The sequence below is a fragment of the Nycticebus coucang genome, chromosome 13, assembly GCF_027406575.1.
Source record: "Nycticebus coucang isolate mNycCou1 chromosome 13, mNycCou1.pri, whole genome shotgun sequence".
In the NCBI taxonomy this organism is placed as follows: domain Eukaryota; kingdom Metazoa; phylum Chordata; class Mammalia; order Primates; family Lorisidae; genus Nycticebus; species Nycticebus coucang.
The window spans coordinates 37,826,292-38,979,724 of NC_069792.1; the positions used below are offsets into that span (position 1 = coordinate 37,826,292).

A 1,153,433-nucleotide genomic window follows, 5' to 3' on the forward strand; every position below is an offset into this window, starting at 1 on the left:
GAGCCACAGGCGCCGCTTATCTTCGCAGAATTCTAAGTCACAGAACACACAGCCAGTGCTTTTTTTCAGAACAAAACATTTGTACCCACCTACCAGTCTTTCATCACACCGTTGTATGGAAACGGCCTGGCTCTACACCTGATTGATGCATACAAATCAGACTCAGAATTTTCAGGAGGACTATCATTTCTACTGCTCGAATGCTTAGTATCTTAAGCATATGAATGTCTACTCAGCAACAATCTCTATCAGCACTCAGGCACTTGTCAAAGAATTCAACTATGATTTGACTGTATCCAATATATGGAAAAATCTTGCTTGAAAATCTGATATTTATAAATGTATGGAGGACATGTAACTGTCCATTATTCCAGATTCTCAAAAACCAAACCCTCGGTACTTAGAGAATGGATCACAGAATCCTGCAGAAATGCTTTTCCTAAGTTGAGATTTAGTGTCAGCTCCTCAGTTTTTATAGAAGGATGATATAAAAATATTTCTTTGAAAGTCATTCTTTATCACAACATAGTCATTGCAAGGATCTAAGAAATAAAACCCTTTGAGACTTCAGCATTAAAATAAAGTGAATCTTTCCTAAGGAACGTGTATATTTCCTTGATCTGTCATTGAGAACAAACATTCAGAGGTAAATTTAATATTTTGTTGAGGAGACTAACATATGCCAGGTCTGGTACATTGATTTCTCTGCAACCTCTAAAGAACTTTTGTTTTATTAAAAATGAAAAACTTCTTAATATCATTTTTAAGGAAGAATAATGAAATTGGATCCATAAGAAATTAGTTTATATTTTAGTCTGAATTTAAAATAGTGAGAATCTTTGCAAATGATACAAATTGATTATATTGTGGGTAAATTTGGGATTTAAATAAAAAGAATCCAAGTCTGAATTTTTGAGGGTCTTGTATGAGCACGGAAACACAAAGTTCTTTAGAGTACATTTTCAGAATCACATCAACAACATTTCAGCAAAGAGATTATTTCATCTATTTGTACTTATTATATATATTGCCACCTTGCTTGAATCAATTAAAAAGTAACTCTACATACTAATAGATAATTTTCAAATAATCAAATATTTTAGCAAACATTATTTATAAATAATGAAAAAATTCTTTAACACAGAATATATTTTTCTTAAAATAACAAAATAATACTTTATAATAATAATTATTTAAATAAGATACCACTTATAGGAAATGAATAAGAAAATTATGTGTTTTAATAGCCTACCTAATAGACTTTTTTATTTGTCTAATCTGATCTACTTATCAGATTTGGTATTACGCTTGTCAATTCATTTCAAATAGATTTTTGCTGTTCATAAAAAAATACACTTAGAAGTACAGGGGTTCCCCCTTTGTCTGTGGTTTCACTTTTTCAATAATTTCAGTTACCTGTTGTCAACCATGGCCCCAAAATATTAAATGAATAATTCCAGAAATAAATAACTCATAAACTTTAAGCTGCTCACAGTTCTAAGTAGTGTGATGAAATGTATGCCATTTTGTTCATTCCCTCCTGGAAGGGGAATCATCCTTGAGTCCAGTGGATCTATGAAATCTCCACTCTATAAACATTAATCAGTTAGTAACCAGTTCAGCCACTATATCCACTATGGAGTATCTCAGTGCTTGTGTTCAGGTACTCTTATTTTGCTCAATAATGTTCCCGAAGCACAAGAGCAATGATGCCTGCATATTATAATTGTTTTATTATGAATTGTTGCTATTAATCTCTTACTTTGCCTAATTTATAAATTAAATGTTGTCATAGGACTGTATCCATGAGAACAAAACATTGTATATAGGGGTGAGTACTATCCATGGTCTCAAGGACTCACAGAGGGGTCATGGAACTTATCATCTGTGGATAAAGGGTAAATACTGCAGCATTTAAATCAGTAATAAATTATAATGCATTATGTTTCAAGATTCTAATAAAGGTCTTTATCCTAAGTAGAAGAGATTCTAGTTTCATTAGTAATTATAGTCAATTCCAGGAACATTTTCATCAAGCAACAGTGTGTTTGTCTCAGAATGCTGTGACAGAAAATTGGTTTTTGACAAAAATTCATATATAACATCCCTCCTTTCTTAAAAAACGTATCAGCCATTTCAATTTTAGGTTCTTGTTTTCTTTTTGTATATGTTCATTGAGTGTAATATAATATGTTAAAAACAGCTTTTTAAATCCATTCTGCCTGCAGTAAGTTTGAGAAATATTTGTTGATTTATTTTTATAGACTTTAAATATATATCTTAAAGTCATATCTTCTGCCATATTCCAAATAACAAAAATTACAGAAGATATTTATTTGTAAGATAAAACAAGTTCCTAGTTTAAAGGTTTTAACTGTAATTTATACATTTTTGTTATCTCCTGGGCCTTAAACACAGTTGACTCAGGGACTACTGATGAAACATACTATTTAAAAATTAAATCCAAAAATAAAACTGCCATATCAAATTTTAGTAAAATCTCTTTATAGTTACATGAAGACAGAAGATTTTATAGACTTTCTAAAGGCAAATGTTTCTGAAACTAGCACTCATACAAGGACATGTATGACTGTTTATAATGAATGGTGTGTTGCTTTTCGATGATGTGAAACTTAATAGGAATGTTTGTGTATTTTTAAGTTTGTAGTTTGAAATATTCATATTTTGCCCAGTGGCCTACTAGTAGTTCATTATATACTTTTATTTGGAAAATCTGGGTTTGATCTTTTCTCCTGTTTTCTCTGGAGTTCTAAATGAATAAAACAACAAATAATTTACTACCCTGAAGCCAAACAGCTACGGGCTGTGATCTTTCTAGATCTCAACAAGTTTGACCCCCTCTCTACCCTGAGGAGTAAGGCATCATGGGGAAATAAAAGGTCCTTATTCTATCTGAGGAATACAGACATATACATATCACATACAGAACCACGATTTTCTATAATTATCTTTTACCAAATGTCTATTCATACATTTGCTAGTATGAAAGATTTTTACTTTTATTTAAATAAAGAAAAAAGTCAAGGAATTAATATATTAATATGTCCTAACTCACTCCACACATATACTCTGAATATACATAGGAAATATTAAGATTTTAGAGATTTGAGTTCTGAAAGAATAAAAAGAGAGTAGAAAATACTAAAGGACACAAAGAATATGAAACAGAAAAGTTTTAGAAAAACAACTTAGTTATGGTTTCAATGAGACCCCAAAGAACTGGAGAATACAAATCTGCACATACTACAACTTAGACTTGATCAACAGTTTCCTAGAATCATTTTTTTTTTTTTTTACCAAATGTCTATTCACACATTTGTTAATATTAAAGTACAAATGAGCAGGTATTGATTATTTAAGTGTTCAGTCCTGTCATATGAGACTTCCTGAGTGTATTGCCACATAATTTGTCATAATAAAATTACTACCTTTATCTCGCCTTTAAAACACTTAACTTCATTCATAGGGAAAGAAATTTTGTTTTCAAACTCTAACCTTTATATTAATAAAAATAATGTACTAAATTTCATAAAAATGAGAAGTTCCTCATCTAATTTTTGACAGGAGTTCAAGACTTGATAATAACCAAATGATCACATGTCCTCATCTCTTGAAGGCTATAATCCTTAAAACTGTCATATACCAATAGTTTTCACCCAGTCATAGGGCAAAAACAAACAGGTCCCTGACTCCCTCACATTGATATGTGACTGTTATTGAATAAACAATAAATGACTAATTCTTAACTCCAAAATTTTCCGAAGGTTAATTTAATGCATATTCATACTTAAAATCCAAATCATCTCTAAACACATCATTTTTTCTTAATATATATTGTTTCTTTTTATTAAATCATAGCTGTGTACATTAATTAATGCAGTCATGGGGCACAATGTGCTGGTTTTACATACAATTTGAAATATTTTCATCACACTGGTTAACATAGCCTTCCTGGCATTTTCTTAGTTATTATGTTAAGACATTTATATTCTACATTTAGTAAGTTTCACATTTACCCTTGTAAGATGCACCATAGGTGTGGTCTCAACTATTACCCTCCCTCTATTCATCCTCCCTCCTCCCCTCCCCTCCCTTTCCCCATATTCTTGGGCTATAATTGGATTTCATAGTAGGGCTGAGTACATTGGATACTTTTTCTTCCATTCTTGAGATACTTTGCTAAGAAGAAAATGTTCCAGCTCCATCCATGTAAACATGAAAGAGGTAAAGTCTCCCTCTTTCTTTACAGCTGTATAATATTCCATGATGTACAAATACTACAATTTTTTGATCCATTCGTGGGTCAATGGGCACTTGGGCTTCTTCCATGAATTAGCAATTATAAATTGGGCTGCAACAAACATTCGGGAACAAATATCTTTGTTATAGTGTGATTTTTGGTCTTCTGGATATATACCTAGTAGAGGAATTGTAGGATCCAATGGCAGGTTATTTTCAGATCTCTAAGTGTTCTCCAAACATCTTTCCAAAAGGAACGTTTTAGTTTGCATTCCCACCAGAAGTGTAGAAGTGTTCCCTTTTCTCCACATCCATGCCAACATCTCTGGTTTTGTGATATGGGCTAATCTTACTGGAGTTAGATGATATCTCAAAGTAGTTTTGATTTGCATTGCTCTGATGATTAAGAACGATGAGCATTTTTTCATATGTCTGTAGGCCGTGTGTCTGTCTTCTTCAGAGAAGTTTCTCTTCAAGTCCCTTGCGCACCCTGAGATGGGATCCCTTGTTCTTTTCTTGCTAATACGTTTGTGTTGTCTGTGGATTCTGTTTATTAAACCTTTGTCTGAGACATAACCTGCAAATATCTTCTCCCATTCTGAGGGCTGTCTGCTTACTTTACTTACTGCGTTCTTGGCTGTGCAGAAGCTTTTTAGTTTGATCAGGTCCCAGTAGTGTATTTTTGATGATGCTTCAATTGCCTTGGGGGTCCTCCTCATAAAATATTCGCCCAGGCCAATTTCTTCAAGAGTTTTCCCTGTACTTTTTTCTAGTATTTTTACAGTTTCACGTCTTAAGTTTAAATCTTTAATCCAGTGAGAGTTTATCTTAGTTAATGCTGAAAGGTGTGGGTCCAGTAAGATCTCTATAAAGAGAAGTATGAAACTCTAAGAAAAGAAATAGTTGAAGATGTTAACAAATGGAAAAACACCATGCTCATGGCTGGGAAGAATCAACATTGTTAAAATGTCCATACTACCCAAAGCAATATACAATTTGAATGAAATCCCTATTAATGCTCCACTGTCATACTTTAAAGATCTCAAAAAATAATACTTTGTTTTATATGGAATCAGAAAAAAACTCGAATAGCCAAGACATTACTCAGAAATAAAAACAAAGCAGGAGGAATCACGCTATTAGACCTCAGACTATACTATAAGTCGATAGTGATGAAAACAGCATGGTACTGGCACAAAAACAGAGAGGTAGATGTATGGAACAGAATAGAGAACCAAGAGATGAACCTAGGTAACTACTTACTGTTATTTGATCTTTGACAAGCCAATTAAAAACATTCAATGGGGAGAAGATTCCCTATTTAACAAAGGGTGCTGGGCAAACTGGCTGGCGGCCTATAAACACACAGTTTTAAAAATTAAAACAAGTAGACAAACTAAGAAAAAGCAAAATGGGAGAATATGTGTAACTATAGTTGGCCATATATAACAGCAGGTTCCAACGCCTATAGGATTCAACTAACTGCAGATAAAAAAAATTTGTGGAAAAAACCGTACAAAAAATACAGTAGTTTAAAAAACACAAATAAAAAGGTAACAGTACAACAAAATTAGGTATGACAAGTAATCTAGGGATAATTTAAGGTATGTGGAAGTATGTGTTTAGGTTATATGCATTCTCATAAGAGACTTGAACATCCATGTATTTTGATATGGGGGAGCAGTTCCTACAACCAATTCCCCTGGATATCAAGGGATAACTGTATAATATGGTTTATAAAGGAGCAACTTCATACCTCTGAGTTTAAAATCTTGTGGATGGACAGTAAAAATTTGGTTTTCTCTTCAATATCTTCAAGATTCTTCTCTTTAAGCAAATTTAATTTTACAATAAAATATCGGTTGTTTCAAAAAAATAAATCTCTTGATTTTTAGACATAAATGAACATAGTTTTTATGGTTTTTCATACTCCCTTTAAAATATTATTTCCTCTGGTTTAGAGTTTTGTTAACGTCAGTCAGCAAGATTGTTTTCTGGAGTTTTCAGGCAACATTTAGTCTCACTAAAAAACATATTGTAAAGTCTGAAATATTTTTCTAATGTGCCTTTGTCATATGTCTTTTAGGACTCATCTGTATGACCCAAATCTGTCCAGTGTTCGCACTTGTCTTATGCGTCTCTAGCATTATTTTGGAGATTTTTCAGGCCCCTGATGGTCTTGGTCTTACACTTTCATTTTCTCCTTCCTTCTCTTTTCTGTCCTTTCTGCAGTTCATCTCCTCTTCCCTGACCCTCCTCTACATATCCTATTTCACTTTCTGGTTATGAGGATATTATGCTATTACATAATATGTAATAGCATTACATATGTCAACCATCTAAATCACAGTAAATAGTTGCTAACTGGCAGAAAGTTTTCCTTTATGTTATTTCTCCATTGCATTTTGTTTTGTTTTGCATAAATCTACTTTCTTTTATTCCCTTCAGGCTTCTTCTATGCTTAAATTTAAAAGTCATCTATTTTAAACACGAACTTTATGAACACGTGTGTATACATCCTAGGGTATTTTTTAGTTAGTGTTTTTAACCTTTAAAACCTTTTCATATGCCTGTTTCCGGCTCCAGGATTTCCACATTTTCATTTTTAACTCTTAAACTCTAAGTGATCTTAAATCAATTCACATCTTCTAAATTTATAAACTGGCATATAATATATTTAGAATGGATAATTTTCAGATCTGTAATCAGTGAATAATTACAAATGGTGCAGATCCCTGAATGTGTCATGTTCTTGTTTCTCTCTGTGCTTCAAGTATATTTACCAGGAAACTAATCAGATCTTTCTTATGTACACAAGTCACTTTCACAGATTACTTTATTACAGAACTACAGTCTATTTAATTCAAAATAAACACATTTAAGTGGTCATATTAGTAGATACATTAATTTGTTTTAAATTCACTTTCTTAGCAATAGATATATTTTATTAATGATATAGCAATAAATGAGTATACACAAATCCAAGTCATAATGAATTTTGATGTACTATAGATTTTGTTGTATGTATCTTGAAATTTTTGATTCCATAAGACCATACATATTATATGAAGAGTGAGGTAGGAAATATTAAAATTTTGATAGTGAATTGCTTCATGTTACTTGTGTTATATTATACTGTTAATATTTATTTTCTTACTGTTTGATCTTGTTTGATAATTTCTACACATTATTTGATGTGTTTTAAGTTCCTCCACATAAAGATATTAAGAAAATTACAAGAAACCATCATCATCATTTATTTGTATTATCTTAAATTTATTATACTTTTCATGGCTTACTTCAGAATGGCTATCAAAAGAAGGAGAGAAATATTGTTTTCCAAAGTTTTTTTTTTTTTATCGTTGCAGTTTGGCCAGGGCTGGGCTTGAACCCACCACCCTCAGCATATGGGACCAGCACCCTACTCACTGAGCCACAGGCACTGCCCTGTTTTCCAAAGTTTTTATAGTTAACTCTAGAGAATGGGACCATGATCATATGATCACTTCTTTTATACAGAATTCTTGTTGAGAAAAATTTAACCCTCTTCACCTGTATATTTTTTCTCTTTCCTTTTCTTTTTCTTTTCTTCATTTTTTTTTTCTCACAAGAAACAAAAGATAGAAAGCAAGGTACTTCTGCATTTTGAACATATTTTTTCCTCCATATGTTTTATGGAACCAAAAAGAAGTGGACATAAATGTCTGCATTACAATTGTTATCTGTGGAAATAATATAGCTAAATTAATTTCCACAAATTTATTTTAGATCAAATTTGTGAAAATCATGCCTTTGTTAATTGGCATCACAATACTTGAGAATACTCAGCATCTTTCATATATCTTTTAATATGTTCATTCTGTCTGTAAAACTAGATATAATTTTGATCCAAATCCTATTCTTCTGTTTGTTAAAAACAGAACCTTGTGCAAATTACTCAAAATTTCTGATTACTTTCTTTCCCTTCAAAATTAGTACAATATCAATGTTACAGAGCTGTTAACAAGAATTAAATGAGTGGCTATGCTTTCTAAATACCAGTACCCTCAAAGTGACTTTGTTTACTCTTGTTCATCATGTGTTGATGCATCCTAAAAGGATTGAGAATGGCACATTGGAAACAAATGGTAGTGGAATATTTTGAGTACTGTACAGTAATTATGTAAGTAAATGGGAAAAGTGCAGGGAGAATATTGATTTCTTGCTTTTCTTCAGCAGAACTGCATTTAACATAAAGGGGAGTCATTTTATTGAATAATAAAAGCCTGACAATCACTATGATTGGCTGACAGCCATTACTGCAGTGTAATTCTAAACAGCTTGTTTTTCAAAGTTCTTCTTGAATAACTCTTTAAAACCTAGACATTACCCAGCCTTGTTGAAAGATTCAAAACTAATTTTAAAGTCAATTTTTTCACATTTGAGTCCCACCGTAATATAAGATATGCATCAAAATAGTATTTTTTCCTTAAATATTTAGAATGAAATGTATTTTGACATAGAAGGGAAAATTGGAGAATTCAGTTAGCTAAGGTTTAAATGCTAAATAAAATTAATTCATGAGTCATGGAAGAAAAAGATTACTTTTGAAGGGATCTTACTGATTAAAAATGAAGTCCAATATGTTTTACAATGAAAGCACAATATTTGATCTGTATTAGGTTAAAATCCTGTGATTTCTGAATAAAATTCAAGACTCCCAAAATTACCACATCCATTTTGATGTATTCATCTCTGTTAGTCAGTATCTCTAATCAAGAGTCCTCACTGGAAAGTATGTATAATTAGTGAGTGTACAGTTGGCAAGGTACCAAGATAAATATTTAATAATATTTTAATGGCTATTTGAAACCTTGTATTTAAATTGTGGATTAAAACTTTATTTAGCCAATGGATCGTAACCAGAAGGTTTGAAAAACATATTTGCTATTGCAGCTCTGTGTAACGGATGTGTACTTAATTATCAGAATCGTCCAGGTTTGATCATTTCTGATGGACACATTTTATTTTAAACGTCAACATTGGAAACATTTAGATAAAGATGGGGCAGGAATCTGTGAACTGCAGAACTGTGTTAATTGTTCCTTCTGAAACATAGAGATGCCAATTAATTCCACACAACCCAGATTCAAAGCAGCACAGGGAAATGGTCCTGATGTGAGTATTGTACAAAGATGAAGAAAAATAGACGCGTTCCAGCGCCCAGAAAGCTGATTCTTCAACAGGCAGCAATAGGAGAATCCCTACGCACCCAGCGATTGGCGGATGGAATCTTTGTTCAGGCGATTGGCATCCTAAACCAGATGCTGGGTGGAGAATCCCTCTCTCACCCTCACCCTCAGAATCCGCGGCTGAGCCACCTGGGCTCCCGCGGGCTGCACTACCGCCTCTTTGTCGGTGCAGGTCTCCCCCTCTCGACCGCCAAGGGCTCGCTCCCTCCCGCTGAGCACTCACACAATGGACTCACTTGTTTCCCTTGCACCTCTCGTTTGACTTCCAGCCTCAGTCAACAACTTGAGCAAGAGTCAGGCTGGAGTCTCTCCCATGTAGAATGGAGCCTTCCAGACGATCTTGGAAGCGCCCGCGCACACACAGACAAAACAAACAATGCCTGGTCCACGAAAGAATAAATTAAAAGATACCCGCGCCCCCACCTACCCCTCTGCAACCGGCAAAAAGACACCCGTGACAGGGTTCTCTAAATAAAAGATTTAGTTTTGTCTTTCCAACTGCAAACCTCCCTCTCCCTGAAGACTGCAAAAGAGATGCTGTGCGTTCCAATGGCAGTAAAGACTGACTGTGGCTTTGCCGGTGACAACGCCCCCAGCATCCAGCCCAGGCAGGTTCCCAGAGAACCGCGAGGGAGAAACGCAGATGTAGGGGGAGGGAACAGCAGAGGAAAGGTCAACTTCTGAAGCATGAGAAGTGGGAAATAGAAAATTAAAACCAAAATGAGTTAAACGGGCTTGAATAGTGAAACTTCGAGAGAGAAGAGGACGGGATCTTCCCCAGGTAACTACCTTGAGATGAAAAATAGACGAATGCATAGGAAGTGCGGTGCAACAACTTTGAGGGGACTAGCAAGTTGTGCACTTCCTTTCAGGCATTGGGTCATCACCCCCTGAGCTGCCCCCAGAAAACACACTCCCAATCGGAGGCAGCGACGGCGGTTGCAGCAGCAGGAACAGCAGCAGTCACGGCGGCAGCAGTGGCAGAGGCAGCGGCAGCTGCGCGCCTCGTGCCCAACCCGGCACGGCTCCCCCTCTCCGGCGCCCTGCCTGTCTTGCGTGTGCGTGTGCGTGTGCTCAGCCTCAGCGTGAGGGGCACCTGCTTGTCTGGGCTCACAGCGGAGGCAGCCGCGCTGGGAGCTGCCGCTGCCGCTGCCGCTACTTCCACCCCTGGTGCTGCCGCTCGCAGGCGCTGGGCTCCCCGCTGTCCTCGCCGCCACCGCCGCCGCCGCCTCGCCAGCCAGAGTTGGGCTCCTCGGGCTTCCCCTCTCGCAGCCTCGGTTCTTCCCGGTTGTCTGCAAGTCAGCCTGGCGCCGAGTCACGTGTCAGTGCCTGAGGCAGAGACTGAGAGAAAAAAACGCGCTTCATTCCTTCTTCCACCGCCATACTGTATTTTATACTAAATCTCATTTTTATTCCAACATTTTACTCCCGCTCGGTGAGTACCTTCTCAGTGGCATTCTTGTCCTATTCTTTTTTTTTTTTTGGCCCTTTTTGTTTTTGTTTTTTTTTTTTCTTCTCTTTTTTTCCACTTCTTTGATTATTGTTTATATCTGGGAAAGCTGGAGGAGCATGGTTTTGAGCCTTATCCTGAATCCAAGTTTTTCTAGCATACGATGGTTCTGTAGACAAGGCGCTGTGTCTGGGAGTCCGCGGCGACCGTGCCCGCTGGGAGCGTCTCCCAAGTCCAGCAAAATATGCAACTGGTTTTATGGAAAAAGATATGAAGTATGGTGCTTATTTTTTTCCTTTGTAAAAATAAGAAATAAAAGCATGTCTCTAACTCTTTTTTTTGGCATACTCTTGTTTTTTCTGATAACATTTTTGTATAGGTGGGTTTTTACGGCAGTGTTTACAAGTTTGTGGTCTTGCAATACTGGTGCAAACCACTGAGCGAAGACATTTATTTTATATTTTTTATTCCCTTTTTGAAAGCCGGTGAGAGCAAATTCGTTTTTTTCCCTCCTGTTTTTGATACCTATTGATAACATGAAACTTTTCTTGCAGCTGGTTACTGGGATCATTTTTAAGCAAAATACTTTTTTCCTCCTTTAAATAAACTATGACTTTTGCACATTTGACTTTTTTAAAAAACCGAGATAATTTTAAGATAGATATCCTGATATCTATGTCTATATTATTCCTTCTTCCTCTCCCTCCCCTCCCGGTAAATCAATTTTCAAATGATGGCAGTGGAAGGTTTTTCTGGAAAAAAAAAATGAAGTGCCGTTTGGTTTCCTTGTCAACGGAGGATGAAGTGAACAGCTGAGCAGCTCAAAGAGAGCAGGTACTTGGTCCCCTTGGAGGCGTTTCCCGGGTGTGCAAGGGCAACGTTGGTCCTGGCGAAGAAATGTGTGTGTGTGTGTGTGTGTTTCTTTGCGCGCGCGCGTCTCTGGGCAGTGTCCGAGCCCGCGGTGGGGATAGGCGCGTGGGGAGCCAGGGAACACCAAAGTCCGTTCCCTGCCTCAGGATCGGTTTAGGATGTGCGCAAACTGCCCCACTCCTTCACCTCCCGGGTCAGCTGCGCCCAGGTTGTCTACCCGGCCGGCGGCGTCTGCTCCTCCGGCTTTGCCAGCCGAGGACGCGGTGGCCAGCGGGCCCTGTAAGTTTTCTGAGGGCCACTTGCAAGGCCGGAGGGGCTAGGGCCGTGTTTGTGGCCATCGGGCAGGCTGGAGCGGACCCTCATAGCAACCGGGAAATGGTGGAGAAAAGAGGCAGGGACATCTTACAGAGGGGTCGGCTTCAGGCCACACGGGCCAGAATTCGAGACATTTCCAGAGCCTTGAGGATGCCATCAGCCCCAGCACGCTCAACTCCCGCTCCCCCGTCTCCTGAGTAAACGACGCAGTGGGTCTTTCCCAGCCTCTTTGCCTTTCTAAAGGGCTTTGCTTTCTTGGTGGTGGTATGTTAGGATCTTTCTCGGCTGTGTTGCATTGGTTTTAAGTGCTTGCTAGTGTCGTCTTCCAGGGGATGAGGAAATAGTTACTTATAGGGTGGTCACTTGGGTTTAATGGCGAGGAGGAAATTGTAAGTTTGCTTTAACAACATCCTTAAACTTCAAAATACCCTTTTATTTAAGTTTCAAAGGAGTAGTGTTCTCTTCTGTTTAATTACTTATTCAAAGGTTTTCCCCCGGTAACCGATACAAGGCAGGAGTGAGGTGTTGATGACAGTGGTGATGATTTCGTGGGTTGGTGGCAGTGAATAACTCAGTGTTGAATGTTATCTATGATATCTTATAATTGACCTGTTACATGTTTTCAGTATAATCTAGCACTACTTTCTGAGATGTACCAGTTGGCAGTAAAAAGCCTTTCCTTTAAAATAGGGACAGAATCTGCTGGAAAATTTTCTGTCCAAATAAATTTTATAAAGTCATATTTTAAATCTTTAAATCTGGAAGGTGACTGTTGTTTAAATTATTTGATGATTAAGCTTTATTTTCTTACCTTTTCCCCTTAAATAAAAAGTTTAGCCTTAAATTTATCATGCACGTATGTTTTTAATTCTGTTACATAAGCATAAAACAAGTGAAATAACTTTTTACTTCTCAGATTAAGTTTTCTTCAGGATTACCACAGAAATAAACCCAACTCCAACATACCTATGGGCCCATAACAAAGGGATTAATAATATATGCTGGCTTTTTTCAAGCAAACATTTCACTGAAGTTTGTGGAATGAAAAGTTTTATGCTACTTTTTATATTTTGTAGTGAAAGAGTATGGAGGGCAAACAGTTGTTTAATCTGTAGAAGATTAAAATTTATAGTAATATCTAGAAAGCTGTAGATATTTTATTCACATTGTGCACATTTATCTTAAAGGTCTTGGGACACTGCATTGAATGTGAGTTATTTTTGTCTTAGGGCAGCTTTTCTCTGTGAATGAAGTCATGTTGCATTTATATAAGGAAGATAGTTTGTGTCACTGTTTGGAGACACCAAATTTGATATATGGAAGCACATAGTTCTAAGATTTGAAGCCAATGTTATGTCACTAAATCCTAAATTTGGATTTTTCATATTTTTCTGTATTGAGCACATTGCTAACATGTAGTTTTTCATATAGTTTGAATAGCTAACATAAAACGTTTTTCAAAAGCCATTTATAATATTCTGTGATCTTTAAAATAATTTTAATCATAACAATATATATGGAGAAATGCTTTAAGAAACGAGTCAGTGCATTTGTGTATTTTTATAGGTTTTATTGTAAGTCATTTAGTTCTTTTAAAAGACAGAGAGCAAACAAGAAAAATAATGTGAGTGACTAAACCTGAATTTTCATTAAAAGAGGCAGTTGCTGCCCTAAGGTTGGGTATTTTGTGTTTTAAGATCGAGCAAAGCACTAGCTGTACTCTATGATATTTACAAACAAAAACTGAAGCCATAATGGGACCAAAAAGAAACTTACATGATTTTATTGTGGAGACAGAAATTCTGTAAATAAAGATCTTTCTGAGAACCTTTAATCTAAATCTTATGTTTTAATCGATTTAATATTATTTTCATTATGCTATATAAATATATAAATGTCTACCTGTTACTTTCAAATTTCCTTCTCCATGAATCATACTGGGAATTCTTCAACTCTAAACTGGCCACCTGTTCTGAGTTTCTTGGTTTCAAATTGTTGAAGATTGCATCCTAGAGTTAGCACCGCCTACTGGTTTCTCATGGAAAAACATTTTCTGCCTTTGACCAAGCAACTCTTTGAGATTCCATTCAACTTAATGGTGTGTATTTTTTCAACTGCTTACTCAGAAGAAGAGAATAAAAAAAGTTTTTAATTTATAGGGAGAAAGAGTTTCCAAGCGAAGGAGAGGCGGTCAGGGAAAGAAGACACATACATTAAATTGGTGATTGGGCCATTAACTGACCTCAAATATTTTACTGTCTGAAAAAATTATGACTAAAATTATCACAAACTTAAAACAACCTGTTAAATTTCATAGAACTTTTCTAAGATATAGTAAAATGTGGGTTTGGATTACTGAATTAATTTTGCATTTTCTTTCTCAATCCTGATATAAATAAAGAAAATCCTAATTGAAATTCTGTCTTGAGTTTATAGTCTGTTCAATAATATTTTAATGAATATATTTTTATCATTAGAGATAAACAAAATAATTTTTAAAAGTTATTCTTTTTTGAAGTTTTTGGCAGGGGCTGGGTTTGAACCCACCAACACTATGGGGCTGGCGCTTTATTCCTTTGAGCCACAGGTGCCACCCTTTTAAAACTTATTTTTCACATCCATAAGCAATCACTCATCATGTGATCACCTAGCTACACTGTTGTGGTATTATGTATAAGGAGGGGAAAGTTCCAAACACACACTTATAAAAATACTCTTTCATATTCTTTAATACAACAGATGTATTACTTTTAATATTGGGATGACTATTTGTTAAATAAAATTTATTTTAAGAAGCCAGTAATAATTATATGAAAATGCCAGTAAAAAGTATCTGTTGCATTTTTGAAAGCTTTCCACCCTGGAAAGTGGTTGTGCTTGGTTTCCTATTTACTGATACTGTCAGCGATGAATTATGCAGTGCCTCCAATCAAATAAAACTCTACATTTCAAGTCCTCAAAAAAGCTGCCTTATAGCATTCTTTAATAAGAAGGGATTTCAGGAAAATATTTTAACTATTTTCATCTAACTTTTGAAAAGGTTTAAGTGGTGAATGGTTGGGACTTTAAAAAACTATCTTTTTACTACTTTTATCACACTGCCCCTAAGAAAATTCTGTATTATATGATGAAAAACTGAGGTAATGGTGAATTTTATTCTTCAAACTGTGTCTTGATCTTCACAAAGTAAATAAAAAAACTTAACTTTTAAAACAATTCTCACTGATCTGCAGTTGTTATTATTCTTACTTGTATTATTATCTGCTACTTCTAAAGTCTTGCACAAATGCTTTTTAAGATTCCATTTTCAAAACTCAGTATGATTCTTTGATTAAATAAATTTTTCTTTGATAATTGACTGTGACAATATAAACTTTCACATTATTGACAGTTTAATTACACTTCAGTTTATTTTGAGAACAATATTAAATAAAATTTAAGTAATTGGTGATTTATGAATGTATCAATAACCAGTTAACACATTCAGAAAGTTCATATAAATATAATCTTATCACTGTGCCCTTTATTATTAATTATTATTATTATCATTTTTTTTTGCAGTTTTTGGCTGGGGCTGGGTTTGAACCCGCCACCTCCAGCATGTGGGGCTGGCGCCCTACTCCTTTGAGCCACAGGCACCGCCCTTTTATCAATTTTTTATCTACAGGAAACATAGACCTAACACAGCAATCGCCAGCTTTTAGTAGTTTTGCTTATTCTCACAGATTTAGATTTTCAAAAACATATTGGCGTTTGTTAGTTCTTCCTTAAATTTGTTAGACTTGTGTTAAATATAAGACTTATATTGTGGAAAAAAGACTTTGTGTTTTTCTCGTTCTTCCCTACATTTAAGTAAAGGTTTTTGTTTGTTTTGTATTATCTTGCTGTTTTTCTGAGGTTGAATCCTGGAAAACAAAAGCATTGATTTATATTTTTCTATCCATTCCTAGCCACAGGAGTAGCAATGGGAGAACTTCACTTAATGTTTAGGATAAATGTCTTCTGGACTGTCTTTGCAGACTCCTCAGCTGGGTTAAGACTTGGAGAGTTATTTCTTTGGCAATGTATAAATCTAAATGGAGAGGAAAAATATAGATGAGAACATGGAAAACTTTTCCCAGTTTTCTGAAAGAAGCAGTAGAATGCATCCCTAAGTATCCTCATACCAAAGAAAAGCTAGAGATTTTTAGTGTACAAATATAAATAAGACAAGATTCCATTTAACTTATCAGTTGATATTTTTGCTTAGAATAGTATAGTTGAATATTTTTCTAAATTTACAGTGAAAGTTAATTGCATTTGTACATAATCCATATCTTTAGAAAAAATGTTTAGACACATTTTGATAGCCATATGCTAAATAATAACAGGAAGAACATATTTCTAAGTTGTTTTGGAAATTGTTAATAGGTGGGAGTATTTTTTCATTAAATCAAGATGTGGGAGAAAGAAAGGGAATAACATTTATTGACATGGCAAATGCTTCCATTTGTTCTTCCCCTCGTAAATAGACAGTAACATCATCCTTTTATATGTTGGCGGACACAGAGATTTGGAGAAATACTTACTGAAAGCTCCACAGGTGATAGAAGGACAGATGACAAGCAGGAAGTGTTAATTGACACCTCATGTCTGTCCTTTTGCACAGGTATGCTTTAGTTGTGGTGAAGAATTTTTTTTGTTAGTTTTGTTTTTTTCTACTTTAAAACAATGGGGGCTGTCTGGAAAGTATATAGTCATTTTTCATATTTTTCTTATTATATGGATGGATATGTGTGGACATCCCTGGTATTTATTCTTGATACATTATTTAATACAAGTGTAGTTTGGCAAGTATTCTTTTTTTATTATTATTTGTGATTCACTGAGGGTACAAAGAATTAGGTTACACTGATTGCATTTGTTAGATAAAGTCCCTTTTATAATTGTGTCCCACCCGCAAGAGGTGTGTCATACATCATGACACTCCAACCCTCTCCCTCCTCCTCTCTCCCCACTCCTTCATTCCCCTACCCCCACATTGTATTAGAATATCTACTGCTTTCATATTAAAATTGACTACATTAGCTTCTTGCCTTTCCATTCTTGTGATGCTTTACTAAGAATAATGTGTTCCTGCTCAATCCAGGTTAATATAAAAGATATAAACGCTCCATTGTTTTTATTTCATTTTTTAAAAATATTAGATTTAGTTTATTACTTTCCTTTAGAAAGGTCATTTATATGTGTGTGCTTAGGTTTATTAATTATGTGTAAACCATATGTATTATATACATAGTCATTGTAAACCTATGTTAATTAGTATAACCTTCAGTTCTTTCTAATGACACAGACGACCCATTAAATCTAACTAGAAATTAGAAACTGGAATAAAATATTGTAAATTTGCACATGTAAATATAATAATCTGTTATCCCTACAAATCTTTTTTTTTTAATTTATTTATTATTAAATCATAGCTGTGTACATTAATGCAATCATAGGGTACCATACACTGGTTTTATTTTACATATTTTGATCACACTGGTTAACATAGCCTTCCTGGCATTTTCTTAATTATTGTGTTAAGACATTTATATTCTACATTTAGTAAGTTTCACATTTACCCTTGTAAGATACACTGTAGGTGTGGTCCCGCCAATTACCCTCCCTCTGCCCATCCTCCCCCCCTTTTCCCTTTCCCCATATTCTTAGGTTATAATTGGGTTATAGCTTTCATATGAAAGCTATACATTAGTTTCTATAGTAGTAGGGCTGAGAACATTGGATATCTTTTCTTCCATTCTTGAGATACTTTACTAAGAAGACTATGTTCCAGCTCCATCCATGTAAACATAAAAGAGGTGAAGTCTCCATCTTTCTGTAAGGCTGCATAATATTCTATGGTGTACATATACCACAATTTATTAATCCATTTGTGGATCAATGGGCACTTGGGCTTCTTCCATGAATTAGCAATTATAAATTGGGCTGCAATAAACATTCTGGTCTTCTGGGTATATACCTAGTAGAGGAATTGTAGGATCGAATGGCAGTTCTCTTTTTAGATCTCAAGTGTTCTCCAAACATCTTTCCAAAAGGAATGTATTAGTTTGTATTACCACCAGTAGTATAGAAGTGTTCCCTTTTCTCCACATCCACTCCATCATCTCTGGTTTTGTGATATGGGCTAATCTTACTGGAGTTAGATGATATCTTAAAGTAGTTTTGATTTGCATTTCTCTGATGATTAAGGATGATGAGCATTTTTTTTCATATGTCTGTAGGCCGTGCTCCTGTCTTCTTCAGAGAAGTTTCTGTTCAAGTCCCTTGCCCACCCTGAGATGGGATCCCTTGTTCTTTTCTTGCTTATATGTTTTGAGTTCTCTGTGGATTCTGGTTATTAAACCTTTGTCGGAGACATAACCTGCAAATATCTTCCCCCCTTCTGAGGGCGTCCGCTTGCTTTACTTACTGTGTTCTTGGCTGTGCAGAAGCTTTTTAGTTTGATCAGGTCCCAGTAGTGTATTTTTGATGATGCTTCAATTGCCTCGGGGGTCCTCCTCATAAAATACTTGCCCAGACCAATTTCTCGAAGGGTTTTCCTTGCACTCTCCTCTAGTATTTTTATAGTTTCGTGTCTTAAGTTTAAATCTTTGATCCAGTGAGAGTCTATCTTAGTTAATGGTGAAAGGTGTGGGTCCAGTTTCAGTCTCCTGCAGGTTGCCAGCCAGTTGAGCCAGCACCATTTGTTAAATAGGGAATCTTTTCCCCACTGAAGGTTTTTAATTGGCTTGTCAAAGATTAAATAATGGTAAATAGCTGGATTCATCTCTTGGTTCTCTATTCTGTTCCAGACATCTACTTCTCTGTTTTTGTGCCAGTACCATGCTGTTTTGATCACTATTGATTTATAGTATAGTCTGATGTCTGGTAGCGTGATTCTTTCTGCTTTATTTTTATTTCTAAGTAATGTCTTGGGTATTCGAGTTTTTTTTCTGATTCCATATAAAATGAAATATTTTTTAAAAATCTTTAAAATATGACAGTGGAGCTTTAATAGGGATTGTATTAAAATTGTATATTGCTTTCGGTAGTGTGGACATTTTAACAATGTTGATTCTTCCCAGCCATGAGCATGGTATGTTTTTCCATTTGTTAACATTTTCAGCTATTACTTTTTATTTTTATTTTTTAATTTTTGAGACAGAGCCTTAAGCTGACACCCTGGGTAGAGTGCCATGGACTCACAGCTCAAAGCAACCTCCAACTCCTGGACTCAAGCAATTCTCCTGTATAGCCTCCCAAGAAGCTGGGACTATGGGTGCCTGCCACAACACCCAGCTATTTTTTGGTTGCAGCCATCATTGTTGTTTGGTGGACCTGGGCTGGATTCGAACCCGCCAGCTCAGGTTTATGTGGCTGGCGCCATAGCCACTTGAGCCACAGGTGCCAAGCCTTCAGCTATTTCTTTTCTTAGAGTTTCATAGTTCTCTTTATAGAGATCTTTTACATCCTTTTCTAGATAAACTCCCAAATATTTCATCTTCTTTGGCACTACTGTGAATGGAATAGAGTCCTTGACTGTTTTTTCAGTGTGACTATTGTTGGTATTTATAAAATCTACTGATTTATGAATGTTGATTTTGTAACCTGAGAAACTGCTGTATTCCTTGATCACTTCTAAGAGTTTTGTAGTAGAATCTCTGGTGTTTTCCAGCTATATAATGATATCATTTGCAAAGAGTGAAGGTTTGATCTCCTCTAATCCTATATGGATACCCTTGATCACCTTTTCTTCCCTAATTTTGATGGCTAAAACTTCCATTACAATGTTAAAGAGCAGTGGAGACAATGAGTAGCTTTGGTTCCTGATCTGAGTGGAAATGATTTCAATTTAACTCCATTCAATATGATATTGGCTGTGGGTTTGCTGTAGATGGCGTCTATCAGTTTAAGAAATGTCCCTTCTAGACCAATTTTCTTAAGTGTTCTGATCATGAAGGAATGCTGGATATTATCAAAAGCTTCTTCTGCATCAATTGAGAGAATCATATGGTCTTTATTTTTTAATTTGTTTATGTGCTGAATTATATTTATAGATTTATGTTTATTGAACCAGCCTTGAGACTCTGGGATAAAACCGATTTGGTCATGGTGTATAATTTGTTTGATGTGTTGCTGGATTCTGTTTGTTAGGATCTTGTTGAATATTTTTGCATCAATACTCATTAGTGATATTGGTCTATAATTTTCTTTTCTTGTTGGGTCTTTTCCTGGTTTGGGGATCAGGGTGATGTTTGCTTCATAGAACATGTTGGGTAGTCTTCCTTCTTTTTCTACCTTTTGGAACAGGTTGAGTAATACAGGTACTAGTTCCTCTTTAAAGGTTTGGTACAATTCTGATGTGAAGCTGTTCTTTTGGTACAATTCTGGTCCCAGGCTGTTCTTTTTAGAGAGATTTTGTATGGTTGATGCTATTTCAGAATTAATATAGGCCTGTTCAAAATTTCCACTTGATTCTGGCTAAGTGTTGGAAGGTGGCATGCTTCCAAGTATTAGTTAATTTCCTTCTGATTTTCACATTTCTGAGAATAAAGTTTCTTGTAATATTCATTGAGGATTTGTTAAATCTCTGAGGAGTCTGTTGTTTTTTTCGTTTTTGCCATTTCTGATTGATGAAATTAGAGATTTTACTCATTTTTTCCTGGTTAGTTTAGCCAAAGGTTTATCTATTTTATTGATCTTTTCAAAAAATCAACTTTTTGATTTATTGATCTGTTGTATAATCCTTTTGTTTTCAATTTTATTTAATTCTGCTCTGATTTTGGTTATTTCTTTTCTTCTAATGGGTTTGGGGTTGGAATAGTCTTCCTTTTTCAGTTGCTTCAGATGTCCCATTAAGTTAACTTCCTTTCTTTCTGTTCTCTTGAGGAAGCCTTGCAGAGCTATAAATTTCCCTCTTCGGACTGCCTTTGCGGTATCCCAGAGGTTCCGATAATTCGTGTCTTCATTGTCTTTGTTCCAAAAATTTGGCAGTTTCCTTCTTAATCTCATCTATGACCCAGCTATCATTTAGCGTAATGTTATTTGACTTCCATGTTTTGTATAAGTATGCAGATTCCTGTTGTTACTGAGTTCAACTTTTATTCCATGGTGGTCTGAGAAGAGGCAAAGAATAATTTCTATTCCTTTAAATTTACTGAGGTTAGACTTGTTACCTAAGATGTGGTTGATTTTGGAGTAACTTCCATGGGCTGATGAAAAGAATTTGTATTCAGTTTTGTTGGCATGAAATGTGCTGTAGACATCTATTAAATCCAAATGATGAATGGTTAAGTTTAAATCTAAAATTTCTTTGCTCAGCTTCTTATTGGAGGATCTCTCCAACGCTGCCAAAGGAGTGTTAAAATCTCCGACGATTATTGAGGAAATCAAGTTGCTCATGTCTGTTAGAGTTTCTCTTATATATTGAGGTGCAGTTTGGTTGGGTGTATAAATATTAATACTTGAAATCTCATCATATTGTGTATTACCCTTAACATATATGAAGTGACCATTCTTGTCCTTCCTTACTTTTGTTGGTTTAAAGCCTATTGTATCTGCAAATACAATTGCAACACCTGCTTTTTTCTGATTTCCATTTGCCTGAAATATGAATGACCATCCCTTCACCCTGAGTCTATATTTATCTTTTAAGGTTAGATGAGCTTCTTGTATTCAGCAGATATCTGGCCTGAGTTTTTGTATCCAGTCAGCCAACCTATACCCTTTAGAGGACAATTTCAGCCATTCATATTAATGGAGAATATTGATAAGCCTGGTAGAATTTTGGGTGTCGAGTTTTTCGAAAGTCCAGTGGACATTTTTAATCCTTTCACTACTGTGGAAGTTGGAGTTTGGTCAAAAGTTTCTGAGTGAGTTTTCTTTTTTCATAGAGGATTGTGCTGGTCATTATGGAGGATAGGTCTGAGAATATCCTGGAGAGCTGATTTAGTTATGGCAAATTTCTTCAACATGTGAATGTCATCAAAGTATTTAATTTCTCCATCATAAATGAAACTCAGTTTAGGTGGATACAGGATCCTGGGTTGAAAGTTATTTTGTTTTAGGAGATTAAAAGTCCGTGACCACCCTCTTGTAGCTTGAAAGGTTTCAGCAGAGAGATCTGCAATCATTTTAGTAGTCTTCCCTTTGTAGGTTATGGTTTTCTTATGTCTGGCTGCTTTTAGAATTTTTTCCTTCAAATTAACTTTAGTGAACTTAGTTATGATGTGCCTACTTTATGTCTTATTCCTGCTGAGGTTCTCAAACTGTCTGCTATTGGAATTTCAGAATCTCTTGGCATGTCTGGAAAATTCTTTCATAATTTTATGTAGAAGAGCCTTTGTGCCTTTTGAAGCCACTTCATCGCTTTCAGGAATTCTTATGAGATGAATATTAGTTTTCTTTGAATTATCCCAGAGATCTCTGAGAGAATGATCCATTTTTGCTCTCCATTTCTCTTCTTCTTTGAGAGTTTGGGAGCATTCAAAAGCTTTGTCTTCAATGTCAGAAATCCTTTCTTCTGCTTGACTGTATCTGTTACTGAGGGATTCTACTGTATTTTTCAGATCTTGAGGGCTGAAAATTCTTGTCTCAATTTCTCAAAATCTTTGGTGATTTTATCTTTAAATTCGTTGAATTCTTGAGACAACTTTTGAATTGCTCCTGGAATTTCTAATTCCAACTTTTCCTCCATTCTATTAATCTTGTTTGCAATCCAAATTCTGAATTCAATTTGTGAAATCTCGGCCATCTGTTAATGAATGGTATCTTCAGTTGCATCTGCCATATCTTTCCTTAAGGGGGTGGATGTTGATCTACACTGGTTATTCATGTTACCGGAGTTTTTCTGCTTATTCTGCTCTATGATTATTTTACACTGTTTGACTAGATGAGCAGATAAAGAGAAGTTGGGTTGGGGGCTCCAGGAGTAGTGATGAAACAGGTCTTTGCCAGAGAGCTTGGACTGGTGTCTGTACCTTTTCCCCTGGAGCTTTGCAAGGATCCATACAATGCTACGGCCTGAGAGACTGGGGACCTGCTTGGTGTGGTGGGGTAAGTGCCTCTGTCTTGTTTTCAGCTGGTCTCTTTCCTACCCTAGTGAATCATTTACTCTGGGTTGAAGTCTCAGCTGTGGAGAAATACCAGCAATTAAGTCACCCCGCCGCACCACAGGCAACAATTGGTAAAGGAAAATCAAACCTTCCCACAACCACACACCCAGGGTACCACTTGGATAGTCCTTGGGCGATTGTCCCAGTTCAAATCGTCCAAATCAGTTGTCTCAGTCAGCACCTGTCTCAGGTGAGAGAGTTCCAAAGGTCTCTGGCAACTAGATAACAGGGGTCTGCTGACAACTCAAATATGATTCGCTCTGGTGCTCCGTGAGGTCAGGAGGACCCACCCAGCCAACAGATTAGTCTGGGAAGGTTGATGCCTCCTTCCCCACCTTGCACCTCTGTCACATCCAGTCACTGATAACCCCACAGGGCTGTCACCCAGTTGCCTCTAATGAGCAGATACTCCTGGGGTTTGCACCTGCCTGAATCACAGGGAGATCTAAGTCTCCTCAGCCAGGCCACTGTTCTCTGCCACTATCCAGCAGGGGGAGGTGAGGCCTGACAACCTCAGGTGCTTAATGGAGGCTGGGGCTGTTCACTCAGTTACAGCCCCACCCCTGATTGATGTTACTGATAGAACAGAACAACTTTGCAGAATTCTTTTCTGTCCGGGCTATATTCCCCTGCAGAAAAGACACTGAGTTCACAGAACCTGAGACTCAGGCCGTGTCTGTGCTGCTGCCCAGTCTCGGCTGCAGTTTGTATTCTAGCAGCATGGTTAGCTGTCAGTTCCAGCCTCTGCCTGTCCTCCTTTGTCTCAGCTAATGATCCCCTGTGGGCTGGGTGTGTCTTATGCTCAGTAAAGCGGTCCTCTGGGTCAGCACCACCCTGGGAATCTGCCGGCTCTGGGAGTGCATATTCTAGCATGCTCCACCCATGTCGGTACTGCCTCAGGCAAACCCTTTACTCATGGGGCCTGCGTTTCCATCCCCAGGCCAGTGGGGATCTGTTATGCCAGTGGATGCCACCAGAGAAGATGCCTGGCCTCCTCTGGTTGCCCAGAGAGACAGGGGGTGTGACTCTGGAATATCCAGGGGTGAGCCCTATTGTTGCCACTGCGGCTGCTGCTCTGTGCCTTGGGGCACCGCTGCTCCTGTATGGTTCCCTTTCAGCTGACCATCCTCTCCTTACTCCTGTGCTGCAGAATCAGCACTTACCCTCAGCAGTCCATGCCCTGTCCACATCTCTTGAGAAAATACTCAAGAATCTGGACTCCTGGGGGACAGGCTTCCAGAACTCAGAGTGAGTGTGGAGTTGAGTGCTGGGAGTTCAGAATTGCAGGTAGAGAATATATTCAGTTTTATGCCTGGTAGGAGAGTGTCATAGCAGGAATTAGAGGAAGTAGGTCCAGTTTTTAGAGGGTCTCTCCCGTGGGATATAATGGGAGGACTTTTGAACTCTGCTAACTTGTTTGTATGGAGTACTGCAAGCCATTCTCGTGGGGGGGAGGGTATTCCTGTCCACTTGGCAATGGATTTTGTACCTTTTGTTTGTATCTTTGGGGTCGCAGCTTGCCTCCGCAGGGTTGATGTTTGTTCTTCAACCTTCTCTCTTGGCTCAGCTCTAATCCATCAGGTTACTTGCTAAACCTTTGTCCTTTAACTCTCCTTCTGGACTGGAACATCTGTGGAAAGCTGGCTTCAGTCAGCCATCTTCCCTCTGCCCTCCTCCATCGTTTTTAGTGGCTGGATAGTATTCCATGGTATACATGTACTATAGCTTGTTAATCATTTCCTGGGTTGGTGGGATTTCGGTTGTTTCCACATTTTGGCAATTGTAAATTAAGATGGGATAAACAGTCTAGTACAAATGTCCTTATGATAAAAGGATTTTTTTTCTTCTGTGACGATGCCCAGTAATGGGATTGCAGGATCAAATAGGAGGTCTAATTTGAGTTCTTAAAGGATTCTCCATACTTCCTTCCAAAAAGGTTGTATTAATTTGCAGTCCCACCAATAGTTTTAAAGTATTTCCTTCTCTCCACATCCATGCAGGCAAGTTTTCATTAGTCAGTGCTTTTCACTAGTGAGTGCTGTGTCCAGGAATAAAATAAAATTATACCACTTACCTAGAGACTCAGACTGATTCTGAAATGACCTTCAGGTGGCCATATTATCATATATCTGTCCAAACCAGTGGATTTTCTGAAAAGAGCCCAGTGCATGGAATTTATGACTTAACCCCTTGTGCTCTATGAGTGGGACAAGGTAGATAGTTATCTGTCCACAGTGGTTTTGCAGAGGCCCTAGAAAAAGCATTCAACATTTACTTACTAAGTATAAAATATAATCTTCACTTTTGAAGTTTTTGCAGTGTGATGCGGAAAATTAGTCTTTTGTACAAAGAAACCCAAACAGCTAATTCTTTTATAACACAGCAAGTCTATAAATACAGGTGTTTATTCTGTCTACTAATATCTCACCAACTTCATCATCTTCACTTCAGAATTTTACTTTTACACATATTTGGAGGTGACACTTCTCACGCTCATTTAGCCTGTTTGTTAATAACCTAAAACACATATGAATAACAGCAGGATTCTATTTTAGGATTCTGTGTTTAATTGCTTCTTCAGGTATTAAAAAAGTCTTCAATTATTAAATAGTTTATTTGGAACTTGAGAAAAATGAGTATTTTCAATTAAGATTGGGAAATATAAACCACAGTGGAGACAGTGTGAATGAACATGATGAAATGGATTTTAAAGACGTTGCACGATAAATTGTAAGTCTATAAAATCAGTAGATTTGGAGGCCAAGGTGTAGGGAATATTAAAATGCACCTTCAAATTTTGGAATCTGGATATGAGAACTAGTCATTTGCAACAAAATAAACCAAGAGAAAATAATATCTAGAGGAGGCTTTGATTTGGTTGTTGGTGGGGGAATAATTCAGTTTTGAACATACCATTAATTTTAAGTTCTGACTTCTGGGAGAAAAGACCAATGTACAATTAAAATTCAGGTCTAGAGCTGGAGAACACACTTAAATATCCTTAAAGTTAGGAAGAGATACTACAAAATCACCTACACTAAAATTCTAGGTGAGACTAAGTCATCCCATGATAGAAATCTGGAAAAAAACAATATTTTTCCCAGTGGGTGTAAAAAGGTACTGGCCAAATGCAGAAAAGTAGAGAGTTAGGATGACAGCCACTGAAACTCAGAAAAGTGTCTGGCTGTGTTAAATAAAGAAGTGTTATTTAGTGGAGTTAATGCTTCAGAGGCTCATGAAAAGGCTTAAAAGAAGGTTCGAGGAAAAAGTCTGAATCTATGATTAAAAATATATTAATTTTAAGAAGAAACTAAATCAATGAGACAGATTTGAGCCAATGAAAAAGTGACCTGTGATTCAGGTTATCATGTGGTAGCATCATAAAGAGGGCTGTTGTTGTCAAGATTATATACTTTGTGTGTGTGTGCGTGTGTGCATGTGCACGCACATGCACGTAGGCATAGACATGATCTCAGTAGGAAGACCAGTAAGAAATTTTTCCAGAACTAGATGATTTTAATTATATATAGAAATATAAAAAAGCAAGAATTATCAAGGAATACCTTGAGAAAGCAAAGAGAGGGCTAATCTCTATGTTACTAAAATATACTATAAAGCTTTAAAAAGTAAATATATTTACTATCTTACTCCTCTGAAAAGGCTTCAAAGCAATGTCTCTAGAGAAGCAATGAGCACACTCAGTGTACAAATCCAGCCTTCTAAATATCATTCTCTGCTAAAAAGGACCAGAGCACAGGCAGTTGGTTGATTTAATTCTGAGAGAAAAAATACAAGATGAGCTCAGAATATCTCATTGTGTTGGAAAGTTAAAAATACTGAGAGAATATGTACATCATGGAATATTATGCAGCCTTAAAGAAAGATGGAGACTTTATCTCTTTCATGTTTACATGGATGAAGCTGGAACATACTCTTCTTAGTAAAGTATCTCAAGAATGGAAGAAAAAGTATTCAATGGACTCAGCTTTACTATGAAACTAATTTATGGCTTTCATATGAAAGCCATAACCCAGCTATAACCTAAGAATATGGGGAAGGGGAAGAGAGAGAGGAGGGAGGGGGGAGGATTATGGAAGGAGGGTAATTGGTGGGATTACACCTATGGTGCATCTTACAAGGGTACATGTGAAATTTAGTAAATGTAGAATATAAATGTCTTAACACAATAACTAAGAAAATGCCAGGAAGGCTATGTTAACCAGTGTGATAAAAATATGTCAAATGGTATATAAAACCAGTGTATGGTGCCCCATGATTACATTAATGTATGATTTAATAAAAAAAAATAGAAAAAGAAATACTGAAAGACAAACTTGAATCAATGTAAGCAGAGACCAGCTTGAAGGGTCTTCTGATTGCCTAGTTCAAAGCTATTTTAACATTGAGAGTGACTGTAACAGATTGGAAAACATGGAATAAAGGTAAAATCCATGAGTTCATGGTGATACTCTAAATTTAAAAATATGGTAATTGAAAGAATTATGTAGTTACTCTGCCTTTGTTAATTGAAGGACAGCTCTTCATAAAATAATGAGTTAAATGTAAGAAATCCTAGAATTAGAAAATTAGTGTTTCTAACTCCAATTGAAATAAATGATTCAAGCAAGGATGATCAAACAGTGATAAAACCACCAATTAAAAGTATTTTGGAAAATATTTGGTGCTCAAATATTACTTCCTCATTGTACATGCCAGTCATCTTGTTAAATAACTGAATGATCAAACCTAGCATCACTGATAGACAACCTGACACTTGTGATGCTTAGTAGGTCTATACACTAATACTGTCTATAAAAAATACTGTTGTTAACAACGTTTAACATGAATCTAATAATACCTTGTTATTTAACTTCCAGCTTATGGGAAAATGCAGGGAAAGAACAAGTTAAGCTAAACCATGAGAAAATAATCAGGCAAATTCATAAGGTGAGGTATTCTGCACTGAAAATATCAGACCTGTGACCTAATCTCTTCAAAAAGCAGTGCCCCTCTAGAGGGGACTTTTATAAAATAAAAGAGAAGAAAGATAACCAAATACAGTGACTGAATCTTGATTTTATTCTACATTTATTTATTTAGTTAGTTAGTTATTGAGACAGTCTCACTCTGTTGCCCAGGCTAGAGTACAGTGGTGTCATCATAGCTGTCTGCAACCTCCAACTAACTACTGGGCTCTAGCAGTCCCCCTATCTTACCTTCCAAGTGGCTGGGACTACAGACTTATGCCATCTTGCCCAGCTTACTTTTTATATTTTGGAGAGATAGGTCTCATTATGTTTCCAGGTCTTAAACTCCCGCCTTGGCCTCCCAAAATGCTGGCATTAAAATGTGGCCCACTGTGTTTGACCTCATTCTACCTTTTCAAAATTTGGGTTATAAAGATCAAATTTCAGTAGAATTAGGAACATTTGCACATGGGACTAGAAAAGAAATGATATCAGGAGATGCATACTGAATTATTTAGGGATAAATGCTATGATGTCTGTGACTTAATTTCTTATGAATCATCAAGAGTGAGTGTGTGTGTAAAGCAAATCATTTATCAGCCTTTTTTTTTTTCAAGCTATCACCCTGGGTAGAGTACTGTGACATCACAGTTCACAGCAACCTCCAACTCCTTGGCTCAAGAGATTCTCTTGCCTCAGCCTCCCAAGTAGCTGGGGCTACAGGCGCCCACCATAACGCCCGGCTATTTTTTTTTTTTTTTTTGGTTGTAGTTATTGTTTGGCAGGCCTGGGCCAGATTTGAACGTGCCAGCTCTGGTGTATGTGGCTGGCGCCTTAGCCGCTTGAGCAACACTTAGCCTGTTATCTATATGGGTCAAGAAAACAACGAGTTACTTGTGTCAGGACATTAGCAAGCCATACGTGTTTGTAAAACAAAGTGTTGGGCTTTCTAGTACTAGTGAATAGGTTGAAGAAAAGACATAAATAAGTCTGGCTGGGATGGGGGCAAGGGCAAATCCATGAGATGAATAGATTAGAACTGATAAGGTTTGAGAACCTGAAGGTCAGGATGAAAACTAACAGCCAGCTCACAATTTTAAATAGAATGAGAAAGGTACACATTGGTAAGTTTTGCTCAGAAAAGAATATTATATTTACAGATTTTGAAAGTGGAGCATATTTAAATGGTGAATACATTTTAGAGTGTGGTGAGGCATGCGGCTAATAAGGGAGAAGCTGTTCATGTTGAAAAGCTAAAGGATCGTGAAGTGAGTATTAGTGTTAAAGGTGTGATGTATTAATAGAAAAGGGTATTTTAAAAATCTGTAGTTGGATAACAGGAGAAAACAGAAGGAAAACAATAAATAAACAGGCTAAAAGTATGGATGACATTTCTGGAGGTTCATAATTAACTAATACCAAAAAGAATTTATTTTTTTAAGTTTGTGACTATAGGAATTTGTTCCTTTGTTTGAACCATTATGAAGTGAGCTACAGGTATATAAGGTGTGTTTATTTTGCTTGCATTTGAGGAGAATTTTCAGGTAGTGCAGAAATAAATTCTGTAGTGAATGTGATAATGCACCCTTTGTAAGAAATACACTGATCAGAACTAAGGAGGCCAATATAGGATGCTTCAATTAGATACTTTCCAAGTACAACAATAAATGATTCAGATTGAGAAGAATGCTACAGAGTATTAGTTAACATATTTTGTGCTCCAGTTACTTTATTTTATTTTTTTTAATTGAAAGTCTAGAAAGCAGGTAGATTGACAGCTCGGGCTACGGTGAGTTCTATTGCTGCTGCTGCTTCGATCTTACCCACCTGTGCATCAGCCCTTCTGGACCACACTGAATGACAATTGCTTGGTCAGATTGTGCCTCATCCTTGTAAAGCACTGTAAGAATATGTGATTATGCTAGTTAGTAATATGTAGGAGAGAATTAAGGATCAGACAGGCAACTTGTTAAATGTGGCAGTGCTATTAGATGGCAGAGTAAAGACGTGAACCCAGGACTTTGTGCCTTTACAACTTACTGTGCCTTGTTTAAAAGGCAGAGAAAGGCTGGGCACAGTGGCTCACACCTGCAATCCTAGTACTCTGGGAGGCCAAGGCCAGTGGATCGCATGAGATCACCAGTTCAAGACCAGACTGAGCCAGAGCAAGACCTGGTGTCCAAAAATAGCCAAGAGTTGTGGCGGTTGCCTATCATCTCAGCTACTCTGGAGCTGAGGCAAGAGAATTGCTTGAGCACAGGAGTTTGAGGTTGTTGTGAGATGTGACGCCACACATGGCACTCTACCGAGGATGACAAAGTGAGAGTTTGTCTCAAAAATAAGTAGGTAAATAAAAGGAAAAGAAAGACTTTGATTCTTACTTCAGTAGGTCAGCGACATTTGTTCAATATAACAAACACACTCATGTAATTAAAGCCTTCACAGTCGCGCTCTATGTATAGAAGATTGCTCATTCAGAGCTCTGCTAGAGTAGGTTCTGTTCCAGTCCCTCCTCTTTTCAGCATTTTCCAAAGTTTTTCTTCTGTGAGGATAATAGGTGATATTTTGAATGCTAGCTTGTTTAGTTGGCCAATATTTTCTGGAACTATATCTAGGTCAGTGTTTTAGGAGAATGAAGCAAAGTTTAAAAATAAAACAAAAGACACTGAGCCAACTCTCATGAACCTGCAGTCTACTTAGGGGAGGAAACGGTGCATGTGAAAGTGACAATGAATAAAGTTATAAGGATGAGGGAACATAGAGACGATCATCTACAGTTTTCTAAATTATTAAGACGTTTGAACAGTTTGGAACTCAGTGCCTTTCTCTCCTGTCCAGTGACTTGATAAGTTCCTCAAATTGGGAGATTTATAGCACTTTCTTTACATTATATTCCAAAGTAAAGAAAGAATGAGGATAGGCAGAAGAAAGGAAAGGAAAAGGAGACCAGGCAAGAGGAAACATAGCAGCAATGGCAACAGCAAAAATTAGTGCAAGAAATCTGGAAAGAAAATTGAGAGATGAAAATGAATAGTAAAATTTTGATGAAAATAAGAGAAGGTCAGAATAAAAATAAATAATTAACATGAGTTTTCAACTTTGTATTTATATCCATTTAATGCTTTGGTAAATAGTCTATAGTTTGGGAAAATGAATTTGTTTTGGCATACATTGAGATTACTCAATTTCAAATAAAAATATCTTATTAGAAACTCAAGTTCTGTAAAATATATAGAGTTCAGAAATGTCTGTGCTTTTAGATTTTTTAAAATGGTTACCTATATTGTTTTATTATTAAATTAGGTTACTGAACCAATAATATGAAAATAGTTTCGCCTTTATTTCTGAAACCATTCCATCATGTTTGCAATCTTTTTATTTACAAATTGCTAAATCTTCTTCTCTGTTCTAGTCCTCTTCTCTGAAATTGGTACAACTCATGAAAAAAAAAAAAGGAAAATGGAGAACAAGGGAAGCTGTGAAAAGGAGAGGGAGAAATAGAGCAGTAGAAGGAAGGAGGTCAGCAACAGCCATGGAAAATATTCTCTAGATCAGCACTGTCAAGCAGAAAAATTATGCAAGTCATGAAAGTAGGGCAAATATGTAATTTTAAATTTTCTAGAAGGCACATTAAAAAAGGAAACAATTAATTTTCTTAATATATTTTATGTAACCTGGCATATCAAAAATTATTTTGATTTCTAATCAATATAATTACCTTTGAAATAATCTGTGCTTATTTCGTGCTACTTCTCTGAACACTAGTTACTGTTTTATATGTAGAGCACGAACTAGTCTTATTTTAAGCGCTCATGTTCTCATGGCTGTCACACAGGACAGTGCAGATGTAGAGGGTTCAGAGAAACCTCAGGGTTATGTCATGTTTCTAAACTGTTTGGCATCTTATTCCTTATCAGAGATTAACCAAGGTAGACTTTAAAAATACTCCCCGATTGTTTAATTTTAGCTTTCACTTTTTATTATGAACCTAAATTGAAATCCATTGAAGTTCATTTTTTTTTTCTGTAAAACAGTGATCCCCATATATGGTTAGTTGACTAAGAAAAATTAAATTTATTTTGATACTTAATTGTTCCCTAGCAACATAGCCACTTCCACTGAATTTGCTTTTTTAGTCTACTCATTCATTATTTGGTCCTATAGGTAAAGAAATAATGCAATGGTCAAGAATGGATAACACTTTCATAGACTAGGCTCTTACATTACATATATTTGGCACCTAATTTTTGGTGAGAACTATCCATGGTCCTGCAGTGTTCGTCCACTATTTTAATAACAGATATACTTAATATGTAAATTTGCATATAGACTTATCCATTGACTACCAACTTAGTTTCAGATGCTATTTTAAAAAGAAATAGCAAACTGTATCTAATAATCTGTTTTCTGCATGTTTGAATTCCATAAATGTAAAAGATAAAGGGCAATGCATAATATGAAACTCTTCAGCTACTTAGCCTCATTTTTCTCCCCACAGCCTTCTAGTCCAATCAGACCAGTTACTTCTGGTCTCACTAATATATGGTGAACTTCATTAGGTCCTAGCTTAGTCTCACAGCTCTCTTAACTTCCACTCTGCATATCTTATTACGTTGTAGTTTCCTTACAATACAAGTTATCCCAGTGATGTCTTCTAATATCTAAACTGTGCCTGACACATAGGAAGCTTTTGGAATTAATTTTTCAGTGAATGTATTCCTTATTGGTGGTTGACTGCACTTGGAGTATTTTCTAGATATTTTCTTTAAACTCTCTTCCATGGCATGTAGCCACTGAATGCAAAAAGATTTTTGAAGATCTCTCACTATCATTTGTGACAGTTATCTCTAAAGATGTAAAAAAGAAAGCATAATTTCTCTAGGAGGAAGGAAGACATGGTACTAAGAGGGTATATGTACTTTCCTCAGGTGATAATTTGTCTTAACAGAGTTACTTTTGTAGAAGGCCTTATAATTCAAAAAATACACTCATATACATTTTAATTTTATTCTCACAGCTTCATTTTTGAATGTAGAAATTTAATCACAGAAATGAGGTGACTCACTCGGCCTGCTTACCTAGTAAGTGTCATAAAAGGAACTTGACTTATTTCTGCCAGTTTCATAGGACGGTAAGAACCTTATCTATGAGTTCTTTAGATTTTAATTTTAGGCATTTATTTGGAATACTTTGAAAACCTACGACTTGTGATGTTTTAGATGCTGCTCATTATATTCATGATAAATAATTTAAGATATTAAATATTCTTAGGATTCAACCTGAATCAAAGCAAATTATTATACTTTTACTCAAGCTTCTCTAATACTATTATTCTAGATTATCATGAGATTTAATGGCTGCCACAAACAGTTAAACTGTTAGCATTTACAAGTGCTTAATTATATTCACAAGAATTTCACAATATAGTGCACTAAACAAAATAATTACATTAGATTCTGAGAGTAATGACCTATTGACTCCAGATTCAAAGCTTTGAATTCACTAGAGAAACTATATTTTAGGTATAGGTTGGCTTTATAAGAAAGTTTTATAAGTGCAAAAAAAATAATTTTACATAGAAGTTTCTGATTTAGGAATTTTCATATGAACGTCTATTGATAAAAAGTGTTCTAAAACTAAATAAATTTGAAAGTCACTTTCATCATGTGGTTTTTGCTAAGAGCTTTAACTATTTGCAAATATAAGTATCTTAAAATGCTTTTAATGGTCAAATCAACCACATCCATTTTTATATTTATTTGAAAATTATAGAATTACTTTTCTATTCAAGTGAGGTAAGGATTGAACAAAATAGAATTAATATTTTATTTAAAAGATGATCTTGGTGATATGTTTTGACAGTTTCTTGGGCTATTTTATGAATAGTTTAAATGTAAAATCAAAAGGCTTGAAAATTCATTCTAAGTTTTAGTGAGGGAAAGGTGATGATTCAGTTTTTAAGGTTGAACAATCAGTGGTTTTTGGCATTTACTCATTTGCCCATTCCCAAACTATAAGTATGTTTTTTACTTTATGAAATATAATAAATTCATGTTGTTTCATGAATCAGTTTATTTGTCCAATAACTATTCCTTGAAAATTCACTTTTAACCATTCTGTGTGTAAGAAGCCTTTCATTTCATATGAACATGGAGCATACAGTGCAGAAAGAACTGGTGATGGTAAGTTTTCTAAGAAGTAAAAATGAATTTCAGGGTTAAAATGGTATGTTATTTTCTATATCAGAGAATTAGGGGCAGTCCCTGTGGTTTAAAAGAGTAGGGCGCCAGCCCCATATGCCAGAGATGGTGGGTTTAAACCCAGCCCCGGCCATAAACTGAGAAAAAAAAATGTACTATAAATCAGAGAATTAGTTTTCCTATGTAATTCCAGCAACAAAATATGACCCACTATGAAGTGAAGAAAATAAAATCAGCTTGCTAAGACTATGTGTAGGATAACAATAATTGAAAGAAATGTCTCAAGTTTATAGGATATTAAATACTTTGTGTAGTCTTTGAGATTAAAGTGATTTAGTATCTTTTTTTGGGGGGGGTTATTTTATTTTATTTTATTTTATTTTTTTATTAACTCATAGCTGTGTACATTGATATGATCATGGGGCATCATACACTAGCTTCACAGACCGTTTGACACACTTTCATCACAATGGTTAACATAGCCTTCCTGGCATTCTCTCAGTTACTGTGCCAAGACACTTACATTCCACATTTACCAAGTTGCACATATACCCTTGTAAGATGCACCGCAGGTGTAATCCCACCAATCACCCTCCCTCTACCCACCGCCCCCCTCCCTCCCCTCCCTTTCCCCCTTCCCACTATTTTTAGGTTGTAACTGGGTTATAGCTTTCATGTGAAAGCCCTAAATTAGTTTCATAGTAGGGCTGAGTACATTGGGTACTTTTTCTTTCATTATTGAGATACTTTACTAAGAAGACTATGTTCCAGCTCCATCCATGTAAACATGAAATAGGTAAAGTCTCCATCTTTCTTTAAGGCTGCATAATATTCCATGGTGTACATATACCACAATTTATTAATCCATTCGTGGATCAATGGGCACTTGGACTTTTTCCATGATTTAGCAATTATGAATAAACATTCTGGTACAAATATCTTTGTTATGATGTGATTTTTGGTCTTCTGGGTATATGCCCAGTAGAGGAATTACAGGATTGAATGGCAGATCTATTTTTAGATCTCTAAGTGTTCTCCATATCTCTTTCCAAAAGGAATGTATTAATTTGCATTCCCACCAGCAGTACAAAAGTGTTCCCTTTTCTCCGCATACACACCAACATCTCTGGTCTTCAGATTTTGTGATATAGGCTAGTCTCACTGGAGTTAGATGATATCTCAAAGTAGTTTTGATTTGCATTTCTCTGATGATTAAAGATGATGAGCATTTTTTCAAATGACTGAAGTCTGTGCGGCTGTCATCTTCAGAGAAGTTTCTCTTCAAATCCCTTGCCCAGTCTGCGATGGGATCCCTTTTTCTATTCTTGCTAATGTGTTTGAGTTCTCTGTGGATTCTGGTTATTAAACCTTTGTCGGAGACATAACCTGCAAATATCTTCTCCCATTCTGAGGGCTGTTTGCTTGCTTTACTTACTGTGTTCTTGGCTGTGCAGAAGCTTTTTAGTTTGATCAAGTCCCAGTAGTGTATTTTTGAAGCTGCTTCAATCGCCCGGGGGGTCCTCCTCATAAAATACTTGCCCAGACCAATTTCTTCAAAGGTTTTCCCTGCACTCTCCGCTAGTATTTTTATAGTTTCATGTCTTAAGTTTAAATCTTTAATCCAGTGAGAGTCTATCTTAGTTAATGGTGAAAGGTGTGGGTCCAGTATCAGTCTTCTGCAGGTTGCCAGCCAGTTGACCCAGCACCATTTGTTAAATAGGGAATCTTTTCCCCACTGAATGTTTTTAATTGGCTTGTCAAAGATTAAATAACGGTAAATAGCTGGATTCATCTCTTGGTTTTCTATTCTGTTCCAGACATCTACTTCTCTGTTTTTGTGCCAATACCATGCTGTTTTGATCACTATTGATTTGTAGTATAGTCTGAGTTCTGGTAGCGTAATTCCTCCTGTTTTATTTTTATTTCTGAGTAGTGTCTTGGGTATTCGAGGTTTTTTCTGATTCCATATAAAACAAAGCATTGTTTTTTCGAGATCTTTAAAGTATGACAATGGAGCTTAATAGGGATTGCATTAAAATTATATATTGCTTTGGGTAGTAGGGACATTTTGACAATGTTGATTCTTCCCAGCCATGAGCATGGTATGTTTTTCCATTTGTTAATATTTTCAGCTATTTCTTTTCTTAGAGTTTCATAGTTCTCTTTATAGAGATCTATGACGTCCTTTGTTAGATACATTCACAAATATTTCATCTTCTTTGGCACTACTGTGAATGGGATAGAGTCCTTAACTGTTTTTTCAACTTGACTATTGTTGGTATATATAATGGCTACCGATTTATGAATGCTGATTTTGTAACCTGAGACACTGCTGTATTCCTTGATCACTTCTAAGAGTTTTGTAGTAGAGTCCCTAGTGTTTTCCAGATATACAATCATATCATCTGCAAAGATCAAAAGTTTGATCTCTTCTGACCCTATATGGATACCCTTGATCACCTTTTCTTCCCTAATTAGGGTGGCTAAAACTTCCATTACAATGTTAAAAAGCAATGGAGACAATGGGCAGCCAGGTCTGGCTCCTGATCTGAGTGGAAATGATTCCAATTTAACTCCATTCAATATGATATTGGCTGTGGGTTTGCTGTAGATGGTCTCTATCAGTTTAAGAAATGTCCCTTCTAGACCAATTTTCTTAAGTGTTCTGATCATAAAGGGATTCTGGATATTATCAAAAGCTTTTCTGCATCGATTGAGAGAATCATATGGTCTTTGTTTTTTAATTTGTTTATGTGCTGAATTACATTTATAGTTTTATGTATATTGAACCAGCCTTGAGACCCTGGGATAAAACCAACTTGTTCATGATGTATAATTTGTTTGATGTGTTGCTGGATTCTGTTTGTTAGGATCTTGTTGAATATTTTTGCATCTATATTCATTAGTGATATTGGTCTATAATTTTCTTTTCTTCTTGGGTCTTCTCCTGATTTGGGGATCAGGGTGATGTTTTCTTTATAGAAAGTGTTGGGTAGTCTCCTTCTTTTTCTACCTTTTGGAACAGGTAATTCCTTTTTAAAGGTTTGGTAGAATTCTGACATGAAACCATCTGGTCCCGGGCTTTTCCTTTTAGGGAGGTTTTGTATGGTTGATGCTATTTCTGAACTTGATATGGGCCTGTTCAACATTTCCACTTGATTCTGGCTATGTCTTGGAAGGTGACATGCTTCCAAGTATCAGTCGATTTCCTTCAGATTTTCATATTTCTGAGGATAAAGTTTCTTTTAATATCATTAAGGATGTTTTGAATTACTGAGGAGTCCGTTGTTATTTCGTCTTTGTTGTTGCTGATTGATGAGATTAGAGATTTTACTCTTTTTATCCTGATTAGGCTGGCCAAAAGTTTATCTATTTTATTGACCTTTTCAAAAAACCAGCTTTTTAATTTATTGATCTGTTGTATTATTCTTTTGTTTTCAATTTCATTTAATTCTGCTCTAATTTTGGTTATTTCTTTTCTTCTACTGGTTTTGGAGTTGGAATGTTCTTCCTTTTCCAGTTGCTTGAGACATCCCATTAAGTTGTTAACTTCCTCTCTTTCCGTTCTCTTGAGGAAGGCTTGCAGTGCTATAAATTTCCCTCTTAGAACTGCCTATGCAGTGTCCCAGAGGTTCTGATAGTTCATGTCTTCATTGTCGTTTTGTTCCAAAAAATTGGCAATTTCTTTCTTAATCTCATCTCTGACCCAGCTTTCATTCAGTATAAGGTTATTTGACTTCCATGTTTTTGTATGAGTATGCAGATTCCTGTTGTTACTCAGCTCAAGTTTTATTCCATGGTGTTCCGATAAGATGCATGGAATAATTTCTATTCCTTTAAATTTAGGAGGTTACACTTGTGACCTAAGATGTGATCAATTTTGGAGTAACTTCTGTGGGCTGATGGGAAGTATGTGTATTCAGTTTTTTTGTGATGAAATGTTCTGTAGATGTCTGCTAAATCCAAATGTTGGATGTTTAGGTTTAAATCTAAAATTTCTTTGCTCAGCTTCTTATTGGAGTATCTACCCAACCCTGCCAAAGGAGTGTTGAAATCTCCAAATATTATGGAGCTGGAGGAAATCAAGTTGCTCATGTCTGTTAGAGTTTCTCTTATAAATTGAGGTGCATTCTGGTTGGGTTCATATATATTAATAATTGAAATCTCATCATATTGAGTATTACCCTTAACAAATATGAAGAGACTATTCTTATCCTTCCTTATTTTTGTTGGTTTAAAGCCTATTGTATCCGCAAATAAAATTGCAACACCCGCTTTTTTCTGGTTACCATTTGCCTGAAATATGGACGACCATCCTTTCACCCTGAGTCTGTATTTGTCTTTTAAGTTAAGATGTGACTCTTGTATGCAACAAATATCTGGCCTAAATTTTTGTATCCAGTCAGCTAACCTATGCCTCTTTAGAGGACAGTTTAAGCCGTTCACATTAATGGAGAATATTGATTAGTCTGGTGAAATTTTGGGTATCAAGTTTTTCAAAAGTCCAGTGGACATTTTTAATCCTTTCGCCAGTGTGGAAGTTGAAGTTTGAGCTGAAGTTTCTGAGTGAGTTTACTTTTGTGGCATAGGATTGGGTTTGTCATTATGGAGGATAGGTCTGAGAATATCCTGAAGAGCTGGTTTGCTTATGGCAAATTTCTTCAACTTATGAATGTCATTAAAGTATTTAATTTCTCCATCATCAATGAAACTCAGTTTAGCTGGATACAAGATCCGGGGTTGAAAGTTATTTTGCTTTAGGAGATTAAAAGTCAATGACCACCCTCTTCTGGCTTGAAAAGTTTCAGCAGAGAGATCTGCAGTGATTATAATATTCTTCCCTTTGTAGGTAATGTTTTTCTTTGTCCTGTCAGCTTTGAGAATTTTCTCCTTCTTATTAACTTTAGTGAAGTTAATTATGATATGCCTGGGGTATGTCTTACTGGAGTTGAATCGTGCTGGGGTTCTGAAGCTGTCTGCTATCTAAATTTCAGAATCTCTATACATGTCTAGAAAATTCTCTTTCTTAATTTCATGCAGAAAAGCCTCTGTGCCCAGCGAAGCCACTTCATTGGATTCAGGAATTCCAATGATTTGGATATTGACCTTCTTCGTATTATCCCAGTGCTCTCTGAGAGAACAATCCGTTTTTGCTCTCCATATCTCTTCCTCTGAGAGTTTGGGAGTGTTCAAAGCCTTTATCTTCAATGTCAGAAATCCTTTCTTCTGCTTGCTCCATTCTGTTGCTGAGGGATTCTACTGTATTTTTCATATCTTTGAGGGCTGCAAATTCTTGCTTCAGTGTGTCTAAGTCTTTGATGGTTTTGTCTTTAAATTCGTTAAATTCTTGAGACAACTAAATTCTGCCCAACTTTATTTCTCCTTGAATTCCTAATTCCACTTTATTAATCTTGTCTGCAATCCAAATTCTGAATTCGATTTCTGACATCTCAGCCATTTGTTTATGAATGGGATCTCAATTACATCTGCCATATTTTTCCTTGGGGGGTTGATCTATTCTGGTTATTCCTGTTACCAGAGTTTTTCCACTGATTCTGCCCCATGGTTGTTTTACTTCCTTTGATTTTTCCCCTGGGGCTTTGTTGAGGGCCTGTACAGTGTTGTGGCCTGAGAAACTGGGGCCCTGTCTGTTGTGGTCTGGCTAAGTGGTTACATCTTGTTTTCAGCTGGTTTCTGTTTGACCCTAGTGAAACATTTACTCTGGGTTGAAGTCTCAGCTGTGGAGAAATACCAGCAATTAAGTCACTCTGCCCACCAGTGGCAACAATTGGAATAGGACAATCAAACCTTCCTACAACCACACACCCAAGGCACCAACCGAAAAGTCCTCAGTCTTTTGGTTCACTTTAAAAGGTCCAAATCAATTGTCTTAGTCGGCATCTGTCTCGGGTGGGATAGTTCAAGAGGTCTCTGGGAACTGGATCAGAGGGGTCTGGTGACTACTCTGATATGGCTTGCTCCAGTTCTGCATGGAGTCAGGAGGAACCACCCAGCAAATAGATCAGTCTGGGAAGGTTGATGCCTCCTTCCCCACCTTGCCCCTCTGTTGGACCCAGTCACTGATATCCCTGAATATGGCTGACCCAGTTGCCTGTAGTGAACAGATACTCCAGGGGATTGCACCTGCCTGAATTGTAAGGAAATCTGCCAGGCCTCTGTAATCTGCCGCTATCTAGCAGGAGGAGGTGAGCTCTGACATCCTTGGGCGCTTGATGAAGGTCGGGGGGTATTCACTCAGGCCCAGCTCCACCCCTGATTGATGTAACTGACAGAACAGAACAGAACAACTTTGCAGGATTCTGTCTCCGTTCCTGCTAAATTCGCCTGCAGAAGAGAAGCTGTTCTGAGTTCCAACGTCCTGTCTTTGCTACTGGAGGTTTGTATTCCGTTACCTCTCTGAGTCGGCCCTGCCCTGGAAACTTCCTGGGTTTGTGAGTTGCCTCAGGCAAATCCTTTACTCACGGGTGGACTCCTCTGGTTGCCCAGGGATATCGGGTGTGTGGCTTCAGAATATCCAGGAGTGAGCCATTTTGCTTTTGTTTGCATCCTTGTGGTCACAGCTCACCTCAGCGGGGTTGATGTGCGTTCTTCAACCTTCTCTTTTGGTTCAGCTCAGATCCACCAGGTTACTTGCTAAATTTTCATCCCTTAACTCTCCTTCTGGATGGGAGCCTCTATGGAAAGCTGGCTTCAGTCCAACATCTTGTCTCCACCTTCAGCAGCTCCTGCTGCCACTCTGTCCTTCTGCAGCCACATGGCCCGTGGGAGGTGCCTTCCTTGGTGGTTCTCAATTTAGTATCTTTGATTAAAACTTGTGAATTACCAAGAATTGGATAGGGAAATATAGGCATTGGATTTTGATCTATTATTTATCATCATTTGGTGTTTCAGAGCTAAGTATATGTCAGTATTCCCTGTAAAGATCTTTCAGGGATGTCTGTTTGTATGAGGGAAATAAGCCCTTGTGAATGTGAGCATGAGTATGAATGTGAGAGAGTGTGTTGGAGCAGTAAATGGCTTATAAACAGCTGTAGGAAATGGTTTTAGGTATTTATTTGCTATATAGTATCAAATTAGAGGAGTTCATTCTTTTTTGCATGTTTATCTGATACCATGTCTCTTTGTCCCCAACACATGCATGAGATGTACTAAATTTAAATAAATTTTATTATGAGACAGATTTTCTGTTTTTGACACCCAAAGAAGGGGTTGGGATTTTAATAATTGTATAGTATTCCATTGTAATAATGTACGTTTTATGTGCCAAAATGGAGCATAATTTTATGGAGCCAAAACGGAGCAAAATTTTATGCTCCATTTTGAATATTTTCATTGGCTTTTTTCTTTCTTTTTATTGATATTTTCAATAATGTGAGTTCTCTTTCTTACTTACATTTTTTGGTGCTTGTCCTGTTCTAGTGTTGTAGATTCATATATGCTTTCAAGTTGTATGAATTCATACACTGTATTTTTGGTCAAACCACAAGCCTAGCACTTCAACCAAATTTAACTAAATAATTTGTCTTCTTATCCAAGATTGTTAGCAAAACTGGCTGTGTTGGACTCAGAGATGATAGAAGACATATAAGATTATGTATATGTATTTTATGACCTATTGAAGGTGTTTTCAGAAGCATTGTTTACACAGTTTATGTGATGACTTTAGAACATAATCACAATTAATTAGGCTATGTGATTGTATTCTGTGGACTTTTTTGCTACAGGTGTGACATTTTAAACATTTAATCAAAAACTTGCCAAACATCTTTTTTGTTTAAAATGTTATTATTATTTTTTAATATTTTCACCACATACATGTGTGTTAGTTTTTGAGTGCTAATAATATCATTTTTTAGTAATGTAATTCATAGATGAAAAGTGCTTGAAACATAAAACATAAAAACAGTATTACATGGGAACAGAGTGGCGATACTAGTACCTGTGTAGCTGTAAATTAATTATGTTCAGCTGTACAGAAAAAGAATAGTAGTTAATTATAAAAAGAAACAAATGGAAATAACACAGTATTTACTATTTATCACTCAGGTGAGTTGGGTTTCTTGCCTACCATTAGAAGAGTGTCTGGTGCTATGAAGCTTTTCTATAAAAAGGAAGCTGTACATTCAGATACTCTTTTATTTTATTTTATTTTATTTTATTTTATTTTATTTTATTTTATTTTTTGTCATTTGGATGAATCACTAGGGGATTCTGGAAAGCACAGGAAGAAAATGATAAATTTTCCTCACAAACTAGTCTAACCTAACATTAATGGAACTTTTCAAGTGCTTTTATTTCAAGTGTTAAGTGGAGTTGTCTCCCATCACATTGTTCGTGGTGATTGTAGTGATAGTAACAAATGGTAGTACTCAAAATATGGTCTGTGGCTTGTGGGTTTCTCCTTTGAAACAAGAAATTGAGACTTCCACAGCAGTTTTACAGACTAATTTTGTATGTCATTGTATGTCTTTGTATTTTTTTCTTCACTTATCTACTAATTTATTTTTATTATACTCTATAAAATATTTGTTTATGATTGGCTGAAGATGGAAAAAAAATGGTCACTCAACACAGACTGCCAAGGAAACACAGGCATGAAATAAGCACATTGCGCTGAGATAGTTTTAGGCTTTTCTAGATTATATGCTTCTTAAAAATAGGGATTTTCTAATGCAGTCATTCACTTATTTATTCACTCACAAATGCTAGTGCCACAATGTCAGTCACAGGTTTAGTAAAACATTGTCCCGTTCTCAGTTGGCTCACAATTTCTGGGGAAAATCCCAATGAACGTAGTTGCTTCATTGTTTATAGATTGAATACACATTCTTAGAATTAAATTGTATATATTTCAGTAAATATATGTGTGTATAATACATATATATATATATACACACAGTGTATATATGTGTGTGTGATGCACTTAATGTTTTCAATTTTCTGTACCTTTGGTATTCTATTTGAATTGCCTAAGTTTCACAAGTAATTGTCACATGAAAATGATATTGAATTACTGAGTTATTACTGAATATCAAATTATTGAATTTGATAACCCCGAATGAGAACACAAAAATACCATGTAGAGACTGAATTTTTTAAGTAGTTTACCTGAAAGATCTGAGCAAGTATCAGAATCATCTTTTAACAGGTAATACTACAGCTCAAAAGAAAAAAAAATGAGAAGAAGAGCACAAAAATTTATATTGTTTTTTGTTTGAATTAAACTACCTAGAAGAATATTGATTAAGATCTATAATAATAACCTTTAATTCTCTTAAAATTTCAAAATTGGGGAGTAAGATATTTTCTCTTCCTTACAATGATTATACATACTTTGACTCAATCTATGTGCATGTCATTATTACCCACAGGTTCTGCCAGTATTTTGCATATGCTTGATTAGCATCAGCTTAACCTAAATCAAGTCACTCTTCTTTATATTTATCAGTTTCTTTTGCTTGTTTGTTTTTATAAAAATGGCATCCCATAGTGTGTTCCTCAAAGCACCATTGTGATACTTTGCTCCATCCTAATATTTGGCGAATTCCTAAATGTATCTTTTTGTGTGCCTGCCATATGTTCAACTGCTGTCTCCAATTTCTTTATAAAGCTATGTGGATATTTATGTAATCATTTACAAGAGTAATTTATACTGAAGAGATTATTTTAGTAGGCAAAGAGTGTGTTCAGCATTAATTAATATACAACTGTTATTTTAATTCTTAAAATAGTCTAGACATAAAAAAAGTGGTTAAATTTTTTTTTCTCACAATAGTACTTAAAGATCCATTATTTTTATTCTTACTTTATAGATGATAGCCAGGAAGCCCACAGGGCTAAGGGCCTTGCCTTAGAAGCCAGGGATGGTAAGTAGCAAAGCTAAAATTCAAGGCCAGGTTAGTTTGATTCTGACCCACTGAGTTGCTCCCATCTTATTTCATATGCTAGGATAATTAGCAATTGATTATTTACAAACATAGCCATTTTATTTTTATCTCTGTTGTTATTTTTTCTACCTAATAACACATGTTGACACTTCCAAATGTCTTTAAAGCCTTTGACCACAGAGAACATTCCCATTTTGCAGTTACTGAATACTTGTGACCTTGGCTCAAGTCATGTAAGGTGGAAACATAATTATTTCTAGGACCTGCTCCTCTTAAATTGTTTGTCTTTAGCTTTTCAGGGTAAAATAAATAAATTAGGATGAATAAGAATATGTAGCTGGAAATTGCATGAAACCCCTTTTTGTTCAGGAGTTAAACAGTGATTGGCTAAAGTTCGACTAAGAGAGGATTCCAAAAATATTATAACCTGAAAATATTACGGTCTCCTTCCCACATATACACAAAGTCTTAAAATGGAAAAGCCATCATTTCTATTTCACCTGGAAGTTACGTCTTTTCAATATTTTCTTGACTTCCAACTGAAGCATGTTACTTGAAGAAGTCAGTTACTTGAAGAAATAAATGTAACACAACTTTAGGGCTGGACGTTAGAAATAGCAGTGATTTTTATAAAGCCCTGAATTAGAAATAAAATAGTCATTTCATTTTAAGTCATCTCTCTTTGTGAATCTGTCTTAAAAAAAAATATGGTCCAAGAAGGAAAAAGACTAGGGCTGCCATAACAAAATGCCACAGACTGGATGGCTTAAACAACAAAAACTTACCTTCCTCACTGTTCTGGGGGCTAGATGTCCAAGATCAGGGTGTTGACAGGTTTGGTTCTTCTGAGGCGTCTCACCTTGGCTTGCAGGCAGCCGAATTTTCACTGTGACTTGACTTGGGCTTTTATGTGTGTCCATGCATCCCTGGTGTCTCAATCTCTTCTTCTTAACATATGAGGACACCAGTCTATATGGATTAGGGCTCAATTATCAGACTTATTTTTACCTTTATTACTTATTTAAAGGGCCTATCTCTAAATAGAGTCATACTTTAAGCTACTTGGGGTTAAAAATTCAACATATGACTTTTGGAAGTGAAACAATTCAGTCCAAGACAAGAATCAACTATTATAAGCATTGGTGGAAATACTAAGAGAATATTTCATAGATCTAGCTTTCAAGGAATCTGGAATTCTGCATAGGGCCAGGTAAAATACCATGTCATGATGTGTGGGTGGGTGATTTGGAGGTAAATCCTATCTTGCATATGGCACCTAATGTCAGGCAACCTCATCTGAGTTGCTGGAAAAGTGTTCTTTATTTAGTTACTCAAAAAACTACTCATTTTAAGAGGATACTTTTCTTATTAGAAAATGTAATTATTTCATCAAGCCTACATACAGGAAACACTGGAAAATGGTTTAATGAGAGCATACAATTAAGGACTGAATTAGTGGTGAAAATAAATTCAATTAGAGGACAATCTGAATCCAGTTTGTCAAGTAAAAAGTTGTAGGTGTCAGTAGCTAAAGTAATTGCCATGCACTTTGTGTAGCAGTCAGGAATGAAGAGAAATATTTTAGAATTATCTTAGTAGAGGTAAAATTTGATAGTGGAAATGAACGTAGATGCATTGGGAAATAAGAATTGTAGGTAGCAAAGAGATCCTAACATGGCATTTAATCATGAGCAGTGTTGAGTATCTGTGAGTCAAAGGAAGCCAAACTGATGAAAAAGTTGAAAGATTGCATGATGTAGTGGTAACTAAGGGAAAGATTATCATGAATATAAACTTTATCCTTGGATAGACATTTCTATTTTTTTTTTTTTTTTTTATTAAATCATAAGTGTATACAATGATATGATTATGGGGCATCATACACTCACTTCATAAACCATTTGACACATTTTTATCCCAGTGGTTAACATAGCCTTTCCGGCGTTATCTCAGTTACTGTGCCAAAACATTTATATTCTACATTTACCAAGTTTCGCAAATACCCCTGTAATATGCACCACAGGTGTGATCCCACCGATTCCCCTCCCTCTACCCACCCCCCCCTTTCCCACTTCCCCCTATTGTTAAGTTGTAGTTGGGTTATAGCTTTCATGTGAGAGTCCCAAATTAGTTTCATAGTAGGGCTGTGTACATTGGATATTTTTTCTTCCATTCTTGGGATACTTTACTAAGAAGAATATGTTCCAGCTCCATCCATGTAAACATGAAAGAGGTAAAGTCTCCATCTTTCTTTAAGGCTGCATAGTATTCCATGGTATACATATACCACAATTTATTAATCCATTCGTGGATCGATGGGCACTTCGGCTTTTTCCATGACTTAGCAATTATGAATTGGGCTGCAATAAACATTCTGGTACAAATATCTTTGTTATGTTGTGATTTTTGGTCTTCTGGGTATATGCCCAGCAGAGGAATTACAGGATTGAATGGCAGATCTATTTTTAGATCTCTGAGTGTTCTCCATATATCCCTCCAAAAGGAATGTATTAATTTGCATTCCCACCAGCAGTGCAGAAGTGTTCCCTTTTCTCCGCATCCACGCCAACATCTCTGGTCTTGAGATTTTGTGATATAGGCTAGTCTCATTGGAGTTAGATGATATCTCAAAGTAGTTTTGATTTGCATTTCTCTGATGATTAAAGATGATGAGCATTTTTTCATATGTCTGAAGGCCGTGCGCCTGTCTTCTTCAGAGAAGTTTCTCTTCAAATCCCTTGCCCAGCCTGCGATGGGATCCCTTGTTTTTTTCTTGCTGATGCGTTTGAGTTCTCTGTGGATTCTGGTTATTAAACCTTTGTCAGAGTTATACCCTGCAAATATTTTCTCCCATTCTGAGGGCTGTCTGCTTGCTCTGCTTACTGTGTTCTTAGCTGTGCAGAAGCTTTTTAGTTTGATCAAGTCCCAGTAGTGTATTTTTGAAGCTGCTTCAATTGCCCGGGGGGTTCTCCTCATGAAATACTCACCCAGACCAATTTCTTCAAGGGTTTTCCCTGCATTCTCCTCTAGTATTTTTATAGTTTCATGTCTTAAGTTTAAATCTTTAATCCAATGAGAGTCTATCTTAGTTAATGGTGAAAGGTGTGGGTCTAATTTCAGTCTTCTGCAGGTTGCCAGCCAGTTCACCCAGCACCATTTGTTAAATAGGGAATCTTTTCCCCACTGAATGTTTTTAATTGGCTTGTCAAAAATCAAATAGCGGTAAGTAGCTGGATTCATCTCTTGGTTCTCTATTCTATTCCAGATATCTACTTCTCTGTTTTTGTGCCAATACCATGCTGTTTTGATCACTATCGATTTGTAGTAAAGTCTGAGGTCTGGTAGTGTGATTCCTCCTGTTTTGTTTTTATTTCTGAGTAATGTCTTGGCTATTCGAGGTTTTTTCTGATTCCATATAAAACGAAGTAATGTTTTTTCAAGATCTTTAAAATATGACAGTGGAGCTTTAATAGGGAGTGCGTTGAAAGTATATATTGCTTTGGGTAGTATGGACATTTTGATAATGTTGATTCTTCCTAGCCATGAGCATGGTATGTTTTTCCATTTGTTAACATTTTCAGCTATTTCTTTTCTTAGAGTTTCATAGTTCTCTTTATAGAGATCTTTCACGTCTTTTGTTAGGTAAATTCCCAAATATTTCATCTTCTTTGGCACTACTGTGAATGGGATAGAGTCCTTAACTGCTTTTTCAATTTGACTGTTGTTGGTGTATATAAAGGCTACCGATTTATGAATGTTGATTTTGTAACCTGAGACGCTGCTGTATTCCTTGATCACTTCTAGGAGTTTTGTAGTAGAGTCCCTAGTGTTTTCCAGATACACAATCATATCATCTGCGAAGAGCGAGAGTTTGATCTCTTCTGACCCTATATGGATACCCTTGATCGCCTTTTCTTCCCTAATTGCGGTGGCTAAAACTTCCATTACAATGTTGAAAAGCAATGGAGACAATGGGCAGCCTTGTCTGGTTCCTGATCTGAGTGGAAATGATTCCAATTTAACTCCATTCAATATGATATTGGCTGTGGGTTTGCTGTAGATAGCCTCTATCAGTTTAAGAAAAGTCCCTTCTAGACCAATTTTCTTGAGTGTTCTGATCATGAAGGGATGCTGGATATTATCAAAAGCTTTTTCTGCATCAATTGAGAGAATCATATGGTCTTTGTTTTTTAATTTGTTTATGTGCTGAATTACATTTATAGATTTACGTATATTGAACCAGCCTTGAGACCCTGGGATAAAACCAACTTGGTCATGATGTATAATTTGTTTGATGTGTTGCTGGATTCTGTTTGTTAGGATCTTGTTGAATATTTTTGCATCTATATTCATTAGTGATATTGGTCTATAATTTTCTTTTCTTGTTGGGTCTTTTCCTGGTTTGGGGATCAGGGTGATATTTGCTTCATAGAACGTGTTGGGTAGTCTTCCTTCTTTTTCTACATTTTGGAACAGGTTGAGTAATATAGGTACTAATTCCTCTTTAAAGGTTTGGTAGAATTCTGACGTGAAACCATCTGGTCCCGGGCTTTTCTTTTTAGGGAGGTTTTGTATAGTTGATGCTATTTCTGAACTTGTTATGGGTCTGTTCAACATTTCCACTTGATTCTGGTTAAGTCTTGGAAGGTGGCGTGCTTCCAAGTACCGGTCTATTTCCTTCAGATTTTCATATTTCTGAGAATAAAGTTTCTTGTAATATTCATTAAGGATTTTTTGGATTTCTGATGAGTCTGTGGTTATTTTGTCTTTGTTGTTTCTGATTGATGATATTAGAGATTTTACTCTTTTTTTCCTGATTAGGTTGGCCAGAGGTTTATCTATTTTATTGACCTTTTCAAAAAACCAGCTTTTTGATTTATTGATCTGTTGTATTATTCTTTTGTTTTCAATTTCATTTAATTCTGCTCTAATTTTGGTTATTTCTTTTCTTCTACTGGGTTTGGGGTTGGAATGTTCTTCCTTTTCCAGTTGCGTGAGATGTCCCATTAAGTTGTTAACTTCCTCTCTTTCCGTTCTCTTGAGGAAGGCTTGCAGTGCTATAAATTTCCCTCTTAGAACTGCCTTTGCAGTGTCCCAGAGGTTCTGATAGCTTGTGTCTTCATTGTCATTTTGTTCCAAAAAATTGGTGATTTCTTTCTTAATCTCATCTCTGACCCAGCTATCATTCAGCATAAGGTTATTTAACTTCCATGTTTTTGTATGGGTATGCAGATTCCTGTTGTTACTCAATTCAAGTTTTATTCCATGATGGTCCGAGAAGATGCATGGAATAATTTCTATTCCTTTAAATTTACTGAGGTTAGACTTGTGACCTAAAATGTGATCAATTTTGGAGTAAGTTCCGTGGGCTGATGAGAAGTATGTGTATTCAGTTTTGTTGGGATGAAATGTTCTGTAGATGTCTGCTAAATCTAAATACTGGATGGTTAGGTTTAAATCTAAGATTTCTTTGCTCAGCTTCTTTCTGGAGGATCGATCCAACACTGCCAAGGGAGTGTTGAAATCTCCAACGATTATGGAGCTGGAGGAAATCAAGTTACTCATGTCTGTTAGAGTTTCTCTTATAAATTGAGGTGCATTCTGGTTGGGTGCATAGATATTAATAATTGAGATCTCGTCATATTGAGTATTACCCTTAACAAATATGAAGTGACCATTCTTGTCCTTCCTTACTTTTGATGGTTTAAAGCCTACTGTATCTGCAAATAAAATTGCAACACCTGCTTTTTTCTGATTACCATTTGCCTGAAATATGGATGACCATCCTTTCACCCTGAGTCTGTATTTGTCTTTTAAGTTGAGATGTGACTCTTGTATGCAACAAATATCTGGCTTAAGTTTTTGTATCCAGTCAGCTAACCTATGCCTCTTTAGAGGACAGTTTAAGCCATTCACATTGATGGAGAGTAAGGATAAGTCTGGTGGAATTTTGGGTATCGAGTTTTTCAAAGGTCCAGTGGACATTTTTAATCCTTTCGCCAGTGTGGAAGTTGGAGTTTGATCCGAAGTTTCTGAGTGAGTTTACTTTTGTGGTATAGGATTGGGTTGGTCATTGTGGAGGATAGGTCTGAGAACATCCTGAAGAGCTGGTTTACTTATGGCAAATTTTTTCAACATATGAATGTCATTGAAGTATTTAATTTCTCCATCATAGATGAAACTCAGTTTAGCTGGATACAAGATCCTGGGTTGAAAGTTTTTTTGCTTTAGGAGATTAAAAGTTGATGACCAGCCTCTTCTTGCTTGAAAAGTTTCAGCAGAGAGATCTGCAGTTATTCTAATATTCTTACCTTTGTACGTTATAGTTTTCTTTCGCCGGGCTGCTTTGAGAATCTTCTCTTTCATGTTAACTTTAGTGAAGCTAATTATGATATGTCTGGGAGATGGCTTTTTGGGGTTGAATCGTGCTGGGGTTCTGAAGCTGTCTGCTATCTGAATTTCAGATTCTCTAGGCATGTCTGGAAAATTTTCTTTCATAATTTCATGTAGAAGGGCCTCTGTGCCCTTGGCTGCCACATCATCAGCCTCCGAAATTCCTATAACCCTTATGTTATGTTTTTTCGAATTATCTGAGAGCTCTCTGAGTGAGTGATCCGTTTTTGCTCTCCATTTCTCTTCCTCTTTGAGAGATTGGGAGCGTTCGAAGACTTTATCTTCAATGTCAGAGATCCTTTCTTCTGCTTGCTCCATTCTGTTACTGAGGGATTCTACTGTATTTTTCATATCTTTGAGGGCTGTAAGTTCTTGTTTCAGTGTGTCTAAGTCTTTGGTGGTTTTGTCTTTAAATTCGTTAAATTCTTGAGACAACTTTTGAATTTCTCCTCGAATTCCTAATTCCATTTTATTAATCTTGTCTACAAACCAAATTCTGAATTCGACTTCTGACATCTCAGCCAGTTGTTTATGAATGGGATCTTCAATCACATCTGCCGTATCTTTTCTTGGGGGGGTTGATCTATTCTGGTTATTCATGTTACCAGAGTTTTTCCGCTGATTCCGCCCCATGGTTTACTCCCTTTGGTTTTTCCCCTGGGGTTTTATCGAGGGCCCGTACAGTGTTGTGGCCTGAGAAACTGGGGCCCTGTCTGGTGTGGTGGAGCAAAGTGGTTCTGTCTTGTTTTCAGCTGGTTTCTGTTCGATCCTATTGCAACTTCTACTCTGGCTTGAAGTCTCAGCTGTGTGAAAAAATCAGCAATTAAGTCACCCCGCCTGCCCACCTCTGGCCCCAGTTGGAAAAGGAGAATCAAACCTTCCTACAATCGCACACCCAGGGCACCACCTGAAAAGTCCTCAGTCTATTAGCCCAGTTCAAAAGGTCCGAATCAACTGTCTCAATCGGCACTTGTCTCAGGTGGAAGGGTTCAAGAGGTCTCTGGGAACTGGATCACAGGGGCCTGGTGACTCCTCTGAGACAGCTCACCCCAGTGCAGCGTGGAATCAGGAGTAGCCACCCCGCAAACAGAGCAGTCTGGGAAGGTTGACGTCTCCTTCCCCACTTTGCCCCTCCGTCGGACCCAGTCACTGGTATCTCTGCAGATGGCTAACCCTGTTGCCTGCAGTGAACAGACACTCCAGGGGTTTGCACCTGCCTGAATCGCGAGGAAGTCTGCCAGGCCCCCGCAGACTGCCGCTATCTAGCAGGAGGAGATGGGGCCTGACATCTTTGAGTGTTTGATGCAGGTGATGGGAAGGAGGTGTTCACTCAGGCTTAGCCCCGTCCCTGATGGATGCTGCTAACAGAACAGAACAGAACAGACAACTTTGTGAGGTTCTGTCTCTGTTCCTGTCATCGCCTACAGGAGACGGGCTGTTTTGAGTTCAAACGTCTTTGCTGCTGGAGAATTGCGTCTGAACACCTCTCTGGGTCGGCCCCGCCCTGGAGGCTTCTGGGTTTGTGAGCCGTGACACCGGTGGCCTCCTCTGGTTGCCCAGGGAGACAGGGGGTGTGGCCTCAGAATATCCAGAAGTGAGCGTTCTGCCGTTAAAGAAAAAACGGCTGTTGATCTACCTCCAGGGAACTGCTGCTCTGGTGTGGGCACTCAGGCGACCCTTTTCTCCTCTGTCCCGCGCCCCAGAGTCAGCACTGAGCGGCTGCAGTTTGTGCTGGGTCCACACCCCTTAAGAGATCCCCCAAGAATCAGAACTCTTGGGGGATGGGCCCCCAGACCCGGATTGGGAGTGGGGCGGGGGGAAGCTAGAGTTTCATTCAGTTTCACGCAATACTACGGTCCGGGGAGGGCTCCTGCACTGCACCGCAGGGAAGTGCCGCCAAGGCTTGATTTCCCCTCAGCGGAGTGCCCTCTCCTTGCTCACGTGTCCCAGAGTCAGCGCTGACCTGACGCAGCTCAGGCACTGTGCACTCCCCTCGAGAAATCACCCAAGGAGCCGAACTCCGGAGGGATAGGCCCTCCGACCCCGAGTGAGAGTAGGGGCTCTCAGCTCTCAGCGGGGAGGCCAGAGTCTTATTCAGTCTTGTGCCCGGGGAGGGCTCCTGCACTGCACCGCAGGGAAGTGCCGCCAAGGCTTGATTTCCCCTCAGCGGAGTGCCCTCTCCTCGCTCACGTATCCCAGAGTCAGCGCTGACCTGACGCAGCTCAGGCACTGTGCACTCCCCTCGAGAAATCACCCAAGGAGCCGAACTCCTGGGGGATAGGCCCTCAGACCCCGAGTGAGAGTAGGGGTTCTCAGCTCTCAGCGGGGAGGCCAGAGTCTTATTCAGTCTTGGGCCCCGTATGCCCGGGGAGAGTTGGTGCACTGCACCGCAGGGAAGTGCCGCAAGGCGTGACTCCCCCTCAGCCCGGTGCCCTCTCCTCACTCGCGGGCCTCAGAGTCAATGCTACCAGTCGCAACTCGGGGACTGTCCACTCCCCTTGAGAAATCACCCAAGGATCCGAAGTCCTGGGGGACAGGCCTCCAGACCTCAGTGGGCGGGAGGGGAGCGCCGGGGATTCAGGGTTGCCGGCAAAGGATTCCCAAAGTTTTATTCAGCCCTATGTCCGGCAGGAGAACGCCACGGCACCCCAGTAGGGGAGGTAGGTCCAGTTTTTAGAAGGTCTTTCCCGTGGAGTGTAGTGGGAGGGCCTTTAATTTCTGCCCGCTTGTTAAATTGTGGGGCTCCAGAGCCGGTCTCATGGGGGAGGGGGACTCCCGTCCGCTTGGTGGTGGATTTTGTACCTTTTGTTTGCGTCCTTGTGATCACAACTTGCCTCAGCGGTGTTGATGTGCGTTCTTCAGCCTTCTCTCTTGGTGAGGCTCAAGTCCACCAGGATACTTACTAAATTCCTGTCCCTTAACTCTCCTTCTGGACGGGAGCCTTTGTTGAAAGCTGGCTTCAGTCCGCCATCTTGTCTCCCTCCCGATAGACATTTCTAAAAAGAAGACATAGAGATGGCCAACAGGTATATGAAAAATGCATAACATCACTAATTATCAGGGAAATGCAAATCAAAACCACATGACATATCACCTCACATCTCTTGGATGGTTATTGACAAAAATGTAAAAGAAAGTTCTGGTGAGGATGTATAAACTGTTGATGGGAATGTAAATTAGTATAGCCATTATGGAAAACATAATGGAGGTTCCTCAAAAAAATTAATAAAATAACTTCCATATGATCCAATAATCTCATTTCTAGGTACATATGCAAAAGAAATGAAACAGTATTTCAAAGAATAATTTGCACCCTCATGTTCATTGTAGCATTATTTACAATAGCTCAAATATGAAAATAAACTAAGTGTTCCTCAATAGATGAATGGATAAAGAGAATGTTGTGTCTCAGCAGCCCATGGGACATTTTTCAAAATTGATCATATCTTAGACCACAAAACAAGTCTCAGTAAATTCAAAAAAATTGAAATCATACCATGTAACTTCTCAGACTACTGCAGAATAAAACTAGAAATCACAATCACAAAATCAATCACAAAAGAAGCAATCAAACATACACAATGTCATAGAAATTAAACAGCCTACTGCTGAAAAATTACTGTGTCAAGAATAAAATTAAGACCAGCGGAAACCTCTGTCGGTCGTTTTTCAAACCACTCTACCTCTGGAGCCAGTGGCTGGGGGAAAGAAACAGGGAGAAAAGCATGTCCCCCATGCGGCTACAGAAGGAGGGAGTAGCTGGTAAGAGCTGCGCTGTGACCTGTGACTGGCGCCCACCCAGACCTTCGTAAGAGCTGCCCGGCGACCTGTGACCCACGTCAGCCCAGACTTCCATATTAGCAACACCGAGATCAGTGCCGCACACCTTGCAACCACTGGGCCTCCGCATGCCCTGACCAGGAACTCCGGCAGCCAGGTAACCCGGCGTCCTCCCTCATGTACCCTCCCTGCCTCCACACCAGCCCGCTTGTCTGGCCAGGGACTCTGGTAGCCGTGTGCCCTCCAGAGCCCTCCCTGCCTCTGTGCAGAGCCCTTCTCCTGGCCAAAGACTGCTGGAGCCTTGGGCCCTCTGTGCCAAAGTCACTGGGTGCCAGGCACCCCCAGAACCATGTGCACCACCAAATCCCCCCACATTGCTGGATATGGGTGTGTCACACTCTGTAGCTGATCCCACAGTCAGAAATCCCTGGCTGGGCAGCCCCAGAGGAGCTACACAGGGTCACTCCCTATAAAGATCCAGCAACAATAGAGTGACCTCGCTGGGGTCTAATCTTAGAGAGACACCTCCCCAACTCTGTGGACGGCCAGAGGCAACAGTGAAAAACTATCATGAGGTGAAATCAATGGAAAAACTATGGCAATAAGAATAATCAGAGTAGATCAAATTCCCCAAGGATCAATGGGGCAGAAACAGCACAAGATCCCATGCACAAACAAATAGCTGAGATGTCAGAAATCGAATCTAGAATCTGGATAGCAAATAAGATCAAATTAGAATTCTAAGCAGTAACCCAAAAGATGCCTCAAAAATTCAACGAATTCAAAGACCAAATGACCAAAGATTTTGAACCATTGAGAAAAAAAGTCGCAGCCCTCAAAGATCTGAGAAACACAGTAGAATTCCTCAGTAACAGAATGGAGCAAGCAGAAGAAAGGGTTTCTGACATTGAAGACAAAGCTATCAAACACTCCCAAACTCTCAGAGAGGAAGAGACATGGAGGGCAAAAACAGATCACTCTCGAAGAGAGCTCTGGGATAATTTGAAGAAAACCAATATTTGCCTTATAGGGATCCCCGAAAGCAATGAGCTGGATTCACAAGGCACAGAGTGAAAGAGAACTTTCCAGACATGCCAAGAGATTCTGAAATTCAGATAGACAGTTTCAGAACTCTAGCATGACTCAACCGGATTAAGACATCCCCCAGACACATCATAATCAATTTCACTAAAGTTAATATGAAGGAGAAAAATTCTGAAAGCAACCAGACGAAAGAAAACCATTACCTACAAGGGGAAGAATATTAGAATAACTGAAGATCTGTCTGCTGAAACCTTTCAAGCTAGAAGAGCATGATCATCAACTTTTAATCTCCTAAAACAAAATAACTTTCAACCCAGGATCCTGTACCTAGCTAAACTGAGTTTCATTTATGATGGAGAAATGAAATACTTTAATGACATTCACATGTTGAAGAAATTTGGCATAACTAAACCAGCTCTCCAGGATATTCTCAGACCTATCCTCCATAAACACCAGCGTAATCCTCCACCACAAAAGTAAACCCACCTAGAAAATTTTGATCAAATTCCAACTTCCACAGTCGCAAAAGGATTAAAAATGTCCACCAAACTCTCAAAAGCTTCTGCACAGTCAAGAACATAGTAAGTAAAGCAAGCAGACAGCCCTCAGAATGGGAGAAAATATTTGCAGGTTATACCTCTGATAAAGGTTTAATAACCAGAATCCACAGAGAACTCAAATGTATTAGCTAAAAAAGAACAAGTAATCCCATCTCAGGGTGGGCAAAGGACTTGAAGAGAACCTTCTCTAAAGAAGACAGATACATGATCTACAAACGCATGAAAAAAAGGTCATCATCCTTAATCATCAGAGAAATGAAAATCAAAACTACTTTGAGATATCACCTAACCACAGTAAGAGTAGCCCACATAGCAAAATCCCAAAACCAGAGATGTTGGTGTGGATGTGGAGAAAAGGGCACACTTCTACACTGCTAGTGGGAATGCACACTAATACGTTCCTTCTGGAAGGATGTTTGGACAATACTTTAGTGATCTAAAAATAGACCTGCCATTCAATCCTATAGTTTCTTTACTAGGTATATACCCAGAAGACCAAAAGTCACAATATAACAAAGACATCTGTACCAGAATGGTTATTGTAGCCCAATTCATAATTGCTAAGTCATGGAAGAAGTCCAAGTGCCCATCAACCTATGAATGGACTAGCATATTGTGGTACATGTATAACATAGAATATTATGCAGCCTTAAAGAAAAATGGAGACTTTACCTCTTTCATGTTTACATGGATGGAGCTGGAACATATTCTTCTTAGCAAAGTATCTCAAGAATGGAAGAAAAAGTATCCAATGTACTCAGCCCTACTATGAAGCTAATTTACAGCTTTCATATGAAGGCTACAACCCAACTATAGCACAAGAATATGGGGAAAGGGCCAAGGGATGGGAAGGGAGGGGAGAGGTAGGGTGGAGAAGTGTAATGGGTGGGGCCACACCTATGGTGCATCTTAGAATGGGTACAGGCGAAACCTACTAAATGCAGAATACAAATGTCTACATACAATAATTAAGAAAATGCCATGAAGGCTACATTGAACAGTTTGATAAGAATATTTCAGATTGCATATGAAACCAGCACATTGTACCCCTTGATTGCACTAATGTACATAGCTATGATTTAACAATAAAATAGATAAATAAATAAATAAATGAATGAAATTAAAATGGAAACAAAAAATACTTTGAGCTGAATGACAAAGGGGATACAAGCTATCTATGAGACATACCAAAAGCATCCCTTAAGGAAGAAATCATAGCCTTAAATACAACCTCAGAAAGAAAAGGCACAAATTAGCACCCAAATGTTAACACTTCAAGAAACTAGAAAAGGAGGAAAAGACCAAACCCAAAGCCAGCTGAAGACAAGAAATAATGGTCAGAGAAGGACTAAATGTTGGAAAATGACAACAGCAAAAACAAAACCAAGTAAAATACAATCATTAAAAAGCAAAAAGTTAGTTCTTTGAAAAGGTAAACAAAGTCAACAGACTTCTTGCAACATTAACCAAGACTAGAAGAGAATGTACCCAAATAAGCTTAATCACAAACTAAAAGATGGCATTACAGCTGTTACAGCAGAAATACAAAACTTCATCCATGAATATTAAATAAATCTCTATGTGTGTAAACTAGAGAACATAGAGGAAATGGGAAAATTCCTGGAAACACAAAACCTCCTAAGACTCAGTCAAGAAGAAATAGAACTCCTGAACAGACCAATGATGAACAGAGGTTGAAACAGTAATAAAAAATCTTCCAACGAAAGAATGCCTCAGACCAGATGGAGTTAAACTAAATTCTGTCAGACCTAAAAAGAAGACCTGGTACTTACACTACAGAAATTATTCTATAGTATTGAGAAGGTGGGAATCTTCCCTATCTCATTCTATGAAGCCAGTGTCATCCTGTTACCAAAACCAGGAAAGGGAACAACAGAACAAAAAAAAAAAAAAAAGAAAAAGAAAGAAAGAAAATTACAGACAAATATCCTTTATGAATATAGATGCAAAAATTGTCAATAAAATACTAGCAAACCAAATCCACAGCACAAAAGAAAATCCACCATGACCAAGTGGGCTTGATCCCAAGGATGCAAGGATGGGCTCAACAAGCATAAATCAAAAAATGTGATTTACTACAAAAACAAAAGCATAAATAAAAAACATATGAGCATCACAATACATGCAGAAAATACATTAGACAAAATCCACCTCACTTTCATGATAAAACCTTCAAGAAACTTGAGATAGAAGGCATGTATCTCATAAAAGCTATATGTGAAAATCCACGACCAACATGATACTGAACAAGTTGAAAACATTGCCACTAAGAATTGGAACAGGACAAAAATGCTCAATTGTTACCACTTCTATTCAAAATAGTGCTGAAAGTCCTAGCCAGAGCAACCAGGTAAAAGAAAAAAAGGATATCCAAATCAGAAAAGTGGAAGTCAAACTATCACTTTTTTTAAACAATATAATCATATATAGAAAACCCCAAAGATTTCACCAGGAGTCTCTTGGAATTGATAAATTCATCAGCGTCTCAGTATATAAAATCAGTGCTACATAAATCAGTAGCATTTCTATATACTAATAACAGTCAAGATGAAAGTTAAAAAAAGACTCATTATTCACAATAGTTACAAATAAAACAAAATACCTGAAAAATACTTAGCCAAGGCAATAAAATATCTTTACCAGGAGAAGTACAAACTTCCAAGGAAAGAAATCGCAGAGGATACAAACAAAAGAAAACCATATCACCCTCATGGATAGGCAGAAACAACATTGTTAAAATGTTCATACACTCTCAAGTGATTTAGAGATTCAAATTACCAAAGTCTTACTTCATATCTAGAAAAAATAATCTATGCTTCATTTGAAAAAATAAAAAAGAGCCAGAATAGCCAAAGCAATCTTAAGCAAAAATAACAAATTGTATCGCTTGAGCTCACAAGTTTGAGACCAGCCTAAACAAAAAGAGGAGACCACTGTCTCTACTAAAAATGAAAAATTGAGGTGGGAGGATCACTTGAGCCCAAGAATTTGAGGTTGCTGTGAGCTGTGACACCACAGCACTCTACCAAGTGCAACAAAGTGAGACTCTGTTTCAAAATAAAAAAAAACCAAGATTGCATTAATGTACACAGCTGTGATTTTATAATAAACAAACAAACAAAAAACCCCCCAAACCGCACAACTATACTAATAGCCTATAGTATAAACTATAAACTATAAACCCCCCAAAACCGCACAACTATACTAATAGCCAAAACAGCATGCTGTTGGTACAAGAATAGAGACATACATCAATGGAATAGAACTGAAAACTCAGATATAAAAACATCGACCTACAACCACTGATATTTGGTAAAACAGACAACACTGTACAGTGGGAAAAATAAGTCCTATTCAACAAACAGTGCTGGGAAAATTGTATAGTCACATGCAGAAGAATGAAACAGCATTCCTATCTCTTACCACTCACAAAAATTCATTCAATATGGATAGAAGACTAAGACCTAAGGCATAAAACCATAAGAATTCTAAAGGAAAATATAGGAAGAACTCTTCTAGATATTCTTCAAAGAATTTATGACTATGATTCCAATGGCAATCATGGCAGCAACAAAAATAAATAAACTGGATTCGATTAAATTAAAAGCAGAACAATCAACAGAGAAAATAGACAACCTATAGAATGAGACAAACTATTTTCAAGCTATCTAATAAAGGGCTGATAGGCAGAATTTACAAAGAAACCAAGCAAATCAGCAAGAAACAAACAACCCCATTAAAGTGTGGGCAAAAGATGTGAACAGAAACTTTTCAAAAGAAGATAGACAAATGGCCTGTAAACATGAAAAAAAAAAGATGAATGTCACTAATCATTAGGGAAATACAAATCAAAACCACAGCGGGATATCACCTATCCAAATTATAACGGCTTTTATTAAAAAGCCCAAAAACAATAGATGCTGGCATGTATGCATAGAGAAGGGCACACTCATACACTGTTGGTGGGACTGCAAATTAGTACAACCTCTATGGAAGACAGTATGGAGAGTCCTTAAAGAACTAAAAGTAGATCTACCATTTGATTCAGCAATTCAACTATTGGGCATTTAAAGAAAGAAGAATTTTCATCAAAAAGACACCTGTGCTCAAGACACTTGTGTCATAGCCCAAGTCACAATTGCCAGGATGTGGAATCGACCTATGTGCCCATCCTTTCATGTGTAGATTAATAAAATTTAGTACCTATACACAATGGAGCATTGCTCAGCCATAAAATAAAAAGAATTAATACCTTTTTGCAACCATCTGGATGTAATTGAAGTCTATTCTCCTAAGTGAAGTATCTAAAAGAATGGAAAAACAACCAATACTTACTATTAAATTGAAACTAATTGATGAGCATGCTTGTTCACAGAAGAAAGCAAAATTCAGTGGTAATCAAGCGGGGAAGAGGAGGTGGAGGGGAGGGTAAAAAAACCTACTTAATGTGTACTATTTGGGTGTCAAGAATACACCTATAGCCAGAACATAAATATTATGAAAATGATCCATGTAGCCTAAAATGTGTGTACCTACTTAATGCAAGTATTTTGAAACAAAAAAATAGAAAAACTGAAATGTGGTATGTATACACAATGAAATTTTATTCAGCCTTAGAAATGAAGGAAATCTTTTCATCTGAAACAACATAGATGAAACTAGAGGACATTATGCTAAGTGAAGTAAGACAGGTACAGAAACACAAACACTTTGAGATAGCATGTATATGTATAATCTAAAAAAATTGAACACGTAAACGGAGTAGAATGAAACTGGGGTCAGAGGAAATGGGGAGATGTTAGTAAAGGGGTACAGTTATGCAGGATGAATGGTTCTGGAGCTCTAATATACAGCAAGGTGAATTATAGCTAATAATATTATATTGTGTACTTAAAATTATCTAAGAGTAGATCTCAGATATTCCTACTTACTCTCATAAAAGGAAACTGAGAAGTGATGTTATGTTAATTAGCTTGATTATAATAATCAGTTCACAGTGTTTATGTATATCAAAACATTACATTGTCATAACTTTATACAATTTTTATGTATTGATTACTTCAATACAACTGGGAGAAAAAAAGAACACAAAAAGTCCTTCAAAGTAGAATTTATAGTTTACTCTTTGAAGAGATTTAATTTGCTAGAGTTTTATTAGGAGGGAAGCCATTTTACCTGCAAAATACTATTAATGACTGTCAAATACAGCTCAAAGCTATCCTTTTTTGGTCAACAATTTGAGTTTTTTAAAGATGACATTGTGGGCCAAATACCCCGTGGCTCATGCCTATAATCCTAACACTCTGGGAGACCGAGCTAGATGGATTGTTTGAGCTCAGGAGTTAAGAGACCAGCATGAACAAGAGTGAGACCCTGTCTCTACTAAAAATAGAAAAAAAAAAAAACTAGCTGGGTGTGGTGTCACATCCCTGTAATCCCAGCTACTCAGGAGGCTGAGGCAACAGGATTACTTGAGCCCAGGAGTTTGAGGTTGCTGTGAGCTATGACTCCTGAGGGCACACTGGCCTGGGGCAACGTAGTGTGACTCTGTTTCAAAACAAACAAAAGAATAAATGTGGCATTGTACATATATCTTGCGATACTCTCTAAGCAACACAGGATTGGCTACATGAATTTTTTCTCTGTAGAGTATTAAATTGTGAGATTGGTAATAAATGCTTTATATTAAAAATCATCACAGAAAAAATCTTTTAGAGTTTGAATTTTTTTTTTTTTTTTTTTTGCAGTTTTTGGCCGGGGCTGGGTTTGAACCCGCCACCTCAGGCATATGGGGTCAGCGCCCTACTCCTTTGATGCACTGACAAATTAGAAACATCACAAGTTATCATTTACTCCCAAAATATGAATTCACCAACTGTATCTGGTGACTTTTTTTAAACTAATAAATGAACAGCCCTATTGTAGTTGTATATACTCCCCTGAGGGAGCATAAACTTTCTAGGAATAGAATTTTTAACTTCTTTTGAATAGACAACCTTGGAAAGGGCTTCGGACTGTCAGGCAGAAGACTTGCTTGTAATTCCTGCCCTGACTTTTGAGCTCACAGTATAGTTTTCTAGCCTGAGCCTCAGTTTCCTCATTTGTAAAAATGGTGCTAAATTAATTAACGGAACACTTTGACTAGTTTATTCAAATGTATTATTATTATTATTTTCTTTTTTTGTTTGGGATTAATTGAGCATACACTGATTGAATTTGTTAGATAAAGTCTCTCTTATAATTGTGTTCCACCCCTAAGAGGTGTGCCATAGACTGTGATCCCCCAACCCCTGCCTTCCTCCCCTCTCTTCAGTTGCTCATTCACCTACCTCCCCCTTGAATTAGCTCATCTTCTGCCTTCATATTAGAATTGAATATATTGGATTCTTGCTTCTCCATTCTTGTGATGTTTTTACTAAGAAGAAATGTGTTCCACCTCCATCCAGGTTAATACAAAAGATGTAAAGTCTCCATCTTTTTTAGTGACTGAATAGTATTCCATGGTGTACTTATACCACAGCTTGTTAAAGCATTCCTAGGTTGGTGGTCATTTCAGCTGTTTCCACATTTTGGCGATTATAAATTGAGCTGCAATAAATAGTCTGGTGCAAATGTCCTTGTGATAGAAGGACTTTTTTGTTCTGGGTAGATGCCTAGTAATAGGATTGCAGGATCAATTCCTATTTAAAATGTTAAAGCTAAAAATTAAGGAAATTGTAAAGCAAGGATCAGAGACAAGATTGAAACAGTGTCTTGATGATAGAAGAGGATTTTCTAACTTGGCTATCTGAGAGCAGCAGCCAAGTCGACCAACCCAGGGTGAAAGAGAGAAACGATAATTAGGCCATGTAGCTAGAAGATTGAATTGTTAGCATGAAGCTTCCATCCTTTGTGAGTTGGGCCGAATGCTGTGCTTTAATTCTGAATTGTAGAACCTTGTGTATGTACATGCGTACATAAATAATAATAATAAATAAAAACATTTAAAAAGATTTAACTGATAGATGTTGCACTCCCCAGCCAAAAAAAAACAAAAAACAAAAAAGTATGCATGAAGGTCATTACAAGGAGTCTTTTTTCAGGAGGTATTGTTTTTCTAATGTTTCCTGATATGGAAGAGATGCATGTGCAGTTTTCAAAACAACACGGCTGCTGGCTGGACAATATATAAATGCTGGTTCTTTGTAGTCCTAATTATGAACTCTAGGAAAATTACAAGTTCTCAATTAGACAGATCTAGAGTCAACTATTAGCTTTGCATTTCAACCTACAAAAGCTTCCTTTTGTTCTTCTAGAAAATGGGGATGATAACATTTAACTCTTTTAACAGTTGTGAGGATGACCATTAGTGTTTTCAGTAAATGATGGCCTCTTTATTGAAATTCAGTAACCCTTGCATCAAATCACCTGGGAATTTAAAAAAAAAACGCTTGATTCACCTGAGTCTAGGATGGAGCTTGGAAATATGCATATTAGAAGATCCTCAGTTTGTTTTAAAGTGCTGTGAGGGGTGGGAACCAGGGGTGTAGTACCAGCAGATGAGTGGAAAACAAAGCAAATAGATTTGGATTCTGGTATTGTGTCCAGCACCTTTCCATGTCAGACTTCTGTGTATGTACATACATGTGTGTGTGCTCCAATGTAATGACTATTTCTGAATAGGTTGCTATCATTATTTGCACAGTCTGCTGCTGCTTTTGCATTTCTCATTTTATATTCACTCCTCTTTGGCTGATGTGTGTAGTGTGATTACTAATTAATACAGCTACTTTTCTCATACAGAAAACTCACACAGAGGCAAAGGTGGTTATGAAGGAAGACTAATGAAAATATCATTGAAATACATCTACATATCTGAAGCTACTTTGGATTGATATTTTACAGATTAGCGTAGATATTCTAATATGTTTTTAAAATGAATCAATTCTTTACATGCTGTCTAGTTTTATAGCTTTAGAATTGTACAAGCTTAATGATAAATGTATACGTGTATATGTATATATAAATTTTCTTAATTACTTTCCGAACTATTTAAATTACTTTACCAAGTGTCTGTCATGACAGCTTACCAATCTTTAAATCCTGCATTAGACTTTTTAATGTCCACTACACTATTGATTTCTCAAAATGGATCTTTTTTTAAGCAAACTCTTTACATCATCATAAGACCTGGTAGTGCTGGTACCAGCATGAGCTGCTTTTCAATTAGTGGTACATTCATAAACACAATATTGCATTGGCCTTCAGAAAGAAAAAGAGGGGGGAGAAAGAAAGCTATAATCATGTAAAAATATATATACGAGCACATATTCAAGAGTCAAAGTAGACTTAAAGCATAGATGATTGCTGCTCTGGATCATTCCCTCTACTAGTGCAGAACATTCAGGAATGTACACAATATGCAGTGTTTTTGTTTTATTCATTGGCAGACACCACTTTGCAAGGTGATAGGCCACGGAAGTTTATTTTATAGTTTGCTGAACATGTTTTATTATATTTTATTTCACAAACTTAATTTTTTCAACAAGGCTATATGCTTGTAAAGGTTCATGCTTGTAAGAGAGACAGCTGTACATGGATTATTCATTTTGCTTGGTTTCCATAAGTTGCATCATCAGCATCAGCATCAGCATCGTAACATCTAGTTCTTTGTACCTCACGTGTACCAGACTTTTGAGTTTTGAACAACTTGCTTAATCTCCATATGGTTTATATAAGTCTAGTGAATAATAATGCAGTTGTGTGTAACATTTAAATGTCGGCTTCTTCCATAATATTTTGAAAATTATGATTACTGATAAAAAAACAGCGTTAATTCTTGACTACCAAATGTGTGCAGGTATTCTGTGGTCACTGTCTCCACCATTTATGCAAACCCTGAAAGACAGATGTCTTACCATCTCCATTTTACAGATTATGGCTCTGAAAAATTAGGTCACTTGCTCATGTCAGTCAGCAAATGGCAGAGCAGAGATTTGAAAATACATCTCCTTGACTTTGTACCTGATTTCTAGCAGGCCGTGCTACGTCATCGTAATCTTCACTGCAGGATTGCTGTTACCTAAGAGTCATGAAAATCAGAGTTCCGAGAGCCCCTTAGTGGATTCTTTCACAACTTGCCTTGATTTGAAATGCACAGCTACTAGATTTCCAGTCACAGCTTGGACTGGGGCCTAGAATGATCTTTAGAGTGTTTCGTGTATAAATGATTTCAGCAACTTACCCATCTTCTCCGTCAAGCTACTGAATAGTGATGTAATTAGATCCAGCACTTAGATTTTGCTTCCTTCCATGATTTTTATATCATTTGGTGAATTAGATTACAATGCCAATGATTAGCATGCTTAGTTTCCCCACTTTACGCAATAGGAAACTCTGTTTAATGTTTGAAAATGGCTGCTGGGTTAATTCACTAAATGCCTGTACTTTGATCCAAAATTATATACTGATGAATGGTGATGAATTCCATGAAATTCGGGAAACTGCCTTGTTGGCTGACACCAACATGTGTTATGATTTGATATGTTGTGTATAAATATTTGCACTCAATCAGAACCACAGGAAAATATATTTAGAACTATAAAGAGAAAATGCATGAAGTTGGAAACAAATCCTAGGGAAAAACCTATGGAGATGTATCAAATCAACTTATATTTTCTATGAATTACATCATCATAGTGTTTCTGGCAGGTAAATGTAAATTTAATTTGTTTTACATGGTAAGTATTTTTAACATGAAAAATTATATGTTAGCATTCTTCCCTCCCGTAAATTATATTATCACCTTTTCTTTTTCTATGTTTTGTATTTTCTAAACCATGTCCAACAGTTGTTCCAATCCTCATAACTCCTTCATATTTTCCGGAAAGATGTGTTTTTCTGAACATTCAATAAATAAATGATAGAGACATGTAATGAGTAGCACAAAATCACTAGCAAGTGAATTTAGGGCTTAAAATGAGAATGCACATGGATTTCTGAAGATACAGACTATTGTAGCTTCTAAATTTTGATGAAATGGTTTCAGGCTTTAAGAAACAATATAGAAGGGGAATATGTTGATAATATTTGTTAGTGAAATCTGTTCTAATGTTATTATTATTATAATGTATGTGTGTGTGTGTAGTTCAAATTAAAGCACAGCCTTAACAGTATCTGGGCCTGTAGATGGAGAAAGTACAGGTTTTAGCATAAAAGGGGGGAAGCTAATGTGAGCACCATCCCAACAGAAATCTTCTCATTGAAAAACAAGACTGGTAATTTCAATATTTCACTATGCACTATGAATTTATGAATATGTGTGTTGTTATAAAGGTTTTGAGATACACAAAAATTAAGAAACATAAAATCCATGTGGATGGAATCAAATGAAGCCCTCCCAGCAACACCGATAATTCCAGCAAGTTTAAACTTGCATGAATGAATCAGAAAGGACACTTTCTGCCGTGTTGCTTGGAAGTGAAATAACAGACTGTAACAGTCTATCTCAAAACTTTTGTAGTGACTCACATATATATTTGAAAGAGATTAATAATCTCTTCAACATGCTTTTCTTCAGTTACCTTTACATATTTTGAAACAATTATTTCATTGATGGCAATTTTTATCTTTAAGAAGTTCAATAGAAGGTGATATATGATGAAATTTTCTGTTTATAGACATGCACCAAATTAAAATTTTTTTTTTATCATCATAGACTTCTTTATGAATGATCAGTGTTCTCTTTATTTTACTTTCTGGATTATTCTCAGGGCATAGAGGTACAACTGGTAACTTACTGTGTGAAAATAAAAAAATTTGTGCATGAAATAAAAGGTTGTTTTATGTTTAAGTTAATTATTATCTTGAAAAAATGCATCAGATTTGATATAAGCATTCTCATTTTTTAAAATTTATTTCATTTGGAGTAACTATTTTACCTTCTTTTCCCAAAAGGAAATTGTGTATATGCATGTGTGTGTCTATTTTTGAAATATATGTTACATAGATCCTACATTTGTCATTTTCAAAATGAATTCTTGACATGAATTCCATATATTTCCCATTAATTGCACTTTGAGAAGTATAATATATATGTATGTTTAGATTCTAACCTTAGAGAGTATTTGAATGTTCAAAACTGACATGCATGTGGGTAGTTGTTTATACAATAAATATCCTTTTGTGAGTTGTAAATGCCCTCAATATGTTTTGTTTGTATAAGCATGATTTCCTTATATACAAAAGTATGGATTTTTAATTGAAATTATTGGAAGTTAAGTAAATAAAATGTTCAATTAAAAGTTCATTATTATTAAAGTTCCCCTATTTTCATTTCTAAATTAATAATACTTTGATTTGTTTTGTCTTTAGCTAATTTTCTTTACTATGGCTGTGGGTCATCATTGTTAGGGACTTTTGTAATCTGTGCTTAATACTTCAGGTCAATTACTTGCTGAATATGCTAAATTAGGTCATTTTACCTTAGGTTGTTAGCTTGGGTGAATAAGGTAAGGCAAGGTAATTAGGCAGGATGTAAATGAACTCTGAGTAATGAAAACTAATAATTTCAGTATAAGGAATTGGTATCATAAAATAGGCAGTAGAAATGTGGGTATGTTTGTATGGTCAGATTCTATTTCTGATAATTAGATTCATTTATATAGATAAATTCATTTATATTGACTGAGATGGAATGTGTCTCTGGGCTTTATCAAATTTATGTGAACTTAGTAGAGAAAATATTATATCTGCATACATATTTATACTTGGCATAATAAAATCACATATTTGCTAAAAAATCCTATTTATCTAAGTATTTATAAAATATACAGTAATTATTATACTTTCTATTTGTTAAGTTTTTCAAATATTATGAGTTTAAATTTAGTAGTAATTAATTTTTTTCATCAGTCCATCACAGATTGTGTGGTGAGAGGAGAAGCCTGGTCCTTTATTAGAATTTAAAAAGCAGTGATTTATCTGATTCATGATTCAAAAAGTCCAATATGATATTTGGACTAAAATATGTATATAGGTTGTATATTATACAGGAAAAACTAACATTTGAGGTAAACGTCATATTCATAATGATTTTTGAACATATGAAATACAAAACTATCATTAGCATTTAAATAATAAATATTTTATCAAAATGGTTATTGGCACTAAAATGGTTCATTTCTTCTTAAAAATAAAAGTTTTTACACCTTACCATTCTCCTACTGAGGAGCTTAATGTAATCTATTTACATTTAAATAACTATGTAAGACCCCCATCTCTACTAAAAATAGAAAAATTAGCCATGTTATGGGCATCTGTAGTCCCAGCTACTCAGTAGGCTGAGGCAGGAGTAGTACCTCGGTAACAGAGTCAGACTCTGTCTCAAAAAAAAAAAAAAAAAAAAAAAAATTAAACTTTCGAATAAGTGATACATACATATGACAAAAAACAATAAAACTATCAAAGGCATAAATTAAAATTTGTATCTCCCTTCTCATCACAGTACTCATTCTCTGGAAGAAACCATGACCAGCTATTTATGTGAGAAAATGTAAATATTCTCTGAATTTATAGTTCCAGAGTAACATTTGATGATAAAGATACTTCAGTAAACAGTGCCACATATTTGCACATATCACCTGTAGAGCACATGACCTCTCCTTCTTCCCCTGACCCTGTGGGGTCATGTGGGGGCTATGATTATCCCTGTTGTAAAGATGAGGAAACTGAGATTTGCATGTTGAGAATTTTGCAGAGATGCAGGATCCTGAAGTTGAGGCGTGGCTAGTTTGTTCCCAGAGCCTGTACAGACATTTCTGCTATGACTTAATAATATATGCATTTCTAAAAAAATCCAACATTTGGCTAAATTATGTACTAAAACTTACAAGGCTTATGGGAAAAATGGCCTTATTCTTATAACTATATAATCATGTATCAAGAAATATATTATTTTAATAAAAATCTTAGCAAAGTTAAAAAAGAAATGAAAAACTTTTAATGAAAGGAGTGAGAGGGCAAATCTAAGAGTTAACCTTTAAAAATGGTAAAGGTGGCAGGTGGAGGGGGAGTGTGTAAGGAAGGAATAACACTATGGAATTACTGAATGAGCAGAATACACAAGTTTGGGGACACTGTGTGCAAAAAAAGCACTTCAAAGGCTTACTAGCTGGCCAAAATAAGCCAAGGAAGGAGGATTCACACATTACTGAATTTTGAGGCTTGCTGCTTTCAGCTGTGTTCATGGACATTGTGTTCACTTTGGGCTAAGACTTGGCAACACAAACTCCTTAGCAAATGTTTTAGAATACAGTTTATTGTGTGTATTCAAGGTATACAATAAGGTAATTTGGGCTACAGATAATAGTAAAATGGTTACCATGGTGGAGCAAATTAACACATCTGTCAGCTCATGTGGTTTCTTTCTCTCTTTTTTATTTAGCTGAATTTCCTAATACAAACATTTTACTTCTTGGGAAGTATTAAGTACATACCATTGCTATCTAATAGAACCTTCTTCAATGAGGGAAGTGTTCTCCATACAAGTATCTCCTGTTACCTCAGAATCTATCATATATCATCAGAACGTTAGCCACTTGTGGCTAAGGAGCACTTGAAATGTGACTACTATGACTGAGAAGCTGAATTTTTAATTTTATTTGATCTTAATCTATTTACATTTAAATAGTTATGTATGGCTGGTGGCTACCAAAGTGGACTTGGCAGATACAAAACAATTGATTTCCACATTGTTCTGACATCATTTCTCTATTCACAAATCATATGAGATCATTTGCATTCCAGGTAGTTGTTGGAGCAGGCTAGACTGGCCCTGTAACTAGTATGCTTAGTTCCTGTCCTAAAATAAAGCCAGGACTGGCTTATATCTATTTGCTGCTAGCATGTATCAAGTTTTGTAATAATAACACAAAAGTTTACAACGGGTTATAACCCTTTTAAATAGAAGCCTGCTCATCCCTGAACACAGCTTAGCCTCTGAGCTTGTGCAAACTTTCTGTATCATTAATATGTAAATCTTACCCTCAGTCGGTAAGCTTTTTCAGAACTGTGATCCACTTAGTGTGTCCTTGTTTCCCTGTGCATAATCTTACCACACAAGCACATTTTGCATTTTTATTTGCTGTGTGAGTTTAGCTTTTTGAAACTAGTGAGTCATTTAATACTTTTTATTAGGGAAAAGAACTATTATAATTTCCAAAACAAAAGTTGCCTGGATGCATATTAAAATCAATTTTGTAAGCATATATTAAATTATTTAAAATATAGAAAATATTAAATATATTAGAAATAAATTATTCTTCAACTCATGTGCTGATACACTCACTATCTTAAATAAAATAGTTTACAGAAGAGGATGACAAATTGTGCAATATTAAAGAACTGGAGTGTTTATAACACTTCAAGCCTCAGCCACATTGAAAGGACAAAGTTAAAGTAGCGAACGTAAGATTTTTAAAATCACTCAAATATGTAAAATATATGTTTTTCAGGATTGTGGAACTTGGTCCCTATGTAGTGAGAATTTTTGAATCCACTTGAAAAGCAGAATGTTTGGAAAGATTTTTGTAGAAGATCATCCTTGGAAATAGATGGTCTCACTACCTGATTTTAATGTGATCTGGATTTAATGTGACTGTATAATCAGCATGTAAAATGATCTATGAGGATGAAACTAGAGAAAATTAATAGAATATTCTATAAGCTAATTCTGATCACGATCCAATAGTTTAAGAAGTGCTTTCACACATATATATTTATGTGTGTATAAATACACACAGGTGTATAAATACACACACATACACAGACATGTTCTAGAATGGCTAAGCCCAGCAAATTAACGTTATTATCTACCTCACTAATTTTTTTGTTGGAGAACATTTAAAATCTTTTTCTTTTCTTAGCAGTATTCAAATATACAATATCTTTTAGCATGTTTTCTGAAAAAATTATACTATTTAAAAGAGATTCTAGAGGATTTTATTTTGCCATTTGTGAAAAGTATGGGTGAGCTGCAGCCATTTTAGCAAGTGGGTAGACTAGTAATAGACATTTATTTTAGCTGCTTTCCAAGTTGATAGCTGAAATTATGATAGAGTTTAACTCTGTGTAAGAAAGTCATAGGATATATAATTCTTTATACTTGGAGAAAACGTAATCAGGACATTCTTCAAGAACAAATATTGCCCAAGTCTTGCAGAAAATTAGCTCCCTGTGTATCATGAGACCTAAAATGCCATTGAATATAAGATTCAGTTCAACTATGACATGCCTTTAATTGTAAAATACGGCCTGCTTTCAGATAAGTTAATATGTGAAAATATGTCCTTAAAATTTTATGAAATAGGATAAAATTTTTTTCACAAAGATTCTCCTGATTCAGTATTTTTGGTAAATAACACAGACTGATGTCAGAAAAGACCTTCATGCCCTACAAGTTAGAACTCCAGTGACATTTCAGTCTCTCTGGAGACTGTTTCTAACTCCAGGTCTGATTCAAATGCCCTTCCTCTGAGCTCGCACAGCCCCTTTGCACAGCTCTACTGAAGCTTATCTAAATAGTCAACTTATGGATTCTCAGTACTTAACACATGATGTCCAGCACCCTGGGGACATTAGGTAGCTTTTTAAAAATTGATAGCATAGAGTCCAATATATGGTTGGTCCTGAATAACTCCTCAAAAGGGGTGTTGATGTAGTAGCCAGAATACCAAATGAAGTTTTTCCTTTTAAATTCTTCTAAAGTTAGAATGATTTTCCCGTATTTTCAAGTTGTCTGAAATCTGGAAAATTTAGTGCATTCTTTTGGATAATATGATGCTAAACTAAAGGCTGGAGTTAATACTGTGAATTTAAATAAAAATATATAAGAAAAATTGACATTGTATACTTTATACATTTTCTGTTTTCTTTGTATGACGATCCACTTGTTAATTTTTACTCATACTTTTAGTTTAACTTAAAAATGAATGAGACAGTTTGTGTGTGTATGTTTGTGTGACAGAAAAAGTCTGTGATTAACAAAAAGTGAGAAAGAAAGCATATTCCTTTAAAAAGAAATGGATGAGAATGCATAGGGCAGCATAGCATGACTGAATACAAAAATAGTAACAATATTGAATATTGTTACACAATAGTAACTCTAACTGGGTCTAACATGAATTGTAGGATCTACAAAGTGAAAAGAATAAGGACATTGAAAGGAGAAGGTTACTGCTTTTTTCCTTCTGAAAAAGTAATGCTAACAGAAGATATGCAGATAGATAGAAATGAATCAATCATAGAAGATTGGTCAAACATTCTTCTTAGGCTTGGAGGATGCAAAACTAAAGAAAATGTAGTTCTTTATGACAATAACAGTATGAATTTTTAGACGGCCTGGTATTCTTTTTTTTTTTTTTTGTGGTTTTTGGCCAGGGCTGGGTTTGAACCCACCACCTCTGGCATATGGTACCGGCACCCTACTCCTTTAGCCACAGGCGCCACCCTAGGCCTGGTATTCTTAACCCAGTCATCTTTTACGGGGGAAAGTCTGAACATCCTTTGTTGCATAATTTGAATATGTCATCCAATGCTAAATTGTGTTTAATAATATATTAATTAATCCTCTCTGTGTAATTTTGTATTACTAAGTTATGAAATTAATCCTGCTACTGTTCTAAACAATTATGAAATTTTATAGAAACATTTTTGTACCATATCTGTACATATACATTCAACTTGGTTTGTAATGTATTTTTGAATGATTTGGCTTGATATACATGCCTGTTTTGCTGTTAATCAAAGGCTATATAAATGGTATATAAATGGTGAAATATGGTGTATCTCTATCTCCAGGGAACCCACAACTCAAGATAATATGTTCATTTTATGACACAAAATATCATTCATCCTGGAAATGATTGACATAGAGGTCATTGTTTTGTACACTTTCATCGAAGATTATGGTAAATGATTATAACAAGAAGAAAAAATATCTATTTCCAAATATCTTCCTCATTTTTATATCAGATCATAATTTTCATGTACACATAATAGCCATTTTGACATAACTTCCATATTAGCCAATATTTTATTTCCCCAAAGTGATGAAACTAGCCGCTCATTTGAGTTTCTTTTGCAGTGAGTTTCATGAAATTAAATCAAACAAGAACCATTTCTGTAAACTACAGTCCAGAAAAATTAAATAGAATTTGTACATAAGTGATTCAGAGTGCTTTATTAATGTAACTGAAAATTTTCATTTCCTTTATTTCATTACATTTTTTAAATACATTCACTCTATTAATCTAAACTGTACTATCCTTTGTAAACCTCACCAAACCATACATCATTTAAAAAATTGGGCCAATGTTATTTATATCATATGATATTAGAATGTGTCTTAATGCACTTTACAAAAACACTATTTTCAACATTTTCAAGTGAGACAAATGTTTTTTTTCTTATATTTCCTTCTAATGATCTGGTTGACTCTAAAAGAACAATAATCACTATTGCTTCAAAGTAAATAGGCTTTGAGACTCATTAATTACCTTCGTTTTGCTTCAGCTATTAATCTGATAAGACATTTATTATTTTGCCTATTACAATGCAAAAGAAAATATCAGTTAATTAAATCCATTGGGAAATTTTGGTATCATCATCAATATTTTAAAAAATAAGTTAATCTTATAGAAACATGGAAAGCAGTATATACATATACACTGCATAAAAAGAAACATAGTTGCAAGTAATATTACTTTCACATTCATAGAAGGGACAATAGACATAGCTCAGGGATTATTCACAGAAATAGACGGGATAGATTTTGATACAGGGAAAGTTAGCATAGTTTGATAGTTAATTCTGTTAACTCTGGGGGAAGTCTAGGTTTAGATACTTGCTTTTTTGATTACTAATTGTGAGATCTTATTCAGGTTACTTCTCTAATCTAAACCCAGGTTTCATCAAAAAAAGTGTAAAATAGCACCCAAAAGAGGGTATTTAAAAAGTTAGATGCTATATGTAAAACGTTAATATTAATGCTAAATAAATCTTGGCTGTTCTGATTACATATCAGAAGTCCAAGTGCTATAAATGTGTTTTCCCCACTTGTATCATGACACCAAGGGAAATACAACATTAAAGTGAGAAAAACATAATACTTCTTACGTTTCAGTTTCCATACACTTGGGTGTAGGTTCACTGGTGTGTAATTGGAACAGAAATGTCTACAACACACTCTTGGGATCCTGGTGCAGCCCCTCTTCTAGGGTCTGCTAGTTTTGTTTTATAACACAAAACAGACAATGGCTATATTTATACATGACTCAAGTATTTATTTTTGTATAATTATATTTTTAAAACATCCATTTTTTTGTGTTTAGGCTCAAATATCTTGAACTAAATGGGTACTGCGGGCAAGTAAAATGAGTTGCTTAAATATCTACGTAATGGATACATTAATATCAGCCTCTCCCTTGCGATTTTTGAGAGATGTTTGAGATTATTTTCCAAAATAGTGCATTGTGGAATGTAAGTGGTATGCAGAGGTAAATTATTGTTGTGCTTACAATACTTAAATGAAATAAATTAAAAATTTATTACAACTGTAAGTAAGTTGAAATTTACTTATATAAATCAATAAAAATCTCAATTATTTATTGAATACCTGTCAAGTTCAACCGTTTATGTTACATCTATGTGATATTAACACACTAACTTTATTCAGTAATGCATATTTAGCAACTCTTGTGTGTTAACTGGAGATACAGACACAAACCAGATAAAACTTTGGCTCTGAATTTAAGTGCATAATGGTGAATACTATAATAAAAGTACAATAGTGAGTCACAGAAGCCTAGAAAGGAATCTACTTTACTGATCAGAGGATTCTAGAAGGGTTTCCTTGGGACCATGATGCTTACTTTAGAGTGGAGGATTTGCAGAACAGTTTACTTTGTTTGACCCTGACAGGTAAGAAAAAGACTGCATGTGCCGTGGAAATTTATGAACAATCTTATTTTACGTAGTCAGAAAAATCTCACAGAAAAATGGTATTGAGTTACTTTGCCAAGTAGAAATCTGGTTCTTGCTGCATGAGAGGACTTTAAGAATTCATGTGCCATTGAGAATAACCCCAGTTACTTATGTAACAAGCACAGGTAAAAGGATAGGGGAAAGAATGCTACAGAAGGACCAAGTCTTGAAATAACTTCCATATTAGCCAATGGAAGTGAAGTGAAGGTAGTGTGAGTGGCCTCAACACATATACCATGTTGGAGTAAATCCTGAAAAGGGAGCCACATGCCAGAGGTTGCCATTACTATGCCTCTGCCTGCCACGTCCACCTTGGAGAATATCTCTATTAAAAGAATATCATGTATCTAAATTTTAAGTCAGGGCTTCTGGGGACAGGTGAAGTAAGAGTCTTCTTACCCTCCCACCCTCCATCTCTTCCTCCATCCTCGCTTTCCTATCTCTTTTTAAATGTCTAGAATATAAGATTAAATGTTTTCCTGGTGAATTGAGTATGTTGGTAGGGTGCTAACAGGCTCTTTTCTCTCCAGGTCTTCAGACTAGCAGAGAGTGGTTGCACAGAATAAGATAAAGGTCAGGTAAAGCAGTTGGCTTTCTGGTATGTGTGGGCAAGGACAATGGTAAGAGTTTGGAACATTCCCTTTAGGAAAAGGGAGATGAAGCTGAGCAATGCTATGCAGAAACAATGCCAGATAACAGGGTGTTGCACCATGAACGACGATTGCACCATGAATTGGTTATTTTCTTAATTTCCGTAACGCAGCAATTTTTTCAGTAGTTCTCTGAACACAGTAGATGTAAGGTTGGAAGGCAATTTAAAGTTGCAAGATGTAATTACAGGACTCAATGGTACTGAATTGGAATGATTTTAAACTGCACAGGGACTGGGAACATCTTACCCTGTACAACTTTCTAAGTTTTGTAAGTGGACATAGTAAGTGATTAATGAATGTTTCCAAGTGAATAAATGAATGCATAAAATCATTAAAGTCAATACCATGAAGAAAATATGACACCAGAATGTTATGCATTGAATTCTTCCAATGTGGCTGGCAGAGATGAGAGGATTAAGACGTCAGGGACCCAGCTTCTTACATTTAGTAGCCTACTGACATCATAACTTGAATATGTCTGGGCATCTTATGTTCACCCTGACATAGTTAGAACTTACGATTTTTTTATCCTTCCAAAAACTCTTCCTTTCCCTAGAACCACCCATGAAAAGAGTCCCTATATTAGGCATTGTGCTTGCTCTGACTTCTCCCAGCTTCATGTCTCTCTCTATGGAGGGAAAATGGCCATGCTCACTACAAAGCAATAATTTCCTCCACTTCCAGACCAACCTTCAGATATCCAGAACCCAAGCCTTGCTCCCCCCACATGGCCCATCGCCTGCTTTCATTTCTGTACATCCCTCTTCCCCAGGTTCATCCTCACAGAGATGGATTGTGTCACTGTTATGCAGACCTCAAGGCTCAGCAAATAGCTTTTTGTAGGAGTAGGGGTTGGACAGAATTGGATATTCAGATTGTGGGGTCCAAATGACTGTGAAGGATATGGAAAGGTATGGAAAATAGAGGATTAGTCTGGGATCCAGGGGTAGGCTCTCTCTAGACTGCCAGATTGCTGGGCAAAATTCCAAGGAATTTAAAATCATGTATTTAGGGTGGCGCCTGTGGCTCAAGGAGTAGGGCACTGGTCCCATATGCCGGAGGTGGCGGGTTCAAACCTAGCCCTGGCCAAAAACCACAAAAAATAAAAAAATAAAAAAATAAAATAAAATAAAATAAAATCATGTATTTAAGCTAAGCAGGATAGTATATCATGAATGTGTATCTGTCAAGGTAGAAGGATATATTATTTGATGTTTTATTATCTTGGTTAATATTCTAAAAATATTTAAGCACGTGGTTGTTGTAACTTCATTTGGTTGTCACAGTTTTGGTTGTCACAGATGTTATGGATAAGTCCACCTTTCTCTAAACTTTCCTATCCCAGTTGTTGATAGCATCGTCCATCCAGTTGCTCAAGCTGGATAGTTAGAAGTTATCCTTACTTCTTCTGTTTGCCTTGCCCCTATTTTCTGATCCTGAAGATGTCATAAATGTTCCTTTTGAATTTTTCCACCTTTTCCTCATTTCCTTTGCCACTGCACAAGGCCAAGTCATGTCATTTCTAGCCTAGATTAGCTAAAATTGTCCCTTTGGACTTTCACGTTTACATTCTCTAGTCCATTCTCTACATAGCAGTTAGAGGTGATCTTTCCTAATTGCTAATCAGATCATATCACAAGTGTCTTAGTCCTTCAGCAGGTTTTCTTAATCCTTAGAACAATATCCAAGCTCTTTGCAGTGGCTCACAAGGCCCTGCCTGATTTGGCTCCTGCTTATCTCTGCGCTCTTGTCTTTTTCCCTCTTGCTGATTATATTTCAGCCACTGAGTCCTTCTCAGTTTCTCAAAGCAGCTTTATTTCTGTCCAGATTCTCGGCCGTTTATCTCTGTGCATGAAAATTCTCCTGTTAGCTCTTTGGGCTCCTGATTTCTTCTCATTTTTGATGTCTCAGATTTTATTGCACCTGCTGACAGAAGCCTTCTTGAATCTCAAACTTGTATGACTTTCCCCACTCCCAATTTTCTTGTTTTCTGTGCCTGTTTATTTCCTTTGTCATACTTAGTGCAACCTAGAATGTGTTCTTGTTTCCTTGACTGCTCTCAATCTGCTTCTCTAGGATGAAAAATAATGAAAGTACAAACACAAACATTGGTAAATTAGAATATAGAAGGATTTTCAGTAAATGATACCAGAGACAGAAATCCAAAAAGAAAAGATATATTTGACTATGTAAACCTTTAAAACTTTTCTAGTATGAAAATAACATGTACATACCAAAAGAAAAATAACTGTGAAAATTGATTTTAACATAAGTTATGGATGAATAGTTAATATGGCCAATAAAATATTCAAATGTATTCAGAGTTCCTAATAATGTAAAAATGCAAATATAATGATAATGGAATATAATTTTATCCTATTCAATTGAAAACTAGTTTTTAAAAGTAAAGGATTCAAAATTTCAGTTAGATAAAAAATAGAAGTTCAAGAATCTATGTACAATGTAATGATTGTATTGATAACAATGTATTATATTCTTGATTAATGCTAAGATATTAATGCTAAGTTATAAATAATAACTGTGTGGGTTAATTCATTTGTTAATTATCTAGTAGTCACTCCACATGTTTATATATTTCAAAATGTCCTGTTGTTTTATGGAGAACATGTTTTGTGGAGCCAGCATGTATGTATTTATTGTATGTATGACAAATACATATAAATACATACAATTTTATCTTTCAATTAAAAATTCTACATAATAAATATAATAGGTGTTTATATTATGTTATGTAGTCATATTATATCCATGCATAATTATAATTGCATAATATTTTAATAATATGATAAAATAGCCATTAAAATGGTAAAATGATATTTCTGAACACAGAAGAAAGCCCTGACATATTGTAGATATTTTTTGGTAATTAGGATTGGGGTTATTTCTTTCATTTCTATATTTTAATTTTATGTGTGATAACATTTTTATATTCAGAGAAAATAGTAACTTTCATTTGTAAAGAGAAACTGATGGATTTGGTAGAGACAGCTTATTACTATGGCAGATCTGGGGTCTGGGTATACACACAACACTGTATCACAGGTGTACGAGAATGAGACTGTCTCCAAATGAAAAACATGTAATTCCTTTCATCCTTAGTATGCTTTAGTTTAGGCACTGAGTAGAATTGAAGCTAATATGTATATTTTGAAATTTAAGACAGCAGATTAAAAGGACTGGTACTAATTTCTTGCTACCAATGCGCCACTCCATTTTTGCAGTCACTCAACTCAAAATCCTGGAGTTTTCTGTGAATTTTCCTTTCCTTTTTTCTTAGCCACCCGTACTGCTCACCAAGTCACACTAATTCTGCCATTATTCTTTTCCTCCACTCGGACCACCATCATCATATTCTGTGGTCTCTTCTGTATTAATGATAGAACAACGTTCTATTTGTTCTTACTTCCTCTGTCTCTCTCTTTAGTTTATTCTAACACCCCTCCTAAAATGCTAGAAAAATGTCATGTTTCAACTCGAACTCCTTTACTCACTTCCCAGTGCCTATTAGATGGTGGCTTCCTTTCTTTCTATGCCGCAGATGCTTGACCACGGACCTGGTTCCACTGATGCAAACTCGGCTCTCCAGCCTCATTTGTCTGTGATTTCCTGATACATCTTTTAATTGCCATGCTTTTCTTTGTTTCTGGCAGCACTTTCACCTCTTCATCTTTTTCTGTCTCTCTGTGGAATAAGCTATAAATGTAAATATCATAAAGAAAAGCTAAATAACTTCCTTCATTTTCAGTGCATTAGGGATTGTTGGAAAAAATCCACAGTGAAATTGCTCATACACTCTCAAGGGTCTAATCATTGCTAGTTATACCTCTTAGCCCAGCTATTCCTTACCTTTGGGAGGTAGTCCCATTTGTCCATTTACCTTTTGATTCATCTCAAAAAGTAGTATCTTTTTCTAAAGAGCTCTGTAATGTAGACATATATATATATATATGTATAATACTACATGATAAAACGACACACTTCTTTCTCATATCTTCAACAGAAATAACATCAGCCAGCCAGCCTTCTTCAGTCTGATCCTTAGGCTTGACCGTGTGCTAGCCAGGATACAGTATGATATAGAGATTAAGTATTCTATTGTAATGATAGTATAGGGATTTGGTTCAAATACATGTTTCATAACTGATCTAGCCAGGGGTGACTTTGGGTGAGATTTAACCTATTAAGCCTTCAGTTTTCTTATCTAGAAAGCACTGCTGCCACTTTGGAGTGATTTCCTTTGATTGGAATGTCCTTTTATTTCGGTTCATATGTTTACCTTTTTAAAATTTGAATCATCTTAAACTCAATTTCCTTCCTTTCTTCCTTCCTTCCTTCCTTCCTCCCTCCCTCCCTTCATCCCTCTTTCCCTCCTTCCCTTCCTCCATTTTTTGTTTTGTTAGACACAGCTCTCACTCTGTCCCCCAGGCTGAGTGCAGTGTTATCATCATAGCTCACTGCAGCCTCAAACTCCTCAGCTCAAGTGATCCTCTTGCCTAGCTTCCTGAGTAGCTGGGACTATGGCAAGTGCCACTATGCCTGTCTAATTTTTTTAAATATAGAAGTAGTGTTTTGTAGAAATGTAGAGATGATGGGCTCCCACTGTGTTGCTCGGGCTGGCCTCAAATTCCTGGCCTCAAGTGAGCCTCCATCAGTCTCTCAAAGTGCTGGGAGTATAGGCATGAGCCACTGTACTGCCCAGCCTAAACTTAATTTTCTAAGAGGACATGCAACATCATTTTGTTAAAGTATTTATTAAAAGCCCAAATTTTAGAACTAATGGAAATGTTTTGTTTTGTTTTAGGTGGCCTTTTCCATTGATCTATTTCAAATATTATGTAAAAATTTTAATTCACTGTTTACATTCTTCAGCATTTATTTTTATTTAATTGTAATGATAAATTCACTTTTAGTTGACTCTAAAGCAATTTCATTTTCATTTTAAGAATTTGTACAACAAATATTCAGATAAAGTTGAAATACAGGCTAAAGTCAGATAGACAAACTGGTTTAGGGCAACTGAAATGCTTTAGACATATATATCCGTTAGTCTCCTCTCTTTCTTCTTACAGTAAAAGACTTGAAATCTGCCCCTTTTTATTCATGTACCTGTTATAATTCAGACTGCCAGTTATGACTTCTTGAAAGGTAGTCAGACAGGAAAGTTCAGTTCTGAATTTTAGTCTATTCTCCTAATTTTGTATGAAATCATTTTTTTATTGCCATAATTTGAAGAAATTTGCAGTTGGTATGGCCAGAAGATAACCTTGGAACATCTTGCTAGATATTGATATAAAAGTTAAGTAACTTGCAGAAGGAGAAATTCAGGAATGAAATCTCTAATATTAAAAGCTTGCTTCGCTAATCATGCTGACACCCCAACATAGCATCTAATAGTAATGCTACATTATCAACTCAAATAAAATAAGCTAGATTGATATGAAGTACTAAATATTATCTGATGAATTTCTTAGATATAACAAGATGATTCTCATTAATTAAAGCTGCTTTTGTGTCTACGTTTCATCGTTAACCCTTAAGATTAGCTTAATTGTAACACATCCAGTTACTCAAGTAACCCAGTTACAATGTATAAATATGACACATCCAGTTACCTGAGTAACCCAGTTCACAATGTATAAATTAAAAGTTTTAATCTAATACTCACATAAGAGAAAAACTCAAATCAATTCAAGTTGGAGAGTACAATTCAAGTACAAGAGAGTGGGGGAAAGGGGAGGCTGGAAGAGAATGGGTGTGCTCCCACTTAATGGGCACAATGTTCGGGTGTATAGCACATCTCTTGGGGGTGGGACATAATTACAAGATGGACTTTACCTAACAAGTGCAAACATTGTAATCTAATTCTTTGTATCCTTAATTAATCTGAAACAATTTAATAAAAATTTTTTTTTTTTTTTTTTTTTTTTTTTGCAGTTTTTGGCCAGGGCTGGGCTTGAACCCACCACCTCCGGCATATGGGACCAGCGCCTTACTCCTCTGGGCTACAGGCGCCGCCCTAATAAAAATTTTTAAAGAAAGGAAAGATAAGAACAGCAGTGCTTTTTTTAGTCACATATTTGTGGACAAATTTTTGTCCTTACATCTGCACTATAATATAAAGTTACTCGGGATCACAGGAAAATGCACATGAATCATTTAAAACGAGTTTATGCTAAGCATAAGCAGGGAATTGTATGAGAGTAAAAATTTATGCAGTAGCTGAACAGTTAATAAGTGATTATGTTCATAGCCTTGGCTAGGTGACCCTTCCCCAAGGGAGGGTTGATTGGGTTTATTTTTTGCCACTCAGTGGCATTTGCTGGAGTAGACTTCAAACCCGCCCATCAGAGGTACCTTTTTTATTGTGGAGTGATCCTGGCCCAATTCGTGTGATTGAGATGCCACTTTTATCTATCCAGTAAAGTAACACATTAGAGTTTGTGTTGAAAGCAAAAAAAACATGTAGGGAGGGCCCACTGGGGATGTTTCTACAAAAGACTATTCTGTGTATGTCAGACACAGAGTTGAGAAGACTTTGCTGTTTCATCACTCAGTATGCTTTTACAATCAGTATCTTCATGTGTTAACTACAGTGATAACACTTCACTATGTCAAAATACTAAAAGGAGACATAATAAAAAATACAAAAAAGAAAGCTAGAAACAAAAAGAAATTAAATAGAAGCTTCGAACACAGGTAGAATATAAAAGATGGGAGATGTTATGTACTTTAACAAAACTTTATTAAACTAAAAAAAATAATATGGTGTAGTGTAATTTACTTAATTAGTGCCTAACTAGTTAAGTAAACTTCTTTGGTTCTTAGATGGTGAATTGTCTAGATTCCTGTAAGATAATGATGACTATCTAAATTTGATCTCTAAATATCCTGTAGAAAAGTCAACAAGGAGAGCAAATAAAACTGCTTATAACCAAGCTGACAAAGAATAGTACAAATTTAAAGATACTTCTACATGGGAACAAAGTTGCTTAAAACCTGGAGAGCTAATTCCAAAGTCAGGTGAAGACAAAGCAGGATGAGAAATAAAATTACTCCCAGAGATAGGATTACTCCCAAGAAAGAGGGAGAAGGACTGAGAACAGGTCTGGTCAGGTCAGGTCATGAGACTGACTATTGGAGAATCACAAGGAAGGATCTCAAAAGTACCTGGAAGCAGAGGCAGCAGTCTTGGAAAGGTACTGCCTGGGGCGAGAATCTCTCAGAGGACGAGAGATGTAGAGGGGAGAAAAGAAGCAGTCTGTAGAAATTTGGGATGTTAAGAAAGAGTATCTCTAAATCATATGACATCCCACCCACTTTCTGTCAATAGCTGATTCCAAAAATTACACTTTATTATAACAAATAATAAGGTATTTTTGCAACACCACCACAGCACAATTTCAATCTTTCCCTTATTAAACCTTTTTTTGTTGGTTCAGAAAGTACCAAGGTAATTGAAAGTGAAAAATTAGGCAGTATCCCAACCACATTACTATAAGAAGAAAACAAAACATAGGAATCTTTTTTTTTTTTTTTTTGTAGAGACAGAGTTTCACTTTATTGCCCTTGGTAGAGTGCCGTGGCGTCACACAGCTCACAGCAACCTCCAACTCCTGGGCTTAGGCGATTCTCCTGCCTCAGCCTCCCGAGTAGCTGGGACTACAGGCACCCGCCACAACGCCTGGCTATTTTTTTGTGGTAGTTTGGCCAGGGCTGGGTTTGAACCCACCACCCTCGGTATATGGGGCCGGCACCCCTGCTCACTGAGCCACAGGCGCCGCCCTTTTTTTTAAATCTGATGATGATTATACTTCCCAAATACCACCCAAATAGGAGAAGAAATATTATAAAGTGAGCATTGGCATATGTAAAAGCATTTCAAACTGAAAATTCAAAAAATTCAAAATATGAATGGATCAAAAACTGAAGGATGAGAAACAAATTAATAAAATCAGGAAACTGAAGAAAAAGAAACATAGTCTCCGTAAAAGAGACCAAATTTTCTTCCAAACATAGAAGTAATTGGAAAATAGATATTAAAATATGAACCTATAAGATAATATTAATTACAATCATAATGTTACTTTGAAATTGCTTGTGAATCATTTAGTGAGCTTAAAATATTTTGAAGCATGATCTACCCTTTCTCCTTCATAAAACTATAATGTACTATCATTCAAGGTGAGGCACATCATTTTTTTTTGGCCAAGCATGATGTTCATTAGTGAATTACAAATCGGGGAATATTTACAAAACAACTCTGTGACGATGAATAGAAGTTAATTTTGTGCATATTACCAGAGAAACTATGTTGTTGCAAATATTTCAGTTCCCTGATATTTATCAGTGCATATATATGTATCCATCTTGTGTGAAATATTAAATGTTATATATACAGTATTTTTTTCTCCAAGGACTAGAATTTTCTTGAGGGCAGGCTTTGTCCTTTTTATTTCTATTTTCAGAACTTTTCACTACGCCACATTCATCCTAGGTGTACAGTCAATATTTGCTTCGGGAACTATGGCAGGTATCCACCAGTTGCTACTTACCCTGTTATAGAGAGACTCTGTAGTCATTTGTAGTAGAGAGAAACTTCTTTTTATCATGTCTTGAAATTCGTGGTGAACCCAGTGAATAAGAGAGAGGTGTTGACTGAGTTTGTCAGGGAAAAGCAATGGAGAAGATTGTAAAATGTGAAAAGCCCTTTGAAGGCCTCAGTATGAGAGAGGAGGAAAGAACTTGAGAGCCACTTCCATGGGGCTTAGTGGGACTTGACACATCTAAGGGGCATAGAGTGACAGAACAGGAAGCAGAGGGCATGGTGGCAGATTTGCTGACTCTTAGTCTGTTATTTCCAGATTTGTAATCAATAAAATGAATTGCACGTAGTCTAGATTTATGCCAATTTTGAGAGTGTATCTTATTTCCTAATACATGTTGTGGCTCAGAATTAGAGGCTCTACTGTGAGCCATGGAACCTTTCTAGCTGACAAAGCTGTAACTGCACTTTACACTATGCCAGAACTGACTGCCCTGTAATGTAACGTGCCTTCTCAGTTATAGGTTCGGAGGAATTTGGTATCAAAATGACATGAGGCTACACAGCCAGGTTGCTGGTTTTTCTCCTGTGATGTATGGCACGGCAATTCTATAGTTAGTAGGTGTATAGAAAATGTCTTTTAAAGCTAAGATGTTTGGATAGAGAACAGGAGAAATTCTTACCAATTAAACATTTATATAGCTTATAATTCATTTGTGAAAGTCTAAATAAAACATGTCTGATATTTTGATAAATATAATTGAGCCCCTTCATGCACTGAATACATGCAGGTCATTTTCTGAATCTGTCAGAAGCAATAAATGTTACATAATCAAATTATAATATGTTTATCTAGAAATAATATGCCTCCAGTAATAATTTTAAAATAGCTACATTGTGTTTACAATGTGCCTGGCCTTTGCATGTGTCAGGTCATTAGATCCTGTGCCATTATGGCGAAGGATTTATCATTTCCATTTTGCAGATAAGGAAAGTGAGTACTAGTGAGGTTCAAGGTCTCTCTGTAGCTGCCGGGATTTGCACTGATGCAGCCTGGCTCTGTACCAAAGTATTGCATCATACTTGGTACTTTCCCTTGGTACTTTCCCTGTACCAAAGTATTGCATCATACTTGGTACTTTCCCTTCAAAATTGATTTTACATTGTTTAAGTGACAAACAATAGCAAGCTAATATTTTATTTCATTGTGAAGAATCAGAAGCAGTGATAACTAAGTTTTGTAACATAATTTGTCAGTGTTTATCAATATTATTATAGACAGACTAAATGTACGAATTTCCTAAACCAGAAGTGAGACCAATGAAATGGCAAAGATATTCCCTGGTCTGTGAATTTAGCTAATTTGAGAAGTATACATTTAAATAACAGTTGTATTTTTGATATTTATCATTATTTAATAATTAAATAATGTGAAATTATTATAATTATCCAGAAAATTGTTCTACCTAGAAGTCTCTTTAGTTTCAATCTGGTATGTTAAACTGCCTTCCAAAATTTGAATTGGTGTCAATTGAGGTGTTGCTTATTTTGGACTCCTGCCATCCTGAGACTAGAATATTGAAAGTGCTGTCCTCTTTCCTACCATCAGTTCTCAACAACAGATATTTATTGAATATCTACTAAGGGCAACAATGTTAGAAAAACATGAATATCTTCAAAGAACAGGGATTGTTGTAGGGAACTTTCTTTCCTCAAGATGAAAGAAGTAATATAACAGGTTGATGATGTGAATTCATTGCCACATGAATAAAACAGACAGCAAATGCTGTTGCACTTATGAGAAAGGAGAGATCTGTTTACACTTCAACATCCTGGATAAAGATGCTGTCATGGCAAAACTAGCTTGAATTGGGCATTTATAGTAACTTTTCAATCAGTAACTTTAAAACTTTTCAGTTAAGTAGCAAACTCTTGGTCTTAACAGGGAACAGTGGAAAGAATGCAATTAACAAAGGCTCAAATTTGAGAATCAGCTATATCCCCAGAATAGCATTGAGTGTTTAAAACAAATGTATTTGTTCTTTAATCAAAATAACAGATGCACATAGCCTAAAAGTAAAATAGAGTCAATAAGTTTTTTAAAGAAAAGTAGCAGTATCACCCTTACTAAAGGGGAAAAATTCTACTATGTATTTCAGTATTTACCTATATCAAGGTGGGATGATTAAGTTCATGAACTCATCCTAGAAAAAGTGCTACATATCTCATTAATAAGTATCACTCTGATCACCTTCGAGGTACTCCGTTGGAGAAGCTATGCAATGGTGCCAGCACCTAGTCCACCCTTCAAAGCGATTGTGGAGCTCTTTTTATAGAATGGCCATCAGAGCTATTGCCTATGAGGTCTAGCAAATAAATTGATGAAGCAATCCTAGAAAAAGTGCTACTTATTTCATTGTTGATTATCACTATGGTCACCAGATGGCCAACGTGAGCACTTTGAAGGTATCTGTAGAGATGGGTCAGCAAAAAGTTATGAGACACTTTTTCTAGGATGAGTTTTTGAACTTAATTATTGGACCTCATATATGAAAATAATTTAGATGTACTTTCATTACTGAAAATATACAAATATATTTATTTCTACCATGAAGTGTTGATTTTTCTATTATATGAATCAAGTACTTTATTCTCTTCAACACACACATACCCACATGTATATGTAAGAGCATATGCAGACACACAGTGTTAGTGTTGGGGAACTAGGAACTCCAATGGGGGTGAAGAAATGTCTCTCACAAGAATTAGGACAGGAAGAAGTACAAAATTTACTTTACTTAATTTTACTTTTTCTGATGGAGAGAGAGAGGGAGAGAAAAGGAGAGAGGGAAAAAAAGGAGAAAGGGGAGAGGAAGGAGGTGAATGGTATGGCACCAAAGAAAGGAGGGGAAATAGCCACAGCTGAAAAAAAAAAACAATGTGGATTTTTAAAGGGAAGAAGTGTCCCTTTTTTCTCTGCTGCAGACTGATAACAGGAGGCAGCTGTGCAGTTGCGCTTGTTTTTCTCTTTTTTCTCTTCCTGTGAGGCTGGCTTAGCAGGTCATTAAAATGCAGTTCCGGCAGGAACTGATGCAGAGAGCTGGTCTGCTTAGGACTCTCCAAGGCTGTGAAAACAAATTCTTGGAGATAACAAGTTAAGCTTGAAGACAGCAGAGTTGAGTCCCAGATGTTTAATCAAATAAAACAAAGGGGCAGTTGTGCTGGCTTTCTTTTTCTTTTTTCTTTTTTTTGAGACAGAGTCTCTATTACCCTGGGTAGAGTGCTGTGATGTCATAGCTAACAGCAACCTCAAACTCTTGGGCTCAAGCGATTCTCCTGCCTCAGCCTCACAAGTAGCTGGGACTTCAGGTGCCTGCCACAATTTCCAGCTAGTTTTTCCATTTTTAGTAGAAATGGAGTCTTCCTTTTACTCAGGCTGGTTTCAAACTCCTGAGCTCAAGCAATCTGCCTGCTTTAGGCTCCCAAAGTGTTAGGATTACAGGTATGGGCCACCATGCCCAGCCTCGTGCTTTCTTGAAAGGGGCAAGTATATGATGATGTGAGTTTATTTCTCTTACATTCTGATTGAGAGATTATCATTTGTTGTTAACAAGGCTGTACTTTCAACAAGTACATATATATATATATATATATATGCATGCATGTTCAATGTGCCACAATGAAATAGAAGCAACTATGTGTTTTAATTTCTTTTTTTTTTTTTTTTTGTAGAGACAGAGTCTCACTGTAGCGCCCTCGGGTAGAGTGCCGTGGCGTCATACGGCTCACAGCAACCTCTAACTCTTGGGCTTACCCGATTCTCTTGCCTCAGCCTCCCGAGCAGCTGGGACTATAGGCGCCCGCCACAACGCCCAGCTATTTTTTTGTTGTTGCAGTTTGGCCGGGGCTGGGTTTGAACCCGCCACCCTCGGCATATGGGGCCGGCGCCCTACTCACTGAGCCACAGGCGCCGCCAGTGTTTTAATTTCTTATAAACTCTTCAGTAATTCTGTGAAGGTATCCCATTTGACAAATGATTTTATTAAAATTCAACTGAGGTTAAATAACTTACGAACTATGTTTGACTGAAATGTTTCTACTTTTTCCACTTTTTTCCCAGGAAGAATAATGGAGCATGAGAATATAGAATTCCCCTTAGATACTATGTTTCAAATAATTTTAACTACCAAGCAAACTATATATATGAATTATATACCATCACATTATGTTATCCTTTTATGTTCATCTGAATATATTATCAAAGTTTCTGAACAGCATGAGTATCCAGAGGTGTACCACAGTATCATTTTTGTCACTTTTCTTAAGCCATTCTTAAGGCCAACCAGCTTCCCCTAAGAGTTTTTTAAAAGCCTTTCCACCACTGTCCACTATCTCAAATTTATTGATTTTTTCTTTTGCAGTTTTTGGCTGGGGCTGGGTTTGAACGCACCACCTCTGGTTTATGGGGCCGGCGCCCTACTCCTTTGGGCCACAGACGCAGCCCAAATTTATTGATTTTTTTTTTTAATTGTTGGGGATTCATTGAGGGTACAATAAGCCAGGTTACACTGATTGCATTTGTTAGATAAAGTCCCTCTTGCAATCATGTCTTGCCCCCAAAAGGTGTGGCATGCACCAAGGCCCCATCCATCCCTCCTTCCCTCTCTCTGCTTTTCCTCCCCCCCTCCATGACCTTATTTATCATTAATTGTCCTCATATCAAAATTGGGTACATAGGATTCATGCTTCTCCATTCTTGTGATGCTTTACTAAGAATAATGTCTTCTACTTCCATCCAGGTTAATACGAAGGATATAAAGTCTCCATTTTTTTTAATAGCTGAATAGTATTCCATGGTATACATATACCACAGCTTGTTAATCCATCCTGGGTTTGTGGGCATTTAGGCTGTTTCCACATTTTGGTGATTGTACATTGAGCTGCAATAAACAGTCTAGTAAAAGTGTCCTTATGATAAAAGGATTTTTTTCCTTCTGGGTAGATGCCCAGTAATGGGATTGCAGGATCAAATGGGAGGTCTACCTTGAGTGCTTTGAGGTTTCTCCATACTTCCTTCCAGAAAGGTTGTACTAGTTTGCAGTCCCACCAGCAGTGTAAAAGTGTTCCCTTCTCTCCACATCCATGCCAGCATCTGCAGTTTTGAGATTTTGTGATGTGGGCCATTCTCACTGGGGTTAGATGGTATCTCAGGGAGGTTTTGATTTGTATTTCACTAATATATAGGGATAATGAACATTTTTTCATATGTTTGTTAGCCATTCATCTATCTTCTTTAGAGAAGGTTCTATTCATGTCTGTTGCCCATTGATATATGGGAGTGTTGGCTTTTTTCATGTGGATTAATTTGAGTTCTCTATAGATCCTAGTTATCAAGCTTTTGTCTGATTGAAAGTATGCAAATATCCTTTCCCATTGTGTAGGTTGTCTCTTTGCTTTGGTTGTTGTCTCCTTGTCTGTACAGAAGCTTTTCAGTTTAATGAAGTCCCATTTGTTTATTTTTGTTGTTGTTGCAATTGCCATGGCAGTCTTCTTCATGAAGTCTTTCCAGAGCAACCCTCACTCTCAGGTTTCTGTTGTCTTTGTTATTAGCTCAATTACGCCAAAACCTGTTTGATTTAAACAAAATGGTCATTTATTATCACTCACCTTTTGTGGATCACTTATTTAGATGCACAGCAGTAGCTATGACTTGTCTTCATATTATAGTATCTGGGGATCAGCTGAGACCTTATTAATTAAGGCACTGCAGGTAACATGATTTTCTAGTTTACATTATTCCTATCTTTAAGTCCCATCAGGACAACATGGAATGACTCAAGTGGACACTACACATGGAGTGACTTTGTGAATGAACACACTTGGCCTTTGCTCCAAAGGGTGATGTGATCTTCATTATTATGCTAGTCAGCAAACTACCCTCTTTCAGAGGAAGATGCTGTTTCTGTCTTCTGAGGTTCTTTGTTACACAAACATCTTTGGAAAGATACTCTGGAACAGTTTCCTCTATTAGTAAGATGTGCAGAAACTCAAAGGACCTAATGAGAAGTTTCTCCCAATTAAAGAAAGGAGAGGACAATGGATTTTGAAAAATAATTAGCATCTTCTGGCCTATTATCTTTTAGGACAGATGGATAATTTTACCACAGTGTAATATGTACAGAGGAATCAGGACTTCTTATATTAGTAGCCTAAAGGCAAGGCTGACAAATTCTGCTTGGGTACCTTGATTCAGAGAGGGCTTCAAACAGAAAATGTTTGAAGGGAACAAATTAAGTACTAAGGAAATTTCTATATACGTGATTGTTCTAATTGTTATTGTCATTAGCTGTTTGAGCATATGCGTATGACTTATCACATCTAAGATGCTTGAATGGTTTTGGATGGTGTATTTTCATAAGGACATTTATTAACATTAAAGTAATGTTTAGCCTGGAGAAAGGTAGACATGGGTGTATGCATGATACCATGCTATAGTAATTTGAAGGGATGCTGTGAGGAGTGGGGTGGGAGCAGGTTTAGACTGATTCAGAATACAGAATCAAGATCAATGAATAAAAGTTATGAGAAGGCCAATTTACTTTCACTAAAGAAGAACTTTTTAATAATTAAAGCACAGCCTAGGAGGAATCTTAATTGACAAAGAGAAATTACAGCTTTGAGAGAAAATGCAGAGAGCTTCACAGAAAAGAGAGCATGGAGAAATTAATCCCTGCATACTGTAGTGTCATGTGCTGGTAATCAGAAGCCAATGAAAGTCTCCTGGGGTTTGTGAGATTGTCAAATGGTAGCAGTGACAGTGGCCCTGAGAGAGAGCTGTTCTTTTTTAAGAATGGCAAGTATTTGTTCAGTTTAAAATTGATGGTGAAAGAACGAAAATGTTGAGTGCCTGGAAGTAAGCTGGCAGGGACATTTGAGTACCCCTGAGAGGTAGACAGCACCAGGGCAGACAAGTGGAGGACACTCAGAGATGAAAAAGACGGGTGGGAGGATACTCAGAGATGAGCTTTTTCCCTTCCCCCGTCTCCCTTCTCCTCTCATATTTCCTCTTCTTCCCTTCCCTCCTCCTCCCCATTTTTTACTCTTCTTCCCCTTTTCATCATAAACATCTACTTTGTTAAAAGTTAATAAAAGAAACAAATATACGAGCACAAATTATAAAGATTTTCAAAGGGAGATTTACAAGGAAGAAACTTACAAGAGGCAGTTAAATTGAATTGGAAGAATATAACACTTCTCAGAGGGAGTGATATTTAAGCCAAGATCTAAATTGAAATAAGAGTATTCCAGGTAAAGACAGAAGGGTGTGCCATGGAAGACACAATCGGAAAGATCTCCACACAATCAGAAACTGGTAGAAGGCCAGTGTGGCTGGAGCAGAGTCTCTGTAGGTAAGTAACCTGAAATGAAGTTGGAGATTTAAGCAAGATATCAAAGCTGACCTGGGTTTCAGCTTGGAGAGCTGGTTGGTGGAGTGTAAATTTGTACAGGGCTGAATCTCCAAGAGATGGTTGCCACAGGCCAGACTGGGTGTGTACCAAAGAAATGTACTTAGAGCAGGAGAGACATGGAGGGTTGCTTTTCACACCACTAAGTGGAACACCTGACCAGTTCTCCAGGCAAAGAGACTGATCATCAGTATCATTTTCCAATTGCCATCATTTTTCTATAACCCTCAGAAAGCATGATGATTAACAACACAGAATTTGGAGTGAGACATGTTTTGTCCAAATCTTAAGTCTCCTTACTAACTGCATGAACTTGGGCTGTCTGGCTTTCATATCCCATGTCTGTAAAATAAGCTGCATAGAAGTATCTGTTTTATGGGGTTTGTGAGATTGTCAAATGGTGACAGTAATTTGTAGAAAGACACCACAGGCTACATATCCAAGTTTCTTTAATTTAAAGAAGGTGACATGTACTTAACTGGATGGAAATGATTGTACAATGCAGGAGACTTTCCACATTATTCCACTTAGAGGAAGAAGCAAGTGTCCAATGCCTTCAGGTATATTACATCAAACGTCCCTGAGCATGCTGTTTGTTCCAATATTTATGCATTGCTTACACGGTGCATGCAACTGGTAGTAGCAGTATCTGTACATTACTGAACATTTCTCTAGATTAGCATACCAGGTGTAGTGTCCTTGGCAGGTCAATGATTAAATCTGCCTGAAGTTTATCCCTGCAAGTTTTGCAATGATTTGATGAGCTGTTTTACATTAAAAAACGTGGTATAAACCCCAAAACTGTAAATACAATATAGAATGGAGGTTTCAATTACTAAATAATTGTTAAATAAATCTGTGGTTTACTTTTGGTTATTCTAAATTCTATTCTAAGAAAGATTTACTTTATTATTTTCCAAGGACCTTTAATAAAGTACCCCTTCAAGTTTAATAATCTAGACATGTCTAATTGAAATGAACCAGCTCACCATCTGCTCACAGTTCTGTTGTTTAGGCAGGGATAACATACCTCTGCACTGCTGGTGGGAGTGCAAGCTAATATATTCCTTTTGGAAAGAAGTATGGAGAATACTCAGGTACCTAAAAGTAGACCTGCCATTTGATCCTGCAATTCCTCTACTAGGTGTATATCCAAAAGACCAAAAATCACTCTATAACAAAGATATTTGCACCAGATTGTTCATTGTAGCTCAATTAATAATAGCCAAGTCATGGAAGAAGCCCAAGTGCCTGTCGACCCATGAATGGATTAATGAATTGTGGTATGTGTATACCATGGAATATTATGCAGCCTTAAAAAAGATGGAGACTTTACCTCTTTTATGTTTACATGGATGGAGATGGAACATATCTTACTTAGTAAAGTATGTCAAGAATGGCAGAAAAAATATCCAATGTACTCAGTACTGTTATGAAGCCAGTTTACAATCGCTCACACTTTCACATGAAGAATAGATCATAACTATGGCCCAGGATGTAGGAGGCAGGAGCGGGGGATGGAAGGGGAGAGGGGAGGTCAGATTGAGGGAAGGTGAATGGTGGGACCACACCGATGGTGCATAATGGAAGGGTACATGTAGGATCTATTAGTATAGAATATAAATGTCTTAACACAATAAGTAAGTAAACAAGATGAGGTATATATTAACCAGTGTGATGTAAGCATTCCTAATTCTATATGAAATCAGCATTAATGCATTAATGTATACATGATGTATGTGTTTATGATTTAATAAAAAAAAGTAACCTGCCAGAGTTTCAGTTATGGAAATGAAATAAACAGCAGGACCCAGACTACCCTTGTTTTGTATTAATTTGTACCTCTTGAAAATGACACCCAGGTAGAACCAGTTCCTCTATCATGCCAAATGTATATATTTTATAAAAGCTCCTTGTTAAGAGGAAACTTTTTTCCAAAATGTAAACAATTTTTTTTTTTTTTTGTAGTTTTTGGCCAGGGCTGGGTTTGAACCTGCCACCTCTAGTATATGGGGCCAGTGTTCTACTCCACAAGTGCCACCCATCCAAAATGTAAACAATTTTTTATGCATAATGTTGCTACTAATCTAATGAATTACAAATATTAATTTGTTAAGGGGAATCTTTTTTCCAAAATGTAAACAATTTTTTATGCATAATGTTGCTACTATAATTATAAATATTATAATAATAATAATCATAGATAAGGTACATGTAACTTTATTTCTCCTTTAATTTGCTTAAGGGATACTTTTATTGTATTTAACAAGGAAAAAGAAGAGGATTACTAATTTATATGCTAGGCATTAAAATATGTGGCTAAATTTGGTTGGTTACATCTGGCTGTCATGAGACATCGCTTCAGGATGCTCATAAAGAAATTGGCCAGGTCTAGGCTTACAGCTTGAGGAATGTTTCAGGGGTCACATGGGAGTAATTAGAAGTAAAGATTAGCTTATAATGGTCCTACTCAGCAGCTATGTTAAGCCTGGACTAAATAATCTGCTGATAGATAAACAATGTCATGCCTTTCCAAGGGAATAACACCTGATATGTCCCTCTTAATATATCTTGGAGCTCTTTGTTGTCAGAATTCATACATCATTAATGATTGTTCTAATATTGTTTCTGCAAAAGGATAACAGTGGTAATTTGATGCTCTCTTCTCTTGTTGCTAATATACTCTACTTTTGTATAATTTTAGCCATCTTTTTTTATCCCCCAAACTCTTTTTCCTGGTTGTAGATTTGCACTGTGAGATGGGGAAAATATTCTTTATTTTCTTGCAGATGGGGAAAATATTCTTTATTTTCTTCCTCTTTCTTATTATCTGTTCTGATGATATCAGGCATTTTGGGCTAAGGATCAATCGTCTTGAAAGTTGGGTTGAAATCTATGCATAACTCAAGCTCATGTTTATATGCTTCCAAATGGGAGCATATAGGTAGCAATAGTTTAATTTTATGGAAAGATTTACATATTCCTTTTGAGTTCAGAATATAAGGAACACATAATCAAGAAAGACTGCTTCAGGGACTTAGTCTTTTAAATATAATATACCTTATTCACAGTTTAGTATACCTGAAATATAAATTATCCAGCTTGATTATATCAAGAAAGAAATATCACTTTATATTTCATGGTTCTCTTTTTATGTTTTTGTATGTTTCATAGTCATGAAGGGACCATTTCTTGAAAAAAGGAATTATTTCTTGTGACAAAAGCAACAATATAAATAAAATGAACTGTGCAGACAATATCAAAACATCTAAATATAAAAATATATGAAAGGAGATAGTTAAGAAAAAAAACTAGAGTAAGGACTGATAAGTAGATTTCTTGGAATTTGAAAAATTAAATTAAAAATATATTTATGTTCTTCTTTTACCCTATTAGAATTCACAATAGTCAAGTACAGACATCTGACATTTATTTGAATTTTCTTAATATTTGCAATTTGAAAGCACTCGGGTAAGAGTTCAGATAAATGTTTATGCCTAATCTATTGAGATGCACATCATTGAGAAGAAAACAGAGTACAACCCTCCATGTTAAGATACTTTAGTGGCTTACATTTTATCAATAAGCTATTACATTTATAACTTTATTAAAACATTTCTAAGTGAAAATTTTAAATTTATTCTTACAATTCTATTTATCATGATCAAAAGATAATGACTTGAGGCAGTGATAAGGGTGAATGTGGAATACTGTAGCCTTTAAACCAAAAAAAAATTGAGTACATATTTGTTTTGTATTTTATAGAAAACTAAACAGGGTAATGTAGAAAATCAAAAGATGCCACTAAATTGTTTCAAAACAGGTTTCATAATGTCTTACAGAGTATTTTCTACTATACTACACTACATCTAGAAGAAGATTCTAAGTCTGTTGAAAACATTTTCCAGGGAGAGAGAATATAAAAAATAATAATGCCTAGAGATAATTTATTATTGTTTTTAAATTCAAAGGCTTTTTCTGCATACACATACTCAAGCTATTAATAATACAATAAGATGAAAATATAGAAAGTAAAATATTTTTAATAAGGAAAATGTTTTGTAAAATACTGCAAAACAATAAAAATATTCATATGAGATTTCTAATTTTATTCTGGCTTTAGTTTATTGCAAGATCCTGCTACATGAAACATCTGAGACTATGTAAAAAGAGAAGTGGAAATCAATTTATTTTCTATATTTCTTTAATTTTAGGAAAACAGAAGGTTTCTGTTGCTCAAATATTTTAATATCATGACAATCAAATAGTGGTTTCTATAATCTTCTAAATTTTTTTTAAAAATTCATTTTGAACTCCACATCCTTATAAGCAATTGAGTAGATCTTCAGGTGTGTCTTGTCTTCATGTTTCATACGTATTCTGTATAATTTATATTCACATTCAGGGTAGTGGTATTATGTTCAGTTATTTATTTGTTTTTTTTTTTAATTTAAGGTTAATGTGAGAGTACAAACAACTAGGTCAAAATATTTGATTTTGTTAGGTAAAGTCTCTCTCATGGTTATGTCCCACACTCAGAAGGTGTGCCAAACAACCCCAAACCAAGCCCATTCAGTGGAAGCACCTCGCCCCCCTCCCCTTCTTGTTACCCCTCTTCTCAGCTGGAATTGAAATGAGTTTTTCTCCTGTGTGGGCATGTGTTAGATCTTCTCTGGCTTCATATTAGTATTGATTACATTGGATAATTGCTTTTCTATTCTTGTGATACTTTACTAAGAAGAATGTGTTTTACAAGAAAAATTGCTCGTCTTCAGTAGTCAGAGCAATGCAAATCAAAACCACTTTGAGATATTGCCTAACTCCAGTAAGATTAGCTCATATCACAAAGTCCCCAAACTTCAGATTTTACGTTGTAGTCCCAAAATTGTAGACTTCACATCTTTTATTTTTACCTGGATGGAGTTGGAACATATTTTTCTTAGTAAAGTATCTCAAGAATGAGAAAAAAAGTATCCGATGTACTCAATATTATTATGAAACCAACATATAAACACTTACACTCTATATGAATGTTAAAAAACAAATATAATCTAACAAGGGGGAGTGGAGAGGAGAGAAAGGGGAGGGTAAGGGAGAACATGATTGGTAGGAGGAGGGAGGGCATTTGGTGGGATCTCACCTAATGTACAAAATGCAAGGCTATATTTCAAAATAACTAAGAGTAAATTATAAATGTCTTATCACAAAAAATAAGTGAGGTGATGACTATGTTAATCAGTTTGATTTAAGCATTCCACATTGCATATCACATCACCATAATGTACCCCATAAATGTATACAGTTATGATTTAATTAAAAATTAAATTAAAAAAACAAGAATGTATTTCAACTCCATTCAGGATAATACAAAACATGTGACACCACCATCTTTTTTAAAAATGGCTGAATAGTATTCAATGGCATGCATATACCACAATTTGTTAATCCCTTCCAGAGTTGATGAGCATTTAGGTTGTTTCCACATCTTGCCAATTGTAAATTGAGCTGCAATAAAAATCTGGTGAAAATTTCTTTATGATAAAAGCATTTTTTTTTCTTCTTGGTAGTAATAGGGTTGTGGGGTCAAATGAAAGATCTAATTTGAGTTCTTTCAGGATTCTACATATTTCTTTCCAAAGCGGCTACATTAGTTTGTAGTCCCACCAACAATGTAAAAGTGTTCCCCTCTCTCCACATCCATGTCAGCATCTGCAGCTTTGGGACTTTGTGATATGTGCTAATCTTACTGGGGTTAGGTGGCATGTTAGGGTTTTGATTTGCATTTCTTTGATGATTACAGATGATGAGCACTTTTTCATATGTTTGTTTGTTAGCCATTTGTTTCTCTTCTTTAGAGAAGGTTCCATTCATGTCTCTTGTCCAGTGATAGATGGGATAGTTAGCTCTTTTTTGTTGTTGTTGTTGCTGATTAATTTGAGTTCTCTGTAGATCCTAGTTAACAAGTCTTTCTCAGATTCGTAATATACAAATATTATTTTCCATTCTGAAGGTTGTCTATTTTCTTTGGTTGTTGTCTCTCTAGCTGTGCAGAAACTTTTCAGTTTAATAAAGTCCCATTTAAAAATTTTTGTTATTATTGTGGTTACCATAGAAGCCTTCTTCATAAAATCTTTCCCTGGGCCAACATGCTCAAGAGTTTTTCCAACCCTTTCCTCTAGAATTTTTATCATTTTATGTCTTAGAATTAAATCCTTTATCCATTTTGAGTCAATTTTTTGTAAGTGGTGAAAAATGTGGGTCCATTTTCAGTCTTTTACATGTGTTTATCAGTTCTTCTAGCACCATTTATTGAATGAGAATTCTTTTCCTCAGTGTGTGTTAATGTTTTGTTTATCCATGATACAGTGGCTAGAAGATGTTAGTTTCATCTCATGGTTTTCTATTAAGCATAGATGTCTCTATTTTTTGTACCAATACCATGCTATTTTTATCACTATGGACTTGTAATATAGCCTAAAGTATGGTAGGGTGATGCCCCCAGCTTTGTTTTTATTACTAATAATTGCCTTGGCTATGCATGCTTTTTTTTTCTGGTTTCCTACATAATGAAGAAATATTTTTTTCCAGATCTTTAAAGCATGATGTTGGTATTTTAATGGAGATTGCATAGAATCTGTAGATTTCTTTGGGAAGTATAGACATTTTGACAATGTTGACTCTTCCCAGCCATGAGCATGGTGTGTTCTTTCATTTGTTAATATGTTCTGCTATTTCTTTTCTTAGGGTTTTGCAATTCTTTTTTTTTATTTTATTAAATCATAGCTGTGTACATTAATGCGATCATAGAGTACCATACACTGGTTTTATAGACCATTTGACACATTTTCATCACACTGGTTAACATGGCCTTCCTGGCATTTTCGTAGTTATTGTGTTAAGACATTTACATTCTACATTTACTAAGTTTCATATATACCCTTGTAAGATGCACCACAGGTGTCATCCCACCAATTACCCTCCCTCTGCCCATCATCCCCCCTCCCTACCCCTCCCTCTCCCCATTCACCATATTCTTAGGTTATAACTGGGTTATAGCTTTCATATGAAAGCCATAAATTAGCTTCATGGTCGGCTGAGTACATTGTATACTTTTTCTTCCATTCTTGAGATACTTTACTAAGAAGAATATGTTCCAGCTTCATCCATGTAAACATGAAAGAGGCAAAGTCTCCATCTTTCTTTAAGGCTGCATAATATTCCATAGTGTACATATACCACAGTTTATTAATCCATTCGTGGATCGATGGGCACTTGGGCTTTTTCCATGACTTAGCAATTATGAATTGGGCTGCAGTAAACATTCTGGTACAAATATCTTTGTTATGATGTGATTTTTGGTCTTCTGGGTATATGCCTAGTAGAGGAATTATAGGATTGAATGGCAGGTCTATTTTTAGATCTCTAAGTGTTCTCCAAACATCTTTCCAAAAGGAATGTATTAATTTGCATTCCCACCAGCAGTGTAGAAGTGTTCCCTTTTCTCCACATCCATTTCAACATCTCTGGTCTTGGGATTTTGCAATTCTTTTTGTAGAGGTCCTTCACCTCTACAAAAGGTAGAGGTATGTTAGGTATATTCTTAGGTATTTCATGTTCTTTGAAGCTACTGTTAAGGGAATTGTGTTTTTGATTAGTTTCTCAACTTGGCTATTGTTGGCATATACAAAGGCTACTGATATGTGGACATTGATTTTATATCCTGAGACATTGCTGTATTTCTTGTTCAATTCCTGGAGTCTTATAGTTAAGTCTTTGGGGTTCTCTAGTATAAGATCATATCATCAGCAAAGAGTGAGAGTTTGAACTCTTCTGCTCCTTTTGGATGCCCTTTATTTTCTTCTCTTGCCTGATTACATTGGCTAGAACTTCCAGCACTGTTTTTAATAGTAGTGGTGATAAAGGATATTCTTGTTTGTTTCCAGTTCTAAGTGGAAAAGCTTTCAGTTTTCCTGCATTTGGTATAGTATTAACTATGGATTTGTCATAGATGGGCTTCAATCAGATTCAGAAATGTGCCACCTATGCCTATATTAAGGGTGCTGAATTTTACGAAATGCTTTTTCTGCATCTATTGAAAGGATCATATGGTCTTTGTCTTTTATATGGTGAATTACATTTATGGATTTTCATATGTTAAACCAGCCTTTCATTCCTGGAATGAAGCGTACTTGATCATGTTGTATAATTTTTTTAATGTGTAGCTGTAATCTGTTGGCAAAGATTTGTTAAGAATTTTTGTATCTGTATTCATTAGTGATGTTGATCAGAAATTCTCCTTTTTGGTTAGGTCTTTTGCTGGCTTTGATATTGGGGTGAGGTGTTGGAGAAGTTTCCTTACTTCTCAATTTTTTGGAATAATTTCTACAGTATGGGTATAAGCTCTTCTTTCACGGTTTGATAGAATTCTGGTGTGAAGCCATCTGGACCAGGGCATTTTTTTGTTGAAAGATTTTTTATTCCCCCCCCCCCCCGAAAGACTTTTTAGTGTTTCTTTGATCTCAGTGCTGATATTCGTCTGTTCAAGAGATCTATTTCTTCTTGGTTAAGTCCAGGGAGAAATGTGATTCCATGTATCAATCTGTTTCTTCCACATCATAAACTTTCTGGGCGTAGAGTTTCTTGTAGTACTCAGAGAAATACTCTTGTATCTCTGTGATATCTATTTTTAATTCCTGTTTATCATTTCTGATTTACATTATTAGAGATTTTACTCCTGTTTCTAGTTAATATAGCCAAAGGTTTTTTAATTTTGTTTATTTTTTTTTTTTGAAGAACCAACTTTTTGTTTTGTTAATTTTGTGAATGTTTTATTTCCAATTTCATTGATCTCTGATTTAATTTTTGGTTATTTCTTTTCTTCTGGTATGTTTGGGGTTAGATCGTCCTTCTTTTCCATGTCCTTATGATGACTCATTAGTTGTTGATGTGCTCTCTTTCTGTTTTCTGGATGTAGGTATCTAGTGCAATAAATTTCCCTTTTAAGACTGCTTTTGCAGTATACCATCGATTTTTGTAACTTGCAGCTTCATTGTCATTACTGTTGAGAAATTTAACAATCTCCTCCTTTATATCTTCCTTGACACAATGTCATTCATAATAAGATTGTTTAATTTCCATGCCTTTGTGGGGGCATGGAATGTATGTTTTAGTTGGAGTTGAGTTCCTTCTTTATTGCCTTGTGGTCTGTGAAGATACAAGGTATAAATTTAATTTTTTAAATTTTGTTGAGGTTTAATTTGTATCAGAGGATATGATCTATTTTGGAATATGTTCCATGAGCTGATGAGAAGAATGTATGTTCCTTAGCTTTGGAATGGTATTCTCTCTATATGTCTATTAATCCCAGGTGTTCTAGGGGCCCATTTATGTCCTTTGTATCTTTGTTTGGTTTCTGTTGGACGATCTATCCAGTTCTGTAAGAGGGGTGTTAAAGTCTCCAGGTATTATGGTATTATGGGATATCATATTGCTCAGACCAATCAAAGTGTATTTCATAAATTTGGGGAACATTTAAATTAGGTGCATAAATAGTTAGGATTGAAATGTCCTCATGCTGTATTGTTCCCTTGACCAGAATAAGTGGACCATCTGTTTTTTTTCTTACCTTTAGCTGCTTTAAGTCCACTTGTATCTGAAAATAAGATTGCAACCCCTCCTTTCTTCTGATTTCCATTTTTCTGAAATACTATTTTCTATCCCTTAACCCTGAGTCTTGATTGTCCTTCAAGGCTAGGTGCACTTCCTGGAGATAACATGTGTATGGCTTCTGTATTTTTTATCCAATCAGCCTATCTTTGCCTCTTCAGTGGAGAATTCAAGCCATTAATACTTATTGAGAGAATTGACAAGTGTGATGGAGTTCTATTCATTTTATTTTGTGAATCTCCATTCCATATTTTTATCCTTTGCCTAATTGTGAAAGCTGAGTTTAGGCCTTTAGTTTCTGGGTGTTTGCTTTGATGGTGGTCCATTGTGATGGTCAGTGTTGAGAACAAGTGTTCTTGTGATGAATTTCCTTGATGTTTGCATATCAGCAAAATATTTGATTTCTCCATAATTTTGATACTTATTTTAGCGGGGTACAGAATTCTGGATTGAAAATAATTTTGTTTAAGAATGTTAAAGGTGGATAACAATTCTTTTCTGGCTTGGAAATTTCGAGCTGAAATGTCTGCTATCACCCTAATGGATCTGCCCCTGCAGGTTAATGGCACTTATTCCTGGGTGCTTGCAGAATTTCCTCCTTTTTCTTAACTTTGGACAGGTTCATTGTGTCTTGGAGAAGCCATTTGAGTTGGAATGATCCAGGGCTTGATATACCTCTAAAAGGAGTGTGTCAGAATCTTTAGTGAAACTTGGGGAGTTTTCATTTATGATATTCTCCAGCAGGCTTCCATTCTTTTGGAACCTTCTTCTCTCCCTTCAGGGATCCCTATAATTCATATGTTTGAATGCTTAATGAGGTCCTGTAATTCTCTGAGTAATTGTTCTTTTTTCTCTTTCTTCTTTTCTGTCTCTTTAACTACCTGTGTTAGCTCATGAATTTTATCCTCTAGCTCTGAGATTCTTTATTCCCCATGGTCTAATCTGTTATTGATACTTTCTACTGCATCTTTAAATTCCCCGATTGACTCCTTTATTTCCTTAAGATTTGCCATATCCTTTTTATATTCTTCATGTTTTTCATCCATCTTTTTTGTTCTCTTTTTCCACTTTCTTGTCAGTTTTCTTTATTGCCTTTATCATTCATATTTTAAGTTACCTTTTGGTCAATTGCATTAATTTTTCATAGGTGCAGTCTTGGGACTGCAGTCTTGCCTAATGTTCCCTTGAAGGAGTTATACAGTTTTAGTTTTTCGTGTTTTCTTTTTCTTTCTTTCTTTACTTTATTTATTTATTTATTTTTGTTCATATCCTGGCTCTACTTTTTTCTTTTTACTGCCTCCTTCACTTTAAATTACCTTGCCTCAGAGCTTAGATGTTGAAGTGGACTCTTGGAGTAAGGCCAAAAGGAAGAGAAGAATAAAGAGTGAGCAGGGAGAAGAAGAGGAGAAAAAAGAAAGAAGGTAAAAGGAAAAATAAAAAGTGGGATTAAAGAAAGGTATTGAAGAACAAGAGAGAAGCAGGACAGAGAGAAAAATAATGACAGGAAAAATTATATTATTCAGCATGGTGCTATCACCATGCCTGCAACATAAAAATTTGGGGGGCTTGGCTAGGCAGGCCCTCGAAATCAGGAGCTCTTTAGCAGCCTGAACAAATACAGGAAGTGAAAGAAAAGAGAAAAAACAAAAACAATACAGAATGAAAAAGAAAATAAATACATAACAAATATAAAGAAAAATTCAGCAGTGTTTCATCCATCTTTTTTGTTCTTCATAAAAGCAATGTGGACTTGCCAATGTTGTTTTTCCAAGGGCTAATAGTAGAAGGACTCCCTAAACCATGATCTCTTGAGCTCCTTGAGCCAGACCACTGCCATAACCTGACAGCCAGACCAATGCTGTGATACTCCAGAGTTCAGAAAAAAAATGAAAACAAACAAACAAAAAAACCCAACAAGAGTAGATACAGAAAATTCAAAATACAGTTATATCAGATAAAGGAGAAGGAGGAAAGAGGAAAAGAGAAAAGAAGTAAGAATAAGGGAGGATATCTTCAGTGTTGAATCAGCCATTTATGTGGGAAAGATGAGAAAAGTAGAAAAGTCTGTACTGAAAGAGAGAAAAAAAAGAGATAAATAAAATAAAAAGAAAGAATAAGAGAAAGAATAAGTGGGGTTGAGATACTATAAAAAAGTACAGGAGCCCTTGCTCTTAAAGAAAGTAAAAATGGAAATTAAGAATAGAACCAACTAAACAAATTAGCAGAAACAAAACAAAACAAACCTCAAATCTCAACCAAAACAACAACCTTAGCAGTGAAGAAGAGAAAAGAAAAAAGAAGAAAATAAATTAAAAAATATATGTATATATATTGCAGAAGGGAGCAAATATAATAGGAATACACACACTGTGGAGACACCAGGTGGTGATGTGCTTTTAGGAGATAGAGAACACACTGTAGAAACCACTCTCTAATTCTCTATTTTCTGAGGAGAACAGATCCTGTCATCCTGTCTTAGTTGCCCTTGGTAAGTGCCTGATTGTTTCCTCAGCATTCATTCCTGGCTGGGTTGGTGCCTTCAAGCACTCCAGAATACTTAGGAGGCAAGTCTCACAGTGTCCCCTGACAAAAGTTGGGTTGGGGGGAACCACTGAGCTCACCACAAGAGCAGAAGTTAGATCTTAGCAGGCACATCAGAGCCAGCCGTGTTCTAGGCCCCTATGGACAGTACTACCTACTGACCTTCCCTTAATGGCAATCCAGATAGCAGCCATGACCTTCCCACAATAGTGGCCTAGCCTGCAGACAAGCTGATGGGAAATCCACTCCCCTTGGTACTCAAACACAGTTGCTGTACACTGTTGGAATCCATCACTCTTCCAAGCTTTCCACTGAATGCACAGCTTCCCCGTAAATCCAATAACTGCAGAAAGGGTTACTCCCATTGGCAGATTTCTATGAGATGTGCTAGATGTGCTAGTTGTTCCCTACCCTCTCCCAGGCACTTACCTTCTGAGTCAGTCCTCCATAGCTCTTGACCTCCCATTGTCTCCTCCGGTCCACCACTGCCTCATAGTTACCCCAAGGGACGACTCCAGGTAGGTTCCCCACACCAGATATGGTTGGGTTCTCTCTCTTCCCCTTGCCTTGCTGGGAGAGGCCAGCAGAGACATCTTTATATGTTCAATTTTAAGTAACTCTATTCTATTAGCCCAAAGACATAATTACTATTTTTGATATTTTTATGGAAACAAAACTTGGATTAGTTTCCTATAACCAAAATTATATGAAATTGCAAGATAGAAATACAGAAGTGTTTGCATTTTTATTTTGAAAAAATGGAAACAAATAATACACATATGGTGTTGCATTGCTTCAAAAATTTATGTACAAAATTTAAGGCTGTAGTTAATACTGATTTTCCATAGTGTAAAAAGGTAAATTTTCAAATAGTCTCCCATGTACTCTCTTAGAGATATTATAGATTTATCAGCAAAATACGATGTAATAAAAACAAAATAGAATTCCAAGGAGCCTAATTTTTACTCCCACAATTTTTGTATACTAGGAAGTACTAAAAACTATTATAAAATTTATTACTTTGGAACCATGTTGCCATCAGTTGATCTTCTAGTAAGGCTTTAGCATGTCAGTTTATTCTTATTCTTTCTTTGCAAAGCTATTTGTTCCAAATTATTCAGTATTAAATAAGTTCTTAAAGTTCTAAAAGCAGTAATGTTGACAGAGTGTTTTCTGTATACAACATGACAGGTAAGGAACTCTAGGAACCATTTACATGTTTTAGATTTTTTTTGTTGTTGTTGTTCTTTTTTGTTTTTAAATGGAGGATGTCTTTTCCACTTCACCATACTCTTTTAAAAATGGTGATGGGGAACATATTATTATTTCACTTATAGAATTAAAAATACAGAGGTAGATCACATTTAAATGATAGCTTTTGCATCATAGAAGTTGTAGAATGTAGACTACAGGCTAAGACACAGAAACTCTGCTACCCCAATCAATTTATCACACTGTTTATTTGAAGATAGTGTACCAGGTCATGAAAACAAACCTAAGATATTCCTGTACATATTTACTTTGAATTTGAAGCAATTTGTTTCTTTTAAAATTTCAAGTATCATGAGGTACAAATATTTTTGGTTTCCTGGGTTGATTTTTGTATAATGCTTGAGTCATGGTTATAAGTTTGCTTATCACCTAGGTAAGTGCTCTTTGTACCAGTTAGGAAGGTTTTCACCCATACCCTCCTCTCCACTCCCTCTTGGTTGATTTCCTTTGAGTTTTATTTCCCTCTATGCCTGTGTATGCTCATTGGTTAATTCCAATTTAATAGTGAGTGCTTGTGTTGTCTGTTTTTCCATTTCTTCAGATACTTCACTTGTATCTGAAGGTCCATCATCAGGTCCATCCAAATTGTTGCAAAAGCCATTAAGTCATCCTTCTTTGTGGCTCAGTAGTATTTCATGGTAGACACATACCATATGCTGTTAACTCACTGATGAATGGTTGCACACTTTGATTGATGCTATATCTTTGAAATAATGACTTGTGTTGCAATAAACATTCAAGTACAGGTGTCTTTTTGATAAAAAATGACTTATTTTCCTTTCAGTAAATATCCTGTAGTGGGATCAAACTGTAGGTTTGTTTTTAGTTCTGTGAGGAATCTCCATAATGTTTTCCATAGGGGTTGTACTAATTTTCCATCTCACCAACAGTGTATAAGCATTCTTTGCATTACCCTAATGATTAGTGACAGTTAGCATTTTTTTATGTTAATTGACTATTTGTAATTTGACCATAGCTCTTTTCTTGAGAAACTTTCTGTTCATGAATTTTGCCTAAACTTTTATGATTTTCTATAAATTTTTCTTGAGATTTGTTTGAGTTCTTTGTAGATTCTGGCTATGAGTCATTTATTAGATGTACAGCTTGCAAATATTTTCTACCATTCTGTAGATTGTCTATTTGCTCTGTTTATTGTTTCCTTTGCTCTACAAAGCTTTTAAATTTGGTCACATCCCCATTTATTTATTTTTATTGTTCTCATGATTGCGATTGGGGTCTTATTCATAATTCTTTGCCTGGGAAGATATCTAGAAGAGATTTTACAGTGTTCTCTTACAGAATTCTTATGGATACATTGCTTATGCTAAGTCTTTTATCTATCTTGAATTATTTTTATTGAGTGGAGATAGATGTGGATCCTGTTTTATTCTTTTGCATGAGGCTATCCAATTTTCCCTGCACTATTTATTGAATGGGGATTCTTTTCCCCAGTGTATTTTGTTGTCTGCTTTGTCAAAGATCGGTTGGCTGTATGTGGATGGTCTTATATCTGAGTTCTCTGTTCTGTTCCACTAGTCTGCATTTGTGCCAATAACATGCTGTTTTGGTTACTATAGCCTTGTAGTAGAGTTTGAAGTCGGATTATGTCATGCCTCTAGATTTGTTCCTTTGCTTATCATTGCTTTAGCTATTTAGGCTCTTTTCTGGTTCCAAATGAAGCATAGAATTATTTTTTCTAGATCTGTGAAATATGTCATTGATACTTTAGTGAGGATTATATTAAATCTCTAAAGCACTTTGGGTAGTATGGACATTTTTAACGGTGTTGTTTCTGCCTATCTATGAGCATGATATGATTTTTCATTTGTTTGTATCCTTTGCAATTTCTTTCTTCAATTTTTCATAGTTCTCTTTGTAGAGATTATTCACTTCCTTCATGTCTTATGTTCTTTGTAGCTATTGGAAATGGTATTGAGTCTTTGATTTTAGCTAGGCTGTTACTGGTGTAGAGGTACACTACAAAGTTGTGTACATCAATTCTGTAATCTGAGATTTTACTGAATTTATTTATCAACTCCAGAAGTCTCTTGTGGAATCGTTGGGGTTTTTACAATATAAAGTCATATGGTCAGCAAAAAGCAATAGTTTGACTCTATTTCCTGAGGTGGATACCCTTAAATTTCTCTGTAGCCTGAACATTCCAGCACTATGTTGAATACAAGTGGTGACAATGAGCATGCTTGTTTTATTCCGGTTCTTAGTGGGAATGCTTTCAGTTTCCCCCCATTGAGTTTGATGTTCATAGTAATTTACTTTTGTTGTCAAATAATAAAAACTTTCTTGTTCAAAATATGCTGAGTCTCATAATAGTAAAAATGTCTTCTTGAAACCTCTTTTGAATTAGTTATTTTGTGAGCCTTTCGGTGTGCTTATTAAGAGCTTAGGCTCATCTAGAGGAAGACTTCTAGATCTCTGCTTATTGATTGTATAAGCTTGAACAAGTTATTTTACCCCTCTGTGTCTTAATGGCCTCTTCGGTTAAAATAAGAATAATTAATAGTACCTTCAGTTTTGGATCTTGAACTGATCATATGAGTTAATACACATTACATATTCAGCCCATTGAGTCTGGTCTCCATATATAGAGACAAAAAATAATGAAGTCCGTCCAATAAACATTCCTTAAGTGTTTGAAGTGGCATCAAGTATTGGGATGTGGCCTGGAAATACTGGTATAAAATATATGATAACTGCTTTCATGGAACTTACAGACACGTTGAAAAGAGAGAAAACTCAAATTTCTGGGGAGATATACAAAAGGTATTATGGGAAGAGAGTGTGAGATGTAGAATAAATAAAGGAAAGAGTCTTTAAGGGTAGAGCCTGGCAGGGGTACTACATAGATCCTCCTTTGCCATATTTCATTCATTTGCTTATTCAGTCCTTTATTCATCCATTCTCCCATCTATTTAATATTTAATGAGTTCCCACTGTGTTGCAGGTAAGAATATTAAATTGTGACTTTTAAAAGAAAGCAAGTTCTCTCTGTTTGCAGTCTAATGTCTAGTTAGACCACTACTAAACAAACACGCCCATTTACAAATTTTCACTGTCTGAAATTATATTTGTCTTTCTGTGTGTGTGTGTATGACCTTACACTTACATAACATTTTATTTTAAATCCCTATTTTAATATTGAAAACAATTGATCTTTATTCACAATTTGCAACTATTTGTGTTTTGATAGAGGCATTAATCCATTTACTTTTGCTATGACAGCTAATAGGCTCATATTTACTGTCCCCCTGCCCGCCGCTTTGTTTTTATTTGTTTATGCATTTGTTTTCTTGTTTTGATGTGCAGAATTTCTTTTCTTTTCTTTTTTTTTTTTAATTAAATCATAGCGGTGTACATTAATGTAATCATGGGGCACCATACACTGGTTTCATATACCATTTGACATATTTTTATCACACTGGTTAACATAGCCTTCCTGGAATTTTCTTAGTTATTGTGTTAAAACATTTATATTCTACATTTAGTAAGTTCAACATGTACCCTTGTAAGACACACTGTGGGTGTGATCCCACCAATCACCCTCCCTCTGCCCATTATCCCCCTCCCCACCCCTCCCTCTCCCCATTCCTTATATTCTTAGGTTATAACTGGGTTATAGCTTTCATATGAAAGCCATAAATTAGCTTCATGTTACGGCTGAGTACATTGGATACTTTTTCTTCCATTCTTGAGATACTTTACTAAGAAGAATATGTTCCAGCTTCATCCATGTAAACATGAAAGAGGCAAAGTCTACATCTTTCTTTAAAGATGCATAATATTCCATGGTGTACATATACCACAATTTATTAATCCATTTGTGGATCGATGGGCACTTGTGCTTTTTCCATGACTTAGCAATTATGAATTGGGCTGCAATAAACATTCTGGTACAAATATCTTTGTTATGATGTGATTTTGAGTCTTCTGGGTATATGCCTAGTAGAGGAATTATAGGATTGAATGGCAGGTCTATTTATAGATCTCTAAGTGTTCTCCAAACATCTTTCCAAAAGGAATGTATTAATTTGCATTCCCACCAGCAGTGTAGAAGTGTTCCCTTTTCTCCAAATTCACGCCAATATCTCTGGTCTCGAGATTTTGTGATATGCGCTAATCTTACTGGAGTTAGATGATATCTCAAAGTAGTTTTGATTTGCATTTCTCTGATGATTAAGGATGATGAGCATTTTTTCATATGTCTGTAGGCCGGGTTCCTGTCTTCTTCAGAGAAGTTTCTCTTCAAGTCCTTGCCCACCCTGAGATGGGATCCCTTGTTCTTTTCTTGCTAATACGTTTGAGTTCTCTGTGGATTGTAGTTATTAAACCTTTGCCTGAGACCTAACCTGCAAATATCTTCTCCCATTCTGTGGGCTGTCTGTTTGCTTTATTTACTGTATTCTTGGCTATGCAGGAGCTTTTTAGCTTGATCAGGTTCCAGTAGTGTATTTTTGAAGCTTCTTCAAATCCCCGAGAGGTCCTCCTCATAAAATATTAGCCGGACCAATTTCTTCAAGAGTTTTTCTTGCACTCTCTTCTAGTATTTTTATAGTTTCATGTCTTAAGTTTAAATCTTTAATCCAGTGAGAGTCTATCTTACTTAATGGTGAAAGGTGAGGGTCCAGTTCAGTCTTTTATAGGTCGCCAGCCAGTTCACCCAGCACCATTTATTAAATAGGGTATCTTTTCCCCACTGAATGTTTGTAATTGACTTGTCAAAGATCAAATAATGGTAAGTAACTGGGTTCATCTCTTGGTTCTCTATTCTGTTCCATACATCTACCTCTCTGTTTTTGTGCCAGTACCATGCTGTTTTTATCACTATCGATTTATAGTATAGTCTGAGGTCTGGTAGCGTAATTCCTCCTGCTTTGTTTTTATTTCTGAGTAATGTCTTGGCTATTCGAGGTTTTCTCTTATTCCATGTAAAATGAAGTATTATTTTTTCAAGATCTTTAAAGTATGACAGTGGAGCTTTAATAGGGATTGCATTAAAATTGTATATTGCTTTGGGTAGTATGGACATTTTAACAATGTTGGTTCTTTCCAGCCATGAGCATGATATGTTCTTACCATTTTCAGCTACTTCTTTTCTTTATAGAGATCCTTCACGTCCTTTGTTAGTTAAACTCCCAAATATTTCGTCTTCTTTGGCACTACTGTGAATGGAAGAGTCCTTGACAGTTTTTTCAGCTTGACTATTGTTGATATATATAAAGGCTACCAATTTATGAATGTTGATTTTGTAACCTGAGACACTGCTGTATTCCTTGATCACTTCTAAAAGTTTTGTAGTAGAATCCCTGGTGTTTTCCAGATATACAGCCATATCATCTGTGAAGAGTGAAAGTTTGAACTCTTCTGACCCTGTATGGATACCCTTGATCTTTTCTTCCCTAATTGCTATGACTAAAACTTCTATTACAATGTTAAAAAGCAGTGGAGACAATGGGCAACCTTGCTTGGTTCCTGATCTGAGTGGAAATGATTTCAACTTAAGTCCATTCAATATGATATTGGCTGTGGGTTTGCTGTAGATGGCCTCTATTAGTTTAAGAAATGTCCTTTCTATACCAATTTTCTTAAGTGTACTGATCATGAAGGGATGCTGGATATTATCAAAAGGTTTTTCTGCATCAATTGAGAGAATCAAATGGTGTTTGTTTTTTAATTTGTTTATGTGCTGAATTATATTTATAGATTTACATATAAATCTTGAGACCCTGGGATAAAACCAACTTGGTCATCATGTATAAATTGTTTGATATGTTGCTAGATTCTTTTTGTTATGATCTTGTTGAATATTTTTGCATTCATATTTATTAGTGATATCAGTCTATAATTTTCTTTTCTTACTGGGTCTTTTCCTGGTTTGGGGATCACAGTGATGTTTGCTTCATAGAATGTGTTGGGTAGTATTTTTTCTTTTTCTATATTTTGGAACATGTTGAGTAATATAGGTACTAGTTCCTCTTTAAAAGTTTGGTAGAATTCTGACGTGAAGCCATCTGGTCCCAGGCTTTTCTTTTTAGGGAGATTTTGTTTGGTTGATGCTATTTCAGAACTTGATATAGGCCTGTTCAACATTTCCACTTGATTCTGGTTAAGTCTTGGAAGGTGACGTACTTCCAAGTATTGGTCAATTTCCTTCATATTTTCATATTTCTGAGAATAAAGTTTCTTATAATATTCATTAAGGCTTTTCTCAATTTCTGAGGAGTCTGTTTTATTTCATCTTTGTCATTTCTGATTGATGAAATTAAAGATTTTACTCTTTTTTTCCTGGTTAGTTTAGCCAAAGTTTATCTTTTTTATTGACCTTTTCAAAAAACTAACTTTTTGATTTATTGATCTGTTATATAATCCTTTTGTTTTTAATTTCATTTAATTCTGCTCTAATTTTGGTCATTTCTTTTCTTCTACTGTTTTTGGGGTTGGAAAGGTCTTCCTTTTCCAGTTGCTTGAGATGTCCATTAGGTTGTTAACTTCCTCTCTTTCTGTTCTCTTGAGGAAAGCTTGCAGTGCTATAAATTTCCCTCTTAGGATTGCGTTTGCGGTATCACAGATGTTCTGATATTTCATGTCTTCATTGTCATTTTCTTCCAAAAATTTGGTAATTTCTTTCTTAATCTCATCTATGACCCAACTATCATTCAGCATAAGGTTATTTAACTTCCATGTTTTTCTATGAGTACGCAGATTTCTGTTGTTACTGATTTCCACTTTTATTCCATAATGGTCCACGAAGAAGCAAGGAATAATTTTTATTCCTTTAAATTTACTGAGGTTAGACTTGTGACCTAAGATGTTATCGATTTTGGAGTATGTTCTGAGGGCTGATGAGAAGTATGTGTATTCAGTTTTGTTGGGATGAAATGTTCTGTAGATGTCTGTTAAATACAAGTATTGGATGGTTAAGTTTAAATCAAAAATTTCTTTGCTCCGCTTCTTATTGGAGGATCTACCCAACACTGCCAAAGGAGCGTTAAAATCTCTGACTATTTTGGAGCTGGAGGAGATCAAGTTGCTCATGTCTGTTAGAGTTTATCTCATAAATTGAGGTGCATTCTGGTTAGGTGATAAATATTAATAATTGAAATCTCATCATAGTGAATATTACCCTTAACAAATATGAAGCGACCATTCTTATCCTTACTTACTTAGTTGGTTTAAAGCTTATTGTATCTGCAAACAGAATTGTAACACCTGCTTTTTTCTGATTTCCATTTGCCTGAAATATGGATGAACATACTTTCACTCTGAGTCTATATTTATCTTTTAAGGTAGATGAAATTCTTGTACTTAGCAGATATCTGGCCTGAGTTTTCGTACCCATTCAGGCAATCTGTCCCTCTTTAGAGGACAGTTTAAGCCCTTCACATTAGTGGAGAATATTGATAAGCCTGGTAACATTTTGGGTATCGAGTTTTTTGAAAGTCCAGTGGACATTTTTAATCCTTTCGCCACTGTGGAAGTAGGAGTTTGATAAAAAGTTTCTGAGTGAGTTTACTTTTGTGGTAGAGGATTGTGCTGGTCATTATGGAGGACAGGTCTGAGAATATCCTGAAGAGCTAGTTTGGTTATGGCAAATTTCTTCAATATGTGAATGTCATTAAATTATTTAATTTCTCCATCATAAATGAAACTCAGTTTAGCTGGATAAAGGATCATGGTTGAAAGTTATTTTATTTTAGGAGATTAAAAGTTGATGACCACTCTCTTCTGCTTGAAAGGTTTCAGCAGAGAGATCTGCAGTCATTCTAATATTCTTCCCCTTGCAGGTTATGGTTTTCTTACGTCTGGCTGCATTCAGAATTTTTTCCTTCATATTAACTTCAGTAAAGTTAATTATGATGTGCCTGGAAAATGTCTTATTTGGGTTGAGTCATGCTGGGGTTCTGAAACTGCTATCTGAATTCAGAATCTCTTGGCATGTCTGGAAAATTGTTTTTCATAATTTCATGGAGAAGAACCTCTGTGCCTTGCAAAGCCACTTCATCACTTTCAGCAATTAAGTCACCCTGCCCACCACAGGCAACAATTGGAAAAGGAAAATCAAACCTTCCTACAACCACACACCCAGGGTACCACTTGGATAGTCCTCAGGCAATTGGCCCAGTTCAAGGGGTCCAAATCAATTTTTTCAGTTAGCACCTGTCTCAGGTGGGAGAGTTTAAAAAGTTTCTGGCAACTAGATCGCAGGGGTCTGCTGACAACTCAACTCAAATATGACTTTCTCTGGTGCTCCATGAGGTCAGAAGGACCCACCCAGCTAATAGATTAGTCTGGGAAGGTTGATGCCTCCTTTCCCACCTTGCACCTCTGTCACACCTAGTCACTGATAACCCCGCAGGGCTTCAACCCAGTTGCCTCCAATGAACAGATACTCCAGGGATTTGCACCTGTCTGAATCACAGGGAAATCTATGTCTACTCAGCCAGGCTGCTGCTCTCTGACACCATCTGGCAGGGGGAGGTGAGGCCTGACAACCTCGTGTGCTTGTTGGAGGCTGGGGCTGTTCACTCAGTTCCAGCCCCGCCCCGATTGATGTTACTGACAGAGCAGGACAACTTTGAGGAATTTGTTTCTGTCCCAGCTAAATTCCCCTGCAGAAGAGATGCTGTTTTGAGTTCACAGAACCTGTGCCTCAGGCCCTGTCTTTGTTCTGCCCACTAGTTTGTATTCACAGCACAGTTAGCTGTCAGTTCTAGCCTCCTGCCCTCCTTTGTCTAGGCTGATGACCTCCTGAGGGCGGGGTACGTCTTATGCTCGGTAAAGTGCTCCTCTGGGTCAGCCCTGCCCTGGGAATCTGCCGGCTTTGTGTGCATTTTCTAGTTCCCAGACTCCACCCAGGCTGGTACCGGCTTGGGCAAACCCTTTAGTCACAGGGCCTACGTTTCCATCACAGATCTTTTCTGTCAGTGGCTGCCATCGGAAAAGATTCTTGGCCTCCTCTGCTTGCCCAGAGAGACAGGGGATGTGACTCCAGAATACCCTGGGGTGAGCCCTATTGTTACCGAAAACGACTGCTGCTCTGCACCTTGGGGCTCCGCTGCTCTGGTGTGGTTCCCTCTTAGCCGACCATCCTCTCCTCCTTCTCATGCTGCTGAATCAGCACTGGCCAGCGGTAGTCCATGCCCTGTCCACACCTCTCGAGATAATACCCAAGAATCTGGACTCCTGGGTGACAGGCTTCCAGACCTCAGAGTGAGAGTAGAGGGGAGTGCTGGAAGCTCAGAATTGCAGGTAGTGAATATATACAGTTTTATGCCTGGCAGGAGAGCACCATGGCACCCTAGTAGGGGAAGTAGGTCCAGTTTTTAGATGGTCTCTCCTGTGGAATATAATGGGAGGGTACTCCGAGATGTTCTCATGGGGGAGGGGACTCCCATTTGCTTGTTGATGAATTTTGTATCTTTGTATCCTTGTGGTCGCAGCTTGCCTCAGCAGGGTTGATGTGCTTTTTCAATCTTCTCTCTTGGCGCAGCTCTAATTTTCCAGATTACTTGCTAAATTTCTGTCCTTTAACTTTCCTTCTGGATGAGAGCCTCTTTGGATAGCTGGCTTCAGTCAGCCATCTTGTCTCCGCCCCTCCAGAATTTATTTTCATTTCTGTTTTTCTCTAAGGATTTGGAGAGATTTAGAGTGCTTTCTTTTCTTTTTATCCCAATAGTTCCATTTTAGTTGTTTATTTTTGTTATGTAAAACTGTATTTCTCCACTAATATTAATGAGGAAATTACATCAACTCAGTATAGGAAAATGGAGGAATTTGTTCTCTTTACTTCTATGCCCTCACTCAATTGTTTCACAGATTTTGTTGATATATAATTTTATAAAATTAACAGTCATATTTTATCTTTGAGCTATGAATTTTCATAATTACATTCTGTGATACACCATATTTATGACAAACATGGAGAGAAACCTCTACATTTCATTCTTTCCAAAATACTTTACTCACACTGTTAATAAACTATGTTTTCCCCATTAATATATTTGTAAGAGTGACATGAAGGTGTTGTAAAAGAAAATAAATTCTTTTGATTTAGCATAAATTAAATGTTAACTAATCATAAGATTTTCTATAGACTAGAGGTTAAAAAGAATTCACAAATCTAACCTGAAAATGTAAATGGTGAAGAGTGGCACATATAAGGTGATGGATAAACTCTATGGCAAAATGCACAAGTGCTGGCCCATTCTGAAGGCATTTATATTCAACTATGTAATTTTAATATGGGAAGGAATAAAGAAATAACCATGGTCCAGTTTCAGTCTTCTACAGGTTGCCAGCCAGTTCACCCAGCACCATTTGTTAAATAGGGAATGTTTTCCCCACTGAATATTTTTAATTGGCTTGTCAAAAATCAAATAATGGTAAGTAGCTGGGTTCATCTCTTGGTTCTCTATTCTGTTCCATACATCTATTTACCTCTCTGTTTTTGTGTCAGTACCATGCTCTTTTGATCACTATCGATTTATAGTACAGCCTCAGGTCTGGTAGCATGATTCCTCCTGCTTTGTTTTTATTTCTGAGTAGTGTCTTTGCTATTCGAGGTTTTTTTCTGATTCCATATAAAATGAAGTATTATTTTTTTCAAGATCTTTAAAGTATGACAGTGGAGCTTTAATGGGTTTGCATTAAAATTGTATATTGCTTTGGGCAGTATGGACATTTTAACAATGTTGGTTCTTCCCAGCCATGAGCATGGTAAGTTTTTCCATTTGTTAACATCTTCAGCTCTTTCTTTTCTTAGAGTTGCATAGGTCTCTTTATAGTGATCTTTCACATCCTTTGTTAGTGAAACTCCCTAATACTTCATCTTCTTTGACACTACTGTGGATGGACTAGAGTGCTTGACTGTTTTTTCAGCTATATATAAAGGGTACTGATTTATGAGTGTTTATTTTGTAACCTAAGACACTGCTGTATTCCTTGATCACTTCTGAAGAGTTTTGTAGTAGAATCCCTTGTGTTTTCCAGATATACAACCATATCATCTGTGAAGAGTGAAAGTTTGATCTCTTCTGACCCTATATGAATACCCTTGATCACCTTTTCTTCCTTAATTGCGGTGGCTAAAACTTCCTTTACAATTTAACAAAGAGCAGTGGAGACAATGGGCAACCTTGCCTGGTTCCCGATCTGAGTGGAAATGATTTCAACTTAAGTCCATTCAATATGATATTGGCTGTGGGTTTGCTGTAGATGGCCTTTATCAGTTTAGGAAATGTCCCTTTTATACAAATTTTCTTAAGTGTTCTGATCATGAAGGGACACTGGATATTATCAAATGCTTTTTCTGCATCAATTGAGAGAATCATATCATCTTTGTTTTTTAATTTGTTTATGTGCTGAATTACATTTATAGATTTATGTATATTGAACCAGCCTTGAGACCCTGGTATAAAACCCATTTTGTCATGGTGTATAATTTGTTGGATGTGTTGTTGGATTCTGTTGGTTAAGATCGATGTTGTTGAATATTTTTGCATCAATACTCATTAGTGGTATCGGCCTATAATTTTCTTTTGTTGTTGTGTCCTTTCCTGGTTTGGAGATCAAGGTGATGTTTGCTTCATAGAATGTATTGGATAGTATTTCTTCTTTTTCTATATTTTGGAAAAGGTTGAGTAATATAGGTACTAGTTCCTCTTTGAGGGTTTGGTAGAATTCTGATGTGAAGCCATCTGTTCCCTGGCTTTACTTTTTAAGAGATTTTGTATAGTTTATTCTATTTCAAACTTTAATATGGGCCTGTTCAACATTTCCACTTGATTCTGGCTAAGCCTAGGAAGGTGGCATGCTTCCAAGTATTGGTCAATTTCCTTCAGATTTTCATATTTCTGAGAATAAAGTTTCTTGTAATACTTGTTAAGGATTTTTTGAATTTCTGAGGAGTCTATTGTTATTTCATCATCACCATTTCTGATTGAAGGAATTAGAGATTTTACTCTTTTTTTTTTTCCTGGTTAAGTTATCCAAATGTTTATTTTATTGACTTTTTTAAAAAACCAACTTTTTGATTTATTTATCTGTTGTGTAATTCTTTTGCTTTCAATTTCATTTAGTTTTGCCCTAATTTTGGTTATTTCTTTTCTTCTGCTGGTTTTGGGGTGGAAATGTTCTTCCTTTTCCAGTTGTTTGAGATGTCCCATTAGGTTGTTAACTTCCTCTCTTTCTGTTCTCTTGAGGAAGGCTTGCAGTGCTATAAATTTCCCTCTTAGGACTGCCTTTGTAGTATCCCAGAGATTCTGATATGTTGTGTCTTCATTATTGTTTTGTTCCAAAAATTTGGTAATTTCCTTCTTAATCTCATCTTTGACCCAGTTATCATTCAGCATAAGGTTATTTAGCTTCCATGTTTTTGTGTGAGTATGCAGATTCCTGTTACTTAGTTCCACTTTTATTCATGATGGTCCAAGAAGATGCAAGGAATAATTTCTATTCCTTTAAATTTACTGAGGTTAGACTTGTGACCTAAGATGTGATCAATTTTGGAGTTTATTCCATGATGATGAGAAGAATGGGTATTCATTTTTGTTATGATGAAATATTAAGTAGATGTATGTTAAATTCAACTGTTGAATGGTTAAGTTTAAATCTAAAATTTCTTTGCTCAGCTTCTTATTGGAGGATATCAAATACTGCCAAAGGAGTGTTAAAATCTCCGACTATTATGGAGGTGGAGAAAATCAAGTTGTCACGTCTGTTACAGTCTCTCTTATAAATTGAGGTGCATTCTGTTTGGGTGTACAAATATTAATAATTGAAATCTGATCATGTTGAATATTACCCTTAACAAATATGAAGTGCCCATTCTTATTTTTCCTTACTTTTGTTGGTTTAAGGCCTAGTGTATCTGCAAATACAATTGCAACACGTGCTTTTTTCTGATTTTAATTTGCCTGAAATATAGATGACCATCCCTTCACCCTAAGTCTATATTTATTGTTTAAGGTAAGATGAGATTCTCGTATGCAGCAGATATCTGGCCTGAGTTTTTGTATCCAGTCAGCCAACCTGTGCCTCTTTAGAGGACAATTTAAGCCATTCACATTAATTGAGAATGTTGATAAGTCTTGTAGAATTTTGGGTATCTAGTTTTTTGAAAGTTCAGTGGACATTTTAATCTTTTTGACACTATGAAAGTTGGAGTTTGATCAAAAGTTTCTGAATGAGTTTACTTTTATGTGCAGGATTGCGCTGGTTATTATGGAAGATAGGTCTGAGAATATCCTGAAGAGCTGGTTTAGTTATGGCATATTTCTTCAACATGTGAATGTCATTAAAATATTTAATTTTCCATCATAAATGAACCTCAGTTTAGTTGGATACAGGAACTAAAAGTTTTCAACCTGGGTTGAAAGTTATTTTGTTTTAGGAGATTAAAAGTTGATGACCACCCTCTTCTAGTTTGTTATTTTTTAGCAGAGAGATCTGCAGTCATTCTAATATTCTTTCCCTTGTAGGTTATTGTTTTCTTATGTCTGGCAGCTTTCAGAATTTTCTCCTTCATATTAACTTTAGTGAAGTTAAATATGATGTGCCTGGGGAATGTCTTATTTGGGTTGAGTCATGCTGGGTTTCTGAAACTGCTATCTGCATTTCAGAATCTCTCGGCATATCTGGAAAGCTCTCCTTCATAATCTCGTGAAAAAGGGCCTCTGTGCTTTGTAAAGCAACTTCATTGCCTTCAGGAATTGCTATAAGGCAAATATTAGTTTTCTTCGAATTATCCCAACACTCTCTGAGAGAATGATCAATTTTTGGTCTCTATTTCTCTTCCTCTTTGAGTGCTTGGGAGCATTCAAAAGCTTTGTCTTCAATAACAGAAATCCTATCTTCTGCTTGCTCCATTCTGTTACTGAGTGATTCTATTGTATTTCTCAGATCTTTGAGGGCTGCAAATTCTTATCTCAATCTGTCAAAATCTTTGGTGATTTTGTCTTTGAATTCATTGAATTCTAGAAACAACTTTTGAATTGCTCTTTGAATTTCTAATTCCAACTTTACCTCCATTCTATTTGCAATCCAAACTCTGAATTTGATTTCTGACATCTCAGCCATTTGTCTATGAATAGGATCTTCAGTTGTATCCTTCCTTGGGGGAGTTGATCTACACTGATTATTCATGTTACTGAGTTTTTCTGCTGATTCTGCCCCATGATTTTTTTACACCATTTGGCTAGCTGAGCAGATAAGGTGAAGTTGGGTTGGGGGGCTCCTGGAGTAGTAATTACCTAGCCCTGTACCCAAGAGCTATGACTGGCTTCTGTACCTTTTCCCCTAGAGCTTTGCAAAGGGCCCTTACAGTGCTACAGCCTGATATACTGGGGACGTACTTGGTGTGGTGTGTGGTGTGGTGCAGCTAAGTGGCTCTGTCTTGTTTTCAGCTGGTCTCTGTCTGACCCTAGTGAAACAGTTACTCTGGGTCGAAGTCTCAGCTGTGAAGAAATACCAGCAATTAAGTCACCCCACTCCCCACAGGCAACAACTGGAAAAGGAAAATCAAACCTTCCCACAACCACACACCCAGGGTACCACTTTGAATAGTCCATGGGTGATTGGTCCTGTCTGAGAGATCCAAATGAATTGCCCCAGTCTGCACCCAGTCTCAAGGGAGAGAGTTCAAAGGGTCTCTAGCAACTAGATAGCCATGGTCTGCTGGCAGCTCGAGTATGACTTGTTCTGGTCTTCTGTGGAGGCAGAAGGACCCCCCCCCCAACCCCAGCAAATGAATTAGTCTGGGAAGGTTGATTCCTCCTTCCCCACCTTGCATCTCTGTTACACCCAGTCATGGGTAACCCTGCAGGGCTATGACCCAGTTCCCTCCAATGAACAGATGCTCCAGGGGGTGGAGCATACCTGAGTCACAGAGAGATCTTATGTCTTCTTGGCCAGGCCTCCACACTCTGCCACCAATCGGCAGGGGAAGCTGAACCCTGAACAGCTTGGGTTGTTAATGGAAGCTGGGGCAGTTCACTCAGTTCCAGCCCTGCCCCTGATTGATGTTGCTGACACTTTTAGTTGTGCAGAATTTGTGATTCTGTCCTGGCTATATTCCCCTGTGGACCAGGTGCCATTTGAGTTCACAGAAACTGCAACTCAGCCCTGGTCTGTGCTGCTACCCAGAGCTGGTGTTTCTGTTTCCCCTGCAGCTTACACTCAGCTTTTGGTTTACCACCTGCCTTTGTCTCAGCTATGATCCTCTGAAGGCTAGGTTTTTCTTAGGCTCAATAAAGTGGTCCTCCGGCTCAGACCCACCCTGGGAGTATGCTGTCTCTGTGCAAGTGTCTTCAATTCTCTGACCGGCCACGCTCTGCCCAGGCCGGTACCGCCTCAGGCATACCCTTTGCTCATGGGGTCTGTGTTACCATCCCAGATCTATTCCACCAGCGTCCGCAACCAGAGAAGATGCCTGGCTTTCTCTGGTTGCCCAGAGAGACAGGGAGTGTCCTTCTAAAATATCCCCAGGGGTGTGAACCCTATTGTTCCTTCTGCTCCTGCTGCTGCCTTCTCTGCCAGGGGGTACCACCTCTCCCTTTCCTTGTTCCCTCACTCCACCATTTTCTCCTTACCCCTGTGCCTCGGAATTAGCATAGACCTGCAACAGCCCATGCCCTGTCCACACCTCTTGAGAGAATGCCCAACTATCTGGACTCCATGGGGGACAGGCTTCCAGACCTTGGGGTGAGAGTGAAGGGGAGTGCTGGGAGTTCAGAATTGCAGGTAGAGAATATATACAGTTTTATGCCTGGAATGAGATTGCCATGGCACCCTAGTAGGGGATGGGGGTTTGGTTTTTAGAGGGTCTCTCCCATGTGATAAAATGGGAGGATGTTTGAACTCTGCTTGCTTGTTTGTAGAAAGTATACTGCAAGCTCTTCTCATGGGGGAGGTGACTCCTGTCTGCTTGGTGATGGATTTTGTACCTTTTGTTTGTATCCTTGGGGTTGCAGCTCACCTCAGCAGGGTTGATGTATGTTCTTCAAACTTCTCTCTTGGCTCAGCTCCAAACTATCAGCTTACTTGCTAAACTTCTGTCCTTTAACTGTCCTTCTGGATGGGAGCCTCTGTGGAAAGCTGACTCCAGTCACCTTCTTGCCACTGCCCCCTCATTCATTTACTTTTGAGACAGAGTCTCACTCTGTTATCTTGGGTAGAGTGCAGTGGTGTGATTATAGCTCACTGCAATTTCAAACTCTTGGGCTCAAGAGATCCTCTTGAGTTAGCTTCTCAGTAGCTGGGATTACAGGCTCCAGCCATGATGGTTGGCTAATTTTTGTAGAGACAGGGTCTTGCTCTTGCTCAGCCTGGTCTAAAACTTCTAAGCTCAAGTGATCCTTCTACCTCAACCTCCCAGAGTCCTAGGATTACTGGCATGAGCCACTGTGCTGGGCCTTAAACGATTTTTATAATTTAGTGGTGAAGTGAAATAAAGGCAATTGTGATTCCTGACACACATAATCTGCTTTTCTCCATATATTTTTTCTTCATCCTCAAATAATTAGAAAATAATTCTTAAAATATGTATAAATATTAATGTCTTGTAATTAAGTTGAAGTATAATCGATAGTCCCTTTCAATTTTCAATCTTAGTTTCCAAACTAAATTCTTTTTTGTGCATGTTATTTCTTTGTGTTGTGTTTTGGTCTTTTCTTTAAAAATAACACGAATATCTCATTTAACTTTTCTCCACATATTTTTATTTCTCTCCATTGTTTGAGAGTTTCTCAAGTATGTCAATAACATTATAGATTTCATTTTCTACATAAAGACCCTTGTGTTACTGCTTCCAATGTGATTTAGTTTTGCTGTTGTATTTACATTGATTAAAACTTCTTTTCTAATAGCCTATGGTTTTTAATTGATATATATTTACCTCTAAATCAATATTGTTGCTCTTCTTAAAAAATGTGTATGTGTGTGGGTATGTGTAGTCTCATTTTACCTTATTGCTGCTGAATGAAAAGAACTCTTTGTATGCCTTCTGGTTGAAAAGGAATTTATTGAGAAGGACAGATTATTCTGTTCTCGACCCTCTTGGGTGCTGTTGCAGCTCTTGGTTAGCAGCGTAAAGTAGAAAAGCAGTTGATGTATGAACAGTCACACCATCTTTTTTGGATATTGCCTTTTCATGCATATTAGGGGATCTCTTGAGTTAGGAAACAGCTCACTCATTCACTTTCTGGCTGGATGAAGTAGAATTTATTTTTGGATAACTTAAAGCAATATTTCTTCCTTTGACATCAGTGATACAGAAAAATGTTCTCATTGTTTTCATGGGTCCACCCTTTCCTGTCACCAATTCCTTATTCCAACGTGTATCATACCATTGCTATTCCACTTCAGCACAATCCATACTGTCTTTTTGGGTATTGATATCCTGGAATGGAAAATATTGTTTCTCATCTTTTTGTAACTACAGTGACCACCTCATCATGGTTTGCCCAGCACTTGACACACTTACTGGTGTCACCATTGGAAATCTCAAGTCCTAGGGATCTGCACAGTTCAGGCAAACTGAATAGTCATTCACTGTATTTGGAATTATAAAATTTAAACTTCTCAGAGATCCTGTTACTTCCAAGGGGACTTGCTCCTTTTGTCTTTATTGAATATTATTCATTTTTTAAGTATCAGTCTTAGCCAAGTTAATTTTATCTTCTATTGTATATATTTAAAAAGCAGTAAACCTGGCTTTAAAGACATAAGATTAAATGATAACACTTAATATACTTATTCAAATTATGGGTATCACTCCAACCCAAGCAACTCTGATATTTGCCTAGCCTGCCCTCAAATGATGTAAACAGAAAAGTACAAATGGAAGGAATGTAAAGAGGAAATTTTTCGTTGCAGCTAACTGTTCTCTTGAAGTCTGTGAGGTCTGAGGGTCTGTTGGCCCTCCCATCAGTGAAATCCCAGTACCTTTGACAGGGATAATGGGTCCCAAGTACCTTGGGATAATGGGTCTCAAGGAGAAGTGTGTAAATTCTCTTTTATCTGTGTCTAGTCTGAATATCTTTCCTGAGGACTCCAACTGCCAGTGAAATTTGAAAATTTATCCTGAGTTTTAGCGAATTAGTACTGTGCAAATTCTGAAGTGTGTGTATGTGGAGGGTATGGGGGTATTAAATGGAATGAAAGTATATTTGCTGAATATCTTTATTGTGTAAGGTATTATAGTGGAATGTGTAGGACATAAAAATTTAAATACAGATGCTTCCTTCACATAAATTTCTTATAGACCTTCACTACAAAGTCTAGGATATCATGTAAAACAGATTAGAAAGAGTTGGAAAAGAAGAGTGTGGTGGAGATCATGAAAGAATTATTTGAGGTAATATAAGATGTATTTTAACTGACAGATTGGCAGAAAAGGCTGTAAACACTTATAACAAACATATAAGGTTGGGCAAGTTCTGGGTACATTTGGAAAGTCAAAATAACATGGGTTTAATTGGTGCTTCAGATCTTTGATAAAGGTTTGTGCAAGTTATGCTGGAAATTTCTTTCATGACCCATGGGTAAAGGGCTTTGAAATCCATACTTAACAGTCTCACTTTTTGAAAAATACCTGACCTTTTTAACAGAGAAACTTTGCCCTATTTATCTTTCTATTCATAGAACATTGCTTAAGAGTAAACACTTAATAAAATACTTGTACAAAAATAGCTGAATAGTATTCCGTGGTCCATCCTTCATATTAACCTGGATGGAAGTGGAAGTGGAAGACATTATTCTTAGTAAAGCATCACAAGAATGGAGAAGCATGAATCCTATGTACTCAATTTTGATATGAGGACAATTAACGACAATTAAGGTCATGAGGGTGGGGGAAGGAAAAGCAGGGAGAGGGAAGGAGGGAGGGGGGTGGGGCCTTGGTGTGTGCCACACCTTCTGGGGGCAAGATATGATTGCAAGAGGGACTTTATCTAACAAATGCAATCAGTGTAACCTGGCTTATTGTACCCTCAATGAATCCCCAACAATAAAAAAAAAATAGAAAGAGAGAAAATGGGAAAAACAAAAGTAAAAAATTACAAAAAACAAAGAAAAACCAAAATCTTCAAAATATGACTACTTGGAGAATGTGTCTTAGGTACATTTAAATAATTAAAGTTTTAACTAAAATATTATTGAATTTAATTTATGAGTGTTAAATATTAATAAACTATATTAAACATTAAAAAAATACTTGCACAAAAATAAATTAACAATTGTATAAGTAAGACTGCACATCTGAAATGACTGTGACTGTGCTTATATGCACTCACATAGAGTTTTTCCTAGATATTTCATTTAAATTTTTTTAAAAGCAATTTTATGGAAATGGATGAATGAATGAGATTTTGTATGTAATTTCCCTGGAGACTGAGTTTTTTTCTTTTGTATAATCAGGAGCATAAATAAGGATGCCACTTAGCAAAATTATTATGATTATGAGTAAGGTTTTATTTAAAGTTCATAGCAGGCAAACTTTTTGGTGGTATAAATTTTCATCAACATCATTATGGTAGTATTAACATATGCCTTCTATTATTTTGAAAGGCATAGATGGGATATCATGAAATATCTAGGATCATGATTAAACAAGCAATTTGTCACAATTATAGGTCCACAAAGGGCCACTGAGGCAAAGGGGATGCCCGATTATTGGTGAAGGGTATAATTACCTCTGAGTTGGGGAAGAGTTATATGTGTTGACTTGTTTGCCAACATCTGTCAGCTGTTTCTATCACATTTTCTGTTCGAGTTTTTAGCTTAATACAAAGTCCTGAAATACTCATGATAATAGTGGAGTTATGTGCAAAAATATATTCAGGTTTCTGTCTTACATATGTTCTTAAACAAAGAATAATGGGATTTTTGTTTGCTAGCAGGCATCTGTATTTTGCTACTAAACAGTTTTCATTAAGTCAAGGTGTATTCTCATATCAAATAGCTGGTAAAGGGATTCCTGGGGAATGATTTACATTAAAAGGCTTTCTCTGACATAAAACCATTTCTGAATATCTTACTTTCTGTCTTGAGGACTTTTAGAGTAATCTTGGCTCTCCTTGGTATCTTGGCTACATTTTAAAAATAATAGGATCTTCATGCAGCTGCTATAAGGAAAGTAAACTGGAGTTGAGTAACAGAAATTTGTCTGAAATAGAAAAATAGAAATACTATTTATTGACTTATTTTCAATAAGAAACTTAACCTTTTTGTGTCTCAATTCACTTTTCTTATTCTAAGGGCCTTAAATGAATTATTTCTTTAATTTTTAGACAACTCTAAGGAGTGGTACCCCAATAATCATCATCACTTTCTGTATTAGGAAACTGCAATACAAAGAGGTTAAGGAGTTTATCCAGACAGCTAGCATGCAAACTTAGGAAAGGAATCAGGCTTCTATCCCGTGAGCCAAAGCCTCACCCATGTTCTTCCATCCCTTGCTAATACTACCTATTTTAGAGTATTCTTTTGAGGATGAAATGAGATACTGTCTACCCCCAGCATGTATTTATTAAATATTTTTGGACTCTGAATGTAAATTTTGGGAATTAGAGAATTTTTTTTAAAGACTTAATTTTTAAAACAAAAATTATTCTTGATAAAATAATGAAAACTTGCTGGAGAAAAGGTTGTGTGAATAATCTGACCAGTAAAGCTGATTGGAAAATGTTCAGGTAGAGCTCTACTTTCAGCCTGGATTATTTTATGGAGCACTGGGTCACAGATTATTGAATCTCAGAAGTATAGAAGAAAATTTATGTGGGATTTCATTGTTTTTGCCTACTAAATTCCAATTATCACAGGCTATGCCTGCAGTTAAAGGGTCATACTTAGAGCAATGACACTTTGAAGAAATGAAGACCCATTTAATTATTTAATGGGACTGCAAAATGCCGAGTACAGCCATAAAATGCTCAAAGTTCATAGCAGGCAAACTTTTTGGTGGTATAAATTTTCATCAACATTGTTATGGTAGTATTAACACATGCCTTCTAATACCAGGTCAGAAATTACATCATGCTTGGTTTATGGTCAGTTCTTGGCAGGTTAGGAGTGACTCCAGGGAATTAAGACAATAGACACTTGTTATAATCAAAGCATCTTTTCTCTGCACGATTCCACAAGCTACCCTAACTGGATAGGTGCATCTGAATTTGTGTTGGCTTGATTTTCTCAGTAAAGACTTAAAATAGGCAAAATTATTTGTTAAGGACATGGATTTGTGGGTATTTTTAACTTATTTGTTATTTGAGAACCAAATTATTTTGTGAAAACAAAAATTAATGAATCTTCATTTCTAGAGAGACTATTAGGATAAAGCTGATTTTAAACAAGTTGGATAGTAACAGGAAAAGCAAATGTAGAGGATGATTGCAAATAAAGAGGAGTTCGGGAACACTGAATTTAGTATCCTTATTGGATATCTATCCCAAAATTCTGGAGAATAATTGGGCATACAGTTCTGGAACTTAGAGGAGAAATAGTGATGTTCACATGAATATCATTAAATCATTTTGTATCTGAAGTGTGGGAGCTGAGGTAGCCACACTCTTATGGCCCTCCTTCCCTGTCTATTTAGATGAGCACAGAGAAAGTGAGTCTCTTATAAAAACAAGCAGTATGAGTGATATACTAGATGGAAAAATTGGAATTAGGTTCATTTCATTTGACTGGAATCAATATCTAAAACAACAAAGTGAATATGTAAGGGAATAATATTAAATTCTACATTTAGGTTGAAACATTAAATGCACCCTTACAGAAAGGCTACCAAAGCCACTTTTAAAGTGGTTAGTTTGAAGGTATGCTAGGGTTTTTTGTTGTGGTGGTTGTGTTTATTTATTTTTGCTCACAAGGTGCTAGTTCCTTCTGTAGCATTCTCTTCCCTTCCCAAGTAAGTAAGTTTCAGTATTGGATTATATCAACAAATAAGAAAAGATAAGGCCTATATAATTTGTTGGTTTATTGTTTATTGGTTTATTGTTTCTGCTTCTCTCTGTTTTCCTTAAGATCTGTAACACATTCAGAGAAATGGTAGTAGATTGAACAATTAGAGAATGGTTCTGTAACTTCTTTACTATAAAGACTGTTTAGGAAATTTTTACAATGGTGATATTGGGTACATATAATTAAAGGGCTGTTACTGTTTACCTTTCCCCTCATATTTACCTTTGCTACATTTTTCTATAAACTCATTCCTATAATCATCTTTCAAGGCTCCGTTCCTTGATGTTCCCAGAAATGACCATTCCTTCTTTTGTGTTCTCTTTGTATTTCTGCCCTAGCCTTACTGTTTCAGCACTTACCATATTAAAGGACATTAATTTATTGACACATGTGCTTGTGTTATGTCTGTAGCCCAAGTCTATGTTCAATTTCTGACAATATGCTTTTGTACTGAATTGAACTGGGGGTATAATAGAAATGTTCTATCATGCTCGGGAGGAAAGAAATAGGGCCAGAGGGCAGAAGAGACAAGGACACAGATTATTTAAGCTCATTACTAATAATTAGAGCTGTCTGAAAATGAAATGACCTGCCTTTACAATGTAGGTCAAGCACAAGGTGAATGATAATGCGGATGAAATGTTGCATAGCCTGACCTCTAAATTCTCCGCCAACTTCCGTATTCTATGCCTTACATTTTTCTCTTGTGTCATTAACTACCCTCTTAGGTAGTCTTCAAAAGCACTTTCCTATATATTATCTCATTTATTTGAACAAATTTTCTGTGATGAATGTAGGGACAGGTATTATCATTCTAATTGTTCAGTAAAATGAGGCATAAAGAAGTTAAGCGACTTGAAGGGATACTCAGCATTAAATTTGAGACCAGAATGTAATTTTCCTTCTGGTAGTTTAGCATTATTTTTTGATAGAATTTCTCATATTATCAGTTTTGGACATTTGCAGTGACAATTTTTTAGATATTTATTAAGACATATGTTTTCCTGATTATATTTGTATAGATGCTAAGGGTTTTGGTTTTTTTTTTTTGAAATGACTAAAGTTTGTCTTTTTATACCCCCTTTATTTTTTGCACTTATCAATGGTTCTTACAACCAGGAAAACAAAATAAAAGTATATATGATAAAACTTAATGCCTAAAAGGGAGCAGTGATAACATGCCATGTGTGTCCACAGTCTGGCTGTGTGATAGAAGTATACACATTGAGTTCCATGCCAGGATCCACTTGAGTATACACACTGAATTCCTTGCCAGGATCCCTAAGAATGAAGTCTATGCTGTTACAGGTCAATCATCAGATTTGGCAGGGCTATATATCTTGGGTCAGTGCATTCTGTTAGAGATATAAAGGAGTTGTTTTGGATTGCATTAGATACTTAACTGTGCATTATATATATGTATGTGTGTATATATATATATATATATATTTTTTTTTTTGAGACAGAGTCTTACTCTTTCACCCTGGGTAGAGTGCCCTTATGTCAGCCTAGCTTACAACAACCTCAAACTCCTGGGTTCAAGTGATCCTCCTGCCTCAGCTTCCCGAGTAGCTGGAACTACAGGCACCCACCACAATACCTGGCTAATTTTTCTATTTTTAGTAGAGATGAGATCTTGCCCTTGCTCCCTTCCAGAAAGCGGAAGCTGCCCGTCCTAGGAGGCCTGGTTCCTACACTGTAGGAATGTCACTTCAGCCACATTCTGTTGATCACAGCAAGATATGTGATAAGCCCTGCTCAGATTGAAAAGGGGGAAAATTTGCCTTTCTTGATGGCAGGATCAATACCCATTGCTCAAGCTCATATGCATTATATTTTGTTAGGGTCTGCTCTGGAAGCTACGTAAGAAGGATTTCATTTACAAGTTAGATATTTCCTGTAAGAAAAATTAAGATCATATGAGAGAGAATAGATAACTGATCATTTCTGATACCTTTTGCTGTAAAAAACAAACACATACACACACACCCTAGAACTTGGTGCTTAACATAATGGCAGTCATTTTTTCTCATAATTGTGTGTTGACTGGTCCCATACTAGTCACAGGTATGATAACTCATGCAGCTACATTCAGCTGGTGGTTGGACTTGGGTGTCAGCTAGAACCCTTAGGTCTCCTGTATGTGGCCTGCTCAGATGGCTGCCTTGGTTATTTCACAGCATGGTGGCCTTGAGTTGTAAGGGACAGAAAGCGGAAGCTGCCAGTCCTATTAGGCCTGGTCCCTGCACTGTAGGAATGTCACTTCAGCCACATTCTGTTGATCACAGCAAGATATGTGATAAGCCCTGCTCAGATTGAAAAGGGGGAAAATTTGCCTTTCTTGATGGCAGGAGCAATACCCATGAAAAGGGTAAGGGGAATTGTTGGTGACCATATTTGTATGTCTATTATAGTGGCCAACCAGGAAAATAGTGACATGTAGGTAGGAGAATGCGGGTTCTGGAATTGTATTTCTGATTTTCCAACATCATGGAAATAATTACCTAAAAATTGTATGAATGGTGCTTCTCTATATGTTCATTAAGCCCTAACAATCCCAGTTGTCTTATGGTAAATTAATTTGTAAATATTTCTGTTGTAATTAACTTTTACCATTATTTTTGTAGTTTTGGAGTATGATAAACATTTTCTGAAATGAGGAAGATGACAATTTTGGGATCTTGAACTTCTGCCGTCTTATACTGTATATTGATTGTTACTATATATTGATAGTTATTTAACTGTTTGTACTGCCTTAAGATAATTATGTTTAAATATGATTAGTTCTACTAACTTGTATAACTATAAGTTATTGCCAAAGATTCATTTATTATTATTATCATACATTATTTAGTTTTGGATTGGTTAAGTTTTATTCAGATAGAATTAGGTTAATTTTTTAATGAATTTTGTAATAAAATTATTTCATGAAAATCTGATTTAGTTGTTAAACATCAGCAAAATTATTAATCACATTTTCTTTTTTATTTTAATCACTTATCGATGGGTATGTGATTAGAGTTCAGCTTTTTCCCACATAATAATATTTTGAAATCTGGATACAAGGCTATAAAATATTAGTTTAAAATATCTGGGCTTTTTTATGCATTCTTCCTGGATTTTTTAATTTTCTAGTTAATTGACATTTGCAAGTTTCATTTATGGCATCTATTTTATTGTTTTATTTGTGATATGACATTAAAACAACCATCTTGAGATTTTAAAGATATATTTATTGCTTTTTTGAAGTTCATAGCATTAGTCCAGGATTTTGTAATTTAAAAAAATAAAATGCCCTACATATTTATAAACAAATTACCTGGCAATAAAATTCACTTACCAAAGATACTTGACAGAGGAAATTTTGTCCCATAATTTATTAAACTTAAAGTATATACACGTGTATTTAAAAGCCTCGACCACCTCACTGCAATTCTTGAGATACTTCTTTTCTCTGTTGATAGAAATTTGCATGACACCAGTGAATGTAGGAGTTATAGTTCCAAAACAGAAGTTTTTGATAATGTTCTGTTTGTAGATGTTATTAATTTCAGTGTTTAAAGCCTCGTCCTCTGATTTAACATTTCATTTTGACAGCTGTGTTCTTTCACTGCTGGAAAAATATAATACACTTTTATTGTGGCTTTTATATCCATGACAATGTTTGTTCTGATTCACACTGGAGACTCAAAATAACATTTCAAGTTTACTTATGAGCAAAGACTATTTACAAATCTAAACTGAAAACACAGTCTTTCAATGTGTTTATCAACATGTTTATAGTTCCTTTTTCTGGAAGCATGAAATATAAATATTGAATAAAATTCTAATCTATTTCTTTAGCATGTGTGTAAATAAAAGAAATAAAACTATATAATTTATTTTTTAGAATTATTTTTATAATGAATTATAAAGTTAAGTATAATTTAATAATAAATTATTCTCTCTTGCTTTGTAAAGTAACTACCGTGAGTATTTTCTTGGATTTTTTTTTTTTTTTTTATTTAGAAAGAGAAAGAAATATGTTTTCTAGTTCTTAGGTGAATTATATGGGAATTTTTGCAATGAGATTTGCCCAACTTTTTTGTGATTTATTATTGATTCATGAAATCAATTTTGTAGATTAAAATTGGCATTAAAAAACATGGAATAGAATTGAGTAAAATAGATTAGAATAGATAATAACAGAATACATAGGCGTGTTGCAAAGGGTAGATGTTGTTTTATGAAAGTTTAATTTGGGTTTTATACTTTGATGTGTAGTCGGTCACTATGAAATGTGCCTCTCTAGCTAAGGATTATGGGGAAATCGGTTCAAAAGGTATTTATCCAGAGGCAACTCTAGGTTTTAATAATAAGATTGAAGCTCACGTGGAACTAAGTCCAGGGTCTCTAGCTGTATTTGATGAACCAAAAACTAAAGATGAGCAATTAATAATCAGGAAAAGTGTGAAATTTGGGTTATAAAACTTTGAAGTAAATATTGATCTCATGTGTCTTCAGTATGAAATGTCTGGATCTCATCTATTGATTTATCTCTAATTTCTTAGTGTATTGTTCATAACTGTAGAACAATTATCAGTCACACTGGAAGTTCTGATGAGAAACTTTCCATTGGTAAGAATGAGTAAATGTAGTGCTTTCTAGAACAGGAAGTGCTATAATATTTAGAAATAATAAAGTTCTATTTATGTTATGATTTGATAAGGTACTTTCAAAATGAGATGAAGTAAAAGAAATCTACATAACAAAAAACACCTGTTCTTCCATTCTGAATGCAATGCAAATCATTAGTTTTTAGTTAGATATCCATATTTGTTAATCAAAGATTAATATATTAAGTTGGTATTGAAGACTTATTTTTTAATTCTTAGGAATTGGTTACTTATGAATTTAATAATTATACTGGCTTTACTTTTATTTTTTTATTGTTGGGGATTCATTGAGCGTACAATAAGCCAGGTTACACTGATTGCAATTGTTAGGTAAAGTCCCTCTTGCAATCATGTCTTGCCCCCATAAAGTGTGACACACACCAAGGCTCCACCCCCCTCCCTCCATCACTCTTTGTGCTTTCCCCCCCATAGCCTTAAGTGTCCTCATATCAAAATTGAGTACATAGGATTCATGCTTCTCCATTCTTGTGATGCTTTACTAAGAATAATGTCTTCCACGTCCATCCAGGTTAATACAAAGGATGTAAAGTCTCCATTTTTTTTAATGGCTGAATAGTATTCCATGGTATACATATACCACAGCTTGTTAATCCATTCCTGGGTTGGTGGGCATTTAGGCTGTTTCCACATTTTGGCGATTGTACATTGAGCTGCAATAAACAGTCTAGTAAAAGTGTCCTTATGATAAAAGGATTTTTTCCTTTTGGGTAGATGCCCAGTAATGGGATTGCAAGATCAAATGGGAGGTCTAGCTTGAGTGCTTTGAGGTTTCTCCATACCTCCTTCCAGAAAGGTTGTACTAGTTTGCAGTCCCACCAACAGTGTAAAAGTGTTCCCTGCTCTCCACATCCACACTAGCATCTGCAGTTTTGAGATTTTGTGATGTGGGCCATTCTCACTGGGCTTAGATGATATCTCAGGGTTGTTTTGATTTGCATTTCTCTAATATATAGAGATGATGAACATTTTTTCATGTGTTTGTTATCCATTCGTCTATCATCTTTAGAGAAGGTTCTATTCATGTCTCTTGCCCATTGATATATGGGATTGTTGGCTTTTTTCATGTGGATTAATTTGAGTTCTCTATAGATCCTAGTTATCAAGCTTTTGTCTGATTGAAAATATGCAAATATCCTTTCCCATTGTGTAGGTTGTCTCTTGGCTTTGGTTATTGTTTCCTTAGCTGTACAGAAGCTTTTCAGTTTAATGAAGTCCCATTTGTTTATTTTTGTTGTTGTTGCAATTGCCATGGCAGTCTTCTTCATGAAGTTTTTCCCCAGGCCAATATCTTCCAGTGTTGTTCCTATGATTTCTTTGAGGATTTTTATTGTTTCATGCCTTAAATTTAAGTCCTTTATCCATCTTGAATCAATTTTTGTGAGTGGGGAAAGGTGTGGGTCCAGTTTCAGTCTTTTACATGTAGACATCCAGTTCTCCCAACACCATTTATTGAATAGGGAGTCTTTCCCCCAAGGTACATTGTTGTTTGGTTTATCGAAGATTAGGTGGTTGTAAGATGTTAGTTTCATTTCTTGGTTTTCAATTCGATTCCAAGTGTCTATGTTTCTGTTTTTGTGCCAGTACCATGCTGTCTTGACCACTATGGCTTTGTAGTACAGACTCAAATCTGGTATGCTGATGCCCCCAGCTTTATTTTTATTACTAAGAACTGCCTTAGCTATACGGGTTTTTTTCCGGTTCCATACAAAACGCAGAATCATTTTTTCCAAATCTTGAAAGTACGATGTTGGTATTTTGATAGGAATGGCATTGAATAGGTAGATTGCTTTGGGAAGTATAGACATTTTAATAATGTTGATTCTTCCCATCCATGAGCATGGTATGTTCTTCCATTTGTTAATATCCTCTGCTATTTCCTTTCTGAGGATTTCATAGTTTTCTTTATACAGGTCCTTCACCTCCTTCGTTAGGTATATTCCTAGGTATTTCATTTTCCTTGCAACTATGGTGAAGGGAGTTGTGTCCTTAATTAGTTTCTCATCTTGACTGTTGTTGGTGTATACAAAGGCTTCTGACTTGTAGACATTGATTTTATATCCTGAAACATTACTGTATTTTTTGATGACTTTTAGGAGTCTTGTAGTTGAGTCTTTGGGGTTCTCTAAGTATAAGATCATGTCATCAGCAAAGAGGGAGAGTTTGACCTCCTCTGCTCCCATTTGGATTCCCTTTATTTCCTTGTCTTGCCTAATTGTATTGGCTAGAACTTCCAGCACTATGTTGAATAGTAAAGGTGACAGAGGACATGGTTCCAGTTCTAAGATGGAAAGATTTCAGTTTTACTCCATTCAGTAAAATATTACCTGTGGCTTTGTCATAGAGAGCTTCAATCAGTTTTAGAAATGTGCCACCTATACCTATACTCTTCAGTGTTCTAATTAGAAAAGGATGCTGGATTTTATCAAATGCTTTTTCTGCATCTATTGAGAAGATCATGTGATCTTTATTTTTGCCTCTATTAATATGGTGGATAACGTTTATGGACTTGCGTATGTTAAACCAGCCTTGCATCCCTGGGATGAAGCCTACTTGATCATGATGAATGACTTTTTTGATGTTAAGCTGTAATCTATTGGCTAGGATTTTGTTGAGGATTTTTGCATCTATATTCATGAGTGAGATTGGTCTGAAATTCTCCTTTTTGTTTGGGTCTTTTCCTGGTTTTGGTATCAGGGTGATGTTTGCTTCATAGAATGTGTTAGGGACGATTCCTTCGTCCTCAATTTTTTGGAATAATTTCTGCAGTACAGGAATAAGCTCTTCCTTGAAGGTTAGATAGAATTCTGGAGTGAAGCCATCTGGACTAGGGCATTTTTTGGTTGGAAGATTTTTATTGTTTCTTTGATCTCAGTGCTTGAAATTGGTCTGTTCAGGAGCTCTATTTCTTCCTGGCTGAGTCTAGGGAGAGGGTGTGATTCCAAATATTGATCCATTTCCTTCACATTGTCAAATTTCTGGGCATAGAGTTTCTGGTAGTCGTCAGAGATGATCTCTTGTATCTCTGTGGGATCAGTCGTTATTTCCCCTTTATCATTTCTGATTGAGGTTACTAGAGATTTTACTTTTCTATTCCCCGTTAGTCTGGCCAATGGTTTATCTATTTTATTTATTTTTTCAAAAAACCAACTCCTTATTTCATTAATTTTCTGAATGATTCTTTTGTTTTCAATTTCATTGATCTCTGATTTGATTTTGGATATTTCTTTTCTTCTACTGAGTTTAGGCTTAGATTGTTCTTCTTTTTCCAATTCCATAAGATCTCTTGTGTGATTGTTGATGCGCTCTCTTTCTGTTTTTCGAATGTAGGCATCTAAAGCGCTGAATTTTCCTCTCAAAACTGCTTTTGCAGTATCCCACAGGTTTTGGTAGCTTGTGTCTTCATTGTTGTTATGCTCAAGGAAATTAATGATTTCCTGTTTTATTTCTTCCTGGACCCATCTGTTATTCAAAAGAAGATTGTTTAATTTCCATGCCTTTGGGTGGGGTCGAGTGTTTTTGTTAGAGTTGAGTTCCACCTTTAGTGCCTTATGATCTGAGAAGATACAAGGTAAAATTTCAATTCTTTTGATTCTGTTGATATTTGTTTTGTGTCCCAGGATATGATCAATTTTGGAGAATGTTCCATGGGGTGATGAGAAGAATGTATATTCTTTATCTTTTGGGTGGAGTGTTCTATATGCGTCTATCAAGCACAGTTGTTCTAGGGTCTCATCTAAATCTCTTATATCTTTGTTTAATTTCTGTTTAGAGGATCTGTCCAGCTCTGTAAGAGGAGTGTTAAAGTCCCTGTTATTATGGTATTATCAGATATCATATTGCTCAGACTGAGTAAGGTCTGTTTCAAGAATCTGGGAGCATTTAAATTGGGTGCATAAATACTTAGAATTGAAATGTCTTCTTGTTGTATTTTTCCCTTGACCAACATAAAGTGTCCATCTTTGTCTTTTTTGACTTTAGTGATTTTAAATCCACATGTATCTGAAAATAAGATTGCAAATCCTCATTTCTTCTGAATTCCATTTGCTTGAAAAATTGTATTCCAACCCTTGACTCAGAGCTTTAATTTGTCTTTTGAAGCCCCTGTGTTTCTTGTAAACAGAAAATGGATGGCTTGTGTTTTTTAATCCAGTCAGCCAATCTATGTCTCTTCAGTGGGGAATTCAAGCCATTAACATTTATTGAGATAATTGATAAGTGTGGTAGTATTCTATTCGTCTTATTTTGTGAGAGTCCATTGCTTAGTTTTATCTTTTGCATCAGTGTGGAGGTTAGGTTCTGTCCTTTAATTTCTGAGATCTTACTTTGCTGCTGATCCATTGTGGTGGTCAGTGTGCAGAACAGGTTGAAGTATTTCCTGTAAAGGTGGTCTTGTTGTGGCAAATTTCCTCAATGTTTGTATATCTCTAAATGATTTGATTTCTCCATCAATTTTGAAGCTTAGCTTAGCAGGGTACAGAATTCTGGGCTGGAAATTGTTCTGTTTAAGTAGATTAAAGGTAGATGACTATTGTCTCCTTGCTTGGAAAGTTTCATTAGAGAAGTCTGCGGGCACTCTGATGGATTTGCCCCCGTAGGTCAACTGGCGCTTACTCCTGGCAGCTTGTAGAATCTTTTCTTTTGTCTTGACTTTGGACAGGTTCATCACAATGTGTCTTGGAGAAGCTCCATTAGAGTTGAGGCGACCTGGGGTCCGATATCCCTCTGAAAGCAGTGTGTCAGAATCTTTGGTGATATTTGGGAAATTTTCTTTTATAATATTCTCTAGTATGGCTTCCATTCCTCTGGGGCATTCTTCTTCCCCGTCTGGAATTCCTATAACTCGTATGTTGGAACGCTTCATAAAGTCCCATAATTCTGACAGTGAACGTTCTGCTTTCTCTCTCTTCTTTTCTGCCTCTTTTGTCTCAAGAACTTTGTCTTCTACCTCTGAAATTCTTTCTTCTGCGTGGTCTAACCTGTTGCTGATACTTTCCATTGCATCTTTAAGGTCCCTAATTGACCGTTTCAGTTCCTTCAGCTCTGCTATATCCTTTTTATATTCTTCATGTTTTTCATCTATTATTTGATTCTGTTTTTGGATTTCCTTTTGGTTATTTTCCACTTTTTTAGCAGTTTCCTTCATTTTTTCCATCATTTCTTTCATTGTTTTCAACATGTGTATTCTAAATTCTCTTTCTGTCATTCCTAAAATTTCTTTATAGGTGGAATCATCTGCAGTAGCTACGTCATGGTCCCTCAGCGGGGTTGTTCTGGACTGGTTCTTCATGTTGCCTGTAGTTTTCTGCTGATTCTTCCTCATGAGTGATTTCTTTTATCTGTTTCCTTGCCCTAATTTTCCTTTCACTTCCTCTTGCTCTTTAAGTTCTCGTGCCTGTGGACTAAGGGTTACAGGACCAGAAGGGTGAGAAGGTTGCAGAGCAAAAAAGGGATGAAAGAAAGGAGGATCGAGTGATAAGAAAAAAACAGAAAAATAGAGAAAGGAGAGGGGGTGGGTAAAAGGAATATTGACAAAAAGAAGAGAGGCACAGAAAGAGGGAGACAGAGCAATATAGGTATACAGTAAGGTACTTTGACACAACCTTAAAAAATCCCCACCTTCTGGGGGTAACCAGTTGGGTGGTTCCCTTCAGTTTCAGCAGCTCTTTGCTAACCTGATCAGACATAGTACCCCACCTCCACCAAGTAGAGAGGAAAGACAAAAGTGTTATAAATCAAACCACAACAAGCAAACAGAAAACTTTACGGGATAAAACTGGGTGAAAAACCAAATAATAGCTGTAGAAACACTAGCAAAAATGAAGTTCTAGTTATTGAAAAAGGCAGTAATGGGAAATTATAATTAAACTAGAAAAATTGAGAAAGAAAAAGGATCTGTTTGGAAAAGGTTGAAATTAAAAAACAAAACAACATCAACAACATCAAAATAAACAAAAAAATCAACCAAAACAAACAAACAAAAAAAAACACAACCAAAAACAAAGCAGTATGTATATGTTATTGAATATTGTCTGGGCAACACGTGGTCTTCTGGGGTATGAGGTGTTAATCACAGTTCTGATACGACTGGAGTCTGCTGATTTCTCAAACTTCAGCAGGTAGACACCCTAAATCTCTCTTCAGCCCACTTAAAAGACACTTTGAACTTGTAAACTTGCTGAGCAGAAGCTTTCCCAGGAAAGTGCTTGTTGCTGGAATCACTGCTGAAGTGGCTATCCACTTACCTAGTGTGCCAGAACTGGTCTCACTCTGCCCCTGAGGGTTAGGGCTGCAAGGTGGCTCATACCCCTCCCTTAGGTTACTTGGTCGCTGGGTTACCAACTCCCTACTGATTCTAGCTCTGCAACCCTGAGGGCGGAGCTTGCCTGGGCAGATCGCTCACAATTGCTCCCTGTGTCCCACAGCCAATCACTATTAGCTCCGTCTGGCTCAGCGGCTCAGACTGGGGCCCTAGACAACGGCCAAAGTTCTCCTCACTCCCTCTCAGGCTCTCTCCAAGGCAGTTCAACTGAGTGCCAAGTCCAAAGACACCAAAACAGTTCACAGGTAAGGCCTTTCTGGTTTGCAGTCTCGCTGCTACTGAACTTACAGTTGCGGGCGGGTTTAGACGGATTGAACACACGCGACCACTTGCCATTTTTCCACTGTTTTAGTCCTCTTCTTGGGGTCCAGAAGTCTCTCGCTGACTGCCTGTGTCCTCACAGGGGTGATGATAGGCAGATCCCACCAGCCAGAGATGCCTGGATTCCTATCTCCCCAGACTCACGGTGCCCAAATGCAAGGAAGCTGTTACTCGGCCGCTATCTTGCTCTGCCTCTATACTGGCTTTACTATTCTGCTAAAACACTAAAGGCTTAATTTTCCCTTCAAGAAACTAACATTTTAGTAGGAGGAAAGAAAATAAATGCTCATAAAATACGTGATCTTTTAAAGGGAACAATGATATATGTTTATGTTTATCTCTTACACTTTCAGTAGTTTATTACACAAAACTTCAATAAGTATTGTTGAATGAATGGATTATTGAGTGAAATAATGTAAATAACGTGGGGAAAGTGTGGTTATGCATATGAATTTAACATAGAGTTAAAGAAAAAGGTTTCCAAAAGGATTTTGGCTAAACTTGACTGTAAATGACTAGTCTGATGTGTTCTAGATTGGGGGACATTGCATAAGCAAAAGTACTGTCATGGACTAGATGTTCTTTCAAAGCTTACCCTACTATCTTTTGTTTTTCCAGAGAAAAATACCATTTTTCCATAGACTTTATAGGTGCAGATAGAATAATATAAAGTTGTCTAAACCCTAATCTTCAGAACCTCTGAATGTCACCTTACACACAAAAGAGCATTTGCAGACATGATTAAGGTCATGGACCTTGAGATGGGTAAATTATCCTGGACTATATCTGGGTGGGTCCAGATTGATCACATGAGTCCTTAAATGCAAAAAACTTTTTTAGCTGTGGTCAGAGGGAGATACTCTGACCTAAGGATGAAAGATTCAAAATGTGAGAGATACTTGATCTGCCATTACTGGCTTTGGAGATGGAGAAAAGGACCCTGAGATAAGCAATATGGACAGCCTCTAAAAGCTGGGATCAGCTCTCGATTGACTTCCAGGAAGGAGACAGGGACCTCAGTCCTACACCCCGATGGAACTCAGTTCTGCCAAGAACTCAATTCTGGATTAGTGAGGAGATAGATCCTCCTGTCAGAGGCACCTGAAAGGAACACAGCCATTTCAGACTTTGACTTTTAGCCTGGTGATACCTGCATCAGATGTGTGACTTACAGGCTGTAAAATAGTAAATCTAGTTCGTTTAAGCCATGAAATTTGAGGTTAATTTGTAATAATAGCACAGACCTGAATACAGTGGTGGTGTTTTCATTTTGTTTTGTGGGATTTTTTCATTCGTTGGTTTGTTTTGACACTACCCCTTCTCTTTTCACATTTCAATAGAACAGAAGGGTGTTAGTGATCCAAAGGCATGATAAATGTGGATTAGAGAGGGTAACACATAAACTCTGTCCTGCCTTGAAAATAAACTTGTTAATGAAATTCATTAAATTCTCTCTTTCTCTCTCTCTCCCTACCCCTGGACTTTATACTAGAAAATAAAATATAGAAAAAGATTGCAATTTTTGACTTGAGTTGTAGCTGAATGGTAAGCCAGGGATGGAGGTTTATGATGGACTATGTGCAAAAGAGAGTAATTGAGAAGAAGAAATGAGGATCTACCAGGGGAGAGTTGTCAGGAGGAGACAACATTCAATCAAGCAAGTCTGCAGAGAAAAGAAGAGACCTCACAGCCCTTGACCTAGAGATGCCTTGCAAGTTCCAGTTCCCACTGAAAAAGGTTCCAATGTACTTCTTTTCTTTTTCCTTTAGATAATTACAGGGAGTCTTCTTCACTCAAAATAATTGACCTAACTAAAACATGAATATTATCCGTGAGGAGTCTTTAACAGAGCCAATTTAAATGATTTAATCTAGGAAATTAGGAGAAAGAAAACTGGGCTACAAAAGGAGAAAAAGAAGGGATAGAAAGATAACAAAGGCTCAGAACTTCATTCATGAAAGCATATGTGGGGCAGGCCACGGTGGCTCACTGCTGTGATCCTAGCACTCTGGAAGACTGAGAGGAGTTCCAGACTAGCCTGAGTAAAAAAAAAAAGACCCTGTATCTACTAAAAATAGAAAAAAATAGCCAGGCATGGTCATGTGGACCCATAGTCCAAGCTACTTGGGAATCTGAGAGAGGAGAATCTCTTGAGCCCAGAAGTTTGAGGTTGCTGTGAGCTAGGGTGACACCATTGCATGCTACCTAGGACAACAAAGAAAAAAAAAAGAAAAGGCACAGGTGAGAAATTATGTTTAGGACTGAGTAACTTCTGCTAGGTCAGCATTACTTTTTAGGAATAAAACAAGGGAAAGGGAATGTACAATGGTGAGTGGATCTCTCTTTTTTCTCTTCCAGAGCAGCTTGGGTTTGAGGTCTACAGTGTCTTCATCACTTAATTTACGTGCAGGCAGCTGATAATAACTCTGGTTGATTTTGATAGGTACCATTCTTTCCTTACTTAACCAGTTTTGAAATCTGCTACTCACAGATTTCTGTACACTAACATATAATTTTTTAACAAACCCAGCTATTGCAAGCTTTGAGTAGTTTTCTTCTGATATTCATCCTTTTCTCCCCTTTCTGTTCCCATAATTGTAATCCTAGATTGGGCATATCTTGACTGACTTAACAACTACATGAGCGTCCTTGATCCTGTCTTTTCCATCAAACATCACATAGATATGTCCCTAAAAGAATTTTTTAAAACTCGTTTTGATCTTGTCACTTCCTGAATCAAAAACTTTAAATGATTCCTTGACATTAATAGTTTCTTATATAGTAGAGCTTTCAAGGTACTCTGTGGCCTAGTTTCAATTTACATTTTTTATGCCTCACATCCTATATTTCTACAGAAATCATCTTATCAAGCCAACTTGGCTCATTCAGAATCCCTTAAATATACCTCTTGATCTTTTGCCAGCATGATTTTTGTCTGTCTCATTCTTCTCACCTTCAATGTACTTGCTCCCTGGCACATGTTGCCTATTCAAACCCTGCTTCTCTTTTATTTAGTGTCTTTCAAAATAACAAATTCTTCGCCCCTGGCATAGATTGTGCTCCTTTTCTTTTAATAACAATGAAAAGAAAACTTCAGAGCTCCAAGAAAATAACACCATTGGTAGAATTTTTCCTTTCTTCCCTATCAAATACAATGTCAGGTGATATTTGGATTTTTCCTACATCGCTTTCGCTTTAGTCATGAAGGTGGGAATCTGCAAACATCAAACTATCCTAGACTTCAGAGCTGGGTCAGACAGCCCTAAGGCAAGGGATGTTTTGACCCTTTGTTTTTCATTACTTTCCCTAGACAGAGATTGAGAGTTCCTGGTGAAATCAAATTACAATGTCAGTAGGTAAATGCCAATGCCTTAAATTAATGTGGAAAACAAAGGGATACCTATCTCCCTGATCAGTATTCTGGGACTGATACTGAGGAAGAGTAAAAACATGGGGCCTTAAGCAGCAGATGTGCTCATTATTCACTCTCGGAGCAGATTTGTAAGAATTTTAACAGGAAAGGGCCGAGTGATCTTGCTTGGCAGGCTTACTGAAGGAAAATGAGATTCTGAGAATCTTTCAAAATACACAATTTAAATAGTAAACATTTTGATCCCTACTGCCTATAATTTTCTAATTTCTGAACTCCTAAAGCCCATAATACCTTTCTAAACCAGGCAGTGAGGATTGATCATGAATTGGCTGATGAGACTTATTTGTCATCTTTCCTTCTTATTTAAATTATAGATTGTGTTTTAAATTATTACCTATTTTTGTCATTTAATCAAATTATAAGTTCTTGTTTTTTGTGTATCCACAAAAGTGCCCACCAAAACTTTCAGTCAAATAATATTAAATGGGCATTTATTATGAGCTAAGTACTACTCTTCTGCTTATATTATGCTGTATCTTACCCATATGTAGTTCTTTCCCCCTGCTTGGGTTGCCATTTTTAAATGCTTAATGTCTGATAGGAGACAGAATTATAACAGAATAAAAAAATTACCTGCTTGCTGCTTTAATGTTAACAGACATCATACAGAATATCTTATACAATCCTGATTGGACAAAAAGTTCAAAGTTTAGGCTCAACAATTGAGAGATGTTTTTCACCAGTTTATGTAAACTCCATCACTGCAATTGAAACCAAACTAGAAAGAATTCTAAGAACTTTGACTACACTAGATCCAATATCAAACGGTCTAGTCTGTTGTTGATTTTATACTCCCAGATGCTTCCTAACATGATCATCAGTGTTTATGAGTGTTAAACTTATTTCATTTTCTCCAGTCATTAAAAATATTGATAATAAGCATAATAGTTCCAAGTGAAGAGCAGAGGAAAACTGCCTGGAGGATCCTTGAGAATAACTTAAACAATTTGTGGCAGCTGTGGTCTATGGAACTACTCCTGAATGTCACGAAGCTATCAAAAATAGGTTACATTGATGGTGCCTGTAGCTCAATGGGTAGGGAGCTGACCACATACACCAAGGCTGGTGGGTTTGAACCTGCCCCAGGCCAGCTAAAACAACAATGATAACTGCAAAAAAAAAAAATAGCCAGGCGTGTGGTGGGTGCCTGTAGTCCCAGGTACTTGTTAGGCTGAGGCAAGAGAATTGCTAAAGTCCAAGAGTTTGAGGTTGCTGTGAGCTGTGATGCCATGGCACTCTACCCACAGTGACAGCTTGAGACTCTGCCTTAAAAAAATAGGTTACATCTTTTTTAGCAAACATGTCACAAGGGCAGGAACACTAAGAGATAGTCAGACAGTGAGAGGTTCTTCAAACAGTTTTAGTCATAAACCAGTGACAGTATTGGGTAGTGCCTGTGGTTTACTGGGTAGGGCGCCAGTCCCATATACCAAGTGTGGCAGTTTTGAGCCCAGCCCCAGCCAAACTGCAATAAAAAAATAGGCGGTGTTGTGGCAGGCACCTGTAGTTCCACCTACTAGGGAGGCTGAGGCCAGAGAATTGCCTAAGCCCAAGAGTTGGAGGTTGCTGTGAGCTGTGATGCCAACGCACTCTACAGAGGATGATAAAGTGAGATTCTGTTTCTAAAAAAAAAAAAACAGTGGCAGCATTTCATGTATTTGTTGGGGCAGCTTACAGGGTCATTTGGTCATTTCCTGTCTTTGGCCCTTCTTAGTCACACGTGCATAGTTATAATTCGTAAGCACTTCCATAAAAAATTTAACTCTTCAAAGCTATCTGCAATCCATTTTTTGTATAGGCTCCATACTTGTGGTTTTCAGGGATTTATTGGGGGTAAACTTGGTCCAAAGTCAAATCAAATCAAACCAAAGCAAATAATAAATAGTAACACTAATAAGAGAAGAGTAGTAAGATATGTATTATTCTGTAGTTTATTGTATTACTTTGTGGATTTTTTTCCTTAGATGTTTGTTTCCCTCAACCACAGGAACACCCCCTTTATGAATAAAGAAAAATTGAACTATGTAACAGTATAGCCACCATTTTCAGTGTCAATTGGAAGTACAAATATAGAACAGAGAGAAATCTTTTTAGGATTTATCCTTTTCACGGGGGGGTGGCTATTTGTCCACTCCATTTAAGCAATTTCTGTAACGAAATATTGATTGATAGCTGCCATGTGCCATAAACTTCTTCCTCTTTTTTTTTTTTTTTTTGTAGAGACAGAGTCTCACTCTACCGCCCTGGGGTAGAGTGCCATGGCGTCACACGGCTCACAGCAACCTCTAATTCTTGGGCTTACGTGATTCTCTTGCCTCAGCCTCCCGAGCAGCTGGGACTACAGGCGCCCGCCACAACCCCAGCTATTTTTTTGTTGTTGTTGTTGTTGTTGTTGTTGTTGCAGTTTGGCCGGGGCTGGGTTTGAACCCACCACCCTCGGCATATGGGGCCGGTGCCCTACTCACTGAGCCACAGGCGCCGGCCTGCCATAAACTTCTTAAGTAAGAAGGAAAACTGGGTGTCTTTGGCCGTCTCATATATAACAAATGTCCATTCTTTGGCATGTATGTTTCTGTCAGGGAAAGGAAACACCGCTTAGCAGGAAGGGAAAAAGAAGGCTTGAATGTTATGCAAAATTTGTTATCACATATAGTCCAATTAAGTGTATTTTTTATGTCATTATAACATTCCAATCACCAAATATAATAAGTCTAGAAGATGAAAGAATACTAACAATTAGTATCGTGCATAAATGGTGAAATCACACTGCATTTACAGATGTCATAGAATGCTAGTGGTGCTGCTTTTCAGGTGATCACTATGAGTTTATCATTCATGCTTTCTCTGAATGTTTTAGCTATTTCAAAAGCATGATCTTTTATTGTACACCATAGAAATTATACAATTAATATGCGAAAGAATGACTTTATGACATAGTGAGACTAGAATTATATTGGTGAATGCAGATAAATTAAAAACTAATTAATTTAAAATGTATTGACTGGTGGCCACTTATGGCATGACACCTTGAATGCTTTAGTTAGCAGTTGCATTATTCAACAGAAGTCTAAGTGGGAGTGATTGACAAATGTAAGGATGCGGGTCTCCTATCATGAATACAGATGAAGCCAGAGGTAGCTTTTTACTTCATTTGTTATTTATGATTGCATCTTATAAAATATATTTTTGTTGTCTGATTTAAATTCAGGTTTTTGTTTGATTTCTGTTCTTTAAATTTTGTTATCTAAAGTTCTTTAGGAATTACAAACCACATGCTGTGTCAATGACAGAAAAACATTGCCCATTAAATTTAATTAATAGCTTAGACTGATTAGCAATGGCTGAATAATATCAAAGGGGTTTCAGCAATATATTTAATGTGTAGCAATTCTGTTATTTTTAAGAAATATCATCAGTTCATCAGTCTGTCTTTAATTATTACATTTATGGTCAACAATTTTTCTTATTTTTATAAATATTTGCTAGGAGAAATAGGTGTTAATAGTTTGGGATCATATAATGATCCCAAATGATCTAAATATGTTACTATGCAAATTCTTCTAAAGAAAATAAATAATAACAGGCATTTAATTGTAGCACATTTTCTTGATTATTGATATTTTAAAATTATAGCAGAAATATTTATCTTTATTATTTCCAAAAATTTTACAGGTAAATAATAGCAAATAAGCTAGGTTTTGAGTGTGCAATTTTATTATTAGAATGCCTCAATTATAGCAAACACCTCTTCATTATTTATAATAATACTGTTGTGAACAAAAGACCACAGATGTAGAATGTTGGCATTTGCGTGAGCAGCACTGCATGAAGGCAGAGTTGACTGCATACCAGCGAGGGATTGAAGTATGAGAGCCCAGTTCTTAACAAGTCCAAAGAGCAGACTTTAACACCTGCACATACTAAGGCCTCCTGTGAAATCTGTGTTGTGATCATTGACAGTAAAGTAACAAACTGGTCACTGTCTGGGAAGGAAGAAGTAGCACAAAGAATGTTCAATAGGGTTGGTATAAACCTCAAAGGCGCTCTTTGTAAGATTTTGATGTTTCATAGACAACATAGGCAAATACATATTTGAATAGAAAGCAAGATGCATTTGAAAACAGAGGTCTTCAAAGTAATTGTCCAGAGGAGAAAAGGGAGGATACTGAGATGGAGGAGCTTTAATGAGCTTCTGAAGCTTATTCAAAGGAATGCAACATTAGGGACCTTTGGGCTTTTTGAGTTTTCCACTGATTGCTTGACAGGAAGCACATGTGTGTGTTTGTATGCACAACTCTCACATATCTTCCTATAAAATATTATTACTAGTATACTGGCCTAGGGATGACACTGGATGCTTCAGTTCACACTTTTTATTCTTAATTTTTACTATAGAAAAAATTCCTTCTACATTTCTTAAAATTTTGAAGGTAGGAAAGTAAACATATTAAAAATTTAAAATAAAATTTTCCTGCCTGTGTCTAATGAATTACAGTGAATGAATTAATTTAGAGTGAATCAAGGGATATCATGGGACATGCCAGTATGAGCATGAGTCATTCGAATCTTAAGCTAATCTCTCAAGCAATGCCATGAATTTACATTATATTAGGACTTTCATCTCTTCCGTTTTCATTGCAGATTTTCTTAATTATTCAAAGATACATAGTATTTTTTTCTTGTAATGTCATAAGAAAACAATTTTTGTTGTAGATCTCCCCAATTACAGTTAAATGCCTCTAATTTTATCATGATGGTATCTTGTATCATGTTAAAAACAGTTGTAATTGTCTACTCAACTTGTTTTTTATTTCATATAGGATCACAGAATACATACACATAATGTGTACATATGTGTACAATCAAAAAATAAAATTAAAAATCAAAAAATTCTCATTTGCAATAGCATCAAAAATATATGAATGTGAAACGTAAAATTATGAAATTCTTAAAGAAAATATAGGAGAAAATTTTTGGAATCTAGGAATTAGGCAAAAATCTTTTTTTTATTTTATAGATCTTTTCATTTATTTTTTTATTTTATAAATCTTTTTATTTATTTTTTTATAAAAAGTAAAAAAATAGTAAATATAACTTTACTAGAATTAAAAATATTTTTTCTTCAGAAAACACCACCAAGAAAATAAAAAGTCAGTTAAAGAGTAGAAAAGGACATTTTCAAAATATGTGTCTGGTAATGGACTTGTATTCCAAAATGCATAAAAAGCTATTACCACTAAAATATAAAATGGTAGCACTATTAAAAATGGGAAAAATATTGGAATAGATCCAACAAATATGTATAAATGGCAGATAACAAGCAGATAAAACATACTCAACATCATTAGTCATCTTTAAATTTGCAAATTAAATCCACAATGAGATACAACTACAAACCCATAAGAAGTGCTAAAATCAAATACCAAGTATTGATTATCATGTGGGGCAACTAGGTTCTTCATACAGTGTTGGAAATAGTATAAATCTTACTGCCACTTTAGAAAATTGCTTTGTAGTTTCTTGCCATGTAGCCCAGCAGTTACCTTTCTAACTATCTAAGCAAGAGAAATGAAAACATATGTCTACAAATTTTATATGTTGGAGAAATAAATATAAATGGCCATCACATTGAGAATGGATAAATAGATGTGGCATATCCATGTGATGGAATACCTTCCAGCAATAAATAGAATGAACTACTGATACATGCAATAATGTAAATGAGATGGCTTATGCCTGCAATCCTAACACTTTGGAAGGCTGAGGTGGGAGGAGTCCTAGACACAGGAATTCAAGATCAGCGTAGGCAACGGAGTGACATCCCATCTCTACAAAAAATTAAAAAAAATATTAGCCTGACATGGTGCACAGGCCTATAGTTCCGGCTATTCAGGAGGCTGTAGCAGGAGGATTTTTTGAAGCCAGGAGTTTGAAGTTGCAGTGAGTTATGATGGCACCATTGCATTCTACCTTGGGCAAGATTGGGAGACCCTGTCTCAAAAAAAAAAAAAAAAATATATATATATATATGTATATTTACTTAGCATATACATATGCTAAGTAAAAATGCTAGACACAATGGACTACATATTATATTATTCCACTTATACTGAAGTTCTTGCAAAGGCAAAGATACAAGAAGAGAAAGCAGTGATTTGGTTGCCTGAAACTTCACATAGGAGAGGGAAAGATTGGTTGTAAATGAGCACAAAGCAATCTGGGGGATTATGAAGGAACTTTAAATTGTATTGTGGTTTCACAACTATGTAACAGTACTAAAATCAAACTGTGTACTTAAAATAAGTGTGTTTTTTTGGTAGTAAATTACCTCAGTAGAGCTGTTAAAAATTATTAGGCTACCCCAAAGGGAGATTTTAATATATTTTCTATTTTTAGTAGGGAAAGTATGTGCTTATTTAATTAAAAGAGAAAGAAAAGCACCCATCTGGAGGGATTAGTGGGCTGCTACTACATGTGAGATTCCAGAAAGTGTCATTCATTAACTTGGTACATTTAGTCTGAAAGAATATCTGGCTGAGAAACATGATTTTTTCAGCAGTGTGAGAAACACTATTGTCACATAGGTTAGGATTGAGTTATTTGTACTAGTGTACCTATAACTAGTTTACTTCCATAAATAGAACTACAGAAAGTAAACTGGCAGTTTCATTTATAAATCAGAATGAAAATGCATTTGTATATTAGGCTGTAGCAATTTGCAAAGTCAAGAATATCAGCCTGTATGATTGACTCATAATATACAACACAATCAGAAAATTGATTGATAATCTAGACTCAAAATCTGTGCAATTAATTAGATAAAGTTGTAATAATGTGGTTCCTCTATTCGATAGCAGAGCCAGCCTTTTCCATGGCCAATCATCCCCCTCAGAGAGATGACACAGATACAGACACAAATACGGACGTAGATATATAGAGGAAGTTACATATATTTGCTAGATTGATACTTTTCATTCTAACAATTATTCAGCCTACTTAGGTAGATTTGCATTTTTCAGCATTGGAAATTAATATGTTGATCATAATATTTTATAAAGAGTGGGAAAATGTATTACTTTTTATATTAGTTATCCATTACTACACAATCAAAGCTCAGCACCTTAAAACACCAAGCATTTATTATCTCACGGTTTTTGTAGATTGATCATGAATCTAGAGTCTGAGAGCCTCTGACTCAAGACCTCTTACAAGGCTGTGCTTAAATCATCTGAGGGCCCCCCTGGGAGGCATCGGCTTCCAAGCTCACCCATGTGTGGCTGCTGGCAGGCCTCAGGTCTTCTCTGGCAGTTGGCCAGACACTGACCACCTGGGGCTCTCCTAAGAGTTTCGTTGGGCAGCTGGTTTCCCTCAGACCAAGTAAACAAAAGAGGAAGGGAGGACACCCAAGTCTTTTTGTAACTTAGTCTCTGAAGAAAATTCTCTCACCGTGCTGCCCTTGTGTCAACAGAGAAGTGTCACTGGAATCCCCGCTCCTGCGGATAGGATTACACAAAACCCTGAATACTAGGAGGTAGGCACATGGTATCATCTCAGCCGTCTTAGAGGATGCCAACCACGTTTCGGGAGAAACTTCACTGAACTGTCAGTATTACTTACACATGATTGTTGGTGAAAACATATAGCTGCAAAGAAATTCTCAATTAAATGAAGGTATAAGACTCCTCTGTTAATAGGTGAGGGGCAAGAGCCTTTTTATTAAAAATCAGACAAATAATAAGAAAAGAGAGTGGAAGTATGTTTAGTTTCAGGGGAAGTAATGAGAGGCACAGAGTTAACTCAAATAACATAAGAATCATGCTCCCATCTAAATTTTTTTTTGTATAAATCTAGATGGAAAAGTAAGAAAAGTAGGAAACGTAGAAAAAAACATCTTTTGTGTCTCCTTTGTCTATTGCCTCCTATTCCTTTCTTCTTTCTCTTTTTAAAAATCACATCCACTTTTCAAATTGGCAAAAAATACTTTTTTTATCAAACTGTTATGAAGCCCTGATACTCTAGGGTCATGACTATATCCCCAGAATGACCTTTTACTCTTTCCTCAAATATAAAAAAGATATGTGAACAAAAAAATCATAATACTTAAATGTGGTTGTGGTTGTGGTATGTACGTGTGCACCTTAGTTTAGGAAGTTATTGATAAATGGTACGAGTCTAGTCAAATGCCTAGTAATATGTTTTGATGTATTGTGCTTCTTATTATCATTGTTTTGCTTTGCTAGTTAATGAGTTTTATTAAATGTAATAATCTAGAGAGGAAATACACTTAGGTTCTTTCTTGGTTAGCATTGGGAAGCTTGGTTGTGCATTCTGTGAGTATAGAGTATACACTCTATATGACCATAATCAGTACATAGTGCCTTGAAACTGAGTTGCTTATTCTTACATAATGTAGCTAAGGAGAAAAAATAGCATTTCCATCCTTCAAAGTAAAACTGAAAGTACTCATTTTTGTATCTAAGATTACTTTTTCCAGCAATAAAGCAAATTAAAACATTTTTAAAATAGCACAGGAGAAATTAATAAAATATTGCTGACACCATAAGAGACTGTTTCTTCTGTCCTGGCAGTCTGTTTAATTTAGGAATTTTATGTCTGTAAGTCATGGAAATCTGATTCAAATAAGTATAGGCAAAATTGCTGTTTTATTGAAAGCCTCCTATATTACTGACGAGAGCTTTAAAAACTAAAACTGCATACGCATCTAGAACTCTGCCAAGACTGTCATCTCTTCTCACTGTGGGTTTGGCATATGGCATATGAGAGAGACAGTCCTCGAAGATGCACAACTTAGAGCTCTGCCATCAGAGTGAAAAAATTCCAGAGACATATTCTGATTGATCAGGAATAGGTTGAGTCAGGTACCCAGACTGGGTTCAGTCACTTGTGGCTGGAGGATCAAGACCCAGGGACTGGTGGTACCCAGGTCTGGTGTTCCTCTTATTCCAATCAGCTGTGATCCAGCAGGTAGTGTAACATGCAAACATTTTGCAAGTTAAAAATAAGCTTATTTTGGTCTCCAAGCTCAATATATTTTGTTTATTTTTAGAAATTCTATGAGGAATTTAAAAATTCTATTAAAAGTGTAACCCTCTATTCTTTGTGTTTGCACTGGAATACAAGGCAGTATAGAAGGAAAAACAGTTCCCCAAGAATGGGAAGGATGCTAGGAAAATAAAGTAGAAATGCCATCGCTGTCCCTAAACTTCTTCAGTTTTTGAGAACTTAGTCTGTCATTTGTTGAGTATTTTGTGCAAGAATATTAAGTCTAATCCAACTTGTTAATACATCTCATAATTGCATTGGAAAGTAGGAAATGTACATGAGCTGGATACCAATGTTAAATTTAGGATTCTTAATATAAGCAATTTAACATTTCTCAAATCAGAACTTTGGTTTTTTTTTTTTTTTTTGCATTGTTTTATTACTTTATTTTAAGATGACAGATAAAATTATATGCATTTACCATGTACAACATGATGTTTTCAAGTATATATGCACTGTGGAATGACTGAACCCAGCTAATTAACATTGAGCTGCAATAAACAGTCTAGTACAAGTGTCCTTATGATAAAAGGATTTTTTTCCTTCTGGGTAGATGCCCAGTAATGGGATTGCAGGATCAAATGGGAGGTCTAGCTTGAGTGCTTTGAGGTTTCTCCATACTTCCTTCCAGAAAGGTTGTACTAGTTTGCAGTCCCACCAACAGTGTAAAAGTGTTCCCTTCTCTCCACATCCACGCCAGCATCTGCAGTTTTGAGATTTTGTGATGTGGGCCATTCTCACTGGGCTTAGATGATATCTCAGGGTTGTTTTGATTTGCATTTCTCTAATATATAGAGATGATGAACATTTTTTCATGTGTTTGTTATCCATTCGTCTATCATCTTTAGAGAAGGTTCTATTCATGTCTCTTGCCCATTGATATATGGGATTGTTGGCTTTTTTCATGTGGATTAATTTGAGTTCTCTATAGATCCTAGTTATCAAGCTTTTGTCTGATTGAAAATATGCAAATATCCTTTCCCATTGTGTAGGTTGTCTCTTTGCTTTGGTTATTGTCTCCTTAGCTGTACAGAAGCTTTTCAGTTTAATGAAGTCCCATTTGTTTATTTTTGTTGTTGTTGCAGTTGCCATGGCAGTCTTCTTCATGAAGTCTTTCCCCAGGCCAATATCTTCCAATGTTTTTCCTATGCTTTCTTTGAGAATTTTTATTGTTTCATGCCTTAAATTTAAGTCCTTTGTCCATCTTGAATCAATTTTTGTGAGTGGGGAAAGGTGTGGGTCCAATGGCTATGGGCCTCAGGGAGCCATTGTGAGAGAACTGCCCCAACAAGGTCTGCCCTAGGGGTTGCAGAGCAAGGATCGGGCAGGACCTAGTAACCTAGTGACTGTGTATCATAATTTTTGAAGTAACAAAAATCCCTTGGGAATAAGCTGGGGTTTTGTTGTTGCTGATATTGTTGCTGTTTCTTTGTTAATAATGTATGATGTCTTGAAAATAAGACGAGCTTCAGGGACTGACTTTGAATCCAAGCTGTGCCGTGTATTAGACATTGTGAATGTGGACATGATTCTCATGTCTTTGAGCCTCAAATTAATCATACACTGAGTTGCACTGTTGATAAGGTGAGGTGCTACTGCATGTGTAAGGTACCTTGCAGCAGATGTGATTTTCTTCCCCTATCTTCATCAAACCCCATTTCCACTCTTCTTCACTGGTTTGCATTTTACAAAAAATGTTCTTTCACTTTGCGCTTTTTGAACCTCACAGTGTCTTTCTGTGATAAGAAAGCAAGCTGTTGTCTCCATTTTGCAGTTATGCAAACTGAGAAGCAAAGTTGAAAACAGTGGATATTCACTATACTTTTGGAAAGCTTTTAAAAAGGCTTCAGAATTAGGCCTGCCACAGTCATCCTGTTTGACTCAGTCCTTGTGTCCTTATAAGCAGACAATAGTGGGATGAAAAGGAAATTGAGAAGAATCACTGAGGACAAGGATAAAATGAGAAATGATATTTAAAGTTTAAATTGGACTAAATTTCAACTTTCTCTAGATATCCCTCAGGGACAGGAAAGAGCAACACAGTGATTGGAGATTTATACAAAATTATTTAATATATGTCCCTTAGTGAAGTTTAGATTTTTTAATAAAGCAGTTACAATTATTAGATTCCAATTTTATGTGAAAGTGTATATTCATCATCATTGTCCCGTCTTCATTTTAGAAGTAATCAAAAACTAAAAGACTAATCTGTTTTTTCCCCTAGGAAATAAAGACAATGCTGACATAATAGTGAAGAAAGCACATGGGGGCCAGAAACGAAAGCTTTGATGTTCACTTCCGTGTGTTTTTATGTCTCTATTATTTCTTCTTCCCATTCCTTCAATATTTGTGCAGCACTATATCTAGGACATTCTTTCAGGTGCTGTGGATTCTGCAGCCAACAAGATAGTTAAGTTTTATGTCCATGTTAGGGAATTTATGTTCAAAGTTGGAGAGAAATATGTTTATAAAACGAAGAAGGTAATTTTAGTAGAGTTGAGTGCTATAATGAAAATGAAGTGTTTAATTTCCTATTGGTATTGTGGCTTAACACAAAACAAATTAATTCTCTTTCATTTCAGGAAGTCAGAAGTTTAAAAGCAAGGTTTTGGCAGGATTGTGTTGTCAGGGCTGTGAGGCTTCGGGGTAGTTTCTGCCTTCTTTAGGTTCTAGACGTTCCCTGCATTCCTTAGCTCATGCCCCTGTCCTTGTATCACTTCAGTCTCTAGCTTCTCACATCACATCTTTTACTACTGATTTTTTTCTTTTTGTTTTAGACAGAGTCTCACTCTGTCTCCCTGGGCAGAATGCTGTGGGATCATAGCTTACAGAAACCTCAAACACTTGGGCTTCAGCGATCCTCTTGCCATTTTTAGTAGAGCTGTGATATTGTTCTTGCTCAGGCTGGTCTCTAATTCCTGAGGCTGGTCTCTAATCTGCCTGGCTTGGCCTCCCAGAATGCTAGGCTTATAGGCATGAGCCACTTCTTTTACTACTGTTTAATAATCTGCTTTTCTCTCCCTTACAAGGAGCTTCATACTTGGGGGCCCACCCAGGCATTCCAGGATAATTTCCCACCTCACTATCCTTAATCACATTTGTGAAATCGCTTTTCTTATTCAAGGTAAACATATTCACAGATTCTTGGGATTAAGGTGTGGACATTTGGTTGGGGTACTTTTTCTGCCTACTTAGTGAAGCTAATGGAGAGAATGATCTAGAGCGGCTGGGGCACCATGATATTGTGTGTTCACGTGGTTTATCTGAAGTGGTAACAGTTGAGCTAAGGCATAAATGCTGAATGAACTCATGCTATAGTAGCTTTCTCTGAAAAGAATTGCCAGTATATATGAGATGATAGAGTCTATTAATTTCTTGTGACTGTAACATTAAAATCATTTCCAGTTAAGAATATACAGGATTACTTTTTCATTTACCTTTGACAGCTTTTGTTAGCAAAATATATACATTAAATTTCAGCAACTGGTCATGGTTGTGAGTTTCCAGATGAGAACTATTATAGGTCAGAAAACAATATTGCAAACTCTCCACATGGAAAAATACTGATTTTGAGATATGTTATCAAATTTCATTAATAGGCAAGATACAGTATATCCAGTTACTTTCCTAAAGCACCAAAATATACAATTCCTTACCAATTTTATTTTATTCACAAAGTTTACCTTACCAAAATTAGATGTGCATTGCTAGTTTATGTTCCTGATTTATGGATCTGGAAATTTTCAAACAGAGGCATTATTATTATTGTTACTATTTTCTTTATAAGTCAGAGTCTCACTTTGTCACCCTTAGTAGAGTGCTGTGGCATCACAGCTCACAGCAACCTCCAGCTCTTGGACTTAGGTGATTCTCTTGCCTCAGCCTCCAAAGTAGCTGGGACTACAGGCACCTGCCCCAGTGCTCAGCTTTTTTTGTTGTTGTTGTTGCAGTTTGGCCAGGACTGGGTTCAAACCCACCACCCTCAGTGTATGGGGCGGGTGCCCTCCTCATTGAGCCACAGGCACCGCCTGTAACAATGATTTTTTTTTATTTTGTAAAGACAGAGTCTCACTTTATCACCCTCAGTAAAGTGCCATAGCAGCAACTTCCAACTCCTGGGCTTAGGTGATTCTCTTGCCTCAGCCTTCCGAGTAGCTGGGACTACAGGTGCCCGCTACAACACCTGGTTATTTTTTTGTTGCAATTTGGCAGGGGCCGGGTTTGAACCCACCACACTCGGTATATGGGGCTGGCACCTTACCCAGTGAGCCACAGGTGCCACTCCAAACATAGGTATTATAATAACTTTGTGATTTTATTTTATTTCTGGATTTAACAACCATAAACATAATAAACACAATAAATAGAAGTGGGAGTACCTAAGAGAAGAGTCATATCTTGATGTTCATTGCTAGTAAAAATGATTTAATAAGCTTAAAACCAATATTCAAGTATAAGTTTAGGAACTGAATTAAGGAAATGATTGCAGAGGGTAGGCAAAGGAAAACAGAAACAGGAGAGAAGTGGATGCCAGAAACCCTAAGCCCAGTGCAACATGCACTGCCAGAGGCCTAGAGCCTTTAAAACTCAAGAAGTGTCTTGCTGAAATTTCACCCCTCACCCAGCATAACTCTATGGGGAATGGGGGGAGGTGACTAAGCAGAGGAGTATGGCCAGGGCAGGAGGGGCTACTTGCTCTGGGAGAGTGAGTGCTTTTATGAAATTAGGGTATGCAGAATGTTTAAACTTTGTTAAAGATGGCAAGATTTGCTCTGGGCCAGATAAGGAGATAAAATATCTCTTTTCTTCTATCACTTTGTTGTTCATCAGAAGCCTCTGTCTGTCTGAGCAAAAAGCTTTTAGAGTATTAATTGTTACTCCTGTGATTTGTGTGTGGGGCCTAATTGGGGTCTTCTCTGACATCATGCTCTTGGACTGTTTTCACAGTTCCATGTTCTTTTTCTCTTAAAGATCATAAATACCTCAGAGCAACAAAAGTATAAAGTAAATCCATTCAATTAACGTAGTTAGTTAAAGAAATAGTTTAGTTAGAAAAATGCAAGTGCACCAAGAGGCAAAGCATAATTGTTTGCCTTTCCCTCTTGAGATTTTTTTCTTTTTTTCTTTTTCTTTTTATTTATTTATTTATTTTTATTAAATCATAGCTGTGTACATTGATATGATCATGGGGCATCATTCACTAGCTTCACAGACCGTTTGACACACTTTCATCACACTGGTTAACATAGCCTTCCTGGCATTCTCTCAGTTACTGTGCCAAGACACTTACATTCCACATTTACCAAGTTTCACATATACCCTTGTAAGATGCACCAATGGTGTAATCCCATCAATCCCCTTCCCTCTACCCACCTCCCCTCTCCCTCCCCTGCCTTTCCCCCTTCCCCCTATTCTTAGGTTGTAACTGGGTTATAGCTTTCATGTGAAAACCCTAAATCAGTTTCATAGTAGGGCTGAGTACATTGGGTACTTTTTCTTCCATTCTTGAGATACTTTACTAAGAAGAATATGTTCCAGCTCCATCCACGTAAATGTGAAAGAGGTAAAGTCTCCATATTTCTTTAAGGCTGCATAATATTCCATGGTGTACATATACCACAATTTATTAATCCATTCGTGGATCGATGGGCACTTGGGCTTCTTCCATGACTTAGCAATTATGAATTGGGCTGCAATAAACATTCTGGTACAAATATCTTTGTTATGATGTGATTTTTGGTCTTCTGGGAATATGCCCAGTAGAGGGATTACATGATTGAATGGCAGATCTATTTTTAGATCTCTAAGTGTTCTCCATATCTCTTTCCAAAAGGAATGTATTAATTTGCATTCCTACCAGCAGTGCAAAAGTGTTCCCTTTTCTCCACATCCACGCCAACATCTCTGGTCTTGGGATTTTGTGATATAGGCTAATCTCACTGGACTTAGATGGTATCTAAAAGTAGTTTTGATTTGCATTTCTCTGATGATTAAAGATGATGCGCATTTTTTCATATGTCTGAAGGCCGTGCGCCTGTCTTCTTCAGAGAAGTTTCTCTTCAAATCCCTTGCCCAGCCTGCAATGGGATCCCTTGTTCTATTCTTTGAGTTCTCTGTGGATTCTGGTTATTAAACCTTTCTCGGAGACAAAACATGCAAATATCTTCTCCCATTCTGAGGGCTGTTTGCTTGCTTCACTTACTGTGTTCTTGGCTGTACAAAAGCTTTTCAGTTTGATCAAGTCCCAGTATTTTTGAAGCTGCTTCAATTGCCCGGGGAGTCCTCCTCATAAGATACTTGCCCAGACCGATTTCTTCAACGGTTTTCCCTGCACTCTCCTCTAGTATTTTTACAGTTTCATATCTTAAGTTTAAATCTTTAATCCAGTGAGAGTCTATCTTAGTTAATGGTGAAAGGTGTGGGTCCAGTTTCAGTCTTGTACAGATCACCAGCCAGTTCACCCAGCACCATTTGTTAAATAGGGAATCTTTTCCCCACTGAATGTTTTTCATTGGCTTGTCAAAGATTAAATAATGGTAAGTAGCTGGATTCATCTCTTGGTTGTCTATTCTGTTCCAGACATCTACTTCTCTGTTTTTGTGCCAATACCATGCTGTTTTGATCACTATCGATTTGTAGTATAGTCTCAGGTCTGGTAGCGTAATTCCTCCTGCTTTGTTTTTATTTCTGAGTAATGTCTTGGATCTTTGAGGTTCTTTTGGATTCCATATAAAACTAAGTATTGTTTTTTCAAGATCTTTAAAGTATGACAGTGGAGCTTTGATAGGGATTGCATTGAAATTATATATTGCTTTGGGTAGTATGGACATTTTAACAATGTTGATTCTTCCCAGCCATGAGCATGGTATGTTTTTCCATTTGTTAATATTTTCAGCTATTTGGTTTCTTAGAGTTTCATAATTCTCTTTATAAAGATCTTTCACGTCCTTTGTTAGATAAATTCCCAAATATTTCATCTTCTTTTGCACTACTGTGAATGGGATAGAGTCCTTAAGTGTTTTTTCTACTTGACTATTGTTGGTATATATGAAGGCTATTGGTTTATGAATGTTGTTTTTATAACCTGAGACGTTGCTGTATTCCTTGATCACTTCTAAGAGTTTTGTAGTAGAGTCCCTAGTGTTTTCCAGATATACTATCATATCATCTGCGAAGAGTGAAAGTTTGATCTCTTCTGACCCTATATGGATACCCTTGATTGCCTTTTCTTCCCTAATAGTCGTGGCTAAAACTTCCATTACAATGTTAAAAAGTAATGGAGACAATGGGCAGCCTTGTCTGGTTCCTTATCTGAGTGCAAATGATTCTAATTTAACTCCATTCAATATGATATTGGCTGTGGGTTTGCTGTAGATGGCCTCTATCAGTTTAAGAAATGTCCCTACTATACCGATTTTCTTAAGTGTTCTGATCATGAAGGGATGCTGGATATTATCAGAAGCTTTTTCTGCATCGATTGAGAGAATCATATGGTCTTTGTTTTTTAATTTGTTTATGTGCTGGATTACATTTATAGATTTATGTATATTGAACCAGCATGAGATCCTGGGATAAAACCGACTTGGTTATGATGTATAATTTGTTTGATGTGTTGCTGGATTCTGTTTGTTAGGATCTTGTTGAATATTTTTGCATCTATATTCATTAGTGATATCGGTCTATAATTTTCTTTTCTTCTTGGGTCTTTTCCTGGTTTGGGGATCAGGGTGATGTTTGCTTCATAGAATGTGTTGGGTAGTCTTCCTTCTTTTTCTACCTTTTGGAACAGGTTGAGTAATATAGGTACTAATTCCTCCTAAAGGTTTGGTAGAATTCTGACGTGAAACCATCTGGTCCCGGGCTTTTCTTTTTAGGCAGGTTTTGTATGGTTGATGCTATTTCCAAACTTGATATGAGCGTGTTCAACATTTCCACTTGATTCTGGCTAAGTCTTGGAAGGTGACATGCATCCAAGTATCGGTCAATTTCCTTCAGATTTTCATATTTCTGAGAATAAAGTTTCTTGTAATATTCATTAAGGATTTTGGGATTTCTGAGGAGTCTGTTGTTATTTCGTCTTTGTTGTTTCTGACTGATGAGATTAGAGGTTTTACTCTTTTTATGCTGATTAGGTTGGCCAAAGGTTTATCTATTTTACTGACCTTTAAGAAAAACCAGCTTTTTGATTTATTGATCTGTTGTATTATTCTTTTGTTTTCAATTTATTTTAATTCTGCTCTAATTTTGCTTATTACTTTTCTTCTATTGGGTTTGGGGTTGGAATGTTCTTCCTTTTCTAGTTGCTTGAGATGTCCCATTAATTTGTTAACTTATTCTCTTGAGCAAGGATTGCAGTGCTATAAATTTCCCTCTTAGCACTGCCTTTGTGGTGTCTCAGAGGTTCTGATAATTCATGTCTTCATTGTTGTTTTGTTCCAAAAAATTGGCGATTTCTTTCTTAATCTCATCTCTGACCCAGCTATCATTCAGCATAAGGTTATTTAACTTCCATGTTTTTGTATGAGTATGCAGATTCCTGTTGTTACTCAGCTCAAGTTTTATTCCATGGTGGTCCAAGAAGATGTATGGAATAATTTCTATTCCTTTAAGTTTGTGACCTAAGATGTGATCAATTTTGGAGTAAGTTCCATGGGCTGATGAGAAGTATGTGTATTCAGTTTTGTTGGGATGAAATGTTCTGTAGATGTCTGCTAAATCCAAATGTTGGATGGTTAGGTTTAAATCTAAGATTTCTTTGCTCAGGTTCTTGTTGGAGGATCGATCCAACACTGACAGAGGAGTGTTGAAATCTCCAACTATTATAGAGCCGGAGGAAATCAAGTTGCTCATGTCAGTTAGAGTTTCTCTTATAAATTGAGGTGCATTCTGGTTGGGTGCATAGATATTAATAATTGAGATATCATCATATTGAGTATTACCCTTAACAAATATGAAGTGACCATTCTTGTTCTTCCTTACTTTTGTTGGTTTAAAGCCTATTGTGTCTGCAAATAAAATTGCAACACCTGCTTTTTTTCTGATTACCATTTGCCTGAAATACGGATGACCATCCTTTCACCCTGAGTCTGTATTTGTCTTTTAAGTTAAGATGTGACTCTTATATGCAACAAATATCTGGCCTGAGTTTTTGTATCCAGTCAGCTAACCTATGCCTCTTTAGAGGACAGTTTAAGCCCTTCACATTAATGGGGAATATTGATAAGTCTGGTGAAGTTTTGGGTATCGAGTATATCAAAAGTCCAGTGGGCATTTTTACTTCTTTCGCCAGTGTGGAAATTGGAGTTTGATCCAAAGTTTCTGAGTGAGTTTTCTTTTTTGGTATAGGATTGGGTTTGTCATTATGGAGTATAGATCTGATAATATCCTGAAGAGCTGGTTTGGTTATTGCAAATTTCTTCAACATATGAACGTGATTAAGATATTTAATTTCTCCATCATAAATGAAACTCAGTTGAGCTGGATACAAGATCGGGGTTGACAGTTATTTTGCTTTAGGAGATTAAAAGTCAGTGACCACCCTCTTCTGGCTTGAAAAGTTTCAGCAGAGACATCTGCAGTCATTCTAATATTCTTATCTTTGAAGGTAATGGTTTTCTTTCTCATGGAGTCTTTGAGAATTTTCTCCTTCAAGTTAAGTTTAGTGAAGTTAATTATGATATGCCTGGGGGATGTCTTATTGGGGTTGAATGGTGTTCGGGTTCTGAAGCTGTCCGCTATCTGAATTTCAGAATCTCTATGCATGTCTGGAAATTCATAATTTCATGCAGAAGGGCCTCTGTGCCCAGCGAGGCCACTTAATCTGTTTCTGGAACTCCAATGATTTGAATATTGCTCTTCTTCAAATTATCCCAGAGCTCTTGGAGAGAATGATCCGTTTTTGATCTCCATTTCTCTTCCTCTTTGAGGGTTTGGGAGCGTTCAAATTCTTTATCTTCAATGTCAGAAATCCTTTCTTCTGCTTGCTCCATTCTGTTACTGAGGGAGTGTACTGTATTTTTCATATCTTTGAGGGCTGCAAATTCTTGCTTCAGTGTGTCTAAGTCTTTGGTGGTTTTGTCTTTAAATTCGTTAAATTCTTGAGACAACTTTTGAATTTCTCCTCGAATTCCTAATTCCACTTTATTAATCTTGTCTGCCATCCAAATTCTGAATTTGATTTCTGACATCTCAGCCAGTTGTTTATGAATGGGATCTTCAATTACATCTGCCATATCTTTCCTTGGGGGGATGGATCTATTCTGGTTATTCATGTTACCAGAGTTTTCCCCCTGATTCTGCCCTATGATTGTTTTATTCCCTTTGATTTTTTTCCCCTGGGGCTTTGTCGAGGATCCTGTACAGTGTTATGGCCTGAGAAACTGGGGCCCTGTCTGGTGTGGTGGGGTTAAGTGGTTCTGTCTTGTTTTCAGCTGTTTTCTGTTCCACCCTAGTGAAACCGATACTCTGGATTGAAGTCTGAGCTGTGGAGAAATATCAGCAATTAAGTCACCCCGCCCCCCAACGGCAAACAATTGGAAAAGAAAAATCAAATCTTCCTACCACCGTGCTCCAGAGCACCTCCTGATTTGTCCTCAGGTGATTGGTTCAGTTCAAAAAATCCAAATCAATTGTCTCAATCTGCACCTGTCTTGGGTGAGAGAGTTTAAGAGGTCTCTGGGAACTGGATCACAGGGATCTGGTGACTACTCTGGTGTGGCTTGCTCCAGGGCTGCGTGGAGTCAGGAGGAGCCACTCAGCCAATAGATCAGTCTGGGAAGGTTGATGCCTCCTTCCCTACCTTGTACCACTGTCACACCCAGTCACTGATAGCCCTGCAGTTGGCTAACCTAGTTGCCTGTAGTGAATCGGTACTCCAGGAGTTTGCACCTGCCTGAATCAAAAGGAAGTCTGCCTGGCTGCTGCTCTCTGCCTCTCCCTAGCAGGAGGAGGTGAGGCCTGATAACCTTGGGCACTTGATGAAGTTTGGGTGGTTTTCATTCAGGTCTAGACTCGCCCCTGATTAATGTTACTGACAGAATAGAACAGAACTACTTTGTGGTTCCCCTGCAGAAGAGAAGCTGAATTGAGTTCCAAATCAGCTTGTCTTTGCTCTTGTATTGTCTATAGGCTGACAATCCCCTGAGGGCCAGGTGCATCTTAGGTTCAGTAAAGTGGACCTCTGGGTCAGTCCCGCCCTGGGAGTTTCCCCGGTTTGCAAGTTGGTGTTGCCTCAGGCAAATCCTATACTCAGAGTCTCTGGTGCTCAGGGAGACAGGGGGTGTGGCTTCAGAATATTTGGTAGTGAGCCGTGTTGGTAGCAAAAGAGGGCTATTGTTTTATGCCTCAGGCAACCGCTGCTCCCGTGCAGCTCCCTTCTGGCTAATCGTCCTCTCTCCTCTCCCGTGCCACAGAGTCTGTACTGACCAGCTGCAGCCCAGCACTGTCTACACCCCTCGAGCAATTGCCCAAGAGTCTGGACTCCTGGGGGACAGGCCTCCAGACCTTGGAGTGAGAGCAGAGTGGAGCGTGGGGAGTGCTGGGAGCCTCGGGTTGCGGGCAGAGAAGACACACAGTTTTACACAGTTTTATGCTTGGCCATATTGTCACCAAAACACAGCTGTCGCACTGTGCCTCAGGGAACTGCCGCTCTAGTGCGGTCCCCTGTCCGCCAACTGTCCTGTCCTCACTCCCGTGCTCCAGAGCTGGCGCTGACCAGCTGCATTCGAGGCCCCATCCACACCCCTCAAGAAATCACCCAAGACTCTGCACTCCTTGGGGAATGGCGCCCAGGCCTCAGTGTGAGTGGACCGGAGCGCTGGGAGCTCATAATTCCAGGTAGAGACTATATACAGTTTATACAGTTTTATGCCTGGTAGGAGGACACTGTAGCACCCTAGTAGGGTAGGTAGGTCCAGTTTTTAGAGGGTCTCTCCCATGGAGTGTAGTGGGAGGAACTTTGAACTCTGCCTGATTGTTTGTGGGGCACTCTGAGCCGTTCGAATGGGGGGGAGGACTCCCGTCCGCTTCGTGATGTATTTTTTACCTTTTGTTTGTATCCTTGTAGTCACAGCTCACCTCAGCGGGGTTGACGTGCATTCCTCAACCTTCTCTCTTAGTGCAGCTAAAATGCACCAGGTTACTTGCTGAATTTTTGTCCTTTAACTCTCCTACTGTATGGGAGCCTCTGTGGAAAGATGGCTTCAGTTAGCCATCTTGTCTCCTCCCCACTTCTCTTGAGATTTATGATTAAAACAATGGTATATAAAATAAAAACAGAGCTAGCCTGGAGTAAGGCTCTGCTGCTGTGTTGATCTCAGGAAGAAGGCATAAAGTCTCCTGTCCCAGCTACTTCTTAAAATTTCTTTTGTCTCTTGTCTCTTCATTTTTTCTTCATCCTCTCATTTTTGCCAAGTCACTTGGAGACAACCCATAGCATATGGGGATGGTACCTGACACGTATTAAAGAGCCATGAAATTTCAAAGACCCTGACTTTGCATCAGTTATTTTGCCTTGAGAACATAATATCTCATCTTTGAATTCATAGTGCCCAGGAGTGTGTCTGTACTTTCCAGGTGATCCATACAATTTATTGGGAAAAATCTAAATTGAGCTATGTGTATGATTTTACACACACACTCACACACATTAAACTAGGTGATAGCTAGACTCTTGCCTCTCATAAGTGTTTAGCCTATATGAAATACATCTTTTGAAAGGAGAGACAATTTTTTGTTGTTATCTTCTGAGGGTAGTAGACTCAGAGAGTACAGAGAGTAGTCAAACTGACTCTTTTGCTCAGGTTTATTTTCCAGCTTTAAAACTCTGTGATGCTGTGAGCCTGTGTTTTCAGACTTCAGTTTGCCTGGGGAGGAGGTGCATTATCACTAGGATAAATGCTTGTGTGAGTGAGAAGTCCAAGCTGATAGCTATGTAGCACTTTCATTAGCACTGAATAGGGTGTCGGCATGCTTACATGGAGATTTTTTTTTTTTTGGCCTGACTCCTAGTTTGCTTTCTGTTGGTTGGGATTGAAGACTCAATTTGTGGTGGGAAATCTTAGTGGAGCAATTTCCTAAAGTCATTTGGGATGCTCAGATTTACTAATTATTCCTAGAATAGTTTAAATATGTGAACAAATGTAAGGTTATTTTTCTAATATTGATTTTATTATGTCTATTCTGCATTCTCTCTTTGATAATCATCTTCTCTTGCAGGGAAAAGTGAGATGAGGTATTTTATATCTCCTCAGTTATCAAACATTAAGACGTATTTGTTGGAATTCTTTTTTCTCAAAAATGGATTAAAAATGTAGGATTTTGCAACATATCAATGACAGAATTTAACAATGAAAGCTAAATATAACTCTACTTAAGAGTATCCTCTTTGGGGCATATATCAATGTTTGGCTTCACCCCACTGACATTTGTTCTACCCTCCTTTCCAGAATTTTCTTCTTCAAACTTCAAAGTAAATAAATTATTGAACAGTTTTTGGAAAACTCACCGGAAGCTGGTCTCCCAGAAAGATGCATCCCCAAACTTTCCTCTTTCTTTCTTAAATGACCCACAGGAAAATAATTCAGAGTAATTATGTATGTATAGCAGAAAGATATATAGATATATAACATGTTTTTTTACACACACACATATATATATAGTTTATTATATATAAACTCTTTCCCCCACCACCTTTGAATGCCTCTGATGACTTCCCACTTCTCTTTGAACATCTGTGAATTCAGCTGTCATCTAGGCCCTGCCTTCCTTTCCCATTTCATGTTAATACTGCTCTTCTCTCTGTGCTTCATGCTTCAGTCCTGGGGGTATGCTTTTGGTTCCAGAGTGTGCCAAGTTTTGTTATGCCTAATGAATTTACACATATTTCTATTCCATGGAAATTTCTTCCACTTGCTGTGTGTTTATCAATTTTCCTGTCCTTCACCCCTTGTCTTAGGAAATACAGGATCACAGAGACTGTCCTATCTTAGAATTTTATCTAAGTGGCTTTGCCATGTTACCTTCTATCACTTTATATATGAAAGTGTTTTCACCTTTATCACTGAAAAAGGTGAAAAACTCTCCATGTTTTCACCTTTATCACTGAAATATATGAATCTATAGCACTAAAAAAGTTATCATTGTGTGTGTATTTGTTTACTTTGCTGCTGTACATCTTTTTCCCAGAATTATCAGTTCCACACGGTTGTGGGCCCTGTCACTTTTGGACCTTACTATACACCCAGGGCTTTGTACTATGACTGGTACAAGGTAATTGCTAATGTGTATTTGGATGAATTAATGAGTTAATGAAACAGTAGTTTTATTATCCTTTTTCCTTGCTCTATATTGTCATTCAGTTCAAACTGTGAACCTTCTGACCTACTGAGAATAAAAAGGCAAGAGGAGGTAGGGCTGGAAGGCAGGTCATTACTTAAAGGCTCTTTCTTCAGCTCTACAAAGACACAACCAAAGTTTTGCAAGATCCTGTTTATTTATTTGTTTTGACTTTTTTTTTTAAGTTTTGCTATTAATCAAAGGAGAATTATGTTTGAATGGTTTAGGCGCAGACATCCAAACAAAAGGTAAAATAATCAAAAAGCAAACCCATATCTGAAGTGACTATAACTAGATGAATGGGTATAGGTCACTTAGTCTTTATGGGGTAGACCAAATGCATATTGTTAGAACTTGGTAAATGGAACTGGGCATTCAGCTAAGTGTGGATTGCATGCTTCATGCTTGGTTAAGATCGAAGTAGTAGACAATCTGATATATTTCCACACAGGTGAAAATCATTTCAATTGAAGTTGGGGCGAGGGGTAATGAACAAGGGGGAGGGGTTGGTGTGCTCTCACTGAATGGGCATGGGGTGGGGGTGTTTGGCACACCTTTTGTGGGAGGGACATAACCACAAGATGGACTCTACCTAACAAAATCAAATTTTGACCTGGTTGTTTGTACCCTCACATTAACCTGAAATAAATTTACTTTAATAAATAAACATATTTAGTAAAATCTAAAAAAAAATAATGATAAACTTGGCTGTGTAATTGTGAAATATGCTATAAACTTAAAACATCTTTTTTCTTTTTTGAGACAGAGCCTCAAGCTGTAGCCCTAGGTAGAGTGCCATAGCGTCACAGCTGACAGCAACCTCCAACTCCTGGGCTTAAGTTATTCTCTTGCCTCAGCCTCCCAGCTACTACAGGCACCTGCCACAGTGCCTAGCTACTTTTTGGTTGTGGCTGTCATTGTTGTTTGGCAGGCCTAGGCTGGATTCGAACCTGCCAGCTCTAGTGTGTGTTGCTGGCGCCTTAGCCACTTGAGCAACAGGCGCCGAGCCAAAAACATCTATTTAAAAAAAAAAAAAAGATAGAAGTAGGACACTGCTCCTCCCCATTTTTAATGGCATTATTATAAGATAAATAAGATGTATAAAAGAGTTAGCCCGAGATTGCTCTTGGATACTCTCTCTGGGTGTTGGCGAACTGCTGCTTTTTTCCTTGACATTACTTGAGTCATTGCAAGCAAAAATCATGTATTTGAACATCTGTGTTGTTTTATCAGCTTCACTCCCAAGAAGGTGTCTTAAAGGGGAAAAGGCAAAACCTCCTTTTCATATTTAAAGATAGTCTCACCACTCTTTCAAGGCTATGATCCTGGAGAGGTGCATCCATTTTGTGAACATCATGTAATTAACATGAAATTCTAATATGCTGCAATTTATAAAAGAGGCTACGTCCTTATTTGAACCCTCAAAGGGCCCTAGAAGCAGGCATGATTTTAGTGACCAGAAATATTCCTATGATTTAGGCCATAGTTAGTTGGATTTTCTATTGTGTGGGCCAAAAGAATCTTTTACAGATTTTTTTGCCTTTACCTGATAAACTGGGTTTACCTGAGAGAAAGAGGGTGGGGAGGAGAGGAAACCTATCTAAGAAATTCAGAGTTTCATTAGAGGAGGAACGTGAAGCATATATAACATCATATAATTTTCACAGTTAGTGAAATGGAAGAGACTCAGAAAAGAATATGTATTTTATGTATTTTAATGGAATAGTCAAAGTTGTTGGTTATATTTCTTTTATGGAGCATTATACTAGACTAGTTAAATTTTTTTTTTTTAAATGCAGGGCAATAAATTCAAGAAATCAATTAATTAGGATGTCCACTATAACATAAATGGCAATTTTGTTGTAAAGGCTAAAAATAAACAACAGATGGAATAGGTAGAAATAATTCTCAAATGGCTCTAGAGAATTATCCCTGTATTATGAAAAATGTGACTAAGGAAAATATTGCAACGAGAAGCGAGCTCACTTAAGGATAGACAAGTTTTTCTTCACCTCAGATTATCAGGTGTAAAGATGTCTTATTTAGTGATAGTATTTTCTTTCAGTTTTCCATTATGTAAAAGGTTAGTTATTCTCAAAAAGTCAAGCAGTAATGCAGAAAATTGCTCTGTGTGAATGATTTTTCTTTAGCTTCCAAAGTCATCTGCAGTTCAACATTAGAGAAATGTATGTTGTTAGGCTATACAAAATTCATGTTTATTCTCTTATAATAGTGACATTGGTATTTTGTTAAGCAAAGTAGCACATTTCCATCTAAATAATGAAGTGATTCTGAAATAAGTCACTTAGAAGTATGTAAGGACCAGTTATGTAGCTTTCAATTTTTTCTTGTTTACAAATGTTTTTGCCACTCCATAACAGGGTTGTTCAAGGAGAGCTCTGCAGGAATACAGAGCAGTTTTCAAAGCAAAGGATTCATAGACCACCGACAGTACTTTAAACTTATCACAGTCAGACTGGGCATCCCCTAGAGATTTTTGGATTAAAGGAACCCATGAAGTCATTAGTTAGAAAGAGGCACAGGTTAAAACTCATTTGGGAAAGACCCTTCATAAACTCAGTAGTGGCAAAGGATAGTTAGGGCCATGCTTTTTCTTTCTAACTGGTATTTTTTTCATTATCTTAAAACATCTACTTTGAATTATATTAATTACAGTGCAGGGTATAATAATTTGGAAACCTAAAATTAGTGTCATTTTTAATGCTAGGAGCACATTAAGTACAAAGTCTGCTTAGGTATCTGTATTGAAGCTATAATATTCAAGTGAATTTCATCTGCCTGCAGAAAAAATATGAAATAAAAAGGAGGAAATAGTTGAAGAGAGGACAAGAGAGTAAAATCGAGAGGAGAGAAATATGTTATATATGATGGAAAGCTAATGATGCCAGAGTTTCAGTTCTTGATCTCCACAATTTGAAGAATGAATTGAAGAACCACAGATCAGTGCTAAGACAGGATTTATTCATAGAAACAAAGAATAGAAAAACTACAAAAATCAAAGCTTCTGGAAGAGAGAACCCAGGTGGGAAACAAGTTCTCTTGCTCCCTCTCTGAAGTTTGCCCTCAGGCTCTCTGCTTAGGGGTATTGTTTTGCCAGAACTCAATATTTACTTTTAGGGTGGGTCTTCATTACTTATAGCCCAGGGGGTTGTTTTGCCAGAACTCAATATTTACTTTTAGGGTGGGTCTTTGTTACTTACAGCCAGCTGCCCAATGAACTCTCAGGCCTTGGAAACTTACATGAAATTCACCAGTCAGAAGTGCAGGGGAGGAGACAGCAAGGCGCCAGTGTCTCCCTACAGGTGTCCAGCCCTTCTGGCTACTGGAGTCTCCCAGGTGGCAGATCATGGTGCCACCTGTGCTGCATCAATTCTCCCTCTTGGAGTGGATACTCTAACTGCTGTTAGTAAAAAGGGCAAAGACTCAATCTAACTGCTTCCTCCTGACTTGGGCGATGATAGAAGGGGCAGTTAAGGTTTTTCCAGAGGGAGAGCGATACATGGGTCCATGTTAGAATCAGGTCTTGGATCTGAACCATTTTTATTGTGTGTGGCTTGATGACATTTCTGGAAAATATAAATCTGATTAGTATATTAAAAGGCAAAGGTAGGACAGTGTTAGGTTAGGAGCACTAATTCAGTGACACTAAAAGAAAACTATATTAACATCTTTCTTGCTGTTTTCTAAATAATAACTTCAAACTTTCCTTAGGCTCACAAGTGTAGGTGGACTGTGGCTGGCTCTCTTCATAGTCTGCTTCTGTAGAAGGTGGAAGGTTCCAGGATTTTACTCGTGAATGATGTATCCAGGAATCCACTCTCATAACTTTAACAGCTATAAAAGAAGATAACAGAAAAGGGACCTTCTGGAGGGAAGAGTTTTTGATCATGACTATATCTCCAGGAGAAAAAAGCTGTTTGGTGTTGAATGTGAAAATGTAGTGGGGTACTAATAGACACAAGTGGTTGTTCCCGTTTTAGTTAGTATGTTCCTCCCTAAAAGGTGAGCAGGACTTGCAGGCATGATTAGGAAGGTAGGAGTGAACAGTCAGTTAACCCAATTGTAGCTTAAAGGCTGAGTGAAAATTTTGGTAACTGGTATAGTTACAGATTTGGGGGATAAAAGATCAAGGTAGAGAGGTGTACAGAAAAGGTTTCTCTAGTATCCAGAAGAAATTCTGTTACCTGGTCATCCACTGCGAGGCAAACCCGGGGCTCTCAAGGAGTGATGACACAAGCTGGAGCCCCTGTGGACAGGCCACGCTCCAGTGGTCACCCTTGCCTTCTGGACGGAGGCCAGGTGGCTTGCCCAGTCAGGGGCAGTCCTTCCTAAAGTGGTCAGTCTGAGCACATTGGAAGCACCTGTTCTTAGCTTCTCTGGCTTCCCTCTATCCTGAAAGGTGCTCATTCGTCAGAGTGCCATTGCTAGAGCTATTATTCTTTTTTGATCCTTTCTCTCTTTTTCCTCCTCTTTCTCCTGATCTTGGTTATAAAAGACTATAGTGGCTGTTTTAAGAAGATTCTCTATGTTATGATCTGGGCCTAGAGCCAATTGCTGGGGTTTTCTTTGAATGTTTGGGGTTGCCTGAGTGATAAATTTGTCTTTTAAAATAATTTGACCTTCTATGGAGTTGGGTGTCAACGGGGTGTGTTTTCTCATTGCCTCCCTAAGCCTCTCAAGAAAGGCTGAGGGATTTTCATTTTGTTCCTGATAAATAGCAGATAATTTGGAATAATTCACAGGCTTTTTCTTGGATTGAGGTAAACCTTTTAGGATACATGTTAGAAAATGTTTATGCCACCAGTCACCTTCCTTCTCAGGGTCCCATTTGGGATCCTGAAGGGGAACTGCCTGTCTTTCCATGGGGTATCTGTCCCTTTCCTCAGGAGACATACTGCCATTAGTATTGGAGATGAACCACAAATCAATCCACTTCTAGCTTCATCCAGGACTTAACTTTTTTGATTAAACGTTAAAGTTTGATCTGGTAGTAACATTATATCTCAATTGAGAGAGGTCAAAGCTTTGTCCTAACCCTTGGAGAACATCTATGTACTTATCAGGGTCATCAGAAAATTTTCCTAAATCAACTTTAATTTGTTTTAAATCTGCTAGAGAAAATGAAGTGTATACTCGCACACTTCCCCTTTCACCTCTCGCAATCTCAACCAAGGGATACAAAGAAGGATATGGTTGCCTTCTGGGGGTTGCAGTAGGACCAGAAAAAATTCTTGGGACAGCCTGCCTCTTGGGGTTTTCTGAACACATGGAGGAAGATGTGGGAAAAGTAGATGGAGGGTTTGAACTAGGTGGTGACAGTTTCTTCCTTGAGAATCCCTGACCATTTGGGAAATTTAATACAGCTAAGAGAGCAGAATCTATCTGACAGGTCTTACACAGTTGGGGGTTGTGCCTGAGGGAAAAGAAAGTTCACACAGAGGGCACCTCAGACCACTTTTCTTCCTGTTTGCAAAAAAGTGTCTAATTGAAAAATGGTGTCATAATTAAGAGTACCCTCTGGGGGTTGTTGTTTCACCAGAGGAGAGTTGATACTGAGGCCAGGCCTGGGTGCAGAAGAAAACCATACTTTCTTTTTTCAGCATCTGGAGATCAAACATGTCTCAGTATTCCAGAATACAGCCCAGCGGAGTGTTCTCTTGACGTGAGAATATGTTACCCATCTGTGAGAAAGAACAAATGTCTAGCGTCTTAATCAATCTCACCCCATATTCCTGAGTTGTCAGAGCATCCTCTGACCTACCCAAGAAGACTTCTGACCAAACAAAAGGAAGTGACCTTCCAAGAATCCCTGAGGAGAGTGGCCTCCTCAGCCCCTGCACTTGTCTGGAATTAGCTACTCTTACCAGTACAGTGCTTAGTGCCTGCTGGTTCTCCTATGCTTATGACATGCCAGCAGCACAGCGCTGAGAAATCAGGTATCAGGTAGCCTGGTCCCAACCTGATGCATATAGTCTGCCCCTTCCTTCTCCTTCCCCCCACTAGCCTCAGAGTATCAATCAAAGTGGGGATGAGCCCCATCCTGGAGAAAATGGCTATGCAGTGTTTGCACATTTAACTCTACGTCGTCTTTATAAACTTTTTCTAAATTCCCTATAACAAAAAAGAAAGTAGGCTTTCCGGCATGAGCAGGTCTTGGTGTTAAATGCTATGTTTTTCCAACCTCCTCTTTCTTTCCCAAAGTTTACCAAGGCAACAATAACTAAATTTCATTATAAATCAGGGTTGAGAGACACTTTCAAACTTTTGTATCATTAGTTGCAATTAGCCAAAGTCCTAAAGAAACTTAGAATTATTTTAAACTTCCCCATATACATCAATATACAGAAGAAATCACATACCCAAGGTCATTTTCATTGCTTTTCTTCATTGTCAAGAGACTGGACTGGACTGTAGCTGAGGTTTAGGGTCATTTTTGCCTTGGGAAGTCGTTCTGGGCTTCCCTTCACAGGCCTCTGGTTGCCCGGACAAACTGTTTTTTGCCTTTTGTTTGGGGCTGACCTCTACTTAACATGGTTAGCTTTCTTTTAGAGACATAAAAACATCAAGGAAAAGCAAATTTTCAATCCATCTACAACATTTGAAGCCCCCTTAAAACATCTAAAACTTCAAAAAAAAATGCCAGAATACCCTTACAAAATTAACTAAATATATAAACAATTCTTACCTATGTTCACAGAAAGCATATATACCATCGAGGAGAAGGAGAGAACTAGAAGAGGTCTACAGAGATAAATAGAAAAAAATTGGGGACCAGGGAAGAGAAGAAAAGGTAGTAAAATCTGGGAGAGGGAGAGTTTCTGAAGGCCCTCCCAAGTCCTGGGGTCAGAACCATTGCTGGGGACACCAGGGCCTCTGGGTGCTACCTCCTTATTCGGCTCTCAACCAGGGAAAATGAGTAAATAGAGAATAGTTTCAATAGTTAAATAGAAAGTCATTTAACATTCCTTTTGGCATCTTTCTGGAGCCAAGGGGAATTAGAAAGTTTATACCCCAATAGCTTCTTGCCCATGACCTGGAGGTCAGCACCTGGACTATGCACATTTGTGGCTGATGGGCATCGAAATTATTAGTCCCCATTATCATAAATATAGAGAAAACCAGGATAGAGTTAAGTGGTCCCATTACTTACCATAGATGTGTTCTTTCCGTGGTCTTTCCCCACTGGGCCACCAAATATCATACCAGAACTTCGTCTTCTCTCCTGGCTGGCTTGCCAAATATTATACCGGAGTTTCAGGTTCTTGGTCTCCCCAATTCGAAGAATGAATTGAAGGACCACAGATCAATGGTAAGATAGGATTTATTCACAGAAACAAAGAATAGAAAAACCACAAAAATCAAAGTTCCTGGCAGAGAGAACCCAGGTGGGGAACAAGCACTCTTGCTCCCTCCCAAAGCCTGTCCACTGCTTTCTGCTCAGGTGTATATATAGTTGCAGGAGGTTGTTTTGCTAGAATTCAATGTTTACTTTTAGGGTGTGGGTCTTCATCAATTACAGCCAGCTATCCAATGTACTCTCAGGCCTTGGAAACTTACATGAAATTCACCAGTCAGAAGTGCCCTGGGGAGGAGAAACCAAGGCACCAGTATCTCCCCAGCAGGTCTCCGGCCCTTCTGGCTACTGGAGCCCCCTAGGCAGCAGGTCATGGAGCGACCTGTCCTGCACACTAAATGAACTAATATGTTCATTTTTTCTCTTCCAAACACTTTAATTTAATGAAGATAAAATTCTGGATACTGTAAGAATGGTGTGATGGTGGCTTGAGGTAGTTGCTGAAATAATTGAAAAGAATAAGTAAACTTGAACAAGTAGAAGGTTTATTACTTATTGTTGGTGTGTGCAGAAAGCCAGCCCCCTCCTAGTGATTGCGGGCCCTGTGGAAAGCACGGTTTTTGGATTTTATATATAGCTTTGAGGGGTACCAGCTGCTTTGTGGAAATCTAAAACGTTGGCTTTCAAGGCAGCTGCCTGTCTCCTAAAATGTAGAGGTTTCAAGCAGCTGCCTGGATCCTTGGTTCTTAGGGTATTCATGGTTGAAAAATGATCAGACACCCCAAAGTAAGGCAAACATGAAACAAAGTTTATTGAGAAAAAGAAATACATTTACAGGGTAAGAGCAAGGTACAGGCTTACAGAGTAAGATATGTTAATCATAGACAGAAAATGGGACCCCATTGTTGTGACAAAGAAAAGCAAAGAGGCAAAGGTTATGGCCTGTGGTTCTCTTTTATATGCCTGGGTCAGGGCTACTCCTTATTTAAGAGGTCATCTTGGAAACAGAGTCTTACTACACATGCAGACTTCCCATAAACCTCTCTGAGATCCCATTAAGGATGTGGACTGCAGTGTAGATTTAAGTTAATGACATGATAATTAGCCATAAGGCTGTTGTAGCTCACTTTTAAGACTCTGTTGCACCTGTTGTTAGGCTAGAGCGTCTTCTACATCCTTCTGCAGTTGGCACACTAAGTTCTGATTGGCACATTGGTAGGGTATTCTCTCCTATCCAGGTCTGAGCAATCACTTGGAACAAAATTAAGGTGGGAGGCCTGGGGGCCCCGCCCTTGCCCTCCTTCCTAGGAGATCCCTGGTTCCTAACTACCTAACAATACTGTGTGAATTCCAAATGTAGTTCCATCTTGTCACTCGTACAACCTAGGAGCCAAACTTGTAAGACCTGTAATATCTGTTGTAGTGCAGGAATAGGGTGGTTACAGTTTTCAGGGGCTGCTGGTATTCTGAAGCAAAAGAAATGAGGAGATTATTCTGGCTCCAGAGGGTAAATAAAACCCATAGGCTGAGTCTCTGGCTGGAAGTCAGGACCCTGTGCTCATAGTTGAGCATCGAGAGACATTTGCAGAGGATACTATTTACTGCAGTGATTCTCTAGTTATTCTCCACATCAGAAATATCTGGTTCCTAAAAAAAAAAATCCTGACACCCAGGACACATTCCCAGGCATCAGTATTTTTAAAAATTCCCGAAATTGATCCCAGTAGGCATGCATTTTAAGGGCCATTGTGTCATAGTATCTCCTTATACTATGATACTCAAATCATTGAAAGCATCTATCACGTCATTATTGCCAATTTTCTTTTCTTCAGTTGTTATCTGTTCAAACTGTGACAGCATCTCATTTTTCAGTGGCTTAGCTTGTTATATAAATAGTTGCAGGACGTCACATTCATCAATTACATGGAATTCTGAGTCTGTAGAAGATTTGAAATGTCACATTGTGCTCCCCTTTTGCATTTTTAGTTGTGTATTATTGTTCTGTGTCATTTTATTGGCCTATTTGAAATCATAATTAGATGACAAAGACATTGACCTTAAGAATGGGAGTAGATGCAAGATATTTTTATTTTAAAATTTCTTTGCTTCTCTACCTAGAAACTTGTGTGTGGAGATTGAAAGAAATACTTTTCTTTGTTATATATTATTTGCTTTACGATATTTATACATTATTTAAGCAACTAGTATATTGGACATATAAAGTTTTATTTTTGTTATTATGAATAATGCATTAATAATATAATAATACATAACTTTCTATGCTGTTAAAGCCAAGCTTGCACTGGACAAAGTTAAAAAAGGTATGGAGACTTTAGTTAAGGCTATCACAATAGGAGGCAGAAACCAGAATGCAGATTGAGATCCACTCTGCTGAAACAAAGGTTGGGAAGAGTGTTAAGTGCTGGAGTGAGAGGGAGCAAACAGAGTCCATCTTTGTTTGCTAACTGGCTTCACTCAAAGGCAAAAAATAAACTTTCTTTTATCTCTGTGAAAGGAGGTAGTTTTCTAATTGCAGCAAGTCTCAGGCAGGAATCAGGCTCTTACCCTCCTGCAGAACTAGCAGTCCTCTCAGTTCTGATAGAAAGAAAGAGATGGCTCCAGGGTCCTAGAAAAGACATTCCTTGGGTGTAAAACTGAAAGGCTTAAAAAAAAAAAAAAAATGGAGGTGGAGCAAGATGGCGGCCGAGTAACAGCTTCCTTGCATCTGGGCACCGTGAGTCTGGGGAGATAGGACTCCAGGCATCTCTGGCTGGTGGGATCTGCCTATCATCACCCCTGTGAGGATACAGGGAGTCAGCGAGAGACTTCTGGACCCCAAGAGGAGGACTAAAACAGTGGAAAAACGGCAAGTGGTCGCGTGTGTTCAATCCATCTAAACCCGCCCGTAACTGTAAGTTCAGTAGCAGCGAGACTGCAAACCAGAAAGGCTTTACCTGTGAACTGTTTTGGTGTCTTTGGACTTGGCACTCAGTTGAACTGCCTTGGGGAGAGCCTGAGTGGGAGTGCGGAGAACTTTGGCCATTGTCTAGGGCCCCAGTCTGAGCCGCTGAGCCAGACAGAGTAATAGTGTATGGCTGTGGGTCACAGGGAGCCATTGTGAGTGATCTGCCCCAGCAAGCTCCCGCCCTCAGGGTCGCAGAGCTAGAATCGGGTGGGAGCTGGTAACCCAGCAACCGAGTAGCCTAAGGGCGGGGTCTGAGCCACGTTGCAGCCCTAACCCTCAGGGGCAGAGTGAGACCGGTTTTGGCACACTGGGTAAGTGGATAGTCACTTCAGCAGTGATTCCAGCGACAAGCACTTTCCTGGGAAAGCTTCTGCTCAGCAAGTTTACAAGTTCAAAGTGCCTTTTAAGAGGGCTGAAGAGAGATTTAGGGTGTCTACCTGCTGGGGTTTGAGAAATCAGCAGCCTCCAGTCGTATCAGAACTGTGATTATCATCTCATACCCCAGAAGACCATGTGTTGCCCAGACAATATTCAATAACATATACATACTGCTTTGTTTTTGGTTGTGTTTTATTTTTTTTTTGTTTTGGTTGTGTTTTTTTTTTGTTTATTTTGATGTTGTTGATATTGTTTTCTTTTTAATTTCAACCTTTACCATACAGATCCTTTTTCTTTCTCAATTTTTCTAGTTTAATTATAATTTCCCATTGCTGCCTTTTTCCATAACTAGAACTTCATTTTTGCTAGTGTTTCTACCGCTATTATTTGATTTTTCACCCAATTTTATCCTGTAAAGTTTTCTGTTTGCTTGTTTTGGTTTGATTTATAGCATTTTTGTCTTTCCTCTCTACTTGGTGGAGGTGGGGTACTGTGTCTGATCAGGTTAGCAAAGAACTGCTGACCTCAAGGGAACCACCCAACTGGGCACCCCCGGAAGGTGGGTTTTTTTTAAGGTTGTGTCAAAGTACCCTACTGTACACCTATATTGCTCTGTCTCCCTCTTTCTGTGCCTCTCTTCTTTTTGTCAATATTCCTTTTACCCACCCCCTCTCCTTTCTCTATTTTTCTGTTTTTTTCTTATCACTCGGTCCTCCTTTCTTTCATCCCTTTTTTGCTCTTCAACCTTCTCACCCTTCTGGTCCTGTAACCCTTAGTCCACAGGCAAGAGAACTTAAAGAGCAAGAGGAAGTGAAAGGAAAATTAGGGCAAGGAAACAGGTAAAAGAAATCACTCATGAGGAAGAATCAGCAGAAAACTACAGGCAACATGAAGAACCAGTACAGAACAACCCCGCCAAGGGACCATGAGGTAGCTACTGCAGATGATTCCACCTATACAGAAATGTTAGGAATGACAGAAAGAGAATTTAGAATACACATGTTGAAAACAATGAAAGAAATGATGGAAACAATGAAGGAAACTGCTAATGAAGTGGAAAATAACCAAAAGGAAATCCAAAATAGAACCAAATAAGAGATGAATGATATGAAGCATATAAAAAGGATATAGCAGAGCTGAAGGAACTGAAACAGTCAATTAGGGAACTTAAGATGCAATGGAAAGTATCAGCAACGGGGTTAGACCATGCAGAAGAAAGAATTTCAGAGGTAGAAGACAAAGTTCTTGAGATAACTCAGATAGTAAAAGAGGCAGAAAAGAAGAGAGAGAAAGCAGAACATTCACTGTCAGAATTATGGGACTTTATGAAGCATTCCAACATACCAGTTATAGGAATTCCAGAAGGGGAAGAAGAATGCCCCAGAGGAATGGAAGCCATACTAGAGAATATTATAAAAGAAAATTTCCCAAATATCACCAAAGATTCTGACACACTGCTTTCAGAGGGCTATCGGACCCCAGTTCGCCTCAACTCTAACCGAGCTTCTCTAAGACACATTGTGATGAACCTGTCCAAAGTCAAGACAAAAGAAAAGATTCTACAAGCTGCCAGGAGTAAGCGCCAGTTGACCTACAGGGGCAAATCCATCAGAGTGACCTCAGACTTCTCTAATGAAACTTTCCAAGCAAGAAGACAATGGTCATCTACCTTTAATCTACTTAAACAGAACAATTTCCAGCCCAGAATTCTGTACCCTGCTAAGCTAAGCTTCAAAATTGATGGAGAAATCAAATCATTTACGGATAGACAAACATTGAGGAAATTTGCCACAACAAGACCAGTTCTACAGGAAATACTTCAATCTGTTCTGCACACTGACCACCACAATGGATCAGCAGCAAAGTAAGAACTCAGAAATTAAAGGACAGAACCTAACCTCCACACTGATGCAAAAGATAAAACTAAGCAATGGACTCTCACAAATTAAGATGAATACGATACTATCACACTTATCAATTATCTCAATAAATGTTAATGGCTTGAATTCCCCACTGAAGAGACATAGATTGGCTGACTGGATTAAAAAACACAAGCCATCCATTTGCTGACTGCATCAAACACACTTGGCTTCAAAAGACAAATTAAAGCTCCGAGTCAAGGGTTGGAAGACAATTTTTCAGGCAAATGGAATTCAGAAGAAAAGAGGAGCTGCAATCTTATTTTCAGATACATGTGGATTTAAAGCAACTAAAGTCAAAGAAGACAAAGGTGGTCACTTTATATTGGTCAAGGGAAAAATACAACAAGAAGACGTTTCAATTCTAAATATTTATGCACCCAATTTAAATGCTCCCAGATTCTTGAAACAGACCTTACTCAGTCTGAGCAATATGATATCTGATAATACCATAATAACAGGGGACTTTAATGCTCCTCTTTCTATTCTATAATTATTACTTTTCTCTTTTGCACCTTTAAAATTATTAGTGAGTTGATTGCCTTTTCTGAAATATACTTTCTATATAGAATTGAAAAATACTGAAATGAAGCCCCACTCACTCATTGTGGGTGAAACAGTCATATTAATTTCAGTATGTTGAAAGGAATTCATTCGTACTACCAATATTCAAAAGATAGAATCATGATATAGAAAGAGAGAAATGTGTAAAGTGTAGCTAAGGAGGGGCTTCATACATTAGGGCAGGTATAAGGAATGGTGAATCTTGGCCTCAGGAGGTTTTCCTAGAGGCCTTCAGAATTTTGGCTTCTTCATCTTGCAGAAAATTCATCATTTCTGGGAAACAACTTGAAAGGTCAAGTAGTTGGTTAAGGGAGAGCATTATAAAAAAAATATTGGGGTCATTGAAATCTTCTCACGGGGCTGTTTATAACATGCTGCCAATTCAATCTTCTAAAAGCTTCTCCTGTGTTTTTCAAATTCTGTAGTCAAAAGCTGGCTCCAATAGAAAGCAAGGAAGACCATCAAAATGAGAACAAATACAGGCCACTTAATCAGAGCTTATTATAAGAAGCTGTAACAAGGATTTTAACAAACCAGTGCAGGGAAGGAGCAATAACCTGAGTGGGGATGATGGAGAATGAGAAAGAAAGACATGAGAGGCAAAAGATGTGGTCAGGAAGTGTGGAGCAGCCAGCACTCAACTGTGGAAAGAGCTTTATTTATATAGTATGTTTAACAAGGTAAATCTGAACACTTGGGGTAAAGATTAACTTTAAGGAGGAAAAGCTATGTACTTGCCAATAATAAGGAAAGTTTGCATGGGCAATGTGACTTCTGGCAGAGTAGAAAAGAGTGTTTGTTGTTAAAGGAGGAGAAGCATCCGGGAGTGGCTCCCTGACGTCTCCCTAGGCTGTGGGGCTGTGCCACCTCACAGCCCGTATTTCATAAGGGATCATCCACCATCACCATGTTTGGCAGACAATCAGAGGTAGACAGGGAAGTGGGAAAACTTTATAGTAAAAAGGAAATCTGGGATGACTTCAGTTTTTGCAATAGTTACATACCTTACCTTGGTTAAAATAGCAAGGTAAAGAATTTGAGGTGAGTGATTCAATTTCCTGCTGGTATTTGCCATTGAGTAGACCCTCTGAGGTTTCTTTAATGAGCACTAAAACCATTTGTTTGGGCAGGAACCTCTTAGATAAAGAGGTTGAAGACAAAAAAAGAGCAAATTGAAGACAAAAAAAGAGCAAATCCTTGTTAGAAAGAGGAGGTATGGTTTGGCTCTCAGAGTACAAAACTGAGTGTGGTAGTGAAAGATTTTGCTCTCTGTTTAGTTGGACAGTATCCTCTCTCTCCCCTGTGGATGCAATTGTCTGGTATTAAAGTTTGCATAATATATAAAGTTGCTAAATTAAATTCATAATCACATTTACATACAAAAATATTGTCAGAATTAGACACTACATTCTATTCCCTACTAGTGTTCTTTGCATGAACTGTCTGTTCTACCTAAATATCTCCTGAATGGGTCTGAGAATCCATGTTTCATTTGTCATTTGATCTTGTTTGATGGTCTTGCTGATTGTGGAAGGTACACTCTCTATTTCTGTGGGCGAAAATCAGTCTATGAAGTTTGTGTCTGAAGTGTGGTAGCACCAACTATGCTTTCTTCTCCAATTGTTACTAAGAGATGAGCTGTTGGGGAAAGGCTACTGAATTGGGAAAGCAGTGTTAGCTCTCATAAATAGTTGCAATGTACGTATTTTCCTCCACAAGGTTAAGAGTGGATGGCTCTAGACTATGCGTCCTCAAACTTTTTAAACAGGGGGACATTCACTCTCCCTCAGACCGTTGGAGGGCTGGGCTACAGTTTAAAAAAAAACTATGAACAAATTTCCATGCACACTGCACATATCTTACTTTGAAGTAAAAAAACAAAACGGGAACAAATACAATCACATCGCCTCATGTGGCCGCCGGCCACAGTTTGAGGACCCCTGCTCTAGACTGTCAGTGATGTGGGAGATTTTTATGAAGAGGTGTGTGCGTTGTACTGTGTGCATCTTTCAATTGCTTCAGCGTATGTTGCCAGCAAAGCCATAACTTGGTCTCTACTACTGGCTCAGTGGACGTTTCTTGCAGAGGTAGGAATTATTCAAAGTGCAGAAATTTTCCCAATGATAAGCTCAGATCAGGTAATTCAAAGCTAAAACTTTCCTAAGCAACCAGAAAATATCTTCATGAGCAATGCTTTCAGATCACACACATACATCCCAGGATGCATCTGTGCTAGGGCTGTGACATTTTATCCTGTTTACCATGTTCCTCGTTTCTTTCCCATGAAAATGCCCCAGGCACCTTACTTTGACTATCCCAGTTTTCAGAGTTTTACATATAAAGATGTGTCATTCCGAGTCACAAAGTCCTGTTTTATCTATTTCCTAGGGCAGGAGACATCTTTCTCTTGCATTTATTTGACTGAGAGAGAAACTTCTCAAGGAACGTGTAGGAAAAATTGTATCGACTCCCAGTTTACTTGGTTATGCAGAAATCTTGAGCAATTGATCGTTTCTCTTCTTTAAAAAAAGTCAAGTGGGGGCGGCGCCTGTGGCTCAGTCGGTAGGGCGCCGGCCCCATATACCGAGGGTGGTGGGTTCGAACCTGGCCCAGGCCGAACTGCAACAAAAAAAATAGCCGGGCGTTGTGGCGGGCGCCTGTAGTCCCGGCTGCTCGGGAGGCTGAGGCGAGAGAATCGCTTAGGCCCAGGAGTTGGAGGTTGCTGTGAGCTGTGTGATGCCATGGCACTCTACCGAGGGCCATAAGGTGAAACTCTGTCTCTACAAAAAAAAAAGTCAAGTGATCAAGTAATGAGGATCTGATAGGGATACTGATAAATAACTACACAACTAAACTAATATGTAATATTGATCAATATTATACTTTGATTTTTTGCCTTTAGAAATGTTGGCATTTTTTTCTTTTGTGAAGTAGCTGTACATATAAGGGAGGACTGAATAATCTCCTTAAATTCTACAGGTAACTAGTGAGTTGGATATGAAAGAAATTGAGATACTTTGAAGAATAATGTAAATTAGAATTGATATATATTTCTTACTTTGTACAGTAGTGCAAAAGTGTAACAAAGACTGCAAGCTAAAACTATACAAACTCATCTTAATAATTGTTGGGGAAAATTATGTTCTGTGACCTTTACATTTTTCTTAAAGTTTAGAATGACCAATAATTGATAGCACAACCAAGTGTCTATAATCAATAATAAGTTACAGTATATTTGAAAATAACTCAAAGAGTGGAATTGAAATGTTCCTGACACAAAGAAATGATAAATGCCTGAGGTGATGTGTAAGAAACCATATAATGCAAGTGAAGAAGAAGCGAGAATTAAGCTTGGAACACTCTGAAACTATAAGAAACACCTGTGATATAACATCTCAGTAATACCTTGGTGTTAAGGGCATGAGGAAGGGATTGGGCTGTCTTTAACATGAGAGCTCCAGAGCACAAGCATCAGTGCTTGGCAGTCTCCACACCTGTGGTGCAAATAGCCATGGAATCTATAAGTAGCTGCAGGAGAGGTTAGTCTGGATCGATTCCTTTTTTCAGGGACTCGCTCACTCTAACACTTTCTTTACTCCTGCGTGGAGGGTGCCTGACCAGCACCCTACTACAAAGGCTGCTAAGATCACTCTCCTACTAAGACTGTTTCTCTCCCTCTCTCCTGCTAAAAAGAATAGCCCTCAGGCACTTAAGGGGAGTTGATCCCAAGCAAGGTAACAAAGCGGTCTGCGTTCAGTTTTGTAGGCCAGGGCCAGAGACCTGGCGACCGTCCCTGACAGTGATGGATACCCAGTTATCTTGATTTGATTAATATACATTGGATGCCTGTATTGAAACACCTGCACTCTATAAATATTACAGCTATTATGTACCCATATTAATTAAAAATAAAAAATTTAAAAAGTAAAACTATATGTATTTAGTACATTGTAATTTAAAATATCAGAAACATTGAGAAAGTTTTATGTTTTTGTAAATAACTTATCAATTATAATTTAACTGTACTTGCCTTGTCTTCTCCTTGTATACTTACACCTAGAGAGCAACCTTTCTAAGTTTTGGTGAATTATCATATTCTTTTATAAACCTGGGTCAGGCTCCAATATTTTATCCATTCCATTTTCCATATCATCAGAGATATCTGAGAGTTTCCTTAATGCAAAAATGTTTTTTGGTTTGTTTTGCTAATGCCACTGGGTCTGGAACATGTTTATCTTTTATTTGTCACTGTGACTTTCCCCTTTTCCATCAATTAGTTCACCTTCAGTGTGTTTCTTTGGCTGCATATGAGTCTCTCAAGTAGTGGCAATGTCAACAATCCCATTTTCCATTGTATCTCTTATAAAGTCACTTACATTACATGGAAATTTCTTCTTCAGCACTGTCAATTTTCTTTATTTTTGTGTTTGTGTAGCCAGTTCCCTTCACTTTTGTGAAACGTTAAATGGTTTTGTTACTGAGAGACAGAAAAGCAACACCACTATGTCCTTTGCTAAGTAAACTGGATGGCAGAAACACAGTGACCAGTTACCAGCAGACTTTGAAGGAAGTGATATGATTGGCCACTGGTCTTCATGCAAATTTGTTATTTATGTAGCAAAACTAGCAGCAGAGTTTGTACTTTATGTAATTACTCACAATTAATATAGTGTGGTAATTGAAAATTTAGTGTTGTTGGGGAGTGATAGTATTTAACCATGGTAAATGAAATTTGTGCATGTAAGAATTGTGCAAAGCCAAGATGATAATCATTTGTCTGTTGTAAGTTAACATAGTATTTTTTATATTTTTATATCAAAGGAAATAAATGCTGCAGCTCAGCATTTTGCTCTCATGAAAGAAATACTAGTTACCCAATGCAGACTTCAGTATCAGTTTATTTTAGATTGACAAAGACTGAGTTGAGAGGGAATATGAGGGATCACTACTGTGGTGGATTATAGGAGAACCAGGGAAACCTGTTATAATAAGGTGAAAAAAAAAAACCGCCTGGTATATTCCTTCAAGAAAATTGGATTTTAAATAAATATATGTATGTACATATAATTTAAATGTGAAAATAAAGTTTAAATACATGTTATGTAAAAATATATATATGTGTATATATGTATGTGTGCATATATGTATTCAGGAGGGAAGACATCAATACTGGCAACCCTTGATAAGAGCTTTATGACGACTTTAGGTACATCTGCAGCTAAGGCAATGAAGGTAATGAAGATTTTGAATACATTACTCAGATGATGAGAACAAAGTAATAGTTTTGATGTTGTGAAGTTAAGTGAGAGTGAAAGAAAAAAAAACCCTGCAATTTACTGTGTTATGATCTTGCATAACAATTTGTGTACTTTTATTTTACACCTGGTGATACTTTTAGCAGACAATGTATTTTTCATAAACATAATTAAATAATTACTTTATAAAATAACTATGGCCCCTAAGTGAAAGTATAGTTAAACAATTTGGAAAGCATGTTCTTTTCCAATATAATTTTTAAAATCTTTTTAATTAAAAAATTAGTTTGGATAATAGGAATTTAAAAAAAACTACATCTTAATTATAATCCAGAAAATATGCAAGTAAATCCATGCTATACACAAGCCTTTTAAAAATCATCATTTAATCTTTTGTAGTATTATCTAGGGTAATATTTGAAATTTGGAGCATTTGCAGGACTATATCAAAGGTTATCCTACAACAGAGAGACCAGAGAGTTGTAGAAGCAGTTGCTCCATCTTGCCCTCCAGGGGTAACATTTTTTTTTCCTTGTAAGAGCTTTACATTGTGTCTAAAATAGGCGATCACTGAAAATTTTTTTCTCTTGTTGAGCCAAAGGCTTCCTATCATCTGTCCTCAGTCTTTGTTCTTTTTTTTTTTTTTGGCCAGGGCTGGGTTTGAACCTGCCACCTCTAGCATATGAGGCCAGCACCTTACTCCTTTGAGCCACAGGTGCTGCCCATCTTTGTTCTTTTTTTAAGAGTGTAAGAACTAAGCAGACTTGAACAAGACTGCTCACCAAACATCCAGAGCGTTCCCCTGCTCACTGCCTTCTTTTCTTTAGGCTGTAGATCATTTGCCTTCTGATTTCTGAAAGCCCTATAGGCTTATTAGTTCCACCTTCTTTACTCTTTAAAAACTGTGCATATACCCAAAAGAGTTTATGCATTTTGAATTTGGTAATCTTGATTACTTTTGTGCCAGAGAACAAGAGGTACATCTTAGAAGATGGAATTTAGACTTTATTTCTCAGGCCAATTGAAAGACATTTACAGTTTATATGTAGGCAGAGGAGCATTTTTATGAATATATCTATGCAGAATTTTAGCAAAAGGAATGGTGTTGGAAGAGGGGCAATGGACTCTGGAAGGTGATGTAATTATGAATTGAGTGAAGGAGTTCAAGTAGTGAGTATCCTTATAAATGTGATGAGCATTTATGAGAATGCTAGAGCAAAATAATATGTCATGAATGAGGAACTTATATTAGACACCCAAAGGACTCCAGAAGTAAATAGACCTTGCAATGGAGAATCTTAAGTCCTATAGTTATGTAGGTATGCTTCTATGAACCAGAGAATTTTAATGCTGATAATAGGTTAATACTAATACAGGTTAATGCATTAATTTTTACCAACATGCTATTGAGGTTTTGGCATACTCAGGGTACTTTGACTTGTCATAATAAATTATTCTTTGTATTTGGTCATCTCTTCCACTAGACTGTGATCTGACGGATGGTTGAGAAACTGATATGTTAATGTTTATGCCTTTCTAAATATCTGGAACATATTAGAAAATAAATGTTAGCTGAATGAACAAATGGTACACTCAATGTGTAGCTGTTATTCAAATCACATATTTGAAGCTAAGTATGGTGGCTCACGCCTGTAGTCCTAGCACTCTGGGAGGCTGAAGCAGGTGGATTGCTTGAGCTCAGGAGTTTGAGACTAGCCTGAACAAGAGCATGACGCTGTCTCTCCTAAAAATGGAAAAACTAGCTGGGAGTAGTGGTGTAGGCCTGTAGTCTCATGTAATTGGGGGGCTAAAGTAAGTAAAACACTAAGTTTTACTTACATTCCATGGGGATTACTCAAACCCAAGAACCGGAAGTTGCTGTGAGTTATGATGACATGGCACCCTGCCCAGGGCACGACTGTTTCAAAAAAAAAAAAAAAAAGAAAGAGAAAGTAAAAAAGAAAAAAGAAAAAAAATCACTTTTTTGAGTTTGTTGGATAAACTTTTTATTATTATTTATCTTATTGTTGTTTTGAGACATGGTCTCACCCTGTCACCTGGGCTAGAGTGCAGTGGCTTCATCATAGTTCACTATAACCTCAAACTACAGGGTCAGTAATCCTACTGCTTCAGTCTCCTGAGTAACTGGGACTAGAGGTGTGGGCTACCACACCCAGCTAATTTTTCTATTTTTGGTAGAGGTGAGGTCTTATTCTTGCCCAGGCTGGTCTTGAACACCTGGCCTGAGCAATCTTCCTGCCTCAGCCTCCCAAATTGCTAGGATTACAGGCTTAAGAAACAGCTCCTGGTCTGTTGTTTATTATTTACTTTGCTTAAAAATAAATTTTATGAGTTAAAATTTCATAATGAAGACCTACATTACAAGTAGTACAAAAACATTCTCAGGTAACATTTAATAGCTTTACAAGTGTGTCTTTAATGACTTTAAGGTGTAGCTTCCCTGGTAATTGCTGACAACTTGTGTTGTTGTAGGTTGACCATCATGTGTGCTTATCAGAGGTACTACTGACTTATACTTGTTCTGTTTATTGATTACTTAATTAGTTTTCTGAGATAGCTAATCAGAGAGAGATTTAGGTATTTAGGAGACTTTCATTAAACCATGGAATGAAATTTAAAACAGAAATGTGTGACCTGAAACTAAAGCTCAGTAAAAGCAAAGCTCTTGAGGACTACAGATGCAATATGTTACTCTATTGTGGGTAAAATTGTTACAATTTAATTTCTGTTTTTCACTTCAGAATAACAATATTTTCTTTTTGGTTTATTGGTTAGGGAAAGCTATCACAGGCACACAGCTATGATTATGTATTTCCATTTCCATCTGAATCATAGATTAGCAGAAAAGTAAATGCACCTCTTATGGCCTGTATATTACTGTATACTAAACACATATCAGTTTTGACACTTTCCTTTTTATTAGAAATCTATTAATAAAATATAAAACTTTCCATGTTTTCATATTTTAATGGTATTTTAAAGTCAAATTAAGTATTTCTACTCAAATATTTACTAATATAAAATATAATACTAATAAAGTCCTTTTTTCATTAATATCTGTTTATTGATCAATAGTTTGATATAAAGTTATTTCAGATCTTCAGATTTTTGCCCATATGGAATCATAAGCATTACAAATTTTCTTAAAAATAAAAAAAGGGTAGAGGGCAAGTTGAGAGGGGACCAAGGTAGCAGTAGTGTCATTTGAGAATAAATTAACAAAAAAATTTAGTATTACCATTTATTGGTGACAAACACTAAGTTTTACTTACATTCCATGGGGAGAAAATTCCAGCGTAAACAATGAATGGAAGCAGTACTTAACTTGCAAGGCTACCAGGCTTTTCTTCTGGACCATACACAGAACCTCAGTGCACACATTTCTGTGTACTACAACACAACATCAAAAGCAACACAGCTGTATATGGAAACATAGGTCATTCTTTTCAGTGCTACATGGAGATGTAATTAACAGTATCAAGCACTCAAGGAAAACCAATCTGTAGGTATATGTGGACTACATGGAGATCATATCCTGTAGTGTAGTGACAGGTCCTCAAGAGCTATATAGGTAGACACAATTTTTATAATCTTTAAAACAAAGATCAAAGTTCATTTCTTTAAGTCCTGTTGTATTAACAAAAATAAAATAGAAAAAGAACCAAATGATCATCTAAAGTTTAAAATTCCTAAAATTGTCCGATTTATACAACTGTGGGAGACTTCATCAAGGTTTCTGAGAAGTCCAGGACTGTTTCAGCTAAACCAGAGGGCACACAATTTGCATCACTGAAATGGTCCTGGGTTAGTCCGATAAAATAAAAATGTATAAGCACATACACATGGATATGATCTTTGCTGGTTAGGTAACAGGTAAAGTCAGTCTCAGACAAGTTTCCAAACTGTAAATAACTAGATACAATTGAGACTCAACTCTCAAATGAAAATTTTATATAGTGTCATATCAATCAAAAGAAAATAAACTAAGAGAAAGCAGTGGTTATGATGTGGGTACTACGGGAGGTGGTGGGGCCATAGCATGCTGGAAAAGTTAGGTTACACGGAGTAAGAAGCATTTGATTTTCTCTGGTGCTTTTAGGGGCCGGTCTAAGGCCTCTCTCTGGTGTGGCTGTCCAGGGTTTGTCCCAAAGTGCAAGTGAGCCAGTTTGAGAAAGGGTAATGCTTTCTGTTTTCTGTTTCTTCTTTCACACGGCAAAAAAAAATAAAGACCAAGTACTGGGGGGCCCAGGGCATGATATAGCTGCTTCTGTGTGGGAACCACTTGTTCACAAAGCGGCCATCACAATAAACCCAGCACGGTCCAGCCCAGCCGTGGCCCCCTCCTTAATGTCTCCATCTTCACCACACCGCTGCCCTCATTCTTTACCCACTGTCTCTTGGCCCACTGGAGGTATCAGAAATTCCAAATTTTCAAAGCAGTTTCAGTATTTTCAGTATGTATGTTGGGATCTTATAAGGGTTCCTGGCAAGAAAAGGTTCAGCACCTCCCACACACAGACACTGGTCCGTTTCCTGTTATTGGCATCTCTGTACTATGTTGGTCCAGCTCAGACAGCAACTTTAACATGTTGAGAGCAGCCATATGATGGCAGGACTCCACATCCTTGCCAATACCGTAGCTGATCAGAAGCGGCTGAGAGGAGCAATTGGTAAGAGATACAAATTCGTTCTTGTTGTTTTGGGGGAAGTCTTTGTATTCAACCTGGAATCCCTGGACTCTGGAGAGATAATCCAGTTGCTCAGAGGGTCTTGTTAGAGGTCCATGGGGTATGTGGCCTGAAGAGATGTTATTCTTTAAAATGGTCTCGACTGTGGGCGAAGTGCCCCCATACAACAACTCTCGAGCTATCATGGCAGTTACCGTAGCCTTTGCAGGATTTGGCGCTACCCTGGTGAAATCTTTGGTGTGATGTCCTTGACTGACTCCTACAGCCTGGGCGACCTCAGGCTCCATGGGAAGAATTCCAGCAGGCAGCTGATGGCTGAGATAAGGCATCCTAAACTCATCCTCTTTATTACTAGTTCCATTTTCATCCCCAGAGCTAGGTTCAAAAAATGTTACTTTTCTTCCATCCCCTGGTTTCTTTACTGGTGTCTTCTCCTCTGACTTAAGTGCTGGTTTGGTGGGCTGCGCCTGCGAGACTTTGAAACCAAGAATCTCCATCATGTTCTCAGCTGCATTGCGTTTGGCCACCTTATTAGTGCCTGATCCTTCTGCAGTGTGGTTTCCAACCTTCACCTGCATCACGAACTCCCTGAGGCGTGGGAGGCCTCACTCCGTGAGGAGCATGTACTCCGGCTCCTTCTCCTTCTTTGCCTGCTGGATCTGGGCCAGTCTGTTAATAGGATTTATCCCCTGGCCATATTCTGGGCCTGTCTGTGGTTTTGCTATGGGTTTTGTTTTCTTTTTGATTCTAGGCTTCACTCGCTCAACTGCTGGCAGGGGCGGTAACTTCTTCAGCTCCTCAAGAACAGCTATCGCCGCGTTTTTCTTTGAAATCTTCTTGCTTTTCCCTTCACCTTCCCCCACAAACTCCCCAACTGAAACCTTGGTCACAAAGTTCTTCATGTGGGGTGGGCCACTCTCCCGGGCCACCCCAAAATTCACAGTCAAGTTCCGTTTAAGTGCAATCTCAAACACTTGACCTATTTCAGATTTACTGAGATTTTCTTCTTCTGATTCTCTTCCATTCACCTCCAGCCTCTCGGGCGGGGGTTCATTCTGCAGGATCCTCAGCGCTTTAGCAGCAGCATCCTGCTTCGCAGCCTGTCTCATCTTTCCTTTCCCATTGAATTGCTGTCCTCCCACAGAAAGTTCAACCTGGTAAAGTAAAGGTGGTACTGGAAATGGGTATAAGTACCTTGGGGGTTAAGCACCTCCTCGCATGTTGTAGTTATAGGTGGACTGCATCCGGGAGTAAGGGTCAACAGGCTTATACATTGGTTTTTTTCCAAGTTTCATGCACAGTGCATTTAGCTCTACAGTAGGGGTTATGCTTTCTGGTTGCTGCCCCGAGCTCGTCCCCCGGCCGGCGGTCCTGTGCCGCGGCGGCGAAGAAAGGAAGGAGGAAGGAAGAAGGAGGCGGAGGAAGGGACAGAGGGAGAGAAGAGGCCGAGTGGCCACAGAAGAGGCGGGCGCCGCCGGGCCTGGGGTTCAAAGGAAGGGGGAGCTGAGAGATACGCGGCAGCCGCCGGCGCAAACGCTGAGGAGTCGCTCCGGCGCCTGCAGCCTGGCAGGAAGTCACTAATAAAGTCCTTTATCTAAAAATTCTTTAGCTTTAATTACCTTCTTTTGAATTGCTATTTTCTTTTTTAAAATTAATTCAAAGCGACTAGTACTTTTATATCATATCCTGTGCTATGTGATATAAATTCTAATAAGTATTTCACACTATTATTTTTTAAAACAGTGATATCTAATTTTATACCACCCTCATAATCACACAAGTTGTTAAAAAGTCATAGTATTTTCTTGTTCCTACTGTATATCTGTGCATTTTATTAGGTGTTTTGCTGTTTTATTAATATTAAAGTTGATCAAAAATTAGACTCTAGATATGTGCAATCATAAAAGCTGATTATTAATTATGTGTGATTAAATTGAGAGATTTGAACAATGTACATTGAGATAAGACATTTATACCAGAGTACTAATGTTGCACTTGACTTACAGTAAACTCATTAAACAGTTTTGGTCTTGGAATTTTTACTTACTAGTAAGGAAGGTTTTTACTGTCAAGTTAATCACTTTTTTCAAATTATTAATAAAACTTTTTTATATGACTTATGGTAAACAAAAGTTACAGAGCTGATTTTTCAAAAGTCTTTGCACGAATGAAGTGAAAAATCAAGATAGTAAAATCAGAAGACAGCTTTTAATTTTTTGTTTTATTTTAAGCTTAAAATCTAGGAAATGTGTGAACTGTTGTATAAAAAAGAGTTACTCATTTATTCATTCTTTCATTCAAGCATATAATCAATATTTATTAAACATGTAATGTTTTTGATGTGCAAATTGAATCAGAGAGCTTTTTGTTTCAGAGCAAATAGTTTTCATTTAAACATTCCTCACAGAGAGTAGTAAAAGACTCATGTATACCTCTAGCACTCACTGATTCTTTCCTTAATCTTTCATCTAGTGATTCAGCTGATATTTATTCAGCAGCAGATGCTCATTTACACAAAATGAGAAACAATATGTTGAGGAATTGGGGGGAGATGGAAAACAGTTGTTTAGAAGATATGAATAGACTTAAATTTAATAGAAAATAATACATAGATGAGCACTTGGAAAAAATTTGTATAGATTTAATCGTGTGAAGTGTGAGAAAAGGGAACACAGAAGCAAGTAAAATAAAAGTACATGTCTTCCAACTTCCCTGAATTGCATATGTTTATTTTTTATTGTTTATAGATAATTTAGGGACATAAATTGGATTAATCGACAACATTTGTCACATAGTTTATTTAAAACTAGTATCGCACAGCTCACTTCATCTTCCATGTTCCCTCACTAATGGTAACAAACCAAACTGGAGTTACATAACTGGAAGAGTATGATGTAGCTTCCATGCCCTAAGGCAAAGAGAGTTTCAGAAACTCATAACCTTTTTTGATGGCAAAAATTATTCTAACAGTGTGCTATGTGCTATAGTTTACTATGATCAAATAGGGTTTCTTTTTTTTATTTTTTATTTTTTTGGATTTTGGCCAGGGCTAGGTTTGAACCCGCCACCTCCGGCATGTAGGATGGGCGCCCTACTTCAGCCACAGGCACCACCCTCAAATAGGGTTTCTTAAGCCAATAATGTGGCTACCATGAATGTTAAGGGGCACTTATAAATAAAATAGAAAACGATCATTTCTGAAGCAATATTTTGGGTGGGTCTGCTAACTAAATAGACTCTGGACCCAAGTCTACCTGGCTAATCCACCTGTTTAAACCATCTTTCACCAAGTATAGCTTAGGCTTTTGTGTTATAGTGTATTCAATGGTCTTCTTTCTAGACCTAGACCTTTCTTTAGGGCCAGTGCATCTATACAAAGTTGCCTGGCGCATCAGCTGAACTTCAGTTTAACTTGTAGAAACTGTCTGGGTCAAGGTTATATCTCTCAGGAGGCTTCATGTAGCTACTGGCAAGCTAATGCAGGGACGAAAAGGCCAGCTTTTTTTTTTTTTCTCTCAGTTCACGACAACTCTGAAGGAATTAGCACTGTTTGACAATGAAGAAGATTTGAGAAGTGGACGTGCAGCACATAGATGCGAGGATGAAGGAAGGCCTTGGACAAAGCCTTACCATACCCCTAGACAGAGGGATCAAAACGAACTGCTAGAGTGCTGCATCTTGGTATTTATATCAGGATTAAGAAAACTGAGGGCAGACATTCTAAACTACCCCCCAGGGATTCTTTTCTAGTCTTAGCATGTGTGTTACAGAGTTTACAGCATTGAAAAGCCTTCTGGTTCTTTTTACCTTGAGTGGATGTGGGGGCATGACAAGTTCTATTACAGGAAGTATGTGAGTAAGGCAGGCTTATACAACTTTTCAGAAGGAGCAACTGAAGCTTAAGGGTATCAATGATTGAGGAATTCACATTGGCAGCTACTGCGATTTTTTTTTTTTATCATTAAATACACAAGGAGGAATAGTGATATTTTTGTGAGTTAGGAAGAGCCTGGAAACCCCATTCCAGAATTCCTCTGTGTATTTGAATGGACAGTAGACTCGCTTTCTTCTATTCCCTTTTATTCAGCACAACTTGTATGTACACTTCACCCTGGTCCGTAACATAATAAATGATTCTCTAAACCTACCATGGCGGGCATACTTGCTTAAACACCTAAGAAATACAAACAATAGATCTTTCCCGAATATCATGAATCAAGGCTCAAACTGAAGGTTAACCTTAATGAAACAGAAAATTGAAGAGAAGTTAAATAGTGTCTCTTCGTGTCTCTTCCTTGCCCTGCTCAAATGTAGTTTATATTTTCACTCTTCATACCAAATTTTCTTTAGAAAAAGACCAACTATGTACATTTTAACTCACATTTTTGCATTGGTGAAAGTGGTATCAACTCAAAATGATACTTGGAACAAATATTTTCTCTTATACTTTAAATTATGTGAGGCCAGAAGGAGAATAGAAAGTAGATCTCTAATTATATTTTGGTGACATATGTTGGAGGGGCTGGTAAAAAAAAGAGGGAGTAGGAAGAACCTGGACATCCTTATACATGCCAGTCAGTGCACTGTCCTTAGCCAAAAAGCAATCATGGATTTTAATAATACTGTACATCTCAATGTTAGGGATGTTAAAGTAAGAATGAATGTATATTTAAAAAATGAAGAATATATGAAAAGTACTGTCAGAATTAAAACAAAATTCACTACACAAATAAATGGGCTATTAAATGAAAAAATGTTATATTCGATAACATATCAAAGTCCAATTTTGTCTTTTCAGCAACAGATACTTCTATAATAAAAGGATCCTTTAACATGGTAATATAAGCATTAAAATGAAAATGTGGGCAAATATGTAAAATGAGACTGACAATTAACAAATACCAAGGTTTGCTATCATTATATCACAAAATGTTGAAATTGGGTCAATAGTTGATAACTGATATTAAATTATAATGCTAAAGTATATTCTGCACAATGAATGTGTAGGACTTACCATTTTGTGTACAAATGAGGTAGCATTAACATTTATAAAAGCAAAAACCATTGGAAATAGAATTAAATGCAGCAAACCCTTATTCTTATTGTAAGTAGAGAACTTTAATTTGCCTATCAGAGTTATGATAATCGAACAAAGACAAAAAATACTTGAAATACTTAAAAATATAATTAGGTGAATCAATATTCTATACTACTATGACCTGAAAAGATCAAATATACCTTTTTTGTTAGTATCAATAGAAGAACTCAAAGGAATTAATATCCTTAATTGCAAATAGTCTTAATCAACTAACCAAACTAGAAGTAGTACAGAAAACATTCTCTATTAATGATATACTGAAATAATAAATCAATAACAAAATTAAAAAGATCCCTATCACTTGATATTAAAAAATAAACAATAGTCTCTATGAAACACATTAAAAGTAAACTGAAATAACATATTATGGAAATTCCAGATAATTAATACAATGGAAATGCTGAATACCTAAATTACTGAGTAGAGGTAGCAGTACTCTTAGATATGTTCACAGTCCTAAATATTTCTATTAATGATAAAAAGAAATTAAATTAAGCAAATAATTTATTTTTAAAAATGTACCTAAGAAAAGTTGAAGATATTAATACAATAAAATTGGAAAGAGTGAATAGAAAAAACAAAAATCAGAACACTAAAACTTCCTAAGAAGAGAAAGATCAGCTAGTGCAGTGGCTCAAGCCTATAATCCTAGCACTCTGGGAGGCCAAGGTGGTGGATCATATGAGCTCAGGAGTTCAAGACTTGCCTGAGCAAGAATGAGACCCTATTTCTACTAAAAATAGAAAAAAAAACATCCAAGCATTGTTGCAGGTAATTTAAAAAAAACCCAGTCCTGGCTATTGGGAGGCTGAGGCAAGAGGATCACTTGAGCCCAAAAGTCTGAGGTTGCTGTGAGCTATGATGACGCCATGATACTCTATCCAGGATGACAGAATAAGACTCAATCTAAGTAAATAAATAAAAAATAAATAAATTATGAAAAAAGAGAAATCTCAAATCTAGTTTTTTGTTTTTTTTCAAGAAAAAATATATTGGTTACCCTAACTCAGATAAATAGGTGATGAGCTCATTATTTTGGTTTTGGTTATCACACCAAAACAACGTAAATAAATGGACTTTAATTCAGTCTGTCTCAAAACTTAAGGAGTAATCTATGTATCAAGTAAAAAAAATGAAAAGGAAAAATGGAAGAATGTACTAAGACTTAAAAGAAAAAAAAGAAAAAGGAGGAAAGAAGTAAAAAAAGAATAAGTAAAATGAAAAAAAACAGATGGATGAGTGAAATAATATAGACACAGGATGAAAATGACAAGAACTTCAAGAAATTTGTGTTTCTTTTCTTTTTTTTTTTTTTTTTTTTTTGCAGTTTTTTTGGCCAGGGCTGGGTTTGAACCCTCCACCTCTGGAGCCCTTCTCCGTTGAGCTACAGGTGCCACCCAGAAATTCATATTTCTTTGATAGTCAATTGAAATAGGAATTTCTTTAAGGGGGAAAAAATCATACCCTTATCTGTGAGTTGTCATAAAGGTATTTGATAGAATTTTTGGTAAGGTAGAAGGAAACGGTTAATTCTAATGTATGTTTATAAAAGTTGTACATTAACATAGAATATAAATATAAAAAAGATATATGATATAATTATTTATGAATAGCCTGTTTTTAAAAGAATATATTTACATATTAGCTCCTTATATGTTTGATGGAAAAAGTTTTTAAAAAGTCCCATTAAATTTAGGATTAAAACAATATTATTCATTATCTACATTACTATTTAATAGCAAATCAGTTAGTGAAGACATTAAAATTATAGATGTAAAATTAAAAATATTTTCCAAGCATACAATCATTATCTTTGTAAATAATGATCAGTTATCTGAGAAAATAAGTAAATAAAACAGAAAAGGTACTATAAACAATGAAATAATATAGCAAGTTAAATAAGTAACTTTTGCTATTCATAAACAACAATCTTTAAACATACAATGGAGAAAAAGACTCATTTTTTATTTAGTAATAAAATCAAAATAGTACACATAAATAAACTTAAAAAAATGTTCATATATATATGACATTTAGTATATGTGCTTAGAAGGCTAAAGTTTCTTTCAAAAGGGGATTGGTTATCTGTAAATTCATCTCTGAAATTAGCAGGAACCCAGTAAAATACCACAGGGATTATTATGATACCTGATGTCATTATTTCAAGATTAAAAAAGAATAAATAAAGTAAAAATCTGAAAATGAAGAGGAATAAAGGGAACTGGCTATATTAGATATTGAAATTTATTATAAAGTCTCAATCACTTTAAGAAGAGTAGTACTATGTACACACTTAGAGAGAGGAATGGAACGACCATTCTCAATACAACAATGGCAGAAATAGAACAAATACATAAAAGAATTTAGTATAAAGTAGAAACAACATTCAAGTCAGATGGTTTATATAGTAAATGGTGTTGGAATGGATAAACAAAAAAGTAATTAAAAAAAGATAAGAACAAGAAAAATATTAGAAGAAAATAATGACTGTATATACACAGATTTATATATGGTGTACATGTATATATACATAAAAATGTTTGTATATATGTCTTTATATATCACACTTTAAAAAGCAATTTCTATATTAATGCATACAAAATATAAGACCCAGTTTTTAAAAAAATGGTAATATGCAAATGCTTTAAAAATATTGCAGACATAATTACCATAAGAAAAATGCAACAAAAGACCTTTATCATGTATAAGTTTTTAAGAAAAAGATTTTAAAAACTAATAGAAAAAATAGATTAAAGATGTGACCAAACTGTTTACAGAAAATACATAGCTCTTACATATAACATATGGCCTCTGGTGTGTAGCTTTGGAAAGACAGGAACTCTTTGCATAGCTGGAAAGTAGTTTGATAACTATTATTAAAATTACCATGCATGTCTCAGAATTTTTCTAATGGTACATTCTTAGAAGTATAGAAGTATTTTATACAGAAGTATTTTATCTAGGACATAGATAACATTTTTGTAATGTTATTTGTGATAATAAAACCTTGGAAATAAACTAAATGTCCTTCAATCAGCCAGTGGTTTAAAAAATGACAATTCTAGGTGGCGCCTATGGCTCAAAGGGGTAGGACGCCGGCCCCATATGCCGGAGGTGGTAAATTCAAACGCAGCCCTGGCCAAAACCTGAAAAAAAAAAAAAAAAAAAAAAAATGACAATTCTATCCACATGGTACAGCTAAGAATTTCTTTATGTCTATATTCCCATATGTATAAAAGAACAGTGGTTCAATAATTTATATTCATCTGTGCTATAGAATAACAAGTGGCTTTATTGTGGAAGTCTTTATGTGTTGATGGGGGATAATTTATTATATTAAATGATGTGCCAAGGGTATGTTAATTTTAATGTTTAAAATCATTTGTATAAAAGAGAGGGAAAGAATGTATGTATTCATGTTTGTTGAATATACAAAAATACACACCCGACTACAAGAGACTAATAAACTTTGTAACCTTTGGGAAGAGGAATTACAGGTCTGGAGGAGAGTTGCATGTTGAGACTTTCAATTAATACTTTTTTTTAGTACTTTCTGAATTTGAACCAGGCGAAGATTTTTAATTCCATAGGAATGTATCCATCGATCATTATTGGTTGAATAAACTGCCAAATTTCTTCTGAATATAAGCCCAGTTAAACAGAATTTATATATTAAGGTACAATGGGTTTTGTGTAGCAGCATTACAAAGGAATGTAACCCAAGAGCAGAGGAAGATCAATTAGCTACTTACTACACAGCGAATTTAAAATATCTAATTTGAGTAAGAAATTGACATTCTACTATTCTACCACCTGCCAAAATTTTACTAACTCAAGAACACAAATATTAAAATTGTAGTGAACATCTTGAATTTTTAACTTTAATACAAATTACGGGTTTCCTTAATAAAAATGATTAATTGAAAGTTGGATTAGGATGGAGCTTTAAGCTAAAACTGATGCTATTTAGTTCTATTACTGGACTGAAACAAAGATTCTAATACTTTGTAAAATTACTATTTTTACTTCAGGGAATTGTGCCTTCCACTTACTAATTATGAGTCAGATAATCATACATTTGCAAAGTCCTTAAAGCTGATAAATCTATTTGAAATTTACAAAGCCATTTTTACTCTAATTTCCCAGAAATAAGAATAATAACTTCTTTGGCTAAGCTAACCTATTTACTCTTTGGCACCTTTTCCAAAGTTTGCCTAAATCCCTTCTTTGCAATTTACTTTCATTTTTAGACATTCTAGCTGAGGACAGGAAGAAGTATTGATGGTGTTTACTTCTATAACAATTTTTTATGTGCTCTGAATCATTTTTTAGGCTTCTCTTAGAAAGTATTTGTATGCTTAAAAACAATAACAAAAAACATTATAGTTCCATAAGCTAAGTCATTACTCATACTCACATTAAAATGTTTTATTAGTTGACATAAAATATTATATAAAAATTTTATAAGGTTTTTTTTTTCTTGTTACACGTGCATTAAATCCACTGATTTCTTATTTTGGATTATGTCTTTACTAATGTTTGCTTAAAAATTGTTAAAATAATCTGTAGTTGTTTTCCTGGCAGGTCTATCTTTTTAATTTCATCATATTCAGATGTTTATTTTAATTCTGTACCCACAAGTTCAGTGTTTAAATTCAGCAGCTGTCAAGAATTTGAAATTTAGAAGACTAACATTTTTTACGTGTAGAATCTTTATCAGTCTCTATTCTGACCAAATAAAAAATGGGCACAGACAAAAGTTTCCCTATTTTAGTAGAAAAAATAATATACTAAACATTTAAAAATAGAACATAATTTGAAGTCACTAGAGAGCTGCTGCTTTTTGTGATCAGTTGCTAAGCATGCTTTTAGTTATGAATCTGATTAATTTTGAATAGCACACATTAATTAAAATTTAATAAGACTTCATTTAATTAGGTTAGGTATTCTCAAAAGTACTCCAAAGCTAGACTTCATGATTCATAGAAGCAAAAATATTCACTTCTCACTAAACATATTGATTCCATGTTATAAGAAATACAGTGATAACAGCAGGGATGAAGCACATTCAAACCTGTCCCAACTACCATTTTTTGATACTTTAGTTGCACCTAATTCTTAGCTTCAAATGTAATTCATTCTTCATAACATCAGAAAAGCTAAGCAAATGAAGAAAACTGTGTTCAATGCTATGGGCAAAACAAAAATGAATAAAGAAGCCTTTGACTTTAAGCATATTAAATATAATAGGATTTAACAAAGGGGATTTAATAATCACATATTCAGGCTTCCAAAGCAGATGGTTAGTGACTGGATAATTCGGGATCTGAACACAGAATATTCCATCTTGTTACCCTGTTATTGTTTTCCCAAGCTTGTTTCTTTCCTCCTAATGTCAAGATGGCTGCTTAGTTCTGGGATCATGTGACAAAGTCAAGTGGAAAAGGGGAGTAGACACCACATGTGCCTCTTTAGCAATGAGGGAATTTTTTCAGAAGCCCTCAGACTTCCCATCACACCACATTGGTCAGAAATGCATAGATGTAGGGCCTTTTGTTCAAAAAATTAAGAACTCCAATACAGCAACAGCAGAAACCTATGAAACTGGATAAGCTGCATGCCAGTGAAGCTAGGCCCTTCTTTACAATTTGTCCACCATCAGTGCCCTAAAATATCTTTTCTGTTGTGGTTAGGATGAGGAAAACTGATATGAATTAGTTTCCCATCTGCATCTATAGTATATCAGCCTCTGTCCTTAACCATCTGAACTCTAGCCATGGTAGTTTTCTTTGTCTTTTATCACCATGTCTCTGGACATTTGCACATTCTATTTTCTCTGCTTGCTCCTCCTTCCCTATTTCTCTTTCAATTCATAACATTCATCACATCCTCTTACAACTTTCACTGACTTCACAATTATGGCAAATTATATGTGTTTCTTTCTGGTAGCATTTGTAACATGTGTAAGTAAAATGATAGTATTTTTGCAAGATTTTTAAATTTTCTTTTCCCTTCTCGTTACTGAGCATTTACTCAGGAAGATCAAGCTAATTTATTAGTCGATTAAAACCTTACTGTCTAGTAAAGTGATAAACAGATAGGAAAGTCTCAAAAATATTCATCAATTAAATGGCAATATTGGGGTGATGAGAATAGAGTGGAAAATAGGAAGAATACAGTCTTTGCCTGCATAATATGTCCAATATAGGAAAACTAATAGGGATATTTTATGAAGCTATCTCATAAATCATTATCTTAATGATTGCATTATCAAATCATAAATATTATAAATTTAAAATATTTAAAATTAATTTAAGGAAAGATAATTAATATTTTCCTCCTCATAAAATTCTTATAGGCTCTATTTGTAGGAAATGGAATGTTAATACATGCATACACTGCTTTGTCTAGGAAGGGACATTAATAGCATTAGGTGGATTTGAGTGATTAACATAATTTTTGCATTGATACTCAACCAGTTATTGTCCTAAATAAATTTGAAATATACATATGGCCTACCAACGTGATTGAGTCTCAGGAGGATATACAATGGCATCAAGAACTGAAGCATAATGAGTATCTTGAAGGGAATTTATCTTCATCCTATGTTCATAGACTAAATATCTTGGTTCCATTTATATTAAAAATGGCAGAATTATTGCATTTATTCATAATGCTGAGACTATTTTAAGTCAGTCGGGAAACATTTCTTAATATTTTTTATGGTACTCTATCTTCATAGTGAAAATAGATGGTAGTTTTTCTAAGAAATGTTTGATTTTTCTAAAGTGTCAGATTTTTTCTTGGTTTGAAAGTAGATCCAATATATCTATTAAAAAGAATCTAAATTACATTTATGTTATGAATAGCTGACCAGTTTCATGAACTGTTGAAAACAAGGAATGGAGCTTCTTTTGTGACAGCAAGACAAAGGAGGGCTTTCTTAAGGTTGTTGCAGATACCAACTCAGAAGTGCCTTGCTGGTCATCTTTTTAACTTTCCATTTATTTAATCATAGTCAGAAGATGGGTCTTTTAGGAAGTCCAAATATTTGGCAAATGAAAGTAAAGCTTTTATTAACAGTTTTGAGTTATTGGTGCACAGAAGAGACTCAGGAAAGATGAAGCTATTTGAGGTTAAGAAACACAATTTTTGCATCATTTTATCACTTAAATATATGAGAATATGCTCCTATTATACTTTCAAGGAAAATGTATTTTTTGAACTGTGTTAGTCATAAAAGAACTTTTTTCAAAAGATACAAATTATCTAAGGTAATTTGTACAAAATAGGATTCATGTATATAACTAGTTCTGTTCTCTTACTTTTTATATGATTTATTTTTATATAGATGTATATATAAGACTCACGTTATACTTAAAATACATAAATGGTGTCAGTGTACATAAATCCTTAAATAAAATATCTTTCATTTTAAAACATAAGCTGAGTAAATTATTTTTTCACGTTTGAATTACAGTGTAGATAGTTGGAATTCTAAATTTCTGTAGTAGCAGTAATTTTATAGTAAAACACATAAGTCTGTCAAAGTCAGAATAGCTGATATCAGATTCAGATTTACCATATTTTGTTTAGGTTTCTCATGAAACAGGTAATAGTAACTTTTTCTGTACTGTCTGCTGTAAAGTAATATGAAATATAGGCAGATATCAAAAGGGGGTCCTGAGCCTCACATTTGTCTATGCATTTCATTTTTCATTCACTTCCCAGCCTGCTGTCTTTCTATAGGTATATGTAGGTTTATGTGTATGAATATATATTCAGTTATTCACAATATAAATGCAATTTAGATTCTTTTTTTTTTGAGACAGAGTTTTACTTTGTTGCTCTCAGTAGAGTGCCATAGACTCATAGCTCACAGCAACCTCCATCTCCTGGGCTCAAGCAATTCTCTTGCCTAAGTCTCCCAAGTAGCTGGGACTATAGGCACCCTCCACAAGGCTCGGCTATTTTTAGAGTCGAGTCTCACTCTAGCTTAGGATGGTCCAGAACTCAGGCGATCTGCCCACCTTATTCTCTCTCTCTCTCTTTCTTTTTTTGTCAGAGTTTCAAGGTGTCACCCTGGGTAGAGTGCCATGGTAACATCATAGCTCACAACCTCTGACTCTTGGGTTCAAGTGGTCCTCTTGCCTCAGTTTTTTTCTTTTTAGTAGAGACAGGGTCTGGCTCTAACTCAGGCTGGTCTCCAACCTGGGAGCTCAAGCAATCCATCCACCTCAGCCTCCCAGAGTGCTAGGATTACAGATGTGAGCCACCATACCCGGCCCCATCTAGATTCTTTTCAATAGATGTAGTGGGACTACTTTCAAATCAAGAAAAAATCTGACCCTTTAGAAAAAGGTCAAACATTTCTTAGAAAAACTACTGTCTATATTCATTATGAATACAGAGTACCATAAAAAAATATTAAGAAATATTTCCCAGCTGACTTAAAACAATATCAGCATTATGAATAAATGTAATAATTATTCAATTTTCAATATAAATGGAACCAAGAACATAGAAGAAAGATAAATCCTCTTCCAGATATACCTGGGTGTGACAAATGAATTTGCAAACTTGCCACTATGGTGTACATGGGCAGTACTGTACAAATAACTTGATAAGGTTTCATTTTCTTGGTAAATCAGGGTCTTAAAGCTGTGTTAGTGTATACCAATGTCTCCATCATTGCTGCATGTTTTGTGTGCTGTCGTGAGAACGTTGGAGGTTGAATTAGAGCAATGAGCAAACATTTGTAAATTTCTTGTTAAACTTGGCAAGAGAGGAAGTGAAATCAGAGACATGATAGCTCACATTTATGGGGATAATGCCTTCAACAAAAATGGTAGTGCATCTGTGGAGTGGATGTTTTTCTGAGAAAGTGTCACTGGTGAAGAGAGGTCAGGGTGGCCAGTAGTTAGCAGAACTGATGAAAACTTTGCAAAAATTAATCAAATTGTGTGTTAAAATTGTCGATTGTGAGAAACATAGCAGACCAAGTAAACTTCAATAGAGAAACAAGAAAATCTTGACTGAAAATCTTGGCCAACAACTCATGGCTCTTGAATCACAACAATGCACCAGCTCACATGGCACTTTATGTGAGGAAGATTTTAGCCAGTAAACAAATAAGTGTCTCAGAACACCTATCCTAGTTACCTGATAATGACCCCCAGTGACTTCTCATTATTGGCCATGAAAGGGTTACACTCCATATATAGTTATAGATTTACACAGATATATGTATTATGTGTTGTATTATATGACAATTAAATGCAAATAAAAAAGATACAAAACTTAATTGGTAGCTATAGTTTTTTTTGAAGTTAGAATGAAATGGAGTAATTTATTCATTAAGCATATATTCATTAAGCAAATATATGCTATGGATCACAGTACAGTAACTCTGTTCATATTTGTAGGTATAGAGGCTTCTGTTCTCCGTTGACATTCTGGGTACTCCATTAATTTTTCTGGTTGTTAAAAACAAACTAAAGCTATAAATATAAAACATACTTTTAGATTCCTCACAGTTTCAGCCAAGAAAATTAGAAAGTTTTCACAATGCCTGTGATTATTGGCTAACTTAGAAACTTCTAGGAGTAAAAAAAAAAAAAAAACTATGTCCTGTCATGAAAGTAATTCTTTATTGAAATTAATAACTTACAATTGCAGCATTCTTCAACCTTTAATTTTTATGTTTCAAAATATCTAACTTAGAAAAAATCATCGGTTAGGAAAGACTATCATCTGTATGATGATGAAAAGCTTTTTCTTTGTATAGCAATAGACAGAAGAGAGAAAAAGAATAGATGGTAATAAAATGAAGAAAAGGAAAGAGTTTAAAAGCAGGAATGGGATTTGTAATTTGAGCTTCAACATATAAAGAACTTGAAGTTCATAAGTCCTGCCCCTACAATAATGCATCAATGACTTTTCGTAGACACATTAGACAAATGAATCTTGGGGCAGACTATTATGGTGAAATCCGGAGAGACAAGCTAAGCTGGGGAGGCACATTGAAGATCTGCTTACCTGAACCACCAGCCCCTGGAGCCATAAACTGGTAGAGACAATTGAAAACGAATTTTGACGTATTGCTGGAGCCTGTGAACTAGGATGAAAGTGAGCAATTCCATGGGGCTATAGACTTGGTGGGGATGTCATCATAGTTGTATAAGTTTTGCCTCCTGGGGAACTGAGAAAGATGCTCCCATGATTCTAGAAGGGAGAGGGAAAGAGTAATCATTGTGAAATATATCCAGAGCATTTTCCATGAGAGAGATCTGCTTTGCAGGGGAAAAGAACTTACCAGAGCAGTATCCTAGCTGGAAAGGGGATTTCTTTCACTAAAGCCCTCCTCTAGCATTTTTGTGTCAGCTAAGGTGGGTGAGAGGAATGTTCTACTTTTGGAGTACTTGGGAAGGTATAGTATTCTACTATAAGGAATACTTTTATAGAGGATGTATCAGATATTAAACTGATAAGAACAGATAATACGCTTGATCTTAGCCAAAAGGCCAAGAAGTGATATATAGGGAATACTTTGGAAGATCACAACAAGGGGCATAGGTCACTGAAAGACTGAGATGTAATCCAAAGATAATGGAAGCCTTCCCCTTTCCCACATCTTACCACCTATAGCAACACAGCTCTAGTATCATAACAATGAATTATAACTGAAAGGGCTTCAAGACGCAGACTTAAAAGTAAAGGAATAGAGAAAAATATACCATGCTCAAAAGAAAGCTGAAGCAGCTATTATAAATTTAGACAAAGCAGACATCAGACAAGGAAAATTATCAAAAATATAGTCACTGCTCAATGATAAAAGGATTAATTTTCCAAGAATACATAACAATCCTAAACATACATGGACCTAACAACAGAGCATTGAAATAAATGACATCAAAAAACAGAGCTGAAAGGAAACGTAGACATATTCACATTTATAGTTGGAGTCTTTAACACTTCTCATTTAATAACTGATAGATCAAGCAGACAAAATAAGCATTTGGGGTATATTTGACCTGAATAGCAGTATTAGTCAACTTCATCTAATTGATCTTTATGGAATACTCTATAAAGCAACAGCAGAGTACATATTCTTCTAAAGATGACATGAAACCTCACCAAGATAGATGATGTTCTGATCCCAAAAAAAGGCAAAAGAAAAATATAGAAAGGAAAAAAATTCATACAGAAAATTTATCTAGCAATAGTACAGGCAGGAATAAAAATTAGAGGAAATGGAAGGCTAGAAATAGAGAAAACAAAAATGAAATAGTTATCCTTTATTACATTTTTTACTGTACATATGCAGATTATGTCCTAAACTCATTACATACATTATCTCACTTAATCATTACACACTCTGATCTAGGTTTTTACTTGCAGATGAGGAAACTGAGACTTAAAGAGATTTAGTAATTTATAAGTGATTGAGCCCTCATTTAATGCCAGATTTGACTTTTGCGAAGACTTGACTTTGTTGACTCTGTAAATACGGTGTGAAGGCTATCTTTTGTGATGCTAGGTTAAATGGCTTGAATCTAGAAATACATTCATTCATCAATAAGAGTTTTGGAGGGTGAGAAGTGCCTAATAATGTATTTCAAGTTTCTTTAGGTCCTTTTCCTCATCAGTCTGCAGGTTCCATCCCTCTAGTCAATCCCCTTGGCTCTCATCTTCCATCCATTTGCTATAAATCTTGTTTTCCTCTGCAGATTAAATTAGTGCTGCAAGCATGCTTCTGTCAAGAGTACACCACTTCCATCACTTCATACTATCTAAAGTATGTGAAAAGGCTGTTATAATAAGAGCATCGATTTTGTCTGCAAATATAAGTATATATTATTCTTGATAGTGGAACCAGGATTGGGAAAGAACCAAGGTAGAGGAGAAAATTGTTAAAATCAGATAGCCTCTTCCCCCAAACTGAATTGTGGCGTACTGCTTCTCAGAGCAAAGCTACAGAAATGCATTGCATGCTTCTTAAGGGCAAGAACTGTAACTTATTCATGTTTTTTTTCCTCAAACTTAGGGCTTCATAAATAGAAGTTGTTTTAATAAATGTTAGATGAATTGTAACCCTAAATAATTATTTTAAATAGTAGAACATGCCTCAAGATTTAGGAAAAGCTCATAAATATATTATAAATGTATTGCATACAAAATTAAATATATTTTATACAAAGGAATGCAGTATGCTATTCATATAACACATAAATAATGTAACTCCAGTGTGTCATAAATTTGGCCTGAAGTAAACAAGCTAGCTATAAAAACATTTCCAGTTTCTCATTTCTTTAAATTTAAAAATAGTTTGTTAGAAATTTGGGGTCCTCAAACTACGGCCTCCGGGCCACATGTGGCGGTGTGATTTTATTTGTTACCGTTTTGTTTTTTTTACTTCAAAATAAGATATGTGCAGTGTGCATAGGAATTTGTTCATAGTTGTTTTTTTTTTTTAAACTATAGTCCTGCCCTCCAACAGTCTGAGGGACAGTGAACTGGCCCCCTGTTTAAAATGTTTGAGGACCCCTGATGATCTAAGTTGCTATAAAAAAAATACTGACTTTGGTGTTTTGAACAATACTTTCCTTTGACCTCAGTCTATGTGCCTTAACAGACGAAAGTTCTTCTGTTTCTTGACATAGAGGTGGCCACTTAGGGTGAAAAAAGTCTGTTTTTCTCTGTGCAATTTAATGTACAAAGATAAACTGGTAAGCAAACACATTAATAGATAAATATGTCTGAAATGTAGTCCTAAATTAATTTTCCAATCAACCAAATGAGGAAAATTATGCATTGCCTGTATGACCAATGTACTAAACTCTAGAATCCTACTATGAAAGGAGTTGTCTCTTGGATGCTGATATCTATCATTCATTATCAAACAAATGTTTTGTCAGTTAAAATTTTAAACATGCCATCTTACAACAGATGTGTGCTACAGTATGACTCAGTGCTGGAATTATTCTCATAATCACAGGGTTGGAATGCTAGAATATGTTAAAGTATATTGGGATGTCACTACAACAGTTATGTAATTATCTTTTTAAATATTTTCTTTTTGAATTTCTTGTGGTATATTGTTGGATCATGTAATATAGTTAATGGCATATGTGAAACAGTAGAACTGTGCTGTGGTGAATTTGGAGGTATGAATGCACGTATGTTTATGATAATGGGTGGGTAGTGAATAATGATGCTTCCTCGAATATACAAGTATTCTAATGAATTAAAAGATCTCTTTATTTCACTCATCAACTTAAGATTATTAGATTGGTAGTTTGAGATGTTTCACTAAGTAAACTGGTTATTTAACTATTAAGTATCCTGACTATTTTACTGTTCAATGAACAGAGTACTTTAATACCACTCCCTTCCTTCCTTCCTTTTTTCCTTCCTTTTTGTGATTGACAAATTATACTTCAAACAAAATGAATTTGGAGTTATAATGTAGTTTAGAGCCATTTAGTACTGACCTATCTAAACCATTTCATACTTCAATTCCCTTATTTAGAAGCAACCTTATCAAACTCTTTAGGAGAATGCCTTCACATATTAAAATTCTCGTATTTGATAACCTATTCAACGGAGTTTCATGATAAGGATTATATTTCTCTTGAAATATTTCAAGCCTCTATTTCTTCAGTTAATAGTTGTATTTTGATAAACATTTTTAGGTTTTATTTTCTGGTTACTGATGTGATGCTTTTATTTTTACATTATTTAATATTACTATTATAGAAATATTTATTTTTGCTCCCACAGATCTGTAAAAGTAAAAACTTCTGTAAGATTTCTCACTTGCAAATCAGGTTTTCAGCCACTGTACCTCCTAGTGGGATTATGAACATGCTAAATTCATAATTCTGCTACTAACACCGCCTCCTACATAATCCATGATTAAATATCCTGAAATCCATCGTGCAAAAGGTCTTGTCATTGTTACATCCTATACTGTCATTTATTTGGGTGTTCTTAATCTATGAAGTTTGAATCAGACTGTATACATACTTTATCTGTGTCCAGCCTTTAAATAATCTTTCTCATTGTGCTAAAAGATTGTGGCACTGGTAGGAGAGGAGTATTTCCCTTAATGACTCCCACAGCCACAATTACGTGGAACTTTTCAGCACAGGTCACCATGTCTCCTTTTATGCATTCACTGTTACGGGGAGTGGGCTCCTCACAACTTGTTCTTGGACACCACAGCAAAATTTCATTATAATCAGGCAGTATATCTTCTTTCAATAACCAGACCATTCCTAGTATCAAGACTAGCACATCAAGATACTATAGTCTTGATGTCCTAGTCAATTTCATCCACTGAATTTTAGATGTACCTTTTTCTTGATAAATTTAGTAACTATGCTCTTCTGACAACCTTTGCAGTGACTACAAAAATCACTTTTTATGACTGATGAAATATTCTAATGTTCTCTGATATTCTCAACTGGCTTTTGACCTTCTTCCATTTCAGCCACCCAGTGGCAATGCCCAGTCTTGGAATGTGTCATCACTCAGAAGATCTTTACCCCTGAGTTGACGATCTCATAGATATACAGAGACCATCTCTCTACTTTCTTGACATCTGAAAAACACTGAGCTGACAGTTGATGGGTTTGAACCTGAATTTGAGCCCTCTGTATGTTCTTCTTTATTTGTCCACCTCTATTGCTTGGTTAGAGATGAAGATAACCTAGCAGTAGAGGTTGATAGGTTATCTTCAGCCTCTAGGTTGATAACTAGGATATAACTTTCCAGTTATTATCTAGGATAACCTGCCTCTTGGTCTTCAAAATTCCACATTCTTAAAACAATTATATATGGATAGCAGGTAACTTTTTTCTGTGTCTTTTTGGGAAAAATCCACAAAATAAAAATAGCTGTGTTATTTATTTATTAAAAAAAATAAGCAGAAACACTTATTCCAAGCTATTGGATTTATTTGACATTAACAATTTAATATACATATATGATTGCATACATTATAGTGCCATGTATTATAGGTATGAATTAACTTGCCAGGAATTTAATGAGAATTTTGCTTATTTATAACTCTAATATGTAGTATGCCGTTTTAGATGCTATGTCTCTTATGGTTCATTTTAAGCTGTTTCAGAGTCCAGCCTTTCTTGATTGGCTTTTCTACTAATGGCCACTTACTATCCTAATTGGACTGTTCATTCCTTTCCTAGGAGGTAAAATTAGAGTGTCTTCTCTTTGGTCTTACTTAACAGCTTAACTCTTCTTAATTGATGTATTCTCTACCATAGGTAGATGGTTTAAATATTATTTATTTAGTTATTCCTCAAATATGTCAGCTATTTTTATTTTAAAATAATCTTATAGTGGCAGGAAATATTTTATATGACATTATACTAGCCCAATAAATAAACATTTTCATATTTCTGTAGCAACATATTTTAAGATGTAACATTGGCATTAAATACATTGATTACAACTCTATTAAGTATATTTTTACATAATTAAGGCAAAAATGATCGTGTATGACAGATACAAAAATTAAAATGGTTTAAAAAGACAACTTTTCCTCACATAAAAATTCATGTCCTTTTAAGGACACTACTCAGAATTTTTATATATTGCTTCTATCCTAATCCCCTTAGACAGAATTTAATATTCTGTTTAATAAATAACAGGAATTTAATATTCCTGTAATATAAGCTCTAAATAGAGTCTTTCTTTTAGGCACCCATGTGCTTGACTTAAGATAGCTATAGCTAAGGACCAAGGTGAGATTTCTACAATCATATTTTAAAAAGACTTTGTTGACATCCCACCATATGCTGGATGCAGAGGAAATGAAAATGAGTGGAATATGGTCTTTACCTGGAATATTATAAGCAATTAGTTGTGATAGTGAGTGGTAAAGTGTAGGAGCCTAGTGCAGTGAAAGCTCAGGAATGGGATGGGATGGGAAGGGGACTGAGAAACATTTCGGAGGAGATTGGGCATTTGTAAATGATTTTGAATTTAATTAGGGATTTTCCAGTTGGAGAATAAGGTAAGATATTCTAGGTAGTCAGATATACCATGAGAACAAGCTATACCATGAAACGGCACAATCCAGAGAACAGGGACAAGTCCACTGTAGCAGTAAGGGGAGTTTGCAGAGGGAATGGGGTAGGAGATGGGCCTACAAAAGCAGCTTCTAAGGTGATGTGAAGGACTATGTATGTTTGAATTTCATCATAGAGACCGGGAGTCTGCAGACTAGAGCCCAAGGGCCAAATCCAAGCTGTTACCTGTTTTATAAATAAACATTTGTTAGGAGCCCATTCACATCCATTTGTTTACCCTATGTATCAATGGCTGCTTTCCTGCTTCAAAGCAGAGTTGAGTGATTATGACAGAGACTGTGTGGGCCATAGGGCCCAACATATTTTCTTTCTGGTCCTTCACAGAAAAACTGCCATGGGGTGGTGCCTGTGGCTCAGTGAGTAGGGCACCGGCCCCATATACTGAGGGTGGCGGGTTCAAACCCTGTCCCAGCCAAATGCAACAACAAAAAAATAGCCTGGCGTTGTGGTGGGTGCCTGTGGTACCAGTTACTCGGGAAGTTGAGGCAAGAGAATCCCTAAAGCCCAAGAATTAGAGGTTGCTGTGAGCTGTGACACCACGGCAGTCTACCAAGGGCGACAAAATGAGTTTCTGTCTCTAAAAAAAAAAAGACTGCCTTGCTCCTGTCACCTCAGTTATTGCTCTTTGGGCAGTAGGAATTCGCTGGTGGAAGCTAAGAAAGTGTGGAGTAACAACTTCATTTATTTTTTGAAAATCTTGGTAAAATGCTTTTTTTGTTTTGCTTTGTTTTTGCTTTATATTTAACATAGACCATGTTTATAGATTAGAATACAAAAGAATAAAAACATGAACTATAAATAGTTTATTTACCATCAGTGGAGAAAGCAAACCAAGAAAGGATTAAGAGTTTGCCACATAAGCATTAAAGAATTTGTTTGAGAAAAGAAAGGAAGAACAAACTTTTACACTGAATGCCTGGATAAGCTTTGGTTGCTGTTTTAATTAATCCCTGAGGTTGTCTTTTATTTAGAACTTATCACAATCACATAAATTATTGGGAATTATTTGGCTGTGTTCCCTGTCGCACCAACACAATAGGAACTGTTACAGTAAAGCAGTCTGGGTCATGACGACCACAGAACAATCACAGAAAACATCTGCATTAGGTCACCCTGTTTAGATCTAGAAATTGGTCAGTTTTCACAATGACTTCTTTTCAAAACCTAGTCACCGTGGGTTTCCTTAAACTTGAAGCTTTTTAGTGCTCTTTATGAATACCATAGTCATAGGTATTAATACACAATGAGCATCATTCATTAATTATACATTAATCTGACAGACATTATAGTTCAAATAATTACTGCCTACTGGCTGGCCTTTGTCCTTTTTAGTTTTAATTTCACATGTCAACAGCAATCACTTTGGATTGTGATATTTGCAGGAACAGAAAAAGTCTTGTCATGGTAAATATGTACTTGAAAGGTAATGCCTTAAGCCATAAACTCTTGCACTTACGTTTATTTCTCATATCACCATTATTTATTATAGGGTCTTTTAAGCTCAAGTTTTACTTGTATAATTTTTCCAATTTCATTTGTTGTAAATAAGGTTATTTGCTCTTTTATTAATGAAGCATAAAGCACCGTGACCTGTTATTAAATAAGCAGATCTTGTAGAAACTCTGACATTCCTCACTGTAATTCAATTTCCCATCAATTCCTTTGGTGTTAAATGACAACCACACTATACAACTACGTTTTTATTTTGCATATTGAAGATGTAGGCTAGTCTGATGCCTTTAGATAGAGGCCTAAAGTCTGTTTTCAATGGAACCCTGCTTTATTTACAAATACATTGAGTAAACCCCTTCAAGACTTATATTTAAAGCACTACTTTATAGTTAAAAATGAAAGACAAGTGGGTAAATCAGAAAAAGGGATATTATCACGACTATGTAAAGAACTCATAAAATCATAAAAAAAGTACATCTCGAGTTAAAATAAACAGGAAGGTTCACAATGTGGGTATAAATAGCTAATGAATATGAGAATATATGTATATCCTCTCTGGAATAAAAGACATGCATATTAAAAGCATAATGGGTATTGTTTACTTATTTGATTGTAAAGGTGAATAAAACATACTATCTCTAGTAGCAGCCAGGGCATGTTAAGACATAAACACTCTTATCTACTGTTCACAAGAGCACAGTTTTTAGTTTTTGTGGACGAGGGTGTGACTTTGTGTGCTATAAACATTTTAAGGGTTATATTTGCATACTTATTTTAGTAGTTATGTAGGAACGTACGCTAATAGAACAAACGCATAAAGATATATGCACAAATTTGTTCATCATAGCATTGATTTTGATACTGAGAATAATCTAGAAACAAACAAATTTACCATCTGTTGGAAGTTTGCAAGAAAATACACACAAAATATAAGGTGGACACGTAAGATGGACGATATTATTCGGCTACTATAAATGATAAGTAAAAATGAAATGTGAATAGCCGGGCGTTGTGGCGGGCGCCTGTAGTCCCAGCTGCTCGGGAGGCTGAGGCAAGAGAATCGTATAAGCCCAAGAGTTAGAGGTTGCTGTGAGCCGTGTGACGCCACGGCACTCTACCAGAGGGCGTGCAGTGAGACTCTGTCTCTACAAAAAAAAAAAAAAAAAAAAAAAATGAAATGTGGTTTCTTTTTTGAGTACTCTTCCTTTTATTTCCATCATAGTATACTATGTATTTCCATCTGTTGTCTTTAGATTTTACCTGCCATTGAAGGCTCATTCTCCCCAGGCAATTAATTTTCTGATTTCAGAGAGTTCTACCCAAGACTAATTTTCTTTCTCATGCTTCTTCCCTGAATCAGAATTTTTCAAACTGTGGGTGGTGATCTAGTCATTAGTATTGAAATCAATTCAATGGGTAGAAACTAACATTTACAAAATTTATCTCAGGTAAAATAGCACAAGCAAAGGTATAGAAATAGTGATTTCTAGAGGAATGTCACAAAGTTCTAGAAAACTATACTGGTATGTTCATTTGGACAAGTTCTAGGACTTGAGCCTGATGAGAAGAATCATGGAGACATTATAAGCTATAAACAATGAAAAGAATTTTGTCTTGAAAAATTATGCAGAGAAACCAATATTTTAAATGGGATTTTATTGAGGAATTTAATTTGCTTACTCTAAGCATAAAGAATAGTGAATATTTATTTGATTTATTGGAAATATTCATTAGACATTGTAACATATCTTTCTGTTAAAAATGATATTCAGACTCACCAAACATCTCCACAATCAGTAGTCCGTTAGGATTGATGGGAGCAACTAATGATCATAGTATCGATTATTATACTTTTAGGGTTTCTGTGTTTTTGACATCTCTTTGTGTTTTTACTAGTAAGGCAATAGTCAAGAGCGTGCATGTCTGAGTGGCAGAAAAAAATAATATTCATCTTACTCCGAACAATTCTAATATGTGCAACAAAGGAGCCATGGCATGAAATTACTGTAATAATACTAGTATCATTTGGATCCAATGAAACCAGTGTTACCTTTTAAATTACTTACTATGTTAGAGCAAATGTAGACTCTGAACTTGAAACTACCTTCAGAAATCTCATAAAAGTTTGTTCTTTATTATGCATCCATAAAGTTTGATCAATACTGTGCTTATAAGTATAGCCAGAGTCCATTGTTGAGATGAAGAAAGGATTTCTGAATAAGAAAGTCTTACCTGAAAGCCAGTAAAAATTAACTTTTCCAAAAAATAATTAGTAAATAGTAAATTTATCTGTGACTACACAGTGCATAAATAATGTTGATTGACAATTATGTATATAATTGTCTCATTTTCTCATAAAATATAGTGTTTAAATAAATTCTAATGTGCATTAAACACATCCTGACTTCTTAAACAGAATATTTTGTAATCAAACACATACCCCATCTTTTCTTGATGGTTCAGAGTCAATATTATGTTATGCAAATCATAATAGTTCTTTCAATCTATATCATGTATTATAGTAGATAGACATACGTTATATTATTTGTATCCTGTTTATATTATGGAAACATTAAAATAGTTGAAGCTACTTGACCCAGTACTTAACAGGCCTGTCATGCCAAAATTTGGGGGTTCTTAAATGTACTTTTTATAGTTTATATGCCTTCTACATCTTATAAGAATTCAACTTTCTCTTAGTGGTATGGGCAATGTGGCTTTCAAAAATTATGTTTTTTTTCCCTGAAAGAAAATGACCCTGACTTTTATGTCTAAAACAGAAGAATGTTTTGCTAAAATATCAATCTAAATTGTTATCTGACTCTTCGTTAAGCCTTATTGGTCTGGTTGCCTATCTCATACTTTTTAATTTTGTTTACTTGTTTTGTGTCTTCAGGGTTTTATTCTGAAGAAAAAAAAGGTAGGGAAAAGCCACAGTTTGGGAAAAGGAAATAAAAGAATTATACATAGTTTGATCTCCAGTTGTTCATAGTCTTATTATACACACACGTATACACATATAAATACACATATGTGTGTATACACATCTCTATACATACACATCTATATAGATGTGTATATAGAATCTGACTCAAAAGACAGAAGACAAAGCAGAAGGGGAGTGGAGATGTCTTAGCAGCATGAGAAATGGAAGTAGAAGACTTATGAAAGGTTGGATCTGATTAAAAGGCAATCAAAAAGAAAACAAATAACCAGTCAGTGAAGGAATAAGCTAAATATCTAAATATCTCCATTTATATTTGTGAAGATTATTAATAATACTATTTTAGGTTTTCAATACTCTCCCATTTTTAATGTCTCCCATTTTTATTATTTTTAAAATCCCACTTCCCTTTTATTGCTTGCTGCAGGTCTCTGTCTTTGTAGTGACCTTTAGAAGAGAATCCAGGAGCAAAGAAAGACTAATGGAAGTATGCCCAGATAATGGCAGCAAAGATGAATCCCTGGAGACCATTCTTTGGATTAAGAGAAAAAGAGCTGGAGGAGAGGTGACCTAGAAACTAAACTAAGATCCATAAATGAACTTAGACAATTAAATCTTAGAGAAGTCCCTGGATGATTTCCCTAAAAATATATAAAAGCAGTCCTATTATTTTAGGCCATTTAGATAGGAAAGCAGACTTTAGTACATTCCTAAGCTAAGAAACAGAATTTCCAGAAGCACACAAGAAAACAGAAATAGTCTTAAATATTTTATTGGAAGAGTATCATAGCTACTTTAGATCACATTTACACTGGTTGATTATTTCCTGCTAATTATTTTGTTTTTGTTTTTGTTTCCTGGCAGGAGGATGTTCTCAAGCCTCACTTTAAATTAACACTTGCAATAACCAGTGCATGTTCTTGCCTTTCTGTGCTACATCGGTGTAACTGTTTGTTCATTCTGTCATGAATGTTAGTGAGCTAATGATGAAAATGCCCTGTAAAAAACCTGACACGCAGTAGGTGTCCTTTAATACTAGTGGTCTTCTTACAAATAAAACACACTGTGTTAGGCACTATAAACACAATTAAGACAAATTAAAAATGGAGTCTAACCTTGGACGGTTCTCAGTCTATTAAGGAAACTAATACATATATTCATAATAGTTAAAATGAAAAAAATATTAGACCCAAATACATGTTTTGTGACTTTAGACTTTGACTTGGAAATGATCACTCATCACCCACTCCCAGTTCCTTAACAAATTCCAAATGAAATTTTCTTATTCTCTTTATCTGACAGTGCTAATCATGATCACCCCTGTAATCCAGGTGATTTGATTTAAAAAGTCTGTTGACTCCTCCATTTTCAGAAGTTGTGACATGGTCCAACTTGGATCTGATGAGCTAGATTTCTATAATTGTGTCAAACAGTGGCAGTTGGAGACTGATTCCTGTTTTTCGAAAAGTCGATGGTTGCATATTTCCAGATGTAGATATTCTCTAGAGCAGGGGTTCTCACCTTCCTAATGCTGCAACCGTTTAATACAGTTCCTCATGTTGTGGTGACCCCAACCATAAAATTAATTTTGCTGCTACTTCATAACTGTAATTTTACTACTGTCATGAATTGTAATATCTGATATACAGGATGGTCTTAGGCAATCCCTGTGAAAGTGTCATTCGGTCCCAAAAAGGGTCGCAACCCACAGGTTGAGAACCACTGCTCTAGAGTATGTGCTTCAATAGTAAATTTTTTTTTAGAATTTGACCAGGGGGGCTAGCTCTAAGGAGTTCGTATTTCAGCTTTTAAAAAAATAGATTTTAGTATTTTTAGTATATCATATTTAATATTTTGAATCATTTACATATTTGATCATCAAGAAAAGAAAATATTGGCAAGTATAAAGCTGGTCTAATAATTTTTTTAATTAAGAAGAAGTTATAAGCATGTTATTTTACACATAAATTCTTTGCTATGTATTTCCTAAGAAGAAGAACATTTCCTAAGAATAACTATTGAATTATAAATATAATCATATAATTTATATTTGATTAAATGATTATATATTAAATAAAAATTTTAATTTTTACTTAAATTTGTAATTTAATATTAAATTATGCATAATTAAAACATATAATTATAAAAATAAATTTAGTAACAGTCTATATATAAATTTTATCAATTTCCCTTCAATGTTATTTACAGATTTTTCTTTTTAATCCAGACCCAGAATCCAATCCAGGATCAGGCATTGAATTTAGTTATCATGTCTATTCATATACCTTAATCTTTGAAATGTCTTCAGCTTTTATTTATCTTCCTGGACTTTTACATTGTAGGTATTATAAAGAATAAATTCCAAAATATTTGATATTTTGTTCCATTAGCAAAATCACTAGTCTAGTCCTGTGTAAAGCCAAAATTCTGAACCTCTCCTGAGCTAAACCTTGTCCTCTGATCCAGCTCAGGGCTGCTTTGTACTGATGCCTATCAGGGGAAAGGGAGAGCAGGGTGAGGTCAGGTTGTTTTCTGTTCCCTAGCTTCCTTGTGCTTATTTTATTTTATTTATATTTATATTTATTTATTTATGTATATATTTTATTATGTTTTCTTTTTCTATTATTAAATCATAGCTGTGTACATTAATGCGATCATGGGGCACCATACACTAGTTTCACAGACCGTTTGGCACATTTTCATCACTCTGGCCAACATAGCCTTCCTGGCATTTTCCCAGTCATTGTGCCAAGACATCTACATTCCACATTTACCAAGTTTCACATATACCCTTGTAAGATGCACCGCAGGTGTAATCCCACCAATCCTCCTCCCTCTGCCCACCTCCCCTACTCCCTTCCCTATCCCCCTTCCCCCTATTCTTAGGTTGTAACTGGGTTATAGCTTTCATGTGAAAACCCTAAATTAGTTTCACAGTAGGGCTGAGTACAGTGGATACTTTTTCTTCCATTCTTGAGATACTTTACTAACAAGAATATGTTCCATCTCCATCCACGTAAATGTGAAAGAGGTAAAGTCTCCATCTTTCTTTAAGACTGCATAATATTCCATGGTGTACATATACCACAATTTATTAATCCATTCGTGGATCGATGGGCACTTGGGTTTTTTCCATGATTTAGCAATTATGAATAGGGCTGCAATAAACATTCTGGTACAAATATCTTTGTTATGATGTGATTTTTGGTCTTCTGGGTATATGCCTAGTAGAAGAATTATAGGATTGAATGGCAGATCTATTTTTAGATCTCTAAGTGTTCTCCATACATCTTTCCAAAAGGAATGTATTAATTTGCATTTCCACCAGCAGTGAAGAAGTGTTCCCTTTTCTCCACATCCACGCCAACATCTCTGGTCTTGGGATTTTGTGATATAGGCTAATCTTACTGGAGTTAGATGATATATCAATGTAGTTTTGATTTGCATTTCTCTGATGATTAAAGATGATGAGCATTTTTTCATAAGTCTGTAGGCCGCGTGCCTGTCTTCTTCAGAGAAGTTTCTCCTCAAATCCCTTGCCCAGCCTGGATGGGATCACTTGTTCTTTTTTTGCTTATGCATTTGAGTTCTCTGTGAATTCTGGTTATTAAACCTTTGTTGGAGACATAACCTGCAAATATCTTCTCCCATTCTGAGGGCTGTTTGCTTGCTTTACTTACTGTGTTTTGGCAGTGCAGAAGCTTTTTAGTTTGATCAGGTCCCAGTAGTGTATTTTTGATGATGCTTCAATTGCCCGGGGGGGTCCTCCTCATAAAATACTCACCCAGACCAATTTCTTCAAGGGTTTTCCCTGGATTGTCTTCTAGTATTTTTATAGTTTCATGTCTTAAGTTTAAATCTTTAATCCAGTGAGAGTCTATCTTAGTTAATGATGAAAGGTGTGGGTCCAGTTTCAGTCTTCTACAGTTTGCCAGCCAGTTCACCCAGCACCATTTGTTAAATATGGAATCTTTTCCCCACTCAATGTTTTTAATTGGCTTGTCAAAGATCAAATAACGGTAAGTAGCTGTATTCATCTCTTGTTTCTCTGTTCTGTTCCAGACATCTACTTCTCTGTTTTTGTGCCAGTACCATGATCACTATTGATTTGTAGTATAGTCTGAGATCTGGTAACGTGATTCCTGCGGCTTTGTTTTTATTTCCGAGTAATGTCTTGGCTATTCGAGGTTTTTTTCTGATTCCATATAAAACGAAGTATTGTTTTTTCAAGCTCTTTAGAGTATGACAGTGGAGCTTTAATAGGGATTGCATTAAAATTATATATTGCTTTGGGTAGTATGGACATTTTAACAATGTTGATTCTTCCCAGCCATGAGCATGGTATGTTTTTCCATTTGTTAACATTTTTAGCTATTTCTTTTCTTAGACTTTCATAGTTCTCTTTATATAGATCTTTCATGTCCTTTGTTAGATAAACTCCCCAATATTTCATCTTCTTTGACATTACTGTGAATGGGATAGAGCCCTTAATTGTTTTTTCAGCTTGACTATTATTGGTATATATAAAGGCTACCGATTTATGAATGTTGATTTTGTAACCTGAGACACTGCTGTATTCCTTTATGACTTCTAAGAGTTTTGTAGTACAGTCCCTAGTGTTTTCCAGATATACAATCATATCATCTGCAAAGAGCGAAAGTTTGATCTCTTCTGACCCTATGTGGATACCCTTGATCGCCTTTTCTTCCCTAATTGCGGTGGCTAAAACTTCCATTACAATGTTAAAAAGCAATGGAGACAACGGGCAGCCTTGTCTGGTTCCTGATCTAAGTGGAAATAATTCCAATTTAACTCTGTTCAATATGATATTGGCTGTCGGTTTCCTGTAGATGACCTCTATCAGTTTAAGAAATGTCCCTTAAATACCAATTTTCTTAAGTGTTCTGATCATGAAGGGATGTTGGATGTTATCAAAAGCTTTTTCTGCATCGATTGAGAGAATCATATGGTCTTTGTTTTTTAATTTGTTTATGTGCTGGATTACATTTATAGATTTATGTATATTGAATCAGCCTTGATACCCTGGGATAAAGCCGACTTGATCATGATGTATAATTTGTTTGATGTGTTGCTGGGTTCTGTTTGTTAGGATCTTGTTGAATATCTTTGCATCTATATTCATTAGTGATATTGTTTATAATTTTCTTTTCTTGTTGGGTCTTTTCCTGGTTTGGGGATCAGGGTGATGTTTGTTTCTTAGAACGTGTTCAGTAGTCTTCCCTCTTTTTCTAACTTTTGGAACAGATTGAGTAATAAAGGTACTAATTCATCTTTAAAGGTTTGGTAGAATTCTGATGTGAAACCATCTGTTCCTGGGCTTTTCTTTTTGGGGAGGTTTTGTATGGTTGAAGTTATTTCCGAACTTGATATGGGCCTGTTCAACATTTCCAGTTGATTCTGGTTAAGTCTTGTAAGGTGACCAGCTTCCAAGTATCGGTCCATTTCTTTCAGATTTTCGTATTTCTGAGAGTAAAGTTTCTTGTAACATTCACTAAGGATTTTTTTTGATTTCTGAGGAGTCTGTTGTTATTTTGTCTTTGTAATTTCTGATTGATGAGATTAGAGATTTTACTCTTTTTTTCCTGATTAGGTTGGCCAACGGTTTATCTATTTCATTGACCTTTTCAAAAAAACAGCTTTTAGATTTATTGATCTGTTGTATTATTCTTTTGTTTTTAATTTCATTTAGTTCTGCTCTGATTTTGGTTATTTCTTTTCTTCTACTGGGTTTGGGGTTGGAATGTTCTTCCTTTTCCAGTTGCTTGAGATGTCCCATTAAGTTGCTAACTTCCTCTCTTTCCGTTTTCCTGAGGAAGGCTTGCAGTGGTATAAATTTCCCTTTTAGAACTGCCTTTGCAGTGTCCCAGAGGTTCTGATAGTTCATGTCTTCATTGTCGTTTTGCTCCAAAAATTTGGCAATTTCTTTCTTGATCTCATATCCAGCTATCATTCAGCATGAGGTTATGTAACTTCCAAGTTTTTGTGTGAGTATGCAGATTCCTGTTGTTACTCAGCTCAAGTTTTATTCCATGATGGTCCGAGAAGATGCATGGAATAATGTCTATTCCTTTAAATTTACTGAGTTTAGACTTGTGACCTAAGATGTGATCGATTTTGGAGTAAGTTCCGTGGGCTGATGAGAAGTATGTGTATTCAGTTTTGTTAGGATGAAATGTTCTGTAGATGTCTGCTAAATCTAAATTCTGGATAGTTAGGTTTAAATCTAGAATTTCTTTGCTCAGCTTTTTGTTGGAGGATCGATCCATCACTGCCAAAGGAGTGTTAAAATCTCAGACTATTATGGAGCTGGAGGAAATCAACTTGCTCATGTCTGTTAGAGTTTATCTCATAAATTGAGGTGCATTCTAGTTGGGTGCATAGATATTAATAATTGAAATCTCATCATATTGAGTATTACCCTTAACAAACATGAAGTGACCATTCTTATCCTTTTTTACTTTTGTTGGTTTAAAGCCTATTGTGTCTGCAAATAAAATTGCAACACCTGCTTTTCTCTGGTTACCATTTGCCTGAAATATGGATGACCATCCTTTCACCCTGAGTCTGTATTTGTCTTTTAAGTTAATATGTGAGTCTTGTGAGCAACAGATACCTGGTCTGAGTTTTTGTATCCAGTCAGCTAACCTATGTCTCTTTAGAACTTTTCTCCATTCACATTAATGGAGAATATTAAGTCTGGTGAAATTTTGGGTATCGAGTTTTTTAAAAGTCCAGTGGACATTTTTAATCTTTTCGCCATTGTAGAAGTTGGAGTTTGATCACAAGTTTCTGAGTGAGTTTACATTTGTAGTAGAGGATTAGGTTGGTCATTATGGAGGATACGTCTGAGAATATCCTGAAGAGCTGGTTTGGTTGTGGCAAATTTCTTCAACATATGAATGTCGTTAAAGTATTTAATTTCTCCATCATACATAAAACTCATTTTAGTTGAGTACAAGATCCGGGGTTGAAAGTTATTTTGCTTTACGAGATTAAAAGTCAGTGACCACCCTCTTCTGGCTTGAAAAGTTTTAGCAGAGAGATCTGCAGTCATTCTAATATTCTTACCTTTGAAGGTAATGGTTTTCTTTTTCCTGCAGCTTTGAGAATTTTCTCCTTCATATTAACTTTAGTGAAGCTAATTATGATATTTCTGGGGGATGACTTATTGGGGTTGAATCGTGCTGGAGTTCTGAAACTGTCGGCTATCTGAATTTCAGAATCTCTAGGCATGTATGGAGAATTCTCTTTTTAGGGAGGTTTTGTATGGTTGATGCTATTTCAGAACTTGATATGGGCCTGTTCAACATTTCCACTTGATTCTGGCTAAGTTTTGGAAGGTGATGTGCTTCCAAGTATCGGTCAATTTCCTTCAGATTTTCATATTTCTGAGAATGAAGTTTCTTGTAGGATTCATTGAGGATTTGTTGAATTTCTGAGGGGTCTGTTGTTGTTTCGTCTTTGTCGTTTCTGATTGATGAGATTAGAGATTTTACTCTTTTTTTTCCTGATTAGGTTGGCCAAAGGTTTATCTATTGTCTCAGTCTGCACCTGTGTCGGGTTGCAGAGTTTAAGAGGTTTCTGGGAACTGGATCACAAGGTTCTGGTGACTACTCTGATGTGGCTTACTTGCTCTAGTGCTGTGTGGAGTCAGGAGGAGCCACCCAGCCAATAGATCAGTCTGGGAAAGTTGATGCCTCCTTCCCCACCATAAACCACTGTCACACCCAGTCACGGATAGCCCTGCAGTTGGATGACCCTGATTCCTGTAGTGAACTGATACTCCAGAAGTTTGTACCTGCCTGAATCACAAGGAAGTCTGCCAGGCCACTGCACTCTGCCTCTCTCTAGCATGAGGAGGTGAGGCCTGACAGCCTCGGGCACTTGATGAAGGTTGGGGGGTGTTCACTCAGGTCCAGTCCCACCCCTGGTTGATGCTACTGACAGAACAGAACAGAGCAACTTTGCGGTTCCCCTGCAGAAGAGAAGCTGATTTGATTTCCAAATTAGCTTGTCTTTGCTCCTGCAGGTTTGTATTCCATTAGCTGTCAGTTCTGTCCTGCTGCCTTCCTTTGTCTATAGGCTGACGATCCCCTGAGGGCCAGGTGCATCTTAGGCTCAGTAGAGAGGTCCTCTGGGTCAGCCCTGCCCTGGGAGTTTCCCCAGTTTGCAAGCCGATGCTGCCTCAGGCAAATCCTTTACTCATGGTCTCTGGTTGCCCAGAGAGACAGGGGGTGTGGCTTCAGAATATCTGGGGCTGAGCCGCATTACTGCTAAAAGAGGGCTGCTGTGCCTCAGGAAGCTGCTGCTCTGGTGTGATTCCCTCTCAACTGACTGTCCTCTCCTCGCTCCCGCACCCCATAGTCTGCACCGACTGACTGCAGCTCAGGCACTGTCCACACTCCTCAAGCAATCTCCCAAGAGTCTGGACTCCTGGGGGACGGGCCTCCAGATCCCAGAGTGAGAGTGGAGGGGAGCTCTGGGAGCTCAGGGTCACAGGTAGATAACAGATACAGTTTTACACAGTTTTATGCCTGTCCGTATTGTCGCCAAAAGACAGCTGCCACACTATGCCTCAGGGAACCACCACTCAGGTGCGGTTCCCTCTCAGCCGACCATCCTCTCCTAGCTCCCGCTCCCCAGAGTCAGCATTATTGGCTGCAGCCCAGGCACTGTCCACACCCCCCGAGAAATCACCCAAGAGTCTGTATTCCTGGGGGACAGGCCTCCAGATCTCGGGGTGAGAGTGGAGGGGAGCGCTGGGAGCTCAGGGTCGCAGGTAGAGAACACATACAGTTTTACACAGTTCTATGCCTGGCCATATTGTCGCTAAAAGACGGCTGCCGCACTGTGCCTCAGGGAGCCACGCTCAGCTGACCATCTTCTCCTCGCTCCTGCGACTCAGATTCAGTGCTGACCACTGATTCAGCACTGTCCACATCCCTCGAGAAATCACCCAAGAATCCGAACTCCTGGGAGACAGGCCTCCAGACCCCAGAGTGAGAGTGGAGGGGAGTGCTGGGAGCTCAGAGTTTCAGGCAGAGAACATGCACAGTTCTACCCAGTTTTATGCCTGGCAGGAGAACGCCGTGGCACCCTAGTAGGGCAGGTAGGTCCAGTTTTTAAAGGGTCTTTCCCGTGGAGTGTAGTGGGAGGACCTTTGAACTCTGCCCGATTGCTTGTGGGGCACTCCAAGCCGTTCTCATGGGGGAGGGTACTCCTGTCCGCTTGGTGATGGATTTTGTACCTTTTGTTCATATCCTTGTGTTCGCAGCTTGTCTCAGTGGGGTTGACATGCGTTCTTCAACCCTCTCTCTTAGTGCAGCTCAAATCCACCAGGTTACTTGCTAAATTTTCATCCTTTAACTCTCTTTCTGGACGGGAGCCTCTGTGGAAAGCTGGCTTCAATCAGCCATCTTGTCTCCTCCCCTATTTATATATTTTTGAGACAGAGTCTTACTCTGTCACACTGAGTAGAGTGCTATGGCATCACATCTCAATAGCTCACCACAACTTCTGGGATCAAGAGATCCTTTTGCCCAGCCTCCTGAGTAGCTGGGACTACAAAAATCTGCCACAACACCTGGCTAGTTTTTCTTTTTTTTTTTTTTTCCTTTTCCTTTTCTTTTTTTCTTACTTTCAAATTAATATGAGGGTACAAAGTTTTAGGTTATATTGTTCTCACTTCCAGGGTAAAGTTCCTCACCCGAGGGCATGTTATACACCCTCACAATGTGCACATTGGGTGAGACCCCACTTCATGCCCTCCCTCCTTTAGCCAATTGTCCTCCCCCTTCCCTCTGTCCCCTCTCTCCTCCTTCTAGGCCTATACTAGACTATATTTGTGTTTTATTGTTCATAAAAGTATGCAGTTGTTTATGTATTGGTTTCATATTAGTATTGAGTACAATGGATATTTATTTTTTCCATTCTTGCAATATTTTACTAAGAAGAGTGTGTTTCATCTCCATCCAGGTAGATGTAAAAGATGTAATATCTCCATCTTTTTTAATTGTTGAATAGTATTCCATGGTATATAAACACCACAGCTGTTTGATCCATTCGTGGGTTGATGGGCACTTAGTTTTTCTATTTTTTTTGTAGAGACAGGAGTCTTGCTGGTCTTGAACTCCTGAGCTCAAGCAATCTACCCACCTCAGGCCCCCAGAAGGCATGGATTACAGGCATCAGCCATCACACCTGGCCTCCTTGTACTGCTTTACCCTTTCCCGCTTTGCTCCCTCTTTAATAATTCTTGTTCCTGACCAATTTGGGGTTGACAGTGGAGAGAGGAAAGGCACAGGATGAAGGAAAAGTCAAACTTCACTATTGCTGCAGTGCTTGGCCTGGCCCACCTTGCTGCTCTCCCTAGTTTAAAGCCTACTCCGGTAGCCATATCCATGGCCTTCAAGGCTCCTCTGCGGAGCTTCTGATGGCCATGTTCTCTCTCTCATTGCTGGCCACTTACCGCATGTACTCACCCTCTCTGCTGATGTCTCCTTGCTCCTAGATGCAGCTGTCTCAGTCCATCGTCATGCTGAATGGCCTACATTCATTTGGTTTGTGGGAAGCAAGCATCTGCTGTGTCATCTCTGAAGGCACAGCTGGTTTCCAACATGGCTGTTTCTTTTTCCCCTCAGCTGAGCAGCAGTTCCATTAAATTTGTTGTAAAATCTTGTGGGGCTGTGAATCACAAACCTATTGTGAGAATTCTAGGGGACACAAACCAAGTTTTCTAAGTTTCCCACTGGATCCTTTCTCGCATCTGACTGGAGCTGAGAGGAAGCAGTCTTCTCCCTGTGTGCCCCAAAGGGGATGAGAAAAAATACCACGGCACTTTGGTTACTCAAAGAATAGAATGGTTTAATATTTCTAACATCTGTCTTTTCTATTTTTTTTTTTTTAACCTTTATGCCCTTAACCCTAAGAGTGTCACCAGATCTAATTTTGCCAGATCCTTTGCTTTTTCCTGCTTGGTGGTCAAACATTTCTCTTTGGAACGTGGGAGTATGTGCCCTATGGTTTTGGTCTGTGTTTAAGGAGTTTCAGTAAAAACTGAAACAAAAAGAGCCAAGTTAACACACCCAGAAGAGTGACTTAGTGTTTAAGGGGCAATAAGTAAACCTATGTAGCTCCTGTCCTTCCAGAAAGAAAAACAAAGTTTAATTTCTAGCAGGATATTTTTGTGCACAAATGAGAAGATTCAGAAGCCCTAATGGGCTGGCATATAAGATATGTGGGCAAGGAAGATGCAAAAACTTCTTATTTTCACATTTATTAGGGATCATTTTATTATACATTCTATGTTACAGTGACTTCTTGATATGGATTAAAAATTTTTTTTTCAGTTCACAATTCTAGGAATGTTAATACTTTTTCTGAATCGCTGACTTGTTTTTTCACCTTATGGACACTGCAGTTGATAGTTTTTCACTTGTGATAACTGCTAGATCTCTTGGAGCTGAGGTGGATTTTCACTTCTGGAAAATGTTGAAAACTGCAAAATACATGTTTTGTTTACAGCTTCAACCCTGTTTTATTTTTATTCTTCTTTTCTTTCTTCCTTCTTCTGATTTCCTTGCTTTTTTCTTCATATGTGACCTACCGTTTTTTTAAAAAACCTTTATTGGAAAAAAAAAGTATGAATAAATAACTCATTGGTAAAATAGCTATGGATATTTTATTTCTCATTAGAGAAGGACCTCATTCCTCATTCCCACTTTCTGCTTGCTTTAGGGATAGGATGGGATTTTTTTTTTTCCTTTAGAGACAGGGTCTCACTATGTTGCCCAGGCTTGTCTCAGACTCCTGGCCTTAAGTGATTCATTACAGGCATGAGCCACTAAGACCAATCAGCACATTTTTAAAGTCTGTAAAATGCTAAGTGTTCTTATATATACCTTTAGAGTTGGAGGTGTGCTCATTTAAAAATAACATAAATCTTTAAATTGTTAGGGCATTATCATGTGTTTTTTAAGATGAAAAGCTCCAAAGAAACATGCCTTATTTCTTTTCCATGCTTTTAAACAGCTTCTTTTGACAGTTTAAATACAGCCACAATCATAACTACAGCTGACACTGAAAAGAGAAAGTGAGGCCATCCATTAGGAGGGCCGTTACTGGACTGAGCCTACACTGTGTAATGTGGTGGAGCAGAAATGATGCTTGCCATACACTTAGCTGAAGGTAGGAGACAAAAGCTCCCCACAGACATAAAAGTGAAGATTGCTCACTTTACAGCATATTAAATACAATACTAAAATCGGCACATTGTTATTGTTTGCTTATTTGTTTTTATTTGGAAATAATCTGCCTGTCTATCTGTGTATCTATTTTTTTTTTTTTAACAGCTAAGGATGCACTAGAGAGTATGTTACAGCAATTGGTTATGTCTGATAATCTTTGAAAAGGGTTGATCCAATTATTACATTTTTACTCGAAGCCTACATTATAGAATTACAATGGAAAGCTACACTCTTACCATTTTATTTTCAAAAGTGTTTGGGTGCATATTTGATTCATTTCAGTGTTATTAGAAAATTAAAATGGCATTATTTTTCTAATGATGTAGTCACTTTAGAAATGGGGCTAATAATGCCACCTCATTCGAGGAATTTAACACAATAATTGAATGTTTTTTTTTCTTTATATCAAAGTGGTAGTTTTTTAAAATAGAAATACCGATTGTTGTATTTCAGATATCTTTAAAGGAATACTTAATTCAGAATTGAGTGCAAAGAAGCTACAGAAGATTATTCATCCATGTAGATACAATTATATTGTGGTAGATAATGGATTTGTGTTATTCTTAATGTCTATACATGGCTACAAGCAAGACTGAAGTTTGCTTTTATAACTTTTCAGTACATTGAACGAAAGAAAAGTATGACAGCAGAAACAATCTGATAAATTAAATATGACATGTTTTTTATCCATATAAAATGGTCTCTGAGCAGCTGGTAATTGTGAATATTTCAGCAGTCATTTTTGATGTGGAATACTTCTTCTGTGTTCAACACTAATGAGTTGTGAGTTATACTTCATCAAATTGAGTTTCCTTTTGTAAATAGGCATTTGATACACCTTGTAAAAGCTAGTAAAAGACTGGGTGGTGCCTGTGGCTCAAGGAGTAGGGTGCTGGTCCCATATGCCAGAGGTGGCGGGTTCAAACCTAGCCCCGGCCAAAATTAAAAAAAAAAAAAAAAAAGCTAGTAAAAGATACTCAGCTCACCTTTTAAATGCATGGAATTGTTCCATTACTCTCTTTCTCTCCCTTTACTCTCTTTCCCTCTCTGTTTCACCATCAGACTTTTCTCTATGGGAAGATAATATATTTAATGAAAGGCTAGCATTCACCGGGTGCTTACTAAATTCCCAGCATTGTGTCAAGTACCATAATATTTACCAGCCATTGAATAATTATTACTGCTAAAATAAGCTCAAAGGAAAAAGTGAAATTATGCATTAGCTAGAATAGTAAATGAGTGCACAAAAGTACTGACCTCTGCAGGCTTTATAAAGTGCCTTAATATGAAATTGTATTTGTTGTTATTTTGAAATATGCAGCATGAGTTACTTTTAAAGAGAAAAAGAGAATACATTATATTCTTCCATATTTTATAAAACTTAAAGGATATTTTTAAAACATAGATCTTCTTTATCATAATTCTGTGAACAGGAAGCTTATGCACTATTCCCAATTTGTAGATGAGGCAAGTTGCATAGAAATGAGACCATAGCTTTAATATTTATTATTTCTTTTACTAAGTGATAGAAATTAATTATAATAAAGACATAGAAGAACATAGAATAAAAATCATCCAAAGAGAACTAAAGATGTTAAGATAAATTACTCGGGAAGTATATTTTAACAAATCAAAAAGGATGACATCAACTGTGGTACAGGAATGGAAAAAAAACAAAAACCTTAAAACAGATTGAGTATTATTAGCAATAGTAACTCAACTCATTCTTTGGGTGAATATTATATATTAAAAATTCTATCCCTCTTGAATGGAAATGTAACTTAGTGTTCAGTTGGTACAAGTAAACTAGTACAGTCGCTGCCAGCCTTTCATGTCAAACAGGCCTCTCTGATTTGCCTTACACTTTGAGATTCAGAAAGAGTTTTGATGCTAATGCATTTTCCGAATGCTAGTCATCTATATCTTCCTGCAAAATCCAGTGAAAACAATTTAGAATCTCTCTAAAAAACGTAATAATGATAGCATCTTATGTTTTTACTGAACATTGCTATTTTCCAAAGAATGTTATTTTGATGGTTTGGACTCTATGTTAGAATGGGTAACCTGAAATACCTTCCAAAGCAAGTGCATAGAAATTCTAAAAATACAACAAACCTTTGATAAAGGCATAGATAAGCTCACAAAAAACAACTAAAGGCTGTCTTCAGGAACTGTACATTAACATGGCACCAAAAATCAGGATGGGTCAGACACCAAAAATATCAATTATGTGTATATACCACATTCTCTTTATTCATTTACCTGTGATCAGAAGGTTTGGTTAACCAGAGCTAAGGGGGATTGTAGTCAATATTTTTAGTCCAGAGGCTTGTGATTTCCCATTTGTCAACGCTAACAAAATTGCCACTTAGTCTACTCCAGAAATGGGAGCCATCAAATGATTAAATCATAGATGGAATAGAAAATGTTTCCTCCATCAGCATGTAGATATCATGAGGAAACTTTCAGTAAGCTGAAATCTACCTTTGGTGCTTCCTGGTTCTGCTCACAGGTCAACTTAGTAAAAATCTGGTGGTTCCTCTATCAAGTCCTTCCATTTTATGTGGACAGTTATGTCTCTGGTAGGTCTTGCCTTTTCTATACTAAACTTGTTTTTAATTGTAATAGGAACAATTAACATAAGGTCTATCTACTTGACAGTTTTTAAGTGTAAAATATAGTATTATTAACTGTAGGCACAATATTGTGCAGAAGATCTCTAGTACTTGCTCATCTTGCGTGACTAGAACACTATACCCACTGAACTACGAGTCGCAATTTCTCCTTGCCCTGGCAATGGCTATTGTACTTTCTAGGAGTTTGACCATTTTAGGTGCTTCATATATGTGAAATCATGCCATATGTGTCCTTTGTGACTGCCTTATTTTACATAGCATAATATCCTTCAGGTTTGTCTATATTATTGCATATGACAGTATTTCCTTCTTTTATTAGGCTACATAATATCACATCACTATTAAAGAATAATAAATATCAATTATGTGTATATACTACATTTTATTTATTCATTTACCTGTGGGCAGTAAATTTGTTTCTATATCTTGGGTATTATGACTATTGCTACAATAAACATTAGAATGCAAATATGTTTTCTGGATCCTGATTTAAGCATTTTAGCATCTATTACCAAAAGTAGGATGGCTAGATTATAAGGTAATTCTATTCAAAAATTCTTGAGGAATCTCCATACTGTATTCCATAGAAGCCGTACCATTACACATTCGCACCAACTGTGTATGAGGGGTCCAAATTCTCCATGCTATTGCCAATATTAGTTATTGTTATATATATTTATATGTATAAAACAGCCATTTGAACATGCAGGAGATAATGCCTCCTTGTGATTTTGATTTACACTTCCCTCATGGTTAGTAAAGTTGAGCAATTTTTCATGTTTTTTTGACATTTGTATATCTTCTTTGGAGAAATGTCCGTTAAAGTTTTTTGCCCCCCCTTTTTTTAATTGAGTTTTTTGCTGTTGTATTATAGCAATTCTTTATACATTTTTGATACTAACCCCTTATCAGGTAAAGGATTTGCCAGTGATAGACTAAACATTCCCATTTTCTTCAGATACTCTTATATACATAGTTTTTAATATTAACAACATATGTTCACTATCCTTTCAACTTGGTTAAGCATGCAAGAGAACACATGAAATACCGTACTCAAATTCTAGCTTTATGAGCCTAACTTCCTTGACTTTAAAAGAAAGACAATTCTTGCTTGAGACCTGGGGTTAATAGGCATGAAAACCCTTGTTACCTGGCACATAGGAAGTACTTATCAATTTCCATTTATTATTATTATTTTTCTACAATATAATAACAGTATTGCATTTATCGATAATCCTGTATTAACATTTTAGTTACATAATGACTACATTTCCCTCAAATCTATTAACTGTATATAAAAATATATTAATTCAAAATGATGACTGCCTAAAATTAAAAAAGAAATTTCTCAACAAGATACACAAATCATTCTTGAAAATATACCCTTAAAATCCAGGGAACTTTTTTTTTGCAGTTTTTAGCCAGGGCCAGGTTTGAACCCACCACCTCTGGCATACGGAACCTGCGCCCTACTCCTTGAGCCACAGGCGCCGCCCAAAGGGGAACTTTTTTAATTAAGAATTTTTCTGGAAAATATCAATGTGAAACAGCTATAAAGAAAACCATTGTATAGATACATTTCACTTATGTTGAAGTCACTAATCTATCATTTGAAAGTCACTGAAAATAGTCTTGAAGTCTGACAGCCTTTGGTTGTTAAATTTCAGCTCTTAACATTACCTCCACAGGACCCTGGAAAAATCATTTTACTTAATATCTTCTCCCTAGTTTTTCCATGTGTAGAATGTGGTGGATGGGTGTAGCTCACACATCACTGAATTGTGAGGAGAAAATTATACATGTAAAGTGATTAACAAACACAAAGCATTGCCCATAGAAAAGATTAGATGCAATATTTTCATTTTCATTATGGCCATACAGATAAGAAAAAAATACTGCTAATAAGACTGAACTGAATTTAGTTTAGATGAATTTAAATGAAATATGAACCTGCTTACATAGGCATACACACACACACACACACTCACACACACACACTAAAGTTGATGAACTTTACTTACAGGAGAATTGAACCTTTACTTAGGAACCATAACTAAGAAAATAAAAAAGGCAAAATGAGGAGAATCTATTAAAGTCAAGGAAATTTACAGTAGCAAAATTTTTTAACAATACCTTGACAGTGAGTGAAAGTACAGAACATAATTAAAAATGAATATATATAGCTCCAAAAGGTAGCCTTCCCCACTCATTGTCTATGAAGGCATAGCACAGTCCAGTATAGGACCAAATCGATGTCCACGGTTGTTATTTTCTGAGATAAACAAGATAATGTTTAATACATTAAAGAGAAAATGAAAATTGAATAAACCCAAAGCTTTGGTGTTTAAAGGAGTGAGTTTCTATTATCTAGAGAATTCACGAAAGTAGGTGTTTATTTCCAAATGATGATGAACAATCCATGAGTTTTTCTAATTGGTTACTGAACAGATAAATGTTTGACCTAGGCTTGACATCCCAATTACTCCTAGATGTGGTGTAGTGGGATCCAGCTAGCCAAGGTCATGCAGATTTGCATCTTGTCACTTCTGCATGCCTGGCTAATATTTTCTTTAGTCGCGCTGTGCTTTGCCTTGGCTTCCTTTGGTGTACCAATATATTACAGACGAGAGAAATGGTGTAGATGGAAACATCTGATGAAGGAGGTGTTGTGACCTATCTGTAATCCCTAAATATAGTGAGGACAAGCAGACTTACCCCTCCAAATTAGGCCCTGGTTTTTTTCCTACTGTTTGGAATTTGAAGCAAAAGTCACAAAGAAATTGTGCAAATCTCTCTTATTTGCGAATGCTCAGAATCTCTGAGCATTGTAATTATAATGCTTAGCCATTGATCATTTAATCATCACAAAAGAAAGAATTAAATCACTCAGTATTCAAAGTGAATCACAATATTGGTAGCTGTGATTCCTAATATTAAAGAATAATTTCTATCAAAAAAGTGTATATCTTTAAAGACTTGGTTGTATAGTTTACTTTTTTAATGAAAATTCAAAGAAAATCCTCTTGCAGAGAGGTATAGAGAATATTTACTCTCAATAGGTTTATACTATTAAGGAGTTATGTTCATAGTGGTATGAAATATTAGTTCTGTCAGTATCTTAAAATATATGGGACTTTTGCAGACCTTCAGCAATGCAGATAAGCATTTCTCTGCTCACTTGGAATATCGGATTCATCCTCCTTGCACTTTGAAAAGCAAATAGAGTACATACATTTATCAATTCTGACATTGATACTTTTCTACCTTGCTCAGCAAAGAATCATCCAAATAATAAAAAATTGAAAAACTAGAAGGCCAAATAAAATAAGCAATCTTATATTTTATAATTGAAATATTTAACAGTATAAATGAATTAAGTAATTCTCTTATTTAAAGGGGTCTTTCTCCTTTTTAAAATTCTCCATCTCTAGAAGTGCCATTTATAAATAGAAAGCTAACCACAATTTTAATTTTTTTTTTTAGTAACTGAAATCAAAAAAGAAACAACTTATACATGCATTTAAAGGTCATAGCATATGACATATACTAAGATGTGGCAATTAGTTTACTGATCATGCTTAGAAAAATCCCTAACCTGTCTAATTTCACATTAAAATGGCTAGTGCTTCTGAAGGTTCATAATTAAGTATGCAATATTGTATAACAGAAATTTCAGTTTTGAGAAGTATTTGCCATAGTGAATAGGGGCTTTGAAATGGAAATTTGTTTTCTTTTTAGTTTATATTTTATAGCAATTGCAATCATGAGCTCACAAAGGAGAATATGATTAAGTATAATACAGGTTAACCTAGTAAGAAATGATTATAATTTTTACAATTGGTGAAGACATTTAATTTTTTATTTTTGTTTAGCTAGAGTTTCACTTTGTTGCCCTGGGTAGAGTGCCATGGCGTCATAGCTCAAGTGTCTTGGCCTCAAGTGTTCTCTTGCCTCAGCCTCCCCAGTAGCGGGGACTAGACTACAGGCACTCATCACAACACCCGGCTATTTTTAGACATGGGGTCTCGCTCTTGCTCAGGCTGGTTTTGACTCATGAGCTCAGGTAATCTGCCCATCTCAGTCTCCCAGAGTGCTGTGATCCCAGGTGTAAGCCACTGCACCCAGCCCAAAGAAATTTTTTGTTATGCAAAAAGTATAGAACTGTATTGTTCTTAAAAACACCTATTATACTTCTAAATTCTATAATGTATTCTTTTTTAAAAAATATTTTTAAAGGCTTGGTGCTTGTCACTCAGTGGTTTGGGCACCAGCCACATGCACTGGGGCTAGTGGGTTCGAACCTGGCCTGGTTCGAACCCACTGCTAAACAACAGTGACAACAACAACAAAAAAATAGCCAGGCATTGTGGCGGGCACCTGTAGTCCCAGCTGCATGGGAGGCTGAAGCAAGAGAATCTCTTCATCTCAAGAGTTTGAGGTTGATATAAGGTATAACACCACGGCACTTCTACCAAGGGTAACATAGTAAGACTGTGCCTCAAAAAACAATCTATATATATATATATGTATATATATTTAAAAATTATTTATTTAAAAGTAGGGTAACATACCTAAGTACTTTCAGGGGCCAGGTAGGGATGTGGGTGAAAGTATAACATTATGGCACCAGCTGCTTCTAGTTTGACTAGACAAAACTTGCCTCATTACACTCTTTTTTATAAGGGCATTGTGCTGTTTTTCTAAAATTTAATTTTTTGACAAATGATAATTGAATGCAATTATTGGGTATATGGTGATGTTATGATTTAGGTATTTAGTATGAACTAATTAAATCAATTACTCTATTCATTACCTTAAATAACTCATTACTTATTCTCCTAACTATAACTATCATTCTTTGACCAACATTTCCCCCTCCCCATCCCCAACCGCTGGTAACCATCAGCCTACCTTCTTCTTCCATGAGTTCAACTTTGTTAGATTCCATATTTGAGTGAGATAATGTGGTACTTGTTTTTCTGTGCCTGGCTTGTTTTATGTAACGTAATGTCCTCCAGGTTCATCCATGTTTTGTAAATGATAGGATTTCCTTCTTTTTTTAGGCTGAATAATATTATATTGTGTAATATAATATTATTATATTATGGATTTTGTTTATCCATTCGTGCCCTGATAAACACTTAGGTTGATTCCACATCTTGGTATTGTGAATAATGCTGCAGTGAATATGAAGTACAAATATCTCTTTGACATACTGGTTTTAAGTCTTAGGATATATACCCAAAAGTCGGATTTCTGGATCATAAGATCATTCTAGCTTTAGTTTTTTGAAGAACCTCCATATAGTTTTCTATGATAGCTATAGTAATTTACATTCCCCTTTCTCCACATCTTCATTTATTAGTGGATTCTTCACATCCTCTTATACGTAGAAAATCTTTATGGGGTGTACGGAGCCTCAGCAGGCCACCAAATAGAGCATCCTATCTAACACTACAGAGGAAGAAGCTTGTCGAGATATTTTAGCTCACAGTATCTGCTTGCACTTCAAAAAATATTATCTTTTTCTCACAAAGGCAATTTGAAAATGCTTCATCATAGAAGTGAAATAAAATGCCATTGTAACTTCTATACTGCGAAGTGTCTACCCACTCTCTTCCTGTTCAATCCATACACACTCTACACTTACCCCAAGTTATTTTATATACATGTGTCTCCTTTATCTTCTGTAAGTAGTTAATGAATTAAAAGTTGAAATGAAATCAGCTTCAAAGCAAAATCTAAACTGTTTTAGAATATAACATATGCTACCTTTAAAAAGGTCCAATAGCATCTCCCTCTCACCTCACTTCCCTCTGCCTACCATTCTTCATGTTCTAATACATGAAAGCGCATTTATTCATTTATCCACTAATGCAAATTGAGAACCTAGGAAGAGCAGATGCTGTGTTAGATTTTTGTATTAAATATTCGGGAATCAGAAAGGCTTTATCCCACTCTTGGGTACCTTTTACGGAGTCTTTTGAAGATGATTGACAGTAACCCAATAATTATAACCAGGATGGATGCTATGAAAAGTTTAGATACCATGGATTATATAGACGTTTCCAAGTTGCCTGTTACTACTTTACTCATGTCTTTGCTTCCTCTCCGGGAAGGATTCGCTCAATCCTCCAGTCCTCATTAATAAACCTATTTGGGGCCATTACTATAACTTCTGTGCATTTCTGTTATTTCCCTTATCCATAATTACTCCGAATGTAGTGGTTTGCTTGTCTGTATGTTTTCACACTGGACTATAATTTTATTAAGATAAGTTGCTTATATTTTATCTTCCTTTGTAGACACAGACCTTGGTGAGGGCGTTGGCTCCATAGTTAAGTGTTCACTGATTATCTGAGGAGTAAAATATTCCATTGATGATTTTTTAAAAATATGTGAACTAATAGATGACCAATATTTTACCAACTTTGTCACATTCAGATGACTGTGCAGCCTTCGATATTTCTATTATGTTAGATGGTAATGGTATCAGAGATTGGCTGACAGGCTTGCCTTTCTTAAAAGCATGACTTCATTACCCATATTGGTTTTTGTGATATAAATAGTTCCTGTCTATTATGAGAGTATATTTGTATTTCTAGTAGGATTAAATACACGTGTATTGCAAGAAAGAATGAATTGTTATTCTTGTAGAGGAAATTGATAAATGAAAGTGCCTAACATTTCTTTCAGACCTTTGAATTTTTTAAGCCGAATGCTGATTTTATTAGAGAACTGAAAAGTAATAAAGTCCTTACCTTGAAAGTAAACATGTAAGAATAAATAGAACTATACAGAAATAAATTATTTATTTATTTATTTTTAGAGACAGAATCTCACTTTATCGCCCTCAGTACAGTGCTGTGGCATCACAGTTCACAGCAACCTCCAACTCCTGGGCTTAGGCAATTCCCTTGCCTCAGCCTCCCCAGTAGCTGGGACTAAAGGCGCTTGCCACAATGCCCGGCTATTTTTTGTTGTTGTTGCAATTTGGCTGGGGCCATGTTCGAACCCACTACCCTACTCAGTGAGCCATAGGCACTGCCCAGAAATAAAACTTTTAATAATAAGTTGACTTTTATAAAATTTTGTAAGATATAGGCACTTTTACCACCGTAGCATTTTTAGCCTCCACCCCATTTTTCTATTATTAAGAACTTTTAAGCTCTTAACTGTTTTGCTTTGCAGCCCTGTGCTTTCCATTTCGTTTGCAATTCCTCATTTTCCTCATTCAGATTATATACTCTGCTGTCCCCAGCCACCCCATCCATATCATCTCTAGGATATCTTAGACTTCAGCTATGTTAAGGTTTCTCCTTCCTCCCCTCACTGCTGGTGCATTCCTTTTCTATATGCTCCTACTTCCTCTGTGATTCTGGACTTCAGAGGATCCTTCCTAATCTATCCTCTACAAGGTTACTATCCTGTTCTTCCTCATTATCTTCCTATTTAGTTTTGAACTAATGCACTTTTTCTCTTTTCTTCAAAACTATTTTTTGTCTTATCAGTTCACCTTGTTTCTAATCTAGGCAGGGAAATAGATCCTTAATGTCTGTTTTTTGAACAGACAAAAAAAAATATGCCTCAATTGCATCTGAATATTTTAGTCCTGTAATTATTTGAGCAGTTTGGCTATCATTTAGAATGAGCAACTCTAGCTTCTATTTAAAAAGGGTTCATGGCTACACTTTTGCCTCTTAGGCTTGTGAAAAGGAAAGTTGTGGCCAAATTAAATTTATCAAAGCTTGACATTCGAGCAAAGAACAATTCATGAATCAGGCAGCCCACTGAGTCAGTAGAGGCTGAGAAAGCTCCTCCCAGTAGGCTGTATTTATAGACAGAAAAAGGAAGTGACATACTGAAACAGCTTGATTAGTGAAAACTGGAAATTTTGCCTTTTTGAACATGATGTGATTTGCCTTAAATGGACATAGTCTGATTAGTTGGCAGCCTGTGATTGGCCAAATGTTGGCTGCTAAAATTGGCTGGGACTCAACTATTTGTTACAAGAAAATACTTTCCACTCGGGTTACAGTTTATTTACCTACTAAGAGCAAGCTTTCAGTTGGCTAGGTATTGTGGCAGCTTTAGGCCAAATTTAATTAAATTTCACAGCTCTGTTGCCAAAATCATTTCTGAGGACAGAACTCACCATTTGGTATCTTCATGCCAGATTTACTATCAAAAGGCATGGCTTTTCAGAGATAAAGTTTGCTGTTTGAGTAATGATTGAGTTTGCATTTTTTCACATGCATTTTTTTCCTGTATCCTTTGCTTAACTGTTCTTCCCTTTAAGTTCACCTTGCAACGCTCATTGAGTATCCCACTGATATTCATTCCTCTCAGGCTATGTTGTAGCTCTATTGCCATAAGCGTTCCTCTACAAAGAGAATTATTTTACTCAGTTGGTTGCGCACTTAATGTATAGAAGTATCTGTGTAGAACTGATCAAATCACTGGACAATAGTGAGGCAATTAAACCACCAGGAACTATTAACTGTTTATTGACCTTCAATACCTTTTTATTGTTCAGAATATCAAGAAAACCATGTTCCAGAAGCCTCTTAAAAGGTGTTCAACTGAAATATTTAATCCAATTCTGCAAACATTTATTTAATAAATAAGAACCAACTTGTTTATTTGGAACTAATAGGTTCTAAGGTTTCTTAGAACCTTAAACAGGTTTCTTTCTATGAAAGAAAATTGTGAGAAAAAGGATTGTGGGGGGTCGGGGGTGTACTTGTATGTATGTAAGTTAACATAAGATGCATTGAAAGTTTTGACACTCCTTGGCCTCACCTATGCTTGGAATTGCCCTCACCTGTAGGTTAAGTTCTTTAGGCAACCCTGACACACACTGGGTATGGAAGAGCAGTGTGCACCACCTGCAAATTAGCACCACCAATTTAGATTTGCTGTCTAAGGATTAGTATCCTTTCTGGGTACTCACAGGTCCAGGGAGCAAACATTCAGTGGGCATTTTTCTTGGCTTTCCCTGGGTTTGCCCTCTGACCTTAGTTTTATCACATTTCCGGCCATACCTCAAAGTAGAACTAGGGACTAGAGTCTAAAACTCATTTGTCTAGGATTCCAGGTGCTCTAGTTAGTACTTAACACTTGTTTTTCTCCTGAGCTAAGTCTACAAATTATAAAATATATTCTTGTTCCTTTTTCTTCTATACAACAACTTATAGGGAGAACTTTGTTAAACACTTTTCATAGATTATATTCAGTACTCACAATAATATTTTGTATTACAGTTAAGAAATTAAACAAGTACAAAAGCTGACATCTAAACCCACATAAGTCTTTCACTTAATTTGAGGTACAAAGTCTCTTTTGTTGTTGCTGCACCGTCTCCCATACTGGACATATTCAGTTAACAAGTCAACCTTGTATAGTTACCTGAGTTTCAAATTCTGAAGTCTGCCTTGATATTTTCTCTGCCCTCACTCATCCTTGTATCCAGTCAGTATCTGTCATTGTTCTTAATTTCAGTCAACAGATGTGGACTCTGATAACCAGAGGTGTTATTATAAGACATTTGGTAGATATATAACAGGTAGGAGTTCTAGAAAACCACCTGGTGACTAAGTCTTCAGGAAATATGCTTACATGCATGTCATGTGGCTGGACTTAGATAAACCACTGGCTGTCCTGCAATGAGATGCAGGAATCACCCACCATCTCAGTAAGGTTAGGTGTGAACCAAAAATCTGACCTTGCATCATTTGGGTCATTATTGTCTGTGCTGTTGTTATCAAGAATATCCAGACACAATCTCTATATCTTCAATAGAAGTAGAAGCTTCTTCATCACATTACACTTGAATACAAGTATCTCTTGAATTTTACACTTGATTTCTGGTGCCTGGGGTACATGTCAACATTGCAACTGCAAGGGAATCTGGTAATTTTGATTTGGGCTTCTGAACTGAAAAGGTAGAAAGGTAGAACTTATACTTTGAAAGTTTATTCAAGTACCAGGTGTCTTACCAAAGGGCAGCCTTGTGTATAATCTACATCTACCACTACTGGATAACCTTGTAATTTTATTCCCGCCATCCTGACCTTTCCAGTATCTTCACCAGTAAACCAATTCACAGATTTTAAATGCAGAGCTAGCTCCAATGTGAAATCTAATAACGATTTTTTCTACTGCAAAACTATGCATAGTTGCTTTTGAATGGCATTTTTTGAGTATTTTTTTTATAAAATAAGGAAATTATTTAATAATATTTGCTTATGAATTTAAGTCTTGTGTTATTTTTCTTATTTTTATAAAGTTCTTTTGAAATCTATATTGTATCTGTTTAACTCAGTATTACAGTAATCTTGTGGCCCAGAAATGAAATAAATAAGTCATATACAAATAAGAAAGCAAGTAAATAAGAAAACCAAACCCTGGGTATATTGCATCTGAACCAGGGTACTAGTAGACTTCAAAAAGATACATTAATCAGAATGCTACACCATTTGTAATGACAAGTAGCCCTTTGTCACTATTATTGGGACAATATTGTCAAATAAGCAAAACACAAATAAAACTCTCCAGTGGAAAATGACTGCAAATAATTAGGGGCAAGTAGTTTTGTATAGACTAAAATGCCAAAATTAGGAAGGAAGATTTGTAGCACCATTTGAAGGAGAGGGATCCACAGAAGAGTTTTCTATACTCAAAAGAGCTTTTTCAGATATCTTTGTTCAGTGGTAGAAGGAAGTTATTTTAGAATAGGAAATGAACCTGAGCTCTAAGGACTGCTGTTAGGGACATAGTTGGGATCACCTCTGTAAGGATGAGGCGTGTGACTTGAGGCATGGCAATGATTTTTGAAAACATATTGTTAATAGCGAAACAAACTACCAAAATAATCACAGTAAATGATTTCTTCCCTTTTGTTTGACCTGTTACTATTCCTTTGAACTTTAAATATAATACAGTGTTCTATTAAAATAAAATATTTATGGCAGACAATTAAAACAAGCTTACTAATGGATAATAACTTAATGTCAATCAATAACTAAGAGGAAACTGAAATCATTGCCTCATATATTTCTTTTCTGAAGCTGATCGTGACACTGTGTATTTATAGTCATGGTTCCTCAGGATATTTCTTTTTTCATTTTATTTCAGATTAATATGAAGGTGCCAATGTTTAGGTTACATGGTTTTCAATTCTAAGGCAAAGTTCAAGTTGTTGAGCCCTTCACCCAGCGGGATGTGCTGAACACCCTCAAATTGTCCACATTAGGTGAGATCCCTCCATTCTCCTCCCCCTTGCTAGACTATACTTGTGTTTTTTCTTTCCTGTTAGTGTGAAGTTGTTTATATATTGATTTCATATTAGTGTTGAGTGCATTGGATATTTTTTCCATTCTTGAGATACTTTACTAAGAAATTGTGTTTCCAGCGGCACCTGTGGCTCAGTGAGTAGGGCACCGGCCCCATATACCGAGGGTGGCGGATTCAAACCTGGCTCTGGCCAAACCGCAACAAAAAAGTAGCCGGGTGTTGTGGTGGGTGCCTGTGGTCCCAGCTTCTTGGGAGGCTGAAGCAAGAGAATCACCTAAGCACAGGAGTTGGAGGTTGCTGTGAGCCGTGTGATGCCATGGCACTCTACCGAGGGTGATAAAGCGAGACTCTGTCTCTACAAAAAAAAAAAAAAGAAAGAAAGAAAGAAAATGTGTTTCGACATCAGGTAAACGCAAAAGATGTAAAGTCTCCATCTTTTTTAACGGCTGCATAGTATTCTGTGGTATACATATACCACAGTTTTTTAATCCATTCCTGGGTTGATGGGCATTTGAGTTGCTTCCAGGTCTTGGCAATTGTGGATTCAGCTACAATAATCATTCTGGTGCAAATGTCCTCAGGATATTTCTTAGTGTTTTTATTTCATCTGTGAATTTTGTATTTGATTATACATTTTAAAAGGTGGTCAATTATTTTTTAATTTTACTTAGAATTTACAGAATCTGATGGTACCAAAGGTACCAGCTCTCAGGGTGCATGAATTTCCTTCGGCTACATTGCTGGCCAGTTGGTAATTGCTTTCTTTCTACAATATTCCTACATTATGGCCTACTGCATACTCCTGAATACAGAACACTGTGCCTTTGTGTGGTTATCTCCAATAGTCTCCCATACTGTTAATCTGAAATTTTTTCTCCTTGCAGCTTCCTTTCATTCAAAGATTAACCACTTTGGGGGGTGCTTGATATGGGTCTTCACAACTTTATTAAACCATATGTGTATATAGACCACAGCATTTCTAGAAATACACATTATGCTTATATACTACTACTAATAAAAAACTTTTGGCATTTTTAATACATTGTTTACATTTCAATGTATTTAAGAAAGTAAGGGCGGTGCCTGTGGCTCAAAGGAGTAGGGCACTGGCCCCATATGCCGAAGGTAGTGGGTTCAAACCCAACCCTGGCCAAAACAACTGCAAAAAAAAAGAAAAAAGAAAGAAAGTAAAAGCATTTAAGTTCATGGAAACTGAATGGGATGGGAGAGTGAAAGTTTGCAAGGTGACCTGGAGAAGTTAATTTCACAGCATGTAATAACTTAATTTTAGATAGAGAGATATATGCATGTAAGCCTGATTCTTATGCCCCATGGAGGAAGAGTGGCAGAGAAGGTTGCTCTTTCTACCTTATTAAAGCAAGTTGAATTTGGAGAACTACTTAATTAAGAAAGTTTTATCTAACAACATCTTTTTAAATTTAATTCTTGCTTTTTTTAGTGGAAATGTTATTGGAAAAGCTCTTTTTTTTTTCAATTTCCTATTCCAGTGTTAGTAGTATAAATCCAGTGCTGAGTCCAGAGGGTAAGAGTCCCAATGTTATGGCTTTTGCCTGGTTAGTTTCTATACTCAGGTATTGAGAACCTCTCAAAAACTGAGGCCTTTTCAACAAGTCACTATTTTTTTTTGTTTCATTCACCTTATTTACATTACACCAGGGTAAGTGAAGATTAAGATACTAAAAATGAAAACTAAGGATAGAGAAGATACAGAAATTAAAAATGCCAACAGGAAACACATTTAAAAAAATACCAATAGACAAACTTCTAATAAAATTAAGATAGTTAAAGGACCATATGATATGCTTTCGTGGTTTTCTGTGGGTACCCACCACTTTTATTCTCATTTTATAAATGAGGAAACTGAGGGTTAGATAACTTAAATAATTCCTTCATAGGCACACAAGTAGCAGGTGGGTCAAAACTGGATATTTTTTCTAAATCTGGAATTAGGCTGCTTTTAAAAAACTGGTAGTATAAGCCAGGCACAGTGGCTCATGCCTGTAATCCCAGCACTCTGGGAGGCTGAGGCAGGTGGATTGCCTGAGCTCACAAGTTTGAGACCAGCCTGAGCTAGAGTGAGACCCCATCTCTAAAAACATCCAGGCATTGTGGTGGGTGCTTGTAGTCCCAGCTACTCCAAAGGATGAGGCAAGAGAATTGCCTGAGCTGAGAGTCTGAGGTTGCTGTAAGCTATGACGCCACGGCACTCTACCAGAGGTGACAAAGTGAGACTCTGTCTCAAAAAATAAATGAATAAATGAATGAATGAATAAATAAATAAATAAATGGTAGTGAAATGGAAAGAGAACTGATACCCATCAAATGCAAGCTAGGTAATAAGTAATTTCCTATCATTCAACGCTTATTTATTTCTCATTACAATAGATATTTTCACTTCCATTTTATAGATAATAAAACACAGGTTTGGAAAGGTGAAACAATTTCCCCATTTTGGCCACCTTATAGGCAGCAGAGCTAGTATTTAAGCACTGATCTCTGACTATAAAAATCTATGACTTATACTCTGCAAAAAAAAAATATATATAAAAACCTTTTAGCAGGAAAATATTTGAATAAATTTTTCCATGGAAACTCAAGCTAAGTAAGGTGATGATCACCTACCTATTCCCCCTGTTGTATTATCCCCAGATTTTGCCAGGGGACCGAGAGGGTTGGAAGTGCCCATGCTGCCAAATTGCTTAAAGTCATTCGAGCCTTTTAGAATCTACATTTACCGTGAATTTCACAATCAGACTCATACTAATGCATACATTGGGTAGTTCTCCCAATATAATGGTCTTTGATTCAACAAGTGTTTAGTGAGCACCTCCTGTGTCTCAGAATGTCTTCTAGGTGCTGTGGAGTGCAAAGACCAAATTCCAGGCCTTCACAGAGCCTTCTATTGCTGTTACGCTCATCACTTAGCCTCCGCTGAGTAATTTACTGTGCCGTCTTGATTATATGTGTAATCATTCCATCTTTCACTAGCTTTGATGCCCCCATCAGTTACCAATTGTGTTTTATTCACTTTTATGTTTCCCACAGGCCACCTACACAGCAATACTACCAACGCCTCTCTTCTTTTATACCTTTTTCTAATCACAGGCATATAACATGCAGTTTCATAAAATTCATCCCTTCACTTGAATACATTCCAGCTGAGACATTATTTATAATTTCTCTGTAGCTTTAAATTTTCATCAAATTTCTACTTTTAGAAATGCAATGAGTCATGCAAAAAGTATGAATTGTTTCTTGGTTGTAGGGCATGCTGAGATGGTGTTATAGGTATAAGGCTAAACGGTAACTGCCTTTCTAACTTATGAAAACCCTGACAACTACCTAAAAAACTGTGGGTTTGTGACATTTATTAGAGGACTAGAAGTTGTTTCACTAAGGAAGGGTAAAAGTACTTAGTAATTTTTTAAATATAAAGTACTCTCAAAGTAAACACAAATATTCGTCCATATTTGAGAAAGTGTTATAATGTCTGTATTCCTCTTTGATAGCTAATATGTAAAAGAATAATTATTTAAGAGATTACTGATTTTAAAACACAGATGTATTTGTCATTAAATATCTTAAGATATTTTTTAAAAGTCTAGTGGTGTTGCCAATAACTCACTATGACAAAGTGTTTTTGTGTAGGTCTTTGTATACTTGAGGAAATTGCCATTTCTTTTTAAATAAAATTTTTCATGTGTCCCTTTAAAACAGAGTTTACTGTAGCAACCTAAAAAATTCCCAGAGCAGTGTGCAGGGTTATCATTTACATAATAATAATTTCACCTTTGACTCAACTCAGTAAAAGCCACTCTGATTAAAAAAAGTTTGCTAGAAGTTTCTAGTTGCTCGAAAGCACTTAAACTAAATTTATTCAGCAAATTTATAACTCAACTCTGGGATGCAATACTTCTTCCCTAAGGCCCATCTCAGCATGATTCCCTCTTCAAATAAAATATAAAACCAACTCTGGACTGCATTTATGAGTTTTTGCTGAATGCTTTTGAAATGTGGTGGAATTGAGATTGCATACCGTACACCAAGAAACCTTCTAAGAATACCCTCTTCCAGCTTTTCTTTCTCTCCAGAGTCAGATACACCAACGAGCTCTCCAAACCCAAGCTGGCCTGCCAGGTCTCTCCTCAGTCTCTTTTCAAAATTCAAGCTCTAGTTAATATAGCCTTCACCTAAGCATTCCAAATTGTATTTAAAGTCAGCACATTGTACCCCATAAATGTGTTAATGTATACATGATCTATATGTTTATGACTTAATAAAAAAAAGAAAACAAATTAAAATTAATTTCATGTGAAAAAAAATTCAAGCTCTAGTTTCAAGACTTTCTTATTCCAGTTTGACCCTGTTTTCCCACATTGTGAACCTTTCTTTTTCTGTGGCATTCTATTATTCATTTTTATGCAACTCAATTTAGCCTCTCAAAGGTGCTTCTAATTTTTTACCCGCAGTAAATTTCTAAATGAGTTACAGTCAAGCTGAGCAAACGAATAGTCTCCCTTCAAAGGTGGGGTAGCCAAAATCTTGGGTCTATTTATATTTTGGTATTTGTGACACTGACAATTTAAGGTTTCAATTTACTTTTGGCTAAAGCTTCTTTTGAAATGCCACACCATTAGTACCACACAAGATAGCTCAACTGAAGCAAAGTTACCACCTTTCAGAGGTTTACCACCTTCCAGGGAAAAGCCCTTAGCTTTGTAATGAGTGCTGACTCTTAACAGCCTCCAAGAGTGCTTCCATCTCATACTCATCAAAAACATATACTAGTGTGTAAAATCACAGTAGTAATTTACATTGGAAAATACAGTTTTTGAGAGGGCAAGACCCTTTGTCTGATGTGTCTAGTTTATTTTCTCCATGAGGAAGACCTACAGAGAGAGTCAGATTTTATCCTAGGAAAGTTGTTTGTTATATGTACAATCAGAACAAGGGGGATTTAAATGTCCATTCCTTCCAGGGGTCCTCAAACTTTTTAAACATGGGGCCAGTTCACTGTCCCTCAGGTCGTTGGAGGGCTGGACTATAGTTTAAAAAAAAAACTATGAACAAATTCCTATGCACACTGCACATATCTTATTTTGAAGTAAAAAAAAAAAAAGAAACGGGAACAAATACAATCACACCGCCTCATGTGGCCCGCGGGCCTCAGTTTGAGGACCCCTGCATTCTTTCTAGCAGTATCGAGTACTTAGTCTGAGCCAAGGGCTCTCTGTGCAGGAAACCAGGACTGCAATGATAAATTTGGATCAGCTGCTGGCCTCAAGTTGCTTAGTGTATGGAGGAGACAGCACTGAACTAAGATTTATTTTCAAAAAAATCTAATTGTGAAGGAAAAACAGTGGTTAGTGAGAATGAGTAACTGTTGGGCTAGGAAAGGCTTTTCCAAGGAAGTGAAATGTGAGTTTGTGTGTGTGTGTGTGTGTGTGGTGGGACATGACAGTGGTAAGAAAACAGAGACAACTTTTTCAGGCAGGGGAAGCAGCATGGCCCATGCACAGACTATGGAACTGATGTCATGTATCAGGTTAAGGGGTTAGAATTTTGTTTTGAAGCAAGAGGCATTGATCTTTTCCTGAGATAACCAATATGATGAAAATTGTATTTTAAAATGATGACTATGCTATGGGCTGAGAATATGGTACAGAGTGTGAAGGCGATTCAGTAAGTCTGATTAGGAAGCAATGCAGGAAGTGAAGATAGAACATGATGGTCACTTGACTTGTGATTGTGGAAGTGAAAAGTGTGGAGGATTTCCTCATGTTAATGAGGTCAAATCAATCGTACTTAGAGACCAATTGAAATTGGGAGAGAAGAGTAGTGACAAAAGTGGTTCTAAGGCTATGGACATTAATAACCTGGTAGTAAAATGGGAGTATTGGACGTAGGCTGATAACCAGATTTGAAGGTAAAATATTAAGTTCAGTTTTGTGTCAGTTGCAATTGATTTAGGCTGCATAAAATCTAAATAGTAAAAGTAGTTTAAACCATACAAACTCCCCTACCTCCCACATATAAAGACCAAATAGGTAGTTTCAATGCGGTCTACCCGTTCACTGATATTTTGCTCTTTTATTCACTAATACTCGCTTCTTGCCTCATTACTCCAAAATGGTCAGAATAGACATCACCATCTCATCGAAGGCAAAAGGAAGGGAAGGGAAAGTCTTAACAAGCTATTTTTTCTCTTTTTATACCAAGCAAATATTTACCCCCAAGACTACAGAAAACCTCCTTGTTTGTATGTTTACCTAGTCATAGCGTCTCCTAACTGAAAAGGATGTAAAGTGTTTGAAAAAGAAAAAAGGAATCATCAAGTTGGTTTATTTTTTTTTTTTTTAATTTTTTTATTAAATCATAAGTGTATACAATGATATGATTATGGGGCATCATACACTCACTTCATAAACCATTTGACACATTTTTATCCCAGTGGTTAACATAGCCTTTCCGGCGTTATCTCAGTTACTGTGCCAAAACATTTATATTCTACATTTACCAAGTTTCGCAAATACCCCTGTAATATGCACCACAGGTGTGATCCCACCGATTCCCCTCCCTCTACCCACCCCCCCCTTTCCCACTTCCCCCTATTGTTAAGTTGTAGCTGGGTTATAGCTTTCATGTGAGAGTCCCAAATTAGTTTCATAGTAGGGCTGTGTACATTGGATATTTTTTCTTCCATTCTAGGGATACTTTACTAAGAAGAATATGTTCCAGCTCCATCCATGTAAACATGAAAGAGGTAAAGTCTCCATCTTTCTTTAAGGCTGCATAGTATTCCATGGTATACATATACCACAATTTATTAATCCATTCGTGGATCGATGGGCACTTCGGCTTTTTCCATGACTTAGCAATTATGAATTGGGCTGCAATAAACATTCTGTTACAAATATCTTTGTTATGTTGTGATTTTTGGTCTTCTGGGTATATGCCCAGCAGAGGAATTACAGGATTGAATGGCAGATCTATTTTTAGATCTCTGAGTGTTCTCCATATATCCCTCCAAAAGGAATGTATTAATTTGCATTCCCACCAGCAGTGCAGAAGTGTTCCCTTTTCTCCGCATCCACGCCAACATCTCTGGTCTTGAGATTTTGTGATATAGGCTAGTCTCATTGGAGTTAGATGATATCTCAAAGTAGTTTTGATTTGCATTTCTCTGATGATTAAAGATGATGAGCATTTTTTCATATGTCTGAAGGCCGTGCGCCTGTCTTCTTCAGAGAAGTTTCTCTTCAAATCCCTTGCCCAGCCTGCGATGGGATCCCTTGTTTTTTTCTTGCTGATGCGTTTGAGTTCTCTGTGGATTCTGGTTATTAAACCTTTGTCAGAGTTATACCCTGCAAATATCTTCTCCCATTCTGAGGGCTGTCTGCTTGCTCTGCTTACTGTGTTCTTAGCTGTGCAGAAGCTTTTTAGTTTGATCAAGTCCCAGTAGTGTATTTTTGAAGCTGCTTCAATTGCCCGGGGGGTTCTCCTCATGAAATACTCACCCAGACCAATTTCTTCAAGGGTTTTCCCTGCATTCTCCTCTAGTATTTTTATAGTTTCATGTCTTAAGTTTAAATCTTTAATCCAATGAGAGTCTATCTTGGTTAATGGTGAAAGGTGTGGGTCTAATTTCAGTCTTCTGCAGGTTGCCAGCCAGTTCACCCAGCACCATTTGTTAAATAGGGAATCTTTTCCCCACTGAATGTTTTTAATTGGCTTGTCAAAAATCAAATAGCGGTAAGTAGCTGGATTCATCTCTTGGTTCTCTATTCTATTCCAGATATCTACTTCTCTGTTTTTGTGCCAATACCATGCTGTTTTGATCACTATCGATTTGTAGTAAAGTCTGAGGTCTGGTAGTGTGATTCCTCCTGTTTTGTTTTTATTTCTGAGTAATGTCTTGGCTATTCGAGGTTTTTTCTGATTCCATATAAAACGAAGTAATGTTTTTTCAAGATCTTTAAAATATGACAGTGGAGCTTTAATAGGGAGTGCGTTGAAAGTATATATTGCTTTGGGTAGTATGGACATTTTGATAATGTTGATTCTTCCTAGCCATGAGCATGGTATGTTTTTCCATTTGTTAACATTTTCAGCTATTTCTTTTCTTAGAGTTTCATAGTTCTCTTTATAGAGATCTTTCACGTCTTTTGTTAGGTAAATTCCCAAATATTTCATCTTCTTTGGCACTACTGTGAATGGGATAGAGTCCTTAACTGCTTTTTCAATTTGACTGTTGTTGGTGTATATAAAGGCTACTGATTTATGAATGTTGATTTTGTAACCTGAGACGCTGCTGTATTCCTTGATCACTTCTAGGAGTTTTGTAGTAGAGTCCCTAGTGTTTTCCAGATACACAATCATATCATCTGCGAAGAGCGAGAGTTTGATCTCTTCTGACCCTATATGGATACCCTTGATCGCCTTTTCTTCCCTAATTGCGGTGGCTAAAACTTCCATTACAATGTTGAAAAGCAATGGAGACAATGGGCAGCCTTGTCTGGTTCCTGATCTGAGTGGAAATGATTCCAATTTAACTCCATTCAATATGATATTGGCTGTGGGTTTGCTGTAGATAGCCTCTATCAGTTTAAGAAAAGTCCCTTCTAGACCAATTTTCTTGAGTGTTCTGATCATGAAGGGATGCTGGATATTATCAAAAGCTTTTTCTGCATCAATTGAGAGAATCATATGGTCTTTGTTTTTTAATTTGTTTATGTGCTGAATTACATTTATAGATTTACGTATATTGAACCAGCCTTGAGACCCTGGGATAAAACCAACTTGGTCATGATGTATAATTTGTTTGATGTGTTGCTGGATTCTGTTTGTTAGGATCTTGTTGAATATTTTTGCATCAATATTCATTAGTGATATTGGTCTATAATTTTCTTTTCTTGTTGGGTCTTTTCCTGGTTTGGGGATCAGGGTGATATTTGCTTCATAGAACGTGTTGGGTAGTCTTCCTTCTTTTTCTACATTTTGGAACAGGTTGAGTAATATAGGTACTAATTCCTCTTTAAAGGTTTGGTAGAATTCTGACGTGAAACCATCTGGTCCTGGGCTTTTCTTTTTAGGGAGGTTTTGTATAGTTGATGCTATTTCTGAACTTGATATGGGTCTGTTCAACATTTCCACTTGATTCTGGTTAAGTCTTGGAAGGTGGCGTGCTTCCAAGTATCGGTCTATTTCCTTCAGATTTTCATATTTCTGAGAATAAAGTTTCTTGTAATATTCATTAAGGATTTTTTGGATTTCTGATGAGTCTGTGGTTATTTTGTCTTTGTTGTTTCTGATTGATGATATTAGAGATTTTACACTTTTTTTCCTGATTAGGTTGGCCAGAGGTTTATCTATTTTATTGACCTTTTCAAAAAACCAGCTTTTTGATTTATTGATCTGTTGTATTATTCTTTTGTTTTCAATTTCATTTAATTCTGCTCTAATTTTGGTTATTTCTTTTCTTCTACTGGGTTTGGGGTTGGAATGTTCTTCCTTTTCCAGTTGCGTGAGATGTCCCATTAAGTTGTTAACTTCCTCTCTTTCCGTTCTCTTGAGGAAGGCTTGCAGTGCTATAAATTTCCCTCTTAGAACTGCCTTTGCAGTGTCCCAGAGGTTCTGATAGCTTGTGTCTTCATTGTCATTTTGTTCCAAAAAATTGGTGATTTCTTTCTTAATCTCATCTCTGACCCAGCTATCATTCAGCATAAGGTTATTTAACTTCCATGTTTTTGTATGGGTATGCAGATTCCTGTTGTTACTCAATTCAAGTTTTATTCCATGATGGTCCGAGAAGATGCACGGAATAATTTCTATTCCTTTAAATTTACTGAGGTTAGACTTGTGACCTAAAATGTGATCAATTTTGGAGTAAGTTCCGTGGGCTGATGAGAAGTATGTGTATTCAGTTTTGTTGGGATGAAATGTTCTGTAGATGTCTGCTAAATCTAAATATTGGATGGTTAGGTTTAAATCTAAGATTTCTTTGCTCAGCTTCTTTCTGGAGGATCGATCCAACACTGCCAAGGGAGTGTTGAAATCTCCAACAATTATGGAGCTGGAGGAAATCAAGTTACTCATGTCTGTTAGAGTTTCTCTTATAAATTGAGGTGCATTCTGGTTGGGTGCATAGATATTAATAATTGAGATCTCGTCATATTGAGTATTACCCTTAACAAATATGAAGTGACCATTCTTGTCCTTCCTTACTTTTGATGGTTTAAAGCCTACTGTATCTGCAAATAAAATTGCAACACCTGCTTTTTTCTGATTACCATTTGCCTGAAATATGGATGACCATCCTTTCACCCTGAGTCTGTATTTGTCTTTTAAGTTGAGATGTGACTCTTGTATGCAACAAATATCTGGCTTAAGTTTTTGTATCCAGTCAGCTAACCTATGCCTCTTTAGAGGACAGTTTAAGCCATTCACATTGATGGAGAGTAAGGATAAGTCTGGTGGAATTTTGGGTATCGAGTTTTTCAAAGGTCCAGTGGACATTTTTAATCCTTTCGCCAGTGTGGAAGTTGGAGTTTGATCCGAAGTTTCTGAGTGAGTTTACTTTTGTGGTATAGGATTGGGTTGGTCATTGTGGAGGATAGGTCTGAGAACATCCTGAAGAGCTGGTTTACTTATGGCAAATTTTTTCAACATATGAATGTCATTGAAGTATTTAATTTCTCCATCATAGATGAAACTCAGTTTAGCTGGATACAAGATCCTGGGTTGAAAGTTTTTTTGCTTTAGGAGATTAAAAGTTGATGACCAGCCTCTTCTTGCTTGAAAAGTTTCAGCAGAGAGATCTGCAGTTATTCTAATATTCTTACCTTTGTACGTTATAGTTTTCTTTCGCCGGGCTGCTTTGAGAATCTTCTCTTTCATGTTAACTTTAGTGAAGCTAATTATGATATGTCTGGGAGATGGCTTTTTGGGGTTGAATCGTGCTGGGGTTCTGAAGCTGTCTGCTATCTGAATTTCAGATTCTCTAGGCATGTCTGGAAAATTTTCTTTCATAATTTCATGTAGAAGGGCCTCTGTGCCCTTGGCTGCCACGTCATCAGCCTCCGAAATTCCTATAACCCTTATGTTATGTTTTTTCGAATTATCTGAGAGCTCTCTGAGTGAGTGATCCGTTTTTGCTCTCCATTTCTCTTCCTCTTTGAGAGATTGGGAGCGTTCGAAGACTTTATCTTCAATGTCAGAAATCCTTTCTTCTGCTTGCTCCATTCTGTTACTGAGGGATTCTACTGTATTTTTCATATCTTTGAGGGCTGTAAGTTCTTGTTTCAGTGTGTCTAAGTCTTTGGTGGTTTTGTCTTTAAATTCGTTAAATTCTTGAGACAGTTTTTGAATTTCTCCACGAATTCCTAATTCCATTTTATTAATCTTGTCTGCAAACCAAATTCTGAATTCGACTTCTGACATCTCAGCCAGTTGTTTATGAATGGGATCTTCAATCACATCTGCCGTATCTTTTCTTGGGGGGGTTGATCTATTCTGGTTATTCATGTTACCAGAGTTTTTCCGCTGATTCCGCCCCATGGTTTACTCCCTTTGGTTTTTCCCCTGGGGTTTTATCGAGGGCCTGTACAGTGTTGTGGCCTGAGAAACTGGGGCCCTGTCTGGTGTGGTGGAGCAAAGTGGTTCTGTCTTGTTTTCAGCTGGTTTCTATTCTATCCTATTGCAACTTCTACTCTGGCTTGAAGTCTCAGCTGTGTGGAAAAATCAGCAATTAAGTCACCCCGCCTGCCCACCTCTGGCCCCAGTTGGAAAAGGAGAATCAAACCTTCCTACAATCGCACACCCAGGGCACCACCTGAAAAGTCCTCAGTCTATTAGCCCAGTTCAAAAGGTCCGAATCAACTGTCTCAATCGGCACTTGTCTCAGGTGGAAGGGTTCAAGAGGTCTCTGGGAACTGGATCACAGGGGCCTGGTGACTCCTCTGAGACAGCTCACCCCAGTGCAGCGTGGAATCAGGAGTAGCCACCCCGCAAACAGAGCAGTCTGGGAAGGTTGACGTCTCCTTCCCCACTTTGCCCCTCCGTCGGACCCAGTCACTGGTATCTCTGCAGATGGCTAACCCAGTTGCCTGCAGTGAACAGACACTCCAGGGGTTTGCACCTGCCTGAATCGCGAGGAAGTCTGCCAGGCCCCCGCAGACTGCCGCTATCTAGCAGGAGGAGATGGGGCCTGACATCTTTGAGTGTTTGATGCAGGTGATGGGAAGGAGGTGTTCACTCAGGCTTAGCCCCGTCCCTGATGGATGCTGCTAACAGAACAGAACAGAACAGACAACTTTGTGAGGTTCTGTCTCTGTTCCTGTCATCGCCTACAGGAGACGGGCTGTTTTGAGTTCAAATGTCTTTGCTGCTGGAGAATTGCGTCTGAACACCTCTCTGGGTCGGCCCCGCCCTGGAGGCTTCTGGGTTTGTGAGTCGTGACACAGGTGGCCTCCTCTGGTTGCCCAGGGAGACAGGGGGTGTGGCCTCAGAATATCCAGAAGCGAGCGTTCTGCCGTTAAAGAAAAAACGGCTGTTGATCTACCTCCAGGGAACTGCTGCTCTGGTGTGGGCACTCAGGCGACCCTTTTCTCCTCTGTCCCGCGCCCCAGAGTCAGCACTGAGCGGCCGCAGTTTGTGCTGGGTCCACACCCCTTAAGAGATCCCCCAAGAATCAGAACTCTTGGGGGATGGGCGCCCAGACCCGGATTGGGAGTGGGGCGGGGGGAAGCTAGAGTTTCATTCAGTTTCACGCAATACTACGGACCGGGGAGGGCTCCTGCACTGCACCGCAGGGAAGTGCCGCCAAGGCTTGATTTCCCCTCAGCGGAGTGCCCTCTCCTCGCTCACGTATCCCAGAGTCAGCGCTGACCTGACGCAGCTCCGGCACTGTGCACTCCCCTCGAGAAATCACCCAAGGAGCCGAACTCCGGAGGGATAGGCCCTCAGACCCCGAGTGAGAGTAGGGGCTCTCAGCTCTCAGCGGGGAGGCCAGAGTCTTATTCAGTCTTGTGCCCGGGGAGGGCTCCTGCACTGCACCGCAGGGAAGTGCCGCCAAGGCTTGATTTCCCCTCAGCGGAGTGCCCTCTCCTCGCTCACGTATCCCAGAGTCAGCGCTGACCTGACGCAGCTCAGGCACTGTGCACTCCCCTCGAGAAATCACCCAAGGAGCTGAACTCCTGGGGGATAGGCCCTCAGACCCCGAGTGAGAGTAGGGGTTCTCAGCTCTCAGCGGGGAGGCCAGAGTCTGATTCAGTCTTGGGCCCCGTATGCCCGGGGAGGGTTGGTGCACTGCACCGCAGGGAAGTGCCGCGAGGCGTGACTCCCCCTCAGCCCGGTGCCCTCTCCTCACTCGGCGCGCCTCAGAGTCAATGCTGACCAGACGCAACTCGGGGACTGTCCACTCCCCTTGAGAAATCACCCAAGGATCCGAAGTCCTGGGGGACAGGCCTCCAGACCTCAGTGGGCGGGAGGGGAGCGCCGGGGATTCAGGGTTGCCGGCAAAGGATTCCCAAAGTTTTATTCAGCCCTATGTCCGGCAGGAGAACGCCACGGCACCCCAGTAGGGGAGGTAGGTCCAGTTTTTAGAAGGTCTCTCCCGTGGAGTGTAGTGGGAGGGGCTTTAATTTCTGCCCACTTGTTCAATTGTGGGGCTACAGAGCCGGTCTCATGGGGGAGGGGGACTCCCGTCCGCTTGGTGGTGGATTTTGTACCTTTTGTTTGCGTCCTTGTGATCACAACTTGCCTCAGCGGTGTTGATGTGCGTTCTTCAGCCTTCTCTCTTGGTGAGGCTCAAGTCCACCAGGATACTTACTAAATTCCTGTCCCTTAACTCTCCTTCTGGACGGGAGCCTTTGTTGAAAGCTGGCTTCAGTCCGCCATCTTGTCTCTCAGTCCATCAAGTTGGTTTAGAACAGTGTTTCTCAACTCTATTAGGCACCAGCACTTGGTTACTAATCTTAAGTGAACTTTACAGACGATATAATTTACCTATACTCATAACCTAACAAGAAAAGAATACTTATTTTATCCTAAAATAGGAAAGTAAAATTATGTGTATATGTTTGAGCCAATTCAAACTGATGTAATTAGATACTTGCAACCATATATATGACAGAATTATGGAGTAAACAGTGTTTACAGCAATATATGGAATCACAGTTCAAACACAGCAGCACTGACGCAGACAGATAACATGTTTTCTGTGTTGATGCCACAAACAGAATGAGTGCAGTTGCTATCACTTTTTCTGAAATATTAAACAACTCTTGGTTCACATTGTATATAAAGCAAACTATAATTTTTCGTGATTAATATGTTAATTGCAATCTAGTGCACATCGAAAAGCAATGTGAAAAGCAGGATAATTCTTTGATATTCACTTATCCATTTTTGTACCTGACATTGTACAAAGATACGATGTGGACTACACTAACCAATTTCAGTAATGCCCCCCATCATTATGACAAGCAATTTTCCAGGAAGAAAAGTATAATGACACATTATAGATCAGAATAGAAATATCAGACCAACTGAAGGCAAAGAGAGATTGATTCTCCTGATTTCGAATGGCATCTACAGCATCTACAGCTGTTACAGACATTCACTACAAAGTTAATTAAAGGTTACCTTGAACTAATTTCTCATTATGTATTAAGCCATAAAGGTAAAGAGTACAATGAATTCTATCCAGAATAACACTAATTTTAAGGGTAAAATTTCCTTGGGAAATCTTGCCCAGTATTTTAGGCACTGGGGAAATACAGTAATTCCAACGTGATTTAAAAAATAGCTGTGTAATATATCTTTTCAAGACCTCTAACAACATACGTAGTTTTATGTTCGATACTGTAAAAAGTGCCTCATCAATTTAGTATGTTTTCTTTTAAATAATTGGTTTCTATATTTTACCATCTGATACTAACCAACCAGACTTTAAGTTTTGCTTATTATTCCTTCTACTTTAAATTCCTGTATTTTTTTTTGCTCATGGCTATTTGCCCCTTAAAAATCAAGTAAAAAGTAGTTAATCTTGCAAATAGTTTACTGATTTATCTAAGAAAAATTTAATTGGTAAATATTGATTTCAATAAAGTTTATGTTTTACCTTTTTTCTCTGCTACATGAAGGAACTACACATTTTTCTTTATGATCTCCATCTACATGAACAACAAAGGCAAAATTACTTTGAAGAAAACATTAGTATTCTTAGCAGCCATTCAAATTGCTTTCTTCATTAAAGGTAAATTAGAATTATTGTACTAAGTTGAACAATGTCAAGTAGGAAATAGAAATAGTTGTTGATGAGTGAATTAAATGTGATGAGTTATATTTTGCTGATTGTACATAATTTTGAATTTTTTAGTGAAGACATTGGCATGCCAAGTCTTAAAATTTCTTAATTTCACTTAAAAATTCAATTTAGGTAAGAAATGGTAATTTCATTAATTTATATAGCAAAAATGAAACATTTTAGGCTCTGTATTTAATAATGGAATTTGGAGGATTCCCCCAAACCTTAGCTTTTAGGCAAGAAGATAAAATTGTGTTTGTGTGTGTGTGCACATGTGCATGTGCCCTAAAATAATACAAAAGCCTACTCTGAATACATGAAACTGTGCTTTTTATTGATGTGAGGTTTCAGATAAGGAGATTATAAAGGTATGATTGATTAGTAAAAGATGAAAAAAGAGATTAGTGAATGATGGATTAGGAGGTGATGAGCACTGTTTTGAGCTGGCAAGGGCTTGAAAGAAATGACGGATATATGAAGCCTAGAATACTGACGTGATATTGCACACTGAGAAAAATAGGGAGAAAATAAAGGCACTACTGAAGTGGACATGCAAGAAGAATGGCTTTGCTGCATTGCTGAAACGACTTTAATGAGAAAGTGACAATTGCTTAGATACAAATAAGAATGTTGACCAGAATGAAGATGTTGTTGAATTAATGTCCTAGAATTGGATGATAAAAATGCAAGAACTCTGTAGTCATTCTTTAGGTAAGAGGGCAGTATTTATAAAAACTGTATGTAAGGTCATTTATAGCCTTTTTAGAGAAGGCACAGTTAAAGATCTAGGACACATGCAAGGTCTGACAATTAAGTTTACAAACTCATCCTACAAAAACCGCTACTACTTTATTGCTGAATGTCACTATGGTCACCTTTGAAATATTTCCCTTGGATTTGCTTTCCATGATGCCAGGACCTAGTCCATCCTTGAAAGCAATTTTGGAACTCTTTCTAGAATGGCCATCAGTGCTGTCATATTATCCTTAAAGTCCTGAATGTCATTAAAATGTCTTCCTTTCAATATTTTCTTTATCTTTGGGTAACAAAAAAAAGTCACTGAGGGCCAGATGAGATGAGTAGGGAGGGTGTTTCAGTACAATTATTTGTTTACTGGTTAAAAACTCCCACAGACAGTGCCAGTGAGCTGGTGCATGGTTATGATGCAAGAGCCATAAGTTATTGGCCAAGATTTTTGGTTAAGATTTTCCTAACTATTTCTCTACTGATGTTCTCCTATGCTTCTCACAGTCAGCTGATGATTTTGACACACAATTAGAATTTTTCAATGTTTTTGTCAGTTCTTTCGTTACTGGCTGCCTTGACCTTTTTTAATTAGTGATGCTTTCTCTCCTTCAGAAAAACATTTAATCCATTTGTACATTGCTATTTTCTTCCTGCTGTTATCCCCAAATACTTGGAATAACCTGGTCAATGTATTACTTACCCTCTTGCCAAGTTTAAGAAGAAATTCAATGTTTTCTTGTTGCTCTGATTCAAGCTGTGATACTCTCACAAAAACACGCAACAATGTATGTCACTCAGCAAGGCAACGCCACACATTGCCATGAACACAGCAGTGGGATGTTGATGTAAGAAGGTTACAAAACCTCACTGAGTTTTTTGTACACTGCTGCCAATGTAAGTGCACAGGGGCAAGTTCACACACTTAATTGTCAAACTGCATATATGAAATTGTTGAATTAGTTTAAGCATCTTATGACAAAGGAATAGGTGATTAGATGATTAGGTTCTGTCAAATGTGTGTATATATACACACATACATCTATATCTATATCTATACCTATCTGTCTATATACAGGAATAAATAGAACATAGTAACCCAAAGTGAAAAGTTATATAGACATGCACACACACACTATTTAACCATATTAATCAATTTTATTAAATTTGAATTAGAGAAAATATTATTTCTTCCCGTTATTTCACAGCATGTAACCCTTATTTTCTTTCCTTTGGGAATGGGTAGGGCCTAGGGTTCTCTGAACTATAAGATACTCGAAGTATTTTGAGGCGTGGTTTTAAAATGGCAGACAAAACTTTCCACAATTTACTGATATTTTCTTGTGGGTTTCTATTTGAAGCAGCATAAATCACATTTGTTCAATTAAATATACTCTTTACAATATACTCTTGTGAAGTGAATAGAGTGAAGGATTGATGATTTACTTGTGATTCAAATATAAATTCATGAAAGGAAAGTAAGAAAACATTTCTTCTGTTTATAATCTACTTATTTTACATATATGTGTAATATTTAAATTTTTCATATCTATATCCTCAGGAATGCTTGCTATTATTTTACTTTAAAATAAAAGTATGTTAGTCAACTTATAATTATTTTTGTACATTTTCTTTCTTTTTTTTTTTGAGACAGAGCCTCAAGCTGTCACCCTGGGTAGAGTGCCGTGGCATCACAGCTCACAGCAACCTCCAACTCCTGGGCTCAAGTGATTCTCCTGCCTCTGCCTCCCAAGTAGCTGGGACCACAGGCACCCACCACAACGTTCAGTTATTTTTTTGGTTGCAGCTGTCATTGTTGTTTGGTAGGACAAGGCTGGATTCCAACCTGCCAGCTCAGGTGTATATGGCTGGAGCCTTAGCTGTTCGAGCCACAGGCACTGAGCCATTTTTTTACATTTTCATATTTTGTCTAATCAATTTGATAATACTTATTTTTCTAAAAATATCATGCTTCTCTAGTTTGTATATAATAAACTGACACTTTTAGAACCTGAGTTAACTTCTGCAATAACAAGGTATGCTCTAAAAGAAAAATAAACAGTCCCAAACTTTCTAAAATTTAGTGTTTCCAAATAAATTCTCTACTAAATATTGTAGTTTTACATGTGTCCCTACCAGACCCACACTGTACATACTGTATCCACTCATCACATATGGCTATTAAGGTTTAAATTAATGAAATTAAATGCAATTAAAGATAGTGTGTGTTCATCTCTTGCTATGGAGCACAAGAGTGTTACTTGAATTTTGTTTAAACTTTTTAGAGATTACCTGACTTAGCTAATGCTAGAATTTTGAAATCCCAGATCTTTGTCAACCATGAAGAAATACTGAGAACCTCTCAGGTAAGCACATATGCTTGGCACTAAATGTGAACATTTTGTATTAACCCAGTAAATGTTGTTTTGAATCTTATAAGAGTTGTATCCACTTAAAAACTTCCTACTTGTACAAGACATTGAGGTATTCAAAATTTTTCTAGTGGGAGACACTGAAAAGTTCAAGAAGTTCTAATGAGCTATTCATTGCAATGAAAATTGAAGGATAATAAATAAGGCAGTACAGTAAGCATTCCTTCCTTTTTTAATTTATTTATTTTTATTGTTAAATCATAGCTGTGTACATTAGTGCAATCAAGGGGTACAATGTGCTGGTTTCATATACTGTTCAACGTAGCCTTCATGGCATTTTCTTAGTTGCTATATGTAGGCATTTGTATTCTGCATTTAGTAAGTTTCACCTGTACCCATTCTAAGATGCACCATAGGTGTGGACCCATCCATTACCCTCCCTCCACCTTTACCTCCCCCATCCCTTCCCCTTCCTTGGCCCTTTCCCCATATTCTTGTGCTATAGTTGGGTTATAGCCTTCATGTGAAAGCTATAATTTAGCTTCATAGAAGAGCTGAGTACGTTGGATACTTTTTCCTCCATTCCTGAGATACTTTGCTAAGAAGAATATATTCCAGCTCCATCCATGTAAACATGAAAGAGGTAAAGTCTCCATCTTTCTTTAAGGCTGTATAATATTCCTTGTTATACATGCACCACAATTTGCTAGTCCATTTGTGGGTTGATGGGCACTTAGGCTTCTTCCATGAATTTAGCAATTACAAATTGGGCTGCAATAAACATTCTGGTACAGATGTCTTTGTTATATTGTGATTTTTGATCTTCTGGGTATAAACCTAGTAAAGGAATAATAGGATCGAATGGCAGGTCTATTTTTAGGTTTCTAAGTGTTCTCCAAACATCCTTCCAGAAGGAACATATTAGTGTGCATTCCCACTAGCAGTGTAGAAATGTGCCTTTTTCTCCACATCCATTCCAATATCTCTGGTTTGGGGATTTTGTTATGTGGGCTACTCTTACTGGGGTTAGGTGATATCTCAAAGTAGTTTTGATTTGCATTTCTCTGATGAATAAGGATGATGAGCTTTTTTTTGTGTGTTTGTAGATCGTGCGTCTATCTTCTTTAGAGAAGTTTCTCTTCAAGTCCCTTGCTCACCCTGAGATGGGGTCACGTGTTCTTTTCTTGCTAATCCATTTGAGTTCTCTGTAGATTCTGGTTATTAAACCTTCATCGGTGGCATAACCTACAAATATTTTCTACCATTCTGAGGGCTGTCTGCTTGCTTTACTTACTATGTTTTTGGCTGTGCAGAAGCTTTTCAGTTTGATCAGGTCCCAGTAGTGTATTTTTGATACTGTTTCAATTGCCTGGGGAGTCCTCCTCATAAAATATTCACCCAGGCCAATTCCTTCAAGAATTTTCCCTGAATTTTCTTCAAGTATTTTTATAGTTTCATGTCTTAAGTTTAAAGCATCCCTTCATGATCAGAACACTTAAGAAAATTGGTATAGAAGGGACATTTCTTAAACTAATAGAGGCCATCTACAACAAACCCACAGACAATATCATATTGAATGGAGTTAAATTGAAATCATTTCCACTTAGATCAGGAACCAGGCAAGGTTGCCCATTGTCTCCATTGCTCTTTAACATTGTAATGAAAGTTTTAGCCATTGCAATTAGGGAAGAAAAGGCAATCAAGGGTATCCACATAGGGTCAGAAGAGATCAAACTTTCACTCTTCACAGATGATATGATCATATATCTGGAAAACACTAGGGATTCTACTACAGAACTTTTAGAAGTGATCAAGGAATACAGCAATGTCTCAGGCTACAAAAACAACACCCATAAATCTGTAGCCTTTATATATACCAACAATAACCAAGCTGAAAAAACAATCAAGTACTCTATTCCTTTCACAGTAGTGCCAAAGAAGATGAAATATTTGGGAGTATACCTAACAAAGGACGTGAAAGATCTCTACAAAGAGAACTATGAAACTTTAAGAAAAGAAATAGCTGAAGATGTTAACAAATGGAAAAACATAACATGCTTATGGCTGAGAAGAATCAATATTGTTAAAATGTCTATACTGCCCAAAGCAATATATAATTTTAATGCAATTCCTATTAAAGCTCCATTGTCATATTTTAAAGATCTCAAAAGATCTTCGTTTTATATGGAATTAGAAAAAAACTTGAATAGCCAAAACATTACTGAGCAATAAAAACAAAGCTGGAGGAATCATGCTACTCGACCTGAGACTGTACTATAAATTGATAGTGATCAAAAGTGCATGGTACTGGCACAAAAACAGAGAATTAGATGTCTGGAACAGAATAGAGAACCATGAGATGAATCCAGCTATTTACCGTTATTTGATCTTTGACAAGCCAATTAAAAACATTCAGTGGGGAAAAGATTCCCAATTTAACAAATGTGCTGGGTAAACTGGCTGCAACCTGTAGAGGACTGAAACTGGACCCACACCTTTCACCATTAACTAAGATAGACTCTCACTGAATAAAAGATTTAAACTTAGGAAAAGTAAGCATTCCTTCTTAATGTTGACTACAAATAACAAAGAGGAAGCAGAGGGCACAAAGATGAGACAAATAACAAATTTTAGTTGGATATAAAGACATGTTTCCTGGTGTGGAAAGTAATTGCACTTTGGAAGGATTTATTGAGTAAGGTTGTGGGGGTTTTGGAAATTTTTTTAAAAATAGAATACTTTTTGATCTCTCTGGGGAGGTATGTGATACGCCTGCAGCCTTGAGCGTGGGGATGAATTAGATTCATTGCTGTGGTTTTCTCAAATTAACAATTCTATGAATCTGGAGAGGACAATAAAATTGGATAATTTTCATTGTGTTTTCCAGGGAGTCAGGTTTCCAGACTACTTCTTCTAGCAGTGAATCAAGACTAAAATATTACTTTACATTCAACAACTTTTCAAATGCAGAAAAGAAAAAAAAAAGATGGAGTGCTTGGTACTTTGCCATTTTAAGAATTAGTGTGTCTTGAGATAGATTAGTATTTTCTCTTCTATAGTAAGAAAGAGATGATCAGGTAGTACAATTAGAAAATCTTGAATTCCTTTTATGCCACTGAGTCTGTGCAATATTGTATTTATGATGATTTGAAAATATATATGAAATAATGATTTGTGCCTTTAGTCTTAATAAAATTAATTTGATGGGTGATAAACTCCATTTGCCACATTGTATGAGAATGTGCTCCCAGGAATACCCAAGTTTTGTATTTCAGCTATCTGAATTTGTGCCACCCTTCCAGTATTGAAGTCTGTGGCTGTGCTTGAAATGAGGCAGCAGGCACCCAGGTCAGAGCAATAGACAACGAGGAATTTGGGAAGTGGCCTAAATACACTCACTAGGGAAGCATTAGAAGAAATCGGACAGACAGGAAACTGGAACAACAGAGCTAAGCTGTTGTGGAGGGCGAGGTGGCTGTGTTGGAGCTACAGAGTCTAGTCACATATCATTCACGTCAAAGAAGAAATCCAAAGCTGTAACTCATCTGTTAAGCCTATGGCTGGATTTAAAAAACATTCAATGATGCAATTCTTATCCAGATTTAAAATGGGAAGCTGAGTCATGCACAAAAGGCAGAATCTGGGTGAAGCAAGAATCAAAAGCTGGAGGCAGAGGGCATGCTAGACATTCAGAACACTGTGAGAAGAGTCAACCAAACAACAAAGAAAATTCTGAAAACTTACTAGGAGGAGAACACTCCAGAGGCAGACTGGTCAGTGTCTTTGTGAGCCTTCACTAGCAATAACATCCTTTTTATAGGCAGCTTCATGTTGCAGAGCAAGCCCCTGTTTTAGTGGTCAAACACAGGTTTATTCTCAAGTTTACTCTCATATATACTGGTTGTGTGACATTGAGCAAGATGCTAAATCTCTGTTTCCTCATTGTTGAAATTCTAATAATTCTTATTTTCCTAGTTATAGTTTTCTTTCTTTCTTTCTTTCTTTCTTTCTTTCTTTCTTTCTTTCTTTCTTTCTTTCTTTCTTTCTTTCTTTCTTTCTTTCATTTTGAGATAAGAGTCTCCCTTTGTCACTCTGGGTAGAGTGCTATGGCATCAAAGCTCACAGCAGCCTCAAACTCTTGGGCTCAGGTTACCCCCCTACCTCAGCCTCCCAAGTAGCTGGGACTACAGGTGCCTGCCACAATGCCCGTCTAGTTTTTTAAATATTTAGTAGAGATGGGATCTCACTCTTGCTCAGGCTGGTCTCCATTTCCTGAGCTCAGGCAATCTACCTACCTTGGCCTCCCAGAGTGCTGGGATTATAGACATAAGCCACCACGCCTCGCCCAGGTTGTGGTATTTCAAAACTGAACAATTCTTATGCCTGATATATAGTAGAAAATCAACAAATAGTAGCCACTATTATTTGGTTAACTTTTCAGTGAGTGGAAGAGTGTCTTTAGTATTTATTTAGTCTTCATTCCTTCAGTAAACATCTATTAAATATGTGCAGAATGCCAGAGAGTGCTAGATACAGAGGGTATGATTAGGAGTAGCTGATCAGTTGTTAAATTGCCTTACCATGGTTAAATTATCTTTAGAACATGAATCACTAGCAATACAAAGCATGATACTACCTACAGATGCGACCTATAGAGAAGGAAGTCCCGAGACTGGATAGGGGTACAGAGAGGAATAGCATGTGAGTTGGGCAATTGTCCCTATTGGGATCATAATGTTTTCAGATGTTTCAGCATCTAACTTGTCCCTAACTTTTCCCTCTAAAGGGATATCTTTGTCTTTGAGAATAGCACTGTGGCTAGTTCCACAGGATTTGAGGAGATGCTCAAGGCTTTCTTGTAAATAAATAATAATTATATCAGAGTTTGAGTAGAAAAACAGAAGAACCATAGTGAATGATTTAGTCTAAGGGAATTATTATTAAGATTCAACCTTATGCGATTGTAGGAAACACTGGGGGAATAAAACATGGGAAAGTCTGAAAGTGGGAGGGGGTGATTGAAGGATCAGAAAAAGAACACCCATTAAGTAAGGACCAGGAAGAGGAGTTGCTGAAGAAGTTCTGCGGAAAGCTGGTAGTTCTGCTTCTGGTGGAGGATGTGAAGGCACTGTAGGTGCGCTGAGCAGGTGAAAGCAGAGCAAAGACACAGCAAGGACAAGCTTGGACCCAGGAGGACAAAGTGGGACTGAAGAGAATAAGCAGGGACCCCTGAGGAAGGAAATGGAAGCCATATCTGTGTGTCTGTGTCTCGCTTCCTCCAACCTCAGGGATCTTGGTCATCAGCAGAAAGAGTGAGTGCCCTTCCCCAGGGATCTGCAGGCACAGCAGGCCCAGGACTCAGACTCTGAAGTGGGTGGGGAGAAGGGTAAGTTTGGATGAACTACCAGTTTGGCTATTTTCTCATGCAGCAAGGCAAACCTTCAGGTCAAGGATAATGGGAATGAAATGCAGTGGGCTCTGGGACTTTTCACAACCCCGTGAAGGTAAGGAGTTATGTTCTCTCTCGCTGCTTTCCAAAAAAGTACATCTTTTTTATTTATTTATTTTTTTTATGATGAACCCAACACAATGCCGCACAGAAAAGGGAATTTTAGGGAATTTAGTTTTCATCTTAGCTAGGTTGACATAGTGCAGAACCACCCTGAGGAGAGAGAAGAGATCTGGTATTATTATTCTTGCAGGCCAGCTCTGTGCATGGTGATTCCATTTAGCCCTTTCTGCACTGGCAATTCTCAGGAGGAGGTCTGTGGAGGGGTTGGAAAGGGTAGAATCAAGTGAATGAAAAAGGCAACCCAGAATCAGCTGGAGAGCATTTTCTAGCTGATCAACTGTGCTTCTGTTCCTTCATCTCCCCGAACCCTTTGATTTTGATTATGGTTTATTTAGAGCAGCAGTTCTCAACTTGTGGGTTGTGACCCCTTTGGGGGCTGAACGACCCTTTCACAGGGTCGCCTCAGACCATCATGTATATCAGATATTTACATTACAATTCGTAATAGTAGTAAAGTTACAGTTATGAAGTAGCAACGAAAATAATTTTATGGTTGGGGGTCACCACAACATGATGAACTGTAGTAAATGGTCACAGCATTAGGAAGGTTGAGAACCACTGATTTAGAGGATAAGAACTCACCTTGCTGCTGATAAAGGCCTATAGCATAGAAAGATACCAATACTGGTGTGTACATGCTCTTTCCAAAGTGTATCTATACGGAATAAAGCTGAGAACCACTGTTTTTTATTTTATGCTAGTTTTTGTATGTTTGTTTTTTACTAATGGACTCTTGACTTCTTAAAGCAGGGGTCCTCAAACTTTTTAAATAGGGGGCCAGTTCACTGTCCCTCAGACCGTTGGAGGGCCAGACTATAGTTTAAAAAGAAAACCAAAACTATGAACAAATTCCTATGCACACTGCACATATCTTATTTTGAAGTAAAAAAACAAGATGGCAACAAATACAATCATACCGCCTCATGTGGCCTGCGGGCCGCAGTTTGAGGACCTCTGTCTTAAAGACAGGAATAGAGTCTTATTAACTCTCAGCTCTCAAACTCAGATGCCTTTAAAGGCCAGAGAGAAAATAGAAGTCCAGAAGATTGAGGGGCTGAGGGCTACAGCCAGAGCAGGTATTCCCTAACCTAAAGGAGTGGAGGGTGTGGTTGGGGACCTAAATACACCATCAACCCCCACTTCTGATAATATTGTGGAGGTTGCCCTTTTCCTATATAAAGTTTGCTTTTAATATTAGAAATATTAGAGTCACTCAGTGTGACTTATTTTTTTTTTTTCTTTTGTTGCAGTTTGGTCAGGGCCGAGTTCAAACCCGCCACCCTCAGTGGCGGCACTCACTGAGGCACAAGTGCTGCCCACTCAGTGTGACTTATATTAGGGAATCAATTACTGTGGATTGCTACTTTGTTATAGGTAACAAACCAGAAGTGATAACCACCAATGGCATATAGTTGGTGCTTTGGAACTCTTCATTGATGAATAAATAAATAAGTAAATAGATAAATAATTCTTGCCTTTTATTATTTACCTGTTCTCTCTTAGTGGTAAATTGCCTACTATTCAGTGATGTAAAATGATTGTCTATTTGGGAGTTAGAGACATGTGTGACACATCTTATATGTTACATAAGTTTCCACTAGTTTTTTTTTTACATTTTGAAAACACAGATATTTCACTGATATAGTCATCTAATATCTCCCTCATTTCTGTTTAAAAACTGTTTTTCCTTTTCAAATTGTATTAATGATCTATACCTCAGTCCTCATCTCTAGATTAAACAGATTTACAGTGTTTCAAAATTAATATAGGTCATGAAAGTCACTATACTGCTTATAATCTATAAACTATTTTTAAAAGAAATTTATGTTGGTGATTACAAGTCAATTTATGTAAAAAATAAAAGGATAAAAAATTGAACAATTAAAAAGAAGTTACAAGCAGCAAACCCCACCACTGACAATGTCTAGAAAATTAAATATATTTTATCAAATCAGTGAGGTACATATCATGGAAGAAGAATACAGTTTTTAGAATCAGAGAACCTAACTTGGTTTTGACCTTATATTATAAAGTTCTTGGCTGTAAACAGGATAAAGCAATTAGTGGGTTTTAAGCAGAAAAGGAATTTTTGGAAGGAAATGTTTAGCTCATAGAATTAAAGGAAAGGCTGGAAATTAGTAGAAACCAAGATTAAGAAGTGATTGGGAGCCTAAGTCATCTATGTGGCCAAATCATATTTTTGGAACAGCAGGTAGGATGTTACCAATCTCACTTCTGAACTGTTCTCAGTATCACTTGCTCTAGAGGCACAGTCCCAGGTGAGGTCATCCAGTTGTTGAACTGAAATCACATGTTTCCACTTTGCTACATGAAGCCAGAAAGTGATTAACTTAAATTTTCATCTTGTGCTGTGGAAGGGAGGGCCCTACCTCTAACAAAAACAGATAGGAGGGCAATCTTCCCACAGTTGAAGGGGATGTGGTTGGTTCACAGTGACTAACGAACACTAAAGCCATTAAAAAGCGATACAATCTAAGGAGGCAAATCATTCAACTTCTTTTTTTGGGGGGGGTATTTATTTATTTATTTATTTTATTAAATCATAGCTGCGTACATTGATATGATCATGGGGCATCATTCACTAGCTTCACAGACCGTTTGACACACTTTCACCACGCTAGTTAACATAGCCTTCCTGGCATTCTCTCAGTTACTGTGCCAAGACACTTACATTCCACATTTACCAAGTTTCACATATACCCTTGTAAGATGCATGCTGGTGGAATCTCACCAATCCACTTCCCTCTACCCACCTCCCCCCGCTTTCCCCTTTCTCCCTATTCTTAGGTTGTAACTGGGTTATAGCTTTCATGTGAAAACCCTAAATTAGTTTCATAGTAGGGCTGAGTACATTGGGTACTTTGTCTTCCATTCTTGAGATACTTTACTAAGAAGAATATGTTCCAGCTCCATCCATGTAAACATGAAAGAGGTAAAGTCTCCATCTTTCTTTAAGGCTGCATAATATTCCATGGTGTACATATATCACAATTTATTAATCCATTCATGGATCGATGGGCACTTGGGCTTTTTCCATGACTTAGCAACTATGAATTGGGCTGCAATAAACATTCTGGTACAAATATCTTTGTTATGATGTGATTTTTGGTCTTCTGGGTATATGCCCACTAGAGGGATTACAGGATTAAATGGCAGATCTATTTTTAGATCTCTAAGTGTTCTCCATATATCTTTCCAAAAGGAATTTATTAATTTGCATTCCTACCAGCAGTGCAAAAGTGTTCCCTTTTCTCCACATCCGCGCCAACATCTCTGGTCTTGGGATTTTGTGACATAGGCTAGTCTCACTGGAGTTAGATGATATCTCAAAGTAGTTTTGACTTGCATTTCTCTGATGATTAAAGATGATGAGCATCCGGGTGGCGCCTGTGGCTCAAGGAGTAGGGCGCCGGACCCATATGCCAGAGGTGGCAGGTTCAAACCCAGCCCCGGCCAAAAACCAAAAAAAAAAAAAAAAAGATGATGAGCATTTTTTCATATGTCTGAAGGCTGCACGCCTGTCTTCTTCAGAGAAGTTTCTCTTCAAATCCCTTGCCCAGCCTGCGATGGGATCCCTTGTTCTATTCTTGCTAATGCATTTGAGTTCCCTGTGGATTCTGGTTATTAAACCTTTGTTGGAGACATAACCTGCAAATATCTTCTCCCATTCTGAGGGCTGTTTGCTTGCTTTGCTTACTGTTTTCTTGGCTGTGCAGAAGCTTATACATCATGAACAAGTCGGTTTTATCCCAGGGTCTCAAGGCTGGTTCAATATACGTAAATCTATAAATGTAATCCAGCACATAAACAAATTAAACAACAAAGACCATATGATTCTCTCAATTGATGTAGAAAAAGCTTTTGATAATATCCAGCATCCCTTCATGATCAGAACACTTAAGAAAATCGGTATAGAAGGGATATTTCTTAAACTGATAGAGACCATCTACAGCAAAATATCATATTGAATGGAGTTAAATTGGAATCATTTCTACTCAGATCAGGAACCAGACAAGGCTGCCCATTGTCTCCATTGCTTTTTAACATTGTAATGGAAGTTTTAGTCACCACAATTAGAGAAGAAAAGGCAATCAAGGGTATCCATATAGGGTCAGAAGAGATCAAACTTTCACTCTTCGCAGATGATATGATAGTATATCTGGAAAACACTAGGGACTCTACTACAAAACTCTTAGAAGTGATCAAGGAATATAGTAGCGTCCCAGGTTACAAAATCAACATTCATAAATCGGTAGCCTTTATATATACCAACAATAATCAAGTTGAAAAAACAGTTAAGGACTCTATCCCATTCACAGTAGCACCAAGGAAGATGAAATATTTGGGAATTTATCTAACAAAGGACGTGAAAGATCTCTATAAAGAGAACTATGAAACTCTAAGAAAAGCAATAGCTGAAAATATTAATAAATGGAAAAACATACAATGCTCATGGCTGGGAAGAATCAACATTTTTAAAATGCCCATAGTACCCAAAGCAATATATAATTTCAATGCAATCCCTATTAAAGCTCCACTGTCATACTTTAAAGATCTTGAAAAATAATACTTCGTTTTATATGGAATCAGAAAAAACCTTGAATAGCCAAGACATTACTCAGAAATAAAAACAAAGCAGGAGGAATTACGCTACCAGACCTCAGACCTTACTACAAATCGATAGCGATCAAAACAGCATGGTATTGGTACAAAAACAGAGAAGTAGATGTCTGGAACAGAATAGAGAACCATGAGATGAATCCACCTACTTACCATTATTTAATCTTTGACAAGCCAATTAAAAACATTCAGTGGGGAAAAGATTCCCTATTTAACAAATGGTGCTGGACGAACTGGCTGGCAACCTGCAGGAGACTGAAACTGGACCCACACCTTTCACCATTAACTAAGATAGACTCTCACTGGATTAAAGATTTAAACTTAAGACATGAAACTATAAAAATACTAGAGGAGAGTGCAGGGAAAACCCTTGAAGAAATCGCTCTGGGCGAGTATTTTATGAGGAGGACTCCCCGGGCAGTTGAAGCAGCTTCAAAAATACACTACTGGGACTTGATCAACTTCTTTGGATATTACTCTTCAAATAAGCAAAATAAAGACTGAGAAATGAATAATGTCTATCTAACAAGTTTCCAGTTCAGTTGGAAGGATCAGGCACACACTGCAAATGACAGCAACATCTAATGAGGATCTGAACTAGTGGGAGTGAAAATAATAAAACATAAGGAACATTTTCATGCTATTTAATAACTAGGGATAGCAGAGATGGAAAAGGATGATTAAAAGGTGTCTGGCTGGGTTAACTTGGGCTTAATCAGGTCTTCACCTGTATGACGTGCTCACTGCATCTGTGAACACAGTAACAGTTGGATATTATTCTTATTAAAGCAATTTTCACAAGGGTGGCAAAGGATGAGAAAATTGGAGAATATAGGAAATAGACTCTTTATGACATAACATAATATTTAAGTTTATTTTCAACAGAAGATAGGGGATACTACACAGTGGAGTTTGGGGAAAAACAGTCTATAGAATTTTTTTGACAAAAATCATTTATGTAGCAATTTGAGATAAATGTATCTCATTTTCTTATGATACCCTTATATGTTTTTATAATTTTTCTTTCAATATGATTTACATCTGTCAGAAAAAATACCATTTTTCAGATTTCTCATGGAATTCAATGGTTAGGATAAGCAGAGAAATATTCTGGAATTTTTGAGAATCTTTTCACTTTCGCAAATTGTCTTGTAAGACATAGCAGTCTTTATCATACTTTATTTCTCTTAAGAAATAGCATTTTTATGAAATCTTTCAGGTCAGACCATTTGAGTATTATTATAATTCCCCCTATCTTTTTGCTTCATAAAATCAGGAAAGCAAGGTATCTAAGCAAATAAATAACATAGAAATGCCTCAAACCACAGTGGACTGGAATTGCAAAAAGCCACATCCCATTGTTTTAAAGTTTATAAAAATAATTCAAGATCTGTGCTGTAATCAACTCTTTGGGCTTAGAAGAATCATCTTTTCCTCTTGTTTCTTAGTCACCCTGGGGTTGAATGCTGTGGTGTCATAGCTCACAGCAATCTCAAATTTTGGGGCTTGAGCATCTCAGCCTCCCGAGTAGCTGGGACTATAGGTGCCTGCCACAATGCCTAGCTAGTTTTTTCTATTTTTAGCAAAGGTGGGGTCTTGCTTTGCTTAGAAACTCCTAAATTCAGGCAATCTACCTACCTCAGCCTCCCAGTTTGCTAGGGTTACAAATGTGAGCCACAGCACCCTTCCAAGAACTGTGTGATTCTATCATATACTTTGTACTTCAACAAGTCTCCAGTTTGCATTATAAGCAAAAGTTTCATTGAGTTGATATTTCTTGTATTTTACTCTTCTCTTGAGAATTTGTATTGGAAAAAGGAAGTCAGTCAAATGTATAAGAAAAATAAATATGCACGTATGTATGTAGACATGTACTGGCTCTCATGTGCTGTCTCTCCCCATCTCATCTTATTCTCTCTTTCCTCTCCCTCTCTCTCAAAGATAAAAATAAAGATACAGATGGATAGATTTGTACATATTACACATGCATTTTTAAATTATGGATGCTTACTATTATAATGTAATTATAATTTTTATATGCGAACCTTTATCAAAAACCCTTATTGACTTTCATTGGCATTTGCAATTGGAAAAATGGTCTGATTTTATAAACTGTGTTTTATATAACACTCCCAGTCGCATTGGGCAACAACTGATAATCAGAAAAAATAATATTTCTATATTGAAACATATGTAATATTCAAAAATAAGCAAAGCTACAATAGCCTCATATCAAAGTCATGCTCAATTTGTCTGCCAGATAGGTTCAGACTGGGTCAAGTTTGCTGTAAAGTGTGAATTAGAATAAAGCTTTTAGGAATAAGAGCGTTATGTATTATAGCTGTATGGAGAAGAGATTTTTAACTTGTATATGCAAGTTTTTTCATACTAGAAACAACTCTTCTTGGGAACAGTGTTTGAGTTTGTTTCTGTTGCAACCCCGTATTTTTCTCTGAAGCTCAGTGGTGCCTACAGACCACACCCCATCCTGGGCATAGTGGAGACAGCCTCTCTGCACTGGTTGTTTAACAAGCAGCATCTACATTGTCCTTTTGGAATATAATAAAAACCTTGACAAGAAAACTAGCATCAAATTTAACAATTATAGTGCACAAAACTTAGGATTTTGGGTGAAAATTAATTTATAAAGGTCAAAAGAAAAAATTGAGAGGAACCTCTGTAGAAGACAATGTCAACTTTCTATCAATTGATACTTCAGATTAGAGGTCTTGGTTCTGCACATTGTTTTTCCTCTGACTGTGAATTCTCTGTTCAGTCCAGTTCAATTGTTTCTTATGGATATTCTGATCTGGATTTAAGGCATATATGAAGGCAATTTGAGCAGGATCGGGGGAGTAGTTTATAAAGAATTACTATGAGGATTTCTTCCCCCTTTATTCACTGCCTTTACTTTTCATTCAAACATGTTACTTTGAAAAAATTTTTTTAAATCAGAAGCATAGTTATTTGACCCTTTAAAGATGGCAAGTGAATGACCTGAATTACATATTCTAGGTGAATAAGGAAAACAAATGATATTAATGAATAGAAAAATCTGATCTCTTACATAGTGTGTTGTACTTATAGAGATGTGCTCTCTAATTACAATATATGAGTCCATAGAAAACCATTATAAAATTCTAATGAATCCTTTTCTTGCCAAAGAAAACTATTTAAGCATCCAATAAGTTAGTATAATGGATTAAAATAGAACATCACTTTGGTAGCACAATTTCAAACAGAGTAGAGACATTTGGATATGGAACATTCAAAACAAGCTATGATTTCAGCTTAGAGTCTTATTTGGCCTTTCTTCATTTTAATTCCATCAGCTTCAAATTGTATTAATGGCAATGAGACACGGTTCCAACAGTGATGCTTTATACAACTGTGGAAGTTTAAATAATTGTAGTCTTTGCACCATTATTTTATTAAATCATAAAGAGGTAGATCATGTATACTTTAATGCATTCATGGGGTACAATGTGCTAATTTCATATATAATTTGGAATGCTTACATCATTTTTTCTAAGATTACATGTATAAATTTTATTTTATTACATAACTCAATATATCTTCCAGTGGAACTTAAATATATAAAAGGCAATAAATATTTAGTTTCACTGTTTATAAGAGAAATACTACTTACCTGATTTAACTTTATTATGAGTAAAACTTTGGGTGAGAAGACTGAGATGAGTTAACTAATTTGAACCCATTGCTGAGGTAATAGTATTGTCAAGGATAAGCAGTTATTTTTTATCTGAATTAAAGATAGTTTCAGAGTAGTTAGAACTAATATGGGAAATTATACATATGACCACACACACTCACATACTATATACACATCATGTTTTGTGTTTGAGTAACCAATCATGAGTCCTATAAATGGGAGCCATATGATTTGCTCAGTAAAATTCGTGTTTTATTATACACAGTAGTTAGGGTCAGAAACAGGAGCAAAGGAAACCGAAGAAAGTTCCAGAGCAGCAGAAAATAAGGATGTAGCAAGTATCAACGTAAAGTCTTCAGTATAGCTAGGTGTGGGTGTTCTGAACCTGAATAATTCTACAACGATATATGGCTAGTTGGTCAGAAATATTTTCAAATACTGTAAATGTTTGAGTTTATAAAATCCTAGGAATTGAGGGTTACTATATGGTCAGTAAGTATAGAAGCCTCAGATCATCATAGTTTGCAAAATTGCCTTGATTTGGAAAAATGAGGGAGAGTCTCACTAATGAGATTATCTTTATCATCTCCACATAAAACTCTAAAAAGAGTGGTAGTGCTGAAAAATTAAACAATTAGGCAAACAAAGCCTGGTCCATGGTGTTGATGGCAGGAATTAATTGTGCTACTCCTTTGTTCTTATAACTTCTTCCTGTTGCTCTTTCTCACAGTTTATTAATAACTCCCTGCAAAATGAATTGCTTCCATCCAAATTTATTCTGTGTCTACTGTGTGTCAAGAGTTGTGTAAATACATTAATTTAGTTTATATTATCTGACAAAACTTATTTGTGGTAACAGAAATTGATATTTTACTTTCACAATGAAATACATATGTGTGTACATATATGTATCTATTCTATAGTATAGTTAAATATCTGAGGAGGAAGATGCTTAAATATTTTTATTGTAAGACATTTAATGATATTTAGTGACATTTTGCACCTTTCACTCTTCCTCCCACCACAAAATAAAAGCCACATTATTGTATTTCTGCACTGAATCCTTTATATTGTGAAAGTAACAGCATAGATTAAGGTAAAGCCATGTAAAACCCATGAAGCGCAAAGCTAGTAAAAATGGGTAACACATTTCTAATAATCATACATTTCTATAGAGAGTTGACATCTTTTTACATTTTACTTAACTGAATAGACAAACACAAAAATTCAAAGTCAATGAGGGACTGCTTTGTGAGATGCTGTGCTAAGACAGACACCTTGTTAGAGATGAGAAAAACTTTAGATTCCTCAGCAATTTGGAGAACTGTTCCTAAAGATAAATCTTTGAAGGTGTCTGCCCTTATAAACAGGTTCTTAGGAAAAAAAAAATAAAGTTGACAAATGCCAGTATAACTTTTATTTTATAAAAGGTGGAGAGACAGCCCTGATGAAGTAGGAAACCACAGTCAGAATTCGGGGCTGTGGAAGATGACAATGTTACTGTATGCAGGCAGCTAACAAGACACTTAGCTGTGATTAGCAGAAAAGCCTGAGCAGGGTATACTAGTTAAGAAAAAACCTAAAAACAAAAGTTCTTTAGAGCGCTTAGTAACAACAGAAGTAATTGATATAAAAATCATAGTAGAGATTTCAAAATTTAAAGACGTAGAGCTATGATATCTCTTGGTTTCTAATGGGAACAGTTCAGTATTCCATTATGGGTCAACAATATAAAATAAAAATTACTGGGTCTGTTTTAGGGAGCATTCATGACTGAAGTTCACTATTTTGACAGAAGAAAGGCTGGGTACTTATTTGCCTTCTGAAAATCTGGGCAGATGAGGGATATACATTCACCCATTTCAGCCAGTCAAAATCATTATCCTAGTATTGATTCTGTCAGGATGTGTCATGAAGAAAAAAGAATATTTTAAAATTTATTCTGCACATGGCAGTAGCAACAGCCTCTATACAGTAGGAGAGGTGGGAGCAGTGGGGTCAGTGGCAATTTAAAAACACAATCTGTGATGTGATCTTGCCTACAGTTCTAACCACCTAGCTCCCTTTGAATTTTGAACACTTTCAGGCCTGAATCACCTGCATTCCCATCAATTCTATACACTACACACTACCTATCCATTAAGGTTATTTTCTGCTCAAGATATCCATAGTCAGCTGGGCATGGTGGTTCATGACTAGCACTCTGGGAGGTCAAGGCAGGTGGATTGCTTGAACCTAGGAGTTCAAGACCAGCCGGAGCAAGAGTGAGACCCCTGTCTCTATTAAAGGTCGAAAAAATTGGCCAGTATCATGGCGAGTGGCTGTAGTCCCAGCTACTCAGGGAGTTGGAGAGACAAAAGAATTACTTGAGCCCAAGACATTGAGGTTGCTGTGAGGTATGAGGCCAGGGTACTCTACCTAGAGCAACAGAGTGAGACTCTGTCTAAAAAAAAAAAAAAAAAGAAAAAATATATATACATATATGTACATATATAATGTACATATATGTATATATATTTTTTCAGTCTGGATGTATAATGAAGAAACAAGAATAATTTAATATTTAATATATATGCATGTACACACGTATATATATTTTGACAGAGTCTCACTCTGTTGCCCTGGATATCCAGAGTCATTTCCTTGGCCATACAGAATCTTGACTGCAATCCACAAACAATACCCAATGTGCAAATTATCCATATTTCCACTGTGAGCCAAGTCCCTCATGAAACATACAAATCTTTGCTATTATGAGCTTCTTAACATTTAGAGATACAACTCACCATATATTTTGCTGCTTGCAGTCTGGAAGAAAGCACATCGTGATGTTTAATAAATACTTCTTCAATGAAAGAACAAAGTAGGCATTTTAAATATAATTCAGTGGAACTTTGTTTCTCACAGAGTTAAAGACCAAAAGCTATTTTTATAGCACACACTAAAGCCAGTTCTAACAACCTACAGAAAGAATTATTTGATAACATTTTTTGTGAAAATTAAGCACAGGTTTGCTATTAGTGGTATGTAAATGGATGCCACATGCCTTAATAAGGACCTTTTCTATTGATTTTGAATCATTTTGCCAATAAATATTGTTTAAAAAGCAATAATGAACATTTAATATTATTTCAAAGTAAATACAAAGACTTATAAAGATAACATCATCCAACAAGGAGTTTGAAAATACTTAAGAGTAAAATGAAAAGTCCTTAAGTAAAATATATCCACTATTCTCTCTATATTTCCAATGTACCAATGCCATGGCTGATTAAGTAATGGGACTCCCCATTATTGATCTGAGCACCATAAAAGGTCAGTGATGTCCATTTTCTTACCTTGCCAGCTGATAGACCAAAACAAGCAGAATACATTGAGGAAAGTTAACAATTTCAGCAAGGGAAAAGCTTCTAAAGTTCTTTGAAGAAATAAGTAAATGTGTTTACAAGGAAAATGTACCATCTATAATGTGTTTGCAGCTTTAAGGAGCCCTTTATAAAGGGATCACACCAAAGTTCATTTAAAATTTAAGTCATCATAGGGTGGCTTATGTTGTTACAGGTAGAAAATTGACTTACAAGCAAGAAACAAAGAAACAAGGGATAAAACATGAACTTCTTGGCATGGTACAATTTGAACTAAGGTTCAGTATTGGGAAGTATTTTATTTTATATATATCAAAAGATCTGATAGTGTGTGCCCAGTAAAATTTGTATTTTATCAGATGATACTTAGGATTTTCAGGTATGCCAGAAATATTTCAAGGGTATCTAAGTGAAGAAAATAAAACTGTGTGAGAGTCTTATTGTTAACAAACATAAAATAATGCTTTGGAAGCAGGCAAAATGTGTGAGTCTTGAAAAGTTGCCACTTAACTTCCCACATCAGAGGCAATTTCTGACACATAGAGGGATGCATTACAAGGAGTAAGAGAAAGATAAAAATCTATAACATGAGAGGCTGGCACGTATAAGGAATGACATCTCCAATTGAAGAAGCAGGGTAATTGGCAAGCTGTCAAGACTTAATCTCAAATTACTGAAATAAAAGAAATTTAATTACTGGAACCTGGTTATAGCAGAGTAGTCAACAACAAGGAGAAATAGGCCAAAGTTGGAGCAAACCTCACTGTACATTCGCTTAACTCTGATGCTCATGAATTTCGTTAATTCTTCTGTGTTGAGAGTATCTTCCTATCTTTCTGATTAAAGTTTATAGGGGGGCCAACTTGATTCTTCAATTCAACATCATTGACCTTGGCAAAGAATAGAATTAGACAAGGGAGAAATGTCCAGTAAAGTTAATGTACCCTACCTGGAATACTGTGTACAACCTTGGGTCTTAAATGTAAAAAAATATAGTGATGGTGAAAAAAGAGCCACTGCAATGAACAGTTTTGTTCACAAGTTATGAAAGGATAAAAAGTAATCTAAAATATGGGAATAAGAGGCAGGTAAAGTTAATGAAACTATGACTGGCACTGATAGACTGAAAACAGATATAGTTACCAAATCCTGAAATCATTTATGAAAAAATTATACTTAGATCAGTGGATTCCAGGTTGTTTATTTTATGTACCATGAATGGTGTGAAGGAAAAGTTCAGTCTGAATCAAGTTTTCTAAGGAAGTCCTGTGAGCAGGCAAGTTTGAGACACACTGTCTTAGAAAGTTTTTATTTAATATATGGATTTTGTGACACTAAAAATGTCATGAAGGCTAAACAATAAATATAATACTGAAGAGTGGTAAATAAATTATTGGATGGCATAGTCATGTTCATAATGAGTTATTAAGGGAAACTGCATATATTCCTTTGACAAACAGTATTAACATTTTGAGATGATATTAAGGGTTACTGCTTTTCTATAATACATTTTTCTGTATGGACAATACAACCTTTCATAGTCTGAGAGAATGAGATATGTGTGCCTATCGGTTTTCAAGTACATAGAAAATTATTCCTTTAGAGATGGGTTTTTTGGCTTGGCGCCCGTAGCACAGTGGTTACGGTGCCAGCCACATACACCAAGGGTGGTGGGTTTGAACCCGGCCCGGGCCAGCTAAACAACAATGACAACTGCAACAACAACAACAATAAAGAAAGAAATAGGTTTTGTTTTAGTTTCCTGGAACATGGGAAACAGTCCTTTTCTATACTTCTCAAAGAAGTAGCAGTGTTTTATACACCCACATTCCTCATATACATCCCATTCACCCAACTAACAAGGAAAATAAGATTATTTTCATGTAAAGATTGAAAATTCAGAGCAAACAAATATAAAAACACCAGCTTCATAAAACCAGTGGTCACTGACCTTAAGCTTAGCCTAGAGCTTTGCAAAGTTTTCAGGACACAAATAAGTTACAGTATCACTAGAGTTGTCAGTGTTTACTATCTGAAAGAAGTAAACAGTAGATGTGAGAAAAAGATGTGAAAATTTTCCTATGATTTATCGAATTTAAGAAATAAAAATATTGACTGAATAATCTTGCTGATTTGGTGCCTTTGAAGCAATGTTTCATACAATTTCTTCTTTCTAGAACACATGATCTTAAAATGGTTGCTTGGATAGATGAACTGTGTTTTATTCTTTAGTTAATCTTAAACAATGGGAATCCATGAAATATTTTCATTTAATGAATAGTTTTACCTTCAAGGTGATGTCTATGCTTATTTCCCTTTATACTTTCTCAATTCTCTGAAGCTACAATAAATTTTCATATGTTTAAATAACATTATCTTATAGGATCAGTCACTATTTCTGGTGCTTCAAACTTTGAGTATTGAAAGAAGCTTACAGTATTTAACTTTTTAAATTAGGCAAACTTGTAACACTTCCAAAAATAAATGTAGATTTGAGAGTTTAATTTTGTTATTTCTTCACTTTTATTTATATTTTAAGGCACTTATGAATAAATAATGTATGTACATTTAAAACTCAGTTTCAGAGACCCTGACATCCCTTTGAGAACAATAGGTGAGTTTGGAAGACTGAAGAATTGACCTTTATAAAATTCTACTACAGTTGGGGTAGAGTTATTTATTGATGAAGTGGAGAAATGCACTACTTGTAAACTATAACTGTTTGTAATATTGAGCATAGTCTAGAATTATGATAATATGATTCACATACGATTTAGCTAATGTACCTTTTTTGAGAGGGAAACTTCTATCCTTAAGATATTCATTTTTTGGTTTGTTTTGTTTTCACTTACCGTCAAAGCTAAATAAAGCATTGTACTTTGCTTTAAGTTTGACTTTGGCATTGTACTTTATGGTTTCATGTGAATTCATGCAACTTTCCTATTTATGGAATTTTCACCATGTGCCAGACCAGGTGTTGTAGTTCTGTATTTCTAGTTTTTCTCCTTCACATTGAACTGCTTTCAAGTTCATTTTTGCTCTTGAAAGCCACTTGTTCTCTCAATCCCTGGTTTGCTTTCCATTGCTATCTGTTGCTCAGATGGAGATCAGTGCTCTGCAGCCTGTGGATATGTCCCAAGCCACTTTCTCATTTAGACAAAGCTTCAATCCAGAAGAAGAAAATTTACATTTGAGCAGAACATTAAAAAATTCCAGTTGTCCCTAAGGATTTTAATTACTAAAAAATCTCACTGTGAGAGGCATTGGGAAGACAAGATTTTAGTATTCTCCCAGTGGATTAGTCAGTCAAGATTATTTATTTAATAATTGTAATATTATCAATAATAACAGTGTCAAGGTAAGTGTTTTCCACAGATTTAAACATAGTAGTTAATGTTACCTTAACTGATTATACAACTTTCACACTTATCCAGTGAGGTCAATAGTTATTAAAATAATGCATAAAAGTGCTTATAAATAAAATACTACTTTCTACCATTCATATTACAATGATAGTATCTTCAGAGTTATTCCTGATAGTAGCTTTAATAATATATTTTAATAGAAGCCATCCTAGTAATAATTTTGTTGGAAAACATTTCTACAGGTGCTAGCTTATGAAACAACGTTTCATTTAAATTATACTCTCATTTCCAGGAATAGAGTAGACTAGATTTTAAGGCTGCCTTTTCCACTAAAAACAAATGAAAAGAAGAGATAAAATGTAAAAAGCATCCAAAAGTATAGCAGTACAAACAAGAGAATAATCCTTTAAGTCAAAATGTAAATATGGACAAGAATTCAGAGAAAAAAGTTGATTTTATCCTAAGGGCATTTGCCAAAACTGGGAAATCTTAGCTTTGGTTTTCTCACGGTCACAGAGGAAAAAAAAAATGTGCTCTCCTTTAAGGTTTAAGAAAATATGCCTTGTATTGGCTTTAATAATACGAAAGGTAGAAAAATTACCGTGGCGATTTTCATGAAGAAACTGATATTGTTTTGTATTCATTAACCCATCAGGTAATAAGAAATTTTAATGGGGATAATCTGTGTGCTTCTCAAAATATTAGATAATGCTTTACTACTCTAAAAATAATATGAATTTTAGTGTCAGGCCTTGTTGGAATTCTGTTTTTGCTACATTTACTGTTGTATAGGTTGCTAGATTCCTTTAAAGTTATGGTTTATCATCTGCAAAATGGAAAGAATGGAGCCTCTCTCTCATTTGCTCACTCCTCACATCCAGTCCATTATTGAGGCCTGTCATTTATTTCTTTAAAATATATAAGATAGGTACAATATGCCTGAGATATAAGCCCGATGTACTTCCCTCCTTGGTAATTCCTAGTTACTAGTTGCCCGATAGTCTGATATATAGAGACAACCCTGGGGGACTTACATTGGAGAGTTACTTTTATTATGGAGATGATAACTTTTAACACGAGGTTATTAGGCCATCAGGCTTCTTGCCTGTGGGAATGATGACCAGATGAAATAAAAAACATTCAGATCAGATTGGAGGAGAAATGGCAATGCTTGGTTAGGATGAGACCAAGTCAGCAAAAATAGGACCCCCTTCTTCTTTTCTTCTTAGAATTTAGAAGAAAAGAAGAAGTTAGCTAGGCACATGTCTCTACCTGTTTCGAATCTTAGAAGTGAAGAACCAAAGGAAAAATGTACTATGTCACCTGTACTGAGAAGACTGCAACTGTTTAGGATAAGCCTGTATCAATGGTAGGGTCCATTAAGAACAGAAAGGTGTTTCATGAAATGCTTAAGCACAGAGAACCTCTAAATTAGCAATCTCTTGTGGAGAAAGGGAAACCCTTGTACACTGCTGGTGGGAATGAAATTAGTGCAACCACTATGGAGGACAGTATAGAGGTTCCTCAGAAAACTAAAAATAGAACTACAGAATGATCCAACAATCCTGCTACTAGGTATATATCCAAAAGATGAAAAATCAATATACAGAAAAGATACCTTCACTCCCATGTTTATTGTGGCACCACTCACAACAGTCAAGTCTGGAATCAACCCAAGATTTCCTCCATGGATGGATAAAGAAATTTTGGGGGGGAGTGGACAAGATGGCTGACTGAAGCCAGCTTTCCACAGAGGCTCCTGTCCAGTAGGAGAGTTAAAGGACAAAAATTCAGCAAGTAACCTGGTGGATTTGAGCTGCACTAAGAGAAAAGGTTGAAGAGTGCACGTCAACCCCGCTGAGGCGAGCTGCGACCACAAGGATACAAACAAAAGGTACAAAATCCATCACCAAGTGGATGGGAGTCCCCTCCCCCATGAGAATGGCTCAGAGAGCCCCACAAACAACCAGGCAGAGTTCAAAGATCCTGCCACTACACTCCATGGGAGAGACCCTTTAAAAACTGGACCTACCTGCCCTACTAGGGTGCCACGGCGTCCTCCTGCCAGGCATAAAACTGTATAAACTGTATGTAGTCTCCACCTGGAATTCTGAGCTCCCAGTGCTCCCCTCCACTCACACTGAGGTCTGGAGGCCAGTCTCAGTCAGTGGAGAGGGGACGGCACTGGAGTGACGGTTCCCTGAGGCACAGTGCGACGGCCGTCTTTTGGTGACAATGCGGCCAGGCATAAAACTGTGTGAGGCTGTGTATTCTTTGCCCGCAACCCTGGGCTCCCTGCGCTCCCCTCTGCTCTCGCTCCAAGGTTTGGAGGCCTGTCACCCAGGGGTCCAGATTCTTGGGCGGTTGCTTGAGTGGTGTAGGCAGTGTTGGGCTGCAGCTGGTCGGTGTAGACTCTGGGGTGCGGGAGTGGAGAGAGGATGGTTGGCCAGGGAGGAGCTGCACCGGACCAGCAGTTGCCTGAGCCATGGAACAGCAGCCCACTTTTGCTAGCAATATGGCTCACTAACGAATATTCTGAAGCCACACCCCCTGTCTCCCTGGGCAACCAGAGACTCTGAATATAGGATTTGCCTGAGGCAACTCCAACTTGCAAACCGGGGAAACTCCCAGGGCGGGGCTGACGCAGAGGTCCACTTTACTAAACCTAAGATGCACCTGGCCCTCAGGGGATCATCAGCCTATAGACAATAAAAGAGCAAAGACAAGCTGATTGGAACTCGATTCAGCTTCTCTTCTGCAGGGGAACCGCAGAATTGTTCTGTTCTGTTCTGTTCTGTCAATAACATTAATCAGGGGCAAGACTGGACCTGAGTGAAAAACCCCCAACCTTCATCAAGCACCCGAAGTTGTAAGGCCTCACCTCCTCCTGCTAGAGAGAGGCAGAGCACAGTGGCCTGGCAGACTTCCTTGTGATTCAGACAGGTGCAAACTCCAGTAGTACTGATTCACTACAGTCAACTGAGTTAGCCAACTGCAGGGCTATCGTGACTGGGTGTGACAGTGGTGCAAGGTGGGGAAGGAGGCAGCAACCTTCCCAGACTGATCTATTGCCTGGGTGGCTCCTCCTGACTCCACGCAGCACTGGAGCAAGCCACACCAGAGTAGTCATCAGACCCCTGTGATCCAGTTCCCAGAGACCTCTTAAACTCTCTCACCCGAGACAGGTGCAGACTGAGACAATTGATTTGGACTTTTTGAACTTAACCAATCACCTGAGGACAAATCAGGTGGTGCTCTGGGTGCACGGTGGTAGGAAGGTTTGATTTTTCTTTTCCAATTGTTTGCCGTTGGGGGGAGGGGTGACTTAATTGCTGATATTTCTCCATAGCTGAGACTTCAATCCAGAGTATCTGTTTCACTAGGGTAAAACAGAAACCAGCTGAAAACAAGACAGAACCACTTAGCCCCACCACATCAGAAAGGGCCCCAGTTTCTCAGGCCACAACACTGTATAGGACCTCGACAAAGCCCCAGGGGAAAAAATCAAAGGGAATAAAACAACCATGGGTCAGAATCAGCAGAAAAACTCTGGTAACATGAATAACCAGAATAGATCCATTCCCCAAGGAAAGATATGGCAGATGTAATTGAAGATCCCATTCATAAACAACTGGCTGAGATGTCAGAAATCAAATTCAGAATTTGGATTGCAGACACGATTAACAAAGTGGAATTAGGAATTCGAGAAGAAATACAAAAGTTGTCTAAATAATTTAACGAATTTAAAGAAAAAACCATCAAAGACTTAGACACACTGAAGTAAGAATTTGCAGCCCTCAAAGATATGAAAAGTACAGTAGAATCCCTCAGCAACAGAATGGAGCAAGCAGAAGAAAGGATTTCTGACATTGAAGACAAAGCATTTGAATGCTCCCAAAGTCTCGAAGAGGAAGAGAAATGGAGAGCAAAAACGGATCATTCTCTCTGAGAGCTCTGGGATAATTCGAAGAAGGTCGATATTCGAATCACTGGAGTCCCAGAAACAGATGAAGTGGCCTCGCTGGGCACAGAGGCCCTTCTGCATGAAATTATGAAAGAAAATTTTCCAGACATGCATAGAGATTCTCAAATTCAGATAGCAGACAGCTTCAGAACCCGAACACGACTCAACCCCAATAAGACATTCCCCAGGCATATCATAATTAACTTCACTAAAGTTAATATGAAGGAGAAAATTCTCAAAGCTGTCAGGAGAAAGAAAACCATTACCTTCAAAGGGAAGAATATTAGAATGAATGCAGATCTCTCTGCTGAAACTTTTCAAGCCAGAAGAGGGTGGTCACCGACTTTTAATCTCCTAAAGCAAAGTAACTTTCAGCCCCAGATCTTGTATCCAGCTAAACTGAGTTTCATTTATGATGGAGAAATTAAATACTTTAATGACATTCATATGTTGAAGAAATTTGCCATAACCAAACCAGCTCTTCAGGATATTCTCAGACCTATCCTCCATAATGACCAAACCAATCCTATAAGACAAAAGTAAAATCACTCAGAAACTTCAGATCAAACTCCAATTTCCACACTGGCGAAAGGATTAAAAATGTCCACTGGATTTTTGAAAAACTCGATACCCAAAACTTCACCAGACTATTCAATATTCTCCATTAATGTGAATGGCTTAAACTGTCGTCTAAAGAGGCATAGGTTAGCTGACTGGATACAAAAACTCAGGCCAGATATTTGTTGCATACAAGAGTCATATCTTAACTTAAAAGACAAATACAGACTCAGGGTGAAAGGATGGTCATCCGTATTTCAGGCAAATGGTAATCACAAAAAAGCAGGTGTTGCAATTTTATTTGCAGATACAATAGACTTTAAACCAACAAAAGTAAGGAAGGATAAGAATGGTCACTTCATATTTGTTAAGGGTATTACTCAATATGATGAGATCTCAATTATTAATATCTATGCACCCAACCAGAATGCACCTCAATTTATAAGTGAAACTCTAACTGACATGAGTAACTTGATTTCCTCCAGCTCCATAATTGTCGGAGATTTCAACACTCCTTTGGCAGTGTTGGATTGATCCTCCCACAAGAAGTTGAGCAAAGAAATTTTAGATTTAAACCTAACCATCCAACATTTGGATTTAGCAGACATCTACAGAACATTTCATCCCAACAAAACTGAATACACATACTTCTCATCAGCCCATGGAACTTACTCCAAAATCGATCACATCTTAGGTCACAAGTCTAACCTCAGTAAATTTAAAGGAATACAAATTATTACATGCATCTTCTCTGACCATCATGGAATAAAACTTGAGCTGAGTAAAAATAAGAATCTGCATACTCATACAAAAATATGGAAGATAAATAACCTTATGCTGAATGATAGCTGGGTCAGAGATGAGATTAAGAAAGAAATCGCCAATTTTTTGGAACAAAACAACAATGAAGACATGAACTATTAGAACCTCTGGGACACCGCAAAGGCAGTTCTAAGAGAGAAATTTATAGCACTGCAAGCCTTCCTCAAGAGAACAGAAAGAGAGGAAGTTAACAACTTAATGGGACGTCTCAAGCCACTGGAAAAGGAAGAACATTCCAACCCCAAACGCACTAGAAGAAAAGAAATAACCAAAATTAGAGCATAATTAAATGAAATTGAAAACAAAAGAATAATACAACAGATCAATAAATCAAAAAGCTGGTTTTTCAAAAAGGTCAATAAAATAGATAAACCCTTGGCCAACCTAATCAGGATAAAAAGATTAAAATCTCTAATCTCATCAATCAGAAACAACAAAGACGAAATAACAACAGACTCCTTAGAAATCCAAAAAATCCTTAATGAATATTACAAAAAACCGTATTGTCAGAAATATGAAAATCTATGAAAATCTGAAGGAAATTGACAGATACTTGGAAGCATGTCACCTTCCAAGACTTAGCCAGAATCAAGTGTAAATGTTGAACAGACCCATATCAAGTTTGGAAATAGCATCAGCCATACAAAACCTCCCTAAAAGGAAAAGCCCGGGAGCAGATGGTTTCACGTCAGAATTCTACCAAACTTTTAAAGAGGAATTAGTACCTATATTACTCAACCTGTTCCAAAAGGTAGAAAAAGAAGGAAGACTACTTAACACGTTCTAAGAAACAAACATCACCCTGATCCCCAAACCAGGAAAAGACCCAACAAGAAAAGAAAATTATAGACCAATATCACTAATGAATATAGATGCAAAAGTATTCAACAAGATCCTAAGAAACAGAATCCAGCAACACATCAAACAAATTATACATCATGACCAAGTCGGTTTTATCCCAGGGTCTCAAGGCTGGTTCAATATATGTAAATCTATAAATGTAATCCAGCACATAAACAAATTAAAAAACAAAGACCATATGATTCTCTCAATTGATGCAGAAAAAGCTTTTGATAATATCCAGCATCCCTTCATGATCAGAACACTTAAGAAAATCAGTATAGAAGGGACATTTCTTAAACTGATAGAGACCATCTACAGCAAACCGACAGCCAATATCATAATGAATGGAGTTAAATTGGAATCATTTCTACTCAGATCAGGAACCAAACAAGGCTGCCCATTGTCTCCATTGCTTTTTAACATTGTAATGGAAGTTTTAGCCATCGCAATTAGGGAAGAAAAGGTGATCAAGGGTATCCATATAGGGTCAGAAGAGATCAAATTTTCACTCTTCGCAGCTGATATGATAGTATATCTGGAAAACACTAGGGACTCTACTACAAAACTCTTAGAAGTGATCAAGGAATACAGCAGTGTCTCATGTTACAAAATCAACATTCACAAATCAGTAGCCTTTATATATACCAACAATAGTCAAGTTGAAAAAACAGTTAAGGACTCTATCCCATTCACAGTAGTTCCAAAGAAGATGAAATATTTGGGAGTTTATCTAACAAAGGACGTGAAAGATCTCTATAAAAAGAACTATGAAACTCTAAGAAAAGAAATAGCTGAAAATATTAACAAATGGAAAAACATACCATGCTCATGGCTGGGAAGAATCAACATTATCAAAATGTCCATACTACCCAAAGCAATATATAATTTCAATGCAATCCCTATTAAAGCTCCACTGTCATACTTTAAATATCTTGAAAACAATACTTCGTTTTATATGGAATCAGAAAAAACCTCGAATAGCCAAGACATTACTCAGAAATAAAAACAAAGCTGGAGGTTTTACATTACCAGACCTCAGACTATACTACAAATCGATATTGATCAAAACAGCATGATATTGGCACAAAAACAGAGAAGTAGATGTCTGGAACAGAATAGAGAACCAAGAGATGAATTCAGCTACTTACTGTTATTTAATCTTTGACAAGCCAATTAAAAACATCCAGTGGGGAAAAAATTCCCTGTTTAACAAATTGTGCTGGGTGAACTGGCTGGCAACCTGCAGAAGACTGAGATTGGACCCACACCTTTCACCATTAACTAAGATAGACTCTCACTGGATGATAGATTTAAACTGAAGACATGAAACTATAAAAATTCTAGAGGAGAGTGCAGGGAAAACCCTTGAAGAAATCGGTCTGGGCGAGTATTTTATGAGGAGGACCCCCCCCTGGCAATTGAAGCAGCTTCAAAAATACACTACTGGGACCCGATCAAACGAAAAAGCTTCTGCACAGCCAAGAACACAGTAAGTAAAGCAAGCAGACAGCCCTCAGTCTGGGAGAAGATATTCGCAGCTTATGTCTCCGACAAAGGTTTAATAACCAGAATCCACAGAGAACGCAAACGCATTAACAAGAATAGAACAAGGGATCCCATCGCAGGCTGGGCAAGGAATTTGAAGATAAACTTCTCTGAAGAAGACAGGCGCGTGGCCTTCAGACATATGAAAAAATGCTCATCATCTTTAATCATCAGAGAAATGCAAATCAAAACTTCTTTGAGATACCATCTAACTCCAGTGAGACTAGCCTATATCACAAAATCCCAAGACCAGAGATGTTGGTGCAGATGTGGAGAAAAGGGAACACTTTTGCACTACTGGTGGGAATGCAAATTAATACATTCCTTTTGGAAAGAGGTATGGAGAATACTTAGAGATCTAAAAATAGATCTGCCATTTAATCCTGTAATCCCTCTAGTGGGTTTATACCCAGAAGACCAAAAATCACATTATAACAAAGATATTTGTACCAGAATGTTTATTGCAGCCCAATTCATAATTGCTAAGTCATGGAAGAAGCCCAAGTGCCCATGGATCCATGAATGGATTAATAAATTGTGGTATATGTATACCATGGAATATTATGCAGCCTTAAAGAAAGATGGAGACTTTACCTCTTTCATGTTTACATGGATGGTGTTGGAACATATTCTTCTTAGTAAAGTATCTCAAGAATGGAAGAAAAAGTACCCAATGTACTCACCTCTACTATGAAACTAATTTAGGGTTTTCACATGAAAGCTATAACCCAGTTACAACCTAAGAATAGGGGGAAGGGGGAAAGGGAGGGGAGGGAGGTGGGAGCTGGGTAGAGGGAAGGGGATTGGTGGGATTACACCAGCAGTGCATCTTACAGGGGTATATGTGAAACTTGGTAAACAGTCTGTGAAGCTAGTGAATGATGCCCCATGATTATATCAATGTACACAGCTATGATTTAATAAAATAAAATAAAATAAAATAAATTTTGGTACCATATACGCAATGAATTATTATGTAGACATAAAAAAGAATGAAATCTTTTGTTAACATTTTCAGCTATTTCTTTTCTTATAGTTTCATAGTTCTCTTTATAGAGATCTTTCACGTCCTTTGTTAGATAAACTCCCAAATATTTCATCTTCTTTGGCACTACTGTGAAAGGAATAGAGTCCTTGACTGTTTTTTTGGCTTGGCTATTGTTGGTATATATAAAGGCTACAGATTTATGGGTGTTGATTGTGTAAGCCTGAGACATTGCTGTATTCGTTGATCACTTCTAAAAGTTTTGTAGTAGAATCCCTAGTGTTTTCCAGATATACAATCATGTTATTTGTGAAAAGTGAAAGTTTGATCTCTTCTGACCCTATGTGGATACCCTTGATTGCCTTTTCTTCCCTAATTGCAATGGCTAAAACTTTCATTACAATGTTAAAGAGCAATGGAGACAATGGGCAACCTTGCCTGGTTCCTGATATAAGTGAAAATGATTCCAATTTAACTCCATTCAATATGATATTGGCTGTGGGTTTGCTGTAGATGGCCTCTATCAGTTTAAGAAATGTCCCTTGTATACCAATTTTCTTAAGTGTTCTGATCATGAAGGGATGCTGGATATTATCAAAAGCTTCTTCTGCATCAATTGAGAGAATCATATGGTCTTTCTTTTTTAATTTGTTTATGTTATACTATGCAGCCTTAAAGAAAGATGGAGACTTTACCTCTTTCATGTTTTCATGGATGAAGCTGGAACATATTCTTCTTAGTAAAGTATCTCAAGAATGGAAGAAAAAGTATGCAATGTACTCAGCCCTACTATGAAACGAATTTATGGCTTTCACATGAAAGCTATAATCCAGTTATAACCTAAGAATAGGGGGAAAGGGGCAAAGGAGGGGAGGAAGGGGGGAGTTGAGCGGAGGGAGGGTGATTGTTGGGATTACACCTGCGGTGCATCTTACAAGGGTATATGTGAAACTTAGTAAATGTCTTAACACAATACCTAAGAAAATGCCAGGAAGGCTATGTTAACCAGTGTGATGAAAATGTGTCAAACGGTCTATAAAACCAGTGTATGGTGCCCCATGATCGCATTAATGTACACAGCTATGATTTAATTTAAAAAAATAGAATCCTAAAAAAAAAAAGAAAAAAGGAATGAAATCTTGCCATTTGCAACAACATGGATAGAACAGGAGAACATTACATTGAATGAAATAAGTTAGACATAGACAAATCTCACATGTTCTTATTCATATATGGTGGCTAAATATTAAAACCAATCTATCTTGTGGAGACATATAATAGAATGATGATTACTGGAGGCACAGAGGGTAATAGGGAGAAGGATAGGTATAAAGTGTGGATTGTTAATTGGTGGAAAAATGTAATTAGTTATATAGAATGAACAATATTTGAAAGCGCAATGAAACAATCGATAAAAAGTTAGGGCATAATTTTAAACAACTAAAAGAGTGGGATTGGAATGTTCCTAATGCAAAGGGAATGATAAATGCCTAAAGTGATGGGTACCCCAATTATTCTGGTTTGATTAACTCACCTTGTATTTCTGTATCAAAACATCATATGTATTATATAAATATACAACTATATGTACCCATAAAAATAACATTATTTCTATTTTTATAAAATTAAAAATAATAAATTTTAAAATAAACAAATACAAATTAGCTAGCCCAATGTGTCCTCAGGGAATACAGAAGTTTCTGCCTGCATCATGGTGGGTGGCATGATATCTGTATTCAGAAGTAGTAGACCTGTGTCACCTGGATGACTGAGCATGAGGTGTTCTTCCACAGAATCTGAGGGTTGGGCTCCTTACTCAGGAGGTGGATGGAGGCTGTAACTAAGTTCAGAAGATCCATCATTGTACCAATGGTCAGGATGAGACCAAGTCAGGAAAAAGAGGACCCCCTTCCTAACATTTATGATACAAACAAACCAGATTTCATCAAGTACAGGGAAGTCAGAAAATCGCCCAGAGACCAGGTAGTAAAATGACATCCCCTAAAAAAGAGATGACCCAGAAACAGCTCTGTCTCCAATCTTGATGAGGGCAGTTAAACATCCTTCTGCATAAAATTCACATGCTTCCAATTTATCTTCTATGATTTTAAAGTTTTGCTATGTACATTTAGGTCTTTAATCCACTCTGAATTGTGCATATGTCTCTATCTGTGTGAAATACAGCCAAGATCTAATTTTACTATTTTCTATGTGGATAGCTTCTTGTCCCAACATTCTTTCTTGTCCTTCTTAATACTATTTTCTACTGGTTCCCTCAGATTCATCATTCTACCTCTTTCAAAATGCTTAATCTATTTCATTTTTTGAGATTCTATGTCTTTTTTTCCTGCTATTTTCATATTCTCTGATTACAAACAAGCTTATTTTCTCTGTATTTCCTTTAACTGACATTTGTCCTCAAGCTGGTCCACTTTTTAAAAATTCTTTATTGCATCATAATTGTGTACATTAATGCACTTATGGGGTATGATGTACTGATTTGATACACAATGTGGAATGCTTACATGATTAACATAACTATCTCCTTGCTTATTTGTTTTGGTAAAAACATCCGTGCTTGATTCTTAATAGTTTATATATGTAGCATTTCATTATGCACATTAGTTTGGATGTCCCCAGATAGCCCCCCTTCTCCTGGCCTAAGCTGATCCACTTTTGAAGCCATAGGAAACATTTGAGGAACATGCTCTCAGCTCTACCCAGAGTACTCAAACTGAAGTAAGCTTACATATGAGCTAGTTCTAAATCAATTAACTTGTTTTCATCTCTCATTTGATTTATTCTTCCTGATGTGTCTAACATTTTATTAGTTCTGTGACATTATTTTCCTTTGATTGTCTTTCCATCTACTAATCAATATATCTATAGTTTATTCCTTGTTATTTCTCCCTCTAAATTCAGTAGAACCTCCTTTTGTTGACCTAATTTTCATAGACTGTACATATCAGTGCAGTAGGCTTAGTTCCTTATGTTGACTACTTCCAGTTTGTTACAGTCCCTGGGTGATCAACCTAGAGAGGTTCTGCCATGTAATTAATCTGTACCTAGGGAAAAATAGAAATCATCTTTGAAACATTAGGGTAAAGGGTTGATGATAATATACATTTTATTGAATATTGGAAATATAATCTCTGTCTAATGTTGAATCCCTATAAATTATAAATTAATTATATAATAAAATTAATATCATCAACAATGTATTTATTGTTTACATTAGGGATGTTATGATTCTTCTTTTTGGCATTACAATGATTGAAGATATCATTCATAACAATATCAAAAGATGAGCATGTGCTGGTTAAAATATATTTGGAATGGTAATTAAATATATGTTCTTTATAAACATTAAGCCAGCACTGTGATAAAAAATACTGCAGGGAGTGTTTTTTTTTTTAATTGAAATACGACTGAAATAATTATTTCAAAATAGTTATTCTTAAGGTTATCATCAGTAATTTTTTATGGTTTAAGATTCCTAAGTAAGTGTTCATCTTGCAAAAATATTTACATAATACATACTGATGCATAAAGAAAATGCACCAACTAAGCAGATTGTTCTATGATGGTTTGGATTATCAAACATTTGCAAGTTAAATTCAATATTACTCTATATATTTGAAGAATTAATTAAAATTAACATAATTTATTTATTCCTTTAGTGAATAACCAAAATTATAAACTTCCTCAAGCTACTTTATATGCTTATTAGAATAATCGTAATTATTCATTTCTACTTAAAATTAAATGTTATTATGTATATGGTGTTTGATGAATAGAAAAATATATATCACTGAATTATAAATCATCTTGCCTCCAGCTGCCAACTTGAAATGCCAAGCATTTCACTTATTTTCCATATTTCATAATAATGTTGAACTATTTTTGGTCCCTGTGCTACCCTATATGTGAAACAAAAATACTCCTTAACCCTTTCTGCTTCATGAAAGGGAGAAGCAGAAAGGGTTCATGAAGCTGAAAGAGTTATTTCACTTATGAGTTTTTTCCAATATGAAGACTGATCATATCTTTTGTTTATCTTTGTGACTTTAAAGGGTGGTGTACATTCAGAATTCCCCACTGAGGATATTTATTAGCTTGTTTCCTCCAGAGTCTCCATAGTCATAGACCATAAGCTCAGTGAGGGTATGGGGCAGGTTCATCTTTTAACTATTATAGTATCAACTTTTAACATAATGCCTGGTTGACGTGAATAAATGCATTTATTTTCAAGCATTTCATTTTAAGTAACCTACTCATATCACTGCTTGATGCCCCAGGGTATTTATCCTATAAAGATTACATTGATCATGTACCTGTGATAATTAGTAATAGATAATAAATAAAACATATTGACTTCTGTTAGAGGCCTTCAGTATAACTGAAGATACATATTAATACACATGGATCTGTATCAGTATGGCAATTTGTATAATTAATTCTACTTGAATATTCAGAATATAAATCATGTAGGAAGTTAGAAAAATGTGTCTTCCATGAAGAATCAGAATCATGGAAGTTATAGTTGGGTAAAGTTGAGAGAAAAATTATTTACCAAAAGTAGGAGGGAACTTTAACCTCCATAGGAATGGACCAAGACAGGAAGTAAAGATCATAAAGTTATTGAAGGTGCTAGTGGGGTCCAGGGCTCATTAAAACAGAAAAAAATGTATTTGAAAATGTGGGAAATTGGCTGGCATTTCATTTAGATATAATGATTCTGAAAGGCAGTCAAAGTGATTTTTATTTTAGGAATTAAAGAAAATAGGAATCTAATGAATGATTCTGAGGCTTCACTGGTGGTGTACTGCAGTACCTAAGGTAGATTGAAATGTGGGCAAACTGAAGGTCAGTGTGGAACCGAGTCAGTGAGGACCTGGGTTAAGGAGGAGACAGCAGGAATGAATAGAAGAATAAAGAAGATGCAGTAAATAATTTCAGATGGTTAAATTAACAAAGAGGTGATCAGAATGAGACCACCATGTCAAATCTGGGGAAAGAAATGAACAGAGGTGCTACACAGAAAGACTGAAAATTAAAAGATGAGGGAAAGTGTCCCATACTTGAAATTTGAGATGATAGCCTGCTAATTACATGGGAATGTCCCAAAGAAGAGGAAAGCTACTTAAACTATGTTATGCAAAATAATGTCCCTGTCCTACTTACAATCTCAAATGTATGTACGTGTTCATACAATTTTAGTCTGTAACTGTGCCTATATTTATAGGAAATCTTCATCTTGTAAATTTTATTTAATATTCACTAACTCCCATTTTTATAAAATAGTTTATAATGCCACTTATATCAAGAAGGGAAAGATAGTATACAATCACTTTAAAAATAAAATCACCTATTTGAAAGAGATGTAAAGTTTCCTTTTCTTTAAAATGAGGATGATAATTCTTGCCCTGCCTACTCACAGGGTTGTTGTAAGGATCAGAAGAGATGATGGGTATAGAAGCACTTTGAAACTAAAATACTTTACAAATGTAAGTTATCATCATTATGATTATACAGTGCCCTCTATATGAACCTGGAGCAATTTTCCATTTCCATTTATCATGTTACTCTTCTAATTCCTATAGAGCTTGTCCCACAAGATTTTTATCATATGACTCTTATTTTAATCAATGACAAATACATTTTTTTGAAAGTGTAATGTTGTTTCTATTATGGATATTCTTTGAACTCTGGATGAAGACTAATACACATTTCAAGGACCATTATACTTGTGAGGGTTTTTTCCTATCTTTTTGATTTCATAGCTGCTTTTCTCCCATATTACATAGGTGCAATGAAATTATTCCATCAAGTAAAGTACCGTATAAAAACTTAATAGTAAGTCACATTCTTCTTCTTACTTTATCTTTTCTCACTGTGCGTTCAAATTCTCTAATAAACCCTGTTCATGGGCTCTATGCACTATCACCAATCTGTCCTAGGAATCAAACTAAATATTGAAAGTATTGTAAGAAGATAGTAACATTAGCCTCATTATTTAATGGAGCTTAAAATTAGGGCTTGATACTAACCACACCTAAAACCGTTGTGTCAAAGTTCTCATAATTCTTGAAATTTCCTATGCCTGTACTCTATTCTTCCACCAAATTAGTACTACCCTAATGCTTGAATTTTTTTCTTTGAACTTTGGAATAATAATTAAAATGAGAGAGATACAATCTCATGGTATTATAGGTTTCATGATCACCTTCTCCCACCCTGTAACACGCAAGGAAGTCTAAAGCAAAAGCAAATAGTGTGGTCAGCCTTTCTCTTTAGGTATATGGAATATATTACAACATTTTACATATATATGAGTAATCACATGTTCCACTTAAATATCTTAAAATTGCTATTTCCCCCCCCAAATTTAATTGATACAATACTATACTACTCATACCTTCCAGTCATCTTAAAGAATAACAATATTGCTGATTATTCAATGTAAGAAGTTAAAAGTAATCAACTTCAAAGAGCTATAAAAATGGATTTTTGGACAACCAAAATTTCAGTTATGTAGCATTATTTCTTTTAAAGTCCTTAAAAACCATCTAGTCATATGAGAATAAAGATTAGAGTAGAAATGAACCTTAGATACTATACTTACTTCATCTAATCTGTGAAGGACAGTTTTAAAACAAAGGACAAGAACTCTGATTCACTGACCATCTGCTCTCAGTGAACTTGGAGGGGCTTCTTAGCTTCCTAAGCTCTGTGCGGAATAGCTGCATCTTTCTGAACCACCACACAACTCCTTTTTTCTTTTCTTTTTATTAAGTCAAAATTGTGTGTAGTAATGCATTTATGGGGTATAATGTGCTTATTTGATATACAATATGGAATGCTTACCTCAAAATGGTTCACATAACCATCACCTCACTTATTTGTTGTAGTAAGACATTTATACTCTTAATAGTTTTGAAATGTACCATTGCATTGTGCACCTTAGGTAAGGTCCCACCAAATACCTTCCCTCCTCCTGGCTTCCCCCCTCCTCTCCTGTCTTTCTCCTCTTCCCTCTGTCTTTCTGGACTATGAATGTGTAGGTGATTATATGTTGGTTTCATAATAGTATTGAGTATATTGGATACTTTTTCTTCCATTCTTTAGGTACTTTACTGAGAAGAATATGTTCCAGCTTCATCCAGGTAAACATAAAAAATGTAAAGTCTCTATCTTTTTATGGCTGCATAGTATTCCATGGTATACATATACCATAATTTGTTAGTCCATTCATGGGTCAATGGAAACTTGGCTGTTTCCATGACTTAGCAATTATGAATTGGGCTACAATAAACATTCAGGTGCAAATATCTTTGTTGTAAAATGATTTTCGATCATCTGGGTATATATACCTAGTAGATGAATTGCAGAATTGAACAGCAGGTCTGCTTTTAGTTCCTTAAGTATTCTCCAAACTTCTTTCCAAAAAGGCCATATTAGCTTGCATTCCCACCAGCAGTGCAGAAGTGTTCCCTTCTCTCCACATCCACTCCAACATCTGTAGCTTTGGAATTTTGTGATGTGGGCTAGTCTTACTGGCATTAAATCATATCTCAAAGCTTTTCATAATATCCAGCATCCTTTCATGATCAGAACACTTAAGAAAATAGGCTTAGATGTAACATTTTTTAAACTAATAGAGGCCGTCAACGGCAAACCCACAGCCATTATCATATTAAATGGAGGAAAATTGAAAACATTTCCACACAGCTCCTTTCTTCATTCTTTGTTACTCCTTTCCTGGAATCTTCCACATGCCCTTTCTTTGAGATTGATTCCATTTTTCTTTGAACTTGACTAAACAGCTCCTAAGTGTATGAGTCCTCTTTATCCCTGAATTCTGGCTTTCCTGTCTGCACCTGTCAGAGCTGGCCTTTGAAGTTAAGTGAATGGTGGGCATCCCACAAACTGTACCCAATAAACCGATCTATGGCTGGCCCCGAGTTTCATCACTTACCTTCCTCCCCTTGGATGATATGATGAATCAATTCCCGGACCAAGATGCTATACTCTTCTTTCTTTATCATTTTGTTGCCTCTTCAGATGACTTTATTATATTTCACCCTGACAACTTACTCTCTTTCTGTTTTTTTCTTGGCATTTATACAAAGAAGTATAGAGATCTGCTCAGGAAAGAGGGTCATTCTGCCAAAGCTGGGTCTTTTCTGATACTTGAATTAGGTCACCAGGTCACTGCATATTTCTAGAGGAAAGAGATAGACTGCCATCAAGAATTTGCTGTAATTGCCAGAAGTTCCAAACCTGTGATTACTGTTAACACTGTGGGAACTTAAAGTGAAGCCTTCATAGTTAGCCTTTGCCCTTATCCATCCTGACTTTCCTGCCATATTTTTCTACTTTCCCCTTTTTTAGAACCTATATCAGGAACATAAATTTTAAAATCCAGCTCAAAAGATTTTAGACTAGTACAAAGAATACTTTTTAAAAAATATTTATTTGGGCTCAGCACCTGTGGCTCAAGTGGCTAAGGTGCCAGCCACATAACCTGAGCTGGCGGGTTTGAATCCAGCCTGGGCCCACCAAACAACAATGAGGGCTGCAACCAAAAAAAAAAAAAAAATGCTGGGCATTGTGGGGGGGGGGGATTTTAATTGGTGCTAATAAAATTGTTAATTTTAACAAAAACTGGGGAGATTTGTCCTTGGCTTTTTCAGTTTTTGAGGTCCTCATAGAAGACTTGCTGACTACTTTGTGATTTAGCATTTCAATACAGTTCTGGGAGTAGGCTTTATTTCCTTCATTCCATTTTAAAGATAAGGACACTGAAGGTCATTGCAGATGAAGATACTGGAGATCAGAGAGTTCACGGATTTGCCTAATTCAGCAATTGGGAGCTGTCAGATTTCAGTGAGCAGTGGTAGGAGTAGTGAGCCCTACATTGGCCACCTCTTCACTTAAATTTATCTCTTGGCCCCACATGGTCTTCAGGGTACACCAAGGAAGGTTACAAGGTCTTCCATAATTTCACCCTATCCTGCCTCCCCTTCCTTCTGTTCTTGCTAGTTCTCTTCCTTGCTCCAGCATTCTAAACCTCTTGTACATTATCTTTCCTTCCTACCTGAATAACTGACTCCTCTTGTTGGGCAAGATCCTTTGGAAAAGCTTAAATGTCATCTGAGTTGTCTTCAAATGGCATTTTGTGCCATCTCTATTTTAGGTATTACTGCTATTGATTTCCTCGTTCCCTTAGATTATGCTTGTGAGGGTAGAGACTAGACTGCCTTTACATTTTTGTTTCCTCTTTTTCAACTAAAAAATGAATATAATGATAGCTACCATGTGGATTTATTGTAAGAATTAGATATAATGTATGTAAGCAGAGTAACTAACAGTGCCAGAGATAGGGTAATAAAACTAACAATAACTCATGTTTATTAAAATCATTTTCTGTGTGCCAAGTGCTATGGTAGGTGCTTAGTGTGTATTATCTGTAATGATTCTACTGACTGGCCTAAACTCAAAGCCAAAAATCACTTTTACTTTTCCTCTTCAACCATGTTGTCAAGTTTTTTGATCATGTGGTTTGATACATCTTAAGCAAAGACCATGTTTTTTTTTTTTTTATCTTCGGTTATACACACAACTTAATTTCAATAATTAAAACTTATTTTCAGTTATTAAATTTTCCAGGCTGTACTTAATTTAAATAAAATGCAAACTTGCTTGCCAGGCCTCTCAGTTCAGGCCTGAGTCGCATCTCTAGTGCTGTACTGCAGTATAGTTTTTGATTTGATGTTATTTCCATATTCTCTCTCAGAATCAGCATCTCTGTCGCTGGCAGTCTGGCTGCCTTGTGGGCTAGAGTTGTGAGCTATTCAGAGCACCTCCTCTCCCCCCTCACCACTGCTATTTGGAACCCCTCTTCCTTCTCACCAGGGACCTACTCAGTTTTGCTACTACCCAGCCCCAGACCTCAGCAGCACCCCAGCACCTCCTTCTCCTTCTGCTGGAGTTCCTTTGCTTTGAGAAGATCTTTTCATGAGATCTCATAAAGGTAGCAGATTACTTACTGTGGGATGCCCTTAATCAGTGGAAAGGCAAAGAGTCTTTTCATACTTACCAATATGGGTCTGCCCAGTCTGCTGTCTTTGCTCCTTGCTCCCTGTGGTATAGACTAACCAGCAGGATGCCTTCTAAATTCTCTAGGAGAGACTGGAGCCCTCATCTCAATGTTCATATGATCCCCCCCAACTCTATGGGCCACATGTCAGCTTGTTTCAGAATCTACTTGTCACAGTGGTTTTGGAGAGATGTGCCTCCACGTTTCTGTAGCTCAGCAAGTCTAAGGTCAGAAATGAGACACTACTGTCTCTGCTTTTAAGTGTCCTCCGTCATATAGACCCACTGGAACACTTGTGAGGGGAGGAGGTAAGTCAACAGCTCTTCTGTTTCCTTGGATAACACCTCATTGCTTTAATGACTGACTCTCTTTCTCCCAAAGTACTCCTTAATTCTACTTTGGAGGGGCCAGAGGTGCTGGGTTGATAGCCAATTTCGCTGATCATTAGGAATGCCTAGGAAAGGTGCCTAGTGGCGGTTCTTTCATTTTTTTTTTTTTTCTCTTATTATTCTCCCTCTTAGGGCTGTAACCAAAATGTGTAAAGCAACAGGGAAAATATTGCTTCACGTCTTGTTACACTGAAAGCACTCATTTATGTCTGAAGAAACTGTGACTCTAGAAGCAGGTTATATTTCCTGGAGCCACAAAACTTAGTAAAACTAAAACCTGATTAGACTTTACCTTAGTCTGATTTCAGCTTACTATTCCATTCACTATGCTATTTACCTCCAATATCATTGCTCAATTTTATGTGGTTATCATCAGGCATCTATAAGTTGAAACAGACAGCAATAGAGCTCTGTAGTTAATTATTTAAATATTTGGAACATAAAATCAAGTTTTGATGTTGTAGGTATATTAAGGCATATATAGCTTAATGACTCCTGCTAGTAATTATTAAATATTAGTTTTTATATCCTCAGTGAGTGAAGAAAACACTTGATGTGGTTAAGCAGTGCCTAGCCCATTGTGAGAACTCAATAAATATTTGTTAATGAAAAACTGCAGGAATTCAAAGATAGCTGATCCCACTGCTCCTAACAACTAGTCAGACTGCAGAGGTTTGTATATGTCACAGTGGTTCCCACATCCATCATCAGTGCTTATATTAAAAGAAATGTCTCTACCATTTTTATCGGATGATGGCTTTTTCCTTACATGCAAGAAGGAGAAATACCAGACATTGAAAGCAGGCTGATTGTGTGACAGTTGAACATTTAATCAGCAAGAACCAATTTAAAAATGCCAAGTTATAGCAAAATCTAGAGTATTCTAACTTTATGTATGAAATCCTTTTCTACTCCACCATAGCCTCAGCTTTCTTTCAGTTTTTAAATTTAAAACATTCTGATAAATGGCCAGTGCAGAATAGTTTAATATAGTACAATAATAATTTTTATTTTTTTCTTAATGCGTACAAGAAAAAAAATCTGGATAAATCCCAAGGATCTTTGAGGAATTTGAGAAGCACTCTTTAGAAGCACTAAAGATCAGATAATAAAAATGCCAGTGGAAGTGTTTAGTTCTTTTCTTATAGATAAACTGTTTGTAGATTGAATCAATTTAAGAGATCTCTCTATAGAATTATGAGAGAAAAACAAAGAAATATTCAATCACAGCTCCTTTTTGTGCACAGATATCTTGAAACCTTACTGCATTTGCAGCACAAATGAGACCTCTATCACTACAACATACATTTCTGTATGTGGAATTTCAGAATCTGTAAAGCTATAGTGAGAGAGAACTGATGAGACTGAAGAGTTGGGAAATGGGCATGATGGCATGAGGCAAGAGGATACTTTTTCAGGAGATGCAAGTGCTCTGTTTTGACCGTGTTTGTGGGTATGTGGATATTTCCCAGTTGCTAAAATTTAACAAGTACTACATTTGTGTACAGTGGATGAATCTTTTGCAGATATGTTACACCTCAGTAAAGCTGAGAAGGGAGGGGGTGAGGAGAAAAAAAAACTTTGTTAATAAATTCAGAATATCTTTTATTCTGGTAAAGTGGATAGGACTGTGATGAATAAACTATGTTCTATATGTAATAATAATAAAAGCTCAGATTTCAAGTGACCTTAAAGGTGACTCATCCTTCATTCACTCACTCTTTTACGTACTCAACTGATGTTAAAGCATTGCTTTCTGTTTCAGGAACTGTGCTATTTGCAAGTTACATGGGGCCAAACAAAACAGTCTTTTTATGGGAGAGTGTAATTTGTTATCTATTACTGTGTAGATTTAAATTACTCCAAAGTTTAGTCGCTCAAAACAACAGGCATTTATCATCTCACTACTGCTGAGCTCAGGAATCCAGACACTGCTCAGCTGGGCTCTCTACTTCGGAGCATCTCAAGGCTGCAATCAAGATGCCAGCCATGTCTGACGTCTCATTTGAAAGCTCAACTGGCAAAGGATCTACTTCCTGCTCACTTATGTAGTTAAGGACCTCAGATTTTTGCTGCCTGATGACCCTCAGTTCCTGGGCAGACGATCCTGTCCAATGTGACCTCTTCATTCAAAGAATGCAGGCCAAAAAGGCAATAGAGAAAGTCAGCTAGGAAAGTGAAGTCATCATCTTTTATAACCCAATCACAGAAATGACATTCCTTCAACATTGCCATATTCATGTACCATTAATTAGAATCAAGGAAACTAATGTAAAACCACATAGTAATAACACTGTAAAACAACCTCTAGTATGATAATTTAGTAGAAATTCTTGGTTTATTCTCCAGAAAATCCTGCAGAGATGATCATCTATTGGAGAAGAAAGTGAATTCTTTAATATAGGCAGGCTAGCCAGTAATTGCCCATTATGCCAACTAAGTCTTCAAAAGTAGCCAAGCCATACAAGTAAGCAGGTGCTGGTGTAACGTAGGCCAGAGACACGGCATTTATTGATTGTTGTAGCTTCTTTTAAACAAAATCTCCAGATACTGTTAGGTATTATGAAACAACATGACATTTGAATGTGAAGAGTTCAGATATTTCTTCAGACACATGAGAAAAAAAGTCTCTCCTAGAATCTGTGCAGTGCTGCTCCTGTATTAATCGCAGACAAGTAGAAAGCTGAACCCTGTACTCCTCCCATTTTCTGACAGTATTTAATGTTAAGAGAGACCAAACTTTCTTTTTATAGGGTGGGGGAGAGGTGAAATAGCTTTTACGCTATTAGCTTTGAAACTCTAGAGTTCATTAAAACTCTCTTTGGTTTTCTTCACTGCCATCTTACTTCCTTCTTATGAATTATTCAAGGCAAATTTCAGTTGAGGTAAATAGTTTGATTTGAAGTTTTTGTATCTGGATTTAGATGCAACAAGAAGTGTTAAATGCTCAGAATTTTAAGTGTACAGAATGACACAGCCTCAGCTATTAAGATGGAAGACATTTGCTGTTAACGCTCTGGGGCTGCTGTTGCAACTTCAGCTAAGCACTGTTTGTCATTCTGAAGTAGGTATCAGTGTGATGTCTGCAGTGTAAATCAGATTTTATAGAGAGCTTGCTTCACTAGCACTTTGAACATTCTATCCATTTCTCAATTAACAGACACATTTTTTTTTGTTTTTTTGTTTTTACAAGGTAAAATAATCTTGCCAATGTATTATTAATCTCTGTTAGTTTTTAGGTATTTTATTCCAAACAATAGAACAGTTTTTGCCTATATATGTCTCTTGAATAAAGTGAAATTATAAGTTTTGGAAGTTTCTTCTTTCAATGAATAATGTTAGATGTAAGAGGACCTAGGAACTATTTCATTTTTATGAAAGTTGAAGTAAGACTTGTTTCTTCTTTTGTAACAGTCATCTCTTCTTTAATTTTAATTTTTTAAACACTTAGCATACGGAGTCACATACCTGAAAAATGATATATAAAACACATGGCTGAAAACTACCTTACTTTGGAATTAATGGGCAAAATGGTTCTTCTAAACCAATCCAAGGAAATTTTATTATAGTTCTGTCTTCTGCTAAAATTCACTTCCCTAATGTTAGTTTCTGTTAAAAGAGTCTACATAAAATTATGTTCATAAAATTATGCTCAGGTGGTACTACTTTTAGGCAAAGCATTTTATTCACACCCTGCTCTAACATATTATGTTTAGCAGCAGGAATTTTTATTTACTAAGATTAAAAGCTAACATTAGTTAATTACTATGTAATAGAGCACGTGCTAATTCCATGCATCACCTAAGTTAATGCTCACACAGTTCTATGACATAGTTTCTGTAAGTACTCTTACTTTACAGCTAGAAAGTTGCTTGGAGAGCACAATTTTGAAAACAGTCTGTATGACAACAGGATCCATGGTCTTAAATACTCTGCCAGCAAGTACAACTGGAAACATATATAGGAACATGGATTTATGCTGTTACCCAGAATAACACAACGTGAAGTGGTAGGTATTTGACAAATTGTCCATAGTTTAAGTGCATTGAAACTAACATTCAGCAACCAGTTCATATTTGTAAGCTGTATTCAGCTTCCAGCCCTCTGGTTTTTAACTCAAATGTAAAGCTACTGTGCTTTGAAAACCACTCATTTAAATACATAATTATTCCTTTATCAATTTCAAACTTTTCAAGTTTTATCAGAGAAAGTAAACATGCAGAGGATGGAATTACATTGTAATTACATTTATTTTTTTTTTATTAAATCGTAGCAGTGTACATTGATATGATCATGGGGCATCATACACTAGTTTTATAGACCGTTTGACACATTTTTATCAGAATGGTTAACATAGCCTTCCTGGCATTTTCTTAATTATTGTGCTAAGACATTTACATTCCACATTTACTAAGTTTCGCATATAACCTTGTAAGATGCACCACAGGTGTAATCTCACCAATCCCCCTCCCTTTACCCACCTGCCCCTTCCCTCCCCTCCCTTTTCCCCTTCCCCCTATTCTTGGGTTGTAACTGGGTTATAGTTTTCATGTGAAAGCCCTAAATTAGTTTCATAGAAGGGCTGAGTACATTGGGTACTTTTTCTTCCATTCTTGAGATACTTTACTAAGAAGAATATGTTCCAGCTCCATCCATGTAAACATGAAAGAGGTAAAGTCTCCATCTTTCTTTAGGGCTGCATAATATTCCATGGTGTACATATACCACAATTTGTTAATCCATTCATGGATCAATGGGCACTTGGGCTTTTTCCAAGACTTAGCAATTATGAATTGGGCTTCAATAAACATTCTGGTACAAATATCTTTGTTATGATGCGATTTTTGGTTTTCTGGTACATGCCCAGCAGAAGAATTACAGGATTGAATGGCAAATCTATTTTTAGATCTCTAAGTGTTCTCCATATATCTTTCCAAAAGGAATGTATTAATTTGCATTCCCACCAGCAGTGCACAAGTGTTCCCTTTTCTCCACATCCACGCCAACATCTCTGGTCTTGGGATTTTGTGATATAGGCTAGTCTCACTGGCGTTAGATGTTATCTCAAAGTAGTTTTGATTTGCATTTCTCTGATGATTAAAGATGATGAGCATTTTTACATATGTCTGAAGGCTGCGCGCCTGTCTTCTTCAGAGAAGTTTCTCTTCAAATCCCTTGCTCAGCCTGTGATGGGATCCCTTGTTCTTTTCTTGCTACTGTGTTTGAGTTCTCTGTGGATTCTGGTAATTAAACCTTTGTCAGAGACATAACCTGCAAATATCTTTTCCCATTCTGAGGGCTGTTTACTTGCTTTACTTACTGTGTTCTTGGCTGTGCAGAAGCTTTTTAGTTTGATCAAGTCCCAGTAGTGTATTTTTGAAGCTGCTTCAATTGCGCGGGGAGTCCTCCTCAAAAAATACTCGCCCAGACCGATTTCTTCAAGGGTTTTCCCTGCACTCTCCTCTAGTATTTTTATAGTTTCATGTCTTAAATTTAAATATTTAATCCAGTGAGATTCTATTTTAGTTAATGGTGAAAGGTGTGGGTCCAGTTTCAGTCTCCTGCAGGTTGCCAGCCAGTTTGTCCAGCATCATTTGTTAAATAGGGAATCTTTTCCCACTGGATGTTTTTAATTGGCTTGTCAAAGATTAAATAACGGTTAAGTAGCTGGATTCATCTCTTGGTTCTCTATTCTGTTCCAGACATCTACTTCTCTGTTTTTGTGCCAATACCATGCTGTTTTGATCACTATCGATTTGTAGTAAAGACTGATGTCTGGTAGCGTGATTCCTCCTGCTTTGTTTTTATTTCTGAGTAATGCCTTGGCTATTCAAGGTTTTTTCTGATTCCATATAAAATGAAGTATTGTTTTTTCAAGATCTTTAAAGTATGACAGTGGAGCTTTAATAGGGATTGCATTGAAATTATATATTGCTTTGGGTAGTATGGACATTTTAAAAATGTTGATTCTTCCCAGCCATGAGCATGGTATGTTTTTCCATTTGTTAACATTTTCAGCTATTTCTTTTCTTAGAGTTTCATAGTTCTCTTTATAGAGATCTTTCACGTCCTTTGTTAGATAAACTCCCAAATATTTCATCTTCTTTGGTGCTACTGTGAATGGGATGGAGTCCTTAACTGTTTTTTCAACTTGACTATTGTTGGTATATATAAAGGCTACCGATTTATGAATGTTGATTTTGTAACCTGAGACGTTGCTGTATTCCTGGATCACTTCTAAGAGTTTTGTAGTAGAGTCTCCAGTGTTTTCCTGCTGTACAATCATATCATCTGCGAAGAGCAAAAGTTTGATCTCTTCTGATCCTATATGGATCGCCTTTTCTTCCCTAATTGCGGTGGCCAATACTTCCATTACAATGTTAGAAAGCAATGGAGACAATGGGCAGCCTTGTTTTGTTCCTGATCTGATTGGAAATGATTCCAATTTAACTCCGTTCAATATGATATTGGCTGTGGGTTTGCTGTAGATGGCCTCTGTCAGTTTAAGAAATGTCCCTTCTATACCGATTTTTTAAGTGTTCTGATCATGAAGGGATGCTGGATATTATCAAATGTTTTTTCTGCATTGATTGAGAGAATCATATCGTGTTCGTTTTTTAATTTGTTTATGTGCTGAATTACATTTATAGATTTACATATATTGAACCAGCCTTGAGACCCTGGGATAAAACTGACTTGGTCATGATGTATAATTTGTTTGATGTGTTGCTGGATTCTGTTTGTTAGGATCTTGTTGAATATTTTTGCATCTATATTCATTAGTGATATGGGTCTGTAATTTTATTTTCTTGTTGGTTCTTTTCCTGGTTTGGGGATCAGGTTGATGTTTGCTTCATAGAACGTGTTGGGTAGTCTTCCTTCTTTTTCTACCTTTTGGAACAGGTTGAGTAATATAGGTACTAATTCCTCTTTAAAGATATGGTAGAATTCTGACGTGAAACCATCTGGTTCAGGGCTTTTCTTTTTAGGGAGGTTTTGTATGGTAGATACTATTTCCGAGCTTGATATGGGCCTGTTCAGCATTTCCACTTGGTTCTGGCTAAGTCTTGGAAGGTGACGTGCTTCCAAGTATTGGTCAATTTCCTTCAGATTTTCATATTTCTGAGAATAAAGTTTCTTGTAACATTCATTAAGAATTTTTTGTATTTCTGAAGAGTCTGTTGTTATTTCGTCTTTGTCGTTTCTGATTGATGAGATTAGAGATTTTACTCTTTTTGTCCTGATTATGTTGGCCAAAGGTTTATCTATTTTATTGACCTTTTCGAAAAACCAGCTTTTTGATTTATTGATCTGTTGTATTATTCTTTTGTTTTCAATTTCATTTCATTCTGCTCTAATTTTGTTTATTTCTTTTCTTCTACTGGGTTTAGGGTTGGAATGTTCTTCCTTTTCTAGTTGCGTGAGATGTCCCATTAAGTTGTTAACTTCCTCTCTTTCCATTTTCTTGAGGAAGACTTGCAGTAATTATAATATCTTATTACCCTTTTCATGCAAAGGCTTACCTGTTAGGCCAGTCCTATGGTTTACCTGTTCTCAAGAGGGAAGGAGGATTTTCTTTTTCTGAGCTTGGAGGAGATGTAGGTTGTGTATTCCTTATCCAAAATTGTTGGGAGCAGAAATGTTCCAGATTTCAGATTGGTTCAAATTTTTGAATATTTTTATATATATATAGTGAAATATTTTGGGGATGGGACCCAAATCTAAATGTGAAATTCATATATGCCTTATATAGATATCCTGAGGTTAATTATATACAATATTTTAAATATTGTGCAACCTGTCACATGAGGTTAGGTGTGGAATTGTCCACCTGGGGTGTCATGTCTGTATTCAAACTGTTTTGCTTTTGGGAGCAATTTGGATTTCAGATTTTTTGAATTAGGGATGCTCATTCTGTCTTAGAATCAGAAGAATATTCAGGAAAAAAATGCCAAGGGAAAAGTTGAGTTTGGAAGAGGGCACATAATTTGAAGGGGCCAAAATAATGTATTAAAATCTGGCCTGCAGCAGTGGGTGCCTTATGGACATGAATATGAGAATGATAGTGGCTAAAGAAGGACGCTGAAGCTGTATTTCTGTTATCAGGCCTTGTATGTTTCAGATGATCGTGTTTATAAGGCGGACATGGGCCATTTTTAAGGGACTTGGGATGAAGTGCGTGTAAATTTTGCACATAAAAATGTAAAAGTGAAATATGTTTAAATCCTCTAAAGAAAAGCTGTAAGAATGCTGCATAAGCAACATCAGTTTGTTTTTTTTGTTGTTATTAGGTTGCAAAGTCCATGTAAGGGATTTCCCTTGTCCAGGTGTCAACTCACAAAGAAGGCAGAAAGCCAGTCTTTGTCTGATTAATTAAGAAGGGTATATATATTTTCTTATGAATTATTGATATATTTCTGGAATAGTATCCCTCCCTTCTTTGAAATGTCTAATGACTCTCTATCTTAGTTATGACAGACATTCTTATTTAAGTTTCTTAAGTTCTTTGGTCTTTAATTTCCATGAAGTTGTGTTTGTGATTAATAAGATTTACCCTAACTTCTATGCTGATAAAATATAAAGTTTGAAAATCAAAGAAACTGTACTTGATCAGATCCCCATCAGCATTAAAACTCAGCAGATTAACAGTCAGTTATGACAAGGCCCTTCATTACCTGGTACCCCTTTCTACTGCAAGAACACTGCATAAGCAACATCACTTTCTTTCTTCTCTCTTTTTTCTTATTCCTTATTTCCTTCTATTCTGTTACTTCTCATTAAAAAATGAATGTCATTGAATTCTCGGCTCAGTGGTTAGGTGTGGGGAATGCTTACTCACCATTGTGGAAATTGGAAGGATACAAGGAAATTTTGGATTTTCTCCCTAACCTAAGGAATTAAGGGTCCTTGTTATTAGCATTTGCAGCCAGAGATCAGGGATGTTGTTAAACATACTGTAGTACATCTGAAAATGTTCTCATGTAAAAGATCAATAGTGCTATTTTTAAAAAATTTTGTAGTGGGTCATGACCCTGCAGTCTAAAAATCTTTGCAGTAAAACTAATTCTTTTTCTGATTAGGACTTTCATTTCTTGGTTTGCTCTTACTCTCTCTGCCCGCAGCATTTCTCCAGTTACCCTGTCAAAATTCTGTTTGTTCTTTAAGGTTCAGCTCAGATCTCATCCCCTTTATGAAATCACTTATAAACCTCTCACTTTAAACTCAGAGATCTTTCTACTTTTTAATGGCCCTTATGTAATTTCTCTCTCTCTCTCTTTCTCCAGAGAATAATCTCCAAAGGCAATAGCAACTTGAGAAATGTAGACTTTTCTGTTTCTGCTTGCCATATCAGATTTTTCAAAGGGCCTTATAAATGGTCAAAATATTTCATTTTATTTTAGTTAAATCCGTGTTCCTATAGAGAAATAGACAGTACATAGTGGAATTATGATGACATATTTATACACAAGAATATCACTATGGTAAACATGCTAGCTTAGATAAATGTGTCTTAGAGCTCAACCTAATTTATTCAGTTGTGGTTAATTCACTATAGCACAGTGGTTCTCAACCTTCCTAATGCCATGGCCCTTTTATATAGTTCCTGTGGGTCACAACCCACATGTTGAGAACCACTGCTGTAGCAGATCATTAGAGGTAGGATATGAAACTTTTCCTTTAAAATCCTTTCCTTTTGGTTGTGTCTTGAATCCATGATGTCAATATACCATGTAGACTACTTAATGGATTAAATATTTTCTAGAAATAAAGGTAGCTTTCAGAATGTCTTTTTTTAAAAAAGTTCAATGCAGTGTATTTGATCAACTACCTACCATTTGATTGAAACAAGATTGACTATCACTGGCCACTGCCCTACTTCAAACTCAAACGAATAAATACTATGTGGCAGTGGGATGATACCAAACAAAAAGTCCTTGGCTACTGCCAGTAGATGAGAGCTCCTGCCCACACCTTTGACAAAGCTTACCTCTGGAAACCATAGGCTCTTTCAGATTTTCAACTCATCTCAAAAAGAACCATATTTTCCTTGACTTAGAGTTTTTAAGATGACTTTGATTTTAAAATCTTAACAAGAGAATAAATTATTTCTTTGATTACACTAATATTTTTTTTGTAAGCTATTACTTAAAACCACAGATAATCATGTTACTATTTAAATAAATTTAGTCTAAATTTTAAATCAGTTTAATGATCCACCTCTTTTCATTCTTGATGGATAATGGCCAATAAGCTAGAAAAACAATGCAAGAGAATTGTAGACTTTTGCTAAATATGAAAAAACAAGGTAATTTAATGCAATTTAGGACCTAAAAGAAAACAGTTAAATTAAGTATGCCACCTATTTTATTCTCAATTTGGAGACAGTATTTTGTTAAAGTAATGAACCGTTGTATATATGCTTGCATTTTTTAAAGCTTCTTTAAGGCATTATTTTTTCCATTTTCTTAAATAGTTGTCAAATAGTGTATCTGTTCAATAGATAAACTAACATGTCTGGGATTCTGTATATAATGTGTTATGTATATATATCAAGGTATTTATTATTCCATTTTTCCAGAGAGATTATGAATTTCCATGACTTAGGAAATCTGGTTATATTTTATCTAGCAACCTTGGGTTGTACGCCCCTTTACAAATTAATTTGACAATAAGAAGCCATGGGGGAGAGGTGATGAGGTGGGAATGGTGATGAAAATGAGTTAGAAAAAAATTTTCTATATTCTGCTTGGTTTACTACATAATATTTGGTAATGTAATACATGTATTAGGCAAATATATTCTGGATCAGAAAGTGCTGGGTAAGTGGAACATAAAAGGTGGCACTTCTGGGCATTTTCTGGCGATAGAATATCACCATTTACACAAACATATGCATACAACCTCTTATCCAGGAACATCAAAACTGAATACTTAAATTAAGTTTATGTAATCAGGAAAAATTTCAACTACCATAGACAAAGTCAAAGGTGTGTAGAAGTGAATAAAGTACCAACACTTTCTAGATGCACTAAAGAAACTCATACGTTGGGCGGCGTCTGTGGCTCAAGGAGTAGGGCGCCGGTCCCATATGCCGGAGGTGGCGGGTTCAAACCTAGCCCCGGCCAAAAAAAAAAAAAACAAACAAACAAAAAAAAAAAAGAAACTCATACGTTGAATATTTCCTGGAATTTGTCCTTTTTGGCATTGAAAGGAGATGATGGGTGATTATATTGTCAAAGCTTATAGTTCTCAAGTATAATCTTCAAAGGAGTGCTGTACAGACATAGGCAGAATAATTTTAATAGGACTTGAAACATCTGGAAACAAAAAATATAGTTGTGTAGTAATGTAGGAATATTGCAGGTATTTTTTTATTTGTTCTCTTTCTCTTCATATACATATATATATCACATATATACATATGTACATACACACATGCTTTAATTTGTAAATTTGTAAATATTTATATTTAGAAAGATAGATTCTGTGTAGATTAAATGGAGAAGTGTCCTTTTATGAGAATAAGGGACACTTAGAACCTTATTTTACTTCTTTTTGAGTCTTGGAAGCATCCTTCAATACATCCTTATTTTGTAACAGCTTTATTGAGATATAATTCACATATACAATTGGATTAATTTAAAATGTACAATTTAATGGTTTTTATTATTTCATAAATTTTTACATTTGTCACTGCAATTAAATTTAAGATGTGTTCATTATATAAAAAGGAATCCTTATCCTGTTAGCTATCATCTCCCAAGACCCCATGTTTCTCTGTCTTAGGCAATTAAGACCGATTTATCATCTGTCTTCAGAGAGTTACCTATTCTGGATATTTCAGATAAATGGAATCGAAACATGGTCATTTTGTGACTGGCTTCATTCGCTTAGCAGAATGTTTTCAAGGTTAATCCATGTCATAGCATATATCAATGTTTTATTTCTCTTTAATGCCAAATAATATCTCATTGTATGGCTGTTCCACGTTTTACTTGTCTACCAATCAATTGATAGCTATCTGGATTGTTTCAACCTTGGCTATTATTTATAATGCTACTGTAAGCAATATTTATATACAAGTTCTTGTGTTGTCAGTATGTTGTCATTACTCTGCTATATACCTAGGCGTGGAATTGCTGGCCCCCGGTACCTGTATGTTCAACTTTTTGAAAATCTGCTGGACTGTTTCCAAAGTTTTTACACCATTTTGCATTTCCACCACCAGTGTATGAGGGTTACAATTTCTCCATCTCTTCAAGAACTCTTAGTACAATCTGCCTTTTTGTTTGTAGTCAATCTACTTGGAATGGAGTAGCATTTCATTCTGGCTTTTATTAGAATCTTCCTGTTGGCTAAAGATGTAGAGCATGTGCTTATTGCCTATTTATGTATCTTCTTATGAGAAATGTCTATTTAAAGACTTTGAAAGCTTAAACAAAATCTTTTATTGTACTGAAAAACATGTAACATAAAACTTACCATCCTACCAATTTTTAAGTGTTTAGTTCATTAGTGTTAAATATGTTCATACTATTGTGTAACAGTTATCTAGAACTTTTTCATCTTACAACTAAAACTCTATACTCATTAAACAACTCCCCACTTGTCTTTCTTCCTAGTTCTTGGTAACCACCATTTTTTTCTGTTCCTATAAATACAACTCCTTTAATGCCTCATGTAAGTGGAATCATACAACCATTCATTTTTTGTGAGAGCGACTTACCGTAATGTCCTCCAGGTTTGTCCATTGCCGGGTCCTCCGGCAGTTGCAGTTGAGGGAAGATCGGGGCCAGCCCAATCTCATCCCAGGGACTGAGCGGGATGGCTAGTGTCAGCAGCTCGAAGAAAACCACACAGAGCCAGGAGGCTGTCGAAGCAGGATCTCACCTTTAGTGTAACACGCTGCAATATTTATACACTTCGGCTAGGGGGCAAAAGGCGGAAGCAGGAAGGAGGGGGTACGTAAAATGAGGTGATAGGCTTCAAGCCAATAAAATCTAACCCTGTCACCTGTATCCAGGCAGAGGCTGTTTCAGGTCGGGTCTTGCTGAATCACTCCTATGTGGAAGTGCGTGGACAGCACCAACTAGACTCAGGGTTAGGAAGTTCCTCTAGGCCTCAAGTAGGCCTTGCCCATGCAAGAAGGCCCAACAACTCCCCCTTTTGTTTTTATACAATACTACAGTTACTGGCTATACATAATCCCTGTCTTAGGTTGTCCACTCTCGCATTCTCAGTCTTACCCATCATCGGGATGCAAACATCTGAGGTTTGGTCCCTGTCTTAGGTTGACTGATTGCAGAGGGAACCCATCATTGGGCACTATGACATCAGTTTATTGGGGAACCTCTCCATGTCCTGTCTTAGGTTGTCCCAGTTCGTCTGGGATCTTACCCGTCATGGGAAACACGGAGAGAAGGGGTCATTGGTAAAAGTCAGCCTCTCGGTTAATGAGTCGGTGGTAGTGGACCTCAACCTGATTTAAATGTATTGCCTCTATTCTACTTTGGATGAACCAGGTGATTTTATTAATAATGCAAGTTCCAAAAACAAGAAGTAACATGAGTGATACAAGGGGGCCGAGTAAGGGGAGGAAATAGGGTAACAAGCCATGTAGACCAGTCCATAGAGGATTTTCGAGGAGTTCCTTCTTCCTTCTTTCTAAGTTTTCTTGAAGGGCTCTAATTTTGTTTTGGATGATTCCAGATTTATTAGCGTAAAAACAGCATTTCTCCTGTAAAAATAAACAAATGCCTCCCTTTTTGGCAGTTAATAAATCTCACCCTCATCTATTTTGTAACACTACTTCAGCTAGTGAATCAAGCTGTTGTTGTAAATCAAGAATGGTATCTGATAGGAGCTGAACGTCATTGATTAATTGAAGAGAGAGTTTTTGATGGAATTGGACAGTAAGGCCCAGTCCTGTGGCTCCCGTAGCCACTCCTGCAGTTATTCCTAACCCAACAAGGAGAGGGATCATGTGAATTGCTCTCTTGGCCCTCCCCCCAATGTGGTCAAACGCTGGGATGGGGAGGGGCTCGGTTCCAGGAATGATATCTACATCAGGTGTTAACAGGGCATAAGCACACAAACCTGTCCAATTGACTGGCAAAAAACTATAAGCTAATCCTCCCCCACAAACAAAAACCATGCCGAACAGGGGGCAAAATGGGCCATCACCTTCTGGAGTAGAATTTGAAAAACAGTACGAAAAGGGGACTTGTCCAAGATCGACTCTGGACACATTTGGGTAAGGGCTGGCCCAAACACATGTTCCTGGAAACGAGAGGTAAGCTTGTATTTGAATAGGGGGTACCAATGTACAATTGAAAGCTGCACTAGAATAGTTGCCAATGGATGAATTAGTGATTACAGCTATGGGTCTAGGGGGGCCAGCGTGTAAACACAACCAACAATCTTCAGCGAGGGTGGGAGCTATACTATTTAAAAGGGAAAAGGTGAGACTAAGGACATCCTCAGTAAGGGGGTCAAGGGCCAAATTGCCTCGCCTCTCGGGTAAAACTAATGGGTGATAACTGAGCTTAGGGTATCTGGACTTAAGATCCTGTTCTATCATCTTTTGGACCCTAGCTTTCTGGATGTCGTCCTGTACCCGCCCCCGTCTGTGTACCCAATGGGTGCCTCTAAATTCCAGCATACAGTTTGTCCAGCATTCCCAGGACAGGAAGCAGTAGCTAAGTTGCCTGTCCCTGTGGATGAACTAGGGGCCCCTGCTTGTTTTCTGACAGTTGTCCAATAGGTTTGGTTGTTAGAGGTGCACTGCTGGGCCTGATCATAACAGGCAGCATGCATAATCAAGTGGAATACAGTGCATTTGGGCAGGCAAAGACCTGGCTTCCCTCCCACTAAGGGTATAATCTTCAGTTTAGGCACACAGTACTAGCCAGCGGTAGCGCCTGTAGGTTGTGCTACGAGGTGGTGATATGCTAACTTGTCTCCACAGTCAACTGTGGAGAGTGTCTGGCCTAATGCTACCAATCCAGCTGGGAGGGAAGAAACTGTTCCTGTGGAACAGCCACAAGGATTACCGTATGTCCGCTGCAGGAGTGCTTTGGCGGCAGCGGTATCATCAAGCCCCTCCTCGCTGGGGTGGGTGAACATTATCAATAGGGAGAGGAACAAAGGTGTCAGCATCCGCATCCCCATTGTGAGCAGTATCTGGGGAAAAAATAGGAGGGGGGGGTCTCAGGGGTGTCAGACTCCCTGGACGAAGGGTGATCAGTGTGTTCTGGCTGGGGCAAATATTTGATATCGCGTGCCAGAATCCAAATAGGTCTGTTTTCAGTTTGCGGGGAAAACACACCCAAATCCTCTCCCTGCTGTAAGCAGGGGGTCCAGGCCTCTCCATGCTCCCATGAGCAGGTCCCACCATCTGACCCAAATGGAGCTGTAGGTGACTGCAGAAGACCAGTGCTTTTGAAACGGAGAGAGATGTGAGTCATCTCTGGAAAAATTCAAAATATTTAATGTGAATAATGCCTTCTTGAGTTGATCATGTGGGGGTATTGACTCCCCCTTTTGTTTTTGTAATTGGCTCTTAAGGGTTTGGTTGAATCTTTCTACGATTGCTTGTCCTTGGGGGTTATAGGGTATATCAGTGGAGTGAGAAATTTTCCAAGTTTGGGGAAAAGTAGTAAAAGGTTTACTTGTGAAGCAGGGACCATTATCGGTTTTGATTTGGTTGGGTAGGCCTAATGTGGCAAAACACTGGAGCATATGGCTTATAGCATGTTTAGTTTTTTCTCCTGCATGTGCCAATGCCCAGCAGGCATGGGAAAAAGTGTCAATAGACACGAAAATATATTTTAATTTTCCAAAAGGGGCATAATGAGTGACATCTATTTGCCAGAGGTGGTTAGGCCGGAGGCCCCGTGGGTTGGTCCCTGTGGGTTGAAGTGGGGGAACTTGAAGAAAAGGTTGGCAAGATTGACAGGTGCGAATGATCTTTTTTAAGTCTTTGGTGGGAACCTGGGGGTATTTATGTTTTAGTCCTCTCCAGTTGGTATGAGTGAGTTGATGGAAATGAGAGGCTTCTATAACTGTATTACATTGGGGTTGAGAAGCTAATTGATCGGCTAATTTATTGCCAGTTGTTAAGAATGCTGGTAGACTCTGATGTCCTCGGAGATGTTGTATATAGATAGGATTAGATCTTTGTTTGAGTAAAGTTCTAGCTTGGATCATTAAGGGAGAAATGGAGTTGGAGTCTAATCTAATATGAGCTTCTACTAATTGGGGTAGAAGGTTCACAACATAGAGGCTATCTGAAAATAAGTCGAAAGGTTTGGCGACGGCATTCAATGCCATAACTACTGCAAAGAGTTCTTTGAACTGAGCTGATCCTTCAAGATCTTGTAAAAGGGACTTCGAAGGTGTGGGCTCTTGTGCTTGGAGCAGGGGTGGATAAATAATTACAGAAGCTCCCAGGCGCCCCCCCGTCCATGAAAATAGTGAGGAAATTAGGGTTAGGGTGAGCGAAGAATAATTGGGGAGGCTTCCAAGTTAATTGGGAGAAAGAGTTCATCCACTTATAGGGTCTGTAGTGACAGTCAATTTGGCCAAGGAATCCTTCAAGTGCCAATGCAATTCTGTTGTTATTCCTGTGGAGCCAGGAAAAGTCAGTGGCCCTATATGGGGTAATGATGAAATGGGGTTTAATACTGAATAATCTGACTGCTATGTCTCTTCTCTTAATGATGCAGTCAGCAATTTGATTGATCATGGAATACACTCTGGGGACCCCTCCCACTGAAATATGGATCCAGTGGATAGGCTCCCCTTCTTGGGCCAGAAGGGCAGTGCATAACGTTTCCCCTGGGAAAAGATAAAGAGTAAGAGGGACATGGGGATCAAATCTCTTGAGGGAGTCTTTATCTATGGATTGTTGGATTTTTGTGAGGATAGATAAACAGCAGGGCAGGACTGTAATTTGAGAGGCAAAATCACAGCCTCTAAGGAGATCTAATAGGGGAATTAACTCTTCCATAGAAATGGGAATCCAAGGTCAGAGCCAATTAATCTCCCCCAATAACCTCTGGAGTTGGGGTAAGGTATAAATGTTTTGAAAGACTAGCTGGGGCTTAATAGAATCTAAAGAAAGGATAGATCCTAAGATTTTGAAAGGGGGAACAGTTTGTATTTTTTCGGGAATGACTTGGAAGTTATTTTGTTGGAGAATGTTGAGACATTTAGCCATAAATTCCTGGAGGCCATGTGGAGTAGGATTTCCTATGATGATATCATCCATATAAATATAGAATAATACATCTGGGTGTTCTATTAATGGGGTAAAAATATGTGTTAAATAGTATTGGCAAATAGGGGGGCTGTTAGCCATTCCTTGGGGTAACACTGTCCACTCAAACCTTAAATCTGGCTTCTGAAAATTAGTTGAGGGTATGGAAAAAGCAAATTTTTCAGTGCTGTTAGGGTGACGGGGGTTGGAAAAGAAGCAGTCTTTAATATCGATGATGGTTAGGTGGTAAGTTGAGGGAATTGCCGGGATCCAGGGAAGGCCCCTCTGGGGGGTTCCAAAAGGGATCATTCTATCATTTATTTTTCTACCGTCTTATAAAAACCTCCAGGAACCATTGGGCTTCTTAATAACAAAAACAGGGGAATTCCAAGGACTAGTAGAAGGTTTTAGGCGTCTTTGATCTATTTGTTGTTTGATTAACACAAGCAGTTGTTGAAGTTTATTCGCAGGAAGAGGCCACCACTGTACCCACACAGGGTCTCTGAGTATCCACTGTATTTGGAATACTGGGGGATGAGCAGTGGCCCTTAGGGTTGGGGGTGAACCCCCAGAAAAAATTGTGTAATTGGTTCAGGGAGAGAATTATGTGTTAGATTGGGCTGGCTTTTATGTTGTTGTTGAGGTGGCTGCTTGACTCTGTCATGGTTTGAAAGGTTGTCATAAAGAACCTTGTGGTCAGTGGTAATACATGCTTCAGCTTCGCCTAAAATATCTTGACCCAGAAGGTTGGCAGTTAAGCCAGGGACTATGAGCAGGCAGATTGCTCCACTGTTTCCACTAGGGTCTACCCAGGGGAGCCAGTCGGCAGTTTCCCATGATGTAGATTGGCCACCCACCCCTACCAGGGGCAGTCCAGGAATTAGCTGCCAGGACGTGGGCACTTCTTCCTTTCTAATGACTGTGCGATTCACTCCAGTATCTATGAGGAATTTAAAGGATTTGTCCCCTATCGAAATAGTCATTTTCGGTCTCAGGCCGGCAATGAGAGGGATGGTCCAGTGAGCTTGGACAGGTCAGCTCCCCTTATTTAATGGGGCTGGGGCCAGCCCCATTGGGAGTTTAAAGGCTCACCTTTGATATTAAATTTAGACTTACAGTCACCGGCCCAATGAAAACCCTTTTTACAATGGGGGCACGGGGTCTGGGGTCCGTCTCCACCCATGGAGGCGGAAGGGGCTTTAGGCTGGCTAGGGCATTCTCGCCAGAAGTGTCCTTCTCTGCCACACCCAAAGCACGTTCGCTTGCCGGATGTGGGGGCTAACTGCAAGGCATTAATGAGCGTTTGAAGCTCCTCCTGGTGGTTAGCCTGTAATGCAGAGACCGTCGCCCTCGTGTTGTGAGACGCAGTACCAATGTCTTGGGTAGCAATAATCCATCTCTCTATGGACTGGTTTCTAAGCCCAGCACAAGCAAGCTTGCACTCGTTGGTCATGCCGTCCCAAACTAGGGAGTGAATGAAACCATCACGCATTTCGCTGGCAGGGAACTTGTTTTTTAAACTTTTCTGGACCCTGTCAATGAACGTGGAGAGGTCCTCACTGCCCTTCTTAATGATTCCTGATATGGGGGACTCTGTTGGGCCCTCATCGAGATTTTTCCAAGGGCTAGCCCACAGGTCCTGACCTGGTCTTAATGGGGGGGATGGTAGCTTGTTGGAGGCCTGTGGAAAATTGATCCACAGTGCCACAAAGCATGCCATAGGTGATAGGTATACGGGGTCGGGCGGCTTGGTTACGTTCCCCATATATGCGATATTCTTCCTGAAGGAAAGCCATCCATTTAAGGAAGGAAGGACCAGGGAGCACACCTTTGGCAAGCTCCTTCCAGTCGTGGGCAACACAAGCCCTATGGGCTAGCCCTTCTAAGATAGTTTCTGCCCAAGGTGAATTAGGACCATCCTCAGCAACTGCCTTTTTCAGGTCTTTAAGATCTTGAGGCTCCCAGGGATACCAGGCCCCAGGGTGATTGCCTCCAGGATTGACATTGACCGGAAAGAGGCCGGTCCTTGTGTCCCCAACCTCACTTTCCCAGATATATACGAGGAGGCACAGATGGGGCCCGTCGGGTGATCGGAGGGTGCGGCTCCTTATGGGGCTAAGGGGCACTCCCAAATGGATCAAGAGAAGGATAAAGAGAGGGAGGTTGATTTAGTGGGGGAGTGGGGCTTACAGGTTTGGGACTCTGATCTGAGTCCCGACTGGTGTCGGGGGTTTTGTTCTCTGCTCCTTGAGGGAGAGGAGCTTTGTCCGCCTCCTTGGGCGGATGGGGAGGGAAACAACCTTTCAGGGCGGACACTGTGGGGAGAGCTCCCATAGGGGGGATTTCTCCTTTTTCTATATGAGCTCTCCCAATCAACCTTTCAACCCTATCCCAAGTGTCCCAATCAAAGAGGTTGTTCTCCAGAAGCCAGGGCGCAATCTGGAGTAAGCATACCCAGGCCTGGGAGGCCTGACTATCCGAGAGGTCAAGCCCTCCACTCTTGAGCAAAACTCGAAGGGACTCTAAAGCGGGGTCAAGTTTAGAGTAAGACTTCCCCATAATTTCTGGGAGTACACTCACCCACAGACCGATTGGCTCGTCAGCGATCTTCGTGTGGGGAGCCGAGTTCCTCACATGGGGCACCAGTCTGCCGGGTCCTCTGGCAGTCGCAGTTGAGGGAAGATCGGGCCAGCCCAATCTTGTCCCAGGAGCTGAGCAGGATGGCTAGTGTCGGCGGCTTGAAGAAAACCACAGGGAGGCGGGAGGCTGTCGAAGTAGGAGCTCACCTTTATTGTAACAGGCTGCAATATTTATACACTTCGGCTAGGGGGCAAAAGGCGGAAGCAGGAAGGAATGGGTAGGTAAAATGAGGTGACAGGCTTCAAGCCAATAAAATCTAACCCCATCACCTGTATCCAGGCAGAGGCTGTTTCAGGTCGGGTCTTGCTGAGTCACTCCTATGTGGAAGTACATGACAGCACCAACTGGACTCAGGCTTAGGAAGTTCCTCTAGGCCTCAAGTAGGCCTTGCCCACACAAGAAGGCCCAACAGTCCATGTTGTAGCAAGTGGCAGGATTTCCTTCTCTTTTAAGACCAAATAATGTTCCATTGCATGTACAAGTTTCATTTTACCTGTTCATCATTCACTGAGCAGCTGGGTTGCTTCTATTTCTTGGCTACTTGGAAAAATGCCACTGTGAACATAAGTGTTTAAATTTCTATTTGAGACATTTTTTCCAATTCCTTTAGATATATGGTAAGAGGTTGGATTGATGGATCTTATGGTACTTTATTTTTTTTTTAAACTTTTTGAGAACTACCATTCTGTTTTCCACAGTGGTTGCACCATTTTATAATCCCACCAGCAATGTTTAAGGGTTCTCTTTGATCATTTTTAAGTTAAGTTGTGTTTGGTTTTTATTAAGTTATAATAGTTTGTTAAAATATATTTCCAACACATTCCTAAATGAAATCACTGCGAAGACTGATACGATATTTCACTCTTATCCTGGTTAAAAGTGTAAGCTCTTATAGAGATATGCAATGTGTATATATACATATATATATATATATATTTTTTTTTTTTTGTAGTTTTGGCTGGGGCTGGGTTTGAACCCACCACCTCCAGCATATAGGGTCAGCGCCCTACTCCTTTGAGCCACAGGCACCGCCCAAAGGGAACCTCAAGGTATCTGAAGGCTTTTTTTTTTTTTTTTTTGCAGTCTTTGGCCAGGGCCAGGTTTGAACCTGCCACCTCTGGAATATGGGGCCAGCACCCTACTCACTGAGCCACAGGAGCCACCTGAGATATGCAATTTTTTGAGTATAGTTAATAATAATGTACTGTACACTTAAATATTGTCAAGGAAAAAGAGCATAAGCTCTAATTCCAGAGTAAGAATACAAACTTTGTGGCCTCAGATGAGCTATTAATGTCTCTTACCTGCAATTTTCTTATTTATGGAATAAGAATGATAGTGATGATACAGGTTTAGTTTGAGCATGAAATAAGAAACTGCATGATTTAAAAGCAAATGAGTACCTGGCATGTGATAAGTACTCAATACCACACTACTGCACAACTTCCTACCTTTTCTTATGGGTAACAGTTCCAAAGTTTCAAAAGAATACAAAAACAGTGAAGAGTGTCTTAATTTTTAAAAACCTTTTTATTACATTAAATTTAAAATATGCAAAAGCAGAGATAATGATTGAAGGAAGCCCCCTGTACCTATTAGCTCAGTTTGGCAATTATCAATATCAATGAAGTGTTAAGATGAAGAATTTGCAATGTTAATGAAAATATCGTGGCTCAAGAGTAGCAGGTTCTGTATGCCACATATTTTAGGCATCTCTGGATGTAATAACCTTCCCTATGTTGCTGAAACAAAGAGGTATGTTTGTTAATGTTGTTAGAAAGAAGGGGTTAGGGGAAAACAAATTCTCTTAATATTGAGTCAACTTTTACTTCAAAATGAAATCACAAATAATAAGATTTTAAAATTGGTTCAATTTGCAAAACTGTTGTTTAAGTAAACATGTTGACACATCTTTCATTGAAATAATAACATTAGTAATATTAACTATTATTATTGATTGCTTACTATGAATCAGGCTCAAAATCATCTCATCTTAATTCTCACAGCAAATCTATTAATTAAGAAATATTGTGATTATAATTATATAGATGAATAAATTGAGAAATTGGTAAATAAATTGTCCGTATCTAGTGGCAAGACTAGAATATAATCTAGAGATGTTTCTAGAGGCCATTTCTAATCATTATGACTTATATCGAATCATTTTATAGTCATTAGGCTAATACTCCAGGAATAAGAAAGCTATGAAACATTACCTTATTTAAAATGAAAGTTTATCATATATTTATCTGTTTGATTTTGCCTGTAATAATGTCATTTTAAGAACTGTTAATTTAGGCTAGAACAGCTGTTATACTAATAGACCATAAATATATGTAATGTCACAAAACAATAGAAATTTATTTCTTTTTCATATAACAGCATGGGTGGGTGAACTAGTGTCCATGGTAGTTCTGTTCCATGTAGTCATTCAAGAACCCAGGTGTCTTGAGGCGCTTCCATCTTCACACCTGGCTTCTTAGTAGAAGATATGTAATATAGTCTTTGCCTTACTGGTGAAAGTTCCCCAGAGAAAGAAACAAGTCAAATCTAACTGGTTAATGAAAGACCATTTGGATGATATGACACTTATGGTATTTAATATTAGGAGAGTGTTTATCTATGAAATGTACTCTTTCTGACTGCACAGAAATCTATGAATTTACATAGTATCTCACTGGAAAATCTTAATATAAACAACATAACATTTGAAATATAAAATGAAAATGTTTCATGACCAAAGTTTTGTTTAATTGGGACTATATCAGATTTTTAGAAACCTTATATTAAATCTGGACAAGAATGAGTCTGAATGTGATCTTAAACTCTCTTTGCCTAGTGACTATTGATACCTGTAAATTTTTAGTAGAGCTTGATGTTTGATAAGATCTGTGAGTTTTGTGATCAAATTTGATGGTCTAAGGCTTCCAAGGTTGACTTAGTGGGGGCAGGAGGGATTCTCTATTCTAGTAAGTGTAATGGAAAAGAGCTTACAGAAAGACTCTTTTTATTTGTTTATTTTTTGAGACAGAGTCTCATTCTGTCACCCTGGCGACATAGCTTACAGCAACCTCAAACTCTTGGACTCAAGTGATCCTCTTGCCTCACCCACCCATGTAGCTGGGACCACAGGCACCCACTACAAGGCCTGGTTAGTTTTTTTCTATTTTTAGTAGAGATGGAAGGTCTCACTCTTGCTCAGGCTGGTCTAGATCTCCTGAACCTGAGCGGCTGTGGTCTCACAGAGTGCTAGGATTACAGAAGCGAGCCACCGTGCATGGACCAAAGGACTCTTGAAGGAATTGTATGTAACTGGCCTGGAAATGGCTCACTGTACTTTCCCTTGACATTTCATGTCTGGAATTCAGTCTTGTTGCCACATCTAATAGCAAGAGAAACTGGGAAAAACATTTCAGTATGAGCCCAGAAAGAATAGAAAGACGTGGATTTGGTGAGTTGCTATCAGTTTGTTAAAACTCTACCAATAAAACAACTATAATGTGTTGTAGCACCTTTCCTCAGAATAGTGATTTAATTATACTTCACATTCATCAAATGCTTATTTTGCACATCATTATTATTTCATCTTACAACATCTTTGTAAGCTGCAGACCAATATCATCACTTTATAAATGTAGATTCTGTGGCTTAAGGAAGTTATATACATTTATTAAAGGCACAAAGTAGTATGTGGCAGGACCAAGATAAGGGCACAATTCTAACTACTATGATGCTTTTCAAAGTAGTCATCAGTCAGTAAGAAAAGGAATAAGAACACCATGAAGGTAGGGGTGCCAGATAAAATATAAAGTGTCAGTGCTATATTTGGGACATACTTTAACTAAAAAATTATTCTGTATTTACATGAAATTCAAAATTTACTGGATTTCCTATTGTATTATTTGCTAAATCTGGCAACCACACATATAGGAAAGCTATGGAATGAGAAAAAATAATGGTATGCATTAACATTTTAAATTAATATGCAGAATATTTTCACCCTAAAATACTTAGCAAATGCTATAATTAATGGTAGTTGTCCTAAAATGGAAAAAATTGTGGGATAATCATCACTTAATTATATGATTGGGAAAAACAGGTAGGTGAGACATCCTTAAGGGTTAATTGAGTAAGATTAGAAGCCTTGTCCACTCATCACTAGAACATGCATAATCTTGCATAAGATGATTTAAATATCAAATATGTTAGCACTTAAAATAATATTAACTTTTTTTTTTTTTTTTGCAGTTTTTGGCAGGGACTGGGTTTGAACCCACCACCTCCGGTATATGGGGCCAGCACCCTACTCCTTTGAGCCACAGGCACTGCCCAAAATTATATTAACTTTTTATCAGATCATATTATTTTCTTTCACAATGTTATCATTTATTCATGCATAGTATACATTATTTTATCCATTGTATATATATTGAAAATTATTTGAATATTGGGTGCCATAGGATAAATAAGTGAAAATGAACTTTTATGTATCTCTGATTCTTTACAATGTGCATAATTTATTACCCAAACTAGATAGTATTGATAGGAAAGTGATGATCTTAATAATTACTTCAGGACAACAGGTGAAAATTGAGACAGCCTTGGGTAAACTGGGACACATAGTTACTCCAGTGAGCTACCCTTATGATTACAGAATTTTGGAGGAGGAGAGGTATCCTGGAACAAATTTAGTATAATTATATTGTATAGGCTCAGAAGCATGTGGCCTGGTGAAAATAAATGACATTTTCTGTTTGCGTCTCATTCAAGATGATGACATTTTTAAATGAAGAATGATTGATATGACACTTTTTCCATCATTCACTACCTTGTACTGGACCTGAGGTTGTTATCTTTTAAAATAACATGAACTTCAGCTAAGACTCCAAAGGCCAGAATCAAATCTTTACACACTGACGAGTGTCTGTATTCATTCTTCTTCTTCTTTCTTTCTTTTTAGTTTTTCTTTTTTTTGAGACAGAGTCTCATTATGTTGCCCTCGGTAGAGTGCCATGGTGTCATAACTCACAGCAACCTTCAGACTCTTGGGCTTAAGTGATTCTTTTGCCTCGGCCTCCTGATATCCTCCCTGTGGCAGGGACTACAGGCACCTGCCACAATGCCTGGCTGTTTTTTGGTTGCAGTTGTCATTGTTGTTTAGCTGGCCCAGGCTGGGCTCAAATCTGCCAGCTTCTGTGTATGTGGCTGGTGCAATAACCACTGTGCTACAGATGCCCAGCCAGTATTCAGTTTTCTAGAACACAAATTCACTTCTCCTAAATCTATTAAAAATTAAATGTGTGTTTCATGAAGGATTCTTAAAAAATATTTCATCTTATACTCTAGAATGTCACTCTTAGATTTGGATGACCATGATATTATGGAACAAATGGCCTGACATTATTTGACTGAGGATGGAATTGAACCAAACAATGGCCAAGCCATTAATAGAATCTTAAAATGTTCCATTAATATGGCCTGTGGTAAATATAATGAGTGGGTGGACATCATCTTTGGTATTTTTAGAAGTAAACATTATTTTTGCTTGAGATTACCCTAGTGCCTGCCTACAAAATGCCTAGAACAGGTTTTTAATTGTGAAACATCAAAAATACTCTGATAATTTAAGTTCTTCCAAATTTACTTGTATTTAAGCATTCTCTTTTGTTCACAATAATGTAAAAGAAGATGGAATGTTAAGTGGTATTAAGAACTTTGAGCCAGATTACGCATGCTCAAATCCTGGTGCTAACACTCTCTAGTTTGTGAAACAAGGACAATTTCCCTAACTATTCTATTCTTCAATACTCTTAACTGCAAAATGGGAATTATTATAGCAAGGACTACATAATGAGCATGAAGAAGTAAATGTTTTAATACTGATAAATTGTGATACAATGGTATTTGTTTCATATATTAGGCATACAATGAATGTAAGCTCTCATTAGTGTACAATTTATTTGAAAAAAATACAAATGTATTCCTCTCCTTTACTCTTTTTAAATTTTTTTCTTTCAAATACAAACCTGCAAATAATGCACATGCTAAATATACAAGACATTATTTTTTATAATATATAGTTTTAAAAACATTAACTGAGGTCAAATTTTAGAGTACAATGACCTCTTTTAACCTACTACAGTGATATTCCATTTTTCGAGGATTTTATGAAGTTTAAAAAGTAGACTTATTAAAAGCCATTTTCTACATTTGATATAGGTGAATTTATTTTACATAGTTATTTTCCTAACTCTCAAAGAAAATATTGCCCAAATATTTAGTTGGAATTTTATGTGTATTAAGAATGAAATAGAAATTTATTTTCTGCTTGACTGCCCAGGTTATGATATACATGCAAAATGAGAAAGGAAAAGCTCTGGGAAGAATCTTGTTTTAGTGAGGTAAGACTTTTTTTTGAAAGTGGAAGCTATTTCTTTTATCATAAGCAACCAAGATCAATAAATTATCTTACTTTAGATACAGAAAATAAGGCATTTTCTCCCCCCAGAATCTGCTTAAAAATGAAATAAGCACAATATGGATGAGAACTTGTAATCAGAACATACTTTTTGTCAAAAATATATCTTCTTTTCAGAATGAGCAAATTAGATATTTTAAACTTTATTTTTCCCCCTGATATTATCATTTAGAATATCTACTCCAATGTCTGCATTCTCCACCCCATGCCTGAACTACAGGACATTATTGAAGAAAACAAGCACATCTTGCTGGAGGGATTCAATACAGACAACACTTCCGATTAGCTCTCAGCTGATATTTCACAATTTTTGTTTTCTTGTTTTTAGTAATTCTATTTTGTAGTCGTATTGGTGGCTTTTCCAAACTTCTGCCCCAAAGGGGCAGAAGCCAGACTCCCTAGATGTAAATCCTAGCTTTGCCAGTTGCAAGCTGTATGACAATTATCTGGACACTTAACTTGCCTCTGTTTCCTCATTGGGGATTTATAATATAATCTATGTCCAGTCTTGTAAAGGAGAGAAAGTGTGTTAATGTATGTAAAGTACTTAGAAGTGCGTGGCACATACTAAGCACCAAAATATGTTAGCTATTACTAGTTTTCACAGTATCCAACGTTCATTATTTCAGCAAATATTTATTGAAAGCCATTAAGAGCTAATCACTATGTTTGGTTTCAGAGTACAATGACCATTCAAATGCATTCCTTAATATTTAGAGGGGAAAATATTAAATATTTTTTAATTAATTAATTTATTTTTATTGTTAAATCATAGCTTTGTACATTAGTGCAATCAAGGGGTACAATGTGCTGGTTTCATATACAATCTGAAATATTCTCATCAAACTGTTCAACGTAGCCTTCATGGCATTTTCTTAGTTACTGTATGTAGGCATTTGTATTCTGCATTTAGTAAGTTTCACCTGTACCCAAAGAGACAAATAAAAGTGGAAATTGTATTAAGAGCTGTGAAAAAGTGCCATGTGGCCTGAGAGGATCTGATGAAATCTGGAAAATCAGGAAATTCAGATTGCAAGGTTGCATAGATGCTCACTAAAATTTTCTTTTACTTTTTCCTGATGGTGGTAATGATTTATTTTCTAAACATATTAAAAGCCAAAGTGTTGTTTATGCTCTTTATCTGAAAGTTCACTTACATTCTCCTTCTTCCATGAATCCCATATTGTCCCTTATTAAGGAAAAAGGGACATTGTTGGTCTAGGGAGATGCTATTGTGGGTTTCATTAATATCACAAGTGAATTTTTAATCTCAGAGGGGTTCACATTGTAAAGTGGTATTAGTAGTTGTAGAACTGAGGTCTCATTTTTACCTCTTTAATAGCTTCCTAATTATAGATTCCTTTTCCTTTTATTTCAGCCTTTATATTAATGATAAAACTAATCCGCAGTCTTTCTCAAATAACTTTTATGCTAAAAGCGATTAGGTAGATATCTTCTTGGCTCCTTAGAGAGAAAATGTATTTAGATATGCAGGAAAATCTTTGTCCTTAAGGGATCAGGTAGCTACAGTGCTCTAATGGTAGGTAGTACAAGGAGTTAAGCTCAAGTAGGGGCATAAAGTTTAAAGTAAAAACATTTCAACTTAAGGGGCAGTGCCTGTGGCTCAAAGGAGTAGGGCGCCAGGCCCATATACTGGATGTGGTGGATTCAAACCAGGCCCCAGCCAAAAACTGCAAAAAAAAAATTTCAACTTGAAATTCCTTGCACTCTGTAATGGGTCAATTTCCCAAGTAGTCATGAAAACAAAGCCCTACAGTTGGTGAAGAATATGAAGCAAATTCACTCATAGGAAAGAAAGGAAGAGGAAGCAGAAAGAATTAATAAAGGTTTCACTGAAGAAATTTTCACTGTCATTCTTTTCTCCTATTGAATAATCAAATTATCTTACCATAAAAATATTAAATATATAATTATATACATAATTAGGATTCATTTTTTTCATATTCTTCAAAGTGCATGGTCAGCATTATTTAGAGATCTCAAAACTGGTCATTTTTAAAATCACTATGATCAAGTTCTGGGAATTTAAAAAGATTTTGGTACTTTTTAAAGTTTTAATTTTTTCTTGTACAATTTTATACCTTTTAAAGGTAAACGGTATAAATTTGACACATAAATTTATATGTGTCAATTCGGAAACATTTGGTTGTTTGGGAAAATTTAGATGTTATTCTGACTGAACATTATATGTTTACCAATGGAGAAAAAAGAAAAAAATCCTTTCTCATATCAGATACTATATTGGCTATACTGATAACCAAATTCTATATATTTAGATATGTTTTAGGATAAGCAGCTTAATTTATTTGAATATCCCATCATCTTTCACTATATGTTTTGCATATGAAATGAGAAAATTATCTCTTTTCTTTATTTTTCTAGTAATGCTTTGAAATATATTCTTTTTTGCAGAAAGTCTCATATTTAAGTTGTCAAGCAGCTTATCTTCAATTGAATATGTATAAAAGTGTAAGTTGTTATAACTTCTAACTTATTTTTCACTCGAAGTGAAGGATAAGTGAGTAAGGTTTTATACAAATTGAATAATCTTCGTTTTACAAATGATTTACAGATAGAATGAGTGTTACGATAGGGAATTCTAAGTGTAATAAAGATCAGTTTCTTGTCTCCTATTTTAAGTCATGAACCAAATTCTTTTTTTCATTATTAAGTCTATAGCATAGATTTTGCTGGCTGGCATATTTTATCAGTTAGAGTCTTATTCTTGTAAGCATATGTAAGCGAGAGGTTTTCTATTTATTGAAAATCTCATGGCAGTAGGATAGTTTACATTTTTTTAGAGGTAATCTTGAACTCTTTTCGTTGAAATAGAGGAATCAAAATATAGAATAATAAAAGTCCATGCTTAAGCTAAGCTTCTAGTGTGTTAAAAAAAAATGGTTACAAAATCTTCCCCTTTGGCCTAAAGGAAAGATTTTATTTTAATCTCATAGTAATAACACTTAAAAATTTTGGAAATTTTCTTAAAAACCATTTTTATATCTGTTCATGTAAATTACCATACCAATGGTCATTTTCGTAGCAAAGAAAAGTAACATTTTTTTTCTATTTTTAATCACTTTAGGTCTCTTCCTGATAATCATTCTTCTATTTTACACATATTTTGAATTGTATTATGTGAATGAATTAATGTGAATTTCCTAGGAGAATGTATGCTAAAAATAGCCTCTTTTACCATATGTGACTGTGGCTCAGAAAGTTTACTTGCATCTGTGTTTCAAATGACTAAGCATCTTTGTATCTATAATGGCAAGTGGAGGGAATTAAAGAAAAGGTAGACCAAATGTTTTAAATGATTGGTGCATAAGCTAGTTAGACAGCCTATTATTCCTAAGTTTTATGCCTTCCACTATGATTTGTTTGCTTCTGTGATAAATGATTTTCAATATAACATAAAAATATTTGATTCGGCTATCAGCACTTAGTTTATAATTGAAGATTTAATAATAGTTTGCAAAAACGTTAATTTCCATTTTGTAGTGACAGGTGAAATTTCCTAATATCTGCAGAGAAACCATTTATACTTTTTCATGATTCTCTAGTGTCCACGTTTTGTTTTCCCATTAAATCAATAAAAAATGTTGTTCCCAAGATTATAGGTCTCTTATTACAGCCCATGAAACAAGGACCACGAGAGGCGAATATTCTTCCTCAGAGGTTGTCAACTTCGGGTGTGTGTGGGAGTCATTGGTAGCCCTTAAGATACATAGTCAGAATTCTACCCTTGGCAACACTGAAATCCAAGGTTCAGGGTGGGACCTGAGCTTCTGTAATTTTTAGAAGCAGCCTTTGGTGATTGTGATTGTCTCTCAAGACTGAAAGCATCTGACTTATGCGCTAAGACTTTCAAAAGAGTATGAAAAGTCAGCTGATTTCTTTCTAGCTGAATTAGAGGTAGGCATCTTGATACCCTTTGGACTATAATGTACTGTCTCTGCTTTCACAAAAATTCAAATAATCTATTTGTAGAATTTTTAGTCAACCCAGAAATCTGGTTGTCAGTTTCCTTGCCTGGATCCACTAGAACGTTCTGCAGTTCTGCTTGAATTATTAAACACTTCTATGTTGTGGAAGTGTTATGGCGATATGTGCAGACAATATCCATACATGAGAAACTTTTGTTTTGTATAGCTAGCAATAATAAAGGACTGACTTGTCATGTCAATATTACTTAATTACTTTATGTGTGTAAATGTATATGTGTGTGGATATATGTATGTATTATTTGTGTGAACATTATTTTTATAGTAAGTGCACTGATTCTGTTTTTAATACATTTGCTTCTCAATTATTATTTCAACTTCTAAGACACCTGTCAATTCTCTCAGATACCAACATATTTAATGGTCATTTACAAATTCATAGCTGGATTTCAAACTTTTGTAATTCCAGCGAAAGTGAGTGATTAAGGAGTATTTAACGATGAGTTTCAAATAATTTTAGATATGATTGTATCTTATAAATTTACTGATTCTTTGGCACTTGGAGATTTCATATGTAATTATCCATAATTTCATTTGAGATTGAAAGGGATTCCTTTAGTTATCCACTGATTTTATTCTCCACTAATTTTTTATTCACTCAATATTTATTAAGCATTTATTCTGTACTAAATGCAGTGTAAGAAGCAGGGAATGAAAAGATAAGCAAAATCATACCTTATACTGGTCCTCATTATACCTAAGACTTATTGGTCAAGACAGAACTTAAATTTTTGCAAATAAATGTGGAATTCACCCAGCAGTGTGTACAATAACCCAGGGAATTAATTTAGTCTGTGGTAGGAGTGGGGTGGTTAAAGACGCAGGAGCAAGGAAAGCTTTCCTCAAACAGTGGCATTAGGAGGGCTTAAATAAGCACAGACAGAACAATGACTTTTGACTTTTAGATGAAGAAAGATGAGTAAATGCAAAGGTTTAGTACTTTCAAATATCTGAGAAAAAACAAAGGAAAGTAGAAAATGAAATTTTTTACAACTAGTTGAAAAATTTTTCATATATGAACATGGGATTGTTTTTACCTCTGTGTAGGTAATACATTGAATTTGTAAGAGTTTAGTTGTCTTTAGATTATTATGGGGTACATACAGTTTGGTTACATAAGTGCTTTTGTAAAGTTAAAGTCTGAGTTCCTGAAGGTTATCAAAAAGTAGGATGACTGTTTTCCTAGTTTGCCTTACTGTATCCCATTATTATGACAGTCCCCAGCATTCTTCCAGAATAAATTATTAATAGTGATCTTTTTTACTTTTACCTTTTTTACTTTCAAATGTGTTATGGTTTGAATGATAAATTTTATGATAAGACTATCTATAATGAAAAAAAATACAGATTCACTCAATTCTCAGACCAAGTTACAAAGAACAGAGTTTTTGGTGAGTACAGACAGTAAGAAAGTGCAACCTTCTTACATATTATTTTGCACAATATCTTCTTATAGCACAACAATTTATCAAATAATCAACTCAAATTTTGACTTTTTCCCTTCCTCTCTACTTCCCTCCCCCTCTCCCCTCCCTCCTTCCCTCCCTTCCTTCCTTCCTTCTTTCTTTCTTTTCAAGGTGCAGTCATCAATATTTATGGGATGATTACACTATGCATTGTCCAATGCTGGGCAGTGGATATATAATTGTGAAATAGGTGGGAAATAAAATAAAGAAGAGAAAACAAGATATATTTGAGAAATTAAGAAGGCTTGACAGCAGCTGTAAAATGTGCCCTGGTTAGAAGAAAAATATACTTTTAGAAGTACTGTTAGAGACTAGAGTCATTTTCTTAGTGTTCTACAAAATATTAAGAAAATCATTTGTCTCTGATTCTTCATGCCCTAATACCAAAGCATCTCTTGGGAAAGGCAGGACCTTGTAGAGTAAAAGATTAGGAAATCCAAAACTGAATCCTCAGTATTTGGTAGATGGAGGGAAAATGCTGGGGAAACTTTGTAAAGCATGGATTATTTTCCTTTGATGGTGATGCTCCTTTTCTTTTTTTTTTTGCTATCATGGGGCACCATACACTGGTTTTATAGACCGTTTGACACATTTTCATCACACTGGTTAACATAGCCTTCCTGGCATTTTCTTAGTTATTGTGTTAAGACATTTATATTCTACATTTACTAAGTTTCACATGTACCATTGTAAGATGCACTGCAGGTGATGCTACTTTTCCCTTGGGTCTCAACTTAGGTCATAAAAGAAATCATGTATTAAGGAGAGAATTAGGTTGCACTTGGCTCAAGAAAGTAGTGTCATAAAAGCAAATGGAGAAACCCAATCCCATTGTCTTTTTTTTCTTTTATGGTGTTCTTTCCTAGGTGAAATGAGTTTGGCATATTCCTTATTGTTGGGACCACATCATCGCGCCTTTTTTCTCACTACAATGTAAGATTGCTGTCCTCAGAGATAAAAGATATGAATTCTTTCTATTTTGGGTTGCTTTCATTTTAGAGTTTTTATTTAATTATATGTAGGGGATATAAGCGCAGTTTGTTACCTGGGTATATTGTATAGCAGTGAAGTCTGGGCTTTGGTGTACCCAGCATCTAAATAATGTACATTGTACCTAACAGATAATTTCTCATCCCTCACCTGCCTCTCGCCCTTCCACCTATGGAGTCTCCAGTACTTAATGAATTCTTTTTATATTCGTTTCTCTACTCCTAAATATTCTAAGAGAAGGGGAGAAAAGGAGGAGAAAAATTCTATATCCCAGACATGCTTCACGTTGAAATTTATATTACTCTGCTCTACAGTTATTTCTTTTCTTCCAAATCCAGAGAATTGGGATTATCAACTGGGAAAATATTAAGTATTTCTGAAATTTAATTGGTAATCTCTGGAACTCAGATTTTGGAAACAAAAGGCTTTTGCCTTGCTATTCTGTTTTTTTTTTTTTTTGTAAAATCGCCTCTTGAAAGACATAAAAGTCCCCCTTTCTGCTAAGTCACCCAAAAAGGAATGATAAAATGGTTTAAAGTAAATGTGGGAATATAAATTCACCCTGTAATGCATCACCTGGTTTTCCTGACACACAAGTAATTGCTGACCTCTTCGGATTCTGATTAAAGTCTCCAATCATTGATGCTTGACAAGATTTAGAGTATCTCATGTAGACACCTTGATAAAGTACAGAGGTTAAAAATATGGACTCTGAAGTCAGGTTTGAATTCTGACTTTGATATTTACTGATTACAGGACCTTGGACACATTATTTAACCTTTCTACAACTGCTTCCCTATTATAAAATGAAAGTCATTATAAAGTCTTCCTCATAGGTTTTTAAGGAAATAAAATTACATAATCTATCTAAAACATACAGCACAGTGCCTGGCGCAGACTAGGTACTCAATAAGTGTTACTAGCATTTCAAATGTCTAGTGACAATTTAATTTGTATGATGTCTGGAACTGCTACTATTTGACTAGAATTCATTTAGCAAAAGCGTGGAAAACCTGAAGAAAGACACTAAATGAATAGCTATGTTCTTTCCACTTCTTCTCTCTTTAATTAAAACCTCAGGGATCCTCTAAGTACAAAGTTTAGTTTTTTTACATAACTATATTATCTCTTCTTCACCCTTATCCCAATCACTGCACCTTCCAAAAAAAGAAATGAATCAGTTCATTGTTAGATTGCAATGTAAGTCCTATGAACTCCAAACTTAGTATTTAACTAAAATGTGTATTCACTGTGGTATTAAACTTAGTTTTCGAATTTTGAATGTAATGCCACTAATATCTTTAAATTCAGTTGTCTTTTTATCAACCTCCAGAAACTACCCTCTTCATTGGTATGCTCTCCTGACCTTGCTCATAGCACTGACATTTTTCTTGTTGTTGTTGTTTTGTTCCCCCCTCCATTTTATCACTAGAACCTCATTTCAATCTTACTTAGGTAGGCCTCCCTTGTCTTATCTTAATGTCTTCTTAACAATTTTCAGTGCTTTCTCAGGCCAAGTGCAACCTGATTCTCTCCTTAATACATTCTTTCTTTTGCAACCCTCTCTTGTGAACAGTTGTGCTTTCTCTCCAGCTTCATATATAGAAACATAGTGGTGCAAAAATACTGTAAGCTCAGCAGGGTAGTTTCCATTGCTGTTTCCCAGTGTGTTGGCCGAGCCCTCCTTTTCTGTGGCTATGTCCTCCAGCCATGTTATGCTTTTTTGATTCTTGGGCCCCTCTTGTATATTCACAGAGGACTTGCTTTGTGAACTCATACTCTTCCTGTGCCCTGTAACATATGCCATAACTAGGGCACCTTAATTTTCCTTGACTCTTTGATAGCAATGTCCATAGACTTCATTCTACTTTGCAGACAGTCTGCATATGTCTTTCTGGTATACTAATTTTCTTTCTTTAGGTTATAGACCCATCAATGGGATTTCTGGATTATATAGCAGTTCTGTTTTTAGTTTCTCAAGGAACTTCTTTACCGTTCTCCATAGTGGTTGTACTAATTAACATTCCAGCCAGTGCTGCGTATGACTGTTCCCTTTCCTTTGCATCTTCATCAGCATTTGCTTTTTATTTTTCTGACTTTTTGATAATAGCCATTTTAACTGGAGTAAGATGATACCTCCTGGTATCTTTGATTCTCAATTACTTGACGACTGGTAATGTTACGATCACTAATAATTAAGGTGGCTATTATCAAAATGTCAAAAGATAAACATTGGAAAGGACATACAGAAAAGGAAGCCTTTACACATGGCCATTATAGAAAACAATGCAGAGGTTTCCAAAAATATTAAAAATAAAATAAAATATGATTCAGCAATCCTATTTTTCTGGGTGTATACACAAAGGAAATGAAATCACCACCTCCTAATATAGTGGCACTCCCACATTTTGATCTTGGTAGCATTATTCACAGCAGTGAAGATAAGGAAACAACTTCAGTGTTCATCTTCAGACTAATAGATAAACTATGATACATATATATGATTCTACTAACTTTAAAGGCCCATTTTCTAAAATGAAAAACAAAGTAACAGTTTCACCTCATATATTCAAAGTGGAAACTAGTGAATGTGTGCATGAGGATGATTGACCATTAAAAGACACTACACCATGGTGGCATGTAGAGTCGTTTTCATCAGCTGCTGCACTGGTCTCCCATCTAGAATTCAACTTTCCATTTCATCCCTTTTAGTTTATTTTCCACGCTGTCTCCAGATCTTTGTTTTTATAAAACAAAACTGAAAATGGTGTGTCTCTCTTACTCTTTATCTAGGAGTGATTCTCAAATTTAAACTTACATAGAACCATCTGGAGAATTTGGTAAAATCAACATATTTCCAAACAAAAGAATTGTCAGACTTGTCAAAGTCCTTCTTTTTTCTTTCTCTCTCTCTCTCTTTTTTTTTTTTTTTTTTGAGATGGGTCTTTCTGTGTCATCCAGGTAGAGTGTACAATCTTAGCTCACTGCAATCTCACACTCTTGGGCGCCAGCCATCTTCCTGCCACAACCTCCCATGTAGCTAGGACTGCAGGTTTGCGTTACCATACCTGGCTAACTTTTATAAAGGTCCGTTCTTCAGTATAATTTTTTACTGTTGGCCCTTCGGCAGCCTGTGCTTCAGCCATATGTATTATTTATTTTCTCATGTTCTCTCTACTCTGTACCTTTGAGTACACTGGATTGCTCTTTTTGTTAGAACATCTCCTACTCTCTTACTGTCTGAGACGCTTTAGCCAGGTCACCAAGCCAAGTTAGGCACTCATCAATACTAACTTCCTCTTCTAGTTTTCATGTCGTTTTATAATAATCAACATTCCCTCAACACTCCTCTTCTTGATGCTTTTATTGTGGTCTCCTTAAAGTAAGCAAATATGCGTTGAGCACTGCTCTAATCCCCTGACACTACAATTCTGTCTGGAGAGAGGTGGCATTAGATTTACTATTACTAAATCAATTGATCTATCTTCAAATATGTATGTCTCAGATTTCTGATCTGTAAAATAAAGATTGTCAGAGTGATTTCTTTCTCCAAACAAGGTTTTATTTATCTGGATAAAACACACACACATACACAGGAGCACATACATGCAAAGTAGTTCAGTATATTTTCAGTTTCTATTGAAACTATTTAAAATGAAGAACTCGACAGAATATATAAACTTTTTATTAACTACGGTTCCATTTTATTTTTTAACATGTTTTCTTTCTCAAAGCTAATGTTAGACTAAAAAGATAATCAAAGTGGCCAGATGGTCATTGATTATGAGAGGTTTTGCTTCTATTAATATAATCAAGAAATTCCCATCACCTACAAGGAGTTCAACATATATCTTCTCTTCATCCTAACACTGACAAGGAAAAATTGGTTTTAATTCAGATGTAGGGTTTTAGATCATTTGACTTCTTTTGTCTTTTAGAGTAGGCTGATTAGAAATAGCTTATTCTTAAAGAAAATCTTAAGTGTGGAGTTCTTGTTGTAAGTGAATGTAGTTAGCCTCAATCCAATTAAAGATTTCTTTCTTTCCATAACACTTTGTCAATGTCTTTGCTTATTGTTTCCAGAAATTAAGTTAGAATTTTATTATGATATTTCAGTCACTTTTCTAGCATTTATTTTTATTTACTAACATGCATGTATATAGATGCACACAGATACAGAGTATATTCCACAGATGATGAAATTCATACAGAAAACATATAAATGGGGAACTTGTGATTTATAATACAATTACCATGGCACTCTACTTTAAATTTTCTAATTTATCTGACATTTGGTATAAAATAAATTGAGTAATACTGATTCATACACTATGATTTGTAATTTATAAACCACCTTTAACATAGGATGAATGCCATTTTAAGGGAAAACTGCATATTACTCATTTTTTCTTCTTTTATACATACTCTTGTATTTGTTTTCACATGAAAGATTTATAGTCTCTTGCCCCATTTGTTTAAAGTTAATTTATGACCACATTTCTCTATCCAAGGAAACCAGTGAAAGGGAGACAAAACCCAAGCTCTCTGATAGGAAGATGCACAGTGCTTGAGTGAGAGGTGTGTAGAGGGGGAAGGAAGCAGCATACTCTACGGTTTAATGCTCCGGGCTTACAAAAGCATGCGTTGGAATGGTAATTGGATTTCAGTGCATTGCTTTGGAGAATAGACTCCTTAAATCATTGAAAAGGAAATCGTTGCAGAAAAGAAGCTGGGAAGAATTGCACAGGCTGTTTGAGTACTTACAAACTAAGAATAACATAGGAACAATGAAGAACTGGTTTCATGCTGTTGAGATTTGATATCTTTAAAAACCTGATATTGCAGCTGCAGTTTTGATCTTTGTTCCTTTGTTGAATAAAGTCCCAATGCTTAAATACTTTAGCAATACTTTAAATGAGGGCTGAAATAAATGAGATTTCAAAAATATTTTACAGGTGAAAAAAATATGTTTTTTTCCCACAAAGTCTACATTATACTGTACTTTTAAAGTGAAAAATAGATACAGATATAAACAAGTATACATCTTATTTTTAGTTTGTTTTACGTGTTTACTGCTGAGGCAGTTGACTTGCCATTCTTAAAGTGTTAAAAGATTCCTATATCTCCAAATTTTCATGTAAATACAGTGGCTGACACACTGTAAGCATTCCAAAATTATTTTGATGTGCAAGGGGAAGTTTGGAAGTATTCTCCAAGAGCTGGATGTTGGAGTCCTGCCCTGGGGGGAGGGTCTTTGAAAACCTGTGGAACTAAGTAAAAGTGGCAAGAAATAAATAGGACACACAGAATAGTTTTTAAAGGTAGGCACAGAGGAGCATTGTTTTTTGTGGGGCTTCAGCGAGTGGTCCTGAGTGTTCGTTCCACCCAGGTTTTAGTTAAGGCTATTTTCTCTTTAAGTCAAGAGGGTAAGTTGAGGAAGGAAGGAAAAACATCAGCAGTTTCTCTGAGTAAGCATCTTAGCTCTTATTCTATCTCTAATATTTAACTTTAAGGGTCTTGACAGCCTTGAGGAATACGGAACCTGAGCTTGTGTGGGGGCAGCCTCCTGTCTGCAGTCATGTACTCAGATCCCTTGGGGGAGGTTAAACCTCTCTAGTTTCTCTGTGGAGCAGACATGGTGGTGTCAGTTCTCTGAAGAATCTGTGGAAAAGAGGAATTTTTCCCTCATCTCCATCTGGGGGCATTTCCCTTTGTGGTTAGAATATAAGATCTCCTGTCTATATCTCAGGGCTCAGGGTATTTTCTTGATTTCTGCCCTGGCCATTATACAAATCCCGATAATGGGTATGGGCTTCTGGAAGGTTGTTGACTGTTGAATGGGTAGGGGTTAGCCTGGTTAATCTTCCTTCCCAGGCTTTACATGCAGCTTCTGCTGTGGCCATTGTTCTTCAGAGTACTTACAGACCCAGCAGGGGTGTTTGTAAGCTGTATCCCTCACAGGCCAGGCTTCCAGTAAAAGTTAAAAATGTCCAGACAAGTAATTCAGTTGTGTTAGTTTCAAAGAAAACTAGCTAAATTGGTTTTATTCCTCCTGGTTCAACTTTTTTCTCTGTTTTCCCCCTTTTATGGGGTGTTTTCCCTTGCCAAGAACGGGGTCTTTGGTCCCTTTCTCCCTACAGCCGGAGGTATTCTTTGGTTGTTAGCCCCTTGATGTTTACACTTAATTTTCCATCAGCCATTATTAAAAAAATTTTTTTTTCATCTACTAGGCAAAGATAGTTCAAGGTGTGTCTCCTAGCCACTTATTCAGCAATACCTATCCATCATCCTTATGTGTCATGAATGGGCAAAACATTTACCTTCAGATAACTTACATGTATTTTCCTGCTTCCCCCAAGTTTTAGCATTATGCTATAAAAGATACAGAAGGAAACACAAATAGATAGAAAACAGATTTCCAGGAGAGTTTGTTAAACAAATTTTTCCATTTTTCATGGAGATATACAGCACTGATCTTTATCTGTTAAATTTGTCACATAAGGAACATTTGTTGAGTGCATATTTTATACACACACACATATATATACACATTATACATATACATATATATATATTCCATACAATAAGCCTTCCTTTAATTTAAAGTGAGAAAATGGAAAATCCAGATAGAAAATTTCTCAGGGTCATTGTAGCTAGAACTGCAATCCAATTATTTAGGACTCAAAAGCATGTCTTTCCCTGTATCTTGTAGTCATTCATTTTAAACATTAGTTATATTTGAAAACAATTCAAAAATGATGTAATTGTCTTTGGGGAATATCCATTGCTTTCTGATGCTTTTATTTATTTTGTACTGTACTCTTTTTAAGTTCAAATACAAGTGTACTCTTCTCTTTGTTCAAAGAGAGGAAGGAAAGTCATTCACAAAGTGGCAATGTGCAAGGACCAGAAAAGCATTCTATTCTCCACCTGAGACTAGCTTCACAGAGACAATAAGAACTGCTGGGAGGAAACCAGTGCGTGTCAGTGGTTTACTCTAGTGTAAAATTTGAAGTCATTTCTTGGGAGGATTTTTAGGAAGGAAATTTCAGAAATTAGAAGCTTCCTGTTTTATCTCAGGGCTGTCATTCTAGGTCAGGGTCTAAGTGCATCAGTAATCAGCAGTGAAGAGGCACCCATTTGAAGCAAGAATTCAAATACAATTTTCTCTTTCACTGAAAAAATGTTGGTGCTGCCTTCTTTATCAATAAATATTCTGAGATAGAAAATAAAAATTATTTGGCTGTGGAAAAAGCTATGTTATTTATCAAATGGCACAGCACAGAGACAAATTTATTTTTTAACAAAATTATGAATAATAGCTTTAATTTTTTTTTTTTTTTTTTGTAGAGACAGAGTTTCACTTTATTGCCCTCCGGTAGAGTGCCGTGGCGTCACACGGCTCACAGCATCCTCCAACTCCTGGGCTTAGGCGATTCTCCTGCCTCAGCCTCCCGAGTAGCTGGGACCACAGGCGCCCGCCACAACGCCCGGCTATTTTTTGGTTGCAGTTTGGCCGGGGCTGGGTTTGAACCCGCCACCCTCGGCATATGGGTCGGGCGCCCTACTCACTGAGCCACAGGCGCCGCCCCAGCTTTAATTTTTTTAATATCATGAGCTTTATTTGTTTTGAAACTATTCCTTATGCTCTTACAGTGATGCTGTCTAGAGGTACTCAGATGGTACAGCCTTTGACATACCACCATAGGCTTTGCATACAATATAGTCTCTAACAAAACCAGACTGTTTTAAAACCCTGGTAATAGAATTGTTTACCTTTATACTAAAAAGGTTGGGAAAGCACCAAAATCTGCATGTGGTGTGTACCTGGGCAGACTTCAAGGGGTTCATGCTGTAAGACCTAAAGTTCTTATCACCTTGTCCAAAACAAACAAAAGAAAATGTCAGCAGGGCCTATGGTCATTCCCTGTGTGCTGTGTTCAAGATAGGATCAAATGTGCTTTCCTTATCCAGGAGCAGAAAATCATTGTGAAAATGTTAATGATACAAGCACAGAGTCGGACAGCTAAATAACAAAATGAAGCTTTTTGGGGCTTCATAAAATGTAAAGACTTATTCTGAAAACATGAAAATATACAAAATAAATAAAAATATTTCTTATTAAATAGCTTCAGAATATTTGAATATATGTTAAGTCATGTAAGTTAGAAGAAAATATCTCTGTAACATAACTTTTAATAATAGCAGCTAATTTCACTATGTGTCACTGTGCCCTGAGGTGGAATTGTGCCTGCTACACCATGGAGATCGGAGTGTGCGTTCCACGGTCTCTCAGCTGGGCTTCATGACATCCCATTCTCTTCCTGTGTCATGTGAGATATGTCGTGTATCCTTCCTGAGTATGATTCCTCTTCTGTAAGGTGGGGTGCTAATGCCCACCCAATAAAATCTCTGGGAGAATTAGCCGACTGACATGGTGATGTAGTAATGGTAGCCGGCTCATTCAGAACAATAGCAGTCTGTTTAGGATCGCCTCAGCTTGAGAGCCACTAGTATCTTTAGCCTCATAATAATTGTATAGGGTCGTTTGTTATGCCTCCTTCCAGCACAGAGAAAACCAAAGGGTGGAGGAGGTTAAACAGTAAAGAAGTGTCAGAAACCAGTCGTGTTGACTTCACAAACTGCGGACTTGGCCGATACATTAATGCTATATACTGTCCTGACTCCTTCCACTCACCTCAAGTTAGGCTTTTGTTTTCCTAATGGCTAACAGGTATATGAAAAGATGCTCAAAAATCACTAATTCTGAAGAAAAGGCACATTGAAAAAATAGTGAGCGATCACCCTATATCTGTTGAGATGGCTATTATTCAAAAAATAAAAAATAAAAAAACGAAAGATCTTCCCCCTACCCAGTGAAACCTTATGTCCTTTAACCAACATCCCCCCAATCTTCCCTTCCCTACAACCACCAGCATTCTGCACTCTAGTTCTATGAGATTAAACTTTTTTAGATTTCATATACGACTGAGACCATGCAGAATGCCTTGCTGATTTCACCTACAGAATATCCTCCAGATTCATTCATCCTGTTGCAGACGGCAGGATTTCCTTCTTTGTTGTGGGTGAAAAGTATTCCATTGAGTACTATGAATGGATACTACTTATCCTTTCATCCACCGTTGAGTAGACTCAGATTCTACCCTGAGTCCATTCTTGCAGACTTAGATTAACTCCATATTTTGTCTATTATGGACAGTGCTACAGTAAACAAGGAATGCACATATCTCTTTGACATACTGCTTTTAATTCCTTTGGCTATATACCCAGTAGTGGGATTGCTGAGATCATAAGAAGACAAGTATTGGCAAGGATGTGGAGAAACTGCAAGCCTTGTAAATTGTTGGTGAGAATGCTAAATGGTGCAGATGCTATGGAAAACAGTATGGAGGTTTCTCAAAAAATTAAAAGTGAGACTAACATAGATTTCAGAAATTCCACTTATGGGTATTTATTCAAAAGATTTGAAATTGGGATTTCAAATATGTATTTGAATTCCTTTGCTGTAGCATTACTTATCACAACTAAAACATGGAAACAACCTAAATATCCATGTACGGATGAATGGAAAAAGAAATTATGGCATATACATACACTGGATGTTATTCTGCCTTAAATAAAAAGAAAATCCTAACATATGTGACACCTTGATGAAATTAGGAGCCATTATACCAATTGAAAGAAATGAAGCATAGAAGGAAAACTCTTGCATAATTTTGCTTGTATAAGAGATCTGAAATAATTAAATTCATAGAGGTAGAGACAGAATGGTGGTTGCTACAGCAGAGGGGAAGGAAGAATACGGACTTGCTGGTCAATGCATATACAAATTATACTAGCTGAATTAGTTCTATAATTTGCTGTACAAAATAAAGCCTATAGTTAATAATATTATATTTTACATGTTCAATGTTCTCATAATAATAATGTACATATGTTTAATTGTGTCTCCCAAAAATGATATCTTAAAGTAGTAACTCCACTACTTTTAATGTGGCCTGTTTTAGAAATAGTGTCATTGAAGAAGTAGTTAGTTAAAGAGAAGTCATAACGGAGGAGGCTGAGCCCTTAATGCAGCGGTTCTCAACTTGTGGGTCGCGACCCACAGGAACTGTATTAAAGGGTTGCCGCACTAGGAAGGCTGAGAACTACTGCAATAATGCAACATGACTACTGTCCATGTCAGAAATGGACGTGAACATACAAAGGAAGATGTCATATGAAGGTGGAGGCAGTTGCAAGCCAAGAAATGCTCAAGATTGACAGTCACCACTAGGAACTGCCAAGAGGTAAAGAAAGATCCTACCCTGAGTTTCACAGAGCCTATGGCCATGCTGCCATCGTGATTTCAGACTTCTGTCCTCTAGGGACGTGAGACAATTCTGTTCTTTTAAGCCACTTAGTTAATACTCTTTTGTTATGGAAGTGTATACATACACACATATTTACGTTCAATTTATAGTTAACATATATTATATGTAATCATGAACAAAGTGTAAGGTATAGTAATTTCTCAGAAACATTTATTCCTATCTTTATGGAGGTTAATAGTGCAGGAATCTGTGCTTGTGGAAATCTTTTCTTAAAAATCAAACTTTTCCTATATATAATTTTCTAAAGTTAAAACTCTATAAAACTATGGTGTTCCTGTATACTCCCTCAGGAGACAAATATATGCTTCTGTTAATACAGGTATTTCTTTTTACTTCAGCCAAGTAGCAAATTTACCCAGAACTTGCCATCCATAATTCCTACATTATTTATTATTTATGGCACTCAAATGCATTCTTAGTACTATCCTGCCTTTTAGTATTTTTTTATTTTTATTCATAAATGTATATATATATTTCTGTGTTTAGATTATAAATTCTTAGATGGCAAGTTTTATATTTTATATTTTGTAAAATAGCATCTAAAACAGGATGACATTTATACATGGTAAATATGCATCACTCTGGCAAGAGCTATTTTTTCAATCTCTGGTATTCACACCAGAAATTTGTATGTGGGCACCTCCATTGGTCATTTTGATGGTGTCTTCTCTTTTCAAGAAGAACCCTGCAGGAAGGTACATCAGTTTACTAGAGCTGTATATAATTTAAATACACCAGGAACATATTACTTGAGGTTACAATTCCAAGGTCAGGGTTAGTTTCTTCTGAGCTCTCTCTCCTTAGCGTGTAGTTATTTATCTTCTCACTGTTCTTCTGTACTTCATCTTAACTAAGTACTTCTGCAATGACGTCATTTCCAAAACAGGCCACATTTACTCCTTACAAGAACACTAGTCAGATTAGATTAGGGTCTACCCTAATGACTTCAGGGGTTAACTTAACCCCTTCAAAGACCCCATTTTCAAATATACTCACATTGTGAGTTTCTAGGGGTTCAGAATTTGACAGATGAATTTGGGAGAAATGCAATTCAGCAAAAGCAGTTTCTGTATAGATTCTTAGCTTAGGAACTTCCTGTTACAAAGGCCTGGGAACTATTTGAAAGCCTTTGAGGTGATGGATATGTTAATTAGCTTGATTTAATCATTTTACAAGGTACATAGACACCAGAACATTATGTTACACATTGTAAATATATGCAATTATTATTTTCCAATTATGCCTTAATAAAAAGAGTATGAATAGATGTTTTTCTTTAAAAGCAAATTTAAAAATATCCATCAAAGAATTTCAGTACCAAAGAAGATTACTAATAGTATAATTTTTCAACCTGGTCATTTTCTTGAGTAAGGAAAAGATATGTGTATTTACTACTTTGAGATTTGGGTGTTTTGAGGATGTTTATTCTGTTGAAACACACACCTGATCAATTTGGCAATATGGGCTTTTGTTTAAATATAGTAATCTCTATTCAAGTAATAATATCTAAAAAGTAATTAATGTGAAGGAGATGAACTGATCATTGAGCACACAAACATGATCGTTAAAAAAATCACGTGGCCTCTTCAATTGCTTCTATTTGCTTTTGAATGGAAAGAGAATATTTTAGTCTCTTAACGAATGTACTTTTTTTTTTTCTTTAATCTGAGGAACTTTGAAGAGTAAGATAAGCAGCTAGTATGGAAAAAAGAAAGCTTTTACATTCTTTGATGTGTAGGATTCTATGATTTTGAAAGTATGATTATTTCTCTCTGTACTGGAGCTTACTAGCCTACGTAGATATTAGAATTCATAGCAACACATAATTCAAATTTATTTATGTATGTGAGAAGGGATGTGATTTCCTTCTTCTCTAAAACTCATCCAGTGTATAGACATAACATAATCACTCTATTATTGGTAGGGATGTTAGAAATCTGGGATGAAAATTTGTCTCAAAGTGCAAATTTATGCTGCCAAGTGTATTGATCCAGATCAGACATTCTCTATGAAGAAAACACTAAATAATAATTTATAGTTTTCAGAATTTTTGGAGAAAATAGGGAAAAACTATTCAGATGAGGCCTTTTTTAATGGACTCTAAAAACACACATTAATCTAAGTAACTCTACATTAGTGATGGGCCACAATTACTTTTTACTATCCGCAGTGTAACAAGATTGCATCATGTGAGGTGTGTTGCTAAAAATTATCATTTTCACTTCAACATATTATAGATTCCTTGTTTCCCAGGAATTGGATATTGAGGCTAATCACTAACACTCTCACCAAAGCATCTAAGGCCAGCCTCTCTTTCCTGAATCCTATTAGCCCTTAGTTCTGGAGCTGGACTTTTCTTTCACTCCTGAAAATAAGGCATCCGATGACTGTGTTTGCAAACTGGGATCCAACCTTTCTTGTTGACGTTTGGCACAATATCCCCTAGATTTACTCCTTTATAGCAGCCCTGTGATGGAGATGCAGGATTGAATAGAAAGAAGGAAGCTTTCTTCTTGTTATCGTGGATTAAAAATGTCTTTCAACTAGTCAGAGTGGTTGTTTTTATTCCACCTAGCTCCCCCCCATTTTTTCTTAGGTGTCTTCTCTATTATTTTGGTGGGAATGTCCCATTTTAATACATCATATGGGGTGTATTTAGAAGTGGCCACCTTGATTAAATAATTTCAAGCCTAGGAATATATATTATGAACAGCAGCACTTCGATATAAGAATTTCTCAATCGAGCAGTGCCTGTGGCTCAAAGGCACTGGCCTCATATACTGAGGGTGGTGGGCTCAAACCCGGCCCCAGCCAAACTGCAACAACAACAACAACAGCAACAAGAACAAAAAATAGCCAGGCATTGTGGCGGGCGCCTGTATTCCCAGCTACTCTGGAGGCTGAGGCAAAAGAATCTCCTAAGCCCAAGAGCTGGACGTTGCTGTGATGCCATGGCACTCTACCAAAGGCGACAAAATAAGACTTTCTCTCTAAAAAAAGAGAATTTCTCAATATACACTTTGTCAATATAAGCATCCTTTCAGTTGTCTTTTGTTTTTTTTTTTTTTTTTTTTTTTTGAGGAGTTCTCGTTCCTTATATAAGCTATGTGTGTCCTTGTAGTTCTGTTTTTAGGAATTTTTTCTGCATCATAGAAGTTAGCTTAATTATGTATATGTATTTTTTCATTTAAGTGATTTTCTATTGCTACTGATTTCCATTAATCTGTGATCCTGATTTTAATAATTAACACGGGCAGATTACTTTACTAGCATTTTCTTGAGTCAAATTTAATAACCTGTCAGATCTTGTGGTCACACTTAAGATAAATGTGTGTACAAATGTATTAATATGTGGATTTCTTTGTAATTAAAAAAATTATTTGATTGGCTATGCTGGATTTATACTTTAATAATCCTTTACTCATGCATACCAATAATCATCACTGTTTAGCCTAAATTTCAAATGTTTTAAGCTAGTGCAATGCATAATAATGTGTACAGTCATAATTACTTTCAGAAACAAAATTTAAAATAGAATATTAGTATAATAAAATTGCTGTTAACTCATAATATAGCCATATTATATTACATTTATAAATCATCATAATTAAGGCTAAATGGAAGGCACACTATGGACTTTTATGAGAGAGAAAAAGTCATTACTAATTTCAAACAAATGAGTTTAGATATTACAGTTTGAGGTGGGTAATAATTCAGTCTTTATCTGGTTGACACTATTGTATTTATCTTCATAACTTTGTGTATATGCTTTCTTTCTTTCTTTTTTTTTTTTTTAGAGACAGAGTCTCACTTTGTCACCCTTGGTAGAGTGTTGTGGCATCATAGCTCACAGCAACCTCCAGCTCTTGAGCTTAGGCAATTCTCTTGCGTCAGCCTCCCAAGTAGCTGAGACTACAGGCACCTGACACAATGCCCGGCTATTATTTGTTGTTGTTGCAGTTTGGCCGGGGCCAGGTTCGAACCCACCACCTTCGATATATGGGGCCAGCACCCTACTCACTGAGCCACAGGCACCTGTGTATATCCTTTCTTAAGGACTAAAACCATGTATTTGTTAACGGGCACACTGTGGTTTTTCTAATGACTTTTAAAATTTAGGCATGCCTCTGATAGTGAAGTGAGTAATGACAACTTCAAATTCTAACTTCTTTAATTTTTAGTCTCTTCTGCAAAATAGAGGTAAAAAATAGTTGATACTTTACATAGGATTGTTTTGGAGGGATTGAATAAGATGGAGATGCCCAGCAAGTACAACTCTTATAATTAATCTACTGTGCTCTCCAAGTCCTGATAATTACTATTAAGTTTACTCTCCCTGTAATTCTACCTTTACAAGAACGCCATAATGTAAATATACTCTTATAAGTCTTGCTGCTTCTTTTACTTCACATAATGCATTTAAGATTCATCCAAGCTTTTCCATTTATTAATGCTATTTTCCATTTTATGTTGAGCGGCTGTCCATTGTATAGATGTGTAATAGTTGTGTATTTATTCCTAGTTGAGAGATATTTGACTTAGTTAGATATTCAACTAAGTTTATTCTTAGACTAGGAATAAATAGTTGTGTATTTATTCCTAGTTGAGAGATATCACCCAAATCCAAGTTTGGGCGATTATGAAAAAAGCTACCATATATAACTAAATACAGATTTTTGTGTGAACATAGTTTTCATTTATCTTGATTGACTGTCTAGGAGTGAAATGTCTATGTTGTATGGTAGTTGTATGTTTAATAGAATAAGAGAAAAAAAATTCTGCTATATAAAGCTGTTTAACAACTTTGCATTCCCTTCATATATAAGGTAGGTTTTAGACCTTCTGCCTTATATTCCACCATTAATGCTGTGACAACATTGTTTATATGTCTTGCCAATCTAATAGGTATAGAGTAGTGATGTATTCTTTTTAAAATAAAAAAAGATATATTTTTAAAGCATTTTAAAGTGTGAAACAGTCTTATCTTGGATTTACAAATGTGTACATTTTCTTTTAAGAGGATTTCACATTTTCTCCATTACTTCTTACTTTCCAAGACAAGTTTTGCATGTTTGATTTCTTTTTCTATGGGTTTTATAAGGCACTGTGAGATCTTTTCAGAGAGGATTAAATAAGAAATGTTCCCTGGCTTCAAGTTGTTCATAATTTATCAGAGGCACTGAGGTGGATCCCTGAGTACAGGTCTAGGCATATATACGAGGGAGGCCAGAGTCCATTGTAGCAACTGAAGGGGTGAATTTAATTGATTGGTCAACAAAGATGAGAAAAGTAGTTTTGATATTTATGACAATAAGGTTTTAAAAGGTTAGATTTGGAGAGTCAAAATAATTTTCAGTTTTGAACCAGCTACAACAATATTTATTCTTTTTCAGTTTGTTTTAGAACCGTGAGGCATGAACAGTAACGTAGTCAGTTCTATGGAACTGGTGGTGTTGTGAAGTGCCAGAGATCAAAGGACTGAGGAGAGGGAAAAGAGCAGCACACTAATAAATCCTTCCATCTATACCACCTTGAGATGGCAAATTCATTTACATTATAGTTGATTTAAAAATCAATAATACTAATAAAATTTTTAGTAATTCATTTGAGTTTAAAAAATAAGGTTTTTTTGATTGTTTGTTTACATTAAACATCTAATTCAGCTCCACACCTCACTGTCCATAGCAATTCATATCCCATGATAAGCACTGGGGCCTTTTGTAGGACTAGCTTTGGAAATTCCTCTCTGGGTCATAGTTTATTCAACCTTTCACTAATAGACACACATATAGGTATTTATTCTCCTGTTTACCTCTTAAAAATGAGCTGAAAATAAACGTTAAATAGAAAAGATGAGAACAATGACTTTTTTATTTAAACAAAAGAAAGTATCCCTGATACTAAAGAGCAGCAAAAAAAAAAAGCAAAAAGAAAGAAATGGAGGAAAGCTATGGAAAAGCATTTGGGATATTGGTTACTCTCCTCTGTGATATGTTCTTTCCAAACTCTTCTAAAATTCAAATTTTTTGCTGTACTCATTTTTGTATAAATATGAAAAAAGGTTATAAATATACATCATTGTGATGGCATAGCTAAATTTAAATGGTAACAAGATATTTTATGGATGTTCTGTTTTTAAAATAGGATCATTTCATTTTAGCACTTGCAATTGTGATTCTAATTAAACGCTTCAAATTAAATGCTACATATGGAATCTATTTTCTCTAGTATTAAAACATTCATAGGACATTTATTGTTTGTTCATATCCTTATTTCTCATCCAGTAACTATTTTTTTGTTGCTTCTGCCTATCAGGAACTGCGAAAAGCTATGAAGACATAAAACTAAGTAAGACCAAGCTTTTAACCCCAAGGTGCTTGACAGATTTGAAAAACGTTTCCATGGGAGCTCCTATGGAAGGAGAGAAACATATGTTGAGTCAATAATTTCTGCAACATATTGAAGGATGAGTAGGAAAGGTTTCTCCTCGCAAGAAACAGCATGAGAAAGTGTTGAACTGCATTTCTGGTTATAGTCTTGAAGGAGGAGAATATTTTATGTGTTGTTTCCTTTGCAAAGAGCAAACAGAAAATAACAGAAAGATTGATTATGAAAGAACTTATATATTTTGCTATGGACATATCTACCTGCCTATCACTTACTGAACGAGAGTAGTGTATTGATCATTTGTAAACTATATTTGGTTTGTGGTGCCAAGAGTTATGGCCTTCAGAGCTGGTATCACACTTCAGTGTGCCTACCCACTCTGCCCTCAGTTTCTTTATCTGTAAGGGAAAGGTGGCGTAAGAGAACTTGCCTTATAAGGTTGGTGTGAAGGCTAACTCTGTTAATGCCTGTAAGGTTGAGAAAATGCTGGCTACATTGTAAGTACCAAGTATAAGTCAACTACCTTTATTACATTGGTATGTTGATTGGTTAATGGTTCTGCAATTTTATAAGGTGGGTATTAATGCCCTACTTTATAGAAGAGGAACTCATACTCAGAATTTAAGTGACAAACCTTACATCACAGAGAAAGTAAATGGTATCATGTAACAAAGCCCCAGGACAGGCTTTTTCTGCAATAAGGAAATAACTTCAGGGAGTATTTTCTCCATGACTGTCTGGATTAGGGAGTCATTGACCCTAGTTAGGTAAAAATCCCCATATAAAGACAAAAAGAATAACTAGTAAGTTATAGGGATTTTTATTTTCAGTTCATGTTTGGGAACTGAACCCTGTTATAGCTTAGAACATCTTCCAGGCCTGTGATCACAGTCTCAATGCCTACAGGAGCCAGGCAAGTAGGCGCTGAGTGAAGCAACTGCCTTAATTTCATAAAGGCTTCTCAAATTGATTTACTAGACCTAGAACCTCTCTCTTTGATTTCTTCTTGAAATACACAGGACCTGTGTTTAGATTTAACACATTGACTGCCACATGAGAAAAGAAAATTTTTCCTTGGGGCCACAGAGTTTTATTGGGTCAAGATATGTCAAGAGTACTGTGAGTTCACAAAACTCAAGGCTCAAAACTAGTGTAAATTAAATCTAATGTACATGTCATTAATGTGTTTAATTTTCCACTTTTGATATAGGCATGGATATAATTCTATCCTTATACATAAATAACACAAACTTAATGCTGAATAGTGACCTTCAGTGCTAGCCATCACTGGTAGAGGATGGTAGGGATGATGATGAATCACATACTATGTATCCAATATTGTCAGATTCTCTAATTTTTCAGTGAAATCTAGAGGAATAAAGTCTCATGTTTTATTTCATTTTTATTTATGTTAATAATGTGCAAAACAAAGGGAGAAAAACAAAAAAACATTACACAGGCTTCAGGGTATCTACACTAGCCAAAACCAACACATTATTGATCTCCCATATAATGACATTGATTGTCTAGGTAGGGAGAACCAGGCGAGTTTTCAGTGAGAAAGAGAAATGGTTATATTTGCATGCTGTATAGATCATTCTAGCAGATCCATTTTTCTGCATGTGTTATCACTCAAGAGATAGTAGTGAAACCATGAAAGAAAACGAGATTTACAGAGACCACAAAGAGGCTGTGGTTTTACCCTGGGTAAAATGAGTAATGAGAAAGAAGAGCCCATGAAGAAACAGGAAGGGAAGAGCAGAGAGAAGAAATACTTCTAAGCAGGAAAAAGGATCATTGTATGCTTCAGAAAGACCAGGAAGATGAACTCTGAAAAAATGCCCTTTAGTTTTAATTTAGCAGCTTGAATTTACTCAGGAGGAGTTTGATAGAGTAGAAGAATTATAGTACCTAATGTGTGCTATACTCTTTTGAGAAACTTAGATTAGAAAAAGATCATAAGTGCTGAAAATTAGTGAGTAGAAGATGAATTTGGTATCAGGAAAGAAGTTTTCTTTTTTATAAACAAGTCTTAAAAATGTTTATTATAAGGGATTGTTCTGTAATACTTAATCCAAAGATGGAAAGAAATTATCATTTATTAACAACTACCAAATGCCAGGCACTGGTATTGAAAATGTTTTTAGGTTACCTCATGAATTCTCCCAACTATGCTGAAAGTTAGCTACACATCCTTATGTTGTAGATATAGGAAATTTAATTTCATAAAAGTTAAATATCTTTCAGGAAGATACATGAATTTTTTAATTTTATTTTTAAGTGGCCTAAAATGTACATGTTTATCTTACACCATATGGAATATATCTTTATATATACATGCACATTGTAGGAAGTTGCATGAGTATAAAGTTAGCTACACATCCTTGTGTTGTAGATTTAGGAAATTTAATTTCATAAAAGTTAAATATCTTTCAGGAAGATACATGAATTTTTTAATTTTATTTTTAAGTGGCATAAAATGTACATGTCTATCTTATACCACATGGTATATATCTTTATATATACATGCACATTGTAGGAAGTTGCATGAGTATAATCCATATTTTTCCTTTTGTTTGATGTCTGCCTGACAGTTATTCTAGAAAAAAATTAAAAAATTAAACTATATTAAAGTATAAGGCTATTAAATTAAATTAAATCTAGTTTCTACTCTTTTTTATAGCACACTACCAGAACATTTGAGATTTTAATTTTTGCAATCAAACTATCTTACATGTGTTATTTACTCTCTGCATATTATAGTTCTATTTTTGTTTGGGAAATAAACATTAAATAGTTTTTCTCATCTTCCAGCCAGATTAATTTTAAGAAAAAGAGAGATGACTACGAACATTTAATACAATTCCTATTCTGTTATCAATATGAATTATAACAGGTCCATATTGTATTCCATAACATTGTAGGTGTTAACATTGTAGGTCCATATTTAGTTATATCCAAATTATCTTCATTTCATTTATTTACAATGTATTTGTATTTATTGAAAAACATGGGCTCCCTCTTGTGACAAAATCAATGATTCCTTTTTTTTTTTTTTTTTTTTGAGATAGAGTCTCACTTTGTCACCCTTGGTAGAGTGCAATGGTTTCATAGCTCACAGCAACCTCAAGCTCTTGGGCTCAAATGATGCTCTTCTCTCAGCCTCCCAAGTAGCTGGGATTACAGGTGCCCACCACAACACTGGCTATTTTTACAGTCTCGCTCTGGCTTAGGCTGGTTTCGAATCTATGAGGTCAGGCAATCCACCTGCCTCAGCCTACCAGAGTGCTAGAATTACAGGCATGAGTCCGCTGCGCCTGGCCTAAAATCAATGTTTCTAAATTTTTGATGCCATACTAAATTACCTATCTATGGTCTTTAATCTTCACAAATAACATTGTATATAAAATTATTTAATCATTTAATGCTATTATTTAACATTATAATTAATTCTTTTAGTATTTTGAAAGAGAAACAATGTTTGATTCTGATTTGTGTTTAAAGATTTACATAATATTTTAAAATATTGACTTTTATATTTATATTCAAAAAATCAAAGAAAAAAAGAAAGAACAAAATGGTTTCCCTCCTTTTTACTTTATATGTGCTATCTTCTGTTTTTGAAAATTCTTTGGAGACATTTAATTAGTTCCTTTATGTTTTGATTGACACTCCAAGCTGTGCACGGAATTTACTTTATATTCTGCATGTTCCCTATGTTTGATATGTGTTCATATTTCTAGAAATGTACAGTGTTTCTCTTGGTTTTGCTCTGCAAACTATGCATGTGTATTGTTTTTGTTTTCTTTAAGGAAGCAGCATGAACGTTGAACTGTTGGAATACTCATAATGAGTATTCTATTCTAAGAAAGAATAAAAATTACAGTTTTTTTTTTTAAATGAAAGCTTATATTATGTGCTGTGCATCTGTGGGACTGTGCGTTTTTGTGCTAGAAAGAGTAAACTTGTGGCGGAGTGGGGTGAAATAAAAATTACAGAATAGTTATATTCATGGACCCAGCATTTGGAAGGGTGTTTAAGGTCAGTCATCTCATACCAGCCTGTGCATTAAAAGTACTAGATTTAATTTTGGCTCCCTCGTGAACTACGTATATGGCCCTTGGCAAGTCATTTTCCTTTGTAGTATGTCTGTTTTCTCAACTGTATAATAAGATAATTGCATTGTATCAAGTTATTCTCTGCATGAACACATCTGTGGGAAATAGCACATTTTCCTGGCTCACTTGAGTATTGATTATTAAGGCTATGTTTGTGAAGTAATAGAACAGGGACTTTGAATATAAAGATATCTAGAGTGAGGTCTGTCAACTCACAGCCTACAGTGAATATGCAGTTCTGGAGCTGAGGAGGTTCCATGCCGGGGGGAATTCCACACTGATACATTTTAAGTAAGTAGTCTCTCACCTCTATCATCCAAGATGCTATATGAGCTAAAACTTTATATTACTTATCAGACTCCAGGAGGCATCTGAGTTTGTAGCCCTAAGTAATATATGAGTGACTATCTTTCATTACCTGTTGCTGTGTCATCTTAAGTGTTATGTGATGGTCCTGGGGTTGCATTTGCTTTTGTGGACTTCTGTTCCACCTGCCCTACTCAGACAGAGCCATGGGCTCCTCTAGGGAGCACTGCCACTTTCTTCACTTACTCAGGACCACGCTCCAGTTCAGAATCTTCATGTCTGGATCCTTACTTTCCTTTTCCTTTCATAGTCCTGGGTCTCTTTATCTTTTGAGTCATACCTCTATGTATGGCCTGCCTAGTGTTTGAGTTCATTTTTGTTTCTACAGGTCATGCACAGGTCCACAACCCATGGCCCACAGCCTGGTCCTTTACCATATGTCATATCTAAGGCCTAATTCATCTCAGAGCACAGATCAGCCTTGGGCCAAGAATGGGCAATAGCAGTGGGTGGCTGGAATCTCATGTTTAACACTTCCATCCATTCATTCATGTAGGTTAAAAATATTTGTTTTTCTTTTTTTGCAATTTTTGGCCGGGGCTGGGTTTGAACCCGTCACCTCCAGTACAGGGGGCTGGTGCCCTACTCCTTGAGCCACAGGAACCACCCAGGTTAAAAATATTTTTTGAAAGACTATCATAAGTTAATTAAATCCTTGTTGCATCAACAAAAATTGGGATTGGATCAGGACACTTTGTGGGAATCTCAGGACAGAGAACTGGTTCTGATTTCTTAAAGACATGTGAAAAAATAAGATAGTGTTTTATTTGGATATATTTATGTGAATGGCTAGCTAGGACTAAACTTGTGTTTACATATTTGTCCATTCAGAAAATCTATTTCCAGCCTTCTATATGGTGAAGACAGTTTTAAGATTCTAGTAAGAAAACTGACATGGGGAAAGTGAACAGATTGTAATGTAATTATATACTGCAGGGGCTGGGAAGATTTTATGTATATGCAACCCACACACGCACAGGGCGAGAGCAGGAGAAAGTGAAATGAGAGAGAACCCTTATTCGTTCTTGTAGATAATCATTGAGAGAAGAATTTTTTTTTTGTATTAGATCATGTGACTTAACATATAGTTGAAATTACATGTAAATAGCTATGGCAATGCCAATTTGGGGGGTATTATTTGAGATGAATAAATTATTGGGAAAAGATTCCATAAGTAGAAGGAGTGGCCTATTAATAACCATCATCCAGCTCAGCCTCTATACATACCTAGTTTCTTTCCTAAGTGTTATACAGCTTGGGTTCATGTGCGGGTATGTAATCAAGAGTGCACATCATAGTAATATGGGTAGGGGTGAGAGGGTAGGGAGTTTAGAGGTTTTCTTTCCAGTTTGGTTGTTGACATGTTTGAAATGATGAACAGTTCATGGACAATTTCCATGTGATAACTTGTTAAAAATAATGTAAATTTTTAAAAGTATCTTTTTCCCCCTTCAATTCAGTTTCCTGCTTCCTACAATAGCACACAATTTATGAAGAGAGATAATGAAAAATCCTCATTTTCACTCTGTAGAATTATTGTCATGTAACAAAGCGTTGCTAGAAGGGGTATTTTTTTTAAAAGGGAATTAATTTCAGGGATTATTATCCCTATTAACTCTCTGAATTGGGGGACCCTTGGCCTTAGGTAAAATGCCCAAAATGAAAACAATTGAAAAATAACTAACACAGCAGTTCTCAACCTGTGGGTCACGACCCCTTTGTAACAATGAAAACACATCCTGCACATCAGATATTTACATTTTGATTCATAAAAGTAGCAAAATTACAGTTATGAAGTAGCAACGAAAATAATTTTATGGTTGGGGTCACCACAAAATGAGGAACTGTATTAAAGGGTCACAGCATTAGGAAGGTTGAGAACCACTGAACTAATGTATCTTTCCTAACTCACAGAGATTCATGCTTTTTTTTTTTCTTTTTTAAAATATTTTGTCATTTTAGGTACATAATATTTGTGGAGAAAGGAGAGCAACCACCATGGAGAACAGTATGGAAGTTTCTCAAAAAACTAAAAATAGAACTGCCATATGACCCAGCAATCCCACTGTTGGGTATATGTATCCAAAGATTCTTGCTTTTAGTGTTTAGGAACTCACCTCTAACAGCCTGGAAATATGCTATATATGAGCTGAATATATGTCCATTCTCTCTCTACATTTAAAGCCCTGGGTATAAGTTCACCCCTTGCTAGATTTATCTCTTCTTTGCTTTGCATTCTTTCAAAAGAAGCAGCATCTGCAGCCACATTATAGGTCACTTTTATCCTCAAAGGAAATAAGAATATGTGCGTATCCAGCAAACATGCATTCCAGTACCATCCAGATAACAAAATGAGAGTGTTGTGCTCCTGGCACAGGGCTTGTGAACGATAGATTTTTTTGCTTGCATGCTAATTGCAAAAAGATCTCTTCTTAGGAGATTACAAATTAAGCCCTTAACACATTTTTCCTCTTTTTTTTTTTTGTAGAGACAGAGTCTCACTTTATCACCCTCGGTAGAGTGCCATGGCATCACACAGCTCACAGCAACCTCTAACTCTTGGGCTTAGGCGATTCTCTTGCCTCAGCCTCCCGAGCAGCTGGGACTACAGGCGCCGGCCACAACGCCCGGCTATTTTTTTGTTGCAGTTTGGCCGGGGCTGGGCTTGAACCCACCACCCTCGGGCCGGCACCTTACTCACTGAGCCACAGGCGCCGCCCTTTTCCTCTTTTAAAATGTTCGTATTTATACTTACATTTTCTTTCTTTCTTTTAATTAATTGCTATATTCATACAGGGCAGAACAGGACTGTAGGGAGTGAGGTTCTCTCCATAAATGGCAGAAGTGGGGAGCTTTGAAACCCTTGCACCCTCTCCAGAAAGGAGAGAAGAGATATTATGTTCCCTGATGATTTCTGGAAAGACAAAAGTGTATGATCCTCTTTGAGTGCTAATTGCAAAGCTTTTTCCCACAGCTCAAAAAGGTCTGTCCTATGTGGTTGATTTCTGTCTTCCACAGTCAATGTCTCTGTATGTTCATTGACATCTACAGGCTGAATAAGAAATTTGCTGTTTAAAACTATTCAGTGCCTTCACACAGTGGTTTTTAACCCTGTCTCTGATTAGCTTTTTTGAAGATCTACTGCCCTTGGGAGTTTCTAAATAAGAATTTCTAAACTTCAGTTTCTCGAAGTTAAATTTTAGAAACAATGTATTTTTGTATAATTAATGTTTAATAAATTAACTTAATAGAATTGGACTGAATTAAATTTTAATTTTTTAACCGAAATACACCTTTTCTATTAATTTATTTATATCATTATTATTATTTCAGATTAGTATTAGGGTACAAATTTTTAGGTTACATTGTTTTCATTTCTAAGGTAAAGTTTAAGTTTGTTCTTCCTGTCTAATCTTTTTAATTTTTCCTAACATGGGAAGATACTAAGGGGAAGTGGCATATGATAGTATGTCATATACATATAGTTTCTCTAATTTGCCTCATTAATGCATTTATTCCAGTGTATTGAAAATATTTAAGTCTCATCTTCCTTTATTAAACCATGAGATCCAAATTCAGGAACCATACTTATTTTCACATTCTATGATACAGGCTTGTGATATAGGGATATCGTATGTGATTGCATCAGAATTCCATAATACTAATAAAAGGAAACATATGATTTGATTCTGAGGCTGTTTACTTACATGTAAAGAAAGGATTACTACAAAGATACTTTAAAGGGCCTAGGAGAACTGGGAAACTTTTGATAGGGGAAATCAGAAATGTGCAGTCCAGTGAAGAATTAAACTACTGGGAGTAATAATATGGGCTGATGCACTCAATATAGCAGTAATGCCCTCTGAGAAGGATAGGAAATAATTCAGTTCCTCCAGGCTGCGTGAAAGCTAAATACAGTATGACAAGAAATAGTAGCAGTACTCATTATGTCTGATTGCTAATTACCCCTTTGAATGATTCAGTTATGCCTGCTACTAGATAATTAGTTTAGTAATTTATGGCTGCGGCACAAACTAGTATTTTAATTTTTGAAGCACAATATTCACAATACCTACAGTTCAGATAATATCTTTCTTTTTTATTCAATTTTAAATTGCTTTTTGAAGGCCTATAAAAGAGCAAATATTCTTGAATTTTTTTCCACACATATTTCCTGCAAGAGTTAGGCAGTTTGTGGAATTTTATTTAACTTTTGACTGTAGAAAAATAACATCTTATTAAGTCCTGTTCCATTGTGCTTAATTTTATCAATTATGTGGGCAAAGGAGATGATTTTTTTCAAAAGATTTCATCAAATGACACAATGTAACAGCTGCCAAATTTCACGTCCCTAAAAGACATCAAACATTTGATAATGGACATCTCCTTTCTATACATTTCTGCTTCATGCATAGGTTCTGTTTATGTTTGGATGAATTTTCTCAGTGCCTAATACTAACGAAGTAAGTACTGCTACCTTGCACTCCCACCCATGTCTGAAATGGTCCACAAGCAAGTTACAAACTATCATATTTTGTAGAAAAAAATCCAAGTGATCATTTCCAATTCCTCTGAGCAGATGAGTCTAGCCAAAGAGAATAGAATTGAGTTACTCTAGGTTAAATTTTAGTCTTGGATCAAAACCTTCTTGAATCTACTTTCAGTTCTGCAATATTTTAGCTATTTTGCTGTTTTATAAATGTGATTAAGAAATATTGTAATAAAAAAAGAAATATGGTAATTGTCTAAAAGTATTTGTCATCTTAGTGACATAAAAGACATAAAAGTAATAGAAGGAGAGAAAGAGAGAGAGATATGAATTATAGTATGCTGGAAAATCCTGATGACACTTACATAATTTCAGATCTGTAGTCGAACTACATTGATCAGATACATTCACAGGGAAATTTCAACTTAATCGTATATTAATTTTCATTTATATAGATAATTTGTATATACGGTATTTGCCAAATTGTTGAGCAGTATTATGAATTAGGAGTTAACTTAAAAATATGCCTTGTCTACGTTTTAAATTATCATGCTTGAATTCTTAGTAGCTGATAGAAAAGTTTTCACTTTAAGATCACTATCATTAAGGTAATTTTCAGAATAAGGGGAACAAAGAAAAGCGTGGAATAACAAAAATAAAATCTAACATCACATATCAGGTTTTGTCGTTCCTAATATGTTAAAATGAGTGCTTTTAAATTAATTGACACTGCTGAACATATTTGTTTTGTGGCTGAGGGTTATAGCTGGCATCTTAAAATTAAGAGTATTTGGCATTACTTGTTACTACCCTTGGCTTTGTATGTGATGCTTTGTTTTTCGCTGTAATCCAATTACAAAATGCCTATGGTTTGTAGTTGCTGTATTGTTCTCCGATATTTACCAAGGCTGGACCAGTGTTCTAAAGGGCATCCCTGACAGTGTTACTCCAGTGAGCATCAGGCTGATGTTTATTACAGACTACATCTATGCCCTTTATTGCCAATAGTCTTACTTGAAATATGTGTTCCTTGACCCATTTAATAAACAGTTACCCACAGATAGGGCAGTGCAACTCTTCTTTTTTCCTACGGATGCTTTAAAAAAAACCTTTTTTACCCATAAGTCAGTCTGTCTAACCATCAAAGCTTCATATTGACCTTTCCAACTCTGTTCAGAGTACTCATAAGTTTGTTGATGTTTCTTTTTTCCCTAAATTGCTAACTAGAACTGAAACAAAATTTTGTGCTGCCAGACTGTGAGGGGAGTCAACTGTGTTTGGATTTGCAACTGATGTGCTTTTACTGTTCCAATACAGTTTATATCTTAAAATAAAATGCAACTGTTTTAAAGTTTTTATAATATCAGTAATCATTTAAAGCCAAAATTTCCATGTGCTTATATTTTTACCAATATGATGAATCTCAATAATACCCTTTTGGGTCTGTATATGAAATGATTTTGGTTCTCTTTTCACTGATAAAATCTAAGCACTAGTTGACAAGACAAGTATGGTTATGTCAGTAGAAACAAATTAGTTGTCAATAGAACTCTTCAGAAGAAGATGCTGTAAATCTTATATTTTTCTTATAATTTGTAGCCAGCTGGAAATCTTTTCAATAGTTAAGGAAGCTCTGTCACAGCTCTCAGGATTGCATTATTGCATTATTCACAGAACATGACTATGTTGAACCTTTCATGTATTTTTCTACACTTTATGTTTTTTTCTAAATATAAATGAGATAGATAGATAAAAATATCTAAAAGAAATGGAAAAATCTTTCCTTTGTCAATTTGTGTATATGTGTATATTTATGATTAAGATTTTAATGGACATTTTGTCCTTAATGGCAACTTTAGTCAATTTCCTGATTTTTGTAATCTTCATCTACATGGGCTGCCTTTATCTTGTTTGAGTGCAATTCTTAAAATAGATTCGGTATGATTTCCTACTGTGCCTCATCACAGCTTTTAAAGAATTAATTAGACCATCATAAAATTTGGTACTTCTGAGTGTGAAGAATTTTATTAATAACTCTTCTATATGTGATATTATGATATATCCTATTGCTTCATATGAGTAAGTAGTATTTTTATAGAGAACATGCCATGTATATGTGCATTTGTACAGATACATGTATAATTAGAATTCTTGGCTATTTAGAATCTTAATGGTATATATATATACCATTGGTATATATATATATATGGTATATATATATACCATAGTTTATGCCAAGAGGTGCTTAACAATATCCTAAACTAGAGAGTCTTTAGTGTGTTTACTTTAGATATGGTATTTATGAAGAAAATATGATGTAGGAAGAGTAAATATGGATTTAATGATAGAAGAAGCAACATTGAATCATACTATTGATTTATTTGTCTAGTTAAGTTTATAGATACATATCAAGAATACATTTTAGTACAAGGAAGATCAAGCCAGAATCCATTCCCACAGAGTTTAAAATCTAACAAGAAAGAAAAATGAACACGTATAATTTACAGACAAGTCAAAACAAGAGATTACAATCAGAGAAATACATGCAAAGTGCCAAGCTAAGGCTGTACAGAAAGGAAAGGACAATTAATTTAGTTTTGAACAATGGTCTTAGACTGATGCTGATACTGTCTGCATTCAGGGGCACAGAGTCAATGACATGAACATGTCTTATTTAGAAATGAATCAAATCATCATTACAGTTTCATTAACATTATCTCAAACAACATGTTTCGTTGGCTAAAAAAAATAAAAACATGCATTCTTTGGGAACATATAGGTGGGCAGACAAAAAGAACATTGTAAAGCCTTAAATGGAAGTGGAACTTTGCCTACCTATTAGCAAAATCTTGTACTACTATATTTATTTATGTATTAACATATTTAATTACTTTTGCCAAACTCAGGTGTAGGCTCACACAGTCTCAAGCATAAAAGGCTTGCACATGTTGTAATACAGGTCATGCTTAAGAAGATGTAAATAGATTTCATGTACTTCCAAATTCCAAAATTCCACCATTGTCTGAAGTAGCAAATCTTTGGTATCAAACTAGTTTGGACACTTCTGCTAAAAACAAAATGAATATACTCTGATGTGAGGTGTCTGCCAAGTATGTGCCAGTAAAGTGAAGATAGATTATTTTTCAGGTAGGGCAGAAAGCATGGAAAGAATGCTAACTAGACCAAAGTCATGTTCTGGACGTGCAAGGTGGAAGCAGTGGTGGCCAGCATCAGGTAGATACATAATTAGAGCTCTAGAAGTCCTGTGTTTGTTTTAGGAGGTAGAGGAAACTTTTGTACAAAATCTAATATCAACTTGGGAACTTCCCCCCCCAAAATTGTACATATATTCATACAGACTGCTGTATACAACTTCACTGGTTTCATAAACTACTTAGACCCTGTAAGGATCAATGGTTTAAGTGGAGGCAGGATTGGTGGAAGCAAGGTGTTTTACTTCAGTTTATAAAGAGCCTCATCTCTCAAATCAGCTTGACTTGTGTTCAACGTGAGGTCCTTGTTCCACATGGAAACTAGATCACAACCATAGTCAGGAATTGGGACGTGAGGTCCCTCAGCTGACATAGCCCCCGTGGACAAGCCTTTGGTGGCACCTCTTTGGTGCTACCCCTCACTTGGCATATTTTTTCTCATCTAGTTTATGAAACAATTCACACAGCTAACCTTTCAGAAAGCTCTCTTTTAAAATTCAGTATTAGGTAACCTTTCTTATCCCAGAATTTTCTTCCATAATATAGTCACCACTTCTGTGGAGAACTATGTCTTATTCATTTCTAAATCCCTGTCCCCAGCACAGTGCCAGGCACATAGGATGTTCCTGGGAAATCTTTATTTTATGAATGAATAAAAGCTAACAATCGCATATTGCGATTTGTTATGTACTAGGTTTTGTTATGTACTAGAAACTAGAAGCAGAGAATATTCTGCATAGTTCCAGAAAAACTAAATGCATAAAGGATTCATATAATCTGAAACGCGTTATTTTATATGAAATAAATTGGGATAACTCTACATAGTGTGGTGTAAAATGCACTGCCATGCAACGGGGAACAAAAATGAGCACTGCACAGAATTTGGGAACATTGATTGGGGAGTAGTGCTGAAGCAGAGGCCTATTATGTGAGTAAAACTCTGGCTGAGTTCATCAGTCTGCTTTGATTGTTCAGCTAATGTCACTTCAAAACAGACTGTGCTCTCTTCATGTTAACCCTTTTTTCTTATTGAAATTGTTCAGGGCTTCAGGACTAGATACTGTGTACCTTGAGTCTGGTATAAAAGATAAGGCATTCACTGTGGAATACAAAGCCAGAAAAGTGCCATTATTTTCTTTCAACAGAAAAAAAAATGAGTTTTTTATGTAGAGAGAAAGAAACCTTTAATCAGAGTGAGGAAAACCAAGTTCAAATAGAATAAATGTCTGATTTAGCCATCTTCCCAAAGTACTGAGTCTTTGCTGAAAGAAGTACCCCAAATTGCTCATATTTGTTATTTGTGGAGAAAATGTTGTTTTTGGTAGGATTCCATTTTCTTCTTATCAAAAAATTATGTCATTCAACTTTTAAATATTGAAAAATGGATTTAAACTAAACCTGATAGAAGACAAAGTCTACCACAGAAACCCAGATAATCACACAGTAAAAGATTCTTTATATTTACTTGTATTTTTAAACATTGACAAATTAGTTCAGTGTTCAAACTCTGGTTTTTAGGAACTCCAGATTAACTGGGCCAAAATGATCGTTAAGTCAGTTTCCATATAAAGTTTTGTGTATGTTTTATTGGAATACTTGCAGCCTTGTAGATTCATTTTTCCTCAAAACAACTTAGATCAAAGCTTACACACGCTCAGTTCATCTAGTCTGATCGTCTAGAATCTTCCTAGCGTCTCAGTTCTGATCTGTCTGTTTGATGCTATTTCCTCTGCCTACAACTCCAACTTCATCCTTAAACTTAGGTAACTAGCCTATACTTCTTTCAGAACTCAGCTCAAGAGTAATGTCTTTCCTCTTTCAGTGTATTTTAGTTGCCTCCTCTCTCTGTTACCAAAGCAAAATGTACATCATTCTAACATACAGTGAGGTAAAAGGCCAGTGGGGCAGAGAGACAAGTATTTGACTTTCTGAAGCAGAAACTGGGTGAGGTGTTGCCTAGCACAGATGTTGGGAGTTGCAGGTTCTCAAAAGTTTTTGAATACATTTATGAATGACCTTCCAGCTCCAATCATATGCATCTTTTAAGCATTGTACATCAATTAGTTCACTTAATACAACATCTACCTACCAAAGAGGAAGCCAAGGTGGTATCAGGGTTTGTTAAAGTTGTATAACTTTCCTGAGATCCTAAGTAAGTAAACAAATGCTTTTCTTGATGTTCTCTATTCCCTGAGCTGGTTATATCTTTGAAGATACTGGATGGCTGACCTTAATTCCAAACTGAGAAATTCACGATTTATTGTTTGTCATCCATTCCTTAAGTATTTGTTATCCTTTTCCGAGTCATTAATTCAACAAATAATCATTGCATTTCTTCTCTGAAATGGCACTGGGAAAATATCCTAATTACAAGTAATTTAGACTCAAAAGCAAAACATATTATTAATATTCCTGGTTTTATTAACATTGCATCATAGGAAGTTTAGTCTACATTACATCATTTTAGAAAAGTACAATTGCATCAGTCAGAAAATTTTTAAATTGATATTCTTTATCATTTAGGCCTTTGACTCTAACAAAAATAGTACAGTACATTTTGTAATGAATTAATGTAATTGTCCTCTATGTTTTTTCCATCTTAGGAGCAGCTTTGAGCATCTATACACTTCTCTGTAATACACAGAGTTTATAAAACTACCAGAAAATAAAAGGACTAATCTAAAATTAAGAATCTCTATTTTATTTTTGTACTGACAATGCAAATACTTATCTTAAAAAAAATCTCATTTCATTCCCTTTCACAGCCAAGCACAACTGTAATACTTCTAGAATCTTAGTTTCTTTGCCAATTGTCATTCTGACGAATAAATGGAATGCAGGGTTTGGAAGTTGTATTTGCTCTGCATTAGTAATAGCGTAAAGGTTATTTTTCTTCCATCCCTAAATGATGTAGCAATAACTCATGGAATAGATAAGTAGCATTACAAGATATAATTTTCACAGCCACTCTTCTAACCCTAGCTATGGATAATATAAACAGTAGAGCTCACTTTTAAATTTTTAAATGTTTTTGGATGGCAGGAGTGGCTTTCATGTTTGTTTTTATTGATAGCATTCTTCTTCCTTACATTAACTGTAGTCATGTAGGCTATTTTGCTCTCTACCAAATGTCTTGAGCAGTTCTAACTACATATAATAGAATGCGTTGTTTTGCTCTAGTCCAAAGAAGGTATATATTCATGCATTCACATTAAAAACATTTTCTTCATGAGAACAGAATCACTTTTAATTGTGCTGTATGATGTTATTGTAGATGTACTGTAACACTTCGTGGCTTATTTCAGTGTGTTTTAAGCATTTTTACATCGTATGCCTTGTCTTACTTTCATCTGCCATGTTCAGCTATTGCTTATTCTTCTGACTCTTTCCCTTAATATTAACCCATCTCTCTTTATTTTTTTACTGACACTATATATGCTTTTAAGCTAAAAGCAATTATAATTCATTAACAGCTTACTAATTATTCACTCCTTTAAGAAAACTATTTTAAAAGTAAAACTTATTTAAGAAGAACCTTGACTATATCAGTTTACTCTGTTAGGTCATTGATGGAAGCCTATTAATGAAGATCGGATTGTTATGTGTTATATTATAGGTGGCAACCAGCAAGGCAAGAGGCAATATTTGATAGTTTTTTTGAAATTTTACTATTAAAAATATGATCAATTATGCTGCTGCTTCAAGGTTAATTAACTCCTTTAAGCTTACCTACTTTCCTGATAGAATGGTTAAATTAAATTAGGTAAGGTATATCATAGTATTTGGCACTTTGGAAACAATAAATGGTAATGAAAAGTAATTTTAGTTTCATTTGTTCTTTTAAAATAATAAGTCATGCATCAGTTTGCATTAGAATGTTGGTAGTCACCTAAATTTGTATTCTTTTATGCCGCTCTCATTATTTGCACGTCTGGCTTTCTTCTCATCTTGAGCTAATGAAGTAATGAATTACTCAGCCTTTTGAACTTACCTTAAGTCAGATTAAATTTAAAAACCTTCCCTTAGTGTATCCATAATGATTTTTGCTTCCTTATATTATTAGCACTTACCACAATGTAATGAAATCTTTCAGGTAATTATTTGTCTTCTGAATTATACTCTGACATCCACAAGATATCAAACTCTTATCTCATTTATAGAGGGTAACTTATGCTTTTAGTCCTAATGCCAAGAAACAGTTTCTGACATGGAGTGCATCTGTAATGAGTTTTATTTTTTTAACTGGTAATAGTAAATAGTCTTAAATACCAATGGAATATGCTCAAAATTAATTTTTACAGCCAAATAAATTAACATCCTGCTGAGTTCAGCTTAATTCTTTCATTTGTCAGGAAATAAAATTTGAATTATGTAACATAATCGCCTTTATCTGTACTGTTCTCAAATACTTCCTTATACATGAAAATTAGTGGTCTGCTATTTAAAAAATTTTACAAATGTCAAAGATGATAAACAGGTACTATAACATGTACTATAATAGGTACTATAAACAGGTACACCTTTATACTCTGCTTGAGTATAGATCTTGTGGAAATTTTCAGTAAAACCATGAGGTCACAAAAGTACAATTCGATATTTCCAACCACGTCTCAAACTTAAATTTTTTCTACACAGATATGGATGAAAACTGATAGGGTTCTGTACTGTTTCTAAAATTATTCTTATGTTAATTATTGATTATATCAATTTCTGAATCTTAGAACAGAAATTCTCCTCTTTACAAATATGGGTCTACATGATGCAGTTACATGTTTTTCCCTAAGTATAGATCTGCTCCATTATTTTTTCTTTCTTTCCTCTTGAAGAAAATATGGATTAAAGTAATTGTTTTAAGAAAAAAAGATGTCAAACTTTAAAATTAAATGAAAGGAAAAGATAGGTCTAAGATGGTACTCATTAGTCTTTACAATGTCACTTTAACTTAAGCTGATAGGAATAATGTATAGCACATGAAGTGTAGTTTAGTTAACCTAACAAAATAAAAATAGGTTTTATTTTGTTTGTTTGGCATTAAGGTATAAAATCTTAAATATTACTATCAATAAAGGGTATTTTAAGCCACTTTATATTTAAAATATTAGTGGATGATTTTTTAGCAGGTCATCCTCTACTTTAATAATGTATATATTTAATTTTTATTTAAATAAAATGAGATGGCATGAAAATGAAAAATGAGCAAATGAATAAAAATAATTATCTATTAATTTGATTATATGTTCTATTGTTAGAAACTCTTAACACATAGTGACAGTATAAGGTAACAAACAGATAATAAATCAAACAGTAAATGCAAACCAAATTATTTACATATATTTTATAATACTTACTGAAACTCTAGTGGAAATAACTTATACAAAAAAGATTAAGAAATCATCTAGAAGGGACACCTAACCAAGGCCGAGGGTCTATAAAATCTTACTGGAAAATATTGCATCTGAGTTTAATCTTGAAAAACGAGGAGACATAACTAGGTGAATAGGAAGGAAAGGAAAAGGCATTTCAAGCAGATGGTTCAGAGATTAGGAGAAACGTGACAAAGCAGGGAATTGCATGGGAGTGTAAACTGCAAATGAAAGTGAACAGACATAAAAATTGGGGAGCAACAGGCTTCAGATTATTAAAGGTGTGCTAGGTCATGTTGAAAAGTTTACCCTGAAATCCGTGGGGAGTCATTGAAAGACGTGAAGCTGCCGCACCACCATCAGTCCCGGTCCTTACCACAGAGGAATGCAGGAAACAGGCGCTAAGAGGGAGCGCGGTGGATTGAGATAATTCCCATTTTGGTGGCTTCTCATTTCTCTATAACTATATTGTTGAAATCATCTCCTGTAACAGAAGACAGCGGAGTAAAGTGTCCATGGAGTGTGGTGGAGATGTAAAATATCATCCCTGGGGAAATGGGACAGAGAACTGATGACAAAGCCCCGAGGAATGACACAGGGTGTGTTGAAACTCCTCTTCAGCAGTTTTGAGATTTTGTGATGTGGGCCATTCTTGCTGGGGTGTTAGATGGTATCTCAGGGTGGTTTTGATTTGCATTTCTCTAATAATTAGGGATGATGAGCATTTTTTCATATGTTTACTCTGTTTTCTTTAGAGAAGGTTCTATTCATCTCTCTTGCCCATTGATATATATGGGCTTGTTGGCTTTTTTCATGTGGATTAATTTGAGTTCTCTATAGGGAGGTGGGGAAAGGGAATAGCAGAGAGAGGGAAGGAGGGAGGGCGTGGGGTCTCGGTGTGTGACACACCTTTTGGGGGCAAGACACAATTGTAAGAGGGACTTTACCTAACAAATACAATCAGTGTAACCTGGTTTCTTGTACCCTCAATGAATCCCCAACAATAAATAAAAAAGAAAAAAGAAAGAAATTCCTCTTCAGTTCGTCGTGGCGCCGCTTCACATCTCCTTGCTTGGGAACCTACAAGAAAGTTAGGAAAACACTAGGTCCCTACACCATAGAAATCTAGGTTTGTAGGCTGATCTGAAATGTAGGTTTTACCAGAAATAGAAAACAGAAACACGATTAAAGATATGGGAGAGTGGACCAAGTGATGACCTACGGGGTTGGTTAGTTACCAAAGGGAGCGAAGAGAGGATTCTGTGGCTAGGGGAGAGTCTAAATCCTCCTGGTGCGGAACACGTGCAGAGGGTACAAAGGGCTGGACACCTGCAAAGGATTAAACAGAATGTACAAAGAGCAGAATATCGGATTTTTTTTTTTTTTTTTTTGTAGAGACAGAGTCTCACTGTACCGCCCTCGGGTAGAGTGCCGTGGCGTCACACGGCTCACAGCAACCTCCAACTCCTGGGCTTAAGCGATTCTCTTGCCTCAGCCTCCGGAGTAGCTGGGACTACAGGCGCCTGCCACAACGCCCGGCTATTTTTTTGGTTGCAGTTTGGCCGGGGCTGAGGTTTGAACCCGCCACCCTCGGCATATGGGGCCGGCGCCCTACTCAGTGAGCCACAGGCGCCGCCCAGAATATTGGATTTTAAATGTCAAAGGTAGAGGAGTTTTGAGTTTTAGAAAAGCCCAATCAATTCACCCGAAAAACTAATAGAAACAATAATATTACAACATGATTTGCTAAGAGCACTCAATGAAAATGAATTTAAACAATCAACAGTCTTCAGGAATGTCATCTTTTTTTTTTTTTTTTTTGAGACAGAGCCTCAAGCTGTCATCCTGGGTAGAGTGCTATGATATCACATCTCACGGCAACCTCCAACTCCTGGGCTCAAATTATTCTCCTGCCTCCGCCTCCCCAGTAGCTGGGACTACAGACACTCACCACAACGCCTGGTTTATTTATATATACATACATATTTTTTTTTTTTCTTTTTGGTTGCAGCCCTCGTTGTTTGGCGGGCCCAGGCTGGCTTCAAAGCCTCCAGCTCAGGTGTATGTGGCTGGCACCTTAGCCAGTTGAGCCACAGGCACCAAGCCTGGAATGTCATCATTTTTATTTCTAAGATTTAATCACCAGGAAATAATTTAGGTTAGCAAATATTAGTGGGTTGTTTACCAGAGCCTAGTAAATAACAGCAGAGGATTACAAACAGCTAAGTAGTGCAATAACAGAGAAGGGTTTAAATAATGTAGGGTAACTCTGTATTTTTAGAAGTATAGATGAATAGAACCTTTGTGAAAGCAATTTGGCTTGTCCGTCAATTTTAAATGCAAATGTCATTGAACAAAAAATTAGATTTGTACACATTTATCCTACAGATATATTTGTACTCATGCAAAAGGAAGAAATTCACAAGAGTCTTTTGTTGGTGCATTGTTTGTAAAGATTTGTGTAGGTCCATGATGGTGCCTCCATAGATGGGATATTATAAAGCTGTAAAAAGGAATGCAAAATCTCTTTACTGATGGGAAATGTTCTTCAAGATGCATTTTTAATTAAAAGAAAAGTATTCAAATTTAGAAAGAATGGGTGTGCAATGCCATCTAAATAAAGGGGGAAAGTCTGTGTATTTACATATACATGTATTTTCAGATAAATGTATAAGAAAATATCATTAGTTGCTTGTGAGAAAAAACTTTGATGCTTGGGGCTACTGAAGTGGAGAAATAATTTTCACTGTAATTTCATTGTATGTTATTCCATACTATATGAATTTTGAAATCACATTCTCAAAATTAATAATATTATTATAAATATTTTGCTATTAGGACATTTTAAAAAATCAAACAACAGATATACTAAGCTAAGCACAAAATTTATTGTAAAATATTACAAATATTATTTTAGTAAAACTCCATTCTTTTAAATGTGAAAACTACATTTTTTATAGTTTACAATTCATTGTAATAAAAATAAATGTGGGATCTTCTATAATGCCTTTCATTTTAATCACAGATCAGTTTTGTGACTGATGTACCTACTAAGAACTTTCATCTACTGTCATAAATAACCTGTATTCACTGATCTAAACTATGAGACTATTGCAAGAATGAGGCTACAATATTAATATCATAAATAATAATATAGATTGTTAGAGACTCACATAATTCAGAACTAAAATGAATAACCATTCAATTTTACAGCTTCAACATAATTGACAATAAAGAAATAACTTACATTATAAATTCAGATAAAGGCACATAATTTGCAAGTAAAGTGTCTACAAAATCTTGGTTTTCAGGCACATGCTAGAAATTTTAGTAAAATTGTAAAATTAGATTTTCTCAAATACCACTTTGTTTTTTCACTTACTAATTCACAGGTCTAGTAAATGTATCATCATAAGAGAGCTCAAGACTAATGTTAGACTTTCATGGCACAAAATAATTACTTTAAGATTTATATTTAATATGTTTGCTATAACCAGGATTAGAGTTTCAAAACTTTTGTAAACTCCTGTGCAGTGAGATTATCTAGGCATTCATCACTCTTCCCCACGTCCCCTATCATTATCATGATGCAGTAGAGTGGTACATTAGTTATAATTGATGATACAATATTGGTATGTTGATTATTAACAGAAATCCACAGTTTACATTAGGGTTCACTCTATTATACCTTGTATGGGTTTTGACTAACACATAATGGTCATGTGTTCATCATTGTGATATCATGCACAATAGTTGCCCAAATCGCAGTTCCATTTTGCATCACTGCCAATATTGAAAGAGAGCTCCTGTTGTTACACTTCCCTGTCAGCATTTGGTGTTGTCAGCGTTTGGGATTTTAATTATTCTAACAGGTATATAGTGGTCTGTCACTGTCTCTAATGATAACAATATTAAGCATATTTTCATATGCTTATGTGTCATCTTTATCTTTCCTCTGGTGAAGTGTTATTTCCAATATTTTGTCCAAGTTTTAATAGGGTTGTTTGTTTCCCTCCTGTTGAGTTTTAAGAGTTCTCCATGTATTTTGAATACCAACTTATTCTTAGATATGAGTTTTGCAAGTATTTTCTCCTAGTCTGTGGCTTATCGCATTCATTCTGTAATCTCTTGTGGAGAAGTTTTATTTTTTTAATTTGTATTCATTTAGTTTAACTTCTAATTTTCATTATTATGGTTGCATAATGTTTGCATATCTTTATAGTGTACATGTGATGTTTTGATGCATGAAGTTTTTGTTTTAATGAAGTTGGGTTTCTTTCTTTTTCTTTCATGTATTATGCTGTTGATTTTGTATATGAAGAGTTGAGTCGTTGCTAAACCTAAGGTCCACCTGGTCGCCTAGATTTTCTACTCTGCAGTATTCTGAGAGTTTTATTGTTTTGCAATTTATATACAGATCTGTAATCACTCTGAGTCAATTTTTGTGAAAGTGTTAAGGTGTGTAGATGATTTTTTCTTCATTCACATTTCTAGTTTTTGTAGCACCTTTTGTTGAAAAGGTCTCTTTTGTCAAGATTAGTTTTCATATTTTATTTACTGACTTTCTAGACCCACTCCTTAAATGCACTGCTTCAGGCTTATTTCTCTCTACTCCAACTATATACACCACATTTGTTTTTAGTGTTATACTTTGTCTTTTGCTTCATTTTATTGTTTTTATTTCTTTTTTGCAAATTTTAGAATGTTAGGGGTACACATTTTGTTTGTATACATTGTTTTTGTGCATACTGAGTGCCCTTCTCCCAGACAGTGTGCACTGTACCCAATAGGTGTTAATTTACCCTTTTCCTCCTTCCCCCAGCTTGATTTTCACTGAGATTTACTTCTATTTGTGCACTTCAGTGTTGATCAATTAGTTCCACTTTGGTATTGAGTAGATGTGATTCTCCATTCTTGTGATGTTTCACTTATAAGAATGGTCTCCAGTTCCCTCTAGATTGTCTGAAAGAAACTAGATTGTCAGGCGGTGCCTGTGGCTTAGTTGGTAGGGTGCTGGCTTTATATACCCAGGGTGGCGGGTTCAAACCTGGTCCCGGCCAAATTGCAACAAAAAAATAGCAGGGCATTGTGGTGGCCGCCTGTAGTCCCAGCTACTCGGGAGGCTGAGGCAAGAGAATCGCTTAAGCCCAGGAGATGGAGGTTGCTGTGAGTAGTGTGACGCCATAGCACTCTACCAAAGGTGACAAAGTGAGACTCTGTCTCTACAAAAAAGAAAAAAAAAGAAACTAGATTGTCATTTTTGTGGCTGAGTAGTACTCCAAAGTAGTCATATACCACAGTTCTTTAATCCATTCATGTATTTCTTGGTGGACACTTGTTTCCACATCTTTGCAATTGTACCACACAATCTGCTATGTACTACACTTTTAAAAGGGATTTTTCATGTTTTTCTAACCACCTGTATGATGGGCAATCTCTTCCAGCACATCTGCTGCTCATCATTAAGGGATAGATGATGGTTTCATAATGCAACCCTCCTTTGTGTTGTGTAACCAAAGTTTTCATTCATTCATTCATTCTGTCTATAATGTGACATCAATGTACACAATGTGAAATCGTGTGCAATTTCACATGTCTATGCTTCTCTCAATACACTGTTTGGTTATAAACATATTACTCTAGAAGTAATCTATCAGGTGTGATGTAAATGGGTCTTTTATGTTTGGTGACAGGCACAGCATCCTCTAGGTAATTAAGCTTTAAATCATTGGTAATTTTGTTGCCCAAATGCAGAATGCACTGTTACGGTCATTCATTCTGAAATTAATATTTGATATTCATATTCATTATTGTTTAAAGCATGAAATATTTCAGTATGAGATACATTTAGGGAATGGGAGTAGGGGACTAATTTTAACTGACTAATTTTAATCTAGTTGAATGGTATAAGTATCCAAAGAGGCAGTGTACTATAATAGGAAAATTCTGCATTTGGCATTGGGAGATTCAGATTTAGCTTACATCTGATACACATTAGCTGGTTGTCCTCAGTTAAGTTAAATCCCTTATTTGAGCATTAGGTTATTCCTCTCTAAAATAATGGAATTAATAATACTGCCCTGTGTATCTTTTAGTGGATTTTGAGAAATTAATGTGGAAATACATAAAATAAGTTTTAGCAAGCTGTTGAGGAACAATTTACATACAGAAAAATCATCCTTATTTTAGTGTATAGTTTTATTGGTTTAGAGAAATACATTTAGTGATGTACCCCCAACAACAATCGTGTTCTAGAAAACTCCACCATCCCAAATATTCCCACTTGTCTCTTTGCAGTCTACCCTAGGCAACCCAGTAGTTTGTATCCCTACAGTTCTGCCTTTTACAGATGTTACATAAATGGAATCCTATTGAGTATAGCTTCCTACACTTTTTAATAATTCTTTGAGATTCTCCCTGCTGTCATATTTATCAAGAGCTTATTCATTTTTACTGACATATAAAAATATTTTTTAATTTTATTGAAATCCATTTAATTGTTTTGAGAAAAAATCACTCTTATAAAATAAGTTATTTTTATATTACTTGAATAGTTAAGGGTGTAAAATATAACATATAGACAATAGGATTTTAGTAGTTCTTTTAAGCACTACACCATCATTTTTTGAAAACATCTGTCTATTTCTTTCTTATGAGAACAAATTCCCAAGGGCATATTTGTCTACAAATATAACTGTAATGTTTGTAGTTTGAGATGAAATTAAAAACAGGAGGTGGTTTTCTTGAAACATGTGGATGGAAAGGCCAAGGTGTGACTGATTGTGTAGGTTTATTTTTTCTGTTGCCAAAAAAAGCCTTTTTGAGCTGAACAAGAAAGGTATAAAATTAAAGTAATTGCACACTTCAGATTTTAGGAGCAACATGAAATCTTGCTGGCAATTTGATGTTTTACTGACATTGTGGCCTGCCAGCCTATTGTGAGGTACATCCAATGTGAAGGCAGCTTATTTTTCCCAGTGACTTCTAAATGATTTTGTGGGGTAGCTCGTATGATGTACCAGTGTGTGCCAGCAGAATACCAGTTTGTGTTCCAGAGTCTGCCACTTTAAATTTGAAAGTTATTCCATGCCTTTTTCTTGTTTGTTCCTAATTCACCAGTCATTGTGTATAATAATATGTTAGAGGGATGATTATACACCAGTGAATTATAATCAAACTTGGCTTGTTAGTACATAAAGCTTTGGTTGTTAATCACAATCATTCAAGTAGGAGGTCACTGTCTGTGAAATGCAGATGCCCTGTTGCAGTGGATTAGAGGTCTTCAAATCAGAAACTCTTATGTATCAGAAAGAATAAGTCAGTGTGAGTTTATCCTTGACACTTTTCTCCAACCCTGAGACTTGCCTCATGGCTCTGAGATCCATTTGTGAAATCAGGATCAATATAAGAACATTTATCAGAAGTATAGTTTCTCCTATAAAGTAAGTGTTGATGTTCTAATTTTTTTTTTCCACAAGCAAATCAAATCACACCAGTGGTAGAAAATATATTGAATTACTAACTTGCAAAGTGTATGGCTATAAATAGAAATGCAGATTCTTAAACTTAGTTTTTGATTTAGGCTTTTTCAAGTAAGAAGAAAAACAATAAGATTTTGAGGTTTCTCAGTCTTCAAATCACATTACCACAAATTAGGACATACAGGATAGAAAAACAGTCAACATTTTAAATAAAGAATTAAGAATTATCTAAAGCAAACTTCATTACGGAGATAATAGCATAGATCTTTTCTATCCTAACTGTGACCTAGGGCTAATTTCTTGAACTTTGTGTCCTTCCATTTCTGCCTCTGCAAAATCAGGATACTGAATGTTTCTTGATGTATTTCATGAGGATAGAACAAGTTAATAATGGTAAAGTTCTTTGGACTTGGCACATGATAATATTGTGGAGTGTCTTTGTAAATAAAAGAAATAAGCCAGTAATCCTTATAGTGTATTGAATTAAAATACTTTGGACAATGAGTCACATAGAGAATTTAGAGGTTTAGTGTTTGTCTTTGAATGGAACTGCAAATTTTTCAAAAGAATCACTTTTATGACATTATTATGATTGGTTCTTTAATTTTTATCCTTTTATGCAAATGATATAGTAGTTTATCCCAGATTGGATAATATCTCATCCACTGCTAATTCACAAACCAGACATTCATGTATCACTTAAAAAAAAAAGTTTTCATATTTTATTTAACCACTTACTGATCTTGACTGTGCATGTTTGTGTGTATAAGGTATATTCCCTCTTATTTCCTCTTTTAAGAGAAATAAGTGTATGGATTTTTATAATACAGGAGAAAAAGATGTCTGGTGGCAGAAGAAGGATGGAGATCAAAGCCACAAGGGAGTTCAGGAGAGTGGAGCTATTAATTCTCTAATGGAGATTAGGGAAGACTTAAAATTGAGCCTGAGGAATGATAGGATTTGGACATGCAGACAGAGAATCCTAGGCAAACAGAACTATGAGGACTAAGAGTTCAAGAAAAATATCTTATCGTTTAAGGAACCTAGTCCATTTGATTGAATGTATAAAGTACATAGTGAAGGACTGGGGAAATTAAGATTGGAAATATGATTTGGACACGATCATAGCTATGAATGCAAGTAAAGAGGGGCCTTCCTAGAGTGTGCATTTAAACCTCAAAAAAAATAAAATTAAATAAATAGGGCGGTGCCTGTGGCTCAGAGAATTAGGGCACCGTCCCCGAATGTGAGAGGCGGCAGGTTCAAATCCAGCCCTGGACAAAAACTGCAAAAACAACAACAACAAATAATAATAATAAATAAATAAATAAAAGTAGTTAAGTTCAGATGTTTGAGGGAAATAAATCTGGCCACTATTTAGAGTTAAAAAGAGTAAGAAAAATATTTTTGACTTATCCATTTTTTACTTTCCCAACATCTTCCCTTCATTCTCATAGCTCGGGAAGTATGATTTTCATAGGAAGTCTGTTCTCTGTGGAGAACAGTAGGCATGCTGGCCTACTCCCTCACAGGATTTATTTTATGGAATTGCCTTTTGCCTGTGCTGCAAAACTCTTTGTGGAAGCCATGAGATCAAAATCCTTGACCTTGTTGAGCTTTGGCTTTAGTACTCTAAATGGGCAAAAAATTAGGAATCTATAAATAAGTTTCAAATAGTTCACATTCTTGTGCATATCTGGAAAGGAAGAAGCTACTTAAGTTTCTATAAAATAATACACATACTAACAGTTTGATTTATTCTGCTACTCTTGCTTTTTGAAACTTACTTAGATATATTTTAAAAATTAAACTCTCAATTTTATATGGTGTGGTCTAAAAATTCTTAAGAATACTCTAATTGGATTATATGCTGAAAAATAAAAGATCATCTCAGAAGAAGTTTTACATTCAGCAAGTAATCCAGTCAGTTAATGATACTAATTCCCATTTGAACCTGGTATAAGGTATATTCTGGGTTTAAGAACTAATCATTCTCCTCTTCCTCCTCTTTAAGATGCCTTCACCAAAAGCTAAATAAAAAAACGAGAGTGAATCTCTTCAATTAGCAATATTCAATAATCAAATACAAATTAATTTTTTATTACTTTCATTTGTGGCATCTTTGGAGATATATTTTTTAAATTACTTTTACATAAGTTATAGTCTTAAAATAGTTGTTCACGGTAAATGTTATTAGGAACAAAATATTTCACTTTATTTAAACTCTTTTAGTATTCCTTATATAAAAAGGCATTTCCCATAAAATATGCACCATTACATATTTAACATTTTGTATGTGTTCATTCTGTGTACATTTTTTCTTTTAACAATGTTTTTTGGATTTTCATTAAGCAACTACTAGAAATAATTTTAAGTTGAGAAAATAGTACAACTTACTTCAAATAATATAGGAAATGCTATTTCAAGAAATGAAATATTAATAGGTTTTAAACTATAATTTATCTTAAATTTATTATCCTCATTTAGCATGTGGTGCCAACATTATGAAAATGAACTTCTTTAATATAAAATGTTGCATTTTAGGTTATTAATCTTAAAATTGTTATAAATAATATTGCAACTTTTAAGTAGAATAAAGTTAATAAAAAAAAACTCTGCCTCAAAGAATAAAACGGAATTTGGTTTATTGATATGAAATTCATGTTTTTATTCCTCAGAGTGACTTTTAATTCAGGAAGTTATTGATTTGGATGGATTAAGTAAAAAACTCATGACATTTTCTTTATTATGCGGTCTGGTATAAAATAAAAAATCAGTTTACTTACTGCTTTAAAATTAGTTTATTACAAGTTTCACCACTTGCACCATCATTACTACAAAATTATAAATGGAAAAGGTATAGAGGTTTAGTAGTAAAGTGAAATGTTGACAAATGATAATTTCAAAGCAGAAAGGTTAAATCAGCTGGGAGTAAAATTTTAACAGTATTATGCTTTCCACTTCAGTAGTTAGATGCTTGTTCAGATAAAAGGTCATATTGTCATTTGCCCAAAATGTGAAAATCCTTGGTTGTTTAACTGAAAAAATGAAAGAAAAGAAAAAGGTATTTTAAAATAAAGGTAATAACATGTTTAGGATAAGTAAATTTCTAATGATGTTTTACTACTAAAAATTATTTTAATTACTTACAATGTATTTCTATAAGCAAGAAATGGACAAAGTAGAAGTTTATAAACAAATTTCATAGTGATACAGTAAATTTTCTAACTCTTTAAAGTATTGTGTATGTGGAATAAATTCCTCCAATGGAATTTTAAACTCTATGGATTTTTATCTAAGAAATAACTTTTTCAACTGTAGTATGTAATAATTTCTCAGTCTTTATTTTAATGGTGTCCTAATGGTGAAATTTCAGTCTCATTGCATTATAAAGAGATACCCCTAAAAGTGTATCTCCTTGAAGTGTTTTTCCTAAGAAACTTGGATTTTTCAAATATCTGTATTCATTAAGGTTAAGTTTTGTGTTATAAGTGTGACGTACACTTTATTCTGACGTCCACTTTTTAAGTAAAAAATTAGAAAAATCACAGATGTTACAGGAACCTCTTTTTAAAAACATTTAAAAATACATAAAACAATTTTTCTGGACATATGTTAGTTAAGAGCTAGAAAGATAGAAAAATAGCAATATGTGTTTAAACCTATACAAAGGGGGGGATAATAATTTATTTTCTTTCATGAGGGTTATAAATTATGAGAAATTATTAGCTAATAAACTAGACAATTAGTGTTAAAAAATTCTGGCATAAAGAAATGCTTGTGACTAAAGAAGGTATTGGAAGTATGGTGCCCAGAATCTTTTTTAAAACTACTGTAGTTTCCTATTTTCTCATTGGTTAGAGTGGATCAAATTCGTTCCCCAATGCATGAACACTTTTGAGATAACATATTAGGTGTGCATGTAAGTTGAATGCATGACCTACAGAAGTATTAACTGTTTAGTAAAAGAATTACAATCCAGAAGATTTTCAATTTGACCTTAAGGCTACTTAATGATACAAGGGGAAATACAAATCAATTTAAGAGGTCAGAAGGATTAAACTAATCACAGGCATTCATTCAATAAATATTTGAGTTATTACCCTGTGTCAGAGAAAAAAATCATGAAGGAGAACAGATATAGCTCTTGAATTTCTGCATATTATTGTTTGAGACAGAGGGGGCTGCAGAAGGGAAATGTGAACGTATGGAACATTGCATAGGAAAGGCACTTGGGGTAGAAAAGAAATCTATAGTGAAGGTTTCTAACATTAGCTGGAAGCCAAGGACTATTCTAATTAAAATGGTGATTGATAAATTACATTTATCCAATTAATTATGTATAACAAAGAACAGTTAGCATTGAATTGATCATAGATAGTACTCTTATGTGCCACAAATAATATATCTGAATAGACAAAACTCTTTTCAAGCTTCCTTTCCCATACATAGTGTTTTGACTCTTTTGTGAGAAACCTCTTTTTCTCTCTATTTTATTCTTCATCTTTTTTTTTATCTTATCAAGTTGTTATTTTTTCACTTCTTTTACCCATCTTCCCTGGAGGTTAACAGAAATGTTTACTTGCAAATAATCTCTTAATATTTGGGGCCAATGTTGTATTCTTCCTGATACCTGAAGGTTTTTTGTCTCACATTTACTAGCTCTTCCAACTGTACATATCAATATTAGTATCTTTATTCTATTATTGCGAACTTTCTCAAATATATTAGCTATATTTATAAATATGTTCATGAAACCAGAGTGAACACTTTTGTTATGCTCTCCCAGGCTTCTGATGTATAAATGACTTAGGGGAAATGTTGGTGCTGTGCAGTGACACAGCAAATGCAGAAAGGGATACAGCTGTGAGCAGGTGTTTTAATTCACTTGTGCACATTCTCAATCTGAAGAAGTCCAGGAGCTGACTTCAAAAGCCACTCTAGAGCTCAGGTGGAAATACACTCAGTAGCAAAACAGATTATGTATCATCATATTTTTATGGGTGATTAAAACGAGGTTCTGGAGGAAGTGGTGGTGATTCAGAGAAACAGTGGAATAAAAGGAATACAGTCTGGGTGCGATGGCTCACACTATGGGAGGCTGAGGAGAGTGGATTGCCTGAGCAGGAGTTCCAGATGGGCCTGGGCAAGGATTAAGACCCCTGTCTCTGAAAAATATCTGGGCAATGCAGCAGGTGCCTCTGATCTTAGCTACTTGGGAGGCTGAGGCAAGAGAATCACCTGAGCCCAAGAGTTTGAGGTTGCTGTGAGCTATGACACCAGGCACTGAATCCAGGGTGACAGAGTGAGGTTCTGTCTCAAAAAAAAAAAAAAATACAAAACAGAACATCCTTCCTGCTCACAGGGTACAAAAGCATTGTGGTAAAAAGCTGGGGATCATACTATGCCACTTTCTTTGCTTCTGTGAATTCACTTATTCTTACGTAAAGTACCGATCTGAGTCATGCTGTATTATTTTTTTTTAATTTTTTATTTTACTAAATCATACTGTGTACATACATTAATGTGATCATGGGGCACCATACACTAGTTTCACAGACCATTTGACACATTTTCATCACACTGGTTAACGTAGCCATCCTGACATTTTCTTAGTTATTGTGCTAAGACATTTACATTCCACATTTACTAAGTTTCAATATACCCTTGTAAGATGCACCCCAGGTGTAATCCTACCAATCCCCCTCCCTCTGCCCACCTCCTCCCTCCCTCCCCTCCCTTTCCCCCTTCCCCCTATTCTTAGGTTGTAACTGGGTTATAGCTTTCATGTGAAAGCCATAAATTAGTTTCATAGTAGGGCTGAGTACACTGGATACTTTTTCTTCCATTCTTGAGATACTTTGCTAAGAAGAATATGTTCCAGCTCCATCCACGTAAACATGAAAGAGGTAAAGTCTCCATCTTTCTTTAAGGCTGCATAATATTCCATAATATCATTCCATAATATTCCATAATATTCCATAAATATTCCACAATTTATTAATCCATTTGTGGATCGATGGGCACTTGGGCTTTTTCCATGATTTAGCAAATATGAATAGGGCTGCAATAAACATTCTGGTACAAATATCTTTGTTATGATGTGATTTTTGGTCTTCTGGGTGTATGCCTAGTAGACAAATTATAGGATTGAATGGCAGATCTATTTTTAGATCTCTAAGGGTTCTCCATACATCTTTCCAAAAGGAATGTATTAATTTGCATTCCCACCAGCAGTGTGAAGTGTTCCCTTTTCTCCACATCCACCGCAAAATCTCTGGTCTTGGGATTTTGTGATATAAGCTAATCTCACTAGAATTAGACCATATCTCAAAGTAGTTTTGATTTGCATTTCTCTGATGATTAAAGATGATGAGCATTTTTTCATATGTCTGAAGGCTGTGCGCCTGTCTTCTTCAGAGAAGTTTCTCTTCAAATCCATTGCCCAGCCTGTGATGGGATCACTTGTTCTTTTCTTGCTTATACGTTTGAGTTCTCTGTGCATTCTGGTTATTAAACCTTTGTCAGAGACATAACCTGCAAATATCTTCTCCCATTCTGAGGGCTGTTTCCTTGCTTTACTTACTGTGTTCTTGGCTGTGCAGAAGCTTCTTAGTTTGATCAGGTCTCAGTAGTGTATTTTTCAAGCTACTTCAATTGCCCATTGGGAGTCCTCCTCATAAAATACTCCCCAGACTGATTTCCTCAAGGGTTTTCCCTGCACTCTCTTCTAGTATTTTTATAGTTTCATGTCTTAAGTTTAAATCTTTAATCCAGTGAGAGTCTATCTTAGATAATGGTGAAAGGTGTGAGTCCAGTTTCAGTCTTTTGCAGGTTGCCAGCCAGTTCACCCAGCACCATTTGTTAAATAGGGAATCATTTCCCCACTGAATGTTTTTAATTGGCTTGTCAAAGATTAAATAACGGTAAGTAGCTGGATTCATCTCATGGTTCTCTATTCTGTTCCAGACATCTACTTCTCTATTTTCGTGCCAGTACCATGCTGTTTTGATCACTATCGATTTGTAGTATAGTGTGAACTCTGGTAGAGTGATTCCTCCTGCTTTGTTTTTATTTCTGAGTAACGTCTTGGCTATTCAAGGTTTTTTCTGATTCCATATAAAATGAAGTATTGTTTTTTTCAAGATCTTTAAAGTATGACAGTGGAGCTTTAATAGGGATTTCATTAAAATTGTATATTGCTTTGGGTAGTATGGACATTTTAACAATGTTGATTCTTCCCAGCCATGAGCATGGTATGTTTTTCCATTTGTTAACATTTTCAGCTATTTCTTTTCTTAGAGTTTCATAGTTCTCTTTATAGAGATCTTTCACGTCTTTTGTTGGATAAATCCCCAAATATTTCATCTTCTTTGGCACTACTGTGAATGGGATAGAGTCCTTAACTGATTTTTCAACGTGGCTATTGTTGGTATATATAAAGGCTACTGATTTATGAATGTTGATTTTGTAACCTGCGACACTACTGTATTCTTTGATCACTTCTAAGAGTTTTGTAGTAGAATCCCTGGTGTTTTCCAGATATACAATCATATCATCTGCGAAGAGTGAAAGTTTGATCTCTTCTGACCGTATATAGACACACTTGATCGCCTTTTCTTCCCTAATTGTGGTGGCTAAAACTTCCATTACAATGTTAAGAGCAGTGGAGACAATGGGCAGCCTTGTCAGGTTCCTGATCTGATTGGAAATGATTTCAATTAAACTCCATTCAATATGGTATTGGCGGTGGGTTTACTGTAGATGGCCTCTATTAGTTAAAGAAATGTCCCTTCTAGACTGATTTTCTTAAGTGTTCTGGTCACGAAGCGATGCTGGATATTATCAAAAGCTTTTTCTGCATCAATTGAAAGAATCATATGGTCTTTGTTTTTTATTTTGTTTATGTGCTGAATTATACTTATCAATTTATGGATATTGAACCAGCCTTGAGACCCTGGGATAAAACTGACTTGGTCATGATATATAATTTGTTTGATGTGTTGCTGGATTCTGTTTGTTAGGATCTTGTTGAATATTTTTGCATCTATATTCATTAGTGATAGCGGTCTGTAATTTTCTTTTCTTGTTGGATCTTTCCCTGGTTTGGGGATCAGGGTGATGTTTGCTTCATAGAATGTGTTGTGTAGTTTTCCTTCTTTTTCTACCTTTTGGAACTGGTTGAGTAATATGGGTACTTTTTCCTCTTTAAAGGTTTGGTAGAATTCTGAAGTGAAACCATCTGGTCCCGGGCTTTTCTTTTTAGGGAGGTTTTGTATGGTTGATGCTATTTCAGAACTTGATATAGGCCTATTTAACATTTCCACTTGATTCTGACTAACTCTTGGAAGGTGACGTGCTTCCAAGTATTGGTCAATTTTCTTCAGATTTTCATATTTCTGAGAATAAAGTTTCTTGTAATATTCATTAAGGATTTTTTGAATTTCTGAGGAGTCTGTTGTTATTTCGTCTTTCTCATTTCTGATTGAAGAGATTAGAGATTTTACTCTGCTTTTCTGATTAGGTTGGCCAAAGGTTTATCTATTTTATTGACCTTTTCAAAAAACCAGCTTTTTGATTCATTGATCTGTTGTATAATTCTTTTCTTTTCAGTTTGATTTAATTCTGCTCTAATTTGGGTTCTTTTCTTCTACTGGGTTTGGGGTTGGAATGTTCTTCCTTTTCTAGTTGCTTGAGATGTCCCATTAAGTTGTTAACTTCCTCTCTTTCCATTCTCTTGAGGAAGGCTTGCAGTGCTATAAATTTCCCTCTTAGAACTGCCTTTGCGGTTTCCCAAAGGTTCTGGTAATTCATGTCTTCATTGTCGTTTTGTTCCAAAAATTTGCCAATTTCCTTCTTGATCTCATCTCTGACCCAGGTATCATTCAGCATAAGGTTATTTAACTTCCATGTTTTTGTATGAGTATGCAGATTCCTGTTGTTACTCAGCTCAACTTTTATTCCATGGTGGTCTGAGAAGATGCAAGGTATAATTTCTATTTCTTTAAATTTACTGAGGTTAGACTTGTGACCTAAGATGTGATCGATTTTGGAGTAAGTTCCGTGGGCTGATGAGAAGTATGTGTATTCAATTTTGTTGGGATGAAATGTTCTGTAGATGTCTGCTAAATCCAAATGTTGGATGGTTAGGTTTAAATCTAAAATTTCTTTCCTCAGCTTCTTATTGGAGGATCGATCCAACACTACTAAAGGGGTGTTGAAATCTCCGACTATTATGGAGCTGGAGGAAATCAAGTGGCTCATGTCTGTTACAGTTTCTCTTATAAACTGAGGCGCATTCTGGTTGGTTGCATAGATATTAATAATTGAAATCTCATCATATTATTACCCTTAACAAATATGAAGTGACCTTCTTATCCTTCCTTACTTTTGTGGTTTAAAGCCTATTGTATCTGCAAATAAAATTGCAATACCTGCTTTTTTCTGATTACCATTTGCCTGAAATATGGATGACTATCCTTTCACCCTGAGTCTATATTTGTCTTTTATGTTAAGCTCTGATTTTTGTATGCAACAAATATCTGGCCTGAATTTTTGTATCCAGTCAGCTAACCTATGCCTCTTTAGAGGACAGTGTAACCCGTTCACATTAATGGAGAATATTGATAAGTCTGGTCAAATTTTGTGTGTCGAGTTTTTAAAAATTGCAGTGAACATTTTTAATCCTTTCACCAGTGTGGAAGTTGGAGTTTGATCAAAAGTTTCTGAGTGAGTTTACTTTTGTGGTAGAGGATTGGGTTGGTCATTATGAAGGATAAGTCTGATGATATCCTGAAGAACTGGTTTGGTTATGGCAAATTTCTTCAACATATGAATGTCGTTAAAGCATTTAACTTCTCCATCATAAATGAAACTCAGTTTAGCTGGATACAGGATCTGGGGTTGAAAGTTATTTTGCTTTAGGAGATTAAAAGTCGATGACCATCCTCTTCTGGCTTGAAAATTTTCAGCAGAGAGATCTGCAGTCATTCTAATATTCTTCCCTTTGTAGGTAATGGCTTTCTTATGTCTGTCAGCTTTGATAGTCTTCCCCTTCATATTAACTTTGGTGAAGTTCATTATGATATGCCTGGGGGATATCTTATTGGGGTTTAGTCATGCTGGGGTTCTGAAGCTGTCTGCTATCTGAATTTCAGAATCTCTAGGCATGTCTGGAAAATTCTCTTTCATAATTTCATGGAGAAGGGCCTCTGTACCCAGCGAGGCCACTTCATCGGTTTCAGGGATTCCAATGAGTCGGATATTACCCTTCTTCATATTATCCCAGACCTCTCTGAGAGAATGATCCATTTTAGCTCTCCATTTCTCTTCCTCTTTGAGAGTTTGGGAGCATTCAAAGGCTTTGTCTTCAAAGCCAGAAGTCCTTTCTTCTGCTCGTTCCACTCTGTTACTGAGGGATTCTGCTGTATTTTTCAAATCTTTGAGGGCTATAAATTCCTGCTTCAGTGTGTCTATTTCTTTGGTGGTTTTGTCTTTAATTTCGTTAAATTCTGAGACAACTTTTGAATTTCTCCTCGAATTCCTAATTCCATTTTATTAATTTTGTTTGCAATCCAAATTCTGAATTTGATTTCTGACATTAGCCAGTTGTTTGTGAATGGGATCTTCAATTACATCTGCCATATCTTTCCTTGGGGTGGTTGATCTATTCTGGTTATTCATGTCACCAGAGTTTTTCCACTGATTCCTCCCCATGATTTTTTTACTCCCTCTGAATTTTCCCCTGGAGCTTTGTTGAGGACCCGTACAGTTCTGTGGCCTGAGAAACTGGGGCCCTGTTTTGTGTGGTGGGGCTAATTGGTTCTGTCTTGAAAGCTGGTTTCTGTTTGACCCTAGTGAAACAGTTACTCTGGATTGAAGTCTCAGCTGTGGAGAAATACCAGCAATTAAGTCACCCCACCCACCACAGGCAACAATTGGAAAAGGAAAATCAAACCTTCCTACAACCACACACCCAGGGCACCACTTGAATAGTCCTCAGACGATTGGCTCAGTTCAAAAGGTCCAAATCAATTGTCTCAGTCAGCACCTGTCTCAGGTGGGAGAGTTTAAGAGGTCTCTTGGAACTGGATCACAGGGGTCTGGTTACTACTTTGATATGGCTTGCTCCAGTGCTGCGTGGAGTCAGGAGGAGCCACCCAGCAAATAGATCATTTGGGAAGGTTGATACCTCCTTCCCCACCTTGCAGCTCTGTCATGCCCAGTCACTGCTAGCCCCGCAGGGCTGTGACCCAGTCAGTTGTCGGCATTGTGCAGATCCTCCAGAGGTTTTCACCTGTCTCAATCACAGGGAAGTCTGTATCTGCTTGTCCAGGCTGCTGCTCTCTGCCTGTATCCAGCAGGGGGTGGTGAGGCATGTCAAGCATGGGCACTTGATGGAGTTTGGGAGTATTCACTGAGTTCCAGCCTCACCCTTAGTTTATGTTACTGGCTGAACAGAACAACCCTGTGGGAGTTTGTTTCTGACCCTGATAAATTCCTCTGCAGAGGAGAGGCTGATTTGAGTTCCCAGAACCTGTGCCTCAGGCTCTGTCTTTACTCCTGCAGGTTTGTATTCGCAGCACGATTTATTGTCAGCTGTAGCCTCTTGGCCTCCTTTGCCTATAGGCTGATGATCCCCTGAGGCCGGCCATCTTAGTCTCAGTAAAGTGGGCCTCTGGATTAGCCCCACCCTGGGAGTTTCCCGGCTCTGTGCATATGTTTTCTAGTCCCCGCCTTCCATCCAGGCCAGTATTGCCTCAGACAAACTCTTTTCTCATGGGGCCTGTTTTTCAGTCCCAGGTCTATTCCATGGTGGTTGCCATCTGAAAAGATGCCCGACACAATGCAAACAACTGACTGGGTCACAGCCCTGCGGGGCTAGCAGTGACTGGGCATGACAGAGCTACAAGGGGGGAAGGAGGCATCAACCTTCCCAAATGATCTATTTGCTGGGTGGCTCCTCCTGACTCCATGCAGCACTAGAGCAAGCCATATCAGAGTAGTCACCAGACCCCTGTGATCCAGTTCCAAGAGACCTCTTAAACTCTCCCACCTGAGACAGGTGCTGACTGAGACAATTGATTTGGACCTTTTGAACTGAGCCAATCGTCTGAGGACTATTCAAGTGGTGCCCTGGGTGTGTGGTTGTAGGAAGGTTTGATTTTCCTTTTCCAATTGTTGCCTGTGGTGGGCGGGGTGACTTAATTGCTGGTATTTCTCCACAGCTGAGACTTCAATCCACCTTCCATGGCCGATCGCCATTTGGAGTTTGTCACCTAAGTATTGTGTAACCTCGGCTGTTCTTCTCCAGACAGCACTCGTGACCGACTTTCCCACTCAGTGCAGGAGTCCACACTTCTCAAATCTTTCCACTCTGCTTCCAGATTCTCCTGCAAACTGGCGACTGCAATCGGCTGTGGGGGAGGGTGCTGCTGGGTTCACACAGTTGCTGGTGGGTCCGTGGCTGAAGAGTCCCATGGCTATAGCCGGTTCCCGTGGCTGGAGCACTCGGGGGACCTTATTCTGAGTTTCATGGTTCAGAGTTTCCCTTTTTGGATCGGGACCCACCAGTTCACCGCACAGGCTGAACCACCAACCCCCTCCAACATTCTCCACCAGGAATGCTCCAGTCTATTCAGGTGTGGGGGAAGGCGCCAGCCCTTTTGGGTAGTTCAAAATGTCTGTTTCTTGAGCAGGATTTCTTCCCTTCAATTTTCCATCAGGCTACCCAGCTCCCCATGGTTTTGAGTGGCTCTCCTTTTGGATGCCTCCCTCAGTTCAGGAATAAATATTCATCAATTGGTTTTTGTCAGCATTTTCAAGTTGCTGTCCTCCGTAAGGGAGGGGCCTGCTGGCCAGCATGGCCAAGCAGGGAAGAATCTCTATAACAGAGTCTGTGGTTTTAAATTACCCCTCATATATAGGACTCCGCCAATTCACTGAGCATCTCCAGCTGTCCATCCACACCAATAATCCACACATGGGGAAGGTCCAGACCCCCTTTCCTCTCACCTGATGGCTTGGGAGTGGTGGGCTACACGTCCATCCTGTCCACCATCATGCTCCACCCCCATGCTGTATTATTTATATGTAATTTCAAATCTTTCTGTTCTTATTACCACATGATGGTTATATTTGTTATTTGTTCTAACTTACAGATGGCCTTATTTCTTTACATCCTGCATGTGTACACGTCTTGTTTTTGCTAACCAGACTGTACATGTTAGGAGATACGAATTCTCCTTTAGCATCGAATCCTGATCTTTCTCATTATAAGCACTCTGTAAGTTCAGTAACAGTGACCTCCTCCCTTCATAATCACTTTCTGCAATGGCAAAAATAGTGACCATTTTTTGAAAGTTGAATTTCAGGGAAAAGAATTGGATTAAAGTTTCACAGAAAGTGATTTTAGTATTTTATCCTGATTCCCAGAGCAAAGATAGTAATATTTCTAGCATCATTTCTCATAAAGTGACTACCAGTGATATCCTTAACTTCCATCAGAATTCAGGGGAAGATATGATACCAGCCAAATAGACTTAAATGATAATTGTATCAGACCAAATAAGTATAAGGATATCAGAAAAATAAACTCCTTTGTTTCATAGGTAAGAAATAGTTTTAATTAATTTTTACTGTCCCCTAGCAAAATATTTGCAGAATAAATAAACAACTTATTAATTTTAGGAAAAAACAGCATTTTTGTTTATATTGCAAATGTTTCAAAACTCCCTTCTCATTTCTTTCCAGCATCAAATCTCAGTAAAAATTGTTAGTAAAAGCCTTTGAAAAACAGAATATGTATTAATATTGTGAATTACTAAAATAAGTAAAGTAACATTAATTTGCTTTATGTTGATATATGTGTCCTTTAGTTATAATGTTTTATGTCTTCATAAAATCCACCTATACATCTATTCATAATATACTGAGTAAGCACCATGAAGACCAAAAGTACAACCTGGTTAAAGAGGTGAAAAGATTGTCCCTGATAGTGAAGAATTTGTTGCCAAATACAGGAAAGACAAAGTGAATAAATTAAAAACTGCAAAGCAGTATAATACGTGCTCTGACACAAAAATTCAAGTGAGTGGCACAAAAGATTAGAAACAGAAATATTATCAAATGTCTAAATGAAAACACAGAAACATCAGTTTTTTATACTAACCACTTCTACACAAGCTAAAACTCTGAGCAGTCCATGAAGATTGTCCACATCTCAGAATCATATACTTTAGCTTTTAAAAGTTACAGTTGCCTTATCCTATGAATCAGAATTCCTGGGGATGGAAACTGTTCCTTTGTAATTTTTAAAAATCTCTAGATATTTTAATGAGCTTTGTAAATAGGTTGACCATGAATCCCAGTTGTCTTTAGATGGTCTTGGTGCTCGTTTTATTTCTCTCTCTCTCTGCCTCTCTGTTTCTGCCCAGAAGCTCTCCTTGGGCACTCTCTTCAGGTGGAGGAATCTTCAAAATCTACACACAAGGTGCTGTAAACTTTTATGGATTACCTTTAACCTCATATAATTTTTATAAATAATCCTTTTATTAAACTCTCCTAAATTATCCTAAATTGTACGTACTTAGTTTCTCCTGAAGATCTTGACACAAATAAGAATTGGATGTTTAAAATCAGTTTTCTGTTTTTAACAGAAAAATAAACCTTTCCTTCTTTCTCTCATAGACATTGTAACCAAAAATGGGCAGTATGGAAGAAACATTTACAAATTAAAAGTAAAGTCTGAGCCAGTTATTTTATTAGCCATAAAGTGGCATCAGTTTGTTTTCCTAAAATGACCACAATCTGTGTTTAGAATTCAACTATAGGCAGTCCCGAAGTTACAAACATCCAGCTTACATGCAACTGGCACTTACTGAGGATATTACAGTAAGCCCCCAAGTTACAAACATCTGACTGACATTCAGCTTGCACTTAAGTATGGAGGCTATTATAGGTGATAGGCAAATGTACCTGTTCCAACTTACACACACATTTAACTTAAGAAGAAACCTACACAACCTATCTTGTTCAGAACCTGAGGACTGTTTGTAGTGCCTGATATTCCAAAACTAAGGTGCCAACTATGTCCCCTTGAGAAATGATGAATTTAGTTATTTTTAAATTATTTTATTTCATATCTTTAAAATGGCCAATTTGTTGAGAGTTATTGGTGTCTTTGTTCTGAAAGCTATTGTATTTGGTGATGACTAACAATTATTCTTATAAAAAAGGAAAAATAGAGTGCATTAAAAAGAACACAAACTCTTTTTGAGATTACCAGGCTGCTACCCACCATGCTGCATCCTTTCCTTAAATCTGGTTTTTAAATGTTAAAAACATATATCTCAATATTCTTTAAGTGTGGGCAGCGCCTGTGGCTCAAGGAGTAGGGTGCTGGTCCCATATGCTGGAGGTGGCGGGTTCAAACCCAGCCCTGGCCAAAAAAAACACAAAAAAGAAAAAAAAAAAAACTATTCTTTAAGTGTTATCTTTATAAAAATTTAGCTATTTTCCTTGTAAGCTAGCATTCCCGGGAGTAAATAGACTGAGAATTTAGAAACGTGAACCACTTCAGGTCACAAGGATGTTCAGCAGTAGACACTGAATATGACTAAAATTGAATATTGCACCCTGAGATTTGGGTTTCAAGACTGTCTTGAACAAATGTATATCAATACATAGACTTAGTCATACTGGAAAAATGTTCATGTCTATGATGTGTCAGAGACATACTAACTGCTAGGCCAGGGAGCCCAACTCTTGACCGCTTGTTCTTATTATTGCCAAATAAACAGGATTTGGTTATTAATGAAATGTGTTTGAAGATGAATATAAGCAATAATGTTCTGAACTATTCAAGATCTATTTATCTAATGCATATTCTATGTTAGGAGCAGTATCACTAATAACTGGAAAAGATGAAATGGGAAAGGTGCACTTACCTTGTTTTTTAATAATTCATGAATGGGACTTATCATCATTATCAAAAGGAAACTAAAGTGGGTTAATGAATGATCTTGGCTTTGTACTACATTTATGAGTCGAATGATCTTGCCTGAAGGAGGAAAAAAAAATGCTTCCTTTAGGATCTGTCTTCAGGATTCCCTTAGGAAACCACTGTCTTTGCTTAGGAATACACCTTAATGAGTGCTTTGGTTTTATAATTAAGAACTTCTGGCATGTCCTTAATTGAATGGAGTATGAAAACCAGATAATTGAAATGCTTGGTGGGATAAAATATTCTGCAGAAAAATAAACAGGGATCTCTGGAGTGTGTAGGAAAATGATCCAAGAGGAGAAGGAAAAAAGAAAGCCAAGAAATGTGGCGATATGGCAACAGTTCCAAATAGGAGAGTTTTGAGATCCTATTGGGCTGAAAAAGAAGCTATTTTCTGGAGATCCTAGTAGAAGGTTGAAAAGCTAGCAGAAATGAATTTAGATCCTTACAGTTTGCTATTTCTGAGTAATAAAGTACAGCTATGAAAATATGCACAAAGTAGGTTAATAATCCTTGTTGTAATTAAATTCTTTTGCAACTGACGGGTGACCTTATAAAGTAAGAAGTGAGAATATACTGGGGTGATAGAAATGTCCTGTATCTTGCTCATGGTGTGGTATAGACTAATACAATCTATTAACTCTATTAAAACTGAATATTTATGTGCTATTTATTTTAATGTCTGTAAATGATACACAATTTTTTAAAGAAAAAAATGAACATTATTAACGGAACATTTCAAGACCAATTTTTTCTAATATTGTTTGGCACATTTAGATCTAAAATTAGGTAAGGGAAACAGGTAAGTTTATTCATTCATGGATTTTCTTCTTTTAATTTGCTTATACTTTAATACTTAACAACACCAGAAATTTTTAAAAGAATAATTAGTAGAACCACATTTTTGAGAATGAGGATTCACGGCATTTTTAATTTCACATTTCAAATGAAGATAAAGGTAATATCCCATAGTAGATACCATTATAGAAAAAGGATCCCATATAACAATGTTATTTCTATATTTGATCCTGCTGTCATTAGAAAAAGTGCTTCACTGGCCCAGTTATAATGAATAGTTGGCACATAATTTTATTTTGTTTGTGATATATTTGTGTGCTCAATTATGTTCAAAGATTAGCATTGTGAGTGTTTTTAAACTATTAAATAATTGTCCTGTTTATGTGCAGTCTTCTGCAAACAAGTAGCCACTCAAATTCCATCAATATTTAGCAACCTCAAAAATTTCCATTAATCTGTAATCGGTTATACTCAAGTTGCTCAAAATAGTCATGGAAGAGACAAGAGACCATAGATATGTATGACAAGGAACTGTGTATGTCGGAGTAAATGTTTTTGATGTAAATGTAAATGATCCACTGAGGTAGATCCTGTTTTTATAGACTTTTGTAGGATCAGTTATGTAGCTTTGAATCTTGCTCCTTTCTCCCTAATAGGTTCTTGGCCTCATTAAAATTGTGTATTTCCTTTTCTACAATCAATTTTATATACAAAGGGACAACTAGGTTGGACAATTTTATTTCTTTTCATTTTTTAAATTATTGTTAAAACATAGCTATGTACATTAGTGCAATCAAGGGGTACAATGTGCTGGTTTCATATACAATGATTATTCTCACCAAACTGTTCAACATAGCCTTCATTGCATTTTCTTGGTTATTGTATGTAGACATTTGTATTCTGCATTTAATAAGTTTCACCTGTACCCATTCTAAGATGCACCGTAGGTATGGCCTCACCCATTACCCTCCCTCCACTCCAACCTCCCCCATCCCTTCCCCTCCCTTGCCCCTTTGCCATATTCTTGTGCTATAGTTGGGTTATAGCCTTCATGTGAAAGCTATAAATTAGCTTCATAGTAGGGCTGAGTACCTTGGATACTTTTTGTTCCATTCTTGAGATACGTTGCTAAGAAGAATATGTTCCAGCTCCATCTAAGTAAACATGAAAGAGGTAAAGTCTCCATCTTTCTTTAAGGCTGCATAATATTCCATGGTAAACATGTACCACAATTTGCTAGTCCATTCATGGGCTGATGGGCACTTGGGCTTCTTCCATGACATACCAATTAGGAATTGGGCTGCAATAAACATTCTGGTACAGATGTCTTTGTTATATTGTGATTTTTGGTCTTCTGGGTATATACCTAGTAAAGGAATTTTAGGATCGAATGGCAGGTCTATTTTTAGATTTCTAAGTATTCTCCAAACATCCTTCCAAAAGGAACATATTAGTGTGCATTCCCACCAGCAGTGTAGAAGTGTGCCCTTTTCTCTGCATCCATGCCAACATTTCTGGTTTTGGGATTTTGTTATGTGGGCTACTCTTAATGGGATTAGGTGGTATCGCAAAGTAGTTTTGACTTGCATTTCTCTGATGATTAAGGATGATGAGCTTTGTTTCATGTGTCTGTAGATTGTGTGTCTATCTTCTTTAGAGAAGTTTCTCTTCAAGTCCTTTGCCCAGCCTGAGATGGGATCACTTGTTCTTTTCTTGCTAATACGTTTGAGTTCTCTGTGGATTCTGGTTATTAAACCTTTATCAGAGGTATAACCTGCAAGTATATTCTCCCATTCTGAGGGCTGTCTGCTTGCTATACTTACTATGTTCTTGGCTGTGCAGAAAGTTTTGAGTTTGATCAGGTCCCAGTAATGTATTTTTGATACTGTTTCAATTGCCTGGGGAGTCCTTCTCATAAAATACTCACCCAGGCTGATTCCTTCAAGAGTTTTCCCTGCACTTTCTTCTAGTATTTTTATAGTTTCATGTCTTAAGTTTAAATCTTTTATCCAATGAGAGTCTATCTTAGTTAATGGTGAAAGGTGTGGGTCCAGTTTCAGTCTTTTACAGGTCGCCAGCCAGTTCACCCAGCACCATTTGTTAAATAGGGAATCATTTCCCCACTGAATGTTTTTAATTGCCTTGTCAAAGATCAAATAATGGTAGGTAGCTGGATTCATCTCTTAGTTTCCTATTCTGTTCCAGACATCTACTTCTCTGTTTTTGTGCCAATACCATGCTGTTTTGATCACTATTGATTTACAGTACAGTCTCAGGTCTGGTAGCATGATTCCTCCTGCTTTGTTTTTACTTCTGAGTAATGTTTTTGCTATTCAAGGTTTTTTCTGATTCCATATAAAATGAAATATTAATTTTTCAAGATCTTTAAAATATTACAATGGAGCTTTAATAGGAATTACATTAAAATTATATATTGCTTTGGGTAGGATAGACGTTTTAACAATGTTGATTCTTCCCAGCCATGCACATGGTATGTTTTTCCATTTGTTATCATCTTCAGCTATTTCTTTTCTTGAAGTTTCATAGTTCTCTTTACAGAGACCTTTCACATCCCTTGTTAGGTATACTCCCAAATATTTCATCTTTTTTGTCATTACTATGAAAGGAAAAGAGTCCTTGACTGTTTTTTTGACTTGGCTATTGTTGGCATATATAAAGGCTACAGATTTTTGGGTGTTGATTTTGTAGCCTGAGACATTGCCGTATTCCTTGATCACTTCTGAAAGTTTTGTAGTAGAATCCCTGGTGTTTTCCAGATATATGATCATATCATCTGTGAAGAGTGAAAGTTTGATCTCTTCTGACCTTATATGGATACCCTTGATCTCCTTTTCTTCCCTAATTGCAATGGCTAAAACTTCCATTACAATGTTAAAGAGCAATGGTGACAATGGGCCACCTTGCCGGGTTCCTGATCTACGTGGAAATGATTTCGATTTAACTCCATTCAATACGATATTGGCTGTGGGTTTGCTGTACATGGCCTCTATTAGTTTAAGAAATGTCCCTCTATACCCATTTTTTTAAGTGTTCTGATCGTGAAGGGATGTTGGATATTATGAAAAGCTTTTTCTGCATCAGTTGAGAGAATCATATGGTCTTTATTTTTTAGTTTGTTTATGTGCTGAATTACATTTATAGATTTACATATATTGTACCAGCCTTTAGACCCTGGGATAAATCCCACTTGGTCATGGTGTATAATTTGTTTGATGTGTTGTTGGATTCTGTTTATTAGGAACTTATTATTTTTGAATCAATATTGATTAGTGATATTGGTCTATAATTTTCTATTCTTGTTGGGTCTTTTCCTGGTTTAAGGATCAAGGTGATGTAGAATAGAACATTTGCTTCATAGAATGTGTTGAGTAGTATTCCTTCTTTTTCTATATTTTGAAAGAGGTTTAGTAATATAGGTACTAGTTCTTCTTTAAAGGTTTGGTAGAATTTGACGTAAAGCCATCTGGTCCTGGGCTTTTCTTTTTAGGGAGATTTTGTATAGTTGATGCTATTTCAGAACTTGGTATAGGCCTTTTCAACATTTCCACTTTGTTCTGGCTAAGTCATCAACACAATCACTTCTGCAGTAAACATCCTCTTCTAGACACTGACTAATCTCTTGGGGAACTATCTAAATAAAGATCACAAAGAAGAAAGCAGCCACAGGGGAACAGAGTTAATGGAAGAGTACCTTCAACCGTTCACTCAGTTTACTCAGCATGAAGTAATGACTGTTTCTCCTCAGGGCAGAGCACCTATAGATCTCTCACAATATGTTTTTAACATATGTCAAGCCTGTGGCCCGTATCTCTGAGGAAGGGTGGCATGCCCTTTGGCCTTAGGCTTAACGGGGTGCACAACTTCAGAGAATTGGCTTGTGGAATTTAAACTCCAGGTGAGTCAGCTCTGTGCGTGCCTCAGGGGGGCCCAGGGCCCTTAAGCCTCTGTAAGAATAGCAAGCCATTTTTAACTCACACTGAGTTCACTTTGTGTGCTTGATGTAGGATATGTTTATTTCTAAATATTGTCCTACAGTTTATCTATTTTATTGACCTTTTCTTTTTTTTTATTAAATCGTAGGTGTGTACATTGATATGATCATGGGGTATCATTCACTAGCTTTACAGACCGTTTACCAAATTTCACATATACCCTTGTAAGATGCACCGCTGGTGTAATCCCACCAATCCCCCTCCCTCTACCCACGTCCCCCCTCCCTCCCCTCCCTTTCCCCCTTCCCCCCTATTCTTAGGTTGTAATGGGTTATACCTTTCATGTGAAAACCCTAAATTAGTTTCATAATAGGACTGAGTACATTGGGTACTTTTTCTTCCATTCTTGAGATACTTTACTAAGAAGAATATGTTCCAGCTCCATCCATGTAAACATGAAAGAGGTACAGTCTCCATCTTTCTTTAAGGCTATATGATATTCCATGGTGTACATGTACCACAATTTATTAATCCATTCGTGGATCTATGGGCACTTGGGCTTCTTCCATGACTTAGCAATTATGAATTGAGCTGCAATAAACATTCTGGTACAAATATCTTTGTTATGATTTTTTTTTGGTCTTTGGATTTATTGATCTGTTATATAATCCTTTTGTTTTCAATTGCATTTAATTCTGCTCTGATTTTGATTATTTCATTTCTTCTGCTGGGTTTGGGGTTGGAATGTTCTTCCTTCTCCAGTTGCTTGAGATGTCCCATTAAGTTATTAACTTCCTCTCTTTCCATATTCTTGAGAAAGGCTTGCAGTGCTATAAATTTCCCTTTTAGGACTGCCTTTGAAGTATCCCAGAGGATCTGATAATTGTTGTCTTCATTGTTGTTTTTTTCCAAAAATTTGGTGATTTCCTTCTTAATCTCGTATATAACCCATCTATCCTTCAGCATAAGGTTGTTTAGCTTCCATGTTTTTGTATGGGTATGCAGATTCCTGTTGTTATTTAGTTCAAATTTTATTCCATGATGGTCTGAGAAGATGCAAGGAATAATTTCTATTTTTTTAAATTTGCTGAGGTTAGATTTGTGGCCTAGGATGTGGTCGATTTTGGAGTATGTTCTGTGGGCTGATGAGAAGAATGTGTATTCAGTTTTGTTGGGATGAAATGTTCTGTAGATGTCTGTTAAATCCAGGTGCTGAATGTTTCAGTCTAAATTTTCTTTGCTTAGCTTCTTTTTGGGGATCTATTCAGCACTGCTAAAGGGGTGTTAAAATCTCCAACTGCTACGGAACTGGAAGAAATCAAGTTGCTCTGTCTGTTAGAGTTTCTCTTATAAATTGAGGTGTGTTCTGGTTGGGTGCATAAATATTAATAATTGAAATCTCATCATATTGAGTATTACCTTTTACAAATATAAAGTGTCCATCCTTATCCTTCCTTATTTTTGTTCTTTTAAAGCCTATTGTATCTGCGAATAGGATTGCAACACCTGCTTTTTTCTGCTTTCCATTTGCCTGGAGTATAGATGACCATCCCTTCACCTTGAGTCAATATTTATCTTTTAAGGTAAGATGAGATTCTTACATGCAGCAGATATCTGGCTTGAGTTTTTGTATCCAGTGAGCCAACCTGTGCCTCTTTAAAGGACAATTTAAACCATTCACATTAATTGAGAATATTGATAAGCCTTTCAAGAGTTCGGTGGACATTTTTAATCCTTCTGTGACTGTGAAAGTTGGAATTTGATCAAAATTTTCTGGGTGAGTTTACTTTTGTGGTAGAGGATTATGCTTGTCTTTATGGAGGATTGGTCTGAGAATATCCTGGAGAGCTGGTTTAGTGTGGTAGAGGATTATGCTTGTCTTTATGGAGGATTGGTCTGAGAATATCCTGGAGAGCTGGTTTAGTTAAGGCAAATTTCTTCAATATGTGAATGTCATTAAAGTATTTCATTTCTCCATCATAAATGAAACTCAGTTTTGGTGGATACAGGATCCTGGGTTGGAAGTTATTTTGTTTTAGGAAATTAAAAGTCAATGTCCATTCTCTTCTAGCTTGAAATATTTCAGCAGAGAGATCGGCAGTTACTCTAATATTCTTCCCCTTACAGGTAATGGTTTTCTTTCATCTGGCTGCTTTCAGAATTTTCTCTTTCATATTAACTTTAGTGAAATTGATTATGATGTGTCTGTGGGATGTCTTATTCGGGTTGAGTCTTGCTGAAGTTCCTAAACTGTCTGCTATCTGAATTTCAGAATCTCTTGGCATGTCTGGAAAGTTCTCTTTCATAATCTCATGAAGAAGAGACTCTGTGCTTTGTGAAGCCACTTTGTCACTTTCGGGGATCCCTGTAAGACAAATATTGGTTTTCTTCAAATTATTCCAGAGCTCTCTGAGAGAATGATCTGTTTTGCCTCCATTTCTCTTCCTCTTTGAGATTTTGCAAGTATTCGAAAGCTTTGTCTTCAATGTCAGAAATCCTTTCTTGTGCTTGCTCCATTCTGTTACTGATGGATTCTACTGTGTTTCTCAGATCTTTGAGGGCTGCAACTTCTTGTCTCAATGTGTTCAAATCTTTGGTCATTTGGTCTTTTAATTTGTTGAATTCTTGAGACTTCTTTTGGGTTACTGCTTGGAATTCTAATTCGATCTTATTTGCTATCCAGATTCTGAATTCAATTTCTGACATCTCAGCTATTTGTTTGTGCATGGGATCTTGTGCTGTGTCTGCCTTATTGTTCCCTGGGGGAGTTGATCTACTCTGATTATTCATATTGCCAGAGTTTTTCCATTGATTTTGCCTCATGATTTTTTTTCACTGTTGCCTCTGGCCATCCTCAGAGTTGGGGAGGTGTCTCTCCCAGATTAGACCCCAGCGGGATCACTTTACTGTTGCTGGATCTTTGTAGGAAGTGACCCTGTGTAGCTCCTCTGGGGCTGCCCCAGCCAGGGATTTCTGGTTGTGGGAGCAGCTCTTGAGTGTGACACCCCCAGATCCAGCAACAGGGTAGTGCCCACGGTTCTGTGAGTGCCTTGTGCCCAGTGATTTTGGCACAGAGAGCCCAATTCTCCAGCAATCTCTGGCCAGGATAAGGTCTCCACACATAGGCAGGGAGGGCTCTGGAGGGCACACAGGTACCAGAGTCCCTGGCCAGACAAACGGGCCAGTGTGCAGGCATGGAGGGTGTGGGAGGGAAGACATGGGGTTGTGCAGTCCCGGAGTTCCTGGTCAGGGCATGCGGAGGTCCAGGCTGGTTGCGGGTCACAGGTCGTGGGGTGCGAGGCCGCGTGGCTGCCAGTGGTGATCCTGGGGGAGGAGGCTCAGCATGTCCCCCAGAGTCTCTTGCTGGGGGTGCGCTTTGTCCAGCAGACAGGGAAGGAAGGCACTGCTTAAGAACTTCCTCCCTCAGTTTCAGCAGGGGTTAGGCTTCTGGTTCATCAGGTAAAGGTGTAAGTGTGTACTGGAAATTCAGAACAGCAGGGAAGATCTTAGTTTGATATTTCTGCCTAGCAAGAGAGTGTTCAGAGTCATGGAAAGATCCCTCTGAGGAGGTAGTCCCACTTCACACAGCATTCACCCGTGGGGTGAGGCAAGAGGTCCACAGTTCACCGCTTGTCCATAGAAAACCCACTGGACTAAACGAACAGAGAAAACAAAGGAGACAGAAAAACAAATAAAAACCACAGCTTTTTGGGGGGATGGGAAGGACAATTTTGTGCCTGAATCTTGGTTTCTTGGAGTCACAGCTTGCCTTATCAGAGGTGATCTGCAGTTATCATCTCTCTCTCTACTGGCTCCCAGTCTTCAGGTTAATTGGGCTATTTCTGGATGTTATCTTTCCTTTTGGACAGGATCCTCCCTCAGAAGCTGCTCTCAGTTGGCCATCTTGCCCTTCCTCCCTAGGTTGGACAATTTTAATCAAACCACTGATATTCAGGTTTGATATCCCTTCCTTCCCATTCTTGGAACAGTGATTTCTTGCCATACATTTGAAGAACCAAGAGGGACACTTAGTTGACTTTTGAAAATAAAATCATTTCCAAGGGAATACTGGGCCTGCTTTGAAAAAGAAATGATCAACAGATTCTTGTTTCTAAATTAACATTTAATGTCTACCTCATACTAATATGTCTTTAAAATGTTATTAGTAAGAATTATAATTTTATAATTGCAAATAGCATGTGCTTTTTAGTGATCAAGAGCCACCAAAATATTTTTTAAAATGACTTCATTAATGGAGATGTATTGAAATATAAAGCCAAATTATCAGAAAAAAGTATGCCACGTAAAAGATCAAATATGGGTGGTGCCTGTGGCTCAAAAGAGAAGGGCGCCAGCCCCATATGCTGAAGGTGGCAGGTTCAAACCCAGCCCCAGCCAAAAACAGCAAAAAAAATCGAATATGATTTATTGTTTAATAATTTAGTCACAGATATCTATTTGTATTCACTATTTTTACAAACTGTGTCTTGTTATCATTTGTGTACTCAAGCTCCCTATCCTCAAATGATATAAACTCTGGAATTTTTCAATCAACATTGAAAAAAGTTTTATCTCCATTTTTATAGTGTAAGACTGCTTAAAGACTTAAAGACTGCTGGCTACTATTGGCTTTCCTTCTTTTTGCTTTTCTTCTCCTTGGCTTTTGTGTTCCTGTTGAAATGATGTATCTATTCCTGTTGGCATAGCTTATTTCAGAAGCTCTGGAAATTTAGTTCTGAAACCTGTGAGTTAATTATTGACTTTACAAAGGATGATATCCAATTAGAGAGGAAGTTTCTAAAAAGAATACCTACGTCTAGCACCAGTGTTTAAAGTTCAGTCTGAAATTTCATACATGAAATTCTCAATGTCTTAGGGCCTGAAATTTATGTCCTTTATCAGCAAAAATGTATTGAATAGTTACTGTGGCAAAATTCTTGGGATTCAAACAAAACAGACATAAGACGCTCAGGTAATTTATAGTCCAATTGCAGAAACTAACCAGCAGAAATGGTTTTACTGCATATTATATTATTGGCCAGAAGTAAACTCAGAGTGATATGGAATCACCTAGAAAGAGCAACTGGGGAAATTGTAGGTGGCAGTGAGAAGATTCAGTTATCAGAACATCTAGTCAATAGTTTGACTGTTGAAAGGTAAATAGGAATAAGCTAAGCAATGAAAATGACACATGGGAATTAAAAGTAGTTGGAAATTCCATGTTAAAGAAATAAAAGACCTGAACTGTGTGAAAATAAGCAAGCAGGAGTCTGGAGAGTTGCAGGTAGTTTGAAATGACTGGAATTTGTGTGTGTGTATGTATACGTGTTTTAAGCGGCAAGAAGGAGGCTAAATTAGTGAGAAGGAACCATGTGAAAGATCACACCCAGACATAGACTTTTCCCTAAAGATAAAGACTGATGTTAAATGATATTAATGTCAGTAACAAAACTGGATTTTTTAAAGTGAAATATCACATTGGTTGAGTCATAAACGTCAGTCTGTGTGTGTGTGCTGAGAGAGGAGCACATAATTATCATACTATTATAATAAATATTGAAGAACTAAACTCAGAAAAGACAAATATGAATACAAAGGAAGAACCATAGTCAAAATCTATTCATTTGTGGGGATACTGAGCTTTTCATCTCTCTCCAGCTATTAAAAAGAAATCAAAATTTGCCTTTGTTTAATATAATCCATCTGCTTGTGGGGGTAACTTTACAGCTGCCACCTTTGTGTAGAAGCTGACTCAAAAAGCAAGCAAACTTGGGCAGCACCTGTGGCTCAAAGGAGTAGGATGCCAGCCCCATATGCCAGAGGTGGTGGCAAGTTCAAACCCAGCCCTGGCCAGAAACTGCCAAAAAAAAAAGTAAGAATGAAAGAAAAAAAAGCAAGCAAACTCTCCAAAGTACCAGAGCAAAGAATGATAATTTGCTCACCAGTCAGTGGGAGCTGAAATGAAAACACCATGCAAAAGTGAAGATAAAAGAGGTTGCCTGGAATAATTCCTGGAGCCAGGCAGCTTTCAGTTGTGTTACTATTTCCTTTGGACACTGAAGGCTGAAACTGTCAAGTAAGGACACAGAATCAATGAGAATAGACAAATTTGTTAGTACATTTGACTGTGGAAGGAACAAGAGAAGGAAGGATGGGGCTGGAAGAGGACCTGAAAAGGGTAAATCAGTATTTATGATGTAAAGAAAATGGGTATTACCCATTTTACCTGGGTGGTGCCTGTAGTCCAAAGGAGTAGGGCGCTGGCCCCACATACTGGGGGTGGTGGGTTCAAACCCGGCCCTGGCCAAAAACTGCAAAAAAAAAAAAAAAAAAAGTATTCCTTAGGAGTAATTTTTTAAATGAAAAATATTTGAGTATAATTTAGGTTGAGGGTGAATCTGAATGGGGAAATTTCAAGTTCCAGTATGGCGACTGCTAGTGGAAGATTTCTTTGAAGGAAGCAAGGATTTCTAGACCACAGGTAGAGAAGAATCCTGAAGGATCATTCAATGTGACTTAACTTTACATTTAAATAAAATTTTAATATCCATTTGTATTTTTAGAGATCCTTCAGGTGGAAGAATGATTTCATTTATTTTTTTGCGTTTTGTAGGCAGAACTGAGGACCTCTAGAGATCCTGATGAGGAAGTATAGTTATTATCAAAACCGTGAAGAACATTTTTGCCCAAATTGACAATAGCTTTATTGTTTTCCTTGATTATAAATATAAGTAATACATGCCAATTATGAACAATTAAGAGAAGCATGGGAAAGAAATAAAAATATTTGAAATCTCAATACAAAAAGTATTCTTACTGACTATGGTTTATATCACTTTCTCTATATATAAATTCCCCATACATACAGTTTAGATAAACAGGATCATATCATATGTGTTGTTTTCACTAGGGATAAATTTTTAAAAACAGCCTTAAAAATATTACTTACTTTTCTTTATTCTCTCTAACCTTACTGTCCGCAACGCAGATAACCAGAATTAATGACATTGTATATCCTTCTGTAATTTATAGTCACTTTCTCTTATTATTTTCTATTAGTTCCCAGGAAATAGATGGAGAACTCTGACACCATCTGATAAATTTCTTTAAGTTACTTGTTTATTTTTGTCTAGAAGTTCATAAAGTTTTCTTTGGAAATTTACTAGAATATTCCAATATGTTTTTGGTTTGTTTGTTTTAAATAATCCTACCTGGAACTTTCTTTTAAATCTTTCCTTAAACTAGGGATATTTTCTAATACTATATATTGAGTTTCTGTCTCTTCTCAATGAATTAATAATGTATTTCCTTCTACTGTGATTATTTTTTTTGTCTCCTTGCTCTGCCATCTGTTTTTCACTGTTGTCATTCCCATGATTATCTTTATATTTTTCTGTCTTTGCTGTGTTAACACACACACAAACGTTTTTTATGTAGGTTCTTGGGATTGACCAACTTTTTCTTTTAGTTCTTGAAGTTCACTCACACTATCTCTCTTTTTTTAGTTCTTGAAGTTTGTAAATCTTTATAATGGATTTCTCATTAGGATTTTCATAATTTGTTTCCTTCCTTGCTTCTTTCTTTCTTTCTAAAAAATTGTTAAAATTACTATTATTTTATTTCCTTTAACAGCATTATTTTGACAGAAGTGCCTATTCTAGTACTCCTTTCCCCCTGTTTTTCCTAGTTCTGGAGTCTCGGGTGCCTTATTATTTTCTTGTATCTTCTCATGTCTCCAGTGATGCATGTACTTGAACCACATCAAAACAGGTTAACAGAAAGTCTCAAGAGGAAATAAACCAGCAAACGCAGGAAGGAGGAGCAGCAGTATCTTCTATTAGTGAGTAAGGTATCAAATGCTGTCTATCCTCCAGTCTTCAGCTGCTAGCCTCAACATCTCCTTGATCATGAAAATTAGACATATCTTCAGCTCAAGGGTAGGACAGAACTCAGCATAGCTGGGTGACCTTCAGAGCAGTTCCCACCAAGCCGGGGAGATTCAGGTGCTTTTTAACAGAAGGTGGGCTGCTGAATATGTCCATGTGGGGTGCATATGGCTCCACTCTAGGGGGCTCGATGCCTGTAGATTGTGATGTCAGTGGTTTGTCCGAAAGGCAGTGGCCCTGTCCCTTGGGCAGGAAAGGTTGGATCTTGACCTTAGGCCACTCTTCCACAGTTCACAGCACTCCTATGTGGTCCACAGGCCAACAGAGTTCCTCTTTACAAGTTGCAAGTCCTCAGACCCATAAACAGATACCCACTTGTCATTTTTCTGTTAAAAGTTATTTAAATTCAGAGTATAAGCTAAAATTTTCCAAAATATGTGCTTTCTTTAATAAGAACCAAGAAGAAAATGCACGAAAGGAAATTCTAATTTCAAAGCATTTTCTAAATGAATTTAAATGTCTTATAAAGTAAATAGAACTAATATCATCAGAATTAGTTCTAAATATTTTTTTAGTCCTAAATATTTTTGATAATGATCCTTTATAGATATGACATTGAATTAATTTTTAAATTGAGAAGAAAATATTTTTAGATGGGCGGCGCCTGTGGCTCAAGGAGTAGGGCGCCGGTCCCATATGCCGGAGGTGGTGGGTTCAAACCCAGCCCCGGCCAAAAAAAACCAAAAAAAAAAAAAAAAAGAAAATATTTTTAGAGCACTTGTAGATTTCTTTTCAGTTTCGTTTCTATTACAATACTAAATTCAATCCTATACTGTTACCCCCAGATCCTCATTATTTGCAAAATTATGAAATGTAGTCAGTGAATGTCAATTTGTGTTATTTTAGTTTATTTTTTTATTTTATTTTATTTTTTTTTATTAAATCATAGCTGTGTACATTGATATGATCATGGGGCATTATTCACTAGCTTCACAGACTGTTTACCAAGTTTCACATATACACTTGTAAGATGCAACGCTGGTGTAATCCCATCAATCCCCTTCCCTCTACCCACCTCCCACCTCCCTTCCCTCCCTTTCCCCCTCCCCCCCAGGTTGTAACTGGGTTATAGCTTTCATGTCAAAATCCTAAATTAGTTTCATAGTAGGGCTGAGTACATTGGGTCCTTTTTCTTCCATTGTTCTTTACTAAGAAGAATATGTTCCAGCTCCATCCATGTAAACATGAAAGAGGTAAAGTCTCCATCTTTTTAAGGCTGCATAATATTCCATGGTGTACATATACCACAATTGATAAATCCATCCGTGGATCAATGGGCACTTGGGCTTCTTCCATGACTTAGCAATTATGAATTGGGCTGCAATAAACATTCTGGTACAAATATCTTTATTATGATGTGATTTTTGGTCTTCTGGATATATGCCCAGCAAAGGGATTACAGGATAGAATGGCAGATCTATTTTTAGATGTCTAAGTGTTCTCCATATATCTTTCCAAAAGGAATGTATTAATTTGCATTCCCACCAGCAGTGCAAAAGTGTTCCCTTTTCTCCCATCCGCACCAACATCTCTGGTCTTGGGATTTTGTGATATAGGCTAGTCTCACTGGAGTTAGATGGTATCTCAAAGTAGTTTTGATTTGCATTTCTCTGATGATTAAAGATGATGGGCATTTTTTCATATGTCTGAAGGCCACGCACCTGTCTTCTGCAGAGAAGTTTATCTTCAAATCCCTTGCCCAGCCTGCGATGGGATCCCTTGTTCTATTCTTGCTAATGCGTTTGAGTTCTCTGTGGATTCTGGTTATTAAACCTTTGTCGGAGACATAACCTGCAAATATCCTCTCCCATTCTGATGGCTGTTTGCTTGCTTTACTTACTGTGTTCTTGGCTGTGCAGAAGCTTTTTAGTTTGATCAGGTCCCAGTAATGTATTTTTGAAGCTACTTCAATTGCCCAGGGGGTCCTTCTCATAAAATACTCGCCCAGACCGATTTCTTCAAGGGTTTTCCCTGTACTCTCCTCTAGTATATTTATAGTTTCATGTCTTAAGTGTAAATCTTTAATCCAGTGAGAGTCTATCTTAGTTAATGGTGAAAGGTGTGGGTCCAGTTTCAGTCTTCTGCAGGTTGCCAGCCAGACACCCACCACCATTTGTTAAATAGGGAATCTTTTCCCCACTGAATGTTTTTAATTGGCTTGTCAAAGATTAAATAATGGTAAGTAGCTGGATTCATCTCTTGGTTCTCTGTTCTGTTCCATACATCTATTTACCTCTCTGTTTTTATGCCAATACCATGCTGTTTTGATCACTATGGATTTGTAGTATAGTCTGAGGTCTGGTAGCATAATTCCTCCTGCTTTGTTTTTATTTCTGAGTAATGTCTTGGCTATTCGAGTTTTTTTCTGATTCCATTTAAAACGAAGTATTGTTTTTTCAAGATCTTTACAGTATGACAGTGGAGCTTTAATAGGGATTGCATTGAAATTATATATTGCTTTGGGTAGTATGGACATTTTAAAAATGTTGATTCTTCCCAGCCATGAGCATGGTATGTTTTTCCATTTGTTAATGGAAAACTATTTCTTTTTCTTAGAGTTTCATAGTTCTCTTTATAGAGATCTTTCATGTCCTTTGTTAGATAAATTCCCAAATATTTCATCTTCTTTGGCACTACTGTGAATGGGATGGAGTCCTTAACTGTTTTTTCTACTTGACTATTGTTGGTATATATAAAGGCTACTGATTAATGAATGTTGATTTTGTAACCTGAGATGCTGCTGTATTCCTTGATCAATTCTAAGAGTTTTGTAGTAGAGTCCCTAGTGTTTTCCAGATATACTATCATATCATCTGCGAAGAGCGAAAGTTTGATCTTTTCTGACCCTATATGGATACCCTTGATCACGTTTTCTTCCCTAATTGCAGTGGCTAAAACTTCCATTAAAATGTTAAAAAGCAATGGAGACAATGGGCAGCCTTGTCTGGTTCCTGATCTGAGTGGAAATGATTCCAATTTAACCTCATTCAATATGATATTTGCTGTGGGTTTGCTGTAGATGGTCTCTATCTGTTTAAGAAATGTCCCTTCTATACCGATTTTCTTAAGAGTTCTGATCATGAAGGGATGCTGGATATTATCAAAAGCTTTTTCTGCATCAATTGAGAGAATCATAAGGCTTTGTTTTTTAATTTGTTTATGTGTTGTATTACATATATAGATTTACGTACATTGAACCAGCCTTAAGGTCCTGGGATAAAACCGACTTGTTCATGATGTATAATTTGTTTGATGTGTTGCTGGATTCTGTTAGTTAGGATCTTGTTGAATATTTTTGCATCTATATTCATTACTGATATGGCTCTATAATTTTCTTTTCTTGTTGGGTCTTTTCCTGGTTTGGGGATCAGGGTGATGTTTGCTTCATAGAACGTGTTGGGTAGTCTTTGTTCTTTTTCTACCTTTTGGAACAGGTTGAGTAATATAGGTACTAATTCCTCTTTAAAGGTTTGGTAGAATTCTGACGTGAAACCATCTGATCCCGGGCTTGTCTTTTTAGGGAGGTTTTGTATGGTTGATGTTATTTCCGAACTTGATATGGGCCTGTTCAACATTTCCACTTGATTCTGGCTAAGTCTTGGAAGGTGACATGCTTCCAAGTATCAGTTGATTTCCTTCACATTTTCATATTTCTCAGAATAAAGTTTCTTGTAATATTCATTAAGGATTTTTTGGATTTCTGAGGAGTCTGTTGTGATTTCATCTTTGTTGTTTCTGATTGATGAGATTAGAGATTTTACTCTTTTTATCCTGCTTAGGTTGGCCAAAGGTTTATCTATTTTATTGACCTTTTTGAAAAACCAGCTTTTTGATTTATTGATCTGTTTTATTATTCTTTTGTTTTCAATTTCATTTAATTCTGCTCTAATTTTGGTTATTTCTTTTCTTCTACTGGGTTTGGGGTTAGAATGTTCTTCCTTTTCCAGTGGCTTGAGATGTCCCATTAAGTTGTTAACTTCTTCTTTTTCCGTTCTCTTGAGGAAGGCTTGCAGTGCTATAAATTTCCCTCTTAGAACTGCCTTTGCAGTGTCCCAGAGGTTCTGATCGTTCGTGTCTTCAATTTTGTTTTGTTCCAAAAAATTGGCAATTTCCTTCTTAATCTCATCTCTGACCCAGCTATTATGCAGCATAAGGTTATTTAACTTCCATGTTTTTGTATGGGTATGCAGATTCCTGTTGTTACTGATCTCAACTTTTATTCCATGGTGGTCCGAGAAGATGCAAGGAATAATTTCTATTCCTTTAAATTTACTGACGTTAGACTTGTGACCTAAGATGTGATCGATTTTGGAGTAAGTTCTGTGGGCTGATGAGAAGTATGTGTATTCAGTTTTGTTGGGATGAAATGTTCTGTAGATGTCTGCTAAATCCAAATGTTGCATGCTTAGTTTTCAATCTAAAATTTCTTTGCCCAGCTTCTTATTGGAGGATCGATCCAATACTGCCAAAGGAGTGTTGAAATCTCCGACTATTATGGAGCTGGAGGAGATCAAGTTGCTCATGTCTGTCTGAGCTTCTCTTATAAATTGAGGTGCATTCTGGTTGGGTGCATAGATATTAATAATTGAAATCTCATCATATTGAGTATTACCCTTAACAAATATGAAGTGACCATTCTTGTCCTTCCTTACTTTTGTTGGTTTAAAGCCTATTGTATTTGCAAATAAAATTGCAACACCTGCTTTTTTCTGATTACCATTTGTCTGAAATATGGATGACCATCCTTTCACCCTGAGTCTGTATTTGTCTTTTAAGTTAAGATGTGACTCTTGTATGCAACAAATATCTGCCCTGTGTTTTTGTATCCAGTCAGCTAACCTATGCCTCTTTAGAGGACAGTTTAATCCATTCACATTAATGGAGAAAATTGATAAGTCTGGTGAAGTTTTGGTTTCGAGTTTTTCAAATGTCCGGTGGGCATTTTTACTCTTTTCACCAGTGTGTAAATTGGGGTTTGATCCAAAGTTTCTGAGTGAGTTTACTTTTGTGGTATAGGATTTGGTTGGTCATTATGGAGGATAGATCTGAGAATATCCTGAAGAGCTGGTTTGGTTATGGCAAATTTCTTCAACATATGAATGTCATTGAAGTATTTAATTTCTCCATCATAAATAAAACTCAGTTTAGCTGGATACAAGATCTGGGGTTGAAAGTTATTTTGCTTTAGGTGATTAAAAGTCGGTGACCACCCTCTTCTGGCTTGAAAAATTTCAGCAGAGAGATTTGCAGTTATTCTAATATTCTTCCCTTTGAATGTAATGGTTTTCTTTCTCCTGGCAGCTTTGAGAATATTCTCCTTCATATTAACTTTAGTGAAGTTAATTATGATATGCCTGGGGGATGTCTTATTGGGGTTGAGTCATACTGGGGTTCTGAAGCTGTCCACTATCTGAATTTCAGAATCTCTAGGCATGTCTGGAAAATTCTCTTTCATAATTTCATGCAGAAGGGCCTCTGTGCCCAGCAAGGCCACTTCACCTGTTTCTGGAACTCCAGTGATTCGGATATTGACGTTCTTCGAATTATCCCAGAGCTCTCGGAGAGAATGATCCATTTTTGCTCTCCATTTCTCTTCCTTTTTGAGAGTTTGGGAGCATTCAAAGGCTTTATCTTCAATGTCAGAAATCCTTTCTTCTGCTTGCTCCATTCTGTTGCTGAGGGAGTGTACTGTATTTTTCATATCTTTGAGGGTTGCAAATTCTTGCTTCAGTGTGTCTAAGTCTTTTGTGGTTTTGTCTTTAAATTTGTTAAATTCTTGAGACAACTTTTGAATTTCTCCTCGAATTCCTAATTGCACTTTATTAATCTTGTCTGCAATCGAAATTCTGAATTTGATTTCTGTCATCTCAGCCAGTTGTTTATGAATGGGATCTTCAATTATATCTGCCATATCTTTCCTTCGGGGGGGTGGGTTGATCTATTCTGTTATTCATGTTACCAGAGTTTTTCCCCTGATTCTGCCCCATGGTTGTTTTACTCCCTTTGATTTTTTTCCCCTGGGGCTTTGTTGAGTGCCTGTACAGTGTTGTGGCCTGAGAAACTGGGGCCCTGTCTGATGTGGTGGGGTTAAGTGGTTCTGTCTTGTTTTCAGCTGGTTTTTGTCTTACCCTAGTGAAACAGATACTCTGGATTGAAGTCTCAGCTGTGAAGAAATATCAGCAATTTAGTCACCCTGCCCCCACTGGCAAACAATTGAAAATGACAAATCAAACCTTCCTACCAGAATTTAAAAATAAAGTTACTCTTCAAGGAAGATGCTGAAGTGAAGATCTTAGTCTTTACTGTGTCCATCAAAGATTAATGTAAATTTTGTCTACTCTAAGAAGGTATGCCAGGTGAAAAATGTAAAATAACGGGAACTTTCTGAGTAAAGACATACATCCATAATAAAAAATATAACTATAATGTAAGAAACTATATCATGTAATGCCTTGTTAAGGATTTATTCATTCATTTATGTAAATAATGTATGTGCATTTGTATTATGAGTGTTAACAGAGGAAAAAGTATAATCTCTTTTTGGTATCTGGTACATTTTATGGAGTTGGTGGCATTTGAATGGCCATGAAAGAGAAGGGATTTCAACAGATTAAAAAAGCATGAGCAGCTTCATAAAATATTCAGTTTGATGAGTGCACTACTTACATATAAAGAGGCAGCAGGAGATTGACTGAAAAGATAAAGTAAGGTCAGACTGTGGAAGCTCTGAATGCTAAGCGAAGGAACTAGAATGTAATTCAGAGAGTGAGGAGGATTTACAGAGGTTTATGTTTGTTGCTGGAGAATGGATAGAGTAATTTTTCAAATATATCTTATAATCAAATTTCTTTTTTGCAACTTTGCTATACAATTACACAGAATTCTAACTACTTTATTGAGCAATATCAAGTACTTCTTTTTATATGCAATGTCATTTTCCGTGATTGAACAGCATTATAACCATTATTCATAATTCCATTAATTACTTACTTTGACCGAAAATCTCCTTGCAGCTACTAATGGATCTCCTTTTAAGGCTTGTTAACATGGTGCCTCAAATAAAACACAGAGTGCCTGATGGCAAGATGCATGTCTAACCTTCCTAGTGTTGAATATGCTCGTCAATAGTGTTTTAGTCTAAAGTGAGGAAAGTAGGAAGTGGTTGAACTGCTGCATATTCGGCTTAATCGAAGTATTCAGAGTTCTATAAACTTTGTTTTTATTCACATCTGAATGAAACTGCCCTTGCCTACTATATTCTTTTAAGATAAATAGGCAATGATGACACATTTACATAGGCTCTCACATATCATCCAAGATGTAAAAGCAAGTTATGGAAAATGCTATGAAAGTTGAATTGTTTAAATTTCCTGAGAAATTTATCTGAGGGAAAATTTTAATGCCGAAAGAACAATCCAAACACTGTCCAGCACAACAATAATATTTATAATTTTTGTTTGTTTGAGATATTTACAATGCAGAATATGTATTAAGCTATTTTAAGTAGTGTACTACAATTTTATGCAGTTATTTTTATTTTTTTTAATTAAAACATAACTGTATACACTAATGCTTTTATGGGGTACAATGTACTGATTTGAGATATATACAGTGTGGAATGCATACATTGAACTGATTAACATAACCATCACCTTGCTTACTTATTTGTTGTGGTCAGACTTTTATTTATAAATTTATTTTTTATTCTTAATAGCTATGAAATGTACCATTGCATTATGCACATTAGGGGAGATCCCACTAATTACCCTCCCCCTTCATTGCCTCCCCCCTTCTTCCATCTCCTTCTTCTTCCCTCTTCCTTTCTAGGCTATAGTTATGTTTTAACATTTGAATGTATAGGTGATTATATATTGGTTTCATAGTAGTACTGAGTACATTGGATAGTTTTCTTTCCATTCTTGAGATACTTTACTGAGAAGAATATGTTCTAGCTCCATCTAGGTAAACATAAAAGATGTAAAGTCTTCATCTTTTTATGGCTGCATAGTATTCCATGGTATACATATACCATAATTTGTTAATTCATTCATGAGTTGGTAAGCATTTATCACTTATTCAAACTAAGATGTTTATTCTTATAGAATAATAGAGTATTCATATAATATAATATATATTATTATATTATATATATCTATATATGATTATATAGATATATAATTATATCTATAATAATGGAGTATATAGAATAATATAGTATTCAATAGAATACTGATTTGGGAAAAATGAAAGTGAATAAGTTAGTGCATTGCAAAATTCATTAACATATCTTGAAACAAATTGGCACATGTTGTAAATCATTAATAAGAACTAGTAATTATTTTTAATGTTAAATTATATTTTCCAGTATTACTGCCTTCTAACCAGTTAGGCAGATGTGTGTTTTAAGCACTGAATAGAGACAACAGAGACCTGTTATACAACATGCTCTGCAATGTGAAGTGTGAGCAAAGCAAAGTCAGTGGAGAAGAAGTGATGGTGTGTTCTCACAGCTCCAAGGAAAATGTTTATCCTTGGACTCCTTGGAATTGAAAGCTCAGAGAACACACTGGCATTTCAAAAAAACAAAAACCAGAAACATCCTCTTGATTTGAGAATTGATAATGTGATTCATTATTCTAAGTAATTTATTTTCTACCACATTACATTGCTACTATATGTAGCAATGTAAATTTATCACTATGTACATAGTACTTAAAGCAACTTTCTATAAAACAGAAATAAGATAATTAGGAATCAAGTTTTTTGGTTTTTTTTGTTTTGTTTTTTTGCAGTTTTTGGCCAGGGCTGGGTTTGAACCTGCCACCTCGAGCATATGGGGCCAGCGCCCTACCCCTTTGAGCCACAGGCACCGCCCTCCCTTTTTTTTTATTGTTTGGGATTCATTGAGGGTACAAGAAACCAGGTTACACTATGAGTCAAGTTTTTAAAATGCTGAAAATGTCTGCCTGTCAGGATCTTTTAGAGTCACAGTGTTTATTTTGCAACCTTTTTTCTGGCCTTTTTTCTTCGTGACATCTGGTAAACTTTACTGATAATCAAGGATGAATAACTTACCACATCTACAATCAGAATGTAATCAAATCTGATGAAAAAACATTTACACATGCTTATTACAGTCCTGTATATATATTTTTAAATGAACTGTTTTTAAGTGCTGCTATTTAAGACCCTATCCTGCAGCTCTTGAACTAGAAATGTTCTTTTTGTTATCAATGTCCTAGTGCAAATCGGAATATTCAAAATTTATCTGGTACTAGGAGTGGCATTTAAAATCCAGGTCCTCGTATTTATTGTTTGTCCTGGTTTCCAGTCTCATACTGATTAGGGGGTTAATATACATATTTGTAGGAAAAACTGCCTTCTGAGGAGTCATTTCTAAATACTTGACATCCAAAATGTTACTAAATGAAAATTAATTGCTTTTCATAAAAAAGGATATTTTATAAGACTCTGTATTCATATTAGAATAATGACTGGCCTTACTAATGGAAATTAAATGTGATGCTGGGTGTTCTGGCAGTGTGGCCTGGGAGCTAGGTTTGTATGTAAAAGTTCAATTTCTATCCCTGATGAGTAGATTTTTAATCTCAAAATAATTAGTTCTGTCAAACAATTAATTTTGTTGGCAGGATTAAGTAGAGAAAATACAACCTCACACACATATATTAAATTATTTGAAATGACAAGATGATATGAAACAATAATCTTCGATTCTGCCTATCAAACTTGGTTAAATCATTTCTATTAATACTTTTGAGATTCATGTTAATAACCTTGAATGTAACATATGACTTATCATCTATAGTTCCATTTACATATGGAATATTTATCACAATCATTGAACATGCTTTGTGTACGTGTGTGTTTGTGCACGCGTGTTTGTAGGAAATAATGTTTCTTACAAACTCTGCAGTTACCAGTAGGTAATTCTAAACCAATATTCAGATTTTAATACTATTTATAAGAGCATTTAAGGAAGTGCAACAATGTAAATTATGTGTTTCTTTTGCTCTCGAAAGTTGAATAACATTTTAAAAGTACATATATATTTTCTTTTTAAGAAAAAACTCAATTTAATTCAAGTTGGGGGGTAAGTGGGGAGGGAATAAGAGAGGGGGACTGTCCAGAGGTGTGCTCCCAGCTAATAGACATCATGTAAGGGTATAGGCACACTTTCTGAGTGCAGGACACAACTACAACTGGTACCTTACCTAGCAAATGCAAACATTGTAACCTAAACATTAACCTTTGTATTAATCTGAAATAAAACATAAAATTAAAAACTTCTAAAAAGATAGGCCAGGAATTTACATTAGACATCACCTTTATGACCTATAGGTTTGGGCAAATTCCTCTCTTCTTCTTCTTTTTCTTTTTTTTAATTAAATCATAGCTGTGTAGATTAATGCAATCATGGGGTACAATGTGCTGGTTTTATATACAATTTTAAATATTTTCATCAAACTAGTTAACATAGCCTTCACAGCATTTTATTAGTTATTGTGTTAACATGTTTATATTCTACACTTAGTAAATTTCACACGTACCTTTGTAAGATGCACGGTAGGTGTGCATACATTTTTTAGAAAATGCATATTGTTTGCAGTTCAAATGCCATTACACATCAAATTTAACTTTTTATAGAGATTTTCTAGAACAGTGGATGAAATGAAATAATTCCTTAATAGAGCCTCACATATACACACAACTTATCTTAATAAACAGCTAATGTAATTCTTTATAAAAATGAAAACTTTGGCAATATAGCTGGGCGTGGTGATTCACGCCTACAATCCCAGCATGGAAGTTGAGGTGGGTGGATTGCCAGAGCAAGAGTGACACCCCATCTCTAAAAAAAAAAAAAAAAAACTAGCTGGGTGTTGTGGCAGATGCCTATAGTCCCAGCTACTCAGGAGGCTGAGGCAAGAGAATCGCTTGAGCCTAAGAGTTTGAGGTTGCTGTGAGCTATGATGCCATAGTACTCCACTGAGGGCAACAAAGTGAGACTCTGTCTCAAAAAAAAAAAAAAAAAAAGAAAAAGAAAATCATCAAAATAATTCCTATTTGATTTATTCTGGAAGCATATGGTCACTGTGTCAGACATAAACATGATAATATATATCAGAATGATTGTTGCAGACAGTATGAATAACAATGTGCACAAATTGGAGAAGCAAGGATAAACATGGATGTTCAAGGAAGTCAGATAGTTTTGATCAGTTTTGATCAATATTTAACTTTATGTATCTGTATGTCTTTCTCACTCTTTCTCATAAAATAAAAATCTCTGGAGATTACTCCCAGTGATAATTTTTAAAAATTGTTCAGGTGTTTCTTTCGTATATCAGAGTTGGGACATGTTGATTTACATTAATAAATTGGGCAGTGCCTGTTGCTCAGTGAGTAGGGCGCCAGTCCCATATACCAAGGGTGGCGGGTTTGAACCTGGCCCCGGCAGGTTGCAACAAATAGCCAGGCATTGTGGTGGGTGCCTGTAGTTCCAGCTACTTGGAAGACTGAGGCAAGAGAATCGCCTAAGCCCAGAAGATGAAGGTTGCTGTGAGCTGTTACGCCATGACACTCTACCGAGGGTGATAAAGTGAAACTCTGTCTCTAAAAGCAAAAATTAATAAATTACAAAATTTTACTGAAGAATTAAAAATGAATTTTTTGCCTGTAGTCCCAGCTACTAGGGAGGCTGAGGCTAGAGAATTGCTTGAGTCCAGGAGTTTGAGGTTGCTGTGAGCTATGATGCCACTGCACTCTACTGAGGGTGACAAAGTGAGACTCTGTCTCAATTTAAAAAAATCAATTTTTAAGCCAATCAAAATAACCTATCCATGTTTCCAAAAGCCTATAAAATTAATTAAAACAAAAGAAAAATACACGGAAGATTTCAAGTATCCAAACTTAATGTGTAAATTTTAGATGTTAGAAAATTGTTGTGATTATTTATTAATAAGGACATGAAACCTAGAGTATTTAAACAAAAAGATTAATATATCTGACCTAATAAAAATAAAAGTTATTTGCTGATTAATGCCACAGCACAGACAAGACACAAAGAGAATCTTGAGAGATTCTCTCCAGATTTAACATAAAATGAATTACTGTTTACTGTGCAAAGAATGCCAAAAATTAATAAGAAAAATACAATTAAACCAATTCAAAAACTAGTTAATACTATTAAACAAAAATATTCAAAAGGAGGAAAGGGAAATGGATAGTAAATATGAGATAATGTTAAAAAATAATAGAGGAATGTAAAAGTAACTAATAACATATCCATTTCACCAATCAGATTGGCATAAATTAAATTTTTCGTATTAATAATATTTAATACTTCTGTGGGAATGAGGAAATGAATACCCTCACACAATTTTAGTGAAACTATGATTTGCTGTGTATAAGAATTTTGGCATTTAACAAAGTAGTATCTATGAAATATGCATATCATTTACCCTATAATCACCTTTGAGAATTCTTCTACATAAATAAATGCACCAATATATTAAGTATACATGTATCAAGTATTTTTAAAATCTTGATTAGGATATAAGAAATCAAGAACAGTTTACATGGTGCCTATATAAGGGGATGATTAAACCTATTATATTTAATCTGTTATAGGACATATAGAAGATTTTATAGAATGAGTGAGTAGCTTTCTATAAAATGGCCTGAAAGGGTGTCCATATTACACTGTTAAGTAATGTAAACATGTGGCATATAATGTCTGCAATATGATGCTCAGGAGTTTAGACAAGTTGTGAAATAGAGAGATACACAGATATACACAAATACTATTTTTAAAATAAAGCTATTTTCAGTTCCAGATTTAATTAGACAAGGGTAACACATCAGTGTGGAGGAATAAAAGGCAATATAGTTCACAAATTATTTCTTTGGCCTTAAGAGTCATGCTTTGTATGGAACTGATGCAGATATTGGGCTATTCTATCTCATGTGCCAAATACAGTTATCAGCAGCAACTCGTTCCTATCTTAGGGCAGAAAGGAGAGTCAGATGCTGCTGTGTGTCCTGGAACAGTGACTGCATTTGCCTCCATCTTTTCAGCATCCTCAGATTCTCCTTTACCATCAATCTACACCTGATCTTGATTTAAACTTCATTTTCTTTGTTCTGAAACGGAACAAATTGATCTGGTCTTCACAATTCCAGAAATATTTCCCTCCTCTGTGACATTTTTTTGCTTATAAATTTGATACATTATCATATATGTTCATTAATGTTTATATGTGAGTCAAAAAATACAGAAATACACATTAAACATTTCACATTTTAAACAGGGGAGTGGAAAGTCGTGTTATAATCGGAAGGAAAGGGACATTTTTATTTGTGCATTATTCTGTGTACCAGCAATAAATTATTATTTTTGTCAGTTAAAATGAGTTTCATGAAAGTAAATAACTAAAATAAAAAGAGACTCATTCAAAATAATATGGAAATTTTAAAATGATTTAATAATAGACACAAAAAACTGAAATTACGTATGATTGGAAATATTTTTAAAATCGTAATCTCAAAATAAAATAAGATATTAGAAATGCATTAAAATTTTAACAACAGTTGTTATTAAGTGGTGGGATTAAAGAGGTAAATTTCATTAAAATGTTGGCATAGTACCTAGTGTAGATTATTTTGATTTATAGCGTCATTTTATTTATGTATAACTATCATTATGTGTGCTAAGTTTGTTTTCCTGTTTCTTTCTTCCTTATATTTGCTAGTATTACCCTAAACTCTATAATCATTCTATGGTAGCAGTGATAAACCCAGCACTAATCAAATTGACCACAATATTAGAATAATGCCATTCTCTGGAATTCCTGGTTGGTTTCTAAGCATCATGACTACTTTTCCAATATCAACTGTGTTCCAGCTAGATCACTGTGCTACCATTAATATTTTAAATGTTACAAGTACCTAGGTTTTGTAAAAATTGCCTTCATCTCCACTCTAGCTATGAGGCAGTGGAGTGATGCCATTATTGTGAACATATTTTACAAATAGAGTAAATGAAGGTCAGGGGAGTTAAATAACTTTCAAAAAGATACACAATTTATAGAAAACATTGTCATTTGAACCAAGGCTTCCTGATTCCAGAGTCTATGCTTTGAGTATTCTGTTTATTGCTTCCATATTTTATAACTTAACTCAGAAAATTGGACATTTTCCAACTTTGATTTATTTCATTACAAATTTCATGACTCAAATTATTGTTTTCTAAAACACTAATAACCAAAATAGTTTGTGAAGTACTAGATTATTAGATTTTCAGGTTTAGAAATATATTTGGTTATCCAAAATGAAGTAATGATTTTTCTTATGAAAGGAACTTGCATTTAGTTCTTCTGAATATCATAAGAATTTGAGAAATGGCTTTTAAATTTAAGTAAAATAGCATTGGGTTAAAATAGACTAATTTCTATTTAGTGTGTATTTTATCAGGAATTTGGTTTAAATTATTTAGCAGATTCAAAATATCAGCCTTCATAAGATTTTTATACTATGCTACTTTTAAATAGTGTAGTTGGATAGAATACAAATAAAATTTTACCTGATTGAAATATCATTTTTTGATTGAATCCTTTCAGGCCAAACAAATCTGCTCTTTAAATTTTTATAACATATTTTGCTCTCTTCTGAAGATAATATAACTTCCTACGTCTGAAACCTGTCACGTAGCAGAGCTCAATTTAACTAAAAAATTGCAGATATTTTCCTGCACCTATTTTCTCCTAGTCTGTTCTCTATCTTCTCACGCTCTTGACAATGTCTTTGCAGAAATTTATAAATTTAATGAAGTCCAGTTTATCAGTTATTTCTTTCATGGGTCATCTCTTTGAGGTTGTATCAAAGAGTCATCACCAAACCCAAGGTAACCTATGTTTTATTGTACCTTTTAGGAATTTTATAGTTTGGCATTTACATTTAAGTCTAAGATATCTTCTGAGTTAATTTTTGTGAAAGGTCTAAGAAATTTATCTAGATTCATTTTTCTTTTCGCATGGATGTCCAGTTATTCAGTACCCATTGTTTAAAAGATTATCTTTTCTCTATAGTATCGCCTTTGCTGCTTTGTCAAAGACTAGTTAATTGTATTTAGTGCATATATATCTGAACTATCTATTCTGTTCCATTTATCTATTTATCCACTATTTTGCCAGTTCCATGGTCTTATTACCATAGCTTTATATTATGTCTTGAAGTCAGTTTGTGTGAGTCCTTCAGCTATGTTCCTCAATATTATGCTGGCTATTCTGGGACTTTAGCCAGCTATTCTGGGTCTTTAAAAACTTTAGAATCAGTTTTGTGATATCTACAAAATAACTTGCTGAAATTTGTATTGGGATTGCATAGAGTCTATCTATCAAGTTGGAAAAAACTGATATCTTGGCAAGATTCTTCCTATCCATGAGCATGGAATATTTCTCCATTTATTAGTTGTTATTTGACTTCTTTAATCAGAATTTTGTAGTTTTTCTCGTATGTGTATAAATAAGTCTTGTATATATTTTATTAGTTTAATACCTATATAGTAAATGTAAAGGGTATTGTATTTCTAATTTCAAATTCCATTTGTTTATTGCTACTATATAGGAAAACAATTAAGTTTTGAATATTAACCTTGTTTGCTGCATCTTTGCTAATTGCTTCTTAGTTCCAGGAATATTTGTTTTTGTTTTTGTCAATTCTTTCAGATTTTCCACATAGACAATCATGTCATCTATGAACAAATAATTTTATTTCTTTCTTCACAATCCATATACCTCTTAGTTCTTTTTCTTGTCCTATTGCATTTACTAGGGCTTCCAGGATGATGCTGAAAAGAAATGGTAAGAGTACACCTCTTTGTCCTATTTTTGATGTTGGTGAAGCTTCTGATTCTTACCATTAAGTATAATATTAACTGCAGATTTTTGTAGACTTTTCTTTTGTTCAGTTGAAGAACTTCCCAATATTTCTAGTTTTGTTAGAAGTTTTCAGATAACTGGATATTGGATTTTGTTAATTTCTTTTCTGCATCTATTGATATGATTACTTGAATTTTCTTCTTTAGCCTATTGATGTGATGGAAAATATTAATTGATTTTCATGTTGAACAATCCTTTCATACCTGAGATGAATCCCACATGCTTATGGTATATAATTATTTCTATATATCATTGCATTCCATTTGCTAACTTGTTGAGGATTTTTTGAATATATGTTAATTATGAAACTTGGTTTGGAGATTAGTTTTCATGTAATGTCTGTGTCTGGTTTTGGTGTTAGTATAATGCTGTCTGCATAGAGTGAGTTAAGAAAAATTTCCCCTGCTTCTGTCTTCTGAAAGAGATTCTTGAGAATTTGTATAATTTTTCTATTAGAAATTTAGTATCCCATGAACCCTTTGGGCCTGTTTTTTTCTGTTTAGGAAAGGTTATTAATTATAGATTCAAGTTTTTTAATAGATATAAACCTATTAAGATAGTCTATTTCTTCCTGTGTGAGTTTTGATAGATTGTATCTTTCCAGTGCCATTCATTGAATAGTGTGTTCTTTCCCCAGTGTATGTTTTTGGTGTCTTTGACAAAAATGATTTGATTCTGGCTCCTCTGTTCTGTCCTGATGGTCTATGTATCTGTTTTTATACAAATGCCATGGTACCTTGGTTATTATTTGCTTGTAATGTGTTTGTATTTTGAATTCAGGTAGTGTGACACCTTTAGCTTAGTACCTTTTGCTCAAGATGGTTTGGCTATTCAAGTAATTTTTCATTTCAAATGAATTTTAGGATTTTTCTTCTGTGAAAAATGCCATTGATATTTTGATAGGGATGACATTGAATCTGTAAAGTGCTTGAAATTGTATAGTAATTTTAACAATATTAATTCTTTGGGTCCATGAACATGGAATATCTTTATATTTTTGTCATCTTCAGTCTGTCAGTAGAAGCCTTTCCTTGTAGAGAAATTTCACCATCTTGGTTAAACTTATTCTTAGGTATTTAATTTAATTTTTTTTTTTTTACATATACAAGTGTTTATTAGGTTTCCATTTTTTTGCCTTCACAAAATTAAAAAGGTTTAAATTTTAATAACAATAACAATGTTTAAAATAAGGACTAGAAACAAAACCTCATAAAGAATGAACTAACATAAATACATTCAGAAGAGGAAACAGACAATTGCTACATCAAAATATTAAGCAATAATAATAATGATGCAAAGAAAGTAACATTCACATAGTCAAATAAGAGTATGTCTATTATAGAATGCTTTGACTCTGAGGTTCAGTATGGAGTCATCAGATAACTTTTTATTTTTTCTAAGTCTAAAAAATAGATGACTAATATTTATAAATAAAAGTAACAAATAATTTTGAAAAACAGATCATGCCAAATCTTATAGATAATAGAAAAAGAAGAAATACTTCAAAGTCATTCTACTTGATCTGGGTACACCTGATATTAAAATTGAAGAAAATATATTATTATAAAGGGGAAATTACAAACGTATGTCACTTATAAATGAGGATGCAATATCCTTAACAACATATTAACAAGTTGAGTTAAAAATTAATGTTTAAATAATGTACTTTGGTCAAAATTAAATCTAATTTATGTGAGAATTAGTCACTATTCGATTTACAGGGATCAATCCCTCAGTTATTTCTGATTGAGGTACTAGAGATTTTACTTTTTTATTTCTAGTTAGTCTAGCCAAAGGTTTATCTATTTTATTTATTTTTTCAAAAACCCAACTCCTTCTTTTATTAATTTTCTGAATGATTCTTTTGTTTTCAATTTCATTAATCTCTGATTTAATTTTGGATATTTCTTTTCTTCTGCTGGGTTTAGGCTTAGATTGTTATTCTTTTTCCAATTCCATCAGATGGCTTGTGAGTTTGTTGATGTGCTCTCTTTCTGTTTTTCGAATGTAGGCTTCTAAAGAGGTAAATTTTCCTCTCAGGACTGCTTTTGCTGTATCCCATAGGTTTTGGTAACTTGTGTCTTCATTGTTGTTATATTCAAGGAAGTTAATGATTTCCTTTTTATTTCTTCCTGCATCCAATTGTCATTCAGCATAAGGTTGTTTAATTGCCATGCTTTTGTGTGAGATTGAGTATTTTTGTTGGAGTTGAGTTCCACTTTTAGTGCCTTGTGGTCTGAGAAGATGCAAGGTAGAATTTCAATTCTTTTGATTTCTTTTGAGGTTTGTTTTGTGTCCTGGAATATGATCAATTTTGGAGACAGTTCCATGGGATGATGAGAAGAATGTATATTCTTTATCTTTGGGATGGAGTGTTCTATATATGTCTATCAAGCACAGTTGTTCTAGGGTCTCATTTAAATCTCTAACATCTTCATTTAATTTCTGTTTAGAGAATCGTCCAGCTCTGGGAGAGGGGTGTTCAAGTCCCTAGTTATTATGGTGTTATAGGATATCATATTGCTCAAACTAAGCAAGGTCTGTTTCAAGAATCTGTGTGCATTTAAATTGGGTGCATAAATATTTAGAATTGAAATGTCTTCTTGATGTATTTTTCACTTGACCAATATGAAGTCACCATCATTTTCTTTTTTGACTTTAGTTGCTTAAAATCCACATGTATCTGAAAACAAGATTGCAACCCCTCTTTTCTTCTGAATTCCATTTGCCTGAAAAATTGACTTCCAACCTTTAACTCTGAGTTTTAATTTGTCTTTTGACATGAGGTGTGTTTCCTGCAGACAACAAATAGATGGCTTGTGTGTTTTAATCCAATCAGCCAATCTATGCCTCTTCAGTGGGGAATTCAAGCCATTGACATTTATTGAGATAATTGATAAGTATGGTAGTGTTCTATTCGACTTATTTTGTGAAAGTCCATTGCTTAGTTTTGTCTTTTACATCATCATGGAAACTAGGTTCTGTCCTTTAATTTCTGGGTGTTTACTTTGCTGAAGGTGCATTGTGATGGTCAGTTTGTAGAACAGGTTGAAATATTTCCTGTAAAGCTGATCTTGTTGTGGCAAATTCCTCAATGTTTGCATATCAATAAAAGATTTGATTTCTTCGTCAATTTTGAAGCTTGGCTTAGTGGGATATAGAATTCTGGGCTGAAAGTTATTCTGTTTAAGTAAATTAAAGACAGATGACCATTGTCTTCTGGCTCAGAAAGTTTCATGAGAGAAGTCCGTGGTCACCCTGATGGATTTGCCCTGGTAGGTCAGTTGGTACTTATACCTGGCAGCTTGCAAAATCTTTACTTTTGTCTTGATTTTAGATAGATTCATCACAATGTGCCTTAGAGAAGCTCTATTTGAATTGAGGTGACCAGGGGACCGATATCCCTCTCAAAGGAGTATGTCAGAATCTTTGGTGATATTTGGGAAATTTTCATTTATAATATTCTCTAGAATGGCTTCCATTCCTCTGGGGCATTCTTCTTCCCCTTCTGGGATACCTATAACTCCTATGTTGGAATGCTTCATAGAGTCCCATAATTCTGTCAGTGAACATTCTGCTTTCTCTCTTTTCTTTTCTGCCTCTTTAACTATCTGAATTATCTAAAAAACTTTATCCTCTACCTCTGAGATTTTTTTCTTCTGCATGATCTAATCTGTTATTGATACTTTCTAATGCATCCTTAAGTTCCCTAATTGACTGCTTCAGTTCCTTCAGCTCTGCTATATCCTTTCTATATTCTTCGTATTGTTCATATCTCTCTCTCTTTTTTAAATTATTATTGGGGATTCATTGAGGGTACAAGATGTGTCACACATGGAGCCCTAACCCCTTCCTCCTTTTCTCTCTCTCTGCTCTCCCCTTTCCTCTCCCCCTACCATGTCATTAATTGTCATTAATTGTCCTCAAATTAATGACAAGATTGAATACATAGGATTCATGCTTCTTCATTCTTATGATGCTTTACTAAGAATAATGTGTTCCACTTCCATCCAGGTTAATACAAAGGCGGTAAAGTCTCCATTTTTAATGGCTGATTAGTATTCCATGATATAAAGGTACCACAACTTGTTAATCCGTTCCTGAGTTGGGGGGCATTTAGGCTATTTCCACATTTTGATGATTGTAAATTAAGCTGCAATGGAGTCTAGTGCAAGTGTCCTTACGATATAAGTTATTTTTTCTTTCTGGATAGATGCCCAATAGTGGGTTTGCAGGATCAAATTGGAGGCCTAGCTTGAGTTTTTTGAGGTTTCTCCATATTTCCTTCCAAAAAGTTTGTATTACTTTATAGTCCCACCAGCAGTCTAAAAGTATTCCTTTCTCTCCACATCCACACCACCATGTGCTGTTTTAGGATTTTGTGATATGGGCCATTCTCACTGGGGTTAGATGCTATCTCAGGGTGGTTTTGACTTGCATTTCTCTAATAATTAGAGATGATGAACATTTTTTCATATGTTTGGTAGCCATTCATCTGTCTTCTTGAGAGAAGGTTCTGTTCATCTCTCTTTCCCATTGATATATGGAATTTTTGGCTTTTTTCATGTAGATTAATTTGAGTTCTCTATAGATTCTGGTTATCAAGCTTTTGTCTGGTTCAAAATATGCAAATATCCTTTCCCATTGTGTAGGTTGTCTATTTGCTTTGGTTGTGGTCTCCTTGGCTTTACAGAAACTTTTTAGTTTAATTAAGTCCCATTTGTTTATTTTGGTTGTTATTACAATTGCCATGGCAGTCTTCTTTATAAAGTCTTTCCCCAGGCCCATATCTTCCAGTGTTTTTCCTATTCTTCCTTTGAGGATTTTTATCATTTCATGCCTAAAATTTAAGTCCTTTATCCATTTTGAATCAATTTTTGTGAATGGAGATAGGTGCAGGTCCAGTTTAGTTTTTTTGCATGTGGATATCCAGTTCTCCCAGCACCATTTATTGAATAGGGAGTCTTTCCCCCAGTGTATGTTCTTGTTTGGTTTATCAAAGATTAGGTAGTTGTAAGTTGTTTGTTTCATTTCCTGGTTTTCTATTCGATTCCAAGTGTCTATATCTCTATTTTTGTGCCAGTACCATGCTGTCTTGACCACTATGTTCTTGTAGTACAGACTAAAATCTGGTATGCTGATGCCCCCAGCTTTGTTTTTATTACTAAGAACTGGCCTTAACTATATGGGTTTTTTTTTTTTCTGGTTCCATACAAAATGTAGAATCCTTTTTTCCAAGTCTTGAAAGTACGACATTGGTATTTTAATAGGGATGGGTTGAATCAGTAGATTGCTTTGAGACGTATAGACATTTTAACAATGTTGATTCTTCCCAGCCAGGAGAATGGTATGTTCTTCTATTTGTTAATGTCCTCAACTATTTCCTTTCTTAGGTTTTTATAATTTTCTTTGTAAAGGTCCTTCACCTCTTTTATTAGGTATATGCCTAGGTATTTCATTTTCTTTGAAACTATGGTGAAGGGAGTTGTGTCCTTAATTAGCTTCTCATCTTGGCTGTTGTTGGTGTATACAAAGGCTACTGACTTGTGGACGTTGATTTTATATCCTGAGACATTACTGTATTTTTTAATGACTTCCAAGAATCTTGTAGGATTACTTTTTTTTTTAATTTTCTCTATACAGTAACAATGTTTAAGATAAGGACTAGAAACAAAAACCTCATAAAGAACAAATGAAGATAATTACATTCAGAAAAGAAATCAGATGATTGCTGATACAAAATATTGAGCAAAAACAGTAATAATGCAAAAAAAGTAACATTCACATGGTCAGTTAAGAGTATGTCTATCATAAAATGCTTTGACTCTGAGGTTCAGTTTGGAGTCATCAGTTAACTTCTTATTATCTTTTTTTCCAAAGTCTCAAAAAATAGACAACTAATATTTACAAATATCAATAAAACATAATTTCAAAAAACAGATCATGCCAAATCTCATAGACAATAGAAAAAGAAGAAATACTTCAAAATCACTCTACTTCATCTGGATACACCTGTAGATAAAGAAAACATTGAAGACATTTTGATGGCTTTCAGGACATCACAGCTTTGATGGCTATTCCAGGAAAAGAGTTCCAAAATTATTTTGAGGAGTAGACTAGGCACTAGCATTGGCACATAGCTTCCCAAAGGTGACTACAGTTATATTCAGCAATGAGGTGTGTAGCACTTTTTCTAGGATGAGTTCATAAACTTAATTATTAGACCTCATATAGATCTTATGGGCTGACCAATGATTCCTTTTTAAAATAATGTCCCACTGTCTTTCTTCGGTTGTTCTCTATGTACTTTTTATGAAAAGAGGTGCACCAACATTTTAAATAGAACTTGAAAGTTCCAGGCAAGTCAGTGAAGCTTTTGATTCTCTACTGGGACCTTTCTCAGTCTGTTCATGGTGCTATAAGAAAACACCTGAAACTTGATCATTCCTTACTTGGGATGAACACTAGCTTTGTCTTCTGTTTCCCTGGTACTCTCGTTCATCTGTTATTTGATTCTGTTTTTGGATTTCCTTTTGGTTATTTTCTACTTTCTCAGCAGTTTCCTTCATTGTTTTTTTGATTATTTTTCACTTTCTCAGTAATTTCCTTCATTATTTTCATCATATGTATTTTAAATTATCCTTCTGTCATTTCTAACATTTCTTTATAGAAGGAGTCCTCTGCTGTAGCTACCTTGCGATCCCTAGAAGGGGTTACTTTGGACTGGTATTTCATGTTACTAGGATTTTTCTGCTGATTCTTCTTCATGAGTGCTTTCTTGTATCTGTTTTCTTACCCTAATTCTCCTCGCACTTCTTCTTGCTCTTTAAAGTTTTAATGAGTTCTTTTGGTATGGGACCAGAAGGATGAGAAAATTGAAGAGCAAAAAGGGAAAAAATGATTTAAAAAAGAAAGAACAAAGAGAAAGAAAAGGGGGTGAGTAAAATATTGACAAAAAGAAGAAAGGCACCAAAAGAAAGAAACATGAGTAATATAGGTGTATAGTAGGGTACTATGACCAAACCTTGAAGACCTCCAACCTCTGGGAGTGCTGGGTTGGCTGATTCCCTTGAGATCAACAGCTCTCTGCCAGCCAGATCAGACACAGTACCCCACTCCATGAGGTAGAGAGGAAAGCCAAAAATATTATAAATCAAACGAAAATAAACAAGAATCCTTATGGGATAACATGGGGGGGCAAATAATAGGGGCAGAAACACTGGCAAAAATGAAATTCTAATTGTTAAAGAAGGCAAAAATGGAAGATTGTATTTAAGCTAGAATAGTTGGGAAAAAAAATAAAAATGCCAAGGAAAAATGTTGAAATTAAGAAACAAACAAACAAACAACCCCCCCAACCCAGAAACCCCCAAATCAAAGAACCAAACAAACAATATATATCTTGCTGAATGTTATCCAGGCAACAGGTGATCTTCTGAGGCATAAGATGTTAATGACAATGTTAATATAGCTGTACTAGATGGAGACTGGAGGCCTCTGCTGATCTCTCAGACCCCACAGGCTTGGGAGCCCAAAAGTCTCCTCAGCCCACTTAAAATACAGTCCAAATTATGAACCTTGGTCAATCAGAAGCTTTCCAAGGAAAGCACTTAACCCTGACATCTCTCCTGGTGTGGCTGCCTGCTTATCCAGTGTGCCAAGTCCAGACTCCCACTATGTCCCTGAGGGCCAAGGCTGTTAATTTGGCACACTTGGACCTCTGTACTTCCCCAGCCTCAGTACTCACCTTTGGGCAGCTCAGTCAGTAGATTGCTCACCCAAGGTCTCCTGGCTGATCTCCATGCTGCAACACACAGGGGTAGCTTTCCCACAGCAGCTGTGCCTTCTGCTCAGCATCTCAGACCCCCAAAGTCTTCTGCACACACCAGCCCAAGATCTCCCAAGGCAGTTCAATTGAGTGCCCAAGTCCAAGAAAACCAAAAGAGCCCACAGGTAAGGCTTTTCCTGCTTGCAGTCTCGCTGTTGCTATGGGTACAGCTGCAGGCAACCTCAAACCAAACAAACATACCTACCACTTGCCAGTTTTCTACCGCTTCTGTCCTCCTTGTGAGGTCTAGAAGTCTCTCACAGGCTTCCTGTGTCACCAAAGGGAAGCCTCTGGGCAAAACCCACTGCTGATGTCTCTTTCTCCAGATGCCTGGAGTCTTTTCTTGCCACTCTCACTGCGCCTGGCTGCACAGAAGCTGTTACTCAGCTGCCATCTTTTCAATTTTTTTTTTTTTTTATTAAATCATAGCTGCGTAAACTAATGGAATTCTGGGGCACCATACACTAGTTTTATATACAATTTGACATATTTTCATCACACTGGTTAACATAGCCTTCCTGGCATTTTCTTAGTTATTGTGTTAAGACATTTATATTCTACATTTAGTAGGTTTCACATGTACCCTTGTAAGATGCACCGTAGGTGTGGTCCCACCAATTACACTCCCTTCACCCATCTCTCCCACCTCCACACTCCTCCCTTTCCCTTTTCTCCACATCCACGCCAACATTTCTGGTCTTGAGATTTTGTGATATGGGCTAATCTTACTGGAATTAGATTATATCTCAAAGTAGTTTGATTTACATTGCTCTGATGATTAAAGATGATGAGCCTTTTTTCATATGTCTGTAGGCCATCAGCCTGTTTTCTTCAGAGAAGTTCCTCTTCAAGTCCTTTTCCCAGCTTGAGATGGAATTACTTGTTCTTTTCTTGCTAATACATTTGCATTCTCTGTGGATTCTTGTTATTAAACCTTTGTCTGAGACATAATCTGCAAATATTTTCTCCCTTTCTGAGAGCTGTCTACTTGCTTTACTTACTGTGTTCTTGGCTGTGCAGAAGGTTTTTAGTTTGATCAGGTCCCAGTAGTGTATTTTTGATGCTGCTTCAATTGCCTGGGTAGGGGTGGGGGCAGTCGTCCTTATAAACTATTCGCCCAGGCCTATTTCTTCAAGAGTTTCTCCTCTACTTTCTTCTAGCATTTTTATAGTATCATGTCTTAAGTTTAAATCTTTAATCCAGTGAGAGTCTATCTTGGTAAATGATGAAAGGTGTGGGTCCAGTTTCAGTCTCCTACAGGTCGCCAGCCAGTTCACCCAGCACCATTTGTTACAGAGGGAATCTTTTCTCCACTGAATGTTTTTAATTGGTTTGCCAAAGATCAAATGACCGTAAGTAGCTGGGTTAATCTCTTGGTTCTCTATTCTGTTCCATACATCTACCTCTCTGTTTTTGTGCCAGTACAATGCTGTTTGGATCACTGTCAATGTAGAGTATAGTCTGAGGTCTGGTAGCATAATTCCTCCTGCTTTGTTTTTATTTCTGAGTAATGTATTGGCTATTTGAGTTTGTTTTTCTGATTCCATATAAAATGAAGTATTATTTTTTTGAGATCTTTAAAGTATGACCGTAGAGCTTTAATAGGGATTGCATTAACATTGTATATTGCTTTGGGTAGTAAGGATGTTTTAACAGTGTTGATTCTTCCCAGCCATCAGCATGGTATGTTTTTGCATTTGTTAACATCTTCAGCTATTTCTATTCTCAGAGTTTCATAGTTCTCTTTATAGAGATCTTTCATGTCCTTTGTTAGATAAACTCCCAAATAGTTCATCTTCTTTGGCACTACTGTGAATGGAATAGAGTCCTTGACTGTTTTTTCAGCTTGACTATTGTTGGTATATATAAAGGCTACTGATTTATGAATGTTGATTTTGTAACCTGAGATGCTGCTGTATTCCTTCATCACTTCTAAAGGTTTGTCGTAGAATCCCTGTTTTTTTCCAGATATTCAATCATATCATCTGCGAAGAGTGAAAGTTTGATCTCTTCTCACCCTATGTAAATACCCTTGATTGCCTTTTCTTCCCTAATTGAGATGTCTAAAACTTCCATTACAATGTTAAAAAGCAGTGGAGACAATGGGCTACTTTGCCTGGTTCCTGATCTGAGGGGAAATCATTTCAATTTAACTCCATTCAAGACGATATTGGCTGTGGGTTTGCTCTAGATGTCCTCTATCAATTTAAGAAATGTCCCTTCTATACCATATTTCAGTGTTCTGATCATGAAGAGATGCTAGATATTATCAAAAGCTTTTTCTGCATCAATTGAGAGAATCATATGATCTTTCTTTTCGAATTTGTTTATGTGATGAATTATATTTATAGATTTACGTATATTGAACCAGCCTTGAGACCCTGGGATAAAACCCACTTGGTCATGATGTATAATTTTTTTGATGCGTTGTTGAATTCTGTTTGTTAGGATCTTGTTGAATAATTTTTGCATCAATATTCATTAGTGATATTGGTCTATTAATTTCTTTTTTTGTTGTGTCTTTCCCTGGTTTACTGATCAAGGTGATGTTTGCTTCATAGAATGTGTTGGATAGTATTCCTTCTTTTTCTATATTATGGAAAAGGGTGAGTCATATAAGTACTAGTTCCTCTTTAAAGGTTTGGTAGAATTCTGATGTGAAGCCATCTGGTCCCGGACTTTTCTTTTTAGGGAGATTTTGTTAAGTTGATGCTATTTCAGAACTTGATATAGCCCTGTTCAAAATTTCCACTTGATGCTGGCTGAGTCTTGGAAGGTGATGTGCTTCCAAGTACTGGTCAATTTCCTTCAGATTTTCATATTTCTGAGAATAAATTTTCTTGTAATATTCATTAAGGATTTTTTGAATTTCTGAGGAGTCTGTTGTTATTTCATCTTTGTTGTCTCTGACTGATGAAATTAAAGACTTTACTCTTTTTTTTCCTGGTTAGGTTAGCCAAAGGTTTATCTATTTTATTGACGTTTTCAAAAAACCAACTTTATGATTTATTGTTCTGTTATATAATCCTTTTGTTTTCAATTTCATTTAATTCTGCTCTAATTTTGGTCATTTCTTTTTTTCTACTGGGTTTGAGGTTGGAATGTTCTTCCTTCTCCAATTGCTTGAGATGTCCCATTAAGTTATTAACTTCCTCTCTTTTCATTCTCTTGTGGAAGGCTTGCAGTGCTATATATTTCCCTCTTAGGACTGCCTTTGAGGTATCCCAGAGGTACTGATAATTCGTGTATTCATTGTCGTTTTGTTCCAAAAATTTGGTAATTTCTTTCTTAATCTCATCTCTGACCCAGCTATCATTCAGCATAAGGTTATTTAACTTCCATGTTTTTGTATGTGTATGCAGATTTCTGTTGTTAGCAGATTTCTGTTGTTACTGAGTTCAACTTTTATTCAATGGTGATCCGAGAAGATGCAAGGAATTATTTCTATTCCTTTAAATTTACTGAGGTTAGACTTGTGACCTAAGATGTGATCAATTTCAGAGTATGTTTCTTGGGCTGAAGAGAAGTATGGGTATTCAGTTTTGTTGGAATGATATGTTCTGTAGATGTCTGTTAAATCCAAGTATTGGATGGTTAGGTTTAAAACTAAAATTTCTTTGCTCAGCTTCTTATTGGAGGATCTATCCAACACTGCCACAGGAATGTTAAAATCTCTGACTATTTTGGAGCTGGAGGAAATCAAGTTGCTCATGTCTGTTAGAGTTTCTCTTATAAATTGAGGCGCATTTTGGGTGCATAAATACTAATAATTGAAATCTCATCATATTGAGTATTACCCTTAACAAATATGAAGTGACCATTCTTATCCTTCCTTACTTTTGTTGGTTTAAAGACTATTTTATCTGCAAATAGAATTGCAACACCTTCTTTTTTCTGACTTCCATTTGCCTGAAATATGGACAACCACCCTTTCACCCTGAGCCTATATTTATCTTTTAAGGTAAGATGAGATTTTTGCATGCAGCGGATATCTGGCCTGATTTTTTGCATCCATTCAGGGAACCTGAGCCTCTTTAGAGGACAGTTTAAGCTATTCACATTAATGGAGAATATTGATAAGCCTGGTAACATTTTGGATATCGAGTTTTTTGAAAGTCTGGTGGACATTTTTAATCCTTTCACCACTGTGGAAGTTGGAGTTTCATCAAAAGTTTCTGAGTGAGTTTACTTTTGTGGTAGAGGATTGGGCTGGTCATTATGGAGGATAGGTCTGAGAATATCCTGAAGAGCTGGTTAGGTTATGGCAAATTTCTTCAACATATGAATGTCATTAAAGTATTTAATTCTCCATCATAAATGAAACTCAGTTTAGGTGGATACAGGATCCTGGGTTGAAAGTTATTTTGTTTTAGGAGATTAAAAGTTGATGACCACCTTCTTCTGGCTTGAAAGGTTTCAGCAAAGATATCTGCAGTCATTCAAATATTCTTCTCTTTGAAGGTTATGTTTTTTTTTTTTTTATATGTCTGGCTGCATTCAGCTGGAGGAAATCAAGTTGCTCATGTCTGTTAGAGTTTCTGTTATAAATTGAGGTGCATTCTGGTTGGGTGCATAAATATTAATAATTGAAATCTCATCATATTGAGTATTACCCTTAACAGATATGAAGTGACCATTCTTATTTGTCCTTACTTTTGTTGGTTTAAAGGCTATAATATCTGTGAATAGAATTGTGACACCTGCTTTTTTGTGATTTTTATTTGCCTGAAATATAGATGACCATCCCTTCACCGTGAGTCTATCTTTATCTGTTTCAGTAGAGATATCTGTAGTTATTCTAATATTCTTCCCATTGTAGGTTATGGTTTTCTACCATCTGTCTGCTTATAGAATTTCTCCTTCATATTAACTTTAGTGAAGTTAATTATGATGTGCCTGGGAGATGTCTTATTTGGGTTGAATCAAGCTAGGGTTTTTAAACTATCTGCTATCTGAATTTCAGAATCTCTTGGCATGTCTGGAAAATTCTCTTTCATAATTTCATGAAGAAGAGCCTCTGTGCCTTTCAAAGCCACTTTGTCACATTCAGGGATTCCTATGAGGTGAAAATTAGTTTCCTTCAAATTATCCCAGAGCTCTCTGAGAGAATGACCCTTTTTTGCTCCCCATTACTCTTCCTCTTTGAGAGTTTGGGAGCATTCAAAAGCTTTTTCTTCAATGTGAGAAATCCTTTCCTCTGCTTATTTCATTCTGTCACTGAGGGATTCTACTGTATTTTTGAGATCTTTGAGGGCTGTAAATTCTTTCTCAATGTGTCAAAATCTTTGGTGATTTTGTCTTTGAATTCATTGAATTCTTGAGACAACCTTTGAAATACTCCTGGAATGTCTAATTCCAAGTTTTCCTCTGTTCTATTAATCTTGTTTGCAATCCAAATTCTGAATTTGATTTCTGACATCTCGGCTATCTGTTTATGAATGGGATCTTCAGTTGTGTCCACCATATCCTTCCTTGGGAGGGTTGATTTACTCTGGTTATTCATCTTACCAGAGTTTTTTCACTTATTTCACACCATGATTATTTTACACCATTTGACTAGATGAGCAGATAAAGAGAAGTTGGGTTGGGGGCTCCAGAAGTAGTGATTAACCAGCACTTTGCCCAAAAGCTTGGACTGGTATCTGTACCTTTTCCCTTGAGCTTTGCCAAGGACTGTACAATGCTACAGCCTGAGAAACTGGGGACCTGCTTGGTGTGGTGGGGCTAAGTTTCTCTGTCTTTTTTTTTGGCTGGTCTCTGTCCTACCATAGTGAATCAGTTACTCTGGGTTGAAGTCTCAGCTGTGGAGAAATACCAGCAATTAGGTCACCCAGCCCCCCACAGGCAACAATTGGAAAGGGAAAATCAAACCTTCCCACAACCACACACCCAAGGTACCACTTGGATAGTCCTCAGGTAATTGGCCCAGTTCAAGAGGTCCAAATAAATTGTCTCAGTTAGCACCTCTCTCAGGTGGGAGACGTCAAAAGCTCTCTGGCAACTAGATTGCCAATGTCTGCTAGCAACTCAGGTTTGAATCGCTCTGGTGCTCCATGAGGTCAGGAGGACCCACCCAGCAAATGGATTAGTCTGGGAAGGTTGATGCCTCCTTCCCCACCTTGCACCTCTGTCACACCCAGTCACCAATAACCCCACAAGGCTGTGACCCAGTTTTCTCCAATGAGCAGATACTCCAGGGGGTTGTGCCTGCCTGAATCACAGGGAGATCTATGTCTCCTCAGCCAAGCTGCTGCTCTCTGTTACTATCCAGCAGGGGGAGTTGAGGTTGACAACCTTGGGTGCTTAAGGGCGGCTGGGGTGGTTCACTCAGTTCCAGCCTGGCCCCTGATTGATGTTGCTGACAGAACAGAACAACTTCGTAGAATTTGTTTTTTTCCTGGCTATATTCCCCTGCAGATCAGATGCTGTTTGAGTTCACAGAAACTGTGACTCAGGCCCAGTCTGTGCTGCTGTCCAGTCTCGGAATCTGTGTCTGTTGCGACGGGCTGGTTAAGCTGAGACTCAGCTGTCAGTTCCAGCCTCTGCCTGCCCACCCTTGTCTTAGCTGTGATCCCCTGAGGGCCAGGTGCGCCTTAGGCTCAGTAAAGCCGTCTTCTGGGTCAGCCCCACCCTGAGAGTCTGCTATCTCTGTGCGTGCATGTATTCTAGTTCCCACACTTGGCCCAGGCTGGTATCGCCTCAGGAAAACCCTTTACTCACAGGGGCTACATTTCTGTCACAGATCTGTTTCATCAGTGGCTGCTACCAGGGAAGATGCCCAGCGTTCTCTGGTTGCCTAGAGATACAGGGGGTGTGACTCTGGAATATTCAGGTGTGTGAGCCCTATTTTTGACGCTGCAGCTGCTGCTCTGTGCCTCGGGGCACTGCCGTTCCTTTATGGTTCCCTCTCAGCAGACCATCCTCTCCCTACTTCCATGCCACAGAATCAGTACTACCAGCAGCAGTCCCTGCCCTGTCCACACCTCTTGATAAAATAGCCAAGAATCTGGACTCCTGGGGGACAGGCTTCCAGACCACAGAGTGAGAGTGGAGGGGAGTGCTGGGAGTTCAGAATTGCAGGTAGAGAATATATACAGTTTTATACAGTTTTATGCCTGGCAGGAGAGTGCCATGGTACTCTAGTAGGGGAAGTATGTCTAGTTTTTGGAGGGTCTCTCCCATGTAATAAAATGGGAGGATGTTTGAATTCTGCTTGCTTATTTGTATGGAGTCCTGCGAGCCATTCTTATGGGGGAAGTGACTCCCATCTGCTTGGCGATGGATTTTGTATCTTATGTTTGTATCCTTGGGGTTGCAGCTCACCTCAGCAGAGTTGATGTGCATTCTTCAACCTTTTCTATCAGCTCAGCTCTAATCCACTGGGTTACTTACTAAACTTCTGTCCTTTAACTCTCCTTCTGGATGGGACCCTCTGTGGAAAGCTGCCACCAGTCAGCCATCTTGCCTCTGACCCCCCAGTATTTAATTTTTTTTGTTAGCTATTATAAATGGAATTGACTTCTTGGTTTCCTTTTCAGCTAGTTTGTTAATGATAAATAGAAACATTATTGATTTTTGTATGTTGACCTGATATCCTACTAAATGTTAGCAAGTAGGTAGCTATTAGCCTAATTTCATTAATTTCTATTTTTTTTATTTCTAAAGAGAACACAGATGGAAATAATATAAGAAAAAGCTATAAACAAAGGTGGAATATTAAAGTTTCTGTAAATACATTCTATTAAGAGGGATAAATGTGTAATCTCCCATAAAAATTTATACCTTGATTGAGGATCCCATGGTTTAAATCTTTTAGACTAGCCTTTGTTGCTGACATTTAATTATAATTTACAACTTTTTATAATCTCATTACATTTAAATAAACTATTATTTCATTTTATAAATTATGCATATATTCTATAATGAACTTTCCTGTTGGGAATCACTATAATTGATTTAAATTTTTTGACTCATAAAATACAAACTATGGAAGAAAATATTAATGTAAAGTTTCTATAAATAAACTCCTTCTTTGAATAGAAGAAACATGAATGATGTGATTGCCCATGTCTTCTGATTCACTTTAGCTTCACAAGGTAAGTATAATTCTGCTCTAAAAATAACAACACAGGAATACTTTTTCATTGAAGAGTCATTAAAACTATTAATATGTTAGTATCTTTTGATTGTCACATTTTACGTGGTCTGCAGTGTGTTTAAAATTTAACAATGGGTATTTAACTTAGTCCATTTGTGCTGCTATAATATAATACTTACAGATAGGATAATTTATAAGTAGTAGAAATTTATTTTTTATAGTTCTGTAGTTTGCAAAGTCCAAGATTAAGGTGCTGTCATGGTCAATATATGGTGAAGGCCCAGGCTTTGCTTCCAGGATACCACCTGAGCACTGGGTCTTCTTATGGCAGAAGGGATAGATTGAGGGGCACAAAGGTCAGGCTGGTTCATGTCAGCTATGATATAAGATCACTAATCCGATTGATGAGGGCTCTGCCTCACTAATGACTTCCAAAGTATCTGCCTCTCAATACCGTCACATGCAAATGTTAAGTTCCAATATATGAACTTTGGAGGGGCACATACATTCAACCATAGCAGCATTAGTTTTGTCTCTGTCTGTGTCCTGCTCCAGGGACAGGATCCTTTAAGACCTGTGAAACCAGTGGCAATCAACTGAGGAAAAATAAAGTTAAAAGTGGTGAGAGATAAAGAGGCAGGACGCACAGAATAGAGTTTTCAAAGGTGGGACCCAAGGGACCACTGCTAGCTTGTGGGGTTCTAGGGAGTGTTTGTTCCATCCAGCTTTCGTTGAAGGCGATTTTCTCATTTAGCTAAAAGGGTGCGCTGAAGAAGGGAATAAAAACGTCAGCAGTTTCTATGAGTAAGCATGTTAGCTCTTATTCCATCTATAATATTTAACTTTAAGGGTTTTGAGAAATCTGGAACCTGAGCCTTGTGTGGGGACAGCCTCCTGTTTGTGATCACGCACACAAATTCCTTGGGGGAGGGTAAATCCCTCTAGTTCTCTGTGGAGGAGATACAACAGGTGTCAGGCCTCTCTAAAGAATTGGTTGAAGAGAAGAATTTTCTTCTGATCTCCACCTGAGGCACTTCCCTCTGTGATTAGGGTGTGAACTCTCCAGCACATATTTCAGGGCTCCAGCTATTGTTCTTTTCATCTCTGCCCTGGCCATAATACAAACGCCCACAATGGGTATTTGTTTTCACTGTTGTCTGGGCAGGGGATGACCTGGTTAATGTTCCTTCCCAGGCCTGGCATGTACTTTTGTACATGGCCATTGTCCTTCAGAGTGTTTACAGACCCAGCAGGGGGGTGTTGCAAGCTGTATCCCTTAAAGCCCAGGTTTCAGTAAAAGGAAAAAACTACCCAGACAAGTAATTCAAATGTTAGTTTAAAGGTAAACCTGGTACCTATGGGCCAGTGGTTAGGGCACTGGCCACATACATCAGGGCTGGTGGGTTTGAAACTGGCCTGAGCCTACTAGAACTACAATGACAACTAAAAAAAAAAAAAAAAAATCCCAGTGTTGTGGGTGGGCGCCTGTAGTCCCAGCTACTTGGGAGGCTGAGGCAAGAGAATCACTTAAGCCCAAGAATTTGAGGTTGCTGTGAGCCGTGACACCACTGCATTCTACCAAGGGTGACATAGTGAGACTCTGTCTCAAAAAAAAAAAAGTAAGCTAGCTAAACTGTTTTTATTCTGCCTTGCTCAGCTTATTTCTCTGTTCTTCCCCCTTTCTGGGGGTGTTTTCCCTTGCCAAGAATGGGGTCTTCAGTCCCCATTCTCCCTGCAGTCTCAATCTAAGAATAGCCATATGTGCTCCCTTCATCCTAATTGTGAGCAGCCTTTGTGGAGTACATGGATTGTTGCCTGCAGGTGTGGGCTACCTCAGTAAGAGGCAGGCTTTTGCAGGTGCTAGTATTATTATAAATGAGAAAGTCCTCTTGAGAGCTCTTATAGTTCCAGCAGATGGTTCTCTAAAAGTGGCTTTTGCATGGAAAATGTTTTATAGAACCTTAGGGATAATCAGATAGCACTACAAATAATGCCTGCTGAATATGTGGTAGGTAAAAGAGTATCAGCACTCTTAAAAATCATTTTGGCTTCTTGACTTTTAAGCCTATAAACCTACTTATGTAGCTGCAATACTTATATTTTTCTGTATCAATCTTTTGCAAAGTTGAGGTCATTGCTGATTGTGTTTATGCTTCTAAATGATAATTTAATTTAATTTTACTGAATAAAATTTACAATTATCAACTAAACAATAGGTACATAGTGGTAGTGATTACTCTAAATATGCTTTAGTAAAAAACAAGCTTTTTCATTGTGTGTGTGGATGGACCCATACAATTTTTTTAATAGCTTTACTTTCCTGTTTATATCTATAATGGATACTAGCATGTCTTTGTATGGAAAAAAAAATTATATGCTATTTTTAAATAATGAGATACATTCCAAGTGGGGATTACATATTTCTTAATGAGCATACGTTTCTTTAAAGAATGTTCCCTTATGTTGTAAAAAGGTTTAAAATCTTACAGTAAAAATAGTAACCAAAAGTAATTGTTACACATTTCTTGATTCATAAAATTGTGCTTCTATAATTTCCAGAAATATGTTAATACCTGCCAGATTATACATTTCAATTTATTTAATTTGCATGGATTCTTCTATTTGATTTAGATTGTTGGTCATGCCAGAAAAGAATGTCTTTATCTGGATAGGAAAAAAAAAAAAACTTGTCTATATGAATTGTATAAGAATTAAATAAATTTTTAGTTCATACAACAGGGAAAACATATTTCCTGTTCAAAAGATACAACATTTTATAAATGTTAACCTACCAGAAAGATTTTCTCATCTGGCAGGATCTCTGGCTGCTTCTGTCAGGAATTTTGACACTCAACAAAGTTCATCACATGAACTGAGATAATTTATGTATGAAGTTCATTTTGAAACATGTCAGTGGCAACTCTATTGAACCAAAATTGATGCCAACAATCCAAGCAAAGGTGATAAGTCTTCTTAGTTTGACGAAAGGACAGAGAACAATTGCAAGCAGGAGACCCAACACCACTCTCCACGTTGTTAACATAAACTTCCCTGGTTATGAAGTTCTCATTAGGATATCCCACTGCCAGTGGTATCTCTGTTCAGGGTGAGGTCTTTTTGGCCCAAGATCTAGGTTTCATACTGGTCAGATGGACATAGAGCTGGTCTGCACATCCTCATGTCTCATTCGTTTTGTACAGATATTTGTCAACTATAAACTGTATCAGTGTGTGAGTGTAATTTACCATGTGAATATTAATTTGTTTCATCAGATTGGAAGGCAAAATTTATAGAAGCCTGTATACCATATTTCTGAACAAATACGCCAGTCTTTATAGAAATTGGCAGATCTATAAATCTGACGTTCCCTGAATATTACCTCTACAGACTATCTCATTATTTGTAATGTAGCAGTATCTCAAATTTGTAGAAGAAAATTTTAACATAAATTGTCAAGAAGATTGCTGGCTAACACTGTTACCTGAGTATATGAAACATACATACACTCCAGACAGTCAGTCATCCTGGCCCTCATGCAGGCTGTCACGGGGCCATTTGCTTGCAAAATCAAAGAATCAAAGAGAAGATATAATAGTCAGTTATTTGCAAGAATGCATTGCTAGGTGCTGTCATTTATGACACTGCCTCTGCATTCATCAGAATACATAAGCAGAAACTCTATCTGATCTAGACATACAATAGGCATTTTCACTATATCATTTTTATTTGCCACTTACTAAAACTTCAAACAGTCAAGAGTGGGAGAAAATTCGCCATTTTGTAGGACATATATTTATACTTCAGAATAGTGTAAAAATCTCAAGGAATTGGTTGTGGTGTTTAGACTTTGCACTCCAGAGTCAGTTTTCCAAAGCTGCCTCAGTGATGACTGAAAGTCGTTCATTTCTCCAGGCAGTTTACTAGCCTATTGAAATCACTCAGTGGTCTGAATTTAATTCCTGAGGGAACTATCATGATGGACAATTTGAACAAAGAGGGCAAGAATGGAGTGGGCCTGTTAACCAGAAGTGAGTGAATTTCTCCTGTGGGCATGACAATGTTTACCTCCTACAATGCAGCATGAAGTGACCTGAAAAGTTTAAAATGCAGAAATATGTTCAGGGAAGGAACAAAGGGGATAGAGCAGAGTTTCATTTCAGTGAATCCATACGAATAATCCTTCTCTTTCTGCATTGCTGACATCATCCTGTGTAAGAAATGAATATAATGATGCCTTTGCTTTGATTCTCTATATGTGCCTTATTGAACTTCTTTAATGTGAACTATGCTGTACCATTTATTATCAGGCGACTCACAGAAGAAGGTGAATGAAAAGTTATGTTTCCTACTCCATTTTATATTATTACAGGGAAAGTCTAGGAAGGGTCTGTGGATTGGTGGATCTTACAATTTAAAAGAAATAAAAGAGGGCGGCGCCTGTGGCTCAAGGAGTAGGGCACCGGTCCCATATGCCGGAGGTGGTGGGTTCAAACCCAGCCCCAGCCAAAAACCACAAAAAAAAAAAAAAAAAAAAGAAATAAAAGAACAGTTTCTGGGCATTCTCAAGATACTTTGTTATCTGCCACTCTCTAACTCTCTCTTAATATACATCACAGAGTGAGTGTCATCAGTTTGTGGCTATTCCCCTCAATGTGACACAAAGTTATAGTGACTAAGAAGCCTATCAAAGTAGAATCCTTGGACACTGTACTGATGGTGTCTTCCGTACATAACTTGGAACATGATTTGGAAATACTGCAGATCCTAGAGAAAACAAAGGAAAAAAAAAACTGGAACCTTCTCCTGACTACTACTTAATATTTAATAATTACTTTGGTCAATGGTAGATATTTAAGGGCTCTGGGCTTGTTAAATATAAACTAACTATTGCAAGACTCTTTTAAAGATATTTTTTAAAAATTCATAGGTAGCCTTTTATATTTCAAAATATCCTAAACCAAACCCTGTTTAGCAATATTTACAGCAAAGATTATAAAAAGGAGGGTGATGTGAATAAAAACATGAAGGTGGCACAGGTTACTTCTTCCCCACTTTATTCTGACTGCCTAGTCCCAGCCCAGAAAGGGATATTTTCAAACAGATTTTGATTCCTACATGATATTGTTGACTAATCACGGACTAACGTTTTGGAATTTCATAGTCCATGGCCATCTGCCAAGTAAGGTCCAAATAGCCATCAGTGACATAGGGTTATACCTGTCCTCGGTGCCCAATCCTTGATAATATATACACAGCCCCCACATCTCCAGTAACTCCAAAGAAGCTTATTTCTTAGTTGCTCCATTTTCCAAGACATATCACAAGCAGGTGCTGACCCTAACGGACATATTTCCTCTAGTCAAGTAAAAAGAGTCTCATTGTTGGGTTGAGTTCTCTGTATAACTTAAAACAATCTTCTTGCTATGTAATGTTGACAAGTGGAAAGGTATTGTAGAAGCATCATTGCCATCGGTATACTGAGACAACATGGATGGCTAAAGTTTCATTTTGCAGAGGAAAAAGCTTTTCCAGGATCTCACATGCACTAAATTTCCTGAAATTATATCAATTTTGTTTCATTTCACAGAATAAAAGTATACTTTATTTATTTTTTTTATTTTTATTAAACCATAGCTGTGTACATTAGTATGATCGTGGGGCACCATACACTTGGTTCATAGATTGTTTGACACATTTTCATCACATTAGTTAACATAGCTTTTGTAGCATTTTCTTAGTTATTTTGCTAAGACCTTTACATTCCACATTTACTAGGATTCACATATACCCTTGTAGGATGCACCGCAGGTGTAATCCCATTAATCCCCTTCCTTCCCCCTCCCTCCCCTCCCTTTCCCCTTTCTCCCTATTCTTAGGTTGTAACTGGGTTATAGCTTTCATGTGAAGGTCCTACATTAGTTTCATAATAAGGGTGAGTACATTGGGTACTTTTTCTTCCATTCTTGAGACACTTTACTAAGAATAATATGTTCCAGCTCCATCCATGTAAACATGAAAGAGGTAAAGTCTCCATCTTTCTTTAAGGCTGCATAATATTCCATGGTGTACATATACCACAATTTATTAATCCATTCGTAGATCGATGGGCACTTGGGCTTTTTCCATGACTTAGCAATTATGAATAGGGCTGCAATAAATATTCTGATACAAATATCTTTGTTATGGTGTGATTTTTGGTCTTCTGGTCTTATACCCTCTTAAAGTAAATACTTCTGCAATGTTTTTACCTCTTCAAGTCTTTGTGTTTTGAATTTAAAGTTGATGTTTAATTTTTCTTCTTTGCAAAAAATACATTGGAATATTTTAATTGAACTAGTGATTGGATAAGTAGACATTGTTTACATGAGCCCTGACAAAATAAAGCTCCAATCACAATGTCTCTAATGACTTAGAGGAGTCTTGTTCTATTTCCCCAAAACTGGAAACCACAAGTGGGTCTTTAATGTTACATAAAGTGAACTTTTGTTCACTGAATTGTGTCTCCTCAAAATATATGTGTTGAAACATTATCCCCCAATGTGATGGTATTTGGGCCTTTGGGGGTTAATTTCATTTAGACGAGGTCATGAGTGTGAGGACCCCATAATGGGAGTTGTACTTTTATAAGACAAGGACGAGATGCCAGAGCTCACTCACTCTCTTTGACATCAGGACACAGGGCGAACACAGTTGTCTGCAAACTTAGAAGGGCAGCTCACAGCGGGAGCCCATCCTGTCTGTACTCTATTGGGAATTTCAGTACTCTATTGGGAATTTATACTTACCAAATTTATCAGTGTTTGTGTCAGATATTTTTGTTACTTGTGAAAATAACAAGCCAAATACCCATCAAAAGAGAAAAGAAAATGATGCTTTAATGTTCTTAATATGCAACTATGTTATAGTCAATATAACTATTTAACAACCTAGTTAAATAGGTGTTCAAATAACATATGGTGATGCTTGGTATGTAGATACTGATATTATAACTTTTTCCTAATTTTCACCTTTTTCATAAACACTAGAAAAGCAATAAAGAAAAATACAACAAAATTTTAACTATAAATGTCTTCACATTGGGGTTATGTTTTTTTTTTTACCTTTGTATGAATGTATTACCCTTCATATTTATATGTTTCACCCAGATTTTTATTTTTAAATAGGTACAAGTTAGTTTACTTCAGGAAGCAGTCTGAGGCTTAAGAATTGAATGTTATTTATCAACTGTGATATTTATCTTTACAAATCACGGAGAAAATCACTAAATATACTAAGGTGATTTCTCCATGACAAAATGAACATCAGAAGATACTTTAGAGAATAGTTTTATAAATATTATTTTAGTTTTTAAGAAATAGTTTTTCATAAATCTGTTGAAGAATTGCCATTGCTATGATAGATATAATTTATATCTTCTAAATTGTGGGTGGATTTCTGATGAATAAATTCAGAATTTTCTTGGCATTCTTTTGGTTTATTTTGTCCAAGAAGAGATGCTCATATACATTACTTTGTTCTGGTTCAGCTTTTCCCTTTTTCTAACTATGAATATATGTAATTTTATGCTATGCTGTTCAGTTAACAAAGTATATGTAGATGAGTTTTAAAAATTGGAAATCAACTGTCTTCTTGTATGTGCTGAAAAATTAACTCTGTACCGATCTGATTTCCTTTAATGATTAATTCAAATACACATATTACCTGCTTCAAGCAGCTTTCTCTGGCCTTACTAGCTTGGTATAATCTCTCTCTCTTTTTTTTTTTTTTTTCTTTTTCAGATATGATAACTTTAGTTTATATATCTTGCACCATTTTTCATGTTTTATTTTATAAGATAGTACTAATTAGATTAATAGCCATAAACTTCAGAAAATGAACATGTTTAGGGTACAATTTATTCTTTATTCATTTATATCTCTTTCATCTTTTTAAATATAACATGTATTAGTATTGTTGGCTGACTCTCTTGAATACCTGGGCATTTGGGTTTTTTTCTGTTGTTCATACTTTATTCAGTATAGTATCTGAATGACTGCAACTCTTAGATTGGAAATCCAAGACCACTAGATCTGAAGAAGGATAGAATTTACTCTCTGTTAAATTTGCTCACAAAATATTTTCTCTAAAGCACATTTTAAAGCTGCCTTTAATTCAAAACCCCTATATCCTGTTTAGATTCAAATCTGGAAATCTTCCTTAAATATAAATTAAGAACCATTGTGATTTTATAGAGCATTCACTGTGTCAGTGTGATATTTTCCGAATGAAAAATTATAATTTTAAAAATTAGTTCTCATATGAAGCTACTTAAACTTTCTAGTTCTTCTTCTGAAATATAGGTAGAACCATGATCATATCTTTCCTGAGAATTAAGGGCCAAAAACAAACACATTCCCTAGGTAGGAATGAAACATAAATAGCTAGGTTATTTCTGATTTACTTTCTCCTTTATCTGGTTACAAAGCTAGAGCCCTGTTGCCTTTTTGGTCTTAATTTCAATTAAGTATATTAAAAAATCAGTACCTTAGTCACACTAAACACATTTCAAGGGCTCAAAAGTCACAAGTGGCTATTGACTACGTCTTTGGATAGTGGAAATGTAGACTATTTCCATCATCACAGAAAATTTTATGGGACAACAGTAGTTTACAGTTTATCTTTTATTTTACAACAACTTTCATAGATAAACACCTTACAATATCTCCATCCAAACAACTAAATTAAAAACAAAGGAACAGTTTGCATGAAAAATTTGTTTTTCCTTGTCATGCACCTTTTAGTTGTAACATTTCTTTGACTGTTCTAACCCTCTTGTGCCAAAATGTAAGCATCGTTCCAAAGCTTGCCAATCCTCTGTTTGTTGTATTTATGACTGGTTTTCAGTAATTTGAGCGCAATATGTCCTATACGATTTTCTATGCATTTATTTTGCTTGGGGTTCATTGAGATTCTTGGATCTATGGAATTATAATTTTTATTAAATTTGGAAGATTTGAAGCATTTTTTTTCCGTTTGCTCCTCTGAGATATTCTCTCTCTCTCTCTCCCCTTGCTCATATGTATATCCATATATATATATATATATATATATATATATAGGTAGGGAAATCATTAGATAGATTTTTTATATGCGTAAATCAACTTAATACTGTCAAGTAGTCCACTGAGGCTCTATACACTTTCTCAGTATTTTATCTCTATACTACATTTCAAATATTCTGTATTTCTGCAACTTCAAATTCACAAATCTGTTCTTTTCTGCAGAATCTCATCACTTATAGTATCCATCCAGTCTATAGTTTTCATCTTTAAAAGTTCCATTTGATTCATCTTTTTTTTTTTTTTTTGTAGAGACAGAGTTTCACTTTATGGCCCAAGGTAGAGTGCCATGGCATCACACAGCTCACAGCAACCTCCAACTCCTGGGCTTAAGTGATTCTCTTGCCTCAGCCTCCCGAGTAGCTGGGACTACAGGCGCCCGCCACAATGCCCGGCTATTTTTTGTTGTTGTTGTTGTTGCAGTCCGGCCGGGGCCGAGTTTGAACCCGCCACCCTCGGCATATGGGGCCAGCGCCTTACCGACTGAGCCACAGGTGCCGCCCCATTTGATTCATCTTTATATCTTTATTTCTCTACTTGTCATGGATCATTTTTTTAATTTTTAATATGTCTATGACTTTTTGATTGGATGTGAAGATAGTGTATTATATGTCAGTCAGTATCTGAGTTCTATAACTTTTTTAAAAAATTCAGATTAGTATAAAGGTACAAATGATTAGGTTACATTGTTTGCATTGGTAAAGTAAAGTGCAATTTGCAATTGACTACCTGGGTGAAGGACTCAACTATTACTTTTTTCTTTATAAAGTGTTGTGTTTTTCTATGATAGGTGTTTTATTCTATATTGGTTTTGTCTGATCATCTTCAGACTTGTTTTCAAGTTTTGCTAGACTGGTCCTGGGGTACCTATAACTCTAGGGTTCATTAATCCCCATTACTAAAACTGAGCCATTCAGACATCTAACCTCAATTCTCCGCAGTGTCATTTTGGACTCAATAATTCTCAGTCCTTTGTAAATTTTGGAATTATCTAGTCCACTACTTTCCAATAATTTTTTACCCAGTGTCATGAAATTTTACCGTTTGCATGTAGTCTTAAAAATTAGCATAGTTTCAAAGAACCCCTAAGCAGATTTCTAGAGTTCTTTTTCTGCATAGCTTTGTCTCAAGAAAGCTGTGTCACAAATTCTAGCCTCTTCAGATACTCTGAAGTCTGATCTCTCCACAACTCAGTTAGGTCAATGTCTCTGCTTGCAAAACCTACCTCCCAACTTCTCTCTATGCTCTGGGACCTGGGGCTGTCATAAGTTCTACTTACTTTGTCTCTTATCTTTCAGATATAATGCCTGTGCATTGCCTGTGGTTTAATGTTTGGAAAACAGTTGCTTCTCCTATATTTGTTTGGTTTTTTAGTTATTTGAATAAAGAGGGTTAATTTAATCACTATTACTTTATCATGGCTGAAAGGTGAACTTCTTCAACTGACTAAAAGTTCATGTAATAGAGAAACATGAGCTAAATATTACACTATGAGTTGAGGCTTGATTTTTAGAGAATGTCAAAATGATAATGTACTCACAACAAATTATTATTAACACTGGTAGAAACTGAAGAGTCAGTTTTTGTGAAAATATTAAATATATTTAAAAACTAAGAGTCCATAATTAGAATTACACAATTGGCAGTTTGAAGTTACAGTTAGGAGAGTCATCCACATAGAGTCAAAGGTAGCATATTAACACTTACAGTGAGGATTTAGAGTTCAGGTGTATTCTTATATTAAGTTTGATTGAGGGCCACTGTCAAAGAAAGACCATCAAGCTCCATAAACCATGAGTCTGACCTAATCTAACAATTCTTGTGTTTGTATTTTAACCAATCTATCCTATCCCAGGAAATAAAATGTGAACCATAGGAATCATTCACTCTTGAAAATAACCTTATGATATTTCTAAAAATATGTATCACATGAGAGCAAAAAGAAAATAATATGCTTTCTGTTACTGATGTTGGCCAGGCCTGGTAAGACAGGAAACTGACTCTAAATTATCTATTTGATTTTTCTTGTTTCAGTTAATTCTCAGAGCATCTGTCTTGAGATATGCAATAGCTCAAGTTGGAAGATTTAAAACAAAATGATCATCTTTCTTTTCTTTAAGACTAGATCGTATAATTCATAAAGGAGCCAATTAAATGTAGCTAAAATGAAATAATATAAGATAGCATTATAATTCTTGTTTCTAATGATGTCTTACTCTTAATTTTCATGTAAATAACTGAATGTTTTTGATATGAAATTGACCTTCATCGTAAGGAGACGTTTATAATGTTGGATATTCAATATGAAACAAGCTTTCACAATCCCAAATGTAATAATGAACAGTTTAATTTGAAACATTTTTATGTTACTTGGTGCTCTTGATTTCAGGAGTACCTGGTTTAAATGCATAGTAAGTACCATTTCAAGCATATCCAATCTACATGCCTTAAAGACTTCTACCACCGTAATGCTTAATTTAGAAATGTCATTTAAAATGATTCGTAAAATTCAGATGCACTTATTATTTTTATGGCTGTAATATTTTAAAATGGAGTCTTCATATAAAAATGTAGTCATCACTGACAAAATGTATCAATTAGCTAATGTTCAACAATGATCATCAATGTCAGAGAGTATAGCCTTATTGAAATTTTAGTTTTGACATAATGGTTTTTGTAAATTAATAGGTACTGTGAAAGATGATGCCTGCTAAAAGGTAGGTGCTTTAAAAATATTGCTAAATAAATTAATGAATGAATTAGTGAATGAATTTTTAAGGCCTTAAAAATAAATCTGTAAGTGCTGGAATACTTAGAAATAAAAGCTTCATTGAGGTTAATTAAGCACAATTAAGCATTCTGCCAAGCTAAGAAAATGGTTTATAAAAATACTAGCAATCCTTAGGCATTATAGCTGCCTTTAGTTAAATGGATTTAACAAAGAGGTTGAGAACAAATTGTCAGCAGTTACCCAGTCTACTAATTTGTTAATCATTGATGAACACTGGCTACACATGCTTTTTTTGAAATGAACATAAGGCTATTGGTTCACATAAATAGCATGCATAGTGTTAATTTTGGTTAAATCTCTTATTTTCAAAGTTATGTTTTCCTTATGTTACATTCTCTGCTCAATTTATTTTAATACCTTTCTCTCTTTCACAGTCTTTAATGGAATGAATTGTTAGTTTCTGGTAGTAGCGTTCTTATAGACAATGCATCTACATATTATAGAACATATAGAAATAAAAATGCAAGTACTTAAACAGTAAATGGAAGTTGTATTACTGTATTACACCTATTATCAGAACTTAACCATATTGGATTTTGTTTCTTCTTAATAGAATAAGAAGTATTATTCCTCAAACTTTTCATAGAGAGACATACATGAAAACAAATACAAAATGTTTAGTCATTATTCATAATTGAATTTTAAATAAATAAATCCTAATTTTATTTATAACAGTATATTATGTTATTATGAGTATTTCCTCCTGCATTTAGCAATGCAATGTTTACCTTTTATATTTTATATTACTAAATTCTTTTCTGAAGAAAATCAGCAATACTTAGGGACTTGAGGTTTCCTGAGAATAGTATTGAAAACCTGTTAAGAACCACTGACATTCATTCAACCTAATTATTTACCTTTTGACTATTTGTTTTTTGTTTGTTTAAGGATTAAAACAAAGTGAGTCAACCATGACTGGCAAAACACAGACCAGCAACGTCACCAATAAGAATGACCCCAAGTCCATCAACTCCCGTGTTTTCATTGGAAATCTAAATACAGCCATTGTGAAGAAAGTTGACATTGAGGCCATTTTTTCAAAGTATGGAAAAATAGTTGGATGCTCTGTTCACAAAGGTTATGCATTCGTACAGTACATGAGTGAGCGGCACGCCAGAGCTGCAGTGGCTGGAGAGAATGCCAGGGTCATCGCAGGCCAGCCACTTGGTAAGTCACGCTCAGTTACTGATTTCACGTGTGGTTCTGGTCACTGCACACAGCTGGATATGGTTTGCACCATCATAATTTCTATGTCATCTTTAACCAGTTATTGTACTAGTATATGCCACATACATAGTTTATAATGTTTTCTGGTTCTCATTGTTTTATATATGGATATCTTATTTTCTCTATAGATTTATAAAATTTAGGTCAAGGCTGATTTTTCATACTTATCACCTCACCAATCCTAACAGAGTCATGAAAATAATAAATAGGCATCACATTTAACTTTCTTTGACTTGAAATTGCACCTATCTTTCAAAAGACATTATGCTAAGCAAAAGTAAATGTTATGTTAGGCCATTTGATATGAGGACTTAATGCATTTTTCCTGTTTCCCATTTTTTGGGGGGAAGAAGTAGAAAATAGCACAAGGAAGTAAATTCTTTAGAACTCAGAAAGGAGTATAACCTGTGTTTTAAAATCTAGTTAAGAATCTTGTATGTTATGCCTGTTCAATCATGCACAATAATCAGATTTCTGTCTAATATTTAAGAAATAATGTACCTATTATTCAAAGAAAGGGAAAGAATGCAATCTGAAGTAAAATTAAAAGACAGAAGAAAATATTTTTAATTAAAGTAAAAACTAGATTATTATTTCGATGTATCTGTACAAGGGGAAAATACAAATAATACATCGGTAATGCCCTAATTTATATTTCTTGTCCTGTCCAGATTCATATATCAAACTAATTATATTACTTCTTCTCCTAGATATCCAAAAGGCTCCTCAGCCTCATTTTCCCAGAACAAAACTCTTGAGATTCCATAGCCCAACCTGCTCTAACCTCTAGACTTTTCTATCATGATAAATGGAATGTCCATTTATCCATTTTTTGGACAAAAACTTAGGTGTCAAATTTGACTATTCTTTCCCCTCTACACTCAATATATAACCCATCCTCAAATTTTCCTGCCAGTATGTTGCAAATATTTCCTAAACCCAGTTAACTTTTTGAGTCTGTACTGAAGGCTATCTTATGCAGGTTCCCACTCTGTATCAGACGCACTGGAATATCTAATAAGCTAATAATATCTAATAAGCTGGTCTGCTTCTTTGTATTATTGCCGGAGTGTCTTTTAAATATATATATCAGATTGGATCATTAATCTGCTTTTATTTATTTTTTATTTTTTTTTAACCACTAATGCCTTTCTCACATGAAATAGGATTGACATTCTGTACCACATCTGCACAGCCCTACACTGCCACGACTTCAACATCTTCAATTCTGTCTCCTGTTCTCTCTGCACAACTCTAGTACAGCTAGTTGCTTTGATCTGCTCAAACATTCCAGGACTGTTTCTACATTGAGGCTTTGGACTTGTTATTTCCCTCTGCTCAAAAGACAGATCTTTGCTAATTATCCAGGAGTTATTGTGTGCTGTTGTCAAAATTACCTCCACAGAGAGGTTTACCCTCACTGGCCTATTTAAGCAGAATAATCTTCTGCCCCTTCCCTTTGTCATCTATTTTATTACTCTGCTTTAATTTTTTTTCATAGCCCTTGCCGGTATCTGGATTATGTATTTTAATTTATGATATGACTTCTGTCATGTTCACAATCATAAAGCTAAAGAAGCATATAAAAGAAACGAGATAAAAGTTGTCCAAGCAAGGTGGCTCATGCCAGTAGTCCTAGCACTCTGGGAGGCCCAAGGTGGGAGCATCTCTTGAGGCCAGGAGTTCAAGACCAGCCTGAGCAACAGTGAGACCCACTCTCTACTAAAATAGAATAAAATAGCCAGGCATGGTGGGCCACATCTGCAACCCCAGCTACTAAGGAGGGTGAGGCAAGAGGATCACCTGAGCCCAGCAGATTGAAGCTGCAGTGAGCTACTACCATACCACTGTACTCGAGCTACTACCATACCACTGTACTCGAGCAAAAGAACAAGATTCTCTGTCTCAAGGAAGGAACAAAAAATGGAAGGAGTCAAAAGTATAGAGAAATCAAGCTGTAAGAGGACTAATAATATTATGAATATATTTCAAGTTATATAATTATGGAAATATTTGGGAAGATAAGGAATTCATTAAAATTAGTTAAAACTGAGGTATTAGTCTTGAAGAAAAATCAAAATTGTTTTGTATAAGTTCATGCTGTAGAACCATAGTCATTACCATATAGAAAGACAGTGTTTATTTCTTCCATTGATTTTTCTATGTTCAAAAAAAAGAAAATGCTTTTCAGTAGACATTGGTAAGTTTCCATTTGCCTCTCTCTGTTTTCCTTAATGTCTGCATTCCACTTACTTACACTGATGTAAGGAATTTTCTGAAATTTTAGTTCCTCTCTGAGCTGAAGTTCTTAGCCATATCCCAGCCAACTTCATGGAAAACTCCATTTGTTGTCTTGATTCTGCCTGTGTTATGAAACTAGCACATACTGTCAAAATGCATTTAATTAATTTATTTTTTTAAAAAATATTATCAATATAAGATTAGTTAAAAGTTTGGGTTATTTTTTAATGAGCTAATTTTCTAGAGCCCCATTTCCTCTCACCATTCATTTGATCTCTATCTTTGTAGGAAGAATACAATGAATAAAGAGAAATATTCATACTAAAAATTTAGTGCCTTACTTGCACAAACCTAAGGAAAAACGTAGTAACACCTAATTGCTTTGCTGTAAGAGGCACAATGTTAAATGGTGTCTCTAACAAGATGCCATTGCTCATTCTCAGTTATCCCCCTCAGATGCTCTCTTAGTTTTGTCCTCAGGTTAATCTCTACAGCATGAATCTTAATCAGACATCATCACATTTTGTGCCTATGACCAAAGACTTTATCCCTTTAGTTCAAATCTACTCTTTTACTATTTCTGTCAAAGCTGAGTGACTTCTATTTTTTTCCAGTTTTTGGCCGGGCTGGTTTTGAATCCACCACCTCAGGCATGTGAGGCCGGCGCCCTACTCCTTTGAGCCACAGACGCCACCCTGAGTGACTTTTTATACAAAGAAAGTTATCTACACTTTATCTAATAACTTGCTTTTCAAGTCAATTATCTGAATAGACCCACCATCTTCTAAATTACTTTCCTAGAAATTCAGGCAAAAGCATATCTTCCAATTGTTCCCTATAGAAAGTTAGTTCCTCACTTGAATCCTGAACAATGTTAGTTTCCAGAAAGTATCTTTGTTATTGGTAATTTGGGCACATATCACGTTCAAGTAAATAAGTCACCTGTGACTTTGACTCCCACATGGAACCTTTATAATTTATAGCCACCACAAATCTCTGCAAGCCTTTAATATGAAGTGAATTGATTATGGATGAAATAATAGGCCATTATTATATAGAACTGTTATTAGCTTCATTTATGACAACTATATCAAAATTTTCCTTTTTCTTTAGAGTGGAAAGGAAATTAATATTGATTAAGACATGCTGTTGGCTAGTACTTTACCTTTATTATCTTACTTGATCTCAAATAATATAGATTTAGGTTTCATTTTCTGAATGAAAATAACATTTTCATTATTATTACATGTTTAAAATATTTATATATTTATAGACAATAAAGTACCAAAAAAAACCATTCTAGTTTTATGACAATATACATATGTCCTTAAAATGAGAATAGCTATGTATGTGATGAAACATTACATGTATTAAATGGCAAATGTTGTTAATAATTATTTATATTCTGAAGATAATGGGGTCACTGAAGGACTTTAAGCTAGGAAATAATATGTTGAAATTTCTTTTGTTGAAAAAAATAATCCATTAGCAGTTTGATGGATGGATTAATGTGATACACAAATAGAAACAAGGACATGTGCTAGGAAACTCCTAAAAGAGTTCAGGTTTCAAATTATGGAAATGAAGAAGGGAAAATAGATAGGATTGATAAGCATCAATAACTAATTAGCACTGTGAATGAGACAAAGAGAGAGAGAAGATGTAAGAATGAGTCTCACATGTCTGGGTTGGGTTCTCTGTTGGATAACCTTGGAAGTCATGTGGATGAGGGAGAATGATTTCCTGGGGGAAAACAGTATAGGTGTATGACAATGTTTTCAGGACTGTAGTATACAATTAATATTAATATTCACACCTAAGGATATCCAGGTGTATGTGTTAGTGAAATTTTGGGTACACAGGCCTAAAACCAACTGGAGAGATTTGGACTAAGATACAGATGTGTGAATCATCAGAGCAGATAGCATTAAAACTATCGTGATGGACAATCTTACCCAGGTTCAGTGCATAAAATGAGAGGAGAATGTTGTCTGGGGGATAAAGCTTTGGAAAAATCTTTGGGCCCCTAAAAAGAATAACATTTCTGACAAGCTATTCTACAAAGACCTGCGTCAAAACTTTTTTTTTTTTTTAACAGTTATTTAATCCCCCAACCCTAAACTGCACTTACCATGGCCTTTCTCTATTTTCCACTTTTCTAAGGATGACTGCTTCCTTACATGTAGAGTCCTTAAGTCACTTGCTCTGAATTACTAATGATTTCCAAACTTCCAAGGCCTAGGTTTCTTTAGATCAATTTCTTCTTTACCCAGTCTTCTGTCCACTGAGTAGCAGAAAAACATTATTTTGTCAAGTTTTGTCTATTTTTAATAAAGCCACTGGCATAAATGTAAATGTTCTGCAGGCCAATTTCAAACCAATGTTTGCACACCAAGTCAAGATGATTTTATTCACTTGGCTATAGTATACTAAAAAATGTAAGATCAATATTTCCATATGTGTGTTTATATTGTAAAATATTCTATAAGCTTCAAGAGTTTTTTCCATAAAATTGAATTTTACCATAAAATTGTCATCATATTCTACATTTGAGATTTTATTCACTTTTTTGTTGTTGTTGCAGTTTTTGGCCGGGCAGGGCTCGAATCCGCCACTCTCAGCATATGGGGCTGACGCCCTACCCCTGGAGCCACAGGCGCTACCCAACATTTGAGATTTTATATAAAGAAACCACTGCATTTTGTTCAAATTAATATAAAATGAGAAATTATTTAATAAGTGGCTAAATTCTATCTAGAAACTATAGTACTTAGAATAACTATGGGAGCTTTGAAATTAGAGCTTAACATACTACAGTTTTTATAAGGATTTTGAAAATAGATTACATTCTAAGGTCTTGATTAACTTCCCTCTCTTGGATTTTTATCCTTACTATGTTGACAGATATACCTTAATTATACACCAGAACACTTAAAAAGTCACCTTGAATTAGTTCAATGGTCCATTCATTTTATGAACATGAGGAATATTTTACTGAAAGCAATGTTTTGCTTTAGGATATTCTTTCCTTTAAAAGCATATATATAAACTAATAATATAATTAAGGTAGCTTATTTTCCTTTGGGTTAGTAAACAAAAACAAACACAAATTCAGAAAAATTGCAAAGAATATCTTCTCTTCCCCCCCCCCTTTTCTTAAAATTTACCTATAATCAAGACATCTGCTAGATTTCATTGTGAGGTAAACGCATTTATTTTGGGTGGCTACCTGTCCTCATTTGTATGCTATTTTCTTTAAAGTTTCCCTCTTTATTTATCAGTATACAGTCCATTCATGCAAACTTTGATGTAACCTCAAGTGTACCAGTGTTCCAAGGTGTGACACATGTTTCATAATCATTCTCTTGACTAAGATGGACGGCTCACACCTATAATCCTAGCACTCTGGGAGGCCAAGGTATGTTGATTGCCTGAGCTTAGAAGTTGAAGACCAACCTGAGAAAGAGCAAGACCTTGTCTCTACTAAAAATAGAAAAGATAAACCAGGCATTGTGGCAGATGCCTATGATCCCAGCTACTTGACAGGCTAAGACAAGAATATCTCTTGAGCCTGAGATTTTGTGCTTACTGTGAACTATGATGCCACAGTACTCCATCCAGGGCAATGGAGTGAAATTTTGTCTCAAAAAAAAAAAGAAAAGAAAAGAAAAAAAATCGTCCTTTCCCCAACATAGCTCTTCTACTCATTTCCAGATTACAGTTGGCTGTCCAGGAAATTTTCCTTGATTAATACCCTTTATCATGTATTTGGAGATATGATCATTTAACATGTAAAAGGATTTCAAATAAATAAACTGGGTGGAGAGGTAGATTTTTGGTTTTGTTGCCTTCCAAGCCTCCATTACAAGCATATCCTGTGGTTATCATACAGAAAAGAAAACTTGGCCATAACTTAATTCTGCTGCTTATACATTTTCAATTCTCCTGTAAATCTTTTGCACCACAATAGAAAAAGAATATTTATTTTTACCCCTGGCTTTCTGCCTTTGATATGTAATGGAGGAGTGCTAAACCCTCTATGGCAGTGGTTCTCAACCTTCCTAATGCTGTGGCCCCTTTAATACAGTTGCTGCGGGTCACGACCCACAGGTTGAGAACTGTTGCTCTATGGAAAAGAAAGGTTGATTGATTTGACCCATATTAGTTAGGGTTCCTAAAAAATGAAAATCCAGCTATGAACTTATTAATTCTGAATTTTTTAAGAAACACAATTTATAACGTAAAAATTCTTACAAAAATGTATTAATACATTCGGTTATTTAATTGACTTTAATAAAAATTAAATTTAAGAAGGTGAAATCTAACATAAATGCTTCTCAATATTTCTTTGAATTTAGATTCTAAGTTTTGTTAACATTGGAAAGATTTATTAAATTATTTAATCCTACTACAATTGTTAGAAATGTTTTTCTCAAAAACATTATACAAAAGATAAATCAAACTTATTAAATGCTTAATAGTGTCAATTTATATAAAATATCTTTTTGTACCAAAGTATCAAAGTTGGTGCAAATTTTATGTATCTAGTGATTACATTGGCTTGATTACACACATGCTATAAGTAAATGATTGTCTTTCTGTTACAATGCTTGTAAAAGATACACTTACTGAAGTTGAGAAGTCAGCTATTAATAATATGAGGAACCGAATATTTAAAAAATTATTTACAGGAATCTTTTTTGTTCCAGAACTTGCATTTTAGTTGCTTTTGTCTTTAAAAAGCAAAGTTAACTTTGGATAAAGTATTCCTAAAGTAGAGAATTAATTTCATCACATTGTAAGTGTCTTGAAATGCAACAGAAATTCGAAGTAGGAGCATGATGCATAGGTATCACTGGTTTAAAAGTAAATGTGGTAAATATACTTAATCCTGATCCTGGGGGAGAAAATGGAAATACACTGGTAGAGGGGAATATGTCAAAGAGAAATAGAAGTTGGAACAAGAAACAGAGAAGAATCGAATGCTTGTAACAGTGTCTTTGTCAAGCATGCCTAAAGAGATTTCATATGTGTTTTCATTTCCATGTTTTCATTTCATTTCATTTCTATATGTGTTTCATTTCATGTTTTGCTCCCGGAGTGATCTTTTCAAAATACAAATTCAAGCATGTCATTCTCTGATTAGAACTTTCAGGGACTTCTTATTCTTTTCAGAAAAAAAAAAAAGGACTGGGACCTGTGCTATGGCCTCCAAGTTTCTACATCACTTTATTATTTGCAGACTCACATCACAATGCTCTCAGCCTTACTCGGTGCTCCATATAAATTGTCTTCTTTCAGTTCTTTGAACAGGTGATGTACTTTCCCTCAATAGGGCCTTTGCACAGGCTGTTTGGTGCCCAGGAATGTTTTCTCCCTACCAAATTCTACACCACGTCACCCTACCTCACCACTCCTTCATTCCTTTTACCTGGCTATTCAGTCTTCAGATCTCAAGTCAAATTTCATCACTTTAGGGATACCTACGTTGGTCCCTCAAAGCTAGCTAGAGTGCTTGATTTTACTTTCTAGCAGATATTTTCTTTTCAATTGTATTTTTATATTTACCATTTTGTAATTTGTATCTGTCACTTCTACCTCTGGGCTATAGGTTCCAAGAGGGCATTGACTATGATTTTACCCATCTACTAAGCACCTAGCAAAGTGGTAATACTTCCTTGGCAATGCTCAGTAAGTGAGCACTGGATGAATGGTTCCATAGACAGTTAATTGGAGGCATGGATGGACTTGGCTAAAGGAATTCACCCACTTTTGAAAAGAGCACCACAAGAAAAAGAAAAAGACAAGAGGAAAGGGAGATTGAGGAGAGGCAGGAAGAAGAGGCAGGAAGAAGAGGCAGTTGCAAGTAACCTGGGAAATGAAGATTGTAGATTGCGGTTGCTGTTCAGAGAAGGCACTATGGTTGCTGTCTTGTAAGTGTATCTAGGGATTCATATCTAAAAAGTCAGACACCCAGGGGAAGCTATTCTATAGGTCTAATTTTATTTTTTTTCTAAATATAATCCAGTCTTTAATAAGCATCAAATATTAACACATACATAAAGGTTAGAGAGAAATATATATTCATTTTAAAGAAGACTTTTATTCATGAAAACCTTCTACACATTTCTTAAAATGTCATCCTTTCACAGTTTTCTCTTATTAATAGCTAGATATTTGCACAGTACTTCATCATTGTCAAAGCTCTATCATGCACATATTATCATTTTTGATTTTCACAATTTGGAAGTTAAGTAATAATAGTATTTATGCCCATCAGTCAAGCAGGAGCTGAAGCACAGAGAAATGAACTTTCCCTATATCACAAAGTGGTTGTGCAAGATTTCAAACTCACATTTTGTGGCCCTAATTATTTTTACTATTTCTTTTTACTAGCAATTCATTCCATGTCAATCAGGTGACTATACACTTTATCATCCAAACAAGGATACTTTTATGTGAAAAGGTTACTTTCACTGATTGTGCTGTGACATCAGGCTTAGGCCAGGATTATCCTGGACAAATTAGAATGTATGGTCAACTTTATTATATATTGCCTTGTATTTAAAAGAGACCTGTCAATTTATTTGATCTTTCTCATAGGACAAATATTGAACAATATATCAAAGTATGACAGCCTCAGTATCAGCTAAACCCTGACATTTCTGTAGTTAACACATAGACAGGCATTTCTTTTTCACATAAAATGCATTAAGTGCCTAGAAAAGGAAACAGAGTAGAGGTTGAGGCTCTGTTCTCCTCCCTCTTCATAAACCAGGCTCTAGAAATCTCTGACACAGTGTAGTAGATGGCTCCTTAATCTCCCTGGGCAAGACATCAGGCCACCAGATGGATACAGAGAAAGGGAGGGTGACACTCTGGTGGTTTTGAAGTTTGAGCTGGGAAGCAGTGCCCACCCCATCTGCTCACATTCCAATGACCACACCTTGACACAGGTGGGGCTGGCCAGCTACTCCTGGTCAGTGACAGTGAGCAGGAAGATAGTGTTCCCTAAGAATCTGTTTCCTTACCTATAGAGAAATGCAAATCAAAACTACTTTGAGATATCACCTAACCCCAGTAAGAGTAGCCCACAACACAAAATCCCGAAACCAGAGATGTTGGCATGGATGTGGAGAAAAGGGCACATTTCTACACTGCTGGTGGGAATGCACACTAATACGTTCCTTCTGGAAGGATGTTTGGAGAATACTTACAGACCTAAAGATAGACCTGCCATTCGATCCTATAATTCCTTTACAAGTTTTATACCCAGAAGACCAAAAGTCACAATATAACAAAGAAATCTGTACCAGAATGTTTATAGCAGCCCAATTCATAATTGCTAAGTCATGGAAGAAGACCAAGTGTCCATCGACCCACGAATAGACTAGCAAATTGTGGTACATGTATACCATGGAATATTGTGAAGCCTTAAAGAACGATGGAGACTTTACCTCTTTCATGTTTACATGGATGGATCTGGAACATATTCTTCTTAGCAAAGTATCTCAGGAGTGGAAGAAAAAGTATCCAATGTACTCAGCTCTACTATGAAGCTAAATTATAGCTTTCACATGAAGGCTATAACCCAACTATAGCACAAGACTATGGGGAAAGGGCCAAGGAAGGGGGAGCGAAGGGGGAAGTTAGGGTGGAGGGAGAGTAATGGGTGGGGCCACATCTACAGTGCATCTTAGAATGGATACAGGCAAAATTTACTAAATGCAGAATACAAATGTCTACATACAATAACTAAGAAAATGCCATGAAGGCTACGTTGAACAGTTTGATGAGAATATTTCAGATTGTATATGAAACCCGCACATTGTACCCCTTGATTGCACTAATGTACACAGCTATGACTTAACAATAAGAATAAATAAATTAAAAAAAAGAAGTATTTAGTTTATAGAGTATAAGTCATAACAGTTTACAAACTGTTAATGTTTGTAAAGTGCAAGAATCTTGCCTGCGTATGGTACATACCATGTAATGAAACAAATTGCACATGAGTAGTTCAGCCTCTGAAATCACTCTAGTTATATGGGAAATTTTCTATATCTTTTTGGCTGCACCACTGTATATAGACTTCAAATAGATGGCATAGGCAGGCCATTATGGATAGTTAGAACCTGCTGAAATTAAGAGATTACAACAGGTGGTTATAGATGTGATGGCAGATGACCCTTTATGAAAGGAAAGATTTTAAATTAGTATTAAAAAATGGGTAGATGAAGAAATAATAATTATGGGTAGATGACACATTTTACCTAGAGTTCTAATTCAGGCAGAAGTGGGAAAATCCCTGCTGGTGAAAAAGGAGAATTATTGGAAAAGAGTGGAAGGAAATAAAATTGATGCCAAGCTATGGAAGGTCCTGAATGTCAAACTGATAAATATGAAAAATACTTATTAGATTGTGTTCAGGATAATGACGAGGATAATGTTCACAAGAACATTTTATATTTTTTACCTATTATTTGACTAACTATTATGTTCTTAATTAATAAGGGGTTATTTAAAGTACACATTGATTTTCCTCTCACTGTTGATATGTTCATTCACTTACTCATTCATTTATCAAATACATGTTAATTTTCTATTCACCCAGGACATCAGCTTAGGTAAAGTCTTCCAGATATAAAGATTACACTCAGATTTAGCACAATCGTTTGATGAAATTTTTTTGATTCTTTTATATTTATTTTTTGTTGTAATATAATTCTCAGTCATTAGCGTGGAGGTTGTACTCTGAAATTTCTGGTAAGCTATATACAGCAGTACAAGTTTCAGAGCTGCATTTCTCAGACTCAGCCATGTTGATATTTAAAGTCTTTGTTTTGGAGGCCCGTCATAGCATTTTAAGGTGTTTAGCAACATCTCTGACTTCCACCTGCAAGATACCAATTCCACCCACTCTACGTAATGACAACTGAAAATTCTCTAGATATTATCAAATGTGTCTGGGGAGAAAAACACCACTGGTGGCTGGGTATGGTGGCTCATACTTATAATCCTAGCACTCTGGGAGGCTAAGGCAGGTGATTTATCTGAGCTCAGGAGTTTGAGACCAACCTGAGCAAGATTGAGACCCTGTCTCCATTAAAAATAGAATAGCCGGGGCGGCGCCTGTGGCTCAGTGAGTAGGGCGCCGGCCCCATATGCCGAGGGTGGCGGGTTCAAACCCAGCCCCGGCCAAACTGCAACAAAAAATAGCCGGGGGTTGTGGCGGGCGCCTGTAGTCCCAGCTGCTTGGGAGGCTGAGGCAAGAGAATCACGTAAGCCCAAGAGTTAGAGGTTGCTGTGAGCCGTGTGACGCCACGGCACTCTACCAGAGGGTGGTACAGTGAGACTCTGTCTCTACAAAAAAAAAAAAAAATAGAATAGCCAGGCATTTGGGCAGATGCCTCTAGTCTCAGCTACTTGAGAGGCTGAGGCAAGAGGATCCCTTGAGCCTAAAAGTTTGAGGTTACTGTGACATGGTGAGGGTTCCCTACCCAGGGTGACAGAGTGAGACTCTGTTTCAAAATAAATAAATAAATAAAACAAGAAAGAGAGAGAGAAATTATCACTGGTTAAGAATTACTATTCTACTCTTTTCTTATTGATTAATTTTAGTTCTCTGTAGATTATAGTTATCAGACTCATATGAGTGATAAAACACAAATATAGTCTAGCAAGAGGGAGAGGTAAAAAAGAAGAGAGCAGTGGAAGGAGAGGGGGCGATTGGTGGGAGGAGGAAAGCATTCGGTGGGATCTCACCTAATAGGCACAATGCAAGGGTATATTTTAAAATAACTCAGAGTAAATTTTAAATGTATTACCTCAAAAATATAAGTAAGATGGCTATGGTAATTAGTTTGATTTAAGCATTTCATGTTGTATATCAAATCACCACACTGGGCCCCATAAATGTATGCAGTTATGATTTTAATTAAATCTTAATAAAAAAAGAACTACTATTTTAGGGTAATCATACAAAGTAAACTCCAGGAATTTTCAGAAACGTCGTAATAGTTTTAGTTAAAATAAATTATATGAAAGTAATGCTTTGAGTTCCTTTGACAATAGCTCATAATCTATAATGATAGATCTTTTCCAGGTGTTCAAAAAATACAACTCAGAATATTATACTTAATATACTGCCTTTTAGAGGTGTGATTTTTTTTCCCATTAAATGCCTCCATTCAAGCATGTCTGATTGCCACTAGAAATGATGAAGAAAAAGAAAGCCTCTTTCAAGTGTTAAGGGAGGAGTACTGAGTTCTGAGATTACTCAGAGGACTAGATGGTCTTAAAATATATATTATTCAACAATGCCACTAAAAACTTGTTAAAAAAAATAGTAAGAATTGTGGCATCCCTAGTTGATGTTCTGTCTAACAAATACACTAGCTCTACTATTACATGTATTCTACTCCATTTGGATATGTATTCCTCTCCTGGATGAGTCTTCAGGTACAAATTAGATGCAATGCTTGAGCATCTAGTAAGAAAAGGGTGATGTTGGAGCCTAGGGTGAGATGATGAGTACAGATTATCATTTTAGAAACTGTATGTAGGGGTGGCGCCTGTGGCTCAGGGAGTAGGGCGCCGGCCCCATATGCCGAAAGTGGTGGGTTCAAACCCAGCCCTGGTCAAACTGCAACAACAAAAAAAATAGCCGGGCATTGTGGCGGGCGCCTGTAGTCCCAGCTGCTTGGGAGGCTGAGGCAAGAGAATCGCGTAAGCCCAAGAGTTAGAAGGTTGCTGTGAGCCGTGTGACACCATGGCACTCTACCCCAGGGAGGTACAGTGAGACTCTGTCTCTACAAAAAAAAAAAAAAAAAAAAAAGAAACTGTATGTAGTCTATCGCAGAACCCCTTAAGAATTATACAAACATGATGGAGATTTTAAAGTCATGAAAATCTTGCAGAAAACATCTAAAGAGTGCCGAGGGTAATAAAGAACACTTTTAGCAAGGCACTATTATGTAACTTTATTACCACGTGGACTGACAAAAAATAAGAAACAAAGTTTTACCTTTGCTTCAGTGTCTAAAGAACATATTGTCACTATATTTTCTCAACTTGAGTGTTTGACAGAGCTCCAACTTCTGAAGATATAAATCAAAAGTTAATCCTTCAGCTAATTTAAACATTAACTGAAATAAGAACTTAAAAATATTTGAATTATTGAATTATTGTTGGAAGTATTTATCATTTCTGCTTTTTTTCTTCACTAAACAAATATTCAATGCATTCCTATATTGTAAAATCAAGTTTTCCAACAGATTTTTGGATTATATAGATACTCAAAAGGGTTGTCAACTGCAGAATGTTATGTAGAGATGACCATTATATTTGTTTTCAAAAATCTATCCTCAAGGCTGTGGAGGGTCTTGAATGTTATACAAACAAGTGGAAGTGTCAAAAATTATATATGAGATGGTTTCAGTACAAGCCACTTTTATTTTTTCTTTTCTAGGGTTAGCAGAACTGTATGGCTATTCTGTGTTAATCTCTCATAGCAATTACATCTTTTCTTTGTGTGTCATTTTACCTCATCATCTTTCTCAAAGAAGTTTAAAGTACATCATCACTGCATTTAAAAAATATCTTTGCGTCTGGGCCCCACTCCTTGTGCGCCACATCTGAGTTTGGTGTTCACGCGGCGACCGGAACTTCTTCATCTATCAAAAATCAAAGAATAGACTGAGCAGAAATAAGAGCCAAAGGAAGGAGGCCTCTGATTCATGAGGTAAACACTACACCACTGAAGATTGGATAAACAGATCTGTTAAAGTGGGAGGAGAGAAGATGGCTGACTGAAGCTAGTTTTCCACAGAGGATCCCATCCAGAAGGAAAGTTAAAAGACAGAAATTTAGCAAGTAACCTGGCGAATTAGAGCTGTGCCAAGAGGGAAGGTTGAAGAACGCACATCAATCCTGCTGAGGTTAGCTGCGACCCCAAGGATACAAACTAAAGGGCTTGGACTGCAGCTGGTCAATGCTGATTCTGCAGCACGGGAGTGAGGAGAGGACAGTCAGCTGAGAGGGAACCATGCTGGAGTACAGTGGCGGTGCCCTGAGGTGCAGAGCAGCAACCATTTTTGGCAACAATAGGGCTCACCACTGGATATTCTGGAGTCACACCCCCTGTCTCTCTGGGCAACCAGAGGAGCCCAGGCATCTTCTCAGGTGGGAATCACTGGCAGAACAGATCTGGGACTGAAACGCAGGCCCTGTGAGTAAAGGGTTTGCCTTAGGTGGTACTGGCCTGGGTGGAGCGCGAGGGCTAGAAAACGCATGGGCACTGCTGGCTGACTTCCAGGGTGGGGCTGACACAGAGGACCTCTTTACTGAGCCTAAGATGCACCCAGCCCCCAGGGGATCATCAGCCTAGACAAAGGAGGGCAGGAGGCTAAAACTGACAGCTAACTGTGCTGCGAATACAAACCTGCAGCAGCAAAGACAGGACCAGAGGCACAGGTTCTATGAGCTAAAAACAGCTTGCCTTCTGCAGGGAAATTTATCCGGGACAGAATCAAATTCCCCAAAGTTGTTCTGTTCGGTCACTAACATTAATCAGGGGTGGGGCTGGAACTGAGTGAACATGCCCCAGCCTCCATCAAGTGCCTGAAGTTGTCAGGCTTCACCTCCCCCTGCCTGATAGAGGCAGGGAGCAGCAGCCTGGCTGAGGAGACATACATTTCCTTGTGATTCAGGCAGGTGCAAACTCCTGGAGTATCTGCTCACTGGAGGCAACTGGGGCAAAGCCCTGCGAGGTTACCAGTGACTGGGTGTGACAGAGATTCAAAGTGTGGAAGGAGGCATCAACTTTCACAGACTAATCTATTTGCTGGGTGGGTCATCCTGACCTCACGGAGCACTGGAGCAAGTCATATTTGAGTTGTCAGCAGACCCCTGTGATCTAGTTGCCAGAGACCTTTTAAACTCTCACACCAGAGACAGGTGCTAATTAAGACAATTGATTTGGACCTTTTGAACTTGGCCAATCACCCGAGGACTATCCAAGTGGTGCCCTGGGTGTATGGTTGTAGGAAGGTTTGATTTTCCTTTTCTAATTTTTACCTTTTTGAGGAAGGGTGACTTAATTGCTGGTATTTCTCCACAGCTGAGACTTCAACCCAGAGTAACTCTTTAACTAGGGTTGGCCAGAGACCAGCTGAAAACAACAAATAGCCACTTTGCCCCACCACACCAAACAGGTCCCCAGTTTCTCAGGCCATAGCACTGTACGGGTCCTCGATGAAGCTCCAGTGTAAAAATCCAATGGTGTAATATAATCATGGAGCAGAATCAGCGGGAAGACTCTGGTAACACGAATAACCAGAGTAGATCAACACCACCAAGGAAAGATATGGTAGATGTAACTGAAGATCCCATTCATAAACAGATAGCCAATATGTCAGAAATCAAATTCAGAATTTGGATTGCAAACAAGATAAATAGAATGGAGGAAAATTTGGAATTAGAAATTAAAGAAGTAATTCAAAATTTGGAAGTAGAAATTCGAGGAGAAATTTGACAATTGTCTCAAGAATTCAATGAATTTAAAGACAAAACTAGCAAAGATTATGACACAATGAAGCAAGAATTTGCAGCCCTTAAAGATCTGAAAAATATAGTAGAATACCTAAGTAACAGAGTGGAACAAGCAGAAGAAAGGATTTCTGACATTGAAGACAAATCTTTTGAATGCTCTCAAACTCTCAAAGAAAAAGAGAAATAGACAACAAAAATGGATCATTCTCTCAGAGAGGTCTGGGAAAATTCAAAGAAGGCTAATATCTACCTCATTGGAATGCCTGAAAGCAATGAAGTGGCTTCACAAGGCACAGAGGCTCTTCTCCATGAAATTATGAAAGAGAATTTTCCAGACATGCCAAGAGATTCTGAAATTCACATAGCAGACAGTCTCAGAACCCCAGCATGACTCAATCTGAATAAGACATTTCCCCAGGCACATCATAATTAACTTCACTAAAGTTAATATGAAGGAGAAAATTCTGAAAAAACCCAGACATAAGAAAATTGTTACCTACAAAGGGAAGAATATTAGAATGACTTCATATCTCTCAGCTGAAACTTTTCAAGCCAGAAGAGGATGGTCATCGAATTTTAATCTCCTAAAACAAAATAACATTCGACCCTGGATCCTGTATCCAGTTAAAACTGAGTTTCACTTATAATGGAGAAATTAAATACTTTAATGACATTCACATGTTGAAGAAATTTGCCATAACCAAACCAGCTCTTCAGGATATTCTCAGCTCCATAATGATCAGCACAATCCTCTACCACAAAAGAAAACTCACTCAGAAACTTTTGATCAAATTCCAACTTCCACAGTGGAAAAAGGATTAAAAATGTCCACTAGATTTTCAAAAAACTTGATACCCAAAATTTTACCATACTTATCAATATTCTCCATTAACGTGAACGGCTTAAACTGTCCTCTAAAGAGGCAAAGGTTAGGTGACTGCATAGAAAAACTCAGGCCAGATATTTGCTGCATACATGAATCACATCTTACCTTAAAAGATATAGAGTCAGGGTGAAAGGATGGTCATCCATATTTCAGGCAAATAGTAATCAGAAAAAAGCAGGTGTTGCAATTTTATTTGCAGATACAATAGCCTTTAAACCAACAAAAGTAAGGAAGGATAAGAATGGTAACTTTATATTTGTTAAGGGTAATACTAAATATGATGACATTTCAATTATTCATATTTATGCACCCAACCAGAATGCGCCTCAATTTATAAGAGAAACTCTAACATACATGAGCAACTTCATTTCCTCCAGCTCCATAATAGTTGGAGATTTTAACACTCCTTTGGCAGTGTTGGATAGATCCTCCAATAAGAAGCTGAGCAAAGAAATTTTAGATTTAAAACAAAGCAAGCTTTTTTTTATTTCTGAGTAATGTCTCAGCTATTCGAGGTTTTTTCTGATTCCATATAAAATGAAGTAAAGTTTTTTCAAGATCTTTAAAATATGACAGTGGAGCTTTAATAGGGAGTGCGTTGAAATTCTATATTGCTTTGGGTAGTATGGACATTTTGATAATGTTGATTCTTCCCAGCCATGAGCATGGTATGTTTTTCCATTTGTTAACATTTTCAGCTATTTCTTTTCTTAGAGTTTCATAGTTCTCTTTATAGAGATCTTTCACGTCCTTTGTTAGGTAAATTCCCAAATATTTCATCTTCTTTGGCACTACTGTGAATGGGATAGAGTCCTTAACTGCTTTTTCAATTTGACTGTTGTTGGTGTATATAAAGGCTACCGATTTATGAATGTTGATTTTGTAACCTGAGATGCTGCTGTATTCCTTGATCACTTCTAGGAGTTTTGTAGTAGAGTCCCTAGTGTTTTCCAGATACACAATCATATCATCTGCGAAGAGCGAGAGTTTGATTTCTTCTGACCCTATATGGATACCCTTGATCACCTTTTCTTCCCTAATTGCGGTGGCTAAAACTTCCATTACAATGTTGAAAAGCAATGGAGACAATGGGCAGCCTTGTCTGGTTCCTGATCTGAGTGGAAATGATTCCAATTTAACTCCATTCAATATGATATTGGCTGTGGGTTTGCTGTAGATAGCCTCTATCAGTTTAAGAAAAGTCCCTTCTAGACCAATTTTCTTGAGTGTTCTGATCATGAAGGGATGCTGGATATTATCAAAAGCTTTTTCTGCATCAATTGAGAGAATCATATGGTCTTTGTTTTTTAATTTGTTTATGTGCTGAACAAAATCTCAAGACCAGAGATGTTGGCGTGGATGCGGAGAAAAGGGAACACTTCTGCACTGCTGGTGGGAATGCAAATTAATACATTCCTTTTGGAAAGATATATGGAGAACACTCAGAGATCTTAAAATAGATCTGCCATTCAATCCTGTAATTCCTCTGCTGGGCATATACCCAGAAGACCAAAAATAACAACATAACAAAGATATTTGTACCAGAATGTTTATTGCAGCCCAATTCATAATAGCTAAGTCATGGAAAAAGCCCAAGTGCCTATCGATCCAGGAATGGATTAATAAATTGTGGTATATGTATACCATGGAATACTATGCAGCCTTAAAGAAAGATGGAGACTTTACCTCTTTCATGTTTACATGGATGGAGCTGGAACATATTCTTCTTAGTAAAGTATCCCAAGAATGGAAGAAAAAGTACCCAATGTACACAGCCCTACTATGAAACTAATTTGGGACTCTCACATGAAAGCTATAACCCAGCTACAACTTAACAATAGGGGGAAGTGGGAAAGGGAGGGGTGGGTAGAGGGAGGGGGATCGATGGGATCACACCTGTGGTGCATATTACAGGGGTATTTGCGAAACTTGTTAAATGTAGAATGTAAATGTTTTGGCACAGTAACTGAGATAACGCCGGAAAGGCTATGTTAACCACTGTGATAAAAATGTGTCAAATGGTTTATGAAGTGAGTGTATGATGCCCCATGATCATATCAATGTATACAGTTATGATTTAATAATAAAAAAAAAACATTCTTCACCCACAGGCAGCACAAAAAAAAAATAAATAAATAAATAAATAAATAAAACTAAGCATGCAACATTTGGATTTAGCAGATCTCTACAGAACATTTCATCCCAACAAAACTGAATACACATACTTCTCATCAGCCCACAGAACTTACTCCAAAATCGATCACATCTTAGGTCACAAGTCTAACTGCAGTAAATTTAAAGAAATAGAAATTATTCTTTGCGTCTCCTCAGACGACCATGGAATGAAAGTTGAACTCAGTAACAACAGGAATCTGCATACTTATACAAAACATGGAAGTTAAATAACATTATACTGAATTATAGCTGGGTCAGAGATGAGATTAAGAAGGAAATTAATTTTTGAAACAAAATGACAAAGCAGACACGAATTATCAGAACCTCTGAGATACCACAAAGGCAGTCCTAAGATTTATAGCACTGCAAGCCTCCCTCAAGAGAACAGAAAGAGAGGAAGTTAACAACTTAATGGGACATCACAAGCAACTGGAAAAGGCAGAATATTCCAACCCCAAACCCAGTAGAAGAAAAGAAATGACCAAAATTAGAGCAGAATTAATTGAATTGAAAAGAAAAGAATTATACAACAGATGAATAAATCAAAAAGTTGATTTTTTGAAAAAGTCAATAAAATAGATAAACCTTTGGCTAACCTAACCAGGAAAAAGAGTAAAATCTCTAATTTTGTCAATCAGAAATGACAAAGATGAAATAACAACAGACTCCTCAGAAATTAAAAAAATCCTTAATGAATATTATAAGAAACCTTATTCTCAGAAATATGAAAATCTGAAGGAAATTGACCAATACTTGGAAGCACATCACCTTCCAAGACTTAGCCAGAATCAAGTGGAAATGTTGAACTGGCCCATATCAAGTTTGGTAATAGCATCAACCATACAAAATATCCCTAAATAGAAAAGACCAGGATCAGATGGCTTCACATCAGAATTTTACCAAACCTTTAAAGAGGAAGTAGTATCTATATTACTCAACCTATTCCAAAATATAGAAAAAGAAGGAAGAATACCCAACACATTCTATGAAGCAAACATCACCCTGATCCCCAAACCAGGAAAAGACCCAACAAGAAAAGAAAATTATAGACCAATATCACTAATGACTATAATGCAGAAATATTCAAAAAGATCCTAACGAACAGAATCCAGCAACATATCAAGCAAATTATACATTATGACCAAGTCGGTTTTATCCCAGGGTCTCAAGGCTGGTTCAATATGCATAAATCTATAAATATAATTCGGCACATAAACAAATTAAAAAACAAAGACCATATGATTGTCTCAGTTGATGCAGAAAAAGCTTTTGATAATATCCAGCATCCTTCGTGACCAGAACACTTAAGAAAATTGGTATAGAAGGGACATTTCTTAAACTGATTGAGGCCATCTACAGCAAACCCACAGCCAATATCGTATTGAATGGAGTTAAATTGAAATCATTTTCACTCAGATCAGGAACTAGACAAGGCTGCCCATTATCTCCACTGCTCTTTAACATTGTCATGGAAGTTTTAGCCATTGCAATTACGGAAGAAAAGGCGATCAAGAGTATCCATATAGGGTCAGAAGCAATCAAATGTTCGCTCTTCACAGATGATATGAATGGATATCTTGAAAACACCAGGGATTCTACTCCAAAACTCTTAGAAGGGATCAAGGAATATAGCAGTGTCTCAGGTTACAAAATCAACATTCATAAATCGGTAGCCTTTATATATACCAACAATAGTCATGCTGAAAAAACAGTTAAGGACTCTATCCCATTCACAGTAGTGCCAAAGAAGATGAAATCTTTGGGAGTTTATCTAGCAAAGGACATGAAAGATCTCTATAAAGAGAACTATGAAGCTCTAAGAAAAGAAATAGCTGAAAATGTTAAAAAATGGAAAAACATAACATCCTTATGGCTAGGAAGAAGCAATGTTGTTAAAATGTCCATATTAATAAAAGCAATATACAATTTTAATGCAATCCCTATTTAAGCTCCACTGTCATACTTTAAACATCTTGAAAAACAATACTTCATTTTATATGGAATCAGAAAAAAACTCGAATTGCCAAGACATTACCCAGAAATAAAAGCAAAGCAGGAGGAATCTAGCTACCGGACCTCAGACTATACTACAAATTGATAGTGATCAAAACAGCATGGTGCTGGCACAAAAACAGAGAGGTAGATGTATGGAACAGAATAGAGAACCAATAGATTAACCCACCTTCTTACCATTATTTGATCTTTGACAAGCCAATTAAAAACATTCAGTGGGGAAATGATTCCCTATTCAACTAATGGTGCTGGGTGAACTGGCTGGCAAACTGTAGAAGACTGAAACTGGACCCACACCTTTCACCATTAACTAAAATAAACTCTCACTGGATTAAAGATTTAAACTTAAGACATGAAAATATAAAAATGCTAGAAGAAAGTGCAGGGAAAACTCTTGAAGAAATCGGTCTAGGCGAGTATTTTATGAGGAGAACTCCCAGGGAAATTGAAGCAACTTCAAAAATACACTACTGGGACCTGATCAAACTGAAAAGCTTCTGCACAGCCAAGAACACAGTAAGTAAAGCAAGCAGACAGCCCTCAGAATGGGAGAAAATATTTGCAGTTTATGTCTCCAACAATGGTTTAATAACAAGAATCACAGAGAACTCAAACATATTAGCAAGAAAAGAACTAGTGATCCCATCTGAGGCTGGGCAAGGGACTCAAAGAGAAACATCTCTGAAGAAGACAGGCACATGGCCTACAGACATCTGAAAAAATGCTCATCATCCTTAATCATCAGAGAAATGCAAATCAAAACTTCTTTGAGGTATCATCTAACTCCAGTAATATTAGCCCATATCACAAAATCCCAAGACCAGAGATGTTGGCCTGGATGTGGAGAAAAGGGAACAATTCTACACTGCTGGTGGGAATGCAAACTAGTATGTTCCTTGTGGAGAAGATGTATGGAGAACCCTTAGAGATCTAAAAATAGATCTGCCATTCAATCCTATAATTCCTCTACTAGGTATATACCCAGAAGACCAAAAATCACATTATAAAAAAGATATTTATACCAGAATGTTTATTGCAGCCCAATGCATAATTGTTAAGTCATGGAAAATGCCCAAGTGCCCATCGATCCATGAATGGATTAATACATTGTGGTATATGTACACCATGGAATATTATGCAGCCTTAAAGAAAGATGGAGTCTTTACCTCTTTCATGTTGGATGGAGCTGGAACATATTCTTCTTTGTAAAGTATCTCAATAATGGAAGAAAAAGTATCTAATGTACTCAGCCCTACTATGAAACTAATTTATGGCTTTCATAACTATAACCCAGTTATAAAGGGGAGGGAAGGGAGAGGATGGGCGGAGGGAGGGTGATTGGTGGGATTACACCTGCTGTGCATCTTACAAGGGTACATGTGAAACTTAGTAAATGTAGAATATAAATATCTTAACACAATAACTAAGAAAATGCCAGGTAGGCTATGTTAACCAGTGTGATGAAAATATATTAAATGGTCTATAAAACCAGTGTATGGTTCCCCACGATCGCATTAATGTAGACAGCTATGATTTAATAATAAGAAAAGAATAAAAACATAATATTACATAACCTAAATAACTTAAAGGTGAAGATAACCAAGTGAAAATGTTATGAGAAAGAATAAATAACCAAAACATGCCACTTATTATTATGTCTAGAAATGTTGTTGTTACTGTAAGATCAATAAATGTTTGAAAGAGAAAAAAAATCTTTGCAACATTCTTCATGATAGTAGTAGTTTTAATTAATTCTATTTCATAAATAAAAGAATCCTATAATGTACTGAATATTAAAGAGCACATATTTTTTTAAAACAAAAGTCTTAGAGCTGTCTAACATTTTTCAAAATTGCAGTAAGATGTTGTTAATTCTACAATGCAGTACATATATTTATATATATATAAATACATATATAAAATATCAGGTAATTGAGAAGAATGTGTTCTTCACTTTCATCAGTTAATAAGTATTAAAAACAATATTGTGTGGACTTTAAAGCACAACACACATTGCAAGTTTTTCATAAGCTTTCATATAAGCTACTTATAATACTATGAACAAATGCTACTTGGCAACCTTCCAAGATAGAATTAATTATGGAACTAAATCTCTTGTCAGCCAAGGAAGTAAATGTCCACATGTATGATAGAAATCCTGGGGGCTTTATTTTGTATTGCTAAAATTGGTTATTTGACCCAATCAATGAATCCAAAATAATGAAAGCATTTGTACAAACTGCAGGTAATTTTTTCAGTAAGTCCTCCCTGGAAACTTCTGAGCAACATTTAGAAGGATCTTATTAGTTCTAACTTATGTATTACTTAGTCCCTATGACAAGTAATAGATAAAATATAATACCACAAGTTTTCCTTTAAACGTGGGGAAAAAGGCCTGAAAGTATTGTGAACTGATTTCACAGTTCTGTACAACACACAATGAAAATTCATTCTTCCGATACTACATGGGGATCTATATTAGAAGCTTGCCAACTCCTATGTAATTCTGAAGGGGAATGGAAACACAGTGCCACCACCAAAATGAAGTTACTAGAATAAAATATATTTTATTTCTTCATGAATATATTTATATTATTTAAATATAAATAATATTTAATAATATATATAATTTATTATAATATATTAAATAATATAATATACAATATATACTAATATGTAATGTATATAATTATAATATGTTATTATATTTTATTATATATGTAATATTTTATGTAATTTATTCTATTTCTTAAAATATATTCTATTTCTAAAAAATATATAAAGTTAATAGAGTAATAAAATAAAACCAAATAGATGACTTTTCTTGGAGAATATTCTAAGTTGGAGTAAAATTGGTATGCATAAAATAACATGTAAATGAAAATGGCAAAGACAACATAAAGCATGATCTAATTGAGATCAAATATCATGAGAGGATAAAGAATTATGAATTTATTTAAGTAGGCTTTATTGGGCCAATAGTACAATAAAATATGGATGTATCAAATAGCATGCAATAGGAAGTGGTAAAATCAAGATAAAGCATTACGTAATGTAGAACATGAAGTGCTACCAGAATTTTAAATAAGTATTGATAAGATTGTTTGGAAAAGGTCTTTTAGGAATGAAGATTGGAATTTAACTGTTTTTTAATGTAAAATAGATGGCAAACAAATTGAATATTAATCTTTAAAAAAATCCTTAGATGCTGCAATTCTCAAATTACCTGAACTGAAACTAAAACATAGAAATTAAAATTGTAGCTTCCAATTAATCTGTGAAAGGTGACGGTTTAGAGTCTAGCTTTCTGTGCTAGAATCCCAGCTCCCCACCTACTACTCCCAAGTTTTGTTTGTTTTTTATTAAGTCATATACACACAGATCATGAATACATTTATGCATATGTGGGGTACAATGTGTTGATTTTTTTATACAATTTAACGTGCTTACATCAAACTAATTAATATAGCTTTCCCCTCATTTACTTGATTATTGTCTTAAGACATTTATGTTCTACACTTGATAGATTTGACTTGTATCCTTGCAATATGCTCCATAGGTGGGGTCCCACCATTTACCCCTCCTCTATCAAAGCTCCCCCCTCCCCTCCCTTCCCATCACTTTGCAAAAAAGATATTTACACCAGATTATTCATTGCAGCTCAATTCGTAATAGCCAAGTCATGGAAGAAGCCCAAGTGCCCATCGACCCATGAATGGATTAATAATACTATGCAGCCTTAAAAAAAGATGGAGACTTTAATGCCAAGTTACTGAAGATCTCAGTTGTGTCCCCTTGCCTGCAAAATATGTTGATCATAGTAGGGCCCACCTCATAGAGTTGTTGTGAGGATTAAATGCATCTGTGTGTAAAGTTGTTAAAACATTGCCTGGGAAATATAAAATTCTGTAAAAATGAAAAAGGAGGTAAGAGGGATAAGTATTCTATCAATTCCTGTTGTTTAACACTTCAAAACCTTCTGAAAATGAATTCAGAAAACTTGAGTACTAGTTCTACAATATTAGCTTCCTGGAGGTGTTGATTCTGTACAAGAATTTCTCTTCTCTGTGCTTCGATTTGTGGGAAGGGCATGGCCACGTGATGTAGAAATTCCTAAAGAGACTTAATACGCATGTTGTTTGTGTCTTGTCTTCCTGTTGAAGAAATCTTTGCCTACTCTCTGACCATCCTTTCTTTCTAAGAGCCTTTTGAATTTTTTGTATAGTACATGACAGTGAACACGATTCCTTTATTTCCATATGAATATTAGTTAACTCCACTCTATTTACTGAAGAAACTGTTCTTTTCTCACCATCCAGAAATGCCAGTTTGGACATAGATCAAGCAATCGAGTATATACACACACATATACACACAATCACACACATTTATATTCATATATGTAGTTAAATATGTGCTGCAAATATTGTCTTATAATTAGTACTGTTGCTACTGTAAATGGTACCATTTTGGACATAGTGTTTCCTAATTGTTTATTACTGAACTATTTATTGATATATACGCTGATCTCCACAATTCTTTTATTACTTTTAAAAGTTTCTGTTGGTTATTATCTGTGTACCAACAATGTCTCCTGCAAATAATAAGTTTTGTTTCTTATGTTTTAACATGATTTCATTCAATATGATTTCATTTCAACATTTCTTGAGTTGCTTTATTCATAGGCTGGTGCTTCTAGAATAATAACTGAAGAGCAGTAGTAGTAAGAGGTATCTTTTCCTTGTTACATGGAAGATGCAAATATTTCACTATTATTATTTTCCATAGTGTGTGTGCATATGTGTGTGTGTGTGTGTGTGTAAGTGCATGTGTAAACTCCATATTACATCAAGGAAGTTCTCTTCTATTTCTGGCTAAGAATTTTTGCCTTTACAGCTTGTTGAATTTTATCAAATATATTCCCTGCATATATTGAAATGAATTTCTTTTTCTTTTTTTTTTGGTGGGTGCAGTCTTCAATGAAATAGCTAAAACAATTAATCTTTAACTGTAACTGTTAAAACAGTGTCACACTCATAGAATCAATTCAACATGATAATACAGTATTAGCTTATGTTTTTTAACCTCTGTGTTTTTGATAAGAGATTGGTCTTTAATTTTTTTTCTTATTATGTCCATGATAATTTTATTATTGAGAATATGTTAGCCTCAAAGAACAAACTGTAAAGTGTTACTTCTCTTTTCCTGTTCTCTGGAAGAATTTGTATAGAATTGATGCTATTTCTTTCATAATATTGGGAGAATTCATCAATTATGTCATTTGAGTTTGGAATAGTTTGTGAAAATATCTCTAATCAAGCTTCAATTGCCTTAATAGAGAAGTGCTATCAGTATTTTTTTAATTTTTTTTGCTTCTGCTTTGGAGGAATAAGTTTTGCTGCACATGTGTTCATCTCATACACATTTTCATATACCTTGGTATAAAGACGCTTTAAGCATTATCGTATTGTCCTTGAGATGTTTAACTGATGTCTTTCCATTTTTTAAATTTAATGGTGGTAATTTTTGGCCTAACTCCTTGCTAGTCAATTTAATCATATATTCAAATAACCAAATTATGGCTTTCTGTATTTTATGCATTGCATTTTTTGTTTTTTCACTACAGAAACTTATCTTTATATGTTTTTTCTTCTACTCTTTTTACTTTTAATATGTTACTCTTTTTCTAATGCCATGAATGACAACATAATTAATTTTCAACTTCTCATGTATTTAAGACTGTAACTCCCTCTGAGCACAAGTTCCCACAAGTTCTAGTACATTATATTTACAGAATTGTTTAGGTGAACAATAATTTCTAATTTCTGTGGATATTTGTTCTTTAACCTATTAGTTATTTAAAGGTTTGTTACTGTATTTATTATTTTTAGAATGGGTTTTAGCTTAATTTCACTGTAACCAGAGAATAAATGAGTTAATTAAAACACAATGAGACTTTAAATACCCCTAGATATGGTCAGTTTTCCTAAGGGCTCCATAGACAGTTAACAAACAGCTTATAGCATTCTGTCATTTTATTTTTTTTATCTTTCTTTTTTATTAAATCATAGCTCTGTACATTAATGTGATCACGGGGCACCATAGACTAGTTTCATAGACCGTTTGACACATTTTCACCATACTGGTTTACATAGCCTTCCTGGCATTTTCTTAGTTATTATGCTAAGACATTTACATTCCACATTTACTAAGTTTCACATATACCCTTGTAAAATGCACCACAGATGTAATCCCACCAAACCCCCTCCCTCTACCCACTGCCCCCCTCCCTCCCCTCACTCCCCTCACTTTCCCCCTTCCCCCTATTCTTAGGTTGTAACTGGGTTATGGCTTTCACATGAATTAGTTTCATAGTAGGGCTGAGTACATTGGATACTTTTTCTTCCATTCTTGGGATACTTTACTAAAAAGAACATGCTCCAGCTCCATCCAACATGAAAGAGGTAAAGTCTCCATCTTTCTTTAAGGCTGCATAATATTCCATGGTGTACATATACCACAATTTATTAATCCATTCGTGGATCGATGGGCATTTGGGCTTTTTCCATGACTTAGCAATTATGAATAGGGCTGTAATAAACATTCTGGTACAAATATCTTTGTTGTGATATGATTTTTGGTCTTCTGGGTATATGCCAAGTAGAGGAATTATAGGATTGAATGGCAGATCTATTTTTAGATGTCTAAGTGTTCTCCATGCATCTTTCCAAAAGGAATGTATTCATTTGCATTCCCACCAACAGTGTAGAAGTGTTCCCTTTTCTCCACGTCCATGCCAACATCTCTAGTCTTGGGATTTTTTGATATAGGCTAATCTTACTGGAGTTAGACGATATCTCAAAGTAGTTTTGATTTGCATTTCTCTGATGATTAAAGATGATGAGCATTTTTTCATATGTCTGTAGGCCACGTGCATGTCTTCTTCAGAGAAGTTTCTCTTCAAATCACTTGCCCAGCCTTCGATGGGATCACTTGTTCTTTTCTTGCTTATACATTTGAGTTCTCTGTGGATTCTGGTTATTAAACCTTTGTTGGAGATATAACCTGCAAATATCTTCTCCCATTCTGAGGGCTGTTTGCTTGTTTAACTTACTGTGTTCTTGGCTTTGCAGAAGCTTTTTACTTTGATCAGGTTCAATAGTGTATTTTTGAAGCTGCTTCAATTGCCCGGGGTGGGGGGTCCCCCTCATAAAATACTTGCCCAGGCCGATTTCTTCAAGGGTTTTCCCTGTACGCTCTTCTAGTATTTTTATAGTTTCATGTCTTAAGATTAAATCTTTAATACAGTGAGAATCTATCTTAGTTAATGGTGAAAGGTGTGGGTCCGGTTTTAGTCTTCTGCAGGTTGCCAGCCAGTTCACCCAGCACCATTTGTTAAATAGGGAATCTTTTCCCCACTGAATGTTTTTAATTGGCTTTTCAAAGATTAAATAATGGTAAGTAGCTGGATTCATCTCTTGGTTCTCTATTCTGTTCCAGACATCTACTTCTCTGTTTTTGTGCCAATACCATGCTGTTTTGATCACTACACTATCGATTTGTAGTATAGTTGAGGTCTGGTAGCATGATTCCTCCTGCTTTGTTTTTATTTCTGAGTAATGTCTTGGCTATTTGAATTTTTTCTGAGTCCATATAGAACGAAGTATTGTTTTTTCAAGATCTTTAAAGTATGACAGTGGAGCTTTAATAGTGATTGTGTTAAAATTATATATTGCTTTGGGTAGAATGGACATTTTAATGATGTTGATTCTTCCCAGCTATAAGGATGGTATGTTTTTCCATTTGTTAACATTTTCAGCTATTTCTTTTCTTAGAGGTTCATAGTTCTCTTTATAGAGATCTTTCACGTCCTTTGTTAGATAAACTCCCAAATATTTCATCTTCTTTGGCATTACTGTAAATGGGATAGAGTCCTTAACTGTTTTTTCAACTTGACTACTGTTGGTATATATAAAGGCTACCAATTTATGAATGTTGATTTTATAACCTGAGACGCTGCTGTATTCCTTTATCACTTCTAAGAATTTTGTAGTAGAATCCCTGGTGTTTTCCAGATATACAATGATATCATCTGCGAAGAGAACAAGTTTGATCTCTTCTGACCCTATATGGATACCCTTGATTGCCTTTTCTTCCCTAATTGCGGTGGCTAAAACTTCCATTACAATGTTAAAGAGCAGTGGAGGTAATGGGCAGCCTTGTCTGGTTCCTGATCTAAGTGGAAATGATTTCAATTTAACTCCATTCAATCTGATATTGGCTGTGGGTTTGCTGTAGATGGCCTGTAATAGTTTAAGAAATGTCTCTTCTATACCGATTTTCTTAAGTGTACTGATCATGAAGGGATGCTGGATATTATCAAAAGCTTTTTCTGCATTGATTGAGAGAATCATATGGTCTTTGTTTTTTAATTTGTTTATGTGCTGAATTATACTTATAGATTTACATATATTGAACCAGCCTTGAGACCCTGGGATAAAACTGACCTGGTCATGATTTATAATTTATTTGATGTATTGCTGGATTCTGTTTCTTAGGATCTTGTTGAATATTTTTGCATCTATATTCATTAGTGATATTGGTCTATAATTTTCTTATTGGGTCTTTCCCTGATTTGGGGATCTGGGTGATATTTGCTTCATAGAACATGTTGGGTAGTCTTATTTCTTTTTCTATCTTTTGGAACAGGTTGAGTAATACAGGTTCTAATTCCTCTTTAAAGGTTTTGTAGAATTCTGACATGAAATCATCTGGTCCCGGGCTTTTCTTTTTAGGGAGGTTTTTTTATGGTTGATGCTATTTCAGAACTTGATATGGGCCTATTCAAAATTTCCGCTTGATTCTGGCTAAGACTTGGAAGGTGACGTGCTTGCAAGTATTGGTCAATTTCCTTCAGATTTTCATATTTCTGGGAATAAAGTTTCTTGTAATATTCATTAAGGATGTTTTGAATTTCGGAGGAGTCTGTTGTTATTTCGTCTTTGTCATTTCTGATTGAAGAGCTTAGAGATTACTCTTTTTTTCCTGATTAGGTTGGCCAAAGGTTTATCTATTTTATTTACCTTTTCAAAAAACCAACTTTTTTGATTTATTTATTTGTAGTATAATTCTTTTGTTTTCAATTTCATTTAATTCTGCTCTAATTTTGGTTATTTCTTTTCTTCTACTGGGTTTGGGGTTGGAATTTTCTTCCTTTTCCAGTTGCTTGAGATATCCCATTGAGTTGTTAACTTTCTCTCTTTCCATCTCTTGAGGAAGGCTTGCAGTGATATAAATTTCCCTCTTAGGACTGCCTTTGTGGTATCCCAGAGGTTCTGATAATTCGTGTCTTCATTGTCATTTTTTTTCCAAAAATTTGGCAATTTCCTTCTTAATCTCATCTCTGACCCAGCTATTATGCAGCATAAGGTTATTTAACTTCCATGTTTTTGTAAGGGTATGCAGATTCCTGTTGTTACTGATCTCAACTTTTATTCCATGGTGGTCCAAGAAGATGCTAGGAATAATTTCTATTCCTTTAAATTTACTGAGGTTAGACTTGTGACCTAAGATGTGATCGATTTTGGAGTAAGTTCCGTGGGCTGATGAGAAGTATGTGTATTCAGTTTTGTTAGGATGAAATGTTCTGTAAATGTCTGCTAAATCCAAAAGTTGGATGGTTAGGTTTAAATCTAAAATTTCTTTGCCCAGCTTCTTACTGAACGATCAATCCAACATTGCCAAAGGTGTGTTGAAATCTCCGACTATTATGGAGCCAGAGGAAAACACGTTGCTCATGTCTGCTAGAGTTTCACTTATAAATTGAGGTGAATTCTGGTTGGGTGCATAGATATTAATAAGTGAAATCTCATCATATTGAGTATTACCCTTGACAAATATGAAGTGACCATTCGTGTCCTTCCTTACTTTTGTTGGTTTAAAGCCTATTGTTTCTGCAAAAAAAATTGCAACACCTGCTTTTTTCTGATTACTATTTGCCTGAAATATGGATGACCATACTTTTATCCTGAGTCTATATTTGTCTTTTAAGGTAAGATGTGACTTTTGTATGCACAAAATGTCTGGCCTGAGTTTTTGTATCCAGTCTGCTAACCTATGCCTCTTTAGAGGACAGTTTAAGCCATTCACGTTAATGGAGAATATTGATAAGTCTGGTAAAATTTTGTGTATCGAGTTTTTAAAAAGTCCAGTGGACATTTTTAATACTTTGTCATTGTGGAAGTTGGAGTTTCATCAAAAGTTTCTGAGTGAGTTTACTTTTGTGGTAAAAGATTGGGTTGGTCATTATGGAGGATAAGTCTGAGAATATCCTGAAGAGCTGGTTTGGTTATGGCAAATTTCTTCAACATATGAATGTCATTAAAGTATTTAATTTCTCCAACATAAATGAAACTCACTTTAGCTGGATACAGGATCCGGGGTTGAAAGTTATTTTCCTTTAGTAGATTAAAAGTCGATGACCACCCTCTTCTGGCTTGAAAATTTTCAGCACAGAGATATAAAGTCATTCTAATATTCTTCCCTTTTTAGGTAATGGCTTTCTTTTGTCTGGCTGCTTTGAGAATTTTCTCCTTTACATTAACTTTAGTGAAGTTAATGATGATATGCCTGGGGGATGTCTTATTGGGGTTGAACCGTGCTGGGGTTTTGAAGCTGTCTGCTATCTGAATTTTAAAATCTCTTGGCATGTCTGGAAAATTCTCTTTCATAATTTCATGGATAAGGGCCTTTGTGCCTAGCGAGGCCACTTCATTGGTTTCAGGGATTCCAATGAGTTGGATATTAGCCTTCTTCAAATTATCCCAAAGCTCTCTGAGAGAATGATCCATTTTTGCTCTCCATTTCTCTTCCTCTTTGAGAGTTTGGGAGTGTTCAAAAGCTTTGTCTTCAATGTCAGAAATCCTTTCTTCTGCTTGTTCCACTCTGTTACTGAGGGATTCTACTGTATTTTTCATATCTTTGAGGGCTGCAAATTCTTGCTTCAGTGTGTCTAAGTCTTTGGTGCTTTTGTCTTTAAATTCATTAAATTCTTGAGCCAACTTTTGAATTTCTCCTTAAATTCCTAATTCCGACTTTTGAATTGCTACTTGAAGTTCTAATTCCAAATTTTCCTCCACTTTATTAATCTTGGTTGCAATCCAAATTCTGAATTCAATTTCTGACATCTCAGGCAGTTGTTTTTGAATAGGATATTCAATTACATCTGCCATATCTTTCCTTGGGGGAATTGATCTATTCTGGTTATTCATGTTACCATAGCTTTTCTGCTGATTCCGCCCCATGATTGTTTTTCTCCCTTTGATTTTTCCCCTGGAGCTTTGTTGAGGACCCATACAGTGCTGTGGCCTGCGAAAATTGGGCCCTGTTTGGTATGGTGAGGCTAAGTTTTTCTGTCTTGTTTTCATCTGGTTTCTGTTCAACCCTAGTGAAACAGTTACTCTGGATTGAAGTCTCAGCTATGGAGAAATACCAGCAATTACGTCAACCTGCCCACCACAGGCAAAAATTGGAAAAGGAAAACCAAACCTTCCTACAACCATGCACCCAGGGCACCACCTGAATAGTCCTCAGGTGATTGACTCAGTTCAAAGGGTCCAAATTCATTGTCTTAGTCAGCACCTGTCTCGGGTGGGAGAGTTTAAGAGGTCTCTGGTAACTGGATCACAGGGGTCTGGTGACTACTCTTGTATGGCTTACTCCAGTGCTGCGTGGAGTCAGGTGGAGCCACCCAGAAAATAGATCAGTCTGGGAAGGCTGATACCTTGCACCTCTGTCACACCCAGTCTCTGATAGCCCTGCAGTTGGCTGACCCAGTTGCCTGTAGTGAACAGATATTCCAGGGGGTTTCATCTGCCTGAATCAGAAGAAAATCTTCCAGGCCTCTGTGCTCTGCCTCATCTAGCAGGAAGACGTGAGGCCTGACAGCCCTGGGTGCTTGGTGAAGGTTTGGGGGTATTCACTCAGGTCCAGCCCTGCCCCTGATTGATGTTGCTGACAGAACCGAATAGAACTGCTAAATTCCCCTGCAGAAGAGAAGCTGTTTTGAGTTCCAATGCTGCCTTTGCTCCTGCAGGTTTGTATTAGGTTACCTGTCAGTTCTATCCTGCTGCCTTCCTTTGTCTATAAGCTGACGATCCCCTGAGGGCCAGGTGCGTCTTAGGCTCTGTAAAGCAGTCCTCTGGGTCAGCCCTGCCCTGGGAGCTTCCCGGGTCTGTGTGTTGGTACCGCCTCAGGCAAATCCTTTGCTCATGGGTTGTTGCCAGCCTCCTCTGGTTTCCCAGAGAGACAGGGATTGTGGCTTCAGAATATCCATGAGTGAGCTGTATTGCTGCTAAAAGATGGGGAACTGCTGCTCTGGTGTGGTTTCCTCTCAGCCGACCATCCTCTCCTCGCTCCCATGCCCCAGAGTCAGCACTGACCAGCTGCAGTTTAGGCACTGTCCACACCCCTCAAAAAATCACCCAAGAATCTGGACTCCTTGGGGACAGGCTTCCAGACCTCAGAGTGAGAGTGAGGGGAGTGCTGGGAGCTCAGAGTTGCAGGTAGAGAATATATACAGTTTTACACAGTTTTATGCCTGGCCATATTGCTGCTAAAAGACGGTTGCGCTCCTAACCTGAAGGAACCGCTGCTCTGGTGTGGTTCCCTCTCAGCCAACCATCCTCTCCTCGCTCCTGTTCCCTGGAGTCAGCACCAACCAGCTGCAGTTCAGGCACTGTCCACACCCCTTGAGAAGTCACCCAAAAATCTGAACACCTGGGGGACAGGCCTCCAGGCCTCACAGTGAGAGTGGAGGGGAGTGCTGGGAGCACAGAGTTGCAGTTAGAGAATATATACAGTTTTATACAGTTTTATGCCTGGCAGGAGAATGCCATGGCACCCTAGTAGGGAAGGCAGGTCCAGTTTTTAGAGGGTCTCTTCCATGGAGTGTAGTTGGAGGACCTTTGAACTCTGCCCATTTGTTTGTGGGGCACTCTGAGCCGTTCTCATGGGGAGGGGACTCCCATCCACTTGGTGATGGATTTTGTACCTTTTGTTTGTATCCTTGTGGTCGCAGCTCACCTCAGTGGGCTTGATGAGCATTCTTCAACCTTGTCTCTTGATGCAGCTCAAATCCACCAGGTTACTTACTAAATTTTTGTCCTTTAACTCTCCTTCTGGACGGGAGCCACTGTGGAAAGCTGGCTTCAGTCAGCCATCTTTTCTCCACTCCCCACCCCCATTCTGTCGTTTTGCATGTCAAACAGGCAGAAATTTAATTGCTCTGATATTCCACATCATTATCGATTGTTGTTGCATTTTCCATAATCATGGCTTCCTCTGTTTATTTTTTTAATTCTTTACATTTTCATAGCATGTATTTAAAGCAATCCTAAGCATAGCCTTGAAATTCTGGTGTCTTTCTAGTGTATTGATTTTTTTATTAGTATGATATGTCACTATCTTTGGTAATAGTTTTGTCTTGAAGAAAAATCTGTCTAATCTTTATTTTGCTTAACTTCTTTATGATTTGTGTTTTCATGGTATATTGTTTGTCATCCATTTTTTTTTTTGAAGATTCTGTGTCTTGTAAGCAATATATAATCTTCAAAATATGTTCTGATGACCTTTGTACCTTAATTATAATAATCTATTCATCCTTATATACAGTTATATTTAAATTTTTTATACAAGTTTACTACTTTTTAAATTTGATCCATGTGTTGTATGTTAATTTTCTCCTCACTTTTAGGTTAATGTTTCTTTTATTGTTTTGCAGTTTCTTTTCTATTAGCTTATAAGTTATACATACTTGTTTTTGTATTGTTCATTCTTGTATTATTACCTTAGAGATGACAAAAGATACCTTGATTTCTTAGTTTAATACATATTACACTTTTACTGCTTCTTAGATAATCCTGTGTCCAGAGAACACTTGAAGTTCATTTATCCACCTGCTTGCTTTGTGTTATAGTTGTCGGGAATTTTAATTTACATATATTTTGCTTTATTTCTTATGGTTATTTTGGACTACTTCAGATATAAATACTATTTAAGGCAACCATTTAATAAGCCAGATGTACACATGACTCTGTCTTAGCAATTACTATATGCACTCTATGACTTTTTGAATACCTCATGCATTTCCTCCTTAAATTCCTGTATTGTTTTGAAGCAAACCCCAGACACTATATCATTTAATCTGCAAATATTTCAGCATATATATATGAAATGCTTTTAAAGAAAATATAACTATAATAATCATTATCTCACTGTATAATTGCTACAATTCTTTACTATCAATCTAGTAAAAATCTTCTGTTTCCATAATTCCCTTTCTTATAGATTTTTAACTGATTTCTTTGAAATGAAATCTATAAAAGACATGAAGATTGGTATTCATTGAATATGTGCCTTAAGTTTTTTAACTTATGAGTTCTCCTAATATATTCCATGCTTCCCTTTGCATTTTATCTTGAACATGTATTTTATCTTGACCCAGCTGAAAGAATGGGGTCACTCATCCTACATAGATGCACACAGCCTGCAGTTTAATGATTGTATTCTTGTGGTATTATTTAACATACATATCGGGTTTTTGTACTTCCTGGAAATTATTAGTTATATTTAGAGGCTTGATCAGATTCAGATAAGAATTCTTGCCCTCGTAGTGACTATGTGAGCTTTTATCAGAAGTAAGTATCCGATTTTCTCTTTTTGTGTTGTTAATGGTCACTGACTATGATGAACTACTCCTATCAGTTTTTCTTTATTTACTTGACTTAATTATTCTAAAAAGAGAAACTTTCCACCACATATTTGGTTACTTTGAGTTATGATTACACAGGAAAAACAAAGCAACTTATTGATTCCTTTCCTTTATACTAGTGTTTAGAAAAGTAAAGTGGTTTCTTTTATTATCTGAAGACTAAAAGTTAGCTTTTAAAAATTGTTATTAATTTGAGCTTAAAGATTAAACTTTGTGAACACATTTCAATTCCTTGCTCAATTAATGATCAAACATTACTTTGGCTTTGGCAGAATATTCATGTTGGTTTCTGTGTCATTTTGACACAACTTCACTAGTCTGATAGTTTTCTTTATTTCTGATATGACAAAATGTTCCTGAATCATAATATCCTGCCCCAATTTTGGAATCATCCAGTTCTTCAAAGATTTCTGGTCATTTAGTAGAAAATGCTCCTTAGGTCCAATATTCTGGGTGCTAAGGATATTCATAAAACTCATTGATCATACATGTACATCTTTTTTCAGCTTTTCCAAAAACCTCACTTCTCAAAGACATCACTATAATTACTCATTTGATTATCTCACAGTACATGTAGAAAAGTCTCAGAAAAATAGTAGCGTTAACACTGACATCATTATAATATCAAAAACAGTTTAATAGAATATTCTAGTATGGAAGAACAACAAAATTAATTCACTTTAAATGAAGTGGTTCTCTGTGAGGTTGTGTCACAAAGTAGATATACATTTATAATGTTTGATCATTATGATTGTTTTTCTTTACTTTTTTACAACTATATATAATACTTATATTAAATATATATTTCCTTTATATCAAATTTACTTTATATTTTCATCAAATTATAGATGTATTCAAATTAAGATATATTCAAAGAAGTTTGGCTTTTATATCTATTTCTTCTGTTATCTGACAATTTGTAAACTTTAAAAATAGTTTTCTACATATCATCTATTTTAGACAAACTATCATATATTAAATATGCTTTTACCCATATTGCACTTAGATTGTACTTCACTACCTATTCCTACAAAAATCACATTTTTAGGTGCCAGAGTAGATGGTGATCCATGAGTAAACAGAGCACAGAATTAAACAGGGGGATCCCAGCATATGCGCAATTAAAACTATCTGATGTCAATTTTTTTTGTAATTCAGATTAACATGAGAGTATAGACAGAGGATAGATGTTGCTTTATCTACATTATCGACATTTTCAAGCATTGGATTCATTTATTAGATCTATGTTTATAAATGTTTTATAATTTTTTTACTTTTTTCATATTTTTGAGTTTCTGTTCCTTTTTATTCTAAATTTTTATGTTTAAATTAATTTAAGTATTTGGTGTTATTTGTAGCATTTGAAATACTGTTTCATTTGTTTCAATTTTATTGCATTCCAACATTCTGTAATTTGATTTTTATCTATGCTTCTACCCAAGAGTTGTTCACAATATTTTATTTCTTTTTAACTCCAAGAATATCTTTTTATTGCTATTAATTTCTTATCTTTTTGAGGTTTTCTTTGTGGTCTAACATGTGGCCATGTTTTGGTGAATATTCGTGTATTCTAGAGATGAATTCTCTACTATCATACCACACTAAGATCTACCTTATTGATTGTATTTTCAGTGTTCTATCCTCTTGTTAATTTTTAAATACTCACCCTGGGTACTTACATGTTTCCAGTTATTTTTGATGTTTGAAGCTTGATTTTTAGTATATTCCTTAGAAAGGTTCATGACAATAATATTCTCTGAGTTACTGCTTTTGACTGCAGGAGCCCACCACAGCGCCCAACTATCTTTTGGTTGCAGCTGTCATTGTTGTTTGGCGGGCCCAGGCTGAATTCAAATCCACCAGCTCACATGTATGTGGCTGGCGCCTTAGCCGCTTGAGCCACAGGTGACAAGCTTGAGTTACTGCTTTTATCTTTGAGTCTGTGACCTTTATCTTTGAAGGTCAACTTGACTTATTACCTCTTTTGGGTAGACTTTCATAGGTTAAAACATGAGTTAAGTATATATTTTCAAATTCTGTTTTCTTTCAGGTATATATTGTTGACTTAAGTAGTATTTCATTTACATTATTTAAGGTATGTTTGCTATCTTCTATGTTTAATATTTTTAAAAATTCTTTCCATCTTCATTTATTTTTGATTTTTAATATTGGACACATTTCTATCTCCTATTTTTTCTAGGCATTTTCTTTTATGCTTATTTGCTCATATGTTCTTTCCAGCTTGCACTTCCTTTAAGAAATCATTTTTTCTATTATTTCCAAGTATTTCTTTGGTTCTGTCACATTTCTCAAATTACCTTATTTCTGAGGTTTTCTTATTCCAATTAGTATAGTAATTTAATAGCCACTATCACTTTCTTAAAAGTTGGAACACATTTTGAAATTATATCTTGTAATATTCTCATGTTTTGTGACCATGAGTTTCTGGAGTGCTTTTATTTTCTGGATGGATATTTTTCTACTCCTTATTTTGTTTTATTTCATTTTAAAACCTATTTGGTGACTCAAACGTGGTCTGTTACCATTTCTCATTTTAAAATGAAATTCCCTAGAGGAAGGAATAAGGCAGAGCAGGTTTTCTAGCTTCACAGCAATAGAATTTCCACTACCATTATTTTTTAAGTGGTTTTAGAACATGACCTTTTACAATGTAAGATCACTTTTCTGTTCTTTCTTTCTCAATTTTATTTGAGCCATTTTTAAATTTTATTTACATTCTTCTTTGATTTAATTTATTTTTCTGTTCAATTTGGAATTTATTCCATGCAATTTCTTTTCATGGTGGGGTTTGTTTTGCTTAGAAGAGAATTACTGATTGTTTGTTGACAGTCTGAATAGCAAAAACTTCTCAATCATGAAAAAGTTTCCAAAAAAATGCAGACCATTTTTATGTACCCACAAATCAGATATGGAGTGTTCTCTAAAGTTCTAGCTTCTGTTTCCATTGGGACTCCACCTTTCTCAGAGGCATCAGAAGCCCAGTTATTTTTATTCTTCTTTCTCCTACACAGATATGTAGCTCTTGAAGCAGATAATGATTTTTCTCCATGTCCTTGCTTTTCTTTGGGGATTCATACATATTTTTCTCAGGAGTTCAGCTAAGCTGGAGAAAATAGCTGAGAAAAATAACACATCAAAATGAACATAACCGTTTAATCCTGCCCCCTGAGTATGGACCAGTATCTGTCTGTGGGAAGGAAGTGAGGGGCAGGCAAGTGAGTAAGCTTCATTTGTGTTTAAAGCTGCTCCCCTTGCTCCCATAACCACCTGAGCTCTGCCTCCTGTAGGAATAGCAACTGCATTCAGTTCTCATAGTGATACCGGAATTTCTCTTTCAGTAGGTCCTTGGTCTCAGGGATTCAAAGAATGAATCCACGGACCACACATCAGTGGTAAGAGAGGATTTATTTTACAGAAAATAATACTGAAAAAGGCACCAAATCTTCTGGCAAAGGGAAAGACTTAAGTCAGAAAATCTCTCTCTGCCTGGGTCCTTGTCTAGGGGTATTTACAGTAGCATGAGTCCTTGGTTGTTACCTTTGACAGGACTTGGTAAAAAGAATGCATGTTCTCCCTTCCCCAGGGGCGAGATGAATGAGTGCATTAATGAATGGATAGTCTCTTCCCATGACATTAATGAATACATACAGTCCCTTCCTAGGGGCAAGATGAATGAACACATTAATGAATGGATACAGTCCATTCATAAAGTTGTCCAGGCCTAGGAAATAAGAGGTCCCTCTACATCCTTGAATCGGGGAACCCTGTATAGCCCTTAGGCCTGTGAAATGCTCACGGGGGAGTTGTGCAGCCAGAGGAGGGCTCTCTAGGTCCAGGGGTGGTTCTGGAGTTGGCATCCACAGCAGCGCCAGCTGTGCCGTGGTCTCGCTCAACTAACTAGGGACCCACAGGCTTCCGCCCACTTGCCCTCTCTGCTACACTTGGTTCTCCAGCTCTCGCCTTCCCTGGTCTGCTGCACCAACACCGCCATGAAATCAGCCTTTTAAAAGACACAGAAGACACAGCACGTTCTCCAGCTGGCTGGCGCTGACCACACAGGGTTGCACCAGCCCTGTATCCATAGGAGTGTGAACTGTACAATGAAGTGTCCCTGCAAGGGATCCAGGTTGCGTGCTATTTAGGAGAATATAGTGCCTGCTGATCTGCAGCAGAGAGGCAGTGCACTTCAATCATCCAAAACCTTTCATCATCTATGAAAAAAATTGTCACCAAAATGTTGGGGAATACTGCTTGAATTAATTACTTTGATAAAATGAACAAGAGACTAAACTGAGTAAAATGCCGTCTCTCCTTCTCATATCATTTTCCCCAGTAGATTGATGCTTTGGTTCAGGGTAGGTGGATCAGAGCAGATTTGGAAGTCATCTCACTGCCCAGGGAACCCTGAGCAAAATGATCCTGCCATTTAATGGACCCAGGAACTAGGGGAAGGCCAAGTGGGTGGGGCTAGAAGTAGAAAAATATTGAGTACTGAGTCAAAGTAGTGAGAAAATCCCTCACTTTCCACCACTTTCCTCACCCTATCTCCATAAGAAAATTTTGGCAGAGGTTTTGAGGAAGGCCTCTGGGAGAGCTCCAAATACATAGGTCACTGAATGGAGGTGCCGAGGCCATAAATGCAGATGTCTGTAAGAGTGGGCTGGCCAAGGGGCTTGAGTCCTTAACTGAAATGTCCTTCAAAAATCGCAGTGTCCTGGCTGTACACTAAATCTCCTGTGGGGAGAGAAGCTTTCCCCTGTGAGGCCTGCCAGGTAAAGCCCTTTTAATTGTTGGTGGGTGAGTCATATAAAAACACACAGATTAGCCAAAGGTTTATCTATTTTATTGACCTTTTCAAAAACCCAACTTTTTGATTTATTGATCTGTTGTATAATCCTTTTGTTTTCAATTTCCTTTAGTTCTGCTCTAATTTTTGTTATTTCTTTTCTTCTACTGGGTTTGGGGTTGGAATGTTCTTCCTTTTCCAGTTGCTTGAGATATCCCATTAAGTTGTTAACTTCTTCTCTTTCCGTTCTCCCAAAGAAGGCTTGCAGTGCCATAAATTTCCCTCTTAGGACTGCCTTGGTGGTATCCCAGAGGTTCGGATAATTCGTGTCTTCATTTTCGTTTTGTTCCAAAAATTTGGTAATTTCCTTCTTAATCTTGTCTATGACCCAGCTATCATTCAGCATAAGGTTATTTAGCTTCCATGTTTTTGTATGAGTAAGCAGATTCATATTGTTACTGAGTTCAACTTTTATTCCATGGTGGTCCAAGAAGATGGAAGGAATAATTTCTATTCCTTTAAATTTATTGAGGTTAGACTTGTGACCTAAGATGTGATCGATTTTGGAGTAAGTTCCATGGGCTAATGAGAAGAATATGTATCCAGTTTTGTTGGGATGAAATGTCCTGTAGATGTCTGTTAAATCCAAATGTTGGATGATTAGGTTTAAATCTAAAATTTCTTTGTTCAGTTTCTTATTGGAGGATATCCAACACTGCCAAAGGAGTGTTAAAATCTCCAACTATTGTGAAGCTGGAGGAAATCAAGTTGCTCATGTCTGTTAGAGTTACTCTTATAAATAGAGGCGCATTCTGGTTGGGTGCATAAATATTAATAATTAAAATCTCATCATATTGAGTATTATCCTTAACAAATATGAAGTGTCCATTCTTATCCTTCCTTACTTTTACCTAGAAGATCAAAAATCACATTATAACAAAAATATTTGTACCAGAATGTTTATTGCAGTCCAATTCACAATTGCTAAGTCATGGAAAAAGCCCAAGTGCCCATCGATCCATGAATGGATTAATAAATTGTGGTATTAAAGAAAGATGGAGACTTTACCTCTTTCATATTACATGGATGGAGCTGGAACATATTCTTCTTAGTAAAGTATCTCAAGAATGGAAGAAAAAGTATCCAATGTACTCAGCCCTACTATGAAAATAATTTATAGCTTTCTTATGAAAGCTATAACCCAATTATAAACTAAGAATATGGGGAAGGGGGAAAGGAAGGGGATGGGAGGGAGGAGGATGGGAGGAGGGAGAGTGTATTGGTGGGACCACACCTACAGTGCATCTTACAAGGGTACATGTTAAACTTACTAAATGTAGAATGTAAATGTCTCAACATAATAACTAAGAAAGTGCTGGGAAGGCTATGTTAACCAGTGTGATGAAAATATGTCAAATGGTATATAAAACCAGTGTATGGTGCCCCATGATTGCATTAATGTACACAGCTATGATTTAATAACAAATAAAATAAGTAAATAAATAAATACAAATAAAATGAAAAAAATAAATAAAAGCACAGAATTTTTTTGACCTAGAACTGAACTCCTCTACCTCTTTACCCATATTTCTTACATATATTATATTTGGATTATTTTCAATTTCAGATTAATATGAATGTTTATTTCATCATCATAATTATTCCGTCTGATTTATAAAAATATTTGTGGAAATTAAAAATCCATGCTGCCGCCACCACCATCAACCCAGAAGATTCTACATATATTTAAAGCAAGCTGAGAGACCATGTTTTTTATTGTTTTGTACTCATTGAAATTTACCCAAATATCTTCCTCTTCTTCATTATTCTTTTTTTCATTTCCATGTTTCTCTCTGAAGAATTCTTTTTAGTATTTCTTTAGCATTGGTCTGATGGTCACAATTTATCTCAGTGTTGTGTTTTCGGGGTATCTCTCTTCTATCTCTCTCTTCCTCTCTCTCCATCTCTGCCTCCTTTGCCTTTGGCTTCTCTTTCAAAAGATATAAAAACTAGGTAAACAATTATTATTTTTTAGGACTTTAAAGATACCAAAGAAATTGCTACAGGAAATGATAAAGATATTTTCTAAAAATTAAACCAACCTGCTAACGTAGTAATTGAAATTTCATGAACATATGTGAACAAAATTATTTTATGGTCTTCCTCTGATATTGAAAATATTTATAGGTTCTAGACTTTGAGTAATACTATTGTGTTGTTTCTTCGATGCTAATAACTAAAAATGAAATATAAAGTATCACTAATGCAGATTTAGTTGAAAGAATGGTTATTATTTTTAAACTATATTATTTGATTTATTATTTACCTTTTTATCTTACTTAGAAAGCAAAAGTTGTTTATATTACAAGAGGAACATGTTTTTGTTTATAACAGGAACATGTTTTCCCTTTAGAAACTTATAAGACAGTCTTATTATTTCAGGATATAAATTACAAACACAGAGTTTCTACAAATACTATTTCAAAAATTTTCTCCAGTGTTGAAAATAAAATAAATTAAAGGTTACTATAAAAAATAAGTTTTCCAAATTTCTTAATGGAATTTTTATATTTTCTTTGCTTATTAGTAATAAAACATCATAAAACACCATGGAAACAATAATTATTGTTTCAAGATTAAGAAAATAATTCTTCTGCAGTGGAATTCTAGGTCTATGACCCTTACCTATAGTATAAATAGAAAATAATATTAAAAAGAAAACCACATAAAATTAAGAACAGGCAAGAGTTTCAAAGGTACTGATATTTACATACAAACCAAGGAGACACTCCCAAAAGAATATGGCCATTGTCCCAATTTTTCCATGGAATGACTATTTTTAAATAAAATTTATATTAGTATTAAACATATGTAATTTTCATTAATGTTAAAAATGTTATAAATTCCTGATACTTTTTGTTATTTGAATTTGTATTTATACCAGATAAAGACTAGAGAAGAGTATAAATGGTACATGAAATCAGCCTTTTAAAACATTTATAATAGATACATCAGTCTTTTGCTGCATCCAGCTTTTTTAAAGAAATATATGTATATTTTCAAAACCTTTCTGTTTCAGTTAACAAGCATTTTATTAAATGATTTATTCATCAGCATAGTTGTTTCTTATTTGAAGATAGAAATAGTGTGATGTAATTTCTAACTCAGATCTAACTCATTTAAATCCAGATCTAACAATAGTCCTGGGATAAAAAAATTATTCCATATATGTATGTGCTAGATGAATATGTTATACATAAGACAGGAAGGTGAGATGGAATTAAATGGGTAAGGCTTTTCAACTCTGAGGTGATTTTTGAGTTGAAATATTAAGCAATTAAAAACTTGGTAGAGATAGTAGGCAAGCACCCACTGGTTAAGAGGAATATTCACCAAGAGAGAACTGTGAGCAAAGTCACAAGTGGATAATAATATAAAGAGTAACTCAAAGTATTGTTAAGTACTTACTCAATGCAGTGAAGGGCAAGGAAATGTAATTCTAGAAAGATAGTGGAGATGTACTGGGTACAGAGAGCCACAACTAGTTTGCTCATAGTGTATTCCTATCTCTTGCACTAGTGCATGATGCTGAATATTCACTGAGATGAAGCATGTCGTTTGTAACTGCAAATGGAAAGAAATCATTCAGTCATTTATCTATCCTCAATTCCGCTTTGAATGGCTACCACAAAAAGAATAAAACATTGTGCTTGTTCTATATATATAATTCCAGCACATTTTTATAAGTTCAATAGAATAGTGATGAATAAAGTGGAGGGAGTCACTGTGCCAGAAGCTTTTAGAAGATAAAGTTTTATGACTTTCTTAATGGATATGGAAAAATTTTAAAAAGCAAGAGAAAAGTTTGAAAATCTCTCCAAAGTTAAGCAATACCAGAAGAAATGTGGTTTCCAAAAAGTGTTAAGAAAATATAGTTTGTATTTCCAATTAAATTTAGAATTCCATTTATTGTTTTATCTATTATGTAAATTGCAGCGAGAGGCATATATGTTTAGAAAAAGGGGTATGCAAAAGTAGCTCTGTTAAAGTGGTCTAAGTGGAGTCATCGTTGGTGATTATGAGACGAAGATGTTTTGTGATATGACCTCTCCCGCATGCTCATACTTAAAGCGAGTAAAACAATCCATTTTACAGAGTAGAATGGTTGCACTTATAAGCTGAAGCAAACAATCCTGGTACCCACTGGTACATGGTGCTCTGGTTTTCATTCCTCCTTTTGTGATTTGATGCCACTTGGCTTTATAATCTTTGCTAATAATCTAGTATGGTACTCTGATTTTGGATCTTTGTTTTAACTTTGTTTTTGTAATTAGACCCCCTGTTACTTCATATTCCAACTCTTAACTTCTTGTTGCCACTTCACGTAATGGAGTGCATGTTCCCATCAGTTCAATCCACCAGCCACATGTTTAAAATATTCCCCAAGAATCCTCATGATGAGCGGCATTTGAAGTAAGCAAGTAATTATATTTAAAGTATTTTATATGTAAAGCAAAATGTTAAACAGAGAAGTGGCTAATGAAAAAAAAAAAAAACAGTTAAAGAAGTTGAAGACCCTGACAGAAGGGTGGGTGTGAAAAGGCATGGGAAAGAAAAAAATCATATATATATATATAAATCATATATATATGATTTTTATATATTTTATATATATATATATGAATGGCATGAAAGGAGAGCAAGTCTTATGTAATTATTTTGAAAAATATTTAAATGTTAAAATATACAAATCTGAATTTCGATTTTTAAATTCACTAAAAGTAGAAGCAGTAAAATCTTAAATAATTTGTTAAGGAAGAGACTCCATTCATGTGCCAAGAGTGGAGAAAAGGCCAAGGGCATATACTGGTTCTGAGGAAATTATTTCCAGCATTCTCATTTATCAGCCTCACAATACCCCTCCAATGAGTCATGTTTTGGGGACTGATTCATAAACTTCTAATTGTTTCAAGGTAAAAATAGCTCAATTGAAAATTAGCAGACCAGCAGAAATACTGAGTAAGTTGACCACTGAGGAACTATAACAACTGGTCAACATATGAAGATGGTAACATAAGGAACCAGGCCTACTGCACTGATAGGTACACATGGTGCACGGCAGTCCATGCAAACTAGGTCACTTTAAGGAAGTGGGCAATTATGGAAGTTCTACATATTTCTAAAAGAATATCTAATAAGTTATTTTATGCCTCTAAAAGGAGGTAAAGCAACCTTTTCTTGTTGTGCCTGGGGAAAAATGAATGAGAATTTATTAAATATCCAAAGAAAAATCAATAGGTGACAGTGGAAGTTTAAGTAACTTGATACACTTGGCCTGTGCTATTTCCTTTTTTATATGCATTTTCGTTGGTAGATACTTATGTGCTGTTAATCCAACAATATGAAATGGTGGAGGCATAAAATGTAACTATGATACAAATGTTTGTTCTAAGATGAATCGTCTTTACATATACATATCTATTTTAAAATACCTTAAAATACAAAATTTTAAAAATGACTTTAAAACAAAAATTAATGTGACATAATCCCATCCTTAGTAGGGTGTTATTGTCTCATACTCCCTAATTCTCTTCCTGAATTGAAAATTACTAGGTTTCTTTTAGAAACTTGATTATCCTTATACTATAGTAGTTTTATAATAACAAAATTCCTTACAAAATTAAGTAATTATGGCCCAAAGACACTTATTCATGTTTTTAGGCAATAATGTTTTATCATTAGCTCAAATCATCTCAGTAGTTTTCATTTTGAGTTACACTATCACGCATTTAAGAAACCAGAAATATAACAATTTAGAGCAATCCACTCTGTTTTGTTTTTCAGCCATAATGTGTTCTCTCAAATGTGAGAGTGTATCTTTTGAAGACAAAAATATGTCAAAGTAATTATGTTAATTGTTGTCTAGTGTTTCTATTATATAAAAAGACAAATTCTACAAGTCCAGGGAACCAAGAGTGTTTATGTAGGGAACATTTTCAAATAAACCAAAGAATCAAAAATAACAAAACATTCCAAGTTATATTCCAGTCACTACTGGTGTCAGTTAATAAATGTCAAACGGATTCCAGACACATAGTCCTAATAATACCTAACAATCCCTCAAGACCTATCTATTTCTTCACCTGCTTGTTTTTGGGATACTTGCTCTCCTGCCTCAGAAGAATCATTTTAGCCACAGCACATTCCATTTACTTGTCATAAACCAAATTTCAGTCATTCCCATTTCAAGAAGTCCACACATACACTACTGCCTCATGCCCAAAGCTGAACAATCCTTGGTAAGTCCAAGTAAATAAAATATAAATGTCTAAAATATTCTTTGGGCCAGTATAGAATTTTTGACAAATTATTTCTTCCACAAAAAAGGGAGGACTACAACAATGTCAGCTTTTGTAATGTGAATCCTGTATTTTTGGCCTATCAAAGACTCTCAAAACTAATTTTGAGTCTTTCCATTTTTTTTTAACCTTTATAATGCTGTCTTTAGATCCTAAGTGTAAAGCATATTGACTTCTCTGTAATCATTTAACACTGCCTTTCTCATCTAGATGTAATGCCTATGACAATATGAGTGATCTCCATGTTATACACCAGAGTAGTTATGATGTCCTGCAAATAGCCCACCCTACATCCATGTCTGTTCTTGGGTCCTTTACAGGTCCTATAGAACCTTAATCAGCTGTTCTATGCTAAAGACTCACCAGAAGAAGTTTCTCTGTTCTCTTTCACTAATATAACTTCATTTGGGAACCATTTTCTTAACCAATAAACATTTGAGTAAATAAAGGTAGTATGAAGGTTCTGTGTAGACATTCTCATTCAATAATATGTTCTAAGGCTTTTTAAAGTTTAGTTGGAAATCTATTTAGCTTCCAAAATTCTGCCACTTAACATCTTCTGGTAACAGCCTCAGGCTCAACAACATGTAGATCATTTCGCAAGTATAGATAATCATTGTAGTCTACATAACATTTACTTACATTAGCTATCTTAGCAGTATGTAACAATCGAGCTACTGGCTAACAGTTTAGAGTGAAATAAAATAATTGCATGGAGATTTGCACTATAAAGAATAGGTTAAGAGTGGTGTACATAATTTTCATTGTTTTGGGTAATTTGTTTTAGTAATAAAGTTATAAGCATCAGAAAGAACATCAAGATTTAGAACTGCTCACTGGGTCTGCCTTTATAGCATGTCTTCATGGGATTCTGCCCTCCCTTACCAGATTAATTGCTCTCATATCATGTATATTTGCAGGAACAATGTGACAAATGATAAAAACACAATAAGAACATTAAATTTGATTAAGAACAAGAATGATTTATGCAAAATATTATTAAAAATGACTATTTAAATTGCACATCGTCTGTACTTTTCAAAATTAAAAAAAATGGTGTGATGTGTGTGGAGATGATGGATGAGGGTGTGATGGAAAGCATATTAATGTATGAAGTAGCTTAAAACTTCTAAAAGAATAGTCAGAAATTTTACATTAAATAGCTCAATAGCTTAATACATAGAATAAAGCAGTGAGAAAAGTATTATTAATTTTTTTCTTAAGAGAAAATTAAGGTGTAGAAAATCTGCTCAAAATCAAACTAGTATGTGTCAGACTTGGGGTCTTTTTAAAACTATTTAACTCCAAAGACTGAGCTTCCAGATATCATGAGGGAATTGTACAAGATAAGAAAATTATTTTTATTGTTGAATCACATTTCTAACATATTACTTATCTTGGTAATTATTTATTTATAACATTGGTCTCAATTTTTGATACATCCCATGACTCTTTGTAGGCAGTTTGCATCCCTTCCCTCCTGTTGCCAGGATTGGCCATGCTACTTATTTTGGCTAAAAGAACACCAGTGGGATTGCTGTGCACCGCGATGCTTAGATGTGCTCACTGTGGTTTTATTTGGCCACTCGATTCCTGACCATTGTTATGACAACAGCCTGTTTTAGATAGGAATATTCCTTCACACTAAGACTCTGAGAACTTATCTGCGCACCAAAAATACCAGCCAAAGCCTGAAACAGAGGCACAGCAGCAGAACTGCCACCAATGTGATAAGTATTAAAAACACTGATATTTTGGATTTACTTGCTACATAAGCATAATTTAGAGAAAGTTAAAGAATACACTTTCCAGGCATATCAGAGATAGCTTCAGATCTCAAATGATAATTGATAGTGTTTTTATAATAGAAAACCTTAACTTGTCACGGTTCTCTTCTATTGTGTATGGAAAGCAGAACTTTGTTCTAGAAATATATTTTCATCCTACATAGCCAGAATGGTTTTGTTGTCCTGCTGCCAGGAAAGGGCTTCTATGAAAAGATATATCCCCAGTATGGTACTAGATCATAGTACTGAATTCATTTTGTTTAAGCATTGTTTTCTCTATGGAGGTGGTTTTTATAAATAATCCTGGGGGCATTTCCTCACTATGTAAGCAATGCTTTACTGTGTATGAGTTCATTGAATAATTTTGTCCATGATTGGACAGGCCTAGGATGAACCCAGAGCAATCGGTAGTTGTTGGAGAAAAGGAAAAAAATGAGAGTCTAAACGGCAAGAGAAAAGTTGATACATGCTGAGGAATGAAACAACTATTTGACCCTCTTTACATCACTGAGATCACTTTGTATCACAGCCTGAAATCAGAGAAAATATTCTTAGAGCTTATGTATTCTCCATGAACATTTAAATGTGTTTATTATGATATATGAATAAAAATGATACATGTATAATCCAAATCATATGAATTACTACCTTTTAATTGCCTATATCATGCAAAGTTTGTATTTTCAATAGAGTTGACACTATTTGCTATATTTACTATTTACTGCTATTTAGAGTAATTACTATGGAGTATTAGAGCAATAATATCCTAGGCTAATGAGAAAAGAGTAAATGCTGATGGAATAGGCTAGTGAAATGTTATGAAATTTCAAGTCATACCTCCCAAGGAAGATTTTCCAATAATTTAACTAGAAAAGCCATATTATGAAGTCATTAAGAGCATAAATCTTGAGTTTAAGACAATGAGAAGTCTAAAGAACCTAGACCATGCACAGCAGTATGTTTATCTTGTAAGCTGTGGTTCAGTTTCATGATACGTCAATACCCAGCTCATTAAATTAATGTTGATATTTTAAATGTATTGATACTATGATTTTATTTCTATTTAATTTATAAATGAGTTTATTTTATAGTTGTTTAAATGATAAATAGAGTTTCACATTTACTAGAGAAAACACTATTTTCAAAGGACAACCTTGCCTACAATTAGCTGTACTAATTAGAAATAAAGCAGGTTTTGGGCGGCGCCTGTGGCTCAGTGAGTAGGGCGTCGGCCCCATATGCCGAGGGTGGCGGGTTCAAACCCAGCCCCGGCCAAACTGCAACAAAAAAATAGCCGGGCGTTGTGGCGGGCGCCTGTAGTCCCAGCTACTGAGGGAGGCTGAGGCAAGAGAATCGCGTAAGCCCAAGAGTTAGAGGTTGCTGTGAGCCGTGTGACGCCACGGCGCTCTACCAAGGGCGGTACAGTGAGACTCTGTCTCTACAAAAAAAAAAAAAAAAAAAAAAAAAAAGAAATAAAGCAGGTTTCACAATAGTATCCAATTTAGATATTCTTTAATATACTATGCACGTTTCTATTTTTTTAGTATGTGTGTGTGTATATATATATATATATATATATATATCTCCACTCTATAAAACTGACATTTAAAAGATGAGAAGTCACTATTTGCAAGTCAGCCAAGCTGTTTTCATTTATGGACTTTATTTTAGTTATAGGAGAGCATTTCTTTGTACTTGCATTTAAGAATGATTTTTTTAAGAAATTTGTTGTGGAATGATAGTTACTATTTCTGTTAGCTGAACTGTCTTCTGTTCTATTTCTGTTAGCTTAAATCACTCCTGTAGGTTTAATTTACTTCCAAGTTTTGCAATTATCTGGCTTTTTTTTCTGGATTTATGTTGACCTATATATGCTAAAATTCGTATTTAAAATTCCTAGTCGCTGGAGATGAAAGTTCTCCTACAGAGATAATTAGGCAATATGGGTGTAGTTTTTCAACGTGTGCTGTAAATTTCAGTGAGGATTGTCCTCTGTAATTGCTTTTAGCACTTTTTGATTTTGTCCTTGGTACCATGCTTTGAGTTCAGGGCACCTGAAACACATCATTTTCTTTCTTTTAAAAAAGGTCACTAGACTTTGCTCTCTGCTCTGCACTGAGTCTGTTAAGGAACGCAATAGCAATCAACAGTACTATAAATAATATAATAAAATCTCAGTAAGCATTAATCACATTTTCATGTAGTTATTATTTTTTTTAAATAATTAAATGTTCTCAACAAAGACTCAAAATAGTACCTTTTATTCTTCTGTGTGGTTCTTTATTTAATATTTTGTTGAAATTTCTGAGTGATATTTTTTATTTATTTGGGAATAAAAGATACTATAAAATAATGTTTTTCTTTTAATATTAAAAGTTTAATTACTGATGTGCTTTGTAGTGATGTAAGAACTATTTCAAAATTATAACAATGAACATTAAGCATGAAGACATAAAAATAATTGTACTTAGGGAAGAAAATGTAGAATTTTCTTAGAAGCAAATAGGAATTTCATTTAACATTCTTTGCAACCATAAAATATCAATATATTAAGGATAATCCCCAAAAGCACAAATGAGACCTTTTGTCATTTATTTACTTAGTGTTAACTTTGAAGTCATTACCATAGCCTTTGATGTAATCCTTTTAGCAGTTTGGAAAATATTTATTTCCAGTGGAATTAAATTTGCTTTTCATGTTGATTCATTTTCCATGTAAATGATTATGACCTTAGCTTGGTAGATAAGACTATTTTGATTAATAATGATATGTTGAACATCAGAAATGGTATAATAGAATGGAAAAAAAGTAGTATTTGAGTATTAACGGGCAGCAAGGCAAATATCTGGCTGGTAAAAATGAAAGTACCATTATTGATAGTAATAATCTATATAATGTATTTCAGAATTTAGGGGGCTCAGTGGGGAGAAATAGGCAACTGAGGATGTGATTAAGCTGTGGTGCTTTATTTAAAATAGATAAATTTGTATCAGAATAGGAAGCTACAACAGTCAACATGAAAGGGCAAGAAACATAGGTAGCAGTAGGAAAAGAGGCTGCTAGGAGACCTTGAGGGTTAGGTGGTTCTCTCCAGGAGTGCTATGAGGGAGCCCTGAGTGCCTGCAGTCAGGGATATGCAATATGTTAGGGTGACTCCAAGTTCTTAAAAGTCTGACTGTTCCTAAACTGAAAGGCTCACATTTCAGATTTAATTTTTATGCCGTAATTCAGATTATGGGAGAGAGTACAAATATTTACTTTGGGTTTCCAGTCTACCTCTTGCCTAGGGAAAGATAATAAACCTTAAATAAAACTTTTTCTTAGAAACAAACTGAAGAAGCAATTTCTCAAAACAAAAAAAAATTACCAAAAGAAGGTGAGACTGAAGCTAAACAGCCTACCTAATACACTGATAATGATATCAGCAACAAAAGGAAGAAAATGCCTTATGCCATGCATAATTCTATAGATATCTAACACCTTCTGACGGGACAATAGAATAGCATTAGAGAAACCATAGCTTGGGAGATATTGATAATTTTATTAAGAATACACCATGACCATTTAATGTTATTTCAGTCTTGTAAATGTGATTGATTACTATTTCTAACAATGCTTCTCCACTCCACTGCCCCAAAAACTAATGGTTCCCTTTAGTAGAAAGAATTATTTTCTCCTAAGAGATTCACCTCTTATCTACATTCAAACAATTTTGGTTCAGGGTGATACAGAGTAAGGTAAATTATTTTATCCATGGCAACTGAAACTGCAGGCCAAATTTCAAGTCAAAAGGAGAGGATCAAGTAGGCACAGGCACATATGCTTGGGTTGACCCCACTACAGAGAGGCAGCCCATTGCCCTGCTTATCCTATTGAGAGAAGTCATTCTAACAAAGGGCATCACATCAGTTTGAGAACTTTTACATTCAATACTCTTGCTTGGTTATTTCTGTTCTTCTAGTTTTCTGTAATTATTAAGTGGAAGTTTTCTTCTTTTGCTATATTTTGTGCCTGTGAAGCGATAGAACCATCTTTTGAACTGAGTGCAATAGGGTAACTCTGAAACTGCATTTTGCAGAAGCACTTTTCTTTCAATAAGTCTTTTTTTTTTATTAAATAATTTGTACATAGATCATAAATACATTTATGCCATTATGGGATTCAATAATGTTGATTATTTGTACAAATTGGAGTGCTTACATCCTACTGAACAACATAGCCTTCACCTCTTTTACCAAATTACAGGATTAAGACATTTGTGTTAATGTCTTATAGGTGTGATTCCCCTACAAACCCTCCCTCTCGCAACCGACCCCCTTCCCTTCCATTCTCCCTCCCCTTCCCCTCCTTCATCGTAGGCTATCGTTGTGTTTCATTTGTCATATGCTTGTGTGAGAGATTGTAAACTAGTTTCGCAGTAGTATTGAGTACATTGGATATATATTTTTTCCATTTCTGAGATATTTTACTTTCCAGCTCCATATATGTAAACATAAAAGAGGTAAAGTCTTCATTTTTTAATGCTGCATAGTATTCCATGGTATACATATACTACAATGTATTAATCTATTCATGGGTCGATGGGCACTTGGGCTTCTTCCATGACTTGGCAATTGGTTCAGGGAGATACAGAGTAAGGTAAATTATTTTATCCATGGCAACTGAGACTGGAGGCCAAATTGAGCTGCAATGAACAATCTGGTGCAAATATCTTTATTGCCACAGGATTTTTAGTCCTTTGGATATACACCTAGAAGAGGAATTGCAGGATCAAATGGCAGGTCTACATTTAGATCCCTGAGTGTTCTTCAAACTTCCTTCCAAAAGGAACGTACTAGCTTGCATTCCCACCAGCAGTACAGAAGTGTTCCCTTTTCTCCACATTCACGCCAACATCTGTAGTTTTGGGATTTTGTGATGTGGGCTACTCGTACTGGAGTTAGATGGTATCTCAGAGTAGTTTTGGTTTGCATTTCTCTGATGATTAAAGATGATGAGCACTTTTTCCTGAGTCTGTAGACCATGCACCTATCTTCTTCAGAGAAGCTTCTGTTCATATCTCTTGCCCACAATGAAATGGGATCACTTGTTTTTTTCTTAGTAATAAGTTTGAGTTCTCTGTAGATTCTGGTTATTAGACCTTTGTCATAAATATAACTTTCAAAACTCCTCTCCAATTCTGAGGGCTGTCTATTTGCTTAACTTAGTGTGTGCTTGGCAGTACAGAAGCTTTTTAATTTGATCAGATCCCAGTAATTTGTTTTTAATGTTGCTTCAATTACCCGGGGTGTCCTCCTCATAAAGTATTCTCCCAGGCCAATTTTTTCAAGTGTTTCCCGTGCACTCTCTCTAAGAATTTTTATTGTATCATGTCTTAAGTTTAAGTCTTTTAACCAGTGAGAGTCAATTTTTGTTAGAGGAGAAAGGTGTGGGTCCAGTTTCAGTTTTCTACAGGTCGCGAGCCAATTCACCAAGCACCATTTGTTCAATAGGGAATCTTTTCCCCAATTTATATTTTTAATAGGCTTATCAAAAATCAAATGATGGTAAGTGTCTGGGGTCACCTCTTGGTCTTCAATTATGTTCCATACATCTACCTCTCTATTTTTGTGTCAGTACCATGCTGTTTTGATCACTCTTGATTTATAGTATAGTCTGAAGTCTGGAAGTGTGATTCCTCCCTATTTTTTTTTTTTTTTCTGAGTAATGTCTTGGCTATTCGAGGTTTTTTTTCTATTTCCATATAAAACAAAGTACTAATTTTTCCAGTTCTTTAAAGTATGACAGAAGTGCTTTAATAGGGATCGCATTAAATCTGTAGATTGCTTTAGGCAGTATAGACATTTTAACAAAGTGGATACTTCCCAGCCATGAGCATGGTATATTTTTCCATTTGTTGACATCTTCAGCTATTTCTTTTCTCAGGGTTTCATAGTTATCTTTATAGAGATCTTTCATGTCCTTAGAGACACTCCCAAATATTTCATCTTCTTTGGTACTACTGTAAAGGGAATAGAGTCCTTGATTGCTTTTTCCCCTTGACTATTGTTGGTATATATAAAGGCTACAGATTTGTGAGTGTTAATTTTGTAACCTGAGATATTGCTGTGTTCCTTGATCACTTCTAGGAGTTTTTTAGTTGATTCCCTGTGGTTTTCCAGATATATAATCATATCGTATGCGAAGAGTGACAGTTTGATCTCTTCTGGTCCTATTTGGATCCCTTTGATTGCCTTCTCTTGCCTGAATGCAGTGGTTAAGACTTCCATTACAATATTAAAAAGCAGTGGAGACAGTGAGTATCCTTGCCTGGTTCCTGATCTGAGTGGAAATGATTTCAATTTTACTCCATTCAATATGATATTGGCTGTGGGTTTGCTGTAGATGGCCTCTATCAGTTTAAGAAATATTCCTTCTATACCTATTTTCTTAAGCATTATGATTAAGAAAGGATGCTGGATATTATCAAAAGCTTTTTCTGCATCAATTGAGAGAATCATATGGTCTTTGTTTTTTAATTTGTTTATGTGATGTATTATATTTATCAATTTACATATATTGAACCATCCTTGGGACCCTGGGATGAAGCCCACTTGGTTGTGATGTATAATTTGTTTGATGTGTTATTGGATTCTGCTTGCTAGGATCTTACTGAATATTTTTGCATTAATATTCCTTAGAGATATTGGTCTATAATTTTCTTTTCTTGTTGGGTCTTTTCCCGGTTTGGGTATCAGGGTAATATTTGCTTCATAGAATGTGTTGGGTTGTATTCCTTCTTTTTCTATGTTTTGGAAAAGTTTAAGTAATATAGGTACGAGTTCCTCTTTAAAGGTTTGGTAGAATTCTGATGTGAAGCCATCTGGTCCAGGCTTTTCTTTTTGGAGAGATTTCTTTTTTTGTAGAGACAGAGTCTCACTTTATGGACCTTGGTAGAGTGCCATGGCCTCACACAGCTCACAGCAACCTCCAACTCTTGGGCTTACGTGATTCTCTTGCCTCAGCCTCCCAAGCAGCTGGGACTACAGGCGCCTGCCACAACGCCCGGCTATTTTTTGGTTGTAGTTCGGCCGGGGCCGGGCTTGAACCCGCCACCCTCGGTATATGGGGCCGGCGCCCTACCGACTGAGCCACAGGCGCTGCCCTTGGAGAGATTTCTTATAGTTAATGCTATTTTAGGACTTGTAATAGGCTTGTTCAACATTTCCACTTCTTTCTGGCTAAGTCTAGGAGGGTGGCATGTTTCCAAGTACTGATCTATTTCCTTCAGATTATTATACTTCTGAGAATAGAGTTTTATGCAGTATTCATTAAGGATTTTTTGAATTTCTGAGGAGTCTGTTGTTATTTGGCCTTTATGATTTCTGACTGATGAAATTAGGGATTTTACTCTTCTACTTCTCATTAGGTTAGCCAATGGTTTATCTATTTTATTGACCTTTTCAAAAAACCAACTCTTTGATTGGTTGATCTTTTGTATGATTCTTTTGTTTTCAATTTAATTTAGTTCTGCTCTAATTTTAGTTATTTCTTTTCTTCTGCTGGATTTAGGGTTGGAATGTTTTTCCTTTTCTAGTTGCTTGAGATCTCCCATTAAGTGGTTGACTTCCTCTTTTTCCATTCTCTTGAGGAAGGCTTGCAACACTATAAATTTCCCTCTTAGGACTGCCTTTGCAGTACCCCAGAGGTTCTGCTAGTTCATGTCATAATTGTTTTGTTCCAAAAATTTGGTAATTTCCTTCTTATTCTCATTTATGACCCAGCTGTCATTCAGCAAGAGGTTATTTAGTTTTCATGTTTTTGTATGCGTATGCAGATTCCTGTTGTTACTAAGTTCAGCTTTTATTCCATGATTATCAGAGAAAATGCAAGGAATGATTTCTATTCTTTTAAATTTGCTGAGGTTAGACTTGTGATGTAAGATGTGATCAATTTTGGAGAAAGATCCATGGGCTGATGAGAAGAATGTGTATCCAGTTTTGTTAGGATGAAATGTTCTGTAGATGTCTGTTAGTTGCAAATGTTGGATGATTAGGTTTAAGCCTAAAATTTATTTGCTTAGCTTCTTTTTGGTGGATCTATCCAACATTGCCAAAGGAGTGTTAAAAATCTCCTACAATTATGGTGCTAGAGGTAATCAAGTTTCTCATGTATGTTAGAGTCTCTCTTATAAATTGAGACACATTCTGGTTGGGTGCATACATGTTTACAATTGAAATCTCATCATGTTGAGTGTTGCCCTTAACAAATACGAAATGACCATCCTTAGACTTCCTTACATTGGTGGTTTAAAGCCAATTATATCTGTGAATAAAATTGCAACACCTGCTTTTTTCTGATTTCCATTTGCCTGAATTATAGGTGACCATCACTTCACCCTGAGATAATGTTTATCTTTTAAGGTAAGATGAGATTCTTGAATGCACCAGATGTTTGGCCTGAGTTTTTGTATCCAGTCTGCCAACCTACTTCACAGGACAGTTTAAGCCATTCACATTAATTGAGAATATTGATAAGCCAGATAGTATTTTGGGTATCGAGTTTTTTGAAAGTCTAGCAGACTTTTTTTTTTTTTTTTTTTTTTTGTAGAGACAGAGTCTCACTTTATGGCCCTCGGTAGAGTGACGTGGCCTCACTCAGCTCACAGCAACCTCCAACTCCTGGGCTTAAGTGATTCCCTTGCCTCAGCCTCCCAAGTAGCTGGGACTACAGGCGCCTGCTACAACGCCCGGCTATTATAGCAGACGTTTTTAATCGTTCTGCCATTGTGGAAGTTGGAATTTGATTAAAAGTCTCTGAGTGAGTTTACTTTTGTGCTGATCATTATGGAGGATAGGTCTGAGAATATCCTGGAGAGCTGGTTTAGTTAGAGCAAATTTCTTCAACATGTGGAATTTCATTAAAGTATTTAATTTCTCCATCATAAATAAAACTCAGTTTAGCTGGATACAGTATCCTGGGTTGAAAGTTATTTTGTTTGAGAGATTAAAGTTGGATGACCACCCTTTTCTAGCTTGAAAGTTTTCAGCAGAGAGATCTGCAGTCATTCTAATGTTCTTCCCCTTGTAGTTTATGGTTTTTTTATGTCTTGCAGCTTGCAGAATTTTCTCCTTCATATTAACTTTGGTGAAGCTAATTATAATGTGTGTATGAGAATTTTTATTTGGGTTGAGTCATGCAGGTGTTCTGAAACTATCTGCTACCTGGATTTCAGAATCTCTTGGCATGTCTGGAAAATTCTCTTTGATTATTTCATGAAGTAAAGCCTCTGTATCCTTCACAGCAACCTCATCACCTTCAGGTATTCCTATAAGGTGAATATTAGGTTTCTTTGAATTATCCCAGAGCTCTCTGATAGAATGATCCATTTTTATTCTCCACTTTTTTTCCTCATTGAGCGTTTGGGAGCATTCAAAAGCTTTGTCTTCAATGTCAGAGATCCTTTCTTCTGCCTGTTCCATTCTGTTACTGAGGGATTCTTCTGTATTTCTCGGATCTTTGAGGGCTACAAGTTCTTGCCTCAATGTGTCAAAATCTTTGGTAATTTTGTCTTTGAATTCATTGTATTCTTGAAACATATTTTGAATAACTCCTGGAAATTCTAATTCCATCCTTACCTCTGTTCTTTTGATCTTATTTGCTATTCAGATTTTGAACTCAATTTCTGACATCTCAGCCATTTGTTTATAAATGGGGTCTTGTGCCGTATCTGCCATATCATTCCTTGGGGGAGTTGATCTACTCTGATTATTCATGTTGCCAGAGTTTTTGCAGTGATTCTGCCTCATGATTGTTTTTCACCATTGGCTAGAAGGGCAGGTAAGGTGAAATTGAATTGGGAGTTCCTGGATTGTGGTTAACCAGCCCTTTGTCAAGGATCTGGGACTGATGGCTGAAGCTTTTTCCCTATATCTTTGCAGAGGACCCATACAGTATTACAGTCTGAGGCTGAGGAAATCTGCTTGGTGTGGTGGGGTTAGGTATCTCTGTCTTGTTCAGCTGGTTCTTGTCCAATCCTAGTGGATCAGTGACTCCGGTGAAGTATCAGCTGTGTACAAATACAAGCAATTAAGACAGCCCCTCCCCTTCCCTCCCACCCCCGTGGACATCTACTGGAAGAGGAAAATCAACCCTTCCTGTTACCACACCACCAAGGTATCACCTGAGAGGGCCCTTGGGAGATTGTCCCAGGTTAGGAGTTCCAAATCAATTGACCCAGTCAGTATGAACTCTCAAGTGTTAGAGTTCGAAAGGTCTCCAGCAACTAGATGGCAGAGGTCTACTAGCTATTCAAATTTGGCTCACTCCAATGTTCTGTGGAGTCAAAATGGCACACCTGGTAGCAGAGTTGGACCAGCAGTCTGAGTCTGTTTCTCTACTTTGCTCCTCTTTCACACCCAGTGACTGGTGACCCAACAGGGTTGAGGTCCTGCTCCCTCCAATAAGCAGATGTACTGGGATTTTGCACCTGTTAGAGTCAAACGAAGGTCAATGCCCCTGAAACCCAGCCACTACCCTCTGCTACCAGCCGGCTGGTGGAGCTGAGGCCTTCCTGCCTCAGGTACTCAGTAGCCACTGGTGAGTGTTCCATTTGGATTCAGTCTAATCATATGGGTATAAAGTCATTCTATGTTTTTCTCCCTCAGCCACCATGCCTTTGCCCTTGTTGCTCTGCAGCACTGGTATTTCTATAGAATGAGTTCTGGTTTCCTCTGGCAGTCCTCAGAGTTGGGGAGGCGGAGGCATGGAGGGTGCAGGTAGGGCAGGGTGTGGGACACATGACTCCAGCAGTCTCGGGCTGGGCATGGGGCAGGGTGTGGGAAGTGTGTCTCTAACAGTCTCAGGTCAGGCAGGGGAGGGAGCTTGGACCGGCAGGGGTGGGGGATGCTGCTCTTGAGCCTCCTCCCACAGTCAGCAAGAGTTAGGCTTCTCATCATCAGGCAAAAGGGGAAGGGTGGACTGGAAGTTCAGAATGGCAGGGAAAAAGTTAGTTCAATTCTTCTGCCTGACAAGGGAGTGTTTGGAGTCTCAACAGGGTCCCTCTGGGGAAGTAGACCCAAATTCCTATAGTCCTCACCCATGGGGTGAGACAAGAGGTCTTCAGTTTACCCCTCATCTGTAGAAAACCTACAGGAGCAAACGAAGAGAAAAGAAAACAAACAAACAAACAAAAAAAGCAACTTTCTTGGGGGAGGGGATGGACACTTTTCCTTTGGGATGAATTTTGTACCTAAAGTTTGTTTTCTTGTAGTCACAGCTTGCCTCAGCAGAGGTGACCTGCAGATATCACTCTTCTCTTCTCTGCTTGGCTCCTAGTCTTCAGCTTAATTGGATATTTTCTGGACATTATCCTTCCCTCTGGATTGGAGCTTCTGTCAGAGGCTGGCTATAGTTGGACATCTTGCCCCTCCCCCTCAATAAGTCTGTATTCAATACAATATGACAGGCATTATCATTATTCCAAGTAATGCTAACTCTGGAAATCTAATTCTTCTTAACCCAGAGACTGACAAAAGTATTACTTAGGAGTGTATATAGTGCCTATTGCATTTTTCTACTATGAATGACAATTATGAGTGAAGTAAGCCCAGCATAGAAAAAAAAAATACTACATGATCTCACTTCTATGTGGATTCTGGAAAAAATGTCAAATACATAGAAACAGAGCAGAAATGGTGGTCACCACAGATGGGACAGGTGGAGGGGTGAGGAACAATGAGACTTAGGTAAAATGGTACAAAGTTGCAGTTATTCAGGATGAATAAGCTTAAAGACCTAATGTGCATTATGAAGACTATAAATATTAGTATGCAGTTTTCCTTCCTTCTTAATCAGGATGTGTCCCAAAACCCCAGTGCATACCTGAAACCATGGATAGTACTGAGCCCTATGTTTAGTATGTTTTTCCTATAAATACATGCCTATATAAAGTTTAATTTAGAAATCAGTCATATTAAGAGATTAACAACAATAATAAAATAGAACAACTATCACAATATGCTAGCATTATTACTCTTGTACTTTGGGGCTGTTATGAAGTAAAATAAGGGTGACCTGTACATAATTTCTGCAAAACCATGTCAGTCATTATAATAACAAAGAGGACTGCTAAGTGTCTAATGGGCTGGTAGTATAGACAGTGTGGACAAGCTGGACAAAGGGCTGACTCATGTTCTGCACAGGATGGAGCAGGATGATGTGAGATCTCATCACACTACTCAGAATGGTGCACAATTCACAATTTATAAATTATTTATTTCTGAAATTTTTCATACAATATTTTTTGACCATGATTGATTGTAGATCTACAATCTATAAAACTATAAAACTTCTAATGGGGGAGACTACTTTAATCATTCACATATATAATAAGGTTTTTTTGTTTTTTTGACACAGAGTCTCACTAGGTCGCCCTCAGTTGAGTGCCATGGCACCACAGCTCACAGCAACCTCAAACTCTTGGGCTTAAGCAATTCTCTTGCCTCAGCCTCCCAGGTAACTGGGACTACAGGCACCCTCCACAACTCCTGGTATATATATATATTTTTTGGGGGGTTCCAGTTGTCATTGTTTAGCAGGCCTGGGCCAGGCTTGAACCCAGCAGCCTTGGTGTAGTGGCTGGCACCCTACTCACTGAGATATGGACACCAAGCCTATATATAATAAATGCTTTAATGGAAGTGCTATGAAAAATACTATGGAACCATCTCATTGAAAATATCAAACAATGTAACCTAATCATTTGCACCTTCATATTAATATGAATTTTTTTAAAAAGAAAATAACAATGATAATGAATGATCAGTTAATCTGATTTTAATTACACTTGCATAAGTAGAATTATTTACCATGTGTATATCATAACTAAAGAATAATATCTAAGTAATGGTTGAGAAAAATCATTAGTGAACATACAAATTATGTTCTGTTTTGTGTTTCTCTTTGCAAAGCTAATGGCTGAAGAAGATACTTCAACTTTAGGTGATTAGAAAATCATCCAGTACTTTGAAGTATTATCAAAGACTATTTACAAACTCTTTTCAACTATCCCAATTTTGGGATGTAAAATTTTAGTGTGTAAGATTATTTTTCTACTATCATTTTACAGCTGAACAAGCTGTTAACCTTCAGAAGCTATAGTACAATTTAACGGCCAAATGTTTGCCCATCTACTCTGTTTTTATCAGTGATTAAAAATACAAATTCAGTAGTCAGATGTTCTTGGATTCAAATCCTGATCTCTTGACTTGCTGGTCATGTACCAGTTATCATGATGTAGCCATATTCCTACTGATATTTATGTAATTTGCATATTTACTTATTCTCATTTGCATAAGGAGAATGAGCTACAGCTGGCCGGCAAGGTCAAAGCCTGCACAGTCTTTTCTGCCTTCCTACAGTGAAGTTTAACTACACCAGTGATGTACTCCACTTTTGATGGCATCAAAAACTTAGAACCAAATCTTAACTCATAAGTCTTCATATATGGCTGACATATATTATCTTAAATTCACCAACCTAATACTACTGCTAAAACATTTTTATTAATATATTAATATAAGCTGCTTATCATTTCAAAGTAGCATAATTATGATATTATTTCTTTACCCACTCTGTAACTAAATTCAATTTATATGCATATTATGTAATCAAGTAAATTTTCTTACTCTGGTAAAAAAATTTCTGAATTTCCCTTATCAGTACTGACTATTATGATTTGCTAGCAATGCCTGTCTTGCTCACTGTTAAATCACAATCACTTTGTAGAGTGCTTGGTACATGATAGAAGTTCAGTGTTGGTTGATTGATTGAGTCAAACATCTGTCTGTTCTAGAATGTACAGATGCCTTTGGGCTTTGGTAAGCAGCAATATTTACAGGGTATCACTGGTAACTTTATTACCTAACTATCGATAAAGCTTAAAGCCTAGAATGAGAGGGAAGAATAGAGTCAGAAAAGCCAAGAATAATACCAAAAACTTGTGTAAACAAGTAAATTCCAGCCATTTGTAATTAGGGATTCCAGCAAGTGGAAGAATGATTGTGACAGAAACTGTATGGGGAAAGTTTCGTAAAAATGGAACAAATGAATATACAGCTTTAGTAGTGATCACAATTCATCAAAAATGATATCTTGTGAACCAGGAGACTCTCTACCCTCCATGGAATATTAACATAAGCAGGCAACTTAAAAGATGGAGAAGAAAATTTCGGAATTTGGAGACAAGAATAAACCTCTTTTCCATGTTTCCTTTTCTAAACAACTACTTAATCCATTAAATGTCTCCTTGCTACACAAAGTGTGATACACAGACTAGAAACATCTCTCTCACCTAGAAGGCAGTGGGGCCCAACGGGATACCCACTACATTAGAATCTTCATTTTAACAAGCTCTTGGGTCAATTTTTATGCACATTAAAGTTAGGGAAGCATTATACTAATCTGCCAAGGTGATACTACAGCTCCCATGTAGAGAGTCTTGGGCACAGAACTTACTCACCATATGTGCAATATAAGAGTCTGTAGCTTTATAGCATAGAGTCCTTGGGACAAGGGTCAAAATACCTGGACAGAACTTGGCTTTCAAGGTAGTGTAGTTTCTGGAAAGGGATGGCAGTCATTGTTACTGGACAGTCCTAGGAACATCTGATGTCTCCTCTATAGCAGATGAACTGCATAGGGGACCTGGGTCTCTTCTGGCTCTGAGAAGTAATAGTATCAGCCTTGGCAGCAAGAAAACCTGGAAGAGCAACTCCCTGATGCATTTGGTGGAGGACTGGTGGCTCATCAACTGGTCTGTCACAGGCACACGAGAACAGATACTGCATGTTACTCCTGCATTACATTGCATAGTTTTCTGCACTCATTCTTCTTAAACAAAACAAAACAAAAAATAGGCTCATAAGGGAAAAAAATAAATAAAAACAATCAAACAAGAAAGCAGTGCCTTTAAGAGCACTGAGAAATTACAAAAAAAAAGAAAAAAGCAAACAGGAAAACTAATAGCACAAACAGCTGCTATGGAAAAAGAACTGGGGGAAGCAGACTACTCTGCTGTCAACAACACACTTTTCCTGAGAACCTTTTACATGAGTTTGTAGTGACCCCCTAAGGCCCTGGTCTCAGTTGCCTCAGTAAGGAACCAGGCGTGACACAGATTAGAATTAAAAGTTTGCGGCAGGTGGGCTAACCTCAAGTGCAGGGTTGCCCAGAGCCCCCTCCACAATGGCTATTAAGGTTACACACAACAAGTGTGGAGAATTAAGGTAATTACATATGAGGGCTGCATGTGTAAGGATTGCCACATGCTCTTTCCCCACGTGTTTTTTTCCCCACAACCCTCATGAAGAACTACTAAGCATCAATGTTTAACACATGCTTACTAGTGAGTGACCGATCTTATCTCATTCTGGAATACCAAGTTACTTGGGCTCCTCTTCTTGCTAGGCAAAAGAACAAGAGGGTACACATAGTAATTAACAGAATTATAACAGTGGTGCCAGTGAGGACCTTCACAGAAGAAAAAAGAGAGAAATTAGTAACACTATTGTAAACGCTTTTTAATTTCAGTTCCTGTGACAGATTGCAATTATTTAATGAAGGTTTCTGGTATATGTTGTTGTAAATCTATCCAAAAATGATATTATATTGCTCCAGCCAGGCTAGGCACAGGGGGCAACATGCCTTCTTCATGCCAAACAATATGGGAATGGTTGGCTATGGTAGTTGTTCTTACAAAAACCAATGCATTTCTCCACCTGTTTGTCCCAGGCTGACCCATGGGGTCTCCAATCAATAATGCTTCCATGAGAAGTATTAACTAATGCCCAAGGTCTCTTGCCTCTGCCCATTGTCCATTACACCCATTGTAAATGAGTAGCAACAGGAATAGTACAGATTGGAATGTTAGGTGCGGGGAGGGTAGTGTCATACCCTTTCCAAGTTGAAGTCTGGAGGAGCAGCATCATTTTTATTTTTATTTTTTTTAATACTATTATGTATAAGAGAAAATCATGCAGTAGGAATGGTTTGAAGGTAACGACTGCGAGGACTTAAATAGAAATGGTAGGGTTAATCTAAGATATTGTTGTGTTAGGATTAGGGATATAGGCTCAATAAGTGAAATTCTTTGTAGCAGCATTTACCTTTGTCTACACTAGTGCAATCATTGCTAGGAACAAGAAGTCTGCAATTAGAGGTTTACCATGATGTTTCACTAAATCTTTAGCCAATGATGACAGCTCTTTGATTTGACTCCAAGAAGGAAAAGTGGAGTTAGTGGTTCTTGGGAGAGGATGATGTCTGTTCATACACTTGATGGTCATGTTATTGAAGAGATCAGTGAGGGCAGATTCATCAAAGTGCTGGTGAGGTCTTTTGTTCATATTGAGGCTTAATCCAGTGGGCAGGTAACCACTGCTTTTCTTGCTGTTCTGTAATGATATGAGAAAGCCTTGACCCCAATATAACACATAACCAGGTTCCCATTCAGACATATCAGGTTTCTTATAGAAAATAGGTTGCTGTATTTGAGAAGGTGGTGAATGGGTAAGAGATGTAGAGTGACATTCAGCAGCTTTGTTTCCATCATTGTTGAGATTCATAAAATTAAGAGTGAACAGAGCTCTAGTAAGGATATATCTAGGACTATTATTCAAGGAGAGTGTACCATCTCCTTCTTTCTGTTCAAATATCTTTTAATGTTTTGTGGTGGTGTTCAATAATGGCCTGGCCTTGAGAATTATAGGGAAAACCATGAAAAAGTTGAATATTCCAAAAAGACAGAAAGGTATTTAATTTTTGAGTAGAATAAGAAGGTGCATTGTCAGTTTTAATAGACTTAGGAAGTCCCATGACATTAAAACATTCTAATAAACGTTGAATGACATGCTGAGTCCTTTCTCCAGTTAAGGCTGTTCCCCAAGAAAAATAAGAAAAAGTATCTATTGAATGATGAACATATTTTAATTTACCAAATGATGGAACAATAGTCACATCTATTTGCCATATTTGGTTTGCCATTTCTCCTTTAGGGTGGGTACCTTCATGAAAGGAGGGAATATGTATTTTGGAGCAAGAAGGACAACTGGAAAGAATTTGCTGTGACTGATATTTTGTAAGATGAAATTTCTTACAGAGCATCTTTGCATTGGCATGTGTGTAGGAATGAAAAGTAGATGCTTCTTGAACAGTACCAAAAAGGGCTAATCTATCTGTGAATTTAGTGAAGTCATAGGACCAGATAGAATGTTGTGTGCTGTAATATAATATGAGTAATGTATCTGTATAGATTGAAAGAGAAGAAATGTTATCAGTAGAAGTAATAGTTGTTTCTAGGTGGTTAACAGCAAAGCATGTATATTGAGAGTCCATCACCACATTCATAGGACAATGAAAGTCTTGGAGTAGAACAAGAATAGCATACATTTCATTCCTTTGGACAGAATTATAAGGACATTGAGCAACTTTGGAGTTATTACCATCAATATATCCAGCCTTGCCATGCTTGTTGGTGTCTGTGTAAAAATTGATAGCATCTGGAATTGGTGAGTCTTTCACAATAAGGAAGGATCCAGGAAGTAGGTTTAGAAATTGAAATCTTTTATTGTGAGGATATTCATTGGTAATTAAGCCTACATAAGATGCAAGAGTGATTTGCCAAGGCAAAGATACTTAAAAATTGAGTTGAATTTGCTTTTCTGTAAAAGGAACAAAGATAGAACAAGGGTCATAGCCTGTAAGTTGCCAAATTCTGTTTCTGCCTTTAGTAATTAACTCACAAATTTTGTCTAAATATTGTTGTAATTTTTGTACAGTTTTATTAGGAAGGAATAGCCACTCTAAAAGGGTGTTCTCTTGATAAATAACTCCAGTTGGAGAGTGAGAAGTGGCTATAATTATCAGTCAAAATGGTAATCTAATGTCAACTCAATCTAATTATTTTGAGGCAAACTCTTTTTCAATTAGTTGCAGTTCCTTCTTTGCCTCAGGAGTAAGTGAATGAGGACTATTTGAGTCCAAAGGTCTTTCTAGAATTTTAAAAAGAATAGTTAAGGCATAGGTTGGTATTCCTAAAGTTGGACATAACCAATTAATATGACCTAACAGTTTTTGGAAGTCATTTAAGGTAGATAAGGAATCTAATCTAAGATTAACGTGTTGCGGGAGAATTTGCATTTGAGTCAATTTGTATCGCAAATAATTATAGGGGGATATAGTTTAAATTTATTTTTGGAGCAATTTGTAGACAATAAGATTTTAGGGTAAGTATAGCTTGTTTAAATATGTCTTGCAAACAGCTAAACTTTGGTGTACAAAAAAAATATCATCTATATAATGAATGCTGTAATGGCTGATCAACAAAATGCTGACACAAAGTACGACTTTTTAACATACCTTGTGGCAGAACTCTCCACTGAAAATGCTGATAGGGTCTTTCTTGATTACATGAAGATAATAAAAGGCAAAACGTGCTCTGTCTTCAGGATGCAAGTATACACTGAAAAAACAATCTTTTAAGTCAATGACATATAAATACCAATTGGAAGGGATCATGGAGGGTAAAGGAAGTCCTGGTTGCAGGGGATCCATAGGAACAATTGTTTCATTAATTTTGCAAAGATCATTAAGCATTCTCCATTTGCCTGATTTCTTTTTTACAACAAAGACAGGAGAATTCCAAGGGCCTTGCTCTGTTTCTGAATTAAAAATTATAAGGCATCCAGTTTTTCTTTATTAATGGACACTGCTCCACCCACACTGGATTATTGCTCTTCCAAGATAGCTTGAGAGCATATTTTGGGGCAGTGGTCTCTAAGCTAAATCGACATTTGAAAGGAATTAGTATGAGAGGAAGGTATAAGTTATTACAATTTTCCATTACTGAATTAAATTTCAACCCCACAAGTTAATAGCAATATCAGCTATGTATGGCTGAATTTGAGCATTTTGATTATCTGGTCCTAAATGAGGTAAAGGTAACGTACTTTGAAAGACGGAATTTAAAGTTCCTATGCCTTAAAAGTAACATCAACTATCTGTTTCGGTCACTCCTTGAGCCACAGATTTAAAGCCATGACTGAGACATCTGTGCCAGTATCTAACAGGCCAGTAAAGGATTTATCCTTCAAAGTGAGTGTTAATTGAGGCCTATTCTTATCAATAGAAGTCTGCTCAAAAATGCTGTTTGTACTGCTGAGATCACTAGTACCAATACTTTGTAATTTAAGTGAGGCAGGAGTAGCAATTGAGCAATCTTTTGTCCAGCTAAAATTTGAGTTGGTTGGTTTACCAAAATCATGATCTGTATTTCCCCTAAGAAGTCACTATCAATAATACTCATGTGGACAAACATTCCATATGATGTTAAGCTACTTTTTCCTAACAATAACCCAACAGTATCTGGGGGAATAGGACCACATATTCCTGTTTTTAATTTGTTTACTCCCATGTTGGAAAGCAAAAGAACATTATCATATGCTGGCACATCTAAAGCAGCACTACCTGGGGTGGTGTGTAAAGGGGATTGGAAAAGCTTAGGTTGCTGGTGAGTGGGTAGGTCTCCAGACCCGTATTCTTTGCCTGCAGGCTCCGTTGAGGGTACTCTGGACTAGGAGGGATATTAGTAACTGTGACTGGGAAAAGCCCTATACTATCTTCAAAAGTAAAGTCACTAGTCTTTAGCCCCTCTAATAAAGCTTTCATAATAGAAATCATAGGTGGATCATCTACATAGGGAAGCACTGAGGGCAATGTTGAGTGATCTACTATGTTAACTTTTTTTTTTTTTTGCAGTTTGACCAGGGCTGGGTTTGAACTCACAACCCTCAGTATATGGGGCCAGCACCCTACTCACTGAGCTACAGGCACTACCCACTATGTTAACATTTTTAACTATATTTATTTTATTTTTATTTTTTATTTTTTGGAGAGCGGAGGGTGTGCCCACCGGCCTGGATGGCACCCACTGCGTCCCCGACTGTACCACCCCCGGGATGAGAGGGACAGCTGTGGACCGGGATCCAGAGACTCGATGGACACTGCCACTTGCTGCAGTCCCCGGTCCTAGCCGGGGAATGAGGAGGCAGGTCCTGAGCTCAGGGAAGGCGGGCAGAGAAGGGGTGGTTCCGCAGGGCATCACCCACCCCACCCCTGCTTTGTGTGTGGCTGCCCCCGCAGCTGCCGTCCTCCACCTGTGCTTCCCATCACCTGTGGGTGGGAGAGGGGATGATGGCAGCCAGTAGGTCAGATGGATGGACCTGACCCAAGGCACTCACCTGCATTCATGCATGCTGGGACAAACCTTTGTGTCGAGGGCTGTGTTAGCATTTTTAACTTTGAGACTATTCAACCCATCTTCCCACTGTTTAATCTGAGCTTCCATAAAGGTCATTGGGGTATTTTCTTGATTATTCATGTGTGTATCACATACTTCCTCCCTGGAGGAAGGGCCAGAAAAACCTTCATACACTCCTGGTTCCCAGTTGTGTTCAGGTCCAGGTACCCAGTGAACCTCACTATTCTCCTCACTTTCAAATTCTGCTCAAACATATCCTTCTTCCTCAGTTTCTAATTCTTGTGACTCCCCAAACAGTAAGTTACACTTTCTTTTCTCTAAATATATTTACTTATTATTTACCAAAGGCCTCACTTATTCTGAGTGGAGTTCCTTTGTTTCTAGTATGGCCAAAGGTCCCTCTTTCTCTGAGTAGAGTTTCCCTTTGGGACTTCCTCCTGCTGTCTACTGAAGACTTCACTTACTTCGGAGTGTCGCTTGTCCCCTTCTGTCCACATCCCCAGTGTCCTATTGTATACTTCTGACTACACCAGATGTTGTGACCCCCAAGGACCTGGTCTCAGTCGCCACAGTAAGGAAATAGGCATGACACAGATTAGAAGTACAAGTTTGTGGGAGGCGGGCTAACCTTAAGTGCAGGATAGCCCAGAGCTCCCTCCGCAAGGGCTATTTATTAAGGTTATACACAACAAGTGTGGAGAATAAAGGTAATGACATACACGACAGATGTGAAGAGTTAAGGTAATTACACATGAGGGCTGTGTGTGTAAGGATTGCTACATGCTCTTTCCCCACGTGTTTTTTTCCCCACAACCCTCATGAAGAACTACTAAGCATCAATGTTTAATGTATGCTTACTAGTGAGTGACCGATCTTATCTCATTCTGGAACACTGAGTTACTTGGGGGATTGCCCCCAAGTCATAAAACGTCTTTAGGCTTGCCAGGATACTGTCATGTTCTCAGCATTTTCTTTTAATGTGATAAGAATCAGTAACTGTTCTTTGCAAGCCTGGTGTCCATTCCTCTACATGAGTTAAATACAGTCTCTTAACTAGGCAGGTTAAATTTAGGATTTATATCTAGAGGACTGGTAATCCCATAGAATAACTGGTTACCACTGAGGGAGGAGGACACTTAAAGCAGCCCATTAAAAGTTTGATATCATGCAGATATGCTCAGCTTGTGTATTCAGATGTGTCTTTGAGCAGTTTCCTCCCTGGATTCTGTTTCCTCATCTGTAAAATGGGAACACTAGTTTAACTGTGAACAGTCCCCAGCAATCTGAGTCACTCTGTGTCCTCAATGTCCAGTTTCTTTGGTGCCTCAACTGCCCAGTCAGTGTCTCCAAAGCCACAGAGGCCACTAAATAGGAAAATTTCATTGCAGGCCTATGTTAGGATCAGGTCCTGACCCAAATCCTGGCTCTAATCTCCTCCAAGAGATGTATTTCTTCAAAAAGAGGAGAAAGCAAAGATTTCTTTATTGAAGAAAACCAAGAAATGGTGAATGTATCAAGTATTTATGCATAAGATTTACCACAGATAACAGCTGCATGCAAGGGCTTGGGGATAGAGATGGAGCATAACAGAAGTCATTCCACTACTCCACAGTTACCGCAATTATTGCAGCAATTTTACCCAGCAGCTCAATGCCATTATTAGCAAATGCTAGTCCTTTGAAATATGAAATGCAGGTATATCAAATTGAAATTGAGATTAGAAATGGAAAATAGTTACAAGTGCCTAATATGTGTTCTTTAATTTTGTATCCCAGGTTTAAATAGTGATTTAGCAAATGGAGAAGTGTACTCTTTTTCTGATTAATCTGACTTTCTAAGAAAAATTTTGTGCAGAAATGTAGCTTTATATTTCAAGGGAACCTAAGGGAAAGCTCTGTGCTTTATCTTGGAAGAAACAGTAGTTTGGGGCAGATTTATAGCCATTAGTATAAACAAAGCAAACCGATTAAATTGCGTAATTTTTTTTTTTTTCTTTTTAATTCCCAGCAGTCAATATGGCATGGTGGAACTAGATCTGTTCTTTGTTGTTTTTATGTGCAGGAAATTGCTACAGTAGAAATAAACCTTCTTTTTCTTAAACTGTGGTTAAAGATAATATTTTAAAGAGATGTCTCCTTATTTTATTTTAATGCTTATGATATTATGATTTTGTTGCTTGATTTACTTACATGATACTATGCATATTTAAAATTCACACTTTATTATAGATTTTGAAAAATATAATGTTTAATTGCTTTTTTTGTATTTTAGTGACATCATTTTAACAATATAAAAAGATCTCAATATGATTTTTAAAGTTTATAGATTTTTTACATTTATTGAAAAATGTGTTCAAGAATTTCCCATGAGGAATTTAAAATATATGTAGATAAAATACAAAAAGAAACAATGTCTTCACATAACTTCCTTTCTAATGATGGGGCATTATCTTATAACAGTTTTACCTTTCTTAGATTGAATTCTTCTAACTATGCTTGTTCTATCAATTGCAGCTCAACATCATAATTAATGAAAAAATAATACAAAAACAAAAGTTAAATTGTTCTGCTTTTCTCGATCATCTCTTGATGTAAATAGTGAATCTCAGAAAGCAAGAAGCTATTAAGTATCCCCAGCCCAGTCTCATACACAGTGTTGAAACACTCCCATATATCTGTCACACATAATAAACTGGTTTTTCTTAAATACTTTCAAGAATAACTATTTTATTGCAAAATATATCCTGGGCCAAACTAAATCTGTATTTTTGTAATGTTAACCTGTTTTCCCCATTTACCATCTTTAGAGAAACCTAATAACACTCAATCTACATGATAGTTATTTGGATATATTAAAATTTCCATAATTCTTCTATGAAAGTCTATTTTTTTCTCTCTGCCACAATTCCATCAACATTCTTTCCATTCATGGTTTCTAGATCTTTTACTATCTTCCTTCTAGTCCTTACTTGCATTCCTCCTGGAATTATAACTTCTACAAACAGTAGAGAGTTTACATACATAAAGACTTTTTCATTCTAGAAAGGAAAATTGTCCTAAGGCCTCATCTCTCAAGCTACACTTTTTCATATTTACATTAATGAAATCCAAGTTTAATTGCCTTACATAGAAATGTTTTTATTTATTGTTATTTTTATTTTTGCAGGTTTTGGCCAGAGCTGGGTTTGAACCTGCCACCTTTGGCATATGGGGCTGATGCCCTACCCCTTTGAGCCACAGGTGCCACCGCCCAGAAATGTTATTTTGCATTGTAATGACTCCTCAGTTAGCAAAAATATTAAAATTGTGTTTGTATAAAATATCACATAGGGAAGTGACTTTTCATGCTGCATTCATGCAACTTATTTATCTTAATGTAAAAATCAAGGCTTTATTATGTTTATCAGAGCTGACAATAATTTTGTTAGTTGCATTTCATAATTTTCCTTTACAAAATTGTTTTAATTGTTTTAATTCTACTTTATATTATGTTAACAGCGTCTCTCAGACTAGAGTCTAGGGCTATTTAAATTACATATGTAGAGGTGACAAAATAGATTAGCTAATACTATTTGAGTGCTGAAGTTTAACCACTTACACATTTAAAAAACTATGTATTTGTTAGCTACATTTATCCAATGTTGTCTATTTGGCTGGCACAGAAAAAAATATGAAATATTATAGCTAAATAAACATTTTTAATTTTTATGTTCAGTATATCTGTCATTTCTAGCATCTAAACAAGAAATATTTATTTTGGTATCATTTAGTCTTACTAAATTAAGGCTACTTTCTAAAGAGAATGTCTATGATTAAATAGGATTACAATGTGTATGAAAAACATTTTATATACTTTGAAGGCATTATGCATTACATTGCATTACTGAGGGTTGAAAAAATCTGTTTAATGATAGTCTGTTCTAGAATTTATCAAGAAAACAACATTAAACACTAAGATTAGTAGTTTTTAGAATTTCCAATAACTTCTGGAAAAAGAAACTAGCAATAATAAAACAATAAATATTTGTACAATTAATGCCTGAGCATAAAGTGCTGAGTGAAGAGGTTTTAGAGTCATGTTAATTTATGTTCAATTTTTAACATTTACTGACATGGCGAGTCTTGAATAATGTATGTAACTTTTCTGAGCTCTCTCAACTGCCTTATCTACTAAATGTGGTGAATGAACAATCAGAGAATAGTGGAGATTAAGTAAAATCAGATCTATGAAACCATTAAAACAGCACAAAATTGTTAATTTCTTTCTTTTCTTTATCCATCTCTCCCTCTAGTAACCAAAGATGAAAAGGATTAATTGCCTTTCGCCTTAGTACATTGAACACAAAACCAATTCATTTGAATCGGGTCAGACAAAAGTTCAGTCATTTGGCTACTAGAATCCATTGATAATGGAAGTATTATGGTGTCTGTTTTTTCACAGGGGCCATTAGACTGCAGGCCATTTGGATGTCATTAGAAGGAAGAATGATGATCTTAAATTGCATAGAACATTTCGTGCTTTCTCATGTTATACCCTTTCCTCCTTGCTTTTATAAGAGAAAGTTCTTCTGCAGCACAAGCATTTTTAAGCTATATCCTAATAGCTTGTTAAACTGGAACAAAAAAAAATGTAGCAAATATTCAAATGAATTCATTCTTTGAAAAAGTGGATGGGGCTAGGATAGAGACCATGAAAAGCCAAATAATCAAAACAGGGGGATATGTTCTAAATTAGGAATTAAATGCAGAGTGGCTAATGATTTTAGTAAGCTGTGGCACAGCCAAGGATATATTTTTTCTTCTTGCTAGAACCACTTATTTTCTATTTAGTTCACATTATACTTGTTATTTAACAGTGGACACCTGATTTCTTTAAGCATTTTATTCATTTACTACAAATGTAAAAGACTCTCTGGATATGTATTCAGAAATGATATAACTAAACAAGACATCATACTTGAGATCTTTAGGTTCAGTTATCCAAGTTAACAAAATAATAGAACCAGACAGCTAATCTTATGAGTACATAATCCAAAATTAATTGGTAATATAATAGTTTTTTTTAAAACTGAAATAAGAGCCAAGCAAAAAAAATCTAGTATTTCTAAAACCAGTAATTACTTGTAAGATATTTGAATGGCAGTTTTCAGCTAAGCATTATCCACCTTGGTTTGTCTCACATAGCCCAGGTGGCTTATTTTCAAGATTAAAATCAATACCCTGTGCATTCATTAACCACATCCTTCACAAACACTTCATTAATATTTCTAGCTGCCTTTACTGCATTGGTTCACTGATGGAATGCATATTCAAAAAGATGAATTTTTGAATGATCATGGCTTTACAACAATTGCTCTTTAAAAAAATATATCTTTGGAAGATAATCACAAGCCAGAGCATCCATCTGAAAGAATAAGGATGTACCTTCACAATATAAAAACGAAAACAGAAGTGTCTAAGTGAAATGTCAGAGATATCAACTGTCAAACTTAATACTTAAGACAATTGAACATTTCTTACTTAAAAACCTAGCATTAAGAATAAGAAAGAGGCCACAAGAATCCCTCAAAAGGCCTATTGGAGTAAAGTATGTTATCCTTGCACAAAAATTTTAAATTGTTGTTTGCCGTAGGTGTAAAAACTGAAAGTTTATTGCAGTATAGAATTAGTAGTTCTCAGAATTCGGCATGTAACAGATAATCTGTTAAATGTATAAGAACCTGAGTTCTGCCCCAGATTTATTGAGATGGGATGAGATGGCTACACTTTTTACAATATGTTTGTTGTTGTAATCTACACGTTACTGAAAATTTGCCATCTTGACCATGTATAAATGTATACTTTAATGGTATTAATAATGATACATTCATAATATTTTGCAACCATGCCACCGTCCAACTTCAGAACTCTTTCATGTTATAAAACTGAAACTGTTTACCTATTAAACAATAACTCCCCCTTCTGCCTTCCCCAAAACTTCTACAAACACTATTCAACTTTCTTTATGATTTTGATTGTTTTAAATATCTCATATGAGTGAAATCACATAGTAGTCTTTTTGTGACTGGCTTATTTTATTGGGCATAATGTTATCAATGCTTATCCAGCTGCAGCATATGTCAATATGTCTTTTTTTTTTTCTTTATTGAGACAGAGTCTCCCTATGTTGCCCTTGGTAGAGTGCCAACATCACAGCTCACAGCAACCTCAAACTCTTGGGCTTAAGCGATTCTCTTGCCTTGGCCTCCCAACTAGCTGGGACTACAGGCACCTGCAACAACATCTGGCTATTTTTTGTTGCACTTGTCATTGTTGTTTAGGTCTGACCCAGGCCGTCTTCCAATCCACCACCCTCAGTGTATGTGGTTGGAGTCATAACAATTGTGCTACGGGCTCCAAGCCAGTCTTTCCTCCTTTTTAAGAAAGCATTTCCTTTCTTTTAAGGCTGAACAATATATATACATGTATACACACACACAATTGAATGTGTATGCACATACCACACACAATTGAATGTATATGCACATACCACATTTCACTATTGACAGACACTTGTGTTGCTTCCATATCTTAGTTCTTGTGAATAATGTTGCAATGAACATGGAAATAAAGCCATCTTTATGACATACTAATTTCATTTCCTTTGTATATATATGCATAAGTGGGATGCTTGGATCATCTAGTAGATGTATTTTTAATTTTTTAAGAGACCACCATACTGTTTTTCATAATGGTTATACCAATTTATATTTCCACCAATGGTGTGCAAAAGTTCTCTTTCTCTCCCTCACCGAAACTCGTTATCTTTTGGTTTGCTGATAATAGAGATTTTAGCAGGTGTAGCATGAGATCACATTGTGGTTTTAATTTGCATTCACCATCTTTTCATGTGATTAATGGTTATCTGTATATCTTATTTATCTTTCACCAGGGCTGTTTATTTTGTTCTTCATGGGCTTTAGGAGTCTCTATATATTCTAAGTATAAAGTTCTTATCAGATACTATGTATAATATATGTAAGTATTTTCTCCCCTTCTGCGAGTTGTATTTTTACTCTGTTTATATTATGTTTTGTTGCACAAATTTTGCCCTGTGTTTTCTTTTAAGAGTTTAATGTCTTACATTTAGGTCTTTGATCCATTTGAGTTAATTTTTACATATGGTGTTAGGTAAAGGTCCAGCTTCATTCTTTTGCATTTGGGTATCCAGTTTTCCTAGAATCATTTGTTGGAAATATTGTCATTTTCTGGATGACCTTGTCAAAAATCATTTGATGATATGTGTGAAAGTTTATTTCTGTATTCATTATTCTATTCCATTGCTTTATATGTCTAGTATTATGCCCCATAACAGAATTAAATCTCCCAACCCATGAATATTGGATGGATGTGTTTTCATTTCTTTACATCTTCTTTGATTTCTTTCGACAATGTTCTGTAGATTTCATCGTAGAAAATATCCTTTATTAACATAAATCCTAAATATTTTATTCCTTTTGATGCTATAAATGAAATTGTTTTTATTATTTTACTGTAAAATTATTTTTGTCTATGTATAGAAATGCAAATATTTTTGCAGGTTAAATTTGTGCTTACTACTTTGCTGAATCACTTATTAGCTCTACTAATTTTTTTGTGGATTTTCATGGGTTTCTACATATAACATATTATTTTTAAAAATTGATGGTTTTACTTATTTTTTCATGTTAATGCCTTTTATTTCTTTCCCTTTTTCATTAAAAAATTTTGGCATAATTGCTCTGGTATAAACTTATGTACTATATTGAATAGAAGTGGTAACAGCATGCATTTTTGCTTTGATCTTATAGGAAAAACTTTCAGGCTTTTATCATTGAATTTGATATTTACCATGGGTTTTAATAGACAACTTTTATATTTTGAGATATATTTCTTCTATACCTAGTTTGTTCAGTGGTTTTTTTTTTTCATGAAATGGTGCTAATTTTCGTCAAATGCTTTTTCTACATCAGCTGAGATGTCATGTGTTTTTTCCTATTCATTCCCATTCCAATGCATTTCATTGATCAATTTTTCTGTAGTGAATCATCCTTGCATTCCTGAAACAAGTTTGTTTGGTCATAGTATATAATCCTTTTAAATATGCTTCTTAAATCAGTTTGCTAGTATTTTGTTGAAGACATTCGCATCAATTTTCATAAATGATATTGGTATGTACTTTTCTTGTCATGTCTTTCTCTGATTTGGTATCATACAACTATATTTTTACAGGAACACTAACAGATTCTGATGCTTCCAACTTTACCTACTGTCATAAACCAGTATTTATGGCAAAAATAACAGCTTATCTTCCCATTTAGAGTGACTGTACCATAGTACCTCTAAAAAGGGGCTCTTTTGCAATAATTTTGTCAGTGCCAATGGCATAAGGCAAGACTTTTGAGGAAGACCAGGCCCAACACTTAACACATAATCTTTTTTTAGGAACATTCTAATCTAAAAATAGTAAAACTTCTTAAAGATAAAATTTATAAATATTTTTCCTGTTGTATAAAGCAAAAGTAACCTCTTTTGAATTAGTTTGCATAGTGTTTTCAAACTATGTAGTATTTTCCTTAACTTCTTCCTTATATTATTTGCTACAAAGCAAGGTATTTTTAAACTTCATTTAGAGAATAATGAGGGTTTCTGAAAACAGAATATTAATACCAAGTCACAACCTGGCTTGCTTTTTAATCTTTCCATTAAATTAACTCTTTTAACACTTTTGGGGAATAAACCTCAACAATTTCTATTTTAATAAGTTAGGTTTCACAGAGAGATTTAAAAAAGATTAATGATACGGTCTTTCCCTGGATCAGTTCACCAACAAATTAATTAAATTGAAGTCATACACATAAGCAAAAATAAGTTTATACTAATAAGCAGAAGAAAATCAACATTAAATTCATATGTATTTAGAAGACTTCTAAGGAAAAAAATAAGTATCGAATGGACTTTCAGAAAAAGGGGAGTTTTGTAAACATCTGAAGACAAAAATAAGATGGTTTGGGGATTAAATAAGAGGGGAGGATATTTTCAAACAAAATGCATAAAAATGAAGATGATCAGGCTCATAAACATGATCTAAAATTTTTTGGTTATGATGTCAACTTTGCAAATGCCCAGATGCTTTGTCCAACAATAGTCTTCATGGTACCATGAAGATATTTATAGGTGCATTTAATACCAATAATCCTCGGGGTAGTAAATAGTATTACCTTTAATAATATTGGTGGACCTTACCAATTTATTGAAATCATTAAGAACAAGAGCCAAGGTCTCCTGAAGAAGAAGCAATTCTGCCCCAAGACTATAACACAGAAATTCTACTTGAGTTTCCAGTCTACCAACCTACTCACAAACTGTGGACTCACTAAACATACATGTACTACATCAACTTTTCCCTGAGTTTCCAGCCTGGCAGCCTGCTCTACAAATTACAGATATGCCAACTCCCACAGTTGTGTCAGCCAGTTTCTCAAGACACACACAAACACCATATTGGTTCTATATTGAATACACAGGTATTGGCAAAATTAGGACTGAATCATCTGTCCCACCATTTAAACTCATTCCATATCTCACTACTTTCTACTTGTACTTACAGTAACAGATAGAATCTTCTGATCAGTTGATTCAGATATGAATTTAGAAGGAAATTCTGATTTTTATGGACTTCAAAATAAGAGAAAGTGCAAAAAAAAGTGGAAAATTTTGCAATAACATGAGAAAATGTCTTAAAATCTGCATTTTAATGAATAATTTAATGTAATTATCAATATGTCTATGTTTAAATTTATTGTTTTGTTATCTGTTTCCATTTGTCCACTTGGTTCATTTTCATTTTTTCCAATGTTCTTAATTATTTCATGGAATCTCATTTTATCTCTATTATGGAGTTTCAGCTATATTTCTTTGCTTCATTTTTTTATTTCAGATTAATATGAGGGTACAAATGTTTAAGTTACATTGTTTTCAATTCTAAGGTAAAGTTCAAATTGTAGTTGAGCCCTTGACCTGGGGTGTGTGTGTGTGTGTGCTGAACATCCTCATTGTGCACATTAGGTGAGATTCTGCCAATCAACCTCCCTCTTCCCCACCCCCACCTCTCTCCCTCTTTGCTTCATTTCTAATTATTGGTTTACAGTTTAAAATTAGTAACTTTATATTACTGTGGCATATATTTGAATACTATTATTTCACTTTACTTTAAAATTAGTAACTTTATATTGCTGTACTATATATTCAAATACTATTATTTCATTTAATATACTTCTCTAAACTTCTATGTTCCTATTTCTAATATTTTTCATATTATACTTTACATCTATTATGAGTGTATAATACATTAGTATTATTTTTGCTTTAAAATGACATTTGTTTTTTCCATAAATTAAAAAATTATATTCATCCACATATTTACCATTTCTGGTATTCTTCATTCTTTTATGGAGATCAAAGTTTCCTTCTGGGGTCCTTTTATTCCCATCTGAAAAACACCATGCAGATCTTTTAGAACTTCTCTCAAAAATTTTTCTGTGTGAATACTTTGTCATTATTTTAAGCATAATTTTGCTGGATATAGAATTTTAACTTGATGGTTGTTTTATCAATTCTTTCAAAATGGCATTTCTTTGATTTTGACTAATTTATGAAGAAAAGACTGTGACAATCTTTGCTCCTGTGTACACAATGGATCTTTTTTCCTCTGTCGGCTCTTAAAATTTTCTCTTTTTCACTGATTTTCAACAATTCGATGCTTTGGGATTGTTTCCTATAGGTTTATCCAGTTTAGGATTTTGACAGGTCTTGAATCAGTAACTGTGTTAGTTTCATGAAACTTGGAATATTTTCCAAATATATTTTTTGCTTTTCCCCTTTTTGAACTCCAATTCATGTATGTCTAACATCATTGATATTTTTTGACTGGTTACTGAAGTTCTTGTCATTTCTTTCCGTTTATTTTCTTCATGCTACAGTATGGATATTTGCTATTGCTGTGTCTTCACTGATCTTTTTGGGATCGTTTCAAATTGGCTATAAACTCTCATCCATTGAATTCTTCACTTTCTGAAATTGTTTTTTATCCACAGAAGTTCAATTTGGTTCATTTATATGCTTCTAATTTTTCTCTTCATTTTTTTTCATGTTTCTTAAAAATATTGAACCTGCTTACAATAGTTTCACCTGCTCTGTCGTTTCTGTCTCTTTCTCTGTTGATTTTTCTATCTATTACAATTTCTACATTCTTCACATGTCTACTAAGTTTCAATTGAAAACTTCACCTTACCAATTTATGTTGATATTATTGTGGCATGTTGGGTTTGGTTATTTTTCTTTAAAGTATGATACACTTTAATCTGACAAACAATTAATTTCTTCATGGGTTAGCTTGTTTTTTTTTGAGGCACGTTTTCAAACTTTCTCAAGATCAGCAGCTTTGCCCTGCTATTAAAATGTGACCCTTCTAATCTCTTCCCTTAATGCCCTGGTTGTTGAGAAGGGACTGTCCACTTTATTTGACCAGAACTTGTGTCTCCAGGCTTTGTGAATTCTGGGAATTTTGAGTTCCCTTAAACAGTTTTCATAGTGATTCTATGACTAAGGTTTTCCATGCATATGCATGGCTTACTATTTCAGCCACTGTCTTAGGGAGCTCCAGGATAGCTTTCTCAGTCTCTTTCTCCACATTGCTCCCTTTTATCTAATACTTTGCCCTAGGTATTCTAACTGCCTCAATTTTCCCAAATGCTTTTCTTTATCTACTCAATTCAGAAAGCCTATTGTCTCTAATTATCTCTCCCCACTTCCTTCACACTTTTCTTTGCACTGTGACAGGGAAAAGTCCTCTTGGCAGAAAACGGGATTATTACCACAGTAAGCATAGGACTCACTTTGCATTTTTCCTTTCTCTCTGTGTTCTCCATCCTGTTGTGCTACTATCCATTGTCTAAACATGTATATATATATACACAAACACACACACATATTTCAGGTTTATAATTGTTTATGACAACAGGGTAACTCATGCCTAAAAGTGGAAGTAATGTTTCAATTTACATATTTCTAATCATCAACACAGCTAAATATTTGAGTATATTGAGTATATCTCCATTCCTATGGCACCAGACTAAAACTTGATTATGAATTGTCATAATATTTTTATACATGATAATAGTTGTTTGTGTGGCACATAAGAGTCCCTGTAACAGAAAGTTCTGGCTATTTTCACCCAACATCACAATAATGTAAGGTTTTGCTTCATTCACTCCCTTGATGATGCAGAAATCTTTGACCTCAGATTTATGAATTAAAAAGGAAAGAAATAACTATCACTTATAATTATAGCATTACATTTTTATTATGTAATAGAAATTAAAAGTAAGTCTTTTTATTTGTTTCACTGGTAAGGAATGAAGTTTCCATTTAAACGTCATTATATCTATCGCTTACATATAAATCATAATTAAATGTATATTTGTTACCTGTTGATAATCTAACATAAACATAAACATAAAATATATTTGAAGCATATGTGTTTTTATTTGAAATAGTGGAAAGCTCATTTTAAAAATGCCTTAAAACACAACTAAAGATAATTTGAAAGGCTCACTTCCTTCATAGAATTCTGGAAGTGCCACTGTTTTGTGTTTACTTTGAGAATCCATTTTTTAATGAAATAATTTACTTACTTTTTTAGGCCTTACTGCTTGTCAATAATTATCTAGTGCAGCGTGGAAAGTGTTCTTCCTCACAAGATGGAGGGGGACACTTTAGTCAATAAAGTATCATTCTTTAGAGGCTGATCTTGCTGATACAGCAAAAAACTCATTCTCCGTATACAGGATTATCAATGAGAACTGCTGCCATGACAGATTCAGACATGAAGCCACTTCTTTCATTAATCTGGCTCAGGTAATGGGAAAGAATTCTCTCTACTATATCCAAGAGTATATCCAAAAGTCTGTAGTTGAAAATTAAAATAAGTGTTTTCAGTGATCTATGTCTAGTGACTGGTTCTGAGACAGCCAGTGATGGAGGACAGCTCCAGCTTTGATCACACCACAGTTTTAGAAATGAGAGTTTTGAACATGAAAGGATCACATCCTTCCTAATTGTAAAACAAAAAGAATACTTTATAATAGTAAATCCAACAATTAATATCGAAAAAGAAACCATTGTATATTTGGCCAAAAATTAATTTATCATAAAAAACATACATTTCATCATAAAATAATCTATCATAAGGAATAATTAGATATTTTTATTCAATCATTTACTTGATAGTTTAAAAACAACACACATAAAACTATATTTTTTATAGTGAAAGTAAAAAATTTCCATTATGTATGATGTAAAATTTTTGTGTTCTTTTTTTCTTTACCCTAGATACACGTGTATAAACAGAATAGGTAGTGAACTTAAGCATTAAACAATACTGTAAAGAAGTTGTAGGTGTAGAAAAGGCTTTTTTAAAGTATAGGTTTTTGTTACTGTAAATAAAATTGAGTTTTACAATTACGTTAAATGTTTATATTTAATTTGAGACAGCATGACAATACGTGGCTAAAATTTGGAAAAGTTATATGAACTTTGACTTTGTAGGCAAATCATTGGCCAAATTGGGATGGCAAATGCATTTGTTTTTTTGTGCCAAGAATTTTATGCCTTCAGGAAGTACAGTTAGTTGCTCTTCGGGTTGACAAAGACAGCACTGCTTCCTGCAGAAAATTAGCTTGAGTTTAAGAGCACGAGCTCTAGTACAGTGGTTTCCAGTCGGTGTGCCACAGCACACTGGTGTGCTGTGAGAGGATCTTAGGTGTGCTGTGAAAATTTTTAAAGATCATTATTTAAATTCCTATTTAATTAATAGTATTAAGTAGTATTAATAGTAAAGATACTATTTCAAAAGAAGTTCAAAGCACAATAAGTATGTTCTTTTTTTTACCCTTTTTTAAATCAACCTAATTTAAGTGTGCCATGGAAGTTTATCTATTGGTTCAAGTGTGCCTTGAGATAATGAGGAGTAGGGAGAGGGGAGGAGACAGGGGAAAGAGGGAGTACAGTGCATGACACACCCCTTGGTGGCAGGACACAATTATAAAAAGGAATTTACCTAACAAATCCAATCAGTGTAAGCTAAATCTTTGTACTTTCAATGACTCCCAAACAATAAAGAAGTAAATAAATAACAACAAAACAAAACAAAAAATGTTGATAAACACATTTCTAGTAGTATAGCGCTTGAATTTGAATCTCACACTTATGATGTGTGTTTGGGCACATTACTCTGTGCCTCAGTATACCTATATAAACAAAGAAATCAAAATATTTGACAGCATTTTTGTAAAAGTTAAATGAAGGTCTAGATCTATCTGTCTGTCTATCTATCACTTGACACAAAACCTGTTCTGTAGTAAGTTCTCAGTAATTGTAATAGTATTAAAATAGTAATAACGTGACATCTGGTCTCTCCAAAAATATATCTTACTTGCCTGACTCATGAGGGCATTTGAATTTGTAACTGCTACTCTAAATCTTAAACAGAGGACTGTCCCAGAGCATGAAGACTGGTGTGTGTTGGTAAAACTCCTGGCCAATCAGCTTTCTTGCCTATAGTACCTGTTTCTCTCATTGTAGTTATACCACCTTGACTGTCTTCTTCACTGAACTTTTGACTATGCATAGAAGCTGACAGGTGTTTTTCCAGAGGTGACACCACCTGCTTCACACAGCTTTTAACTGACAGTTTTCAGGTCTTTCTAAGGAGAATGTGTGATGGAAATGCCATCAGACAAGCAGGCCAAGAGTTGCATTTGGCATAATTACACACTCCCTTGAGGGAAGGAAACAGTCAATCTCACAGTTTTCAGTCAGGCTGACATTCTCCACCTACTTTGCAAGGTACATTCACAAAGTTCAAATAGTTGATTGACTGAAGCTGAGCAGGAAAGGCTAAATGTCAGGCTTTTAAGATGAAACTGGTGGCAGGTCTGTAGCAGCCTGGCAGGTAGAGTGAAGTCTGGAATTAAGAGTGACAGACGAGTGGCAGGCGGTAAAGAGAACACTGTGTTAGCTGGCAGAAAAGGAAGTCAGGCTGTGCTAAGAGCTTGCATGGGGTTTGATCAGGGCTAAAAAAAAAACCAAAATGCATACCAATTTAAGTTTGCAAAATTATCTCAATATTCCAAGGAAAAACTAGCACAATTTTACTGAAATAATAACTTTTAATCTCATCCTTTATTTTCAAAAAGTTAGTGTGAATTCTCTTTTTTTAACAGTCCTAAGATGTTGAGATCTGGTTTAAAGATTATTGTACTTACCGCATTTTTACAGCTTCAGTTGTACCTTAAGAGCTATGCAGATTTAGGGAAATATAAATAAATTATATTGATAAGGGGCCAAAGAGTAAAACAAATACATTTAAAGTTAATTAGAAAACATGGGGCGGCGCCTGTGGCTCAGTGAGTAGGGCGCCAGCCCCATATGCCGAGGGTGGCGGGTTCAAACCCAGCCCCGGCCAAACTGCAACCAAAAAATAAGCCGGGCGTTGTGGCGGGCGCCTGTAGTCCCAGCTGCTCGGGAGGCTGAGGCAAGAGAATCGCGTAAGCCCAAGAGTTAAGAGGTTGCTGTGAGCCGTGTGATGCCACGGCACTCTACCCGAGGGCGGTACAGTGAGACTCTGTCTCTACAAAAAAAAAAAAAAAGTTAATTAGAAAACCAAGAAAATATTTAAGAAGTTTTGATTCATGATATTTTACATGAAAATAGGAAATATGAAATAATCAAAATTTTAATATTATAATAAAATATAGTAAATAAAACATCCTTAGTTTAAGCAAAATCAACACCTAATGTGAGATTATGCCCAACTTTACTGTGTATGTTCTTTTCCATCCTGTTTTGGAATGATAGGCAATTAAATCATATTTAGTTTCTTGGGTAATAGAAATCATCGGATAAACTAAAATCAGTCTTCTTCCTTCTCAGCATTTGAGAAAATTGTGGCAAAATGAGAATTTTTAATAAGAGTCTGTTCTTCTATTTTCTTTCACTAGTGTCTACTATCTTCTAAAATAGAACAGTGGCTCTGCACAATAAACATACAATGTGAACCACAGATATGAGCCGCAGATTTAAAAATGTAAAATTCTCTAGGAACCAAATAAACATAAGCAAAAAGAAGTAGGTGAAATTAATCTTTATAATGTATTTTATCTAATCCAGTGTCCGAAATATTATTTCATCATGGAATCAATATAAAAAGTACTGAGATACTTAAGGTATTATTTTGATGGTTATTTAATGTAAAATTATTAATGATGTATTTTTAAGATACTTTAGTACCCTAAGTCTTCAAACTCTTGAGTGTATTTTGCAGCACATCTCATTTTGACCAATAGCCACATGTTGGTAGTGGCAATCATATAGGACATTACAGATTTGGTAGCTTTACCTTTATACCATACATTCATTCATAAGGTCAGTCAATGAAATATGAATCAGTGGCAGATATATTTTTATAGTCCATACATTAGTCCATGTTATATTGCCATGAAGGAATACAAATACCTATAGCTGGATAGTTTACAAAGAAAAGAGGTTTTTTGGCTTGTGGTTCTACAGGCTATGCAAGAATCCTGGTGTTGAGTGTCTGCTCAGCATCTGCTACTCAGCATCAGGCTGATCCCACTTAAGGTGGAAAGCAGAGGGGAGCCTGCAAGTGTAGAGATCACACAGTGAGCACAGAGGTGAGAGAGAGGGGAGAGGTGCCAGACACTTATTTTTTAAACAACTAGCTGTTTTGAGAACTAATATAATAGAAAAAGAACTCACTCACACTCCCCTAGGACATTATCTACTTAAGATAGATTCATCCCTATGATGTAAACACCTTCCATTAGATCCCACCTGAATGGATGAAATTTCAAAATGAGGTGTGGAGGAGACAAGTGCCAAAACTGTAGCAATCTACATTACATCCCAAACTGTATTTTCAAGTTATTTTCAGTAATATTCTCCTTCTAGCCTAAACACTGTCCACTAGTAGTGATGTGTCTGAGCATTATGGATATTGTCAAACTTACTAAAAGCATTGTGCCACCTGGGCATGGTCATTCATACCTGTAATCTTAGCACTCTGAGAGGCCAAAGCAGGTGGATTGCTTGAGCTCAGGAGTTTAAGACTACCCTGAACAAGAGTGAGCCCCCATCTCTAAAAACAGCCATGTGTTGTGGTAGGCAGCTGTAGTCCCAGCTACTCAGGAGGCTGAGGCAAGATGATCACTTGAGCCTAAGAGTTTGAGGTTGCTGTGAGCTATGATCCCATGGCAGTCTACCTAGGGCAAAAAAAATAAATAAATACTCTGTCAAATAAAGAAATAAAACATTGTTCGAATTACTATTGCCACACAATAAGTAATCTCAAGTGAAACAAAATCATTAAAACCATTTTATTGTGTTCTTTGATTCTATGGTCAGAATATGAAAAGACAGAGCATGGTGACATGTTTCTACTTCACAAGTTCTAAAGCCTTTGAACATGAGTGTGAATAGCTGAGGAATATCTTAATATCTGGGAGCTGAAATCTTCTGGAATCTGTTCAATCACATATTTGTTGCCTGTTCTGGGTGAACTCAAAGACAGAGCCAGCCAACCATAGCTCCATGTGACCTCTCCATGTGGCTTGGCCTCCTCATTTCATGCTGCCTCGGGTCAGACATCCTATATGAGGGTGCAGGAATCCACGTGCAGGTGTTGCAGCGGATAAGAGGAGAGTTGCACTGCCTTTTAAGATTTAGCTTGAGAATTCATAGAGAATCATTTCTAATTCTTTCTTTGGTTACAGATAGTCATTAAGTTTATTCCTCCATTCAAAAGGAGGTGACATATACTTCACCTCTCCATCCAAGTATCAAAAGATTTCCAGAACACGTTTTAAAACCATCACACTATTTTGTTTTCTGAAGACTGTCCTTCACAAATTCCATTATGAATCCTCCTGCTTTATGTACTATAACTCCAGATGTTGACTTTCTCAGAGATTCAGAAAAGATTTAATTTCTACATGCCTAGAGTCTTTTCCACCTTATGGCATGCACACGTTATAGAACTTTGAGGATTATACTTGCTGTTACATTTCACATATTCTGCAGAGGCCTAGCACAGGACATGCTCAATAATTATTAACTTTATGTGTCTTCAAGAGATATTATTGCAAGGATAAATCTTTGTTCAAGTTTCATCTCCATCACCTACCACATTTTGCCTTGGTTATGTTACTTGAATTCTCTAAAGCTCTGTTTCTCTTTAAAATAGAAAATAATAGTAGTCCATTTTTTTGCTGGATAGTAATAGTATTAAATGGATCATTCCATATAAAGTGCATATTATAATGACTGGTACATAGTAAGCCAAGTATTTTATAAATTTTTTCCAGAAATTTTTAACTCAGACAAACTTCCCCGTGGATTATCCCGTAGAGAAAGGATTTTTAGTCAACAAGGAGGAAGAAGTAGTTAGGTATTCCAATCAATCTAATAGAGGACAGTTCTGGCCAGTTTAATTTTGATATATTTTATTAGATAAGATCATTTGTGTTCTTCAAATTGTCTAAGACCAATCAAGTAAATTTGCAGAATGATATTAATAATTATCAGGCATCCATTGAAAACATTTACAATTAGATACATAAAATTACAAGTATTAGTTACCTTCCTACATGACTGATTCTTACTTTATTGTAGGACATTAAAAAACAACAGGTGACAAAAAGCTTTATTGTAATCCTCCTATTTTTATTGTCATTCAATGTAATTTTCCTATTTCTGTATTGTCATACTCCTATAATTCAGTATATTTGAGTCTTTCATAAATAGTTAAAATTTGCTGAGGGATAGTATGGGATAGTATGGGGGCCACAACTATGGAGCACATTGCAAGTACAAGTTGGATCTATCATGTGTAGAGCATGAATGTCCTAATGTTATAATTGGGTAAATGAGGTGAAAGCTATATTGATTAGTGTGATGTAAACACTCCAATTTGCACAAATAATCAACACACTGAAATTGGCATAAATGTATTTATGATCTATATGCAAAAGACTTAATTAAAAAAAAAGAAATTGCTGATGTAGTTGATGTTCATTGGTGCTTAGCTGTATAACTTTATAAACTCCCTCTTTTTTTATTTTTAAGAGAGAGTCTTACTTTGTTGCCCTCAGTTGAGGTACCATGATATCATAGCTCACAGCAACCTCAAACTTTGGGGCTCAACTCATCCTTTTGCCTCAGCCTCCAAAGTAGCTGGGACTACAGGCACCCACCAACCATACCTGACTAGTTTTTAGAGATAGGGTCTTGTTCTTGTTCAGCTGGTCTTGAACTCCTGAGCTCAGGCAATCTAACTGCCTTGGCCTCCCAGAGTGCTAGGATTACAGGCATGAGCCACTGTGCCCAGCCTAACTTTATACTGTTATTAAAGACTATCAGAGTTTAAAATTGGTTAATTTTACCAATAACTATGTCTTATTTTTGTGGTTAAAAACTGACCCTACATTTTTTATCTTCTGAGAAATAGAAGTCCTCTTTTCATAAAATAAAATAGCTTTAGATTTCTTGCTCTTTAGTTCACATATGAACTCACTGAGATCAGTAATATGGATGACTAGATTAAGAATGATTTGAGATTGGTGAGCTGGAAGATTTCCAAAATTAATTGATGAAAGCTATGCCTATATGTGTATAATATTTTCTTCACTTTTATAAAAAATAAGTCAGATATAAAATACAACATGTTCAAGCACAGGGCAGTGCTATACCTTAGTCTCTCTACTTGTAAACTTTTTAGCTCAGTCAAGTCTACTCAATAGTTTTCATAGATCATGTTCCCTAATACTTTAAAATTAATTTAACAAATATTAATATAAATGTTAGAATTATGTTTTGAACTTTATGAACGACAGTTTTATAAAAATCCAGTATCATCTAGGTTATTTTGCAGTAGTGAAAAATGTAAACTGCTACAGTAATTGCTCAGTAAACTCTACCTACTCTGAGGTGTGACTATGATCTTTAAATAGTTTTATGTTTCTGAAAAGATGAAGAAAACAACTCTGTATAATTATAAAACATATTCTAAAAATTAACATTTCAATTATATAGTGTACATTAAGCACTGTTAGGAGGCTGAAATACCTCGCATTCTTTAATTCTTGCAACACCCTGGTGATGTAAGCATTATTGATCACTGACAAAAACAGAGGTTTAGTATTGGGGAAGTTATTATCCCCAGTTATCCATCTGGAAAGGTTTAGAGACTGATTGTAACCTATGATTATAAAGTTTAAGATGTTCACATATTTCATGACAGTGGACAAAATTGGAAAAAGTCAAGATGATATTAGAACAAATTATATGGCTGAATATATGCAGAGAAAATTAGGGAAACAAATATACACATTCCCATAACTTCTTACCTGCCTTAAATATTTTTGAGGATTTATCAGCTAGATTATTTTTATTCTTAGTCCTTTAAAACTTATTCATATTTAGATATTTGTGTGTTTTTTTAAGTTTATTATGAGAAAATGTTATTTTATAATAACCTGAGTTATATAGCTACAACCGAAACTTGGATAAATCTTGTGTAAGAGCTAGGCTCTATAAGTTGAAAAAAAAACAAGTTTAAATAATGATCACATAGAGATAGTAGATATGCTAAAACACAACCTCTTCTATCCCCTCATACCTTCTTAGGATCATAAAAAGCTGCTAAACAGATGATTTTTTACTTACACTACACTAAAAGCCTTTTATGAATGGCTTGCCCTAGAACAACACTTTTTAGCATCTAGGGTAAAGGCAATGCTTGTCTTTGCCTCACTAACTGTTCAATGATTTATATATTCAGGGTCCTTACATGACTTGAGACTTTTGGGTCAACCAAAATGTATTCTTGATTTCTTGTGTTTGTTATGGGTATTTTTTAAGTAATGGTGATAAAGTGCATTAAGCAATTTAGAGTATCTCACTTTCCTCTTAAGTATCAGGCATTGATCTATTCACCCTGATGTCACTCACTCTTTCTCTGAATGCATTAACCTTCTTTCTTTATTTTTCTTTTTCCTTTTTTGGTCTAGTATGCCTATCTAGTTTGTAATAAAAGCTCTCCGGGAAAAGTTTTGTTTTGTGCTATGTACATTGTAAAGTCATTGCATGAGCTCAAAAGACATTTATTATAATATAATGGTTAACATTATTAGTGGATATTTCTGATTAATAGTAATGAGAATAAAATGCATTGATTAGTACTAGAAATAGATAACTAGAACAAAATATTATTTTCCTTAGTGAAGGAAATATAGTTAATGTGTATAAGCAAGTATATAGGTTTTTACTTTTTGCATTTCACGTTGTAGTAAAACATGCTTCCTCAAAGACCGTTTTGTTTTTATTTAAATATACTTCCCTCTTAAATAATAATGAAAATATGCAAAATATGTTTAAATATTATTTGCATTAACATTTTGCTTAATTCTGAAAATGACTTCCATTTACACATTGAAAAATATGCTAAATGTGCTGAGTACATGCTACTTCTTGGAGACAAAAGTACACACAGTGATAGGTATTTGCTGTCTGAGGTGCTCAATTCTAAGATAGGGGTCAGGTGTGGAAAGTTCATCTAAGGATCCCTTAATAAATTTGATTTTCAGGATCCTTTTCTTATTTCAAAAGCATACTAGCCTTGTTGAACTAACTACCATTTGTTGGCTTAATTTTTGCTTCAAAAGAATCTTTGTAGATAGTTGGTTTCTATTTTCATGTAAGAAAATGAGAACATAGTGAAACAGGTGATTAATTTGTCCAAAGTCACACAGCAGAAATTTTAATCCAGGACTGCCATACACAGGGCCTAAATTTTTCTATTTACTAATGACTCCTTAAATAAATTCTTAAGAATGCAAGCAATTAGAAAGTATATTTGGGGCGCTGCCTGTGGCTCAGTCGGTAAGGTGCCGGCCCCGTATACTGAGGGTGGCGGGTTCAAACCCTGCCCAGGCTGAACTGCAACCAAAAATAGCTGGGCGTTGTGGCGGGCCCCTGTAGTCCCAGCTTCTTGGGAGGCTGAGGCAAGAGAATCGCTTAAGCCCAGGAGTTGGAGGTTGCTGTGAGCTGTGTGATGCCATGGCACTCTACCAAGGGCCATAAAGTGAGACTCTGTCTCTACAAAAAAAAAAAAAAAGAAAGAAAGTATATTGGGTCTGTGTAATAAGAATTCTTCTTTAGTTTAATGTATTAAGGATGTATAATCTATAATTTTAATCATTGATAGTAATCATAGAATAATAATTAATACTCCAATACATAGTCTCAAAGCTAAAATATTACAGTTGAGTTGGAAAATCACGCTAAGCAAAGTTTTGTTTTATTAAGAAAAGAATGCTGTGTATTCTGGATTTCTGTGTATTCCTACAGTTTCAGATAAATCCCATACTCTTCTTCAGTTTTTAAAACTATGTCTCATAACCTAATAATAATTTATACTTGCTGGAGAAACAGATTCTTTCTACTTCTTCAACTCTATATTGTTAGAGCACCATATAACATTTTTGTGATCACTGTTAGAAAATTAAATGACTCATTTGGTTCACCTTTTTCTGGGTTAAAGAGCAATATTTGTGTCACACAGTCCAAGTCTAAAATATTGATTGCTACTGAATGTATCATTAAACACAACATTGAGTAACCTTAGCACAGGCTTCAAACAGCAGTACTCATGCTTGACAAGCAGAAAGTATGGTTATATACCCCAGTTAAATATAATATAAATATGTTCTTCCTTGATGTTGCACTTCATCTATTCATGTACCATAGAATTACAGAATAAACATACATTAAAAGTAGAACTTTTATCACTCATTCTGATGGCAAAACAGATATAATCTTTTCAACTAAAGGTTACCATATCATATTAGTTTCTGTTAATTTATAGATTTTCTTGAGGTTGAAAGTTTCTTTGAGATGTAACAACAAGAGAATAATTTAATGATTATTCCTAGGGAATCATTCAGTTTTTATCAAATTGATCATTGACTTTCATCTATAGTGCATTCTCCTCATGGAATGATCACATTGCATTTCAGATTGCTTTATATTATTAATAGGTGTTATTTTAAAATATATTTCCAAAATTATATTTCATATATAGTTGTTCTACAATTTATAATAGTAGTTTATACAGGGGAAATGTTGCAATATAAAAGAATTCTGGGAAAATCTTAGACAAAATTAAATAAATATGTTTTTTTAAATAATATTTCTTACAAGTTTTCATTCTCCAGAGAGGACTTACAGTTTGTAGCATTTGCAAACTAATTTGATCAGGAAATCTTTATTGATAGCCAAAGCTAAGGAGTTCCTGGACAGAACACTATGTGCATAACATGGTGTACTTATTAACCAAAATAGTAAATTGAATATTTATATGTATCTAAATCATATAAAATATAAAAAGCTGTCAAATGGAACTTTCCATGTATCTCAGATTATTGCTAAAACCCCAAAACTGAGAACAACAGATAATTAGTAGTTCACAATCCATTAAGAATCACCAGACACACCTATTATAATAACTGAATATAAGACCACAGTAATGCTCATTAGTTTTTAACTTTCAACCTGTACAAGTCAAGGCCAGAAATTCAAAAGAATGGTTGCACAGAACCACGGAAATAGGGCGTGCCATACTCATAACAAATATTATGGCATTTCTGTCCTTGCGCCTACATGTGCGCACACACACAGGAGAGGGAAGCACTGCTCCCACCCCTACCCCAAGAGAAACCCTTACAAAACATTGAGGTTTGTTTGAACGTACAGGTTGGTGTCACTTTCCCCATTTGGTGAGAGTTAAGTTGTAGAAATGTGTAGGAACAACATGTGTAGTTGAGGAGATCACAGCAAGGTTATTCTTAGAAGACCTTGACCAAGGTTGCTAAGTTAAGGAATACACATGAACTTACAACCTAGTGCCTAGTTTATGTTAGACCAAGTGGATCAAGATCGTGTATTCAGAGGGCTGGTAAGTCAGAAAGCATATGGTCCACTCCCCTAAATAGTTACTGGGGGAGGGAGGTGTGTATATCATGTATCTGGTGGCAGAGATAACTCACTTATGTGCAATGTGCAGTTCCATGTGAGGTATGTAATAGTACAGTGTCTCTAAAGAAATCACAATGGTACGCACCAAAAAAAAAAAAGAAAGAAAGAAAGAAAGAAAGAAAGAAAGAAAGAAAGAAAGAAAGAAAGAAAGAAAGAAAGAAAGAAAGAAAGAAAGAAAGAAAAAGAAAAGAAAGAAAGAAAAACATTGATTGCAGATCTGCCTTAGTGAAGGACATGTTTGTCGCCAGTGTTAGAAAAGTGAGAATGACAGTAGAATTAGGGCATACACATTTGCAGATCTACCTGAAATTCCTCTCTCACTATCTTGACTCTGGAAAAGAAAGACCATGTGGCTCAGTGAGTAGGGCGCTGGCCCCGTATACCAAGGATGGAGGGTTCAAACCCAGCCCCGGCCAAACTGCAACAAAAGATAGCCAGGCGTTGTAGCGGGCACCTGTAGTCCCAGCTGCTCGGGAGGCTGAGGCAAGAGAATCATGTAAGCCCAAGAGTTGGAGATTGCTGTGAGTCCTGTGAGACTCTGTCTCCACAAAAAAAAAAAAAAAAAAAAAAAGAAAGAAAAAAAGAAAAAAGAAAGAAAGACCATAGAAGGAAAGATGTAGAAGGAGAGCAAACAACTAAACTATACTCCCTCTTCCACTGGAGGTTCCAAAGCCACAGTTCAGACCCAAAATGAAGTGAAAAGAAAAACATTTACCTGGATATGAATGTAAATTTTAAATAAGTATGTTCAAGACTGAAATTATTAATTACTAAGAGAGACACTTAAGACTTTGTTTTCTTTTCACTTTCCCTCAATGAAGGATTTGTTCTAATCATTGACAGTAACTATAAAAGTATAAGATCTCACAGAGATGTCTTCCAAGCATCAGAAAGGGATTTCCCAAAGAACATCTTAAATGTAGGGATTAGAGAAAAATAAAGCTTTTTGAATTGTACCCTATTAGATACAGCCTGTCCAATAAGTCGGTTACAGAAATCATGTTTAAATTCCAGGTAATTAACTTTATATTGAATTACCAAATTATGATATTATAGATTAAAATAACACAAATTTTCTAACTTAAGATGAGGTTATTTACACCCAAACTGTAGGAGTAGCATATATTTCTTAAGCAGGTGCATGATTTATATATGATAGCTTATGAAATATTAATGAACATAATTGATTATGAAAAAATATTTAGAATGTCAGATTATATATCAAGAAAATACTTTTATTTTATCTTTTTAATTAAATCATAGCAGTGTACATTAATGCGATCATGGGCACCATACACTGGTTTTATATACCATTTGACATATTTTCATCACGCTGGTTAACATAGCCTTCCTGGCATTTTCTTAGTTGATGTCTTAAGACATTTATATTCTACATTTACTAAGTTTCACATGTACCCTTGTAAGATGCATCATAGGTGTCATCCCACCAATCACCCTCCCTCCACCTATATTCCCACTTCCCTCCTCTCGCTCTCCCCCTTGCCCATATTCTTAGGTTATAACTGGGTTATAGCTTTCAAATAAAAGCCATAAATTAGTTTCATACTAGGGCTGAGTACATTGGATACTTTTTCTTCCATTCTTGAGACACTTTACCGAGAAGAATTTGTTCCAGCTCCATCCATGTAAACATGAAAGAGGTAAAGTCTCCATCTTTCTTTAGGGCTGCATAGTATTCCATGGTGTACATATACCACATTTATTAATCCATTCATGGATCAATGGACACTTGGGCTTTTTCCATGACTTAGCAATTATGAATTGGACTGCAATAAATATTCTGGTAGAAATATCTATGTTACAATGTCATTTTTGGTCTTCTGGGTATATACCTACTAGAGGAATTATAGGATTGAATGGCAGGTCTATTTTTAGATCTCTAAGTGTTCTCCAAACATCTTTCCAAGGGAATGTATTAATTTACATTCTCACCAGCAGTGTATAAGTGTTCCCTTTTCACCATATCCATGCCAACATCTCTGGTCTTGGGATTTTGTGATAAGGGCTAATCTTACTGGAGTTAGATGATATCTCAAAGTAGTTTTGATTTGCATTTCTCTGAATAAAAGGATGATGAGCATTTTTTTCACATGTCTGTAGGCCATGCGCCTGTCTTCTTCAGAGAAGTTTTTCTTCAAGTCCCTGGCCCAGCCTGCAATGGGATCACTTGTTCTTTTCTTCCTTATATGTTTGAGTTCTCTGTGGATTCTGATTATTAAACCTTTGTCGGAGACATAACCTGCAAATATCTTCTCCCATTCTGAGGGCTGTCTGCTTGCTTTACTTACTGTGTTCTTGGCTGTGCAGAAGCTTTTTAGTTTGATCAGGTCCCAGTAGTGTATTTTTGAAGCTGCTTCAATTACCAGTGGGGTCCTCCTCATAAAATATTCACCCAGACCGATTTCTTCAAGAGTTTCCCTACACTTTCTTCTAGTATTTTTATAGTTTCATGTCTTAAGTTTGAATCTTTAATCCAGTGAGACTCTATCTTAGTTAATGGTGAAAGGCGTGGGTCCAGTTTTAGTCTCCTACAGGTTGCCAGCCCCTTCACCCAGCACCATTTGTTAAATAGGGAGTCTTTTCCCCAGTGAATGTTTTTAATTTGCTTGTCAAAGATCAAATAACGGTAAGTAGCTGGGTTCATCTGTTAGTTCTCTATTTTGTTCTAGACATCTACTTCTCTTTTTGTGCCAGTACCATGCTGTTTTGATCACTATCGATTTATAGTATAGTCTGGTAGCGTGATTCCTCCTGCTTTGTTTTTATTGCTGAGTAGTATCTTGGCTATTTGAGTTTTTTTCTGATTCCATATAAAACAAAGTATTGTCTTTTCAAGATTTTTAAAGTTTGACAGTGGAGCTTTAATAGGGATTGCATTAAAATTGTATATTGCTTTGAGTAGTATGGACATTTTAACAATGTTGATTCTTCCCAGGCATGAGCATGGTATGTTTTTCCATTTGTTAATATTTTCAGCTATTTTTTTTCTTAGAGTTTCATAGTTGTCTTTATAGAGATCTTTCATGTCCATTGTTAGATAAACTCCCAAATATTTCATCTTCTTTGGCACTATTGTGAGTGAAATAGAGTTTTTCAAGCACGACTGTTGTTGGTATATATAAAGGCTACCGATTTATGAACATTGATTATGTAACCTGAGACACTGCTGTATTCCTTGATCATTTCTAAGAGTTTTTAAGTAGAATCCTTGGTGTTTTCCAGATATATAATCATATCATCTGTGAAGAGTGAAAGTTTGATCTCTTCTGACCCTATATGTATACCCTTGATTGCCTTTTCTTCCCTAATTGTGATGGCTAAACTTCCATTCCATGTTAAAGAGCAGTGGAGACTGCTCTTGAATGTTTCCTGATCTGAGTGGAAATTATTTCAATTTACCTCCATTCAATACGATATTGGCTGTGGGTTTGCTGTAGATGGTCTCTATCGGTTTAAGAAATGTCCCTTCTGTACCGATTTTCTTAAGTGTTCTGATCATGAAGGGATGCTGGATATTATCAAAAGCTTTTTCTGCATCGATTGAGAGAATCATATGGTCTTTGTTTTTTAATTTGTTTATGTGCTGAATTATACTTATAGATTTACGTATATTGAACCAGCCTTGAGACCCTGGGATAAAACCAACTTGATCATGATGCATAATTTGTTTGATGTGTTGCTGGATTCTGTTTGTTAGGATCTTGTTGAATATTTTTGCATCTATATTCATTAGTGATATTGGTATATCATTTTCTTTTCTTGTTGGGTGTTTTCTTGGTTTCGGGATCAGGGTTATGTTTGCTTCCTAGAACGTGTTGGGTAGTCTTCCTTCTTTTTCTACCTTTTGGAAAAGGTTCAGTAATATAGGTACTAGTTCCTCTTTAAAGGTTTGGTAGAATTCTGACATGAAGCCATCTGGTCCCGGGCTTTTTGTTTAGGGAGATTTTGTATAGTTGATGCTATTTCAGAACTTGATATAGGCGTGTTCAACATTTCCACTTGTATCTGGTTAAGTCTTGGAAGGTGATGTGCTTCCAAGTTTTGGTCAATTTCCTTCAGATTTTTATATTTCTGAGAATAAAGTTTCTTGTAATATTCACTAAGGATTTTTTGAATTTCTGAGGAGTCTGTTGTTATTTCATGTTTGTCATTTCAGATTGATGAAATTAGAGATTTTACTCTTTTTTTCTTGGTTAGGTTAGACAAAGCTTTATCGATTTTATTGACCTTTTCAAAAAACCAACTTTCTGATTTATTGATCTTTTGTATAATTCTTTTGTTTTCAATTTCATTTAATTCTGCTCTAATTTTGGTTATTTCTTTTCTTCTACTGGGTTTGGGGTTGGAATTTTCTTCCTTTTCCAGTTGTTTGAGATGTCCCATTAAGTTGTTAAATTCCTCTCTTTCCGTTCTCTTGAGGAAGGCTTGCAGTGCTATAAATTTCCCTCTTAGAACTGCCTGTGTGGTATCCCAGAGCTTCTGATAATATGTGTCTTCATTGTTTTTGTTCCAAAAAATTGGCGATTTTTTTCTTAATCTCATCTTTGACCCAGCTATCATTCAGCATAAGGTTATTTAACTTCCATGTTTCTGTATGAGTATGCAGATGCCTGTTATTACTGAGTTCAATTTTATTTCATGGTGGTCTGAGAAGATGCAAGGAATAATTTCTATACCTTTAAATTTACTGAGGTTAGACTTGTGATCTAAGATATCATTGATTTTGGAGTAAGTTTTGTGGGCTGATGAGAAGTATGTGTATTCAATTTTGTTGGGATGAAATGTTCTGTAGATGTCTGCTAAATCCAAATGTTGAATGATTAGGTTTAAATCTAAAATTTCTTTGCTCAGCTTCTTATTAGAGGATCTATCCAACACTGCCAAAGGAGTGTTAAAATCTCTGACTATTATGGAGTTGGAAGAAATCAAGTTGCTCATGTCTGTTAGAGTTTCACTTATAAATTGAGGTGCATTCTGGTTGGGTGCATAATATTAATAATTGAAATCTCATCATGTTGAGTATTATCCTTAACCAATATGAAGTGACCATTCTTATCCTTCCTTACTTTTGTTGGTTTAAAGCCTATTGTATCTGCAAATAGTATTGCACAACCTGTTTTTTTTTTTTTTTAATTTCCATTTGCCTGAAATATGGATCCTTTCACCCTGAGTCTATATTTATCTTTTAAGGTAAGATGAGATTCTTGTATGCAGCAAATATCTGGCCTTAGTTTTTGTATCCAGTCAGCTAACCTGTGCCTCTTTAGAGGACAGTTTAAGCTGTTCACATTAATGAGAATATTGATAAGTCTGGTAAAATTTTGGGTATCAAGTTTTTCGAAAGTCCAGTGGACATTTTTAATCTTTTCGCCACTGTGGAATTTCAAGTTTGATCAAAAGTTTCTGAGTGAGTTTACTTTTGTCGTAGAATATTGGGCTGGTCATTATGGAGGATAGGTCTGAGAATATCCTAAAGATCTGGTTTGGTTATGGCAAATTTTTTCAACATGTGAATGTCATTAAAGTATTTAAATTCTCCATCATAAATGAAACTCAGTTTTAGCTGGATACAGGATTTGAGGTTGAATGTTATTTTGTTTTAGGAGATTAAAAGTCGATGACCACCCTCTTCTGGCTTGAAAGGTTTCAGCAGAGAGATCTTCAGTCATTCTAATATTCGTCCCTTTTTAGATTATCGTTTCTTACGTCTGATTGCTTTCAGAATTTTCTCCTTCATATTAACTTTACTGAAGTTAATTATGATGTGCTTGGGGGATGTCTCATTCGGGTTGAGTCATGCTGGGGTTCCGAAACTGTCTGCTATCTGAATTTCAGGATCTCTTGGCGTGTCTAGAAAATTCTCTTTCATAATTTCATGGAGAAAAGCCTCTGTGCCTTGTGAAGCCACTTCATTGCTTTCAGAGAATCCAGTGAGGCGGATATTAGCCTTCTTCAAATTATCCCAGAGCTCTCTGACAGAATGGTCCATTTTTGATCTCCATTTCTCTTCCTCTTTTAGAGTTTGCGAGCGTTCAAAAACTTTGTCTTCAATGTCAGAAATCCTTTCTTCTGCTCGCTCCACTCTGTTACTGAGGGATTCTACTATATTTTTCAGATCTTCGAGGGCTGCAAATTCTTGCTTCAATGTGTCAAAATCTTTGCTGGTTTTGTCTTTAAATTTGTTAAATTCTTGAGACAACTTTTGAATTGCTCTTCGAATTTCTAATTCCAACTTTTCCTCCTTTCTATTAATCTTGTTTGCAATCCAAATTCTGAATTCGATTTCTGCCATCTCCGCCATTTGTTTATGAATGGGATCTTCATTTGCATCTGCCATATCTTTCCTTCGGTGGGTTGATGTACTCTGGTTATTCATGTTACCAGAGTTGTTCTACTGATTCCACCCCATGATTATTTTACACCATTTGACTAAATGACTGTATAAAGAAAAGTTGGGTTCAGGGCTCCAGGAGTAGTGATTAACCAACCCTTTGCCCAAAAGCTGGGACTGGTGTCTGTACCTTTTACCCTGGAGTTTTGCTGAGGACCCATACAGTGCTATGACCTGAGAAATGGGGGGCCTGTTTGGTGTGGTGGGGCTAAATAGCTCCGTCTCTGTCCAACCCTAGTGAAACAGTTACTCTGGGTTGAAGTCTCAGCTGTGTAGAAATACCAGCCATTAAGTCACCCTGCCACTCACAGACAACAACTGGAAAAGGAAAATCAAACCTTCCTACAACAACACACCCAGGGCACCACTTGGATAGTCCTTGGGTGATTGGCCCAGTTCAAAATTTCCAAATCAATTGTCTCAGTCAGCACCTGTCTCCAGTGGGAGAGTTTAAAAGGTCTCTGGCAACTAGATCACACAGGTCTGCTGACCACTCAAATATGACTTGCTCTGGTGCTCTGTGATGTCAGGAGAATGCACCCAGCAAATAGATTAGTCTGGGAAGGTTAATGCCGCCTTCCCCACCTTGTACCTCTGTCACACCCAGTCACTGATAACCCCGCTGGGCTGTGACCCAGTTGTCTCAAATGAGCATATACTCCAGTGGTTTGCACCTGCCTGAATCACAAAGAGATTTATGGCTCCTCAGCCAGGTCACTGCTCTCTGCCACTATCTGTCAGGGGGAGGTGAGGCCTGACAACCTCGGGCACTTGATGGAGGCTGGAGCTGTTCACTCAGTTCCAGCCCTGCCCCTGATTGATGTTACTGACAGAACAAAACAACTTTGCAGAATTTGTTTCTGTCCCAGCTAAATTCTTCTTTAGAAGAGAAGCTGTGTTGAGTTCATAGAACCTGTGCCTCAGGCCCTGTCTTTGCTGCTGCCTGGTATTTTGTATTTGCAGCATGGTTACCTGTCAGTTCTAGCCTCCCAACCTCCTTTGTCTAGGCTGATGATCTCCTGAGGGCCGGGTGCATCTTAGGCTCAGTAAAGCAGTCTTCTGGGTCAGCCCCTCCTGGGAATCAGCTGGCACTGCACATGTGTTTTCTAGTCCCCATGCTCCACTCAGGCAAACCCTTTACTCATGGAGCCCACGTTTCCATCCCAGATCTATTTCACCAGTGGTTGCTACCTGAGAAGATGCCTGGCCTCCTCTAGTTGCCCAGAGAGACAGGGGGTGTGACTCCAGAATATCCAAGGGTGAGCCCTATTGTTGCCAAAAATGGCTGCATCTCTGGGCCTCAGGGTTCTGCCACTCCTGTGTGGCTCCCTCTCAGCCAACCATCCTCTCCTCACTCCCGTGCCTCAGAATCAGCACTGACCAGCAGCAGTCCATGCCCTGTCCATACCTCTCCAGAAAACACCCAAGAATCTGGAATCCTGGGGGACAGACCTCAGATTGAGAGTAGAGGTGAGTACTGGGAGCTCAGAATTGCAGGTAGAGAATATACATAGTTTTACACAGTTTTATGCCTGGTAGGAGAATGCCATGGCACCCTAGAAGGGGAAGTAGGTCCAGTTTTTAGAGGGTCTCTCCCATGGAGTATAATGGGAGGACTTTTGAACTCTGCTTGTTTGTTTATGGGGTACTCTGAGCCATTCCCACAGGGGAGGGGATTCCTGTCCACTTGGTGATGGATTTTGTACCTTTATGTTTGTATCCTTGGGGTCGCAGCTCACCTCAGCAGGTTGATGTGTGTTCTTCAACCTTCTTTCTTGGCGCACCTCTAATCTGCCAGGTTACTTGCTAAATTTCTGTCCTTTAACTCTCCTTCTGGACTGGAGCCTCTGTGGAAAGCTGGCTTCAGTCAGCCATTGTCCAGGAAAATACTTTTAAATAGCTAATATACTAATTCATAGCTAAAGGCCCAATTTATTGTATTCAGTTGAACATACCTAGTAATGTCAGAACCAGAGGGTTAATGGCAACCCTACTTAACTCTTTGTGTGAAATTTTAATTGAAGAACAATAAGAATGTCAAAAGAGGAAAAGAAACATAGAAATATGAAATAAACTCACTCAGTTTTATAAAATTATTTAAAAAGTTGTATATAATATTTTATATCATAAAAATATCATGTATTTGGTGACAGAGACATCAGTCATTACATTATCTGTACATTGAACATGATAAATGGGTTGTGTTCTAATGAGAGGATATAATTACTTAGAAAAATGAAGGGGGCACATGAAAGTTCTTTAGCTCCAATGGCCATACATTATCATTAATATAACTGAACTCCATGTGGCTTAATTCCCCTGTTCTGTACATTTTGGGTAATGTAATATTCTTAATTCATTTATTTAAATAGAAATTACATCATTAATTTCTCATCCTTCTAAAAATAGAAAAGTAAGCATCACAGGAATATAAAAGCTATGCAGTGGTCATCAGAAGTTTTGTATTCATTTGTACTTATTTTTTTCCCCAAGTTCTTGCTAAACATTCCTAACTAGCAAACATCAACTTTACATATAATTATTGGTTCATTTGTAATTGTAAAACTCATTTGGTAATTTCTATAGGATATCTTGTATAATAAAATTAGGTTGGAACCTTGCTATAACCATTGTACAAAATCAATATCCAAAATGATAGTAGTCTGTAACTAAAGGTTAAAATCAGAAATATGGAATAAATGTAACAGAGAAACAAAAACCTTGTGTACTTGGGCTTAAAAGATCATTTGTTCCAAGGTAGCATAAGGAGACATAAGCTTTGAAGTGAAGGACTGGGTAAGAGTATAGTTGTGAATGAGAATATTGCACAATGTTTGAAGGATGCTCAACTGGAAGGAGGATTAGAACTATAGGCAGGCTAACCTGTGGAATTTATGTTTAGACAGTTTAATTCAAGGAATAGCATGTCAACAACAGGAGCTATAAAATAATGGAACTGACTGCTTTGCAAGGTGATGTGCTTTCTTCCTGGCATCTTGGTATACCTACAAACAAAAGCTGCATAACTGTCAGAAATGTCAACTATATAAAAAAGCATGTCTGTAGTCAAAACTGGAAGTAATGATTATTGTAAGCTTCACTCAGACTTTAAAGTTTCTGGCATGTATCTCTTTTTCATTTATGCAAGTTATCAACTTTCTCGTTCACATTTAGACTCTGTCTTATTAATTATAGGTATTTATATGTATGTGCTAGTTCTTTTTTTGATTTTTTCTATATAGTGAATTCTGTAAGATAAGTAACTACATTTGTTGTTTTTATATTTTTCTTTTTTGTGAGAAATCGAGAAGACTTGGACTTACAAGCATCCCAGGAGGATTCAAGTATATTGTGGAATTTTTTAAACACATAATAGTGCTTTCTTAAACCCCATGTCAGAGGACTATTTATTATAATATTAAAATAACATTTTCATGAGATATATAGTATCCTTCAAGGTCTATGAAGACCCAACTTACAGGCTGAAAAGTTAACCTACTCAGGCTATAGATGTTGATTGGACACGCAAGAGTTCTGAGTTGGAGTCTACCAATTTCACAGATTTGAACAGAATACCCAAGACTTCTGGGTTGCAGAAAAAGGACTTTATTACTCATAATACAGCAAAAAGCCTGGGCTTCAGTATATTTGAGTTGGTTCACCTTGCTGCCAAATCCCAGGGAAATAATGCAGATAGTCCCAGATAGTACATACACATCCATTAGGTTGCATTAAAGGAGAAAAAACTAAGCTTGCATAAGGAATCAATTTATATGTGTGTGTATACAGATAGTAACCATGCTGCCCTCTGCTATAAGGGAGAATATGTCTATCATTCTAGGCTGTTTGCTATACAGATATCCTTGAAAAGATAATCAAAACAGAGTAAAGTCATTTCCTCTTTTACAAGACATGAAGAAACAGGGAAATCCCATAGAGAAGTAGCTTCCAACATCACCCATAAAATGCTTTTAGGTTGTGAACTAACGAGGGCAGGATTTGACCTTGACTTTGTGTAGGATAGTGTGATTGTGAGGAAAAAGACATAACATGGAAAAGCAAATGAAATTCACAGATCTAATGTGTCAGAAGTGACCTCAATTCTAATTTTTGTGTCTAGAATTGGCAATGGTTATCTATTGACACCCGTGATATTTGTGGCTTTCTTTTTATTGTTAGGAAACCTCTGATTTGATATTCACAATAGTTGATGCTTTCTGTGTTGTTCAATCCCAACTTTGTACCATAGCTATTTTATATTTGAGAGGCTTCTTTGTTAGCTAATCTATGTGTTGTTGCATTTTCTTTGGTTTACTTGTTTGTTTTTTGGCCTGGTGATCTGATGATCCTAACCAGGATGAGAGACTTAAATGAAAATTTTTCTTTTAATAAAAGGAAAAAAATCCACATGACCTATAACATACAATTTTAAAACAGGTCCTCTATTTAACACCCCCATAGTTTGCTTGGTATCCATACCACAGGGACCAGCAATTGAATATAAAAGTCATGGGAAGATGATAGTAGATGTTATCAAAATATATGTATACATAGGAACAAGACCCTTTTTTACTTTAAAAGTTTAAGGGGTAACAAGTTTATTTTCAGAAGAAATAGTGTTCCCTCTTTTCAGCAATAACCAAGCTTTATATTCTTTTGGCTTGATCCTTTTCCCCCTGTCTGTAGAAAGGCAAGATTTGTAAATCAATAGAGATGTCTATTTAATATATCTAAAATATATGATTTAAATTTCTTTAAACTCTGCAGAATTTTTTGGCTATAAATAATTATCCATTTTAATCTCACTAAATCTGTTACCAGTATTAATATTAAACACTATTTATGAAATACTTGATTGAATGTGTGCCTATGAATCCTATTGAACAAAGCTAATTCATACATAGCAAAATCAAGTAAGTTATTATAATGAGACATATCTCTCAAAAATACAGAGGAAATATTTATAAATTTATGGTTTAACTGAGCCAACTGGGTTTATGAACACAAAGAATAAAAATGACAACTTTTTGGTCATTTTTTCAGAAAATGTTTCAATAATCATAAAGTTAATTGAATGTTTTATTTTATTAACTTTGTCAGTTCTGCCTTCATCACTCTCAGATTTGCACCCGAGGATGGGGATATTGGCCAGTCATACATAAAATTATTTCATCTTCCATACATGTGTTTAGCCTACAGGTTGTTTAAGAATCCCTGAGACATGCCCCTTGGGTGAATACACCACACTGATAAATTCTATAACTGCATAAGGAGCACCAGACTCTGTATCACATTATATCATGTGACTGATTTTATACATCAACAACTAATGTATCTGTTGGGTCTTGCCTCTTTAATTTTTATATGTAGTGTGAGGCAAGGGTCCACGTTCATTCTTCCTGCTTCTTCAGTTCTTGTTTCATCAACAACCTAATGCATACTCTTGCCTATACAGCCGATCATTTCCACCTGGAGAATTCTCTGTTCAGTCATATTTTATAAGCGTCTAGTCTCTGAAGTTCAAGTTTTCAGATCTTCCATATTGCCTGTTTTCTGTCTTCAGGCTTCTTGGCTTCTGTTCTGTTCACTGATCAGCTTTCTCCATGCTTCTTTACTCTCCCATTCAGAGTCTCAAAAAGAAGAAAATCTGGCTGACACTAAATAGCGTGATCTCATTGGAGTACAGTTTTCAAAAAGATCTATAGAAGCTGATCACTGGCTTTCCCCTAATAAAGGGCCCATGCTTTGTGCCTTTACCCTCCAGTAGAGTACCACAAGAACAGGATGTGGACATTTACTGTTTGACATAGGTGTCTTCTCACAGAGTAGAAAAAAATGCTACATTAATATAGCAGGTTAATATAAGGATACAGATGATTAGGTTACATTACATGCATTTGTTAGGCAGCATCCAAGTTGTATTTGACTCCTTCATCTCCAAATTGATTCATTCGAGGCCGAAGTCAAATAAATTCATTCTTCATCATAGATAAAGGGAATAATGGATATAAAATACTTCTTTGGTGTGAGATATAACTTCTTTTTTGCAAAGAGAACAACTATTTTCATAACTGCCCACACTCAGGTCTAGTCTCTCTTTTAATAAATTAAACACAGTGTTATATGCATTGCTCTTCCTTAGAACCTTCCCATCTACTTATTTATTTTCATCTTCCATACAGCTGTGCCTGTGACCCACTGTTTTTTTTTCTCCATCTCATTCCATGGTAGCATTTGTGTCCATTTTAGTGCTTCCTGCACCTTTTTCCATACCACTGCCATCACGTTTTATGTCTTCCTGATCTCAATATTTTCTTCTGAGCTCTTTCCCCAAATCCTCATTCAGTTCATATATTTGGCTTCTAATTTGCCAGCCCATTTTAAGGATTTTCTATAAATCAACCCCATTATCTAAAAAGCATTAACATCTCTGATATACTTTTATTAATAAATTAGCTTTTCCTTAGGGCTGGAAAGTCATGGTAGAGTTTATAATGAATTAGACAAAATGGCATATTTTGAGCAATAAAATTATTTTGTCTAGCACTTAAGGATGTATTAAGAACAACTTACAAATTAAATTATTTTTCATAAGATAAATTTCTTCTTTTAATAATTTATTTTATAAATAATATTGCATTAAAATCCACATAGATATAAAATTGAAAATACTTTGTCATAATTTCAAAATTTAAAATAATTATATGGTTATTAATAACAGAGAGTAAATAGCTAAAACATTTTACTTTGCCTTAAAAATATACAGACAACTACCAGCCTGTTTTAATAGAGAATAAATTTTTAATATTATGGTATGAATTATTATTACTATAGTTTTCCACAGTCATTACTTCAGTTAAATCCAAATGTTCTTTTGGCTAATATTGGAAAGGAGACATTTTCATGTTAACATGAATCTTTTTAATCTAAATCATCCCAGCCTATTGATCATAGATATGAAACTTCAAAGAAAACAGATTTATTTCATTAAATAGAATATTTACATGACCCAACTCTATCAAGTTGGGATTTGAGCATGAATGAACTTTCTTGATTTAGAAAATTTATCTTCTAGTCACACTTTTATTAAGCTTGAGCTTTGAGAGCATGAGTTTTTCTAAGAAGAAAGAGATCATGTACAGTAACGTCTCACATCATGAAAAGTTAGAGCATGGATATTACAGCAAACTAACTTCCCCAAAAACAGGCAAAATGAACAGGTGTATATTTAAATATGAAAGCTAGCAAACACACAGAGCAGTAGAAGTGAGCAGGGCTACTGAATTGCCACTAGAACATAATAAATCCTGGTGACTAGAAAAGGGGAGACCACCATAAATATAATAATTCTGCACTGATTTATTTTATTTGCCATATTATGAAATTGACAAGTGAGAACTGAATCATCTATTTATATAAATAATTGAAAATATTTTCGAATGCAATTACTTGTGTTGTCTGTTGACTCATTAAGAGAAGAGCATTATTGGAATGATTTTTAGAACTAACTAGGCACAGGATGAATATCTCAATTTGAGCAGCTCACAGAGGGCTAGAATATTTACCAAAGAACTAACTGATTGATTTATAATGTGGCTACTTAGTAGAGTAGCTACAAATGTAGATTTGGAGCACAAAAAACTAAATTTGACATCTGGCAGCAGTATGTAAACTTATGTGGTGTTGGGTAAGCTCCTCAGCTTCCTTTTGGTTTCTAAAGGGTATACATTAGAAACTTCTAGGAATCTAAATGTTAGACAAAATGTTTGTAACTGTGATTTGTAGAATAGACCCTCTCTGGAGACAGGTGGCAATAAAATATGAACCATAACTACCAAGGGCCATAGAAAATTCCATCTTATGACAAAATTGTTTTACTTCTATAGAAAATCATAGGACCTTTTTAGTGCCTAGGAAATCCAAGCAATTAAGATTTTCAGTATGAGCACAATGCTTAAGGCATATAACACCAAAACAGGAAAAGCAAACAAAAAAAAAAAACTACTCACAAAAACAGAGCAAGCAGGATCTTTTGAAGGAGCAGTGTTGAAAGAACTCAGATGCCTTTTCAGCCTACCCATTCTTCCCTTCTGAGCACATTTGGGGTGACTCACATGTTCCTTAGACATTTTAAGAGAATTTGTTCAGCTATGTATTCTGTAGGTAGTTTATCAGTTTACTATCAAATGGACAAGAACTCAGCTACAAAAATTGTGACACCTAAGAAGCAATTCTGCTCACTTGAGCTTAGTATAAAGAATGAGGAATGTTCCAGGTTTTTTAGTTCAGCTCAAATAGACCGACACTTTCAATCGGGTCATCCATAGTCTGTTCCATTATACAATTATCCACATTAGTGCTGATGACAGTTTTGTGGTGCTTTATATTCACGTCATTTATTATACTTCAAATGGTCCAGATTTTGGCTCTTTCAGTTATATGTTGTTTTATGTTTTGTTTTTTGTGTGTGTGTTTTTCTCTCAGCAACTGCCATATTTGAAAGGCACATCTCTTCTCTCCAGCAAAGACTCATTATATATTCTTCTCTGACACACGGTTCTATATCCTCAGGAATTAAAAAAAAAACTAAAAGGAGTAGGAGCCATTAATTTTTCAAGATCAGAAGAAGCAATCTTTCTTTCCTTTTTGGTTAAGCTATACCTCTTGACAAGAAATTCTCATTTAAGAAACTTTAAACCTATTTGCCTTAACTGTTTGTTTCGATCTACAGTGACCAGTCTACTAGGCAAATGGGTCCCAGGGAAGCCAGCCCATTCCAATTACAGAAGTAGAAATAAGTTACTTTTCTCAAAGTCTCTTGTTTCTCTTCAAGCTGTTCTTTGATACGTAGATAACTTTTTCCTGGTCTTAACTCTGTTGAATAATTCTTAATCATGTATTTAGGTGAATAGAGAGGAAGGGAGTCCCTGTGTTTACAGCATCTATTCTTTCATTGATTTTCTTTGATTTACTCTTGGCCTATTACTTCTTTTCTCTCCCTCTCTGCTGGGACTTGATATGTATATAGCCATAGAGAAACTCTTACTAACATTAATAGAGCAGAAAGGGAAAAATTGGTAGATTCATCTTGTTACTTAAAGCAGCAGGATGAAAGTTTAAATGCTAAAAATAAGTAATAGTATGGGAGAAAACAAGAGGCTATAGACAGATTCAATACAGTATAATCTTTTAAAACTATATTTCAAAATATTAAGGTGAGTGGCACCTGTGGCTCAAAGGAATAGGGCACCAGCCCCATATGCGAGAGGTGGCGGGTTCAAACCCAGCCCTGGCCAAAAACTGCAAAAAAAAAAAAAAAAAAAAAAATAGCTCCTCAGCTTCTTTTTGCCCCTTCCTTTAGCCCCTCAGCTTCCTAGCCAAAATAGTGTTCACTGTATCCAAGAGCTATGTTTTTTTTTTTTTTTTGCAGTTTTTGGCCAGGGCTGGGTTTGAACCCACCACCTCCAGCATATGGGGCCAGTGCCCTACTCCTTTGAGCCACCAGCACTGCCCTCCAAGAGCTAAGTTTTTGCCCCTCACTTCCTGCCACCCTACTCCTATCTTTTTTTTTTTTTTTGAGCCAGAATCTCACTATGTTGCCGTTGGTAAAGTGCTGTGGCATCACAGCTCACAGCAACCTCAAACTCTTGGGCTCAAGCAATTCTCTTGCCTCCGCCTCCCAAGTAGCTGGGACTACAGGTGCTGGCTACAATGCCCACCTATTTTCTTGTTGCAGTTGTCATTGTTGTTTAGCTGGCCTGGGCAGGTTCGGACACACCACCCTCAGTGTATGTGGCAGGCACCGTAACCACTGTGTACTGGCGCCAAGCCCCATCTTTTCATTTATTTCAAAACATTAAGGCGTACAAATGATTTTGGTTGCATGAATTGCTTTTGTAATGTTTGAGTCACAGCTACAGGTGGACGTTATTTTTTGAATGTTGATATCTGAACGCGTCTAAATTGCAAGTCCTGGATTTTAAGCCCATGAACACCTGGAAAAGGATCTTGCTGGTTTTGTTTTGTTTTGTTTTATTTTTAATCCCCTGTGAATATCACAGTGTCTCAAATACTGTTAGTGGCTCAATCAGTGCTTTTTGAATAAATTAAAATATATGACTCAATTAAAAATAGGCTAGGTTAAAAAGAAGACATTATGTAAGATTATAAATAATAATATCTCTAGGCTATGACTAATGATGCTTCAATAAACGTGGGAGTGCGGGTATCTCTTTCACTTTCTGATTTCCTTTTCTTTGGATAGAAAACCTGGTAGGTGAGATTGCTGGAGCATATGGGATTTCTGTTTCTAGCTTTTTGTGAAACCTCCATGCTATTCTTTATTGTGGCTGTATTACTTTACACTCCTACCAACAGTGGATTATAATTCCCTTTTCTCCACATCCTTGCCAGCATTTATTACTTCATATCTTTTTGATAATAGGCATTCTAAGTAAGATGAAATGAAATCTTGTGGTTTTGATTTGTATTTCTCTGATGTGGAACCTCAGGGAATTTTGATATATAATTACAAAAATACATAATTTTCAGTTTGGGGACATTGAAGCAAGACATATGACCTTAAGATAATTTTTTTAGATACAAAAATAAATTGCTACCATGGAGCTGGATAACACATTTAGTAAATATTTTAATGACTTAGCTTGTCAGTTGTCCTAATTATCGTGTATCACCAATAATTAAAAATTTCATAAATGTGCTATGATTATCAGTAGAGAAAATTAAAATCTCATAGAGCTGAAATATCGTTATGTGTTCAATCTTGGCTAGAAGAAAATATTTAGAATGGCTTAATGTTGTATGAATATATATAATATCATTTGTGGACCTAAAACTATATAAGTTGTCAATATTCAATGAAATTTAAAAATTCCTAATAATATTTTATAAGTATTTTGTAATTCAATAAACTATATAGCAAAATATGCTGCTTCCATTGTTAGTAAAATAACTATAGTAAATGTATTACTAATTAAACATTAGTGAAATGTCATTAAAAAATCTAAAATAATAGATGTCTATTGAGTTACTTATCATGATTAAAACTTGCTGTTAATTATTGAGTTGTATAAAGAAATTACTTTCTTTGATTTCTCTAACTAAAGAAAAAATATCTAACTTCTTAAGTGTTTCATCATTCATGCTTTTCACCCTCTCTACTCTCAGGAGAAAAAAAAAGAATTTGGATTTATTCAGTTACATGAATGTATATTTTTATGTTTTTTAAACAAAAAGAGTTTTGTTGTTTCAGATATGAAAATATTGTTAAATCTAGTGAGTAGGGCACCAGCCCCACATACGGAGGGTGGTGGGTTCAAAGCTGGTCCCAGCCAAACTGCAACAACAAAAAATAGCCGGACATTGTGGCGGGTGCCTATGGTCCCAGCTACTCGGAAGGCTGAGGCAAGAGAATTGCAAAAGCCCAAGAGCTGGGTGCTATGAGCTGTGATGCCACAGCACTCTACCCAGGGGCAACAAAATGAGACTCTGTCTCTAAAAAGAATAATAAAAAAGAACATTTACTTGTTATTGCAGGATGATGTGAGAAATTTAGAAACTAAATGTTTTCAAAAAAGGAATATTTACTTTTGTTATCTCGGGGTGATGTGAGAAATTTTTTTCTTGTCATCTATATCATCATTAATTCTTGTGACCTATACTAATTCAATGAAGTTTTGGATGTATTTTTACATTGCCAATCTTTGTGAAACTGATGGTTAATATCCTAAGCACATACACTTGTGGGTTTTTAACATACTTTCTATCACTTTTTGACTTATTTAGTCATGAAACTTTCAGTTTGAAAACATACTATTATTATTTTTGATTTAATACTGCTTTTATTATTTTGTTATTTTTTCCCTCTAATGCAAAATAGCTAGTGTAATCTTTAATTACATTCTGTGCCCTAAGTTGGACTCATCCCCAGTTCACCAAATGAAATCCTTTTTTTTTTTTTTTTTTTGTTAACCATGTGAAATTATAGCACCTCTCCAGGCACTGAGTTGAAGCTCTTGGTTCATTTTTTTCTATGGACAGATCACTGATTGTGAGCTATTTTCTTACATTTTGTTTTATGCTAGACTTTTTCTCTCAGCTTCGCTTGTTATCTTGTGACCATCCACTCTCTGTTATTTGCCTGCTGAGCACACACTCTTGCTTTTGTAGGCTGCATAGAGTGGTCTGTTCTTTAAAAAGTTAATAGGTAAAGAGAGGTTGGTATTTGAAGCAAAATGTTTTCCTTGGAGGATCTTCCTAGTTGACATTTGCTTTCCTTCTAGATCTCACAGTCTGAATTTGCAGGCCTCTGGGGCTCTGTGCATAGCCCATCTGTTGGAGCAGACTCATGCCAAGCTGATCTGGGAATGACTGCGAGGAATAAGGATAGGATTTTTAAAATTACTTTCATAATCGTTTTCCTCTTTAAATATAAAGTCACATGTTGGGATGAACATAATTCTGCCATCCAGAGAAAACTGACAACATGGTATTAGAAATAAATATCAAGCAGAACCTGTTGAAATGTCAGTTTATATTGGAAAGGTGTTAAATTTGACGTTTTATGTTTCTGTTCAATGATTTGCATAATGCTGTTGGTTATTACCAGTAAATTAATTAAATTCAGCAACTAGTTGAGGAAACAATTAGTGAGTACCTGTAATGTATAAAGAATGTAGAAAATCTTAGACATGCAAGTGTGTCTCAGATGTGGTTCCCTCCCTCAAGAAGCTCCCAAATTATGGATGGCAGAGTGAAGATGTGTCCAGAGAATAACAAATGCCCTTTGATATTTATAAATAGCATATTCCTAATACCACTTATATCTCAGTACTATGTAGAAGCATCTGCAAAAGTGTTATATATTTTCTAAATTTAATTTATAACTAGTTATCTCCATTTTATAGGGAAGGAGACTGGAGATACACAAACATTCTGGCTCCAGATCTGAAAGGCAGTCAGGGAGGATAATATTTTGTTCCAAACCTAGGTTTACTATGTACCAATATTCTACAATGCCGAGGGAAAATAAAGACAGAGAAGGGGGGAGCCAAAAATGTGTTCAGGGTTGTGGCAGATGACTACCTTCAGTAGAATTATAGAAAAATTAAATCCTCTTTCCCAGCTTTAATGGGACAGTTACCTGAGGAGAGTTTCTGCCTGAAAATCTACTAATGGGACTAAAGTAGGTCAGATGAAGCTGGCTTTGGTCTGCATCTGCCAGTCCCATCTCTTGGCTTAAACACAGATGCAAGTCCCAAAGCTGCAGCCACCTTCTTATAAAATGAGGAAAAGCCCTGGAAAATTCCATAGACCTCTGCTCTGAGGAGCTGAGAAACCCAGCCACTGGCAGTCTCTATGCTTCTTAAGTGAGAAAATAAGCCCTTTAAGCCATTTAAAATCAGGTCTTTTGTTATGTGTAGCTGATTAGAAACTTGAATAGCAAAATCTATCTTTAACCTCAACTACTGAGGTTATAATGCTATTGCATTCTTCCTCCCTTTCAACATTTTTCCTGCCTTGATTTGACAAACTCCATTTATTTTTGGTTTTGGAATAACTGTCTGGTTAGTCACATTCACTTTCTCTCTAGGCTCTCCTTTCACTTCCTGCCTCTTAAATGACACTGTTTCCCAAGGTTTATTCTGCCCTTTAATTTTCTCATGGCATTCAGCTTTCTCACTGTGTACCTGCTCTGAGTGAGTGCGTCCCCATCCTCTTTGTCGAATAGCCATGGAGTGCGGCCATGACAGTTTCTTAGCCATGATGTCATAGGCACTTGACCCCTCAGCTCCAAACTGAAATATAACCAATCATCACTTGAAATTCAAAATATTCAATACCTACATTTCATTTCTCCACATAAATTTGTATTTTTATCTACTTGGTCCCCCAAGCCAGAAATCTAGAAGTTGTTTTGGACTTCTCCATATTCTCTCTTTATTTTTGGCCAGATACCACATTCTGTTCAATTGTAATCATCTTTGAATCTCTTTATTTCATCCTTACAAGCACTAACTTAGTCAAAGTTTTAGCAGCATATCTCTCCTGAATCACCGCAGCCACACCTGCCTCAATTCTCTTATTCCAATCAATTGCTCTCATTCTAATTGATTTCTAACATTCTTATGAGAGTGATTTTCTTTACTAGAAATATATTGTTGGTGTCATTTATCCACTGAGATCCTTAAAGGGTTTTTCAGAGTCTTTAAGATCTAGTGCGGGCCAGGTGCGGTGACTCATATCTGTAATCCCAGCACTCTGGAAGACTTAACTTGGTGCATTGTTTGAGCTCAGGAGTTGAGACCAGCCCAAGCAAGACTGAGACTTCCATCTGTCCTAAAAATAGAAAAACTCGGTGGACACTGTGGTGAGTCCTTGTGGTCCAAGCTACTCAGGAGGCTGAGGCAGGAGAATCACTTGAGTCCAAGAGTTTGAGGTTGCTGTGAACTATGACACCATAGCACTCTACACAGACAGAGTGAAATTCTGTCTCCAAAAAAAAAAAAAAGTGCAAACTTTTAGCGTGGCATTTTCCAACTTTAGTTTCATTGTCCTACTTAACCTCTTCTGTAATTATCCTATTGCCTGCACTCATTTTCATCCATCCATAACAAAACAGCTATTGGCACATGATATGTGTGAACTCTTGCCTAGCTACTGAGTTTAAAGACTTCGTCTTGATCCTCATTAAGCTTATAGTCAAGTAGACAGAAAATGTTTTGAAGTCAGCAAAATAAGCTCTGCCTGTGATGAGTAAAATTAAGAGAATATATTTCTGTCATTGAGATTAATGTTGAGGGAGAGTGCTTTGCACTCCATGATCTGGGAAGGTCTCTCTAAGAAGGTGAAATTTAAGCTGACGCTTAAAGTACAAGATGGACTCAGTCACATGAGATGTTGAAGGCATGAATATCCCAGGCATAACAAACTCCAATTACAGCTAACTCGAAGACACAAAGAGTCTGGCAGATTTTATAGAAATTGTAAGAAGTCCAGTAAAGTAGGAGAGGAAGAACTGAAGTGGGTGGTAGGGAAGAAAACTCTGCGTAATTCTGTACTTCTCCCCAACACATAACACATTGTCCATTGTATCTTTATATGAGCTTGTCATTATTATCACTATTATTATAATTATTATTACTTTAAAAGTTCTCTGCTTTAATGTTTATCTGATTAACTTATACTCTTCTTTTAAATACCTTGGGAAACAGATGTCTCTTTTCTATCTTTCTACCCCCCAGTGTGAGTCACTCTGATAGCAATTATGACATTCTAATGTAATTACTTGTTTGTTTCCTCCATTAAACTAAATTCTTTCTAGGCTTGTACTGGGTCTTATTTGTCTTATAACAACAGTGTCTAACAGGAAACCTAGCATATAATTAGAACCTAATAATACTGGCTAATCTTAGATAAGCTGATGAATGAATGAAGATCTGTGACATTGTGTGGCTACTACTGCATACAGTTGTGAAAATAGGAAAACAGGACTTTGACATAGAGATGAGAACATATTTGGCTGTACAACTATGCTGTGAGGTAAGAGCTACCACTCTGCCCACTCACATAAGAAGCAAGAAAAGTGAAGTAACTCATCCAAATTGGCACAGAAGAGAAACAACCAAGAAATGACCCCTCACCTACCTGCCTACAAAGGAAGTGAAGCCTTTAATTCCAAAGCTTAAATAATAAATCATATTTACTCTGATATATATGGACATTTGCATTGTGGGCTAGAGCTTTGTTGTTGTTGTTGTTGTTGTTGTTATGGTTTAATTAATTGTTTATGTGACTCACTCTTGCATCATTAAGATCGCTCCTAAAACATCACCTCTCTCAGGAAATGTTCTTTCTGAACTTATCTTAAGGAAACTTCACCATCCTACTCTGGATCCTCCTTTCAGGTTTTGTTTGTTTGGTTAGTTGGTTTAGGTTTTGTTTCGTTTCCTCCCTCCTGGCTACTCTGCTTAGCTTCTGGCAACCATCATCCTATTCTACAATTTAGCTTCCACACATGAGCAAGAACGTGCAGTAATTGTCTTTTTCTGCTTGGCTTATTTCACTTAATCTGATGTTCTCCAATTCCACCCACCTTGCTATAAATGGCAGGATTTCATTCATTTTTGAGGCTGTATAATATTCCATTGTGTATATGTACCACAGTTTCTTTATCCATTCATCCTCTGGTGGACACTCGGGTTGATCCCAAACCTTGGCTACTGTGAACAGTGCTGCATTGAACAGGAGCAGTCAGCTATCTTTTCATTATACTGATTCCTCTCCTTTGGATATATTTGCAGCAGTGAGATTGCTGGGTCATATGGCAGTTCTGTTTTTAGTTATTTGAGGAACCTCCACACTGTTCTCCACAGTGGTGGACAACTTTACATCCCACCAACAGAGCACAAGTGTTTTCCTTTCTCCACATCCTTGTCAGCATTTATTGTTGCCTTTTTAATAAAAGCCTTTTTATGTGGGGTAAGATAGCACCTCATTGTTGTTTTGGTTTACGTTTCTCATACCTTATTTCACATACCTGTTGGACATTGTATAGGTCTTATTTTGATAAATGTCTATTTATCCTTTGCCCATATTTTAATCAGATTATTTACTTTTCCTTTTAGGATGTTAGGGCTCCTTATATATTCTAGTTTTGATCCCTCATCATATGGGTAATTTGAAAATGTTTTCTCCCATTACATGGTTGTCTCTTCATCTTGTTATTTCTTTTGCTGTGCAGAAGCTTTTTAGCTGATGTAATCAAATTTTGCCAATTATGCTTTGGTTGCCTGTGCTGTGTGGGTATTGCTAATGAAGTCTTTGCCCAGATCATTGCTCTAAAGTGTTTCCCTGGTCACTTCTTTTGGTACTTTCATAATTTTAGGTTTTAGATTTAAGTATTTAATCCATTTTCATTTTATTTTTGTATATAACAAGATATAAAGGCCTACTTTCATTCTTCTGCTTATAGACATCTAGTTTTCTCAGCCCCATCTATTGAAGAGATTTCCTCCCCTCCCCCAATAAGTTCTTGGTGCCCTTGTGGAAGATAATTTCACTATAGATGTGTGGATTTATTTCTAGGTTCTCTAGTTTGTTCTACTGTTATATGTGTCTGTTTTTATGTAGTATCATTCTGTTTTGGTTACCACAGATATGTTGTATAATTTGAAATCAAGTAATATGACCCCTCCATTTTTTTTGAGACAGAGCCTCAAGCTGTCACCCTGGGTAGAGTGCTGTGGCATCGCAGCTCACAGCAACCTCCAACTCCTGGGCTCAAGGGATTCTCCTACCTCTGCCTCCCAAGTAGCTGGGACTACAGGCACCTGCTACAATGCCCAGCTATTTTTCTGTTGCAGCCGTCATTGTTGTTTGGCAGGCCCAGGCTGGATTCCAACCCGCCAGCTCAGGTGTATGTGGCTGGTGCCTTAGCTGCTTGAGCCGCAGGCTCCGAGCCGATCCCTCCAGTTTTGTTCTTTTTGTTTGGAATGGCAGTCTTCGGCTATTGGAGATCTTTTGCAGTTCCATATAAATTTTAGGATTATGTTTTCTGTTTCTGTGAAAAATGTCATTAGTGTTTTGATGGGAATTGCACTGAATCTGTAGATTGCTTTTAACAATATTGATTTTCCAATACATGAATGTAATTCCATTTTTTGTGTCCTCTTCAATTTCTTGATTTCTTCAATGTTGTATAGTTTTCATGATAAATACCTTTCACTTATTTGGTTGTGTTTATTCTTAGTTATTTTATTTATAATTATTGTAAATGGTTTATTTTTAATAACATACCTCCCTACCTTTCATTTTCTATTCATTTGCTTACTGTGTGTAAGAGCAGAACCTAAAACCCAGTAACTTTGTGAAATCAGTTGACTTGAATAAGAAAGTAATTACAGCTCCTTCCTCCTTCCCAGTGTCTTTTTTCTGACCAATTAGAAATGAGATAGATATTCCCCTCCTTTTATAAAATAGAGAAGTTATGCCCTTTTGACATCATAGCTTTAGGCTAATCTATTCATATCTCTAATGATAAATAATGAGTTTCCATGCTTTAGGGGATGTTAAGCTGTGAAAGTTAGAAAAATATACTAGTAACCTATGGCGTATTGTCAGTCAATACAGGTCTCTGTTTTGGCTGTGCTTGTGTTTATCTCAACCACTGTTATCTTAAACCTTGGCTATCTACACAAAGGGCACATGTCAACACATGCAATGAGGCAGATCCAAGAGTTCCCTCCATGCAACTGTGAGGTTGATGTAAAATATACTGAAAGCTGCCTATAGTCCTAGGGCCAAAAATATAGTCCAACCTCCCTGCTTCTGCTGGCAGGGTAGACTGCATTTTCCTACAAGTATTCCTATATAATTCTAATTTGAATTTCTTCAAAACATTCAGTGTATTTTGGTATAGGCAGATGTACCACATCCTCTTTAAGAGGTTATTATCTCTGAAATTGTAGCACATTTCAATAGGGCTGTTTTCCATCTATTCTTATTCTCTACTTTAACCTCATATCAATTTGAAATCCATCGATGTGCCACATTTGGTATTTTTTACCAAGAGAAACTTAACTGTCAGGTTTCCTGTTCCCTTTTAGAGGATGAAGAATGCTCTGTAGCTTTTACTTATTATATATAACGTGATAGATGAAGGGAAAACAGTGAGTGCAACAAATGTATAAAAGCAAGACGGTGAATTTCTGAAAGCACTTTGGCGCCACCACGTGGTTAAGATTTGGTATTTTTGAAACTATCCTGGGACTTTGCGTTCTTCAAACATTCTACTTGCATACACAATTTTTGTTCCATTGACATCCTAAAATCTAGTTTTCCCATAACCCTTGAAAAGGAGAATTTTTATCATAAAGTAAATCAAGGGAAGTCTCAAAAATTTATTTGAAGAATATTTAACTATTCAGCCAAAGCTAACTTGTGCTCTTTTTTCCCCCTTTGGATGTAACATAGGAGGTATGTCTTGACTTACAAGCTTCATTTAAGGATTTTCAATCTTAAAAAGTTATCTTTGAACTAAATCAATAACGTACTTGAATTTTCATCTTAGTACAAATCCTCAGACTTGAGTATCTCTGCAGTCTAATGAAAAGGGAATCTTCCACTTTTATTTACGAACATTAATAGGGCTTACCACAAACTATTCTAAGATTGACTTTTTTATGTTGTCACATTTAAATAACTTACATTTAATCCTCTTGACAACTTTTGGTGGTAAATTCTACCACCATTATCACATCATCACCACCACCAGCAGTTCCCTGCTCTTATGCACTATACTCTGTTCCCTCCTCCACAGTAGAACTCACTTCACAGAACATTGTCCATAGCTCACCTGCTGTTCATTCCAATCATCCTTAAACTTCTGCAGGATCAGCCCTGTCCAGCCTTTTAGGTTATCCCAATTCACGTAGATAGGTTCTATGCCTGTAGCCAGTGCATCATTCCGTACATTGAGCCCAAATCTATTATTAGTCCTTTTGCTCCAAGCCTAGATTCTATCACATTTTAAGTGTGTAGACTCACTGGCAGTCTTATTCTCCCTCCCTATTAGGTTGGCTCAACCAGAATGAACTCTTTCCTCAGTAACTTAGCACACCATTTAGTCACTGGAGAAGAACACAACCCTGAATTCTCACCTCCTCTAGAAGACTGAACCATGATACCTATGGCCAAACAGAGGTAGCCAGAGCTCTTTTCAAAATTCATTAGTCTGCATGTTTTTGCGATATAAGCCAGATGCCCACTTGTGTGCATTCTGCTAACCCCGACCCCATCCTAACTCCCCCTTGGCATGTATTTTTCAGATCCTAGTAGGTTTTGCTCCCAGGTTAGTCCAGGTCTTCTGTGCTGCTCTATGAAATAATAACTACTTGTAGTCTCATACACACATTGAGTATCTATCTCCCTTTTCTGTTTTTAAAAAGCTACTGATCTCTTCCATGTTCCACAAAGCTTTCTCTGGTAAATTGGCCTGAGGTGGAGAGGTTGCTAACTTCTTTAATCATAGAAAATAAAATGCACCATTTCCAGAAAAACCTTTTCAATTATTATAAATGCTCTACTTACTAGTGACAACCTATTAAATAACTCCTAAGTTTAGTGTTTTGTTGGATGTGTGGCTGCAGAATTGGGAAAGATTGACTTTTTTATGTCGTTTTCTCCAAAACCAAAAGCACATAGCTTTAGAGCCTCCTACCATTCTGTGTTTACAGAACATAACTGAATATTAAGTCCTTAACAATTTAGTTGAATATTATTTATTTCAATTCTCCCCTAAAAATATATATTTTAAGTTTTTCTATAAAAAGGTCGGGGGACTTTCCATTATTGCAGTTACATAATTCAAACACAGCTGATATATGCTTCTAAATGTTTACCCAAACTGACATTAGATAGCCATGGCCTTTTACTTTTAGTTTCAGCTAATAGATACTGTGATAGCTACATGTTTTTGCAATCAGAATAATAAAAAAGTCCAGTTATTAAAGAACAATATACTATACATATATATGTTTAAGATCATTTTATGAGAAGGAAAAAAATCAGTGTAGTATAGGGGAAAGGTTTGGGAGTCACAGAATTGAGTTCTGATTTCACCTCCAACTATATTAACTGCTTATCAATATTTTATTTCAGTGAAAACTTCTTATGTGAATGGGAAAAATATATTCTTTTTCTGGAATTGGTATATTTGTATTTGTGTCTATGTGTGATCCAAGATAATAAATCCAGAGTGCCACACTTTCAACTAGTACATTTTAGCTATTAAAAAATAATCAGTCTCATTATTTTTAACTCAGTTTAATAAAAACTAAACTAGTATTTCTAGCTCCTCTTTTTTTTCCCTGTGTTTTGCTCAATTTTTCTTCCTCCTTCTTTTTAGTTCTTCTTTTCTTCCTACTCCTTTCTCGTAAAAAGCAGTAAAATATGGACAAAAAGCAACATGTATCACATTTTTTAAATTAAATCATAACTGTGCACATTAATACAATCATGGGGTACAATGTGCTGGTTTTATATACCATTTGAAATATTTTCATCAAACTAGTTAACATAGCCTTCACCACAATTTCTTAGTTATTGTGTTAAGACATTTATATTCTACATTTAGTAAATTTCACATGTACCCTTGTAAGATGCACCGCAGGTGTAGTCCCACCAATTACCCTCCCTTCACCCATCCTTCCCTTTCCCCACCCTCTCCCCTTTCCCCATATTCTTGAGCTATAATTGGTTATAGCTTTCATAAAAGAAGCTATAAATTGGTTTCATAGTAGGGCTGAGCACATTGGATACTTTTTCTTTCCTTCTTGAGATACTTTGCTAAGAAAAATATGTTCCACCTCCATACACTTAACATGAAAAGGTAAAGTCTCCACATGTATCACATTTTTATGGATCAACTGCTTCATTTTCTTTTGACTGTCTCTAGCCAGACTACAGTTGTAATTGGTAGCTATTCCATACTAAATTTAGGAAAGGTTATAACAGCAATTTTGGTGAAAGAGTAATTAAATATGAATTCAGAGTAATTACAAATTCAAACTGATTTTTTTGTCAAGTGCAGCCTAGAGAAAATTCAGCAAAATATTTAGCAAAATGATAATTCAAAAGAAGGAACCTTTGCATATTTTCATTTAAATTTTAAAATAATGTTAGATATGCGACAATTGTCTCAAATGTGTGCTCACCTTCCCTAAACTCATAGGCAATCTATGGGTCAGAAACAGTGTGCAAGCTTCACCCTTAATCACTGTAAACCCGTGGAAAGCAGACTACACATCCAGCCAACTTGGGCATCTGGGCTCCTGTCCTGGAATCTGAGTTCAGAGAGCTCCACCTGCCCTCATCCCACCTCAATCTGTATCTCCTCTACTGATAGAGTCTACATGTACCCTATTTCACCTGTGTTTCTCAGACTCTCTAGGGGAAAGGCCAATTTCTTATCCCTTTTAAAAAAATAAAAATAAAATTCTAGAAAGATAATATGTATTGTAAAAGAAACATGAATTACAAGTTTCAATTTTTTCTTCTTAGTTTCCATAGACATGAAAGTACTCAACCAAGTGGTTGTGAAGTTTCTAAGGTCTTACTGTCAGTTTTTGAACATATCTTGTTGAGGTCCGGTAAGAAACAGTTCACAGACAGTAGCTGTTTAGGGACACACTTTGAGTTGCACTGTTCTAAATCATGGTCCCAATACACAGGCTCCTGGAATTCCCTGCGCAAACATGCCACACCAGCACCAAGGGTCTGGAGCCTCTACTCCATGTTTGTTCTCCCACATGTACTGGAGGAATCAGCAGGGCAGCCTAGGGACGCTGTTGGCAGGCTTTGTGGGGCTGTGGTTGGAGTTTGGACACATGGACCAAGGTCCTGCAGGAAATATGAGCACCTCATGCTGGGCCGGGCCTGGTGTAAGAAGGTTCAAGGTCCCGGCACTACCTCCTTTATCCTCTTGCTCTATTGTCAGCAAGTGTTCGAGTTGAACTGTGATATGATTGCTGTTTCGTCAGTTTTTTTCTGTACTTCTGAGGGCTCTGCTTCTCCTTGAACACAGCCTTCCTGGAACTGACGGACCAATGTCTCAGGTGGCTCCTGCCACCCGCGTTGCCCTTCCCCAGCCTGCTGACCTTCATGAGTGGTGCATTCGCTTCTGATTCCCATCCGGCGGTACTCCCGCTTCCTTTTCTGAGAATGAATCTTGTGAACCCTTAGCAGCCTCTTAAAAAGTGATTATCCTAAATTCATAGATTCCTAAGATTTTGCAATATTGAAACACATTTTCTAAATTTTCTCTAAAGGGACAGCTCTTTGCCAAGCTGCCCCTGAAAGATCTATCGATGACCTGAATTCTGGACCCAGATCCACTCTGGATCCTCAGTTCAGTTTAATCCAGCAGAGATGTGTTGCACGACCTGTTCAGGGACAGGCAGCAAGTTGGGTACCAGGGAGTACAACACTGTGTAAGACCAAGCCCATCCACTCAAGGGGTGTGTAGTCTAATAGGCCATTTGTACAGATGTGGAATCTGAAGTCCAGAGATTTTAGACAAGATATCCCTAATCTCATAGCTCATGCAGGGAAGAAGGTGCTTCAAGCCAGGCTTCCAGCTCAGGGCCCAGTGATCTCTCCAGTTGACTGTTCTTCCTCATGTGAGAACCAAGCTAAGTAGACATTCCTGGACTATGTTCTTCTTTGCTGCATGTTATATACCTCAAAGAGATTCATGTAATTGGGAGGTTCTAGGAAGTCTGTTAAATCTCCTCCAATTTGTGGGAGGCATGGAGAATTGGAAAGAGGGGATCATACACTTTTTGGTTAAATCTGAGCATTTAATTCACAGTTTCTTCCTGATCAACTTAACCTTTTGAACTCAGTTTCCTTTTCTGGAATTTAAAGATAATGATATACACAAAGGTAGCTATCAGTAGCACTGCCTTTCACATTAAGAACTCAATACGTGAAAATTTCTTTCCCTTTCTTGTACATTTTTTAAAACTCAAATCCTTTAGCTATTAGATGGAAATGCCCATGTTAAAAAGTTGTCATTAGCTGGTGCCAATTCACCATAACTAGCGCCCAGTTCAAAACTGGATTTTTCTAATAGTCTTCATTTTGGGGAACAATTTTAGATTTACAAAGAAAAACTGAGCAGATACTGCTGGATGCCTGTGTAATCCCTCACACACTGCACACAAGTTCCCCTACTATTAATATTTTACATTAGAATGATACATTTGCTCTAATTGACAAATATTGATAAATTGTCATTAACCAAAATCTGAGGTTTATTAAGATTTTTAGAGTTTTTACTTAATGTTGTTTTTCTGTTCCAGGATCTTGTGCTCCTTTTTAGCTATCATGTCTCCCGAGGTTTCTCTTCCCTTAGACATTTTCTTAGACTTCTCTTGTTTTTGATGACCTTGGTAGTTTGGGGGAGTACTGTGAAGGTATTTTGTGAGACACCCTTCTGTTGGATTTTGTCTGATGGTATTCTCTTGATTTGACTGGGTAGTTTTAGGTTTTGGGGAAGAACATGACAGACGTAAAGTGCAATTTTTAATGCATCCTAACAAGGATGCACATCTCCAATTGCCTTCTCACTGTGAGTGCTGACGGAGATCAGCTGGCTCAGACGTGTTTGTGAGGTTTCTCCTATAAAGTTAGGGGAACTTCCTGCTCTCCTGTCCATCTTGTACTCTTTGAAAGAAGATTATTATAGACATCCCATATTTAAAAAACAAAGAGTTATGTTCTCCCTCTTTTAGGAAAGAGTATCTACAAAATTTATTTGGAACTCTTCTGCATTTACACATTTATCAAACCATTGCTTTATATCTGTATAGAGTCATGGGTATTTATTTTATTTAGAGGTTATAATTCAATGATATTTTCCTTATTTGATTGCTCAAATTGTTCCAACTTTAGCCATTGGGAGATCTTTCTGTGCTCTTTGACATCTCCCATCTGTTTGTGGTGTGTGTGTGTGCACCTATGTGGTTATTGTCCTGTCATTTTCTTACTTTTGGGCAGTACTAGATGCTCCAGGCTTGTGTTATATATTTTCTTCCCTAGTCCCATAATCTGCTCTTTCTCCAAACATCCCCGTTTCTTTCTAATGAATGATGATATTTTATTTATTTATTTATTTATTTATTTATTTATTTATTTTTGAGACAAAGTCTCACTTTGTCACCCTTGGTAAAGTGCCGTAGTGTCACAGCTTACAGCAACCTCAAACTCTTGGGATCAAGCAATTCTCTTGCCTTAGCCTTTCAAGTAGCTGGGACTACAGGCACCTGCCACAATGCCCAGCTATTTTTTGTTGCAATTGTCCTTGTTGGTTAGCTGGCCTGAGGTGAATTTGAATCTTCCAACTTTGGTGTATGTGGCTGGCCCCATAATCACTGTGCTACGGGCTCTGAGCCTGGATGATGATATTTTAAGCCAAGATCTGGACATGAGGCATGCTTGTTGGTACTGTGGTATCATTTATTTTAAGCATTTATATTTTAATTGAAGGCAGAATGGGGACCAAAGACCCCATTCTTAGCAAGGGAAAATACCCCTAGAAAAGGGGAAAAATTAAAAGTAAGCTGAGTAAGTCAGAACAAAGAAAAATCAGCTATTTGCCTTTAAACTGCTGCTAAATTTCTTGTCTGAGCAAGTTTCCTGCTTTGCCTAGACTCTGGCCTAGTGGGGATACAGCTTACAAACACCTTTCCTGGGTCTGTGAACACTGGGAGGAATAATGGCCATAGAAGAGACTGTGGAAAGGCCTGGAAAGATACACTAACTAGGCCATTTCCTGTCCAGTAAACAGACAAAGCAGATACCAATTGTGCAGATTTGCATTTGGCTGGGGCAAAGATTAAGGGAACAGCTCGAAGCCCTAAAATATGCATAGGAGGGCTTATATCCCTTAGCTCAGAGGAAGCCCCTCTGTGGTGCTGATAAGAGGAAAATTCCTCTCTCCCACCATTTCTTCAGAGGAGATTGATTCCAATGGTGTTTTACTCCACAGGGAACAACTGGAGTTTAACCACTGTCTAGGAACCTGTGTATATGACCTCAGACAGGAGGCTGCCCCTACACAAGGCTCAGGCTACAGATTTCTCAAGGTTTCTCAGACCATTAAAGTTAATGATTATAAAAGCAATAGGTGCTGATATGCTCACTCAGAGAAACTGCTGGTATCTTTGTTCCCTCCCTCAACATACCCTCTGGACAAACAGCCTTCAATAAAAGCTGAGTGGAACAGATACTTGGGGCAGTTGCCAGAACACCACAAATGGGCGGTGGTCCCCTAAGTTCCCACCTTTGAAAATTCTATTTTGTGTTTCTTGTCTGTTTCTTTCTCATCATTTCTAACTTTATATTTCTTCAGTGGGTCCCCTCCAGTTCCACAGTCTTAGTAGACCCTTCCCCCCAGGGGGACCCTGACATTAATGCCCATATTTGTGATATTATTTTTATAACAGTTTATCATCCTACTTTGTAGAATACCATAAGAGATATTTTATGAAGATACTACTGAGTGTTTTGTGAAAATTTTTATTCACATAGGGTTTTCCAGTGCTTATGGTTTGATTAATGAGAGTGTAATTATTCGTAAAAGTTTTTATGTACATCAAAAGAGACAAGTTGATGATTTTCATGGAAAATAATTGTTATTATGCATATTTATTCCCATTTTATCTGCATTTTGTTCTTCCTAGGTTTACCGCCATCCTAGTTTCTCTAAGATCAAGAGTGTTTCCAGTTTTAAAACCAAGGAAGTATTGGATAAGCATTAAGTTGGCCACCCTATTCCTAGCTCTTATTAACATAACAATTGCAATTATACATTATCTAGAGAGACTGAGAGATATGGATATGTGTGTTTATATGTGTATATGAACACATACACACACATGAAAATTGAGATTGTGTCTGAATATTATCGTGATAATATTGCTAGCCCAACTGCTGGTTTAGAGTAAGTACTAAATATAATATTTATAAATTAAATGAGTTATTCATGACATTAATTAATAAATTCATAACATGTTCAATTAATACAATAAATATACGGTCAAGCATGCTATAAATATTTGCATACAACATTTCTGTTTTCAGAATATATTTTCCTACTTTCTATTATAATAATTCATTGTATCCATATTTTCCCTACCCCATCAATGCACTGTAATGTTCACCATAGTTTAATAAGAGGTTTACTCTTCCAGCCACATCTGTAATAAGTTCACTCCCCCAATTACACAAACACTATCATCCCAATAAATAAAATGTAGAATTTGTATTTTTGAGTATGAAAGAGGTGTTTTCTGCTATATTTTTCATTATTTGTCTTTTTTAAAATAAAGTTATCATTCCTGGTTTTTATGAAGTACTTGTATATTTGTCTTACTAGTAAGACTCTTTTCATAATAATGATATTAGCCTATTTTCTAACTTAACTTTTTCTTGGATTATGATTTGAATTGTTTATGATGTAGAAGATTCTGAGAATTTTCGTTTGGGTATTTCTAGTAGTAAAACTTATTTATTATTTGTTTATATCTTCTGGCTCTGGTGTCATTTGTTAAATTAAAAAAAAATGTTATTTGTTATAACAGCAGCATCAAAAGTGGTCCATGTGGTTGTGTAGGGACCAAGTCATGAACACCTAGCTATCCCACTTACAAAAATGGTAAAGCTCACAAAATCATTGCAGGAGAGCATAGCTCAGCTGTAGTTCAAAACCCATTTTCAGATTTTGTTACTGGTATATATAGTTTGTATCTATGAGCCAGAACAACAACACTAATGCTTTCATAAGGCCAGTGAGTGCCTCAGAACGTGACTGTACATAAGAATATAGATCCAGCCAACTACTCTACTTTAGAAGGGTGAGGGAGATAAGCAAAGACTAAAATTAACAGACATCAATATTCCTTTCTGTGAGAGAACATAATTCTTGTATTTATTTTTTTTATTACCACAAAAAAATTGGAAAATGTACAACTCTATGCTATTTGGGATCACTGCTTTTGTTGAGTTAATGCAAAAAAGAAAATTACAAATACCATTTAAATGTCATCTGAGTAACTAGTGATTAAAAGAGTACAACAACTTCTATTCAATACACTTGGAACAGAATTACTGCTGTCATTTTCAGTGTATGTTTATGAATCCATAGTGTTACAGTATGAAGAAAAATACCACTGAGTGTAAATTGCTTGTATTTTTCAGTAAATACTACTTTAGTTTTGGTAGTAAAATTCACTGTGAAAAATGGATTATGTTCATGCTTTCCTTTGAAGATGATGGCAGAGTATGTTCACTTGTGATCTGAGTTCATGAAGTACAGAAGTGCTTAAAAAGATTATGGGTTTATGAGTTGCTTTAAGGTAAAGAAGTTAATCAAGTACTGGAAAAATAAAATATGTAAGTAAATTCAGAATTTCAACATAATAGATTTAAAGTGGACAGAGTTAAGCCAATCTTCTAAAATTGTCTGAAACCTGAAAACTTCAATTTTCATAAGAACTGAAAATGAATCCCGTAAAAATCAAATATAGTAATTCTTAATTTGAAATAAAGGAAAAGCATAAAAGATGTATTTCTTTAAAATGAACATCCTTCATTGTTTTAATTGATGCTAAACATAATCATGAATCTTCTTTCCTGGCTTGAGGCTGCTTTGGAGAATCTGCAGGGACACAGAGGGCAGCATCTGCTCGTCGGGAGAGGTCCTCTTCAGTCTGTCTGCCCTGTTGTCTCTCCAGGTGGATGTGCCTCCTGTTCTTTAGTGCTCCTCAGGAATACACTGTTCACTCACTTGTGGAATAATTTCAGATTCTTATGTTTAAGGCTGAAGGAATGTCAGAAGTAATTTAGTTTGATGCTTTTTTGCTACAGAGGGCTGTGCAGTAGAGTCTGCTGGCTAGTAAAAGAGTTGGGACTCCAGTCAGATGGTGTCGTCTTTCCTTTTTTTTTTTCATTTGCTTCTTTTGGTAACAATTTACATATTATAGATGATAAGATTTTATAAAATATGCTGGTAGATTTGAACACATAGAACAGTTTCCTAGAGGTACCCAGGAGGATGTGGTACTGCACATGGTGTTTTCTGAGCTCAGTAAAACATCTTTCTGATACCTGCCCTTGAGTGATAATGGAATAAATTACTGTGAAGTGAGGCTTTAGATGCAGAAACCACTTATCTCTCTTTGTTTGCTAATGTTGTCACAGTGCTTGGAAGCTAACAGGTATTTCAAAAATATGTAATAAACAAACGTGAGGACATTTATCTTTTAAGAAGAACCCTATCTTGAAAGTTGTCCTTTCAGATACTTTGGAATTTTTCATAGAAATCTTTCTAAAATGCATTGTTACTCTTTTGCTATACTCCTTTATTAAACCAAGTTTACAGGAGGTAATTTAACAGGTCCCAGAAGACTATTAGGAATTATTTCTCTCCTGTTAACATTTACTTCTCAATTGTATCAGCTTTAAACATCTTCCTTTCCTACAAATGTCTGTGGGCTTAGTGTGGGCTTTTCATGTATTATAGAGTGAATGCCACTATGTATTTATGTACTATCTTGTTCCAGAAAAGAATGATAACTTTCTAACCTCTCAACAAAAGTATTATAGAGTTAAATCAAGTTAGATCTATCCCGTTGAACAATCTACTACAAATAAAAGTCAATAGGTTCAATAAAAACCTGACTATAAAACTTTCATATGGTACACGAACTTTGTAAAAATATTCCTCTGTTAAAAGGCCTTTTTCTAATTTATTTCCAGGTTTGCTGTCTTAATTTAGATAATGGCTAGTGGTAGCCTATAGAATGCAAAAAGAGATTAGATAAGGAAAGGTGAGTTCTAAATTCAGACTCATTCTCTAAGGCACGATTCTTATGAATATGTGAAATTTCAACACTAGCCTGTATGAAGTTTTAGTTTTTTGAAGTGCCAACCTAGCCACGATTTTCAAGATCTTGTTCTATGAAACTAATTGACTATAACCAAGACCCTTTGGTAAAGGATTCTTTAGTCATTGCATTTGCTAATCATGAAGTTACATCTGCATAATTATTATTAATAATATCAATAATTTAATTTAAATGTTTGAGTTAAAACATTAAATGCATAGAATTTTTCAGGAGAAGCCATGGGGAGCTGTTACTACAGCAGTAATAGAATTACAAAGGGAACAATTCAAGACAAAAATAATAATGAAAATTGAAGCTTTACCACTGCAAGAGAGGAAGGAAAGATGTATTTGGCGCAACAAAGCAGAGTAATGGTTGATAATAAAGTGGTAGAGAGTCGAAGGAAAAGCTCATCTCCAATTATATGTGTATTTCAGCATGAAAGACTTGTTCAAAATTTATTATAGGAAGAAAATAGAAGAGTTTTCTTTATTGGTAATGTCAAAGAAATCCCCAATGTTATTTTCTTTGAGCTCAGAACTCAGTCTCAGACATAAACCTTCGTTATTTATTAGGCTAACCTGTGTTCTAGGCATTTAAAATTTTAGAATCTAATCTGAGCCACTGAATTTTGGGCAGGTTTTATAGAATGTGGTATCATTTCCTTAAAAAAAAAAAAGTAACAACAAATCTGAACATATCAGGAATGCTATTAAGGCTAGTGTGTCTAGGGATCAAGCCATTTGCTCCACAGAATTGACTGGCATTAGCACATATAATTAATCTACAGAAGTGCCTCTCAGAAGACATAAGACCAATCCCCACCTAATTTCCTCAAGGTCATGTAGGAAATATTGAAGTCTGCTGGCGTGACTGTGGTATGGACTCTACCAACATAAAGCTCTGTGGATCATGAAAAGTTCATGTAGGAAATAATGGGAAAGAAAGGAAGCAGAAATATCTTTCAATTTTAAAAATAGACATATATATGTTTCCAGATTTAAGAAATGAGGTGTTATATCAACTTGTTAACTACATGAAAAAAAAAATGTTGTACATTTATCTATTAATGTATCATCTTAAATTTTCCTGTGAAAAATTATGTAAAGACTTTGCACTTTCATGAGCTAGTCATGTAAAATTTTAAATGATATTTCTTAAGGAATTGTGCATATCATATGTGCTTAAAAATTCAAGATACTTATGTCTAACTAAAAGGCATATGATTACAATATGCATAATTCTTTTTTTGTTGTTGGGGATTCATTGAGGGTACATTAAGCAAGGTTACACTGATTGCATTTGTTAGGTAAAGTCCCTCTTGCAATTGTGTCTTGCCCCCAAAAGGTGTGACACACACCCCACCCCCCTCCCTCATTCCCTCTCTCTGCTCTTCCTTTCCCCACCCCTCCCTCCTTCTTTCTCTCTCTGCTCTCCCCTTCCCCCACCCCCACTGTGACCTTAATTGTCATTAATTGTCCTCATATCAAAATTGAGTACATAGGATTCATGCTTCTCCATTCTTGTGATGCTTTACTAAGAATAATGTCTTCCACTTCCATCCAGGTTAATACAAAGGATGTAAAGTCTTCATTTTTTTTTAATGGCTGAATAGTATTCCATGGTGTACATATACCACAGCTTGTTAATCCATTTCTGGGTTGGTGGGCCATTTAGGTTGTTTCTACATTTTGGCGATTGTAAATTGAGCTGCAATAAACAGTCTAGTACAAGTGTCCTTACGATAAAAGGATTTTTTTCCTTCTGGGTAGATGCCCAGTAATGGGATTGCAGGATCAAATGGGAGGTCTAGCTTGAGTGCTTTGAGGTTTCTCCATACTTCCTTCCAGAAAGGTTGTACTAGTTTGCAGTCCCACCAGCAGTGTAAAAGTGTTCCCGTCTCTCCACATCCACGCCAGCATCTGCAGTTTTGAGATTTTTTGAAGCGGGCCATTCTTGCTGCGGTTAGATGGTATCTCAGGGTGGTTTTGATTTGCATTTCTCCAATAGATAGGGATAATGAACATTTTTTCATGTGTTTGTTAGCCATTCATCTGTCTTCTTTAGAGAAGGTTCTATTCATGTCTCTTGCCCATTGATATATGGGATTGTTGGCTTTTTTCATGTGGATTAATTTGAGTTCTCTATAGATCCTAGTTATCAAGCTTTTGTCTGATTCAAAACATGCAAATATCCTTTCCCATTGTGTAGGTAGTCTATTTGCTTTGATTGTTGTCTCCTTAGCTGTACAGAAGCTTTTCAGTTTAATGAAGTCCCATTTGTTTATTTTTGTTGTTGTTGCAATTGCCATGTCAGTCTTCTTCATGAAGTCTTTCCCCAGGCCAATATCTTTCACTGTTTTTCTTATGCTTTCTTTGAGGATTTTTATTGTTTCATGCCTTAAATTTAAGTCCTTTATCCATCTTGAATCAATTTTTGTGAGTGGGGAAAGGTGTGGGTCCAGTTTCAGCCTTTTACATGTAGATATCCACTTCTCCAAATACCATTTATTGAATAGGGAGTCTTTCCCCCAAGGTATGTTCTTGTTTGGTTTATCAAAGATTAGGTGGTTGTAAGATGTTAGTTTCATTTCCTGGTTTTCTATTTGATTCCAAGTGTCTATGTTTCTATTTTTATGCAAGTTCCATGCTGTCTTGACCACTATAACTTTGTAGTACACCCTAAAATCTGGTATGGTGATGCCCCCAGCTTTATTTTTATTACTAAGAACTGCCTTAGCTATACCGGTTTTTTTCTGGTTCCGTACAAAATGCAGAATCATTTTTTCCAACGCTTGAAAGTACAATATAGGTATTTCAATAGGAATGGCATTGAATAGGAAGATTGCTTTGGGAAGTATAGACATTTTAACAGTTTTGATTATTCCCATCCATGATTATTTCTTCCATTTGTTAATATCCTCTGCTATCCTGTTTCCCCAAAAATAAGACAGTGTCTTATATTAATTTTTGCTCCCAAAGATGCGCTAGGTCTTATTTTCAGGGGATGTCTTATTTTTCCATGAAGAAGAATACGGTACACATTTATTGTTAAGTGAAAATAAAGGAAATTTATTACCTGTATATGGTATGGTAGTACGGTAGTTGTCAACACAAACCAGACAAACTGTGAATCCTACCTTCAGTCATCATGAGTGCGGCCGTGAGCATCAGGCAGTGTCACCAGAGACAGAGCAGCACTCACCACCTTTGCTGCGTCCCATCCGCTCTGATCCTCCTGTTCTTCTACCCGCATCTGCGAAAGTCTCCTCCTGTCTCCCACCCTGCGCTCACTGCTCACTCCGACCTCTGCACTGCCTCCACACAGCAGTGATGTCAGGACTCTGCGTAACATCACTGGTTGCTAGACGCCAGTGGGGGTGGCCCTAGCAACCAGTTTACGGTAAATTAATTTTCATTCCAAGACAGGGCCTTGGGGGGCCTTATTTTCAGGGGGATGCCTTATATTTCACCCAGAAGGAAACCTGTAAGTAGGTCTTATTTTCAGAGAATGTTTTATTTTTGGGCAAACACAGTATTTCCTTTCTGAGGATTTCATAATTTTCTTTACAGAGGTCCTTCACCTCCTTCATTAGGTATATTCCTAGATATTTCATTTTCTTTGAATCTATGGTGAAGGGAGTTGTATCCTTAATTAGCTTCTCATCTTGACTGTTATTGGTGTCTACAACGGCTACTGACTTGTGGACATTGATTTTATATCCTGAAACATAACTGTATTTTTTGATGACTTCTAGGAGTCATGTGGTTGAGTCTTTGGGATTCTCTAAGTATAAGATCATGTCGGCAGCAAAGAGGGAGAGTTTGACCTCCTCTGTTCCCATTTGGATTCCCTTTATTTCCTTTTCTTGCCTAATTACATTGGCTAGAATTTCCAGCACTATGTTGAATAGTAAAGGTGACAGAGGACAACCTTGTCTGGTTCCAGTTCTAAGAAGAAAAGCTTTCAGTTTTACTCCATTCAGTAAAATATTAGTTGTGGGTTTGTCATAGATAGCTTCAATCAGTTTTAGAAATGTGCCACCTATGCCTATACTCTTCAGTGTTCTAATTAGAAAAAGATGCTGGATTTTATTGAATGCTTTTTCTGCATCTATTGAGAGGATCATATGATCTTTATTTTTGCCTCTGTTAATATGGTGGATAATGTTTATGGACTTGCGTATGTTAAACCAGCCTTGCATCCCTGGGATGAAACCTACTTGATCATAATGTATGATTTTTTGAGGATAAGCTATAATCTAATGGCTAGGATTTTGTTGAGAATTTTTGCATCTAAATTCATGAGTGAAATTGGTCTGAAATTCTCCTTTTTGGTTGAGTCTTTTCCTGGTTTTGGTATCAGGGTGATGTTTGCTTCATAGAACATGTTGGGGAAGATTCCTTCCTCCTCAATTTTTTGGAATAATTTCTGCAGTACAGGAATAAGCTCTTCCTTGAAGGTTTAATAGAATTCTGGTGTGAAGCCATCTGGACCAGGGCATTTTTTGGTTGGAAGCTTTTTTATTGTTTCTTTAATCTCAGTGCTTGAAATTGGTCTGTTCAGGAGTTCTATTTCTTCCTGGGTAAGTCTAGGGAGAGGGTGTGATTCCAAATATTGATCCATTTCCTTCACATTGTCAAATTTCTGGGCATAGAGTTTCTGGTAGTATTCAGTGATGATCTCATGTATCTCTGTGGGATCAGTTGTTATTTCCCCTTTATCATTTCTGATTGAGGTTACTAGAGATTTTACTTTTCTATTTCTCATTAGTCTGGCCAATGGTTTATCTATTTTATTTATTTTTTCAAAAAAACCAACTCCTTGTTTCATTAATTTTCTGAATGATCATTTTGTTTTCAATTTCATTGATCTCTGATTTGATTTTGGATATTTCTTTGCTTCTACTGGGTTTAGGCTTATATTGTTCTTCTTTTTCCAATTCTATAACATGGATTGTGAGTTTGTTAATGCGCTCTCTTTCTGGTTTTTGAATGTAGGCATCTAAAGCAATAAATTTTCCTCTCAGAACTGCTTTTGCAGTATCCCACAGGTTTTGGTAGCTTGTGTCTTCATTGTTGTTATGCTTAAGGAAGTTAATGATTTCCTGTTTTATTTCTTCCTGTGCCCATCTGTTATTCAACAGAAGATTGCTTAATTTCCATGTCTTTGTGTGGGGTTGAACGTTTTTGTTATAGTTGAGTTCCACCCTTAGTGCCTTATGGTTTGAGAAGATACCAGGTAAAATTTCAATTCTTTTGATTCTGTTGATATTTGTTTTGTGTCCCAGCATATGATCAATTTTGGAGAATGTTCCATGGGGTGATGAGAAGAATGTATATTCTTTATCTTTGGGATGGCGTTGTTCTATATGCGTCTATCAAGCACAGTTGTTCTAGGGTCTCATTTAAATCTCTTATATCTTTGTTTAATTTCTGTTTAGAGGATCTGTCCAGCTCTATAAGAGAAGTGTTAAAGTCTCCTGTTACTATGGTATTATTGGACATCATATTGCTCAGACTGAGTAAGGTCTGTTTCAAGAATCTGGGAGCATTTAAATTGGCTCCATAAATATTTAGAATTGAAAGCTCTTCTTGTTGTATTTTTCCCTTGACCAATCTAAAGTGACCATCTTTGTCTTTTTTGACTTTAGTTGCTTTAAATCCACATGTATCTGAAAATAAAATTGTAACTCTTCTTTTCTTCTGAATTCCATTTGCCTGAAAAATTGTCTTCCAACCTTGACTCAGAGTTTTAATTTGTCTTTTGAAGCCAGGTGTGTTTCTTGCAGATAGCAAATGGATGCCTTGTGTTTTTTGATCCAGTCAGCCAATCTATGTCTTCAGTGGGGAATTCAAGCCATTAGCATTTGTTGAGATAATTAATAAGTGTGGTAGTATTCTATTTGTCTTATTTTGTGAGAGTCCATTGCTTAGTTTTATCTTTTGCATCAGTGTGGAGGTTAGGTTCTGTCCTTTAATTTCTGAGTTCTTACTTTGCTGCTGATCCATTGTGATGGTCAGTGTGTAGAACAGGTTGAGGTATTTCCTGTAGCACTGGTCTTGTTGTGGCGAATTTCCTCAATGTTTGTATATCTGTAAATGATTTGATTTCTCCATCAATTTTAAAGCTTAGCTCAGCAGGGTATAGAATTCTGGGCTAGAAATTGTTCTGTTTAAGTAGATTATAGGTAGATGACCATTGTCTTTTTGCTTGTCTAAAGTTTCATTAGAGAAGTCTGCAGTCACTCTGATGGATTTGCCCCTGTAGGTCTACTGGCACTTAGTCCTGGCAGCTTGGAGAATCTTTTCTTTTGTCTTGACTTTGGACAGATTCATCACAATGTGTCTTGGAGAAGCTCAGTTAGAGTTGAGGCAACCTGGGGTCCGATATCCCTCTGAAAGCAGTGTGTCAGAATCTTTGGTGATATTTGTAAAATTTTCATTTATAATATTCTCTAGTATGGCTTCCATTTCTCTGGGGCAATCTTCTTCCCCATCTGGGATTCCTATAACTCATATGTTGGACCACTTCATAAAGTCCCATAATTCTGACAGTGAATGTTCTGTTTTCTCTCTCTTCTTTTCTGCCTCTTTAACTATCTGAGTTATCTCAATACCTTTGTTCTCTACATCCGAAATTCTTTCTTCTGCATGGTCTAACCTGTTGCTGATACTTTCCATTGCATCTTTAAGTTCCCTAATTGACTCCTTCTGTCAGCTCTGCTATATCCTTTTTATATTCTTCATATCATTCATATCTTATTTGATTCTTCTTTGGGATTTCTTTTTGGTTATTTTCCACTTTATTTGCAGTTTCCTTCATTGTTTCCATCATTTTCTTCATTGTTTTCATCATGTGTATTCTAAATTTACTTTCCGTCATTCCTAACATTTCTTTCTGCAGTAGCTACCTTTTGGTCCCTTGGAGAGGGTGCTCTGGACTGGTTCTTCATGTTGCCAGGAGTTTTCTGCTGATTCTTCCTTATGAGTGATTTCTTTTATCTGTTCCTTGCCTAATTTTCCTTTCAATTCCTCTTGCTCTTTAAGTTCCTGTGCCTGTTGATTGAAGTTTCAATGTGTCCTTTTGGTACAGGACAACAAGGATGAGAAAGTTTAAGAGCAAGAAGGGATAAAAGAAAGAAAAAGAAAGAAAGAAAAGAAAATAGAGAAAGGAGAGGGGGTGGGTAAAAGGGAATATTGACAAAAAGAAGAGAGGCACAGAAAGAGGGAGACAGAGCAATATAGGTGTACAGTAGGGTAACTTGACACAACCTTAAAAAAACCTCAACCTCTGGGGGTGCCTGGTTGGGTGGTTCCCTTGAGGTCAGCAGCTCTTTGCTAACCTGATCAGACATAGTTATATCACCTCCACCAAGTAGAGAGGAAAGACAAAAATGCTATAAATCAAACCAAAACAAGCAAACAGAAAACTTTACAGGATAAAATTGGGTGAAAACCCAAATAATAGAGGTAGAAACACTAGCAAAATTCAAGTTCTAATTATTGACAAGGGCAGCAATGGGAAATTGTATTTAAACTTGAAAAATGGAGAAAGAAAGGAAAGAAAAAAAAAGAAAAGAATAAATCTGTACGGAAAGGGTTGAAATTAAAAAACAAACAACAATAACAACAAAATAAACAAAAAACAAACAAACAAACAAACAAAAAGCAGTATATATATCTTGTTGAATATTGTCTGGGCAACAGGTGGTCTTCTGGGTTATGAGATGTTAATCACAATGTTGATATGACTGGAGGCCTCCACTGATTTCTCAAACCCCACAGGGTGGAGACCCTAAATCTCTCTTCAGCCCTCTTAAAGGCACGTTGAACTTCTAATCTTGGCTAAGCAGAAGCTTTCCCAGTAAAGTCCTTGTCGCTGGGAATCACTGCTGAAGTGGCTATCCACTTACCCAGTGTGCCCAAAACCGGTCTCACTCTGCCCCTGATGGTTAAGGCTGTAAGACAGCTCAGTCCCCACCTTTAGGCTGCTCAGTCACTAGGTTACTAGCTCCCTCTGGATCCTTGCTCTGCGACTGTGAGGGCGGAGATTCCTGGGGCAGTTCTCTCACAATGGCTCCCTGTGACCTACAGCCATACACTATTAATTCTGTCTGGCTCAGCGGCTCAGTCTGGGGCCCTAAACAATGCCCAAAGTTCTCTACACTCCTGCTCAAACTATCCTCAAGGCAGTTCAACTGAGTGCCAAGTTCAAAAACACCAAAATAGTTCACAGGTAAGACATTTCTGGTTTGCAGTCTCACTGCTACTGTACTTATAGCTGCTGGCGAGATTAGACTAATCGAACACACACAACCACTTGCCAGTTTTCCACTGTTTTTGTCCTCCTCTTGGGGTCCAGAAGTCCCTCACTGACTCCCTGTACCCTCAAAGGGATGATTATAGGCAGATCCCACCAGCCAGAGATGCCTGGAGTATTATCTCCCCAGACTCACGGTGCCCAGTTGCTGGGAAGCTGTTACTCGGCTGCCATCATGCTCTCACAATATGCATAATTCTTACAAATGATAATGGTGATGATAGTTCTAACAGAGATTAAATGTGGCCCTGAATGTTTCAATAAAGAACTTGTTCTAGGTTTTACTTCCTTTTCAAATATTAGGTCAGTTCTACTCCTTAGCTATGGCATAGCATTAAATTTATTTATTTGTTTATTTATTTATTGAAATTTTTGGCCAGGGCCAGGTTTGAACCCAGCACCTTAGGTATATGGGGCTGGCACCTTACTCCTTTGAACCACAGGCACCGCCCTAAATTTATTTTTTTATTGGATTGTTTAATGTTCAGTTTTTTCACTAGGTAAAAAATTAATGAGTCATGGTCAGGCATGGTTTTCAGGTGTGTAATACTAGCATTTTGGGGTGCTGAGACAGGAGGCTCCCTTGAGCTCAAGAGTTCAAGACCAGCCTGGATAAGCAAGCTACCCAGTGTCTACTAAAAATAGAAAAATTAGCCAGATGTAGTGGGGGCACCTTTAGCTACTCTGGAGGATGAGGTTGGAGGATTTCTTGAGCCTAGACGTCTGAGGTTACTGTGAGTTAGGCTGGTACCAGGGCACTCTAGCCTGGGAACAGAGTGAAACTGTCTCGATATAATAATTGTAATGAGTCATGCTGTCACATTGGTCTAAAAGCATGAAATATTATTTTGGTCCAGTTCACTGATACTCATTTTCATTTTAAAAGTAATTTCTTGGTATGTATAAGTGAGTGGTGAGAAAAAGTATGTTTATAAAATTAATCAATATCTAAATTAGTGTTTTTCTGAAGAATATTTTACACCTTAGATCTCCATATTGTCCTGTGTAAGTCATCAACAATAAATAGAATTAAACTTACAGTCTCTTAATATTGATATCATTACTAACCTTGAAAAGAGTTCTTTGGAGGAGGAGAGAAAATTCCCACTGAAGTGTTCATTAAACAGAGTGTGATATGAGAACATGGAATCAAGGATTAGAAAGCTCTTTGAAGGACTTCTGCTCTAAACTGGAGTGGAAAAAGCATTGGGATGTTTTATAGTGAGGAGGGATTTTGTATAAATAAAGTCTTCCTTTTGTTCAATGAGGATGAATATTTCTTAACCAATATGCTGTCGAGAATAAAAACAGGGAGAAGAAAAATAAAATGCTTGAATAAGTCAAAGGACCAGGAAGATGTGTTTCAACAGGAAGAGACAGATGGTCATCCCTAAGGATGTCTCCAGAGGTCACCCTGCTCAGCACCCTCACTGTGCTGGGATCAGCTGTACTGTGCTCAGATGTTTTGAATATGGCCATCTAGCAATGAGTGGTTCATTTTTTTTTCCAAATAGTCCTTTCTGTGTTTAGATACCACTAACTTTTAGGTAACTTTTTCTTACTATACTAGTTCTCTATTGTTGCTGTAACCAATTACCACAAACTTAGTGGCTGGAAACCGCGCAAATGCTCTATCTCAGACTGTGAGTCAGAAGGCCAGCACAGGTTTTACTGGACTACAGTCAAGGTTTCGGTAAAGCTTTATTCCCTTTTAGCAGCTCTAGGGAAAAAAATCCCTTCCCTTATATTTTCCAGCCGATAAAATCCACCCAAATTCCTTGGTGCTCACGGCCTGGATGTGTTCATGAATCCTGGCTGCCTTTTCCCATCTTCAGTGCTAGCAACATAGTTTCTCTCTGTGCCTTTCCTCTGTGGCCACATCTCCCTCTGCCTGACTACACCTGGGAAGGGTTCTCTCTGTGTAAGGATTCATGTGATTAGAACAGGCACCTGTGGGTAATCTGGGATAATCTCCTCATCTCGAGGAGAGAAGGGATTATAACCTTAATTACATGTGCAGAGATCCCACTTATCATATAAGGTAGCACATTCTCAGGCTTCAGGGATTAGGACATGGACATCTTTGGGAGTCATTATTCTGCGTACCACACTTGTATTAGGTTTAAAACTTTTGTGCATTGGCCATTGCTTTACTATGGAACCGTGACAAAAATAGAGTCATCCTCTTCTTTTCCATATAATAATTCTTCAGATTAATGTGAGGGCCATGTAATAATTTTATTAGAGGTTTCTACATAGCCTTCCCAGCTTTGTGTGCCTTTAATTGCATTCTTTTTTTGAAGTTCTTTGTTTCTCATCACCAGGCATAGTTTCAAGTTCATCACTTATCAATACTCTCAGAAAATATGCCACCTTCTGCAAAATTTTCTCTTGAAATACTGTGCCCTTATGTGAGCATGAACCATATTCATACATACATTTTCAACATCCATCTTTTTATACATACAGAGAAATGCATTCAGATATAACCTATAAATTATGAGCAAAGAAAAATTGGAGATTGTTTCCACTACTAAATTATATTCTGATAATTTCCTGATAACATTCTCCTTTTCAAAATCTGAAAAACAAGTTCAGACGGATGATTATGTTTTTTGAAAGGGAAGGAATGAAACTCTTTCAAGCAAGTTGATTTGAGTTTAGTTCAATGCCACTCACTTTATTGAGCATTAATAGTACACTATGAAACAGTCTCCACCCCAAGGGGCTGGGGGTAATTGGGAATATGAACACAGACAAATAATTATATTATATTACAGTAAATGAAATGATAGATTGTTGACAGGACGTTATGGCAATGTAGCTGGGTGGAAGTACTGGTCAATAACGTTTCCTGGAATTGTCACCTGAGCTAAATTTTAATAAATGAAAAGTTAGGAAAGTGTACTGGGTGGGAAAATAGCAAATAGCAAAAGTAGCAGCAAAAGCTGTACAGAACTAAACAGTATGGAGTGGGTATATTTGGAAAATGCCAATAAGCTCCTATGAAAAGTAGTAGTAGTTTTAAATTCTAATTAGTGTTTACTATTTACCAGCTAACTTTTTAAGTGCTTTATTCTTTTAGTCATCGAAAAATCCTATAGGGTAGGCACTATAGTTATCTAAATTTGTTGTTAGTTTAGGGAACTGAGACAGAAAGATTAAGCAATTTACCTTACAGTATGTAGAAAATTCAAAATTTAAAGCCATGGAAGTCTGGGTTCAGAGATTCTATTCACAAAAATTACACTATGCTGGCACTCAGGATTACCATAATACAATATTTAAAGCAAAGATTGATGAATACATCAAGAAATCTCAGCAGGAAGTTTTCTTGACAAGCTTGAACTTCAACCATCAGGTGGAGGGGTTTCCACAAAGGAGTTAAATAGAAGAGCGGGCGTCATGGTCAGGGTACATGTCATTGTGGGTGGGTCGGTGTGTGGCGGGTGAGATAAGAAGAGCAACAGGCTACGAGGTAATTCGAGATAGGGGCACTGATCCACATAAAATATGGCAATGGGTTACAGCAGGGTTAAAGAAAAATACTGAAAAGGAGAAGTAGGAAGTAAAAGAACAGGATGTGGTAATAGTTTTATAAATGAGGATATAATACAGTAACAAGGAACATGACTTGCAAGGATATGGTTTGAATGACTTTTGAACTTGTGTAATTTACTTAGCGAACACATCCTGAAAGCAGAAAACGAGTTAACACTGAACATGCTGAGACAGAGCTGCATGTGGGAATTCCGGGATCGGCCACTAGGTGGCAGCATTTACATGCCTGCATTGTGTTAATTCTGCTCAGCTTCACCCTCTGAGCCATTCGTCGGTCTAATTTAGAATGCCTGATGATCATACTAATGTACACAGCTATGATTTAATAAAAAAATAAATAAATAATAAAAAAATAGAATGCCTGAACAGCACATAGAATTGACTCCCTTTCTCCATCTCTATTGTATTATTACTGTCTGACCACACGATGGAGTTATTTCTTCACATTTCTTTATAGCTTTTTTTTTTGTTTTTAAAGAAATTCCATCCAGTTATATACTACCTGGAATGAAAGACATTTAAACTATTAGAATATTGCTCTAAAAACTTAGGTTCTGTTTGACAAGGAACATGGAAATTAAATCAATGAGTATTCACAACCAGGTTATGTTTATGTAAGATAAAATTTGAAATTGCTGAAACATATAAATTAATCCAGGAATATTAATTGTAAATGTTTTAGAGACATTTAGAAAACAAAAATGTATACCTACTTGAGAAAAGAATGCTGCTTCATAGTAATGAACTTCATAAAAACTTTGTAACCCCGAGTCAAGTTTTGAATTTATCTAAAATAAGTGAGCAATTGTTTGCAAACATGTTATTAAGCTACCTTCCAATTTGTGTAGTTTCTGCCAAGTTTTAATAAGTATTACCAGAATTTAGGAGTCTTTAACCTTTGTTCAGTAATGTTTTGGAATAGAATAATGAGGATGGCAGCTGCTGTTTGTAGAGCACCTCACAGTTTGCTATGCTTTGACAAACTTTATTTCATATGATGATGAAAGGCCAATTAAAGATCTATTCACAAGAATATATAAAGAGATGACTGATTCTGGGCAAAGAAAAAATTAGTATCATTACCTCCCTTCACCTTCAACATTATTACCTGAAGTAGTATATCTCTGTTACACCCTTGTTCCTTAAAAATGTGTCTTAAATTTACATCAGAAATACGTTACAAAGCTTTTAAATTATTGTAACGATAGAAGCATAGGTTTCTTGACATATCTGGACTGGACTGAATTACCTAACAAAAAGCTTCTTAAATCTTAAAATTTAATATTCCCTCTTACCAGGCCAAAAATCTCTCCCATTTTTCTCATCATCTGGTGGAGACCTTTTGGAATGATCCCTCTCCTAAAGTGTGATACTTCTCTGATTCTCTGTTTAGAATTTAGGTACCTGAAATTCCTATCATACGGGTACATGGCATTTTTATATTAAGCTATTGTTTGGAAGAAAATTCAGCAGAAATAGTCATTCTTACTTTCCCTATCATCTAACATGTCTTCCACTGTTCTCTGGGGTTCCAAGTTCATGGGCATATTTCAGTTATCTTATAGACTGTGATACACACAACTTTCCTTTGTCCCCCACGACCGGGTTCCCCTCCATTTCTTCTTACATTTCCTGCAACCTATTCTCAGTTTCTTTTTCCCTGTCTTCTTTACTTCTGTCTCTATTCTCTGATAAATATCAGATTTATTTCTCTATTTCATACCTCTTCTATGAGCTCAAATTGTATAGGTAAAATTGAATTCTTAATGTTTCCATGTTCTTATCATAATAAACGGTATAATAATCCATTCTCTCACTTGTTCAAGTCAGAAACCAGATACCCATCCCTTTAATACCATCTCCCTTTAACGCCCATATCTAAATCCAATCCTTCAACATGCCTTATCAAATCTATTTTATATCCCCCCCACACTAAATTCATGTCTGTCTCCATTGCCATTGGAGATAGACTCACTCTAAAATTCCCCACTAGACTGTCACATTAGCTTCCTAATTGCTCGTGTGTCTCTCTTGTTCCTATCTCTATCTATTCTCTGAAACTCCAAAGTAATCTTATAAAAATATAAATCAAAATGATGTCACTGTGTAATACCTTTCAATGACCTGCTGTCTTCCATTACTGGCTGGATGACAAACAAAAAGTGTCTTTAGCCTTGACAATTTCTATCAATGAAACCAAAGTAGCATATTAAGGAAACATGCAGCATGTGAACAACTGATTTTTAAATTGCTAGGACATCAACATTGTACATATGTACAATTAAATTAAGAGATTAATAAATGACTCATCTGGTTTCCACTGGCAACTATTCTTTTCAGGTTCGTGAACTGCAGATTATACTCAAGACACAGAGGCAATCACTAGAAGCTAGCTTAATGACAATGATGGCATTACAAAATGCTAGCAGCTAAGAATGACACAGAATAAATGTCAGTAAAAATGGCAAGCTGGGCCTCTTAGTGGGAGATTAACCAACTCCACCCATGCCAGTAAACTCTGAAGGATTTTTGTGGAGCAGAAATAAGGTAAGCATCACCAAAGGAAGAGCAAGCCAGCAACAAAAAATCCTTTGTAGCTATAAAATTACTCTGCATCAGCTAAAGTGACTGCAGTCAGCTGAGCGCAGTGGCTCATACCTGTAATCCTAGCACTCTGGGAGGCCGAGAAGGGTGGATTGCCCAAGAAAAGGATTTCAAAAGCAGCTTGAGCAAGATCAAATCTTGATCAAACTACTACTCTACTAAAAATATAAAAACTAGATGGACATTGTGGCACCTGTAGTCCCAGCTACTTGGGAAGCTGAGGCAAGAGGATAACTTGAGCCTAGGAGTTTGAGGTTGCTGTGAGCTATGATTCTGTGGCACTCAGCACCAGGTTGACAGAGGGAAGCTCTGTCTAAGAAAATAAAAATATAAATATAAATAAAGTGACTGCAGTCATCACTGCATTAAAACTGCTGCAGGAATTTGAAGGAGAAACACTACAACATTTAACTACATGGCTTTCACTTGACTGGAGATCATAGTAACACACAGGACAGGTGGCACCCCAACCCACTGAGCTGAGCTGGAGGACTACACCTTACCCCTGGCAGGGTTAGTGCAGTGGCACCTGGCAGGGATCGTAGGAGGCTCCAGTAGGCTGAAGGGCCAGACAACTGCTGCAGAGACACCAGCACCTTGGTCTTTCTCCCCTTCTACCTTTTCTAGGCCTGGTCAATTTCATGTAAGTGAATTAAAGGGATTGTAGCCATTCATTAACCTAGTTGAGGCCCCATGCAGCTAAATGTAACAACTGAGTTCAGGTTGAATGTAATTTTAGAGGACCCACTCCCCTGCTAAATATAACAATCGAGTCCCGCCTAAATAACCCCATGCGACTATATATACCCCTGAGGGAGACAAAAAGAGGGAGTGACAGAGCTTGTTCCTTGACCTGGGTTCTCTCTGCCAGGAGCTTTGGTGTTTTTGTATTCTTTTCTTTTCTGTAAATAAATCCTGTCTTACCACTGATCTGTAGTCCGTGGATTCATTCTTTGAACTACTGAGGCCAAGAACCCTTGAAGATGAAAGTCTGGTATCAATAGCAATGCCTCCAAGTTGGAAGAACTCTGAAATGTGTTTTACAAGCTATCTTTACCAAAATAGGAATTCTATTGTATAACTATCTAGATAGGATTTCTTTATGAATAGATAAAACCTTACTTTTTAAAGAGATAATTAGAAATCATTGTATATATTGGGAAAATTCAGTCAGTCAAGACTCAGGCTCACTGAAGCATTCAATAAGAAAAATATGAAAAACAATGCCTAGGCATAGTAATTCCAGCGTATCTTCTGTCTAATTTGAGATTGCATTTTTTGTTGAGTGAAGAGTTAATATTTGGTGTAACATGAAAAGAGGTTTACCATATATCTGGCACTTTGGAAGTGCTTAGGGATAGTAGCATTAGATTCACAATGGTCCAAACTAATATTCTAGTAAGCATATGTAGTAAATAGCTGACTGGACTGTTGTACCCACCAACTAGGACTCAACTTGAGGTATAGTTTTGGAGGTTATCAACATCTAAATTGTAGTTGAAGCCATAGAATTAGATATAGACATCTCCAGATAGAGTGTATCAAGTAAGAAGGCAGGCAATTTTGTAGAATTACAGTTTAGACCATGGAAAAATTTCAAGAAAATATTGAGAAGATGTCAAAAATATAGGAGAGAAATCATGGTGCATTGCATCATAGAAAGAGAAGAAAATTCCAAAGAATTGGAGGACGTTAATGTGTCAAAGTAGCAACCACTTCAGTATTATTAAACTCATTCTATTTTAACTAAATGATGGGAGTGATAAACTACTATCCTTTAGGTTATTTCCACTGCATTTATTGAGATAGTGCCTTTAGTCCTGTAAGCCACACTCAAGTTTCTAGTTCTGTCTTTCGGAAGTCCACACCTAGTTAGAGAGAGCCTTTTGTGTGCCAGATAATGATGGTACAAGGATGATAGTAATCATTCCTGATTTCTGCCATTTTCAAGTAAACATCCTGTTTACTAAGGGTGATGCTTACTGAACATTTACAATGAGTTAAGTCACATGCTAAGTACTTTATAAATGTTTGATCATTTAATTCTTACAATTCTACAAAAAAAAAAGTATTCTATTATTATCCCCATTGTACTGAAAACAACATGGGGGCATCAAAAAATGAAAGAATATGTAATTACTATGATATATAGGAGAAAGGTAAAATACGTCCTGTTATGTAATGCTTTACGTCCCTTCCAATTTTCCATAACATCTGCCATTTTCTCTTATGTACCAACTTCTATAGCAGAACCATTCCCAAATTCTCCAATCACTTTTTTTAATGACAGTTTTAAGGACTTTTGCTTTCTGGATAAATTTACCAGGGTATGCTGTATATGGATAACAACCTCTTTTAAAACATTTCTGAAAATACATTTTTGAGCACAGTAAGATAATCAGCTCTCTTATTATGAGAACTTCAGTTTTCCTGACATTATATTCAGCTTTTTTTTTTTTTTTAGAGACAGAGTCTTACTTTGTCTCCCTCAGTAGAGTGCCTGTACATTCAGCTTTTTAGCAATTACATATACTGCTGAGTGATTTATGTAAAAGTTGTAAAAATCTCTAGCTCTTTTCATATGAAGTAAAATTGTATCATTTTGTACTTAGATATAAGGTAATTGTGTCTCTAGGTCCAGGAGATACAATTAAATTACACTGAAAGTGAAGATCTGAGAGGGACCTTATTTAATACAAGGCTTTTAGTATAGTGCCCTGAGATGTAAGTCTTCAATCAATGTTAGTTCCTCTTATTGTTAGAATAGTGTGATGGCTCAAGGTAGTTGCTGAAATAGTTGGAAAGAGTGAGTAAAGTTTTAGCAAGAAAGGAAAAGTTTATTAACGACCTCCATAGCAGACCAGGACAGGTCCCAGTGACTGAAGGCTCTGTGGAAAGTGCAATTTGGGATTTTACACTCAACTTTGAGGAGTATCAGCTGCTTCTTAGAAGCCCCCAAGATCTTAATTAACTCTGTTGTAAAACGTCTCCCCTGCAAGATCTTGATAACAACCCACCTGCAAGTTTTAATCAGCCTCACTCTCATAATAGCCCAGGTTGGCCTGACCTAAAACAATCCAAAATAGCCTAACTATATCCATCATCGGCCCTGCTCCTATCTAGTTTACTACCTAACATTACTACTAGTCTTTTGTTCTAGAGACAAGAAAATGGAATTCAGCTTTCTCACTTTCATTGGTAGACTTAATCTTTTATAACCTAATACATGGACTTAGTATATTTTTTGTTTCCTCAGTATAAACAAAATTACAAAGTACTTTGGGTTTTGAATCTCTGCTTAGTCTTAACTTGAGACACTGACACTATTTTTCAGTTCATCTAATTTGTCCCACTCTTCCTTGTTAACTTGAAATTTTTCTATAATATAGAGTGTCCGTTCCCAGCAAGAGTTTATTTGAATGTCTGGTATTAATACACTTTTTATTTAGAGCTTTAGTCTTTCTTTATCAGAATTACCAGATATTATCAGAATTTAATTTTGTACACTTGTACAAAAAGCCACTTTCAGTGGCGCCTGTAACTCAGTGGGTAGGGTGCTGGCCACATACACCAAGGCTGGGGGATTTGAACTGGTCCGGGACCAACTAAAACAACAATGACAACAACAACAACAACAACAACAATAGCTGGACGTTGTGGCAGGCACCTGCAGTCCCAGCTACTTGGGAGGCTGGGGCAAGAGAATCACTTAAGCCCAAGAGTTTGAGGTTGCTGTGAGCTGTGATGCTACGGCACTCTATCCAGGGCAACATAGTGAGACTCTGTCTCAAAAAAAAAAAAAAAAAGCCACTGTACTTTTTTAACAGAACTATCTAAAGCCATTATTCTTATATTTGCTCTAAGATGTTTAAATCTTCTCTCCTAAAACTTGGAAGAGTGATTTCATTTTGGATAATATATATTCAAAATGGAAACGTACTTTGCACCTGTAGTTTGGTAGATACAAGCAAGTTGCTTTAGTATCACAGAATAATCCTTCCTGTGAGAGATGAAGTGTTAGTAGGAAAAATTAAGAAATATGCATGTTTCTTTACTAAAAGTAAAGGCATCCAGAAGCAGCTGTCATGGTAGTTCTCCCCATGTTACATCTTGATTCTGAAAATTGGGTGATCTGTATTAGGACAATATGCCATGTCCTCTGTCTAGCTGGACAGCCTATAATACACTACCAAAGAATAACATTTTGTGCTGTCCTTTTATCTACTTTTTTTACCTTCAGATTCTTAGATATTTTATAAATATTTATCTTGTTGACAAACAAAGCTATTCCACACTTTAAGACTGGTTTCTTTTACTCAGAGAAAATCCTTTTATTGCTATAAAAATTATCGGTGGGTGTGATTCATATTATATTCTTTTGAAAGTGAGAAGTAGAAAAAATATACAGCTATATCAAAGTGTATCTTTAAATATATGTAAATATAAGGTAATAATATGTTTCTTGAAGAAAGAAAATACCTCTCAGAACTTATTTCTCTCCTTGTTGCCCAGACAGAATGACTCTTTTTGCTAATAGTCTTATTGCTGGTCTTCATCTATGAAAGCTTGAGCTCAGTGTCATATCTGAGATTTAATAAGAAGAATTAAAGTAGTATTTTACCTTTTAGAGAATATACATATGTAGATGCTTGGCAAAAATTTTATTATTCTATTGAAGGTGTCTAGCCTTAAAGTTGCAAGATTCTTGAAGTCAATGATTCTAGCATGTAGAGAAAATGTTTCATTTGATGATGCAGACTTTTCAATCTAAACAAAAACAATTCAATAAGACTCCTTTAATTCAATTTTTGTTTCTTTCTCAGATAATTTTGCTCTTTCAAGCCAATAATCTTAGGTATTTAAGGATATCAGGAGTTATATTTCAAACTATTGCTGTTGCTAGTTAGTAGCAATAGTGGTGAATGCATTGGAGGGTCAGGTGACACTTAGCAAGAACATTTTCATGTATTTTCTCCTATGCATGAAGTCTATAAGGACATTATTATTCCTATTTCACAAGTAAGAAAACATATTTAATTCATTTTTCATTTATTTAACAAATATTTATTCACCATTTACTCTGACCTAGGATTTATGTAGAAATTTGGGTATACACTAATTTAACTAACAGCTAAAAATGCTTGTTGTCATGGACTTACTAAATTTATTAGAAATAATAAATTGATAATTAAATTATCTAGTAATAATTTATAGACATAATAAATGAGTCATTGAAATTATGTTTTAGAATTTGATATATTTTTTAGAAAAAAGAAAAAGTAGAGCAGGGTTAAGGAAGAGCTGATGGCTGGAGTGATAGCAGGAGTTTAGTTGCATGATAAGATGTCATCCTTTGCTCATTTAAGGTTTATGGCTTAAATTCTACTTTATCTGGCATCAAGATTGCAATCCCTGCTTTCTTAAGCTTTCTCTTCTTCCTTTTGTTTTCTCTGCTTTTAAACTCTTGCAATCACTTTTGCCAGTTTTAATTGGTAGCTTTTGTCTTCTACTCAAAATGTACAGTAGCCAATAAACTAATCCTACCAAAAATCATTGTGGTCTCTGATTAGACAGTTCAGCGTGAACATCACCTTTGGAGGTGGACTCCCGCAGACACATTAAAGTGAGTTTTCATTAGTAATTAGAAAGCACCATCGGATTCCAAGGGTGCAGCATGAATTTGCCAGTATGTTCAGCTTCTGTCAGCAATGATATCTCTGACTCCCCATCATCAGGAAAAATAAGGAAGAAAAGTTTATGTTTTATTCATTCAGTGCTAATTTGCATGGGGTTTGAGTAGAAAGTAAAGTGATGCAGTCAGTAGATGGCACCAGAGGGTTGTTTCTCACTGCAAGGCCAAAATTAACTTGTTTAAACTATTCTCTGACAATGCCAAAAATTTCTCACACTTGGTAAATTAATAACATGAGAAAAATCCAGAACTGTATATTAGGTTCCTATTATTGTGCATGGAGTAGATACCTATAATCTTTTTAAAAAGCATTTAAATGGATAAATTTCAAAAGAAAGAAAAAACTATTTAATTCTAATGTTTTATAATCATTAAAAAGACATTTTTGCCATTTTAATACAGTTAATAAACACTTTATTTGAAGATACATTCAATGCATTAAATTGAATTATGAATGTATATGTACAGGGTGTCCATAAAGTTTGTGTGCAATTTTAAACAGACAACTATTTTTAATTGCACATGAATTTTATGGACACCTGTATATTTGTATGTACAATAATATGCATAAACATATCGTTTTAATAATATAATTTTAATAATATATTAATGATATCAGGAATCACCTTTATAATTTATATATGGAATACATGATGATTCATCTGTCTATCTGAGAAAGCTTCTTCACCAAATCTTTTCTCACTGAGGTGTGTGCTTTTATTTTTTATTTTTTTATTTAATATTAAATCATAGCTATGTACATTAGTATGATCATGGGGCACCATACACTTGGTTCATAGACCGTTTGACGCATTTTCATCACACTAGTTAACATAGCCTTCCTGGCATTTTCTTAGTTACTTTGCTAAGACCTTTACATTCCACATTTACTAAGATTCACATATACCCTTGTAAGATGCACCGCAGGTGTAATCCCATTAATCCCCCTCCCTACACTTAAATCCCCCCTCCCTCCCCTCCCTTTCCCCCTTCTCCATATTCTTAGGTTGTAACTGGGTTATAGCTTTCATGTGAAGGTCCTAGATAAGGGCGAGTACATTGGGTACTTTTTCTTCCATTCTTGAGACACTTTACTAAGAAGAATATGTTCCAGTTCCATCCATGTAAACATGAAAGAGGTAAAGTCTCCATCTTTCTCTAAGGCTGCATAGTATTCCATGGTGCACATATACCACAATTTATTAATCCATTCGTGGATCGATGGGCACTTGGGCTTTTTCCATGACTTAGCAATTATGAATTGGGCTGCAATAAACACTCTGGTACAAATATCTTTGTTATGATGTGATTTTTGGTCTTCTGGGTATTTGCCTATTAGAGGAATTGTAGGATTGAATAGCAGATCTATTTTTAGATTTCTAAGTGTTCTCCAAACATCTTTCCAAAAGGAATGTATTAATTTGCAATTCCACCAGCAGTGCAAAAGTCTTCCCTTTTCCCCACACCCAAGCCAACATCTCTGGACTTGGGATTTTGTGGTATAGGCTAGTCTCACTGGAGTTAGATGATATCTCAAAGTAGTTTTGATTTGCATGTCTCTGATGATTAAAGATGATGAGCATTTTTTCATATGTCTGAAGGCCACGTGCCTGTCTTCTTCAGAGAAGTTTCTCTTCAAGTCCCTTGCCCAGCCTGCAATGGGATCCCTTGTTCTTTTCTTGCTAATGCATTTGAGTTCTCTGTGGATTCTGGTTATTAAACCTTTGTTGGAGACATAACCTGCAAATATCTTCTCCCATTCTGAAGGCTATTTGCTTGCTTTACTTACTGTGTTCTTGGCTGTGCAGAAGCTTTTTAGTTTGATCAAGTCCCAATAGTGTATTTTTGAAGCAGCTTTAATTGCCCGGGGGGTCCTTCTCATAAAAAACTCGCCCAACCCGATTTCTTCAAGGGTTTTCCCTGCACTCTCTTCTAGTATTTTTATAGTTTCATGTCTTAGGTTTAAATATTTAATCCAGTGAGAGTCTATCTTGGTTAATGGTGAAAGGTGTGGGTCCAGTTTCAGTCTTCTACAGGGTGCCAGCCACTTGACCCAGCACCATTTGTTAAATAGGGAATCATTTCCCCATTGAATGTTTCTAATTGGCTTGTCAAAGATTAAATAACAGTAAGTAGCTGGATTCATCTCTTGGTTCTCTATTCTGTTCCAGACATCTACTTCCCTGTTTTTATGCCAGTACCATGCTGTTTTGATCACTATCGATTTGTAGTATAGTCTAAGATCTGGTAGTGTGATTCCTCCTGCTTTGTTTTTATTTTTGAGTAATGTCTTGACTATTCGAGTTTTTTTCTGATTCCATATAAAACGAAGTATTGTTTTTTCAAGATCTTTAAAGTATGACAGTGGAGCTTTAATGGGGATTGCATTGAAATTATATATTGCTTTGGGTAGTATGGACATTTTAACAATGTTGATTCTTCCCAACCATGAGCATGGTATATTTTTCCATTTATTAACATTCTCAGCTATCTCTTTTCTTAGAGTTTCATAGTTCTCTTTATAGAGATCTTTCACGTCCTTTGTTAGATAAACTCTCAAATATTTCATCTTCTTTGGCACTATTGTGAATGGGATAGAGTCCTAAATTGTTTTTTCAACTTGACTATTGTTGGTATATATAAAGGCTACCGATTTATGAATGTTGATTTTGTAACCTGAGACGCTGCTCTATTCCTTGATCACTTCTAAGAGTTTTGTAGTAGAGTCCCTAGTGTTTTCCAGATATATAATCATATCATCTGCGAAGAGTGAAAGTTTGATCTCTTCTGACCCTGTGTGGATAGCCTTGATCACCTTTTCTTCCCTAATTGCGGTGGCTAAAAGTGCCATTACAATGTTAAAAAGCAATGGAGACAATGGGCAGCCTTGTCTGGTTCCTGATCTGAGTGGAAATGATTCCAATTTAACTCCTTTCAATATGATATTGGCTGTCGGTTTGCTGTAGATGGCCTCTATCAGTTTAAGAAATGTCCCTTCTATACCAATTTTCTTGAGTGTTCTGATCTTGAAGGGATATTGGATGTTATCAAAAGCTTTTTCTGCATCGATTGAGAGAATCATATGGTCTTTGATTTTTAATTTGTTTATATGCTGAATTACATTTATAGATTTATGTATATTGAACCAGCCTTGAGACCCTGGGATAAAACCAACTTGGTCATGATGTATAATTTGTATAATATGTTGCTGGATTCTGTTTGTTAGGATCTTGTTGAATATTTTTGCATCTATATTCATTAGTGATATTGGTCTGTAATTTTCTTTTCTTGTTGGCTCTTTTTCTGGTTTGGGGATCAGGGTGATGTTTGCTTCATAGAATGTGTTGGGTAGTCTTCCTTCGTTTTCTACCTTTTGGAACAGGTTGAGTAATATAGGTACTAATTCCTCTTAAAGGTTTGGTAGAATTCTGACGTAAAACCATCTGGTCCCAGGCTTTTCTTTTTGGGGAGATTTTGTATGGTTATGTTATTTCCGAACTTGATATGGGCCTGTTCAACATTTCCACTTGATTCTGGTTAAGTCTTGGAAGGTGATGTCCTTCCAAGTAATGGTCAATTTCCTTCAGATTTTCATATTTCTGAGAGTAAAGTTTCTTATAATATTCATTAAGGATTTTTTGGATTTCCGAGGAGTCTGTTGTTATTTCATCTTTGTCATTTCTGATTGATGAGATTAGAGATATTACTCTTTTTTTCCTGATTAGGTTGTCCAAAGGTTCATCTATTTTGTTGACCTTTTCAAAAAAACCAGCTTTTTGATTTATTGATCTGTTGTATTATTCTTTTGTTTTCAATTTCATTTAGTTCTGTTCTGATTTTGGTTATTTCTTTTCTTCTACTGGATTTGGGGTTGGAGTGTTCTTCCATTTCCAGTTGCTTGAGGTGTCCCATTAAGTTGCTTACTTCCTCTCTTTCCAATCTCCTGAGGAAGGCTTGCAGTGCTATAAATTTCCCTCTTAGAACTGCCTTTGCGGTGTCCAGAGGTTCTGATAATTCGTGTCTTCATTGTCATTTTGTTCCAAAAAATTGGCAATTTCCTTCTTGATCTTATCTCTGACCCAGCTATCATTCAGTATAAGGTTATTTAACTTCCATGTTTTTGTATGAGTATGCAGACTCCTGTTGTTACTCATCTCAAGGTTTATTCCATGATGGTCCGAGAAGATGCATGGAATAATTTCTATTCCTTTAAATTTACTGAGGTTAGACTTATGACCTAAAATGTGATCGATTTTGGAGTAAGTTCCGTGGGCTGATGAGAAGTATGTGTATTCATTTTTGTTGGGATGAAATGTTCTATAGATGTCTGCTAAATCGAAATGCTGGATGGTTAGATTTAAATCTAGAATTTGTTTACTCAGCTTTTTGTTGGACGATCGATCCATCACTGCCAAAGGAGTGTTAAAATCTCCGACTATTATGGAGTTTGAGGAAATCAAGTTGCTCATGTCTGTTAGAGTTTCTCTTATAAATTGAGGTGCATTCTGGTTGGGTGCATAGATATTAATAATTGAAATCTCATCATAATGAGTCTTACCCTTAACAAATATGAAGTGACCATTCTTGTCCTTCCTTACTTTTGTTGGTTTAAAGCCTATTGTATCCGCAAATAAAATTCCAACACCTGCTTTTTTCTGGTTACCATTTGCCTGAAATATGGATGACCATCCTTTCACCCTGAGTCTGTATTTGTCTTTTAAGTTAAGATGTGACTCTTGTATGCAACGAATATCTGGCCTGAGTTTTTGTATCCGGTCAGCTAACCTATGTCTCTTTAGAGGACAGTTTAAGCCATTCACATTAATGGAGAATATTGATAAGTTTGGTGAAATTTTGGGTATTGAGTTTTTCAAAAGTCCAGTGGGCATTTTTAATCCTTTTGCCATTGTGGAAGTTGGAGTTTGATCAGAGTTTCTGAGTGAGTTTACTTTTGTAGTAGAGGATGGGGTTTGTTATTCTGGAGGATAGGTCTGAGAATATCCTGAAGAGCTGGTTTGGTTATGGCAAATTTCTTTAGCATATGAATGTCATTAAAGTATTTAATTTTTCCATCATAAATGAAACTCAGTTTAGCTGGGTACAAGATCCGGGGTTGAAAGTTATTTTGCTTGAGGAGATTAAACTTTGATGACCACCCTCTTCTGGCTTGAAAAGTTTCAGCAGAGAGATCTGTAGTCATTCTAATGTTCTTCCCTTTGAAGGTAATGGTTTTCTTTCGCCTGGCTGCTATGAGAATTTTCTCCTTCATATTAACTTTAGTGAAGTTAATTATGATATGCCTGGGGGATGTCTTATTGGGGTTGAGTCGTGATGGGGTTCTGAAGCTATCTGCTATCTGAATTTCAGGTTCTCTAGGCATGTCTGGAAAATTCTCTTTCATAATTTCATGCAGAAGGGCCTCTGCGCCCAGTGAGGCCACTTCATCTGTTTTAGGAATTCCTATGAGTCAGATATTTGCATTCTTCGAGTTATCCCAGAGCTCTCTGAGACAGTGATCCATTTTTGCTCTCCATTTCTCTTCCTCTTTGAGAGTTTGGGAGCATTCAAAGGCTTTATCTTTGATGTCGGAGATCCTTTCTTCTGCTTGGTCCATTCTGTTGCTGAGGGATTCTACTGTATTTTTCATATCTTTGAGGGCTGCAAATTCTTGCTTCAGTGTGTCTAAGTCTTTGGTGGTTTTGTCTTTAAATTCATTAAGTTCTTGAGACAACTTTTGAATTTCTCCTTGAATTCCTAGTTCCATTTTGTTAATCTTGTTTGCCATACAAATTCTGAATTCGATTTCTGACATCTCAGCCAGTTGTTTGTGAATGGGATCTTCAATTACATCTGTCATATCTTTCCTTGGGGGGTTGATCTATTCTGGTTATTCATGTTACCAGAGCTTTTCCACTGATACCGCCCCATGATTGTTTTACTCCCTTTGATTTCTCCCCTGGTGTTTTGTCGAGGACCTGTACAGTGCTGTGGCCTGAGATACTGGGGCCCTGTTTGGTGTAGAGGGGCTAAGTGGTTCTGTCTTGTTTTCAGCTGGTTTCTGTTTGACCCTAGTGAAATAGTTACTCTGGGTTGAAGTCTCAGCTGTGGAGAAATACCAGCAATTAAGTCACCCCACCCACCACAGGCAACAAATGGAAAAGGAAAATCAAACCTTCCTACAACCACACACCCAGGGCACCACCTGGATAGTCCCCAGGTGAGTGGCTCAGTTCAAAAGGTCCAAATCAATTGTCTCAGTCAGCAGCTGTCTCGGGTAGGAGAGTTCAAGAGGTCCCTGGGAACTGGATCACAGGGGTCTGATGACTGCTCTAATATGGCTTGTTCCAGTGCTGTGTGGAGTCAGTAGGAGCGACCCAGTAAATAGATCAGTCTGGGAAGGTTGATGCCTCCTTCCCCACCTTGCAGCTCTGTCTCACCCAGTCGCTGCTAGCCTCACAGGGCTGTGACCCAGTCAGTTGTCTGCAGTAAGCAGATACTCCAGAGGTTTGAACCTGTCTAAGTCACAGGGTAGTCTGTGTCTTCTCAAATAGGCCGTTGCTCTCTGTCTTTATCCAGCAGGGGGTGGTGTGGCCTGTCAACCTCGGGCACTTGATGGAGGCTGGGAGTATTCACTCAGTTCCAGCCCCACACTTAGTTTATGTTACTGGGTGAACGGAACAACCCTGTGGGAGTTTCTTTCTGACCCTGCTAGATTCCTCTGCAGAGGAGAGGCTGATTTGAGTTCCCAGAACCTGTGCCTCAGGCCCTGTCTTTACTCCTGCAGGTTTGTATTCGCAGCATGATTAGTTGTCAGCTGTAGCCTCTTGGCCTCCTTTGTCTATAGGCTGGTGATCCCCTGAGGGCCAGGTGTGTCTTAGGCTCAGTAAAGCGGTCCTCTGGATCAGCCCCACCCTGGGAGTTTCCCGGCTCTGCGGGTGTGTTTTCTAGTCCCCGTGTTCCACCCAGGTCAGTAATGCCTCAGGCAAACCCTTTACTCACAGGGCCTGTGTTTCAGTCTCAGGTCTGTTCTGTGGTAGTTGCCATCTGAGAAGATGCTCGGCCTCATCTGTTTGCCCAGAGAGACAGGAGGAGAGGCTATGGGATATCTGGGGGTGAGCCTTGTTATTGCTGAAGACAGCTGTTGCTCTGCACCTTAGGGCACCACTGCTCCCGTGTGATTCCCTCTTAGACAACCATCATCTTCTCACTCCTGTGCTGCAGAATCAGCACTGACCAGCTACAGTCCATGTCCTGTCTACACCTCTCGAGAGTTAACCCAAGAATCTGGACTCCTTGGGGGGCAGGTCTCCAGATCACAGAGTGAGATTGGAGGGGAGTGCTGGGAGCTCAGAGTTGCAGGTTGTAACACCAAGCTCATTGGGACCAAATGAACAAATAAACAGATACAAAGGTCACCAGGCACATGGGCCCATAGATACAGAATTAGACGGAAACACTTAGACAAACAGGCAACAGCCACGACAACAGCAATATAAAAACAACTGCAATAAAAATAGTGATAATTGTAAAATAATTCAAAGAAGGGAAAAAAAGAGAAAAAAGTGGTGTTAGTAGAAATGTTAAAAGAGAAGAAAGAAGAAATTAAAATTAGAAAACATAGAAATAAAAAATATATCTATGTAAAAAGTAATAATAAAAATTATCGAAAGCTCCTCCAAGAAAATGGTGAGGAAAAAACAGAACAAAACAAAACAAAACAAAAACAAACAAACAAACAACAACAACAACAAAAAAGGCACCAACTACAAAAATATTCTTGCTTATAGAAATATACCTATATACATCTATGTCTGCTGTAGGGATCAACTTTCGTAGGAATATAGTCATACTGCAATATACTTTCTGGACACCAGGTGGTGCTGTGAGTGGTTCCAAGGCTTATACCTGATTCACAGTTTATACTGTTACCATGGTAACCACCTTCCATGGCCGATGGCCATTTTGGAATTTCTGCAAAAGTTTGTCACCTAAGAATTGTGTAACCTCGGCTGTTCTTTTCCAGACAGCACTTGCGACCAACCTTCCCACTCAGTGCAGGTGTCCATGCTTCTTAAGTCTTTCCCCTCTGTTCCCAGGTTCTCCTGCAAACTGGTGACTACAATCGGCTGTGGGGAGCCTGGTGCTGGGTTCGCATGGTCGCTGGCCGGTTTGTGGCTTTAGCGGCTGTAGCTGGTTCCCGGGGCTGAAGCTGAGTTTGCGGCTTTAGCTGCTGAAGCCGGGTCCGCAGCTTTAGCAGCTGTAGCCGGTTCCCGTGGTTGGAGCATTTGGGGACCTTACTCTGAGTTTTGTGATTCAGAGTTTCCCTTTTGGATCGGCACCCACCAGTTTGCCGCCCAGCCTGAACCGCCAACCCCCTCCAACACCTGGGGGAAAGTGCCCGCCCTTTTGGGTAGTTCAAAATGTCTGTTTCCTGGGCAGGATCCCTTCCCTTCAATTGTCCAACAGGTTGCCCAGCTTCCCCCGTGGTTTTGAGTGGCTCTCCTTTCGGATGCCTCCCTCAGTTCAGAAATAAATATTTGTCAATTGGGTTTTGTCAGCATTTACAAGCTGCTGACCTCTGTAGGGGAGGGGCCTGCTGGCTGGCACAGCCAAGCAGGGAAGAATCTCTACAACAGAGTCTGTGGTTTTAAATTACCCCTCATATATAGCAATCCGCCAGTTCGCTGAGCATCTCCAACTGTCTGTCCACTCCAATAATCCACACACAGGGAAGGTCCAGACCCCCTTTCCTCTCACCTGATGGCTTGGAAGAGGTGGGCTACACGTCCGTCCTGTCTGCAATCATGCTCGCCTCCAGGTGTGTGCTCTTAGATGTAAGTCACCATGTCTTATTCAACTACCTTCCCTTTCCCATGGGGTGCTCATCTATTCAGCAAATAATTGTATAATCAACTCTTTATATGATGTCTTGTTTTAAAACCTCTTTTGTGTTATTTTTATAAAAGCTTAGTAATTAATAATATTCAGCCTTTCCTTACATCCACACAATTGATTACATTTTGTAACCATCAAAAATCTCTTACAAATCCTTTCAGATTATGGACTATGTTAATTTTTTTAATTATAAAATTTGCTTAGAAAAATACCTGGCAACATGGATAGTACCATATAAATGTCATTATTATTAATATAGTTAATATCATTGATATCATTAACATTTATGGTAGAATTAATACCATATACGTAACCACAATATTAGATTGCTTATCTCTAGGCATCAGCAGTGAAGGTAAAAATACTATTAAATTCTATTCTAATCATGAGACAAGTAGAAAAATTTATTGAAATACACAAATGTATTTCAACCTACAGGTTTGGCAGTCATTAAATTTAAAGATAGAAACAGATGCTCTCCATAGAATGCGGAATATTTATAATATTTGGATTTATTTTATCTAAAAATTTTTAAAGTGTCAAAAATAAGCAATAGAGTATGTAAATTTGTTATTTGGTATACTTTACTCTGTAAATTGACAAAAGTTAAAGTAGCTATACAAAATTATGGCAACTTCATAAAAATATTATGTGCTATTAAAAAAGTTAAAAATAAAATTAGGGAGAAATCATGAAATAAAGATAATTATTGAAGTAGATGATTACTAATATAGATTTTGGAAATAAAGCAGTATGTCAAATTCAGTAGAGAAAGCCTGTAAAAGAAAAGCAGGTTGATTGGATTAAAGTAATTCAAAAGCAGAAGAGTCTGAATTATCTCAAATCTCAGAAAATGAGAATATTTCAACAAGTCTTGGATTATGTTGCCAGCATCCTCAATTTTGACATGAAAACAGAACACGTTATTAAATCCAAGAGTCTAGAATGTCTCATAATGATTTCAGTCCCCTGTGATTACCCACAGGAATATGAAGTGTAAGGCAATTCGGTGTCAAATATGTTTCTACAATAGATACATCGATTAGACTATAATTTTAAGAGGAGGGAGAAAATCTATTCTCTTCTAAAGAAACTTTTGTTATCTAACTTACCATTTTAAATCAATACCTAAAAACTTAGAAATTATTTCTCTATTACAAGGTTCACCGTTCTAATATTAGCAGTAACAGCTACTCTTAGTTCATAATTATACCACATCCATCCATTCCATGATGTTAATTAAAAGATTGTACTATTATTTTCATATTTGTTCAGTAATGGTAATTGTATCCTGCTACAGTGTTACAAACATAGCTCAGGAAAATTTCATAGCAACTCTAGTAACTTTTACAATCATTCAACATAATTGTCCCTACCTATCTTTGCTTATATCTCATTCCTAAAATGGCTCTAAAATGAACATGAACTTTTTTTTTTTTTTTTTGTAGAGACAGAGTCTCACTGTACCACCCTCGGGTAGAGTGCCGTGGCGTCACAGGGCTCATAGCAACCTCTAACTCTTGAGCTTATGCGATTCTCTTGCCTCAGCCTCCCGAGTAGCTGGGACTACAGGCGCGCGCCACAACGCCCAGCTAGAACATGAACTTTTTTTGTCTTACTAAACCTTCTAAACAACCACAAGTTAGATTTTATAGACCCATATTATAAATCTAAAACCAGCTGTGTAATATGTTTGGCTCTATAAAGGGAATAAGAGGTAATGGAAAGATTCAGTTCTAGGTCCACTTAACTCCAAAACTCTTGTTCACTCTGTGAGGCTCATATATTCTTTTTGGGACTATTCTGATTTATGCCCAGTTTAACATTTGTCCTCTACTAAAATGTCCAATTTTGAATGATAAATTCTATAATCATGCTAGATCATTGTAAGAAACTAGGATAATTTAATAAGAACTTTTTTAAATTTTAGATTTATGCGAGGGTACAATTAGGTTACAATATTTGCATTTGTTAGATTTCCTATTGTAGTTGTGTCCTGCACCCAGAAGTTGTACCATATACCCTTACATTGTGCCCATTAAGTGGGAGAACACCAACCCCCCTCCCTCTTACCCTCTCCTCCCTACTCCTTTTCCTTCCCCTCATCTTGAATTGAATTAAAATTTTCTCTTATGTGATTGTGTATTAGATCGTCTACTGGCTTCATATTATAATTGAGTACATTGGATACTTGCTTTTCCATTCTTGTGATACTTTACTAAGAAGTAAACTTAACGTCATACAGTTGACAGAAAAGATGTAAAGTCACCATCTTTTTTAGGCTATATAGTATTTGATGGTGTACATACACCCATACACCACAGCTTGTTAATCCATTCCTGGGTTGAGGAGGATTTAGGTTGTTTCCACATCTTGGCATTGTAAATTGAATTGAGAGAAACAGTCTAGTGCAAATGTCCTTATGATAAAGGATGTTTTTACTTCTAGGTAGATGCCTAGTAATGGAATTGTGGGTCAAATGGAAGATCTGATTAGAATTCTTTGAGAATTTTCCATACTTCTTTCCAAAGAGACTGTATTAGTTTGCAGTCCCACCAGCAATGTAAAAAAGTGTTCCCTTCTCTCCATATCTGCACCAGCATCTGAAGCTTTGGGACTTTGTGATGTGGGCTATTCTCACTTAGGTTAGGTGATGACTCGGGTGGTTTTGGTTTGGATTTCTCTGAGGATTAGAGATGATGAGCATTTTTTCGTATATTTGTTAGCCATTTGTCTGTCTTCTTCTGAGAAGGTTCTATTCATGTTTCTTACCCAGTGTTAGAAGGGATTGTTTGTTCTTTTTTTATTGCTTAACTTGAGCTCTCTGTAGATTCTAGTTATCAACCTTTTGTCAGATTCACACCCTTAAAATATCTTTTCCCATTCTGAAGGTTATCTATGTTCTTTGATTGCTATGTCCTTAGCTGTGCAAAAGCTTTTCAGCCTAATTACCCTGTTTCCCCAAAAATAAGACATTCTCTGAAAATAAGACCTACTTACAGGAAAGATAAGATGTCCCCTGAAAATAAGACCTAGCGCATCTTTGGGAGCACACCTTAAAATAAGACACTGTCTTATTTTTGGGGAAACAGGGTAAGTGCCATTTATTTACTTTTGTTGTTGCAATTGCCACTAAGTCTTCATAAAATCATTCCTCAGGCTGACATTCTTAAAGTTTTCCCACATCTTCTTCTAAGATTTATATTGTTTCATGTCTTAGATTTAAATCTTTTATCCATCTTGGGTCAATTTTTGTAAGTCATGAAAGGTCCAGTTTCAGTTTTTTACTTGTGGTTATACAGTTCTTCCTGTACCACTTATTGAATAGAGATTCTTTTCCCTTGAAGTTATACTTTTACTGGGTTTATTGAAGATCAGATGCCAATAAGAGGCTGGTTTCATCTCTTTGGTTTTCTATTCTGTTCCACATCTTGGTCTCTATTTTTATGCCAATACCACGCTGTTTTATTATTATTATTATTAAATAATAGCTAATGCAATCATGGGGCACCATACAGTGGTTTTATAAACCGTTTGACACATTTTCATCACACTGGTTAACACAGCCTTCCTGGCATTTTCTTAGTTATTGTGTTAAGACATTTACATTCTACATTTACTAAGTATCACGTGTACCCTTGTAAGATGCACTGCAGGTGTAATCCCACCAATCACCCTCCCTCCCCACCCTCTTCCGCTTCCCCATATTCTTAGGTTATAACTGGGTTATAGCTTTCATGTGAAAGCCATAAATTAGATTCACTGTAGGGCTGAGTACATTGCATACTTTTTCTTCCATTCTTGAGATACTTTACTAAGAAGAATATGTTCCACCTCCATCCATGTAAACATGAAAGAGGTAAAGTCTCCATCTTTCTTTAAGGCTGCATAATATTCCATGGTGTACATAGACCACAACTTATTAATCCATTCGTGGATCGATGGGCACTTGGGCTTCTTCCATGATTTAGCAATTATGAATAGGGCTGCAATAAACATTCTGGTACAAATATCTTGGTTATGATGCGATTTTTGGTCTTCTGGGTATATGCCCAGTAGAGGAATTCTAGGATTGAAAAGCAGGTCTATTTTTAGATCTCTAACTGTTCTCCAAACATCCTTCTAAAAGGAATGTATTAATTTGCATTCCCACCAACAGTTTAAAACTGTTCGCTTTTCTCCACATCCACACCAACATCTCTGGTCTTGGGATTTTGTGATATGGGCTAATCTTACTGGAGTTAGATGATATCTCAAAGTTTTGATTTGAATTTCTATGATGATTAAAGATGATGACCATTTTTTCATATGTCTGTAGGCCGTGTGTCTGTTTTCTTCAGAGAAGTTTCTCTTCAAGTCCCTTACCCAGCCTGCAAGGGGATCACTTGTTCTTTTCTTCCTTATACGTTTCAGTTCTCTGTGGATTCTGGTTATTAAACCGTTGTTGGAGACATAACCTGCAAATATCTTTTCCCATTCTGACGGCTGTTTACTTGCTTTACTTACTGTGTTCTTGGCTGTGCAAAAGCTTTTTAGTTTGATCATGTCCCAGTAGTGTGTTTTTGAAGCTGCTTCAATAGAGTCCTCCTCATAAAATACTCGCCCAGACCAATTTCTTCAAGGGTTTTCCCTGCACTCTTTTCTAGTATTTTTATAGATTCATGTCTTAGGTTTAAATCTTTAATCCAGTGAGAGTCTATCTTAGTTAATGGTAAAAGGTGTGGGTCCAGTTTCAGTCTTCTACAGGTTCCCAGCCAGTTCACTCAGCACAATTTGTTAAATAGGGAATCTTTTCCCCACTGAATGTTTTTAATTGGCTTGTCAAAGATCAGATAACAGTAAGTAGCTGTATTCATCTCTTGGTTCTCTATTCTGTTCCAGACATCTACTTCTCTGTTTTTATGCCAGTACCATGCTGTTTTGATCACTATCGATTTATGGTACAGTCTGAGGTCTGGTAGCATGATTCCTCCTCCTTTGCTTTTATTTCTGAGTAATGTCTTAGCTATTTGAGGATTTTTCTGATTCCATATAAAAAGAAGTGTTATTTTCTCAAAATCTTTAAAGTATGACAGTGGAGCTTTAATGGGAATTAGATTAAAATTATACATTGCTTTGAGTAGTATGGACATTTTAACAATGTTGATTCTTCCCAGCCATGAACATGGTATGTTTTTCCATTTGTTAACATCTTCAGCTATTTCTTTTCTTAGAGTTTCATAGTTCTTTTTATAGAGATCTTTCACGTCTTTCTTAGATAAACCCCCAAATATTTCATCTTCTTTGGCACTACTGTGAATGGAATCGAGTCTTTAACTGTCTTTTCAGCTTGACTATTATTGGTATATATAAAGGCTACCGATTTATGAATGTCGATTTTGTAACCTGAGATGCCCCTGTATTTCTTGATAATGTCTAAGAGTTTTGTTATAGAATCCCTATTGTATTCTATATATACAATCATAGCATCTGCGAAGAGAGAAAGTTTGATCTCTTCTGAGCCTATATGGATACGCTTGATCACCTTTTCTTCCCAAATTGTGATTGCTAAAACTTCCATTACAAAGTTAAAGAGCAATGGAGACAATGGGAAGCCTCGTCTGGTTCCTGATCTGAGTGGAAATAATTTCAATTTAACTCTATTCAATATGATATTGGCTGTGGGTTTGCTGTAGATGGCCTATATCAGTTTAAGAAATGTCCCTTCTACACCAATTTTCTTAAGTGTTCTGATCATGAAGGGATGCTGGATATTATCAAAAGCTTTCTCTACATCAATTGAGAGAATCATATGGTCTTTGTTTTTTAACTTGTTTATGTGCTGAATTATACTTATGGATTTATGGATATTGAACCAGCCTTGAGACCCTGGGATAAAACCGACTTGGTCATGATGTATAATTTGTTTGATGTGTTGCTGGATTCTGTTTGTTAAGATCTTGTTGAATATTTTTGCATCTATATTCATTAGTGATATTGGTCTATAATTTTCTTTTCTTGTTGGGTCTTTTCCTGGTTTGGGAATCAGGGTGATGTTTATTTCATAGAATGTGTTGGGTAGTCTTCCTTCTTTGTCTACATTTTGGAACAGGTTAAGTAATATAGGTAGTAGTTCCTCTTTAAAGGTTTGGTAGAATTCTGACGTGAAGCTATCTGGTCCCGGGCTTTTCTTTTTAGGGAGATTTCATATGGTTGATGCTATTTCAGAACTTGATATGGGCCTGTTCAACATTTCCACTTGATTCTGGCTAAGTCTTGGAAGGTGATGTGCTTCCAAGTATTGGTCAATTTTCCTTCAGATTTTCATATTTCTGAGAATAAAATTTCTTGTAATATTCATTAGGAATTTTTTGAATTTCTGAGGAGTATGTTGTTATTTCATCTTTGTCGTTTCTGATTGATGAGATTAGAGATTTTACTCTTTTTTCCTTGTTAGTTTAGCCAAAGCATTATCTATTTTATTGACCTTTCAAAAACGAACTTTTTAATTTATTGATCTGTTGTATAATTCTTGTTTTCAATTTCATTTTATTCTGCTCTGCTTTTGGTTATTTCTTTTCTTCTACTGGGTTTGGGGTTGGAATGTTCTTCCTTTTCCAGGTGCTTGAGATGTCTCATTAAATTGTTCACTTCCTCTCTTTCTGTTCTCTTGAGGGAGGCTTTCAGTGCTATAAATTTCCTCTTAGGCTTGCCTTTGCAATATCCCAGAGTTTCTGATAATTCGTGTCTTCCTTGTCATTTTGTTCAAAAAATTTGGCAATTTTTTTTTAATCTCATCTCTGAGCCAGCTATTATTCAGCATAAGGTTATTTAACTCCCATGTTTTTATATGAGTATGCAGATTCCTGTTGGTACTGAGTTTAACTTTTATTCCATGGTGGTCTAAGAAGATGCAAGGAATAATTTCTATTTGTTTAAATTTACTGAGGTTAGACTTGTGACCTAAGATGTGATCGATATTGGAGTATGTTCCATGGACTAATGAGAAGTATGTTTATTCAGTTTTGTTGAGATGAAATGTTCTGTAGATGTCTGCTAAATCCAAATGTTGGATGGTTAGGTTTAAATCTAAAATTTCTTTGCTCAGCTTCTTATTGGAGGATCTATCCAACACTGCCGAAGGAGCATTGAAATCTCTGACTATTATGGAGCTGGAACAAATCAAGTTGCTCATGTCTGTTAGAGTTTCTCTTGTAAATTGAGGTGAATTCTGGTTGGGTGCATAAATATTAATAATTGAAATCTCATATTGAGTATTACCCTTAACAAATATGAATTGACCATTCTTATCCTTCCTTACTTTGTTGGTTTAAAGCCTATTGTGTCTGCAAATAGAATTGCAGCACCTGCTTTTTTTTGATTACCATTTGCCTGAAATATGGATGACCATTTTTTCACCCTGAGTCTATATTTATCTTCTTAGGTAAGATATGACTCTTGTATGCAGCTAATATCTGGCCTGAGTTTTTGTATCCAATCAGCTAACTTGTGCCTCCTTAGAGGACAGTTTAAGCTGTTCATATTAATGGAGAATATTGATAAGTCTGGTAAAATTTGGGGTATCGAGTTTTTCGAAAGTCCAGTGGACATTTTTAATGTTTCCACCACTGTGGAAGTTGGAGCTTGATCAAAAGTTTCTGAGTGAGTTTACTTTTGTGGTATAATATTGGGCTGGTCATTATGGAGGATAGGTCTGAGAATATCCAGAAGAGCTCGTTTGGTTATGGCAAATTTTCACAACATGTGAATGTCATTAAAGTGTTTAATATCTCCATCATAAATGAAACTCAGTTTAGCTGGATACAAGGTCTGGTGTTGAAAGTTATTTTGCTTTAGGAGATTAAAAGTCTATGACCACCATCTCCTGGCTTGAAAAGTTTGAACAGAGAGATCTGCAGTCATTCTAATATTCTTCCCTTTGTATGTAATGGATTTCTTACATCTGGCTGCTTTCAGAATTTTCTCCTTCATATTAACTTTAGTGAAGTTATTTATGATGTGCCTGGGGGGTATTATTTGGATTGAGTCATGCTGGGTTTCTGAAAATGTCTGCTATCTGAATTTCAGAATCTCTTGACATGTCTAGAAAATTCTCGTTCATAATTTCATGGAGACGGGCCTCTGTGCCTTGCAAGGCCACTGCATCACTTTCAGGGATTTCATTGAGGTGGATATTAGCCTTCTTCAAATTATCCCAGAGCTCTCTGTGAGAATTATCCATTTTTGCTCTCCATTTCTTTTTCTCTTTGAGAGTTTGGGAGCATTGAAAGGCTTTGTCTTCAATGTCAGAAATCCTTTCTTCTGTTTGCTCCACTCTGTTACTGAGGGATTCTACTGTATTTTTCAGATCTTTGAGGGATGCAAATTCTTGCTTCAGTGCATCAAAATTATGGTAGTTTTGTCTTTAAATTCGTTAAGTTCTTGAGACAACTTTTGAATTTCTCCTCGAGTTTCTAATTCCAACTTTTGAATTGCTCCTTGAATTTCGAATTCCAAATTTTCCTCCATTCTATTAATCTTGTTTGCAATCCAAATTCTGAATTCGATTTCTGACATCTCAACCAGGTGCTTATGAATGCGATCTTCAGTTACATCTGCCATATCTTTCCTGGGGGTGGGGGGGGTTGATCTATTCTGGTTATTCATGTTACCAGAGTTTTTCCTCTGATTCCACCCCATGATTATTTTACACCATTTGATTTTCCCCTGGAGCTTTGTCGAGGACCCATACAGTGCTATGGCCTGAGAAACTGGGGACCTGTTTGGTGTAGTGGGGCTAAGTGGTTCTGTCTTGTTTTCAGCTGGTCTTTGTCTGACCCTAGTGAAACAGTTACTCTGGGTTGAAGTCTCAGCTGTGGAGAAATACTAGCAATTAAGTCACCCTGCCCCACATGGGCAACAATTGGAAAAAGAAAATCAAACCTTCCTACAACCACACACCCAGGGCACCACCTGAATAGGCCTTGGGCTATTGGCTCAGTTCAAAAGGTCCAAATCAATTGTCTCAGTCAGCACCTGTCTCAGGTAGGAGAGTTTAAAAGGTCTCTGGCAACTGGATCGCAGGGGTCTGGTGACAACTCAGATATGACTTGTTCCAGTGCTTCGTGAAGTCAGGAAGACCCACCCATCAAATCGATCAGTCTGGGAAGGTTGATGCCTCCTTCCCCACCTTGCACTTCTGTCATACCCAGTCACTGATAGCCCCGCAGGGCCGTGACCCAGTTGCCTCTATTGAATAGATACTTCAGGGAGTTGCACCTGCCTGAATCACAAGGAAGTCTATATCTGCTCAGCCAGGCCGCTATGCTCTGCCTTTATCCAGCAGGGGGAGGTGAGGCCTGACAACCTTGGGCGCTTGATGGAGGCTGGGGGGTGATCACTCAGTTCCAGCCCCACCCCTGAGTGATGTTACTGACAGAACAGAACAGAACAACTTTGCGGGAATTTATTTCTGTGCCTGCTAAATTCCCCTGCAGAATAGAAGCTGTTTTGAGTTCTCAGAGCCTGTGCCTCATGTCCTATTTTTGCTCCTGCAGGTTTGTATTTAGTTAGCTGTCAGTTCTAGCCTCCTGCCTTCCTTTGTCTATAGGCTGACGATGCCCTGAGGGTCAAGTACATCTTAAGCTCAGTAAAGTCATCCTCTCGGTCAGCCCCACCCTTGGAATTTCTTGGCTCTGCACGTGCATTTTCTGGTCCCCGCGTTTCACCCAGGCCCGTACCACCTCAGGCAAACCCTTTACTCACCAGTCCTGCGTTTCCGTCCCAGATCTGTTCCTCAGTGGTTGCCACCTGAGAAGATGCCCAGCCTTCTCTGTTTCCCAGGGAGACAGGGGGTGTGGCTTCAGAATATCCGGGGGTGAGCCCTATTGTTGCCCAAAACAGCTGCTGCTGTGCACCCTGAGACACTGCCGCTCCGGTGTTGTTCCCTCTCAGCCAACCATCCTCTTCTGACTCCCATGCCACAGAATCAGCACTGACCAGCTACGGTCTAGGCCCTGTCCACACTCCTCAATAAATCACCCAAGAATCTGGACTCCTGGGGGACAGGCCTCCAGACCTCAGAGTGAGAGTAGAGGGGAGTTCTAGGAGCTCAGAATTGCAGGTAGAGAATATATACAGTTTTATATAGTTTTAAGCCTGACAGAAGAATCCCCATGGCACCCTAGTAGGGGAGGTAGGTCCAGTTTTTAGAGGGTCTCTCCCATGGAGTGTAGTGGGAGGACCTTTGAACTCTGCTCATTTGTTTGTGGGGTACTCTGTGATGTTCTCATGGGGGAGTGGACTCCCGTCTGCTTGGTGATGGATTTTGTACCTTTCATTTGTATCCTTGGGGTTGCAGCTTGCCTCCGTGGGGTTGATGTGCATTCTTCAACCTTCTCTCTTGGTGCAGCTCTAATCCACCAGGTTACTTGCTAAATCTCTGTCTTTTAACTCTCCTCTGGACGGGAGCATCTGTGGAAAGCTGGCTTCAGTCAGCCATCTTGTCTCCAGAATCACCATGCTGTTTTGATCACTGTGAACTTGTAATATAACCTGAAGTCTGGTATAGATGTTCATATTATCTATGATTATAGTTGACTTCAGCTTTGTTTTTTTTACTAAGAATAGCCTTGGCTATATGGAGTTTTTTCTGGTTCCATGCAAGATGAAGAACTATTTTTTCTATTTTTTCAAAGTACGATATTTGTAATTGAATGGGGATTTCATTGAATCTGTAGATTGATTTGGATACTATAGACATTTTAACAATATTGATTATTACTAGCCTAGAGCATGATATATTCTTCCATTTGTTGATGTCTTTTGCTATTTCTTTTCATAGGGTTTCATAGGGTTTAGACATTCCATTCATTCACTGGAAATCTAGAGAGGTAATTTCTTCTTTAAATGTTAAAAAAAAAATAGATAATATGAACATCTATTCAAGTTGATGTCTGTAAGACATTTATATAAATCTCATTGCATACATCAAATAGTCCAATGCTAAGAACAAACAGGGTTTGAAATGTGAGGGTGAGTACCAAATTATAACATTAGAAATTCTTGCACACTACAAACATGCCTTCTTTAAAAGAATCTGTCACTACATAAAATTGTTAATAAAAATTACTCTTCTTCAGGTGCTTTTAATTCTCAGCTACTTTTTTAAAACCAATATTAAACAAAGTAGGTTATTTTTAGCAAAAGATTTCTAAGAAAATTATCAACATAGCTATCTGTATATAAATACAGATAAGCTCAGGATGAGGGCGAAAGTCTTTAAATGGCTTACAGAGAGAGTGTGGGTGCCCATCTCCACCCCACACCATGTACATTCTGGACCTCATCTCCTACCTTCTTTTTTAATTGCTGTGTTTCAGCCATAGTCACTAGCTTCCTTGCTTTCCTGAAGAGTATTAAGCAACCTTTTCCCACAGAGCTTTTGCAAATTGCTAATTCCTCTAGTTGGAATGCTTTGCTCTCTGTTTTCTCCCTGGCTTGCTTCCTCCCTCCTTTGCAAATCTTTGCTTGAATGTCATCTTCTAGAGGAGACCTCTTTAATGAATTAAATTACAGCAGCAAGAATCCCATTCACCACAATCTTATTTTTCCTTCCCTACATTAATTTTCTCCATAGAATTTATACTTTCTAACATACTGTATGGTTTACTTATTTATTGCACTTATTCTGTGTTTGTCTTTCTAAAATGGAGTTATTGAGAGCAAGGTTTATATTCTGTTGTTTTTTTTTAAGTAAGTCATTTATACATAGATCATAAATTTCATGTTCTATGTCTATTTTTTTACTGATACTCTTTCTGTATATAACAGAGTATCTGCCATACCATAGTTACTTAATAAATATTTTTTGACTAATATAATGAACAAATAGATTATGATATGATGAATTTTACTTTGAGATGATGCTTTGACTCATTCCTTAAAAATTCACTGGATTAGCAATTACTCTTGAGATAGTAGCTATTACTGAGAACAGCAATGGTTAACACCTTATTGGCATATATCTTACAAAAACTGATAAGAATGCTACATGTTGAATATGCAATTAAATAATTTGCCTCTTTCTTATAGTTGCAAGATGGTAGAGGAGGTCACTTCATAATCAGTTGTTTTTTGTTTATTTTGTTTTCCCGTATGCAATGACATATTTGCGGTGTAACTGAATATAATGATGTAAGACTGGTTCTCATCTGATTGTGGACATAGTTATATTTCCTTTTAATTATACAATGCATACTTGTAGAGATGACTCTATGCTTTATGATACTATTGAGGTTCTCATTTGATATTCAAATATTAATCAACAACTCTATTGGCAGCCTTGAAGAATAGTTGTTCCCTTGAAATAAATAGCTTTTATACTCATAGAAATATTACCAAACTCATTGAAATTAATCCATAAAGATGGAAATATGAGTTAAATAATATCTATGACCAATTATTGACTATGTATTAAGCACACTCAGTCAGTCCTCATTCAAACCTTATGAGATGAAGTATCAGTATTCCGATTTTAAGAAAACTAGTGTTCTGGAGATTAGCTTTACAATGTTTGGTAAACAGAGAGCACTCACGAAATATTAGTGCCTTTAATCTCCTTCACAATCTCTTCTAGCTTTAACATTTTATTATGATACTTGAAAAATTAATATAAGCATACATTCAGATGCACCCCAAAATGAGTGTGGACTTCTTATAATTTAGGGCAATTATGAAATATGCTTTAAACACATTTAAAATGAGCAAAACTCATTATATTTTAAAATGCATTAGGTTTAAGAAGCCATATGAGATAAATTAATAGGCTATTTCCCAATTAAATATCTAAAGAAACCTAGAAGTTTTTCTCTTCCATCTTCCTTGACTCAGATTATAATTTTACAGCTGAAATCATTCTAAAACACATAGGACATTAGAAAAATATTTTATGGGGCAAAATATGAGCACACTTCAAGCTGCTAATTGAGATTTTAAATAATGACAAAAATTATTTCAAAACCCACATTACACAGGTAAAAGAAATTTCAACTGCTGACACTGAAGATTGCTTTCACTGTATTTTTGAAGCAGACCAAAAATCTATAGGCTTCCACAGACCTTGCATATAGTAACAAATCCAGAAATTGCTGTACTGTCTCAACAGCAATTTCTCTTTCAGATTACATTAATGGGTGTTGGATTTTCCTCTCTTTTACCCACAAAAACTGTCTAGAACAGCTTCTAGTATATAATAGTTGTCAATTAAGTATTTGTACATTTACCAAATTGGTTTTCTTATATTCAAGACAAAATAATGTGCTATTTAGTAGAAATTTTCAGCAACTCAGAAGAATTGCAATTAAAAGGAAGTTTTTCCTTTCTTGCCGAAATTCTAGTCCTATGCCGGATGACACTGGTTATTTGTTTATTTAGTATTTTTTGTTTTCAAAATTATATGAGGGTGCAATTTTTAGGTTACATTGTTTTCACTTACAGGCTGAAGTTTCATTTGTAGAAGAGCCCCTCACCCAGGGGCTGTGTTATACATCCTCACAGTATGCACATTAGGTGAGATCCTGCCTCATGCCTTCCTTCCTTCTGCCAAACATCCCCCATCCTCCTCCCTCCCATTTCCTACTACCCCAGAACTGGACTATATTAGTGTTCTTATGAGCATGTAATTGTTTATGTATTAATTTCATGTCAGGATGGAGTATATTGGATATTTATTTTTCCATTCTTGAGTTACTTCACTAAGAAGAATGTATTTCAACTCCATCCAGGTAAATGTAAAAGTGTGAGCCAAGTTACTCTTCTGTTCAAATCTGGTTAAAAGCATGGATTGTGCCATACATCCAGTGATCCATCCAGAAAACAAGGACTGCAGCCTAAATTCCAAATACCAGAGACTGAAATTTTTAGCCTTGATAAGGGAATACCTCAATCCTTGAATCTTTATGGTGTTTTATACAAGGTATTCTCTGTACTAGTTTGCTGTGATTATGAAATAATTAGCAAAATAGCTTAAATTTGTATTTATTGTCTATTCCATTATTTGGCCCCATGTTTTCTTTCAAAATCCATTCCTTTAAAAGATAAATCTGTTGCAATGTGAAAAAAATTATTATTGGGTTTTTTGGTCTTTTCTTTCTTTCTTTTTTATGGTATTTATTTATTTAGTCATTTGTACATAGATCATAAATACATTTATGCTATCATGGGATGCAATGTGTTGATTATTTGTACAAATTGGAGTACTTACATCCTACTAATCAACATAGCCTTCACCTCATTTACCCAATTACAACATTAAGACATTTGTGTTCTACACCTGATAGACCCAACTTATACTTGCAATATGCTCCATAGGTGTGGTCCCCCTATTAACCCTCCCTCTCACAACCCACACCACTCCCTTCCCCCTTCCTCACCTTCCCTCCTTCATCCTAGACTGTAGTTATGTTTCATTTTTCATATAAAAGTGTGATTGATTATAAATTGGTTTCACAGTAGTACTGAGTACATTGGATTTTTTTCCCCATTCCTGAGATACTTTACTAAGAAGAATATTTTTCATTTCCATCCATGTAAGCATAAAAAAGATAAGTCTCCATTTTTTAATACTGTTAGTATTCCATGGTATACATATACCACAATTTATTAATCCATTCATGGGTTGATGGGCACTTGGGCTTCTTCCATGACTTGGCAATTATGAATTGAGCTGCAATGAACAATCTGGTGCAAATATCTTTATTGGCAAATGATTTTTGGTCCTTTGGAAATACACCTAGATGAGGAATTGCAGGATCAAATGGCAGGTTTACATTTAGATCCCTGAGTGTTCTTCAAACTTCCTTCCAAAAGGAACGTACTAGCTTGCATTCCCACCAGCAGTACAGAAGTGTTCCCTTTTCTCCACATTCATGCCAACATCTGTAGTTTTGGTATTTTGTGACGTGGGCTACTCTTACTGGAGTTAGATGGTATCTCAGAGTAATTTTGGTTTGCATTTCTCTGATGATTAAATATAATGAGCAATTTTTCATGTGTCTATAGACCATGCACCTATCTTCTTCAGAGAAGCTTCTGTTCATGTTTCTTGCCCACAATGAAATGGGATCACTTGTTTTTTTCTTAGTAATAACTTTGCATTCTCTGTGGATTCTGGTTATTAGACCTTTGTTGTAAATATAACTTGCAAAAATCCTCTCCCATTCTGAGGGCTGTCTATTTGCTTTACTTAGTGTGTTCTTGGCAGTGGAGAAGTTTTTTAATTTGATAGGATCCCAGTAATGTGTTTTTGGTGTTGCTTCAATGCCTGGGGGTTCCTCCTCATAAAGTATTCGCCCAGGCCAATTTTTTCAAGCATTTCCCCTGCACTCTCTCTAAGATTTTTTTATAGTTTCGTGTCGTAAGTTCTTTAACCAGCAAGAGTCAATTTTTGTTAGAGGAGAATGGTGTAAGTCCAGTTTCAGTCTTTTACAGGTCACCAGCCAATTCACCCAGCACCATTTGTTGAACAGGGAATCTTTCCCCCAATTATTATATATATATATATATATTTTTTTTTTTTTTTTTGCAGGTTTTGGCTGGGGCTGGGTTTAACCTGCCACCTCCGGCATAGGGGGCTGGCACCCTAGTCCTTTGAGCCACAGGCACTCTCCCCCATTTATATTTTTAATACACTTATCAAAAATCAAATGATGATAAGTGTCTGGGTTTACCTCTTGGTCTTCAATTCTGTTACATACATCTACCTCTCTATTTTTTGTGCCAGTAAGTAATGTCTTGGCTATCCGAGGCTTTTTCTGTTTCCACATAAAACAAAGTACTAATTTTTCCAGGTCTTTAAAGTATGACAGAGGTGCTTTAATAGGAATCTCACAAATCTGCACATTGCTTTAGGTATTATAGACATTTTAACAATGTTGATTCTTGCCAGCCATGAGCATGGTATATTTTTCCATCTGTTAATATATTCCCTATTTCTTTTCTCAGAGTTTCATAGTTCTCTTTATAGAGATCTTTCACATCCTTAGTTACATACACTCCCAAATATTTCATCTTCTTTGGCACTACTGTAAAGGGAATAGAGTCCTTGATCGCTTTTTCCCCTTGACTATTGTTGGTATATATAAAGGCTACAGATTTATGAGTGTTAATTTTGTAACCTGAGACGTTGCTGTATTCCTTGATCACTTCTAGGAGTTTTGTAGTTGATTCCCTGTGGTTTTCAATATATATAACCATATCATCTGCGAAGAGTGACAGTTTGATCTCCTCTGGTCCTATTTGGATCCCCTTGATTGCCTTCTTTTGCCTGATTGCAGTGGCTAAGACTTCCATTACAATATTAAAAAGCAGTGGAGACAGTGGGCATCCTTGCCTGGTTCCTAATCTGAGTGGAAATGATTTTAATTTTACTCCATTCAATATGATATTGGCTGTGGGTTTGTTGTAGATGGCCTCTATCAGTTTAATAAATGTTCCTTCTATACCTATTTTCTTAAGCGTTGTGATTAAGAAAGGATGCTGGATATTATCAAAAGCTTTTTCTGCATCAATTGAGAGAATCATATGGTCTTTGTTTTTAATTTGTTTATGTGATGTATTATATTTATGGATTTATGTATATTGAACCATCCTTGGGACCCTGGGATGAAACCCACCTGGTTGTGATGTATAATTTGTTTGATGTGTTGTTGGATTCTGCTTGCAAGGATCTTATTGAATATTTTTGCATTAATTTTCCTTAGAGATATTGGTCTATAATTTTCTTTCCTTGTTGGGTCTTTTCCTGGTTTGGGTATCAGGGTGATATTTGCTTCATAGAATGTGTTGGGAAGTATTCCTCTTTTTCCATGTTTTGGAAAAGTTTAAGTAATACAGGTACGAGTTCGTCTTTAAAGGTTTGGTAGAATTCTGATGTGAAGCCATCTGGTCCCAGCTTTTCTTTTTGGGGAGATTTCTTATAGTTGATGCTATTTTAGAGCCTGTTATAGGCTTGTTCACCATTTCCACTTCTTTCTGGTTAAGTGTAAGAGGGTGGCATGTTTCCAAATATTGATCTATTTCCTTCAGCTTTTATACTTCTGAGAATAGAGTTTTCTGCAATATTCATTAAGAATTTGTTGGATTTCTGAGGAGTCAGTTGTTATTTGGCCTTTATCATTTCTGATTGATGAAATTAGGGATTTTACTCTTCTACTTCTGGTTAGGGTAGCCAACGGTTTATCTATTTTATTGACCTTTTCAAAAAACCAACTCTTTGATTGATTGATCTGTTCTATGATTCTTTTGTTTTCAATTTCATTTAGTTTTGATCTAATTTTAGTTATTTCTTTTCTTCTGCTGGGTTTATGGTTGGAATGTTCTTCCTTTTCCAGTTGCTTGAGATGTCCCATTAAGTTGTTGACTTCCTCTTTTTCCACTCTCTTGAGGAAGGCTTGCAACGCTATAAATTTTCCTCTTTGAACTGCCTTTGCAGTATCCCAGAGGTTCTGATAGTTTGAGTCTTCATTATCATTTTGTTCCAAAAATTTGGTAATTTCCTTCTTAATCTCATCTATGACCCAGTCATTTAACATGAGGTTATTTAGTTTCCATGTTTTTGTATGTGTGTGCAGATTCCTGTTGTTACTGAGTTCAGCTTTTATTCCATCATGATCCGAGAAAATACAAAGAATGATTTCTATTCCTTTAAATTTGCTGAGGTTAGACTTGTGACGTAAGATGTGATCAATGTTGGAGGATGATCCATGGGCTGATGAGAAAAATGTGTATTCAGTTTTGTTAGGATGAAATTTTCTGTAGATGTCTGTCAGATGCAAATGTTGAATGGTTAATTTTAAGTCTAAAGTTTCTTTGCTTACCTTCTTTTTGGAGGATCTATCCAACACTGCCAAAGGGGTGTTAAAATCTCTGATGATTATGGTGCTAGAGGTAATCAAGTTGCTCATGTATATTAGAGTCTCTCTTATAAATTAAGGAGCATTTTTTTAGGTGCATATATGTTGATAATTGAAATCTCATCATATTGAGTGTTACTTTTAACATAAATGAATTGACTATCATTATATTTCCTTACTTTTTTTGGTTTAAAGCCTATTGTATCAGCTAATAAAATTCCAGCACCTGCTTTTTTCTGATTTCCATTTGCCTGAATTATAGATGACCAACCCTTCACCATGAGTCTATGTTTATCTTTTAAGGTAATGTAAGATTCTTCTATGCAGCAGATGTCTGGCCTGAGTTTTTGTATCCAGTCAGCCAACCTGTGTATGCCACTTTAGAGGGCATTTCAAGCCATTCACATTAATTGAGAGTATTGATAAACCAGATAGTATTTTGGGTATCGAGTTTTTTGAAAGTCCAGTGGACATTTTTAATCCTTTCACCACCATGGAAGTTGGAATTTGATTGAGTTTCTGAGTGAGTTTACCTTGGTGTAGGAGGATTGTGCTGTTCATTGTGGAGGATAGGTCTGAGAATATCCTGAAGAGCTGGTTTAGTTATAGCAAATTTCTTCAACATGTGAATGTCATTAAAGTATTTAATTCCTTCATCATAAATGAAACTCAATTTAGCTGGATACAGGATCCTGGATTGAAAGTTATTTTGTTTAAGGAGATTAAAGTTTATGACCACCCTCATCTAGCTTGAAAGGTTCCAGCAGAGAGAGCTGTAGTCATTCTAATGTTCTTCTCCTTGTGGTTATGACTTTCTCACATTGTACAGCTTGGAGAATTTTCTCCTTCATATTGACTTTGGTGAAGCTAATTACAATGTATCCATGAGAATTTTTTGTGGTTTAGTGGTGCCAGTGTTCCGAACCTGTCTGCTATCTGAATTTCTGAATCATTTGGCATGTCTGGAAATTCTCTTTGATTATTTCATGAAGTAAAGCATCTGTATCCTTTGCAGCAAACTCATCACCTTCAGATATTCCTATAAGGTGACTATTAGATCTCTTCAAATTATCCTAGAGCTCTCTGAGAGAAGGATACGTTTTCCTTCTCCACTTTTTTCCTCTTTGAGTATTTGGGAGCATTCAAAAGCTTTGTCTTCAATGCCAGAGATCCTTTCTTCGGCCTGCTTCATTCTGTTACTGAGGGATTCTACCATATTTCTCAGATCATTGAGGGCTGCAAATTCTTGCCTCAATGTGTCAAAATCTTTGATGATTTTGTCTTTGATTTCATTGAATTCTTGAGCATCTTTTGCATTACTCCTTGAAATTCTAATTCCATCTTTACCTCCATTCTGTTAGATCTCATTTTCTATCCACATTGTGAACTTGATTTCTGACATCTCAGCCATTTGTTTATGAATGGGATCTTGTGCTGTGTCTGCCATATTTTTCCTTTGGGGAGTTGATCTACTCTGATTATTCATGTTGCCCAAGTTTTTTCACTGATTCTGCCTCATGATTGTTTTTTACCATTGGCTAGATAGGCAGGTAATGTGAAATTGGTTTGGGAGTTCCTGGAGTTGTGGTTAACCAACCCTTTGTCAAGGATCTGGGACTGATGACTGTAGCTTTCTCCCCTATAGCTTTGCAAAGGACCCATACAGTATTACAGTCTGAGGCCGAGGAAACCTGCTTGATGTGGTGGGGTTAGGTGGCTCTGTCTTGTATTCAGCTGGTTCTTGTCTGATCCTAGTGGATCAGTGACTCTGGTGAAGCCTTAGCTGTGGAGAAATATAAGCAACTATGATACCCTCCCCCCATGGACAACAATTGGAAGAGGAAAATCAACCCTTCCTGTTACCACACAACCAGGGTACCACCCAAGAGGGTCCTTGCGTGATTGGCCCAGGTTAGGAGTTCCAAACAAATTGACCCAGTCAGTACGAAGTCTCAAGTGGGAGAGTTGGAAAGGTCTCCAGCAACTAGATGGTGGAGGTTTACTGGCTGCTCAAATTTGGCTCATTCTGGTGCTCTGTGGAGTCAGAAAGGCCTGCCTGGTAGCAGAGTTGGACCAGGGGCTGAGTCTTTTTTTCCACTTTGCTCTTCTTTCACGCCCAGTCACTGGTGACCCCACGGGGCTGAGGTCCTGCTCCCTCCAATAAGCAGATATGCCAGGGCTTAAGGCCTGTCAAAGTCAAAGGAAAGTCAATGCCCCTGCAGCCCAGCCACTACCCTCTGCTACCAGCTGACTGGGGGAGCTGAGGCCTGCTTGCCTCAGGTACTAAATAGCCACTGGTGAGTATTCCACTTGGGCTGAGTCTAATCCTGAGGATAACAAGTCAGCAAATGCTTTTCTCCCTCACCCACTGTGCCTTTGCCCCTGCCATTCTGCAGCACCAGTATCCCTATAGAGTGAGTTCTGGTTTCCTCTGGCAGTCCTTAGAGTTGGGGAGGTGTCTCTCCCAGATTAGACCCTGGTGGGATTGGGATCACTCTATCATTTCTGGATCTTTGTAGGAAGTGACCCTGCACAGCTCCCAGGCTACTGCCACACCCAGGGAGTTCTGGCTGTAGGAGCAGCTCCAGGAGCAGGGGGCACATGGATCCAGCAGCAGAGTGGGGGACTCTGCACATGGTTCTGGCAGTGCCTGATGGCCGATGACTTCAGCAAAGAGAGCACTTGGCTCACAACTCTGGCCGGGCGGGGGCACAGTGTGGAGGCAGTGCAGGCGCTGGGGCAGGGCACAGAATGCAGAACGTATGGCTCTCGCAGGCTCTGGCCGGGTGGGGGGTGGAGCACTTGGTCTGGTGGATGGGGAGGGGGGCACTATTCAAGAGCCTCCTCCCACAGTCTCTGCAAAGGTTAGGCTTCTGGTTCATCAGGCAAGGGGGCAAGGGTAGACTGGAAGTTCAGAACGGCAGGGAAAATGTTAGTTCAATTTTTCTTCCTGGCAAGAGAGTGTTCAGAGTCACAGCAGGGTCCTTCTGGGGAAGTAGACCCCACTTCCTACAGCTCTCACCGTGGGGTGAGACGAGAAGTCCTTAGATTACCACTCACCTGTAGAAAACCTACAGAAGCAAATGAAGGGAAAAAGGAAAAAAAAAAAACCCATAACTTTCTTGGGGGAGGGGACAGACACTTTTCCTTTGGGATGAATTTTGTACCTGAAGTTTGCCTTCTTGGAGTTGCAGCTTGCCTCAGCAGAGGTGACCTGCAGTTATCAGTCTTTTCTCTTGGCTTCACTCCCAGTCTTCAGTTTAACTGGGAACTTTCTGGACATTATCCTTCCCTGTGGACAGGAGCTTCTGTCAGAGCCTGGCTCCAGTCAGCCATCTTGCCCCTCCCCCTCTTTTCTTTCTTTTCTTTCCTTTTCTTTCTTTCTCAGATTCTTACTATGTCATCCTGCCTGGGTAGAGTACCATGGCATCATTGTAGCTCACAGTAACCTCAAACTTTTGGGCTTCAGCAATCCCAATCCTCTGGCCTCAGCCTCCTGAATAGGTAGGACTACAGGCACCTCCAAGTAGACCTGGCTAGTTTTTCTATTTTTAGTAGAGACAGGGTCTTGCTCTTGCTCCAGCTGATCTCAAACTCCTGATCTCAAGAAATCTACCTGCCTTGATCTCCCAGAGTGCTAGGATTATAGGCCTGAGTAATCATGCCCACCAGCTTTAATACTTTCCTCCTATAAATCCACCAAGACTTCAAAAATGAACAAACAAAGCAACAACCAAAAAATCCTGTGAAAATATAACAAATTTACCAATTCTATTATTTATTCTACTAATATTTTTAAATAATTTCTTTTAATAGAGGCTTACAAAAAGCCCCTTAAATAAGATATAATGGTACTAAATGGAATATGCCTGATTCCCAAAGTTTTAGTTTAAAATTTACTTTAAAAATTACAAAACTTACCATTACACTTAGGGATTATTCTCAAAAGTAAACCATGAATTGAAATTTTAGAAGTTGACATTTGACTTAGGGAACAAATATTTAATTATATTCACACCTCAAATACAAATAATATCACATTCAAACATCTCTGTTTCTCTGAAAGGCCAACTTTATTTTTCTGTGGAATCCCTATTTCATGGTTTTGGTTCCTTATTTTAAAAAGTCTCTTGTTTAGCCCTCATTTTCTATAGATGCTATCCTTGTCTTCTCACCATAGTTTATAAACATTGGATGATCTTTTCTTTAACAAATTGTAGTGGTAAGAAATAGTTGTAAATGTCCTTACTTGAAAGAATATTTTTCCCTTTGAAATTTTTCTGATCAAAGTTACCCCAAAGTCTAGGAATCACTGATGTAGAAACATTCATACTAAATTTGAGTTGCTTATACTATGAGTATAAGCATTCCATTCTTCAAATAGTCCCTGAAATTTTTTACGTCTCTATGGCAGAAATATGTCTTAGCTTATGACTTGCATGCAGACACACAAAGGTCAATTGTAGGCATAACACCTGTTGTCCTCTGGATATTTTATGAGAATGTTGCAATCAAAATTATGTCCTAACACTCCCAAGGAGCTCCCAGATTTCATATCCCAGTTAGCATTTTTAGTCAAGTGAGAAAACTGGTTTTATATTTTTATTTAAATCTCGTTCATGAGATATCTGAATCTGTCTCTAGGATTTTAATGTGATCAGGCTTAATAGCAAATCGCCACTTAAGTTTCCCACCCAATCCTACCAAAAAAAAAAAAAAAGAACTTTCAGATTCTAAGAAACTTAACAATAGCTATGTTATTATGAGGCCTCAAACAAGTGATTATTTAGGTCCTCTCAGGGAACCTAGAAGTAAGTGCAAAGGTTATAATCCTCTCAAAATGTTTTCCATTGCTTGGGCTTGATCACATATACATGGAAAAGTTTAATGCACTTTCACACTTTACTGGAAGAAATGCAGAATTAAAAGAATAAAAAAGCAGGAAAATTTTATCCAGGAAGAGACATTTCTGTTAAGACTTCAAAAATTAATTTGCTTTTCTCCAGCTGTTGATATCCTTGATAAAATAAAATTTGATCTTAGTTTGTCCTTTGTTAAATAGACTAATAGTGAAAATTGTTATAGATTTGTAAAATGCATTACCAATATCAAGGTTAAGTTATTTTCTGACAGTCCTAAATATAGATTGGAAATGATATTAATAGTTAAACCTGGTTGATATACTGCTTATACACTTAAAAGGAAATAAAGGAAAATGTAAATGGGAATGAGACTAAAGTACCTACCAAGAAATGGTGTATTGCAACTTAAAGAATAAATAATATGCCTATTTCTTTTCTTTTTTTTTTTTTTTTTTTGCATTTTTTGGCCGGGGCTGGGTTTGAACCCACCACCTCCAGCATGTGGGGCTGGCACCCTACTTCTTTGAGCCACAGGCACTGCCCTAATTTGCCTATTTCTTAATGATCCTAACAAAACGTGTTTTTCAGAGGCTTTTTGAATTTGAAAAGTGTATCTACAACATATTTTATCTAACAATTTACAACTGGTGATAAACCTGGAAATAGAAAAAAATAGTCATTACTTTTGAATGGAAAATGCTTAAAGCCAGCAGTATTTGTTGATGTTTTGTGCAATAAAAGAAAATAAAAGATGCAATTAACTTCAGCTACTTTCTCAGGTAAAGATGTTTTTAAGGAAAAATTCCTAGAGCAATAGCTAACCTGGCACTCACATGAGATGACATTTTTATGACACTTTCAATGTACCTTCAATGCATGTAATTTAAGTCTAAATTATTAGCCTGGACTACTTTCCCTTTACTTGCTCTAGATAGCATATTTCAAGAAATAAACATGTACAGCAAAAGTGGAAAATAAAACCACTTTCTATTTCTTCATTTACAGCAGGTTGGACTTCTTTGGATGGCTGGAGATGCAGATCTTTTAGGATGTGGGCTTCACACTGGAGTCAAGTGATATCACTTTTCTCTTAAATTACCAGCCATCTGGAAAAAAAATAATTAGGTCTAAATTTCAAATTACACCTATATATAAGTTCTATGAGAACACCTTGCTTTTCTACTTTTTTTTTACATTGACTGTGAAAACGAACGATCTTCATTTCTATTGTCAGTTTTATAAATTATTTCCTATGCGAATGCCCTCCTTTGCCCTTCACAGTGGAGCATTTTGCATACAACCAGCAGGTATTTGATAAAGCATTTTAAAAGAGACCACAAAAGTCAGAAAAAAAATGCTTAAATCTATTTCAACATGGACTTCTTTCTTTTTTTATTAGTTCAATAGAGTTAGGGGATACAAGTGGTTTTTGTTACAAGTATTACTTATATAATGCTGAAGTCAGGGCTTTTAGTTTACCCACCACCAGAATAGTGTAACTTGTACTTGATTGGTGGATTTTTATCCCTCACTCCAACCACTCCTCTTCCTAGTTTCAAAGTCCCCCCACTTTATGACCATATATACCCATCCTGTAGTTACCAATGATAAATGAGAATATGTGGTGTTCTTTTTCCATTCCTAAGATATTTCACTTAGGATAATGGTCTCCAGTTCCATCATTACCTCATTCCTTTTTTATGGCTGAGTAGTATTCCAAATGATATACGTCACATTTTCTTTATCCACTTGAGCACTTACTTTTCAGCAGTTCAGTTAATTCTTAGTGAAAAGGTGCTGCTTATACACTATTAATGTGAATGGAAACTAGTAGAACCACGATGGAAAATGGTATGGACATTCTTCAGAGAACTAAAAATCTTTCTTGATTTTCTTTCTTACTTTCACAATTGCTGTGGAAAGCTAAACGTTTACTAGTGATAGGGCATAAAAAAATAATAATAAGGCTCTTTCATCACTAAGGAGCTAAGACACTTGGATCTCAGCTCGGCCAAATTACTTCAGTGCTGGCCAGCAAAAACCAAAAAGGATAAGGAAGATAACAAGCCCAGTTTAGCTCTGGTTAGAGAGGATATTTCCTTGCTGAAAACATAGTCTGAGCACTTATTCTAGAAAAATTAATCAGGTTGAGGATGATATTCAACAAATTCTAAAGAAAATTAATGAACTCACTGATATTAAAGAGGCTGACACTGGCCTGGCCCCACCAGAATTCTTGTATTTGGCTACAGATAAGCAAATGCCTCAGAGTGAACAGGATTTATGGGTTTCAAAGTGTACTAAGATAATCACTGCTGGTTTAGAGGGTCCTAAATGCAATACATTATCAATGTGTAGCTGTTTGCCAAGTTTTTGGTGGAGCTCAGTGATCAGGTGGCATCTACGGATAGTGGGGAAAAGATGAGACAATGTGTGGACAGAAATAAATACTAAATTCATATTCTGCTGCATCCTAAGACAGACTCACAGATTACCAGGACAGTTTGAATAACAGTCAGATTTCACATATAGTGATGGCGATATAGATTAAGAAATTATAAGTAGTTGAAACCCTACTACTTCATCCAGAGAGATTTGTTAGCTTTGGCACTGAATCTTTCAAGGGTGTGCTGCTCTTTGATCTACTGGGTATGGGCAAGGCATTCAATGGTCAAGCAGTTAGCTGCTTGGCCTACTGAACTTAGGTTTGCTTCATTTGAATTGTTGGCTCTAAACTTGTACACAGATACATAAACTCTTTGAAATGGCCAAGACAAAGTAAGCCTGCCTGTCATCTCACATGAAGTCAGTGCTGTTGGAGAGGCTCAGTCTGCTGATGATGCTGGAGGGACAATGAAGTACAGAGATAATGTTGGAACTGATCACCCAACTGAATGGTTTTGATCCTTAAGGCAATATTAAAGTGCTGATGACCAATAACTGACCTGATACTCTGTGTCCAGCACTGATGAAGCCAGGGATATTGAATGTACCTTACCTGATCTAGAGGGTCAGACCCACATCTTTAAGAGTCATGCTAATGGAGCAGCACCTGTGACTCAAAGCAGCACCTCATATGCCCAAGGTGGCAGGTTCAAACCCAGCCCCAGCCAAAAACTGAAAAAAAAAAAATTCATTCAATGAGTATTGAAAGATACCAGATTTGAACTGTTAACACAAATGTGCTCAAATAGCACTGGTTTTGACTTTAGAAGCATTTTCACAGAAGCTGATATGTTTGTGATCATAACAGTGAAAAATTGCTATTGGGAAGGATTTCTTGGATGCTGTAAATAAAGTCATTAAGTCCTCAGTGCTTCTCCCTGTTGTGTGACCAGAGACATGAAAGAACAGCAGCTTTGCTGTGGATATAAGCTTGCTCATGCAATTATTAAGGGTAAACAAGAAACAGACTACGCAGTATGGGATAGCGTGTGTCAAAGTTCTTTATTTGGGGATTTGATTTTATACACTTCTAGTCAAGTGCACACTTAATCTATCATCTGTTAGTTTCACCATTACCTCATTTCACCTATCTGAAATTAACTTGTAAGGAAATATCCTGTTACCACATCTACACAATCACTTCTGCAGTAAACATCCTCTTCTACACACTGACTAATCTCTTGGGCAAGTATCTAAATAAAGATCACAAAGAAGAAAGCAGCCACAGGAGAACAGAGTTAATGGAAGAGTATCTTCAAGCATTCACTCAGTTTACTCAGCATGAAGTAAAGACTGTGTCTCTCCTCAGGGCAGAGCACCCTATAGACCTCTGACAATATGTTTTTAACATAAGTCAACCCTCTGGCCCATATCTCTGAGGAAGTGTGGCATGCCCTTTGGCTTCAGGCTTAACGGGATGCACAACTTCAGAGAAGTTGTGGAATTTACCTGCAGGCAAGCTAACTCTGAGTGTGTCCCAGGGGGGCGCAGGTCCCTTAAGCCTCTATAAGAATAGCAAGCCATTTTAAACTCACACTGAGTTCACTTTGTGTGCTTGATGCAAGATATGTTTATTTCTAAATATTATCCTACATTTCCTCTTTCTGTGTTCTGACGTTTATTATTCATATCTGTCATCATTAAAGCAAACACTTGCACATACGTTCATTTTCCCTTTGGGCATGCTTCATTTTCTTACAAATTAAACACAAAATGAATCTAATAATTAAAAATTATTCTAATGATCCTACTGAACTTCCTATAAGTCCCTGTATTTTTGGAATAGGATTCATTGTTCAATTCCATCAGCTATGCCTTATAAAGTCTGATCTCCATCTATTTTTTGTAACTTATTTTCAAAAGTGGAATATACCTCATGTTGTAAATTTACAATTTCTTTAGTCAAATTATCATGGTTTAACAAATGCTTTTTAATATTCTCCCAAGGAAATTTACTCTCATTATATTTAACAGGGGTTATACAAAAGAGTAGTTACATTCCAATCACATTTCAACTTCAATTGTTTCTTTAAGCTAACCAACTCATCCCCCAACATAACAACAGCTTGTTCTAAATCAGCAATTTCATTATATAATTCAGAGTCAATTTCTTTTTGAGCAGTCCATAATTGTTCAGAGTTCTTATGCCAATCAGCCACAGAATTATGTGTTCTGATTCCTTGATTCAAAGCCACCCCAGAGATGGCAGCAGAAGCTGTCACTGCAATAATTCCCAGAATGACAGCAATCAAAAGTCCAATAAATCTCTTGGTTCTTTTCAAGACTCGATCAGCCAGAAGTTGAAGGACTGTCAGGGCAGGAGATTCTTGACATGGCCTGGTTAAATTCACTGGCATCCACACACCTGTCCTGGCTCTCAACAAATATAGCTGTTCCTTTCGATGATCAAAACTTAGAGAACTATTAATACAAGTAAACAGTTGACACACAGTGCAAAACAATTCTCCTGTTTGTTCATTCCACTTTATGTTGCCCTTAAGCCACACAAAGGGTAATTGAACACAAGCTTGAATGTATCTTTTATTATGGACAGTAAATTCCATACCATAAGTATGGGTGTGGTGGTCTGGTGATAAAACAGCCCACCAGTCCAACCTTTCACAGGATTTAGAGCTGCTGCTACTTTTCACAAATGATTTTGTTTAGGAAAGCCATAAATTCCAGGTGCGGGGGGTGCAAACCTAACATCTGTGCAACTCATAGGTGTTATCATATTAATATTAATTGTATTTTTATTCATAGGATAGGTAGCCTCATCTCTTGGCAACTCAATGTTAATAGGTCTTTTATTACTGTCAAGTAAAGTTGCCTTTGGATTCCATTCCATTAGTTAAAAAAAAAGTTTGATCTCCTTTACATTGAGTCCAATGCACCCATTCCTTTTGTAATGTAAAACTGTGCTTCTTACAAGAAGGAGCTTCCACTTCTACAGGAGTAAAACCTGGGATAAAACAAGAGATGGAATTAGCACTTAGCATAAACATCTCACGTTTCATGTCATTCCCAGAAACTGGCTGGTCATAATGACTCAGTCAGTACTGTACAGTCATATTTAAACACTGATATTGTTGATAAAAACAAATAGGAGGGCTGTTGACCCCAGAAGTAGAATTAGTAAGCTTTATTCCCTCTTCTTCAGGTTTAAATGGTCCTCTGGTATCACAGGGACCAGGGTGCCATACAGACTAATTTACATATATGGGGACTGTGGATTTTGTCCAACTAACCCCTCACAGAAGTGGTGGATTAGGAACATAAGTCCAATAATGAAATTCCTTTTGTTCTACAGTTGACATAAGGAAAGCAAACATTGCTAAAAAAAATATTCACAGGTATTACCTTACGTTTTTGTCTGCGTGGGCTTGTCACAGCGGCTTTCCCCGGTTTCTACATTTGTTTCATGGTCACCATTTCTGGGGGCACTGCCATCATCTTCTTGTGCTTCCCATTCTTGTGGGTCAAGGTTAGGCGCTCGAATCTCATAGCTAATTTGTTCACTTGAAATTCCATCAGGTTTCTCAGCCGTTATTTCTTCTTGGGTAACACTTCTGAATTTAATATTTTTATCTGGAACCCAAAAGTTACCATCTCCTGTAGAAATATAAGCAAATCCCCTTCCCCATTTTACCACAGTGGCAGGGATCCACTGATTATTTAGGTTGTCCTTGTAATATACTGGTTGGTCAGTAGATGGCAGTATGACCACACTCCAGTGCTTAGATGCTGGAGTTTCATTTTCATCATTCAAATTAAAAAAATTTAAAGTAAATAGAGCAGAAGATAATCTGTTTCTTGGGGAGGTATACTGTCCCTTCCCTTTCTGTTTTGTCAGCATATCTTTTAATGTTCTATTTTGTCTTTCAATTATAGCTTGGCCTGTGCTATTCTGTGGAATCCCTTTTAAATGATTTATTTGATGGAGATTAAAAAACTCTTTGCATTTATTTGAAATATATGCTGATCCATTGTCTGTTTTTATAGTTTCAGGTTTACCTATAATAGCAAAGCATTCCAACAGATGCGTGATGACAGCATCTGCTTTTTCAGATGATAATGCTGTTGCCCTTGAAAAATGAGAATAAGTATCCACGGTATGATGTATATATTTTGTTTTTCCAAATTTTGGGAATTGAGTCACATCCATTTGCCATCGTTGATTAGATTTCAATCCTCTAGGATTAACTCCCTTGGGTAAAGGAGGTGCTACTAAAGGTTGGCAAGTGAGGCAAGATCGGACTATGGCTTTGGCAGAGTGCCAAGCGATGCCATGTCTCTGTTTTAATGATCTTGCATTAGAATGATGAATATTATGTTCTTGTTGGGCAGTAAGTACTGACCCTATTCATTGATCTACTATATGATTTCCTTCTAAATAAAGGTCCGGGTAATCCTGTATGGGCTCTAATATGTGTAATATATATACCTTTTACTCAGGTTCTTACCAAATTTTGTAGTTTTTGAAACAACAAATTTAATTCTGAATTACTTTCAGTTAAAGTAACAGTCTCAATATTTTGTACTACAAAAGTACTATAAATCAAATCACAAATTATGTTTAGATCTTTACCTGAATAATCACTTAATAGTATTACTATAGCAAATAACTCAGCTTTCTGGACAGATTGATAAGGAGACTGTTCAATCTTTTGTATTTCTTCTCCTACATATCCTGCAATTCCTTTCTTGTCAGCATCAGTATAAAAAGGGAGAGCATCATTTAAAGGATGGTCTTTAATAATTTTTGGTAATATCCAATTAGTTGTTTTAAGAAATTGAATTCTTTTATCTTTATTATAATGGTTGTCTATAAGTCCTAAGTAATCAGAAAGAGCAATTTGCCATTCATTGTTGAAGATACATAAATTATTAATTTGAGAATTAGTAAGAGCCACAAATATTTTTTCAGGGTCTTTACCAATTAATTGTCTAAATCTTTGATGTCCTTTTAAAATTATTGTGGCCATTTTATATATATATGTTTCCATTTTCTTGACTGTTTTATTAGGTAAAAAAACACCATTCTATGAAATTATTTTCCTGTGTTAACAGTCCAGTAGGGGAATGACTGTAAGGAATCACATATAAATAAGAATGACCAACATCATCACTTCTTTCTATCTGAGATTGCTGGATATTCTATTCTATCCATTGTAATTCTTTTTCTGCTTCAGCACTTAATACTCTAGGGCTTTTTACATCGGCTGGTCATTCTAAAGTTGCAAACAAATTTTTTAGAACATATGTGGGAATTCCCAAAGTAGGTGTAATCCAATTTATATCTCCTAATAGTTTTTGAAAATCATTCAGAGTTTTTAAAGTATCCCTTCTAATATCACATTTTGTGGAATTATTTTTTGCCTAGTTATTTTGTATCCTAAATACTCCCAAGGATCTTTATGCTGTATTTTGTCCTCAGAAATCACAAGTCCAAACTGCTGGCAATTTTCTTTTACAGCTTCAAACATCTGTTGTAAGTTTTCCTTATCAGGGTGTGTTATCAAGATGTCATCCATATAATGTAAGCACATACCCTCCGGGAAAAGTGTTTTTACTATTTTTAAAGGCTGATTTACAAAAAGCTGACACAAGGTGGGGCTATTCAACATGCCTTAAGGAAGGACCCTCCAATGGAAGCATCTTGCAGGTTTTTCTGATTTCAAAGCAGGAATAGTGAAAGCAAATTTCTTAGCATCCTCAGGATAAAGAGGAATGGTAAAGAAAAAGTCATTTAAATCAATTATGATAATAGAATAAATTTTAGGAATGAGAGACGGGTTCGGTATACCTGATTGTAAGGTCCCCATCAGAGAAATAACTGTATTAATTCATCTTAAATCAGTCAACATTCTCAATTTTCCAAATTTCTTTTTTATGAGAAATATAGGACTGTTCCAGCAGCTTGTGCTGTGTACAATATGGCCTGTTTTGAGCTGTTCCTCAACTATATTATTAAGCACTTCTAATTTTTCATGAGGGAGTGGCCACTGTTCAACCCATATTGGTTTATCTGTTAACCATTTTAATGGCAGGGTAAAGCACTGAACAGAAGCCTCTATATAAAACCCTCATGAAGAGCAGGTAAGCCCAGTCCAGTTTTGTCATTCCCCATTCTTACAATTTCAGGTTTTAAAGTAGGAGTGGGATCAATGTGATTATAACCCATATTCATCATTATAATCTTGGCTTGTTTGGAAATAGTTGCAATAGTAATCATGGCTCCCCACTGTTGTAAAAGATCTCTGCCCCATATAGATAACACAATAGGAGCCACATAGGTGCTCAGTTGAGCTTTTTGATCCTTTGTTCAATATCAGTTAAGGTTCCTATACCAACAAATGTAATGTCAATTTTTTTTTGGCCAGCCCCTAGGCCACATGAAAGAAGCAATTATTGAAACATAAGCTCCTGAATCTACTAATCCAGTAATTGCCATTTTATTAGCCAAAGTTACTGTACACTGAGGTGTAGAGTCATTAAGGAAAGTATGCCAAAAAAACTTGTTTTCCAGTGCTGCCAAAGCCACCTTCCTGCTTTACGGGAGTGGCCTGTCCTTTATGATAAGGCACTATTAAAATTTGTGCAATTCTTTGACCAGCTTTTAATTTTATATTCTGGGTAAAAGAAGCCATAAGCATAATTTCCCCCTTGAAAATCAGAGTCAATAACTCCAGGATGTATGTTTAAACCTTCCATTGTTAAACTGCTTCTAACTAAAATAAGCCCCAAAGAGTCTAGTGGAATAGGGCCATAAATTCCTGTCTGAAGTTTTCTAGGCTTTTGTCCAGCTAAGATTTCTTCCTCAGATAGTATTGGTAAATCTAAATCTGAACTTCCTTGAGTTCCATGAAAGAGATCCTGAACATGTAATTTCACAGGCTCTATTTCAATTAGTTATTCTGATTTGCCTGTGCATGTGTTACCCCATTGTCCACTGGATATTGATTTGGAGTGCTTGTATTGTTCATCATCGGACCCCGATTGGGCCCTGCACCCTGTTTTTTGGATCCTGAGCTGGAACAAGTTCTACCTTGGGCGGTAGGAGTTTGCCGTCTTTATCCTTAACAGATCTACATTCATTAGTCCAATGAATTAGCCTTTTCTGCAGTGGCGGCAGAGGCCAGGTGCTTGCGGCTTGGTATCCTGAGCTGCAGCAGCCAGAGCATTTTCAGTTTTAGCCTTACAACATTCCAATTCAGATGCTCCATTTTTCCACAATTAAAACATTTTGCTTTCTTTTTAGTGTCATTTAGTCCCATTAAGTGCCTCTGCCAAGGCTGCAGCATTAAGCTTTGCCTGGAATGTTCCAGAGCCAATATCCTGACAAGTGAGGAGATGGAAACATTGTCCTGATTTTTGATTTTGGCCAACTTACAATCTGAAGTTGCATTCTCAAATGTTAATTGTAATAAAATCATCCGTCTGGCCTGTTCTCCAGGAACAGACCTTTCAATAGCTGTCTGAAGTCTAGCTACAAACTCAGAATATGGTTCATTGTTTGCTTGCATGATTCTTGTAAAAAACTGTTTATCCCCATCTTTTTCCTCTAGTCTTTGCCAAGCTCTAATGCAAACATCTTTAACTTGCTTTAATAAGTCTTGTGTTAATTGCAGCTGTTGATGAATGTCAGCCTCAGGGTCAGTACCCATTAAAGAGTTAACTGGAGTTTCCTGAGCTTGGTTTTGCAAAGTTGCCTCTTCCAGCCACCAAGCCTTGAATTGTAAAAATTGACCAGGGCTCAAGGTAGTACAAGCTAAAGTTTCCCCGTCAGCAGGAATAAAAATATGATTTGTGCAATATGAATTTAAAATGCCAATCACAAAAGAAGTAGGTCCATAAGCATAAAAGACATCTTTCATTGTTCTTAAAAATTGTACTTCTATAGGAGCACGTTGAGCGGCTCCTAATTGACCATTCTCTTTAATTTCCCTATAAACAGGATATGCTTGTATAACAGGCTCTTTATTATTAGCCAATTCTGAAATTTGAACTGAGTTCTCATTAGATATAGCCAATTCAGAAACATCTAAAGGAAAGTGATACCATGCAATGAAGCGAGTATCTGGGGGATTAGGCCACACAGGGTCGATTCCTGGTGAAGCATTACGATGTAAGGGGCCTTCCCTCCAGACCATAGGACCTGCTGGTGCAGAAGGAATTAAAGGCTTGTAAGGTGGAAGCACATCTTTACAAGAACCTGCTCTAGAGCTTGCTCTAGAGGAGAGTATTCAGCTCCCTTCTTTTCTAAAAAGGCAATTCTTTGATTCATTGTTTGAAAGTTTTCAGCCATAACCTTTTTAAGATGTTCAAACTCAGACTCTTTGAGCTGATTCATCAGCCATTTCCACTAATTCTGGACAGCTCTCCACGTCACTCTCTAGACTAATTAAGTCACCCACATATTTCTTAGTAGGCTTAGCTGGCCTATTAGGCTCAGGTTCAGACTCTGGCATATCATATTCATGTTGGGATTGTCTGGGACTTTCCACAGCCTGCTCTGGCCGGGTCTAACTGACCCAGCTCGGGCAAAGGAGGTGGGGGTGGCAACTCATCAGCGCCAATCTCCTCAGTCTCAGAGGTTTGCTCAGAACATGTTTGAAACGGTTCCAACGCAATGTGAACCAGCTGATACATTGCCCATATTTCCCTGCTTATAAAATTGCCTTTGTGGTGGGCATGATGCAGAGCCCAACCCATTTTCTTCCAGATTTCAAATTAAGCTGGACTCTCCAGTCAGGTGTGAACCAGTGGCAAGACTTAACCACACGAAAATGTTCCCTCAGGTTACTGGTTTTTATCGGAATTTTAGTGTTAGAAATCAGAGTTTTTAAAATGGCAATATACTGGTCCACCAAAGAGGAAGAGAACTGAAGACTCATATTATTTCCTCCCATGTTCCTTGCTATGTTGGAGACGTCCCACATACTCTACATGGCAATTGTACCATCCCAGTTACGGGGTTCTCAAGCTTACCTCAAGAGGCTTCAGCAAAGATCTCTCTAAGGCGTCCTGGCAGAGGCGCCCATCCTCCAGCCCAGCATCCAGAAAGGCTTTCTGTTCCTTCGCGATCCCCTCCTCCTGCTGACTACACCAATATGTTGCATGACCTAAGACATGAAAGAACAGCAGCTTTGCCGTAGGTATAAGCAAGCTCATGCAATTAAGGGTAAACAAGAAACAGACTACACAGTATGGGATGGCATGTGGCAAAGTTCTTTATTCGGGGATTTGATTTTATACACTTCTAGTCAAGTATACACTTAATCTATCATCTGTTAGTTTCACCATTACCTCATTTCACCTATCTGAAATTAACTTGTAAGGAAATATCCTGTTACCACATCTACACAATCACTTCTGCAGTAAACATCCTCTTCTAGACACTGACTAATCTCTTGGGCAGGTATCTAAATAAAGATCACAAAGAAGAAAGCAGCCACAGGGTAACAGAGTTAATGGAGGAGTATCTTCAAGAGTTCACTCAGTTTACTTAGCATGAAGTAAAGACTGTGTCTCTCCTCAGGGCAGAGCACCTATAGACCTCTGACAATATGTTTTTAACATACGTCAACCCTCTGGCCCGAATCTCTGAGGAAGGGTGGCATGCCCTTTGGCTTCAGGCTTAACGGGGTGCACAACTTCAGAGAATTGCCTTGTGGAATTTTAACTCCAGGCAAACTAACTCTGTGTGTGTCCCAGGGGGGCCCAGGTCCCTTAAGCCTCTTGAAAATAGCAAGCCATTTAAACTCACACTGAGTTCACTTTGTGTGCTTGATGTAGGATATGTTTATTTCTAAATATTGTCCTACACTCCCTACCATATGACCAACAATTGAGCCCCAAAGGCTTTCATATAAAAACACTTTTTAAAATTGAAATCCTAACATTTTATCACTGTGTTAATAGCCATTTCACAAAATAGCCTTCACAATTATAGAAACAAAAACAAATAATAATAGTAACTATTAATTACTGAATACATGATACTTATGCTGGGCAGATTTGCGTATTTATTTCATTAATATTTATTGAGTACCTATGATCTATCTGGTAGTGAAGGAATTGGGGTAAGGAAATGATGACTGCTTTCAGGGGGCTTATAATCCAATATTGAGAGTGTGTCCATAGTAATGACAAAGGTATGCAATGGGAATAATGAAAGCATAATCTGGCCTGCAACAGAGATTTCAGATGAAGTTGATGATTGAGCTTCATGTTAAAGAAATTATAGTGGGGGCGGCGCCTGTGGCTCAGCGGGTAGGGCGCCGGTCCCATATGCCGGAGGTGGCGGGTTCAAACCCAGCCCCGGCCAAAAAAAAAAGAAATTATAGTGGAAGATTTGCATTTGAAAATAAAGAGAATTGACATTCTTAACAGAGAAGCAGTGGGGAAAAAAGTATTGATGGAAAAATACTATTTGTGTTCAAGAAACTACAAAGAATTTGCCTTTTTTGAGGTTGAAACTGAAGAGACTTGTGGCTGTAGAGGAGTGCAGTTAAATCAGGAAAGAACTGGCAGGGCATTTTAAGATACTTAAACTCAATTCAACAGGTTGGAGAAGCAAATAAAGAGTTTCAAAGGTCATGTATGACTAAGATACATACCTGAAACCCACGCCAGAAGAGTTTGTATTTATGAGAATGTATTAGTTCAGGGCGCCATGATAAATTACCATAGACTGGGAGCTTTAAGCAAGAGAAATTTATTTTTTGCATAGTCCTGGAGGCTAGGTGCTCAAAGATTAAAGTATCTGCAGAAGCAGATTTTATCTGAGGACTCCTCTGGGCTTGTGTGCAGCCATCATCCTGCTTCTATGTATGTACTCACATGACTTCTTTGCAGAAGCATAAACAGTGGAAGCTCTCTGGTTTCTCTCCTTCCAGGGGCACTAATTCTATCATGAGGATTCGACCCTCACGACCTCATTAACCACCTCCTGATGGCTCCATCTCCAGTACGGTCACCTTGGAGATTAGGGCTTAAACATGTTAATTTTAGAAGAACACAAATATCTAGTCCATAATGGGGAGAAGGAAGCTATTGTAGTAGTAAATGTAATAAAGGATAATAAGATCATCTACTAGAGTTGTTAGTGGCACAACATAATAGAAGAGCAGCTGTAAGGTGAAATCATCAGTTTGGGGTGATCAATTGATTGATTGTAGCTGAGGGAGAAGAAGCAGTCCACTTTTTTCTCTCCCTATTGTCACCCATCAACTCCATGCCACCTACCTCATTAAGCTATTGCACTGGTATTCTCTTGATTAACTTCTTACTCTTCATACAATTTCCACCATCTTCTACACTGCAACACATAATATACATGCATTAGTATATGTATAAAATATCATACATGGATTAATGATTAGGGTCTTTTTACCTTAAAATCTGAAAATTGCTTTGGAAGTGGGCATTGAGTGTTGCAGCTTGTGATTTGTTGTGGGGTAGAAGGAGATAAAGCTGAAAACTGAGGAAAGGTTGTTCCAGATGCAGATAGGTGTGGCTTATAACAAACCCAGTGAATGGGGGTAACTGGTACATGTTTGTGGTGTGTGTATTCCCATTGCTTTAGAACAAATTCATATTTTCAAAACATGTCATAGAAAACTGAAATTGTACCTTGAACAGTTGGGAAAAGCATCACAAAAGTGGTGACTTGTAAACTGTCATATAACGTGGAAAGATTTGTGCCAACAGGAAAGGGGCAAAGGGAGCAGAACACATCAAGGGGATCAGGTGGGAATACCATGTTTGGCAAATGCCAGTGTGCAATTCTGTGTTGATGCTTGTATTATTTGTTTTAATTTTCTCAAACATTATCTTCATAATACATATTATAATTTGCTTCCCTTTTTTTTTTCAGTTTTTGGCCGGGGCTGCCACCTCTGGCATATGGGGCAGGCACCCTACTCCACTGAGCCACAGATGCCTCCCAATTTGCTCCCTTTTAAACAAATGATTATTTCTCACTTACTAAAAACAATGGAAAACATGGTTTGGCTTCATTTAATGTCTAAAATCTTAATTGCATTTATGTGCTTTTTAGATGTGAGGGTGGCTTGTGCCTGTAGTCTCAGCTACATGGGAAGGTGAGGCAGAAGAGTCACTTGAGCCCAGAAGTTCAAGTCCCATATGGACAACAAAGGAAGACCTTATTCTAGAAAAAATAAAAATAAATAGTAAATATGTGCTTTTACTTTTGTGTAATCCACCTAATAATATGGCAATGTTGTACAAATACCTTTATTTCTAATAACTGAATTAGTTTTGCCTTGATGTTAAATATTATAAATAGTCTTTTCAGATTAAAAAATAAGAAAACATTATTCACATACTTGAAACAACAAATGTGGCTACTTTATGAATTCTAATCCAAGAGTAATCGTGTTTTCACTTTATTATATTCTGAAATGTTATGAAGATAATAGCTGAAATCAATGTTAGCTAGAATTTGTAATTCATCCAAAGAAATATTGTTCCTTGGGGTTTAAAATAACCTACTCTATTTCAAGTTAATAGAGTATTGATATGTTCTTATATTATACAGATTCATTAAATCAATTAACAATCACTTATTAAATTTCTGCCATATACATAAAATGATCTTAGCACCCGTGACCCTAAATTACTGTGTTCCTTCCTTTGTTAAGTGTTGTGAATATATACTCAAACATATGGAAGCATACTAAATGGGAAAAAAATATATGTGTCAAATTAACAATATTATTTCACTCAAATGATTGTGTCAATTGATTTCCTAATAGACAAATGCCTAATTCAACATAAATGATCAAATTTATTTTAAAAGTTTGATCCTTTTAGGACACCGCAATCTAGTTTCATATAGTAACTTACTGCATCACAAGTATCTTTGTTACCTGGAATAGTCACTTGAGATATAGAGCATTGTAATAATGTAAAACCACACTGTGAAATCAGCAAAATCACCAAACCTCTTCAAGCTACATGTGGTACATTGTCTTGTTAGGGTTCTATCAAGTCATCTAACACAGATTTACTAAAACTTTCTTTTATTTTCTGCAAACAGTTCTGAGTGTTAATTAACTTTCTCACTTCATCTTTTTTTTTTAATTTTTTACCATTTTTGAAATAGGATCTCACTCTGTCACCCAAGGTGGAGTGCATTGTTGTGATCATTGCAATCTCAAACTTCTGGGCTTATGCAATCCTCCTACTTCAACCCCAAAGTAGCTGGGAGTCCAGGAGCACACCACCATACTTACCTTTGCACTACATCTTGAAAGCACTGTGTCATTAAAATTGCTAAGATGGTTATAGTAGTGACTTTTTATTTTGCAAGAACAATTAGATAAATATTTTGATTCTCATTTTTAATTCCCATTCTCCTATCTACCTTTTTGCTCAGTTCATTTTTTTGGCACCTTAAGGATGGGAACAAAATTAAAAAGTTAATATATTCATTTCCATTATTTCCACTATTTATTGTGACAAGTAAAAGAAAAATAATTGAAATGGTTAAATGGGTACTCAAAGTATTTCATTTGTTTGACTCCTTCCTCAATTGTGGTTAGTTGACTCAACTGTTTATTGCTTAGTTTTTTTAACTTTCTTTTTTTTCTTTTTTTTTATTAAATCATAGCTGTGTACATTGATATGATCATGGGGCATCATTCACTAGCTTCACAGACCATTTACCAAGTTTCACATATACCCTTGTAAGATGCACCGCTGGTGTAATCCCACCAATCCCCTTCCCTCTACCCACCTTCCCCCTCCCTCCCCTCCCTTTCCCCCTTCCCCCTATTCTTAGATTGTAACTGGGTTATAGCTTTCATGTGAAAACCCTAAATTAGTCTCATAGTAGGGCTGAGTACATTGGGTACTTTCTCTTCCATTCTTGAGATACTTTACTAAGAAGAATATGTTCCAGCTCTATCCATGTAAACATGAAAGAGGTAAAGTCTCCATCTTTCTTTAAGGCTGCATAATATTCCATGGTGTACATATACCATAAGTTATTAATCCATTCGTGCATCGATGGGCACCTGGGCTTCTTTCATGACTTAGCAATTATGAATAGGGCTGCAATAAACATTCTGGTACAAATATCTTTGTTATGATGTGATTTTTGGTCTTCTGGGTTTATGCCCAGTAGAGGGATTACAGGATTGAATGGCAGATCTATTTTTAGATCTCTAAGTGTTCTCCATATCTCTTTCCAAAAGGAATGTATTAATTTGCATTCCCACCAGCAGTGCAAAAGTGTTCCCTTTTCTCCACATCCGCGCCAACATCTCTGGTCTTGGGATTTTGTGATATAGGCTAGTCTCACTGGAGTTAGATGGTATCTCAAAGTAGTTTTGATTTGCATTTCTCTGATGATTAAAGATGATGAGCATTTTTTCATATGTCTGAAGTCCGCATGCCTGTGTTCTTCAGAGAAGTTTCTCTTCAAATCCCTTGCCCAGCCTGTGATGGGATCCCTTGTTCTATTCTTGTTAATGCGTTTGAGTTCTCTGTAGTTTTTTTAACTTTAATATCCACATTTGTAACATAAAGCAATTCTAGACAATACTTGTCTTTTTCACTTTTAAATAATATGTATTATAATATTAATCAATGTGTTTATAAGGGGCTTTGGAATCCTATCATCTGAGAATGTTAGATGAAAAAATAATAAGATACAAATAAAGGTAAAAAAGTGTCCAGTGATGAAGATGCTTTCAAAATATACTACAAATCAGTAATACTCAAAACAGTATGTTATTGGCATGAAAAGAGACATACAGGCCAATAGAACAGACTAAAGAACCCAGAAATAAATTCATACATTTATAGTTAAAGTGTGTCAAGAACACACGAAAGGGGTAAAAAAAAAATCTCTTCAACAAATGATGCTGGGAAAGCTGAATATGTTCATGTAAAAAAAAAAATTGAAACTTGCCTCACCCGTATGTATAAAAATGAACTTAAATTGGTTTAAAGATTTAAATGTAAGACCTTAAACTGTAAAAGTACTAGGAAAAAGCAGGGGAAATAGTTTTTACATTGAACTGGGCAATAATTTTTTTAAATATAATCCCAATAGTACAGGCAACAAAAGCAAACCTAGAAAAATAGAATTGCATCAAACTAAAAGGTTTCTGCACAGCAAAGGAAACAAAGGAAACAGAATAAAGTTACAACCTATGGAATAAGAGAAAATGTTTGCAAACAATACATCTGATAATGGGTTAATATCTGAAGTATATTAAGAATTCAAATAACTTGATAGCAAGGAAACAAATAAACTGATTAAAAAACTGGTGAAGGATCTAAAAATACATTTCTCTAAAGAAGACATTCACAGAAGACAGGATCGTCAGGCATATGTAAAAAATGTTCAACATCACTAATTATCAGTGAAATGCACATCAATACAACAAAGAGATATTATAATCCCTGTTAGAATGGCTACTATCAAAAAGAAAAGATAGCAAGTGTTATCAAGTATGGAGAAAAGGGAGCCCTTTTACACTGTGACACAGAATATAAATGGGTACAACCTTTATGGAAAACAGTATTTAGGTTACTCAAAAATTATAAAGTACTATATGATCCAGCAATCTTAGTCTTGGGTGTACATCCAAAGAAAATGAAATTGGTATGTCAAAGATATTTCTGCATTCCCAGGGTCATTGTAGTCTTAGCTACCCTAGCCAAGATAGGGAATCAGCATATGTTTTCATCGGTGGAAGAATGGATAAAGAAAACGTGGCATATATAAATACCACTTTTATATAGAGAGTGGCATTTGTATACACTGTGGACTATTATTCAGCCTTTGTAAATAGAGGAAGATAGCCTCTTCTTGGCAACAACATGGATGGACATGTTGGGCATGATGCAAAGTGAAATAAGCAGAGCACAGAAAAACAAGCACTGCATGATCTCATTTGTATGAGGAATCTAAAAAGTCAAACTCATAGAAGCAGAGAATAGAATTATAGTTGCTAGGGGTGGAGGGATGGAGGAAGTGAAAAGATATTGGCCAAAGAGTATAAAATTTCAATTTTTTAGGATGAATAACTTCTGGAGATCTAATGTGTAACATGGTGACCATAGTTAATAATGCTATGCTGTATACTGGAAAGGTGCTAAGACAGAAAATCTTAAATGTTCTTATCACACAAAGAAAGGTGTTGAGGTGATGGATAATAAGTCAATTAGCTTGATTGTGGCAATCATTTCTCAACTATATATATGTATGTATGTCAAAACGTTGTATACCTTTAATATGCTCAAATTTTATTTATCCATAAAACTAGAAAACTTCCATAAAACTAGAAAAACTTGGAACCAAAAATAGATAAAGATAACAAGAAATTCCTAAAGTAAACAAATAATTTTAAAAATAAATTATCTGCCTTTTTTGCATGCAAGTAGTGCAGGAGTAAGAATCAGTCTTTAAGTCCTATAGCCAAATATTAAATAATTACGATAAACTCAGAGAAACAAAGAGGAGAAAGTATATGGCAAATTCTAAATTTGGATTGTGAGGACCTAGATTTTGGAGATATCATCTGTTGTCTCATAATTTTTTTATAAAGTATACCACAGAAGCAAAGTCATCTAGAAGAGAAATGACATAACTGCTTTAGATGGTGTGATAGCTAAAATCCTTATTTTTGTAAGAATGATTTTTAAGATTAAAAGTGAAAAGAAATCTAGCATACGTAAGCTTTTTACAGTTTTATTAGACTGCAAACACGTAAAGGGTGAGGGTAGGCATCTGTTCCCATCCTTGACTTCAAGGCAAAGTTTCAACAATTCATTAGTCAACTTTATTATACTCTTGCCATATATTTTTTCTTCTCAAAAAATTGTTACAATAAAGACATTCCCTTCTATTCTAATTTTCTAGGAAGTTTTTTAAGATCATATTGGATATTAAATTTGGTCAAATATATTTTCTGCATCTACTGATATATATTTCCCCCTTATTCATTGTAAAATATTTTGGCTTATTTTAAAATCAGCATGTCTGCATTTCATCCTATCTGCATTTCTAGAATAAGCCAATGTGATCATGATTTTTATACTTCTTATGAATTGGGCATTTGATTTGCTAGTATTTTGTTCCTGTTTAGGACTTCTGCATCTGTACACCTTGGAAACAGTGATTGTATTTTCTCCACTGATTTTAGCATCACTTATTTTCCATGTGCTTTCTCTGCCTAGAATATCCTTTTCCTTCCTTTCCTCCAAAAGAGTTAGACTCGCACTCTACTAGCTTTTCACAGAGACCCAAGTGTCCCTCTGTGACAGGCCTCCCCACCTTCACATAAGATACTAGGGAGAAAGAATGCCCAGCATTTGCACTACAGGAGGAACTCAGTTACTCTTCTTTGAATTACATGCGGCTGTGTTTAGCTCCTTAAGGATGTAATCACATAATGATTTGGAGGTCTTACTCTCCTCATTTTTAAATCTTTCTCAATTCACTCTCATTTTCATCAACTACTTGATGAAAATAAACTACTCTGATTAAAATGCACAGATTAATTTTCTTCCAGCAAAGAGATTTAGAGAGCTCAGACATAATCTATACTTTCAGCTAGCTAGAGATGGCTAGAAGATCACAGATTCAGTGGTAAGAGAGATGTGGAGAGAAAGATAACCCTCCTTGTAATCCAGAATGCCATAAAATATGGCAGAAATCAAAGGCCCCCTGGTATTCCTTTAGTAGCAGCTCATCACAAGCCCATTTATCATTTCTAGATTCTTTATAAAGTTATCCTGACAAATAGTACAAAATGTTTGCAGTCTAATAAAACTAAAGAAAGTAATTTTAACTTTTAGGTTTAATGAACACCAGCCATGTGGAAAGTCTCCAAATAACTTAGACTTGTGTGCATTGGCCATATTTTAACAGGTGGGAGAAACAATGACCATAAAAGAGAAGTTGAAACTAGATTGTGGAAGATCATAAAAGGAAGGCATGCTAAATATTTTAGATGTTATATGTATTTTCTAGTTATTTGGAAGCCATGTAAGTAAGAAGTACTAAAATGTGAGGGGGTCAGAAAGAAGGTTGTGGCAGAAATGTGAAACTTAGACTGATCAGTCGAAAGGTCAGAACTGAGAAGCCTGTACTTTACTAGCATTAACGTTCCAGGGGGGAAAGGCAGTGATGATTGGAACAGAGGGGGCAAACTACATAAGAGTAATTCTTTGGTCAATTAGTAATAACAGGACTAGTTGAGAGAGAAAGTGAGACCTAGATTACCAGAGAAACTTGATGAATGCTGTTTCATTCATGTGACTAAATAAAGCTCATACCCTAATCACTAGAATCTGTATGTCAGTTTGCACTGAAAAAGAAATTTTGCAGATGTGATTTAAAGATCTTGAGATAGGGAGGGTTTACTATGGATTATGGGGGTGGGCCTACTGTAATCACAGGGGTCCTGATAAGATGGAGATAAGAGGAGAAAAGTGAGGGAAAGGAAAGATGACAATGAAACCAGCAATTGGAATAATGTGCTTTGAAGATTAGAAAGGGACCATGAGCCAAAGCATTTAAACAGTCTCTAGAGAAAAGGCAAGAAAGTAGATTCTCCAGATTCTACACTGTAGCATCAGATGCAGTGTGACACTGCCTACAATTGAATTTAGATTTCTAACCTCCAGAATTTAAGAGAATGAATTTCTGTAGATTTAAGGCATTGAGATTATGATATTTTGTTACAGCAGCAATATGAAACTAATACAGATTTTGGAACTTATAAATGGAGTGTTGCTGTAACAAATACCTAAAAGTCTGTGGCTTTAGTACTGGGTCATGTTTTCAGCAGTTTTCTTTTCCTCAACAGTTTCAATATATTTAAATAGTTGTCATTAATCCATTCATATTATGGGCACTAGCTGACATACATACACCTTGGCTTACATTTTTATAGTAATCTCTAAGACAGAAATAAAAAATTGGTTCTGTTTCCCCTGAAATTTCTCAAAATGCCACGCACAATAATCTTCATGGAATTAACTCCTGTGGTATATGTATTTATTGACATATAACAGGGGCTTCTATCACTACTCACAGACACTTTTGCATAACTAAAACTGTTTAGAGTGTCAATGCACTGAATACATTCATTCCCTTTGTTAGTTATAAACATATTTTTAACTGGTAGCCTTATTAAAACATTCTTTTTCAACAACACGCATAAGTAAAATTTCAAGATTAAGACCATGGCTGTTTTATCTTTGTCTAATGGTATTGTGTACAAATATATAGTCGGTAAGCATTTGTTGCATGGGGTAATGAAGCATGGAATTTTATTAACTAACTATTATCATCTGAATTTGAATAATGAATGATTGATTAGACTATGATTACAAATTGGAATTGTAATGATACAAATTCAATTATTTATTGAATACCAATTATGTATCATCATCTCTTTCTTAGGTTAACAGATCCTCTGAACTTCCCACCAATCTTAGTAATTCTCTCACTAAAACTTAACTATTGTCACCCACAGCTCCATTCTTTTAAGACCCATTCCACAGAACTCATCCACTCAGCCTTAGAGAAAAAAAGTGGACCGCTCAATGTCAAGGACTGTTTTTAGTAGGACCACAAATCTACTTTCAGGGCACCTATTTTTAAACTTAAAGAACATATTCATTCACATAAACCCCGATGAGTGTCTGTATTCCCCACTAAAATAAAAGCTACATGAACAATCATGTCTGGGTTTGCTTACCATTACATCAACAAGATCGCACAATGTAAGTCCACAAAGTATTTGTGTCGAATATATGAAAAATAGAGTTAAACTAATTTGATTTAATTTAAATGAGAGATCATATGTGGAATCCTAAATTTTATAATAAAAAATTAGTTTAATCTGATTCAGGTGGGAACATAGGTGTTTTGCTGCTGAAAATAGCATATATTTTTTTTCTCATTGAATTAAGATTAGGTAGTTACAAGTTGAAATCCTGGTTTCTTCAGTGTTATATTATTTTCTTACAAATGTTTCTTTAATTGGTCTTAGAAGTGGGGAGCCAAAGGTTTTTAAAATTGAATAGTCACCTTTTCACATGCTATATTTGTGTTCAAATTTTGTGAGTTCCCTAATGACTCACTCAAGTATTTATGGCACACTCCAGGTGGGCTTTCTGAAGCTTTCCAAGGTATGATTTAAAGATGATATGAGATTTAGTGTTCACCAAACTAAAGAAGAAAGTTGTTTTTTTTTGTTTGTTTTTTTTTGTTTTTGTCTAGTGCTGGGTTTGAACCCACCATCTCTGGCATATGGGGCAGGCTCCCTACTCCTTTGAGCCACAGGTGCCACCCAGAAGAAAGTTTTGAAAATAAAAATTGAGACTCTTTTTCTCCCCATAGTTCCTGCTTCTGTATCTAAGGCCATTTAAGTAAACATGTAAAAATGGCTTTTATAATGATAACAGAATTGTGAATTTCATTTACATATTTACTGTTCACACACTGCTGTGCTGATAATGGCAAATGCAGAGTTTATTCAAATAGTTGTCTTTGAAATACATGAGCGAGGTCAAAAATATGCAGGTGGTTTTGAGCCCTTTAACAGACACAAATACACACAAAATGAGAATTGAGGATGGATTCCTGAAATATCTCTGGGTTATGTATTGCTAAATTATATCTGAAAATTCATTCTATTCAACTCAGCAGGCTGAAGGAACTCATCCATGTAGTAATTATAACTAAATATGAACAGGAAAGGAATTAGGAGGACAAGACTGCTGTGTACACTACTTTTATAGACAGGCTGAAATGAATTCTAGTAATATATACTGAAGACACTTTATGCACATTTTACATTATTAGGAATCTTAAAGTAAATGTTTTGATATGACTGTTAGAAACAAAAATATGCTGAATGTGATTCATAAATAAAATTGATATTTAGCTAGAATTTAAAAAAACAAAGAATTACAAATCTTAGAACCATTTTGAATTACATAGAATTTAAAAAAAACATAAAGAATTACAAATCAAAGAACCATCTTTGCCCATTTTAAGCATTATACCCTGTTTCCCCGAAAATAAGACAGTGTCTTATTTTAAGGTGTGCTCCCAAAGATGCACTAGGTCTTATTTTCAGGGGACGTCTTATCTTTCCTGTAAGTAGGTCTTATTTTTGGACAATGTCTTATTTTCGGGGAAACGGGGTATTTTTTAACCATGAACCTAAAATATTAGGCTTAATATCTAGCCTAATATTTTAAAGATTATGTGTGTTTATGAGTGTGTGTGTGTACTTAACTTTATGATGTATTTATATGACATTTATCTATATTTTTAAGCAGAAATTTCTCTGGATCATTCTAAGCCACTTTTCTTTTTTTTTTTTTTTTTGAGACAGTCTCACTGTCCTTGCCCTTGGTAAAGTGCTGTGGTCACAGCTCACTGTAACCTGAAATTGAGCTTAAGCAATTCTCTTGCCTCAGGCTCCCAAGTAGCTGGGACTACAGGCGCCTGCCACAATGCCTGTCTATTTTTTGTTGCAATTGTCATTGTTGTTTAGCAGGCCCAGGCTGGGTTCGAACCCACCATCCTTGATGTTTGTGGGTGGTGAGCCAAACCCACTTATTCTTTTCCCTGAAGAACACTATCCTAGTCCATACTGGATCTTACATTAGTTCAGATATATAATTTCAATAGGCTTTAGGCATTAATTAGGCTTTTCTTGAATATCTTCAGAATTACAACATATGCACCCCTAGAATTCTTTATCTAGAGTACTAGGATGATGAGTATCAAAATACATTCTGATTTGAAATCCCATCATATATTCTCCCATTGTCTCACATTTTAAAAATAGATGTGTTAGTCAAAATAAGGACAGTACACCAGGAATTCAAACTGAAGCACATTTCTGGATAGTGTTCTCTGTTCTCTGCTGTGAAGGACTTTGTTTTTTTTTAACATTTATTTGTTCAATACATGAGATAATGATATCGTGGACTGGGTAGGCTTTTGCAGTTCACAAACAAGTATACTCCCCTTTGCTTCTTCCCAGCTTCATGAACTTGACACTTGAACATCAGTTCCCTTATCTGTAAGATGAGATAATGACTCCTAGCTCCCATAGCTACTTCAAGATTTAAGTAACATAAACAAAATACCTGACACAGATTAAGCACTTAAAAATTGTTCATTTGTATGATTCTATTCAAACTTTTCTAATTAATCATTGAACTATATATAATTAAAATACCTCACATGTGTTTAATTAATTGTTTACATTATGAAGCTAATGTTGGTAGACTCTGGAGATAATGATGTAAAATTATAATCTGTGATCCTAACTATAATAAGATAATATTCTTTAAAGCAGAAAATGTAAGGCATCATACAGTAGAGTGATAAATCCCACTTTATCCTTTCTTAGTCTCATATTTTCATTACTTGCCTCATACCAATAAGAATTTGAGGTGACTTAACCCACTCATGACCCACTACCATATATACAATAATTTATAAATACAATAAAATAATGTTGTATAGGTAAAATACAACAGAGGAGAAAAACAATAGAATAAAAGCACAAAATCAGACGCTCTAGTTTAATGTAGAAAGAAGAACATCAAGGCAGGTGGAGGGAAGAAGTTGACTGAAACAGAATTAGTCAGAAAAAGACAAAGGCAGAACTCTGGGTAATTAGCAATTTGCACCATAGAATATTTGGTACTTTATGTTACCGTGCAAATTTGCTATATTTTGTCTTCCTCTGCTTCAGATGCCTCTAGCTAGTTATTAACATTGTCTTGGCTTTTCTGTGCTTTGTTAAGAATCTTCAGCCACAATCTAGCCACTGGAGTATAACTCATCCTCCACACACCCTGGGACATTGTTTTGCTAGGTGGCTGTCCAACTCACAACTCTGTGGCTTTTAAGATAAGTAGATAGAGGTAAAGACAGATGATAGATAATAAACAAAAAAGTATACATATTTTATACATTATTATTATAAAATTCTGCCCATAATTACCATAACCACTAAGATTAATGTGACCTCAAAGATGTTTTAATTTCTCACCATCACTCTCTGTAAATTCAGTACTATTCCTTCATCTGAAGACTCATTGGAGATGTTGTGTCAAGAGTTGTGAACAACTGAGGAAGTGTGTACTTTGTAAGTAAAATATCTCCGTCAGCATGGTACAGCGAGTGCTGCACACCATACCAATCTAGTCCATTCAAGCTGCCATAACAAAATACCTTAGTCTGGCAGCTTATAAAAAAACAGAAATTTATTTTTCACAGTTCTGGAGGCTTTCAGTGCAAGATCAAGATTCTGGCAGATTTATTGTCTGGTAAGGAATTTACCTCTGATTCACAAAAGGCAGCTTCTCTTTGTGTGCTCACATGGTGGAAGTGGCAAGGGATCTAGGGTCTTTTTTTTTTTTATTGTTGGGGATTCATTGAGGGTACAATAAGCCAGGTTACACTGATTGCAATTGTTAGGTAAAGTCCCTCTAGCAATCATGTCTTGCCCCCATAAAGTGTGACACACACCAAGGCCCCACCCAGCTCCCTCCTTCCCTCTTTCTGTTCCCCCCCCATAACCATAATTGTCATTAATTGTCCTCATATCAAAATTGAGTACATAGGATTCATGCTTCTCCATTCTTGTGATGCTTTACTAAGAATAATGTCTTCCACGTCCATCCAGGTTAATACGAAGGATGTAAAGTCTCCATTTTTTTTAATGGCTGAATAGTATTCCATGGTATACATATACCACAGCTTGTTAATCCATTCCTGGATTGGTGGGCATTTAGGCTGTTTCCACATTTTGGCGATTGTAAATTGAGCTGCAATAAACAGTCCAGTACAAGTGTCCTTATGATAAAAGGATTTCTTTCCTTCTGGGTAGATGCCCAGTAATGGGATTGCAGGATCAAATGGGAGGTCTAGCTTGAGTGCTTTGAGGTTTCTCCATACTTCCTTCCAGAAAGGTTGTACTAGTTTGCAGTCCCACCAGCAGTGTAAAAGTGTTCCTGTCTCTCCACATCCACGCCAGCATCTGCAGTTTTGAGATTTTGTGATGTGGGCCATTCTTACTGGGGTTAGATGATATCTCAGGGTTGTTTTGATTTGCATTTCTCTAATATATAGAGATGATGAACATTTTTTCATGTGTTTGTTAGCCATTCGTCTGTCATCTTTAGAGAAAGTTCTATTCATGTCTCTTGCCCATTGATATAAGGGATTGTTGGCTTTTTTCATGTGGATGAATTTGAGTTCTCTATAGATCCTAGTTATCAAGCTTTTGTCTGATTGAAAATATGCAAATATCCTTTCCCATTGTGTAGGTTGTCTCTTTGCTTGGTTATTGTCTCCTTAGCTGTACAGAAGCTTTTCAGTTTAATGAAGTCCCATTTGTTTATTTTTGTTGTTGTTGCAATTGCCATGGCAGTCTTCTTCATGAAGTCTTTCCCCAGGCCAATATCTTCCAGTGTTTTTCCTATGCTTTCTTGGAGGAATTTTATTGTTTCATGCCTTAAATTGAAGTCCTTTATCCATCTTGAATCAATTTTTGTGAGTGGGGAAAGGTGTGAGTCCAGTTTCAGTCTTTTACATGTAGACATCCAGTTCTCCCAACACCATTTATTGAATAGGGAGTCTTTCCCCCAAGGTATGTTCTTGTTTGGTTTATCAAAGATTAGGTGATTGTAAAATGTTAGTTTCATTTCTTGGTTTTCAATTTGATTCCAAGTGTCTATGTCTCTGTTTTTGTGCCAGTACCATGCTGTCTTGAGCACTATGGCTTTGTAGTACAGACTAAAATCTGGTATGCTGATGCCCCCAGCTTTATTTTTGTTACAGAGAACTGCCTTAGCTATACGGGGTTTTTTCCAGTTCCATACAAAATGCAGAATCATTTTTTCCAAATCTTGAAAGTACGATGTTGGTATTTTGATAGGAATGGCATTGAATAGGTAGATTGCTTTGGGAAGTATAGACATTTTAACAATGTTGATTCTTCCCATCCATGAGCATGGTATGTTCTTCCATTTGTTAATATCTTCTGCTATTTCCTTTCTGAGGATTTCATAGTTTTCTTTATGGAGGTCCTTCACCTCCTTTGTTAGGTATATTCCTAGGTATTTCATTTTATTTGAGACTATGGTGAAGGGAGTTGTGTCCTTAATTAGCTTCTCATCTTGACTGTTATTGGTGAATACAACGGCTACTGACTTGTGGACATTGATTGTATATCCTGAAACATTACTGTATTTTTTGATGACTTCTAGGAGTCTAGGGGTTGAGTCTTTGGGGTTCTCTAAGTATAAGATCATGTCGTCAGGAAAGAGAGAGAGTTTGACCTCCTCTGCTCCCATTTGGATTCCCTTTATTTCCTTGTCTTGCCTAATTGTATTGGCTAGAACTTCCAGCACTACGTTGAATAGTAAAGGTGACAGAGGACAACCTTGTCTGGTTCCAGTTCTAAGAGGAAAAGCTTTGAGTTTTACTCCATTCAGTAAAATATTGGCTGTGGGTTTGTCATAGATAGCTTCAATCAGTTTTAGAAATGTGCCACCTATACCTATACTCTTCAGTGTTCTAATTAGAAAAGGATGCTGGATTTTATCAAATGCTTTTTCTTCATCTATTGAGAGGATTATGTGATCTTTATTTTTGCCTCTGTTAATATGGTGGACAACGTTTATAGACTTGCGTATGTTAAACCAGCCTTGCATCACTGGGATGAAGCCTACATGATCATGATGTATGACTTTTTTGATGATAAGCTGTAATCTATTGGCTAGGATTTTGTTGAGAATTTTTGCATCTATATTCATGAGTGAGATTGGTCTGAAATTCTCCTTTTTGTTTGGGTCTTTTCCTGGTTTTGGTATCAGGGTGATGTTTGCTTCATAGAATGTGTTGGGGAAGATTCCTTCTTCCTCAGTTTTTTGGAATAATTTCTGCAGTACAGGAATAAGCTCTTCCTGGAAGGTTTGATAGAATTCTGGAGTGAAGCCATCTGGACCAGGGCATTTTTTGGTTGGAAGCTTTTTCATTGTTTCTTTAATTTCAGTGCTTGAAATTGGTCTGTTCAGGAGCTCTATTTCTTCCTGCCTGAGTCTAGGGAGAGGGTGTGATTCCAAATATTGATCCATTTCTTTCACATTGTCAAATTTCTGGGCATAGAGTTTCTGGTAGTATTCAGAGATGATCTCTTGTATCTCTGTGGGATCAGTTGTTATTTCCCCTTTATCATTTCTGATTGAGGTTAATAGAGATTTTACTTTTCTATTCCTCGTTAGTCTGGCCAATGGTTTATCTATTTTATTTATTTTTTCAAAAAACCAACTCCTTGTTTCATTAATTTTCTGAATGATTCTTTTGTTTTCAATTTCATTGATCTCTGATTTGATTTTGGATATTTCTTTTCTTCTACTGGGTTTAGGCTTAGATTGTTCTTCTTTTTCCAATTCCATAAGATCTCTTGAGAGATTGTGGATGTGCTCTCTTTCTGTTTTTTGAATGTAGGCATCTAAAGCGATGAATTTTCCTCTCAAAACTGCTTTTGCAGTATCCCACAGGTTTTGGTAGCTTGTGTCTTCATTGTTGTTATACTCAAGGAAGTTAATGATTTCCTGTTTTATTTCTTCCTGCACCCATCTGTTATTCAACAGAAGATTGTTTAGTTTCCATGCCTTTGGGTGGGGTCGAGCATTTTTGTTAGATTTGAGTTCCACCTTTAGTGCCTTATGGTCTGAGAAGATACAAGGTATAATTTCAATTCTTTTGATTCTGTTGATATTTGTTTTGTGTCCCAGGATATGATCAATTTTGGAGAATGTTCCATGGGGTGATGAGAAGAATGTATATTCTTTATCTTTGGGATGGAGTGTTCTAAATGCGTCTATCAAGCACAGTTGCTCTAGGGTCTCATTTAAGTCTCTTATATCCTTGTTTAATTTCTGTTTAGAGGATCTGTCCAGCTCTGTAAGAGGAGTGTTAAGGTCCCCTGTTATTATGGTATTATCAGATATCATATTGCTCAGACTGAGTAAGATCTGTTTCAAGAATCTGGGAGCATTTAAATTGGGTGCATAGATATTTAGAATTGAAATGTCTTCTTGTTGTATTTTTCCCTTGACCAATATAAAGTGACCATCTTTGTCTTTTTTGACTTTAGTTGCTTTAAATCCACATGTATCTGAAAATAAGATTGCAACTCCTCTTTTCTTCTGAATTCCATTTGCCTGAAAAATTGTCTTCCAACCCTTGACTCGGAGCTTTAATTTGTCTTTTGAAGCCAGGTGTGTTTCTGGCAGACAGCAAATGGATGCCTTGTGTTTTTTAATCCAGTCAACAAATCTATGTCTCTTCAGTGGGGAATTCAAGCCATTAACATTTATTGAGATAATTGATAAGTGTGGTAGTATTCTATTCGTCTTATTTTGTGAGAGTCCATTGCTTAGTTTTATCTTTTGCATCAGTGTGGAGGTTAGGTTCTGTTCTTTAATTTCTGAGTTCTTACTTTGCTGCTGATCCATTGTGGTGGTCAGTGTGCAGAACAGGTTGAAGTATTTCCTGTAGAGCTGGTCTTGTTGTGGCGAATTTCCTCAATGTTTGTATATCCATAAATGATTTGATTTCTCCATCAATTTTAAAGCTTAACTTAGCAGGGTACAGAATTCTGGGCTGGAAATTGTTCTGTTTAAGTAGATTAAAGGTAGATGACCATTGTCTTCTTGCTTGGAAAGTTTCATTAGAGAAGTCTGCGGTCACTCTGATGGATTTGCCCCTGTAGGTCAACTGGCGCTTACTCCTGGCAGCTTGTAGAATCTTTTCTTTTGTCGTGACTTTGGACAGGTTCATCACAATGTGTCTTGGAGAAGCTCGGTTAGAGTTGAGGCGACCTGGGGTCCGATAGCCCTCTGAAAGCAGTGTGTCAGAATCTTTGGTGATATTTGGGAAATTTTCTTTTATAATATTCTCTAGTATGGCTTCCATTCCTCTGTGGCATTCTTCTTCCCCTTCTGGAATTCCTATAACTCGTATGTTGGAACGCTTCATAAAGTCCCATAATTCTGACAGTGAACGTTCTGCTTTCTCTCTCTTCTTTTCTGCCTCTTTTACTATCTGAGTTATCTCAAAAACTTTGTCTTCTACCTCTGAAATTCTTTCTTCTGCATGGTCTAACCTGTTGCTGATACTTTCCATTGCATCTTTAAGTTCCCTGATTGACTGTTTCATTTCCTTCAGCTCTGCTATGTCCTTTTTATATTCTTCATATCATTCATCTCTGATTTGATTCTGTTTTTGGATTTCCTTTTGGTTATTTTCCACTTTATTAGCAGTTTCCTTCATTGTTTCCATCATTTCTTTCATTGTTTTCAACATGTGTATTCTAAATTCCCTTTCTGTCATTCCTAACATTTCTGTATAGGTGGAATCCTCTGCAGTAGCTACCTGATGGTCCCTTGGCGGGGTTGTTCTGGACTGGTTCTTCATGTTGCCTGGAGTTTTCTGCTGATTCTTTCTCATAGGTGATTTCTTTTATCTCTTTCCTTGCCCTAATTTTCCTTTCACTTCCTCTTGCTCTTTAAGTTCTCATGCCTGTGGACTAAGGGTTACAGGACCAGAAGGGTGAGAAGGTTTAAGAGCAAAAAAGGGATGAAAGAAAGGAGGACCGAGTGATAAGGAAAAAAAAAGAAAAATAGAGAAAGGAGAGGGGGTGGGTAAAGGGAATATTGACAAAAAGTAGAGAGGCAGAGAAAGAGGGAGACAGAGCAATATAGGTGTACAGTAGGGTACTTTGACACAACTTTAAAAAAAAATACACCTTCTGGGGGTGCCCAGTTGGGTGGTTCCCTTGAGGTCAGCAGCTCTTTGCTAACCTGATCAGACACAGTACCCCACCTCCACCAAGTAGAGAGGAAAGACAAAAATGCTATAAATCAAACCAAAACAAGCAAACAGAAAACTTTACGGGATAAAATTGGCTGGAAAAACCAAATAATAGCAGTAGAAACACTAACAAAAATGAAGTTCTAGTTATTGAAATAGGCAGCAATGGGAAATTATAATTAAACTAAAAAAATTGAGAAAGAAAAAGGATCTGTATGGAAAAGGTTGAACTTAAAAAACAAAACAACAATCCACAACATCAAAATAAACAAAAAAAAAAACCAAACCAAAAAAAAAAAAAAAAAAAACACAACCAAAAACAAAGGAGTATGTATATGTTATTGAATATTGTCTGGGCAACACCTGGTCTTCTGGGGTATGAGATGTTAATCACAGTTCTGATACGACTGGAGGCTGCTAGTTTCTCAAACCCCAGCAGGTAGACACCCTAAATCTCTCTTCAGCCCACTTAAAAGGCACTTTGAACTTGTTTACTTACTGAGCAGAAGCTTTCTCAGGGAAGTGCTTGTCGCTGGAATCATTGCTGAAGTGGCTATCCACTTACCCTGTGTGTCAAAACTGGTCTCCCTCTGCCCCCGAGGGTTAGGGCTGCAAGGCGGCTCAGACCCCGCCCTTAGGCTACTTGGTCGCTGGGTTACCAGTTCCCACCCAATTCTAGCTCTGCGACCCTGAGGGCGGAGCTTGCCGGGGCAGATCGCTCACAAAGTCTGCCTGTGACCCAGAGCCAAACACTATTAGCTCCGTCTGGCTCAGCAGCTCAGACTGGGGCCCTAGACAAAGGCCAAAGTTCTCCGCACTCCCGCTCAGGCTCTCCCCAAGGCAATTCAGCTGAGTGCCAAGTCCAAAGACACCAGAACAGTTCACAGGTAAGGCCTTTCTGGTTTGCAGTCTCGCTGGTACTGAACTTACAGTTGCGGGCAGTTTTAGACGGATTGAACACACACGACCACTTGCCGGTTTTCCACTGTTTTAGTCCTCCTCTTGGGGTCCAGAGTCTCTCGCTGACTCCCTGTATCCTCTCAGGGGTGATGATAGGCAGATCCCACCAGCCAGAGATGCCTGGAGTCCATCTCCCCAGACTCACGGTGCCCAGATGCAAGGAAGCTGTTACTCAGCTGCCATCTTGCTCCACCTCAAAATAGAGAAATCTGGGATCTAGGGTCTTTTTAATAAAGGCATTAATCCCACTGTGAGATTCTGTGCCATGACCTAATCTCCTCTCTAAGGACCCACCTTCAAACACCATCACATTGGGAATTGCATTTCAACATATGAATTTTGAGGGAACACAAAATTTCAGACCATACTAAGGCACACCTCCAGGAAACTAAATTATTGTGTTCATACAGGTGTTGGTTAATTTCTTCATGGTGGTTGTACCTATTATGTGGTTATCATCCCCCCCCCCAAAGAATTTGTGATTCTTTAGGTCTAGGATTATTTTAAACTTTTAGTGTATAACATAGCCAACATTTGTTTAAAATGCATTCATGGCAGGTAAACTATTTACATAGGTATAAATAATTTACTTCATATTTTTAATTATAATCCCTAGGAAATTCAAAATTTAATGTATATGTTTCAGCTTTTTTTTTTCCAATTCTTTTAAATATTTGAGTTCATCCAAAGGGTATGATGAAGATGGTAGAATCTCATTATCTTAAGACATTGCAAATTTATCCAAATACAATTGCAAAAATAAGGCAAGACGATAATGCTAAAACTGGATAATCAAATTTAGGCTAAGAAAAGGAAAAAAAAAAAAACCTGTAATAAGATTGAGTGGGAAGGGAAGTGAAAAAAGCAAGACAGCCCCAAAATAATATCACCACTAAGGAGATTTGGTGAAAATAAAACCAATTATAGTGTGAGTTACAAAGTAGAAACCTTTTTTGCCACGTTTACTTGTATTAAATATTTCAGAAAATTAATCATTTCAAAAACTTCTCTGATATTTGTACATAAGAAACTGGAGAAAGTACAAAGAAATGAATAAAGACTTCATAAAATTGGATTATAATTCTTTTTTAAAAAATCTAACGATGGGGAGGAGCAAGATGGCAGCCGAGTAACAGCTTCCTTGCAACTAGGCATGGTGAGTTTGGGGAGACAAGACTCCAGGCATCTCTGGCTGGTGGGATATGCCCATAAACATCCCTTTGAGGACACAGGGAGTCAGCGAGAGACTTCTGGACCCCAGGAGGAAGACAAAAGCAGTGGAAAACTGCCAAGTCGTTGCGTGTGTTCATTCGGTCTAATCCCGCCGGCAGCTATAAGTACAGCAGTAGTAAGATTGCAAACTGGAAAGGCCTTACCTGTGAGTTGCTTTGGTTATTTTGTACTTGGCACTCAGTTGAACAACCTTGGGAGAACTTGGGCAAAAGTGTGAAGACTTTAAGCATTGTCTACGGCCCCAGACTGAGTCACTGAGACAAACAGATCTAATCGTGTTCATCTGTGGAGCCGGGGAGCCATTGTGGGAAAAATGTCCCAGCACGCTGCTCCCTCATGGTCACAGAGCAAGGATTTAGCGGGAGCTAGTAATCTAGTGACTAAGCAGCCTTTAGGTGGGGACTGAGATGCCTTGCAGCCTTAGCCCTCAGGGGCATAAGAGAGATTGGTTTTGGCACACTGGTTAAGTGGATAGCCACTTCAGGAGTGATCCTAGTGACAAGCACTTTCCTGGGAAAGCTTCTGCTTAGCCAACTTTAGCAGTTTAAAGTGCCTTTTACATGGGCTGAGAAGAGATTTAGGGTCTCTACTTTAGGCTTTCCACCCTGTGGGGTTTGAGAAATCAGCAGAGGACTCCAGTCTCTATCTCATACAGGCATATGAGCATTGTGATTAACATCTCATACCCCAGAAGATCACCTGTTGCCCAGACAATATTTAGCAAGAGGTATATACTGCTTTGTTTTGGGGTTTCTTTTTTTGGTTGTTATTGTTGTTGTTGTTTAGTTTTTTAATTTCAATATTTTCTCTATAGATTTTTCTTTCTCTTTTTCTTTTCTTTCTTCATTTTTCTAATTTAAATATAATTTCCCATTGTTGCCTTTTTCAACAATTAGAACTTCATATTTGCTACTGTTTTTACTCCTATTATTTGTTTTTTTCCCCAATTTTATCCCATGAAGTTTTCTGTTTGCTTGTTTTGGTTTGATTTATAGCATTTTTGTCTTTCCTCTCTACTTGGTGGAGGTGGGGTACTGTGTCTAAACAGGCTAGCAAAGAGCTGCTGACCTCAAGGGAACCACCCAATCCAGCACTGCCAGAGGTTAGGGGTTTTAAAAGGTTGGGTCGAAGTATCCTACTGTACACCTATATTGTTATGTCTCCCACTTTCTGTGCCCCTCACCTTTTTGTCAATATTCCATTTTATCCACCCCCTCCTTTCTCTTTTTTCCTTTCTTTTTTTTTCTTTTCTTTTTTCCCTTCTTGCTCTTCAATCTTCTCATCCTTCTGGTCCTGTACCAAAAGGACTCATCGGAACTCTTGTCCAAAGGCACAGCAACTTAAAGACCAAGAGAAAGTGAAAGGAAAATTAGGGCAAGGAAACAGATAAAAGAAATCACTCATGAGAATGAATCAGCAGGAAAATCCTGGCAAAATGAAAAACCAGTCCAGAGCAAACCCCGCCTAAGTGACCATGAGGTAGTTACTGCAGAGGATTCCACCTATAAAGAAATGTTAGAAATTATAGAAAGGGAAATTTAGAATACAGATGATGGAAAAAATGAAGGAAAGGATGAAAACAATGAGGGAAACTGCTGATACAGTGAAAAATAACTACAAGAAAATCCAAAAACAAAATCAAATAAGAGATGAATGATATGAAGAATATAGAAAGGATATAGCAGAGATGAAGGAACTGAAGCAGTTAATTAGAGAACTTAAAGATGCAATAGAAAGCATCAACAACAGATTAGACCATGCAGAAGAAAGAATCTCAGAGGTAGAGGACAAGGCTCTTGAGATAACTCAGATAGTTAAAGAGGCAGAAAAAAAGAGAGAGAAAGCAGAACATTCATTGACAAAATTATGTGACTTTATGAAGCATTCAAACAAGTGATAGGTATCCCAGTGGTGCCTGTGGCTCAAAGGAGTGGGGCGCTGGCCCCATATGCTGGATGTGGCGGGTTCAAACCCAGCCCTGGCCAAAAACTGCAAAAAAAAAGGGGGGTGGGTGGGAAGAAGAATGCCACAGGGGAATGGAAGCCATACTAGAGAATACTATAACTGAAAATTTCCCAAATATCACCAAAGATTCTGACACACTCCTTTCAGAGGGACATTGGAACCCAGGTCGCCTCAACTCTAACAGAGCGTCTCCAAGACACATTGTGATGAACCTGTCCAAAGTCAAGACAAAAGAAAAGATTCTGCAAGCTGCCAGGAGTAAGCGCCAGTTGACCTACAGGGGCAAATCCATCAGAGTGACCGCAGACTTCTCTAATGAAACTTTCCAAGCAAGAAGACAATGGTCATCTACCTTTAATCTACTTAAACAAAACAATTTCCAGCCCAGAATTCCATAACCTGCTAAGCTAAGCTTTAAAATTGATGGAGAAATCAAATCATTTACAGATATACAAACATTGAGGAAATTCACCACAGCAAGACCAGCTCTACAGGAAATACTTCAACCTGTTCTACACACTGACCATCACAATGGATAAACAGCAAAGTAAGATCTCAGAAATTAAAGGACAGAACCTAACTTCCACAATGATGCAAAAGATAAAACTAAGCAATGGACTCTAACAAAATGAGATGAATAGAACACTACTATATCAATTATCTCAATAAATGTTAATGGCTTGAATTCCCCACTGAAGAGACATAGATTGGTTGACTGGATTAAAAAACACAAGCCATCCATTTGCTGTCTGCAAGAAACACACCTGGCTTCAACAGACAAATTAAAACTCCGAGTCAAGGGTTGGAAGACAATTTTTCAGGCAAATGGAATTCAGAAGAAAAGAGGAGTTGCAATCTTATTTTCAGATACATGTGGATTTAAAGCAACTAAAGTCAAAAAAGACAAAGATGGTCACTTTATATTGGTCAAACGAAAAAAATGCAACAAGAAGAGGTTTCAATTCTAAGTATTTATGCACCCAGTTTAAATGCTCCCAGATTCTTGAAACAGACCTTAGTTTGAGCAATATGATATCTGATAATACCATAATAACAGGAGACTTGAACACTCCTCTTACAGAGCTGGACAGACCCTCAAAACAGAAATTAAACAAAAATATAAGGGAGTTAAGTGAGACCCTAGAATAACTGTGCTGGATAGATGTGTATAGAACACTCCATCCCAAAGATAAAGAATATACATTCTTCTCATCGCCCCATGAAACTTTCTTCAAAATTGATGACATCCTAGGACACAAAACAAATCTCAACAGAATCAAAATAATTGAAATTTTACCTTGTATTTTCTCAGACCATAAGGCACTAAAGGTGGAACTCAACTCCAACAAAAACATTCAACCCCACACAAAGACATGCAAACTAAACAACCTTCTGTTGAATGACAGATGGGTCTAGGAAGAAACAAAACAGGAAATCACTAACTTCCTTGAGCCTAACAATGACAACACAAGCTACCAAATCCTATGGAATACTGCAAAAACAGTTTTCAGAAGATAATTTATCACTTTAAATGCCTACATTTGAAAAACAGAAAGAGAGCGCATCAACAAACTCACAAGCCATCTTATGGAATTGGAAAAAGAAGAACAATCTAAGCCTAAACACAGCAGAAGAAAAGAAATACCCAAAATTAAATCAGAGATCAATGAAATTGATAACAAAAGAATCATTCAGAAAATTAATGAAACAAGGAGTTAGAGTTTTGAAAAAATAAACAGAGAAACTTTTGGCCAGACTAATTAGAAATAGAAAAGTACAATCTCTAGTAACCTCAATCAGAAATAATAAAGGGGAAATAGCAACTGATCCCACAGAGATACAAGAGATCTTCTCTGAATACCACCAGAAACTCTATGCCCAGAAATTTGACAATGTGAAGGAAGTGGATCAATATTTGGAATCACACCATCTCCCTACACTTAGCCAGGAAGACATTGAGCTTCTGAACAGACCAACTTCTTGCACTGAGATTAAAGAAACAATAAAAAATGTTCCAACAAAAAAATGCCCTGGTCCAGATGGCTTTAAACCAGAATTCTATGAAACCTTCAAGGAAGAGCTTATTCCCATACTTCAGAAATTATTCCAAAAAATTGCGGAGGAAGGAATCTTCCCCAACACATTCTTTGTAGGAAACATCACCCTTATACCCATACCAGGAAAAGACCCAACTAAAAAGGAGAATTTCAGACCAATTTCATTAATGAATATAGATGCAAAAATTCTCAACAAAATCCTAGCCAATAGATTATAGTAGATTATAACTTATCATCAAAAAAGTCATACACCATGATCAAGTAGGTTTCATCCCAGGGATTCAAGGCTGGTTTAACATACGCAAGTCCATAAACATTATCCACCATATTAACAGAAGCAAAAATAAAGACCATATGATCCTCTCAATAGATGCAGGAAAGGCATTCAATAAAATCCAGCATCTTTTCCAGTTAGAACACTGAAGAGTATAGGCATAGGTGGCACATTTCTGAAACTGATTGAAGCTATCTATGACAAACCCACATTTATATTTTACTGAATGGAGTAAAACTGAAAGCTTTTCCTCTTAGAACTGGAACTAGGCAAGGTTGTCCTCTGTCACCATTACTTTTCAACACAGTACTGGAAGTTCTAGCCAAAACAATTAGGCAAGACAAGAAAATAAAGAGAATCCAAATGGGAACAGAGGATGTCAAACTCTCACTCTTTGCTAATGACATTATCTTATACTTAGAGAACCCAAAAGACTCAACTGCAAGACTCCTGGAAGTCATCAAACAATATAGTAATGCCTCAGGATATAAAATCAATGTCCACAAATCAGTTGCCTTTGTACACACCAATAACAGTCAAGATGAGAGGCTAATTAAGGACACAACTTCCTTCACCATCAAATAAAATGAAATACCTAGGAATATACCTAACAAAGGAGGTGAAGGACCTCTAGAAAGAAAATTACAAAATCCTAAGAAAGGAAATAGCAGAGGATATTAATAAATGGAAGAATATACCATGCTTATCCCTGGGAAGAATCAACATTGTTAAAATGTCTATACTTCCTAAAGCAATCTACCTATTCAATGCCATTCCTATTAAAATACCAACATCGTACTTTGAAGATTTGGAATAAAATAATTCTGCATTTTGTATGGAACCAGAAGAAACCTCATGTTGCTAAGGCAGTTCTTGATAATAAAAATAAAGCTGGGGGCATCACTATACCAGATTTTAGGCTGTACTACAAATCCATAGTGATCAAGACAGCATGGTACTGGCACAAAAATAGGGACATAGACATTTGGAATTGAATAGAAAACCAGGAAATGAAACTAACATCTTACAACCACCTAATCTTCAATAAACCTAACAAGATCATACCTTGGGGGAAAGACTCCCTATTCAATAAATGGTGCTGGTAGAACTGGATGTCTACGTGCAAAAGACTGAAACTGGACCCACACCTTTACCCACTCACAAAAATTGATTCAAGATGCATAAATTGATTCATAAACAATAAATTTTTTTATTGTTTCTGTTATGAAACAATAAAAATCCTCAAGGAAAGCATAGGAAAATCACTGGAAGATATTGGCCTGGGGAAAGACTTCATGAAAAAGACTGCCCTGGCAATTGCAACAACAACAAAAATAAACAAATGGGAATTAATTAAACTGAAAAGCTTCTGTATAGCTAAGGAGACAACAACCAAAGCAAACAGACAACCTACACAATGGGAAAGGATGTTTGCATATTTTGAATCAGACAAAAGCTTGTTCACCAGAATCTATAGAGAACTCAAATTAATCTACATAAAAAAGCCAACAATTCATATATCAATGGGGAAGAGACATGAATAGAACCTTCTCTAAAGAAGACAGACAAATGCCTAACAAACATATGAAAAAATGTTCATCATCCCTATTTATTATAGAAATGCAAATCAAAACCATCCTAAGACACCATCTAACCCCAATGAGAATGGCCCACATCATAAAATCTCAAAACTGCAGATGCTGGCGTGGATGTGGAGAGAAGGGAACACTTTTACACTGGTGCTGGGACTGCAAACTAGTACATGGAAGAAAGTATAGAAAAACCTCAAAGAACTCAAGCTAGATCTCCCATTTGATTCTGCAACACTTGCACTAGAGTGTTTATTGCAGCTCAATTTACAATTGCCAAAATGTGGAAACAGCCTAAATGCCCACCAACCCAGGAATAGATTAACAAGCTGTGGTATATGTACACTATGGAATACTATTCAGCCATTAAAAAAATGGAGACTTTACAGCCTTTGTATTAACCTGGATGGAAGTGAAACACATTATTCATAGTAAAGCTTCACAAGAATGGAGAAGTATGAATCCTATGTACTCAATTTTGATATGAGGACAATTAAGGACACGGTGGGGGAAGGGGAGAGCAGAGAAAGAAAGAAGGAGGGAGGGGTGGGGAAAGGAAGAGCAGAGAAAGGAGGGAGGGGGGTAGGACCTCGATGTATGCCACACCTTTTGGGGGCAAGGCAGGATTGTAAGAGGGACTTTACCTAACAAATGCAATCAGTATTTCTTGTACCCTCAATGAATCTCCAACAATAAAAAAAAAAAAAAATCTAACGAAAGTCTTTTCCAGATACATAAAAAAAAAATTAATGAGCAAAACTGAGGAATACTAAATTGAGTTGTTTGTATATTTCACTTTCAACAACAGTAACGTATAAAAAAGCATCTTTCTGGAAATTATTATTTTCCCTTAATTTGAACCAATGTTACAAATAAAAACTTGGACCCAAATTAAGAAAGTTTTATTAATATACTTCCTAAAATTTGGAAAGGAACAATGCCAAAAATAGTAAATAAATCAAGTAAAATGTAGTGCTAGATGAAATGACAAGATGTTTTACTATGATAGCCACTTAATATTTTAGCTAATAACTATTTTTAGATTTCTGACTTATAGGTGTTCACTTGACTTTGGGCAAATAGATACAGATCCAGTTCCATAGGCATTTGGAACTGAATTGAATAGTAAGTAATTGAATATACATGTGTGCAGAAACTGTAGATTTCTTTTAATTGTTGAAAAGATGGATCAGTGACTTTGCTGCAGTTGGCAATTATTGGTTGCTACCCCTGAAAGAACCTAAGGAAAGTGTTATGTCAAGAATTTATACTACTTTCACTAGTGAAGAGATGTTTCTCTAAAGAAAGAAGCATTCCTGTCTAAGAGGAGAAAATGCAACACAGGGGCAGCTGGCATGATAAGGAGGTGGATAAGAGAAGGTTCTCACCTGTTCATCATGGTGTTGGGTGATAAGAATGACATAAGAGAAAGGTTAACTACGAGCAACTTCTCTGTCTAAACCTGAGAAAAACTTTCTGTTCAAACCCAAGAGAGTTGATATATCACTCAGATCACTCAAGGAAATAATTTCAGAGATAACGTATTTAGAGGGAAAAGCTGGACTAACTCTAGGGAGCCCTGATTTAAGTACTTGCTTGAAGTATGTGGTCCAAGTTTCATTTGGCCATCCACCTCACTTCCCTTTAGGTATCCATTCAGCAAACTTGGAAGAATTGCCTGTCATATAACAGACATCTGTAAATGAGGAATTTAGGCAACATAACTTTGCTGCACCTTTCCAGCTTTAATTATTCTAACAATTCTCAGAAATTGTCACAGTTCAAGCTAAATGTTTCTATACTTTTCACATACTGTGTCTTGATATAATTCTTAGAAGTTTTATGAAATGCAACACATATTTTAATTTGAAAACCAAGTAAGGATGTCAGATCTCTGGATGGGCTAATCATCTGGTACTCTTGATATTTTGTAAATATTTGTTTAGTGTTTTATTTGAAGAAAAGAGGGCTAGGGCAGGTGTGATGACTGGTGTAAGGTAAGAGATTCTTCCCTGCTGTGGAGCTTAGCTGACCTGTTGCCCCAACTCAGCTCTGGTTCCAGACTTGAATGCCCTGCCAGCAAGCCAGAAGTCTCACAGTTAACTGCACTTACCCCTCTGCAAGGCAGGTTAGCACCTCTGCTTGTTATGGAAACATGTCCCTGTGGGGTTTCCTCCGCAGCTACTGAAAGTACCCTGCTGACCACACCCACATGCACCATGGTATATTCCACCAGAGAAAGATGAGCCGGATTTGAAGTAGGGCACTATGTCTTGCTCTCTGTGAGACTTTAGTCAGAACACTTAACTTCTCAGCCTCACTTTACATAAAATAAGGAAACATAAAATAAGGATGGTGATAGCATCAACCATAATAGAAATGAGGACAATAATTATATATACATCATAGCATTGTTTTCAGTGTTCGACGAGGTCGTGCATATAAATGTTAGAAAGAGCCTAGCACCCAATAATCATTCTGTCAAGACTGGCTCTAATTAATCCAAACAACATTCACTCCCCTTGTTGAGTTCCAGCAAGCATTATTTTCTGGATTTCAGTACATTACTAGAGTCACTATCGAGCCCCTTTGAGACGAATCTACCTCAGAAGCTACCCAGAGCATTACCTCTTAATTCAGCCCTAAATTATATTGGCCTAGTTCCAATAAAATGCTCTCAGCACAGCTAGATAAGTTATGCAATGCTCCTGATCATTACCTGCATCTGTCCTCATTTAGCCAAGGTTTGTCCATTTCCAAAATTGGGATAGAGATAACCTAATAACAGAATTAATGTGAAGATTATATGATATGGTTTATACATGGGACAACGTTGGCCCATAATCATTTTCTCCCCCTCTCTCTATTTGTTTCTCTCTCTCATCCCTTCCCCAAACACACACACATACTCATTCTTCTCCTCCCTCCCTTTTTTTCTCCTTCTAGTACTCCAGACTTTCTTTTCTTCCTTCCTTTACTTTATTCTGTTGCCATTTAAAGAAACAAGTGCTTTTATTTCTTCTGGTTCCCTTCATAAAAAAGAGAAATTTGTAGATATAATTTTCTTAACTCATTCTTCTAAATTTATTAATATTAACACTTACTAAATTTGTATTTTAAGTGTGGGATATAAAGATCAATTCTATTAAAGGAAAACTAAATCATAGGGAGTAGATAAGGAGGTACTTTGTTAAGTGAGTAAGGCTTCTAACAGTATGGGCATTAAGCTGATTTTGAAAACCAAACGTGGCCCCTTCAGGATTTGATTCTTGAAGAGACTAGGAACAAAGGAGAGTGGGGTGCCTGCACGTGCCCCTTCTCCTCAACTGCTCTCTCTGTCCCTTATGTTTATACTCTTCCTCCTAGCTCTTCTGACCAGAAGGTTTTCCAGTTGAAATTTTACCAAGTCCTCTCCTCTCCCCCAGCCACTGCCCCCGCCTCTCCCTTGCCTGCCTACCATACTTCAGCTTGGTGCTCGGAAAGTTGGCCTTTAGTCACCGGTATAAGTGAGGTTCCCAGTGTGTGTGGCCTCAAGCCCTCCAGGCTTCAAGCCACAGCCCAGATATAAGCTTCAGGAGTGGACTCCCTAAATGCCACAAGGCGAGAGAAGTAATGTAACAAAAGACTGATGATGTGGAAATCCCCTCTGTGGTGCCTAAGAAAGTCAGCCCTGAGGAAAGATTTGGATGGAAAAGGTGCACCACACTGAGTGGTAAGTTGTAATATTTCTTATAACATGTTCCTGTGTATATACAGATGTGTAAGATAATGTATGTACAAGTGATGGAGGGCGAGACTGAGGAGGCTGTTGTGTGTATGAATGAAGTTAATTAAATTGTTACATGGTCTTTGCAAAAACTATTCACACTAATATTACTTATAGATAATGAGAGCTAATGTGAAAGTGAAAAACTATTAGTCTGATTGTGTATAATTATGTAATAATGCTAACATTAGTGGCATTTATGTCATTAGTTCATTTCTTCTCATGATCATCAGCACCATGTTTAGTTAATCAAGAAATATATGCCATGTATGTCAAACTCTGTTGTCATTTTATTGGATTCCAAAAGTTTTTAGGGCTTGTTCCTCTTGTGGTATTGTGTCTAAGAAATTAACAAGTAACATTTTTAAGGAAAATGTAACTTAATAAATACGACTTTATTTTAGTAAATTTAAGATATATCAATGCATCTTCACACCTGTGAATATATGCATTTTTCATACAAATTAGAGAACTTTATTCTAAATATTTGTGATTCTGAAATGTAATCATTTAATTGTAAAAATTGTCTTTGCGCTGAAATAATCCTTCAATTAAGAACATTTGTGGGGATGATATTTCCAACTACCAATAGGTAGCCTGAGTTAATTCATAATAAAAATAATTTTTGCATTTGGAAATGCCCACAACTGCTTCTTCATTTAAATTATTTTTATTTTTAATTATCATGTGTACATAATAGTTACATATATTTATAGGATACATGTGATGTTTTGATACAGGCATATAGCATATATTAATACAATCAGGATAATCAAAGTTTCCATCACCTCAGGTTTTATTCTTTCTTTGTGTTAGGAATGCTCCAACCCCACTCTTCTAGTTATTTTAAACTACACCCTAACTTACTGTTGATTATAGCCCCTACTGCTTCTTGACTGGAAGGTGAAACTTAATACACAATCAGGAAGTCTTATTACATACAAACTCTCCACTGGTATGTAGATCCTTCTGTAGTAAGAAAAAGCACTGAATTTCAGACACCCTAGATAGCAGACAAACATGATTTTAAAACCATGTACTTTTTTTTATGGAATATAAAATTATAAGTTTACTTTATAGTAGAGAGAGGGGAAATAGTGGGGGAAAGAGATAAGAAAAAGAGAAAGCAGAGAGCAGGGAGTGAGAGAGGGAAGACGGGATTGGGGGAGAGGGGGAGAGAGAGAGGGGAAAAAGAAAGGAGGAAGAGCATCCCAAAGAACGAAAGGAAGAATGCCAGGATAAAACCTTGTATGCTTTAGGAGTGTTTGGGGGAGATAGTATTCTTGAGCGTCTGCTGGGTGCCAGGCCAAAACATGCTCAGAAAAGGATGTGCTCCATGTACTATGAAAGTAGAGAACTGCAGGTCAAACTGAGGTCCCAGTGACAGGGGATGGAGGGAAGCTTCTGGAAAGGCTTCCCACAGGAGGAGCAAAGTGGTTAGCACATAGTAGGTACTCCCTGAGCCTGAGACCCTATTTGAGTGGACATCCTTTCTATGCTAGGTCCTGGGGCTATAAATGTGACAATAGGCAATTCCTGTATTGTCTGAGAAGTGCAGTTCAGGGAAATAGACAATACTAAAAGTGATAATTGCTTTAGTAGTTGAACATAGTGCATTAAGGTCTCAGAAAAGGGAAGAATTTAGCACTGTTTCAGAATAACATACAAGTCTTAATATTCTAGAATGGCCAAAAGATGCATGAATATAAAAGACAGTTGTTTTAATTTCTGTAAATACCAAACAAGGTCTTTTTTAAAAAATATTTCATATTTAGATTTTCAGTTTTACTATTCTTCCTAAATATATGAATCCATTCTTAATTCAACATTGCTTCATGCACACTCTAATAGGGCAAATTTTATTAGAGAACTTAAGTGATATCATTTAGGGGGAGGTAAAAGAAACACAATTTTCTCTAGAAGATTTGCATTAGATAGAGTAGTTACAGACCAGAGCATCTCCCCTGTAATTTTATGAGAATGGTATTACCCTGGCTTTCACTGTGTGATTGCTGGTTACCTTCTGTCAGTGAGCAACAGTCTTACTGCAAAGCAGGAGCACAAACCGTCTCTTTGTCTCCGTGGTCAAACCAATTACTTCTTAGAAAGTCGGATTTTTTCAGAATGACCATGTATAGGAGCAAACGCAGACATCAGAGATGTAAGTAAATCCTGACCCAACTTTTTCATATCACTGTGGTGGGGAAAACATACTTGATTTCTTAAAAGACTAATCATGACTTTTTCAGATACATCCTGGTAGAAAAAAAGATATTGTAGCTTTTTTCACCCTAACCTTTATCTTTATCACTGTAACATGCTTGAAAGATGTTGAGGGGAGAGGGGATAATTCGCTTGTTACTATGGAAACCCTTGGAAAGGTTTACAAAATCAACAGAGGAACAGATCAAATGCAATTTCAGTCTAGCTCAGCATCCTTCATTTAGGCATGATCACTGGACAGTTCCCTTTCCAACCCTTCTAGGAGTGGTAGATTTTCTTTCCTGGAAGTCTATTGAGAGGTTCGGGAAGCTAGCCCAGAACTTCTATTTATTCATCCAATTTCAATTACTACTCGCCAGGGAGATAAAACAGTTCAGAATGGAGGGTGGAGAGTTAATTGTGAGTGTCAAGCTGAATATTTAACAGGATATTCATTGCCAAACTTCTTGGTTCAGAGCATGTTTGTAGCATAATTCACTATGGGCATCATTTCAAAGGGTTAAAAGAAGTCATCTGCAATCTACCCTAAAGGAACTGGTTCTGACTGAAAAGAGCAGCACGATTACCCTGGCCTGAAGTCCAGAACAAAGATGATTATGGAACTGAAAACAATCAGGATTTAGCTAAAAATCAAAGAGTCTCATAATAAGACTGTTTTATGGTAAAGCAGTATGCCTCTCATGGAAAGCTTTTCAATCACACATCTCTTTCCAGTAAGTGCAACTCTTTCTCACTTTGTTTTTTCCATTGTCTGAAGTGAATGTTACCAACTTTGGCCTGTCAGTGACTCTATTTACCATCACAGACAGGTACCAGAAACTTATTCTGTAGTCTGTACTTTTTCATTGTTCCTTATGATGTCTTTAAATGTTATCAAATATTTTAAAAAACAAATTACCAGCAACAATTACTCTATCAAAAAATCAAGGTATGATGAAAATGCAATTTTTAGTGTGATAATTTATTCTTTGGTCTACTTTCATCTAAGACCTGGAAACTAAAATTTTTCTCATTCAAAGAAGTTTCTTGCACCACAGAAAGCTCTGAGGACCAGGACTGCCAATTTGATTCTACAGCCCAATTGCTTTTTGATGCCAGCTATTTCTTGTGCTCAAGAAAAAATATATGATAACTGCTACTATTTTCCTTACAAAAATGATTGGTGTGAAGTATGCAAATATAACGCTGATTATGTCCTTGTTATTTTCTCCTATAAGAATGACCTATAAGAATGAATCTAAATTATGCAAGTACTTGAAAAGCATCTTCACCTTTACTCCTGTGTCTTTTATACACACCTTTTTTTTTTTTCCTCCTTGTGGGTTATCTCTGCCTTAATGCATATGGCAAGTAAAAGATTCACAGAAAAATTGTACTGAGTCTCTCCCCGTAAAATTCACTTGCTGAAATCTGTGATTAGGCAGCAGGAAGAAATTGTGAATTACATGAAACAAGTAAGAAGATGTATAATTATACAGACATGAACACAGTCAGGTGTACTGTAATGGTTTAAAAAAACCAATGGGTTGCTTATATTTAATTGTATCAGTTAGCTGTATTGTTGTAGTAACTGTATTATTATATGCTAATAATATAAAATATCAGAGAGCAGGAATATAATAAAATTAAAGTGCACAGAAATCTAAGCAATAAAAGCAAATAGAAATCCTTACATGAAATTCTATCTTACACTAATATTTACAAAAGTGAATGATAATGCAATTGTTTGCCATCCAGTGGGTATACAGAAATATTGGAATTATCTCATCACCAAAATCCAGGGTACTTCTGTTTTTAATCATATATTTTATGTGTGTGTTTGATCATGTAGAAGGCATAAACTCACAAAGAGGCTATTCCAATCCAATTAAAGCAATCATTCCCACTAATCAAAGAAAACCTCACTGTGGGAAAGAAGGAAAATTCTGAAGATTCTCTTTAAAATTGGAACAGTACATAAATCAACTTTGGAATTTGCTCATTCCCCAAAGATTTAATAATATCTTTTAGTAAAAATAACATAAGTTCCTTTCAGAGGACTCGACGAAAGGAATAGTAGAGGAGCATGTGGTGTTAAATCAGGGGTTTGAAAAGAGGGAGAACAAAAATACTTGTAAGAGAGATTTTAAGGCACAAATGTACTAAGCTTTTGAGAAGTCATGTGGGACCTTAAAATTCATTTTTCACTCATATCTAGATTGTTTATTTATAATTCCCAATACAAGAGGAAGAGAGAAATTGTCATGAAAAATAAACAGCTTCAGTGTTCATTCAGATAAGAGATTTTAGCCATACTTATCTGCATAATGACTTTTAATTAGATACTGAATTTGTTGAGTGGTCTAAAAAAATGTTTGCATATATCAGACGTTGATTTTGCCAGACCCAGGCAAGAACATTTTAAAGAACTCTAAACATCCTAAACCTATTTTTACATATCAGATATCTTGGAATTGTGATTATTATAGCTAAGTGTTAACTTTTTAGTTTATTGAAATGTTAAGATTTTCATACATATATCATAGAGATATTTGTTAAAATAGGAATTGTATGTTTAGATTTTCAGAAATTCATATTCTGTACGAAACAAGGGATACCTGTAATTTGCTGAAACTCCAGATGACCTTGAGAAAACATTTTTGAGCTTTTAAAAAAAGACACATGGATAAAATGGTCTTAAAAATGAATATATTTCTAAAATACATATATAAAGGAAAAATAGAATAGAATTCTCAAGATATTAAATGTAGAATTTGAAAATGCTTCAATAGTTGTACCATAGCAAATCCAGGTTAAGGTGTATAGTATTTCTTCTTATTTTACTAAAAATGGAGCAAGTATTCATTTTTGATTGTGAATGATGTGTTTGAATGAGCTTGCCCACCTTATCTGTATTATTATGGAAATACTTAATGAGATCACTTCAGGAATCTGAACATAGTCATTATAGTCCTCAGCTTAAATTCTTGGCCAATATTTATTATTTCTGTGGATTGTAATCTCTTCTTCTGTAATGTTAGCATTTCCTACTAAGATCATGTTTTCTAAGGTATCTTCCATCTCTAGCCCCCATTTCCTCCCCAACATAGGCCTCATATGTCATTCTCCTATGCAAAACACGTAGGATGGTTTCTTGTTAACTAGATTGTGGCTCTGGGCTTACATGTTTCAGATGCATGAGGAACCATGGAGTTACTACAGGGTACCCTAAAATCCATATAATGTTAGTCATTGCCTATAGAATGAAGAAAATATGCATGCATGTGCAAGAACACACATGTGTGTTCACCTGAACACCCATATATGCTTTTTTAAATTCTAAAATGTATTTAATGGAAACAGATATATTTAAAGGGTGGTATAAATTTGTAATTACTTTTGATACCGTACAATTTATCTTAAAAAGTCAACTCTATTACAAAAAAAAAATCAACTATATTACCTGCAGATCTCATAATGTTTCGTGTTTTTTTTTTTTTTTTATCTTCATAGTCCCAAAGGTTGGGAATCACTGAACTAGAAAATCAATAAAAGCATGACCTTATAAAGATTGTGATCCACTCATTACCTACTTGCTTCCTAGGTTACTTCACCTATATTCTAACCTTCATCAGGCCACTGGACTGAACCTGAAATTCACTGTGTACTCTCATATCTCTATGCCTTTGCCTGTTTATCTTCCTGCTGATAGTTAGCCTTCACCTGTATCTTCACATATAGAAATCTTCTCTGTTCAAGGTTTCACTTGTATGCCACATCCTTCATAAAGGTCTCTTCAGAGTCCAAGTCAAATCTTTCTCTTCTCTCTTTTCCAGCTGATATAACTTTATTTATAATTTCTACATTCCTTCTTTCTTTCATATGAAAAATTATATATTTATCCTAGTAATGTCTGTGTTGATTTTATATGAGGTTTTTTAAATTTGTCATTGATGCATTCTCAGCACATAATATAATCCTTTTCCCATAACAATCCATCACCGTATAATGAAGTTTTATCCATTCAACAATGTATTTGTGATTACCTATTCCTTTCCAGACACTACTCTAGTGCTAGGGATTTAGCAGCAAACAAAACAATGTTTTATGAAGGATGGGAAGATGACACACAAACATATATGTAACAGGCCATGTATGCTAAGTGTTATGGAAGAAAATGAAGCAAGCAAGGGGAAAAGGGGGTTTTACAAAGTGAGATGGAAGAATTTCTGAATTGCCTGGGGAAATCAGGAAAAGCCACCCTTATTAAGGTGACATTTAATCAGACACCTGAAGGAAGTCAGGGAGTGGATTCTGCTTTTCTCTGCATAATCCTAAGTAGGAACATCATATACAAAGTCCCTGAGAAACTTGGGAAAATTGAAGGAACAAAAAGGAGTCAAGTAAGCGGAGTGAATAAAAAAAAAATCATCAAAGACATTCAGTAGATAGAGCAGGACAGATAATGCAGAATTTTGAAAAGCACATTTCATTTTAACTGAATTCAAACATAGTATGTATCTACTAACTTCTAAGAATCACTACATTTCTAAATGACTCCTGTAATACTTTTCTTAAAATGAAAATTACAATATTTGTTATTTTATTCACTTATTTATTTATTGTTTTTAGAGACAAGGTCTCACTTTGTCACCCAGGATGGAGTGCAGTAGTGTGATAATAGCTGACTGCACCCTCAAACTCTTGGGCTTAAGCATTACCCTGCTTTATCCTCCTGACTAGCTAAACCTATAGGCATGTGCCACCGCATCCAGATAATACTTTTTTTTAAGGATGGGGTCTTGCTATGTTGCTCAAGCTAGTCTCAAACTCCTGAACTCATGTGATCCACCTGAAGTGCTGGGATAATAGGAATGAGCCGCTGTACCCTGCCAAGAATTATTTTTTTATTTTATTATTATTTATTATTAAATTATTATTTTTTTAATAATTTAATTATTTTTAATTATACTCCATACTAGGCAAAACATATATCTAATCAATGTTTGTAAAATAATCAAATTGTGGTCATCTAGAAGTCAAAAAAATATTTGACCCAGAATATTATCTGGTTTATCTTAATATAAATATCTTTGTATTCCTCATACATTGATTCTCTCCCTGTTTTTATAAAAATATTTCTATGAGAAGAAAATAAATTCATATTTTGGTAGAATTGTTGTAAGACTTCTTAGGGCATTGGTAGGTGGAAATCAGACTTTTGGTAGTCTCAACTGATGCAGAAGCGTTCTCTTAGTGATCAGAAGTAATAGCTTTTATATTCTATAATTGTTACAACATGAGTTGTCTTAGCTATCACTTACATATTTATTACTATGTTGTGTTTTATACAAATCTTATGAGTATTTATTGAAATTGTTTATCAAAGATTAGACACCAAATTAACAATGGATTATTATTCAAAACAAATATTTATATTGATACTGTAATTTGTTTATAACTGTGAAGGTAAAGAAATCAATGACTATTAATTCCCAGGTTATTTCATATATCAAATGTTGATTTCCTTCATTCCATAACCGGCTGAAAATATTATCTAGGTTTTTAACTTTTTAACATTTACACTAAAAAGAAATGATTTGGAGCTTGATTAGTAAAGGTTCTTCCAAGGACATTATTTCTCTGTTTTTGATGCTTGTAGAGAGTTCTGGTCATGCATCTGAACCAGGGGTCCTCAAACTTTTTAAACAGGGGGCAGTTCACTGTCCCTCAGACCGTTGGAGGGCCGGACTATAGTTAAAAAAAAAAAAAAACAAACAAACTACAAACAAATTCCTATGCACACTGCACATATCTTATTTTGAAATAAAAAAACAAAATGGGAACAAATACAATCACACCCCCTCATGTGGCCCGCGGGCCACAGTTTGAGGACCCATAGCTCTAACTAACATGGTTTGAGAAGTTGTAACTTTATATTACTCTGTGGAACCAGATCTGCAAGAATTGAATCAGTATGGTCTGATTGAGCATGCACAAAGGGACCTGAGATACCAGTTTGGGAGCAAAGATGTACAAAGGCTGACTGATGGCACGCTTGATACAGGTAGACCTTAAATGGAAATATGTGTTAGTCTGCCTCATAACCTTAATCACTGGCTTTTACAGGCTCTAGCCTGTGGCTGGTTCTGCCTATAGGGATATGTATCCCTCACCCACTCTCTCTCATAAAGTCTGATTTTCTGTTTAACAATGCTCTACACAATCAAAGGTCCCATTTGTAGAGCGTGAGCATTTGTGCATTATATGTTAACTTCTGTACCTTCAGAAAACAACTTGGCTGTCATACATCATCTACTCTTTTAGTTTCCCTCTTCTAAGAAACCGAGCTTCATTTATATCCAGACTTGCATAAAAACATGACATTGACTCTGTCCCCAGGTGTTCAGGTACATGTTCTCTATAGAATATGATTTATGTCTTCAAGGAATCTTGCAGTTAAAAAACTAATGTGCATTTGTATTTACTGAGAAAAATTATACATGTGAAACAACTGGACTCATAGCAAAATAAAATTGGTGTTAAATGTAAATTATCAATCTATTATTTAAACATACTACTATGTGTGGTTTGCAAATAATTTCTCCCATTTCATGGTGGTCTTTTCACTACATTGATTTTTTTGTTGTTGTTGTTATGAAAGAGCTTTTTAGTTTGATGAAATCTCATTTGTCTAATTTTGCATTTTTTGCCTATGCTTTTTGGGGTCATATCCAGAAGGTCTTGGCCCAGACCAATCAATGTCAAGAAGCTTTTATCCCATATTTTCTTTCAGCAGTTGAGTTACAGTTCCAGGTCTGACATTTAAGTCTTTAATCTATTTTGAGTTGGAAAGGATCAAATTTCTTTCTTATACATATGAATATATAGTTTTTCCAACACTATTGAAGACATTATTGTGTGTTCTTAATACTTTTGTAGAAGGTGAGTGGACTAAAAGTGCTTCAATTTATTTCTGGGTTCTCTTTTCAGTGTCATTGGCCTGTAAGTCTGTTTTGTGAACTATACATCTAAGAGGTTAATATTCAAAATGTACAAAGAGCTCAAACAGCTCAATGGCAAGAAAACAAATAACTTGATTGAAAAAAGGACAAAACCCCTATGTCATTTCTCAAAAGATGACATACAAATGGTCAATGTATATATGAAAAAAATGTTTCAACATCCCTACTCATCAGGGAAATGCAATTAAAAGCACAAATAGGTATCACCTCACACCTGTTGAGATGCTTATCAAAAAGGTGAGAAATAGCAAATGTTGGCAAATATGTACAGAAGCAGAATTCTTTTATACTGTTTGTGGGAATATAAATTAGTACAGCCATTATAAGAAACAGTATGGGCATTCCTCAAAAAATTAAAGTGATACCAAATACCAGCAATTTCACCACTATGTATGTATTCAAAGAAAATAAAGTCATCTCAAAGAAATATCTGCGCTCCCATATTTACTGCAGAATTATTCATAGTAATCAAGATATGGAATAAATATAAATGTTCATGAACAGATGAATGGATAAAGAAAATGCATGGGCATTTTTATGTTTATGTACGTATATGTATGTGCGTATATGTGTGTGCGTATATACATGAGATAGATAGGTAGATAGATATCAGTGGCATCCTAGTCAACTTTTAAAAAGAACTCCTATGCCAGGCGTGATGGCTCATACCTGTAATTCCAGCACTTGGGAGGCTGAGGCGGGTGGATTGTCCGAGCTTACAGGTCCGAGACCAGACTGAGCCAGAGTGAGACCTTGTGTCTAGAAATAACCAGGCGTTGTGGCGAGCGCCTGTAGTCCCAGTTACTCTGGAGGCTGAGGCAAGAGAATCGCTTGAGCCTAAGAGTTTGAGGTTGCTGTGAGCAAAAAAAATTTAAAAAGAAGAAAATCCTGTAATTTATGGCAACATGGATAAACCTAGAAGGTGTTATGCTGAGTGATAAGTTAGGCACAGACAACAAATACTTCATGATCTCCTCCCTAATATGTGTAATCCAACCATGTGGAACTCACAGAAGCACAGAGTAGAACAGTGATGACCAGAGGTTGGGTGGGCAAGTTGGGGTGGGGGGGGGCTTCTCATATCAGCCAATGATTTTGACACACAATTTGATGAATTTTTGCAATACTTTCTTCAGTTCTGCTTTTGACTAGCTATCCGAACATTTTATCAGTGATGCTTTCTCTCCCCTCTGAAAAACATACTCCATTCTGAAATTCAGATAGCAGACAGTTTCAGAACCCCAGCACGACTAAGAAAAAAAAAAAAAAAGAAAGAAGGAAAGAAAAACATACTCCATTTGTATGCTGCCATTTTCTTCATGGTTTTATCCCTGTAAACTTGCATTAACGTGTCCCTGATTTCACTTCCACTCTTGTTATGTTTGACAAGAAGTTTACGAATGTTTCTTCATTGCTCTAACTCAAGCTCTAACATTCTTGTGAAGGCACACAGAAACAAGAACAATAATGAATGCCACTCAGCAAGGCACAGCCACATGTCAACAGGAACACAACAGTAAGACACTGATAACCAAGGTTATGAAACCTTACTGAGTTGTTTGTATAGCACTGCCAACAGAAGTGCACGATGACAAGTTCTCAAACTTAATTGCGAGACCTTGGTATTGTATGACATGGTGACTATAGTTACAACAGTGTAATGTGTACTTGCAATTGCTGAGCCAATGGATTTTAACTATTCTCACCACAAAGACATGAAGTATGTGAAGGAATGGATATGTCCATTAGCTTGATTTAAACAGTCCATAATGTATACATATATCAAAACATCATGTTGTGCATTATAAATGTATGTGATGTTTGTCAATCAAAAATAAGCAAAAGCCAACAAAAATTAAAGTAAAATACTTTCATGAATGCAATTCATGAAGGTAATTTGACATGTTCATAAGAAAAGATGACCGTTCATAAGCATCAATAGAGAATAGGATGGTATAGGAAATGCCTTTTTTTTTTTTTTTCTGGTTGACGAGGGCCAGAAAACCTGCCACCCTTGGTTTATGGGGCTGGCACCCTACTCACTGAGCCACAGGCACTGCCTCAGTCTTTTTTGTTTTCTTAACATATCCCATCATTGGAAGGTTGGAAGGCAACAGGTATAATTATGCTCAACTGGTGTAATTATGCTCTTTGGGAGGTCTATCTCTTCAAGTTGAACAATATGAAATTTCCATTTTTACTTTCAAAAATAATGGAATCAACCTAAATGTCTATCAACAGGTGAATGGATAAAGAAGATAAAGAAATTGTAAGGTATACGTGTGTGTGTTTATACATATGTATGTGTGTGTGTATTTGATTTTCAAAAATGGCAATTTTATGTGATTAAATTTAAATACCAGCTATCATGGAAGTGGGCAACAAAAAGGAGACAGGCAGCTGTATGAAAAGCCATGACACCAGCACAAGTCAGCATTAAAAGGGAAGGGCTGTTACAGTTAACCTGAGTGTGATTACTTGAGGTACTAAAAAACATACATAAAACTAAGTAAGGGAATATATTCATATTGTTCTTTAGGATATGTAAGGTTAAACTTTCTACAAAGAAATAGAAAATATATTCAGTTTTGTCAACTTAGATTACATTGCTTTTGTAAGTGACGCATCTAACTAGGCTTTGAAGATCACCCCAACTTTCTCAGAAGCTGCCTTCCTCCCACTAAGTTTAAGGTGTTTATTATTTAACTGTCTGAATTCTAATTTTACATAATTTTATCATTAGAATTTTGTTTCACCCAGTTAGAAAATGGTAATGATCTAAATGAATTGGTAATAAAAAGAAAAATGATAAAATTTGAACATACAATGAATTGTACCATATGTTGGAAACTTTTTAAGCACTTTGCCATATATGATTAGTGTAATTTATGTCATAGGGCGATAATCAAAAGAGCAGTAACCTAGTGGCCACGGACACATAATTTTCATTGCAATTTCAAAATACTTCTAATTTTGACTTCTAATAGTTAAGAAACTGAATACCCAAAATTAAATTAAAATATGACTATTAACTAGTGTGAAAAATAAGTTTATATGTCTCCTAAATAAACTAAAAAAATTAACTCTGAAAAGCAAACTATAATGTTTGACTAATATCCATATTTTTCCAGTTATATAAAACTAAAATGTATCTTAAGGAAAGTCTTACATAAATATATGCAATCAAAATACCCACAGTTGAATGTATTTGCCTCTTTTGCTATCTTTTCTGCAAAAGAATAAGAGGTATTCAGAACTTAGAACAATGTTCTGCAGTGCTTTTAGTAATTCATTGCAAGTCATTAACATTCTTTTTGGTCTAGAACAGCTAAATTGTTTGGCATAACGTTTCAATTCATATCCTTTTTTCTAGTTATTGATTTTCTTGTGTTACTTACTGAATTGCAGTCTCATTCTAACAATGGAATTTCTGACATCTTTAGTTATACAGGACTACATTATAAATGAGTTAATATTTACTCAAGGACTTAACGGTCCCTTATCATTGACATTATATTATCTGTAGAACGTCATTTTTCACATCTATTTTTGCAAACTACAGAGCATGTGACATATGTTTTTGTAATGTTTCATGCCTTAGGCTGCTTATCCTTGGAAAATGTTTTATTTTATATTATACAATTCTTTTGACCCCTAGTGAACTTGAAACTATCTTAGAGTAACAGCTGGGGGTATTTCCTTAAATAAACACACACTGTTCTTCAAATTGCTGGTTAGCTGTCTTCTTAATAGGTTCCACAGGCAGTAGGAATTTTGACTTTGAAGTCACCTTTCCTGGGTTCATGAAGATAAGTCTGACTATTTCATACTGTTTCTTCTTTCAACAATTTGAGTGTCTTTCAACTCAAGTCTATTTTCAAATGTATAACATAGGGTTATAACTTATTCTTTACTTGCATTTTGAGACTATAATTTTTTTATTTTATGTGATAATTAAATATAACATAAAATCAACAATATGGTACTTACAAATGCATACAGATCACATGGAACATTTAATTTTACCTAATTTTTAGTATAAATAATTAATTAGAAGCTAGAGCCCAATTAAAAATAAACTTGCACAAAATAAGAAAACTTTTTTTAATTGGGGTCTGAGGAAAAGTTTATTTATGTGGATACATCCATCTTTAGCTTTGATAAGGTAGAAAGGTAAACATGGTCATTTGAATTTTAAAAGTGGTCATAAAATTTTTTTCTCAGTACTGAACTTGTCCTCCCAAAACTACCTATAAGAAACTCACATTTTTCTTTTCTTTCTTTCTTTCTTTCTTTCTTTTTTTCTTTCTTTCTTTCTTTCTTTCTTTCTTTCTTTCTTTCTTTCTTTCTTTCTTTCTTTCTTTCTTTCTTTCTTTCTTTCTTTCTTTCTTTCTTTCTTTCTTTCTTTTATTAAATCATAGCTGTGTACATTAATGCGATCATGGGGCACCATACACTGGTTTTATAGACCGTTTGACACATTTTCATCACATTGGTTAACATAGCCTTCCTGGCATTTTCTTAGTTATTATGTTAAGACAATTACATTCTACATTTACTAAGTTTCACATATATATACCCTTGTCAGATGCACCACAGGTGTAATCCCACCAATCACCCTCCCTCTGCCCCCTCCCCCCTCCCTCCCCTCCCTCACCCCCTTCCCCATATGCTTAGGTGGGTTAGTTATAACTGGGTTATAACTTTCATGTGAAATCCATAAATTAGTTTCATAGTAGGGCTGAGCACATTGGATACTTTTTCTTCCATTCTAGAGATACTTTACTAAGAAGAATATGTTCCAGCTCCATCCATGTAAACATGAAAGAGGTAAAGTCTCCATCTTTCCTTAAGGCTGCATATGTCCTGGGAAAAGCCCAAGTGGCCATCGATCCACAAATGGATTAATAAATTGCGGTATATGTACACCATAGAATATTATGCAGCCTTAAAGAAACATTTTTCTTTTTAAAACAATTTTAATTATTGTGCAGTGCCTATGGCTCAGTGAATAGGGCACCAGCCCCATATACTGAGGGTGGTGGGTTCAAACTCAGCTCTGGCCAAACTACAACAAAAATATAGCCGGGCATTGTGGCAGGCACCTGTAGTCCCAGCTACTCGGCTGAAGCAAGAGAATCTCCTAAGCCCAAGAGCTGGAGGTTGCTGTGAGCTGTGATGCTACAGCACTCTACTGAAGGCAACAAAGTGAGATTTAAAAAAAAAAAATTAATTATTATGTGTATGTAATAGTCACAACACACCTTTTTCTAATCATCATTTCTGACACAAATGATACACTCAAATTTGGCAAATGGGTACAGAGTTTCCCAAAGAGGCTCTAGAAATGATATTCCCTGAAGGTTTCCAAAATTTGTTTACTTATATCCAGATAGAAATATTTTTCATATCGTTCACTTTCCCAGTTTTCCAGAACCCAAACCAGAGTTTGAGAGGAATCTATTTGAATGGACATAGAAGTTTATTTGATATTGAAAGAAAAACAAGTCATTAAAAATTCTATTTTAAAAATATTTTTTGAAACTTGAGTATTGGGAAAGAACTTAATAACCAAGAACAAGATATAAGAAATTGTGACATAAAGATCAGAGATATGTTTGTTGCTTATATTCTCATTTGGGTCTATGAAAATAGTTCTCGGGAAATTAGAACCATGTTAAGTTAACCAGTTCTTTTATACTAAATACAGCTATTCATCATGTTACAAAATTTATAACATTTCTATTTGATGGAAACAGCTGTCTATGGTGTTCGGTTTTGGGGGGAAGCTACTAATCTTTGATAATACCTTTTATCTCAGATTATTACTGACAGCAATGAAATCAGCAGTCATAGTATTTTGACATACATGAATACTTCAAGCTGAATTGCCTGGTCTTGCCTTTCTTATCTGAATGTAAAAGGATGATGTGGCTTGGAGCTCAACATTCTCAGTAAGTTGCCGACATTGTTATTTACTAGTGCTAACTTAGGGATAGGGTGCAAAGTGTAAGACATATTTGAATAGTACTCATTTTCAAATATATGTCCTAAATATTAAATTCAATATAATCACACCCATTATGATAATCTGATTTCATTTTGGATCCAAGATGATTGAATATGGAACCATGTAAGATGTACTACAATATTCCATTATTCTTTATAACTAAAATTCCAATCACTGATATATATTGATACTTGAAATAAAACTATCAAACAATTCTTTATACCAGGAGACTTTTTTTTTTTAAGAGATGGAGTTGCCCTAGGTAGAGTGCTTTGGCATCACAGCTCACAGCAACCTCCAGCTCTTGGGCTTAGGAAATTCCTCCTGAGTAGCAGGGACTACAGGTGCCTACTACAACACCCGGCTATGTTTTTGCTGCAGTTTGGTTGGGGCTGAGTTCAAACCTGTCACCCTTGGTATATGGGGCCAGCACCCTACTCACTGAGCGACAGGTACCGCCTTATACCAGGAGACTTTCTAAAGGGTATTTTTTTATACCTTAATATAGTCTTTATGTACTTAATAACAGTACAGCTTCATGTAGCTTCATAACAAATATTTGTCATTGCCATATTTTAGTGGTAATAAAACTAGTTTAAGATATTTTCTTAGGAAGTTATTTATGGTTTGGGGTCATTATCAAGTTTTTATGATTATTATAAAGTATGACTTAAGAAAAATTATAAACTTCTCCCTCATGTGTATTTGTCATGATTAAAAATAATAGAGTTCTTGAAATTCTTTTGATTTTTATGTCTTGGGAAATGTTTATTTTCCAGGTAGAAAACTAATATAGCAGTATCTTCTATCAAGCTATTTGCAAATTGTTAAGATTTTATTATATTTATTTGGCTAGAAGTGGATATTTCATTACTTGTCCTAATTCGAATAAACATTACCTGCCAACTTTCCTGGAAATTCAAGTACATCTAGAGGCCACTACAGTCAATATATAAGCATCTTCACTTTGTGTTATCGAGTTGGGATGTCCAATCTTTTGTTGTCTGCCACACATTGGAAGAAGATTTTTCTTATGCAGGGAGAATGGGGACCGAAGACCCCATTCTTGGCAAGGGAAAACAACCCCAGAAAAGGGGAAAAACAGAAAAATAAGCTGAGCAAGGCAGAATAAAAACAATTTCACTAGCTTTTGTTGAAAATAACAGTTGAATTACTTGTCTGGGCAGTTTCTACTTTTACTGGAAGCCTGGCCTGTAAGGAATATAGCTTGCAAACACCCTAGCTGGGTCTGTAAGCACTCTGAAGAATAATGGCCATAGCAGAAGTTTGTGTGCAAGGCCTGGGAAGGAACATTAACCAGGCTGACCCTTGCCCAGTAAACAATCAAAGCAAACACCCATTGTGGAGATTTTTATAATGACCAGAACAGAAATCAAGGGAATAGGAAGAGCCCTGAAATATGGGGAGCAGGGCTTATACCCTAACCATAGAGGGAAATGCCTCCGGGGGGAGATACAGGGAAAATTCCTCTTTTCCTCCTATTCTTCAGAGAACTGAGACCACTGCATCTACTCCATGGAGAAACTAGAGAGGTCTAACCTCTCCCAAGGGATCTGTGTGCATGACCACAGACAGGAGGCTGCCCCCACACAATGCTCAGGTTCCAGATTTCACAATACTGCCCAGACCCTTAAAGTTAGTGATTATAGAGAGAATCAGAACTAACATGCTTACTCATAGAAACAGCTGATATTTTTGTTCCCTTTCTCAGCTTACCCCCTCGGCTAAATAAAAAAAATCGCCGTCAGTAAAAGCTGGGTGGAACAAGCACTCAGGGCCACTCTCTGAATCCCCACAAGGTATCAGTGGACCCCTGTGCCCACTCTTTAAAACCCCATTCTGTGTGTCCAGTCCCTTTATCTCTTGCCACTTTCACTTTCATTTTTCCCAGTCAATCACCACCGTTTCCACAGGTCTTGTAGGATCCTGCCCCTGGGGCAGGACCCCAGCAGCCTTAGGCCACACAGTAAATACACAAGCACTAATGAAAGATGAGAAAAACAAACAAACAAACAAAAAAAAAACTCCATGCATAATTTTCAGGATATCCGACACCACAGATAAGTAAAAACAGTTCTCACATAATCCATGTGTTGCAGGTTGCACACCTTTGAACAGTTTTATTGGCTATTCCTTTTTGATATTCTGAGTCAGTTTCCACATCAGTATTAACGGAAAGCCTTACTATTATTTACCTATCTAAACTGTTAATTGTTACAGTAAATAGATTTTTCAATTATTGCATAAAAACATGTTAAGAAATGTTGTCTAATTTTATGACTTAAGAAATGCAAAGCATTTCTTAATCTGGTGTTATCTTACTTTTCAGTCACATTTCTTGGCATCTCACCTTATGTATTCAGATTAGTACCTGACACTGAAAATTCTTTTGTTTTCTGAGGCACTCTTTAGATTTTTAGTTCCTTATGCAACTTCCATTTAGAACACTCTCCTCTGCTCTTAGCTAACCTACTCATTGTTTAGCAGCTAGTTTAGACAATCACTTCCTCCTGATAAATTTGTCTAGGGCTCTTGGTGGCTAGTAAAATTGATCTTTTAATGTATTCTTTTGTAACAAGTATGTACCCTGTATGTAAATTATATTTTACCTAAGCATTTTAGGACTGCAACCCTAAAAGACAGATACCAGATCCTTTCTTTCATTGCTTTCTCCCCAGAATAGTCTGGCACTAGGAAGCCTGCAATCAATACTGGTTGAAGAATAAAAGAAATAGATTACCTTACTTGTGTACCTATTCCAGCAACTAGAATTGCAGTCATTTGTCCCAAATCTATCACTATCTGTTGATGAAATATCTCATGCTTTTTTATATTCACAAATGTCTGCGAATGATGTTTATCTACTAAGGCCTTTTTGTTCTCAGTTTTGGGAGTTTTTTTTTCTCTACTGACAACCCGAATTTCCTTATTTCATAAGAGGTATTAAAAGGATCTAAAAATACATTATGTCCTAAGCAATTTAGCAATGTTTAAGGCACACTTTGGAAGTGACATGAAATGCCACATGGTGGTTTTCTCATAAGTACTTTTGTTGCACTAATTATTAAACAACTAGGCTAGTTATTTATTAATGTATGGTATTTTTTTGCATATTATAATTTTTTATTTGACACATAAAAACTGTACATATTTATGGGGTACAGTGAGATGTTTTCATGCATATGTATATGATAATGATTACATCGGGATATTTAGCATTTTCATTATTTTGTACATCAGTTCACTTTTTGTAGTAAGAACATCTCAATCTTCTCTTTTACCTATAATGAAATATACTATAAATATCGTTAACTATAATCATCCTTCTGCACAATAGTATACCAGAACTTATTCCTCCTATCTAACTATGACCTTATACCAGTTAATCAATCTCTCCCTGTACCCCTTTCCCCTCACTTCCCCATACTCTGGCAACCACTATCCTATGTCCTACTTTTATGAGATCAGCTTTTTTAGATTTTACACAAGAGTAACATCATGTAGTATTGGTTTTTCTGTGCCTAGCTCACTTCACTCAATGTCCTCCAGGTTTATTCATGTTGCCATAAATGATTTTATTCCTTTTTGTGGATGAGGAGTATTCCAATAATATACTTTACTGAAATAAAAAAAAAATAACAAAACTAAAATTTGGATGGAACCACAGAAGATTCCATATAGTCAAATCAACCTTGAGTGAAAAGAACAAAGCTGAAGACATCACACTATCTGACTTCAAAATTTACTACAAAGCTATAATAAACAAAACAACATGGTACTGATGCAAATATAGACACATAGATCGATAACGAAATAGAGAACAACAGAAATAAACCTGCATACTTACAGCCAGCTAATTTTTGACAAAAGTACCAAGAGCATACATTGGGGGAAAGTTAATTTCTTCAAAAAATCATGCTGGAAACACTGTATATTTATATTCAGGAATGTACAGGAGTGAGACTTTATGTACAGGAATAAGACTAGACCACTATCACTGGCCATACACAAAATTAACTAAAAAAAAAAATGGATTTAAAGATGTAAATGCAAAACCAGAAACTATAAAACTACTAGAAGAACACACAGGGGAAATGTTTCATGACAAGAGTCTAAGCAAAATTTTATCTGGACAAGAATTCAAAAGCACAGGCAACAAAATCAAACATAGATAAGTGGGATTTAATAAAACTAAAAAGCTTCTACAGAACAAAAGAAACAATCAACAGAGTGAAGAGAAAATCTACACAATGAGGGAAAATATTTTCAAACTATACATCTGACAAGGGATTAACATTCAGAATATATAAGTAATTCAACTTAAGAGCAAAAAAATAAAAATATGATCAAAAAATGGGCAAAAGAGTTGAATTAACATCTCTTAAAAGAAGATGTGCACGTGGCCAACAGTTATATAGAAATAATATTGCACATTATTAATCATCAGAAAAATGTAATTCAAAATCAATGAGATATTATCTCCCTCCAATTAAAATGGTTATTATCAAAAAGACAAAAGATAAGTACTGGTAAGGATGTGGGGAAAGGGAAATGGGAATGTAAACTATGAAAAACTATGAAGAAGCCCAAAAAAATTGTTTAGAAAAAAGAACTACCATATGACCCAGCAATCTCACTACTGGGTAGATACTCAATCAAAGGAAAGGAAATTAGCATATCAAAGAGGTATCTGCACTTCCAGGTTTACTGCAGCACTATTCACAATTGCCAAGATAGGGAGTCAACCCAAACATCCATAAACAGATGACTAGACAGTGAAAATGTATACATAGATAATGTAATAGTTTCTAGTTAATTTAAAGACTTGATTCTTGTTTTATTGTGTTTTCAGAGCCTAAGACTCGTGGTTGATAACACATTTAGAATTAAAACTTGATTCTCTACATTCTGTTTTTCCACCATCAGGGATTGGCTCTGCTACTAAGCTTCATTATTCCCTAAATCAATTTTTGCATCAGTTAGAGGAACAAATTGTTTTTCCATAGATTTGTAGCTATTAATCTCAGCAGTAACTCAGGGATTGATTTTTTTTGAGACCTAAACATCAGAAGGAAATTGAAGGGAAGGAAAAATCTGAACTGAGTCCAGGAAATACTGACTGAATCTATGGAAGTTAAGACTTCGTGTTCTATGTAATAAATCATTGTCACTAACTTATGCTACTTCTAAAATTGAGGGTACTACTAGGATGGTCAAATAAAGTAATTTCATGGCCCACTTTCTTATTCTATTCTTTCACTGTCCTTTTCATTATTTTTTCTATTAAGTAGCGGTATCAACTGGAAATTCTTGAATTGTAACCAAAAGTGACCTCATTTCCAAAGCATTTAAAGATACTGCAGGTGAAAGTCCTCTTAAAAGCTTTAAACACATCAAATATATGGAAGTATAATCTCTGTCAATAATGAATACTGCACATGAAATTGATGTGAATGGTTAGCGCACAAACTTTATTCTCAGCATTGGCAAATTTCTGATAAGCTTAGAATGTAAAGGCTGAAAAAGCCATTAGAATAATGCAGAGACCCTGAAGGGATCTACACAATACATGGTAAATGTATTTTTTTCTGAGTATAATTGAAAATTTTTGCTGAGGAGTGATTTTACTTTCTGAACTTTTTTTCAGAAAGTATTTTTAAAAAGGTAAAATTATTAGAGGTACAATAAATAAGTCAATAAATACTTGAAGGTAAAATATTATATGCTTAATAAAATTTATATGAAGCTTCCTATCTGAGTTGGTCAAAGCACCTAGGTAAAGTGGCTAGGGTCATAGGTCATGGGTGTGAGCTCTGTATGGCCCAGATAGTTTTAACCTCTTTCTGGGTCACAGACCATTGTCATCACCCTGCCAAGACACCTTTTAAAGAAGAACTTGTTCTGAACACAACAGTAGATTAAGAAAGCAGGGCACGGCTATAGAAAGCCATCAGAACTATAATGGCTCATAGTGAAAATATATTTGGTGTGATATTTACATTTATGTATGTCAATCACACTGGATATGCACATACATAATATATATATATATATACACACAGACACACACATCTTGTGACACCTTTATATACAAAAGAGAACACACCTATGTTTGAACAATTATTTGTTTTTGTTCTAAGTTATGAAGATAGTAAAATTTAACTTTTTTTGATTGTTTCCCTTCAAATGTCAATTTTACACATTTAAAATTTTACAGAACACAAAGTATCTACAATTCCAAAAGGAAAGGCTTATTTCACTGGGAGATGTAAAGCTAGACTCCATATTTTCTATTATACCCTTGTAAGCATAAGCAAAATTTTAGATAATTTAAAGGGCAATGAACTAATGAAGTATACTGTTGTCTTTTTCTCCATGAAGCAGAATAATAGTTATTAAATGTCTCTAAAAAACTTTACCTACCCTTAAAGAACCTAAGAATCTGAGATGTGTTTCATTGAGGAGAATTTAGACTGTGAGTAGAATTAGTAGAAAGAGTTTCAATTTTCTCTGGCTGGATTGGCAGTATGTCATGACATCTTTCTTAACAAGCAGAAATCTTACACCTCCACTACCAGTGAAAGCCACAAACTACTGATTTATTTTCATTTTGGACCTAAAGCTATCATGTTCATCACACTTAATCGTAGAGGTTTCCATTGATTTAGATCCAACTGGAGAGACATTTTGACTCTGTACTCTAGTTTTTATAAGCATACAATAAACAGAAAAGACTTCAAAACTATGTAGTCTAAAGTTTTCACTTCATAGAGGAGGAATTGGTTTATTCTGTTGCCCCCAGAAATGGTGACCAATAAATGTGCCTGCCTATCCACATTCTTTGAGGAAGTAGGAGTTTCTTTTCTTGATTAAAAAAAATATTCCTGAAAAGTTAGGTTTTATAGACATTCACATGATAATTTGTTCTACTTAAATAACAATGATCAATTCTCGAGTAGTTTTATTATTGAAATATTCCATTTTCCTATTTATAGCCAGTTTTTCTATGCTCACCTTTCCCCTACCCAACCTTTTCTAAGCACTCACTATCCCATCACCCTTTAATATCTCTATTAAAGTGCATACTATGCTCAAAATTATATTTCCTTTTTTTGAGACAAATTCTCATTCTGTTGCCCTTGGTAGAGTGCCAGGGCATCATCAGGGCTCACACTCTTGTGCTCAAGTGATCCTCTTGGATCAGCCTCCATTGTAGTTGAGACTATAGGCACCTACCTCCAGGCTGGTCAATTTTTTTTTCTATTTTTAATAGAGATAAGGTATTACTCTTTTCAAGCTTGTCTCAAATTCCTAAGCTCAAGCAATCCACCCACATTGGCCTCTCAGGGTGCTAGGATTACAGGCATGAGCCACCGTGCCTGGATATATTTACTTCTTTATATCATTTCCTTCAACAAGCTATAACTAAGGCTAGTTCTGTTACTTTTGCATCACCTTACCTGGCTTTGTGTCTGGTTCATGGTAGAATCTCAACAAGTATTGGATGAATGAATAAATAAATGAATTCAGTAATATTCTTGAGTATTTGTCTTTTACCTTCCATTTTTATTATACTTTTAAACTCCTTCTGTTTATACTCAGTAATGAAATATGGAGAAATTAACTCATATATTTACCTTTGCTAATAAAATATCTGACAGAGCCATAATATTATTGGCAGTTTCTAAAAATGTGTATAGCTACAAAGGGTTAAACCTAGATGCCTCTTAATGGTTGGCATCTAATTACTATTCTAAATTTATAATTAAAAAATTTCATACAGTCTATATTTCAATAACAATATAAATGACAGCTTTCATATCTGAATAATAAATAATTCATCATCATTTATTCCCCCCTCTGGAGTGTTGAGCACATTGCATCACTCAAAGCATACACAGCAGAATCTTTGTTAAAGAGATTTTGTCAGCCATCTATTTAGGTATGTCAGAAGAATAAGGTCCAAAGCTCTTGACTTATCATTCTAATTTCTGGCAAACTTAAAAAGTACCATTTTTGGTACTTTTTTGAACATACCATGCTCATGGCTGGGAAGAATCAAAATTGTTAAAATTTCTATACTTCCCAGAGTAATTTACCGATTCAACGCCATCCCTATTAAAATACCAACATCCTATTTTCAAGACTTGCAAAAAATGATTCTGCGTTTTGTATAGAACCAGAAAAAAACCCGTATAGCTAAGGCAGTTCTTAGTAATAAAAACAAAACCGGGCGTATCATCATACTGGATTTTAGGCTGTATTATAAGGCCATAGTGGTCAAGACAGCATGGTACTGGCACAAAAATAGAGACATAGACATTTGGAATCAAATAGAAAACCAGGAAATGAAATCAACAACTTACAGCCACCTAATCTTCGATAAACCAAACAAGAGCGTCCACTGGGGGAAAGATTCCCTATTCAATAAATGGTGCTGGGAGAATTGGATATCCACATGTAAAAGACTGAAGCTGGACCCACACCTTTCTCCACTATCCTTCTGGATGGGAGCCTCTGTGGAAAGCTGGCTCCAGTTGGCCATCTTGCCTCCAATTCCCATGATTCTTAGTAAAGCATCACAATAATGGAGAAACAAGAATCCTATGTACTCAATTCTGAGATGAGGACAATTAAGGTCCTAGTATACAGTGGGTGGTGGGGGATGAGGAGAGCTGAAGAAGGGAAGGAGAGGGTGGGTGTCAAGGGGTGTGGTACACTTTTTTGGGGTGAGACACAAGTATAAGATGGTCCTTATCTAACAAAAGCAATCAATGTAACATGCTTCTGTATACCCTCAATGAATCCTCAAGAATAAAAAAAAAAATGTGATTCCTCTCTTGTGCTACCAATCAAAAGAAAAAAAAGTCACACTTATGAATATGCATTTATCAACAGAGATAAGGGTTACACAGGAAAAGTGCAGACCCATAAGAGCCTGTAGAAGGGGAACATTTTTTGTTTTGGAACTTCTTTATTCCTGGGATTAAAGAAGACTCCTGACAAAGTCACATTTCACCTGAGGTCTAAAGGATAAGTAATATATATTAAACAAGTAAAATGTGGAATAAGGGTGGGGACTAGAGAATATTCTAGGAAAGGGGACAACATTAACAAAGGCCCAGGTTGTTTAAGGACTGAAAATGACTCCAGTGTGAGAGCTACTGCTATGAAGTACCCCTGGTGATTGGAGGACTTTGGTATTTTTCTCAGGACAACAAAAATCCATCAGCTTTTGAGAATACTATTTTTACTTTCATTTTGAGGAGGAGAATATGAAGACTAGTTTATGTTTTAAAAATATTATCCTAGCTAGCGTATAAGAAACAAAATGTAGTATGGAAATAATAGCTATGGTACAATTTAGAATGCAATTGCCATAGTCTAGATACAAGATGTTAATGTTTGCAATAAGCTAGGGAGCAGTGAAGGTAGAACAATTTAAGAGATAACATCAATGATGTTAGGTGATGGATTAAAAATGGAGGATAAAAGGAATAGAGGTTTCAAAGACGATCACCAGGTTTGTGGCTTACATAACCACTATGTTCTTTTTTTTTTTTTTTCAGTTCAACTTGTTTTTTTTCTATTTTTTTTTTTTTTTTATTAAACCATAGCTGTATACATTAGTATGATCGTGGGGCACCATACACTTGGTTCATACATCGTTTGACACATTTTCATCACATTAGTTAACATAGCTTTTGTAGCATTTTCTTAGTTATTTTGCTAAGACCTTTACATTCCACATTTACTAGGATTCACATATACCCTTGTAAGATGCACCACAGGTGTAATCCCATTAATCTCCCTTCTTCCCCCTCCTTCCCCCCTCCCTCCCCTCCCTTTCCCCTTTCTCCCTATTCTTAGGTTGTAACTGGGTTAGAGCTTTCATGTGAAGGTCCTACATTAGTTTCATAATAAGGGTGAGTACATTGGGTACTTTTTCTTCCGTTCTTGAGACACTTTACTAAGAAGAATATGTTCCAGCTCCATCCATGTAAACATGAAAGAGGTAAAGTCTCCATCTTTCTTTAAGGCTGCTAATATTCCATGGGGATCACCAGCCTATAGACAAAGGAGGCCAAGAGGCTACAGCCAACAACTGATCATGCTGCCAATACAAACCCGCAGGACTAAAGACAGGGCCTGAGACACAGGTTCTGGGAACTCAAATCAGCCTCTCCTCTGCAGAGGAATCTGGCAAGGTCAGAAACAAACTCCCACAGGGTTGTTCCCTTCACTCAGTAACATAAACTAAGGGTGGGGCTGGAACTGAGTGAACACCTCCAGTCTCCATCAAGTGCCTGAGGTTGACAGGCCACACCACTCCCTGCTGGATAAAGACAGAGAATAGCGGCCTAGTCGAGCAGACACAGACTACCCTGTGACTTAGGCAGGTACAAACCCCTGGAGTATCTGCTTACTGCAGATAACTGACTGGGTCACAGCCCTGTGGGGCTAGCAGCGATTGGGTGTGACAGAGCTGCAAGGTGGGGAAGGAGGCATCAATCTTCCCAGACTGATCTATTTACTGGTGGCTCTTCCTGACTCCATGCAGCACTGGAGCATGCCATTTTAGAGCAGTCACCAGACCCCTGTGATCCAGTTCCCAGGGACCTCTTGAACTCTCCCACCCGAGGCAGCTGATAACCACTATGTTCTGCCTCTCCATACTCCAAAATAGAGAAGGACTTTTAAATCCAGAAAACCTTAGTCTATACTGTCAAATGAAATACTTCCCTGAGCCTTATGCTCAAAAGAAAGACAACAATCTCTGCCCATCACACAGAGTTTCAGATAGGGATAAAATGACCTTGAGTTCTGCTATGTCCAGTTCTGTTGGTGCAGATTTCAGCTTTCCAGCCTGTAGGTTTTGGCCAATGCATGGGGTATTTTCCAAGCTTTTTCTACTCCTTCTATAGATTAGAGATAGTGATATTATCTAATGTATAGGGTTGTCATAAAACATAAATAAAATAATCCATGTGGCTTAGTCATTTGGTTTAATTTTGTGAAATGGGATTTTCAATAAATAACTGCTCGTGATCCTCTTTTTGACACTCTTCCTCCATCTGTATTTTTTTCTCTGCCTTATCCTTCTGTGCCGTCTTAATGTTCTCCACTCACTCAACATCTTTGTTCCCTTTCTCCCCATCCTCCTCTTTCTTCTTATTGATTAACATAAATCTGCATCTTGACATGAGTTTTTTATTCTTTTTTTTCATTTTAGCCCTTTTCTTTCCACTGCCATTTCCATCACCATCAGCCTTTGTCATTTTATCCCCCTACTAAGATGAACCATGTCATCACTTCTAGCCTTGTTGCTTCCAATCTGTTGTTAGATTAATGTCCCCAAACTACCAGTTTTATCATGTCTGAATGTCCTGCCCAGAACCTTTTATAGCCCTTTACTGATGGCAAATGGGATGGAAATATTCTGAAGAGTTAGGTCTCTTGTATAGGAAATAGGTTTTCTTGTTTGGTTTTATAACTCAGATACTCACCAATTTGGGGAAAATATTTCATATCTGCCAAGCTTAATGTTCTCTTCTATAAAATAAAGACAGTAACCTTTCTAGGCTTGTGAAGACTGACTGAGACAATGCATTCAAATCCTCAGAATATGTCTCCTGTTTCTCAGGACTTGCTGCACAGTTGATATCATTACAATCACAGAATGAGTGTCACACTTCCTTGCGTATCATTGAATATTTTCTAATCTGATGTCCGTTTGTGTTGCATCTCATAATCTTTCCAGCAGAGCTTTTCAAGGGGGATTCTAAATTGGTGCTAAACCTGATCCCTTGCCATTCTCTAAATACACCTCGTGTCTTCCATGCTCCACCTACCGTTTCACTCCTTCCTACCCTACTCCAACCTACCGTTTCACTCCTTCCTACCCTACTCCAACTACCGTTTCACTCCTTCCTACCCTACTCCAACTACCGTTTCACTCCTTCCTAAACCTACTCCAACTACCGTTTCACTCCTTCCTACCCTACTCCAACTACCGTTTCACTCCTTCCTACCCTACTCCAACTACCGTTTCACTCCTTCCTACCCTACTCCCTGCTTCCATTTATTGATAGTCTACCTTTCCTTCAAGTTTTAAATGCTATAGCTAAAATAATCTTATTTTTCTGGGGACTGCAAGGACATTTTATTCACGACATTGCATTGTGTGATCTTCTCAAGGATAGAGACAACCCTCACATATATTTACAACCCTCACCAGACCTAGTACACTTCCCATTGAACAAATGTTTGCTAAATAAATGGGTGAATTCAATGCTTTCATCACTTAAAAGCTAAAAATAACTTGGGACAGAGCCTTGAAAAGACTTGAAAAAACATAAGAGCAGAGTAAATACAGCAAATTCTTAGAAATTGCCTCTCATATCAGCAGTCATGAAGGAGATTGTCTGCACATCATACATACACACATACATATAATTTTACTATTTTAAATGATATTGCATGGTTTGCTGTGAAACTCAAATTTGACCAAATTTCTGCTTTATAACCACTGTTGTTGGAAATGGTATAATGCTATTTTATTTCTCTCTTTTGAAAGATCAAACAGAGTTTAAGTCACAGTAGGTCACAAATTATCCTTTTAGTTACAGTCTGCCAACATCAAGTGACTGCTAGGTAGTAACTAAATGAGATACTTTAGTTACTAAGGTAACTACCATTCCAGCTACTTAATTACTAAAGTAACTACCGTTTTTGCTAAGTAGTAACTAAAATATTTCATTTAGTCACTACCTACCAGCTAAAATTCTTTAATTTTCAACCATTATCTATAAGAAAGACAGTACATAGGAGTACACCTACAAAAAAAAGTTATATAAGTATAATCTAGATTATATATGCTACCACAAAGCAGGTTTACTTATAGGTACATTCAAAATAACGATTGTTTAAGCATTTCTTGATTTTATAGCATTTCTTGATTTTATATATTCAAGTTCTTTAAGGTTATTTTATGTACCTGGATTTACTTTTACAATAAAGAAATTTTTTTTGTGTTAAATTTTTCTAAATGTCAATATTTTATTGTTTTATAACCAATCAAAATTACTTCCTTGAAAAACGTAATTATTATCATAATTCTTATTTTAAATTTAAAGAAAACAAATGATCTCAAAAGATTTTCATTAAGATTGCTTAATGTTGTTAAATATGTTTGCTATTCCTATATGAACCCAAGAGAAAAACCATAAAATATATTTATGCAGGTTATCAGTTATAATAGATTAAGCATTTCAGCATTTCCAATGTTTATAAGAAGAGTATATAGGAATCTGTGTTATTCATTATGAATTTCATATTTCTGGGTTCTGGCAGTTTTATAATCTCTCACAGTGACTCATATTTCTAAATTGAAGAACTCATATACATACACTACATAATGTTCACATTTAACCAGAACATATTGGATATAAAAATGATTGTGATCAAGAGAACTAAAAATTAAGTTGCCTAACAAAACATCATTCTTCTATGTATGAGTAGATATATTATCTAATAAAAAACACAACATTGCTTTGATTAATCCATGACTCAAACAAATTAATTTAATTTAGCAATTCCAATATTTAAAAATTCTTAGTTAATACCACCCTTTTTCCTTGGTAAACTGACTAGATTGATTGAATTCATTGTTATAAATAATTAACTAATATTATCACACATCAAATTTCCACAGTAATGGAAAAAAGTAACAAGTATGACTTGTTCACTCTGAGTTGGTACTTTGTCATAGCAACATATTTTAATGTATTATTTAATGACCTTAGAAATCGCAATATATCTAGAAAGAAATTAAAAAAAAAAAAAAACTACTTAAGCCACTTCCTGAAAGATGAAAATGACACTTTTGACACAACTCACTTGATTGGTGTTGATATTTGACTAATTAATAAATAGCATTAGCTTAGGCAGATTTTAGGTAATAGGGAAATTATAGAATATGCATTAAATAATTTTAATTGAAGTATACATAGCCATCTTACATGCCATAAAATTCAGAACATAATTGCACATGAACTAAATAAATGAATGAAACTATGCTTCATAATTAAAAAGTAATTTCAGCATAAAATATTATTAGAGATCATAATACTATTTCCATGATGAAAATAGCACTGAACTGTTCTATTGGGGGAGATTAATTAAGCATTGTAAAACGTACAGAGTACCTATACTTAGAGTTTAATTAGGGACTGGTTATCTGGTGAACTTCCAAGCACAAATTCCAGGGAAACAAGGGATTTGCCTACAAATTAATGCACACAATGTGGGGGAAATGATGAAATATATTTCAATAAAGTAATTGAATTTTGGTTATTACATTAGTAAAATATGAATAATATTTTTTTTGGTCTGTATTTGAAAATAATTTAGTAAGTAACAGAGAAGAGGTCAAAACAAATTCCTTTAGAAGTCTTCATTCAAAGCCTGTGACTCTGGGCCACTAGAGATCAAGGAAATGAATTCTAAATGAATGTCAAAAATGGTATTTTAAAATTTTTTTTTATTTTTATATATACATGTGTTAATTAGGTTTCCATTTTTTTTTTTTGCCTTCACAAAATTAAAAAGACTTAAAATTTGATAACAATAACAATGTTAAGGTAAGGATTAGAAACAAAAACCTTGTAAAGACTGAAGGAACATAAGTACATTCAGAAAAGGAATCAGACAATTGCTTCATCAAAATAGTGAGCAATAATAACAATAATAGTAATGCAAAGAAAGTAACATTCACATTGTCAGATAAGAGCATGTCTATCATAGAATGTTTTGACTCTAAGATTCAGTATGGAGTCAGTACGGTTAACTTATTATTTAAGTATCAAAAATAGACAACTAATATTTATAAATAAAAGTAAAAGATAATTTCAAAAAAACAGATCATGCTAAATCTTACAGACAATAGAAAAAGAAGAAATACATCAAAATTATTCTACTTGATCTAGCTACACCTGATATTAAAGTTGGAGAAAATATATTATTATAAAGGAGAAATTACATATGTCACTTATAAATGAGGATACAATATCCTAAACAACATATTAACATGTTGAGTTAAAAATTAATGTTTAAGTAATATACTTTGGTCAAAATTAAAACCAATTTATGTGAAAATTAGTCACTATTTTCTTTTCTTGTTCTTTTTTTTCTTCTTTTTCTCTCCCTCAACCCTTCCCTCCTTCTCTGTCTGCTCTCCCCTTCCTACATGTCCCACCATGTCATTAATTGCATTAATTGTCTTCAAATCAAAATTGAGTACATAGGATTCATACTTCTCCTCTCCTGTGATGCTTCACTAAGAATAATGTGTTCCACCTCCATCCAGGTTAGTACAAATGCTGAAAAATATCCATTTTTTTACTGCTGAATAATATTTTATCGTATACATATACCACAACTTGCCAATCCAATCCTGGGTTGAAGGACATTTAGGTTATTTGCCCATTTTGGCAATTGTAAATTGGGCTGCAATAAACAGCCTAGTATAGATGTCTTTATAATAAAAGGGTTTTTTTTTTTTCCTTCTGGATAGATGCCCAGTAATTGCAGGATCAAATGGAAGGTCTAGGTTGAGTTCTTTGAGGTTTCTCCATACTTCCTTCCAAAAAGGTTGTATCAGTTTGCAGTCCCAACAGCAGTGTAAAAGTGTTCCTATTTCTCCACAACCGCGCCAGCACCTGCAGTTTTGAGATTTTGTGATATAGACCATTATTGCTGGGTTTGGGTGATATCTCAAGGTGGTTTTAATCTGCATTTCTCTAATAATTAGGGACGATGAACATCTTTTCATATGATTGCTGGCTATTCATCTGTCATCTTTGGAGAAGATTCTATTCATCTCTCTTCTCCATTGATGTATGGGATTTTTTTTTTCTTGTGAATTAATTGAAGTTCTGTATAGATCCTGGTTATTAAGTGTTTGTCTGATTCAAAATATGCAAATATCCTATCCCATTGGGTAGTTTGTCTATTTGCTTTGGTTGTTGTCTCCTTGGCTGAACAGAAACTTTTCAATTTAATTAAATCCCATTTGTTTATTTTTGTTGTTGCAATTGCCATGGAAATCTTCCTCATAAAATCTTTCCCCAGGCCAATATCTTCCAGTGTTTTTCCTAATCTTTCTTTCAGGATTTTTATTGTTTCATGCCTTAAATTTAAGTCCTTTCCATTTGAATCAATTTTTGTGAGTGGAAAAAGGTACGGATCCAGCTTGAGTCTTTTACATGTGGATATCCAATTCTCCCAGCACCATTTATTGAATAGGAATCTATTCAATAAATCACCATATTTATAATCATGATAATATTTATAATCATATTTATAGTCACCATAATAGGAATCTATTCAATAAATGAGCCCTGATGATGCCCTGGCACTCTACCAAGGGCAACAGAATGAGAATTTGTCTCAAAAAAAGGAAATATAATTTTGAGCATAGTATGCACTTTAATAGAGATATTAAAGGGTGATAGGATAGTGAGTGCTTAGAAAAGGTTGGGTAGGGGAAAGGTGAGCATAGAAAAACTGGCTATAAATAGGAAAATGGAATATTGCAATAATAAAACTACTCGAGAATTGATCATTGTTATTTAAGTAGAACAAATTATCATGTGAATGTCTATAAAACCTAACTTTCAGGAATATTTTTTTTTAATCAAGAAAAGAAACTCCTACTTCCTCAAAGAATGTGGATAGGCAGGCACATTTATTGGTCACCATTTCTGGGGGCAACGGAATAAACCAATTCCTCCTCTATGAAGTGAAAACTTTAGACTACATAGTTTTGAAGTCTTTTCTGTTTATTGTATGCTTATAAAAACTAGAGTACAGAGTCAAAATGTCTCTCCAGTTGGATCTAAATCAATGGAAACCTCTACGATTAAGTGTGATGAACATGATAGCTTTAGGTCCAAAATGAAAATAAATCAGTAGTTTGTGGCTTTCACTGGTAGTGGAGGTGTAAGATTTCTGCTTGTTAAGAAAGATGTCATGACATACTGCCAATCCAGCCAGAGAAAATTGAAACTCTTTCTACTAATTCTACTCACAGTCTAAATTCTCCTCAATGAAACACATCTCAGATTCTTAGGTTCTTTAAGGGTAGGTAAAGTTTTTTAGAGACATTTAATAACTATTATTCTGCTTCATGGAGAAAAAGATAACAGTATACTTCATTAGTTCATTGCCCTTTAAATTATCTAAAATTTTACTTATGCTTACAAGGGTATAATAGAAAATATGGAGTCTAGCTTTACATCTCCCAGTGAAGTAAGCCTTTCCTTTTGGAAAGATGTTTGGAGAATACTTAGAAATCTAAAAATAGACCTGCCCTTCGATCCTACAGTTCCTCTACTAGGTATATATCCAGAAGACAAAAAATTACATTATAACAAAGATATATGTACCAGAATGTTTATTGCAGCCCAATTCATAATTGTTAAGTCATGGAAGAAGCCCAAGTGCACATCAACCCATGAATGGATCAATAAATTATGATATATGTACACTGTGAAATATTATGCAGCCTTAAAGAAAGATGGAGACTTTACCTCTTACATGTTTACATGGATGGAGCTGGAACATATTCATCTTAGCAGTCTCTCATGAATGGAAGAAAAGGTATCCAATGTACTCTGCCCTACTATGAAACCCATTCACAGCTTTCATATGAAAGCTATAACCCAATATAGCCCCAAAAGAAGGGGAAAGAGGATAGGAGAGGGGAGTGTATGGGAGTGGAGAGGATGGGTGGAGAAAGAGTAATTGGTGGGACTACACCTACGGGGTATCTTACAAGGGTGCATGTGAAGTTTACTAGGTGTAGAATATAAATGTCAACACAATAACTAATAAAATGCCATGAAGGCTATGTTAACCAGTTTGATGAAAACAGTTCAAATTGTATATAAAACCAGCACATTGCACTGCATGCCTGCATTAATGTACACAGCTATGATTGAATAAAAATAAATAAATAAATGAATTAAAAGCACAATCGGTGCTAGACTAAATTAAAAAAAAATAATAATGGGAATCACATTTTTTCACTCTTCTGTTTTATGATGAGAAACTTGTACCCAACATATAATAAGTATTCAATAAATATTTTTTGAATGAACCATGTATGATTAATAGCCTAATCTGTGCCTAAATTCTAGTCACAATCTAAAGAGTGAGATTATTCACCTAACCCAGGGATGATAATGATTTTCTTGACATTACAGCAAGTGCTAAAATAATTAATTATCGTGCTGCAAAAACATCAGGGATCCCAGAGAACAAGGCTAATATTTATTGAGAGGGAAGTATCTTTTAGTACAAATTAACAATATAAAATGCATTTTTATGCTCAGATAATACCTGAAAAATAAGTAACAAGTGTCATTTATTTGAAAGACTAATTTTATAATCACCATAATTAAATAATTATTTGAAGACATGTAATGGAAAAGTATATAGTATTGATTAGTATGGATACTGGGAACAGAAAGCTAAAGTCTGAAATAGAGGGGATGTGGGAAAATAATAACATGGCATTTATAATAAAAGAAATAAAATTTAGCCTGAGCTTTAAAGTTCTTTTCTGGGAATCAAGTGAACTAAAGTTTGAATCCATTTTTGCCCCTGCTAGTCTGTTTTTTCATCCGTATGTTGTAAAGATAATAGCAGTATTTATATCATGTGGGGTATTTCTTTATATAAAACTACCTATAAAAATCTCAGTACCATGAATAGGACACAGTAAACACTTCGAAAGTAGTCAGCATTGTTATTGCATGAAAGACCTGAACCGTCACTATTAGCCAAATCCAGAGATGATAATGATTTTCTTGTGCATAAGACATTCTCAGCCTCTGAATTCAATGTTCAAAGAAAACTAACAAAAATATTTCATTTATTTTTTTAAAGGAGTAATAACTTCATGTTTTTATTCTTTTTTCCAATTTTTTTATTGTTAAGTCATAGCTGTGTATGTTGTGCAATCAAGGGGTACAATGTGCTGGTTTCATATACAATCTGAAATATTCTCATCAAACTGTTCAACGTAGCCTTCATGGCATTTTCTTAGTTATTGTATGTAGACATTTGTATTCTGCATTTAGTAGGTTTTGCCTGTACCCATTCTAAGATGCACCATAGGTGTGGCCCCACCCATTACCCTCTCTACACCCTAACCTCCCCCCTCCCATCCCCTCTCTTGGCCCTTTCCTCATATTCTTGAGCTATAGTTGGGTTATAGCCTTCATATGGAAGCTGTAAATTAGCTTCATAGTAGGGCTGAGCACATTGGATACTTTTTTCTTCCATTCTTGAAATACTTTGCTAAGAAGAATATGTTCCAGCTCCATCCATGCAAACATGAAAGAGATAAAGTCTCCATCTTTCTTTAAGACTGCATACTATTCCATGGTGTACAATGTACCACAGTTTGCTAGTCCATTTGTGGGTCGATGGGCACTTGGGCTTCTTCCATGACTTAACAATTATGAATTGGGCTGCAATAAACATTCTGGTACAGATGTCTTTGTTATATTGTGTTTTTTGGTCTTCTGCGTATATTTCTAGTAAAGGAATTATAGGATCAAATTGCAGGTCTATTTTTGGATATCTAAGTATTCTCCAAACATCCTTCCAAAAGAATGTATTAATGTGCATTCCCACCAGCAGTGTAGAAGTATGCCTTTTTCTCCACATCCACGCCAACATCTCTGGTTTTGGAATTTTGTTATGTGGGCTACTCTTACTGGAATTAGGTGATATCTCAAAGTAGTTTTGATTTGCATTTCCCTGATGATTAAGGATGATGACCTTTTATTCATGTGTCTCTAGATTGTGTGTCTGTCTTCTTTAGAGAAGTTTCTCTTCAAGTCCCTTGCCCACCCTGAGATGGAATCACTTGTTCTTTTCTTTGAGTTCTCTGTGGATTCTGGGTATTAAACCTTTATCAGAGGTATAACCTGCAAATATTTTCTCCCATTCTGAGGCCTGTCTGCTTGCTTTACTTACTATGTTCTTGGCTGTGCAGAAGCTTTTTAGTTTGATCAGGTCCCAGGAATGTGTTTTTGATACTACTTCAATTGTCTGGGGAGTCCTCCTCATAAAATATTCACCCAGGCCGATTCCTTCAAAAGTTTTCCCTGTACTTTCTTCAAGTATTTTTATAGTTTCATGTCTTAAGTTTAAATCTTTAATACAGTGAGACTCTATTTTAGTTAATGGTTAAAGGTGTGGGTCCAGTTTCAGTCTTTTACAGGTCGCCAGCCAGTTCACCCAGCACCATTTGTTAAATAGGGAATCTTTTTCCCACTGAAAGTTTTAATTGGCTTGTTAAAGATCAAATAATGGTAAGAAGCTGGATTCATCGCTTGGTTCTCTATTCTGTTCCAGACATCTACTTCTCTGTTTTTGTGCCAGTACCAGGCTGCTTTGATCACTATTGATTTATAGTACAGTCTCATGTCTGGTAGCGTGGTGCCTCCAGCTTTGTTTTTATTTCTGAGTAATGTTTTGGCTATTTGAGTTTTTTTCTGATTCCATATAAAATGAAGTATTATTTGCTCAAGATCTTTAAAATATGACAGTGGAGCTTTGATAGGAATTGCATTAAAATTATATATTGCTTTGGGTAGTGTAGACATTTTAATGATGTTGATTCTTCCCAGCCATAAGCATGGTATATTTCTCCATTTGTTAACATCTTCAGCTATTTCTTTTGTTAAAGTTTCATAGTTCTCTTTATAGAGCTCTTTCATGTCCTTTGTTAGATAAACTCCCAAATATTTCATCTTCTTTGGCAATACTGTGAAAGGAATAGAGTCCTTAACTGTTTTTTCAGTTTGGCTATTGTTAGTATATATAAAGGCTACAGATTCATGGATGTTGATTTTGTAGCCTGAGACACTGCTGTATTACTTGATCACTTTTTTTTTTTTTGGTGGTGGTTTTTTTTTGGCCGGGGCTGGGTTTGAACCTGCCACCTCCAGCATATGGGACCGGCTCCCTACTCCTTGAGCCGCAGGCGCCGCCCCACTTCTAAAAGTTTTGTGGTAGAATCCCTAGTGTTTTCTAGATATACAATCATATCATCTGTGAAGAGTGAAAGTTTGATCACTTCTGACGCTATGTGGATACCCTTGATCACCTTTTCTTCCCTAATTGCAATGACTAAAACTTCCATTACAATTTTAAAGAGCAATGGAGACATGGGCAACCTTGCCTGGTTCCTGATCTAAGTGGAAATGATTTCAGTTTAACTCCATTCAGGCTGATATTGACTGTCGGTTTGCTGTAGATGGCCTCTATCCATTTAAGAAATGTCCCTTCTATACCAATTTTCTTAAGTGTTCTGATCATGAGGGGATGCTGGATATTATCAAAAGCTTTTTCTGCATCAATTGAGAGAATCATATGGTCTTTATTTTTTAGTTTGTTCATGTGCTGAATTACATTTGTAGATTTATGTATATTGAACCAACCTTGAGACCCTGGGATAAATCCCACTTGGTCATGGTGTATAATTTTTTTTGATGTGTTGTTGGATTCTGTTTGTTAGGATCTTATTGAGTATTTTTGCATCAATATTCATTAGTGATATTGGTGTATAAATTTCTTTTCTTGTTGGGTCTTTCCCTGGTTTAGGGATCAAGGTAATGTTTGCTTGGTATAATGTGTAGTATTGGGTAGTATTTCTTCTTTTTCGATATTTTGGAAGAGGTTTAGTAATATAGGTACTAGTTCTTCTTTAAAGGTTTGGTAGAATTCTGACATAAAGCCATCTGGTCCTGGGCTTTTCTTTTTAGGGAGATTTTGTTGATGCTATTTCAGAACTTGATATAGGCCTGTTCAATATTTCCACTTCGTTCTGGCTAAGTCTTTGTAGGTGGCATACTTCCAAGTATTGGTCAATTTCTTTCATATTTTCATATTTCTGAGAGTAAAGTTTCTTGTAATATTCGTTAAGGATTTTTTGAATTTCTGAGGGGTCTGTTGTTATTTCATCTTTACCTTTTCTGATTGATGAAATTAGAGATTTTACTCTTTTTTTCCTGGTTAGATTGGCCAAAGGACAATCTGTTTTATTGATCTTTTCAAAAAACCAACTTTTGGATTTGTTGATCTGTTGTATAATTCTTTTGTTTTCAATTTCATTTAATTTTGCTCTGATTTTGGTTATTTCTTTTCTTATGCTTGGTTTGGGGTTGAAATGTTCCTCCTTCTCCAGTTGCTTGAGATGTCCCTTTAAGTTGTTAACTTCCTCTCTTTCTATTTTCTTGAGGAAAGGCTTGCAGTCCTATAAATTTCCCTCTGAGGACTGCCTTTGCAGTATCCCAGAGGTTCTGATAATTCGTGTCTTGATTGTTGTTTTGTTCCAAAAATTTGGTGATTTCCTTCTTAATCTCATCTATAACCCATCTATCACTCAGCATAAGGTTATTTAGCTTCCATGTTTTTGTATGGGTATGCAGATTCCTGTTGTTATTGAGTTCATCTTTTATTTCATGATGGTCTGAGGAGATGCAAGGAATAATTTCTATTTTTTTAAATTTGCTGAGGTTAGATTTGTGGCCTAGGATGTGGTCAGTTTTGGAGTATGTTCTGTGGGCTGATAAGAAGAATGTGTATTCAGTTTTGTTGGGATGAAATATTCTGTAGTTGTCTGTTAAGTCCAGATGTTGAATGGTTAAGTTTAAATCTAAGATTTCTTTACTTAGCTTCTTTTTGGAGGATCTATCCAGCACTGCTAAAGGGGTGTTAAAATCTCCAACTACTATGGAACTGGAGGAAATAAAGTTGCTCATGTCTGTTAGAGTTTCTCTTATAAGATGAGGTGCATTCTGGTTGGGTGCATAATTATTAATAATTGAAATCTCATCATATTGAGTATTACCTTTAACAAATATGAAGTGTCCATTCTTATCCTTCCTTATTTTGGTTGGTTTAAAGCCTATTGCTTCTGCAAATAGGGTTGCAATGCCTGCTTTTTTCTGTTTTCCGTTTACCTGGAGTATAGATGACCATACCTTCACCTTGAGTCTATATTTGTCTTTTAAGGTAAGATGAGATTTTTGTATGCAGCAGATATCTGGCTTGACTTTTTGTATATAGTCAGCCAACCTGTGCCTCTTTAGAGTACAATTTAAACCATTCACATTAATTGAGACTATTGATAAGCCTTCCAAGAGTCCAGTGGACATTTTTAATCCTTTTGTGACTGTAGAAGTTAGACTTTGATCAAAATTTTCTGGATGGGTTTTCTTTTGTGGTGGAGGATTATGCTGGTCTTTATGGAGGATAGGTCTGAGAATATCCATGAGAGCTGGTTTAGTTAAGACAATTTCTTCAACATGTGAATGTCACTAAAGTATTTAATTTCTCCATCATAAATGAAACTCAGTTTAGCTGGGTACAGGATCCTGGGTTGAAAGTTATTTTGTTTTAGGAGATTAAAAGTCAATGACCATCTTCTTCGAGCTTGAAAGGTTTCAGCAGAGAGATCTGCAGTTATTCTAATATTCTTCCCCTTGTAGGTAATGGTTTTCTTTTGTCTGCCTGCTTTCACAATTTTCTCCTTCATATTAACTTTAGTGAAATTGATTATGATGTGTCTGGGGGATGTCTTATTAGGGTTGAGTCATGCTGGAGTTCTGAAATTGTCTGGTATCTGAATTTCAGAATCTTTTGGCATATCTGGAAAGTTCTCCTTCATAATCTCATGGAGAAGAGACTCTGTGCCTTGTGAAGCAGCTTCATCGCTTTCGGGGATCCCTATAAGACGAATATTGATTTTCTTCAAATTATCTCAGAGCTCTCTTAGAGAATGATCTGTTTTTGCCTTTCATTTCTCTTCTTCTTTGAGAGTTTGGGAGCATTCAAAAGCTTTGTCTTCAATGTCAGAAATCCTTTCTTCTGCTTGTCCATTCTGTTACTGAGGGATTCTACTGTGTTTCTCAGATCTTTGAGGGATGCAACTTCTTGTCTCAATGTGTCAAAATCTTTGGTCATTTGGTCTTTGAATTCATTGAATTCTTGAGACATCCTTTGGGTTACTGCTTGGAATTCTAATTCGATCTTATTTGCTATCCAGATTCTGAATTCAATTTCTGACATCTCAGCTATTTGTTTGTGCATGGGATCTTGTGCTGTGTCCACCCCATTGTTCCTTGGAGGAGTTGATCTACTCTTATTATTCATATTGCCAGAGTTTTTCTGTTGATTTTGCCTCATGATTGTTTTTCACGGTTGCCTCTGGCCATCCTCAGAGTTGGGGAGGTGTCTCTCCAAGGTTAGACACCAGTGGGATCACTCTACTGTCGCTGGATCTTTGTAGGGAGTGACCCTGTGTAGTTCCTCTGGGGCTGCCCCAGCCAGTGAGTTCTGGTTGTGGAAGCAGCTCCGGAGTGTAACACATCCAGATCCAGCAACAGGGTGAAGGGTGGTGCACACGTTTCTGGGAGTGCCTGGCACCCAGTGACTTTGGCACAGAGGGCCCAAGGCTCCAACAGTCCCTGGCCAGGAGAAGGGCTCTGCACAGAAGCAGGGAGGGCTCCAGAGGGCAGTTGCTGGCCAGAAGAGTGGGCAAATGTGGAGGCAGGAACAAAGCCCCCGAAGTTCCTGTTCAGTGCGTGGGGAGTCCCAGCACAGCTCTTACTGGTCCAGGTGGGGCAGCTTTTCTGGAGGTCTGGGAGGGTGCCAATCACTTCTCCTGGCACAGCTCTTCTGGAGTTCGGGGAGGGTGCCAATCGCATGTCCCTGCGTAGCTCTTTCAGAGGTTTGGGAGGGTGCAATTGCGGGTCATGGGGGAACTCTTCCGGAAGTGTGAGGGTGCTTATCATGGTCCTGTGGCTCTTCCAGAGGTCCAGGAGGGTGCATATCGCTGGTCCCAATACAGCTCTTGCAGAGGTCTGGAGGGTGCCAATCACGAGTCCTGGTGCAGCTCTTCTTGAGGTCCGGGAGGGTGCCAATTGCGGGTCCCGGGGCACAGCTCTTCCAGAGGTCCAGGAGGCTGCTGATCACAGGTCCCCTGCAGCTCTTCTGGAGGTTGGGAGGGTGCCAATCACGGGTCCCAGTGCAGCTGTTCTGGAGGTCAGTGAGGCTGCCCATCGTGGGTCGTGGGGCAGCTCTCCTAACAAAAATATTTTAAAAGGCAGGTATAAATACTTGCTAAAAATTATTAGTTTGTTCCATGTACAAAGCATTATTTTATTTGAGAATATCTATATTCTTTTTATTTGGGAAAATTTTTGCTAATAAATCTTTTACTCATTGTGTGCAAACTGCATGATTTATGCAGACAGATTATAACATGAAAATTCTGCACAATCTGTTTGAATCAGCAAGTAGGCAGCCACATTTACCTCTGTTTATTGTTGAGTAACTTTTGTTGTTAATTTCATTTTCTATTCCTATTGTGAATATCACCCCTTGATCTAAATCTTTGACAAACTAATTTACAAAATGGAACAGTTTTTAGAGTGGAAAACAGAAATAACTTTATTCATTTTTTTAAAATATTATAATTGGCCAATACAAAGATTTTGGTTATAATTTCTTCATTTATTATGTCTACTATAAGAGAATATTTATGATAAAAAATGAACTTTTATTTTTAAGATATAGCTCTCTAAAATCATTCATTTACTATTTATTATTAAAATTTCATTAATATGAAGAGGTTATATTTTTGATCTTGTGACAGAAATATCCAGCCATTAGAGCAAAAGGTTATTGTCAATTAATATATAGGGAAATAGAATTTTAGAATCAATATATTTAGTTTTAGAATGCCAACATCCCACTGTCTGGTGACAGTCTATTTTTCACAATCAGTGAAGGTATGTTTATTATTCTTACAAGAATGGTCTGCTTGTAAGAATAGTATGTATCTTGACTGTTCTAACTGAAAATGGCATTATCTATGAAATAGGAATAAAATTAAATATGAGGTATTCAATAGCATAAATTCTGAAAGTAGGGATAAATGTAAAAATTTAGATAGCATCACATTACAGGAAAGCAATTAAAATTTGGTGCACCAAGATACCTAGGGAAAAAAATGAGATGAACCAATGATAAAAAAAAATAATAAATTAATTTAAAATTTAAAACATGAGTTTAGAGATAAAAACCACATAATACACCACCATAATTTATGGTTTATAACTTGATATTTTACATATAGGTGTACATATATTTATTTTATATATAACATAAAATACACATAATATATAACAAAAAAACAAGTATTTTATATACAGGGTGTACATAAAGTTCATGTGCAATTTAAAATAGACAAATACGTGTGTGTGCATATATATATATATATTTATATATAATAAAATCACATTTACTTGGAATTTCAATAACATTCCTTGGTCACCAATGGTCAGGAGCAAAGTGTCACTTGTCAAAGTGATGGACCATCCATTACCAACTTAGACACTTCTCAGTACTAAGTAGAAAACCTCAAAGAGTAGCCTGGATGTCAGCAACTTGTATAATGAGTTCTTGGCACTTATTCTTGCAATACTGTTCCAAGTTCTTTGTGCTTTATCCCTCAGGGCCTGGAATACTGTCTGCCACAAAGGACTCATGAAATAAAACTTAATAAAGGACAGAAGGTGAAAAGCATATCTAACTCTTAACACAAGTTTCTTGGATTAACAAACAATGCAAGTTATAGACAAAGAATTTTTAATTTTTCTCTCACTATATACTACAAATTCTATCATACCTAGTTCCTAAATTAATAGAGAACCAGATTTAGTTCTGTATTACTGACTTTACCCCAGAAGTAGAGTGTCAGCTGCCAACAGTCTCCACCCAAGTTCATATACTTAGTATCAAATACTACTGAGCCTCCAACTTGGTTTTAAATGTGTGTTGCATTTTTATTCTTAGGCTGTCTACCAGCCTAAAATCCCTCCACTTGACTGCAATACTATCTACCATTTTTTACTAGGATCCTTACTCAGTGATGTTCTCTTGAGCCATTTATTGGTTTACTGGTTGAACCTGAATAAACCTTCATACAAGAAGGCTCTACTATAAAGCTATGAGTAAAAAACATGCTCCATTCCTTGAGAGAGAGAGAGAGAGAGAGAGAGAGAGAGAGAGAGAGAGAGAGAGAGAAACAATATTAATGACAGGGAAGAGATTCAGAGATGTCATTCAGGATGTCTCCGCAGACATTCTAATTTTCATTTCTGACCATGCTCTTTGGAGACCAGCCTTACAGTCATTCCCCAAATACTGCAAAGTTAAACACATGCAATATTTCCTAAAATATTTTCCCAGAACTACAATATTCCAACATAGCTTCTAACTATACTTTTCTAGCAATGTGAAACCTAGGAGGCAGATGAGAGACCACTTAATTTCCTAAGAAACAATTACAAATAAAAATGTTCTAATTAAGTGAATTTCTTTTCACTGCAGTCAATATATTTATGCACTGGAAAAGTTAGTACTGTTTTCAAAGAAGTCTGAATTCTACTTTAGCAAAAAAAAAAAAGAGTATTAATATCTATTAAACATATCTATAACTAGCCTTGACCTAGATATTTCATACAGTAGTGAAACGATTGTATGTACTATTGTAAGATGATAACATAAAATCTCATCCTCTCTTCCTAGTAGGTCTGATTTGGAAGACTACTGGAAACAAATATAGGTCAATATAACACAGAATATATCCCAGTGAAAACTTTAGTGGTACCTGTGTGTTATAAGAACTGAGAGGTTGACAAAGTTTCATGTGGGAGATGCATCATGAGCTAGATGTGCAAGATATGTAGGAACAGTTCAAGCACCAAAGACTTCAGATATGTGAAGTAGCTCACATGTTGTTTAGTAAGTATGAATATTATTAGGTAAACATTTTAATTTCCATTAAACTATAATTCATCCAATTGAAATGCATTATTTCTATTCTTAGATAAGTCACAATTAAATTTGTTGGTTATAAATTTTGTATTTTTTCAAGTAACAGTCAACTTTTTCTTATGGTATCATAGTGTATAGAGCTGCTTGCTATGTCTAGCTAAGGCTCTTTACCCCAAATTATGAACAGTCTTTGCATTTATTGTTACCTACTTCATGATAGATTTAATATTATCCCTTCACCAACCCCCTACTACAAAAATATCTTTAAGAGAAATATTTGATTGTGTTTCCTTTTCTTAAATTCTACTCTTCTCTTCTACAAGTTTTGAAAGACAGACCCTCTTATTACTACTAAAAAGGTTCTATACTAGGCAATGAACATTTTACAGATGAGAAAAACACAGTTTAAAAAGGTTAGACTCTTAAAGAGATAATAGGAAAAGTATTGATACATAAATTTTTGAACTGGTTCCAAATCCCTGGTCTAAATCACCACATTGTTAGGCAGAATTTTTTTTTTTTTTTGAGACAGAGTCTCACTATATCACCCTGGGTAGAGGGCTGTGGCACTATAGCTCACAGCAACCTCAAACTCTTGGGCTTAAGCAATTCTCTTGTTTCAGCCTCCCAAGTAGCTGGGACTATAGGCACCGGCCACAACACCTGGCTACTTTTTCTTGCAGTTATTGTTGTTTTAGCTGGCCCGGGCTGGGTATGAACCTGTCAGCCTTGGCAGGAATATTTTTAAAACTCTGAATCACTGAAAAAACATTAGATGTTATTATTAGTAGTTATACTTAACTTTTATTGCAGTATTCTTAGAAGCAAATAAATCCTTAATTTCATCATAACTCAGAAAATGTTAACAGATATAAATATTATATTGACCTTTTATGTAACATTGCTCAACATTACCCTTTGTCCTATTAATAGTCCATTTTATAAGGGAGATATTATCAATGATCTCTTTTTTTTCTAACGTAATCTATGTTAGGCAGGTTATTTCCCACTTTATATAATATACATAGACTAGTGCCAGTGCAGGGAATACCTATCAAGTAAAGAATGTGCCTATAGGGTGGCACCTGTGGCTCAGTCGGTAGGACGCCGGCCCCATATACCGAGAGTGGCGGGTTCAAACCTGGCCCCAGCCAAACTACAACCAAAAAATAGCCGGGCGTTGTGGCGGGAGTCTGTAGTCCCAGCTACTCGGGAGGCTGAGGCAAGAGAATCACTTAAGCCCAGGAGTTGGAGGTTGCTGTGAGCTGGGTGAGGCCACGGCACTCTACCGAGGGCCATAAAGTGAGACTCTGTCTCTACCAAAAAAAAAAAAAAAAAGAATGTGCCTATAGGAAATGTGCATGTATAGTTCCAAGTTAATTAAACTATCAAGTCTAGTTTATCAAACTCAAAAACATGTTTTCATTAAAGAATATACTGATTGCTTGCTTATGTCTGTCATAGACTGAATGTTTGTGTCCCATAAAATCATATGTTGAAAGTGAATCTGCAACATAATGGTGTTTGGAGCTGAGTCTTTGGGAAGTGATTACCCTGTTTCCCCAAAAATAAGACATCCTCCAAAAATAGGACCTACTTACAGGAAAGATAAGAAGTCCCCTGAAAATAAGATCTAGCACATCTTTGGTAGCACACCTTAAAATAAGACACTGTCTTATTTTCGGGGAAACAGGGTAGCTTATGAGGATAGATTCCTCCTGATGAGATTAATTATCTTATGAAAAAAAAAGAGGTTCCAAGGAGATCCCTGGCTACCTCTGCCATGTGAGGACACAGCAAAGGAGGACTCTCTATGAACCGGGAAGTGTGTTCTCTCCAGACACTGAATCTGCTGATTCCTTGATCTTGAACTTACCAGCATCCAGAACAGCAAGAAATAACTTATGTTGTTTATAAGCCAGCCAATCTATGTTTGTTTGTTTGTTTTTATTAAATCATAGCTGTGTACAATAATGCAATCATGAGGTACAATGTGCTGGTTCCATATACAGTCTGAAATATTTTCACTGAACTGGTTAACATAGCCTTCACACATTTTCTTAATTATTGTGTTCAAAACCTTATACTCTACACTTAGTAAACTTCACCTGCACCCTTCCAAGATGCACCCTAGGTGTGGACACACCAATCACCATCCCTCCGCCCTTCCTCCTCCTCCCTTTCCCTTCCTTACCCCCTTCCCCATATTCTTGTACTGAGATAGGGTTATAACCTTCATATGAAAGCTATAAATTAGTTTCATATTAGGGCTGAGTACATTGGATACTTTTTCTTCCATTTTTTGGATACTTTGCTAAAAAGAATATTTCCCAGCTCCATCCATGTAAACATGAAAGCGGTATAGTCTCCATCTTTCTTTATGGCTGCATAATATTCCATGGTGTACAAATACCACAATTTATTAATCCATTCATGAGTCGATGGGCACTTGGGTTTTTTCCATGACTTAGCAATTATGAATTGGGCTGCAATAAACATTCTGGTATAAATACCTTTGTTATAGTGCAATTTCTGGATATATACCTAGTAGAGGAATTATAGGATCGAATTGCAGATCTATTTTTAGATCTCTAAGTATTCTCCAAACATCTTTCTAAAAGGACCGTATTAGTTTGCATTCCCACCAGCAGTGCAGAAGTGTTCCCTTTTCTCCACATCCGCGCCAACATTTCTGGTTTGGGGATTTTGTGATATAGGCTAATCTTACTGGAGTTAGATGATATCTCAATGCCGCACCCACGGCATATAGCCGTAGTGAGGCAGTGCTGTCCGCGTTACAGAACGACGGGAAGGTGGTTTGTGCTCCCCGGAGCTTTGCCCCCAGCGCCCCCAGTATGCACAGCATCAGAAATGTTGCCTAGCATACTCAGTTACCCGCTTAAGTTTAAAGATTGTGGCGTCTACTCATGTGTTTGTCATCCTGTACCAGAAGTCTGTTTGTTCTAATAAATTGTCAATATGTACTTTCCTAAGAATGAGCACAATGCACTACTAATCCAGATAGAGCACAGCCTTGTGAGCTGCTAAACTCAGTGACACCAACAATGAGCACATAAAGATGTTTTCCCACCAGTGAGCTAAGACGATAAGCCCAAGGACATGAAATACAAATTATCTACATAAGTTACAAAGTCACTGAAACACATCCACCCACCATAAAGTCCTGTTCAGAACATCTTGTTTCACCAACTGTCACGCATAATAAAAATCAATAGGAAAAATAATACTTGTCAAGGAATTTACTCTAAATCAAAATTATAATTATCAATAACAATAAGATCAAATAGTAAATGTAAAATTAGTCAAGCATTAACATAAAAGAAGATGTCAAGCTGTTCTAAAAAGATAATAAGAAACTGAGATAGGAGAAAGCGGGCAAAGTTGACTAATAACCACCACCCTCCGGAAGCGGAACGTTAAAACATAACAATGCATGATAAATCACACTTGTAAACGCAAAGATAACCCGCACACGTAAGCAAAAAGATTGCATTATGTAAGCTCTGTAAAAATGTATAAATACCAACATGTGTACCCAATAAATTCACAGCTGCTTCCTTCATCACATGCTGTGTGGCAGTCTGTCATTTTTCCTGCGCCGACCTCTCAACTTTCCTCGTTCCTTCTCCCTGCACTCCCTCGGACTGAAGGCCACCGACAGGGCGGTCCGTTGCATCTCAAAGTAGTTTTGATTTGCATTTCTCTGATGGTTAAGGATGATGAGCATTTTTTCATGTGTCTGTAGGCCATGCACCTGTCTTCTTCAGAGAAGTTTCTCTTCAAGTCCCTTGCCCAGTCTGAGATGGGATCACTTGTTCTTTTCTTGCTAATAAGTTTGAGTTCACTTCGGGTTCTGGTTATTAAACCTTTGTGGGAGACATATCCTGCAAATATCTTCTCCAATTCTGAGGGCTGTCTGCTTGCTCTACTTACTACGTTCTTGTCTGTGCAGAAACTTTTTAGTTTCATCGGGTCCCAGTAGTGTATTTTTGATGCAGCTTCAATTGCCCAGGGGTCCTCCTCAAAAAATATTCACCCAGACCAATTCCCAAATAGACCAAGATAATGTCAGACATTCTACTAGGTGTTGATATATGGTCAAATCAGATGCGATTTCTACCCTTCATGAACTAGGGAGCCAATTAAAAGATTCAGCTAAATAAATCAATGATTGTTCTAAATGCCATGAGAAAAGGAAGCACACGGTGCTGGGGGAACCAGAGAAGCACCTTCCAAATCAGACTGGATTATCAGGGAAGGCTGGAGGAGTTACTGTTTGAATTTTAAGTAGTAATTCAGAAGGAAGAGGAGAAGAAAGCAGCAGGAACAGTAAGAAGTATAAAGAGATGTGGTCAAGACTAGGTAGGAGCAAGGCTATGATTCATTCATGTGCCAAACTGCAGATTTAGTTTGAAGGCCGTGTACAGGGGCTCACGCCTATACTCCCAGCACTCTGGGAGACCGAGGTGAGTGGATCACCGAGCTCACCACTTGGAGATCAGCCCCAGCAAGAGCAAGACCCCCGTCTCTAAAAATTAGAGCATTGTGGCGGGCACCTGTAGTCCCACCTACTCAGGAGGCTGAGGCAAGAGAATCGCTTGACCCCAAAAGTTTGGAGTTGCTGTGAGCTATGTCGCTATGGCACTCTACCCAGGGCAACATAAGTAAAACTCTATCTCAAAATAGAAAAAAAAAGAAAAATGGGCTTGGTGCCCATAGCTCAGTGGTTACCACGCCAGCCACATGCACCCAAGGCTGGAGGGTGCATGTGGGTCTGGGTTCAATGACAATGACAATGCAACAACAATAACAAAAAATAGCCGGGCATTGTGGCCAGCACCTGTGTTCCCAGCTACCCCAGAGGCTGAGGCAAGAGAATTGCTTAAGCCCAAGAGTTTGAGGTTGCTGTGAGCTGTGACACCATTGCACTCTACCAAGGGCAACAGTGAAATGCTGTCTCAAAAAAGAAAAAAAGAAAGAAAGAGAAGGAAGGAAGGAAGGAGGGAGGGAAGGAAGGAGAAAAATAAATAAATTAATAAATGGCTATCCTGAAATCTGTGAGTCATTGCAGGACTGTTAGCAGGGAATGGGGATATATCTTACAACTACATTCCAGGCTTAGATTTGCACCATCATCAGTAATACCCATATAGATATTTTCATATAATTTTTTACTTTTTATTTTTACATTCTTCCCAAATGGGAAAATTACTTAGGAAAGTATAAATGATATTGTTCTCTATATCTACATCTGGAGCCCAGCACAGTTATATATTACTATTAATGTGCGTAATATAGATGATAATAAAACACTAAGCTGTAATAATTGGGTATGTATTAGCACAACTTTAGTTTATGTAAACCATAAATTTGAATATCTTGACATTTGTGTGGGTGAGCACTTGGAAATAGCTTAAATATAATGGCAAATATAGTGAACGTCAATGGAGCATTTCTCACAGTAACTGCCCAAACCTACCGAGTATTTAATGAGTGTTTGAGATTTTTGAGAGATTTAAGATTAATTATTTTCTTAACCGATATAACTTAATTCTAAAATTAAACATTTATTCCTAAGCTAATTATTCAATGTGAAGCTGATTAAAACATGGAAGACCCATGAAAAATGAACTATTTTGATAATGTATGAACATATATCATGAAGATAGCATTGGAAGTTCCAGAAAAGAATCTAAAATAAAATAATGAAATGTCAAAATTAAGAAGGCCATGATTAAGATATAATTTTGACTCCGAAAATTCACATTTCTATGTTACATCATCCATGGTTCTTATTGAGAATTAAGCTCATGAATAATTATATGTGGCTGGAAATATTTAGGTCTAATGCTATGGTTTTGTTCTATAAGTTCATAAACAATTATCAAAAACAGAAAAAAAGCTGTGCTACATCAAGAACTTACAGTTTGGCACCTAAAGAAAAAAAAACTCAGAAAACTTAAGATTAGGCTTGGTGCTCATAGCTCAGTGGTTAGGGCACTGGCCACATACACCTGGGCTGGCAGGTTTGAACCTGGCCTGGGCCTGTTAAACAACAATGACGACAACAACAACAACAACAACAGCAACAACAACGTTGTGGCAGGTGCCTGTAGTCCCAGCTAATTGGGAGGCTGAGGCAAGAGAATTGCTTAAGATCTAGAGTTGGAAGTTGCTGTAAGCTGTGATACCACGGCACTCTACCGAGGGTAAGATAGTAAGACCCTGTCTCGAAAAAAAAGAAAGAAAGAAAGAAAAGAAAACTTAAGATTAGATGAAAACATGTAAAATATTATAAATGAATGAATAGAATAGAAATAAATGTCAAGGAAATAAAGAGTGTAGATCTGGAGAGATATGAATTGAATTTTTCAAGGAGAAATATTTTGGCCTAATTATTGACAAAAATAGTGGAAATCATTGATCAGGAAAGGTGAAAATGATATTTTAGGTAGAAAAATATATATAATTTGAGCAAAGTCATGAAGAAAATTAGCAATGTAGTAAACTTACATGATTCATTTGAAATAGGGGTGTCCATCCTTTCGGTTTCTCTGTACCACATTGTAAGAAGAAGAGCTCTCTTGAGCCATACATTAAATACACAGACACTAATGAAAGCTTACAAACAAACAAACAAAATAAAAAAGGACCATGCATAATTTTCATTATATCCACCACCACAGATAAAAAAAAAAAAAACTCCTCACATGAACTGCATGCAGCCCATAGGCCATGGCTTGGACCCCTCTGAAAGAAGCAGATGAATAATTTTTAATAATAATTATAGAAAATGAATTTTTAGAAATGAGCCTGAGATTTGTTAGTTGAGTGTGGCTTAATAGGAATCTTTAAAGTTAAACCTTGCTACGAACTTTAATAGTGAAAATTAGCATACTTTAATAAAAAGAGTGAAGTAACATAAATAAGGATTAGAATAACCATATATAATATGAACAGAAAACAGTAAATCCAGGTATTTGCCCAGGTGCACGTATGTGGATAGGCTAGTTTGAGGCTGGTGGCTTTAGCAATAGGAAAAAGTCATAGAATCATGGATTAGTTCAAAGGGAAAGGTGGAGGGAAAATAAAGCAGAAAAATAAAACATAAGAATCAAAATCCAATAATGTGAAGGAATTTTGTGAAGGGGTACTAACACTTATGAGGGAGAAGTTGGAAAATGTGTCTTTAAGGAAGGAAGACAACCAGCTGTGTTTTCTACACTGTACACTTTATACAGCCTCATCCAGGCTCACTGCCTATCACTCTCACTGTCTGTTGCTCAAGAGTGACGTTACTCAGCTAGTATCTTAGCCCACTTGTGCTGCAATAATATATATATATAGCTATCTATTTTTATACATATATATTTTATAATGCTAAATACGTGAGGATGGGTAATTTAAATTTATTTCTCACAATCCTAGAGTCTGGGAAGTCCATGATCAAAGGTGCCAGCAAAGTCAGTGTCTCTTGAGGGCTGCTCTCTGTTTCCCAAATGGCACCTTGAATTCTATGGACTCAGCATGGCAGAAGGGAGATGACAGAGCTAGCTCCTTCCAGACCCTTTTACAAGGTCACTAATCCCATTCATGATGACTGACACCCAGGACTTAATCACCTCCTACATGCCCAGGTGATCTGATGCTATCACCTTGGGTCTTAGGTTTCAATGTATGACTTTTGTGGGAACATATACCTCCAAACCATTCCACCAGCAATGTTAGAATTAACAGAGGAAAATATTATTTTGGCTCCAGAACATATAACGTTTCCCATAGCCCTTTATTGTCCTAAAAGGGAATGTCTACTTTAACAAGTTTTGGTTTTGACGGTCTTCTGTACTGTATATTCTTTTCATTGTTAGTTGACTAAAATTTTGCAACAGTATCATCCAAGGTTTGGACATTAGCCATATCTGTTATTTCCAGGGAGGTATACATGTTTAATTGTGGTTCTTTTTCCTTTGAGGCTGTGGTAGCCGGGGTGAGGGTGGGGGTGGGACTAAAGATGAAGGAGAATGGAGAAAATATGAAAAGAAAAGAGAAGTCTATGGTCATACAACAATTTTTTTTTTTTTTGAGACAGAGTCTCACTATGTCACCCTCAGTAGGGTGCTGTAGCATCAGAGCTCACAGCAACCTTCAACTCTTGGAGTTAAACAATTCTGTTGCCTCAGCTTCCCAATTAGCTGAGACTACAGGTGCCCACCACAATGTCCAGCTATTTTTTGTTGCAGTTGTCATTGTTGGTTAGCTGGCCCGGGCCAGGTTCAAACCCTCCAACTTCTGTGTATGTTGCTGGCGCCATAACCACTGTGCTACAGGTGCTGAGCCCACAACTATTATTTTCTAAAAACCTCAAATGTTCTTGCTATTCTTGTCTATTACAATTTTAGGTAGAGAAACACTGGCAAAGGTCTAGACAGTCATTAGACTATAGCCTTATGAATCTGACCAAATAAATGTCCAGTATGACATTGAACATCTTCATGAACAATTGGATATCCTTTTTATATGTAATAGAAAAATCTTCTGCCAACAAAAGGACAGTGTTCAGGAAAAAAATAGTGCTTTTAAAAATATGTGAGACATTTTAAACTTCTTTTATAGTTCATTTTTTCTGAAGAAAAATTCTTAGCAAATAGTGTAGACTTAGCAGTTTATATGTTGATCACAAGTGTATAATAAATAACAAATAAAAATATTCCAGATATCAGTGTAGTCATGGAGTTTACTGGGACCCAAGAAAGGTTGTTAAAAAAGAAGTTAACGTGGGCAGTGCCTGTGGCGCAAAGGAGTAGAGCGCCAGCACCATATACCAGAGGTGGCAGTTTTAAACCCAGCCTCTGGCCAAAAATTGCAAAAAAAAAAAAAAAATTAACATGAAAAAGTTAACTATATGCAAATAAAAGGAAGATGAATATATGCACATAATTGATTACCTTCTTTTTCAAATTTTTTCAATTATTTGCCTTCAGTCCCTCGTTTCATAAGTATGCTCTAAAGAGTAGGAATGAACTAGAAAAAATTAGGAGAGTTAGACCCCAACCCCCACAGGTCACTGATTCTGATTGTCACCAAGCATTATAAGCAAGGAAATGAAGATATAATGGAACATTCCCCAAGGGAAAATAAAATCTTTTCTAGGATAATACATTGTATGTTGGTCTTGGTAAAGTGCTACAGAAAATCAAGCTGTCCTTCAGCAGTCCAATTAAGTTATCCATCAGGCTGACTGTGTACATATAGTTTAAATCAAGGAAAAAAAGATAGTTGTCCTAAATTCTTTTGCACCTAAGGGGAACAATAATTGAAAGCAGAAGTTAATGCTACTTAGTGAGCATGTGAGATCCTTGATTAATATTAGTTTTGGCATCATTCAATGTATTCATCCATTTTCTACTGCCTGATAAAGTTATTTCTCGTCTGTTATTTCCTGGCACTCTCAAGAAAATACATTATACTTACAGTATCTACTAGTTTTTAAAATGTATTCAATTATTTTTGTAGCACTTTTGATAGTTGTAACACTTGCTAACTCAGACAAATTGACTACAGGATTAATGTAATCATCTCTACAGAAAGTATTTCAAAGCTTTAAAATGACAGCATTCTAAAATAAGATAGTAATTCTCTGACACAGGGTAAAGGTAAATGGGAATGTTTTTTACTGTGTCCTTTCCTCTGCTTCAAAGGTCATTTTGCATTTCAGTTCTTCTTGATCTTTCATCTGAAACAGCATTTGACCACTATGAACATCAGAAAATAAAAGATACAATTAATGATTAAATGTCATTGGGCATTCTTGCTGGTTGTCTTTTCCTAACCAACCAATAAGTGTTTCTTTCAGAGGCACTATTGATTTATGCTCAATATCTGAAGATATATAGGCCAAGGGAAAGGGTTCTTGCATTCCAGTCACCAATTTTACTCTTAGGAAGAGAGCTATTGAATAGAACTATTATACTTAGGGTGAAGAAGAAAAACCTGAAGAGTAACTGAATAGTTGTAAGGTTTGTTGAGACAACCAAGACATCTGGTCACAATTCATTCTATGTGCTACAACAAAAAGAACAAGACAGAATGTGTAGAAATTAATATACGCATTTTTAGTTAATATCAAAAGGAAAATAGAGAGAAATATTACTTAGCCTTAAAGGATTCCAATACATGCTTGGACTTTGGAGATAATGTGCTCGGTGAAATAAACTAGTCGCAAAAGGACAAATGATGTGGGATTCCACTCATTTGAGATATTTAGAGTATTCATTCAAATTAATAGAGATAGAAAGTAGAATGGTAGCTGGCAGGAGCCGAAAGCGGGAGGAAGGGCCATGGAGTCTCAGTTTGGGAAAATGAAAGTCTTAAGAGGCATGGTGGTGATGATTATACAACAACGTGAAGTCATCTAGTGCTACTGAACTGTGTGCTTAAAATGGTTAAAATAATAACTTTTACATTATTTATTTTATTATAATTAAAGATAAAAACAAACAGATATTGGAGAACTGTGAAAGGGACAGAATCAGAGATCGGAAGCAGCTATTTCCTTAGCTGCCGCTTACTTTGTGATACTCAAAATTCTAAACTCAAAGCTCCCCCTATCATCCCTATCCCACAGATTCTGGTCCCCATTTTTGCTGAAATACAGGAAAGCAGTCTGAGCCCTATAGAATAATGCCCAGGCAAACCAAATGTTGCTGTTATTCCCTAAAAATACTTCAAGATTGAGCCAAACATTCTCCTGTTATTGTCTTTCTCTCTTTAGGACCTACCCCCAAAAAGCAAGAAGTCACACTCAAAGTGACAAAGAAATTTGGACTTATCTTACCACACCCACAATGCTAACTGTTTGACCTTTGTGAGAGAGAAATGAGATTCCATACAATTGTACAGTAGTCTTCTTAAAAACACACCCCAGTGTGTGTACATGGTGTAACTCAAGTGTTATTAGAGGACCACACTTTTAAAAATCACCCATCTAAATTATGCACAGGAAGATCAAGGCCCTTCAAGGCTTTTTTAAAGGAAAGTCATTAACTCTGGTCCAGAATTGTCTTCTGATACTGCACTCAGAACAAATCATTTCATTTGGAGAGCAGAGATCTAGAACTGATGTCAGGCTGATGGTCCTAATTCAGGCCTTCTCATTGCCACAAAAGATGATGAAAGTTAAATAATGGGACTAAATCCTTGAGGTGCAGATGGTTCTGCTAGAACGCTTGTTTTGAAAGCATGAATCTGTTTAAAAGTAAATGATACACCCTGGAATAATTTAAACATAGCACACATTTTCTGTTTACTTACATGTCAGTTCATCTGGAAGAAACATGAGGTGAGAGCAGAAAATAAACTTCCTTGAATCTAGCTGAATAGGAACATACAATACAATACAGATACACTTTACATCCGGTAACTGCCTTGGGTCACAAATTGCCTAGGTCCATCCATATTTGGTATTACAACTTATGTAATATTTCACACCACCCTCTCTCTACCACTTCACATTAATTCACCCTTTTACAAAACATACTACTTCCACAAACATAAGTCAGGTTTTTTTAAGATGAAGAAATATATATTGTAGTATTTATATAGTTTAATAGTTTAATGGTTTAATTTGTATAAAAACAATTTTTATTCAGATTCGGTTTTTTTAATTATTTTGTTATTTCAGAATATTAGGAGGTATACATGGTTTGTTTACATACTCCATCTTTGTTATTATGGGTATATAATAGTTCTATATATTAATATGGTACATGTGATATTTCAACATGGACATATAATGCCAATTAATCAAATAAGGATAATTGAGCCATCTGTCACTTGAGGCATTTCATTTATCATTTCTCTGTGTTAGGAACATTCCAAGTCCACTCTTTTAGTAAAGGCTAAAGTACACCCTAACTTACCGTTGGTTGTAGTCACTTTGTTGTGCTATCAAATATTGTTCGTGCTATCTAAATACCTTACTATATACTTGCACCCATTAATGATCCCCACTTTATCGCTCACTCCCTGCTACCCTTTCTACTTTCTGGCTCCATGAGGTCAATTGTTTTCAATGTATTGCTCCCACATATGAGTGAGAACATGTTAAACGTGTCTTTCTGTGCTTGACTTAATTTCACTTGGCATTACAAATGGAAGAATTTCATCCTTTTATGGCTATACAATATTCCATTGTATATATGCTACCACAGTTTCTTTATTCATTAATATGTTGATGGACACATAAGTCGATTCTAAATCTTGAGTATTTTTAATAGTCCTATAACAAACATGAGAATGTAGATATCTTTTTGGTATATTGAATTCACTTCTTTTGGATATATACCCAGCAGTAGGATTACTAAATCATATAGTTGTTCTATTTTACTGTTCTGAGAAATCTCCATAGTATTTGCACTAATTTACATTGGCACCAACAGTGTGTGAGGGTTCTCCTTTCTCCACACTCTCACCAGCTTTCATTATTGCCTGTCTTTTTGATAAAAGCCTTTTAACTGCAGTGAGATGATATCTCATTGCAGTTGCGTTTGCATTTCTCTGATGACCAGTTACTCTGAATTCCTTCTCTGTGTTGTCTTAAAGTTCAGTGAGCTCTTTCAGAATAGCTATTTCGAATTCTTGGTCTGAAAGGTCACATGTCTCATCACTCCAGGATTGGTCACTGGTAATTTAGTTTGTCTGGTGAGGTCATGTTTTCCTGTATGTTCTCGATGTTGTAGATGTCTGCTGATGTATGGGCATTGACAAGGTAAGTATTTATTTTAATCATCACACTGTGCATTTGTTGAACCCATTCTTCTTAAGAAGGCTTTTCAGATATTCAGAAAAAATTGAGTGTCATAATCTAAGTTTTTTGTCACTCCCACTACATCAACAGTGAGAGTGCCTTGATTGACTTGGGTAAGATATGGGAAAATTCCCTGGATTACTAAGCAAAGTCTCTCATTTTCTTCCCTCACTTTCTGTGCTGGGCTGCTGTAGTTGAGGGAAGACTGGTGTGTGCACTCCCTCTTAGCCACCCCAGCTGGGAGTGTACCAGGTCACACCTGAAGCCAACCTAGTTTCACCCAAAGCCTAGTGGCTGTTACACGGCTATCTCTGCTGTTCATTCAAAGGCTCTGAATTCAGCAGATGGTGAATCTTGCCAGGACGGGTCCCTCCCTTCAGGGCAGCATGTTTCCTTCTGGCCCATGGTGGGTCTAGATGTGCCACCCCAGGAACTAAAGCCCAGAATCAGGGGCTTCAGGAGTCTGCTTGGTGCTTCATTTTACTATGGCTGAACTAGTAAGTTGCAAAACAAAAGTCTTCTCAACTCTTCCCTTAATATTCACTAGGAGTAAAACGTGCTTTGCAAGATGAATTCTAGTTTCAGTCTCAAAAATCCTCCTCTGAATAATAAAATTAAAAGTTGACTCTTTTTCTTTTTAAATTCCTACAGTAATAATTCAAATACTCTCCAAAGGCAAAAGATGCTTTTCACAGGATGAGGAAAGCCACTGAAAAGTAAATGTAAAAAATAATACTAATAATTAATGTTTCAACAAGTGTTATACTGTATGAATTTCCTTTCTTTGGGTTGGTGTATATACTGTTTTATATATCAAAAATTTAAAAACATGAATATTGAAAAATATATAAAACTCAAATGTCAGTGATGTTTGAGCACATTGAGAAAAATCTCACCTTTCTCAAATTGTCACATTCTAGTCAGATAATTTTTCTAGGTGTAATCTTCTATGTGATAAAATGCATAGCAGTTTCTTCATCAAATCAAAACCTGAGTATAATATGAGAGAGAAACAAGTGGATCAGTCATGGTCCGTGAAAAGAGGTCCTATGGCCTTATTATTTTATTAAACCACACCACTAAACTTAACTCCTGAAAGGCATATGTTGTCATAGCTTGCAGGCAGAAAAATAAAAAGTTATTTATTTCCTGATAAAAAAATTACATAAATACGGTCTATGGTTCCCTCAAAATAGCTTATCTAGAAACTAGCTCCATGCATAAAGTTGAAAGAATATGGGAGAAAATTGTTGGAATGAACCGAAATTTCAGACACAAACTATAATATAGTCACTTAAAATAATTAGAAAAATCTGCTTAATAACCATATCCCAGACTAGCATTTAATATACTTAATCTAACAGAAGGTTTTTTTGTAGGTAATATTAAGTACAGTTATTATTTAATTTAATGGTCAACTTGTTAAAGTAATACATTTAAGTCTTAATTTTCTTAAGAATTTACTTTCATTTTACATGCATATAAAATCTGTTTAGTAAATGTATTCAGTAATTATATTGAAATTCAAATAATATTACATTTCCTTTGACAAATGTTCAAATTAATTTTATTTTTTAAAAATTGACTTCCTTATATACCTACTCCCATTTACAAATTGTTACTTATATCATCTTAAATATTTGTGACATTAGATATATAACTTTAGTACCCCTAGTTTTCTCAACATTCTAAATGCCTGAAAAGGCGAAATAAAGCTAGTGTACAAAGTCTTCTAAGAATATAACTAATTCTTATAAATACTACTAAACCATATTTATTATTTAGAATACCTTAAATGACAAATTAAACAGATTACATGAGATATTTTTTTAAATAACTAAATGATAATAATGGCTTACTTTCATTTATCATCTCTCTACTTATTTTTTAACGTGTTCAAGGTTTTAAAGATATTTTACGTAAGAGGAGCAAAGTAACTAGTATAAACAAATAAAATCCAAGGTGGTGATACAGACATTTATCACTTTTTTTCCTGCCCTATTTATCCTTTTTTTTAAATTTCAAAATATTATGGGGTTGCAAATGTTTTTGGTTACATGAATTTTTTTGTAGTGTTTGAATGAGGGTTATAAGTGTGCCCATCACCAAGATAGTGTTCATTGTTCCTATTTGGTAACCGTTCTTCCATCTCCTCTGCTCCCCTCCCCCCTGCTTCCTTTCCACTCAGTTTTTCTTCCCTCTATGGTACTCATCAGTTAATTCCGATTTAATAACGAGTTCACACAATGCTTGTTTTTCCATTCTTTAGGTACTTCTCTTAGAATTATTGTCTTCAGTTCCTTCCAAACTGTTAGAAAATGCATTAATGCATCCTTCGAATGTCTGAGTAGTACTCCATGGTATACATGTCCACATTTTGTTAATCCACTCTTGAATTGATGGGTACTTAGATTGATTCCACATCTTTCCAATTGTGAATTGTGCTGCAATAAACATTTACATGTAGGTGTCTTTTTGATAAAATGACTTGTTTTTCTTTAAGTAAATACCAAGTAATAGGATTGCTGGATCAAATGGTAGATTTGCTTTTAGTTCTTCAAGGAATCTCCATACTGTTTTCCATAGAGGTTGTACTAATTTCTAGTCCCACCAACCGTGTATCAGTTTCTTTCTCTCTGCATCCATTCCATTATCTATTGTCTTTGGATTTTTTAATAAAAGTCATTCTAACATAGGTAAGGTGATATTTCATTGTGGTTTCAATTAACATTTTCCTGATAATTAGTGATGTTGAGCCTTTTTTTCATGGTTTTTGGCCATTTATCTTCTTTGCAAAAGCTTCTGATCATGTTCTCTTTTGAAGAGGATTGTTTATTTTTCTTGCTGATTTGTTTGAGTTCTTTGTAGATTCTGATTATTAACTTTTTTATAGGATGTATAGCTTGCAAGTATCTTCACCCCTTCTGTAAAATGTCTATTCACTCTGTTGATTATTAGCTGTGCAGAAGCCTTTTAATTAATTAAGTTCCATTTATTTATTTTTGTTGTTGCTGTGATTGCCACTGGGGCCTTTTTCATAAATTACTTGAGTAAAATAATATCTAGAAGAGGTTTTCCTACCTTTTCTTCTCAAATTTTTATGGTTTCATGGCTTACATTTAACTTTTTATCCATCTTAAATTAAATTTTGTGGTTGTTGAGAAATATGGATCCTCTTACATTCTTCTTCATGTGGCTATTCAATTTTTTCAGCACCATTTATTGAGTAGGGCTTCTTTTTCCCAGTGTATATTGTTGACTGCTTTATCAAAGATCAGTTGGCTGCATGTGGATGGCTTTATATCTTGATTCTCTGTTCTGTTCCATTGGTTTCTTTTTCAATTTTAGTGCCAATATCATGCTATTTTGCTTCTATAGCCTAGTAGTATAGTTTGAAGTCCGGTACTGTGATGCCTCCAGATGTATTCTTTTTGTTCAAGTTTGTTTTGGTTATTTGGTATATGGGGCCAGCACCCTACTCACTGAACCACAGGCGCCGCCCATGAATCACATTATTTTTTCGCTTTTAGATGTTGAACCATCTTTGAATCCCTGAGATGAAGCCCACTTGGTCTGGTGGATTAATAATTTTTATTTTTTATTTTTGATGTGCTGTTGAACTCAGTTTGCTAGTATTTTATGGAGGATTTTTGCATCTATATTTATAAAGGATGTTGGTCTATAGTTTTCATTTTTGGTTGTTTCCTTTCCTGGATTTAGTATCAAGGTAAAACTGGATTTGTAGAATCAGTTGGGGAGGACTCCTTTCTTCTCAATGTTATGGAATAATTTTTGTGATATGGGTGCCAGCACTTCTTTGTGGATTTGGTAAAATTCAGCTGGATTTTGGTAAAATCCATCAGGTCTGGGGCAATCTTTGTTAGAAGACTTTTATGCTGCTCATTGTTAGTCTGTTGAGGAGTTCTATTTTTTCCTGGTTGAGTTTTGGGAGGTTGAATGTTTCCAGGAACTTATCCATTTCCTCCATGGTTTTGAGTTTATGTAAATAGAGATTTGCATAGTATTCACAGATATATTTTTTACTTCTGTGGTGTCAGCTGCAATATGTCCTTTTTCATTTCTGATTGAGCTTATCTTTAGGCTCTTTCTCTTCTATTCCTGGTTAACCTAGGAAGAGTTCTATCAAATTTATCTTCTCAAAGAACCAACATTTTGTTTTGTTGATCAATTGTATTGTTTTTATTGGTTAATTTGTTTTTCTTTTTCATTTAGTTCTGCTCTGATTTATTTTTCTGATTTCTTTGAGTTTGTTTTTCATTTCTTTTGGATTGCATGGAGCTTCCTTAAAATCCATATTTTGAATTCCTTATCTGTCACTTCAATATTTTCATTTTGGTTGGTATCTATTCTGGACTACATGCTTCTTGGGTTGATCTCTGCCAAGATCTTGCTCCTCCTCCTTTTTTTTTTTAATAAAAAAAATTTTATTTACTCAGAAGCATTCAACATGTCAACAAAACAGCTGCAACTTTTTTTTGCAGTTACAGAGTGGTATTTGGTTAACAGAACAACAATTATTTCGTATAAGCTGCATCAGAGACAACTGAAGATGAAAAACTACCATCCCCATAGATAACTAATTTGTGCTGAGCACCAACAAGAACCTGCTTTAAATTTCCATGCCAATTTACAACCCCCATCCTGTATAAGGCAAGGTTAGTGGCTATTGAAAAATACCACCAGGACAGGGCTATCTAAAGACACATTGGGTAGTGTCTTAACTATACAAAAAAAGACACTGTACAGTTTAAAAACAAATCTTACACAGCCTTACATTTCAATTTTTTCTTTAAAAGGAGTGAGTTGTGTACAGGTTTTTTTTTTTATTAAATCATAGCTGTGTACATTAGTATGATCATGGGGCACCACTTGGTTCATAGACTGTTTGACACATTTTCATCACACTAGTTAACATACCTTTCTTGGCATTTTCTTAGTTATTTGGTTAAATGCTTTATAGACAAGAAAAAAAAAACGGCGCTAGAACCAACTTATTCATCATCATCATCTTCTTCATCCTCATCTTCTTCATCTTCCTCCTCCTCTTCATCTTCCTCACTTTCCTCCTCTTCCTTCTTTTTCTTGCTTTTTTCAGTCTTGACGACACCCTTTTTCACTGCATCAGGCTTTTCTTTAGCTCGGTATGCAGCAATATCCTTTTTGTATTTTTCCTTCAGCTTTGCAGCCTTCTTTTCATAAGGCTGCTTGTCATCCACAGCAGTTTTATTCCACATCTCTCCCAGCTTCTTTGCAACATCACCAATGGATAGGCTGGGATGTTCTCCTTTGATTTTTGGGCTATACTCAGAATAGAATATGAAAAGGGCCGAAGGAGGCCTCTTGGGTGCATTGGGATCCTTGAACTTCTTTTTTGTTTCCCCTTTAGGAGGGATATAGGTTTTTCATTTCTCTTTCATAACGGGCCTTGTCCGCCTTTGCCATATCTTCAAATTTTCCTTTCTCTTGAGCAGACATGGTCTTCCACCTCTCTGAGCACTTCTTAGAAAACTCTGAGAAGTTGACTGAAGCATCTGGGTGCTTCTTCTTATGCTCCTCCCGACAAGTTTGCACAAAGAATGCATATGATGACATTTTGCCTCACAGCTTCTTAGGATCTCCTTTGCCCTTATTTAGTTATTTTTCTTCAGCGAGGCACAGAGTCGTCCAGTGCCCGTCTGGCTCTCACTTGCCCCAGTGCTGTCTCTATGGAGCTCAATGTACTGCAATGGCTGTGAGAGCAGGCACCAGATGCAGCCTCCTCTTACTCCTTCTTGTTCTGCTCCAGTTTCTTCCCATGGCAACTGGTAGATTCTGGCACTTATATCTCAGAATTACACTTGATCTTATTCATTTGTTTGTTTGTTTCTTTCTTTCATCAAAAACTTTTCCTTCTTTTGAGATGGTCAGGCAGATAGTGCTGCTGTTTAGCCATCTTGTCACACATTCATCACTTAATTACACATTTCAGCCCAAGAAGAAAACTTGAGACCTTATCTTTTAGATTCTAACCAAGTTATAAACACCCTGAAACTTTTCTTATAATTGATTTCTTTCTACTTATTCAAAAGTAGAAGTTAAATCCACATAGTTCAACTGAGAATTATTCTGCAATTTAGTGAATTATTTATCCTTTTTGTCAAATTTTATTTAATCCCTTTACATTGTTTTTTAGCTGTTTGAGTAGGAAGGTAGAATTCTGCAAATCAACTTAGGTTGCACATATATTCCAGCACCACTTTAATGAATTTATTTAATCTTACTTTCTGAGGTGATCCTGCATTCTTTTTATATTATCTTCTCTTTTGATTCTTGGCCATGGTTCAACAAAGATTTTATTAGCACACACATTTGTAGGTAATAATGGTAGGTCTGTAGTGGAACATTAAGCACAATTTACCTAATAGTCAAATAAAATGTGCAACTTTTGGTCATCACAGTATGATCTTGAATAATATTGGATAATACAAATGAAAGATGGATAAGATAGAAAACAAACTCAGATGAAAAAATGGGAAGATTCAGTTCTGGCCTGGCTCCTGTATTTAATTTTTTGAAAATCTCTCAAGGACAAGATGAACTATTATTATCTTGGCTCATTTTCCTAATTCTGAAATTCTTTGAGTTACTTAAAAAAACAAAGGAAGTTATATATTGCCTTGAAGCCAGTAGCTAATGGTTAAACATTGTTCAAATGTAATCATTCTACCTGAATGTATCACTTCAAATGAAAGGACTTTTCATCTTTTTGACTTCAAATTATGCTCATATTTAGTCTTTGACCAGAAACTTAGAATCATATGTTGGTTGAATGCAAATGTTTAATAATATAGAATTGTGTAACCATAACCAACATTTTCCAAGTATTGTTGATAACACAAGAAATTACTATTTAACTTACTGAATAAATTTTGATATAGACTTTGATCCAATGAAAAATACCAATGAACATGCATTTGCTGTAATCTTTTATTACATCTTTCTTACCTTTTGTCTCCTTTCTACTTTCTTTATAAACCTCAGTTGCTTTAACCTCTGCTTGTCAACAATTAAATTGATCATATTTGGTTTTGGTACTTTTTTTTTTTTTGAAGGATGGTTTAATGGATCACACAAGACAAATGCTCTCTGGGTCTCCTTGGGGCAGGAAGCCTGAACTGGATCCAGTGTGTTTTTGCCACTTTCTGAAAAGAAAACTCTCTGTAATGGAAGTAGCACTACTCTGCGAATTGAATTGCACAATAAATTAGCACTTCTATTTTCAAATAACCAGTTGAATAAAGTAGCAAAGGTTCTTTAAAAAATATATTCTAAATGTTCAAAGAAATACAGATTGAAATCTAGATACAGGAGTTCTTTGATAACAGATAATGAGAGTTGTAAAAGTAATAAGGATTATTACCCTCTTCCAATGATTCATAGCCCAGATACTACCACTGTTTAAAACCTTTTCACTTTTATTCACATTAGTCTATTAATAATAGTGCTTTAACAGATCTCTCTGCCTGATATATTTGCTTATGCCACTTTTCTGATGGTCTTCTGGCCATATCACTTTGCCATAAACACAATTCTGAACCTGTTATCTTTATTTTGAGTCTTATATTAATTTTTTTCACAAGTAATTGGTGAGTACCCACCATATTCAAAAAACCTGTTTGGCATTATCTTTTAGGGAAGTTACCAATAAATACAGTAAACCATATACAGTGGAAGAAGGAATCGTAAACACCATAGACAAAGGACCCTAGTCAGGAAAAACTGCCCACAAAAAGTAATACCTAAACTGAACTGAAATAATCAGGCAAAAATTCAGAAGACATAAATTAATATGAGAAAGGATATAGTATTTGGGCATTTATGTAAAACAGGTTCATTGTGCACTGGTTACCAATTTATCTGAGTCAAGGGAGACAGAACACTTTCATAAGCAACTAGTTATGTGAATCAGATTTATTTCTCACAGATAGCCACCAAGAGACAATAGAAATCAAGGATTCACTGCAAGCTAAATGCACTTCTGTGAACAGAAATCCAGGATTCATCATTAGTCAGAAAGCTTGTGAGGGAGAAGAGTCTTGACTGCACACATCCCATCTGTGCCACTATGAGAATCCTAAAAGGAAGCCCTCCTGGGTTCTGGACTGTAAGGGTGCAGGAGCCACTGGGCTGAAGTGTTGAAGGACAGCCTATTTTGAAGAGGAAGTCTGGAACTGAGCCCAGCTGCTGCAGCCAGTAGTCATAGGAACATGAAGCCTACTGTAAACTGTGCATGCAAGGGATCAAGGTTGCCCACTCCTTTTGAGAATCTACTGTCCCCCCACCCAGTTTGTAGAAAAATATGTCTTTCATAAAAGTGGTCCTTGGTACCAAAAAAGTTTGGGACTACTGGGTTAATGGATTGATGCATTATAATGGGAGTGTGACTGGTAGCTTTATAAAAAGAGGAAGAGAGAGAGACATAATCTAGCAAGCTCAGGCCACTCATCACCTTCAGGGTCCTCACTAGCAAGAAGGCTCTTACCAGATACAGCCTGCCTACCTCAGACTTCTCAGCTTCTATAACTATTAGAGATTCATTTTCTTTATAATTACCCAGTTTTAGGTATTCTGTTTAAGATACCCCTCTCTTCCTTCCCAACATTTACTTTTCTATGTGGGGAGGAGAGTGTACAAAATTACTATAAACACTATCTTCTTTTTTTTTTTGGAGACAAAGTCTCACTATGTCACCCTCAGTAGAGTTCTGTGGCATCACAGCTCACAACAACCTCAAACTTTTGAGCTTACGTGATTCTCTTGCCTCAGCCTCCCAGTAGCTGGGATTACAGGAACCCACCACAATACTGGCTATTTTTTTGTTGCAATTATCATTGTTGCTTTAGCTGGCCCAGGCAGGATTCAAACCCACCAGCCTTGGTGTATGTGGCTGACACTGTAACCACTGTGCTACAGGCACCAAGCCAAACACTATCTTCCTAGTTATCTTCCCTTTACAAATGTGTCTGTCCTATTGTGGCCCTAATACTGTACTTCTAGACTGTTTCATGTAACTATGATAAGTATAAGTGATGTCTTTATCAGGCTTTCTTGACAAAGATTGTCACTCCCTGGTGACACCAGCCATCCCTCCAAATTGCTGATGTGTTATTTTTTTGTCTCCAGGTTGGCACAAATTTATGCAAGCCTAAAGCTACCAATCAGAATTACCCATTATGGATAACACATAGTAGATGCACCCAGACAAAATTTGTCTTCTACACCTTCCTGGGATTGTGAATTCTTGCCCCCTTATTTGAACATTCTTCCTTACTCTCTTTGCAGTTCCCTTTCTTCTCCCTGGGTATCATCAGATAAGCTGCATGATTAAGTAGAAAAGCAGTTGAGCTGACCATCCATCCTCCTTTCATGTTCAAGTCTTTACACTTGAGGTGTGGTTTTCTTGGGATATATTACCCTTGTTGTACTCATGCCACCTGTAAGAAAGACTCGGACCCCACTTCAGGTATAAATCAGATGGTGATTTATTACACCTGCAAATGGCCCTGAAGTGAGGGGCAGGTTGATTTTTATACCATTTTTTTTTGCCATGCAAGCAAGCAGAAACAAAAGCAAAAACATGGCAGTTGGCTGTGGCAGGGTTACAGTCAGGGGGCTACAGTGTGGCGACTGCGTGGTGTACTACGTGGTAGTTGGCATGGAGAGTTGGCATGGGGGCAAGTAGGGGAATGCAGTACCTTGGGAACTTTGCATAAGTCACTATTGCTTAGCCATTGCTAGGGTGTTGGGGGAACTGGAGAACTTCGCAGTTCTATGGGAGTAAGTTTTTCCCATTGTTTTACCTGTTGCTAGGAGTTCTTGGGAACTCAGTTCCTTGTTCTATTATGAAACCTGCCTTTGAAATTAACTGGGGGGAACACGGGGGACCAAGGCTGAAACAGGCTAAGACAAACCTGGGTCTTTTAGGGGGCTGCTCTTCATTACCTTCCCCACTGGTCTTATGGGGAATCAAATTCTTGATTCATCTGTGTCACTGGGAAGGGGATGATAATTGGTATGTATCAGATTCCTATCTCCAGGTATAAACTCTCTGAGCCTTAGCAAGGTCATGAACAAAGCAGTTTTAAACATTTTGGATGGCTCTACTCTGACTAAGGAGCGCATACCCTAATCCCTTCCCTAGACAAAATTGCAGCAAAGACCTAATAGCTAGGGGGCAAAGTTGGAGCAGGGAAGAAGGGTACACTTACATATTTGTTTCATCTTATGAATGGGGGTGGGGGTGTGAAGCCCCATCTATTGTTATCTGTTTCAGTTATTCTCTAGGTACTCACATGTATACAATTCTAACTCATTTTTTAACCATGGCAGTCTCGATTTTTACTCCAGTTGCCATTTGGCCATAGGAGGCAAACTAATATTCCCTTAGACCCTGTGAAGGGAGGTTTAACTCTATCTTCAGAGTTTTTTCAGTTGCTCTACACCTATATACTCTTATACACTTTTTAACAGATCTGCTGGCAATCTAACATTTAAGGAGCTGATTTAGGGTCTCAATATCAGCTTGTTTCTGTAAGTGCTGATATTTTAGCACTGAGGTTTTAGGGACTGTCACTCTTCTTGGGTTATCTACTCAGGCCTTAACAATACCATGGTGGTGGGCTAATATATTTTTCTCTGTGACATTTTTTCCCTTTTTCCCAAAGTCCAAAAGTCCGATTAAGACATGTTCCTCGTGGAGTTTCCTCAGGCTTCAGCCATGCATTGACCAGTCAGCTCCCGGTATGTGGCTGGTGCAGGGCATGTTGACTGTGTTTAGATGTCATCCTTTTAGTGCAGGCAAGTGGGCTACTTGGCTTTTGCTAGCAGTAAACTCAGCAGAGTATACAGATTAGGCACAGTATTATGTAGTGTTACACTTACACCATTTATAACTACTGTATATAACTTTATACTCTTTGACTAGTTTCTTATCCCTATTTGACAGATATTCTTAAATTTTTGACCAGTCTCCTAGCTTCATTCAATAGATTATTTTAGTAAAACAGTTATGTTTCATTTTATGAGTTGGTTTTACATACAAGGCTGGGGTTTTTACAAACAAGGCTGGGGTTTAATACAGGTGGGTTACAGCCTTTTTTGAACCATTTTTTTCTCTCTACTCTTTCTCTTTACTAAAAACAAAATATAGCAAAACTAACTTAGTTGCCAAAATAAACAGTACCTTCAGTATACTGGGTTTGATTATTTGCATAGAGTGCAGTAAGAATAATTATTTAGCCATCTAGGCTTTTTTTCTTTTAAAATTGGCTTTGTTGGAATCTTTTATAAGGAATCAGGCTGGACTTTTTTGAAAGCCTTTCATGAGCCCAGGTTTCCTCTGTGCCATTTGATACCTGTATGCATTGGGTAAATTCTTCCTTTCTTGGGGTCCCCAAGCATATTTTGACTCCCGGACCTGTCAGCAAGTGACCTTCGTTACTCACCACAGATCTGGAAATGTTACTGATGGGTATCTGGCCAGTTTTCCAAAGGGCTTTTTATTGGCTTTATAAAGTCAACTTCAATTCCTTAATGAAGTCTGGATACTTCTGGAAATGCTATTTCAGTCAAAGCCTTGGTAACTAGTGCCTTCATTATTCTATAGAATGAAACATTCTTATTGAACTTATACAAATAACTGTATTGTCAGGAATTAAGAATACTTACAAATGGCTTTTAAACTTTGGAGAAATAAAAGAAAGAGAAAAATACATGTTTCAAATTCTGCTCATAAGTACATACATGAAAAGCTATAAATAGCTTAAAAGACAGAAATTATTTTCTTGACTTCTGGAAAACAGAACATAAAAAGAATTAACAATATTTCAAACAAAATGTCATAACAAACTAGCTCAGTTCCACATGACTGATTTCTATTCTGTTTGAATTTAGGTTAGCAATTTAGGTTAGCAATACTCATACGTTATCTTTTCAATGAAAGTTAAAGGAAATACATAGTTAATTGGATTACATACAAACTACTTTATAAGTTGTATTTAACCTGCACAGATATTTCATAAATATTTTAGATCTTTTTAACCTTTGTCTTGTCTTTCACTTTTTTATATAACTATTTTGTTTCAGGACAAATTTATGACATTTACACATCTTTCTCTCCCCTACGAACAGTAGGGGAGGGTAGTTAAACTTCATTTTCCAGAGGTGAGGAATTGTGGAATACACAGGGGGTTGTATTTTACCTCTTACTTCAGAAATGGAGTTAACAAAAGTAGGTTTATTGTCTGAGCCTGCTCTTCCCCTGAGTGTTTATTCCTTTATTGGTGGGCTGCTGTCACAGAGGACTACCATGGGACCTTCTTGCCATCCTACTGGGGCCATTCTATCCATGTAATTAGTATGGGAGGGCTCTTAGGGAATTGCATTAGTCAGTGTGCTGGGGAGCACTTCCATCAAGGAACCAGAATGTTTCAGGAAAACAGTGAATTAAAACAGACAGACATTTATACTAACAATATAGAGGAAGAAACTGGCAACCTGAGGTCCTGGTCTCTTCGGCCATCCTTCAGAGGCTCTACACAAATTACAATTGAATGTAACAAACAGTATCATATTTTTCTGACAATTTATAACAAATAAGCACAACAAAAATACCATGAATAATTGGTATTATTCTGACACTAGTTAAAATTAGATGTTAAAGTGGCTCACCTTTGGAGGTATACTTACAGGTGAATTTAGGAGTGATCATCAGCTGGTCTCCTGCGGGGGCTCCAGGTTCTCTGGGGACCCTGGGATGTTTCCAGGAGTGAGTGCACAGCATGCCCCCTACCTGGAGGTCGCCTGAGGATCAGCAGAATAATGCCAAGTGGCTGCTGTTTTTTTTTTTCTTTTGTTTTCTTTCTTTTTTTTTTAAAGTAAAGAGGACCATTTTTTTTTCTTTAGTTCAAAATGAGAAATTAATCTTGGGTTTTGGGCTGAATGTCAACACCTTATTTCCAGACCATTTGTAACATAGCAACTACAGTTTTAATGCCAGTAAGAACAATAGTTTTGTTTTTTTTTTATTGTTAAATCATAGTTATGTACATTAGCGCAATCAAGGGGTACAATGTTCTGGTTTCATATACAATCTGAACTATTCTCATCAAACTGTTCAATGTAGCCTTCATTGCATTTTCTTAGTTATTGTATGTAGACATTTGTATTCTGCATTTAGTAAGTTTTGCCTGTACCCATTCTAAGATGCACCATAGGTGTGGCCCTACCTATTACCTTCCCTTCACCCTAACCTCCCTCCTCCCTTCCCCTTCCTTGGCCCTTTCCCCATATTCTTGTGCTATAGTTGGGTTATAGCCTTCATGTGAAAGCTATAAATTAGCTTCATGGTAGGCCAGAAGACCAAAAATCACATCTGTACCAGAATGTTTATTGCAGCCCAATTCATAATTGCTAAGTCATGGAAGAAGCCCAAGTGCCCATCAACCCATGAATGGACTAGCTAATTTTGGTACATCTATGCCATGGAATATTATGCAGCCTTAAAGAAAGATGGAGACTTTACCTCTTTCATGTTTACATGGATGGAGCTGGAACATATTCTTCTTAGCAAAGTATCTCAGGAATGGAAGAAAAAGTATCCAAAGAACAATAGTTTTAACTAACTTTGTAGTAACTTTTTAACTGCTGGAAAGAGAGGGTCTTAAACGCAAGTGGGTTATTTTCAACTCCCACCTGGAAAGTGATGTTAACGGCAGTGGGAGACATAGGGGATATAAGAGAGAGAGAAGGTAAACAGGCTAGTTGGCAGGGTTAGGCAGAGGGACAGAGTCAATTTTTCACCAGGGGCTGAGAAGTTCTCAGCAGCTGCCCCCTGGGTGCAAATCGGTTCTTGTGCCCTAGCCACAACCAGTGGCCATAGCCTGGGTTAAAACAAATTGTACATTGACACATTGACAGACAACAAGAAAACAGAGATGTTGGCACCCAAACTTGGAATTGACCAATCTTTGAAAGGAATTCTGACATACTATTGGAAACAGCAAATACACATTTGACAAACAACTCACACACACTAGCCAAAGAAACCGAAGACCCACCCTCTGTGAGTCCTAAGAAGAGGACCTAACAGACTAGGGACTCATTCTCTGTGAGCCTAAAGAGAAGCCAGACAGAAGACAAAAAACAGAAAAAACTAAGACCCACCTTCTGTGAGTCCTAAAAGGAAAGACTTAAGACAGACTAAAGACTCACCCTTTGTGAGTCTAAAGAGAAAACAGACAGACTGAAGAGACCAAGGACTCACCCCTTGAGTCTGACCTGACATCCAGGACTCCCCTTGAGCCTGACCTGACACCCAAGACTCATCCCTTGAGTCCAACCTGACAGACGAAAGACAGACCAGAGACCCACCACAGCATCTTGCATGGGCCTGGGAGGGGAAGTTAATGTCATGTCTCACCTTCCCTCATCCCCCTGATACCAGATGATTGCAGTCCCCAGACAGAAGCATAGAGCCGGCGTTTTCTTACCTCCAGAGGTCAAAAGACTTAACGGGGAAGATGGTTCCTCCCCCAAATCTCTAGAGAACAGATAGATTGTACAAACTCACCCAGGTGTTACTAATTAATCACCAATTCAGAAGTTTTGTAAACCTATGCCCTGGATCCACACATCCAAGGACTCTGGGGCAGAGGAATGTCTTCTCCGAGGCCTTCCCCTAGAGCTATTGGGCGGCGGTGGGCCTTGGGGGTCCAAGATGGCAGAATCTCACTGGGGCCTCCAAATTTGTACTGATGCCACCTGTAAGAAAGACTCGAACCCCACTTCAGGCATAAATCAGATGGTGATTTATTATACCTGCGCAGGTGGGCCGCTGCCCAAAGGCAAATGGCCCCGAAGTGAGGGGCAGGTTGACTTTTAGACCATTTTTTTTTGCCAGGCAAGCAAGCAGAAACAAAAGCAAAAATGTGGCAGTTATCTGGGGTGGGGTTATAGTCAGGGGGCTACAGCGTGGCGACTGCGTGATGTACTACATGGTAGTTGGCATGGAGAGTTGGCATGGGGGCAACTAGGGGGGTGCAGTACCTTGGGAACTTTGCATAGGTCACTATTGCTTAGCCATTGCTAGGGGATTGGGGGAACTGGGAGAACTTCCCTATTCTGTGGGAGTAAGTTTTTCCCACTGTTTTACCTGTTGCTAGGAGTTCTTGGGAACTCAGGGAAATTCCTTGTTCTATTCTGAAACCTGCCTTTGAAATTAACTGGGGGGAACATGTGGGGGACCAAGGCTGAAACAGGCTAAGACAAACCTGGGTCTTTTAGAGGATTGCTCTTTATTACACCCTTGGGTATCACTCTCTCCTTTTTCAATGTGGACATAAAAGGAGAGGATAATTTACAACTATTTCACACTCTCAAAATGCAACTTCTTACAGCCCATTACTTCCTCTTTTATTCACTAGGGACAGAAAGATGAGAAGGAAGAAAGGAGTGGCAGACAGCACCATCCAGAAGGTCCTGTAGGGTGGTGTATGGTAATGACAGTGACAGCCAACCATTGAGTACTGATTATATGCCAGGCTCTCTTCAAAACGTTTTATACATATTATTTCATTTAATTCATTCCCAAAATGCTATAAGGTAGTACAAATTTTTTGATGGATGTGCTTATGTATTTGCCCAAGATTACAGCCTAATGAGTAGTGGGTCTAGAATTTGATCTCAGGTAGTCTAGTTCCAGAGTCTGGTTCTAAGATCAGCTATAGACATGCTGATATTTAGGTGCATTGAGGTGCAGTTGTCAAGATGACATGGGAAGAGTGCAGATATGCAATTTGAGAGAGTTGTTGAAACATGGCAAACACAATGTAGTACAACATAAAGCTACCAGAGGGGGAGAGATCAGAATAAAAGCTAACATGGCCCATCAGGTAAAGAAACAGTCAAATCTATAACATATGCTCACAAATTAAATAGCAGCCCTTTTGTGTACACATGGTGTTAAAATCATTGTTAACCCCCCCATCAGTCTTTTCTGTCACAACTGCACACATGAACAGCAAGCTGTCAAAGAAGCACCTTCTCACGGCATCAGGGACAGTGATGGACAGCAGGCATTTTCTCAGCAGCCCTTTTGTTTATAGTTAACATATCACATGTCCACATGTCTAGCAAATGCGGTAATCATAAATAAACTGGACTTAGTTCAGTCTTGTAATATCAGAAAAATATTTAAATATTATCTAGACAGAATTGGGAAATTGTTGTTTTTACAAAATTAGTAAAATTTGTATGTGCATAGTCAAATTAGTATGTGCACTTTTTTTTTTTTTATTGTTGGGGATTCATTGAGGGTACAATAAGCCAGGTTACACTGATTGCAATTGTTAGGTAAAGTCCCTCTTGCAATCATGTCTTGCACCCATAAAGTGTGACACACACCAAGGCCCCACCCCCCCTCCTTCCCTCTTTCTGTTTTCCCCCCCATAACCATAATTGTCATTAATTGTCCTCATATCAAAATTGAGTACATAGGATTCATGGTTCTCCATTCTTGTGACGCTTTACTAAGAATAATGTCTTCCACGTCCATCCAGGTTAATACGAAGGATGTAAAGTCTCCATTTTTTTTAATGGCTGAATAGTATTCCACGGTATACATATACCACAGCTTGGTAATCCATTCCTGGGTTGGTGGGCATTTAGGCTGTATCCACATTTTGGCGATTGTAAATTGAGCTGCAATAAACAGTCTAGTACAAGTGTCCTTATGATAAAAGGAAATAAAGGGAATCCAAATGGGAGCAGAGGAGGTCAAACTCTCCCTCTTTGCTGACGACATGATCTTATACTTAGAGAACCCCAAAGACTCAACCACAAGACTCCTAGAAGTCATCAAAAAATACCGTAATGTTTCAGGATATAAAATCAATGTCCACAAGTCAGTAGCCTTTGTGTACACCAATAACAGTCAAGATGAGAAGCTAATTAAGGACACAACTCCCTTCACCATAGTTTCAAAGAAAATGAAATACCTAGGAATATACCTAATGAAGGAGGTGAAGGACCTTTATAAAGAAAACTATGAAATCCTCAGAAAGGAAATAGCAGAGGATATTAACAAATGGAAGAACATACCATGCTCATGGATGGGAAGAATCAACATTGTTAAAATGTCTATACTTCCCAAAGCAATCTACCTATTCAATGCCATTCCTATCAAAATACCAACATCGTACTTTCAAGATTTGGAAAAAATGATTCTGCGTTTTGTATGGAACTGGAAAAAACCCCGTATAGCTAAGGCAGTTCTCTGTAACAAAAATAAAGCTGGGGGCATCAGCATACCAGATTTTAGTCTGTACTACAAAGTATGTGCACTTTTTAAGAGATAAAATATCATCTGCCAATCTTATGTTGTTCTTTAATGTTGAATTACACATATACTATTTTAAGTATTTATACAAAGGTAATAGTGGAATGATGTGGCCATAGCAGAATAAGAAGATTCTAGTTCTATAATGTTATGACTAAATTTGTAATCTGTTTAGTCTAATCATTCTTCATTGCAAATAGGTTTTGTGACTTGACAACCATTATATAAAAAGGTAAAATATGGTATATTATAAAAACAGAAATAAGGGCCTAATATATTATTTATTGGTATTAATAAAATTTAGAAATATTTTTGATAAGTTATGCATATTGGACTATCTGCTATTAAACACAGGTCGGATGCGAAGCCAAACATCATAGTAGTGGTGAATACCATTACAGAATAAGAGTACATAATTTCTATTCACTGAAATGTCCTCGTATATTAGTTTCGAAAGATAAAACCATTTCAGGTTTCACATGGAGACTAATTTCTATAAAGGTTTAATTTTTCCTACTGCAACATTGAGGAATAGAAATTCATTCAACCTCTTAGAAAAAAAGCCCCAGTATATAGTTTATTTCCTTTATATTCATACATGGAGGAGATGAGTTTTAACTACTCAATATTTAGGCTGGATTTGGGGAATTCTATTTTAGCCATGTAGGAATTTGAGTTTGGTGAACTTATATGTCCCCTTTAAAAAAGTTATAAATACTGAATTTTTAATCTGAATGTTAGTAGAATTAATGAGGGGAGAGTAGATAAAGAACTGGGGTACCTGCCATGCAGTTTAGTGCGGCTGGTTAGCCGAGACAAATTATACTCAGAAGGAAGAGTGCTTTATTTCAATAATCATACTCAGTTCTGAAATTCAGCATGAAAGTACCCTGTTCACTCTCTTTATTTAATGGGTATATATATGTTAGTCTGGAGGTCGTTAATCTTTAAAAGAGAAGATTTTTACATGACGAAGTAGAAAACCTATTAATTAATTTCAGTTTCTGTAATGCTTTGATCCATTAAGTATAGACTTCAAGGCAAGGGCAAATACAAGAAGAGAAAGAACAGAAGGAAAAATTAGAGGTTAATTGCCTTCATTGCTTTTGCAGTAGTTTTGACAGTTCTGATCCATTAAAATGTGTGTAAAAATGGATGAATGTATTCTTAGTAAGATTATATGTTTTGGGAAATATTATCCTCAACGTTGAAGTTTTAATTCCATTTATAACCTGAATTAAATCTGACTAAATTATATTTATAGAAACATCAGGTTTTATATGTGTGTATTGGTATGACAAAAATGTCCTGTAACTTTCCAGTGGAATATGAACATTCATGTAGGTGGTGCTGTGGGTACTTAAGAGCCGTATCTTGATGTGATTGCATTGCCAGAAATATTCAATGAGTTTAAACCCAATTTTCAATTGTTTATTATAAGTAAGTTAGGAAAGAAAATGTTTGCAGATGATGAAAGAAAGGGAACAGAAATAGGAGAGAAGTAGATCAGAGGAAAGCATGTACTCATTGGGACTGCAGAAGCAACACCAGGAATCTCAAGTCTATTGCAAAGTGAGACAGCCTGAAGCCTGGTGTTTTCAAACAGAGAAACTGTCTTGCTGGAGCTTCACCCCTCTCCCAGTGGCACTTGGCTCAGAGGTCACTGAGCACTGAGAAAGAAGGCTGGTGCTGGCAGGCTGCCCTCTCAGGGAGAGTGAGCACATTTGGGGAGTACGAAAATAGCAAGGGAGTACAGAATGCACTAGAAACAGGGTGGGCACCTAAACTTCATTAAAAGAGAAATGTCTCTCAGGGAGATAAGGAGGAAAATGCCTTCTTTCTTCTGTTTTCTCAAGTATTGGAAGATGGGCCAGCTCATCTGCCCATGTTTTCCTGGGGGCTTAATCGCTACTCTTGAGATTTGTGTGGGTGGTTTCTACATCCTGCTCCTGGACTGTGTTCCCTGTCCCATGCTCTGTTTGTGTTAAGCTTATATATAACTTAGAGTAATAAAAGAAGTAAATCATTCTAATTAAGGTAGTTAGTTAAAAAAATAGTTTGGTTAGAAAAGGCAAGCCCAGAAAGAACCATGATGTAAGCATTTAGCTTTCCCCTGATAGGCTGATGATTAAACAGTTACTGGGAAAGAACAGTGTAGTTTAGGGTTGGTCCCCAACACTTTCACGTAAGAGTTTACTTTGGATAAAATGAATGATATTCCTTAAGCACTTTTTCTTGCTATTTTCTCTCTTTTGATAAGTAAATAAAGATCTTACAGTAATTGTATTGGTTATCTGTGTTTACATAGTAATAAGTTATCCCCAAAGTATAACAAACATTTATTATTTCACCATTCTTGTGGGTCAGAAATCTGAGAATAGTTTACCTGAATGGTTCTGATTTAGTCTCCTGAAAGGCTGCTACTGAGTTATTTTGTTGAGCTAAAATCATGTAAAGGTTTAGCTGGGAAGGGGTAATTCTTCCAAGTTAACCCAGGTGGTTGCTTGCAGACCTTGGTTCCTCACTATGTGCCTCCCATGGGTGTGTGAGCATGACAACCAGCTCCCTCAGATAGTGTGAAGAATCCAAGAGGAACCACAAGCGCAGCCAAGATGAAAGGCATGCCCTTTTGTAACCTAATCTAGGAAGTGACACCATAATTTTTGCAATATTTTATTCATTAGAATCAAGTCATTAAGTCCAGCCCACACTTAAGCTATAATGAACCAAGTTCTACTTCTTGAAGGAAAAGCTATTGTATTAATATTCTATTGCTGCTGTAACAAATTACCACAAATTTTATAGCTTAAAAAACACAAATTTAGTATCTTGCAGTTCTGTAGATCAAAAGTTCAACATAGGACTCATGGGCAAAAATAAAGTTACTGGAAGGGCTGTATTGCTTTCTGGAAGCTATAGAAAAAAATGTGTTTCCTTGCTTTTTCCAGCTTCCAGAGGCTGCCCCCATTCCTTTGCTTGTGGTCCCATCTTCCAAATTCAGAGCTAACAGTATTTGCTTGACACCTTCTTACACGGCAGCACTCTGACTTTCTTTTCTTCCTTCCTCTTCCAAATGTAAGCACATTTATGAAAGCATTTGAGCCCACCCAGACTTTCCAGGATAATCTCTCTATTTTAAAATTAATTTTCCTTTGCTATGTTATGTGCTATAGTCACAAATTGCAGTAATTAGGGTATTCAATATCTTTGGAGGAATATTATTTTGACGTCCACACGTACCAAAGAATCAGCCAACACATTTATTAAACTGCCACAGCAATCAGAAACATTAAATACTGCCCCTAGAATCTGCCTCATACCCAAATACACACTCTCAGGGTCCAATTTATTCAAAATATTCATCAAAGTCTTATGAGCACTATCCTAGATGGAAAACTGCCTACAATAGCCAATAAGTGCCCGATGGAATAAACATCCCTACCTTTCTCTTTCTTGGGCATTAGTAGTTATCAAGGACAATAAGATAGAGCTTTTATTCTAAAGTAGTAGAAAGTAATTTGGTGTAAAGAAATAGGCCCCCAGAGTCAGAAAGAATCTAGTTATCATCTGGGTTTGCTAGAATGCTATCTATTAAGGGTAGAATATAAATTTTTTAACACAATAACTAAGAAAATGCAGTGAAGCTATTTTAACCAGTTTGATGAAAGTATTTCAAATTGTATATAAAACTAGCACATTGTACCCCATAATTGCATTAATGTACACAGCTATGATTTAATTAAAAAATTAAAAAAAAATAGAATGCTATCTGTGTGGTCTTATAGTTACTCACCTCTCTTGCTTCAGGTTTTTCTACCTGTGAAATGGGTGAAAAAATATTGATGTTTCATAGACACTGTGGAGACTAGTTTATAATTCAGAAATCGATTACTTTCCTCTTTGTTGTCTAAAATCTATAGCTTTAAAATAGCTGCTATTAATCCTGTTATCTTATCTTTGTTATGTTTGTTAAGTTTTATTATGTTATATTGTCTTATCTTGATGTTATTTTATCTTATCTTTATGTTATATAATATTCTGCTATGTTATCCTTTTCCTCTAATTACTGTTGATCATTAATAAACAGCATTTTCTTCAAAGGTGTATTTTGGCCTCTCCACCAAAAATTTGTACCTCTGAGCCCACTGACCCACATATCTAACCTAGACATAAAAAAATCCCTTATGAGGAATCACATATTAATACGGGTAATTTCTAGCCATAATAATTATTCCAAAATCCTTTTAAAAAATGATGATGAATTATTTTATTCATAAATTTTTAACAGGCCATAAGAGAATATATCTGTGTGACTTTAGATTTTTTTAAATTAAAACCATGTTGTTATTAACTATTAAATTAAAAACTGTGATATTGATGACATCATTTGTGAATGGTATTGTAAATTTAGTTTAAAATTCAACCTTCCTGATAAAATTATGTGATTTTTTACAGTCTTAATATGAATATAAATTTGGATAGAACACAGCATGGTGGTAAAAATAATGTTCTTAGTAAATTAGGAAACATGTGGAGCAGAAATGTACTCAGAATTGGTTATGGTATAGAAATAGTTCATAACAGCATTCAGCAACTATGATATTCTACCAATTTATACAAACTAAGCTATATCACATTTTAAAAACATTTTATGTTTGCACAGTAAAAAAACAGAAATGTAAAAATTAGATGATTAGTCTGACAGTGAATTTAAAAGAAAATGTCAGTATGTTTTTACATAATCACTTGTCTTTTCTGCCTATCACAGGAGGATTTTTAGTAATATTTGAGTTTTTAAGATCTACCTTGTAAATCCTTTATGTGTTCACTACATTTTGTTAAAAATTAGTTGGACATCTCTAATTAAAGTATACAGTAAAATTCAAATTTTTATGTTTTTAAAGAATTTAAATTATTAAAAGAAAATTTCATAAATGAAAAGACAAATTTATTCTTCCAAAAGCAAAGAAAGGAGTAAATAAACACAAAAATATGACAATATATAAGGTTTAATCTTCAATATCTATTGATTTGAAAAATCTCAACTTGAGGGAAAAGTCTTTAATGGACCTACTATTTACAAGTAGGTAGTTATCTCCTGTGCCAGGAGAGAATGAAATCAAGAATGCTCATGATTGTATGACATTTACATTTGCTAAGACATTCAGAAGGATAGTAAAACATTTTTTATAAGTTTCAGCATAGAAAGTATCTCCAAAAAAATACTCTGTGAAGAGCAGTAAAAAGACTGGACCTGTGAAAGTATTTGGGGTGAATATAAAATATAAATATAAAAGTAGAACTTGGAATCTCCTCCACTTATCGTAATTGTCTGTGAGCTCATCCTTTTTTTAACACCCCAAAGAGGAAGTATTTTCTCAATTAATAATATTATATTACAAAGTAGAGTCATTTGAAAGTGTCAACAACGTCGAAACTCCCAATGGCAATATGCAACTTTGAAGATGGGAAAAATCTGATTCACAGAAGCTCAGATGGTACCTTCATGAATGAGTTGATTAACTCATTCACTTAGTTAACAAACAGTAAGCTCTATCTCTTAGTCAAATATTGTTCTAGGTTCATCAAATATATTTGTGAGCAAAACAAAGATCAGTGGGGGCAGTTAGCAATGAACAAAAGACACAATAAATACATAAATTGTATCATGCATTAAGAGAGATAAATGCTTTGAAAAACAGAAATTAAAGCCAGGTAATGGAGATTGTGAGTGTGAGTAGTAGGGAGATGGCATGTTGCAATAACAAATAAATAGGTGGGGAAGCAACATTAGAACAATGATTTGAAAGGATTGAGGGAATTAGCCATGGATTACTTACAGGGAGCAAGTCAGAGGAGAGGAAACAGCTAAAACAAAGGGAGCAGACATACCAACTATGTTTGAGATCCGGCAAGGAGGTCAGAATAGCTGGAAAGGAACAATATAGGGGTGTTGGTAGGAATGAGGCATGTGACGGGTAAAAGAGAAAATGTGGCTGGGTAGAGAGAGATATGGATGCAGGTGGGCTAGTTAAAAATCCTCTAAACATTGTAGTTTACAGCTAGAAGAATTTTATCTGATTCTTTTGTATTCTTTTCTTTAGCTTGGCTTTGTTATTAAATATCAGATGCCTCATTTCTCTCCTGTCTTTGGTGAAGGATCTTAGATCTTTTCTAGTTCCTTGAGTTTTTTCAGGTTTAGAAGCACTCAAAAGAGCACTTTGAAGGGTTGCTTTCTCATGGAATTCTTAAGAATAAGATTTGATTTTATGGCTTTTATGTGTGCTTATAAAGATTTTATGAAAAAATAATCTTTTTAAAACTAAAATTATGAGAATGGCCCACATCACAAAATCTCAAAACTGCAGATGCTGGCGTGGATGTGGAGAGAAGAGAACACTTTTACACTGCTGGTGGGACTGCAAACTACTAGTACAACCTTTCTGGAAGGAAGTATGAAGAAACCTCAAAGCACTCAATCTAGACCTCCCATTTGCTCTGACAATCCCATTACTGGGCATCTGCCCAGAAGGAAAAAATTCCTTTTATCATAAGGACACTTGTACTAGGCTGTTTATTGCAGCTCAATTTACAATCGCCAAGATATGGAAACAGCCTAAATGCCCACCAACCCAGGAATGGATTAACAAGCTGTGGTATATGTATACCATGGAATACTATTCAGCTATTAAAAAAAATGGAGACTTTTCATTCTTCGTATTAACCTGGATGGAAGTGGAAGACATTATTCTTAGTAAAGCATCACAAGAATGGAGAAGCATGAATCCTATGTACTCAATTTTGATATGAGGACAATTAATGACAATTAAGGTTATGGGGGGGAGGAAAAGCAGAAAGAGGGACGGAGGGAGAGGGGTGGAGCCTTGATGTGTGTCACACTTTATGGGTGCAAGACATGATTGCAAGAGGGACTTTACCTAACAATTGCAATCAGTGTAACCTGGCTTATTGTACCCTCAATGAATCCCCAACAATAAAAAAAAACTAAAATTAATAAATATTTGATAGTTTGGCAAAAATTATAAAGGTCTTGGTCATAAGCAATGGATTTTATTTTTTAATTAAAAAGTCAAGTTTCATCAGGCTGGCAGTGGCTCATGCCAGTAATCCTAGCACTCTGGGAGGCTGAGGCAGGTGGATTTCCTGAGCTCACAGGTTCGAGACCAGCCTGAGCAAGAGTGAGACCCTAACTTTAAAAAATAGCCAGGTGCTGTGGCAATGCCTGTAGTCTCAGCTAGTTGGGAGGCTTAGGCAAGAGCATCATTTGAGCCCAGGATTTTGAGGTTGCTGTGAGCTATGATGCCATAGCACTTTTCTTCAAAAAGAAAAAAAAGTCAAGTTTCATCACCCAAATATAGTGTCTGGAGACAGAACTCCTGAACTTGAACTTGGAGTAGTGTCACCAGTGTTCATTAGTTCTATTATCATTTTCAAATAACTGATAAATAAAAATCAACAAGGCTCATAGCACAAAATCATTCTAAGATTTTTTTTTAATTTTAGATTAACATGGGGGTACATTTCCTTAGGTTACGTAGTTTGCTTTTGTAAGGTTAAAGTTGATGTGTCCTTCTCCCAGGAATTGTGCAACACAGCTGTGCCATGTACCTTTGGAGTAGGAACTTACCCAAACTCTTCACCCTACCCCTCCCACTTGAATTTCACTGCAGTTTTCTCTCTCATGAGCACGTGGTTGTTAATCAAATAGTTGTGATTTGCTGCTGGGTACATGTGATGTTTGGTTTTTCATTTTTGTGATACTTCACATAGAAAAATGGTCTCTAACTCCATCCAAATTGTTACAGAAGATACAAAATCTCCATCATTTTTATATCTGAATAATATCCCATGGTATACATATGCTGCAATCTGTTAATCCATACATGTATGAAGGGTACTTGGGTTGTTTCCACATCTTTCCAATTGTGAATTGTGTTACTATAAACATTTGAGTGCAAGTGTCTTTATAATAAAATGACTTTGGGGGGGTGGGGGTTAAGAGTGGTGTTGCAGGATCAAATGTTAGGTCTACTTTTGATTCTTTCAGGAATCTCCATACTACTTTCCCTACAGGTTGTACTAGTTCACAGTCCCACCTACACTATACGAATGTTCCTTTCTTTCCACATCCCCCCCAGCATCTGTTGGGAGATTTTTTAAATGTATCTAAAACTTTGATAAATTATTAATATACAAATGTTAGTGACTATTATCATCCTCAAAGATGACATTACTCTATTATCCCATCTTAAGCCTTTAGAAAAGCATTTTTCAAATATCTTTCCTAAAAGCCTTATTTTTCTGCTCAGAATGCTTACTATTCTCTTTTCAAAATATCTTAAAAATAAAATTTTTAAAAGATAATTGAAGGAAGGAATCCAAGCTAAATGTGTTGTTTCAGTGCTTCTCAACCGTGAATATGCATAGCAATCACCTGGGCATCTTGTGAAAATACAGATTCTGGTTCTTCAGGACTCAGATGGACACTGAGTTTTGCATTTCCACATGTCATCTAGACTCCTAGATGATACAGATGCTACTCGTCTTCGAGTATCCATGTAGTATATGACTCTCCACATAAAAATACATTTAGCTTCCTAACACTAACATTTCATTATACTTATGAGTTATAACATCCTTACAACAGATGTTTGGTGTTTTAAACAAATGCAAAGTCATCACAAAAAAGTCACATATACATAAATATACATATAATAGGAGAAAAATTAGAAAAAGAAAGGAATAAGAAGAAGCAGTACCAAAATCCTGGGGTCTTTTTGCTTCTCTAATATATAACCTGAAAGTTTTCAAGGAAAGTGATAGTCCAGACTCTCTCGGTTGGTTGAATTTTACTTTCTTTAAGGAATCTTTTTCTTGAGTATAAAAGTAAATAAGCTCTTACACTTCAATGATATATATATTTGTTCTGCTACAAGTTGTTTCTTTAATGAAAACAGGCCCATTCATACTCAGTAAATAGGGGGTCCAATGTCAGTATTAGGTGAAAGTCATGCTGGTTCATGTGCAATTTTTGCCAATTTAAAAAAATGATTGCAGTCAGGCGTGGTGACTCACGCCTATGATCTTAGGACTCTGGGAGGCCAAGGTGGACAGATTGTTTGAGCTCAGGAGTTCAAGACCAGCCTGAGCAAGAGCAAGAACTTATCTCTCCTAAAAATACAAAAACTAGGACAGGAGGATCGCTTGAGTCCAGGAGTTCAAGGTTGCTATGAGCTATGACAACACTGTGGCACTCTACCAGGGCAACAAAGTGAGACTCTGTCTCAAAAAAAAAAAAAAAAAAGATTGAAAGAAGTTTTCTCATAATTAAATAGAAGCTTTAATAATACATGAAGACACTAAGGAAAACAACAGCTGAATATCTTGCAGAAGTGTCTTTTGCCATCCACATATGAGGGGGAAAATAATAATCCCTGTCCCCATATCCATGTCATAATCTCCAAAATCTGTGAATGTATTAGCTTACACAGCAATGGGATAATTAAAGTGTCTGATGCACTTAATCAACTGATCAGTTGCTAACTGGCTGACCTTAAGAGAGGGAAATGATCCTGAAGTACCTGAGTAGACCCAGCACAACCACGAGAGTCTATAAAAATGGAAGATGGCACAGAAAAGAGTCAGAGGGAAAAGTGAATCAGAAGGTAAGAGTTACAAAAAAGGATTCATTCCAGTTGCTGACTTTAAGATGGACCAAGAGCACCATGAGCCAAAGAACATAGGTGGCCTCCAGAAGTGAAGTTTATGGTAATTTGTTACAGCAGCAATAGAAAACTGATATTACAGGGAAGCCACAAGTATAGATTAAAAATGTTGTGAAGACATTTCCTTCATTTATTTTAAAATAAAAATGACTGATAAGGAATGCTACCCTTGGATAATGTTTTTAATTATCATAAACTCCTCCCCAAAGAGGAATAAGACTCATGATAGAGGGATGCAAAGCATGACTAATTCTAGATACAAACGCTAGTGAAGATTTAACTAATGCTAGTATTATGATATTTATCAATTTTTGTTACAGCTCTGGTTAAAAAAATTGTGTAGGTTTTTTTTTTTTTTTTGAGAGTCTCACTATGTTATTCTTGATAGAGTGCTATAACGTCACAGCTCACACAACAACCTCAAACTCTTGAGCTCAAGCGAATCTCCTGCCTCAGCCTCCCGAGTAGCTGGGACTATAGGCACCCACCACAACACCTGGATATTTTTTTGTTGTAGTTGCTATGTTGTTTAGCAGGCCTGGGCCGGGTTCGAATCCGCCAGTCCCAGTGTATGTGGCTGGCACCCTAGCCATTGAGCTACAGGTCCCGAGCTGGCTTTTTGTTATTTTCTTTCTTTTTTTTTTTAATTGATGGGGAATTCATTGAGGATACAATAAGCCAGGTTACACTGATTGCATTTGTTAGGTAAAGTCCTTCTTGCAATCATGTCTTGCCCCCAGAAGGCGTGGCATACACCAAGGCCCTGCCCCCCCTCCTTCCCTTTCTCTACTTTTCCTTCCCCCCCCATAACTTTAATTGTCATTAACTGTCCTCATATCAAAATTGAGTACACAGGATTCATGCTTCTCCATTCTTGTGATGCTTTACTAAGAATAATGTCTTCCACTTCCATCCAGGTTAATACGAAGAATGAAAAGTCTCCATTTTTTTTAATAGCTGAATAGTATTCCATGGTATACATATACCACAGCTTGTTAATCCATTCCTGGGTTGGTGGGCATTTAGGCTGTTTCCACATTTTGGTGATTGTAAATTGAGCTGCAATAAACAGCCTAGTACAAGTGTCCTTATGATAAGAGGATTTTTTGGCCTTCTGGGTAGATGCCCAGTAATGGGATTGTCAGATCAAATGGGAGGTCTAGCTTGAGTGCTTTGAGGTTTCTCCATACTTCCTTCCAGAAAGGTTGTACTACCAGCAGTGTAAAAGTGTTCCCTTCTCTCCACATCCACCCCAGCATCTGCAGTTTTGAGATTTTGTGATGTGGGCCATTCTCACTGGGGTTAGATGGTATCTCAGGGTGGTTTTGATTTGCATTTCTCTAATAGTAGGGATGATAAACATTTTTTCATATGTTTGTTAGCCATTCATCTATCTTCTTTAGAGAAGGTTCTATTCATGTCTCTTGCCCATTAATATATGGGATTGTTGGCTTTTTTCATGTGGATTAATTTGAGTTCTCTATAGATCCTAGTATCAAGCTTTGGTCTGATTCAAAATATGCAAATATCCTTTCCCATTGTATTAGTTGTCTCTTTGCTTTGGTTGTTGTCTCTTTAGCTGTAAGGAGCTTTTCAGTTTAATGAAGTCCCATTTGTTTATTTTTGTTGTTGCAATTGCCATGGCAGTCTTCTTCATGAAGTCTTTCCCCGGGCCAATTATCTTCCAGTGTTTTTTCTATGCTTTCTTTGAGGATTTTTATTGTTTCATGCCTTAAATTTAAGTCCTTTATCCATCTTGAATCAATTTTTGTGAGTGGGGAAAGGTGTGGGTCCAGTTTCAGGCTTTTACATGTAGATATCCAGTTCTCCAAATACCATTTATTGAATAGGGAGTCTTTCCCCCAAGGTATGTTCTTGTTTGGTTTATCAAAGATTAGGTGGTTGTGAGATGTTAGTTTCATTTCCTGGTTTTCTATTCAATTCCAAGTGTCTATGTCTCTATTTTTGTGCCAGTACCATGCTGTCTTGAGCACTATGGCTTTGTAGTACAGATTAAAATCTGGTATGCTGATGCCCCCAGCTTTAATTTTATTACTAAGAACTGCCTTAGCTATACGGAGTTTTTTCTGGTTCCATACAAAATGCAGAATCATTTTCTCCAAATCTTGAAAGTATGAAGTTGGTATTTTGATTGGAATGGCATTGAATAGGTAGATTGCTTTGGGAAGTATAGACATTTTAACAATGTTGATTCTTCCCATCCATGAGCATGGTATGTTTTTCCATTTGCTAAAATCCTCTGCTATTTCCTTTCTGAGGATTTCATAATTTTCTTTATAGAGGTCTTTCACCTCCTTCGTTAGGTATATTCCTAGGTATTTCATTTTCTTTGCAACTATGGTGAAGGGAGTTGTGTCCTTAATTAGCTTCTCATCTTCCCTGTTATTGGCGTATACAAAGGCTACTGACTTGTGGACATTGATTTTATATCCTGAAATATTACTGTATTTTTTGATGACTTCTAGGAGTCTTGTGGTTGAGTCTTTGGGATTCTCTAAGTATAGGATCAAGGTGTCAGCAAAGAGGGAGAGTTTGACCTCCTCTGCTCCCATTTGGATTCCCTTTATTTCCTTGTCTTGCCTAATTATATTGGCTAGAACTTCCAGCACTATGTTGAATAGTAAAGGTGACAGAGGACAACCTTGTCTGGTTCCAGTTCTAAGAGGAAAAGCTTTCAGTTTTACTCCATTCAGTAAAATATTAGCTGTGAGTGTGTCATAGATAGTTCAATCAATTTTAGAAATGTGACACCTATGCCTATAGTCTTCAGTGTTCTAATTAGAAAAGGATGCTGGATTTTATCAAATGATTTTTCTGCATCTATTCAGAGGATCATATGATCTTTATTTTTGCCTCTGTTAATATGGTGGATAATGTTTATGGACTTGTGTATGTTAAACCAGCCTTGCATCCCTGGGATGAACCCTGCTTGATCATGATGTATGACTTTTTGATGAGCTTAATCTACTGGCTAGGATTTTGTTGAGAATTTTTGCATCTATATTTGTGAGTGAGATTGGTCTGAAATTCTCCTTTTTCGTTGGGTCTTTTACTGGTTTTGGTATCAGGGTGATGTTTGCTTCATAGAATGTGTTGGGGAAGATTTCTTCTTTCTTGATTTTTTTGAAATAATTTCTGCAGTTCAGGAATAAGCTCTTCCTTGAAGGTTTGAAAGAATTCAGGTGTGAAGCCATTTGGACCAGGGCATTTTTCGGTTGGAAGATTTTTTATTGTTTCTTTAATCTCAGTGCTTGAAATTGGTCTGTTCAGAAGCTCTATTTCTTCCTGGCTAAGTCTAGGAGAGGGTGTGATTCCAAATATTGATCCATTTCTTTTACATTGTCAAATTTCTGGGCATAGAGTTCTGGTAGTATTCAGAGATGATCTCTTGTATCTCTGTGGGATCAGTTGTTATTTCCCCTTTATTATTTTTGATTGAAGTTACTAGAGATTTTACTTTTCTGTTTCTAGTTAGTCTGGCCAATGGTTTATCTATTTTATTTATTTTTTTCAAAAAACCAACTCCCTGTTTCATTAATTTTCTGAATGATTCTTTTGTTTTCAATTTCATTGATCTCTGATTTGATTTTGGATATTTCTTTTCTTCTACTGAGTTTAGGCTTAGATTGTTCTCCTTTTTCCAATTCCATAAGATGGCTTGTGAATTTATTGATGTGCACTCTTTCTTTTTTTCAAATGTAGGCATCTAAAGTGATAAATTTTCCTCTCAAAACTGCTTTTGCAGTATCCCACAGGTTTGGTAGCTTGTGTCCTCATTGTTGTTATGCTTAAGGAAGTTAATGATTTCCTGTTTTAATTTTTCCTGCACCCATCTGTTATTCAACAGAAGATTGTTTAATATCCATGCCTTTGGGTGGGGTCGAGCTTTTTTGTTAGAGTTGAGTTCCACCTTTAGTGCCTTATGGTCTGAGAAGATACAAGGTAAAATTTCAGTTCTTTTGATTCTGTTGATATTTGTTTTGTGTCCCAGGATATGATCAATTTTGGAGAATGTTCCATGGGGTGATGAGAAGACTCTATATTCTTTATCTTTGGGATGGAGTTTTTCCTATATGCGTCTATGAAGCAAACTTGTTCTAGGGTTTCATTTAAATCTCTTATATCTTTGTTTAATTTCTGTTTAGAGTATCTGTCCAGCTCTGTAAGAGGTGTGTTAAAGTCCCCTGTTATTATGATATTGTCGGATATCATATTGCTCAGACTGAGTAAGGTGTGTTTCAAGAATCTGGGAGCATTTAATTTGGGTGCATAAATATTTAGAATTGAAACGTCTTCTTGTTGTGTATTTCCCTTGACCAATATAAAGTGACCGTCTTTGTCTTTTTGACTTTAGTTGCTTTAAATCCACATGAATCTGAAAATAAAATTGCAACTACTCTTTTCTTCTGAATTCCATTTGCCTGAAAAATTGTCTTCCAAGCCTTGACTCGGAGTTTTAATTCGTCTTTTGAAGCCAGGTGTGTTTCTTGCAGACAGCAAATGGATGGCTTGTGTTTTTTAATCCAGTCGGCCAATCTATGTCTTGAGTGGGGATTCAAGCCATTAACATTTATTGAGATAATTGATAAGTGTGATAGTATTGTATTCATCTTATTTTGTGAGAGCCCATTGCTTAGTTTTATCTTTTGCATCAGTGTGGAGGTTAGGTTCTGTCCTTTAATTTATGAGTTCTTACTTTGCTGCTAATCTACTGTGGTGGTCAGTGTGTAGAACAGGTTGAAGTATTTCCTGTAGAGCTGGTCTTGTTTTAATGAATTTCCTCAATGTTTGTGTATCTGTAAATGATTTGATTTCTCCGTCAATTTTAAAGCTTAGCTTAGCAGGGTATAGAATTCTGGGCTGGAAATTGTTCTGTTTAAGTAGATTAAAGGTGGATGACCATTGTCTTCTTGCTTGGAAGTTTCATTAGAGAAGTCTGCAGTCACTCTGATGGATTTGCCCCTGTAGGTCTATTGGTGCTTACTCCTGGCAGCTTGAAAGATCTTTTCTTTTGTCTTGACTTTGGACTTTGATGACACAATTGTTCATCAAATGTGTCTTGGAGAAGCTCGATTAGAGTTGAGGTGACCTGAGGTCCTATATCCCTCTGAAAGCAGTGTGTCAGAATCTTTGGTGATATTTGTAAAATTTTCATTTATAATATTCTCTAGTATTTCTTCCATTCCTCTAGGGCATTCTACTTCCCCTCTGGATTCTTATAACTCGTATGCTGGAACACTTCATAAAGTCCCACAATTCTGACAGTGAACGTTCTGCTTTCTCTCTCTTCTTTTCTGCCTCTTTTACTATCTGAGTTATCTCAAGAACTTTGTCTTCTACCTCTGAAATTCTTTCTTCTGCATGGTCTAACCTGTTGCTGATACTTTCCATTGCATCTTTAAGTTCCCTAATTGACTGCTTCAGTTCCTTCAGCTCTGCTATATCCTTTCTATATTCTTCATATCATTCATCTCTTAGTTGATTGTTTTTTTTATTTCCTTTTGGTTATTTTCCACTTTATTTGCAGTTTCCTTCATTGTTTCCATTATTTCCTTCATTGTTTTCATCATGTGTATTCTAAATTCCCTTTCTGTCATTCCTAACATTTCTTTATAGGTGGAATCCTCTGCAGTAGCTACCTCATGGTCCCTTTGTGGGGTTGTTCTGGACTGGTTCTTCATGTTGCCTGGAGTTTTCTGCTGATTCTTCCTCATGAGTGATTTCTTTTATCTGTTTCCTTGCCTAATTTTCCTTTCACTTCCTCTTGCTCTTTATGTTCCCATGCCTGTGGAAGCTGTCAACGGGATTAGGCCGATTGAACACACACAACTGCTTGCCAGTTTTCCACTGTTTTTGTTCTCCTCTTGGGGTCCAGAAGTCTTTTGCTGACTCCCTGTTTCCTCAAAGGGATGATTGTAGGCAGATCCCACCAGCCAGAGATGCCTGGAGTCTTATCTCCTCAGACTCATGGTGCCCAGATATAAGGAAGCTGTTATCAACCACCATCTTGCTCTCTCAAGGTTTTTTGTTATTTTCAACAGCTTATTCGAGACCAATATGGAAGCCTCTTATAATTACTCTTTTCCAAAGCAGCAAAATGATACCTTTGTTTCAAGCCCGCAACAAGAGTGGAGATCAAAGAAGAGCCACATTTTTTGGTATCCACTTCTCCATGCATAGCGTCTTCTGTGCCATTGTTCCAAATAGCTAATGTTAGGACGGCCACCTAAAACTGGGAATCCAGACACCCTTCAGGAAAAATCACATTTCAATGATATTAACAGTCAATATTTTTTCTACCACTGATGTCAATAGACCACTAAGTGTATTTGTAAAATTGTTAAACAAAATTCTAAACATATTCAGGGTACTACTGGTGAATACTTATCTGAATTTTATGTTTGATTTGTTTGGTTTCTGTTGGCTTTATTGCTTAATAAAACATGTCATCCTCCATTTTTAACTTTGTAGAGATTAAGATGTTTATGGAATCTAGAAAACACTTCTTCAGAAAACTTATCAAGGTAACAAAAGAAATAAAATACAAAGGAAAAATCCAAGTTGAAAGCTTTCAGATTAAATAAATTTAAATTTGATAATTACTTGTACAACCATCGGTGTTTGCTTAGTAACTTGTATGAAAATGTGTTCTCTGCCAAATAACTTCAAACATGAAGTTTGATTAAACATGCATGTTTGATTAAACATGCATGTTTGATTAAACATGCACCAAAGCCACAAGTTTTACCAAGTTTCATGGACATTTACATTTCAAAGAAAATCAACAATATTTTGACAATCGCCTAATAAGAGTTTTAATTGGAACAGCAATAAACAAAACAGAAGAGCAGAAACAGGTATGTATGGCTCAAGTGATAGACCTAAGGCTTTAGCAGAATTTGCTATTAGATGTGATTCTATAAAACATCTAACATTAAAATCAGTGTCTGAGGAAGAAACAAGTTCACATACCAAAAATAACCCATAAGGGCGTTCTCATTCTCTCAACCCTAAGGACAGGAACCATGTTCCTGAAGCATGAAGTCTACATCTTCATTGTGACACTTACCACATTTTCTATAGTGAATATGGTTAAGGACAAATTTGTCTTTCTCTGTGATATCCTTGAGTACACAACAACGTTCATATTCATATACCCAATCCTTAGCACAATATCAGATGTATTTTGTATGTTCAATAATTACTTTGATCAATGAAAATGTATGACCCATGGCATTTTTATTTTCTTCTTAATGTAACCTTTGTAGGAAATAGATAGTAGATATGAATGAATATCCATGTATATGTTTCCACTTTTTTTTCACTTCACTTTTTATTGAGGAAAAAGACCAGTTTGAATCTAAGTCACCTACAATAATTAGACTAATCAGGCAATTAGTAAGAAGTTCAAGTTTTCACTTTTATTTGCCCTTGAAGACAGAGCCTGGGAGCACAGAGTATTTTCTGGTAACAAATGGGAATCTGGCCAACCAGTGATCTTTACATTAGCATTCTAATAACCAGAGGCCAATGTGCGGTAGTGCTGTGTCAGAACTGATTTATGAAACTGGATCAACAGGCTCATTAAAGTGGTCACAATTCAGTGACTGCCCAGTAAAATTAAACTACAGTTTCATTTTCATAACAGTGAATATTTTAACATGCTATTAAGGACGTATTTCAAATGTTAAAACTAGGTTTCACTCTGTGAAGGGAAAAACAACAAGATTTAAAAGCCATTCACTTGTGTACAAAATGGGCTCCACTCTTAATTGCTGGAATAAATGCTTCAAATGTTCATATTTTAGAGACCAGGGTGGGCAGTATTTGCACTTGCAAGTCTGGTGCTTTTTTTTTTTTTTTTCCCAGAATAAAATTTTGCACAGCTGTGCAGCTCCAGCAAACCACAGGATTGTGAACCTACCTAGCCAGAAAATCTTAGGCAGCTCAGCTGGAAGTCAAATTTTCTTCTGTCGCTGCCATGCAAATCACCCCACAGCATTCCTTTCATCATATTTCCTCCCCCATGATGCCAAAACTCCTGTGTTCTTAGAGTGCATTGCTTTACAGTCTCCCTCCCATAGCCAATCCAGATTTGAGCGGTGTAGAAGGTGCAGCATGCAAAATTTGGTCAACCGCAAAGGAGCAAAGAGATGTAATAGGAAAAAGGTAAACTGTTGAGTCTGGGGCAACTCCTGTCCAGGTCTGCTGCTGACTTTCAGGCAGTCATCTCCCTCTGCTGGGGCAAGGTGTTCCCCTCTGCTTCTGGCTCAATGCTTGGCACATGGGCCTTTCTAAGTAGTGAAGATGATTATAGTGTCCTGAACCTAATGACAGAAATATAAAAGCTGTTTAATTTCTCAGTATCTCAAACTTCTTTATGCATGAAGTGGGAACAATGATTACTGCTTTGTTTATTTCACAGGGTTACTTTGATGGTCTAAACTAATAATAATGACAAAAACACTTTTTAATGATATGGTGCTTATACTTAGGTAATATATGGTTATATCCATTCACTTGTCAAAGATAACAGACTGTTTTCTTTATCTCCTGAATTTTTATTCAATGGAACAATAATGAATCCCTAAATATTCTAAATGTGAACAATAAAAGACTCTGAATGACATTTCCTGGAAGTCTGTATGCCATGGCTGAATTATTTAGATTTCTATTTAAGCCTGAGGAGTAAAAAAAAAAAAAACTCAAAGGATAAAGATTTTCCTTTTAACTAATCATTTCAGAAAAATATCCCTTCGAAATTTTTCACATTGATAAGATACTATTGATAATTTGGATGCTGTATTATACTATTATGTATCACTTTCATATCAAGGTTAAATTTCTATAAAAAAATGACAAGTCACCAGGCACCACTTGCTGTGGTAGAAGTAAGTAGCAAGTATCAGTTTGTTATACCAATATAAATAAAATGTAATTTAAAAATATGCCTTAACTTTTATTTTATTTTTTATTTATTAAATCATAGCTGTGTACATAAATGTGATCATGGGGCACCATACACTAGTTTCATAGACTGTTTGACACATTTTCATCATACTGGTTAACATAGCACTCCTGGCATTTTCTTAGTTACTGTGCTAAGACATTTACATTCCACATTTACTAAGTTTCACATATACCTTGTAAGATGCACCGCAGGTGTAATCCCACCAATCCCCCGCCCTCTGCCCACCTCCCTCCTCCCTCCCTTCCCTTTCCACCTTCCCCCTATTCTTAGGTTGTAACTGGGTTATAGCTTTCATGTGAAAGGCATAAATTAGTTTCATAGTAGGGCTGAGTACATTGGATACTTTTTCTTCCATTCTTGTGATACTTTACTAAGAAGAATATGCTTCAGCTCCATCCATATAAACATGAAAGAGGTAAAGTCTCCATCTTTCTTTAAGGCTGCATAGTATACCATGGTGTACATATACCACAATTTATTAATCCATTCATGGATTGATGGGCACTTGGGCATTTTCCATGATTAGCAATTATGAATAGGGCTGCAATAAACATTCTAGTACAAATATCTTTGTTGTGATGTGATTTTTGGTCTTCTGGGTATATGCCTAGTAGAGGAATTATAGGATTGAATGGCAGATCTATTTTTAGATCTCTAAGTGTTCTCTAAACATCTTTCCAAAGGGAATTTATTAATTTGCATTCCCACCAGCAGTATAGAAGTGTTCCCTTTTCTCCACATCCATGCCAACATCTCTGCTCTCGGGATTTTGTGATATAGGCTAGTCTTACTGGAGTTAGATGATATTTCAAAGCAGTTTTGATTTGTATTTCTCTGATGATTAAAGATGATGAGCATTTTTTCAAATGTCTGTAGGCCATGCGCCTGTTTTCTTCAGAGAAGTTTCTCTTCAGATCCCTTGCCCACCCTGCGATGGGATCACTTGTTCTTTTCTTGCTTATACATTTGAGTTCTCTGTGGATTCTGGTTATTAAACCTTTGTCGGAGATATAACCTACAAATTTCTTCTCCCATTCTGAGGGCTGTTTGCTTGCTTTACTTACTGTGTTCTTGGCTGTGCAGAAGCTTTTTAGTTTGATCAGGTCCCAGTAGTGTATTTTTGAAGCTGCTTCAATTGCCCGGGGGGTCCTCCTCTAAAATACTCACCCAGACCGATTTCTTCAAGTGTTTTCCCTGCACTCTCCTCTGGTATTTTTATAGTTTCATGTCTTAAGTTTAAATCTTTAATCCAGTGAGAATCTATCTTAGTTAATGGTGAAAGGTGTGCATCCAGTTTCAGTGTTCTGCAGGTTACCAGCCAGTATACCCAGCACTATTTGTTAAATAGGGAATCTTTTCTCCACTGAATGCTTTTAACTGGTTTGTCAAAGATCAGATAATGGTAAGTAGCTGGATTCATCTCTTGGTTCTCTATTCTGTTCCAGATATCTACTTCTCTGTTTTTGTGCCAGTACCATGCTGTTTTGATCACTATCGATTTGTAGTATAGTCTGAGGTGTGGTAGCGTGACTCCTCCTGCTTTGTTTTTATTTCTGAGTAATGTCTTGGCTATTCGAGGTTGTTTCTCATTCCATATTAAACAAAGTATTGTTTTTTTACATCTTTAAAGTATGACAGTGTAGCTTTAATAGGGATTGCGTTAAAATTATATATTGTTTGGGTAGTATGTACATTTTAACGATGTTGATTCTTCCCAGCCATGAGCATGGTATGTTTTTCCATTTGTTAACATTTTCAGCTATTTCTTTTCTTAGAGGTTCATAGTTCTCTTTATAGAGATCTTTCACGTCCATTGTTAGATAAACTCCCAAATATTTCATCTTCTTTGGCACTACTGTGAATGGGATAGAGTCCTTAACTTTTTTTTCAACTTGACTATTGTTTGTATATACAAAGGCTACCGATTTATGAATGTTGATTTTATAACCTGAGACACTGCTGTATTCCTTGATCACTGCTAAGAGTTTTTGAGTAGAATCCCTAGTGATTTCCAGTGTTTACATATTATTTTCGAAGAGCAAAATTTGATCTTTTCTGACCCTATATGGATACCCTTAATTGCCTTTTCTTCCCTAATTGTGGTGGCTAAAACTGCCATTACAATGCTAAAGAGCAATGGAGACAATGGGCAGCCTTGTCTGGTTCCTGATCTGAGTGGAAATGATTCCAATTTAACTCCATTCAATGTGATATTGGCTGTGGGTTTGCTGTAGATGGCCTCTATCAGTTTAAGAAATGTCTCTTCTATACCAATTTTCTTAAATGCTCTGATCATGAAGGGATGCTGGATATTATCAAAAGCATTTTCTTCATCAATTGAGAGAATCATATGGTCTTTGTTTTTTAATTTGTTTATGTGATGAATTATACTTATAGATTTACTTATATTGAACCAGCCTTGAGACCCTGGGATAAAACCGACTTGGTCATGATGTATAATTTGTTTGATGTGTTGCTGGATTCTGTTTGTTAGGATCTTGTGGAATATTTTTGCATCTATAGTCGTTAGTGATATTGGTCTATAATTTTCTTTTCTTGTTGGGTCTTTTCCGGGTTTAGGGATCAGGGTGATGTTTGCTTCATGGAATGTTTTTGGTAGTCTTCCTTCTTTTTCTAAATTATGGAACAGGTTGAGTAATATAGGTACTAATTAATCTTTAAAGGTTTGGTAGAATTCTGACATGCAACCATCTGGTCCTGGGCTTTTCTTTTTAGGGAGCTTTTGTATGGTTGATGCTATTTCAAAACTTGATATGGGCCTGTTCAACATTTCCACTTGATTCTGGCTAAGTCTTGGAACGTGACTCACTTCCAAGTATTGGTCAATTTCCTTCAGATTTTCATATTTCTGAGAATAAAGTTTCTTGTAATATTCATTGAGGATTTTTTTAATTTCTGAGGAGTCAGTTATTTCGTCTTTGTCGTTTCTGATTGATGACATTAGAGATTTTATTCTTTTTTTTCTGATTAGGTTGGCCAAAGGTTTATCTATTTTATTGACCTTTTCAAAAAACCATCTTTCTGATTTATTGATCTGTTGTATAATTCTTTTGTTTTCAATTTCATTTAATTCTGCTCTAATTTTGGTTATTTCTTTTCTTCTACTGGGTTTGGGGTTGGAATGTTCTTCCTTTTCCAATTGCTTGAGATGTACCATTAAGTTGTTAACTTCCTCTCTTTCTGTTCTCTTGAGGAAGGCTTGCAGTGCTATGAATTTCCTTCTTAGGACTGCCTTTGCGGTATCCCAGAGGTTCTGATAATTTGTGTCTTCATTGTCGTTTTGCTCCAAAATTTTGCCAATTTCCTTCTTGATCTCATCTCTTCCCCAGCTATCATTCAGCATAAGGTTATTTAACTTCCATGTTTTTGTATGAGTATGCAGATTCCTGTCGTTACTGAGCTCAACTTTTACTCCATGGTGGTCTGATAAGATGCAAGGAATAATTTCTATTCCTTTAAATTTACTGAGGTTAGACTTGTGACCTAAGATGTGATCAATTTTGGAGTAAGTTCCATGGGCTTATGAGAAGTATGTGCATTCAGTTTTGTTGGGATGAAATGTTCTGTAGACGTCTGCTAAATCCAAATGTTGGATGGTTAGGTTTAAATCTAAAGTTTCTTTACTCGGCTTCTTATTGGAGGATAGATCCAACATTGCCAGAGGAGTATTGAAATCTCCGACTATTAGGGAGCTGGAGGAAATCAAGTTGCTCATGTCTGTTAGAATTTCTCTTATAAATTGAGGTGCATTCTTGTCGGGTGCATAGATATTAATAATTGCAATCTCATCATATTGAGTATTACCCTTAACAAATATGAAGTGACCATTCTTATCTTTCCTTACTTTTGTGGTTTAAAGCCTATTGTATCTGCAAATAAAATTGCAACACCTGCTTTTTTCTGATTACCATTTGCCTGAAATAGGGATGACCATCCTTTCACCCTGTATCTATATTTGTCTTTTGAGGTAAGATTTGACTCTTATATGCACAAAATATCTGGCCTGAGTTTTCGTATCCAGTTCGCTAACCTATGCGTCTTTAGAGGACAGTTTAAGGCATTCACATTAATGGAGAATATTGACAAATCTGGTAAAATTTTGGGTATCAAGTTTTTAAAAAGTCCAGTGAACATTTTTAATGCTTTGGCCTGTGTGAAAGTTGGAGTTTGATCAAAAGTTTCTGAGTGAGTTTACTTTTGTGGTAGAGGATTCGGTTGGTCATTATGGAGGATAGGTCTGAGAATATCTTGAAGAGCTGGTTTGGTAATGGCAAATTTCTTCAACATATAAATGTCATTAAAGTATTTAATCTCCATCATAAATGAAATTCAGTTTAGCTGGATAGAGGATCCAGGGTGAAAGTTATTTTGCTTTTGGAGGTTAAAAGTCGATGACCACCCTCTTCTGGCTTGAAAAGTTTCAGCAGAGAGATCTGCAGTCATTCCAATATTCTTCCCTTTCTAGGTAATGGCTTTCTTCCATCTGGCTGCTTTGAGAATTTTCTCCTTCAAATTAACTTTAGTGAAGTTAATTATGATATGCCTTCGGGACGTCTTATTGGGGTTTAGTTTGCTGGGGTTCTGAAGCTGTCTTCTATGTAAATATCAGAATCTCTAGGCATGTCTGGAAAATTCTCTTTCATAATTTCATGGAGAAGGGCCTCTGTGCCTAGCGAGGCCATTTCATCGGTGAGTCGGATATTAGCCTTCTTCGAATTATCCCAGAGCTCTCTGAGAGAATGATCTGTTTTTGCTCTCCATTTCTCTTTCAGACTTTGGGAGCGTTCATAGGCTTTTTCTTCAATGTCAGAAATATTTTCTTCTGCTTGCTCTACTCTTTTACTGAGGGATTCTACTGTATTTTTCAGATCTTAGAGGGCTGCAAATTCTTGCTTCAGTGTGTCCAAGTCTTTGGTGGTTTTGTCTTTAAATTCGTTAAATTCTTGTGACAACTTTTGAACTTCTCCTCGAATTCCTAATTCCGACTTTTGAATTGCTGCTCGAAGTTCTAATTCCAAATTTTCTTCCACTTTATTAATCTTGTTTGCAATCCAAATTCTGAATTCGATTTCCGACATCTCAGCCAGTTGTTTATGAATGGGATCTTCAATTTCATCTGCCATATCTTTCCTTGGGGGGCTTGCTCTGTTCTGGTTATTCATGTTACCAGAGCTTTTCTGCTGATTCCACCCCATGATTGTTTTCCTCCGTTTGATTTTTTTCCCCTGGAGCTTTTTTGAGGCCCCATACAGTGCTGTGGCCTGAGAAACTGGGGCCCTGTTTGGTGTGGTGGGGCTAAGTTGTTCTGCCTTGTTTTCAGCTGGTCTGTTCGACCCTATTGAAACAGTTACTCTGGATTGAAGTCTCAGCTGTGGAGAAATTCCAGCAATTAAGTCACCCCGCCCACCACAGGCAACAATTGGAAAAGGAAAATCAAACCTTCCTACAACCACACACCCAGGGCACCACCTGAATAGTCCTCAGGCGATTGGCTCAGTTCAAAAAGTCCAAATCAATTGTCTCAATCAGCACCTGCCTTGGTTGGGAGAGTGTAAGAGGTCTTTGGGAACTGGATCACAGGGGTCTGGTGATTGCTCTGATATGGCTTACTCCAGTGCTGCGTGGAGTCAGGAGGAGCCACCCAGAAAATAGGTCTGTCTGGGAAGGTTGATGCCTCCTTCCCCACCTTGCACCTCTGTCACACCCAGTCTCTGATAGCCCTGCAGTTGGCTGACCCAGTTGCCTATAGCTTACAGATACTCCAGGGGTTTGCACCTGCCTGAAATACAAGGAAATCTGCCAGGCCTCTGTGCTCTGCCTCTATCTAGCAGGAGGAGATGAGGCCTGACAGCCCCGGGCACTTGGTGAAGGTTGGGGGGTGTTCACTCAGGTCCAGTCCTGCCCCTGATTGATGTTACTGACAGAAACGAACAGAACATCTAAATTCTCCTGAAGAAGAGAAGCTGTTTTGAGTTCCAGAGCCCTGTCTTTGCTCCTGCAGGTTTGTATTAGGTTACCTGTCAGTTCTATCCCAGTGCCTTCCTTTATCTATAGGCTGTCAATCCCCTGAGGGCCAGGTGCGTCTTAGGCTCAGTAAAGCGGTCCTCTGGGTCAGCCCTGCCCTGGGAGCTTCCCGGGTCTGTGAGTTGGTACGGCCTCAAGCAAATCCTTTACTTACCAGTTGTTGTTGGCCTCCTCTGGTAGCCCAGGGAGACAGTGAGTGTGTCTTCAGAATATCCGTGAGTGAGCCATATTGCTGCTAAAAGATGGATCCGAGCCTCAGTGAACTGCTGCTCTTGTGTGGTTCCTTCTCAGCCGACCATTCTCTCCTCACTCCTGCACCCCAGAGTCAGCACTGACCAGCTGCATTTTAGGCACTGTCCACTTCCTTTGAAAAATCACCCAAGACAGGTTTCCAGACTCCGAGTGAGAGTGGAGGGGAGTGCTGGAAGCTCAGAATTGCAGGTAGAGAATATATACAATTTTACGCCTGGCCGTATTGCTGCTAAAAGACAGCTACTGCTCCAAGCCTCAGGGAACAACCACTCTTGTGTGGTTCCCTCTCAGCCGACCATCCTCTCCTCACTACTGTGCCCCAGAGTCAGCGCTGACCAGCTGCAGTTTAGTTACTGTCCATACCCCTCGAGAAATCACCCAAGAATCTGAACTCCTGGGGGACAGGACTCCAGACCTCAGAGTGAGAATGGAGGGGAGTGATGGGAGCTCAGAGTTGCAGGTAGAGAATATATACAGTTTTACACAATTTTATGCCTGGCAATAGGGCTGCTAAAAGATGGCTGCCACTCCGTGCCTCAGGGAACCACCACTCTGGTGTGGTTCCCTCTCAATCAACTGTCCTCTCCTCGCTCCTGTGCCCCGGAGTCAGCACTGACCAACTTCAGTTTAGGCACTGTCCACACCCCTCAAGAAATCACCCAAGAATCTGAACTCCTGGGGGACAGGCCTCCAGACCTCAGAGTGAGAATGGAGCTGGGAGCTCAGAGTTGCAGATAGAGAATATATACAGTTTTATACAGTTTTATGCCTGGCAGGAGAATGCCATGGCACCCTACTAGGGGAGGCAGGTCCAGTTTTTAGAGGGTCTCTCCCGTGGAGTGTAGTGGGAGGAACTTTGAACTCTGCCCATTTGTTTGTGGGGCACTCTGAACCATTCTCATGGGGGAGGGGGCTCCCATCCTCTTGGTGATGGATTTTGTACCTTTTGTTTGTATCCTTGTGGTCGCAGCTCGCCTCAGTGGGGTGGATGTATGTTCTTCAACCTTCACTCTTGTTGCAGCTCAAATCCACCAGGTTACTTGCTAAATTTTTGTCCTTTAACTCTCCTTCTGGACGGGAGCCTCTGTGGAAAACTGGCTTCGGTCAGCCATCTTGTCTCCACCCCGCACCTTAACTTTTAAAATGACAATATTACAAATTGAATTCATGGCAAAGAAATAAATGCTAAAACATTTTCCAAATATGTTAAGAGTTTCTCATAAACCGGTGTTCTGGAAGAACTCAGATTTTCTGTATGCTAAGAGATGTGCCTTCCAAAAATATTCCTTATTCCCAAATATAACACACTGTGTAAGAACATTTGAGTTTTATATATGTTCTAGATATGTTTCTTGGGGTGGGGCAGGATTTTATCTGTTAGTATGTAGTATAAATGTTAAAGAATATGTATGTAGCATTTTTACCCAACTATTTCACCATGATTAATTTGCTTCACAATATACCACTTTCCAAAACATTATTCACATAAACATCACTTTAGGAAATATGTTAACAGAGTGTGTTTCCTTAGACTCACACAAGGATATACCTTGGCCTATATGAATTTACCTGATAATAGATTCATTGGGCGTCTATAGGATAAACAACATGGTGCCTTATTGAAGGGTATAAGAAGGTAGGAGAAATTACTACCGCCTTCAGAAGTCCAAGGCCAAAGGGCACATGTACTCCATAGTCAATGCCATGGAGATGATGTGAACAAGTAAAACAGGTGCAGAGATAGAGTCACATCTGTTTGGGTACAAAACTGGAAGTATTTTCCTGAGGGTTGAAAGTAAGAAATAGGTGGTATACCTAAAGGGTTCCTCAGATGAATACCTTTACAGATGCTGACTATCATTTCTGAGGATGACACTCTGGAATAGTTGGGTCACCATTTGCCTCATCTCATTTGTCTCAAGTCAGAATAGGTTCAGCTCATTGAATTTTTCAGTTCTGTAATTTTACAGTTATTTCTGTCACAGTATTGCTTATTTAATTTTCAAATAAAGAAGAAAAGATTAGCTGAATTTTTGAGAACAGTTAATACACTTTTTAATTAACTCACCATGAGAAGATAGAGCTACTAGCCCAAGAGGATTCTTTTCAGTTATTTGAATTTGAGGATGAAGGGTAATTTTTGAGCAAATTTTACATTTTTCTCAGGTATTTTCATGCTAACTTAAAATAATTAAAACTTCAAAATAGAGATGGATCTGTTCTATACGTTTTTTAGTAGATATTTACACAGGCTCCTTATGCTATATGACAAAATGCAAGTATCCCCTCCCTTCAGGTGAGGCTGTACTGTCATAGGCAGCATCTCACCGCCAGCAGAGTGTTAGTGCTCTCCTATTTCATCCCTATGGCTGGAAGTGTGATGTGTAGTGCACCCAAGAGAAATGAGCCTTTTCATCAGAATTGTGTAAAATGGTGCCTACTTGGTTTCACTAATCCTCAGCACAAGAATATGATTTTAATAGCCAGGTAAGAGTAGGTAATTCCTAGTCACTGTGTGAAAGTACAGGAATCTATATTCCAGGCTGGTGGAAAGGTCATATACTTTCCTAGATCCCTGTACCTTCACACAGTTACTGGGAATTTAACCAGACTTTTGGGAATATGCCAAATCATTGTTGAGAGTGATTAAATTCACATCCTTTCTTGAGGATAATATAAGAGTTCTAAACATTAGGATATGGCAGGGGTCCTCAAACTGCGGCCCACGGGCTACATGAGGCAGTGTGATTGTATTTGTTCCTGTTTTGTTTTTTTACTTCAAAATAAGATATGTGCAGTGTGCATAGGAATTTGTTCATAGTTTTTTTTTTTTTTAAACCATAGTCTAGCCCTCCAACAGTCTGAGGGACAGTGAATTGGCCCCATGTTTAAAAAGTTTGAGGACGCCTGGTATATGGTATAAATCTGTTTGTAAATTCAGAAGCCTAAGGAATAACACTCTATTTTTTGTACCCCAATGCTCTACGTGATTGTTTTTAAATTTTTCTTTCAACTGGCTTTCACTAATCTTAGTTTGAATTTTTTTTAAATTTTCTTTTGTTTTCTTTTGTTTAATTTTATTCCTTTAGCAATTCTCTTGCCCTTAGCCTCCAAGAAGCTGGGACAACAGGCACCGGCTCTTTTTTTTTGGTAGAGACGAAGTCTCACTCTGGTTCACTCCAACTCAGGATGGTCTTGAACCTCTCAGCTCAGGCAATCCACCTGCCTCAGCCTCCCAGAGTGCTGGGACTACAGATGTGAGCCACCATACCCGGCCGGATGTTCTATTTAAAAGCCCTAATTTTATGACAGTGGTAGAAAATTGAATGCTGCTCATTTTTCCTCTTGCCCTGCCTTGTAAGTCACATAGTTCCAGGATAATCAGGGCGAAAACCTCCAGGTGGTATCTGTGTTGTGAACCACAGGCTTACTGCTAAGATGCTATTCACCCTGTTTGTATGTCTTTTTTCAAGGCCAACAGCTCTTAAAGCCTGAGAACCTGAGTTAAGCTGGATTGTCCTAAAACACAATTAAATCTTATATATATAAGGTTCAATACAAAGGGAATTCTTGCCCATTCAGACCCTGGAAATGCTTTATGTTCCCTGTAATTAACCGAACTCACTGCTATTCCTTGTCCTTGGACTATATCCTGCCTCTCGCACACTCCTCCCTCTTGCTAAAGCCATGTGTTGAATGATGACCAACATAGCAGTGCAAAATATATAAACAATCATGCAGATGCTCCTCAACTTACGACAGGGACTGCATAAGGTGAAAATATCATAACTTGAAAATGTATTGCTGAATGGGAGCTCTGGCTCCCTGACACTGCTCAGAATAGCAAGAGAAGTAGAGTTTCTACTGAAAGCATATTGCTTCATAACCATTGTAAAGTAAAAAAATCATCAGTTGAACCATCCTAAGTCAGGAATTGTCTGCATTGAAGTATAAATTTTCATACATTTCAAGGAAAATTCTGCAGTTGAACACTGCTCAATGTTTAGAAGGGACAACAGATTTTTCTTCTGCATTTTTTAATACCTTGGAAAAGAGGCTAATGTCTGGTGGTACTGAGTTTAACAGTGTTTCATGGAAAGCTTTCCATTGTATGAATATGCTTTTCAAACTCCTAAGCACATCTTCAGAACCACTGCTAAAGAAAAGAATGCTGCAGTATTTTTGCTGACAGACTTGAGCGTCAAGCTTGAAAATCAATTTATGAGAGTAGTTTAACATTTTCATTTTATAAGTCATGGGGTCTAAGCTTGCACTATATAAATGATGTCATATTTCCATGGACTTGTGCCGTCCACACTCATTATGGCACTTAAAAAATTACAGAAATCTACATTTATTTCTCTTGTTTTTTCATTGCAACTACGCCACATATGAAAGGTTCAGACAAGCCTCGGTCTTGGCTGTGCCTTATTCCAAGTCATGTAAGCATCACTGTCTCCATGATTCATTCTTAGGTTTATCCTCTACTCAAAACCCTCAAATTATATTCTACTTAAATCAGACTAATTGAGGTTTCTACTCATTTTCTTATATCCAGTAATCCACCCACCAAACCTGTTCTCCTTTCTCAAAATATACCAGTTCCCAATCTCAGCTACACCACTTATTCACCAAGTAGGTTTTACTATCTGTTGCTTTAATATTTATCAAAACACAATTTACCCTTTTTATTCTCATTTTCTTTTTTAATTCTTTATTCATTATTAATTACATGCAAAATAAAATTTATAAAACGTTGACGCTGAAAGAATAATGCTATAATATAAACCCATGTTCTCACTCACCCAGTTTAAGACATAGTTTACTTTCTAATTAACCGGGTATCCCTCCTAAGTCCCATTTGATTTTCTGTTTTTACTCCAATGTAGGCTATTCTTTGAACTTCTTACTTTCTTGCTAGTTGTACATTGCACTTTTTAAAGAGACACCTTTATATTTTATCCAGAATTTCTGGCTGGTTTGGTGGTGGATGGATGGGTCAGTGTTGTTAGTACATTGTGCAAGGTTTGGCACCTGTAGCTCTCTGGTTAGGGTGCTAGCCAGATACACCAAGGCAGGCAGGTTCCAACCCAGCCTGGGCCTGCTAAGCAACCATGACAACTGCAACAACAACAAAAAAATAGCCAGGCATTGTGGTGGGAACCTGTAGTCCCAGCTACTTGGGAGGCTGAGGCAAGAGACTTGCTTATGCCCAAGAGTTTGAGGTTGCTGTGAGCTATGATGCCACAGCACTCTACTGAGGGTGACATAATGAGACTCTGTCTCAAAAAAAAAAAATTACACTGTGCAAGAAACACAAGTCTTCCTCTTCTCTTCTGTCAAAGTAGTACCCCGCACTTTTTTCAAAGCTTTCCTAAAAGTTTACCTCCTTTAGATTTTCCTTTCTACTATCTCTTTGAAAATTTTAAGTTTATTCAATTTAGTTGTTTATTTAACTATCCAAAATTTCTCTACCCAACTTCTGAGTTTCTTAATAGTTTTACATATTTCCTTAAGATTGAGATTTATTAATTATATGCATATACTGTTGTCATGTACTTAAGCATCTCATATCTATCTCAGAGACTTGATCCAATTTTCAGTTCAGGAAAGCAAAGTATGTGTTCTCTTCTTTTAACTAATAATTTTAGGTATAACTTTTTTTAATCAGTGTTATTTAATTTTATACTTTCAGATATCAACATGGCAGGAGAACCCAAACCATACAGACCAAAACCTGGAAACAAGCGGCCCCTTTCTGCACTTTACAGGTAAGTAAATAAGCACTGTTTTACTATATTTAGTAATGAAATTTCTTTATCGCTTTCTAAGATAATACAACTTATGAGGTATTAACTATTTTTGAATAATAATCTTTACTGGCATAAAGTACAACCAAATGTTTTTGATCTGCATATAACTATATCATGCATCATGGGCAGGGATCTTGAATACCTGACCTTATTATACCTCCTTATACAACCCTTCTAGAAGTTATCTCTCTACTAAAATCTAATGGAAATCTCTAATGGATCTGCCTGATAAGTGGATGGAGAGGTCAATGTCAATTGACTATTTACAGCATGTCATGTACTGTGGGTGTTGAACATATGTTGTTTAGTTTAATTCTCACAACAATTCTGTGATATAGATATGCCTGTTCTCATCTTGCAGATCAAAGGCCTGAGATGCAGTGTCTTAGTGATTTTTCTCAAGGTCACACCCCTAGTAAATGATGGCACCAATTCTCAAACTAACGCCTTCTCTTGTCATACCTGAAATACTTTACACTCAATCACTTAACATCTTTTGTTACAAAGTACATGGCCATTTTTCCCTACCAGTAAATATAGTCCTTCTCTCCATAAAAGAGACAGATCCAGTTCCTGTAACCTTTCCTAAAGTACTTGTGTCTGAGTTCAGTAATATTCTGAGATTTCCCTCTACATGCCCCAGTATGTTAGCGTTCCTCTCTGTATTCAGAACTCCAGGAGGATAAGGTAAGCTAGAGTTAGCACCTTTGTTGTTCCATATGTACTTTCTTTCCTACAAAATATTTTATTACTTTTTATAAGTCAACAAAAATACATGAATACATAAATTAAAATGGAGTAAAAACATAAAATTAGGTTAAGTAGAATTCCATTGATTTGGGGAAGGGAACAAAAATAAACTCATATAACTTTCAGTTCTTTAAAAAAAAGCCACTTTAAAATTAGGTTTTCAAAAATGTGAGAACAGTACAAAACGGTAGAATCACACTTTGTGCCCTCTTCAAGGGTGTGTCGTATGTGCCGCTTGAAGATTGTGAGTTTTCAACAGTTTTATTTTAAAAACTGGGTGGCTTATGATTGTAAAGCACTTTATCACATTTTCTGAAAAACATCTGTTCTTGGTTTGCTTATGTAGAGTCCTGCCTAATTGTTTGTTTTTATTTATGGCAGAATGTATGGAATCTGTTTTGTAGTTTAAAATTTTAAAACAGTCCTTTAAAAAATCAAAGGATCTCAAAAAAAAAAAAAAGCCACTTTGGAGAAAAAAAAATCATTTTATACTGTTAAACCATACATCCGACTTCAAGTACTTTTGCCATCAGAATTTATACTGTTGAGTGCTGACTTTGCGACTATCTCTGTTAAATTCCCTTTTGTTAAATCCATCCAATTGTTCCAGGCTATTGAGATCTCCTATCATCCAATTTATTTGGTCCTTCCCCAGATACAGATCATCGGTCCATCAGTACCCACATCCAGAGAGTTAATGTAAGGGTTGAGTGAGGCTTCCTTCTTTTCTGATATCATTTGGATAAAGGAGAATTATGTTATCTATGTTAAAAATGATTGTGTTTCCATTTAGTACACGCAGTAGTAAAAAGAGTCCTTAAAGATAGCTTGGAGCTCTAACCGAATTTCTTCTCTGAAAACCAGCATATCTCTTTTTCATCTACTCACAGCCTCATTTCCCAAACTTTGAGATAAAAGGGTTGAAATTAAATTACTTCTACAATCCTACTCATGCCTAAAACTCCAGGGCTCTTTATTGTATGGCCATCAGATATTTTTAAAGCTATATTGAAAGAATACGTCTTAATTTCTGTTGTCATTTTGACTGTTTTGGTTTTAATGAAAAATCTTTTTTTTTTATAGTTTCATGTCTTAAGTTTAAATCTTTAATCCAATGAGAGTCTATCTTAGTTAATGGTGAAAGGTGTGGGTCCAATTTCAGTCTTCTGCAGGTTGCCAGCCAGTTCACCCAGCACCATTTGTTAAATAGGGAATCTTTTCCCCACTGAATGTTTTTAATTGGCTTGTCAAAAATCAAATAGCGGTAAGTAGCTGGATTCATCTCTTGGTTCTCTATTCTGTTCCAGATATCTACTTCTCTGTTTTTGTGCCAATACCATGCTGTTTTGATCACTATCGATTTGTAGTAAAGTCTGAGGTCTGGTAGTGTGATTCCTCCTGTTTTGTTTTAATTTCTGAGTAATGTCTTGGCTATTCGAGGATATTCTTCTTAGTAAAGTATCCCAAGAATGGAAGAAAAAATACCCAATGTACACAGCCCTACTATGAAACTAATTTGGGACTCTCACATGAAAGCTATAACCCAGCTACAACTTAACAATAGGGGGAAGTGGGAAAGGGGGGGGTGGGTAGAGGGAGGGGGATTGGTGGGATCACACCTGTGGTGCATATTACAGGGGTATTTGCGAAACTTGGTAAATGTAGAATGTAAATGTTTTGGCACAGTAACTGAGATAACGCCGGAAAGGCTATGTTAACCACTGTGATAAAAATGTGTCAAATGGTCTATGAAGTGAGTGTATGATGCCCCATAATCATATCATTGTATACACTTATGATTTAATAAAAAAAAATAAAAAAAATCAAAAAAAAAGAAAAATCTTATATAGAAGTAGAAAGGAACAGAACATAATCGGTAATGGGGCAATACCAACATTAAAGAGGAGAGATGAAATTGTCAAGAAAAGGTGAATGACACTTTCTGCACCTTGTTTAAAGGAAAGGACGTGGTTTATAAAACTGAGAAATGCAAATTATATTTTCATTAGATTATTTTTAAATGAATACATAGAGCTGCAGTAAGGCAGAACATTTGAACAGTGATTTTTTCACTATTAACAAAACAAGCTGGCAGTGGCTTTTGTTTTTCTTATCTGAGAGTTGCCACTGTGTGCATGCATGTTAATTTTCATATTTTCCCTGTTCTTGGATGGTTTTGATTTCCTTATGAGAACAGAATATCATGACAAGGTAAAAGTCTTTTTAACTATTTCTCTATTATAGTTGTATTCCTTTGTGTCCAAAAGAATTAGAAGCAAAATTGTACTTAAATATACTATATGGTATATAAATCACATTGGTGGGTACTTGCTTATTTACCCTGTTTTTATCTATTTATGCAAATGAAGGCTGGGGTACACTGAAATTGCAAAATAATAACAAAGGAAATAGAATTGCAACCGAGAAAACCCCTTTATATACATTTTTTTCATTCTTACATAAGCTTAATAGTAATAATACCTTAATTTTATGCAGACTATGTTTTTATGGTCATTATTTATCTATTCATCACAGAACTCCACAAGTTCTGGAGGGTGGAGGCAGGTATCATATGCTTTGCTTTATAAATTAAAAAAAAAAAAAGTTTCCAAACAATGAAGGATTTGCTGTAAATAAAATAATAAGATTAGAACCTAAACTCAGGTTTTCAACCTTCAAGTCTATCTAATGATCTTGCCATTAGATCACAGCTCCCTAAATTTATTAACTTGCTCCCATCCAATTATGAAAAGCAAAGATTTTCTGGTCACCAGACCCGTAATCAATCATATTTCTATCCATGGACACCATGCCGGCAGGTGACAGAGGAAAGGCTGTACAGTAGACACTGCATAAGAACAGCAGAGTTAGTACTCATTGTGTGACCATAGGGCAGAGGTTTTTAACTTCAGGTCCTTTATTTGACATAATAGTTGCACAATTTTCTTGAAAGCTGGGCAATTGAGGTAAAGAAAACACCTAGCTCCATGTAAAGACTATAGTGGCATGTTGGAGAAGGGGTGGTGTCTGCTTGCTATTCATTGCATTTTTGCATCTGTTTTCTTATCTATAAAATGAGGGAGCTGGAATAGTTCATTTACACAACATTTATTACATTTATTATTTGAGGTCTAGGAACTGTATAGTTGCTTTTCTAGGCAATTGGCACAGAAAATGCCACGCTGCAGGAGGAGGACAGAACATAATGAAATAAAAGTAAATTATTTGTATAGGGGTAATCTCCAATTCACCTTCTTTCTCTAAACTTCCATGTCTCTACAACTATTCACTCTGGGCCTTTAAATGATCCGCTGCCCGACTTTCTTCTTCAGCTGTGTCTATTTTAGAGCCATCATCAACCACAACATGGTGCTCGCTTGAAATATTCACTGAGATAGAACTTTGTTTCTTCCTTTAATGGGATTTTCAATTCAGTCATACAACCGTCACAAAGGGCTTATTGTATGTTCAATTAACATGGGTAGAAGCTGCAAAAGTAAATAAGACATAAAGAGACTGTAAAAACTTACTATCTTACATGTGAGTTAGATGCACAGATAAGTAAGGACAAGCCAAGAGCACTGTGCATACACTTCTATAAAAGAGTAAATGAGGGAGTTACTCCATCTGCCCAGGGGAAGGAAGTAAATGGTCTGGGAAAGTTATAGCAAGAAGATGACCCTTCATCTGTTATGAGCTGGCTTCTGTACAAGCAGACATTCACTCAGCAGAAAAAGGAAAAGAAAGGAGTGCCTGACCAAGAAAACATGTGCAAGGGCAAAGACACAGGCATAAAAAAGAGCTTCTCATAGTAGGAGCTGGGACAGCTTACTTAGTGGAGAGGGGGTAACTGGAATATTGGGGTAGCCCGGGCTATGAATATTGCTACACATTAGATTAAAAAGAGTTGCCTTTTACTCTGCAGACAACAGGAAACCATTTGAATATGTAAATAGGGTGTAAGGGAAAATGAGAGTCACAGATAAGTCTGGGGTTTCTAGCTCAGGCAACTGAGGGAATGATCATGTGATTCGGATAGAAGAAATAGGAAAGACATGATGAGCTATGGCAGGCTCAGGTGTAAGGTCAGGGGAAGGAAACAAAAGGGAATTATTTCAGGCTTGGGCATGAATTCATAATGACAGACAATTCATTACAAAAAAGCACTTGCAATAAAATGTCTCCCTTTAGAGTCTATTTGTAAATGAAACAAAATTAATCATTTGTGAACGTTTCATAAATACTGGACCTGGTCCTAATGGTGAATAGCTAAAGCATTATCTAGGGAAAATATAGTACCTTTTAATAATTCACTGCCTCAAATATGCTATTTGTATTATACAGTATCTACAGTGCTCAAAAATAGTAATCCTCACCCAGGAAGTGAGGTTTTTTTCAGCATGCCAAGTTCCAAGTAATATTAAATGATTGCTATGTCAGAGTAGTTGTATGATGACTTTGCTTCTGCTGGTAAAGTAGACAACCCTTTCCTCTCAAAGATACCAAAGACTTTATTTATTAGGGCTAAACAAATACAGGTTTTTATTCACCTAAGAGAAGCCCTCTCAGCTCTAGGGAACACAGCTTAGTAATACAAAAACTTTCATCCTGCTGATTTTATAGATATTATCAGGTACGTTTCTAAATATGATTTTGTGGCAATCATCCAGGTGCCTTTTTAGCAACCTTCTCACACCACGTACATGACCATGGGAATCAAGATTATCACTGCAAATAACTTCAAGCCTCCTTCAGGTTTTTCAGGATAAACTACAATTACCATCGTTACCATTTTAAGGTCACCGTGACTGGTGGTGGTAGCATGAATGTGAGTTATATTGTGACAACTTCAATAACCAAAAACTTTCAGAATGCAAACCAAGTAAGGTTTGCCACAAAATATCTCTGGTGATTCATTCATATCTAAACTTACATAAATTCTACTATCATCTCTCATGATAGCACTGGCACATCATGGGAAAGGGGAACCCATTCAGGTGAACCAAAATGTGCCCTAGAATCCTGACAGTAGACTTGAGAGTAACAGAAAGTAATTTCAGGTAATGCCAAATAGCAAAAATAAACATGGAGGAAAATCACATTAGACATGTCACATCATTGACTGGCACTATTTTCTGAGATATGTTTACCAATTGGATATGGAACATTTTATTTATTTTCTGTCTCTTCTTATAATGTCAAAGATTATACACATTCACTTTCAGAATCTTAATACTTTCAGTGTCAATGCCTCCCTTCCATTCCACCTGCCTAACCAGGTGGGTCCAGAAAGCTATCGAGTAATAGACACCCTGGTTACTAAGTGGACTATGAGGAACAGAGGGAAGCATTTGTTCCTCTTCCTTCTATGAATAGTAGCACCTCCTGTCCTGAGACAAATGCAAGCGCAAGCACTGATTTGCCAATTTTGTTAATTTTGAAAGTATGCTACTGCTGGGTCTGTGTAGCAACTGCAGTCTCTTTTTATTCCTAGTCCAGTCTTTCCTATGCAACCAAATCATTGGCATGTGGTTGCCAATAACTACGAGAAATGCAAAAAAGAAAAAGTGAATACTTACAAAACTCAAAACTGAATATCTATACATCTAAGTAATTGAGGGTGAGTTCTCTCTGATTCAGAGTCCCCAAATGAATGTTGAAATGCTTTTGTGCCAAAAAAGTTCCCAAAAGTTCGCTTTATTGATGATTTCAAATTGTGCAAATGTTTTACAGGGGTTTGTTTGGAAAAGTGTTCAATAGGCCTACCTCCTAAAACAACAACAGCATTGCCAGTGGTTTGTTATCTCTTATTCTTCAGCTTCTTTGGCTATGTAAAGGAAAATAGGAAAATCTCCTGAAACATGATGTATTTAAGAAACCTGGAGCTATTTGAGATACTTTACACATTTTTGTTATCCTCATTATTATGATTATTCAAAAAAAAGCCTATAATTTCGGAGGTTATTTTAAATGAGATTTTAGCTATGCTGGTGTTGCTAAAATTCACACAATCAACTAAACAGATTAATGTTTTCTATAACTTCTCTAAAAAGAAGAGTTTTTTTAAAGGTTATAGTAAGTCCCTCATATTTTAACACTAAGCAAATATAACTTACAGACCTTTTCATTTAAAATGTTCAAAAAATGCACAACATGCATTAAAATAGTTCTACTGCAGGCAATTCTCTCTGGTGGGTTAAAGAATGGCTTATTTGCAGTTTTCTATTATGCATTTAATGCATGAATATCTATGAATACCTTCTTGCATATGGAAACAACAAGGTAAAGATGGAGACTTTAATACAGAGGATTCATCTCTAAGACCTCTGTAATTTATGTTGCTGGTCTTCAGGTTGTTTGAAAGAATATGATTCTATTTGTTTGATTTGAGATATTTTAGGATAAAAGAAGCAAAACTATGGGCGGTGCCTGTGGCTCAAAGGAGTAGGGCGCTGGCCCCATTTGCCGGAGGTGGCGAGTTCAAAACCAGCCCTGGCCAAAAACAGCAAAAAAAAAAAAAAAAAAAAAAGGAAGCAAAACTATGTAACAAATATGGTATACACTGTGTAAGGGGCACACATATAACCTTGACTCAATTTGTATAAAAAACAAAGTATATAAACAAAACATGTGTACCCCTTAATAATCTGAATTTTTTTAAAAAATGAGGAAAGTAACAAATGCCAAGGATTAGGAGGAAATTGAGGGAGAAGTGGGCAAGTAGAATCAGGCAAAAGTTTATGCTAAAAAAATTTATGTGATGATAAAGTATTCCCTGTGAGCAAAAAACTTAAGCTATGAGTTTCCTGGAAGTCATGGCAAAATGGGGAGCATGATGATAATCTGTTTAAGCATATAGTAAAAGAAAGCACTTCAATATGTTGGAAGAAATGATTTTTTTCTTAACTCTATCCTCTGAAAGAAACTTATCGATGAATTTTCTGAACAGCTTAGCAGTTACCACCCTAAGTAGCATTTATGCAACACAACACACACATACACACACACACAGTATTTCAAAGCTGATGGCATTTTTCTTACAAAGTCGCCCTATAAAAGACAAGGAAAACCTGCAGTAGGGTAAGCCACACAGAATTCCTTTCTGTTTCTCCTGAGGCAATTTATCATTCTGTGACATCCTGTGACCAAATTTATCATCCTGTGAAATTCTGAGAGTTCTGTTTCATACAGCTGGATCTACAGAGCATGTCTAGTTTCAAATTACCAACACAGCTGGGCAGAGGCAAGAGTGTGCTGACCCCTTGACTGGCTTGTCCACCCTTTCATAAGAACTAGAAGAAAAATATCATGTTTGGATGTCTACAGCCAGATGCAACATGACCTTAGCAATACTCTGTCTCTGGGGTGAGGAGGAGTGGAAAAGCGATAGTCAATCTAACAGGAGAAAGAAAGGACTGAAATTTCATGTCATTCTTACAGTTGGCTGGTGCATGTGGAAACAAGCAACTGATTTCTTCTAGCTGTTGATTTACTACACTTTAAAAACTGCAATGCTATCATGAAATAGTCACTTTCTTTCTTGAGAGTTTTCTGCTCAACTAAAGAGCTCCTCACCAGCAGGACTGGCGTTATGGCTTTTTACGCTATCTGCTCCTTGCATCTCTGTGTTCTTCTTGGTTTGTATGATGCGACACTGATGTTAGAGCCCTGACAGGAACACTGGTATTCCCTCCCTTTGGGATTTGGAGCGTCTTCACTGTCAATGTTGATTTCATTTTTTTTTTTTTCCACTATTTTTTGGTGGTGTCCATTGTCGTTGGATGCAGTGACCTGCTTCTTGTGATAGGGCCATCCTTAGCAGAGGATTTAGGGCCTTCAGCTTCTACAGTAAGTTAAATTAATAAGTCAATTTTTAGGATTACCTCAGTCTTTTATTGCTCACTAAGGGCTCATGTCTCCTCCACCTTCTCAATCTACCATTTGTTCAAGATTCCAGGCTATGTTTCCCAATTCTCCAACACTATATGGAAGGTAGCATGAAAGAAATTGAAATGTGTCTACTGATTTACCTCTAAATAAATCAAATTAAATACTAAAATATCTTTAAGTGCTACCTTCTTAAAATACTGTTGGGAAATATAATTAAAATAAAATCTTTTCCCAGCCCAGAAATCCACTCCACAAAGCCATTAGAAGAAGAAAACCCTTACATTATTGAATAAGCATTAAACCAGAATATGGTGCATATCATAGGAAAAACTCTAAGAGATTGAACACAGAAAGAAATATCACCCTTTGTGTAAACAGACTCATACCACCTATTACATACTATTACATACATGTTTTCAAGCAATAACTAGTCCTCAAACAAAAGAGCTTGAAAGTGGCATTTATCATAGATAGTTCAACTTACTTTCCCCAGTAATTGGGCTGATTATTTATGCTAGCTACTTGACTTTATTCAAAAGTAAAACAAATTTCTCTTGTCCTTATTACAGGATGGAATTTTATAATTTGGAGCAGCTCCTGCCTTCCCCACCCTGCCCCAACAGAAGCTGGGTATTAGGGGAGCTATCTCCCTTCATGTTCACATTTCAAAGTGATGGCTCCCAAATCTAAGGGAAAGGTATCCCTAGGTTTTAACCCTGATGAAATACCAATCTATAGTCTTCAAAAAGATTTATATTTGGTATACATTTCAAACAGAGTAGTTTAACAATTAACAGTTTTGTAAAGTAAGTGCCTTGATCAAAATGAAGGGAGGGAAATCTCTTCCCTTATTTTCAACAGGAAAAATTAAATCTCTTATTTTTAATTTGCATTTGTCCCTAAGAGTATAAGGAAGACAATCAAGGTTCAGAAAGAGTGACCCGTCAGGAAGTTTCAGAATTAAAACCGAGATTTAGCTTTCCTGCCTCCAATTCTAAAATCGTACAATATTTTTCTTCTTTTAAGTTTCTAGGATTCTGTCTCATTTTTATTTAAAATAGTACAGTTGAGCATACTAGTTAAGTACTGTGAAGATTGATGGGAAATTCCTGTTTTATGCCCCTTCTCTAGCAGTTAGAACTCGGATCACTCTTCTAAAGCTCCTGGCACCCAGCAGGCCTGGGCTGTTCCTGAAACACTCTTAACACATTCAGTGATGTGGTAGAAACAGATTGACTGTTTATTTCCTTACAGCCCAAATAACTAGTAACAAGAAAATGGTCAGAATGTAGAAAAATGTTTGATCCCATATAAAATAAGGAGAGGAGAAAAGAAGAAAGGAATATTGACAATAGAGAAGAACATGATTGATTAACGGGAAACCAAACTCCTTTTTCCTCTGCTCTCTTGTCCCACTCTTACAAAGTAGTTGATTATTTTATCCACATAAAAATCATTTTATAAAATTCACTAATTTTATATCTTTTTGAGTATGTATTTTTCTGCCGGCCAATTAAAGTTTGAAAATATTTATTACAAATTATAAGCTAAAAGAGGTTAGGGTATAGGAATATGTTTCTGATATATTAATCATGAGCCAATTCTGCACAGTAGGAAAATAGTTTATAAAGTTTCTTATCTTTGGTTGGCTTTAAGTATATTAATTATAGGACAATATAAAATTTACTTATAAAAATTACATAAAGAAATTATTTGTTGTCTTTCTGAGACTAGTTTTGTCTTTCTGGGACTAGTATTTGTTGTCTTTCTGATTGAGTTGGAAATACTGGAGTGAAGATAGAAATGCGAGGGTGAAAGTCAGCATAGTCTCAATGGATTATCTGTTGAGCATGTATGATGAATGCTTCACACAACAATTCATCCTTCTGGAAATTAATTAACTATTAAACTTTTGAAGTTTCTTTCCTGTGGAATGATAGCATGATTGATTTTTTTTCCTAGCAGTCTTACTAACTTCTAGAATAGTCAGGGATCTTCTTCCAGTTCTGAGAATTGACATCTATTTTGCTTATGTTTACTGTATGGGAGAATCAAAGGACAAGAGGCTTGTTTGAATGGAGTATATTGCACTGCAAATGAAACTGATATGCCACAAAGTTTGTGTTTAAATTTGTTTGAAATATCCCCTAGTCTCACTTAGTCCTAAGATATTTCAGTGGTCATTAGAGCAAGCACTGGATCGGAAGTCAGGAAACCTGCAAGCCAAGTCATGTATCTGCTACTACCTGTCCACACCAACTAAGCAATAAGAAATTCAACATCTTTTCAACCCAGTTTTCTCATAAACAAAATGAGAAATTCGAACTGACAAATAATCTCTTAGTTTATTCCCATTTCTCAACTTCTGGTATTCTGCTGTTTACTTTCTAATCTAAAGGCTAAAGTCAGACATTTGTTCTTCATTACCTAATTTGTTCCTCTCTTCTTTTAAACTTTATGCAGTATCTTTAAAAAAAGATGCCCAGATTCTTTGACCAGGTAATTCCATATTTTTCTTAATATAGCATAATTCTGTTTTATTTATTGTTTGTTTGGGATTCATTGAGGGTACAAAGAATTAGGTTACATTGATTTCAGTTGTTAAGTCCCTCTTGTAATTATGTCCCACCCCCAAGAAGTATGCCATACAGCATAACCCCTCATCCTTCTTGTTCTTCTCCTCTCCCCTATCCATCAATCCCCTACCCTTCTCCATATTAGATCATCTGTTGCCTTCATATAAGAATTGAGTACATTGGAGTCTTGCATCTCCATTCTTGTGATGCTTTACTAAGAAGAATGTGTTCTAGGTTAATACAAAAGATGTAAAGTCTCCATCTTTTTTAATGGCTGAATAGTTTTCCATAGTATACATATACCATAGCTTGTTAATCCACTTCTGGATTGGTGGGCATTTAGGCCATTTCCACATTTTGGTGATTTTAAATTGAGCTGCGATAAACAGTCTAGTGCAAATGTCCTTATGATAAAAGGATTTTTTTCTTCTGGGTAGATGCCTGGTAATGGGATTGCAGTATCAAATGAAAGGTTTAAGTTGAGTTCTTTGAAGATTCTTCATACTTCCTTCCAAAAAGGTTGTATTAGTTTGCAGCCCCCCACCAGCAGTGTAAAAGTGTTCCCTTCTCTCCACATCCACTCCAGCATCTGCAAGTAATTCCATCTTTTAAGGTGTATCTAAGGAGATAATCCTAACTTTAAATATTTCCTAAGTTTAAATATTTTTTAAAATATAAGAAAATGAATTTATTCCCAAGTTCCTTTTTGCAATTTTATATATAATAGTGAGTAATCTGATACAGCCAAATATTGAGCAGTAAAAGGTATGAGTCATCTATTAGATGAAGTGTTCACAAAGTGTTCATAGTAATGTGGGAAAGGATGTACCATTTAATTAGAGAAAAAAATTACATAAACATTATGACCAAAACTACTTAACAAATGAAACTTATGCAAAAAAAAAATAGAGCAAAATATTAACTGTAAGTGTCTCTGAAAAGTGGGAGTACAAATGATGTTTTTCTTGCAACTTTAGTGCCTGATGCGCATTTTCTTTAAGGAGAATTTTATAACCAATAAAGAAAAGGATGTATTTAAAAATGAACCTTTTTCAGTAGTAAATGATCAACATTGTACAAAAAGATTCATGCAGACAACAATGAAGATATGTGTGTATGTGTGTGTGTGTGTATGTGTGGGTATGGGTGCATGTCTGTGTGCATGCTGGATACTGGGCAAAGCCAGTTAAACAGACATAGCCCTTCATCTTTAGAACTAGACTCCTTTAGTCACCATAGTCATTAGAAAAGTTAATTTTCTAAAAGGGCAATTTCATTAACATGAGTCCCACAGTTCAGTGCAGTCTGGCAGACTCGTGTGGAGGCAGAGTTACTGCCAGAGTCAACTGCCAAATGCGGCCTGTCAGTCAGTGCCCACAGGATGAGGAGTTCCATGTGCAGAGGGAGGGCTGGGAGTAGGGATGGGGAGAGAGCCACTGGAGTTAGATAATCTTCCAAGTCAACAAAGTCAAATTATCTGAGCCTTTAGTCCTCAGTAAAATAAGGAATCAGGAATGTGTGATGATGGCTGTTCTCACTACAGATTAGTGAACCAGTAATAAGACAATGGCACCTGCTACTCAGTACCTTTCCCTCACTGCAGTTGAGGCTGTAATTCAACTGCTTCTGCTGCTACTGATTTGAGAGAGCATAGTGTGAATGAGCTACACATAGTCATAGAATAAAGCTTGGGTTGCAGCCTTTGTGTGAAGAACACGGACCATGATGGAAAAATAGGGGCTAAGAGATGTGCTTCTCCCTCTTTACAAGGAGAACCTGACAATACAGGGCAACAATGTGATGAGTAAATGTATCAGAATGTACTTTCTCCGAATGGGATGCACCAGCCAATATCTGAGTTTTAAAAGGAAATAGAGGATGACCCACAAAATACAGATAATCATGCGTGAAATAGCATTTCGAATTGGATTGCTTAGCAACTGTTATAGGTTTTTTAAAGTCTTACTCTTAACAAAAACAATTTCAGTAGTAAAGACACTACCATGATACTGTCAGAACTCTAGAAGAATTCAAATAGAATTGTAATGTCTAATTTTTTGATTTGCTGAAGATCATCCTTTTCTCATTTTTTTCTCTTTAATACCTGACTTAATATATATATATATATATATATATATATATCTGCAGTAACCAATCTCATGTTCTCATGTTTGCAGAGTAAAGAAACATGAATTGATCAGTATTTAAAAATATAAACTAAATTGAATATAGCAAGTTAAAATATGGGCATAGAAAGCATAAAGGTATTATAAAAGAAAAAATTGAAATCAGGCATTCATTTTTAAGTAAAAAAGCAAACATATTAGTTTTAAAAATGTAATGCTAAAGAAATAAAAGCAAGAAAGACTAGCTTTATGGGTAGATGGAGGACTATGTGGGCAGTTACAGGCAATCTATGCCCAGTCTGGCTAGAAATAGTTGCCATTGAGAGTGTAATCAATTGGTTACAAGTCATTTGGCCAAGATGGAGAACAAAGTTCCAGTCTGGGATATTGACTGATGTAAGCGAGGTAGCTCAGCCAGGCACTCCCATGAACTGGTATCCGTGAGAGACTTTGGGATGGCAACCATTAGTACTCGAGAACCAAAACAGAACTGAATTTTAGGGACAAACCAAAATGGTGGTAAGCAATATGAAGGACAAAATAAATACCTTAGATAAGCTCAGCCTTGGGGGTCTATTTAGGAACAACGAGGACTTGCAGAAGAATTTCTGATCCCAGCAATTTTGAGTGGATCATTGAGTGGATTGCAAGCCTTTACGATAAATTCTTTCTTAGCTTCTACTCACAGGGCTCACTTAGGGACTGACTAAATTCATCCCACATTAGAGACTCTCAGTAATTCTAGTGCAGGAAAAGGAAACACAGATGTGCTGCCAACTTAGATATTTATTCATCAATAAATTATTAAGCACCTACCATACATTTTTCTGGGCACTAAGAATAACACATCAGTTAATGAAATGTACAAAATCCCTGCCCTTCTCTTTAAGTGTGAGGTTACTAAAACTTAACAAAGATGAACACATTAATTATTATATTAGAAGGTAGTGTATATTATAGAAAAAAAATAAAGCTAGCAAGAGGTTCTGGGAATGAAGAGTGGGAAGTACTGTGATTTTTTTGTAGGTGGTCAATGAAAGCCTAACTAAGAAGGTGACATTTGAGCAGCTGTGAAGGGGATAACAAGGAGGAAAGGTGATACCTAGGGAAAAGATACTTGGTACATGGACCAGCTAGTGAAAAGTGCTACAGCAGGAGCATACGCATGTGTTTAAAAGAATTAAGACGGTTAGCTTGGCTTTGTGGTGGGAGCCTGTAGTCTCAGCTACTCAAAGCCTGAGGCAAGAGGATCACTTGAGCCCAAGAGTTTGAGGTGCTCTAATGCTAGAGCACTCTACCTAGTGCACAGAGTGAGACTCTATCTCAAAAAAAAAAAAAAAAAAAAAAATAGGGGGTGGTGCCTGTGGCTCAAGCAGTAAGGTGCCAGCCCCATATACCAGAGGTAGTATGTTCAAACCTGGCCCTGGCCAAAAAAAAAAAAAAAAAAAAAAAAATTTAATTTAAGTAAAAAAATGTAAAAAGTAGGAAGATCAATGCTTCTGGAGCAGAATCAAAAAAGCCAGAGGCCAGAAGGAGGTGAGGGGATGATGTCAGAGATATAAACGGGGTGGGGGGGGTGGGGGGGTGTCACCAAATGGTGTAAAGTCTTACAGGCCTTTGACGTCATTTGGCCTTTGAAGTACTCTGAGTAAAATACAAAGCTTTTGGAAGGTTTTCAGCAGAGGAGTACTGCGACAGAACTTAAATTTTGAAAGGTTACATTAGTTTTATGTTGACAATAAATTGTGAAGAAAAAAGGGTAGAACTTGGAAAACCAGGCGGGAAGGTACAGTGGTGTGAATGAAGATGTAGAAGCTGAGATAAAAAATAAGTAGTTATGTTACAGATGTATTTTAAAGGTAGAGCCAACAATATTACTGACAAATTGTATATAGACTATAAGAGAAACAGAGTCAAGGATATTGTTTTCATTATCTACTGCTGGACGACAAAATTTACTGACTTAAAAAAAAAACAACACCTTTTTTCAATCTGGGCTGGGTTCAATTAAAGAGTTCTGCTCTACTTTATGTCCCAGACAGTTTGGGCCTTTCCATGTCTGGTACCTCAGCTGAGGTTGGTGAAGGCAGTTGTGGAGGCTGAACATCTTTCTTCACTTGCTATGTCTATGTGTATAACTTAGGCTTGATCATATTCAGGTGGTCTCTAAGTAATCAGAGTTTTTACATGGTCACTAACCTGGGTTAGAAAACCCAGAATATCAATAACCTCCCTTCATCATATGCTGGGTGGCAGAGTTCGAGGACATTGGACAGGTGGTTAGGAGACCTGCTACTGAAACCCTACCCTGTCTCTAATTAAACCTTCCCTAATTATCCCTCTCTTATTCCTAAAAGGTGATGATAATATTGTCCCTGTTTTTATCTAAGACTTGTTTGGATGATTAAAAATAAAGAACATAAAAAAAGAAAGAAAACCCAGAATATCACATCCACCACATTCTTTTTATGAGAGAGAGTCACAAGGAAAGGACATAGACTTCACCTCTAGATGAGCAGGGGGGAGAAACTGATGATAGCCAGACTAACAGAGATGTGTCCAAGGTTTTTGGACTGAGCAACTAGACCTATGAAGTTGTAATTAAGTGAGATGGAAAAAACCCATAGGAGAGGTTAGTATAGACCAAGTTGAGTGGTGAGTGAAGAAGTTAAGTAGGCAAATTAATGTCCAATCTGGAGTTCAGGAAAGAGTTCTGGATTGGATGTGTGTATAGTGAGTCATCAACATATAGATTGAAATACAGAGGACTGATGAAAACAGCAAGGGGGTAAATAAAGATAAAACAAAAGAATTCCAGGACTGAGCTCTATAACACTCTTATAATTGAAGTTACCAGACAGGGTGACTGGGAAGAAATGATGAGTGATGTAGTTAGGCTGTCTGGTTTGAAATCCAAAGAAGAAAATGTTTTCAGTAAGAAGTAATCCATTGGGTCAAGTGCTCTTTAAAGTTCATGTTAACTAATAATTCACCATCGGACTTAGCATTGTGTGGAGGCTGTTAGATACTTTGACAGGAACAAATAAGACTTTGCGTCCATCAGGTTTTGGGGAGCCCACGAGAGACTCGAACCTGGAATTAGACACCCACAGGCATGTGAAACAGCTACAGAGTGAGAGAGACCCTAACATCAAGCCTGAATGCAGCCCTGACAATCAGTTGCAGCTTCCATTCAGGAGTAGGTAATATTAAATAATCTAGACAGATGATTGGCATAACACAATTTTGTCAGCATGTGGCAGTTAAGACCATTAAATTCTAAAACTAAGTACCAGGATTTAATCCCTTCAAAAACAAGGACTGGAGGGAGGGAGAAGCTAGGGAGGAGAACGTTTGAGACAGGCAAGAACTCAGACAAGAGCTTGATCTGTAAGATCACTGTGTGGGAAGAGAGCAGAAACACGGCTCAGCCAAAAACACACCAAAACGAGTTCTTGTTCTCCATGTCTGTACCAGACATTAGCTACGACTTCTTCTGCATGGAGTGCAAGTGTTTTATTAGGAGAAGGAAGGAGATAGGGTGAGGCTGAAGCTGCAGCCTGTAGGGGTGCGAGGGTGGGGGGCACAGGTGAAGGGTGTAGAATGGATGATGGGGTCAGAGAGGAGAGGCACAGAAGGACACAAACCAACTGCTCATCCACACTGGACCAGACCCTGAGGCAGTACAGGTTATGTCATTTAGCACCATTTATACTCCACACAACTTATGACTCGCAACCAAAAGGCTGTGTGGTATTGACTCTGAGAGCTTCATCTTAAAGTGGAGAAGAAGCGATAAATGGCATCAACTTTCTGCAAAAAGCAGGACTGAGGATAGAGATCTGAAACTGGATAAGTGTGACTGATTGCTGCTTCCCCAGTCTGCACTCTTGACAGGTGTACAGTTTCTTGGTGGCGTTTAATAGCCATTAGCAAGCAACTAAGACAATTGAAAGAAACAGCTGAGCAGACACCTGCTAGTTTTTGTTTAATTTACTTCTTTTTTTTATTTTTTTTATTAAATCATAACTGTATACATTGATATGATCATGGGGCATCATACACTCGCTTCATAGACCATTTGACACATTTTTATCACAGTGGTTAACATAGCCTTTCCAGCGTTATCTCAGTTACTGTGCCAAAAACTTTACATTCTACATCTACCAAGTTTCGCAAATACCCCTGTAAGATGCACCACAGGTGTGATCCCACCGATCCCCCTCCCTCTACCCACCCCCCCCTTTCCCACTTCCCCCTATTGTTAAGTTGTAACTGGGTTATAGCTTTCATGTGAGAGCCCCAAATTAGTTTCATAGTAGGGCTGAGTACATTGGGTACTTTTTCTTCCATTCTTGTGATACTTTACTAAGAAGAATATGTTCCAGCTCCATCCATGTAAACATGAAAGAGGTAAAGTCTCCATCTTTCTTTAAGGCTGCATAGTATTCCATGGTATACATATACCACAATTTATTAATCCATTCGTGGATCGATGGGCACTTGGGCTTTTTCCATGACTTAGCTATTATGAATTGGGTTGCAATAAACATTCTGGTACAAATATCTTTGTTATGTTGTGATTTTTGGTCTTCTGGGTATATGCCCAGCAGAGGAATTACAGGATTGAATGGCAGATCTATTTTTAGATCTCTGAGTGTTCTCCATATATCTTTCCAAAAGGAATGTATTAATTTGCATTCCCACCAGCAGTGCAGAAGTGTTCCCTTTCTCCACATCCATGCCAACATCTCTGGTCTTGAGATTTTGTGATATAGGCTAGTCTCATTGGAGTTAGATGATATCTCAAAGTAGTTTTGATTTGCATTTCTCTGATGATTAAAGATGATCAGCTTTTTTTCATATGTCTGAAGGCTGTGCGCCTGTCTTCTTCAGAGAAGTTTCTCTTCAAATCCCTTGCCCAGCCTGCGATGGGATCCCTTGTTTTTTTCTTGCTGATGCGTTTGAGTTCTCTGTGGATTCTGGTTATTAAACCTTTGTCAGAGATATACCCTGCAAATACCATCTCCCATTCTGAAGGCTGTCTGCTTGCTTTGCTTACTGTGTTCTTAGCTGTGCAGAAGCTTTTTAGTTTGATCAAGTCCCAGTAGTGTATTTTTGAAGCTACTTCAATTGCCCAGGGGGTTCTCCTCATGAAATACTCACCCAGACCAATTTCTTCAAGGGTTTTCCCTGCATTCTCCTCTAGTATTTTTATAGTTTAATGTTTTAAGTTTAAATCTTTAATCCAATGAGAGTCTATCTTAGTTAATGGTGAAAGGTGTGGGTCCAATTTCAGTCTTCTGCAGGTTGCCAGGCAGTTCACCCAGCACCATTTGTTGAATAGGGAATCTTTTCCCCACTGAATGTTTTTAATTGGCTTGTCAAAAATCAAATAGCGGTAAGTAGCTGGATTCATCTCTTGGTTCTCTATTCTGTTCCAGATATCTACTTCTCTGTTTTTGTGCCAATACCATGCTGTTTTGATCACTATCGATTTGTAGTAAAGTCTGAGGTCTGGTAGTGTGATTCCTCCTGTTTTGTTTTAATTTCTGAGTAATGTCTTGGCTATTCGAGGTTTTTTCTGATTCCATATAAAACGAAGTAATGTTTTTTCAAGATCTTTAAAGTATGACAGTGGAGCTTTAATAGGGAGTGCGTTGAAATTATATATTGCTTTGGGTAGTATGGACATTTTGATAATGTTGATTCTTCCTAGCCATGAGCATGGTATGTTTTTCCATTTGTTAACATTTTCAGCTATTTCTTTTCTTAGAGTTTCATAGTTCTCTTTATAGAGATCTTTCACGTCTTTTGTTAGGTAAATTCCCAAATATTTCATCTTCTTTGGCACTACTGTGAATGGGATAGAGTCTTTAACTGCTTTTACAACTTGACTGTTGTTGGTGTATATAAAGGCTACCGATTTATGGATGTTGATTTTGTAACCTGAGACTCTGCTGTATTCCTTGATCACTTCTAGGAGTTTTGTAGTAGAGTCCCTAGTGTTTTCCAGATACACAATCATATCATCTGCGAAGAGTGAAAGTTTGATCTCTTCTGACCCTATATGGATACCCTTGATCGCCTTTTCTTCCCTAATTGCCGTGGCTAAAACTTCCATTACAATGTTGAAAAGCAATGGAGACAATGGGCAGCCTTGTCTGGTTCCTGATCTGAGTGGAAATGATTTCAATTTAACTCTATTCAATATGATATTGGCTGTGGGTTTGCTGTAGATGGCCTCTATCAGTTTAAGGATATCCCTTCTAGACCAATTTTCTTGAGTGTTCTGATCATGAAGGGATGCTGGATATTATCAAAAGCTTTTTCTGCATCAATTGAGAGAATCATATGGTCTTTGTTTTTTAATTTGTTTATGTGCTGAATTACATTTATAGATTTACGTATATTGAACCAGCCTTGACACCCTGGGATAAAACTGACTTGGTCATGATGTATAATTTGTTGGATGTGTTGCTGGATTCTGTTTGTTAGGATCTTGTTGAATATTTTTGCATCTATATTCGTTAGTGATATTGGTCTATAATTTTCTTTTCTTGTTGGGTCTTTTCCTGGTTTGGGGATCAGGGTGATGTTTGCTTCATAGAACGTGTTGGGTAGTCTTCCTTCTTTTTCTACCTTTTGGAACAGGTTGAGTAATATAGGTACTAATTCCTCTTTAAAGGTTTGGTAGAATTCTGACGTGAAACCATCTGGTCCCGGGCTTTTCTTTTTAGGGAGGTTTTGTATAGTTGATGCTATTTCTGAACTTGATATGGGTCTGTTCAGCATTTCCACTTGATTCTGGTTAAGTCTTGGAAGGTGGCGTGCTTCCAAGTATCGGTCAATTTCCTTCAGATTTTCATATTTCTGAGAATAAAGTTTCTTGTAATATTCACTAAGGTTTTTTTTTGATTCCTGATGAGTCTGTTGTTATTTCGTCTTTGTTATTTCTGATTGATGAGATTAGAGATTTTACTCTTTTTTTCCTGATTAGGTTGTCCAGAGGTTTATCTATTTTATTGACCTTTTCGAAAAACCAACTTTTTGATTTATTGATCTGTTATATAATTCTTTCTTTTTCAATTTCATTTAATTCTGCTTCAATTTTGGTTATTTCTTTTCTTCTACTGTGTTTGGGGTTGGAATGTTCTTCCTTTTCCAGTTGCTTGAGATGTCCCATTAAGTTGTTAACTTCCTCTCTTTCCGTTCTCTTGAGGAAGGCTTGCAGTGCTATAAATTTCCCTCTTAGAACTGCCTTTGCGGTGTCCCAGAGGTTCTGATAGGTGTCTTCATTGTCGTTTTGTTCCAAAAAATTGGCGATTTCTTTCTTAATCTCATCTCTGACCCAGCTATCATTCAGCATAAGGTTATTTAACTTCCATGTTTTTGTATGAGTATGCAGATTCCTGTTGTTACTCAATTCAAGTTTTATTCCATGATGGTCCGAGAAGATGCATGGAATAATTTCTATTCCTTTAAATTTACTGAGGTTAGACTTGTGACCGATAATGTGGTCAATTTTGGAGTAAGTTCTGTGGGCTGGTGAGAAGTATGTATATTCAGTTTTGTTGGGATGAAATGTTCTGTAGATGTCTGCTAAATCTAAATATTGGATGGTTAGGTTTAAATCTAAGATTTCTTTGCTCAGCTTCTTTCTGGAGGATCGATCCAACACTGCCAAAGGAGTGTTGAAATCTCCAATGATTATGGAGCTGGAGGAAATCAAATTACTCATGTCTGTTAGAGTTTCTCTTATAAATTGAGGTGCATTCTGGTTGGGTGCATAGATATTCACAATTGAGATCTCATCATATTGAGTATTACCCTTAACAAATATGAAGTGACCATTCTTGTCCTTCCTTACTTTTGATGGTTTAAAGCCTACTGTATCTGCAAATAAAATTGCAACACCTGCTTTTTTCTGATTACCATTTGCCTGAAATATGGATGACCATCCTTTCACCCTGAGTCTGTATTTGTCTTTTAAGTTGAGATGTGACTCTTGTATGCAACAAATATCTGGCTTGAGTTTTTGTATCCAGTCAGCTAACCTATGCCTCTTTAGAGGACAGTTTAAGCCATTCACATTGATGGAGAGTATTGATAAGTCTGGTGGAATTTTGGGTATCGAGTTTTTCAAATGTCCAGTGGACATTTTTAATCCTTTCGCCAGTGTGGAAGTTGGAGTTTGATCCGAAGTTTCTGAGTGAGTTTACTTTTGTGGTATAGGATTGGGTTGGTCATTGTGGAGGATAGGTCTGAGAATATCCTGAAGAGCTGGTTTACTTACGGAAAATTTTTTCAACATATGAATGTCACTGAAGTATTTAATTTCTCCATCATAGATGAAACTCAGTTTGGCTGGATACAAGATCCCGGGTTGAAAATTATTTTGCTTTAGGAGGTTAAAAGTTGATGACCACCCTCTTCTGGCTTGAAAAGTTTCAGCAGAGAGATATGCAGTTATTCTAATATTCTTACCTTTGTACGTAATAGTTTTCTTTCGCCGGACTGCTTTGAGAATCTTCTCTTTCATGTTAACTTTAGTGAAGCTAATTATGATATGTCTGGGGGATGACATATTGGGGTTGAATCGTGCTGGGGTTCTGAAGCTGTCTGCTATCTGAATTTCAGATTCTCTAGGCATGTCTGGAAAATTTTCTTTCATAATTTCATGCAGAAGGGCCTCTGTGCCCTTGGAGGCCACTTCATCGTTCTCAGAAATCCCTATAATTGTTATATTGCTTTTTTTCGAATTATCTGAGAGCTCTCTGAGTGAATGATCAGTTTTTGCTCTCCATTTCTCTTCCTCTTTGAGAGATTGGGAGCGTTCAAAGACTTTATCTTCAATGTCAGAAATCCTTTCTTCTGCTTGCTCCATTCTGTTGCTGGGGGATTCTACTGTATTTTTCATATCTTTGAGGGCTGCAAATTCTTGCTTCAGTGTGTCTAAGTCTTTGGTGGTTTTGTCTTTAAATTCGTTAAATTCTTGAGACAACTTTTGAATTTCTCCTCGAATTCCTAATTCCATTTTATTAATCTTGTCTGCAATCCAAATTCTGAATTCGATTTCTGACATCTCAGCCAGTTGTTTATGAATGGGATCTTCAATCACATCTGCCGTATCTTTTCTTGGGGGGGTTGATCTATTCTGGTTATTCATGTTACCAGAGTTTTTCTACTGATTCTGCCCCGTGGTTATTTTACTCCCTTTGGTTTTTCCCCTGGGGCTTTATCGAGGGGCCGTACAGTGTTGTGGCCTGAGAAACTGGGGCCCTGTCTGGTGTGGTGGAGCAAAGTGGTTCTGTCTTGTTTTCAGCTGGTTTCTGTTCGATCCTATTGCAACTTCTACTCTGGCTTGAAGTCTCAGCTGTGTGGAAAAATCAGCAATTAAGTCACCCCTCCCGCCCACCTCTGGCCCCAGTTGGAAAAGGAGAATCAAACCTTCCTACAACCACGCACCCAGGGCACCACCTGAAAAGTCCTCAGTCTATTAGCCCAGTTCAAAAGGTCCAAATCAACTGTCTCAATCGGTACCTGTCTCGGGTGGGAGAGTTCAAGAGGTCTCTGGGAACTGGATCACAGGAGCCTGGTGACTCCTCTGACACGGCTCACCCCAGTGCAGCGTGGAGTCAGGAGGAGCCACCCAGCAAACAGAGCAGTATGGGAAGGTTGACGTCTCCTTCCCCACTTTGCCCCTCCTTCGGACCCAGTCACTGGTATCTCTGCAGATGGCTAACCCAGTTGCCTGCAGTGAACAGACACTCCAGGGGTTTGCACCTGCCTGAATCGCAAGGAAGTCTGCCAGGCCCCCGCAGACTGCCACTATCTAGCAGGAGGAGATGGGGCCTGACATCTTTGAGTGCTTGATGCAGGTGATGGGAAGGAGGTGTTCACTCAGGCTTAGCCCCGTCCCTGATGGATGCTGCTAACAGAACAGAACAGAACAGACAACTTTGCAGGGTTCTGTCTCTGTTCCTGCCGAAATCGCCTACAGAAGATGGGCTGTTCTGAGTTCAAACATCTTTGCTGCTGGAGGTTTGTGTCCTCTTTGCTACTGGAGGTTTGCGTCCGATCACCTCTCTGGGTTGGCCCCGCCCTGGAAGCTTCCCAGGTTTGTGAGCAGTGTCAGGAAATCCCCCGCTCACCGGTGGCCTCCTCTGGTTGCCCAGGGAGACAGGGGTGTGGCCTCAGAATATCCAGAAGTGAGCGTTCTTCCGTTAAAGAAAAAACGGCTGTTGATCTACCTCCAGGGAACTGCTGCTCTGGTGTGGGCACTCAGCCGACCCTTTTCTCCTCTGTCTCGCGCCCCAGAGTCAGCACTGAGTGGCCGCAGTTTATGCTGGGTCCACACCCCTCAAGAGATCCCCCAAGAATCAGAACTCTTGGGGGTAGGCCCTGAGACCCCGATTGGGAGTTGGGGGGAAGCTAGAGTTTCATTCAGTTTTACATCCGCCTGGGGAGGGCTGTTGCACCGCACCACAGGGAAGTGCCACCAAGGCTTGATTTCCCCTCAGCAGAATGCCCTCTCCTTGCTCACGTGTCTCAGAGTCAGTGCTGACCTGACGCAGCTCGGGCACTGTGCACTCCCCTCGAGAAATCACCGAAGGATCCGAACTCCTGGGGGATAGGCCTCCAGACCCCGAGTGAGAGTAAGGGCTCTCAGCTCTCAGCGGGGAAGCTAGAGTTTTATTCAGTTTTGTGCCCAGCCCCATAATGTTGCCCGGGGAGGGCTGCTGCACCTAATCTGCAGGGAAGTGCCGCCGAGGCGTGACTCCCCCTCAGTAGAGTGCTTTCTCCTCTCCCGCCTGTCTCAGAGTCAGTGCTGACCAGTCGCGGCTCGGGCACTGTGCGCTCCCCTCGAGAAATCACCCAAGGATCCGAACTCCTGGGGGACAGGTCCCCAGACCCCGAGTGAGAGTGGGGGGAAGCTAGAGTTTCATTCAGTTTTATGTCTGGCTGTATTGATGCACGGGGAGGGCTGCTTCACCGCACCACAGGAAAGTGCTGCCGAGGCATGACTCCCCCTCAGCCCGGTGCCCTCTCCTCACTCGCGTGCCTCAGAGTCAATGCTGACCAGTCACAACTCGGAGACTGTCCACTCCCCTTGAGAAATCACTCAAGGATCCGAACTCCTGGGGGACAGGCCTCCAGACCTCAGTGGGTGGGAGGGGAGTGTTGGGGATTCAGGGTTGCCGGCAAAGGATTTTTAAAGTTTTATTCAGTTTTATGCCCAGCATGAGAACGCCACGGCACCCCAGTAGGGGAGGTAGGTCCAGTTTTTAGAAGGTCTCTCCCGTGGAGTGTAGTGGGAGGGCCTTTAATTTCTGCCCGCTTGTTTAATTGTGGGGCTCTTGAGCCGGTCCCATGGGGGAGGGAGACTCCTGTCTGCTTGGTGGTGGATTTTGTACCTTTTGTTTGCGTCCTTGTGATCACAGCTTGCTTCAGCGGTGTTGATGTGCGTTCTTCAACCTTCTCTCTTGGTGAGGCTCAAGTCCACCAGGATGCTTACTAAATTCCTGTCCCTTAACTCTCCTTCTAAACAGGAGCCTCTGTTGAAAGCTGGGTTCAGTCCGCCATCTTGTTTCCCTCTCTTCTCTGTTAATTTACTTCTTTTACTACATAAGTTTGGAACTGAGATGAGCAAATATTGCTACATGAAAATAATTGAGTTTGAAAGTATTTCTCTTAAGAAGATTATTTTTCTTAGTTTAAGAGAAACATCTGCAGAGTCACATGTACTCTCCTCCAGTTTGAGGATCCATGAGGTTATTCTTAGAATCAGACTGGAGAAAGGGTAAGACCCTACACTCTGTCTTGGCAAGTATCTCCTGGCCCCATACCCACTGCTGCTCAGAATCTGTGGGGGGAAAACAATTCAAGGCTCTCAGGAGAATCTGCCAATGGTTAATGATCTTTCCTGCCAGGAGGTCCTTCTTTATCCTTCACCTCCATTTCTCTTGCTGAAGTTCAATCCTCCCAATGGAATTATGAATGAACATTACAGCCTGTTGAAGGGACATGAGCCTTGCAGCCTCAATTTCCAATGTGACAAAATTCATGACTGTGTCAAAACAGCCGTTAAGATCATTGGTTGATACAACAGCCATCCATTAACCTGTCCCTGGATTTAGCAGCCCAGGTGGTGGTAATTGTGACTGGAACTCAAGGAGAGTCCCAATGATTGCCCTAAGCAGAAATTTCAACTGTCCATGAAAGCCTGTGGAAAGGTATCACAGAAAATTGAGGAGAAAGCTGCTTTTTACTCTAGAGAAATCAAATCTACCATAGAAAAATCCCATCATAAGACTGAAAGAGCCTGGCTGTCCTTACCATCACAAGGGAATTTGATGCTTTTCTAATGGTCAACAAATAACAATAGGAAAATAGTACAAATAACACTATACCATTAAGACTCAAGGTATTTTCTCAGACTGCCTGAGTTATTATTCTGCTCTATGACTTTCTAGTATTCAGGTCCTGGGAAACTTAATCAATCCCTTTCTGCCTCAGTTTGGTCATATATAAAATAGACAGGATAATGATACCAACTTCAGAGGAAGGCTATGAAGATTAAATATGCTAATAGTAAAATGCTTAATATAATGTATTAAATTCCAAATACTGGCTATCACATGAGTCATTGAATATACTTCATTATTTGTATATATTGACATATGAACATTATGTCTACAAATGTAAGTTCTACTGCAGACTTTATACCTCTCCATTTCTTTTGTAGCTTTGAGCAAATTTCTGTACCTTCCATTAACACAAAGTTAGTAAATACATATTTGGACATCATTCTTTTCCTTTTCTTTTTATTCTTGTGGCAGGAATGAGTTAATTACCCTGAGGGCTGAGTAGGTTTAAGAATTCTTGTCCACACATTCTTTTCAGCAGCTACCATCAATTAGTCAAGAGTTGACATGAAAATTAAAACTTTGGGGGCCTCTAAACTAGGGATCATACAAGCTTTTAAAGGAGAGATTGTTCCCACCCTCAGCCACCTCAGACTATCCCATCCCAGTCTCACCCAGAGCCCTGCTTTGCTACAAATTTTCAGTGTTGATAGAATACAAAAGTATGCACCTCGGATAGTCCTTATGTACCTATTACAAAGGATGTCCTATAAGGAGCCACAGCTGAAGAAGGGATATGGTTGACATGAGAGTCCACTGTGAGTGCCTGCTGTTAGCCAGTGTGCAACAATATCCTGAGCTCCTGCTTACTCAACCAAAGATGCTGGCGAACAAAGTACACTCACACTTCTTTCAGCAGATGGAGATGAGGAAGTCAGTGCCAGTACAGGCAAGTGCTTCTTCCATTGCTGTGCACCAAGGAAGCTCCTTCCCAACAAGCTTCTTACTCTCTGCACTAGCCCTCAAAAGTGTATTTCTGAATACAGTGAAACCTTGGATTGTTTTGTTTTGTTTTGCACTGTCTTGTAGTGAGAGTAGGGGAATAATTAAGAAAATAAATACCACCAGCAGATTCTGATTTTCAGTGAATCTTAAAGTATTCACCTACAGTTACTCATGAATATCCTAACCTATTACATAAAGAAAGCTCTTTTCTGGCAATAAATGAATTTTATGAATATTGATAGAACTGTGCTATATTTTAATATGCAAAATATTCAGTAAGAAGACATCTAAAAATCACTTGACAAACATTTATCTTTGATCAGTCATCTTGTTTTGCTCACATTTAATCTCTTACCTTGGGAAAGATGCCTGTTTAAATCAGAGGCCATGGAATGGTGAAAATATCATGTGGCTGTGTTTAGATTACAAATGGTTATGATGAGATGTAGGATAAACTTTAAATATCAAAACAAGAATCCTAAAATCCTTGAGAAGTATATTAAGTGATTTGTAAAATAATGTATCAAATATTCCATAAATAACAAGCAGTTATGTAAGGGATAACTCACAAAAATCTGGACCACTATTTTACCCAGTGTGGAACCAGATAAAAGATACAGCCAAGGTAGCATTTAGTATTGTGTTCTTTACCCTTTCTATAGTATACAGCAGTGACTTTTAGTACAGACTTTGGAGCTAGGCCTGTTATTTGCTGCTATCATAGAATTTATAAACAATAAACAATTTAAGTTTATTTGACTCATGATTCTGAGGGCTGTGAAATCCAAAATAAAGGGACAGCATCTGGCAAGGGTCTTATTACTACATCATAATATGGTGAAAGGCATCACAAGGAAATAATATGCAAATAGAGAAAAACAGGGTCATACTCCTGAAATAATGAACCCACTCCCAAGACAATGGAATTATTAATAATAATTTATTATTATAAGTGTGACATCCTCATGACGTAATTAATTCTTACAGGTCCCACCTTTTAAAAACATCACAATGGCAATTAAATCTCATCATAAGTTTTGGAGGAGATGTTCAAATCATAAGCAAATTATTTGTTTTTTCTGAAATTCAGTCTTGTCATCTGCTGTTCTCAAAATTGCATTGCTAGAAGGCTTGGCACTGTCACTGGTTTTTTGATAATTATTAGACCATTTCAGAGTTTGGAGAAGAGTGGTGGGGATGGATAGGATCCAGTCACACTGTTCTAGGCAAAATATTTGCACCCATATTTGACTTAAACACACTTTTTGAAATGCAGATGAAAGTTCTTTTTGAGAAAAAAAGAATGCAGTTTAAAAAAAAAAAGAGGCCTTCCATTTCCATATTGATTACTTAATTTATAAAGGGTTACCAAACTATATTTCAAACATCACTGGATTTGGACATAAGCTTCAGGCTATAAGGCAACACTGATCTGTCTCTGAGAATGTGAACTCTCCTCTATTACTGCTTCTTTCTGGCTTGGATTTAGGCACACAAGAGCTACTTGCAGAGAGAAATATTATTTTCCTTATTGATATCCAACCTACAAAACCGATTGAAGGCTGGCAGCATAGATCTGCCCTCAGATTTGCTCAGTCAGTAAATTGGGGGGCATCTTCTGTGTGCTTGTGTCATGCCAACTGCAGGTTAATATATAATTGCTGCACCACCTGTTCCCTGACATGCCCACTATTTCTAACTGGCCATGAGTATAGGAACCGGGAAAAGAGGACTCAGGGATTAAAAATTAGTAGTAACAATGATGGTTAAGATTTATTAAGCATTTGTCTATTCATTTATTTAAGTTATCTATTTAGTTATCTAATGTGTACATTTATTTATTTCTCACAACAACTTTGTGAGGTAGGTTTATTGCTACCTCCATTTTGCAGATGAGATAATTGAGGCACAAAGAAAAATGCCTTACTTCTTCAAGACACAGCCAGAGATGGTGGAGTCAGGACTGGAGTCAGGCAATCTGATTCCAGAACTTGTGTCCAGAACTTGTCTTTGGTACATTCATCTCAAATGTAGGTCAGGGCTTGGGTTGTCATTGCTGAAAAGAATAGATAATACATTAGTAAAAAAGACTGTCGCCTGCTAATTTAAACTACCAAATTCTGCAAATATAATAGGTAAACATTCTTATAAGATGCGTTGGATTCATGACAAAGCAGTAGTCATTCAAAAACTTTTAAAATAATTTCTGAGAAAACATAGCATGTGCCAAAGCATAGCAGGGAAAAAAGACTTAAGAAAGCAAGACGCCACCAAGACTGTGAGTGGTTTGCTAGAATCTATAGGCTATAGTGGAAGAGAAGAAAGGCTAGGAAGATGCACTAGAACCAGATTGTTAGAGAACTTTCAGTCATTTGAACTATACACTGTAGGCAAGGAATGAGAGAAGAGGTAGGGAAGCAAGGCAGGAAAGTTCGTCCAACCAAATCATTACTGAGAACCTCTGATGAAGTAGGCATGATTGTAGGTATTTGAAATATAGTGAATTTGTATCTTCAGGGAGTGTACAGTCTTGCTGGTGAGCTCAACAATTACACTAGCAATTTTTAACACCCCAAGATTAAGTGTTACTGGCATTATGAGGACAGTTTGGAAGCCCTCTGAACATTGTGCCTGAAAGAAAATACTTTCTAGAATCACACAGAGATTTATATGAGGAGAAGAATTACATGTTTACATTGTTATCTTAGAAAGATAGTTATGCTAGTAGCTAAGTCTGTTCCAAAGAAATACTGAAGAAGGAGGGCCGTTGGGGAGATTACTCTAATAGTCCATGTAAAAGTTGACCACTCAAACTGTGAAAAGAGGAACTGAGAGGTAATTATGGAATGAACAGGGATTTGGGCAACAGAAACAACAGAAATAGAAGGATCTCCTGAAAGTGAGTGTTGTTGAAAATAAATTAATGAGAAAGAATCTAATCTTTCTACTTTGGTTGCCTCAGCAGCTGAGAGTTTCAAGCTAGGGAAAAATAAGGAAGAGTAGAAAGAAGGAAGACAATAAATTTAGTCTGAGACATATTAGATGAGAGGTGTCTACAATTAGAGATGTTTGGTGGGCAGCTATAGCCATGTGTCATAAATAGACAATGATAGCTTCAGAATCCCAGCATATAGACACTTAAAACCAGAAGAGATTTCTAGTAAATCTCATGAAGGCCATGTGACAGTGCTTCAAGGCACAAATAAACAAGACAAAGCATACAAAATAGAGAAATAAGATGCAGCATGCCCTGTGAAACATGAGAACAGAAAGTTTCGAGCCAGACCACCTGCATTTAAGTCCTCAACCACTTACTAGCTACCTGACCTTGGGCAAGGTATGTAACATTTTTGGTCTCAGTTTCCTCATCTGTAAAATGGGAATTATCTTGGAAGGTATCCTGACATTTAAATCAACTAGTATTTTTATTTATAAAAAATTATGAATAATAATAATTTAGTAAATGTAGTTTAGTTTTTATTTATTTATTTATTTTTTATTAAATCATAGCTGTGTACATTAATGTGGTCATGGGGCACCACACACTAGTTTCATAAACCGTTTGATACATTTTCATCATACTGGTTAACATAGCCTTCCTGGCATTTTCTTAGTTATTGTGTTAAGACATTTACATTCCACATTTACTAAGTTTCGCATATGCCCTTGTAAGATGCACTGCAGGTGTAATCCCACCAATCTCCCTCCCTCCCCTTCCTTTTCCCCTTCCCCCTATTCTTAGGTTGTAACTGGGTTATAGCTTTCATGTGAAAGCCATAAATTAGTTTCATAGTAGAACTGAGTACATTGGATACTTTTTCTTCCATTCTTGAGATACTTTACTAAGAAGAATATGTTCCAGCTTCATCCACGTAAACATGAAAGAGGTAAAGTCTCCATCTTTCTTTAAGGCTGCATAATATTCCATGGTGTACGTATACCACAATTTATTAATCCATTTGTGGATTGATGGGCACTTGGGCTTTTTCCATGATTTAGCAAATATGAATAGGGCTGCAATAAACACTCTGGTACAAATATCTTTGTTATGATGTGATTTTTGGTCTTCTGGGTATATGCCAAATAGGGGAATTACAGGATTGAATGGCAGGTCTATTTTTAGATCTCTAAGTGTTCTCCATATATCTTTCCAAAAGGAATGTATTAATTTGCATTCCCACCAGCAGTGTAGAAGTGTTCCCTTTTCTCTACATCCATGCCAACATCTCTGGTCTTGGGATTTTGTGGTATAGGCTAATCTTACTGGTGTTAGATGATATCTCAAAGCAGTTTTGATTGCATTTCTCTGATGCTTAAACATGATGAGCATTTTTTCATGTGTCTGTAGGCCACACACCTGTCTTCTTCAGAGAAGTTTCTCCTCAGATCCCTTGCCCAGCCTGCGATGGGATCACTTGTTCTTTTTTTGCTTATAAGTTTGAGTTCTCTGTGGATTCTGGTTATTAAATCTTTGTCGGATAGATAACCTGCAAATATCTTCTCCCATTCTGAGGGCTGTCTGCTTGCTTTACTTACTGTGTTCTTGGCTGTGCAGTAGCTTCTTAGTTTGATCAGGTCCCAATAGTGTATTTTTGAAGCTGCTTCAATTGCCCCGGTGGGGGGGGGTCCTCTTCATAAAATACTCACCAAGACCAATTTCTTCAAGGGTTTTCCCTGCATTCTCTTCTAGTATTTTTATAGTTTCATGTCTTAAGTTTAAATCTTTAATCCAGTGAGATTCTATCTTAGTTAATGGTGAAAGGTGTGGGACCAGTTTCAGTCTTCTGCAGGTTGCCAGCCAGTTCAGCCAGCACCATTTGCTAAATAGGGAATCTTTCCCCGACTGTATGTTTTTAATTGGCTTTTCAAAGATTAAATAACGTTAAGTAGCTGGATTCATCTCTTGGTTCTCTATTCTGTTCCAGACATCTACTTCTCTGTTTTTGTTCCAATACCATGCTGTTTTGATCACTATCGATTTGTAGTATAGTCTGAGATCTGGTAATGTGATTCCTTCCGCTTTGTTTTTATTTCTGAGTAATGTCTTGGCTATTCGAGTTTTTTTCTGATTCCATATAAAACGAAGTATTGTTTTTTCAAGATCTTTAAAGTATGACAGTGGAGCTTTAATAGGGATTGCATTAAAATTATATATTGCTTTGGGTAGTATGGACATTTTAACAATGTTGATTCTTCCCAGCCATGAGCATGATATGTTTTTCCATTTGTTAACATTTTCAGCTATTTCTTTTCCTAGAGTTTCATAGTTCTCTTTATAGAGATCTTTCACATCCTTTGTTAGATAAACTCCCCAATATTTCATCTTCTGTGGCACTACTGTGAATGCAATAGAGTCCTTCACTGTTTTTTCAACTTGACTATTGTTGGTATATATAAAGGCTACCGATTTATGAATGTTGATTTTGTAACCTGAGACGCTGCTGTATTCCTTGATCACTTGTAAGAGTTTTGTAGTACAGTCTCTAGTGTTTTCCAGATATATAATCATATCATCTGTGAAGAGCGAAAGTTTGATCTCTTCTGACCCTATGTGGATACCTTGATCGCTTTTTCTTCCCTAAATGCAGTGGCTAAAACTTCCATTACAATGTTAAAGAGCAATGGAGACAATGGGCAGCCTTGTCTGGTTCCTGATCTGAGTGGAAATGATTTTGATTTAACTCCATTTAATATGATGTTGGCTGTGGGTTTGCCATAGATGGCCTCTATTAGTTTGAGAAATGTCCCTCTATACTAATTTTCTTAAGTGTTCTGATCATGAAGGGATGCTGGATATTATCAAAAGCTTTTTCTGCATTGATAGAGAGAATCATATGGTCTTTGTTCTTTAATTTGTTAATGTGCTGAATTATGCTTATAGATTTACAGATATTGAACCAGTCTTAAGTCCCTGGGATAAACCAATTTGGTCATGATGTATAATTTGTTTGATGTGTTGCTGGATTCTGTTTGTTAGGATCTTGTTGAATATTTTTGCATTTATATTCATTAGTGATATTTGTCTATAATTTTCTTTTTTGTTGGGTCTTTTCCTGGTTTGAGGATCAGGGTGATGTTTGCTTCATAGAACATGTTCGGTAGTCTTCCTTCTTTTTCTACCTTTTGGAACAGGTTGAGTAATATAGGTACTAATTCCTCTTTAATGTTTTGGTAGAATTCTGACGTGAAACCATCTGGTCCTGGGCTTTTCTTTTCAGGGAGGTTTTGTATGGTTAATGCTATTTCAGAACTTGTTATGGGTCTGTTCAACATTTCCACTTGATTCTGGCTAAGTCTTGGAAGGTGACGTGCTTTTAAGTATTGGTCAATTTCCTTCAGATTTTCATATTTCTGTGAATAAAGTTTCTTGTAGTATTCATTGAGGATTTTTTGAATTTCTGAAGGGTCTGTTGTTATTTCATCTTTGTTTCTGATTGATGAGATTAGAGATTTTGCTCTTTTTTTCTGATTAGGTTGGCCAATGGTTTATCTATTTTATTGACCTTTTCAAAAAACCAACTTATTGATGTATTGCTCTGTTGTATAATGCTTTTGTTTTCAATTTCGTTTAATTGTGCTCTAATTTTGGTTATTTCTTTTCTTCTGCTTGATTTGGGGTTGGAATGTTCTTCCTTTTCCAGTTGCTTGAGATGTCCCATTAAGTTGTTAACTTCCTCTCTTTCTGTTCTCTTGAGAAATGCCTGCAGTGCTATAAATTTCCCTCTTAGAATTGCCTTTGCAGTGTCCCAGAGGTTCCGATAATTCATGGCTTCATTGTCATTTTGTTCCATAAATTTGTCAATTTCCTTCTTGATATCATCTCTGCCCCGGCTATCATTCAGCATAAGGTTATTTAACTTCCATGTTTTTGTATGAGTTTCCATATTCCTGTTGTTACTGAGCTCAACTTTTATTCCATGGTGGTCCGAGAAGATGCAAGGAATAATTTCTATTCCTTTAAATTTACTGAGGTTAGACTTGTGACCTAGGATGTGATCGATTTTGGAGTATGTTCCATGGGCTGATGAGAAGTATGTGTATTCAGTTTTGTTGGGATGAAATGTTCTGTAGATGTCTGCTAAATCCAGATGTTGGATGATGAGGTTTAAATCTAAGATTTTTTTGCTCAGCTTCTTATTGGAGGATCAATCCAACACTGCCAAAGGAGTTTTGAAATCTCCAACTATAATGGAGCTGGAGGAAATCAAGTTGCTCTTGTCTGTTAGAGTTTCTCTTATATATTTAGGTGCATTCTTGTTGGGTGCATAGATATTAATAATTGAAATCTCATCATATTGAGTATTACCTTTAACAAATATGAATTGACCATTCTTATCCTTCCTTACTTTTGTTGGTTTGAAGCCTATTGTATCTGCAAATAAAATTGCAACACCTGCTTTTTTCTGATTACCATTTGCCTGAAATATGGATGACCATCCTTTCACCCTGAGTCTATATTTGTCTTTTAAGTTAAGATGCAATTCTTATATGCAACAAATATCTGGCCTGAGTTTTTGATCCAGTCAGCTAGCCTATGCCTCTTTAGAGGACACTTTAAGCCGTTCACATTAATGGAGAATATTGATAAGTCTGGTAAAATTTTGGTTATAAAATTTTTCAAAAATCCAGTGGACATTTTTAATCCTTTCACCAGTGTGTGGAAGTAGGAGTTTGATCAAAAGTTTCTGAGTGAGTTACTTTTGTGGTGGAGGATTGGGTTGTTATTATGGAGGATAGGACTGACAATGTTCTGAAGAGCTGGTTTGGTTATGGCAAATTTCTTCAACATATAAATGTCATTAAAGTATTTAATTTCTCCATCATAAATGAAACTCAGTTTGGCTGGATACAGGATCCGGGGTTGAAAGTCGTCTTGCTTTAGGAGATTAACAGTTGATGACCACCCTCTTCTGGCTTAAAAAGTTTCAGCAGAGAGATCTGCAGTCATTCTAATATTCTTCCCTTTGTACATATATCTAATATTCTTCCCTTTCTTTCATCTTGCTGCTTTGAGAATTTTCTCCTTCATATCAACTTTAGTGAAGTTAATTATTATATGCCTGGGGATGTCTTATTGGGATTAAGTCATGCTGGGGTTTTGAAGCTGTCTGCTATCTGAATTTCAGAATCTCTAGGCATGTCTGGAAAATTGTCTTTCATAATTTCATGGAGAAAGGCCTCTGTGCATAGCGAGGTGACTTCATTGGTTTTAGGGATTCCAATGAGTCAGATATTGACCTTCTTCAAATTATCCCAGAGCTCTCTGAGAGAATGATCCATTTTTGTTCTCCATTTCTCTTCCTCTTTGAGAGTTTGGGAGCGTTCAAAGGCTTTGTCTTCAATGTCAGAAATCCTTTCTTCTGCTTGCTCCACTCTGTTACTGAGGGATTCTACTGTATTTTTCAGATCTTTGAGGGCTGCAAATTCTTGCTTCAGTTTGTCTAAGTCTTTGGGGTTTTGTCTTTAAATTCGTTAAATTCTTGTGACAACTTTTGAATTTTTCCTTGAATTCCTAATTTCATTTTGTTAATCTTGTTTGCCATCCAAATTCTGAATTCGATTTCTGACATCTCAGCCAGTTGTTTGTGAATGGGATCTTCAATTACATCTGCCATGTCTTTCCTTGTGGGGATTGATCTATTCAATCTATTCAAGGGCTGCAAATTCTTGCTTCAGTGTATCTAAATCTTTGGTGGTTTTATCTTTAAATTCGTTAAATTCTTGAGACAACTTTTGAATTTCTCCTTGAATTCCTAATTCCGAGTTTTGAATTGCTGCTCGAATTTCTAATTCCAAATTTTCCTCCACTTTATTAATCTTGTTTACAATACAAATTCTAAATTCAATTTCTGACATCTCGGTCAGTTGTTTATGAATGGGATCTTCAGTTACATCTGGCATATCTTTTCTGGGTAGGTTGCTCTATTCTGGTTATTCATGTTACCAGAGTTTTTCCGCTGATTCCACCCCATGATTGTTTTACACCCTTTGATTTTCCCCTGGAGCTTTGTCAAGGACCTGTACATTGCTATGGCCTGAGAAACTGGGGCCCTGTCTGGTGTGGTGGGGCTAAGTGGTTCTGTCTTGTTTTCATCTGTTTTCTGTTTGACCCTAGTGAAACAGTTACTCTGGGTTGAAGTCTCAGCTGTGGAGAAATACCAGCAATTAAGTCACCCCACCCACCACAGGCAACAATTGGAAAAGGAAAATCAAACCTTCCTACAACCACACACCCAGGGCACCCCCTGGATAGTCCCCAGGCGATTGGCTCAGTTCAAAATGTCCAAATCAATTGTCTCAGTCAGCACCTGTCTCAGGTGGGAGAGTTTAAGATGTCTCTGGGAATTGGATCACAGGGGTCTGGTGACTGCTCTGATATGGCTTGCTCCAATGCTGTGTGGAGTCAGGAGGAGCCACCCAGCAAATAGATCAGTCTTGGTAGGTTGGTGCCTCCTCCCCCACCTTGTAGATCTGTCACACCCAGTCGCTGCTACGCCCTGCAGGGCTGTAACCCAGTCAGTTGTCTGCAGTGAGCAGATACTCCAGAGGTTTGCACCTGCCTAAATCACAGGGAGGTCTGTATCTGCTCATCCAGGCCGCTGCTCTCTGCCTCTGTCCAGCAGGGGGTGGTGAGGCCTGTCAGCCTCGGGGACTTGCTGGAGGCTGGGAGTGTTCATTCTGTTCCAGCCCAACCCTTAGTTTATGTTACTGGCTGAATCAACAACCCTGTGGGAATTTGTTTCTGACCCTTCTAAATTCCTCTGCAGAGGAGTGGCTGATTTGAGTTCCCAGAACCTGTGCCTCGGGCCCTGTCTTTACTCCTACAGGTTTGTATTTGCAGCATGATTAGTTGTCAGCTATAGCCTTTTGGCCTCCTTTGTCTATAGGTTGATGATCCCTTGAGGGCTGGGTGCATCTAGGCTCAGTAAAGTGGTCCTCTGGATCAGCCTCACCCTGGGAGTTTCCCGGCTCCACGGGTGCATTTTCTAGTCCCCATGTTCCACCCAGGCCAGTACCGCCTCAGGCAAACCCTTTACTCATGGGGCCTGTGTTTCAGTCCCAGGTCTGTTCCATGGTGGTTGCTGTCTGAGAGGATGCCCCGCCTCATCTGGTTGCCCAGGGAGACAGGAGGAGTGGCTACAGGATATCTGGGGGTGAGCTTTGTTATTGCTAAAGACAGCTGCTGCTCTGCTCCTTGGGGCACCGCCACTCCAGCGTGATTCCCTCTTAGCTGACCGTCGTCTCCTCACTCCTGTGCTGCAGAATCAGCACTGTCCAACTGCAGTCCAGGTCCTGTCTGCACCTCTCGAGAAATCACCCAGGAATCTGGACTCCTGGGAGGCAGGCCTCCAGACTTCAGAGTGAGATTGGAGGGGAGTGCTGGGAGCTCAGAATTGCAGGTCATAACACCAAGCTCATTGAGAGCAAATGAGCAAATAAACATATACAAAGGCTACAAGACACACGAGCCCATAGATACAGAAACAGATGGAGACACATAGACATACAGACAACACCCATGCCAGCAGCAACATAAAAACAACTGCAATACAAATAATGATAATCATAAAATAATTGAAAAAAAAAAGAAACAGAAAAACGTGGTGTTCATAGAAAAGTTTAAAGGGAAGAAAGGAAAAATTAAAATTAGAAAAAATAGAAATAAAAAATATATCTATATAAAAAGTAATAATAAAAAATTAACAAAAGCTCCTCCAAGAAAATCGTGAGGAAAAAAACAGAACAAAACCAAAAAAAAAAGAAGAAGAAAAAAGGCACCAACTACAAAAATATTATTCTTGTATGTAGAAATATACATATATACATCTATTTGTATGATGTAGGGATCAACTTTCGTAGGAATATATTTATACTGCAATATACCTTCTGGACACCAGGTGTCGCTGTGAGTGGTTCCCAGGCTCATACCTGATTCACAGTTTATACTGTTACCATGGTAACCACCTTCCACAACTGATCGCCATTTTGGAATTTCTGTAAAAGTTTGTCACCTATTTTGTAACCTTGGCTGTTCTGCTCCAGACAGCACTTGAGACCGAACTTCCCACTCAGTGCAGGAGCCCACGCTTCTTAAATCTTTCCACTCTGCTCCCAGGTTCTCCAGCAAACGGGCAACTGCAATCGGCTATGGGGGAGGGTGCTGGTGGGTCCGCAGCTTTAGCGCTGTAGCTGTTCCTGCGGCTGAAGCGCCTGTAGCCGGTTCCCGTGGCTGGAGTGCTCAGGGACCTTACTCTGAGTTTTATGGTTCAGAGTTTCCCTTTTGGATCAGGACCCAATAGTTCGCAGTGCAGCCTGAACGCCAACCCCCTCCAACTTTCTCCAGCAGGAATGCTCTGGGTCTATTCAATCCTGGACTAGGAGAAGGTGCCCGCCCTTTTGGGTAGTTCAAAATGTCTGTTTCCCGGGGGGATCCCTTCCCTTCAATTGTCCAACAGGTTGCCCAGCTCCCCGTGGTTTTGAGTGGCTCTCCTTTCGGATGCCTCCCTCAGTTCAGGAATAAATATTCATCAATTGGGTTTTGTCAGCATTTACAAGCTGCTGTCCTCTGTAAGGGAGGGGCCTGCTGTCTGGCACAGCCAAGCAGGAAAGAATCTCTACAACAGAGTCTGTGGTTTGAAATTACCCCTCATATATAGCAATCTGCCAGTTTGCTGAGCATCTCCAGCTGTCCATCCACACCAATAATCCACACACGGGGAAGGTCCAGACCCCCTTTCCTCTCACCTGATGGCTTGGGAGAGGTGGGCTACACATCCATCCTGTCCGCCATCATGCTCTGCCTCCCTAGTTTAGTTTTTGTTAAATGCAAAGCATGACAATTGCTTTAGCTCCAAATACTGATCTTCATCTTATGTTCTATTTTATCTCCCTCACATCTTATTTTTCTTGAGGGTATGGTTTATCATTTTCTATTCATAATTCTAAGGGTCTTGAATGAAGTATCACTCAATTTTGTACCTATTTCACATGAAAAGTAAATATTAGGAAGGATAAAATCAAGCCCTGTCTTTAAGAAACAATTACCTTATAAAAAGTATCTCGGGAAAGTTTTCTCTAGGATCATCTCAATGTGATCATCTGTTAAATTGACAAGTGATTTTCCCCAAGGCATATTTGTGCCAGTAGTGTTCTTCTTTTACATGTTTTTTTCACTTTACAGGACTAAAGTTACTAATATGAGCTTTTTGTACAGTTAAGCAGTCTCAACCTTTAGAGTTAACTACCCGTCTTCAGCACAGGTGTAACCATCAGGCTCTACTCTACACTAGATGCTCAAAATACTTAATCTCATACTCTTCCCAACAGCCTCTTGAATTAGCCATGATGCTCACTATATAATTGAGAAAAATGAGGTTATTCAGAATCTGAATCATCTCAAGGCTAGGGAAGCTGACCTGATATAATGAACCATGACTGAGCAATTGGTTACAAAATACAGCAACATTCCATGTGGACCAGTTATCACTTTCCTCTGCAGTATATCTTCGTTTTGAGGATGAGAGACATGAGAGGATGGCCTGGGGTAGCTCCCCACCAAGATTTTCTGCTCTTCTCCACTACAGAGGATGCTAGATACTCCTGGCATCTTGGACTTGACTTCTGTGATTTACAGGGATCAGTGAGCAATGATGCTCAGTTCAGGGAGCATCAGCAACAGCCTCCCATCTGAACCTCCAAGGAAGCTTAACACAGAAATTTGAGAGTCTCTCGTCTAAATAGGGTTAATGCTCTGACCAGTTTTAATAACACACTAAGTTTGCTTTTAATTGGAGACTATTTTTCTGATAATATGCAATAGGGATGAAGGTAATAAGGATTAGCTTAGAGACAAAATTATCCCTGTAACATGAATGTGTCAGGGTTGGCTTTAAGAAGGAGTTAGACTGAGATAAATTTAAAAGATAAATAGATCATACAAAGGAAGGAAAAAAGGAAAGATAGTATTCTGGTATAGAAATAGAACACTCAAATCCACAAAAACAAAGCTAAACCAGATATATCTGCATGAAATAAATAATTCTCCTGGAATGAAGTGTTTAGTGCTGAGATCCCCCATTCCCAGGCCCCAGACTGGTCCATGGTCTGTTGGGAACTGGACACACAGCAGATTAGCGGCAGGCAAGAGAGTTGAGCTTCACTTGTATTTATAGCCACTTCCCATTGCTTTCTATTCATTTTCCCATTGCTTACATCACCACCAGAGCTCCGCATCCTGGCCAGATCAGTGGCAGCATTAGATTCTACTAGCAGCACAAACCCTACAGTAGACCATGCATGCCAGGGATCTAGGTTGCTGCTCCTTATGAGAATCTAACGCCTGATGACCTGAGGTGGAGCTGAGGCAGTGACGCCAGTGCTGGGGGCTGTCTATTCAGGAGAACAAGCTCAGGGCTCCCACTTACTCTGTATTCTGGTGAGTTGTGTAATTATTTCATTATATATTACATTGTAATAATATAAATAAAGTGAACAATAAATATAATATGCTTGAATTATCCCAAAACCATCCCCACCAGCTCCAGTCCACAGAAAAATTGTCTTCCTTGAAACTGGTCCCTGATGCAAAAAAGGTTGGGCACTACGGGTTTTTTAGGAGAAATGATAAGGAATAATATGGAAAACTGGTTGTAGGCATGTTTGTGAAGAGCCTGAAAGTTTGAGTACCATCTTATGGTTATGTAAATTGTCAAGAAATATGGTGACAAGAAAACAGTACTTAGAACGTATCTCAATAGGGTTAAATGCGGTGGTGATAAAGAGAAAAAATTTATATTATTTCAAATTTCTAAAAAGGGAGGATTTCTTTTTACATATTAAAAGCAAAGAATGCCTATTTTGAGAGATTGTTTCCAGTTTCTTCCAACAGGATAATTATATCTCAATTATTGGCACACTTTTTCTGTTGAGGACCTATAGTAAATATTCTGGATTGTGGACATACATTCTCTGCCACCAATACTCAACTTGTTGTAGCACACAAGTAACCTTGAATGATTAGCAAATGAAGTGACATGGCTGTGTTCCAAGAAGCTCTATTTATGAACAATGAAATTTGAATTTCATATAATTTTAATGTGTCACAAATAGTGCTCTTTTTTTGATATGTTCCAGTCATTTAAAAATATGAAAGCCTTTCTTAGCATGAGGTTATACAGTCAGATGGTGACCAGGGTTTGTCCTACAGGCACAGTTTGCAAACTCTTGATCTCTAGAACATCAGTTAGAACTCTCTACTCAGCATCATTTTGAAAACTTTGAATTCTTCCCTTAAGTCTTCTATTCAGCATTTAGAAGGAGATTGTTGCAGTGTTGAGCAAAGTAGTAAGAAAAGGGGACAACTAACTAGCAAGTCAGACCGGCTGTATGAACCACTGGGGGCAGGGTGAGTGAATATGTCCTGTACACTCCAAAGTCTTTCTGAAACCTTCAGAAAAAAAGAAAAAAAATAAATCAATTAGTACTACTGATTTATAGCTTTTTACTGATGCTAAATTATGCATCCAAACCAGGATAATAATTCTTTCAGGTTCATGTGAAAGCAATTTATGATTGTACAGTAAATTGTCATGTTAAAATAAAATATTCATGTTTTTTCATAGACTTGAATCAAAGGAGCCTTTCCTGTCTGTTGGGTGAGTATGTCCAAATAATTTAAATATTAATTTTTAATTCACAGTGAAAAGGGTTTCTGAAATGGCATTTTCAGTCTTTTAACTCCATATTCAAAATAATAGCAATATCATTGCATGCAAGATTGCTATCTATGTTTTATAAGGACTTAAATAAGTGATCCCTAGGCTGTATTGTGACCTCAGAAATTCAGCTAATGAATATATGTGAAATCCTATGTCTTCCATAACAGTTAAACCAGGTACACAATGATTATCCATTTTCTTGTCATGAAAAAAAATGCTCAGCTTGGTCTTGAAAGTTCCTCTAAAGGCATAAATTCACTATTTATAGTCTGTCTACTAGTTTTTGTACTCTATTTCTTTTCAATCTACTCCACTGAGTGCCTCTTCACCTGCTTCTCTAAATCTGTCTTCACACTCTATATTTATCTCTTATTCTCTCTCATTTCAATTTTATTTCTACAATTCACTCACACTGCTGCTTCACACACAAAGCTGAGGAAGTCTGAGGCACATGTAGGTGAGACTAATGTTTGCCTCCCCCAATGGTATTCTTCTGAGTCACGGTACATGTCCTAAGAAGAATATATTGTTCACAAGAATATACATGTATTCTTTTCATGCATTTATACCTAATTAATAACAAACAGTATTGTTTGAATAACAAACAGTATTGTTTGAACAGTATTGATTGTGATCTATCAAATAATCCTTTTACGAATATTTTTTTTTCTTTTACGAATATTTTTAAATTACTTATGAAGGAGCTTTTACACGTTTGGTATTAAGGTTGATGTAAAGTGTTAAAAAAAAACGTTGGAAGATGTGATCTCTAACTTAGAGAAAATCATGCTATATATGACGAGGAAAAAAAATCACATATAGGCAGCCACAATACTCATGCTTAATGACCAGAAACATGGGATGAGGCTAGATTTTTAGAAGATCAGATCAATTTTCTTTTATTATTTTTTGTGTTCCTTTAATATTTCTATTACTCACTGAACAACATAGTTCCCTATTCCTCATGAAAGCATTTCAGAAAGTCATTTCAATCATGGAAAGCAAAATAATTGTTAGGAAAGGTGGAAGAGAAAATGGGGTATATGCATTTATTGGAAGACTTCATGAAAAATGAAAGGTCAAGTTGGTCTGGTCCAAAAAAATTAGTTAAAGCTTGCTTTTCTCCTACACTGATCACCAGCTCCTATTGTTAAAAATCTCTAAACCCAAAGAAATCTTTTATTTTGAATGCATATATATCTGCCCTCAAGTCAAGGGGGCTGAACTAACATCTCTTCATGCCTCACTTCCCACAGTTTCTCTGCAACCTTCTTTGTTCTCCTGACTACTCTGAGGTGAAATCCATTTTTTAATGCATACCTCTGTTTTACAAGGGCAGAGCCTGAGTAATCTTTGGTCAAAACTTATCAGGAGTTTAGCTCTCAGTATGAGAGCCCTGAGAAAAACTTTCCAAGAAAGAATGATGAATAACTCAGCAAATGTTCAAAGAGGGAAAATTGGCAGGGAACTAATAACATATTGCTATCCTTTATATATGTCTTAAACATAAAGTGGGGCGAAACATGACACCCAAATGGTTCTGCTGAATGGATAGTTTAATTTATAGCTGAATTTTTCCATTCCCCTTTCATAAAATGATTTTAAATAAAATTGTCCAAAAGTATGTATGACTCGCTCTCCTGCCCTGCTCAGTAAAAGGGTGGTGTGGAAGTGAAGTAACGAACACATATTAGCCCACCAAGCCCTAGGCAGTCTCGCGTAAGAATCATTATTCAAGTTTGTGACTTTTAATCCATAAACATATGCCAAGGAAATGAATGCATAGTCAGTTAACACATGAGTATATAACATTGAGTTTGTCTCCTGCATACCTTACTCGCATTAAGTTTAATTCTATGCTCAGTAAAAAATATTTGAATTATATTCATGAATAAATCACAGATAAACCCCGCATACTGCAGCCCACTACCTGCCAGTGTCTTAAAGCATTTGTTAACATGTACTTCTAAGAGTTGCTTTCACCCCCACAGACTCTGACACTTACAAGTTAGCTGTATTAGTTTAGGCAATTACTGAAACTCCCAAGCTTCAGGTTCTTACTTATGAAGTGGAGATCAAATGAGATAATTTTGCTCAAGCATTTGCCACTGTTCTGCACACAGGAATTGTGCATAAGTAGGAGCTATTATTGCTGTTATGGAAGGTATAATCATGGGTAATGCTCTCGACTCAGAGAACTTGAAAATGGTTCAAAGAATAATGCTTTGTTTTTATAGGGAGTGCTTTGAATTACATGTGAAAACCAAAAAAAGGTTTTATAATGGGGAAAAAAATTAAAATTGCGATGAAATGAGCCATCAAGCAAGATGAGTACAGATATTGTTTCAGAATTTAATGATGAACACTACTCACTGTCATTTAAATTTTAAAAATATAAATATTGACACATTTTTAGTGAGCATGTCTCAGTATAAATTAGGGAGCCAGATTCTTCCCTGGAATAATGTGCTACACTAATTTGAAAATAAAATTTTAAAGTATCACAACATAAACTCAACCTGAATCTAGCAATGAATGAGGAAAAACTGTCAAAGAAATTTACACACAGGAAATTAATTTGCTTGCTGAGAAAGATCAAGGAATAATGAAAGGAAGTTGAGCAAAATCTCAGATCTCTCTGGTCTTCAACCGTACATTGACATAAGATCTTTTCTGCACACACACCAGGAAGTGATTAATAAAGGAACTGCATTGCTTCTTTTTGCCTCACTTCATATAGTTTCTTTGTAATGTGTCTGGGGTGAGGCATGAAGACCCATCCTAGAGTCTGGATCTGGTCACCCAGTGAAGATCAATAGATACAATGTTTCCCAAAGCTACTTGCCAGATTTGGGGGCCGTTGTCTACACGCCGCTTCCATCCTCCTCCATCATCTTCATACACACATACACAAGTTGTTCTTATAGACATTGACCATTTTTAGAATCTGTTCAGATAATCTTTAAAATGTAGCTTCTCATAGTCCTTTCCTGCTTTGAATGCATATGGTAGAGACAAGATCTGTCTTGGAGATCACCCATCAGAGACTACAATAGATGCAATAACCCCAGCACATGTGCCACCAAAGTTGCCATGCTGCCTATGCTAAGGTGCGTAAAAATTAATTCTGATACCGTCTTAGGCCTAAGGTGAGATTGCATTGCACTTTTAATTTTAAAATATTAATTAATATATTTAAATATTAATTATTTAATAAATCTTTTTATCAAATATCAATAATTAATTTTCTACTTCAAATTATTATAAATACATTGTATATAAATGCATAATAGAATATATTTATTAAATATATTTAAGTTTATTATAAATATATAATGTTAAACATGTTTATATTATTATAAATAAAATACACTCACAAAATAAATTTAAATACTAAAATCCTTGCCCATATCACCCACCTAACAAAAGTAAATATTAAACAAAGTCTTTTTTGAATTTGGAGTTTTCAGCTTCGGTGCTCAATATGTACTAAATGGTTGATATTTTAATCAGCGTTTTAGAGCAATTAATAAAACTGCTGGCAAATGCTTCCTTTTATGTGGCATCAAATAGATTCTGATTTGGGAAATAAGTTGGAGGCAAACAGGTATCAAGTTTGCATTTAGAAAAGTGAACAGCGTGATCATCTCAATTAAGATTCTCAGATATAAATCTTAGTTTAAAAGCAGTCTTGCCTTGAAAAAAGATTTTTATAGCTTTTTAATGAAAAATATAGATCAGAGGAAAACAAAAATCTTTCATGTGAAGTTCGAGCTTCTCATGGTGAAGGACATAACAGTACAATCCAAGTATAGGACCGACTGTTGATACCTTGCAAACACTGAGACGATTTTAAAATGCACTCAAGTCACCAGAGGAAAATATTCATGTGAACTATTTCTTCTTACCTCTTCAGCATGAAGTTAGCCTTCTTAAAAGATGACTTGAATATTAATCAATTATATTTTGAAATTGAAACTTTGACTTATTCTGGTTTTTTAGTTGAGCTCATTTCATGAATAACTTTATTATGAGGATGATTATTACACTGGTAAAATTTTTTCAGATGTTTTTCACTGTATCAGAATAGTTTAAATAACTCAGAACAATTTAAAAATTATATTGATACATGAGATCAGACAATTAAGTTCAGGTACTCATCCTAGAAAAAGTGCTGCATACTTCATTACTGAATATCACTCTGGTCACCTTTGAGGTGCTCCCCTTGGCCATCTGGTAAATGTAGTGATATCAAACAATAAGACATGTAGCACTTTTAATAGGATGAATTCACAAGCTTCATTATCAGACCTCATATGACAACAGCTCTGATGGCCATTCCAGAAAAATAGTTTCAAAATTGCTTTTAAAGGTGGATTAGGCACTGGGGTCAGTGCATAGGTTCCAAGGGGAGAGTGCCTTGAAGATGACCACAATATTCAACAATATGATATGTAGCACTTTTGCTAGAATGAGTTCATGAACTTTATTGTCCAACCTCATATTTCTGAATATATTATTTCCCAATTTTATTGGGAGATTTTCAATATTACATTAAGAATACAAGTTCCAGAATTATTATATTTATCTCTATTGAGGCACTGATTCTATGATGAGCTGATCATGGCCCAGCCAAGCCTGGATCCCTTCAATCCCTTGATACGTGCAGGATCTATTCTGCTAAGTCCAAATAAGAGGGCATGAACACTGTCAGGACAGTAAAGCCTGCCCAACATCTAAAACTGACCCTCATAATTACTACCAGCAGTATTTCATGAAGTCATTTTCTTAGGGGGATGTTTTCCCCCTTTCCTTTGCAGTCAAGAAACTGAATTTGAATCTTCAGCATACTCCCACTATTATGAAAACATGATTAAACTTTGGCATTCTTACTAAGTTAAAGAGTTATTCTGTTTTACTTTTATTCAGGTTTTGTAGGAGACCTTGTGTTTAGTAAAAGGTGCTATACTATTGGCCTCCTGCTTTAAACATCTAAATTCCATAATTTGATTTTCTTAGTCTGAATCCTATTCTGTCACTTCCTAACTAGGTGTCTTGGGCAATTTGTTTAACTTTCCTGAGCTTCCATTTCTCAACTAAAGTAGTAATTAATTCTTATGACTATTACAAATAAGCTTCAAGTGCTTAGAACAATATGCAATACATAGTAAAATGCTGAATAAAGACCACTTATTAATATTACATGCAACAATTAAATTAGAAATCTTTTCTAAAGAGGTAAGTTCTACTGAATCGCAGAAATGTTGACAAATTGAATCCAAAGGCCTAAATATTTTAGAAAGATGGTAATGGAATTGAATTTTAACTTTAAAAGAGAGTGAAATTAGCACAGGAGTGAAGGAACCTTATTGGATGAGCTCTTCGAGGAAGATAGACAAGATGAAATTAAAATAGCAGCGTTAAGACAGGAAGACATTTCAAGAATGGATATAGATTGATATAAACTACGGGGGTACCATATTAAAAACTTCAATAACAGGAGCATGAAACAGAGAAAGCCATACTAACTTAGGGATGGTCGGTAGCAGAGCATTAAACAAAAGGAAAATTACTTGAATTCTGTCAAGTCATTGCTGTCTTCCAATCATTTAGCAATTAAGAAGAGGTTGTCTTAATTTAGTAATTGAAAGGTTAAAGAAATTGGCCGGATTGTCAGGAAAATTTTCAAGACAAAACTAAGATTTAAGTTTATCCTCAAGGTGAGGTAAGCATTTAATAGAGAGCTATTAAAATGGCATTTCTGGGGAAAAGAATTGAATGAGCAACAGCAGAGAGAGGCCACTACCAGGAGCGTGTCAGACATCCCAGTCCAGCAAGCTTGGAAGTCCAGGAAAAACACAAGGAAGATTGTCAAGGTAAGGGAGAGTGTGTATTGAGAAATTATTCTACTCTTACTGGTGAACTTACTGACCATTCTACTGATGAAGTAGGGTCACTGGATGATGTACGTCTATTTGCTTGAGCGTCTGTTTTGTTTTTAACTGGAGAATGACATTACCCCAAATGAGGTCATAGTAGAGCCAGTTAGAAAGCTATCGAGGTAGTTTAGGCATGACTTGAAAAGATGCAGGACTTAAATAGAATGAACTACGGATGTAAAGGAAATACCTGATGAAATATCCTTTTCTTTCCTTTAAGACTATCAGAGTCAGTGAATAATTGAGTGATGTCTGAGAAGTTTATCGCCTTGATTTGGTGGGATCATAGTGAAAGTATGACAAGCTAAAATCTAGGGGCAATGTTGAAACTAAGGGAAGGTTAACCGGAAACTGTCCCTAAGCTTTAAATCAGCCCATCTGACATCATGGAATTACTAATGGCCAATTCAATGCCTGTCTTTTCATGATGTGGTTTCAATTTTGTCTACATCTCCAGGGAAAAGGGGATAAGGGAATAAAGCCAATTTTCTTCTAAAAATCTATTTTTTGTTTTATTAGTTTCAGACAGTGCTACCACAAAATTAATGATTTCTTTAGCAACCGTACTTGCTACATTTTTTCTCAACACCCTCTAGGCTACTTCTCTGGAGAGTACACACAGTTTCCATGCACTATTTTTGTAATCTAAAGCAGCTGTGCTTTTAGGCCTGATGCTACAATTGTAATTTTAATTTATCAACCTGCCACTCAGTGAAATGTTGTAAAAACATTTGAAAGCTTAAACCCATCATTTATTTCTGCACCTGCCAATGACACTCTTCTGTACTTGTCAAAATCATTTAAACTGCACTATGATGGCATATACAATATCACCAATAAATTGGGTAATCAATCATGTATGTGCATGTTTTGACAGTGGTATCTTGAATGCATGGGCTCCGGGATGCATTTTTAAAAAGGAAGAACTCATTACTCTTCAATAATAAAATACAGTACAGTCATCAAAAAGAACCTTCCTCAGTCCTTACAATTAAAAAAAAAAAAAAGTGTCTTAGGAAACGGAGGGGCTGATTGTGACTGAAACGGCTTTTATTTCTTTGGTGAAATGTTCTCCTCAGGGAAAAGGAAGTAATTGCAGATTATAGCAGGCAGGAATGTAGTGTTACATAGAGGGAAGAAAATGCATAGGATCATTAAATAGATTTATTTAAGTTCTGCTTATAAAGAAAGCATTGGTGCAGTACTTTATAGCTGATGATATTTCAAAAATAATATTATCAGCACTTCTACTACTATCTAATTTGTTCATATAATAAAGTGTCACATTAAGCCAAATGTCACAATTCATATTCGTTTTACTTTGAAAATTGGTATAATTATACATTATAGACAACTTTCCCCTCAAAAAATGTTGGATGAGATCTTTTATCCTAATAGAATAAGGCATTTAAAAATTGATCTATAATTATAGAGAGAGAGAGAAAAAAAAAGAGGACCATATAATTATTAAACTTATTCACACCTATAGCCCTAGCTACTTTGGAGGCTAAGGCAAGAAGATCCCTTGAGCCCAAGACTTTGAGGTTGCTGTGAAGTATGATGCCACAGCACTCTACCCAAGGCACAGAGTGAGACTCTGTCTCAAAAAAACAAAAAAAAAAAAAAAAATTACCCAACCTAATGGCAAATCACATAGGCTATGTATTTAATACAAAATATTGTTAAAATTTTAACTTAAATAATACTGACTAAAAAATCCAACTGTACTCTTTAAGCTTTTAGTTTGTAATAATCCCCACTATTTAAATACTTTAAAAAGGAAAGTCTTTCACTCTCTTTTAAAGTTAAAATCAATGGAGGATTTATGACCACTTTATATCACACAATTCTAAATAAGCCAAACTAATTTATAGACATCAAATAGCTCCACATAATAAAAGGAATATGTAGGCTCGGTGCCCGTAGCTCAGTGGTTAAGGTACGGGCCACATGCACCACAGCTGGTGGGTCAGAACCCAGCCCAGGCCTGCTAAACAACCAATGACAACAAAAAACAAAAAAATAGCTGGGTATTGTGGTGTGTGCCTATAGTCCCAGCAACTTGGGAGGCTGAGGCAAGAGAATCCACTTAAGCCCAAGAGTTTGAGGTTGCTGTGAGCTGTGACACCACAGCATTCTACCAAAGAGTGACATAGTGAGACTCTGTCTCAAAAAAAAAAAAAAAAAAGAATATGTAAACCTGGCATGCATCTAGATCTCATCCATGAGAAGAGATGATCTTAAGTAATGTTATGGAATCAAATTTAAAACAAAGCTTTGAGAGGTATATTGACTCATGCAAGTACCAGTGTTCTTATTGTTACCAGCCACTGTTTTCAAGGAAAGGTAATCATACAGTCTGATGATAAAAGATGTATTTTTTAGCGTATATGTGAATAAAACAGAAATGGTGGTTAAAATTATTTATTCTCATACATAGAAATACTACCCAGAGAACACTGTTGATTTATTTTAAAATAATTCCAATATTCTTTTAAAATCAGTCCTGAACTTGTTTTTGTATAGGTTTAATAATAGTATCTAACATTGGATATTTGCTTTTCCTATGTTGTGAACTTTACTAAGGAGAATATACTTCAACTCCATCCAGGTTAACACAAAAGATGTAAAGTCACCATCTCTTTTTATGGATGAATAATATTTCATGTTCTACACATGTCACAGTTTATTAATCCATTCATGTATACATGGGCGTGGAGGTTAATTCCACATCTTGGCAATTGTGAACTGAGCTGCAATAAACATTCTAGTGCATATGTCCTTATGGAAAATAATTTATTTTTCATCTAGGTAGATACCTAGTATAGGATTGTGGGATCAAATAGAAAGTCTACTTTTAGTACTACATGCTCACATGAAATACAAACACAATTAAATTCAAGTAGGGAAGAGGGGAGAAGAGATAAAGGAGAGGGGAGAGATTGGTAAGCTCTCACCAAATGGGCACAGCATAAGGGTATACAGTACACCCCTGGGTAAAGGGCTCCACTACAACCTGGACTTGACAAATGCAAGCAATGTAACCTAATCATTGGTATCCTCATTTTAATCTGAAATTTAAAAAAAAAAAAATCACTCCTGAAAACGCTCACTCACTAGAAATAAGAATGCAAAATAAATTCTTTTGATTTTATTCATTTGACTCCCTCAATTCATCTCAAAGTAAACTAATTAAGGTTGCTTGAAGAGAATATATTTCCTTCTTTTTAACTCCATAAAATATACTGAAAGTTAATTTCCACTTGAATCATATTTGATTATATAAATAATTTCCTGGCAGTATAAACAGCATTCTACTTAGGTGGTTCAAAGTATTGATTATCCTTCACTTTGTCTTATTCAATGAATCCTTGCTGATTCTCACACAGATTAAATAAATATCATCATTCCTTTAATACCAGAAAGCTGAGATCCAGAAGCATGATGAAATCTTCATAAAGACAATCAGAGTATTGGTAGTCATTTCGGAATGGAGCCCAGTATAGGGCTTTTGCTTAAAAATCTGGCAATTTCATGCATCCTAACACTTCATGCTGTCTTTTGAGTTTCCTGTGCACTTCAATCATCACAAATGTCTAAATAATAACCATAATTATTCAGGAAAATAATTATGTACATAAAGAGTTATTTATTGCTTTTAGAATCTCAGATTTGCGTTATGAAAGTGCTAGCAAAACTTTTAAAGCCTCACTTCCCAATTACATTCTGTTTGTTCAGCCAGGAATGACTGATCTTTAGTTCATCAATCTTAAATTGTGACCTTTTCAACACTTCTAATGACATTTTCAAAGTACAGAAATACTTTTTGAATCAAAGGGATTTTCTCTTTAACCTTGTGGAATAAATCAGTTATCACAGTATAATTGATAGCTGCCAACTTTTAGGACATGCCAGGCATCACTTACACTTTAAGGGCTTATCAGTTAAAAAATATATATATATCAAGTGGCTATATTTTAGCTTGCCAGCTAAGGTAGATACTAAAATGAAAAGTCAAGCCTTAAATGTTTCATGTTCTTAGAAATCTCATTATTTCCTTGGTAAAAATTTTACTAAATCACACTCAAAATGTACCATTAGAAGCTGCAGGCCACATTCAACCTCAAAGTAAAATAATGTGACTGTGGTTTGATGCAAAGGTAGGCAACCCTCAACTACAGTTTCCCTCAGCTTCAATAAAAAGCATATAAAAGATGAAACACTTGATGAGACATTTCTTCCAGATACTGGCTACATTATCACATCATGCAGGTGGTATTTCAATGAAGTATAGGTGATAGCCCAATTGGATACTAAAAATCTTGAAAGTCTTTTTAAAAGTAAAACTCTCTAGAAAAGTTATTTCAAAGATATGTCCTATAAATCACACATCTTTGATTATCCACATTAATCTCAGTAGGCCTATGGCAGGCTAAGTACTCCAAATTCCCATGTAAGGCCAGAAAGGCAGAGATTAGGGGGATGCCAAATAAATCAAAGTATCCATTTCTAATTTTTTTAAGTTGCCAGGTTTGGTCTTGAAGCCCTTAAGAAAGGATTTGATAGATTTGCTGCCCTTTATGGGAGGAACAGCGGCCCAATTTTATTAAGTGCATCAATTCATTATTTGAAGGGCAAGTGTATGTGCAAAATGTTATGTCAGCTGCTATTCTAAACTAGCCTACTAGGCAGAGATAGTTTCCAATTACCATGATTATTGAGCTTTCCTACCACATTTCAAATATCACAACACCAAATAAATATCCTTGCTGAAGAATTTAGTAAAATATTTAGAGATTTATCTTTGACAATGTCGTATGAACAGTGGTACCAAAATTATTTAGACTTAAATATCAAATGTTTTAAAAATTCTGCAATTCACATTATTTCTGAGAGCACTGTTAATTGCCTAACAGTTAAACCTCCAAATTACAAATTAAAAACAATGGATGTTACAATGCAATTTCATTCAAATTGAGACTTCATTTTCAGAATCTTTTTTTTTTCATTTTCAGAATCTTGTTATTTTTAAATATCAGTTCATTTATATTTAGATAATATTTATTCAGTACAAAATTTTGTTTAGGTCAAATTGGTAGCTGCCAAGCAAGAAGCAAAGATGAGTTAAACTGGTGATTCTGACAGTGGATTCAATAAAACAAGTGCCAATCTGTGAGCTGTTTTTTTGTTTGTTTTTTTACCATTTTATGAAGACATAGGTATAGAAAAGAGTTAAGTACTATACTTTTACTATAAAAGTACCTTTTATAGCGTTTTGATACTGCTGTGACATCTAAGTATATAATTTTGTACAAAATTATCACACTGTGATGGACAGGAAATTGTTAAAATAAAAAATAAGAACCTAATTCTTCACCACAGTAAGTTGGGAAGCCTTAGTAAGACTCCATCTTTGCCTTCAAGAAGGTTATAATCTAATAAAGAGACAAGACAAATAAGACGGTATCTATAATACATCACATTGCTTGGGAACTCTAATCTGCTAAAGAAGATAAAAATAACTCCCCCTTTCCCCTTAGCCCACAGATGCAAATCCCCTTCCAGTGTCTGGCCACATGCAGCAGCCCAAACTAGCCTCCTCAACAACAAAGGCACCACAGGCTGGAGCTGCCCTGCCCAGGTCGCGCTCTGGATGGAAAGCTCAGCTTGCCTGTTGTGGTTGGGGCGCCCCGTTAGTGTGCTGTGGCTCAGACCTGCAGGACAGAGTCCTTTTAATTCTGCCTATGTTGGTTCCCTCATCTGCCAAGATTATTAGTACCTCTGTACCTGTACCTACCTGTCATCTGATCCCCCAAACCTATCCCTGAACATGCCACAGAAAAGTGCGCGGTCCCAGGTTGCCCGTGGAGTGCTCCAGCAGGTTAACGTCCCTTCACTGAGGGCACGCCTTGCTCTACTGAAGCAGCCCGAGGGCAGCACCAGGGTGAGCTGGAAGGCAGGGGGCCCAGACTGTGAGAGCCCCTTGTTCTGCTGCAGGTCTGTATGAGGAAAGGCTAGAGCGCTGCTCTCTCCGGAAGCCTTTCTGTGGTGGGCGCACCAGCTAAGGGCAAGCGGCTGTTCCTGAGACTTCCAGCTCAGTCGTCGTCCCTTGAGACCCCTGTCCCAGCTCACAGCGGAGCTGCCAAGGCTGCATCAGAAGCTGGGCGGGGCAGGGGAGGAACAGGGGAACAGTCTGACGGATGAGAGCTGGCACTCTGGTCCCCTTTGTTCCAACAGTCCCCCAGCCTGCTGCATCCCTCCCCTCCCTGAAGAAAGCCCACCCTGAATGTCCAAGTGCTAGGATCACAAGTTCCCACGGGACCCACAGGACCCCTGTGGCCACCACGGTCTGGGCAGATGTTAGGAAATATTTGTGTGGGGACCAGTGACAAGGAAACCAAAGGGCTGAAACTCCATGGGGAGGACAGAGCCACACAATGAGTAGAAAACAGTATGGTAGGCCTCACTTCCTCAGCTTGTTTTGTGGTGTAGGGGAGCCACCCTCAGGGGGCTGGAAGCCTGGTGCTCTATTCAGGAGAAGTGGCAGCAACTGCTGAGCCCAAGTGGCTCACGCCTGTAATCCCAGCACTCTGGGAGGCCGAGGCACCCTGGATAGCCTGAGCTCACAAGTTCCAGACCAGCCTGAGCCAGAGCGAGATCCGATCTGTAAAAGTAGCTGGGCGTTGAGGCGGGCACCTGTATCTCAGATACTTGGGAGGCTGAGGCAAGAGAATCGCTTGAGCCCAAGAGTTTGAGGTTGCAGTGAGCTATGACACCACGGCACTCTACCAAAGGCGATAAAATAAATTGTCTAAAAAAAAAAGAAGCAGCAGCAGCTTTGGAGCTCATGAAGTTAGAAAAGCTCTCCAACAGTTCAGGAACCTGCAGCCTGCCAGAGGTGTGAGGGCAGAAGCAGCAAGTCCCCACCTATCCCTTCCATGGTGTTCCAACTTCCTTGTGGGCTGATCTCAGCCAAAATCTTGCTGCTGCTGCTTCTGCTCCACAACTTCTTCCTCTGGAATCTCCAGGAGGTTCTAGCACTTTCCTCTCAAAATTACATCTAGGCTATGTTTTTTTTGTTGTTGTTGTTGTTGTTGTTGTTGTTTTCCATCTAAAACTTTTCCTTCTTTCTGAGAAGAACTGGCGATTTGCATCTTGGTCGGCTGTTCTGCCTCCTCTCTGATGCCTCTTGCCTTCCTCCTCACGCTGTTTTTCTCCCCCTTCTTCCTCCTTTCCTTTTCTTTTCTGTCTCTTTTCCTTTCTCTTCCTTTTCTCTCCTTCTCCTTCACCTCATCCCCTACTACTTCTTTTATTTCTTCTTTCTCTTTCTTCTTGATTTTGAAAAATGTGTGTCTTCAAAAAGAAGCTCTTTTTGCTTTATGATAGATCTCACAATTAGAATGAAAATAAATAAACAAATGTTAAATATTTGCTGATATTGGGTTATTTTCCTAAGACCCTGATCTGTCCTCTTGCTTTGCATTTGAGAAAAAAAAAATTGCCACTATCTTAATGGCATATGAAAAAATAGAATAACCCAAAATGCCATTATTTTTCAATATTAGACCAGGATGAGACTTCTCTTCATTTTAGAACTAGCAGTTTACTCTCTATGAGAAAATTTGTCATTAGATACTGACATTAGATAATCCCAGTGAATTGTTAGGACTCTGCTTTATCACACTTTGATTAATTTCACCTGTCAGCAAGCCCTGTGTGTGTTCTCTCCCCCCCCCACCCTCTCTCTCACACACACACACTCACAAGGCTTCCTTGCAGGTTTTTGGTGTCTCGCTCTGAAATATGATCATCTAATAAAAAAACCACCAGACATCTGAGGAAATACTCTAATATGAAAGAGAAACTCCAGGAACTCCACAGAAACAGAGACAATATAGGGAGCATAAAATTAAACTCAACTAAGAAAACAAAACAAATTAAGTCCCTAATTAATAGCTCTAGAAATAGGAAAATACAAGGGCTGCCTGGAAAGTCTCCAGCCACTGTTAATACTGTTTTTTTCATTTTACATGGTTGGATACTTTCTGGACAATCCTTATATACTGCATCTGTATTAAAAAATATTGTTAAAAACAGAACACAAAAAGAATTTTAGAAAATAAAAGTATTATAGCAGAAATAAAAATTCAGTAAAAGTTTGAAATATGAATTTAAAAGACCAAAAAGACAAAGAGATGGAAAATAGTAAAGACTTAAAAATAATTAGAGCCTCACTCTAGGAGTTCAATATCAAGCTAAAAGTGGTTTCTCAAAGAGAAAACTGAAAAAGACAACATTATCAAATAATATAAGAAAATATTCTGAAATTGAAAGAAACGAGTTTTCAAATAGAAAAGTGCTCCGCACCATAAATGAAAGATGCCCCAAGACAGTTTACAATAGGTAAGAAGGCCTTAAACATCCAAGTAGCAGAGTTAAATCCCATCAAGATTAGAAACCTGCAGACAGTGGAATAACACCTTCAAATTTTTGAAGGAAAATTATTCCATCATGAAAGTCCAGACCATTAACCAAGCCAAACACACTACCAATCAAGTATGAAGATGGAAAAAGATACAGTTGATTCTTGTTATTTTTAAAGTAGTTAGATTCTAGAAAGTCTGTGCAAACACTGATTAGCAAATACTGAACCATTTCACCTAAGGGAAATAGTAGGGTTAGATGCCTCTGAGCCTCTGGTCACAACATTATTGCCAAGCAATCAATACCTAAACTTGCTATGTGTGTGTTTCTGTTTAAAGGTTCCTCACTTAATATGTATTATTGATGCATTAACATTAATTCACAGCCAGCACCACTGTGATTCCTGCCTGAAAGGTTTTCTGACACATGTACTTTCTTTAGAAGGACCATCACAGCCTTCTTGTGCTTAGGAACACTAGACAGCACTTCAGCACTGTATGTGGGGAGCATTTTAAACAGCAAAATCACCAAGACAAAGCATAAAAATGTAAAAACATGGCACTGCGTGTATCACAGGACACTTATTTACAGTATGAGAGCTGAAACAAGGACCCAGAATGCCACCTTGTTCAACCCCAGGTGAGAACAGATTCATCCAGTGGCTCAGAATTTTTCCCACTCCATTTTTGCCATGCATGTGTCCAACTGACCAAAAGAGCCCCATGAGTATTGATTTGGGAGTTACAAATTTTGCAAAGTCACAAATACTAATAAGAATTCACAGACCTTTTCTAAGAAATCTGAAATTTGTTTCACTAAAATCATTGAATTAACCACCAAAAAAAAAAGAAGGAAGAAAAAGGAGGAGGAGGGCAGCTCTAACATAAAAGAGAAGCAAGTCCCAGGGTGGCCAGAGAAGAGAGGCACCAGGATGGTAGCTTTGTAGCAGACCTAGAGAAAAACAGTCAGGATTATGACAGAACAATGGAGAGCTCTAGGAAGAATGAAAAAGCAAGCATTGTAAGTGCAAGAAAATAACAATTTGTACATGAAGAAAGTATGATCATTGCACAGTATAACACAAGCAAACAGCAATATTCTAAGAGCTCAAAGAGAATTCTACTAATAAGATTTTTTTCCTACAGAATATGTCTGTTTGCTTAGCTCAATAATGCTCAGAAGGAAAGTACCTGATAAGAAGAAACTTATTTAGAAAATCAACCGATCAGTTAGCTCTTTAATACAAGCCTCATCAAATATATCTCATTTGAAACACTAAATGGAGACTTGATAGTAAAGGGGAGGGGACACTCAGTAATTTTTTATAGTGAGGAGAAACTTGACAAATATTCCATGAGCAAAATAGAGGAAAATTAAAGTCACAACAATAAGAACAAAGAAAAGAATGAAACATCACTGAGTATAATCTGTAAATAACAGGCATTGCCAAAGAGAACAATTGTACAGAACATGAAAGAGTTAATAATAAAATGTAAAATAATTGTTTTAAATGAGGTTTTAAAAATTTGAAATGTGAAGCAATCTATACTCATCCGTGCAAAGAAAGGGCCAAGCTTAAGATAAAAAAATACCATTGGACTCTGTTTTCTCTGTAACGTATACTATTGTAAAGGCATTGAGAAGTTTTGAGGGAAAAGATTGCAACACAAAAATTCTATGTTCAGTTCTGTCATTTTTCATTTGTGAATGTAACTAGAAGACATTGGCAGAAAACATGGTATACCATGTACTAAACCAAGAGAAAATTCTATAAAGGTAGCTACTCTCCTGGTTTTGTCTATCCTGGATACCAGCATCTTAAGCATCAATATTTATATTTTAAATATATGTTTAACAATTATTTAGTCACGTTCTTTGACTAGGAACTTTATGAAAGGGATAAAGTAATTTGTTTAAAATGACTATGGTGGAAAATGATAGTGGTGGGAAAAAATGACATTTATAAAATTTATCTGGTAAAACAGACAAGAGAATATTTTTTTAAAAACTTCTTAGTAATATTAAAGACACTATCTCTCCTACAAATGCAAAATTTAGGGAAAATAATTGGCATATTAATCAGTGGGAAAAATAAAAACCACAACAATAAGCCATATTTTTACAGGAAGGTTATAATGTTTGCAGAAAGTAAACAATTCAAAAAATCAAGTAAGGGGGCGGTGCCTGTGGCTCAAAGGAGTAGGGCACTGGCCCCATATACCAGAGGTAGCTGGTTCAAACCCAGCCCTGGCCAAAAACTGCAAAAAAAAAAAATCAAGTAAGTGTGCATTAGGGAATGACAGAGTTTAGTACATAAGGATTTGCAAAACTCTTCAAGATATTTTTTAATAATGGCAATAATAGGTATCCTTCCAATTTTAAATTTTTTTAACCTTTTTTGCTAACATAATATTCCCTGCTTGTTTATGGCATACTAGTCTATTGTATTTAAGTACTTTTCTTATTAGTATTTTACTTTGAAATATATTATAAGAAAGGCCTCAAATTTTATCAAATGCATCTCTAGCAACTACTTACAAATACACATTTAATTTATTTTTGCACCAGGTTATATTGATAGATTTTCAGATGTGTACCTGATACTAATTTCCTCTTTGACATATTTTCACTTACTGGGTTATTCTTTTTCTAATGAGATTAGAACTGAGTTCTTTTCTTTTTCATCTTTCTTCTTTAGGAATGAAAGCACCTGCAGCTTAACTTCTCCGTCAAGTTGTCACTGTGTCCCATAGGTTTTGAGAAAAGTATTCTTTTTATTGCTTCCTAGATAATATGGAAGTGCAATTTTCATTTCTTTGAGCCAACATCAATTTGGATGAAGTGGAACTGGTACTAAGGAAAAGGGAGCCAAATTCAGATCACCAGCTTTCCAAAACTTCTCTGTCATTATCTACATGGTATATTTTAACAATATAACTTGATTTTAGTAAGATCATGAAATTTCAGTGTGGAAGATATCCCTGAACTGTGTAATCATTAATTCTCTTCTCTACCAAACCCCTAATAGTTTTCAGGCTTTTCTGGTGGCACACGTGTGTCATATTAGGTCATGCCATGCTTGGTTATGGTATTTTCCATTTTACGATTCTGTTCTTTCCCCACCTATTAGAAGCACAAGGTACTTGGAACTCATGATTCTATTTCTTTGTTATATTTAGCAGTAAAAGTCTTCCCTGTAATTACTACCCTTTAGCACTGGTTCTGTCTTCAGGAGCCAAAATGAGAAAATTCAATTCCTCCTTCACACCAGAGGCTTTCAAATATTTGAACAGTTAGCTACCTTCTTTCTCAAAGCCTTTCTTCCTTAGACCAAACATCCTTATTAATCCAACCACTTTTTATAGAGGATCATTTTGTGAGACTTTTTGCCACCTAATTCCCTTCATCTGTGCGCATTCAAAATCTTTCTAAAACTGGACTGGCACATACACCTAAATTAAATACTTCTAACAATATCTCAAAGTTGAAAATCCAATGGAATTACAACCCCTTTTTTACAGACAGTATATTTCATTTAATGCTAACTAAAGTTTCATTAGCTTTGTAGCATTGTATCACCTTCATGACTTCTATTGAGCTTGCAATTGACAAAAACACCTAAGTATTTCTCACATGAATATCTGGTAAACCATAGACAATGTGGTTTATGCCCTGGACTTTAATTGGTAAAATTGATGCCTTGGCTCTGTCCTTTATAAAGTCAAAATCATATTAATATTAATCAATAGGACTTTTAAGATGAATAATTTGATATATGTAAAAACTTAGAACAGTTGCTGATAAATGCAAGCATTCAGTAAAGGTTAACTGTTAACATGATTACTATAAATTAGTATCATCCCTTTTGATATCACTCTCAAGCATTTTTACAAACTAGTAAATATGCATCTTGTACAGTTGATATATTTACCATTGGAGAAAAACTTTAGAAAAATCATTATAACTCAATAAGTTAAATCATAATAAAAATGTGGACTACATGAGCTACAAAAAAATTCATTTATAAATGGACAGTCTATATCCTTTGACTATATGTCACATATGGTCATTCTCAAACATATGAAATATAAAAATGCCTAAATTGTGTTGTGCCAGTCAGGGTGCAGTCAGGAAACTAAGGACAAAAGTCACACCAGCAATTTTAACAGTGAAAATTTAATATGAAGCATTATTGACTAGCGAAAGGTGGCGAAATACTGTAAAAAGGTAAGAGACTTCGAAAAACTACTGGAATAGAAAATGTATGAAGCAACTACTATCTGTGTGGCTGAGAGAGAGGGCCCATGGAAGGAACATACCGAAGAGCCTCTCTCCCCAGGGCTGAGATTCAGATCTCAGTGGAGAGGGTGGGGCGCAGCCTGCCGGATGAAGGAGAAGCTTGTTGGGATGAGGGTGGACTGGAGGTGGTGAATAGGTAACCTCCTGCTGGTGATTGCCCCTGAGTCCTGATAAGGGGCCAGCACCTGTGCAGGAGAGCAAGGAAAGCACATAGAAACCTGAAAAAGAAGCGTGCTCTTCCTCTTCTATGCCTAGCAGTTTCCCTCTGGTGCCCTCTACTGGCAGACCCTAACATTGTACCAACTGCAATGGAGAAATGTCCACAGAACACAGCTCTACTACTGCAAAGCAAGGGCCAAAAAAAGGTGGTTTTAAAACTAGTAGGCAATAAATTGATAAATGGCCAAAAGATCTTACCTAACATGCCAATGATAATGGTCTAAACAGTCTAATATTAATACTCAGGTGTTTAAAAATTTAAATGAAAACTTTTGTTTTCCAACAAAAAGAAAATATTAGTATCTCAATACTAATACTAAATACTAATACTAATATTATATTATAATATATTATATATTATATATTAATATATTATAGTATAATATATATAATATTAGTATTAGTATTGGTATTGTATTAGCATACAAATACTAAATTAGTATTATTTAGTATTATTTTTAGTGACTAAATTAGTATTATTAGTAGTAGTATTTCAATACTAATATTAAATACTAATACTATTACTAATACTAAATAACAGTATTTTTACTATTATTAGTAAATAAAATATCATTAGTATTAGTATTAGTATTTTAGTATTAGTATTAATATTAGCAGAAATTCCATAGAAATATAACATTCAATTCACAAAATATCTACTGGATGACTAAAACACCCTTCCTTTTCAGATATCACAATCTAGTGAGATAGATTCATAAATGGTCAAATACAATATGTTTAACTAGAAGTAAGCATAAGAAGCTATAAGAATAAGATCTGCACATTAATGACTGAATTTGGTAAAAACAGATAGATAATACGCTAAAGGATTTTAACATGAGTCCTCCCGGAATATTTTACTCTGAATACATCAGTGTTAACAAATTCAAATAAATTAGAGTGAGTTCAAAGAAGAAAGACAGGGCTGATTAATGGAATAGAAAAATGGCTCGTGAAGGGAAAGACTACCAGAAATAAATCTGTATTATATATAATAAATATATTAGCTAAGTGACAAGAAAAGCAAAACATTGACAAGCATGAGTCAGATGTAAGTACAAAAAATCTATAATCAAAGGATATTACAGAAGATGGAATGTAGTCTAATACAACAAACTTTATAATTGGAGAAGATATGAGTTAGGCCTTTAAGAATGGATGCATTTCTACTTAATACTTTTCTATTTGCAATAGAAAGAAGATACCACATATGTTGATAAACAGAACATAACACGAAGCTTTCTGCTGACAATCAACTGCACTAATGCAAAGGATTGTATTGAGTTACAAGAATGTATCTGCCTGAGAGAAAGAAGATTTTCTGTACCAGAGTAGTGCCAGCCAGAGAGTAGCTGAGAAATGCTAAAGGATTAAAAGAGTGATTGAATTAATAGGGAAAGCATGTCAGATGCATTTTGGAAAGTCCTAAATGTGAGAGAATCTGTCCCATATAGCCCATGGGGAACAATTGAAGGGGTTGTTGTTATTTTTTACTTTTTATGGGTATTTAAAAAGTGCTTTCAAGCCATTAGCAGCATATATGATGGGTAGAATATGTGGAGACTTAGGAGAAGGTATACCAGATTGGAGACAGCTTCACTGACCTAGGTGGAGTGTATGTCTACAGGCCAAGCCTTCAAATAACTACATTTTGGTTCTCCTCTCACATTTACACTTCTCTTACCAGGTGTGTCATGCTGTTTGTGAAAAAGAAACCTTGGTTCTCACTGCAGCTTGCTGAAGTAATCATGAATTGAAAAGAAATATGTGTGTATTTCCCTATTCATTTCAGACCAGAAGACAGAAGTAAAAACTAAATGCAATTTTGGAATTACATGTTTAGATATCCTTCCTGACACAACACAGCACAGAGGAGGATAACGGCACACACTATCAAGATGACATTGCCTTCCCAAATCAGAATCCCTATGAAGAAAGGAAAATATTCTGATTATTTTTCCTTTCTCTCTTATTTCCAAAGTTCAGTCTTCATATGACCTATTGCTGGTATATAAATTAATTACCCTTTCAATATGTGGGACAGTAAGCTTTATTCACAGGACGTTAAAGATCAGAGTTCCTAAATGGGTTGAGTGGGTTACTTTAATATTTTGAACTTCTGAGCCACTTTGTCTTGCTAAGATGACAGGTCCTGGTTCACAGTTGGCCATGAACTCTATGAACGTGTCATAATCTTCCAGGTTCCTTCTCACCTTTTCCTTTCCAAAGGTCCTTGGGAGTAAACTGAGTATTTTGTCAATAAAACTGTTTTAAATAACTTCTTACTTTTATTGAATTTTGAGTATGTATGCATCTCTGTCCATTACAAATACACATAAAAGTAAATTTATAACTTTATGTGTATTCCCTTAAGTAAAAACAAACAGAATTTTGTTTATGTGTATTCCCTTAAGTAAAAACAAACAGAATTTTGCCCACATAGTATCTCAGCAAAGTTCAAAAATACATTCAACTTTAGATATCTGACAGCTGGGAACATGCCCTAAAATTTTACAGCAAGTTAGAAACAGCATCCTGTAGTTACATCTGAGGATACTTCTGATTTTGCCTTTACCCTGAGGAGGTGTGCTCTGAAAATGTAGCCAGTTAGCATGCATTATTTTTCTGCACTCATAGCTTCTAGGTCTTACCCTAGGTCAGGCATCCTCAAACTTTATAAACAGAGAGCCAATTCACTGCCCCTCAGACCATTGGAGGGCTGAACTATAGTTAAAAAAATATATAGGAACAAATTCCTATTCACACTGCACATATCTTATTTTGAAGTAAAAAACAAAATGGGAACAAATACAATTCACACCACTTCATATGGCCCGTGGGCTGCAGTTTGAGGACGCCTGCCCTAGGTAGTCTGAAGGATAGCTGTGCTAGATAGGGAAAAGAATCTTCAAAAGGCACTATTTTCCATACTTAACATTTTTTTACCACCAATTTTTTTGACCACCTAGAAGGACCTACCTTTTGAACATTCACTTGTCAAATCCCTGCCCTCTACAAGATTCAGTTCAAATGTCATCTTTCAAAAAGTGATTGGTCCCTGTTTCCCATTCACCACATCCTATTTCTTTGACTTATAAGCTCTCACAGTTGTTTGTATTTTTCTTTTGACAGTTATCAAATTCTGCCTCAAATTATGATCATGTGTTTGTTTAATCCCTTAGACTTTGATTGAAATTCCTTGAGGTTAGAAGCCATGTTCTACTGATACTGTTATTTATAACTCCTTATGTTACATCTGACTTATAATAAGCACTCAGTAACTGATTATTCAATTCAAGAAGCCACTTATAGTAAGAAAAGGTTCTAGCAATCGTTATTGACAGGATGTCTGCTGAGAGACCATGACAGTGTTCCCTACTTGTGTTAGGGAGGTTATTAGTATTCTTAAGATTATATTTTAATGAAGTTATGTGAGTGAAAATAAAAACACTTTGTGTATTAGTCAACTCATGAAATTGACTATGTATTCAAAGGGATTAGATCAAATTAATTTTATCTATTTAAAACCTAATGAGTTATCATTTCTTCTGTAAATAAAAATGTTTAAATAAAATTCCAGGAAAGTTACTTGGTCCTTATTTAATCCTCAGTAATAAAAGAAAGTACGAGCATACAACTCTGAACAATTTAGCAATTCTGATGTCCTATTACTTTTTAAGGAACTCAGCAATTAGAATAAAGGTACATCGCCACAGGAAGGAACCGGGCCTGATGCAGATTACAAGTACAAGCTTGCAGGAGGTGGGCTAATCTTGATTGCAGGAATAGCCCCGAGCAACCTCCGCAGTAGCCTTTTATTGAGATGGTACAGGACAGGTGAGGGGAGTATTAGACAATGACTGCATGCCTAAGGATCGCCATGAGCTGGGCTCTTTCTCCACAAGGAGCACCTGGGAATGAATCACCCAAGGGTCTGTCCCCCAGCTGCAAATCATCTTGCTCAGAGGTCATCTGGCTCTTGGCATCCTCTTCATTTCCCCCCTCTAGTGTATTAAAAACATTCCTGGATAGGCAAGGGAGAAAATCTGTCATTGGTTATTTCAGCTCTCACCAAGGAACTTTCCTTCCTGCTAAGTAAAAGAAACAAAAGGACATATAAGTATAACACAGAATTACACCAATGGAACTAATCCCAAACTAGGCATAGGGGAAAACATGTCCCCTTTGTGCTAATCACCACCCAACTACGTGCTACGGGCTGATCCATAGGGCCCATGACACTTCCATGGGAAGTATTAACCACCATCTGAAGTTACGTTAGGTGGGGAAAGGGCTGTACTGAACTCAGGTCCTTTCCAAAGAGCAGTATAACTTTAAGTAAAGATCAGGTGCCCAACTGAAACAGATATAAATCCAAAAAGTGAAATTCTCTTACCTGGGCTGATACCAGTATAACCATTACCTCAAAGCCTGCTGTTCGAGGTCTTTGTTGTCATAACCTTCAAAGGTTTAGGACAGGTGTCCTCAAACTTTTTAAACAGGGGGCCAATTCACTGTCCCTCAGACTGGTGGAGGGCTGGACTATAGTTTAAAAAAAAAAAGACTATGAACAAATTCCTAAATTCCTATGCACACTGTACATATCTTATTTTGAAGTAAAAAAAAAAAAAAGACGGGAACAAATATAATCACACAGCCTCATGTGGCCTGTGGGCCATAGTTTGAGGACCCCTGGTTTAGAAGATGCATACTAAGCTTACCTGGGGCTTATTATTCAGCCCCAAATAATGAAATCCTGTGTCAGTCTTCCCACTCTGCATAGAAGATCCAACTGCCTTTTAGGGAAATAAGACATTGACCACCCTTAACTGCTTCCTGCTGAAGATGGACGGTGATATAGGAGAGGCAGCTAGAGTTCCCATAGAGGAGAATGATCCAGGGTTTCTCTGTTATTAAATTACCTAGCCTCCAAAAATCCTGTGAATAAAAGAAAAGTTAGAGAAAACAAATTTGTTAAGGTGCTGGCAAGGTTTCCTGCTCATGTCAAGGCTTAATCCAGCAGACTGGTAACCACTGCTTCTCTTGATGTTCTGTAATAATATGGGCAAAACCTTGACCCCAGTGCAATACATAACCAGGCTTCCACTCTGACATCTCAGGTTTTCTATAAAAAATAGGTTGTTGTATTGGAGTGGATGGTGAATAAAAGATGTCCGATGGCGTTCTACAGCTGTCTTTCCATCGTTAAGATTCAGAAAATTGAGAGTGAAAAGAGCTCTAGCGAGCATGTACTTAGGACTATTATTCAAGGGGAGGATATCCTCTCCCCCTGTTTATCTAACATTATCTTTCAATGTTTTATGATGTCGCTCAATAATGGCTTGTCCTTGAGAATTGTAAGGAATACCATGAGATAATTGAATATTCCCAAAAGATAGGAAGGTATTTGTGAGTAGAATAAGAAGGTGCATTGTCAGTTCTAATAGATGTAGGGAGACGCATAATATTAAAGCACTCTAACAAATGTTGAATGACATCGTTAAGTCCTTTCTCCCAGTAAAGCCCAAGAGAAATGGAGAAAGTATCTATGAACATGTTTCAATTTACAAAAGGATGAGACAATGGTCACATCCATCTGCCATATCTGATTCACTGCTTCTCCTCTAGGGTTGGTTCCCTCTGGTAAGGGAGGTAAGTATATCCTTGAACAAGAAGGGCAGTTAAAAAGAATCTGCTGAGACTGAGTTCTTGTAAATTAAAATTTCTTACAGAGCATTTTTGCATTAGTGTGTGTGTAAGAGTGAAAGGTAGAAGCTTTTTGAACAGTACCTGGGGGTAAAGGACCACACATGCCTGTTTTCAATTCTTTTGCTCCCTTGCTGGGAAGCAAAAGAACATTATCATATGCCCGTAAGTCCAAAGCAACACTGCCTGAGGTGGCATGTAAAAGAGACCAAGTAGAGTGAAGTTGCTGGTGAATGAGTACAATCTCAGACCCGTATTCTTTGTCTGTGGGGCCCCCTCACTAGTTTTTCTGCGATAAAGGTGTTCCTTTTTTACCAAACTGAAACTGGCACTCACTCGCCCAATGGAGTGCTTCCTTACACCTGGGACACAACCCAGGGGGTTTCCATTTGCTATAAGTCTTTTGGTATTGTTTTTGTCATAGATCTTCCCTTTCCAACACTTTTTTTCTATGTCCCAATTTTCCTCAGTTATGACATTTAGGATGGTATGGATTGACCCCTTCTTTTAAAGTGGCAGCAAGCAAATTAGCCTTGTGGAATATATCAGCACATGCCCATATATATTCCTCTAAGGGAGCATTTTGTGCTCTTAAAGGTCACAAGGCCTTTTGCCACTCAGAATTAGCATTCTCAAATGCTAAAGTTTGGGAAAGCATGTCTCTGAGCTGTGGCTGGGAACAGCCCTATCAACTGCTGTTTTTATTTGGGCTAGAAAGTTGGTATAAGGTTCATTCCCCAATTGCATTATCTTAATAAAAGATTTAGAGATATCTCCAGGAGCCTGAACCTTTTCCCAGGCCCTAAGACTTGTCTGGACTATGGCTATCTCATGTACTGAAGTTGATTCGGAATCCCCAGCCACTGACCAGACCCAGTGAGCTATTCTTATATTATAGGGACTCCTCTCTGCTGGTTTTGGTGACTCATCAGCTCTATGCTCTTGATTCCCAGTTCTCCTTACGTCCAGATTACCTCTGAACCTCACTATTCTCCTCACTTTCAAATTCTGCTTGAGCATCGCCTTCTTCCCCAGTTTCTAACTCTCATGACTCTCCAAACAGGAATTTACCCATTGTTTTTTCTAAAGGTCTTTACTTATCTATGAAAGACCTCACTTATTCTGAGTGAGGTTTCCTAGATTCTAGATTGGCCAAAGGTCCCACTTGCCCTGAGCAGAGTTTCCCTTTGGACTTCCTCCCACTGTCTGCCAAAGGCCTCACCTACTTCCAAGTGTCACTTTCCCCTTTGGTCCACATCCCTGGTGTCCTGTTGTGTCCTGCTAGATCCTGCCAGATAACGCCAGATGTCACAGCCCCTATGGCTGTGATCTCAATTGCCGCAGGAAGGAACCAGGACTGACACAGATTAGAAGTACAAGCTTGCAGGAGGCAGGCTAACCTTGATTCTGCAATAGCCTTTTATCAAAACAGTACAAGACAGGTGAGGGGAGTGTAGACAATGACTACTTGCCTAATGATTGCCATGGGCTCAGGCTCTTTCTCCTGCAAGAAGCACCTGTAGACAAATTGCCCAAGGGTCTGCCCCTTAGCTGCAGATCATCTTGCTCAGAGGTCACCTGGCTCGCGGTGGCTCACGCCTGTAATCCCAGCACTGTGGGAGGCTGAGGAGGGAGGATTGCTTGAGCTCAGGAGTTTGAGGCTTGTCTGAGCAAGAGTGAGACCCCCGACTCATGGAAAAAAAATGGAAAAACCCAGCCGGGCGCCGTGGCGAGTGCCTGTAATCCCAGCGGCTTCGGAGGCTGAGGCAGCAGGATGCCCACAGCCGGAGTCTGAGGTTGCAGTGAGCTACGATGCCATTGCCCTCTGCTCAGGGCATAGGGTAGAACTCTGTCTTGACAAAAAAAAAAAAAAAGAAAAGAAAAAAGAAAATGAGAAAAAAATTCATAAAGAGGTACCAGATTATAAAATAAACTATATGAAATATTTACTTGGGCTAAATATTCTAAACCATTGTTTCACTTTTTTAGAAAGTCAAATACCACAGGCCACTGGCCATGCCCACAAACCACAAAATCCTTGGCAATTTCCTGGTTTTAACCCTTAACTCCCCCTGGACAGTGAGCACCCCAAATATATAATTTTTTATTGTTTTTGTTTTCAGTGGCCTAAGAAACAGAATGTTATACAAAATAAATGAGATGAAAGTTGAAATGATCACCCTTTGAAAGCTAAAATGATCACCCCATAAGGATTTTTGTCTTAAAGCTAAGAGGATCACCCCATAAGGATGAAAACACCACTGTCAGTTTATAAGGGGAAAAAAATGGTGGTGAAGGGAATCTTTCTTAACTGAAAGACAAACTTTTTCTGATAATATAATTCAGGGATACATAAAATACCTTATAAACTAGGATATGACTCCTAGCAATGCTATCTTTTGACAAACAATTTTAAATAGAGGTTCACTCAGACAAATAAAAAGAGAGGATTTTAATGAAAGAAAAAGCAAAATAAAGGACTGAGGAGAATGATAAGAACATTGGGAAACCGTAAGTGACATGAATCAGACTTGCCCTGGGGCGATCTTTTCATCTCCTCCTTTTCCTTGGAAATTCAGCTTGATTTCACAGCTTCTGACCTGACCCAACTCCTGCCATGATGTTTCTGCTAAAAGCCCAAACCATTAAGACAAAAGCAGTTTTGGCATGATTACCAAGATCTGTTTGTGCATTTCATTTCGTTTTTAACTTTGACAGATAAAATTGAGTTCATGATGGCAGGCAGTAGAACTTGGGGATCAAACAATTCAGGGTACTTAGCCATAACTAGTTTTTGTAAGTACATCTTTGCAGTCAGGATGGAACAAGAAATAAGCAGGTTGGACAATATAATTTAAGCAGCAAATAAGAAAAATAAAAATGAATTGTCTGTTGTAGTGCACTTCAAAAAATTTCTAGAAGGCTGTTAAATTATCATTATATTTCCTAAAGTTACAAAACATATACATGAAATGATTACTGCCATCTGTATTAAAAACACCTGTTTAATTGGACAGTGTCATATTTTCTTCTTGCAATTAAACTCTGCTGTTGGAGATTATGACATAAAATGTCTCAGAACTATAAAAACAAGTTAACCACCTATTCTCATTCTGAGATTACTTGGTTATATGGTAAAATATTGAGAATTTTTATTGTATGAAAATAATTGACCCCTCAATCAATAGCTGTTTAATGCATGTAATATGAGTACCACCACACCTAGTACATAGCAATTGCTCAAATATATTTATTGGAATTAATAATTACTCAGTGAAAATTCTGATTTGTGTAAGTTAGCTCCTTCAATCAGATCTCCTGTTGGCAGTGAACTGCTTGCTTTGCACTGAGGGGAAACTGAGGCCCAGGATTAGTCTGAGGATTTACTCTCAGCTGAATTATTCATTTGGAAAATTGCCAACAACTGCCAAGTGCACCTCTTTAGGAACTGACTAGTTAGAACAACTCCAGAACCTCTCTACAGCAGACAGTCATGATGCGGAAACTGCCATGGCCACCCCAGCCTTCAGTAGCCACCTCCCTCATCATTCCACTGCCATCAGCGTCAAGGCCAAACCTGCTGCCAGAAAAAAGGCCTAGATGATTATTAGCATTTTTTAGCAATACAGTATTTTTCATTTACATTCATTTATTTTTTTGAGACATAGTCTTACTCTGTCAACCTGGGTAGATTGCCATGGCATCATCATAGTTCACAGCAATCTAAAACTCTTGGATTCAAGCAATTCCCTTGCCTCAGCCTCTTGAGTAGCTGGGACACAGACATTTGGCACAATGCCCTGGTACTTTTTTAATTTTTTTAGTGATGTGGTTTCACCCTTGCTCAAGCTGATGTTGAACTCCTGAGCTCAAGTGATCTTCCCTGGTCGGCCTCCCAAAGTGCTGGCATTACAGGTGTGAACCACTGAACCTGACTCATTATAAGCATTTTTAAAGTGGTGGTACTTATTGAGCACATTTTATGTGCTAGGTTGTGATCCGAGGACACCAGACTACAAACTCTACTATAAGAAGATAGTAACCAAACAGCATGGTATTGGTACAGAAATACAGATAAAGACCAATGGAACAGAATAGAGAACTAAGAAATAAAACCATCCATATATAGCTGTTGTGTGACTGGAGACACAAATGAACAGCAGCTTTGCCATAGGTGTAAACTCGCTCCTGTAATTATTAAGTCAAGAAACAGACTACACGAGATGAGATGGCATGTAGTGAAATTCTTTATTTAGGTGTTTGATTTTATACCTTTCTAGTCACGTACACACTTAATCTATTATCTGTTATTTTCACCATTACCTCAATTTACCTATCTGAAATCAACTTGAAAGGAAATATCCTGTTACCACATCAACACAATCACTTTTACAGTAAACATCTTCTTCTAGATACTGACTAATCTCTGGGCAGGTGTCTAAACAAAATCATAAAGAAGAAAGTAGCCAAAGGGGAACAGAGTTAATGGAAGAATATCTTCAAGCATTCACTCAGTTTACTCAGTATGAAGTAACAACTTCATACTTGTCTTTTCCTCAGGGCAGAGCACCTATAGACCTCTGACAATATGTTGTTAACATACATCAACCCTCTGGCCCGTATCTCTGAGGAAGGGTGGCATGCCCTTTGATCTCAGGCTTCATGGGGTGCGCAGCTTCAGAGAAATGGTTTATGGAATTTTTTACTCCAGGGAAGCCAACCCTGTGTGTGTCCCGGGGGGCCCAGTTTCCTTAAGCCTCTGGAAAAAAATCAAGCCATTTTAAACTCACACTGAGTTCACTTTGTGTGCTTGATGTAGGATATGTTTATTTCTAAATATTATCCTACATACAGCCAACTGATCTTTGACAAAGGAGACCAGGATGTGTGCTAGGGAAAAGAAGCCCAATTCCATAAATGGTGTGGGTAAAATTGGATAGCCACATTCAGAAGAGTGAAACAGGACCCATACTTCTTGCCACTCACAAAAATTAATTCAAGATGGATAAAAGACTTAAATATAAGATGTTAAACCATAAGAATTCTAGAAACAAGTGTAGGGAAAACTCTTCTAGATATTGGTCTAGGATTTATAACTAAGACCCCAATAGCAATTATAGCCATAACAAAAGTAAGTAAATGGGATGATTAAATTAAAAATCTTATGCACAGCTAAGGAAATAATCAACAGAGCAAACAGATGATCTACATAATGGAAGAAATTTTCTCAAACCGTGTATCTGATAAAGTCCTAATATATAGAATTTATAAAAAATTCAAATCAGCAAGAAAAAAATGACCCCATTAAAAAGTGGGCAAAGGACACAAACAGTTTTCAAAAGAAGATAAACAAATGGCCAACAAACATAAAAAAAAAAAGTTCAACAACACTAATCATCAGGGAAATGCAAATTAAAAGCACAATGAGATATCACCTTACTCTTGTTAGAATCACTTTTCTGTGCAGAAGCAGTGGTAAGAACTCTTATACATTGTTGGTGGGACTGTATAACCCCTATAAACAGTATGGAGATTTCCCAAAGAACTAAAAGTAGACTTAATTTAATCCATCAATCCTCCTACTGGCTATCTGTCCAAAGGAAAAGAACATGTTTTATTTAAAAGATACCTGCATTTGAATCTATATTGCAGCACAACTAGCAATTGCAAAGATTCAGAGTTGCCCCAAGTGCCCATTAACTCATGACTGGTATATGAAAATGAAATGTGGTATAAGTATACCACGGAATACTACTCAGACATAAAAAAGGATGAATTCATGCCTTTTGCAGAAATTTGGAAGGAATTAGAGACCATTATCTTAATCAAAGTATCTCAAGAATGGAAAAATAAACACCACACACGCTCTCTATCAAATTGGAACTAGGCGATAGGCACACAAGTGCAGAAAGGGAAGTAAAAGTTATTGGATATCAAGCAGAAGAGGGGCAAAAACCCACCTAAGAGATACAATGAACACTATTTGGGTGATGGGCACATTTATGGCCCTGACTGAAGCCCTTTAACAAAAACACTTATACCCCCATAATATTTTGAAATTAAAAAAGTTATTGAGGTTTGTTTTATGACCTAGTGTATAGACTTTCCTAGAGAATGCTCCATGGGCACTTGAGAAGAATACGTGTTCCACTGTGATTTGGTGGATGTGTTCTAGATGTCTGTTAGGTGTAAGTGGTTTATAGTGTTATTTTAGTTGTCGCTTTCTTTGGTGATCTGCTTACTTTTCCTGTCCATTATTGAAAACGGGGTATTGAAGTCTGACTATTATTGTTGAATTTTCTACTTCAGCCTTCACATACTTTAGTACTTTATTTGTTTACATATAACTCTTAAACTTTTATCTCTTCCTGATGGATAGACCCATTTATCATTAATATTTCTCTTTATCTCTAGAAGGAGGTAGTTGCCCTAGACCCACACAGTCTTACTGCCAAGCCCATGCTCTTATCCTCATACCAACTGCCTTGTCTCTAAAGATATGTCTTTAGGTGTTACTTCAGCTCCTAGACTCCTAGTTCTAAAATCCACAGAAACAACCCTCAGTCTCTCTCTCTTCTGCCTCTTAAAGATCTCACTGTTTTTGTTGCCTTTTTATTCTCAGTGTTCTCACATGTCTCAGCTTCTTTTCTCAGCAAGCACTGTCCTTTAGTTCATATCTGGTTGCTCCACAGTGTTTCTTGATTATGTCACAAACATGCTATCATATTAAAAATTAATGTCCATATTTTCCTCTAGAACATCTTCCTCCTAGCTCAACAATCTCCCCCAGGCTCTTAAGCCAAAACAGTGATAAGTTCTCTTGAGTCTACCTCTAGAGCCCGTCTTTCATCTGTCCATACCTCTCCATCTTTTCTGCTACAGTAAAGCCTAAGACATTGTTAATTTTTGTCTGAGTGACAGCAGTAGCCTGGGACTGACCTTTTTATTTTATTAAATCTATCAGTCTTTTCTTTTTTATTATTATTAAATCATACCTGTTACATTAATGCGATCATGGGGCATCCTCCCCCCTCCCTCCCCTCCCTCCCCCCTTCCCCATATTCTTAGGTTATAACTGGGTTATAGCTTTCATATGAAAGCCATAAATTAGTTTCATAGCAGGGCTAAGTACATTGGATACTTTTTCTTCCATTATTTTTTCTTTTTTTTTATTATTAAATCATAGCTGTGTACATTAATGAGATCATGGGGTACCATACACTGGTTTTATAGACCATTTGACACATTTTCATCACACTGGTTAACAGCCTTCCTGGCATTTTCTTAGTTACTGTGTTAAGACATTTACATTCCACATTTACTAAGTTTCACATACACCATTGTAAGATGCACCACAGGTGTAATCCCACCAATCACCCTCCCTCTGCCCCCCTCCCCCTTCCCTCCCTTCCCTTTCCCCCCTCCCTCTATTCTTAGGTTATAACTGGGTTATAGCTTTCATGTGAAAGCCATAAATTAGTTTCATAGTAGGGCTGAGTACATTGGATACGTTTTCTTCCATTCTTGAGATACTTTACTAAGAAGAATATGTTCCAGCTCCACCCATGTAAACATGAAAGAGGTAAAGTCTCAGTAGCCAAGACATTACTCAGAAATAAAAGCAAAGCAGGAGGAATCACACTACTGGACCTCAGACTATACTATAAATCGATAGTGATCAAAACATCATGGTACTAGCAAAACACAGAGAGAATAGAATGGAACAGAATAGAGAACCAAGAGATGAATCCAGCTACTTACCATTATTTGATCTTTGACAAGCCAATTAAAAACATTCAGTGGGGAAAAGATTCCCTATTTAACAAATGGTGCTGGGTGAAGGGGCTGGCAACCTGTAGAAGATTGAAACTGGACCCACACCTTTCACCATTAACTAAGATAGACTCTCACTGGATTAAAGATTTAAACTTAAGACATGAAACTATAAAAATACTAGAAGATAGTGTAGGGAAAACTCTTGAAGAAATTGGTCTGGGTGAATATTTTTATGAGGAGGACCCCCCGGGCACTTGAAGCAGCTTCAAAAATATGCTACTGGGACCTGATCAAACTAAAAAGCTTCTGCACAGCCAAGAACACAGTAAGTAAAGCAAGCAGACAGCCCTCAGAATAGAAGATATTTGCAGGTTATATCTCCGACAAAGGTTTAATAACCAGAATCCACAGAGAACTCAAATGTATAAGCAAGAAAAGAACAAGTGATCCCATTGCAGGCTGGGCAAGGGACTTGAAGAGAAACTTCTCTGAAGAAGACAGGCACACGGCCTACAGATATATGAAAAAATGCTCATCATCTTTAATCATCAGAGAAATGCAAATCAAAACTACTCTGAGATATCATCTAACTCCAGTAAGATTAGCCCATATCACAAAATCCCAAGAGTAGAGATGTTGGCGTGGATGTGGAGAAAAGGGAACACTTCTACACTGCTGGTGGGAATGCAAATTAATACATTCCTTTTGGAAAGATGTTTGGAGAACACTTAGAGATCTAAAAATAGATCTGCCATTCAATCCTATGATTCCTCTACTAGGTCTATATCCAGAAGACCAAAAATCACATTATAACAAAGATATTTGTATCAGAATATGTATTGCAGCCCAATTCATAATTGCTAAGTCATGGAAAAAGCCCAGGTGCCCATCGATCCACGAATGGATTAATAAATTGTGGTATATGTACACCATGGAATATTATGCAGTCTACCAGTCTTTTCTAACTTGTACCTTTGTAATTATTACTCCCTGCCTGTCACTTTTCTTCCCCATCTCTTTCTTGGTAGGACTTTCTTGTCTTTCAAGCCTTCAGTTACACATCCCCTCATCAGAAAGTCTAGTCCTCTTTGAACTCTTTGAAATAGTTTTCTTCCCTCTCTTTTTTTCTACCTAATTTGTTTCCAAAATTATTTGTTTGCTTGTTAGCTTACTTTCTGTCTATAGTGCTGTCAAATAAAGATTACACTGGGAAAATTAAACAGGCAAAGAAGATTTCATTCAAGACTACAGCAATAGGGGAATAGAGATTGAAGTCAACTTTGCTAAAAAGATGAGAGAGTTTTTAAGAGCTAAAGTAAGCTAATAGAAATAGGGAAAGGTTGAGCAATGTAATTAGGTCATATTGGTAATTACTAAGTTAGGCTTCTACATGGTCATTGGGAGATACCTTCCTTGAAGATTACATTTCAAAGGGATGGCTCCCAGGTTCCTAAGAAAGACATTTCCAGGTTGCAAGATTGGCAAGAGTCTGGGAGAAGAGTTACATCTCAAAGATTCAAGAAAGAATAAATAATAGGAAGTTTTATAATGTAAATGCTCTACAAAAAAAGAGTTGGTTGACTGTAGTCAAGAAGAAACTTGTCTCAAGTTTAGTCCAGATGAAGAGAAACTTAGGGCCATCTTGGTCATCACTGGACTGTAAGATTCATGCAAAAAAAAGAAACTCTTTTTCTTCTAACCTAATTGCCCAGTATAGTCCCTGGCATACATGATCTTAATCAAATTTTGATAAATGAACATGTGACTGATGGTGCTATACTATAACATTAACCTGTATTATCTTGGGCATATCGCACTTCAGTGTCTTGTAAAATTGAGAACCTACACGCGTTATAGATTGTTAGGAGTAAATAAGATTATGCACGTAAGAGCTCCAAGAGTAGGGCTTCAATAACTAGGCTATTTCCCTCCTCACATACCATGTTTCATAAACAAAGTCTATACAAAGTTCTTAAGATGATATACTATTTTCAATTACTCTTTTGCATTGATTGTTGAAAACCTCATTTGTGTGTTATCTACCAACATATTATTTGAAATAATTAAGCATAGGATACAGGGATGATTACCCATGTTAAGGCAGCATCACCTTAAACTTGAGACTCCCCAGTAAAAGTGTTTGGCAGGTGTCACCATACTCACTGTTATCTGCAGTAGTAAGTGAATCACAATAAAAAAAAGCATATGGATTCCTGCATTATGAAGGTTTTGAAGTGACGTTTATACCTTGGGGTTTGATGGTAGCCAATAGTTTCTTTTTAAAATCCCTCAACTCAATGCCACAACTGTGTTTATACCAACAATATAAACTAAATCATAAACCATTACTAGTTTAACAATCTGTGACAAACATGGTTATTTTTCTCCTTACATTTTAAGCAATGGTCTCATTGTCCTCTTGTTTTGCATAAATAGGTACAGTATTGCTTCACCCACACAATACTCAGTCTTCCATCCAGACTTCTGCATGGAGTACTTTCCCTCTTTACATTTCAGTACTTGAACCCAAACACCAAGTGTTCCCTTAGACAGTACTAGAGACAACACATACCCTCATGGGTTAGGTGTTCTCTATCAGGCTTTTGTCCCCCTGCAAGTAGTGAATTTGGGAGATATAAATGTATTTATTCCTAAAACCAGAATAACAAGCCCTTCTTCATAAAGTTCTTTTAGTTTTCCTAACATCGGAATAGTTACAAAATAAGGTTGGTTAAATTTATTTGAAAATATAAAGATGTTACTCTATATTATAGTGGTTTCTCCAAAAAGCTAAACATAGAGTTATCTTATGATCTAGAAATTCCACTTCTAAGTATAGACCCAAAGGAGATGAAAACAGGGATTTTCACACAAATATCATAGCAACATTATTCACAATAGCCAAAATGTAGAAATAGCCCTGATCTCTATCAATAGATTAACAGATAAAAAGTAGTATGTGGATGTGAGATATACATATGAATACATACACATATACACATACATACATACACACATACACATACATCACACGCAGATACACATACACATACATCAGACCCATACACAGCACACACACACAGATACACACATACACATACACACACACATACACAGATACACACACAGACACACATACACAGATACACACACACATACACATACACACACATACACATACACACATACAGACATACATACACATACATATACACACATACACACATACATACACACATACACATACACACATACACAAATACACATACACACATACACAAATACACATGCACATACACACATACACAAATACACATACACACATACACAGATACACATACACACATACATACACATACACACAGACACACATACACAGATACATTTACACATACACACATACATACACATATACACATACATCACACACATACATCAGATACACATACACACACATACACATACATCACACATATACACACATACATATACACATACATCACACATATACACACATACACATACACACATACACACATACACATACATCACACCCATTCACACATACACATACATCAGATACACATACACATACATCATACACATACACACATACACAGACATCAGACCCATACACAGACACACACATACACATTCGCATACACATACACAGATGCACATACACACACACATACACAGATACACATACACACATACACAGATACAGATACATCAGACCCCATGGAATATTATTGAGCCTTAAAAAGGAATAAAATTATAATTTGTGCTACATTATCAATGAACCGTGTAAACTTTATACTAAGCCAAATAAGCTACACAGAGCAAATATTGTGTGATTATATGATCCTATGACTTGGATTTATATTAATGATCATATCATTTGTGAAGTACGAAATAGCCAAATTCTTAGAGACAAAAAGTAAAACAGAGATTGATTACCAAAAATTGAGGAGAGAAAGGACTGCAAAGCCACTGTTTAATGAGTACAAAATTTCTGTTGCAATGATGGATAAGTTCTCAAAATGGATAGTGGTGATGTTTGTGAAACTTTGTGAATGTACTTAATGCCACTGAGTTGTACAATTACAATGATATTATATATATTACCACAATAAAAAAATAAATGAATAAAAAAACATAAATCAACTCCCCTGAAGTACACTCAACTCTATTCATCATAAGACTAAGATTTCTTCCAGATTGGGTAGGATTGCAAGGTGATGTAAAAACAGTTTAGATGTGGGTACAGCTCTGTAACTTACTGGGGATATAAATTTGAATGAACTACTTCGGTCTTTGACACTTTAGTTTCTTCTTGTTACATTATCCTACAGAGTCGTTTTGATGACAAAAATTGAAATGCATATGAAGTACATAAGCAAGTGGATGGAGGCAACTTCTATTACATATTCCTTTAGAGAGTTCAGTCACAATAATCTTATTGAAATGCATTTGTTAATTTTAATTTAAATACCCTAAAATATTAAGTTACTGTTAGTCAGATTCAGCCAAAGTAGGTTTGTTTTTTTTTAACTTTTCTCTAAAGTATTGAATTCACAGTTTTTAGAATTAAAAAAATGTAAAATTTCTGAGGAAACCATATTTCTATAATGAATAGTTCATAAAACCTTTCCATTTATCTTATTTCAATACCTGTTGTTCATTGTTTAGCCTCATTGTATATTCCTTAGGAGGAAGTGATAACTATATTAGAAAGAGATAAGTAAATTATATCCTACCCAGAGGGGAAAAAAGGCTTCATTCACATTTAATTACAAGTGTTAACAAATATTTATTTTGTTATCTGTTCTCATCCTTTATTCTATTACCACACAAACAATTATTAGTCCCTAATTGTCAAACATGTAATAATAATTTCATATTATTTATACCAAATTGGACATTGTATTAGAAAGCCTTTTGGGGGACATAATGATGTTGAAAAATAAATATTTAAAAAATAACAGAAATTTCTTACTATAACATCATAAATTAGTACCAAAATTAATGTGATTAAAATAAATGCCAACTAATTTTTTTCTTTCCCTCCTTAGTGGTTATGTCTTTGACTATGATTACTACAGAGATGATTTCTACAATCGGTATGTAAATTTTTCATCCATCTTTTTCTATGACTTAAATTATCTTTTGATTATTTTGTGCATTTTCTTCATGAGTGTTTGTAATTGAGGTATTTAATATATTTATGGTTGAAAATAAATGATAATACTAATTCCCAATAAAATATAATATAGACAGATTTTCCTATTTTCATTATACTCATTGAAGTACAGTGGATTTTGAAATTATAAGACTTTAGAAGTGCTTAAGCCTAAAATTTAGTTTCTAATATTTGAATAATATTCTAAAAATGTTATGAACTAATATTATTTTCCAAGTCTGTTGTTGACTTAGAATCCTTCAAGACTGAGAGTTTTGTAAACTCATAAAATGATTCCAACCTTCTAAAATAAATCACTTTCATGACTCATTGAGACTCATTGAGAAGGTTGAGAAGGTTGTATTGGTTAGATTCAGTGAAATCTACAGACCATTCCTATGATAGCATGAGGCCATAAAGAGACCATGTAAGATGAAACCATGCAAAGTGTTGTTAGCAATCAATGGAAAAAAATAATCTTGACCCATGATACTTAAAAATGTTTATCAAAATATTAAAAACTTCTGTTTTCTTCTTTGTAAATATTATACATGGTACATAGGGAACTAATGCTAACAGTTATTTAGTACACTATAATTTAAAACGACAGAATATTGAAAATGAATGTGATTTATTTGTGAAAATTTTATCAAATGTAGTTGAAACAGTGCATGCTTTCTCATTGTATAACATAGAATATGGGACAACTATCTGTTTTCTGCCTTGGTATATTGTCATATCCTGTTCTACAGTTGAATAAGCTTCAATATTTTGTCAATGTTGTGAACTGTCTCTAAGAGTGTTTTCAATGTGTATTTCTTTTGCCAGTGTGACTTCCTCTCTATATCTCCATCCCTTTCATCATAGCATGTCCCCTCTTCTCATTTATGGCAATAAGTTTGCCTTTACAAAGTTCCCAGTTTCACATCTACAGTCTTTTGAATTTAAGAGTGTCCACATCCCCGTAGTCAACCATTTCTTCTATAATTCCATTTACATTCAATTTAATTTTGCATACAGAGATACACTCTCTAATTCTTTGCTGTACTCTCATCATTGTTGACCAACTACCTTTTTTGTTTATCTGTTTTTGTACAATGTCACATGGGTATATCACTGAGATATAAGGAGGCAATACAACTGCCCAATTGCTGTCTTCTATGAACTGAATAATCTATAATCTGATCTGATCATCCACAGCTTTTCAAAGAAGTGATGTGATTGGTGACCATTGTGATCATGATGCACATTTGCTATTTACATAGTCATTCATGGAAAAGCTTGCAGCAAAGTTTGGACTTGATGAAATTACAGTTTAGATGTTGTAGTAACTGAAATTTGATTGTATTGTTGGAGAACTGCTGTTATTTAACTAAACATTGGTAACTGAAATGTATACATTTCAAAGACATGCAAAGCAAGGACCAACTATGGATAGATCATTGGACTAAAAGACAATGAGGTAAATCTTATTTAAGCCTTCAATTATAAGTACTATTCACACAGGTTTTTTCCTTATATTTACTTATAATTCTACTTATAACTTATAAGTACTTCTAATAATACTTATAAACTATCTACAAATGCAAAGTTTTCAATAGACATTTTAAAGAGGAAAGAAACGCTATGAAAGGATCTTGTTTTTTCTGCTGCAGCCTCAAAGGTCTAGAAAACAGGATGTTTCTTCCTACCTGGGTTCCTTTCTCTGTGTTTTTCCATCTTCTCATACCTCGCTCCACCACCTGGTTCACTTGATTTAATTCCTTCAGATCTCTGAATGATAATCACTCTCAGATTAAATTAAGTTCCTGTTCTCTAAAAACTGTTCCTTCATAGCACTTCTAATTTGTATTGCTGTATTTCTTTCTGTAGTGGCAGTATTTGATTCATATCTGCCTGCCTTTATCCATAAGGACAGTCATGACATTCAGTCATTGTATCTTTGGGGACTCTCAGTAAACCTCACATATAGTGAATACTCAGTTTTTGTTATTTTTTTATTAATATTAAATCATAGCTGTGTACATTAATGCGATCATGGTGCACCATACACTGGTTTTATAAACAGTTTGACACATTTTCATCACACTGGTTAACATTGCCTTCCTGGCATTTTCTTAGTTATTGTATTAAGACAATTATATTCTACATTTAATAAGTATCACATGTACTCTTGTAAGATGCACCGCAGATGTAATCCCACCAATCGCTCTCCCTGTGCCCATCCTCCACCTTCCCTCCACTCCCCCTCCCCCTTCCCCACATTCTTAGGTTATAACTGGGTTATAGCTTTAATATGAAAGCCATAAATTGGTTTCATAGTAGGGCTGAGTACATTGGATACTTTTTCTTCCATTCTTGAGATACTTTACTAAGAAAAATATGTTCCAGCTCCATCCATGTAAACATGAAAGAGGTAAACTCTCCATCTTTCTTTAAGGCTGCATAATATTCCATGGTGTATGTATACGACAATTTATTAATCCATTTGTGGATCGATGGGCACTTGGGCTTTTTCCATGTCTTAGCAATTGTAAATTGGGCTGCAATAAACATTCTTTGCAAAGATCTTTGTTATAATGTGATTTTTGGTCTTCTGGGTATATATCTAGTAGAGGAATTATAGGATTGAATGGCAGATTTATTTTTAGACCTCTAAGTGTTCTCCAAACATCTTTCCAAAAGGAATGTATTAATTTGCATTCCCACCAGCAGTGTAGAAGTGTTCCCTTTTCTCCACATACATGCCAATATCTCTGGTCTTGTGATTTTGTGATATGGGCTAATCTTACTGGAGCTAAATGATGTCTCAAGGTAGCTTTGATTTGCATTTCTATGATGATTAAAGATGATGAGCATTTTTTCATATGTCTATAGGCTGTGCACCTGTCTTCTTCAGAGAAGTTTCTCTTCAAGTCCCTTGCCCAGCCTGTGATGGGATCACTTGTTCTTTTTTTGCTTATACGTTTGAGTTCTCTGTGGATTCTGGTTATTAAACCTTTGTCAGAGACAAAACTTTCAAATATCTTCTCCCATTGTGAGGGCTGTTTGCTTGCTTTACTTACTGTGTTCTTGGCTGTGCAGAAGCTTTTTAGTTTGATCAGGTCCCAGTAGTGTATTTTTGAAGCTGCTTCAATTGCCCGGGGGGTCCTCCTCATAAAATATTTGCCCAGATTCATTTCTTCAAGGGTTTTCCCTGCACTCTCTTCTAGTATTTTTATAGTTTCATGTCTTAAGTTTAAATCTTTAATCCAGTGAGAGTCTATCTTAGTTAATGTTGAAAGGTGTGGGTCCAGTTTCAGTCCTCTAAAAGTTGCCAGCCCCTTCACCCAGCACCATTTGTTAAATAGGGAATCTTTTCCCCACTGAATGTTTTTAATTGGCTTGTCAAAGAACAAATAATAGTAAGTAGCTGGGTTCATTACTGGTTCTCTATTCTGTTCCAGACATCTACTTCTCTTTTTTTATGCCAGTACCATACTCTTTTGATCACTATCAATTTGTAGTATAGTCTGAGGTCTGGTAGCGTAATTCCCCCTGCGTTATTTTTATTTTTGAGTAATGTCTTGGCTATTCGAGGTTTTTTCTGATTCCATATAAAACGAAGTATTATTTTTTCAAGATGTTTAAAGTATGACAGTGGAGCTTTAATAGGTATTGCATTAAAATTGTATATTGCTTTGGGTAGTATGGACATTTTAACAATGTTGATTCTTCCCACCTATGAGCATGGTATGTTTTTCCATTTGTTAACATTCTCAGCTATTTCTTTTCTTAGAGTTTCATAGTTCTCTTTATAGAGATCTTTCACGTCCTTTGTTAGATAAACTCCCAAATATTTCATCTTCTTTGGCACTACTCAGAATGGGATAGAGTTCTTAACTGTTTTTTCAGCTTGACTATTGTTGGTATATATAAAGGCTACCGATTTATGAATGTTGATTTTGTAACCTGAGACGCTGCTGTATTCCTTGATCACTTCTGAGAGTTTTGTAGTAGAATCCCTGGTGTTTTCCAGATATACAATCATATCATCTGCGAAGAGTGAAAGTTTGATCTCTTCTGACCCTATATGGATACTCTTGATCGCCATTTCTTCCCTAATTGTGGTGGCTAAAACTTCCATTACAATGTTAATGAGCAGTGGAGACAATGGGCAGCCCCTCTGGTTCCTGATCTGAGTGGAAATGATTTCAATTTAACTCCATACAATACGATATTGGCTGTGGGTTTGCTGTAGATGGCCTCTATCAGTTTAAGAAATGTCCCTTCTATACCAATTTTCTTAAGTGTTCTCATCATGCAGGGATGCTGAATATTATCAAAAGCTTTTTCTGCATCAATTGAGAGAATCATGTGGTCTTTGGTTTTTAATTTGTTTGTATGCTGAATTATACTTACAGATTTATGGATATTGAACCAGCCTTGAGACCCTGGGATAAAACCGACTTGATCATGATGTATAATTTGTTTTATGTGTTGCTGGATTCTGTTTGTTAGGATCTTGTTGAATATTTTTGCATCTATATTCATTAGTGATATTGGTACATAATTTTCTTTTTTCATTGGGTGTTGTCCTGGTTTGGGAATCAGGGTGATGTTTGCTTCATACAACGTGTTGGGTAGTCTTCCTTCTTTCTCTACCTTTTGGAACAGGTTGAGTAATATAGGTACTAATTCTTCTTTAAAGGTTTGGTAGAATTCTGACGTGAAACAATCTGGTCCCGGGCTTTTCTTTTTAGGGAGGTTTAGTATGGTTGATGCTATTTCAGAACTTGATATCGGCCTGTCAGCATTTCCACTTGATTCTGGGTAAGTGCTTCCAAGTATTGGTCAATTTCCTTCAGATTTTCATATTTCTGAGAATAAAGTTTCTTGTAATATTCATTAAGGATTTTTTTAATTTCTGAGGAGTCTTTTGTTATTTCATCTTTGACGTTTCTGATTGATGACATTAGAGATTTTACTCTTTTTTTCCTGATTAGGTTAGCCAAAGGTTTATCTCTTTTACTGACCTTTTCAAAAAACCAATTTTTGATGTATTGATCTGTTGACTAATTCTTTTGTTTTCAATTTCATTTAATTCTGCTCTTATTTTGGTTATTTCTTTTCTTCTACTGGGTTTGGGGTTGGAATGTTCTTCCTTTTCTAGTTGCTTGAGATGTCCCATTAAGTTGTTCACTTCCTCTCTTTTCGTCCTCTTGAGGAAGGCTTGCAGTGCTATAAATTTCCCTCTTAGGACTACCTTTGCGGTATCCCAAAGGTTCTGATAATTTTTGTCTTCATTGTTGTTTTTTTTCCAAAAATTTGGCAATTTCCTTCTTGATCTCATCTCTGACCCAGGTATCATTCAGAATAAGGATCTTTAACTTCAATGTTTTTATATGAGCATGCAGATTCCTGTTGTTACTGAGTTCAACTTTTATTCCATGGTGGTCTGAGAGGATGAAAGAAATAATTTCTATTTCTTTAAATTTACTGAGGTTAGACTTGTGACCTAGGATGTGATCGATTTTGGAGTATGTTCCATGGGCTGATGAGAAGTATGTGTATTCAGTTTTGTTGGGATGAAATGTTCTGTAGATGTCTGCTAAATCCAAATGTTAGATGGTTAGGTTTATATCTAAAATTTCTTTGCTCTGCTTCTTATTGGAGGATCTAGCCAACACTGCCAGAGGAGTGTTGAAATCTCCGACTATTATGGAGCTGGAGGAAATCAAGTTGCTCATGTCTGTTAGAGTTTCTCTTATAAATTGAGGCACATTCTGGTTGGGTACATAAATATTCATAATTGAAATCTCATCATATTGAGTATTACCCTTAGCAAATATGATGTGACCATTCTTATCCTTTCATACTTTTGTTGGTTTAAAGCCTATGGTGTCTACAAACAGAATTGCAATGCCTGCTTTTTTCTGGCTACCATTTGCCTGAAATATGGATGACCATTTTTTCACCCTGAGTCTGTGTTTATCTTTTAAGGTAAGATGTGACTCTTGTATGCAGCAAATATCTGGCCTACGTTTTTGTATCCAGTCAGCTAACCTGTGCCTCTTTAGAGGACAGTTTACCCTGTTCACATTAATGGAGAATATTGGTAAGTATGGTAAAATTTTGAGTATTGAGTTTTTCAAAAGTCAGGTGGACATTTTTAATCTTTTTGCCACTGTGGAAGTTGGAGTTTGATGAAAAGTTTCTGATTGAGTTTATTTTGGTGGTAGAGGATTGAGCTGGTCATTATGGAGGATAGGTCTGAGAATATTCTGAAGAGCTGGTTTGGTTCTGGAAAATTTCTTCAACATATGAATGTCATTAAAGTATTTAATTTCTTCATCATAAATGAAACTCAGTTTAGCTGGATACAGGATCCGGGATTGAAAGTTATTTTGTTTTAGGAGATTAAAAGTCGATGACCATCCTCTTCTGGCTTGAAAAGTTTCAGCAGAGATCTGCAGTCATTCTAGTATTCTTCCCTTTGTAGGTAATGAATTTCTTACGTCTGGCTACTTTCAGAATTTTCTCTTTCATATTAACTTTAGTGAAGTTAATTATGATATGCCTGGGGGATGTCTTATTTGGATTGAGTCGTGCTGGGGTTCTGAAACTGTCTGCTATCTGAATTTCAGAATCTCTAGGCATGTCTGAAAAATTATCTTTCATAATTTCATGGAGAAGGGCCTCTGTGCCTTTCTAGGCCACTCATCACCTTCAGGGATTCCAATGAGGCAGATATTAGCCTTCTTCGAATTATCCCAGAGCTCTCTGAGAGAGTGATCCGTTTTTGCTCTCCATTTCTCTTCCTCTTTGTGAGTTTGGGAGCTTCAAAAGCTTTTTATTCAATGTCAGAAATCCTTTCTTCTGCTTGCTCCACTCTGTTACTGAAGGATGCTATTGTATATTTCAGATCTTTGAGGGATGCAAATTCTTGCTTCAGTGCATCAAAATCTTTGGTGGTTTTGTCTTTAAATTCATTAAATTCTTGAGACAACTTTTGAATTTTTTGTCAAATTTCTAAATCTGACTTTTGATTGCTCTTCGAATTTCTACTTCCAAATTTTCCTCCATTGTATTAATCTTGTTTGCAATCCAAATTCTGAATTAGATTTCTGACATCTCGGCCAGCTGTTTATGAATGGGATCTTCAGTTACATCTGCCATATCTTTCCTTGGGGGGGTTGATCTATTCTGGTTATTTATGTTACCGGAGTTTTTCCACTGATTCCGCCCCATGATTCTTTTACGCCATTTGACTTTTCCCCTGGAGCTTTGTTGATGACCCATACAGTGCTACATCCTGAGAAGCTTGGGACCTATTTGGTGGTGGGGCTAAGGGGTTCTGTCTTGTTTTCAGCTGGTTTCTGTTTGACCCTAGTGAAACAGTTACTCTGGGTTGAAGTCTCACCTGTGCAGAAATACCAGCAATTAAGTCACCCCACCCCCCCACAGGCAACAATTGGAAAAGGAAAATCAAACCTTCCTACAACCACACACCCAGGACACCACTTGAATAGTCCTCGGGCAATTGGCTCAGTTCAAAATGTCCAAATCAATTGTCTCAGTCAGTACCTGTTTCAGGTGTGAGAGTTTCAAAGGTCTCTGGGAACTGGATCACAGGGGTCTGGTGGCAACTTAAATTTGACTTGCTCCAGTGCTCCGTGAAGTCCAGAGGACCCACCCAGCAAATAGATTAGTCTGGGAAGGTTGATGCCTTCTTCCCCACCTTGCACCTTTGTCATACTCAGTCACTGATAGCCCTCACAGGGCTGTGACTCAGTTGCCTCCTGTGAGGATACTCCAGGGCTTTGCACCTGCCTGAATCACAAGGACATCTGTATCTGCTCAACCAGGCCACTGCTCTCTGCCTCTATCCAGCAGGGGGTGGTGAGGCCTGACAACCTCAGGCACTTGATGGAAGCTGGGGGGTGTTCACTCCGTTCCAGCCCCGCCCCTGATTGATTTTACTGACAGAACAGAACAACTTTGTAGGAATTTGTTTCTGTCCCTGCTAAATTCCTCTGCAGAAGAGAAGCTGTTTTGAGTTCCCAGAACCTGTGCCTCAGGCCCTGTCTTTACTCCTGCAGGTTTGTGTTCGTAGCACAGTGAGCTCTAGCCTCTTGCATTCCTTTGTCTATAGGCTTATGATCCCCTGAGGGCCAGGTGTGTCTTAGGTTCAGTAAAGCAGTCCTCTGGGTCAGCCCTGCCCTGGGAATTTCCCAGCTCTGCACGTGCATTTTTCTGGTCCCTGTGCTCCACCCAAGTGGTACCGCCACAGGCAGACCCTTTACTCATGAGGCCTATGTTTCAGTCCCAGATCTGTTCTGCGGTGGTTGCCTTCTGAGAAGATGCCCAGCCTCCTCTGGTTGCCCAGGGAGACAGGGGCTGTGGCTTCAGAATATCCGGGGTTGGGCCGTATTGTTGCCAAAAACGGCTGCAGCTCTGCACCTCAGGGCACTGCCGCTCCAGTGTGGTTTCCTCTCAGCCGACTGTCATCTCCTCACTCCTGTGCTGCAGAATCAGCACTGACCAGCTGCAGTTCAAGCCCTGTCCACACCCCTCAAGAAATCACCCAAGGATCTGGACTCCTGGGGGACAGGCCTCCAGACTTCAGAGTGAGAGTGGAGGAGAGTGCTGGGAGCTCAGAATTGCAGTTCGAAACACCAAACTCATTGAGACCAAATGAGCAAATAAACAGATAAAAGGCTACCAGACACACAAGCCCACAGATGTACAAACAATCAGAAACACATAGACATACAGGCAACAACAACAAACTACAATAAAAATAATGATAATCATAACATAATTGAGAAAAAAGGGTAAAAACATACAAACAAAACGAACAAACAATGAAAAAACCCTCTAGAAATCTGATGTTAGCACTCTCAGAAACCATAGGAAGGGAAGAAGAAGAAGACAAAAGGGAGGAAATAAAGTGATGTTCATAAAAAAGTTAAAAAATAAATTAAAAATAAAAATAAAGAAAATAAAAATAAAAAATATATAAAAATAATAAAAATTGACGATAGTTCCTCCAAGAAAATTATGAGGACAAAAAGGGCACCAATCACAAAAATATTATTCTTGTCTATATATAGAAATATACATCTATGTATATGACATAGGCATCAACTTTTGCAATATATTTATAGTGCAATATACTTTCCGGACACCAGGTGGCTGTGTGAGTGATTCCTAGGCTTATACCTGATTCACAGTTTATACTGTTACCACGATAACCACCCTACCTGGCCAATTGCCATTTTGGAGTTTCTATAAAAGTTTTTTTACCTAATTGTTGTGCATCCTCAGCTGCTCTGTTCCAGACAGCACTCCTATACGACCTCCCAACTCAGTGCAGGAGTCCATACTTCACAAATCTTTCCACTCTGCTCCCGTGTTCTACTGCAAACTGGCAACTACAATCAGCTATGGGAGAGGGTGCTGGCTGCCGCAGCTGCTGCCAGTCCCGCAGGTGCTGCCAGGTGTCGCTGCCGCTGTGGCTGCAGCGCACGGAAACCTTATACTCAGTTTTTGTGGCTCTGGAGTTTTGAGTCCAGCCACCTGCCAGTTCGCGCACAGCCTGAACTGCCAGCCCACACCAATATTCCCCACTAGGAATGGTCTAGTTTATTTAATCACTCCTGTTGTTCTGGGGGAAGGTGCCCGCCATTTTGGACAATTCAAAATGTCTGTTTCCCAGGCGGGATCCCTTCCTTTCAATTTTCCGTCAGGTTGCTCCATACCTTGTGATTCTGAGTGGCTCCCCTTTCAGGTGCCAAACTCTGCTCAGGAATAAATTTTCGTCAAAATTTCGTCAAATTTTCGTTTTGCCAGGAATTGCAGACTGCTGTCCTCCATGAGGGAAGGTCCTGTCGGCCAGCACCGCCAAGCAGGAAAAATCTCTACAACAGAGTTCATGGTTTTAAATTACACCTCATATACAGCCATCTGCCAATTCGCTGCACGTCTCCAGCTGTCTGTCCACACCAAAATCCACACGGGGGAAAGGTCCAGACCCCCCTTCCTCTCACCTGATGACTTGGGAGAGGTGGGCTACACGTCCGTCCCATCCACCATCATGCTCTGCCTCAGTTTTTGTTATTCATTCATCTCCTTATTATTAATTCATCTCCTTAAATTTAGACACAGTCATTTTCCCAAGGTCACCCAGCTAATCAATGACAGAACTACAACCCTAATCTAAGCATCTAATTAGATGCAATAACCATGTGAATATGCAAAACAGGGAGAGAACAATATCAGTCTATGATGCTAAATAACATATAGACTTGCCTACATGGGAATCAGACCCACAACTGTACCCTCATTAGCAGTTATGTTCAAACTATCAAGCAATTTATTTCGCTAGTTATCTTTTTATGACAAAAAAAATTAAGAATGATTTTGTCAAATCATTTTAGAATTTCTATAAAATAGATTTCATTTTAAATATCAAGTGCTTAAAATAACTTGTTCTGAATGTGACATGAATATCCAGCAGCATTAAAATAATCCCATTTACTATTAAGATAATATTTGGACAGTTTTTATACTATTTGAAATTTAAGTTTCTGACATCTAAAGACATTTTCCATAATAGTTTTTTCCATAATGCTATGAATAAGGTTTTCAATTAATATACATTTTCTTATAGTCTGTCACTATAAAACCATTTTAACATCGCTTAACTGTTTTGTATCATGTGAGTTCCTTATGCAATTAAGGGATTTCTACTAAATTAGAGTTTTGCCCTAAAAGCAGGAGACTCAAGTTTTGGTAACTAGCCTTATAACTTCAGACAAGTAAGGTTTTTAGTTTTCTCATCTTTAAAAAAATTCATTTTACTCTTTAGAAATAAATGGTAACCCAGTAAAATCATTAGATAGAATCATCAATCAATCTTACTTGCCAAAGTACAAGGGCCTTAAACAGTCAAATAATTATAGAGGCAGTATCTTTCAGATGACTTTCCACAACACAAAAAAGCTAACTATGAACAATTTTCAAAACCATTTGTTTTACATACAATCTGTTTGGCTTATAAGTGTGCAATAGATCAGTGTGGTTGTATTGCTAACAAACTGTCTGAGCAATCTGTGCTCTCATTAGTTTATTTCCCATTTTTTTGCATTTGGCTAAGAAAAACATAAGCATCTGCCACTAGTGTATATACTCAAGAATTCTCTGTAAACACAGAATGCCTTAAAAGAAAAACAGAATGGAGACACTGGGAGAGATAAATAGCTCACAGAATCACTGCTAACAATTTCATTCACAGTGATTTCTCATACATTACACCTCATATTTATAGTTAAATTGTTCTTCTCTTTTTAGTAAAGGTGCACACTTGGGCAAGTTATTTATTACCACAAAATCTATTATCTCATCCATTAGGTGAGTAGGAAATTAATGTCTAACTCATTAAATTGTTCTAATAATTAAATAAGGTTTCATAGGTTATAATGATCAGCCTTATGCCTGGTATATTTTTCGTGCTTAATCAATGTTAGATATTGGTATCAGTTAATAGTAACTGTTAACAATGATGGTGAATGTGTTTCTTATGCTGATATTCACATAGCAGTGTCCATATAACTAAGGAAAAAACTGATTCGTCAGTTGTATTTCCATAATAGTTCATCAGGACATCTCCAGATTATTATGTTTGTATTATTTTCCCTTCTTCTGCTCCCTGAAGCATTCCAGCTATAGCTGAACACACTTACCTGCAGAGAGAAAGCACTCACTGTCTCTGTTAACCCCATACTGGATTGTTGAGGCTAGAAATACAGAAATCACACTGGTTATATTTAACAGGAATAATTGCATGTAAAAGTATGCTAACTGGGTATTAAGGAACTATAAAGGCACAAAGAACACACTATAATATAATGGAGTTGGCAATTTCCAGAAGCAGCTGACACCTTTAGGGCTGGGGAAATGGAAGAGTTTAGGATTATTAATACGTGCATAGAAAAGCCAAGCAGAGCTGAAACTGTGAAGAGATTTTGCTGTCTAATGCTGCTGTATCTGAGCCCATAGGTAGAACTTTGGGACTACCACCCAGAACTCTGAGAAAGGGATATGGGTTGGTGATCTGGGGAAGGGGAGATACCATTCTGCAAGTGTCGCAAAAATCAAACTGGAGTCTGCTGCTGCTCCTGGAATGAACTTTTATTATCAGGGTAAAATATTATCAGGTTGAGTCATGCTAACAAGACTGTGAAGCCGAAACACAGATAAGCAAAACACAAAAAAGCAAGTCCCTTTTCCACATTCCAATTGCAGTCTCCCTCTCAGCTCCTTTACTAGCTGACCATAGCAGGAGCCAGCTGCCCCCCACTCTGGCCCACCCTCACCCCACAAATGTAGTTTGCAGAGTCCCAACCCCAGCTGTGACCAAGCCTGAGTCTGAAGCCAAGAAACAACACATTAACAACTGACATACAGCCACAATCTATTATCATCCTATTACTGTAAGGTTTGGAGATTCTAATGTAATAAAGAATGTTTGACTTTTAGATAGCTTTAGCTTGGAAAACTTCTTTACATGAAGTTTCATCTTATTATGATTTCTTTAAGTGTCTATCCAGGGATTCAAGGAACGTGAGAAGTATCATTAATTAGTAGACTTGAGTGGTTATATTAAACATTTATCTTTTATACATTACACATTGCATTGCCCAATAATGTATAGCACTGAATGGCATTTTCTTGGAAAGAGCCAAGTTATGACTCTAAGTGCAAGACACCACATGTTATTAAAAATTAAACATAAATACTTATACTCTAACAAGTAAAATAAAAGGAAATGTATACCTAAACTCATATTCAATCCCCAGAGAATGTTTTTAATTTCTGAGATATTAACAGTCTAAGTCAACCTTTTTCCCCAACAACATTAAGAAGAACGCTGAGCAGTTTATAACTTCCAGTGATATCTAAACTGTTAATAAAAAAAAAAGAAATATCAGACGTACTTTATCATATGGAAAACATACGTACATTTTAAATGATTCAAAGTAGGCATTGTTAAGGAACCATTTGACCTTGTCTCAATTAACCAAAAAGAAGCTACTAAAGTATCAGTTAACAAAAGAACTCTAACTCAGTCTACAGTTGTTTCAGATTATTGATTACAGAGCACAATACATATTCACAAATATTGGAAAGCATATTAGCAAGAAGCAGTATCTGTTTTGTTAAATTCTCACCTGGTGGAATGGTATTCCTTGTAAAACATTTTAAAATAATAGCATCGTACAGTGGACAAGGGGTATTGATTGGAGTCAGAAGACATGAATTTCAGGCCTAGATGCACATGTGCTGAATGGTTAAACTCCGAGACATCACCGCTTCCTTTTTTGCCAATTTCCTTCTTGGGCAAACTTAATACTGACCTTACAGAATTACAAGACTTAAATGAGAAAATCATTTTAGTGATATATAACCTCAAAATGGTTATTTGGATGTTCTAACTTTTTATTTATACAAAGCTGTATACAAAACATAATAGATAGCAATGCTGGACAAAATACAAAGATTGTATTAAGGTTGAGCTATTGCAAAAGAGATCATTCACGATTGCAATCAGCTTGCCTTTAAAAGCATGTTCAAAAACCATTTTCACATGATCCAGGGGGAAGACTTCACAGAATGCCTTGGAAAGGTTTAATGACAAATGGGTGGTGCCTGTGGCTCAGTGAGTAAGGCGCCAGCCCCATATACCGAGGGTGGCGGGTTCAAACCCAGCCCCGGCTGAACTGCAACCAAAAAATAGCCGGGCGTTGTGGCGGGCGCCTGTAATCCCAGCTGCTTGGGAGGCTGAGGCAGGAGAATCGCGGAAGCCCAAGAGCTAGAGGTTGCTGTGAGTCCTGTGTACATCATGGCACTCTACTGAAGGTAGTAAAGTGAGACTCTGTCTCTACAAAAAAAAAAAAAGTTTAAAAAAAAAAAAAGAAAAGAGCAATAGAAATTTTTCATTTACTGGTTTCAAGTGGAGTATGCCTTTTAAATTTATTTTCTGATTCCATTGTAACCAACAATTTATTTGAAGTCAGGGTGGAAATAATAGATGGAGTTTATGAGTTTTGAGTAGTTCAGATAATACAGGAAACATTCACTAGCAGCCTTTAAGAATCATTTATGTGGACTTCAAATATGCCCCTTCTTACAAATAGATATGCACCTTAATTTGTTCTTGTAGACAATATATCTGTCCAAGGTAAGCATGCTGAAAAGGAGGGCTCAAAGTTGAATCAAGACATGGGGCAAAGTCTTCTTGAGTCCTCTGGTTATTGATCTGTATGTACCTACTGAAAGGTATGACAAGAAAATAGCCCTGATTTATTCACAGGTTTGCCTCTGGGCAACACCTCCCCCCACCCAGTGCAGATCATACATCTTTGCTAGCATGAACCACCTACTGACTGTAAATTTTGATTCATGAGTAGGGAAAATGAAGAACTGTTTTCATAAGGGCAATTTAGAAGAAAACATATAGGCCGGGTGGCTCCTACCTATAAATCATACCACTGTGGAAGGCCAAGGCCGGAGTATCCTTTGTGCATAGGGTTCAAGACCAGCAAGAGCAAAAAAGAAACCCTATCTCTACTAAAAATAGAAAAAATAAGCTGAGCATGTGGTAGGCATCTGTACTCCCAGCTACCTGGGAGGCTAAGGCAGAAATACAGCTCGAACCCAGAAGTTTGAGGTTGCTGTGAGTTAGACTGATGCCATGGCACTCTAGCCCGGGCAACAGTGTGAGACTCTGTCTCAACAAAAAAAAAGAAAAAGAAGAAGAGGAGGAGGTGGAGGAGAACAGATAATTACCAAAATTCTTGAAATAACCATTAATCTAAAATTAAAATTTAACATTCAGTGATAAAAATATATGCACATGTTGCATTTTCAATATTTTTCTTGTTTTTAAAATCATATTAGTTGATAGCCAAAAATAAGCATCAAATCAAAAGTGTAATAATCAGGTAATGATTATTAGAATGCGGTATACCTAATACACTTGAGAAAATGCACCAAAACAGTTAAAATAAACAAGAAGATCATTTAGCAGGCTTGAGAAATGTTTTTAATACGAACCAAGGAGAATTAACTAGAATGCATGACTGTGCATATATTATATTTTCAATTAGATAATAAATGTGGATGCTTACAGAAAAAAGATTAGAGGATTATAGTTGTTTTAGAGTCTAAGATTGGGATTTGTGGTTGTTTTCATGTATTTTTTTCTAAAATGTTACTTATTATTCTTAAAACTTAATAATAACAAGCTCTTTATCTTAAAAAATACTCAATTATATTTACTTTTTATGTTACTATGCCATTAAATTTCCTTTGTCCAAAAAATACTTATTTTTAAGAACAGCAGATGAAATCAAATATCTTAATTATTCCTAGAGAAAAGTTATGTCTATTTTATCAAGTAAATTAATAGTAAAATTGATATTACTAGTTTTTAGATTTTGCTAGGTAATAAAATTGTGCACCTCATATTATTTAAAGCAAACAAAAGTCCAAACAAGGAAAGGAAAATGGGCATGTATATTCAATAAAACAAATTAAGTTCTCAAATTTCTTCCATAAGTTGCTTTTATTAAAATCTGGCTGCATTTATTTTATTTACTACATGATATTAAGTCTTTTATAGGTTTCATTATGTAAAAAATATTGGTGAAGGAAGAATTGTATATGTTTGGTTTCATTATATGACATGGGACAGTTAAGTTCATAAACTTCTAGAAAACATGCTACATATCTCATTGTTGTTTATTATGACAGACACTTTTGAAGTACTTCCCTTGGGAAGCTATACACCAACACCAACACCTAGTTCACCCTTCAAAGCACTTTTTGTAAAATGAGTTCATGAACTTAATTGTCAGGTCTTGTACAACAGTATCTCTAATGGTCTTTCTGGAAAAAGTGCTCCAAAATTGATCTGAAGGGTGGACTAGGCATTGGTGCCAGTGTACAGCTTCCCAAAGGGAAGTGATATAATTATCACTGTAGTGATATTCAACAATGAGGTATAGAGCACTTTTTCTGGGATGAGTTCATGAACTCAATTGTGAGAGCTTGCAAACCATTATCTATTTTATGAGTAAGTATGCAGGAGAAAATTATTCTAACCAAAAAATATTAGGGATTATTAAGGAAAAGAGAGGAAATATAATTCTAAAAGTATAAAGAATCAGAAAAAGTAAAAGGAAGGAAAAATTTTAAAGCATTTAACTGAACTTTGAGATTTAGATTCCACTTAATTCTATTGGACTGCAATCTTCATTGTCACTCTATAATCTTAAATGGACCACCTACTTAGTCTCAACAGTATTTGCCAATATAACAGTTTGTAAAGGCAAAATTTCTTTTACTTGCTTGATTCTTTTTAGAGTGCCTTCCACTTACTTCCTTCTGCAAGTAGAACCCCATCTTGTAATCCCAGAAAACCTGTCCACTCTTTCCTTTTTTTTTTTTTTCTTTTTTTTTTTATTAAATCAAGGCTGTGTACATTGATATAATCATGGGGCATCATTCACTAGCTTCGCAGACCGTTTACCAAGTTTCACATATACCCTTGTAAGATGCACCGCTGGTGTAATCCCACCAATCCCCTTCCCTCTACCCACATCCCCCCTCCCTCCCCACCCTTTCCCCCTTCCCCCCCATTCTTAGGTTGTAACTGTTATGTTTCTGTGCATAAGGACAATATCCAGTCTTCTTTCCTTTTATTTCTGATAAACTTGAGGGTGCCAAATGAATTTTTTTTTATGTTTCCATCTCCATTAAATGTTGTAAAATTAAAAATTATGGTCTTGATTTTCACTCAAATCACAATTGCAAAAGTGTGGAAACAACCCAAGTGCCCATCAACCCATAAATGTATTAATAAACTGTGGTATATGTATACCTTGCAAGACAATTCAGCCATAAAAAAAAAAGATGGAGACTTTGCATGTTTTGTATTTACCTGCAAGGATTTGGAGAACATTCTCCTAAGTAAAGCATTTCCAGAATGGAAAAACAAGCATCTCATGTACTTGAGTGGCTTGCTTTTTTTTTTTTTTTTAAGACAGAGTCTTACTCTGTTGCTCAGGCTTATATACCATGGAGTCAGCCTACCTCACAGCAACTCCTGGGTTCAAGGATCCTCAGCCTCCCAAGTAGCTAAGACTTCAGGCACCTACCACAATCCCCCTCTAATTATCCTCTTCTTCATTTTTTAAAATTTCAGATTGATATGAGGGTACAAATAATTAGGTTACATTGTTTGCGTTTCCAAGACAAAGTTCGTGTTGTAGTTGAGCCCCTCCCCCAGGGGATGTGCTGTATACCCTGACGCTGTGCATAGTAGATGAGAGCCCAGCAATCCTTTACCCTCTTCCCCTTCCCTCTCTCTCCTCCTCCCCACTTGCTTATAGCTGAGCCTTTCTCTCTACCAGTCTCATATTAGTATTGCCCATCTACCAGTCTCTAATATTGTATTGAGTACAGTGGTTACTTGCTTTTCCATTCTTGTGATACCTTACTAAGAACAATGTGCTTCAACTCTATTCAGGTAAATATAAAAAATGTAAATTCTCATCTTTTTTGACTATTCAGCCATAATTTTTCTATTTTTAGTAGAGACAGAGGTCTCACTCTTGCTCAAACTCCTAAGCTCAAAGAATACTCCTGCCTTGGCCTCCCAGAGTGCTAGGATTATAGGCGTGAGCCACTATGCCCAGCCTTGGGCTGCATGTTATCATAAGATTCTTACATCATTATAAATGTATTTTGATTATGCTTTAGAGATTTTCCTACCCCAATTTATAGATTAGTTTATTTAATGGACATCTTCAGTTGTTCACTGGTGGTCTAAGGAAATGGTCACTCAGAAAGAGCTTGCCTTTCATCTCAAGCAGCAACTTCCATCCTGGAAGATATAGTCAATTGCCATATTTTCTTTTCCCTAAATTGTTCTAGGAGTTATAGCTCATGCAAATTGCCTTTGTATTTTGGTTCACTGACCAATTCACTATCTTCTGTGAATTCAACTTATAAATAACTAATGTAGACCTCATTTTGTAATTGAAATAAGGGGCAGGTTTAGTTAGCCCTTTTGATTCTGGAGCCCCTAGCGGGATGGACAATATTCATAACCCCTTTCAGCCTCCTCCTGCCTGTACTCTTTGAAGTAAACTATAATGTGTTGACATCCGTGACCCGTTTTTTGCCAGAAGTTCTTCAGCTCTAATGGACTTTGCTTATTCACAGAAGTGGCACCTCTCCTGAACTCTGTCTCATTTCATTTCATTTCCTTTCCAGTCATCTCTTAGTTTTTCCCCAGCACGTTTGTCATTTTTGAGAATTTTAGCTCTCTAACAGAAGAGATATTCCTAGTCCTAAGGAGTTCTGCTTTAAATTTGGCTTAAATAGTGCTTTTTCCTCCTTTTATATGTTAGTTTGCAATGTCTCTGAATGAATATTTGGAAATGAGGCTACCTTAATTTTTATTATATTTCATATCATATTTCTCAAAAAGAGATTATCACATTTTTGTCTGTATGTATAAGCAAGATGTAACTTTATTAAATAACCCATTATAGAAGTTTTTATTATTATTTTTTCCTGTTCTAATTTTCTCCTTTGTTACTTTCATATTGGATTATTTTTGTTGACTGTTTTAAAGCAATTGGAAGACTTCAATCTATATAATGGAGTCACAATAAAATATGTAACAATCATAATTCTGTCAATAATGCTATTTTCCTTTTAATGGATAATGTAATCACATATCTGGTTTAATGGCAAATAGTTTTAAAATCAAGTAAATAGTTTTTCTTTGATTGACCTTTTATGCTTCTCAAATGTGCTATCATAAAAATGTTTTGTACATGTGTATGAAGGATAAATAATTTGAAGCTTTTGAATTTGAAGCTTCTGTGAATTAAATATTTATATAAGTGTGTTTAACATTCTTATACTTTGATTCCTTTCATTGTTTAAGGGAAAGCCATTGATTGTGGTGAATGTGATTTTTTAATTTTTAGTAAAAGTAAAAATGATATTAGTAAAAGTAAATTTAGTAAAAGTAAAAATTTTTTACTTTGTAGTAAAAGTAAAAATGTTATTGAATTTTTGTTAAAGTAATTTTTCAATAGCTTTAAATATGCCTCTAGTCTCAACTTGCATATACAGCAAATGGTCAGAATAATAAAAAGAATATCATTATAAATACCTCTACTACATATTAGCCAATAAAGTTTTGTCCTCATACTAGCTCTATGTCATTCTAACTTAGTCTTTTTTCTACAGTCTGATGAGCCTTTTAGTGTTTAAAAAATTCTCAGAGATGGGGTGGTGCCTGTGGCTCAAAGAAGTAGGGCACCGACCCCATATGCCAGACATGGTGGGTTCAAACCCAGCCTCAGCCAAAATATGCTGTAACATATTGATTTGTCTTTCATAGTTGTTTTCTTTAATCTAGTCTTACTTCGATTTTTCTTTTCCTTCTGAGCTTTGTTTTCTGATCGGAAAATAATATTCTTTCTTGTTCCTGATTCTTTATGATCTTTTTCTTTTTTCAAACTTATGTGCTAACAAATATTTGACGTGTAAGAGGAATATATCTATTCATAAGAAGAGTAAATTCTTCTTAGAGAGAGTTTATCCAAACAAAATATATTTGGGAAACAAAGCTCAGCAATTGCAACCAAGTGCATGACGTGCTACTTGAGCAAAGCTCTTGTCTTTTTATATCTCATAAATGAGTTCATTTGGGAGTCAGATTCTAATGTCCAGAAAGCATAGATTATGCTACTATCCTATTTCCTTAGCGAAAAATTAATCCACCAATAAACATAAAACAACAAAAAATGTATTGAAATTTTCTGGCAGGCCATTCTCTTAATTATCTTACACAGTTGATGGAACACACAGGCATCAAACCAACTCTCAGCCCCATTTGTGCTTTGTAAAGGTTGTTTGACTACCATGGGCGTGTGCCGCCACCTCCTCGAGCTGTAATTCCACTGAAGCGTCCCCGAGTGGCTGTCTCAACAACTCGCAGGGGGAAAGGAGTCTTTTCCATGAAAGGTGGATCAAGATCTGCTGTCAGCGGGTCTTCAGGCTCTAAATGTAAGTAATGTTCTTCACAATATTTTTCTTTAAAGAAGGGCAAGGTTAGCTATCATTGCCTGAATGCCTATATTCAATAAATTAATCAGGTAATTATGACGTTCCTGCTATGTACAAAATTAATTACAGAATGATAAAATGGATAAGGAATGGTCTGTGCTTTCCAACACAGTGTGTTCCAGGAGGGGGAACAGACAAAAGGCAACTAACAAAAACCCAGTACCAATTTGAAAAGTTTTTTATCAGAGCAAATAATGCTATGTTCTCAGCCCACTTAACTTTGTAGCCTATTAAATTCCTGAGATAGGATATGTTGCTTTTCATGGCGAAATGATGTCACTTCAAAAGGGAGTGCACGTGCTGTCTTCTCAGAGAAGCGTTACGCAAAATTGGTTCATGTTTTGAATATTTGAGCAATTCAGAGGCAAGCCAGAGAGAAGTTAAAAGCATAACTCAGCATACTATTCTAAATTATTATGAAATTTATGTGTCTGAAAACATACTCAATATCATAAAAAAGAAAATAGATATTTATATAATTTCACATTAACTAGTAAAAAGTAGAGATAACAAACTTTCCAACTAAACACACTGCTAATTTTTTGTAGAGACTGATTCAGGGAAAAAAAAAATGCATTCATGTATGTTATTAGAATATCATTCCTAAGGAAAGGATAACAAAATTTTCTATAATCCTTGAGATTACATTCTAGCAGGGAAGAACCAAACAATAAGCTGATGTTTCCTCAATGTGTAAAATTTCCAACCTATGGAAAGTTGGAAACACTATATTTCACAGGGTGATCTATGACCATGTGTCTGATGAGGTAACATTTGAGCAGAAACCTAAAGGAAGTGAAGGAGTAAGTGTGATGCTTTCAGTGGCAGAGCATTTTGGGCAGAGGGAATGGTCATTGCAGAGACCTGAAGCTGAAATCGTCAAAAAACAATAAGGAAGCCAAAAGATTACAGTGGAGTGAGGGAAGGGCAGTATGATCGGAGAAAAGATCAGAGAGGTAGAGAGAAGGCAAGTTCCAATGCAGCTTGGTAGGCTATTATGGGGACTTTGTATTTCCTCTGCACCCCAACTCTTTAAGACAAGTAAAATACTGTTATCCTAGTTTTATCGATGAGTAAACAAAAAAGGACATATGACTAATATTTATGGCAAAGCCAGAAATAGAACCCAAGTCTCTTAATTCTTATACCCATGTGCTATCTAACACTGGCTTTTATCTCAACACTGTCAAAAATACTAAGAATCACTATTCAAATACCTTGTTTTTATCTTAGTGTGTGTAAAAAAATAGTTCCAGAAGCAGGAAGAGACTAATGCTACTTGAAACTCTAAAGTTTCTTGATATGCTCAGAATTTGAGTAAGAACTGGACTCAGCTAACAAAGTAATTAGATTTACAGTTCTCTACTTTTCCATTCACCTGTCTGTTCTATACATATATATGTATGAATTCCTTTTTGAATATTAGTAATATAAGAAAATGTGTTTTTGCAGCAACTCATTGGAGGGTCACCCTAACATGGAGTATATACAAATTTCTATTCCTCAAAATCTCCCAGTATCGAAAAATTTAATGACTTTTGTCTTACATGGGAATAAATAAATAATGCAATGATTTCTATAGAAAGGCAAATTGACAAAATCAGCTACTTGGAGAAATAACCTAAATTAACTTTACAGTTTGTCACTAAATTACATGTACCACAAGAAGCTATTCGTAAGTTCATTCCTAGATCATACATGGGGTTCAGTTTAGTCTTTAAGGTTTTGTGTGACAGATGTGACACTCTTGAGAGGAGGCTAATTCTGAAAATTGGACTACTGAATATAAACCAGAGATGATGAAAGAAATATATAGTGTTCTATATTTTAACAACAATCATTCGTGGAAATTCTGTATTCCAGAGTACATTTATTTCTCGGGAAAAAGGTAGATAAGTAATAGGTAGAAAGATAAATTATAGGCTAATATTTTATAAGGATTATCAATAAAATTGAAATTGTTTGAAACTTATTATAGATATATTAGTTTTTTAAATGTTTACTTTAATCAATTCTTAATATAGAAAGACAATAGACTAATCAATTCTCTGCATGTTTCATGTAGTTCTGTACATTTACAGCTCAATGCACAAAAACTAACTGTAGATTAGTAACATGTTAATGAAATATAAATCTAAATAAGATATATATAATTAGCATAACTAGAACATGATTGCATATTCTCCCAAGAAACATATTGGCAGACTATATTTTTATACCTATATGTATGTTTATTCACTGAAGTATATACATGTATGCATAAATATTAATTACTTGATAATACTTTTATAATTAGCCTGGTTTGGGGAAATAACAATAATTTTCAAACTTCTACGCTGCTGGTGGGAATGCAAATTAATACAGTCCTTTTGGAAAGATGTATGGAGAACACTTAGAGATCTAAAAATAGATCTGCCATTCAATCCTATAATTCCTCTACTAGGCATATACACAGAAGACCAAAAATCACACCATAACAAAGATACTTGTACCAGAATGTTTATTGCAGCCCTATTCATAATTGTAAATCATGGAAAAAACCCAAGTGCCCATCGATCCACCAATGGATTAATAAATTGTGGAATATGTACACCATGGAATATTATGCAGCCTTAAAGAAAGATGGAGACTTTACCTCTTTCGTGTTTATGTGGACGGAGCTGGAACATATTCTTCTCAGTAAAGTATCTCAAGAATGGAAGAAAAAATATCCAATGTACTCAGCCCTACTATGAAACTAATTTATGGCTTTCACATGAAAGCTATAACCCAGTTACAACCTAAGAATAGGGGGAAGGGGGAAAGGGAGGGGAGGGAGTGGGGAGTGGGGTGGAGGGAGTGAGATTGGTGGGATTACACCTGCGGTGCATCTTACAAGAGTATATGTGAAACTTAGTAAATGTGGAATGTAAATGTCTTAGCACAATAACTAAGAAAATGCCAAGAAGGCTATGTTAACCAGAGTGATGAAAATGTGCCAAACGGTCTGTGAAACTAGTGTATGGTGCCCCATGATCGCATTAATGTACACAGCTATGATTTAATAAAAAAAAAATAAATAAAATAAAATAAAAAGAAAGAAAAATTTGAGTGAAGTGTAGATGTACTATGTTGATCTGAGTAAATATTTCCTAAGGTACATATCATACTCTTTTATTAATAGTTGTTTCCCAGTACTTAATGATTTGAAAGCTTTAGAAGAGAAAATTAGAGTGGTGCCTGTGGCTCAAAGAGTAGAGCGCCAGCCCCATATACCAGAGGTGGTGGGTTCAAACCCAGCCACAGCCAAAAACTGAAAAAAAAAAAAAAAAAAAAAGAAGAAGAGAAAACTAATGTTATAGTTTGGATAGTGTGTCATTTTTTATTTCAGAATATTTAGTATGACCAAATTTTACTAAGGAGAAGATGAACATAAAGAAAAATATATTAATGGGATAATTGGCCAAAGATAAATACTGATAAGCATTTAAAATGGGTTACTTTTTTAAAAATGTATATCGCTGTTAGGTTTTTCTGTCCCTTTTTGAATCAACTTTAACTAAAACTATAATCATCTTGCTCTGTACTACACTTTGGAGTCATCCATTATCTTGAGCAAAGTGTGTGTATATATATATGTGTGTGTGTGTGTGTATATATACACACTTTGTTTTTGAGGTTTTAGAAGTGAAAATATCATTGGCTATAAAGGTTAGAGAAGGCTTAACAGGGGAATTTTTAATTGATTTTAGAAGAGTAAGTGAATTTGGAAAGATAGAATCAGAGAGAATCTTGCCTTCTAGGAGGCAATATCTGGGTAGGAAAGAGCAGAGGCTTTGCTGTCAGATTACCAGCGCAGAGTGTATGTTCGGCAGTACTCTACAACAGTGTTCTTGGGACAGACTTTGACCTCTCTATGTCTCTATTTTCTGTCTGAAAAATGGACATAACAGATGTGTATCCAATAGTTGTTGTAAGAAATAAATTATTCACATATGTAAAGTTCTTAGGCACAGAGTCAATGTTCAGCGAGATTAATTATTACTATTATTATTATTATTACAGCAGAACATAACAGTTAAGAGCAAGGAATATAAAATTGCTGCACCTGAAATCCAATAGTGGCTCTGCCATTTATTAGCTATGTGTTTTAGGGCAAGGTGCTTTGAGAGTAGTAATCTTGCTGCCGTCTCTGCAGAGTTGTTGTGAGGACTACATGAGCTAACACACACAGCTCTCTCAGAACAGTGTCCGGAATTACATTAGTCTTAATAGATAATAAATTGTAATAGTGATAATAAGAACTATATTATTATCTGAAGTAAAGATTTAGTGCTAGGAATATCAGTTAAGGAACTGAGCATATTATGATTTGAAAAACCAAAATATAAAATTGGATAACAGGATAATGAAAAACTATGGAGAATATTGAAGGGTTTGGATTTCATTCAGGGCCAATGTAAAAAATTCTCAGCTAAGCGCTACCTGATCATAACAATATTTTAGGAAATGCATATGACAAGTATGTCAGTGTGTAGAGCTACCATGGCAAAATACCCTGGTTTGGGTGGCTTAAGCAGTAGAGGTTTATTTTCCTACAGTTCTGAAGGCTGGAAGTCAGATGTGAGGGTGTCAGGGCTTGGCTCCTTTGGATGGACTTGAGGGAAGGGTCTGTCTCAATCCTCTCTGCCTAACTTACAGATGGTCATCTTTTCTCCACGTCTTCACATAGCCTTCCCTCTGCGTGTGTCTTGTCCACACCTTCTCCTCCTGTTAGGACAAGTGTAGACCCCTTTGTGCTCCACGGCATAATCTTCCCTCTGACCACAGGCCAGTTCATTTTCCTATTGTGAGACTTAAGGTCTTCTGCTTCATGCTATAGACATAAATCTAATCTCCATTTTCAATTGTAAATCCACTCAAGCTAATTATGCTTTGCATGGGGTATATTCTTAAACATTCTTGGAGCGTGTCTCTACTATTATTTTTGTTTTTTGCATTTTGCTTTTTGTTTTTTATACATTTTACAGTTGACTATGAACCACATGTTTAGAAATTCTACAGCTCAGACAAAAATCGTTCAAAAATTTGTTGAGTCAGTAAAACAGGAGACAGATTCTGGCCTACACTCCAGGGTCTAAAAGAAATCAGAGTTTGATGTGTATTTTCAATCTCTGTGATTTGAAAATAGACCGACCTTCTTTGCTTTCTGAAATCTGAAGCATCTTTCCACTCTTAGCTCACGAACTCATTCTTTTATGACGATTTTCACAGTCAGTTATCAAACCCCATCAAAACTAATTGATCTTTTCTCTTTGCCCACATAGTTGGCAGAAGTTCAATTAATCATTACCTACCACATGACAGGTACTAATTTTCCAAAGATGAAATAGACATGACCCCTGTGGAAATAATATTCCATAGACAAAAGAGATACAATCTTTCATTTTCAGGCTCTTACAGTCTAATGGGGGAGCAGAAAATAGACAATAGGATATCATTTTAATCTCAAGTAACTGGAGCTTTTTGCTAATTCCTTCATTATTTTATGTATCATATTTTCATATGTACAGTAATAAATTTCTTACATACTTTTTTCACTAATTATAAATGCTATGAAACCAGGGAGGCATTTCACTATGATGAGAAGCTCATGATTCAGGCTAAAAGGGAGGGGGAAAATAAATATAGATCATGATTTTTGGCATCAGGCAACCCACTCTAAACTCGATTTTCTTGCCTATTTTCTCAACATTCTTAAACACATTACTTAACTTGTCAAATTTTCATTGTTCTAATCTGTAGAGTAAATTTAAAAATAATGCCTTACGTATTTATCATAAAGATTAAATGAAATAATATATGTGCAGCTTCTAGTGAAATGCTAGATGAATGGATGCATATAGCAGGCATTTAATGAATGGCAATTGAATAAAATTCACTCATTCTCCATTTTATTTTCTCTTTTTAATAGAAAGAATGGGTATCGGTGTATATAGGCATAGATATTATGACTACATTCCACGTACATTTGCACATACATGTAATTTCTTTTTCTAGGAAATTCTGTCCATGGCAGGAGGATGACCAATTGCTTTAATTTATTTTAGCAAAATCCTTTAAATTATGGCCTTTGAAAACTACTCTCAAAACTGACAAATTAGCTTTTGCATATTAAGTTAGCTTAAAATGTATGAATTAAATAACAGAGACATACAGAATAAGAACCAAATGGATTGAAGTGACAGTAATAAAGATTTTCAGAAAACTACATTATAGAAATCAGTGGTCTTTATTTTTTTCTGAATGTGACTGCATTCGTAAAAGAAAAAACTAAAACTGGCTATTATTTTTTTTCACATCAACTGAAGCTGCATGGTACAGTATAGAGTTTACAGTCAGAAGATCTAGGTCTGAGACTGAACTCTACCTCTGCAAATGTGAATTTGGGAAAGTCAGGTAAATCATCAGAATCTCCAGTTCCTTATGGGTGAAATACTATATATAAAAGTGATTGATAAACTGATTTCTATGTAAAGTATATAGTTTTTATTTTTGACAATTAATGTATCAAGGGCTGAGGAGAAATAATAAAAAGAGTAGCATAAATTAATGTGAATTATTGTGAAAATCCATATGATGACATTGTTAAATCTTATAAATAGTTGATAGGAAGCATAGTGTCAGTAAGAGAGGGTATGTAATTATCTAGGCCAGAATTTCTAAGGCTTGGCACTATCGGCATTTGGGGTCAGATAATTCTTTGGTGTGGTAAGAGAGGCTATCCTGTGAATTGTAGGATTTTTAGCAGACCCAGTGCCCACTAGCTACCAGCAGCACCACCCCATTCCAAGTCATTACAGACAAAAATGTCTCAAGAGCTTGAAAAATGTCCCCTGCTGGGTAAAAGCAACCACTGTCAAAAACCACTGATCTGGACAGTTAGCTGAAGCTTCTTTATTTGTCCCGAATAGACTTGACCTGAAGGTAAATTGAAATATTTTCCCCATATAAATCAGAGATGCACACTTTTTTTTATATAGACAGATGGTATCATCCCATGTGCCTGATACCCTTTTTGGATTCTATCTCATGTCACGGCAAAAGCACAATAATTTTGTTGACTGTATCAGCATTGTAATAACATTTATCGCTAAATCAATGAACTCTATATAGAGAGAGCAGGTCTGAAATGATTTAACATGTTTTTCCTCTTATAAAAATACTATCAAGATAATTTAGGAAAAATATTTAAGATTTTCTGTGCGATGCAGCCTGACTCCTAGTTTCTCCAATGTCATTCCCTAATTTATCCTAGGAACTTTGTGATGTTTTTACTTATCACTTTGCTGATCTTGCTAAACAATTCTAAATTCAAGCCCTATCATCACCCACGGGAAAACAAGTTATACTCAACAGAACAATCACGATTTTTAGTATGATGATATGTTTGTTTTTATCTATGATTTTTTTTTTTTTTGCAAAGTGTTTTGTGGTAGAATTTATCCAGAGAAAAAGAGCAAAAGACAATTTTCTTTTGAAGATAGTACGACTGATGTCTTCTAAAACAGACCAATGTATTTATATGTGCTCAGCTACTAAAGAAGAGGAAGTAAAAACAGGGGCTCAATACAATCTACTGTGCAGTAGAGAAATTGTTAACAGTAGAGGGGGAATGTAGAAAATAGAAGCAACCAGGAGCCAAAGAGAGCGGCACATCAGACAGAGAGGAGCTCATTCCAGGAATTTCATCTAGAAACCAGGTGGAACAGCACAAAGCCATACCCTATCTCCAGACAGTGACTCTGCCTGACGATAGGTGGAAGACTAAAGTAGACCAGGAAAGGGGCAAGCCTTTTCCCAAGGGCAGCACTGAAGTACTGGAGTGAGATAGGGAACAACTTCCAAGGTTGCTCAAGAAGCAGCCTGTTGGGTGTCTAGTTGACCCCAACCTGCGACAGTGGCCAGCAAGGGAGACAGCGCTGAGGAAGGGATGAGCCTTTTTTTTTTTTCTTGAGACTGAGTCTCACTATGTCGCTCTCGCTGTGGTATCACAGCTCACAGCAACCTCCAACTCCTGGGCTTAGGCGATTCTCTTGCCTCAGCCTCCCGAGTAGCTGGGACTACAGGCGCCCGCCACAACGGGCGGTTGCAGTTGTCCTTGTTGTTTAGCTGGCCGTGGCCAGTTTCAATCCTGCCAACTTTGGTGTTTGTGCCTGGCGCAGTAACCACTGTGCTACGGACGCCGAGCCAGGAAAGGATGAAACTTACATCAAATTTAGTGAAAAACCAGAAGCCCAGAAGGACATACACTGTTCTATGTGCCGGTGGGGGTCGGGGAGAGGCAGCATGAGAACAATGCAGCTCCTGTCCTGTCTCCCAGAGTCTTTTTTATTGGATACATAACATAGTATACGTTCGAGGATGCACAGCAGTCAGCAGTCAAGGTTAAGAAAGAGAGGGGACATTACAGCCCCCAGGAAGGTTGGGTAAAGAGTAAACAGGAACATAGGGTGGCGGAACATCTGAAGAGGCCAGATAAAGATGTAACGAGAAGAGAGAGGACAGAGAGGAAGTCTCATCTCAGACAGACATCTCAGCTTCTCCAGCCTAAACTACTAGTGGATGGTCTCAGCTGCTTGCACTGCTGATTTCAGGGACAGTCACGCAGACATTCCCCTGACTGGGCACCTGCAGACTCCGTTCTTCTCAATTAGGAATACAGGGGTGGCCTGCCTACAGGCTACCCTGGCTGTTGAAGGGCCCATGGGGTCTCAGCCTATCTATTACCACAGCAGCCGTGCTTATTTGGGGGCCCATTTTTCAGGACCATGATGAGCGTTTGCTGCTCGCCATGTTCAGTATTTCCTGGAGGCCAAGAGCTAACAATCTCTTCAGAGCTATAATAGTCTAGCTCTGATCTTAGAAGGCATTCTTACAGTCTAGACCTGAGTCTAGACATAAAGGAAACCTTAGCTTCTTAAACACTTGTAAGTTCCTCCTAGGTGAGTCCAGAGTCCTAGTTGTTCTCTAATGCAGTTTCTATAAAGTGGGATACTGGTGGCTTATTGGTTTATGTTTTTTTTAAGGAGATAAACTAAAATTATTCAACTGCACTTCTGGGCTGAGGAATGGCTCTACTTGCTAAGAAATATATTCTATTAATTTCTAGCCATTTCTATTTCTATTCCATTAGTTTCTAACCAAGTCCTATTTCACCTGCATTGAAATCTAATGTTAGGAGATAAAATATTTTCTATTAAATCTGATAGGCTTAGGTAAAACTACATAATATGCTTCCATCAAAGGAAATAAGTATCATTCTTCAAAGCAGAATCAATTTGCAATTGTGACAGATGATGTTTCTCAAATTTAGCTGCAATTCCACATGATACTTTGATGTCTTTGAAGTAATTGACATATGGAGTGATTCTCTACTTTAAACTTTGTTCTACTTTTGGTTTGGTAGTTCAGAATAGAAATACTCCAGAGGGTCCCTGCTGCTTGCTGTTTTTGTTTTACAAACTACTTTGCATCAGAAATAAATATCTGATTTTTTTCAATCTGATTTTATAATGAAAAGTTTTCTCATTTTCATACTGGAAAAACTATGTTCTTCCCTTGAGATTTAGAGAATGATATGTATCTTAATTGACAAATAGCTCTACTTCAAGCAAAAATAGATTACAATTTGTTTTTGTTTTCTAGTTTTCTCAAGATTAAAGAATCAAGCTAAACACTTTAATTTTTTCAGAAATTTCTGGGGAGTATGCTGTAGAGATGATAATAAACTTAAAGGAAAAGTGACAGAAGAGAACTAAACGAGACTAAAAATAAGCATCTGAGATCCTGAGGCTCAGCTTTCAACTGAGATGTCATACCTAATAACCCACCGAAGGAAAGCTCAGAGGCAGGTGTAGCTAATGTATAGTGAGCGCTTTAAAATCTTCCATCTCTGATTATTGTGGTTCTCAGAAAACTAAGGAGAAAATGCAGTAAATTTTTCATAAATATAAACACATTTCATTTAATGAATTGTTCTTTAAATATAAGATTGGTCTTTTCTTTAAGCCCTTGTCTTTATAAAATATTGATTTTAGTTGGTAGTGGAATGTTAATTGTTGCTGCTTTTAACATCCATACTTGGCAAAATTAAAAGTTGTCAATCATATGTTAGTCCCTATTTTTTTTTAGTGTTTCTTTCTAATAACCACTGAAAATCTAGGATGAAAACCTCTACAATAAGAAAATATTAGTGAGAATTTCAGTGAATTTCTTTCCATGAAGCCCTAAGACCTGAAGATAAGAATGCACAAACCATTGCTTCATTTTTTTTTTTTTCCAGAAAGAGTAAAGGAAGTAGCACATTGGAGAGAGTTAGAAAGACTTTTCTGGTATCTAAGACATTTTCCTCAAAGGATAAATGCTATTGGCGTGGATGTGGAGAAAAGAGAACACTTCTACACTGCTGGTGGGAATGCAAATTAATATATTCCTTTTGGAAAGATGTTTGGAGAACACTTTAAGATCTAAAAATAGATCTGCCATTCAATCCTATAATTCCTCTACTAGGCATATACCCAGAAGACCAAAAATCACATCATACTAAAGATATTTGTTCCAGAATGTTTATTGCAGCCCAATTCATAATTGCTAAGTCATGGAAAAAGCCCAAGTGCCCATCAATTCATGAATGGATTAATAAATTGTATATGTACACCATGGAATATTACGCAGTCTTAAAGAAAGATGGAGACTTTACCTCTTTCATGTTTACATGGATGGGGCTGGAACATATTCTTCTTAGTAAAGTATCTCAAGAATGGAAGAAAAAGTATCCAATGTACTCAGCCCTATTATGAAACTAGTTTATGGCTTTCACATGAAAGCTATAATCCAGTTATAACCTAAGAATAGGGGGAAGGGGGAAAGGGAGGGGAAGGAGTGGGGAGGTGGGCGGAGGGAGGGTGATTGGTGGGATTACACCTGCGGTGCATCTTACAAGGATATATGTGAAACTTAGTAAATGTAGAATGTAAATGTCTTAACACAATAACTGAGAAAATGCCAGGAAGGCTATGTTAACCAGTGTGATGGAAATGTGTCAAACGGTCTATAAAAGCAGTGTATGGTGCTCCATGATCACATTAATGTACACAGCTATGGTTTAATAATAAAAAAAAAGAAAAAAAAAGATAAATACTATTTATATCCTTGTCTCAATTAATCCCCAAGGAGATGGACTAAAATACCATAGACTGCTAAAATATTCAGTATAATATAGTACCCCAAAGTAGTTAATAACATACCTGTTATAATTTAATTATTTCTTAACCTGAATCCATCTTACATTACAGATTTACTCTACTTACCCAAACTGAATTTGGCATTATTTATTTTATAAAATATTTCTAGACTCTGTTATCCCTTTGCATAGCCTTCAGTCAAAAGACATAGTAGCAAATGCTCATGTCACTGAGAATTCTTATTTGCAATTGGCAGCATCATCCAGTATTCCAGGATCACTAGAAGTAATGAGTAGCTGATAAAATTGAGAAGTGTCCTATGTGATCTGACACAGTCTTGAGAAAACCCAGGGTGCCTGTGAGTTGTGTCCAACGTGGGTCATGGTGCATCTGATGTTCTGTTGTTTTCTTTCTCCTCTCCTCTTCCAGTGAAATCCGATGAGGTGCAGACAATCAAGAAAGAATTAACCCAGATCAAAACTAAAATTGACTCCTTGCTAGGGCGCCTGGAGAAGATTGAGAAGCAGCAGAAGGCGGAGGCAGGTAAGTGAAAAGATCTGTGGCCACAGACAGGTCAAAATTAAACCCATGGAACACTGTCAATCACAGTGTAGGGCCAGAGAGATACTGGCCATTTTTAATAGAGATTAATACAGATATGTCAAAAAGTCTTTAAACCAAGAGTTACAATGATGGGACATGATTTCTTTACTTACAGAGGACATGAGCCAGTTTTTCTAAGATTCATACTAAAAAAAAAAAAATAAGTATTTTGTGGAATAACAAGTAATAGTTGAATCACAATTGTCAGTTTATGTCTCCCTATCATGTAACCTAGCATAAAATAAAATCAACTAATGGAATAACCCTATAAGGCTAAAATAATATCCATATTTCATTAAATTAACTGCAGCAAAATTTAACAGGTTTCAAAAACCATTATTAGAATGCCCGAACTTTAAGACCAACAGTGTACCCCTGGCCACCACGAGCCAGGTTATTTGATTATATTCTTTACAATGTAATGGCACCTCTCCTTTGAATTATCAGCCCTGACCATAGTGGTACAATTCTAACACTTTTTCCATATGGTGACAGATATGTTTTAAAATTATAGACTATGAGAACTGATACAAATTTAGAGGTAGGCCGTAGTTTGAAAACTGTGTTTTTCAAGGCCTTGGATGCCTCAGAGGCCTCCTTGGAGATGAGATAGGGGAGAACCTATAGGTAGATTAACTCATGCCTCCTCAAAACCCAGCTGTTGCTTTTATCAGTGTAGCTCTATCTGTATCTGTTTTAGGTATCAGAATTCAACATAAGACTTAATTGACTAGAATAGTTGCACTTAAAAACATAAACAATAGTTTGAAAGCCATTGATAATTCTAATCTCATTCTGCAGATGAGAAAGCAAAGGCTCAGGAAGGTAAATTGATTTTTCTCTAGTCACATATCTAGTTAGTGATAGACCTGGTTCTCAAACTCAGATCTTGTAAGTAAATCCAGTGTCCTGTCCAGTCTATGATAGCCTCAAACTCAGGTTGTTCCCCGCAGAGCCTGGTCCCGGGATTTCACTGGTGTGAAGCTGCCTGGTTTAAATCCCTGACTGATGAGAGCTGATTGGGACTTACGGCCTCTGCACTTCAGTAAATAGGAGAATCCCTATTTGTTGACTCTTATCCCTAGGGCAAAGACTCACTTTCTGGTGGTGAATTATGTAGGGCAAATGAATGAAAAGAAGCCAGATGTGAGATAGGGGACTAGCTTAATAAATGAGGGAAATGATGGTTCAAATCCTCATATACCACATACACAGTTTTCTTACTTATAAAATGAGGATAATAATGGCTCACTCGCTTTCTGAAAAACTAATAAAGTAGCACATGTACATTACATGGCATAGAGTTAAAGGCTTAATAATTGCAGCTCTCAGGTTAGCAGCAACACACACATATGTTTTCACACTTAAACATTTCCTACTACTTTCATACAACCCATTCTGGAATAACACAAACCACGTACCAAGCACATGGTAGATTTTTATTAATACTTTGTTAAGTTTGTATAGATGAGAAAAATAGATTAAATAGAATCATTTTTTTTTAAAAAGTTCTATTACAAATGTATTTTATATTCAGAAAAGGTACACTGCCTACATTTCATAATAAAGAAATTTAGATTTTGGAAAGTTTTTGTATGCTGTCTATGACACTAATCTAAAGTGCTGCTGTAGCTGAAACGTCCTATAAGGTTGCCTAAGTCAATATTTCCCTTGGAGGAACTTCTGTGAAATTCATTATTATGTAAAACAACCCTTACAGCAAAGGACTTTGATAACCAATTTGCACTTCAGTTTAAAGGATTATGGAGAACTCATTTAAATATAAATTACCTCAAAGAGAAAAATGTGATCCTTATTCCATCATATTATACTTTTCAGTTTCCTGCAATGAATAGTACCTTCCAAATTTCATCTTGTTATATTATCTATAAACGTAACACTAAAATTCAAAGCTTTCATCTTCTTATGAAAAGATGTCACTTATTTTTTGCACGTTTAAACTTTTCCAGTTGTGAGACAGTTGCTGTTAAAATGTTCAACTTAGCCCTTTCATATTTATGTCTTTCTTATTTTACCATGTTGTAAAGAAAGTGAATTTATTGAATATATAACTTTATTCTGTCATATTTAGTTAATATATAACTATTCCTGCATAGTATCTATATTTATGAAAATAGAAGATGATTGTTTTCTATATTTCTTTATGAAAAGAAATAAGGGTTGTATGGAAAGAGTTAATACTACATTATGCAAAGTGGAATGAAATACATTAAAATTCATGAAAAAATACTCAGTGTCTCCTCATAAATTTAAGGGGGCACTCATTTTAATGCTTAATTAGAAGAAAACTAATTATTTGGTAGCTAGCATTTATTCTTCATTATTGCTCTTTTATACATATCTCATTTCTATTTACTATTAGAAATTTGATAATATGCTAGAATATTTCTAGCACAGAAGTGGCAGGAAGGAGATGGAGGATTAGGAACAGAACCTGGGAAATGCCACACAATGTCAAGCATGTTCTGAGTTCAGGTTTCATAGCATCATCTTTTTTCTTTGAAGTGAATTCCTAAACTCTTGGTAGTAAATGCAATGAAATGAAATACAATTACATTATTTTGGAATCTCTGCACCTCAGATTACTCCTAATAGATGTGTACGTGTGGTGTTCTGTCTCTTCATTTGATATTGTAAATTTCCTGAGAACAGATCATGTCTTCTCTCCCCGCAATGCACCCAGGACCATTTACCTGTACTATGGACCAGGCATGACTTAGGAAGTCATTTAAATTCTTCAGGTCTCATGACTCTTAAACATAAACTAGAGAGATAGATTATGGGCTTATAACAGATTATGGCCTTATATACTTCAAAATGAAGCCAAAATGTATTTTGCTTTCACTTGGTTCAGTTATCCTTTTTATGTTTTCTGAAACCAAAGTTAATGTCTATTCCCTTGTGATGTAGTAGTCAGTTAAATATTTAAAGAGAGCTATAATATTTTCACCCCTCCAAAACCTTTGAATCAAGGGGTGATGTAAGTGGCTCACAAATATTCATTGCACTCTAAATTTGGGAATAGAATCTTCAAAGCCTTTTTTTTTTTTTTTAGTCTATAAAAACATCAACAAGTCCTTCAGCTACTTCTCATGTAACTTGTTTTCATCTTGAACCAACTTAATCATTCTACAGTTTGTCGACACAGATTATGGCACTCAAAATGAAAAATGTTGCCCTAGATATGATCTAACTACTATAACTTATAATGTGACCACTATTTCTGTTCTGAATGCCTTACTGCTATTGTATATTCGTCACAGTGAATTAGTGACGTATATACTTCAGATTACAATGGATCAAACACATAAATTGAGCTTTGCTCCATCCTGAAACTGCATTAAAATAAAGATAGGATTCTAAACAATAAAAAACATTTGTGCCGAAAGAAAATGGGCACATTTCAGAACCTGGACAGCAGATGGATAAGTGTACCTCACTTAGTACAACCTAAAAATCTAAGTCCAGTTTTAATCAAAAACTCCCCAAAGACTGAGAATTCAAGGCATCATAGTCCTCTGAAATTAGTGGGTATAAATGGTTGGAAGTCTGTTTAAAAACAGATACCTGTATCCCCATTCACAACTAACCCTGCCTCTCTTTGGCAGAAGACTGGAGATGTTTCCTCTAGAAAAGCTGAAACAGTGGATCTAAGGGTTGGTAGACAAGAATAAAATTTGAGAGTAGTTGAAAGCAGGGAGAGAGGTGAAAGTTGATATAAATACTGTAGAGATGGCAGGTTTCTCCTCTCCCTGTACTGCCAAAGCACTAGCAGAACATTAGAAGAGTCTTCAGTTGGGAATATGAGCAGCCCAAAAGAAAAGACTTAAAGATGCAGACCTGAGGTCCCCCAAAGAAATCATCAACCAGATTACCCTACAGAAGAGATATCCCTCTGTGGTTACAAAGTTGCCAATTAGTATTTTATTGCCCTATTGTTAATATGAATAAGCAAGAATCACCAGACGAAACAATGTTTATCTAATATTTAAAGCAAATACCGAAGAAAAGGAAAAGGAAATCAGAGGAAACGGATTGTATAGGAAGGATAAAACTTTGAAAAGAAAAAAAGAAAATCCCCCCAATACTGATTAGTATCCTCAGATTCTCAATGAGATATGAGGACACTGTATTTATGAAATTAAAACACAAAACTATAAAACTGAGTATTCAGAGTATTTAGAAATAACTTAGGATAGCACAAATAAATAACTCAATACAAGGATTAGAAGACAAAATTAGAAAACACTCCCAGAAAATGTGAAAGAAAATAGAGATGGAAAATAGGAGGTGAAGGATATGAAAATTACAGGATGGATAAAAAAATTCCGTAGGGAAAAAGGAGGAAGATTATCCAAAAATTTTTTTCCAAAGAAAAGAAATAACAAAAATCTGAAGGATATAATTAACTAGATGGAAAAGTTCCACCAAGTGCCTAAAACAGTGTGGGACAATACACGTCAAAGCATATCATGGTGATATTTCAGCACATAGGGACAAAGAAAACATTCTATAACTATAAAGTGAGAAAGAAGCAAAGAGAGAGAAAACACTTTTTTTTTTTAATTTTATTTATTTTTATTTTTTTTTATTGTTGGGGATTCATTGAGGGTACAATAAGCCAGTTACACTGATTGCAATTGTTAGGTAAAGTCCCTCTTGCAATCATGTCTTGCCCCCATAAAGTGTGACACACACCAAGGCCCCACCCCCCTCCCTCCATCCCTCTTTCTGCTTCCCCCCCATAGCCTTAATTGTCATTAATTGTCCTCATATCAAGATTGAGTACATAGGATTCATGCTTCTCCATTCTTGTGATGCTTTACTAAGAATAATGTCTTCCACGTCCATCCAGATTAATACGAAGGATGTAAAGTCTCCATTTTTTTTAATGGCTGAATAGTATTCCATGGTACTTTTTATATAAAGAAACTGGAAGCAGAAAACGATAGGGCCTCTCAGCAGCCACACTGAAAGCTACAGGGCAATGAAAACATGCCTAAAAATTCTGAGGAAAGATTGTTTACAACCTAAAATTCTATACCTAATATCAAAACGATACTATAAAATGTGAAGGTAGATGAAAGATATTTTCAGACATACAAACTGTCAAAATCTTTACCTTGAAAGCACATGTTAAAAGATAAACTTAACCACACTCAACTTATAATGAGTTTATTTGAATCAGGCATTGCCAGGCCACAAGAGATTTAGGACACCTCCAAGGGAGCAAGAAAAGGGGATAACTTTTATAAGGTGCTTTCAGAAGCAAGACAAAGAAAGTATGTGATTGGTTAACATGGAAAACCCCTAAAGAGGCTAAATGGTGGTTTCTGATTAGTAAAGTCTCAGATTAAAGGTTGTTGGCAGTTTTTGATGGCGTAAGGTTTCATAGGTTCAGTAATTGTGAGTTGGGTTTCAGTTTACTTATGTGGGAACTTAAGAAACTGGAGCCGTCTCAACCTAATGGCCTCCTAGTTACTTATCTGAATGCACTCTTTCTCTGAAAATACCAGAGATGAGCTATTCCAGAGACCTAGAGAGGAATGAATCCAGATCAGAACTGTTCAGAAATTGTGGGGTAGACATTTTTAAGCCAAGAACATTGATAGGATAGCTAATGAGTGGGAAACTGAATTGAGAGAAGGAGGAATAAATTTGCATAAGCAAACAGAAAGACGCATATAGAGAACTAAATTAAATACACACACACAAAAGGGACAATATTTAATTCTGGAGAAAATATACATGAAGAAAAAATAATTTTAATTGTATACTGACAACTTAGCCACACAAAGTATTTTCATAGTTATAATAGAATTATATAAAAACTGAAAATGCTCTAATCCAATTCACAATATAGCTGTCCATGGAGATGGGCAGTGAGTAGGGATTCTACGAACAAGAACTGAGTGCTCAGGGCAGTGCCTTTAGCTCAAAGGAGTAGGGTGCCCGTCCCATATACTGGAGGTAGTAGGCTCAAACCAGCACCGGCCAAAAACTGCAAAAAAAAAAAAAAAAAAAAGAACTGAGTGCTCAGCTTCCTGAGGATGATGTCAACAAATGGTGCACAAAACTGACCAAGAAGTAGCAATATAAACATGGTATTTAAAAACAAGATCACATGTATTTTAAAGACTTGGCTGAGTGGAAAGCCTTCAAGGAGCTTGAAATGGTAAGAAAGTAGGAACAGAAGGCTGCTGTCATTTACAACAAGACTTATAGAAATATTTGATCACAAAAATAAAATGTTTTTAAAGAAGTTAAATATAAGTGAAAGAAAAGAGATTGAGTTGTCCTTAGCAACTAGATCAAAACTTTTCCTGCTGCTTACTGGATAGCTTCCTGTGCCTGTGTCTCAGTTAACTGTTAAGTGAAATTCCACTGGACACGTATTAAAATCAGCATGGAAGACTTTATGCAAGACTGTTGAAATAGGAGATGAAAACTGAACTCAACTCTGCTAAAGGAAAAGGAAGGAGGATTTTTGAATGCTGGACTCAGCTACTGGAAAAGTATTGGAGGATCTTAGGAGGAAGGTTGGTCAGTATGACTTGGCAATGTGTGTTTGCTCTTGGTTCTTATTAAAGTTAGGCTACTACAGAGAGTAGGAAACAACAGCCCCCTCTTCCTTAACATTGACATGCCAAAGGGATGGTTCCCAGGTCTTGAAAAAAACATTCCTGGATTATAGAAGATCTACATCTCAAATGGGCAAAGAAAGAATTACAATTACAAGTTTTATGAAGTAAATGCTCTAAGAAAAGAGTGGTATGGTGTCTGTGGTCAGACCGAGGGCAATATTGATGCCATGTTGGTAACAACCCGATCAGTGGTCTCAATCATTGAGCTCTTTCTTCTTACTGTCTCATCTAAACATACTCTTCTCTCTGTATCCTATCTCTGATGTCACTGTTACATTAATCCTGTCAAGAAATCCTGCAATTTTCTTGACAGGATTAATGTAACACCATCACATTATCTTCTGTTGCTACCAGAGCCAGTGTGGTCAGATCTTACCTTTGGCATCTCTTTACCCCACCTCTTCTCTCTGTTTCTCCAAGGCTACTGCTAATACTCAAACCCTCACCATCTCTCACATGTTTTGTGACACTCACCTTGTTTTTTTAACAACTTTATTGAGATATATTTTACATAAAATAAAATCTACTCATTTCAATGATTTAATAGTTTTGCTGAGTGGTGTAACCATCACCACAAATCATTTAGGACATTTTCATCTCCCTGACCATCACCTGTTAGCTGGTCTCGCCACACTAGTTTGTTTCCTTTCCAATTCATCTTCCTTATGACTAATAAATTAACATTACAAAAACATTTCAGGTCCCAGACAGGCATAAAACAGAACTAGCCTCATACCCCACTGGAGACCTAGTTCAGCCTACTAGCTGTAGGAAATTTGGGGAAGTCCTTATAAAATTTATTAAAATGAGGAAAATAATGTCTCTGTAGAATTGTTATGATATTTAAATAAACATAATAGCTCAGTAATTTTTAAATGACTTATTTTGAATTTTTGGTCACTCAATAATCCAGTGTATTTTCTATGAACCGTAAAGCCATTTTCTCCAAAAAATGTACTTACGTAACTGATACTTTAATCTAAAAACATTCTTCTCATGTTTATTTATGTGGGTATAAGAGGTATCATTCATATAAGTTTAATTTTTCTAAATGGTATTTGTTGGAATTATTGCATTAAATTCATATCATATAAAGGTGGTGTGACATGGAATTTTTTAAAGTACAGTTCATACCAGTATATAAAAACAAGGATTCCAAGACACTAGCTTGGCTATAATGAATAATGTGACTGTTTTTGTATCAACATTCTTTCCAACCATCTTCTAAGTACAATTCAGCTAACAATTATCTTGCAATTAAGCCAGCATGTCAAAAAACATAATTGCCAACTAAACCAATTTTCATAGTTGTATTACTGATAATAGATATGCAGCAAACTCAATTTAATAGAATGCTTTGAACATAAATCCCAACAACTCCAACTTGTTTTCTAAATCATGTATAGCTTTTGAAGTATAAATGAGATATACAGAAAAAAGTTTGAACATGAGGACTGAAATTTAATATCTGATTTTTTTCTTTGATAGTGTTTTAGAACCTTAGGCATTTTTCTTTAAGCAGAAATACTTAGCAGTCATTTGTACTTCTTTTCCTGTGATACTCATTATGTAGCTAGAACATGCGCCCCTAACTAAACAGACTTCTTAATTCTTGAAATTAAAATCGTCTAACTGTTGAAGAGATTTAAAGCATTCACCTGATTTAAAAAAAAAAAATGGGCCTTTTTTCCTCGAGATAGATTAGAAAACAGCCCAGGTTATAGAGTCAGAAATTTTAAGTTTTATTCCAACTCTTGCACCTATTAGATTGTGATCATGAGCACCTTACTTAACTTGTTCATGCCTCAGTTCACCTCATGTGAGAAACAACAAATAAGCCTAATTAATAAGCCTGCAGTATATTTCAAAACTAAAATTATGCCAGGCACACTGGTTCATGCCTGTAATCCTAGCTCTTTAAGAGGCCGATGTGAAAGGATTGCTTGAAGCCAGAAGTTCAAGATCAGCCTGAGCAACATAAGGAGACCACTATCTCTCCAAAACATAGAATTAGGCATGGTGACATGTGCCTGTAGTCCCAGCTACTAGGGAGGCTGAGGCAGGAGAATCACTTGAACCCAATAATTTGAGGTTGCTGTGAGCTGTGATGAAACCACTTGTAGTCTACTTCGGTCAATAGAGAAAAAAAAAAAAAGACTAAAATTAATGTTACACAGTCAGCACTTCGTAAGAACTCACTAACTTGAAGCCGTTAAAACCTTTTTTTTTTTTAAATCCATGATTATATGATATAAGAGATATCCTTCAGTCATAAACTGTTGGCTTTCTGGTTCTTAATCTACTCTTTTTAAACAATCTAGTACTAACTCCCTTCTCTGCTTAAAAAAGAAATGCTATAGCCATCCATCACTCTGACTCAAAGAGACTCCAGCAGGTGCCAGTGTTCAAAGGCAATCTCTACTCCTAACCACTGAAGGACTTCACATTTTATTTTAACTTGAAGACTTGTCAATATTACATAAACAATTTTCTTCTAAGAAAATCCCAGACCCTACATTTCACTCAGACTTCATGGTGAGGGGCTGTCACGTAGAATGTGGTAAGGGTTTTCTTTTTATTCTTTTTAACATCTATTTGGATTTATATTTTTTGCTACCAAAGTGCCAGATCAACTGTCACTTTGACTCTATGAAAGGAATTTGACAGCTGGACATTTATTTTCATTATTTTATATCATAGCAATTTATGAATATATTCAGCAAACACTTTAGTTTGTGTAAGGCTCTGAGTTAGCCACCAGGTAAACAAATATGAATAAAAATGGTTCTTCCCCAAAGAAACTTTAGTGGCAGAGATGTTAATATACATATATGCAAACACACATGTATACACACACACATTTACAATAAAAAGTAAGAATGATATTGAGAAAAAGAATTACACAAAGAGAATGTTATAAGTTTAGGAATAAACTAAACAATATTATTCATTTCTAAAAGAATTAAAATTAGAAAATTGTTCATAAAAAATAGAACAAGTTGCTTCATTTCTTTCTATTTCAACAAGATAATTACCAACCCCAAACTGCTTGTTAAACTGTGAACCAAGAGTTTAATAACCTAGATGTGCTTTCATGTGTGATTTTATTCATAGAACCTTTCCCTGTTTAGTGACTATAACATTTCCTATTGAGATCATGGCAAAGACTATGATGACTACATATTTACTAAAGCACAGGCAGTTTGTAGTTCTTTTAACGCCTAAGAATTAATTAGTGTTATAATTAAAGCTTTTTTTCCTCAACCTAGATAATGCCTTCTAAGCATTTAGCTTTCAAGCTAATGATTGAATGAATGAGGATAGTTCATAGGTTTTTTTGCATTGAATTGTGTCAACACACTATCAGAGGAATTATGCACATGTTTTATATTAGCATAAAAACCAGAGTGACTTAATATACTATGTCTGTCTAAACATAGAAATAAAAAGCCCACATCAAAATCCAAATCTAAAATTATCTTTCTAAAGCAAGATACTTATGATCAGTAGTGATGAATGATTTTGACATAGAAAATGTCTACAGCAATCAAGTAATCAATATAGATTCAATTCAAGAACTATTTCGAGCCTTCCATGATAACCATGGAAGGTTAGAGAACATTGGTCATTGCAAGACCATGTTCATGTGGTCTTTGCAATAAAAAAAAATGAATTCACATCTTTTTCCTCATTCGAGTACACAACAGCTCTCTGAAATAAATGTCATTTTTATACTCACCTGTTAGGGAAGAAAACAATCCCAAATTCTGTATACTTTCTAATACCTTTTTTTCTGTGCAAGGCATTCACAAGGGTGCAGAGCGCATCAATATAACTGATTTATGACATTCAGTTTACTAAAGATGGATATCTATGTCATTGATGTCTCTGATGATATGAAAAAAGTCATTGTGTATGACAATGAACTTGTGAGGCAATAACACAAATTTCCAGGAAGCTTACACACTAATGACAAAAGGATTTAAAAGCACAGTAGAACTAACTATAAAACAGTATTTGATCAAGGCTTTTTGGTTAATCAAAGGAGTAGAGATTACATTCATCTGGGAAGATCAGGAAAGTCAGCTCAGATTCCAAAGATAATTGAAACGAATTGGAACATAAATCCCGCTGAGGATTACGCATCTTTAAAGTCTAGTCCTACATAAGTTCTTTAAGAATCTTCAATGATTTCTTGGCCAGAGATTTTTTTGTAGAGAATATGTATATATTATTTTCAACATCAAGAAGCGAAGTTTCTCAGAGAACAAATATTTCTGTAATCATTACAGAGGAGATGGATATGCCTCAACGATATAGTGCACTCTTGAACAAGGGTTCATTTATGTGTTATAACAAAACCATAAACCAAATGACCTAAAATTGAGAAAGTCTGGCTTTAGGAAAAGTTAAAAGATTTGGAGCATTTTTCACTGCATAGAATAATAATCCCAAACTTCCATTCCTCTCTTTCTTGAGGTACCAATGCAAGTCTGCATTTTGAACAAGCCACATGGTGACCTAGAATGGGAAGAAGTAAAACCACACTTTGGAGAGGGTGGAGGACCCAAACCAGAGTGGCCAAATTCAGGGTACAGTCCAAATGACTAGTAATAGTAGAGGCAGCAGAGTAGAATAAGAGATATGGTTAATGTCCGAGGATTCAGAGCTTTTCAACACTCAAACTAGTCTGCTCATCACAGCATTTTCTCACTGGATCACAGTATAGATGTGTAGTGGGGATAACCTAGGTTAAAAGTCTAGAATTGGGGTGGCGCCTGTGGCTCAAGGAGTAGGGTGCCGGTCCCATATGCTGGAGGTGGCGGGTTCAAACCCAGCCCCGGCCAAAAACCACAAAAAAAAAAAAAAAAAAAAAAAAGTCTAGAATTGTAGAAGGCAGTAAATGATGCATGGAAGGAAAATGAGATGAGTCAAACCTAGAAATTCTCAGCAAATGTTAAACCTGAGGGTGTTTTTGCCCTATATCTCTTGCCTAACTTGCCTTCCTTTTAATCAAGATACCTGGGTCATCATCTCTAGATTCAACTAATTTTATTAAATCATAGCTATATACATTAATGCAATCATGGGGCACCATGCACTGGTTTTATATGCAATTTGAAATATTTTCATCAAACTGGTTAACATAGCCTTCCTGGCATTTTCTTAGTTATTGTGTTAAGACATTTATATTCTACATTTAGTAAGTTTCACATGTACCCCTGTAAGATTAAACTAATTTTATTTTTTAAATCACTTTTCTCTACTTAATTTAAGTGATAATTTTCTATAGTTAGTAAAAAGCCTTGTTTGAGTTTTACAATAACCACTTTGTAATCTTCACAATACTTTCTATGCTAAAAGTTATATAGACATCAGAAAAAATGGAAGAATTTCTGCTACCATGCTTGCTTCCCTCACTCAGTACACATGTACATGCACATGAGGATAAAAGGTATAGTTTTGAAAACATAATTCACATCCTCACTGCATGGGGGATGTTGGAGAAATTTGAAGCTAACAAGTTGATAGAAAAACATTAAAAAATACATAGCTTGTGTCTATGTATATGAAGTAAATGTCTTTCTTTTAAAGAAAAACAGCCTAGTTTTAGGTCATTTTTAGATGCCTGTAGTAATTATTTTTAGAGTTGGTTGGACCCACAGCACTTTTCCTTCTCTGAAACAGGGCCTCAGTCCTATAAACGTTTCCACCATTATTCCCCGATCTGACCAGGCCTCCTGAGCCACACGTACTGTTGTTGATGTTGTCACTTTAACATATGCACAATGGAGAATATACTGTCTTTTTTGCAGATAATAGTACACATTTATGTAATTTTCATGGTTTATAAAACATTTCCAAAATATAAGCTGTATTAATTCTCACAGCAAACCCCAAAAGTAGGTATAGAAAAGGAAAGAATGACTCAATGTTTAAATGACCTGACCAAGGGGCCAAAACTTAGACTCAAACCCAATGTCGTAATTCTACAGGTAAGTAAGTAATCTGGAACTAGAATCTTCTCATCTGACAGCAGACCTCAGGCATACTCTCATACTACTACTATCTTACTATCAATAAACTTTATCTTCTGGGGAATTAAAATACAGTAAGGTATAGATACATACTCATTTAAAGATGTAATTATTAGAATTTTAAACAACTTGCAGGAAAGAATATCTGCTTATTTATACATGTTTTTATCAGTTTGCTGATTTCCACATTAGTTATGTTTGAAAAGCTTTGTGCTGAATCAAATGTTTATATCAATGCTTACTTTCCTTTTAACTAACATTATGAAAAATTCTGGAAATTAATATTGCTAACATTTTTCGTTCTGTAAATACCTTTATTGCTATAAGATATCAATAAGTCATCTCAAAATGTGGCATATTTTAAAACTCAAATTGAATGATGGAATAATTATTTGATAAAAGAATAATAATCAAAACTACTGAAAACAACCTAGCTTTTAAATAGTCATGAACACAGTATAATAAGTTAGAGAAGGAGGAACATATGATGATCTTATTTATTTGATAGCAAATGCTTCTTGATATTTTAATAAAAGATGAACACCATCTACTAGGGGAAATTATTTTTATGCTGTCAGCATAGTATCTATTTCGGTAGATTTCTGTACATGGAATATACAGATGCTGGCAAATACAGGGAATTCTATTAATGTAGATTAATTATTGAGCACTTATTATTTGCAAGTCACTGTACTAACACTTTGATTTACTACTCCAAACCCTGAAAGTTTTAGGAAATTAAATGGATGAGAAAACTGAGGCACATAGGTTAATTGTTTCAACTTTATACAGCATCACAAAGCTGCTGGATGATGAAGTTTGACTTTGAACCCAAGTTGTCTGAAACCAGAACTTATGTTCTTCACCATTGTGGCTAACCACATCTGCCAACAGAATTTAGACTTCAAAATTTTAAAAGTTTGTTCACATAGTGCCTGAAAAACAATGTATCTATATTTTTACATTTTTACTCAATGAGTTTTTCTTCATCTTTCTCTCTTAAGTTTGAATTTGTTACTGAGCTTTCTCCATCCCGTTCCTTGAGTGAACAATTTCTATATGGTACCTGATTTTTCCCTTTTATTTTTGCTCTATTTTCCCCTCAGAGAGAACAGCCTTATTAGAAAGCTTATATATGAAATAAAGCATCCAGAAAGATCAATTGGTTTATATAAAACTTATTTATATACTACTACTATCTGGGTTCCCTAATTTTTGCTAATTCCATTAAAATAAATATGCTTACATGTAAGTGCATGTAGATATTTATACATAATTTACATGATTAAATAATTTCAACTGAAAACATAATATTCTCTTCTTATCTACACACATCTAACAATACGCAGAGTTTACCCTTTCATGCACTGTTTTTTCATGGTTTATCCAAATGGCTCATGAACAACCCAAGGTAGTAGTCATTTGCTTTTTCCCCCCCTCCCCACCAGAAGCTCAGAAGAAGCAATTGGAAGAGAGTATAGAGCTGATCCAAGACGAATGTGTGTCAGAGAATGCAGATCACTCTGCAGAGGAGCCTGCTGAAGGAGGGCCAGATGCGGATGGAGAAGAGATGACTGATGGGATAGAGGAGGACTTCGATGAAGATGGGGGTCATGAGCTGGTAGGAACCAAACATTTGGTATCCACACCCTTTGGATAACAGCACTAGCATGTCAGCGACTCATTCATTCTAAAACAAGGATTAAATCATTTGGGGCTTCTTTCTTACATGCATATATGTAAGGGAACACCAGATAGTGCTTTGCACATAATAAGTGCTCAATACTTTTTTTGCTAACTTAAAATGGGAGGGTGTAAAAGAACAAAGAAAAATATTATATATGAGATTAGGTATATCTGAAGTCCCAAATGGAGGATTATCTCCCAAAATGCTTCATCATAAGAGGAATCATGCATTTTTACAATTACAAGTGAACTATACTTAGAGATACTATCCTGATACCAAAAGACCACTACCAGAAAACACATAGCTCCTATTTTTATTTAATAGTTTCACTCACTAATGATTGTTGTCTGTATTAGTATGGCCTTGTCTTTTCACTGAGATGACACTTTGGTGTATGGCTAGTTCCCCATTTCCTATGCCTATTTTGCCTGATAATCAGTTCTTATGATTTGGACATTTCACTAAGACCTGATCCTTTACATATTCTATTTTCCTAATAGAAAATTAGGATAACCACATCAGGGACCTAGTAAATATATGCTGATAAGGATGTTATTTCTCATATTTTATCAACCATGAAATTAAATATACTATCTCAAAGGATTCAACTAGTAAAAAGGTGCAAGGGCAAGTGTGTGTACATGTATGTATGTTTTTGTGTTGCCAGCTCTCAAATAACTATGGACCAAATTAACACATTAACTGCCATGTTGGTTATATTTAATTTTGAGCCTGGGGCCTCATGAAGCATATATAACTCATACATCTCTTGTCCTTTCTTGACCCAATAAAACACTGTGGCCCCAAGGGGAAAAAATTTTTTTTCTAGTGTGGCAATCAATTTGTTAAGTCTGGCTTATTTGAGGCAATATCATATTCAAATTTATTTTAATACTGTTGCTGTTGTTACTTAACTAGTCTTGTCATGGTGGTTGTGGTTGTTTTGTGTGATAACCACTTTATCAATAGTTTCAAACATAGCTTAATTGTATAGAATTCTATATTGACTTTTAACATCTAGGTCTGTTAAAATTCATGACACTTTTATTTAAACCTTTTAAACATGAAATTTAAGAACCGCTCCTACTTCTACAAAACTCTGCATCAGTTTGAGAAACTTAAGCCCCTGTTTTTAGAATGATATTGATTTCAGGAATCTATTAATCAAGGATTAGAGTGAAGGACAAACAAGTGTCTTCTTAGGAATGCATGATTGGGCAAACTAATTCAACAATGGGATTTCCTCGAAGGTTCTAATCAGACCTTAGTTGTCAATATTCCATTGTTACAGCTCCTGTCCAGCTCTCTGGAGGCCTCTGTGTTGCCATTTCCAGTGACTACCCCTCTGTTATTATTTTGATTTACTTCTCAGCAGAATTTTGCATCTCTGACCACTCCCTTCTTCTGAGAAATTCTTCAAACCTACCAATTGCTCTTTCTCAGTCTTCTATGCTAGAAATTCTCTCTCTAAACTCTTGGTATTATATTAGGTAGCTCAGAATTTTTTCACAGCCCAACTTCTCTTCCTACCCATGTTCCCAAGGCATCTTCATCAAATACCAGAACTTAAGTACTAGCTATTAACTAAAGATTCCTACACCTACATGTCTATTCCTGATCTTTTCCTTAAAATCCAGACTTAAATATTTAGACCCTTATTTCCATGTAGATTGTCAATAAACAATTGAAACATAACGTGACCTGAATTTTTTTTTTGATTTTTTTTTTCTAACCATCTTATTCTTTCCCAGTCTTCCTCATTCTGGTAAATAGCATCACCTTCACATGGTTATTACACCAAAAAAACTAGGATATTGTTGACCTCCACTCCCACCCTTATTAATTCTACCTCCAAATCACAGCCTAGGGCTTGTTACATTTCTACTTACATGTACTCTGGCCTGTGCTACGTCCCATCCTCTCTTTACAGATTGTTTTTTATAATATTCAGGCAGGTATTCTTGATTCAACTTTGCCTCATACAACTGATTCTTCACAGACGAAGGGTATAAACTATACATCGGATAATGCTGCTCCCTTGCTTAGAATGCTGGAAGCCTTTTCACCACATGCAGAATGTAAATTGTGATGAGGTTAGGTGCAGGATGTTAGTAGAAAGCAAGAACTCTGTGAAGAGAAAAAAGGAAAGTCCTCAACACTAAAGGGAAAGAAATCTAGAAGACAAATGAGGGAGTCAGACATGAAGACTCTTCCACTGTAATTGACTGTAGTAAGTCTGAAGATTTTGTGGCAGGTCTTTAACATTGTAATGGAAGTTTTAGCCACCACAATTAGGGAAGAAAAGGGTATCCATATAGGGTCAGAAGAGATCAAACTTGTGCTCTTCGCAGATGATATGATTGTATATCTGGAAAACACTAGGGATTCTAGTACAAAACTCTAAGAAGAGATCAAGGAATATAGCAATGTCTTAGGTTACAAAATCAACATTCATAAATCGGTAGCCTTTATATACACTAACGATAGTCAAGCTGAAAAAATAGTTAAGGACTCTATTCAATTTACAGTAGTGCCAAAGAAGATGAAATATTTGGGAGTTTATCTAACAAAGGACGTGAAAGATCTCTAAAAAGAGAACTATGAAACTCTAAGAAAAGAAATAGCTGAAAATGTTAACAAATGGAAAAACATACCATGCTCATGGCTGGGAAGAATCAACATTGTTAAATGTCCATACTACCCAAAGCAATATACAATTTTAATGCAATCCCTATTAAAGCTCCACTATCATACTTTAAACATCTTGAAAAAATAATACTTCGTTTTATATGGAATCAGATAAAACCTCGAATAGCCAAGACATTACTCAGAAATAAAAACAAAGCAGGAGGAATCACGCTACCAGACCTGAGACTATACTAAAAATCAATGGTGATCAAAACAGCATGGTACTGGCACAAAAACAGAGAAGTAGATGTCAGGAACAGAATAGAGAACCGACAGATGAATCCAGCTACTTACAGTTATTTGATCTTTGACAAGCCAATTAAAAACATTCAGTGGGGAAAAGATTCCCTATTAACAAATGGTGCTGGGTGAACTGACTGGCAATCTGTAGAAAACTGAAGCTGGACCCACACCTTTCACCATTAACTAAGATAGAATCTCACTGGATTAAAGCTTTAAACTCAAGACATGAAACTATAAAAATACTAGAAGAGAGTGCAGGGAAAACCCTTGAAGAAATTGTTCTGGGAGAGTATTTTATGAGGAGGACCCCCCCGGGCAATTGAAGCTGTTTCAAAAATACACTACTGGGACCTGATTAAACTAAAAAGCTTCTGCACAGCCAAGAACACAATAAGTAAAGCAAGCAAACATCCCTCAGAATGGGAGAAGATATTTGTAGGTTATGTCTCTGACAAAGGTTTAATAACCAGAATTCACAGAGAACTCAAACGTATAAGCAAGAAAAGAACAAGTGATCCCATCGCAGGCTGGGCAAGGGACTTGAAGAGAAATTTCTCTGAAGAAGACAAGGGCACGGCCTACAGACATATGAAAAAATGCTCATCATCTTTAATTATCAGAGAAATGCAAATCAAAACTACTTTGAGATATCATCTAACTCCAGTAAGATTAGCCCATATCACAAAATCCCAAGAGCAGAGATGTTGGCATTGATGTGGAGAAAAGGGAACACTTCTACACTGCTGGTGGGGATGCAAATTAATACATTCCTTTTGGAAAGATGTTTGGAGAACACTTAGAAATCTAAAAATAGATCTGCCATTCAATGCTATAATTCCTCTACTAGGCATATACCCAGAAGACCAAAAATCACATCATAACAAAGGTATTTGTACCAGAATGTTTATTGCAGCCCAATTCATAATTGCCAAGTCATGAGAAAAGCCCAAGTGCCCATCAATCCACAGATGGATTAATAAATTGTGGTATATGTACACCATGGAATATTACGCAGCCTTAAAGAAAGATGGAGACTTTAACTCTTTCATGTTTATATGGATGGAGCTAGAACATATTCTTCTTAGTAAAGTATCTCAAGAATGAAAGAAAAAGTACCCAATGTACTCAGCCCTACTATGAAACTAATTTATGGCTTTCACATGAAAGCTATAACCCAGTTATAACCTAAGAATAGGGGGAAGGGGAAAGGGAGGGGAGGGAGGGGGAAGATGGGTAGAGGGAGGGTCATTGGTGGGATTACACCTGCGGTGCATCTTTCAAGGGTATATGTGAAACTTAGCAAATGTAGAATGTAAATGTCTTAATACAATAACTAAGAAAATGCCAGGAAGGCTATGTTAACCAGTGTGATGAAAATGTGTCAAATTGTCTATAAAACCAGTGTATGGTGCCCCATGATCTCATTAATGTACACAGCTATGATTTAATTAAAAAAAAAAAAAAGATTTTGTGGCAGGAAATTAAGGAAGTTCAAGCACAAACTAAGATAAATTAAACAATGAGAAACTCTAGAGAGTAAGAAAGATGGGTGGCATTGCAAATTAGAGAAAAATAGAAAAGATTTGAAAGAAGTAACATGGAAAACATAGAAGATTACTAATATGAATAGCATATAAAGATTGACAGGTTTAATAGCCAGATAAGGGTACAGACCAAAAATTAATATAGTAGTATTTCACAAACTTTAAATTGTATTACAAATATGTGGAGAACTTATGAAAACACAGATTGTAGTGTCCAATTCTGAGAGTTTCTGATCCAGTGTCCTGAAGGAGCTCTAGGACTTTGCCTTTCTAACAAGTTCCCAAATCATACTGGGGATCACATTTTGGGAACTACCATTAGGAAGTCATTGATCTGTCCAGCTGTGAGATTTTCTCCATTGGCTTTTGTCAGCCCATGTGAAAGCATGAGGAAAGCAAACAAGTTCAGAGTTGGATTTTTATCAGACAAGTGCAAAGAAAAACAATAAATAAACAGAGTTGAGAATATTAGTAAAAAAAAAAAAAGTGGCTGACTATATGGGTCATGGAATCTGACAGATAAGGAAGGGAATGTAGGAGTGGGCTGAAAAAGAGAAAATAAAGAAGACAAATTAATAAAAGTCTCCATGTCATGAAGAACCAGAGAAAGGGCCAAGTGTAGTGGCTCATGCCTATAGTCCAAGCACCATGAGTTCAAGACCAGCCTGAGCAATAGTGAGATGCCATCTCTACTAAAAATAGAGAAACTGAGGCAAGAAGATTACGTTTGCCCAAGAACTTGAGGTTGCTGTGAGCTATAAATGCCACAACACTCTAGTCAGAGCACCAGTCTCAAGAAAAAAAAAAAAAAAAAAGAATGAGAGAAAGAAAAATAAATGTTGTACTTAGAGACTGGGATATTATAGAGGTAAACAGAGGTGATGAGAGAATCCATGAAAGTGTGGTCAGTGTAAAAGTCACAACAGATGAAGGATTTAAGGAACTCAGAGGCTCAGATGCAAGATGAGTTATCAATATGGGCATGAAATCACTTCAAATATTAGATGAGAAGTGGAAGGGTAAGACAGTTACCAAAAGACTGACATGCCAGAGAGAACATGGCCAATTTCAGTTCTAGATCTGTCACTGTTAATACAATTGAATCACCTTAAACAAATAGATTCTCTGAGTCCCAATTTCCTTACTTGCAAAATAGTAAGGTTAGATAAGAAATTTCTAAAATCCATTCTGTTTGACTTTCCCTCTGGTCTGAAGAAGCAAAACTTGACCTTGCACACCATGGTTTTTGGATTATGCTCTAAACACAAGGACAGTAACTGATTAGAACTAGCACCTGCCTGGAGGTTCTCAGATTTGCTCCCTCAACCCTTGCATTATAAGTGGAGCCTTAGCTAAAGAATTAAATTCTATCCCCAGTATATCATTCTGTTTCTAATACTTGAAGAATAATGAATAAGGATAAGTTTAATACTTAGGGCTTACAATTTAGATAGAGACTAGGGAGTCCCTCCTAGTGATTGGTCAAGAGATAATTGCCTGCTCTTTGTCTACTGTTTTCTCCTATTCATACCACATGAATCAAATCATCTTTGGTTCCCCAAAATAAAAGCACAAATCTTCTCTTTTTATCAGAATGAAGGGTATTATAAATTTGAATGGAAAAAATACAGTGTAATTAGGATTTTAGCAAATGCAATAGTAGTCTAAAAGATCTGATTTCTACATGCCCATTTTGGATCTCTTTAAGGCAAATCCAGAATGCTATTCTGAAAGAATGAACAGGAAAGAAGAATTGAGTCTGTAGCGACAGAGATTCAGCAAAATGAGTCAATAGGATAGCTGTAAATGTGGTGCTCTTTGGGCAACAGCGAGAAGCTGAAGATATGAGCATAGGCTGTCCACACAGCTGAAGATATGAGCATAGGCTGTCCACACAATATCTAGTTCTAAACATCCACTTGGTGAAATTTATTTCCATGAAGCAATTTGTTATGTTAATGGGAACCTATTATGTGTGCCACTAGATGCTACCAAAAAATGAAAAGAGCCAAAATGATTGCTTTCTGTGTGAAATGAAATACTTAATAGCTCCTTGTCTCAAGCAGCTTAGTGTCTTGTACAGAGATGACTGATTTCTCCATGTGTAAAAAACAAAAAAGGAAACAAGGCTGGACTCAATAATTTATAAGAAGTCAGCCGAGATTGAAAATGTGTGATTCCGCAATAATCTATACATATATACTCCACTAGTGTACAGAAATTGAAATTTTATTTTTTTCAATTGAACTTCTATATTAATCCACTATGCATACACTATCAAACCACTATTCTACTCCTGTTTCTGAATAAATCCATTAACAAATATTTATTGATTTGTCATCAAATGAAAAGCACTGACATTTGTGCTATGGGAATAAAGAAAGAAAATCATATCAAGAAGGATGTGAATTGGCTGGGCTCAGGGCTCATGCCTATAATCCTAGCACTCTGGGAGGCCAAGATGGCTGGGTTGCTAGAGCTCAGAAGTTTGAGACAAACCTGAGAAAGAATGGGGCCCCATCTCTACTAAAAATTGAATATCTAGCTAAGTGTCATGGCAGGCATTTGTATTCCCAGCTACTGAGGAGGCTAGGCAAGAAGATCACCTGAGCCCAAGAGGTTGAGGTTGCTGTAAGCTATGATGATGCCACAGCATTCTAGGGTGACAAAGTGAGACTCCATCACAAAAAAAAGAAAAGAATAGATATGAACTAACTGACGATAAATGGCACAGCCAAAAATATATATCACAGTATATTATTGTAAAAGTCATATGAGAAACACAGTTTATAGCTGGGGAACCACACAAATCTGACATGGTCAGTAAAGACTGCCAGCAGAACTGGGATTGGAACTTTACCCGGAAGGATGACCAATTAAGAAAGAATTGTGTGCTAAAGTTGAAGAAAAGATATTCAAATCATCCTTGATGGTCCCCAGATCATTTATGGAAAATATATTTAAAATCCAAAATGATCATATTGAGGTACACAGCTATGATTTAATAAAAAAAAGAAAAAAAAGAAAATCCAAAATGCAATAGATATCTCAAATGATAGGTAGGTAGGTAGATAAAGTTGGCGGTTCTTTTAAAATAAAACTGCTGGAAACTCCACAAATAAGACATTTATCTTGAAAGCTCTTCTATTCTATTTATTCATATTCACCAAATCTGTATCCCCCTTTACATAAAAAAAAAACATAATCCAAGGTGAAAGTCATCTTTGTTTAGTGGAAATACTATAGAAAAGTAAATGTTTAGCACCCTGCTAATTCAAAACTGGAAATGTACTTCCTAGTATATGAGGAAAGTCTTCTGTGTACACTCCAGAACATTACAACACTATCACATATGTTATGGAGCCTTAGGGAGGCCAATCCAGTGCTCCCAACATTCCTGGTCAGCTTACATCCAGTACTTGGGGTGTTTGCTAAAACTGCTAACATAGATTATCTGAAGAAGCAGGCTTGAATTGGTTCTTTTACCAGGCTGAGGTTTGAAACAACAAAGCTAAAACAGCAATTCCCAAAAGAAGCTATAAACAAGCAAAACATTTAAATGGATTAAGGAAAATTTAAGTTCTTTTGAATTCTACTTGTAATTACTTTTGCTTTTGCTGACTGGACACAATCAAATCAGGCAAATCTAGTAAGAATCCACAGTAGAATTACCCAGCTGAATTGTGTAACACTTAGGCATACAAGCTGAGCCCTAGCTTGTAATACATCTTTCAGGATATAACAAAACATTCATCTGAGCAGTAAGTCACCTGGGCTTACCAGCGATTGAATTCCTATGCACATTGGGGAAGCTTTAAACCACAAATCGAATCCTGCAATTAAAGAGAACCGAAAGCAAGCATTCTGGTACACCACTGAGAAAATGGAATGTATAAAGCATTCTAATCAATAAGAAAGACTGAAAATGTCTCCTTGTTGGAACTTTTTGTTCCTTTCCTAATTAAATCTTTCACCCAGACGCTAACTATGCTTCTCTTGCTTTTTATTAACATTTAGACTGAATGTCAGCTACAAGACAGACAAGACCTTAACATGTTCCCCAAAGGCAGTGCCAACTGAATTAGTAAGAAGTATAAATAACAAGCAAGAAAGTAATTAATCTGTTTGATTTGGGCATGTATTTTGGCACAGCCTTCAGAGACCTTCATCTTGAACTGTATCAATCCATCATATTCCATCTTCCCGGGAATACATATTGAGGGTGTAAAGGAAGCTATTCCATAATTTGGATGGAGTTAGGGATAGGATGAATAACTATAATGTATATGTCCTACAAGTCACCTGGACTGGGTGACCTGCTATGAGGCATGAATAGCCAGAGCCCTGCAAGCTAATTGGCCAGCTCTTCTCAATAGAAATAGTATGTGGCTAAATAATGGATGTGAAGCAAAGGGTGTTGATAAGCAGACATCTCTTCGGGCATGCCACCTGAAATCTTGCCCTTTGTGGAACGCTAACCCCTCTGTAACAAGTGTTCCTCATTTTGAATATCAGATTTGCTACTTTTGGCATCTCTCTTGATTTCAATCATTTTCTTTTTAGTTAAAGACCTCTACCTAGCCTAACAGGCAATTTTCCCCTGAAGCAGGAAGGCTTAATTTTTTTTTTTTTTTTAATTAAACAAGAGCTCTACCTGCAGTCCAACAGAAGCATGTTCAAATCCCCCATGGCTTTGTGAAAGCTGATTACTTACACCTGTCCTCACTGGGTTCCATTGTTTCATTGTAAAAGAGGATTGAAATAATATGGGTCTGACCAAGATTTGCCATGAGGAGCAAAAGAAGTGGTGTCTAAATATCTGCATGCCTGGCACAGAGTAAGCCTTTGTGCTCTTGTTGTAGGGTATTTGTGTCCTTTTCTATTTTTCTATTGTATTGTTCCCTTTAACCACATGTATTTAATTTTGGTGACCCTGATGTTTCATTGCCTTTCCAGACATGGTATAACTTAAGTCATGTTTATATTAATAATCAAAATATACCATCTTCCTATCAGCATCTGCAAAGCTGCAAAACCTTACTGCTTTTTCTGAGTCTCTCCCCATTGTTTCTGAGGGTCCCAGGAAGTGTCGCAGCTGAGCTCAGGAAAATGTCTGATCATGTGCTGCCTCTACTTGCTGACAATCCACCCCCCCCCCCGCCCACTTGGCGAGGCAGCCTTGCTGTAGCCTTTGCTACCACCTTTTGTGAGAATACATTGTTGTCAGCCAGCGAGGCTGCCTTTCCCACACCTAAAGGTGGAACACCCACCAGGTACAGTTGGTGCAAAGTCCCTTCAGTTCTTATTATGCCAGAGAAGCCACACCAAGTCCTGCGTTAAACTTGGGATCTCCAAAAATTGTCATCAAGACCACCAAGCAACACTACTTTAAAGCCTGAACCATGAATTCCATTGAGAAAAGCAGCCACTTGAGCTACTGCCTGAACATTTGGCAATAATTCTCTGCTTCTGCCCTTATTCTTCTACAGATTGTTCTCTAAATAGCTGCCAATTTGGTTCTGTTAAAGTTTAAGCCAGGACCATGTCATTTTGCTCAAAATTCTCCAACAGCTGCCTACCTTTTTCAGGGGACAGACATAAATCCTCACGGTGATCTACATGCCTCCAGGATTTGTCCCTTGTTACCTCTCTGATCTGATTCCTACTTCTCTCACTCACCCCACATCATCTATGTGACCTCCAGACACACCATTCAGCTCCTGCCTCAGGGTCTTGGGACTTGCTATACCCCTAAATCTGGAAACAAGGAGGAAAGAGGCCAAAACATAAAGGATCTTGAGGCTGTGCTAAATGTTTGAAGTTTATCCATAAAGTTTCATGTAAGTAAACTGGGAATTGGCTGTGCATAAGAGTCAACTAGATGCAATACAACCTAATGATCTGATGCAAATATTTTTAGAGTGAGATAGTGATAGGGTTTCTGGATTTAACTAATAAAAGTAAATGCAGACCACTCAGTTAAAGTTACATTTCAAATAAATGGTAAATAATTTTCTAATATAATAGACCACACATGACATAAGACAAACTAATACAAAAAACTTACTCGTTTTTTATCTGAAATTCAAATTCAACTGGGCTTTCCACTTTTTATCTGGCAGCTCTGCATAGAAATGAGATTGGATACTGGTTTCAACAAATTATTTAACCTCTTTCAACTTCAGTATTGTCATACATGAAAATAGAATAACAATGGAAATAACAACCCATGGGTTTCTTATAAAGATTCAATAATAAAATGTGTGGACTGTACTTAGCAAAGTCACTGGCACAATGCAAGCAAGTAAATTGCAACTATTATTACTATTATTCCTATTATCACTAACATCTTGTTTTGAAAGTGAAGCTCTCAATAAAACATTACAAAATTTATAGAATACAATCTCCATATGGAACTTTGTGTTTTCAAATGCCCTAGGGCATTAAAATTTGTTAAAAAGCATTTTAACAAATAGATTAGATAAGAAAGATGAACACCTCCTGAAAACAAAAGTAGCATTCTGAAAGAAATCATACTTTGGTTTTGGCTTGTTAAATTGCTTTGATTTTATACTTGCCAGCTTATTCAATTCAAAAGACTTTCTTTTTAAGTCCCCTTCTTTTTTTTATTATTAAATCATAGCTGTGTACATTAATGCAATCATGGGGTACCATACACTGGTTTTATACACCGTTTGACACATTTTCATCACACTGGTTAACATAGCCTTCCTGGCATTCTTAGTTATTGTGTTAAGACATTTACATTCTACATTTGCTAAGTTTCACATGTACCCTTGTAAGATGCACCGCAGTTGTAATCCCACCAATCACCCTCTCTCTTCCTCCTTTCCCCTTCCCCCATTCTTAGGTTATAACTGGGTTATAGCTTTCATGTGAAAGCCATAAATTAGTTTCATAGTAAGGCTGAGTACATTGGGTACTTTTTCTTCCATTCTTGAGATACTTTACTAAGAAGATTATGTTCCAGCTCCATCAATATAAACATGAAAGAGGTAAAATCTCCATCTTTCTTCAAGGCTGCAGTATATTCCATGGTGTACATATACCACAATTTATTAATCCATTTATGGATCAATGGACACTTGGGCTTTTTCCAGGTATTTACCTAGTAGAGAAAGTATAGGATTGAATGGTAGGTCTATTTTTAGATCTCTAAGTGTTCTCCAAGCATATTTCCAAAGGAATGTATTAATTTGCATTCCCAACAGCAGTGTAGAAGGGTTCCCTTTTCTCCACATCCACGCCAACATCTCTGCTCTTGGGATTTTGTGATATGGGCTAATCTTACTGGAGTTAGATGATATCTCAAAGTAGTTTTGATTTGCATTTCTTTGATGATTAAAGATGATGAGCATTTTTTTATATGTCTATAGGCCGTGCACCTGTCTTCTTCAGAGAAATTTCTCTTCAAGTCCCTTGCCCAACCTGAGATGGGATCACTTGTTCTTTTCTTGCTTATATGTTTGAGTTCTCTGTGAATTCTGGTTATTAAACCTTTGTCAGAGACATAACCTACAAATATCTTCTCCCATTCTGAGGGATGTTTGCTTGCTTTACTTATTGTGTTCTTGGCTGTGCAGAAGCTTTTTAGTTTAATCAGGTCCCAGTAGTGTATTTTTGAAACAGCTTCAATTGCCCGGGGGGGTCCTCCTCATAAAATACTCTCCCAGAACAATTTCTTCAAGGGTTTTCCCTGCACTCTCTTCTAGTATTTTTATAGTTTCATGTCTTGAGTTTAAAGCTTTAATCCAGTGAGATTCTATCTTAGTTAATGGTGAAAGGTGTGGGTCCAGCTTCAGTTTTCTACAGATTGCCAGCCAGTTCACCCAGCACCATTTGTTAATAGGGAATCTTTTCCCCACTGAATGTTTTTAATTGGCTTGTCAAAGATCAAATAACTGTAAGTAGCTGGATTCATCTCTTGGTTCTCTATTCTGTTCCTGACATCTACTTCTCTGTTTTTATGCCAATACCATGCTGTTTTGATCACTATCGATTTATAGTATAGTCTCAGGTCTGGTAGCATGATTCCTCCTGCTTTGTTTTTATTTCTGAGTAATGTCTTGGCTATTAGAGGCTTTTTCTGATTCCATATAAAACTAAGTATTTTTTTTTTCAAGATGTTTAAAGTATGACAGTGGAGCTTTAATAGGGATTGTATTAAAATTGTATATTTTTTTGGGTAGTATGGACATTTTAACCATGTTGATTCTTCCCAGCCATGAGCATGGTATGTTTTTCCATTTGTTAACATTTTCATCTATTTCTTTTCTTAGAGTTTCATAGTTCTCTTTATAGAGATCTTTCACGTCCTTTGTTAGATAAACTCCCAAATATTTCATCTTCTTTGGCACTACTGTGAATAGAATAGAGTCCTTAACTATTTTTTCAGCTTGACTATTGTTGGTATATATAAAGGCTACCCATTTATGCATGTTGATTTTGTAACTTGAGATGTTGCTCTATTCCTTGATCACTTCTAAGAGTTTTGGAGTAGAATCCCTAGTGTTTTCCAGATATACAATCATATCATCTGTGAAGAGTGAAAGTTTGATCTCTTCTGACCCTATATGGATACCCTTGATCGCCTTTTCTTTCCTAATTGCAGTGGCTAAAACTTCCATTACAGTGTTAAAGATCAGTGGAGACAATAGGCAGCCTTGTCTGGTTCCAGATCTGAGTGAAAATGATTTCAATTTCACTCCATTCAATACAATATTGGCTGTGGGTTTGCTGTAGATGGCCTCTATCAGTTTAAGAAATGTCCCTTCTAGACCAATTGTCTTAAGCGTTCTGATCATGAAGGGATGCTGGATATTATCAAAAGCTTTTCTGCATCAATTGAGAAAATCATATGGTCTTTGTTTTTTAATTTGTTTATGGCCTGAATTATACTTATCGATTTACGTATATTGAACCAGCCTTGAGACCCTGGGATAAAACCGACTTAGTCATGATGTATAATTTGTTTAATGTGTTGCTGGATTATGTTTGTTAGGATCTTGTTGAATATTTTTGCATCTATATTCATTAGTGATATAGTTCTACAATTTTCTTTTCTTGTGGATCTTTTCCTGGTTTGGGGATCAGGGTGATGTTTGCTTCATAGAATGTGTTGGGTACTCTTCTTTCTTTTTCTACATCTTGGAACAAGTTGAGTAATATAGGTACTAATTCCACTTTAAATGTTTGGTAGAATTCTGACATGAAGCCATCTGGTCCCAGGCTTTTCTTTTTAGGGAGATTTTTGTATGGTTGATACTATTTCAGAACTTGATATGAGCCTGTTCAACATTTCCACTTGATTCTGGCTAAGTCTTGGAGGTGACGTGCTTCCAAGTATTGGTCAATTTTCTTCAGATTTTCATACTTCTGAGAATACAGTTTCTTGTAATATTCAATAAGGATTTTTTGAATTTCTGAAGAGTCTGTTGTTATTTCATCTTTGTCATTTCTGATTCATGAGACAGAGATTTTACTCTTTTTCTCCTGGTTAAGTTTTTTTGACCTTTTCAAAAAACCAACTTTTAGATTTATTGATCTGTTGTATAATTTCTTTTGTTTTCAATTTCATTTAATTCTGCTCTAATTTTGGTTGTTTCTTTTCTTCTACTGAGTTTGGGGTTGGAATGGTCTTCCTTTACCAGTTGCTTGAGATGTCCCATTAAGTTGTTAACTTCCTCTCTTTCCATTCTCTTGAGGAAGGCTTGCAGTGCTATGAATTTCCCTCTTAGGACTGCCTTTGCGGTATCCCAGAGGTTCTGATAATTCATCTCTTTATTGTCATTTTGTTCCAAAAATTTGGCAATTTCCTTCTTAATCTCATCTCTGACCCAGCAATCATTCAGCATAAGGTTATTTAACTTCCATGTTTTTGTATGAGTATGTAGATTCCTGTTATTACTGAGTTCAACTTTATTCGATGGTTGTCCAAGAAGATGCAAGGAATAATTTCTATTCCTTTAAATTTACTGAGGTATGACTTGCGACCTAAGATGTGATCAATTTTGGAGTAAGTTCCGTGGGCTGATAAGAAGTATGTGTATTCAGTTTCGTTGGGATGAAATGTTCTGTAGATGTCGGCTAAATCCAAATGTTGGATGATTAGGTTTAAATCTAAAATTTCTTTGCTCAGCTCGTTATTGGAAGATGGATCCAACACTGCCAAAGGAGTGTTGAAATCTCCAACTTTTATGTCGCTGGAGGAAATCAAGTTGCTCATGTCTGTTAGAGTTCGTCTTATAAAATGAGTTGCATTCTTGTTGGGTGCATGGATATTAGTAATTGAAATCTCATCATATTGAGTATTACCCTTAACAAATATGAAGTGACCATTCTTATCCTTCCTTACTTTTGTTGGTTTAAAGCCTATTGTATCTGCAAATAGAATTGCAACATCTGCTTTTTTTCATTACTTTTTGCTTGAAATATGGATGACCATCCTTTCACCCTAAGTCTATATTGATCTTTTAAGGTAAGATGTGACTCTGGCTTGAGTTTTTGTATCCAGTCTGCTAATCTGTGCCTCTTTAGAGGACAGTTTAAGCTGTTCACATTAATGGAGAATATTGGTAAGTCTGGTAAAATTTTGGGTATCGAGTTTTTCGAAAGTCCAGTGGACATTTTTGATCCTTTCACCACTGTGGAACTTGAAGTTTGATCAAAAGTTTCTGAGTGAGTTTACTTTTGTAGTAGAGGATTGGACAGGTCATTATGGAGGATAGGTCTGAGAATATCTTGAAGAGCTTGTTTGGTTGTGGAAAATTTCTTCAACATATGAATGTCATTAAAGTATTTAATTTCTCCATCATAAATGAAACTCAGTTTAGCTGGATAGAGGATCCAAGGTTGAAAGTTATTTTGCTTTAGGAGATTAAAAGTCAATGACCACCCTCTTTTGGCTTGAAAAGTTTCAGCAAAGAGATCTGCAGTCATTCTAATATTCTTCCCCTTGTATGTAATAGATTTCTTACGTCTGGCTGCTTTCAGTATTTCTTCCTTCATATTAACGTTAGTGAAGTTAATAGTGATATGCCTGGGGGATGTCTTATTCAGATTGAGTTGTGTTGGGGTTCTGAAACTGTCTGCTATCTGAATTTCAGAATCTCTAGGCATGTCTGGAAAATTCTCTTTCATAATTTCATGGAGAAGGGCCTCTGTGCCTTGTGAGGTCACTTCATCAATTTCAGGGATTCCAATGAGGCGGATATTAGCCTTCTTCGAATTATCCCAGAGCTCTCTGAGAGAATGATCTGTTTTTGCTCTCCATTTCTCTTCCTCTTTGAGAGTTTGAGAGAGTTCAAAGGCTTTATCTTCGATGTCAGAAATCCTTTCTTCTGCTTGCTCCACTCTGTTATTGAGGGATTCCACTGTATTTTTCAGATCTTTGAGACCTGTAAATTCTTACTTCAGTGCATCATTATCTTCGATGTCAGAAATCCTTTCTTCTGCTTGCTCCACTCTGTTATTGAGGGATTCCACTGTATTTTTCAGATCTTTGAGACCTGTAAATTCTTACTTCAGTGCATCAAAATCTATGGGGGTTTTGTCTTTAAATTTGTTACATTTTTGAAACAACTTTTGAATTTCTCCTCGAATTTCTAATTCCAACTTTTGAATTGCTCCTTGAATTTCTATTTACAAATTTTTCTCCATTCTATTAATCTTGCTTGCAATCCACATTCTGAATTCGATTTCTGACATCTTGGCCAGCTGTTTATGAATGGGATCTTTAGTTACATCTGCCATATCTTTTCTTCGGGGGGTTGATCTATTCTGGTTATTCATGTTACCAGAGTTTTTCCGCTGATTCTGCCCCATGATTGTTTTACACCATTTAATTTTTCCCCTGGAGCTTTGTCAAGGACCCGTACAGACCCCTGGCCTGAGAAACAGGGTACCTGTTTAGTGTGGTGGAGCTAAGTGGTTCTGTGTTGTTTTCAGCTGGTCTCTGTTCAACCCTAGTGAAACAGTTACTCTGGGTTGATGTCTTAGCTGTGCAGAAATACCAGCTATTAAGTCACCCCGCCCCCAACAGGCAACAATTGCAAAAGGAAAATCAAACCTTCTTACAACCACACACCCAGGGCACCACCTGAATAGTCCTCAGGTGATTATCTCAGTTCAAAAGGTCCAAATCAATTGTCACAGTCAGCACCTGTTTCAGGTGGGACAGTTTAAAAAGTCTCTGGCAACTGGATTGCAGGGGACTGGTGACTACTCAGATATGTCTTGCTCTGGTGCTCCTTGGAGTCAGGAGGACCCACCCAGCAAATAGATCAGTCTGGGAAGGTTGACGCCTCCTTCCCCACCTTGCACCTCTGTCACAACCAGTCACTGATAGCCCAGCAGGTCTGTGACCCAGTTGCTTGTAGTGAATAGATACTCCAGGGGTTTGCATCTGCCTGAATCACAAGGAAATCTATTTCTGCTCAGCCAGGCCACTGCGCTCTGCCTCTGTCTAGCAGGGGGAAGTGAGGCCTGACAACCTTGGGCACTTGATGGAGGCTGGGGTGTGTTCATTCAGTTCCAGCCCCGCCCCTGATTGATGTTACCGACAGAACAGAACAGAACAACTTTGCGGGAATTTGTTTCTGTCCCTGCTAAATTCCCCTGCAGAAAAGAACCTGTTTTGAGTTCCCAGAGCCTGCACCTTAGGTCCTGTCTTTGCTCTTGCAGGTTTGTATTCGGTTAGCTGTCAGTTCTAGACTCCTGTCTTCCTTTGTCTACAGGCTGACAATCCCCTGAGGGCTGGGGCATCTTACGCTTAGTAAAGCAGTCCTCTGGTTCAGCCACACCCTGAGAACTTCCTGGCTATGCACGTGCATTTCTAGTCCCCGCACTCCACCCAGGCTGGTACCGCCTCGGGCAATCCCTTTACTCACGGGGCCTGCATTTCTGTCCTTGGAGAAATGTGTTTCATGGTGGTTGCCACCAGAGTAGATGCCTGGCTTTCTCTGGTTGCCCAGGGAGATGGGGGGTGTGGCTTTGGAATATCCAGGAGTGAGCCCTATTATTGCCAAAAGATGGCTGCTTCTCTGCGCCTCTGGGCACTGCCACTCCTGTGTGGTTCCATCTCAGCAGACCGTCCTCTCCTCACTCCTGTGCCACAGAGTCAGCACTGACCAGCTGCAGTTTAGGCCCTGTCCACACCCCTCGAGAAATCACCCCAGAATCTGGACTCCTGAGGGACAGGCCTCCAGACCTCTGAGTGAGAGTGGAGGGGAGTTCTGGGAGCACAGAGTTGCAGGTAGAGAATGTATACAGTTTTATAAAGTTTTATGCCTGGCGGGAGAATGCCATGGCACCCTAGTAGGGCAGGTAGGTCCAGTTTTTAGAGGGTCTCTCCTGTGGAGTGTAGTGGGAGGAACTTTGAACTCTGCTCGTTTGTTTGTGGGTCGCTCTGAGCCGTTCTCATGGGGGAGGGGACTCCCATCCACTTGGTGATGGATTTCGTACCTTTTGTTTATATCCTTGTGGTCGCAGCTCACCTCAGCTGGGTTGATGTGCTTTCTTCAACCTGTCTCTTGGTGCAGCTCTAATCCACCAGGTTACTTGCTGAATTTCTGTCCTTTAACTCTCCTTCTGGATGGGAGCCTCTGTGGAAAGCTGGCTTCAGTCAGCCATCTTGTCTCTGCCCTCCCTTAACTCCCTTTCTTATGTTTTTTTTTTTTTTAACATATACATGTGTTAATTAGGTTTCCACTTTTTTTGCCTTCACAAAATTAAAAAAGACTTAAAATTTAATAAGAATAACAATGTTTAAGACAAGGGTTAGAAACAAAAGCCTTGTAAAGAATGAAGGAATATAAATACATTCAGAAAAGGAATCAGACAATTTCTTCATACAAATATTGAGCAATAATAATAATAATGCAAAGAAAGTAACATTCACATTGTCAAATAAGAGTATGTCTATTATAGAATGCTTTGACTCTGAGATTCAGTATGGAGTCATCAGTTAACTTCTTATTATTTTTTTAAGTATCAAAAAATAGACAACTAAAAAAAAATAGACAACTAATATTTATAAATAAAAGTAAAAAATAATTTAAAAAAACAGATCATGCTAAATCTTACAGACAATGGAAGAAGAAGAAATACATCAAAATAATTCTGGTTGATATAGGTGCACTTGATATTAAAGTTGGAGAAAATATATTATTATAAAGGAGAAATTACAAACATATGTCACTTATAAATGAGGATACAATATCCTAAACAATATATTAACATGTTCATTTAAGAATTAATGTTTAAGTAATATATTTTGATCAAAATTAAAACCAATGTATGTGAAAATTAGTCACTATTTTCTTTTTTTTCTTGTTCTTTATTTTTATTTCCCTCTCCCTCAGCCCTTCCCTCCTTCTCTGTCTGCTCTCCCCTTCCCCCATGCCCCACCATGTCATTAATTGTCATTAATTGTCTTCAAATCAAAATTGATTACATAGGATTCATACTTCTCCACTTCTGTGATGCTTCACTAAGAATAATGTGTTCCACCTCTATCCAGGTTAGTACAAATGCTGAAAAATCTCCATTTTTATGGCTGAATAATATTCCATTGTATACATATACTACAGCTTGCTGATCCATTCCTGGGTTGAAGGACATTTAGATTGTTTCCACATTTTGGCGATTGTAAATTGGGCTGCAATAAACAGCCTAGTACAAGTGTCTTTATAATAAAAGTTTTTTTTTTTTTTCCTTCTGGATAAATGCCCAGTAATGGGATTGCAGGATCAAACGGGAGGTCTAGGTTGAGCTCTCAAAGGTTAAATTCCTTTGATTTTATACTTGCCAGCTTATTCAATTCAAAAGACTTTCTTTTTAAGTCCCCTTCTTATGTCTTTTTTTTTTTTTTTTTTTTTAAGAAAGATAACCCTAACAGCAGCCTCTGGTGATATATGTCTTTTGTTTTAGTATTTTCTATAGATTTGCTCTCTGGCTTATGTGATCTGGCCACAAATTTAATAACAGATGGGCACTTGCAGTTTTATGGAATCTGAGAATGTGAAAAGCCTTATATATCACATTTTCTTTAGTAATTCAGACATTTATTCATTAAAACAACAACCAAAAATGTTTTTAACAAAATGGTGGAAAGCCAGAGATGTGCCAGATACTGCTAGCTGCTAAGCATTCAAAGAATAAGACATACTAGTTAATGGTATTACAGAACACTTACTCTCACTCACAACAGGTACTAGAACCAGAACAAATAAACTGATATGAAACAGTATGATAGGTGCAATTATCACATAAATCATGCAAAAGAGTGTGAGAAGTGAGATGATAGAGCAAATGAATCTGAACAGACTTCACAAAGGTTGTGGTATTCCAGCTGGTTCTTGAAGCATTTAAAAACATGTGCAACCAAAACAAAGGGTTAGATGATGTTCTACACAGAGAATAGAATATATGAAGAAGAAAGGGTTGAAAGAATTTGGGCAGTGTAACTCAGAAGATGACCCCAGGATCAACAGCATCACCACATGGAAACTGGTTAGAAGTCATATTCACAAGCTATCTCCTAGACTCACTGGATCAGAAACTCTGGGGTGGACCCCACAAATTTGTGTTTTAACAAGCATTCCAGGTAATTCTGATGCCAACTGAAGTTTGAGAACAGTGGAGTAGAGCAGTAGAATTTTCCAGCCTGGATACACATAGCATTACAAAGCACACTTTTTTATAAATACCAATATCAGAAACAGCAGCCATAACAATTAAATATGAGGTTTGGTGGGTGAAGCCTGGTCAAAATGATACTGGAACGTCATCTTCTCTCCTGGCTGGGTCTCCAAATCTGATACCAGTATTTCAGGTTCTTGGTCTCTGCAATTCAAAGAATGAATCCACCAAGCACAGGATCAGTGGTAAGACAGGGTTTATTCACAGAAACAAAACTTATAACTTACCAAAAAACCAAAGCTCCTGGCAGAGAGAACCCAGGAGGGGAACAATCTCCCCTGTTCCCTCTTCGAGGTCTGTCCTGGAGCTCTCTGCTAAGGGGTTTATATTGTTTTTCCTAAACTCAATGTTGACTTTTAGGGCATGGATCTTTGTCAGTTACAGCCAGTCATTCAATCAGAAGCAAGGTGCCAGAACTCTCAGGCCTCAGAAATTCACATGAGGAGACAGCAGGCACCATCCATGAAATTGAACAGCCAGAAGTGCTGGGAAGGAGACAGCAAGGCGTCAGTGTCTCCCTGGCAGGTGTCCCAGCTTTTCCAGCAAGCTGGTTCCTCCTGTGCTGCAGCATCAACACTGCCAGGGCTAAGGTGGCAGGTCATGGGGCCACCTTGTCCTGCATCAAAAAGTCCAAAGATGTTTTAACTTCATAGCCAGGGTCAAGATCCACTGACACAGAGCACATGGTACAGGAAAAAGGAATAGCGAAAGGCACTTTACTAAAGAAGTAAGCATCTGAAAACTCACTCAAAACCATTCGTTTTCGAGAAAATGCAAATTAAAACCACAATAAGGTAACACTGTACCCTTCCCTCTCAGGATGGCCAAGATTGACTGACATAATCAAATGTTGCCAAGGAATGAAACACTGGACCTGTATCATTGCATTTAAATAGGCAGGGGTTACCTGAATGGCCGGAATTAGGGGCAAGGATTGACTTTCCTGAAATGCCATTCTGTACCTTACGTTGGTGAACATTCACTTTTATTTCAATACTCAGTTCTAATAGCACACCCTCTGGAAAAGCTTCCTGACATTCCAATTAGCTAAGTGCATTCTCCACAACTCACGCAAACCTCTGAGATGCTTACTTTGATGCTGCTACCACTTTTTAAAATGTCTGTCTCAAAACAGTCAATGAGGACTTCATTTTAAACTATTATGAGAGAGAGAATATTATAATATGGGAGAGAGTGAATCCATTCTTCTGGGAAAAGAAAAAACATTTACTAAGGCAAATACATTCACAGAGGTTGATATTTTAAGTAATGCAATTCACCATCATGAGAAGAAGCCTGACTAGAGATGTCAGTCACTAGATTATCTCAGAAAGAAGGAAAGATTTTAATGAAGGGAAAAACACCACAACTCAAGTGTAATTCTGAGGGAGAAGTACAAGAACCTACTGAAAATTCCATGGGAAGAAGTTGTGGAGCTAAAGAAGGAGCAAGATTTCAGGAAAGATCAACTCCCAAGGAACTTGGAGCCCTTTAGAAAGGGTAGTTAGGGAGTTTATATCTCATCCACTCACACCTCTGGAAGACTGCAAGCTCTCAAGAGGCTGGAAAGCTTCTCTACCATCATGAGTTCAAAAACTGCCACTACAGTGAACTTCGGAGCTTCTTGAGAACAAAGCACCCAAGCTGCCAATCTCCTCACTACAGACCTGAGCCAAGACAGTGGGTACCATGCTGCTTCTCCACCCACTGTGTGCTTTTTTTTCCTCCATAGGGAAGTCCAGCCCTTCAGTTTAATGTCAGTGGTCCCCACACAAATATTTTCCAACTCCTGCCCAGACTGCAGTAGCCACAGGTGGGAAGGTGAGTCCAGAGGAACTGTGTAATCCCAGAGTTTGTACATTGTGGGTGGGCTACTACCTGCAAGGGAAAAAGACAAGAGGGATCAGAATGGCAGCTGTCCTCCATTCAGATGCCCCTCCTCTGGTCCACTACTGCTAAGTGGCACTTTCCACATGACTTGGCATGGGTGTGCCACAGGATGATTGAGGCAGGTCTTGAGAGTGACTGCTTTCACTCGGTTGGTGTGCCCACAGCACCAAGGCTTCCATAGACAGTGGATCTCACGCATTTCCTCTTAAAGACCTATGGTGGACCAACGGGTGCTCAGACTGTAAGCAACCTATCTACCAGCCCCAGATCACACACCCAGCTATGCCAGCAAAACAGGGGATACCCTAAAGTGGAGAGACATTAAGCCTGCTGGAACACTCTATGGACAAGTTGGAACCAGCATGATTCTCCTTGACATGCTTCTCCTTGGCAGTGTTCAGAGGAAAGGTCTACAGGCTGGATCACATACCACCAACACTTAGATTGTAAAGCAACTAATCTTGGGAGGTGAAGGAACCCATGCAGGCATAACTAAAAAGAAAGTGTGATGTGGGTCCAAGCTGCAGCAGGATCCCAAACAGGGTGGCTCCAAGACTACACACATGATTGCTGATGAATTCAGCTAGTGTAGCTGCTGTTTGAGACCAGACACTGGGAAGAGACCCTCAGGGCAGGGGAAGAAGGAGAAGAGCAAAAACCATTTTGACAGCTAGACTATGAAACCCAGATTTCCCCCCACCACAAACAGACTTTCTGGCTTGGTGGGTATGCATCAACCTCCTCTGTGGCTTTCCCCAGCAGCCTGGGAGCCCACGCTCAAAGCCTGCCAAGAAAGCTCTTGTGCCTACTTTTACAGAGCCTGAAGGCCCACTCATCCAATCTAGCTCCACCCAGCCTCACTCTTCCACCAGCTTTGCTGGAGAATAAATAATCCCTTGGGAGCCTCAGGGTCTAACTTACCACCTGAGATATCCAAGAGCTTCTCCTGATCAACTGAAGCTAGTAACAGGTCCCAAAAAACACTTTTCAGTTGGCTCTTTCCTGCAAGTGCCACCTATGGCAGTGAAGATAACTTCCACAGCCCGTGACAGCATTTACTAATTAAACCAAGCAAAGTACAGCTGACCCTTTCTTGCAAGCACCCATTAGAAATTAGAAATTAGGGCGGTGCCTGTGGCTCAGTGAGCAGGGCGCTGGCCCCATATACCGAGGGTGGTGGGTTCAAACCCAGCCCCAGCCAAACTGCAACAAAAAAATAGCCGGGCGTTGTGGTGGGCACCTGTAGTCCCAGCTACTTGGGAGGCTGAGGCAGGAGAATCACCTAAGCCCAGGAGTTGGAGGTTGCTGTGAGCTGTGTGACACCACGGCACTCTACCGAGGGCAATAAAGTGAAACTCTGTCTCTACAAAAAAAAAAAAAAAGAAATTAAAAATTAACTTGGCATCTCAGTATAATTCACATTGCTTAGTCCACAGAGCTGGGGGAAAAGTTTTCATGGAACTTTATCATCCTTTGTCTAAAAGACAAAGGAAATCTGCCCTTGCACATAGCACACCACTTCTACAGCCTACAAATAACTAGCAATTGAGAAAGCCACCACCCTAAGGATACCAAGGAATCCATCCAGAATACAGACCCCATCAAAGTACCCACAAGAAAAAACAAAGGTCCTCATCTAACATATGCTATAGACACTCCTGTAGGAATAAGGGAGGGAGAAAAGCCCCATCTAAAAAAAAAAAAAAATCCAAAAACAAGAAACAACAGCTGCTCCAGATGAGAAAAAAAAAAAAATAGTGCAACTCCAAAAACATGGAAAATGGAGTAAAGGATACTCCCCAACATTATACCAACTGTCTAGCAATGGGTCACAAACAAAATGAAAATTTTGGACTGATATATAAAGAATTCCAAATATGGATTTTAAGGCAACTTAAACAGATCCAAGAGGAAACAGAAAACCAGCTAAAAGAAATGAGAAAAACAACAAATGAAATTTATAAAAATGTTACTAAAGAGATAACTACATTTAAAAACAAAATAGAATTTCTGGAAATGAAAATTTTATTTAGGGATATAAAAAACACAGTAAGAAATTTTAAGAATAGATTAGAACTTGAAGGTAAATCTTTTGAATTAACCTAGTAAGTCAAAAGGGAAGAACAAATAATCAGGAGGAACAAAGTCTATGGACAAATATGGGATTATGTAAAGTGACCAAATTTAAAAATCATAGGCATCCCTGAGGATGAAGGAAAAAAGCAAAAGGTTTGGAAAAACTATTTAAGGTAATTATTGAGGAAAAATTTCCTGGTCTCACTAAAGATTTAGGCATTGAGATACAAAAAGCTCAGTGAGCACTTGAGAAATTCATTGCAAAAAGTGCATCATCAAGTTATATAGTCATCAACTGGCCAAAGTCAAAATGAAAAAGGAATTCCTACTAGCCATGAGATAAAAATATCAAATAGCTTACAAAAAAACATTCCTCAGACTAACAGCAGATTTCTCAAGAGAAATCTTACAAGTCAGGAAAAAAGGAGTCCTAACTTGAGTCTCCTTAAACAGAATAATTACCAGTCACGATTTTGTGTGCTGCAGAACTAAGTTTTGTAAATGAAGGAGATATGAAGGTTTTCCTAGACAAGCAAAACCTAAGGGAATTTGTCACTACTAGATCTAACCTGCAGGAAATGCTTAAAAGTGCAATATACATGCAACAGCACAGTAGATACCAACCAGTGTAAAAACTATCAAAGTTACAACTCACAGCTCTTAATTTTCATTAAGAAACAATAGCACAAGAGATAAAACAAAATAATAAAATATCAACATCTCACATATTGATGCTAACACTCAAAATGAACAGTCTGAATGTCCCACTTAAAAAATATAGACTGAATGAATAGGTGAAAAAACACAAGCTAAGTATTTGTTGTCTCCAAGTAACACATCTAAATCACAAGTACTCACAGACTCAAGATAACAGGATGGAAAAAAATATTTCATGGAAATGGAAACTAGAAACAAGCAAGTGTAGCCATTCTCAAATTAGATAAAATAGACTTTAAATAAACAACAGTTAAAAAAAAAAAAACTAAAGATGGTAATTGTATAATGATAAAGAGAGCAATCCATCAAGAAGAAATAACAATCCTAAATATATATGCACCTAACATGGGAGCTCCCAGAGTCATAAAGCAAATTCTTTTACATCTAAGCAAAGAAATAAACAGGAGCACCTTAATTTCCAGGTACTATAACACTCCACTGACAGAAGTAGACAGATCATCAATGAAGAAAAAGAATAAAGAAGGGGTAGATGGCTCACTGGAGCCAGCTTTCCACAGAAGCTCCCGTCTAGAAAGAGAGTTAAAGGACAGAAGTTTAGCAAGTAAGCTGATTGTTTGGAACTGAACCAAGAGTGAAGGTTGAAGAATATACATCAATCCTGCTGAGGTGAGCTGCAACCTCAAGAATACAAATAATAGGTACAAAATCCATCACCAAGCAGATGGGAGTCCCCTCCCCCATGAGAATGGCTCACAGTATACTTTCTACAAATAAGTGAGCAGAGTTCAAACATCCTCCCATTTTATCCTATGGGCGAGACCCTCTAGAAACCAGATCTCCTTCCCCTACTAGGGTGCCATGGCAGTCTCTGGCCAAGCATAAAACTGTATATATCCTTTACCTGCACTGAACTCCCAGCACTCTCCTCCACTCTCACCCCAAGGTGAAGCCTGTCTCCCATGGAGTCCAGATTCTTGGGCATTTTCTTAAGAGGTGTGGACAGAGCATAGGCTGTTGCAGGTTTGTGCTGATTCTGCAGCATGGGGGTAAGGAGAAGACAGTGGACTGAGGCTGAGGGAACCCTATGGGAGAAGGAGGGGTGGTGCCCTGGCACAAAGCAGCACTGGCGGAGGTGGGAATAATAGGGCTCACACCCCTGGGGATATTTTGAAGAAATACTCCCTGACTCTCTGGGAAACCAGAGGAAGCCAGGCATCTTCTCTGGTGACAGCCACTGGCCGAACAGATCTGGGATGGAAACACAGGCCCGTGAGTAAAGGATACGCTGGAGGTGTTACCTGCCTGGGTGGGGTGTGGCGGGGACACACACAGAGATGGCATACTCCCAGGGTAGATCTGAGCAGAAGGCCAGGGTAGATCTGAGCAGAAGGACTGTTTTAGTGAGTCTAAGATGCACCTGGCCCTCAAGGGATCATAGCTGAGACAAAAGCAGCCAGAAAACCAAAAGCTGAGTGTGAGCTCTAACCACTCCTGCCCCAACACAAACTGCAGCCAAGACAGACATACCAGCTTCAGGCAGCGGCACAAAGCGGGGCTGAATCACAGTTTCTGTGAACTCAAACAGCATCTGATCTGCAGGGGAATACAGCTGGGACAGAAACAAATTCTGCAAAATTGATCTGTTCTGTCAGCAACATCAATCAGGGATGGGGCTGGAACTGAGTGAACCACCCCAGCCTCCATTAAGCACCCAAGGTTGTCAGGCCTCAGCTCCCCCTGCCAGATAGTGGCAGAGAGTGGTGGCCTGGCTGAGGAGACAGATCTCCTTGTGACTCAGGCCAGCACAAACCCCTGGAGCATCTGCTCATTGGAGAGAACTGGGTCACAGCCCTGCAGGGGTACTGGTGACAAGGTGTGACAGATATGCAAGTTGGGAAGGCAGCATCAACCTTCCCAGACTAATTCATTTGCTGTGTGGTTCCTTCTGACCTCACGGAGCACCAGAGCAAGTCATGACTGAGCTGCCAGCAGACCCCTGCTATCTAGTTGCCAGGGACCTTTTGAACTCTCCAACCTGAGACCCATGCTGACTGGGACAATTGATTTGGACCTCTTGAACTGGGCTATTCACCAGAGGACTATCCAAAGTAGTATCCTGAGTGTGTAGTTGTGAGAAGGTTTGATTTTCCTTTTCCAGTTGTTGCCCTTGGGGTGCGGGGTGACTTAATTGCTGGTATTTCTCCACAGCTGAGACTTCAACCAAGTGTAACTGATTCACTAGGGTAGGACAGAGACCACCTGAAAACAAGACAGAGCCACTTAGCCCCACCACACCAAGTAAGTCCCCAGTGTCTCAGGCCATAGCACTGTATGGGTACTTTGCAAAGCTCTAGGGGAATAGGTACAGACACCAGTCCCAGCTCTGGGGCAAGGCGCTGTTTAATCACTACTCCAGGAGCCCCCCAACCCAACTTCACCTTATCTGTTCATCTAGCCAAATGGTGTAAAATAATCATGGGACAGAATCAGCAGAAAAACTCCAGTAACATGAATAACCAGAGTAGATCAACTCCCCCAAGGAATGATATGGAAGACACAACTGAAGATCCCATTCATAAACAAATGGCTGAGATGTCAGAAATCAAATTCAGAATCTTGATTGCAAATAAGATTAATAGAATGAAGGTAAAGTTGGAATTAGAAATTCAAGGAGCATTTCAAAAGTTGTCTCAAGAATTCATTTATTAGGCCACATCACAAAATCCCAAAACCAGAGTTGTTGGTGTGGCTGTGGAGAAAAGGGAACACTTCTACACTGATGGTAGGAATGCAAACTAATACGTTCCTTTTGGAAAGATGTTTGGAGAACACTTAGAGATCTAAAAATAGACCTGCCAGTCGATCCTACAGTTCCTCTACTAGGTATATATCCAGAAGACTAAAAATTACATTATTCCAAAGGTATTTGTACCAGAATGTTTATTGCAGCCCAATTCATAATTGCTAAATCATGGAAGAAGTCCAAGTGCCCATCGACCCATAAATAGATTAATAAATTGTGGTATATGTACACCATGGAATATTATGCAGCCTTAAAGAAAGATGGAGACTTTATCTCTTACATGTTTACATGGATGGAGCTGGAACATATTATTCTTAGCAAAGTATCTCAAGAATGGAAGAAAAAGTATCCAATGTACTCAGCCCTACTATAAAACCAATTTATAGCTTTCTTATGACCCAATTATAGCCCAAGAGGAAGGGGAAAAGGGAGAGGGAGGGGAGGAGAGAGGATGAGTGGAGGAAGAGTAATTGGTGGGACCCCACCTACGGTCCATCTTACAAGGGTACATGTGAAATTTACTAAGTATAGAATATAATGTCTTAACACAATAAGTAAGAAAATGCTGTGAAGGCTATGTTAACCAGTTTGAAGAAAATATTTAAAATTGTATATAAAACCAGCACATTGTACCCCATGATTGCATTAGTGTACACAGCTATGATTTAATAAAAAAAAAAAAAAGAATAAAGAAACACCCATTTAAGTAGGACTCTAGAAAAAATGGACCAAACAAACATTTACAAACCATTCTATTGAAAAACTGCTAAACATTTCCCAAGATTAGTCATATTTTAGGCCACAAAATAAGTCTCTGCAAATTAAAAAAAAAAACAAAAGCATACCACCTATATTCTATATTCTCAGACCACAGTGTAATAAAATTAAAAATCAATTTTAAAAGCAACACTCAAATCTACACAAAGTCATAGAAATTAAGCAACCTTCTGCTGAATGATCTTTGGGTCAATGATGAAATTAAAATTGGTATCAAAAGATTTCTTTAACTTAATGACAAGGAGAAAACAAGATTTCAAAATCTGTGGGATACAGCCAAAGGAGCACTAATGGGGAAACCCAAAGCTACAAATGCTTACAGCAGAAAGGTAGAAAGCACACAAATTAACAAGCTACTGTCACAAGTCAAAAAACTAGGGAAGGAAAAACAAACAAATACCAATCCAACAAAAGAAAAGAAATAAATGTCAGAGCAGAGCTAAACAAAGAAAACCAAAAAGACTAATACAAAGGATCAAGGATCAAGAACCAATAAGTTGGTTCTTCAAAAATATAAACAAAATTGCTAGACCACTAGCCAAATTAACCAAAAACAAAAAAAAGGACTCAAACTAGCTCAATCAGAAATGAGGACATTAAAACTGATATTGCAGAAATACAAAATACCATCTGTGAATACTATGAAAATCACAAGGCAAACAAACTATAATAGAAACTCTGGAGAAAATGAATAAAATTCTTGGAATCACCCATCTCCCAAGCCTAGATCAAGAATACATAGAAATGCTGAACAGACCAATAACAAGCAATAAGAGTGAAGCAGTAATAAAAATTTTCCCTACAAAATAAAGTCCTGGACCAGACAGATTCATAGATAAATTCTATCAGCCCGACCAAAAACTGGTATCAATCTGACAGAAACTATTGCATAACATAGAAAAGGAAGGAAGAATCTTTAACTCATCTTTTGAAGCCAGGAATACCTTGATGTCAAAGCCAGGAATGGACACAGCAAAAACAACAACAAAAAAGAAAACTATACACTAATATTCCTTATGAACATAGATGCAAAAGTTTTCAACAAAATACTAGCCACCCAATTTCAACAGCACATCAAAAAGATAATCTACCTGACTTCAAATTATCCTACAAAACTATAGTAACCAAAGTAATATGGTACTGGTAGAAAAGTAGAGACACAGACCAATGGAACACAATAGAGAACCCATAAATAAACTCATCTTCCCACAGCCATCTTTGAGAAAGAACATAATAACATGTATGGGGAAAGGAAGCCCCATTTAATAAATAGTGCTGGGAAAATTGGATAACCACATGCAGAAGAATAAAACAGGAATCCTATCTCTTAGCATACACAAAAGTTAATTCAAGATGAATTAAAGACTTAAATGCAAGGTGTGAAACCATAAAAATTCCAGGAAAAAAAGTAGAAAAATTTTTCTAGACATTGGAATAGGCAAAGAATTTGTTACTAGGACTCGGAAGACAAATAGAGCAACACCAAAAATAAATAAATGGATTTAATCAAATTAAAAGACCTGGTTTAAGTAAAATAGTATTTTTCAAAACAAAACAAAAACAAATTAAAAGACCTGCAGAGCAATAGACAACCGATACAAAGGGAGAAAATATTCACAATCTGTACATCCAACAAAGGACTGATATCCAGAATCTCCAAAGAACTCAAACAAATGAGCAGCAACAAACAACCCCATCAAAAAATGGGCTAAAGACAGGAAAAGAAGTTTTTTGAAAGAAGATAGACCAATGACCAAGAAATATATGAAAAAAATGTTCAACATCATGAATCATCAAGGAAATGCAAATTAAAACTACAGCTAGATATCATCTTACCCTTATTGTAACGGCCATTATTAAAAATCAAAAAACAATAGATGTTGGCATGGTTGCAGAGAGAAAGGAACGCTTATACATTTTTGGTGGGACTCTCAATTAGTACAACCAATATGGGAAACAATATGGAGATTCATCAAAGAACTAAAAGCAGACCTACCATTCACTCCAGCAATTCCACTGCTCAGTATCCACCCAAAGCAAAAAAAAAAAAGTCATTTTATCAAAAAGATACCTACACTCTAATGTTTATTGCAGCACAATTCACAATTGCAAAATTATACAATCAAGCTAAGTGCCCATCAATTCATGAGTGGATAAAGAAGATATGTATTACTATTCAGCCATTAAAAAAAAATAAAATAAAATAGTGCAGGTTGGATAGAACTGGAGAACATTATCCTAAGTGAAGTATCTCAGGAATGGAAAACCAAGCACTATATATTCTCACTAATAGGCTGGAGCTATTTGATGGGTACACATGGCCACAATGCTATATAAAGGAAATGAGAAATCAAGAAGCAGGGAGATTGGGAGGACGAGTGTGGGATAAAAATTTACCTATTGGGTACAATAAACACTTCTAGTGACAGGCACACCAACATCCTTAGTTTAAGCATTATACAAGGTGTAATTCATGTAACAGAAACACTTGTACCCCCTTAGTTAACATTTTGAAATTTATAAAAATGGTCTGTTTCTACAATGGGACTGAAACTATTTGAAGGTGGGTGTTTTCTTTGTACTTTGGATCCCTCGTGTGCAACACAGTGTCCAGCATACGGATGGAGGTGGATGAGGGGCAGTTGGAGGGATGTCGGATTACTTGATGTCTTTGACACACTGTATAGTGCCTCCACCCATTTACACATGCTATTCCCTTTACCTGAACTAATCTGCCTCACCTTTTATTTTGTCTACCTGGCAAACACACTCCTCTCATTAGGACCACCAGTACATGACCCTGTTCCATGAATCTGCTCCTAAATAAGGACATGTCCATTTGTGTGTGCTTCTTTCTTTAAGCCGTGCTCTGTACACAGCTCATTGCACTTAACTTACTACATTGTAGTTAATGATTTTCCTCCTTTCTGGATTATTGATTTGTAAATCTCTCAGGGCTTATTTTATTTTGTATGTTTCCTTAGTGGAGTGCTTAGCATATGTTAATGTAAATAAATATTTATTAAAGAAAGAGAAAAGAATATGTCCTCAGATTACCTCCAACATATTAAGAGCATTTTTAAGCATATTTTTTATTGCATGTTGTAATCAGATTGTGTTCTAAGTGCTACTTTTGAATGCATTTCCTCTGTGGTTTAGGGGATTAAAATACAAAGCATGGAAGCAAACAGTTTTCATTATAACTTATTCTCTAGGTCATTCAGGCAGCAGCTGAGTATTAAAAGGCACTGAGAAGGAACAGCAGAAGGAGGTTTAAAACCAACACATCAAAGTTAACACACCAGTATTGACTCTGTTGTGTTGGTTTTCAGCGGTTCTTCAATATTGCCTCCCGCGAGGGATAAAAATGCAAGTATGAAGTAACCTGAATTTAGTTAGCAAAGCTAGAATGCTAAGTTATGAAACAAACCAGAAAAGTAGGCTTTCTCTCACTTCTGATCTGTAGTTTTTTTTATAGCCAAAGCAAAAATCACAGAAAGGCACAAGTTCATAAGAAAACAAATTTCAGAGGAAGCAAAACTCAAGTATGCCCAGATAAATAAGACAAATACTCTCGTTCCAACTGCAGCTAAAAGAACAAGGTAGTCATTAAAAGGCAGTAAAGCTAAGGATTTTCGAGACGTTAAGAGTACTCTGATAGACATGCAATTTTTAAACTATCTCTAAGGATAATAAAAGCAGAATGATAAATCTAGAGTACAGATGCAAACCAAATAAAATATTTTTTACCATCCCTGAGTTTCTACATATAGAAGACAGAAAGATTTTGAAGTCCTTTGAAAATGAGAAGTCCACAAATAAGTCTTAAATATACAAAAACAGGGGGAAGAAACTTTTCTAGAAAGTGTTGGAGAGAGCCATCTAAAGTATCAATTCTGTCAGATTTCAGGAGAGTAGTTATGAAAATTACTGGGAAAATAAAACAATCCTGCCATCAGGAAAACCTCTCCCTACCAATATAGAAAGGAAATAAAGCACATTTTTTTTTTTATTAAGCTATAACATATTTACCAGCAGGTAAGGTAGCACCAAAGTGATCACAATATTAGGGTTAAAAAACAAACAAACAAAAAAAAAAACACTGGACAAAGTTAATTAACCAGACAAGAAACACTTTTTTCAAGAGAGTAAACTCAGTTCAACTGAAACAAAAGGAAAAGGAGTTTTTGAGCACTTGGGGGATGCTTGTAGAAAAGTATCCTGAGATGGTTAGGGGAAGGTTTGTCCATAGGGTTAGGCCATCGGTGTTGGCTAATTGGTGCTTATCTAAGTTAGGTTTCTAGTTTCCACAGAGACTGGCAGATAGGGGCTGCTTGCTTTCTGGAAGGTTACATTTCAAAGGAATGGCTTCCAGTTCCTTGAGAATGACATTCCTGGGTTTATAAAATTGTCACGAAGCTGAGGGAAGACTTATACCTCAGAGGGGCAGATACAAAATTGACAAAAACAATTTTCCTGAAATAATTGCTCTTCAAAAGGTAAGATCAGGAGCCTTATAGTCAGGAAGAAGTCTGAAGTTTTATCCAGTCTTCTTGGTCATTAGGACAAAATCTCACACATTTTATGCAGCAAAGCAAAAGAAAGGACAATTTTCTCCCCAAGAGTCAAAAAGTTACTATCTCCTACACAGCTCTTGAGAGATCAGAGCTAATTCCAGAGCCACACTTTTACATTTGCCAAAAATAAATAAATGAATAAATAATAAAATCTGGACTTAGAAATGAGACTTTTTGCCTAAACTCTCTTTAGGTAAAAAGAATTTTTCATTTATGAGGAATAGACAAGACTAGAAAGAACCCACCGTGGGGAACTGAAATGAAAGACTGGCATATTAACTAGTAAGTATACTGCTTAGAGATGTTTTACCCTGAAGCCAGCCTTTTCTCTAGGTGGCCTTTTAAAGAAGGACGGGATGCTGGCTCAGGCAGAGTGTGGGCTAGAGTTCAGGGTCCTAGAGCAGGCGTCCTCAAACTTTTTAAACAGGGGGCCAATTCACTGTCCCTCAGACTGTTGCCGGACTATAGTTTAAAAAAAAAAAACTATGAACAAATTCCTATGCACGCTTCACATATCTTATTTTGAAGTAAAAAACAAATGGGAACAAATACAATCACACCACCTCATGTGGCCCGCGGGCCATAGTTTGAGGACCTCTGTCCTAGAGGAAGGAGTAAACTTTAACCAAAGTTGGGTTCATAGGTATTTTATTCTCACTGACCAATAGGCACAACACAGTTCAGCTGATCACATATGAGGGCTAGAATAGGAATTTGGAGGATATGTGTCTGTCCTTGTCAATGGTAAACAAGAGGGTGTGAGTCTTATCTAAGTCAAACAGGGAAAGGTGGTTCTTTGCAGTAAGCCATTTCCCAGAACAACTTTCTTAACAAATTTGACATCACAACATACCTAGAGGTTATTTGACTCATAATCTTAGAGATATGTCTGCATTGTAGAATGGGCTTCATAGCTAATAAAATTTATTTCTATGTCAAACATAAGAAGAAGGACATAGATTCACTAGGCCTCCGAACAGACCCTCTAAGAAAAGGGCAAAGAAATATGGTCTTTTTGTCTTTTATAAAAGGAGAAAGCCATTTCCATTTGCCCTTAGAAAGTACAGTTATATGTTTATCAATTCAGTTCATAGAAGGGGTATTTGGGGCTTGGCGCTCGTGGTTACAGCTCCAGCCATATACACAAAAGTTTGGGGGTTCGAACCTGTCCCGGGCCAGCTAAACAACAATGACAACTGCAACAAAAAAATAGCTTGGCATTGTGGTGGGCACCTGCAGTCCCAGCTACTTGGGAGGCTGAGGCAAGAGAATCACGTAAGTCCAAAAATTTGAGGTTGATGTGAGCTGTGATGCTATAGCACTCTACCCAGGGCAACTTAGAGTCTGTCTCAAAAAAATGAGAAGGGCTGTTCAGGTTTTAGGATCAGACGCACATATCTATTAATAGATATTGGACCTCAGGCAAATCACTGAGTCTCTGAAGCTCATTTTCAGGTTTTTATGAATTATTAAATACGATATTTTTTACAAAAATCCCCACCACAAGATGTTGTATGGAAAATTGAATCATTTTCCTCAAGTCACAAAATTTAGTGGAAGTGCCAGTTGTAGGAAGTTTCAATGACTTTGAAAGAAAAAGGTTAAAATGACTTGGTTATAGTGTTTATACATATCTCTTTTATTGTCTTAAAATTCCAGCATAAACATTAGCAATCTTTGGCAGTATTTTCTGTTGCTCCTCTTTTGCAGTATTTCCTGCTGAGCTGAGATATAGGCAAGCACAAACCCATTTGAAATCTCTGAAAAAAGTTAGAGTGATTGGGGAGAAGTTATTTTTATTTCTATAGGAATATTAAGAAAAAATGAACTAGTTTTGATATAAAAGAGGATACATATGAGTACTTATTTAAGAAGAAGTATTTCTCTATCATTTACTTAGCCTTACACACTCTTAAGCTGAGTTGACAAATTCCAGATTTGTGTATTACTGTCTTTTGGATGTCACTCCACCTCTAATTCTAACCCTCACCCTTGATTCCTTAGACTCCTTAAATCTGAAGGCAGAGAGAAAAACTAGATCACTTATGAGCAGGAATTCCCACCTAAGAAATCAAATACACACATCTAACAGGGAATTCCATGGCATAGAAATGTCATCTTTGTGCCTAGGAGGTAATTCCCATTGTTTTCTTAGGATGAGTGAGATGCTACCTACTGATGTCAGTATCACAGTTCTCAAATATCAAATAACCCATGCACCTGGTTTGCTCAGAATGCCTATTTTTGTGCCAGAGGACCAAAACTTGAATCATAGTTCTATGTTGTTAAATCAATAAACTCTTCTAGGATTCTAAGAGGCAAACAAGATTTTTCTTGTAAATTATTTCTAAATCCTAAAAGACAAAAGCTATTAAAAAGATGGTCCTAGTGACATTGAGTTTTATGTAACAGAATAATAATTAGACTAATTGTGTGTTTTTTCCTCAATGCTGCTGTATTCAGTCGGCCAGCAAATACTTATTAAATAATTACTATGCTCAGGCAACATTCTAAGAACTGAATGGTACCTTAAATACAAGGAATTAAATAAAGCTAAAGCCTCCTTGGAGAAGGAAGAGTTGCAGGCAGGCTGCTTCATTCTCAAAAGGATGGTTACATTCTAAAACATGTTTGAGATTCACATTCTAAAACATATACTTCAACCTGAACATATCCTACAAACCTAACTGGAGTATTAAATTCATTTTCACTGGACTGTTTATTGTTAGCTTCATTGTTGTTTAACTTAGAACTTGTCAATTAAAAGGTCTATTTTGCAATTCACTGAAGAAAGTTGATGCTATGATAGGTATCTTTAAAAGGAGGCTGATGAAAGGTAGATAGAAATATGAGCATCAGGGAAATTTTCTCAATCACAATAATTGATTCTAGCTGCAAGGAAATTTGTATAAAAACATATGGGCTGGGCATGATAGCTCATGCTTGTAATCCTAGCACTCTGGGAGGCCAAGGCAGGTGGATAGCTTGAGCTCAGAGTTCAAGAGTAACCTGACCAAGAGCAAGACCCCACCTCTACTAAAAAACAATATGAAAATTAAGCAAGCATAGTTGTACATGCCTATAGTCCCAGTTACTTGGGAGACTGAGGCAAGAGGATTGCTCAAGCCCAAGAGTTTGAGGTTGCTATGAACTATGATAACACCATGGCATTCTATTCACAGTGACAGAGTGAGACCCTGTCTCAAAAATAAATAAATAAATAAGTAAAATAAAACATGTGTGACTTTTAAAAATGCTAAGATTTGTACAATATTTGTAAGATGTAAAATATAATTTGAGCAAATAATATAAAGCATGAGAGGACCAAAAGAATTAATTTTATTTCTATAAGAAAATAATTCTAAAATATACAAATATGTGTTTGTAAGTATGCTTAGCCAAACCTATTACATATTTTTGAAAATGTTCCTATTTTTTGTCAGCCCAGCATGAGAGTTAAATAATTCCCTGTTGCCTAGTACTACATAGTTGCAGATTTGTTTCATTTGACTTTTAAAGGATCATTTTAACTAGAATTACCTTCCGTTTATGGGAAAATGTAAAGACTCTACAAACTGCGTTGGCTAAAAGACATTTTAAAAAATGGCACTGTAACCATGGAAATATCATTTAGAGTTATAAAATTTCACCCACACTTTTTTTATGTTCCCTTTCTGGTTTCTAATGCTGCCTCTGTTTGCTGTGGCATATTATATACATATTCCACCTAATTTTCTTATGGCTTTTTAAATGTTTACTATTTTAAATAGAGAATTATCTATCAGTGAAGACTCCAGAAACTGAAGGAAAGAATACAACATGAGATCTAGCCTCTTAAAAACTAAGTGTACAATCCAGCTGTGTTCACTACACAATGTTGTACAGCAGAGCTCTAATATTTATTCATCTTGCTTGACCGAAACTTTATTCCTCTTCTCCAGGCCTGGCACCCACCATTCCACCCTTTGATTCTATTAATTTGACTATTTTAGATACCCAAATAAGTAGAATTGACATAGTATTTGTCTTCCTGTAACTAGCTTATTTCACTTAGCAAAACATCCCCGGAGTTTATCCATGCTATTGCATATTGCAGAATTTCCTTCTTTCTTAAGTCTAAAAAAATATTTACTTGAATGTATATATTGCTTTTTAAAAATCCATTCATTTGTCAATAGGCATTTGGGATGTTTCTATATGTTGGCTATTGTAACTAGTATTGCAGTGAACACTGGGGTGCTATAATCTCTTTTAGATCTTAATTTCAGTTCCTTTAGGTAAACACCAGTAGTGAGCTAGGTCATCTGGTAGTTCTGGTTTTATTTGGGGGGAGAACTTCCATATTGTTTTCCATAGTCAGGCACCATTTTTCGTCACCACCAATAATGTACAAGGGTTCCAATTTCTCCATCTACTTTTAATTCTTTCTTTCTTTCTTTCTTTCTTTCTTTCTTTCTTTCTTTCTTTCTTTCTTTCTTTCTTTCTTTCTTTCTTTCTTTTCTTTCTTTCTTTCTTTCTTTCTTTCTTTCTTTCTTTCTTTCTTTCTTTCTTTCTTTCTTTCTTTCTTTCTTTCTTTCTTTCTTTCTTTCTTTCTTTCTTTCTTTCTTTCTTTCTTTCTTTCTTTCTTTGAGACAGAGTCTCACTATGTCACCCTCAGTAGAGTGCTATGGCATCATAGCTTACAGCAATCTCAAACTCTTGGGCTTAAATGATCTCCTGCCTCAGCCTCCCAAGTAGCTAGGACCACAGGTGCCCACCACAATACCTGGCTATTTTCTTGTTGCAGTTGTTTAGCTGGCCTGGCCCAGGTTCGAACCCGCCACCCTTGGTGTATGTGGCTGGTGCCATAACCACTATGCTACGAGTGCCAAGCCTCCCAACTATTTTTGCATACTGAGATGCACATAGAAATAATTGCCTTCATCCTATTTAACAATGAATTTTTGATCTCTGACACAGTAATGATGTATTCCTTGAATGAATTGTTTTACATTAATATTATATAAATACTGTTTTTTTTCCAGATCTATGTGACAACAATACTTCCTATTTCCTACAGTGTCAAATCTATAAAGACACTGAACATTTAACTGTGTATTTTCTTTATTTTAAAATTAAAATGTTATAAATACATAAAATATTCTCATTTGGACATAACCATAATCTATCTGTTAGATATATTCAGCAATTCATCCATGTAGAGTTTTAAGTAAGGTATATTCAAATTACACAAAATAATTTTCCAACATTGCATTTACTGCATTAGATCAATAGACTTTTTTGATAAGAGTGAGTTAATTGTAGATATTCACCTCTCACTGCCTTTATCAGAAGTTGTTGAACTTAGTAGCCTAAGCTTTTATCTGCCAAATGACTAGTAATTTTTTTATTTCATTTTTTAATGCTCCAAATATAGTTAATCCATTTCCCAGTGTGTTATAGGCATAGGGCTTCACAGATTTTCTTTTCTAGTTAGTTTAAAAAATATATTGACTATGATGACTTTAAAAAACTCTAAAACAAAATAAAAATAAATTACTAGATAAAAGATAATGATTTGATAAATATCAGGGCAAGAAAATTGTACTTGAACAAGCGAAGAAAGTCATTAATAGCAGTATTTCTGATGGAAACTTATGTTACACCTGCTCAGGCTACACTAAATCTAATGATCTGAGGCAGAAGAAATGGTTAGAGGAATGAAAGCATTTTGTTAAATCAGAAATTGAAAGAGAAGAAAGCATGGCAGTGGGCGGCACCTGTGGCTCAAGATGTAGGGCGCTGGTCCCATATGCCGGAGGTGGCGGGTTCAAACCCAGCCCCGGCCAAAAAACCACAAAAAAAAAAAAAAAAAAGAAAGAAAGCATGGCACTTTTTTCCAATTTTATTCAAAGCTTAACAGACAAGATTATAGTAGAAAAGAGATCTATTGCCTAATTGGTACTGACCTTTTACAAGTTAATTCCTAAAAAAGATTGTCATGGAATGGCACAAAGTTTTTATCCAGGCAACATTCGAGTTGCAAAAGGGCATCTCTGACTCAAGTTCACCCATCTGCACTGTGCACCTCTATTGCCAGCCTGGACTATGCCCTTCTGGTTCCCCACTGATTAAAGCTGTACTATCAGCCTTACCCTACCTTAGGATCATCCCTTATAAACATTCACTGTCTTTAGAATAGTTCTGAATATGGAAAAATCACAAGCTGCAGATAGCCTGAGATGAAATGGAAGTTCATGCCTTACGAAGCCTGGTAAGAATTCTTCTCAACTGGAGCCTGATAAGTATCCTGGATACACATAGCTTATACATATTTGATATTTTCTGTCTTGCCACAGTTTTAGGAATACGTTATAGTAATGTTAAGTAACATTACCTAAAAATAAACCTTCCTAGCCTGTAGTCTGCTGGAAGTAATATCTACCTCTGTCATTTAAAGCTATGTGAATTGAACAACTTGTAGAATGATTTGAGGCCTTAGTTGTCTCAAAAATGTAGAAAAATAGCTTATCTGCAAAAATGCAGGAACCTAAGAAAATAAGATATGGCATTCATGCACACACATTCACACACACCTAAAGAAGATTTTTATTTTATTCCAAATCAATAAGAAAAGAGGAAAGTAAACAATGCTTTTTCCATTTTCACTGTCTTCCAGGAACAATGCTAAGGGTTTTTTTTTTGTTGTTGTTTTTTTAACATATGTTACTTCATAATTCCTTATAATAAACATGGGGGTAGGCATTTTACAAATAACTGATTTTAGAAAGGTTAAGTAACTTCCCTGACATCATATTTCTTTTTTTTTGTGTGTGATATATAGATTTGTATTTTCTTTTATTTTAAATTAATATGAGGGTACAAACAATCAATATAGGTTACATTGTTTTCACTTATTAAGTAAAGTTCCTTCACCCAGGAGGCATGCTGAACACCCTCACATTGTGCATGTAAGGTGAGATCCCAGCCAAGGTCATATTTCTAATAAAAAGTATAATCAAGATTCGGTGTCTGTAAAATACTAACACTATTAGTTATTTTTCTTTATTAGTGTCTCGCAAACATTATTAATTTTAATTTGTTTAATAAGGACCCCTTATTAATTTTGCCATATCTATGTACCATTTGTATGATGTTTTACTTAATTTTTTTTTTTTTCTTGAGACAGAGTCTCATTATCTCACCCTCGGTAGAGTGCCATGGCATTAGAGCTCACAGCAACCTCAAACTCCTGAGCTTAAGCGATTTTCTTGCCTCAGCCTCTCAAGTAGCTGGGACTACAGGCACCCACTGCAATGCCTAGCTATTTTTTTTTTTTTTATTGTAGTTGTCATTGTTGGTTAGCAGGCCCAGGCCAGGTTCGAACCCACTGCCTCTGGTGTATGTGGCTGGCACCCTAACCACTGACCTGAGTCTTTTTTACTTAATTTTTGATTAAATTGGCTTACTTATATTTTTCTTAATGTATCTTTAACACAAGTACTTTACATAAGTAGGAGGTATATTTTAAATAAATAAAATAAAAAGATAAAACTTTTTATAATTTCAAAATATTAAGGAGGTTCAATGTTTTTGTTACATGGATAGCTATTGTAATATTTGAATTAGGGCTATTCGTGTCCCCCTCACCCGAATAGTGTCCATTGTGTAATATTAGTGTACTTTAGTGTAGGTTTTTGCCCCTCTTTTCTTCTCCCTCCCCCTTCTTGATTTCCAGAGACTTTTACTTCCCATTGTGCCCTGTGTACCCACTGGTTACTTCCAACTTATTAGAGAGTACATGTGGTGTTTATCCATTCCTGAGATACTTCACTCAGGATAATTGTCTCCAGTTCCATTCAAGTTGCTGCAAATTTCTTTTTATGACCAAGTAGTACCCTATGGTACAAATATACCACATTTTTTTAATCCACTCATGAATTGATGGGCACTTAGGTTGATTTCACATCTAAGTGTGAATTGTGCTGCAGTAAACTTTTGAGTACAGGTGTCTTTTTGATAAAATGACTTCTATTCCTTTGAGTCAGATGTAGGAACGTTGGAGGAAATGATAGGTCTGCTTTTAGTTCTTTGCTGAATCTCCATAGAGGTTTTTCTGAATCTCCAATTTTCCATAGAGGCTGTACTACTTTACAGTCCATCCAACAATGCATAAGCATGCCTTTCTCTTTGCATCCCCATGCCAGCATCTATGTTTTGTTTTTTTTTTGACTTCTTGATAAAAACCATACTGACAGAGGTAAAATGATATGTCACTGTGGTTTTAATTTTCATTTCAGTGATAATTAGTGATACTGAACATTTTTCAAGTTTGTTGATCATTTGTCTACCTTATTTTTTTTTTAAGATACAGAGTCTCACTTTATCACCCTTGGTAGAGTACCGTAGCATCACAGCTCACAGCAACCTCCAACTCCTGGGCTTAGGCGATTCTCTTGCCTCAGCCTCCCAAGTAGCTGGGACTACAGGCCCCTACCACAACGCCCAGCTATTTTTTTGTTGCAGTTTGGCTGGGGCCAGGTTTGAACCCACCACCCTCAGTGTATGGGTCTGGTGCCCTACTCACTGAACCACAGGTGCTGCCCTTTGTCTATCTTCTTTTGAAAAACTGTTGTTCATGTCTTTTGCCCACTTTTTAACAGGGCTTTTTTTTTTTCCTTGTTGATTTGCTTGAGTTCTTTGTAGATTCTGCCCTTTGTCACATGCATAGACTGTGACTATTTTCTCCCATTCCATAAGCTGTCTGTTTGCTGTGTTGATTATTTCCTTTGCTGTGCACAAGCTTTTACTTTTTTTTTTTTATTAAATCATAACTGTATAGAATGATATGATTATGGGGCATCATACACTCACTTCATAAACCATTTGACACATTTTTATCACAGTGGTTAACATTGCCTTTCCGGCGTTATCTCAGTTACTGTGCCAAAACATTTACATTCTACATTTACCAAGTTTCGCAAATACCCCTGTAATATGCACCACAGGTGTGATCCCACCGATTCCCCTCCCTCTACCCACCCCCCCCTTTCCCACTTCCCCCTATTGTTAAGTTGTAGCTGGGTTATAGCTTTCATGTGAGAGTCCCAAATTAGTTTCATAGTAGGGCTGTGTATATTGGGTATTTTTTCTTCCATTCTTGGGATACTTTACTAAGAAGAATATGTTCCAGCTCCATCCATGTAAACACGAAAGAGGTAAAGTCTCCATCTTTCTTTAAGGCTGCATAGTATTCCATGGTATACATATACCACAATTTATTAATCCATTCGTGGATTGATGGGCACTTGGGCTTTTTCCATGACTTAGCTATTATGAATTGGGCTGCAATAAACATTCTGGTACAGATATCTTTGTTATGTTGTGATTTTTGGTCTTCTGGGTATATGCCCAGCAGAGGAATTACAGGATTGAATGGCAGATCTATTTTTAGATCTCTGAGTGTTCTCCATATATCTTTCCAAAAGGAATGTATTAATTTGCATTCCCGCCAACAGTGCAGAAGTGTTCCCTTTTCTCCGCTTCCACGCCAACATCTCTGGTCTTGAGATTTTGTGATATAGGCTAGTCTCATTGGAGTTAGATGATATCTCAAAGTAGTTTTGATTTGCATTTCTCTGATGATTAAAGATGATGAGCATTTTTTCATATGTCTGAAGGCCGTGCGCCTGTCTTCTTCAGAGAAGTTTCTCTTCAAATCCCTTGCCCAGCCTGCGATGGGATCCCTTGTTTTTTTCTTCCTGATGCGTTTGAGTTCTCTGTGGATTCTGGTTATTAAACCTTTGTCAGAGATATACCCTGCAAATATCTTCTCCCATTCTGAGGGCTGTCTGCTTGCTCTGCTTACTGTGTTCTTAGCTGTGCAGAAGCTTTTTAGTTTGATCAAGTCCCAGTAGTGTATTTTTGAAGCTGCTTCAATTGCCCGGGGGGTTCTCCTCATGAAATACTCACCCAGACCAATTTCTTCAAGGGTTTTCCCTGCATTCTCCTCTAGTATTTTTATAGTTTCATGTCTTAAGTTTAAATCTTTAATCCAATGAGAGTCTATCTTAGTTAATGGTGAAAGGTGTGGGTCCAATTTCAGTCTTCTGCAGGTTGCCAGCCAGTTCACCCAGCACCATTTGTTAAATAGGTAATCTTTTCCCCACTGAATGTTTTTAATTGGCTTGTCAAAAATCAAATAGAGGTAAGTAGCTGGATTCATCTCTTGGTTCTCTATTCTGTTCCAGATATCTACTTCTCTGCTTTTGTGCCAATACCATGCTGTTTTGATCACTATCGATTTGTAGTAAAGTCTGAGGTCTGGTAGTGTGATTCCTCCTGTTTTGTTTTTATTTCTGAGTAATGTCTTGGCTATTCGAGGTTTTTTCTGATTCCATATAAAACGAAGTAATGTTTTTTCAAGATCTTTAAAATATGACAGTGGAGCTTTAATAGGGAGTGTGTTGAAATTATATATTGCTTTGGGTAGTATGGACATTTTGATAATGTTGATTCTTCCTAGCCATGAGCATGGTATGTTTTTCCATTTGTTAACATTTTCAGCTATTTCTTTTCTTAGAGTTTCATAGTTCTCTTTATAGAGATCTTTCACGTCTTTTGTTAGGTAAATTCCCAAATATTTCATCTTCTTTGGCACTACTGTGAATGGGATAGAGTCCTTAACTGCTTTTTCAATTTGACTGTTGTTGGTGTATATAAAGGCTACCGATTTATGCATGTTGATTTTGTAACCTGAGACGCTGCTGTATTCCTTGATCACTTCTAGGAGTTTTGTAGTAGAGTCCCTAGTGTTTTCCAGATACACAATCATATCATCTGCGAAGAGCGAGAGTTTGATCTCTTCTGACCCTATATGGATACCCTTGATCGCCTTTTCTTCCCTAATTGCGGTGGCTAAAACTTCCATTACAATGTTGAAAAGCAATGGAGACAATGGGCAGCCTTGTCTGGTTCCTGATCTGAGTGGAAATGATTCCAATTTAACTCCATTCAATATGATATTGGCTGTGGGTTTGCTGTAGATGGCCTCTATCAGTTTAAGAAAAGTCCCTTCTAGACCAATTTTCTTGAGTGTTCTGATCATGAAGGGATGCTGGATATTATCAAAAGCTTTTTCTGCATCAATTGAGAGAATCATATGGTCTTTGTTTTTTAATTTGTTTATGTGCTGAATTACATTTATAGATTTACGTATATTGAACCAGCCTTGAGACCCTGGGATAAAACCAACTTGGTCATGATGTATAATTTGTTTGATGTGTTGTTGGATTCAGTTTGTTAGGATCTTGTTGAATATTTTTGCATCTATATTCATTAGTGATATTGGTCTATAATTTTCTTTTCTTGTTGGGTCTTTTCCTGGTTTGGGGATCAGGGTGATGTTTGCTTCATAGAACGTGCTGGGTAGTCTTCCTTCTTTTTCTACATTTTGGAACAGGTTGAGTAATATAGGTACTAATTCCTCTTTAAAGGTTTGGTAGAATTCTGACGTGAAACCATCTGGTCCCAGGCTTTTCTTTTTAGGGAGGTTTTGTATAGTTGATGCTATTTCTCAACTTGATATGGGTCTGTTCAACATTTCCACTTGATTCTGGTTAAGTCTTGGAAGGTGGCGTGCTTCCAAGTATCGGACTATTTCCTTCAGATTTTCATATTTCTGAGAATAAAGTTTCTTGTAATATTCATTAAGGATTTTTTGGATTTCTGATGAGTCTGTGGTTATTTTGTCTTTGTTGTTTCTGATTGATGATATTAGAGATTTTACTCTTTTTTTCCTGATTAGGTTGGCCAGAGGTTTATCTATTTTATTGACCTTTTCAAAAAACCAGCTTTTTGATTTATTGATCTGTTGTATTATTCTTTTGTTTTCAATTTCATTTAATTCTGCTCTAATTTTGGTTATTTCTTTTCTTCTACTGGGTTAGGGGTTGGAATGTTCTTCCTTTTCCAGTTGCGTGAGATGTCCCATTAAGTTGTTAACTTCCTCTCTTTCCGTTCTCTTGAGGAAGGCTTGCAGTGCTATAAATTTCCCTCTTAGAACTGCCTTTGCAGTGTCCCAGAGGTTCTGATAGTTTGTGTCTTCATTGTCGTTTTGTTCCAAAAAATTGGTGATTTCTTTCTTAATCTCATCTCTGACCCAGCTATCATTCAGCATAAGATTATTTAACTTCCATGTTTTTGTATGGGTATGCAGATTCCTGTTGTTACTCAATTCAAGTTTTATTCCATGATGGTCCGAGAAGATGCATGGAATAATTTCTATTCCTTTAAATTTACTGAGGTTAGACTTGTGACCTAAAATGTGATCAATTTTGGAGTAAGTTCCGTGGGCTGATGAGAAGTATGTGTATTCAGTTTTGTTGGGATGAAATGTTCTGTAGATGTCTGCTAAATCTAAATATTGGATGGTTAGTTTTAAATCTAAGATTTCTTTGCTCAGCTTCTTTCTGGAGGATGGATCCAACACTGCCAAGGGAGTGTTGAAATCTCCAACGATTATGGAGCTGGAGGAAATCAAGTTACTCATGTCTGTTAGAGTTTCTCTTATAAATTGAGGTGCATTCTGGTTGGGTGCATAGATATTAATAATTGAGATCTCGTCATATTGGGTATTACCCTTAACAAATATGAAGTGACCATTCTTGTCCTTCCTTACTTTTGATGGTTTAAAGCCTACTGTATCTGCAAATAAAATTGCAACACCTGCTTTTTTCTGATTACCATTTGCCTGAAATATGGATGACCATCCTTTCACCCTGAGTCTGTATTTGTCTTTTAAGTTGAGATGTGACTCTTGTATGTAACAAATATCTGGCTTGAGTTTTTGTATCCAGTCAGCTAACCTATGCCTCTTTAGAGGACAGTTTAAGCCATTCACATTGATGGAGAGTATTGAAAGTCTGGTGGAATTTTGGGCATCGAGTTTTTCAAAGGTCCAGTGGACATTTTTAATCCTTTTGCCAGTGTGGAAGTTGGAGTTTGATCCGAAGTTTCTGAGTGAGTTTACTTTTGTGGTATAGGATTGGGTTGGTCATTGTGGAGGATAGGTCTGAGAACATCCTGAAGAGCTGGTTTACTTATGGCAAATTTTTTCAACATATGAATGTCATTGAAGTATTTAATTTCTCCATCATAGATGAAACTCAGTTTAGCTGGATACAAGATCCTGGGTTGAAAGTTTTTTTGCTTTAGGAGATTAAAAGTTGATGACCAGCCTCTTCTTGCTTGAAAAGTTTCAGCAGAGAGATCTGCAGTTATTCTAATATTCTTACCTTTGTACGTTATAGTTTTCTTTCGCCGGGCTGCTTTGAGAATCTTCTCTTTCATGTTAACTTTAGTGAAGCTAATTATGATATGTCTGGGAGATGGCTTATTGGGGTTGAATCGTGCTGGGGTTCTGAAGCTGTCTGCTATCTGAATTTCAGATTCTCTAGGCATGTCTGGAAAATTTTCTTTCATAATTTCATGTAGAAGGGCCTCTGTGCCCTTGGCAGCCACTTCATCGTTCTCCGAAATTCCTATAACCCTTATGTTGTTTTTTTTCGAATTATCTGAGAGTTCTCTGAGTGAGTGATCCGTTTTTGCTCTCCATTTCTCTTCCTCTTTGAGAGATTGGGAGCGTTCGAAGACTTTATCTTCAATGTCAGAAATCCTTTCTTCTGCTTGCTCCATTCTGTTACTGAGGGATTCTACTGTATTTTTCATATCTTTGAGGGCTGTAAGTTCTTGTTTCAGTGTGTCTAAGTCTTTGGTGGTTTTGTCTTTAAATTCGTTAAATTCTTGAGACAATTTTTGAATTTCTCCTCGAATTCCTAATTCCATTTTATTAATCTTGTCTGCAAACCAAATTCTGAATTCGACTTCTGACATCTCAGCCAGTTGTTTATGAATGGGATCTTCAATCACATCTGCCGTATCTTTTCTTGGGGGGGTTGATCTATTCTGGTTATTCATGTTACCAGAGTTTTTCCGCTGATTCCACCCCATGGTTTACTCCCTTTGGTTTTTCCCCTGGGGTTTTATTGAGGGCCCGTACAGTGTTGTGGCCTGAGAAACTGGGGCCCTGTCTGGTGTGGTGGAGCAAAGTGGTTCTGTCTTGTTTTCAGCTGGTTTCTGTTTGATCCTATTGCAACTTCTACTCTGGCTTGAAGTCTCAGCTGTATGGAAAAATCAGCAATTAAGTCACCCCGCCTGCCCACCTCTGGCCCCAGTTGGAAAAGGAGAATCAAACCTTCCTACAATCGCACACCCAGGGCACCGCCTGAAAAGTCCTCAGTCTATTAGCCCAGTTCAAAAGGTCCGAATCAACTGTCTCAATCGGTACTTGTCTCGGGTGAAAGGGTTCAAGAGGTCTCTGGGAACTGGATCACAAGGGCCTGGTGACTCCTCTGACACAGCTCACCCCAGTGCAGCGTGGAGTCAGGAGGAGCCACCCAGCAAACAGAGCAGTCTGGGAAGGTTGACGTCTCCTTCCCCACTTTGCCCCTCCGTCGGACCCAGTCACTGGTATCTCTGCAGATGGCTAACCCAGTTGCCTGCAGTGAACAGACACTCCAGGGGTTTGCACCTGCCTGAATCGCAAGGAAGTCTGCCAGGCCCTGGCAGACTGCAGCTATCTAGCAGGAGGAGATGGGGCCTGACATCTTTGAGTGTTTGATGCAGGTGATGGGAAGGAGGTGTTCACTCAGGCTTAGCCCCATCCCTGATGGATGCTGCTAACAGAACAGAACAGAACAGACAACTTTGTGAGGTTCTGTCTCTGTTCCTGTCGTCGCCTACAGAAGTCGGGCTGTTTTGAGTTCAAACGTCTTTGCTGTTGGAGAATTGCATCTGAACACCTCTCTGGGTCGGCCCCGCCCTGGAAGCTTCCCGGGTTTGTGAGCCGTGTCACCGGTGGCCTCCTCTGGTTGCCCAGGGAGACAGGGGGTGAGGCCTCAGAATATCCATAAGTGAGCGTTCTGCCGTTAAAGAAAAAACGGCTGTTGATCTACCTCCAGGGAACTGCTGCTCTGGTGTGGGCACTCAGGCGACCCTTTTCTCCTCTGTCCCGCTCCCCAGAGTCAGCACTGAGCGGCTGCAGTTTGTGCTGGGTCCACACCCCTCAAGAGATCCCCCAAGAATCAGAACTCTTGGGGGATGGGCCCCCAGACCCCGATTGGGAGTCGGGGGGGGAAGCTAGAGTTTCTTTCAGTTTTACGCAATACTATGGTCCGGGGAGGGCTCCTGCACTGCACCGCAGGGAAGTGCCGCCAAGGCTTGATTTCCCCTCAGCAGAGTGCCCTCTCCTCGCTCATGTATCCCAGAGTCAGCGCTGACCTGACGCAGCTCAGGCACTGTGCACTCCCCTCGAGAAATCACCCGAGGAGCCGAACTCCTGGGGGTTAGGCCCTCAGACCCCGAGTGAGAGTAGGGGTTCTCAGCTCTCAGTGGGGAGGCCAGAGTCTTATTCAGTCTTGGGCCCCGTATGCCCGGGGAGGGTTGGTGCACTGCACCGCAGGGAAGTGCCGCGAGGCGTGACTCCCCCTCAGCCCGGTGCCCTCTCCTCACTTGCGCTCCTCAGAGTCAATGCTGACCAGTCGCAACTCGGGGACTGTCCACTCCCCTTGAGAAATCACCCACGGATCTGAAGTCCTAGGGGACAGGCCTCCAGACCTCAGTGGGCGGGAGGGGAGCGCCGGGGATTCAGGGTTGCCGGCAAAGGATTCCCAAAGTTTTATTCAGCCCTATGTCCGGCAGGAGAACTCCACGGCACCCCAGTAGGGGAGGTAGGTCCAGTTTTTAGAAGGTCTCTCCCGTGGAGTGTAGTGGGAGGGCCTTTAATTTCTGCCCGCTTGTTCAATTGTGGGGCTCTTGAGCCGGTCTCATGGGGGAGGGGGACTCCCATCCGCTTGGTGGTGGATTTTGTACCTTTTGTTTGCGTCCTTGTGATCACAACCTGTCCCTTAACTCTCCTTCTGGACGGGATCCTTTGTTGAAAGCTGGCTTCAGTCCGCCATCTTGTCTCCCCCGGCCCCACAAGCTTTTAAATTTAATCAAGTCCCATTTATTTTTGTTGTTGCTATAATTGCTTTTGGCTCTTAGTCATAAATTCTGTGTTTATGCTGATCTCTAGAAGAGTCTACATTTTCTTCCATAATTTTTATGGTTTCATGCCTGTGTTTAAGTCTTTTATCCAGTTTAATTAATTTTTGTGAGTGGTGAGAGATAGATCCCTGATTTATTCTTCTGCATATAGCTACTCAGTTTTCCCAGCACCATTTATTGAATAGGGCTTCTTTTCCCCATGTATGGAAAACCTTTTTAAATTTAATTTGATATTTTTGTATGACAAAAATTTCTGTGTTCCTCATCTCCTCTCTCTCCCATTAAAAATTGGACAGTATTAGAGAAATGTTAACACAAGTAAACTTTCTCATTAATGCAAAGAACTGGAAGAACACCATATCTTATTTTTTTGTACATTGACTGTAAGGTAGATGTCAACTCAATCAAGTCACAAGGCCAGATGTAGTACAATAGCTAAAGTGTATTTGGCACCTAGGTGAAGACGGGATGAGACTCACCAGGCATCAGCCCAGAAAAGCAAGAGTGCTTTTAAAGATTTTAAAGGTGGGGGGAGTGTTACTTTTGTGTGCTAGTGACTGTTACCAGGTTCTGTTTGTTTACAATTTAGCCCCTCTGGGATCAGGCTACCAACTCATCTAGGAAGTATCCCTTTCCTGGGAAACATGTCCCTACCAGGAAATAGTGAACCGACCAATCAAGGCTTCCCTAAAATTTTCCCACCTACCTGCCCAGGTAAAGCTATGGACAAACCAATCTTGGCTTCCCTAACTCTTTAAGCCTCCATCTGCCATAGCCCATGTGTGGATTTCTTCATAGTCAGGAATCTCGCCTCACCTACTCCCCAGGTGGAATAAAGGCCACTTTGATTGCACAAATCGGGACACCACCTTCCATTCCATCTCACACCTCAGAATGATTTTTATCTTGGGTCTGGAACAATTCACTGGGGCCATTGTGTCTGCTAGTTCCTCCTTTTCTCTTGCTGGGGGTGTGGTTTCAGCAGAGATCACTGAACAGCCAGGATGGAGTGCCTAATGCTCAAAATGGAGTGGCCCATGTTGCTCTGTTCTGGGAGTTCCTCCAACCAATCTATCATTGACAAATTATAATAGAATGTACAGAGGTTACCAATAAATAAATAAATAAATAGACATTTTAAGAAAGGAAAAAACTATATATATATATATTTTTTTTTTTTTTTTGAGATAGATTCTCACTCTACTGCCCATGCTAGAGTGCCCTGGTGTCGTAGCTCACACAACCTCAAACTTTTGGGCTCAAATGATCCTCTTGCCTCAGCCTCCGAAGTAGCTGGACCACAGGCATGCACCACCACACTCAACTAATTATTCAATTTTTAGGAGAGCTATGGTCTCACTCTTACTCAGGTTAGTCTCAAAGTCCTGAGCTCAAGTAATTCTTCTGCCTCAGCCTCCCAGAGTGCTAGGGTTATAGGCATGAGCCATCACACTCTGCCTGAAAAAAACATATTAAAAATTGTAATACACAAGTAATGGTTGACTTCTGCAATTATAAGAGGTGCTCAAATATGACTTGTATTCATCCTTTATTACTAGTATATATGGAGTATTATAATTTTAATATAGTTTTTTCCTTTCTTAAAATATGTATACATTTTTTGATACTCTATATTTATGGGATACAAATTCATGCTTTGATTATATGCATATATATGTGAATGGTTGAATCAAACTAATTAACATAGCCATAACCTCAAATCCTTATCTATTTTTATGGTGAAAGCATTTGAAATTTACTCTCAGCAATTTTGAAATATACGATGTGCTGTTATAAAGTATAATCACCATGCTGTGTGATAGACATCAAAAATATATTCCTTCTGTCTAACTAAAACTTTGTACCCTTTTACAAACACCTTCATACTCTTCCCACCTCCCAGCCTCTGGTAACTACCATTCTACTCTGTTTGTAGTTCAATCGTTTTAGAGTCTACATAGAAGTGAGAATGTATAGTATTTGTCTTTCCATGCCTGGCTTATTTCACTTAATGTAATGTCCTCAAGGTTTATCCATTTTGTTGAAAATGACAGGATTTTCTTCTTTTCTAAGGTTGAATAGTATTCTGTTTTGTATATAACTGCAGTCCCTAACCCCAGGGCCATTGACCAGTACTGGTCCAGGGCCTGTTAGGAACCAGGCTGCACAACAAGAGGTGAGCAGTAGATAAAGGAGTGAAGCTTCATCTGTATTTACAGCCACTCCCCATCTCTTGAACCACCCGCTGAGCTCCACCTCCTGGCAGATAAATGGTGGCATTAGATCCTCATAGGGAGGATCCTCAGTAGGGAGTATGAACCCTAAAGTAAACAGCACATATGACCAATCTAGGTTGCACACTCCTTATGAGAATCTAATGCCTGATGATCTGAGTAGAGATGTAATGTGCTCAAATTATTCTGAAACCCTCTCCTTCACCCCTGGATCCATGGAAAAATTTTCTTCCAAGAAACCAGTCCCCAATGCCAAAAAGGTTTGGGAATGCTCATATACAATGTATGTTGTGTGTGTGTGTCTCATATATTCTTTATCCTTTTATCCACTGAGGGTCACTTAGGTTGATTCCATTCTTTGGCTATTGTGAATAGTGCTGAAGTAAACATGGGATTGCAAATATCTCTTCAAATGTGAGTTGCTGGGGTCCCACCCCAGGAGCAGGGTCTGTTAAGATCTGTGAATCTGGCAGCAACTCACTGAAGAAATATAAAGTTAGAAAAAATGAAAGATAAAGAGACAAGAATTCGATCCTACAATTCCTCTACTAGGTATATATATCCAGAAGACCAAAAATCACATTATAACTAAGATATTTGTACCAGAATGTTTTTTGAAGCCCAATTCATAATTGCTAAGTCATGGAAGAAGCCCAAGTGCCCATCGACCCATGAATGGATTAATAAATTGTGGTATATGTACACCATGGAATATTATGCAGCCTTAAAGAAAGATGGAGACTTTACCTCTTACATGTTTACATGGATGGAGCTGGAACATATTCTTCTTAGCAAAGTATCTCAAGAATGGAAGATAAAGTACCCAATGTACTCAGTCCTACTATGAAACCAATTTATAGCTTTCTTATGAAAGCTATAACCCAATTATAGCCCAAGAAGAAGGGGAAAAGGGAGAGGGAGGGGAGTGGATAGGGAAGGATGGGTGGAGGGAGGATAATTGGTGGGACCACACCTACGGTGCATCTTACAAGGGTACATGTGAAGTTTACTAAGTGTAGAATATAAATGTCTTAACACAATAAGTAAGAAAATGTTGTGAAGGCTATGCTAACCAGTTTGATGAAAATATTTCAAATTGTATATAAAACCAGCACATTGTACCCCATGATTGCATTAATGTACAAAACTATGTTTTAATAAAAGAGAGTGAGAGAGAGAAGTCAAAAAAAAAAAGAACAGAGAGAGAGACAAGAGACACAGAATAGAATTTTTTCAAAGGTGGGAACACAGTGGACCACCACCCATTTGTGGAGTTTGGACTGTCAGTTCCACTGAGCTTTTATTAAAATCTATTTGCTCATTAGCCTAGAAGGTAAGCAGGAAAAGGAAACAAAGATGCCAGCAGTTTCTCTGAGTGAGCCTATTAGCGCCTATTGTTCTTTAATCATTAACTTTAAGGGTCAGAACAGCCTTGAGAAATCCGGAACCTAAGCCTTGTATGTGGGCAGCCTCCTGTCTGTGGTCATACACACACAGATTCCTAGCGAGGTAAAAATCTCCACTAGTTCACTGCAGAGTAAAACGCCACTGGCAACAATCTCCTCTGAAGAATTAGTAGGAAAGAGGAATTTTCCTCTCATCTCCACCACTAAGGATCTTCTTCCGTGATAAGGGATATAAGCCCTCCTACCCATATTTCAGGACTCAAGCTGTTCCCTTGATCTCTGCCCTAGCCAGATACAAATCTCCACAATGGGTATTTGCTTTGACTGTTAACTAGTCAGGAACCGGCCTAGTTAATGTTTCTTGCTAGGCCTTGCACACAGCTTCCTCTCTGGCCATTATTCTTTCAGAGTGTTTACAGACTTAGCAGGGGTATTAGTAAGCTGTATCCCCAACAGGCTGAGCTTCTAGTAAAGCAGGAAACTTGCTCAGATAAGAAATTTAGCAGTGGCTAGTTTAAAGGTAAACTGGATGATTTTCCTTTGTTCTGCCTCACTCAGCTTACTTTTTTATTTTCCCCTTTTTCTGGGGGTGTTTTCCCTTGTCAAGAATAGGTCTTTGGTCCCTATTCTGCCTGCAGTGAGTGATGATTTTTAATGTATCTTACCACCTAACAATATCTTGGGCACTACCAGCAGTTTGTGCACTGCCCTGGGAAAAAGGGAGCTGAACTGTGCAGATCTGCTCTTTATGCCTGATGAAGTGATGCCTCTAAATGGCATCCTGATTGGACGTCAGTCTTCTGCAGTCATTTTTTTGTACAATTTTCTACTTGAAAGTCAGCAGAAACTCTGTATGCAAATTTACTTTTTAGATCAATTACAAAAGTATCCCAAATTTTACAGAATTTGATACTTCAGAGTTGATATAAAATAAAATAACTATTTTATGCTGCATATTCCCAAATCCCAGAGAATCTCAGGAGGCAGATGGCTTTCTGGCTCACTCTCCACTGCTGGTAACCGGGAAGCCCTCACCTTGGCTCTCTCTATGACATGCCAAATGATTTTCATCAAAATAGGACATTGCCTTCTCAAACATTCTTCATTTAGATAGGGAAAGCCTTCAACACAGTGAAATAACACTTGAAATCTAAGTGTTTTATACACATGTTTCTGTACAGCAAGTTTATTATCCATAGAGAAACTATCAGGCTAGCACCTAAAGGCTCCTAAGGTAGTCTAACAAATATCCCTTTAGGCATCTGTTATTACCTTTCAAGTGATACAAGGGTATAACACTCCTAGTTAATATTATAGCTTTTTCCCAAAGGGAATAGGGAAAAATCATTTCAGAAATACTGACTTATATAAGATTGATTTTGTATAAACACTCTGTGAACATTAACTGGTAAATATGATGTTACCAGTTAAATGTTAAAATGTTATGATATTTATGTGAAAATTAACAACCATTAGACAAGGCCCAATTATTCTTAAAATTTTACCCAGAATTTTAAATTTTTTCAATGATTTAAGATATATATTATTTTCTGATCTTTATGGGCATGTTTGTTCCCTATATGGACTGAATCTAAACAACAAGGAGGACATTTTTCTGTTGTTTTCTGTCTTACTGTTCAGGCAAAAAAAAAAAAAAAAAATGTTGAAAGCTTAGGCATTATCTATTATAAATTGCTTAAAATTAAATGGGAGAGAGTGTATGCCACACAGTGTTAAGAAATAAAGGCTGAGTGGGGCATGGTGGCTCATGTTTGTAATCCTAGCACTCTGAAAGGCCAAGATGGGTGAATGGCCTGAGCTCAGGAATGAGCAAACTGACACCCCATCTTTACTATAAATAGAAAATCCGGCAAAGTGTTGTGGCAGGACCTTATAATCCCAGCTACTTGGGGACCTGAGGCAAGAGGATCTCTAGAGCCCAAGAATTTGAAGTTATTGTGAGCTATGATGCCAGGGCCCTCTATCCAGGGCAACAGAGCAACACTCTGTCTCAAAACAAACAACAACAACGAAAAAGAAGTAAAAGCTGTATGGACAAAGCGCTGGGGTAGTATTAGACAGTTATGAAGATACATGTGACATAAGCAAGTGACTTACTTCTCTACCTCAGTTTTCTTACCTGTAAAATAAAAATAGCGCTTTCCTCATGTTCCTTGTGAGTATTAAATGGAATAAAATACTTAAAGTACTTACGAAGGGGCTTAACATATAGTAAACACTCAGTACACATTAGTTATTATCCAAATAAGTGTAAAAGTTCTACCCTTAAGGAAAAAGCAGTGACAAAATTATTTAAAAATTCAGGTATATTAATGAAAAAAAGGTTCAGTTTGATCTTCCTCAACAATTAACTAACAGGTGCTAATCTCCCATTTTAACCAAAACAATCAGACACTCCAGCTTTCCTGCAGACAATAGTGAGCTAGATGTTAACAAAAGAATGAGGTTCAGTAAAAGATGTACAGAGCAAGAGAAAATCTCAAGGTAAAGAGGCCCAGGACACACAAGTTATAGAGCAAATGCCCTTTTAGAACACTAACATCATGCTTCAGATTAAAGGGAAAACATTTTCAGTAATGCTAAAATTTCCAGGGAGGGATATGAAGTTACATTTGTAAATTCTGAATATAATACATAATTCTATTTTTACTGAAATAGTAAAAAATAATTAAATAAATAAGAATTTTTTTAACAGAATCTGGAAATAAAGAGAAAAAATGGATGTCAAAGAAAGGTCTACTTCATCCACTTTTCTACTGATACTATAAAATTCTTGGGCTGTGAGAATTTAACAGTTTAAAAAAAGATCTAATATTAACAGAAGTACCTAAAACACAGTCACACATTCTATAGTTAACTACAGTGATAGGTGCCATGTATTATTATACATAAATGAGACAGCTTTCATGTCTCAAGATGAAAAGTGTTACCATCAAAGTCATTAATTTGGGGGTAGACTTTTCTAAAAATAATTTTAAAATATTGTTTTTTAAATAATGTACATTTGAAATTTGTGTGCCAACGGATCAATTTTTGTTCATGTAAAATATTTTTAACATCATCTGTTTTTTTAAAAATTGTTCTGAACCTTCGTTATAGGAAAAATAATATGAACTTGAATAGTTTAAAATGTTACATATATGTGAAAATTAATAACTGTTAGACAAGGCCTAATTATTCTTAAATTTTTACCCAGAATTTAAAATTTTTCAACATTTAAGGTGTATGTTATTTTCTGATCTTCATGGGCATGTTTGATCTCCATATGGACTGAATCTAAACAATAAGGAGGACATTTTTCTTTCAATCATCTCTGTAAGCATAAAGAAAGTGACTATCTGCAAATAAATTAGGTTGAAAAGTTTCCCTAGATGAAATGACATCAACTGGATGGCAGAAAAGGAAGTCTCAGGCTTTCTCCTCCAATCTCCCAGAAAGTTTAAATAGCAACAATCCATAGACTAGAACACCCTTTTGGAAAGTTCAGCCATGTAATTAATTATTTTGCTCTCTTAGGTATGGTATCTTTTTATAGTATATAAAACAATGAAACTGGTTATTTCTTTTTATAACCAAAATAGCTTCGATCAACAAGACAATTACATTAAAATGACTTTAGCTATTATTATTAAGACTGCCCTCCATCCATTCTGAATATCAATGAAAATCCCAGATGCTTTTGATCTACTGGCTATAAATCAAGGTCCCATTGTAACCAGAATTTCTCTGCCAGATATTTGGTGTCAGAAGTTTAAAGAATGAATTCATGGACTACCAGGAGTAAGTCAAAGGATAGATTTTATTAGGGATAAGAGAAAGGAAAGAGCAAAGCCTCTAGCACAGCTGACGGGGGTCCTGAGTAGGTAGCCCATGTGGGTTCTGTCTAGGGTCAATATGCGGCTTTTCCTACATGCAGGGCAGGGCGGGTGGGAGAGATGGAATGTATGTCTAAAATATGTCACAACCATTCGGTGCCAGAGGCCTATGGGCAGAAGTTAATTTTAAAACTGCCCTTGTGGGCGGGGCCTGTGGCTCAGTGAGCAGGGTGCCGGCCCCATATACTGAGGGTGGCGGGTTCAAACCCAGCCCCGGCCAAACTGCAACAAAAAAAATAGCCGGGCGTTGTGCCAGGCGTCTGTAGTCCCAGCTACTCGGGAGGCTGAGGCAGGAGAATCGCCTAAGCCAAGGAGTTGGAGGTTGCTGTGAGCTGTGTGACGCCACGGCACTCTACCGAGGGCAATAAAGTGAAACACTGTCTCTACCAAAAAAAAAAAACAAAAAACTGCCCTTGTGTAGGAATGTGGTCCCACCAAGTGGAAGGATTCCATCCTTCCCAGAGTGGCAGCCCAGATGGAACACTCATCAAACTGGTCTGTGAGTCTGTCCAGGCACACAGAATGGGGTCTGTGTCCAGCCCTGGGGAAGCTGGGAGCCTGCATCACCAGGAACCTGCCCCTTCTGTTCAACAGCTTGTTGGGATAGCTCACAGAAATCAAGGAAAGAAACGCCTTACTTATGTTTACCGGTTTATAATCAAGAACATTATGAAAAATAAATATGAACAGCCAGATAAAGAGAAGCACAGGGTGAGTCTAGCTTTCATGCACAACAGTTTCAGTTCCACTGAACTTGGGGTGTGCTGGATGGATGCTTTCACCAAGCAGGAAGCTCAGCAAATCTCATGTTTTTATAGAGCATAATCTCCAGCACTCCTCACCTTTCTAAATGTCGGTGGAACTGAAGGTTCTAAATCTCTGATCATCTGCTTTCTGGCGACCGACTCCAATTGAGGCTATCTGGGGTACACACACACACACACACACACACAACAGCCTAAGTCATCTTATTAGCATAAACTCAGGTGAAGTCAGTGGGCTTGTTATGAAAACAAAAGATATTTCCATTCCTTAAGAAATTCTAAGGGTTTCTGATCTCTGTACAGAAAACAAATATTACAACAAAATATGCTCCTATCACCTTTATCACTCAGGAGATTACAAGGGATTCAGGACCTCTGTGCTAAGAACCAGGGACTATGACAAAAAAAAAATATGTATTTTTTATTACACAGAAAAAGCAAACATGACACACAAATCCAATTCCAAAAAAGCATTGTCCATCATCTAAAAAAAAGGTTGATAGTGTTTATTTAAAGTTTATTAAAGCAGTGTGCACATATATAAGTAAATATTTCAATTCTTCTTTGTGACCCAGAATCTAATTCCTGTGCTCTTCCACTGCATGCATTGTCAGCAGGATAGGGAGGGTCTCCAAAACAGTGCAGAACAGATCTCCAGTGAGCTTCCTAACATTCATCTGCCAAAACTCCATTCATCAAAATACAGTTCCGAAAGTCCAAAGTTAGTTTAAAGTTCGTTGAGAGAACATGTTATTACCAACCTCTACACATGGGTCATCTGTTCTGTGATCTTTATTTCAGATCAAACATTATTTAATGTGGCCTTTGATAAGGGCAGAACAATGTGATTCTGGGCTGGATTTATTTTATCACCTTTAATAAGATCACAGCAAGTGACTTTCTTTCCTTGTGCCTCAGACTTTTCGTTAAGATGAGTATTAATTCAGGGAAATAATTTAGAGTTTCAGATGTACAGTACAGATGTAAGATGTGTGTGCGTGTGTGTGTGTTGTGTGTTTATATAGATATGTGCCAAGTAATACCATTCATTATTTATTGAGCAAATAATTCCAGGTACAGATGATACAACAGAAACTAGGGAAACACCATGTCCTTTCTCTTTAGTGAAAAATACCACAGAAATCATGAATCTTGGGGATTACCAAAGTCCGATTCCAACGAACAGACAATGATACAACGTTCCACTCAGGTTCACAAAATGTGATTTATCAGAGGAATTGGATTGTAAAGGAAAAAAATCTTTTAAATAAAGTTTGTTTTCTGATTTGGGGACAGATTTGTTTATAGAAACATAGGAGAGAACTCAACTTACATTGAATTATTTCAATAATTTATTGAAGTAAAACGTTAAAATTCCCCCAAGGTTTTATTATCTTAATGCATACCAGTATAGTCATATAATAATACTGTCTAAATTCTTTATTCTCATCTAATGAAAAAGGAAAGCACAGTAACTGAGCTGTTACCCCAAACCTACTTTAAAAATTAAATTCCAGAAGTTATGGCACCATCAGTCATATATATTACAGACAAATCCCAATTTTCAATTCCTTCTACATCTGTCATAATTCTGGAAATTATTTTATATTCACATAATTGAAGGTACTATATGACACTGAAATATTTTCTAATCATCTAGGATTCTATTATATGAAATAATTTGAGTAATAAGGGCATTTTGGTAATATTCCAAAGCTTTAAAACTTAAGGTTTTGTTTAATTAACTTTGTTTCCTGAACATACTGATAAAAAAACAAGTTTATAATAGGATAATAGCATAAGTATTTTTCCACCTTACTAGTTCACTCACTTTCTCAGATTAATTTTACTCAATTTTAAAATGGAAGCTATTTATTGTATTCTAAGTTTTAATGGTGTATATAGTAAATTTAATTATATGAAATGATAATTGTTAAGTAACCATGATGACATTTCCCCAGCTATTCAGAATGATCATTTCGAAGGACTTTTAAAATCATACCTCTAAAGCAGCCACTTCTAAATCACAATATTCTGTCAGATATGAAATGATTTTTTAAATATTTAACACTTAATGGTGCTAAAATTAATTTCCCAAAGAACAATAGAAAACAGTCAAATGTGTGAAATTTCAACATTCTTAACAATCTTAGCATTAATCAGCATTTGGTTTTCTGTATGGGGATTAACTTAATCAAGTTAGATTACTATCCTAAAGTTATCATTATCATTTCCAGCATTGGTTGTGAGACACTATATAATTAGTATGAGAAATTAGGAATTGATATAAATGAATTATGTACCAAATAAAATTCTTATAATTTATTCATTCAATTAATTAAATAAGATTATCAGTGATCCCAAAACATGGTTATCAGTATCTTCAGATAGTATCAGATTACAGTTTGGAAAAAAATAAGAGAAATATTAATGTGTGTGTAACAAAACAGCCAAGTTCTGGTATTTCACATAATTTAGCAATGTGATTACATTTTTTTCAATATTAAATTAGTTAAATTTTTACCCAGACATGACTGGGTAAAATTTTTACCCAGACATTACATTTTTATCCCTCCCATTTTATTTATGTAAAATTATGTAGTCCACACTAGGCAATTTTATTCTAAATTTAATTTTTCTTTTTTCTTAATAAAATGTAGTTTTACAATGTACAATGTCTTTTTTAAGACAATTGCCTAAAACAAGTTTTTAATTAACATGGTTTTGAATTAGGGTTCAAAACAAGACAAAAAAATTAGGTAGATCTGCTACAAATCAGGGAAAGGCAGGCAGGAGCTTAGGTGCAAATCCTAATATGTCCCCAGTAATTCTATCCCTTTTCTCCCACTCATCATAAGTGCACTTATGTATATCCACATTCTAGTTAAGTCATCTGTGCTAAAATTAGGGATGTGCTTCCTTCCACAATTGGGCAGTACAGAATATTAGGAAGATCTCTAGTCTGGCTTTGGTGTAGGCAAGACAGTGCTCTCTGAGCCAAGAATTAATAAGTAATGTGAAGATGATTCTTTTTTTATTATTATTAAATCATAGATGTGTACATTAATGCAATCTTGGAGCACCATACACTGGTTTTATATACAATTTGAAAATTTTTCATCAAACTGGTTAACATAGCCTTCCTGGCATTTTCTTAGTTATTGTGTTAAGACATTTATAGTCTGCATTTAGTAAGTTTCACATGTACCCTTGTAAGATGCACCATAGGTGGGGTCCCATCAATTACCCTTTCTCCACCCCTTCTCTCCCCTCCCATCCCCTCCATTTCCCCTTTCCCCATATTCTTAGATTATAATTGGATTATAGCTTTCATATGAAAGCTATAAATTAGTTTCATAGTAGAGCTGAGTACATTGGATACTTTTTTCTTCCATTCTTGAGATATTTTGCTAAGAAGAATATGTTCCAGCTCCATCCATGTAAACATGAAAGAGGTAAAGTCTCCATCTTTCTTTAAGGCTGCATAATAATCCATGGTATACATATACCACAATTTATTAATCCATTCATGGGTCGATGGACACTTGGGCTTCTTCCATGACTTAGCAATTATGAATTGGGCTTCAATAAGCACTCTGGTACAAATATCTTAGTTATAATGTGATTTTTGGTCTTTTGGATATATACCTAGTAGAGGAATTGTAGGATTGAACGGCAGGTCTATTTTTAGATCTCTTAAGTGTTCTCCAAACATCTTTCCAAAGGGAAAGTATCAGTTTGCATTTCCATCAGCAGTGTAGAAGTGTTCCCTTTTCTCCACATCCATGCCAACATCTCTGGTTTTGGGATTTTGTGATATGGGCTAATCTTACTGGAGTTAGATGATATCTCAAAGTAGTTTTGATTTGCATTTCTCTGATGGTTAAGGATGATGAACATTTTTTCAGATGTCTGTAGACCATGTGCCTGTCTTCTTCAGAGAAGTTTCTCTTCAAGTCCCTTGCCCAGCCTGAGATGGGATCACTTGTTCTTTTCTTGCTAATACGTTTGAGTTCTCTGTGGATTCTGGTTATTAAACCTTTGTCGGAGACATAACTTGCAAATATCTTCTCTCATTCTGAGGGCTGTCTGCTTGCTTTACTTACTGTGTTCTTGGCTGTGCAGAAGGTTTTAGTTTAATCAGGTCCCAGTAGTGCATTTTTGATGCAGCTTCAATTGCCCGGGGGATCCTCCTCATAAAAATTTACCCAGGCCGATTTCTTGTGAAGATGATTCTTGCCCAACAAAATGCCTCGTTGGTTTGTAATGAAAATCAAAAAGGAATATACATATGAAGTGTTTATAAACTTCCACACACTATATAAATCAGTGTTAGTAGGATATTGTGACCCATGCCCACAGGCTTAGCCCAGTTCCCAATTCTAATGACCCAGTTGCAATCTCCAATAATAGAGACTGACTATGTGATCTCTACTTGTAGCAAACCAAGAAAGCCTTAGCTAAGTAATTCAGATGTCTCAGACTTTAAGTAATTCTTGTTGTAAACTCATTACAGTTGTTCTAGGCTCATTCTAATAACTGGATTCTCCTTTATTCCTTAGAGTAAATGTGGTCACAAAACTAAATTAATGAATGTTTTATACTTCAGATTCCTGTCTTAATAGTCTGTCTAAATCCCATCCACTTTCCCCTGGAGTTTGTCTCTGCCTTGCTCTTTCCTACCATCCATTACCATAGAAGTATTCCCTTCCCTGAGGACCCCTGATACTTCAATACCCCCCAAAGTCTGCCTGGCACCATACTCTAGGTTTTGGCTTCAGCCATTTAGTTGATTTAGACTCAATGTAACAAATTCTTTTCTAGCCATATTATTTACAAATGGAGCAAGTTGCCTTGTGAGGTGAAAAGTCCTCTCTTAAGATAGTCTGGACAAAGCCATGTACTCATCAGCCATGACCACTATGAAAGGCACTACTGCTTTCATTGGGAGGTTAGACAAGATCACCCCACAATCCAGCATCTCCTGCTTAACCAATCAGTGATTCTGGTTCTCTGATGATTCTGGAGTTGCAATAGAGAAGATAGATACATGCTTCCTGATATACTTGCATCTTACCACACCAAAAAATTGTTCCTATAAATGCCAAAAGATACCATTCTACTTATTTTAAATTTTTTTGTGATTTCGATTAAATAAAACATACTCCAGAAACAGAAATAATCTGTATGTCTACATATTGAAGTTATTACTCTACTAATGTTTTTATTAAATATAGCTGTCATCAGAGGAAATGAAGGCATTAACTCTGAAAAAGTTGGGTTTTTTAAATTACATAAGGCACACAAAAACACACAACAGTAATGAATGCCACTCAGGAAGACACTGCTACATGATAACATGAACACAGCTGTGAGACACTTTTATACCAAAGCTATGAATCCTTTCTGAGTTCTTTGTACAGTTCTCCCAACACAAGGCACAGTGGCAAGCTCACAAACTTAATTGTCATACATTCATTTGATGACAGCTCTGACAGTCATTGTAGAAAGAGAGTTCCAAAATTGCTTCAAAGAGTGGACTGGCATCTGTACGTAGCTTCCCAAGAGGAATAATTCAAACGTGACCATAGTGATATTCAGCAGTGAAGTATGTGGCACTTTTCCTGGGATGAGTTCATGAACTTAATCATCAGTCCTCCTTATATGGTACATTCCTGAGACAAATCACTTCACTGCTCAGTGTTTCCAATAAATGAAATAATCCTGAGAAGTGGCTTTGGGGAAGGAAAATTCAGGGTGCTGTGACATTAGCATACTAAGGAGATGCTCAGGAAGAAATGCAGGAGGCCCACAGAGAACTGCCTCTCACAAGCACAGTGCAGTGATTCTCAGTGACTGGGATGCACAGATCCACATCACCAGGAAGATTATCAGAAATATAATTTCTGGGGCCTCCCTTTAGACCTAGTGATTCAGAAATTCTGCAATCTTAGTTTTACAAACCCACTTGGTAAATCTTAGGCCAACTAAAATTTGAGAATCAAGAGTGTAAGTGTAAGGATTCTTGATCGTGCTCCGGATTCTGAGTCTAGTGAGGATAGTCAACAACTTCCTGAACATGTTTCTCAACCTATGTGGGCCCTAGTATCTTCACTTATAACAGAAGAGGATTACATAATTTCTAATTCCAATTGCTCAAACTCAGTAAAATCCTATATACCTTGACATATAACTGTATTGTAAATTGTAAATTTTTCTTGTATTAAAGATCTTGAAATACATATGGCAAATATTGGCAGAGCTAGGATAAATCAGCTAGCAAGTAAGCACGTCTGCAGGGTTTCATTACTATCCACCACCGTACAGAGTCTGAAGCTTGCCTTACAGCTTCACAGAACTTATCTAACTACCTTGGAGAAATGTGAAGAAAGCATTCTAGAACAGGCTGGCTTGCAAATTCAGATCTGTTTATCAATTTACAGTGGCATCTATAAAAAAGTAAGCTGGCCATAGATCCTTCAGCTGGAGAATTTTCTCCAGTGGACAAACTACTAGGAATTGTAAGTTTTCCTTGGAGAGCATGGATTTAGAACAAGATTGAGCTCTGTTACTGACTGTCCTAAGGTTGCCGGTGTGTCTGTATCTTCAGAAGGAATATGCCTGTGATCACAGGCCCGGTTCACTTTCAAGCCTTGGACACTTTCTTCTATGAACAGCTCTTGGATGGACACAACCAGTTGTCCTCCAAAATTCTCTTATTTTTCTGTACTTTCAGTGACAAACAAGTTGCTTTCAGACAAATACATTCTTTCTTTGGCTGACTCAATAAGCTTCAGTCACATTCTAGTCAATTCTCAGAGACTTAGAAAATTTCTCCCTCTCTTACGTAACATTGCACAGTCTCTGCCCTCATCATTTAAGTCTTGATTTTAAAGTTAAAATCTCAGAAGACAATCTGAGAGTTAAGAATCCAAGTTTCTTGTGGTCTACTACATTTTTGTTCTCTCCTATTTCCAGACTCACCCTCCTCTACCCTTAATGGTCTATGGCTAAAGCATAGAGATTTACCTCCATGAACTACATAATCAAGCAATTGCCTTTATTTGTAGCTCTTCCAGTAAGTGACCACCCATTTTGGTTTTCATTTCATTAAACTTTTTGTGATCTGATCCTTTTAGCCTAGAAGTACCGTGTAATTGTTTCCCCCAAGAGTTTATTAATAGAAGGCAAAATTTTAACTTAAAATTAACATGGATGCTAGGAATTTCTGTTGTTAAAAAAAAGAATCAGGACAGCGCCTGTGGCTCAGTGAGTAGGGCACCGGCCCCATATACCGAGGGTGGTGGGTTCAAACCTGACCCCAGCCAAACGGCAACCAAAAAATAGCTGGATGTTGTGACTGGCACCTGTGGTCTCAGCTCCTCAGGAGGCTGAAGCAAGGGAATCGCCTAAGCCCAAGAGCTGGAGGCTGCTGTGAGCTGTGACGCCACAGCACTCTACCGTGGGCAATAAAGTGAGACTCTGTCTCTAAAAAAATTCAAATTGTATCTTATTTATAAGAAGGGGTTTATAAAAGATAAATATATTCCCATAGTCTATAAATAGTGAATGGCTGAACCATTACTCAAGAAAACTGATCAGTAACAGCAAGAAATCCAGATAATTCCAGGTTCATAAGACTCTGCTTTTCTATAAGATGTTAGATGGCCCGTATTACCCATATAGTTCCTGTAGCCTTCTTCAGCATTTATGGATGCTACCTAAAATATATATATTGTCTAGACTTATCTAATTTCTTATTAGTTATAAATCTCAGTTAGAAAAAATGATAGCAGAAGCATTTCTGCTACTAAAGAAGTCACAAGACATTTAAAAGCATGATATTTTGGTACTGCTGTAAATAAGGTGTATTTATTTTATACATTTCTGTACTTATGTTACTTCAAACACGTTAATGTGTAAAGTTTAAAATTAAATATTCTTGCCCCCTAGATTAATACACTCCTTTTCATCTTTGGCAAAAAGAAGCAAATTGCTTAGTTCAATACAATCCAGGCCCATTTGAGAAGCTCTCTTTGTTGTTTCAGAAATGGGAGAGATTGAGAGTTGAAAAGGCATTCATCATCAGGAGAATTTATTTTAAAAGCATCTAAGTTCCTGTACAGCTAGTAGATAAATTACCCACTATTCAAGAGAAGGAGAACACAATTAGTTTTGCTTTATACTAAACCAATCAGCTCCTTAAGTGACTATCTTTCTTGAGAAAAAGGCAGCAAGAACAATGCCATTTTCCTCCTTTCTCCCAAGCCTTTTCTAGACTACAAGTTCTATGAAAAGCTGTGTGAATATGTTTTGTCATTGTTTTTAGATAAGGAGACTAATATTCATGACTTACATCCATATGGTTAGTCACACCTACTTCACAAGGCAAAGTTAATGAAGCTTTTGTTTCATACCAGTGACAGGCAAAAATGCTTTGAAGCTTTATGGCAAGAAATAAGACTTCAGTAAATTATTTTTAAACCTACCTTTTTTCCTTCTTTTTATGTAATAATTTACAATTAAGGAGGAAAGGAAGGGCTAGGAAAAAATTGTGCTGGGGGTAATGAAATATTAAAACTGCAGATGGTTTTCTTCTTAATAAACTGGATAGTTGCCAAACAACCACTGTCTCTTTCGAAATATGTAAGATGGGATAAGAATATACTAAATTAATGTAATCTGCCATGACTTAACCTAGAAAATATAAGCATTAGTAAATTTTATCTACATAGATGCTGCATTTATGGATTTATGGAAATGCATTCAGTAGTTTCCATTTATAATAAGAAAGCAATCAATGGAGATGCTGGAAAAAATTGCAATCATCTAAATAGCCTGATTTCCTTCCTGTACATAAGTGCTATCAATCAAAACTCAAAAATTGCAACACGTTATTTTGATATATCAGGATCAGTGCATAGGTCAATTTAATTTTATTTCTTAAATTATTCATTCTCATATTGATAACTGATAATTTTTAGTATGTGCATACAGATTATATACAGTATAAGAGTCTGGAACATACGATTCTGAGATAAATGAATTTTCCTATTGATGGACTCTTGCATTATTTTATCTTCATATTCCTATTTTTTCTCAGTTCTTCAGCCAATAAAATTTGGGCTTTTATGTGATATTTCACATTCATGATTGAACCGTGAAGTCTTCCACTATTTCCTTTTTCTTTTTTTTTTAATTTTTGACAAATAGAGGGTACAAATTATTAAGTTACATTGTTTGCATTTCTTAGGTAAAGTTCAAGTTGTAGTTGAGCCCCTCACCCAGAGGCTGTGCTATATATCCTTCCCTTGTCACATTAGGTGAGAGCTTACCAATACCCCTCCCTTCTCTCCTTTCCCCTCTTCAACCTCCCCTCACTTGAATTTAACTATTTTCTCTCTTATGGGCATGCAGTTGCTTATCTATTGGTTTCACATTAGTATTGAGTACATTGGATACTTGATTTTCCATTATTGTGATACTTAACTAAGAAGAATGTTCTTCAACTCCAACCAGATTACTACAAAAGATATAGTCTCCAATTTTTTATGGCTGAATAGTATTCCATGGTATATATATACCCAGTCTTTACTAAAAATAGAAAAACTAGCCAGGCGTTGTGATGGGCACGTGTAGTTCCAGCTACTTGGGAGACTGAGGCAAGAGGATCCTTGAGCCCAAGTGTTTGAGGTTATGGTGAAATGTGACATCATGGCACTCTACCCAGGGTGACCAAGTGAGACTGAAAAAAAAAAAAAAAGGAAGAAACAATATTCATCCTGATTTTTATACTTCCTTTACCCTTCTCCTGATTTAACCTTAAAATCTAACTTACATATAGCACATCTATGCTATGAACAATGAAACACAAATGTCTGTATTTAAATTTTTTTTCTTTTCTCAGTTTCTACAGATAAAGTGATCTGAAGTAACGTGTGATGCTGCAAAGCAGAAAAGAGAAACTGTGACAACCCCCAGAAATGTGAAAGGAGGTTTCTTACTGGATAGCAGCATCTTTGGTTCAATTTATATAAAAACCCAAATAAATAAAATGGACAGTATTGCTCAGTTTTAGAAATTCCATTTCTTCTATGTTCTAAGCTGTATAATTGTCAGGTTTTTATGGTTTAAGTCATAAATGTGTTTTCCCCTTTGCTAATTATGTTTTTTTTTTAAGTCTTAAAATGTGAAAGACATTGATGAATGGTAAGGGAGACACTATATACAAATGTATATTTGTAAAAGCTATTTTTATGATTAGCATGTTTCACTGTTGATCATATATAAAGTCAGGTGATATTGCAGTTCTACATTTAAAGCTTATTTCCCACAATGTCATGTAAGAAAAGACACATCTTATGCTAGTTTTTATAATTTATTTTTAATTTATGGTTTAAAATATTTCAGATCATAAGGATAAAATACTTGAAAAGTTATATTTCTGCCCTCTATAAGCACCATTTTTATTAATAAAGAATGCAAATATTTCAAATATGTTACAATAGTTAAGGGACTGTTGGCTTGACCTGTGATTAAGTTGAGCATGCTCCACTCTACTGAACTAAAGTGATCTAATTATTATGTAATACTTAAGTCTGGCTGTGAGATTCCTTGGACAAGTTTTAATGCTCTTATAGGTGAGAACTAGATTGCCAAGGAAAAGATTGTCTGATCTTTAGATCCCAAAGTTTAAATTAGTGCATACATCACTTCACTTCCTGTCCTATTCCTAGGAATTCTCAACTCCCATGTATTGCAAGTGTTTTCCAGATTCTCTTAGCTGTTGTCTTGTGCTGTGGAAATGGAAGAAACCATCTTCACAGACTGTAGGAGAATTCAGCATATAATTTCTTAATAAATACTGTTTCTTTTAAAACAAAGTTGGTGGTATCTTTCCTTTTGAGTACACTTAGTTTTAATGCCCAGTTTGAACTCTTTCTCTGTAATGCCACAAAATCGGTACAATAATGAAAGTAGCATGACTTTACTAAAGTGTATATGATATGTTCCATATGCCCACACTCTTCCCAGAGCAACCTGTATTCTGGAATATATTTATTGGCCATATAAAAGAAACCCAGATGGCCTCAACCCTTGATAGAAGTCATATTCTAGTTTACATTTCTGGAAGGTATATTTTTCCTTCATTTTAGTATAGAAAACAAAACCACTTCTTCAGGAGGTATTTATGCTCTGCCAGACTAAAAGTCTGTAGCTAAGTGACTGTAAGCTCTTCATTAAAGAGCAGAGAGACAACATGTACATGTCACCTGGAACACTTAGTGGGATAAAGTGCTCCCTCAGTCAAAGAAATTGAGAAGAGTCTAAAATCACCTTGGTATCTTTGCCCTTAGTTTTCTATTTCATTTCTTGAGATAATTTATCTTCTCTCTGCCTTTAAAAATGTAAGCAAGTGAGAATCATGCAATTTTAGCCAACAAAATTCTAGGGGGAAAAAAGAATTACAGCCCTATTATTAAAGAAAATGAATATACTACACTTTACTACTAAATTCTTTAGAAATTTACACAATAGAAACTTAAGATCTGGATCAAGAATGTACTTCCGTACATTTCGCATTCTTAATGGAATGTGAAAACCATAATGTGGTACCCGGTCAACTATTTCTGGTGGGCATAATGGTTATGAAAGAATTTGTGATTGCTAGTGACTGGACTCTGAAACTGAAAAGAACCTGGATATGGTTCTGTATGGTAATAAAACCAGCATAGTTATTTCTTGGTTTGCTATTAAATAGATAAATTTGTTGGGAATAATAGAATGCTCCAGAGAGGAAGAGGAACTGTTGCCAGCACTGTGTATTAGGAAATACATGTGAATATTTTCCCCAATTTGTCATTTGTTCATTCTCATAGTATTCAACAAACAGTGTAGTACTTATAATCTAGCATTATCATAAATTATTGACAGTATCATACTTTCCCCGATGGTTATTAACTATTTTCAAAATAAGATGTATAATTAAAATGTATAAAAAGAATTCTTTGTTATTGGACTTAATTTTCTCCACATAGGTCTTGAAATATGAAACAATGGGTCTTTCCCTTTTGTTATTACTTACTCCTGGTTTAAAAAAATTTTTGAGGCACAGATGGAAAAAAATGTATACCAAATCGACAAAAAGTATAGATGATTTGAGACGAAGGTTTAGTTTAACAGCTGTCTAACCGCAGCCCAAGGCTAGCTATGAATGCTTATCTGTGGCAGTAGATATCACAAAAATTATTCACGGACCTTCTTTTTGCTTATCACCTTTCTATTAGTGTTTGTGTATTTAATGTGGAGCCAAGACCTCTTAGATAAGCAGTCATAGCCAGCCTTTGTGGGGCTGAGGAGGAGAGTGTGAACTTCTTCCAAGTCCAAATAATGTCAGTCTCATTAAAAAAAAGAAAAAGATAAGGGAAAGGAAAAGGACCATTACTCACTGCATTCAATTCAAGAAAAATAAAGAAAATTAGGCCCACTGCTTCAAGTTCAGTAAACTGGTCACCTGGGAACAATCGACACAGAGAAAATACCAACGTTGCTTCCATCTTTTCCAACAAAAGAATGATTGGCCAAACAGAAATGCATAGCCAATTAATTAAAACAGAAATGAAGCTGAAGACAGGCCAAGAAGAAATATTTTTAAATCAGTTAAAACTTCAGAGAACAGGAGTCACAAATGCAAATACCTATAATGGCCTAATAAGAAATAAGAAATGTCCTGAAGATAGTAGATACTAAATGGAACTCTGTTGATAAGAAGATAACCATCTCTCAGTTCAAGCTGGCTATCTGATTCAGAAATACAGACCTGGATTGGCCAGGTTTCCAGATTTTTCAAGAGAAGGTAGACATTCTTTTTAGGTAGGGATGAGGAGGAAAGGGAACAGTAGCAGGCTTGTCTGGGGGTGTCCATTGAGAAACAGATGACACTAGGAGAAGGCTTTGTCTTCTAGGAGGAACAAATTGAACAGAGAGGGCTCTCAAGAAAGAACAGATGACATCTCAAGGGAGTCCCCAAGGACTAACTAGATGTTTGGGCTGCAATAGAAAGTCTCCAAGGACTGACCAACCAAAAAGAGACAGGGAAACCACAAAGTGGAGATACTATCAAGACCTTGATAGAGCACCTTTGGGGCATTTCACAGTTGGGGTTACAGTGTCCCTAAATGAAGGATCCTCATTAACATAGTAAAAATCACACCCACAGTGCCATGACAATTTACAAATACGATGGTAACCCCTGGAAAATATCTTACAAGGATAGAAAAGGGGAGGGTTCCAAATTTGGGGAATTCTCTACCCCTTTCCAAGAAAAACCATGAATATGAATATTCCACCCTTACTTAATATAAAATTAAGGAATCAGAATAAAAGGAGAATTTTTTTTAAACTCAGGGTCTCCTCTCCCGGGGGCTGACCCATTCCTTCTGTAGAATGTCCTGTGCCTTAGTAACGTGTGGCACTCTGCCTGCTTGCACCTACTGGCCTACTTATTTACTCCTTTGACTTGGTACCAGTAACTCATCTTCAGTACTGAGAACCAAGAACTAGGGAACACAGGGACTTGACATCCAGTCCCAACACCTAACATTCTGAGCTCAAAATCAGATATTCTATTCGTTTTTTTAATTCTAATGTGACTCTGAAAGTGAAATAAGGCATATCGGTGATTGATATCTAGAATTCATTAGATGTAAGACAAACAAAAAAAAAAATTATAGTGAGAAACAACAAAGTCAATATTATTTCTTATGAGAAAGAAAAGTGAGAAAAAAAAATCCAAGAAAGAAAAAATAGGGGTATTCAACAACATCTATGATATTTAATTTATCAGGAAAATTGTTGAATCAAATATGGCAAAATGTTAAGATTTGATTAACACTGATAGTCATTATATTTCCTCTACTTTTTTTTTTTACGTAAAAGCCTTTATAATAATAAGTATGCTATAGATTTCTCAAGGTTCATACATAGATTTAGATGTACATATTCATGATATAGAAGTATGGATGATATTTGGCCTAGATAGTTATATAGCATAATTATAGATAAAGAGGGGTGATTTAGATCTTGGATTCATTAGCAGCCTGTGAGTTTGGGATCTACCTTCCCTAGAGACATTAAAATTCTTTGAAAACAAAATGACCTAGAGGAAGACAGATGTACCACTATAATGTTCAAAGCCAATCTTGCGGCCGGGCATGGTAGCTCACACCTGTAATCCTAGCACTCTGAGAAGCCAATGCAGGAGGATTACTTGAGCCCAGGAGTTCAAGACCAGCCTCAGCAAGACCTCAACTTGTCTCTACTAAACATAGAAAAATTAGCCATGCATTGAGGATGACACCTTTAATCCCAGCTACTTGGGAGCCCGAGGCATGTGGATCATTTGAACCTAAGAGTTTGAGGTTACTGTGAGGTTATTGTGAACTAGGCTGATACCACAACACTCTAGCCTAAGCTATAGATTGAAACTCTGTCTCAAAAACAAACAACAACAAAAAAACATGCCATTCTTGTAGAGGAGGAATTTGCAAGTGAGTTTCTGTTTTGTTGTTGAATAACCTTCCTTTCAAGACTTGAGACATCTGGAAACTCTCTAGAAATTTAAATGTGGTTCATACAAGAATTTGGGATGCTTATACATGACAAATAATCACTAGGTTTGTCTATTACATGTGTAAAGCTAAGGACTGTGCCTTGTCTATCTTTATACTCTGTACAAATGCTACCTTGGACATGACAGATCATTTTTCCATAGATACTAATCACTTAAATGAAACAGGATACATTTTAGATTTTTGCCTTATTATAAAAATAACAAAAGCTATAAGTTGTTGAGCAACTACTATGTGCTGGACATGGTGCCGATGACTTTATATGCATTATCACAAAGGGACATAGGAAAACTGCAGGGAAGGTATTATTTATCCCATTATGCAGGTAAAGGAAGCAGATAATTTGTTCATTCATCAATTTTTTATTGAGTACAGCTCTTTGTCAAGCACTGTTTCCAGCAATAGAGATCCAGCTGAAATTTCTGCCCTGGAAAAGTTTATATTCTTCTGGGGGTTGACATAGAATGGGCCAACAAACAAGCAAACATATAGCAATGCAGATTGCATAAGCATAATGCATTATGTATAGTAATGCAGATAGTAATGCAAATGTGTTTGTTGACCCAAACACAGAGTAGACACAGAGGAGAAAACAAAGTATGTAAGGAAAAGATTGATGAGGATTTAAATGGGTGTTTTAAATAGACTGATCAGGAAGGTTCTTTGGTAAGGCAGCATTTGGGCAAAGATGGAAGCAGGGGAGAGGGTGAACTGTGTGGCCTTTTGTAAGAAACGTGTCCTGAATAGTGGAACAGCAGATAAATGCCACAGGAATATGCAAGGAAGGCAATGTGAAATAAATAAGAGAAAGAAAAACAAGAGATGGGGCCAAAGAAAAGCAAGAATTCCAGATCACAGAGCATTACAGGGGATTCAGGGTCCGTTGGATTTTATTTTGCATTGGATGAGAAAGCAGCAGCTTTTGAGCTGAAGAATGACATAATCTCACTTAAGGGTTAAAGAAAATATTTGGGCTAAGTGGACAATAGACTATAGAAAGAAAAGAATTCAGAAATCCCTAGATTCTAGGTTGGAAAAGCATTAAGTGATCATGGCCTGTGACTAGACTGGTGATCAGACAAAAGAACGTGCTCATTTACTAACCAAATATTTTTTATGCTCTTCCACTCTATACACATATTGACAAAGGGCATGCAGTGGTGAATAAAAATACATTCCCTGGTGTCAAGCCACTTACCCTAGTGAACAATATTGGGAAATAGCTGAATAAAGATGGAAAAAAATTTTAAAGTTTAAATGTTACTGCAAACTAAAACTAACACTCTATGCCAAAGTACTGCTCCTTACAGGCAAGACTTGATCTATTTTTATCAGGGACTTTACCTAACAAATGCAATCGGTGTAACCTGGCTTATTTTACCCTCAATGAATCCCCAACAATAAAAAAAAATTAAAAAAAAAATAGATCAAGTCTTTGTTTGTTTGTTTTTGACACACAGTCTCACACTGTTGCCCCAGGCTAGAGTGCCTTGGTGGCATAGCTCACAGCAACCTCCAACTCCTGTTCCAGCCATCCTCTTGCCTCAGCCTTTGGAGTAGTTGAGAGGCTCTGGCTGAATTTTCTATTTTTAGTAGGGAACCATCCCACTCTTGCTCAGGCTCTTCTCAAACTCCTGAACTGAAATAATTTATCCACCACAGCTTCCCAGAGTGCTGGGATTACAGGCATGAGCCACCATTCCTGGCCACAATAAGTATTTTTAATTACCTCAATTACCTTAATTGCTCAACTAACTGAAACAGAGCAGCCCAGGTGCCCTAATGTATACAGGGCAAGGCTTGGATTCACTACAACTTTTACTCCAACTCCATAAACTAGCTGTACATTAAAGAAAATATTGCTCCCCACAAACACAAGGAAATTATCTTTCAAGTTTGTGGCAATGAAGATAGAAATCCACATGCTTACAGGCTCCTTCCTTTATACAGCCAAGGAGACACTTCAATTCCCAGCACACAAAATGGCAGCTGGTGGCACAGAGCAAAACGACTGCTCATCAACCATTCCTTCTCTGCACTACAAGATCCTGGATTTTCCCCGGTATCAAATTGGTAGGTCTGGTGGAGGGTAAATAGACAGCAAAGAAGTGACTTAGGACGGATAACAGGAACCGAGTTGTAAGCAGGAACCAAATTGCACCTGAGGACTGTTCCTGGCGGGAACATAACACAGTAAGGAGCTCCCAGGGACCTTTAACTGACCCTGGGGCTCATTACCATCTAATTACTAAAGCAAGGGTGAAGTTTTCATGAAGGACTCTAGGAGGATAGCATATGCAATAAGGAAACTGAAATATAATCTAACCTGGTATGTAACCTGTTGTATGACCTCAACCTATCAATCACCCCAAAGGTGAGAAGCAGCAACCAATCCTGCTGGGAGAAAGGTGGGACAAATTGGTGAGGGAGTAAAAGATAGTGTGCGCTCAAAGTTGGGGAGGAGGAATGCTCTTTCTCAACTCAGAGAATGACCTGTCTCTCCTTCTGAGATGTACTTTTCAATAAATGTGTGTTTGATTGCTTTGTATCTGTGCTCACTCCATCTTCAGCTTGACTAGGTACAAGTATTCATTCCTGACCCTGGGAACCAGGATACCAGGAAACATTCAGACTTAACAAAATAGCCTACACTTCTGAGAAGGCTGGGTCCCTCCTTAGCTCCAGGGTCTGGATTTTCAATTTAGGTAAATCTAAGCCAATGATTCTCTGCTTCTTACCCAGTAACTGGGAACTTTTAAAAATACAAATAACCATAGACCACTTTCAGATACTCTGATTTAATTGGTTTGTAGTTGTGGGGGGGGGGGTTGTTTTGCTTTGTTTGGTTTTTTAAATTGCCCAGGTAATTATCTGCAGGCAGAGATGAGAACCACTGACCTAAACCTGTTATGGAAATTCATTCCTTTTACAAGTACTTTAGGAATGGCCATGAAACACAGCTTTTTTCTAACAAAATATGAGGAAGCATCTTCTGGAGTGCTCTTCAGGAAGGTGTTCTTTCTAGTGAAGGAGACTGAGTTGAGGGTTAGGTTATTTTCTGCCTGTAGATAAAGCTATGTTAGGATTTGAGACCTGTAACTAATACAGCCATCTTCTAATGATGAGGAGAGTATCCAGCACATAGCAGATGGCACAGGAAAGAGACTGAGAATATCTGTCTTAATAATACCTTCCACGCTAACAAATGAGTAAGTCTAGAGCCACTCTTCCCTTACACTTCTTATTATATGAGTTAATAAATCTAGTTATGGTTCAAATTAACTTTTGTATTTGAATTGTATTTTCTGTTAATTGAAGCTAGAGAAAAAAAAACCTAAATAATTCTTATAGTTACCTAAAAAATTAAAAAGAAGGGCAATGCCTGTGGCTTAGTGAGTAGGGCTCTGGCCCTATATACCAAGGGTGGCGGGTTTGAACCCAGCCCTGGCCAAACTGCAGCAAAAAAATAGCCAGGCATTGCGGCAGGTTCTGGTAGTCCCAGCTGCTTGAGAGGCTGAGGCAGGAGAATCGCTTAAGCCCAGAAGGTGGAGATTGCTATGAGTTGTGACATCATAACTCTATCAAAGATGACAAAGTGAGACTTTGTCTCTTAAAAAAAGAAGAAAAAGTTAATTGGAAGTAGTAGAAGCCAGGGGAACCAGTATTAGGGTTTTTAAATTAATATACCCCATTAAACGGCTGGAGACTCTTTTCAGATAGTCTATCCTGGGCAAAGAACAAAATCATTAAAAGACAAGAAAATAGGTTAACTCACCCAATTGAGAGGCAAAAATAAATAAATAAATAAATATTAGGTTAGCAATATCTGTAATATGCTACTTAGAAGAATCACAAGAAAAGTAATATTTTTAAAGTTAAAAACAAAGGGATGAAGCATCCAAAAATCTTCAGAGATTTTACATGTGATACCTATTAAATATATAAGAATTATTTATCTCCTTGACATTTTACCCATTTTAGAGTACATAAAAGGCCTGACTCTCTCAACATACCCAATTCATTTTATGAAACTATCATGACTGAAATATAAACATTTGACAAAAAAGAAAAACAGCACCCAAAAGCTAAATATAAATAACTCACTAACTAGATGTAAAAATCTAAAATAAAGCCAAATACTAGCAAAAAAACTCAAAAAATATGAAAGATTCTTCATGACAAATTATGTCTTTGTGACAAAAGTTCATATACATTGTCACACACACGCACATACATGCACACATGCATATATTCATCTTAAAACAACATCCCATTTCTTTTTTTTACAACATCCCAATTCATACTGAAAAAAGATGTTACAACTTAAGTTGCTTTTAAAATAAGAATATTTTTTACTTAAATTAATATTTTATCGTATTCTTAAAGAGGAAGTTAGTTCAGTAAAGCAAAAAATAGAAATCAATAGTATGATTATTAGAAATGATCAGAACATTTTTTGTTTGACTATGACGTGGGTTGGATTATCAACCTCCAAAGCCCAAGAAAGTGGGAAGAAACACTTTCAGGCTTCATTATAAGTTTTTAAAAATTGTAACTATCCCACAAAGGTAGTAAGTTACATAGCTTTGGAATATACAAATAATAACTGGAAACTATAGTGAAAAAAAATCCTTTAACAAACATAATATGCCTAGTTAAAATACCTAGGAACACAGTCAAAAGAAATGCATAAACCTACATACCACAAACTATAAAATTTTATTCATAGATATAAAAGATATGAATTTATGAACATAAGACATTCCTAGGGAATAAGTTTAAAGTTGAAAATATGCCAACTTTTTGCACATTAATTCAATGTAAATTTTTCTCTAGGCCTCAAATACCTCTTTTACTCCATAAGCTTTTCATGCTATTTTATATGCTAATAAGTTCCAAATGTATACTGACAGCCCTGCCCTCTTATTCTATAGCCAACTTCTCATTGGACATTTTAATTTGGATGTGTCACCGAATCTCAAACTTAACTCTTATTATCCACCCAAAATGGATTGTATCTCTAGAGATTCCATCCCTAGAAATGGTACCTCTATTTACTCACTTATCAAACGAACAAAATCATCATGAACTGCTTCTCTCTCCACCTCCAGTCTATCACCACATTTCGTTTCTTCTACCCCAAAGTACACTTTAAATAGATCTGCTTTCTTAAAATTTATGTTAGATATTCCAGAAATCACCTCCTAATTTATCCACTCTACCTATAGTGGCAATCTAAGAGTCATCTTTACAAGATGTTAATGAAAATGTAAATTGCTAAACTTTCATTAAAAAACCTGATAGCATTCCAATGCTAAATCCAAAGAGTAATTCCAAAGCTCTTGTTATTGCCCCTGAGGCTCTGCATGCCTCACCCTTGCTGACTTCTCCAACCTCTTCTGTCTGTTCCTTTGAATATACAGGGCTCATTTGCTCTTTATGCCATTGTTTTTGTCAATACCATGTCTAGAATACTTTCTCTCCATCTCTTCAGGAGGCCAGAATCCACTCATTTGTCAGTTGCTGAGGTTAAAGGTATTAAAGGTTAATACCATTCTAAAGTAGGTCTTTCCCACCCTCCGCCCAACCCCATTATTCTTCATCAAAACACCTTGATTGCTTGTTTCGTAGAACTTTCTGATTTGTAATTTATGTACTTCTTCATCACTGTACTTCCTGTCCTTCTGATTAAATTATAAGTCTTGACAAAACCAAGGTTTTGGTCTATTTCCCTCATCATCCAGCATCTAGCTCAGTGCCTTAGTAGAGAAGCAATAATAATATCAATGAAAATAGTATTTTAATGGAACTTTTATTCTAAATTCTATTTAGACAAATAGTAAATAAAATAAAAGAATAATGCATGAAGGAATTAAAAACAATGAAAGGAGGGGAATATCTCATCCCATTACACTAATAATTAAATCAGAAAGTTAAAAACTCAAAGAAAAAAAGAAGAAATCAAGGAGACTGCCATATCTTTGAATAGAACAGAAAGCTTTGTAAATAACCCTTTATATATAAGAAAATATTTCATTATAGTATTTCTTAAATATTTAATAATTAATATTGAATGCTCATGTTAAGTAGTACCTCAATGAAAAGGGTATGATATTTAATAAATCACAGACAATTATTCGGATACTTTTTAGAATATATAAAATTTGATGACACTCCTTATGGTACTTGTCAAAATAAATGAGAAACTACTTTTAGAGTCAATATTTTAAAGAAACTTTAAAAATACCTTGTCTAAAACCATAACTAACACTAGACAAAAAGCTTTCTGTGCATAAAAGGAAGAATTCACAAGGAAAGATTTTATTACAAAAGATTTTAACATATATAAGTCAATCATATCAAACAAACTATTAATATAAGTTTTCATCTTCTAAGATTAATAAATTTGTTTTATAAAAAAATCAAAATAATAAAAAAAACTTAGATACCTGGGCAAATGGCATAAAGGGACAATTTTTGAAACCTAATATTCTGTCTTTGTTGAACACCAGCTAGAGATAGGGATATTTTTTAAGGTTAGCTAGATACTGATCCCTCCTTGAAAAGGTTACAGCTTTGGATATTTATCTACATAATCTTTTTGTTTGTTTTTGAGGCAGAGTATCACTTTCTTGCCCCAGGTAGTGTCATCACCCACAACAACCTCAAACTCTTGGGCTCAAGCAATTCTCTTGTTTCAGCCTCCCCTGTAGCTGGGACTACAGGCACCTGCCTCAATGCCCAGCTATGTTTTAGAGACAGGGTCTTACTCTTGCTCAGGCTAATCTCGAACTCATGAACTCGAGTGATCCACCCTTCTTGGCCTCCCAGAATGCTAGGATTACAGGCATAAGCCACCTGGCCTGTCTGTCTACATAAACTTAGAGAAAAGTTTTGGGAGTAGATTCTTTAGGAGTAGTGATGTAATCCTGAGTATAAAAGAAATTGGTGAGGCCCGGCGCCCATAACTCAGTGATTAGGGCACCAGCCACATACACCAAGAATGGTGGGTTCAAACATAGCCCAGGCCTGCTAAACAACAATGACAATTGCAACAAAAAATAGCTGGACATTGTGACAGTTTCCTGTAGTCCCAGCTACTTGGGAGGCTGAGGCAAGAGAATCTCTTAAGCCCAAGAGTTTGAGGTTGCTGTGAGCTGTGATGTCATACAACTGTATCGAGAGCAACATTCTGAGATTCTCAAAAAAAAGAAAGAGAAAGAAAGAAATTAGTGAAATGATAAGCCTGCTTCTTTCTGCCTGCCTCTTTTTCACCTCTGGAAAAATCCTGAAATTATCACTGAGCCCCACAAGAGATGAAGATTAATGAGAAAGTTGCACAGAAATGCAATGCATCTATTTCTCCTCTTTGTAGTCATTCTTTCTGATAAATTATGCATCCTTGGCCAGACTAGGACTTTACATAATATAGAAATACATTTGTGTGGAGGAGCCGCGCATGCGCCTGAGAAGCCAGCACGCCCCGCGGTACAGCCGTGCGCGTGGATCCTGCTTGCTCCTCTGGAAGTCTCTGAGAGAGGAGTAGGTATCACCAGTGGCATCACACTGCCCCCAAAGAGCTACGTTGACATGCTGACCCCTAATGCCTCAGAATGTGACTTTAACCAGAGACAGGGTCTTTACAGAGTCCACAGGCACGAGAACTTAAAGAGCAAGAGGAAGTGAAAGGAAAATTAGGGCAAGGAAACAGATAAAAGAAATCACTCATGAGGAAGAATCAGCAGAAAACTCCAGGCAACATGAAGAACCAGTCCAGAACAACCCCGCCAAGGGACCATGAGGTAGCTACTGCAGATGATTCCACCTATAAAGAAATGTTAGGAATGACAGAAAGGGAATGACACATGTTGAAAACAATGAAAGAAATGATGGAAACAATGAAGGAAACTGCTAATAAAGTGGAAAATAACCAAAAGGAAATCCAAAAACAGAATCAAATAAGAGATGAACGATATGAAGAATATAAAAAGGACATAGCAGGGCTGAAGGAAATGAAACAGTCAATCAGGGAACTTAAAGATGCAATGGAAAGTATCAGCAACAGGTTAGACCATGCAGAAAAAGAATTTCAGAGGTAGAAGACAAAGTTTTTGAGATAACTCAGATAGTAAAAGAGGCAGAAAAGAAGAGAGAGAAAGCAGAACGTTCACTGTCAGAATTATGGGACTTTATGAAACGTTCCAACATATGAGTTATAGGAATCCCAGAAGGGGAAGAAGAATGCCCCAGAGGAATGGAAGCCATACTAGAGAATATTATAAAAGAAAATTTCCCAAATATCACCAAAGATTCTGACACACTGCTTTCAGAGGGCTATCGGACCCCAGGTCGCCTCGACTCTAACCGAGCTTCTCCAAGACACATTGTGATGAACCTGTCCAAAGTCAAGACAAAAGAAAAGATTCTGCAAGCTGCCAGGAGTAAGCGCCAGTTGACCTACAGGAGCAACCATCAGAGTGACCTCAGACTTCTCTAATGAAACTTTCCAAGCAAGAAGACAATGGTCATCTACCTTTAATCTTCTTAAACAGAACAATTTCCAGCCCAGAATTCTGTACCCTGCTAAGCTAAGCTTCAAAATTGACGGAGAAATCAAATCATTTACGGATATACAAACATTGAGGAAATTTGCCACAACAAGACCAGCTCTACAGGAAATACTTCAACCTGTTCTGCACTACTGACCACCACAATGGATCAGCAGCAAAGTAAGAACTCAGAAATTAAAGGACAGAACCTAACCTCCACACTGATGCAAAAGATAAAACTAAGCAATGGACTCTCACAAAATAAGACGAATAGAATACTACCACACTTATCAATTATCTCAATAAATGTTAATGGCTTGAATTCCCCACTGAAGAGACATAGATTGGCTGACTGGATTAAAAAACACAAGCCATCCATTTGCTGTCTGCAAGAAACACACCTGGCTTCAAAAGACAAATTAAAGCTCCGAGTCAAGGGTTGGAAGACAATTTTTCAGGCAAATGGAATTCAGAAGAAAAGAGGAGTTGAAATCTTATTTTCAGATACATGTGGATTTAAAGCAAATAAGTCAAAAAAGACAAAGATGGTCACTTTATATTGGTCAAGGGAAAAATACAACAACAAGACATTTCAATTCTAAATATCTATGCACCCAATTTAAATGCTCCCAGATTCTTGAAACAGACCTTACTCAGTCTGAGCAATATGATATCTGATAATACCATAATAACAGGGGACCTTAACACTCCTCTTACAGAGCTGGACAGATCCTCTAAACAGAAATTAAACAAGGATATAAGAGACTTAAATGAGACCCTAGAACAACTGTGCTTGATAGACGCATATAGAACACTCCATCCCAAAGATAAAGAATATACATTCTTCTCATCACCCCATGGAAAATTCTCCAAAATTGATCATATCCTGGGACACAAAACAAATATCAACAGAATCAAAAGAATTGAAATTTTACCTTGTATCTTCTCAGACTACAAGGCACTAAAGGTGGAACTCAACTCTAACAAAAACGCTCGACCCCACCCAAAGGCATGGAAATTAAACAATCTTCTGTTGAATAACAGATGGGTCCAGGAAGAAATAAAACAGGAAATCATTAACTTCCTTGAGCATAACAACAATGAAGACACAAGCTACCAAAACCTGTGGGATACTGCTAAAGCAGTTTTGAGAGGAAAATTCATCGCTTTAGATGCCTACATTCGAAAAACAGAAAGAGAACACATCAACAATCTCACAAGAGATCTTATGGAATTGGAGAAAGAAGAACAATCTAAGCCTAAACTCAGTAGAAGAAAAGAAATATCCAAAATCAAATCAGAGATCAATGAAATTGAAAACAAAATAATCATTCACAAAATTCATGAAACAAGGAGTTGGTTTTTTGAAAAAATAAATAAAATAGATAAACCATTGGCCAGACTAACAAGGAATAGAAAAGTAAATTCTCTAGTAACCTCAATCAGAAATGATAAAGGGGAAATAACAACTGATCCCACAGAGATACAAGAGATCATCTCTGAATACTACCAGAAACTCTATGCCCAGAAATTTGACAATGTGAAAGAAATGGATCAATATTTGGAATCACACCCTCTCCCTAGACTCAGCCAGGAAGAAATAGAGCTCCTGAACAGACCAATTTCAAGCACTGAGATCAAAGAAACAATAAAAAATCTTCCAACCAAAAAATGCCCTGGTCCAGATGGCTTCACTCCAGAATTCTATCAAACCTTCAAGGAAGAGCTTATTCCTGTACTGCAGAAATTATTCCAAAAAATTGAGGAAGAAGGAATCTTCCCCAACACATTCTATGAAGCAAACATCACCCTGATACCAAAACCAGGAAAAGACCCAAACAAAAAGGAGAATTTCAGACCAATCTCAGTCATGAATATAGATGCGAAAATTCTCAACAAAATCCTAGTCAATAGATTACAGCTTATCATCAAAAAAGTCATTCATCATGATCAAGTAGGCTTCATCCCAAGGATGCAAGGCTGGTCTAACATACGCAAGTCTATAAACGTTATCCACCATATTAATAGAGGCAAAAATAAAGATCACATGATCCTCTCAATAGATGCAGAAAAAGCATTTGATAAAATCCAGCATCCTTTTCTAATTAGAACACTGAAGAGTATAGGCATAGGTGGCACATTTCTAAAACTGATTGAAGCTATCTATGACAAACCCACAGCCAATATTTTACTGAATGGAGTAAAACTGAAAGCTTTTCCTCTTAGAACTGGAACCAGACAAGGTTGTCCTCTGTCACCTTTACTATTCAACATAGTGCTGGAAGTTCTAGCCAATACTATTGTATTGGCAAGACAAGGAAATAAAGGGAATCCAAATGGGAGCAGAGGAGGTCAAATTCTCCCTGTTTGCTGATGACATGATCTTATACTTAGAGGACCCCAAAGACTCAATCACAAGACTCCTAGAAGTCATCAAAAAATACAGTAATGTTTCAGGATATAAAATCAATGTCCACAAGTCAATAGCCTTTGTGTACACCAATAACAGTCAAGATGAGAAGCTAATGAAGGACACAACTCCCTTCACCATAGTTTCAAAGAAAATGAAATACCTAGGAGTATACCTAACGAAGGAGGTGAAGGACCTCTATAAAGAAAACTATGAAATCCTCAGAAAGGAAATAGCAGAGGATATTAACAAATGGAAGAACATACCATGCTCATGGATGGGAAGAATCAACATTGTTAAAATGTCTATACTTCCCAAAGCAATCCACCTATTCCATGCCATTCCTATCAAAATACCAACATCGTACTTTCAAGATTTGGAAAAAATGATTCTGCATTTTGTATGGAACCGGAAAAAAACCCGTATAGCTAAGGCAGTTCTCTGTAACAAAAATAAAGCTGGGGGCATCAGCATACCAGATTTTAGTCTGTACTACAAAGCCATAGTGCTCAAGACAGCATGGTACTGGCACAAAAACAGAGACATAGACACTTGGAATCGAATTGAAAACCAAGAAATGAAACTAACATTTTACAACCACCTAATCTTTGATAAACCAAACAAGAACATACCTTGGGGGAAAGACTCCCTATTCAATAAATGGTGTTGAGAGAACTGGATGTCTACATGTAAAAGACTTAAACTGGACCCACACCTTTCCCCACTCACAAAAATTGATTCAAGATGGATAAAGGACTCTTAAATTTAAGGCATAAAACAACAAAAATCCTCCAAGAAAGCATAGGAAAAACACTGGAAGATATTGGCCTGGGGAAAGACTTCATGAAGAAGACTGCCATGGCAATTGCAACAACAACAAAAATAAACAAATGGGACTTCAATAAACTGAAAAGCTTCTGTACAGCTAAGGACACAATAACCAAAGCAAAGAGACAACCTACACAATGGGAAAGGATATTTGCCTATTTTCAATCAGACAAAAGCTTGATAACTAGGATCTATAGAGAACTCAAATTAATCCACATGAAAAAAGCCAACAATCCCTTATATCAATGGGCAAGAGACATGAATAGAACTTTCTCTAAAGATGACAGACGAATGGCTAACAAACACATGAAAAAATGTTCATCATCTCTATATATTAGAGAAATGCAAATCAAAACAACCCTGAGATATCATCTAACCCCAGTGAGAATGGCCCACATCACAAAATCTCAAAACTGCAGATGCTGGCATGGATGTGGAAAGAAGGAAACACTTTTACACTGCTGGTGGGACTGCAAACTAGTACAACCTTTCTGGAAGGAAGTATGGAGAAACCTCAAAGCACTCAAGCTAGACCTCCCATTTGATCCTGCAATCCCATTACTGGGCATCTACCCAGAAGGAAAGGATAAATCGTTTTATCATAAGGACACTTGTACTAGACTGTTTATTGCAGCTCAATTTACAATTGCCAAAATGTGGAAACAGCCTAAATGCCCACCAACCCAGGAATGGATTAACAAGCTGTGGTATATGTATACCATGGAATACTATTCAGCCATTAAAAAAAATGGAGACTTTACATCCTTCGTATTAACCTGGATGGACGTGGAAGACATTGTTCTTAGTAAAGCATCACAAGAATGGAGAAGCATGAATCCTATGTACTCAATTTTGATATGAGGACAATTAATGACAATTATGGTTATGGGGGGGAAACAGAAAGAGGGAAGGAGGGAGGTGGGTGGGGCCTTGGTGTGTGTCACACTTTATGGGAGCAAGACATGATTGCAAGAGGGACTTTACCTAACAATTGCAATCAGTGTAACCTGGCTTATTGTACCCTCAATGAATCCCCAACAATAAAAAAAAAAAAAAAAGAAATACATTTTTGTGATCTCTTCCACTAATCTATAATGCAATTGCAATACTTGAATGACTAAATAGCTCATAAACATATGATTGCAAATTAAAGAAATATTGGGCCTATTAAATGTTATGCCTATTAAAACAGCAAGTAATAAAGTGTATCCAGTTATGGTTAGGATGCAGTAGGGTAAGCTATGAAATTCTTGTATTTAAACACTCTTGTAAAATACTAGTGAGACTATTAATTGTCAAACTTTCTGGAAATAAATTTGACAATATATCTCAGTAAGCTTCAAGAGCAAATTGTTCAGCCACTGCTGTACCAGTTGCCATGCTGGATCCAGAAAGAATGAGATTCTGAAAAATACATGAGGATGCAGGACCCTAGCCCCTCCCTAGAAGACCCACAACAAGTCTTCCTAAGTGCATCTAGATTCTAGGCCTTCCTCCTTGGAACCATGTCAGGAACCATGACCCAGGAACCATGCCAGTCAGCTCAAGGACTCCAGGAACAAGCCCTCTTGTGAACCACACCAGATGGCCTGTCCAGAATCTCTGTATGTATAAGATGATTGTTGAAGGACTTTCCCAGAAAAAAAAACAATCTGCAAAGATTGGAAGAAGTATCTATTTTGTCAAATGCATAGATATCAATGCATAGCCACAATGGATCAAGAACAATGAAGAAAACATGAATTCACCAAAGGACAAAATAAAGCATCAGATCCTGAGCCTAAAGAAATAGAGTTATATAAACTGCCAGACAAAGGATTCAAAATAATTCTTGTTAGGATTTTTAACAAACATTAAGAAAATGCAGAGAAACGGTTCAATGAAAAGAGAAAAATGATATATGACTAGATAAGAAATTAAAATTATACTTTAAAAATCAAATAGAAATTTTGAAGCTGAAAAATATATGAATAAAATAATGTAAAAAGTATAATGTATGAGATTATTTCAGCCTTATAAAGAAAAATAATGCATTCCAGAAAAAATGTGAGATGGTAAATAATATTTTCCTCCATTTTTACACTTTTTTGCACCTTGAATACATTGTTCAAGTCTTGGTACCTGGATGATAGTGTTGTTGCATGAATTAAGAAGAGATTGGGAACAAGATCAGGTATTTAATTGTCAATATGTTGGGTTTTGGAGAACATTAATTCATCCAATGTGAAATTTCCAAGCATAATGTGTACTTAATATTATAAAAATGACTAAGACTTAAAATGTTGTTTTGTTTTAGAAGTCATCCACAGAGACATCATTGGAGATGAAGAACAAAATTTCAACACAGAGAGGGCCAAGGGAATACTCTCTTGAAATTCTTACTGACAAGAATAGAGAAGGCAAATAAATTGGCAAACAAAATGAGATAGAGATTTCGGGAAATAAATTTGACAATATATTTCAGTAAGCTTCAAGAGCATTAACAAATGCCCTATTATGTATATTTGTGGTACATGCTGTTTCACTGAACCAAAATCCTTTATATTAAACCCACAGATTGTCATCTTATAACATCAGATTAATTGGGATAAGCAATTTATTAAAAGAATATCAGAAGGGTCTATCAGAAGCGGACTTCAAAAGCTTGTTATAAGTTGTGATAACAACTAAGTTTGGGGGATGAAGGCCTCCCCATTTAGGGATATAGCAAATAATATGTCCCAATTAGTATAAATAGTCTCATAGTTTGAATACATGTGTCCCTCCAAATTTCATATATTCAAACCTAAACCTTAAGATGGTGGTATTAAGAGATGGGGCCTTTTGAGAAGTGATTAAGTCATGAAGGCTGTACCTGCATAAATGGAATTAATTCTCATATAAAAGACCTTCAGAAATTGCCTGGTCCTTTCAGCTCTTCTGCCATGTGAGGACACAGCACTCATCCCTTTGGCCCATCCACTGTATGACGATGTAGCAACAAACCACATTTTATAAGCAGAGTGGGGCTTCACCAGCCTCCACATCTACCAATGCCATGATCTTATACTTCTCAGCCTCCAGAACTGTTAAAATAAATTCTGTTGTTTATAAATTGCCCAGTCTTAGGTAGTTTGCTATAGCAGCACAAATGAACCAAGACTTGACTCAATCAACCATTTACCCATCATCTCACACCCTCTCCTCAATGATCCACCTTTGACTCTCGAATCTCAGGCTTCAATTCCTGTTATTTTTTTCCCCCTAAATTTACAAAAGTTTTATTTTTTGAAAATATTAAGTGGATACAAATGTTTTTGTTAGATGACTTGAGTCAGAGCTATAAATGTGATCATCACCAGAATAGTGTTCATTGTACCTTTTAGGTGGGGTTTTGTCCCTCCCTTCCTCCTCCTTCCTCTGCTTGATTTCCAATGAATTTCACTTCACCCTGTCCACTTGTGTGCCCATAGTTTAGTTCCAATTTATTAGAGAGAATTTCTATTTTTTAATTTCCCTTCAGAAACTATTCAACACTCACTCAGGGTTGAACTTGAGTAGGAAAAGATTTCCTTTAGTGGTGATCAAGGCTGATTTAAGGACTGATAGAAAGGGTCAAGAGAAAAGGCAAAAATGTACAAAATATGCTAAATTGATTTATTGTAAATGGATAAAATTTTATTTACTATGACTTCTCTTGGAGACTAGACTAAATGCAGTTATAAGGGTGACTTTGGTCTGCCTCTTGACTTGATTTATATAAGTGCAGGAGGAAGTATAATCCTACTAATTCAAACTGTCTGTCCATGGAGTACTTAAACAGGGTTCAACCTTTAAATATCCTTCCCAACTCTATTCATTTACCCTCATATCAAAACACAGACACAGTTGTGTCAAAGAAATCTTTAATGATCATTTACTGTAAAATGTCCAAACTTTTAAGCTGTCCCATCTATAACCCTACACACCCTAGAGGACCTGGTCTGTAGTTAACCTAACTTTCTAAAAGATATAACTTCTTTGCCTATCCCGGTCATTGATGAACTGCCAAATAACTTGAAATCTGCTCGAAATATGTCTTCTGAATATGATCATGCTCACAATTTTGTCCCATGCTCCAATAGTCTAATGCAATAACTCCTTTTCAGGTTCAGGCTGAAAGCCTTTGTGATGAAGCCATTCACAGAGTCCACAATCTTCTGACTCCTTGCTGTATAGAATCACAACTATTTTAGCCAGATTAATTTTAAAAGTTTAGAAACAGCAGTCCTGTTCAAAGCAATTCCTTCCTCTCAGCTGCATTTCCGTCTGAGGGACTTCAAACCAAAAGAGCATTTTTCTAAGATTATCATTGCTGTCATTTTTCTTTTCCAATAAAAGAAACTTTGATGTAAAAATCTTCTTTGGATTCATAATATCCCTATATGAGTTGTATTCTGTTTATGTTATTTTTAAATATCTTTAAAATTCAATTTTTGCCTTATGTTTGGGAGAAAACAATATTAACTTTTTAATGATTTTTTTTTTGTTTGTTAAGCTTTAAGGCCAAAAGCACTTATTCTTTATAAATAAATAGATTAAAAAATATATGTAGCCATTGTTGTCTTTTGATGATTTATCCTAAGTCTTTGTAGAAGATTGCTTTTCTCTTTAGTATTCCCCATTATTTTTGCTAATGCATTAAATTGCTCCTTGACAACTGTGGGATTCAAAGCAATTCAAATAAGATTAGATTCACTGTTGTTAGTACAAAAAAACTATATTTCAAAAAAAATGTCAAAACTATTATCAAAAACTCCCAGAAACCATGGGCATTTTTACTGACCTTTATTCATTTTGATACTTTCTCTTTGCCTTGCTCTATTCACTGGCAATTTAGTGCAAGTACGTCAGCAGAACATATTAAAAAAGTCTTTTGTTTTTTCAGTACAGCATCTTTATTTATATGCAGCCTTCTCCATTAAATATAAATTGTGCCATGTAAATCTCTCTAATGCAAAAATATAATCACATAACTTTCCTTGCTTTTAAAAAAAAATGCATTTTAAAACCTAGATGGCTAACCATTCCCAAAATACTCAACCCAAATTTAAGAGCTAAACTAATCCGGGGTCAACATACACATTTTTGAATTCTCTTTTCCTACTTCCCTTAATGTAGACAAATGTTAGCAAAAATAAGAGTACTTTAGTGCTTCTCTCATTTCAGTAAAATTATTTAAAATATTTATAAGGCCAGGCATAGTGGCTCAAGCCTATAATCTTAGCCCTCTGTGAGGCCAATGAGAGCAGATTACTTGAGCTCCGGAGTTTGAGACCAGTCTGAACAAAAATGAGACCCCAGCCTTTATTAAAAAAAAAAAAATAGAAAAACTAACTGGGCTTGATGGCTCTTACCTGTAGTCCTAGCTGCTGAGGAGGCTGAGGCAAGAGGATCACTCTAACCCAGGGGTTTGAGGTTTCTGTGAGGTATGATGCCACAGCACTCTACCGAGGGTGACAAAATGACACTCTGTCTCAAAATATATATGTACATATTTATAGAATATTTGTTATTGTTTATACACTATTCTGGCTAAACAGTCTCTCTCTACTGTAACGCTGCCAATGCCCTTATCCCTCCTCTCTCATTTGCATTTAGTAAAACTATGTATGTGCTTATGCATCTATATACAACTCATTTAATTTAGATTTAAGGTGGACAATTTATAATCATTTATTCATTCAGTAATTTATCAAACATATCCTGTGAACATAAATGTGAGTTAAGACAAAATCTGGATTTTAAAGAATTCACAATCTGAGGTTGGCAGACAGTAGAAGCATAAACACCTGAAAGAAATACTGTGTCATACTTTTCTGCATATCTGTGCAATGAGTACAACCTTGCTCTGATAAGTAATCCACACAAGGCAAACATGAATCACCAAGAGGGAAAGCAGCACAGACTGGCTCCTAAGGTCAGTAGTCATTTCTCCGTCAAGCTCTTCTGTGTAGGTATGGACTTGTAATCAGTCCAGAGATGCTGCACCAACTCTCTGTTAGGACTCTCTCCTCCTTCCCTTCCTTTATAGCTAATTTAAGCACAATCTCTATATGTGACTTCACTTTTGATGCTGGTGAAAGTTGCTTTTCATGCCGGATTCAGACCACTCATAGAGATACAGACCCAATGAACAATAACTTGAATTATCAAAAATCTATTCAAAATCTTAATATTGTAATTATACAAAATGTTTCTAGTACTACATTGTACCAAACTATGGATTTTATCAGCTTCTTGATAGTAAAGCTAGTAAAGCTCATTGGCCACATATAATGAACAAGATTAGGCACTCAAATCCATAATATAATCAGCAAAAAATGACTTCTTAGAAAAGTCTGGATAACTATGAAAAATTAAATTTCCTCTTTCAATATGCCAATTGAATTGTAACCATTATTTTTTATATGTAGTTTAAAGAGAGAAATTAGGCTTGTGTCAATGAACATTTATTCAACACCTGTTGCCTGCAGATCAGCAGCCAATTGAAGAAGACTAAAAAACAATTCAAAGCATAATTCAAGCAATAGCCTCAAGGAAAAATAAAATAATGAAGAGTAACTTTTTTATTTGCCTTCTAGAAAAAATGGTCCACCTTTCTATTTCTGAGAAGTACAAGAGCCCAAAATATAAATGTTTGACAACCTCAAATAAACATGTCAGGAAAGAAATCTAAATTCCACCCTGAAGCAAAAAAGCAGCGAAAAGGGTTATGAACTAGTCTGAATCTTGACTCTAGAAAAACCCAGATTTATTTTAAAAGACCTCAAAATCTGAACGGCTTTGAGGTGGTTCAGTTAAATAATCTTCAAATCCTTTTGATTACCTCCAAGGATACTTGAAAAACACTATGTTAACAAGTGTTAAGGAACACTGAAGCAAAATGCCTTGTAGTTTCTTAGAAGATTCTGCATTGAACCAGGTGGTCTCTGGAGCCCTGAGAGAGAAATGTATAAAACAAAATGATATGATACATGAGGTGCTCATTTAGCTAAAAACAGAAATCAACGTACTAAATGCTGTGTCTTTCTTTTCTGCAGTTCCCTTACTACAAACTACAAACCTAGCGTTAGCATATGCTCAGAGCAGCGAGGGGGCTCTAACTGCTTTCTTTTGCATATTACCTCCAGGAAGCAACTTCTCCAATCCATGTATGTCTGATAGGCAGTGAGAACAGAAAACTGAAAGATCTGAAAAGTATGTGGTTTTCTAAATCTTGTACTAGTCGATATATGAAGGCTGGAAAGGAAGGCAAATGTGAGAAAGAAGTTTATGAGGATTCTTAGAAAACATAAAGAGCAAATCAGATTGTTCTCTTTCCTTTCCTGGGAGAGTTCCCAATGCAGTCTTCTTCGAACTGTAGGAGTGATCAGGAGGAAGATATGAGACTGGCACCAACACAGCATTCCTCAGATTCAGAGAAAGCTGTGGATGTTAAGTAGGAACACGTGTCAAATTAATAGCTCACTAGGGAACAGAAGGGACTCCTTTGGTTTCTGGGTTAAATAGAGCCTGAAAGCTTCATGAAATCTAGTGTGTCAAAAACCTTGATGCACAAGCAACAGATTACCCAGAAGTCACCAAATATAGCCAGCACCACATATTGCCTATGTCAGGAACATAGATTGGATGGACATTTGAAGCCACACAAAGATAGCAGGGAGGCCAAGGGCACATCTCCTCCCACAACCCATCCCACTCTAACTTACTGATACCATTCAGGGCTATATATATTCTGCTGGCTTCTAAGCAACTTGAAAGAAAAGAATATAAGTTGATATTTATAAAAACATGCTGACTTAGAAAAAAATACTTAAATTCACCACAAATACCTGTGGATTAGACTGAGTACCTGAAAATTGAAAATTAATTTTCTGTTCCTAAGAAGTTGGGACTCACAAAAAACAAAAACATACATTTAGTTATAAAATAAAATTCTACTTTTTCACCTCTAAGAGTTATGGTCTATCAAAACCACAAACTATTATGGTAGTAATATCTAATGTTTCCCCCTTATGTATAAGAATATTAAATGAAGTAATCAGAGAACATTCAGCCAGTTCTATTCTTGAAATAGAAAGTGACTCAAAGGTTTATCCTAGGCCATTTCTAAAATTATAAAATGATTTTGCAAGAAAGTAAAAAATGAAATGGGATGAAAATTATCTAATCCTTCAATACACCCTATTTACTTATATACAACAAAGTAAAAATATTACATAACAATTTAAGTTATGTATCCATGACAAAAGAAAAGATTAGTGAATATTAATTCACTAATAATAATTAATAAGTGAATAAGTATTAATTTCTAAATTTCTCTGTGCTAACTTACTGGTTAATATAATCCATATTCAAATATTTATTCTATTCATTAATGCATCCAGTGTATTATTAGGAAGAGCTGAGAGTGTCAGGCACTGAGGCTACATAGGTAGAGTCTTTGTACAAGGATCCTAAGGTCTGATGGGGAATAGATACACACACATAATTATAATACAGCATGATAAATATAATGATACTAAAACAAACTAGGTAGTGGCACAAGCTCAGGTTGGCTTGGTGCAGTTAGAAAAGACTAGTTAGAAAGAAAAGGAAATAACAGGAAGCAGCAGAATACATTAGGGAAGGTGGCAACAAGGGCACTTCCAGAGAACTGGGTGAAAACAGGAGACATTCGCTGCTTGTCTCTGTCATACCTATATGCTTGCCTCCAGGGAATCCTTGACCAAGAAGAAACAAATTGTACTACCTACTGATTAATATGTGCTGCTTAAAATCTGAAAATCCTCAAGGCATTCTGCATTATGTTGCCAGCAGTGTTTCTTAAAAATGCATAAATTAGATTCTTCTTCCAGCCACTCTGGAAAAACAAGGAGTTTGGAACTGAAAATCTGACAAAATATACAACACAATATCTTTCAAGATATTGAACATAAAGAAATAAAGGGCAGTGATACTTGAGAAACAGGAAATACATGAGGTTTCTTCATGGTCAGGAAGGGGCAACCCAAGAAAAACCCTGAGTGGGTCTCCCTGAGTTAAAGTTAGGAGTTCAGCAGATCCAGATGGGTAGCACCTACAGAAAAGTGGACAGCAGAAGCAAGAGCTACACAGAGAGCACTTACAGACATCTCCAGAAGGTCTCCCATAAGTACTGGGTTGAGTGCTGATCCATACGTGCTTACAAGGAAACTATCTGAGTTTTAAAAAGAACTATCCAAAAGAGAGATCAGTACCTAGAAATCTCCTGCTATTGGAAATAGTGCAAGATCCCAAACACCACAGTGGGAAATGTGATAATTCACTGGATATTAGTTAGAGTACTAAGAAGGGTCTTGCCTCAGTAGGGAAATATATTGCTAAACTAAATGCTGCTTTGGTGCCACTAACAAATCTTAAAATAAGACTCAAAAGATTAAATTGCTGTTTGACATTGACTCCAAATCACTAGCCAATTTTACTTGGAAGGAAGTAAAAGAAAAGATGAATCAGTTGAAACCAAACCAAAAATGATACAGATTCTAGAATTAGTTAATAAAAATATTAAAAGTTAGAGTAATACTATTGCATATGTTCAAGAAGCTAGCAAAAATTGGTGAGTAAAAACATGAGAGATATTTTTTAAAACCCAAATTAAAGTTCTAGAGAAGAAAAAATACAATGAGATGAAAAAAAAATACATTGTATGGGATTAACAGCAGATTATCCATGACAAAAGAAAAGATTAGTGAATCTGAACATGTATCAATAGAAATTATCCAAAATTTTCATGTTACTAAAAAGATAGATCAATAGTTTGCACCTGGTTTATCCAATTATGCAGTTTGGTTTTAGGTACATGATCAGTGGCTTGTAAAAGATATTTTGTTAAATTTAGCTCCTCTGAGACCAAGGCATCTTGCACTGACCTAGTAGTTTATAATCTGAAGATGAAGCACATCTTGGGCAAAAAAGAGTCCTATAATGGTTCCCCCAAAAATAAAAAAATATTATGGAATCACTATCTGATCCAAAACTTCCACTTCTGGGTATATACTCAAAAGAACTGAAAGCAAGTTCTCAAAACATAAAAATTATGTTCATAGAAGCATTATTCACAACAGCTAAAATGCAGAAGCCACCTACGTCCATTGATGGATGATTAGATAAGTAAAATGTAGCATAAGCATATGGTGGTATTAGCCAGCCTTAGAAAGTAAGGAAATTCTGAATCGCGTGCTACAATGCGGATTAACCCTTAGCACATTATGCTAAATGAAATAAGTCAGTTACAAAAAGACAAATACTGTATGATTTCACTTACATGAGGTACTTAGAGTACTCAAAATTATAGAAACAGAAAATAGACTGATGTCTACCAGAGGCTAGAGGAAGTGAGGAATGGGGATTTATTGTTTAAAGGGTATAAGAGTTTCAGTTTTGCAAGATGAAAAGAGTTATGAACAGAAGAAGCCATACAAAAGTTTGGAGACAATTCCAAGCAGTGCTGATTTCCCAAGGTGGGATGGATTGACTTGTCCCAGGAATGTAAAGCCCAGAGAGGCTGAAGAGGGGGACACAGCTAGAGAGGGGCACAGTGCACTGTGATAAGGTGTTTGGGGCAGGGGACAAATTCTGGCCCAAGTCATATGGGCTCTTGTAGGGGTAGAATTTGGATTTATGATTGAAACACAGTGGGAATCTGTTATGTTTAATGCAGGGAGTAATGTAGTTTACTTTATATTTTTAGAAGGAAAAAAAAAAAAAGAAGAGTTGGTTAAGTATATTCCTAAGTATTTTATTTTCTTTGTAGCTATCGAGAATGGTATTTAGTCTTTGGTTAGATTCTCAACTTGACTGTTATTGTTGTGTAGAAATGCTACTGATTTATCATGCTACTGATGTTTTTTATTAGGAGTATTTTTATTAATGCTTTGATCTCACTGTTCATGATTAGTCTGTTCAGGAGTTCTGTTTCTTCCTGATTGAATCTTGGGAGGTTGTGTGTTTCTAGGAATTTGTTCATTTCCTCAAAATTTTCTAGTTCATGTGCATAGCAATTTTTATAGAACTCATTGATATTTTGTATTTCTTTGGTCTCAGCTATAACCAAAACAGCATGATATTGGCACAAAAATAGAGACATAGACCAATGGAGCAGAACAGAGAACCCAAATATAAAACAACCCACATATGGCCAACTGATCTTCAAAAAAAACAGACAACAACATACACTGAGGAAAAGAAGCCCTGTTTAATAAATGGTGCTGGGAAAATTGGATAGCCACAAGCAGAGGAATGAAACAGGACATCTGTCTCTCACTATTCACAAAACTTAATTCAAGATGTATAAAAAATTTAAAAGTAAGGCATGAAACCATAAGGATTCCAAAAGAAAATGTAGGAAAAACTCTTCTAGATATCAGCAGAGATGAAGAATTTATGACTAAGTCCCCACAAAGGCAATTTTAGCAATACTAAAAATAAATAAATGGGGCTTAATTAAATTACAATGCTTCTATACAGCTAAGAAAACAATCAACAGAGCAAAGAGACACCTACATAATGGAAGAAAATATTTGCAAACTAAGGACTAAGATCCAAATCTTAGTCCAAATAGAGAACTAAGATCCAAAATCTACAAAGAACACAAACAACCAGCAAGGAAAAAAAATCACTGAAAAGCAGGCAAAAGATATGCACAGAAGTTTTCCAAAAGAAGGTAAACAAATGACCAATAAGCACATGAAAAAATGTTCAACATCACTAACATCAGGAAAATGCAACTTAAAACCACAATAAGATATCACCTTACCCCTGTTAAGTGGCTTTTATTGAAAAGTCAAAAAAAAAAAAAAATAGATGCTAACATGTGGATGCAGAGAGAAAGGAATGCTTACACACTGTTGGTAGGACTAAAGATTAGTATAACCCCTATGGAAAACAGTAGGGAGATTTCTCAAAGAATGAAAAGTGGAACTACCCTTCAATCCAGCAATCCTACTACTAGGTATCTACCAAAAAGAAGTCATTGTGTCAAAAAGACACCTGCCCTTGAATGTTTACTGTAGCACAATTCACAATTGCAAAGATGTGGAACCAACCCAAATGCCCATCAATTCATGAGATTCATGAGTGGATTAACAAAATGTGGTATATGTATATCATGAAATACTGCTCAACTATACAAAAGAATAAATTAATGTCTTTTCCAGCAATTTGGGTGGAACTAGACACCATTTTCCTAAATGCAGTATTTCAAGAATGGAAAAACAAATACCACATATACTCTGTATGGCACTAACCAAGCAGCATATGTTGTATGCACAGAGGGAAGTAGAAGTCATTGGAAATCAAGCAGCAGGGAAGAGGGAAAAGGGCAGAGGCAAAAATCTACTTACTAGGTATAATGAATGCTATTCAGGTGATGGGAACATTTATAGCCCTGACTCAAGCATTACAAAAGCTATCTACATAACAAAAACATTTGTGCCCACTGTTGAAATTTTAAAAATCAGTTAACATAATCCACACGTCAACAGGTTAAAAAAAAAAAACTATAGGATCATATCAATACATTCAGAAAATAGCACTTGACAATGTCCAACATCTTTTCAAAATAAAATCTCTCAGTAAACTAGAAATAGAAGAAAATTTCCTCAACTTGATAAAGCATATCTACAAAAAACCTACAGCTAATATCATACTTAATGGTGAGAAACTAGAAACCTTACCACTAAGATCAAGAAAAAGTCAAGGATATTTTCTCTCACCTCTTATTTTCAACATCACATTGGAAGTCCTAGACACTCCAAGGGAAAGAAAATTTATACAGATTGGGAAGGAAGAAATAAAACTGTAATTGTTCTCATATAATTACAGAAAATCCAGAACAATCAACAATAATATTTTTTTAAAGCCTTTGGAACTAATAAATGATTATAGCAAGTTAGCAGGACACAAGGTTAAAACACAACATTCATTGTTTCTTTATATACCAGCAATGAACAAGTGGAATTTGAAATTAAAAAGACAATACCACTTACATTAGCATCCAAAAATATGAAGTACTTTGGTATAAATCTAATAAAATATGCCCAAGATCTATATGAGGAAAACTACAACACTCTGGTGAAAGATTAAACAATTAAATGAATGGTATCTGTGAAAGTGGGCCGGACATGCAGAAATGCAAGCCGGACATGCAGGCCGGATCCCGTGCGCCCGGGACTCAAGAGGGTCACAGAGACATGCCGGGAGGTTTAGAAGCTGCACTTGAGAGGTAAGGGAGCCCACGTGGGCAAAACTGACAAGAGAAAACTGTGGGGGTCTGATATGTGGCGAACCAGGGAAACACCTCTCCCCTCCACGCCCCAGGAGAGCCGCACTCTGAGTAGGGTGGGTCCTCTGGCATGGAGGATCCCAGCCTGCTGGTGCCATAGCAACTGAGCACAGTTTGGCTGAGGTGAGGAGGATACCGAAACACAGAGGACGGAGCTCACTCCCCACAGCCAGTATGGGAAGGGCAGGCCCACCCTCACAAGCGGCCTTTCCAGCTTGGGGAGCCAGCCTTGACTCCTCCCAGTGGCTCCCCCTAGCGTCTGGAAAGACAGCCTCAGCTACCTGCCGAGGCTTTGCAAAGCCTTTCAGACTCACACAACCTACCTGCACCCCAGCTGTGGCTCTCCACCCAATTCTGCTGTGGCTAAGATCAAGCACCCACCTGAGAACTACAAGATCCCTGGCCTGGTGCGTTCAAGTGTTCCACCTGAGGGCTAGAGCTTATCACAGGCACAAAAGAACATCTCTGCAGTTGGCTCTCTCCTGTAAGGATCTGCCACTGACAGGGAGAACAACTCTATATCTCATTACAGCATCTACCAAACAGGGCATGGCTGATTCTTACTCACAAGCATCTCCCACCATCCCGCTATCTCAGAGATTAAGCTGGGGGTCCCAATGCAGTTTACACTGCTTTGGAGATGGGAAAACAGCAGGATAGAAGCAAACCAAGGGAACGCTGCTTTTTAGATGAGAAATGAAATTTATAGGCAACTCAACCTGTGAGGGGTCTCCCTTCTCCACTGCTGACCTGTGGGCTGATTGGGGAGCTACCCAGAGTCTGTGCAGAGACACTCTATTGGAGAGCAGGTGCAGCAGGAGGTGGTGCCTGCCAATCCCGGGTTTCCTCAACCAATGACATCCTCCTGATCATTCTGATGCAGGAAGCCAGGTAAGCATAGTCTTTGCATCACTCCTCCCAAGCTAAGGAGGGAACACACACTCTCCTGTATAGTGCCCCATGACTGGGAACCAAGTATGCCTTCTCCCAGTATGTGACTGAAGAAAGCAGAAGTTCCACGTGTCACAAGGCACTACTTGGGAAGCCTGGTGTGACTACATCAGTGGTTCTAGGTGTGGGGAGAGAACCAGGGTCAAACAGTGGTGCCAGCCTACCTACACAGACCCTAAGCCATTGAGATTGCATGACAGGGTATAAGCAGGCTCCACACTGTTATAACAGCCTGTCACCAAAATTCCCAGAGCCAACTCTAAAGCTCTTACTGTCCCTGAATCCGTAGCTCTGCCACTGTACCTCCAGAGCCCACACCTGGCCTAAAACTCCACCCCTGAAACTCTAAAATTGTACATGGATCTCATGCCTCCATGACTGAGTCCTCACCCCTACTGCTGAGCTGGCAGAATCTCTCTGAGGTCCCACAATTCTCTCAGAATCCTCAGCCCTGAGCAGCCATCATTCCTGGACTCGGTTCAAGAGAGTCCCAAGCAAAGGAAAACAGGTACCCTGAAATACTATTACCCCATAGCTGAGAGAAGGGGAGCCAAATAAGAAGAAACCAGCAAAAGAACCCTGGCCACATGAAAAAACAAAAAAGCTCAACAGACTCAAGGGAACACAATGAAGCTATAGTAGTGGATCCCACCCAAAAGGAAATGGCTCAAAATTATCATATTGAAATACTTTTAGTTATTGCAAGAATAATGGAATTCCCCCAAATATTTTTCACAGAATTAATAGCAGTAAGTTTAAGTTAGGGCAATAACAAAAAGAAGATATGATCAATTTTATCTAAGTTTTTGAGAAAGATTTTAGAAAGGGGCTAGCATTCATTTATAATCTTGAAAACCAAATAGATGTTTTCTCATGAGGGACATGCAATAGAGACTTTTAGGAAGAAGGAGGAGTGAGCTTCAGTAATTACCAGTGGTTGGGGTGATCATATGAGAATCAGAATGAGAAGCTGAAGGAAATGAATAGGATGGGGCTCCATAGATAAGCAAAGGCAAGGTCACTGAAGGCCCTGTGCATCATGCTAAGAACACATGATAGAGTAGCACAGTGAGATTTGCATTTTAAAACAATCATTCTGGTCATAATATGGAGCACAGTTTATAGAAAATATAAAGCTAGAGAAAAGACCAGTTAAGATATAAGTAAGAGCTGAATTATGGCAGTTGAAGTGAGGATTGATTAAAAAAATTATTTAGAAGGCAGAACTAATGAGAGTTAATGACACATTACATAAGGACTCCCATGGAGATGGAGAAGTATAGTAGTGTGACTCTTGGGTTTCTGGCTTGTGTGATATATGGATAGTGGTACTATTAGCTAGATAAAGGAATATAAAAATGGATCATATGTGGGGGCAGAGTACTCAGATTTGAAGATGTTGAGCTCTAAGTGCCTGTGGATTTTTTCAGTCGCATCTAATTTCAAGAAACTTACCAAGGCAAATAAATATATGAGTAATGAGAACATAAGTGGTAAAGGAGTAGATGAATTCATCCAGAAACCACATAAAGAGAAGAAGTGAGGGAAAAGCCAAATGGGATTGGAAGAGAAGGATACTACTGCAAAACAGACAAACAAGTCAGTGGGGAGGAGGAGATTTAACAGTATTGTATCTCAAAAGCCAAAAGATAAAAGTTCAAGAAAAGGGAAGTGATAAGTAAATGTAAAAATTACTAAGCAATATGTTGTGTGCTTTCTTCTATGCCATTTTATCTAAGTCTCAAAATAAGCACCTAAAGTGAGCATTTCTCCATACTACAGGTAGGTTAAGTATACCAATTTGACCAAAGTCAACAGTTAACAAGTTGTGGAGTCAGGATTTGGATTAAAAACCACCTATCCCCAGGACTTCTTAATGCTACCAATAGCATCAAAAAATGAAAGAGAGGCAGATGTATATGTATGTGATACATTATTATCAGTAGGTTTACCAGATATCAATGAAAATAAGGAATTAAAGTCAATGAATGCTGACTTCATCTTCAGAAAGGTTGGTTGGTTGGTTTATTGGTTTTAGTGAAAGAATATACCAGAGAGAAGGGATGGTTTTTCACCAAAATGAGAGGAACTTGATCGTGCAGATGATAAAGAACCAAAAGTAAGGAAGAAGTTGTAGAATAAGAATAATTAAATAAGCCAGGTCTTTAAAAAGGTGGGATAAGGCCAGGTGCTGTAGCTCATGCCTGTAATCCTAGCACTCTGCAAGACTGAGGTGCGTGGATTACTTGAGCTCAGGAAGTTTAAACCACCAGCCTGAGCAAGAGCAAGAGCAACAATCCATCTCTACTAAAAATAGAAAAACTAGCCAAGCATTGTGGCAGGTGCCTGTAGTCCCAGCTGAAGCGAGAGGATTGCTTGAACCAAAGAGTTTGAGGGTGCTGTGATCTATAACACCACAGTTGGACCAGCCCCAACTATGCTTTGACTCCCCCCCACCCCAGTGATTTGGTGGGAACAAGAGGATGAAGGGAAAATGAAAAGACAAGAGACTACAGAAAGTTTAAGAAGTAGCTGGGCCAGGAGACTGAATGCCCTTTTTCGTGAGTATCAACACAGCATGCAGTGTCTTGCTCCAGGCTAGCTCTGTTTTTATTTCATACACCATTGTTTTAATCATAAATCTCATGAGGGAAAGGCAAACAGTTATGTTATGGTTCTTTCTGTGCTTACATTTTTCTAACTAAACTATTTCTTTAACTACATTAATTGGATGGATTTACTTTTTACTTTTATTGCTCTAAGGTAGTTGTGATCTTTAATACAAACAGGACATGGAACCACGAAAACAGTCCAAGAGCAGGGTGTCAGAGAAGACCCCAGTTAGGCCATGCACACAAATCACAGGAATGGCAATTAATACTCAAGAAGCTTTTTGCTCAGACAGACAGACAGAAGCTTCTGGTCATACCAAGGTGACAGAATAAAAGAGATATTTTATCTCCTTATCTGGTCCGGAGAAAATCTTCCCATCTTTAACAAAGTGTAAACATTCTACCTACCTTAACTTCACAAAAGTACTCACTCTCCCAGAGTGAGTAGCCCCACCTACCTGGGCAAGTCTTAGAGACCTCTGCATGGAGTGCAGCACCACGTTTTGCACTGGGTTTAGGGTTTCTGAAATCCACTTCTCTCTTGTTTCTGTTTTTCTTCACCCACCCTCTGTAATCATTTTCTTAATTCAATTCCAAACCTACTTATAACTAATACTTGAATATTGGTTTTAAGCTTATTAAATCATTATTACTAGCAATGCAAATACATCAAGATATGACTTTTTCCTTAAGTACTCCCACATGCACCCCCAAGAGTAAGACTATTTAAAAAAAATCAGATAAGTTGGAGTTTCAGATGCAAGGTCAAAATTAACTTTACTTTCCTATGATTTCTAGTTTCAAGGAAAGTCACCAGTGCTATAATTCCAAATTGTGTTTTTCTGTAAGTCAATTAGAGATACACCACTAATAAAGGAGAAGTCTCAAGGGCAAATGTTTTAGAGAATTGCTGGGCAAAATAAAAGTCCTCTAACTAAAGAACTTTATGGAGAATTAACATACTAATGTGCACCTTGAACAACCACAATAACAAAAAAAAAAAAAATAGTATTTCCCAAGTATACTTAATCACAGAAACTCTTTACTTCCCTAAAACGTTTGTTCTATGATAGACAATTTAGAAATGCTACACTGAAATACATGTATATGTTTTCTGATTTTTAGTGGCAATCTCATTATCTGATATAGCAAAGCAGATAAAAAAGCAAAAAAAAAAAAAAACCCTTCTTGTGCTAATTTCCAAATAAATTCTTTCTTCTGAGGGTCAAAACTATCACAGCATAATATACATAATTACTGTTCCGATGCAGAGGCAGAGTTCCTCTGAGAGGCAGACAGCAAGACAGGTTACATATGCAAAGAATGTACAAAGGGAAATGCCTGAGGGAAAAAAGGGAAGGAAGCCAGAGTAGAAGGGCAGAACCATCGGACTGTGATGAGGGTCTGACTCCAATGATGCAGAGAGAAGAAGGAAAGGTTGGTATGAAGAGTCTCAAACTACAGACTTAAGGAAGCTCAAACTAGGGAGCCAAAGTCACCCCTTAGAGAAATCCCACAGGAAGACCAGTCTTATTATCCTGACCAGCTCGGTCATGGGGAGAGAGTAGCCTGTGAGAAGTGTGCCCTCCATGCCAGTGCAGTAGTGGGTCATAGAAGATTTGAGTCTTGTGTTTTTAAGGCTTCTACAGCCTACCCTACATTGCACAGCTCTTACATCATTCTCATGGGTCTCTCTTCTAGAGGAGAAACTTTGAAAGGGAATTTAGTGGGATAAACTATAGGTACTACTACTGTAGCTAACCTCAGGGCCACAGCTCCTCCACCATTTATCCTAAATCCTCTTCATTCATAGATGTCACCTTGGCAGGTTGTGCTGCTTTCCCGGTGCTATGACCCAAACCTGTGTCCTTAGTGGTCTGGGTCCTTGGTAGTCGTGGTATTCTCAGTCTAGGGTTGCTGCATGTGTTTGTTCATGGTTATGAAGGAACAGGATGTACCATGAGGAATCCATGAGAATCACCTGGGTTCTGCATATATGTAAAAGACGTCTACCTCCTCCTGCTGACCAGCACCAATTACTCCTTCCAGAGCAGTGCCTTCTCTTCTCCTCTTCTGATTCTCGGATGCCAAGTGTCTTAAATGTCCTGGCAGCAGCAATAGCTTAATGTTCTATTGAGTCCTTGTTGTATCTGTTAGCAAAAGTGATTGCTTCAAGAAATAGGGCCTCCAACTTTGCAGTGTGAAGACTTGAGAAGACACAAAGCACAAATTCTCCCGTAATCATTGGGAGTGATTGTAAGTGGGTCACTCCTGCTTCTACCCCCCTTTCTCCTGGACCCTATGTGTAGTCCTCCTGTTGGGGACAGGGTATCATACAGAGGTCTTTAGTGGCATTACATCCTTTCAGAGTGTTGCCTTTTGAAGGTTATGCCAGCATACATTGAGGACATTTGTTTCTGAATGTTGTGCCCATCATATAAATGATCCCATAATCAGGGGCTCACTTGTTTTCCTTCTTTACTGAGTGGGCCCCTAGTTAGATATTATGCTTTATGGGATTCCATGCCTGTAGATCTGGCACTCTATGAGCCCCCAGATAGTCTTACTGGCTGAGGAAAAAGTAAAAGGCAAATCACACTCAGAATTGGATATAAGAGGCTCAATGCAGTCAATTTGAACCAGTAACTATTTGGTCTCTTTAAAGAATAGCACCATATAGGGGAAGAGGGTACTCTGCTTCGTCTCACTTTCAGACAGTTGAATGTTTAGAGATCAACCTTGGTAAGTGGAAATCCATACTATTAGGTACAGGAAAAACCACCATCAATGTCATCATGGCAGTGTAAATTTTAGGATAGAATCATAAGTAAAATGTTCCATCAGGGAACAAATCACAAAATTATTTTAGCTGTACTTTTGTCGCACAAACTATCTTCAAAACTTATCTGATTCCTTATATGATTCCAAACAAAAAATTAATAGCAAATATAAATATCAGTGAGTATTCTCATTATAATTTTAACTTCTCAACCTGTTTAGTGAATAGCCTACTATGCAAGACTTTCCAAATTTATTTATTAAATGATCCAGCAATTTTGAAACCCAAGTGTTAGTGCATTAGTGCACACTTCACATAATTCTTTTCTTTTCATAAAAGCAACTCATTCAATGTATAATTCAAATTGCATAACTATTTCCTCAATGTTGAAAAGGATTTTTATTCAGATAATAACTTATTTGTTAGAAGGTAGCATCCTGATCTCTTAAGTTCTCCCACCATTCAAAACCAAACAATGGCCTTGTAGTTGAGGGGCACCAAATAAAGTAAGGACAATACAATGAACTGTTACAATCAATTAGGAGGCTAGTCTGGAAACAACTATTAAAATTAGTGTGTATCTGTAGTCCCAGCTATTAAAGGAGGCGGTGGCAGGAGGGTTACTTGAACCCAGGAGTTCAAGGCCAACCTGGGCAACATAGTGAGAACCTGTCTCAAAAAGTAAATAAATAAACACATGCACACACACACCCTTTGACTTCATCAATCTACTCCACATAAAAATGAAACCATTAGCACATAAGCAAAAATGTTCTTCTATGAGAACATTTCCTATAGGACTGTATGTGATGGCAAATAATAATAGCAATTAACTAGAAGAAAATTAAATGCAATCTTAGAGGAATGGCTGAGTAAATTGTAGTACAGCTATAACCTGGAATTACAACTATTAAGATAATTATGTAAATAAACTTACACAAGATTTTGGTAAGAGGAAAAAAGACAACACCACCAAAAATCCAACACATATAACTCACTTATTTGTATGTCCATACAGATATATTTGATTCTATGATCATGGAGAAAATACATAAAGGAACACACTATGCCATTACCATCAGTTACTTTGGAGGGGAAAGATTTATGAGCAAACAGGGCATGAAGGAAACCTGAAGAAAGGAACTACCAAAAACTGAGGTGGGGGGGGAATACTGACCTAAAAAAAAAAAAATAGCTTATATACTATAATCAAGTTAGAAAACATCATTAAAGCATAATGAGGAATTCAAATAAAATAAAATGGCTACAATAGTGAATCATTTCTAATGCACTAGAAATTGCCAAGGAATTCATCTCTCATTATTTGAATATTGCTTTTTCACACTGACCAAAAGAAGTGGTAACAAAGAGGGAAAAAAGGATGTTGGGTCAGGTGGAGGGTTTTGGGATGGACTGGAGGAATGCAGGACAACTAGAAGTCTCACCTGGGAACAGCTAGTGAGGGCTCTCTGAAGAAAGGGGTCTCCTTAGACAAAGTTAACCACAGCTCAGCTTCACCTTCAATACCCATAAGGAGTCCATATGATTTGTAGTTCTAACCAGAGCAATTTTTTTTAGTAAAAAAGGACACTATATATAATTACTGTGGAACAACAGATGTATTCTGGGACTTGTCTGATTAAATCCAGATATGTATTCACCCTACTTGTTGGATGACAGACAGGGTGGATGGAGACACTGAAAACTACAAAGAAATAGTGACCACAACTTGCCCTTTGAGAGTTGCAATATGGACAATGGCAATAATAAGAAATCCTAAAACTCAGAGCTACATGTGATATAACTTAAGCTTATGGGAGAAGCACAAATATTGCAATGATGATCCACAGTGGAGCTAATTGGGAAGGCCTAGGAGAGACTAATATATCCTTCACCAAATAAAGTAAACCACTGTGGAGAATGTTTTATATTTTTTCTCAGAAAGGGTAGGACAAATGTTCATTTTTAGTTTTTGCTTTGCTACAACTGGTGCTGCTCCTATTACAAATTTCACCTGTCAGTAAGAGAAAAATAAAGTATAAATCAAACTAGACTTGCAGTGTCCCAGCTACAAAGCTTAATAAGCAACATAGCAATAATAAGTGGTAGTGGGTAAACCTGTTTCTAGCTTCAGACTAATAATTACAATAAAAAATATAAAGAACCCACTGTATTCTCTGGAGTTTCTACATGAAACCAGAAACATTTTTCCCTTTGATCAAACATCTTCAATCTTTATTTTGTACATGAAATGCTTAGGGTTAATTTCTGGATGAGAAAATCAAAACTTGTTTTATAAAAGGTCTGTGTCAGTGCTTTTCTTTTATTTATTTATTTATTAACTCATAGCTGTGTACATTGATATAATCATGGGGCATCATTCACTAGCTTCTCAGACCGATTACCAAGTTTCACATATACCTTGTAAGATGCACCACTGGTGTAATCCCACCAATCCCACCAATCCCTCTACCCACCTCCCCCTCCCTCCCCTCCCTTTCCCCTTCCCCCTATTCTTAGGTTGTAACTGGGTTATAGCTTTCATGTGAAAACCCTAAATTAGTTTCATAGTAGGGCTGAGTACATTGGGTACTTTTTCTTCCATTCTTGAGATACTTTAATAAGAAGAATATGTTCCAGCTCCATCCATGTAAACATGAAAGAGGTAAAGTCTCCATCTTTCTTTAAGGCTGCATAATATTCCATGGTGTACATATACCACAATTTATTAATCCATTTGTGGATTGATGGGCACTTGGGCTTCTTCCGTGATTTACAATTATGAATAGGGCTGCAATAAACATTCTGGTACAAATATCTTTGTTATGATGTGCTTTTTGGTCTTCTGGGTATATGCCCAGTAGCGGGATTACAAGATTGAATGGCAGATCTATTTTTAGATCTCTAAGTGTTCTCCATAACTCTTTCCAAAAGGAATGTATTAATTTGCATTCCCACCAGCAGTGCAAAAGTGTGCCCTTTCCTCCACATCCACGCCAACATCTCTGGTCTTGGGATTTTGTGATTATAGGCTAGTCTCACTGGAGTTAGATGGTATCTCAAAATAGATTTGAATTGCATTTCTCTGATGATTAAAGATGATGAGCACTTTTTCATATGTCTGAAGGCTGCGCACCTGTCTTCTTCAAAAAAGTTTCTCTTCCAATCCCTTGCCCAGCCTGCAATGGGATCCCTTGTTCTATTCTTGCTAATGCGTTTGAGTTCTCTGTGGATTCTGGTTATTAAACCTTTGTCAGAGACATAACCTGCAAATATCTTCTCCCATTCTGAGGGCTGCTTGCTTGCTTTACTTACTGTGTTCTAGGCTGTGCAGAAGCTTTTTAGTTTGATCAAGTCCCAGTAGTGTATTTTTAAGCTGCTTCAATTGCCCTGGGGGTCCTCCTCATAAAATACTCGCCCAGACCGATTTCCTCAAGGGTTTTCCCTGCACTCTCCTCTAGTATCTTTATAGTTTCATGTCTTAAGTTTAAATCTTTGATCCAGTGAGACTCTATCTTAGTAAATGGTGAAAGGTGTGCGTCCAGTTTCAGTCTTCTACAGGTTGCCAGCCAGTTTACGCAGCACCATTTGTAAAATAGGGAATCTTTTCCCCACTGAATGTTTTTAATTAGCTTGTTAAAGATTAAATAATGGTAAGTACTTGGATTCATCTCTTGGTTCTCTATTCTGTTCCTGACATCTACTTCTCTGTTTTTGTGCCAATACCAGGCTGTTTTGATCACTATAGATTTGTAGTATAGTCTGAGCTCTGGTAGCATAATTCCTCCTGCTTTGTTTTTATTTCTGAGTAATGTCTTGGCTATTCGAGGTTTTTTCTGATTCCATATAAAATGAAGTATTGTTTTTTCAAGATCTTTAAAGTATGACCGTGGAGCTTTAATAGGGATTGCATTGAAATTATATATTGCTATGGGTAGTATGGACATTTTAACAATGTTGATTCTTCCCAGCCATGAGCATGGTATGTTTTTCCATTTGTTAACATTTTCAGCTATTTCTTTTCTTAGAGTTTCATAGTTCTCTTTATAGAGATCTTTCACATCCTTTGTTAGATAAATTCCCAAATATTTCATCTTCTTTAGCACTACTGTGAATGAGATAGAGTCCTTGACTGTTTTTCCACTTGACTATTGCTGGTATATATAAAGGATACCGATTTATGAATGTTGATTTTGTAACCTGAGACATTGCTGTATTCCTTGATCACTTCTAAGAGTTTTGTAGTAGAGTCCCTAGTGTTTTCCAGATACACAATCATATCATCTGTGAAGAGCAAAAGTTTGATCTCCTCTGACCCTATATGGATACCCTTGATCACCTTTTCTTCCCTAATTGCGGTGGCTAAAACTTCCATTACAATGTTAAAAAGCAATGGAGACATGGGCAGCCTTGTCTGGATCCTGATCTGAGTGGAAATGATTCCAATTTAACTCCATTCAATATGATATTGGCTGTGGGTTTGCTGTAGATGGTCTCTATCAGTTTAAGAAATGTCCCTTCTATACCGATTTTCTGAAGTGTTCTGATCATGAAGGGATGCTGGATATTATCAAAAGCTTTTTCTCCATCGATTAAGAGAATCATATGGTTTTTGTTTTTTAATTTGTTTCTGTGCTGGATTACATTTATAGATTTACATAAATGAACCAGCCTTGAGACCCTGGGATAAAACCGACTTGGTCATGATGTATAATTTGTTTGATGTGTTGCTGGATTCTGTGTGTTAGGGTCTTGTTGAATATTTTTGCATCGATATTCATTAGTGATATTGGTCTATAATTTTCTTTTCTTGTTGGGTCTTTTCCTGGTTTGGAGATCAGGGTGATGTTTGCTTCATAGAACATGTTAGGAAGACTTCCTTCTTTTTCTAACTCTTGGAACACGTTGAGTAATATAGGTACTAATTTCTCTTTAAATGTTTGATAGAATTCTGACGTGAAACCATCTGGTCCCGGGCTTTTCTTTTTAGGGAGGTTTTGTATGGTGATGCTATTTCCGAACTTGATATGGGCCTGTTCAACATTTTCACTTGATTCTGGCTGAGTCTTGGAAGGTGACATGCTTCCAAGTATTGGTCAATTTCCTTCAGATTTTCATATTTCTGAGAATACAGTTTCTTGTAATATTCATTAAGGATTTTTTGGATTCCTGAGGAGTCTGTTGTTATTTCGTCTTTGTGGTTTCTGATTGATGAGATTAGAGATTTTACTCTTTTTTTCCTGATTACGTTGGCCAAAGCTTTATCTATTTTTTTTTTTTTATTGTTGGGGATTCATTGACGGTACAATAAGCCAGGTTACACTGATTGCAATTGTTATATAAGGTCTCTCTTGCAATCACGTCTTGCCCCCATAAAGTGTGACACACACCAAGGCCCCACCCCTTCCCTCCATCCCTCTTTCTGCTTTTCCTCCTCCCCCCATAACCTTGTCATTAATTGTCCTCATATCAAAATTGAGTACATAGGATTCATTCTTCTCCATTCTTGTGATGCTTTACTAAGAATAATGTCTTCCACTTCCATCCAGGTTAATAAGAAGGATGTAAAGTCTCCATTTTTTTAATAGCTGAATAGTATTCCATGGTATACATATACCACAGCTTGTTAATCCATTCCTGGGTTAGTGGGCATTTAGGCTATTTCCATATTTTGGCGATTGTAAATTGAGCTGCAATAAAGAGTCTAGTACAAGTGTCCTTATGATAAAAGGGTTTTTTCCTTCTGGGTAGATGCCCAGTAATGGGATTGCAGGATCAAATGGGAGGTCTAGCTTGGTTGCTTTGATGTTTCTCCATACTTCCTTCCAGAAAGGTTGTACTAGTTTACAGTCCCACCAGCAGTGTAAAAGTGTTCCCTTCTCTCCACGCCAGCATCTGCAGTTTTGAGATTTTGTGATGTGGGCCAGTCTCACTGGGGTTAGATGATATCTCAGGGTTGTTTTGATTTGCATTTCTCTAATATATAGAGATGATGAACATTTTTACATATTTTTGTTAGCCATTCGTCTGTCATGTTTAGAGAAGGTTCTATTCATGTCTCTTGCCCATTGATATATGGGATTGTTGGATTTTTTCATGTGGATTAATTTGAGTTCTCTATAGATCCTAGTTATCAAGCTTTTGTCTGATTGAAAATATGCAAATATCCTTTCCCATTGTGTAGGTTGTCTCTTTCCTTTGGTTATTATCTCCTTAGTTGTACAGAAGCTTTTCAGTTTAATGAAGTCCCGTTGGTTTATTTTTGTTGTTGCAATTGCCATGGCAGTCTTCTTCATGAAGTCTTTCCCCAGGCCAATATCTTCCAGTCTTCCTGGTGGAAGTGGAAGCATAGGAATGGTTTTTCCTATGCTTTCTTGGAGGATTTTTATTTTTTCATGCCTTAAATTTAAGTCCTTTATCCATCTTGAATCAATTTTTGTGAGTGGGGAAAGGTGTGGGTCCAGTTTAAGTCTTTTACATGTAGACATCCAGTTCTCCCAACACCATTTATTGAATAGGGAGTCTTTTCCCCAAGGTATGTTCTTGTTTGGTTTATCAAAGATTAGGTGGTTGTAAAATGTTAGTTTCATTTCTTGGTTTTCAATTCGATTCCAAGTGTCTATGTCTCTGTTTTTGTGCCAGTACCATGCTGTCTTGAGCACTATGGCTTTGTAGTACAGACCAAAATCTGGTATGCTCATGCCCCCAGCATTATTTTTATTACTAAGAACTGCCATAGCTATACGGGTTTTTTTCTGGTTCCATACAAAACGCAGAATCATTTTCTCCAAATCTTGAAAGTACGATGTTGGTATTTTGATAGGAATGGCATTGAATAGGTAGATTGTATACACAATCTACCCATTCAATGTATAGACATTTTAACAATATTGATTCTTCCCATCCATGAGCATGGTATGTTCTTCCATTTGTTAATATCCTCTGCTATTTCCTTTCTGAGGATTTCATAGTTTTCTTTATAGAGGTCCTTCACCTCCTTCGTTAGGTATATTCCTAGGTATTTCATTTTCTTTGAAACTATGGTGAAGGGAGTTGTGTCCTTAATTAGCTTCTCATCTTGACTGTTATTGGTGTATACAAAGGCTACTGACTTGTGGACATTGATTTTATATCCTGAAACATAACTGTATTTTTTGATGACTTCTAGGAGTCTTGTGCTTGAGTCTTTGGGGTCCTCTAAGTATAAGATCATGTCATCAGCAAAGATCATGTCTAATTGTATTGGCAAAACTTCCAGCACTATGTTGAATAGTAAAGGTGACAGAGGACAACCTTGTCTGGTTCCAGTGCTAAGACGAAAAGCTTTCAGTTTTACTCCATTCAGTAAAATATTAGCTGTGTGTTTGTCATAGATAGCTTCAATCAGTTTTAGAAATGTGCCACCTATGCCTATACTCTTCAGTGTTCTAATTAGAAAAAGATGCTGGATTTTATCAAATGCTTTCTCTGCATCTATTGAGAGGATCATGTGATTTTTATTTTTGCCACTGTGAATATGGTGGATAACATTTATGGACCTGCGTATGTTAAACCAGCCTTGCATCCTTGGGATGAAGCCTACTTGATCATGATGAATGACTTTTTTGATGATAAGCTGTAATCTATTGGCTAGGATTTTGTTGAGGATTTTTGCAGCTATATTCATGAGTGAGATTGGTCTGAAATTCTCCTTTTTGTTTGGGTCTTTTCCTGGTTTTGGTATCAGGGTCATGTTTGCTTCATAGAATGTGTTGCGGAGGATTCCTTCTTCCCCAATTTTTTGGAATAATTTCTGAAGTACAGGAATTAGCTCTTTCTTGAAGGTTTGATAGAATTCTCGTGTGAAGCCATCTGGACAAGGGCATTTATTGGTTGGAAGATTTTTTATTGTTTCTTTGATCTCAGTGCTTGAAATTGGTTTGTTCATGAGCTCTATTTCTTCCTGGGTAAGTCTAGGGAGAGGGTGTGATCCCAAATACTGATCCATTTCCTTCACATTGTCAAATTTCTAGGCATAGAGTTTCTGGTAGTATTCAGAGATGATCTCTTGTATCTCTGTGGGATCAGTTATTATTTTCCCTTTATCATTTCTGATTGAAGTTACTAGAGAGTTTACTTTACTATTTCTTGTTATTCCGGCCAATAATTTATCTATTTTATTTATTTTTTCAAAAACCAACTCCTCCTTTCATTAATTTTCTGAATGATTCTTTTGTTTTCAATTTCATTGATCTCTGATTTGATTTTGGATGTTTCTTTTCTTCTACTGAGTTTAGGCTTATATTGTTCTTCTTTTTCCAATTCTATAAGATGGCTTGTGAGATTGTTGATATGCTCTCTTTCTGTTTTTCGAATGTAGGCATCTAAAGCATGAATTTTCCTCTGAAAACTGCTTTTGCAATATCCCACAGGTTTTGGTAGCTTGTGACTTCATTGTTGTTATGCTCAAGGAAGTTAATGATTTCCTGTTTTATTTCTTCCTGCACCCATCTGTTATTCAACAGAAGATTGTTTAATTTCCATGCCTTGTATGGGGTTGAGTATTTTTGTTAGAGTTGAGTTCCACCTTTAGTGCCTTATGGTCTGAGAAGATACAAGATAAATTTTAATTCTTTTGATTCTGTTGATATTTGTTTTGTGTCCCAGAATATGATCAATTTTGGAGAATGTTCCATGGGGTGATGAGAAGAATGTATACTCTTTATCTTTGGGATGGAGTGTTCTATATGCATCTATCAAGCACAGTTGTTCTAGGGTCTCATTTAAATCTCTTATATCTTTGTTTACTTTCTGTTGAGAGGATCTGTCCAGTTCTGTAAGAGGAGTGATAAGGTCCCCTGTTATTATGGTATTATCAGATATCATATGCTCAGACTGAGTAAGGTCTGTTTCAAGAATCTGGGAGCATTTAAATTGGGTGCATAAATATTTAGAATTGAAACATCTTCTTGTTGTATTTTTTCCTTCACCAATATAAAGTGACCATCTTTGTCTTTTTTGACTTTAGTTGCTTTAAATCCACATGAATCTGAAAATAAGATTGCAACTCCTCTTTTTTTCTGAATGCCATTTGCCTGAAAAATTGTCTTCCAACCCTTGACTTGGAGCTTTAATTTGTCTTTTGAAGCCAGGTGTGTTTCTTGCAGACAGCAAATGGATGGCTTGTGTTTTTTAATATAGTCAGCCAATCTATGTCTCTTCAGTGGGGAATTCAAGCCATTAACATTTATTGAGATAATTGATAAGTGTGGTAGTATTCTATTCATCTTATTTTGTGAGAGTCCATTGCTTAGTTTTATCTTTTACATCAGTGTGGAGGTTAGGTTCTGTTCTTTAATTTCTGAGTTCTTACTTTGCTGCTGATCCATTGTGGTGGTCAGTGTGCAGAACAGGTTGAAGTATTTCCTGTAGAGCTGGTCTTGTTGTGGCGAATTTCCTCAATGTTTGTATATCCGTAAATGATTTGATTTCTCCGTCAATTCTGAAGGTTAGCTTAGCGGGGTACAGAATTCTGGGCTGAAAATTGTTCTGTTTAAGTAGATTAAAGGTAGATGACCATTGTCTTCTTGCTTGGAAAGTTTCATTAGAGAAGTCTGCGGTAACTCTGATGGATTTGCCCCTGTAGGTCAACTGGCGCTTACTCCTGGCAGCTTGCAAAATGTTTTCTTTTGTCTTGACTTTGGAAAGGTTCATCACAATGTGTCTTGGAGAAGCTCGGTTAGAGTTGAGGCGACCTGGGGTCCGATAGCCCTCTGAAAGCAGTGTGTCAGAATCTTTGGTGATATTTGGGAAATTTTCTTTTATAATATTCTCTAGTATGGCTTCCATTCCTCTGGGGCATTCTTCTTCCCCTTCTGGGATTCCTATAACTCATATGTTGGAATGCTTCATAAAGTCCCATAATTCTGACAGTGAACGTTCTGCTTTCTCTCTCTTCTTTTCTGCCTCTTTTACTATCTGAGTTATCTCAAGAACTTTGTCTTATACCCCTAAAATTCTTTTTCTGCATGGTCTAACCTGTTCCTGATACTTTCCATTGCATCTTTAAGTTCCCTAATTGACTGTTTCAGTTCCTTCAGCTCTGCTATGTCCTTTTTATATTCTTCATATCGTTCATCTCTTATTTGATTCTGTTTTTGGATTTCCTTTTGGTTATTTTCCACTTTATTAGCAGTTTCCTTCATTGTTTGCATCATTTCTTTCCTTGTTTTCATCATGTGTATTCTAAATTCCCTTTCTGTCATTCCTAACATTTCTTTATAGGTGGAATCCTCTGCAGTAGCTACCTCATGGTCCCTTGGCGGGGTTGTTCTGGACTGGTTCTTCATGTTGCCTGGAGTTTTCTGCTGATTCTTCCTCATGTGTGATTTCTTTTATCTGTTTTCTTGCCCTAATTTTCTTTCCACTTCCTCTTGCTCTTTAAGTTCTCATGCCTATGGACTAAGGGTTAGATGAGTACTTTTGGTACAGGACCAGAAGGGTGAGAAGGTTGAAGAGCAACAAAGGGATGAAATAAAGGAGGACCGAGTGAAAAGAAAAAAAAAAAAAATAGAGAAAGGAGAGGGGGTGGGTAAAAGGAATATTGACAAAAAAAAAGAGAGGCACAGAACGAGGGAGACAGAGCAATATAGGTGTACAGTAGGGTACTTTGACACAACCTTAAAAAAAACCCACATTTTGTGGGTGCCCAGTTGGGTGGTTCCCTTGAGGTCAGCAGCTCTTTGCTAACCGGATCAGACACAGTAGCCCACCTCCACCAAGTAGAGAGGTAAGACAGAAATGCTATAAATCAAACCAAAACAAGCAAACAGAAATCTTTACAGGATAAAATTGTGCAAAGAAATAAATAATAGCAGTAGAAACAATAGCAAAAATGAAGTTCTAGTTATTAAAAAAGGCAGCAATGGGAAATTATAATTAAGCTAGAAAAATTGAGAAAGAAAAAAGATCTGTATGGAAAACATTGAAATTAAAAAACAAAACAACATCAAAATAAGCAACAACAAAAAAAAACAACAAAACCAAAAAAAAGAAAAAACAAAACACAACCAAAAACAAAGCAGTATGTATATGTTGTTGAATATTGTCTGGGCAACACGTGGTCTTCTGGGGTATGAGATGTTAATCACAATTTTGATACAACTGGAGGCTGCTGATTTCTCAATCCCCAGCAGGTAGACACCCTAAATCTCTCTTCAGCCCACTTAAAAGGAACTTTGAACTTGTAAACTTGCTGAGCAGAAGCTTTCCCAGGAAAGTGCTTGTCGCTGGAATCACTGCTGAAGTGGCTATCCACTTACCCAGTGTGCCAAAACCGGTCTCACTCTACCCTTGAGGGTTAGGGCTGCAAGGAGGCTCAGACCCCATCCTTAGGCTACTCGGTCTCTGGGTTACCAGCTCCCACCCAATTTTAGCTCTGCGACCCTGAGGGTGGAGCTTGCTGGGGCAGATTGCTCACAATGGCTCCCTGTGGCCCACAGCCAAACACTATTAGCTCCGTCTGGCTCAGCGGCTCAGACTGGGGAGCTAGACAATGGCCGAATTTCTCTGCATTTCCGCTCAGCTCTCCCCAAAGCAGTTCAACTGAGTGCCAAGTCCAAAGACACCAAAACAGTTCACAGGTAAGGCCTTTCCAGTTTGCAGTCTCGCTGCTACTGAACTTACAGTTGTGGGCGTGTTTAGACTGATTGAACACACATGACCACTTGCTGGTTTTCCACTGTTTTAGTCATTCTCTTGGGATCCAGAAGCCTCTCGCTCACTCTCTGTATCCTCACAGGGGTGATGATAGGCAGATGCCACCAGCGATAGATGCCTGGAGTCCTATCTCTCCGGACTCACGGTGCCCAGATGCAAGGAAGCTGTTACTCGGCAGCCATCTTGCTCTCCTCCCCTCACGGTTTATTTATTTTATTGAAATTTGTGAAAAAAGAGCTTTTTGATTTATTGATCTGTTGTGTTATTCTTTTGTTTTCAATTTCATTTAATTCTGCTCTAATTTTGGTTATTTCTTTTCTTCTACTGGGTTTGGGGTTGGATGTTCTTCCTTTTCCAGTTGCTTGAGATGTCCCATTAAGTTGCTAACTTCCTCTCTTTCCATTCTCTTGAGGAAGGCTTGCAGTGCTATAAATTTCCCTCTTAGAACTGCCTTTGCAATATCCCAGAGGTTCTGATAGTTCGTGTCTTCATTGTTGTTTTGTTCCAAAAAGTTGGCGATTTCTTTCTTAATCTCATCTCTGATCCAGCTATCATTCAGCATAAGGTTATTTAACTTCCATGTTTTTGTATGAGTATGCAGATTCCTGTTGTTATTCAGCTCATGTTTTCTTCCATGGTGGTCCAAGAAGATGCATGGAATAATTTATATTCCTTTAAATTTACTGAGGTTAGACTTGTGACCTAAGATGTGATCGATTTTGGAGTAAGTTCCATGGGCTGATGAGAAGTATGTGTATTCAGTTTTGTTGGGATGAAATGTTCTGTAGATGTCTGCTAAATCAAAATGTTGGATGGTTAGGTTTCAATCTAAGATTTCTTTGCTCAGCTTCTTATTGGAGGATCGATCCAACACTGCCAAAGGAGTGTTGAAATCTCCAACTATTATGTCGCTGGAGGAAATCAAGTTGCTCATGTCTGTTAGAGTTTCTCTTATAAATTGAGGTGCATTCTGGTTGGGTGCATAGATATTAATAATTGAGATCTCGTCATATTGAGTATTACCCTTAAGAAATATGAAGTGACCATTCTTGTCCTTCCTTACTTTTGTTGGTTTAAAGCCTATTGTATCTGCAAATAAAATTGCAACACCTGCTTTTTTCTGATTACCATTTGCCTGAAATATGGATGACCATCCTTTCACTCTGAGTCTGTATTTGTCTTTGAAGTTAAGATGTGACTCTTGTATGCAACAAATATCTGGCTTGAGTTTTTGTATCCAGTCAGCTAACCTATGCCTCTTTAGAGGACAGTTTAAGCCATTCACATTAATGGAGAATATTGATAAGTCTGGTAAAGTTTTGGGTATCGAGTTTTTCAAAAGTCCAGTGGCCATTTTTAATCCTTTCCCCAGTGTGGAAATTGGAGTTTGATCTGAAGTTTCTGAGTGAGTTTACTTCTATGGTATAGGATTGGGTTGGTCATTATGGAGGATAGGTCTGAGAATATCCTGAAGAGTTTGTTTTATTCTGGCAAATTTCTTCAACATATGAATGTCATTAAAGTATTTAATTTCTCCATCATAAATGAAACTCAGTTTAGCAGGATACAAGATCCAGGGTAGAAAGTTATTTTGCTTTAGGAGATTAAAAGTTGGTGACCACCCTCTTCTTGCTTGAAAAGTTTCAGCAGAGAGATCTGCAGTCATTCTAATATTCTTCCCTTTGAAGGTAATGGTTTTCTTTCTCCTGGCAGCTTTAAGGATTTTCTCCTTTATATTAACTTTAGTAAAGTTAATTACGATATCCCTGGGGGATGTCTTATTAGGGTTGAGTTGTGCTGGAGTTCTGAAGCTGTCCGCTATCTGAATTTCAGAATCTCTAGGCATGTCTGGAAAATTCTCTTTCATAATTTCCTGCAGAAGCGCCTCTGTGCCCAGCAAGGCCACTTCATCTGTTTCTGGAACTCCAATGATTCGGATATTCGCCTTCTTTAAATTTTCCCAGAGCTCTCAGAGAGAATGATCCGTTTTTGCTCTCCATTTCTCTTCCTCTTTGAGAGTTTGGGAGCATTCAAAGGCTTTATCTTCACTGTCAGAAATCTGTTCTTCTGCTTCCTCCATTCTGTTGCTGAGGGATTCTACTGTATTTTTCATATGTTTGAGGGCTGCAAATTCTTGCTTCAGTTTGTCTAAGTCTTTGGTGGTTTTGTCTTTAAATTCGTTAAATTCTTGAGACAACTTTTGAATTTCTCCTCGAATTCCTAATTCCACTTTGTTAATCTTTTCTGCAATCCAAATTCTGAATTCAATTTCTGACATCTCAGCCAGTTGTTTATGAATAGAATCTTCAAGTATATCTACCATATCTTTCCTTGTGGGGGGTGATCTATTCTGGTTATTCATGTTACCAGAGTTTTTCCGCTGATTCTGCCCCATGGCTGTTTTACTCCCTTTGATTTTTTTCCCCTGGGGCTTTGTCGAGGGCCTGTGCAGTGTTGTGGCCTGAGAAACTGGGACCCTGTCTGCTGTGGTGGGTCTAAGTGGTTCTGTCTTGTTTTCAGCTGGTTTCTGTTCCACCCTAGTGAAACATATTCTCTGGATTGAAGTCTCAGCTGTGGAGAAATATCAGCAATTAAGTCACCCCACCCCCCACCGGCAAACAATTGGAAAAGAAAAATCAAACCTTCCTACCACCATGAACCCAGGGCACCACCTGATTTGTGCTCAGGCGATTGGTTCAGTTCAAAAAGTCCAAATCAATTGTCTCAGTCTGCACCTGTCTTGGGTGAGAGAGTTTAAGAGGTCTCTGGGAACTGTATCACAGGGGTCTGGTGATTACTCTGGTGTGTCTTGCTCTGGTGCTGCATGGAGTCAGGAGGAGCCACCCAGCCAATAGATTAGTCTGGGAAGGTTGCTGCCTCCTTCCCCGCCTTGCACCACTGTCACACCCAGTCACTGATAGCCCTGCAGTTTGCTGACCCAGTTGCCTGTAGTGAATCGGTACTCCAGGAGTTTGCACCTGCCTGAATCACAAGGAGGTCTACCAGGCTAGTACGCTCTGCCTCTCTCTAGCAGGAGGAGGTGAGGCCTGACAACTTCGGGTGCTTGATGAAGGTTGGGGGGGTTTTCACTCAGGTCCAGTCTTGCCCCTTATTAATGTTACTTACACAACAGAACAGAACAACTCTGCAGTTCCCCTGCAGAAGAGAAGCTGAATTGAGTTCCAAATCAGTTTGTCTTTGCTCTTGTATTGTCTATAGGCTGACGATCCCCTGAGGGCCAGGTGCGTCTTAGGTTTAGTAAAGCTGGACCTCTGAGTCAGTCCCGCCCTCAGAGTTTCCCCAGTTTGCAAGCTGGAGTTGCCTCAGGCAAATCCTATACTCAGAGTCTCTGGTTGCCCAGAGAGACGGGAGTGTAGCTTCAGAATATTTGGTAGTGAGCCTTATTGCTAGCAAAAGAGGGCTGCTGTTTTATGGCTCAGACAACCGCTGCACTGGTGTCGCTCCCTTCTGGCCAACCATCCTCTCTCCGCTCCCGTACACCAGAGTCTGCACCAACCGGCTGCAGCCCAGCACTTCTACACCCCTCGAGCAATTGCCCAAAAGTCTGGACCCCTGGGGGACAGGCCTCCAGACCTTTGATTGAGAGCAGAGGGGAGCACGGGGAGTGCTAGGAGCCTGGGGTTGTGGGCAGAGAACACACACAGCTTTACACAGTTTTATGCCTGGCCGTATTGTCACAAAAAGACGGCTGTCACACTGTGCCTGAGGGAACTGCCACTCCAGTGCGGTCCCCTCTCCGCCGACCAGGACAGGCCTCCAGACCTCAGTGTGAGTGAAGGGGAGTGCTGGGAGCTCAGAATTCCAGGTAGAGACTATATATAGTTTATACAGTTTTATGCCTGGCAGGAGGACGCCGTGGCACCCTAGTAGGGGAGGTAGGTCCAGTTTTTAGAGGGTCTCTTCCATGGAGTGGAGTGTGAGGACCTTTGAACTCTGCCCGATTGTTTGTGGGGCACTCTGAGCCGTTCTCATGGGGGAGGGGACTCCTGTCCGCTTGGTGATGGATTTTGTACCTTTTGTTTGTATCCTTGTGGTCGCAGCTCACCTCAGCCAGGTTGACGTGCATTCTTACCTTCTCTATTAGTGCAGCTTAAATCCACCAGGTTACTTGCTGAATTTTTGTTCTTTAACTCTCCTACTGGACGGGAGCCTCTGTGGAAAGCTGGTTTCAGTCAGCCATCTTGTCTCCTCCCCCCGTGTCAGTGCTTTTCAAACTTTGATATGCATAAAAATCACTTAAGAATCATGTTAAAATCCATGTTTTATACACCACATCTGAGGAAAGGCATTTGTTCAACGGAGCCATAGAATGTCACTCTGAAATGCAAGGTATTTTTGTTTGTTTTGCTTTGTTTTTGGAAGACAGAGTCTCACTATGTCACCCTCAGTAGAGTGCCGTGGTGTCACAGCTCATAGCAATCTCAAACTTTGGGGCTTAAGTGATTGTCTTTCCTCAGCCCCCCAAGTGGCTGAGACTATAGGCACCCACCACAACACCTGGCTACTTTTTGTTGCAGTTGTCATTGTTGATTAGCAGGCCTGGGTCGGGTTCAAACCAGCCAGCCCCAGTGTATGTGGCTGGAGCCGTAACCACTGTGCTACAGGCACTGAGCCAAATGCAAGACTTTATATTGTTCTTCGAATGCCCTTAGCTTGATATCCTATTTTCTGGAATCACAACTCAAATCACAAGAAAGATAGATAAAACTAAAACTTCTCCAGTAGTGTTCCACTAATCATTTGAGGGGCTTTGTAACAGATAGATGATGCTTTAAGAGGTATTAGGGATACTCAGGATGTGTTAGTCTAAAAAGTTCACCAAGTGTTTGGAAACCACTGCCGGAAAGTGTAATTGAAACAAATATGCTAACACCGGAATACACATAAAAGCTAGATTTTATTGTAGGAAAAAAAACATTCAGTTACTCACCTTCAGTGCTAGGTATGAGCATGGATCACCACAAAACAATTAAATGAGGTCCTTAAACACTAGATGCAGAGGAAATAACATTAATTTCCAAGTAGAGTGTGAACAATGTGCCTGGGAATATAGTTCCTTTAAATGCACTTGAGTCCACAGAGGAGCTGTTGTAATATTCCCAAAAGTGAATGATGTGGTTTCCAATTCAATTATTTTCATTTTTGCCCCAAAACTTTGTAAGAATCAAGACTGCCAAGTATAAAATGTTTCAGCATGTGTCATTCTAAGCTTAGTGAGAAAACAAATTTATAAATTATCATTTTCAAACCAACGCTTTTTAATCACTTTCTCAGTTTCTCTTGACAAGTGGCTATTCTTCAGAGCTTGTGATTTAAATCAATTTTATATATTAAAATGACTAATAAGCCAAATTAACTTGTATTTGATCACTGAGTATATTAATATTAATATGTTATTTTTTAATAAAAACATCTAACGATTTTGAATACCTACAATATAGGTAAATATTTTATGTTAAATATTTTATGGTAAAAATATTATGCTTACATTAATTATCAAATGTAGAACAAAGAAAAATAATATGAATGACTAACCATTTGAGGCTTGGAGAATTTGAGCATTTGGCCTCTGACAAATATGCACCCTTACTTTAATGTATCCTTATTTTAACTTCTGAGAATAGATCTGATGCTTAATAACTTATAACACTAACAAAGGAAAATTATAATGAAGAATCACAGAAAGAGAATCTGTGGGAGCTAAAGAGAGGCACCTAGAAAGCTGAGGTAGCACTATTAACCAGGTAGCAACTATTACTACAGGAAAGAGAAGGGAAGCTGATTATAGGACAGTCCTACTGAAACAAGATAGTCTGTGAAAATCAGAGGGAACCTACCCATAAGAAAGCATCATATAATAAAGAAAATCCTTTTCACACAGCAACAACAAAAAAATCCTTGAGAAGAATAAGTGAAACAGAAAAGATTGAAAGTATCAGAGGAAAAAAATGATATAACTAAAAGTAAATTAAAGAAGATAATTGTATTCACTCCCCAAAGATGATTGAATCAGTTTTCTAGGGCTACTGTGACAACATACTACAATAGGGTTTCTTTAAACAGGAGGCTGGAGTCTAAAATCAAACTGTCAGCAGAACTATGCTCCAGGTGAAGAAATACTTCCTGGCTTCTTTCTAGCTTCTGGTGGTTTTCTGGCAATCTTTGGTGCTCTTTGACTTGCAGCTGCAAAACTCCAGTTCCTACTGATGTTGTCACATGGCATTGTGTGTTTCTGTCTTTATATGGCCATCTTCTTATAAGGACCCTAGTCAGATTGGATTAGAGGCTCACCCTACTTCAGCATGACCTCATCTTGACTAATTATATTGGCAATGACTCTATTTCCAAATAATACCATATTCCAAGGTACTTGAGGGTTAGGACTTCAGGATATCTTTTATGAGACATGTACAATTCAATCCATAATAATTATTTATACATATAAATAAGTATGTGATCATATATATAATATATATTTTTCCCCAAAGTATATATAATTTTCTATATAAATATAGCATTCTTCCCCTGAAGAAGAAAATCAAAACAATTAAATATAACAAATATTTTAAAATAATAATTCAAAATTTAAGAAACTTTCAAGAAATTGAAACTTGAGAAATAAAAATGACCTGCATATGCATTGCAAATAGGTATTGCATACCTGGGAAAATGACAAGAATGTTGTTAATTCTGAAGCACATACTAATAAAATTATTAAACTTTATAAAGAAAAAAATGCTTTGGGTGTCTAAGCAAAAACATAATTACTTACAAAGAAAAAATTAGGTTGTCATAATTCTTTGTACATAAACATTAAATTTCAGAAGACAGTCAAGCAATATCTACAGAGTACTCATGGTAATGAGTGAGAACATGAATTTTCATCCATTTCAGCTAACTTTTAGTGCCAAAACAATTTGTAAAATGTAGGACTTAGAAAGATTATGCCCAGGAGCCTTTCCTGAAGAATATACTAGAGAAAAATATTCACTGAACCAATAAATTATTTCAAAAATCTTCAAAAAAAAGGACTAATGATAAGCAGTGAATTTATTTAATTCTAGATATAAGACAAAAACAAATTTAAAGATTGGTGGTTTAAAAACATGTCCACCCTGCACTGCTGGTGGGAGTGCAAGCTAATACATCCCTTTTGGAAAGTAGCATGGAGAATACTCAGGGTTCTAAAAGTAGACCTGCCATTTTATCCTGCAATTCCTCTACCATGTATATATCCAAAAGACCAAAAATCACTTTATAACAAAGATATTTGCATCAGATTGTTCATTGCAACTCAATTCATAATAGCCAAGTCATGGAAGAAGCCCAAGTGCCCAATGATCCATGAATGGATTAATAAATTGTGGTATATGTATACCATGGAATATTATCCAGCCTTAAAAAAAATAATAATGGATACTTTACCTCTTTCACATTTACATGGATGGAGCTGGAACATATCCTACTTAGTAAACTATCTCAAGAATGGAAGAAAAAATATCCAATGTACTCAGTACTATTATGAAACCAATTTACAATCACTCACACTTTCATATGAAGAATAGATCATAACTATGGCCCAAGATGAAGGAGGGAGGGGAGCGGGGAGGTCAGATTGAGGGAGAGTGAATGATGGGGATCACACCTTTGGTGCATAATGCAAGGGTACATGTTGGATCTATTAGTATAGAGTATAAATGTCTTAACACAATAACTAAATAAACAAGATGGGGTACAATTAATATATTAACCGTTAATATATACCTCCTATAAGCATTCCTAATCTACATGAAATCAGCACATTGTACCCCATAAATGCATTAATGTATACATGATCTATGTGTTTATGATTTAATAAAAAATTTAAAAAATTAAAAATAAAGACACTTGGTATGATAAAAAAATAAAAATTAATTAATTAATTAAAACATGCCCACAAATTCTTTGATATATTTTCTATTAAAAGACCTGTAGCTGAGTGTGGGCTGGACTTACTGCAGATTACACACTGCTAACTTCTCATTGTATCTTCACACAGCCAAAAGAGAAAGTTTTTTTGTGGTTCTTTTTATATCCCAATCATGAGGGCTCCAACTTTATGACCTATTTACTTCCCATTGCCTCTTCTTATAATTCCTAATATCATTACATTGGGAGGTAGAATTACAACATACGAATTTTAGAGAGACACAAACATTTGGTCCACAACATGTCCCTCTAGGGAATACCAACTGCCATGTCATGAAGACATTTAGGCAGCTCTGTGAAAAGTCCCATGTGACAAGGAATTGCACATTCGGATAACAACAGGAAATTTAATCATCCTGCCAATAGCCACCACCTTTGAACCTGGAGCAGAATCTCCAGCTCCAGTCAAGCCTTCAAGTGACTACAACCCTGGCCAAAGTCTCAACTAAAGACGTATGAGAAATTATATGCCAGAAGGCTTTCATTTGATAACTTTTGGGGTGATTTGTTACATAGCAATAGATAATTAATACAGATTTTCATAGGTGTAAATTGAGTGCTCTCATAGCAAATGAATGAGAATGTGGGTGTGGCTTTGAAAAATGACAGTGGGCAAATCTGGAAGGACTTCTAGGACATTGTTAGTGAAAACCCGATAAAGTGCCAGTTAGTAGCAACCTAGGGTTTGGGGAGTTTTCTTATAAAGCCTTAAAGGGAAATGTAAAACATATAATTGAAAACTAGAAGAAGGGGATTCTTTGTTAGGTAGTGCGTAAAGTTTAGCATCACTGTGATCCATAGTTATGTATAAACACACTTAATGAAATGGGTAAACTAGCAAAGGGATTTCCAACCAGAATGTTAAAGCCACCATCTGGTTTCTTCTTGCTGCTTCCAATAAAATGAAAACAATGAAACTGGGGGTTGGGACTGTCAAATAAAAAGAGCCAGAACTTGCTGCTTCAAAGTTTCTCAGCCCAACCAGACCACAAATTATGCTAAAATTAAGAAATGGGTCCCAAGCAAAGATGAAACACAAAACAGGATATGGCTTCAATCTTCATTAGAATTTCTGAAGACCTCAGAGAGATCTCAGGTGGTGCTTAGAAGTGTCATTCAATCAAAAGGCCCTATAAAGAGCTTAAGGACAAGCTTAACTAAGGCATATCTCTCAACAATAGTATTTTTAAGAAATTTTTAAGATCTTTATTTCTCAGCCATCTCAGAAGAAGCTTCAGAGAAAGGGGAAAGACATAGCCTGAAGAATTTATAGGCATGTCTTTTATCTAATGAAGCAAACCACCACTGACATTCATAGAAAACCCATAGACTTTTTAATAAAATTACATTTTGTAGATGGAAAAGAAGCCATATTCAGTAAAATAATTTAAGAAGGTTTATTCTGAGCCAAATTTCAGGATCATGAGCAGAGCAACACCCAAGAAGCCTTGAGCAAGTACTCGTGGTGATGGGGCTATTGGTTTGGTTTTATATATTTCAGGAAGACAGGAAGTACAGGTGAGGTCATAAATCAATACCTGGAAAACATACGTTGGTTTGGCCAAAAAAGGTGGGACATCTAGAAGTGTGTGTGTGGGGGGGGGGCCGGTGCGGGGCGGTGGGGGGAGGCTTATAGGTGATATGTGACTTTAAAGGTTTTGGCTGAAAGAGGCTTTGTCTAAAAGAACAGGAGACAGGAAAAAGGAATGCTTAAGATTAAGGGTCTGTTAATTAGAGACAAAGTACTGGTACTAGATGGACTAATAAGTGCTTTGTTATGTATATTGAGGACCTGCAGGTAGGTCTTGAATAACCTTAGGCCTGTTAATGAGTCACAGAGAACATCTGAAGGGGAGGAGACACAATGAGGCATGTCTCATCTCCTTTCTCACGGCCAGAAACTCAGTTTTAGGAATCCCCTTGGCTAAGAGGGTGTACAGTCAGTCAGTTTGCTGATGGGTGAGCCTTAAGATTTTATTTTAGTTCACAGTAATTAAAGAGGTCGGGGGAGGGGCAAGATGGCCAACTGGAGCCAGCCTTTGAGAGAAGCTCCCATCCAGAGGTAAGGATAATGTCCAGAAAGTACCCAATTAAGCTGAAGACTGGGAGCTGAACTGAGAGAAAAGAGTGTTAACTGCAGGTCACCTCTGCTGAGGCAAGCTGCAACTCCAAGAAAGCAAACCTCAGGTACAAATTAATCCCAAAGGAAAAGTGTCTGTCCCCTCCCCCAAGAAAGTTTATTTTTTCTCTCTGTTTGCTCATGTAGGTTTTCTACAGATGAGCAGTGAACTGAGGACCTCTTGTCTCACCCCATGGGTGAGAGTTATAGAAAGTGGGCACTATTTCCCCAGAGGGACCCTATTGTGACCCTGAGCACTCTCTTTCCAGGCAGGAAAATTGAATTAACATTTTCCCTGCCATTCTGAACTTCCAGTCCACCCTTCCCCCCTTGCCTGATGATACAGAAGTCTAACCCCTGCAGAGACTGTGGGAGGTGGCTCATGAGCAGCACCCCCTGCCCTACCAGACCAAGTGCCCCAGCCCCGCACAGCCAGAGCTGCATGCTCCACCCAACAAAAGCTGCATGCTATGTCCTGCTAGAGCCAGCACTCCACCCTGCTAGAGCTGGCACTCCATCCTGCTAGAACCGTGCTGCGCCAGCCCTGCCAGATTCATGGGCCAAGTGCTCTCCTTGCCAAAGTCACTGGGCGCCCTGCACTGCCAGAACTGTGTGCAGCATCCCCTGCCCTGCTGCTGGATCCATGTTCCCCACTCTCCCAGAGCTGCTTCTACAGCTACTCCCTGCCTGTGGCAGTCACCTAGAAGCTGCACAGGATCACTTCCCACAAAGATTCAGCAACAATAAAGCAACCCCTCTGGGGTCTAATCTTAGAAAGACACCTCCCCAACTCTGAGGACTGCCAGAGGAAACCAGACCTCGTTGTATAGGGATACTGGTGCTGCAGAGCAGCTGGGGCAAAGGCTCACATGATGGCTGAGGGAGAAAAGCATTTGCTGACTTGTTATCCTCAGGATTAGACTGAGTTTAGGAGGAACATTCCCCAGTGGCTATTGAGTACCTGAAGCAGGCAGGCCTCAGATCCCCCAGCTGGCTGGTGGGAAAGGGTAGTGGCCAGGCCAAGGGGGCATTGACCTTCCTTTAACTCTGACAGGCACAAAGCGCTGGCACATCTGCCTATTGGAGGGCACAGGACCTCAGCCCTGTGGGGTCACCAGTGACTGGGCGTGAAAAAGGAGCAAAGTGGAGAAAGAGACACAGCCCCCTGGTCCAATTCTGCTACTGGGCAGGCCTCCACAGAGCACTGGAGCAAGCCAAATTTGAGCAGCCAGTAGACCTCTGCCGTCTAGTTGCTGGAGACCTTTAGAACTCTCCCACTTGAGAGTTCTACCGACTGGGGCAATTGGTTTGGAACTCCTAACCTGGGCCAATCACCCAAGGACCCTCTTGGGTGATACCCTGGTTGTGTGATAAGGAGTAGGGTTGATTTTCCTCTTCCAGTTGTTGTCCTTGGGGGTGGGGTGTCTTAGTTGCTTGTATTTCTCCACAGCTAAGACTTCAAACCATAGTCACTAATCCACTATGATCAGACAAGGACCAGCTGAATACAAGACAGAGCCACCTAACCCCACCACACCGAGCAGGTTTCCTCAGCCTCAGACTGCAATACTGTACGGGTCCTGTGCAAAGCTGTAGGTGAAAAAGCTGCAGTCACCAGTCCCAGGTCCTTGAAAAAGCACTAGTTAACCACAACTCCAGGAGCTCCCAATCCAATTTCACCTTATCTGCCCATCTAGCCAACTGGTAAAAAACAATCATGAGGCGGAATCAGCAGAAAAACTCTGGCAACATGAATAATCAGATTAAATCAACTCTCCCAAGGAACAATATGGCAGACACAGCACAAGATCCCATTCATAAACAAATAGCTCAGACATCAGAAATTGAGTTCAGAAATTGGATAGCAAATAAGATCAACAGAATGGAGGTAAAGATGGAATTAGAATTTCAAGGAGTAATTCAAAAGATGTCTCAAGAACTCAATAAATTCAAAGATAAAATCACCAAAGATTTTGACACATTGAGGCGAGAACTTGCAGCCCTCAAAGATCTGAAAAATGTAGCAGAATCCCTCAGTAACAGAATGGACTAGGCAAAAGAAAGGATCTCTGACATTGAAGACAAAACTTTAAATGCTCCCAAATGCTCAAAGGGGAAAAGAAGTGGAGAACAAAAACATATCCTTCTCTCAGAGAGCTCTAGGATAATTTGAAGACATCTAATATTTGCCTTATAGGAATACCTGAAGGTGATGAGGTTGCTTCGAAAGGATACAGATGCTCTTTCTCATGAAATAATCAAAGAGCATTTCCCAGATATGACAAGAGATTCTGAAATTCAGATAGCAGAGTTTCAGAACACAAGCACAACTCAACCTGAATAAGAAATCTCATAGACACATTAAAATTAGCTTTGCCAAAGTTGATATGAAGGAGAAAATTCTGCAAGCAGCCAGTCGTAAGAAAACCATAACCTACAAGGGGAAGAAGATTAGTATGACTGCAGATTTCTCTGCTGAAACCTTTCGAGCTAGAAGAGGGTGGTCATCAATCTTTAATCTCCTTAAACAAAATAACATTCAACCCAGGATCCTGTATACAGCTAAACTGAGTTTCATTTATGATGGAGAAATTAAATACTTTAAGGACATGAACATGTTGAAGAAATTTGTATAACTAAACCAGCACTCCAGGATATTCTTAGACCTGTCCTCCATAATGAACAACACAATCCTCTACCACCAAAGTAAACTCATTCAGAAACTTTTGATCAAATCCCAACTTCCACAGTGGTAAAAGAATTAAAAATGTTCACTGGACTTTCAAAAAACTCAATACCCAAAATACTACCAGGCTTATCAATACTCTTAATTATTGTGAATGGCTTAAATTGCCCTCTAAACAGGCAAAGGTTGGCTGACTGGATACAAAAACTTAGGCCAGACATCTGCTACATACAAGACTCTCATCTTACCTTAAAAGATAAATATAGACTCAGGGTGAAGGGATGATCATCTATATTTCAGGCAAATGGAAGGCAGAAAAAAGCAGGTGTTTTAATTTTATTTGCAGATACAATAGGCTTTAAACCAACAAAAGTAAGGAAAGATAATGATGGTCAATTCATATTTGTTAAGGGCAACAATCAAGATGATGAGATTTCAATTATTAACATTTATGCACTCACCCAGATATGCCTCAATTTATAAGAGAGATTCTAACAGACGTGAGCAATGTGGTTTCCTCCAGCACCATAATAGTCAGAGATTTTAACACGCCTTTGGCAGTGGTGAATAGATTCTCCAATAAGAAGCTAAGCAAAGAAATTTTAGACTTAAATTTAGCCATTCAACAGTTGGATTTAACAGACATCTACAGAACATTTCATCCTAACAAAATTGAATACACATCCTTCTCATCAGCCCATGGATCATCCTCCAAAATTAACCACATGTTAGGTTACAAGTCTAATCTCAGCAAATTTAAAAGAATAGAAATTATTCCTTGCATCTTCTTGGAACATCATGGAATAAAAGTTGAACTCAGTAACAACAGGAATCTTCATACGCATACAAAAACATGGAAACTAAATAACTTCATGCCAAATGATAGCTGGGTCATAGATGACATTAAGAAGGAAATTACCGGCGGCGCCTGTGGCTCAGTCAGTAAGGCGCCAGCCCCATATACCGAGGGTGGCGGGTTCAAACCCAGCCCCGGCCAAACTGCAACCAAAAAATAGCCGGGCGTTGTGGCGGGCGCCTGTAGTCCCAGCTGCTTGGGAGGCTGAGGCAGGAGAATCGCTTAAGCCCAGGAGTTGGAGGTTGCTGTGAGCTGTATGAGGCCACGGCACTCTACAGAGGGCCATAAAGTGAGACTCTGTCTCTACAAAAAAAAAAAAAAGGAAATTACCAAATTTGGGGAACAAAATAACAATGAAGACACAAATTATCAGAACCTCTGGGATACAGCAAAGGCAGTACTAAAAGTGAAATTTATAGCATTTCAAGCCTTCATCAAAAGAACAGAAAGAAAGGAAATCAACAACTTAATGGGACATCTCAAGCAACTGGAAAAGGAAGAACATTCCAACCCTAGACCCAGCAAAAGAAAAGAAATAACCAAAATTAGAGCAGAACTAAATGAAATTGAAAACAAAAGAATCATACAACTGATCAATAAATCAAAAAGGTGGTTTTTTAAAAAGGTCAATAAATTAGATAAACCTTTGGCTAAGTTAACCAGAAACAGAAGAGTAAAATCCCTAATTTCATCAATCAGAAATGATAAAGGCCAAATAACAACAGACTCCTCAGAAATTCAACATATCCTTAATGAATATGACAAGAAACTATATTCTCAGAAGTATGAAAATCTGAAGGAAATAGACCAATACTTGGAAACATGACACCCTCCCAGACTTAGCCAGAAAGAAGTGGAAATGTTGAACAAGCCTATAACAAGTTCTGAAATAGCATCAAATATAAGAAATCTTCCCCAAAAGAAAAGCCCAGGACCAGATGGCTTCACATCAGAATTCTACCAAACCTTTAAAGAGGAACTAGTACCTATATTACTTAACCTTTTCCAAAACATAGAAAAAGAAGTAATACTTCCTAACACATTCTATGAAGCAAATATCACCCTGATTCCCAAATCAGGAAAAGACCCAACAAGGAAAGAAAATTATAGACCAATATCTCTAATGAATATTGATGCAAAAATATTCAATAAAATCCTAGCAAACAGAATCCAACAACACGTCAAACAAATTCTACATCATAACCAGGTGGGTTTCATCCCAGGATCCCTAGGATGGTTCAATTTACATGAATCCATAAATATAATACATCACATAAACAAATTAAATAACAAAGACCATATGATTATCTCAATTGATGCAGAAAAGGTTTTTGATAATATCCAGCATCCTTACTTGATCAGTACACTTAAGAAAATTGGTATAGAAGGAACATTTTCTCAAACTGATAGAGGCTATCTACAGCAAACCCACAGCCAATATTGTATTGAATGGAGGAAAATTGAAATCATTTCCACTCAGATCAGGAACCAGGTAAGGATGCCCACTGTCTCCACTGCTTTTTAACGTTGTAATGGAAGTCTTAGACATCTCAATCCTTCAAGAGAAGGCAATAAAGGGGATCCAAACAGGACCAGAGGAGATCAAACTGTCACTCTTCACAGATGATATGATTGTATATCTGGAAAACCCTAGGTCCTCAACTACAAAATTCCTAGAAGTGATCAAGGAATACAGCAATGTCTCAGGATACAAAATTAACACTCACAAATCTGTAGCCTTTATAAATACCAACAATTGTCAAGGGGGAAAAATAATCAAGGATTCTATTCCCTTTACAATAGTGCCAAAGAAGATAAAATTTCTGGGTGTGTATCTAACAAAGGATGTGAAAGATCACTAGAAAGAGAACTATGAAATTCTGAGAAAACAAATAGCTGACGATGTTAACAAATGGTAAAATATACCATGTACATGGCTGGGAAGAATTAACATTGTTAAAATGTCTATACTACTTAAACCAATCTACAGATTTGATGCCATCGCTATTAAAGTAGTTCTGTCATACTTTAAAGACCTGGAAAAATTAGTACTTCATTTTATATGGAGTCATAAAAAACCTTGAATAGCCAAGACATTACTCATAAATAAAAAAAAAAAATCGGGATGAATCACACTTCCAGACTTCAGACTATACTATAAATCAATAGCGATTTAAACAGCATGGTACTGGCACAAAAATAGATAGGAACGGAATTGAAGACCAAGAGGTGAACCCAGATGCTTATCATCATTTGGTCTTTGATAAGTCTATCAAAAATATAATTTGGGTGAAAGATTCTCTATTTAACAAATGATGCTGGGTGTTGGCTGGGGACCTGTAGAAGACTAAAACTGGACCCACACTTTTCTCCTCTAATAAAAATTGACTTTCACTGGTTAAAGGACTTAAACTTAAGACATGAAACTATAAAAATTCTTGGAGAGAGTACAGGGGAAATACTTGAAAAAAATGGCCTGGGAGAATACTTTATGAGGAGGATACCCCAGGCAAGTGAAGCAACATCAAAAATACACTACTAGGATCTGATCAAATTAAAAAGTTTCTGCACTGCCAAGAACACACTAAGTAAAGCAAATAAACAGCCCTCAGAATAGGAGAGGATTTTGCAAGTTATATTTCTGACAAAGGTCTAATAACCAGAATCCACAGAGAACTCAAACTTATTAATAAGCAAAAAACAAGTGATCCCATTTCATTGTGGGCAAGAGACATGAAAAGAAGCTTCTCTAAAGAAGACAGACACATGAAAAAATGCTCATCATCTTTAATCATTAGAGAAATGCAAATCAAAACCACTCTGAGGTACCATCTAACTCCAGAAAGAGTAGCCCACATCACAAAATCCCAAAACTACAGATGTTGGCAGGGATGTGGAGAAAAGGGAACACTCTACACTGCTGGTGGGAATGCAAGCTAGTACATTCCTTTTGGAAGGAAGTTTGGAGAACTCTCAGGGATCCAACTATAGACCTAACATTTGATCCTGCAATTCCTCTACTAGATGTATATCCAAAAGACCAAAAATCATTTGGCAACAAAGATATTTGCACCAGATTGTTCATTGCAGCTCAATTCATAATTGCCAACTCATGGAAGAAACCCAAGTGCCCATCGATCCATGAATGGATTAATAAATTATGGTATATGTATACCATGAAATACTATGCAGCATTAAAAAAAAGGAGACTTTACCTCTTTTATGTTTACATGGATGGAGCTGGAAAATATTCTTCTTAGTGAAGTATCTCAGGAATGGAAAAAAATATATCTAATGTACTCAGTACTACTATGAAACCAGTTTATACTCACTCATCCTTTCCTATGAAAGATGAATCACAACTGTAGTCTAGGATGAAGAAGGGAAGGGGAGGGAGAGAGGAAGGGGAGTGGGTCATTGGGAGGGTTAATAGGGGGACCATGCCTATGGAGTATATTGCAAGTACAAGTTAGATCTATCAGGTATAGAACACAAATGTCTTAACACTGTAATTGGGTAAATGAGGTGAAGGCTATGTTAATTAGTAGGATGTAAGCACTCCAATTTTTATAAATAATCAACACATTGAATCTCATAATGGAGTAAATGTATTCATGATTTATGTACAAATGACTTGATAAAAAAAATTTAATTAAAAAAAATAATTAAAGAGGTCTTAAAATCCCCATACTTTTTGCATGAGCTAGATGAAAAACCATGTTGCTCCAACATAGCTTACCACTCTTGAAACAGGAGGATACAATCAAGCTCAGAGTCTTTAGCCGAGGGCCATAAAGAATTATTTCTGGGCAGGAATAGAAGTGAATTCTGACACTTATTTATTGAAATAAATTTTCAATATTTGCCCAGCTAGATTTTCAGAATAGCCATTAATGAGTGACTCCTTGGATCTTTAATTCTTTCTCTCTTTTTAACAGGAATTGCTTAGAGTTTATCTTTTATATCTGTCCTGCTTTTGTATGATTAGCATATTTAGTTCATTGACTTTCAGATGTAGAAAAGCCATACTTGAGGAGCTATGCTATGGAAATAAAACCCAAGGAATCTCAAATACACCTGCATCTGACTTAAATAACAGTATCTTGCATATGAGAGAGATGCTTTGTGACCAGGGACTTAACGGGTTTGTTGTTTTGTTTTGTTTTTAAATAAGTTTACAAATTTCCTGATATTGCCCCCTTCACAAGATGCAGCCTGAACTGCATCAGTGTGGCCTGAACATAGTAACTTGCTTTTAACAAACACACCAGAAAGCCATGTGATGGTACTACATATGCAACTCCAGGGACTAGGTTACAGGAGGCGCTTCAACCTCCTTTTTCTCTGTTTTGGATCATTTACTCTGGGGTAATCCAACTGCCATGTCATGAGGACACTCAAGCAGTCAGGTAGAAAAGCCCATATGAGGAAGAATGGAGACCTACTGCCAATCACCAGCAAGGAAATGAGGCTTCCATTGAAAGATCTTAGAAATGAATGTTCCAGCTCCAGTTGAGCTCTCAGATGACTGCTACCCCAACCAACAGCTTGACTGCAATCTCATGAGAGACTCTAAGCTTGAATTACACAGCTATACTACTCAGGGACTCCACTCCTGATCCTTAGAAATTGTGTGAAATAACAAATGTTTATTGTTATTTTAAACTATTAAGTTTTGAGGTTAATTTATTACACCCTCAAAGTAACAAAAACTAAAAATTATATTTTAAATACCAAAAGATATATAATAAATCAGGAATAAATAAATGCTATGTGATCTGATAATGTATAAATTAAAAAAAAGTAAGTGGGCAATGGAGGGGGAGAGATGAAAGAACAAATTACTATCTCAAAAGTGGGCATCAAAAAATATAATAAGCTGATAAACCAAGTAATAAAATCTGAATAATAGCAATAACTAAAAGATAATCTCTTAGAAAGCTGATACCATTAATACAAACTGAATGAGAGAAGAATGAGAAAGGATGGGAGAAGTCTCTAATCAAACAAAAATATTAATTACTAAAATTGAAAATTAATTCTTTGGAATTAAATGAGTACCAAAAACAGAGAGAGAGGGAACCAAATTTCTCACCAATATGGTCAGAAAACTTTTATGAAGCTTAATTTTTTGTCTATATAAAAACCATGGAGTCGGGTGGTGCCTGTGGCTCAGTGAGTAGGGCCCCATATACCAAGGGTGGCAGGTTCAAACCCGGCCCCGGCCAAACTGCAACAACAACAGAAAAATGGCCAGGTGTTGTGGCAGGCACCTGTAGTCCCAGCTACTTGGAAGGCTGAGGCAAAGAGAATCACCTAAGCCCAAGAGCTGAAGATTGCTGTGAGCTGTGACACCAAGGTATTCCACCAAGGGCAACAAAGTGACACTCTTGTCTCTAAAAAAAAAAACCATGGAGTCATGATAAAAATATGTTATCATACCTTTGCTCCCAGTAAATATTCTCTTCAAATATTCTCTAATTCGCTACAGTTAATGATTTAATTTTAATCCAATGTCTCCATTTAAGGAGAAGAAAATTCAGTTATGTATGTGCTTTTCTGTTTGGCTAAAATCATAATACAAAGAGCACATTAAATTTATTGGGGTATTATACAGTCCCTTTCATAGATGAAAGAAAGGCTACAGTCCCCTAGATAGTAGAAATAAAATCAGCTAGAATAAAATAATCCATATGTATATTAAAACAGAATTTGTGAAAATGAAGCCTGCCAGATAATAGAAATGAGCTCATTATAAAACCCTCAGATTCTCATTTCTTGGAAAAGCCCTAATTATAACCTTATCTTTTTAGTGACCAATTACAGTATTCAAAGTATTTTCTGAAATAAAGGCTTTAGTATTTTTCTGATTTGTATTTCCAACTCCAGGAATAGAAATCTACAATACAGCCCATTCCATAAATAGAAATCTAAAATAAAAGACACTGTTATATCAAAATTAAAGTACAAAACCTTTTAGCATAAATATGATACTTACATGATAACCTTCACCTCTCTCTAAATTATCAAATTAAATCATTAGGGTCTCCAAATTGGCAAGAAATAACCATATCTGTGCCTTACAAAGTAAATTGGCCATCTTTTCTAGTGAGTAATTCCTTACACTAGCAGGAAAAAGTATCTGATTTGCATTCCCAAAATATAAACGTTTTAAAAATATTATTCTAGGGGGTGGAGACAAGATGCTGACTGAAGCCAGCTTTCCACATAGGCTCCCATCCAGAAGAAGAGTTAAAGGACAGAAATTTAGCAAGTAACCTGGTAGATTTGAGCTGCACCAAGAGAGAAGGTTGAAGAACGCACATCAACCCCACTGAGGTGAGCTGCAACCACAAGGATACAAACCACAGTAGAAAATCCATCACCAAGCGGACAGGAGTCCCCTCCCCAATGAGAACAGCTTGGAGCGCCCCACAAACAAATGGGCAGAGTTCAAAGGTCCTCCTACTACACTCCATGGGAGAGACCCTCTAAAAACTGGACCTACCTCCCCTACTAGGGTGCCATGGCGTTCTCCTGCCAGGCATAAAACTGTATAAAACTGTGTATATTCTCTACCTGCAATGCAGAGCTTCCAGCACTCCCCTCCACTCTCACTTTGAGGTCTGGAGGCCTGTCCCCCAGGAATCCAGATTCTTGGGTGATTTCTCAAGGGGTATGGACAGTGCCTAAACTGCAGCTGGTCAGTGCTGACTCTGGGGCACAGGAACGAGGAGAGGATGGTCGGCTGAGAGGGAACCACACCAGAGCAGCAGTTCCCTGAGGCACAGAGCAGCAGCCGTATTTTAGCAACAATACGGCTCACTCCCGGATATTTTGAAGCTACACTCCCTGTCTCCCTGGGCAACAAGAGGAAGCCGGCAACCACCACAAACAGATCTGGGACAGAAATGCAGGCCCCGTGAGTAAAGGATTTGCCTAAGGTGGTACCAACCTAGGTGGAGCACAGGGACTAGAAACGCACTTGCAGACCCCAGAAGTTCCCAGGGCAGGGCTGACCCAGAGGACGGCTTTACTGAGCCTAAGATGCACCTGGCCCTCAGGGGATCTCGTCAGCCTATAGACAAAGGAAGGCAGTAGGATAGAAATGACAGGGGAATTTAGCAGTAACAGAAACAAAATCCCGCAAAGTTCTTCTGTTCTGTTCTATCAGAACATCAATTAGGGGTGGGTCTGGAACTGAGTTAACACCCCCCAGCCTTCATCAAGTGCCCAAGATTGTCAGGCCTCACCTCCTCCTGCTAGGTAGAGGCAGAGTGCAGTGGCCTGGCTGAATAGAAATAGATTTCCTTGTGATTCAGGCAGGTGTAAACCCCTGGAGTATCTGTTCACTACAGGTAACTGGGTCAGCCAACTGCAGGGCTATCAGTGACTGGGCGTGACAGAGGAACAAGGTGGGTAAGGAGGCATCAACCTTCCCAGGCTGATCTATTTGCTGGGTGGCTCCTCCTGACTCCATGCAGCACTGGAACAAGGCATATCAGAGTAGTCACCAGATCCCTGTGATCCAGTTCCCAGAGACTTCTTAAACATTCCCACCCCAGACAGGCACTGACTGAGACAATTGATTTGTACCTTTAAACTGAGCTAATCGCCTAAGGACATTTCAGTTGGTGCCCTGGGTGAGTGGTTGTAGGAAGGTTTGATTTTCCTTTTCCAATTGTCACCTGTGGTGAGTGGGATGACTCAATTGCTGGTATTTCTCCACAGCTGAGACTTCAACCTAGAGTAACTGTTTCACTAGGGTCAAACAGAAACCAGCTGAAAACAAGACAGAACCACTTAGCCCCACCACACCAGACAGGGCCCCAGTTTCTCAGGCCATAGCACTGTACAGGTCCTCGACAAAGCTCCAGGGGAAAATCAAAGGGTGTAAAACAATCATGGGGTGGAATCAGCGGAAAAACTCTGGTAACATGAATAACCAGAATAGAGCAACCTACCCAGAAAAAGATATGCCAGATGTAACTGAAGATCCCATTCATAAACAACTGACCAAGATGTCAGAAATTGAATTTAGAATTTGTATTGTAAACAAGATTAATAAAGTGGAGGAAAATTTGGAATTAGAAATTCAAGCAGCAATTCAAAACTCGGAATTAGGAATTCAAGGAGAAATTCAAAAGTTGTCTCAAGAATTTAACGAATTTAAAGATAAAACCACCAAAGATTTAGACACACTGAAGCAAGAATTTGCAGCCCTCAAAGATCTGAAAAATCCTAGGAGGATCCCTCAGTAACAGAGTGGAGCAAGCAGAAGAAAGGATTTCTGACATTGAAGACAAAGCCTTTGAACGCTCCCAAACACTCAAAGAAGAGAAATGGAGAGCAAAAATGGATCATTCTTTCAGAGAGCTCTGGGATAATTCAAAGAAAGCTAATATCTGCCTCACAGGAAACCCTGAATCTGATGAAGTGGCCTCGCTAGGCACAGAGGCCCTTCTCCATGAAATTATGACAGAGAATTTTCCACACATGCCTAGAGATTCTGAAATTCAGATATCAGACAGCTTCAGAACCCCAGCACAACTCAATCCAAATAAGACATCCCCCAGGCATATCATAATTAACTTCACTAAAGTTAATATGAAGGAGAAAATTCTCAAAGCAGCCAGACAGAAGAAAGCTCTTACCTACAATGGGAAGAATATCAGAATGACTGCAGATCTCTCTGCTGAAACTTTTCAAGCCAGAAGAGGGTGGTCATCGACTTTTAATCGCCTAAAGCAAAATAACTTTCAACCCCAGATCCTGTACCCAGCTAAACTGAGTTTCATTTATGATGGAGAAATTAAATACTTTAATGACATTCATATGTTGAAGAAATTTGCCATAACCAAACCAGCTCTTCAGTATATTCTCAGACCTGTCTTCCATAACAACCAACCCAATCCTCTACCACAAAAGTAAACTCACTCAGGAACTTTTGATCAAACTCCAACTTCCACACAGGCGAAATGATTAAAAATGTCCACTGGAATTTTAAAGAACTCAATACCCAAAATTTTACCACACTTATCAATATTCTCCATTAATGTGAATACCTTAAACTGTCCTCCAAAGAGGCATAGGTTAGCTAACTGGATACAAAAACTCAGGCCAGATATTTGTTGCATACCAGAGTCACATCTTACCTTAAAAGATAAATACAGACTCAGGGTAAAAGGATGGTCATCGATATTTCAGGCAAATGGTAATCAAAAAAAAGCAGGTGTTGCAATTTTATTTGCAGATACAATAGGCTTTAAACCTAAAAAATTAAGGAAGTATAAGAATGGTCACTTGATATTTGTTAAGGGTAATAATCAATATGATGAGATTTCAATTATTAATATCTATGCACCCAACCAGAATGCACCGCAATTTATAAGAGAAACTCTAACAGACATAAGCCACTTGATTTCCTCCACCTCCATAATAGTTGGAGATTTCAACACTCCTTTGACTGTGTTGGATCCATCCTCCAATAAGAAGCGGAGCAAAGAAATTTTAGATTTAAACCTAAATATCCAACATTTGGATTTAGCAGAGATCTACAGAAAATTTCATCCCCAAAAAACTGAATACACATACTTCTCATCACCCACAGAACATACTTCAAAATTGATCACATCTTAGGTCACAAGTCTAACCTCAGTAAATTTAAAGGAATAGAAATTATTCCTTGCATCTTCTTGGGCCACCATGGAATAAAAGTTGAGATCAGTTACAACAGGAATCTCCATACTCATACAAAGACATAGAAGTTAAATAACCTTATGCTGAATGATAGCTGGCTAAGAGATGAGATCAAGAAGGAAATTGCCAAATTTTTGGAACAAAATAACAATGAAGACACGAATTATCAGAACCTCTGGGATACCGCAAAGGCAGTCATAAGAGGGAAATTTATAGCACTGCAAGCCTTCCTCAAGAGAATGGAAAGAGAGGAAGTTAACAACTTAATGGGACATCTCAAGGAACTGGAAAAGGAAGAACATTCCAACCCCAAACCCAGTAGAAGAAAAGAAATAACCAAAATTAGAGCAGAATTAAATGAAATTGAAACAAAAGAATTATACAACAGATCAATAAATCAAAAAGTTGGTTTTTTGAAAAGCAATAAAAAAGATAAACCTTTGGCCAACCTAATCAGGAAAAAAAGAGTAAAATCTCTAATTTCATCTATCAGAAACGACAAAGACGAAATAACAACAGACTCCTCAGAAATTCAAAAAATCCTTAATGAATATCACAAGAAACTTTATTCTCAGATATATGAAAATCTGAAGGAAATTGACCAATACTTAGAAGGACATCACCTTCCAAGACTTAGCCAGAATCAAGTGGAAATGTTGAACAGGCCTATATCAAGTTCTGAAATACCATCAACCATACTAAACCTCCCTAAAAAGAAAAGCCCAGGACCAGATGGTTTCACTTCAGAATTCTACCAAACATTTAAAGAGGAACTAGTACCTATATTACTCAACCTGTTCCAAAATGTAGAAAAAGAAGGAAGACTACCCAACACGTTCTATGAAGCATACGTCACCCTGATCCCCAAACCAGGAAAAGACCCAACAAGAAAAGAAAATTACAGACCAATATCACTAATGAATATAGATGCAAAAATATTCAACAAGATCCTAACAAACAGAATCCAGCAACACATCAAACAAATTATACATCATGACCAAGTCGGTTTTATCCCAGGGTCTCAAGGCTGGTTCAATATACATAAATTGGTAAGTATAATTCAGCACATAAAAAAAAGAAAAAACAAAGACCATATGATTCTCTCAATTGATGCAGAAAAAGCTTTTGAAAATATCCAGCATTCCTTCATTATCAGAACACTTAAGAAAATTTATCCCTTTAAGAAGGGACATTTCTTAAACTGATAGAGGCCATCTACAGTAAACCCACAGACAATATCATATTGAATGGAGTTAAATTGGAATCATTTACAATCAGATCAGGAACTCGACAGGGCTGCCCGTTGTCTCCACTGCTCTTTAACATTGTAATGGAAGTTTTAGCCACCACAATTAGGGAAGAAAAGGCGATCAAGGGTATCCATATAGGGTCAGAAGAGATCAAACTTTCGCTCTTCGCAGATGATATGATAGTATATCTGGAAAACACTAGGGACTCTACTACAAAACTCTTAGAAGTGATCAAGAAATACAGCAGCGTCTCAAGTTACAAAATCAACATTCATAAATTGGTAGCCTTTATATATACGAACAATAGCCAACTTGAAAAAACAGTTAAGGACTCTATCCCGTTCACAGTAGTGCCAAAGAAGATGAAATATTTGGGAGTTTATCTAACAAAGGACGTGAAAGATCTCTATAAAGAGAACTATGAAACTCTAAGAAAAGAAATAGCTGAAAATGTTAACAAATGGAAAAACATACCATGCTCATGGCTGGGAAGAATCAACATTATCAAAATGTCCATACTACCCAAAGCAATATAAAATTTTAATGTAATCTCTATTAAAGTTCCATTGTCATACTTTAAAGATCTTGAAAAAACAATACTTCATTTTATGTGGAAGCAGAAAAAACCTTGAATAGCCAAGACATTACTCAGAAATAAAAACAAAGCAGGAGGAATCACGCTACCAGACCTGAGACTGTATTATAAATCGATAGTGATCAAAACAGCATGATACTGGCACAAAAACAGAGAAGTAGATGTCAGGAACAGAATAGAGAACCAAGAGTTAAATCCAGCTACTTACCATTATTTAATCTTTAACAAGCCATTTAAAAACATTCAGTGAGGAAAAGATTCCCTATTTAACAAATGGTGCTGGGTGAATGGTCTGGCAACCTGCAGAAGACTGAAACTGGACCCACACCTTTCACCATTAACAAAGATAGACTCCCACTGGATTAAAGATTTAAACTTAAGACACAAAACTATAAAAATACTCGAAGAGAGTGCCGGGAAAACCCTTGGAGTAATCAGTCTGGGCGAGTATTTTATGAGGAGGACCCCCTGCCGAGCAATTGAAGCAGCTTCAAAAATACACTACTGGGACCTGATCAAACTAAAAAGCTTCTGCACAGCCAAGAACACAGTAAGTAAAGCAAGGAAACAGCCCTCAGAATGGGAGAAGATATTTGCATGTTATGTCTCCAACAAAAGTTTAATAACCAGAATCCATAGAGAACTCAAACGTATAAGCAAGAAAAGAACAAGTGATCCCATCGCAGGCTGGGCAAAGGACTTGAAGAAAAACTTCTCTGAAGAAGACAGGCACTTGGCCTACAGACATATGAAAAAAATGCTCATCATCTTTAATCATCAGAGAAATGCAAATCAAAACTACTATGAGATATCATCTAACTCCAGTGAGACTAGCCTATATCACAAAATCCCAAGACCAGAGATTTTGGCATGGATGTGGAGAAAATGGAACACTTCTACACTGCTGGTGGGAATGCAAATTAATGCATTCATTTTGGAAAGATATATGGAGAACACTTAGAGATCTAAAAATACATCTGCCTTTCAATCCTATAATTCCTCTACTAGGCATATACCCAGAAGACCAAAAATCACATCATAACAAAGATATTTGTACCAGAATGTTTATTGCGGCCCAATTCATAATTGCTAAGTCATGGAAAAAGCCCAAGTGCCCATCAATCCACAAATAGATTAATAAATTATGGTATATGTACACCATGGAATATTACGCAGCCTTAAAGAAAGACGGAGACTTTACCTCTTTCATGTTTACATGGATGGAGCTGGAACATATTCTTCTTAGTAAAGTATCTCAGGAATGGAAGAAAAAGTATCCAATGTACTCAGCCCTACTATGAAACTAATGTATGGCTTTCACATGAAAGCTATAACCCAGTTACAACCTAAGAATAGGGGGAAGGGGGAAAGGGAGGGGAAGGAGGGGGGAGGTGGGCAGAAGGAGGGAGATTGGTGGGATTACACCTGCAGTGCATCTTACAATGGTATATGTGAAACTTAGTAAATGTGGAATGTAAATGTCTTAGCACAATAACTAAGAAAATGCCAGGAAGGCTATGTTAACCAGTGTGATGAAATGTGTCAAACGGTCTATGAAACCAGGGTATGGTGCCCCATGATCACATTAATGTACACAGCTATGATTTAATAAAAATAAGGTATTATTCTAAAAAGGATAATTTTTTCTACACAACCAATATTCTTACTTTCAATTTTTCTCGCTAAAAGTATACATTCATAATGTGAGCACTACTTTTAGAGACTGAGTGTGTGTATGTGTGTGTGTGGTGGAATTGGTGGTGGACAGGATGTTGTGATGAAGATGTGTGGTTGGGGAATGTGGTAGCATCCCACAACACACCCTCTGCTAATTCTTGTCCTGAGAAATATCACCAGAAATGGCATTAAGACCTTTAAAGTGACCACTTTTCTAATACCTCACCCCTGAAATAATTTAGAGAACACAAAGCAAAAAGTGTTACACAACCTCCTTAGAACACACCTGGTATTTGAATATCAATTTAAAGATGATTCACCATCACGTATAAGAGGTTACACATGTGCTTCAGCTACCTGATGATTGATATGGGCAGTGTCCCTTCCTCTGAAGTAGTGACTTAGGAGAAAAGCACTGGGTATTAAAGGTTGGCATAGTCTGCCAATGCTTCATGTTGAACAAATGAATAAAGACCTAGTAAAGGTTTTCCTCAACTTATGAAAACTGAAAATATTGTAATTTGAAAATGCATTTAATATACCTAAACTACTGAACACAAGAGCTTATCCCGCCTTCCTTAAATGTGCTCAGAACACTTACATTATCTTACAGTTGGACAAAATCATGTGGCAACACAGCATTCCACAGAGTAACATGTATTTACCCTCACGATGGCGTGGCTAACTGGGAGCTAAGGGTCACTGCCACTGGCCAGCATGATAAGAGAGTATTGTACTATGTATGACTAGCCTGGAGAGAGATGAAAATTCAAAATTCAAAGTACTACTAAATGCACATTATTTTTGCACCATAGTGAAGGTGAAAATTGTAAATCAAATAATCATTCAGTCAAGGATCATCTGTATATATTCCTTATAATACTAAAATTATACTAAATAGTTACATATTAATATGTATAGTGTGTCCACATATGTGCTATTTCATATATATATGCATACAGGGAGACATAAGTATAAATGTATTTCTTATTGGTTCTGTTTCTCCAGAGAACCAGAGGGAAAAGCTGGATAAGCATCTTTTCTTAAACATAAAGTCTGGCATACAAATAGATATTGAAATATCTGAGCTAGTCTGTGTTTCAATATATGAAAACCATAATTTGGTTCTTCTGAATTTCACATTGAACTTCCAAAAGTTAGTATTTACATGCAGATGACAGGCAGAGCTTATTTTCTGTCTTATAAGGCTGATCTGAATATAGATCACTTTATTAACTTTCCTTGTCTATGGAATAAAACAATCTAAACCCTTTAGTATAAATTGTACACTATAGCTCCCTTTAGTATAATTATATCTTCTTGTATATTTCCATTAACTTTACAATAAACTTTCACTTTGGTTTCATGTCCAATTTGTTAATCCCAACAGAATGTTGTCCTTCTCTTGTGACACATCGTTAAAGATGAGAATTATGTTTCTAGCATCCCCTTCCTGTATTTTTCAAGGTTAGAACTTCGGCAGATTTTGGAAGGTTGAAACGATATTCTTCATAGTCACATACATTTGCAAGTATCCCAGCAGGTCTCAGTTTATCCTTTTTGTTCCACAGCCAGTTTTTCTTCCTCATCATGCACCTTGTTGCCTGGCAGTGGCCACTGGTCCAACACAGTTCTTGGCTGCAGACACATGGGGGCAGCTTCCCATTCATTCATCCCTCCTGAGTGGCTGTCTTCCAATTCCACTTTGGTGGTTCACCATGGCTGCTTTATGAGGGAGGCTGTTAATATCTCTTTTTCTGAGCCTCCAATGCCTCTTTTGGGCCTTCTTTTTGTCAATCCTTCCACAATTGTGTAGATCAAAATCCTATTTTTAAAAAATCCCTTACCCCAAAACATTCACAGTGACTCTCTCTAGTCCTCTGACTGCAAGCTGACACACACACATCCCTCTCTGCCTAGAATATGTGATAACCCACAAAAATGATTCCCCAAATCCCAGTCAATGATATGAGCTTTCTTGGACACTGCTTCACATGTGTTCAGGGTCACTTTCCTAAGATACATTTTCCTGGGATTATTCATTATTATGGATTGATCTGTGTTTTCCTCCAAAAAGATACATTGAAATCTCAACCCCTAGTACCTCAAAATACAAATTTGAGAATTTCCAAATAAGTTTTTTTGCCTCTTTAATCAAGTTAGGATAAGATCATTAGAGTAAGCTCAAATACAAGATGATTGGTGTCCTTACAAAAACAGGGAATTTGGACAAGATATAAACTGAGGAAAGAAACTATGAAGACGCTGGGAAAAGAAATACATGTGATGCACTTATAAGCCAAGGAACACCAAAGATTGCCAGAAAACACCAGAAAACCAGAAGGGGCAAGGAAAGATTCTCTCTACCTCATCCACCCTGAACCATCAGAGAAAACATGACCCTGATGAGAATTTGATTTAGGACTTCTAACATCCAGAACTGTGAACCAATAAATTTCTGTTGTTTTAAGGTGCCCAGTCTTTGGAACATTGTTAGGGCAGTCCTAGGAAACTAATATGCCTTCACATAATACTGCCTCATGCAAGATCATTGTTAAGTCCCAGCTATGCTGGGCATAGCTCTCTTTTACCAGCACACACAAAACACTCTAGTCTCAGAAGAAGGGGAATTTCTTCTTTTCTATTGGGAATGGAATTATTGCATTCATAATTCCCCATGGCACACAGCTACTAATCTCAAACATGTGATCTATCACTGTGTCCCTAACAAAGCAAACCTATAAAAATGTAATAGTTCATTTTCAGTTCAGGATTAAAAAAAAATCCTGGAGTCCAGTATTACATATTGTCATCTTATGCTGTGAAAATGATCAGAATAAAATAATTTTTTTGGAAGAGTCTCATTCCATGGCCTGGTTAGAGTGCCGTGGCATCATAGCTCACAGAAATCTCAAACTCTTGGGCTTAAGAGAGCCACTTGCCTCAGCCTTCCAAGTAGCTGGAAGTAGTGTTTCTTCTATTTTGGAGAGAGAAAGGATCTCTCGCTCTTGCTGAGGCTGATCAGCAAACTCCTAAACTCAAGCAATCTACCTGCTTCAGCCTCCCAGAGTGCTAGGATTACAGGTGTGAGCCACTGCTCCCAGACAGAATATAATAAATTTTAAAAACATGTAGTTACTGGAAAATCACTGAGTCGTGATCAAGAATAAGCTAGAAATTGATATGCAAATCTGGATTTTTTTACTTTTAAGCCATTGGCTAATTCCAGAAACAGTGATGCAATGATTACACAGTGTTCTGAATAGCTTCAGAGATGAGGGACAAGGGGTTGGATTCTGGGGCCCTCCTCATTTTTTCTTTTTTAGAATCTTGAAAAGGTTTCACTACTGGAATAAGGATGCATATTATTTTTGCACCAGAGTGAAGGTGAAAAATTGTAAATCAAATAATCATTCAGTCAGGGACCATCTGTATATATTCCTTATAATACTAAAATTATACTAAACAGTTTTATATTAATATGTATAGTGTGTCCACATATATACTATTTCATATATATATATATACACACATACAGGGAGACATAAATATAAATGTATATAAAAGGGAAATAACAGCCCTCACAAAGACTACATTCCAGCTTTATTTTGTCCATGTAACGAAAAAACTTCAATTCATGAAACTGGTTTTAGGAAATCCCTGACACAGTCATTCCTCATTATTTAAGGATTTTGTATTTTCAGATTAGCCTACTCATTAAAATTTATTTGTAGCCCTAAAATCAATAAAGCACCTTCATAGTCATTGGCAGACACGCACAATTACCTAGTATGCATTTTCTCAACTAAGACTGAACAAGGCAGTGTTCTGCCTTTGATAGAAGAAGGCTTTTGGGCAAGAGAAATGGGGATGAGAGAAGAAAGAAGTTCAGGAGGGGGCTTGGGTGCAGCCAACAGGCCCGGAAAATCCCCAGCAGAAGTTTCATATCCACCACAGAATGCACATGTGACCTACCAGGCCAATAGTCAATAGCTGTTGCTGGGTGGGACGTACAAGAAAGAAAGACCCCTAAAAGAAAAGACCCCAGTTCCTAAGGGAACTGGCCACTCACAGATGGGAACAGGGAGCCAATAATCACAAGTCATTTTAATTTGAAAAAGCAAACCAGAATGTGCAACTGTAATGCCCTAACTCCATCTTGCTAAGGGCTTTCAACACCCCAGCTTTAAGACAGGAAGCTCACCTGAAAGAGTTTAGCAATAACTGCAAAACCCCAGCTCCTCCTTGTAAGCACTCCCCTTACCAGGTGTTCATTCTTATGAAATTCGGCTTGCATTAAAGACTCCTCCTTCCCTACAAAAAGCCCCTTATAAAAGGTTTCCACCCCTGCTTCTAGGGGTCTAGAGCAGGTGTCCTCAAACTTTTTATACAAGGGGGCCAATTCACTGTCCCTCAGACCATTGGAGGGCCAGACTATAGTTTAAAAAAAAAAACTATGAACAAATTCCTATGCACACTGCACATATCTTATTTTGAAGTAAAAAACAAAATAGGAACAAATACAATTCACATTGCTTCATGTGGCCTGTGGGCCACAGTTTGAGGATGCCTGGTCTAGAGACTTTGAAGCATGAGGTTGCTCTCTGCCCAGCTGATCAATAAAGGACCCTTGCTTAATTTCAGTGTGCTGGTGTTTCTCTATTCCATTCACTTTAGGTATAACACCACCAGTAACCAGGGAACACTTACCACTTAAAAACCCCTAGACAAAGAGCCAATAGCAGCAACCAGCAGGGGACCTCTTCTGCTATGCCAGGGGCTTGGCTTTCTCCTTTCCTCTTTAAAAATGCTCTTGCTTTGGCTTATTTGGGTCCAGGAATTCATTGTTTGATTTCTGAGCCAGGACTAGATGGAAAGTTCCAATGTGACCTCATTTCAGCTCCCATGCAGTAAATGTGTACATTTGCAGTCTATTTGGTGCCAGGTTTTTTACATTTTTGTGCTTTTTGGTGGTGATCATGTTACATTAAATGGCCGCCTAGTATAGTACCTAAGTATTACCTAGTGTCCCTAAACACGTGAAGGCTGCCATATGCCTTGCAGAAAAAACCCAGGTATTGGGGGACAAGGCAAGATGGCTGACTCAGCTTTCCACAGAGGCTCCCGTACAGAAGGAGACTTAAAGGACAGAAGTTTAGCAAATAAGCCGATGGTTTGGAGCTGAGCCAAGAGAGAAGGTTGAAGTATGCACATCAACCCTGCTGAGCATGCACATCAACCCTGTAACCACAAGGAAGCAAACAATAGGTACAAAATCCATTGCCAAGCATAGGAGTCCCCTCCCCCATGAGAATGGCTCACAGTATACTCTATACAGACAAGCAAGCAGAGTTCAGATCCCCTCCTATTTTATTCCACAGGAGAGACCCGCTAAAAACCAAAACTCCTTCCCTACAGAGAACTTATGAATGTGCCATGGCACTCTCCTGCCAGGCATAAAACTGTATATATTCTCTACCTGCAATTCTGAACTCCCAGCACTCCCCTCCACTCTCACCCCGAGGTCTGGAAGTCTGTCCACTATGGAGTCCAAATTCCTTGGCATTTTCTCTAGACGTATGGAGAGGGCATGGGCTGTTGCTGGTCTGTGCTGATTCTGCAGCAAGAGAGTAAGGAGAAGACAATGGACTTAGGCTGAGGGAACTCGATGGGAGAAGGAGAGGTAGTGCCCTGGCACAGAGCAGCAGCGACAGAGGCGGGAACAATAAAGCTCACACCCTGAGAGATATTTTGAAGAGACATACCCTGACTCTCTGGGCAACCAGAGGAAGCTGGGCATCTTCTCCAGTGGCAACCACTGGTGCAACAGATCTGGGATGGAAATGTAGGCCCCCTGAGACTTCAATGCAGAGTAACTGATTCACTAGGGTAGGACAGAGACCAGCTGAAAACAACACAGAGCCACTTAGCGCAACCACACCAAGTAAGTCCTTAGTGTCTCAGGCTGTAGCACTGTACAAGTACTTTGCAAAGCTCTAGGATAAAAGGTACAGACACCAGTCCCAGCTCTGGGGCTGGTTAATCACTACTCCACGAGCCCCCGGCCCAATTTTGCTTTATCTGCTTATCTGGCCAAATGGTGTAAAATAATCATGGGGAAGAATCAGTAAAAAAAACTCTGGTAACATGAATAACCAGAGTTATTTTAAAAGAGTAGAACAACTCCCCCAAGGAACGATATAGCACACACAACTGAAGATCCTATTCATAAACTAATGGATGAGATGTCAGAAATCAAATTCAGAATCTGGATTGCAAACAAGATTAATAGAAGGAGGTAAAGTTGGAATTAGAAATTCAAGGAGCATTTGAAAAGTTGTCTCAAGAATTCAATGAATTTAAAGACAAAATCACCAAAGATTTTGACACATTGAGACAAGAATTTGCAGCCATCAAAGATCTGAGAAATACAGTAGAATTCCTCAGTAATAGAATGGAGCAAGCAGAAAAAAGGATTTCTGACATTGAAGATGAAGCTTTTGAATGCTCCCAAACTCTCAAAGAGGAAGAGAAATGGAGATAAAAACGGATCATTCTCTCAGAGAACTCTGAGATAATTCAAACAAAACTAATATACACTTGATAGGAATCCTTGAAGATGACAAAGTTGCTTCACAAGTCACAGAGGCTCTTCTTCATGAGATGCCAAGACATGCCAAGAGATTCTGAAATTCGGACATGCCAAGAGATTCTGAAATTCAGATAGCAGACAGTTTCAGAACACCAGCACAACTCAACCCCAATAAGACGTCTCCTAGGCACATTATAATTAACTTTGCCAAAGTTAAAATGAAGGAGAAAATTCTGCAAGATCCAGATGGAAAAAAAACCATAACCTATAAGGGGAAGAATATTAAAATGACTGAAGATCTCTGCCGAAAACTTTCAAGCTAGAAGATGGTGGTCATCAACTTTTAATCTCCTGAAACAAAATGACTTTCAACCCAGGATCCTGTATTCGGCAAAACTGAGTTTCATTTATAATGTAGAAATTAAATACTTTAATGACATTCACATGTTAAAGAAATTTGCAATAACTAAACTAACACTCCAGGATATTCTCAGACCTATCCTCCATAAGGACCAGCACAATCCTCCACCACAAAAGTAAACTCACTCAGAAAATTTTGATCAAATCCCAACTTCTACAGTGGCGAAAGGATTAAAAATATCCACTAGACTTTCAAAAATCATGATACCCAAAATTCTACCACGCTTAACAATATTTACAATTAATGTGAATGGCTTAAACTGTCCTCTAAAGAGGCACAGGTTGGCTGAGGATACAAAAACTCAGGCCATATATCTGCTTATACAAGAATCTCATCATACCTTAAAGGATAAATATAGACTCAGGGTGAAGGGAGAGTCATCTATATTTCAGGCAAACGGAAATCAGAAAAAAGCAGGTGTTGCAATTTTATTTGAAGATACAATAGGCTTTAAACCAACAAAAGTAAGGAAAGATAATGATGGTCACTTCATATTTGTTAAGGGTAACACTCAACATGATGAGATTTCAATTATTAACATTTATGCACCCGACCAGAATGCACCTCAATTTATAAGGAAGACTCTAGCAGACATGAGCTACTTGATTTCTTTCACCACCATAATAGTCAGAGATTTTAACACTCCTTTGGCAGTATTGGGTAGCTTCTCCAATAAGAAGCTAAGCAAAGAAAGTTTAGACTCAAACTTAACCATTCAACAGTTGGATTTAACAGACATCTACAGAACATTTCATCCTAACAAAACTGAATACACATTCTTCTCATCAGCCCACAGAACATAATCCAAAATCGATCACATCTTCGGTCACAAGTCTAACCTCAGTAAATTTAAAAGAATAGAAATTATTCCTTGCATCTTCTTGGACCATCATGGAATAAAAGTTGATCTCAATAACAACAAGAATCTGCATACTCATACAAAAACATGAAAACTAAATAACCTTATGCTGAATAATAGCTGAGTCATAGATGAGATTAAGAAGGAAATTACCAGATTTTTGAAACGAAATGACAAGGAAGACAAGAATTATCAGAACTTCTGAGATACCACAAAAGCAGTCCTTAGAGGTAAATTTATAGCACTGCAAGCCTTCCTCAAGAGAACAGAGGAGAGGAAGTTAACAACTTAATGGGACATCTCAAGCAACTGGAAAAGGAAGAACAGTCCAATCCCAAACCCAGCAGGAGAAAATAAATAACAAAAATTAGAGCAGAATTTAAATAAATATGAAAACAAAAGGATTATACAACAGATCAATAAATCAAAAAGTTGGTTTTCTGAAAAGGTCAATATCATAGATAAAATTTTGGCTAACCTAACCAGGAAAAAAAGAGTAAAATCTCTAATCTCATCAATCAGAAATGGTAAAGACAAAATAACAACAGACTCCTCAGAAATTTAAAAAATCCTTAATGAATATTACAAGAAACTCTATTCCCAGAAATATGAAAATCTGAAGGAAATAGACCAATACTTGAAAGCATGCCACCTCCCAAGACTTAGCCAGAATCAAATGGAAATGTTGAAGTGGCCTATATCAAGTTCTGAAATAGCATCAACTATACAAAATCTCCCTAAAAAGAAAAGCGTGGGACCAGATGGCTTCACATCAGAATTCTACCAAACCTTTAAAGAGTAACTAGTACCTAAATTACTGAACCTTTTCCATAATATAGAAAAAGAAGGAATTCTATCCAACATATTCTGTGAACATCACCTTGATCCCCAAATCAGGAAAAGAACCAACAAGAAAAGAAAAGTATAGACCAATATCACTAATGAATATTGTTGCAAGAATATTCAACAAGATCCTAGCAAACAGAATCCAGCAACACATCAAACAAATTACACACCATGAACAAGTGGGTTTTATCCCAGGGTCTCAAGGCTGGTTCAATATATGTAAATCTATAAATATAATTCATCACATAAACAAACTAAAAAACAAAGACCATATGATTCTCTCAATTGATGCAGAAAAAGCTTTTGATAATATCCAACATCCTTTCATGATCGGAACACTTAAGAAAATGGGTATAGAAGGAACATTTCTTAAACTGATAGAGGCCATCTATAACAAACCCACGGCCAATATTGTATTGAATGGATTTAAATTGAAATCATTTCCACTCAGATCAGGAACCAGGCAAGGTTGCCCATTGTCTCCACTGCTCTTTAACATTGTAATGGAAGTCTTAGCCATCGCAATTAGGCAAGAAAAGGCGATAAACAGTATCCACATAGGGTCAAAAGAGATCAAACTTTCACTCTTTGCAAATGATATGATTGTATAACTGGAAAACACCAAGGATTCTTCTACAAAACTCTTAGAAGTGATCAAGGAATACAGCAATATCTCAGGTTACAAAATCAACACTCATAAATCTGTAGCCTTTATATATCAACAATAGTCGCACTGAAAAAACAATCAAGGACTACTACCCAAAGCAATATACAATTTTAAAGTAATCCCTATTAAAGCTTTGCTGTAATACTTTAAAGATCTTGAAAAATTAATGCTTCATTTTATATGAAATCAGAAAAAAAACTCAAATAGCCAAGACATTACTTAGAAATAAAACATTGCAGGAGGAATTATGCTACCAGACCTCAGATAATACTATAAATCAATAGTGATCAAAACAGCATGGTACTGGCACAAAAACAGAGAGGTAGATGTATGGAACAGAATAGAGAACCAAAAGATGAATGCAGCTACTTATCGTTATTTGATCTTTGACAAGCCAATTAAAAACATTCAATGAGGAAACAATTTCCTATTTAATAAATGGTGCTGGGTGAACTGGCTGGTTGACCGGTAGAAGACTGAAACTGGACCCACACCTTTCACCATTAACTAAGATAGACTCTCACTGGACTAAAGATTTAAACTTAAGACATGAAGAAAGTGCAGGGAAAACACTTGAAGAAATCAGCCTGGGCAAATATTTTATGAGGAGGACCCTCTGGGCAATTGAAGCAACACCAAAAATACATTACTTGGACCTGATCAAACTAAAAAGCTTCTGCACAGCCAAGAACACAGTAAGTAAAGCAAGCAAACAGCCCTCAGAATAGGACAAGATATTTGCAGGTTATGTCTCCGAGAAAAGTTTAATAACCGGAATCCACAGAGAACTCAAACATATTAGCAAAAAAAGAGCAAGCGATCCCATCTGAGGCTGGGCAAGGGACTTGAAGAGAAACTTATCTGAAGAAGACATGCGCATGGCCTACAGACATATGAAAAAATACTCATCATCCTTAATCATCAGAGAAATGCAAATCAAAAGTACTTTGAGATATCATCTAACTCCAGTAAGTTTAGCACATCACAAAATCCCAAAACCGGAGATGTTGGCATGGATGTGGAGAAAAGGGAACACCTCTACACTGCTGGTGGGAATGCAAACTAATACATTCCCTTTAGAAAGATGTTTGGAGAACACTTAGGGATCTAAAAATAGACCTGCCATTGGATCCTACAGTTTCTCTTCTAGGTATATATTCAAAAGACCAAAAATCACATAACAAAGATACATGTACCAGAATGTTTATTGAAGCCCAATTTATAATTGCTAAGTCATGGAAGAAGCCCAAGTGCCCATCAACCCATGAATGGATTAATAAATTGTGGCATGTGTACACCATGGAATATTATACGGCCTTAAAAAAGATGGAGATTTTGCCTCTTTCATGTTGACATGGATGGAGCTGGAACATATTCTTCTTAGCAAAGTATCTCAAGAACGGAAGAAAAATTATCCATTGTACTCAGTCTTACTATGAAACCAATTTATAGCTTTATTTGAAAGTTATAACCCAATTATAGCCCAAAAAGAAGGGGAAAGGGGAGAGGGAAGGAAGGGAAATGGGGAGGATGGGTGGAGAGAGGGTAATTGGTGGGACCACACCTACAGTGCATCTTACAAGGATACATGTGAAATTTACTAAATGTAGAATATAAATGTCTTAACACAATAACTAAGAAAATGCCAGGAAGGCTATGTTAACCAGTTAGATGAAAATATTTCAAATTGTATATAAAACCAGCCCATTGTACCCCATGATTGCATTAATGTACAAGCTATGATTTAATTAAAAAAAAAAATCCATGTGTTACCTAAGCTTCCTTCCAGATGAGATACAATACTCTAGGCTCTAAGTTCCATGTTAATGAATCAACAAACAGTGTACTCAGAAAAAAAGAAGTGGGAATTCACCATCTATATATAAGGCTACTCAGGAAGGTACCAAAGTAAATGTATATTGTGTGGAAAAGATGGAAAAGGGGCTACATCTGTGGATTCATAAGGCTTTCTGTTTTTTTAAGTGTAGTGGACCATATTGTCATGATTGTTAAAGCTAAATAAATACATAGTCAGATTACCCATAATTAGGAAAATGTCAAACTCTTTTCAGCTAGTGCCAGTTGGCTAACAGGTTTCAAAAAGTAATACTTCTAAAAAATGTCAAAATTTCAGGCAAGGAAGATCCATTAATTAGCTGGTGACAGAAGGATTTTTTAAATACCTGCTAAGTGTTACAGGAAAGGGTTATTTGGAAGAGTTCCTGTTCAGCACTGATTAGACTGGCTTGTTTTACAAGGCTATTAAGAAATAAAACTGTATAACACAAATAGCCTCCAAAGCCCCCGGCACTTTTTCAAATATAAAGTCTGGCACATATTCAAAGGTCATACGCAGAGGAGTTAAAAGTTTTTGAAGAATAACTTGTAGGGAAAACAAAACAGATAATGCCAAGAGAAAAAGGTGTCCAAAGATTGGAATTACCAAATGCAGACTTTTAAGTAATTATGTTTATGTCAGAGGAGAAAAAAATAATATGTTTAAAAATATTTTTTAATTATTGCAAAAATAACAAATAGTTGGAAAGTATAAACAATTGGTAAAACATGAAAAAGTACGAACAGGAAAATCTAGAACAAAAAAACAAAATACATGAAATCAAAAACTCATTGCAAGGGTTTAACATCTACTTATCCCTCTAGTCCTACACAGCAAAACTGTTGAAAAGAAAGAAAAGATAAAAACATTAAAAGCAAGAAAAGGCAGAATATCTTCAAAGGACCAAGAGTAACACTGACTTCTAATTTCTCAACAAAAATAGTGAAAGACAAAAAATAATGGAATGAAATTGTCAATATTCTAAAAGAGTATTGTGATCCTAGCAATCTATTCATATAATAAATTTCTAGTTACTGTATGTACAGTGTGAGGAATATAGTTAAAATGTTATATTGTATACCTGAAATATGCTAAAAGAGTAGATTTCAGATGCTTATACCTTTTCTGAAAGAAAAGGCAACTCTGTGAGTGATGGAAGTGTTGGTTGGCTTGGCCATCCTAATCATTTCACTGTGTGTGTGTGAATCAACACATCATGTGGTATATGGGGATTGTAGTTAATAACAATATATTGTGAGTGAAACAAACAAATCTGAAAAGGTTACAAACTGTTTGATTTTTAACTATGTGACATTCCAGAAAAAGCAAATCTATGGAGACAGTAAAAAGACAAGTAGCTTCCAGCAGTTGTGAGAAGGGAAAGCTGAAAAGGTGGGGCACAGAGAATTTGTAGGTCAGTGAAATTGCAGATATAGACCGTTACACATTTGTCCATATCCACGGAATGCACAACACCAAAGGGTGAGCCCTACTGTAAACTATGGACTTTGGTGACAATGATGTGCCATTGCAGGTTCATCAGTTTTAACAAATATATTAACCTGGTGGGAAATGTTAATAATGGGGGAGGCTATGTCCGTGTCTAGGGGGCATATGTGAAATTTCTGTACCTTCTGTTGGATTTTATTGTGAACCTAAAACTGCTCAAAAAATCCTATTAAAAAATCATGTTGTTTATCTTAAATGTGTACAATAAAACATTTTTAAATAAGATATGTATACAAGAAAAATAGATAAATAAATTTTATTTCCAGGAATTAAGGAGAAAATGAAGACCCTTTCAGGTAAATAGATACTAAGATGATTTGTCACTACCACACTCACCCTAAATGAAATGTAAAGGATATCCTTTGGCAAAATGATAACCATCTAAGAGGAAAAGAGCAACTAGATAGAATATAAGAAATGACGAACATAAATATGTGGGTATACACAATTGAATAATGACTGCCTAAGTTTTTCTTTAACCTCTTAAGAAGTTTAAAACACAAAGAGAATTAAAATAACATGGCAAGAATAAAATGAAAGAAATAAGAAGGATAATGGAGTTGAGGTGTTCTAAATTTCTTGATTGAGAGATGGTAAAACACCAGTTAGAGGAGATGTAGCCACATTATTTTCAAAATGCTAAAAAAAGTAAACACAATCCACAATTTCATCAATAGAAAAAAATATTAAATTGTGGTATATTCTGTACAATGTAATACTATATGGCAATGAAAGTAAGCTAACGGTGCCCTCTTGCAACAAACTTCACATTAAGACAGACACAAAGCATGCATGCCTGATGAGGAGACAATTCGGGATTATCTGCACGAGCTCCAAATAAAATCAAAAGTATCTTTATAAACGAGATCTTTGATAAAGAAGTAGACAATGGGATGATGGAACCAAGAGATTGGAGTAATTAATTTCAGGAAAGAGTCATGAGTCAAGAAAAGCAGAAGGCCTCCAAAAGACAAAATTAATTTTGGAGGCTAAAAATTAATTTTCCTCTCTAGCCTCCCAGAGCCTCTGAGAAAACCCAACCCAAGGTACTAATTAATACCTTGAATTCAGTTTGGTTAATCTGATTTCAGACTTCTGACCTCCACAACTGTAAGAGAATGAATTTGTGCTGCTTTAAGGTTCAAGTATGTGATAATTTGTGACAGCTGCCATAGGAATTTACACAGATGCTATTACTTTTGAAATGTTTGTCAATTCGATAGTTTACAAATTATTACCTTTAATTATTTTTACTAACATTAGGAAGTTTGAACATCTTTTTTATGATGTTGTTCTGGGTGACACTCATTGCCATTGATGTTTTTACTATTAATCAGATTTTCTATTCATATTCCTTGCCCGTTTTTATTATTTAACTGTTTCTTGATTTTTTTTTCTTCTTTCTCCAAAAACTTCTGGTTCTGAATCCTCTCAGTGGTGGGATCCAGTGATTCATGATAGACTACCCTCAAGCTAACTGTTTATCTGGACTTTGGGGAGACTGGTTGTAAATTGCCATTGCTGGACACTGTATTTTTGTAAAACCCACACACTTTACCTTCTTAAACTCAACTAAGAACTCATGTCTTAACCCACTCTGTGCCTACAGATTGGTAAAGTCATTGCTGTGAAGTATGGCCAGCACCAAAAACTCCCAAGGAACTCATTACTGTTTCCTTTATTAAATGTCCATAATTTTGGGACAGCACCTGTGGCTCAGTGAGTAGGGGGCTGGCCCCATATACCAAGGGTGGCGGGTTTGAATCTGGCCCCAGCCAAACAGCAACAACACAAAAAAAATAGCCGGGCATCGTGGCGGGCACTTGTAGTCCCAGCCACTTGAGAGGCTGAGGCAAGAGAATCCGCTAAACCCCAAGGGCTTGAGGTTGCTGTGAGCTGTGATGCCACAGCACTCTACCGAGGGTGACAAAGTAAAACTTTGTCTCTAAAATAAAATAAAATGTCCATAATTCTTCTGAAACATCACTTCAGGATATTTTAAGCTACATTACAATCTATCCCTCACCTTCTGGACTTTAGATTTTTGCCTTTTCTTCCCAAGTCCCTTTTGATTTTTGCCTTTTGTCTCAAATCACTTCAGATTTTTCCCTTTTCTTCCCATGTCTTCCATTGGCCCCCAGGTATGTCATGAATGTTGCTACCTTAGACTGAACTCTTATTAAACTGGTGCTTCCCACCATGGACCAAGTATATCATTTCTGTAGCTTGTAAAACAAACATGCTAGAATTGCCTCCCAGACCTACCCAGTCATATAATGCATGTTTACCTATCTCTGCAGATGATTCTTATGTGTCCTCCTAGTAGTGAGACAACCATACTCCTTCTGGCCACTCTAGTCCAGTTCTTCCTGTCCTTACCACCTTTTTATAGCACAGGGGCCTGTGGCTTATATTTCTGCCAGGTAAATTTCCTGCCCACACGTGGGAACTGAACATATTGGGCAATCATTCACAGACACACACTTTGAACACCATGACCTGTACATGTCACTGGAGTTTTGTCTGGAATCTGAAACTACCTTTTGTACTCCCAGCTCTACTTTTGCATGTAAACAAACCCTCCTGTCCCTAAGGTTCATGTCCTGCCCCACAATGGAGGTCTCAGTCCCTCCTAGCTGCTCCTTAACATTGCTGGTTATCTTGCCAAATTTTATGCTAATATGCCTTTACTTGATTTTTGAGATTAGCAGAAAAATATATGGTAATAGATTTAGAAATGTGTATGTGTATATTTAGGATATGATTATTTACCAAGTTAGTTGAAACTGAAGTGAATTGACATTCCAATGTGGTTTAGAATAATATCTATAGTTCTGATCATGGTTCATTTCAGAACCTGGTATATATTTCTACTTTTGTTATTAACAAAATGAGATATTATATCAAAAGGAATTATATCAAGCCCTCAATAAATCTGCCTGATGTTAGGTGAAAGCTTTCTACTGAATTTTACTTAAGTAAAAAATCTATGTTTTACTGGTTTTGCTCAATATCAATCAACTTATCAAGGACATAAAATATTCCAAGCACAAATTAATATCTCATAAGATAGTTGGTTATAAAAGGTAATCTGCATACATAATCAATAGAGAGTACCCCAGGCAGTATTTTTATGATTTCAGAAGTATTCAAAGGAAATTTTATCTTCATCTGGTATTTTGAAGAGTCTGAAGTAAAGCTTTTATTTCAAGGCAGATTAAAGAAAATAAGCCAAAAGTAATTTTCTCAAATAATATGAAATACTATATTCTTTTTTTTTTTTTTTTTTTTTTTTTTTTTTTTATTGTTGGGGATTCATTGAGGGTACAATAAGTCAGTTACACTGATTGCAATTGTTAGGTAAAGTCCCTCTTGCAATCATGTCTTGCCCCCATAAAGTGTGACACACACTAAGGCCCCACCCTCCTCCCTCCGAAATACTATATTCTTAATTCTCAATTTGCTTTTGAGTTATTATGGGAAACTTGGAAAAATTCAACATACAAGATTAATGGTACTCTGTCTTGTGATGGCTATAAAATCATTTAATGTTTGTGCTTCATATCATTGCGTCTTGCAAACTAAAATAAGATATACTTCATAGGAGGGCTGGTGCGTTCCACATGAATGTATGTGTGCATGAAGAGAGATAGGGAGATGAGAGAGAGGAGAGAAAGATTTACTCAACACCCCTTTTGGGAAACTACTCCTCATTTATCCCATTTGGTTGAGGTGTGGTTGGCTTCCATCAGATATGGCCAATCAGAGTTCTTCCTGGTATTTTCCCAGAGCTTCAGGAAAACATTCTCTCTTCCTTTTATCTTAAGTATTGAGAGTTTCATGAGACCAAAGCTTCTTCTGGTCATTTCTCAACCTCATGGAAAGTCCTTCTGAAAATGAAGCCAACATAGAGATAACAATGGAGGTGAGAGAAATTTAATCTTATATGCATTTATTAATACTTATGTTAAGCCATACATAAATTTTGACCTTTTTAGTATCTTAAAGAATTGTTCATATCTTAAAGAATTATTTTTTTAAAATACAGACTGCAAATAAAAGTTATTGTACTCATATTATTGGTCTCATTTCATTTAAAACAGCATTTCAAACTACAGTCCCTATTAGAAAATCATCATTTGTCTACATATTTTCAATAATTGTGCTTCCTTTTACTGCAAATTTTTAAGTACATTTGATTTTGTTACTCTTACCATTTTGCCCTAAAATATCATCCAGAAATTTTAATTGAGCCCACTCTGATAAATATTTTCGTCATTAAAATCTCCATGTAATTTGCATCAGCAACTAGGGTTAGGACTTATTCTGATATTAGGCTTTTTATTTCAAAGCAAAGGAAGAAATCAATCTTACCTTTTGTCTGATGGACAATTTTTATGAGTGACATCAGCAAGATGGAAGAATAGGATTTTCTTGGCTTCATTACACACCTGTTCCACACACAGAACTCCAACTTATAACTGTCCACCCTGACTATCCGAGAACTCAAGAGTGAGGCTAAGATATCCTCTTTAACCAGAGTGAGGCTAAGGTATCCTCCTACCCCAAGGTCAAAAAAAAAATGATCACTAAAGGGTAGGAGGAATGTAACTGCATTTCTCTCCCTCAAGCTGGCACATAGCCACACAGAGAGAAGAACCTCTACACTTGTGATTTATATAGCAGGAAAAGTGAATTGGAGGCAGATACCTAGCTTCTCCATCATTTTGAGACCCCTTGAAGGAAACTCACTACTGTTCCATGTCATGGGAAGGACTGGGAGTTCCAGCAGCCTACACCACCTCCTGTCAGTGAAAAACAAAGAGTGGGGCTCCCAGCAACCAGTATGAATCCTGGTGATGCATTTACATCATTCAGATTTTCTCTTTAATAATAGAACTTTAAATATAATTGGCCATCATAGGGCCACAAATTTTTCATCTTCCATGGCATATGGAGAGGATGCCACAGAGTTGCTCTTTCCAAAGACTAAAACTCAATTGTTTACTAATATGTAGCTCTCAGATTTCAAAACTGTTTAATCCTTTAGTTATGAATTCAATACTGGTGTTTTGGGAATTATGCTCTTAAATAGCAATGTGAAAATATTTTGTCTCAACACTTAAAATATAACCAAGTTAAATATTTGGGATGAAACTAAAAGACTTTAAAAAATAATAAAGACTATTCTTATGGCAGAGACACAGTCACCTTAAATTTTATTCCAGGTATCCATGTTCAACTAAAAAACAACAAAAAAATGTTCATCTTTCCTTGTAGCTCCATGATTAATTAACCCAGTGACTAGGCTGGGTGTAGTGGCTCACACCTGTAATCTTAGCACTCTGTGAGGCCGTGGTGGGTGGATTGCCTGAGGTCACAGGTTCTAGACTAGCCTGAGCCGGAGCGACACCCTGTCTCTAAAAAAATAAAATAAAAATAACTGAGCATTGTGGCAAGCACCTTAGTCCCAGATACTTGGAAGGCTGAGGCAAGGATTGCTTGAGGCCAAGAGTTTGAGGTTGCTATTGATTTATCTATGATGCCATAGCACTCTACAGAGGATGACTCTATTTTTTTATTTTAAAAAAATAAATAAACAAATAAAAATAACCCTGTGATTAAGTTTTGGTTAATAAGGTATTAGCAAAAATACTACGTGGGTTTCCCTAAAAAGAGGAAGTGATTTTCCATTTATTGTTGTTGCTTATCTGGAATGTGAATTTGATATATGGAACATCAGTAACCTTATTGGATCTTAAGATGAACTTGAAGATAAAAACTATATTCTCAAGTATAGAGAAAAAATTGTAGAAGCCAAACTACCTGATGACATGATGAACTCTGTGCTATTTCTAAATTGCCAACTTCCAGGATTGTTTTATGGGAGAAAGAAATGAACACCTATTTTGTTTAAGCCACTATTATTCTTGGTTGTTTTTTGTTTTTTTTTTCTGTTTCTTTTTTAATTGATTTTTTTTTTTTTTTTTTTTTGTGATTTTTGGCCAGGGCTGGGTTTGAACCCGCCACCTCTGGCATATGGGACCGGCGCCCTACTCCTTGAGCCACAGGCGCTGCCCTTTTTTTCTGTTTCTTGCAGACAACCCTAATCTACATACTACCTATGTAATTTCTAACAGGAAATTTCACATGCTAATATCACACATGCCAATGTTTCTATGTGGCATTAAGCAGGATTATGTGCTTCAAATATTTATTCCTCATATCTTTCCCAATGTGAAGAAGAGAGAAATTAATCAGTGAGTTGAGGCTATAGAGAAAATGTATAGGATCATGTATTTGTGAGACAAACATATAAATAACCTAGGATAAACATAAGCCATGTTATTTTAAGCTTTTAGTTTCTTGATAATGATCCTCACAAACCTGTCTGACAAACTGTGGGAAGTGAGACAGTCTTGCTTCCTCAGGGTTAGACATCAGCTGAAACTATTCAGGATGGCAGTAAGTGCCATTGGATCTTCTGTCTAACTTTTAATTATGTGTCAGTTAACAGAAAATGGAAGTTACAAAGAAGCTCTTCTTACGTGTTGTTTCTTCTTCCTAGATGTAAAAATTCCTGGGCTATTTTCTTCTGCTTTTTTCCAGCTTTATTACTACATTTTGCAGAAAGTCTATTATCATTATGACCAGTAGTCTTGGGATGGGGTGAGGCTATGGTTTTTTGAAAGAGGGCATTTAGGATCCTCTTTCTCAGACCATAAACCAACTGACATTCTGAAACATCACTTCAATAGATATAAGTCATCACAGTAATAAAATATTTTCTATAAACCATTAAGATGTAATGATCTGCTCAAATCTTTAAATATGCCCATGTAACATTTTTCTTACACAATTTTTTAAAACCTAAAACTACTTTCTTTAAAATGAGGAGAACAAATATTCTATCATCCTCTTTTTCATTTTCCAAGAAAGTTTATTGGAAAGAAATGTATAGATGTATTAAAAGAACCCAATCTGAAAGTATTCTGTATATATTTAAGAAGTAATATAATTTCTAAGCATGTTCCAGTTGTCTATACAACTAAAAGCAAAGGAGGGGTACAGTAGATCCTTTGGCATAGAACAACAGCTCTCAAATTATGGTGTGCAAAGCCTGAGGCACTTTCAGAGGATGTATAAAATCAAAAATATTTTCATAAAAATACTAAGACATTATTTATCTTTCCAACTGTGTTTATGCTTTGGTGGTGCAAAAGCATTGGTGGATGAAAACGCTGCTGCCTTAGACCAAATCAAGGCAGTATTATCTGTATCACATAAGCTGTAATGTAATGTGACTTCTAATGTAATCAAGTATATAAAGCTCATTGATATGGTTCAAAGTCCACATTCCAACCAACCTTTGGTGTACTAAAAATATCCACAGATATCTGAAAAGGATATTAAAATGCAGTGAGTTGGCCAGGCATAGTTGGCCATGGACAGTGGCTCACACCTATAATCCTAGCACTTTGGGAGGCCAAGGCAGGAGGATTCCTTGATCTCAGGGTTCAAAACAAGCTTGAGCAAGAAAGAGGCCCCATCTCCACTAAAAATAGAAAAATTAGCCAGGCATCATGGCAGGCACCTGTAGTTCCAGCTACTTGGAAGGGTAAAGCAGACAGATTGCTTGAACCTAGGAGTTTGAGGTTACTGTGAGCTAAGTTACCCATGCACTCTAGCCTGGGCAACAGAATGAGACTCAAAAAGTATGAATGAGTCTCAAAAAGTATAAAATAAAATAAAATATGAGTTCTATATTAATGTTTGTTTTGAAAATCTGAAGTTAGTCCAATAAGCATAACTAGCAGAATACAGAAAATTGCACCCAGTTGACCTGAGGTGTGTAGGAATATGTCAGAGCACAGAATATGGCATTTTGACACTGCGAGAGCCACAGAAGCAAGACAATCTCTCTAACCTTCCCCCACTCTTCTGTGTGAAGCAAGATCATAAAGAAATTCTCTGAACTCCCTTCCCTGAAAATAGATCATAAGACCATCTTTGCAGAGGCCTCCCACCCCATGTTCTGAGGGGAAGAAAAGCTACACAAACAGGCCAATGAGAAACTGAACAGACAAACCCTAGAAGCTTTTTCCTCAGGTTGTTACCACTGGGTCATACCTCCATATTTGTCCAATCACATTTCATTATGGCTGTCTATTCTTCATTGAACACAAGCATAAAAATACATGCTTTCCCTTGGTCTTTGGGTCTTCATTTCTGAAGTCTCTCATGTCACATAAAACTTTGTTAGATAAATTTGTCTTGCTATTCCCTCATTAATCAGGCTTTTATTATAGAGGTGTCTGCTGCAAACCTTGTGATGAGTGAGAAAGAGATATTACATTTTCTCTCGTATAAATACAAACATCCTACTCTGGCACACATTTCAAGGACATTGAACCACTTCTGTCCACATCTGGCATTAACATCTTCCACTAAATTTCATCTCACCATCCCACCACCACTTTACAAACACTCACAAGGTATAACACTCCTAACTACCAGAGCGACACATGGCCTCCAACCTCCCTCTCTCTGTAATTTTCCTGTTTCCTCTCAGCCTATTTTGTATTTTCCCACTTCATTCTTTCCTTTTCTCTCTTCATTGACTTTTATTCTCTTCTTCCCCCTGGTAAGGTGGTAGGCCTGGGACCCAGGTGGGCCAACCTGGTAGGAGTGAAAATACCCAGTTCCAGAAAACAACTTCAGATCTTTCTCAGAACAAATTGCTACATTTATTGTGTGTTCATTCATTCTGTAACTATTAAACATGTAGAACTGTGTTGCCATTTTTACTAATGTCCTGTTTCTTAATTAGATTACTCTCTGGGGTTTTGTGTGTGTGTGTGTGTGTGTGTGAATCAGAACTCACAGAAATTTTTGAGCACTATATCCCTAACCTCATTGTCATATAAACCCCATGGTTTTTTATTTTTGTGTGTGTATGTATTTATTTATTGTTTGGGATGCATTGAGGGCACAAAGAATTAGGTTACATTGATTGCATTTGTTAGGTAAAGTCCCTCTTATAATTGTGTCCTGCCCCCAAGAGATGTGCCATACATCATGATCCCCCAGCCCCCTCTCTCCTCCCCCCTCCCTGCTCCCTCACTCCCCTACCTCCCACCAAGTATTAGGTCATCTATTGCCCTCATATTAGAATTGAGTACATTGGATTCTTTTGTCCCCATCCTAGTGATGCTATACTAAGAAGAATTCATTCTGGAATACTATTCAGCCATTAAAAGAGATGGAGACTTCACATTTTTTGTATTTACCTGGATTGAGGTGGAACTCCGTGGTTTTTAAAGCACGATTTTGCATAGCTCCAGTGATTTTTAGGAACTCATATGTGCCATCATAGCAGAAGTGACCATACTCCTCCTAGGTTATTTTCTTCATATACTTTTTTAAATACTTTAGAAACTACCAGATTTTCTTCATATGCTTCAGCCAAAACAATATATTAGAACAGAATGAATGTAGAAACGAAAGAGAATCCACCAACTTCTATTAAGCCAGACATTTAAAAGATTTGTGAAAATGTACAACAATGTCACTATTCTCACTAAAATTATTTTGTTTTGGAAAATAAAGTTATTTTTCATCAAAATATGTTATCCATGTTAAACTGTAATGGGTTTGTTATTGTAATTTTTTTTTTACTTTGCTAAGAACACTCTTTATGAGATCTATACTCTTAATAGATGTCGAACTTCAAAATGCAGTGCCATTAACTATAGGCACAGTGCTGTAAATATCATTAGATATAATCACTTTTTTAAAAAGCTCCTTAAGGTCCTCAGTTTTTTATGAGTAAAAGGAGGTCCTGAAATCAGGAATTTTCAGAACAGTAGATTTAGAAAAACACACATTTTTGAGCCTTGTGACTGCAAAAGACAATGTCTAGGACAGTTTGAAAGAAAGTATCTAAGTTGTTCCATGTGCAAAAACAACATGAAAATTTGAGTTTTCCAACTGATAAAGGAAGAGAGAGACTAGTCCTTAAACTTGGGGATTTATGGAAAGGGCATCTCAGTATCTGGATAGCAGTAGCAGCAGGAGAGATAATGAAATGTTCAGAAAGGACTAGAAAGGCTTGCAGGGATAGATGAGCTCAAGCTTACAAGTGACAGACGATGTGCACTTGCAGTGCCCCCAAGATCCACCCTCCAAATCAATTCCTCAAGACTCAAGTATTCTTTAGTTTCCACCATAAAATGCAAAAGGGGTCACAAATGATCTTACTGGATATTACACACCAGGGTTAAAAACTGAGAGAAATTTGAAAAAGCTTTGTGTTTGTTGCTTTATCTGTAGGCTCTTACCTTGCCTGGGTCAAAAAAATTGAAAAAGTCAGCAGTCTCTCTTACTGCATGGAATTATTCTTGATTTACTTCTTTGTTTTTTATCCTTTACAAAACGCATTTTGTTATAATTCCATCAAGAAGAACACTCTAATGTAGATGCTGATAGTAAAGCGAAATCAAGGAAATGATTTATATAGAGAACATCAGTCAAGTTGTGTAATTTCCATTTCCTTTTTTCAAAAAACTAAGTGTTATGTAAAATTAAATGATAAATTTCAGGGTTATTAACTGATATTAAAACATTTTTAAAGTTGCTTTTAATTTGTTATATTTTCTTTACAATTACAAATTAAATATTTTTAAAATGCATTTAATTATGTTCACATGAATGGCAACCATTTTCCTACAAAAATGAATCTTGATGGAGATAATACAGGGGTAAAGTAGCTCCTTTCTACCCTTGCTTCTGATAGAAGGCCATGGGGGTCAAATAGTTAACATCCTTCACATCTGGGTACACCTCTTATCTTTCATAACAATCTGTCAACTCAGCTTTTCCAACTTGAGAAGGCATTGCCAAAGTTGTGTGACACCAGAGAGTTATACAAGAACCACAGTCTCCAGGATACAGAGTTCAGCTTCCAAATGGAATTACCATGATTCCCTGGGGTAGGACTCACATCTTCCTTCTGTCTTCTAACTCAGCAAACTCTGTTCTATTCTCAGGCAAAGCATAGGTAGCACACATGTCATCAATATTTGATTTCTTAGATTTAAAAGACTATGATCGCCCTCTTTGTAACCTACTATCAACAGCAAGTCTCACTTCATTATATTTTACTCCACATTTTATTTTTTTAAAATTAGGTAGTAGTTGTTTGTCATTCCTTATTCCATTTTGCAGTGAAAATTTTATAATAATTATTGTTAACTTCTTGGCTGAATGTTTCCTATTCTTACACCATTAGGTACCATTCACCTCACTCTTTTTTATGCTATTTCAAAATTTGAGTTGGTTATCTGTTTTGTATGTAGATAAGGAAGTTTGGAAAGAGTACACTGTTATTTATTTTAATATATTTTTAGACATCATGGTTTTTCACAAATCAAATCACTAGTTTCTTGTTATTTACCAAAAACAAAACAAAACAAGCACAGAGAATGATCACTACGATACTAGGTGAGCTTAGATATATTCTACAAGACAGGATTTTTTTTAAACCCATTATTAGTAATTATTACTCACTAACTTTATTGTTGTTGGTTTCCCCCTACTCTCAGTCATTTCCCATTCCTACTTTTCAGGGAAGAATTCTTTTGTCCCTTAGCCTGAAAGTGAGAATATAATCAATCATTCTACCAATATATCACTTTCACCTTGAAGAAGTAGGTCAGTCATTGAGATAGTTATCAAATTATTGTTTTTGAGGGGAAAGCATGAAAATAAATTCTTTCCTCCTATCTTCAGATACCAAAAAAACTATAAAAATTAGCAATGCTAAGCATAATAAGAAAAAATAAAATACACAGACTCATTAGTCAAAATAACTTCTCTCTAAGTCGTTAAAACTAAGTATTTCTCAGAACACAAAAGCAACCATAATCCTTGTCACTTCCTGATTTTCTTTTTTTTTTTATGTAGCAGAATTTTCTTTATTTTTTTTATTTTTACACTGATTGCATTTGTTAGGTAAAGTCCCTCTTACAATCGTGTCTTGCCCCCAAAAGGCACACACCAAACCCCACTTCCCTTCCTCATTCCCTCTCTCTGCTCTTCCTTTCCCCACCCCTCCCTTCTTCTTTCTCTGCTCTGATTTTCTTTATAAGAAGATAATTCTGGTTTGAATAATGATACATTGGTACAAAGTATAGCTCTCCTTTTTGTTGTCATTATCATGAAATTAAAGGTTAAAACATTTAAATAGTAAACTAGACATATCCATTAGTTGAACCACGAAGTTCTGAACTATACTGTTATTTGGTATTTGAACTAGAGACCCATTCCAAACAGCAGCTATTTATCATTTTGAAAACCTCCAATGACAAGTGGCATATAAATAGGTGTTGCTATTACTGTACTCAAGAAATAACGAGCAATGATGTGCAAGACTCCAGGATAATGAGGGTTTTTTTTTTTAAGTTGTTCCCACTCTGGAGAGCAGTACTATTATGATCTGGGAAATTTTTCAAATATGTTTTATAAAAATTAATCATTCTTTCCAGCAACCTTCTGAAGTTAACCAGTAAACCTTTGAATTTTAACCACAGATTTTTTTCTTATTTTCTCATTTCTTTAGGAATCTGAGAAAAGCCATTGTATTAAACCTCAAAAGATTAGAATGGTCTGATTCAGGTCTTTGAACTTGAGCCCCAAACCATTTCACTAGCTTTACTGGTGTTAATAATATTAAAATTGAAGGTGGAAGGTCTTGTCAATATTCCCCAAATTCTAGGAATTGAGAATAGTCCGTAATTGCAATTTCTCTTACTAGCACAATAGGTAAAACATTTTGCCTTCTAGGGTCACAAGATAAACCCTCTTGAGTCAAATGGAAACAGTAACAGCAAACAGTAAGTAAAACTTATAAAACCAACTTTGGGCGGTTGGGGGTTTCTTTTCAAATAAGAAACAGAAGTAGTGTATGCAAAGACAAAGAAAGTTGAAGAATCATGTCCCTGACCTTAAGGGTAAATTTCTATATAGGATCAACGGATACCCCCCCACCCCCCAGTATTTGGGGAGCTTGTGGCAACAATAAAATATAGACTTGGATGACACACTTCTAAACATTTAAAGTTAAACATCAAGCCAATGAACTCAAATAAAATATGTCATATAATTCTACCCTTTCAGCTGTTGGACTCTTCAGAAAAGCCAACCCCACATCAAGGTCCACGTCAGTTTCTGTCCCTGACATTTCCCCTCTTCTTTGCACATGGCTTTGTCCCACACCATGAAGATTCTGTGCCACAGATGTTTCTATCCCAACCTACACACCCAAATTCTATCTACATCCTCCATTCTTCAACCAGCCTTGGATCAAGGACTATAGTCACCACCAGTGCAGTTCCTCCTATGGACCAACCTCTCATTACTTATACAGACTGTGCAAATAAGTTTAACATCATTTGAGAAAGAAATTCCGGGGTCCCAAGTGCCCAAAACATTGTCTAGATGAATAGACAGTACAAAAGCTGCGTAGGCATGTCCCATTGGACACACACCCTTTGTCTCATGAAGAATATGACAGATAATGGAGAGCCAGAGCAGGGCAAAAGCCCTCATGGGGGTATTTAGGGTGTATTGTAGATTAGGATAGTTTACTGATTTTCCAGAAGAACACTTACAAGGGTAATATCCTAGATGTTTTGTATGTCCTTTCTATGTGATTGTATCTTCCACCAGATCTAATGCAAGTTCAAGGCAAAAAATTTGAATTTTAAAAGTCAGGAATGTTGGAGCCAGAGAAAGAGGTGAAAAATCATTGTCAACATTCATATAATAAGGTATGGACACCACCCTTTTTTAATGGTGTAATTTGTACATAAGAATATAGAGCTTCCATCACCATGCAGCTGCCCAGAAAGGTCTGTGTGTCTGATCAGAAGCAAACGCTATGCTTGTTCAAATTTGCTTCATTCCAGATGCAGTCTTTCATGTTGGAGAAAGCATCATTCTCATCAGTTCCTAGTCAATACTCACTACTTGGAACCCAGACTAATTCAGAGGAATGAGCATCTGTTCATCTGGACAGTGGTACTCCATAGGAAGTTTCAAAAGTTGGAAAGAACAACCTAAATAGAAAGACTGGGGTGGACTGGGCAGATGGAACTCTAATCCCTCACACTGCAGGAAGAGGCAGAAAAGAGTTTCTCAAGATTTCCCTAGTTTAGCGGACTCCTCTGTGCCTGTTATGTTCATGATTTATGGATGCTCCCTACAGAGGTGGCACCAGATCGCATTGAAAAATGCAGGGAGTGTGCCTATAATAGTCTTTCTGTCATGACCCTCTGGGTTCCTTCACTGCTGGCCCTCAAATGCCTGTGACCCCCATTATAGTTTCATCTGTCTACTTTCAAAGGAGACTCAATCATCACCAGTACCTCAAGGACAGATCTGGGACAGTCCTGCTATAATAGAAGACTGCTCATTTCTGAAATCATCAAATGTAAGAAATACAAAGGATGTTGGCAGTTACCTAATCCAAATCCAGATGGACAAAACGAGGCCTAAAAGTTTAAGAGACATATGCTTGTATGCTTAGCTTGGGATTAGAATCCAGAAAAGAGAAAAAGAAAAGAAGCAGAGCCAGTTTTTAGCTGTCCATATTTGAAGGATACTTCAATGTTTAATTTAGGTAACACTAGACTGAATTAAGTGATACATAGAGAACTGGTAAAACATTATTTCTGGGTATCTCTATGAGAGCATTTCTGGAAGAGACTGACATTTGAATCAGTGGACTGAGTAGGTACCATCCAATCAGCTGGGATAGAACAAGGCAGAGGAAATGTGAATTCACTCTATCCAGGAGGTAACATCCACTTATTCTGCCCATGAACATCAGAACTCCAGGTTCTCTGGCCTTTAGATTCCCAGACTTGCTCCAGTGGCCCCCCCATGTGTCCAGGCCTTTGGCTTCTTAGACTGCAAGTTAACCAGAGGCTTCCCTGATTCTAAAACCTCCTTTAGACTTGACTGAACCACATTACTGGACCCTGGTTCTCCATCCTGTAGAAAGCCTATTATGGGACTTGTCAACTTCTATAATCACATGAGCCAATTCTTCTAATAAATTCCCTCTCCATACACCTATATCTAGATCTATATGTATCCTGTTAGTTCTGTCTCTCTGGAGAATCCTGACTGATAACGGTGTGTACATGTGCCAAGCACTTGACTCAATTTCAGTGTTTAATCCTTAAATCAGTCTTACAAGGTGAATATTTACTACCTGCTTTTACAGCTGAACAAATAGAGGATCAGATCAGCTAAGTGACTTTCCTGAGGTTGCAGAGCAAGTGAGTGACAGCCAAGATTTAAAGTCTAAGATCTTTCCACCACAGGGAGCTGCTTCTTATATTTTACAAAGCTTTACTTACAGCACAGTATCCATGGTGCAGCAGGTAGGTTTCCACTAATTACTCATTCATTAAAAAACAGCATGAGGTAAGGCAGAGTGACAATGGACTGGACTTGGTGCTCCCTGTGTAATGTTGGTGCTGTGATAAAGCTGGTGGTTATGGGGGTTGTTCTGTTCAGTCCACAGTAATGTGACTGAGAACTCAATGGCGCCTTCTAGTGACAAAACTCTTTCATAATCCCAAACTCAAATGCCTCTGTCATTGCCATTGTTATAATTCTCATTATTAAAATAATAACAAACTGTAAAAAGGCTCTTCTCTGGAGAGTGCTATTAAATTCAGTACCTATTAATTAACCAAGCATTTGGTTGACAAAAGACAATCTTTGGTTCCTCATTGTTTAAATTTTTTACTGAGTAAATAGCTATTTTCTCTTACAAAAGACTCGGAGGATTATGTTAAATCATTTGCCTTCTCCAAAGGATTTTCTCCTTGCAAAACGTGAAAAGACTCTGAAACTTCCATTTTATTTCTACAAACACTGAGTACCTCTTTATGTCTTACACTATTAGGAACTGCGTATGCCATGTGAATAAATAGACGTGATATCCCTAAAAAAAAAAAAAAAAATTTAAAATAATGAAACTAAGGTATAAAAAAAAATGTTGAGAAACATTCTCCAAAGTCATTATGTTAGGTAGAAAGCATAACAGGAACTCAAAAACAAACATTATGACTTTACACACCGAGCTTTTAATGAATCTAAATTCCTTAAAAATTTGGAAAGTTTCTAAATAGGGAGTAGTTTGTTATTAATGCAGTTAGTAGATATACATTTATTACTTAGAAAATAACAGAGAATCATGACTCCTAAGTAGCTAAGTCACTTTGAAGTACTCACAGAAATTTAATCTGTTAACTAGTGAGTTTGGGAAGGCTAAAGTACTTAGAAAAAATTGTACAGTTTCAGTGTCACAGGTGAGACAAAGAGCAGGCTGAGAGGCTCAGGAATAACTATCTTTTACTGATTATAGAAAAACAAGAAATTCAGTGCTGCTAAATCTGGGTTTCAGAATCTCTCTCACAACACACAATCCCTCAATTTCCTGAAAGAATACCTTTAAGTCATGATTAAAGTCAAATAGGACTCTTTCAAAGGTTTCCTTTAAGTACCTTAAGTATGGTGCCCCATGATCCCATTAATGTACACAGCTATGATTTAATTTAAAAAATAAATAAAGCTATAAAACAGAAGCCAGCAATCCATACCCACAGGCCAAATGGACCTGCTTTTTTTTTTGTAAATAAAGTTTTATTGGAACACAGCCAAAAAAAAATTATAATAATTAAATTGTACTCTGATTTTTACCAATATTTCTATAGCTGTTTATCATTGTGGTTTAGATGAAACAAGCATGTAAAAAGATGAATCACTTTAAGTAATTATCCTCCCCTTAAAAAAATCATTATTTATTTATTTATTTTGAGACAGACTCTAACTATGTTGCCTTCAGTAGAGTGCTATGGCATCACAGCTCACAGCAACCTCAAACTCTTGGGCTTAAGTGATCCTTTTGCCCCAGCCTCCCAAGTAGCTGGGACTACAGGTGCCCGCCACAATGCCCAGCTATTTTTTTGTTGCTGTTTGGCTGGGGCTGGGTTCAAACCTGCCACCCTTGGTATATGAGGCCGATGCCCTACTCACCGAGCCACAGGCACCCCCCCACCACGTTCTTTTAAATAAATGGAATAACGGCAAGTGCTTATCCTTTTAGCAGTCTTTTCTTTTTGAAACAATAAAAAAGTCGTTTGTTTCCAACTCAAGTAAGTATTGGGCATCTACAAAGTTATATTTAGAAATTTATTTTTCACAATCAAAAAAAAACTTAAATCGAGAATTAAGAAAACTGTAAATCCTAAGAATGCCTTTCCAGACTTGACAGGTATAAGTTTTCCCCATTCAAGAGTTTGGCGGGGGGTTATCTGTTTGGTGGGGTGAGAGTGACATGTGGCGTCATAGGGGTAGTAGCAGCCCATTCTTTCCATAATCTTCAATCCCAACAGGAAAAACTATTCAAACTACAAAGATATTTCATATCTTGCTTTCTGTCATTAGGATTATAGGTTAAAGCACAAATATTATTCCCAGTCATAGTAATAAACTTTTGGATTTTCTGAGATCTAAGACTTTCTCAATTTATTATTTTAGTTTGTGAACCTAAAAAAACAACACAATTCTCTGGTATCATCCCTAAGACAAGACTACTAATTATAAAGGATGAAATAGCCTAAGCTGAGGAAAATATATTATCTCTGGTTATAATTTTATTTTGCTTGGAATTAAGTCACCTATTCATCATAATTAGTAGTAGTTAGATTATACTGCCTATTAGATCATTTATGCACACACAGAAGCTGTCAGTATGAAACAACCCTGTAAATATAGAACTTTCTTTTTATCTGAAAAAATAATGATATTATTTTGGCTTTTGGTTCTGTGAGGAAAGTTTCTGGGCTCCTATAGAAGATTCTGTGTTAATATGAAAGATCTTCATTCCCTTAAAAGTACATTACTGTTTTACAGACTCTCAGTCCAGTGTAGAACTGCTCAGCCTCTCTGCAAATAATAGCTCTAGAATATATTCTTTTCATTGAAGAACATCAACCAATGCACCAACCAGGATGTTGAGCAATCTGAGGTATAATTCCCCAGCTAAATCTGGGCTTTCATCTAAACCACAATGATAAACAGCTACAGAAATATTGGTAAAAATCAGAGTACAAATCCAAGGGATTTAAGAAAAATTAAAATTTTAGTAATAAATTATAAAAATGAATACAAATATATGAAAAAGTAAGATTTAAAAATAGTAATTTATCTGCTTTTAATACACCTCCACCTGCTAAACAAATTCTTCCTGCTTGATTTTCTTTAATTGAAATATTTTTGTACATCTAAATTGGATTTATAGTTCACCTAGGAGTCTCAATAGAGCAGAGAGACAAAAAAAGTCACTAAATTGTTGTTACTCAATGTCAGCAAAATGATCACTATAATAGATTCTATAGGGAAAAAATCAAGTATGGTGATTTAGCATTACTTCACTAGTGTTGTGTTGCACTTTTACCAGCTACGCCTTCTAACAGTAATAATGGCTACATTTGTTCACTGTCTGGCAGGCTCTGTGCAAAGTGTTCTCTATGTATTAGCACATTTAATAAATATAACACTCAATGAGGAAGAACCACTCTTACTCATGTTGCAGATGAAGAAATTGAGAACCTAGTGATTAAGCAACGGACAAAAATTGCATTTACCAAAAGACAAAAATTGCATGAGGAAGATAAGCTGTCAGACAAAGACAAAAACGAACTATGTTTTCAATGAACAAGGCACAGATACTGAAGTTAAACTTTCCTTCAGATGAATTCAGGCCACAGGTGCTACCCCCATCTGGAATCTTACAGTGAATAAAAACAACATATTATTTCCAAGCAAACAAACTTCAGCTCACCCATGTAAAATACACAACCACACACTAACTACAATGCGTAATAATTTTAAAGCACAAATGCCCTTTAAGGAGGTATATTATTTAAAGGTCAAAAGAATTAAGTACTTAACTGGAATTTTAATTAGAATTCTGGAAAAACAATAATTTTTACAGACAGGAATTGAATAAATGTATTTGTTGAAAACACAAAATGGAATTGCTTGCCTTTTAATTAATTAAAAACTCAAAGACACATTCTTGTGGGCCTTGATTATGCTTATTTATCAGAAGAATTGTTAAATGGTTCTAATTCATTGCATGTAGTTCATAACACTATATTCAATAATTATTGATTTCCAGTATTAAAAATTGTCCACTTACTGTTGTTAAAATAGGGTTGTAAGATTGAAGTTGTATTCATCACATCCTAAAATTAATCCATAGTACTCAGGATTGAAGGACAGGTCATATTATAAAACTACTTGAAGCAGTAGTAGACTTGGCTTCCTAGTTCTCCTTAAGGGATGTTTAAATTTTTTCTTTAGCAATGATAACATCTGGCTTGGCACCCATAGCTCAGTAGTTAGGGCAACAGCAATATACACCAAGGCAGACGGGTTCAAACCTGTCCTGAGGCTGCTAAACAACAATGACAACTGCAACAAAAAAATAGCCAGGCCTGTGGCAGGCACCTATAGTCCCAGCTACTTGGGAGGCTGAAGCAAGAGAATTGCTAAGCCCGAGAGTTTGAGGTTGCTGTGAGCTGCGACACCACTGCACTTTACCAAGGACAACATAGTGAGACTCTGTCTCAAAAAAAAAAAGAAAGAAAGAAAGAAATGATAACATCAAGGTTATGTGTAAAGAATACATATAATAAACAAGCATAAACACATAATTTTTAATTGGTAGATTATTAACTGCTAATACTTTTAACAAAATTTTAACTTTTCATGAGAAGTCAAGAAAGAGGACACTCAAAGCTGAAATATTTAGGAAAGATTTTGCAAAGGACAAGGGAGCTGAGATGGCAGAACCATGAACAGTCATTAATCAAGCACTGGGAGAAGGAGAAATCTAAACAACAAAATCACAATTGAAAAACATGAAAGTAGCTTATATACCTAGATGGAGACTAACAATACAGATGTTTTCTCTGATTAAGCACTACCTCTAATCTATAATTTGCCTAAAATGTTGAATTCAAATTGCACCAGGAGGAAAGAGTAATTGTATTATTATAATTTTTTAATAAATTTATTACATATATTTGAGGTTTACAATATGATGTTCTGGGATACATGTAAGTAATAAAATGTTTACCATAGTAAAGCAAATTAGCATATCCATCACCTCACATACGTATTTTGTGTGACAAAAACAGCTAAAATCTAATTACTTAACAAAAATCCCTAATACAATTTTATTAACTATGGGCCTCATGTTGTATGCTTGTGTTAGTCATTAAGCTTTTTGTTACATTTAGTCTGAGCAAAGAGCAGGCTAATAATTCATATTATATGTTTTGTTGTTAGTATTTGTGTACATTCTTCACATAAAACGTGGTGTAGGGATCAAACAAAATGGCAGTACTATTTTGTTTTATAATTTACTAACAGTTCTTTATGTATTATCTTTGGTTTGGAGCCACACACTTAAGAATGAACTCTAAAAAAAAAAATGGAGCATATACTGTGAAAATCAATCAGAATGACAAGAAGACCGAGAATCGTGTTCATGTTACATAAGAAGTAATTGAAAAAAACAGGCAATGTGGTGAGAAAAAAGAAAAGATTCAAGTGGTCATTTGGAAAAGGAAAGACAAGAGAGCAATGGGGTGGAAATTACAGATATAGATTTGGACTCAATTGAAAGAAGGAACTAACAAGAGCTGTTATAATGAAATGTGATGCCCAGAAGGCAGAGCATACTCCATCACTGGAGGTGTTTAAGGAAAAATGAGACAAGCTGCTGTCTGGAAAACTTAAGTGCGATTTGTCTGGATGACTTCTAAAGTCTCTGCCAGCTATAAAAAGTCACTGATTCTTTCATCTGAAATTGGTAAAAGGAGCTCTCTCCTATAAACTGGACTGGCCATGGGCTTCTTTTGCAATAGCGAGGAAACATGATTCCTCTCCAAATTTAATTATTAAAAAAGTTACTGTAGTCTCAGTGCCTATAGCACACTGGTTATGACGCCAGCCACATGTACCAAGGCTGGCGGGTTCAAACTCAGCCCTGGGCCAGCTAAAACAACAATGACAACTGCAACAAAAATATAGCCGGGCATTGCGGCAGGTGCTTGTGGTCCCAGCTATTTCTAAGGCTGAGGCAAGAGAATTGCTTAAGCCCAAGAGTTGGAGGTTGCTGTGAGCTATGACACTACCGCCCTCTACTGAGGGTGAAATAGTGAGACTGTCTCCAAAAAAAAAAAAAAAAATGTTGCTGTAGCTTCTTAATGTTCTGTTGAATTCTTGTTAGTTAAAAATCTCAAAAACATTTTTACTTAAAAGTAACCGAACGCTTATTATTTTTCCATATTCATGGGTTCTTCAATAAAATGTTTCCAATGCCCTAAAAGTTTCCCATCCCCTGATAGACAACCCTAACATATTTCACATGTATGAGGTCCAGAGTGTATATTATATCCAAAGTGAGGAAAAGAGCTAATTTTGGGAAAGCCACTGCTGCAGCATTGATGAATAGCATGAGGAATAGAATGATGTCTTTGTCCTTGAACAGACATGGACTCCTGTTCAGGCTGTGCTGCTGACTCAGCTATGTGAACTTCTGTCGAATAACCTTCCTGATGAAGCCTCTGTTTCTTCATCTGTAAAGCATGGATGATACATGTATCACTGCCTGCCTATTATTATTGTAGTATTACTGTAAATTAAATGTGATAATACACACTCACCTGTCGGAAGCCATATAAGGTACAGCTCAGCCTTACTTCCCTTTTAAGTAAAAAACAGTTTTACCTTTTCCCGGTAACTTTACCTGGCAACTAGCCAACCAATCACCTTATGCCCCATCTTACTTACTCTAGCCAATCCCCAGTTAACAACTCCTCTGAACCTCCCAACAAGACACACCCACCTTCCCCGTAATGCTTATAAGGCACAAGTTTTTTCAATAAAGTTGGAGACTTGATCAGAAAACTGTCTTGTCTCCCTTTCTCGTGCCCCTTGTTTGTTTTTCTCCTTTAGGTGGTTCCTGCGTTCCCCGCTGCTGTCCCACGGGTCGGGACATCCTGGCGCCCAACGAGGGGTGATCGGACCCCCTGGAGGAGAACGCTTGCCTACGGAAGCCCCGGCTGGGCACCCTTTGGAGCTGCAGCGAGGACCCGCGTGCACTCCCCATTCAGATCGCCTCGGTTCACCCGCCGTGAGACGGATCAGAAGAGAAGGTAGGCAAACGATAACTTACAAGATTTCAAACATTTCACCCCTTTGTCTTGGCTGTTATTATTGGCTCTCCCGGATCTAATCCACTTATCAACACTCACATCACCAGAGCAGGGAAGGACGAGAGGTACCCGTTTCGGCAGTGAGAACTCCAAAACACTTGGACTAGTTTTTCTGCCTAACACTCTCTAACAAACTCTGAGCTCGCTACATCTTACACGGTCGTCCACCTCAAGGGCACTCCCAGGGACGCTGCCTCCCAAAGGCTAAGCCTGAGGGCGGTAGGCAGCTGTCCTGCCTGAGAGGGTCCAAGCAGGTGGATTATACCTGCCGACCTATGACACGTGAGCAGAGATCGTAAGGCACAGGGAGAGTGGTCACAGAGAAACTTAAGTTCCGAGTCGACTGGAGACTTGCGTGAACCGAGATCCTGAGAGAGCCATCCAGCCAACATAATGGGGAATTCGCTTAGTACACATGAAATGTTCCTTGACGGACTCAAAGGATCACTCAGAGTGCGAGGAGCAAGGGTTAAAAGAAAGGACCTTAAAGAATTTTTTAATTTTATTCATAACACCTGCCCCTGGTTCCCTTTAGAGGAAACAATCAGCCAAAAATGCTGGGAACGAGTAGGAGATGCCTTGCAGGACTTTTACCACACCTTTGGTCCTGACAAAGTCCCAGTTACAGCCTTTTCCTACTGGAATTTAATTCATGACATGTTAAAAGTTCATTCACTAGATCCTGACATTCGAGATGTCATCAAAGTAGGAGAAGAAGTCCTTAAAGAGGCTTCTCGCCCTCCTTCCACCTGCCCCTCTGTCACAGTAGAAATTCCTGACAACCCCCCAGTTTCCCCTAAAACCCCGAACAGCCCCAACAACGCTCTTAAAACTCCAAATGTTACCAACCCTTTCCCTCAAAAACCTTCATCTCCCAAACTCTACCCATCGCTCATTTCTAATAATCAAATACATCATTTAAACCCTGAGGAAGAAAAATCCCTAGAAAATCAGGCTGTCTGGTAACAGCCTGATGATAACCCCTGGGGCCTTACAGCCCCTGTCATCAATAAACCCCCCCCCCATAACCCACACTCTTACAACCTCAACACCTCAGTTATTCCAAAACCTCCCTCTATACCCAATAATCTCCCACTTGACCCCATCCGACTAGCAAAAACAACACTCACTCAAGAAGTCTCCTCCCTCAAAGAAATATTACAAACCAAGCGTGAGCACCTTCACCTTATTAAAGAAATTCAGGCCCTTGAAACTGAACTTTTTAAACTAAACCCCAACCTCACCACTAATAATCCATCTCCCTCACCATCACAAAAAATAGGGAAAACAAAAAGGGCCAAAGGCAGCCCCCCTGTTCTTACATTTCCGGTCACCCATAGCCAAAATTCTAACCCTGCCATAGCAGAATCTGAAGACAATGAGATTGAGGAAGACCCTTCTAATGAAAATGAAACCTCCCCCGACTCCACAAAACCTGATCCTGATAATTCAGATACGGAGGATTTAGACACTGACCAAAAAAATCTCGTTAAAGGACAAAAATACCGCCGCCTAAACCTTAAACATTTAAAAGACCTAAAAGCAGCAGTTACCAATTATGGCCCCACTGCTCCTTATACACTTACCATCCTTGAGAGTCTTAGTGACTGATGGCTAACACCTAATGATTGGCTCTCCCTGGCAGAAGCTACATTATCAGGAGGTGACTATGTCCTTTGGTGGACTGACTTTGTAGAAAATTGTCGAGAAACCGCCCAGCGCAATAGTGAAAATAAAACCACACACTCTTGGACCTGAGATAAACTACTCGGCCGGAGTCCCTATGAAACTAATGAAATCCAAGCAACATTTCCCCCTGGATTACTAGCTCAAATTCAGAATGCAGGCCTCAAAGCTTGGCGACAACTCCCTCCTAAAGGCTCAGCCACCACCTCCTTGGCTAAAGTTCACCAAGGCTCTGATGAACCCTATAGTGACTTTGTCAGCCGCCTCACTGACGCTGCCGAAAGATTATTAGGGGAAGCAGAAGTCGAGGGCACCTTCATTAAACATCTTGCTTATGAAAATGCAAATTTAATATGCCAGGAAATCCTTAGACCCCATCGTTGTGGCAGTCTGTCCGACTACATGAAATTATGCTCAGGCATTGGCACTTCTCACACGCTTGGTCTAGCCATTGGGGCAGCCTTAGAAGACCTCACCTCAAATAACCAACACAAAACCTATTATAATTGTAAACAGCCAGGGCGCTTCGCCCGTAACTGCCCTAATGAAAAACAATCAGCAGCTACCACCAATTCCCCGCCTAAATGTTCCCAGCCCCGAGCACCTCCCAAAACTCGTTGCCCACGTTGCAAGTGCGGCCTTCACTGGGCTAATGAATGCTACTCCAAAACTGATATCGAAGGTAAATTCCTTACCCCTTCCCGGGAAAACCCCAACCAGGGAAACTCCCTGAGGGGCCAGCCCCTGGCCCCAACTCAGGGACTGAACCAAGGGGCCACCAGGTTCATCCCTCAAGCCCAGGAAAACCAACAACAAATTCTCCCTGCTCAGATGTCAAATCTCTCCTCCACCATCCCAGGTAGCGCAGGATTGGACCTCTGTATTGGCCGCCACCGATACAATATTAATTCCTGACCAAGGAATACAACTCATCCCACAGAGTCATATGGGCCCTGAGACCTTCGGCCTTGTCTTAGGCAGAGGAAGTATTACACTGGCCGGTCTCCACATCACTCCTGGAATTATTGATAATAATTATACAGGACAAATAACACTCTTAGCCTCAGCACCATTAGGACCTGTGTCCATCCCCAAAGGCAAAAAAATAGCCCAACTTATATTGCTCCCCATAAATTCCTCCAATAAAAATAGTTCCTCCTTCCCCAGACTAAATGCTGCTCTCAGATCAGCTGATGCTTATTGGGCACAAGAAATAACCCCTGAAAGACCATTGTTAACTTTACATCTTGATGGCAAAGCCTTTACAGGCCTAGTAGATACAGGGGCTGATGCTACAGTCATCGCTGCCCAAAACTGGCCCTCTAGTTGGCCCTGTGAAGCCTCCATAACTCACCTTAAAGGTATTGGTCAATCCACCAACCCTAAACAAAGTTCCAAAATATTAACATGGAAAGACGAAGAAGGTAATACTGGACAAGTACAACCTTACATTGTTTCAGGACTGCCCATCAATCTTTGGGGGCGAGACATCTTATCCCAGATGAAAATCATTATGTGCAGTCCCAATGAAATCATCACTCATCAAATGCTTAAGCAGGGCTTTTTATCAGGGCAAGGATTAGGTAAAAACAGCCAAGGAATAAAACAGCCCCTTTCCCTAGTACAAAACAGTAACCGCTCGGGTTTAGGGAGTGAACATTTTCCATAATGGCCATTTACTTTCCTGTACCCCACGCTGATAAGATAAAATGGAAATCCGATGCACCGGTGTGGGTAGATCAATGGCCTCTAAGTAATGAAAAACTTACAGCGGCTACTCAGTTAGTACGGGAACAACTAGCAGCTGGCCACTTAGAACCTACTACTTCCCCCTGGAACACCCCCATATTTACAATAAAAAAGAAAACAGGATCCTGGAGACTTCTCCAAGATCTCAGAGAAATTAATAAAACCATGTATACCATGGGAACCCTTCAACCAGGCCTCCCCTCCCCAATTGCTATTCCAGCCAATTATTTCAAAATTATTATTGATCTTAAAGATTGTTTCTTCACCATTCCTTTACACCCTCAGGACAGGGAGCGTTTTGCCTTCAGCCTCCCCGTTATCAACTTCAAAGGGCCTATGCCCCGCTATCAATGGAAAGTACTCCCACAGGGAATGGCAAACAGTCCCACCCTATGTCAAAAATTTGTCGCCCAAGCCATAGACCCCCTCCGGCCAATATGGCCCTCTATGTATATCATTCACTATATGGATGATATTCTTCTAGCAGGACCTTTGTCCTCAAAAGTACTCAAATGCAGCCAAGAACTAACAAATCAACTCAACACCTTAGGACTCCAAATAGCTCCCAATAAAATACAACTCAAAGACCCCTATTATTATCTTGGATTCGAATTAAACTCAAATAAAATTACAACTCAAAAAATCCAACTAAAAACTTCACACCTTCAAACCCTTAATGACTTCCAAAAATTCCTCGGCGATATTAACTGGTTAAGACCCTACCTAAAACTTACAACCGAGGAACTTAAACCCTTTTTTAACACCGTACAGGGTGATTCTAATCCTCTCTCCCCACGCTCCCTCTCCCCTGAAGCAAAGAAAGCCCTTCGCTCCGTTGAGAATGCCATTCAACAACAACAAATTACATTCCTTTCCTACAATAAACCTTTCTCTCTTATCATATGCCCTACACCTCACACACCAACCGGAGTTTTATGGCAAGACAATCCCCTTCTTTGGATTCACCTACCCTCCTCTCCCTCCCGGGTACTTACCCCCTACCCTTCATTAGTCACAAAAATCATACGACAAGGGAGAGAAAAAAGCTTACAATACTTCGGAAGAGATCCCAATCAACTTATTCTTCCATATACTAAGGAACAATTAAATTGACTTATTCAATATGATGATGATTGGACCATCGTCACTTCATTCCAAGGAACAATAGATAACCATTTCCCTCCCCACAAATTACTCCAATTTGCACGATTACATCCCTTCGTTATCCCCAAAATCACCTCAAAAACACCACTTAAACAAGCATTCTTAGTATTTACGGATGGCTCCTCCAATGGCACGGCTGCCTTTACTATCAATGATAAAGAACATTCCATTAAATCCCCTTTCAAATCTGCCCAACTTGTAGAACTTTTTGCAATCCTTCAAGTCTTTACAAAATTACCCAATTCTCCCTTTAATCTTTACACTGATAGTTCTTATCTAGCCTTTTCCATCCCTTTGTTAGAAACTATTCCCTATATCAAACCTACCACTAATGCAGTACCTCTATTCTATCAACTACAAAAGTTAATAAGAACCAGGCAAACTCCCTTTTACATCGGACACTTAAGAGCACATACAGAACTACCACGACCCCTTTCCCAGGTCAATGCCATCACTGACAAAAATACCCGACCTGTATACCCCATCTTTACCAAAGCCCAACAAACTCATGCTACTCACCATCTTAATGCTCACACCCTCCGACTCCTATTCAAAATTTCCAGAGAACAAGCTCGACAAATTGTCAAGTCCTGTCCCGGATGTGTAACCTCATTACCGGTTCCTCACTTGGGAGTCAATCCCAGGGGTATACTCCCCAATGAAATTTGGCAAATGGATGTTACCCATCTCCCTGAATTTGGCACCCTTAAATATGTCCATGTCACTATTGACACTTTCAGTGGATTCATCTTCGCCACTCTTCAAAGCGGTGAAGCCACAAAAAATGTCATAGCCCATATTCTCCAATGTCTTACTACCATGAATAAACCTCAAAAAATCAAAACTGACAACGGCCCTGGATACATTTCCAAAGCCTTTCAATCATTCTGCCATCAATTAGAAATCAAACACATTACCGAGATCCCTTATAACCCACAAGGCCAAGGGATCGTTGAAAGAGCACATCAAACCTTAAAAACCACAATTAACAAACTTAAAACTACCTCCTTTTATCCCACCAAAGGCTCCCCTCGTAACCTCCTTAACCATGCTCTATTTGTCCTAAACTTCTTACAATTAGATTACCATGGAAAGTCTGCAGCTGACAGACTCTGGCACCAAGAAACAAACACCCAATATGCTAAAGTCATGTGGAAAGATCCCTTTACTTTAAAATGGAATGGCCCCGATCCCGTTCTCATTTGGGGTCGAGGACATGCCTGTATATATGATACCAAAGAAGACTGACCTCGTTGGCTCCCAGAACAATTAATCAAACCCATCACCCCCTCCGTAACACTATCAGTTCCAGGGAAAATCCCTGAGAAAACTTTATCTTCCCCTACAGATACGGCCCTGGAACACGACCTTCCTGAAGACACTACTTCTCAATAAACTCCTACCTGCTAGAACAAAATCAATCAAAACCATGGTTTTCTACCCTACCATAATATTCTTTACCTTATTAAACACTACCCTAGGTGGCATGGGGCCCCCAATTACCACAGAACAACTACTCCAAAAATTATATGGGGCACCTTGTGACTGTAAGGGAAGAACAACTACAATAATACCCACCTCCCATACTAGCCAAGTTGATTGGAGCGGCAAAACCGCCTATTTAACTTTCACGTCACAGATAGGAGGAGGACATAAGCAAAAATGGCAGTGTGTTAATGCACCCAAAATAATACTCCCAGTTCAAAACAAACCAGGACCTTGTCCCACGGAGTGCGAAATAACCGATCAAATGCACTCTATGTGCTACAATAGTGTCCAACAGTGCACCCACACAAACGGCAACACATATCTAACAGCCATTTTACAAAGAACTTATACTGGCTCCTTTGGAGGTGAGCTTGATTCTACTCATAACTTGGGACACTCCAAATATGCCCAAGCCTCCTGCTTAGGCACTATTGGCAAAAATGTTTGCTGGCCACTAAAACCACCAATTCACACATCTGATGGCGGTGGGCCATCAGATAGGGTAAGAGAAGATGCAGTTCAAAAACAAATTGAAAAAACAATTAAAGAAAAATATACTCCCCTACAATACCACCCCTTAGCTTTACCTAAATCTCGAGACATAGATCTCGACATCCAAACCTCTGATATTTTAGAAGCCACTTTCAAAGCTTTAAATAATTCCAACCCAACCCTCGCGGAAAACTGCTGGCTATGTCTAACTCTTGGCACACCTATGCCCCTAGCCCTACTAACAAACACCTCCACTTCACATCTAAACAACTCACATCTAAACTGTAGCGACAGTCTACCTTTTAGAGTCCAACCTATAGAATTTACACAAACCCCTTGTATATACAAACCTCCCCAGAACAGTGATTATGATGTAGACTTAGGAAGCATCACTTTCACAAACTGCTCCTCCATTTATAACAACACCTCACACCAGTGCCCCCCTCCCGGACATGTTTTTGTATGCAGAGGAAATTTGGCCTACACGGCCCTACCAGGTAACTGGACAGGCTATTGCGTAACCGCCCAACTACTCCCTGATATCTCTATTATACTAGGAGATCAACCTGTTCCTCTCCCCAGTCTTGATCATATAGCTGGACATCCATGCTCTAAAAGAGCTATTCAATTTATCCCACTAATAGCAGGACTAGGCATCACTACAGCAGTAGCCACAGGAGTTACCAGAACAGGAATATCTATACATTCCTACCACAAACTGTCTCATCAACTAATAGAGGATGTCTCAGCTCTTTCTGAAACAATTCACGATCTTCAAGATCAAATAGATTCCCTAGCAGAAGTAGTCCTACAAAACTGTAGAGGCTTAGATCTCCTCACAGCAGAGCAGGGAGGTATCTGTTTGGCTTTACAGTAAAAATGCTGTTTCTATGCCAACAAGTCAGGCATTGTTCGAGACAAGATAAAAAACCTGCAAGACCAGCTTGAAGAAAGAAGAAAGAAACTTCGTGATAACCCCCTTTGGTCAGGACTCAATGGACTTCTTCCTTATCTCCTCCCACTCCTAGGCCCCCTATTAGGTTTTCTATTAGTCCTTTCCTTCAGCCCCTGGCTATTCAAAAGGTCACCACTTTCATTAAACAACAAATAGACTCTGCCCTAGCAAAACCAATTCAAATTCACTACCATCGCCTGGCTCTGTCTGACCAAGAAACCAACTCTCATGGCTTCCCCTCATAATGAGGGCAGTGTATAGATCAGAGGTACACTTACCCATTCCTAATAAAAGGAAAAAAGGGTATGGGCACCGAGTTGAGTGCACAGCAAGGCATTGCAAGAGAAGGTCCCACAATCCTTCGACCTCCTGATCCCAAGGAGAAGTCAAATGAAGGATCAGACCCCCTCTGATTTTTCTCTGAGAGCAAACCTGGCTTGCATAGAGGTTGGTATCAAAAATTTCGCTTACCTCTCCTCTCCAAAAGATACCGCAAATAACAAATGTGGATCTGGGAAATCCACGAGAGGAGCCAGGTCACTACTCCCTCTCTCGGTTAATGCCCACCTCCTTAAAACAAAAAGGGAGGAGATGTCGGAAGCCATATAAGGTACAGCTTGGCCTTACTTCCTTTTTAAGTAAAAAACAGTTTTACCTTTTCCCGGTAACTTTACCTGGCAACTAGCCAACCAATCACCTTATGCCCCATCTTACTTACTCTAGCCAATCCCCAGTTAACAACTCCTCTGAACCTCCCAACAAGACACACCCACCTTCCCATAATGCTTATAAGGCACAAGTTTTTTCAATAAAGTTGGAGACTTGATCAGAAAACTGTCTTGTCTCCCTTTCTCGCGCCCCTTGTTTGTTTTTCTCCTTTAGGTGGTTCCTGCGTCCCCCATTGCTGTCCCGTGGATCGGGACACTCACCTATCATATCGTTCAATAAATGTTATCTGCTATTATTACTGCTGTTAAAGGTTAAAACAAGAAATGATATACAGTTTTACCTTTTACAAATTCTTCAAAACTGTTATCTAGGAGTTCCTTGGTATTCCACTACTTACTTGGGTAACAGTTCTCACAAGTTAGAAAACATTTATCTTTTGCTTCACCCTTATTTTCTTCAATTACATAACAAACTTTTGGTGTATATTATGATGAAGCAAATTTTCATCACAAAAGTCTCTCAAAATTGATATCCTGGATAGATTTAGACCTGATATTATCATAATAAATTTGAGGGAGCACATTATGCTTCGTTCCTACCTATGTCCTAAAAGTTATGCTTATCCCTAAAACAGGCTGTTAGACAGTATTTTATAGAATTTTTCAAAGAATAATTGCCATATGCTATGAATATCAACTAAATTAACAAATATTAATAAGGTTCTATTACACTGAATTATTTTATTAAGCTAATAATATTTGTCCAAATTTCTTGCACAATATGTTTGAACAGACATGAAATTACTCAGTTTCTAAAAATAGTAGGCAGAGTCACATGTTTACATTAATGAATTCATGCTCAGTAGAGCAGAAAAAGCTCAAAATATATTTTCTCTGATTTCAGCAGAAATATTTTTCAAAGGACTATGAAAATGTTATAAAGTTAATATATTAAAATTCTGTATTGATATAAGAGCCATAACATTTATGTATATTATATAAATGTATATTTTTTATATGTCTTCCATCAGCACATCAGTTTGTCGTCTACACTTTCAATCCTCCCTTTTCTCCTCCCCAATCTTAAAGAATTTGCTACATTCAGATTCACCTTATCTTTATAAGGGATCCTTTCAAGAACATACTTGTAGCTATTTTCCCCCAAATTTAATATATTTAATGAATAAAAACTTCTAAAGAGGTGAGGATAAAGAAAGAAGAGAAACATTTCACTCCACTAGGTGATAACACCCTTTTCCTACAAATTTATTAATTAATCCTTATAATACTATTGTAGACAGGTATATCAAATACTGTCATGTCTAACTTTTAGACACTAAGTTAAAGTTAATAAGGAGGAGGAGGAAAAAGAGAAGAAGAAGGAGAAAGTATAAAAGGAGTGGAAGATTTGTTTAGTTCCACATGATAAATCAGAAGAAAAATTCAGGTGATAACCCAAGGCTAATGGCTTCTGACTTTGTATTTTATTTAATAGCATATTCATTCGTAATGTAATATGAATGTTTTGTGCAGAAATAGCTAAGATTTTCTAAGCCTTTTATTGAAACCAAAAAGATCTAAAGTGGTTCACAAAACTTTATACCACTACTGTTATTTTTCACTTTATTATCTATATTTTCCAATTCAATGAGTCATGAATTACTCAGGCCAGAAAATAAAAAAAGTAGGTAGCAGCTCAAGTAAAATATTTATAAAAATTCTAAAATTGATCTAAATAATAAAAACTCTTTCAGATTGTTCAAGAAAGACTGAAAGAAAGAGAGAGAGGAAGTTAGGATGTTAGAAAAGAAGGAGAGAGGGCGGCGCCTATGGCTCAGTCAGTAAGGCGCTGGACCCATATACCGAGGGTGGTGGGTTCAAACCCGGCCCCAGCCAAACTGCAACCAAAAAATAGCCGGGCATTGTGGCAGGTGCCTGTAGTCCCAGCTACTCGGGAGGCTGAGGCAAGAGAATTACTTAAGCCCAGGAGTTGGAGGTTGCTGTGAGCTGTGTGAGGCCACGGCACTCTACCGAGGGCCATAAAGTGAGACTCTGTATCTACAAAAAAAAAAAAAAAAGAAAGAAAAGAAAAGAAGGAGAGAGAAAGAAGAGGAAGAGGAGAAGAGAGAGAAAGAAAAAAAAGAGAAAAGAATGAGAATAGCATCATTACTTTCAAGCAAAAAAATGTAACAAATATTACAAAGAAAACTAAAAATTATTCTTGCAATTCCCAGGAAGATAGACTTGGGTTCAATAGATCTATGAAAAAATAAAGAGGGCTCTATGGCACTGGAGGTGATAGGAAAGCGTAAAGTTAAAAATCCTGACCTTGGAAATGCAAAGGTCTGGGTTATATTTCACCTCCACCACTTTCTAGCTACCAGAAATCATGACACAAGTTCTCAAAATCTCTGATCCTTAGTTTCTTCTTCTGTAATGTAACAATGATAGTACTTGCCTGTAGAGTTGTGATAACAAGTGGAAAATGTTTAGCACTATACTTGCTACCAATTATTAACTAACAAGATTATTAAAACTAAGATCTCTTGGAGGGAGAGTAATTGGTGAGACCACAACTATGGTGCATCTTACAAGGGTACATGTGCAATTTACTAAATATAGGATATAAATGTCTTAACACAATAACTAAGAAAGTGCCATGAAGGCTATGTTAAACAGTTTGATGAAAATATTTCAGATTGTATATAAAACCAGCACATTGTACCCCATGATTGCATTAACGTACACAGCTATGATATAATTAAAAAAAAAAAAACTAAGATCTTTTAAGCAAGATAGATGGCCACTTTACTTGCTTACTTAAGGATAAACGGGAAACAGTTTCTGCTTCAAAACAGTTTGACTCTGAAGATTCCAATGGAGTCTCCATGGTCTGACAATCCATAAAGTAGGAAAAAGAAACATCTGGAGAAAAAAATGCCTAGCTGCAGCTCAGTATTTTATTAACACAGTGAAAAAAAATGTAAAGTAAACTGCTAACATAGTTCTTAAAATAGTATTTTTCTCACATCATTTCACCAATACCCATCAATACTCAACTCAACATATCCATTTGGAACCACACATCATTTGTGTGGTAGCACATAGAGCAAAGCAAGAGGAAGAGTAGTTTTTTCATGTTGTTGATCCAAGTCATCACATGAAACTATGTCAGTAGTGCTTGAAAAGTGCATGAATATAAAAATTATCATTTTAGAGAATGGTTTCGTGTTGTTTGTCAGAATCAGAAATTAACTTGATTTGAAATTAATCTGATTTTTCCAGAAAACTGAAGAATAAAATAAATGAGCTTCCATGATAGTTGATGTTGTGGAATGATGGAAGGGAGCTGCAGTTGTTCTTCAGGCATGTTGAACTGTAAAAACTTTGCAAAATATTTTATAAATAAATAAATGTCTCAAATGCATAAAGAAATTTTTATTAAAAAGCCCATCTTCATCTTTCAGTTTTACCTTTTGGATCCTATCAGAACTTTGGCCTTACAAGTTCTAGCCCCTAGAAAATACATTTCACTAAATAAATGACAGTATTATAAGCCAACCATTACAATTTTAATTTAGTCATGGTAAAAGGACACCATAAATTTAGTAACTCTTTCAGAGCCAGTGCAGACTCAGCAGCAGAAGAGAAAGAATTAGCATGCTGGGTTTGAATGCTAAGGACACCTTTTATGACCTCTGTTGTCTGACACCTTAAGCTCTCTGAACTTCAGTTTCTTCTTTGTCCAATGAAGATAATGACTATTGGCTAAGTTGCTATAAAAACACACAAAACGCATGCAAAGAGCCTGCCACTTTGTAGGTTTTTATTCATCATCACATTTACAAAGATACCCAATATTTCTCAAGACATTTTGCTGCTTAGAACAAGTTTTGGAATTTATGGATCGAATGCTGTCACAGGGATCTTCACAGTGTCAGGCTAAAGAAATCTCCTGCTTTGAAGCAGATGCAGATTTAAATAACTGAATTTTTTAATAGCATGCACTGTCCCTGTTAGGAAACTAGATTGCCCATCAGGACTCCAGCTCAGTTAAGATCCTGCAGATATCTGCTGGGTACGTGAGGACTGAAAATGAGACCTGAAAACTAAAAGACAAGGCTTGGGGTAAGCAATGAGGCAGGTACTCAGAAAGGGCTCAGGTCTATTGGTTCAGAAATAATGTTAGAAAAAATTCAGGCCAGTGCTCATCATACAGTGGGGTGGGAGAAGAGAAAGTATTCTATCTTTGTTGGAAGCAGTCTGGAGACCCTTTATTCTAAAGATTCTAGGTCGATTCATATAGATCCACACTGTTTCTAGAATATTTTTACTTTAGTCTATGGATTAATGCCAAAAAATCTTTTTACTCTGAATTGGTTGGAAGAATGTCTCGCAGGCCTATTGAAGCTCCAACTGTTTAGTTGCCTAAAAGTCCCCAATTTGAAAATATGCTCCTTTCCAGAAATAGTTTATGCTTTTGTTACAATTTCTCTCTCAGCTCAGGAGCAATTGCCCAGTTTACCCCTCCATTTAAAGAACATACATCACCCTTTTTTTACTTTCTAAAACTTCACTCCTATATCCATCATCTGCTAATTGCTTTCTTTTCCCCATCGCTGGTGATAATTAATAAATTATAAACTATAAATTAGATACATCTCAACAGCTTCCTCTTAGCAACATCTTAGCAATGACTCCCTAAAGGAGCTCAGCAAAAAGATATCTTCACAAATGATTCCAAGTAAAATTTTAATACTTACTAAGCAATAGAATGCAATCTTCAAACTGGTTATGTTTCAGATAAAAATGGAGACTGGGAAGATATGCGTCCAGAGATCCCTAGTACAGTACTGACAAAGCCAACAACACCTAGATCTTTTGATTATTGGTTAATTTTTGCCTTATAGTACATGCTTTCCCTCTTAAAAGTTCAATATAATTTCACAAAATGTAGAATGTTTTTAATAAGATTACATAGTAATTTGAAAAAATTTTGTGTTATTCTCTCAGCTAGGCTCAGATGAGTTCAATGAAAACATCTAGACACAGGATTCATAAAGGTCAGTGAGAGGTGGGAAAAGATCTGAGTGATTATATAATAGAGTTTCATCCTTCATGTACTCACCCAGGAGTACGATTGTTATTATTATTTTTTTTATTGTTAAATCATAGCTGTGTACATTAGTGCAATCAAGGGGTACAATGTTCTGGTTTCATATACAATCTGAAATATTCTCATCAAACTGTTCTACGTAGCCTTCATGGCATTTTCTTAGTTATTGTATGTAGACATTTGTATTCTGAATTTAGTAGATTTCGCCTGCACCCATTCTAAGATGCACTGTAGGTGTGGCCCCACCTATTACCTTCCCTTCACCCTAACTTCCCCCCTCCCTTCCCCTTCCTTGGCCCTTTCCCCATATTCTTGTGCTATAGTTGGATTATAGCCTTCATGTTAAAGCTACAAATTAGCTTCACAGTAGGCCTGAGTACATTGGATGCTTTTTCTTCCATTCTTGAGATAATTTGCTAAGAAGAATATGTTCAGGGGCAGCACCTGTGGTTCAAAGGGCTAGGGCGCTGGCCCCATATGCCAGAGGTGGTAGGTTCAAACCCAGCCCTGGCCAGAAACTGCAAAAAAAAAAAAAAAAAAAAAATGAAGAATATGTTCAGGCTCCATCCATGTAACCATGAAAAAGGTAAAGTCTCCATCGTTCTTTAAGGCTGCATAATATTCCATAGTATACATGTAACAAAATTTGCTAGTCCATTCATGGGTTGATGGGCACTTGGGCTTCTTCCATGACTTAGCTAATGAATTGGACTGCAATAAACCTTCTGGTACAGATGTCTTTGTTATATTGTGATTTTTGGTCTTCTGGGTATAAACCTAGTAAAGAAATTATAGGATCAAATGGCAGGTCTATTTTTAGATCTCTAAGTATTCTCCAGACATCCTTACAGAAGGAATGTATTAGTGTGCATTCCCACCAGCAGTGTAGAAGTGCGCCCTTTTCTCCAAATCCACGCCAACATCTCTGGTTTGGGGATTTTGTTATGTGGGCTACTCTTACTGGGGTTAGGTGATATCTCAAAGTAGTTTTGATTTTCATTTCTCTGATGATTAAGGATGATGAGCATTTTTTCATGTGTCTGTAGTTCATGCATCTGTCTTCTTTGGAGAAGATTCTCTTCAAGTCCCTTGCCCACCCTGAGATGGGATCACTTGTTCTTTTCTTGCTAGTACATTTGAGTTCTCTGTGGATTCTGGTTATTAAACCTTTATAGGAGGTATAACCTGCAAATATTTACTCCCATTCTGAGGGCTGTCTGCTTGCTTTACTGACTATGTTCTTGGCTGTGCAGAAGCTTTTTAGTTTGATCAGGTCCCAGTAATGTATTTTTGATACTGCTTCAATTGCCTGGGGAGTCTTCCTCATAAAATATTCACCCAGGCGGATTCTTTCAAGAGTTTCCCCCTCACTTTCTTCAAGTATTTTAATAGTTTTATGTCTTAAGTTTAAATCTTTTATCCAGTGAGAGTCTATCTTAGTTAATGGTGAAAGGTGTGGGTCCAGTTTCAGTCTTTTACAGGTCGCCAGCCAGTTCACCTGGCACCATTTGGTCCTCCAAACTCTTTTCTTACTGTTGGTATGTTGAATTCTATTCTGAGAGTACCTGTAGAATGAATTATGAAGGTTGATTGTATATTATAATTGATACTGTTTCTTGTGGGTAGACAATTATCTTTAGATTTTAGTCTCAGTTTTATGTTTTTTTATTAAGTTTGTGAACTTAGGCAAGTTACATAAATTTTTGGTCTGTTATTTCCTTATGTATAGTAGAGGTGTAGTGGAAGCTGCAATGTTCTGCTTACTTCAGAGGCTTCATATGATTATGTGAGATTATGTATGAAAATATTAAACGCATGTAAGATGGAAGTAACAAACCTGAGGATAAGTTTTTAGCTTGAAATATAATGTTTAAAAGATGATCTGGAAGAAAGGGGACTAATAATTGTTTACTGTGTGCCAGGCATCACTTTTAAAATACTTTATAATTTCAAAGTAATAACTATGGCTAAGGCGGTGGCACCTGTGGCTCAGTGAATAGGGCGCTGGCCCCATATACCGAGGGTGGTGGGTTCGAACTCAGCCCCAGCCAAACTGCAACAAAAAAATAGCAGGGCGTTGTGGCAGGCACCTGTAGTCCCAGCTACTGAGGAGGCTGAGTGAGGCAAGAGAATCGTCTAAGCCCAAGAGCTGGAGGTTGCTGTGAGCTGTGATGCCAGCACTCTACCACGGGCAACAAAGTGAGAATCTGTCTCTAAAAAAAAAAAAATATATATATATATATATATATATATATATATGGCTGAGGAAGAAGAGAGGAAAATGACGTCAATTGAATCTATAATATTTTATTCTTGGGGAAAAATATGACGCAAGAATGATAAAATGATAGAATTTAATAGCTCTAAATAATGAGCACAAAGAAACATTTCTGTAATTTTCAGAGAAAATTCACAGCAAACATAGTGTTATTCTTTGAAAATTACAGAAATATTTCACAACTTTTGGAGACAAGGTCTTGTTCTATCGCCCAGCTTGGAGGGCAGTGGCATCGTCGTAGCTTCTGCCCTCAGCAGTCCTCAGCCTCACCCCCCTGAGGCCCCGGAACTGCAAGTGTCTGCCACCTTGTCCGGCTGATTTTGTTTATAGAGATGGGTTCTCGCCGTTGCCTAGTCTGGTCTCAAACTCCTGGCCTCAAGTGATTTTTCTGCCTCAAGACTCCTAAGGTGCTAGGATTATAGGCAGCAATCACCATGCCCAGCAACATTTCTAAAATAGAATATCACCTTTTGTCAAGATATAATAAGTGTTTTAGTTGACATGCTTATGTATCTTACAGAATCACAATATATATCAGTGTCATGGATATGAAAACAGATTTTCACATATTTAAATAGACGGTGGATTTTTTTGCAATTGAATTTTGTTTCATTATGTTACTTTTTATCGCCACAGGTTTATAAAGTTCTGGTCTCAGTGGGCAGGAGTGAATGGTTTGTCTTCAGGAGATATGCAGAGTTTGATAAACTTTATAACACTGTAAGGAATAGTCGTTTTATAAGATTTTTGTTTAAAACAAAATAACCTGAGAAAATGACCAAATGAGAGAGATTTATTTGAATGATTAAATTAATATTTGCACATATCAGATAAGAAGAAAAGGGTAAGATTTTTCAAATGCATTGTAACTCTAAAGAATTCTTAGAGAAGAAGATGAACAGATACCATTGAGAGGTTCCAAATAAATCATTGAAAGTAAGAGAACTAGATAATGGCTTAAAGTTCATGCACGAACTTTATGGCCACCCTGTACATTTTACTGTCCTAGAATGTTAGAAATCAATTGTTTCTACCTACCTCTTTGATAATGGTTAATCATCAAGATATTTCTGTTTAAATTGCCCCACTGTAAGGTTTAAGTTTGAAATTATGTCATGTACCCACTCTCCTTTCATACTTAGTTAGAAGGTAAGTCTCAGGTTCCAGATTTTAAGTACCTCCCACAACTGAAATGTGTATAAACTTTCAGAAGTTCTGATAGTTACCTGGGATGAGAGACCATTAGCTATTTACTTAAATAATTAAAACCTATTTTTATGCATTCATAGTGCAGATATGAAATTGTATTCATAATCTAGTGTTTGCAGTGCTCCTAGTACATACTTTCTAGAGTAGGCCACAGACCACCTCTGTTGTGATACATCAGGCCAGATCTTACATAGGTACCAATGTTTGTGGACAGTGTTTCCTTGAAGATCCTACACAGAGGCCCAAGTGGTAGAATTACAAGTTAAGCCACTGTTCCCTGCCAAAGTTCCACTTTTGAAATAAGTAGAAGCCAGTAGAACTTTGTGCATGCAAATAAATACCTTCCATGATTTTCTTTTTGAGACATAGTCTGTATTGTCCTGGATAGAGTGCTCTGGCATCACAGGTCACAGTAATCTGAAACTCTTGGGCTCAAGTGGTCCTCTTGCCTCTGCCTCCCAAGTAACTGGGACTACAGGCACCCACCACAATGCCTGGCTAGCCTTCTATAATTTTTTTTGGTTCTTGAGACAGAGTCTTATTTTGTCACCTTTGGTAGAGTGCTGTGGTGTCACAGCTCAGGCAACCTCAAACTCCTGGGCTTAAGTGATTCTCTTGCCTTAACCTCCCAAGTAGCTGGGACTATAGGCGCCCGCCACAATGCCTGGCTGTTTTTAGAGATGGAGATCTCACTCTGGCTCAGTCTGGTCTCGAACCTGTGAGCTCAGGCACTCAACCCACCTCAGCCTCCCAGAGTGCTAGGATTACAGGCATGAACCACCGTACCCAGGCTGCCTTCCGTAATTTTTAAAAAATGGTTTTATTTTGGAAACTGAGTAAGAGTTGAACTGTTAGTTCTGCTGAAAACTCTTAGATACCTGTTATCTACATGTTCATCCTTGTTTTGAGGATTGTAAACTCTGTACCCACTGGGATACCTAGTTATGCTCAGGGAAAAATAACATTACAATATCTTTCTCATATGAACACAGTTTATATGATCTTCTTAGATAAGACGAAATTTTGTTTAAAGAAATAGTAGTAACGGTGGCGCCTGTGGCTCAAGGAGTAGGGTGCCAGCCCCATAGACCAGAAGTTGCGGGTTCAAAGCTGGCCCCAGCCAAAAAAAAGAAATAGTAATAACTGAAATTTGAGACTTATTTCTACATTCTGCTTAAAATATTTTATAGGCTACACTTACTTTCTAAACTTACCTTTAGCAGAACTGTTCATAAAAGGAAGGGGTGTACAGGGAATGTCACCTAAAAACTGAGCAGTATGGCGATCCATCCCAGTGCTGCACTTGAAGATGGTTTTATGAATTAAATAGCTGATGATCTCATAGACAGAGTGTTAATATTTGTGTACCTTTGGCTGGGTGAGGTGGCTCAACACCTGTAATCCTACCACTCTTGGGGGCAAAGGTGGGTGGATTGCTTGAGCTCAAGAGTTCCAGACCAGCCTGAGCAAGAGTGAGACCCCGTCTCTGAAAAAAAAAAAAAAATAGCTGGGTGTTGTGGTGGGCGCCTGTAGTCGCAGCTACTTGGGAGGCTGAGATAAGAGAATCACTTGAGCTCAAGAATTTGAAGTTGCTGTGAACTGTGATGCCAGGGTATCACTCTACCCAGTGTGACAAAGTGAGACTATATCTCAAAAAAAAAAATATATATATATATATATGTGTGTGTATATTTGTATATCTTTAATAATAAAGGTGAAGTAATAAAACTTGTATGAGCCCCTTCCCCCATGATCACTTTTATTCTCTCTTCTTTGAAATGCCCTGTCTTTAAACTTTTGCAGCAGAATTTTTTAATATGTAATTCATTTTTTATCATTCATCTCCCTTATTGCTCTTGTATTTCTCTTCCTTTTTTTCATCTTTTTCTTACTTCATTCCTTTTTGTGTCTACCTCTGTCTTTTTGTATAACTCCTTTTAATTCTGCCTCCTGTGGTGAGGGGCAGGAAATAAAACAGAAAAATGGTATCAGTTGTGTTCTTTGAAACTGCAGACATGAGGTTAAACTTGGCCTGTATTTCAAAAAACACAAATTCTTGAACTATTCTCCTTTTAGAGTAAAAGAAAAGATAAAAAGTATAATAAAATTTTCCAAACTGTAAGCATTTTATTGTCAGCTTAAATGTATATTTGATGACTGTAGTTTATATTTTTAAACTTTTTATTATAGAAATTGTCGAATACATGCAGAAGTAGATTAGTATAAATACAGAAAGTAATATAACGTAACTGTACCACTAACCTTCAACAATTACCAGTACATGGCTATTCTTGATTAATTAATCTCCATCCTGTACCATTCCATCAATGATTTTGACACAGATCTCAGATATCATTTCATTTGTAAATATTTTAGTGTACATCTCTAAAAGATAAAAATTCTTTTCTTTTTTTTTTGTTGAAATAGAGTTCTACTTTGTCGCCCTTGCTAGAGAGTGCCATGGTGTCATAGCTTATAGCAGTCTCAAACTCTTGGGTTCAAGAGATCCTCTTGCTTTAGCCTCCTGAGTAGCTGGAACTACAGGTACCCGTCACAATGCCTTGCCATTTGTGTTTCTTTTCTTATAGAAATGGGGTCTTGCCCTTGCTCAGGCTGGTCTTGAACTTCAGAGCTCAATCTACCACCTTGACTCCCCAAAGTGCTAGGATTACAGGAGTGAGCCACTGCACCCAGCCAAAAGATAAAAATTCTTAAAAACAAAACCACTATCACATTAAAAAAAAAAAAAAAGGGGGGCGGCGCCTGTGGCTCAGTCGGTAAGGCGCCGGCCCCATATACCGAGGGTGGCGGGTTCAAACCTGGCGCCGGCTGACCTGCAACCAAAAAATAGCCGGGCGTTGTGGCGGGCGCCTGTAGTCCCAGCTACTCGGGAGGATGAGGCAAGAGAATCGCTTAAGCCCAGGAGTTGGAGGTTGCTGTGAGCTGTGTGAGGCCACCGCACTCTCCCGAGGGCCATAAAGTGAGACCCTCTCTCTAAAAAAAAAAAAAAAAATGAACAGTAATGCCTTAGTATCAAATATCTAATTAGAGTCCAGGCATGGTGGCTCATGCCTGGAATCCTAGCACTCTGGGAGGCTGAAGCAGGTGGATTATCTGAGCTCATGGGTTTAAGACCAGTATGAACAAGAGAGAGACTCCATCTCTAAAAATAGGCATTGTGGTGGGTGTCTGTAGTCCCAGCTGCTCGGGAGGCTGAGGCAAGAGAATCATTTAAGCCAAGAGCTTGAGGTTGCCGTGAACTATAACGACACTCTACCAAGGGTAACAAAGTGAAACTCTCTTTTTTCTTTTCTTTCTTTTTTTTTTTTTGACTGAGAACCCTACTATGTCACTCTGGGTAGAGTATGTGGTGCCACAGCTTATAGCAACCTCAAACTCTTGGGCCCAAGAGATTCTCTTGCCACAGCCTCCCAAGTAGCTGGGACTACAGGAGCCCACCACAACGCCCGGCTATTTTTTTTGTTGCAGTTGTCACTGTTGCTTAGCTGCCCCAGGTCAAACCTGCCACCTTTGGTGTATGTGGCTGGTGCCATAACCACTGTGCTATGGGTGCCAAGCCAAAACTCTCTCTCTCAAAAAAAAAAAAAAACCCAGTTAGTGTTCATAGGACTGGTTAATGGCTCTATCAAGTGTCTTTTTTTTTTTTTTTCTTTTCTTTTTTTGTGGTTTTTTGGCTGGGGCTGGATTTGAACCCACCATCTCCGGCATATGGGGCCAGCGTCCTACTCCTTTGAGCCACAAGTGCCACCCTATCAAGTGTCTTTTAATCACCAAATTCCTCTTTGCCTCTCTTTTCTTTCCTCTACAAACTTTTGTGAAAAAAAGGCTTTTTCTGGGCGGCGCCTGTGGCTCAAGGAGTAGGGTGCCGTTCCCATATGCTGGAGGTGGTGGGTTCAAACCCAGCCCTGGCCAAAAGAAAAAAAAAAGTCTTTTTCTTTTCTTATAGATTTTCCAGTTGACAGTATGCTATATTGTAAAGTGATTAATGCATTCTTTTATTCTTGGTATTTTGAGGTGTCAGAACTGTAGTTTTTATATTTGCGTGTGGGTTTTGTTTATATTAAGTTTATATTATAAATATAACCCATTTTTGTGACTTTACTGTCCCAAATTTAATTTCTTCAGGGCCAAGTTTACCTTCTCTGGGGACATGCAAATCTGATATGAATGCATTAGAATTTTTTTTTTTTTTTGAGACAAGGGCTCACTATGTCACCCTTGGTAGAGTGCTGTGGCATCACAGCTCAAAACCTCCACCTCTTGGGTTCAAGTGATTCTCTTGCCACAGCCTCCTAGTAGCTGGGACTACAGGTGCCTGCCAACATGCCTGGGTATTTTTTTTTTGTTTTTGTTGCAGTTGTCATTGTTTAGCAGGACCAGGCCAGGCTCAAACCCGCCACCCTCCGTGTATGTGGCTGACACCCAACCCACTGAGCTACAGGTGCCACCTGAATATATTAGAATATTAATAAGAAGGCTAGAGCAGAGGTTATTTAAAGCAAAATCCATCAGCTTTTTTTTTCAATATTTAGCAAACATTTAAAGCAATGTTTCTAAATCCATTGGCACAGAAATTTCACTTCTAAAAGTTTATATACAATACTCATAAAGCATTATTTAAAGATCCAAAGATGGGCTCAGTGCAGGAAGTTTGAGTTGTATGGGGGCGAACCTTGGAGGCGGTGGTGTGCGTCCACTTCCAGGGTTCTTTAACTTTTGATTCACTTGAGGTTCATGCTAGGAGGTGCTTCAGAATGTCTTCATCACATTTTGCCAGTTGGTTCAGAAAGGATTTCAGTACTGAAATGATTAGGACTAAACTTGCTCAAAGGAAATCACTGTCTGAGAAACAAAAACAGACATAAGGAATATGAACAAAATAGACTCTTTGGTTTGAAAGACGTCAGCATTCCAACCTTGGAAGGTAGAATTCTTGTTGAATTAGATGAGACATCTCAAGAGCTTGCTCTAGAAAACGCCAAGCCAAGGTCAATAAAAACTGTTCTGTGTGACCAACGAAAACAAACGCTCCAAAAATACAAAGAAGAAAAGCAACTACAAAAATTGAAAGCACAGAGAAAGAGAAAGCTAAATGAGAAGTGTTTAAAGTGGGTTTTTATAGACCTGATACGCCTGGTTTCCTTTCATCAAACCTGAATGCTATGAAAGCTGGGCCACAAAAGACTTCTTCTGTATGGATTACAAGGTCAAAGGCCAAAGACCTGTTTGGTTTGTCCTAGGAGGCTCACTCGTACTGCTCGAACATCACTCCCAATAATGGGAGTATGACCAGCAGTATGACCTGGTCAAAGACAAACTTCTGAAAACAAAGTGTTGGACAAAGAGGGAAAAGTTGGACAGCCTGTAGTGCCCACGTCAGTGAGAATGACTTGATCTGCTGCTCAAGCAGCAAAGCAGGTTGCTGGAGCAGTCTCATCCAGCACAGCAAGAAAGCCATTCTCAAGAGCCACTGGTGACAGTGAACCAGGAAGAAAGGCACCAAATAAAGGAAGACCCGCCCCCCAAAAAGAAACAAAACCTGCAAAGCCCCTGGATGGTCTGAAGACCTATCAAGTCACACCCATGACTCCCAGAAGTGCTGACGATTTCTCGACACCCAGTTACACCTGGACCCCTTGCAAAATAGAAGATGATAAGACTCAAGAAGCAACAAAAAAGATTTTGGTGCTAAAATGTAAAACGTCGGCTACTGAGTTAGTACAGCAAGATTCAAGTAAATTACAACATCCTTTAGGTTCTCTAACAGTTTGGAATGAAGAACAGGTCTTAAATCATAATAAATCTATTAAAAAGTCAAATGGCCTTCCAGTAACAGAGGTCCCATTACTTTAAATAAAGGAAGGACAGATATGTACCACATTTCAGAAATATCCTCCAGTCAGAAACTGATAAATTAACAATGTCAAGTTGCCTTCAGGGGGAGAAGAAGCTGGGATCAGACATTCCAGATGATGCTAAAGATCGTATTTGCACAGAAGTTGGTCCCACAAGACTCCTTATGAAGGAAAGCGTCAAACAATTTGAAGGACTAGGGAATGATTGTGAATATGAACAAGGTGAAAAGGAGATTACTCGCACAGATCTGGACAGGTTCTGGGATATGATTAGTTTTAAGATAGAAGATGTAAAGCAAAAATTCAACAATCTGACCAGACTTGAAGAATCTGGGTGGCAAAACAATAGTAATGCAAGCATTTTAGTCTTCAGGAAAAAAGTCATCTCAAGTATGGTGAATAAACCAAAACAAATTCTTCCACGTGATGGTGGAAGAATTGCAGCTAGAAATCGCTTGGCTGCCATAAAAAGTGCAGAGAGAGAGAAGACGAAGCTGGGAGAACATGCGGAGGCAGCAGCCTCTAGGATGCCAAAGGAGATTGATAAAATAGTGTTTGATGCTGGATTTTTCAGGGTTGAAAGTCCCGTTATATCATTTTCAAGACTTTCCATTTCTTTTGAACATCCTTCTCAAAAGACGTTGAACACCTAAGTCTGTCAGCAAAGCTGCGTCTCAGAGCAGGGGTGCGGTGGGCCTCCTAGGACAAACTGCATCACCAGAGAGTTCCAGTCCTTGGAGTACCAAAAATGAACACGATGATAAGAAGACTTTGTTCGAAAATACTCCTGAAAGCCAGAGCAACCTAGGAGAAGATGCTCAGTGTCCTGGATCACAGAATTTAATCGAAGCAAAACATGATGAAAATAAGGTAAACTTTGGGGTGGATTACTTACCCAGTGAAAGAATTGAGTTTGCCTCTTCTTGCTGGTGGAGTAGCAGATAATATTAACAAAAAAGAAGAAATTTCAGATGTTGTGGAAGGAATGGAGCTAATTCTTCAATTATATCACACGATGTTTTGATGAGTAGCCCTGAAAAAATTAAACCATCACAGAATATCCTCTCACCAGAAGAGGAAACTAAACTTCCTCTGTCAGTACTATTTGATAATCAAGGTCTCATTACTGAATGCCTTGTTGATTCAACAGGCCTGAACTGCAGCAATCCATTCACTCAGCCAGAGGGCAGACATCGAGAACATTCCAGATACATTTCCCTTGGTGGTGACCGGATCTCCTTTTCACCTCTAATGCCTCCCGTTGGCCTGGGTGCTGGAGGGGGGCAGGACGTGGAGCCCCGGACTCCGACCCGGGCTGGAGACCCTACCTGGAGCCCATCGAGCGTGGGCAGCTGTCAATACATCAGCTTTTTAAGAAAACTGTTGTTGGCCCAGGACCTCTAGCTTAAGCGGCCAGTGCCAGCCACATACACCAGAGCTGGCAGGTTGGAATCCAGCCCGGGCCCGCCAAACAATGACATCTATAACCAAAAACTATCCGGGCATTGTTTTGGGGTGCCTGTAGTCCCAGCTACTTGGGAGGCTGAGGCAAGAGAATCACCTAAGCCCAGGAGCTGGAAGTTGCTGTGAACTGTGATGCCATAGCACTCAACCCAGTGAGACAGCTTGAGGCTCTGTCTCAAAAAAAACAAAAAAAAAAAAAAAAGAAAGAAAAGAAAGAAAACTATTGTTAATCTGTTCATGTAGAGGGAACACAAAAGATCACATCTGCTCTTGAGGTCATAAATGGTGAGTAACATGTACTTACACATCAGATTCTCGTCCAAGCACTTAACATCCAATCTCCTCTAAGTCTCACAATAAATCTGTAAAGGAATTGCTAAAATTACTTCCATTTCACAGGCCAGAAAACTGAGGCTCAGAGATGTTAAGTAACTGATACAAGGCAACACAGATACCAAGTGCTTTATTGGGGCAATTAAAGATGCTTAGTCAGTGTGTGGTTTACTGGTATAACTTAATACTGTACATTGTGTGGGCATCTGTTTAAAAGTGTTTTAGAATGGGTTTTCTTCAAAATCAGGTTATATTTGGTTTTGGTGCATGCATAACTTGACCACTTGCAAAATTATTTGTAATTTGTAATGTTATTTTAAATTTTTTTAGTTAAAGAAGCAGTTTCCTGCTATGGCCCTGAAGATTCCTGCCAAGAGAATATTTGGTGATAATTTTGATCCAGGTAAGCTGTAACTTTATAGACCAGGAATTAAGTGGTAGTTCAGGTTTGAAGAAGTCATGAGCATATTCATTGGACTGTGTCATAGTGCAGGACTTTAGAAAACTAATTGATCTTGTGCTTTATGAAAATACTGCTTCTGGAATGTGCTTACTGTGTGCCAGGTGTTTTAATTTATTCAATCCTTACAACAAGCCTATAAGGTAGGTATCGTTGTCATTATTAGATAAGGAAACTGAGGCACAGTTAGGTTCATTATTTTGCTCAGGGTCACACACACAGGGTAAATGGCAGCTTTGGAAGTTAAACTCAAGCAATCTTGCCTCAGATAAATTTAGCAATCGCTAACTTAGGGGTACTTTTCTAACTTTAAACAATGCCAGAAAAGGAATTTATTTTTACATTTAGAAACTTTTTATTTATTTATTTTTTTTTTGAGACAGAGTCTTGCTATGTCACCCTCGGTAGCATGCTGTGGAGTCATAGCTCACAGCAACCTCAAGCTCGTGGGCTTAAGCAATTCTCTTGCCTCAGCCTCCCAAAGTAGCTGGGACTATTTTTTTGTTGTAGTTGTCATTGTTGTTTAGCAGGCCCAGGCTGGGTTCGAACCTGCCAGCCCCATTGTACCCTAGCCACTGAGCTATGGGCACTGAACCTATATACATATGTATATATATATTTTTTTTGGGTGGGGGGGCAGAGTTTTATTTTGTCACCCTCGGTAGAGTGCTGTGGCATCACAGCTCACAGCAACCTCCAACTCTTGGGCTTAAGCGATTTTCTTAGCCTCCCAAGTAGCTGGGACTATAGGCGCCTGCCACAACACCAAGCTATTTTTTGGTTGTAGTTGTCATTGTTGTTTGGCGGGCCTAGGTTGGATTCTAACATGCCAGCTCCCGTGTATGTGGCTGGTGTCCTAACCTCTGAGCTACAGGGACCGAGCCCAAGATAGATGGATCGATATATATATATAATTTTGTTCTACATAGTAAGATACATACTTCAAGCATTTCTTTGGTACATGCTGAAAATATTTTTGCTATTGTAATGAGACAGATTCTAGTAATCATATTTCTGAAAAATGTCACATAATAGTCTGTTCCACTGTGTATAAAGTTTATTGTACTTTGCAAAAATCCTTATACATGCCATCATTGGCATTTAATTTAAGGGTAGCAGATACTAGGATTGTAAAAATATCCTCTTTTAGGCTTTAAGGATATCAATTTGTCTAATTTCCCATTATTTTATTTTATTTTTTATTTTGCATCAGAGTCTCACTATATTGTCCTTGGTAGAGTGCTATACTGTCACAGCTCACAGCAACCTCCAACTCTTGGACTTAAGTGATTCTCTTGCCTCAGCCTCCTAAAAAGCTGGGATTACAGGCGCCTGCCACAATGCCTGGCTGGTTTTGTTTTTTCTTTTCTTGTTGTAGTTATTATTTGGCAGGTCTGCACTGGGTTCCAACCGCCAGCTCCAGTGTATGTGGCTGGCGCCCTAGCTGCTGAGCTACAGGTGCTGAGCCTCTAATTTCCCTTTTTTACTCAATTTAAATTAAAGAAAGATAGATATACATATGTAGAAAAAATTACAAAATATTCTCTATGTGTTCTCTATGGCCACCTCTTTGTAACATACACAGTCTTCTCCCTTACTCCTGGAGAACACAGTCTAAGGGATCTGTTGTGTTAAAGTTTTTCCTGTGTGTGGACACTTTTAGAATACCCTGTAGTAGGCACTGCAGAGAGGAGAGACCAAGTAGAGAGTGGGAGTCTGGTTAAGAGAGTATTCCCACCAGTCACGGCATTAGATAATGAGCATGGAGACTCTAGTGGGAATAGGGTTAAAAAATGAGCCGTGTGCAAAAGCTCTTCTAATGATAAATCTGTAAGAAATTTTGATGATTGCTTAGTAATGCCACATAAAGAAGAGAATGAGAGATAAGTGAAGTGTCAGGTATGATCTGACTGAGAAAATTAATTAGTATGAAGTGGCAGAAAGACTTTAAGAAGAATCAAACGATGCTAGTGATGACACTTGAACTTGGGTTGGAGTTCTGTAGAGCCCTTAGTTGAATCGTTAAGACAATCATTACTTCAAGGAATGAAGGCACAAAGAAGTAAAAGATCCGCAGCTCTACTCCTTTCTTATAAAAGATAAGATACCTGACTGAATGCCCAATGGTACCTATGTTTTAATGAATTAATTATTTGACACTAAAAATGGATTTTTATTGAAAAGCCATTTGCAATCTATCTTAAAGTGTGCTGTATATGATTTAGTAACAGTGAACTACATTGTATGTAACAGAAATCTTGAAAAGCATTGGGGATAGCAAATGTAAGTCTTAACGTAAAAATCCAGAAATAGGTAAGAATGTCTGTTTGGTTAAGCCTTGCTGGGGAAACAGGCATTCTTACATTTTGCCGGTAGGAATGCCAAATGGAAATCCATGTCGATGGAAATTTGGTAACATTTAGGAAAACTGTATGTATTTCACTTGGACCAAGAAATTACATTTCTAGGAATCTATCCCAAAGATAAACTGCACATAAAATGATGTATGTTCAGGGAAGCACCAGCCCCATATACCGAGAGTGGCGGGTTCAAACACGGTCCTGGCCAAACTGCAACAAAAAGTAGCTGGGTGTTATGGCGGGCACGTGTAGTCCCAGCTACTTGGGAAGCTGAGGCAAGAGAATCCCCGAAGCCCAAGAGCTGGAGGTTGCTGTGAGCTGTGACGTCACAGCACTCTACCGAGGAGATGATGAAAGAATAAATCAAAACTGGGACTTTGAGGAGGGAGAGGCTAGGGGACGCAACAGAGGTGGAAGTTAAATGTCCCTGAGTGAATCTTGTTCATTGTTTTGACTTTGGAACCATGTATTTGTTTTACATAATTTATGTATGTATGTTTGAGACAGAGTTTCACTTGGTCACCCTTGGTAGAGTGCTGTGGCGTCTTACCTCACAGCAACCTCAAACTCTTGGGTTCAAGTGATCCTCTGGCCTCAGCTTCCCAACGCCTGGCTATATTTTAGATGCAGGGTCTTGCACTGGCTCAGTCTGGTCTGGAACCTGTAAGCTCAGGCAATCCACCCACCTCAGCCTTCCAAGTGCTGGGATTACAGGCATGAGCCACTGGGCCCAGCCCGTTTTACATGATTTAAAAAAAAAATTAAAATGCAATAACAAAGAGACCTCTAACAATGGAAAATAAACTAAAGGAAAAAATAACCTAACTATATTTTGATTTTTGTTGTAAATACTTAGAGAATAATTAATCATTAGAATAATAAGATTTTGACTATATCTCATGGGTTTATATGCCAAAGACAAAAACAAAAACCTTCAAAGAAGTTTTATATGGCATTCGATAGTAAGTTATATAAAGTTGTTATTCTGGAATTATGTTAATGTCATGGGAACCAAGATTTTAAGCAGAAGAGGAAAGAGAAACAAATATGAAACCGAAGATTTTAAGTGAAAATCCTATAATTTCTGCTTCATTTTGAAACTTAACGTGGAATCATAATTTTTTTCTTTTGTTTACATTTTCAAACCGTATGTATTAGTGTTCTCTCCTGGAAATGCCTAAAAGCAGCAACAAATAAGTAGCAATCAACAACCCCAGCATTCAAGTTGTGATCTCTCAATACCATTTTCCTCTCAAGGGAACCAGAGTTCCTGGAAAACGGTCATTTCAGCTTCTGGGCAAGCAATGTACAAGATTATCTCAAGACATCTTGCCTTAAATTTTCACACAGAAGCGAGCTGCAATTACTGAAGGTTTATCAAAACTACAAAAGAGCTGAATTTATTGGAGCTTTAGTTGAGCAAAGATTGGACAATTAGAACATGGAGAAAGAGTATTGGAGTGGGTTAGAACACATTAATATATAAAGACCCTTGAGTTCACATGGACTCTTCAAAAAAAAAAAAAAATAGAACAACTCATCAAATACCTTAGAGGTTACTAGATTACTGATTTATTATTCTTGCAATCAGTCAAAGAATCAAACATTTATCCTTGTTTGGTATGAAACATAATTTCTTTGTACCAAAGAGCTAATGATGGAAAGTAGTACTTCTTCATAGAAGAATCAACAGCTCATAATTGCAAAAGGAATGACAAAATGGGAAGAATCACGGTATAACTTCTGATGAGTTAATGGATCTAGGCACAGACCATCAATGATGAAAGCTTTACTGGGGCAGGAGAATCCACTTCCAAGATGACTCACTCTTGTGGTTCTTGGCAGAAAGCCTTCTTCCATGTGGGCTACTTAGCCTTTGGTGTCCTTTCAACATGGCAACTGGCTTTTCGGAATGAATGATCCAAGTGAACTAGCAATGCCTTTTATGACCTGGACTTGGAAATCACATACCATCACATCCACCATATTCAGTTAATTCGAAGGTAGTCATTAGTCCAACACACATTCAAGAGAAGAATTAAGCTCTGTCTGTAGATTGGAGGCAAATCGAAGACTTTATGGACATTGTAAGATGATCTCACGTTTTTTTTTTTTTTTTGTAGAGAAAGAGTCTCACTTTATGGTCCTCGGTAGAGTGCCGTGACCTCACACAGCTCACAGCAACCTCCAACTCCTGGGCTTAAGCGATTCTCTTGCCTCAGCCTCCCGAGTAGCTGGGACTACAGGCGCCCGCCACAAGATCTCACGTTTTTTAAAAAAAGATATTACTGGCAACACATTGATGTATTTAAAAAAACAAAACCACAAAGTTGTCTAAAATTGCTTTAAAATACTCCAGAAAAAAAGTGAAGAATAGGGATAAATGAGCCAGCAATACCAGAATGTTGGTATGGTAATTTTTAAAGCAGGGTAATGAATGCATGTGGTTCATTATGCTCGTCTGTCACCTTTTGTGTATTTCTAAAATTTTCCACAGTGAAAAGTTAAAAATAAATGCATACCTTAGAAAAATATCCTGAAATCCCCCTCCCCCTTTTGTTTGAGACAGAAAGCTGTCGCCCTGGGTAGAGGGCCATGGCATCACAGCTCACAGCAACCTCCAACTCCTGGGCTCAAGGGAGTCTCCTGTCTCCGCCTCCCAAGTAGCTGGGACTACAGGCACCCGCCACAACGCCCGGCTATTTTTTGGTTGCAGCCCTCATTGTTGTTTGGCGGGCTCAGGCTGGATTCGAACCCTCCAGCTCAGGTGTATGTGGCTGGCACCTTAGCCTCTTGAGCCACAGGCGCCGAGCCTGAAATTCCCCTTTTAACTTAATTTGTGTTTGGCAGCCATCGTCCTGAGTTTGTTTTACATCTTTCTGAGTCCTTGGGGTGCAGCACAAGCCTGTGTCTTCATTTTCTTTTTTTATTTCTTTATTCTGATGGTTGCCAACCTCTGTAAGATGAGTTTTATGTGCTTGAAGGCTTAAGAATGATTTCTGCTTATATTTTTCAAAGTTAAAATTTTATTTTGAATATAAGATTTTTTATAAGGCACATCCAAAGGAAACCATATTTCTTTCTTTCTTTTCTTTTCTTTTTTCCAAGACACAGTCTCAAATTGTCACCCTGGGTAGAGTGCTATGGTGTCACAGCTCACAGCAACCTCAAACTCTTGGACTCAAGTGATTCTCTTGCCTCAGGCTCCCTCCCTAGTAGGTGGGACTACAGGTTTCCGCTAGAACCCTTGGCTTTCGGCTTTTTTTTTGTTGCCATTGTTTTAGCTGGCCTGGACTAGGTTCAATGCTGCTAGCCTCAGTGTATGTGGCTGACACCCTAGCCACTGAGCTACAGGTGCTGCCCGGAAAAAAAAAAAAAAGAAAAAAAATATATATATATTTTCTTTTTTGTAGAGACAGTGTCTCACTTTATCGCCCTTGGTAGAGTGCTATGGCATCACACAGCTCACAGCAACCTCTAACTCCTGGGCTTAGGTGATTCTCCAGTCTCAGCCTCCTGAATAGCTGAGACTACAGGCACCTGCCACAACACCGGGCTATTTTTTTGTTGCAGTTTGTCCGGGGCCAGGCTCGAACCCGCCACCCTTAGTATATGGGGCCAGCGCCCTATCCACTGAGCCACAGGCACTGCCCAGGAAACTATATTTCTTATGTTCAAAAGAGTTTAGTATCAAATCTTTTGCTGATGGGATCCTGATATCAATATAGAAACCATTTTTTTGTTTACCAAAAAAGATTATTGTTGAAAATAACAAAATGGCAAAATTATAAAGAAATTGAGTTCATTAAGGGGTGGTTTTATGAAATTTAGAGAATGTGAATTGCTAGAATGTATAAATGGTTGCTCAGTATTTTCTTTAATTACAAGTATTTATTTATTTAACATATAAATATATATATATATATATTTTTTTTTTTTTGAGACAGTCTCACTGTGTCACCCTCAGTAAAGTGCTGTGGGATCACAGCTCACAGCAACCTCAAACTCTTGGGCTCAAGCTATTCTGTTGCCTTAGCCTCCCAAGTAGCTGGGACTACAGGTGCCCACCACAACGCCTGGCTATTTTTTTTTTGTTTTTGTGCAGTTGTCATTGTTGTTTAGCTGGCCTGGGCTGGGTTTGAACCTACCAGTCTGGATGTATATGGCTGGCACTGTAACCACTGTGCTATGGGCGCCGAGCCTATTTGTAAGTATTAAGTGCCTTGTAAGACATTATGTTAAGGGCTAAAGATCAATTTTTTTTATTAAATCATAGCCGTATACGTTAATGCGATCAGGGGGCACCATATACTGGTTTTATAGACCTTTTGATACATTTTCATCACACTGGTCAACATAGCCTTTCTGGCATTTTCTGAGTTATTGTGTTAAGACATTTATATTCGGGTGGCACCTGTGGCTCAGTGAGTAGGGCGCTGGACCCATATGCTGAGGGTGGCGGGTTCAAACACAGCCCTGGCCAAACTGCAACAAAAAAAAATAGCCGGGCGTTGTGGCAGCCGCCTGTAGTCCCATCTGCTCCGGAGGCTGAGGCAAGAGAATCGTGTAAGCCCAGGAGTTAGAGGTTGCTGTGAGTTGTGTGAGAGAGCCACGGCACTCTACCCGAGGGTGGTAGAGTAAGACTCTGTCTCTACAAAAAAAGAAAAAAGACATTTATATTCTACATTTACTAAGTTTCACATGTACCCTTGTAAGATGCACCGCAGGTGTAATCCCACCAATCACCCTCCCTCTGCCCATCCTCCCCCCTCCCTCCCCTGTCTCTCCCCCTTCTTCATCCCCATATTCTTAGGTTATAACTGGGTTATAGCTTTCATATGAAAGCCATAAATTAGTTTCATAGTAGGGCTGAGTACATTGGATACTTTTTCTTCCTTTCTTGAGATACTTTAGTAAGAAAAATATGACAGCTCTATCCATGTAAACATGAAACAGGTAAAGTCTCCATCTTTCTTTAAGGCTACAAAATATTCCATGGTGTACATATACCACAATTTATTAATCCATTTGTGGATCGATGGACACTTAGGCTTTTTCCATGACTTAGCAATTATGAATTGGGCTGCAATAAACATTCTGGTACAAATACCTTTGTTATGATGTGATTTTTGGTCTTCTGGGTATAGATCTAGTAGAGGAATTATAGGATTGAATGACTGATCTATTTTTAGGTCTCTAAGTGTTCTCCAAACATCTTTCCAAAAGGAATATATTAATTTGCATTCCCACTAGCAGTGTAGAAGTATTCCCTTTTCTCCACATCCACGCCAACATCTCTGGTCTTAGGATTTTGTGATATGGGCTAATCTTACTGGAGTTAGATGATATCTCAAAGTAGTTTTGATTTGCATTTCTCTGATGATTAAGGATGATGAGTATTAATTTGCATTCCCACCAGGAAGGCATGATCCTTCCCTTAAACAGCTTAGATAGAAACTCCTTTTTTTTTTTTTTTTAAGACAGAGTCTCACTTTATCGCCCCTGGTAGACTGCCATGGTGTCATAGCTCATAGCAACCTCAGACTCTTGGGCTCAAGCAATTCTCTTGCTTCAGCCTTATGAGTACCTGGGTCTTATTCCTGTTCAGACTGGTATTGAACCTCTAAGCTCAGGCAGTCTACCTACCTTGGCCTCCCATAGTGATAGGATTACATGAGTGAGCCACCACATCTGGCCTAGCTATAAACTTCTTTTATTACTCAATATTTACGTCTGCTTATTGAGGACAAATAAGTTTGTACAAAATAAAAAGACTACTTCCTATTTCAGTCCCAGTCTTTGAGTTCTACTGAAGTCCAGACTTCCTATCTATCAAAGTCTTTTTATAAGACTTGTTGTCATGTCAGCTGTCCAGGATATTTTTCTTAAGAGCTAATCCCTAGATAGGTTGGGAATCTCTTTGCTCTTGAAACAACCTGTGAGTTCTTTGCTGTTAGTACCCTTGGTGTGCCTATGTAGTGATTTGTTTAAATTTCTTCTCCACTAGAACGTGAAGTTCTTTTTTTTTCCTTTTTATTTATTTACTTTTTATTGAGACAGAGTCTCACTTTGTGGCCCTCAGTAGAGTGCCATGGCATCATAGGTCACAGCAACCTCCAACTCTTGGGCTTAAGAGATTCTCTTGCCTCAGCCTCCCAAGTAGCTGGAACTACAGGCAAAAGGCACAATGCCTGGCTTTTTTCTGGTAGAGATGGGGTGTCACTCTGGCTCAGGCTGGTCTCGAACCTCTGAGTCTAGGGTAGTCCACTTGCCTCTGCCTCCCAGAGTGCTAGGATTATAGGCGTGAGCCACCCTGCCCAGCCTAGAATGTGAACTTCTTGAGGATAGTTACCAGGTATTAATGAAACATTTTTGTATTTCCAGTGCCTTGCACATTTTAAAGTGTATAATAGATGATTAATGAATGAATAAATGAATGCTTGTATGCCATTTTCACCTGAGTGACTTCTTTTAGAAAGGCTATTCAGTATTAGGTTAAAGCTTTTAAATATCACTTACTGTATAACTGAAACTTCTAAATTATCAAGGATTCCAAATTAGGTAGAATAATTTTGTTAGCTAGCTTCCCACCCTCTTTCTTTTTTAGACGACCATCACAAAGTGGTATAGCTGGAAGGATCTCTTATAGATCATGAGATAAAGAAAGGGGGCATTTGTTTGCGGTTAGAAAGCCAGAAAGCGGCACAGGCAAGATCCAGAGTTAGGAGACTACTCCAGGGTCCTTTGCTGTGGCAGGCCATTATACTAGTAGGAGTCGTAATGGTGACTGTGCTGTTATTTGAGTTCCTATCTATACGGTAGTGCCTTTTACCTCTATTTTGCAAGACGAGGCCATTTTCCCGAGTCTCATAGCTAATCCAGGGCAGAATCAGACTTACCAGGTCGTCCGTCTTCAGAGCTCATTCCCGCACCTCTTTACTGTCTGCTTCGTGTGTAAACATAGGATGCCTTTAAAAGCAGAGTTCACGGCATTGGTCGTAAAACCCAACATCTCCTCAGTCAGTCCGATGATTCTTTCCTCTGCCCCACACTGTTGAGGATAGAGTCCTTTTGGATGATTTTTCATGAGGAGCAAAATGATAGAAATGGGAATAATTCAGTTTAATACTTATTTTGGAGACTAAAGCTTTTCATTTTATTATCTGAGCATTAAGGGTTTTTCTGAATTTCTAAGTGAAATTTCTTTTTAATTACAACAGATATGTTTGTGTAAGTTCTTCATTAGAGAGATTTTAAAAATGCCTACTATAATTCTTAACACAATATCTCAACCTTATAAAAATTCTTGGCACTTAATCCTATAATGGCATGGTACACATTTTAGTCTTTTCTGGAATTTTTTCAGATATTTGCATGTTTAATGTTGATCTAAAAAAATGAAGCTTGGAATTGTTCCTAAATTCTGACTGCTGCTGAACTTCTTGTTTGATTGCAGACTTCTTTCTTTCTCTTTCCGTATAGGGCCTCACACTGGGATTTCAAAACTGTTTAGTTAGTGATGAACTGGAAAGTCTGTAGCGCTTAGTGCAGCGCGGCCTATAGCTCATTGAAAAAAGAAAACTCACTCTGTTATCATACTGGTCTCCAAAAGTAAAACATCTTTTATAATATCCACAGAAGAATTTAAAGCTCCTTCCATATAGTCATTAAAATTTTCTTTTAGGGGCAGTGCCTGTGGCTCAGCGAGTAGAGCGCCAGCCCCGTATACCAAGGGTGGCAGATTCAAACCTGGCCCCGGCCAAACTGCGACAACAACAAAAAAAATAGCCGGGTGTTGTGGTGGGCACCTGTAATCCCAGCTACTCGGGAGGCTGAGACAAGAGAATCGCCTAAGCCCAACAGCTGGAGGTTGCTGTGAGCTGTCATGCCAGGGCATTCTACCCAGGGCAACAAAGTGAGACTGTGTCTCAAAAAAAAAAAAAAAATTTCTTTTAAAGGCAGCACCCATAGTTCAGTGGGTAGGGCGCCGGCCACATACACCAAGGCTGGTGGGTTTGACCCGGCAGGGGCCAGCTAAACAATAATGGTAACTACAACACAAAAATAAAAAATAAAAAACTGTGCTTGAAAAACAGTTATTTCTTGAGAGCTGGACTTAGGAACATGGGAGGAAGAACTAATATGAATGACTGCATTGGGAATATTAAAAGAAAAATTTTTTTTTCTCCTTGGAGGCAGAGTCTTACTATGTTACCCTCTGAGCTACAGAGTGCTGTAGCATCACAGCTCAGAGCAACCTCAAAACTCTTGGGCTTAAGCGGTTCTCTTGCCTCAGCCTACAAGTAGCTGGGACTATAGGTGCCCACCACAATGCCCGACTATTTCTTGTTGTGGCGGACATCTGTAGTCCCAGCTACTAGGGAGGCTGAGGCAAGAGAACTGCTTAAGCCCAAGAGTTTGAGGTTGCCGTGAGCTGTGATGCTACAGCACTCTGTAGCTCAGAGGGTAACATAGTAAGACTCTGCCTCCAAGGAGAAAAAAAAAATTTTCTTTTAATATTCCCAATGCAGTCATTCATATTAGTTCTTCCTCCCATGTTCCTAAGTCCAGCTCTCAAGAAATAACTGTTTTTCAAGCACAGTTTTTTATTTTTTATTTTTTTTAAACAGAGTCTGACTATATCACCCATGGTAGAGTGCTGTGGCATCACAGCTCACAGCAACTTCAAAACTCTTGGGCTTAAGCGATTCTATTGTCTCAGCCTCCCAAGTAGCTGGGACTATAGGTGCCCACCACAATGCCCGACTATTTCTAGGTTGCAGTTGTCATTGTTGTTTAGCAGGTCCAGGCTGGGCTCAAACCTGCCAGCTTCGGTGTATGTGGCCAGCACCTTACTCAGTAAGCTTCAGGCCCAAGCCTCAAGTACAGTTTTTAATGTAATCCTCACATGTGCGTTGTCTGGTGACATGAAAAAATGTCCTCGGAAGAATCTTACAAGATACCTGAAATTCTTCAGAGAATTCATAGTTGACAAAAAATGTACCAAGTGCATCAGTCCAAAAGTCCGCATCTAATTTTATATTTGTTCTTTAACAGCCATACTTAACATATAAGAAGTAGAAATAAACCTACGTGACTGGAAATAACCCATCAGTTTGGGGACAAATGGTGTACTTTAAATCCTTTATTGAGTGGATTTACTAAACCAAAATTCATTATTCAGTGACATACTGTTTGTGGGTTTTTATTCAGATATTCACTATTAGGAGGCACTTTATCAAGTCACATTTCTTCAGTTTTTTCTTTATATTTCTTAAGTATTAGGGTTTAGGATGATGGCTTTTTAACCCCACATTTAATAAAAATAATAGCAGCTAATGATTACATCCTAACCATCTGCCAGACATTCTGCTATAAGCTTACATGCATTACTGTGTGTCTCATTTAATCATATAGCAGCATTTTGACATATGAATACTGTTGTTATCCCCATTTTAAAGTAAGGATTTAAGTCTTAGAAAGGTTTAAGGTCATCTAATAAGTACCAGAGACAAGATACTTGGGTAAAGTTTTCTAATTCTAAGAAAGGCTTATGCTTCACATTTATTACTAAACTGCTGTTATATGACCCTCAATTATCAACAAATAAAATACTTAGAAGATGCTGTACAAGTACTTGTTAGGACAATGTACCCATACATTTTCAAGGGGGTTTTTAACAATGAGGGTTAAACCAGAGTTTTGGTAATACTCAGTTAATCAATTAATCACTATTCCCCAGTTGCAAAGGATTTCCAGTAATACTTATTTTTGTCATTTGTTTTTTAAAAGTTAGCATGATAGTTATTAGTGTTCATTTTTATTCATTACTTGACAGTACATGAGGAGTTAGACAAAGCAAAGTAGTTTTCTAAGTTTTGTAGTTGAATGTATTCACAATCCAAAATAGATAGCTTTTAAGTTATTTTGGAAGCTACATTATCTGATTTATGTTAATTATTGTATTTATAGATGTATATTTCTGAGCATTTATTCCTCATTGTAACCAAGAAGCATGAATTGAGAAATAGATTCTTAATCAAAATGTACAGTCTATACCTGTTTTTTCTTATGTAATTGTATTGATGATAGTTACATAATCTGACATAAATAAACCGAAGGTCTTACATTCTCTTAACAGATTTTATTAAACAAAGAAGAGCAGGACTGAATGAATTTATTCAAAACCTGGTTAGGCATCCAGAGCTCTATAACCAGTAAGTCATTATCATTGTATTCTGAAGGGATGCTGAAACCAAATCTAAGAATGTTAAATAAGCCTCACACAGATTTTATCTCTTCTGTGAAATCGTGCTGTATACTAGGTATGTTTGTAAATTCTTCCTGTAGCATTTCCTCCCTGATGTTCTTAGTTCCCTTTGCCCTTCATCAACTTGTTTTCTTTTCTTTCTTCCATTTGTATTTGAATTAGTTTTACAGATTAAACTTGAAATAAATTTGCATAATGCAGTTAAAACATTTTACTAATTATTTGATACTATGTTTGTGCCTTCAAAAAGCATTTAAGTGCCCATTGCCTGCTTTGGGAATGTAAAGCTAAATGACTTCCATCCCAGGGTGGCGCCTGTGGCTGAAGGAGTAGGGCGCCGGTCCCATATGCCGGAGGTGGCAGGTTCAAACCCAGCCCTGGCCAAAAACCACACAAAAAAATGACTTCCATCCCTTTCGTCCCTTGTAGAGGCATGGGTTCCCAGCCCAGTGGGAGAGTCAGACGTATAAACAAGTAATTGAAGCTGGGTAGTTTTTATGGTAGAGATGTCAGAAGATAACAGAAAAATATGTGGCCCTCTCTTTTTGAGGATGTCAAGGAAAGCCTTCTAGGACTTAATGCATGTATAATCATTCAAGAAAAAAAGGTAGGGAGAACATTCAGGTAAAGGGAGAAGTACATGTAACAGAGGATGCAAAAACCCGGAACCTCGAGGCCACTTATAACATTCCATGGTAACCGGAACAGAGTAGGGTTTTGGAAAGGAGATGAGACTGATGGCGTTGGTAGGGTCAGGCACACATGCCCCCAGCCTTTGTTCTAGCTGCAGCAGTGTTCTGTTGACCCACAGAAGGCCTCTAGTCTTTCTCGGCATAGTATTGTAGGCAGATGAAGGCACTTTCCCAGGCCTGGCTGCCCTGTTGGCCCATGACTATAATCTCAGCTCTTTGGAAGGCCGAGGTGGGGGAATCACTCAAGGCCAGAAATTTGAGACCAGCCTGAGTATAGCAAGACCTGTCTCTAGAAAATTAAAAAAATTAGCCAGGTATGGTAGCACTTGTAGTCCCAGCTCCTCAGGAAGACACAGGATTGCTTGAACCCCATTTAAAAATGGTTTGATGGTGAGCTACTATGGCACCACTGTACTCCGGCCTGACTGACATAGCAAGACCTTGTCTGTAAAAAATAAGAAAGAAGGGTGGCGCTTGTGGCTCAACGGAGTAGGGCGCTGGCCCCATATGCCGGAGGTGGCGGGTATAAAAACCCAGCCCCAGCCAAAAACTGCAAAAAAAAAAAAAGAAGAAGAAGAAAGAAAGAAAGAAATACCTGTGAAAACATTGGTAGATCTGTGGCTTAGTTTATGTTTTTATTTTTGAGTCTAGTAGTTGGTTCATAGTGATTACCTTTATTGTCCTTGGTAATTTAATATATGTTACAGTACTTACATTGTTTTGTATGTATAAAGTATTATATTCTAAGAAGAAATAAAGAAGGTAAAGTAAAATATCTGGGGAGCTTTTCCACACCTTACTTAGCTATGTAAATGCAGAAGTTGCTTTATATAGATAAGGATGTAAACACAAAACACTTAAATAATATTTTCAGAAGTACAACACTGAAGGACTGTGTTTTTGAGCACTTGTTCTAAAAACAATGATTACCATTTATATAGTTCTTCATAGTTCAAAGAAGGCATCAACTCTTTTTTTTTTTTTTGAGACACAGTTTCGCTTTGTCACCCTCGGTAGAGTGCCGTGGCATCACAGCTCACAGCAACCTAAAACTCTTGGGCTTAAGCAATTCTCTTGCCTCAACCTCCCAAGTAGCTGGGACTACAGGTGCCCACCACAATACCTGGCTATTTGTTGTTGCAGATGTCATTGATGTTTAGCTGGCCTGGGCTGGGATCGAACCCCCCACCCTTGCTGTATATAGCTGGTGCCCTACCCACTGAGCTACAGGCACCAAGCCAACTTCCACTCTTTTTTAATTTACTTAATTTATTAAGTTACTAAAAATACTAAAACTGAGTCTTCCCTGACAAGATCTTCTGCCCAGAGCTATGGATTTCCCCTGATGCTCACAGGTAGGACAAGGGTCAAGGAGGTCTTGCCCCTGGATTAACCAGTGCAGTTCGAGCAGGTGTCTTCACATGAAATTGAATTCCCTTTCTAGTCTGTTCCTTAATGAAGACTTTTTTCTTTCTTTCTTTTTTTTTTCTTCTTTGAGACAGAGTCTTGTCTCAGTCAGTTGCTCTGAGTTAAGCTCCGTGATATCATGGCTCACAACAACCTCCAACTCTTGGGCTCAAGCAAACCTCTTGCCTCAGCTTCCTGAGTAGCTGGGCCTACTGGCACCTGCCACAATGCCCAGCTAATTTAGCAAAGATTCTTTTACAGTTTGGCTCTTAGTGGAATTACTTGGTTAAACATTATGCCTTTTCCTGAGGACAAGTTCTATGCTATCTTCAGTTTAGATGTACCCTTCTAACCGCCAGTCTTGGCTCTGTGCACTGGCTGTTACTCTGAAATGGTATATGACTGGTTCTTTGAAATATATTCCATGCATTCAAAGCTTTAATCTGTTCTGTTTTGACAGAGCTGACTTGGAATAAGTATACAAAAGATGAGGGTGGTGATTATTCTAATATTTTTAATTGTTACTCAGAAGTTCTAATGCTATACATATAATAAATATTAAATATTCTGAATCTTGAAGTGTAGTATTACAAAGATGTTATATTTGACATTAAAATTCAACTAAAAGCAACTTGATTATTTAAAATCGCCAATTTATAAAACATTGTACTGTAAAATATACAGTTCTTGAGCATACAACTCAATGGATTTTTCTATGCTTTTGCCCCCTGTAGCCACCGCCAGTACATTAAAGATAGAGAACATTTCCAGCACCCCCAGAATAGCCAGGAGTTTTTTAAACTTAATTTTTTAACTGACATTTTCTTTGTAATAAAAGTGACCTTTCATATTTTCTCGATCCCTTCTCTTCTTAACAGAACTTTAATTTTCATGCTCTTCATTTGATAACTTCATTTAAAATAGCAAAGGTTTTTTTTTTTTTTTTTTTTTTTTTGTAGAGACAGAGTCTCACTGTACCACCCTTGGGTACAGTGCCATGGCGTCACACGGCTCACAGCAACCTCTAACTCTTGGGCTTATATGATTCTCTTGCCACAGCCTCCCGAGGAGCTGGTACTACAGGCACCCGCCACAACGCCCGGCTATTTTTTTGTTGCAGTTTGGCCAGGGCTGGGTTTGAACCCGCCACCCTCGGCGTATGGGGCCTGCGCCCTACTCACTGAGCCTCAGGCGCTGCCCTAAAATAGTAAGATTGCAAGAAGCCAATGAAGCCTTTTATTACTACTGAGGAAATGTACTTTAAAAATAGCTTTACTTCAGTAGCTGGGCATTGTGGCGGGAGCCTATAGTCCCAGCTACTTGGGAGGCTGAGGCAAGAGAATCGCCTAAGCCCAAGAGCTGGAGGTTGCTGTGAGCTATGACGCCATGGCACTCTACCGCAGGCTACAAAGTGAGACTCTGTCTCTTAAAAAAAAAAAAAAAGCTTTACTTCAATAGATAAAAGCTCATTTTTAAGATAACTTTATTAAAATCAAATTTAAAAATCATTAAAAAGTAGAATAAAATGTTATTAGTTTCTCTGACCTGTATATGGAGGAGGGTTGTCTGAGAATACTGGCAGTGAATGATGTATCACAAAGTAAAACAATGAAAAATTTGAGTATTAAAAACTTCTCGTAAATCATAAATGAATTATCAATCGTAAATCAAAAATACAAAAATATTTTCCATGATAAAGATCAGTAGAGAAGTAAAGTTAATATAGAAAGAACTCATGCAAATAATACCCTCAAGACACCAAAAGAAAAATAAAGCAAATGAGCTGTTTACAAAAGAGGAGATACAAATGGCTGATTAATTATCAGAAAAACTGAACATTTCCTTAAGAAATGAAAATGGCCAGATGCAGTGGCTCTTGCTGATAATCCTAGCACTTTGAGAGGCTGGGGCACAAGGATTGCTTGAGGCCAGGAGTTCAAAACCAGCACAGGTAAGACAGCAAGATTTTATCTCTACAAAAAATAAAAATAAAAAATTAGCTTGGTGTGATTGCACATGCTTGTGGCCCCAGCTATTTGGCAGGCTGAGGTGGAAGGATTGCTTGAGCCCTGGAATTTGAGTTTACAATGAGCTATGACCATGCCATTGTACTCTAGCCTGGGTGACCGTCAAAAAAATAAAGAAAGAAAGAAAAAAAATGGAAGCGTAAGATTCAGAAAAGTGCCCAGATGATGTCTATACAGCTCAACGAATGATCAGAAAGGGAACACACCTCAGTTGTCACTATTACCCCCCACCAGGCCAAGAAATAAAACGTTATCAATACCCCTGAAGCCCCTCACACATCCTCTTTCAATCTCTGTGTCTTCTTTTCTTCCTAAAAGTAACTATTGTCCTGATTTTTAATAATATAGAGGCAAGAGAATCGCTTAAGCCCAAGAGTTGGAGGTTGCTGTGAGCTGTGTGAGGCCACGGCACTCTACCGAGGGCCATAAAGTGAGACTCTGTCTCTACAAAAAATAAAATAAAAAAGCTGCCCGGAGCAGCGCTCCCCATGCTGTCTGCACGCCTGGCGCCCAGGCTGCTCAGTCCCTTCCTGCGGCGATCCGCTCCCACTGTAGGGCGCCATGGCCTCTGGGAGACGCTCCTGGGGAGGCGGTGCGCGGCCGCCGCCTCCTCCGGGCCCGCGTGGGACCTGGGCCCTGAGCCTCCTCATGGCCTCACGGAGGCTGAGAGTTATGAAGGAAGCCCTAACATGCAGGAGCGGTTTCTGTTCCCCGAGTACGTCCTGGAGCCTGAGCCCGCGCCCACCCGGAAAGAGCTGCTGGAACAACTGCAGCAGCAGCACCAGGAGAGGGAGCAACCCAGGCGGACGCAGAAGCCACGGGTCGGCCGCCGGGCGCACCCTGTCGTGGGGCACCCGGACCCGGCGGTGCCGCCCAGCGGCCAGCACTGCTCGGGTTGCGGGGCAGAGCTGCACTGCCAGGACCCCGGCGTGCCCGGCTACCTGCCCAGCGAGAAGTTCCTGCGCGCGGCGCAGGCGGACGGCGGGCTGGCGCGGGCCGTGTGACAGCGCTGCTGGCTCCTGGTGCACCACCAGCGCGCCCTGCGCCTGCAGGGGAGCCGCGAACAGTACTCTGAGCTGGTGAGCACCGCGCTGCGGCGGCCCGGGCCCGCCCTGGTGCTCTACATGGTGGACCTGCTCCACCTGCCCGACCTGCCGGCACTGGTAGGCCCCAAGCAGCTGATCGTGCTGGGGAACAAAGTGGACCTGCTGCCCCAGGACGCCCCCGGCTACCGGCAGCGGCTCCGGGAGCGGCTGTGGAACGACTGTGCCCGCGCCGGACTTTTGCTGGCCCCTGGCCACGGAGGGCCACAGCTCCCCAGCCGGGACGGGCCGCAGGACAGAGAGGAGAATTCGAATCGGTCGGACAGGTCGTGCACGGTGGTCCGGGACGTGCGTCTCATCAGCGCCAAGACTGGCTATGGCATCGAAGAGTTAATCTCGGCACTTCAGCGCTCCTGGCGCTACCGTGGTGATGTCTACCTGGTAGGATCCACAAACGCTGGCAAGTCCACTCTCTTTAACACGCTCCTGAAGTCCGATTACTGCACCGCCAAGGGCGCCCAGGCCATCGACCGGGCCACCATCTCCTCTTGGCCAGGAACTACATTAAACCTTCTCAAGTTTCCTATTTGCAACCCAACTCCTTATAGAATGTTTGAAAGGCACAAAAGACTTAAAGAAGATGCAGCTAAAGCCCTAGAAGATCTTAGCGAGCAAGAACAACATCAACTTAATGTTTTGAAAAAGCATGGCTATGTAGTAGGGAGAGTTGGAAGAACATTCTTGGATTCAGAACAGAAGGATGAAGATGCCTTTGAATTTGATGCTGATTCACTTGCCTTTGACATGGAAAATGAACCCGTTACAGTTGAACCTATGAACAAGTAGTATTGACTGCACAAGATGTGAGAGATGCCCGCTGGTTTTATGACACGCCAGGAAGTACAAAAGAAAATTGCATTTTAAATCTTCTAACAGAAGAAGAAGTAAAGATTGTTTTGCCAACAAATTTCATTGTTCCAAGAACTTTTGTGCTTAAACCAGGAATGGTTCTATTTTTGGGTGCTCTAGGCCGCATTGATTTCCTACAGGGAAACCAGTCAGCCCGGTTTACGGTTGTGGCTTCCAACCTCCTCCCCGTGCACATTACTTCCTTGGACAAGGCGGATAGTTTGTATGAGAAGCAGGCAGGTCACACGTTACTGCAGGTTCCAATGGGTGGAAAAGAAGGAATGGCAGACTTTCCTTCTCTTGTTGCTGAAGACATTATAGTAAAAGAAGGACTTGGGGAATCCGAAGCGGTTGCTGACATCAAGTTTTCCTCTGCAGGTTGGGTTGCAGTAACGCCTCGTGGGAAGGACAGATTGCATCTCCGAGGCTACACACCTCAAGGAACGGTTCTGACGGTCCGGCCCCCGCTCTTGCCATATATCGTTAACATCAAAGGACAGCGCATCAAGAAAAGTGCGGCCTATAAAACCAAGAAGCCTCCTTCCCTCGTGTATAATCTGCAGAAGAAGAAAGGATAAATGTATGAGGCTGACTTTGTTCCTGCTGGATATTGACCATAACAAGACACATTGAAATTATATTAAATATGGGAGGCACCTGTGGCTCAAGGAGTAGGGCGCCAGCCCCATATGCCGTGGGTGGCGGGTTGAAGCCTGGCCCAGCCAAAACTGCAAAAAAAGAAATTATATTAAATATAGCCTATGGGCGGTGCCTGTGGCTCAAGGAGTAGGGCGCCGGTCCCATATGCCGGAGGTGGCAGGTTCAAACCCAGCCCTGGCCAAAAATTGCAAAAAAAATAAAAAATAAAATAAATATAGCCTATAATAAAATTCCCCTGCTCCTACCCCATTTAAAGATCTTAACAGTTGACTTTTTTTTTTTTTGCAGTTTTTGGCCAGGGCTGAGCTTTGAACCTGCCACCTCTGGCATATGGGGCCGGCGCCCTGCTCACCCAACAATGACCTTTTTTTTTGTGGTTTTTGGCCGGGGCTGGGTTTGAACCCGCCACCTCCGGCATATGGGACCAGTGCCCTACTCCTTGAGCCACAGGCTGCGCCCAACAGTTGACCTTTTTAAACTAACCAGGACTGTGCCTATTCATAATGTACTGAGCTTGTAAATAGAGGTTATATATCTATTTCTTTTCTTCTCTTTTTTTTTGGAGACAGGAGTCTGGCTGTGTTGGTAGAGTGCTGTGGCGTCACAACTCACAGCAACCTCCAACTCTTGGGCTTGGGTGATTCTCTTGCCTCAGCCTCCCTAGTAGCTGGGACTGCAGACACCCACCACAACACCCAGCTATTTTCTTGTTGCAGTTTTCATTGTTGTTTAGCTGGCCCGGGCCAGCCTTGAACCAGCCAGCCTCCGTGCATGTGGCTGGCACCATGACCACTGTGCTACAGGCGCAGAGCCCTTTCTTACAGGGTATGTTTATGGTATGTATTTGTGACCCATTTATATAAAAAGAAAGCCTGATATATTCAAGTTTCTCCCACTGCTTTTTTTTTTTTTTTTGAGACCAGATGTCATTTCTGTCATTTGGAGTCTGTAGTTGACAAGGCAAGTTAACAGTCACATGAAAAAATAATACACTGGCTTATAAGTAAAAGTGAATAGTCATCCGTGGACACAACTGGTAGAACATTCTGCGCCTTCCATCTCTAGGTCTAAGGTAACGGTTTTCCAAGTCCTCATCCTTTCCCAGCAAGTGTGAAGAAGGGGAAGAGTGGAGAGCAAGCAGCTTCCCTATTTAAAGGAAGGGGAAAAGCTGGATGTTACACACATTGGTTTACACAGTCTGTTGATAAACGTCATGGAAACTGGGAAGTGAAGGAGGAAATGGGCACTGTTTCAGATTTTTACTGACAAGTGGAGAATAGATATTGAGAACAAGTAGAACTTCACCTAACACAATTTAACAGTGTCTAAGAATCTTTCATAAAGATGTGTGTTCCTGGGCGGCTCCTGTGGCTCAGTGAGTAGGGCTCCGGCCCCATATGCCGAGGGTGGCAGGTTCAAACCCAGCCCCGGCCAAACTGCAACAAAAAAAAGGCCGGGTGTTGTGGCGGGCGCCTGTAGTCCCGGCTGTTCGGGAGGATGAGGCAAGAGAATCGCCTGGGCCCAGGAGTTGGAGGTTGCTGTGAGCCGTGTGACGCCATGGCATCCTACCCGGGGGCGTTACAGTGAGACTCTGTCTCTCCAAAAAAAAAAAAAAAAGAAGATGTGTGTTCCTAGTATCTGGAGTCTATTCCACAATCAGGAGAGCACTTACTACCCATGTTATTAACATTGGCCTGTCTGTACCTGTACAACATGTATCGATCAGACGGCTTTACTTTTGGTTATTCCTAGGTGAGTTTTACTACAGCTGTGTAGAAACAATCGGCGCGTCTCAGATCCTAACACTGAGATAAATGCTGGTGGGTTAAGCTGGGCTGAAATGCAGTTAGATCCGTGAGTGTCTTGATGGACCTGTGTTCTCTCCCGACATGTGGAAGCCCTGTGTACTTCACACCCTCCTTTTCTGCTAAGTCTCCTTACACTAAATATGACAAGTTTTTTAAGATGCAACTTACAACTTTGAAAATCTCACTTTCATAGTGTTTCAAAGGGTAGTATAGTACTAGTGGTATGTTGGGGGAGATGTTCTTCGTGTGTAAAACCGTTTCAGCGTGGATGGCATCCCTCATCCCCAGACACTGGACGCCAGTAGCAACTCCCTCTGCCCATCGGTCATTAAAACTGAAACGTAGCCCCAAGGTTTCCAACTGCACCTCTAGAGGGCAGTAGTTCCCAAGTTGAGAAAATCGATCGGCGTTTTTTAGGTTTCACTGGCAGGTTTTTTGGAGGGAATGAAATACCATTAATTTTACTACAAGTTAAAATTGTGCTCCAAGCACAATGGCTCATGCCTGTAATCCCAGCATTTTGAGAGGCCAAGACAGGAGGATCACTTGAGGCCAGGAGTTGAGACCAGCATAGACAAAGTAGCAGAGACCCTGTCTCCACAAAAATTTTAAAAACTTGGGTGGTGCCGGTGGCTCAGTGAGAGGGCGCCAGCCCCATATGCTGAGGGTGGCAGGTTTGAACCCGGCCCCAGCCAAACTGCAAGAGAAAAATAGCTGGGCGTTGTGGCGGGTGCCCGTAGTCCCAGCTACTCGGGAGGCTCAGGCAAGAGGATCACCTAAGCCCAGGAGCTGGAGGTTGCTGTGAGCTGTGATGCCACAGCACTCTACCAAGGGTGACACTTTCAAAACTTAGCCAGGTATGGTAGTATGCACATGTAGCCCCGGCTACTTCAGAAGTTGAGGCAAGAGGATCTCCTGAGCCCAGGAGTTGCAAGTCACAGTGAGCCATGATCACAGCACTGCACTCCAGCCTGGGAGACAGAACAGGACCCTGTCTTTCAAAAAAAATTGTAGTCTTTATCTTTCTATTTGTAGTTGAAAACAAGAATTCACAGTTCGGAGCTTAGGCCTGAATCTTTTTTTTTTTTTTTCCCCTTAAATAGAGACAGGGTCTCACTTGTGGCCCAGGCTAGAGTGCAGTAGTGCAGTCATGGCTAACTGTGACCCTGAACTCTTGGGATAAAGCAATGTTCCCACCTCTGCGGCAGCGGGGGCTACAGACACACACCAGCACACCCAGCCTGAATCTACTGAGATAGCATTGTTTTTAATTTCTGGAGAAGTGGCGGCGCCTGTGGCTCAGTGAGTAGGGCGCTGGCCCCATATGCCGACGGTGGCGGGTTCGAACCCAGCCCCTGCCAAACTAACAAAAAAATAGCCGGGCGTTGTGGCGGACGCCTGTAGTCCCAGCTGCTCGGGAGGCTGAGGCAAGAGAATCGCGTAAGCCCAAGAGTTAGAGGTTGCTGTGAGCCGTGTGATGCCACGGCACCCTACCCGAGGGCGGTACAGTGAGACTCTGTCTCTACAAAAAATATATATATATATATAATTTCTGGAGAAGTATAATAACTTACAAAAATATATTTTAGAGAAGAAAACAAAATAAATAAATAAATAAAAAATAGCCGGGCATTGAGGAGGGCATCTGTTTGAGCCCAAGAGTTTGAGGTTTCTGTGAGCTATGATGCCACGGTACTCTACCGAGGGTGACATAGTGAGACTCTGTCTCAAAAAATAAATAAATAAATAAATAATACAAAGATATATATATTTTTACACTTGGCGAAAAAAAACAATAATCTGGGAAAACATTTGTAACAAGGCATAAGAAGAAATAACATTTATGTAAAAAGCTCATACAGATGAGTTTTATGTGTTTTTTTTTTTTTTTCCTTTTCTTTTTTTTTGAGACAGAGTCTCAGTTTCGCCCTCGGCAGAGTGCCATGAAGTGACAGCTCACAGGAACCTCAAACTCTCGGGCTTAAGCGATTCTCTTGCCTCAGCCTCCCAAGTAGCTGGGGCTAAGGCACCCACCACAACGTGCAGCTGTTTTTTGGTTGTAATTGTCATTGTTGTGTAGCAGGCCTGGGCCAGGCTCAAACCCACCAGCCTCAACGTACATGGCTGGCGCCCTACTCACTGAGCTACAGGTGCTGAGCCAGATGAGTTTTTAAATAGGCTTCTTAATACCCCCGGTACTTAAAAGGAAAAGGAGCACGACCGAGGACTGCTAGGAAAAACATCGATGGGGAAATGTTCAACCGTGATGCTAATAACCAAGGAAATTTTTGAAGGAGTGCTCGCTTTGGCAGCACATATACTAAAATTGGAAATTTTGAAGGAATGTTTTGTATTTTTCCATCAATTGAGCAAAAACGTAAAGTATTTGACATACTGCCAGACTGATAAGGGTAAGGTACAACAAACACCCTGAGGCATTATTTATGTCATAATTTTTTGAAATTCTTGTGGAAAGCAATTCAGCAACATGTATCAAATATAAACATATTCATGTCATGTAGGAGTGGATGCCAATGAAATCCTTCACACAGACAAAAAGATATTCATTTCAGCGTGATCTGTTATAAAACCATTAGAACCTTAATATCAATCAGAAGGTATTTGTATATATTACACATTTTAAGTAACATTCAAAGGTAATATTTTAAACTAGGGAGAGGGGAATGATTCCATTTAGATTTAAAATTTGCTTCAATTTATTATCAAAATAGTTAATTCAAACACCAGGGCCAGGTTAAACAGTGACAGGTAAAGATTAGTGAGATAAATAGTTAACTACATTTAGATGTTTTTCTTCTTCAAAAACCCGCTCTTTGGACTATTTTGTTCTCTAATAACATGCACAGATATCAACATATTTCTAAACACATGTAGAGTGAAATACACGCCAATCCCTCAGACATAGGAAACAGGATAACTAAGGCCATACCAATGGCACCCATTGTTAACTGCTCTGATGAACCCTAACTAAAAGCAAATTTCCATTTTTCTTCAATGCTGTGATAAGAGAAAAGAATGCTCACAAACAAACTTCCTCTAGTTAGCATTCCATTTCTTTACTTTCCTTGCAGGAAAACTCAAGGAAGTTTTGTAAACTGTCTCCACCTGCTGTCCTCCTCTGGATCTCTTGCGAACCCCTCTGTCCGGTGCCCATCACACCACAGACTGCTCAGAGTTTAGCAGCCAATCTTCAACTTTCATCTTACTTGCACTAACAGCAAAGTGAACAGAGTTAATTACCCCCCTGACTTTGGGAAACTACATTTTTGATTTTCCTCCTGTCTCACAGACTGCCCTTTCTGTCTCTATTACCGGTTATTCCTTGACTTTACGATGCTGAAGTGTCCAGGACTCAATCCTTGGATCACTTCTCTCATCTGTCCGTACTCACTCTCCAAGGAGACCAAGAGGGTGGACAAAGCCTGGTGCCCTGGGATGAAATAATACTTTATAATTAATCCAATAAGCCTGTGAGGATAAAGTAAGAATGCAACACCACAACCCTCCAATCCGTGGCAGACGTCATTAATCATTCAGGGCTTTTCTCAAATGGAGCTAAGCAGCCCTGGAATCCTTCTTTGTATGGAGTATTGTAGCCATTCACTTCCAATGAACTGCTGGACTTGACATTCCAGATGAAGTCTATACCTGCCAACCCTGATATCGTTCAGTATTGCTCAGACTATGTTTCTCAAAATGTTCCCCATGCTCAAATAAATGTGAATATGGGGAGAAACTGAATAAATAAAGCTTACTAGCCTTAACATACTAATGTCCATCAAGACTCCGTTGGAACAAACTGGCTAACAAGTAGGGTGAACCAACAACAGAATGCCAGGAGGATATTAATCACGCTTGCAAGGGCACTTTCCTTCTGACTACCTCGTAGGTCCCTCCAAGAACTTATTGTCCCCTGGGAAGTATGGTCAACTGATTTTCTCCAAATGCATACTCTCCCCCAAAATAAGACCAGAAAAGTGACAATGACAAAACAGCAGAGCCAACCAAAAATATGTGGATTAAAAACTCCTCAACGCTCTACTAAAGCAATAAAAAGTTAGAGCAGCAATTAGTGAAGCGTATGACAGTACTATCTTCACTGTAAACATGGTTATATTTCATAGGCCTCCAATTAAACTGATATAATTATGCATATCTGCATACTCTCAAAGAAGATCTTCCCGAAATTTAGTCAAAGGATGGTTTGAAACAAATTAAACCTACTGAGGATTTCCAGATGGTCCCAGGTTGATGTTCTCTATACAGTGTGTAGCTGTTTGGATGGGGGAAAAAAACAACATTCTCAATGGAGCTTCAAAAATTATCAATGTTTAGAAATAAAACATACAGCACTGTACCATAGATAACATGGGTATTGTCATATGATAGAAACCTAAGGCCTTAATAAGTATATAGACTTATTTGGAAACATATAATTGATATAAGCATAATTATTTTTATCACAATAACTTCTAGGAACAGTTGTAAGGAAAAAAAGTAAGTAAGCCAGAAATCAACCTCAAAGTTGGCAAATGAATGAAATAACCTGGAGGAAGCTCCTTGGAAGAGGTGGGTATTGAAACCACAAATTTAAGAGGAAACATTTTATCAAAGGAAACTATTTAAAAATGGCTATTTTTCAAATTTTCAGATAGGTAATTAAAGATAGAAGATAGGATACTGATGATGATTGTAAATGCTGGATTTCAGTTTTAATTCGAGGCTAGGTAAATATAGGCAAAGCAAATACAGACAGCAGTGCTCTTCCAATTCCAGCACTGTAGTAGCACCAAAATTTAAAAGGCTTTCTTCTTCATTACACTTACAATATTATACATTCAACCTCTGATACTAATTTAGAAGCAGATCTTTCTGCACCTATTATGCCATAAAAAAATTAATAAAAGTTTCTAGTTCATTAACAATTAGCCAGAAATTTGACTCAGAATCTCAAAAGATTAATCTAACAATCCTAGCAGACCAGTGTAGATGAATTCTGCTTCACATAAATTCACTTTGAAATTCTTTACACAAGCAAAAGGAGACGAAAAAAATTCTTTATACATTCAGAGAATTAACTCAGTTATAAATGTCTCAAATACATGCACTTTTACTAGTTCTCTATATAATTATACTTCATATAAGTTACAAATATAAAAAGCTTTATAAAACTCTTTATGCTTGGCTCCTGTAGCTCAGCGGCTAGGGCGCCAGCCTCATACACCAGAGCTGGTGAGTTTGAATCTAGCCTGGGCCTGGCAAACAACAACTCCAACCAAAAAATAGCCAGGCGTCGTGGCAGGCGCCTGTAGTCCCAGCTCCTTGGGAGGCTGAGGCAAGAGAATCACTTAAGCTCAAGAGTTTGAGGTTGCTGTGTGCTGTGATGCCACGGCACTCTACCAAGGGCAACATAGTGAGACTCTGTCTCAAAAAAACCAAAAAACAAAAAACTCTTTAATCAGAATCATGAAAATTTTACCTTGTCATATTTCTTATCACTGACATATGTAATACATAGTAACTTAAATTCATTTCAAATTTATAGTCCTCAGAATAAAAAATATTTTTCAAAATAAAGGGCAATTTCTCTCATCCTTCAAAAGTTCTTAAGTGTAAGTTTCTTAGAAAATAACACTAGCACTAGTATTTTGTTTACAATTCAAGTTTATTTCCTCCTGATACCTTTATATGAAAACTCCTCATGTAACAGATTTTCAATCCACAGAAGACAAAAATATATGAAACTTATGATAATATAATAGGAGACACAAAACTTTATAAATTTCACTAAATGAGATTAGTCCGTTGTGGCTAATTTTAACATGAGAGCAGCCTTTCATCTTTATATACTATAGTGCTCCACAGATTCTAACAATGTAATTCAAAGTAAGTTGTAATTTCAAGACACTTATTATTATTGTTTTTTTCTGAGATAGACTCTCACTTTGTCACCCTCGGTAGAGTGCCATGGCATCACAGTTCATAGCAACCTCAAACTCCTGGGCTTAAGCGATTCTCTTGCCTCAGCCTCCCAAGTAGCTGGGACTATAGGTGCCCACCACAACACCTGGCTATTTTTTTGTTGTCATTGTTGTTTAGCCAGCCTGGGGGTATGCGGCCTACCCACTGAGCTATAGGTGCCGCCCGACACTTACTCTTTTAATGAATGTGTAGGTATTTGGATCAATTTTCCATTCAAGAAACTTCTCATATGTAGATGAAGAAAAATAATTAAATAAGGGTAAATTAAACAACATAAAAAATTTGTCCCTTCTGTAGATTTTTATTATTTGGCAGTAATTTCCCTAATGGAGCACATTTCTAAAATGACAAATATATTTGGGACTAGACAATTTTTCACTGTACCCATTTTTTTAAAGATAATGGCTCGGCGCTTGTAGCTCATTAGTTAGGGTGCCAGCCACCTACACTGGGGCTGGTGGGTTCGAACCCGGCCTGAGCCTGCCAAATGACAATGACAACTACAACAACAACAACAACAACAACAACAACAAAAACAGCCAGAGCTCAGCACCTCTAGCTCAGCGGCTAGGGCGCCAGCTACAAAAACCAGAGGTGGTGGGTTCGGATCCAGACCGGGCCTACCAAACAACTATGACAACTACAACCAAAAAATAGCCAGGCATTGTGGCAGGTGCCTATAGTCCGAGCTACTAGGGAGGCTGAGGCAAGAGAATCACTTAAGCCCAAGAGTTTGAGGTTGCTATGAGCTGTGATGCCACAGCACTCTACCAACGGTGACAAAAATATAAAAATAAAATAAAGATGATATCAAATTAAGGGTGAGATATAATTTATTAACAAAATTAACACTAATTGAGACCATAAGTTTCTTGACTTCTCTTGACCTCTAGTTTTCCCTTTATACATAGAACAGTAGGTCCACATGCCTTCTAAGATATTTCAGTTGTATCTTCACTTAGTTATCTACTTAACAGTCCTTAACAGTTATAACTGTAAGTCAAAGTATGGCTCTTTCCTTTTGTTAAAAAGATTCTTTTTTTTTCTTTTTTTTTTTTTTTGACAGAGTCTCAATACGCTGCCTGAGCTAGAAAGCAGTGGTATTATCATAGCTCAATGAAGACTCCGAGGCTGTAGTGATCTTCCTGCCTCAGCCTTTACAAGTAGCTGGGACCACAGGTACATGCCCCGATGCCCAGCAAAGTTTTCTGTTTTTTGTAGATACAAGGTCTTGCTATGTTGCTCGGGCTAGACTTGAACACTGGCCTCAAGAACCAATCCTCACAGCTTGGTCTTCTATAGTGCTAGGTTTACAAGCATGAGCCAGTGTACCAGTCTTTAAAGATTCTTTTTATCAGTATTTTAAAACTTTTAGAGAGTCTAGTCCAAGTTTCAGGCATTATGAATGAAAAAGGTAACAAAAATAAAATCTAAAGCCAACAGTGGCCAGGGACAGTGGTTCATGCCATTAACATTAGCACTTTGAGAGGCCAAGGCAGGAGGACTGCTTGAGGTCAGAAATTCAAGACCAGTTTGAGCAAGAGCAGGACTCCCATCTCTGCAAAAAAAAAAAGGAAAGAAAGAAAAGAAAAAAGAAAAATTAGCTGAGTGTGGTTCTCAGAGGCTGAGGCAGAAGGATTGCTTGAGACCAGAAGTCTGAGGAGACAGTAAACTATGATGATGTCACTGCACTCTAAGAGCCTGGGCAATAGAGTGAGACCCTGTTTCTAAAAACTAAATTAAACAGGCCGGGCAGAGTGGCTCATGTCTGTAATCTCAGCACTCTAGGAGGCCGAGGCAGGTGGATTGTCTGAGCTCACAGGTATGAGACTAGCCTGAGCAAGAGTGAGACCCCATCTCTAAAAAGGAATAGCAGGAAGTTGCTGTAAGCTATGATGCCATGGCACTCTACCAAGGGTGACAAAGTAAGACTTTGTCACAAAAACAAAACACCAAAATTCTAAAATAAATAAATAAATAAGTCAACAGGGACAGAACAGCAGCCAGAACCCAGGAATCTCTCAGTTTAGCTAATTCTGCAAAGCCAGCTGTCTCCTATAGCAATGCAAGACATTCTTCAAAGAACCTAAACCTACAAATTCTCACATTGGTACCAAGCAAAAAGTGGAAAAATCAGTTATGTATATTTTAGTCTTTAAGATATTATTTTAAGTCTTTTTCAATTAAAAATATACACTCAGAAAATATAGAAAAGTATGAGAAAAATATTTAAAATTCATAACCTCACTAACACATTATTTTGCAAATATGTAAGTAAATTCATATAGTCCTTTCTTGCCTTTTAAAAACTAATTCACAATGTGTGAATATGCATATAATTTGATATATTGATTTCACGTTTTCACTTGTGTCAAAGTTTAAAATATTACCTTCGAATGTTACTTAAAATGTGTAATATATATAAATACCTTCTGATTGATATTAAGGTTCTAATGGTTTTATAACAGATCACGCTGAAATGAACATCTCTCTTTTTGTCTGTGTGAAGGATTTCATTGGCATCCACTCCTACATGACATGAATATGTTTATATTTGATACATGTTGCTGAATTGCTTTCCACAAGAATTTCAAAAAATTATGACATAAATAATGCCTCAGGGTGTTTGTTGTACCTTACCCTTATCAGTCTGGCAGTATGTCAAATACTTTACGTTTTTGCTCAATTGATGGAAAAATACAAAACATTCCTTCAAAATTTCCAATTTTAGTATATGTGCTGCCAAAGCGAGCACTCCTTCAAAAATTTCCTTGGTTATTAGCATCACGGTTGAACATTTCCCCATCGATGTTTTTCCTAGCAGTCCTCGGTCGTGCTCCTTTTCCTTTTAAGTACCGGGGGTATTAAGAAGCCTATTTAAAAACTCATCTGGCTCAGCACCTGTAGCTCAGTGAGTAGGGCGCCAGCCATGTACGTTGAGGCTGGTGGGTTTGAGCCTGGCCCAGGCCTGCTACACAACAATGACAATTACAACCAAAAAACAGCTGCACCTTGTGGTGGGTGCCTTAGTCCCAGCTACTTGGGAAGCTGAGGCAAGAGAATCGCTTAAGCCCGAGAGTTTGGGGTTCCTGTGAGCTGTCACTTCATGGCACTCTGCCGAGGGCGAAACTGAGACTCTGTCTCAAAAAAAAAGAAAAGGAAAAAAAAAAAAAAACATAAAACTCATCTGTATGAGCTTTTTACATAAATGTTATTTCTTCTTATGCCTTGTTACAAATGTTTTCCCAGATTATTGTTTTTTTTTCGCCAAGTGTAAAAATATATATATCTTTGTATTATTTATTTATTTATTTATTTTTTGAGACAGAGTCTCACTATGTCACCCTCGGTAGAGTACCGTGGCATCATAGCTCACAGAAACCTCAAACTCTTGGGCTCAAACAGATGCCCTCCTCAATGCCCGGCTATTTTTTATTTATTTATTTATTTTGTTTTCTTCTCTAAAATATATTTTTGTAAGTTATTATACTTCTCCAGAAATTATATATATATATATATTTTTTGTAGAGACAGAGTCTCACTGTACCGCCCTCGGGTAGGGTGCCGTGGCATCACACGGCTCACAGCAACCTCTAACTCTTGGGCTTACGCGATTCTCTTGCCTCAGCCTCCCGAGCAGCTGGGACTACAGGCGTCCGCCACAACGCCCGGCTATTTTTTTGTTAGTTTGGCAGGGGCTGGGTTCGAACCCGCCACCGTCGGCATATGGGGCCAGCGCCCTACTCACTGAGCCACAGGCGCCGCCACTTCTCCAGAAATTAAAAACAATGCTATCTCAGTAGATTCAGGCTGGGTGTGCTGGTGTGTGTCTGTAGCCCCCGCTGCCGCAGAGGTGGGAACATTGCTTTATCCCAAGAGTTCAGGGTCACAGTTAGCCATGACTGCACTACTGCACTCTAGCCTGGGCCACAAGTGAGACCCTGTCTCTATTTAAGGGGAAAAAAAAAAAAAAAGATTCAGGCCTAAGCTCCGAACTGTGAATTCTTGTTTTCAACTACAAATAGAAAGATAAAGACTACAATTTTTTTTGAAAGACAGGGTCCTGTTCTGTCTCCCAGGCTGGAGTGCAGTGCTGTGATCATGGCTCACTGTGACTTGCAACTCCTGGGCTCAGGAGATCCTCTTGCCTCAACTTCTGAAGTAGCCGGGGCTACATGTGCATACTACCATACCTGGCTAAGTTTTGAAAGTGTCACCCTTGGTAGAGTGCTGTGGCATCACAGCTCACAGCAACCTCCAGCTCCTGGGCTTAGGTGATCCTCTTGCCTGAGCCTCCCGAGTAGCTGGGACTACGGGCACCCGCCACAACGCCCAGCTATTTTTCTCTTGCAGTTTGGCTGGGGCCGGGTTCAAACCTGCCACCCTCAGCATATGGGGCTGGCGCCCTCTCACTGAGCCACCGGCACCACCCAAGTTTTTAAAATTTTTGTGGAGACAGGGTCTCTGCTACTTTGTCTATGCTGGTCTCAACTCCTGGCCTCAAGTGATCCTCCTGTCTTGGCCTCTCAAAATGCTGGGATTACAGGCATGAGCCATTGTGCTTGGAGCACAATTTTAACTTGTAGTAAAATTAATGGTATTTCATTCCCTCCAAAAAACCTGCCAGTGAAACCTAAAAAACGCCGATCGATTTTCTCAACTTGGGAACTACTGCCCTCTAGAGGTGCAGTTGGAAACCTTGGGGCTACGTTTCAGTTTTAATGACCGATGGGCAGAGGGAGTTGCTACTGGCGTCCAGTGTCTGGGGATGAGGGATGCCATCCACGCTGAAACGGTTTTACACACGAAGAACATCTCCCCCAACATACCACTAGTACTATACTACCCTTTGAAACACTATGAAAGTGAGATTTTCAAAGTTGTAAGTTGCATCTTAAAAAACTTGTCATATTTAGTGTAAGGAGACTTAGCAGAAAAGGAGGGTGTGAAGTACACAGGGCTTCCACATGTCGGGAGAGAACACAGGTCCATCAAGACACTCACGGATCTAACTGCATTTCAGCCCAGCTTAACCCACCAGCATTTATCTCAGTGTTAGGATCTGAGACGCGCCGATTGTTTCTACACAGCTGTAGTAAAACTCACCTAGGAATAACCAAAAGTAAAGCCGTCTGATCGATACATGTTGTACAGGTACAGACAGGCCAATGTTAATAACATGGGTAGTAAGTGCTCTCCTGATTGTGGAATAGACTCCAGATACTAGGAACACACATCTTCTTTTTTTTTTTTTTTTGGAGAGACAGAGTCTCACTGTAACGCCCCCGGGTAGGATGCCATGGCGTCACACGGCTCACAGCAACCTCCAACTCCTGGGCCCAGGCGATTCTCTTGCCTCATCCTCCCGAACAGCCGGGACTACAGGCGCCCGCCACAACACCCGGCCTTTTTTTTGTTGCAGTTTGGCCGGGGCTGGGTTTGAACCTGCCACCCTCGGCATATGGGGCCGGAGCCCTACTCACTGAGCCACAGGAGCCGCCCAGGAACACACATCTTTATGAAAGATTCTTAGACACTGTTAAATTGTGTTAGGTGAAGTTCTACTTGTTCTCAATATCTATTCTCCACTTGTCAGTAAAAATCTGAAACAGTGCCCATTTCCTCCTTCACTTCCCAGTTTCCATGACGTTTATCAACAGACTGTGTAAACCAATGTGTGTAACATCCAGCTTTTCCCCTTCCTTTAAATAGGGAAGCTGCTTGCTCTCCACTCTTTCCCCTTCTTCACACTTGCTGGGAAAGGATGAGGACTTGGAAAACCGTTACCTTAGACCTAGAGATGGAAGGCGCAGAATGTTCTACCAGTTGTGTCCACGGATGACTATTCACTTTTACTTATAAGCCAGTGTATTATTTTTTCATGTGACTGTTAACTTGCCTTGTCAACTACAGACTCCAAATGACAGAAATGACATCTGGTCTCAAAAAAAAAAAAAAAAGCAGTGGGAGAAACTTGAATATATCAGGCTTTCTTTTTATATAAATGGGTCACAAATACATACCATAAACATACCCTGTAAGAAAGGGCTCTGCGCCTGTAGCACAGTGGTCATGGTGCCAGCCACATGCACGGAGGCTGGCTGGTTCAAGGCTGGCCCGGGCCAGCTAAACAACAATGAAAACTGCAACAAGAAAATAGCTGGGTGTTGTGGTGGGTGTCTGCAGTCCCAGCTACTAGGGAGGCTGAGGCAAGAGAATCACCCAAGCCCAAGAGTTGGAGGTTGCTGTGAGTTGTGACGCCACAGCACTCTACCAACACAGCCAGACTCCTGTCTCCAAAAAAAAAGAGAAGAAAAGAAATAGATATATAACCTCTATTTACAAGCTCAGTACATTATGAATAGGCACAGTCCTGGTTAGTTTAAAAAGGTCAACTGTTGGGCGGAGCCTGTGGCTCAAGGAGTAGGGCACTGGTCCCATATGCCGGAGGTGGCGGGTTCAAACCCAGCCCCGGCCAAAAACCACAAAAAAAAAGGTCATTGTTGGGTGAGCAGGGCGCCGGCCCCATATGCCAGAGGTGGCAGGTTCAAAGCTCAGCCCTGGCCAAAAACTGCAAAAAAAAAAAAAAGTCAACTGTTAAGATCTTTAAATGGGGTAGGAGCAGGGGAATTTTATTATAGGCTATATTTATTTTATTTTTTATTTTTTTTGCAATTTTTGGCCAGGGCTGGGTTTGAACCTGCCACCTCCGGCATATGGGACCGGCGCCCTACTCCTTGAGCCACAGGCACCGCCCATAGGCTATATTTAATATAATTTCTTTTTTTGCAGTTTTGGCTGGGCCAGGCTTCAACCCGCCACCCACGGCATATGGGGCTGGCGCCCTACTCCTTGAGCCACAGGTGCCTCCCATATTTAATATAATTTCAATGTGTCTTGTTATGGTCAATATCCAGCAGGAACAAAGTCAGCCTCATACATTTATCCTTTCTTCTTCTGCAGATTATACACGAGGGAAGGAGGCTTCTTGGTTTTATAGGCCGCACTTTTCTTGATGCGCTGTCCTTTGATGTTAACGATATATGGCAAGAGCGGGGGCCGGACCGTCAGAACCGTTCCTTGAGGTGTGTAGCCTCGGAGATGCAATCTGTCCTTCCCACGAGGCGTTACTGCAACCCAACCTGCAGAGGAAAACTTGATGTCAGCAACCGCTTCGGATTCCCCAAGTCCTTCTTTTACTATAATGTCTTCAGCAACAAGAGAAGGAAAGTCTGCCATTCCTTCTTTTCCACCCATTGGAACCTGCAGTAACGTGTGACCTGCCTGCTTCTCATACAAACTATCCGCCTTGTCCAAGGAAGTAATGTGCACGGGGAGGAGGTTGGAAGCCACAACCGTAAACCGGGCTGACTGGTTTCCCTGTAGGAAATCAATGCGGCCTAGAGCACCCAAAAATAGAACCATTCCTGGTTTAAGCACAAAAGTTCTTGGAACAATGAAATTTGTTGGCAAAACAATCTTTACTTCTTCTTCTGTTAGAAGATTTAAAATGCAATTTTCTTTTGTACTTCCTGGCGTGTCATAAAACCAGCGGGCATCTCTCACATCTTGTGCAGTCAATACTACTTGTTCATAGGTTCAACTGTAACGGGTTCATTTTCCATGTCAAAGGCAAGTGAATCAGCATCAAATTCAAAGGCATCTTCATCCTTCTGTTCTGAATCCAAGAATGTTCTTCCAACTCTCCCTACTACATAGCCATGCTTTTTCAAAACATTAAGTTGATGTTGTTCTTGCTCGCTAAGATCTTCTAGGGCTTTAGCTGCATCTTCTTTAAGTCTTTTGTGCCTTTCAAACATTCTATAAGGAGTTGGGTTGCAAATAGGAAACTTGAGAAGGTTTAATGTAGTTCCTGGCCAAGAGGAGATGGTGGCCCGGTCGATGGCCTGGGCGCCCTTGGCGGTGCAGTAATCGGACTTCAGGAGCGTGTTAAAGAGAGTGGACTTGCCAGCGTTTGTGGATCCTACCAGGTAGACATCACCACGGTAGCGCCAGGAGCGCTGAAGTGCCGAGATTAACTCTTCGATGCCATAGCCAGTCTTGGCGCTGATGAGACGCACGTCCCGGACCACCGTGCACGACCTGTCCGACCGATTCGAATTCTCCTCTCTGTCCTGCGGCCCGTCCCGGCTGGGGAGCTGTGGCCCTCCGTGGCCAGGGGCCAGCAAAAGTCCGGCGCGGGCACAGTCGTTCCACAGCCGCTCCCGGAGCCGCTGCCGGTAGCCGGGGGCGTCCTGGGGCAGCAGGTCCACTTTGTTCCCCAGCACGATCAGCTGCTTGGGGCCTACCAGTGCCGGCAGGTCGGGCAGGTGGAGCAGGTCCACCATGTAGAGCACCAGGACGGGCCCGGGCCGCCGCAGCGCGGTGCTCACCAGCTCAGAGTACTGTTCGCGGCTCCCCTGCAGGCGCAGGGCGCGCTGGTGGTGCACCAGGAGCCAGCAGCGCTGGCACACGGCCCGCGCCAGCCCGCCGTCCGCTTGCGCCGCGCGCAGGAACTTCTCGCTGGGCAGGTAGCCGGGCACGCCGGGGTCCTGGCAGTGCAGCTCTGCCCCGCAACCCGAGCAGTGCTGGCCGCTGGGCGGCACCGCCGGGTCCGGGTGCCCCACGACAGGGTGCGCCCGGCGGCCGACCCGTGGCTTCTGCGTCCGCCTGGGTTGCTCCCTCTCCTGGTGCTGCTGCTGTAGTTGTTCCAGCAGCTCTTTCCGGGTGGGCGCGGGCTCAGGCTACAGGACGTACTCGGGGAACAGAAACCGCTCCTGCGTGTTAGGGCTTCCTTCCTAACTCTCAGCCTCCGTGAGGCCATGAGGAGGCTCAGGGCCCAGGTCCCACGCGGGCCCGGAGGAGGCGGCGGCCGCGCACCGCCTCCCCAGGAGCGTCTCCCAGAGGCCATGGCGCCCTACAGTGGGAGCGGATCGCCGCAGGAAGGCACTGAGCAGCGTGGGCGCCAGGCGTGCAGACAACATCGGGAGCGCTGCTCCGGGCAGCTTTTTAATTTTATTTTTTGTAGAGACAGAGTCTCACTTTATGGCCCTCGGTAGAGTGCCGTGGCCTCACACAGCTCACAGCAACCTCCAACTCCCGGGCTTAAGCGATTCTCTTGCCTCAGCCTCCCGAGCAGCTGGGACTACAGGCGCCCGGCCATATTTTGGTTGCAGTTTGGCCGAGGCCGGGTTTGAACCCACCACCCTCGGTATATGGGGCTGGCGCCTTACCGACTCAGCCATACCCCGGGGCAGGTTCGAACATACAAGCCCCATGGCTGGCACCCTAACCACTGAGCTATGGGCATCCTGCCAGCAAATATATATCTTTTTACACTGTCATAGGAGCAACCATGTCAAAGATACAAAGGTTAAATTTGTTCTCATAAGTAAGAATCTTTTGAGGGCATCAGAGAAAAAAAAATGCTACTTCCTAATAGTCACAAAAAAGGAATATTTTTTTTTCCCAAATGAATATTTTAGCCCTAGGATAGTAATATGTTCTAGTACATAACATTAGCTTTTAAATTAGAAAAATAAAGCCATAAGAAAATTAAAATACATTCTAAAGAAAAATGTAAATCAACCCAACACCTCAAATTTTCATGTATATATTTAATAATAATTACAAAGCTTGAATTATAAATATATTATATTTAATTATATTCATAATTATAATTTTTTTTTTTTTTTTTTGTAGAGACAGAGTCTCACTGTACCGCCCTCGGTTAGAGTGGCGTGGCGTCACACGGCTCACAGCAACCTCTAACTCTTGGGCTTACGCGATTCTCTTGCCTCAGCCTCCCAAGCAGCTGGGACTACAGGCGCCCGCCACAACGCCCGGCTATTTTTTTGTTGCAGTTTGGCCGGGGCTGGGTTTGAACCCGCCACCCTTGGCATATGGGGCCGGCGCCCTACTCACTGAGCCACAGGCGCCGCCCCATAATTATAATTTTAATTGCTACATAATATATTGAGTTAAATTATTACAGTTTTCCCTTTCTATACAACTTTCTAAAGTAAATGATGAAAACATCTTCAAAATAAGGTACAAGTTTATTTTACTTTTTGCTATCATAATCTAGTTAAAAAAATAACAATACCCCATTCTCTATTAAGAATATATATTTATTATGTACCTATACATAGAAATAAAAGTTGATGCCAAATGGCATGTGTGTACGGATTGCTCTATGTATAAAAACCTGACAAGGCAGAGGAAGAGCTATGTAATTTGTGGTTGAAAAGGCCTTTCCTGCTGGCCAAAATTCAAAACAATAATTTCAAGTACAGTGATGATGATAAATATAAATAATGATCAAAAAGTAAGATGTAAAGTGAAGAATATATGCTTGTACACACTGTTATAATTATCATTAGAGAAATAAAATTAAGATTAATTTTTATGAGATAAAATTAGATAATTAGGAGAATACAGGAAAGAAAATCACTAAAATATTAAAAATTACTAGGTCTCGGGAGGCAGGAGGGTACTTGGGGGGGGAACCTCACCTAATGTGCATAATGCAATGGTACATTTAAAAACTATTAAGAGAAGAGTATGGGTGGCACCTGTGGCTCAGTGAGTAGGGCGCCGGCTCCATATACGGAGGGTGGCGGGTTCAAACCCAGCCCCGGTCAAACTGCAACAACAACAAAAAATAGCCGGGCGTTGTGGCGGGCGCCTGTAGTCCCAGCTGCTCGGGAGGCTGAGGCAAGAGAATAGCTTAAGCCCAGGAGTTGGAGGTTGCTGTGAGCCGTGTGACGCCACGGCACTCTGCCCGAGGGTGATACAGTGAGACTCTGTCTCTACAAAAAAAAAAAGAAAGAGTGTAATTGTGATGGACATATTAATCAGTTCAATGTAAGCATTTCACATTGTATATCAAATCAGTTATCCTGCCATAATGCATCATAATTACAAAGGTATCATAAATGCATCAAGGTACACAGTTATGATTTAATAAAAACAAAAAAATTTTAAAAAGTAAAAAATAAATTAACAAATAAATTGAAAAAAATTACTAGGTCTGGGTGGCAAAAAATATGGGTAATACTTTATTAACTGCTATTTTCAAATTTTTCTTTAATTCACTTATACTACTTTTTATTGCATAAATATTCATCCTATAAATTTTATATGAAATAGAGATCAGAAAAAAAGTGATCAGTAAGTTGTACATGTTTGTCTTTATGTATTTTATTTAGCAGAAACCTACTATGGATGAAGTTACTTCATTTTAAGTATATGTTGCCCTAAAGTTGCCACTAATATCAACTTTGGGGGAATGGTATTTTTTCTGTTAAAAAAAATTCCTCTTACTACCTTCTGAATACTTCTTTCATCGTCATCTTCAGATGGATCTGACTGGTGTTTTGGACGGTCCATTGGAAGGAATGCTCTGACATCTGGACTAAAAACAAACATTAACTTTATTATAACTTCAACAGCATTTCTACAGGTTTTCTGCCTTTTAAAATAGAAACCAATATAGAAATAACTATATTAGCACTGATAGTAAGAAAGCCAACAAAATCTATTAACATTATAAAAGCAGTAAGAAAATTATTTTTTTAAAAAACAAGGAAACCAACAGACAAATGGGCAAAGGCATAAAGAGGTAGTTCATAGAGACAACGTAAATGACAAAGCAAATTTATGAAGATGCTAACTTCACTAATAACCAAAAAATATAAATTAAAACAAGAAGGATATACCATTTTATATCTACTAACAGGCAAAAATTAGGAAGATAATACCAGGGGTGGCGCCTGTGGGTCAGTGAGTAGGGTGCCGGCCCCTTATACTGAGGGTAGCGGGTTTGAACCCAGCCCCAGCAAAAAAATAGCCGGGTGTTGTGGCAGGATCCTGTAGTCCCAGCTACTTGGGAGGCTGAGGCAAGAGACTCGCCTAAGCGCAGGATATGGAGGTTGCTGTGAGCTGTAACACCACAGCTCTCTACAACAGGCGACAAAGTAAGACTCTGTCTCTAAAAAAAAAAAAAGGGAAAAAGAAAGCTAATACCAGAAGTTAGTAAGGACTTAGGGAAAGAGACACCCTCATGTATTGCTGGTGAGAAGATAGAACAAGACAACTTTTCTGTAAAGAAATCTGGCAATACTTGGTGAAACTGTGTATGCATTTTCTCTGGGCCCAGAAATTCCAGTTCTAGGGATTAAACCATACAAAAATTATGTGCAGGACCAGGCAAAGGCATGTAGTAACCGTGACACTCACTGCAGGATTCTCTACAGTAGGAATTTGAAGCAAAGTAGGCATCAGGGAAATCAACTATGGTAACAGACTACAGAGAATATCAGTCAGCAGCCAGAAACAAGGAACCGTAACACAGGATATATATATTTCCTTTCCATCTACATATATATATATAAATATGTGTGCACACAAAGCATCAGTAAGTCTAATTTTAAGAAAGTTACATAGATACAGATATGCAAGCACATATATCCAACATATTAACCTGGATGTCAACGGTGACAATGAGGAAATGGGTACGAAGATCAAGGCTGAGGAGAAAGACACAGCACCCACAGCACAGTGGTTCTGGCGCTGGCCACATGCACCAAGGGTGGAGGGTTTGAACCCGGCCCAGGCCAGCTAAACAACAATGACAACTGCAACAAAAAATAGCTGGGCATTGTGGCGGGTGCCTGTAGGCTCACCTACTTGGGAGGCTCAGGCAAGAGAATCACTTAAGCCCAAGAGTTTGAGGTTGCTGTGAGCTGTGACACCAAAGCACTCTACCAAGGGCAACATAGTGAGACTCTCTGTTGCCAATAAATAAATAAATACATAATAAAGAGAAAAAAATGGACTAAAATGAAAAATGGGCCACACGTGGATTAGTGACAATTCTGAGGAATGATTCACTCTCTACACCTGGTACAATGTACATTCGTTGCAGGGAATTCAAAAGTTAAAAAATTACAAACAATATACATTCATTGCAGGGAATTCAAAAGATAAAAAATATTTTTTAAAAAAGGGAAGGGCTGGCTCGGGGCCTGTGGCTCAAGCGGCTAAGGCACCAGCCACATACACCTAAGCCGGAAGGTTCGAATCCAGCCTGGGCCTGCCAAACAACAATGATAGCTACAACCAAAAAATAGCCAGGCTCTGTGGCGGGCACCTATAGTCCCAGCTACTTGGGAGGTAGAGGCAGGAGAATCTCTTGAGCCCAGGAGCTAGAGGTTGCTGTGAGATAACCAAAAATTAGCCAGGCATTGTGGTGGGTGCCTATAGTCCCAGCTACTTGGGAGGCAGAGGCAGGAGAATCGCTTGAGCCCAGGAGCTGGAGGTTGCTGTGAGCTGTGATGCCATGGCACTCTACCTAGGGTGACAGCTTGAGGCTCTGTCTCAAAGAAAAAATAAATAAAATACAATAAAAATAAAAAGGGAAGGGCTGGCATGAATGTAAAATGGTACAGCTGCTGTGAAAAACAGTTTCATAGTTCCTTGAAAAGTTAAACAGTTACTGTATGACCCTACAATTCCACTCCTGGGCATATATCCAAGAGAAATAACAACACATGAGTATGTTCACACAAAAGCTCACACAGGACTACTCAGAGCAGCATTATTTTTTGTTTGTTTGTTTGTTTTGGAATGAATGAATAAATGTGGGAGGATGACATTTTCCACAGTGGTGCTGGAAAGGCTGGCACCTGTTTTCATTCCCTGACAGGAACCTGGGGAAGCCACCCTTAACAGTGGGGCAGGATTTAGGAGAGGAAAGGGAGGGGCCACATAAAGAGAACACACAAGGCTAGGGAAGGGCTTCTGTAATTGCCTTTAAACTCTTTTTGTTGGCTGTATCTGTTAAGTGTGATAAGATATTATTAATCTTTGGACAATCTGGCCTTGAATACCTGAATGAACTCTTGTTAGTGGGTTCACTTAGGTCTCTTCACCTCCCTAAATGCTTCTTGAATGAATGCTGGCCAAAGCATGACAAGGCCCTATAAGACAGTCCATGTATCTTTCCGGTACATTTCTTGTGAATGATTCACAAGAAAGATCCCGGACTGTTACATTAAACTGACCAGAATTAAGTTGCTTGATGATAAATTCTATCTGGCGGGGCGGTGCCTGTGGCTCAAGGAGTAGGGCGCCCATCCCAAATGCCAGAGGTGGTGGGTTCAAACCCAGCCCCGGCCAAAAAAAAAAGAAAAATTCTATCTGGTGGATCATTTCAGCGTTGCCTTCTTTGCTGAAGCAGTGTAGGATGTCTTCCATCCCCATTGCTCTCACTTCCTCCTGGATGGACAGAATAGAAAGGATGCTGTACAGAGCTCCATTCGCATACGGCTGGATCTCGTGGCTTTTATGGCCAAGCAGATCTGAAAGGACTTTGAGCACGAGGCCTGCCACCTTGGTACACATGTTCTTCCCTGCACTCCAGAGGCAGAGGTTCATAAGCAAAGCCACTAAGTACCCCAGTGTGTAGTCAGACAGGCAATCAGAGTCCTTCAGAATATCAATCAGCCAGAAGATGAGACCATCTTGAAGCGATGCTGTCTGCAGCGGGCGCCTGAGGCTGAACTTTTGCAAGGCCCCAAGGACATTCTCCTGGGTGATGACATCCTTGTCCTCCTTCAGCCTTCCCTCCAGCATCCACAGCACCATTTTGTTCTGAGCAAGGTAGAGGTGACCTTCAGCTAGTGACGCAAAAGCGTTGATGAGCCTGGCCATGTACTGCCGCACCACCTCACTCTTTGCGTGCAGCAAGTGAAGCACATTCCTCTGGTTGTGGGTATGACAGTCCAAGAGGTCGTTGCTGATGTAGGCCTGCAGAACCGCCTCCCTCTGCTCTCCAGGACGGGAGGTGCTCAAGCGCCAGCGCAGAGCCTGCAACAAGAAGGCTTTTAAACGATCACTCCCCCAAATCAAATCCTTCTTCAGTTTCTCATAAGCCAGGGAGGGCAGTAATGGGACATCTTTCAATCTCACGGGTGCCAAGGAAGCTTGTAACATGGTGGAAGCCGTCCCAGGCCTTGTGAAGTCCACGCTATGAGCCAGGCTCTGCCACATCTGGTTGCTGAAGAGGCAGACACGGACACTCTGGAGGTACTCAGGAGTGATCATCTTGCCACTGACTGTGGCCTGAGAGAATCCACCAGCTCTGCTGTGACTCCAATGAGATTGTGGTAGTCTGCTTGGATCTTACTGTACGTCTCAGGTACGTCACTGACCTAAGTTCAGCTTTGACCAGCTGCTGGTGGAGCTGCTGCAACATCTCTTTGTTACTTTGTCCATTCTCCTTATACACTGTTAAAAGCTTCAGCGTGTTGCTATCTTTAAATATTAAAGCTAGAAACTTTTCCAACTTCAACTTTAACTCTGGAGTCCAGGAACGCTGAAAGAGTTCTTTAAACGAAGGATGTACCATAGGGTTGGGAAGAAAAGGAAGGGCATAGAAAGGAAGAAACTCGGTGGTCTGGCTCAGCGCTGCTCCTTTGGTCTCCAGGTAGGTTTTGAAGGAAGAAATCCTTTCCTCCAGCTCCTCTCTGTCCGGTCTCCCTACGGAATGTTTCAGAGGATAGATGGCAAAATGGATGTGAAGATAGAATTCCAACTTCTGGGCAAGGGCGTCGCCATTTTCGATGAAACTGGGAATGTGTTCTTCCCATAAATTGAAGAACACCTTCTGGTCTCCATTGTCAAATGCAGAGACAAGAGCCTTCTGAATTATCAATGATTTAGAGTCCTGTAAAGATCCACCTGCTGTTTTACATAATGGTTTTCCTTTTATTTTGCATTCTTTGGAAAATGTTTTCAAGGTATCTTCAAATTCAGCAAAATCTAAATACTCTTTCACTAGTCCGAGTATTTCAGATTCATGAGCCAGAATATCCCCCATATTGAACTGTTACTGGTAATTCTCACAGAAAAAATGTCTGTACTTCGGCCGCGGACCAGCCTCTACCCTGCAGCATTATTCATAATAGCTAAAAAGTGGAAACACCCCAAATGTCCATCAGTGGATGAATGGATAAACAAAATGTGGTTTATGATCAAGTGATTCTCTTACCTCAGCCTCCCAAGTAGCTGGGACTACAGGTGCCTGACACAACACCCAGCCTTTTTTTTTTTTTTTTTTTTTTTTAGAGACAAGGTCTGGCTCTGACTCAGGACGGTTTCAAACACGTGAGCTCAGGCAATCCACCGGACTCAGCCTCCCAGAGTGCTAGGACTACAGGCATGAGCCACCACATCCAGCCGAAAGGATCACATATTCTGATCCTTTTCTATTTGTTTATTTATTATTCTATTTGTTTCCATTTGATTTGACTATTTGATTTGATTCTATTTGTTTATTATTAGCCTTGCCAAAGCAAGGCCTCAAAAAATTGATTAAAAACTCAACTTGTTCCTCTCCACAGAAATCCTTTTTTTTTGAGACAGAGTTTTACTATGTCGCCCTGGGTAGAGTGGTGTCACAGCTCACAGCAACCTCAATCCCTTGGGCTTAAGCAATTCTCTTGCTTCAGCCTCCCAAACAGCTGGGACCACAGGTGCCTGCCACAATGCCCGACTATTTATTTTGTTGTTGTTGCAGTCGTCACGTTGATTTGAGCAGGCTCAGGCCAGTTTGAACCCACCAGCCTGGGTGTACGTGGCCCATACTCTACCCACTGCGCTGCAGGTGCTGCCCATTCTCCACGGAAATCTTTAGTAAGATTTACCCACTCTGAAGAGAAACCAGACCGTACTGTATGATTTCACTGTATTTATTTAGTTTTTGAGGCAGAGTCTCAAGCTGTCACCCTGGGTAGAGTGCCGTGGCGTCACAGCTCACAGCAACCTCAAACTCTTGGGCTTAAGCGATTCTCTTGCCTCAGCCTCCCGAGTAGCTGGGACTACAGGCACCCGCCACAATGCCCAGCTATTTTTTGGTTGTAGTTACACTTGTCATCGTTGATTTTAGCAGGCTCAGGCCAGGTTCAAATTCGCCATTTTTGGTGTATGTGGCGGGTGCTGTACCCACTGAACTACGGGCACTGCCCGTATGATTTCATTTTTGATATACTCAGAATAGGCAAATCTGTAGAGACAGGAATAGAATAGTGGTTTCAAAAGTTGGAAGAAGAGACAATTTGGAGGTAGTTTCTTTTGTGGGGGGGATGAAAATGTCAGATTAGACTTGGAGTAATAGAATTAGATGCTGAAGATGGTTGTACAGCATTGTGAATATATTAAACACCACTGAATTGTATACTTTTAAATAGTTAAAATGTTGAATTCTATCTCAATAAAGGGGGGTGGGGTTTTTAATCTTACCACACACAAGCACTATTACCATTTTAGCATGTTTTATTTCAGTCTTGTTCTCTGCATAATTAGGATCATGCTATATTTAAATTTTTATGTTTTTTACTTAAAAATTAATTATAAACGTTTGCCAATGTTGTTAAAAAACTCTTGATAAACAGTAACTTTTGATAGATATATGATGTTCTATAATATGGGTACACCAAAAGTTACTGAATGAAAAAAATAAAAAGACATGTTACTGAATGATTCTTTTACTTTAGGATCTGTAGATGGCTTCCAACTTTTTACTATACAATTTCATTAGTATAAATAACACTGCAATTGACCATCTTTGTGCTAACATTAGAACTGCACAGATTTTTTTTTTTTTTGAGACAGAACCTTATTTTGCTGCCCTCAGTAGAGTACTGTGGTGTCACAGCTCACAGCAACCTCAAACTCTTGGGCTTAAGCAATTCTCTTGCCACAGCCTCCCAAACAGCTGGGATGACAGGAGCCCACCACAACACTCAGCTATATTTAGACGCTGGGTCTCGCTCTAGCTCAGGCTGGTCTTGAACCCATGCACCTAGGCAATCCACCAGCCTCGAAACTGCAGATTTTTAAAAATAAAATGACTGGTCAGAATTGTAAAGAATTTTTCAGCATTAAATAATTTGTTAAAGTGATTTCCAGACAGGTTATACCAATTTATACTCCGTTAGCAGTATAGGAACACCCTGAAAACTCTCCCAGCCTTGGTTTGCATTAAAGGTATATACAAATACACATTGTATATTAACATCTTTGATAATTTCGTAAGCGAAAAACTGCATTTTTCTAAAAAGGTATTAAGCAAATGCAAATTAAAGAAACTAACGACTTACTAAAATGGAAAAGACTAACAATGCTAAGTGCTGGTGAGATAAGCAATGTGATTTGATGGTAGAAGTATGAAACTGGTACTAACATTTTGGAAAATTATTCAACATTATCCACTAAGGTTAAACATATACATATCCTATAACCCAGAAGTTCTGCTTCAAGATACATAAAGAATGTTTGCATGTGTGCACCAAAAGATGTTAATGACAATATAATTTACAATAGCCAGAAAACAGAAACAACTCAAGTGTCCATCAATAGTAGAACAGATTACTGTGGCACATTCATACAATGGAAAATTACATAGCAAAGGAAATAAATTACACCTCCATACAACAACATGGGTAACTATCACCTTGTTGAAAATAAGCCAGCTGGAGAAAAAACATTGTGTGATTCTATTTACATACAGTTTAAAAACACGGCCCGCGAATCTATATTATTAAAAATCAGGACAATAGTTACTTTTAGGAAGAAAAGAAGACACAGAGATTGGAAGAGGATGTGTGAGGGGCTTCAGGGGTATTGATAACGTTTTATTTCTTGGCCTGGTGGGGGGTAATAGTGACAACTGAGGTGTGTTCCCTTTCTGATCATTCGTTGAGCTGTATAGACATCATCTGGGCACTTTTCTGAATCTTACGCTTCCATTTTTTTCTTTCTTTCTTTATTTTTTTGACGGTCACCCAGGCTAGAGTACAATGGCATGGTCATAGCTCATTGTAAACTCAAATTCCAGGGCTCAAGCAATCCTTCCACCTCAGCCTGCCAAATAGCTGGGGCCACAAGCATGTGCAATCACACCAAGCTAATTTTTTATTTTTATTTTTTGTAGAGATAAAATCTTGCTGTCTTACCTGTGCTGGTTTTGAACTCCTGGCCTCAAGCAATCCTTGTGCCCCAGCCTCCCAAAGTGCTAGGATTATAAGCAAGAGCCACTGCATCTGGCCATTTTCATTTCTTAAGGAAATGTTCAGTTTTTCTGATAATCACCCATTTGTATCTCCTCTTTTGTAAATAGCTCATTTGCTTTATTTTTCTTTTGGTGTCTTGAGTGTCTTATTTGCATGAGTTCTTTCTACATTAACTTTACTTCTCTATTGATCTTTATCATGGAAAATATTTTTGTATTTTTGATTTAGGATTGATAATTCATTTACAATTAATGAGAAGATTTTAATACTCAAATTTTTCTGTGTTTTACTTTGTGATACATCATTCATTGCCAATATTCTCAGACAACCCTCCTCCACATACAGGTCACAGAAACTAATAACATTTTATTCCACTTTTTAATGATTTTTAAATTTGATTTTAATAAAGTTATCTTAAAAATGAGCTTTTATCTATTGAAGTAAAGCTTTTTTTTTTTTTTTAAGAGACAGAGTCTCACTTTGTCGCCTGCGGTAGAGTGCCATGGCGTCATAGCTCACAGCAACCTCCAGCTCTTGGGCTTAGGCGATTCTCTTGCCTCAGCCTCCCATGAAGCTGGGACTATAGGCTCCCGCCACAATGCCAAGCTACTGAAGTAAAGCTATTTTTAAAGTACATTTCCTCAGTAGTAATAAAAGGCTTGATTGGCTTCTTGCAATCTTACTATTTTAGGGCAGTGCCTGTTGCTCAGTGAGTAGGTCAGAGGCCCCATATGCCGAGGGTGGTGGGTTCAAACCCAGCCCCGACCAAACTGCAACAAAAAAATTGCCGGGCGTTGTGGCGGGTGCCTGTAGTCCCAGCTCGGGAAGCTGAGGCAAGAGAATCACGTAAACCCAAGAGTTAGAGGTTGCTGTGAGCCGTGTGATGCCATGGCACTCTACCCAAGGGTGGTACAGTGAGACTCTGTCTCTACAAAAAAAAAAAAAAAAAAAAAATCTTTACTATTTTTAATGAAGATATCAAATGAAGAGCATGAAAATTAAAGTTCTGTTAAGAAGAGAAGGGATCCAGAAAATATGAAAGGTCACTTTTATTACAAAGAAAATGTCAGTTAAAGCATTAAGTTTAAAAAACTCTTGGCTATTTTGGGGGTGCTGGAAATGTTCTCTATCTTTAATGTACTGGCGGTGGCTACAGGGGGCAAAAGTATAGAAAAATCCATTGAGTTGTACGCTCAAGAACTGTATATTTTACAGTACAATGTTTTATAAACTGGAAATTTTAAATAATCAAGTTGCTTTTAGTTGAATTTAAATGTCAAATATAACATCTTTGTAATACTACACTTCAAGATTCAGAATATTTAATATTTATTATATATAGCATTAGAACTTCTGAGTAACAATTAAAAATATTAGAATAATCACCACCCTCATCTTTTGTATATTTATTCCAAGTGAGCCGTGTCAAAACAGAACAGATTAAGGCTTTGAATGCATGGAATATATTTCAAAGAAGCCAGTCATATACCATTTCAGAGTAACAGCCAGTGCACAGAGCCAAGACTGGTGGTTAGAAGGGTACATCTAAACTGAAGATAGCACAGAACTTGTCCTCAGGAAAAGGCATAATGTTTAACCAAGTAATTCCACTAAGAGCCAAACTGTAAAAGAATCTTTGCTAAATTAGCTGGGCACTGTGGCAGGCGCCAGTACGCCCAGCTACTCAGGAAGCTGAGGCAAGAGGTTTGCTTGAGCCCAAGAGTTGGAGGTTGTTGCGAGCTATGACATCACGGAGCTTAACCCAGAGCAACTGACTGAGACAAGACTGTCTCAAGGGAAAAAAAAAAAGAAAGAAAGAAAAAAGTCTTCATTAAGGAGCAGACTAGAAAGGGAATTCAATTTCATGTGAAGACCCCTGCTCGAACTGCACTGGTTAATCCAGGGGCAAGACCTCCTTGATCCTTGTCCTACCTGTGAGCATCAGGGGAAATCCAAAGCTCTGGGCAGAAGACCTTGTCAGAGAAGACTCAGTTTTAGTATTTTTAGTAACTTAATAAATTAAGTAAATTAAAAAAGAGTGGAAGTTGGCTTGGTGCCTGTAGTTCAGTGGGTAGGGCACCAGCTATATACACCAAGGGTGGCGGGTTCGATCCCAGCCCAGGCCAGCTAAACAACAAATAGCCGGGTATTTTGGCGGGCACCTGTAGTCCCAGCTACTTGGGAGGTTGAGGCAAGAGAATTGCTTAAGCCAAAGAGTTTTAGGTTGCTGTGAGCTGTGATGCCACGGCACTCTACCAAGGGTGACAAAGCGAAAGTGTGTCTCAAAAAAAAAAAAAAAGAGTTGATGCCTTCTTTGAACTATGACGAAGTATATAAATGGTAATCATGGCTTTTAGAACAAGTGCTCAAAAACACAGTCCTTCAGTGTTGTACTTCTGAAAAGATTACTTAAGTGTTTTGTGTTTACATCCTTATCCATATAAAGCACCTTCTGCATTTACATAGCTAAGTAAGGTGTGGAAAAGCTCCCCAGATATTTTACTTTACCTTCTTTATTTCTTCTTAGAATATAATACTTTATACGTACAAAACAATGTAAGTACTGTAACATATATTAAATTACCAACGACAATAAAGGTAATCACTATGAACCAACTACTGAACCAACTACTAGACTCAAAAATAAAAACATAAACTAAGCCACAGATCTACCAATCTTTTCACAGGTATTTCTTTCTTTTTTCTTCTTCTTCTTTTTTTTTTTTTTGCAGTTTTTGGCTGGGGCTGGGTTTTTAAACCCGCCACCTCCAGCATATGGGGCCAGCGCCCTACTCCGTTGAGCCACAGGTGCCACCCTTCTTTCTTATTTTTTACAGACAAGGTCTTGCTATGTCACTCAGGCCAGAGTACAGTGGTGCCATAGTAGCTCACCATCAAACCATTTTTAAATGGGGTCAAGCAATCCTGTGTCTTCCTGAGGAGCTGGGACTACAAGTGCTACCACACCTGGCTAATTTTTTTAATTTTCTAGAGACAGGTCTTGCAATACTCAGGCTGGTCTCAAATTTCTGGCCTTGAGTGATTCTCCCACCTCAGCCTTCCAAAGAGCTGAGATTACAGGCATGGGCCAACAGGGCAGCCAGGCCTGGGAAAGTGCCTTCATCTGCCTACAATACTATGCCGAGAAAGACTAGAGGCCTTCTGTGGGTCAAGAGAACACTGCTGCAATTACAACAAAGGCTGGGGGCATGTGTGCCTGACCCTACCAACGCCATCAGCCTCATCTCCTTTCCAAAACCCTACTCTGTTCCAGTCACCATGAAATGTTATAAGTGGCCTCGTGGTTCCGGGTTTTTGCATCCCCTGTTACATGTACTTCTCCCTTTACCTGAATGTTCTCCCTACCTTTTTTTCTTAAATGATTATACATGCATTAAGTCCTAGAAGGCTTTCCTTGACATCCTCAAAAAGAGAGGGCCACATATTTTTCTGTTATCTTCTGACATCTCTACCATAAAAACTACCCAGCTTCAATTACTTGTTTATACGTCTGACTCTCCCACTGGGCTGGGAACCCATGCCTCTACAAGGGACGAAAGGGTTGGAAGTCATTTTTTTGTGTGGTTTTTGGCCAGGGCTGGGTTTGAACCTGCCACCTCCGGCATATGGGACTGGCGCCCTACTCCTTGAGCCACAGGCGCCGCCCTGGGATGGAAGTCATTTAGCTTTACATTCCCAAAGCAGGCAATGGGCACGTAAATGCTTTTTGAAGGCACAAACATAGTATCAAATAATTAGTAAAATATTTTAACTGCATTATGCAAATTTATTTCAAGTTTAATCTGTAAAACTAATTCAAATACAAATGGAAGAAAGAAAAGAAAACAAGTTGATGAAGGGCAAAGGGAACTAAGGACATCAGGGAGGAAATGCTCCAGGAAGACTTTACGAACATACCTAGTATACAGCACAATTTCACAGAAGAGATAAAATCTGTGTGAGGCTTATTTAACATTCTTAGATTTGGTTTCAGCATCCCTTCAGAATACAATGATAATGACTTACTGGTTATAGAGCTCTGGATGCCTAACCAGGTTCTGAATAAATTCATTCAGTCCTGCTCTTCTTTGTTTAATAAAATCTGTTAAGAGAAATATAAGACCTTCGGTTTATTTATGTCAGATTATGTAACTATCATCAATACAATTACATAAGAATAAACAGGTATAGACGGTACATTTTGATTAAGAATCTATTTCTCAATTCACGCTTCTTGGTTACAATGAGGAATGAATGCTCAGAAATATACATCTATAAATCCAATAATTAACATAAATCAGATAATATAGCTTCCAAAATAACTTAAAAGCTATCTATTTTGGATTGTGAATACATTCAACTACAAAACTTAGAAAACTACTTTGCTTTGTCTAACTCCTCATGTACTGTCAAGTAATGAATAAAAATGAACACTAATAACTATCATGCTAACTTTTAAAAAACAAATGACAAA

At 36.9% G+C, this 1,153,433-nt stretch overlaps 3 protein-coding genes and 4 pseudogenes across 17 annotated transcripts; 3 read left to right on the forward strand and 4 right to left on the reverse strand.

Moving 5' to 3' along the window:
• Positions 1–10,157: 10,157 nt before the first annotated feature.
• RALYL (RALY RNA binding protein like) lies at positions 10,158–968,876 on the forward strand. Of its 15 annotated transcripts, XM_053559027.1 has the most exons (10): positions 10,556–10,926; positions 11,682–11,775; positions 446,653–446,931; positions 775,103–775,178; positions 816,557–816,589; positions 854,091–854,138; positions 874,176–874,333; positions 886,048–886,161; positions 900,373–900,545; positions 967,901–968,876. In XM_053559027.1, exons 3-10 carry the CDS (start codon positions 446,676–446,678, stop codon positions 967,916–967,918), a joined length of 876 nt encoding a protein of 291 aa, XP_053415002.1. In that variant the 5' UTR covers positions 10,556–10,926; positions 11,682–11,775; positions 446,653–446,675; the 3' UTR covers positions 967,919–968,876. The 15 variants fall into 15 exon arrangements, with proteins under 15 accessions (XP_053415004.1, XP_053415003.1, XP_053415002.1 ...); XM_053559029.1 differs by lacking the exons at positions 10,556–10,926; positions 11,682–11,775 and adding an exon at positions 10,158–10,272; XM_053559028.1 differs by lacking the exon at positions 11,682–11,775 and having other exon boundaries at positions 10,548–10,926.
• On the reverse strand, positions 188,122–190,231 carry LOC128563618 (double-stranded RNA-binding protein Staufen homolog 1-like). The gene has a single exon (XM_053559043.1). It carries the CDS (start codon positions 189,120–189,122, stop codon positions 188,355–188,357), a length of 768 nt encoding a protein of 255 aa, XP_053415018.1. The 5' UTR covers positions 189,123–190,231; the 3' UTR covers positions 188,122–188,354.
• On the reverse strand, positions 204,067–204,177 carry LOC128564227 (uncharacterized; annotated as a pseudogene).
• Positions 968,877–1,099,346: 130,470 nt separating the features above from the next.
• Positions 1,099,347–1,101,851, forward strand: LOC128563338 (disks large-associated protein 5-like; annotated as a pseudogene).
• An 18,097-nt stretch (positions 1,101,852–1,119,948) lies between these two features.
• LOC128563698 (nitric oxide-associated protein 1-like) lies at positions 1,119,949–1,122,321 on the forward strand (annotated as a pseudogene).
• Positions 1,122,322–1,136,494: 14,173 nt separating this feature from the next.
• Positions 1,136,495–1,138,867, reverse strand: LOC128563699 (nitric oxide-associated protein 1-like; annotated as a pseudogene).
• A 4,954-nt stretch (positions 1,138,868–1,143,821) lies between these two features.
• On the reverse strand, positions 1,143,822–1,145,816 carry LOC128563339 (lisH domain-containing protein ARMC9-like). Its single transcript, XM_053558661.1, is given in 4 exon segments — positions 1,143,822–1,143,987; positions 1,144,093–1,145,011; positions 1,145,014–1,145,079; positions 1,145,082–1,145,816. Coding segments are annotated over 4 exon segments (1,836 nt in total). The 5' UTR covers positions 1,145,767–1,145,816.
• Between the last annotated feature and the right edge of the window lie 7,617 nt (positions 1,145,817–1,153,433).

Coding starts and splice junctions, on each gene's coding strand:
- LOC128563618 (XM_053559043.1), bottom strand. CDS start 189,122: ATGCAGGTGAAGGTTGGAAACCACACTGCAGAAGGATCAGGCACTAAT.
- RALYL (XM_053559029.1), top strand. CDS start 446,676: ATGACTGGCAAAACACAGACCAGCAACGTCACCAATAAGAATGACCCC. Junction 816,590..854,090: donor GAGCCTTTCCTGTCTGTTGG/GTGAGTATGTCC, acceptor TTCCCTCCTTAG/TGGTTATGTCTTTGACTATG. Junction 886,162..900,372: donor GCAGCAGAAGGCGGAGGCAG/GTAAGTGAAAAG, acceptor CCTCCCCACCAG/AAGCTCAGAAGAAGCAATTG.